The sequence below is a fragment of the Somniosus microcephalus genome, chromosome 2, assembly GCF_052327205.1.
Source record: "Somniosus microcephalus isolate GS21.2 chromosome 2, FLI_Smic_1.0, whole genome shotgun sequence".
NCBI classification, from domain to species: domain Eukaryota; kingdom Metazoa; phylum Chordata; class Chondrichthyes; order Squaliformes; family Somniosidae; genus Somniosus; species Somniosus microcephalus.
In genome coordinates, this window is record NC_140988.1 from 300,146,675 (window position 1) to 301,300,107 (window position 1,153,433).

Here is a 1,153,433-nt window from a genome sequence, read left to right on the forward strand (position 1 = left end):
TTCGTTACTTTTCTACATTTCTTACTTATTTCTAAATTCCAGATTATCCACCAAAATAAATTACTTTGATTACCCGAGACTCATAGTTAAAAACTTACAGAGCATGCCTGTGAAGTTGAGAAACGCTTGGCCTGTTCAGTGAGTTCTGACTTTCTGTTTGAATAGCTCTTATTTTTATACCCTTTTTGCAATGGTTTCTTCTTTGAAGTTCTCTGCTGATGTCAGCTAATTGTCTTATTCATTCTCTCTGTTTGAATGCTTTCTATCTTACTGTCAATTCAACTATTTCATGCATAATTATGTCTCTACCTTTAGGTGTTTCAAAAACCATCATAAAAACAATATGACAGCTATGGTTTCTGTATGATGTCATTCTTACAAAATTCTTTCATTCAATTCTTAATATTGGCTTTACTGGTTTTTAGCAGACGTTGAGTCTCCTTACTGTTCCAAGTTCAATACAAACACAATGTAATTGCTTGCTGTATCTATTGAAGTCATATCTTCAAAGTGTTCTTGTTGGTATCATATTTACTATGTATATATTAAAGACACTTTGACCAGAGTGTTTCATGCATTTCTAGCTATCTCAATTGGTTGCATATTTAATCGTGTTTCCTGTCTTCCAAGTTTAACATAAAAACGATTTGACCAGCAGGTGTTTCTTTTACTTGATGTCATCTTTTCAAAGGCTCTTGCCTCTTTTAATGTTTGTGTTTCTGTTCAATGTGTTAGCTGGTAACACCTTAAACTGGGCATTTTCATTGTGTTCCCTCCAAACTCTAGACCTTTCGGAAGCGCCAAACTGCCATTTCAATGGGGTAATTGTTTTAGTATATTTAACTAATTCCCATTTCAAAGGTTGTTTGGTTTTTACAACTTTGTTAAACAACTGATCTTTATCTCACAAGCCTGTGTTTCTGTTTGCAGCCTGTGTCTCCGAGGCTTTCGATTTTTAAACGCAGTATATCATTGATGGGCCTTCAATAACCACAAAACTAGAAGTTATAGACTTAAACAAGTTGGCTTTTAATCACTAAGATCAGAGCTAACATCTCAACACACCGACTGGTTCACAGGAATGAGTCATACAGATCCTGGGATCTTTATGTAAGAGAAGTCAGGGGCGGAGCCAAGAGCCAAGACCTGGAACCTCCCAGGTTAGTCGGGAAAGAGGAAGTGAAACTATACACAGTGGGGGAGGGTAATATACATGAGTACAAAACGAATACAGGATCAAGACAAACAGATTTCATTACATTCACCCCTTCTATAGATTTAGTCCATCGGGGTGATGTTTCTTAAAAGTTGGTATAAGTGAATCTGTCAGGAGGTTTTGCAGTTCTCAGTGATCGGCGCAAAGCCGGTTGGGGTGCCTCTAGGGGAGTGGATTCTGGTTCCTCCGCTGTCCGGGCCTCCGCAGTGTCTTCCAGGTTATCTGCAGTGTCCTCCAGGTTAAAGTTGGGTATTGATACCTCTGGGCGTCCTGTCTCTTTGTAGTGTAGGTCTTCATCGGGCAGTCTCCCATCGTTCTCTCCGCTCCCCGAGGGAGCGAGGTCTTTTATGGAAACAGTGTCCTCTCGCCCGTCAGAGTATTCGATATAGGCGTACTGAGGGTTTGCATGGAGGAGCTGTACCTTTTCCACAAGGGGGTCTGTTTTATGGCCTCTCACGTGCTTCCGCAATAGTACTGTCCCCGGAGACGTCAGCCACGCGGGTAGAGATATGCCCGAGGTGGATTTCCGGGGGAAAACGAATATCTTTTCGTGAGGGGTAGCGTTAGTGGCAGTACATAACAGAGACCTTATGGAGTGGAGCACGTCTGGGAGGACTTCCTGCTAGCGGGAGGTCGGAAGGCCTTTTGACTTTAAGGCTAACGTGACAGCCTTCCAAACAGTAGCATTCTCCCTTTCCACTTGCCCATTACCCCGGGGGTTGTAGCTCGTGGTTCTGCGAGTGGCTATCCCTTCGAGAGCAAGAATTGGCGCAGCTCGTCACTCATGAATGACGTCCCCCTATCGCTGTGTATGTAGTTCGGCATGCCAAACATGCAGAATAGATTACAGAGACACTTGATGACCGTGGCACTGGTCATGTCTGGGTAGGGAATGGCGAAGGGGAAGGGGGAATATTCATCAATGATATTGAGGAAGTATACGTTATGGTCGGCAGAGGGAAGGGGTCCCTTAAAGTCCAGACTTAGGCGCTCGAATGGCCGTGTGGCTTTGATAAGGTGTGCACGGTCAGGCTTGTAGAAACGAGGCTTGCATTCCGCACAGATGCGGCAGGCTCTGGTCATTGCCCTGACCTCCTTGATGGAGTGGGGCAGATTGCGGGACTTTATAAAATGGTATAGTCGGGTGACCCCTGTGTGACAGAGGTCGTTGTGGAGACCCTGTAATTTGTCCGTATGAATGCTGGCACACATTCCCCGCGATAGGGCGTCTGGGGGTTCATTAATGGCTCCCGGCCTGTACATAATATCATAGTCGAACGTGGATAGTTCGATCCTCCACCTGAGTATTTTGTCATTCTTGATTTTCCCCCTTTGTTTGTTATTAAACATGAAAGCCACCGACCGCTGGTCGGTGAGCAGGGTGAAACGTTTGCCGGCTAGGTAGTGTCTCCAGTGCCTCCTTCTCGACAGAAGAGTGCCTGATTTCAGGTCCCTGAAGGGTTCGGGAGAAGAAGGCCACAGGTCTCCCAGCCTGATTGAGGGTTGCAGCTAAGGCAAAGTCTGACGCATCGCTTTCGACTTGAAAGGGAATGCATTCGTCCACTGCACACACTGCAGCCCTTTCAATGTCCTGTTTAATACTGGTGAAAGCCTCCCGAGCTTCAGCTGATAGTGGGAAGGACGTCGATTTAATGAGGGGTCGGGCCTTATCAGAGTAATTGGGCACCCATTGGGCATAATACGAAAAAAATCCCAGGCACCTTTTTAAAGCTTTGGGATTGTGTGGCAGGGGCAGTTCCTTTAGGGGGCGTAATCGGTCAGGGTCCAGTCCAATTACCCCATCTTCCACCACACAGCCGAGGATACAGAGACGGGTTGTGTTGAAGACACATTTGTCTTCGTTGTAGGTTAGATTCAGCTTTAGGGCAGTTTTTAAAAATCTCGCAAGATTTAGATCGTGGTCTTGCTGGTTGTGCCCGCAGATAGTGACATTGTCCAGATAGGGGTAGGTATCTTGTAGTTTATTCTCGTCAACCATGCGGTCCATCTCACGTTGGAAGACCGAGACCCCATTTGTTACCCCGAAGGGCACTCTGAGAAAATGGTAGAGGCGCCCGTTCGCCTCGAAGGCGGTGTATGGGCGGTCCTCCGTTCTAATGGGGAGCTGGTGATACGCGGATTTGAGGTCGATAGTCGAGAAGACTCGGTATTGCGCAATCTGGTTGACCATTTCTGATATGCGGGGTAAAGGGTAGGCGTCCAGCTGGGTATAAATATTAACAGTCTGGCTGTAGTCAATTACCATCCGTTTCTTTTCGCTATTTTTAACTATGACTACTTGGGCACGCCACGGGCTGGTACTGCATTCAATAATGCCTTCCCGCAGGAGTCTGTCCACTTCCGCCTTGATAAAGTGTCTGTCTTCCAGACTGTACTGTCTACTTTTCGTCGCTATTGGCCTACAGTTCGGAGCGAGATTAGCGAATAAAGAGGGCGGGCTGATTTTTAAGGTTGATAGGCCACAGACTGTGAGTGGCGGCTGGGACCCGCCATATGCTAGCGTGACACTTTCGTGGTGGCACTGGAAGTCCAGGTCCAAGATTACATTAACACAGAGTTCTGGCATCACGAGGAGTTTAAAATCCTTGTAGTCCGTGCCTTTTACAGTTAGTGTTACCACACAGTAGCCCAAAATGTCCGAAGTGTGGGGCTTAGCAGCCATAGCAATTCTGCTCCGTGTAGGGGTTACCGTTAATGAGTGCCGCCGTACCAGGCTAGGGTGGATAAAACTCTCGGTACTCCCACAGTCAATTAAACATTTCGTTAAATTCCCGTTTACCTGTATGTCCATCATGGATTTTGTCAACGGGTGTGGCCTGGATTGATCCACCGTGATCGAAGCCACTGTTGGGCCCTGGGCGGCCGTTGAGTTGGGAAAAGATGGCGGATCCCAAGATGGCGGCCCGCACAGCACGCACGAGGCGGTGACGGAGTTGGAAATCGGAATCCCCCTGCAGACTTTGCTAAAATGCCCCTTTTTCTTAAATTTGAAGCATGTAGCGTCCTTCGCTGGGCATCGTTGTCTAGGGTGCTTGGCCTGGCCGCAGAAGTAGCATTTCGGGCCTCGAGACATTGCCACTGTAGTAGGACTCCTGGGTGAACTTCTGTGTGGGGACTCCGGCGGCGTAGAGCTGGTCTGAGACCTGGATGGGGAAGATGGCTGGTTCCAAGATGGCGGCCCCCTCGGCGCGCACGAGGCGGTGAGGGCCACATGGCCGGAAGAATAAGAGTCAGAGTTTCTCTGGGCCACGTCCAGCGATCGCGCAGTGGCCACTGCCTTTTTTAAGTCCAGGACCTCCTTCTCCAGCAGTCTCTGCCGGATATAATTCGATTTGAGGCCCGTGATGAAGGAATCGCGGACCAATTTGTCAGAGTACGCGTTGGCCGTCACGGCCTTGCAGTTACAGTCCCGGACCAGGTCCTTTAGGCCCTGTAAGAAATCGTCCATTGATTCCTCTGGTCGCTGCCTGCGTGTAGCCAGCAGATGTCTGGCGTACACTTCGTTTACCGGCCTCTGGTATTGGGCCTTCAGGATAGTGATGGCCTCCGTGTAAGAGGTGGCGTCCCGGATGAATGAATAAATCCGATGACTTACGCGAGTAGTCAGTAGACTCAGTTTATCTACCTCGCTAGCGGATGAGGCCTCCGCGAAGAGTTCGAAGCATTTGAGCCAGTGTCAAAATTGATTTGATGCTTCAGCAGAATGTGGATCCAAGTCCAGATGCTCTGGTTTTAGGAGTCGATCCATCCTAGTATTCTTTAGTGATTAAAATTGATGGGCCTTCAATAACCACAAAACGAGAAGTTATAGACTTAAACAAGTTGGCTTTTAATCACTAAGATCAGAGCTAACATCTCAACACGCCGACTGGTTCACAGGAATGAGTCATACAGATCCTGGGATCTTTATGTAAGAGAAGTCAGGGGCGGAGCCAAGAGCCAAGACCTGGAACCTCCCAGGTTAGTCGGGAAAGAGGAAGTGAAACTATACACAGTGGGGGAGGGTAATATACATGAGTGCAAAATGAATACAGGATCAAGACAAACAGATTTCATTACAATCATGTATTAATAAATATGAGAATTCTGTTCATATTAAGGTGTATCTTTCTGAAATATGGCATATTCCCTCACAAAAGACGCTATATAAATGTAAGTTTTTGCTGCTCTAATGGGGTAACTGACTGGGAGAGACAACATCCCCATCCTCAACCATGGTGGAGCCAAGCATGTGAGTACAAGACGAGGCTGAAATCTTTGTAAGCGTCGTTACCTAAAAAGCGCTGAGTGGATACTCTTACCCCACCTCCTCCAGAGGTCCCCATAATCATAGATGTCAGTGCCCAGCCAATTTGTTTCACTCCATGTGACATTAACAATCTGACGAAGGGTCATTGACCTGAAACGTTAACTCTGTTTCTCTCTCCACAGAAGCTGCCTGACCTGCTGAGTATTTCCAGTATTTTCTCTTTTTATTTAACAATCATTTCTTTTTTATTTGTTCCTGGGATGTGGGCGTCGCTGGCAAGGCCAGCATTTATAGCCCATCCCTAATTTCCCTTGAGCAGGTGGTGGTGAGCTGCCGCCTTGAACTGGTGTAGTCCCTGTGGTGAAGGTAGTTCCACACTGCTGTGAGGGAGGGAGTTCCAGGATTTTGACCCAGTGACGATCAAGGAACGGCGATATATTTGTAAGTCAGGGCTTTGGTGAGACCACACCTGGAGCACTGTGTACACTTTTGGTCTCCTTATCTAAGGAAGGATATACTTGCCTTAGAGGCGGTTCAACGAAGGTTCACTAGACGAATCCCTGGGATGAGAGGGTCATCCTATGAGGAGAGATTGAGTAAATTAGGCCTATACTCTCTGGAGTTTAGAAGAATGAGAGGAGATCTCATTAAAACATATAAGATTCTGAGAGGGATTGTAAGGGTAGATGCTGAGAGATTGTTTCCCATGGCTGGAGAGTCCAGAACTAGGGGTCATATCTCAGGATAAGGGGTCGCCTCTTAAGACTGAGATGAGGAGAAATTTCTTCACTCAGAGGGTTGTGAATCTTTGGAAATCTCTACCCCAAAGGGTTGTGGATGCTCAGTCATTGAGTATATTCAAGGCTGAGATAGATAGATTTTTGGACTCTAGGGGAATCAAGGGATATGGAGATAGGTCAGGAAAGTGGTGTTGAGGATATAGATCAGTCATGATCTTATTGAATGGCGGAGCTGGCTCGAAGGGCCATATGGCTTACTCCTGCTCCTAATTCTTATGTTCTTAATGTCTGCAAATGTGAGGTGGTATATTTTGATTTAAGAAATAAAATAATTATACTATGTATGGAGGAAGGCTGGGGGATGTTGAAGTGCAGAGGGATTTGGAGGTTCAGGTTCCCAAGACATTAAAAGCAGCACCTCAATTGGATATGGCTATAAAAATACCCAATGGAATATTGGATTTTATGGCAAAAGTTATAGGCCTAGAAATTCATTATAGCCACTTTTGGGGCGGTAAAGTCGGGCAGCCGCTAAAGTTTGCGCCCGGCGCAAATTCGAGGCCACGTCTCCAATATTCATTAGCTTCGCCCTAAGAGTTTGCTCGAGCGCTAAAACTGGCGATGCACGCCTCTCTTTAGGCGCTAAGCCGGAGGTGCTGAGCGAGAGCGCCGAGGCCGGGCGCAGCGCAGGTGCGGCCATTTCTTGATTGACAGCAGACACCCTGGCGTCGGCCAGCTCTTAAGGGGGAAGGGTCGACTTGGTCTGCTGCCACGCCCTGGATAGTGGAGCCCTGCAGCTAGGCCTGAACACTGCTGCTGGACCCAAATAGCGCCTGAAACCATGGAGAAGGCCCGTGAACGAGCGCAGCGCTTCTCAGAGCTTGATCTGAGGGTGCTGGTTGGTGCTGTGGAGAAGAGACGCCATATTTTGTTTCCGGACAATGGCAGGAAGCCGCCGGCCCGCGTCTACCGGAGAGCCTGGAGGCATGTCGCCACCAAGGTGTCATCCAACAGCGAGGTCCCCAGGAGCGGTGTCCAATGCCGCAAAAAGCTGAATGACCTCGCCAGGATTGTCAGGGTGAGTACCCTTTCCAGTGTCCTCCTCATCCTTGCATGTGCACCTCACATTATGGGCAAAGGGACCTGAAAGCCCTAATGGCCAGCCCTCATGCAGCAGCTATGGGACACTCATGAACATCAATTGCACATTGTGCACTTAACACACTGGCCAGGCTATTCGACCATGGGAGGCAGTGCACACAAGATCAGGGCTACACACTGGCCAGGCTATTCCACCATGGGAGGCAGTGCACACAAGATCAGGGCTACACACTGTACTTAGAGGCCGTCCTTTCTCTTGCAGGCCAAGCTGGCCAATAATAAGAGGAGCCGGAATGCGACCGGGGGAAGTGGACCCCAGATCCAGCCGCTCACCGAGCTGCAACATCGCGTGGAGCGCATCATGGGTGCCCGGGTGATTGGCCCCGTTGCATCTGGAGATGCCGACCCTGTTCTGGGCACCAATGGTAAGGACATCACCTTTTGGACCTCTCTCGTCCCACTTGCGCATCAGATCTACATCCTTTGCCACTGTCCGACCAATGCGCTGAATGCCACCACTCATGCATCCCTCGCTGACGCCCTCTCCTCACTCTAAAGCTACTCTTGTGCCTTCCTGCTTTCAGATGGTGAGGAGGAGGTCCCTGAAGTTGCCAGTGACAGCCCCTCAGAAGAGGAGGAGGAGGAGGAGCAAGAGGAAGGCGGCCCATCAGGGGAACCCTCAGCCGCGGCAACCCATGCCAATGTAGGGGACACGTCTTCCCTGGAGGGGAGCGTGGGGGAAGTGTCGGAGGGGAGGGTAGCTCCTGGGACCAGCGGCCTGCAGAAACGCGGGAGGGGGGTGGAAGCTCAGCGGCCTTCTCCCCAGAGGGGGGAAGGGTCGGAGGGGAGTCCAATTGCTGGGCCCAGCGGCGTCCAGCAACGCAGGAAGGGTCGGCCAGCTCGGCGGCCTTCTCCCCAGAGGGAGAGTCCGGCCTCCAGTCCGGAGACGGCCAACGCCGAGGAGATGCGCCGCCTCGAGGACTTGTCCGCGGACTCGGAGCGCCGGCACACGGAGCTCATGGGGGTAGTGGCACGGTTGCCTGAGGCCATCGAGTCCCTGTCTCGGAGTGTGACCGAGTTCGGGGCCTCACAGGCCACCAGTCGGGCGGAATTCGGGGCAGCTCAGGCAGCGAGTGGCCAGGTGATCAGTGGTGCCGTGCAGTCACTGGGTGCTCTGATGCGGTCACTGAACAGGTCAACATGGGCACTCACTGCTGCCACACTCGCTGTGTCAGCCAGGCATCGCCAGGGCACCCGGCACGCTGCAGCAGCACGGCGGTCTGTCCCTCGGCAGATTGGTGCGCATGCTGCAGTGCTGGCCCGGCCGAGTGCCAGTGTCTCAGGCGACCAGCGAGCGCCTGCCATCCGCCAGCTTGTCCCCATTCCTCCAGCCGCCACTGCCACTCCCCCAGTGGAGCTGCCAGGAGCTGCTGCAGCGACTGATGCTGGCCAGCCACAGCTGCAGCATTCACCAGCCGGCCCCTCGACGGCCAGACCTCGTCTAGGCCGACCCCCAAGGGCATCTGTCGTCACGACATGTGCCCCTCAGGAGCCTGCCCCCAGCCTTGCAGCAGCCAATGGCCTCACTTTGAGGAGGAGCAGCAGGGCGTGCAGGGGCCGCCAAAGTTTGCGGAAGGCATCGCCCTCGCGGGCCACTAAGTAGAGGGTGTGTCCAAATGTTGTGTTTTCTGGAATGTGTGTTTTGTGAAGGCCGAGGATGAAGGCCATTTTTGTTTACATCTTTTGTTAATGCTCCCCAGGTTGTGGGAGTGAGTTGTGTGTGTGAGTGTTTTTTGGGGGTTTCGTCTGTTTTTGGTTTTCATGTGGGAAGGGCCCTGAGTTTGTACAATAAACCATTTTCTTTATTCACATTGTCCATGTTTGATCTTTGAAGTGTTTGTTGCCTTAACCGGCTGACGGCTTGCGGAGCGGCTGCAATCATGTTGTTTCATTGGCACAAGCCATTCCCTGACAGGGGGCCTAGAAGTGACGGTCAATAAGCCGCCGACGGGCGGCCCTTGGACCTTCTGCCTCCCTCCTGGGCTGGTACTCCTCGTCCTCCTCCTCCTCCTGCTCCTCCTCCTGAGGTGGTGGTCCAACGTGAGGTGGCAGTGCCTGAGTCCTGCGGATAGCCAGGTTGTGCAGCATGCAGCAAACGACGACGAATTGGGAGACTCGCTCCTGCGAATACTGGAGGGCTCCCCCGGAGCGATCCAGACAGCAGAACCGTTGCTTGAGGACGCCGATTGTTTGTTCTATGATGTTCCTAGTCGCTTGATGGCTCTCGTTGTATGCCTCTTCAGCAGGGGTCGTGGGCGCGCGGAGCGGGGTCATGAGCCAGGTACACAAAGGATAGCCTTTGTCCCCGATAAGCCAACCTCTTGGGTGAGGCTGTGCCTGGAACATGTCAGCCACAGTTGTCTGTCGCAGGATAAAGGCATCGTGGCTGCTGCCTGGAAAGCGGGCATTGACAGCTAGGATGCGCTGCCTGTGGTCACACACCAGCTGTACGTTGAGGGAATGGTAGCCCTTCCGGTTGCGGTAATCCTCGGCATGCTCCAGAGGTGCCCGCAAAGCCACATGCGTGCAGTCAATGGCGCCCTGCACCATGGGGAAGCCCGCTATTCTTGCAAATCCCACTGCACGCTGCTGCTGCTTCTCCAGGGTCATGGGGAAGGAGATGAATTGATGTCTCCTTCTGAAAAGGGCATTGGTCACCTGGCGGATGCAGCAATGCACGGCGAACTGGGAGATGTTAGCGATGTCCCCAGCAGCGGATTGGAAGGAGCCGGTGGTATAGAAGTTGAGAGCCACCGTCACCTTCACTGCCACCGACAGAGACGTCCTGCGCATCAGCTGTGGACGCAGATCTCTGTGCAGCAGCTGGCAGATGTCTGCAACCACCTCCCTTCTGAATCGCAGCCTCCTAACACACTGCGCGGCAGACATGGTCAGATAGGAGGACTGCTGGCGGTATACCCTGGGTGGGTAAGGCCTCACTTGGCGACGCCTGTTGCCCCCTCTGCGTCTAGCCAGGGCTGCCACTCTCTCACGGCCTCTGGAAGCCCTTCCGGCATAAGGCTGAAACTCAGCGTTGGCACCCAATGCAGCCCCCATTATATGCTGGCAAACACTGAGATCTCAATGAAGGCAAAGATAATTGCTAAGCTCTGGCCTGAGCCAAAAATACCTGTCCTAGTGTTGGGCCAAAGCAGTAAGCTCTCCTCCTTGGTCTCTCTCCAAAAAACCGTTGCACAAGAGTGAATGCTACAAAATGGCTGGCCTTTATAGTGCAGGGTAAGTGCCCTTTAATTTGCGCTCCCCGTGGCCCGCCTCGGCTGTGTACCGTTCCACTTCACAGTCGTTAGGGCCGCCCGGCGCACAATGGGGCGGCGCGAGTGAAGTTCTGGTTCCGGGCGCACAAAGGGCGTTGCACGACAAAATGACGTCATGATCTGCGCGCGCAGCAGGGCGCGCGCTAAGACTTTGCGCCAGCGCTAAATGTCTACTGAAGTTGGGGCGAGGCGCAGATCGCACTGCGCCCGGGCGCTAAGCGCCTAGCGCTCGAGATCTACTCCTCCTAAGGCGCTAACGGCTGGCGCGCCCAACTGAATTTCTAGGCCATAGAATATAAAAGTTGAAATGTAATAGTGCATCTATATAAAACCTTAGTAAGATCACAGTGGAATACTGTATTCAGTTTTAGGCTCCACATTGTAGGAAGGATGTTAAGGCAATAGAGAGGATACAGTGCAGATTTATTAAGATGCTCTCTATAAGGAAATACAAATACATAGAAAGACTTGAAAAATTGGGGCAGTTTTCATTACAGTAGTTTTGGGTGGTTTGATAGAGGTTGGGACAAAGTGGATGGAACCAGACAGTTTCCCGGAATTAAGGGGTTTCGAATTAAAAAAAAAACTTTTTTTATTCATTCATGTCACTGGCAAGGCCAGCATGTATTGCCCATCAGTAGTTGTCCATGAGAAGGTGGTGGTGGGCCACCTTCTTGAAATGCTGCGGTCCGTGTGGTGAAGGTACTCCCACGGTGCTGTTAGGGAGGGGGTTCCAGGATTTTGACCCAGCGACGATGAAGGAACAACAATATATTTCCAAGTCAGGGTGGTGAGTGACTTGGAGGGGAGCTTGGTGGTGTTCCCATGCTGCCCTTGTCCTTCTAGGTGGAAGAGGTCGCGGGTTTGGGAGGTGCTGTTGAAGAAGTCTTGGCGAGATGCTGCAGTGCATCTTGTAGATGGTACACACTGCAGCCACAGTGCTCTGGTGGTGGAGGGAGTGAACGTTTAAGGTGGTGGATGGAGTGCCAATCAAGCGGGCTGCTTTGTCCTAGATGGTAGCCAGCTTCTTGAGTGCTGTTGGAGCTACACTCATCCAAGCAGGTGGAGAGTATTCCATCACACTCCTTACTTGTGCCTTGTAGATGCTGGAAAGACTCTGGGGTGTCAGGATGTGAGACACTCGTCGCAGAATACCCAGCCTCTGAACTGCTCTTGTAGCCACAGTATTTATATGGCTGGTCCAGTTAAGTTTCTGGTCAATGGTGACCCCCAGGATGTTGCTGGTGGGGGATTCTGCGATGGTAATGTCGTTGAATGTCAAGGGGCGGCGGTTAGACTCTCACTTGTTAGAGATAGTTATTGCCTGACACTTGTGTGGCGCGAATGTGACTGGCCACTTATCAGCCCAAGCCTGAATGTTGTCCAGGTTTTGCTGCATGCGGGCATGGACTGCTTCATTATCTGAGGAGTTGTGAATGGAACTGAACACTGTGCAATCATCAGCGAACATCCCCACTTCTGACCACATAATGGAGGGAAGGTCATTGATGAAGCAGCTGAAGATGGTTGGGCCTAGGACACTGTCCTGCGGAGCTTCTGCAGTGATGTCCTGGGACTGAGATGATTGACCTCCAACAACCACAACCATCTTCCTTTGTGCCAGATATGTGGAGAGTTTCCCCCTGAATCCCATTGACTTCAATTTTACTAGAGTTCCTTGATGCCATGATCAGTCAAATGCTGCCTTGATGTCAGGGGCAGTCACTCTCACCTCATCCCTGGGACTCAGCTCTTTTGTCCATGTTTGGACCAAGGCTGTAACAATGCCTGGAGCAGAGTGGTCCTGGCGGAACCCACACTGAGCATGTTATTGGTAAGTGCCGCTTGATAGCACTGTCGACGACATTTTCCATCACTGCTGATGACTGAGAGTAGACTGATGGGGCGGTAATTGTCCAAATTGGATTTGTGCTGCTTTTTGTGGAGAGGACATACCTGGGCAGTTTTCCACATTGTCGGGTAGGTGCCAGTGTTGTAACTGTGCTGGAATAGCTTGGCTAGAGGCGTGGCTAGTTCTGGAGCGCAAGTCTTAAGCACGACAGCTGGGATGTTGTCGGGGCCCATAGCCTTTGCTGTATCCAGTGCGCTCAACCATTTCTTGATGTCACGTGAGTGAATTGAATTGGCTGAAGACTGGCTTCTGTGATGGTGGGGACCTCCGGAGAAGGCCGAGATGGATCATCCACTCGGCACTTCTGGCTGAAGATGGTTGCATACACTTCAGCCTTGTCTTTTGCACTCGCGTGCTGCGCTCCGCCATCATTGAGGATGGGGCTATTCATGGAGCCACCTCCTCCCAGTAGTTGTTTAATTGTCCACCACCATTCACGACTGGATGTGGCAGGACTGCAGAGCTTTGATCTGATCTGTTGGTTGTGGGATCGCTCTGTCTACAGTATGCTGCTTCCACTGTTTAGCATGCATGTAGTCCTGTGTTGCAGCTTCCCCAGGTTGGCACCTCATTTTTAGGTACGCCTGGTGCTGCTCCTGACATGCTTTTCTACACTCCTCATTGAACCAGGGTTGGTCCCCTGGCTTGATGGTAATGGTAGAGTGAGGGATATGCTGGGCCATGAGGTTACAGATCATGCTAGAATACAATTCTGCTGCTGCTGATGGCCTACAGCACTTCATGGATGCCCAGTTTTGAGTTGCGAGATCTGCTCTGAATCAATCCCATTTAGCAGGGTGGTAGTGCCACACAACCCAATGGAGGATGTCCTCAGTGTGAAGACAGGACTTTGTCTCCACAAGGTGGTCACTGCTACCAATACTGTCATGGACAGATACATCTGTGACAGGTAGATTGATGAGGACGAGGTCAAGTAGGTTTTTCCCTCGTATTGATTCTCTCACCACCTACCGCAGGCCCAGTCTGGCAGCTATATCCTTCAGGACTCGGCCAGCTCGGTCAGTAGTGGTGCTACCGAGCCACTCTTGGTGATGGACATTGAAGTCCCCCACCCAGAGTACATTCTGTGCCCTTGCTTCTTCAGTGCTTCTTCCAAGTAGTGTTCAACATGGAGGAGTACTGATTCATCAGCTGAGGGAGGGCGGTAGGTGGTAATCAGCAGGAGGTTTCCTTGCCCTTGCTTGACCTGAAGCCATGAACCTATGTGGGGTCCAGAATCAGTGTTGAGAACTCCCAGGTCCACTAGCTCCCAACTGTATACCACTGTGCCGCCACCTCTGGTAGGTCTGTCCTGCCGGTGGGACAGGACATACCCAGGGATGATGATGGAGGATTCTGGGACATTGGCTGAAAGGTATGATTCTATGAGTATGACAATGTCAGGCTGTTGCTTAACTAGTCTGTGGGACAGCTCTCCCAATTTTGACAAAATTCCCCAGATGTTAGTGAGGAGGACTTTACAGGGTCTACAGGGCTGGGTGTGCTGTTGTTGTGTCTGCAGCCGGTGCCTCGGTCGATGCCGGGTGGTCCATCTGGTTTTATTCTTATTATTGTTTTTCGTAGCGGTTTTGTAGAACTGAGTGGCTTGCTAGGCCATTTCAGAGGGCAGTGGGTCTGGAGTCACATATAGGACAGACCAGCCATAACAACAGCTTAGCTACATCAGGACAGAAACTGGGTACTCTACAACGAACAACTCACCTCTTGACCCCTCAAAGCCTCTCCATCATCTACAAAGGTCAAAGGAAGAGTGTAATGGATTACTCACTACTCATCTGGATGGGTGCAGCTGCAACAACACTCAAGAAGCTCATCATACAGGGCAGATCCGTTCGCTTGAATGGAATTCCTGCCATCAGTTCACTGTGGCTGCAGTATATATGATCTACAGGATGCACTGCAGCAAATGACCATGGTTACTTCAACAGCATCTCCTTCCAGCGTGCCCTCTTCCACTGAAATGGATAAGGACAGCAATGTTGTGGGAATGCCATCACCTCCAAGTTCTCCTCCAAATTACACACTATCCTAAGTTGGGCACCTATCAGTGCTCCTACATTGTCAATATCCTGGAATTCCCTACCTAATACCATTGTGGGAAAATAAAATTGCCTCAGCAACTGCAGAAATTCAACAAGAAGACTCATCACCACCTTCTCAGAGCATCTAGGGATGGATAAAAAATGTGGCCTTGTCAGCATCGCCTACACCAGAACAACACAATAAAAAAGGAAGGTTCTTTTGGAATGCCTTCCTTCTCTATATCCATCCAACAATTAGCATGTCTGACATGGACTAATACCTTAATTTTTACAAACCATGCACCATAAACTGGTGGAGGTGTTGGGCCCCAATGGAGGGCTCTCTACAGGGGAGGCCTCCCCTGCACCATTGAGTATCTAGGGTGGAGAGTTTTGCATGGAGCAGTCCCATATAATAAGTTTTTAAGTTATTTTACGGACTCCCAGGCCATCTGTAATTTTTGTGGCCTGGATGAGACCGCGTTCCATATTTTTGTTAATTGTGAGAAGTTGCAGCCTCTCCTCCACTATTTGAAGGGGCTGTTCCTCAACTTCTAGGTCAACTTCAATCCCACACTCCCGATCTTTGGCCACCCGGTCTGGAGGGCGGGGGCGGAGGCGCGTGAGCAAGTTGGAGGACCTCCTCGTGGGTCTACTCCTGGGCCTGGCCAAGGTACCCATTTACAGGTCCAGGTTGGACGCAGCCTGTGGGAATAGTTGCTCTGGCTGCCTGCCTCTCTTCCGCAATCTTGTCTGTGCCCGGGTGGCCCCGGAGAGGGAGCATGCGGTGTCCTCTGGTACGCTTGACACCTCCCGCGGCCGGTGGGCATCGCAGGGACTGGAGTGTATAGTGGATACTAGCAACATTATTATTTAAGTTTATAAGTTTCCTTTGTTTTTTTATGGTTTCGTTCTTTATTAGAAACATAGAAAAAAAACATAGAAAAATAGGAGCAGGAGTAGGCCATTCGGCCCTTCGAGCCTGCTCCACCATTCAATATGATCATGGCTGATCCTCTATCTCAATACCATATTCCCGCTCTCTCCCCATACCCCGTGATGCCTTTTGTGTCTAGAAATCTATCTATCTCCTTCTGAAATATATTCAGTGACTTGGCCTCCACAGCCTTCTGTGGTAGAGAATTCCACAGGTTCACCACCCTGAGTGAAGACATTTCTCCTCATCGCAGTCCTAAATGTCCTACCCCGTATCCTGAGACTGTGACCCCTCGTTCTAGACCCCCCCAGTCAGGGGAAACATCCTCCCTGCATCCAGTCTGTCTAGCCCTGTCAGAATTTTATACGTTTCAATGAGGTCCCCTCTCATTCTTCTAAACTCTAGTGAATACAGGCCTTTAGGCATCTGCAGTATTTTGCTATCGTAACTTTATGATATTATAGTTGTGCTTCTTTAAAATGGTGACACTTTTTCGTTTGATGACACTGTTTATTTAGAAAGTCAAACTGACCCACACCAAACCCAAATGATGCAACCGCTGGCTGGACAAGGTAATCGAATGCTCGGAATTTCCAGCACCCTTATTGTTGGGAGGCGAGGATAACAGGGTGATTGATGTCTCCCAGGGCTTATCGGCAAATTCACAATAAACAAGACCAATCAGCGCGGAGAAGGGGGCGGGACTTCCAGCGACGGCGCACACCTCCAGGAAACTGGCGGGTTGATGTGGCGGAGGGCGGCCGGCTCCTGCGTTGGATGATGCGAGCTGTAGTTTTCCGGCGGCGGGGCCATCTCTGGAAGGAAGCAGGGGGGTGGGCGGTACGAACTACAAGAGCCAGGGAGGCGCCGCGGCACCCGGCAGTTCCGGGTACCTGATGTCATTTTTGCCCTGTTGGAATCTGCGGCGAACAGAGAAACATCAGCAGCCCGAGAGCAGCCCAGATCGGACAGCAAGTAGAGCCAGCCGCAGGGTAAGGCAACACAGCACCGCACAGGGATAGCTTTACACTGCTGGTGTCTGTTTGCAATGGGAGATGCACCGAATTGTGCTCACCTTGGCGGGGATGTGACAACAAAAGCAACAGGTGTCACTCGCTTGTTTATCGTTGGGTTAAAAGAAAATCTAACGTGATACGTGTCACTTTATTCGGGGGAGAAACAAAAGCGCAACATGATTAATTGGGTTTGCAATCTGTGCCCTACTTCCCGATCGATCACCCGTCAGTATTTCTCTGACATTTCGACAAGTGGCTTTCAGGTTTAAAACTTGGTCTTGGCGCAGGAGATTGTGCAATGTTGGTTCGTGGGAGTCATCCTGCCCTAAATCCATTAGCAAGGAATGAAAGTTTTTCTTTTCGGTTTCAAAGGACGCTTCAATCGACTCCTGTGTTATTCAGATTAGGGTACTTGTTCCCTTTAGTGTCATTTGCTAAAAGGAATGAAATTGAGATGTTTGGGGTGAATGCAGCTTTGAAATAGTGCGTACTTGAAGGTGAACAATACCGTGTTTGATCGATCTACAACACAGACGTTGTACTTTGCTTCACATCCCGGATAAGATGCCTTTAGTGTGGGAATGTGAAAAGGAATACCACATGATCTGTGTAGCTCTTGTGGCAGATATTTGTATGCGCTCTTTGAATATATTCATTAATTTTTAGTAATAATCGAGATTTGGTTCCATGTTTGTATAAAAGTGGTGGTATGTCTGGGATAACATTATGAAATACCATTTTCAAAATACTGTAGATATAACTGAATTGAGCACAATACAAATTTGCAATGTTTGCTCATTCCTTGGACTGTAATTTTATACGCCTCGTTTCCTGTTTGTGTACTGTACGATATGAGTGATGTCATTCCGCCTTGTGACTGAAAGGTAATTTCAGCATGGGAAATTCTATCCAACACTACTGTTCTGTTTAGTTACATTCGAATCTTTATATAAAGGTGAGAGTTTTTGGAGACTTGCTGCACAGAGGATCTGTGTGTCACGATTTAAAGGAGTAGGTGTAGAATTTAATTGAAAAGAAGCTTCAGAATGTTTTTGTCCCCAGTGTAGATGTTGGGTCTAAATTTACAAGCTGTATTTGTTCACCTCTTGAGCTTTCTTTGCTGTAGAAGTCAACTTTTCTGAGGGAGTGCAGCGAAGATTCACCAGACTGATACCTGACGTATGAAGAGAGATTGGGTCGATTAGGCTTATATTCGCTAGAGTTTAGAAGAATGAGAGGGGATCTCATTGAAACTTATAAAATTCTAACAGGACTAGACAGACTAGATGCAAGAAGGATGTTCCCGATGGCGGGGGAGTCCAGAACCAGGGGTCACAGCCTAAGGATAAGGGGTAAGCCATTTAGGACAGAGATGAGGAGGAATTTCTTCACCCAGAGAGTGGTGAACCTGTGGAATTCTCTACCACACAAGGCAGTTGAGGCCAACTTATTAAATATATTCAAGAAGGAGTTAGATATATTTCTTAAGGCTAAAGGGATCAAGGGATATGGGGAGAAAGCAGGGACAGGGTACTGAATTTGGATGATCAGCCATGATCTCATTAAATGGTGGAACAGGCTCGAGGGGCCGAATGGCCTACTCCTGCTCCTATCTTCTATGTTTCTATATTGCTTTTGTTGTGCTGTAGTTTTACTTTGGTTGAAAATGTTTGGGCAAATTCCTACCTGAGACTCAAGGACAATGTTAGACAGTAAGGGCTGGATTTTGATACCGGAGGCGTGTAGGAGGCGGGACTACAACTTTTGGGGTTGTAGTCCTGCCTCCATCGAGTTGTGGCCAACCCATGCAATTTTCACTTGATTGGCCTGCTGAGCCCAGTGGGCTCAGCAGGCCAATTAAGGGCCACCCGGCAACAGGTAATGTCACAGATTGACATTTCATCTGTCAGGAGCTTTTGACAGATGAAATATCAGCGTTTGACAGCTCTTTGAAGCTGTCAAACACTGACAATCTGTACACTAAGTTAATTCCTTCCTCTCAGGCTGATTTAGAGATCTCTCCAGAACAGAAAGCTGAATGCTGCAACTTTTGACAGCTCGTGGCCATTCTGCTTTCTGTGCCGGTGAGATGAGGGACTCCCGAGACCTGAAGGGAGGAAGGCTGTAAAGGTAAGAAAAGGTAAGTAAAACTTATTTAAACACTTTACACACACCAAACACACTTCCCTCTGCACTCATGCACACATCACTCACCTGAACACCGGACATCTTGAACCCTCCAAGCCCTTCAGCCCAACGGTCCACCTTGCTAACTTGGCGTGGTTTGGAGCCATCGGGAATCCCGCACTTCAGGGATAAAAATAGGGATTAGGCTAAAAACTGCCTGTTAACTACCTGTTAACAGGCAGTTAATTGGCACTAATCCCCTTCCTGCCTCGAGGAGGCGGGTCCCAGCACAGGTCGGGTATCCGCTCCTTTGAAACTGGCATGGAGGCGGGTTGAGTTCGTACCCCCCCCCGATTTTGAGATTTTAACCCCCCACACGCCTCCAATCCCGCCTCAACGGCCCAATGAAAATCGAGCCCTAAGTGTCTGCGGGCCATTTGGCAGTGGAGGGCTTCGGAGCTGACCCAAATCCTTTGCATAATAAACTTCCACATGCAAAAGAAGTCACTGGGTAACAATGATAGAGTGGGACCTCTGGTTCTGCAATAACAGAAGCAAATTTGACCACCTAGTGGCCTCATTTGCTTCAGGTCATTAACAATCCAGTTCGAGCCGAAGGGGCTGCTTCCTAATCCCTTTTCCTCTTCCACTTCCCCCTGCCCTTCTCATCTGAGGAAGAGCCAGATTGTTGCTGCCTATTGCAGAATCATTGCTAGCTTCAGCCACAGGAATGGTATCCACTGCTATTTCTATCAGACATCATAGAATAGAATCATAAAAACTTACATCACAGAAGGAGGCCATTCGGCCCGTCGTGCCTGTGCTGGCTCTTTGAAAGAGCAGTCATGCTTAGTCCCACATCCCCACATTTTGTCCGTAACCCTGTAAGTTCCTCATCCTCAATCACCTGTCTAACTCTGTTTTGAAATTATTTATGGAATCAGCTTCCACCACCTTTTCAGGTAAAGCGTTCCGGATTCCGATAACCCTCTGAGTAAAAGAAATTCTCCTCATCTCCCCTCTAGATCTTTTTCCAGTGATTTTGAATCTATGGCCTCTAGTTATTAACCCACTTGTCAGAGGGAATCGTTTTTCTCTATCTACTCTATCAAAACCTTTCATCATCTTGAAAACCTCTATTAGGTCACCTCTTAACTTTCTCAGTTCCAAGGAGAACACTCCTAACTTTTCCAACCTCTCCTGATGACTGAAGTCCCTCATCCCTGGTAACCTCTTGGTAAATCTCCTCTATATCCTTTCTAAGGCCATTACATCTTTCCTGAAGTACGGTGCCCAGAATTGTCCACAATACTCTAGCTGAAGCCTAACCAGTGATTTATAAAGTTCTTTCGTGATCTCTTTGCTTTTATATTCTACTAGCTGAAGTGCCCGGCGGTGCCGAGAGATTTTTGAGGGCATGTTGTTGTTGGAAGAGAGAGAGAGACTGGGGGGAAGAGAGAGCGAGACTGGGGGGAAGAGAGAGCGCGACTGGGGGGGAAGAGAGAGAGCGACTGGGGGGAAGAGAGAGAGCGACTGGGGGGAAGAGAGAGAGCGACTGGGGGGAAGAGAGAGAGCGACTGGGGGGAAGAGAGAGCGCGACTGGGGAAGAGAGAGCGCGACTGGGGGGAAGCGAGAGCGCGACTGGGGGGAAGCGAGAGAGCGACTGGGGGGAAGCGAGAGAGCAACTGGGGGGAAGCGAGAGAGCGACTGGGGGAAGCGAGAGAGCGACTGGGGTGAAGCGAGAGAGCGACTGGGGGGAAGCGAGAGAGCGACTGGGGGAAGAGAGAGCGACTGGGGGGGAAGAGAGAGAGCGACTGGGGGGGAAGAGAGAGAGAGCGACTGGGGGGAAGAGAGAGAGCGACTGGGGGGAAGAGAGAGAGCGACTGGGGGGAAGAGAGAGAGCGACTGGGGGGAAGAGAGAGAGCGACGGGGGGGAAGAGAGAGAGCGACGGGGGGGAAGAGAGAGAGCGACGGGGGGGAAGAGAGAGAGCGACTGGGGGGAAGAGAGAGAGCGACTGGGGGGAAGAGAGAGAGCGACTGGGGGGAAGAGAGAGCGACTGGGGGGAAGAGAGAACGCGACTGGGGGGAAGAGAGAGCGCGACTGGGGGAAGGGGGGGAAGGTGGGGGGGGAGGGGAGGGAGGAGAAAGGGGGAGGGGAGGGAGGGGGGAGAGAGGGGGAGGGGAGACGGAGGGGAGGGGAGGGGAGGGGAGAGGAGAGGAGGGGAGGGGTGGGGGAAGGAGGGGGGGAGAAAGGGAGGGGGGAGCCAGCGACCCTCTCCCCTCTGCTGGTGATGGCTCCGCTGAGCTCCGTGCCGCCCCATGCACTGACATGCCGAGCACAGCGCCCCGGTCAGCCCGAGCCCCGCCCTCCTGAGGCCGGGCCTGAGGCGGCTTGAGACGGCCGATTGCGGCTGGCCGGGCCCGGTTGCCTTGGTAACCCTCCTCCCCTCTCCGCCTCCCGATCTCTGGGCCTGAGCGGCTTGAGACGGCCGATTGCGGCTGGCGAGCCCGGTTGCCGGGGTAACCCTCCCCTCCCGAGCCCCCCCCCCCCCCCACTAACCTGCTGGCTTCCCTCTGGCCGCGCTCTGTGTGGAGGTGCGCTGTGCAGCGCAAGCGCGAGGAGGTTGCCGTGAGCCCAGCCAGCCTTTACCAAGATGGCTTGCCGCTGGTTCGGAATCAGGCCCAGCGGGGGGGTGAGGGGTGGGAAGAGCTTGCCACAAAACAATTGCCTAGGGTCCAGCATGGCTGGCAACAGACACCCAGGCTTCGAGGCCTACCTGCAAAAACGGGGAAAGGTAGGAAAATTATTGAGGTTAGATAAAAGATTTAGAAAGTAATTAACTTTTTTAAAAAACAATATGTGTTTTAAAAGCAACTTTTTTTTTAAAGACGCAGAAAGGGGGAAAAAGAAATGAAAAGTTTGGAATCAAGATGGCAGCGACTCACCTCGGTTCAGAACGATAAGGCCCGCCCACACACACACCGATTGGTCGACCGTCAGGTCACTCGACTCTAGAAGGGCCCGCCCGCACGCAGCAGGAACCCGCCCCCGCCACGCAGCGATTGGTCGACCATGGGGTCGCTCGACCGTACGATTGGTCGACCTCGACGTCACGCAATGCTAATGAGCAGATAATGAGCGGAATTTTGAATGTTTTTTGGATACCGCGGGCACAATTTTTGTCTCACCGAAACGTAAATATGCTTACAACCGTTCTGGAATCGTAAACTTTCTTTTGATGTAACACACGTGTAGGTACGCTCTATAACTTTTGATTGTATAGCCGGACAGAAAGACAGACAGAGAGACATACCGTTTTGTATATATAGATTCCTCTAACTAGAAACCCAAGTAACCAATATGTTTTTTTTAACCATCTTATAAACTTGTCCTGCCACCTTTAAGGATTTGCGTACATGGACACCTAGGTCTCTCTGCTCATCTACACTGTTCAAAATCGTGCCATTTATAGTGTACTGTCTTTCCATATTGTCCTGCCAAAGTGCATCACTTCACACTTCTCCGCATTGAACTCCATCTGCCATGCTTCTGCCCCTTTTACCATCCTGTCTATGTCATCCTGAAGCCCACAGCGATCCTCATCATGATTACTACTTTGCCAAGTTTTGTATCATCTGCAAACTTTATAATGCTGCTCCCTACACCCGAGTCTAGGGCATTTATAAAAACTGCAAAAAGTAATGGACCCAAAACTGACCCTTGGGGAACCCCACTGCAAACCACCTCCCAGTCTGAAAAATTTCCATCCACCACCACCCTTTGCATGTTTGGCATTAGAACAGCAGCAAAAGAATTGCAGTGACTTGAGGATTGGCAGCACCTGGAGCTTGAAGGAAGGAGATGGGTGGTGACTCCCGCAAAGAGCTTGCCCTCTGGCGCATACCAGTGTAGCTCTTCAGCTTCAAGGGTGGAGTCATGCATTTGTCAAACTGTTCATTTATAAGAATCACTAATGGTTTAGATTACTCACTTCTGAAAGGGGAGCAACATTTTGCTCATAGGATCTGCATGTATGCTGGTGCAAGAAAGCAAAACAAAATGTTTTTGCTAATCTGCCACTTTTCAATATGTGGCAATTTAATTATAAGTAGAGTTTTGCACAATCAAGTATAGGAATTTACTGTGAAAGTAAAGCTGGGTTGTGGCAAGTGCTAGCTGATGTACACTAGTCGATGTATGTGTGTATGTGTGTATGTATGTGTGTATATTATATATATATATATTTCTTGTTGGGCTTGTATTCTTAATTAGATGGATACTGTGATAATATTATGATCATAGGTCTTAAGATTCTACTATAATAGATTTGCATCCCCGGCCTGCAATTAGACCAGTTTAAATTTCTTGTTAAAGTATATTTTTCTTCCCCTGTAGATGTCTCTTAGTGATGACCTTGATGGTAATGAGCTGCTGCAGTTGCTGTTTCAGCAGCAGCCTGGATCACTTCCAGATGGGGAGTTTGGTGATGGGATCAAGTTCATGGAGGAGTGGGGACTGTGTGAGCACGATGTAAGTGTTTAACCCATATCTCTTTTTTTCCCCTCCCATTCTCACTTGAAGGCGTTAGGATATGGTTCCACATGTGCTGGGCGCCCTCTAGTACCTTGCTCAAGTGCTAATTTCTTGTGTGTGAGTCAGTTATTGAGCGTGGCTAAAGGACCCCCTCCTCACCCCGCTCCCCAGCCTGCCCACAGCCCAGGGCCGCTGAGATTGTCGTACTCCAACTACTGCTCCAGCTGAAAGCAGCTAAATTAACATACAGATCTAACCCGGGGCCTTCTAAACGGAGCAGCTTTGTACCACACCAAGTGGCACATTTACCCACTAAGTCTTCAGGGGAGTAATCACAATTAATTGCACGAGCTAAAGCAAAGTACAAGCACTTTTTTTTTAAACAAGCAACTGCAATGGCTGCAAGCCACACTTCACTGCAGAGGGCTCGAGGCCTGCCACAGCCATTCTGCATCTCCTCTTTCCATCCTGGATCCTCGAATGCTACTGGGAGCCCACCGACAATGTTTACATTACCCTTTCCTGGAAAATCAGCTGGGGTCAGGGGTGGGTAGCATTCCCGAGCTGCCAATGTTGTGGTAGGATTTTGCAAAAGCACAAAATTCCAACCTTTAATGTCTAAATTGTAGGAATGTTTTGTCACATGCCTCCTCTGTTCAAATATCTACTCGCCAGCACTGGAACTAAAAGTTGCACCACCTGGTTTGGAAGCAGCAGCAGTAATGATCCAGTTGGGGCTACCATGTGGAAAAACAACCTTTTCTTTATCTCCCCACCAAGTGCCGATGGTTTGTTAGTATTTATCCATGTTCTAGCACATGGTATTATTGATACAAACTTTCATTCCCTGAGGTTGTCTCTTGTATTTACAGATGCTGAATGACCACGACACTGAGGATTTCTTCAACTCCATCATTGGTTCTTTTGAGGATGAGACCCCTATCACAATGTCCTGGTCTCCATTGGGTAGTGACAGTGGAATATCAGAAGACAACAACCACTGCAACCATGAAGATAGCCCATCAGGCAGCGATGTCACACTGTCTGACAGCCCATCGTTTTTTGAAGTCATACATTCCGACCATAACTATTCACTTCATCAGGATTCACAGAATGATGCCAATTGTTTGTACAGTGTAAGAACTGAGAACCCTGCAACAGAAACAGACATCTCGATTGATTTAGGTTAGGACCTACACGTTGTTCCTATATTGTAACTATTTAGCCGTGCATTGCTATGGGCTTGTCTTTTATTTACGGGTCATCCGGAGACATACTTCAACATGGTAAATGGTTGAACAGGTGACCTCAGATTTCCAGCATCCGCAGTATTTTGCTGTTGTACCTGTTTTACTAATGCTGCTTAGAACCAAATGCTTTAAAAATGCATGACAGCAGCTGGGACTGACTCATCCCCTTTTTGCTTCTCCCTTCTGTCTCCTAAATGTCAGCCATGGCTCAGTTGGTAGCATTCTTGCCTCTGAGTCAAATGGTTGTGGGTTCATAGAAAACATAGAAAAATAGGAGTAGGAGTAGGCCATTCGGCCCTTCGAGCCTGCTCCGCCATTCAATATGATCATGGCTGATCCTCTATCTCAATACCATATTCCCGCTCTCTCCCCATACCCCTTGATGCCTTTTGTGTCTAGAACTTCAAGTCCCACTCCAGAGACTTGAGCACAAAAATCTAGATTGACACTTCAGGGCAGTGTTGAGGGAGTGCTGCACTGTCTGAAGTGCTGTCTTTTGGAGGAGACATTAAACCGAGGCCCTGTCTGCTCTCTCAGGTGGACATAAAAGATCCCATGGCACTATTTCAAAGAAGAGCTATCCCAGGTGCCCTGGCTAATATTTATCCCTCCATCAACATCACTTTAAAAACACAGATTAATCTAATCATTATCACATTGCTGTTTGTGGGACCTTGCTGTGTGCAAATTGGCTGCCGAGTTTCCTACATTACAACAGTGACTACACTTTAAAAGTACTTCATTGTCTGTAAAGCGCTTTTGGATGACATGAGGTTGTGAAAGGTGCTATAGAAATGCAAGTCTTTTTTTCCCCTCTTTAACCCACCATCCTACCCCTAGGAGGCCCCTGTGATATTGGGAACTCAACAGGATATGCAATTGGACCATGTGTTGATCAGCCATGATCTTATTGAATGGCGGAGCAGGCTCGAGGGGCCGAATGGCCTACTCCTGCTCCTATCTTCTATGTTTCTATGTGTTCCAACATTCTGTGCTGCCCCAGTATGGTATAGTTTCTCAGTAGCTTTTATATATGGTATTGATACTGACTGCTGACTGCATATTAACCCTCGAAGGGGACTAACTGTTGAACTTGTATACTAGCTGTAAGGAGTTCCTGTTGTTCAGTATTCAGGAGTGTAAAGGCCTGCATTGTTACATATAGAATTACATAGAACTTACAGCACAGAAACAGGCCCAACAGGTCTATGTCAGTGTTTATGCTCTACATGAGCCTCCTCCCACCTTATTTCAATTAACCCTATCACCATATCCTTCTATTCCTTTCTCCCCCATATACTTATCTAGCTTCTCCTTAATTGCACCAATGATATTTACCCCAACCACTCCATGTGGTAGCAAGTTCCACATTCTCACCACTCTGAGTAAAAAAGCTCCTGATTTCCTTATTGGATTTGTTCGTGACTATCTTGTATTTATGGTCTTCAAGTGGAAACATCTTCTCTACATCTACCCCCTTCGTAATTTTAAAGACCTCTATCAGGTCACCTTTCAGTTTTTGCTTTTGTAGAGAAAAGAGCCCCAGCCTGTTCAATCTTTCTTGATAGTTACACCCTCAGTGCTGGTATCAACTTTGTAAATCTTTTTTAACACTTTCTCCAGTGCTTCTATATGCTTTTTGTAATATGGAGACCAGAACTGTGCACAGTACGCTAAGTGTGGTCTAACCAAGGTACTATATAAGTTTAGCATAACTGCTCTGATTTTTGAATTCTATTCCTCTAGAAATGAACCTCAGTGCTTTGTTTGCATTTTGCTGGCTTTGTTAACCTGTGGTGCCACTTTTAATGATTTATGAATCTGTAACCTTTTATCCCTGTGCGCCTCTACCCCACTTACTCTTATTTTTCAAGGAGTAGGTGGCCTCCTTATTCCTCCTACCAAGATGCACCACCTCACATTTATCTGACCAGGCCTGTCAATCTGTAAGGCACTACAGAACCTGAAGTTACTCAGTGGGTTACAGGTTCAGAATAGATTAGTAAAGATTCTACTACAGCTATGGTGAATAATCCGGCAGGTTTTCTGTCCTTTTAAAGATGTGCTTTCTGCTTAATTGTTCGCTCAGTTCCTTTCAGGGCAACATGTTTATTTTGTTTCTACTCCCAACACCCAACAAACCACTTTCTGACTTCAAAAATACCCAAATTCTCATCTCAGCAAAGACAATATTGTCTTTTAAATGTATAAACATTTTTTTTATTAATGAGCTATGCTTCATGCCTCAGATTGTCCATAAGCAACAACACTGGAGATTCACAAGCGTTATCTAAATTTTGAAAGGAGGGGCGAGAAAGAGTAGGTTAAAATATTTCTTCTTCAGTATATAGTTAATTGTCAAAAATTGTAAGTTTTGTTTTTTTAAACAAAATGAATATCACTTGCTATACATGATATTCTGCAAAGATGTTATGGTTCTGTCACAAGCTCCAACTTTATTTGATAACTTTCAGTGTTACAATTTTTAAATTATATTTTTATAATTAAGGTATAAAATAGAAAAGGTGTATTTTGAAAGCTTCATTCCAAGTCCCACCAAGATACTTAAAGGGATGAATTGAAAGATGTATGGCAATTGGTTTAGTGTTTTCAGCATTATCTTTGTAACCTTGGCTGTCAAACGCCAAAGGGTATTCTGTTTGTGTTGGTGATTTATGTTTAGTGTGGTCATGGAGCGACTAACCTCGCTTTCTTACAACGGGAGAAGGGCTCAAGTAATGAGCAGCCCTTGGGTTTTAACCTGATAAAATCCTCTTGCCTGCTTCCCCCACACCCCCCCCCACAACCCAAAATGATTTGTTTTGTGTAAAATTTTAAATGTGCCTAAAATGTTCTTTCATTTACCAGGTTACTCGATTAGTGTTTTTTTTAGTGTGCAACAATTATATTTTAAAATCTCTGAAGTGTCATAGTTAAGATAGGTCAATATTTTTTGCCTCTTAGAAGACTGGGAACCTGACTTTTTGACTGAAAACCCACTTGTTCCTGCGGAAGAAAGCACTGGCCTTGTGACCCTCACCATTGAAGATCTGCAGCAACACCGTAAAGCAAATCATGTAGGTGTACATCCTCTATATTAATTCTCACCAATACAAACTTTGAATTCAGATTTATGTAGTGAGTTTTTTGGTGGGAGTACAGAAATATGTGGGTCCTTACGGAAATGAAGTGTTTGGTTTATCTTTCCCCACCTCCATTATTGCTCCCCAGACATCACAAAATGTACAATTCAGCTCGTCAATAAGGTGGCCAAGTCCTTCTGAAAAGAGGACATAGAGCATTGTTGAAACGCTCTGTGTTTGCTAGTCCTGGCATTTTAATTTAATTTGCTCCACCCTATGGAGAAATACTGTTTTGAGTGAGTCCTCATTCTACCATCAGTCCAGATGAGATGCAAACTGTCCATTGTATTGTTCTGTTATCAGTACAGTGCAGTGTGTTGCATCATCAACATGTGAATGGAAAAACTGAGATATCCTTCGCCTGTTGTTTGTGTACATTCACATAAATAGAGTGGCACTACAGTCACGTTGGAAACAAGTTGTCTTCTCTCTTGGATGCAGGTAGTGCACAGGCTGGATGACCCTGGTGGTTATTTCAAGAGCGACATTGACTGAGGCCTGGGAACAGGCCTCCTGGTCAACTCTGCAGACAAGGTGTGGTTTAGGTGTGTGTATGGTGGGGGAGAAAATTAAAAATGAATTCAGCCAAGGGTGACTTGTTCCGGCAAGTAGACATTCTCTTTGTAGTAAAATGGTATTGTTTCGTACTGCGATTTGGGATTTTCTGAGTTGTGCAGAGTGATTGGGGATAATTTTAACCCCCACCCACCCTTACAATGGGCAGGAGAGGGTCAGGGGGTGGGGGGGTTAAATTGGTAAACATGTGCAACCCAAACCAAACCCGCCGCAAACGTGCCAACTTCCAGTTTAACTGAGGTGGGTTTGGGTGCATCTGAGTAACCCACTTTGGAGAGGCAGGTCCATAACTCTATTTAAATCAGGCGCCATTCCTCAGATTTTGGGAGCCATTTGAATTTAACAGCTGCTAAAGGGAGGCTGCAACAGGCAAGTGCTTTTTAAAGCTGCTGCGATCTGCCTTCCACCCCTGCCCCCCCCCGACCTTAACCTAACAGCCCCCACCCCCCCACTGCCACCACACCCCCCCCCCCCCCCCACACCATGCCCCAATCATTTCCCATTGCTGGGGATCGTCCCCAGCAGATCCCCGGCTGCGGCCTTCTACTGCTGGCTTTGCCACCTGGCAGCCTGCCAGCTTCTCAATCTGGCCAGCTACCAAGCGGGAAACAGAGTTAAAAAGATGTTAATGAGGCCCTGCCGTTGAATTCGGCAGGACCTCGTGTTCCCAGCATTTTCGGGTTTCCCGGCCGCAAACACAAACCCTCGTGTCCCCCCACCCTGTGTCTACATGCTGGAAACCGTGATGTGATGTGATGTGATGTACATGTGTTTTAAATTGTGAGAAAATTGCATTTGTTCATCAAAAAGTGTGATTGAAGTGTATATTAGACATGATCTTTTAATATTTTTCCTGTTCTTTTTCCAGCATTACTTTGAAGAACTGGTTCTGACTGAAGAAGAAAAAAGACTTTTATCCAAAGATGGTGTGCAATTACCCACAGACCTTCCCCTCACAAAGGTCAGAGCAGCTTCATTGGGGTTTAGCTACTGGGGATATGGCTGATCTTCTGCCTCAACTCCACTTTCCTGCACTATCCCCATATCCCTTCATTCTCTTAGACCTAGAAATTCGGTATAGCTGCGTTTGGGTCGCTAGCCCTGGCGATGCGCAAAGTTTAGCGCCAGGCGCAATTTAGCGCCACCTAGCACGATATTGGGTTGCAGCGCCCCTAAAGGTGATTGCGGCGCTAAATCAGGCGCTGCACTCTACTCCTAAGGCGCTAACCCGGCGGTGCAACCCAATTTCGCGCCGGCAGAGCGCAGCGAGGGTGCTGTCAATAATCACTTTCCCTGAGACACACTGGCGCCGGCCAGCTCTTAAAGGGGCAGGTCAATTGGCATCACCAGACACACTCACTGCCTTGTAGGCCTTCAAAGCGGTGGGAGCCTACCTGTGGCGCACCAGCCTAGCAAGACATGGAAAGGGTGAGGCTGAGGGCAGAACGCCTCACTGATGGGGCATTGGATGCTTTGGTTGGCGCAGTGGAATCAAGGCCAAGGAAGATGGTCGGAATGTGATTTATGTTTTGGACAGTCTCCCGGGTGTGAGAGGCGGTTATGTGTCAGTGTATTAGTTTTGCTTTCTGTTGCCATAGCTTTCTCATGTTTGAAGGAACCACATTTTGTGTAATGAAACACTTTCTTCATTTACAATGGCCATGCCTGCTATTTACATGCATCTTGCCCTTCACAGGCTTGGGGGTATCAGACCGGCTCCATTCCTGTTCTTGGAATGGCAGCAAGCATTCCGTGAGAGGGGCCTAGAAGCTACTTCTGATCAGCCTCTGACGCGCAGCCTGAGAAGAGCCGCTCGCGTAGAAGTTCAGGCCAGCAGGCATCTTCTCAGCCACCGACAGAGATGTCCTGCACCTTATCTGAGGCTGCAGATCTGGCTGAAGCAGCTGGCACAGCTCAGTCACCACCTCCTTTCTAAATCGCAGCCTTCTGACACACTGCTCCTCCGGCATGTTCATGTAGGAAAACTGCTGTCGGAAAACCCTGCCAGCGTAAGGTCTGCTGTGGTGATGTCTGTTGGCCCTCCTCCGTCTGGCCATGCCCGCCCCCCTCTCCCAGCGTCTCAGTGCCCTTTCCAGATGATTCAGCAGCAGGACGTTCCCCTCCAATGCAGCCCCCATAATAAGTGCCCACAGGAAGGTTCCCCGTTGTCAAGGCTCACCAACAGCAAGGTGATGGTCAGAAGGCTGAAGATCGTCTGTCTGCGCTGGCTCAGTGGTCAAATGGCTCAGTGTGCAGCTCAGCAACTCTTTGTAGCTCTCGAGGAAGTTGTGCTCCAAAAATGGTGCCGCTTTTAAACCACACCAGTCCCCTTTAAATAACGCTCCTCCAGCCCGAGAGCGAGTTGGTAAGGTCCAGGTAAGCTGTCACTATTAGCGCCAGGCGCTACGGAGGGGGGCGCCACTGAATTTCCGGTCCGGGGCGCCTAAAAGGCATTGCACACTCAAATGACGTCATAATCAGCCTGCGCCCATGAGCGGGCGCTAAGATTTAGCGCCGGCGCTAAATGCATGCTCAATATGGGGCGAGGCGCTAGGCGCCTTGCACCCACCCGGAAATTGGCTAGCACCCCACTCCTCGGCCTCTTTAGGCGTTAATCGGTGGCGCTAACAACCGAACTTCTCCCCCTTAGTGTCCAAAAACCTATCGATCTCTGTCTTGAATATACTCAATGACTGAGCCTCCACAGCCCACTGGGGTAGAGATTCACAATCCTTTGAGCGAAGAAATTTCTCATCTCAGTCCTAAATTGCCGACCCCTTATTCTGAGACTGTGACCTCTAGTTCTAGACTCCCCAGCCAGGGTAAACGTCCTTCCAGCATCTACTCTGTCAAGCCCCTTAAAATTTTTATATGTTTCAACGAGATCACCTCTCATTCTTCTAAATGCTAGGGAATATAGGCCTAGTCTACTCAGTCTCTCCTTATTGGACAATCCCCTCTTCCCAGGAATCAGTCTAGTGAACCTTCGTTGCACTCCCTCTTAGGCAAGTATATCCTTCCTTAGGTAAGGAGGCCAAAACTGTACACAATACTCCAGATGTGGTCTCACTAATGCCCTATATAATTGCAGTAAGACTTCTTTACTTTTATATGCCAATGCCTTTGTAATAAAGGCTACAAAGGCATTATTATCCTGTCTTATTTGGTACCCACCCCGGATGCTTTTCCTGCAGGGATAGAGAATCGGAGGGGGAAGAGCATTGAATTCAGCAGTTTTGGCATGCTCCTAGTAGCTAGTTCAAGAGTGGTATTGGCAGAGGCCTGGGAACAGGTCTCATGTCTATCCCTTTAGGCTGAATGTGGGGCTTGAACATGTGTGCGCATATACATGTGGTGATGGGGAAGAAGAGACATTGGACTGACATTAACACTATCCACTCACCACTGAATGGTTTAACACATTCAAACTACTTTCGTGTCGATTGAAATTACAAGGGAGTGCCTTTAGTTTGGTCGATCAGACAGTGTCTTTGGTTCATGGAAGGAATAATTCTGAAATTGTCTAAAGTTGTCTGAATTAGTGGATGGAATGGACAAAGTAATCTAGCTGTAATTCAGGTGGTTTTTATTTCACAAACTTTCATTAAATTCTTGTTGCAGTCAGAAGAACGAGCACTGAAAAGAATCAGAAGAAAGATTCGAAACAAACAGTCTGCTCAGGAGAGTCGCAAAAAGAAAAAGAATTACATTGATGGACTGGAGAGTCGGTACGATTGCACAAATATTTCCCAAAAATTGCACTTGCTAGAAACTGATTTTTTTTTAAAATTAACATCTTGAGCAACAGTCTTAGTTTTCTAGCTAGACCAAATAATGTGTCTATAAAGTTGTTCAGTGAATTTTAAAATGTTTTGTATCTATGTGCGAGTGCCTATTGCCAGTGAAAGTATGAAGAATTAAACCGGAGTATTAATTAAACTCCAGCGGCTCATGATGATGCAGGTGTTCATATTCTTTGCCGTATAACTCCTGCACTACATTCACTGTTTCATTATTACGGGTTACAAGTCATTATTAATTGTATGGTTTAAAATTAATTTGAATATTAATTTGATATTTGCAGGGAATATACTTACATTTGAACTTATTACTGTTCCTGGAACAGATTTCGTAGTTTCTGATTACAAACTTGTATCGTGACTACCCTTTTGAGCTGTGGATATTCTTACACAATTATTGTATTTCTTTGTATTGTAGAGTTGTAGCATGCACTGTCCAAAACCAGGAGCTGCAGAGGAAGGTACAGCATCTTGAAAGCCAAAATATGTACGTACCGCCATGCAGATAAAATTAAGATATTGATATACTTGTGAATACGATCTGTTTATTTATCCTATACCTGACATGCTTGATACTGACACTAGGTGGCTGCCTACAATGGGAGAAATAACTCATTCGCAGCACTAGTATTCATTACCTGGATGACCAGAGAAATTCATCTTTTTAAAAAAAAATTAGAACAAGACAGTAATTGGCATTGAGGCGTTCACATGACAGGCCAGTAGAGTGAAGTCTGAGGGATTTCTAACAGCAGCTGAGCCCCTTCGTAAGCTGCCTGAAACTACTTCCATAGAGTGTTTTTATTCTGGTTCCTGTTTTTATTTTGTTTCTCTCTGTGCATGATGGCTATCATAGTGGACATTCGCCAGGAATCTGTGTGTGGCTGGTTGACTGCATGGAAGATTGCTAATTGCAATTGTGATATAATCATGCCAGGTTACAGAGTACTAATCGAAAACTGATTGTTGAGAAATAATGTTTTTGCTACATAATTTTCTGGCTTATAAATCCATTACAAAATACTTACGTTTTGCCTTGTGTCCATTTTTGATAAAAATATTCAAACCCTGTGCCAATGAAGATGATGAATATACATAAATTTAAAATGATAAAATGAAGCAAAATACAACATAAATCTTGGGGATAAAGGAACGTTCTGTTTTTTTAGTTTATTATCTCTCCAACTAGCTTGTTATGGTTCATTAATAGGGGGAAAATAGTAGAAATTGATTTTCCGTGTATTTTATTATAGGTCTCTAATTGAACAGCTGAGGAAGCTGCAAGCGTTGGTCAAGCAAACCACCACCAAAACTGTTAACACCAGTACTTGCATAATGGTAAGAATAAGATATTGAAGTTGTGCGTTGAGTGTGTCTGGTCTGTGATTAACAGTGCTATTCTGCTCCTTCAGTGGCTTAGTTTCTGATTATAAACTTGTATCGTGACTACCCTTTTCAGCTGTAAGGGTAAGGTAAGGGTGCTTGATCATTATAATACTGTACTTGCCTTCTTTATATCGTGATATTGCACCAAAGTCTCTCCAAGGCCTTTTCACTATGAATTACACTTGAAATGCAGTCACTGCTATGCAGGCATAGCATGGCGTTCTAATTTGCATCAGCAATGTCCTGCAAGTAGAAATGGAATTAATGAGCAGTTGATTTTTTGGTGGTTGAGGGAGGAACATTGGGCTGGACACTAGACGAACTCTCTGCTCTTTAAATAGTGCCATGGAATCTTTAACGTCTTCCTGGATCACCGGAATAAGAAAGCAGTATTCTTTTCACGTCTCAACTGAAGGACAAAACCTGTACCAGTGTAGCACTCCTTTAGTACTGCACCAAAGTGTTGCCCCAGATTATGAGCTCGAGCCCACAGTCTTCTGTGCCATGTGCTACCAACTGAACCAAATAGCCCAGGAAAGTCCCAGGTTTGATCTCCTGTTTGTAGTGTTCACTTATCTCGGTTGGGGAGCTGCAGTTGTTTTTTGGACTAGGATGGAGGATAAGACAACTTAGATTCCACTCCCGATCACATTCCAGAGACTCTCTGCAGAGATCCAATAAAAACAGCATCAGGAATAGCTGAGATGCTGCCCTCACGATTAGGTAACCTATGAATACTTTCACTCATGAAGTATGGCATTAGGATGACAGCTGAGATTGTGGAACTGCACTTAAGCATGATTCAGTGCTCAAAAGAGGAGAAAAGGAGTAGGAAATAGTTCTGCAGTTAAAAGTGCTTTTAATCATTTTCTTGCTGACCATTTACTTTTTTTAAAACTTTCCCAGCTGCTGTCATTACTGGGCTATACTGGAGGATATTAAGGCCTAGAAATTCAGTGGGCTGCGCCACCCGTTAGCGCCTAAAGAGGGCACTCAGTGGGTTTTACGCCACTGGCCACGCCTCCCGCTAAATTTAGCGGGACGCTAATGGCGGCGCTAACCGTTAGCGCTGCGCCGCTACCGATGACGTCATCGGTGTGCGCAGCGCCCCGCTTCCGCCCCGATCACGAAATTTGGTAGCGCCCCCTGCTTTAACGCCGGTCACAATTTGTGACCGATTCAGGGGGGCCTACCTGCGGCGGTAGAGGCGCTGAGGTGCGGGGCGGCCATTTTTTTTGCTGGCCGCCTGCCAGCCCCTCCGCACCGCCGTCCCCGGCCTCCTGAACCCCCCCCCCGCGTTGTGTCGGCTGTGTCCCAAGAGCCCGGCACTTCTCCTCGGTGCCGGGCTCTTTTGCCAGCACTCGCGCTCTTTGAGTGCGCTGCAGCAGGCCCCTCCCCTTTAAGAAGGGGAGGAAGGCTTGCGTGTGGCGCTGCGGCACGTTGCGCTGCAATTTTCAGTTGCAGCGCCCCAAGAGGGATGCGGGGCGCCTCGAGTAGCTTCTGTCTGGGGCGCTGAAACTGAATTTGTGGCGGGCGGCCGCGACTCCTTCCGGGGCGGTACTTCCGGCGCCCTGGCGAGACTGACGGGGCGCCAGTGAATTTCTAGGCCTAAATGTTTTAATATCTAATTGGCTTTTAAATTTTTTTGTTTCTATTCCATTCATCTGAATATCTCTCCATTCAGCTGTGTATCTCTCCATGTTGTCCTCCATCCATCGGTTGAGCAGGTTGCTGTGACTTGTAGGTTTCTCATGCATGACTCCCTAATGGCGCCATTAGCTGTGTGCAGTAGGAAAGTATCACTGTGTCTTGGTTCATTTTATCTATATTGTATTGTTTCATTTATTAACCATTGAAGTTAATTGCCTCCTATTTTTTTCTTCTAGGTGTTCCTGTTGTCTTTTACACTGATCATTTTCCCAAGTATCAACCCTTTTGGTGCAAAGCTGGGACCCCAGGAAGAGTCATATAGTGGTGAGAAAAATCTTTTAAGTATGGATAAGAAGCACCAGTCCATGCTGCTGAATGTTGTAGATATAAAAACCTGGGCAAAATCAGTAAACTGTCTTTGAATTCTTGCTCTGTTCTGCAGTTAATCAAAATTAGGGCTCATTGGATTGGGGGTAATATACTAGCATAGATTGAGGATTGGTTAATGGACAAAAAACAGAGAGTAGGAATAAACGGGTCATTTTCAGGGGTACCGCAAGGATCAGTGCTTGGGCCTCAGCTATTCACAATCTACATTGATGATTTGGATGTGGGGACCAAATGTAATATATCCAAGTTTGCTGATGATACAAAGCTGGGTGGGAATGTAAGTTGTGAGGAGGATACAAGGAGGCTTCAAGGGGATATAGACAGGATAAGTGAGTGGGTAAGAACACGGCAAATGGAATATAATGTGGAGAAATGTGAAGTTATCCACTTTGGTAGGACAAATAGAAAAGCAGAGTATTTTTTAAATGGTGAGAGATTGGGAAATGTTGGTGTTCAGAGGGACCTGGGTGTCCTTGTACACAAATCACTGAAAGTTAACATGCAGGTACAGCAAGCAATTAGGAAAGCAAATGGTAAGTTGGCCTTTATTACAAGAGGATTTGAGTATAAGAGTAAAGACGTCTTACTGCAATTATATAGGGCCCTGGTGAGACCACACCTGGAGAATTGTGTATAGTTTTGGTCTCCTTACCCAAGGAAGGATACACTTGCCATAGAGGGAGTGCAACGAAGGTTCACCAGACTGATTCCTGGGATGGGGGGATTGTTCAATGAGGAGAGATTGAGTAGACTAGGCCTATATTTGCTGGAGTTTAGAAGAATGAGAGGTGATCTCATTGAAACATACAAAATTCTTACAGGGCTTGACAGGGTAGATGCAGGGAGGGTGTTTCCCATGGCTGGGGAGTCTAGAACCAGGGGTCACAGTCTCAGAATAAGGGGTCGGCCACTTAGGACTGAGATGAGGAGAAATTTCTTCACTCGGAGGGTGGTGAATCTTTGGAATTCTCTACCCCAGAGGGCTGTGGAGGCTCAGTCATTGAGTATATTGAAGACAGCGATCAATAGATTTTTGAATATTAAGGGACTCGAGGGATGTGGGGATAGTGCAGGAAAGTGGAGATGGGGTAGAAGATCAGCCATGATCTTATTGAATGGTAGAGCAGGCTCAAAGGGCCAAATGGCCTACTCCTGCTCCTATTTCTTATGTTCTTACGAAGGGAATTGGCACAGTTGATGCAGGCAAATTGCTTTTTGTGGTGAAGGGTTCAAGTACCAGGGTCACAAGTTTTAACAATTAAGGAATTAGGATTAAGATTGGGAATTGCTGTTTCAGCAATGTAATTTACCAAAATAACCTCCTAGTTATCATCAACAGTCCTGCACAATCCTGTCTGAGGAGACCTTCCCAGATCTGAGGCCTTATTTGCATTTTGTTGATGTTAGCCACAGTCAGTGAGACTCCTTTGTTGAATCAGAAGGGATTGCTGCCTTTTCTCTTCTGGATGCTGATCTGAGCCTGTCAATTGCTAAATACAGTACTACATGTTGGCTGAATGCTAGACCTTCATCATCATGAGAGTTCGTAAGTTGGCCTCAGAAGATGCCCTATTATCCAAAATAAGCAACTTGTTTTAAGCTGGCTCTTGCTAATCGCATTGTTCTATGGAAGGTGTACATTCTGTTTCATGGATTATGATGCTAGTTCCTTTCCTCTTTCACAGTACTTTCTCGGACTTTACTTGACAGCGATTCATCCCACGTACGCGTGGTGCCGAATACCCACAATCTGGATGCTGATCCAAAGATAATGGAAGAGAATCATGGGTTGGATCAAGAAGTTCCTCAAGCATTATTGTCAGGAAGTAAGAACAGCACACTTGAAGCTTCAAACTCGGGAAAGGCAGAATCTGCTTCAACACTAAACAGCAATTCCTCTTCAGACATGGATAGAATAGTAAAAGCGACTGTCCAAGGTGATGCAAACCTGGGAAGGGTGACTTCAGGAAATGAAAAGGAGGGCTATGGCATCTCGGCTTCACCAGAGAACAAGCCAAACTGGACAGAGCACACCGCAACAGTGATAATAAAAGCACATCCACGGTCAGACGAAATGTAACTGGTGTGCAGGGCATTTCCTGACATTGAATTCTGAATTGTACGTCATTTGTTTTTGAAATTGAGGAGTAAAGTGAGCGTATGTTTTTCATATACTCAGGTACTGTATAGGTTTGTTCTTTGACGTATTGTGCATCTTTAGTCAGTAAAAGAGTCTCGGCATCGTGTACGGGAATGGGTTGGTATAAAGAATTTTTTTTTTTTTTAAACTGTCATAAATTGTAGAGTCTCAAATCTTTGTGGAAAGGTGGCAGTTACCACAATCAAGTATTTTAGGCCAGTACAAAAAATTCAGCCCTGCAATATCATATGGGTTTATACGTTTGGCCAATCTTTTAGAAACCCTTCATATTTTGCATTTTCTGCATATGCTACTCCACATTACTTCCTTCCTCAAGTTCCTCCTAAAAGAAACCTCTCCAGTCCCAGTGCTGTTAATTCACCTTGTTGGATGTTGCATTACTCTATTTGAAATGTAGCATGTAATAAAGTTTCTTCAGCATTAGATTGTGCAGCTGAAGCTGCGTTGGTTGAAGGGGCCAAATGTCTTTTCTGTGCACTATACAGTGGTGCACCTCTCAACTGACCCTCCTTGTGTTTGTTACATTTCCCTTCATAATAGCTCCCAATATAACTGTCTCCCACTGAAGTATTTGTAACACAGGGTTTTGTAAAGCTTGTCCCGATAATATACTTTTCTTCTCCCTTTTTATTCTTACGGGATTTTTTTCTGTTATATTTTCATTTCCTGTTCCTCATCTGGCTTGTGTAATGCCTGGAACCCGAGAAGGCAAACATGCTGTCTGTCTGCTCCTGATTTTTTTGCCAGAGATTGCCATGGCATAATTCCTCTCTTCCCCTTCACCTTCTGGGATGAGCAACTGCCTCTGCTCGGCATCTTATGGTTGATGCAGCACTGTTTGCTTACCAGTGCCTCCTTGTTATCTTAAACTTGTCATGTTGTAATACAGTTCAGCGTATAACTTGAGGGCTGGTCAGATGGTTAGTTGATGATTGGGAAATGGGCAGTTGGTCTACTTAAGAACAGGAGTAGACCATTCAGCTCCTCAAGCCTGTTGCACCATTCAATTAAATGATGTCTGATCTGTACCACAACTCCATTTACCTGCCTTGGTTCTATATTCCTTGATACCCTTGCCTAACAAAAATCTATCAATCTCCGTTTTGAAATTCCCAAATGACCTAGCCTCAACAGCTTTTTGGGGAAGAGTGTTCCAGATTTCCACTACCTTTTTGTGTGAAGGACACTCCGAGTCCCCTGACCAATGGCTCAACTGTTGTGTTAACGCATTGAGGGGTCACTAGTAATTTTAAGACATTTTGAAGTAGACTTTTTTGAGGCAGTAGAGTTCTAGCTAGCCTTCAGATCACAACTTCTGATTTTGGTTGCACTTTAGCTTTTCAGTTGCTTACTATTGAAGACCCTGCTTGGCATTCCCAGCCACTGGTGCAAGCTAGCTGGTGGTATCCTTGCAACTGTCAGGTGGGTTCGGGCTGCAGCAAGTAATGTCACCATTACAGTCAATTAATAACGAATGAAGAAAGACTATTCTGTCTCAGATACACTGGTTTTGCCATCACACCAATGGTGTATATGCAATACAATCCTTCTGATTTTATAGAAATATGAAGTTTGGTGCTGGTAGTAAGACTGCCTTTAGAGGTGGTTTTATACCACTAGAATTGCAAGGCAGCTGCAATGTAATTGTAGGTAATTCACAACACACTTCTGACTTTATTTTTTTTTAGATTAGGCTGCCTACTGCACCTCGCGATTTCTTATGACTGAAAAGAGCTGATCATTCTGTGTATTTTTCAATCATTAGAAATTTTATTTGAAGTCAGAGAGGTAAGTATTCAGCACACTCGTGTCGTTCAGTATTCTTGAGAAGGGTGTTTCTATCTCCATTATCTCTCCATTACCACTCCAACCCCCCCTCCCCCCCCCCCCCCCCCCATACCACCAATTTCATCAGCCATATGAGTGGGCAATATGTCACATTTCCTGCCCTATGGTCTCTTTTAAATAAATGTTTAAAATCTGTATTGGTTGGTGCGGTATAATTTGAGACATTCATCCCTTTTTGAATGATTGGTGCATTAACCTCTCTTTAAGATGCTGATTGACCTGCTGTGGTTTCTCCCCCCACTGCCAAATTGCTATTTTTCTTTACACTGAGCTGGCAATATGATTTTGTACTTCAAGACTTGCATACTCTCACTCCCAGGCCAAATAAGACTCCTTTCCTCCCTGAGATCCACAACCTGGTGTCCCAACCCTCCCTCCACCTCTTTTTCTCCTCCACCGACCACCCTGTAAACGAGCTGTTCACCACTGAGCTACAGTTCCTCAGCCCAATGTCATCAACTTCCCAGTTCTTTCTTGCATTGTTTTTCCTTCTCCTCCCACAGCCCCTTAACAAGCTCAACTTCAACCTCGATGTCCTCTTAAACTACGGGCCCATCTTCCTGCTTGGTTTCCACTGTGAAGTGCCAAGACACATCAGTGTAAAGACACTATATAAATGTAAGTTGCTGTCGTGTATGTGGTAGAGGTATCAAGTGGATGGTTCTGTAGAGCGTAGGACTAACTTGCAACGGGATGCATTGTGAATTGATAGAGTTTAGAAGAATGAGAGGGGATCTCATTGAAACTTATAAAATTCTAACAGGACTAGACAGACTAGATGCAGGAAGGATGTTCCTGATGGCGGGGGAGTCCAGAACCAGGGGTCACAGTCTAAGGATAAGGGGTAAGCCATTTAGGACAGAGATGAGGAGGAATTTCTTCACCCAGAGAGTGGTGAACCTGTGGAATTCTCTACCACAGAAGGCAGTTGAGGCCAATTCATTAAATATATTCAAGAAGGAGTTAGATATATTTCTTAAGGCTAAAGGGATAGGGGGAGAAAGCAGGGACAGGTTACTAAATTTGGATGATCAGCCATGATCTCATTAAATGGCGGAACAGGCTCGAGGGGCCGAATGGCCGACTCCTGCTCCTATCTTCTATGTTTCTATGTATCAGAGCTTGATGACTGGTGATGCCCATGATTGTGCTCTGATCAACCTGTGCCCCTAAATCAAATGACAGAAATGGTTTAATGTGGGATTTACCTTGATTGGGGGAGTGGGGTAGATGTAGGCGAATGGGAAATAAAAGAAACATTGATTCAAAATTTGACTCCTTGCTTGCTGGCAGCTATTTAGCATGTAAATATATTGTGTATCGAAATAGCCACTGAACTTGATCTTTGTGAACAGTACTGTATAGAAGTGCAGCGTACAGTTAGTTAAAAGGATAAGTTGAATATCTGAATAAATATTAAGAAAAGTTGCACTCCATGCATTTACTTACAATCTGTTACAGCTGTCTAACGGTCGTCAGTTGGAATATCTGAAATATTCCAGAGACCGTTTAATGTTTTACATGTAGAGCAGAACTCTTCAGTTGAGCTTTCCTTGAATTATAGCCATGTCATTTCACTGACTGACTGACTGCTTCCCATTCCATCATATTGTACAGTGTGGCACTTTAAAATGCTTTAAACACTGCCTAACGGTAATTATTAAGACATATTTCAAAACGTATGTAGATCATTGTGGAATGCCAGAGTTGGAATTTAAAAAAGCAGCACTTATCGAAATGTTATTCTCAACTTTTAAAACTAGTTTATTAGTTCAAAGCTGTAATGTAACTGATGGCATTATTTCTGGATTTTTGTAGTCATGCTGTACTGAGAGACTTTGCTATGAATGTTGTATTAATTCCTGCCTGCAGCCTTTGTTCAGCCTACTGAATATGTTGAAGTTTTGGAATATAGCTGCATTGTATTCTGTTTCCCTCAGTTGGTGAGACTTCTGTTTATATATATATATATATATATATATAAAAATGTATATTTTCTAACTTTATTTCAAGTAAATCTTTTGCGGTATTAAATATTTGCATTGCTCTAATTTGTACTGTTCATACATAATCAGTTATATCCAGAAAAGCAACTCTCTTGCAGCTTCCTGTTAGTCACGCTGCATTGTTCTGCTTTGTGGATTTCATTATTGGCTACTGACCAATCAGCAACCCACAGCCTTGCTTCAAATTGGTGTCGTTCTCCACATAGAACTGGGTCCTGTGGCACAGTGCATTACTAAATTTTAACAAAATAAGATTTCTAAATTGCAGCAGCAATATAATTGGCCTCAGCACCTTGGGGAAATATCAGCCAGGGCTCCTATTCCTAATTGTTATCAATGACCCTTGCTGGAATGTGTGCATGTGACTATCGGATGGGGCAGGATTGGGTTCACCTATAACTGTTCAGGCTTGTATGTTAATAATAGGCACTTGAATGAGGTACCACAGGGTGGCTGGCGTTTGCAGAACTATGAGCAATAATCGGTGCTTTCTTTGAGGGTGGAGGGGTGGTGGGAGAGAAAAATAATTTGTGGTTATTATAAATGTTAAAATGAGTCCACAGGATCTGTTAAATATTCCAGATCTATCTCTGCATTCTGATGATCATTCGGTTGTGCACTCTGATTATCAGAACACAGGATCAATTTCTGCTAGTAACTCCCTCCAGATTATTTCCCCCTTTTTTCTTTCCAATTCTAGAGGCAATGAACTCTTTTCCACACTTGAATCTTTTTATTTATTAAATAATATATCCTTATTAACACATTTCTTTTCCTCTTGCAACAAGGCTACACAAATGTAAGAAAAAGTGAAATTCCAGTGATCTGGAGAGTCAAAAAAACAACAAAGGGATGCAAAAAGGGAATATGAACGAGAACTTGCAAGAGGTATCCAAACTCATGGTAAAAGTTTTAATAAATATATTAAGAGAAAAAGGGGGAAGGTGAGCCCATTAAAGATGCAGGTAATGGATAACTCGGAAATGGCAGACTCGTTCAATTAATATTTTGTATCCGTTTTCACGGTGGAGGAAGAGGACAAAATACCAGCGGTACATGGGAACCTAAAAATAAGTCAAAGGGAAGAACTAGTGGATTTAATATAAGTAAAACAATTATAATGGAACTAATTGTAATATAGAGTTTGGTTAGAGTTAAGAAATAATAGAGGAGCCATTACATTACTAGGTGTATTCTATAGGCTGCCAACTAGTGGGAAGGATATAGAGGAGCAAATTTGCAGGGAAATTACAGGGAGGCGCAAGAACTATAGAGTAGTGATAATGGGGGACTTCTACTATCCTAATATAGACTGGGATCGAAATAGTGTAAAGGACAGAGAGCGGGAAGAATTTCTGAAATAACAACAGAAAATGCTGGAAAAACTCAGCAGGCCAGGCAACATCCGTGGAGAGAAATTAGTCGACATTTCGGGTCTAACCCTTTTTCAAAACGAAAGGAAATGAAATAGATCGAAAGGCAGGGCTGGGAGGGAACAAAAGAAGTGAAGAGACATTAAGAGGTATTCAAAACGAGATGAGATGGTGATAGGACTAGTGGAGACAAAAGACGGCTCAGATTAGGTGTGAAATGTTCTGGCAGAATGGGAGACAGCTGCCATGTGGGAGAGAGGAAAAAAAAGGAAAGGGAGGGGGGAGGGAAAAACCAAAACAAAGGGGTGGATAAAAAATATAAGTAAAAATGTAATAGGGGCCGAGGTTATGATCTGAAATTGTTGAACTCGATATTGAGTCCGGAAGGCTGCAAAGTGCCTAATCGGAAGATGAGGTGCTGTTCCTCAAGTTTACATTGAGCTTCCATGGAACAATGCAAGAGGCAAAGGACAGTGAGGTCCGAGTGGGAATGGAGCGGTGAATTAAAATGACAGGTGACCGGAAGCTCGGGGTCACCCTTACTGACTGAACAGGGGTGTTCCGCAAAGCGGTCACCCAATCTGCGTTTGGTCTCCACAACGTAGAGGAGACCACATCGTGAGAATTTCTGAAGTGTGTTCAGGAGAACTTTCTTGATCAATACGTTTTCAGCCCAACGAGGAAGAAGGCATTGATGGATCCGGTTCTGGGGAATGAGGTGGGTCAAGTGGAGCAAGTGTCAGTAGAGGAACATTTTGGGAACAGTGATCATAGTGATCATAATATTATAAGGTTTAGATTAGCTATGGAAAAGGACAGGGAGCAATCTAGAGTAAAAATACTTAATTGGAGGAAGACCAATTTCAGTGGATTGAGAATGGACCTGGCCCGGGTAAATTGGAATCCAAGATTAACAGTGTAAGGAGTGGTGTGTGTGGTCAGCTTTGCCTCTGACTCCTGAGCGGTTCAAATCGCTCCCACTCCCTTGGTTCTAGACCTGGACCTATTTGGGGGTTGTAATGAAATTGCAGCAAACAACTGAATTTGATACAAGAACTTTGGTTTTTATTTGAGACAAGAAAATATACACAACACAATAATCTTATCACTCTAAAAAGGGGGAACACTTCGGAATATACGAGGAAGAATAACAATAGACAAAGGCCTAGAAATTCACTGGCGCCCCATTTGGGGTGCCAGCCTCGCCAGGGCACCGGAAGTACTGCCCCGGAAGGAGTCGCGGCCGCCCGCCGCAAATTCAGTTTCAGTGCCCCAGACGGAAGCGCGGTGCTACTCAAGGTGCCCCGCATCCCTCTTGGGGCACTGCAACTGAAAATCGCAGTGCAATGTGCCGCAGCACCACACGCTGCGGCACGGCATGCTGCGGTACTGCAGGCCTTCCCTTCTTAAAGGCGAGGGGCCTGCTGCAGTGCACTCGAAGAGCGCGAGTGCCGGCTAAAGAGCCCGGCACCGAGGAGAAGTGCCGGCTAAAGAGCCCGGCACCGAGGAGAAGTGCCGGGCTCTTGGGACACAGCCGGCACTCCGCGGCGGGGGGGGGGGGGGGAAAGGGGCTCAGGAGGCCGGGGATGGCGGCGTGGAGAGGTGCAGGCAGGCGGCCAGAAAAAAATGGCCGCCCCGCACCTCAGCGCCTCTACCGTTGCAGGTAGGCCCCCCTGAACCAGTCGCAAATTGCGACTGGCGTTAAAGCAGGGGGGTGTTACTAAATTTCGCAATCGGGGTGGTAGCGGGGCGCTGCGCACACCGATGACGTCATCGGTAGCGGCGCAGCGCTAACGGCTAGCGCTGCCATTAGCGTCCTGCTAAATTTAGCGGAAGGCGTGGCCAGTGGCGCAAAACCCACTAAGTGCCCTCTTAGGGCGCTAACGGCTGGTGCAGGCCACTGAATTTCTAGGCCAAAATACTTCACCCCTCCCAATCCCACTACACTAACTAGGTTGGATTCCAGAGGTGGATAGGCAATGGCAAACATTCAAAGACCGCATGGATGAACTACAGAATTTGTTCATCCCAGTTTGGCATAAAAATAAAACAAAAAAGGTGACTCAACCGTGGCTAATAAGGGAAATTAGGGCTAGCATAAGATCCAAGGAGAGGACATATAAATTGGTCAGAAAAAGCAGTAATCCAGAGGATTGGGAGCAGTTTAGAATTCAACAAAGGAGGACAAAGGGATTAATTAAGAAAGGGAAAATAGAATATGAGAGTAAGCTTTCAGGGAACATAAAAACTGACTGTAAAAGCTTTTATAGATATGTGAAGAGAAAAAGGTTGGTGAAGTCAAGCGTAGGTCCCTTGCAGTCGGAATCAGGGGAATTTATAATGGGGAACAAAGAAATGGCGGACCAATTAAATACATATTTTGGTTCTGTCTTCACAAAGGAGGACACAAATAACCTCCCAGAGATGTTGGGGAACATAGGGTCTGATGAAAGAAATCAGTATTTGTAGGGAAATGGTGTTAGGGAAATTGATGGGATTGAAGGCCGATAAATCCCCAGGGCCTGATAATCTACATCCTAGGGTACTTAAGGAAGTGGCCCTAGAAAAAGTAGATGCATTGCTGGTCATCTTCCAATATTCTATAGATTCTGGAACCGTTCCCATGTATTGGAGGGTAGCTAATGTTACCCCACTATTCAAAAAAGGTGGTAGAGAGAAAACAGGGAATTGTAGACCGGTAAGCCTGACATCGGTAGTGGGGAAAATGCTAGAGTCCATTATAAAAGATGTAATAGCAGAGCACTTGGAAAACAGTGACAGGATCGGACAAAGTCAACATGGATTTACAAAAGGTAAATCGTGCTTGACTAATCTACTGGAATTTTTTGAGGATGTAACTGGTAAAATAGATAAGGGAGAACCAGTGCTTGTGGTGTATTTGGACTTTCAGAAGGCTTTCGATAAGGTCCCGCATAAGAGATTAGCGTGTAAAGTTAGGGCACATGGGATTGGAGGCAAGGTATTGACTTGGATAGAGAACTGGTTAGCAGATAGAAAGCAAAGAGTTGGAATAAACGGGTCTTTTTCCAAGTGGCAGGCAGTGACTAGTGGGGTACCGCAGGGATCGGTCCTTGGACCCCAGCTATTCACAATATATATTAATGATCTAGACAAGGGAACTAGATGTAATATCTCCAAATTTGCAGACAACACAAAGCTGGGTGGGCGTGTGTGCTGTGAGGAGGATGCCAAGAAACTACAGGATGATTTGGACAGGTTGGGTGATTGGGCAGAAGCATAGCAGATGCAATATAACGTGGATAAATGTGAGGTTATCCACTTTGGTGGCAAAAACAGGAAGGCAGATTATTATCTGAATGGCAATAGATTGGGAGAAGGGGAAGTGCAACGAGACCTGGGTGTCCTTGTGCACCAGTCGCTGAAGGTAAGCATGCAGGTGCAGCAGGCGGTTAAGAAGGCAAATGGTATGTTGGCCTTCGTAGCGAGAGGGTTTGAGTACAGGAACAAGGATGTCTTGCTGCAGTTGTACAGGGCCTTGGTGAGACCACATCTTGAGTATTGTGTGCAGTTTTGGTCACCTTATCTGTGGAAGGATATTCTTGACATGGAAGGAGTTCAGCGAAGATTCACCAGGCTGGGATGGCAGGAATGACGTATGAGGAGAGATTGGGACGATTGGGCTTGTACTCGCTGGAGTTTAGAAGAATGAGAGGGGATCTCATTGAAACTTATAAAATCCTGGCAGGACTGGACAGACTAGATGCAGGGAGGATGTTCCCGATGGTCGGGGAGTCCAGAACCAGGGGTCACAGCCTAAGGATAAGGGGTAGGCCTTTTAGGACAGAAATGAGGAGGAATTTCTTCACCCAGCGAGTGGTGAACCTGTGGAATTCTCTACCACAGAAGGCAGTAGAGGCCAATTCATTAAATATATTCAAGAAGGAGTTGGATATATTTCTTAAGGCTAAAGGGATCAAGGGGTATGGGGAGAAAGCAGGGACCGGGTACTGAACTTGGATGATCAGCCATGATCGCATTGAATGGCGGAGCAGGCTCGAGGGGCCGAATGGCCTACTCCTGCTCCTATCTTCTATGTTTATATGTTTCTATGACCAGGGAAATTCTCACCAAATGCAGGAATAGTTTGTAGAGTGGGAAAAACTTGCAGATCTTCGGTTTCTTCCAGGTTGGTTTCTTGTTGGTCGCGGTGGCCCAATATTACCTAGTTGTTGGTAATATTGTTGGTTGTTTGTTTCTTGCAGCCCTTGGTTGCCGCGATTCCTTTCCGTTCTCCTTCCGTCGATTGATTGTCCCGAGGCTGATGTCTTTTGAATGAGCTGTGCCTCTTTCTGTGTCTGTCCGAACTGTACTGCTGACTTCAATTCACTGACTGCTGTTTCAATTCTCTGACTGTTTCTGTGTAAAAGCAGGCCTCAATTATACTGTTTTGAGACCTTGCTTATCTGCCCGCCAAGTCTTCTCTGGCTCATTGTTAATTTTGGTGGGCTCGTTAACTTTAATAGTTTTAAATTCTTTATCGAGTTTTGACTTGGTCCCATTTATCTTTAATTGATTTTTAACTAGTTTGGGGATTGCTTCGAAATCGGTTTAGGTGTGTGAAGTGGTTTTGGATGTTTCGCTGAGTGGTTTAAACTGTTGTTCGATTGTCTTCTCCTGCTGGGGTCAGGGTCTCTTTTGTTGATCAGTGGCATGTACTGTATTATTCATATTCTTGATGGCTCTGTAAACTGTCCTTCCGTAGGCCTATTGTCATTTATGTATGAATGCCTGAGACAGTCCAGAATATTCCCAGACAATCTGGCCCATTCCAATACTCAAACTGTTTGTTTTACAGTGCCCCATCCCAACTCCTTTGTCGCAGCCTTCCACAGGCCTGGACATGCCTTTTAAAATAGCCAAAATACTGGGGTTTTGACTTTAAGCTCCTTTTGGCCCAATATTCTTTTAAACAGTCCAAAAATCTCTTCTCTTCTTGGTTTGGGGGAATCTGTAGAATTTTGCGAACCTTACAACAGGCAAAACTGTAATCGAACAATGGGCTGCCTTTAAAGAGGAGATGGTTTGGGTACAGTCGAGGTACATTCCCACAAGGGGGAAATGTAGGGCAACCAAAGTCAGAGCTCCCTGGATGACGAAAGAGATAGAGTAAGATAAAGTGGAAAAAGAGCGCGTAAGACAGATGTCAGGTTGGGAATACAAGTGAGAATCAGGCTGAATATAAAAAGTTCAGAGGGGAAGTGAAAAAGAAAATAAGACGGGCAAAGAGAGAATATGAGAATAGGTTGGCAGCTAACATAAAAGGGAATTCAAAAGTCTTCTATAGGCATATATATAGTAAACGGGTAGTAAGAGGAGGGGTGGGGCAGATTAGGGACCAAAAAGGAGACCTACGCATGGAGGCAGAGGGCATAGCTGAGGCACTAAATGAGTACTTTGCATCTCTCTTCACCAAGGAAGAAGATACTGCCATAGACATAGTGAAAGAGGAGGTACTGGATGGGATTAAAAATTGATAAAGAGGATGTACTAGAAAAGCTGTTTGTACTTAAAGTAGATAAGTCACCAGGACCGGGTGGGATGAACCCTAGAATGCTGAGGGAAGTTAAGGTGGAAATCGCAGAGGTACTGGCCATACTCTTCCAATCCTTCTTAGATACAGGAGTGGTACCAGAGGACTGGAGAATTGCAAATGTTACACCCTTGTTCAAAAAACAGTGTAAGAATAAACAATAATCAGGGGCAAAATTTACAGTCACTTGGACAAGTGTGGATTAATTAAGGAAAGCCAGCACGGATTTGTTAACAGCAAATTGTGTTTAACTAACTTGATCAAGTTTTTTGATGAGGTAACAGAGAGGGTTGTTGAGGGTAATGCGGTTGATGTGGTGTACATGGACTTCCAACAGGCATTTGATAAAGTGCCACATAATGGGCTTGCCTGCAAAGTTGAAGTCCATGGAATAAAATGGACATGGACATGGATACGAAATTGGCTAAGTGACAGGAATCAGAGAGTAGTGGTGAACGGTTGTTTTTCGGACTGGAGGAACGTATACAGTGGTGTTCCCCAGGGGTCGGTACTAGGACCACTGCTTTTCTTGATATATATTAATGACTTGGACTTGGGTGTACGGGGCACTATTTCAAGATCTGCAGATGGCACAAAACTTGGAAGTATAGTGAACAGTGAGGAGAATCATGATAGACTTCAAGAAGACATAGGCTGGTAAAATGGGCGGACACGTGGCAGATGAAATTTAACGCAGAAAAGTGCGAAGTGTTACATTTTGGTAGGAAGAACGAGGAGAGACAATATAGACTAAAGGGTACAATTCTAAATGGGGTGCATGAACAGAGAGACCTGGGGGTATATGTGCACAAATCATTGAAGGTGGCAGGACAGGTTGAGCAACAGTTATAAACGCATATGGGATCTGGGCTTCATAAATAGTGGCATAGAGTACAAAAGTAAGGAATTTATGATGAATTTTTATAAAGCACTGGTTCAGCCTCAACTGGAATATTGTGTCCAATTCTGGGCACTGCATTTTGGAAAGGGTGCAGAAAAGATTTACAAGAATGGTTCTAGGGATGAGGGACTTCAATTACATGGATAGACTAGAGAAGCTGAGGTTGTTCTCCTTAGAGCAGAGAAGGTTGTGAGGAGATTTAATAGAGGTGTTCAAAATCATGAGGGGTCTAGATAGAGAGAAACTGTTCTGTACGAAAGGCTGATATTTAGTAGATGAGAATCATATACATATAAATTCAAGTGTAGCCATTGACCAAATAATATTACCCATAGTTACTCATGGGTAACTAAAAAGCTAAGACTTGTTCAAAATGCAGCTGCGAAGGACAGTCAAAAGCAGTTTTGACAACAAACAGCCACAGACTGCGAGTGAAGGTTAAATTGCAAAAAAAAAGCATATGATGCTACGTAGACATTAGAATTTGCTTACCAAAACTAATTGCAACGATATTTAAAAAATAATTAGTATAAGGACATAAAATGAGAGAGATCATGGAGATAAGGTATTTATCTGGTAGATTAAAATGAGATAGTCTGGATACCTCAAGACAAGTGAGACAGCAGAATGATATGGGCATCTATCTATCTATATATATAAAACGGTATGTCTCTCTGTCTGTCTTTCTGTCTCTCTGTCCGGCTATACAATCAAAAGTTATAGAGCGTACCTACACGTGTGTTACATCAAAAGAAAGCTTACGATTCCAGAACGGTTGTAAGCGTATTTACGTTTCGGTGAGACAAAAATTGTGCCCGCGGTATCCAAAAAATGTTCAAAATTCCGCTCATTATCTGCTCATTAGCATTGAGTGACATCGAGGTCGACCAATCGTACGGTCGAGCGACCCGACGGTCAACCAATCGCTGCGTGGCGAGGGCGGGTTCCTGGCGCGTGCAGGCGGGCCCTCCTAGAGTCGAGTGACGGGACGATTGACCAATCCTACGCTTCGGTGACCTGACGGTCGACCAATCGGTGCATGTGTGGGCGGGCCTTATCGTTCTGAACCGAGGTGAGTCGCCGCCATCTTGATTCCAAACTTTTCATTTCTTTTTCCCGCTTTCTGCGTCTTTAAAAAAAAAAGTTGCTTTTAAAACACATATTGTTTTTAAAAAAAAGTTAATTACTTTCTAAATCTTTTATCTAATCTCATTAATTTTTGCAGGTAGGCCTCGAAGCCTGGGCGTCTGTTGCCAGCCATGCTGGACCCTAGGCAATTGTTTTGTGGCAAGCCCCTCCCACCCCTCAATCCCCCACCGCCCCCCGCTGGGCCCGATTCCGAACCAGCGGCCAGCCATCTTGGTAAAGGCTGGCTTGGCTCACGGCAAGCTCCTCGCGCTTGCGCTGCACGGCGCACGCGCACCTCCACACAGAGCGCAGCCAGAGGGAAGCGAGCAGGTTAGCGGGGGGGGGGGTGCTCGGGAGGGGAGGGGGAGCGGAGAGGGTTACCCCGGCAACCGGGCTCGCCAGCCGCAATCGGCCGTCTCAAGCCGCTCAGGCCCAGTCCCGGAGATCGGGAGGCGGAGAGGGGAGGAGGGTTACCAAGGCAACCGGGCCCGGCCAGCCGCAATCGTCCGTCTCAAGCCGCCTCAGTACCGGCCTCAGGAGGGCGGGGCTCGGGCTGACCGGGGCGCTGCGCTCGGCATGTCAGTGCGTGGGGCGGCACGGAGCTCAGTGGAGCCATCGTCGGCAGAGGGGAGAGGATCTGCTGGCTCCCCCCTCCCTTTCTCCCCCCCTCTCCCCCTCCCCTCCCCCCTCTCCCCCTCCCCTCCCCCCCTCTCCCCCTCCCCTCCCCCCCTCTCCCCCTCCCCTCCCCCTCCCCTCCCCTCCCCCTCCTCTCCCCTCCTCCCCCTCTCCCCCTCCCCTTCCCTTCCCCCCTCCCCTCCCCCTCCCCTTCCTCCCCCCTCCTCCCTCCCCCTCCCCCCTCCCCTTCCTCCCCCATCCCCCTCCTCTCCCCCTCCCTCCCCCCTCCCCTCCCCTTTCCCCCCCTCCCCTCCCCTTCCCCTTTCCCCTCCCCTTTCCCCTCCCCTTTCCCCTCCCCTTTCCCCCCCACCTTCCCCCCCACCTTCCCCCCTTCCCCCCAGTCACGCTCTCTCTTCCCCCCAGTCGCTCTCTCTCATCCCCCCAGTCGCGCTCTCTCTTCCCCCCAGTCGCGCTCTCTCTTCCCCCCAGTCGCTCTCTCTCTCTCTCTCTTCCAACAACAACATGCCCTCAAAAATCCCTCGGCACCGCCGGGCACTTCAGCTAGTTTGGTATAAAGGCCTTGTACCAGGGAGGCTATGAAATGAAAGAGATATGGTAAATTCCAATGGGGTGAAAAACTATGAACAAGATAACACTGAACATGGCAAAGTTGGTGGAAAAATACTGGAAAGGTGGGATGCTACCTTAGTCTGAGTGACAATGGTATTTTGACCATTAGCACCAATATAAAAAGGTGATTTTGTTAAAGACCATATATGGACACTGGCCAAACCAACTTTTGATAAGGCTTAAAACCTCAATACTCAAAGAACAACTTTACACAGACGTACTGCGAGAACAAAGGAACAGACTTAATACGATGTCATCTGTGTCCGAGAGGTTCCAGAGACCAAGGGCTGTGAGCTACTCGTTAAAACTAGCGCCTAATGTTAAGCATTGATTACGCTGTAAGCTTAATAAATCTTGATCTATTGCTCAAACATACTGGCTGCTGCTTATTGGTGTCTTGTCCAAGAACTCAGAGATCATTTAAGATCTTACAGTTCCCATCGGCAGAAGGGTCGAGAACCAGAGGGCACAGATTTAAGGCAAAAGAACCAAAGGCGACATGAGGAAAAACTTTTTTATGCAGCGAGTGGTTAGGATCTGGAATGCACTGCCTGAAAGGGTGGTGGAGACAGACTCAATCATGGCTTTCAAAAGGGAATTGGATAAGTACCTGAAGGAAAAAAAAATTGCAGGGCTACGGGGAATGGGCAGGGGAGTGAGACCAGCTGAAGTGCTCTTGCAGAGAGCCGGCATGGGCTTGACAGGCCGAATGGCCTCCTTCTGTGCTGTAACCGTTCTATGATTCTAAACTAGAAACTGGACGAGCAAAGGGATTTAGGTGTCCATGTACACAAATCTCTAAAAGCTAGTGCACAAGTGCAAAAAGTAATCAAAAAGGGCTAATGGAATGTTGGCCTTTATCTCAAAGGGGCTGAAATACAAAGGGTGGAACGTGTGTTTCAGTTGTATTGAGCCTTGGTCAGGCCCCATCTGGAGTACTGTGTTCAGTTTTGGGCACAGCACCTCAGGGAGAGTATTTTAGCCTTGGAGGGGGTAGAGTGCAGATTCACCAGAATGATACCAGGGCTTAAAGGATTAAATTATGAGGACAATTTACATAGACTAGGATCGTATTGAGTTTACAGTCGGGCAAAAATCTAATTGAGGTCTTTAAAATGATAAAAGGATTTGATAGAGTAACTACAGAGAATCTATTTCCTCTGGTGAAGGATTCCAGAACAAGGGGGCACAATCTTAAAATTGAGCTAAACCATTCAGGAGTGAGATCAGGAAGAACTTTCTCTACACAAAGACTAGTGGAAATATGGAATTCTCCCCCCAAAAGGTTGTGGATGCTGGATCAATTGAAATTTTCAAGAACGAGTCATAGGGGGAAAAATTCGGTATCGCCCCATTTGGGGCGCCATTATCGGCCGTGCGCAAAGTTTAGTGCCTGGCGCTAATTATCGCCTCCGACAGCAAACTTGGCTTTTATCGCCCAGGTGATTGGAGCGCTAAATCAGGCGCTTCACACCTGTCTTAAGGCGCAAAGGCCGAGGAGCGAGGCGCTACCTCAGAGCGCTGGCGAAGCAAGGAAGGGCAAATAAAAATAAACCTGCAAAGTGCTGCTCAGTACTCAAAACTCCTTCACACAGCATTGAGTCTCTCCAGAAGTCTCTCTCTCTCTCACTCTCTCTCTCAGAATGCGTGGTGCAAAAATGTCATCGACAAAAAAGGCAGGAAGCGGTCGCCTTTAGATAGCGTTCCCCTAGTCCCTTTCTGACAGCATAACGCTCCTCTCAACCTGTCATTGCTAGCGGCAGGCGGTAAGGCAGGGGGCACCACTCACTATCCGGTCCGGGGCACTAGCGGGGCGTTGCGCACTTGACTGACGTCATAATTTGCCGGGAGTGTTTAGCGCCATCGCAAAATGTCTAATTTCGCGAGCGGCACAAACATCGCTGCGCCCGGCCTCTAATTGCTTTGTGCCCCAATTGGCACCCTCTTAAGGCGCTAATGGGAGGCGCAAACAATGGAATTTTTCCCCCAGAGCCATAACAGCACAGAATGAGGCCATTCGGCTCACCTAGTCCGTGCCGGCTCTCTGTGGAGTGACTCAGTCAGTCCCATTCCCCCGCTCTATCCCTGGAGCCCTGCAATTTATTTCCCTCAAGTGCCTATCCAGTCTCCCCTTGAAAACATAGATACATAGATACATAGAAGATAGGAGCAGGAGTAGGCCATTCGGCCCTTCGAGCCTGCTCCGCCATTCAATGAGATCATGGCTGATCATCCAAATTCAGTACCCGGTCCCTGCCTTCTCCCCATATCCCTTGATCCCTTTAGCCTTAAGAAATATATCCAACTCTTTCTTGAATATACTTAATGAACTGGCCTCCACCGCCCTCTGTGGCAGAGAATTCCACAGGTTCACCACTCTCTGGGTGAAGAAATTCCTCCTCATTTCAGTCCTAAATGGCTTACCCCTTATCCTTAGACTATGACCCCTGGTCCTGGACTCCCCGGCCATCAGAAACATCCTTCCTGCATCTAGTCTGTCCAGGCATGACAGAATTTTATAGGTTTCGATGAGATCCCCTCTCAATCTTCTAAACTCCAGTGAGTATAAGCCCAATCGACACAATCTCTCCTCATACGTCATTCCTGCCATCCCAGGTATCAGCCTGGTGAATCTTCGCTGCACTCCTTCCATGGCAAGAACGTCCTTCCTCAGGTAAGGCGACCAAAATTGCACACAATACTCAAGGTGTGGTCTCACCAAGGCCCTGTACAACTGCAGCAAGACATCCTTGTTCTTGTACTCGAACCCTCTTGCTACGAAGGCCAACATACCATTTGCCTTCTTAACCGCCTGCTGCACCTGCATGCTTACCTTCAGCGACTGGTGTACAAGAACACCCAGGTCTCTTTGCACTTCCCCTTCTCCCAATCTATTACCATTCAAATAATAATCTGCCTTCCTGTTTTTGCCACCAAAGTGGATAACCTCACATTTATCCACATTATAGTGCATTTGCCATGTTTCTGCCCAATCACCCAACCTGTCCAAATCGTGCTGGAGTTTCACGACATCCTCCTCACAGCATACCCTCCCCCCCAGCTTTGTGTCGTCTGCAAATTTGGATATATTACATCCAATTCCCTCGTCCAGATCATTAATATATATTGTGAACAGCTGGGGTCCTAGGACCGATCCTTGCGGTACCCCACTAGTCACTGCCTGCCACTCGGAAAACGACCCGTTTATTCCAACTCTTTGCTTTCTGTCCGCCAACCAGTTCTCTATCCAAGTCAATACAATTTTGCATGCTAATCTCTTATGCGGGACCTTATCGAAAGCCTTCTGAAAGTCCAAATACACCACATCCACTGGTTCTCCCTTATCTATTTTACCCGTTACATCCTCAAAAAATTCCAGTAGATTAGTCAAGCATGATTTACCTTTTGTAAATCCATGTTGACTTTGTCCGATCCAGTCACTGCTTTCCAAGTGCTCTGCTATTACATCTTTTATAATGGACTCTAGCATTTTCCCCACTACCGATGTCAAGCTTACCGGTCTATAATTCCCCGCCTTTTCTCTACCACCTTTTTTGAATAGTGGGGTAACATTAGCTACCCGCCAATCCATGGGTACCGTTCCAGAGTCTATCGAGTTCTGGAAGATGACCAGCAAAGCATCTACTATTTCTAGGGCCACTTCCTTAAGTACCCTGGGATGTAGATTATCAGGCCCTGGAGATTTATCGGCCTTCAGTCCCATCAATTTTCCTAACATTGAGTGTCTCCGCTTCCACCGCTTCCGTCGGCAATGAATTCCAGGTCATCACCACCCGCTGCATAAAAAAGTTTTTCCTCACTTCCCCCCTATATCTCTTGCCCTAAACCTTACATCTGTGTCCCCTAGTCCTTGTACCATCAACTAGTGGGAACAGCCTTTCCCCATCTAGCCTATCCAAACCTGTCATAATCTTGTACACCTCTATCAAATCACCCCTCAACCTCCTTTGCTCTAATGAAAACAAATCCCGCTTCTCCAACCTGTCCTTGTAGTTAAGATTCCCCCATCCCCAGAACCATTCTGGTAAATCTCCTCTGCACCCTCTCAAGGGCCTTCACACCCTTCCTAAAGTGTGGTGACCAGAACAGGACGTAATACTCCAGTTGTGGCCTAACCAGCGCTTTATAAAGGTTCAGCATAACTTCTCTACTTTTGTACTCAGTACCTCTATTTATGAAGCCCAAGATCCCATATGCTTTACTAACCATTCTCTCAATATGTCCTGCCACCTCAGGGACCTATGCACATTAACTCCCAGGTCCCTCTGTCCCTGCACACTCTTTAAAACTGTGCCATTAAGTGTATATTGCCTCTCCCCGTTCCTCCTGCCAAAATGCATCACCTCACACTTCTCTGTAAGATCGATATTTTTACTAGGTAAGTGTATCAAGGGATATGGATCAAAGGTGGGTAAATGGAGTTGAGGTGCCGGGCAGCCAGTATCTTAATTGAATGGTGGGACAGGCTCGAGGGGCTGAATGGCCAACTCCTGTTACTAGAACAAAAAATGTCAGGATTATTTTATTATTAAAAGATAAATTTCAATTGGTGAAAAGAAACCAGTCCATCATTAGATTTTCCTTATAGCAGCGACTGACTGTCCAAGTAAGATTCTTAACTTGGCAGGAACCTGGTTTTCCATAATTATTCTCCCCAACCCAAGTGGCAGTAACAGAAAGTTGCTGAGTCAGGTTGCAGAGAAGGGGCAGATTAGCAGTAATGTGATCTGATTTTCCTGGCTGACTATTAGAATTTGTAATTTTTTTGGCTTTGTTCCTTCCTTTTGCCTTCCCAATTTTCTTATCTACTGAATGCGCTGACTTCTGCAGTACAGCTCCAAAAGTGCCAGCTGCCCTCTGGTATCCCATTTAGCTGTTCATCGTGTATGAATCGCAATAGTCAGTGCAAGCAAGTTGTTCAGCTATGAAAGGCATTACAGCTGAGCTTGTCATGCACATTTTCCAGCAAGAATTACTGGGTAGTGAGCAGGAGCAGGAATCCTGGCTCATTTTTCTGCCTCCGTAGCCTGAAGATGCCAAGGTTGCTTTTATCCGTCATCATAGTGAAAACTGTCCAGAACACTGATAGGCGAGACTTATTTCTTTATACAAACAAGGTTAAACCATCAACGTGCTTCAGCAATTTTCAATACAAATGACATATGTCTTTAATGAAATTATCCACTTTAAGAAATCCCCAAAGTGGTAGAAATACATTAAAAAAATTATTTTGTATCTTGTAAATGCTTTAATACAACTTTAAAATTACTGTTAGTGAATCACTGTCATCACTTTTTTTTATACAGTTTAAATGTTTGGAATTTGTAAACAAGAGCATCTATTACATTTTGTTCTCTAAATATTGATTATCTTTGAACTCTTTTGATTATGAAAGAAAACGGCTCCATTAGATTTTCAATCCAAAACTTGTTTCTGGATGGTGCTCATTCCTAGTGCATCCTGAGTATGGTGTCCAAAGGTATGGCCAAACTGATACTTGTATCCTGGAAGTAAAATCAGAACAGGACCAGAATTTACATTAAAGTTTCTTCAACCCATTAAAACTTTATTTTTTGGAAATGCATTATACAGTTTAACCAAAATTGCAATGATGAAATGCTACTATTGACTCAAACCTTCACCTTTCTTCTCAATATCAAGGTACAGTGGACAATACAAAATAAATAACTAATTATTTTTGTTACTTCCAGTTGGTTTTGGAATGCTTTCTATTGGGCAATAATACAGATGGGGCAGAGTGGCACATTTAAAATGTGGTTGTTGAGTTAGCCCATACAATTGCTTAATGGTCCCATGAGTGCAACTGATTCAAGTCCAGAAGAATAAAAATGCCCATAAGTTCTGCCACAGGTCAAATTGGGCAAAATAGTGCAAAAGTGATGTCAAAACTGGTGAAAATCACACAAGTGAGATGGCAACTTTGAAGTTTGGGGTGAAAAGGAGAGGAAGACTAGGGAGCTGTAATTTGTGCTTATACCTGGCCTTAGCAACACAATGGATCTCACTTCATTTCACTTTGCTGGATTTAGACTACAAGGACAGATTAACTGGAGCAGCTGACTTGGAATAAACCTGTGAGAGGAATTTTGTACCAACAATCACTGGATCTGTATTCGGATTATCGAAGTAAATGATGCTTGGGAGATGTTCATGACAATGTGAATGACACTCAAGATCTCACAGCACTGTGTGCCCTAATCATAAAGAGCAGGAAGTGCTCTAGTTCTCTCATTTCTTGCAGGGGCTCAATTTAAACAAGATATACTATCTTAAATAACAACAGAAAATGCTGGAAATACTCAGCAGGCCAGGCAGCATCCGTGGAGAGAGAAACAGAGTTAACGTTTCAGGTCTGGGACCCTTCATCAGAACTGGAAAAAGCTGGAGATGTAACAGATATTAAGCAGGTGCAGAGACAGTGGGGGGGGGGGGGGGGGGGTTAGGAGGGGAGGAAGAAATAGAAAGAACATCCTGTACTTTTGTAAGAGGCAGGAAAGATAAAATGTTGCAAATGGGAATGGCAAAAATCATACTGCATGAAAAATGGGGGCAGGGATAATTCTCTGAAATTGTTGAACTCAATGTTGAGTCCGGCAGGCTGCAAAGTGCCCAATCGAAAGATGAGGTGCTGTTCCTCGAGCTTACGTTGAGCTTCATTGAATATATAAGATATACCATCTTGTTGGGTTGCTCAAATGAAAGATTTTCATATAAAAGAAAAAAAGCTATGAGTGGTACAATGGCAAAGGACTCAAATACTAAGAGAAGTTAAAAATTGGGAAGTTCGTGTTAAGAATGGTTGTCCAACAGAACTTTTTAATCCAACAACAACAACTTATATTTATATAGCGCCTTTAACATAGTAAAACATCCCAAAGCGCTTCACAGGAGTGTTATAAAACAAAATTTGACACCGAGCCACATAAGGAGAAATTAGGGCAGATGAACAAAAGCTTGATCAAAGAGGTAGGTTTAAAGGAGCATCTTAAAGAAGGGAAGAGAGGTAGAGAGGCGGAGAGGTTTAGGGAGGAAATTCCAGAGCTTAGGGCCTAGGCAGCGGAAGGCACGGCCACCAATGGTTGAGCGATTAAAATCAGGGATACTCAAGTGTCCAGAATTTGAAGAGCACAGATACCTCCGGGGGCTGTGGGGCTGGAGGAGATTTCAGAGATAGGGAGGGGGCGAGGCCATGGAGGGATTTGAAAACAAGGATGAGAATTTTTAAAATCGAGGTGTTGCTTAGCCAGGAGCCAATGTAGGTCAGCAAGCACAGGGGTGATGGGTGAACGGGACTTGGTGCAAGTTAGGACACGGGCAGCCAAGTTTTGGATGACCTCAAGTTTACGTAGGGTAGAACGTGGGAGGCCAGCCAGGAGTGCGTTGGAATAGTCAAGTCTAGCGGTAACAACGGCATGGATGAGGGTTTCAACAACAGATGAGCTGAGGCAAGGGCAGAGACAGGCGATATTATGAAAGTGGAAGTTGGCGGTCTTGGTGATGGAGCGGATATGTGGTCGGAAGCTCATCTTGGTGTCAAGAGGAGAGATTGGCTCGATTGGGACATTACTCGCTGGAGTTTAGAAGAATGAGAGGGGATCTCATTGAAACTTATAAAATTCTAACAGGACTAGACAGACTAGATGCAGGAAGGATGTTCCCGATGGCGGGGGAGTCCAGAACCAGGGGTCACAGCCTAAGGATAAGGGGTAAGCCATTTAGGACAGAGATGAGGAGGAATTCCTTCACCCAGAGAGTGGTGAACCTGTGGAATTCTCTGCCACAAAAGGCAGTTGAGGCCAATTCATTAAATATATTCAAGAAGAAGTTAGATCTATTTCTTAAGGCTAAAGGAGGGATCAAGGGATATGGGGAAAAGGCAGGGACAGGGTACTGAGTTTGGATGATCAGCCATGATCTCATTGAATGGCGGAGCAGGCTCGAGGGGCCGAATGGCCTACTCCTGCTCCTATCTTCTATGTTTCTATAAATACGACACTTCAGTCTTCCCAATATTTAGCTGGAGGAGATTTCTGCTCATCCAGTACTGAATGTCGGACAAGCAGTGTGACAATGCAGAGACAGCGGAGGGGTCGAGGGAGGTGGTGGTGAGGTAGAGCTGGTTGTCTTCAGCATTCATATGGAACCTGACACTGTGTTTACGAATGATGTCGCCGAGGGGCAGAGGAGAAATAGGAGGGGGACAAGGATAAATCCTTGGGGGACTCCAGAGGCAATTGTGTGGGAGCAGAAAGAGAAGCCATTGCAGGTGATTCTCTGGCTACAACTGGATAGATAAGAATGGAACCAAGCAAACCCAGAGAGCATTTGTGGAATCAGTTATCAAGGAAGGCCACTGAAATGAAGAATATAATTGGGTTCAAGAGGCAATGAGATGTATATCTGGAGAGATAAAGGATTTAGGCGTATGGGTGAAAAGATAGGTAGGGGGTTGAGATTTATCAAGGCATGAACTTGACAGTTCTAATAGCATTTTGTTGTTCCTTTAAAAAAAATGTTCTTCTGATGTGTTGGTATTCCTCTCTGTACTTTGTGCTATTGAGTAAGAGGTAGATTCACACCCTGATGTGTTCTTGACTTCAGCCTGACCTTGTGGAGGAAGATAACAAGTGGAGGTGAAATTATTTCTTGAGAAAAAGAAACAGCAGGGAGCAAATGATCCCAGACCAGCAATCATCACCTCCAATGGCGAGATGAATAGAACAAGGACAGACACCTGGCAACTCATCAACTGCTCATTCCCTTGCCGATGGTGAAAGATAATTTAAGGTACTTAAAGAGTGTGCATTTGAGTCTGGGTGGAGGGCGTGTGGGAAAGTGTAAGGGAGGATTTTCCTCTTGAGTGTCTCTGGTTTTCAGGCAAGGGTGAAACATTGAGTGCGCCAGAGTCCTGCAGCAACAGAAATTTCCTGCACCCACCATCCTGGCACAGCAGGAAATCCCACTGAAAGCCTACTAACAATATTCAAATAAGGCTGATCCTGGGAAATCTGGCAGGTGGCCGTAATTCCTGAATCCTCATTTTCAGCAGCATAGCTGCTGCACAGGGCAAGCTAGGGTGTAATGTTAATTTAATGAGAATCCTGCAAAATTAGTGTGTTCATTAGTTTGGAGTCAGTTTTTGTGTATTTTAACTTGTTAAATCCATGTTGCCTTTATTTATTGCACTTGAACTATGTAATAGTGCATTGTGGTGGTGCTAAGGGAATGGGGTGTAATGATCAATAACATGTCATTCTATAGTGGACACTAGGTGGAGCCGTAGAGCTGTGTAGAGCTGTATATAAGACTACACTACCCAGCTGTATATATATATTAAGACTACATTACTCATGAGGCACTAGGCTACCCACAAGGCAACAGTCAAGATGGAAGCCTCTACAGATACTGTACCAGTCCACATGTGCTCAATAAAGTAACTAGCAAAAGCTAGCTGTGTTCATAATAAGAATGTCTATTTATTAATGAACATAAGATGGGGAATATGTAAGTAAGTAAGCTGCTGAAAGGGAAAAAAATGTTGCACATTCTGATTACCACCACAGCTTCGGATACCTTTTACCTGGTATATAGCCCGTATACTGGGGCAGCATTCCCACTTGTGAGGGGTAAATGCATCTAATCCGGGGCAAGGTTTCACCCTCTTTCACAGAGTTTACAGTAGGAATTGATGTAGATTTTGATTTATTAAGCATCTGGTTGAATTCGATCAAGGCACAGTTAGTGCTGGTAGGATAACCTGTTCCAAGTTGAAATCGGGCACGAGGCACATACCCTTTGTACCCTATGAAACAAATAATGTACAGCTTTAAGATCTCCTGCACCAAACACAGTAGTACAGTATGCAATCAACAAATTATCTGCCCTATTCTCACGCTATTGTGGTCTATTGTTCAGCCAATGTAGTATATTAAATACGAAAGAAGAAAGAAAGACTTGCATTTCTATAGCGCCTTTCACGACCACCAAACGTCTCAAAGCGCTTTACAGCCAATGAAGTACTTTTTGGAGTGTGGTCACTGTTGTAATGTGGGAAATGTGAAAATATTATTCTCTGATCGGAAACTGTGAACAAACTGCAGCTGCACATAACATTTTAAAGATTTTAAACACTGCTTCAGTGCAACTCACCATGATGTGCTTCAATCAAACAGAAAAACAGCTCAAATCCACCAGGCAGAAATCAGCATTCTTCACAAGATTAATGGTTCTTAGTCTGGTCAGTGTTGAAATGCTTCTGTAGCTTCTTCTTTATCCTCCCCTGTGCCATGCCCCCTTCTCCCTCACCCATGCCACTTCCCTCTTGTTCCTCAACTCCTTGTCCAACACCATCTTTTGACCATCAATCCCTCCCCCTCACCCATACCCTCACCCCACTCACTCTCTCTAACCCTTCCTCACCACTCACCTCTCCCATGCCCCTTTATCCATTCACCCTCATCCTCTTCCCAGGCCCTCTCTTTTCTCCTGTTCTTGCTCTCTCTCCGCTTTTGTATCTTCATTTTGTTGATGATTGGACAAGCTCAGTGCTAACTGCTTCTACCTGTGAGACAGAGGGAGAAATAGAGTGAGAATGAGAGACCGAGAGAAAGAAAAACACCAATAAAGAGGCAGACAGAAATTTATTTTCTCATACTAATTATATCGTTTTTTAAAAGTTGAGCTTTGAAAGTAATCGGGAGTTGGGGGGGAGGTAATTTTGACTTTGGCCGATATTGCAAACTGGGCGATATCAACCCATTATACGTCCCTCCCAATTTTTATTTCCATTGACGTCAATGGAAATTAAAATCATGTGAGTTGTCTAACAGGCGGCTGGTTAAATATCGCTCACTTTACATTATCACCTAAAGTCACAATTACCCTCAAAGTGTCTTTGAGGGAAAGAGATAGGAAGTGAGGGAAGTAGGGGGGAGAAGAGATGGGGAGGAGGGAAACAGGTAATGAACCATTGGCCTCTCACCAGCCATCCATGGGGGAGGAAGTGATAGTGCGGCAGAATGGATAGAAGGTTAAGGCTAAGATGAGTGACACCAGGGCAAGGGAGAGTGGAGGATATAGGGTTGAGCAGGTACTTCAAAGGGGAAGAGATAGGGGAGTGTTGAGAGTGAAGGGAATGGACAATGGGAAGAGTAAGGGGTAGGTTACGTGATGATGGAAGAAAGGGAGTGGAGGAGGCATGAGTGATTGGGGGAGGGGATGGGAAGAGAACCACTGAGCGTGACATTTTACCTGCAACGCCCCACTCCAAATCCAGCCTGCAGCCATTGTGGCTCCTTTTCCTGCCACATCACGCCTTACCACTCATCAATCACTTCTCATCTAAAGAGAAAGTAAAAGATATAGAGAGAAGCAAAAAGAAGAGTTAAGAGCAGAGAAGCAGAAGGGAAAAGAGAGAGAGAAGCAGAAGAAAGAGAGAAAGATAAACAACAACATAAAGACATCAAAAATTGCAACAGTTTCCATGATGGTGCCGTCCCCTCAGCATGGAAGTTGAATTTCTGAGAGGAGGGAGCATGGTGAAAGTAGTAAAAGAATTAGACATTTCAGAGATACTGAGGCCACTTGTAGTGTCTCTACCACACCCCTGGTTGAGCCCAGCTAACTCCCATGGATCAAACCTAAGGTTTTCAAGGACAGCATGGCTCCGTACCACACTAAGTGGTGCATTTGTCCAATGAATCATCAGGACAGGCTCTACAACATTTCAATGTCACTTCAATTCTAGGCATTACACAAATCAATATTAATACAAGTGCTTACTTATACCTACATTCAAAAATGAGCAAATTTGAACCTCTCATACTCACCTGGCATAAAATGTTTATCAGGGTCTTCATTTTCCATTAAGTATGGAGAGGTCAGTGCTTTGTAAGAGCACGATAAGTAATAAGGACCAGGATTGGTAGTAGTTGCTGCGAGAGGTGTCCTGTAATTGGCTGTTAAAAGCTGAGAAGAAAGAAGAAAATATCAGTTCCCAATACAAACACCATTAAAGGAACACCAGGCAAGGAAGAACTATGTTTTAATATTCTTAAAGTAAACAAACCATCAGCCTCCAGACAACATACATGCACCAGTTTCTAATGGAAGTAAGGATAAAAACTAGCAAAGTTTTAAAAAGTTCACTAAATTTGGGAGCAATTCCTGAGAACTGAAAAGTGGAAACATAGTTCCATTATTTAAAAAGGTTAGATGACCTTCTAGAAAGTTTGCACATTCTCCCCGTGTTTGCGTGGGTTTCCTCCGGGTGCTCCGGTTTCCTCCCACAGTCCAAAGATGTGCGGGTTAGGTTGATTTGCTATGATAAATTGACCCTTAGTGTTAGGGGGATTAAATACGTGGGGTTACGGGGACAGGGTGGGATATGTGTTGGTGTAGGGGTTACGGGGATTGGGTGGGATATGTGTCGGTGCAGGCTCGATGGGCCGAAATGGCCTCTATCTGCACTGTGGGGTTTCTGTGATTTCTGTGAAACCTATCAATTTTAACATCAATTTACAAGGATAATCTTTAAAAAAAACTATTTCAGGGAAACACCTGGGAAGGCAGAGCTTGTTAAAGATTTGACAGAACTGTTAAATACATCTTTTGATTTGGTCTTCATCATGTAAAAACAGGATACAATTCCAGAGGTACAGGGAAGACTAAAGATTAATGAACGAGAAGAACCTACAAGCATTAGTATAAACAGAAAAAATGTAATGTGATTGAAGCTGGGCAAATACAGAGGCCTAGATGGTTTTCACTCGAGTATTAAAAGAAATAGGTGTGCAAATTGGGGATACATTAGTTATAATCTTCCAATGCTCATCAGCTTCAGGGTGTTCTGTGACAGAGTACTGAGGTGGTAGATAGTCAAGGATGAATGGATTTTCAAAAGCCAATTCATAAGTGCTGGGGGTGGTAGAGATAGATGAACAAAGGAATTAGGGGACTAGGTATATAAGTCATTAAAAGCTGATCCACTGGAGCAAAAGGTGGTCAAAAAGTCTAATGGAATGTTGGGCTTCAATAGAAAGAGGCATTGAATATATAAGTAAGGAAATACTACTGCAGTTTTACAGTGTTGGTCAGATGCCATTTGGAATATTGACTTCAGTTTTAGGCACAATTAAGAAGGGGTAGGCTTGTTGAGCCAAATGGCCTTTTCCTATTCCTAAAATTTCCTATTCTCTTCCTACCCCTTCAGCCTTCCTCGGCTATGCATTTATCATCAGTCAAGAGGACTTAGAGGCAGGTAACCTGCTCTGGGGCCTCTGCTAATGCCCTGTATGATATTCCAGAGCAATTACATTCAATAAATAAGTACATCAAAGATTACTTAAAAGCATGTGAAGAATTAATAATGATGGTATATGTTTCGAAAAAATACAATTCAAATGATTCCAGGAGTAAATAAGATATTCAGGCACAACATTGTGATAGTGTTACTGCTGACCCAAAGAGACCCAAATTTAGCATCCCAATCTCCATAATTCCACTTCCTCAAACCTGGCTCTTGGTGGGTTGACCAAACAACAGCACCAAATGGATCTGTGGAGATGTCCAGAAACTAAAGAGAGCTTGAAAATTATGGGGTAAAAACATTGTAGCCCATTTTAGCCTTGGTGTTGAGAGTGGTATTAATTCTGGTTTAATTCACATTTCTTGCTCCTATTTCTTATGTTCTTATATTATTAATTTAGTTCAGTGTAGAGAAGATTAAATTGTGCCATTTCAGTGAACTGTTCAGTGGTCCAGTGTGGGGGAAAAGTCAGTATTAATACCTGGAAACCTCGCAGGAGCTCATGAGAGGGAGTTAAAACTTCATGAATGTCTGAGTTTTAGGGCTCTGAAGCCTAAAAGCAGTGATTCTCAAACAGGGGTCCACGGACCCCGGGGGGCTGTAGAGACTTTCCAGGGGTCTGCGGCTGGAGGTAATTTCAGGCCTGCTCCTCTTTATAAAACCAACACTGATTCAGTTCTTGTGAATTATTCTCAATGACTGGGGCTGCCTCCTCACAGAGGTCCACAGGTCTCACTCACTTTGCAACGAGCGCTCCCTGCTGGTCGAGCCAATTCCTCTCCCTGGCGCCACGACCCTGTGCTATCCTCCTGACACGTGCTCAGAGTGTCTGCGGGGCCCTTCAAACACGTGCCTGACGTGTTCATGCAAACACGTACAATCCCACAGTGCAGTTGTGACAGAACGTGCCAGTGGGACAGTGTGACGGTGAGTCATGCTTCCAGCAGCATCCCAGCATATGCATGGGTGCTCCCGCCCTCACTCACCTTGGCCAGCCTGCTAACAGCTTTAAAAATTGTCCAGCACTCATTGGCTGATAGTGGCCATGTGTTCCTGCGGAGTACCCAGAATTGGTGCGAGAAGCAGGCGCACACACCTCACTGATATCTGTAAGTAAATACCTGTTTTCTTAAAAGCATTATCAAAGCACTCTTTATAAGCAGCACTTTCATATTATGTGTATTATATATAGTATTATAATTTAGATGGAGGGTCCGTGATTACTAATCCATTTGAAAACGGGTCCTTCAACCAAAAAGGTTTGAGAACCACTGCCTTAAAGCACAAATTCACATTCCTATCAGTTGGACCTCTGGCTGTGATCAGCAGTGTGGAGGCAGGATGCAGTGGAGGGGAGGGGACGGGGAAGGAAGAAGGGGAAAAATAAAAGACGTGTTTTTGTTTGGTGTCAAAGTACAGTGTCTATAGGATAACAGGAATGTATGTGCTCTGTTCAAGCAGATAGAGATGAGCACAGATGCTGTTACTTTCTTCTCTTGCTCAGTCTGTGCCCTGGTTTTCCCAGTCTGTAATGCATTTATCAATTCCATCTCCTGTTTCTTTGAGGCAATCTTAAGCTGTTCTCTCTCAAACTCTGCAATTGCGTCCATGCAGGTTTCTGTGTAGTTTTTTGAAAAATAGATTTTATTTCTGGGAACAAAGCCTGTTTACAAATATAGGAGAAAAAAAAAGCATATGTTAGCTAAAGTTCAGTATAAATTCCTGATGTGTAGAGTATGATTAAAGCACTTAGATGAGCAATTATGAAACAATAAAATAAACATAAGGCTTCTATACTAATTTTCACTGTTGACAGTGATAGTTAAGTTTCCCTTAATCTCCCCTCATTCTAAAAATATTTTCCTCTCATTAATCACTTCCAATCCTATGTTAGACACCATGGGGGAATTTGAACCTAACAAAAACCAGGTGGGTTGGGGGCGTGTGGGAAGTTAAACTGTTAAAAATCTGAATCCTGACCTGAAACCGCCTCCAACCCGGCCACATCCGGTTTTAACAGAGGTGGGACAGGGGGTGGGCAGCCAATCCGCTGCCAGGAGGCGGGTCATCTATTTAAATATTATAATGAGGCTGGAAGCCTCTGTTTAACCTTGTGGCAAAGCCACTAAGAGACTCTCACAGTGACTTGTACAATTGCCTTTAATCATGTTTATTACCTTTTAATGTTGGCTCTGGTTAAACAGAGCTAGATCGACAAAATCGCGATCTGACGTGATGACGTCATCACGTGGGTCATGTGACGTCCCAACGGTGGGAAACGTGATGACGTCATGACGTCAGAGGTAGAGGGCGTTTCCAGCCAGTCCTCGTGTGGAGTGATAGTGAATAGACCTGTTTAGAGCTTCTCCTGCATTTTCTTGTTTTGTAAAGTTTTAGTACATTAAACTCAGTTTGTTAACTACTATTGAGTTTATAGATTCTTTGCTAGGAGTGCAGAGACTCCTACATTGGTGACCCCGAATCCTCGCGATCGTTTTTCGCGGTGAACGCAGAACACGGGCCAGTAATGGAGGCCAATGCAGTGGCCTTGAAGCTCCCCCAATTCTGGGAACAACAGGCGGCCTCTTGGTTTGTGCAAGCCGAGGCGCAATTTGAACTCCGCAATGTCGTACAGGACCAGACCAGATATCTCCACGTGGTCACCGCCCTCGATAGCTCGACGGCGTCGAGAATCATCAGCCTTCTGGAGAGTCCCCCGAATGCTGACAAGTATGTAGCCATCAAGACACGATTGCTGCAGGTATTTGGTCTTACCAAAGCGGAGCGCGCTCGCCGTTTACTGATGCTACCAGGGTTAGATGACTCCAAACCCTCGGAGCTTATGAGCCACATGCTGACTCTCCTGGGGTCCGAGCCCCAGTGCTTTCTGTTTCGCGAGCTGTTCCTTACTCAGCTCCCCGAGCAAGTCCAGGCAGCCCTCGCCCGAGCAGAAACCGCAGACTGCGTCGCGCTCGCCGAAGAGGCGGATAAGATTTACGCAGTCCGGCAACAAAACTGCGCCATCGCGCAATGCCCCGCCATGAGGAGCCCGGCCCCGGCTCCGACCACGGCGCCTCCGATGACTGGTTACTGTTACTACCATGCTCGTTTCGGCCCGAAGGCCCGCTGCTGCTGCCCACCGTGCAGTTTCGTTACCAGACCGTCGAATAGACCGCCGCGAGTCAAGCACGTCGGTCCCAGTACTTCCCCTGCGGCCACGATGGCGATCGGCGCTTCCGGGAATCTCACCTACTTAACCGACTCCATCTCGGGCCGTCGTTTTCTATGCGACACGGGGGCGCAATGCAGCATACTTCCCGCCTCGGTCATCGACCTTCGGTCCGGCGGATGGGGTCCCCCTCTGCAAGCGGTCAACGGGGGTTCGATCTGCACTTGCGGAAAGCGGCTCGTCCAAGTCTGTTTCGGTTGACAGCTTTTCACCTGGAATTTCATCACCGCTCAAATCTCGCAGGTCCTGTTGGGTGCTGACTTTTTGGGCGGACGTGAAAAATCGATGCCTCGTTCACGCCGCCACGCTCGACGATATTTCAGGGGTGCGCAGCACGGCTGCGTCACACACGATTTCATGTGCGCAGCCACCGCCCGACGATTTCGCCCGTCTCCTCGAGGAGTTCCCCGAGCTGACGAAGCCCACCTTTTCGGCTTCGACAGTCAAGCATAGGGTGGAGCATCATATTTCGACTACCGGCTCTCCCGTTTACGCCAGGGCGCGACGTTTAGAGCCCAGCAAGCTAGCGGCGGCGAAGGCGGAGTTTGTCGTGATGGAGAAAATGGGGATCATCCGTCGGTCCAGTAGTCCCTGGTCCTCCCCGCTCCACATCGTCTCCAAGCCTGGCGGGGGATGGCGGCCCTGTGGTGATTATCGCCGCCTCAATGAGATAACGACGCCCGACCGCTACCCCATTCCCCATATACAGGATTTCTCAGCGCATTTGGCGGGGACGTCCATCTTCTCGAAAGTCGACCTCGTCCGTGGTTACCACCAGGTGCCAGTGCACCCTCAAGATGTCGAAAAGACGGCGGTCATTACCCCCTTTGGAATTTTTGAATTCCTACGAATGCCCTTTGGACTTAAAAATGTGGCGCAGGCGTTTCAGCGCCTCATGGATTCAGTCCTGCGGGACCTTGATTTTTTATTTGTTTATTTGGATGATATTCTGATTGCCAGCACCTCCAAGGAGGAACACCTCGAGCACCTTCGGGTCCTTTTTCGACGGCTTCAGCAGCACGGCCTCATCGTTAACCCGGACAAATGCCGTTTCGGTCTAGCGCAACTTGATTTCCTGGGCCACCGCATAATCCCCGCTGGGGCAATGCCACTTCGAGTCAAGGTGGAGGCGAACGCGGAGTTCCCGAAACCGAAATCCGTGAAAGCCTTACAGGAGTTCCTGGGGATGGTGAACTTCTATCATCGTTTCATCCCCAGCGCAGCACAGCTCATGCGTCCGCTCTACGAGGCCCTCAGGGGCATGACGGGAAAGGAGCCAGTGGTATGGTCGCAAGACATGGATCGCGCCTTCGAGGAGACGAAGACTGCGCTCACCAACGCGACCATGTTGGCACACCCCCTGCCGGGAGCCACCATCGCCCTCACGACGGATGCGTCAGACTACGCAGTGGGGGCCGTCCAGGAGCAGTGGGTCGACGGCGCATGGCAACCGCTGGCCTTTTTTAGCTGCCAGCTACAACGGCATGAGCGCCGGTACAGTACTTTCGACCGAGAGCTGTTGGCTTTGTTTTTGGCCATCCGCCATTTTCGCTTCCTCCTCGAAGGGTGCCGCTTCATCGCGTTTGTTGACCACAAGCCATTGACGTTCGCAATGGCCAAGTCTGCGGAACCATGGTCGACTCGGCAGCAAAGGCAGCTGATGTACATATCAGAGTTCACCACCGACGTCCGGCACATGGCCGGTAAGGACAACGTCGTCGCCGATTGCCTATCCCGCGCCGCCGTCCAGGCCATCCAATTGGGCATTGACTACACACAGATGGCGGCTGACCAAGCGGCCGACCCGGAGACCCAGGTTTTTCGTTCGGTTCCAGCCAGCCTCCAGCCGAGGGATGTGCCGTTCCATTCCACAGGTACTACTCTGCTCTGCGATGTTTCGTTGGGTGCACCCCATCCGATTGTCCCGTCTAAATGGCGCCGGGCTGTTTTCGATGCCATACACGGCCTATCGCATCCTGTAGTGCGGGCGTCGCAAAAGCTGCTGGTCTCCAAATTCGTATGGAGGGGAATACGCAAAGACGTCAGAGACTGGGCGAACACTTGTGTTGTTTGCCAACGGGCCAAGGTGCAGCGGCATGTCAGGGCCCCGCTCGTCATCTTCGAGGTCCCGGAGCGGCGATTCGATCACATTCACATTGACTTAGTGGGCCCGCTTCCACCGTCCCGGGGCTTTACGTACCCTTTGACAATGGTGGATCGCACCAAGAGGTGGCCGGAGGCAGTCCCCATGACATCCACCACCTCTGCGGATGTTGCTCGAGCTTTCGTTTCATCATGGGTAGCCCAGTTTGGTGTCCCTGCGGATATTTCGTCGGATCGTGGGCCGCAATTTTCGTCTGAACTGTGGAATGAGGTGGTTTCCGTGTTGGGCGTTAAACTCCACCACACTACGGTCTATCACCCGCAAGCGAACGGCTTGTGCGAGCGGTTCCATCGTTCCATGAAGGCGTCGCTCAGGGCCAGCCTTCTGGATGCATCCTGGGTCGACAAACTGCCGTGGGTGATGTTAGGACTCCGCACGGAAGGAAGATCTCCAGTCGTCGGCGGCGGAGATGGTTTACGGGCAACCGCTTTGAGTTCCGGGTGAATTCCTGCCGACCCCTATGCGGCCATGGTCCGCGGCCAGGCAAAGAGAGGCCCACCGGGATGCAGCCCGCTGTTTCCGCCCAGTTCCGACCTCACAGCACGGTTTGCCTTCGTCCAACGTCCCGGGGGAGTTGTCGAAGGCCAAGTTAGTTTTTGTGCGCCAAGACGGCCATCGTACCCCGCTCGCACCTCCTTATGCAGGGCCCTTCCAGGTTTTGCAGGCAGGGGACAAGAGTTTCGTGATCGACGTTGGGGGCAAGCTTGATCACATCTCTGTCGATCGCCTTAAGCCTGCGCACCTAGACCTCGAACGACCGATCGAGCTGGCGCAGCCTCCGCACCACGGCCGGCCGCCGGCCGCCGCCACACCCTGCCGTGTTACCTGCCAGCTCGCCGCCTGCTCAGCGTTTTCCCCTCCGGGAATTTAGGAGTTGGTCCAGCAGGCTTGTCCGACCTCCTCAGCGATTGACTCTTCTCGTTAAAGACAATTCTGGGGGGGCGTATGTGGCAAAGCCACTAAGAGACTCTCACAGTGACTTGTACAATTGCCTTTAATCATGTTTATTACCTTTTAATGTTGGCTCTGGTTAAACAGAGCTAGATCGACAAAATCGCGATCTGACGCGATGACGTCATCACGTGGGTCATGTGACGTCCCAACGGCGGGAAACGTGATGACGTCATGACGTCAGAGGTAGAGGGCGTTTCCAGCCAGTCCTCGTGTGGAGTGATAGTGAATAGACCTGTTTAGAGCTTCTCCTGCATTTTCTTGTTTTGTAAAGTTTTAGTACATTAATCTCAGTTTGTTAACTACTGTTGAGTTTATAGATTCTTTGCTAGGAGTGCAGAGACTCCTACAACCTCCCTTTTGAATTTAACTTTAGTTGGTCGGGGTTTGCAGGCCTCATGAAACCCATCAGCATATGCAAGGCGAGGACTGCTGCATACAGGTGGTAAGAGCATTTACACCTACCTCCTGGATCCAGCGTCCCTACCTAATCCACCCCCCGCGATCAGAGACCCCCACACGAGGTCTCCGATCCCTCCGCAGGTCTCCAATCCCTCCCCCCCCAAGCCTCCGATCCCTCCGCAGGCCTCTAATCCCACCACCTCCCCCCACCCCCAGGCCTCCGACCCCCCGCCCAGGTCTCCGCACCCCCCCCCCCCAGGCTTCCAATTCTCCCCCACCAGGCCTCTAATCCCCACCCCCACTCCAGACTTCGATCCCCACCACGAAGCCAGAGGCCTCCCTCTCCCTATGCTCCTACGGCCCTCTGATACTCCCCGCCCCCCCGCCCCACGATCTTTGCTGACATCACCCCCACTCATCCTTCCCCTCTCCTAGCTCCTCTCAGCCCCCGATCTCTTCAGACCCCTCACCCCCGTGGTAGCCCCGGTTCCTGATCTCCTCAGACCCCCCACCCCGTGCTAGCCCTGGTTCCTGATCTCTTCAGACCCCACCCCCTCTCCTCCAACCACCTCCCCCCCTGGCCCCCATGCGATTCCTCCCTCCCCACTCTCTGCGGTCTAGTGCTGCGGACCTGCCCGCCCTCAGCCAGCCAGCCTCTCAATCTGGGTGGGAAACAGAGGCTTCCCATGCAAATCAGGTTCTGCCGTTAAATTCGGCAGAGCCTGTGGGGAACCCAACTGCTTTGGAGACCCCTGCTCCCAATCAGTCTGCCCCATTAAAATTCAGTCCCATATTTAGGGGGAGGGGTGGTCAAATTTTAAGGTGGGGTGAGTACAGACAAGCATCTAATCCTACTGACAACATCAATTTTAGGCTAGGGCTATTTTAACTACTGGGCTTCATTTACATCCTGAATCGGGTGTAAAGAGGCAGCTGGCTGCCTGCCGGTGGATGAAGATCAAGTGGCTCAGAGGCCGCTCTCTGGCACTCAGGTATGCCATGGTGGGGGTTTGGCAGGGTCTCACAGGTGATAAGATGGAGGAGCACAGGGCAGCAAAGACCCAGACTTCCCTTGCGAGGCCCGGAGGAGCAATCTGCTCTTTCTATGCCACGCAAAAATAAGGTTAAATCTTATTTTTTATGGCCTCCGCCTCTTCTGCGATAGGATATACTAAGCGGGGCAGCCGGAGAGGGTGCCCTGCTCAGTTGGTGGTTAAGATGCATTCGGGGTCCGAATTACATCTTAGGACTCTAAGTCACGCATATTAATGAGGCTGAGGCTGAGGCTGAGACAGAGTCAGGCAGACACCATAGCCGCCTAAATAAAGGGCCCAGTTAAAACAGTGGAAAGTGGGAATGGAGTGGGAATGAGGCGATTTTAACTGCGCTACCACCCCCTCCACCCACCACCATTTCTTAGCTGGCATATTATGGAGGCGTCACACTCCCAGGCTTCTGCCAATGCTGCTCAATGACTTTTTTCTGAGGCATGCAAGAATTACGCAGGATGGCATCCTCTGATTTTCCCTCTCTCTCTACGGGGATGTGCCTCTAACTTAGAGTAAACCAATGGTAATAAGGACATTCTGCATAAACAGTACTGGACTTAGTACATATATTTTTTATGAATTGAACGGAAATGTAAAACTCTTTCAAATATCGCTGAAGCGATGTGCGGCCAGGATTTGTTGTATGATGACATCTAAAGTAATGTAATTGAATATATCCAAACCAAATGATCCTGCATGGGGAGAAAGCTTTACTTTGATAGGCATTACAGTTTTGCCTGTGACGCTGGGCTTGTAAATGTGGAGATAGGCTGGATGACTTATGCTCTTGACTTTCTGTCACATTCTTCAGTCGCCTAGTCAATATTTAATTTGACAAGACAAGAAACATATAGGCACAAATTGTTAATTAATTTATTTACTTGTCGAGCTAGTTTGTAGCAAATATATGTTGTTAGCTGTTTCCTGCATTAGTTAATCATTTGCCTAAAGAAGTAAGCCAATTAAAATAAGCTTCCTTTATCAAAATGCAGTAGGTAACTAACCAGTGTATCCACAGATAATTAAGTCAGTCAGTTTCTGGCCTTTCCTGCTGGCTTTATGACTCTGAAGCAGATTTCGATGTTTTTCAGTTCCCACATTATTGTTGGTTTCTTGATTCTGGGTTGGCTGGAGAAGTGATTGTCCAGAGCGTACTATTCCAGGATCCGTGAGCAGTTTAGAGGTCAGCTTGCCATAGCATTGCCCAACACTGTACTTAGACTGAGGACAATAACCAGTATATCTAAAAAGGTATTACAGAGCAGCAATTATTTTTCAGGAAGAAGGTATACATTCACTGACAATTAAACCTTATTATAATTGGACTGCAGAACTCATTAGGTCATCAACCTGAAACACTCTGGCCAAGATTTTCCGGAGTGTCAGCGGGCGGGATCGGTGGCGGGTCGTGATGGGAAAGTGATTTTTTTTTGACAGTGGGTCCCTGACCCCGCTGTCAACCCACTGTAACGCGTCTTTCCCAGTGTCGGGTCTGTCAGCGCTGAGCAGACCTGACAGGCAGCGGCGGGTGACCCAATTAAACTCATTAGTATCTAGTTGACAGATGATTAACAGGCTTTATTAACTTACCTTTTGACTTTAACTTCATGGCCATGGGAACCACGTTGTTCGGGGACCACGGCTGTCAACCTGAGGCGGGAGTTGAATGCCCATTGCTCCAGCTGATTAGTTGACAGCTTCAAATGTACAGTAAAAGCTCCCACCTGACAGATCATCACTTTCCTCAGCCACAAGCTACTTCTCAGTCGATTTGCAGCACAGATTCTGCAGGCTTTCCACTTTCCACTCTCCATTCGCTCTTACCTCATTGGAACAACTCTCTCAGCATTGACAGAATGCTTCTGTCATCTCGACTTCACCTGCCATCAACATGGGTGCCCTTTATACTGTTCCACCATGGTCCTCAGAATCCAACCACAATCAGCCCCAACACCAGCAGCACCAACAACAACACCAACCTTCTCCGCAATCACCTGATGTTACACAGGACAGAGGACATCAGCACCTGAGCACATTGCTGCCCGGGAGGCCAGGGATGGACTCACCATGGCCACATTTACTTCACTTGACGATGTACACCCTGGCTGCCACATGATGCACCAGGTTGGCACCACCCCACACCAACACCATAAAGCATCCCTACAATGTCCAAGCTATTCCTTTCACACTCACCACCATTGTGGGGGGGTACCGTTATGTCTCACCATTCTCTGCAACTCACTAAGCCACTTCCAAAGGTGCACATAAATCTGTCCAAGAATAGAAAGTGTTGAAAATAAAGGTTTCAATGTTTGACAGCACATTAATACAAACTTTACATGAACATTGGATAAAATACCCAAGTGGCTACCCTTGTGTATTGTTAGTTAGTATGACTGCACTAGGATGAAGGTGCGTGTGAGGGTGGTTAGTGAGATGGGGATGTGATAATGTAGATAGAGAGAGAGGGATGGGTGGAGGTGTGAGGTAAGTTGGTGTGAGTAAGGATGTGCAGGAGTAGGGTTGGGAAGGCAGAGTGATGGGGATGATGAGAGGCACAGCAAGATGAGGTTGAGTGTGGCTTTGTACTAACATTTCATGATCTACTGAGATAATTGAAAGGTTTGCGCCTCTGCACCCAGGTCCTCCTGACGACATCCCTGCTTGTGACCTCCTGTGCGTGTGCAACCAGGCTATGTTGGTCTCCTGGGGAGGTCTCTTCTGCCCATCGGAAGGGAAGAGGACCTTATTGCGTACTCTGACTCCCTCCATAGGCATATGGAGGGAGACATGGAAGAACCTGGGTGCAGCCCTGCACCTCTGTGCAGTCATTGTCAGTGTTTGCAACACTTCAATGCTGTAGAACACTGACAGCACAAATGACAAAAGAAAGTTAGCCATGGTCCCTTTAAGGAAAGCGGCTGATGACGCGTCATGAATGACATCACCAGACCCGCTTCCTCTAATTGGACCGGGAAACAAGCTGGGTGGGCTTAACAAGCCCTATCAATGGAAATTCATTTTCCAGAGCGGGATGGAGCTAGCAGCGGGGCCATGACCTGCCACTGACCCTGACCGCACCAGATCCGCCGATGTAAGGAAAATCTCGGCCATTGTATCTATCTCCACAGATGCTGCATGGCCTGCTGAGTCTTTCCAGAATTTTCTTTGTTTATTTCCCATCAGATTGATGTTTAATTGCCTTTATGAAGAACATGCTTTGCAGTAATAAAATTTGAATGACAAATGAAAGGTGTATAACAGAGAGGTGTGTGCCTGTATCTGTGTTGTTTGTGTGGTGCACATTTAGCATTAGGATGTGTGGCTGTATACAATGGCCCAGAACTTGGTGTCGGGGGCTTGCCGCGCGTGCAAGCCCCCGATGTGCACTTACCCGGCGCGCCGACATCTGAAACCTGGCCCGCAGTGGATTTCCTGTCAGTGGCCAGGTTCTGATGTCGGCGCGCTGTGCTAACCTGACCCAGCGGCGTAGTTAGTGCGATGTGCCGGCTGGGATCAGGTGAGCACTGTTCAGCCAATCAGGGGAGGGGAAACTTCATTCATAAGTTTGAGAGTAGGAACTGTCAAACTCATGAGAAGTACTGCACCCCAAAACACTATTTAAACTTTAAATAAAATTTAAAAAAACATCCCAATCATTAAATTAAGTATAAATAAGTTAAAAAAAATAATTTAAACAATAATTTTTTTTTTGAAAAAAATAAATTTTTAATAAAAAGGGTCTAAAACTAAACTTACCTTATTGTAGATTCTTTAAAATAATAAACCTGTGGAAAAAAAAATTCTAAATTGCACTAAAACACCACTTACCTGTAAAAATAAATACTTACGTGTGCTTTTTACAAGCGTAAAGACCGGAGGCCTTTACACATGCGCAAATCCCCCAAAACAGAGGAAATCCAAGACGCACGCGCTGCCCCCTACAGCGCACGCACTAGCCTCTTCAACTCTTGGGTTAGAGGAGAGGAAATGCCGGTTTTCAGCGCATGCGCTGTGCATGCTGAAAACCGGCATTTCCTCCGGCCAGACGCGTGAGTACCCCTTCCGTACTCACGCATTTGGGGAGGAATTACTGCCCCATTGTGTGTATAAACAGTGTGTTGTGTGAGAGTGTGTGTATCTCTATATCTGTCTGTATAACTGTGGTGTGAGTATGTGGTCTATCAAGCTTGTTACTTCTACAACTATGTACAATCTACCCTATCAAATACTCTGGAGCCTAAATTAATTAGCACCCAAAACCAGGCATGACCCATCAGACACACAGCCATGGTGCACCAGAATGGAGAGGCCCAAGGACCATCCTAAATTTGTCCTTGGCCTCATCATCATAAAAGCGGTGAGCTGCAGGTGCCTAATGCAGCTCATCGATTCAGGCCCTTCGAATTTCAGCCGGCTCGAAAACTGAAAAGATGAGTCCACATATGCTCCTCCTGGCTCCACATTAAGGTAGAACCATAGAATGGTTACAGCATGGAAGAAGGGCATTCGGCCTGTCGAGCTCGTGCCGCCTCTCTGCAAGAGCACTTCAGCTAGTCCCACTCCCCCGCCCTTTCCCCGTAGCCCTCTAAATTTCTTTCCTTCAGGTACTTATTCAATTCCCTTTTGAAAGCCGTGATTGAATCTGCCTCCACCATCCTTTCAGGCAGTGCATTCCAGATCTTAACCACTCGCTGTGTAAAACAGTTTTTTCTTACATCACCTTTGGTTCTTTTGCCAATCACCTTAAATCTGTGTCCTCTGGTTCTCAACCCTTCTGCCAAGGGGAACAGTTTCCCTCTATTTACTCTGTCCAGACCCCTTATGAATTTGAACACCTCTATCAAATCTCCTCTCAATCTTCTCCAAGGAGAACAACTCCAGCGTCTCCAGTCTATCAACGTAACTGAAGTCCCTCATCCCTGGAATCATTCTCGTAAATCTTTTCTGCACCCTCTCTAAGGCCTTCATATTCTTCCTAAAGTGTGGTGCCCAGAATTGGACACAGTACTCCAGTTGGGGCCGAACCAGTGTTTTATACAGGTTAATGCAGGTGTGCCAGCTGTGGGTAGCACTCTCGCCTCTGAGTCAGAAGTTTGTGGGCTCACAGTCCCACTCCAGGGACATGAGCACAAAAATCTAGGCTGATCACTCCAGTGCAGTGCTGAGGGAGTGCTGCACTGTTGTAGCTGCTGTCTTTCGGATGAGACATTAAACCGAGGTCCCGTCTGCTCTCTGAGGTGGATGTAAAAGATCCCATGGCACTATTTCGAAGAAGAGCGGGGGAATTATCCCCAGTGTCCTGGCCAATGCTTATCCCTCAATCTACATAACAAAAGCAGATTATCTGGTCATTATCACATTGCTGTTTGTGGGACCTTGCTGTGCACAAATTGGCTGCTGCGTTTCCTACATTACAACAGTGACTACACTCCAAAAGTACTTCATTGGCTGTAAAGAGCTTTGAGAAGTCCGGTGGTCGTGAAAGGCGCTATATAAATGCAAGTCTTTCTTTCATCATAATTTCCACACTTTTGTACTCTCTACCTCTATTCATGAAGCCCAGGACCCCGTAAGCCTTTGTAAATGCTTTCTCAACCGGCCCTGCCAGCTTCAGTGATTTGTGCACACATACCCTCAGGTCTCTCTGTTCATGTACCCCCTTCAGGATTGTACCATTTAGTTTATATGTTCTCTCCTCATTCTTTCTACCAAAATGTATCACTTCACACTTTTCTGTGTTAAATTTCATCTGCCACTTGTCCGCCCATTTCACCAGCCTGTCTATGTCTTCCTGAAGTCTATCACTCTCCTCCTCACTGTTCACTATACTTCCAAGTTTTGTGTCAACTGCAAATTTTGAAATTGTGCCCTGTACACCCACATCCAAGTCATTAATATATATCAAGAAAAGCAGTGGTCCTGGCATTGATATATATCCTTTCTGGTCCCTAATTGGCCCCACCCCTCCTCTTACTACCCTTTTACTATTTATATGCCTATAGAAGACTCTTGAATTACCTTTTATATTGGCTGCCATTCTATTCTCATACCCTCTCTTTGCCCTCTTATTTTTTTTTTCACTTCTCCTCTGACCTTTCTGTATATAGTCTGATTCTCAGATGTATTTGCAACCTGACATCTGTCATACATGCTCTTCTTCTGCTTCATCATACTCTCTGGGCTAGATTTTCGTGGAGCCGTCAGGCGGGGTTTCAGGCGTGTGTGGGGGGGGGGGGAAATCCCGAATTTGGGGGTCCCGACACCATCCTGCCCAAAACCCCACCCCACGTAAGTTTCAGGGGCGGCGGGTACCCGCCCCGCACTGGGACCCGCCGAAACCAGGCGGGAAGGGATTAGTGCCAATTAACTGCCTGTTAACAGGTAGTTAAGAGGCAGTTTTTAGCCTAATCCCTATTTTGAGGGGTTTCGTGTGGGTTTCCCGACGGCCTGCCTGCTCTAACCTGGCGTGGTTTGGAGCCGTCGGGAAACCCACACTAATCCCTTCCCGCCTGGTTTCGGCGGGTCCCAGTACTTACCTTAACAGCCTTTCTTCCTGTAGCCGTCGGGAGCGCATCACTCAGCCGGAACTGAAAGCTGAATGGCTGCGATCTGTCAAAAGTGACAGCCTTCAGCTTTGAGTGCCGGTGAGAGTTCTAACTGAGTCTGTGCAGAAGGACTCATGTTAGAACTCAGAGTGTCAGTGTTTCACAGCTTGAAACAGCTGTGAAACACTGATATTTCATCTGTCAAGAACTCTTGACAGATGAAATTGCAGTCTGTGATGTCACCTGTTGCCAGGTGGCCCTTAATTGGCCTGCTGAGCCCACTGGGCGGCCTCAACAAGGTCAATCAAGGGAAAATCACGCGGATTGGCCGGACGTCGAAGTAGGCGGGTCAAAAACCCGAAAGGCGAAGTCCCGCCTTCTTCCGGACAGGTTCAGGAAAATCTACCCCTGTATCTCTTTCGTCATCCAGGGATCCCTGACTTTAGTCGCCCTGCCTTTCCCCCTCGTGGGAATGTACCTCAACTGTACCTGAATTATTTCCTCTTTAAAGGCAGCCCATTGTTCCATTAAGGTAAGTTAAAAAATATATACCTGCACTCTTCTTCTGTAGCCTCCAGAACCTGAAAAAGTAGTCGCAATTTGCAGCCTCACCTGCCTGTTCAGGTGCACGTAAAAGATCCCATGGTACTACTTCGAAGAAGTGGAGAGAATTCATATGGTGCCCATGGCAACATTCATAAGAACATAAGAACATAAGAAATAGGAGCAGGAGTAGGCCAATCGGCCCCTCGAGCCTGCTCCGCCATTCAATAAGATCATGGCTGATCTGATCCTAACTGCCAATCTACTATCACAGAACCATCTCCTGAATCTAACAGAATTAGACACACGAAAGAGGAGCAGGATCAGGCTACACGGCCCCTGGGCCCGCTCCGCTACCCACAGGGCCATGTCCGATCCGAACCTAGGCTCATGTCCAAATTCCTGCCCGCTCCCCGTAACCCTTAATTCCCTTTACTTCTAGGAAACTGTCTATTTCTGTTTTAAATTTATGTAATGTAGCTTCTACAGCTTTTTGGGGCAGCATATTCCATGGACCTACCACCCTCTGAGTGAAGTAGTTCCTCCTCATCTCAGTTTTGAAAGAGCAGCCCCTTATTCTAAGACTATGCCCCCTAGTTCTAGTTTCACCCATCATCGGGAACATCCTCCCCACATCCACCCGATCCAACCCCTTCACAATCTTATATGTTTCAATAAGATCGCCTCTCATTCTTCTGAACTCCAGTGAGTAGAGTCCCAATCTACTCAACCTCTCCTCATATGTCCATCCCCTCATCCCCGGGATTAACCGAGTGAACCTTCTTTGTACTGACTCGAGAGCAAGTATGTCCTTTCTTAAGTATGGACACCAAAACTGTATGCAGTATTCCAGGTGCGGTCTCACCAATACCTTGTACAACTGAAGCAATACCTCCCTATTTTTATATTCTATCCCCCTAGCAATGAAAGCCAACATTCCATTGGCCTTCTTAATCACTTGCTGCACCTGCATACTAACCTTTTGAGTTTCGTGCACCAGGACCCCCAGATCCCTTTGTACTTCAGTACTTTCCAGTTTCTTGCCATTAAGATAATAACTTGCTCTACGATTTTCCTGCCAAAGTGCATAACCTCACACTTTCCAGTATTGTATTCCATCTGCCAAATCTCTGCCCACTTACTTAGCCTGTCTATGTCCCCTTGCAGGTTTTTTATGTCCTCCTCACTCACTACTTTCCCTCCCATCTTAGTATCATCTGCAAACTTTGATATGTTACACTCAGTCCCCTCCTCCAAATCGTTAATATAGATTGTAAAGAGTTGGGGACCCAGCACTGACCCCTGCGGAACACCACTAGTTACTGATTGCCAGTCTGAGAATGAACCATTTATCCCAACTCTCTGCCTTCTCTTAGATAGCCAATCCTCTATCCATGCCAGAATATTACCCCCAATCCCGTGATTTTTTATCTTAAGCAATAATCTTTTGTGTGGCACCTTGTCAAATGCCTTTTGGAAGTCTAAATACACTACGTCCACTGGTTCCCCTTTATCTACCCTATATGTTACTTCCTCAAAGAACTCCAGCAAATTTGTCAAACATGACTTCCCCTTCATTAAACCATGCTGACTTTGTCCTATTAAATTATGATTATCCAAATGTCCTGTTACTGTCTCCTTAATAATGGACTCCAAAATTTTACCTACCACAGATGTTAGGCTAACCGGTCTATAGTTTCCAGCCTTCTGTCTACTGCCCTTTTTAAATAACATTACCGGTTTTCCAGTCTGCCAGGACCTTTGCTGAGTCCAGGGAGTTTTGGAAAATTATTACCAATGCATCCACAATCCCTACCGCCACTTCCCTCAAGACCCAAGGATGTAAGCCATCAGGTCCAGGTGATTTATCCGCCTTGAGTCCCATTATTTTACCGAGTACCACTTCCTTAGTGATTTTGATCGTGTTTAGCTCCTCCCCCCCATAGCCCCCTGTTTGTCCAGTGTTGGGATATTCTTAGTGTCCTCTACTGTAAAGACTGATACAAAATATTCATTCAGTGTTTTTGCCATCTCCATATTTCCCACCATTAATTTCCCGGTCTCATCCTCTAAGGGACCAACATTTACTTTAGCCACCCTTTTTCTTTTTATATAACTATAAAAACTCTTACTATCTGTTTTTAGATTTTTTGCTAATTTACTTTCATAATCTATCTTCCCTTTCTTAATCAATCTTTTTGTTATTTTTTGCTGTCTTTTAAAGTTTTCCCAATCCTCTATCCTCTCACTAGATTTGGCTACCTTATATGCCCTTGTTTTTAGTCGAATACTATCCTTAATTTCTTTACTTAGCCACGGATGGCTGTCTTTTCTTTTACACCCTTTTCTTCTCAGTGGAATATTTTTTTTTTGGAAGTTGTAAAATAACTCCTTAAATGTACACCACTGATCATGTATCGTCTTACCCTTTAATCTATTTTCCCAATCCACTCTACTCAATTCTGCTCTCATACCTTCATAGTCTCCTTTATTCAAGCTTAGCACGCTTGTTTGAGATCCAACCTTCTCACCCTCTAATTGAATATGAAATTCAACCATGTTATGGTCACTCATTCCAAGGGGATCCTTTACTAGGACATTTTTAATTAATCCTGTCTCGTTACACAGGACCAGATCTAAGATTGCTTGCCCCCTGGTCAGTTCAGTTACATACTGCTCAAGAAACCCATCCCTAATACACTCAATGAACTCATCCTCAAGGCAGCCCTGCCCAATTTGATTTGTCCAATTAATATGATAGTTAAAATCCCCTATAATTATAGATGTTCCCTTATTACAAGCCTCAACTATTTCCTGATTGATACTCCGTCCAACAGAATTGCAACTGTTCGGAGGCCTATAGACTACGCCCACTAGTGTTTTTTCCCCCTTATTATTCCTTATCTCCACCCAAACTGTTTCATTATCCTGATCTTTTGACCCAATATCATTTCTCTGTAATACAGTGATTCCTTCCTTTATTAACATAGCCAGCCCACCTCCCCTTCCTTCCTGCCTGTCCTTCCTGATCGTTAAATAACCTGGTATGTTTAATTCCCAGGCATTGTCACCCTGCAGCCATGTTTCTGTAATGGCCACAAGATCATACCCATATGTAGTTATTTGTGCCATTAACTCATCTATTTTGTTACGAATGCTACGTGCATTCAGATAGAGAACTTTCAAATATGTTTTGTGACACTTAGTTCCTGCTTTTGCCCTTTTTATTACTTTACCTTTTACTCCATACCTTCTGCCCCTTCCTGACATGCTCTGGTTTTTAATTTCCCCACTGCTACCTAAGTCTATGACCTTCTCTGTTGTCATTTTTATTATTTGCTCTCTTGGAACCTCCCCCCCACTAGTTAGTTTAAAGCCCTCTCTACAGCCCTAGTTATATGATCCGCCAGGACTCTAGTCCCAGCACTGGCCAAGTGAAGCCCGTCCCAACGGAACAGCTCCCTCCTGCCCCAGTACTGGTGCCAGTGTCCCAGGAAGCAAAACCCATTTTTCCCACACCAGTCTTTGAGCCACGCATTTAACTCTCTAATTTTATTTGTCTTAGCCAAATTTGCTCGTGGCTCAGGTAATAATCCAGAGATTATTACCCTTGAGGTTCTGTTTTTTAATTTGACCCCTAGCTGTTCATACTCCTTTAACAGAACCGGCTTCCTAGTCCTATCTACGTCGTTTGTACCAACATGGACCACGACAACTGGATCCACCCCCTCCCACTGCAAGTTTCTTTCCAGCCCAGAGGAGATGTCCTTAACCCTGGCACCGGGTAGGCAACACAGCCTTCGGGACTCTCGCTCTCGGCTGCAGAGAACTCTATCTATCCCCCTAATAATACTATCCCCTACCACTACAACATTTCTAGTTACTCCCCCCTCTTGAATGGCCCCCCGTTCCACGGTGCTGTGGCCAGATTGCTCATCCTCCCTGCAGTCCCTGCTCCCGTCCCCACAGGGAGTAAGAACCTCGAACCTGCTGGACAAGAGCAAGGGCTGCGGCTCCTCCAGCTCTACCTCCTGGATCCCCGTACCTGCCTCACTGGTAGTCACACCGTCCTGTCCCTGACCATGGGCTACATCTGAATTAATTAACTTCACAGGTGTGATCACCTCCTGATACACAGAGTCCAGGTACTTCTCCCCCTCCCTGATGTGTCACAGTGTCTGAAGCTCAGACTCCAGAAAACTGGTTTCCACTGCCCGCTGTGCCAATTTACTCCTACTGCAGTGTAACCTTGTTTTACTCTTCTTAAACGAACAGAATCCCAAATATTTAACTTTTCCCCTTTACTTAAACTGCTTAAGTAATCTTATCAAGAATGATTTAAAGAGAAATAACAATTAAAGAACTCTCACACTTACCCAAACTCACAGCACTCTCTGCTGACTCGCACTCAGTGCTTGCAACCAACACCACCAGAGATTAATTTGCTCTTTGTAGGACTTTGCTATGTGCAAATTAGCTGTTCCCTTTGCCTACAAAATGGTAATGACTATACCTTGAAAGTTCGCTGTGAATTTCTTTGGGATGTCCTGAGAAAGTGAACATTGCTATATATATATATATGCAAGTCTTTTTTTCTTTCTGTGCTCTCAGTCCAGATTAAATAGTCTGCTTACATCTACTAGACAAGTTATGCTGCATGTTTTGTGTCACTGTAATGTGGTTTCTGCATTACAGTAGGACAAGATATGCAGTATAACTGAAGCCAAACTGGGGTTAGTTTGGAACTGACCGTTAGCGATGAGATACAATAAAGGGGTAGTCTTACATGTTTTTGGATCACACAGGCTGCAGCATAATTACAAACAGTGCAGAATGTACACTTTAAACGATAATTAAGCCATCTGCACATTTTTATTATGAGTAATAAAAACTAAACCCAGGCACTTCTTGGTATTTTACTGTTGTGAAATGTGTTCCCAAATGTGTGTTACACATTCTAAAAGGAAGGATAATTTTATATATTTTCTTAAATGTACTTGATGTAGAAATTCTGAGTGCTAAAATTCCTGTAAATTGCAATTCATACAAATAGAGTTATACAGCACAGAAAGAGGCCCTTCAGTCCATCGTGTCCACACCGGCCATCAAGACCCATCTATTCTAATCCCATTTTCCAGCACTTTATCCGTAGCCTTGTATGCTATGGCATTTCAAGTGCTCGTCTAAATGCTTCCTGAATGTTGTGAGGGTTCCTGCCTCTACCACCCTTTCAGGCAGTGAGTTCTAGATTCCAACTACCCTCTGGGTGAAAAAGTTTCTCCTCGAATCCCCTCTAAACCTCCTGCCCCTCACCTTGAATCTATGCCCCCTGGTTATTGACCCCTCTACTAAGGGGAAAAGTTCCTTTCTATCTACCCTATCTATGCCCCTCATAATTTTGTACACCTCAATCAGGTCCCCCCTCAGCCTTCTCTGCTCTAAGGAAAACAACCTCAGCCTGTCCAGTCTCTCTTCATAGCTGAAGCGCTCCAGCCCAGGTAACATCCTGGTGAATCTCCTCTGCACCCTCTCCAATGCAATCACATCCTTCCTCTAGTGTGGCGACCAGAACTGCACACAGTATTCCAGCTGTGGCATAACTAGCGTTTTGTACAGCTCCATCATAACCTCCCTGCTCTTATATTCTATGCCTCGGCTAATGAAGGCAAGTATCCCATATGCCTTTTTAACCACCTTATCTACCTGTCCTGCTGCCTTCAGGGATCTATGTACATGCACACCTCTGATCCTCTGTCCTTCCTAGGGTCCCACCATTCATTGTGTATTCCCTTGCCTTGTTAGTCCTCCCAAAATGCATCACCTCACAGTTTTCAGGGTTAAATTCCATTTGCCACTGTTCTGCCCATCTAACCAACCCGTCTATATCGTCCTGTAGCCTGAGGCATCCCTCCTCGCTATTTACCACGCCACCAATTTTTGTGTCATCTGCGAACTTACTGATCATCCCTCCTAAATCATGAATGTACACTACAAACAGCAAAGGACTCATGAGTATATTGCATTCATGTGGCCCAAACTGGTTAGACTTTAGTGAGGGAAGATTCAGTTGAGACAAATCTTAATGTGATGGAATGACAGATGAAACAACTGCCTAGAAATTGGTTTGCCCCCAAAAACGGGCGCTGGAATCGCGATACGCTAGCAACCCATGCCCATTCGGAGGACTGCAGGCAGCACACGAACTTCGTGCTGCCTGCTCATTTGCATGATTGTGGCGTTCAGCACTGAATGCACGGCTGAGTGGCTGAATACTCAGCAGGGAGTCCAAGTTCATATGAGGCTAGCACCAGTTAAAACTAGCCTGCACTAATTAAATGCATTCTGCCCCTCTTAAAGGGGAGGTGCATTCTACCTGCAGATCATAATTGAACTGGCTGAGGAAGACAGTGCAAAAATTCAATTCATGATGGCACAACAGGGGAGATATTGTGTACCAAGGTTCTCCGATGCTGCACTGGAGGCCTTGGTGCAGGAGATCAACTCGAGGAGAGAGGTCCTCAATCTACAGGGGGCCAGGAGGTCCTCCAGGCAACAGACAAAAGTGCAATGGGGTCAGATAGCCAAAGTGGTGAATGCCAGCAGTGTTTCCCCGAGGACGTGGATGCAGTGCAGGAAGAAGTTTAATGACCTCACACGAGTGGTCAAGATCAATGAATTCACGTTCAAATGCTACATCCCACCATCTGCACCACTAGCCTCACACACTGTCCAATGCACCACACCCCCATCACTCATCTACCAACAATCTCTACCAAACATGATTCATATCTCACATTGATAGCTTCACTTCACCCTCACACATTTACCACTGCTGAAAGCCTCACACCCACATCTCACAGCTTGCACAAACTGACAGTTGTTCAACCATGACAGGCACATCACCCAAACACATTGCACCACACTCACTGACACACTTCCCTTTCTCTTGCAAGAAAAGTTGACACATAACTGGCGCCAGCAGCAACTAATCGATGGGGGACAGGATCGCCTGCATCACCTCACCCCCTCGGAGGAGATGGTGCTGGCCATTCTTGGGAGGGGCGTGGCTGAGCCCGTGGCTAATGGCAGGTCTGAAAGAGTACAAGATGCCGGTATTTTCATACGTTATCCTCCTTCTCACATCCCACTTCCCCCACATCCCACAATCTTTTCTGATTGACAATCTGCACATGGTGTAAGCATGCACCTCTTGCTTCCACCCCCCCCCTCACCACAGCCCTATTCTTGTGCTTTTCTCATTTCAGAGATCCAAGAAATCCAACCTGCCCAGCCAGTGGTTGTAGAAAAGGTTGGAGAGGAGAGTGATGATGAAGAATAAGCACCATCGCTCGATCTGACTCTTGCAGCCACCAGCTCAGATACTGGCACTGCGCAGAGTTTAGAGGTCAGCTTAGAGGCAGGATCTACACATGTTGAGTCACCGGGCACCAGTAGGCTACAGCCAGGGCAGGGGGAAAGGGTAGCGCAGGTGCCAAGTCCCCGGAGGGCAAGGTCGCACATGAGTTCTGCTGCAGAGGAGCATGGAGGAGTCTGGCACCAACCTTGCACAAGCTTGGAGCCCATCCTTTCCAGCATGGAAGGGGTGGGCAGATCCATTAGCACACTTGTGGACCGAACCACATGCAGTGTAAGATGTTTGATGTCTCAACTTCCATTGCAGCACAAGCACAAGCCACCCTACGGCTGAGTGCTGCAGTGGAACGTCTGGTTATGAGCTACCTTGTCCTGCAAGAGAGAGGGAAGTGTGTCAGTGAATGTGGTGCAATGTGTTTGGGTAATGTGCCTGTCATGGTTGAATAGCTGACAGTGTGTGCAAGCTGTGAGATGTAGGTGTGAGGCTTGCAGCAGTGCTAAGTGTGTAAGGGTGAGGTGAAGCTGTGAATGTGAGGTGTGAGTTGTGATTGATAGATTGTTGGTAGGTGAGGAATGGTGGTGAATTGAGCAGTGTCTGAGCCAAGTGGTTCAGTTGTAAGGATATGGCATTTGAGGATGAATTCACTAACCTTGACCACTTATTTGAGATCATTCAACTTCTTGCGGTACTGCATCCAGGTCCTCGGGACTACACTGCTGGCATTGACCAGGACGGCTATCTGCTCCCATTGCCTTCTCAGAGTTTGTCTGGAGGGCCTCCTGGCTCCCTGTAGATACAGGACCTTGCTCCTCCTGTCCACCTCCTGCACCAAGGCCTCCAATGCTGCGTCAGAGAATCTTGGAGCACACTCTCTGCCCTGTTGCGCCATCAGTACATCTTCTTCTTGTTCACACTCTGTTCCCCAGCCACTTCAAGCACCTGTTGCAGCCAGAAGGCACCTCTTCTTTAAGAGGTGCAGGCTGCCTTTAAGTAGTGCAGGCTAGCTTTAAGTGGTGTAACCTCACACGATCTTGGACCACCTGCTGAGGGGTGCTGCCACTCAGCAGTGGGTTCAGCGCTGGGCCGCATGCTACTATTATTTAAATTACCAGGCAGCATGAAGTTTAGGTGCTGCCTGCATTGGAAGGAACGGACGCGGGTTGATCGTGCATCACGATCCCAACGCCTGTTTTTGGGCCTTGTCCAATTTCTAGGCCTTTATCTCTATCTGCCCTATCTAATCATTAAATCATTTTAAATACCTCAATTAGATCACCCCTTAATCTTCTATACTAGAGGAATACAAGTCTAGTCTATGCAACACATCCTTATAGTTTAACCCTTTTAGCCCCAGTGTCATTCTGGTGAATCTGTGCTGCACCCCCTCAAAGGCCAATATATCATTTCTGAGGTGCGGAGGTAGGGAGGGAGGAACCTAAAACAATCACTATCACTAGAGAAAAAGTACTAGGCAAACTAATGGGACTAAAGGTGGACAAGTCCCCTGGACCTGATGGCCTGCATCCTAGGGTCTTAAAAGAAGTGGTTGCAGAGGTAGTGGATGCATTGGTTATAATCTACCAAAATTCCCTGGTTTCTGGAGAGGTCCCAGCGGATTGGAAAACTGCAAATGTAACGCCCCTATTCAGGAAAGGAGGGAGACAGAAAGCAGCAAACTATAGACCAGTTAGCCTAACATCTGTCATTGGGAAAATGCTGGAGTCCATTATTAAGGAAGTAGCAGCAGGACATTTAGAAAATCATAATACAATCAAGTAGAGTCAGCATGGTTTTATGAAAGGGAAATCGTGTTTGACAAATTTGCTAGAGTTCTTTGAGGATGTAACGAGCAGGGTGGATAAAGGGGAACCAGTAGATGTAGTGTATTTTGATTTCCAGAAGGCATTCGGCAAGGTGCCACATAAAAGGTTACTGCAAGAGCTCATGGGGTTGGGGGTAATATATTAGCATGGATAGAGGATTGGCTAACTAACAGAAAACAGAGAGTCGGGATAAATGGGTTATTTTCAGGTTGGCAAACTGTAATTAGTGGGTGCCACAGGGATCAGTGCTGGGGCCTAAACTATTTACAATCTATATTAATGACTTGGATGAAGGGACCGAGTGTAAGGTAGCCACATTTGCTGATGATACAAAGGTAGGTGGGAAAGCAAGTTGTGGGGAGGACACAAAGAATCTGCAATGGGATATAGACAGGTTAAGTGAGTGGGCAAAAATTTGGCAGATGGAGTATAATGTGGGAAAATGTGAAGTTATCCACTTTGGTAGGAAGAATAAAAAAGCAAATTATTATTTAAATGCTGTGGTACAGAGGGATCTGGGGGTCCTTGTACATGAAACACAAAAAGTTAGCATGTAGGTACAGCAAGTAATTAGGAAGGCAAATGGAATGTTGGCCTTTACTGCAAGGGGGATGGAGTATAAAAGTAGGGAAGTCTCGCTACAACTCTACAGGGCATTGGTGAGACCACATCTGGAGTACTGCATACAGTTTTGGTCTCCTTATTTAAGGAGGGATATACTTGCATTGGAGGCAGTTCAGAGAAGGTTCACGAGTTTAATTCCTGAGATGAAGGGGTTGTCTTATGAAGAAAGGTTGAGCACATTGGGCCTATACTCATTGGAGTTTAGAAGAATGAGAGGGGATCTTATTGAAACATATAAGATATGAGGGGGCTTGACGGGGTGGATGCAGGGAGGATGTTTCCCCTCGTGGGGGAATCTAGAACTAGGGGGCATAGTTTCAGAATAATGGGGCACCCTTTTAAAATGGAGATGAGGAGGAATTTCTTCTCTCAGAGGGTCATGAATCTTTGGAATTCTCTACCCCAGAGAGCTGTGGAGGCTGGGTCATTAAGGTGGAGATAGACAGATTTTTGATCTATAGGGGAGTCAAGGGTTATGGGGAGCGGGCAAGAAAGTGGAGTTGAGGCCAAGATCAGATCAGCCATGATCTTATTGAATGGCGGAGCAGGCTCGAGGGGCCAAATGGTCTACAGCTGCTCCCAGCTGCTCTGTCACCCCCGATCCTCTCTAACTTCTACCGCTGCACTATAGAGAGCATCCTGACAAACTGTATCACGGTATGGTACGGCAGCTGTAGCTCCCATGACCGGAAAGCCCTGCAGCGGGTAGTCAAAACTGCCCAACGCATTACCCGCACCCGGCTACCGACCATAGAACATATATATCAGAAACGCTGCCTACGGAGGGCACGGTCCATCATCAAAGACCCTACCCACCCCAGCCACAGTCTGTTCGCCCTCCTACCATCTGGAAGACGCTACAGATGCATTCGCACCCGTACGACCAGATTTAGGAACAGCTTCTTTCCCAGGGCTGTCATCCTACTGAACTCCACAAATAAACACTAAAGCCCGCACATCTGCCGATGCACTTTATTATGGTCATATTTATGCTAATATATATGTACAAATGTATGTTGAAATGTTTAAGTGTCCTAATCCAAATTGTACACTCTCGGGAGCCGCAAGCCTACATTTCGTTGTACTGCACTTGTGCACTAACAATGACAATAAAAGTTGATTTGATTTGATTTGATTTGATTATGTTCTTATGAACGCAGTACTCCAGATGCGGTCTAACCAGAGCTTTTTACTTACTGTAGCATAACTTCCACCCTTCTGTATTCCAGCCTCCTTGAGATAAAGGACAGCATTCCATTAGCCCTTTTGATTACATTTTGTACCTGTCCACTAATTTTTAGTGATTTCTGTGCATGAACACCTAAATCTCTGCTCCGCCACAGTTCCTAGCTCCTGACCATTTAGAAAATACTCTGATCTATCTTTCTTAGGTCCAAAGTGAATGCCTTCACACTTCCCCAAACGGAACTCCATCTGCCACAGTTTTGCCCATTCACTTAATCTATCAATGTCCTTTTGCAACTTTGTGCTTCCATCTACACTACTTACAGTGCCACCTAACTTAGTGTCAGCAAACTTGGATGCACAAACTCTCTGTTCCTTCATCTAAATCATTGATAAATATATTGAAAAGCTGAGGCCCCAGTAATCATAAGGACAGAGTCCGCTTACCGATTCCAATTATTTCAGAATAACAGTGCAGCAATAATTTTATCGTTTTGATCTGTGTGTGCGTTTTAAACGACTGTCGGTATTCATACTCCCGCTCCTGTCATGTCAGGCTAGTTGCCATAGGAACATTAAACACAGAATCGCCTCGGCTGCTGGGAATTTTTAAAAAAACGATAATTACGTGTGGAAAGGTTCATTTTAACCAAGAAACAAAACGGAATGCATCTGTCGTTCTGTGCCTGTCCTCAGACCGCGGAATGTAAAGTGCAGACCCGCAATTTTAAACATTCCTACACTTGGGTGCCGACCGCTCTCGACTCCTCAGTGAGCTCTCTCACTCACCCGGGAATATAGTGAGGATCCCGAGTCATCAAAAGCGGGCTCATTTTCGGTGGGTAAACGTTTGCCATCCCGAAGTAAGCGGCGAGTCTCCTCAGCATTAATAAGCCTCGACTGTTGTCAATGAATGGTCGTCGGCGGCTGGTCCCCGGGGCCGGGCTGCCAATGGGGGCGGGGATAAGGATACCTCAGGAGGCAAGGACTTCCCACAGGGACATCTCACACCGACCTGGGCCTTTTACAAGGAGCATATTTCCGAGGGAAAGGGGCAAGGATGTCCCAGAAAGGCATTCCTCACACCCAGGGGCATCCCAAATCATTACAAGGACATCCCAAAAACACAACTTAAAAGACACTGTAATACTGGGTCCCAAAGGGATGTAGGGGCACTCAACCATCTGGATGAAGGCCAATTCGAGCTTCCAGCAGGTGACCTCGCTGGGGATCAGGAGCATTTGGCCCAACTAGCCTGCTCTGCCATTTTGTTAGCTGTAATATATGTGGGTAGAACAAATGAAGGACAGAGGCATGATGAGTTGCTTGTCCATGTGCTTGCTTTACTAGACCAGTGAACTGAGCATGCTCATACTAAACCATATGACAAACCATGTGATAATACATTACACTGCTTTCCCCTTAAAAAAATGTATGTATTCCCCCCTCAAATACAACAAAACTATGGTCCCACCTTTCCCAGCATTACATGTACCACATAACAAAAACTCCTTTTTTTCCCCCTTTTAAATGAACTACAAATCCAGTTTAATAACAGATTTGTGGAGCCCTCCTGATCTCCTTAAAGAAGGTTTTGGTGTTGAACCAATTTTCGGGCTGTTTTGTTTTGGTTCTGAACTCAAAGATGATCCTGTTTCTATCTCAGACTTGGTTGAACCTGGTACTTCAGTTACTGAAGTCTGAACTGAGTCAAACTCATGTATGTGTTCATGATCAAGTGGTTCAAAGATCACGTCTTGGTTCAACTCTAGCAGAGATCATTTGATCTACATGAACACTTTGGATGTTGTCACCAATTTCAACCAAATATCTCTTAGTTCCACCAACCTCTACTATGGTTCCTACATCCCACTTGTGTGAACTCGACTTTACGGGGGACTGAGAACACGAATACACTCATTTTGTTTGAAACTGCGTTCTTTCTGATTGCTGTCATAATAACATTTCTGACGCAACTGTTTCTGTTCAACTTTTGAGGCCAAATTTGGTTGAACAAGACTCAATTGTGTTCTCAATCTCTTTACCAAGAGTTCTGCTGGGGTATATCCAGTTGTAGTGTGTGGAGTAGTTCTGTACTTCAGCAAGAAATTTGCCAAATGTTGCTTCATGCTAAGTCCTGAACAACCCAGCAACACTTGCTTTTTGACAGTTTCTTTTATTATTTTGACTGACCTTTCGGCTGCTCCATTTGAAGCTGGATGATACGGTGAAACGAGTGTGTGTTTGATACCGTTCCATTTCATGAATTCTTGGAATAGAACAGAATGGAACTGAGGGCCATTGTCAGAAACAAGCTCTTCAGGTAAGCCATGACATGCAAAGGTAGACCTCAACTCATCTATGGTACATTCAGTTGTAGTATTTGAACCCATATGTTTCACTTCAATCCACTTTGAGTGACTACCTGCAAGTACCAGGAAATAATCATTTGCTTTCTCAAAGAAGTCTACATTTACTCTCTGAAAAGGTCTACTTGCTACCAGGGTTATAGTGGAGTTCTGGGTGGTTTGTTTCTGCAATTTTGGCAAACACTGTAATTGCTGACAAGATTCAAGATCATTGTCCAATCCAGGCCAGTAAATAAAGCTTCTTGCAATTGATTTCATACTGTTGATGCCTGGATGTTCAGTATGAAGTTTGGCCAGAATTCTATCTCTCAAAGAAGTAGATACCACCACTCTGTTTCCCCACTTGATACAACCTTGATCATAGGACAATTCAATATGATGGTTATGGAATGGTTTCAATTCTGTGTCTATACAATGATCAGTCCATCCATTCAAGGTGTTTTCATACACTCTTTTCAGTGCTGAGTCCTTTTAAGTCCTTTGAAGTCTCATCTGCAATCTCAGTTGCATTGACGGGAAAGTCTTTGTCAACTGCACCCAGCGTGAAAATCTCACCTTCACTCCTAACACATGTGGCAACCTGGACAAGGTATCTGTGATTGTGTTTTGCTTTGAAGTGCGATATTCAATCATGTATTCATATTATGACAACAACACTACCCAATGTTGCATTCTTGATGCGGCCATTGCAGGGCTGGCAGATTTGGGCCCCAATATTGCTAGGAGTGGTTTGTGATCAGTTATCAAGGTAAACTTTCTGCCAATCAGGAACTGTTGGAATTTCTTGATTCCAAACAATATGGCGAGTGCTTCCTTTTTCAATTTGCGTGTAGTTTCTTTCACTCTTTGTGAGGATTCGTGATGCAAACGCGATTGGTTTCTTGTGGCCGTCATCCATTACATGCCTTATGACAACTCCCACACCATAGCTGGAAGCATCACACGCTAACTTAAACTCACATTCTGTGTCATAGTGCACAAGTAGAGCATTGCTAGAGAGACTTCTCTTACAAGCGTCGTAAGCTTCTTGTTGCGCTTTCGTCCATTTACACTGGATATCCTTCTTGAGGAGCTCGTGCAATGGAGCTAACATGGTCACTAACTCAGGTAAGAAACGTGCATAGTACTAGACCATTCCAAGGTAAGATCTTAACTCAGACATATTCTGTGGCTTTGGAGCATTGATGACAGCATCAACCAACTTTCAGACCAAGGTACACAACCTTAGGCTGCATAAAAGCACATTTGTTCCTTTTCAATTTGACTTTGTGGGAATTCAACCTTTGAAGCAATATATCTTACACTTCTAAATTTTCTTCCTTGCTGCTTGTTGCGATCAGCGCATCATCTTGATTGCATAAGCAATTTGGAACTCCTTGCAAAATCTTATCCCAGGTGGATTTTGGAGGAGGACTTTACACCATACAGCAGCTTGGTGTATCAGTACAGTCCCTTGTGTGTGTTGATGGTGAGATACTGTTGACTCTCTTTGTCAACATTCAGCTGAGCATAAGCGTGCAACAGGTCAAGCTTGGAGAAAACCTTTGACACAGAGAGTGTTGCATACAAGTCCTGCAATGTAGGTAATGGGTACTGCTCATCGTCAACTGCTTGGTTGATAGTAACTTTGCAGTCACCACACAAGCATATAGTTTTGTCAGCTTTGGGCACTACCCCAATTGGGGTAGCCCATTCACTTTTGTCAGTTTTTACTAGCACTCCGTTCTCTCTGAGCTTTGCTAGCTCTTTCTCCACCTGACTTTTCAACACATAGGGGACCTGCCTTGCCTTACAATAGACAGGCTTTGTGTTGGACTTGATGTGGATATGCGCATCATACCCAGTGATGCCCTCATAACTGTCTGTGAACATGCTTTCGTACTTGTTCAGCATTGTGTCAAGTTGCTTCTTTGAAACATCTACACTGAAGATGTTTTTCCAGTTTAGTTTAACTTTCTCACCCAGCCTTTGCCCATGAGGGTTGGCCTGTTGTTGTAGCTCGCTACAATAATAGGCAGCTTTACTGACTGGCCATTGTGTTGAACTGTACATTCCATTTGTCCACATGTCTCTAGGATTTCTCCGGAGTAGGTTTTTAACTCTATGGTGTTCTTTGTAAGTGGTACTTGATTAAACTTAATCTCATATTTGTCCTTACTCATAATAGAGCAGCCCACCGCTGTTTCGATACACATATCAATATATTGCTCATTGATCAAAAGTTTTGCAGCGAAGTCTTTCTCACGATTGCTAGTGTTGCCGCTAGTGGCATAGATACTGTAGATGCCTAGTTCTTCAACATCAGGTGTGTTCACTTCAATATTGTGAACACCTCCCTTTTGTTGTCGCTGCTTTGCATTGCCACTAGAATGGTTCTTACTTCCTGCTTTAGATCTAGCTCTACAAACTGTTGAAATATGGCCTTGCTTCTGGCAGTGAAAACACTTCACATTTCCGTATTGGCAGGGCTGTGGTGAGTGACTTCCATAACAGTGATAACAATTCACTGAACTGCTCTCACCGACATGCTTTTGACTCGGTCTCACAGCTTTAGGTTTGGCGGTGACTTTGTGACTGTAGACCTCAGCTGCACTTGTCACCTGAGTTGGACAGAGCTCAATAACATTCTTAGTTGCCATTTCCATAGATAGGGCAATTTTGCATGTTATGTCAAACATTAGGTTCGGAGTGTTCAGTAACTTGGACTGTGTGCGCTCATCCACCAGTCCACACACAAACTTATTTCGCAACCCACAATCCAAAAATGTGCAGAAGTTACAATGCAAAGACAGGTTCTTAAGAGCTACTGATGTTTCAATTTGTTTTTGGTTTCTGGTACCAATCTTATAGCTCTCTGCTATTTCTAACGGCTTTGGGTCAAAATGGTCCTCGAGTTTCTCGACAATGTCTTCAAATGATGCATCCTTCGCTTTCCCTGGTGTGAGTAGGTTTGTCAACATTCCATAGACAACTGGCCCAATCTCCGTTAGAAAATTTGCTTTCTTCTATTCACAAATTACCTTATTTTGAGCTTGACATTCTCATCTGCACCTTTGGTCTCAATAATGTTACTGGCCCTAAAAAACATCTCCATCCGCTGAATGTAAGAACTGAATGGTTTGCGAGCTCGGTCATACATGCCAAGACTTCCGATGAATCCTGTAGGCATGGCCATGATCGTCCCGATCCCGTTGAACAGTGATTCAGCACACTACCTGTGTACATGTGAGAATCAACGCTGTTGTTGCTGTGTGTACATACACACAAAGGCAAAGCACAGATGACTCTACATGAGCATTAACAGTAAAACATTGCAAAAATTCAGTTTAGGCGTCACAAATTCACCTTAAACTTGTTAACTCGAATGTTGAACACTGTATCCTTCCATGATCCCTAAAAATGGCGTTAGGATCCCACCCTCGTCGTCAAAATGTAATATATGTGGGTAGAACAAATGAAGGAGAGAGACACTATGAGTTGCTAGTCCATGTGTTTGCTTTATTAGGCCAGAGCGAACTGAGCAGGCTCATACCAAACCATGTGATAATACATTACATTGTCCATCTCCGTAGTAAATATCATGAGGCTGGGAGATGCTGTTGGAGTAATCTCAGTGCATCACTGCAGTTCCTCCTGTAGATAGCACGAAGTATTCGTAACAAGGTAGATGAATTAACAGCGCAAATAGATGTAAACAAATATGATATAATTGCGATTACGGAGACATGGCTGCAGGTTGACCAAGGCTGGGAGCTGAATATACAAGGATATTTGATATTTAGGAAGGACAGGCAAAAAGGAAAAGGAGGTGGGGTGGCATTGTTAGTAAAGAATTCAATCAGAGCAATAGTGAGAAAGGACATTGGCTCAGAAAATCAAGATATAGAATCAGTCTGAGTGGAGCTAAGAAGCACCAAGGGGCAGAAAACATTGGTGGGAGTTGTCTATAGGCCTCCAAACAGTAGTGGTAATGTAGGGGACGGCATCAAACAGGAAATTAGAGATGCATGTAACAAGGGTACTACAGTAATCATGGGTGACTTTAATCGACATATAGACTGGCCAAACCAAATTAGCAATAATACAGTGGAGAATGAATTCCAAGTACGAGATGGTTTTTTAGACCAGTACGTTGAGGAGCCAACTAGGGAACAGGCTATCCTAGATTGGGTATTGTGCAATGAGAAGGGGTTAATTAATAATCTTGTTGTGCGGGGTCCTTTAGGGAAGAGTGACCATAACATGATAGAATTCTTTATTAGGATGGAAAGTGAAGAAGTCCAATCCGAAACTAGGGCCCTAAATCTAAACAAAGGAAACTACGAAGGTATGAGGAGTGAGTTGGCTATGATAGATTGAGGAGCTTCATTAAAAGGCATGACAGTGGATAGGCAATGGCTAACATTTAAGAAACAAATGCATGAATTGCAACAGTTATACATTCCTTTCTGGTGCAAAAACACAAAAGGAAAAGCGATCCAACCATGACTAACAAAAGAAATTAAGGATAGTATTAGATCCAAAGAGGAATCATATAAAGTTGCCAGAAAAAGTAGCAAGCCTGAGGATTGGGAACATAAGAACATAAGAAGTAGGAGCAGGAGTAGGCCATACGGCCCCTCGGGCCTGCTCCGCCATTCAATAGGATCATGGCTGATCCGAATCTAGACTCACGTCCACTTCCCTGCCCTCTCCCCGTAACCCCTAATTCCCTTATCTGCTAGGAAACTGTCTATCTCCATTTTAAATTTATTTAATGTTGCAGCTTCCGCAGCTCTCTGGGGTAACAAATTCCATAGATTTACTACCCTCTGAGTGAAGAAGTTTCTCCTCATCTCAGTTTTGAAAGGGCAGCCCCTTATTCTTAGATTATGCCCCCTAGTTCTAGTCTCACCCATCAGTGGAAACATCCTCACCGCATCCACCCGATCAAGCCCCCTCACAATCTTATATGTTTCGATAAGATCGCCTCTCATTCTTCTGAACTCCAATGAGTAGAGTCCCAACCTACTCAACCTTTCCTCATACGTCAACCCCCTCATCTCCGGAATCAACCGAGTGAACCTTCTCTGAACCGCCTCGAGAGCAAGTATATCTTTTCTTAAATATGGAAACCAAAACTGCACGCAGTATTCCAGGTGTGGTCTCACCAATACCCTGTATAACTGCAGCAATACTTCCCTGTTTTTATACTCCATCCCCCTTGCAATAAAAGCCAAGATTCCATTGGCCTTCCTGATCACCTGCTGCACCTGCATACTAACTTTTTGTGTTTCATGCACCAGGACCCCCAGATCCCTTTGTACTGTAGCACTTTGCAGTTTCTCTCCATTTAGATAATAACTTGCTCTTTGATTTTTTCTGCCAAAGTGCATAACCTCACACTTTCCAACATTATATTGCATCTGCCAAATCTCTGCCCACTCACTTAGCCTGTCTATGTCCTTTTGCAGGTTTTTTATGTCCTCCTCACTCACTGCTTTCCCTTCCATCTTTGTATCGTCGGCAAACTTGGATATGTTGCACTCGGTCCCTTCCTCCAAATCGTTAATATAGATTGAACAGTTTAGAGTTCAGCAAAAAAGGACCAAGAGATTGATTAAGAGGGAAAAACTTGCAAGGAACATAGAAGTAAAAGCTTCTACAAGTATGTAAAAAGAAAAAGATTAGTGAAGACAAATGTAGGTCCCTTACAGTCAGTAATGGGAGAATTTATAATGGGGGACAAGGAAATGGCAGAGTAATTAAACAAGTACTTTGGTTCTGTCTTCACGGAAGAGGACACAAATAACTTCCCAGAAATGCTAGGAAACCAAGAGTCTAGTGAGAAGGAGGAATTAAAGGAAATTAATATTAGTATAAAAAAAGTGCTGGAGAAATTAATGGGACTGAAAGCCGATAAATCCCCAGGACCTGATAATCTGCATCCCAGAGTACTAAAAGAGGTAGCCAAAATGGATGCATTGGTTGCCATCTTCCAAAATTCTATAGATTATGGAACAGTTCCTGCAGATTGGAGGTTGACAAATGTAACCCCACTATTTAAAAAAGGAGGGAAGAGAGAAAACAGGGAACTGTAGACCGGTTAGCCTAACATCAGTAGCAGGGAAAATGCTAGAGTCTATTATAAAGGATGTGATAACAGGACACTTAGAAAATGTCAATGGGATTAGACAGAGTCAACATGGATTTATGGAAGGGAAATCGTTTTTGACAAACCTACTGGAGTTTTTTGAGGATGTAACTGGTAGAACCAGTGGATGTGGTGTATTTGGATATTCAGAAGGCCTTTGATAAAATCCCACATAAGAGGTTAGTGTGCAAAATTAAAGCACATGGGATTGGGGATAATATACTGGCATGGATTGAAAATTGGTTAACAGACAGGAAACAGAGAGTAGGAATAAATGGGTCTTTTTCGGGGTGGCAGGCGGTGACTAGTGGGGTACCGCAGCTATTCACAATATATATCAATGATTTGGATGAGGGAACCAAATGTAATATTTCCAAGTTTGCTGATGACACGAAACTAGGTGGAATTATGAGTTGTGAGGAAGATGCAAAGAGGCATCAAGGTGATTTAAATAAGTTGAGTGAGTGAGCAAATACATGGCAGATGCAGTATAACGTGGATAAATGTGAAGTTATCCACTTCGGTAGGAAAAACAGAAAGGCAGAGTATTATTTAAATAGTGATACATTGGGAAATGTTGATGTACAAAGGGACCTGGGTGTTCTTGTACACCAGTCACTGAAAGCAAACATGCAGGTGCAGCAAGCAGTTAGGAAGGCAAATGGTATGTTGGCCTTCATTGCAAGAGGTTTTGAGTACAGGAGCAAGGATGTCATACTACAGTTATACAGGGCCTTGGTGAGACCACACCTGGAGTACTGTGTGCAGTTTTGGTCTACTTACCTAAGAAGTTGTATACTTGCCATAGAGGGAGTGCAGCAAAGGTTCACCAGACTGATTCCTGGGATGGCGGGACTGTCGTTTGAGGAGAGATTGGGTCGACTAGGCCTGTATTCACTAGAGTTTAGAAGAATGAGAGGGGATCTCATTGAAATGTATAAAATTCTGACAGGGCTAGACAGACTGGATGTAGGGAGGATGTTTCCCCTGGCTGGGGGGTCTAGAACAAGGGGTCACAGTCTCAGGATACGGGGTAGGACATTTAGGACTGAGATAAGGAGAAATTTCTTCACTCAGAGGGTGGCGAACCTATGGAATTCTCTACCACAGAAGGCTGAGGAGGCCAAGTCACTGAATATATTTAAGAAGGAGATAGATAGATTTCTAGATACAAAAGGCATCAAGGGGTATGGGGAGAGAGGGGGAATATGGTATTGAGATAGAGGATCAGCCATGATCATAGTGAATGGCGGAGCAGGCTCGAAGGGCCTACTCCTGCTCCTATTTTACTATGTTTCTAAATGTCTGCTGAGGAGGGAAGTAATGTGAATCAGTTTGTTTGCAAATAAATCTGGACAGTAGTTTAACCTGTACAAAGAGGTTCTGCCTTTTGAATTGAGATCTTGTGTTCTCTGCTAAGCAATTTTAGCATGATCAGGATTATTAGTTGGACCTCGGCAAGCTTTGCCTCTGCCTACCTACACCTAAGCTCTTCTGACTTAGGTAAAAGGGTTCCAACAGGAGAGGAGGAACACTCTTTATTAGGCAAACAGGTGGATTACTGAGTTGCTTGGTTTGAAGACCCTTAAACATCTTAGTAGATTTCTGTGCATCAGACACCCAAGTGACCAAAAATTAAATAAATGATCAAAACTGTCATCACGCCATTTACGCAAGAAAAAGTGTTGGATGAAACGAACTACAGGACGTATTTTGCTTTGATCCGAATGGTATTCACCTGATACCAATTGCTTAATTCCCATAGTTTTCTTCTCAGTAAACCAAATAGTTGTCTCTTATCACCTGTCTCACCTGACTTTTCACCTAGCTGTGGGAGACAGCTGGTTAAGTGACAGCAGGCACACCTGGTGACTTTTTGTTTAGCTGTGTATGTGACACTCAGAGCCTGTGCATAGTAAGTATTTTAAAAGCTTTTACCAAGTTGGAAACAAAAAGTAAACCAGCCTTGCTCACATGCTATTCTGCGGCTTGAAGTCCCAGTGAGCAGAATGTGTGTTGAATATATAGGAACCAACCAAAATATTACTTCAATTTAAATGGTATGAATGGGACAAGGGGACACAGGTCCAAACCAGTAAAAGGTAAATTTAGGATTGATATCAGGTAATCAATATATGGAATAGCCTTCCATATAAAGTAGTGGAGGCAAAAATCTTGGAATCATTTAAGAAACAGTTGGATGCTACAATGAGGGCGTGTTAGGATCTTTTTGGATGGATGACATAAGTTGGGTGGAATGACCATCCTCCGTTATTATCCTGTGAACAGACGTTACTTTCAACAATGTGCTCTGCTCACCAGCACTTTAAACAGCACACCAGCACACAGGGAGCAAAGGCTTTCCGGGTACTTTGCAGCTATATATATTTCAGCGGAATGATCAGTCTACTTTTCTATTTCTAATTTAGCAACAGCTTTTAAAATATTTATCATGCTCACTCTCGTGCGTTGGGATCAGATTTTTAAAACTCCCATGAATTATGGACAACATTGACATTTAGACAAAAACCCAGACAAAAATGATTGTGTGAGTTTTATTCAGACAGTTACAGCTGTAAGTGCGAATTACAGATTGCTCAGTATCCTCTTGGCTTTGTGGCTGGTGGTAAAGCAGGTTTGGCTGAGCTGGCAGAAGGTCCTAGACGTGAAAAGGATCCAGTACCACTAGTAATGGCCTGGTATGCTGAATCGTCCTCTTCATTCCCTGATAGCACCGCATTTCGTAAGTTGGGCATCTCTGCAAAGGGCAAGTAAGCTTCACCTAAAACCATTTCAATAACAAAAAAAATATTTTAAGAGACACAAACATACAAGGGATAGTTTTACAAGTCCACGCCTGCGGTGGGGTGCCTCGCCTGTCAGCAGCGTAGTTTGGGCATCGACTGACCACGCGTTTCTGATCATTCATTTTAACGGTTGGAAAGTTGTAGGCCTTTGACATCCAAATTTCCGACTTGCGTTGCCTATTGGCGAGGTTCCCTGTTGACAGCATGGACCATAAAATTACACTGACAATATCATTAAAACAAACTGTACTCTTGTGCATAATGTTGTGGACAACTCTCACTTATTGTAGCAGGGAACAAAACATCAGAGGAAAATATATATGTTTTGAAATTACACTGTGGCGTGGTACTGTACGAACACTGAACGCATTCAAATGAAATTCCTCTTTCCTAAATGCACATGTTAACATGTTTATAATATATAAGTATTCTGCAGCGTAATTTCTAGGCCACAGAAAAGAATAAGGTTTGGCCACTGGATGAGTTCTTAACTTCACTGTCCTACTCGGAAGACCATTCCAGGTATGAATCACTCTTTGACTGAAGTAGTGCTTCCTGGGACCAGTCCTGAATTTGCCTTATACCAGTTTATATCTCGTCTTGCTGTCGTGGCCCAACTTAAAATAGTTTTCGGAATTAACGTTTTCTATCCTACTTACATTCTTATAAACCTGTGGTTCCGTTTCATTCATTTTCTTTCAACATTAACTTGCATTTACATAGCTTTCCTCACGCACAGGGAAACATCGCAAAGCAGTTTACAGTAAGGATGCAAAGGATATGGTGAGTACCAAGCATGTGGAAAAGGGAGGGGAACAGGAAGGCTAGGATAGAGAAACAAAGGCATGGCTGAAGAGCAGCATTTTGAGGATGTTTTTGAAGTGGAGGCGACCGGACAGAGAATTACAAAGGACAGGAGTGTAGTGGCTGAATGAAAGGCCACCAGTTGTGGAGTGGAGGGAGTGAGGGATGAGGAGAAATCTAGTATTAGAGAAGAGGAGGGCGCATGCAGGAGCATAAGGCTTGAGGAAGGGTGGCTTAAGGTAAGGTGGGTGAGGCCATGGAGAGATAGGAAAACAAGAAGGAGAATTTTGAAATCAATATATATTGGAGCACGGGGAGCCAGTGAAGTTTAGAGAGGTTACATAAGAACTTAAGGTCGAAACCCTTCTTCAGAACTCCGAAACGTTGACTCTGTTTCTCTCTCCACGGATGTTGCCTGGCCTGCTGAGTTTTTCCAGCGTTTTCTGTTGTTATTTCGGATTTCCAGCATCCACAGTATTTTGCTATCGTTCTATGTTTCTATGTTTACTCAAATCCTCTTGTAATGAAGGCCAGCATACCATTTGCCTTCCTAATGGCTTGCTGCACCTGCACATTCACTTTCAGTGACTCATGTACAAGGACACCCAGGTCCCTTTGAGCATCTGCATTCCCCAATCTTTCACCATTTAGGAAATACTCTGCCTTTCTGTTTTTTTCTACCAAAGTGGATAACTTCACATTTATCCACATTATATTCCATCTGCCATGTTCTCGCCCACTTACTGAGCCTGTCGAGATCCCCTTGAAGCCTCTTCATATCCTCTTCGCAACTGACACTGTCACCTAGCTTTGTATCATCAGCAAATTTGGAAATGTTACATTTAGTCCCCTCATCCAAATCATTGATATAGATTGTGAATAGCTGGGGCCCAAGCACCGATCCTTGCAGTACCCCACTAGTCACAGCCTGCCATCCTGAAAAAGACCCGCTTAACCCTACTCTTTGTTTTCTGTCTGTTAACCAATTCTCAATCCATGCTAGTATATTACCCCCAATTCCATGTGCCCTAATTTTGTTCACCAACCTCTTGTGTGGGACCTTATCGAAGGCCTTCTGAAAATCCAGATGCACCACATCTACTGGTTCCCCTTTGTCTACTCTACTAGTTACATCCTCAAAGAACTCCAATAGGTTTGTCAAACAGGATTTCCCTTTCATAAAGCCATGTTGACTCTGCCCAATCTTACTATTAGTTTCTAAGTGCCCAGTTATTGCATCCTTTATAATAGATTCCAGCATTTTCCCAACTACTGATGTGAGGCTAACAGGTCTGTAGTTCCCTGTTTTCTCTCTCCCTCCTTTCTTAAATAGCGGGCTTACATTTGCTATCCTCCAATCTGCAGAACCCGGTTGGGAGTAGAATTTAGTTCATGGATGTTTCAGATGAGGTGAAGCTTGTGGAGGGTTGATGCAAGGCGGTCATCCACGAGGGCCTCATGAAGGCATGGACTAGATTTTTGGTGGTGGAAGGGGAGCGATATGGGCAGACACTGGCAAGGTTGTAGAGGTGGAATATAGCAGTTTTGGTAATTGTGCAGATGGGCGTATGAATGTGTTTTGTATTTATGGAATTCAATTGGATCTTTTAACGGTATATCAATTTTTTTTGCCAATTTTCCTTTCTCTCCTGAAGGCATCTTTGGGTTATGATTTCCCAAGCACTGGTTGCCTTCTCGTACCTTGCAAGTGACTATAATCATGTGTGAATTTTGACACTGTGTTGGCAACTAATTCTACCATGGAGGAGGAGGGAGCTTCTCATAGTTAAGTCCGAATCTGCCTTCACTTGATGTTTTTGACACATACCATCTGCTATGCTCACTATCCATTACCTTCTGATGTTACACATTACAATTGACTCTTAATTTGTGTGCCAACATTTTAATATTGAAAATATCTGTAACCCTTCCAAGATAAATTATTTTTGGCTAGATTCCAAAATATTGGAAAATGTACCCAAACAGTGTCTAAAATCAAAATTTCCCAGAGCGTGCTTCCTGATCCACCAAGAAATAGTTTCAGTGTTCACATTCCCCTTCACAAATTTTTAAAGCTGACATTGCAAACTTGCATTTTTGTGTGTATTAGAGGTCAGCCTTGGCGTAGCGGTAGCACTCTCGTCTTTGAGTCAGAGGGTTGAGGATTCAAGTCCCACTCCAGAGACTTGAGTGTATAATCTAGGCTGACACTTCAGTGCAGTACTGAGGGAGTGCTGTATAGTTGGAGGTGCCATCTTTTGGATGAGGCAACGATCCGGCTTAATAGGTCAAATCCTCTGAGAAATGGCATCCAGCTGATGATGGGGAGTGCTGTGAGGCAATGGAAATTCTAGGCCTACAATGATGTATTTTAATAAACCGGGATATTTGTTTCATGAGAACAGAAGAAAACAAGATTTGTTTTGAAACAGAGAAAGCTCATCCCTTTCTGATGGATTCCAAGCTCACCTTCCCATATTTCACACTCTCTCTCCAAAAGCATGTCTAGCTGTCTCTTGAACCCATTTATATCGTTCACTTCATTGACCTTCCAAAAGTATATTGCTCTTTGTGTAAAAAAACTCTCCACCTGACTTTCCTTCTTCGTTCTTAATGTTTAATGTATGCCCTAGTAAGCAAGCCTTGAGCCACTGCAAACAGGGTCCTCTTTTTGTTTGAACCCAAAAAAACCCAATTGGACTGTAAATAAGCAAAAGTTCAACTAAATCTTAACAAATCAAATTAAAATTTGGTTTTCCGAGTTGATGATGCACTCCAGTCCCCGCGGCGCCCACTGGTCGCGGAAATACTCAAGCGCACCAGCGGACACCGCGTGCTCCATCTCCAGGGCCACCCGGGCGCGAACATGGCCGCGGAAGAGAGGCAGGCAATCCGGCTGGACGACCCCCTCGACCGCCCGCTGCCTGGACCAATTCTGCAAACAGGGTCAAGTTTGTCATTCTATATATTTTGATAACTTTAATTTTGGCACTTTGGAATCTCCAACATTTAACATAGCAATATGAATATTGTTTTCTTTTTATTTCTACATTGATTCATGTTTTCCTCCAAATTATTTCATGTTGTCTTGGGTGAAACAGTTTTCAGTCAGTTGAAACTGGTACTCTGTAATATCTGAGAACATGAACAAATATGGGCAGCTTTAGTGCTGCCTTCTTACCATATGGGAGCCCAGCTTCTCTTCTATGTGCTTCAGTTTCAAAGAATGTTTGATGTTGTTCCCAATGTTTATCACAGGCTGCACAGAGGAAATTGGAGTCAAAAGCTGGGCAGGAGCAACCTGTTTAAAGAGCATATAAATTAAAAATAATATTAATGCAGTTTAACTCGATACTATAGGTGCCTTGTGTAACAGTTATTTTCCCTCTAAAATATTGCTAGATTTTTATACTTGTGTAATTGCACATTGTTTGTAGATCATCGTTGCAGAGTACTAAAACATGTATTTTTCTGGGGGGTGGGGAGGGGCGATTTTCTTCACTTCTCATTCTCCACTGAATTTCAATGGGCTGATTGCAATTGCATGAAATTAGGGTTATTATGTGGCAGGGAGAATTTGCAGGGTGGAATACATACCTAGGGATTATAGTCTTCAGTATGTGTCTCTTCCCCAGGTTTGAATGGAATTTACAACATAAGTATGAAAACTAAAACAGTTTTATTAACAAAATTGCAAGTGGTTTATTGTGATAGACACTAACCACAGTGAGAACCCATGACCAGTACAAATACAGGAACAATTTCACAAAATGGTGGATGTCTAAGGTCTTTTAATTATGGCTACAGAACTTCTGAAATAATCCAGATAAAACATTCTAATTGCATATTTTCAAATAGTGTGTGAAGAGTTTTTCTCAGCATAGTGCACAGTTTGACTGGCAGGTGGTAGTGAGATGGCAAAACCCGATTAATGAAATAGGGAAACAATATCAAGTGAAAGAAAAGATATATGGGTACAGAGGAGCAACTGAGCGAGAGCAGAGGAAGAACAAAGAAAGAGAATTTTGGCTGGTACTACATTCAGTGAGAGAGTGTATGTGACAGAGAGAAAGATAGACTCTACAGTGTTAGAGAGACAAAAAGAGGGTGATGAAATGCTAGAGAGATATAGGGCTGGATTTTTCCAACCACGGCAGGTCCGGGGCAGGCGACGCGGTGGCATGTGGGGACCGCGCATCTGTCTCGATCCCAGCCTCCAACAAGATAGTCCGATGATGGGCCTTGTTAAGCCCGCCCTGCGAGATTCCCGGCCAATTAATAGGAAGCGGGTCTGATGACGTCATTTGATGATGTGTCATCAGCCAGTTTCCTTAAAGGAGCCATGTCCAAATTGATTTTGACAGTTCTGCTGTCAGTGTTCTGCAGCATTGAGGTGCTGCAAACACTGACAAGCACTGCACAGAGGTGCATGGCTGTGCCCAGGCTCTCCCATTACTCCCATCATATGCTTATGGAGGGAGTCACAGCACGCAGGGAGGTACTCTTCCCTTCCAATGGGCGGAAGACACCTCCCCAGGACACCAACGCAGTCTGGTTGCACATTGCACAGGAGGACAGAAACAGAGATGTCGTCAGGAGGACCTGGCTGCAGTGGTGCAAAGCTTTCAGTCGGGACCAGCGGGAGCAGCGAGGAGGAGCTCGGGAGAAAACCCGGCGACCAGCGAGGCCCGAGACCAGTCGGGAGCAGTGAGTCGGAGCCCGGTATAAAAACCGGAGAGAGGCGAGGCCCGAGACCAGTCGGGACCAGCGGGAGCAGCGAGGAGGAGCTCGGGAGAAAACCCGGCGACCAGCGAGGCCCGAGACCAGTCGGGAGCAGTGAGTCGGAGCCCGGTATAAAAACCGGAGAGAGGCGAGGCCCGAGACCAGTCGGGACCAGCGGGAGCAGCGAGGAGGAGCTCGGGAGAAAACCCGGCGTCCAGCGAGGCCCGAGACCAGTCGGGAGCAGTGAGTCGGAGCCCGGTATAAAAACCGGAGAGAGGCGAGGCCCGAGACCAGTCGGGAGCAGCGTGGTGAGACCGGTATAAAAACCGGAGAGCAGCGAGGCACACCAACTCAGCAGCGGGGAGAGAGGTAAAAAGTAATCAGTGTGTGACGTCACCAGGGAGCAGGTAGGTGATTGGTTGGTGAGTATTTCTCTTTTTTCAATACAAGCTTGAATTCTGTGGTGTTAAATTTCTGTGGTGTAGTGGGGATAGTTGGTAAATAAAGCGCCCTAGAGCATACCTGTAACTGGGGTATTGAATAAATTTTTAAAGAAATTAAAGGGGTAAGTCATGGCAGGAGAGTTCAGACCCGTGCTCTGCTCCTCCTGCTCTATGTGGGAAGTCAGGGATGCTGCCAGTGTCCCTGATGACCATGTGTGCAGGAAATGCATCCAGCTGCAGCTACTTGTAGACCGCATTGCGGCGCTCGAGCTGCGGGTGGATGAATTTTGGAGCATGCGCGATGCTGAAAGGCTCGTGGATAACACGTTTAGCGAGTTGTGCACGCCTCAGGGTAGGGCAGCACAGGGGGTGACCATCAGGCGGAGCAACAAAGGCAGGCAGGTAGTGCAGGGAACCCCTGCGGACATCCCCCTTTCAAACAAGTATACCGCTTTGGATACTGTTGAGGGGGATGACTCACCAGGGGAAGGCAGCAGCGGCCAACTTCCTGGCACTGGGGGTGCTCCTGCTGCCCAGGAAGGGGGGAAAAAGAGTGGGAGAGCAATAGTGGTAGGGGATTCTATAGTAAGGGGAACAGATAGGCGTTTCTGTGGCCGTAGACGTGAATCCAGGATGGTTTGTTGCCTCCCTGGTGCCAGGGTCAAGGATGTCACTGAGCGGCTGCAGGGCATTCTGGAGGGGGAGGGAGAACAGCCAGTGGTCGTGGTCCACATTGGTACCAACGACATAGGTAAAAAGAGGGATGAGGTCCTGCAGCAAGAATTTAGGGAGCTAGGTGAAGGATTAAGCAGCAGGACCTCAAAGGTTGTAATCTCTGGATTACTCCCGGTGCCACGTGCTAGTAAGTATAGGAATAGGAAGATAGAACAGATGAATGCGTGGCTAAAGGGATGGTGCAAGGGGGAGGGCTTTAGTTTCCTGGATCACTGGGTCTGCTTCTGGGAAAGGTGGGACTTGTACAAGTCGGACGGTTTACACCTGAACCAGGGGGGAACCAATATCCTTGCGGGGAGGTTTGCTAGCACTGCTGGGGAGGGTTTAAACTAACTTGGCAGGGGGTTGGGGTACAGAGTGGAGCTATAGTAGGGGGTGATTTACGGCCAAATACAGAGGGAAAAACAAGTCAGCTGGGAAGGCAGAGCAAATATGTGAAGGCAAAAGAGAATATGGCAGGGCTGGAAGGCATTTATTTTAATGCAAGGAGTCTTGCAAATAAGGTGGATGAACTGAAGTTGTTGTTGAACACATGGGAGTACGATATTGTTGCTATCACGGAGACATGGTTGAGGGAGGGTCAGGACTGGCAGCTCAATATTCCGGGGTATAGAATCTTCAGGCGAGACAGAGGGGGATGTAAAAGGGGAGGGGGTGTTGCAATATTAATTAAGGAGTCAATTACTGCTGTAAGGAGGGATGATATATTAGCGGGTTCCTCTAATGAGGCCATATGGGTAGAACTTAAAAACAAAAAGGGGGCAAGCACTTTGCTGGGAGTGTACTATAGGCCCCCAAACAGTCAGGGGGAGATAGAGGAACAGATATGTAGGCAAATCTCCGAGAAGTGCGAAAATAATAGGGTAATAATAGTGGGGGATTTCAACTTCCCCAATATAAATTGGGACAGTCAGAGTGTGAAAGGCTTAGAGGGTGCAGAATTCTTAAAGTGCATCCAGGAGAGCTTTTTGAGCCAACATGTAGAAAGTCCTACAAGAGAGGGGGCGGTACTGGACCTAATTCTGGGGAATGTAGCCGGGCAAGTGGTGGAAGTGTCAGTAGGAGAGCATTTTGGCGACAGTGACCATAATTCGGTGAGATTTAAGGTGGTCATGGAAAAAGACAAAGACGGCCCGGAAATAAGGGTTCTAAATTGGGGGAAGGCCGATTTTAATATGATAAGGCAGGATCTGGCCAAAGTGGACTGGGAGCAGCTGCTTATAGGAAAATCCACATCAAAACAGTGGGAGACTTTCAGAAGGGAAATAGAGAGAGTACAACGCCAACATGTTCCTGTAAAGGTCAAGGGTGGGACCAACAAGCAAAGGGAACCTTGGATGACAAGGGATATACAAAAATGCATTAGAAATAAGAGGGGGGCTTTTGGCAGTTACAAAAGACTAAAGACAGAAGAAGCCCTAGAGGAGTATAAAAAGTGCAGGGGCATACTTAAAAAAGAAATTAGGAGGGCGAGGAGGGGCCATGAAATAACACTGGCGAGCAAAATAAAGGAAAATCCTAAGATGTTTTATAAGTATATTAAGGGCAAGAGGATAACCAGGGAAAGGGTAGGGCCCATTAGGGACCAAAGTGGCAATCTGTGTGTAGAGCCAGAGGATGTAGGCGGGGTTTTAAATGAATTTTTTGCATCTGTGTTCACTATGGAGAAAGACGATGCAGACATAGAAATCGGGCAAGGGGACTGTGACATACTTGAACATATTAGCATCGAGAGGGAGGAGGTGCTAGCGGTTTTAGCGGGCCAAAAAGTGGATAAATCCCCAGGCCCGGACGAGATGTATCCCAGGCTGCTGTGGGAGGCAAGGGAGGAGATTGCAGGGGCTCTGACACTAATTTTCAGAACCTCTCTGGCCACAGGGGATGTACCAGAGGACTGGAGAACAGCTAACGTAGTACCATTATTCAAGAAGGGTAGCAGGGATAAACCAGGGAATTACAGGCCAGTGAGTCTAACATCTGTGGTGGGGAAATTATTGGAAAAAATTCTGAGGGACAAAATTAATCTCCACTTGGAGAGGCAAGGATTAATCGGGGATAGTCAGCATGGCTTTGTTAAGGGTAAATCATGTCTAACAAATCTGATCGAATTTTTCGAGGGGGTGACTAGTGGGGTGGATGAGGGAAATGCTGTGGATGTGGTGTACATGGACTTCAGTAAAGCTTTTGACAAAGTCCCGCATAGGAGACTGGTCAAGAAGGTAAGAGCCCATGGGATCCAGGGTGCCTTGGCGCGTTGGATCCTAAACTGGCTGAGTGGCAGGAGGCAGAGGGTGATGGTCGAAGGTTGCTTTTGTGACTGGAAGCCTGTGTCCAGTGGGGTACCTCAGGGATTGGTGCTGGGTCCCTTATTGTTTGTGATCTACATAAATGATTTGGATGAAAATGTAAAAGGTATGATCAGTAAGTTCGCAGATGACACGAAAATTGGTGGGGTGGTAAATTGCGAGGAGGAAAGCCTCCGGCTACAGGATGATATAAACGGGTTGGTCAGATGGGCGGAAAAGTGGCAAATGGAATTTAACCCTGAAAAGTGCGAGGTGATGCATTTTGGACGGACAAATAAGGCAAGGGAATACACAATGAGTGGTAGGACCCTAGGAAGTACAGAGGGTCAGAGGGACCTTGGTGTACATGTACATAGATCCCTGAAGGCAGCGGAGCAGGTAGATAAGGTGGTTAAAAAGGCATATGGGATACTTGCCTTCATTAGCCGAGGCATAGAATATAAGAGCAGGGAGGTTATGATGGAGCTGTACAAAACGCTGGTGAGGCCACAGCTGGAGTACTGTGTGCAGTTCTGGTCGCCTCACTATAGGAAGGATGTGATTGCTTTGGAGAGGGTGCAGAGAAGATTCACCAGGATGTTACCTGGGATGGAGCGCCTCAGCTATGAAGAGAGGCTGGACAGGCTGGAGTTGTTTTCCTTGGAGCAGAGAAGGCTGAGGGGGGACCTGATTGAGGTGTACAAAATAATGAGGGGCATAGATAGGGTAGATAAAGAGGAACTTTTCCCCTTAGTGGGGGGGTCAATAACAAGGGGGCATAGATTCAGGGTAAGGGGCAGGAGATTTAGAGGGGATTTGAGGAGGAACTTTTTCACCCAGAGGGTGGTTGGAATGTGGAACTCAATGCCTGAAAGGGTGGTGGAGGCAGGAACCCTCACAACATTCAAGAAGCATTTGGATGAGCACTTGAAATGCCATTGCATACAAGGCTATGGACCAAATGCTGGAAAATGGGATTAGACTGGACAGGGATGGATGGGCGGCGCAGACACGATGGGCCGAAGGGCCTCTTTCTGTGCTGTAAAACTCTATGACTCTATGACTCTATGATCTCAGTAGATCACGAAACGTTACTGCCATGCCACACTCAACCTCATCCTGCGGTGTCACTCATTACATCCCCATCACTCTGCCTTCCCTACCTTAGTCCTGCACATCTTTACTCACACCAACTTATCTTGCACCTCCACCCATCCCTCTCTCTCTATCTACATTATTACATTCCCATCTCACTAGTCACCCCTCACACTCACCCTCATCCTACTGCAAGCATACCAACTAACAATACGTAAGGGTAGGCACTTGGGTGGTTTAGCCAATGTTCATGTGAAGTTTCTGGTAATGTGCTGTCAAACATTGAAATCTTTATTTTCAACACTTTGCGTTCTTGGACAGATTTGAGTGCACCTTTCAAAGTGTCTTAGTGAGTTGCAGTGAATGGCGAGACATAACCCCCCCACCCCGCCAAATGATGATGAGTGTGAAAAGAAAGGCTTGGACATTGTAGGGAAGCTTTATGGTGTTGGTGTAGGGTGGTGCCTACCTGGCATATCATGTGGCAGCCAGGGTGTACAGTGTTAAGTGAAACTAATCTGGACATGGTGAGTCCATTGCTGGTGTCCCAGGCAGCAATGTGCGTGGGTGATGATGCCCTGTGCAGCATCAGTTGATTGCGGAGAAGGTTAGTGTGGATATTGGTGCTGCTGGTGTGCCTGGTGATGCTGGTGTTGGACTGATTGTTTTGGGATTCTGAGGGCCAAGGTGAGATTTTTTCGAAGGGCACCAATGCTGATGGAATAGATGGCAGGTGAGGTTGAGATGACAGAAATAATCTGTCAATGTTGAGATAGGTTGTTCCAAGGAGGTGACAGTGGATAGAGAGATTACTCCATACACTTCAAAAATGCATAAAGCTCAAAAGTGAGTTCTAAATATTCAAGCCTGAAGCCTCTGAGATTGGAAACTGGCCAGCTGTAAAATGGCAGGTTTTAAACCACTTTTGCAGCTGTCACCTATTGAAAGAAATGGAGAGTTGTTCAGATCCAGACATACTTACCTGGTGTGATCCCCGTGCGACGGGAACCCGTGGAAAATGTGGCAAAATGCTTTGGAACTGAGAAAAGGGGGATTTAATTACATTAAACACCCTCCTACAAGCACAATTGAATGACCCGCCGCTTAGTGCCATGTCTGCAAAGCGCAGGCAGAAACGGCACTTGGGAAACTGACAAGGAGGCGGGTTCAGAGCGGGATACCGGCCCGCTGTCAATCTTTTTGATTTTGGCAGCGGACCCGCCTCCAAACCCGCCCTCTGAGCACTGGTAAAATTCAGCCCATAGAGATCATGGGAGATGAGTACCCCACTGCACTAAAATTAGTAACTGTGGAGTAACTTACAAGCTGTTCAAATCTGGAGAGAAGCACGAGAATGCTAATGCTGATCTGCATTTTCCTCTCATGTCTACGCTGTGCTCTGAAGGTTTAGTGAAATATGAAAAACAAGCAGCTTTGAACCCAATGGAGCCTTCTAAAGGGTCAACTAATATAGCATGCACTGATTTCCTCTGCAAGTTAAGCAAAAGGGGCAGGAGAATTAGCTCCAGCTGCCTTGTCCCGCTTGAATCGTTCACTTAAATGCAAGTGTTTATTTTCTAGCAACACAGTGGATATGGATACACAGATGTATTTTGGTTGTTGACGCAGAAGGGAGAGAAGGAGGAGATGCAGCCCAGATGACATAGCAGTCATATCAATCGCAGCATCCACGATTCCAGGAAGTGGGTCTAATACAAAGTATACCTGACAGAGGAACAGCCGATCAGCAAGTTTAATAAGGAGGCCTGACATTTCTCACTGAATAGCGAAAGACCTGTGTACCAGACTGTAATAGAACAATAACAATAACATCCAATTAAAATCATTTTCTATGCATCTATCTCCTAAACACTTTGATAAAGACAAAGTTGATACTATCTCTGGGATTAATAACAGAAGCAGTGGATGGTAACTTTTTACATTCAGTTTCAAAACCATTAAGTTTCACAACTTTCCTTGGAGACTGTCCTGGAGAGTTCATACCAGGATCAGGAGCACAAACAACGTCCTGGGAGATGTTTGGTTCATTACGCATGGGAATAGGTGAAACATCGGAAGCTTTCTGAAGAGTGGTAACAGCTATGGTTGAATAGGCATTAGTGGTAGATTACATGCAACTTTATCATTTATTAATACCACATTAAAAGGCAGTAGATTGATGCAGTGCTCATAATTGATCCTTATGATACTTCCACTGCAAACTATCCTTTTTTAAAAATTCGTTCATGGGATTTGGGCATCGCTGGTAAGGCCAACATTTACTGCCCATCCATAGTTGCCCTTGGGAAAGTGGTGGTGAGCCGCCTTCTTGAACTGCTGCAGTCCGTGTGGTGAAGGTACTCCCACAGTGCTGTTAGGGAGGGAGTTCCAGGATTTTGACCCAGTGATGATGAAGGAACGGCGATATACTTCCAAGTCAGGATGGTGTGTGACTTGGAGGGGAACTTGGAGGTGGTGGTGTTCCGATGCGCCTGCTGCCCTTGTCCTTCTAGGTGGTAGAGGTCTTCAGCTTGGGAGGTGCTGCCGAAGGTGCCTTGGTGAGTTGCTGCAGTGCATCCTGTCGATGGTACACACTGCAGCCACAGTATGCCGGTGGTGGAGGGAGTGAATGTTTAAGGTAGTAGAGGGGGTGCCAATCAAGCGGGCTGCTTTGCCCTGGATGGTGTCGAGCTTCTTGAGTGTTGTTGGAGCAGCACTCATCCAGGCAAGTAGAGAGTATTCCATCACACTCCTTACTTGTGCCTTGTAGATGGTGGAAAGGCTTTGGGGAGTCAGGAGGTGAGACACTCACCGCAGAATACCCAGCCTCTGACCTGCTCTTGTTGCCACAATATTTATGTGGCTGGTCCAATTAGGTTTCTGGTCAATGGTGACCCCAGGATGTTGATGGTGGGGGATTCGGCGATGGTAATGCTGTTGAATGTCAAGGGGCGGTGGTTAGATTCTCGCTTGTTGGAGATAGTCATTGCCTGGCACTTTTGTGGCACGAATGTTACCTGCCACTTATCAGCCCAAGCCTGAATGTCGTCCAGGTCTTGTTGCATTCGGGCATGGACTGCTTCATTATCTGAGGAGTTGCGAATGGCACGGAACACTGTGCAGTCATCAACGAACATCCCCATTTCTGATCTTATATTGGAGGGAAGGTCATTGATGAAGCAGCTGAAGATGGTTGGGCCTAGGACACTGCCCTGAGGAACTCCTGCAGCGATGTCCTGGGGCTGTGATAATTGACCACCAACCACCACAACCATCTTCCTTTGTGCTAGATATGACATCAGCCAGTGGAGAGTTTTCCACCCGATTCCCATCCATCAGAACTAAAAACATAACAGGTCCAATCTTCTGTTCAATAACACCAATACTCTATTTTTCACATTCCCATGGAAATCAAGACGTAATGGTCCTGAATTTGCGGTGGGAGGCATACCAGAAGAATAAGGGCAGGATTTTCATTGCGCCATGAAGGCGGTTTTGGAGGCATGTGGGGGGTTAAAATTGCAAAAACTGGCGTGCGGGACCGCCCCCCCCACCGGCCTGGTTCCCGACTCCGAGCAATTTTAACTCAGGCATGTCTGATGGTCCCGACTCCGTCCCGCATCCAACAGGCGGGACTGGTCGTTAAGGCCCTTAACAACCACTAAATTGCCTCTATAATCCTATTTTAAAAGGCCCTTGCGAATTTAACCCTTTTCCCACGTGAAACACGCCTGGTGGGAAACACGAATGTGAAACTTGGCGGGAGCACTATTGGATTGCTGACTATCAACTGCAGGTCAACCATTAAAGAGGAGATTTGATCAGCCATCATTTGCAGGTGGCAGGACTTAGTGGTCTCAGGTCTGGACAACTTTTAGAAGGCTTAACCACACCTGTGGAAGGTTGGAGCCTCACACCCATCTCCAGTGTGACCTCCTGGGAAACCCCTCTCGCCACCTTCACTCAGCGCTTCCTCAACGGAGGCATATACCAGAAGCATGGGAGCCATTTATTTCCTTCCCATCTGGGCATTAGAGGAGCTCGAGCACCAGCCGCGGCACCAGCAGAACCAGGAACAACAGCAGCACCAGCAACAGCAGCAGCAGCAGGAGCACCAGGCTGCTGCTCACCCACCTGAGGCTGCACAGGCCAGAAGGGGCCAGCGCCTGGAAACCCATCGGCGCAGGAGATACCCCCCAAACAGGGTCTGCAGACGCAGGGTCAGCTACCTCAACATGTCTGAGCAGCAGTGCCAAAGGCGGCTCCGACTTTCGCGAGAGGTAGTGAGTGACATCAGCGCAATGCTACAGCAAGACCTGCTGCCCAGAGGACCAGGTGGACAAGCATTACCAGTGGCCATCAAAGTCACCACCGCACTCAACTTTTTTGCCTCAGGCTCATTCCAGGGATCAGCAGCAGACATCAGCGGCATCTCCCAGGCGGTTGCACACACTTACATCACGCAGGTAACCGATGCCCTCTTTGCCCTCGCGCACAATCACATCCATTTTGTAAGTGCAGGGTTCTCAAAATTCCCGCACTCCCCAAATTATGGATCAAGAGACCCTGTTTGCCCATGTTATTAAAAACAGGGTACCCAAAATGGCTTCTGTAACCTCGTGACCAAAACCGACAGGATTTTAAAAACAGGGCTCTGCAGACAGGCAGGCCGGAGACGAAACTTAAAATGCAGGAATCTGTGAAAAGGACACTCTGGAGCCAGACAGCCAAAGTAAACACAGAATACACATTCATTTGACTTGAAATAGATCAAGCTAGAATGGGCCTAGAATCGAGGCCATTAGGTTTCTGCATATTTAATCGGTAACAGTGCACAGTAGCCATCAAGTCAGGATGGGGACAATTAAGCTTCATCCATGACAAACAACCAGGACATCGGGGCCATTAGACCCGGAGACAACCACTCCACAAGTCGTTAAAATAAATGGTTGTAATCATTTAAACAAGCCCGCCAAAAGTAAGACAAAAGGACTGACCTGATTTGGCGCGCAGATAAGGAGTTGAAGAACGGGTATAATTGTAGGCCCATCAGTGGCAATCGCTCTCTTGACTCTTGGCTCTTATCGCTCTTATCTCTTGCCTGTGGCCTTGGCCTGCTGCCTCTCGTACTCGTGCCCTGGCCTCGTGGCAGGCTCTCTTCTCGCTCCCCATGCCGCTCAACAACCAAGGACGCGGGAGGAGAACGAGACACGAGTTCAAAACCACACAGGACACACAGGCCAGAAACGGGCAGACGAGACGAGACGAAGAAGAAGGTAAACCGGTAAAGGCAGAGAAGGGCAGCGGTAAGACGCATTTGGGGACCAACGCCCAGTTATAAGCTGGTGTTTGGTGAATAAGTTGACGTATAGTGTACCCCCAATTTAAGAATATGCTGGCATTCGAAGGATGGGTAGAAGCATCGGCCTAGTTATAAGCTGGCGTTTGTCACATGGACAGTAATAGCCCGATTAAAGAATAAACTGGCGTTCGAAGCTTGGATAGTGAAATCATTCAGACGGTAAAGACCGCCAATCGACCCCCGACCGTAACATTACCGCCGACGACCGCCCGAGGGAGAAGAAGAAGAAAACCCATCGCGACGACAACGGTAGCTGAGGAAAAGGGAGGGTGCTTCACATCAACAACTTCAGCGCCGCTTCCTGAGACCACGTGGCGACGGGATACCCCAACGGACAGCAAGAATGGACCCCAAAACGCACAACCATTAAGGCAACAGGTTTTGGATTGGTGCACATGAATTCGTGGCCCCTCATAGCTTAATCTGGTTAGGTATGGGGGTGGGATAAGGATAAGGGGATTGTTAACATAGTTATTTTTCCCTCGATGTGCCGTGTGTTCCCCATTCCCACATAAGTGTAATTGTTTACGCCTGTATTTTCATACCAGTAATTTTCATAAGATTGTTGTATTTTGCCCTTAATAAAATTTTGGTTTTCTTACACCAAACCACTTGTCTACTCTATTTTCTGTATCGCCGCCTGTACCTAAGTCCGGTGTCTAGAACCCAGGGGTGTGGGTGCGATTCGAACCGCTCAAAGGACAGTCAGAGGTGAAGCTGACTGGGCACACACCCAACCCCCTACAATTTCACCAAGGATCGAGCAAATGTCGCGGCGCGAGCGGTTGGATTAGCTCACCTGGCAGGCTTTCCAAGGGTGCAGGGCGTCGTTGACTGCACACATGTGGCCCTTAAGGCACCCCATCGCAATCCAGGTATTTTTGTCAACCGCAAGGGCTTCCACTCCCTTAACGTTCAGCTGGTGTGTGACCACAAGAAGGAAATTTTGCATGTTTGTGCCATGTACCCTGGCAGTTGCCATGACTCCTTCATACTGCACCAGTATAGTGTGCCTCCGCTATTCAGTCCACCAGACCAACTTAACGGATGGCTACTTGGAGACAAGGGCTATCCCCTGAGGACGTGGCTAATGACGCCGTTGAGGAGACCATCCAACAAAGCTGAGGAGAGCTACAACTCCAGCCACATGTCCACCAGAGCCATAATCGAGCAAACCATCGGTTTGCTGAAGATGCGCTTCAGATGCCTGGATAGATCAGGTGGAGCCCTGCAGTACTCAGCAGCCAGGGTCTCCAGAATCGTCGTGGTTTGCTGTGCACTTCACAACATGGCACAGCATCGTGGCTTGCAGATTCCTGAGGACCAAGTGGCTCCTCACATATCCTCCTCAGATGAGGAGGAGGAGGAGGAGGAGAACGAACATCCTGCAGAGGCCCATCAACCAGCGGCAGCATTACGCGAGAACATTGCTGCCCGGGATGCAAGGAATGCACTCGTCCTGGCCAGATTTGCTTAGCCTAGTCAAACTAACACTTTTGCCTTGCAGCTTCTTACCAGGGCATTGACAATGGCCAAGAACCAGAGGATTCCTAGCACTCTGACCACCATACTGACAGTTGCAAGTATGCCTAAGCCCTCAATGTAGAAGTCCCACTAGCGAAATGACAGACGATACAACTGCAACATTTGCCATCAGAAATTTTATGTACATTAGCGAAGTGATGGCATTTTTGCAGTAAACACAAAATTGCACCCAAGTGACTACCCTTGTGACTATTTGTGCAGAATTTACCTCTTACCACTGCTCCTACGTGGTGCCTCCCCTGTGGCTTCAGCTTTGGCGGGCGTCCTCTAGGGTTGCGAGCCTGTGAGGGCTCGCCAACAGTCTGCTGCTCCTGCGGCTGTGCAGGGATTGAGACGTCTATCTCACTTGGGTGTGGACTCCAGTGGGGTTCTGACTGAGGGCTCTGCAGTGGCATGGAAGTGTGAGCATTTGGCGAGGAGCCCCCACTTCCTTGAGGTCTGCCACCAACTTCCCTCTCATGGGTCAGGTCCCCCTCAGCGCCTGCAAGTGGCTGGAGAGCACCTTGCTGCACATCGGGGGGGCCATGGGGACCCATATCTGCAATGGCAGTCCTACTCAGAAGGACTTCCATGAAGGTCTGGTTTCTCTGTTCAATAGATGCTCATCGCTCCTCAAGAGATGTCATTCTATTCTGAACAATGACCATGTTTACCATACCCTGGCGACTAAGCTCCTCCATGGCCGTAGCCATCCTCTCCTCTATGGTAGCCATCCTTTCCTCTATGGTAGCCATCCTTTCCACGGAGGTTGCCATCCTTTCCGTGGTGATGCGCTCATGCGCCAATGACTCCACAAAGGCTCTGGTCATGGTCGCTATGAACTCCTCCATTCGCTCCACACTCGCAGTGACCCTGGAGACAAAACCTGCCAGAGACTCCTGCATCTGTTCCTGGAGTTCCATCACTGCTGATCTCATGGATGGACCCAGAGGCAGAGGGTCGACATGCTGCTGAGCCGAGCTGGCAGAGTCGTGCGCCCTCCGACTAGGACTCTCCACTGCTGTCCCTGTCTCCACAATCTGCTGATGCTCACTTGTGAGCTGTGATACACCAGGTGACAACACTACTCTATGTCCCGAAGGTCCCACTGAGGTGTGAGTGTCTGCGCTGGTGCTGGGTGCGCAGATTTCTGGTGACGCTGCGCCCTCAGAGGTTGCAGCTTCCTCTGAGGAGTCTGGCTGCTCAGCCTCTTCTTCCTGGCTAGGGGGGATGGATGCTTGTGATGGTCCTGTGGGGGAGTAAAGGAAAGAGTCAAGAGATGTGATGCCAAGGCTACATGCACATTGCTTTTTGCAGATGCTCATAAGTCCATCTGTTAGAGCTTCAGAATCATTATCAGCGACTCATGCAATGTCAAAGAGAGAGATGGGAAACTTTTCTGTCACCAGCTTGCTGTGTTGCAGCCGTCTGTCCGTCCCCCACATGTGCATCATCCTCCAGTCCCGCTATTTTGAGTGCCGCCTCCTTCCAGGGGGTCAGGTGGACTATAGAGGCTGTCCCTCCTCCTGTCCTCGCTCACTCTCTTTTGTTGTGAGCTCTCTTTTCCTGCAATGAGGGAGACAAGTGGAGGTTGAGTGAGAATGAAGGAGTGAGTGTAGAGACTGCATAGCATACATACTTAGAAGGAGACAAAGATGGAGTAAGGTGGCAAGAGCAAGGGCCCTCCCTGTGTGTTGTCAGTTGTTTTCATAGCATCAGAGTGATAGGGAGTGTGAGGGCTGCATAGTCGAATAGTTATGTGAATGTGAGCATAGAGAGTGAGGGAATGGGTAAGGGTGCATGGATGTCAGTGTCAAGTGGGATGTGGAGGAAGAGATTGCTAATGCTGAGTGCTGGTGAGGAAAGGCAATGGGGGTCAGATTGAGGGTGATGGGAAATTCATACTCACTTTTCCAGTGCGCTGAAGGTCATGAAATCTTTTCCGGCACTGCATCCAGGTGTGCCGTGTGACTCCCAAGGAGTTGACCTCCTCAGCCACCTGCATCCACACTGCCTTAGTGTGCTTGGGATGCCTCTTCCTCCCTGAGGAAGGGAAGAGCACCTCCCTGTTGGCCCTAGCCCCATTCACCAATGCCTGCAGGGCCACCTCGTCGAAACGAGGAGCTGAGCTGGGCCTCCCGCTTGTCATCTTTCCTGCAGGTCTCTCTGACACCAAATGGAGAAAGCTTGGAAGCCTGCAGAAGAAGCAAGGCTTGCTGTGGACCTTAAATGCAGCAGCAATGATGACGTCATCGGAGGGGACTTTCAGTCATGAAAAACCCATTTGCAAAGGCTTCCCACACATTGGAAATCAATTGGACAATTAAGTTAAAATTGCATCAATCTCCCACATCCATTTAGATTCGTGTGGGAAACACGAAATTCGGATAACACGACACCATCCCGCACCTGAGTTAAAATCCTGCCCTAAGTCTCCGAACCGAAAAAAAATCCAAACTTCCCTGGTGTCTCCGGAGCTTCAGGCCCTGGGTTGCAGGTGTACATTTGTGTAAAGGCCCACAGATCCCTGGGGCGCAGGCGGTTCGCAAGCATCGCTGGTATCACGTGGGCCCGGTCAACCAATCAAAAAGGGGGATTCCTGTGATACTTATGGGGATTCTGTTTACGTACAGAATCACCACAAGTATATTAGAAATCCTCAAATAAATAAGAATTCACACCACTTAAATAAAAATTAATTAATTAAAAGACCCTTTAATTAAGCATTTAAAATAAAAGTTTAACTTTTTGAAAATTAAATGTAAACATTTTAAAATGGGTGAAAATTTACCTAAACAAATTTTAAATGTATGTGTGTATTCTTTGCAATCAGCTTTTGAACCCTCAATTCCTTCAACCTGCTCAAAACATCTACTTGCTCATGCAGCGACAAGTCATGGCCATTTTTGTTGAGCCATCTGAACTTTGGCTTTCTATTCCTCCCTCACCCACACAACACTAACAAACGGGTGGAAACCAGGTCAAACCAAGCACGTTGCCCACCGACCCCAATCAGATTAAGATGTGAAAGTCTCAGGTTCAAAGGTGACAAGTCTCGTTGAAGCGGGATTCAGTAACACCACACTTGCATATAAGCGGGAATTGCAATAATTGAAATTGCAATAAAACAAACATTTCAGAATTGGAAATATAGAGGAAGAAACTGGACTTTAAACTGAAAATTGCAATCAAACGAGTTTCAAATAAATGGGTACGACTGTACGTAACTTCCTTCCAGTAAACAACTCAGCAGGTATCATACTGGTAGTGATAATGAGATGCCATACGGTAACTCAAAAGAAATACAGCTAATTTCTGATGCATGGTGCAGAGTGCAGCTCTTGATTTCTCCATCTCTCTCAATAAGACCTTGAAACAGTCGGCACTCACCCCTCCCCCAGCACCCTGAATAATTCTCTCCCCTGCATCACATCACCAGACCAGATAAGCTATGATTATTTGATGCCAATCGTGGATTTTAAAAGTCTGAAAATTATAGGCATAATAGAAGATTTAGGAAGATAAGAAGTTCCATAATTTGTTATGCAAGATACTATTGAAGAATGAGACAACAATGAATGAAAAGATGTGCACACAGCAGTGACTTTACTTTGACATGACTGTTTTGGCATGAGACAAAGCTGAGTGGGAAAACAATTACATAAGAACATAAGAAATAGGAGCAGGAGTAGGCCAATCGGCCCCTCGAGCCTGCTCCGCCATTCAATAAGATCATGGCTGATCTGATCCTAACCGCCAATCTACTATCACAGAACCATCTCCTAAATCTAACAGAATTAGACACACAAAATAGGAGCAGGATCAGGCTACACGGCCCCTGGGCCCGCTCCACTACCCACAGGGCCATGTCCGATCCGAACCTAGACTCATGTCCAAATTCCTGCCTGCTCCCCGTAACCCTTAATTCCCTTTACTTCTAGGAAACTGTCTATTTCTGTTTTAAATTTATGTAATGATGTAGCTTCTACAGCTTTTTGGGGCAGCATATTCCATGGACCTACCACCCTCTGAGTGAAGTAGTTCCTCCTCATCTCAGTTTTGAAAGAGCAGCCCCTTATTCTAAGACTATGCCCCCTAGTTCTAGTTTCACCCATCATCGGGAACATCCTCCCCGCATCCACCCGATCCAACCCCTTCACAATCTTATATGTTTCAATAAGATCGCCTCTCATTCTTCTGAACTCCAATAAGTAGAGTCCCAATCTACTCAACCTCTCCTCATATGTCCATCCCCTCATCCCCGGGATTAACCGAGTGAACCTTCTTTGTACTGACTCGAGAGCAAGTATGTCTTTTCTTAAGTATGGACACCAAAACTGTATGCAGTATTCCAGGTGCGGTCTCACCAATACCTTGTACAACTGAAGCAATACCTCCCTATTTTTATATTCTATCCCCCTAGCAATGAAAGCCAACATTCCATTGGCCTTCTTAATCACTTGCTGCACCTGCATACTAACCTTTTGAGTTTCGTGCACCAGGACCCCCAGATCCCTTTGTACTTCAGTACTTTCCAGTTTCTTGCCATTAAGATAACTTACTCTACGATTTTTCCTGCCAAAGTGCATAACCTCACACTTTCCAGTATTGTATTCCATCTGCCAAATCTCTGCCCACTTACTTAGCCTGTCTATGTCCCCTTGCAGGTTTTTTATGTCCTCCTCACTCACTACTTTCCCTCCCATCTTAGTATCATCTGCAAACTTTGATATGTTACACTCGGTCCACTCCTCCAAATCGTTAATATAGATTGTAAATAGTTGGGGACCCAGCGAGGGAAGAAAATAAAACATTGCCATTAGATAATTAGACTAATTGATCTTCCATATAACTTACCTATCTTCATTTATCCACCCGCCTTTTCCTTCTCCTCTTCCTCCATCTATCAATCCATTTATCGATCGTCACTACATCCTTACATTCAATCATCCAAGTAACACACACATGTGTGCTGGTTTGGTCGTTTAGGTTGAACATGAAGCTTCTATTATTAGCTCAAGCTAATGGCAGTTAATTGAAAATTATTTTTTTCCCCTTCTGGGCGAATAAGTTTGAGGTTTTGCAAATTTGTGATACAATACCTATTTTCTCACGTCCAATCAAGAAAATAAGTGATGTAGGATTTTAATTATGGAACAGTACAATCTATTTTTCCTAGTAAGGATTGTTGCCTGGTTCACAGTGTGGATGGATTTTGATGCTTCATAGAAATCTTATCCAACTCTGATGATAAAAGAGGTTTCAGAAATATAAATCAACATGGGTAAAGTTATTTCCAGGATTGCTGACTTACCACCAATCTTGCAATTATGGCTTCCAGCAACATTGTGTTCTTCATGGTTATGTTTACAACGGCACTTAGCTCTCCAGGTGTTTGGGTCAAAGTTTCTTCGTTTTCTCAGCCAGAACTCACCTACGTCTTCGGGGCGGGCAGGGATGAAGGCATAAGCCCTGCACTGGCAGCCAGTCACCACACAGGGCACTCGAACACTGGTACCTGTTGAGAAGAAATGCAGAGCATTAGTCAATGCAGCAAACCACTGGAAAAGATTTGGAATGTTCTAAATTGATAGGTTCACCCTGAAATTCAGAGACTCCAATTCCGGTGCAGTCTTACTCAACAGGAGTGCAGCTCAGATAACTGGGCACAACAGTCAGTATACTCATTTTGTATCGCTCCTGATTTTCCAGCCATGGCCAGAAGAATTGGGCAGGCTGAATTCGGCGCCTTTTTCTCTGATCTGCACTCCCGTTGAGTGAGCACCAAGCTGGGAGTGAAGTTTTGCAATTATGGGCCCAATAAGGTTGGCCAATACACCCTTTGAATTCTCGAGAGGGATACTAGGAGAGTTGTCGCAGAAGTCATCATACAATTTATCACATTTTATTAACGTTTTATTTTGATAATTTTTCTATTGGGGTTTCCCCAATGATTCAAGTGGTAAATAAACTGCACAATTTGGTATTGAACCAAACAGGACAAGAAAGCCCTCCTGGTACAATCCCCGGTTTGTGCAGTTAGCTGGGCAGCAAATCACTACAACTGAACTCAATGCCTCTGGGTTTGGCAGGCTAAATGTTAGCTGCTGCTGCTGCTGATCACGATCAGGTTACTCCTGTTGTGAAGTATGTTTGTGAGTGTGAGTGTGAGTGTGCGTGTGTCTGTGTGAGTGAGAGTGCGAGAGGAAGTGAGAGTGTGCGAGAGAGTGTGTGTGTGAACCTGTGTGAGTGCGTGTGTGTGAGTGTGTGTGTGAGAGAGTGAGCGGAGAGCGTGAGAGTGTGAGTCTGTGTGAGTGAATGCATGCGAGTGTGAGTATGAGTGTGAGAGTGAGTGAGTGCGTGAGTAAGTGAGTGCGAAAGTGTGTGCGTGTGAGTGCGAATCTGAGTGAGTGTGCGCACGTGTGTGTGTGCGTGAGTGTCTGTGAGAGTGAATGTGTGTGTGATTGTGTGAATGCGAGAGAGTGTGAGTGTGAGAGTGTGTGTGTGTGTGCGAGCAAGTGCGTGTGTGTGAGTGCATGTGTCTGGGTGAGTGAGTGAGTGTGTGTGAGCGCGTGCATGCGAGTGTGAGTGCATGTGTGCGTGTGCGTGTATGCGTGCATGTATGAGTGTGTGTGCGCGCGAGTGCAAGTGAGTGTGTGTGATTGTGTGAGAGTGTGTGTGTGTGCGAGTGAGTGCGTGCAAGTGTGTGAGAGTGTGTGTGCGCGTGCATGCGTGCACATGTGTGCATGTGAGTGAGTGAGTGAGAGTATGAGTGAGTGAGTGTGATTGTGTGTGTGTGTGTGAGGATGTGTGAGTATGAGTGAGTGTGAGTGTGTGTGAGTGTGAATGCATGTGTGAGAGTATGTGTGTGTCAGAGTGTGTGTGTATGAGAGTGTGTATGTCAGTGTGAGTGCGAGTGTGTGAGTACGTGTGAGTGTGTGTGCGCGTGTGATGCGAGCAGACAATCACTGCCCAGGCTCACACACGAAGAATGACCACTTGGGTGAGGTGCCAGCAAAAGTCAGGACCTTCAGGAGAGGAATGTTTTAAAAACGGGGGAGTTTTTAGTCCACAGTTGAATTTCTACTGAATTTATTTTTGAAATAAAACAGTATATATGAGTTAATGAGACAGCCATCTTAGTGGTTGTGATAAAATTTAGTCGTGATTGCTGCTAACAAGGATGCATGCTGATGAGAATATAAGCAAGTACAGAAGGAGAAAAGTTCATTCGGCCCATCAAGCCCCTCCCTCCAGAGTCCAGGTATGATTATTCTATCAAGGACTTTTATTCCCTACCCATCAGCTGGTGAACCCCTATTTTGAAGAACACTAATTTCCTTCCCCTACCTCCTGTGAAATAAACAAACACTGCAATTGACGTCTCTAAAATTCTGAGATGTGAATGGCTTGACAACACCTGTTATGCTGAGATCAGCAGTGACTCTGAGTTGATCATTAGACTTGGGTAGAAGAAGCAGAATTCAGTGTGCTCGTGCTACCTTATTTTTACAATCAGACAAAAATAATCAATTTAAATACCAAGTCCTGTTCCATACCGGTAAAACGTTCATGTTCAGCGAGGAGGTGCCCGCAAAAGCACTTTGACTTTACTCCAACTCGGATGCAATCCCATTTGTAGTCAGGACATCGATATCCAATATAGATCCCTTTCAAAGCAACACAATCAGCAATGCATTGGTTACAAATGTAATAGTTGAACTATGTGCTACTCACTTACAATGCAGGTGGTGAAAATACCTTAAAGCAATACTGAAATGTACCAAAGCGTTCTGTGATAAGTCCCAAGTGAATGTATGAAAGGAACACAGGTATTCATGCCCAAAGCATTTGCCTTAATACACATTGAAAAAGAACTCCCTCTCCTTCACATCAAAAATTACAATATTAGTACTTAAGAAAATACAAGGCTGAAGTTGTTCTCTCTGATTAACAAAGTCAACCTCCTGCTACCCTGGCCAAATAGGTGTATTAAGCCAAGCCGTAGAACGGAACCCCACTGCACCAGTGCAATTTTCCATCTCCACATCAAGGGGAAGATAACCATTGTGCAACACGTGCAGCAAAATTTAGAACACATTTATTAAGTTTTGAATTTTCTAAATATAGCACACACAGAAATTGTGCTATCGGCTATCGTGCTGAAGACCTGTGCTCCAGAACTAGCCGTGCCTCTAGACAAGCTGTTCCAGTACAGCTACAACACTGGCATCTATCCGACAATGTGGAAAACTGCCCAGGTGTGTCCTGTCCACAAAAAACAGAACAAATCCAACCCGGCCAATTACCGCCCCATCAGTCTACTCTCAATCATCAACAAAGTGATGGAAGGTGTCATCGACAATGCTATCAAGCGGCACTTACTCACCAAAAACCTGCTCACTGATGCCCAGTTTGGTTTCCACCAAGACCACTCGGCTCTCGGCCTCATTACAGCCTTGGTCCAAACATGGACAAAGGAACTGAATTCCAGAGGTGAGGTGAGAGTGACTGCCCTTGAAATCAAGGCAGCATTTGACCGAGTGTGGCATCAAGGAGCCCTAGTAAAACAGAAGTCAATGGGAATCGGGGGGGGGGGGGAACGCTCCACTGGCTGGAGTCATACCTAGCACAAAAGAAGATAGTTGTGGTGGTTGAAGGTCAATCATCACAGCCCCAGGACATCGCTGCAGGAGTTCCTCAGGGCAGTGTCCTGGGCCCAACCATCTTCAGCTGCTTCATCAATGACCTTCCCTCCAACATAAGGTCAGAAATGGGGATGTCCGCTGATGACTGCACAGTGTTCAGCGTCATTCACAACTCCTCAGATAATGAAGCAGTCCATGCCCGCATGCAACAAGACCTGGACGACGTTCAGGCTTGGGCTGATAAGTGGCAGGTAACATTTGCATCACAGAAGTGCCAGGCAATGACTATCGCCAACAAGCAAGAGTCTAACCACCTCCCCTTGACATTCAACAGCATTACCATCGCGGAATCCCCCACCATCAACATCCTGGGGGTCCCCATCGACCAGAAACTTAACTGGATCAGCCACATAAATACTATGGCAACAAGAGCAGGTCAGAGGCTGGGTATTCTGCGGCAAGTGTCTCACTTCCTGACTCCCCAAAGCCTTTCCACCATCTACAAGGCACAAGTAAGGAATGTGATGGAATACTCTCCACTTGCCTGGATGAGTGCAGCTCCAACACCACTCAAGAAGCTCGACACCATCCAGGACAAAGCAGCCCGCTTGATTGGCACCCCATCCACCATCTTAGACATTCACTCCCTCCACCACTGGCGCACCGTGGCTGCAGTGTGTATCGTCTACAAGATGCACTGCAGCAACTTGCCAAGGCTTCTTCGGCAGCACCTCCCAAACCCACGACCTCTTCCACCTAGAAGGACAAGGGCAGCAGGTGCATGGGAACACCACCACCTTCAAGTTCCCCTCCAAGTCACACACCATCCTGACTTAGAAGTATATCGCCAATCCTTCATCATCGCTGGGTCAAAATCCTGGACTTCCCTTCCTAACAGCACTGTGGGAGTACCTTCACCACATTGACTGCAGCGGTTCAAGAAGGCGGCTCACCACCACCTTCTCAAGGGCAATTAGGGATGGGCGATAAATGCTGGCCTTGCCAGCAACACCCACGTCCCATAAACGAATAAAACAAAAGAAAACTTTGCCCCAATTGCCTTTCTGACCTTGAGGCTACCAGCCTAATGCCAATAGTCAAAGTTTTATGCTGTCAAGTGGATTGAGAGTGCCCAAACTCTTTTCATGTTGGGTATTTACAACTTCCAGAGAGAACAGGGGTTTATCTCATCTGTTTGGATTCAAAACTAGATCTCTGACGTGAAATGAGAGTGTGTAATCTCACTGGACCAGTCATATCAAGCTTTAGAGACATTATTTTGCTGGTAAGAAAAGTTCAATCCTGTGTCTTCTAAAGTAGAAAAAAGTTACTGAAGATGGCACAAAATATTTAGAGTAAATAATTAAGTGCTAAGGTTAAGTTCCCCTGATGTCTTCACTATACTGTATGGAGCTGAGCTGAAAGGGGTGGTTTACTTCTGCATAATTATTGTCACAAATCTACTTTACTATTAGACGGTAATGTGTTCAAACTTCTGGCTGGCATTAAACAAGACCTTGAGAGGAGGAAAGCTCATGCTTCTTGATGTGCCTCAATGAATCCGAGACTCAACGTTAACGGAGCAAAGCAAGGCTTTTATTAACTCAGAAAGTAATACACAGTGGAGAAGTGTCTCTCATCCAGAGATCTGCTGTACTGCCTGTGAGACACGCTGGGGCCTGCTTAAGTAGGGGCCCGGTATGGGCGGAGCCCTACACACAATACAATACAGGTAAGGAAATGAAACTGAAACTAAACTCCCCTGCTTGTCACAGTCACAGGCACAATCAAACACAGAGAATACAGAGTGCCTGATGAATGGCATATTTCATCACACTTCTCTCACTACAAGAAAAGGTGAATGCTTTTAAAACTAACAATGCCCAGGTTGAAATATATCTGCAATTTGCTTCTCATTGCAATTCAGACACACTCTGGTTCAGGAAAACCAAACAGTCGTTTCTGAATACCCAATAATAGGGAAAAACAAGCTACAGGAAGATAAAACTGTCGGTAGGGAATACTGGACTAACTGGAGCTGAACAACATGATTGAAAACATCGATACTTGACACATTAGGTTTGCCCCAGTCAAAAATGTCGGCTGATTGGAGCTGGATGGGAGTGAAGCACCCCAAACCATCTCGCTTAAGAATTTACTTGAAATCCCTAACAATCCCAAATTGTAATAATACATTCCTTTTGTAAATACCTACTTGAATATGGAACATAGCTAATAGATCATTCTGAACTTTATGAAGCACAAAAGTTTCCCAGATATTCAATCAGGTGGGTGACATAATTAACAAAATACAAAGGGGGGAATTTTTCAGTGGGTCAGCGGGTGCGATCGGTGGCGGGTTGGGTGGAAAAGTGTTTCTTTTGACAGCGAGTCAGAACCCCACGGTCAACATGCTGCCACGTGCCATTCCCAAATGTCGAGTCTGTCAGTGCTGAGCAGACCCGACATGCAGTGGCGGGTGAGGCAATTAAGGTCATTATGATCTTGTTAACAGAGCATTAAGAATTATTTTCAACTCACCTTCAGAGTTTACCAGGTCGCCCACGGGGTCCATGCTGCTCGGGGATCACGTCAGGTAAGCAGGGCAGGAGTTGAATGGCCATGGAATCATCTTATTGCTTGACAGATGCAAATATGCTATAAAAGCTCCCATCTCACAGCTGTTCGCTTTCCAAGCTCAGAAGCTGTTGCTTACTGCATTTGGAAGACAGATTGAGCTTTATGCAGGTTGCAAGTGTTTGGAGCAAACTCTCCATCCAGTGTCACCTCATTGGAACAACCTCTCTCACCATTGATTCTGTCATCTCAAGTTCACCTGCCATCTATTACATCAGCATCGGTGCCCTTGAAACTATCTCACCTTGGTCCTCAGAATCCCACCATGATCAGCCTCAACACCAGCAGCACCAGGCACACCAGCAGCACTAACAACAACACCAAACTTCTCCACAATCAACTGATGCTGCACAGGACACAGGGCATCAGCACCCGACCACATTGCTGCCTGGGAGGCCAGGGATGGCCTCACCATGGCCACATTTACTTCACTTGACGCTGTACACCCTGGCTGCCACATGATGTGCCAGATTGGCACCATCCCACACCAACACCATAAAGCATCCCTACAATGCCCAAGCCGTTCTTTTCACACTCATCACCGTTGCGGGGGGTACCGTTATGTCTCACCATTCATTGTAACTCACGCCAGTTCTAAAGGTGCACACAAATCTGTCCAAGAATGCAAAGTGTTGAAAATAAAGGTTTCAATGTTTGACAGCACATTAACAAAAACTTCACATGAACATTGCATAAATCACCCAAGTGCCTACCCTTGTGTGTTGTTAGTTGGTATGATTGGACTAGGATGAGGGTGAGTGTGAGGGGTGGCTAGTGAGATGGGGAAGTGATAATGTAGATAGAGAGGGATGGGTTGAGGTGCAAGGTAAGCTGGTGTGAGTAACGATGTGCAGGAGTAGGGTAGGGAAGGCAGAGTGATGGGGATGTGATGAGTGGCACAGCAGGATGAGGTTGAATGTGACTTTGTACTAACGTTTCGTGATCTACTGAGATCATTGAAAAGTTTGAGTCACTGCAGCCAGGGACTCCTGACTACATTCCTGCTTGTGTCCTCCAGTGCAATGTGCAACCAGGCTGCGTTGGTCTCCTGGGGAGGATTCTTCTGCCCATTGGAAGGGAAGAGAACCTCCCTGCCTGCTGTGACTCCCTCCATAAGCATATGGAGAGAGTCATGGGAGAGCCTGGGTGCAGCCGTGCACCTCTGTGCAGTGTTTGCAGCACCTCAATGCTGTAGAACACTGACAGCACAAATGTCAAAATCAATTTGCGCATGGTCCCTTTAAGGAAACCGGTTGATGATGCGTCATCAAATGACATCATCAGACCTGCTTCCTTCAATTGGCCGGCAAATGTGCTAAGCAGGCTTAACAAGCCCAATCAGGGGAAAATCATTTTGGACAGTGGGATGGAGGCAGTAGCGGAGCCGGGACCCGCCACGGACCCGCCGAGGTTGGTAAAATCCAGCCCAAGAGCTCTGCGAGGAGAATCTAGAGGTTGAACTCGCATACTTCAATTTGGTGAAATGCACACTTAGCATGTGCTGGTGTATGGATGAGGTTAATTTATAGAATCATGCAGCACAGAAGGTGCACATTCAGCCCATCTCTTTGAAAGAGCTATCCAATTAGTCCCACTCCCCTGCTCTTCCCCCATAGTCAATTTTCCCCCTAAGGGTCGCGCATCAATTGTGAGGTCCCACACAGGGCAGCTGCTGCCACTGGAAGAGATACCACATAGCAAATTTAAAGGGCCCACGCAGGGAAAAAAATTAGAGGGAACATTGCCCATAGCCTTGCAAATTTCTCCTTTACAAGTATATATCCAATTCCCTTTTGAAAGTTACTATTCAATCTGCTTCCACCACCCTTTCAGGCAGTGCATACCAGATCATAACTACTTGCTGACTAAAAAAAAAATCTTCTCATTTCCTCCCTGGATATTTTGCCAAATACCTTAAATCTGTGTCCTCTGGTTACCGATTATCCTGCCAGTGGAAACAGTTTCACCCTATCTGCTCTTTCAAAACCCCTCATAATTTTGAACACTTCTATTAAATCTCCCCTAAACCTTCTCTGCTCTAAATAGAACAATCCTAGCTTCTCTTGTCTCTCCACAAAACTAAAGTCCCTCATTCCTGGTACCACTCTGACAATTCTCCTCTGCACCCTCTCCAATGCCTTGGCATCCTTCCTAAAGGGCGGTGTCCAGAATTGGGCACAATACTCTAACTGAGGCCACACCACTGATTTATAAAGGTATACCATAACTTCCTTGGTTTTGTACTCTATGGGGGTGATTTTCATTCAGAAGTCGGGTTGGAGGCGGGACTACAACTTTCGGGGTTGTAGTCCCGCCTCCATCGAGATGCGGCCAATCCACGCGATTTTAACTTGATTGACCTTGTTGAGCCCACCCAGCGGGCCCAGCAGGCCAATTAAGGGCCACCCGGCAACAGGTGACATCAGAGACTGAAATTTCATCTGTCAAGACGTTTTGACAGATGAAATATCAGTGTTTCACAGCTGTTTGAAGCTATCAAACACTGACAGTCTTACTTCTAACCTGAGTCCTTCTACACAGACTCAGTTAGAAATCTCCCCGGCACAGAAAGCTGCAGGCTGTCACTTTTGACAGATTGCAGCCACTCTGCTTTCTGTGCTGGTTAGATGATGGACTCCCGAAACCTAGAGGAAGGAAGGCCAATCCAAAGGTAAGTACAGGTAATTTAAACTTCTTTACACATTTTAGACACACCAAACACACTTACCTTTGCACTCATGCACCCATCACTCACCTGAACACGGACATCTCGACCCCTCCAAGTCCTTCAACCCGACGGCCCGACTCCTCTAACTTGGCGTAGTTTGGAGCCGTCGGGAATCCCACACTTCAAGCTTTAAAATAGGGATTAGGCTAAAAACTGCCTGTTAACTACCTGTTAACAGGCAGTTAATTGGCACTAATCCCTTCCCGCCTCGGGTAGGCGGGTCCCAGTGCGGGGCGGGTACCCACCTCCTTAGAAACTTACATGGAGGCGGGTTGGGGGCGGGATGGTGTCGGGACCCCCGATTTCGAGACTTTAGCCCCCCGCACGCCTCCAAACCCAACTCCACGGGTCAATGAAAATCGACCCCTATGCCTCTATTCATAAAGCCAAGGATCCTGTATGCCTTTTTTTTTACAGCCTCATCAACTTGTTCTGCTGCCTTCAAAGATGTGAGTATGTGAAGCCTCAGGTCTCCCTGTTCCTGCACCCCTTTTAAAATTGCACCATTTAATTTATATTGCCTCTCCTCATTTTTCCTTCCAAAATGCATAATTCTCACTTCTCTGCATTAAATATAATCTGCCATGTGTTTGCCCGTTTCACCAGTCTGTTTAATCTGCCATGTGTTTGCCCGTTTCACCAGTCTGTTTAATCTGCCATGTGTTTGCCCATTTCACCAGTCTGTTTATGTCCTTCTGAAATCTGCTACTATCCTTCTCCCTGTTTATTACATTTCCAAGCTTTGCGTTATCTGCAAACTTTGAAATTATGCCCCCTATACCCGAGTCCAGGCTATTAATATATATCAAAAAAGAGTAGTGGTCCTAATACTGACCCCTGGGGGACATCACTGTATACATCCTTCCTTTCTGTCTCTTAGCCACTTCTGTATCTACACTGCCCCTGCCCCTGCCCCTTTAATCCTATGAGCTTCAATTCTGCTAAAATATCTATAATGTGACACCTTATCAAACGCCTTCTGAAAGTACACATCCACAGCATCAATTGCACTACCTTCATCAGCCCTCCCTGTTATATCAGTGAAGAACTCAATCAAGTTTGGCAGCAACGATTTGCCTTTAACAAATCCATGTAGGCTGTAATTTATTAAATAATGTTCTTCCAAGTGACACTTTGTCCTGGATTATGGTCTGTAGAAGTTTCCACCGACGTTAGGCTGACTGGCCTGTAGTTACCTGGTTTATCTCCCCTTTTTGAACAGGGGTTTAACATTTGCAACCCTCCAGTGCTCTGGCCCCACTCTCATATCCAAGGAGGATTAAAAGATTGTCACCAAAGTCTCTGCTATTTCCACCCTTACTTCCCTCAACAACCTAGGATGCATCTCATCTGGAACCCGAGGTAACTTTTCAATTGAAGGTCCTTCACAGATTCTATTACATTCCACATAGAACAGTGCTGCATTGTTAGAGGTGCCATCCTCTGTGTGAGAGGCAAAACCAAGGCTCTGTCTGACTGTTTATTTGGGTACAAAATGTCTCATGCCACTTTTTTGAAGAACTGCAAGAAGTCTTCTCAGTGTTCTAGTCAACACTGCTCCTCAACCATCACCACCATCAAATAAATTAACTGGGCATTCATCTAATTTTCTGTTTGTGGGACATTGCTCTGTGCAAATTGGATGCCATGTTTTCCTACAAAAGAACAGTGACTACACTTCAAAAATAATTCAGTAGTTTTGAATACCTTTGGAGTATCTTGAGGATGTGAATTGTGCTATAAACAGGCAAGTTCTTTTTCTTTCTTATTGTGAATTGAATTCAATAAACCTGGTGATTTTTTGCTCGCACAAGAAAAAAATGACCATGAAAGCTGTCATAATAAATCATGAAAACCCAACTGATTCACTAATGCCCTTCAGGCAAGGGAACCTACCACCTCCTACCTGGTCTGGTCTACATGTGACTCTAATACACACTTTGTTTTGGACACTTAATGCGCTTTGAAATGGCTCAATAATCACTATGAATTCTCAGGGTAGCAATGAACATCAAATGTGGCCTTGCCAGCATCTCCTACACCCGGAGAACAAATAACAATAATAATTAAAGTCACCTGTTTGAAGGGCATCTAACGCTGCTTCTCTCTCAGGATCAAACAGTTCCTTCACCCGACTCCCAAATTCCTCTCTATGCATTGCTTTGGCGACAGAGATGAGCTCAGCCTTTTTGGCTGGAACTATGGGTTTTATTGTGTGTCCTGTAAAAGATAATTGCAGGAAACCTTTCATAAGCTAGACCTTTTTTTTTGTTCCACCTACTCTTAACTTGCTATTATAAATAATATTTATTTTCCTTTATTGAGTAACCACGGTGAAGGGCCAAGACCTATAGTGCCGGACACAAAAGTGTTGGAAAGAGTAGAAGACAATATGGGTTAAATGAGGAAGCAAGTGATTAGGTGACACCAAGCTTGGATTTTAAATGTCTGAAGATTTTAAGAATAAGGGAAGACTATGGGTTTAGAAACATTAGTGCATTTCAATTTGTGTAGTAAAATAAATTGTTCCAAAAATCCAACTACTGTAGCTGTCATTAAAATCAAAATGATTTTTTAATAATCTTAAGGTCACAAACATTTAAAAAATAAATCTCCATAGTTGGAATTTGGGGAAATTCTTTAAAACTAGAGCCAAATAATTTTCTAAGAATGGGAAGAGGCTTTGAAAGTTGTCTCAGTCTGCACACTTGATCTAATTGGCTGAAAATTGCCCCAAGCAGTCAGGTGACCAGCCGGGTTGGGGGCTGGAGGAATGCAGTGAAAACGGTTGTGGATGTTCAGCTAGGCACTGACATGTGTTTCACATTTCAGTTCCTCAGTCTCTCGTTCACTCTCTATAAGTGGGGATTAGCCAAAATTGGGGAATTGTGATTCCAATAGGATTTCAAACTTTTTTTATGTGAGCCCAAAATATGTAATGCTGATACATTTCTTTATGGAAGAAATATATTCAATTATATTTTCCTGTTAAAACTAATTACAAAATTCAAAGAGCATGAGTCACTTTAAAAAATATTTAATATGCTTCATCCCTGAGAGGAAATATTCATAACTGGCCCAGTCTAAATGCAGTTTTATGGCGAACTCTCATGTCAGTGGATGACATATCCAATAGGTTCATATCTAATGGTTGCCATGGAGGTGAACAGGGGGCTCCCATCCCGCAAAATGCAGGCAATACTGAGCTTCTATGTTACATTTCAGCACCCAGGATCAGGAAGGGAATGTAAGAGGCATAAGTTGTTACCATAGCGGCAGATAGATTTATTAAAAAGGTACTGACACACAAGTCTCCTGTAATCTTTACAATAATGAGATTTTCAGAGACATTTAAAAAGGGGCAGTGAGAAAAGGCCACTCTACCTTTTTTAAAATGAAGGTGTACATGAAGCTGGAGTTTGCAATGCAATAATGTTATTTTTTTCGCTTAACTTTTCTTTTGATTGTCTTTCCCCATTCACTCTTCTCCTGAAAGCAAATGTTCCCATTAAGGTGCAGAGTATCGTTCCTTGCTATTGTAGCTCTATAGCACCTCACCCAAGGAACTATTAGAATCACAGTGGGTAAAATATAACCTTGGCGGGTGCACAAAATGGGCGGTAGCGTATTGATTGCCTGTTATACACCTTGCCCGATTTGCCTGACTTCAATGGAAAAGATAATTGGGCAGTGTGTATAATGCTGTGGGGGAAGTTGCAGTTACCCTGATCCTGCCCTTTTCACTTGACACCCACAGATCTGTGCTTCCAGTGGGATTTGCTTGATAACAATCAACAGCACAAATCCTGGCTCATTTTTCCTCTTCTTAGTTCAGGGATGGTGAGGTCAGTCCTAACACCCCAACTGCTGAGATTGCACTTTTAAAAAATAAATAAAAGACTAAAAATTGAAAATTGAATGAAAAAGTCTGCACTAGAATTGTTATAATCAGTAATCTTTGCTGCACACTTATTGCATCAACAGATTGGCAGGAGACTTTATTTTAGGGAGGCTGTTCCTGGCAACATCAGGGGCTGAAACTATCCCAGGATACACTATAATTTGGTGGGGTTACCTCTTTGAAACAGGAACATTTCAGAGACTGCCGGAACCTGCATGTACCTCAGCAAGTGTCAGTTGTGGAGTGGAGGGGACGAAGAATAAAACTCTCCAAAATTTATTAATGGTGGAGTGCATTTGCTTTGTCTCTTTGGATGCTCCCAATCAACATACTTCTTTATAAATTGGAAATTCTTTCCTTTCCTTGAAACAAGAAATTCCTGACAACACTGGTTCTTTAAGGCTCCAGTGTTCTGTGCCACTGCGGGTAGTATTACCACCTGTTCAATTTTGGAGTGGGCAGTCTAGTTGGGTGAACATTTCTGAAGTCACACCAGAGGCCATAAAATAGAAGGCCGCATTTTCCACATTTCTATTTCTAATTAATTATTAAAGTTCTTTTGCTTTTAAAGACTTTTCGTCACCACAAAAGAAAACATCAGAACTGAATCCATGATCCACCTCCAAAGATGGTAGATTGAATAGCCTCCTGCTTTGTTGTAAAATGCTACAGTTCTATCGCTCCTGCTCTGCCAGTATCTTGCTTCCTGTTTGGTTTCGGACTTGGCAAAAGATGGCAGCTCTGAATTTCCACTGCAGTCGTCCCGACTCCTGCCATAACTTTGCCATTTTTCTGGGGGTTCCGCCAATCTCCCGCTGAAAGGGAGATCAGCACAAATGCCATGGAAATTGAGAGTCGGCAAGTCTAGCTGCAGCCCTTAGTCTTTGTATTGTGATAACATTACATGCTGCCAGCCTGAAGTGATAACTAAAGTGAATCTTAAAGATGCAAGTGTTTTTCACATTACCTTTTGGGACAAGCATTGTTTTTTCTTGCTGGGCTTGTGATGGTTGATGAGGCACTAGAGCTTGGCTAGGTCCAGGCAGGTTGCCTGCCCTGCTTCCTGGTGCCATCTGGTTGGATTGGTGACCTGCAGCTTGTGGGGTAAAACTGTCCTTCTTCACCTTTTTTTTTCCTGAGCCTTGACCAGTAGACATTGTATGTGTGTGTTTCAGCTGTACTCGGCCACTGCAGCCAGACACTGAAACATTGACAATTGAAATGGAGTTGCCATTTTGTCAGGTACATTTAGAAAGTCATTTACATCAGCAAACATACAATCACCTCTTTTCTTTAGAGCTTTGCAAAAAAAAACCTGCAAGGTTGTAAAGTCCTACCTGACTGGAAATGCAAGCATGTGAGGTGGTGTTAAATGGCTGAATTGCACAGTAACCAGGAAACAGTTTGTATTGTTAACAGCAATCCAGTCAGAGCAATGGGCAGGAAGACTCTCCTGGGGAGAACTGGCACTGGTACAGTGAAAAAGGAAAACAAACATTATTTTCCGTAGAACAAATCAACACTCAATGAGAAAAAGTAACAGTTTAGTGGACGGTTTGAGATACACATTGAAGATAGATAATAAAATGCATAAATGCTGTATGGTAGCATGCCAGATAAAGTTCATTATGTGTTACAAATGCAGGTCGTGCCTTGGGGTACAGTCATTCCAGTAAGCGATCTGAGCATCTTACATTTAGGGTGTGCCCGTATTGGCCAATATCTAATGATACAATAGTATCACACAGGGGTGTAACAATACTACTCCCTTGTGATCTGAACTGTCTGCTTGTGTCTTATGCACACTCCCCCACATGCATCTCCTCAATCTTTTCAAAGGTAGACTGAGAAAACACTTGGTAAGACAAGGTCAGATACCAATTGTTAAGCTATTTTATTTCACAGCAAAATGAACATACAGAGCAACACTTATGATCAGACTCAGTTAATTCAATTGGTACAACTTGTCTTCGTGTAATAGTACAAAATAACAAATTCAGCCCCACATCAGAGGGTGGTCTTGCTTGACTTAAGCAAAGTAACTTCTAACTTCTGTCTTGCATTTTGACCTTCTAAACCTGGTGAAAGCTTTCCAGCGCAGCTTTCTGTTTAAATGCCTGACTGCCAATGAGAATTTCGGTCTGTTTTTATCTCCCTGTGCTCACAACCCAAGTGGAAGGCCTATGCCAGGCAACTTCTGCTGAGTGCCCAGGACCAGCGAATTTCCAGCACAGTGGCTTGGAAAGTGGATATTGGCCCTGAAATTAGGATCGGGGGCTTGCTGCGTGTGCAAGCCCCCGATCTGCACTCACCCTGCGCGCCGACATCTGAAGCCCGGGCCTGCTTGCATTTCCTGTCACAGGCCCGGTTCAGCTGTCGGCGCGATGTGCTTACCTGATCCAGCGGCGTAGTTAGTGCGATGTGCCGGCTGGGATCAGGTGAGCACTGTGCAGCCAATCAGGGGAGGGGAAACTCATTCATGAGTTTGACAGTAAGAGCTGTCAAACTCATGAAAAGTATGGGCTGCCAAAACACTACTTTAACTTTAAATAACATTTTTAAAAACATCCCACTGATTATAATAACTTTAAATAAGTTTTTAAAAATGTTTTAAACAATTAATCAATTTTTTGAAAAAAATAAATTTTAAAAAATAGGGTCTAAAATTAAACTTACCATCCTGTAAATTCTTTAAAAATAACAAACCTGTGGAAAAAAAATTCTACATTGTACTAAAAGCCCACTTACCTGAAAAACTAAATACTTACGTCTTGTTTTTCCACGCGTAAAGACCGGAGGCCTTTACACGCGCGCAACTCTGAAAAAAAAAAGGAATTTTACAGCGCACGCGCTCCCTGTGCAGTCGCGCGCGTTCTGCCTCTGAACCCCTTCATTCAGAGGACAGGAAATGCCGGTTTTCCCCGCATGCGCTGTGCATGCTGAAAACCGGCATTTTCTCCGGCCAGACGCGTGAGTACCCCGACCGTACTCACGCGTTTGGAAAGGAATTACTGGGCCATTGTCTGAATTGGGTGTGGTCCTGGTGAGACTGGCAGCAGAATCACGGCGCTGGTCGTTGGAGTGGGGGCCCTGGGGGAGCAAATTTGACTGGCCTCAGATGAGTCCGGGGGGAGAAGCAATCTGTAGGTGGGGCGAATTGTGGCCATCAATGGCCTGCAGTTTTAATGTGGAGCCGGGAGGAGCACTCCTACTCTGCCCAGCTCCACATTCATGCAAATGTTTTTTTTAAACTTACCTTTTTGGTGGCGGCCTCCAGTGGTTCCTTTAAGCACCACAGGCTAGGTCCCATGTAGACCAGGTAACCTTGAATACTGCAGGCTAGGCTCCTACTCTGGTTTGGGTTCTAAACAGGCATTAGGCCCTTTATTAGCTTATTCAAGGGGTCTAACACTTGTTTCAGGCAGCCACCAAGGATGCCTCTACAGTGCCTATAGAATATGGCGTCGCACAGGTTTGGGTTCGGGAGGTTGGCCCCCTATTTGCATCTGATTTCCGCCTGGAAAACGGGTGCAATGAGGTCTAAATTCACCCTCAATGGCAAGAGAGGGAAACCAGGGAATTATAGGCCAGTTAGCCTAACATCTGTTGTCGGGAAATTACTAGAGTCTATAATTAAGGATAGGGTGATTGAACACCTCGTAAACGTTCAGCTGATCAGAGAGAGCCAGCATGGATTTGTGACAAAACTGATTGAATTTTTTGAGGAGGTGACTATAGTAGTGGACAGGGGAATGTCTATGGATGTTATTTATGCGGACTTCCAGAAGGCATTTGATAAAGTCCCTGTTAAAAGACTGTTATCTAAGGTAGAAGCCCATGGAATTGAAGGCAAATTATTGACCTGGTTAGGAAATTGGCTGAGCGGCAGGAGACAGAGAGTAGGGATAATGGGTAGGTACTCAAATTGGCATGATGTGACTAGTAGTGTCCTGCAGGGATCTGTGTTGGGGCCTCAACTATTCACTGTATTTATTAATGACTTAGATAATGGCTTAGAAAGCCATATATTCATATTTGCCAATGACACAAAGATAGGTGGCATTGTAGGCAATGTAGATGAAAGCATAAAATTACAAAGGGATATCGATAGATTAAGTGAATGGGCAAAACTGTAGCAAATGGATATCAATGTAGACAAATGTGAGGTCATCCACTTTGGACCTAAAAAGGATAGAACAGGGTACTTTCTAAATGGTAAAAGGCTAAAAACAGTGGAGGTCCAAAGAGACTTGGGGGTCCAGGTACATAGATCATTAAAAGGTCATGAACAGGTACAGAAAATAATCAAAAAGGCTAATGGAATGTTGGCCTTTATATCTAGAGGACTAGAATACAAGGGGGTAGAAGTTATGCTGCAGCTGTACAAAACCCTGGTTAGACCACACCTGGAGTACAGTGAGCAGTTCTGGGCACCACACCTTAGGAAGGATATATTGGCCTTGGAGGGAGTGCAGCGTAGATTTACCAGAATGATACCTGGATTTCAAGGATTAACTTACGAGGAGAGAATACACAATTTAGAATTGTATTCCCCATGAATTTAGAAGGTTAAGGGGTAATTTGATCGAAGTTTTCAGGATATTAAGGGGAACAGATAGGGTAGATAGAGAGAAAATATTTCCACTGGTTGGGGATTCTAGGACTAGGGGGGTCATAGTCTAAAAATTAGAGCCAAACCTTCAGGAGTGAAATTATGAAACACTTCTACACACAAAGGGTGGTAGAAGTTTGGAACTCTCTCCCAGAATACGGCAATTGATGAGAGATCAATTATTAATTTTAAATCGGAGATTGATAGCTCTCTGTTAACCAAAGGTATTAAGGGATATGGGCCAAAGGCGGGTGTATGGAGTTAGATCACAAAGGCCTTAGACACTGTCAACTGTGAGGGATTATGGAGTGTCCTCCTCAAATTCGGCTGCCCTCAAAAGTTTGTCACCATCCTCCGCCTGCTTCACGACGACATGCAAGCCGTGATCCTGACCAATGGTTCCACCACAGACCCAATTCACGCGAGAACCGGGGTCAAGCAAGGCTGTGTCATCGCACCAACGCTCTTCTCGATCTTCCTTGCTGCAATGCTCCATCTCACCCTCAGTAAGCTCTCCGCTGGAGTGGAGCTAATTTACAGAACAAACGGGAAACTGCTCAACCTCCGTCGCCTCCAGTCCAGATCCAAGGTCGTCCCATCCTCTGTCGTCGAATTACAGTATGCAGATGATGCTTGCGTCTGTGCTCACTCGGAGGTCGAACTCCAAACCATCGTCAACACCTTCACCGAAGCGTATGAGAGCATGGGCCTTACACTAAACATCCGTAAGACAAAGGTCCTCGACCAACCTGCCCCCGCCACACAGTACTGTCCCCCGATTATCAAAATCCACGACAAGGCCTTGGACAACGTGGACCACTTTCCATACCTCGGGAGCCTACTGTCAACAAGGGCAGACGTCGACGACGAAGTCCAACACCGCCTTCAGTGTGCCAGTGCAGCCTTAGGTTGCCTGAGGAAGAGAGTGTTTGAAGACCAGGACCTCAAACCCTGCACTAAGCTCATGGTCTACAGAGCAGCAGTGATACCCGCCCTGCTGTATGCCTCAGAGACATGGACCATGTACAGCAGGCACCTCAAAGCACTGGAGAGGTACCACCAATGCTGCCTCTGCAAGATCCTGCAAATCCATTGGCAGGATAGGCGCGCCAACGTCAGTGTTCTTGCTCGCGCCAACATCCCCAGCATCAAAGCTTTGACCACGCTCGATCAGCTCCGATGGATGGGTCACATTGTCTGCATGCCCGATACGAGACTCCCAAAACAAGCGCTCTACTCGGAAATCCGACGCGGCAAGAGAGCCCCAGGTGGGCAGAGGAAACGCTTCAAGGACACCCTCAAAGCCTCCTTGAAAAAGTGTAACATCCCCACCGACACCTGGGAATCCCTGGCCCAAGACCGCACAAAGTGGAGGAGAAGCATCCGGGAAGGTGCCGAACACCTCGAGTCTCTTCGCCGAGAGCAAGCGGAAGCCAAGTGCAGGCAGCGCAAGGAGCGCACGTCAACCCAAGCACCCCACCCACCCACCCCTTCAACCAGCGTCTGCCCAACCTGTGACAGAGACAGTAGGTTCCGCATTGGACTCATCAGTCACCTGAGAACTCATTTTTAATGTGGAAGCAAGTCATCCTCGGTTCCGAGGGACTGCCTAAGAAGAAGATGGAGTTAGATCGCAGATCAGCCATGATCTCATTGAATGGTGGAACAGGCTTGGGTGGCGAAATGGCCTACTCCTGTTCCTATGTTCCTATATGTTCCTCAATGGGTCTGAGGTACTTATCAATTACCAATACAGGACAACAAATTTCTTATTGTTTTCACATTTTGGGGAAATAACTTCTATACTTAAGTATTTTAACTACATTTGGCTGTAATTTTCCCAGTCCCGAGTGTGCGGGTTTGAGGGCGGGTCAGCAGTAAAAATCACGGAAATTGCCAGCGCGTCAGGAACCCACTGTCATCCCGCCAACTTCCGCATTTAACTTGGGTGCATTCCCCAGCGTGCCACGGACCCGCTCGGTAGTGGCGGGCAACCCCATTGAAGTATTTAAATGCTTGTTGAGAAACCCTTAAGAGGCTTTTAAACATCAGGTTTTGGCTTTAACTTCTTCCGCACGGGCTTCACGCACCTTGGGATCCTTGCCTGTGAAGGGGAGGCGGAAGCTCAGTGGCCATTGTGCGAGTCCATTAATTGACAGCTGGAAAAAACACATAAATACTCCCACATTACACCGGCTTCCTTGACTAATGGAAAGGCTCTTGCTGACTCCATTTTGTGCAGAGATTTAGCTGTCAGGAGTTTGCAGGTCATTTCTGCAACCTCGGAAGCCACTCTCACCACATTGCTAGTCACTATCAGAACATTGAAGGAATGTGCCTCTGATCTCCACTTTACCTGGCATCGATTAGATCAGCATGGGTGCCGCTTATGCTGTCTCACCTGGGACCTCAGAATCGAACCAAGATGAGACCCAGCACCAACAACACCAGCCACACCAGCAGCAGCAGCCACAACACCAGCAGCAGCAGCAACCACAACAGCAGCCTTCTCCTCCAGGACTTGATGCTCCACAGGAGAGATGGGGCATCACAGGGCTGCACTTCGCTGGAAGCGATACTCCAAACACAGGGTATACAGGCAGAGGATGAGTTTCCTGGACGTGACTGAACAGCAGTGCTTCAGGAGGCTCAGGCTATCATGCCAGGTTGTCGCAGGCATTTGGAGCTTGCTGGAAGAAGACCTGCTGCCCAGAGGACCTGGTGGACAGGCCTTACCAGTGGCTGTCAAAGTCACCATCGGTCTCAACTTCTTCGCCTCAGGCTTCTTCCAGGGATCTGCAGCAGACAATTGCAGGATCTCGCAGTCGCCCACCCAGAGATCCCAGAGACCCAGGTGATCAATGCCATGTTTCACAAGTCAGCCACTTATGTGAACTTTGCCACTGATGAAGCCAGTGTTACTGAGTGGGCGCTCAGCTTTGCCACTCTGGCTGACTTCCCACAGGTGCAGGGCATCATCGACTGCACACGTGGCCATCAAGGCAACCCCAGATCACCCAGGAGTGTTTGTGTACCGCAAGGGCTTCCACTCCCTCAATGTGCAGCTCGTCTGCAACCATAAAAAGATCATCATGCATGTGTGTGTCAGATTCCTTGGGAGTTGCCATGACTCTTCTGTGCTGCACCAGTCCACCCTCCCTCAGCTCTTCACCCCTCCAAACAGACTTATCGGCAGGCTGCTTGGAGTCAAGTGTTTTCCACTGACAAGGTGGCTAATGACACCCTTGAGGAGGCCAAGCAATGAGGCTGAGGAGCTGTTAGAAATTAGAGGTACCTAAAATGTATATGGTTATGCGAATGAAATTGTGACGCGAATAATACCGTGTTTAAATGATTGTATTAGAGCCTGAGACAAGTAAGGGGTTAATGTATAAGTTGTGTTTTACTGGAACTGCTTAAGTTTTGTTTTCCTGGAAACTTGTATTAGAGCTTGAGATAAAGTGTTTTCAGACTAGTACAATATTAGATTTAAATGGATAGATGCTTAAAATTTGCTCATGTTTTCAGTTCCCTACAGATGTGATAACATTCTGCACTGTGGCGGTCACATATGACCTTGCCTCCCAGGCTAGCTGTCTGCTGTTTGTAAGTTAGGTTTGTGACTTTGTTTAATGTATCTTTAATTTGGCCAACTAAGGCCCAACCTATGTTTCTTCCATTATTGCTAATAACTATATTATAATGCTAAGTTAGGAATTGGAGTTCATTTTAACAGAATTGCTTGCTAAGATGCGTAAATTAACCAGTGTGTGAGAATAGAATAGAGGATATCTTTGGGAGTTTAATGATTCACTTCATGGTACAATAGTCTGATAATGAATTGAACACAGCTGGCTGCACAAACCGCTCTGAACAAAGGGGCCTCTGACTGAAGGAGTCTGAGGGCCGAGCCTGGAATGTGGAGTTGCTGACTCCAGGCTGGGGAGGACAAGACAGGATGAGATAGCTTTGGAAGGAAAGGGCCGGATGAGATAAGGGATAAACAGTTCTCAGCATACTGAATGGCATGGCTAAAAGGACCCCCTGACAGGTGGGAGATAACATGAGGGTTGACCCTTTTTCTATGGTTTAAACAAAGATCTTGGCATGCCACTGGGCACCTTATTTTAAGGGGAACCTCTATAGGTTAAATGGTCTTGTCAATATTCTGCCCTGGTCTATCCCTAAAAAGAGAATAAAAGAAAGATCTAAAATGCCCCTAGCACAGACAGTGGAGTGAGGAGTTCCCGAGAGTGTCTAACACTCTTGGTGATTCTAGTGAGAGAGGAGAGAGAGAAAGGCCGTCTGTCCGATCGGGGCCAGTACTACCTACTTCTCATGGTTGTATGTTTTCGCTGTATAAGTAGTGTGTTATATTCCGTCTTAAACTCCGATTAAACACAATGGCCTAGAAATTCAGTTGCGTTCGCCAGCCGTTAACGCCATAAGAGGGGTATATTTCCAGCGCTAGGCACTTAGCGCCCGGGCGCAGGCCGATCTGCGCCTACGCCCAAATTCAGTAGACATTTAGCGCCGGCGCAAAGTGTTTGCGCCCGCTCAGCTGCGCGCGCAGCTTATGACGTCATTTCGTCGTGCAACGTTGTTTGTGCGCCCCAAACCGGAAATTCAGTGGCGCCCGCCCAATGTGGGCGTGGCGCTGTTAAGAACTGTGAAGTGGAACGCAACAGAGGCCCTGTGGGCCTCGGGGAGCGCTAATTAAAGGGCACTTACACTGACCTATAAAGCCCAGCCATTTTGCTGCAATGACTTTACTGCTTTGGATTTCTGGACAGAGACCAAGGAACAGAGTTTACTGATTTGGGACAACATAGGAGAGGTATTTTTGGCTTCTGGCCAGAGCTTTGACATTTGAATCATTGTGATTTCACTGTTTGCAAGTTTATTATGGGGGCTGTATGGGGTTCCAACCCTCAGTTGCAGCATTATGTGCGAAGGGCTCGCAGACGCTGTGTGAGAGGGCCAGCCATGCCTAGACGCAGAGGGGCCATCAGGCGTCGGCAACGTAGGCCTTACCCACTCAGGCAATACCGGCAGCAGGTGTCCTATCTCACCATGACTGCGGCGCATTGTGTGAAGAGGCTGCGCTTCAGAAGGGAGGTGGTTGCAGAGATCTGCCAGCTGCTTCACAGAGATCTGCGTCCACAGCTGATGTGCAGGACGTCTCTCTTGGTGGAAGTGAAGGTCACGGTGGCTCTGAACTTTTATGCAAGCGGCTCCTTCCAAGCCGCTGCTGGGGACATAGCGAACATCTCCCAGTTCGCCGCACATCGCTGCATCCGGCAGGTCACCGATGCACTTTTCGCGAGGAGACACCAATTCATCTCCTTCTCCATTACCCTAGAGAGGCAGGAGCAGCATGCAGTCGGATTTGGCAGGATCGCGGACTTCCCCATGGTGCAGGGCGCCATTGACTGCACGCATGTGGCTATGCGGGCACCTATCGACAATGCCGAGGATTACCACAACTGGAAGGGCTACCATTCCCTCAATGTACAGCTGGTGTGTGACCACAGGCAGCGCATCCTAGCTGTCAATGCCCGCTTTCCAGGAAGCAGCCACGATGCATTTATCCTGCGCCAGACTACTGTGGCTGACATGTTTGAGGCACAGCCTCCACCAAGGGGATGGCTTATTGGGGACAAGGGCTACCCTTTGTGTACATGGCTCATGACCCCGCTCCACGCGCCCAGGACCCCAGCGGAGGAGGCATACAACGAAAGCCATCAAGCCACAAGGAACATCATAGAGCAAACGATTGGCGTCCTCAAGCAACGGTTCCGCTGCCTGGATCATTCCGGCGGATCTCTACAGTGTTCGCCGGATAGAGTCTCCCAGTTCGTCGTCGTGTGCTGCATGCTGCACAACCTGGCTATCCGCAGGACTCAGGCACTGCCTCCTGGCATTGCACCACCACCTCAGGAGGACGAGCAGGAGGACCATGAGGAGGAGGAGGAGGAGGAGTACCAGCCCAGGAGGGAGCCACAAGGTCCAAGGGCCGTCCGCCGGCGGCTTATTGAACGACACTTCTAGGCCCCCTGTCAGGGAATGGCCTGTGGCAATGAATGCACCTGAATGCAGCCGCTCCGCAAGCCCTCAGCCGGTTAACGCAACAACCACTTGAAACATGACACCTGGACATGCTGAATAAATAAAAAGCTTTATTTTACAAACTCAGGGCCCTTCCCACATGAAACAGAAAAACAGACGAGACCCCCAAAAAACAGTCAAAAACATCTGTCACTCCCACAACCTGGGGAGGAATAACAAAACTTGCCCATCCAATTGGCCTTCATCATCGGCCTTACAAAAATAAGCCCCCCCCAGAACACAAACACCCCCATATAAAAAAAACCGCTATCACCACACTCTACTGGGTGTGCCGAGAGGGCGAGTCCTTATGCAGGCTTCTCCGGCCCCTGCCCGACCTGCTGCTCCGCCTCAACCTGGGCCCTGTGGGTGTGGCAAGGCTGGGGGAAGGCTCATGAGGGCCACAATGCGTGACGGCAGATGCCCTTGGGGGTCGGCCTGGACGAGGCCCGGCCCGGGAGGGGCCGGCTGCTGACTGCTGCAGCTGTGGCTGGCCAGCATCAGTCTCAGCAGCAGCTCGTCGCACCTTGGCTGGGGGAGTGGCAGTGTCGGCTGCACCAATGGGGGCAAGCTGGCTGATGCCAGGCGCGCGCTGTTCGCCAGAGACACTGGCACTCGGCCGGGCTGGCAGTGCAGCAAGCGCAGCAATCTGGTGGAGGCCAGACCGCTGTGCTGCAGCAGGGCGGCGGGTGCCCTGGCAATGCTTCCGCGCCACAGCGAGTGTGGCAGAAGTGAGTGCCCGAACTGCCCTGGTATGTGCCCGCATCAGATCTGCCAGTGTCTGGACGGCACCACTCATGGACTCGCGACTCTGGGCGAGGACCGTCTCCGGACTGGAGGGCGGACTCTCCCTCTGGGGAGAAGGCCGCCGTGCTGCCCGACCCTTCCCGCGTGCCTCGACCCCACTGGGCCCAGGAGCTACACCCCCCTGCAACACTTCCCCCTGCCTCTCCTCCAGGCCAGACGTATCCCCTCCATTGCCATCCCCTGGCGCGGATGAGGGTTCCCCCGATGTGCCGCCTTCCTCCTGGTCCTCGTCGTCCTCCTCCTCCAAGGGCCTGGCACTCTGAGCTTCAGGGACCACCTCCTCCTCACCAGCTGAAAGCAGGAAGGCACAAGAGTAGCTTTAGAGTGAGGACAGGGCGTCAGCGAGGGAGGCATGAGTGGTGGCATTATGCGCATTGGTCGGACAGTGGGAAAGGATGTAGATCTGAAGCGCAAGGGCAACGAGAGAGGTCCAACCGGTCATGTCCTTACCAGTGGGTCCCAGTACAGGGTCCGCATCTCCAATGGCAACAGGGCCAGTCACCCGGCCACGCATGAGTCGAGCCACGCTCTCCTCCAGCTCACTGAGCGCCTGGTACTGGGGACGGCCTCCCCCGGTGGCAGACTGGCTCCTCAAATTCCGTGCCAGCTTGGCCTGCAAGAGAAAGGACGGCCTCTAAGTACAGTGTGGTGCCCTGTTGCTGTGTGCACTGCCTCCCATGGTCGAATAGCTTGGCCAGTGTGGTGCCCTGTTGCTGTGTGCACTGCCTCCCATGGTCGAATAGCTTGGCCAGTGTGTTAAGTGCAGAAAGTGCTATTGATGATCATGCCAGTGCCATAGCTGCGGGAGGAGGGCTGCCCATTAGGCCTTTGAGGTCCCTGATATGCCTATCAATTAGTCCAATAAAAGGCGACGAGTTAAGAACGTAACTGAAGGTTTTTATTGGCTAAATAACAGAGCCCACCCTCGTGGGTGATCCGATCCAACAGGGAGGAATACTAGCCAGTCAGCTACCTTTATACCTGGGCAGGTAATGGGCGGAGTCGGAGGTGGTCAGCCCAGGTATAACAGTGCGACAAGAGGCGACCTCGTGTAGTGATGTGACAGTGAGAACAGTGAGAACAATATACAGTGATAACTATAACAGTGGTTTACCACATTCACCCCTTGTTTAGATTAGAGTCCGGCGGGGTGAAGTGTATTACCAGCTCTGGTATGTCAGTCTGTCCGGAGGCTTCGTTAGCCTCTCCGATCGTCGCAGTGGCGGTGTTACATTATCCGGTGTTAAAGCTGGTGTCTGCGTAGTCGGCAAAGGCTCGTGGGGTTCCGGCATGCCGTCTACCTCGGCTGGACTCGGGGGGTTGGGAGGGGGGGGTGAGGGTGCGAGGTCTCGTAAGGAGACAGTGTCCTCCCGTCCGTCTGGGTAAGCCACATAGGCGTACTGGGGGTTGGCGTGCAGGAGGTTCACCTTCTCGACCAGGGGGTCCGTTTTATGGGCCCTCACGTGCTTTCGCAGCAAGACGGGTCCCGGAGAGGTAGTGCAAAGTAGTGACCGGATGGAGTGCAGCGCAATCGGGAGGACCTCTTGCCAGCGGGAGGTTGGGAGGCCCTTAGACTTTAAGGCTAAGAGGGTGGCCTTCCATACCGTCGCGTTCTCTCTTTCCACCTGGCCGTTCCCTCGGGGGTTGTAGCTGGTGGTCCTGCTTGCTGCAATACCCCTCTCCAATAGGAACTGACGGAGTTCCTCGCTCATGAAGGAGGCGCCCCGGTCACTATGTATATAGTTCGGGAACCCGAACAAGGCGAAGAGTTTGTTCAGGCATTTAATGACCGTGTTACTGGTCATGTCTGGGCAGGGGAAGGCAAAGGGGAAACGGGAGTACTCATCAACGATGTTGAGGAAGTACACATTACGGTCGGATGACGGTAGGGGCCCCTTGAAGTCGCTGCTCAGACGCTCGAAGGGGCGGGTGGCCTTGATCAGGCTTGCTCTGTCCGGCTTATAGAAGTGCGGTTTGCACTCAGCACAGATCTGGCAGTTCCTGGTCATGGTCCTGACCTCCTCGATGGAGTATGGCAGGTTGCGGGCCTTAATGAAATGGTAGAGTCTGGTGACTCCGGGGTGGCAGAGGTCATTGTGGAGGGTCTGAAGTCTATCACTTTGCGCGCTGGCGCATGTAATGCGTGAAAGAGCATCAGGGGGGTCGTTCAGTTTACCGGGCCGGTACAAGATCTCATAATCATAGGTGGAAAGCTCGATTCTCCACCTCAAGATTTTGTCGTTCTTGATCTTGCCCCTCAGCTTGTTATTAAACATGAAGGCAACCGAGCGTTGGTCGGTGAGGAGGGTAAATCGTTTGCCTGCCAAGTAGTGCCTCCAGCGCCGTACTGCCTCCACAATTGCCTGGGCTTCCTTCTCGACCGACGAGTGTCGGGTCTCGGGGCCCTGTAGGGTCCTTGAGAAGAAGGCTACCGGCCTACCCTCCTGGTTAAGGGTAGCGGCTAGGGCGAAGTCGGATGCATCGCTCTCCACTTGGAAGGGGATTGACTCATCCACTGCGTGCATTGTGGCCTTGGCTATGTCTCCCTTAATGAGGGAGAAGGCCGCGCACGCCTCTTCCGTGAGGGGGAAGGATGTGGTTTTCAGGAGGGGTCTGGCTTTGTCCGCATAATTGGGTACCCATTGGGCATAGTAGGCGAAAAGCCCCAGGGTTCTCCTAAGTGCTTTTGGACAGTGGGGGAGGGGTAGCTCCATGAGGGGGCGCATTCTTTTGGGGTCGGGGCCGATGACTCCGTTCTCTACTACACGCATTTCTCCTTATTGTAGGTGAGGTTCAGCCGTTGGGCCGTACGGAGGAATTTCTCCAGATTCACGTCATGGTCCTGCCGGTTGCGGCCGCAGATGGTGACGTTATCGAGATAGGGGAAAGTGGCCTGTAGTCCGTTCTGGTCAACCATCCGGTCCATCTCCCGTTGGAAAACCGAGACCCCGTTGGTGACACCAAAGGGGACCCTAAGGAATTGGTAGAGGCGGCCATTCGCCTCGAAGGCGGTGTACTGGCTGTCCTCCGGGCTGATGGGGAGTTGGTGGTAGGCCGACTTGAGGTCGATGGTCGAGAATACGCGGTATTGTGCAATCTCATTGACCATGTCCGATATGCGGGGGAGGGGGTATGCGTCCAGCTGGGTGTATCTGTTTATGGTCTGGCTGTAGTCGATAACCAGGCGATTTTTGTCGCCGGTCTTGACTACCACCACCTGGGCACGCCAGGGGCTGCTGCTCCCCTCAATAATGCCCTCTTTCAGGAGTCGCTGCACCTCAGAGCTAATGAAGGCTCTGTCCCCAGCGCTGTACCGCCTGCTCTTAGTAGCGACAGGTTTGCAGTCGGGGGTGAGGTTAGCGAACAGGGAAGGTGGCGGTACCTTGAGGGTGGATAGGCTGCAGGTGTTACGCGGTGGGCGGTTTAACTTTCGCTGGTTGTCGACTGTGAGTGGGAGGAGGGGTCCACCGTATGCTAGGGTTACACTTTGGAGGTGGGATTGGAAGTCCAGCCCTAGTATGACGGCAGCGCACAGCTGGGGGAGTACGAGGAGTTTAAAATTTTTATACTCTGTCCCTTTAACCGACAATGTCACGACACAGTAGCCGCTGATGTCTGTGGCGTGCGACCTCGATGCCATCGAGATGCGGCTGCGCGTTGGCAGGACGGGGAGGGAGTAGTGGCTCACCGTGTCTGGGTGGATGAAGCTCTCCGTGCTTCCGCTGTCGAACAGGCAGGTCGTGGCGTGGCCGTTGACTTTGATGTCCATCATTGAGCTGGCCAGGTGGTGCGGGCGGGCTTGATCCAGGGTCACGGAAGCTAGGGTGTAGATGAGCGCGTCGTTGTCATGACAAGATGGCGGTGAAGATGGCGGCCCCCGTAGTTCACATGAGGCTCTGTTTAAATCGTTTGCCCCGCACAAAGATGGCCGCCCCTGCTGTTCCCATGAGGCTCTGCAGGCTTCGGCTGCCCCGCACAAAGATGGCCGCCCCTGGTTTTCCCATGAGGCTCTGCAGGCTTCGGCTGCCCCGCACAAAGATGGCCGCCCCTGGTTTTCCCATGAGGCTCTGCAGGCTTCGGCTGCCCCGCACAAAGATGGCCGCCCCCAGGGTTCGCATGAGGCACTGCTGGCTTCTGAGGATTTGCTTCTGCAGGCCTTGGAGAAGTGGCCTTTCTTGAGGCAGGTTTTGCAGGTCGAGTTTTTGGCTGGGCAGCGCGACCTCGGATGCTTCTCCTGGCCGCAAAAGAAGCAGCCAGCGGCCCGATCGGGGTTGCCTGATGTCGGGGCCGGTACCGGGGCTAGCGGGCCCGGTCGGATCCGTGATGCAGACGCTGAGGTAGGTCCCGGGGGCAGCGCTGTGAAGGGTGGTGGGGTGGGGGTCGGGCCCGAGTCCCAGGGTCGCGAATAGTACCTGGCAAACGCTTCCTGGTCTTGCTGGGTGGCCTCTAGGGTGAGGGCGAGGGCTTCGGCCTTGTCCAGGTCTATGTCCTTAGCTTCAAGCAGTCTTTGCCGTGTGTAGTCGGAACGTAGGCCTCTCACCAAGGCGTCGCGGACATTGTCTTCCATGTTCGCAGTAGCCGTCACCGCTTTAAAGTCACAGTTCCTGCCGAGTTGTCTCAGCGCTCGTGAAAATTCAGCTATCGATTCTCCTGGCTGTTGCTGGCGAGATCTTAAGAGATGCCTAGTGTACATGTAGTTTACCGGGCTCCGGTACTGCTGTTTCAGTAGGTTGATGGCGTCGTCGTACGTAGTCATGTCCTGGATGAGTGTATATACTCTCGGGCTCGCTTGGGCTTTCAGGACTCTTAGTTTGGATCTCTGAGGGACGACGGCTTCCTCCAGGTACGATTCGAAGCAGTCCAGCCAGTGTTTGAAGTCGTTGGCTGAGTTTGGTGCCTGTGGGTTTAGATCCAGGTATGGTGGTTTCAAGGCTTGCAGCCAAGCCGGCTGGTGTGGCCCGTTGTCTGGAGGCTGCTGTTGCTGTGCTGCTGGGTGAGCTCCTTGCTGTTGCTGTTCATTATCAGACATCTTTAAAATTTAGTCAATAAAATTGATATGCCTATCAATTAGTCCAATAAAAGGCGATGAGTTAAGAACGTAACTGAAGGTTTTTATTGGCTAAATAACAGAGCCCACCCTCGTGGGTGATCCGATCCAACAGGGAGGAATACTAGCCAGTCAGCTACCTTTATACCTGGGCAGGTAATGGGCGGAGTCGGAGGTGGTCAGCCCAGGTATAACAGTGCGACAAGAGGCGACCTCGTGTAGTGATGTGACAGTGAGAACAGTGAGAACAATATACAGTGATAACTATAACAGTGGTTTGGCAACAGGGCCAGTCACCCGGCCACGCATGAGTCGAGCCACGCTCTCCTCCAGCTCACTGAGCGCCTGGTACTGGGGACGGCCTCCCCCGGTGGCAGACTGGCTCCTCAAATTCCGTGCCAGCTTGGCCTGCAAGAGAAAGGACGGCCTCTAAGTACAGTGTGGTGCCCTGTTGCTGTGTGCACTGCCTCCCATGGTCGAATAGCTTGGCCAGTGTGGTGCCCTGTTGCTGTGTGCACTGCCTCCCATGGTCGAATAGCTTGGCCAGTGTGTTAAGTGCAGAAAGTGCTATTGATGATCATGCCAGTGCCATAGCTGCGGGAGGAGGGCTGCCCATTAGGCCTTTGAGGTCCCTTTGCCCATAATGTGAGGTGCACATGCAAGGATGAGGAGGACACTAGAAAGGGTACTCACCTTCACCATCCGAGTGAGGTCGTTGTACTTCTTGCGGCATTGGTCCGCACTCCTGGGGACATCGCTGGTGGATGACACCCTGTGGGCGATTTTCTTCCAGGCTCTCCTGTACTGCCTCCTGGGAGCCTTCTTGCCACTGTCCGGGCACAAGATCTCTCTTTTCTTTTCCACACCATTAACCAGCACCCTCAAAGCATGCTCTGAGAAGCGCTGCGCTCGTTCACGGGCCTTCTCCATGGCTTCAGGCGCTATTTGGGTCCACCAGCAGTGTTGAGGCCTAGCTGCAGGGCTCCACTATGCAGGGCGTGGCAGCAGTCAAAGTCGACCCTTCCCCCTTTAAGAGCTGGCCGGCGTCAGGGTGTCTGCTGTCAATCAAAACATGACCGCACCTGCGCTGCGCCCGGCCTCGGCGTTATCAGTCCGCATCGCCGGCTTAGCGCCTGAAGATAGCAGTGCAACGCCAGTTTCAGCGCTCGCCCAAACTCTTGGCCAAATCTACTGAATTTCGGCGAAGTGGCCTACACTTTCCGGCGGGCGCTAACTTTAGCGACCGCCCGACTTTACCGCCCCAAAAGTGGCCAGACTGAATTTCTAGGCCAATATACCCACCATATTGGTTTGCACTCAATCCTGATTATTTGAAAGACCAGAGATAAGTTAATCTCTACAGAGCACTATAATGACAGCCATATGTCCACCAGATGAGTGATAGAGCAGACAATTGGCATGATGAAGATGCGCTTCAGATGCCTTGACAGATCTGGAGGAGCCCTTCAGTACACACCAGCCAGGGTTTCTAGAATCATCATTGTTTGCTGTGCGCTGCACAACATAGCACAGCAGCGAGGATCGGAGCTGCAGGAGGAGCAAGGCGCAGAGCACACAGCCTCTTCGGAGGAGAAGGAGGAGGAACAGGTGCAACACGAGGAGGAGGAACTTGAGGTAGAGATGGCACCAGCAGCCACGCACATTGCTGTATGGGAGACACGGGATGGCCTCATAATGGCCTGATTTACTTAACCTGCACCAGTGCACCCATCTGGCTCCCATATGCTGGACTAACATCCGCCCCCCGTCCCCCCGTCATCCCACCCCAACAACACCACAGAGCAGTCCTACAATGACTAAGCCATTCCTCTCACCCAAACCCCCATTGCTCGATGTTAAGTCATGTCTCACCATTCACTCCAAGTGACAAAGCCACTTCCCAGGCAGCAGGCAAGAATGGACAAGAAGGGAAAGTTGTGCAAAGAAATAAATTTATGTGCGTCATAAATATAACTAAAACTTAACATTAACATTTTTTCATACACCCATGTGCATACCCTTGTGCATCTAGGATTGTGTCTTTTTACTTTTCCGTGTGCTTCTATGAGGTGCAATCCCTGTAGCTTCAGCAGAGGTAGAGGCAGCCTGCTCACTTCCCTATGCAGGGGCAGACTCGACCATCGCTGTCCGGGGAGGCATCTGGGGCTCTGACTAAGGGGGGAGCAACAGGGGACAAGTGGGAGCGCTTTGAGAGGAGCCCACACTTCCATGTCCCCTCTCACCATCAACACCCTCATGGGCCACCCGCACTTTCCTGGAGCGGGAGAGCACCTTGCTGCACAGCAGTAGGGCCATGAGGACCCACATCTACGTTGCGAAAACTCCTAGAGAGGAGGTCTATGAGTGTCTGCCACCTATCCTCCATAGATAGCCATCCATTCTCCATAGATAGCATGTGCTCCTGTGAGTCGATCTCAGGAGCGGAATGGAATGAAGAACGGGGTCGCGACCTGCCATGGTAAACGCCCGCACCCAACTCGCCCAGGTACAGAGAATTCTGGCCTGGGTTTCCAGGCACAGCAGTATTGAATGGCTGTGCCTTAATCTGTTTTTTATTAAACTTGATCTTATACTCTCAGGACATTTGGTTGTATTTGGGAACTTCTTGCCACTGAGCTCCATCATGGCGGGTGTGGGGGGTGGTTGTCATAGAGTCATAGGCCTAGAAATTGGGTATAGCCCCGCTTGAGGCGTTAGAACTGGCGATGCGCTAAGTTTATAGCCAGACGAAACTTATCGCCGCCTGGCGCGATATTGGGTTGCTTCGCCCCCAAAGGGGATTGAGGCGCTAAATCAGCCGTTGCATGGTGCTCTTAAGGCGCAAAAGGTCAGGCGCTACTCAATATCGATGCGGACAGGCGCAGCGCAGGTGAACTCAATTACGGGAAAGCACGAGACCTACAGGCGCCGGCCAGCTCTTAAAGGGGCGGGTCAGTCAGACTGAGCTTAAACACCCAACGCCCTGAAGGCCTCAGATTCGGCACTCGCCCTTGTCTGGCATTAGAAACTTGTGCATTCTGGAGAAGGGTAGGCAGAAAGCAGAGCGCTTCAGCACTGAGGCTCTGGACCACTTGGTGGCTGCAGTTGAACACCGTCGAGAAGTCCTGTATCCGGATAATGGCAAGAGGCCAAATCAGAAGGCTTATCGACGATCTTGGAGGGAGGTTGCTGTGAGGGTGAATTCCAGCAGCATGGCGACCAGGACCCCTGTTCAGTGCAGGAAGAAATTCAACGACCTCACACGGATCGTTAGGGTGAGTGATGGTTTACCAAACTTGTGCTTCCCTCCATCTGCAGCTGACTTTGGGCACCCTGCTGCAATGATGCGCCAATGGCCATCTGTCAGTATGCACCCATGGCCCTTTCTGGCCACACACATGGACAGATGTCTCAAGGCCTCATGTAAGGGCTCTTGCACCATGGGGGGCATGCGATGAGGTCTCAAGGCCTCATGTAAGGGTTCTTGCACCATGGGCGGCATGCGATGAGGTCTCAAGGCCTCATGTAACAGAACATCCCCTTCTTTCCCCTGCAGTCCAAGATGGCACAGATTAGAAAGGAGCAGCGTCGAACCGGTGGCGGACCTGCACATGTGGTCACTCTCACGGATCTGGAGGAGAGAGTGCACCAGATACTTGGAGGACGTCTGTCTGGTCCAGTGACCACTGCATCTGCCGACCCCATTACCGACAGCGAGGGTAAGACTCTCACCTTTTCCACCTGTTGCCTTCCACTTGGTCCCCGCCAGCATGCATCCTCAGTGTGCAGCCATGTCAGAGCCTTGCCGCAATCTGGCATGCCTTTCAGCAAACCTGTCCTTTTGCTAAAGCCACTCTTCCACCTCCCACTTTCAGATGAAGCAGCACCAACTCGGGCTCAACGCGCTGAAGCTGCCAGTGCCAGTGCCACCGGAGGCGAGGACCAGGAGGAATCCGGATCAGCCGTTGCAGAATCCGGGGAGCGGAGACATCTGCAGACTGGGGATAGTAGTCCCCTCGAGGGGAGGGGGGGTGGCTCTGAGGATGAACCAGTTGCCGGACCAAGCGGCATGGAGCAACGCAGGGGCGATAGGCAAGTTCGGCCACCGTCTCCCCGCAGGGCAAGGCAGGTCGTCATGACTGCTGCACAGAGTGCAGATGAGGTCCGTCGCCCTCCAAACAAGCTCCCATTCCGATGCCAGTTGGTCAAAAGGCTTTTAGGTGTAGTGATGCAAGTGCTTCGGACAGGGTTGAAGGTACCAAGTACTGTAAAGCTCAAATCCCAGAACTCCGCTCCACATTAGCTTGCCAACTCTCTCTAGTAGCGAGCGCAATGAGCAGGCCAAGTGGCAGAAGATTCTGCAGTAGAGCTGTCCCCTTTAAATAGTGCTCCCCTACTCCGAGAAGGGCCTGTTAGCCCTCCCTCGAACTGTCACTAATAGCGCTGGGCGCTAAGGCTCCGGGCGCCATCCAATATGCGCTCAGGCGCTCCTAAAAGGCGTTGCACGCTGAAATGACGTCATGAGCTGCTTGCGCTCGCGGGCGCGCGCAAACACTTAGCGCAGGCGCTAAATGTATAGTCAATATCTGAGTTGGCGCTATCTTCATAGCGTCCGCCCCAACATAGCGCTTCGCCCCAATTCTAGGTCTCTTTAGGCGCTCAGCGCCGGCGCTACCAACCCAATTTCTAGGCCCATAGAGTTAGACAGCACACAAAGAGGCCCTTCGCCCCATCATGTCCACGCCAGCCAACAAGCCCTGTCTATTCTAATCCCATTTTCCAGCACTTAGTCCGTAGCCTTGTATGCTAAGGCGTTTCAAGTGCTCATCTAAATGCTTCTTGAATGTTGTGAGGGTTCCTGCCTCTGCCACCCTTTCAAGCAGTGAGTTCCAGATTCCAACCACCCTCTGGGTGAAAAAGATTTTCCTCAAATCCCCTCTAAACGTCCTGCCGCTTACCTTGAATCTATGCCCCCTGGTTATTGACCCCTCTACTAAGGGGAAAAGTTCCTTTCTATCTACCCTATCTATGCCCCTCAGGTCCCCCCTCAGCCTTCTCTGCTCTAAGGAAAACAACCTCAGCCTGTCCAGTCTCTCTTCATAGCTGAAGCGCTCCAAGCCCAGGTAACATCCTGGTGAATCTCCTCTGCACCCTCTCCAATGTAATCACATCCTTCCTATAGTGTGGCGACCAGAACTGCACACAGTATTCCAGCTGTGGCCTAACTAGCGTTTTGTACAGCTCCATCATAACCTCCCTGCTCTTATATTCTATGCCTCGGCTAATGAAGGCAAGTATCCCATATGCCTCCTTAACCACCTTATCTACCTGTCCTGCTGTCTTCAGGGATCTATGTACATGCACACCAAGGTCCCTCTGATCCTGTGTCCTTCCTAGGGTCCTAGCATTCATTGTGTATTCCCTCACCTTGTTAGTCCTCCCAAAATGCATCACCTCACACTTTTCAGGGTTAAATTCCATTTGCCACTGTTCTGCCTATCTGACCAACCCGTCTATATCGTCCTGTAGCCTAAGGCTTCCCTCCTCGCTATTTACCGCTCCACCAATTTTTGTGTCATCTGCGAACTTACTGATCATACCTCCTACATTCATATCTAAATCATTAATGTACACTACAAACAGCAAGGGACTCAGCACCGATCCCTGCGGTACACCACTGAACACAGGCTTCCAGTCACAAAAACAACCTTCGACTATCACCCTCTGCCTCCTGCCACTAAGCCAATTTTGGATCCAATGTGCCAAATTGTCCTGGATCCCATGGGCTCTTACCTTCTTGACCAGTCTCCCATGCGGGACTTTGTCAAAAGCCTTACTGAAGTCCATGTAGACTACATCAACTGCACTACCTTCATCCACACACCTAGTCACCCCCTTGAAAGATTCAATCAAATTGGTTAGACATGATCTCCCCCTGCCAAAGCCATGCTGACTATCCTTGATTAATCCTTGCCTCTCCAAGTGGAGACTAATTCTGTCCCTCAGAAATTTTTCCAATAATTTCCCTACCACTGATGTCAGGCTCACTGGCCTGTAATTCCCTGGTTTATCCCTACTACCCTTCTTGAATAATGGTACTACGTTAGCTGTCCTCCAGTCCTCTGGCACCTCTCCTGTGGCCGGAGAGGTTCTGAAAATTTGTGTCCGAGCCCCTGCAATCTCCTCCCTTGCCTCACACAGCAGCCTGGGATACATCTCGTCTGGGCCTGGGGATTTATCCACTTTTAAGCCCGCTAAAACCGCTAGCACCTCCTCTCGCTCAGTGTTAATTTGTTCAAGTATATCACAATCCCCCTGCCTGATTTCTATGCCTACATCGTCCTTCTCCATAGTGAACACAGGTGCAAAATATTCATTTAAAACCTCACCCACATCTTCCAGCTCTACTCAGTCAGGAAAATATGCTCTTATATGTTTAAAAGCTTTGTAGCTTGTAATCGTCATTCTCCTGCTTGCAAAATTACCAGACATCATCATCCAGATACCCTCCATTTTGATTCATGTACACTGCATGGGGCGAGCCGCTGAAGATTTTTTCACAAGAGAATTGCAATCCCAAATTGGCCTGATATCTGAGTTATTGATCTCTCACACTCAGTCACTAAAATAGCTTCTCATTGCTTTGTGACTTTATATAGTATTTATCGTTAACAGTTTGCTTTCACCGATTTATATAGCACTAGCTGGGGGGGGCCCCGTGTTGCCAGGGCTGTTTTGGGCCGGGCGGTTTAAATCGAGTCCCAGGCTTTCGGCCCTGTCTCTATCCCTCTGTGAATCTGTTGCCGGGCAACATTTCTAACTTTTAATACCTTCAAAGATGAAAGTGAAAGTACTTCTAAAACGTTTTTGGTAATTCTTATGTTATTTTTAAAAGAGATGCTAACTTTTTCGAAGCTGGATTAGCAGATTTTGAGCTGGAAGTAGTTGAGGCAATGGCTGCCAGATCCCTGAGATGAAAACGATTAGTCCCGCCCACACACACACCGATTGGTCAACCATCAGGTGACTGAACTGTAGGATTGGTCAATCATGGCGGCACAGGATTGGTGGACCTTGACGTCAGTCATTCAATGCTAATTAGCAGATAATGAGTGGAATTTTGAAGGTTTTTTGTATAAGGCGCGAACAATTTTTGTCCGAGCGAAAAGTAAATACGCTTACGACCGTCCTGGAACGGTAAGCTTTCTTTGGAGGTAACGCACGCGTAGGTACGCTCTATAACTTTCGAGTGTATAGCCGGACAGACACACAGAAGGACAGACAGACAGACAGATAGACAGACAGACAGACAGATCGATCCTTTTATATATATAGATATAAACAGACATGTGAGGAACTGCATTAACTCAGAGGCAGACAACGATATATTAAGTTTCTTGATACTTCCTGCCCACATCTTGTGATACTGCTTTAAGTTTAATTTAGATCTATCACTCTGATAAAACTGAACAAAGCTAAATGGTGGAAACAACCAAATCCCATCCTCTTTTCTTTTGTAAAATTTGTAATTGATGGACCGGGCACTTTACTTGTTAGGTCTTTTCCCACAGTAACATAAAAAAATCAGAACCTTGGAGAATAAAGGTTTAATAATATAATCCGGGCTCCCCAATGTATCAGTTGGTAAAGGCACTCCCTGGTGTACAAACTAAGAAAGTCCGAAGTCCAATTCTACGTCCGTGCTGAGTTAGCTGATCTCGCAGTAAGAGTGCTGCAGTTAGCCTCAGTGCCCCAGCTGGAGCTTGTGTTTGTAGTATGTGTGTTTGTGCAAGTGTGCATATGGAGCTATACTGTTATTCCTCATGGTCAAGATTAGGGTGAGAAAGCCAAGGGGCAAAAAACCATAAATTAAAATTAGAATTAAAATAAAATCCTCTATTCATAAAGACATGATCATGCGTTTCAGGATTTTTGACCTTTTTTTTAACCACAGAAAGGATTTAGAAAAGGATTACATTTAAATGTTGGATTTTTAAAGCAAAGTGTCCTTGTGCAAGTTTGAAAATAAAGCACCAAGACAAAGGCCGGAATCTTTACCTTGGAGGCGGGTCAGGTGTGTGTGGGTTGCATAGTGGGTCAGGAACCTGAAGATTTGAACAGTGCATTCTGCACTGCGCGTTTAACTTAATGGTACCAATTGAAAGACTCATGTGCGTTTCCTGGCCCAATTAAATGGAGCAGTTTGATGGCATCACTGATGACTCGTTTTAAGTGTGGATATTTAAAGCAGCCTTGCACACATCTCATTTGAAGATTGCTGTAGGAGTGTAGAAGGTGGTTAAAAGAGCTTTATATTATGGAATAAGACTGACAGATCTGTGGATCATGGAGACAAAACAGAGGGCAGCGCCAAGATTCACAGGTGCCTCCCTGGAAGTGCTGGTGCTGGTGCAGGCAATAAGAGCACGCAAGGAGGTCCTCTTCCCTGGGGATGGACGAAAATGACCACGCAAAGAGACAAAAAGGGCATGGCTAGAGATCACAGGAGGAGGTCAGCAAGAGGGATGTGGTGAGGAGGATATGGATCTAGTGCTGCAAGAGATTCAATGATCTCATGAGGTCAGGAAAGGTGAGTGCAATGCCACACTCACCTACATCCTGATGTGCCTGTCACCCCATCCCCATCACTCTGCCTTCCCAAGCCTACTCCTGCACTTCACTTCTCACACCAACCTACCTTGCAGGTGCACCCAATCCTCACTGTCTATGCACCTACTCACATCCCCATCTGACAAACCACCACTGACACTCACCCTCATCCTAAAGTAATCATAGCAAGTAACACCACAGAAGGAGGCCATTTGGCAATGTCACGCCACTCCCTCATAGTCACCCTCTACAGATGTAGCCCATCCATTCCTTACACTCATTCCATCACTCTCACTCAAAGTTCTCTTCTTTCCCTCCTTGCAGGGGAAGAGAGCCCACAACAACAGGGAGAGGCAGAAAACTGGAGCTGGCCCTCCATCCTTCAGTAACTTGACACCAGCAGAGGAGCACGTCCTCGAAATCTCTGGAGTTGCAGAGCTGCTGGCAGTGGGAGACGGAGAGAGGGGGACCTCCCAGCAACCTAGTGACAGAATTAAATCTCATAAAGCCACACGGCATACAACAGTCATTCATGGCGACTGATTTCAGCAGCCAGTGAAATGTCATCATGTGCATAATGGTAACGTTACCCATGCTTATCACAATGCTTCTAATTCATCTCTTTACTCTCCCACAGGTCTGTCAAGTGCCCCCCCCACCCCACCATTGTTCAACCAGACGACTCCTCAGAGGAAGCTCCATTCTTTGAGGGCACACCATCAGCAGACCCAAGCGCAGCCAGCACCAGTGCAGATATGCACACCTCAGTGGGTCCTGTGCGCTATAGAGTAGTGTTGTCAGCTGGTGTCTCACACATCACAAGCGAGCGAGAGTAGATGGTGTTGACAGGGACAGCAGTGGAGACTCCTCGCCGGAGGGCGCAGGATGCTCCAAGCTCTGCTGAGCTGTATGCAGATGCTGAACCTCGGGAGCCATCGAGAAAGAGGGTGATCCTGGAGGGGCAGCAAGAAATGCAGGAGGCTCTGGCACTTTTGTAGCTGCGATATGTGCAAATGTTCAGAGGATGGAGGAGTCCATCTCCAACATGAACACCACCATCTCGCAGGCAATGGCGACGATGTGCTGTTCTATGGAAAGGACGGCCACCTGCATGGAGCAGCAAATGCGCCAGTCCAACAAGAACATGCTTGCTGTGAACAACAGATGGCAGACGCTCACTGACTTCATCTCGAGGAGGGATATTAATGTAGACTTGGGCCTTCATCACCCCACTGCTGTGCAGCAAGTTGCTCTCCAGCTCCTTGCTAGCAGGGAAGTGCGGGTGGCAATTGAGAGGGATGATGGTGAGAGGGGACATGGAAGTGGGGGCTCTTCTCAAAGCGCTCCCACTTCTCCCTCGTTGCCTCCCCCTCAATCAGAGCCCCACATGCTGCCTCAGATCCCGATGGCTGAATCTGCAGGAGGAGCAGACTTTGGCAGGGCCATCACAGGCTCCAAAACCCAGAGGACGTCTGCCAAAAGTGTCAAAGCATTCGCAGCAGTCAGAACTAATTTACCTCAAATTGAGCATAATAAATAGCATATAACTATGTAATAATAACCCAAATCAAAAGAAAATTGGATGAGTACCATGAACAAAATAGCAAACATATTATTATTTGACAAATTTTTGCCCAATATTAGCTTATTTTAGGCCTGAATATTATATTGATAATTTGCATTCTTTTTGATATGGTCATGCACAATTAATTAACATGTCTCTAGCAGGAGAAACCCAAATTACATGTATGTAGTGCACCAGGGTTCTGAGATAGTTTCTGCCCTAGTAAAACTAAAGTCTATGGGAATCGGGGGGAAAACTCGCCACTGGCTGGAGTCATACCTAGCACAAAGGAAGATAGTTGTGATTGAAGGTCAATCATCACAGCCCCAGGACATCACTGCAGGAGTTCCTCAGGGCAGTGTCCTAGGCCCAACCATCTTCAGCTGCTTCATCAATGACCTTCCCTCCATCATAAGGTCAGAAATGGGATGTTCGCTGATGACTGCACAGTGTTCAGTGCCATTCACAACTCCTCAAATAATGAAGCAGTCCATGCCTGCATGCAACAAGACCTGGACAATGTTCAGGCCAGGCAATGACTATCTCCAACAAGCGAGAGTCTAACCACCGTCCCTTGACATTCAACGGCATTACCATCGCTGAACCCCCCACCATCAACATCCTGGGGGTCACCATTGACCAGAAACTTAACTGGACCAGCCACATAATACTGTGGCAACAACAGCAGGTCAGAGGCTAGGTATTCTGCGGCGAGTGTCTCACCTCCTGACTCCCCAAAGCCTTTCCACCATCTACAAGGAGTGTGATGGAATAGTCTCCACTTGTCTGGATGAGTGCAGCTCCAACAACACTCAAGAAGCTCGACACCATCCAGGGCAAAGCAGCCCGCTTGATTGGCACCCCATCCAGCACCTTAAACATTCACTCCCTCCACCACCGGCGTACCGTAGCTGCAGTGTGTACCATCTACAAGATGCACTGCAGCAACTCGCCAAGGCTTCTTTGGCAGCACCTCCCAAACCCACGACCTCTTCCACCTAGAAGAACAAGGGCAGCAGGTGCATGGGAACACCACCACCCCCAAGTTCCCCTCCAAGTCACGCACCATCCTAATTTAGAAGTATATCGTCGATCCTTCATTGTCGCTGGGTCAAAATCCTGGAACTCCCTACCTAACAGCACTGTGGTAGTACCTTCAACACATGGACTGCAGCGGTTCAAGAAGGCAGCTCACCATCACCTTCTCAAGGGCAATTAGGGATGGGCAATAAATGCTGGCCTTGCCAGCAACGCCCACATCCCATAAAAAAGAATTTAAAAAAAGATATTCATCTTCAAGCATATCATGTAACCTGTGTCCACTGAACTTTGCACTTGAATATATCAGTCCCAATATTTTGCTCAATCTCACAATTTTGAGGGGCGTTCCAGTCAGAAATTATCTAACCGGAGACCCTAAGGTCGGGCTAAAACAATATAGAAGATTGTCTCAAATAGAGTCTAAGTTGGTGTGTACTAGATTTCACAATGCTGCATAATTTGAAAACTGAAACAAAATTTTTGAATTTACAATTTATACCTAGTTTTGATATAAGTAATAAGCTGTCATACTTCTTGACCTATGCCAGCCAATGTACTTGTCTATTGATATTAATAGTTCATTTGACATTTTACACTTTCAGGGTAATTTCTTCCCTGATCAGGATGAAATTATGGTATTACCTTTTTACTAAATGGTGTGACTTTCTGGTGTGGTGCAGCGTATAAATTAGAACTGCAGAAACAAAACACTGGTGGAGGGCTTTATCAAATGATCACTTTCTGAAATGGCACTTTTTCATCTCAAACAGGCTACATTAGACAATTTACTCTGCGCCAGCACTGTCAGCATAATAAGTTGATCGTGTGCACACGTATGAATCTGCTAAGTTCGAATAATGTATAATGGTGGAATAAATATTAATGAATTTTAAAGATTCTGCTACTCTTTTGTCTCCAAAAGTGCTTAAAGTCTGAGAACAGTCAGAGATTTTGCCCCCTGGTCCCACACCGGGGCTCTGCCCATGGACACTGACCCATGGCAGATTTTGGAGAGACTATCTCACTGATTTCAATACTAAAAGGCTGACATCTCTTATTTACTGAAATATTTATGCATTCTTAGTTTAGAATGAACAAACAACAAACATTTCAAATAAACAATAAATCATTTAATAGTCCTTCCAGACCTTGTCACAATTTCCTTGATTCATTGTCAGTTTTCCCTATACTAGCTCTTCACTCTCTCTTGCTGTGTCTGTGCTTGTTGAAACAAAGGATATGTGAGCTGAATTCTTTCAAGGCAAAGATGATAATAAAGTTAAGCTTCTCTAGAGTTTTCGTTGGACGCCAATGATTTCTGCTTTCTATTTAATGCAGAAACTTCAGTCTATCTTGTCTTTTGACCTCGACTTTCCTCCACTCTTTCTCATGACCAATATTTAAAACATCACAATTGTGTCACTACTGCTCCAGCAGTTCCACAATGACTGGGCTATACATACATACATATATAAAGGTACAGGCCACGAGTAACACCACGAGCGATCTACTAGTAGATAAAAAATGATCGTGCTGATTTACCAAGGGGGAATGGAAGCAGCTCTGAGGAAATTCTTGGCCAATGTGTTTTTTGATTACTTTCTGGGAAGTTGAAACAATCATGACTTTTTTTTATGGGATGTAGAATAACATAAAACAAAGATGGATACCAGACACAAAATATTTATTTTTACCAGTGTCTATTGGGAGTCTTTGTTCCCATGTATGATATGATATGAATTGAGATTAAGAGCTCTAAAGAGAGAAAATTTAAGGGGAAAAAAGCTTTTTGTGTAGATATAAACGGATGAAGAGATAAATTATAGGGCAATTCAGCAAAAACACTTCCCCGGTAACTTTCAACACCCTTAAAAATAAAAGTGAAAATTATAAAACTGATAATCTGAAGATGATTCACCCTGTGATTAATTTTGTGGCAGTTTATACCTGTCAATGTAATGATATTGTATAAGGTAGATTTTACAAATTTGGGCTCCCAGTGCAGAGCTTGAGCTGTGAGGACTGCAGATTGAGAATTTGGGGCAGAGCGGTCAGTATACCCAGCAGAATATTCCCCAGGGAGCACAGAATCGACATTTTTTAAAACTATTTATGATTGACTTTCTAAAAGAACAATTTTTAAAGCAATTGAAAAACCAACCCACAAATGCAGGACTCAATCAATTGTATAGCCATCTTCATCAGCGAGCTATCACATGGCAGGACCGGTGACAGCTTAAGCCACACGATATTATGGGAATGGTGGCATAGTGGTTATGTTACCGGTCTAGTAATCCAGAGGCTGTGTACAGAATGATCTAAAGACATGAGTTCAAATCCTATGATTGCAGCTAGGGAATTTAAAATTCAGTTAATTAAATAAATCTGGAATAAAAAGTTACTATCAGTAATGGTAACCATGTAACTACCAGATTGTTGTAAAAACACATCTGGTTCACTAATGTCCTTTAGAAAAGGAAATCTGCTGGCCTATATGTGACCCGCAGCAACCTGGTTGACTCTTAACTGCCCTCCGAGATCATTATGGGCCAGCTCATCAAATGAAAGAAGGAAATCTTTCCTGCTTTTACCAGGCATAAGAATTTCATGGGCATTCACTGGGCAGACTCTCCGCCCATGGATGCCCCTTTCCCGGGGATGCATTGGATCTGTCAAGACTTGACAGATTGCAAGTTCCGGATTTTCGCGCATGTGCTTCACACGTGAAAACTCGGAACTTGTGGGCCCTAACGGGCGTGTACGCACCTCATAGGGGCCGCAAATTACGGGCCTATATTAATACTTGTGAAGATCTATAAGAAGAAAGCCTTGAGCTCTGTGCCATGGTATGTTCATCAGTAAAAATACATTTCCAAAAGAAAATCTGTTTAGAACATATTTTCACTGGGCTGAACATACAAGGAATTAAAGAATGGTTACTCTGTAGTTAAGTTTCTTTTAATTGCATTTATATAGTCTTTGAGGTCCTAAAGCACTTTACATCCAATGGATCACTTTTGAAGTGAAATCATTGTTAAATAAGCAAACACGGCACCAATTTGTACACAGAAGCATCCCATAAACGGTAACTAGGATGAGTGGCAGTTACTCTGTTTATTGATGTTAGCCAGGACACCCGCAGAACTCCCTTGTTCTTCAAACTATGCCATGGGATCTTTCACATCCACCAGAGGGCAGATGAAGCCGCAGTCTAACATCTCATCCAAAAGACAGCATTTCTGACATGATAGCACCCCCTCAGTATTGATACATGCTCTGGAGTGGGGCTTCAACCCACAACGTTCTAACAGAGATAAGAATGCTATAACTGGCACCAATTTAACATAAAAGCTAGTGGAATTACTGTCAAAAAGAACTGATAATTAAAGAACAGACTTCTACTTTTCTAGAACTAAATCATTACTAGTTTGTAAAGAAGTAAAGAAATTAAATCAGTAACAAGAACAAGAGTGAAACCCCACCAGCAAAGAGCCTAAACAATCTCTTAATTGTAAACAGACACATTTTATATCAGAGACTAAAAATAAAATGGACTGTTTAAAACGAAACACAGCAAAATATTTATGAAATTCAATAACAGGAAGTGTAATCAACCGAATAACAACAACAATTTGTATTTATATAGTGCCTTTAACACAGTAAAACGTCCCAAGGTGCTTCACAGGAGTATTATAAGACAAACAAAATGACACCGAGCCACATAAGGAGAAATTAGGGCAGATGACCAAAGGCTTGGTCAAAGAGGTAGGTTTTAAGGAGCGTCTTAAAGGAGGAAAGAGAGGTAGAGAGGCGGAGAGGTTTAGGCAGGGAATTCCAGAGCTTAGGGCCTTGGCAATAGGAGGCACGGCCACCAATGATTGAGCGATTATAATAAGTGATGCTCATGAGGGCAGAATTAGAGGAGCGCAGATATCTCGGGTGGTTGTGGGGCTGGAGGAGATTACAGAGATAGGGAGGGGCGAGGCCAGGGAGGGATTTGAAAATAGGGACGAGAAATTTGAAATTGAGGCGTTGCTTAACCGGGAGCCAATGTAGGTCAGCGAGCACAGGGGTGATGGGCGAACGGGACTTGGTGCGAGTTAGGACACGGGCAGCTGAGTTTTGGATGACCTCAAGTTTACATAGGGTGGAATGTGGGAGGCCAGCCAGGAGTGCATTGGAATAGTCAAGTCTAGAGGTAACAAAGGCATGGATGAGGATTTCAGCAACGGATGAGCTGAGGCAAGGGCGGAGACGAGCGAGGTTACGGAGGTGGAAATAGGCGGTCTTAGTTATGCCGTGGATATGTGGTTGGAAGGTAATTTCAGGGTCAAATATGACACCAAGGTAAATAGCCATGTAATTCTGTGATTTAAGATATATACAAAGTTTGTTGAATCAAAAAAGTTGGAAATATAGAGATAAAAAAAACTGATTCATTTCCCCCGCCCTCAAAACAAAACCAACATTACTTTTGGGGAAATACAAAGGCTGGAATTTTCCCTAAAAAAAAGGGTGGGTTTAGAGCATGGGGGCAGTTAAAATGTTAAAAATGGGCTTCCTGACCTGATCCCGTCTCCACGTCCGGTTTTACCAGAGGTGGGACGGGGGCTGGATGGGGGCTGGATGGGGGGCGGGCAGCTAACCCGCTGCCAGGGGGCATTACCTCAATTTAAATATTGTAATGAGGCTGGAAGCCTCTTTTTTTCCCCTTCCATTTTGTGTTTAACTACCTGTGGACGGGTTTCACACAATTTGTGAAACCTGGCAGTTAAACAGAGGTGGGGACTGCGGTATCAGGAGGTAAGTGGCTTTATACCTACCTCCTGGAACCAGGGTCCCAACCCAACCCACCCCCCACGATCGGAGACCTCTGATCGCCTCCCCAGGCCTCCCAGCCCCACTGCGTCCCCCCCCGCCCAGCCAGGCCTCCCCCCAATGATGATAATGAGGCCAGCCACGATCCTTCGGTAGCTGGCCCCGATCCTCTTTCCACCCCCCTGCAATCCCTGGCCGATAACCCCCCTCCCCCCCACCGCGATCCCCAGCCGAACCCCCCCGCCATGACCCTGGCCGACCCTCACCGCGATCCCCGTTAAAATCAGCAGGGCCTGCGGGAAACCCAGCCTCTCAGGTTTCCCGCTCGCCTCGGAGGCCCCCCTCACCCTCAACCCGCTTCCCTTGAGGAAATTCTGGCCAAATATTTAAGTAGAAAGAACTTTAGTAAGAATATCACCCAAATTTTTTTTGCCGAGCCTCCCTTCGGAGATTCACATCCCATGCGTGCCCTCCTCTTTTTAGTCTTTGCCAGTAGTGTGAAACGGGCGATAGTGAATCGGCAGCCTGTTTAACGCTATGCCCAATTTTCTTTTCCATTGAAGTCAATGGCTGAGCGTGGTATAAAACCGCCTGCCGATTCGCTACAGATCCATTTTGCGCTACTGGCAAAGACCAATTTCATCCTCTGCATTTTTGCAGAGAACACGAGGGTTTTATTTTCTCGGCTATCATAACATTTTTCTTAAGACAGAAAGCAACATAAATAACTCATAGGAGCATAGGAACAGGAGTTGTCCTAATCTCCTTTGGTGGGAAATTGGTGGACCCCAGAGAAATGGTGAAAACAGTTGTTTTCAGATATGACACCTCTGTGCTGACAGGCCCAGTCCCTGTCCCTCTCCTCATTACTGACAGACACCAGGGGTTGGATTTTAAGGAGGAAGCCAGGTTGGGAGTGGTGGGGCTCCGAGGCGGGCGGGAAACTCGGGAGGCTAGGTTTCCCGCAGGCTCTGCCGACTTTAACGGCAGGGCCTGATTTGCATGTGCGTTCTTGGTTTCCCGCCTGCAGCCAGCCAGATTGAGAGGCTGGCTGGCTGCGGATGGGTAGGAGGGAGGGAGGGTTCACGTGGGGGCTGGGCTGTTAATGGGGGGGGGGTTTGGGCAGAAGATCGTGGGGCGGGTGGGGGTGAAGGGAAGATTGTGGCCGGCCTCAGCACCACCTGTGGGGTGGGGGGGAGGCCTGGGAGGGGTGGTGATCGGAGGCCTTGTGAGGGTGTCTCCGATTGCGGGGGGGGGTTAGGTAGGACCCTGGATGCAGGAGGTAGGTAGAAAGGTACTTACCTCCGGGATGCAGCTATCCGCGCCTTGCTGTAACTGCCAGTTTTACAACGTGTGTAAAACCCGTCCACATGCAGTTAAAAACAAAATGGAGGTTAAAAAAACGGCTTCCAGCCTCATTATAATATTTAAATTGACGTCCCACCTCCTGGGACTGGGTTGGCTGCGCTACCCCATCCTGGTTCCCGTTCTGCCTCCGTTAAAACTGGAAGTGGGCGGGTTGGAGGCAGTTTCAGGTCTGGAATCTGATTTTTTAAATTGTAACGACCCCCACGCTCCAAACCCACCAAATTTTTTAGGTTAAAATCCCCCCCCAGGAATCCACCAGTGGGCCAAACCTTCCAATTGTGCCGAACCACAGGTTTGCCGTCCAGTTTTTCTAAACCCCAGGTTCCCACTCCAGTGATGTCATATTAACCCCCACCCCACTATCAAACTCCAGGACCCCCACCCTAATTCTGCAGGACCCCAGGATCTAGGATTCAGTGCTGCTAAATCCCAGGGCTGGTGCCATTGTTACTATACCACAGCACTGCCCCCCCCAAGTGTAGCGAATCCCCATTCTAAACCACTCCCCTCCAACCACGGAATGCTAAGTACCAGGTCCCTCACAATTTTAGTGGACTGGCGTGCAATGACAACAGGGGACTCATAGAGACTGCGGCAGGACATGCGTCCTCCAGGTTTCTGCTTTGATTCTGGCAGAAATGTTACATTTAAAGACATTTACTGACTGGACAACTTTTTCCCATATTTGAGGGTTGCGTATTTCAGGGATTTTTTTGCCTTGGGGAGCTACTGAGATGGTCTTTAAATTGACAAAGTGAGGGTGCTCTGATCACCTAAAGATTTACAACCACCAACCACAGCAAAGGATACTATATAATAGCATGTGTTACACTGTGGGAATTCCTCCATATGTGATATTAAAGGATGAGTCCAGAATGGTGCAAAGGAAAGTATGTCAGCATTGATGAAGGATGTGGTCAACCCATAATAATCCTTGTATGAGTCTGTAGATCCAGAAGATCTTATGAGGGTATGAGTGCGACGTTGTGCCTTTGCAGACTTTGATTCACAAAGGAAACACTAGACACCCTGTGCCAATTTCTACACACAGACCTCCAGCCCAGATCAATTGCCCAAACAGCTCAGTCAGTGGCTGTCAAAGTGGGCAACTTTTATGCACTGGCTCATGCCAGGCTGCAACAGGGGGCTTCTGTAACATCACTCAGGGTGCCATTCAGTGCTTTATTTAGTAGGTCACTGATACCATCTTTAGGAGAGCTGGGAATTCATTTACTTTGGGATAACTCCAAGTCAACAGCGTGAAGGACTATTTAGTTCTATCATGCCGGTGGTTTTCCAAAAGGTCAGAGGGCAATAGATGACAGTCATGTTGCACTACAGACCCCTACTGTGAATCCACTGAATTTCCTGAATAGAAAAGGATTCCACTCTCTGAATGTTCAAATTGTTTGTGAGCAACAGCAACAAATTCTCTATGTTTAGGCCAAATTTGCAGGGAGTTGTCACAACGCTTTTATCATGAGACAGTCCAGCCTCGCAGCTGCATTCAGGGGAAGCAGTTAAGTGTCAGGATGGAGTATGGGTGATGAGGTGTAACCCTTGCTTCCAAGGTTCAAGTGCCTCCTCACCAGCTGAACATCGATACAATGATGCGCATTCATCAACTCGAGTGGTTTTTGGGAGGACTACCGAGGTTCTGAAGGGCCTTGATAATTTAGGAGTACTGCAGTACTCTCCCAAGCAGATCTCTTGTATTGTGGTTTCTTGCTGTGTCCTGCAAAACTTTGCTATTCAGAAAGGAATGGAAATGGAATCCCTTGGAGGAGGTAGGCCTGGCTGCTGTGTAGGCTGAGGAACCAGAATCTCAACATCATGAGGACCTTGACTCAGAGGAGGCTAATGTTCCAGCTGCTGCCAACATTTTCTGTGACATTTTCCACCACAATCTCCCCAATTTCGGAAAGGATCATGGCGGAAGATTCCCCCTTCCCTCCCTACCACAGGAAATCGACTATTGTTATTATCTATTAACTTTGAGCTAACAAAGCTTTTGTATAGGGAGCTCATTTTGCTTGTCCCAATAGCCACATAGAGGAAGCATTCTCTGTTGTGCTTAAGCCTGCAGTACCCAGAGTGAAGTTAGGTTAAGTAATGATTTTAATAAACAGTCACACTCAGGATGTTAACAAAGCTGCACAGTAAGAAAAAGCTCTGTCCAATTATTCATCCAGGAAACACCATCCCTGACAATATTCTCCAAGTGTGAGCATATTGTTTGTAACTGTGTTTACAAATTTATTAACAATAACACACAGAGGAAAATATCAGAGTTAGGTTGAGAACAGCTAAAGCCCAAACCACAAACCACATAAAATGTGTGGTTTCCCATTTCAAACAATATGGCGCTCAAGGCTATTGCTACCTGTGAAATACAACCTATGTTTAGCAGCTTTACAGAGAATTCTCTATGAATCAATATTTATGACTTCACCTTATGTTGTCCCTAATTCCAACTATTGCCCTTCCCTTGCCTATGCTTTTAGACCTTGCTCTCTCTCTCTTTCTCTTTTCTGCCAGCACTCTCCTTTTTCCCTTCCTTCATACCTTTGTTAAGTCTTCATTTTCAGTATTTTGATCTTGTGGAGCTAAACTGTTTTCACAGCCTCTAACAGCTGATCTGGTTGAACATATTGTAGCATCACGAGTTAGTTATGTTACCCACAAGGTGTTCTTATTTCCAGACCTTTATGACATCATTATGGTTTTTGTTAATGACTCCATAGAAACTCCCCAACTCTTCAACTATAACCCAAAAGGCAGCAACAATCTTCCAGTATCTCACTTGAGACGGCGCTGGCAGGCTTTTTGAGCAGATGTGGTGTCACAGTTCAGCCTGTTTCTGTTCGCATTCGACATCCAGATGTGTAGGCTTTCAATGGACTGAGATCTGGGCAGTAAATCTGGTTAACCTTCTCCTCACATAAGAACATTTTGTGCAGCTGAGGCATCAGTTCCACAACATCAAAATACTATCAAATGAAGCAGGTATGAATTTTAAAATCATTGCCAAGGAAAGGGAAATAATTGGAATAAGGAAGCAGCACTTAGGGCAACATCACTACACTGATAGAGAATTCTCTGTACAGCTGTTAAATGTGAGTTATACTCCATTTTTTATTTACGTATTCTTGAGATATTGGCAATACTGTCAACCTGCATTTATTGCCTATCTGTTGTTGCCTTAGGATAATGGTGGGACTTTCTCCTTGAACTGTTGCAATTATTGTGCTGATGGTGTTCCCATGGGCTTGGATAAGGAATTCTAGGATTCTGACCCAGCAATGATGAAGTAACAACATTACGGCCTAGAAATTCAGTGGCATCCCTCTTGGGGCGCTGCAGCTGAAGATCGCAGCGTAACATGCCGCAGCGCCATACGCTGCGGCACGGCGTGCTGCGGTACTGCAGGCCTTCCTCCCCTTCTTAAAGGGGAGGGGCCTGCTGCAGCGCGGGCGACAATCGCGAGTGCCGGTAAAAGAGCCCGGCACCGAGGAGAAGTGCCGGGCTCTTGGGACACAGCCGGCACTCCGTGGGGGGGGGGGCTCAGGAGGCCGGGGATGGCGGCGCGGAGAGGTGCTGGCAGGCGGCCAGCAAAAAAAATGGCCGCCCCGCACCTCAGCGCCTCTACCGCCATGGGTAGGCCCCCCTGAACCGGTCGCAAATAGCGACCGGCGTTAAAGTGGGGGGCGCTACTAAATTTCGCGATCGGGGCGGTAGCGGGGCGCTGCGCACACCGATGACATCATTGGTAGCGGCGCAGCGCTAATGGCTAGCACCGCCATTAGCGCACTGCTAAATTTATCGGGAGGCTTGGGCAGTGGCGTCCAACCCACTAAGTGCCCTCCTAAGGCGCTAACGGGTGGCGCAGCCCACTGAATTTCTAGGCCTATATGTCCAAGTCAGGATGGTGTATGACTTGGAAGGGAGCTTGTAGGTCATGGTGTTCTCATGATGTTGCTGCTCTTGCCCTTCTTAGTGGGTAGATGTCATTACAACATAAGAACATAAGAAATAGGAGCAGGAGTAGGACATTTGGCCCTTCGAGCCTGCTCTGCCATTCAATAAGATCATGGCTGATCTTCAACCTCAACTCTACCTTCCCTCACTATCCCATATCCCTTGGTTCCCTTAGTATCCAAAAATCTATCAATCTCTGTCTGCTCCAATGCTCCAACTGAGCATCCACGGCCCTCTGGGGTAGAGAATTCCAAAGATTAACAACCCTTTGAATGAAGACATTTTTCCTCATCTCAGACCTAAATGCCCGACCCCTTATTCTGAGACTGTAACCACCCTAGTTCTATCTTCCCAGCCAGGGGAAACATCCTCCCAGCATCTACCCTGTCAAGCCCCTCAAGAATTTTATATGTTTCAATGAGATCACCTCTCATTCTTCTAAACTTTAGGGAATATAGGACTAGTCTACTCAATCTCTCCTCATAGGACAATCCCCCCATCCCAGGAATCAGTCCAGTGAACCTTCATTGCACTCCCTCGAAGGGAAGTATATCCTTCCTTAGATAAGGAGACCAAAACTGTGCACAATACTCCAGGTGTGGTCCCAGCAAGGTCCTATATAATTGCAGTAAGACTTCTTTACTCTTATACTCCAATCCTTTTGAAATAAAAGCGAACATACCATTTGCTTTCCTAATTGCATGCTGTGTTTTCTGACACTGTTCCCATGTTAGCTGACATTGCTAACGGCTCACTCTCCTTAAGTACTGTTCCCCTACCTTCAAATCTGCCATCATCACCCCTCTCCTCAAAAAAATAACCCTTGACCCCTCTGTCCTTGCAAACTAGTGCCCCATCTCCAACCTCCCTTTCCTCTCAAAAGTCCTTGAACGTGTTGTTGGTCCCAAATCCGGGGCCATCTTTCCTGGAACTCCATGTTTGAATCTCTCCAATCCGGTTTCCGCCCCTGCCACAGAACCGAAACGGCTATCATCAAAGTCACAAATTACATCCTTTGTGACTGTGACAAAGGTAAACTATCCCTCCTTGTCCTTCTCGACCTGTCTGCAGCCTTTGACATGGTTGACCACTCCATTCTCCTCCAATGCCTCTCCACCATCGTCCAGCTAGATGGGGCTGCACTCGCCTGGTTCCATTCTTATCTATCTAATCGTAGCCAGAAAATCACCTGCAATGACTTCTCTTCCCACTCCCGCATCGTTACCTCTGGGGTCCCCCAAGGATCTATCCTTGGCCCCCTCCTATTTCTCATCTATATGCTGCCCCTTGGCAACATCATCCGAAAACACAGCGTCTGTTTCCACATGTATGCTGACGACACCCAGCTTCTACACCCCATAATAGACTGATGAACAAGGTCAGAGAATGTGGAGTCAGGGGACAAATGGGACAAATGGACTGTTGGCTGGCTTCAGGACAGAAAGCAGAGAGTAGGAGTAAGGGGTAGCTATTCGCAGTGGCAGAAAGTGGGTAGTGGTGTTCCACAAGGATCAGTGCTGGGACCTCAGCTGTTCACAATTTACATTAACAATTTAGACTTAGGAATAAAAAACAAACACAATTTCTAAATTTGTGGATGACACCAAATTGCGGTGGGGTGGGGGTGGGGGGGATAGTCATAGAGTCATAGAGTTATACAGCACAGAAAGAGACCCTTTGGCCCATCTTGTCCGCGCCGGCCATCAAGCCCTGTCTATTCTAATCCCATTTTCCAGCACTTGGTCCGTAGCCTTGTAGGCTATGGCGTTTCAAGTGCTCATCCAAATGCTTCCTGAATGTTGTGAGGGTTTCTGCCTCTACCACCCTTTCAGGCAGTGAGTTCCAGATTCCAACCACCCTCTGGGTGAAAAAGTTCTTCCTCAAATCCCCTCTAAACCTCCTTCCCATTATCTTGAAACTATACCCCCTGGTTATTGACCCCTCTACTAAGGGGAAAAGTTCCTTTCTATCTACCCTATCTATGCCCCTCGTAATTTTGTTCACCTCAATCAGGTCCCCCCTCAGCCTTCTCTGCTCTAAGGAAAACAACCCCAGCCTGTCCAGTCTCTCTTCATAGCTGAAACACTCCAGCCCAGGTAACATCCTGGTGAATCTCCTCTGCACCCTCTCCAATGCAATCACACCCTTCCTCTAGTGTGGTGACTAGAACTGCACACAGTATTCCAGCTGTGGCCCAACTAGCGTTTTGTACAGCTCCATCATAACCTCCCTGCTCTTATATTCTATGCCTCGGCTAATGAAGGCAAGTATCCCATATGCCTTTTTAGCCACCTTATCTACCTGTCCTGCTGCCTTCAGGGATCTATGAACATGCACACCAAGGTCCCTCTGATCCTTTGTCCTTCCTAGGATCCTACCATTCATTGTGTATTCCCTTGCCTTGTTTGTCCTCCCAAAATGCATCACCTCACACTTTTCAGGGTTACATTCCATTTAAGAACACAAGAACATAAGAAATAGGAGCAGGAGTAGGCCAATCGGCCCCTCGAGCCTGCTCCGCCATTCAATAAGATCATGGCTGATCTGATCCTAACCGCCAATCCACTATCACAGAACCATCTCCTGAATCTAACAGAATTAGACACACGAAATAGGAGCAGGATCAGGCTACACGGCCCCTGGGCCTGCTCCGCTACCCACAGGGCCATGACCGATCCGAACCTAGACTCATGTCCAAATTCCTGCCCGCTCCCCGTAACCTTTAATTCCCTTTACTTCTAGGAAACTGTCTATTTCTGTTTTAAATTTATGTAATGATGTAGCTTCTACAGCTTTTTGGGGCAGCATATTCCATGGACCTACCACCCTCTGAGTGAAGTAGTTCCTCCTCATCTCAGTTTTGAAAGAGCAGCCCCTTATTCTAAGACTATGCCCCCTAGTTCTAGTTTCACCCATCATCGGGAACATCTTCCCCGCATCCACCCGATCCAACCCCTTCACAATCTTATATGTTTCAATAAGATCGCCTCTCATTCTTCTGAACTCCAATGAGTAGAGTCCCAATCTACTCAACCCCTCCTCATATGTCCATCCCCTCATCCCTGGGATTAACCGAGTGAACCTTCTTTGTACTGACTCGAGAGCAAGTATGTCCTTTCTTAAGTATGGACACCAAAACTGTACGCAGTATTCCAGGTGCGGTCTCACCAATACCTTGTACAACTGAAGCAATACCTCCCTATTTTTATATTCTATCCCCCAAGCAATGAAAGCCAACATTCCATTGGCCTTCTTAATCACTTGCTGCACCTGCATACTAACCTTTTGAGTTTCGTGCACCAGGACCCCCAGATCCCTTTGTACTTCAGTACTTTCCAGTTTCTTGCCATTAAGATAATAACTTGCTCTACAATTTTTCCTGCCAAAGTGCATAACCTCACACTTTCCAGTATTGTATTCCATCTGCCAAATCTCAGCCCACTTACTTAGCCTGTCTATGTCCCCTTGCAGGTTTTTTATGTCCTCCTCACTCACTACTTTCCCTCCCATCTTAGTATCATCTGCAAACTTTGATATGTTACACTCGGTCCCCTCCTCCAAATCGTTAATATAGATTGTAAAGAGTTGGGGACCCAGCACTGACCCCTGCGGAACACCACTAGTTACTGATTGCCAGTCTGAGAATGAACCATTTATCCCAACTCTCTGCCTTCTGTTAGATAGCCAATCCTCTATCCATGCCAGAATATTACCCCCAATCCCGTGATTTTTTATCTTAAGCAATAATCTTTTGTGTGGCACCTTGTCAAATGCCTTTTGGAAGTCTAAATACACTACGTCCACTGGTTCCCCTTTATCCACCCTATACGTTACTTCCTCAAAGAACTCCAGCAAATTTGTCAAACATGACTTCCCCTTCATAAAACCATGCTGACTTTGTCCTATTAAATTATGATTATCCAAACGTCCTGTTACTGTCTCCTTAATAATGGACTGCAAAATTTTACCTACCACAGATGTTAGGCTAACCGGTCTATAGATTCCAGCCTTCTGTCTACTGCCCTTTTTAAATAAGGGTGTTACATTAGCAGTTTTCCAGTCTGCTGGGACCTTTGCTGAGTCCAGGGAGTTTTGGAAAATTATTACCAATGCATCCACAATCCCTACCGCCACTTCCCTCAAGACCCTAGGATGTAAGCCATCAGGTCCAGGTGATTTATCCGCCTTGAGTCCCATTATTTTACCGAGTGCCACTTCCTTAGTGATTTTGATCGTGTTTAGCTCCTCCCCCCCTTTAGCCCCCTGTTTGTCCAGTGTTGGGATATTCTTAGTGTCTTCTACTGTAAAGACTGATGTAAAATATTCATTCAGTGTTTTTGCCATCTCCATATTGCCCACCATTAATTTCCCGGTCTCATCCTCTAAGGGACCAACATTTACTTTAGCCACCCTTTTTCTTTTTATATAACTATAAAAACTCTTACTATCTGTTTTTATATTTTTTGCTAATTTACTTTCATAATCTATCTTCCCTTTCTTAATCAATCTTTTTGTTATTTTTTGCTGTCTTTTAAAGTTTTCCCAATCCTCTATCCTCCCACTAGATTTGGCTACCTTATATGCCCTTGTTTTTAGTCGAATACTATCCTTAATTTCTTTACTTAGCCACGGATGGCTGTCTTTTCTTTTACACACTTTTCTTCTCAGTGGAATATATATTTTTTGGAAGTTGTAAAATAACTCCTTAAATGTACACCACTGATCATGTATCGTCTTACCCTTTAATCTATTTTCCCAATCCACTCTACTCAATTCCGCTCTCATACCTTCATAGTCTCCTTTATTCAAGCTTAGCACGCTTGTTTGAGATCCAACCTTCTCACCCTCTAATTGAATATGGAATTCAACCATGTTATGGTCACTCATTCCAAGGGGATCCTTTACTAGGACATTTTTAATTAATCCCGTCTCGTTACACAGGACCAGATCTAAGGTTGCTTGCCCCCTGGTCGGTTCAGTTACATACTGCTCAAGAAACCCATCCCTAATACACTCAATGAACTCATCCTCAAGGCAGCCCTGCCCAATTTGATTTGTCCAATTAATATGATAGTTAAAATCCCCCATAATTATAGATGCTCCCTTATTACAAGCCTCAACTATTTCCTGATTGATACTCAGTCCAACGGAGTTGCCACTGTTCGGAGGCCTATAGACTACGCCCACTAGTGCTTTTTTCCCCTTATTATTCCTTACCTCCACCCAAACTGTTTCATTATCCAGATCTTTTGACCCAATATCATTTCTCTGTATTACAGTGATTCCTTCCTTTATTAACATAGCCACCCCACCTCCCCTTCCTTCCTGCCTGTCCTTCCTGATCGTTAAATAACCTGGTATGTTTAGTTCCCAGGCATTGTCACCCTGCAGCCATGTTTCTGTAATGGCCACAAGATCATACCCATATGTAGTTATTTGTGCCATTAGCTCGTCTATTTTGTTACGAATGCTACGTGCATTCAGATAGAGAACTTTCAAAGATGTTTTGTGACACTTAGTTCCTGCTTTTGCCCTTTTTATTACTTTACCTTTTACTCCATACCTTCTGCCCCTTCCTGACACGCTCTGGTTTTTAATTTCCCCACTGCTACCTAAGTCTATGACCTTCTCTGTTGTCATTTTTATTATTTGCTCTCTAGGAACCTCCCCACTGTTCTGCCCATCTAACCATCCCGTCTATATCGTCCTGTAGCCTGAGGCTTCCCTCCTCGCTATTTACCATTCCACCAATTTTCGTGTCATCTGTGAACTTACTGATCATACCTCCTACATTCATATCTAAATCATTAATGTACACTACAAACAGCAAAGGACCCAGCACCGATCCCTGTGGTACACCACTGAACACAGGCTTCCAGTCACAAAAACAACCTTCGACCATCACCCTCTGCCTCCTGCCACTAAGCCAATTTTGGATCCAATGTGCCAAATTACCCTGGATCCCATGGGCTCTTACCTTCTTGACCAGTCTCCCATGTGGAACTTTGCCAAAATCCTTAATGAAGACTACATCAACTGCACTACCCTCATCCACACACCTAGTCACCCCTTCGAAAAATTCTATCAAATTGGGCAGACATGATCTCCCCCTGACAAAGCCATACTGACTATCCCTGATTAATCCCTGCCTCTCCAAGTGTAGACTAATTCTGTCCCTCAGAATTTTTTCCAATAATTTCCCTACCACTGATGTTAGGCTCACTGGCCTGTAATTCCCTGGTTTATCCCTACTACCCTTCTTCAACAAAGGTACTACGTTATCTGTTCTCCAGTCCTCTGGCCCCTCCCCTGTGGCCAGAGAGGTTCTGAAAATTTGTGTCAGAGCCCCTGCAATCTCCTCCCTTGCCTCACACAGTAGCCTGGGATACGTCCTGTCAGGGCCTGGGGATTTCTCCACTTTTAAGCCCACTAAAACCGCTAGTACCTCCTCCGTCTCAATACTAATTTGTTCAAGTATATCACAATCCCCCTGCCTGATTTCTATGCCTACATCACCCTTCTCCATAGTGAACACAGATACAAAATATTCATTTAAAACCTCAACTACATCTTCTGGCTCTACACACAGATTGCCAATTTGGTCCCTAATGGGCCCTAATCTTTCCCTGGTTATCCTCTTGCCCTTAATATACTTATAAAACATCTTGGGATTTTCCTTTATTTTGCCCACCAGTGTTTTCTCATGCCCCCTCTTCGCTCTCCTAATTTCTTTTTTAAGTACCCCCTGCACTTCCTATACTCCTCTAGGCCTTCCACTGTTTTTAGTCCTTTGTATCTGCCAAAAGCCTCCCTTTTTTCCTAATCCATTCTATTATATCCCTTGACATCCAGGGCTCCCTGGGCTTGTTGGTCCCACCCCTGACCTTTACGGGAACATTTTGGCATTGTACTCTCTCTATTTCCTTTCTGAAAGACTCCATTGCTCTGATGTGGATTTTCCTACAAGTAGCTGATCCCAGTCCATTTTGGCCAGATCCTGCCTTATCATATTAAAATTGGCCTTCCCCCAATTTAGAACCTTTATTTCTGGTCCATCTTTGTCCTTTTCCATGACTATCTTAAATCTCACCGAATTATGTTCACTGTCACCAAAATGCTCTCCTACTAACACATCGACCACTTGTCCGGCAACATTCCCTAGAATTAGGTCCAGTACCGCCCCCTCTCTTGTAGGACTTTCTACATGGTGGCTCAAAAAGCTCTCCTGGATGCACTTTAAGAATTCTGCACCCTCTAAGCCTCTAAGTCAATACTGAGGAGGACTGCAACAAGTTACAGGAGGACATTAATAAACTTGCAGAATGGCCATATAATTGGCAAATTAAGTTCAACACAGATAAATGCAAGGTATTACATTTTGGTAGGAAGAATAGGGAGGTCACTTATCACTTGGAGGGTGCGAGTCTAGGTGAGGTAGAGGAACAAAGGGATCTAGGAGTATAAATACACAAATCACTAAAAGTTGTGATGCAGGTTAGCAAGGTCATAAAAAAGCAAATCAAGCACTCAGGTTTATTTCTAGAGGGATAGAATTGAAAAGTAGGGAAGTTATGCTAAACCTGCATCGAACCTTGGTTAGACCACACTTGGAGTACTGCGTACAGTTCTGGTCACCATATTATGAAAAGGATATAGAGGCAATGGAGAGGGTGCAGAGAAGATTTACAAGGATGATACCAGAAATGAGAGGGTATACATATCAGGAAAGGATGAACAGGCTGGGTCTCTTTTCTCTTGAAAAAAGAAGGCTGAAGGGTGACCTAATAGAGGTCTTTAAAATTATGAAAAATTTTGATAAAGTGGATAGAGAGAGAATGTTACCACTTGTGGGGAAGAGCATAACTAGAGGCCATCAATATAAGATATTCACCAAGAAATCCAATAGGGAATTCAGGAGAAACTTATTTACCCAAAGGGTAGTGAGAATGTGGAACTCGCTACCACAGGGAGTGGTTGAAGCAAATAGTATAGTTGCATTTAAGGGGAGGCTAGTCAAGCATATGAGGGAAAAGGAAATAGAGAGCTATGCTGATAGATTTAGATGAGGAAAGACGGGAGGAGGCTCGTGTGGAGCATAAACGCTGGCATGGACTGGTTGGGCTGAATGGAAGACAGATTGAGCTTTATGCAGGTTAACATAAGAACATAAGAACATAAGAAATAGGAGCAGGAGTAGGCCATACGGCCCCTCGGGCCTGCTCCGCCATTCAATAGGATCATGGCTGATCTGAATCTAGACTCACGTCCACTTCCCTGCCCTCTCCCCGTAACCCCTAATTCCCTTATCTGCTAGGAAAATGTCTATCTCCATTTTAAATTTATTTAATGTTGCAGCTTCCACAGCTCTCTGGGGTAGCAAATTCCATAGATTTACTACCCTCTGAGTGAAGAAGTTTCTCCTCATCTCAGTTTTGAAAGGGCAGCCCCTTATTCTAAGATTATGCCCCCTAGTTCTAGTCTCACCCATCAGTGGAAACATCCTCACCGCATCCACCCGATCAAGCCCCCTCACAATCTTATATGTTTCGATAAGATCGCCTCTCATTCTTCTGAACTCCAATGAGTAGAGTCCCAACCTACTCAACCTTTCCTCATACGTCAACCCCCTCATCTCTGGAATCAACCGAGTGAACCTTCTCTGAACCGCCTCGAGAGCAAGTATATCTTTTCTTAAATATGGAAACCAAAACTGCACGCAGTATTCCAGATGTGGCCTCACCAATACCCTGTATAACTGCAGCAAGACTTTCCTGTTTTTATACTCCATCCCCCTTGCAATAAAAGCCAAGATTCCATTGGCCTTCCTGATCACCTGCTGCACCTGCATACTAACTTTTTGTGTTTCATGCACCAGGACCCCCAGATCCCTTTGTACTGTAGCACTTTGCAGTTTCTCTCCATTTAGATAATAACTTGCTCTTTGATTTTTTCTGCCAAAGTGCACAACCTCACACTTTCCAACATTATATTGCATCTGCCAAATCTCTGCCCACTCACTTAGCCTGTCTATGTCCTTTTGCAGGTTTTTTATGTCCTCCTCACTCACTGCTTTCCCTCCCATCTTTGTATCGTCAGCAAACTTGGATATGTTGCACTCGGTCCCTTCCTCCAAATCGTTAATATAGATTGTAAAGAGTTGGGGTCCCAGCACTGACCCCTGCGGAACACCACTAGTTACTGATTGCCAGCCCGAGAATGAACCATTTACCCCAACTCTTTGTTTCCTGTTAGATAGCCAATCTTCCACCCATGCCAGTATATTACCCCCAATCCTGTGATTTTTTATCTTGATCAGTAATCTTTTGTGTGGAACCTTGTCAAATGCCTTTTGGAAGTCCAAATACACTACATCCACTGGTTCCCCTTTATCCACCCTGTATGTTACATCCTCAAAGAATTCGAGCAAATTTGTCAAACATGACTTCCCCTTCGTAAAACCATGTTGACTCTGTCCTATTAAATTATGTTTGTCCAAATGCTCTGTTACTGTTTCCTTAATAATGGACTCCAACATTTTGCCAACCACAGATGTTAGGCTAACTGGTCTATAGTTTCCAGCTTTTTGTCTACTTCCCTTCTTAAATAAGGGTGTTACATTAGCAGTTTTCCAATCTGCCGGGACCTTTCCTGAGTCCAGGGAGTTCTGGAAAATGATCACCAATGCATCCACAATCCCTACCGCCACTTCTCTCAAGACCCTAGGATGTAGGCCATCAGGTACGGGGGATTTATCCGCCTTAAGTCCCATTATTTTACTGAGTACCATCTCCTTAGTGATTTTAATCATGTTTAACTCCTCCCCCCCCCATTGCCCCCTGTTTGTCCAGTGTTGGGATATTTTTAGTGTCCTCTACTGTAAAGACTGATACAAAATATTTGTTCAGCGTCTTTGCCATCTCCATGTTCCCCACCACTAGTTTCCCGGTCCCATCCTCTAAGGGACCAACGTTCACTTTAGCCACCCTTTTTCTTTTTATATAGTTGTAGAAACTCTTGCTATCTGTTTTTATATATTTTGCTAGTTTACTTTCATAATCTATCTTCCCTTTCTTAATTAATCTTTTAGTTATTGTTTGCTGGCTTTTAAATGCTTCCCAATCTTCTATCCTCCCACTAGATTTGGCTACTTTATATGCCCTTGTTTTCAGTTGAATACTATCCTTTATTACTTTACTAAGCCACGGATAGCTGTCTTTTCTTTTACTCCCCTTTTTCCTCAGTGGAATATATTTATCTTGAAAGATGTGAAATAGCTCCTTGAATGTAGACTACTGCTCTTGTACCGTCGTACACTTTAATCTGTTTTCCCAGTCCAATTTAGTCAATTCTACTCTCATGCCTTCATTGTCTCCTTTATTTAAGCTTAGTACGCTAGGTTGAGATCCAACTCTTTCACCCTCAAACTGAATTTGGAATTCAACCATATTATGGTCACTCATTCCAAGGGGATCCTTTACTAGGACATTTTTTATTAATCCTGTCTCATTACACAGGACCAGATCTAAGATTGCCTGCCCCCTGGTTGGTTCAGTTACGTACTGCTCAAGGAACCCATCCCTAATACACTCTATGAACTCTTCCTCAATGCTGCCATGCCCAATTTGATTAGTCCAGTCAATATGAAAGTTAAAATCCCCCATGATTATAGCTGTTCCCTTATTACAAGCCCCAACTATTTCCTGATTTATACTCCGACCAACAGAGTTGCAACTGTTAGGAGGCCTATAGACTACGCCCACTAGTGACTTTTTCCCCTTATTATTCCTTATCTCCACCCAAACTGTTTCACTATCCTGATCCTTTGACCCAATATCATTTCTGACTATTGCAGTGATTCCATCCTTGATTAACATAGCAACCCCACCTCACTTTTGTTGTGTCTGTGTATAATAAGACACAGACTGCAGGAGAATGGTGCAACAGGTGTTTACTCAACGTGGCTCACACTGGAACTGATCTGTACAGATTACTACTCAGTGCTATATACAGGTGTGGTCACTGCCGGTACTGCAGTATACATGAGCTGTAAAAGATAGTTCCCCCCTTAAAGGTATATACATTACAATTCCTCCTCTTTTAGATTAACAGTACCATAACACTCATTTAACAATTAAATATCAAACTAATTACAATTAACACTTTTAACATGCAACATTAGCTGAAAATAGTCTATTTATATATTCAGTCTTTGGGGAGGCTTCCTGATCCTTTCTGGATAGCGCCTTTCCCGAGTGTCTTGCTCTTGGTGCGGAGGCGATTCTGGCCCCCTGTCATCAGTTGGTTCATCAGCTTCCAATGCTACTGTTTCTGGGGTAGATGTGACCTGTACGTCGGGTTCATCACCAGGTACGTATGGGCGAGGCATGGGGTTGACTTGTTCCTGTGACTCTAGGATCTGGTCAGCATGGCGTCTCACAATGCTCTCCCCAACGTCCACTGTGTACATTAGTGGGCCCTGCCGTGTGCATATCGTTCCTGGCTGCCATTTTTCTGTTCGGTAGTCGCGGGCCAAGACTGGTTGCCCTACAATGAAGCTCCTTGTTGGCTTCTCATGGATGTGCTGGAATTGCTTACTCTCAACATCTCTTCATATGTTTGGTCTGAGCAAATCCAGGCGAGATCTTAACCTTCGGTTAAAGAACAACATGGCTGGGGCCTGGTTGGTGACTGCATGTGTCGCATTCCGGTAGGCAAACAGGAAATTGTCCACCTTGTGCTGCAGCGGAATGTTGTCATTGCACATAGCCTTTATTGCCTTCTTAAAGGTTTGTACGAACCTCTCAGCCAATCCATTTATGGCTGGATGATACGGGGCGGATGTGTAATGCCTTACCCCATTCTTTTTCAAGAACCTCCGGAACTCTTTGGACACAAACTGTGGTCCATTATCAGAGCAAATCTGTTCTGGCGAGCCATTCCTGGCAAAAATGGTCCATAGGACTGCAATAGTTTTCTCCGTGGTGGTGGAGGACATTTTGATGACCTCAGGCCATTTCGAGTGCGCATCCATGGCTATTAAAAACATTGAGTCCATGAATGGACCAGCAAAATCAATATGCACCCGTTGCCATGGAGATGAGGGCCACTCCCATGGGTGTAGAGGGGCCTGTGGTGGTGCATTTTGGACTTTCTGGCATCCTGAGCAACTCTTGGTCAGGCCCTCGATTTGTTTATCGATTCCCGGCCACCACACATAAGCCCTGGCTAGGCTTTTCATTTTTACCCCTCCCAGATGACCCTCATGAAGCTCATTGAGCACTCTATCCCTTAACTTGGGTGGAATTACCACTCGGGATCCACACATCAAGGTCCCCCGGCACACTGACAGCTGTTCTCTCCTTGTCGAGAATGCTGGCAACAGTGAGTCGCCATGTGCTGGCCATCCCTTCACCGTCAAATCATATACCCGAGACAGTGTCGGGTCATTTCGGGTTTCCTTTTCGGTACAAGCGTTAGTTACCGGTAGGTATTCAACTATAGTCGAATAAAATATTTCGACAGGATCCACTGCTGGTGCTTCCTCCGCAGTAGGCAGTGGCAGGCGTGATAGCCCATCAGCATTTCCATGCTGTTTCGTGCCCTTATATTCAATCTCATAGTGGTGCGCCCCTAGAAAAAGTGACCATCTTTGTAGTCGTTGCGCAGTCATCACCGGAACTCCCTTCTTCGGATTAAAAATGGAGACAAGAGGCTGGTGATCAGTCAGCAAGGTGAATTTCTGCCCGTGCAGAGAGTGATTGAACTTTTTCACTCCCCACACTAGGCTGAGGGCCTCCCTGTCAATCTGGGCGTAGTTACGCTCGGCTGAGGTTAGTGATCGTGACGCAAAGGCTATTGGCCTCTCTGAGCCATCCGAGAATTTGTGCGACAGCACCGCTCCAATGCCGTAGGGTGACGCATCACATGCCAACCGAATTGGTAATGCTGGGTTGTAATGGGCCAATACCTCTTTCGATGTGATTAGTGTTTTGCTCTTCTGGAAATCTCGTCTACATTCGTCACTCCACTTCCATGGCACCCCAGTTTGCAGTAGGGTGTTCAGTGGGTGTAGTATTGTAGACAAGTTTGGCAAGAACTTATGGTAGTAGTTTACCAGCCCGAGGAACGACCTCAGTTGTGACACATTTTCCGGTGCTGGAGCCTTGACTACTGTCTCAATCTTCTCTGGGGACTTATGTAACCCCTCTTTATCGATAACGTGGCCACAATACTGTTGTGTATGTACCTTTAAGAGAAGAACTGATTCTATACTGCAGTACCGGCAGTGACCACCCCTGTACATAAAGCCATAGCAGGCTCCCTCTGTTCAGTAAATACCTGTTATTATTGTTCTCCTGCAGTCCGTGTATTATTGATACTCGGACACTACACTGGCGACGAACAGGTTCGAACTCACCTGCAGTACTGCATCACCTCGCGGGGATCTTTCCCTGAGAAGAAGCTTCTTGGAGGTCGAAGTCAGAGCAACGGGCGTCGACCGCGGGCAACCACCCAAGGATCCATCGGAGTTCGGAGAGTTGCAGGAGAGGCTGTGGAGAGCTGGGCTTGGCTCCCCAGTCAAGGTGTTCCAGCAAATCGTGCTGGTAGCGGGTAGTGTGCTGACCCTTCCGGACTGCGGCGGGCTCGAGCTCGATCGAGCGGCTCTGCAAAGGGGCCGTGCAGCATCATCGGAAGGAAAAGAGAGAGAGGGTGGAGCGCACAGGGCGCGGTCGGTGCTCAAGAACTGGGCAGCATAGCGAAAATAAAATGAGGGGAAAGAAAGTGAGACGCGTCGAAGCCGCGGGTCGCCGCCATTACCCTGTAGAACGCTAGGAGCAGCGTGGCAGTGAGGGGAAGAAGGAAAAGCGCGGGAGGCGCCATTTTATTCCATTGGGGAAGAAGAAAAAGCGCGGGAGGTGCCATTTTAAATCACCCAAGATGCCGAAAAGTGGCAGTATCACTGCTTTCGACAATGAGGTAGAAGACTGGACCACGTATGTGGAAAGAATTGAAGTGTACTGCAAGGCAAATGAGGTGGCCGATGGAAAGAAGGCGTCGGTATTATTAAATTTGATGGGCGCGAGAACGTACGGCCTATTGCGGAATTTAATTACCCCAGCTAAACCAATGGAGAAAAGTTTTGAAGAGATTGTTAATATCTTACAGGAACACCTAAACCCTACACCGCTGCTGATAGCAGAAAGATTCAAGTTCCATAAAAGAAACCAGCACAAAGATGAGAGCAATGCTGACTATCTTACGGAACTACGCAAGTTATCGAAGCACTGCCAGTTCGGAGCAGGACTGGCAGACACCTTACGGGATAAGTTTGTCTGCGGGCTCCAGAGTGAAGGAACCCAGAAACGACTACTTTCGGAAAAGGACCTGACGCTAGAACAGGCTTTCAGCGTGGCAGTATCCTACGAAGCAGCAGCACGGGGAGCTGCGGAAATACAACAGAAACCACAAGAATACAGCGCTAACGAAATGGCGTATGGAGCAGAAAAGTGCTATCGCTGTGGCAGAACAACCCATGATCAGAAGGACTGCTGGTTTAAGGGCAAAGTGTGCAGGCAATGTGGGAAAATGGGACACATAGCAAGAGTCTGCAGGTCGGGAAAGAAAACCAACACTACAAGAACTACTAAGGAAAATTACAAGAAAGTAAAGAAACTGACAGACAGTAGTTCGGAAGATCAGGAGAGTGATAAGGACTCCGGGAGCAGGAGACTAAGTTGTCTAAAGTTACACAACGTGATCGCAAAGGAGGATCCCCGAACCATTTGGGTCACCCTCATGATAGCAGGGTCCCCAGTAAAGATGGAATTGGACACAGGATCAGCCCTAACTGTCATGAATCGACGAGACTATGAGCGGCTATTCTCACACATACCCTTGAAGGACACGTCCATTGTATTGAAGACATACATGGGGCAAAAAAGTCTACCCCAGAGGAAAAATAAGGGTGCCAGTTGAATACAATGGCAAGGAAACACAGAAACTGTATCTATATATACTACAAGATGGAGGACCACCATTATTGGGACGTGAATGGATCCGAAAAATACAATTGGATTGGCATTCCATTCAGGCGCTAACTGTGACTGACAAAAAGGATGATGACGTCACACCTGGACGACTGTCAAAAATTCTAACTGACGCGAAAGAGGTGTTCCAACAAGGACTTGGGACTCTAAAAGGAGTAACGGCAATGATAAAAATCGAAGATAATGCAAACCCAAAATTTTTTAAGGCCAGACCGGTACCTTACGCGATCCGCCCAGCCGTTGAAGCAGAGCTGGAGAGTCTGGAGCATTCGGGTGTGCTGTCCAAGGTGGACTGGAGCGAGTGGGCCACACCCATCGTTCCTGTCATGAAGAAATCATTGAGCAGCACGCCGGGGGAGCCGAAGAAGGTTTGCATCTGTGGGGACTTCAAGGTAACTATGAACCCAGTCCTGCACACAGTACAATATCCACTTCCACGGATAGAAGATATTTTCGCCTCACTATCTGGAGGGAAACGCTTTACAAAGATTGATCTGGCCCAAGCGTATCTACAAATGGAGGTGGAAGAAGCATCTAGGAAATACCTCACGAAAAACACTCACAAAGGCCTTTACCAGTACAATCGACTGGTATTCGGGGTAGCATCAGCCCCGGCTATTTGGCAGAGGGCGATGGAACAAGTCCTGCAAGGGATCCCGGGGACCCAGTGTTATTTGGACGACATCCTGGTTATGGGCGAAAATGACAGTGAACACCTTGCCAACCTGGAGCAGGTGCTCACGAGATTACAGGAATATGGGCTACGAGCCAACCACCCCAAATGCGAGTTCTTCAGGAGACAAATCTCGTATTGTGGCCACATGATTGATGAGGAAGGGTTGCATAAGTCGCCGGACAAGATTGAGGCTGTAGTCAAGGCTCCAGCACCGGAAAATGTGTCGCAACTGAGGTCGTTCCTCGGGTTGGTGAACTACTACCATAAGTTCTTGCCGAATTTATCTACAATTCTGCACCCACTGAACGCCCTGCTGCAAACTGGAGTAACATGGAAATGGAGTGATGAGTGCAAGCGTGCCTTTCAGAAATGTAAATGCCTAATCACTTCAAAAGAAGTATTGGCCCACTACAATCCAACACTACCGATTCGGTTAGCATGTGATGCGTCTCCCTACGGCATCGGAGCGGTGCTGTCAAACAAATTCCTTGACGGTTCAGAGAGGCCAATAGCCTTTGCGTCGCGCTCGTTAACCTCAGCCGAGCGTAACTACGCCCAGATTGACAGGGAGGCCCTCAGCCTGGTGTGGGGGGTGAAGAAGTTCAATCACTATCTGCACAGGCAGAAATTCACCCTACTGACTGATCATCAGCCCCTGGTCTCCCTTTTTAACCCAAAGAAGGGCGTTCCGGTGATGACGGCGCAACGGCTGCAAAGATGGTCACTTTTTCTAGGGGCACATCAGTACGACATAGAGTACAAGGGTATGAAACAGCATGGAAACGCTGATGGGCTGTCGCGCCTACCGTTGCCTACGGTAGAGGAAGCACCTGCAGTGGACCCTGTTGAGATATTCCATGCGACCATAGTCGAATGTCTACCTGTTACAAACTCAAGTATAGAGAAGGAAACCCGAAATGACCCGACACTCTCTCGGGTCTATGATTTGACGGTGAAGGGATGGCCAGCATATGGCGACTCACTGTTGCCAGCATTCTCGCCAAGGAGAGAACAGCTGTCAGTGTGCCGGGGGACCTTGATGTGTGGATCCCGAGTGGTAATTCCACCCAAGTTGAGAGATAGAGCGCACAATGAGCTTCATGAGGGTCATCTGGGAGGGGTAAAAATGAAAAGCCTAGCCAGGGCATTTGTGTGGTGGCCGGGAATCGATAAAGGAATCGAGGATATGACCAAGAGATGCACAGGATGCCAGAAGGTCCAAAACGCTCCACCACAGGCCCCGCTACATCCATGGGAGTGGCCCTCATCTCCATGGCAACGGGTACACATTGATTTTGCTGTTCCATTTATGGACTCAATGTTCCTAATCGCTGTGGACGCCCATTCGAAATGGCCAGAGGTCATCAAAATGTCCTCCACCACCACGGAGAAAACTATTGCAGTCCTACGGACCATCTTCGCCAGGAATGGCTTGCCAGAACAGATTTGCTCCGACAATGGGCCACAGTTTGTGTCCGAGGATTTCCGGAGGTTTCTGAAGAATAATGGGGTGAAACATTACACATCTGCCCCATATCATCCAGCCACAAATGGATTGGCTGAGAGGTTTGTTCAGACCTTTAAAAAGGCAATAAAGGCGATGTATAATGACGACATACCACTACAACACAAGGTGGATAATTGCTTGTTTGCTTACCGGAATGCGACACATGCAGTCACCAACCAAGCTCCAGCCATAATGTTCTTCAACCGAAGGCTAAGATGTCGCCTGGATTTGCTCAAACCAAACATAAGACGAGATGTTGAGGATAAGCAATTCCAGCACATAAATGAGAAGCCAACCAGGAGCTTCAAGATAGGGCAACCAGTCTTGGCCCGTGACTACCGAACAGAAAAATGGCAGCCAGGAACGATAGGCAAACAGCAGGGACCACTAATGTACACAGTGGACATTGGAGAGAGTATCGTGAGATGCCATGCTGACCAGATTCTAGAGTCCCAGGAACAAGCCAAACCCATACCACGAGCAGGTGCACCTGGTAATAAACCCGAAGTACAGATTGCGTCTACCTCAGAAGCAGTGGTATTGGAAGCTGACGAACCAACCAATGACAATGAGCCAGAATCAACTCCGCCGCAAGAACAGGATACTCGAGAAAGGCGCTATCCAGTCAGGATCAGGAAGCCTCCTCAAAGACTGAACTTATAAATGATTATTTCAGTTGATGTATATAGTACAGAGAAAATTGTAATTGTAATTAGTTATTATTTAGTTGTTAAATGAATGTTATGTACTGTTTATCTAAAAGGGGAGGAATTGTTGTGTATGTACCTTTAAGAGAAGAACTGATTCTATACTGCAGTACCGGCAGTGACCACCCCTGTATATATAGCCATAGCAGGCTTCTGTACTTCAGTCTTAAGTTACCCTCTGTTCAGTAAATACCTGTTATTATTGTTCTCCTGCAGTCCGTGTATTATTGATACTCGGACACTACAAATACGAGATCTCTTTTCTAAAAAACTCGCATTTGGAGCGGTTAGCTCGGAGCCCATATTCCTGCAATCTAGTGAGCACCTGCTCCAGGTTGGCAAGGTGATCACTGTCATTTTTGCCCGTGACCAGGATGTCGTCCAAACAACACTGGGTCCCTGGGATCCCTTGCAGGACTTGTTCCATTGCCCTCTGCCAACTAGCCGGAGCTGATGCTACCCCGAATACCAGCTGGTTGTATTGGTAGAGACCTTTATGGGTGTTGATTGTGAGGTATTTTTTTGATGCTTCTTCCACCTCCATTTGCAGATACGCCTGGGCCAGATCAATCTTAGTGAAGCGTTTCCCTCCAGATAGCGAGGCGAAAATATCTTCAATCCGCGGAAGTGGATATTGTACGGTGTGAAGGACCGGGTTCACTGTTACCTTAAAGTCCCCACAGATGCGAACCTTCCTTGGTTCCCCAGGCGTGCTGCTCAACGACTTTTTCATCACAGGGATGATGGGTGTAGCCCACTCGCTCCAGTCTACCTTGGACAGTACACCTGAACTTTCCAGACTCTCCAGCTCTGCTTCGATGGCTGGGCGGATTCGCACAAGGTACCGGTCTGGCCCTAAAAAATGTTGGGCTTGCATTTTCTTCAATTTTAATCGTCGCTGTCATGCCTTTTAGTGTTCTGAGTCCTTGCTGGAACACTTCTTTCACGTCAGTTAGGATCTTTGACAGTCGCCCAGGTGTGATGTCGTCATCCTTTTTGTCAGCCACAGTCAGTGCCTGTATGGAATGCCAATCCAGTTGTATTTTCCGGATCCATTCACGTCCCAGTAATGGTGGTCCTCCATCTTGTAATACATACAGGTCTAGTTTTGGTGTTTCCTTACCGTTATATATAACGGTCACCCTTATTTTTCCTTTGGGGTAGACTTTTTGCCCCTGTACGTCTTCAAAATAATTTTTGTGTCTCTCAAGGGTATGTGTGAGAATAGCCGCTCGTAGTCCCGTCGGTTTATGACTGTTAGGGCTGATCCTGTGTCCAATTCCATCTTTACCTGGACTCCTGCTATCTTGAGAGTGACCCAAATGATTCGGTGATCCTCCGTTGTGATCACATTATGTAGTTTCAGACAACTCAGTTCCCTGCTTTCAGAGTCGTTATCACTCTTTTGTTTGTCTGAACTATTCTCCGTCATCTTATGTACCTTCTTGTACTTTCCTTTGGTAGGTTTCTTATTGCTGGTTTTCTTTCCCGACCTGCAGACTCGTGCTATGTGTCCTACTTTTCCACACTGTCTGCACACTTTGTCTTTGAACCAGCAATCATTCTGGTCGTGTGTTGTTCTGCCGCAGCGATAGCACTTCTCTGTTCCATATGACATTTCGTTTGTGCCATATTCTTGCGGTCTCTGTTGTATCTCTGCAGCGCCCCGTGCTGCTGCTTCATATGATACTGCAATGCTGAAAGCCTTTTCCAGCGTAAGGTCCTTTTCAGATAAAAGCCATTTCTGGGTTCCTTCACTTTGAAGCCCACACACAAACTTGTCCCTTAAGGTATCTGCCAGTCCTGCTCCAAACTGGCAGTGTTTCGATAGTTTGCGCAGTTCTGTTAAATAATCAGCATTGCTTTCATCCTTATGCTGGTTCCGTTTGTGTAACTTGAATCTTTCTGCTATCAGCAGTGGTGTGGGGTTTAAATGTTCCTGCAGTGTCGTTACTATGTCTTCAAAACTCTTTTCCATTGGCTTCGTTGGGGTTACTAGATTTCGTAATAAACCATACGTCTTTGCACCCATTAAATTTAACAATACCGACGCTTTCTTGTCATCTGACACCTCATTTGCCTTGCAGTATACCTCTATTTGTTTGACATATGTAGTCCAATCTTCGACTTTATTGTCAAATGCGGTGATACTGCCACTCTTCAGCATTTTGGGTGTGGTTTAAAATGGTGTCTCCCAATGGCTTAAAATGGCATCTCCCGCGCTTTCCTTCCTCCCCCGCTGCTGCCAACGCCGCTCCCGGCGGTTCTCGTGGAAATGGCGGCGCCCTGTAGGTTTCGCGTGCTTCTCCTGCGCTGCTGCCAACGCCGCTCTCGGCGGTCCTCGTGGCAATGGCGGCACCTCGCGGGTTTCTGTGCGTCTCTCTCTCCCTCTCTTCGACACTGCTCGGCCCCTGAACACCGGCTGTGCCCTGTGCGCTCTGCCCTCTCTCTCTCTCTCCCCCATCGACGCTGCTCGGCCCTTTGCTGTGCCGCTCGGTCGGGCTCTAGCCCGCCGCTGTCTGGGAAGGGTCTGCGCACTTCCTGTTGCCAGCCCGTTTCGCTGGACCACCTCGACTGGAAAGCCAAGCCTGGCTCTCGACAGCGTCCCCCGCAATTCTCGAGTCTCTGCTGGATAACTGGTCGGTTGCCCGTGGTCGACGCCCGAGTCTCTGGCCTTGACCTCCAATCCACTGATCTCCAGGAACGAATCCCCGGGAGGTGCTGCAGAGTTGCAGGTAGGTTCGAACTTGCCTTGTCGCCAATGTTGTGTCTGTGTATAATAAGACACAGACTGCAGGAGAACGGTACAACAGGTGTTTACTCAACGTGGCTCACACTGGAACTGATCTGTACAGATTACTACTCAGTGCTATATACAGGTGTGGTCACTGCCGGTACTGCAGTATACATGAGCTGTAAAAGATAGTTCCCCCCTTAAAGGTATATACATTACACCTTTCCTTCCTGTCTGTCCTTCCTAATTGTCAAATACCCTTGTATGTTTAGTTCCCAGTCATGATTATCTTGCAGCCATGTTTCCGTAATGGCCACCAGATCATACCCATGTGTAGTTATTTACACTGTCAACTCGTCAATTTTGTTACGAATGCTGCGTGCATTCAGATAAAGAACTTTCAAATATGTTTTCTGACAATTTATTCCTGCTTTTACCCCTTTTACTACTTTACCATTATACATTCTGTCCCTTCCTGACACGCTCTGGTTTTTAATTCCCCCACTGCTACCTTGCTCTATTGCCTTCTCCGCTGTCATTTTTATTTTTCGCTCTCTTAAAACCTCCCCCCGCACTAATTAGTTTAAAGCCCTCTCTACAGCCCTAGTTATTCAATTCACCAGGATTCTAGTCCCAGCACTGGCCAAGTGAAGTCCGTCCCAACGGAACAGCTCTCTCCTGTCCCAGTACTGATGCCAGTGCCCCAGGAAGCAAAACCCATTTCTCCCACACCAGTCTTTGAGCCATGCATTTAGCTCTCTAATTTTATTTACCCTAGCCAAATTTGCACGTGGCTCAGGTAGTAATCCAAAGATTATTACCCTTGTGGTTCTGCTTTTTAATTTGGCCCCTAGCTGCTCAAACTCCCTCAGCAGAACCTCCTTCCTTGTCCTATCTATGTCGTTGGTACCAACATGGACCATGACAACTGGATCCTCCCCCTCCCACTCCAAGTTTCTCTCCAGCCCAGAGGAGATGTCCTTAACCCTGGCACCGGGCAGGCAACACAGCCTTTGGGACTCTCGCTCTCGGCTGCAAAGAACTCTATCTATCCCCCTAATGATACTATCCCCTACCACTACAATATTTCTTTTAACTCCCCCCACTTGAATGGCCCCCCGCTCCACGGTGCTGTGGCCAGGTTGCTCATCCTCCCCGCAGTCCCTGTTCCCATCCTCACAGGGAGTAAGAGCCTCAAACCTGTTGGACAAGAGCAAGGGCTGCGGCTCCTCCAACACTACCTCCTGGATCCCCGTACCTGCCTCACTTCTAGTCACACCATCCTGACCCTGGCCACGGACTACATCTGAATTAATTAATCTAATTGGTGTGACTACCTCCTGATACACAGAGTCCAGGTAACTCTCCCCCTCCCTGATGTGTCTCAGTGTTTGAAGCTCGGACTCCAGCTCTTTAACACGGAGCCGGAATTCCTCGAGCAGCCAACACTTACTGCAAATGTGATCACCGTGAGCATCAATGGTGTCCACCAGCTCCCACATATCGCAGCATCAACACATCACCTGATCTCCCATTCTATGTAATTAATTAAATTTATTAATATTATTTTTAAATACCCTCTGCCCCGATTCTAGATGATGAATAGTGCACCTTAGAAACTATAAACCACAGAGTTTAAGCTTAAAAATAGAGAAATACTTACCAACCAATCACTTACCCGCTTCCTGGTGACGTCACAGTTGGATTACTTTTTACCTCTCTCCTTCCCTCCGAGTTCCGAGTTCGGAGACTGGTAGGCCTTACCTGGTCTCTGGGGCCTTTTATAGCCCCGCTCTGCCCCTCGAGATTCCCGCCGACGCTGTGAGGCCTTACCTGGTCTCTGGGGCCTTTTATAACCCCGCTCTGCCGCTCGAGATTCCCACCGACGCTCTGAGGCCTTACCTGGTCTCTGGGGCCTTTTATTGCCCCGCTCTGCCGCTCGAGATTCCCGCCGACGCTCTGAGGCCTTACCTGGTCTCTGGGGCCTTTTATTGCCCCGCTCTGCCGCTCGAGTTTCCCGCCGACGCTGTGAGGCCTTACCTGGTCTCTGGGGCCTTTTATAGCCCCGCTCTGCCGCTTGAGAGTCCCGCCGACGCTGTGAGGCCTTACCTGGTCTCTGGGGCCTTTTATAGCCCCGCTCTGCCGCTCGAGTTTCCCGCCGACTCTCTATCCAGTGTCACCTCATCAGAACAACCTCTGTCACCATTGACAGATTGCTTCTGTCATCTCAAATTCACCTGTCATCTATTACATCAGCATTGGTGCCCTTGAAACTATCTCACCTTGATCCTCCGAATTCCACCACGAGAGCCCCAACACTAGCAGCACCAGGCACACCAGCAGCACCAACAACAACACCAACCTTCTCCGCAATCAACTGATGCTGCACAGGACACAGTGCATCGGCACCCATCCACAATGCTGCCTGGGAGGCCAGCGATGGCCTCACCATGGCCACATTTACTTCACTTGATGCTGTACACCCTGGCTGCCACATGGTGCGCCAGGTTGGCACCCCCCACACCAACACCATAAAGCATCCCTACAATGCCCAAACCACTCCTTTCACACTTATCACTATTGCGGGGCCTACCGTTATGTTTCACCATTCACTGCAACTCACTAAGCCACTTCCAAAGGTGCACACAAATCTGTCTCAGAACGCAAAGTGTAAAAATAAAGGTTTCAACGTTTGACACCACATTAACAGAAACTTTACATGAACATTGGATAAAACACCCAAGTGTCTACCTTTGCATGTTGTTCGTTGATATAATTGCACTAGGTTGAGGGTGAGTGTGAGGGGTGGCTAGTAAGATGGGGAAGTGATAATGTAGATAGAGAGGGATGGGTGGAGGTGCAACGTAAGTTGGTGTAAGGATGTGCAGGACTAGGGTAGGGAAGGCAGAGTGATGGGGATGTGATGAGTGACACAGCAGGATGAGGTTGAGTGTGGCTTTGCAGTAACGTTTCGTGATCTACTGAGATCATTGAAAGGTTTGCGCCACTGCAGCCTGGTCCTCCTGACGACATCCCTGCTTGAGTCCTCCTGTGCAATGTGCAACCAGGCTGCGTTGGTCTCCTGGGGAGGTCTCTTCCACCCATTGGAAGGGAAGAGAACCTCACTGCGTACTGTGACATGGGAGAGCCTGGGTGCAGTCATGCACCTCTGTGCAGTGATTGTCAGTGTTTGCAGCACCTCAATGCTGTAGCACACTGACAGCACAAATGTCAAAATCAATTTGCACATGGTCCCTTTAAGGAAACCGGCTGATGACGCATCATCAAATGACGTCATCAGATCCGCTTCCTTCAATTGGCCGGCAAACGCACTGGGCGGGTTTAACAAGCCCAATCAGGGGAAAGTAATTTTGGACAGCGGGCTGGAGCCAGCAGCGAGGCCAGGACCCACCACCGACATGGCCCACCATGGACCCGGCGAGGTTGGTAAAATCCAGTCCTAGGAATTTCAGGAAGATCAAAACCAATGCATTCACTGTTTCTGTGGCCATCTCTTTTAAAACCCTAGGATGTAGGTCATCAGGTCCAAGGGATTTGCCTGCTTTTAGTCCCATTAATTTCTCCAATACTATTCCTTTACTAATACTAATTTCTTTAAGTTCCTCATTCTCACGAGACCCTTAGTTCCCCACTATTTCTGGAATGTTTTTTGTGTCTTCTTCCGTGAAGACAGATGCAAAGTATTTGTTTAATGTCTCTGCCATTTCCTTATTCCCCATTATAATTTCTCCTGTCTGCCTGTAAAGGACCCACATTTACTTTCGCTAATCTCTTCCTTTTTACGTACCTATAGAAGCTTTTACAATCTGTTTTTATGTTTCTTGCTAGTTTACTTGGTAGGTCGTGGAGCTAAGAGATGCTGTTGAAGTAGGCTTGGAAATTTGCTGCAGTGCATTCTGTAGATCGTACGTACTGCAGCCACCGTGCACTAGTGATGGAGAGCGTCGATATTGAGTTCAATGGCAGGAATGCTTATCAAGCAGATTGTTCAACTTTGTGTCGTTGGACTACTTGAGTGTCGTTACAGTGGTTTGTATTCCATCATCAAGACTTGAGCCTTGGCGATGGTGGAGAGACTGTGAGAAGTCGAGAGGTGACTCACTCGTTGCATGATACCCAGCCTCTAACCTGCTCTTGTAGTCACAGTGTTGATATGGTTGGTCCAGTTAAACTTCTCGACAATGGTGAACCCCAGGATTTTGATGGTGGGGGGACTTGGTGATGGTAGTGCCATTGAAGCTCAGGGGAGATAGTTGGATCGTTTCTTGCTAAATAATAGCAACTTCCCGACTAAATGTAGGGAATCCTGCTCCCACAATAAGAAAAGCCGGTTTCTTATATTACAACAGTGACTACACTTTAAAAAGTACTTCATTGGCTGTGAAGTGCTTTGGGACGTCCGGTGGCCATCAAAGGCGCTATATAAATGCTTTCTTTTCTTTCTTACATGACCTTTAAGTTAGTAAGGGCTTTAGGGCTAGATTTTCAGTCGCTTGCGCCAGCAGTTAGCGCCTTAAGAGAAGTGATTTCCGGGCGCTATGCGTGTAGCGCCCGGGCGCAGCGCAGTTTGCGCCCCGCCCCAAATTAAGTTGCCCGTTAGCGCCGGCGCAAAGTTTAGCGCCCGCCCGGATGCGCGCGCAGAAAATGACGTCACATCCTCGTGCAACGCCCTTTGGCCGCCCCGATTGCAAACTTCAGTCGGACCGCCCCATTGTGCGGCGGGCGGTCGGAGCGTTTGGAAAAAGGAACGCAACACAACCAGCGCGGGCCCCGGGGGGCGCTAATTAAAGGGAACGTCCTCTCCAGTATAAAGGCCATCCTTTTTTCAGAAAACAGTCTTGTGCAACGCATTTCTGGAGACACAACAAGGAGGATAGCTAACTGGTTTCAAGCAGCAAGAGCCAGGTATTTTTGGACTCAGGCCATAGCGCTGCAAGTGGCCATTTGGAAATTAGACTGTTTGCCAGGATTTGATGGGGGCTGCATGGGGTGCCAACGCGCAGCTGCAGCGCCATGTCCGTAGGGCTCGCAGACGCATTGTGAGAGGGGCAGCCCTGGCTAGAGGCAGAGGGGGCTACAGGCGTCGGCCACGTAGGCCTTACCCAGTCAGGCTATACCGCCAGCAGCGCTCCTACCTAAACATGTGTTAGAAGGCTCCGATTCCGAAAGGAGGTGATTGCAGAGATCTGCCACCTGCTTCGCCGAGATCTGCGGCCAAAGCTCAGGTGCAGGACGTCTCTGTCGGTGGAAGTGAAGGTGACGGTGGCATTGAACTTCTATGCCACCGGCTCCTTCCAATACGCTGCTGGGGACATAGCAAACATCTCCCAGTATGGCGCGCATCGCTGCATCTGCCACGTGACCGAAGCACTGTTCAGAAGGAGAAGCCAATTCATCTCCTTCCCCATGGCCCTCGAGAGCCAGCATCAGCGCGCATTGGGATTTGCCAGACTCGGGGAATTCCCCTTGGTGCAGGGCGCCATTGACTGTACGCATGTGGCTTTGCGGGCCCCTCTGGAGCATGGCGAGCAGTATCGCAACAGGAAGGGCTACCATTCTCTGAATGTGCAGCTGGTATGTGACCACAAGCAGCGCATCATGGCAGTCAATGCCAGCTTCCCAGGCAGCAGCCACGATGCCTTTATCCTGCGGCAGAGTACTGTGCATGACATGTTCCAGGCACAGCCTCCCCCAAGAGGATGGCTCATCGGGGACAAAGGCTATCCTTTGTGCACCTGGCTCATGACCCCGCTCCGCGCGCCCAGGACCGCTGCTGAAGAGGCCTACAACGAGAGCCATCAAACCACCCGCAACATCATCGAGCTAACTATTGGGGTCCTCAAGCAGCGGTTCCGCTGCCTTGATCGCTCCGGAGGAGCTCTCCAGTATTCGCCGGACTGGGCCTCCCAATTTGTGGTGGTTTGCTGCATGCTACACAACCTGGCTATCCGTAGGACTCAGGCACTGCCACCTGACGTTGGACCAGCACCTCAGGAGGAGGAGCAGGATGAGCATGAGGAGGAGGAGGAGGAGGAGGAGGAGGAGCAGGAGTACGTTCCCAGGAGGGAGCGACCAGGGCCAAGGGCCGCACGACGCCACCTTATTACACGGTACTTCTAAGCCCCCTGTCAGGGAATGGCCAGGGGCCATGAGGGAAGATGAATGCAGCCGCTCCGCAAGCCCTCAGCCGGCGAAGCCAACAAACACTAAGAAGAACAACCATGGAGACTGCATGAATAAAGATAATTTTTTATTGCACAAAAATGAAAAGCCCTTCCCACATGAATCCCCAAAAACAATAAACAGGCCCCACAAAAAGCCCAACAAACGACTCACTCCCACAAACTGGGGAGGAGTCACTCCACCTTTCTTCAAACCGGGCCTCAACGTCGGCCTAACGCAAAAAATAACCCCTCCAAAAGCACAACCATGGGCAAAATAAAGATGGCCACCGCCATCTGCCCACACCCTCTACTGAGTGGCCCGCGAGGGCGAGACCTTGGCCAGCCTTTTGCCTCCCCTGCCCGGCCTGCTGCTCCTTTGCAAGCTCTGCCCAGTGGCTGCTGCGAGGCTGGGGGAAGGCGCCTGAGGCTCAGATGCCCTTCCGCCAGATGCCGCTGGGGGGTGGCCTACACGGCGTTTGGGCCTCGAGGGGCCGTCTGCTGAGTGGCGCACCTGAGCCTGGCCACCATCAGCTGCAGCCGCTTGCCCTTGACGCCCCAGAGGGGGAATGGCGGCGACGGATGGCGCAATGTGGGCCAGCTGGCGTCTGGGATGCGCTGGCTGGTGCTGTGGCGCGGTGGCACTCGGCCGGGCCCGCACTGCAGGATCCGCAGCAATCCGCCGACGGGCGGCTTGCTGGGATGGTCCAGCGCGGCGGCTGCCCTGGCGATGCCTGCCTGAGACAGCGCGTGTGGCAGCAGTGAGTGGCCCTGTGGTCCTGGTGTGCGCGCGCATCACATCCGCCAGGGTCTTGACGGCATCAGTCAGCATGCGGCCACTCGCGGCAGTTGCTGCCCCGAACTCGCGCACACTGGTCGCCAGCGACTCGATGGCCTCAGGCATGCACCCCACCACGCTCATGAGCTCCGTGTGGCGCCGGTCCGAGTCGTCGGCCATCTTATCCAGCTTCCGCACCTCCTCCGAAGTGAAGGTGTCCGGACTGGAGTCGCGACTCTCCCGCTGGGGAGGAGGGGGCCGAACTAGGGGACCCTTGCCGCGTTGGTGACGGCGAGTGTGCCGGGCAGCAGCACTCCCCTCTGATCCTTCCCCCCTTTGGGGGGAAGGCCGCGGGCCACGCGCACGGCTGCTGGGTGGCTGGACGCCACTGGTCCCAGAAGCTGCATTGCCCTGCGACAGTTCCTCCAGGCACTCGTCCAGTGAGGAGGTGTCAAGCATTTCCTCCTCTCCTGCGGGACGTGACTGTTCCCCCGAAGGTCCGGCTTGCTCCTCCTCCTCCTCCTGGTCGGAGGTGCTGTCACTGGCAGCTTCAGGGTCCTGGTCGTCACCAGCTGAAAGCAGGAATGCACAAGAGTAGCTTCAGAGTGAGGAGACGGCATCAGCGAGGGAGTTAGGACTGGTGGGATTCAGCGCATTGGTGGGACAGTGGCAAAGGAGGTAGCTCGGATGGGCCAGTGCGACGCGAGAGGGCCCAAAGGCGAGGTCCTTACCATTGCCGGGCAGTGGAGGGTCGGATACACCGCACGCTGTGGGGACAATCACACGGGCTCCCATGAGCACACACACGCGCTCCTCCAGCCGAGTGAGCTTCTGCAGCTTGGCGCGGCCACCCCTGGCACGGGCCTGGCGATTAAACGCTACTTTAGCCTGCAAGAGAAAGGACGGGCTGTAAGTGCGCAGTGAAGCCCTGATGTAGTGTGCACTGCCTCCCATGGTGGAATAGCTTGGACAGAGTGAAGCCCTGATGTAGAGTGCACTGCCTCCCATGGTGGAATAGCTTGAACAGAGTGAAGCCCTGATGTAGTGTGCACTGCCTCCCATGGTGGAATAGCTTGGACAGAGTGAAGCCCTGATGTAGAGTGCACTGCCTCCCATGGTGGAATAGCTTGGACAGAGTGAAGCCCTGATGTAGTGTGCACTGCCTCCCATGGTGGAATAGCTTGGACAGAGTGAAGCCCTGATGTACTGTGCACTGCCTCCCATGGTGGAATAGCTTGGCCAAAGTGTAGAGTGCCGAATGGCCATTTGATGCTCATGACTGTCCCAATGCTGCTGGCTGAGGGCTGGCCAATAGGACTTTCAGCTCCCTTTGCCCATCATGTCAGGTGTACATGCAAGAATGAGGAGGAGACTGGAAAGGCTACTCACCTTCACAATCCTGGTCAGATCGTTGTATTTTTTACGACATTGTTTGTGGGTCCTGGGGGCCTCGCCGGTGAACGTCGCCCTCTGGGCGATCTGCTTCCAGGCTTTGGTGTAGTCATGGTGGGTTGGATTCCTCCCACTCTCTGGAAACAAGATCTTGCGCCTCACCTCCAGAGCTGTGACCATTATGTCCAGATCACCCTCTGAGAAGCGCAGGGCACGCTGACGGGCCTTCTCTGGCGTTGCCATGACTCCCTGGGGCTGAGCAGCAGTGTTGAGGCCTCTTTGCAAGGCTGCAGTGTGCAGGGCGTGGCAGCAGACCAATTCGTCCCTTCCCCCTTTAAGAGCTGGTCGGCACCACGGGGTCTGCTGTCAGTGCAAAAATGACCGCACCCGCGCTGCGCCCCGCCTGGGCGCTATCCCTCTGGACCGCCGGCTTAGCGCCTAAAGGTAGGAGTGGAACGCCTCTTTTAGCGCTCCACCACTCTCTTAGGGCGAAGCCACTGAATTTCCAGCAACGGGGCGCTACTTTGGGGCGGGCGCTAACTTCGGGCGGGCGCTAAGGTTAGCGCCCCAAAACTGTCTATACTGAAAATCTAGCCCTTAGTGTTTTTAAAAGTGGCACATAAAAGCTTTTAAAAATGGGAAAGGGGGCAAGTGGTAGAGGTAGGGAGAGGCTGTGAAGGCCGATAGTGGCAGCAGATATTGGGAAACAAAGGTTGGGAGATAGTGAGAAGTTCAGTAGAACAGGGAATGATGGAAATAAATGATGGAAAAGGTAGGAATGTTGGCAGTGGCGATGGAGGTGGAATAGTTGGTCAGTGGTGGCTGGGGAAGGGTGCGAGTGGCTGTAGCATATAAATACCTTAAGGTCGGCAGCTCTAAGGAGGAAATTTTGAAAGGCACATTTATTAATGGGACATTCAAATGATCAGATTGGAAGAAATGGGAAATGTATTATTTATTTTGGTGGTGTAACAGGAAACGGTTACAGGAAAGTGTAACAGATAAATGTTGACAGATTAACATTGGAATCCCCATTAAAAATGTTTACATAGCAATTAGCTGTGGTGTGCACCGTAGACAAAGCTTTTAATATTATATAGATAGATAAACATTTATGCATACGGCCAATGGATTGGGGGTGGGGGGTGAGAAACAGAACTGTAAATTAGTTGCACAGAATTGAAGGTAGGAATCACACCCCTGACCTGGAGCTAGAATTTCCAACCATTAATTATGAATGGGAAGAAATTAAGAACAGTAACAAAAATAACATAAAGTGCAATTAAACAAAATCATGACAAGCAAGAGTTCTTTAGAAGAAAAGTCGCAACTTCTGACTCCAGTTCCTTGTTGTTGGATGATTGACGCTATCTCTGTTTTCTATGTCCCTGTAACAAATAATATTGTATTATTATTAATAAACACAACCATTTGCTTTACTTGTCACTGACTAACTAAAGAAAACACAATGGGATAGATTTTTATAAATGTATGCTCCGGCACAGAACTTTGCATCAGGAACATAGGATTTAGGGTGTGGAAGTCAGGGGACCAGCAAGGTTTTTTGTGCTCTACAATGAGTAGGCGGGAAATGCTGTGAAGCATGCTGACCTCTGTACCTGAATTCTTGATACATGTTCTGTGCGAGTTAATGAAAATTGGCTTGCCACTAGAAAGCACAAGCTGATTATAAATGGGAAAAGCTCTGGCTGGGGTATAACTCTGCCAGGGTGAATGGGCCCCCTGTTGTGCTATTTATAAACAATATAGATGGTATTTTAGTGCGAGGGCAACTAGTGTAAACAGCATTCAAAAGGATCAGAAAAACTAAACAAATGGGTTAAGGAATGGCTGGTGGATTTTAATAGAAAAGTATGAAATACATTGCATGGTGTAAACGGGAATAACAAACTATCATGTAGAATGAATGCAGGTTCATTAACAACGTTAGAAAAAGTAAAGAATTTGGTGTGATTACCAATCAGTCATTGAAAGTATACAATCAATGTAGCATTGTTGTTAGCTTTGCTAATTAAGTACTAGGATGTATCTTGAGGGCATTTTAATTTAAGTTGAAATAGATTGTTTGAATCCTCAAATAAGTAATTTGTAAGACTGTAATTAGAATGTCAAATACAATACAATTTGGGGCATTCTTATCTTAAAACGATATTGATTAATTTGAGAGTGACTCAAATGATTCTAGGACTTAGTGTTCTAAGTTACAAGCAGAACTTAATTCCATTGAATATTGGGTGCAGTCAGACATGCAACCACCCATCAAGTCTGGAGGGGAGGGGTGGGGATTTGGCCCATTCATTTGGAGTGGTGGGGTGGGGGAAAAGGGGGACATACCTCCAGCAAAAAAAAATGTGAGGGGGGCATCTAGTTCAATTCTAGGCTTTCCATTTAAAATCCAGCAGTATGCAGCTCTCAATAATAACCTGTGCTGTGCACTGGCATTAATATGCTGATTATACCATACAGCCACTAGGTGGCCTCAGTAACGTACACATCTCATCTGTGCTTTTAAATTACGGTGGCCACTTTTGGATTTTCCTTAATAACAACAGAAAATGCTGGAAAAACTCAGCAGGTCAGGCAACATCCGTGGAGAGAAATTTGAGTTGACGTTTCGGGTCGAAACCCTTTTTCAAAACTGGAAAGAAAAGAAAATAGATCGAAGGCAGGGCTGCAATCAAACAAAAGAAGTAAAAGAGACAATAAAAGATATTCGAAACCAGACGAGATGGTAATAGGCCGGTGGAGACAAAAGGCAGCTGAGATTAGGTGTGAAGTGTACTGGCAGGTAAGAGACAGCTGCCAGGTGGGAGAGAGAAACAAAAGGAAAGGGGGGGGGGGGGGGGAGGAAGACCCAAAACAAAGGGGTGGAAAAAATTATAAGTAAAAAAGTAATAGGGGCCGAGGTTATGATCTGAAATTGTTGAACTCGATATTGAGTTCGGAAGACTGCAAAGTGCCTAATCGGAAGATGAGGTGCTGTTCCTCGAGTTTATGTTGAGCTTCCGTGGAACAATACAAGAGGCCAAGGACGGTGAGGTCCGAGTGGGAATGGAGCGGTGAATTAAAATGACAGGCGACCGGAAGCTCGGGGTCACCCTTATGGACTGAACGGAGGTGTTCCGCAAAGCGGTCACCCAATCTGCGTTTGGTCTCCCCAATGTAGAGGAGACCGCATCGTGAGCAGCGAATACAGTATACTAGATTGCATTTGGATTTTCCTTTGTTGGCTACCTTAGTAAAGGTGTTGACCAAGTTAATATAAAAAGCCTAATGCCAGAGCTAAATTTGAGAATAGAGGAAGGTCATATGAACACGTTAAGCATTTGTTTGCTAACATTAGCAACAGCAATTGCTTGGCTCAGTTGGTAGTACTCTTGCCTCTGAATCAGAAGGTTTGTACCCCAGTCCAGGGCTTCAGAACATAATCTAGGTTGACACATCAGTGGAGTGCTTAGAGAGTGCTGTCTTTCAGATGAGATGTTAAACAGGTTCTGTGGATGTAATGGATCCCATGGCACTATTTGGTGCCCTGGTCAATATTCCTCTCTCAACCAACACAACCAAAAAAAATGGTTAATTGGTCACTCATCTCATTTGCTGTTTGTGGGACTTTACTGTGCACCGATTGGCTGTTGGTATTTGCCTAAATAACAACAGTGACTACACTTCAAAAGTAATTAATTGGCTGTAAAGCGCTTTGGAATGTCTTGAGGACAAGATAAGGTGCTACCGTTATGAGACATGGGCAGAAAAAGGGTTCATGTGTATTTTAAGAGAACAGCAGATGTTAAACACAGAATCTCATGCTTCACTTTCTATACTGGATTGCAAAAGCCCAGCCTCAAGAGAAGATAAGCACCTGCATGCTTATCTTGTCCAGTACGAAAGAAACCGTACATGGTACTGTGTGAGACTGAATGAAGTTGGTCTGCAGACCTTGAATTAGAAAGATAACAAGTATGGGAAAGTGAAGGGAAATAACATTATGAGATGAAGTCATCTCACCAATGTCAATCAATAGTATAACTTTACCCATTGAACATACATCTTTTAGTTTAAAGAGGTAGTTATTTACCTCTTTAAACATTTAGAGGGCTGGATTTTGATTCAGGGGCAGACTGGGGTCATGTAATCCGCATTTCGTGTTATCCACCCGAATCTAAATCGATGTGGGAGATTGATGTGATTTTAACTTAATTGTCCAATTGAGCTCCAACGTGTGGGAACCCATGGCAAATGAGTTTTTCCAGTCTGAAAGTCACCTCCGGTGACGTCATCATTGCTGCTGCATTTAAAGTCTGCAACAAGCCTTGCTTCTTCTACAGACTGCCAACCTTTTGTCCTTTCATGCTAGAGGGACCTGGAGGCAGAATGGCCAGTGAAAGACCTAGGTCTGCTCCAAGGTTTGATGACATTGAGGTGCTCTTCCCTTCTTCAGGGAGGAAGAAGCCTCCCCAGCAGATCAAAGCTGTGTGGGTCCAGGTGACGGAGGAGGTCAACTCATTATCAGTAACCCGCAGAACCTGGATTCAGTGCAGGAAGAGATTTCATGACCTTCTGCGCACTGTAAAAGTGAGTATGAATTTCCTATCCCTCAATCTGATCCCCATTGCCAGTCCTCACCAGCACTCAGCTTTAGCAATCTCTTCCTCCACATCCCACTTGACACTGACATCCATGCACCCTTACCCATTCCCTTTCTCTCTATGGTCACATTCACCTAACTATTCGACTATGCAGCCCTCACACTCCCCATCACTGTGATGCTATGAATACAACTGACAACACACAGGGAGGGCCCTTGGTCTTGCCACCTCACTCCATCTTTGTCTCCTTCTAAGTATCTATGCTATGGAATCTCTACACCCACTCCTTCATTCTCACTCAACCTCCACTTGTCTCCCTCATTGCAGGAAAAGAGAGCTCACAATAAGCGAGAAAGAGCGAGGACAGGAGGAGGGCCACCCTCAGTAGCCCACCTCACCCCCTGGGAGGAGGTGGTCCTGGAGATCATAGGAATGGAGGAAGATGTGCAAGTGGGAGACGGACAGACGGGTGCATCACAGCAAGCTGGTGACAGAATAGTTTTCCATCTCTCTCACTGACATTGCATGAGTCGCTGATAAAGATTCTGAAGCTCTAACAGATGGACTTATGATCATCTGCAATATGCAACGTGCATGTAATCTTGGCATCACATCTCTGACTCTTTCCTTTACTCCCCCACAGAACCATTGCACGCACCCGTCCCCACTAGCCAGGAGGAAGAGCCTGAGCCTCCAGACTCCTCAGAGGAAGCTGCAACCTCTGAGGGCACAACGTCACCAGAATTCAGCGTACCCAGCACCAGCGCAGACACTCACACCTTGGTGGGACTATTGTGAGATAGAGTAGTGTTGTCACCTGGTGTATCACAGCTCACAAGTGAGCATCAGCAGATTGTGGAGACAGGGACAGCAGTGGAGAGTCCTAGTCGGAGGGCGCAGGACTCTGCCAGCTCGGCTCAGCTGCATGTCGACCCTCTGCCTCTGGGTCCATCCATAAGATCAGTGGTGCTGGAACTTCAGGAACAGATGTAGGAGTCTCTGGCAGGTTTTGTCTCCAGGGTCGCTGCAAGTGTGGAGCGAATGGAGGAGTCCATTGCAAACATGAGCAGAGCCTTTGTGGAGTCATTGGTGCATGAACGCATCACCATGGAAAGGTTGGCAACCTCCATGGAGGTGATAAGTCGCCAGAGTGCAGAAAACATGTTGAGTGTTCAGAATAGAATGACATCTCTGGAGGAGCGATGGTCATCTGTTGAACAGAGAAAGCAGACCTTCATGGAAGTCCTTCTAAGTAGGACTGCCAGTGCAGATACGGGTCCCCGTGGCCCCCCTGATGTGCAGCAAGGTGCTTTCAAGCCACTTGCTAGCGCTGAGGGGGACCTGACCCATGAGAGGGAAGTTGGTGGCAGACATCAAGGAAGTGGGGGCTCCTCTCCAAGTGCTCACACTTCCATGCCACTGCAGAGCCCTCGGTCAGGGCCCCACCAGAGTCCACACCCAATTGAGATCGGCGTCTCAACCCCTGCACAGCCGCAGGAGCAGCAGACTGTTGACGAGCCTCACAGTTTCGCAACCCCAGAGAACGCCCGCCAAAGGTGTCGAGACAGGAGCAGCAGGAAAGTGAGCAAGGGGCCTCCTCATCTGCTGAAGCCACAGGGGAAGCACCACGTAGGAGCACGCGTAAGAGAAAGATACTGCACAAATAGTCATAAGGGTAGTCACTTGGGTGAAATTTGATGTTTTCTGTGAAAAAGCCATCAGATGAATAATGTAAATAAAAAATCTGATGGCTACTGTTGTAGTTGTGGCGTGTGTCATTTCGCGAATGGGACTTTCACATTGAGGGCTTAGGATTACTTGCAATTATCAGTATGGTGGTCAAATTGCTAGGAGTCAGCTGGTTCTTGGCCATTGTCGATGCTCAGGTAAGAAGCTGCGAGGCAAAAGTGCTTGATTGCCTAGGCTAAGCAAATCTGGCCAAGATGAGTGCGTTCCTTGCATCCTGGGCAGCAATGTTCTCGCGTACTGCTGCCGTTGGTTGATGGGCCTCTGCAAGATGTTCGTTTTTGCTCTCCTCCTCCTCATCCGAGGAGGATATGTGAGGAGCCACTTGGTCCTCAGCAATCTGCAAGCCACGACGCTGTGCCATGTTGTGCAGTGCACAGCAAACCACGACGATTCTGGAGACCCTGGCTGCTGAGTACTGCAGGGCTCCACCTGATCTATCCAGGCATCTGAAGTGCATCTTCAGCAAACCGATGGTTTGCTCGATTATGGCTCTGGTGGACATGTGGCTGGAGTTGTAGCTCTCCTCAGCTTCGTTGGATGGGCTCCTCAATGGCGTCATTAGCCATGTCTTCAGGGGATAGCCCTTGTCTCCGAGTAGCCATCCGTTAAGTTGGTCTGGCGGACTGAATAGTGGAGGCACACTAAACTGGCGCAGTAGGAAGGTGTCATGGCAACTGCCAGGGAACTTGGCACAAACATGCAAAATGTCCTTCTTGTGGTCACACACCATCTGAATGTTGAGGGAGTGGAAGCCCTTGCAGTTGACAAAAATACCTTGATTGCGATGGGGTGCCTTAAGGGCCACATGTGTGCAGTCACCGACGCCCTGCACCCTTGGAAAGCCTGCCAGATTAGCTAATCCAACCGCACGCGCCGTGACACTTGCTTGATCCTTGGTGAAATTAATGTGATTGTGAGCGATGGCAAAGAGGGCATCAGTTACCTGCATGATGCAAGTGTGTGCGGCCACCTGGGAGATGCCGCTGATGTCTGATGCTGGTCGCTGGAATGAGCTGGAGGCAAAAAAGTTGAATGTGGTGGTGACTTTGACGGCCACTGATAAGGGTTGTCCACCTGGTCCTCTGGGCTGCATGTCTTGTTGCAGCATTGCGCAGATGGCACCCACTACCTCTCGCAAAAGTCGGAGCCGCCTTTGGCACTGCTGCTCAGACATGGTGAGGTAGCTGACCCTGTGTCTGTAGACCCTGTTTGGGGGGTATCTCCTGCGCCGACGGGCTTCCATGCGCTGGCCCCTTCTGGCCTGTGCAGCTTCAGGTGGGTGAGCAGCAGCTTAGCGCTCCTGTTGTTGCTGCTGCTGTTAGTGCTGCTGTTGTTCCTGGTTCTGCTGGTGCCGCGGCTGGTCTTCGTCCTCACCTAATGTCCAGAAGGGAAGGAAATAAATGGCTCCCATGCTTCTGGTATATGCCTCAGTTGAGGAAGCACTCAGTGAAGGTGGCGAGAGGGGTTTCCCAGGAGGTCACACTGGAGATGGGTGTCAGGCTCCAAACTTCCACAGCTGTGGTTATGCCTTCTAAAAGTTCCCCCAGACCTGAGACAACAAAGTCCTGCCACCTGCAAATGATGGTTGATCAAATCTCCTATTTAATGGTTTACCTGCAACTGATAGTCAGCAATCCAATTGTGCTCCCGCCAGGTTTCACCGTCGTGTTTCAGAACAGGCGTGTTTCACAAAGGCCTTTCAAAATGGCATTATAAAGGCAATTTAGTGCTCGTTAAGGGCCTTAATGGCCTAGCCTGCCTCTTGGAGGTGGGACGGAGACGGGACCATTAGACACGAATTAATGAAAATTACTTGGAGGCGGGCTTGGGCTCGCCCGCCAGTTTTTGCAATTTTAACCCCCTGCACGCCTCCAAACCCGTCTCCATGGCCCAATGAAAATCCTGCTCAGATTCTCTGGCACCCCACTCATGACCTCGTGCCACATTTATGCACCTCCAGTCACAATTACCCTACGGTCTTTCTGGTTTAGCTCATTTTCAATCACCTCAGAAACTTGCTTCCTATTCTTTGCCTTCCTACCTTACGGACTAATTGCTTGTGTGGCACAGGATCAAAAGGATTTCCAAAATCTAAATGTATCACATACCACAGAATTCCATTGTCAATAAGGTCCATCATTTCCTCAAAGAACTCATAAATTTCTTATGCAAGAACTTTCTCTCCTAATCCATGCTGACTCCCTCTTTTCATGCCATACTTATCCAGTTGTTTCATTATCCCCTCTTTCAGGATTTTCCTAATACATTATGCACAACAGATGTTAGGCTCGCTGGCCTGTAGTTTCCTTAGTTTTCCCAATGGCCCTTTTTAAAGGTGCTATGTTAACTACTTTCCAATCCAAGAGCACTACCCCCATTTCTAATGATTCCTTAAAGGTAGTGGCAAACACGTAACTGATTTCGCTGGCCATGTGTTTAAATACTTTTGTATGAGGCCCATGCAGGCCTGGTTTCTGATCTTCCTGGTAACTAGCAGGTTGGATAAAGGGGAACCAGTAGAAGTACTATATTTGGATTTCCAAAAGGCATTCAATAAGGTGCCACGTGAAAAGTTGTTACCCCCAACCCCATGAGCCCTTAGCTTGTGTAATATATTTGCATGGATAGACGATTGGTAAAAGGACAGAAAACAAAGAGTAGGAACAAACAGGTCATTTTCAGGTTGGCAGGCTGTTACTAGTGGGGTGCCGCAAGGAACAGTGTTGGGGCCTCAGCTATTTACAATCTATATTAATGACCTAGATGAAGGGGCCGAGTGTAATTTAACCAAGTTTGCTGACAATACAAAGCTAGGTGGGAAAGTAAGCTGTGAGGAGGACACAAAAAGTTTGCAAAGGGATATAGACAGGTTAAGTGAGTGGGCAAGAAAGTGGCTGATGGAGTATAATGTGGGGAAATGTGAGGTTATTCACTTTGGTAGGAAGAATAGAAAAGCAGAATATTTTTTAAATGGTGAGAAACTATTAAATGTTGGTGTTCAGAGGGATTTGGGTGTCCTTGTACAGGAAACGCAGAGTGCAGGTATAGCAAACAATTAGGAAGGCAAAGGGTATGTTGGCTTTTATTGCAAGGAGGTTGGAAAACAAGAGTAAGGGAATCTTACTACAACTGTACAGGGCCTTGGTGAGACCACATCTGGAGTACTGTGCACAGTTTTGGTCTCCTTATCTGAGAAAGGACGTACACGCCTTAAAGGCGGTGCAATGAAGATTCACTACATTGATACCTGGGATGAGAGGGTTGTCCAATGAGGAAAGATTGAGTAGAATGGATCTATACTCTCTGGAGTTTAGAAGAATGCGAGGTGATCTCATTGAAACATATAGGGGGAAAAATTCGGTTGCTTTGCACCTTCCGTTAGCGCTCTAAGAGGGCAAAAATGGGGCGCAAAACAACTAACGCCCGGGCATGGCGCCGCCAATGCCTCCCGCGAAATTCAGCGGGAGGTTAGCGGCGGCGGTAACCGTTAGCACCCCGTGGCGCTGCGCAGCCGGCGATGACCTCATCACCATGCGCAGCGCCCCGCTCGCACTCTTCGGTAGCGCCCCCTGCCTTACTGCCGGACGCTTTGTCTAACGGGGTCAGGTGGGCCTACCTGTGGCTGGGGCAGTGCTAATTAAAGGCGAGGTGCCAGGCGGCCATTTTTGTTGCTGGCCACCTGCCAGCACCTACCTCCATTGCCGACACCGGCCTCCTCTTCAGCCCCCCGCGGGGTGCCAGCTGCACTCCATGAGCCCCGGCACTTCTCTTGAGTGCCGGGCTCTTTTGCCGGCACTCCGATTCCCGTTGGCCCAGCTGGGCCCCGGGTCGTGATGCGCAAGGCCCCTCCCCTTTAAGAAGGGGAGGAAGGCCTGCAGTACCATGGCGATATTCCCTCGCAGCGCCCCAAGAGGGAGGCCGGGCGCTTCCAGTAGCGCCTCTCCTCCCTTTCAGGACGCTTCCTGGGAAAATTGGCCGCGGGGGCGATAATTTTTTCAGGGCGCAAAAAGTAGCGCCCCAGCAAAGTTAGCGCCCCAAAGGGGGCACGACTCAATTTTTCCCCAATAAGATTCTGAGAGGCCTTGACAGGGTAGATACTGAAAGATTGTTTCACTGGCTGGAGTGTCTAGAACTAGGGGCATAGTCTCAGGATAAGGGGTCGGCCATTTACGACGAAGGAGAAATTTCTTCACTCAGAGGGTTATGAATCTTTGGAATTCTCTACCCCAGAGGGCTGTGAATACTCAGTCATTGAGTATATTCAAGGCTGAGATCAATAGATTTTTGGACACTAAGGGAATCAAGGGATATGGGGATTGGGCGGGAAAGTGGAGTTGAGGTCGAAGATCAGCCATGATCTTATTGAATGGTGGAGCAGGCTCGAGGGACCATTTGGCCTACTCCAGCTCCTATTTCTTATGTTCTTCTTCCTCACCTTACAAGTGACTGCCTTAACAAAAAATTCTATTTGTTTTAGTACCTTCTCTACTCCCTTTGTGACAAATATGAAGCAGTTATTTCTTCTTGTGATCAGGTACAATACATGATATTTTAAGGAGCTGTCTGTTGCCTCAACATATCTGTTACATATGGTGGAAAGTTTGTTGTTATAGTTACATTGGCAACAGGCTTACATTGGATATACGGCATCTTTCCTCATCTAAATCTATCAGCATAACCCTCTATTCCCTTCTGCCTCATATAGTTGTCCAGCCTCCCCTTAAATGCATCTATACTATTCGCCTCAACCACTCCCTGTGGTAGCGCGTTCCACATTCTCACCAATCTTTGAGTAAAGAAGTTTCTTCTGAATTCCCTATTGGATTTCTTGGTGACTATCTTACATTGGTGGCCTCTAGTTATGCTCTTCCCCACAAGTGGAAACATTCTCTCTGTATCCACTCTATCAAAAACTTTCATAATTTTAAAGACCTCTATTAGGTCACCCCTCAGCCTTCTTTTTTCAAGAGAAAAGAGACCCAGCCTGTTCATCCTTTCCTGATATGTATACCCCCGCATTTCTGGTATCATCCTTGTAAATATTCTCTGCATCCTCTCCAGTGCCTCTATATCCTTTTTATAATATGGCGACCAGAACTGCACACTGTACTCTTAAGTGTGGTCTAACCAAGGTTCGATACAGGTTTGGCATAACTTCCCAACTTTTCAATTCTATCCCTCTAGAAATAAACCCTAGTGCTTGGTTTACTTTTTTATGGCCTTGCTAACCTGTGTCGCAACTTTTAGTGATTTGTGTATTTATACTCCTAGATCCCTTTGTTCCTCTACCCCACCCAGACTCACACCCTCCAAGTGATAAGTGACCTCCCTATTCTTCCTCCCAAAATGTAATACCTCACATTTATCTGTGTTGAACTTCATTTGCCAATTATTTGCCCATTCTGCAAGTTTATTAATGTCCTCCTGTAATTTGTTGCAGTCCTCCTCAGTATTAACTATCCCCCCCAATTTGGCATCATCCGCAAATTTAGAAATTGTGTTTTTGATTCCAAAGTTTAAATCGTTAATGTAAATTGTGAACAGCAGTGGTCCCAGCACTGATCCTTGTGGAACACCACTACCCACCTTCTACCACTGTGAATAGCTACCCTTTACTCTGACTCTCTGCTCTGAAGCCAGATAGCAATCCATTCTGCTACTTGTCCCCTGACTCCACATTCTCTGACCTTATTCATTAGTCTATTATGGGGTACCTTATCGAAGGCCCTTTGAAAATCTAGACAAATTACATCTAGATAAATCACATCCATTGTCTACTCTCTCTGTTACCTCTTCAAAAAATTCAAAAAGGTTGGTCAAGCAAGACTTTCCCTTTTGAAATCCATGCTGACTATTCGTTATTATACTTTTTGTTTCTAGATGTTCTTCTATTCTCTCCTTTAGTAGGGATTCCATTATTTTTCCTGTTACCGATGTTAAGCTGACTGGTCTATAATTCCCTGACATGTTCTAGCCCCCTTCTTAAATACAGGTATTACATTAGTGGTCCGCTAGTCCTCTGGCACTACACATTTTTCTAATGAATAATTAAATATGCGTAGTAATGCCTCTGCTATCTCTTCCCTAGATTCTTTTAAAATGTGTGGGTGCAATCCATCCGGACCAGGGGTTTTATCCTCTTTGAGTTTGATTAGTTTATTTAATATATATCCCCTTTTTTATTTTAAATGCACTTATCTCAATACTCATCTCATCATAGAAACATAGAAGATAGGAGCAGGAGTAGGCCATTCGAGCCTGCTCCGCCATTCAACGAGATCATGGCTGATCATCCAAACCCTAGCACCCGGTCCCTACACCGACAGCCATCCCACCCAAGCCCAATCCCCGTAACCCCATGTATTTAATCCCCCCTAACACTAAGGGTCAATTTTTATCATGGCCAATCAACCTAACCCGCACATCTTTGGACTGTGGGAGGAAACCGGAGCACCCGGAGGAAACCCACGCAAACACGGGGAGAATGTGCAAACTCCACACAGACAGTCACCCAAGGCCGGATTTGAACCCGGGTCCCTGGCGCTGTGAGGCAACAGTGCTAACCACTATGCCAATGTCATGTCCACCTGTTCTATCTCCCTGGTAAATACCGAAGCAAAATAATGATTTAATATTTCTGCCATCATTATCGTTACCTGTGGTATTGTCCTGTCTATTCCTTAATGGCCCTATTCCCATCCCAACCTTCCTTTTTTTATTGATGTGCTTGTAAAATATTTTACTATTTTGTTTTATGTTCCTTGATAATTTAATTTCATAGTTCTGCTTTGCCTTCCTAATTGTTTTTTTGACATCTCTCCTAATCCCTTTGTATTCTCTCTTATCATGCACTCTTCTGCTGTCTGTGTACTTATGTCCTTCTCTAGTATCATCTTAAAGCATATTATATTTTGATCACTAATTTTTTTAAATTCGCTTATGGGATCTGGGCGTCGCTGGCAAGGCCAGCATTTATTGCCCATCCCTAGTTGCCCCTGAGAAGGTGGTAGTGAGCCACCTTCTTGAACCGCTGCAGTCCGTGTGGTGAAGGTACTCCCACAGTGCTGTTAGGGAGGGAGTTCCAGGATTTTGACCCAGCGATGATGAAGGATCGGCGATATACTTCTAAGCCAGGATGGTGTGTGATTTGGAGGGGAACTTGGAGATGGTGGTGTTTCCATGCGCCTGCTGCCCTTGTCCTTCTAGTTGGAAGAGGTCATGGGTTTGGGAGGTGCTGCCGAAGAAGCCTTGGCGAGTTGCTGCAGTGCATCTTGTAGATGGTACACACTGAAGCCACAGTACGCCAGTGGTGGGGGGAGTGAATATTTAAGGTGGTGGATGGGGTGCCAATCAAACGGGCTTCTTTGTCCTGGATGGTGTCGAGCTTCTTGAGTGTTGTTGCAGCTGCACTCATTCCATCACACTCCTTACTTGTGCCTTGTAGATTGTGGAAAGGCTTTGGGGAGTCAGGAGGTGAGACACTCGCCGCAGAACACCTAGCCTCTGACCTGCTCTTGTTGCCACAGTATTTATGTGGCTGGTCCAGTTAAGTTTCTGGTCGATGGGGACCCCCAGGATGTTGATGGTGGGGGATTCGGCGATGGTAATGCCGTTGAATGTCAAGGGGCGGTGGTTAGACTCTTGTTTGTTGGAGATAGTCATTGCCTGGCACTTCTGTGGCGCGAATGTTACCTGCCACTTATCAGCCCAAGCCTGAACGTCGTCCAGGTCTTGTTGCATGCGGGCATACATTGCTTCATTATCTGAGGAGTTGTGAATGGCGCTGAACACTGTGCAGTCATCAGCGAACATCCCCATTTCTGACCTTATGTTGGAGGGAAGGTCATTGAAGAAGCAGCTGAAGATGGTTGGGCCTAGGACACGGCCCTGAGGAACTCCTGTAGCTGTGATGATTGACCTTCAATCACCTTTGTGTTAGGTATGACTCCAGCCAGTGGAGCATTTTCCCCGATTCCCATTGACTTCAGTTTTACTGGGGCTCCTTGATGCCACACTCGGTCAAATGCTGCCTTGATGTCAAGGGCAGTTACTCTCACCTCACCTCTGGAACTCAGCTCCTTTGTCCATGTTTGGACCAAGGCTATAATGAGGTCAGGAGCCGAGTGGTCTTAGCAGAACCCAAACTGGGCATCAGTGAGTAGGTGCCGCTTGATAGCACTGTCGATGACACCCTTCCATCACTTTGCTGATGATTGACAGTACACCGATCGCCTTATCTGAGGAAGGATGTTCTTGCTATGGAGGGAGTGCAGCGAAGATTCACCAGACTGATACCTGGGATGGCATGAATGACGTAAGAAGAGAGATTGGGTCGATTAGGCTTATATTCGCTAGAGTTTAGAAGAATGAGAGGGGATCTCATTGAAACTTATAAAATTCTAACAGGACTAGACAGACTAGATGCAGGAAGGATGTTCCCGATGGTGGGGGAGTCCAGAACCAGGGGTCACAGTCTAAGGATAAGGGGTAAGCCATTTAGGACAGAGATGAGGAGGAATTTCTTCACCCAGAGAGTGGTGAACCTGTGGAATTCTCTACCACAGAAGGCAGTAGAGGCCAATTCATTAAATATATTCAAGAAGGAGTTGGATATATTTCTTAAGGGATCAGGGGAGAAGGCAGGGACAGGGTACTGAGTTTGGATGATCAGCCATGATCTCATTGAATGGCGGAGCAGGCTCGAGGGGCCGAATGGCCTACTCCTGCTCCTATCTTCTATGTTTCCTCCTCCTCCCGTTTGTTGTTTAATGGTCCACCACTAGTCACGACTAGATGTGGCAGGACTGCAGAGCTTTGATCTGATCTGTTGATTGTGGGATCGCTTAGCCCTGTCTATAGCATGCTGCTTCCACTTTTTAGCATGCATGTAGTCCTGTGGTGCAGTTTCCCGAGGTTGGCACCTCATTTTTAGGTACGCCTGGTGCTGCTCCCGGCATGCTCTTCTACACTCCTTATTGAACCAGGGTTGGTCTCCTTGCTTGGTGGTAATGGTAGCGTGAGGGATATGCTGGGCCATGAGGTTACAGATTGTGGTGGAATACAATTCTGCTGCTGCTGATGGCCCACAGTGCCTCATGGATGCCCAGTTTTGAATCTATCCCATGTAGCACGGTGGTAGTGCCACACAACACGATGGAGGGTGTCCTCACTGTGAAGACAGGACTTTGTCTCCACAATGGCTGTGTGCGGTGGTCACTGCTACCAATGCTGTCATGGACAGACGCATCTGTGAGAACAAGGTCAAGTTGGTTTTTCCCCTTGTGTTGGTTCTCTCACAGGCCGTTATGTCGTTCAGACCTCGGCCAGCAGTGGTGCTACTGAGCCACTCTTGGTAATGGACATTGAAGTCCCCCATCCAGAATACATTCTGTGCCCTTGCTACTCTCAGTGCTTCTTCCAAATGGTGTTCAACATGGAGGAATACTGATTGCGAGGACTCCCAGGGTCACTCCTTCCCACCTGTATCCCACTGTGCCGCCACCCCTGGTGGGTCTGTCCTGTCGGTGGGACAGAACATACCCAGGGATGGTGATGGAGGACTTTGGCTGAAAGGTATGATTCTGTGAGTATGACTATGTCAGGTTGTTTGCTTGACTAGTCTGTGGGACAGCTCTCCCAATTTTGGCACAAGTCCCCAGATGTTGGTGAGGAGGACTTTGCAGGGTTGACTGGGCTGGGTATACCATTGCCGTGTCCGTAGTCGATGCCGGGTGGTCCGTCCGGTTTCATTCTTCTTATACATAGATACATAGATACATAGAAGATAGGAGCAGGAGTAGGCCATTCGGCCCTTCGTGCCTGCTCCGCCATTCGATGAGATCATGGCTGATCCTTTAATTCAGTATCCCGTCCCCGCCTTCTCTCCGTAACCCTTAACCCCTTTTGCCCGTAGAAATATATCTAATTCCCTCTTAAATATATTTAATGAGCTGGCGTACACTGCCCTCTGTGGCAATGAGTTCCACAGGTTCACCACTCTCTGAGTGAAGAAATTCCCCCTCATCTCTGTCCTAAATGGTTTAGCCCTTATCCTTAAATTATGTCCTCTAGTTCTGTTCTCACCCGCCAAGGGAAACATTCCTTCTGCATCCAGTCTGTCTAGACCTGTCAGAATTTTATACACTTCTATGAGGTCCCCTCTCAATCTTCTAAACTCCAGTGTGTACATCCCTAAACTACATAGTCTCTCCTCATAGGTCATTCCCGCCATTCCTGGTATCAGCCTGGTGAATCGCCGCTGCACCCCCTCCATGGCAAGAACATCCTTCCTCAGATGAGGCGACCAAAACTGTACACAGTACTCGAGGTGTGGTCTCACCAGTGCCCTGTACAGCTGCAACAAGGTATCCCTGTTCCTGTATTCTAACCCTTTTGCTATGAAGGCCAGCATACCGTTTGCCTTCTTGACCGCCTGTTGCACCTGCATGCTCGCCTTCAGTGACTGGTGTACAAGAACACCCAGGTCTCTCTGTACTTCCCCCTCTCCCAATCTATTGCCATTTAAATAATAATTTGCCCTCCCGTTCCTGCACCCAAGGTGGATAACTTCGCACTTGTCCACATTATAGTGCATCTGCCATTTATCCGCCCAATCGCCCAGTCTGTCCAAATCGCTCTGGAGCTTCCTGGTCTCTTCCTCTGAGCCCACCCCCCCTCCTAGTTTAGTGTCGTCTGCAAATTTGGAAATGCTGCATCCGACTCCCTGATCCAGGTCATTAATGTAAATTGTGAACAGCTGGGGGCCCAGGACAGATCCCTGTGGTACCCCACTTGTTACTGCCTGCCATTCAGAAAATGAGCCGTTTATTCCAACTCTCTGTTTTCTATCTGACAGCCAGTTCCCTATCCACGCCAAAACTTTCCCCTTTATCCCATGAGCCTCAATTTTCCATGCTAATCTTTTATGTGGGACCTTATCGAAGGCCTTTTGGAAGTCCAGGTACACCACATCTACTGGCTCTCCCCCATCTATTCTCCCCCATCCATCTGTTTCGTAGCAGTTAGTTACAACTGAGTGACTTGCTCGGCCATTAAGAGTCAACCACACTGCTGTGGGTCTGGAATCACATATAGGCCAGACCAGGTAAGGACGGCAGATTTCCTTCCCTAAAGGGCATTAGTGAACGAGATGGGTTTTTACGACAATCCAATAGTTTTATGGTTACCATTACTCGCTTTTTATTCCAGATTTATTTTAATTAACTGAATTTAAATTCCCCAGCTGTCGTGGTGGGATTTGAACCCACTTCTCTGGATCATTAGTCTGGGCTTCTGGATTACTAGCCCAGTGACATTGCCACTATGCTATAATTCCCTATATGTTCCCCTACTTTTACATCTCTTATCTGCTCTGGCTCATTCCCCATAACTAGATCCAATAGCAGTGTTGTGTTTGTACCGCTATACACAACTACATAAAATAATAAAGCAGCAGAGACTGAGAGTAACTTCAAGCGATCTTTACTGGGTAACTGGAACTTCGGCACTGACTGTACAAATCAATACGCATCTGTTATATACGCTCGCAACTAAGGATGTACATCCGCAAAACAAAGTAGTCCCTTCAATGTTGTATACATTACACTTCCTCCCCCTTTAGTTTAATAGTATATTAATGCAAAATTTCTATAATTAACATACAGAGCCTGTCTTTACAGTAACAAAATTCAAATTCCAACATAACATTTTATTTTGTCAACAGTCCTTTTACAAGTCAAGTCTCTGGGGAGGCCTCCTCTGCCTCTCTGGGTAACGTCTCTCCAGACTCTTTTGCTTTGGGGAATGAGACTGTACAGGTACAGGTGCATCAGATGAGCTATCAGCACAGGTAGAGCTCTCAGCTGTGGATGAGGCTGGTGCTGATGCTGATGAATCAGGAGTGTCTGTTTCCATGCCAGGTGAGTCTGGGCGAGGTATAGGGGTGTTTTCCACCTGAACATCCAGAATTTGGTTCACATGACGTCTCAAAATGTTCTCTCCCACATCCACAATATACATCAGTGGTCCCTCTCTTGTGGATATTGTCCCTGGTTGCCACTTTTCTGTCCGGAAATCACGAGCAAGAACTGACTGTCCCACACTGAAGCTTCTTGTTGGCTTAGCATTCAAATGTTTGAACTGTTTGTTCTCTACATCACGACGTACATTCGGTTTAAGAAGGTCCATGCGAGATCTCAGGTTCCTGTTCAGAAACATCATCGCTGGAGTCTGATTAGTGGCTGCGTGTACTGAGTTCCGATAAGCAAAGAGGAAATTGTCTATCTTGTGTTGCAGTGGTAGATTCTCGCTGTACATTGCTTTGATGGCCTTCTTGAAAGTCTGTACGAATCTTTCTGCCAAGCCATTTGTAGCTGGATGGTACGGGGCAGATGTGTAGTGCTTGATTCCATTTTTCCTCATGAAACCTTGGAATTCGTCAGAGACAAATTGTCATCCATTGTCTGTGCAGATTTGTTCTGGTAGGCCATTTCTAGCAAACATGGTCCTCAGAACTGAAATGGTCTTTTCAGATGTGGTTAATTTCATTTTAATGACCTCGGGCCATTTGGAATGTGCATCGACTGCAATCAAGAACATGGAGTCCATGAACGGTCCAGAAAGTCAATGTGCACACGTTGCCATGGTGATGAGGGCCATTCCCATGGATGGAGAGGGGCTTGTGGTGGTGCGTTCTGGACCTTTTGACATCCTGAGCAGCTCTTTGTCAGGTCCTCAATCTGTTTGTCAATTCCCGGCCACCACACGTAACCACGGGCAAGGCTTTTCATCTTTACCGTACCTAAGTGGCCTTCATGCAGTTCATCTAGCACTCGGTTACGAAGCTTGGGAGGAATCACAACTTGTGAGCCACACATCAGTGTTCCCCAACACACTGATAACTGCTCCCTCCTAGCTGAGAATGCTGGAAACAATGAGTCACCATGCGCTGGCCATCCCTTCACAGTGATGTCATAAACTTTTGACAATGTAGGGTCATTGCGTGTTTCTCTTTCAATGAGGGAGTTTGTCACTGGTAGCTGCTCAACTATTGTTGTGTGAAATACCTCTGCTGAGTCAACTGTTGTAGTTCTCTCTGAGGTCGGCAGTGGTAAACGTGACAAACCATCGGCGTTGCCATGTTGCTTGGTCCCCTTGTATTCAATGTCATACAGGTGAGCCCCTAGGAAGAGTGACCATCGCTGCAGTCGTTGTGCCGTCATCACTGGAACGCCCTTCCTTGGGTTGAAAATTGAAACGAGAGGCTGGTGGTCAGTTAACAGTGTAAACTGTTGACCATACAAGTAGTGGTTGAATTTCTTGACTCCCCACGCAAGGCTGAGGGCCTCTCGGTCAATCTGTGCATAATTGCGTTCAGCTGTAGTCAATGATCTTGAGGCAAAGGCTATTGGTCTTTCTGAGCCGTCTGGGAACTTATGTGACAACACGGCACCAATGCCATGGGGTGAAGCATCACATACCAGTCGAATAGGTAAGGATGGGTCAAAGTGAGCTAGCACCTCTTCTGAAGTAATGAGTCTTTTACTCTCTTGAAAAGCTTGTTCACAGCTGTCACTCCACTTCCATTGTGACCCTGTCTGTAGCAGTGCATTTAGTGGATGTAACACTATGGATAGGTTGGGCAAGAACTTGTGATAATAGTTCACCAGTCCAAGATATGATCTCAACTGAGACACATTTTCAGGTGTTGGTGCATTAATCACAGCTTCAATCTTGTCTGGAGACTTGTGTAAACCATCCTTGTCAATCACATGTCCACAGTATGAGATTTCCTTTTTGAAAAACTCACACTTGTCTCGGTTCGCTCGGAGCCCATACTCCCGTAACCTGATGAGCACCTGTTCAAGGTTGGAAAGGTGGTCATTGTCATTCTTGCCAGTAATGATGATGTCATCAAGATAACACTGAGTACCTGGGATCCCCTGCAGGACTTGGTCCATTGCCCTTTGCCAGATTGCAGGAGCTGATGCTATTCCGAATACCAGCCGATTGTACTGGTAAAGGCCTTTGTGCGTATTTATTGTCAGGTACTTCTTTGATGCATCATCAATTTCCATTTGGAGATAGGCCTGGGCCAAGTCAATCTTTGTGAAGCGTTCCCCTCTTGACAGGGAAGCAAAGATGTCCTCAATGCGAGGCAATGGGTACTGTACTGTGTGGAGGACTGGGTTAACAGTCACTTTAAAGTCTCCACAGATGCGCACTTTTCTTGGCTTTCCTGGTTTTGTGCTGGAGGTTTTCTTCATCACTGGAACTATAGGTATGGCCCATTCACTCCAATCCACCTTGGACAGGACCCCAAACTGCTCCAAGTTCTCCAGCTCTGCTTCTACTGAAGGGCGAATTGCATAAGGCACTGGTCTGGCTTTGTGGAACTTTGGATTTGTGTTCTCCTCAATCTTAATTTTTGCTTTCATGTCTTAAGTGTTCCTATTCCCTTCTTGAACACTTCCTGAGAGTCAGAGAGTATTTGTGACAGTCTCACAGGAGTGGCGTTGCTGTCCTCCTTTGCTGACACAAACAGTGCTTGGATGGTGTGCCAATCCAACTGTATTTTTCTGAGCCATTTGCATCCCAGCAATGGTGGTCCTCCATTTTCCACTACATAGAGGTTCAATTGCGGTATTTTTTTTCTTTGTATGTCACTGTCACTTTTATTTTACCTTTGGGGCACACTCTTTGTCCTGTGTATGTCTTTAACAGTACTTTAGTTGGCCTTAGCGGTATGTGTGAAAACAGTCGTTTGTAGTCATGTACAGAGATCACTGTTAAAGCTGAGCCTGTGTCCAATTCCATTTTCAGCCTAACTCCTGCCACTTCTGGAGTAACCCATATTATTCTGTGATCCCCTGTCTCTTTCACACTGTGTAGTTTTAGACAAGCCAGATCCTCTTCCTCTGTTTTGAAGAAGTGTTCGACCCGAAACGTCAACTCAAATTTCTCTCCACGGATGTTGCCTGACCTGCTGAGTTTTTCCAGCATTTTCTGTTGTTATTTCCTCTTCCTCTGAGTCTGTGTCACTTTTTTTTTTATCTGAACTGTCTCCAGTCACGTGCTGTACCTTCTTGTGTCTATCTTTGAAAGGTTTCTTGTTTTCAGTCACTTGATGTACCTTTTTGTTACTCTGTATTGTATCAGTTTTCGGCTTCTTATTTGCTTTGCAGACTCTTTCAATGTGCCCTCGTCTGCCACATTGTCTGCAGTCTTTATCTTTAAACCAACAATCATTGTGGTCATGTGACGTTTTGCCACAGCGATAGCACTTCTTTTCTTGTTTCAGTGACATTTTATTAGTTGAATATTCCAGGGATTTTTGTTGAATTTCTAAAGCGCCACGTGCTGCTGCTTCCATTGATATTGCAATACTTAGAGCCTTCTCCAATGTGAGGTCTTTTTCAGACAGGAGCTTCTTTTGTGTGCTTTCATTTTGCATGCCATACACAAATCTGTCCCTCAATGCATCTGATAAGCCCACTCCAAATTGGCAATGTTCTGATAATTTGCGCAACTTTGCCAAATATTCAGAAATGCTTTCATTTTTGCTCTGGTTCCGTTTATGGAATTTAAATCTTTCGGCTATGAGCAGTGGTTTGGGGCTTAAATGGTCTTGGAGTGTGTCCACTATTTGTTTGAATGTTTTGTTTGCTGGCTTTTCAGGGGTTAATAAACTACGTAGCAGCCCGTATGTCTTTGCACCCATAACACTCAGCAAAACAGTGGCTTTCTTTTCTACCTCCACTCCGTTAGCCTCACAGTACAACTCCACTCTTTCAATGTAAGTTGCCCAGTCTTCAATGCTGCTATCAAATGCTGCAATCGTGCCAATCATCGCCAATTTTTTTTCCAAACCCGTTTTTCTTTCTTTACTAGTTAGCTAGCGTCATGCAAGTCCTGTGCACTTTTCACTTGACTTACGTATCCCCTGCCTAGCTTAGCAAGCGTGCTCCATTTTCTCTACCTTCTCGCTCCTTTCTTCCAAATTTTGGTGTCCTCTGGATGCGATGCAAGAATAGGAAGACGTAGGTTCATAATTCTCGTCGCCAATTTGTTGTGTTTGTACCGCTATGCACAACTACATAAAATAATAAAGCAGCAGAGACACTGGGTAACTGGAACTTCGGCACTGACTGTACAAATCGATACGCATCTGTTATATACGCTCGCAACTAAGGATGTACATCCGTAAAACAAAGTAGTCCCTTCAATGTTGTATACATTACAAGCGGATCCTCCCTTGTTGGGCTTTTTACATATTGGGTTAGAAAGGAGTCCTGTAGACATTGTAGGAGCTCCATTCCCTTATCCCCTTTACCTACCTCTTCTTTCCAATTAATATCAGGGTCATTGAAATCCCCCATGATTATTATTCTATGTTTTTTACTAATCTCTCTAATTTGTCTGTATATATTTTCCTCCACCTCCCTTCCACTATTAGGTGGTCTGTAGAACATAAGAACATAAGAAATAGGAGCAGGAGTAGTCCATTTGGCCCTTCGAGCCTGCTCCACCATTTAATGAGATCATGGCTGATCTTCTGCCTCAACTCCATTCACCGGCCCTATCGCCATATCCCTTGATGCCCGTACTAGTCAGAAATCTATCGACTTCTGTTTTGAATATACCCAATGACTGAGCCTCCACAGCCCTCTGGGGTAGAGAATTCCAAAGATTCACCACCCTATGTGTGAAGAAATTTCTACTTATCTCAGTCCTGAATGGCCTACCCTTTATCCTGAAGCCCCTGGTTCTAGACTCCCCAGCCAAGGGAAACATTCTCCCAGCATCCATCCTATCAAGCCCTGTAATAATTTTGTATGCTTCAATGAGATCCCTTCTCATTCTTCTGAATTCAAGAGAATACAGGCCTAGTTTACTCAATCTCTTCTCATACAACAGTCCCGCCATCCCAGGAATCAATCTCATGAACCTTCGTTGCACTCCCTCTATGGCAAGTATATCCTTCCTTAGGTAAGGAGACCAAAATTGTACACAGTACTCCAGGTGTGGTCTCATCAAGGCCCTATATAATTGGAGTAAGACTTCTTTACTCCTGCACTCAAATCCTCTTGTAATGAAGGCCAGCATACCATTTGCCTTCCTAGTGGCTTGCTGCACCTGCACATTCACTTTCAGTGACTCATGTACAAGAACACCCAGGTCCCCTTGAGCATCTGCATTCTCCAATCTTTCACCATTTAGGAAATACTCTGCCTTTCTGTTTTTTCTACCAAAGTGGATAGCTTCACATTTATCCACATTATAATCCATCTGCCATGTTCTCGCCCACTCACTGAGCCTGTCGAGATCCCCTTGAAGCCTCTTCACAACTGACACTGCCACCTAGCTTTGTGTCATCAGTAAATTTGGAAATGTTATATTTAGTCCCCTCATCCAAAACATTGATATAGATTGTGAATAGCTGGGGCCCAAGCACCAATCCTTGCGGTACCCCACTAGTCACAGCCTCCCATCCTGAAAAAGACCCGTTTATCCCTACTCTTTGTTTTCTGTCTGTTAACCAATTCTCAATCCATGTTAGTATATTACCCCCAATTCCATGTGCCCTAATTTTGTTCACCAACCTCTTGTGTGGGACCTTATCGAAGGCCTTCTGAAAATCCAAATACACCACATCTACCAGTTCCCCTTTGTCTACTCCACTAGTTATATCCTCAAAGAACTCCAATAGGTTTGTCAAACAGGATTTCCCTTTCATAAATCCATGTTGACTCTGCCCAATCTTACTATTAGTTTCTAAGTGCCCAGTTATTGCATCCTTTATAATAGATTCTAGCATTTTCCCCAATTACTGATGTGAGGCTAACAGGTCTGTAGTTCCCCGTTTTCTCTCTCCCTCCTTTCTTAAATAGCGAGGTTACATTTGCTATCCTCCAATCTGCAGGAACCGTTCCAGAATCTATAGAATTTTGGAAGATGACAACCAATGCGTCCACTATTCCAATGGCCACCTCTTTCAAAACCCTAGGATGTAGGTCATCCGGTCCTTGCGATTTATTGACTTTTAGTCCCAATAATTATGCTAGTACTGTTTTTTTACTAATAATAATTTCTTTAAGTTCCTCATTCTCGTCAAATCCTTGGTTTTCTCGTATTTCTGGGAGATTTTTTGTGTCTTCCTCCGTGAAGACAGAAACAAAGTACAGGTAGAAAGTCCCGAATCCGGCAACCTCGGGACCGAGGCCGAGCCGGTTTTTGTGTTTTTTCAGACTTTGGAATGTGTTTCTGATATCCAAAGTCCGGAAACGCCCGAGCCCAGGATGCGATATTTTCAGACTTCGGACACCAGAAACACGTGCCGAGTCTGGAAATGCCTGGGCCCAGGTTGCGCTATTTCCGGTTTTTGGTAAGCCTCTCTCAGGGTGTCCAGATTCCAGAACATTTTACGAATTCCGGACCCCTGCCACCAATCGTCCCGGATTCCGGAACATTCCGGATTCTGGAATGCCAGATTTGGGACGCTCAACCTGTATTTATTTAATTTCTCCGCCATTTCCTCATTCCCCATTATAAATTCTCCCGTCTCTGACTGTAAAGGACCTACATTTACCTTCGTCAGTCTTTTCCTTTTCACAAACCTATAGAAGCTTTTACAATCCGTTTTTATATTTTTCGCTAGTTTGTGCTCATATTCCATTTTCCCTTTCGTTATCAATTTCTTGGTCCCCCTTTGCTGATTTCTAAAAAGATCCCAATCCTCAGGCTGACTGCTTTTTCTGGCAACTTTATAAGCTTCCTCCTTTGACTTAATACTAGCTTTAATATATTTGTTAGCCATGATTGGATCACTTTTCCTTTTGGGTTTTTATGCCCTAGAGGAATATATGTTTGTTGCAAATTATGCATTATTTCCTACTACGCCTATTCGTGTGATTGATCCTTTATTATCTTTTATCTCTATCCATATGGATTGCTTCCCTTATTTCTACTGCCATTATGTTATCCCAAATATGTTGAGGTACTCCACCCCTTCCTTTTTCCCTATCTTTTCTAAATATGTTATACCCTGCAATGTTTAATTTCCAGTCCTGATTTTTCTGTAGCCATGACTCAGTAATCTCTACTATGCCTGGTTCCTCCCAACGCATGATTGCCTCCAGCTCCCCTGTTTTATTACGGATACTGGTGTGCATTGCTGTACAGACAGTTTAACTCATTTTAAATAAGATTTCCTCTCACTTTATGTTTGACCATCTTTTTAGACTCCTGTTCTATAACTCTAATTGTTCCCTTGCCGTCAATGTCCTCCCTTATTTTATTCTTTCCTATGCTCACTTTTCCTATTTTGTTTATATTTAGGCTGCTTACATTTCTTGTAGACCCCCCCCCCTTTACTAGTTTAAAGCCTTTGCCACCTTCCTATTTACCCATTCCACTAGGACATGGGTCCCATCCCAGTTCAGGTGGAGCCCGTCCCATCGGTACTTTTACTTCTTTTATCTGCTCTGGCTCATTCCCCATAACTAGATCCAATAGCGAATCCTCCCTTCCTGGGTTTTTTACATATTGGGTTAGAAAGGAGTCCTGTAGACATTGTAGGAACTGTCCCAGAACTGGTGCCAGTGTCCCATGAAAAGGAACCCCTCTTTCCCACACCAGCCCTTTAGCCACGTGTTAATTCTCCTGATCTGCCAATTTGCACGTGACTCGGGCAATAATCCAGAGATTATTACCTTCGAGGTCCTGCTTTTTAATTTAGAGCCTAACTCCTGAAACTCTTTCAGCAGGACCTCCTCCCTGTTCCTACCTATGTCGTTTGTTCCAACATGGACCATGACAACTGGATTTACCCCCTCCCTTTCCAAGTTTCTCTCCAGCCGCCGTGAGATATCCCTTACCCTGGCAACACACCCTTCAGGATTCCCATGCTTGGCTGCTGAGACGCTATCTATCCCCCTAATTATAGAGTCCCCTATTACTACCAAATTTCTGCTCTTCCCCCCTTTGGGCAGCCTTCTGAGCCACGGTGCCTTGGTCTGCATTGTGGTTGTTCTCCCTGCAGTCTTTCTCCTTGTTCTCACAGGTAGTGAGTACTTCGTACCTGTTGGACAGGACCAGTGTCTGCGGGACCTCTTTCTCAACCTCTCCTAAATCCCCGCTACTCGTCTCCCTAACAGTCACACCCTCCCATTCCTGAACCTGTGCTTTCCTCTGGGGTGTGACTGTATTGTGGATAAAGCTGTCCAGAAATTCTTCCCCACCCTTATGTGTTGGAGTGTCTCCAACTTGCACTCCAGCTCAATGACTCTGAGCCAAGAGATTCGAGATGGAGACATTCATGCAGATGTGTTTGCTCGGGACAGTCTCGCCATCCACAAACTCCCACATACTGCAGTTTAGACACACAACCTGCCCTACCATATCATGGACTAGCCTTATTTTTTAATTTAATTAGTTAAAGTCTTTATTCAATGATTAATTATGGTTATATTAAATAGTTTAACTACTTAAGCTATAAATTTAATATAGTACATTACAGTTTCTCGCTCCTAGTTTAAACCACTGTCCTAGGTTAGAGAGAAAAAAATAACTTAATACTCACCAAGCAATCACCTACCTACTGTCCTGTGACATCACTCTTCATTTATTTTTTTGGAAATCGTCGACAGTTCGGCCACTGCTGGTGCCTCCAATCAGGTCGGCGCTGTTTCCCCCGCTGTTTTACGCACTGCCGCTTGTGTCTCCAATCTGGTCAGCGCTGTTTCCCCCGCTGTTTTACGCACTGCCGCTGGTGTCTCTAATCTGGTCAGCACTGTTTCCCCTGCTGTTTTATGTTCTGCCGCCGTTGGTGTCTCCAATCTGTTCGGCGCTGTTTCCCCCGCTTTTTTACGCTCTGCCATTGGTGTCTCCAATCAGGTCAGCGCTGTTTCCCTTGCTGTTTTACGCTCTGCCATTGGTGTCTCCAATCAGGTCAGCGATGTTTCCCCCGCTGTTTTATGTTCTGCCGCCGTTGGTGTCTCCAATCTGTTCGGTGCTGTTTCCCCCGCTGTTTTACGCTCTGCCATTGGTGTCTCCAATCAGGTCGGCAATGTTTCCCCCACTGTTTTATGTTCTGCCATTGGTGTCTCCAATCAGGTCAGCGATGTTTCCCCCGCTGTTTTACGCTCTGCCGCCGCTGGTGTCTCCAATCAGGTCGGCGATGTTTCCCCCGCTGTTTTACGCTCTGCCGCCGCTGGTGTCTCCAATCAGGTCATCGCTGTTTCCCCCGCTGTTTTATGTTCTGCCGCCGTTGGTGTCTCCAATCTGGTCGGCGATGTTTCCCCCGCTGTTTTATGTTCTGGCGCCGTTGGTGTCTCCAATCTGGTCGGCGATTTTCCCCCCGCTGTTTTACGCTCTGCCGCTGCTGGTGTCTCCAATCAGGTCAGCGCTGTTTCCCCCGCTGTTTTATGATTGAGAATCTAATACACGATTTGCAAATATATACAGACTTTGTGATTGTCATATGAAACTGAATCAATATGTTACTTGTTGAATGAGGCTGACAGTTATAAATTTCTAATGAGCCTTGGCGATAGATTGAGAGCTATAAAAAGAGCAAATGGAAAACAGTCCTACAGAGAAGTCCTTGGAGTGGTACTGAATCAAACAAACAAATCTTTGTAGCGAGGAAGGTAGATTTTAGTCAACTCTCTACTTATAAAGGAGACAAGACCGAGGGGAGTTTTGTTTATCAGAGCTGTTCATAGAGATACAGGTTAGCACTAAAAATAATTAAATTTGTTATATACGGTGCACACTACAGATTCCCATACCTACAGCATCACTAATGCACCGAGATTTGCTTGGTCCTGACTTTTTGTGGGTAACACCACATATGATATATTATATTGTTATATATTGGTTTGTTCATTATTTAATAAATTTGCTTTACAGTTTCAAAATAGATCTAGGTCTGATGTAACAACAGAAAAAGCTGGAAAAACTCAGCAGGTCAGGCAACATCCGTGGACAGAAATTTGAGTTGACGTTTCGGGTCGAACCCTTCTTCAAAACTGGAAAGAAAAGATAGATTGGAGGCAGGGCTGCGATCGGGCAAAAGAATAAAAGAAACAAAAGAAGTAAAAAAGAGACAATAAAAGGTATTAGAAGCTAGATGAGATGGTAATAGGCTGAGATTGGGTGTAAAGTGTACTGGCAGGGCAAGGGATAGCTGCCAGGTGTGAGAGCGAAACAAAAGGAAAGGGGTGGGGGGGAAAGGAGTGGGAAAATTACAAGAAAAAATGAAATAGGGGCCGAGGTTATGATCTGAAATTGTTGAACTCGATATTGAGTCCGGAAGGCTGCAGAGTGCCTAATCGGAAGATGAGGTGCTGTTCCTCGAGTTTACGTTGAGCTTCCGTGGAACAATACAAGAGGCCAAGGATGGTGAGGTCTGGATGATATATATTTATCAAGGACTGGAGATAGACTGGAGGGATAAAAATAATTCCAGAGTTTTCTGTTCATTGTCCCAGGCGTGTTACCAAACATTTTACCTTGATAGTAAGGCGAGCGAAGACACTCTCAAAGGCATAGGGTGTTGAGACTCACTTCTGAGAGTGTCTAAGATATGAGAGCTGAAAAATCCTACAGTAAAGAAGGGTAAAAAAGACCCAAAAACATAATGGCCCAGAAATTTGGGTCGGGGGCTTCCCGCGGGTGCAAGCCCCCGACCTGCACTTACCTTGCGCGCCAGCCGTTGAGCTGTGGGCCCCAGTGGAATTGCGATCCTGGGCCTCCTCCAACTGCCGGCGCGCAGTGCTTGCGTATCCCAGGGGCGCAGTTAGTTTGATGCGTCCCCTGGGATCACGTGGGCCATGGAGAGCCAATGGGAGCAGGGAATGCTTCATTCATAAGTTTGACAGGAAGACCTGTCAAACTTATAAATACTATAAGCCCCAAAACATCACTAAATCTTCAAATAATTTTTTTTTTAATTCACATTTTTTAAATAAACAATAAATTACATGAAATAACTATTTTAAACAATAATTGAAATTTTTGAAAAAAATAATTTTATTTTCTAACGGGGCTAAAAATAAACTTACCTTTATTTAAAGTATTTAAAAATAATAAACCTGTGGAAAAAATTTTTGAATTTAAATTAATTCACCACTTACCTTGTAAAAAGCAGGCCTTGCAGCTGCTTTTTACATGTCTAACTTCTGGAGACTTACCCTCCCGGGAAAACCTGCAAAAAAAACGTAAGTTTGACACGCACGCGCAGCCTCTCCTGCGCACGCGTTCGACCTCTGAACCCCTTCTTTCAGGGGAATGGAAATGCTGGTTTCCCGCGCATGCGCAGTGCATGCAGGAAACCGGCACTTCCATTGGACTTACGGGTGAGTACCCCGTGCGTACTCACCCGTGGAGACCCGAATTTCTGGGCCAATAGCCCCATTTCCCTGGAAATATAACTTCCATGCTGAGATCACAGCCCATGGTCACTTGATATCATGTCACTTGGGGGTTTTTCAGTGACCTCACTGTTTCCTTTTTTTAACTGCTTGCTGTAAGTATATTTATAGAAATGCTTGACATTTATTTTAATATTTCCCTGCTATCCCAGCCTTGTTTACTATTTCAGCTCTTTGACCAGTTCCTTAACCTCCCTTACCTTGTTTTTCTATATATCTCAGTCCACTATGCTAATTGTGGCTTTATACTTTAGGAACAATTATCTTTTGCCTTTGATCCCTACATTACTTCTATCACCACCCACATCAGTCTTTTCCCTCTGTTACCCTTTTACTCTAATGGTATATTTGTGTTCTGAACTAACAGGACTAAGAGTTACATTTTCATTGGTAACGTAATACACCTGAAACTGTGTGGAGTTCCTACTATGCTATTCTGACCACTCAAATAGGTGGTAAACATCATGCTGACAGACTTACGTTCAGGCTAAAGTTAACAGTCAAATTTATTTGCATGGAAAATAATTAGATACAAATCACAGCAAGGTAATGATACTATAACTACTTTGAAAACAATAAAGATTTAATCAACCCACAAGAGTTGAGATATCTTCTTCAAAACAAATATCTTACACACGGATCAATAACCTACACAACTTTTGGAGGACACAGACTTTCATATGCTTCTTGATGCAATGTGTACATTGAAGAGATTATATGCTCACTCAACAGAGTCTGAAAGTTGAATTCTGTACTTGAATATTGCACTAAGGATGACTAGTAATGACATTGAGGCCTCTTTTCCTCCCCCCACCCCGCCGCCCCCCTCCACCCCCCCCCCCCCCCACCTGCCCCACAACAGTATTTTACCTTCACTTAGGAGCTTGCTGGTTGGAGCCTGGCAGGAAATAATAGGTTGCTACAGGAAAATTATACCTGTAGGAGCTTGAAGGGGCACCTCTGGGAGAGGACAGCAAAAATAAACTTCTGTGCTTGTGCAGTGTTTCAGTACATGCACAGAAGAACCGCATTGTGGGTCCATTTCACTGATCTCCAAATCAGCTGTTTTCAAGCTCTCAACATGAACAGTTTGGAAATGCTTGGTATGTGATTACTGATCAGCCTATTTTTGATGGTAACAGGATTCTTCCAAGCCCTAAACAAGCCACCACCGCAGTGGCTGGAGAGCACCTTGCTGCACATCAGGAGGATCATGAGGACCCGTCTCTGTACTGGCATAACAAGGACATCCATGAAGCTCTGGTGTCTCTCTTCAATAGATGCCCATCTCTCCTCCATTGCAGACAATCTATTTTGAAGAGTCACCATGTTTTCGTTGGTCTGGTGATTTATGTCCTCCATGGCGGTTGTCAACCTCTCCATAGCGGAACGGTCATGCGCCATTGCCTCCACAAAGGCAGTGCTCATGTTAGAGATGGACTCCTCCATTCTCTGCACACTCGCATTTACCCTGGATGCAAACCCTGTCAGAGACTCCTGCACTTGTTCCTGGAGTTCTAGCACCGCTCTCTTTAAGGATGGCCCCAGAGGCACAGCGTCTACATGCAGCTGAGCAGAGCTAGGAGAGTCCTGCGACCTCCAATGAGGACTCTCCACTGCTGTCGCTGTCTCCACCATCTGCTGATGCTCACTTGTGAGCTGTGATACACCAGGTGACAACACTACTCTATGTCGCAAAGGCCCCACCGAGGTGTGCGTTGTTGCGCTGGTGCTGGGTGCGCTAAGTCCTGGTGACGCTGCTCCCTCAGAGGCTCCAGGTTCCTCTGAGGAGTTGTCTGGCTCTTCCTCCTGGACAGTGGGGAGAGGGGCTCTCGATGGTCCTGTGAGAGAGTAAAGGCATGAGTTAGACATCAGATTTTCAGGTATCAGACAAATCCTTTTGTGCACATGATCAGAAGTCAATCTCTATGAGCATCATATGCCATTGCAGTCAATCATGAATTGTAAATGCGAGGGATGAAAATGCATTCTGTCACGTTTCCTCAAATGCGCCCGTCTCTCCTTCCCCCACTTCCAGTTCCTCACTACCTCATGAGCAGCCTCCTCAGCATTGGTTAATGTGGCTAGGGATGGTGTGCCTCCTCCTGTCTTTGTTCTCTTCCTCTTATTGTGGGCTAGCTTTTCCTGCAAGGAGGGACACAAGTGGAGTTTCAGCAAGAGTGATAGAGTGAGTATGAAGAATCCAAAATCTAGAAGCTTAGAGGGAGACCAAGATGGAGTGAGATGGCAAGAGGAAGCTGCCTCCCTGTGAGTTGTTAGTTGTTACCATTGCATAACAATTAAAGTGAGTGTGAGGGCTGCATAGTAGAATAGTGAAGTGATTCAGTACAGAGAGAGAGAGATAGAGAGATAAGTGTGCAAGGGAAGTAAGGGTAAGGTGGGATGTGGAGGAGCAGGCTGACAATGCAGAGTGCTGGTGATGAGAAGAGAAGGGAAGCAGTTTGAAGGTAAGTGTGACGTGATACTCCTTTTGATGTTCGCACAAGATCATTGAAGCGTTTTCGGAACTGGACCCAGGTGCATGTATATAGTGACCTTGCGCTTACCTCCTCAGCAATCTGCAGCCAGGCTGCCTTTGTCTGCTGAGGCAGCTTCCTCCAGCCATCAGGAGGGAACAGAATCTGACTACGTCCTCTTACTCCCACTACAAGAGTTTGTAGGCACTCATCAGTGAATCAGGGAGCAGCCTTGGCTTTCGCAGCACTCATGGTTACCTTGGCCCATTCAAGATGCAGCAGTAACGAGAAATGAGAGGCTAAGACTACATGGAGCCCTTAAAAACAAGTGCAGCAGTGACCTCATCAGTGCAGACCAACAGACCCGCTCCCAGGCAATGCAGCAGGCAGCGCGCACGACGGGACTAATTGAAACAATTAAGGCAAAATGGGACACCGGGAGTGGCTGAAACCGGCAGCGGGTCCGAAACCCACCCACCAGGAAGCCCGCCCTTAACCCGCCTCCATTAGTAAAATCCAGCCCATCTCTGGAATCTGAGTTTGAATTCGGCTCAGAGTAATGGGATGAAAGTTTCCTCTGCCTGCTGACAGTAAGGGCTGTTTGTAAAATTAGTTTAGGGGGTTTCAAGCAAGTCCCTACTGGGCATGGGCACACAGCACAAAAATGTCTCTAATTGGCACTAAATTAGCTACTTATTCAGAAAAACTACAGAGTGGAAAATCATAAAAGTGACACAGAAAAGTGCTAGTCACTTCCTGATCAATGGCTGGTATTGGGATTTCTGTAGCTGATGGGGTTGGAGAGTGTCTGTGGGGGTGGGTTGCTGGGTGGAGTATTCCTGCAGGAAGGGAACTCACACCTTTTGATATCTTCCTATTTGAGAATTGTTCATCATTTACTCAGATTGGCAAATTTCTCCGATCACAGGACATTATGGATATGGAAGGCCATTCAACCCATGTTAGTGTATCTATCCAGAAAGACGCTGAAGTCTTCCTTTTGACTCTTAATGATTCAGGGTTGTCACTTCCACTACTCTATCTGGAAGTCTGTTCCATGTATTGATTACTCTTTGTGTGAAGAACTTTGTGATATCCATCCTAAATTTGCCTTTTATTAGTTTGAATCTGTGTCCCTTATACTACCACACAATTTAGATTAAAGTAATTTTCTGCATTTACTTTTCTATATATTAGTTATCTCATATACCTCTATTAGAACACCTCTCATACGCCTTATCCTTGGCAGTCCTGCCAGGAGACAGTCTATTGAATGCTGACTATACATGGCCGTATTGCAGCCTGGAACAAATACAATCAGCAGCTTAGGACTGAATCAGTTGTCACAGATGGCAGTTGACACAGGGAATCCTTGCAAAACAACCTAACTGAATGATGCATATTCATTTATCACCAGACAGAATGTCTGCAGGATGGACAGATTAGTGTCACTATACTTTACTCCCTAAAATGAAACATGCTACATATCTCCTTGCAGGACCAGATGCCACACAATAGAAAGGAATAAACTAGAACCGAAGGAAGTTCCAGACACTACTGCCTGGATATTCCTTGCATTACTGCCCGATTTTGGGCAGTCCAGCCACAGTAAAATAAAGAAAATGAGTTGAGGAGGCGTTCTGTAAAACTCCACCCCAAAAAGTTGCATCATTAATTTGTTCCACTACATCTGCCAGAAACTTTGTCTGCTTACCCTGAGCCTGCCCCACCTCATAAATGCTAGTGGGTGACCATGGCTTTCTTTCCATGGGATTTTCCTGTGTTTCCACCATCCCTAAGATACAACACTAGAGTCATAGAGTTATACAGCACGGATAGAGACCCTTCGGCCCATCGTGTCCGCGCCGGCCATCACGCCCTGTCTAATCTAATCCCATATTCCAGCATTTGGTCCGTAGCCTTGTATGCTATGGCATTTCAAGTGCTCATCCAAATGCTTCTTGAATGTTGTGAGTGTTCCAGCCTCCACAACTCTTTCGGGCAGTGAGTTCCAGACTCCAACCACCCTCTGGGTGAAAAAGTTCTTTCTCAAATCCCCTCTAAACCTCCCGCCCTTTACCTTGAATCTATGCCCCCTAGTTATTGACCCTTCTACTAAGGGAAAAAGCTCCTTAGTATCCATCCTATCTATGCCCCTCATAATTTTGTACACCTCAATCATGTCCCCCCTCAGCCTCCTCTGCTCCAAGGAAAACAAACCCAATCTGCCCAGTCTCTCTTCATAGCTGAAGCGTTCCAGCCCTGGTAGCATCCTGGTGAATCTCCTCTGCACCCTCTCCAAAGCTATCACATCCTTCCTGTAGTGTGGCGACCAGAACTGCACACAGTATTCCAGCTGTGGCCTAACCAGTGTTTTATACAGCTCCATCATAACCTCCTTGCTCTTATATTCTATGCCTCGGCTAATGAAGGCAAGTATCCCATATGCCTTTTTTACCACCTTATCCACCTGTTCCGCCGCCTTCAGGGATCTGTGTACTTGCACACCCAGAGCCCTCTGACCCTCCGTCTTGCCTAGGGTCTTACCATTCATTGTGTATTCCCTTGCCTTGTTAGTCCCCCCAAAGTGCATCACCTCGCACTTTTCCGGGTTAAATTCCATTTTCCACTGTTCCGCCCATCTGACCAACCCATCGATATCGTCCTGCAGACTGAGACTACCCTCCTCGCTATTTACCACCCTACCAATTTTTGTATCATCCGCAAACTTACTGATCATACCTTTTACATTCATATCCAAGTCATTAATATAGACCACAAACAGCAAGGGACCCAGCACCGATCCCTGTGGTACCCCACTGGCCACAGGCTTCCAGTCACAAAAACAACCTTCGACCATTACCCTCTGCCTTCTGCCACTAAGCCAGTTTTTTATCCAACGTGCCAAGGCACCCTGGATTCCATGGGCTCTTACCTTCTTGACCAGTCTCCTGTGCGGGACTTTATCGAAGGCCTTACTGAAATCCATGTATACCACATCCACTGCGTTGCCCTCATCCACACACCTAGTCACCCCCTCAAAAAATTCAATCAAATTAGTCAGACATGATCTCCCCTTGACAAAGCCATGATGACTATCCCTGATTAATCCTTGCCTCTCCAAGTGGAGACTGATTTTGTCCCTCAGAATTTTTTCCAATAATTTTCCCACCACTGATGTTAGGCTCACTGGCCTGTAGTTCCCCGGTTTTTCCCTACTCCCCTTCTTGAATAATGGAACTACATTAGCGGTTCTCCAGTCCTCTGGCACATCCCCTGTGGCCAGAGAGGTTCTGAATATGTGTGTTAGAGCCCCCGCAATCTCTTCCTTTGCCTCACACAGCAGCCTGGGATACATTTCGTCCGGGCCTGGGGATTTATCCATTTTTAGGCCTGCTAAAACCGCCAATACCTCCTCCCTCTCGATGTTAATGTGTTCGAGCATATCACAGTCCCCCCGCCCTATTTCTATGTCTACATCGTCCCTCTCCATAGTGAAAACAGATGCAAAAAATTCATTTAGAACCCCTCCTACATCTTCCGGCTCCACACACAGATTGCCACTTTTGTCCCTAATGGGCCCTATTTTTTCCCTAGTTATCCTCTTACCCTTAATATACTTATAAAACATCTTAGGATTTTCCTTTATTTTGCTCGCCAGTGTTATTTCATGGCCCCTCCTTGATCTCCTAATTTCTTTTTTAAGTATCCCCCTGCACTTTTTGTACTCCTCTAGGGCTTCCTCCGTCTTTAGCCTTTTGTATCTGCCAAAAGCCCTCCTTTTTTTTCTAATCCATTCTCGTATATCCCCTGACATCCAAGGTTCCCTGTGGTTTTTGGAACCACCCTTGACCTTTACGGGAACATGTTGCCATTGTATGATCTCAATCTCCCTTCTGAAAGCCTCCCATTGCTCCGATGCGGATTTTCCTACAAGTAGCTGATCCCAGTCCATTTTGGCCAGATCCTGCCTTATCCTATTAAAATCGGCCTTCCCCCAATTTAGAACCTTTATTTCCGGCCCATCCCTGTCCTTTTCCATGACCACCTTAAATCTTACCATATTATGGTCACTATCACCAAAGTGCTCACCTACTAGCACTTCTTCCACTTGGCCGGCCACATTCCCTAGAATTAGGTCCAGTACCGCCCCCTCTCTTGTAGGACCTTCTACATGCTGGCTCAAAAAGCTCTCCTGGATGCACTTTAAGAATTCTACACCCTCTGTGCCTTTCACACTCTGACTATCCCAGTTAATATTGGGGAAGTTGAAATCCCCCATTATTATTACCCTATTATTTGCACATTTCTCTGAGATTTGCCTACATATCTGTTCCTCTATCTCCCCCTGACTGTTTGGAGGCCTATAGTACACTCCCAGCAAAGTGCTTGCCCCCTTTTTGTTTTTAAGCTCCACCCATATGGCCTCATTAGAGGAACCTGCTAATATGTCATCCCTCCTTACTGCAGTAATTGACTCCTTAATTAATATTGCTACACCCCCTCCTCTTATACCCCCCCCTCTGTCTCGTCTGAAGATTCTGTACCCCGGAATATTGAGCTGCCAGTCTTGCCCCTCCCTCAACCATGTCTCCGTGATAGCAACAATATCATACTCCCATGTGTTCATCAACACCTTCAGTTCATCTACTATGAAGGTGATGCTGTTAGGACCAGTATAATGTCCTAAAGGCAGGAGACCACAATGGAGCATTTTGAAATCTGTAGGTATTTTGAAGATTGGATTGCATAACATTGAATATAACCTGCATAGCTACAGCCATTTTATGGTTGTGAGCAATGTTCCCGTTAAGCTGCGTGGTTGCGCAGCGTTCTGGAGGTCCCATGCAGGCCGGCTCACCGGCTTTTCAATAGAAATAACCGCGCATGTGTGGACATTTGAATGGGCCGCGTAGCCCGTTAAAGGAGCCGCGCACCCAAAAAACATTAAAGGGAACATTGTTTGTGAGGTAGCTGGCTGGAACTTTTCTGCTGGAGCTTTTAAGCATTAAGATGACACTCATCTCAGTTAAACTGATGTCCTAAAAAGACTTGCTTATGGCTGCATCTCTTGCACTTGCAAGGGTAGCATGCCGATGGGAGAAGAACCCTTGTTTGCAGTCATCAGAGGGAATTGCACAGTGTCACACTATCCTGAGAGACAATGTCATCTTCAGTTATCACTCATGGCAGCCCACTGGTTCTGGGGATTGATTCTATTGGGCCAATGATTGGCAGGAGAGCATACTGAATAGTCCCAATTAAGTCTTGAAAGTTCTGAACCATGGTGTTGAGGGTGTCAGTAAAAAGAAAATTATTGCAAACAAGATGGGACAGCTGAGAAGAGAGGACTGCCAATTTGAAGATGATGACTGAGGTATTTAATAAGTACTTTGCATCAGTCTTTACTGAGGAGAAGGATATCAGAGAGAAACTGATACCTGAAGTGGTTGAGAGCAAGATGCGAAATATTTCTCCCTTTCCCTGCCTCTGTACTTGATTAAAACCTGTTACATCTCTAACTTTTGCCAGTTCTGACAATAGGTCATTGACCTGAAACTTTAACTCTGTTTCTCTTTCCACAGATGCTGCCTGACCTGCTAAGTATTTCCAGCATTTTCTGTTTTTATTTCAGATTTCCAGCATCCGCAGTATTTTGATTTTGGGAAATATTATGATGGATAAAAGGAAAATTTAGATAAGTTAGTTGAGCCAAAAAAGACAAAACTTCAGGTCCTGATGGGATAATCCTAGGATTCTAAGAGAGACGAGGGAGGAAGTTGTTGAGGCCCTAGAAATTATATTTCAAGGCTCTATTGAATGTGGATGTATGGAGGACTGGAGAGTGACCAATGTAATATCCATATTTAAAAAGGGAGACAGAGCTAATCAGGTTAATTACTGGTCAGTTATATTAACATCCATGTTAGGGAAATGTTAAAGTCTTTAATTAAGGATGCAATTACCACATATCTAGATAAAGAGAATATAGAAGTAGCCAGCACTGATTTCAATAGAGACGATTGTGCTTGACAAACATCATAGAATTCTTTGAGGAAGTAACACACATGGCAGAAGAGGAAAGGTGGTGGATGTAGTGCCCATAAACTTTAGAACAGCCTTTGACTAGGTACCACATGGGAGGTTATTAAGAAGATTAAGGGGTATGGAAGTAGGGGGAGGATAGGAAACTGGATTAAGAGTTGGTTAGAAGGGAGAAAACAGAAAATAGGAGTTAAGAGCTGTTTTTCCAATGGTGTCCTTCAGGATTCAGTTCTTGGGGTCACTTCTGTTCACAGCATATCAATGATTTGGATATAGTCCTAGAGGCAGTGGTGTTGAAATTTGCAGATAATATGCCAGAAATACTAGGTGTGCCACCTGGAGAGAAGTGGAACTAGCACAAATGCCAACTCCCTCACCACAATACTGCAGAGCAGTGCTGGAAAAATGCAGTGACTTCATCAGAGCAAGCAAGGTAACGCACAAGATACTCTTCCTTTTCTTCTTTGCTCACCCTCTTCCTTGTGGAGCAGATTGCAAAGTATTTCAATCATCTGCTCAGCCTAGCTTAACTTCTTTTTGATGGTTTTGTGGCTTCTGTGTTGTGACTTGGGCCATTCATTAGATTCAGTTTCATCCTTGACACTGTGGTCAGCTATTGCTGTCAGTCACAGGATTAATCAAGTCTCTTGAGAGTCAGATGACAGACAAATGTGCCAGGAATGACTTGCAGTAGAAGCAAAATGTTGTCCATTTCTGGAAAAAGTTGGAGATGTAAAAGGTTTTTAAGCAAGTGTAGGGGCAGGGAGAGGGGGGAGGAAAGGAAAGAACAAAAGGGAAGGTCTGTGATAGGATGGAAGGCAGGAGAGATTAAGAGACAAAAGGGATGATGGTGCAAGGCAAAAGGAGATGGTATTGGGACAAGTTAAGAAACAAAAGATGAGTCTAGATGAAGCCATTTCCACCACCTCCAGCGTGATCCCACCACCAAACACATCCTTGACACTGTGGTCAGCTATTGCTGTCAGTCACAGGATTAATCAAGTGACAAATGTCAGAGAGAAACTGATACCTGAAGTGGTTGAGAGCAAGATGCAAAATATTTCTCCCTTTCCCTGCCTCTGTACTTGATTAAAACCTGTTACATCTCCAACTTTTTCCAGTTCTGACAAAGGGTCATCGACCTGAAACTTTAACTCTGTTTCTCTCTCTACAGATGCTGCCTGACCTGCTGAGTATTTCCAGCATTTTCTGTTTTTATTTCAGATTTCCAGCAGCTGCAGTATTTTGCTTTTGTGTTGTTCATTTCTGTTTGTTTTCCATCAATATTGGGAAAACCGAAGTCATTCTCCTCAGTCCACGCCACAAAAATTGTTCCCTAGCAACCAACTCCATCCCTCTCCCTGGCTGAACTGGACTGTTCGCAACCTTGGCTTCCTATTTGACCCTGAGCCGAGCTACCAACCTCATATCCTCTCCATCACCGACTACTTCCACCTTTGTAAAATTGCTCGTCTCCGCCCCTGCCGCAGCTCATCTGCTGCTGAAACCCTCATCCATGCCTTTGTTACCTCAAGACTCAACTACCCCAATGCTCTCCTGGCCGGCTTTCCACCTTGCACCCTCCATAGAATTGAGCTCATTGAAAATTCTGCTGATCATATCCTAATTCTCACCAAGTCCCGTTCACCCATCACTCCATATTCGCTGGCATACATTGGCTCCCGGTCCGGCAAGGCCTCGATTTAAAAATTCTCATCCTTGTTTTCAAATCCCTCCATGGCCTTGCCCCTCCCTAGCTCTGTAACCTCCTCGAGCCCTCCAGCCCTCCATGATATCTGCGCTCCTCCAATTCAACCTCTTGCATATCCCCAATTTTCATCGCTCCACCATTGCCAGCCGTGCCTTCAGCTACCTAAGGCCCTAAGCTCTGGAATTCTCTCTCTAGACCTCTCCGCCTCTCTATCTCTCTCCTTCTTTAAGACACTCCTTAAAACCTACCTCCTTGATCAAGCTTTTGGTCACCTAGCCTAATATCTCCTTATGTGGCTCGGTGCCAAATTTTGTTTGATAATCACTCCTGTGAAGCGCCTTGGCATGTTTTACTACATTAAATGCGCTATATATATGAAAGTTATTGTTGTTGTTAATAGATTAGTTTAAAAGAAATACAACCCAGTTACAAGTAGCAGGACAGGTAGATAAGGTGGTTAAGGCGGCATACGGGATACTTGCCTTTATTAGCCAAGGCATAGAATATAAGAGCAGGGAGGTTATGCTTGAACTGTATAAAACACTAGTTAGGCCACAGCTAGAATACTGCGTGCAGTTCTGGTCACCACATTACAGGAAAGATGTGATTGCACTAGAGGGGGTGCAGAGGAGATTTATGAGGATGTTGCCTGGGCTGGGGAATTTTAGCTATGAGGAAAAATTGGATAGGCTGGGGTTGTTTTCTTTGGAACAGAGGAGGCTGAGGGGAGACCTAATTGAGGTGTATAAAATTATGAGGGGCCTAGATAGAGTGGATAGGAAGGATCTATTTCCCTTAGCAGAAGGGTCAATAACCAGGGGGCATAGATTTAAAGTAATTGGTAGGAGGTTTAAAGGGGATTTGAGGAGAATTTTTTTCACCCAGAGGGTGGTGGGGGTCTGGAACTCACTGCCTGAAAGGGTGGTAGAGGCAGAGACCCTCATCACATTTAAAAAGTACTTGGATATGCACTTGAAGTGCCATAACCTATAAGGTTACGGACCAATGCTGGAAAGTGGGATTAGGGTGGCTAGCTCTTTGTCAGCCAGCACGGACAAGATAGGCCAAATGGCCTCCTTCTGTGCTGTAAATTTCTATGATTCTATGACAAATAACCCTTTGAGGTCCTTGATGTGTTTATAGCAATCCTGAGCAGTTTGTCGAATTTTTGGAATCATGCTGGATTAATAGGAACGATTTGAAGTAACAATTTGCATTGATGCAATACCTTTATTAAAGAAACGCATTCCAAGGTGCCTCACAGAGGCGGAATCAAGAAAACAGATGCTGAACCACAGAAGGAGATATTAGGAAGGATGACCAAAAGCTTCATCAAAGAAGTGTGTTTCAGGAGGGTCTTAAAAGAACAGGAGATGAAGAGGTAGAGAGGTTTAAGGACTGAAATTTAGAGCGTGGGGTCTAGGCGGCTGAAGGCAAAGCTGCCAATGATAGGGTGAAGTTCAAAGGGATGCACAAGAGGCCAGAATCAGAGGACAGAGAGTTGCCGGGAGGGGGGGTGGGGGAGGTTGTAGGACTGGAGTCGGTCATAGTGATAGGGAGATGCAGTGATTTAAACAGCACAATGGGAATTTTAAATTTGATATATTGTGGGGTCAGGCGCCAAAGTAAGTCAGCAAGGACAGGGTGATGGGATAGGATTCGAGCAGCAGAGGTTTGGATGAGCTGAAGAGTGATGATGGCAGGTCGGCCAAGAGAGTATTGGAATTATTGAGACTGGAGGTGACAAAGGCATTGATGAAGATTTCAGTGGCAGATGCGGTGAGGTAGAGGTAGAGGTAGAGGTGGGCGATGATGTGGAGGTGGAAGTAGGTGTTCTTTGTGATGATGAGCATATGGGGTCACAAGCTCAGCTTGGGATCAAATAAGACGTCAAGGCTGCGAACAGGCTAAGACAGTGGTCAAGAAGGCAAATGGAATCAGTGGCAAGAGTATGGAGTTTGCAGCAGAGACTCCCTTTCATATCTGCCACACTACTCAACCTAGAAACCAGTGAGGCGATGCTGACTGGGTTTTTAAAAATTCGTTTATGGGATGTGGACGTCACTGGTAAGGCCAGCATTTATTGGCCATTCCTAATTGCCCTTGAGAAGGTGATGGTGAGCCGCCTTCTTGAACCGCTGCAGTCGTGTGGTGAAGGTACTCCCACAGTGCTGTTAGGTAGGGAGTTCCAGGGCTTTGACCCAGCGACGATGAAGGAACGGCGATATACTTCTAAGTCAGGATGGTGTGTGACTTGGAGGGGAACTTGGAGGTGGTCGTGTTCCCATGCACCTGCTGTCCTTGTCCTTCTAGGTGGAAGAGGTCGCGGGTTTGGGAGGTGCTGCCGAAGAAGCCTTGGCTGCTTCCGCTTTTTAGCATGCATGTAGTCCTGTGTTGCAGCTTCCCCAGGTTGGCACCTCATTTTTAGGTATGCCTGGTCCTGGTGCTGCTCCTGGCATGCTCTTCAACACTTGGTCCCCTGGCTTGATAGTAATGGTAGAGTGAGGGATATGCCGGGCCATGAGGTTACAGATTGCGGTGGAATACAATTCTGCTGCTGCTGCTGCCGCCCCACAGCACCTCATGGATGCCCAGTTCTGAGCTACTAGATCTGTTCTGAATCATTTAGCACGGTGGTAGCGCCACACAACACAATGGAGGGTGTCCTCAATGTGAAGATGGGACTTCGTCTCCACAATAACTGTGGTCACTGCTACAGGTAGATTGGTGAGGACGAGGTCAGGTAGGTTTTTCCCTCACCACCTGTTGCAGGCCCAGACTGGCAGCTATGTCCTGCCGGACTCGGCCAGCAGTGGTGCTACCGAGCCACTCTTGGTGATGGACATTGAAGTCCCCCACCCAGAGTACATTCTGTGCCCTTGCTACTCTTAGTGCTTCTTCCAAGTGGTGTTCAACATGGAGGAGTACTGATTCATCAGCTGAGGGAGGGCAGTAGGTGGCAATCAGCAGGAGATTTCCCTGCCCATGCTTGACCTGAAGCCATGAGACTTTGAGAGGTCCGGAGTCAATTTTGAGGACTCCCAGGGCCACTCCTTCCCGACTGTATACCAATGTGCCGCCACCCCTGGTGGGTCTGTCCTGCCGGTGGGACAGGGCATACCCAGGGATGGTGATGTTTGGGACATTAGCTGAAAGGTATGATTCAGGCTGTTGCTTGACTCGTCTGTGGGACAACTCTTCCAATTTTGGCACAAGTCCCCAATGTTGGTGAGGAGGACTTTTGATTGGGCTGGGTGTGCCATTGCAGTGTCCATAGCCAGTGCTGATGCTGTGTCCATAGCCAGTGCTGATGCTGTGTCCATAGCCAGTGCTGATGCTGTGTCCGTAGCCAGTGCTGATGCTGGGTGGTCCATCCAGTTTAATTCTTATTATTTTGTTTCATAGCAGTTTCTTACAATTGAGTGGCTTGCTAGGCCATTTCAGAGGGCAGCTAAGAGTCAATCACATATAGGCCAGATTTCCTTCCCTAAAGGACATTAGTGAACCAGATGGGGTTTTACCAGAGTTCCGTGGTCACCATTACTGATACTAGCTTTTTTTTTAAATTCCAGATTTATTTAATTAACTGAATTTAAACTCCCCAGCCGTGGTGAGATTTGATCTAACGGCCCAGAATTTCCGATCGCAGGCCTCCCGCGGGCGGAGGGCTGTGATCTAGAAAAATCTGCGCCCTTACCTGAGGGCTCCCGGGCCTTACCTGGGCCTCTCCAAACTGCCGGTGCGCAGGGCCCACGTATCCCAGAGGCGCAGGCGGTTCGCAGCGTCCCTGGGATCATGTGGGCCATGGGGAGCCAATCAGAGAAGGGAATCTCCCTTCATACATTTGACAGGAAGACCTGTCAAATATATGAATGGAGATCACCCCCAAAAACATAGTAAAACTTCAAATACATTTTTTTAAATCACATTTTTAAAATGACTTGAAATTACATAAATTAAGCATTTTAAACAAAAATTTAAATTTTTGAAAAAAAGAATTAAAGTTTTTGACGGTGCTAAAAATAAACTTACCTTTCTTTAAAGTATTTTTAAATGATAAATCAGTGGGAAAAACATTTTTAAATTACTTTTTCCAACTCTTATCCTGGTAAAAGCAGGCCTTACGCCTGCTTTCACCAGGCGCAAGAATTGTAAGTGTTTTCTGCGGGCAGAGGGTCTCCAAAAAGCGGAACTCTCCCCCCCCCCCAGCAGAGGCCCTTCTCCTGGGCAGCCGGAGGATCTGTCGACAGAGCGGAAATGCCGGTTTCCAGCGCATGCTCAGTGCATGCCTAAACCGGCATTTCCGATGTCCCTACGGGTGGGTACACCGCGCGTACCCCAACGTCTCTGGATCGTTAGTCCAGGCCTCTGAGATTACTAGCCCAGTGACATTACCACTACCCTACCGTTCAGTTCAGGGTGCACTATTTTAAAAAAGGGGGCAAAAATGATTAGGGATGTTGAGGATCACGTTAAAATGATTTTTTTTAACTAAATTAAATCGAATAATTTCGCCCTGTCTGCTTTTGTATTTAGCTCCCTCTTATAAAGGTGACTGCAGCCTACTGCAAGGCCCGGAAAACAATTTCTTTATGACAAAAAAAAAATGACGTTTCTGAAACTAGTTTCCTTTTCACTATGTAGCGTGTCTAAATATAGACCTGCCTTTAAATAGGGCTGGCGACTTCCTGCTTGCAGTGAGCGAGACTCGTTGCTTCGGGAAACCACCGTCCATTGCATCAGTAATAAAAGCCGGCACAGAGCCTGTCCCAACAAGAGGAGAAACCATCGAGCAGCCCTCACACACATTGCCGCCTGTCCAAGAGAAGTGAAATAGTCCAGCTCCGGGAGGCACAATGAAAGTTCGTGTGGGCTCATCGGTAAAACGCCCTGGGTGCCAGCGGCCAGCCCCATTCAAGGGTAAGTGTCCTGAGATCAGCCCCATTCAAGGGTAAGTGTCCTGAGATCAGCCCCATTCAAGGGCGGGTGTCCCGAGATCGGCCCCATTCAAGGGTAAGTGTCCTGAGATCAGCCCCATTCAAGGGTAAGTGTCCTGAGATCAGCCCCATTCAAGGGTAAGTGTCCCGAGATCAGCCCCATTCAAGGGTAAGTGTCCTGAGATTGGCCCCATTCAAGGGTAAGTGTCCTGAGATTGGCCCCATTCAAGGGTAAGTGTCCTGAGATCGGCCCCATTCAAGGGTAAGTGTCCTGAGATCAGCCCCATTCAAGGGTAAGTGTCCCGAGATCAGCCCCATTCAAGGGCGGGTGTCCCGAGATCGGCCCCATTCAAGGGTAAGTGTCCTGAGATCAGCCCCATTCAAGGGTAAGTGTCCTGAGATCAGCCCCATTCAAGGGCGGGTGTCCGGAGATCAGCCCCATTCAAGGGCGGGTGTCCCGAGATCAGCCCCATTCAAGGGCGGGTGTCCGGAGATCAGCCCCATTCAAGGGTAAGTGTCCCGAGATCGGCCCCATTCAAGGGCGGGTGTCCCGAGATCGGCCCCATTCAAGGGCGGGTGTCCCGAGATCAGCCCCATTCAAGGGTAAGTGTCCTGAGATCGGCCCCATTCAAGGGCGGGTGTCCCGAGATCGGCCCCATTCAAGGGCGGGTGTCCCGAGATCAGCCCCATTCAAGGGTAAGTGTCCCGAGATCGGCCCCATTCAAGGGCGGGTGTCCCGAGATCGGCCCCATTCAAGGGCGGGTGTCCCGAGATCAGCCCCATTCAAGGGTAAGTGTCCCGAGATCGGCCCCATTCAAGGGCGGGTGTCCTGAGATCGACCCCATTCAAGGGCGGGTGTCCGGAGATCGGCCCCATTCAAGGGTAAGTGTCCCGAGATCAGCCCCATTCAAGGGTAAGTGTCCCGAGATCAGCCCCATTCAAGGGTAAGTGTCCCGAGATCGGCCCCATTCAAGGGTGGGTGTCCGGAGATCAGCCCCATTCAAGGGCGGGTGTCCCGAGATCAGCCCCATTCAAGGGTAAGTGTCCCGAGATCAGCCCCATTCAAGGGCGGGTGTCCGGAGATCGGCCTGACTGAGCTCGGTCCCTATATAAGCAGTGAGTTGAGTTCAGCTGCCCTGGCCGGAGTTGGATACAGGGCAAAGTAAATCCCAAGTGTTTCTGGTCGCAAAAATATCTCTAATATGAAGCAAATATCTCTAATAGTGAAAACAAGGGAGCAGCGATTGACGAAGTGGTGGCCGCCTCTCGGTGCAGTTAATAGTTTAAAAGTTTTATTTTAGCAGTGCCATCGGCCACTTCGGGTTAGTTGGTTATCTAGTCATAAAAATGTGATTGACGTCGGGCAGAAACGCAAACAGGGACTAACCAACTATTGTTTCTTTTTCTTTTTCAGATCCAAAGGCTGTCAAAGAATGTGCCCTGGAGCTGAGAAATATTGGGGATCTGTTTAACTTCCTCCAGCTCATGTTAAACACCGTCACCAAAGCGTTTCAACTGTCCACCTGAGCGGCCGAGTCGAGGCTATTGAAAACAACTCGAGTTTACAACACCGTAAAATGGTTTTTAAAAAAGTGCTCTAGGCTTTCTTTACCAGCTCTCCGGACTGGGCTTTCCTCACGCAAGTTGTTGAATGTAAGAATTCGGTTGACCTTTGGAAGAATTCAAGTCTGGGCATGTCAGTAACCCGAGGACAGATTGCAGTTTGTAAAGAGCGGCGGTTGTCGAATGGGGAAGGGGAAACCCAATTACTTTGAGGATCCGGTTTTATCAGATGATGATGAATACATTCTGGTGGGACGATTAGACGTAAAACTACAAGCCGAACAAATGGTGTGAAATATTGTAAAAGCACGTTTGTAAAAGTGCAATGACACGTTATAAACAGAATCGTGTGCTCAATTAATAATTGACATTTCTGTATATTGGAACAGTTTGTTTCTGTATGAACAATGGTGAGATTTTGATTGTGGAAAAGCTGCAATTACAAAAAAAAAAAAAATGAAACAGATAAAAACATGGGTTAAGGTTTCAGGTGTAAACCATGACAGACCTAAGGTGGATTTTCAGCAATTTCTGTTTCATATGAGATATTTTATGCTTATTAAACGGTGTTTGCAGGACGTTGGTACTAATGTGAAATGTTAGTTTAATCAGAGAGCGATATAACTACTCTGTCTTTGTGTAACTATGAGTAGCTATTGGGGAGGAAACCTATTGTACACAAACTCATAAGGGTTCATAAGGACTCCAGTAAAATCATCTTTTAAAATGTCATTCTTTATTAATGTCAAGTTATTTCTGTAACTTACTATTGTGGAAGACCTTTACAATAATGTTGAGTAATTTGATACTGTAATTCCTGCAGTTTGCAATATGTTAAATAAATCTGCAGTCATTGTACACCTGTTGTTGTCTGATTTGCACTACAGGTAGACTATCCTTTATCCGAAAACCTCGGGACCAGCCGAGTTTCGGATAAAGGAGAATTTAGGATTTCGGAAGGTGGGTCGGCGGGGGTCCGCGGGGGGGTCGGCGGGGGTCGCGCGCACGACTTACGCTGACGCTCAGCGTAAGTCAGTCGGGGTCGGTCGGGGCCGGGGGGGTCGGCGGTTGTCGGGGCTGGCGGGGTCGGGGCCGGCGGTTGTCGGAGCCGGCGGGGTCCGCGGGGGGGGGTCGGCGGGGTCCGCGGGGGGGTCGGCGGTTGTCGGGGCTGGCGGGGTCGGCGGTTGTCGGGGCCGGGGGGGTCGGCGGGGGGTCGTGCGCACGACTTACCCTTTAACCGAACTTCCGAAACCGGAACCCTCTAAAAACCGAAGGTTTTTTCGTTCGTACGCACGACTTACGCTGAACGAAAAAACCTTCGGTTTTTAGAGGGTTTCGGTTTTCGGAAGTCCGGATAAAGGGTAGTCTACCTGTATCACCTGCCTTTGCCTGTATCTGAGCCTCACTGCTACCAAACCCCTATCTATGCCTTTGTTACCTCTAGACTCAATGGGGACAAATTTAGACTTCTGCTCGAAATGGACGTGAAGTCGGCAGTGTGACTGCAGGGCCTCAATCACAGATAGGGGCATTTCTGATCCCTTCCTTGTATTCCTCCGCACTCACATCCTCAATTGTCAAAAACCCCCACCCACACTTGCCCATCACTCCCGAGGAGCGCAGATATCTCTGGGGAGTTGTGGGGCTGGAGGAGATTACAGAGATAGGGATGGGCGAGGCCATGGAAGGATTTGAAAACAAGGATGAGAATTTTAAAATCGAGGCGATGCTTAACCAGGAGCCAATGTAGGTCAGCGAGCTCAGGAGTGATGAGTGAACGGGACTTGGTGTGAGTTAGGACACGGGCAGCAGAGTTTTGGATGACCACAAGTTTACAGAAGGTAGAATGTGGGAGGCCACCCAGGAGTGCGTTGGAATAGTCAAGTCTAGAGGTAACAAAGGCATGGATGAGGGTCCAGCAGCAGATCAGCTGAGGCAGGGGTGGAGTCAGGCGATGTTACAGAGGTGGAAATAGGTGGTCTTAGTGATGGCGCGGATATGTGGTTGGAAGCTCATCTCGGGGTCAAATATGACACCAAGGTTGAATATGACACCAGTCCGGTTCAGCCTCAGACAGTAGCCAGGGAGAGAACAAAAGAACATAAATATGAGCAGGAGTAGGCCATTTGGCCCTTCAAGCCTGCTCCACCATTCAATAAGATCATGGCTGATCTCCTACCTCATCCCCACTTTCCTGCACTATCCCCATATCCCTTGATTCCCTTAATATTCAAAAATCTATCGATCTCTGTCTTGAAGATACTCAATGACTGAGCCTCCATAGTCCTCTGGGGTAGAGAATTCCAAAGATTCACCACCCTCTGAGTGAAGAAATTTCTTCTCACCTCAGTCCTAAACGGCCGACCCCTTATTCCGAGCCTGTGACCCCTGTTTCTAGACTCCCCAGCCAGGGGAAACATCCTCCCTGCATCTAGAGAATTATGTATGTTTCAATGAGATCACCTCTTATTCTTCTAAACTCTAGAGAATATAGGCCTAGTCTACTCAATCTCTCCTCATAGGACAATCCCCCCATCCCAAGAACCAGTCTGGTGAACCTTCGTTGAACTCCCTCTATGGCAAGTATATCCTTCCTTAGGTAAGGAGAACAAAACTGTACACAATACTCCAGGTGTGGTCTCAACAGGGCCCTATATAATCACAGTAAGACGTCTTTACTCTAATACTCAAATCCTCTTGTAATAAAGGCCAACATACCATTTGCTTTCCTAATTGCTTGCTGTACCTGCATGTTAACTTTCAGTGATTCAGACACCCAGGTCCCTCTGAACACCAACATTTCCCAATCTATCACCATTTAAAAAATACTCTGCTTTTCTGAGAGGGATGGAGTCAGTGGCTGGGGAACGGAGTTTGTGGCGAGGACCGAAGACAATGGCTTCGGTCTTCCCAATAATTAGTTGGAGGAAATTTCTACTCATGTCGGACAAGCAGTCTGACAATTGGCAGTTGTACCTTCACTTCAGCTGCCAAGACTCTAAAATCTGCAATTCCCTCCCTAAATCTCTCTGCCTCTCTACCTCTCTTTCCTTCTTTAAGACACTGCTTAAAACCTACCTCTGCCCTAATATCTCATGTGGCTCGGTGTCAAACTTTGTTTATTAACGCTCCTGTGAAGCACCTTGGAACGTTTTACTACGTTAAAGGTGCTATATAAATACAAGTTGATGTTTTTGTTGTTGTTGTAGCACTGTGGAACTGAAACTTATGAACCAGGAATATTTATTGTTGGATGCAGGTCAGAGTGATGTGGAGGTGCGTTTGACTTTTAGGTTTTCAGAGCTGAATGGTTTACAAACCACTTATGGCATGGCTGAACTAAAAACATAGTAACACAATACTTTTTGGGCAGGAGGCATCCATTAATTCATACCCTACTCTTCCAAACCTCCCACCTGAGTGCAACTTAGTCGCACATGTACAGATCAGCCATGATCTAATTGAATGGCGGAAGAGGCTTGAGGGCCTGAATGGCCTACTCCTGTTCCTATGTGCCTAGATTGTTTGTGACTTACGTGACCGGAGCTTTACTTTTCATAAACCTATAGATCCTAATATATATCCTCTATACAGTGCCAAAACATCCCACCAAGTCTGTGACAGTGTTTTTTTCCCACCTAGTCTAATTCCAGTCTCCTGCTTACTCTCTATACACTTTAACATTCCTCTTTTTCAAGTAACTATCTAATTCCGAGAATTTATGGACTCTGCATCACAAACACTCTGGAAATGTTTAATTATTTTAGGTCTGTTTTTGCAGCATCAACTACTGTAATGGTACATCAAGGATAGCCAACAAGGATTTGTTAAAGGCAAGTCATGTTTAATAACTCTAATAGTTTTTTGAAAAAGTGGCCTACTGGATAGATAAAAGGAATGCAGTAGCTGTAGTGTATATGGATTTTCAAAACAGGTTCGATAAGATGTCTCACAAGGCTTGTTAGAAAATTTAAGGTGTATTCTATATGAGGAAATTTAGCAGCATCGACAGATAGTAGGTGTATAAAAAACAGAATTAGGGTAAGTGGGTATTGTTCGGGTAAATAGGTGCTGCTTAGACTGGAGAAGGGTAGGAAGTGATGTACCTGTTGGAAATGGTGTAGCCCAGTGGTCACAGCTGGGTCCACTTTGGTTCTGTGTATATAAAATTGGTTTTCACTTGGGTACAGGGGACACAATCTCAAAGTTGTCACAAACGTAGGAGAGCTGTAAAAGACTACAGAAAGATATAGGTTAGCAGAATTGGCAGATAGGTGGCAGGTGCAGTTTTATGTAAATAAATGTGATGTAATCTATATATATAAAGGAATCAATCTGTCTGTCTATCTGTCTGTCCTTCTGTCTGTCCTTCTGTCTGTCCTCGGGTGTGCGTCTGTCCGGCTATGCGCTCAAAAGTTATACAGCGTACCTACGCGCGCGTTACCTCCGAAGAAAGCTTACGCTTCTGGGACACTCGTAAGCATATTTACTTTTCGGTCGGACGAAAATTGTTCGCGCCTTATGCAAAAAACCTTCAAAATTAAACTCATTATCTGCTACTTAGCATTGATTGACTGACGTCAAGGTTCGACCAATCCTGTGCCGTCACGATTGACCAATCCTACAGTACGGTCCCCTGATGGTTGGCCAATCGGTGTGTGTGTGTGTGGGTGGGACTAATCATTTTCATCTCAGGGATCTGGCAGCCATTGTTTCACTGCCATTACTTCAGCTTCCAGCTCAAACTACTTTGATCATCCAGCTTTGAAAAAGTTAGTATCTCTTTTAAAAATAACATAAGATTTACCAAAAACGTTTTATAAGTACTTTCACTTTCATCTTTCAAGGTATTAAAAGGTAGAAATGTTGCCCGGCAGCAGATTCACACAGGGAGAGAGAGACAGGGCCTGAAAGTCCTTTGATCATCCAGCTTTGAAAAAGTTAGTATCTCTTTTAAAAATAACATAAGATTTACCAAAAACGTGTTATAAGTACTTTCACTTTCATCTTTCAAGGTATTAAAAGGTAGAAATGTTGCCCGGCAGCAGATTCAGAAAGGGACACAGACAGGGCCCAAAAGCCTGGGACTCGATATAAAATGTTGCCCGGCAGCAGATTCACAGAGGGACACAGACAGGGCCCAAAGCCTGGCACTCGATTTAAACCGCCCGGCCCAAAACAGCCCTGGCAAAGCCGGGCTCCCCCCAGCTAGTACATAATACAGAAGATAGACCGGGAGATGGGGCCTGTTAAAAGTGACGTGGATTGGGGAGCCTGACTGCACCTTGTGCAGTGCAGAGGGATTCTGGCTGTAGTTACTGGGTGGATATTAGCGGGTTATAGAATTACTGCTACCTGACGAAAGGTCATCGACCTGAAACGTTAACTCTGTTTCTCTCTCCACAGATGCTGCCTGACCTGCTGAGTATTTCCAGCATTTTCTGTCTTTATTTCAGATTTCCAGCATCTGCAGTATTTTGCTTTTGTACTACAAGTTATATCAGGGTGTTACACCTACTACTACCAGTTACATATAGACTATCAGTGAGTTATTGTATTACTGTTGGTTCTGAAGGGAATCTGGTGCTAGCAATATTACTATTAGTTATCGGTACAATTTCAGTGAGTTACTATTAGTTACATAGGAACATAGGAACAGGTGTAGGCCATTCAGCCCCTCGAGCGCATTCGCCATTCAATTAGATCATGGCTGATCTGTATCTTATCTCCATCTACTCGCCATGGTTCTGTAACCTTTAATACCCTTGCCTAACAAAAATCTATCAATCTCAGTTTTGAAATTTTCAATTGACCCAGCCTTCCCTTGGGGAAGAGAGTTCCAGATTTCCACTACCCTTTGTGTGAAGAAGTGTTTTCTGACATCCTCCCTGAATGGTCTAGCTCTGATTTTAAAGTTATGTCCCCCACCAGAGGAAATAGTTTCTATCTACCCTATCAAATCCTTTAATAATCTTAAACACCTCAATTAGATCACCCATTAATCTTCTATATTCAAAGGAAAACAAGCCTAGTCTATGCAACTTGTCCTCATAATTTAATCTTTCTGGCCTGGTAGAATCAAAGTTCCTCCCATCTCTGGTTTCCCCTCTGTGAATTGCTCCCCCACCTTTGGTTTCCCCTCTTCCCCACCCTCAGTTTCTCTTCTTCACCTTTTCTCAGGTGACCTCCTGATTCTCGGAATTTCTCACACAACAGCTACTGATGCAAAAACACAAGACCCAACCCTTATAAGGTACATACAATAATTTGCAGATGTCATGTGATCTGATGTCATGTTAGCAGATGTCATGTGATCAATCCTCTGAGAATATCTCCAACCAGTGTTGGAAACCCCAGGTTAGACCTGAGCTTTCACTGGTCTGTATGACTCATCTACTGACTAGTTAAACTTGCTGAGCCAGTAATTACACTTGTTATGTTTTTCATTGTGGCTTTAGAATCTATCCTTGGCCCCTTCCTATTTCTCATCTACATGCTGCCCCTTGGCGACATCATCTGAAAACACAACGACAGATTCCACAAGTACGCTGACGACACTCAGTTCTACCTCACTACCACCTCTCTCAACCCTTCCCCTGCCTCTGTTTTGTCACGCTGCTGGTCTGACATCCAGCAATGAATGAGCAGAAACATCCTGCAATTAAATATTGGGAAGAACAAAGCCATTGTCTTTGGTCCTCACCAGAAACTCAAGCTCCCTAGCCACCAACTCCATCCCTCTCCCTGGCCACTGAGGCTGAACCAGGCTCGCAACCTTGGCATCCTTGTGACCCTGAGCTATGCTTCCGACCTCATATCCTCTCCATCACCAAGACTGCCTACTTCCACCTCCCTAACATCGCCCGTCTCTGCCCCTGCTTCAGCTCAGCTGCTGCTGGAACCCTCATCCATGCCTTTGTTACCTCTAGACTATTCCAATGCTCTATTCCAAGGCCGGCCTCCCACCCTGCACCCTAACAAAACTTGAGCTCATCCAAAACTCTGCTGCCCGTATCTTAACTCGCACCACATCCCGTTCACTCGTCACCCCCTGCCCGTATCTTAACTCGCACCACGTCCCGTTCACTCGTCACCCCCTGCCCGTACCTTAACTCGCACCAAGTCCCGTTCACCCATCACCCCTGTGATCGCTGACCTACAGGTTTTAAAATTCTCATCCTCATTTACAAATCCCTCCATGGCCTCGCCCCTCTCTACCTCTCTAAGCTCCTCCAGCCCTACAACCCTCCGAGATCTCTGCGCTCCTCCAATTCTGGCCTCTTGCACATCCCCTATTTTCTTTGCTCCACCATTGGTGGCAGTGCGTACAGCTGCCTAGGCTCTAAGCTCTGGAATTCCCTCCCTAATCCTCTCTCTTCTCCTTAAGATTCTCCTTAAATCTTACCCCTGTCCTAATATCTCCTTATGTGGCTCGGTGTCAAATTGTGTTTGTAGAATCACTCTTGTGAAGGCCTTTGGACGTTTTACGAGGTTAAAGAGGCTGTAGAAATGAAAGTTATTGCTGTATACAGCAATTGCCCGGCACCGATCCTTCTGACACCCAAGGTATACAGAAAACCACACTGTGGCAGTAACTCGCCCCAGACTGTCGTTACGGATGCATGACTAATACAGATAGCATTTGTTAGATGAAGGTATTATTTGAGACAGAATTTTCCAGTGGTGAAAAAAGTCTTATGATAAGGGCCAAATCCAACGTGATGGTTGTTGTGGAGCTGCGATATTTCCTGGAAAAGTTCGCGTGCACTTGCATGTTTGCTTTCGTGTTGTACTTCCCCATCCACAGATACGTAAGAATCCGCCTCACTACTCTTGCTCAATGGCTCAGAGGGATTTTCAGCTGCGTAACTGCATATAAATACTGACCTCGGATTAAAAGCTACATTCAACCCGAGCCAACTGTCTTTAGCACAAGTGAACTCCCGCTCTTGCTTACGCAGTTGGATTGAAACTTGACTGATTCGTATCACATCAAGTGGAACTGGTAGAAAAAGGTGATGAAACCATTTACGCGGACCACCGTGAAAAGATCGGAGCGCCAGGAGTTCCCTTCAGGTGAACGCACTTTACATTTTGGAAATTTCAAATATAATCGTGTATCTGCAGGCCAGACCTTTGCTTTCCCTTCAGCAGTCTATATTGCTCAGGCTTTTTTCTTAAGAGTTAAGATTTCATTACTAACATAGTATCTCACTCATATATACTTACTAGAACTGCCATCAATGCTAATCTCTAACTGTGCGCTGTGTTTTATTATACTTCACGATAATGACTAACCTGGATAGCGGGAACTCCTAAGAGTAATAAAGATTAAGTTTTTATGGGGATTCACTGGGTGGTGGGTGCAGTGTGTAAGTACAATTACTTTTTATTTCTGAGACCAGGAAACAAAACTGATGGGATCGAATTCTCTTATCTGCTTACCGAGTGAAATTAGTTTGAGTGCCTTGGGACGTTTTCCTACATTACATGCGCTATATAAATGCAAGTTGTTGTTAAGTTTGGGCAGTCTGAAAGTAGTTCCGAGTGAGAGTACAAAACTACACAAAAGGTGTCTGGTAGCAGATGTGGAGAAATTGACATTGGTGCAGTAGTTGTGGTTAAAGCATATTATTAGGGCAGAATGGAGGACACTTACTCTGCACCTGACCTGCACTACACCTGACTTATTTGATGCCAATAATGGGTAACAAAAGTACAAAAAATGCACAGTGTTGAAATCCCGAACCTTAACAAGCAAATAATAAAAAACAAAACATATAGATTTAATTTAGACTGAAGTTTTATGTTTTAGAGTCATAGTCATAGAGTCATAACGGCACAGAAGGAGGCCATTCAGCCCATCGAGTTCGTGTCGGCTCTCTGCAGAGCAATCCAGTCAGTCCCATTCCTCCACCCTGTCCCCGTAGCCCTGCAAGTTTTCCCCTCCAGTGCCTATCCAGTCTCCCCTTGAAAACATTGAGTGTCTCCGCTTCCACCACTTCCGTCGGCAGCGAGTTCCAGGTCCTCACCACTCGCTGCGTAAAAAACGTTTTTCCTCACAGCCGCCCTGTATCTCTTGCCCAAAACCTTAAATCTGTGTCCCCTAGTCCTTGTACCACCAATTAGTGGGAACAGCCTTTCCCCCTCTAGCCTATCCAAACCCGTCATAATCTTGTACACCTCTATCGAATCACCCCGCAACCTCATTTGCTCTAATGAAAACAAATCCAGCGTCTCCAACCTGTCCTTGTAACTAAGATCCCCCATCCCCAGAACCATTCTGGTAAATCTCCTCTGCACCCTCTCAAGGGCCTTCACATCCTTCCTAAAAGGTGGTGACCAGAACTGGACTCAGTTGTGGCCTAACCAGTGCTTTATAAAGGTTCAGCATAACTTCTCTACTTTTGTACTCAATACCTCTATTTATGAAGCCCAAGATCCCATATGCTTTGTTAACCACTTTCTCAATATGTTTGCAACACCCCCAAGTTTGGTGTCATCGGCAAATTTAGAAATTCTACTCTGTATTCCAATACCCAAGTCATTTATATATATCAAAAAAAGCAGCGGCCCTAGCACTGACCCTTGGGGAACACCACTGTCTACCATCCTCCAGTCTGAAAAACAGCCATTTACCACAACTCGCTGTTTTCTGTCCTTAAGCCAATTCCTTATCCAAGTTGCCACTGACCCACCTAATCCATGAGCCTCAATTTTATTAACCAGCCTTCTATGTGGTACTTTGTCAAACACATTCCTAAAATCCATGTAGACCACATCCATTGCATTCCCTTCATCAATCCTCCCTGTTACTTCATCAAAAAATTCAATTAGATTAGTCAAACACGATCTGCCTTTTACAAATCCGTGTTGGCTCTCCTTAATTAGCTTAAACCTCTCCAAGTGCCCGTTAATTTTTTCCTTGATTATTGTTTCTAAAACTTTACCCACCACTGATGTTAAACTGACTGGCCTGTAGTTACTAGGATTGTCCTTACACCCTTTGTTGAACAATGGTGTCACATTTGTCATTTTCCAATCCAAAGGCACCTCCCCCGCATCTAGGTTATTGGAAAATTATGGCAAGCCCTTCCGCTATCTCCTCCCCCAATTCCCTTAGCAACCTGGGATGCAAGCCATCTGGACCAGGCGACTTATCCACTCTAAGCATACCCATCCTTTCTAGTACATCCTGTCTATCAAGTTTCACCCCTTCCATTGCTTCTACCTACAGTCAAATATTTTAACAATAATATGTTTATTCCAGATCCAAAAGTGATAAAGGAGCTGGCACTGGAGCTGAGGAAAATGGGAGACCTTTTTCACCTGAGGCAGTTAATACTCAACAATCTCCACTCTGAACAAAGTCACAAGAAAAAATATAGAGAAATCAAGAAAAAATGAAACAATGGCGTTAAAAGGACATTCCATGACTTATTTCTTGGAAAACGATAACGGATTGATGCCATTCTTGAAGATGGAGAGAGAGGGACAATCAGATTCTTGGTATCTTTAAACCATGCCACTGTGAGGGGCCAGGGGAGAGACAGCATCAGACAACCTCCAGACCTGCGAGTGGCACCATAGGAACATCAGATCGAATAGTTAGGGCCATGACAAGCACCTGAAATAAAGGCACCATTTTACAACTTACTTTTAAATAGTGAAACATTGCAGGTGATTGTAAAATGGAGTCAATTTCTACATTTGTGGGGCATGGGCTCAAATTACATTAAAATGTTTGTGTGGAATCCTGTGTTAAGTCCCTTGAATGCTCCAGGAGACTATAAAATTAAATAGAATATCAAGCATGTTGTAAAGTTAATAAATTTGAGAGTTGGATGAATAAGTGAAAGAAATGAGGACTATTCATGTATGTTGGAACTCGTTTAAAAATACTCAAACATCTATGTATTACATATTTAAATGCATAAGCTGCATTGTCCTCATAACGTTTCACTTAATTTATATAACACTTGTTTTCATTGTAAACTAATTTAAATTGCTATTACTATCATTTGTTGATTTTGGCATGACATTTTCTTCATACCTTTCAAATTGTCAATGCATTAACTTACCTAAAAAATAAAATAAACGATTTTGCCTTGTATTAAGAACACATTGTAAGGGAAATCATCAGCCTTAAGTACAATCTTCACAGGCTCACACTTCACTTCCCAATCATTATTGAACACATCATTGCTGACCTCTAAAACAAAAGATAGGTAATACAGATGCTGGAAATCTGAAATAAAAACAGAAAATGCTGGAACCTACTCAGCAGGTCAGGCAGCATCTGTGGAGAGAGAAACAGTTAACGTTTCAGGTCTGGTTCTGATGAAAGGTCAACAACCTGAAACGTTAACTCTGTTTCTCTCTCCACAGATGCTGCCTGACCTGCTGCGTGTTTCCAGCATTTTCTGTTTTTATTTCATTGTTAGCCTCCCCTACTCTCTGTACCAGACCCATTTTGCATGCTGGTCCTCAGCACAGCAGATCATTAACATGTGACCCACTGATCACAAAAATTCAAAACTTACACTTCCTTGTATGTGGTCTGCATCATAAATTGTCCCTTGCAATCCAGTTTCCTTACTGGGCTGCGCAGGATAAACCATTCAATAGCTGTGACTGGTGGCACAATGGTGCTCGTGCTGTGAAACAGTAACCTATATAATGTTATCAAGCTTAAAATGTATAATCTTTCCGTTTATCTACCTGCCATGATTTTTCTCAGTTATCATCATACATAACGGACTCAAGGAAGAACAGAAAGAATGAGAGAGAGGCACCAACAATTTAAATGTATCCAAGGGAAAGGAATATCTAAAAATAAATAAATAAGCAGCTAGGAGCCACATCTGACCCAAGCTTTCTTCTACCATCACTCCACAGGCACTGCATGAATTTTAACTTTTGTATAATCATGCACTGGAGAAGTATGTGGATTGTGTAGAGGGGATCAAAGAAATGTTTCAAATGTGGCAGTTTATAATGAGTATTTGGATTTGTAAAGGCCTAAGATACTGAGCTCAGAGCTCTAACGGATTTGAATGCCCGACCAAACCATCATCAGGTGCGGTTGTAAGTACGGTCTTTTAATTGTACGTTTAAGTACTATTGCACATACTGTATGCTTAATAAACCTATGACACTGGACCTCAGTGTTCAAGAAACTATCGCGCTAGCAAAGGTACAATGCTGAGCATACAGGATACATACATTCCCAAAACCAACAAACTTTGACAAAGCGCATGTGACCCTAAATGGATAAACAAACAAATTAAAAGTGAGATAGAGGGAAAATGGCCTGAACAAATCCTGCAGGGAAAATAGAGAAGAGACTCATTAAGTTGAATATAAGAAAATACAGAAACAAATTAAAAAGGTGATCAGAGGGCAAAGAGAGACCTGGAAAAAGGCATAGCAGCTGAGACTTCAGTATAATAGCAAAATATTTTCCAGTACTACAACAGTAAGAAGGCACTCAGAGAAGAGGTAATCCCATAAAAGATGCAAACAGCCTTGAAAGTGAGGATGAGCACAAAATATTTCTTCCAAGTATTCACAAGGGAAGACATGAGTAACATGCCCTTTCCAAATAAAGATCTACCAAGTACAATCAATGACTGCATTATAAATTAGATTGAAGTCTTAAACAGACTAAATGGCTGAAAACAAATGTATCCCCAGGAATAGATAGTACTTATTCCAGAGTGCTGAGAGAGACCAGGGAGGAGATTTGTGATGCACTGACAAAGATTATAAGAGAGTCAATGCATACTGGGGAGGTACCAGTAGATTGGAAAAATGCTAATGTACTGCTCCTATTCAAAAAGGGTGACAAAACAGACACAGGCAATTACAGACCCATTAGTCTTACTTTCATTCCATGTAAAATTATGGAGTTGATTATCAGGACTAAACCTAAGGGGCTAGAAATTCATGGCCTTAGTGCCACTCCGTAGCGCTACTAAATGGTGCTAAAACGGTGGCTGCCGCTCTTTCGCCAGCTGCTGCCGGTTCCTGCGGCAGCTGTCGTTTTTGTCTTTACCTTTGTGCTGTTGGTAACTGGCAGCGCCACGCTGGACAAAATGGTGGCATTGTTACGTAAATCGGGGTGCAATGCCGACTTTGTGTTACAAGTGCGAACTACTACCCTAGCACTGAATTCAGCGCTGGCTCCTAAGCATACCAGGTTAACACAGAAACATAGAAGATAGGAGCAGGAGTAGGCCATTCGGCCCTTCGAGCCTGCTCCGCCATTCAATGAGATCATGGCTGATCATCCAAATTCAGTACCCTGTCCCTGCCTTCTCCCCATATCCTTTGATCCCTTTAGCCTTAAGAAATATATCCAACTCCTTCTTGAATATATTTAATGAACTGGCCTCCACCGCCCTCTGTGGCAGAGAATTCCACAGGTTCACCACTATCTGGGTGAAGAAATTCCTCCTCATTTCAGTCCTAAATGGCTTACCCCTTATCCTTAGACTATGACCCCTGGTTCTGGACTCCCCGGCCATCAGAAACATCCTTCCTGCATCTAGTCTGTCCAGGCCTGACAGAATTTTATAGGTTTCGATGAGATCCCCTCTCAATCTTCTAAACTCCAGTGAGTATAAGCCCAATCGACACAATCTCTCCTCATACGTCATTCCTGCCATCCCAGGTATCAGCCTGGTGAATCTTCGCTGCACTCCTTCCATGGCAAGAACGTCCTTCCTCAGATAAGGCGACCAAAACTGCACACAATACTCAAGGTGCAGTCTCACCAAGGCCCTGTACAACTGCAGCAAGACATCTTTGTTCCTGTACTCGAACCCTCTTGCTACGAAGACCAACATACCATTTGCCTTCTTAACCGCCTGCTGCACCTGCATGCTTACCTTCAGCGACTGGTGCACAAGAACACCCAGGTCTCTTTGCACTTCCCCTTCTCCCAATCTACTGCTATTCAAAAAATAATCTGCCTTCCTGTTTTTGCCACCAAAGTGGACAACCTCACATTTATCCACATTATAGTGCATTTGACATGTTTCTGCCCAATCACCAGACCTGTCCAAATCGTACTGGAGTTTCACAACATCCTCCTCACAGCATACCCTCCCACCCAGCTTTGTGTCGTCTGCAAATTTGGAGATATTACATCTAATTCCCTCGTCTAGATCATTAATATATATTGTGAACAGCAGGGGTCCTAGGACCGATCCTTGCGGTACCCCACTAGTCACTGCCTGCCACTCGGAAAACGACCCGTTTATTCCAACTCTTTGCTTTCTGTCCACCAACCAGTTCTCTATCCAAGTCAATACCTTGCCCCCAATCCCATGTGCCTTAATTTTGCATGCTAATCTCTTATGCGGGACCTTATCGAAAGCCTTCTGAAAGTCCAAATACACCACATCCACTGGTTCTCCCTTATCTATTTTACCAGTTACATCCTCAAAAAATTCCAGTAGATTAGTCAAGCATGATTTACCTTTTGTAAATCCATGTTGACTTTGTCCGATCCTGTCACTGCTTTCCAAGTGCTCTGCTATTACATCTTTTATAATGGACTCTAGCATTTTCCCCACTACCGATGTCAGGCTTAGCTATGCCTAGCTATGCCTACATGAAGGCCTGTTTCTGCGTTATGCCCTTGTAAACGACCTCAGCTCTTTGTGCAACTCTTTATCTGACATGACTGGTTTCTTCTGTGTCATCAGCTTATCCTGGCTGCTGAGCTAGGCTAACCTATTTCTTTTATAAAACCATTATTTCTTTTACAATTCACAATTTCTTCCAATTCACAATTTCTTACACATCTCAGGTCGAGATGCTGCCTGACCAGTTGAGTATTTCCAGCATTTTATGCTGTCATTTCACATTTACAGCATCCGCTTGCAGAGGGAAGAGGAAGATACAGAAGAAGAGGAAGCAGAAGAGGAGGAATCAGATGGAAGGATGCATCCCAGACAGCCCCTTTGATGCCGGGATATCCGGAATGGAATCATCTGCCTCCGGTCCCAGTGACCACAACCCCAATTCCCCTTTCAACATTAGTCTCACACCTTACCTTACATTTGTTACTGACCATCACAGCATCCTCTTGGCCACGATGCTGAAATAAAAGCCACCACAAAGCAAACTTTCCAATTCACCTATATACGTCTATCCATCCAATGTGAAATCAACTCATTACCTGTATACATTCTCTTAGTGAGTGTCTTATGTGTGCCTTTGCCTATCCTACTGATGTCATGCAATGCTACCCCAGTGGCTGCAGCATGGCTGGTGGAAGGCTGCTGACTTCACTGTGGGACACTACAAATATCCTTGCTGGTTGACATTGAGGGGCTGGTGGCTGGGAGTGTAAAATCAATCTTCTTGTTCCTCTTGTTCTTCTTCACTCTCCTCTCCCTCTTCTTGGTCTACCACTGGCTGGGCAGGCTGCATTTCTTGGGTGTGTGAAATGAGGAAGGCGCAAAGGTGGAGTTATGGTGATGGGAGGGTGGGAAAGCATGAGGTGCATGCCAGAAGGAGGATAACATACGAGGATACCAGCATCTTTTATCCTTTCAGCCCCGCCACTGGCCAAGGGCTCAGCCATGCCCCTGCCAAGAATGGCCTGCACCATCTCCTCCAAAAGGGTGAGGTGAGGCTAGGAATGGGAAATGTGCCTCGTGATTGGTGCAGATTTTTGGTAGGTAATGTAATGATCAGTAACCCGTCATTCTGGAATGGTACACTAGGTGGTGCTGTATGTATATAAGAGTGGGCTACCCAGGATGCACCAGGCTACCCACAAGGCAGCAGTCAAGATGGAGGCCTCTACAGATACTGTACCTAGTCCACATGTGCTCAATAAAGTGTCTAGCAAAAGCTAGCTGTTCTTAATAAAAATGACTAGTTATTAATGAACATAACATGATACCAGGATTGGTAAGATATGCTGAATATTGTGCAATGCGACATGGAGAATTTGAAGCCACCAGAGCGTTTGAAACTCACAGGAAATGTTGACTACAATTGGCAGACTTTTAAACAACAATTCAAACTCTACATTGCTGCCATCGGGGTCGGTACGAAGCCAGATGCAAGGACAATAGCGTTGCTGCTCACGGTTGCTGGCCCACAGGCGATAGAGGTATTTAATACATTTGTATTTAATCCAAAGGAGAACAGAGAAAAATTAGACGATGTGCTAAAGAAGTTTGATACACATTGTTCTCCCAAAAAGAATGAAACCTATGAGAGGTACATCTTCCATTCTCGGACATAGCAGCAAAATGAGACTTTTGATAGCTTTTTGACTGATCTGAAACTGAAAGCACAGACAGGTAATTTCTCTGAGCTGAAAGCATCCATGATTCGTGACCAGATTGTGTTTGGTATTTATGATAAAAAAGTCAGGGAACATATGTTGAGAGAAACCGAACTAACATTGGAAATTGCTGTGAAAATATGCCAAGCTAGCGAGCTAGCTCAAAAGTATACCAAGACTTTCAGTGAAATCAATGATGATGCGATTGCAGTAAGTGCTGCTGTCGGTGCTGTGTCCTACAAGGGGAAGAAACATGGGCAGAACAGAAGTGAAAAGCAATCGGAGGAAGGAATTTTTAATTGTAAACGCTGTGGTTACAAACACCAGTTAAAACAATGTCCAGCGTTTGGAAAAATGTGCACAAAATGTCATGGAAAGAATCACTTTGCCAAACAATGCTTTTCAAAAGTAAAAACTAAGAAAGGGCAACGAGTTAATGTAACTGAGGACACTGATTTAAGTGAGACATGTTTTGTCGGAATGGTGTCATGTGACAATATCAAAAAGGATACAGAAAATGTGCAGCCCTCAGGAATTAACATAGAAGATAGGAGCAGGAGTAGGCCCTTCGAGCCTGCTCCGCCATTCAATGAGATCATGGCTGATCATCCAAACCCTAGCACCCAGTCCCTACACCGACAGCCACCCCCCCCCGTAACCCCACGTATTTAATCCCCCCTAACACTAAGGGCCAATTTTTTATCATAGCCAATCAACCTAACCCGCACATCTTTGGACTGTGGGAGGAAACCGGAGCACCCGGAGGAAACTCCACGCAAACACGGGGAGAATGTGCAAACTCCACACAGACAGTCACCCGAGGCCAGATTTGAACCCGGGTCCCTGGCGCTGTGAGGCAACAGTGCTAACCACTATGCCACCGTGCTGCCCATAAAGTTGAACATAAAGTTAATGCAGTAAAAGAGGACAAATGGATGATCCCACTGCAGGTAAATGGAGCATTAATTACATTGAAACTAGACACTGGGGCAAAAGCAAACTTAATCAGTATGAGTGACATGAACAATATGAAAGAAAAGCCCAAAATACAGAAAAAGTCAGTACTACTGAAGGACTATAATGGACAGAAAATAGATAGCTTAGGTGTATGCAGACTTAAAGTGACAGTCAAATACAAAGTGCATCATCTCATGTTTTCTGTTGTGGCTGAAGGACTTGATTCACTACTGGGTGACAAAGCTTGTGAGGACTTAGAACTGGTCAAGAGAGTATACCGTATAAACTGTGCCATAAACAGAGCAGATGACTCGGTGGATTCTGTAGTAAATAATTTCCAGGATGTGTTCAAAGGATTTGGAGTTCTACCATTCACTTACAAGATCCAGCTAAAGGAGGATGCTCAGCCAGTGGTACATGCTCCACGAAGAGTTCCAGCACCCCCGCGTGACCGGCTCAAGAATGAACTGGACAGAATGACCACACTAGGAGTCATCAGGTAAGTCAAAGAGCCAACAGACTGGGTTAACTCCATGGTATGTGTAAAGAAAAAGAACAATGATCTAAGAATATGCATGGATCCAAAGGACTTAAATGCAAACATAAAACGTGAACACTACCAGATTCCCAAGCGAGAAGAAATCACCAGTGAAATGTCAGGTGCCAGATACTTTACAAAGCTCGATGCCTCACAAGGATTTTGGCAACTAAAACTGGATGAAGAGAGCACCAAATACTGTACCTTCAACACACCATTTGGCAGGTATTGTTTCCTCAGAATGCCTTTCGGGATAATATCTGCATCTGAAATCTTTCATAGAGTGATGGAACACATAATTGAAGGTCTGGAAGGAGTTCGGGTCTATGTTGATGACATCATCATCTGGGGCTCCACACTGAAAGAACACAATGAGAGACTGACTAAAGTGCTACAGAGCATACGCCGGAATGGACTGAAGCTCAACAAAGCCAAGTGTCAGTTTGGCATCCAGGAAGTCACTTTCCTAGGAGATAATCTATCTGGTAAAGGAATAGAGCCAGATATGGAAAAAGTAAACGGCATACTCAACATGCCCCGACCCACTGACAAAAAAGGAGTGCTACGCATCATGGGGATGATAAACTTCATTGGAAAGTTCATTCCTAACTTGTCAGCCAAGACAACCTGTCTGCGAGACCTGCTACATAAAACAAATGAGTTCGCATGGACAGAAAGACATGAGCAAGAGTGGATGAATCTCAAAACAGTGCTGACAACCACACCTGTACTCACCTTCTTTGACCCAACAAAGAGAATCAAAGTGTCAACGGATGCATCAAAGGATGGCCTAGGCGCGGTCTTGCTACAAGCAAAGGGTGAAGATTGGAAGCCTGTTGCCTATGCCTCCAGGTCTATGACTGATACTGAGTGTCGATATGCCCAGATTGAAAAGGAATGTCTAGGCTTGGTAGTTGGACTAGAAAACTTCCATGGCTACATATATGGACTTCCCACCTTCACAGTTGAGACAGACCACAGCCCACTGGTTGCCATCATAAAAAAGAACCTGAATGAGATGTCTCCAAGGATTCAACGACTCATGATGAAGTTGCAAAGATATGACTTTGAACTGATCTACACACCAGGCAAATACATAGTGTTAGCAGATGCACTATCCCGAGCACCCACAATGAGTCATGTGCGCTCTACTGAAGAAGACGTGGATGTTCATGTGAGTATGGTCACTGCTGCGCTGCCCGTGTCAGACACAAAATCAAAGCAAATAGCAGAAGAAACAGTAAAAGATACAGTATTACAAACAGTAATAGAGAACATTCATCATGTTTGGCCAAAAGGTTCCTGTCCAAAATATTTTCACATAAGATCAGAATTGAGTGTTGCAAGTGGACTATTATGAAAACAGAACAGAATAGTCATTCCACAGGCTCTACGTCAAGACATGCTCAAAAGGATTCATGAGGGACACCTCGGAATTGAAAAATGCAAAAGGAGAGCAAGAGACACTGTTTATTGGCCTGGCATAAATAAGGACATTGAGAACATGATAGGCAAATGTGAGACATGTCAGAAACACCAAAACAAACAAGCAAAGGAACCAATGATAGTAGCTGACATACCAACAGCACCATGGCAAAAGGTTGGTATGGACTTTTTTCATTTAAATGGTAAAGACTATCTAATAGTGATTGACTACTATTCTAACTATCCTGAGATGGCGCTGCTCTCAAGCACCACAGCAAGCAGTGTCATAATGCATGTGAAATCCATCTTCGCCAGACATGGAATTCCCAGGATTGCCGTTAGCGACAATGGTCCGTGCTTCAACTGTAAGGAGTGGCAACAGTTTGCAGCACATTATGACTTTCAACACATCACATCCAGTCCTTTGTATGCTCAGTCGAATGGTAAGACAGAGAAAGGTGTTCAAGTTCTCAAGCAACTACTGAAGAAAGCAACAGAAAGCAAGTCTGATCCTTATCTCGCCCTGCTGAGCTACCGAGCCTCACCTTTAGACTCTGGTTCTTCACCTGCTGAACTCCTAATGGGTCGCAAGTTGCGTACCACGCTACCCTGCTGTACAAAAGAAAAGCAGAGTAAGGAACTGAGACAGAGACTTCAACTGTTAAAGCTGAAACAGAAATCATACTATGACAAGTCATCCAAAACTCTGAAACCATTGACAAGGGATGATGTTGTCAGGATTGAGGATCCAGATGCATGGAACAGGAAAGCTACAGTTCTTGAGGAAGTAGGACCAAGGTCATACACTGTTAGAACTGAGGAAGGACAGATTCTCAGGAGGAACCGCTGTTCCCTCCTAAAAACACAAGAGACTATCGAAGAGCAAATCGATGACAATGCTGCAACTGAATCTTGTCACTCACCACCAGAACAATCTAACACAAATACACGTACAGGCTCTCATGAAAACACATCAGACTTACCTGTGCTGAGAAGATCCACATGTGAATTAAAAAAGCCTGATAGACTTAATCTTTGAGTACAAAGAAAACCACATTGAAAATGTATTGACTGTTGAAGATGTTTATGTTGTTATTGATTGATATTGATTGATACTGATTTTGTTTAACCTCAAAGAAAGGGGGATGTAATGATCAGTAACCTGTCATTCTGGAATGGTACACTAGGTGGTGCTGTATGTATATAAGAGTGGGCTACCCAGGATGCACCAGGCTACCCACAAGGCAGCAGTCAAGATGGAGGCCTCTACAGATACTGTACCTAGTCCACATGTGCTCAATAAAGTGTCTAGCAAAAGCTAGCTGTTCTTAATAAAAACGACTAGTTATTAATGAACATAACAGGTAAGTGATTGGTGGTGGGGGTCGTGCATTGAGCAATGTGTGAGGTTAGTGGTGTAGTTGGTAGGAGATGGCTTTTGAAGGTGCATTCACTGACCTTGACCAGTGGTCTGACCTCATGAAGCTTCTTTGGGCACTGGCCCCAGGTGGTGGGGGTGCGACACTGCTGGCAGTGATGGCCTCGGTGATGTACTCCCACATCGTTCTTTCTGGAGGGCATCCTGGCCTCTGTGGGTAGAGGGCCTGCCTGTCTTGTAATGTTGACCCCTTCACAAAGCTGCAGTGCTGCGTGCGATACCCTGGGTGTCACTTCCCTGGCTTGCTGAGCCATTTGTGTTAGTGCTGAGGCACTTTTCCCATTTTTTGAGGTTAGAGCGGGAATTCAGCTGTAAGAGCTGAATATTCACATTTGGGACTTATTTTTAATGTTAAATATTTTTTTAAAAGGCTAAAATGGCTGAAAACTGCATTGTTTCACTTCATTGTAATTTGTATTGCTTCAGCCTGCATGGCCCCTTTAATTCTCAGATCTCTTCATTGCCCACAATTCCTTGCGAGCTTCGCTTCCAGAGGCTGTGGGAAGTTGCAACGCCGCACCTGCACACAAACTTCGCCTCGGATGCCTCCAGCAACGCCACCAGGACAGCGTTGAACAGCCAACAATCTCCATCCCCCCAGATCAATTTTGCTCCGTTAGCTTCATGGCCATTTTCAGCAGTCGTTAACTCCAGCTGCTGGTGACACCGGGAACTTTACTGGCTAAAACAAATTTCTCCCCCAAGGTATCTGTACAACAATGATATAGTAAATAGGAAAAAATGGATTCAGAGGGGATGACCAACTTCCTCGACTTCGTTAAGGAAGTGACAACCCAAGTAGACTATAGTAAGTCCAATGACGTGGTGTACCTCGGCTTCCAAAATAAAGTTCCACACAAAAAGCTATTAATTAAAATCAAGGCTGTGGTGATTCCAGGTAAATCTTGGGAGTGGATAATAAGAAACAATGAGTACTCGGTGGTGGAGCTATGTCGGAGTGGGAGGGGGAAAGTACTGAGTTGGGTACCTCAGGGCTCAGTGCCGAGACGAGTACTGTTTACAATTTACATCAATTATCTTGATTCAGAAACTCAATCCAAAGTAGTAAAATATGCAGATGATATCAAATTAGGAGGACCAGTGAAATCGACAGAGGCAGTTCAGAAATTACAGAATAAATTGCACAAAATATGTAAGCAGAGAGAACAATGGCAGATTAAATTTAAAGCAGACAAGTTTAAACTGCTGCCCTAAAAAATAATACTGAGCATTTAGAGGATTTCTGTACATCCTCCCAAAGTCATACTTCATGTAGCATTGTGATAATGAGATAATGATAATCAATTGTAAGGCTAACTGCTCACATTTTCTGTTTACTATGTAAAAATATAAATATATAGTTTGCTAGTTTTACTTTCCTAAAGGCATTGGCTCTTAGATATGATGACATAGGCTCCCTCCAGTCGCTCATCCAAATGGCCATTATTCACGTGTGAGCGTAGAATGGGGAGTGTGAGCAGGGCATTCACTGTAGGGTATCATACCTAAACTGGTCCTCAGATAACCATCCACACAAGAGTCGCTGGATAGCAATCAGGAGCAAGAACCGTGGAAGACTTTTCCATTTCCTTGCTGAAGGAAACTGAAGCCAATTGTAGCACCCCAACTAATCTGTACAAACTGAGAATTAAACCTAGGGCTTTTGTGACATGGATCAGTAGCATTCTACATGGTGCATTTACTCACTGAGCCATAAAATGAGCTTAAGAACATAAGAACCTAAGAATTAGGAGCAGGAGTAGGCCATACGGCCCTTCGAGCCTGCTCCACCATTCAATAAATTCATGGCTGATCTTCGACCTCAACTCCACTTTCCCGCCCGATCCCCATATCCCTTGATTCCCCGAGTCCAAAAATTGATCTATCTCAGCATTGAATATACTCAATGACTCAGCATTCACAGTCCTTTGGGGTAGAGAATTCCAAAGATTCACAACCCTCTAATTGAAGAAATTCTTCATCTCAGTCTTGAATGGTGATCCCTTATCCTGAGCCTATGCCCCCTAGTTCTAGACTCCCCAGCCAGGGGAAACAACCTCCCAGCATCTACCCTGTCAATCCCCCTCAGAATCTTGTATGTTTCAATGAGATCACCTCTCATTCTTTCAAACTCCAGAGAGTATAGGCCCATTCTACACAATCTCTCATCATAGGACAGTTCTCACATCCCAGGGATCAATCTAGTGAACCTTCTTTCCACCGCCTCCAAGGCATGTATGTCCTTTCTCAGATAAACAGACCAGAACTATGCACAGTACTCCAGGTGTGGTCTCACCAAAGCCCTGAACAATTGTAGTAAGACTTCCTTACTCTTATACTATAACCCCCTTGCAATAAAGGCTGGCATACCATTTACTTTCCTAATTGCTTGCTGTACCTAGAGTCATAGAGTCATAGAATTATACAGCACAGAAAGAGGCCCTTCGGCCCATCGTGTCTGCGCCGTCCATCAAGCCCTCTCCAATCTAATCCCATTTTCCAGCATTTGGTCCATAGCCTTGTATGCAATGGCATTTCAAGTGCTCATCCAAATGCTTCTTGAATGTTGTGAGGGTTCCTGCCTCTACTACCCTTTCAGGCAGTGAGTTCCAGACTCCAACCACCCTCTGGGTGAAAAAGTTCCTCCTCAAATCCCCTCTAAACCTCCTGCCCCTTACCTTGAATCTATGCCCCCTTGTTATTGACCCCCCTACTAAGGGGAAAAGTTCCTCTTTATCTACCCTATCTATGCCCCTCATCATTTTGTACACCTCAATCAGGTCCCCCCTCAGCCTTCTTTGCTCCAAGGAAAACAACCCCAGCCTGTTCAGTCTTTCTTCCTGCATGCTAACTTTCTGTGTTTCCTGTACAAGGACACTTAAATCTCTCTGAACACCAACATTTAATAGTTTCTCACCATTTAAAAAATATTCTGTTTTTCTATTCTTCCTACCAAAGTGAATAACCTCACATTTCCCCACATTATACTCCATCTGCCACCTTATTGCCCACTCACTTAATCTCTCTATATCCCTCTGCAGGCTCTTTGCATCCTCCTCAAAGCTTACTTTCCCACCTAGCTTTGTATCGTCAGCAAACTTGGATACATTGCACTCTGTCCCTTCATCTAAGTCATTAATATAGATTGTAAATAGCTGAGGACCAGTTTATCCCATCTCTCTGTTTTCTGTCTGTTAACCAATCCTCTAACCATGCTAATATATTACCCCCAACCCCATGAGCCCTTATCTTGCGTAGCAACCTTTAATGTTTTTTTTAATATTCGTTCATGGGCTCTGGGCATCGCTGGCAAGGCCAGCATTTATTACCCATCCCTAGTTGCCCTTGAGAAGGTGGTGGTGAGCCGTCTTCTTGAACTGCTGCAGTCCGTGCGGTGAAGGTACTCCCACAGTGCTGTGAGGGAGGGAGTTCCAGGATTTTGATCCAGCGACAATGAAGGAACGGCGATATATTTCCAAGTCAGGATGGTGTGTGACTTGGAGGGGAACTTGGAGGTGGTGGTGGACCCATTCACCTGCTGCCCTTGTTCTTCTAGGTGGTAGAGGTCGCAGGTTTGGCAGGTGCTGCCGAAGGAGCCTTGGCGAGTTGCTGTAGTACATCTTGTAGATGGTACACACTGCAGCCACGGTATGCCGGTGGTGGAGGGAGTGAATGTTTAAGGTGGTGGATGGGGTGCTAATCAAGCGGGCTGATTTCTCCTGGATGGTGTTGAGCTTAGAGTTAGAAATTCAGTAGGTTGCGCCACCCGTTAGTGCCTTAAGAGGGTGCTAAGTGGGTCGCAAGCCAACTGGCGCCCGGGCGCGGCACTGCCCACGCCTCCTGCTAAATTCCGCGGGACGTTAGTGGTGGCGCTAACCGTTAGCACTGCGCCACGTCTCCGTTATTGCCACAAAATCATATTGCCACACGGCTAATTATGCTTGTAGCTCACCAACCTTATTCACCACACTTTCCTTTTTGAGTGTTGTTGGAGCTGCACTCATCCAGGCAAGTGGAGAGTATTCCATCACACTCCTTACTTGTGCCTTGTAGGTGGTGGAAAGGCTTTGGGGAGTCAGGAAGTGAGACACTTGCCGCAGGATTCCTCGCCTCTAAACTGCGCTTGTTGCCACAGTATTTATATGGCTGGTCTAGTTAAGTTTCTGGTCAATGGTGATCCCCAGGATGTTGATGTTGAGGGATTTGGCGCTGGCACTGCCGTTGAATGTCAAGGGGTGGTGGTTAGACTCTCGCTTGTTGGAGATAGTGATATACCTATCAATTCATCCAATGAAAAGCGACGAGTTAAGATAGTAACTATAGGTTTTTATTGGCTAAATAACAGAGCCCACCCTCGTGGGTGATTGGGTCCAACAAGGAGGAATACCAGCCAGTCGACCACCTTTATACCTGGGCAAGCAGGCGGAGCCATGGGCGGAGTCAGCTGTGGTCAGCCCAGGTATAACAGTGTGACAAGAGGTGACCTTGTGTAGTGACACAACAGTGTAAACAGTGATAACCATAGTGTAACGATATAAACAGTGATAGCCATAGTGTAACGATAGTGAACGATAAAAGTGGTTTACCACATTCACCCCTTGTTTAGATTTGAGTCCGGCGGGGTGAAGTGTACTACCAGTTCGGGTATGTCAGTCTGTCCGGAGGCCTCGTAAGTCTTTCTGATCGGCGCAGCAGCGGCGGCGGTGATGCAGTATCCGATGTTAATGCTGGTGTCTGCGTGGTCGGCGAAGGCTCGTGGGGTTCCGGCATGCCGTCTACCTGGGCTGGATTTGGGGGGGTGGGGGGTAACGGTGGTGTCTCAGGGGTGCCCGAGGGTGCAAGGTCTCGTAAGGAGACTGTGTCCTCCCGCCCGTCTGGGTATGCCACATAGGCATACTGGGGGTTGGCGTGCAGGAGGTCCACCCTCTCGACCAGGGGGTCCGTTTTATGGGCCCTCACGTGCTTTCGCAGCAAGACGGGCCCCGGAGAAGTCAGCCATGTTGGTAGCGAGGTTCCCGTAGTCGACTTCCTGGGGAAAACAAACATTCGTTCATGGGGGGTGGCGTTAATGGCCGTGCAAAGCAGTGACCGGATGGAATGCAGCGCTGCCGGGAGGACTTCCTGCCAGCGAGAGGTTGGCAGGCCCTTAGACTTTAAGGCTAAGAGAACGGCCTTCCAGACAGTCGCGTTCTCCCTTTCCACCTGGCCGTTCCCTTGGGGGTTGTAGCTGGTGGTCCTGCTTGCAGCAATGCCTCTCGCTAGTAGGAACTGGCGAAGTTCCTCGCTCATGAAGGATGAGCCCCGGTCACTATGTATATAGTTCGGGAACCCGAACAAGGCGAAGAGGTCGTTCAGGCATTTGATGACCGTGGTACTGGTCATGTCTGGGCAGGGGAAGGCAAAGGGGAAACGGGAGTACTCATCAATGATGTTGAGGAAGTACACATTACGGTCAGAGGACGGGAGGGGCCCCTTAAAATCGATGCTCAAGCGCTCGAAGCGGCGGGTGGCCTTGATCAGGCTTGCTCTGTCCGGCCTAAAGAAATGCGGTTTGCATTCGGCACAGGTTTGGCAGTTCCTGGTCATGGTCCTGACCTCCTCAATGGAGTAGGGCAGGTTGCGGGCCTTAATGAAGTGGTAAAGTCTGGTGACCCCGGGGTGGCAGAGGTCGTTGTGGAGGGTCTGCAGTCTATCAATTTGCGCGTTGGCGCATGTACTTCGTGATAGAGCATCTGGGGGTTCGTTCAGTTTACCCGGCCGGTACAAGATCTCATAATCATAGGTGGAGAGCTCGATTCTCCACCTCAAGATCTTGTCGTTCTTGATTTTGCCCCTCAGCTTGTTATTAAACATAAAAGCGACCGAACGCTGGTCGGTGAGGAGGGTAAATCGTTTGCCTGCCAGGTAATGCCTCCAGCGTCTTACTGCCTCCACGATCGCCTGGGCCTCCTTCTCGACCGAAGAGTGTCGGATCTCAGGGCCCTGGAGGGTCCTTGAGAAGAAGGCCACAGGTCTCCCCGCCTGGTTAAGGGTTGCTGCTAGGGCGAAGTCGGATGCATCGCTCTCCACTTGGAAAGGGATGGACTCATCCACCGCGTGCATTGTGGCCTTAGCAATGTCTCCCTTTATGAGGGAGAAGGCTGCGCACGCTTCTGCCGCCAGGGGGAAGGAGGTTGACTTCATGAGGGGTCTGGCTTTGTCCGCATAATTCGGCACCCATTGGGCATAGTAGGCGAAGAGCCCCAGGGTTCTCTTCAGCGCCTTTGGACAGTGGGGGAGGGGAAGCTCCATGAGGGGGCGCATTCTTTCGGGGTCGGGGCCGATGACTCCGTTCTCTACTACACAGCCGAGGATGGCGAGACGCGAGGTGTTAAACACACATTTCTCCTTATTGTAAGTGAGGTTCAGCCGTTCAGCCGTACGGAGGAATTTCTCCAGATTAACATCGTGGTCCTGCCGGTCGCGGCCGCAGATGGTGACGTTATCTAGATAAGGGAACGTGGCCTGCAGCCCGTTCTGGTCAACCATCCGGTCCATCTCCCTTTGGAAGACCGAAACCCCGTTGGTGACGCCGAAGGGAACACTAAGGAAGTGGTAGAGGCGGCCATTCGCCTCGAAGGCGGTATACTGGCGGTCCTCTGGGCGGATAGGGAGTTGGTGATAGGCCGACTTAAGGTCGATGGTGGAGAATACCCGGTACTGTGCAATCTGATTGACCATATCAGATATGCGGGGCAGGGGGTATGCGTCCAGCTGGGTGTACCGGTTTATGGTTTGGCTGTAGTCGATGACCAGGCGGTTTTTATTGCCGGTCTTAACGACTACGACCTGGGCACGCCAGGGGCTGTTGCTCCTCTCGATGATGCCCTCCTTCAGGAGACGCTGCACCTCAGAGCTAATAAAAGCTCTGTCCCCGGCGCTGTACCGCCTGCTCTTGGTGGCGGCGGGTTTACAGTCGCGGGTGAGGTTAGCGAACAGGGAGGGGGGCGGGACCTTGAGGGTGGATAGGCCGCAGGTGGTACGCGGTGGGCGGTTTAAAGGCTGCTGGCTGTCGACTGTGAGTGGAGGGAGGGGTCCACCGTATGCCAAAGTGACACTTTGAAGGTGGGATTGGAAGTCCAGCCCTAGTAGGACGGCAGCGCAGAGTTGGGGCAGGACGAGGAGTTTAAAATTTTTATACTCCGTGCCCCTAGCCGACAGGGTCACAGCACAGTAGCCGCTGATGTCTGTAGAATGGGACTTCGACGCCATCGAGATCCGGTTGCGCGTTGGCTGGACAGTGAGGGAGTAGTGGCTCACCGTGTCTGGATGGATGAAACTCTCCGTGCTTCCGCTGTCGAACAGGCAGGTCGTGGCGTGGCCGTTTACTTTGTTGTCCATCATGGACTTGGACAGGTGATGCGGGCGAGCTTGGTCCAGTGTGACGGAGGCTAGTGTATGGCTGAGCGAGCTGCTGTAGTCTGCGGGTGAGGCGGTGGTCGGGTCTGGAGACAAGGTGGCGGTCGAGTGTGGTGGGCAAAATGGCGGCGCCCACGACGTTGAATAAAATGGTGGAGAAGATGGCCGCCCCCACAATTCACATGAGGCATTGCTGGCGTCGGTGGCCTTGATCAAAGATGGCCACCCCCACGACTCACACGAGGGGATACTGGCATCTGTGGCCTTGATGAAAGATGGCCGCCCCCACAACTCGCATGGGGCACTGCTGGCGTCTGTGGCTCTCCCCCTGCAAGGCCTTCGCGAAGTGGCCTTTCTTGTGGCAATCAGAGCAAGTCGCGTTTCTTGCAGGGCAGCGCGTCCTCGGGTGTTTCGCCTGGCCACAGAAGAAGCAGCCGGCTGCCCGATCGCGGGGCTCCGATGTCGCAGCCGGTACCGGGGGTGGCGGTCCCGATCGGTTCTGGGACCCCGACGCTGAGGTAGGTCCCAGAGGCGGCGGTGCGAGGGGTATTGCGGCCGGGGTCGGGCCGGAGTCCCAGGGTCGCGCAGCACAGTACCTGGAGTACGCCTCGAGGTCCCGATGGGCCACTTCCAGAGAGCGAGCGAGGGCTGCAGTTGTATTCAGGTCGAGGTCCTTTGATTCGAGCAGTCTTTGCCGTGAGTAGTCGGACCGAAGGCCTTTCACGAAGGCATCGCGGATATTCCCTTCAGTATTTTCTGCAGCCGTTACAGCTTTAAAGTCACAGTCCCTGCCGAGTGTTTGTAGCGCCCGTAAAAATTCATCTACAGACTCTCCTGGCTGTTGCGAGCGGGATCTTAGGAGATGTCTGGCATACATAGAGTTTACCGGGCTCCGGTACTGCTCTTTCAGCAGGTTGAGGGCGTCCTCGTATGTAGTAAGGTCCTGGATGAATGCAAATACTTTAGGGCTCACTTGGGCGGTCAGAACTCTTAGTTTGGATCCCGGAGGCACGCCGGATTCTCCCAGGTAGGATTCGAAACAGCTCAGCCAGTGTTTGAAGTCGAGGGCTGAGTTCGCTGCCTGTGGGTTTAGATCCAGGTACGGCGGTCGGAGGGCTCGCAGCCAGGCCGGCTGCTGTGGCTGTTGTAGCTGGCCGTTTGGCTGGTCGTTTTGCTGCTCCGATCCATTCCTTTCAAAATTTAGCCAATAAAATTGATATACCTATCAATTCATCCAATGAAAAGCGACGAGTTAAGATAGTAACTATAGGTTTTTATTGGCTAAATAACAGAGCCCACCCTCGTGGGCGATTGGGTCCAACAAGGAGGAATACCAGCCAGTCGACCACCTTTATACCTGGGCAAGCAGGCGGAGCCATGGGCGGAGTCAGCTGTGGTCAGCCCAGGTATAACAGCGTGACAAGAGGTGACCTTGTGTAGTGACACAACAGTGTAAACAGTGATAACCATAGTGTAACGATATAAACAGTGATAACCATAGTGTAATGATAGTGAACGATAAAAGTGGTTTACCACAGATAGTCATTGCCTGGCACTTGTGTGGCGCGAATGTTACCTGCCACTTATCAGCCCAAGCCTGAATGTCGTCCAGGTCTTGTTGCATGCGGGCATGGACTGCTTCATTGTCTGAAGAGTTGCGAATGGCACTGAACACTGTGCAGTCATCAGCGAACATCCCCATTTTTTACCTTATGATGGAGGGAAGATCATTGATGAAGCAGCTGAAGATGGTTGGGCCTAGGACACTGCCTTGAGGAACTCCTCCAGTGATGTCCTGGAGCTGTGATGATTGACCACCAACCACCACCACCATCTTCCTTTGTGCTAGGTATGACTCCAGCTAGTGGAGAGTTTCCCCCCCCCCCCGATTCCGGTTGACTTCAGTTTTACTAGGGCTCCTTGATGCCTCACTCAGTCAAATGCTGCCTTGATGTCAAGGACAGTCACTCTTACCTCACCTCTGGATTTCAGCTCCTTTGTCCATGTTTAGACCAAGACTGTAGTGAGGTCTGGAGCTGAGTGGTCTTGGCGGAACCCAAACTGGGCCTTAGTGAGCAGGTTATTAGTGGGTAAGTGCTGCTTGATGGCACTGTCGATGACACCTTCCATCACATTGCTGATGATTGAGAGTAGACTGATAGGGCGGTAATTGGCCAGCATGGATTTGTCCTGCTTTTTGTGGACAGGACATACCTGGGCAGTTTTCCACATTGTCGGAGAGATGTCAGTATTGTAGCTGTACTGGAACAGCTTGGCTAGAGACGCGGCTAGTTCTGGAGCACAAGTCTTCAGCACAACAGCCGGGATGTTGTCGGGGCCATTAGCCTTTGCTGTATCCAGTGCATTCAGCCATTTCTTGATATCACGTGGAGTGAACCGAATTAGCTGAAGACTGGCTTCTGTGATGGTGGGGACCTCAGGAGTAGGCCAATATGGATCATCCACTCGGCACTTCAGGCTGAAGATGGTTGCAAATGCTTCAGCCTTGTCTTTAGCACTCGTGTGCTGGGCTCCACCATCATTGAGGATGGGGACATTCGTGGAACCTCCTCCTCTCGTTAGTTGTTTAATGGTCCACTACCATTCACGACTGGATGTGGCAGGAGTGCATAGATTTGATCTGATCCGTTGGTTGTGGAATTGCTTAGCCCTGTCTATAGCATGCTGCTTCTGCTTTTTAGCATGCATGTTGTGCTGCCTTCCTTTAGGAATTTATGTTAGTTTTCCAGTTAATTCAGGTGTTTGAGTAATTTGGGTCGATTTCCATTGTGTGCCGCCACCTAGTGGATATTTGGTACCTAGCAAGTGCAGTAAAGTAAACTACTGTATATCACAGACCTGCAGCCACACATGGCCTGGGAAGTTATATTCTTGTCACGCTCCAGCCTTGGACACTATTTGTCTTTTCACAATAAGAATCTTTCAGTAAAGTTTACAAGAAAAGTCAAGCCTTGTGATTTTTATGGGAAGATATCAAGTTGTTAGCTACCTGTCTAGCTCTGCATAGGAACGCGCTGCAAGGGCAGAATACATGTAGTCCTGTGTTGCAGCTTCCCACCTCATTTTTAGGATTGCCTGGTGTTGCTCCTGGCACGCTCTTCTACACCCCTTATTGAACCTGGGTTGGTCCCCTGGCTTGATGATAAAGGTAGAGTGAGGGCTATGCCAGGTAATGAGGTTACAGATTGTGGTGGAATACAATTCTGCTGCTGCTGATGGCCCACAGTGCCTTATGGATGCCCAGTTTTGAGCTGCTAGATCTGTTCTGAATCTATCCCATTTAGCACCGTGGTAGTGCCATACAACATGATGGAGGGTGTCCGCAGTGTGAAGATGGGACTTCGTCTCCAGAATGACTGTGCGGTGGTCACTGCTTCCAATGCTGTCATGGACAGATGCATCTGCGATAGGTATAATGATGAGGACGAGGACAAGTATTTTATCCCTCGTGTTCGTTCTCTCACCACCTGCTGCAGGCCCAGTCTGGTAGCTATGTCCTTCAGGACTCGGCCAGTAGTGGTGCTACCAAGCCACTCTTGGTGATGGACATTGAGACTTCATGGGGTCCAGGGTCAATGTTGAGGACTCCCAGGGGCACTCCTTCTCGACTGTATACCATTGTGCCACCACCCCTGGTGGGTCTGTCCTGATGGTGGGACAGGACATACCCAGGGATGGTGATAGAGGAGTTTGGACATTGGCTGAAAGGTATGATTCTGTGAGTACGACTATGTCAGGCTGTTGCTTGACTAGTCTGTGGGACAGCTCTCCCAATTTTGGCACAAGTCCCCATATGTTGGTGAGGAGGACTTTGCAGAGTCGACTTGGCTGGGTGTGCCATTGTCGTGTCTATAGCTGGTGCCAAGGTCGATGCCGGGTGATTCATCTGGTTTAATTCTTACTATTGTGTTTCGTAGTGGTTTGTTACAACTAGAGTGGCTTGCTAGGCCATTTCAGAGAGCAGTTAAGAGTGAGTCTCATGTTGTTGTGGGTCTGGAGTCACAGATAGGCCAGACTGAGTAAGGATAGCAGATATCTTTCCCTGAAGGTCATTAGTGAACCAGATGGTTTTTTACTACAATGCAATAGTTTCATGGTTACCATTACTGATACTAGCTTTTTATTCCAGATTTATTTAATCAACTGAATTTAAATTCCCCAGCTGCCGTGGTGGGATTTGAACTCACGTCTCTGGATCATTAGTCCAGGCTGCTGGATTATCAGCCCGGTAACATAACCACTAGGCTACCGTTCCCTTATGTGGCACCTTATCGAAAGCTTTTTGGAAATCCAAATATACTAATATACTACATCTATTGGTGCCCCTTTATCTACCCTGCTCATTACATCCTCAAAAATCTCTAATAAACTTGTTAAACACGACCCTTTCATAAAACCATGTTGATTCTGCTGAATCATATTATGATTTTCTAAGTGCCCTGTTACCACTTCCTTAATAATGGATTCCAGTAGTTTCCCCGATGACTGATGTCAGGCTAACTGGCCTGTAGTTCCCTTTTTTCTCTCTCCCTCCTTTCTTAAATAGTGGGGTTACATTTCCCACCTTCTAATCGTCTGGGACTGTACTAGAATCTAGGGAATTTTTGAAGATCACAACCAATGCATCCACTATCTCTAAAGCCACCTCTTTTAGAACCCTAAGATGTAGGCTATCAGGTCCAGTGGATTTGTTGGCTTTTAGTCTAATTAATTTAAGTACTTTTTCTCCACTAGCTTGAGATGTAATTGACAAATATGATGTAATCAATTTTTTTGTATTAGTTCCTGGGATGTGGGCGTCACTGGCAAGGCCAGCATTTATTGCTCATCCTTAATTGCCCTTGAGAAGGTAGTGGTGAGCCACCGCCTTGAACCGCTGCAGTCCTTGTGGTGAAGGCACTCCCATAGTGCTGTTAGAGAGGGTGTTCCAGGATTTTGACCCAGCGACGATGAAGTAAGGAAATATATTTCCAAGTCAGGATGGTGTGTGTGACTTGGTGGGAAACTTGCAGTTGATGGTGTGCCCATGCACCTGCTGCCCTTGTCCCTCTAGGTGGTAGAGGTCACGGGTTTGGGAGGTGCTATCGAAGAAGCCTTGGTGAGTTGTTGCAGTGCATCCTGTAGATGGTACTGATGCGCTATCAATTACTCATAAAAGACTGAGAGTTAAGAGAGTAACTAAAGGCTTTTATTAACAAAAGAATGAAGGTCTGCCTCGAGTGGTCGACCGGTCCAGAAATACAAAGGGCTGGGGAGCAGTCACCTTTATACTAGGGCTTGTGGGAGGAGTCAGCCGAGGCATGTCCAGGCATGTACACAGTGGAATGCAAACAGTGGTTTACCACATTCACCCCTTGTTTAAAATTGAGTCCGGCGGGGTGAAGTGTATTAAAAGTTAGTGTATTGGAGTCTCTCCGGAGGTCTTGTCTGCCGCTGTGATCGGCGTGGCGACGGCAGGGGCAGTGGAGCTTCCGGCGTCGAGTCCTGCGTGGGCTGTGGCACAGGCGTGTCGTCCTCGTAGATGTCGAGCGGGTCGCGGGGCCCAGGCCTGCCGTCTGCTGGGGCTGGATATCGGATCGTGGGGGGGGGTGGTAGTGAGTAGTGGGTTACTGCGGCCCCCGAGGGTGCAAGGTCTCTTATGGAGACTGTGTCCTCCCGCCCGTCCGGGTATGCAATGTAAGCATACTGGGGGTTGGCGTGGAGGAGGTCGACCCTCTCGACCAGGGGGTCCGTTTTATGGGTCCTCACGTGCCTTCTCAGTAGGACCGGCCCTGGGGACATCAGCCATGGCGGTAGCGATGTCCCTGATGTGGACTTCCTTGGGAAGACAAACATTTTCTCATGAGGGGTGGCGTTAGTGGCAGTGCAGAGCAGTGACTGAATAGAGTGGAGCGCATCGGGGAGCACATCCTGCCAGCGGGAGGTTGGAAGGCCCCTAGACTTTAAGGCTAGCAGGGCGGCCTTCCAAACTGTCGCATTTTCTCTTTCCACCTGTCCGTTCCCCCGGGGGTTGTAACTGGTGGTCCTGCTTGTGGCAATACCCCTAGTTAGCAGGTACTGACGGAGTTCGTCGCTCATAAACGATGAGCCCCGGTCGCTATGGATATAGCTGGGGAAACCGAACAGGGTGAAGAGGTCGTTCAGACATTTAATGACCGTGGCACTGGTCATGTCCGGGCAGGGGATGGCGAACGGGAAACGGGAGTACTCATCAATAATATTGAGGAAGTACACATTGCGGTCGGAGGAGGGGAGAGGCCCTTTAAAATCAACGCTCAGGCGCTCGAAGGGGCGAGTGGCTTTTATCAGGTGGGCCCTGTCTGGTCTATAAAAGTGCGGTTTGCACTCAGCGCAGACTTGGCAGTTCCTGGTCATGGTCCTGACCTCCTCAATAGAGTAAGGCAGGTTGCGGGCCTTGATGAAGTGGAAGAACCTGGTGACCCCCGGGTGGCAGAGGTCATTGTGGAGGGCCCGCAGTCTATCGATCTGCGCGCTGGCGCAGGTGCCACGCGATAGCGCATCCGGGGGTTCATTGAGCTTCCCGGGCCGGTACAAGATCTCGTAATTGTAGGTGGAAAGTTCGATTCTCCACCTCAAGATCTTGTCATTTTTGATTTTGCCCCTCTGCTTGTTGTTAAACATGAAAGCAACTGAACGTTGGTCAGTGAGCAGGGTAAATCGTTTTCCGGCCAGGTAGTGCCTCCAATGACGCACAGCCTCCACAATCGCCTGGGCCTCCTTCTCAACAGCGGAGTGTCTGGTCTCCGGGCCTTGGAGGGTTCGTGAAAAGAAGGCCACGGGTCTCCCCGCCTGATTGAGGGTAGCGGCCAGGGCAAAGTCGGACGCGTCACTTTCCACCTGGAAGGGGATGGATTCGTCCACTGCGTGCATGGTGGCTTTGGCAATGTCTTCCTTGATACGGTGGAAGGCTAAGCGGGCCTCTGCCGTCAAGGGAAAAGAGGTGGACTTGATCAGCGGATGGGCCTTGTCCGCATAGTAGGGGACCCACTGGGCATAATAGGAGAAAAACCCTAGGCACCTCTTCAGGGCCTTGAGGCAGTGGGGCAGTGGGAGTTCCATAAGGGGACGCATCCGGTCGGGGTCGGGGCCGATGACTCCGTGTTCCACAACACAGCCAAGGATGGTGAGGCGGTTTGTGCGGAATATGCATTTCTCCTTGTTATATGTCAGGTTCAGGAGTTGGGCGGTGCGGAGGAATTTTTCGAGGTTTGCGTCATGGTCCTGCAAGTCACGACCGCAGATGGTCACATTGTCCAGATATGGGAAAGTGGCCTGCAACGCATTTTGATCTACCATCCGGTCCATCTCCCTTTGGAAGACGGAGACCCCGTTGGTGACGCCAAAGGGAACCCTAAGGAAGTGGTAGAGGCGGCCGTTTGCCTCAAAGGCAGTATACTGGCAGTCCTCAGGGCAGATAGGGAGCTGGTGGTACGCTGATTTCAGGTCAATGGTCGAGAAGACGCGGTACTGCGCGATCTGGTTGACCATATCAGCTATGCGGGGGAGTGGGTAGGCGTCCAGCAGGGTGTAGCGACTTATTGTCTGGCTGTAGTCGATGACCAGGCGCTGCTTCTCGCCGGTCTTAACGACCACAACCTGGGCTCGCCAGGGGCTGGTGCTGCCCTCAATAATCCCTTCCTTCAGGAGCCGCTCCACTTCGGTTTTAATGAAAACCCTGTCCCCGGCACTGTATCGCCTGCTCTTTGTGGCGATGGGCTTACAGTCAGGGGTGAGGTTAGCAAACAGTGGGGGGGGGGTGACTCTGAGTGTGGAGAGGTTGCACCTGGTGCGCGGCGGGCAATTTGGGAGCTGCTGGCTGCGGACTGTGAGTGGGGGTAGGGGTCCACCGTACGCCATCGTAACACTTTTAAGGTGGCACTGAAAATCTAACCCCAGCAGGACGGCAGCGCAGAGGTTGGGCAGGACCAGAAGTTTAAAATGATCGTACACGGTCCCGTCTACTACGAGTGTCACTACGCAGTAGCCGCCGATGTCCGCCGACTGGGACTCGGAGGCCATAGAAATCCGCTGGTGCGCAGGCAGGACTGGGGAGAGCAACGCCGCACCGTGTTGGGGTGGATGAAGCTCTCCGTGCTCCCAGAGTCAAAAAGGCAGATTGTATCGTGGCCATTTACCTTAATGTCCATTGTGGAACTGGCCAGCTGGTGCGATCTCGCTTGGTCCAGTGTAACGGATGCCAGCGTAGGGGTCGGTGTGTCGCTGCGGGTATCAGATGAGGCGGTGTTGGGGGCCTGCTGCGTTCCGGCTGTCATCCAAGATGGCGGCGTCCATGATCCCCATGTGGCTGGAGGCGTCCAAAATGGCTGCTGTACCGGTGGTTCGCACATGGCCGGGGAGGCCCAAGATGGCGGCCCGCATGGCCCACACGCGGCACTGCTGGGGTTCGGGGTGGCTTTGGCCCTGCAGACGTTAGCGTAGTGTCCCTTCTTCCCGCAGCCCGAGCAGATCGCGTTTTTCGCCGGGCAGCGCGCTCTGGGGTGTTTTGCCTGGCCACAGAAGTAGCATTTCTGGCCTTGGGGCACTGCTGTCTGGCCTTGGGACACTGCTGCGGTAGTTGGGCCGTTGCTGGGGTGTGGCTGGGGTGGCACGGCGCTATGAGGCGGTCCTACCGTGTCCCAGGCTGTCATTCCCCGCGGCGTCCACGGTGCAGAGGAGTAGGCATCCATGCCCCGGTAGGCTGCATCCAATGATAGTGCGAGTTCAGAGGCCTTGTTGAGGTCGAGGTCACTCTGCTCCAACAGTCACTGTCGGGTGTAATTGGATCTGTGGCCCGCTACAAAAGCATCCCGGATAAGTTCCTCTGTGTACACGGCGGCCTTTACATCCTTACAACCACAGGCCCGGCCAAGCACAGACAGTGCCTGAAGGTATTCCACGGTCGATTCCCCAGGTTGTTGTTTACGACTCCCCAGAAGGTGCCTGGCGTACACTTCGTTCACTGGGCGCGTGTACTGGTCCTTGAGGAGCTTGATAGCGTCCGCGTACGAGGTCGCATCTTGGATGACCGAGTACACTCGGTGGTTCACTTTGGAGGTCAGGACATCCAGTTTGTCCTCGTCCGATTTGATTGCTGCGGAGGCGGTCAGGAATTTTTCGAAACACTTAAGCCAGTGAGTAAACTTGGTGGATGAGTCCGCCTCCCGATGATCTAAGTCCAGGCATGCTGGTGTGAGGATCTTCTCCATTATAAAAATTTTGTTAATAAAATTGATGCGCTATCAATTACTCATAAAAGACTGAGAGTTAAGAGAGTAACTAAAGGCTTTTATTAACAAAAGAATGAAGGTCTGACTCGAGTGGTCGACCGGTCCAGAAATACAAAGGGCTGGGGAGCAGTCACCTTTATACTAGGACTTGTGGGAGGAGTCAGCCGAGGCATGTCCAGGCATGTACACAGTGGAATACAAACAGTGGTTTACCACAGGTACACACTGCAGCCATGGTGTGCCGGAGTGAATGTTTAAAGTGGTAGATGGAGCGCCAATCAAGTGGGCTGCTTTGTCCTAGATGGTGTCGAGCTTCTTGAGTGTTGTTGCAGCTGCACTCATCCAGGCAAGTGGAGAGTATTCCACCACACTCCTGACTTGTGCCTTTTAGACGATGGAAAGGCTTTGGGGAGTCAGGAGGTGAGACACTCGCCACAGAATACTCAGTCTCTGACCTGCTCTTGTTGCCACAGTATTTATGTGGCTGGTCCAGTTAAGTTTCTGGTCAATGGTGACCCACTAGGATGTTGATGGTGGGGGATCCGGTGATGGTAATGCCATGGAATGTCAAGAGGTGGTGGTTAGACTCACTCTTGTTGGAGATAGTCATTGCCTGGCACTTGTGTGGTGCGAATGTTACTTGCCACTTATCAGCCAAAGCCTGAATGTTGTCCAGGTCTTGCTGCATGAGGGCATGGACTGCTTCGTTATCAGAGGCATTGCGAATGGAACTGAACACTGTGCAGTCATCAGCAAAAATCCCCATGTCTGGCCTTATAATGGAGGGTAGGTCATTGATGAAGCAGCTGAAGATGTTTTGGCCTAGGACACTGCCCTGAGGAACTCCTACAGCGATGTCCCGGGGCTGTGATGATTGGCCTCCAACAACCGCCTTCCTTTGTGCTAGGTATGACTCCAGCCAGTGGAGAGTTTTCCCCGATTCCCATTGACTTCAATTTTACTGGGGCTCCTTGATGTCACACTCGGTCAAATGCTGCCTTGATGTCAATGGCAGTCACTCCCACTTCACCTCTGGCATTCGGCTCTTTTGCCCTTGTTTAGACCAAGGCTGTAATGAGGTTGGGAGCAGAGTGGTCTTGGCGGAACCCAAACTGAGCATCAGTGAGCAGATTATTTGTGAGTGCCACTTGATAGCACTGTCGACAACACCTTCCACCACTTTGCTGAATGAGTAGACTGATGGGGCGATAATTGGCCGGATTGGTTTGTCCTGCTGTTTGTGGACAGGACATACCTGGGCAGTTTTCCACATTGTTGGATAGATGCCAGTGTTATAGCTGTAGTAGAACAGCTTAGCTAGAGGCGCGGCTAGTTCTGGAGCACAAGTCTTCAGCACGACAGCCGGAATGTTGTCAGGGCCCATAGCCTTTGCTGTATTCAGTGCACTCAGCTGTTTCTTGATATCATGTGGTGTGAATTAAATTGGCTGGAAGACTAGATTCTGTGATGGTGGGGACCTCAGGAGTAGGCCGATATGGATCATCCACTCGGCACTTCTGGCTGATAATGGTTGCAAACACTTCAACCTTGTCTTTTGCACTCATGTGCTGGGCTCCACCATCATTGAGGATGGAGATGTTCCTGGAACCTCTCAGCCTTAGATCATAGAAATTCACGGCACCTGATTTTTAGGTATGCCTGGTGCTGTTCCTGGCATGCTCTTCTACACACCTCATTGAACCAGGGTTGGTCCCCAGGCCTGATGGTAATGATAGAGTAACGGATATGCCAGGCAATGAGGTTACAGATTGTGGTGCAATACAAATCTGCTGCTGTTGATGGCCCACAGCACCTCATGGATGCTCAGTTGAGCTGCTAGATCTGTTCTGAATCTATCCCATTTAGCACAGTGGTAATGCCTCACAACAGGAGGGTGTCCTCAGTGGGAAGACGGGACTTCCGTCTCCACAAGGACTGTGCGTTGGTCACTGCTACCAATGCTGCCATGGACAGGTGCATCTGCGACAGGTAGAATGGTGAGGACGAGGTCAAGTATTTTATCCCTCATGTTCGTTCTCTCACCACCTGCTGCAGGCCCAGTCTGGTAGCTATGTCCTTCAGGACTCAGCCAGCTCGGTCAGTAGTTGTGCTACCGAGCCACTCTTGGTGATGGACATTGAAGTCCTCCACCCAGAGTACATTCTGTGCCCTTGCTACTCTCAGTGCTTCTTCCAAGTGGTGTCCAATGTGGAGGAGTACTGATTCGTCACCTGAGGGAGGGTAGTAAGTGGTAATCAGCAGGAGGTTTCCTTGCCTATGCTTGACCTGAAGCCATGAGACTTTGTGGGGTCCGGAGTCAATGTTGAGATCTCCCAGGGCCACACCCTCCCGACTGTATACCACTGTGCCGCCACCTCTGGTGGGTCTGTCCTGCCCGTGGGACTGCTCTCCCAGTTTTGGCACAAGTCCCCAGATGTTAGTGAGGAGGACTTTGCAGGGTCGACTGGGCTGGGTGTGCCTTTGTCGTGTCCATCGCCGATGCTGAGGTCGATGCTGGGTGGTCCATCCAGTTTTATTCTTCCTCTCATTTTCTGTAGTGGTTTAGAACAACTGAGTGACTTGTTAGGCCATTTCAGGGGGCAGTTAAAAGTCAACCACGTTGCTGTGGGTCTTGAGTCACGTATAGGCCAGGCCAGGTAAGGACGGCAGATTTTCTTCTCTAAAGGACATTAGTGAACCAGATGGGCTTTTACAACAATCTGGTAGTTTCATCGTCACCTCATGAGGTGGTCTCATTGAAACATATGAAATTCTTATAGGGCTTGACAGGGTAGATGCTGGGTGGATGTTTCCCCTGGCTGGGGAGTCTAGAACTAGGGGTCACAGTCTCAGAATAAGGGGTCTGCCATTTGAGACTGAGATGAGGAGAAATTTCTTCACTCAGAGGGTGGTGAATCTTTGGAATTCTCTACCCCAGAGGGCTGTGGAGGCTCAGTCGTTGAGTATATTCAAGACAGAGATCGATAGATTTTTGGATATTAAGGGAATCAAGGGATATGGAGATAGTGCGGGAAGGTGGAGTTGAGGTAGATCAGCCGCGATCGTATTGAATGGCGGAGCAGGCTCGAAGGGCCGAATGACCTACTCCTGATCCTATTTCTTATATTTTTATATTTTAGTTTGATGGCATTGGGCTGCCCAATGTTAGACCACTTGTCTAATTGAAATCCCCTCCTCACTAATTCAAACTGGCTCTTGGTCTCTCAACAAATTAGATTCAAAGTTCTCATCCTTATCTACAAATCCCTCCACAACCTCACTCCAGCCTTAGAATGATAGAAGTTTACAGCACAGAAGGAGGCCATTCAGTCCATCGTTTCTGGGCCGGCCAAAAAAGAGCTATCTAGCCTAATCCCACTTTCCAGCACTTGGTCCATAGCCCTGTAGGCACTTCAAGTGCATATCTAAGTACTTTTTAAATGCGTTGAGGGTTTCTACTTCTACCACCCTTTCAGGCAGTGAGTTCCAGACCCCCACCACCCTCTGGGTGAAAAAGGTTCTCCTCAACCCCCTTCTACCAATGACTAAATCTATGCCACCCTGGTTATTGACCTCTCTGCTAAGGGAAATAGGTCTTTCCTATTCACTCTATCTAGGCTCCTCGTAATTTTTATACGCCTCAATTAAGTTTCTCCTCAGCCTCCTTTGTTCCAAAGAAAACAACCCCCAGCCTATCCAATCTTTCCTCAGAGCTAAAATTCTCCAGTCCTGGCAACATCCTCGTAAATCTCCTCTGTACCCTTTCTAGTGTAATGTGGTGACCAGAACTGTACATAGTACTCTCGCTGTGGCCTAACTAGTGTTTTATACAGTTCAAGCATAACCTCCCTGCTCTCTTATATTCTATGCCCTGGCTAATAATGGAATAAATGCAAGTATCCCATATGCCTTCTTAACCACCTTATCTACCTGTCCTGCTACCTTCAGGAATCTGTGGATATGCAGTCCAAGGTCCCTCTGTTCATCCACACCTCTCAGTATCCTACCATTTATTGTGTATTCCCTTGCCTTGTTAGCCCTCTCCAAATGCATTACCTCACACTTACATAAGAACATAAGAACATAAGAAATAGGAGCAGGAGTGGGCCAATCGGCCCCTCGAGCCTGCTCCGCCATTCAATAAGATCATGGCTGATCTGATCCTAGGCGCCAATCCACTATCACAGAACCATCTCCTGAATCTAACAGAATTAGACACACGAAATAGGAGCAGGATCAGGCTACACGGCCCCTGGGCCCGCTCCGCTACCCACAGGGCCATGACCGATCCGGACCTAGACTCATGTCCAAATTCCTGCCCGCTCCCCGTAACCCTTAATTCCCTTTACTTCTAGGAAACTGTCTATTTCTGTTTTAAATTTATGTAATGATGTAGCTTCTACAGCTTTTTGGGGCAGCATATTCCATGGACCTACCACCCTCTGAGTGAAGTAGTTCCTCCTCATCTCAGTTTTGAAAGAGCAGCCCCTTATTCTAAGACTATGCCCCCTAGCTCTAGTTTCACCCATCATCGGGAACATCCTCCCCGCATCCACCCGATCCAACCCCTTCACAATCTTATATGTTTCAATAAGATCGCCTCTCATTCTTCTGAACTCCAATGAGTAGAGTCCCAATCTACTCAACCTCTCACATATGTCCATCCCCTCATCCCCGGGATTAACCGAGTGAACCTTCTTTGTACTGACTCGAGAGCAAGTATGTCCTTTCTGAAGTATGGACACCAAAACTGTACGCAGTATTCCAGGTGCGGTCTCACCAATACCTTGTACAACTGAAGCAATACCTCCCTATTTTTATATTCTATCCCCCTAGCAATGAAAGCCAACATTCCATTGGCCTTCTTAATCACTTGCTGCACCTGCATACTAACCTTTTGAGTTTCGTGCACCAGGACCCCCAGATCCCTTTGTACTTCAGTACTTTCCAGTTTCTTGCCATTAAGATAATAACTTGCTCTACGATTTTTCCTGCCAAAGTGCATAACCTCACACTTTCCAGTATTGTATTCCATCTGCCAAATCTCTGCCCACTTACTTAGCCTGTCTATGTCCCCTTGCAGGTTTTTAATGTCCTCCTCACTCACTACTTTCCCTCCCATCTTAGTATAATCTGCAAACTTTGATATGTTACACTCGGTCCCCTCCTCCAAATCGTTAATATAGATTGTAAAGAGTTGGGGGCCCAGCACTGACTTCTCCAGATTGAATTCCATTTGCCACTTTTCTGCCCACCTGACCAGTCCATTGAAAGCTTCCTGCAGTCTACAGCTATCTTCCTCACTATCAACCGCACGGCCAATTTTTGTATCATCTGCAAACTTCTTAATCATGCCCCCTACATTGAAGTCTAAATCATTGATATATACCACATAAATCAAGGAACCTAGAGCTGAGTCCTGTGGAACCCCACTGGAAACAGCCTTCCAGACACAAAAACACCCGTCGACCATTACACTTTGCTTCCTGCCGCTGAGCCAATTTTGGATCCAACTTGCCACTTTCCCTTGGATCCCATGGGCTTTTACTTTTCTAACCAGTCTGCCATGTGGGACCTTGTCAAAAGCCTTGCTAAAATCCATGTAGACTACATCAAACACATGACCCACATCGACCCTCCTTGTTACCTCCTCAAAAAATTCAATCAAGTTAGTCAGACACGACCTTCCCTTAACAAATCCATGCTGACTGTCCTAGATTAATCCGTGCCTTTTTAAATGATGATTAACACTGTCCCTCAGAATTTTTTTACAATAATTGAGAATGTGGAACTCGCCACCACAGGGAGTGGTTGAAGCGAAAAGTATAGATGCATTTAAGGGAAGGCTAGACAAGCATACGAGGGAGAAGGGAATAGAGGGTTGCGGTGATAGATGTAGATGAGGAAAGACGGGAGGAGGCTCGAATGGAGCATAAATGCTGCCATGGATTGGTTGGGCCGAATGCCCTGTTTCTGTGCCGTATATACTATGTAATCCTATGTAATTTGCCCACCACCAAGGTCCAGCTTTACAATCTCTCCTGTCCTCTGCTCCTCTGACTGCTTTTGTCTACTGTTTATGCCCCTCTTCCACTGCTCTACCTTTCATGGTAGCACCCTCTGGCACCTCACTTTGGAAGTCTTCCACCTTCCTCACTCCCCCTCCTTCGTCATCCATCCTCACCTTTAAAAATCTGCAAGAAAAAGCTCTTTGACCAAGCTTTTGGTCGCATGTCCCCATGTAACGGTTCTCTTCCCCTCATTTTTCCGTGTTAAAAGTGCTATACGAATGCAGGTTGTTGTGCATTAAAAATATTTGACATTGCAAGGAGAAATTGTTGACAAATGTCCAGAGTTACATAACAACAACTTGTATTTATATAGCGCCTTTAACGTAGTAAAACATCCCAAGGCACTGCACAGGAGTATTTTAAGACAAAAAATTTGACACCGATCCACATAAGGATAAATTAGGGCAGGTGACCAAAAGCTTAGTCAAAGTGGTAGATTTTACGGAGCGCCTTAAAGGAGGAAAGAGAGGTAGTGAGGTGGACAGGTTTAGGCAGGGAATTCCAGAGCTTAGGGCCTAGGCAACAGAAGGCACGGCCACCAAAGGTTGAGCGATTATAATCAGGGATCCTCAAGAGGGCAGAATTAGAGGAGCGCCGATATCTCGGGGGGTTGTGGGGCTGGAGGAGATTATAGAGATAGGGAGGGGCAAAGCCATGGAGGGATTTGAAAACAAGGATGAGAATTTTGAAATCGAGGCGCTGCTTAACCGTGAGCCAATGTAGGTCAGTGAGCACAGGGGTGATGGGCGAACAGGACTTGGTGCGAGTTAGGACACGGGCAGCTGAGTTTTGGATGACCTCAAGTTTACGTAGGTTGGAATGTGGGAGGTCAGCTAGGAGTGCGTTGGAATAGTCAAGTCTAGAGATAACAAAGCCATGGATGAGGGTTTCAGCAGCGGATGAGCTGAGGCAAGGGCGGAGACGGGCGATGTTACGGAGGTGGAAGTAGGCGGTCTTTGTTATGCTGCGAATATGTGGTCGGAAGCTCATTTCAGGGTCAAATATGACACCAAGTTTGCGAACAGTGTGGTTCAGCCTCAGGCAGATGTTAGGGAGAGGGATAGAGTCAGTGGCTAGGGAACATAGTTTGTGGCGGGGACCAAAAACAATGGCTTCGGTTTTCCCAATATTTAATTGGAGAAAATGTTTGCTCACACAGACTGCATGTCGGACAAGCAGTCTGTATGTCTGACATGGACAGGATCTAGAGAGAACAATGAAGGATTAGGAAATGGATAGTCAGAACAAAAGGGGAATTCTCGTCGCTTTCAATAATGACGAGCGTGGGTTACTCGCTGAAAGGGCGGTGTTTACAAGAAGGGAGCCGAGCCGAGCCGAGCCGCACAGCCGCCCTGTGACTCTCCGCATCACCTGTGCAGCCACAACCGCGCCCGAGGCCGGGCTGATCCTTTGTGACGCGCGGCGGGCTCGAGAGCCAGGTGCAGTCAACAGGAGCTTGACGGCAAAGCCTTTACTAGAAAGGCAGCATCGACACAAAGCCCTTTCGTGGGGTAAATAATAAAAATACAACGTTAAAATCGGCAGCAACTTTAGAGCAGTATTTCGTGTTAGTGACGGAGGGAGATTGATTTATGAGGCTAGGTCCAGGTACAAGCCCGGCCGAGTCGGCGAATGTGTTTTTCTTGTTACTGCTGATTGGGGGGACGGGGACATGAAAAATCTCAAAGCCATAAAGAATTGCGCAGTGGAGCTGAGAAAAGTAGGACGGCTGTGGGATCTGAGACAGTGAATATTCAATGAATTATGCAGGAAGTTGCCATCTTCGACCTAAGCAAAACTGCCAAAACAAAAATTAGAAAAACAATTGCTGCGCGTCAGCCTTGGCTCAGTGACGACACTCCAGCCTCTGAGTCAGAAAGTTGTTGTTTCAAGTCGCACTCCAGAGACTTGATCACATAATCTCGGCTAAATTCGTGTTTTTTTTAAATGGCTTTTCTTTGGAGGTTCAGACCGTGACTCTGGCCTGGAGCTCCAGGTGAATCTCACTGTACCCAGTTGACCATACAATGGGGTCCCCTTGAAGGCATAGGCCACAGAAACTCCCTGAGGCATGGAGTCCCTGCTCCTGTGCCCCCTTATTAGATGTAAGAGACGGGCAGAGGCTTCACACTCCCAAAGGCCACATGGACATTTCTCACTATGTTGGGACCCAGCTCAGTTTCCCGCTCTTCTGACATACTCTAGCCGAAGTTACGGTGGGGGGGTTCGCCAGAACTGTGGCAGATGTTTGGGTCTGTGACCCCCAGGGCTCCTTGGCATGTACTAATGTGGCCCACAAAGATGAAAGCTCGGACACCTTTGTTGGAAATGATTTGATGCCAGTTATTCTCTCTTAGGCAGCAGGGAATTGTCTGGGATGCAGGACTGCAGCATAGCTTTTTTTCCATTACTGTGGGAATTCAGAATATTTTTTCAGTGTCTTTCAAGCCAAACAGCTTCACAACATAAGCACTGAAAATCCATGGGACATAATCCTGCCGGTTACACTGGTGTCCTCCAGCGGTGATCCCACCAGGTGCCTCTAATTTGCATAGAGCAGATAGGTGCAAGTGCCACATCTCCGTCACCTACCTGCTCTATACAACTGGAAAATCTGCCTGCCTGTTACTGGAAAGGTCTCCTCCTCTCCAGATCCCAGCCATGTACACTTTAGTCCCTTGTATAAGGGGCCAATCAAGATAAATTAGAAAAAAAATCTTTGTGGCTTCAGCCTGCTTGGCTGGCATGGACCCTTCCTCCCCCCTACATTGGTGGGGCCCATTTACATCCGTTGGAGGCTGATATGGCTCATCTCACTGGCTGTATTGGCCTCCATTGCTACGTTGTGTTTCGAAAGAGCCAGAGAAGTGAGAACTCCTGCCATAAGGAATTTCCACCGTTGGCCACACCCCGATGAAATTTGCCTTCTCGGGTGAGTGAAGGTTCCTCCCCTTGCAAGGCAGGCTGGAAAATCCCAGTAACGGTGGAGGTCTGTCGCAACTGGACCCTGCCATACCTGCTCCTAAGAAACCCTGACTGAGGGGGCCCAACAATTTGATGGTATAGTCTGGCCCTGGGTGAAGCAGGTTCAGGTGCTAGGGTTGCCAACTCTGGTTGGAGGCATTCCTGGAGGTTTGATCAGGTGATGTTCTGACCACATGACACCTGACCATGTGATGTCTGATCACATGACATTTGGAATTGTTATTGTATTTACCTTATAAAGGTTGGGTCCACTGTAGTTGAGAATCTTTGCTCGTGGTTTTGTGTAAGCAGCTGTTGTATGAGAAGTTTCAAGAACCAGGATGCCACCCGTGAGCAGGTGAAGATGGGAATCTGAGGGCAGGATGAGGGGAAACCAAAGGTGGGGGAGGAATTTGCAGAGGGGAAACACTTTGATTCCACCAGTAACTAATAGTAACTCACTTAAATTGCACTAACTAATAGTGGTAACACTCAGATTCTGCTCATAACCAACAGTAATACAATAACTCTCTAATAATCTATATGTAAAAAAGTAGTATTAGGTATAATGCCCTGATATTTTACCTGTAACTAGTAGTAATCCTATAACCTGCTGATATTCACTCTGAAACTACAACCAGAATCCCCCTGCACTGCAGAAGGTGTGGTCAGGCTCCCCAGTCAATGCCACTTTTAATAGTCCCAATCACACTCCCTATCTCCTTGGGCTCTGGTTTGGACTTGGGTTCTGTGTGAAGGTGACAACTCTGAACTGGGAATCTTGGTCGGAGCCCATCTGTACTTGGACTTCACATGTCAAACCTGGCCGACACAGACCAACCTGAACCAAACCGAGATATTGCACAAAGGAAGACTTGCATTTATATAGCGCTCTTCACGACCACCGGACGGCCCAAAGTGCTTTACAGCCAATGAAGTACTTTTGAAGTGTAGTCACTGTTGTAATGTAGGAAACACGGCAGCCAATTTGCGCACAGCAAGCTCCCACAAACAGCAATGTGATAATGACCAGATAATCTGTTTTTAGTGATGATGATTGAGGGATAAATATTGCCCAGGACACCAGGGATAACTCCCCTGCTCTTCTTCGAAATAGTGCCAAGGGATCTTTTACATCCAGCTGAGAGAGCAGATGGGGCCTCGGTTTATCGTCTCATCCGAAAGACAGCACCTCCGACAGTGCAGCACTCCCTCAGCACTGCACTGGAGTGTCAGTCTAAATCTTTGTGCTCAAGTCTCTGGAGTGGAACTTGAACCCACAACCTTCTAGACTCAGAGGCGAGGGTGCTACCAACCGAGCCACAGCTGACACGCGGGCGCAATGTTTGAGGTACTTCTCACTGGGCACATTGTTCTAAACTTAGTTCAGCACCAACATTTCTAAACAACTTTTAAGGCTCAGACTTAGTCAAGCAAAGTTTCGTTGAATGACAGATATTGCAGCACAGGAGGAGTCCATTTAACCCACTTAGATACTTTTTTTTAAACTCATAAGACGCTAGAGCTGGTGGAAGGTAAGCACAGAGGAGAATCCATGAGGGTAGGGGAGAAAACAGTATAACCATCACAATATATGATTAGGATGCATTTTTATTTCATAAAATAATGTTTTTAATCACTATAAAACCCTGTTTACAGATTTTCTGGCTTTAAATAATGAGCGCAAAGCCACTTTAAAAAATATACAGTCCATCTTGTAGTATTGCACTCTTTTTTTCCCCCATATTTCTTGAAGGCATGTAAGACAACTGTTGACAAAGCAGTCATATTCTTACACAAATAAAAAAAAAATATTTTTACAACAGTATTTTACAGTTTGTTGTGCACCAAAATATTTATTTTTGAAACATAAGCAGGTTGGTTTAAAATGCTAAATTCATCAGCTGTTACCTTTAAATGATTTATTCATTGATAATTCAGTACTTCCGCAGATTTAAAGTGGAATCACTGAGAAGTGCACAGTTTAATTTGTGCAAGTCGTAATGCTAGAATGTGCTAATTTTACAGAACTGTACTAATTTTTTTTAAAGGAGTGAATTTATTACATGATTTTGGGCAAACATGCTGGCATTTGAACTCTTAAACAAAACATTGAAGATAAATAGGGATAGGATGGAGGTTTGAGGCTGTGTATTTGTCATACACTGTAAAATCTGGTGTTCAAGTCTGTTGATGTCTATATTAGGTTTTCCAAATGCAAATTACCTATTGACTAGCCTCATATTACACTAGCAGGATTTCTAGGAAACCAGAATAGGCGTGCAATTTAAACACTAGGAGCATTCTCCCTTTGCTAATTTTAGCAAAAAAGGTTGACGTGAATAAAAAGTAATTTTGGTCACAATGGTCCAGACACTTGTTTTCGTAAACCCCCCTCCCCACCCACAAACACAGAACATTCTATTAAGAATTTCTTAAATATTTTGGGCAGTGAGGCAAACTCTGATGAATGTATTGTCCATAACATCAGCTGTTTAAGAGAGTCCATTCCATACAGGGGATTTTCACGGCCAATTTGTGCACAGCAAGCTCCCACAAACAGCAAGGTGATAATGACCAGATAATCTGTTTTTGTTATGTTGATTGAGGGATAAATATTGGCCAGGACACCGGGAGAGCTCCCCTGCTCTTCTTCGAAATAGTGCCATGGGATCATTTACATCCACCTGAGAGAGCAGACGGGGCCTCGGTTTAACGTCTCATCTGAAAGAGGGCAACTTTGAAGTGCAGCAGCACTCCCTTAGCACTGCACTGGAGTGTCAGCCTAGATTTATGTGCTCTAGTCCCTGGAATGGGACGTGAACCCACAACCTTCTGACTCAGAGGCGAGTGTGCTACCCACTGAGCCACGGCTGACACATTATCCTTTGTCAATGCACTGAGAACTATTTCTGCGTGTGAGGGGCAATACATAAATGCAATTTGTAATTAATAACCATATTAGGAACAGGAGTAGGCCATTCAGCCCCTCGAGCCTGTTCCGCCATGGCTGATCTCAACCTCAACTCCATTTAGAGAAGATCTCAATCACTTCAGTGGGAGATCAGCTGAAACCCTTGCAGAAATGGCGCAAACAGTTGGAAGAACCCCTGCAGAAATTCCAGGTGGTTATATTTATGTGGTTTTGGAATAATATTTTCTCATTACTTGTTTGCTAAGCTCTAGAATCCCCTCCCTAAACCTCTCTGCCACTCTCTCCTCCTTTTAAGATACTCTTTAAAACCTAACTCTGACCAAGCTTTTGGTCACCTGCCCTAATATCTATCTATGTCAAATTTTGTCTGATAACATTCCTGTGGAAAAACCTTGGAATGTTACTACATTAAAAGCGCTACTGTATATAATGCGAGTTGTTTTATTACTGAATACACCTACGGAATTGTTGGAGTTCCCTACATAAGACCATTGTGGGAGTTCCATTACATTAAGGACTGCAACAGTTCAGTAAGACCTACAGTCCTAACAAGGGATGGGCAATAAATGTGGCCTTCAGTCATGCAGCTTGCATAGTTCAGACTATTGGTTTCTTCACAACCATCTCTTTATGCCACACTATGATTAGCCAGTTTGAAGTAGGATTCAGGGAAAGGGTGGTTGTGTCATGTAATGCTAGTCTGAACTCCCTTTCCCCAATGAAGCATCCCTGGGGTACTGCCTCTCGATCACTGATTTGAGAACCACAGGACAAAAAATTTAGGCAAACTGGAGTGATGAGCAACTTGGGGCCTCAGTGCTCATGACCCTGTGGTAGGGAAGAATAGGCTGTGCTCCTTACAGACACTGGGACAGATTTTCCTCCAGCACCCAGGTTTGAGCTCAGCGGGGTCGACCACTAATCACGTTAACTGGGCACAAGCTGCTGATGATATTCGGCCTATTATTAGAATATAAATGGGTGGAAGATTGTGAGCAGCTGGTATGTGAATAAGTACTTCCAGCCCACCAAGTTCTTATGCCTGGCTTCTAAAGAGGAAAACCTGCCCCACTGTACTTAAATACAGACACCGAACAACTGACTTTAATAAAGGGACTAATATTATAGAACAGCTCCACATAATTACTGCCAATGCAAGATGTTTTCTTTACATGGAGAGAAGCTAATGAGGAAACCCTGAGACTTGGAATGACTGCTGCTGGAAGGTGTTACCTTTCCTGGAGGATGAACAGGAGAACAATATGCTCAGATATCCAAGGTTCGGTACCTACAATGATTGAGGAAGAATGGGTTGCAGAGACATGAGCAGTTCCTGTAAGCTTCACATTTCCAACCCGTGGAACCAGAGTGCGATGGGGTATGGTGTATGTCCATGCTTTGGTCAACAGGGTGGTGGAATGTCGCTCGTTCGTACATAGGCAGCAGGTACCAGGAACTACTAAGTCTCAAACTTGCACCTGTCTGATATTTAATAACCAGCTAGTGACTATTGTCCTTCGGGAGCGGGGAAGTAAGCAGAATCTCTTTAGGGTTGAGAGGCCTGAAAAGTAATGTGCCTAACAATGCAAGATTGGAACCAATTCAACTGTGGCAGATTTGGTCCTCTGATACGTGAGCTGAGCTGTTGGTGATTGACCAGGCAGTCTGGCTCATTAATGAGATCTGGAAATGATAGACCTGTCACATAGGCTGTAATTCTGCCTTCTTAGCTCTAGGAAACCCTATATATCAATACCGTAACTGATAGAATGGTCCTGGTTGGACAAACAGCAGAAAGTGTCCCAGCGCTCTGTTAGTAAACTGCACAGTTTTAGCTAGTTAAACTCCAGCAGTGCACGTTTGGGGGCCCCTAAGCTTTGGATTCTTGCCATTCTACAGCTAAGCTCTGTGGAATTGGGTAAGTTGGGTGAATCTCTACAGAGACCGAGTGTGCCCTTCATTTCAGGCAATGGATTTCTCAGTAGCTTGATTTGGAGATTCTTAAGCATGGTAATGGGGTTGTGCACACATTAGTGCTGAGCTGACCAAAGTAATACAAGTATGTCCTTAGTGTTGGATTATTTGAACATCATTTGAACTCCATTGTCTGCTCTGGAATACAATGAAAGAATCTGAAAAGGCTCTTCTCTAACCTTTTCTTATAACACTTATAAAGCAGATTTACTTGTAGTGTAAAGTCCTCTGACTCTGGAAGATTCACAATTCTGCTGTAACCCATCTCATGTATTTTCCCAACTCTCAAGAAAAAAGTTAGTAGAGGTAATTTTGATGGGATTTGAGAAAACTGCCAACAGGTCCTTGGGTTACCACGTCGCTTTGGCACAGTGATATTATCGGTCATGCTCCAATGCACCAATTAAACCTCAATCATTAAACTGTTTTAATTTTACGAATCAGTAAGTGGACAGGTCCTTCAGGGATAGACTTGATGATGTTCCAAGCATCGTAATGCATGAGGCCGTGCAGGAACTTGCCATTGATTGCGAGCAATTCATCCCCAACATCGATCATTCCAGACTGCTCAGAAGCACCACCTGCAGGTTACAACAGGTAAAATATAATGTGAATAATGCCATGGAATTCCGTGCTAGTGACAGTGGCAATTTTGCAATTGTATGCTGTGCTGTGCTATGATATGATCAGGTAAGATGAGGAGAACACTGATGTGCAAATCTTGTCACATATCTGCTGAGAACCTCAATGATTTTGTCTTAAAAATGAAATCATTTTGATATATCTCACTCTTTAAAAATAAACAATTCCATGTGATCAGGCTCCCTCTTTTTGATCATAAATCTCATTCCTGATAGTTCCCTTATCTTGTCATTAATGTTACTGAAACCAAACATTAAATGGGAGTGGATTTCTCTTTGGGGTGGAGCTCCGGTGGGACATCAGGACTTCTGTCCATCATTCTGTACCCATTTTCCTGGGTTTGGGCTTTGTAAATATAAATATTCTAGCCTCTTGAACATCCCCTATTTTAATCGCTCCACCATTGGTGGCCGTGCTTTCAGCTGTCAAGGCCTTACGCTCTGGAATTCCCTCCCTAAACCTTTCTGCCTCGCTCCTCCTTTAAGACGCTCCTTAAAACCTACCTCAGCTGCCCTAATATCTCATGTGGCTTGGTGTCAAATTTTGTTTGATAACACTCCTGTGAAATACCTTGGGACGTTTTACTACGTTAAAGGCGCTATATAAATACAAGTTGTTGTTGTTACATAAATGGTGGATTACCGCCGCCAAGTGGGAGCCCACCAGTGTAAAGGAAAAGAATGCCAGGGAAGCTGCTGTAGCACCAGAAGATCCGGTGACAAACCTAGAAGGGGCAGAAGTGCCCGGCTGATCAGAAACACCAAAGGCCGAGATCAGGTAATTGTTTGAGGTGGAATGGAATGAGTGGAGGTTATACTAATGGGCCCCCTGAGGGAAATTCAGGGCTATTAACACCACTTCCCAGGGCCCATTGGCACCAACCCCATGGTGGCCTCAGGAAGTGGTGATAACTGGGGAAAAAAGAATCAAAATCCACCTGGAAACCAACCTCCTCCCTCCACCCCCGCAACAATTACGTGTGGCAGACGGGGAAGGAGTAGGCACCGGCAGTACCAGCAATGCTGGTGGTAGGGTTGTGGTAACGTGGAACCCTGATAGGGCTGGTGAGGCAGCAGTAAGCTTATTGCCCCATATTTCCACCATTACGAATGGGGAAAGATAATTCACCACCTCCCACAGTATGTTTTAAAATTTCAAATTGCAATTATTTGTTGAAAAGCAAAGGTCTTTACCATGGGATGGAGAGGAGCTCCATCTAGTGTCCTGGCTGGCATTACACAACTTGTCCCCATGGGTAAGGCAGGCTTTGGATACATGCAGCCATGCTCGTTCGACTTGGAGTTCATTGAAGCATTTCGCTGCCTATGCTGTTGTGCCACCACAAATCTTGCCCTCCTAATAACATGGTAATGATGTCGCAGAACTAACCGGGGATGTTGGCAGACCAGGTGCACTTCACCCTCAGACTTAGGATAGATATGCCAATCAGTGAAACTGGATTGCAGTATTTATTTAAAGGCTGACCTTTCTGAAGATGCTTTTTGGTAGTATAGTGGTTAGGGTACTGGACTAGTAATCCGGAGGGCCTAGACTAATGATCTAGAGACATGAGTTAAAATCCCACAGCAGCTGGGAATTTAAATTCAGTTAATTAAATAAATCTGGAATAAAAAGCTAGTATCAATAATGGTGACCATGAAACTACTGGATTGCCATAAAACCCATCTAGTTCACTAATATCCTTTAGGGAAGGAAATCTGCCGTCCTTACCCAGTCTGGCCTATATGTAGCTCCAGACCCACAGCAATGTGGTTGACTCTTAACTGCCCTCTGAAATGGCCCAGCAAGCCACTCGGTTGTATAAAGTGGTTCACCACCACCTTCTCAAGGGCAATTAGGGATGGGCAATAAATACTGGCCTTGCCTGTGACGCCCACATCCAGTGAATGAATAAAAAAAAAATCAGCTAATTTAAATAATTATAAGGTCAGCCCGTGTAACTTAGAGCTTCCTGCAAAGATTGCATGGATTACATAGGGTATATAGCACAGAAACAGGCCATTCGGCCCAACCAGTCCATGCCAGCATTTATGCTTCACACGAGCCTCCTCCCGCCTTTCCTCATCTAAATCTATCAGCATAACCCTCTATTCCCTTTTCCCTCATATGCTTGTCTAGCCTCCCCTTAAATGCATTTCTACTATTCACTTCAACCACTCCCTGTGGTAGTGAGTTCCACATTCTCACCACTCTTTGGGTTAAGAAGTTTCTTCTGAATTCCCTATTGGATTTCTTGGTGATTATCTTATATTGATGGCCTCTAGTTATGCTCTTCCCCACAAGTGTAAACATTCTCTCTCTATCCACTCTATCAAAATTTTTCAGAATTTTAAAGACCTCTATTAGGTCGCCCCTCAGCCTTTTTTCAAGAGAAAAAGAGATCCAGCCTGTTCACCCTTTCCTGATATGTATACCCTCACATTTCTGGTATCATCCTTGTAAATCTTCTCTGCACCCTCTCCAGTGCCTCTATATCTTTTTTATAATATGGTGACCAGAACTGTACACAGTACTCTAAGTGTGATCTAACCAAGGTTCGATACAGGTTTAGCATAACTTCCCTTTTCAATTCTAACCCATTAGAAATAAATCCGAGTGCTTGGTTTGCATTTTTACGGCCTTGCTAACCTGTGTCGCAACTTTTAGTGATTTGTGTATTTATACTCCTAGATCCCTTTGTTCCTCTACCCCACCTAGACTCTCACCCTCCAAGTGATAAGTGACCTCCCTATTCTTCCTACCAAAATGTAATACCTCACATTTATCTGTGTTGAACTTCATTTGCCAATTATATGCCCATTCTGCAAGTTTATTAATGTCCTCCTGTAACTTGTTGCAGTCGTCCTCAGTATTGACTATTCCCCCCAATTTGGTGTCATCTGCAAATTTAGAAATTGTGTTTTTGATTCCAAGTCTAAATCATTAATGTAAATTGTGAACAGCAGTGGTCCCAGCACTGATCCTTGTGGAACACCACTACCCACCTTCTGACACTGTGAATAGCTACCCTTTACTTCGGCTCTCTGCTTTCTGTCTTGAAGCCAGCTAGCTATCCATTCTTGTCCCCTGACTCTGCATTCTCTGACCTTGTTCATCAGTCTATTATGGGGTACCTTATTGAAGGCCTTTTGAAAATCCAGATAAATTACATCTACTGCATTACCATTGTCTACTCTCTCTGTTACCTCTTCAAAAAATGCAATAAGGTTGGTCAAGCAAGACTTTCCCTTTTGAAATCCATGTTGACTATTCATTATTATATTTTTGGTTTCTATTTTCTTCTTTAGTAGGGATTCCAATATTTTTCCTACCCCTGATGTTAAGCTGACTGTGTGGCGGAGCCACCAAGGGTCTCCGAACAATTGGTAATAATCCCTTTAACTACAGTGTAGTGCAACCGCGGACTGCACCTTTAAACTGCTTGTTAACTGTACTGTATTGTGTTTTCCTGCACTCCACGTAATGACATCATGACGCTGCTCACGTGACCGCCAGTGGCACGAAGAACGCGATGACGTCAGCTTCCAGAATCTTCCAGTAGTCGTCGAGTGCCCAGCAAGCTGAATAGAGCTGTATACCGTTTCTCCTGTAGTTTCCCTGTTAACTTAGTTGTTCATTAAAACCTGTTGATTTGATTCATCGAGTTGAATACTTTATTCAGATAGGAACCTCCGTTCCTACATTGGTGACCCCGATCTCGTCGGACAACTTTCGTCGAGGATGAACACGAACGCCGTCGCCCTTAAACTGCCGCAGTTCTGGGAACAGCAGCCAGCAGCATGGTTTTTCCAGGCAGAAGCACAGTTCGCTCTCCGGGAGGTCACAGCGGATGCGACCCGTTATTATTATGTGGTTGCCACTCTCGACAGTGCCACGGCCTCGCGGGTCGTCAGCATCCTTGGAAGCCCACCGGAGGAGGGCAAGTACGAAGCGCTTAAAGCCCGTTTGCTACAGGTATTTGATCTTAATAAGTCGGAGCGGGCACGCAAGCTTATTTCCATGCCCGGCCTCGGAGACTCAAAACCGTCAGAGCTGATGAGTCAAATGCTCATGCTGTTGGGTGCGGAACCCCAATGCTTTTTATTCCGTGAGCTTTTCCTCTGCCAGCTACCCGAACCGGTTCAGGCAGCATTGGCCAACACAGCCATCACAGACGGTGCTGAACTCGCTGCAGAGGCAGACAAGATATTTACTGTTACTCAGCAATGTTGTCAGCCGCGAGGCACTTTTCCCCCACGCGAGAGAAACCCAGCCCTCCCCCAGCAGGATGGTGCCCGTACCACACCCGTTTTGGCGCCAAAGCTCGATGCTGCCGGCCTCCTTGCAGTTTCCCTCAAGAAAACAAAACAAAAAAACTCCAACAAGCCCGCGTCCTCCCGGACGGACGACAAAGTCTAAAAAGCACAGCAAGTTAGCTATGGCGGCGGGCTCAGCGGGCAAACTCATTTATGTTACGGATTCCGTTACGGGCCGACGATTCCTGTGCGACACTGGTTCACAGTGCAGCATCCTCCCGGCTTCAAAGCTGGACCTACTATCCGCCGGCCAGGGGCCTTCCCTCGTGGCAGTAAATGGCGCTGCCATGCGTACGTTCGGGAAACGGACGGTAAACTTAACCTTCGCCGGTCAACGTTTTGTCTGCGACTTTATTACAGCTAAGGTCTCACAGGCCATCCTGGGGGCTGATTTTTTCTGCGCCAACGGTCTGCTGGTCGACGTCCAACACTGCCGACTCATTAATGCGTCCACTTTCCATGCAGTGCCCTGCCACCGCAGCACCGCCGTGTCCTGGTCGGTGGCCTGCGCGGTTCCGTCGCAAGACAGGTTTACGCGCCTGCTCGGCGAATTCCCGGAGCTCACCAGGCCCACTTTTTCGGCTACAAGCACACGGCACGGGGTGGAGCACCATATCTCCACGACCGGAGCACCCGTTTACGCCCGGGCGCGGTGATTAGAAGCCGGCAAGCTGGCAGCCGCAAAGGCTGAGTTCCAGACCATGGAGCGCCTCGGGATCATCCGGCATTCGGACAGCCCTTGGTCCTCCCCACTGCATATAGTACCCAAACCAGGCGGCGGATGGCGACCTTGCGGGGATTACAGACGCTTAAACGACGCCACGACACCGGACAGGTACCCTATTCCCCACATCCAAGATTTTTCGGCACATCTGGCTGGCAACGCTATATTTTCTAAAGTGGATCTCGTTCGTGGATATCACCAAGTTCCGGTGCACCCTCCAGACGTCCTCAAAACGGCAGTCATCACTCCGTTCGGCCTTTTTGAGTTCCTCCACATGCCATTCGGTCTGAAAAATGCAGCTCAAGCATTCCAGCGTTTGATGGACTCTGTATTACGGGACCTACCCTTCATTTTTGTTTATTTGGACGACATCCTAATAGCCAGCAAGGATACAACAGCTCACATGGCCCATTTACGTACGCTTTTCGCCCGACTCAGCCAACACGGCCTTATTGTCAATCCGGCCAAATGCACGTTCGGAGTATCCAGTATTGATTTCCTGGGACACAGGATTACCCCAGAAGGCGCCGTCCCACTAGCCACCAAGGTAGAGGCAGTTACCGCATTCCCTCATCCTCGCACGGTCAAACCCCTGCAAGAGTTCTTGGGGATGGTAAATTTTTATCATCGTTTCGTCCCCAAAGCGGCCCGGTTGATGCAACCTCTGTACGAAGCACTAAAAGGAAAGTCGGGCAAGGATGTTCTCACTTGGACACTGCAAATGGACCAGGCGTTCCGCTATACCAAGGCGGCGTTGGCGGATGCAACTATGCTGGCACACCCACTTCCGGGCGCGACGGTTGCCCTCACTACGGATGCCTCAGACAACGCCATCGGAGCAGTTCAAGAGCAATGGGTCGACGGGGGTTGGCAGCCGTTAGCCTTTTTCAGCCGCCAACTGCGCAAGAACGAGCGAAAGTATAGCACTTTTGACAGAGAGCTGCTAGCCCTGTTTTTGGCCATCAGGCATTTCCGTTTCCTCCTAGAAGGCCGCCCGTTCACTGCCTTCGTGGACCACAAGCCGCTCACCTTCGCCATGGCCAAAGCGGCGGAACCTTGGTCAGCTCGGCAGCAGCGCCACCTCACGTTTATATCCGAATTCACGACGGATTTGCGGCACGTGTCAGGCAAGGATAATCTCGTGGCAGATTGCCTTTCCCGGGTTCCAGTCCAGGCAGTCCACCTGGGCATCGATTTCATCGGACTGGCAGGGGATCAACTGGCAGACACAGAGGTACAAGCGTTTAGGACCATGCCTTCCAGTTGGCAGGTTGCAGATGTGCCGTTTCAAGAGGCAGGAACCACGCTCTTGTGCGACACATCCATGGGAGTGCCCCGGCCCATTGTGCCGGTCGAATGGCGCAAGAAGGTATTCCAGGCAATCCACGGGTTATCTCACCCGGGGATGCGGGCTTCTCAACAGCTACTGTCCCGCAAATTCGTTTGGAAAGGCATGCATTTGGACGTCCGGGACTGGACAAACAATTGCGTCGATTGTCAAAAATCCAAAGTCCACCGTCACGTCAAGGCCCCGCTGGCAAACTTCCCGGTGCCTGAGCGCCGTTTCGACCACGTTCACGTGGATTTAGTAGGCCCCCTTCCCGGGTCACGTGGATTCACACACCTCCTGACGGTCGTAGACCGGACCACCAGGTGGCCAGAGGCGATTCCCTTGGCCGCTACCACTGCAGCAGACGTAGCCAGGGCGTTTCTTTCGTCGTGGGTGGCTCGTTTCGGGGTGCCATCGGACATCTCCTCGGACCGCGGTCCGCAATTCACATCCGAGCTGTGGAACGCAGTGGCACAAGGCCTGGGTACCAAGCTGCACCATACCACCGCGTACCATCCACAGGCGAATGGCCTGTGCGAAAGGTTCCATCGGTCTCTCAAAGCGTCCCTCCGTGCCAGCTTGAGGGGACCCAATTGGGTGGACAGGCTCCCATGGGTGATGCTAGGCCTCCGGACAGCACCAAAGGAGGATCTCCAGTCTTCGTCGGCTGAGCTGGTTTATGGCCAGACACTCAGTGCCAGGTGACTTTCTCCCTCCACACACCGAACCATGGTCTGCAGCTCAACAGCTCCTATTTCATCAGGAGGCGGCTAGGAATTTCCGGCCCATCCCAACCTCGCAGCATGACCTGCAGAGGCCTCACGTCCCGACAGAGCTCATGAGTTCGGACTATGTCTTTATTCGACAAGACGGTCACAGAGACCCACTCAAGCCGCCGTATACCGGACCTTTTCATGTCATCTCATCAGGGGAAAAGTTCTTCACAGTCGAAGTCGGTGGAAAGTCTGATACCGTTTGTCGACCGGCTCAAACCAGCCCACCTGGATCGGAGTGAGCCTGTCGTGGCTGCCCAACCGCCTCGCCGCGGCCGACCGCCGTTAGCCACCAGACCAGCCGTGTATCAGCCCACCGTCGAACAGCCCGATTCGGCCTCTGACGCGCCTGCACCTCTGACTACCGTTTCTGCCTCGCCCAAGACGCCGCTTCTGCCGCAATCCGGCACTGGTTCTTCTAATAACGCCCCGTTTCCGCTGCCTGAGTTTCGTCGCCGTTCGGCCAGGATCATTAAGCCTCCTACTCGGTTGACAATGTCCGTTAAAGTGGATTCTGGGGGGGGCGCCTGTGGCGGAGCCACCAAGGGTCTCAGAACAATTGGTAATAATCCCTTTAACTACAGTGTAGTGCAACTGCGGACTGCACCTTTAAACTGCTTGTTAACTGTACTGTATTGTGTTTTCCTGCACTCCACGTGATGACGTCATGACACTGCTCACGTGACCGCCAGTGGTGCAAAGAACGCGATGACGTCATGACGTCAGCTTCCAGAATCTTCCAGTAGTCGTCGAGTGCCCAGCAAGCTGAATAGACCTGTATACCGTTTCTCCTGTAGTTTCCCTGTTAACTTCGTTGTTCATTAAAACCTGTTGATTTGATTCATCGAGTCGAATACTTTATTCAGATAGGAATCTCCGTTCCTACAACTGGTCTATAATTCCCTGGACATGTTCTATCCCCCTTCTTAAATATAGGTATTAAGTTAGCTTTCCGCCAGTCCTCTGGCACTATACCTTTTTCTAATTATTAAATGTGTGTAGTAATGCCTCTGCTATCTCTTCCCTAGATTCTTTTACCGTCAGTAGAAAACTCGCCTAATGGCGGGCGTGGGGGGTGCGGCACAGAAAATCTTGTAAAACTGCAGCATACAAAAGGCTACTGCTGAAACTTAGTGTTGTGGTCACGTAAATGTAAGTACTAAAGGCACAACATTTACTTTAAAACAGGTAGCAACCTTTGCGAAGGATGTATTGAGAAGGCAAAGAAATGACAAGCAAAAAAAATAAAGGTAAACCCAATGTGGAGACAAAGAATGGAATCTGTGGTAAAGTGACCGATTGGTGACTCCTTGGTTGATGGTTGATGAAATGAATGCTCTGCTTCATGAGGTGGGTGTAAGAAGGATTGCCTGAATTAGCACTACAGAACACCTTCCCCAAGACGACAGTTAACTGTACCTGGCAGGAGGTAATGGCCAGGCTCAACACTGTGCACACTACCCACAGGACCTGGAGACGGATGCAGGAGAAGACAGCAAGCTGGCAAAGTATGGCTACCCAACAGTACTATGTGCCAGGTAGATACCCAAGATTGCATGCCACAATGTGTTGCCCACCAATATGCCCAACATTTATTGCTCACCCATACAAAGCCCTCACATAATGTTACAGTTTCACTGTATCTCATGTATACCCCATACCTCAGCCAAGCTGTATCTTACAATTGAAAGCCTTGCTATTTTGTTCACAAAATCTGCATGGTGTAACCTTTTATTGGTGTTGTCCTGGGAATACATTTTAATGAAGGAGAGAGGTTTAAACGCTGAGAAAAAATTATAATATTTTAGACCCATTTAAAATGCAGAATTCTAAGTATTTCATTTAATATTAAAAACATTATAATGATGGTATGTGAGGACTGTTTTTCTGAGTTCAGACAGCTGGCAGGGAGCCAAACTTGCTGGTTGTGTCTAAGGAGAAATAGCAAGTGTGCTGCCCTCAATTTTCCATCGATTAAACTGATGGACAGAAAATCGTGGGCATCAAGCTGATGATTTCTACATGTGCGGAGCTGGGGGGGGGGCGGTGGGGCAGAAGAGGAGCAAGGATCATTGCCAGCAACACTGAACTCAGAAAATAAGCCCTTTGATATACTTCCATTAACATAAATTAACATTGCTGGTGGCAGCTTGCACCTCCGATTCAGACGTGCAATTGGTAGTAATAGGAGCTGCTTAATACTGTATCAGCACCTTGACATAATTTAGCAGTTTTCAATTAACAGGCATTCTCTTATTGCTTTGAACGCACTCAAAGGAAAGCTTCCTTTGTATGCTGCATTCTTAGTGGGAATATTTACCTTGAAATATTCGTTTAATATACAGGGGTCTGTCTCCATGGATTGAAGCCTTTCCACCATCTAGACTGAATCCTAGGCCAGCAGAGGTCTTCAGCAGCTCTACAGTGCTGGCCCCTCCAAGGTCCACATTCATGCCTGTAGTAATCAAGATAAATGCAACTTAATCTGGTAACATGGCACTTCATTTTATTCCTGCCCAATGTTGTAACTCGGATTTCAGTAAAGTGTAAATAGTGTCTGTGTGAAATTTTAATACTGTATTTATTTGAGCTGTGAAAAACACCAAGCAATACAATCATAAAGTCTGTATCTGGATAGATCATTTTTAATACCCCACTTATATTATGTGGCTTCAGGGTGAGGTCTCTGCCCACTTGTACAGGCCAACAAAGCAACTGACCTGCAGGATTGTCCCCTTGCGTTGGGCATGGTCTGCAGTCAAATGTGTGAGGTTGTAAATGCAGCTTTTGAGCAACTGCACATGAGCAGACCTTGTGCATGAAGAAAAGCAAATTCAGAACATAAAGAACTGGATTAAATTGAAAGAACGGCTTCCAGTGTTAAGTGGATATGCAACATAAATAGGGTATTAGCTGTAGAACACCATGGTAAAGTGTCAGCTCAGTGGGTAGCACACTCGCCTCTGAGTCAGAAGGTTCTGGGTTCAAGTCTCACTCCTGGGACTTTGAGCACATAAACTAGGCTGACACTCCAGTGCAGTGCTGAGGGAGTGCTGCACTGTCAGAGGTGCCATCTTTCGGATGTGACGTTAAACCGAGGCCCCGTCTGCTCTCTCAGGTGGACGTAAAAGATCCCATGGCACTATTTCGAAGAAGAGTAGGGGAGTTCTCCCCGGTGTCCTGGCCAATATTTATCCCTCAACCAACATAACAAAAACAGATTACAGGAAACTTCGCGATATCCGGCACCGACGGGACCGGCGTGATGCCGATCTATGAAAACTTCTGGACAGACCAGCGCTAATGTTGAAGGATACGGAGGTTTTCATCTCTGTATCTGACAACAAACACCGTTGCTTAGCAACAGCTTGTAAACAGTCGGCCCGTACCTTGGAAGCGGCTCTGTAGCTTAGCAACAGCTTCAGAGAGGCTTTCCAGAGACTGACTGTTTAAAAAAAATGCTAGAAGAAAAAAAAAGAAAAAAAACCTAACAAAACAGCTGCTGATTTCTGCCATTAGATCGAGGTTTCTGGACATACAACCTCCAGATAAACCAAAGTTTCCTGTATCTGGCCACTATCACATTGCTGTTTGTGGGACCTTGCTGTGCGCAAATTGGCTGCTGCGTATCCCACATTATAACAGTGACTCTGTAACGTCCGTGTGTAATTGAGACACGGACTGCAGAAGTTGGTTATAACAGGTGTTTACTGAATGGAGACAAAACTGGAACTACTATACAAAGTTATTACACAGGCTTATATACAGGGGTGGTATACTGCAGTATACAGGGGCTGCAGAATATAGTTCCTTCTTCAAGGTACATACACTACAATTCCTCCCCTTTTAGCTAAACAGTACATAACATTCGATTAATAATTAAATAACATATTTACAAGTACAGTTGCTATATACATTAGCTGAAGTTAATCAATTATAAATTCAGTCTTTGAGGAGGCTTCCTGATTCTGTCCGGATAACGCCTCTTTGGGGTATCAGGTTCTTCTGGCAAAGTTGATTCGGAATCAACGTCGTTGTTTGGTTCGTCTGCTTCCAATATCACCGATTCTGAGGTAGATGCCATTGGTACTTCGGTTTCATCACCAGGTGTATAGGATCGTGGTGTAGATTTGACGTTTTCCAGTGACTCTAGAATCTGGTCAGCATGGCGTCTTACAATGCTCTCTCCAACGTCCACGGTATACATTAGAGGTCCTTGCCGTGTGAAGATCGTTCCTGGCTGCCATTTCTCTGTGCGGTAGTCCCGGGCCAAAACTGGTTGACCTATCTTAAAACTCCTGGTTGGCCTTTCATTCATATTCTGAAACTGCCTGTTCTCCACATCTCTTCTGATGTTTGGCTTAACCAAATCCAAGCGGCATCTTAGTCTTCGATTGAAGAACATCATGGCTGGAGTTTGGTTGGTAACCGCATGTGTCGCATTCCGGTAGGCAAACAAGAAGTTATCCACCTTGTGTTGTAGGGGTATGTCTTCATTACACATTGCCTTGATAGCCTTCTTGAATGTTTGAACGAACCTCTCAGCCAATCCATTGGTGGCTGGATGATATGGGGCGGATGTGTAATGCTTAACACCATTGTTCTTTAAGAACCTCCGGAACTCTTCAGACACAAACTGTGGTCCATTGTCGGAGCAAATCTGTTCAGGCAGCCCATTTCTGGCGAATATGGTTCGTAAGACTGTGATAGTTTTTTCTGTGGTGGTTGAGGACATTTTTATTACCTCTGGTCACTTTGAATGTGCATCCACCGCAATTAAAAACATCGAGTCCATAAATGGACCAGCAAAATCAATGTGTACCCTTTGCCATGGGGATGAGGGCCACTCCCATGGATGTAGAGGGGCTTGTGGTGGGGCGTTTTGGACCTTCTGGCATCCTGTACAGCTCTTGGTCATCTCTTCGATTTCTCTATCGATTCCCGGCCACCACACAAACGCTCTGGCTAAGTTCTTCATTTTTACCCCTCCCAGATGACCCTCATGAAGCTCATTGAGCACTCTATCCTTCAATTTGGGTGGAATTATGACTCTGGATCCACACATCAAGGTTCCTCGGCACACTGACAACTGTTCTCTTCTCGGCGAGAATGCTGGCAACAGTGGTTCGCCATGTGCTGGCCATCCCTTCACCGTTAAATCATAGACCCTGGAGAGTGTCGGGTCATTTCGTGTTTCCTTTTCTATGTTTGCATTCGTCACAGGTAGACATTCGACTATGGTCGAGTGGAATATCTCCACAGGATCCACTGCAGGTGCTTCTTCCACCGTCGGCAACGGTAGGCGTGACAATCCATCAGCATTCCCATGCTGTTTAGTTCCTTTGTACTCGATGTCATATTGGTGTGCCCCTAGGAAAAGGGACCACCTCTGTAGCCGTTGTGCTGTCATTATCGGGACGCCCTTCTTAGGGTTGAAAATGGAGACAAGAGGTTGATGATCAGTTAGTAGAGTAAATTTCTGTCTCTGTCAATCTGGGCGTAGTTACGCTCGGCTGCAGTTAACGAGCGTGACGCAAAAGCTATCGGCCTCTCTGAACCATCAAGGGATTTATGTGACCGTACCGCTCCAACGCCGTAGGGAGACGCATCACACGCCAGTCTTATCGGTAGTGATGGGTTGTAGTGAGCCAATACTTCTCTTGAAGTGATCAGGCCTTTACACTTCTGAAAGGCCCGCTTACATTCATCGCTCCATTTCCATGCTACTCCAGTTTGTAGTAGGGCGTTCAGTGGGTGCAGAATTGTGGACAAATTCGGCAAAAACTTATGGTAGTAATTCACCAATCCGAGGAATGACCTCAGTTGCAACACATTTTCAGGCGCTGGAGCCTTAACTACTGCTTCAATTTTGTCAGGGGACTTATGTAACCCCTCTTCCATCAATCACGTGGCCACAATACGATATTTGTTTCTTAAAAAACTCGCACTTGGGGCGATTGGCTCGTAGCCCATGTTCTCTTAGTCTAGTGAGCACCTGCTCTAGGTTGGCAAGGTGTTCACTGTCATTTTCACCTGTCACTAGGATGTCGTCCAAGTAACACTGAGTCCCCGGAATCCCTTGCAGAACTTGTTCCATCGCTCTTTGCCATATAGCCGGAGCTGATGCAACTCCGAATACCAGTCGATTATACTGGTAAAGACCTTTGTGAGTGTTTATCGTGAGATATTTCCTAGAGGATTCTTGAACCTCCATTTGCAAATATGCTTGCGCTAGGTCAATTTTTGTAAAACGTTTCCCTCCAGATAGTGAGGCGAAAATATCTTCTATCCTCGGAAGAGGATATTGTACTGTGTGAAGGACTGGGTTCACCGTCACCTTGAAGTCCCCACAGATGCGAACCTTCCTTGGCTCCTCAGACTTATTGTTTAACGTTTTCTTCATGACAGGAACGATGGGTGTCGCCCACTCGCTCCAGTCTACCTTAGATAACACGCCTGCATTCTCCAGATTCTCCAGCTCTGCCTCGACGGCTGGGCGAATTGCATACGGTACCAGTCTTGCTTTGAAAAACTTGTGAATTGCATTCTCTTCTATTTTTATCGAGGCGGTTATGCCTTTGAGTTCCCAGTTCTTGTTGAAATACCTCTTTAGCGTTAGCCAAGATTTTTGACAATCGTCCAGGTGTGACGTCGTCATCCTTTTTACCAGCCACAGTCAGTGCCTGAATGGAGTGCCAGTCTAAACTTATCTTTCTGATCCATTCACGTCCCAATAACGGTGGTCCACCATCTTGCAGTATGTACAGATACAATTTCTGTATTTCCTTGCCGTTGTATTCGACAGGCACCCTTATTTTCCCTCTGGGGTATACTTTCTGCCCCGTATATGTCTTCAAGACAATGGATGTGTCTTTCAAGGGTATGTGTGAGAATAGCCGCTCGTAGTCTCGTCGATTCATGACGGTCAGGGCTGATCCTGTATCCAATTCCATTTTGACTTGGGACCCTGCTATCGTGAGGGTGAACCAAATGGTTCGGTGATCCTCTTTTGTGATTACGTTGTGTAGTTTGAGACAGCTTAGTCTCTTGTTCCCGGATTCACTATCGCTCTTCTGGTCTTCGGAACTACTGTCCGTTATCTTTTGTACTTTCCTGTACTTTTCCTTAGTAGTCTTTTTGTTGTCGTTAGTCTTCTTCCCGGACCTGCAAACTCGTGCAATGTGTCCCATCTTTCCGCATTGCCTGCATGTTTTGTCCTTGGACCAGCAGTCCTTCTGGTCATGGGTTGTTCTGCCGCAGCGATAACATTTTTCAAATCCCTGTGTCATTTCATGGGTGCCGTATTCCTGTGGCTTTTGCTGTATTTCCGCAGCTCCCCTTGCTGCTGCTTCGTACGATACTGCCACGCTGAAAGCCTTATCTAGCGTCAGCTCTTTCTCTGAGAGTAACCTCTTCTGGGTTCCTGCACTCAGGAGTCCACAGACAAATTTGTCCCGTAGGGTATCTGCCAGTCCTGCTCCGAACTAGCAGTGCTTTGATAGCTTGCGTAGTTCCGTAAGGTAATCAGCATTGCTCTCATCTTTATGCTGATTTCTCTTGTGGAATTTAAATCTTTCTGCTATCAGCAGCGGTGTAGGATTTAGGTGTTCCTGTAGGATATCAATAATTTCGTTAAAACTCTTCGCCATCGGTTTGACTGGAGTGATCAGGTTCCGCAATAGGCCGTACGTTCTTGCGCCCATTAAGTTTAGTAGTACCGATGCCTTTTTCTCATCGGCCACTTCATTTGCCTTGCAATATACTTCGACTCTTTCCACATACGTGGTCCAGTCTTCTATTGCATTATCGAAGGCAGTGATAATGCCAGTCTTCGGCATCTTGGAGATCTAAGATGGCGCCTCCCGCGCTTTGCCTTCTTCCCCGATTGAACAAAATGGCGCCTCCCGCACTTTGCCTTCTTCCCCGCTGGATTAAGATGACGCCTCCCGCGCTTTCTGTCTTTTCCGCTGCTGCCAGCACTGTTGCTGGCGTTTTTATGCCTTGGTGGCGACGCCCTATGGTCTTCGCGCACTTCCCCCGCGCTGCTTCCAACGCTGCTCTCCGCGGTCCCCGTGGCAAACTGCAGCTCCTCGCGGCTTTCTGCGCTTCTAATTTCTTTTATTTTAATTACTGTTCCCGTCGTCAGAGCAGACCCTATGGGACACTTTCCTCCCTCTTCTCAGGTCTGTACGCTGCCCGGCTTCATAGCACCGGCTATGTGTGCTCCACCCTCTCTCTCCTCTTCCCGACAACGCCGCTCGGCCCCGTTGAAAAGCCACCCGATCGAGCTCTAGCCCGCCGCAGCCCAGGAAGGATCAGTGTACCACCTGCCACCAGCCTGATTAGCTGGAACACCATTGACTGGATAACCAAGCCCAGCTCTCGACAGCCTCTCCTGCAAATCTTCGAATTCGATGAATCAGAGGGCGGTTGCCCACGGTCGACGCCCGTTTCTTCTGTTTGTTTTTTTTTTTTCTTTTTGGATTTCTTCCTTCTGGCCTCAACCTCTAACAGCTTCGCTTCAGGGATGGATCCCCGTGAGGTGGTGCAGAACTGTAGGTAAGTTCGGATCTGTTCGTCGCCAATGTAACGTCCGTGTGTAATTGAGACACGGACTGCAGAAGTTGGTTATAACAGGTGTTTACTGAATGGAGACAAAACTGGAACTACTATACAAAGTTACTACACAGGCTTATATACAGGGGTGGTCACTACTGGTACTGCAGTATACAGGGGCTGCAGAATATAGTTCCTTCTTCAAGGTACATACACTACAGACTCCACTTCAAAAAAGTACTTAATTGACTTTGGGATGTCCGGTGGTCGTGAAAGGCGCTATATAAATGCAAGTCTTTCTTTTTTTTAGTGGCTGCAGGTCTGTCACTGGTGAATGTTGGTTGAATTTAAGGTGACAAGTATCACAGAAGAAAAACAACCTTAAAGAGGAATTCATCAAAATGTCGTCCTCCATTTTTTTGCACACATCAAGGTCAAGGTTGACAGCAGTAGTGAATGGAACACTTGCCATTTGGTTCCACAGGTGCTGGCCATCCTCCAGTACTCCGCCCAAGCAACCATTCTTCATGGGAGAGCCTAGACAGTGATCATTGGCAGGTTATTCCATCATGGAGAACGCCACAGTGGAACCTGACTTCCACGCTGAAGTGACCAGGAGTGGGAGCCATGGCTGAACTCCCCTTTCCAGTCCAGAACACTGATGCCAATTGCAGCCCCTCACTACTGTCAAGGCTGTGATAAGCTAACTCAGTGCAGAATGCAAGTGGAATCTGAGACCTTCCTGGTCCATATGACTCCATATCATACTGGGCAGTGCCTTCAGCCATTAAGCTATCAGGGGAGCTGTTGAAGAACACCATCAACTGTTGTCAAAAGTCTGTTACTTGCATTACAATGTTACTTATACCTGCCCTTGTGATGGACCCCTACCTGTTCCTGCTGCATCTGTGGTAGCATCTCTTCCAGCTGGGAGATGGTTTCCTTTAGGAAGCGATAAATCTGGCTTGGAGGAAACTTCTTCCCTTTCCTTTCCTTTTTTAATTACAATGATGGCCTGTTTAGGTAAGCGGGCCTGGTGAAGTGCGTTGAGTGCATCGCCATGTGTAGTGCCTATTACAGAGATTCCATTGATGGATAAGATGTAATCCCCCCGCTGAATGGTACCTTCTTGAGCTGCTACTCCTCTTAAAAATACTCTGTGAATCTGCAAGGAAAGATTTGTGATTTAAGGGAACAATAGTTGTAACATATCTAACAAAGTGTCAAATACCCTTTATTTGTAGCGTATTTAAATAACATTTTCAAATACCAATTATTTTACTATTAACATTTCCAACAGACACTAGATTGTTTTGTTTTGGACCCTTTGTCTAAATTGTCCCTTCACATTTTATCGTTCAGCTGGGATTTCTCCCACCACAGGCACCATCCATTCACTAATTTGGTTAGTTCTGCACCTCTTAAAGCAGTACCCTCAGTAAACTGTAAAATCATTTTTTTTTAAATATGTGGAGAAGTGGATCACATATTTAGCATAACAGAGTTCAGAGTGTGCTGTAGGTGTATAACACTTCTAGCAGTTGAGATGATATCAAACCAGTGGCTTGTCATACAGTCATTACAGCACAGAAGGAGGCCATTCGACCCATCGAGTCTGTGCCGGCTCTCTGTAGAGCAATCCAGTCAGTCTCATTCCCCCGCTCTATCCCCGTAGCCCTGCAAGTTTATTTCCTTCAAGTGCCTATCCAATTTCCTTTTGAAATGATTGCTCACCTCCGCTTCCACCACCCTCGTACATTAAATTGCTTAGCAATATCACCAAGATGTATTCCAATGCCTTTGTATATTTTTATATCTATCACTGCCTTGGATTACACTACAAGATGTGTGTTATTCTTTACAAAATAGAGATTATTTTCAATATTCTCATTTGTTTAACATTTTCTACTTTTTACAGATAATGGGTGTCTTTTTTAAAATTTGTTCCTGGGATGTGGGCGTCGCTGGCAAGGCCAGCATTTATTGCCCATCCCTAGTTGCCCTTGAGAAGTTGGTGGTGAGCCACCGCCTTGAACCGCTGCAGTCCTTGTGGTGAAGGTACTCCCACAGTGCTGTTAGGGAGGGAGTTCCAGGATTTTGACCCAGTGACGATGAAGGAACGGCGATATATTTCCAAGTCAGGATGGTGTGTGACTTGGGGAACTTGCAGGTGATGGTGTTCCCATGCATACATACATAGAAGATATGAGCAGGAATAGGCCATTCGGCCCCTCGAGCCTGCTCCACCATTCAATGAGATCATGGCTGACCATCCAAATTTAGTACCCTGTCCCTGCTTTCTCCCCATATCCCTTGATCCCTTTAGCCTTAAGAAATATATATTTAATGAATTGGCCTCTACTGCCTTCTGTGGTAGAGAATTCCACAGGTTCACCACTCTCTGGGTGAAGAAATTCCTCCTCATCTCTGTCCTAAATGGCTTACCCCTTATCCTTAGACTGTGACCCCTGGTTCTGGACTCCCCCGCCATCGGGAACATCCTTCCTGCATCTAGTCTGTCTAGTCCTGTTAGAATTTTATAAGTTTCAATGAGATCCCCTCTCATTCTTCTAAACTCCAGCGAGTATAAGCCCAATCGACCCAATCTCTCCTCATACGTCATTCCTGCCATCCCAGGGATCAGCCTGGTGAATCTTCGCTGCACTCCCTCCATGGCAAGAACGTCCTTCCTCAGATAAGGTGACCAAAACTGCACACAATACTCAAGATGTGGTCTCACCAAGGCCCTGTACAACTGCAGCAAGACATCCTTGTTCCTGTACTCGAACCCTCTCGCTACGAAGGCCAACATACCATTTGCCTTCTTAACCACCTGCTGCACCTGCATGCTTACCTTCAGCGACTGGTGCACAAGGACACCCAGGTCTCGCTGCACTTCCTCTTCTCCCAATCTATTGCCATTCAGATAATAATCTGCCTTCCTGTTTTTGACACCAAAGTGGATAACCTCGCATTTATCCACATTATATTGCATCTGCCATGCTTCTGCCCAATCACCCCACAGACTGGCTCTGCTCTCAGCTCACTCTACACCTGCGACTGGCTCTCCTCTCAGCTCACTCTACACCCACTACCTGAAATAAATCTTTCACTTCTATTAGAAAGAACACCAGTAGTCTTCGCACTGCCCCTCCCAGAACACCACCGGATGAATTTCTGCCATTCAAGTGATAGCACAACCCGACGTTCTGGAATTCCTTTCCTAAACCTCTCCGCCTCGCTACCTCTTTCTCCTCCTTTATGACGCTCTTTTTAAACCTACCTCTCCTGTCCTAATCTCTTCTTATGTGGCTCGGTGTCAAATTTTGTCTGATAACGCTCCTGTGAAGTACCTCGTGATGTTTTACTACGTTAAAGGCGCTACATAAATGCAAGTTGTTGTTTTTGTTGATGGCCTCCAGGATCATGGCGCCGATCCAGGCATGTGGAGAAGTAAGCAACAGGTGCAGCATTCATTAAGAACCACTTATCATCAGCTGTAGAGCAAGTGATGTAACTTGGTAGGGGATACAAGATGGGCGATCTCTGTTGCTGTTGAGTCCTTTCCCAGCCATGCCATTGGCCTGAAGCCTGTGCGATGGTTTGGAAAAGTAGAAACCCAGACCTCTAAGTAGCGGTATGGTGAGTGGAACCTCACCTCATGCCCACCCACTACTGAGCATCTTTTGAGATCTTGCAAACGCGCCCCCCCCCCCCCCACGCCAATTGGTGAGAAACTTATCAACCTACCGCAAACAAGCAAGATTTCTGTCCACAAACCTTACTTCCTGCTGTCACAATTTTTGGTCACACTTTTTTGTCAATATTTCCAATAAATGTTTTTAATTATCAGCTGACACAGTGAAGTTACAGCCCTTCCACTACTTCTATCCCATATATGTTACTTTCTCAGCAATTTGTATTTGTATTTGTATTCCTGTAGATGGCGCCAGTTGACATTTCCATTGCAATAGGTAGTGTTGACAGAAACCTTGCATCATTGTAGCTGCTTTGTGAAGCAGTAACTTAGAACTGATCAAATTAAACTAACTGGTTGCATTAAAAGCAAATGGTTTCTCCAAACGATACTTACAGTTACAGATTTATGCTCCTGGTCCACCCCTCCTGCGACACTGAAACCCAGTCCAGCACCTTCATTTTTGTCCAACACTACGATATAAATGTCTTCTTTACTCTGTTCTCAGAACAAAAAAAGAATGTTCACCTAATTTTGCATTATAAACAAACAGCGCAATATTTTCCCTTTTAATATAAGCATTTGCTAGTCTTGGAATTCCACGTGTCCAATTCAAGGAAGTATTATGTAACCAAACCCTGGATTTTTCCTCATTTTATTTGTTTAAAAATCTGCTGATGGTAACTGAAGAGGGTAAAGGGGTTATCAAGACTGAAAAGTCAGCTGCAGAACTACAAAATGAACTAAAAACCTGCAAGTGGGAAAAATCTAATACGTATGAGTGCACACTGGATGAAAAAAATGGGCGATATATTTTATGAATGTTATAGAAAAACGAAGAACAACATGGAAACCAGTCATTCGGCCCAACGAGTCCATGTTGATGTCTTCCTCCACACGGGCAGTAATTCTAATCCCATGTACTGTACATGCCCTGTTCCCATATCTCTTTACTCTCGTATCCTTCAACCACCTAGCTAATCTATTCTTAAATGACCTGGCCTCTGTCAATCACGAACTCCGAGTGCATTCCACAGCCTCAACCCTCTACGTAAAAAAGCACGGTCCAATTTAAAGAGGCAAAAAGGGTCCTGTTGCAAGATTCCGTTTTAGGCAAATAATCCGTCGGAGCTTGCACTAGCCCTATATCCAAATCACTGATGTACAGACTCAACGGGAACAGTCACAGAACAGAACCCTGTGGGAAACTGTTACCCACTTCCAACCACCCTGAGAAACTGCCCTTAACTCCTACTCTCTCTTTCTTCCCTTCTAACCAGTTTTAAATCTCTCCCCTAATTTCATACCCCTTAATCTTTCCCAATAGTCTTGTATGTGGCACCTTGTCAAAGGCTTTCTGAAAGTTCATGTACACCACACCCGCTGCATTTCCTCCATCCACCATATCTGCCATCTCATCAAAGAACTCTTCTCAGCTAAGGGTGAAGTTGAAAGAAAATTATGGGCTAGTAGGGGCTGGGTAATGCTATGTCTTGTTCCTGTGGAGCAACAGTCAACAAGAGAAATAGGAAGCTGAACAACATTGCTAAATCAATAGAATATGAATCGTAGGATGTCGTGCTAAAATTGTACATTGTCCTGGTCAGATTGCATCTTGGCCAGTTTTTTTCACATGCTCAGCACCCATAATATTGAAAGACAGTTGGATTTGTGCAAACTTACTCATGCACAGTTGTTTTTAATTCCCAATCCACAACTATGTAGCTGTCCACTGTACCATCCCCAAAGGCAATCGCTAGACGTCAGCTAGTGTAAAACTGCTTCACTGGCTGGTACAAGCAAGCTGAGCCATTCAGTCTTCCAGCAGCCAGGAAACGTAGTCAGAGCCACTTCCAAATGGAATTTTGATTGCTGTTGGAGACCATAGCTACCTCTCTAGGTCCCTGTGGAAACTGCCTGTTCTGCCATTGTGCGGACCCTCTTTAGACAGCAGTGCTGCCTTATTCACATTATAATGCTGTGTTGCCATTGTCGGGGCAATGACTAGCACAGTAAAGACTTATCAGATTCCGTTCCCCCTATTCTCCGAGTTGAATTAATATTTAGCCAGAGAAAATAATGGAAATTCATTTGAATCCTAACGTTACAAGCTAAAGTTTAACAGTAAAAAGATTAAACCATCTGCTAAGTTACTCCTGCAAAACCATGGACATGACGTAATTCATTTCAAGAACAGTAACTGAAAAGCAGAAAACAGTAACAAGGACTGACAAACAAAACCTAAATTCCGGGGCAAGATCCTGGCATGGAGCCTTGATCAACGGGGTTTTCCGGTCATTAACATTAATTCTGTTAATGAAGCCTCTGAAAATTTATCATTTGATTTTCCCCAATTAGTGAAATTCTAACCCTTAGGAACCGATCTGATGCCTCCTATACTTCACAGTGTTACCTTCAGTGGCAAGAGGCAGCATTATTACTATAGGGCAAAGAAGGCATGGCATAAATGCAAATGGTAATCTACTGCTTCCTCCGTGATGTAGCATGAAAAGTATGCAGATAACCTTTCCCCCATTTCTCAAAATTCTTTTATTGCACAAAAGCACAGGGCACACTTCTAGTGGGGCAAACTAGTAGCTTGCACTGAAACACGTGATCAAAGTTGTGCCCTGAATTAGTACTGCTAGTAGAAACATCATGCACTCTCCTTGCAATGGCCTTGCACAAGTGGCGATGTGGCCTTACCATGTGGGTGCCATCTATAATGTCCTGGACGGGAAATGGGATTTATGGCATCACCATGCCATTACCATCTCATTTAAATATGCCTGCCCTTTTCAGATATTCATCGGAAAATCTGGGCTTAAGTTTCCAGGCCTACTGGTTAATCAGGCAGTATTCACGGGAATCCTGGGTTTAGGTTTACAGCCCTACTTGATTAATTGGGATAGTGCAGTAAGTTTAAGAGGAGGAAAGGAGAGGTTTGGGAGACTGGGCGAGGCAGTATGTTAGGCATGGAACTTTCACCACCGTGACCTGGGTTTGAGTCCAGTTAAAATGATGTGATGGAAATCTCGTTTGTCTGTAAAAGTCCTATTGTGAAATTCAATCCAGGTCCCAGTGTACCTGGGCCAACTGCAAAGACCTATATTGCCTTAGTTACTTTATTGCTGTGCTGCCATTGGTGGGATGACCACCAGCACATTAAAGTACAGACATGTTATGAGATTCCCTTCCCTATCCTCTAGGTTGAATTCATCTTTAGCCACACAAAACCTTGGAAGTTCATTTGAATATACAGTAAACATCCTTACGCAACAGACTAAAGTTAAACAGCAAGAAGATTAAACCATATGCTGAGTTATTACTGCATAAATATGACAATGTAATTCAGAAAGGCCACAGAACAACTTTGGTGGATAAAGAGAAAATGTTCCATTGGCATGGTCTTTTGAGATTGGGTCAAGCCAAAGCACATTGTTGGGGTACAGAGGAACCTTACCCAGTCGCGGTGATGGCTGTTTCTAATCTAGTGTCTGTGTACTGGCCAGCTGAGCCACGTGCTGCAGCTTAACCAAGCTGATCCATCTTCAAATGGGCAGTGGACCCTTTATACCCCATTTATATTGCAGAACTTCTTCAGCTATGCAACATGGTTCCATTCACTGCAGTCCAAATTAATCCAGTTTATACAGTGGGCCAGAGTTAGAAACTGCTCTTCAACATTGCGCATGTGCAAGGTGCCACGAGCTCATATTCTGGCACAGACCTTTCACAATGTCAGTCTGTATAGTGCAGCAATGTTCAAAACAACATCTTTCGCCTGTACAGGTAGGCCGAGAGCTCAGCCTGCCTGTGGCCAGAATAAAATGGTTGACCTGACAGTCAGCAGTGGGTCTGTAATATAAATGAGGTATCACATTTTCATTCAACGTGACTGAAATGGCCAACACACATCTGGTGTGATTTGCAGTCTCAAAAAACTTTAAAGCTGATTTGACAGGAACAGGCTACATTTAATTTAGAGGTTTCACTTAAATGGCAATAGCACAGAACAATCAGCTTAAGTTGCATACTGCCAAGAGAATCAGAGAAACAAAATTCTGTTTTCTACAGCCAATCAATTTTTCAAAAATTAAGATTCTGTCATCTGTTGCCAGTCATTCTTAAATCAGATTCAATTCATTAGAACTAGTTCCCTTTGATTTATTTCCAATAATGATAAAATAAAGTACCATCGGCAGTGCAACAACTGTTGAAATGCACAGAAAGAAGTGAAATTCTATAATACCATTGCGTTGCAAGCCAGTTTATAGCTATGGTGCAGTAGAACATTTATTAATGTTGAGTATGAAAATACATTTTTCTATTAAAATGTGAAGGGTATTAGTACATAATTGACTATTACTTTCTGAGAAAGGATTGTTATGAAAAGCCAATCAGGCATGGAAAAAATTATTGCATGTCCGCAGATCTTATGATTAGACAGAAAGGGGATGAAAGTGGTCTTCAGCAGTAACGCAAACAAACAACAGCGAATGGGCAGTCCATTTTACACCTGCCAGTTTTCTTTGGCATTGAAGACAATGGAAAAGAAAATCAGGCAGGGTGTAAAGGCTGCCGATTCATTATCGCCCATTTTGTGCTACTGCCAAAGGCCAATTTCACCCCACAAGATTTTCATATGCCATAAAGTCAGCTGCTGGAATAGTGCTACTGAAGCACAAACTGCCATTCCAGTGGGACGGGCATACAAACTGGGACACTTATGCCAATTGTTCCCAAAAATTGTTTATCTGGGGTTTGAGAAAACCCTGGTGCAGTGGAATGATTTTTGCAACCCCAATCTCTGACTGCACCCATTTTTGTGGTACTGGGCAATACAGGCTATTTTTTTTAATGTGTTTATGCGATGTGGGCGTCGCTGGCAAGGCCAGCATTTATTGCCCATCCCTAATTGCCCCTGAGAAGGTGGTGGTGAGCCACCTTCTTGAACTGCTGCAGTCCATGTGGTGAAGGTACTCCCACAGTGCTGTTAGGTAGGGAGTTCCAGGATTTTGACCCAGCGATGATGACGGATCGGTGATATACTTCTAAGTCAGGATGGTGTGTGACTTGGAGGGGAACTTGGAGGTGGTGGTGTTCCCATGCGCCTGCTGCCCTTATCCTTCTAGGTGGAAGAGGTCGCGGGTTTGGGAGGTGCTGCCGAAGAAACCTTGGCGAGTTGCTGCAGTGCATCTTGTAGATGGTACACATTGCAGCCACGGTACGCCGGTGGTGGAGGGAGTGAATGTTTAAGGTGGTGGATGGGGTGCCAATCAAGCGGGCTGCTTTGTCCTGGATGGTGTCGAGCTTCTTGAGTGTTGTTGGAGCTGCACTCATCCAGGCACGTGGAGAGTATTCCATCACACTCCTGACTTGTGCCTTGTAGATGGTGGAAAGGCTTTGGGGAGTCAGGAGGTGAGACACTCGCCGCAGAACACCTAGCCTCCGACCGGCTCTTGTTGCCACAGTATTTATGTGGCTGATCCAGTTAAGTTTCTGGTCAATGGTGACCCCCAGTATGTTGATGGTGGGGGATTCGGCGATGGTAATGCCGTTGAATGTCAAGGGGCGGTGGTTAGACTCTTGTTTGTTGGAGATAGTCATTGCCTGGCACTTGTGTGACGCGAATGTTACCTGCCACTTATCAGCCCAAGCCTGAATGTTGTCCAGGCTTGTTGCATGTGGGCATGGACTGTTTCATTATCTGAGGAGTTGTGAATGGCACTGAACACTGTGCAGTTATCAGCGAACATCCCCATTTCTGACCTTATGATGGAGGAAGCAGCAGAAGGTGGTTGGGCCTAGGAAACTGCCCAATGTTGAATCATTAGCTGATCCCAGCAGTTATAGGGCTGATATAACTAGCTTGTGTCTTCAGACTTGGGAGGAAACCAGTAATGATTCCAGCTCCTTAGAGGAGGGAGAGCCCTCCTCTCCCATTAATTTGGGCCCAGCTGAAGGCCTTGGTCCATGCTGAGGCCTTCAGTGGAAGTCTTGATGCTGCCCCTTCTGGTACAGCGGCGGCATTTCTGGAGAAATGGGTCGGGGTTGAGTTGCGAGAGCTCCAGAGTGAGATTGATTTAGAGCCAATTCATTTTCAAATCGTAGTTCAGCTGTGAACCAGAATTTGGCTGATCCATCAGATTAAAGTCAAGTAAGAAGTAGTTAACTAGTGAACAATTAGTATGGCAGCACAGGCAAGTCAAGTATACTGTGGAAATTGCATAATCTGTAACTTTCTGGAAGCCAAGGGTGTCCCAAGAAAACCACAAATTCAAGAACTATCTCCAGGTGAATAAGGAAAGACTACTGTACTTCTTTTGGTTGGGGTGTCAGAGACAATTGAAAACACTAAGAGGGTGAGGAGAGAAGCTAGGAGAAATGTCTTAATGCAGAGTTGTTATTGTTAGATCCGTGTAGCTTGATGTTGCGTCCTTCAATAATTAGACAAGAGACTGCAGGGAACGATCAACAGGTGTTTACTGAATGAGGGTTACTCTAGAACTAATTATACAGATCCCTACTCAGGGTTTATATACAGGTGTGGTCACTGCCAGTACTACAGTATACAGGAGCTGTAAAAAGTAGTTCTCTCCCTTAAAAGGTACATACATTACAATTCCTCCCCTTTTAGATTAACAGTACCATAACACTCATTTAACAATTAAATATCAACTAATTACAATTAACACTTTTAACATGCAACATTAGCTGAAAATAGTCTATTTATAAATTCAGGCCTAGAAATTCAGTGGGCCTTGCGCCCACTTAGCGCCTAAAGAGGTCTTTTGCGCCGGCGGGGTGGTAGCGCGGAAATTGAGTGCAGCGGTATTGGCAGCGGTAGCCGTTAGCGCTGCGCCGGGACCGATGACGTCATCGGTGTGCGCGGTGGCCCGTAACGCCCCGAAACCGCGCCGATCCCCATATTTATTTGCGCCCGCCTCCTCGGAAGCGGGCGCAAACAGTGAACAGAAAACGGGGCCGTCCTGCTGCCATAGTGGGGCGCTTTAAAGCTGAAGGTGCGGCCGGCCGCTTTTTCGGCGGCCGCCTGCCTGCACCTCCTTCCCCGGCCTCCTCCACCCCCCCCGCGGCATTGCCGGCTGGTTTCCGTGGAGCCCGGCACTTCTCCGTTGTGCCGGGCTCTTTTGCCGGCACTCGCGATCGGGGCTCCGGCCGTTGCAGGCACCTCCCCCTTAAGAGAAGGAGGAGGCCTGCAGTACCGCAGCCTGCCGCACCGCATCGGGTGGCGCTGCGGCAACTAGCGCGCCGATATTCAGTTGCAGCGCCCCAAACAGAGGCGGGCACACCCTGGTATAGCGCCTGCTTCCGAATTGGGGCGCAGAAGATGAATATACGGCGTGCGCTAATGCCTCCCCGCCCAGCGCTAACTTTTGGGCGCGAATGAGCTGCCTGCGCCCAAGTGAATTTCTAGGCCTCAGTCTTTGGGGAGGCTTCCTGATCCTTTCTGGATAGCGCCTTTCCCTTGGTGCGGAGGCGATTCTGGCCCCCTGTCGTCGGTTGGTTCATCAGCTTCCGATGCTACTGTTTCTGGGGTAGATGCGACCTGTACGTCTGGTTCCTCACCAGGTACATATGGCCGAGACATGGGGTTGACTCGTTCCTATGACTCTAGGATCTGGTCAGCATGGCGTCTCCCGCGCTTTCCTTTCTTCCCCGCTGACGCTGCTCGGCCCTTGAACACCGGCTGCGCTCTGCATCCACTGTGTACATTAGTGGGCCCTGCCGTGTGCATATCGTTCCTGGTTGCCATTTCTCTGTTCGGTAGTCGCGGGCCAAGACTGGTTGCCCTACATTGAAGCTCCTTGTCGGCTTCTCATTGATGTGCTGGAATTGCTTATTCTCAACATCTCTTCGTACATTTGGTCTGAGCAAATCCAGACGAGATCTCAACCTTCGGTTAAATAACATCATGGCCGGGGCCTGGTTGGTGACTGCATGTGTCGCATTTCTGTAGGCTAACAGGAAATTGTCCACCTTATGCTGCAGTGGAATGTCGTCATCGCACATGGTCTTTACTGCTTTTTTAAAGGTTTGTACGAACCTCTCAGCCAATCCATTTGTAGCTGGATGATACGGGGCGGATGTGTAATGCCTTATCCCATTCCTTTTCATAAATCTTCGAAACTCTTCGGACACAAACTGTGGTCCGTTATCAGAGCAAATCTGCTCTGGCAAGCCGTTCCTGGCAAAAATGGTCCGTAGGACTGCAAAAGTTTTCTCCGTGGTGGTGGAGGACATTTTGATCACCTCAAGCCATTGCGAGTGCGCATCCACGGCTATTAAAAACATTGAGTCCATGAACGGACCAGCAAAATCAATATGCACCCGTTGCCATGGAGATGAGGGCCACTCCCATGGGTGTAGAGGGGCATGTGGTGGTGCATTTTGGACCTTCTGGCATCCTGAGCAGCTCTTTGTCAGGTCCTCGATTTGCTGATCGATCCCCGGCCACCACACATAAGCCCTAGCAAGGCTTTTCATTTTCACCCCTCCCAGATGACCTTCGTGAAGCTCATTGAGCACTCTCTCTCTTAACTTGGGTGGAATTACCACTCGGGATCCACACATCAAGGTCCCCTGGCATACTGACAGCTGTTCTCTTCTGGATGAGAATGCTGGCAACAGTGAGTCGCCATGTGCTGGCCATCCCTTCACCGTCAAATCATATACCCGAGACAGTGTCGGGTCATTTCGGGTCTCCTTCTCTATACCAGCGTTAGTTACTGGCAAGCATTCAATTATAGTCGAATGAAATATTTCGACAGGATCCACTGCTGGTGCTTCCTCCGCAGTAGGCAGTGGCAGGTGTGATAGCCCATCAACGTTTCCATGCTGTTTCGTGCCCTTATACTCGATTTCATATTGGTGCGCCCCTACAAAAAGGGACCATCTTTGTAGCCGTTGCGCAGTCATCACCGGAACGCCCTTCTTTGGATTAAAGATGGAGACAAGTGGCTGGTGGTCAGTCAGCAAGGTGAACTTCTGCCCGTGCAGATAGTGATTGAACTTTTTCACTCCCCACACTAGGCTGAGGGCCTCCCTGTCAATCTGGGCGTAGTTATGCTCGGCTGAGGTTAGTGACCGAGACGCAAAGGCTACTGGCTTCTCCGAGCCGTCTGGGAATTTGTGCGACAGCACCGCTCCAATGCCATAGGGTGATGCATCACACGCCAACCGAATTGGTAGTGCTGGGTTGAAATGAGCCAACACCTCTTTTGATGTGATCAATGCTTTGCTCTTCTGGAAAGCTCGTTTACATTCGTCACTCCACTTCCATGGTACCCCCGTTTGCAGTAGGGTGTTCAGTGGGTGTAGTACTGTAGACAAATTCGGCAAGAACTTATGGTAGTAGTTCACAGAAATCACAGAAACCCCACAGTGCAGATAGAGGCCATTTCGGCCCATCGAGCCTGCACCAACACATATCCCACCCTATCCCCGTAACCCCACGTATTTAATCCCCCTAACACTAAGGGTCAATTTATCATAGCCAATCAACCTAACCCGCACATCTTTGGACTGTGGGAGGAAACCGGAGCACCCGGAGAAAACCCACGCAAACACGGGGAGAATGTGCAAACTCCACCAGCCCGAGGAACGACCTCAGTTGTGACACATTTTCCGGTGCTGGAGCCTTGACTACTGTCTCAATCTTTTCTGGGGACTTATGTAACCCCTCTATCAATAACGTGGCCACAATACGAGATCTGCTTCTGGAAAAACTCGCATTTGTGGCGATTAGCTCAGAGCCCATATTCCTTCAATCTAGTGAGCACCTGCTCCAGGTTGGCGAGGTGATCACTGTCATTTTCGCCCGTGACCAGGGTGTCGTCCAAATAACACTGGGTCCCTGGAATCCCTTGCAGGACTTGATCCATTGCCCTTTGCCAATTAGCCGGAGCTGATGCTACCCCGAACACCAGCCGGTTGTATTGGTAGAGACCTTTATGAGTGTTGATCGTGAGGTACTGTTTCGAGGCTTGTTCTACCTCCATTTGCAGGTACGCCTGGGCCAGATCAATCTTAGTGAAGTGTTTCCCTCCAGATAGCGAGGTGAAAATATCTTCAATCCGTGGAAGCGGATATTGTACAGTGTGAAGGACTGGGTTCACTGTCACCTTTAAGTCCCCACAGATGCGAACCTTCTTTGGTTCCCCAGGCATATTACTCAACGACCTCTTCATTACAGGAACGATGGGTGTAGCCCACTCGCTCCAGTCCACTTTGGACAGTACTCCTGAATGTTCCAAACCTTCCAGCTCTGCTTCGACGGCTGGGTGGATCGCATAAGGTACCGGCCTGGCCTTAAAAAACTTTGGGCTTGCATTTTCCTCTATTTTGATCGTCGCTGTTATGCCTTTTAGTGTTCCGAGTCCCTGCTGGAACACTTCTTGTGCGTCAGTTAGCATTTTTGACAGTCGTCCAGGTATGACGTCGTCATCCTTTTTGGCATCTACAGTCAGTGCTTGTATGGAATGCCAATCTAGCTGTATCTTCCGGATCCATTCACGTCCTAGTAGTGGTCGTCCTCCATCTGGCAATACATATAGGTCCATTTTTGGTGTTTCCTTGCCGTTATATATAACGTTCACCCTTATTTTTCCTTTGGGGTAAACTTTTTGCCCATGTACGTCTTCAAGACAATCTTTGTATCTCTCAAGGGTATATGTGAGAATAGTCGCTTGTAGTCCCTTCGGTTTATGACAGTTAGGGCTGATCCTGTGTCCAATTCCATTTTCACTTGGACTCCTGCTATCTTGAGCGTGACCCAGATAGTTTGGTGATCCTCCGTTTTGATCACATTATGTAGTTTCAGACAACCCAGCTCCTTGCTTCCGGAGTCTGTATCACTTTTCTGTTCGTCTGAACTACTCTCCGTCACCTTATGTACCTTCTTGTACTTCTCCTGTGGAGATTTCTTGCTGCTGGTTTTCTTTCCCGACCTGCAGACTCTTGCCATGTGTCCTACTTTGCCACACTGTCTGCACACTTTGTCCTTGAACCAGCAATCCTTATGGTCGTGTGTTGTTCTGCCGCAGCGATAGCACTTCACTGTTCCGTATGACATTTCATTTGTGCCATATTCTTGCGGTCTCCGTTGTATCTCTGCCGCGCCCCGTGCTGCTGCTTCGTGTGATACTGCAATGCTGAAAGCCTTGTCCAGCGTAAGATCTTTTTCTGATAGAAGCCGTTTCTGGGTTCCTTCACTTTGAAGCCCACACACAAACTTGTCCCTTAAAGTATCCGCTAGTCCCGTTCCAAACTGGCAGTGTTTCGATAGCTTGCACAGTTCCGTTAAATACTCAGCATTACTTTCATTTTTATGCTGGTTCCTTTTGTGAAACTTAAATCTTTCTGCTATCAGCAGCGGTGTGGGGTTTAAGTGGTCCTGTAGGATTGACACTATGTTTTCAAAATCCTTTTCTACTGGCTTCTCTGGGGTTACTAGGTTTCGTAGTAAGCCATACGTTTTTGCACCCATTGAATTCAACAATACCAGCGCTTTCTTGTCATCTGGCACTTCATTCGCCTTGCAGTATACTTCTATGCGTTCGACATATGTCGTCCAATCTTCGACTTCATTGTCGAATGCTGTGATACTGCCACTCTTCGGCATTTTTGGGTGTGGTTAGACTGGCTTAAAATGGCGTCTCCCGCGCTTTCCTTTCTTCCCCGCTGCGGCTTAAAATGGCGTCTCCCGCGCTTTCCTTTCTTCCCCGCTGACGCTGCTCGGCCCTTGAACACCGGCTGCGCTCTGCGCGTTTTCCTGCGTGCCTCTCTCCCCCGTTGACGCTGCTCGGCCCTTGAACACCGGCTGCGCTCTGCGCATTTTCCTGCGCGCCTCTCTCCCCCGTTGACGCTGCTCGGCCCTTGAACACCAGCTGCGCTCTGCTCTCTCTCTCGTTGACGCCGCTCGGTCCAGAACACCGGCTGTGCCCTGTGCGCTCTACCCTCTCTCTCTCCCCCGTTGACGCTGCTTGGCCTTTTTCTGTACCGTCGGTCGGCTCTAGCCGCCGCTGTCTGGGAAGGGTCTGCGCAGTACCTGTTGCCAGCCCATTTCGCTGGACCACCGTGACTGGAAAGCCAAGCCTGACTCTCGACAGCCTCCCCTGTGATGCTCAAATCTCCGCTGGATGACTGGGGGGTTTCCCGTGGTCGACGCCCGTGCTTCTGGACTCAGCCTTCTTCCACTGTTCTCCAGGAGCGAATCCCTGGGAGGTGATGCAGAGTTGCAGGTAGGTTTGAATCTGCTCGTCGCCAATGTTAGATCCGTGTATCTTGATGTTGCGTCCTTCAATAATTAGACAAGAGACTGCAGGGAATGATCAACAGGTGTTTACTGAATGAGGGTTACTCTAGAACTAATTGTACAGATCCCTACTCAGGGTTTATATACAGGTGCGGTCACTGCCGGTACTACAGTATACAGGAGCTGTAAAAAGTAGTTCTCTCCCTTAAAGGTACATACATTACAGTTATAGTGTGAAATGCAGAGCAAAAAGGAGTGAGTGGTTGAGGCAAAGACCATTGCACCTTTAAAGGGAAGACCAGAAATATTTGAAGACAAATATGATACAAGGCTATAAGGAGAGAGCAGAACAATGGAATTAGTTTTGGTTTGCTCTAGCAAAGAGCTGGCACAGATATGATGGGCTGAATGATCTCCTTTGCTGTAAAATTTATAGTTCTAATGTTAAGCCGGTAGCATTAAAATGATGAACATTATTGCTAATAGTCCACCGCGCCCCCCCCCCCCCCACAGGATAGAAAATGCTAAAACTGTCAAACGATGCTGCCAGCACTTTTTCCTACGGTTTCTGCCTCTTGTAATGCCAACCTCCATGGGTACGAACACAAAAAGCATACCTGCTAGTAAACAATAGAAACAAAACAGGAATCTGAAATGTTTGCCTCAAGCCCTGATTTCTGGTGATTTAGAATGCCGGAACTGCTCACCTCAGCTACTGTCTTGGCTTCCTGGATTATTTTCGTAATATCTGCTTTAGCCATTATCGAGGACAAAACAGCCTGTACTTTCTGTTTCTCCAGGGTGGAATGGGATAAATCTTCAAGACTGAAAAACATAGTTTGAAGGCTTAAGCATGCTGTAGGTCAAGTGACATTACAAAACTGCTCAAATATATAATGCAGTTTCACAGATGTATCTTATCCTACAAATCAGTAACAACAGCACAGTGTATTTGAACTGAAACATGGTGCAGCCAGGAATGATAAGTTGCATGTTCCTGGCCATGGTTCCTTATGAATTACCTGTCTCAGAAATGCTGCTGTGTGGAGATTCAGAGCAGAGGCCAGAACTCTGCCCCCACAGGGAGAGTGTGTGGCCTGTGGAGAATAGACAGGGAGAAGAAACGACCTTAAAAAACATTATTATAAATAAAAAAAAACACAACTCTGACTTCCCATCTTACAATCTGAGTAACAGAAATGAATTTCATTTGTATATGTTAAAGGGGCAGCATTCCTTTCTACATGCTTTATAAATGAGTTTACATTAACATTGCAATGATCAGAACCTTATATAAAAATAAGCCGTGCCACTTATAAAACAATATTAAATCAGACCTTTAGTATTCAACGTCACTGTTACCTATTTTTAGGATTGCGTCAGATTTTTCTATCGTGCTCAGCACCAAAGACCAATCCCCTAAACGAGCTTTTGTTGCCTATGAACTTAAGCATGTCCTTATAAGGACAGTACCTGGTAATATAGCGTTGCCCAGGAACTAACCTTTATTATGTAATTAACTCAATAAAATTGACATAAGCCCTCTCTTGTTATCCTGGACTTTGGATAGCGGAAGAATAAACACAGTCTCAGATCCTATGCCTTAGACTTAGGCTATTAACTACATATCAGCTTTATGCAAAGTAGCAATTAAAGTTACAGAAAGTCAATATAGCAGATTTCATATAATGACAGAACTTTTAAGTTACACGCCCATGGCTACTAAGATAATATGTGATGCTTCACTAACTTTGTTGATGATACCGACCTGCACCAGCACCATAACACAAGCTTATATGTAAAGTTTAGTTTATTCTTAAAGTCTCCATGCATCCAACCTCCACATGGGATGCAGTATAGTGGAACCAAAAGAACTGAAGTGCTGCAAAAAGATACTAAATATATCTCTCTGTCTGGGCAAGGAGCTGAAAATGAACCCCTACCTCCAGAGACAACCGGTGACACTCTCTCAATGGATAACTTGTGCTCTAGGTAGCTGTTCAGGAATGCTGATACAATAGCGCAGAGCTGGCTTTTGTGCAGAATGAAGTTTTGAATCTGACAACCTTGTCACTAGGAATGGCAATATGCAACTGAAGTGTTCCGATCTGTGACATCCTGCCCTGTATGGGCCGGAGTAATCAAATAAACAATCAGAACAGTCAAAGTGATTGCCTACAGTCACTCGCCCCAACAAAAACCAGGCCATTAGTATTTACTGCTACACGAGGAACATAGATACTCTTTCAAACCAGATAAACCAAGCCTGCATAAGCAAAATTAAAGTATCTACCAAAGTCTCATTTACATATATATATAAAAAATAGAAGGGGTGATTTTCATGTATTTGCATTAGTCATTCCTAAATTGTTAATAATTGGTGCAAATGTCATCAAAATGATAACGTGCTAATAGGTAATACTGTATTTATGTGTTTAGTATTTTTTAGCATCTAATAAATTAGTTCAAGAATCAGAAAGCCCAGAGGTGAGGGAGTGCGAGCGTCAGGGAGAGGTAAAAACATCTGAAGTGACGTCAGCACAAGGAAAGGGGCTGATTGGTGAGTAGCTGATGAGTGTTCAGATCAGATTAGGGATAAGTCTTAAGTTTATTTCCGATAAGTTTAGACAGTCTAATAAATAGAGGCATTTAAAAAAGTTTTCAGTGTTTTAGTGCTTAGTGCAAGTTAGTGTGTTAAAAAAAGAAAAAAACTTAAGTAGATATAAATAATATAAATAATCTAGACTAAAGATATGGCAGAGCAGGCTGTGTGTCTGGACTGCAGTATGTGGGAATTTGTGGACAGCGTGACTGTCCCGAGTGAATACGTCTGCAGTAGATGTCTCCGCCTCGAATCTCTCTGGCTCAGAGTCATTAAGCTGGAGTGTGAGTTGGAGACCTCCGACACATAAGGGAGGGGAAGCAGTATCTGCTCCAGATTTCGGTCACGCCTTGTAGAGAGGTGCAGGTTCAGAATGGGGTTGGTGTGACCGATAGCGTGCAGAGTAAGGGGAACTCAGGTGAGCTAGGGAACAAGGATCCGCAGAAACTGATCCTATTCAACAGATACAATGTACTTGCTGCCTGTGAGAATAAGGAGAAAGACTGTCGGAAGGACAACCAGAATGCGAACCATGGCACTTTGGAGCAGGAGGCTGTCCAAAGGGGGGGAGGAGGCGGGAAAGCGTAATGTGGTAGTTGTAGGGCATTCAAAAATTAGGGGGACAGATAGTATCCTTTGTAAGCAAGATCGAGAGTCCCACATGGTACGTTGTCTACCTGGTGCCAGGGTGAGGGACATCCGAACCAGCTTGAAAGGATATTGGAGAGGGAGGGAGAGGATCCAGTCATTGTGGTCCATGTTGGGACCAGCAACATAGGAAAGAGTAGACAAGAGGCTATGTTCAGAGAGTACCAGGAGCTAGGAGCAAAACTAAAAAACACAACCTCAAGAGTTATAATCTCTGCATTATTACCAGAGGCACGTGCAAATTGGCAAAGCGATAAGCAGATTAGGGAGGTGAACACGTGGCTGAAGGAGTGGTGTGGGAAAGAGGGGTTCCATTTCATGGGACACTGGCACCAGTATTGGGACAGGAAGGAACTGTATGTTGGGACGGGTTCCACCGGAACCTGGCTGGGACCAGGGTCCTAGCAGAAAGGATAAATAGGGTGGTCACAAGGACTTTAAACTAGTAAATGGGGAGGGGGTGCTCAGGTGGAAATTGTAGTACAAATAATAGTTCAAAAACAAACAAAAGGGAAGGCAGTAGAGTAGCAGTCAGAAATTGTACTTTAGGCACTACATGTAAAGGGAAAACTAAAAGATGTAAAGTGATTGAACCAGGAGAGAGAAATAAGAAACATGTGAGTAAAACATTAGAGCTGAAGGACAGGCTAGGGTGTGTGGCCCAAATAAGCGTTCTTTATACAAACACACAGAGTATAAGGAATAAATTGAATGAACTGCAGGCGCAAATTCAAATTGGAGGGTATGACATGGTAGCCATTACTGAGACATGGCTGCAAGAAGATCAGGACTGGGAACTAAATATACCAGGTTATAAGGTCTACAGGAAAGATAGGGAAAATGGCAGAGGGGGAGGAGTAGCCTTAGTGATTAAGGATAAAATCACTTCAATGATAAGAGAACATAAGAACATAAGAAATTGGAGCAGGAGTAGGCCATTTGGCCCTTCGAGCCTGCTCCGCCATTCAATAAGATCATGGCTGATCTACCTCATCTCCACTTTCCTGCACTATCCCCATATTCCTTAATCCCTTAATATTCAAAAATCTGTCGATCTCTGTCTTGAATATACTCAATGACTGAGCCTCCACAGCCCTCTGGGATAGAGAATTCCAAAGATTCACCACCCTCTGAGTGAAGAAGTTTCTCCTCATCTCAATCCTAAATGGCTGACCCCTTATTCTGAGACTGTGACCCCTGGTTCTAGACTCCCCAGGCAGGGGAAACATCTACCCGGTCAAGCCCTAATTTCAATCCTTGCATATTGTAAAGTATCTAAAACCTGGACCTTGTAAAGAGAGTTCCCCACGGCTGTTGCCAGGTGGGTTTAACAATGATGAGACGTGTAAGTTTGATGGTATCTTGGTGGGTGCAGACAAGTAGGGTATGCTGACTGTTGATCACCTTGACATACTTTCTTTCACACAGTGCTACTCAAAGCATGACATACTGTGACTGGGGTGCTTCTGATGAAGTATCTGCTTGCATATAGCACATATTTCCTGTAAGTGTCACACTTAGTTCCTGTAACACTTTCCCATCATCACATACTATTTATTAAACAATATATTTGGTAGGTGGGGAATGCATTTCATTAAAATCTCATTCTAGGTACTTGCAGTAACCATTACTCCTGTAAGTGGCAGTATGAGAGTTATTTGCAATATTCAGGGTATCACACTATGTGACACACAATAGTTGCTATTCCATAGTGAGAGTATATCACTGCGATTGTGCATTCTGGCCATTAGGTACACACAGATTGCTCAAAATTCTCTCTGAAAATGTTTTTCCTCTGTAACTGAAATTTACAATGTTCAAAGTAAGGGTTTAGGCAAAATAAAAAGCAAAATAAATAAAAATAAAATTACATATTTCACAATAACATGATTCCATTTATCCACTGGATTGTGTTTTGTGTCTATTAATGTGTTCTTTAAAGTTCCTAAAAGCCTGAGCTTTGACTTGATATTTTTGCCCAGACCTGTAACTCTGAGCTGAATTTAAATAGCACCGTTGGAGCATATGCAGTTTGCCTAATATCCCAGTGTGTCTCAGTACTGGTCAGTCAGCTGTATTTTTCTTTAGCTTATAATACTTTCTGTAGCAGTTTTTCTTCAAATTATTTTGAAAAAAGGAGAAGTAAGGGGAGTGATGGGAGTGAACAGACAGTAGGGAGGAGAATGGGTAGTGGGAAGGTGAAAGAGTAGGGGACACAATGAGAGCGAGGGCACCAGTGATTGCAGGATGGGAAGAGAGTCACTGAGGGCCACATTTCTTTTAACTCCCATCCCAAATGCAGCCAGCAGCCACTAGTGACTCCTTTCTCTGCCACACCATGCCATCCCACTCATCGGGGTCGATTTTCGTTCAGGTGCAGGGAATTGGCGGTTTCCCCGGATTTAGTGATTCCGACACGATTGTAAATGGGTCTGTGAGATTGATGCAAATTTAACACAATTGGCCAATTGATTTCCAGCATGTGGGAAGCCTTGGCAATTGAGTATTTCCAGTCAGAAAGTCGCAGAATATGACGTCATCATTGCTGCTGCTTTTAAGGTCCACAGCAAGCCTTGCTTCCTCTGCAGGCTTCCAACCTTCAACATTAAGATGGCACAGGAGCCTGCAGGAGGAACGGCCAGCGGGAGGGCCAGATCTGCGCCCAAATTTGATGAGGCTTCACTACAGGCATTATTGGATGGTGCTAGGGCCCACAGGGAGGTCCTCTTCCCTTCTTCAGGGAGGAAGAGGCCTCCCAGCCATACCAAGGCTGTGTGGCTAGAGGTGGCAGGTCAAGTCAACTCCTTGGGGCTAACACGAAGAATGTGGTTGCAGTGCAGGAAAAGATCCCATGACCTTCTTCGCACTGGAAAAGTAAGTACTGTATGAAGTTTCCATCACCCTCAATCTGATCCCCATTGCCTTTCCTCACCAGCACTCAGCTTTAGCAATCTCTTCCTGCACATCCCACTAGACACTCACATCCATGCACCCTTACCCATTCCCTCTCTCTCTATGCTCACATTCACAGAACTATGCCACCATGCAGCCCTCACACTCTCTCTCACTCTGATACTTTGAACACAACTGACAACACACAGGGAGGGCCCTTGGTATTGCAACCTCACTCCATCTTTGTCTCCTTCTAAGTATCTATGCTATGCAATCTCTGCACTCACTCCTTCATTCTCACTCAACCTCCACTTGTCTCCCTCATTGCAGGAAAAGAGAGCTCACAACAGGAGAGCGCGAGCCAGGACAGGAGGAGGGCTGCCCTCATTAGCCCACCTCACCCCCTGGGAGGAAGGCGTGCTGGAGATTGCCGGGGCTGACCGAGATGTGGACGTTGGGGAAGGACAGGCAGGAGCATCCCCGCAAGCTGGTGACAGAATAGTTTTCCATCTCTCTCATTGGCATTGCATGAGTCACTGATAATGATTCTGAAGCTACATCATATGGACTTATGGTCATCTGCAAAATGCACTGTGCATGTAACCTTGCCATCACATCTCTAACTTTTTCCTTGACTCCCCCACAGGACCATCGAGAGCCCCCGTCCCCACGGTGCAGGAGGAAGAGCCTGAGCAGCCGGACTCCTCAGAGGAATTTGCAACCTCTGAGGGCGCAGCGTCATCAGAAATAAGCGCACCCAGCACCAGCGCAGACACTCACACCTCGGTGGGACCTTCGGGACATAGAGTAGAGTTGTCACCTGGTGTATCACAGCTCACAAGTGAGCATCAGCAGATTGTGGAGACAGGGACAGCAGTGGAGAGTCCTCGTCGGAGGGCGCAGAACTCTGCTAGCTCGGCTCAGCTGCATGTCGACCCTCTGCCTCTGGGTCCATCCGTAAGATCAGAGGTGATGGAACTCCAGGCACAGATGCAGGAGTCTTTGGCAGGTTTTGTCTCCAGGGTCGCTGCGAGTGTGGAGCGAATGGAGGAGTCCATTGCGAACATGAGCAGAGCCTTTGTGGAGTCATTGGTGCATGAACGCATCAACACGGAAAGGATGGCTACCTACGTGGAAATGATTGCTGCCTCCGTGATAAGGCTGGCTATGGTAGAGGAGAGGAGGGCTACGGCCATGGAGGAGGTTAGTCGCCAGGGTATGGAAAACATGGTGAGTGTTCAGAATAGAATGACATCTCTTGAGGAGCGATGGGCATCTATTGAACAGAGAAACCAGACCTTCATGGAAGTCCTTCTGAGTAGGACTGCCATTGCAGATACGGGTCCCCATGGCCCCCCTGATGTGCAGCAAGGTGCTCTCAAGCCACTTGAAGGCACTGAGGGGGACCTGACTCATGAGAGGGAGGTTGGTGGCAGCCCTCAAGGAAGTGGGGGCTCCTCTCCAAGCGCTCACACTTCCATGCCACTGCAGAGCCCTCAGTCAGAGCCCCACCGGAGTACACACCCAATAGAGATAGAGGTCTCAACCCCTGCACAGCCGCAGGAGCAGCAGACTGCTGGCGAGCCCTCACAGGCTCGCCATCCCAGAGGACGCCCGCCAAAGGTGTTGAGACAGGAGCAGCAGGAAAGTGAGCAAGGGGCCTCCACATCTGCTGAAGCCACAGGGGAACCACTACGTAGGAGCACGCGTAAGAGGAAAATAAAGCACTAATAGTCACAAGGGTAGTCACTTGGGTGAAATGTGTTTATTTTAAAAATGCTATCAGTTGGTTATTGTAAGTAAAATTTCGGATGGCAACTTCTGCAGTTGTGGCGTGTGTCATTTCACGAATGGGGCTGGAGGTCCTCTAACGCCAAGAGGGGAAGGATAAAAAGGCCTCCCATGCTTCTGGTAGGTGCCTCAGTTGAGGAAGCGCTGAGTGAGTGTGGTGAGAGGGGTCTCGCAGGAGGTCACACTGGAGATGGGTGTCAGGCTCCAAACTTCCACAGCTGTGGTTATGCCTTCTAAAAGTTCCCCCAGACCTGAGACAACAAAGTCCTGCCACCTGCAAATGATGACTGATCAAATATCCTCTTTAATGTTGGACCTGCAGCTGATAGTCAGCAAGCCAATAGTGTTCACGCCAGGTATCACAGGCGTCAGCCCCACCAGGCGCGTTTTACGTGGGAAAAGGGTTAAACAGGCAAGGGCCTGTTAAAATGGGATTATAAAGGCCAATCAGTGCTGTTTAAGGGCCCTAAAGACCAGTCCCGCCTGTTGCAGGCAGGGTTGATTCAGGTCAATCAGACACACCTAGGTTAAAATGGCGTGGAGGCGGGAACCAGGCCGGGGGGGGGGGGGGGTCGCGACCCCTAGGTTTTGCGATTTTAACCCCCTGCACGCCTAAAAGCCCGCCTCACAGCCCAATGAAAATCGAGGCCATCATCTCCCAACCAAAAGAAAGAAGAAAAAGACAGAGAGAGTGAGAAGAGGGTAGAAAGAAAAGTTAAGGTGGGATAGACAGGAGAGAAGAGAAAGAGAGATACAGAAGAGGAGCGCTGAGTGAGAAACAGCAACGTGAAGACATCAGATAATTTACTGTATCTAGCCGAACAGGAGGTTGAATAGTTATTATGAAACATCATGGCCCGGATGTTGTAGGGCCGATGATGTACAGCGTACGCCGTCGTAAGCCCTCAGAAAGGCCTCGCAAGTCCGGGTTTCTGCATGCACTGTGTGTGCGCGAAAACCCGGAACTTGCGATCTGTCAAGTTTCTCTTTGACAGATCGTCCGCATGCTCCCCAAAAACACTTTCGCTGCCGCAGACTGCCCAGCGAATGCCCACAAAATCCTTACGCCTGGTAAAAGCAGGCATGAGGGTTAAAATAAATGTTAAATTAAAATTTTAAAACTGATTAAAACATACAAAAACATTTAAAATTAGTTCATGTAAATTTTGGGCCAGATTAAAATGTTTTTACTATTTTTCAAAAAATTTAATTTTTTATTTTAAATGCTTAATGAGAGGGACTTTTAATTAATTTTGAACATGGGAATATTTATTTTTTATCAGAATTGTGTTAATTAATTAATTAATTTGGGGATTTCTCATAAGCTTATGAAGAATCCCCCATTCTAATTGGTTGGCCTGGCCCACGTGTTCCCAGGGACGCTTCCAAACCACCTGCGTCCCTGGGATCCGTGGGCCTTTACACAAGCATACGCCTGGAGGCCCAGGACCCGAAGACTCTGAAGCTCCCGAGCGACCAGGTACTTTAGTATTGCTTTTCGGGTCGGAGGTGTACTCCAGAGGTACGCCTCCAACCGCAAATTTCGGCCCCATATTCTCTGACTCACCAGGATCAAAGTCATGGAAATCTGAGAATTCAACCTTCTCACTATGTCTTTTAAGTGGGATTCAGGGCTATTAGAAATGCACCAAGGGAATACTGTGGACAGGTGGGGCTGGATTTTCATTGAGGAGTCGGGGTGGAGGCGGGACTATAACTTTCGGGGTTGTAGTCTCGCCTCCATCGAGTTCTAGCCAACCCACGCAATTTTGACTTGATTGACCTTGTGGGCTCAGCAGGCCAATTAAGGGTCACCCGGCAACAGGTGACGTCACAGATTGAAATTTCATCTGTCAAGACCTTTTAACAGATGAAATATCAGCGTTTCACAGCTGTTTGAAGCTGTCAAACACTGACAATCTGTACTCCAAGTTAATTCCTTCCTGTCAGGATGATTTAGAGATCTCCCCAGAACAGAAAGCTGAATGCTGCAATTTTTGACAGCTCGCAGCCATTCTGCTTTCTGTGCCGGTGAGATGAGAGACTCCCGAGACCTGAAGGAAGGAAGGCTGTAAAAGTAAAGGTATGTAAAACTTCATTAAACACTTTATACACACCAAACACACATACCTTTGCACTCATGCACCCATCACACACCTGAACACCGGACATCTCGACCCCTCCAAGCCCTTCATCCCGACAGTCCGCCTCCTCTAACTTGGCGTGGTTTGGAGCCATCGGGAATCCCACACTTCAACCTTAAAAATAGGGATTAGGCTAAAAATTGCCTGTTAGCTACCTGTGAACAGGCAGTTAATTGGCACTAATCCCCTTCCCACCTCGGGGAGGCGGGTCCCAGTGCAGGGCGGGTACCCGCCTCCTTTGAAACTGGCATGGAGGCGGTTTGGGAGCGGGATGGGGTCGGGACCCCCGATTTCGGGATTTTAAACCCCCACACGCCTCCAATCCCACCTCCACGGCCCAATGAAAATCCAGCCCCTTGAGTCTCTTCGGCGGGAGCAAGCGGAAGCCAAGCGCAGGCAGCGCAAGGAGCGCACATCAACCCAAGTACCCCACCCACCCGCCCCTTTAACCACCGTCTGCCCCACCTGTGACAGAGACTGTAGGTCCCGCATTGGTCTCATCAGTCACCTGAGAATTCATTTTTAATGTGGAAGCAAGTCATCCTCGGTTCCGAGGTACTGCCTAAGAAGAAGAAGATGATTTAATATGCTCTCTGAATTATTAATCTAGGTCTCTGGATTACTATTCCAGTAACATAACCACTACGCTACCATATCCCCTGGTCCATAATATCAATGATTTTTCACCTCACTAACCCAGACACACTGGGGCCAATTGTATGTCTGTACTACCATCCTGGCTTAGCTGAGATAACTCAACACAAATCAGGAATCAAACCTGGAACCCATCTCCTCTGTATAGCTCAATTCCACACTTGGCAGTGCATTCACCAACTGTCCCAGTGCGGGGTGGGTACCCACCTCCTTTGAAACTGGCATGGAGGCGGGTTGGGGGCGGGATGGTGTCGGGACCCCCGATTTCGGGATTTTAACCCCCCACATGCCTCCAATCCTGCGTCCATGGCCCAATGAAAATCCTGCCCTTGTACTAAATGGACCAAATCACTTTTTCCTGAAACTGTTACTATGGGGGGAATTTTTCGGGGGGGGTCAGCGGTTGGGTGGGAAAATGGATTTTTTTGACAGCTGGTCGGGACCCTGCTGTCAACCTGCCACCACGCGCCTTTCCGAAATGTCGGGTCTGTCAACGCTGAGCAGACTCGACATGCAGCGGTGGGGGAGGCAATTCAAGTCATTATGACCTTGTTAACAGACCATTAAGAATTATTTTGAGCTCACCTTCAGAGTTTACTAGGTTGCCTACGAGGTCTATGCTGCTCGGGATCACGTCAGGTAAGCAGGTCAGGAGTTGAATGGCCATGGAATCATCTCATTACTTGACAGCAGCAATTGTGCTAGAAAAGCTCCAATCACACAGCTGTTCACTTTCCAAGCTCAGAAGCTGTTGCTTACTGCATTTGGAAGACAGATTGAGCTTTATGCAGGTTGTAAGTGTTTGGAGTAAGCTCTCCATCCAGTGTCACCTCATTGGAACAACCTCTCTCACCATTGACAGATCGCTTCTGTCATCTCAAGTTCACCTGCCATCTATTACATCAGCATTGGTGCCATTGAAACTATCTCACCTTGGTCATCAGAATCCCACCACGATCAGCCCCAACACCAGCAGCACCAGGCACACCAGCAGCACCAACAACAACACCAACCTTCTCCGCAATCACCTATGCTGCACAGGACAAAGGGCATCAGCACCCGAGCACACTGCTGCCCGAGAGGCATGGGATGGCCTCACCATGGCCAGATTTACTTCACTTGGCGCCATACACCCTGGCTGCCACATGATGCGCCAGGTTGGCACCACCCCACACCAACACCATAAAGCATCCCTACAATGCCCAAGCCATTCCTTTCACACTCATCACCATTGCAGGGGGTACCGTTATGTCTCACCATTCACTGTAACTCACTAAGCCACTTCCAAAGGTGCACACAGATCTGTCCAAGAACGCAAAGTGTTCAAAATAAAGGTTTCAATGTTTGACACCACATGAACAGAAACTTCACATGAACATTGGCTAAAACACACTAGTGCCTACCCTTGTGTGTTGTTAGTTGTTATGATTGGACTAGGATGAGGGTGAGTGTGAGGGGTGGCTGGTGAGATGGGGAAGTGATAATGTAGATAGAGAGGGATGGGTGGAGGTGCAACGTAAGTTGGTGTGAGTAAGGATGTGCAGGACTAGGGTAGGGAAGGCAGAGTGATGGGGATGTGATGAGTGACACAGCAGGATGAGGTTGAGTGTGGCTTTGCAGTAACGTTTCGTGATCTACTGAGATCATTGAAAGATTTGCGCCACTGCAGCCTGGTCCTCCTGACGACATCCCTGCTTGAGTCCTCCTGTGCAATGTGCAACCAGGCTGCGTTGGTCTCCTGGGGAGGTCTCTTCCACCCATTGGAAGGGAAGAGAACCTCCCTGCGTGCTGTGACTCCATCCATAAGCATATGGAGGGAGTCACGGGAGAGCCTGGGTGCAGCCGTGCACCTCTGTGCAGTGCTTGTCAGTGTTTGCAGCACCTCAATGCTGTAGAACATGGACAGCACAACTGTCAGACTAAATTCACGCATGGTCCCTTTAAGGAAGCCGGCTGATGACGCGTCATCAAATGATGTCATCAGACCTGCTTCCTTCAATTGGCCAGAAAACGTGCTGGGCGGGCCCAATTAGGGGAAAATCATTTTGGATAATGGGCTGGAGCCGGCAGCAAAGCCGGGACCTGAAGTTGGTAAAATCCAGCCCTATGTTACTAACTTCTGCTTGCACCTGGACCACCACTTTATATGGGCACAATTACAATTACTTTAAAAGTGCACAGGGTCCTCAAGGTTTTGAACAATATGTGCATAGAGACACACAAAATATCTATCTTAGCTCCTTCAATGGATCAGTAAGTAAATGAACTAGCTGGCGTGGCATTCAGACATACAGATCAAGAAGCAGGTTCAATCTAGGGCTTATGCTGAGTTACCTGAGCTCAGCTGCAGTGGTTCCAGGTGCACTACAATTGGCTTTAGTTTGGGTTAGTGAGGAGAAGGATTAGCAAGGGTTTCTGCTTCTGATTGCTATTTAGAGAACCCTGCTGAAAATGTATGGATGGGAAAACACTCATTCTGTGCAACTGTACTCCAGAACCCTCAGGAGAGAAAGGGAAAAGACTTAAAAATCTTCTTTTGGCTAGATGTAGATTACACTTGTTTATTATTTTTGGTAAAATATAATGTGGGAAACACTGATTTATAACTACCCCTACTTTTTCCTAAAAATAGCCAATCGTGGAAATTATACCCTCAGGTTTTCAAGGCTTGCTCTCCCTCTGTGCTTTGATAGGTTTGGACCAGGTTGACCTAGGCTAATCATCTCAAGGGAGTCAATTCAATATTCTGTAATAAAAAGGTCTCTGGAGAGTCGTAAAGTGTTATTTAAATAATTTGCGCATCTTGTCTGCTCTTGGCATTTAGAGATTAATGATGTGTTACACACCTTCTGCATTTTGAAATCAATGTAATTCTCTAGGTATATAGCTTCAGACATCATGGTTACTAACCTGACAGACCAACTTCTGCATTTGCTTTCAGACACATTCTCACTATTTGTCAGCTCGTCATCAGACCAAGAATCCAGTGTTCCAGTGCTGCTTTTCCAGGTGCTCTTTGATCTTAAACTAGAAATTCCAGATCTATATATTTTCACTAAACCTGACCCAATGGTCGCAGAGGAGGTTCCAGAGGAAACATTTGTAAGGCTTTCAGCAGCAGGACCAATAGACCGTCTTGGCTTGACTTCCAGTTCAGTTTTAAAGCTTTGGGTCATTGGATCAGTAGAATAATCACTGCACAGTTTGTCAAGGTCTGGCATGCTTAGTGCTCTCAGTTCCCGTAGCTTGGAGCGAGACAAAGAATTTGGTCGATGGTTGACTGATGATCTACTTTTACTACTGTTAACCTTGCATGAAGTGAAATCCTGCTCATGAGACATTTCACTGCTGGAATCAAACTCCTTGGTCTTTTTAAGCTCCTCGGTATTGCTCTCAGAATGATTTGTTTCAAAGCTTAGAAAAGCCAAGCTAGATGGAGACTTTTCTAATTGCGGTGATGGAAAGGCACCCTCAGAGCTCCCTTCAGTATAAGAGCTTAAACTACGTTTCAATGCACGCGATGCATCAAAGTCTCGAATAGATGAAATATTGGATGTCACTAGAGGTATTGCACTCCCCGATATTCGCCTTCCTATTGCTGGCTTGGTAGAAGAGCTTGCATTGCAAGTAACAAAGGATGAGTCTAGAAACTGCATGTCTATTTTCCTGATTACAGGTTTGTCAAAGCTAGCTAGGCTCTCAAAAGACTTAATTCTCTGTCTGACAGAAAAAGAAGAGCCACCCTCTGGTGGACAGTTCAGCTGACTTGTAAAACTTCCCATATTTGACTTATCCTTGTCCCTTTGATAGAAGGTAAAATCAGTGCTGGGGTATTTTTCTTCACTCAAAGATTTCCTTAAGATTCCAGTTGCCTCGACTTTTGGTTGAACATCATCTATACCTTTAACAGTAGTGTGTAATTGTAGTGTGTCAAATGATTTTACCTCTCTTTCCAGTAACAGTTTTTGTTTTTGAGAAGAAGCTTTGATTGCATGGTCAGATGGATACTTATCAACCTGTGTATCATCACTACTCAGTTGATCTGATTTCTGCTCTAACCTCACAGGAGGCTTTGGAGCTATCTTTGGTTTCTGAGCATTATCCAGTGTTGTAGAGGATTTGGTTGACTTGTGGTCTAAAAGTCCTGAAGGAGTAGCCATGCTATTAACTTCTTTCCGCTCCAAAGAAGGTGATGTTAGTTTTAATTCTATAAAGCTACGTTGAGTTGCCATGCATTCTTGATCATCTTCGTGCAATAAAGTTGAAGAGAGTACAGGAGAGTCTTTCAATGGTTGAGATCCTGTGGGTGGCAAATGCTCATCCAGCTGCCCTTTTTGTAATGGTTTCTGCTGTGCTTCTTGTGACAATTTCCCCCAGTTTTTATTGACCATGCTAGCATTCTCATACAGTTCCGATTCTGTAGGAGATGTGATACGCGGTTCAGTAGATCGTTCACTGGACACTTGTGTAATGTTCTCTTCACTCCCTGATTCTGCGAATGACTTATGAGAGTTTTTAATCCATGCACTTTTCCTGATATCTTTGTGCATTTCCTTGGGTTCTTCGTCTTTTAGTTTATGATCTAGTGTTATCTGTAGTTCTGGCTCTTTTTGGTCTTTAGATTCTTCTTTCAACACTTGTTTTTGCCTTTCATTGCTCAAATCCATTTTATCAGTAATATTAGGTGACTTTGTTTCACCTTTATCTTTCTTTCTTGTTTGGAGTCTGGTGTCTGCTGTTAGGTGCATTGAAAGCTGTTCCTCTGAAGAATGTGCAGGAACTTTACTGATTTCTTTCTCTTGCTTCATTTCAGATTTACTTTTCTCCGCTTGTTTGTTTGTTTTTAAATTACACATTAATGATGCTCTTTTGGCGAAGAGCTTGGATGATAGATGATCAAAAACTGGTGACTTTTCTGGATATTTCTGCAATGACTCTGGTTTCTTGGATCCATCAGACTTGGTTGCATTCTTCTCACAGGTTTCTGAATGTGGTTTGTTTTTACTTTTAATGCTGAGCCCCTTTAGTTTTGGTGCAGAATAGAACTTCTGGGTTTTGTCCTGAAACTTAGATCTAGTGCACGTTTGAGATGCTGCTCCACTTTCACTTTGCCCTTTAAATTGTGTCGAGGATTTTACATTTTGTGCTCCCAAAGATTGTTTGGACTGATTAACGACATGTCTTTGTGGCTGGGGACTAGAATTTTTTACAGTACCTGACAAAGCCAGCCTTTCCTTTCTGATATGAGTCATGGATGAGGCTACATCCTGAGCACCCGGGTTGGACTTATTTGTAGCAGGTAGCCTAGGCTTGGGCACCGGATACTGGGATGGAAGGCTTGTTTTTGTAACTTCTGGTTTCTTGGTATGCTTCAAGGCATCTAATGATGAAGAAAAATCATGGTCTGTTCTGCTGGATTCCAAACAAGATTTTGACTGAAGTCTTGATGCAGAAAGGGCCGAATCACTGTGATGTTCTAACTTTTCACCAAATTCCCTGGCAATTTCTCCTGTACAATGGCATTTGTCTGATTCTTGGCTATGAGAAGTCATTACATCTGTGCCTTCCTCAGCATGATTTTTATTAGTTGGCAGATCCGCCTTGGAAAATATATCATATTCCAGAATTTTGATTTGTGAATCATTTACATCCATAGTGGTAAGGATACTTGTGCTTTCAAATTTGATCTGTTCAGAGGGCCTACCATCAACAGAATTTGTTACTGGGCCCTGTTCAGCAATCTCTGTTCTATTCTTATCAAAAATAGAAGGCAGTGAGGAAGAGATTAAACTATCCCCATTTTTATGGCATGAAGATGATAGATTTGAATTTGTCTTTTCAGCTACTGAAATTGTCTCTTTATTTGCTTCTGGAGCAAGCTCAGTCATTGGTAAACCACTCTTATGCAGAACATCTTGATTCAGATTTATTGGGAGGTGCACAAATTGCTGTGATGTGTTATTTTGATCACTAGGCTGGTAGCAGATTTCAACCTCTTCAATATCTGAATCTGCAACACTAAGGCTTTCACATTGACTGAAACTAACATCTCCAGACGAAACCACTGCCACTTTATTACAAGATAATTGAGGGCTGTCAGAAGATTCAGTCTCTGAATCAGAGTCCACTGCAGCAGCGTACATGGATTGCTGTTTACTGTTTTCCTTGATGTCTGTTAAACCCAATGGCGTTTCCTCCTTCTCAGTGCTTAAATTTCTGGAGTAGTTAGTCAGACAGTTTTTGTTCACTGAAAATACTTTGCCTGTGTTGACTGAATTCAGAACAGAATAGTCAAGAACAACCTGTTTGAGGTCTGTTGAAGAAGCACCTTTACTACTTACGCCATTAGTGCTGTTGATAGCTTTTATTGAATGAGCAGCAATCTTATCTTGGTTCCTTTCTGAATTCAGAGACAAAGTATTTGTAATTTTTACCTCAGCGGAATTTAGCTCATTGATGACATCATCAATGTCTGTAACCGGGATGTCACATTTGTCACTGTGCAGTAAGGTATTGCAAGAATCCTGTGACAACTCTTGGTTCTTCTCTACAGAGTCTCCAGTCGGTTTTCCCTGGGTCTGCATTTCCATGCTTGTAGTTCTGTTCTGCAGTAAGTCCTCAATCTTTTCCTCACTGCTTTCTTTGGCAGTTAAGTTCTTATCAGGTTCTAAGTTATCAGGTTCTACCAAATTCAGATCTGTTGAAGATGACGAGATGATACTGGATAGTCTGTCTACAGCTGTAGAAAAGAAATATGCATTAGAGAATATTGTCATGTTTCAAATCTAGATATATATAGAATCACATTAAGCCAATCTGAAATGGTCACTGCTGGAATGGGAGGATAAACCCAGCTTCAGATTGTACTAGCCCTGCCCTGCCCTGCCTACAGTTGGCACTGGAAGAAGAAAATTACACAGTTGGTGGAAATGCATTTTCTGAGCTCCTACCAGAAATTACAATCTTTATAAATAATTTGACAAATCAGTTTTAAAAAAACAAAATAATTAAATCAGTTGCCAATTGTCATGCAAATAATATATTGGCAACATCAGTATTTTCACAAAGAAGTATTTTCTTTGTCTGTAATGTTGGTAGGCATGACACATTATATAATATGTCAGATTTGGAGTTTGGTCACTTGGTAAAGTTCCAGACAATAAATTTCATTCCACTGAGCAATTGATTTAAGCTTAAATATTTTCCAGATGAAGGCAATTTCCATCACGAATATAATACAGTAAAATGAGAATGGTAATAAAGGTTCTCCGTATGTAAATGTCATGAGATGCCCTCAACTTCCAACACCTAATGGTCAACAGTCTCTCCTCATGCATCAGTTTATGGGATGCTTATCTGGATAAGCCCTGATCTTTGATATCGCTTGTGCATTTTACTTCTTTACACAACATGGACATATCACCATCTAAAGTGAAACTGGTAACATACATATTTTGCTGTCCATGTCTAGTCCATAAAAATTCACCCATTTGGGACCAAACTCTGCTCCTGTATCCCTTAATTTTGTCTTCTTTCTCCCCCTCTTAAAAAGGCAGCGGGTATACTTGACCAGTACTGACAGCACTCCAGTACCTTATTCAAGTGGCCTGGCCAATTTTCATACCATACAGTAAGTGTTAGGAGGCTATTGGACATTGGGGTGGTGGAGGCCTTCAATGCTGTCCTCACTTGACAGTAGATATTCCAGTCCTGGTACAGTCTTCAGGACCAGTACATGGCATACGCTGGGAGTGTCATTTAAAAAAAATTAAACGTCACCAGATATTGCAAGGTCAAATGATTTAAATAAAAATGCAAAGCCCGCTGTGAGGATCACAACATGTCACGGAGGTAGAAAATTGTGCACGATGGAGAAAGCTGCTGCATTTAAAACAATTAACAGTTTTTGCAAAGGCTGTCTGGAGGCAGGGGAGGAGTATCCAGCTAAAACAGAGCAAAGACAAACCAGAATCTGTGGGCAAGTGATGGAGTAGCATAACACCTGGCCCTATTTGAAAGCTCATAAAGTGGATGTTCTGCTGAATGAGGTGGTGTGAGTAGGGTTGCCCGATTTGGCACTCTAGGATACCGTCTCCAGAGGATGACAATGCACCATGCCTGGCAGGAGATAGTGGGCAGACTCAACAGGCTTCTTCTGCATCAATTCCCAGGTCCCACTACATATAGGACCTGGAGGAACAGATGCAGGAGAATATACTGCAATTTAAGGACTAGCAAGAAAAGGCTGTATCAGATAAGACAGCCCAAGACTGCATGCCACAAAGTGTTGTGTGCCAGCTTGTTCCATGTTTACTGGTCACCTATGCCAAATCTTCACATGACTTAAAAGGTCTTTCATTGTAGCTTGTGTATTTCCATACCACAGCCGGGCACACATTCAAGCTGCAGCTTACGGTTGAAAAGCTTGCCATACTCATCTTCCAGGGCCTTCACACATCATACTATTGTAACACAATCTACTGCATGATGCATGGTCACTTACTGACACCTAGGTAGGACTGCATGGGAACATGGAACATGCCTGTCACTTTGTAGGTGCTGCTTCAACTCTGTTTGTACAATAAGATTTCACAAAATCTCAAGCCAATAGACCCAAACTGGAGGAGGGCTCAGAAATAATAGGTCATTGATTCACTTGGAGGAGACTGTCCTGGATATTCTGGCACATAAGAGCACAGAGGGAATGGGGAGAGATGAAGCAGCAGGCCGTACCAAGCTCAGACCTAGTAAGACCTTTCTGTTATGTCTTTTTCCCTTCTCACTCACAGGATAAACACAACCATACAAAGATCATGCACAGTATCTTGCATTACTCTGTTTGAAATTGTGTCGTGAAGCCAGCTTTTTAACATTTGTTCCTTTTCTGTCTGTATATGTCTGGAAAAACATAGGCCACAGAGAGCAATACACAACACCTTGGGCTAGAAATTCGGTATGTTAGCGCCTTCCGTTAGCACCTCGCAGATCGTGACGTCATAAAGTGCGCAGCGCCCCGTTATCGCCCCAGATGGAAAATTCACTCATCCCCCCTGCTTTATTGCCTCGCACCGACAACGCCAGTTCGAGGAGGCATTGTGAACTCGGCTGGCCGCTTCGGGAGTGGTAATTAAAGGGAATGCTTTTCAGCTAGCGCAACCTTTATTAGTTGCACCAGTCTGGTGCCTGCACAAAGTTTGTAATGTTTCATTGGTGAGAGTGTTTGGGGCTGTAATGGCAGTCGCCCAGGTCGCCTTGCAAAAACAGAACTGACGACAACTAGCTTGTGCAGCATCATCGGCTCTTCCCTTTAAGCGAGGGAAGCAGCCTCTGTGATGAAAGAGTGCTGTTTACAATGCGCTCAAAATTGTTCAGCGCTCTGTCGCTACCGCCCCGCTGTCAGACTTCAGTGCCCTAAGAGAAGTGGTTAGCACTTGATTTAGCGCTCCACTTCCCTCTTGGAGCACTAAAACTGAATTTCACAGGAGGCGAGAATGATTAGCGCCTGGCACTAATTTTTCAACTTTCAAAGTTTTAGCGCCCCAAATGGGGCTGTACCGAATTTCTCCCCCCTTGTGTCTCACTCGGTAAAGTTAACAAGCACCAGTTGATTTGCTGCCTCAGAAGATACAAAGTATGTGTTTGTGCGCACTATGTACAGCTGCTGATTGTGACAAGGATTCACAGAACTGACTCTGGTGGCTGCAGGGAGCACAGAAAGACTTCGGGAAATTATTCCTGTCTATAACACTGAAAATCAGAATGGACATTTTCCCTAATGGTGTATCAGTAAATTAACACACCACAACATAGTGCATCAGTGCAGTAACTTCCCACAACACAGTACATCAGAACTCTTAACAATCCTGTGCTACTAGGCCACATCATCACTTTCTTTTGGTAAATTATTCCAAATGGGCTTTATTACACAGTACCATGAAAACCAAGTGTCGCACTTGGCCAAAGAGCATTGCAGTGACAGGTAGTCCAATGCACTATACCATTGGGAAGACTTTATTTCATTACCTCAAATCTAACATGGTCAGTTCCTGGTCTCACTTGCGTTATTAGGGGAAGCTGCGTATAAACGTAAAATGAGTAAGTAATCTCCCAAGTTTGCTTAAGAAATTAACACTCTGATTAGGTAATAAAGAAAGAGTTTGCATTTATATAGCGCCTTTCACAATCTCAGGAAGTGTCAAAGCATTTCACAGCCAATTAAGTACTTTTGTAGTGTAGTCACTGCTGTAATGTAGGGAAACACGTCAGCCAACCTGTGCACAGCATGGTCCCACAGCAATGAGATAAATGACCACATAATCTGTTTTAACAACAGAAAATGCTGGAAAAACTCAGCAGGTCAGGCAACACCCGTGAAAAGAAATTTGAGTTGACGTTTCGGGTCAAAACCCTTTTTCAAAACTGGAAAGGAAATAAAATAGATCGAAGGCAGGGCTGCAATTGAACAAAAGAAGTAAAAGAAACATTAAAAGGTATTCAAAACCAGACGAGATGGTAATAGGCCAGGGGAGACAAAAGACAGCTGAGATTAGGTGTGAAGTGTACTGGCAGGATAAGAGACAGCTGCCAGGTTTTTTTTTTGGTGGGGGGGGGGGGGAAGGAGGACCCAAAACAAAGGGGTGGAAAAAAATATAAGTAAAAAAGTAATAGGGGCCGAGGTTATGATCTGAAATTGTTGAACTCGATATTGAGTCCGGAAGGCTGCAAAGTGCCTAATCGGAAGACGAGGTGCTGTTCCTCGAGTTTACGTTGAGCTTCCGTGGAACAATGCATGAGGCCGAGGACGGTGAGGTCTGAGTGGGAATGGAGCGGTGAATTAAAATGACAGGCGACCGGAAGCTCGGGGTCCCCCTTACGGACTGAACGGAGGTGTTCCGCAAAGCAGTCACCCAATCTGCGTTTGGTCTCCCCAATGTAGAGGAGACTGCATCGTGAGCAGCGAATACAGTATACTAGATTGCAAGAAGTACAAGTAAATTGCTGTTTCACCTGGAAGGGGTGTTTGGGGCCCTGGACAGTGGGAAGGGGGGAGGTATAGGGGCAGGTGTTACATCTCCTGCGCTTGCACGGGAAGGTGCCAGGCGAAGGGGAAGGGCTGTTGGGGGTGATAGAGGAGTGGACTAGGGTGTCCATTAAAACATAATGGGCTGGAAATTCAGTTGGCTTTGCGCCCAGTTTCCGCCCAAAGAGGGCTTTTGCGCCAGTAGGGGTGGTAGCACTGATATTGAGCGCCGCGGTAATGGCGGCGGTAGCCGGTAGCGCTGCGCCGGCACCGATGACGTCATCGGTGTGCGCAGTGCCCCGGTTCCGCCCCGCTACCGCCCCGACCCCCATATTTAGTTGCGGCCGCCTCCTCCGTGGCGGCCGCTACTAACATCCGGAGACCAGGGCCTTCCTGCAGCCTTAGTGGGGCGCATAAAGGTGGAGGTGCGGCCGGCCGCTTTTTCGGCGGCCGCCTGCCCGCACTTCCTTCCCTGGCCTCCTCCACCACCCCCCCCGCGGCATTGCCGGCTGCTTTCCGCGAGCCCGGCACTTCTCCGTGGTGCCGGGCTCATTTGCCGGCACAATCCAGCGGCGATCTCCCCGTTGCAGGCACCTCCACCTTAAGAGAAGGAGGAGGCCTGCAGTACCGCAGCCTGCCGCACCGCATCGGGTGGCGCAGCGGCACCTAGAGCGCTGAAATTCAGTTTCAGCGCCCCAAGCGGAGGCGGGCACACCCTGGAACAGCGCCCGGTTCTGACTTGGGGCGCTAAAACTGAATATCTCACGGGCGCAACTGGCACTGCGCGCAGCGCTAACTTTTGGGCGCACGCCAGCTGGCGGGCCCAAACTGAATTTCTAGGCCAATCTGTTTTAATGATGTTGGTTGAGCGTTAAATATTGGCCAGGGCACCAGGAAAACTCGCCTGCTCGTCTTCGAATAGTGCCATGGGATCTGTTACATGCAACTGAGAGAGCAGACAGGGCCTTAGTTTAACGTCTTATCCGAAGGACAGCACCTTAAGCACGCCCTCAGTACTGTACTGAAGTGACAGCCTGGATTATGTGTTCAAGTCTCTGGAGTAGGGCTTGAACCCACAAACATCTGACTCAGAGGTGAGAGTGCTACCACTAAGCCATGGCTAACACATATTCATATACTAGTACTCCAATTTTCTCTTCCTCTTTGTGGAGAAGTGCTTGGCTTTTGCTACGATAGAGTTAGGAATGGCTGCAGAAAGTAGTGGAAGTGTGAACCCGTATCTTATCACTTCACGGCACTTTCTGTTAGCGCTCTATTTGTGCCACAGTCAGCGGATTCCATTGGTTTACACTGCAACTCTGATCACAAAGCGCTTAAATAAGTAACACAATGGCTTAACTCAGAAGCTCTGCAGTCCTCTTAAAACCCTCTTTATTTCCCCCTTGCCTTATGTGCAATGCAGCACTACCCAGCCATGTGGGTGGATGAGAGTCTGGCTCCCTGTCTTCTGTCAATGCGCTCTGTAATAGGATGCCAGGAATAGACTAAGACCTACCAGGATTAATTTGCTCTCCTCATCCCCATATAGAAATAACAAATATCCCTTATTTGACTGGGGTCTAGTCAGTCTGAGACACAGATAATGGAGCAATCCTGTTCACAAGGAAATATTTTTTTTTAAATGACATCTTTTTGGCCCTCTTCTGGGCCTGTGCTCCTTTGTACCTGGTTTCCCTGGTGAGGCCGGCAGTAGACGTTGACCTGCCCCACCCACCCCGCCCCAACACAAAGTTAAAATAGCATTTTAATGAGGCCCTCGCCAGCTTGCTGCAAGGGCCTCATAAGCCAGCCGAAACCCAGGAGTTAAAACACTGACTGCCGTTGATTTATCCCCCGCACGCCCCATTTCTTGCACCATAGGAACACTGATAAAATAGAGAGCGGGAAAAGAAATTCTGTGATGCTGGTTAGAGGTGAGAGAAGGTTCACTTACTAGAAGACTAGTTTTTTCCTGAATCTGCTCTGGGAGTGAGAAAGCAAAAGAGAGAGAAAAAGAGAGAGATTGCAGCAGAGAATAGTTATCTGGTTTTAAATACATGCCAGATATTGGATAATTCAAGAATTAATTAATATTCCAAAATTTGTTGGCAAACTTTTGAGAACACAAAGCTTTTCAGCAAAACATTAACTATACATAACCAGGTTGGAACATTGACTTTACCGATTTATTGACTGGATTTAATCAGGTCAACAAAATAACTGACATCAGCTTCATAGACAGGGTCTTTGTGAAAGGTGTGTAAGAGATGAGCAGAAGAGTGCGTAATTTCAGCAGCTGTCCCAAAAAGCAGAGGTTTAAGACACTTTGGTACATTTCTTTAACACCTGTTTTCCTCATTTTCTGCTTCTGACCAATAAAAGCCTAAAATAAATACTAAAGATGCAAATTAATAAATACAACTAAAATATTAACTCGATTAGTGATAATGTTTGCAATAATCTGCCAGACAGAATAGCAGTTAGACAACACTAGTGGGTGCATTCAGGATATAATTAGATGATTGTGCAAGTAATATGAAACTGCACTGGAATGCATGATCTCCTTGCTTTATGCAAGCATTTTGCTTTGTTTGTATACACTTTTTCATGAAGACCGTGTATTTTCCACAATTACAAACACAATCTTTGGAGAAAAACCCAACTTTTTGCTTACCTGATACTGGTTTCCGCACATCTAGTGTGATGGAGGGTGGGAGGTCGTACATAAAGTTACACGTCTCTTGGTAAGACATGCTGCAGACTGGGGTGCTATTAATCAAGACAATCTCATCTCCAGGACCAAGCTTTCCCTTAGATTCCTAGAAAAAGTAATGTCACAATTATAAATGTGTTACTGGGATGTCTCGTTACGAGACATAAATACAGCCGGCTTGCTATAGAAACTAAAATGTCACAAAGTTCAAAGTACATCATTAATAGCATGACTTAGATACACCAATGATCTGGCTGAGATTTTCAGCTGGTGGTTTACTGGCCACAAGTGATACTTCCTTTTTGCAATACCAAGCATAAAATTTAAATATGGAAATGTAAGTTTTCCTTGTGGCTCAGTGGGTAAATGCTGTTTGGTAGGTGCGCTGCTGAGGCATATAGTTCAAGTTGGTCCCAGTTTTGACCCCTACAAGAGCTACCTGATTTCAGCCAAAGCAGCAGTGAGGGGAAGTAAAACTGGCCTCCATGTCTCACGCTAATTGAGGGGGTGGGGGTGGGAGGGAAAGAACTTGGGTTCCCTTTGCTGATCGTCATCTGTTAACTCCACTGGAAAGGGCTGGCTATTGGGTGGGCAGAGGATTGGGCGCAGCTGCGATGCTCCAACTCTCCCTCAAATAGCCTGCCAACACACCCTGTTTAGGCTCACACGTGAAGAAAGGCCAGTCAAGTGAGATACCAGAGGGTTTCCAGTGTCAGTGAAATCATACCCCAGTAAGGAGTGACAGAAACTGTGCAGGTAACTGCAATCAAACCAATGGCAGCGCATGATTTTTGTTCTTTACACTAGATATTTTTGGGGGTTCGGTGTCACTGGCCACTTCCATAAGCAGACCTCATATCCCCTGTGATCGCTTAAACAAGAGGTTGCGGGTTTGGGAGGTGCTGCTGAAGAAGCCTTGGTGAGTTACTGCAGTGCATCTTGTAGATGGAACACACTGCAGCCACGGTACGCTGGTGGTGGAGGGAGTGAATGTTTAAGGTGGTGGATGGGGTGCCAATCAAGCGGGCTACTTTGTCCTGGATGGTGTCAAGCTTCTTGAGTGTTGTTGGAGCTGCACTCGTCCAGGCAAATGGAGAGTATTCCATCACACTCCTTAATTGTGCCTTGTAGATGGTGGAAAGGCTTTGGGGAGTCAGGAGGTGAGACACTTGCCGCAGAATACCCAGCCTCTGACCTGCTCTTGTTCCCACAGTATTTATGTGGCTGGTCCAGTTAAGTTTCTGGTTAATGGTGACCCCCAGGATGTTGATAGTGGGGGATTCAGCGATGGTAATGCCATTGAATGTCAAGGGGAGGTGGTTAGACCCTTGCTTGTTGGAGATAGTCATTGCCTGGCACTTCTGTGGCGCGAATGTTACCTGCCACTTATCAGCCCAAGCCTGAACGTCAATCAGGTCTTACTGCATGTGGGCATGGACTGCTTCATTTTCTGTGGAGTTACGAATGGCGCTGAACACTGTGCAGTCATCAGCGAATATCCCCATTTCTGACCTTATGTTGGAGGGAAGGTCATTGATGAAGAAGCTGAAGATGGTTGGGCCTAGGACACTGCCCTGAGGAACTCCTGCAGCGATGTCCTGGGGTTGTGATGATTGACCTTCAACCACCACAACCATCTTCCTTTGTGCTAGGTATGACTCCATTCAGTGGAGCATTTTCCCCTTGATTCCCATTGACCTCAGTTTTACTGGGGCTCCTTGATGCCAGACTCTGTTAAATGCTGCCTTGATGTCAAGGGCAGTCACACTCATCTCACCTCTGGAATTCAGCTCCTTTGTCCATGTTTGGACCAAGGCTGTAATGAGGTCGGGAGCTGAGTGGTTTTGGCGAAACCCAAACTGGGCATCAGTGAGCAGGTTATTGGTGAGTAAGTGCCACTTGATAGCACTGTCGATGACACCTTCCATCACTTTGCTGACGATTGAGAGTAGACTGATGGGGCGGTAATTGGCCGGGTTGGATTTGTCCTGCTTTTTGTGGACAGGACATAACTGGGCAGTTTTCCACATTGTCGGATAGATGCCAGTTTTGTAGCTGTACTGGAACAGTTTGGCTAGAGGCGCGGCTAGTTCTGGAGCACAAGTCTTCAGCACGATAGCCGGGATGTTGTCGGGGCCCATAGCCTTTGCTGTATCTAATGTGCTCAGCCGTTTCTTGATATCACGCAGAGTGAATCGAATTGGCTGAAGAATGGCTTCTGTGATGGAGGGGACCTCGGAAGTAGGCCGATATGAATCATCCACTCGGCACTTCTGGCTGAAGTTGGTTGCAAATGCTTCAGCCTTGTCTTTTGCACTCACGTGCTGGGCTCGACCATCATTGAGGATGGGGATATTCTTGGAGCCTCCTCCTCCCGTTTGTTGTTTAATGGTCCACCACCATTCACGACTGGATGTGGCAGGACTGCAGAGCTTTGATCTGATCCATTGATTGTGGGATCGCTTAGCCCTGTCTATAGCATGCTGCTTCCGCTTTTTAGCATGCATGTAGTCCTGTGTTGCAGCTTCCCCAGGTTGGCACCTCATTTTTAGGTACGCCTGGTGCTGCTCCTGGCATGCTCTTCTACACTCGTTGTTGAACCAGGGTTGGTGGTAATGGTAGAGTGAGGGATATGCCGGGCCATGAGGTTACAGATTGTGGTGGAATACAATTCTGCTGCTGCTGATGGCCCACAGTGCCTCATGGATGCCCAGTTTTGAGCTGCTAGATCTGTTCTGAATCTATCCCATTTAGCACGGTGGTAGTGCCACACAACACGATGGAGCGTGTTCTCAGTGTGAAGACGGGACTTCGTCTCCACAATGACTGTGTGGTGGTCACTGCTGCCTTGGACAGATGCATCTGCGACAGGTAGATTGGTGAAGACGAGGTCAAGTAGGTTTTTCCCTCTTGTTGGTTCACTCACCACCTGTCGCAGGCCCAGACTGGCAGTTATGTCCTTCAGAACTCGGCCAGTAGTGGTGCTACTGAGCCACTCTTGGTGATGGACATTGAAGTCCCCCACCCAGAGTACATTCTGTGCTCTTGCTACTCTCAGTGCTTCTTCCAAGTGGTGTTCAACATGGAGGAGTACTGATTCATCAGCTGAGGGAGGGCGGTAGGTGGTAATCAGCAGCAGGTTTCCTTGACCATGCTTGACCTGAAGCCATGATACTTCATGGGACCCAGAGTCAATGGAGGACTTCCAGGGCCACTCTTTCCCGACTGTATACCACTGTGCCGCCACCCCTGGTGGGTCTGTCCTGATGGTGATGGAGGAGTTCGGGACATTGGCTGAAAGGTATGATTCTGTGAGTATGACTATGTCAGGCTGTTGCTTGGCTAGTCTGTGGGACAGCTCTCCCAATTTTGGCACAGGTCCCCAGATGTTGGTGAGGGGGACTTTGCAGGGTTGACTGGGCTGGGTGTGCCGTGTCCGTAGCCGGTGCCGAGATCGATGCCGGGTGGTCTGTCCGGTTTCATTCTTATTATTTTGTTTCGTAGCGGTTAGTTACAACTGAGTGACTTGCTAGGCCATTTCAGAGGGCAGTTAAGAGTCAACCACATTGCTGTGGGGCTGGAGTCACATATAGGCTAGACCAGGTAAGGACGGCAGATTTCCTTCCCTAAAGGGCTTTAGTGAACCAGATGGGTTTTTACGACAATCCGATAGTTTCATGGTTACCATTACTGATACTAGCTTTTTATTCCAGATTTATTTAATTAACTGAATTTAAATTCCCCAGCTGCCGTGGTGGGATCTGAACTCACGTCTCTGGATCATTAGTCCAGGCCTCTGGATTACTAGCCCAATGACATTACCACTATGCTACCGTTCCAACTTGGAAATATATCACCGTTCCTTCATCGTCGCTGGGTCAAAATCCTGGAACTCCCTCCCTAACAGCACTGTGGGAGTACCTTCACCACACGGACTGCAGCGGTTCAAGCTCAGTGACTGTAGACTGACTGTTGAACTACACGTGACCCAATATAACCTATAGCTATGGCCACTGAGCCATACATGGCAAACATTAAAAGAAATATTCCAAAATTCTCAACAAATATACATTCCACTGAGAAATAAAAACTCCACGGGAAAAGTGATCCATCCGTGGCTAACTAAAGAAGTTAGAAGGGAGAAAATAGAATGAGAGTAAACTAGCAAGAAATATAAAAACAGGTTGTAATAGCTTCTACAAGTATGTAAAAAGGAAGAGAGTAGCAAAAGTAAGCGTTGGTCGCTTAGAATCAAAGAATCATAGAATGGTTACAGCACAGAAGGAGGCCATTCGGCTCATCGAGCCCATGCCGGCTCTCTGCAAGAACACCTCAGCTAGTCCCACACCCCCGGCCTTTCTCCGTAGTCCTGCAAATTTTTTCCCCTCAGGTACTTATCCAATTCCCTTTTAAAAGCCACGATTGAGTCTGCCTCTACCACCCTTTCAGGTAGTGCATTCCAGATCCTAACCACTTGCTGCGTAAAAAGGCTTTTCCTCATGTTGCCTTTGGTTCTTTTGCCAAACACCTTGGGGACGATTTTAACTCGGGTGCAGGGAATTGTCGGGTTCCCCGAATTTGGTGTTTCCCACACAAATCTAAATGGGTGTGTGAGATTGATGCAATTTTAACTCAATTGGCCAATTGATTTCCAATGTGTGGGAACCCTTGACAAATGAGTATTTCCAGTCAGAAAGTCGCATAATATGACGTCATTATTGCTGCTGCATTTAGGGTCTGCAACAAGCCTTGCTTCTTCTGCAGGCTGCCAACCTTTTGGCATTTGCTGATACACTGAGCTGGAAGCAGAATGGCAAGAGAAAGACCGAGGACTGCACCCCGTTTTGACGACGCTGCCCTGCAGGCTTTAGTGGAGGGAGCAAGAGCTCACAAGGAGGTGCTCTTCCCTTCATCGGGGAGGAAGATGCCTCCCCAGCAGACAAAGGCTGCGTGCTGCAAGTGGCAGAGGAGGTCAACTCCTTATTGGCTACCCGCAGAACCTGGATACAGTGCAGGAAGAGATTTCATGACCTTCAGCACACTGGAAAAGTGAGTATGAAGTTCCCATCACTCTCAATCTGATCTCCATTGCCTCTCCTCACCAGCACTCAGCTTTAGCAATCTCTTCCACCACATCCCACTTGACACTGACATCCATGTACCCTTACCCATTCCCTCTCACATTCACCTAACTATTTGACTATGCAGCCCTCACACTCCCTATCACTCTGATGCTATGAAAACAATTGACAACATACAGGGAGGGCCCTTGGTCTTGCCACCTCACTCCATCTTTGTCTCCGTCTAAGCATCTATGCTATGGATTCTCTACACTCACTCCTTCATTCTCACTCAAACTCCACTTGTCTCCCTCATTGCAGGAAAAGAGAGCTCACAATAAAAGAGAAGGAGCGAGGACAGGAGGAGGGCCACCCTCAGTAGCCCACCTCACCCCCTGTGAGGAGGCGGTCCTGGAGATCGTAGGACTGGAGGATGAGGCGCAAGTGGGGGACGGACAGACGGGTGCATCACAGCAAGCTGGTGACAGAATAGTTTTCCATCTCTCTCATTGACATTGCATGAGTCGCTGATACATTCTTGATCACTGGACTGTGTGCACGGTGGCATAGTGGTTAGCACTGTTGCCTCACAGCACCAGGGACCCGGGTTCGAATCCGGCCTCGGGTGACTATCTGTGTGGAGTTTGCACATTCTCCCCGTGTTTGCGTGGGTTTCCTCCGGGTGCTCCGGTTTCCTCCCACAGTCCAAAGATGTGCGGGTTAGGTTGATTGGCTATGATAAATTGACCCTTAGTGTTAGGGGGATTAAATACGTGGGGTTACGGGGATAGGGTGGGATATGTGTCGGTGCAGGCTCGATGGGCCGAAATGGCCTCTATCTGCACTGTGGGGTTTCTGTGATTTCTGTGATTTCTGTGATAGGACTCTTGTACCTCAACCTTAACTTATAACTTATATAACTTCTAACTCATTTGTACATTGCACACTGCATTTTAACTTATACTTATTTATATATAAAATATATATATTATACTACCATATACTTATCATATTACATTACTATTACTTCCAGTGGTAACAGAGGCTTTTTGCACTATTCATCATGTCCTGCAACTTGGACTGTCATTGCTATACTTATTTGCTTATTGTTTCTATATTTATACTTGTTTTTATTTTTGCTTTTTATATTTATACTTATATTGTGGGAGTGAGTGGGGAGTAAGCATTCCATTGTACCAGTTACATATGGCAATAAAATAATCTTGAATCTTGATAATGATTCTGAAGCTATAACAGATGGACCTATGATCATCTGCAATATGCAATGTGCATGTAACCTTGACCTCACATCTCTAACTCTTTCCTTTACTCCCCCACAGGACCATCGAGAGCCCCTATCCTCACTGCCCAGGAGGAAGAGCCTGAGCTTCCAGACTCCTCAGAGGAATCTGCAACCTTTGAGGGCACAGCGTCAGCAGAATTCAGCGCACCCAGCACCAGCGCAGACACTCACACCTCGGTGGGACCTTCGGGACATAGAGTAGTGTTGTCACCTGGTGTATCACAGCTCACAAGTGAGCATCAGCAGATTGTGGAGACAGGGACAGCAGTGGAGAGTGCTAGTCGGAGGGTGCAGGACTCTGCCAGCTCGGCTCAGCTGCATGTCGACCCTCTGCCTCTGGGTCCATCCATAAGATCAGCGGGGCTGGAACTCCAGGAACAGATGCAGGAGTCTCTGGCAGGTTTTGTCTCCAGGGTCGATGTGAGTGTGGAGTGAATGGAGGAGTCCATAGCGAACATGAGCAGAGCCTTTGTGGAGTCATTGGTGCATGAACGCATCACCATGGAAAGGATGGCAACCTCCATGGAGGAGATAAGTCGCCAGGGTATGGAAAACATGGTGAGAGTTCATAATAGAAGGACATCTCTTGAGAAGCGATGGGCATCTATTGAACAGAGAAACCAGACCTTCATGGAAGTCCTTCTGAGTAGGACTGCCAATGCAGATACGGGTCCCCATGGCCCCCTGATGTGCAGCAAGATGCTCTCAAGCCACTTCCAAGCGCTGGCCCCTTCTGGCCTGTGCAGCTTCAGGTGGGTGAGCAGCAGCCTGGTGCTCCTGTTGCTGCTGCTGGTGTTCGAGCTCATCTAATGCCCAGAAGGGAAGGAAATAAATGGCTCCCATGCTTCTGGAATATGCCTCCGTTGAGGAAGCGCTGAGTGAAGGTGGCGAGCGGGGTTTCCCAGGAGGTCACACTGGAGATGTGTGTGAGGCTCCAACCTTCCACAGGTGTGGTTAAGCCTGGTAAAAGTTGCCCCAGGCCTGAAACAACAAAGTCCTGCCACCTGCAAATGATGACTGATCAAATCTCCTCTTTAATGGTTGACCTGCAGCTGATAGTCAGCAAGCCAATAGTGCTCACGCCAGGTTTCACAGGTGTGATCCCCACCAGGCGTGTTTTACGTGGGAAAAGGGTTAAAAATGCAAGAGCCTGTTAAAATGGGATTATAAAGGCCAATTATTGCTGATTAAGGGCCTTAAAGACCAGTCCCGCCTGTTCGAGGCGGGACTGATTCAGGACCATCAGACACGCCTCGGTTAAAATGGCTCGGGGTCGGGAACCAGGCGGCGGGGGGGTCCCGACCCCCAGTTTTTGCAATTTTAACCTCCACACGCCTCAAAGCCCGCCTCACGGCTGAGTTAAAATCGACCCCCTTGAATCTGTGTCCTCTGGTTCTCGACCCTTCCACCAATGGGAACAGTTTCTCTCTATCTACTCTGTCTAGACCCATGATTTTGAACACCTCTATCAAATCTCCTCTCAACCTTCTCTGCTCTAAGGAGAACAAGACCAGCTTCTCCAGTCTATCCACGTAACTGAAGTTCCTCATCCTGCGCTTCATCCCCCTACGCCCCCATCTGAATGAATTTCGAGCTCGGCACGATGCTGAGTTCTTCTTCCGTCGCCTTCGTCTCCGTGCCCACTTCTCTGGCCAGGAGTCTTCCCCCCGCACGGCTGATCCTTTCTCTCGCTTTCTAAATTCTCATTCTACTTGGACCCCTCCCTCTTGCCCTCTCTAGATCTTTTCATTGCTAACTGCCGACGTGACGTCGGCCGTCTCCATTTTTCTGCTCCCCTCTCTCACTCCAACCTACCTCCCTCTGAACTTGCAGCACTCCATTCTCTCCGATCCAACCCTAACATTATCATTAAACCTGCTGATAAGGGTGGTGCTGTTGTTGTTTGGCGAACCGACCTCTACCATGCGGAAGCTGAACGCCAACTCTCGAACACCTCCTCCTACCTCCGCCTGGACCATGACCCCACTAGCAAGCATCAAGCCATTGTTTCCAAATGTGTCACTGACCTCATCTCCTCTGGAGATCTTCCCTCCATGGCCGCCAAACTCATAGTCCCCCAACCCCGCACAGCCCGCTTCTACCTCCTTCCCAAGATCCACAAACAGGGCTGCCCTGGTAGACACATCGTTTCAGCCTGTTCTTGCCCCACGGAACTTATCTCTTCCTATCTCGACTCTATTTTTTCTCCCCTTATCCAGTCTCTTCCCACCTACATTTGCGACTCTTCCGACGCCCTCCGTCACTTTAACAGCTTCCAGTTTCCTGGCCCCATCCGTCTCCTTTTCACTATGGACGTCCAATCCCTCTACACCTCCATCCCCCACCAGGACGGCCTTCGGGTGCTCCGTTTCTTCCTTGAACAGAGGCCCAACCAGTCCCCATCCACCACCACCCTCCTCCGCCTGGCTGAACTTGTTCTCACATTGAACAACTTCTCCCTTGACTCCACTCACTTCCTCCAAATTAAAGGTGTTGCTATGGGAACCCACATGGGCCCTAGCTATGCCTGCCTGTTCATGGGATATGTGGAACATTCTTTGTTCCAGTCCTACTCAGGTCCCCTCCCTCACCTCTTTTTCCAGTACATCGATGACTGTATTGATGCCGTTTCCTGCTCTCGCCCTGAACTAGATAAGTTCATTCACTTTACTTCCAATTTCCACCCTTCCCTCACCTTCACATGGTCCATCTCTGACTCTTCCCTTCCCTTCCTTGACTTCTCCGTCTCCATTTCTGGCGATCGGCTTTCGACAAACATCCACTACAAGCCCACCGACTCCCACAGCTACCTGGACTACACTTCCTCCCATCCCGCTTCCTGTAAGGACTCTATTCCATTCTCCCAGTTTCTCCATCTCCGCCGCGTCTGTTCTGATGATGCCACCTTCCATACCAGTGCTTCCGACATGTCTTCCTTTTTCCTCAACCGAGGATTCCCTTCTACTGTGGTTGACACGGCCCTTGACTGTGTCCGTTCTATTTCCCGCACTTCTGCTCTCACCCCTTCCCCTCCCTCCCAGAACCACGATAGGGTTCCCCTTGTCCTCACCTTTCACCCCACCAGCCTCCACATTCAACGGATCATCCTCCGCCATTTCCGCACCTCCAACGTGATCCCACCACCAAACACATCTTCTCCTCACCTCCCCTTTCAGCATTCCGAAGGGACCGCTCCCTCCGCGACACCCTGATCCACTCCTCAATCACCCCCAACAGCCCTTCTCCTTCACCTGGCACCTTCCATTGCAAGCGCAGGAGATGCAACACCTGCCCTTTTACCTCCTCCCTTCCCACTATCCCGGGCCCCAAACACCCCTTCCAGGTGAAACAGCGATTTACTTGTACTTCTTGCAATTTAATATACTGTATTCGCTGCTTATGATGCGGTCTCCTCTACATTGGGGAGACCAAACGCAGATTGGGCGACCGCTTTGTGGAACACCTCCATTCAGTCTCTAAGGGTGACCCTGAGCTTCTGGTCGCCTTTCACTTTAATTCACCGCTTCACTCCCGCTCTGATCTCTCTGTCCTCGACCTATTACATTGTTCCAATGAAGCTCAAAGTAAGCTCGAGGAGCAGCACCTCATCTTTCGATTAGGCACTTTACAGCCTGCCGGACTCAACATTGAGTTCAACAATTTCAGATAATTATCCCTGCCCCCATTTCTCATGCAGTATGATTTTTGCCACTCCCATTTGCAACATTTTGGCCCAGAAATTCATGTCGGGGGCTTCCCGCGGGTGCAAGCCCCCGACCTACACTTACCTAGCGCGCCGGCAGTTGAGGCCTGGGCCTGCGTGGGTTTCCTCTCTGTGGCCCGGTCCAGCTCCCGGCGCGCTGTGCTTGCGTGATCCAGCGGCGTACTTAGTACGATGCGTCTGCTGGGATCATGTGAGCACTGGGCAACCAATCGGAGGAGGGAAAAGCCCATTTATGAGTTTGACAGAAAGAACTGTCAAACTCATGAAAACTCCGGGCGCCCAAAACAGTACTTAACCTTAAAATAAATTTGAATAAAACATCACACTATTTAAATCAACTATAAATAACATTAAATAACTATTTTAAACAATAATTTAAATTTTGAAAAAAATAATTTTATTAAAAATCGGGGCTAAAAATACACTTACCTTACTGTAAAGTATTTAAAAATAATAAACCTGTGGAAAAAATGTTCTAATTTTAATTAATTGACCACTTACCTTTTAAAATGAAGTCCTTACATCTGGTTTTTTAATGTGTAAAATGTAGAGGCCTTCACACACGGAAAAACCTGTAAAAAAAGAGGAAGTTCAACGCGCACGCGCAGACTCCTGCGCGCACGCGTTCAACCTCTGAACCCCTTGGTTCAGAGGATCGGAAATGCTGGTTTCCTGCGCATGTGTAGTGCATGCAAGAAACCGGCACTTCCATCGGGTCCACGCGTGAGTACTCCGTCCGTACTCACGCGTTGGGACCCGAATTTCTGGGCCTTTATCTTTCCTGCCTCTTACAAAAGTACAGGATGTTCTTTCAATTCCTTCCTCCCCTCCTAACTCCACCCCCCCACCCCGTCTCTACACCTGCTTAATATCTGTTACATCTCCAGCTTTTTCCAGTTCTGATGAAGGGTCCCAGACCTGAAACGTTAACTCTGTTTCTCTCTCCACGGATGCTGCCTGGCCTGCTGAGTATTTCCAGCATTTTCTGTTGTTGTTTCAGATTTCCAGCATCCGCAGTATTTTGCTATTATATTCCTCATCCCTGGAATCATTTTCGTAAATCTTTCTGCACCCTCTCCAAGGCCTTCACGTCCTTCCTAAAGTGTGGTGCCCAGAATTGGACACAATACTCCAGTTGAGGCCAAACCAGTGTTTTATAAAGGTTCAACATAACTTCACACACAATACAATAGCAAAATACTGCGGATGCTGGAAATCTGAAATAACAACAGAAAATGCTGGAAACACTCAGCAGGCCAGGCAGCATCTGTGGAGAAATGTCTGTGACCCTTCTGACGTTAACTCTGTTTCTCTCTCCATTAATGCTGCCTGGCCTGCTGAGTGTTTCCAGCATTTTCTGTTGTTATTTCATCATAATTTCCTTGCTTTTGTTCTCTATCCCTCTATTTATGAAGCCCAGAATCCCGTATGCTTTTTTAACCGCTTTCTCAACCTGCCCTGCCACCTTCAACGACTTGTGCACATATAACCCCAGGTCTCTCTGTTCATGTAACCCCTTTAGAATTGTACCCTTTAGTTTATATTGCCTCTCCTCGTTCTTCCTACCAAAATGTATCACTTTGCACTTTTCTGCATTAAATTTCATCTGCCACGGGTCCACCCATTTCACCAGCCTATATATGTCTTCTTGAAGTCTATCACTATCCTCCTCACTGTTCACTATAACTCCAAGTTTAATGTCACCTGCAAATTTTGAAATTGTACCCTGTACTCCCAAGTCCAAGTCATTAATAAATATCAAGAAATGCAGTGGTCCTAGTACCGACCCCTGGGGAGCACTACTGTCTACCTTCCTCCAGTCTGAAAAACAACACTGCTCTCTGTTTCCTGTCACTTAGCCAATTTCATATCCATGCTGCCACTGTCCCTTTTATTCCATGGGCTTCAACTTTACTGGTAAGCCTATTATGTGGCACTTTATCAAACGCCTTTTGGAAGTCCATATACACCACGTCAACCGTATTGTCTTCATCAAACCTCTCTGTTACCTCATCAAAAAACTCGATCAAGTTAGTTAAACACGATTTGCCTTTAACAAATCCGTGCTGGCTTTCCTTAATTAATCCACACTTGTCCAAGTGACTGTTAACTTTGTCCTTGATTATCGTTTCCAAAAGCTTCCCCACTACCAAGGTTAAACTGACTGGCTTGTAGTTGCTGGGTTTATCCTTACACCCTTTTTTGAACAAGGGTGTAACATTTGCAATTCTCCAGTCCTCCGGCACCACCCCCGTATCGAAGAACGATTGGAAGATTATAACGAGTATCTCCACGATGTCCTCCTTAACCTCCCTCAGCATCCTAGGATGCATCCCATCCGATCCTGGTGACTTATCAACTTTACGTTCAGACAGCCTTTCTAGTACCTCCTCTTTATCAATTTTTATCTCATCCAGTAACTCCACTACCTCCTCTTTCACTATGACTTTGGCAGCATCTTCTTCCTTGGTAAAGACAGATGCAAAGTACTCATTTAGTACCTCAGTCATGTCCTCTGCCTCCATGCATAGGTTTCCTTTTTGGTCCCTAATCGGCCCCACCCCTCCTCTTACTACCCGTTTATTATTTATATGCCTATAGAAGATTTTTGAATTCCCTTTTATGTTAGCTGCCAATCTGTTCTCATACTCTCTCTTTGCCCCTTTTATTTTCTTTTGCACTTCCCCTCTGAACTTTTTATATTCAGCCTAATTCTCACTTAGAGGCTGAAACAGGTGAAATTATAATGCGGAATAAGGAAATGGCAGAGACTTTAAACAAATATTTTGTATCTGTCTCCACAGTAGAAGACACAAAAAGCATACCAAAAATAGTGGGGAACCAAGTGTGGAACTTAAAATAATTAATATCAGTAGAGAAAAAGTACTTGAGAAACCAATGGGATTAAAGGCCGACAAATCCCCTGGACCTGACAGCCTACATCCTAGGGTTCTAAATGAGGTGGCTGCAGAGATAGTGGATGCATTGGTTGTGATCTTCCAAACTTCCCTAGATTCTAGAACGGTCCCAGTGGATTGGTAGGTTGCTAATGTAACCCTGCTATTCAAGAAGTGAGGGAGAGAGAAAACAGGGAACTACAGGCCAGTTAACCTGACATCAGTCATTGGGAAAATGCTGGAATCCATTATTAAGGAAGTGGTAACAAGGCACTTTGAAAATCATAATATGATTAGGCAGAGTCAACATGGTTTTATGAAAGGGAAATCATGTTTAACAAATTTGTAGTATATTTGGATTTCCAAAAGGCATTCGTTAAGGTGCCACATAAAAGGTTGCTACGCAAGATAAGGGCTCATGGGGTTGGGGGTAATATATTAGCATGGATAGAGGATTGGTTATCAGAAAACAGAGAGTAGGGATAAATGGGTCATTTTCTGGTTAGCAGGCTGTAACTAGTGGGGTGCTACAAGGATCAATGCTTGGGCCTCAGCCAGTTACAATCTATATTAATGACTTAGATGAAGGGACTGTGATGAAATAACTCTGTGTTCTGGCATTTGTATTGTTGTTGTTGTTGTACTTGTTAATGTCTGGAATGTTCTACCGGTGTAACCACTAATGCTCCTCCCTAGCCCCGCCCCTCTGGGTCCTCCTGATTGGTGTGAGTCTTACTTATAAGAGCTGGGTCTTACTCATAAGGGCTGGTTCAGTGATGAATGATGGTTGCCCTGTGTTAACTTGATGCCATGTTCTTACTTAATAAAAGCCTTTAGTTTTAAGCTTTAACCTCACGGATTCAGGCCGTTATTTGGCACATCAATTTTATTAAGTAACAACTTTTGGAAGATGGATCAATTTTTGAAACCAGAGCGTCTGGATATCGATCCCCATTCGGCAGACGCGTCGAAGAAATTTACGCATTGGCTTCGATGTTTTGAACACTTCATCGCATCGGTCGATTCGACGGTTAACAAGTTGGGTCTTCTAACCAACTTGGTAAGTCATCAAACTTACTCGATAATTGAAGATATTACTACATATGAAGAGGCCCTCGCAGCCCTTAAGGCCCAGTACCTTAAGTCAGTTAACGAAGTATACGCCAGGTATCTTTTGTCTATTCGCAGGCAATTACCCGAGGAATCTCTGGACGATTTCCTGCAGGGCCTTAAGGCTTTGGCTAAGGATTGCAACTACAAGACTGTCTCTGCCATATTGTATCGGGAAGAGGCCATCCGTGATTCTTTCATATCTGGCCTCCGATCTAATTATATTAGACAGAGACTTCTCGAGAATGACTCGTTAGTTTTAAAAACGGTCGTCGCTACTGCCCGATCATTAGATGTAGCCCAGAAGAATTTAGAAATGTATGCATCAGCCCACGCGTCTTTCTCAGCCTCATGTGTTCCGAATATGGAGGCATCCATAACACCAATGGAGCCTCCACTCAATCCTATTGTTGCGGCTGTACCCCATGGGTCTAAGTGTTATTTTTGTGGCCAATCTAAACACCCCAGGCAAAGATGCCCAGCCAGAGAGGCTACCTGTTTTAAATGTAAGAAACAGGGACATTTTAGTAAAGTGTGTAAGGGTAATCCTGTACCCGATGTCTTTTCTGCTGCCGCCTATCGTTTTACTCTAGCCTCGGTTACGGTTGACCAGATCATACTGTGTTCCTTGTCGAAATCTATGATGGACATCAAGATTAATGGTCGTCCTACTGGGTGTTTGATAGACTGTGGCAGTACTGAAAGTTTTATACACCCCAACCTTGTTAACTCCTGTTCATTGAAGGTGTATCCTACTCGAAGTGAAATCGTGATGGCGTCCAAGTCCCTTACTTCGGAGGTAACTGGATATTGTAAAGTCACATTGACCGTTAAGGATACAGAGTATAAGGATTTTAAACTCCTCATATTACCTCAGTTGTGTGTGAACTTAGTTTTAGGCTTGGACTTCCAGTGTCAGCATGAGAGCGTCACCCTTAAGTATGGTGGATCCCAGCCTCCGCTCATAGTCTGCGGCCTTTCTACTTTAAAAATAAGTCCGCCTTCTTTGTTCGTGAACCTTGCTCCTAATTGTAGACTTATAGCGACTAAGAGTCGACGGTATAGTTCAGAAGATAAAAAATTTATAAAAGAGGAAAGGCTTCAACGGGAGGGAATCATCGAACACAGTAATAGCCCGTGGCGTGCCCAGGTGGTGGTGGTTAAAACTAATGAAAAGAAAAGACTTGTGGTTGATTATAGCCAGACTATAAACTTGTATACCCAATTAGACGCCTATCCTTTGCCTCGTATTTCTGAGATGGTGAACCAGATAGCTCAGTGCCGCGTGTTCTCCACCATTGATTTAAAGTCTGCCTACCATCAGCTCCCCATTAAAATAGAAGACCGACCTTATATGGCCTTCGAAGCGAATGGGCGCCTGTACCAATTCCTTAGGGTGCCCTTTGGAGTGACGAATGGGGTATCCGTCTTCCAACGGGAGATGGATCGTATGATGGATGAATACGTGTTGGAAGCAACATTCCCGTACCTGGACAATGTTACTATCTGTGGGCGCGACCAACGGGAGCATGATCAAAATCTCGCGAAGTTCCTAGAGACTGCAAAGAGGTTAAACCTGACCTACAACGAAAACAAGTGTACCTTCAATACTACACGTTTGTGTATTCTTGGTTGCGTTGTGGAGAATGGGGTAATCGGGCCAGATCCTGAAAGATTACGCCCGCTTAAAGAATTACCTTTACCTCACACTGTAAAAGCTTTACGAAGGTGTCTGGGATTCTTCTCGTACTATGCCCAGTGGGTGGCTAACTACTCAGATAAAGTCTGACCTCTTAGTAAGTCGACGTCTTTTCCACTATCGGCGGAAGCTCAGGAGGCTTTCCTTAATATCAAACGGGACATTGAGAAGGCAGTGGTATGTGCCGTGGATGAGAAGATCCCTTTTCAAGTGGAAAGTGATGCATCTGATTTTGCGTTGGCAGCAACTCTTAACCAAGCTGGTAGACCAGTAGCTTTCTTCTCTCGTACATTGCAAGGACCAGAAGTTCGACATTCTTCAGTGGAAAAGGAGGCGCAGGCGATTATTGAAGCAGTCAGGCATTGGAGACATTATCTCGCTGGCCAACGTTTTACGCTCATTACTGACCAGCGATCTGTGGCCTTTATGTTCAATACTAAGCAGAGAGGCAAGATCAAAAATGATAAGATTTTAAGATGGCGAATAGAACTGTCAACATATGACTATGATATTCAGTACAGGCCTGGAGTATTTAATGAGCCATCGGATGCTTTGTCACGAGGAGTATGTGCTAGTCTAGGTATAGATAAGCTTCAAAGTCTCCACGACGCACTCTGCCACCCTGGGGTTACCAGAATGAACCACTTCATTAAGTCCCACAATCTACCCTACTCTATTGAGAAGATCCGGACAATGACCAGAACCTGTCATGTTTGTGCTGAATGCAAACCTCGCTTCTATAAGCCGTCCGAGCCAGCTCATCTTATTAAAGTAACTCGACCATTTGAGCGTTTGAGTCTCGATTTTAAAGGTCCCCTTCCATCGAGCGACCGTAATGTCTATTTTCTTAATATTATAGACGAGTACTCTCGGTTCCCTTTTGTTATCCCCTGTCCGGATGTGACTAGTGCTGTTGTAATTAAATGCCTCTGCCAACTGTTTTCCTTGTTTGGCATGCCTAACTATATACATAGTGATCGGGGTTCTTCCTTTATGAGCGAAGAATTGCGACAGTTTTTGCTATCGAAAGGGATTGCAATGAGTAGAACTACCAGCTATAACCCTCGTGGTAATGGGCAGGTCGAGAAAGAAAATGCGACAGTGTGGAAAGCTATCGTACTGTCTCTGAAGTTGCGAGGCCTGCCGACCTCTTGCTGGCAGGGTGTCCTGCCAGACGTGCTGCATTCCATAAGGTCTCTTTTGTGTAGAGCGACGAATGCCATCCCTCATGAAAGGATGTTTAGTATTCCAAGAAAAGCTACTAATGGAGTATTGTTACCCACATGGTTGACAACCACGGGCCCTGTGTTGTTGCGCAGACATGTGAGAGGTCACAAGACTGATCCACTGGTGGAGGAAGTACAACTCCTCCATGCTAATCCCCAGTATGCGTATATTCAATATCCGGATGGGCGAGAGGATACGGACTCTATTAAAGATCTTGCACCTGCTGGAGCTCAAAGAGTTCAACTCTGAGAGTAGAGTTTTCAATCGTGGTATTGGACCTTCAGAGACACAAACCCTCAGTGTGGAAAATACTGATGATTCTGGGAATTCGAATGAACCGGAGTTAGTACTCCGGGAGGAGCCTCAGCAAGAGTTACGTCGTTCCCAGAGGATTATCAGACCTCCTGACAGACTGAATCTATAGCAGGGGGTGAATGTGATGAAATAACTGTGTTCTGGCATTTGTATTGTTGTTGTTGTTGTACTTGTTAATGTCTGGAATGTTCTACCGGTGTAACCACTAATGCTCCTCCCTAGCCCCGCCCCTCTGGATCCTCCTGATTGGTGTGAGTCTTACTTATAAGGGCTGGGTCTTACTCATAAGGGCTGGTTCAGTGATGAATGATGGTTGCCCTATGTTAACTTGATGCCATGTTCTTACTTAATAAAAGCCTTTAGTTTTAAGCTTTAACCTCACGGATTGAGGCCGTTATTTGGCACATCAGGGACTGATTGGAATGTATCCAAGTTTGCTGACGATACAAAGCTAGGTGGGAAAACTGTGAGGAGGATACAAAGAGCCTGCAGAGAGATTTAGACAGGTTAAGTGAGTGGGCAATAAGGTGGCAGATGGAGTATAATGTGGGGAAATGTGAGGTTATTCACTTTGGTAGGAAGAATAGAAAAACAGAATATTTTTTAACTGGTGAAAAACTATTAAATGTTGGTGTTCAGAGATATTTAGGTGTCCTCATACAGGAAACACAGAAAGTTAGCATGCAGGTACAGCAACCAATTAGGAAGGCATGTTGGCCTTTATTGCAAGGGGGTTGGAGTACAAGAATAAGGAAGTCTTACTACAATTGTACAGGGCTTTGGTGAGACCACACCTGGAGTACTGTGCACAGTTTTGGGCTCTTTATCTGAGAAAGGACATACATGCCTTCGAGGCGGTGCAACGAAGGTTCACTAGATTGATCCCTGGGATGAGAGGGTTGTCCTGTGAGGGGTGATTGAGTAGACAAGACCTATATTCTCTGGTGTTTAGAAGATTGAGAAGTGATCTCATTGAAGCATATAAGATTCTGAGGGGGATTGACGGGGTAGATGCTGAGAGGTTGTTTCCCCGGGCTGGAGAGTCTAGAACTGGGGGACGTAGGCTCAGAATAAGGGGTCACCATTTAGGACTGAGATGAGGAGGAATTTCTTCACTCATAGGGTTGTGAATCTTTGGAATTCTCTACCCAAAGGGGGCTATGGATGCTGAGTCGTTGAGTATATTCAAGGCTGAGATAGATTTTTGAACTCTGGGGGAAATCAAGGAGTATGGGGATCGGGCAGGAAATTGGAGTTGATGCCGAAGATGAGCCATGATCTTATTGAATGGCGGAGCAGGCTTGAAGTGCCGTATGGCCTACTCCTGCTCCTAATTCTTATGTTCAAAGAAGACTACAGCTAATCATTGACCCTGTTCCCATGTCAAAGGTCTCAGACATGTCTGTAAATCACATCCACTACCCAAGCTAGAGCTGATTCTTTGATCTGCATCACAGTGGCATGGGACCACTTCTTTGAAGGTATACTGAAACCTTTCAATGTTAAATGGAATGACAATATTTGACAATGTTCGTGCTGTTTGTTTCTCCATCTGATCTATCTGTGATAATTGGAACTGAATGTTTCGCATTCAGCCAGCAATAAACTATGAAAACACCTTTGTTACAGAGACCACCACCCTGATGTGATTTTCTGTGAAATGTAGTGCCTGGCTCATAGAAAACTACAATTAACCCTGTGTGTACTGTTTCTAGTAACAGGACTGCACCAGTAAAAAAAAATCAATCCAGGCATAAAGTACATGATATGTCATTAACTGCAACTAGAGCAGAATATTTTTCTAACCTTTAACTGTAATGTTAGTAAAGAGCTGAAAGGGTGATTGTCTCTTCACCAACATTACAAAAGTTACTGACTAGGTGCTGCCAGCCTGCACCACTCTCAAAATCAGACTGGTGTAAGACCAGAGGGTGAAGTATAACTACATTATAAAACAATGAACATTTCTCCAGCAAGCAATGCCTGTTCTATATATTCAGTCCTTCAATAATCATGTTATTTGCATTATTCTTAGTATGAACTAAGGTGACAAACATCTTCTTGTAACTTTAATTTACAAAGTTCACAGATAGAGAAGGTTTGAGCATTATTTCCAGATAAGCGGTTAATCAAGTTAAACTTTATAAACAATGAATCAAATATTTGAACTTTAAAACTTACTCTCTCGGCAGCTCCACCTGGTTGTAAACCTGTTATCAGAACTCGCAGGGGAGAAGCCTTGATTTCCAAATCCAATCCGAATGACTCTGACTCCTTACGTGAGAGATATATGGTTTCTGTACAGCACAGTCCTAAGTTGTCTGTGGTTTCAGCCTTTTTGCTGTGAGGCAGTGGCCTTGCGATGGGCTTGCTGGAGTGAGAATGATGCTCCTCGTTCTTCTGTCGCAGGAAGCTTGGTGGGCACTCGATGCTCATCATGCTCTTTACTCTGGTGACAGCTTTGTGTTCAAGTTTGGGTGATCGCTTGGGCTCTACCTGACCCTCCTTCACACCAAGGTTGCTGTGACTAGTGTCAGTCGAGCTGGAAGATTCGAAGAATTTAAGTGGCATGAAGGGCGAGTCAACCATTTGCTCCATTGAGCTGTCCTCAGACTCTAGTGAGCTGCCATACAGAGGCATGGCACCATCGCTGCTGATATTCCTCAGCAACTCAGCGTCTTGGCTTTCATCGTCCACTTCGACAGAAGAAGTGGCTATAACGATCCCTGAATCTTCCTCGGCTATCTTCTGTGCAGCGTCCCTTTGAGGCCGTTTGAGCCGAACATTTTCCTCAGGCTTCACAGAGTCCTCATCGTCACTGATGTCATCATAGCAAATGACCCTCCTCTGCCGTAGAAGAGGGCTGCGGATTGAATTGGGACTCCCAATCAGACTGGCCTGTCTAGCAACTTCTACATGCTTGTTGATAGGTACAACAGGTTTCCCATTGCTGAGGAAGACTGAGGCCACCTCTGGCTTAGACACTGCAATTTCTTTAGGAACTGAAAACACATTTGTAATTTTTTTTTGTTACATTCATTTGAAAGTACCCGCCGATTTATTTTCTTAAAAACGAAGACAAATAAAGAAAGAATTACTGCCGGCCCCCCTTAGACCCTCCAGTCTGAGATAGGCCGTGGTTCAACCTTCACTGCCAGCTTCTTGGTGCAACTCCAGGGCTGTAATGACAGGAGGCTGCTTTATTAATATTGACAGGCTGGGCCTGGGCCTTTGTGGGTGCTGGCCCTGTTCCACTCTTCGATGGAAGCCCCACAAATCTTGGGGTAACAGGTCTTTCCTCTCTTTTTCATGGCCTTTGTGGCTGGGAAATAGGCTTTCTCTGGGGCAAAAGTCTGGAAAATTGGCCCCACCTGCTCTAATCCCATTTCCTTGCTTTTTCCCACACCTTCTAATAATAGCATCATGACCATTACCCATATACTCATATTTTTTCTCATGAATTAGTCCAAGTGGCATTTTTCTACCTCTTCCTTTTTCTTACATTCTTTTCTGTTCTACAAACTACATTCCCACAACGTTTCAGCTCTCTTAAAGCTAAATATAAAATTAGGAAAATGATTAACCAATTTTATTTGAACAGGAGAGATAAAAAGAAAAACCATGAAATGTAAAATGCTGGAAATACACAGCAGTCATGATCAAACTGTTATTCTCTTTCAGAAAGGGTCACTGAGTTTAGAAGTGGAACCCTCCCAGTACTTTTCATATGAGGTCATTTAACATATAAAAGAAAAAACTGATTAGCATTTCAGTGGGGTCCTTCCTCAGAATGGGAACGGTCAGGCTGAAAACAAGCCTCTTTGTAGGGCTGGCCAAACACTGTGGGGTCAATTTTAACTTGTATTCCCTGGCATTTACGGGCCTCAAATTGGGGCCGTGCCATTTTGAAAGGGGCCTCCTGCTGGCAACCAGAAGGACCTGACTGTTTCAGGATGTAGGCCCATTTCAATGTGCAAATTGGGGTCCTAGTTTGAAAATAGTTGGAGAGTGAGCCAATAGGTTCAAAAAGAAAAGGTAAATTTGATATATTTGTGGGCCGGGGAGGACTGGTCAACACGCTCAAAACTGCCCCCTTTGACCTTGAAATTACTGCGCAGAATACCAGCCATTGATGAGTTAATATTTTAACAGAGAAGCCAAATCATTTATTTTAAAGGAGCTAATACTAAAAGCAGAGGAATTTCAGATAAATGCATTAAACGTTCATACGCTAGTATCCCACATAGCAATTTCAAGATCTTTATCTTGGTCAATCACTTAAAGTTCTGATGATGGGTCCTACCCAAAACATTAAGCTATTTTTTCCCCTTTCAGATGTTGTCAGAGCTGCTGAGTATTTCCAGCATTTTCTGGTTTTATTGCTTTAACACGTAGCAGTTCTTTTTCAGCTGAGGAGTAAAGCAATAGCTTTCTGCTATAATCCCCTTGATCTATTCACAATAACCTGGGAAGTACCATTGGCGATATTTGCAGAGGAACCTTTAACATTGACATTCTTTGTTCACTATTTTAATGGGGGTGTTAACCCGTCTACTTTTAGTGGGATAGTGCCTCCATTAAAATAGAGGACGCAGGAATGGCACATGAGTATGTTAAGTGTTCATCCACTAATATCTCGAATGGTAATTTCCAGGTTAATATTTTTCATACTCATGAGATACACAGTAGATACAGTATGTCACTTTGAAGCTGGATCCTCATTATCTGAATCTATTTCGGCACCATTAAGAAGCAAACCCTTTTAGTATGAATCAAACCTGGATTCAGAGGGGGAACAACACCATCATCCAAGGAGTTGTTTGCGCTCTTCTGCCGCAGGTGTTCTTCATCACTGGAAGCTGTTACCATCGTGTCTGAGAGTGAGGACTGGCTGGGAACATCATGGGAAAAGTACTGGGAGAGTTCTGTTTCTGAACTCAGTGACCCTTGCTGAAAGAGAATAGAATTACATAGAATTTTACAGCACAGAAACAGGCCATTCGGCCCAACAGGTCTATGGAGGTGTTTATGCTCCACACAAGCCTCCTCCCACCTTACTTCATCTCACCCTGTCAACACAACAGCAGTCTGATTTTGATAGTGATCACTAAATTCATGATAAAGGTTCCGTTAGTCTAGATCATGACATGGGCAGACTATTTAAATTATCAGAGCCATAAGAGAAACTTCGCTACTCTGTGCATTTTGTGTTTTTTTGAGTGTTATTAATTGAGACCATAGGGAAGATTCTCAATAGCTACTCGTCAGCAGCCAAAGAGTTTCTGTAGTTGTACTGCAGTCAGTGCCACATCCCAGTTGTGTTTTGGATGTGAATTTGTCCTTTTCCTAGAATCATACAGTACGGAAGCAGGCCGCTTGGCCCATTGTGCCTGTGCTAGCTCTTTGAAAGAGCTGACTAATTAGTCCCACACCCCCGCTCTTTCCCCGTAGCCCTGTAAACTTTTCCTTTTCAAGCATGTATCCAATTCCCTTTTGAAAGTTACTATTAAATCTGCTTTCCCCAGCCTTTTAGGTAGTGCATTCCAGATCATAACAGTTCTTTAATAAAATAAAAGTTTTCTGATGATTAAAATGACAAAATTGGAGAAATCTGGCATTTTCAATATAGTAGAGTTCAGATTATTTGAAAAGCATTTTTCTCCCTCCTCAAAACAATTTATTTACCAAAGTAAAATATGCAGAGACTACACATTAATGGCAATGACGGAGCTGCAGTGTATTGGGCCTTCTCCGTGCAGCATGGCCAGTGACTGCAATCAAGAAGCTACAGGAAACTTTGTGTTATCCGGAGGCTAAATGTCCGGCAAGCTCGAGCCACCGGCAAAAATCAGGAGCCGTTTTGTTCGTTTTTTTTTCTTCTCGTGGCTTTTTTTTCCAACAGTCAGGCACTGCAAAGTCTCTGTAGCTTAGCAACAGCTTCAGAGAGACACTTCCAAGGTACGGGCCGACTATTTAGAAGCTGTTGCTACGCAACAGTGTTTGTTGTCAGATACGGAGATGAAAAGCTCCGTATGCTTCAACATTAACGCTGGTGTGTCCGGCAGTTTTGAGGGAACGGCAACAGCTCGGTCCCGTCGGTGCCGGATATCACAAAGTTTCCTGTATTTAACTGCATGGGACATGACAGCTGAGCCCAATCCTGTTACATTTTTCATGGGAACCCTAGCTGATTTTTGCCCTGCCTAGTCTATGGAGACTGAGGATTATTGTAGCACCCCTCCTGCTACTCAGCTGAGATTTAAAATCTCAGCACAGAACTTCCTGATCTGTATGACATCATACCACTTGGGACAGTGCATTTAACCAGTGAGCAGCTTTCATTTCTTTTAAATGATTTAGGTTGCATTCATTTTGGATGTATTTACTTTAATTGTAGAATGTACATAACTTAGGAATATTATGAGAAGGATTAGAGAAACAGTCTCAACTCAAAACACTGTTACAACAAACAAGATCTTTGAGGCCCTGCGTATCACAAAAAATGGCAACCGAGAAAGCTATCAAAAGCTGACCAGCATCTTCAAAATAGCTGAAGGTCCCCCAAAAGACTGACAACATTAAGAATGGACCTAGTAGTAACAAGTAGACACATGGGCCTTGGGCCTCATTATTGGCAGTGACAGGCAGCTCGCTGGCAAAGCAGGACAGAAGATCGAGCCACTTAGATGCTAGCAGTGGCCCTCAGGTAAGTGATTAAAGAGGACCAGGGAGAGTGGCGACTGGGAAGGTGAGTGGCCGGGTCGGATCGGGGGGGGGGGGGGCGGTTAATCGGGTCGTGCAGGGGGGTAATCAGGCTGGGAGGTAGCGGTGGCCTGGGGAAGGTAGTGGCAGTGATGGGGAGGGGCGGGAGGGAGTGGGGGAAGTGCTGGTCAGTAGCAGTCCGCGTTCTTTGAATGTGGGGTCGGCAGAAGTACTCCTACTCCTCCTGGCTCCACATTCAAGTAAGTATATTTCAAAATCTTGCCTTTTGGTTGCAGCTTAACAGGCAGTCTCTTTAAGGACCGCCTATTAGGTCGCATGTTGACCTGAGTGCAGGTGGCACCAATTGCCTCAGGGCAAATGAATCTTGCAGCGGGGGCCTCAAACAGGTGTTAGCCCCTTATTTGTAATGCAAAGAGCTTAATGCCTGCTTCAGGCGTGCGCGCTACATGCCAATTTTTTGACCTTTACTAATTTGGCAGATGGTGCAATTCTGTCTTGTAATGTGCATGCGCTACCTGCCCGCCATGTTGGAGGCTTAGACGGCCATTTAGCACCTGAAAAACGGGCACTGCGTGGCCGAATCTATAGGCCATGGGCTTTGTAATTTAAGCCTGTAAGTATGCCCAAAATGTATCACTTTTATTGGAGGAAAAAATAGATAAGTACATAAATGTTGAAGGGACAAAATTGTTGGTGCACTTTTAGGATGGTCTGAGGGCCTACTCCTCTGGAAAATGTAGACTTTTTACATTAAAAATGATTTTCAGCACTTTTCTAATTCATAATTGATTGATTTTTAACATAAAAAGGGGAACAAAAGCAAGTGACATTTACATTTTCAGAAGACCAACCAGACCATCACTTACTAGCGAAAAATATAAAAACGGATTGTAAAAGCTTCTATAGGTTTGTGAAAAGGAAAAGGCTGGCAAAGGTAAATGTAGGGCCTTTACAGTCAGACACGGGAGAATTTATAATGGGCAATGAGGAAATGGGGAGAAATTAAATAAATACTTTGTTTCTGACTTCACGGAGGAAGACACATAAACCTCCCAGAAATATGAGAAAACCAAGGGTGTGGTGAGAATGAGGAACTTAAAGAAATTATTATTAGTAAAAAAAGTACTAGCAAAATTAATGGGACTAAAAGTCGATGAATCTCAAGGACCGGATGACCTATATCCTAGGGTTTTGAAAGAGGTGGCCATTGGGATAGTGGACGCATTGGTTGTCATCTTCCAAAATTCTATAGATTCTGGAACGGTTCCTGCAGATTGGAGGATAGCAAATGTAACCCCGCTATTTAAGAAAGGAGGGAGAGAGAAAATGGGGAACTACAGACCTGTTAGCCTCACATCAGTAGTTGGGAAAATGCTGGAATCTATTATAAAGGATGCAATAACTGGGCACTTAGAAACTAACAGTAAGATTGGGCAGACTCAACATGGATTTATTAAAGGGAAGTCCTGTTTGACAAACCTATTGGAGTTCTTTGAGGATGTAACTAGTGGAGTAGACAAAGGGGAACCGGTTGGTGTGGTGTATTTGGATTTTCAGAAGACCTTCGATAAGGTCCCACACAAGAAGTTGGTGAACAAAATTAGGCCACATGGAATTGGGGGTAATATACTAACATGGATTGAGAATTGGTTTACAGACAGAAAACAAAGAGTAGGGATCAACGGGTCTTTTTCAGGATGGCAGGCTGTGACTAGTGGGGTTCCACAAGGATCGGTGCTTGGGTCCCAGCTATTCACAATCTATATCAATGATTTGGATGAGGGGACTAAATGTAACATTTCCAAATTTGCTGATGATACAAAGCTAGGTGGCAGTGTCAGTTGCGAAGAGGATGTGAAGAGGCTTCAAGGGGATCTCGACAGGCTCAGTGAGGGGTGAGAACATGGCAGATGGATTATAATGTGGATAAATGTGAAGTTATCCACTTTGGTAGAAAAAACAGAAAGGCAGAGTATTTCCTAAATGGTGAAAGATTGGGGAATGCAGATGCTCAAAGGGACCTGGGTGTCCTTGTACATGAGTCACTGAAAGTGAATGTGCAGGTGCAGCAAGCCATTAGGAAGGCAAATGGTATGCTGGCCTTCATTACAAGAGGATTTGAGTACAGGAGTAAAGTCTTACTCCAATTATATAGGGCCTTGGTGAGACCACACCTGGAGTACGGTGTACAATTTTGGTCTCCTTACCTAAGGAAGGATATACTTGCCATAGAGGGAGTGCAACAAAGGTTCACGAGATTGATTACTGGGATGGCGGGACTGTCGTATGAGAAGAGATTGAGTAAACTAGGCCTGTATTCTCTTGAATTCAGAAGAATGAGAGGGGATCTCATTGAACGATACAAAATTATTACAGGGCTTGATAGGATGGATGCTGGGAGAATGTTTCCCTTGGCTGGGGAGTCTAGAGCCAGGGGCCACAGCCTCAGGATAAAGGGTAGGCCATTCAGGACTGAGATGAGAAGTTTTTTCACACTGAGGGTGGTGAATCTTTGGAATTCTCTATCCCAGAGGGCTGTGGAGGCTCAGTCATTGGGTATATTCAAAACAGAAGTCGATAGATTTCTGGCTAGTAAGGGCATCAAGGGATATGGCGATAGGGCCGGTGAATGGAGTTGAGGCAGAAGATCAGCCATGATCTCATTGAATGGCGGAGCAGGCTCGAAGGGCCGAATGGCCTACTCCTGCTCCTATTTCTTATGTTCTTTCTTATGTACCCAAAAGTTACCTCAGTGTTCACATCCAACTCCCCCTACCCAAGGACACAATTGTACTCTATCCGAAACAGGGCCCAGTTCACAGAGGCAGCTTATCCAACTCCTCACCCTTTCACACAGAGACTCTCTCCTCCTCCAACCGTCCTAGTTCATTCTAGCACACCTCTCCCTCTCCCTTCTGGATTCAACCTGGCACTATTCTTCTCCTGCATTCAAGTTAGCAATCTTTTTTCACCTCCCTGTTCAACCTGGCACTCTTGATCTCCTCTCCAACCCCCTCAGTTCAACAAAAAAAACTTGCATTTGAATAGCGTCATTAACATAAAGAAATGTTCTAAGGTACTTCACAAATAGGCAAAAGGAAAACAGGTAACCCCAAGAAGAGAAAGATTCGGAGGAGTGACCAACAGCTTTGTTGAAGAGCTAAGTTTTGAGGAGGCTTTTAAAGGTGGAGGGAGAGATGGAGAAGTGGAGGGGCTTAGGGAAGGAGTTCCAAAGAGTAGACCAGAGGTGGTGCGAAGCAGGGTGGATGCACAGAAGGCTCGAGTCTCAAGAAGGAGGATAATGAAGGAGAGGTGTTGGAGAAGGATGGAATGGTTAACTGTGTCAAATGCTGTGGCAAGGTTAAGAAGGATAGTGCACCCCGGTCACAGTCACAGAGATTATAATTTGTTACTTTGGCCGGGGCAATTTTGCTGCTGTTACAAAAGCAGAAACCAAACTGGAGTGATCTGAACAGGGAATTCCGAGAGCTGGGAGGCGATGATACATTCCAGAACCATAGAGAGCAAAGAGAGGCTGGAGATGGTGGGGCAGTTGGAGAGGACAGAGGGGTCAAGGGTGAATTTCTTGAGAAGGGGATAATGGTGGTGGATTTGAAAAGGGAGGGTCAGTCTCTAAGGAAAGAGAACAACTGGCAATATCAGCTAGCATGGAGGCCAGTTCAATCTCGTACTCCCCCCCCCCACCCCCACCCCACATCCCCTCCCCCACCCCACTCCAGTTCAAGCTGATGCCCCACTAAATGCTAGCACTCTCCTTCCCCACTCCCTCTCAGTTTGCTGGCACTCTCTTTCCTCCCCCACTCCAAAGCTTTTCCCCTCTTTCAGGCCAAAAAGCCACTCACAGCTTCTGCCCATTTCCCTCTCCCTTTCATTCCCCCGTTCATTGCTATCCATGAGAATTCCCACCTACAGCATGCAGCAGCCAGGGTCCCTTCCATTAAAAGTAAGACTCTCATCAGAGGCGTGCTGAGGGGGGGAGCAGCCCAGTCCATGCTGATTTTTGTCGGCAAGTGATGACCCAGGCCTCAAAACGCTGAGTGTCAACAAATGTGAAACACTAATGGTTAGAATGTATGCCATCACTGAGTGTGATAGCATACACCTGTTTAATGTGTCGTGTTCCACAGAGCAAATTTAGCTCGACAGCACACAACCACTCCCATATTGGTCTCTTCTATTACACACAGAACTCTTTGGCATTTTCACTATAAAGTGAGGCAGGAGGGCTGAGAACCAGCTCACCTGAAAATGAATGCTGCAGGCACAAGCCCAGTTACACAAGTCAGGGTTCCTCGGGAAATTCCTGGACAGGGTACCTGTGGGGTGCATGCCTGAGGTAATGGGTCGCTGCTCCTTTGCCTTTTTTCTGTGCCTGGAAACTGGGTGTTGTCCAGGCACAGCAAAAAGAAAAATCTCTCCTATACATTCCAATCAGGAATATAAAGCTCTTTTATAGGGTTGGACAAGTGGATCTGTAACTGTGTCTGACTATAAAGCAGTGCGATTTATGAGAGCAGATACTCGTCTGTTAATCATTGAGTGTACTGTATTAACCCTGGCATCAACACTGAGGATCATTGTCTGATGGTCTTTATTGCTGTGCCTTTGGTTCATGATCTTAAGGGAGTTTGTTACTATAAAATCAAATTGTACCACCTCCATCAGACAAGTGTCTAAATGAAATATGAATTCGTCGATTCAAAGCATGCAGGGGTTATTAAAATAATGAACAGCTCAAAGGACATAGGAACCTAATGCTCATCTTCCCTTCTTATGCCCTCCCCACACCACCTATTGCTTAATTTCACCATGAACCTCTTTAGGTCTCCTCATGTCACACACCAATCTGAGGACAGCAAACTTCTCTCAGGTTAATAATGCTCTTTCTCCCTGGGCCTGGGCATCTGCTTGGAGTATCCTGTTCTCTCTCTTTGCTGGGATTGAACCAATTCATCTCTTGGTACCTCCCCGATTAATCCATGACCAAGATCTGGAACTCCTTGACCCCGATATTTACGGGGGTGGGGGGGGTGCAGGGGAGCGCGGTAGCACGGGGCAAACCCAGCAAGGCCGGGGGTGCAGAGGTCCTCTTCCGTTTGCCACCCGACAGCCGGCCAAATTGACAGGCCGGTCAGCTGCTGGGCGGGAAAACCAGCGGCAGAAGGCCGCAGCCGGAGACCGTTGGAGACGGTCCCCGTTAATCGGGAAGGGGGAGGGAGTGAGAGATTGAGGCTTAGTGGGTGAGGGGCAAGCAGTCCTGTCCCTCCTGGTCCACAAGAAGTGCTGTAATAGGCACCTTCTTGTGCCGGTGGCGCCCGCCTCCCTTTCGCTATCAGGTTCCCCGAGCCCTGGGAAACCTGCACGGCAACTGTTAAATTTACATCAGACTCCCAATTGCACTGTGGGAGCCCCATTTAAATGCGTTAATGAAGTGTCCCGAAAACCCGCTGCCGTAAAAACAGCAGCGGGCACAAATGCGGCGGGTTGGGGACGTGTTCCTCATTTAAAATTTTTATCCCGCCCCCCTAACCCTCTCCCGCCTGTCGTGTGTTAATATTGAGCCCAAATTGTGTCTGATAATGTGGCCTGTTAGCTGTAGCATTTCAGCCAATGGAGCCCTGTGTTATCAGGCAGAGGCCTGAGGCTTGCTTTGTACTAGTAACATCAACAACTTCGATTCAGAAACAATGCAATTTGGTCAAAATTGTAGATGATATCAAACTAGTTTGATTTCGAGAAGGCAGCTCAGGGAATACAAAATGAGTTGGACAAAATATCTAAGTGAGCGGAACAATGGCAAATGAAATTTGCTACGGGCAAATGAAGGTACTGCACCTAGGAAAGGAAAATGGGCAACAGATATACTCCACAAATGGTGTCAAAATAGACAAGTGTGAAATTGAAGGAGATCTAGGGGTCTCAACTCTCAACATGTCCAACCACTGCAGAGCTGCAAAGCAAACAAAATGCTGAACTGTATCACCAGAATAGGAGAATACAAGTTAGAGCAGCCATGCTCAAACTGCATTGTGCTCTATTCAGACCACACCTTGAGTACAGTGTCCAGTTCTGGTCCAAGATATATGGGAAATGACAAGCACAGGAGGCAGTTCAGAAGAAAGCCAAGAAGGTGATTCCTAATATCAGAGGTTTGAGTTATGAGGAGAGACTGGAAAAACTTGGATTTCTCAGCAATGCTGAGGACGTCGTGAATAGCACGTTTGATCAGTTGGTCACACTGCAGGCAAAGGTTGGACAGGCAGAAAGGGAATGGGTGACCAACAGAGTACTAGGCACAGGCAGGTTGTGCAGGGGTCCCCTGTGGACATCCCCCTCTCAAACAGATACACCATTTTGAGTACTGTTGGGGGGGATGGCTTATCAGAGGAAGGCAGCAGCAGCCAACTTCCTGGTACCAGAGGTGGTTCTGCTGCACAGGACGGGAGGAAAAAGAGGGGTAGAGCTATAGTAATAGGGGATTCTATTGTAAGGGGAATAGATAGGCGTTTCTGCGGCCGCAAACGAGACTCCAGGATGGTGTGTTGCCTCCCTGGTGCAAGGGTCAAGGATGTCTCAGAGCGGCTGCAGAACATTTTGGAAGGGGAGGGTGAACAGCCAGTTGTCGTGGTGCATATAGGTACCAACGATATAGGTAAAAAACGGGATGAGGTCCTAAAAGCTGAATATAGGGAGTTAGGAGGTAAATTAAAAAATAGGTCCTCAAAGGTAGTAATCTCAGGATTGCTACCAGTGCCACGTGCTAGTCAGAGTAGAAATAGAAGGATATTTCAGATGAATACGTGGCTAGAGGAATGGTGTGAGGGGGAGGGATTCAAATTCCTGGGACATTGGAACCGGTTCTGGGGGAGGTGGGACCAGTTCAAACTGAACGGTTTGCACCTGGGCAGGGCCAGGACCAATGTCCTAGGGGGAGTGTTTGCTAGTGCTCTGGGAGAGGGTTTAAACTAAAATGGCAGGGGGTTGGGAACCTGAGCAGAGGGACAGAGGAAAGGGAAACGAGGATAAAAGAAAAAGATAGGAAGGAGAAAAACAAAAGTGGCAGTCAGGGAAATCAAGGCCTAGAAATTCAGCCTGGACACTTTTGGGGCGCTAAAGTCGGGCGCTCGCTAAAGTTAGCGGCTGCCGGAAAGTGTAGGCCACATCGCCGAAATTCAGTTGAGTTGGCCCTAAGTTTGGCCGAGCACTGAAACTGGCGTTGAAATGCTGTGTTCCGGCGCTAAGCCGGTGATGCGGCCTAATAACGCCGAAGCCGGGCGCAGCGCAGGTGCGGTCATGTTTTGATTGACAGCAGACACCCTGACGCCGGCCAGCTCTTAAAGGGGGAAGGGTCAACTTTGACTGCTGCCACGCCCTGCATACTGGAGCCCTGCAGCTAGGCCTCAGCACTACTGGTGTGCCAAAATAGCGCCTGGAGCAATGGAGAGGGCCCGTGAGCGAGCGCAGCGCTTCTCAGAGCATGCTCTGAGTGTGCTCATTCATGGTGTGGAGAAGAGAAGAGAGATCCTGTGCCCGGACAGTGGCAGGAAGGCTCCCAGGAGCCAGTACAGGAGAGCCTGGGGCAAAATCGCCCGCAGGGTGTCATCCACCTGTGATGTCCCCAGGAGTGCGGACCAATGCCGCAAGAAGTTCAACGACCTCACTCGGATGGTGAAGGTGAGTACCCTTTCCAGTGTCCCCCTCATCCTTGCATGTGCACCTCATATTATGGGCAAAGGGACCTCAAAGGCCTAATGGGCAGCCCTCCTCCCGCAGCAATGGCATTTGCATGTTCATCAATAGCACTTTCTGCACTTAACACACTGGCCAAGCTATTCGACCATGGGAGGCAGTGCACCCAGCAACAGGGCACCACACTGGCCAAGCTATTCCACCATGGGAGGCAGTGCACCCAGCGACAGGGCACCACACTGGCCAAGCTATTCCACCATGGGAGGCAGTGCACACAGCGACAGGGCACCACACTGTACTTAGAGGCCGTCCTTTCTCTTGCAGGCCAAGCTGGCGAGCAATGTAAGGAGCCAGGCTGTCACTGGTGGAGGCCGTCCCGAGTACCAGGCGCTCACTGATCTGGAGGAGAGCGTGGCACGACTCATGCGTGGCCGGGTGACTGGCCCTGTCGCGATCGGCGAGGCGGACCCTGTACTGGTACCCACTGGTAAGGACATGACCGGTTGCACCTCTCTCATTGCCCTCGCGCTTCAGATCTACATCCTTTCCCACTGACCGACAAATGCGCATAATGCACCACTCAGGCCTCCCTCGCTGACGGCCTGTCCTCACTCTAAAGCTACTCTTGTGCCTTCCTGCTTTCAGCTGGTGAGGAGGAGGTGGTCCCTGAAGCGCAGAGAGCCAGGCCCTTGGAGGAGGAGGACGTCGAGGACCAGGAGGAAGGCGGCACATCGGGGGAACCCTCCTCCGCGCCAGGGGATGGCAATGGAGGGGAGACGTCTGGCCTGCAGGAAAGCCAGGGGGAGGTGTTGGAGGGGAGGGCCGAAGCTGGTCCCAGTAGGGTGGACGCACGCGGGAAGGGTCCGGCAGCACGCCAGCCTTCTCCCCAGAGGGGGGAGGTGTTGGAGGGGAGGGTCGAAGCTGGTCCCAGTAGGGTGGACGCACGCGGGAAGGCTCCAGCAGCACGCCGGCCTTCTGCCCAGAGGGGGGAGGTGTTGGAGGGGAGGGCAGAACCTGGCCCAAGTGGGGTCGACGCACGCGGGAAGGGTCGGCCAGCTCGGCGGCCTTCTCCCCGGAGGGAGAGTCCGCCCTCCAGTCCGGACACGGTCCTCGCCCAGGAGGTGCGCGTCCTCGATGAGATGTCGGCGGCGTCTGAGCGGCGCCACCAAGAGTTCATGGGGGTGGTCGAACAGATGCCTCACGCCATTGAGTCCCTGGCTCAGAGTGTGGTGGCTTTCGGGGAATCACAGGCCAGGGGGTTCAAACAACTCACGGCAGCGCACGACAGGGGTGTCCAGCAACTGGCCGCAGCGCACGACAGGGGTGTGCAGCAGCTCGCGGCAGCGCAGGACGCGGGTGTGCAGCAACTGGCGGCAGCGCAGGACGCGACTCGCGAGATGAGTGGTGCCGTCCACACACTGGCAGAGCTGATGCGGGCACATACCAGGGCAGTTCGGGCACTCACTTCTGCCACACTCGCTGTGGCACGGAGGCATCGCCATGGCACCCGCCGCCCTGCTGCAGCACAGCGGTCTGGCCTCCCCCAGATTGCTGCGCTTGCTACACTGCCAGCCCGGCCGAGTGCCAGTGTCTCTGGCGAGCAGCGCGCACCTGCCATCAGCCAGCTTGCCCCCAATGGTGCTGCCGACACTGCCACTCCCCCAGCCAAGCTGCGACGAGCTGCTGCTAAGACTGATGCTGCCCAGCCACAGCTGCAGCAGTCAGCAGCCGGCCCCTCCCGGGCCAGGCCTCGTCTAGGCCGACCCCCAAGGGCATCTGCCGACACGCTTTGTGGCCCTCATGAGCCTTCCCCCAGCCTCGCCACACCCGCAGGGCCCAGGTTGAGGCGGAGCAGCAGGTCGGCCAGGGGCCGGAGAAGCCTGTCTAAGGACTCGCCCTCTCGGCACACCCATTAGAGTGTGGTGAGAGCGGTTTCTTTTATATTGGGGGGCTTGTGTTGTGGGGGGCATTATTTTGTTAAGGCCGAGGATCAAGGCATTTTTTGTTTTCATGGGGGTGTCTCTGTTGTGGGGGGGGGGGCTTATTTTTGTAAGGCCGCTGTTGAAGGCCTTTTGGATGGGCAAGTTTTGTTTGTCCTCCCCAGGTTTTGGGAGTGACAGATGTTTTTGACTGTTTTTTGGGGGTCTTGTCTGTTTTTCTGTTTCATGTGGGAAGGGCCCTGAGTTTGTGAAATAAAGCTTTTGATTTATTCAGCATGTCCAGGTGTCATGTTTGAAGTGGTTGTTGCATTAACCGGCTGAGGGCTTGCGGAGCGGCTGCCTCAGGTGCGTTCATTGCCACAGGCCATTCCCTGACAGGGGGCCTAGAAGTGTCGATCAATAAGCCCCCGGCCGACGGCCCTTGTCGCTCCCTCCTGGGCTGGTCCTCCTCCTCCTCCTCCTCCTCCTCCTGCTCGTCCTCCTGAGGTGGTGGTGCAATGCCAGGTGGCAGTGCCTGAGTCCTGCGGATAGCCAGGTTGTGCAGCATGCAGCACACGACGACGAACTGGGAGACTCTATCCGGCGAATACTGAAGAGATCCTCCGGAACGATCCAGGCAGCGGAACCGTTGCTTGAGGACGCCTATCGTTTGCTCGATGATGTTCCTTGTGGCTTGATGGCTTTCGTTGTATGCCTCCTCCGCTGGGGTCCTGGGCGCGCGGAGCGGGGTCATGAGCCATGTACACAAAGGGTAGCCCTTGTCCCCGATAAGCCATCCCCTTGGTGGAGGCTGTGCCTTGAACATGTCAGCCACAGTAGTCTGGCGCAGGATAAGTGCATCGTGGCTGCTTCCTGGGAAGCGGGCATTGACAGCTAGGATGCGCTGCCTGTGGTCACACACCAGCTGTACATTTAGGGAATGGTAGCCCTTCCGGTTGCGGTAATCCTCGGCATTGTGGATAGGTGCCCGCATAGCCACATGCGTGCAGTCAATGGCGCCCTGCACCATGGGGAAGCCCGCAATCCTGCCAAATCCGACTGCACGCTGCTCCTGCCTCTGTCGGGTCATGGGGAAGGAGATGAATTGGTGTCTCCTCGCGTAAAGTGCATCGGTGACCTGCCGGATGCAGCGATGCGCGGCGAACTGGGAGATGTTCGCTATGTCCCCAGCAGCGGCTTGGAAGGAGCCGCTTGCATAAAAGTTCAGAGCCACCGTGACCTTCACTTCCACCGACAGAGACGTCCTGCACATCAGCTGTGGACGCAGATCTGTGTGAAGCAGCTGGCAGATCTCTGCAACCACCTCGCTTCTGAAGCGCAGCCTCTTCACACAATGCGCCGCAGTCATGGTGAGATAGGACACCTGCTGCCGGTATTGCCTGAGTGGGTAAGGCCTACGTTGCCGACGCCTGATGGCCCCTCTGCGTCTAGGCATGGCTGGCCCTCTCTCACAGCGTCTGCGAGCCCTTCGCACATAATGCTGCAACTGAGGGTTGGCCCCCCATACAGCCCCCATAATAAAGTTGAGAACAGGTAAATCACAATGAATCAAATGTCAAAGCACTGGCCAGAAGCCAAAAATACCTCTCCTATGTTGTCCCAAATCTGTAACCTCTGTCCAGAAATCCAAAGCAGTAAAGTCATTGCAGCAAAATGGCTGGGCTTTATAGGTCAGTGTAAGTGCCCTTTAATTTGCGCTCCCCGAGGCCCACAGGGCCTCTTTTGCGTTCCACCTCACAGTTCTTAGCAGCGCCACGCCCACATTGGGCGGGCGCCACTGAATTTCCGGTTTGGGGCGCACAAACAGCGTTGCGCGATGATATGACGTCATAAGCTGCGCGCGCACCTGAGCGGGCGCAAACACTTTGCGCCGGCGCTAAATGTCAACTGAATTTGGGCGTCGGCGCAGATTGGACTGCGTTCAGGCGCTAAGTGTCTAGCGCCGGAAATATAGCCCTTTTATGGCGTTAGCGGCTGGCGCAACCCACTGAATTTCTAGGCCCAACAGTTTAAATTAAACATGGCCACAGTAAATAATAATGCTAATAGGTCTAAGAGCATTAAAAAAAACAAGCCTGAAGGCTTTGTGTCTTATTGCGAGGAGCATTCGTAATAAGGTGGATGAATTAGCTGCACAAATAGAGGTAAACGATTATGATTTGATTGGGATTACGGAAACATGGCTCCAGGGTGGCCAAGGCTGGGAACTCAACATCCAGGGGTATTCAATATTCAGGAAAGACAGGCAAAAAGGAAAGGGAGGTGGGGTAGCATTGCTGGTTAAAGAAGGGATTAACACAATTGTAAGGAAGGATATTAGCTCTGATGATGTGGAATCTGTATGGGTAGAACTGAGAAATACCAAGGGGCAGAAAACGTTAATGGGAGTGGTATATAGACCTCCAAACAGTAATGCGGAGGTTGGGGATGGCATTAAAAGGGAAATTAGAGAAGCGTGCAATAAGGGCACAGCAGTCATTATGGGTGACTTTAATCTAAATATAAATTGGGCTAACCAAATTAGTAACAATATTGTGGAGTAGGAATTCCTGGAGTGTTTACGGGATGGTTTCCTGGTCCAATATGTCAAGGAACCAACCAGAGATCAGGCCATCTTAGACTGGGTATTATGTAACGAAAAAGGATTAATTAACAATCTTGTTGTACGAGGCCCCTTGGGTCGGAGCGATCATAATATGATAGAATTCTTCATTAAGATGGAGAATGAAGTTGTTGACTCAGAGACTAGGGTCCTGAATTTAAATAAAGGAAACTACGATGGTCTGAGGCGCGCGTTGGGTAGGATTGATTGGGGAATGTCACTCAAAGGGTTGACGGTGGGTAGGCAATGGCAAACATTCAAAGACCGCATGGATGAACTACAGAATTTGTTCATCCCAGTTTGGCATAAAAATAAAACAAAAAAGGTGACTCAGCCGTGGCTAACAAGGGAAATTAAGGATAACATAAGATCCAAGGAGAGGACATATAAATTGGCCAGAAAAAGCAGCAAACCTGAGGGTTGGGAGCAGTTTAGGATTCAACAAAGGAGGACAAAGGTATTAATTAAGAAGGGGAAAATAGAATATGAGAGTAAGCTTGCAGGGAACATAAAAGCTGACTGTAAAAGCTTTTATAGATATGTGAAGAGAAAAAGATTGGTGAAGTCAAGCGTAGGTCCCTTGCAGTCAGAACCAGGGGAATTTATAATGGGGAACAAAGAAATGGCAGACCAATTAAATATATGTTTTGGTTCTGTCTTCACAAAGGAGGACAAAAATAACCTCCCAGAGATGTCGGGGAACATAGGGTCTGATGAAAGGGAGGAACTGAAAGAAATCAGTATTTGTAGGGAAATGGTGTTAAGGAAATTCATGGGATTGAAGGCCGATAAATCCCCAGGGTCTGATAATCTACATCCTCGGGTACTTAAGGAAGTGGCCCTAGAAATAGTAGATGCATTGCCGATCATCTTCCAACATTCGATGGAATCTGGAACAGTACCCATGGATTGGAGTGTAGCTAATATTATCCCACTATTCAAAAAAGGTGGTAGAGAGAAAACGGGGAATTACAGACTGGTAAGCCTGACATCGGTAGTGGGGAAAATGCTAGAGTCCATTATAAAAGATGTAATAGCAGAGCACTTGGAAAACAGTGACAGGATCGGAAAAAGTCAACATGGATTTACAAAAGGTAAATCGTGCTTGACTAATCTACTGGAATTTTTTGAGGATGTAATTGGTAAAATAGATAAGGGAGAACCAGTGGATGTAGTGTATTTGGACTTTCAGAAGGCTTTCGATAAGGTCCCGCATAAGAGATTAGCGTGTAAAGTTAAGGCACATGGGATTGGGGGCAAGGTACTGACTTGGATAGAGAACTGGTTGGCAGACAGAAAGCAAAGAGTTGGAATAAATGGGTCTTTTTCCGAGTGGCAGGCAGTGACTAGTGGGGTACCGCAGGGATCGGTCCTTGGACCCCAGCTATTCACAATATATATTAATGATCTAGACAAGGGAACTAGATGTAATATCTCCAAATTTGCAGATGACACAAAGCTGGGTGGGCGTGTGTGCTGTGAGGAGGATGCCGAGAAACTCCAGGATGATTTGGACAGGTTGGGTGATTGGGCAGAAGCATGGCAGATGCAATATAATGTGGATAAATGTGAGGTTATCCACTTTGGTAGCAAAAACAGGAAGGCAGATTATTATCTGAATGGCAATAGATTGGGAGAAGGGGAAGTGCAACGAGACCTGGGCGTCCTTGTGCACCAGTCGCTGAAGGTAAGCATGCAGGTGCAGCAGGCGGTTAAGAAGGCAAATGGTATGTTGGCCTTCGTAGCGAGAGGGTTTGAGTACAGGAACAAGGATGTCTTGCTGCAGTTGTACAAGGCCTTGGTGAGACCACATCTTGAGTATTGTGTGCAGTTTTGGTCGCCTTATCTGAGGAAGGATGTTCTTGCCATGGAAGGAGTTCAGCGAAGATTCACCAGGCTGATACCTGGGATGGCAGGAATGACGTATGAGGAGAGATTGGATCGATTGGGCTTGTACTCGCTGGAGTTTAGAAGAATGAGAGGGGATCTCATCGAAACTTATAAAATTCTAACAGGACTAGACAGACTACATGCTGGAAGGATGTTCCCGATGGTCGGGGAGTCCAGAACCAGGGGTCACAGTCTAAGGATAAGGGGTAGGCCATTTAGGACAGAAATGAGGAGGAATTTCTTCACCCAGAGAGTGGTGAACCTGTGGAATTCTCTACCACAGAAGGCAGTAGAGGCCAATTCATTAAATATATTCAAGAAGGAGTTGGATATATTTCTCAAGGCTAAAGGGATCAAGTGGTATGGGGAGAAAGCAGGGACCAGGTACTGAATTTGGATGATCAGCCATGATCGCATTGAATGGCGGAGCAGGCTCAAGGGGCCGAATGGCCTACTCCTGCTCCTATCTTCTATGTTTCTATGTTTCTATGTTGAAAGGAGGAGACTGATCTGTGACGTTACGGATGTATGTAGGATAGCAAATGATATTGAAAAGGCCTATAATAAATATTACTTCACATTAAATTGTGAGAGTGAAACAAGGAGACACAGATTAAAACTAGTAAAAAGCAAATTTGGAAGTTTTTCAATACATGGGATGGACTTCTGGGAAGAGTAATTATGGCAAAAACCCTGCAACAATTTAAGAAAACAAAATGAAGAGGCTGTAATGGGGTGTGGGGGGGAGTGGAGTGAGAGCATCGGACCGTTCTGGATGGGTGAACTAATATGGGATGAGAATATTTATCTTGTAATCCTGTGAGCCTGAGCACCAACTGTGTGTAAGGCTCGTCAAGACCCCATTTGCAAAGGCTTCTCCCAGTATTGTTCTATATCCCAAATATACTTCAATTATTTAACAAGTTTTAAAAATATCTTTCTGGTGAATTTTTTCTACTCATCACTGGGTGAGAGGTCAATGTTGGGGAATGCAACACATCCCCAATTTGGGCACATAGTTTCAGCATCAAGCACACCTCGGTCATGTGCAACATGAAGCCACATGCCAACTAAAGCTCTGTGTTTAAACAATGCGCTTTAACTCCAATTGTAGCAGGCCTCCATTGTGCCAGTGTGAACCATCCCATTTCACACACAATGGCCTCTCTGAATAAGCTGCTAATTTGTGTTAGACTTGTGGACAGTTTGTGTTGTGGTTACATACCCACTTGTAACTGTCATTTCACATAGGTTTCTTGCAGCCAACAGGGAGAGGAGGCTTTCATCCCATCAGATCAGACTGGATTTAAACTGAGCTTCCAGAGGTAAAAGGAGAATATATTAAACCGCTAGTCAACCAGTCCCTTTCTTTTTATTTAGTTTTAATATTTAAGAACAAATGTAAACTGGCTAAATACATCATAGAACTAAAATGGGTATCAAATACACTGCCGTATTTGAAAAAAGGGATTTACTAAAATCTTATTAACCATAGTGCAGTGGATTTGATTTATTGTGCCTATTTTTATGCTAAAGTTGTAGTTGTAAAGGTCCAATAAAGCTTGTCATGTATATAGCAATATATGGCTCAATACGAAAGGTAATATATTTATTGCATGTTATCTTGAATAGCTATCAAATAGGAATGTGCAAAGTGAAACATTTTACTGCCTGGAAAGGTGGAGGCCTTACCCATCATTATTTTTAGCATTAATAGTTGATTTAATGTGACTTTGATTCAGAATCAAATGTAGGTCCATTGTCTGAAGAATGCATCACTTTTGTGTGTCAAGACTTTTAGAGGCCTACTTTCCCCTTGCACACAACACATATTATATAAATGCAATTCTTTCTTTTTACATGAATTTGTTTTCTTTTTTTTTACCAGTCCTTTTCTTTCCTGAAGCCACTCACTCATATTAGGGTGTAGTTCCATTGGGTGCTGGCACCCCTCTGGCATCTTGCCAAAAAGCCATTTTTCACGTGAGTCTGGGCAGTGAGCAGTGGTAGGCTGTTTGACTTGTCAATTGATAGCAGTATATGGATCAAGGCCTCAGCTGACTTTTTTTTACCTCCCAAGCCCATCAATACTTGAGGCCAACTGTAACGCCATTACTGTGCTCAGCTGAGGTTAGCTAACTCAACACAGGCCAGCGATCGAACCTGATGGTCTTTATAGCTCAGAGCCAAACAGGGTAGGGCACTTACCAACAGAACGACTGGGGAGCTCTATACATTAGTTTCATTGGACATAAAGTGAATGGGGACATGATTCAGATTTTTTAAATGCTGGAAAGTATGAGTAATGAAATGGAAGGAACTTACATAACGTATAAACTCTGACTGCAGAACTGGAAACTGGAGAGCTCAAGTGCAATACTGATAGTCTTCAAGTGAAACTAGAGACCAGAAAATAAATTCCACAAATCCAAATAAAAAAAGACATATGAATACTGGCAAATGTCAAGGTGTGCAAAGATGCTGTGGACATTTTTATCATGGAGCGATTACTTTTATTCTCACCCATCAATATAAAAGTAGTCTCGGCTAAAGCGCAAAAAATAATTCTATTCCAATAGAATCAGAATCATACTCTGCACCTTTTTGACTGTAATCTAGAAAAAATGCATCATACTTTTATTCTGCATTTCTTTTCTTTCCCCAATGTGAAGATAGGTCTGACTTGGCTGTGATAACTCCTTCAACCATTGAATTGCCTGCGAGCTAGTTCACACTCACTGACTACTGCTGCTGCCATTTTGTGCTGATTCTGAATTGGGCTCCTGGTGTCAGCTGTATATGTTCACATCTTCTTCACAGACCAGTGATTGAAGAAGCTGTGAACATCTGCATCTGGCTGGCACAATAAAATTATACAAAATTGCAACTCAGCAAGAAACTGCAATGACATTTTCAGCTTAAAAATGAATGGAGCCTTAAGGTGAAAAGCTTACGCAGAGATCCAGTCGAGCAGATAGAAAGTACATTACTATAACTATCACCTCATTTAGTCCTTGCCAAACTATAGCAAATTATTCTGCTTACCCGACTTGTGGGATCCAGAAATCGTTTCATAGTCCAGCTGAGAGAAGATCCATCACCCTGCTTGGATTTCACACTAGGTGATGGACTCTTTGAAGATAACCCTGTAGGAAAAGGACATTTTAATGGACTCTACAGATGTATCCTCTATAAATATCCTGTGCGATAGATCATCCCCATTCCAGCTGCATCTTCTTGCACTAATCACTGGTTTTGTATTGGCGAGTTTCTCCTGGAGCGAACCCGGGCTTCACTAAACATGGCAGCACAACACAGTTAAATTTGGCAAGACAAACCATGCACAATGGTATCATATTAGTGTGGAGCAGTACCTCATGTGGCACCGGGTTTCATACTGGTACGATATTACGTTCAGTTTTGGACTCCGAAGCTCTGAAAAGATATACAGTATTGGCCTTTTTGAGGGGGGGGGGCGGGTGGTACAGCACAGACTCACCAGAATTATGCCAGGGCTTAAAGGGTTAAATTATGAGGACAGGTTGCATAAACGTGGCTTGCATTTGCTCGGCTTTAGAAGATTGAGCAGTAATCTAATTGGGGTATTTAAAATGATAACGGGATTCAATAGGGTAGATACAGAGAAGCTACTTGCTCTGATTCCACCCCAAATTCTGGCCACAGGTGGCTGATTTACCCGCTCTCCACCCTTGTTCTGGGCTGGAATTACAGGGTCACCCTCTTTATCAAACCTGCTGATAAAAAGTTTTTTTCAGAGCCAAGGCAAAATGTTTGGTCCAGCAGTATCGATAAAGTCCTGCAGGGCCTTTTTGTCAAGACTTATGTGCAGATCCTTAGGAAAGGAGGTGCTCTATGTGCGTGTACACATGCACACACACACACACAAATTTTAAAGTAGTATTGGTAACAATTCTCACAGAGGCCTAGCTAGATAAAAAAACAAACCACAAGACAAATAAAATTGATTAAATGTGATGAAGTCTACAAGTAATAGTTTATAAAAGTGATTTAAATTGATCAATAAAACATAATGCGAAAACATTGTGGTATTATTTTTATCTGCTTTACAATAAAGGATGCGACTTGTAAACTTGTAACTGCCATTAAAAACTGCAAACAACTTGGTTTCCAATATTGCTAGTTATAAACAACAACTTGCATTTATATATTGCCTTTAATGTAGAAAATGTCCCACGGTGCTTTACAGAGGTGGAAAGAAATAGATAAAAGGAATAAAGGAATAAAAGAGTCATGGTGCAAGAGTCAGGAGCAGCGACTGGAATCTTAGATGAAAAGATGGATTTTGAGAAGGAATCTGAAGCTGGAGAGGGAAGTGGAGAGACGCAGGGGTGTAGGGAAGAAATTCCAGAGAATAGGCTGAAGTGGCTGAAGTCTGTGCCACCGATGGCACGGTGAAGGGGATGGCTGCCCAATGGCAAGAATCAGAGCGCCAAAGAATGCAGGAGGAGGTTACAGAGATAGAGTGGGGCAAAGCTGTGTGAAGGAATTTGAAGACGACAATGAGGATTTTAAATTCAATGAGTTGGGGGACAGGGACCCAATGTAGGTCAGCAAGGATGAAAGTTAAGGGTAAGTGGGTGTTAGTGCAGGACAGGATACGGGCCGCTGAGTTTTCAACTCAGTTTTTGGAGGGTAGAGGATGGAAGGCCAGCATGGAAAGCCTTAGATAAATTGGGGGTAATTTTGACTTTAGATGATAGTGTAAAACGTGTGCTATCGGCTCGGCCACCCATTAAACACTCCTCACGATTTTTGTTTCCACTGAATTCATCACAGTTGTTTTATAGCCAAGACAAAGGAACATGTATCCTCCATATAAATTCTGTTTGCTCATCAGCTCAGTCATTATCTCAGCTACCAGTCTCAGGACCATTTTGCAATTGCAAAATTAGTGGATTGAGGCAGTCGGAAGGATTTTTCCCTTTTAAAAGGATTTTTTTTTTTTAATTTGAGATTAATTGTTTGCTTCTCAAATCCCTCATGAACCCAAACACCTCTTAGTTGACAGCTCATTACACTCCACTACACTCTCAAACAGCAGATAGCAGCCCTAGCAAACATTACAGAACAGCCAGCTGTAGTTCATCTCAGCAATAGCCATTCAATAGCAACTATTTAGCACAAGAAGCAATTAAGGGAACCTCTATTCCAGTTAAGAGAATGCTTTGTAGCTTTAACCCTCCCCCCTCATCTTTATTTACATTGGTTCTTAAAGGCTCCATGAACTCCTTGTTCATCAGAGTTCTTAGTTGATTTTTTTAACTATTTGCTCGCCCCTCCCCCCCCCCCAAAATTAAAGAATTTGGTAATGGACTTCCTGTTCTACCCCACTTGAGAAAATTAATAAAGTTTACTTCACCTGCCTTAAAAACTTTTGGAGCACTAGTTTTTAAATAGGCTTCTTTCTATTCTAGTCATGATACATTTTGTATCTTGTGCCCATTTGTTGCTGTTAAAGTTTAACCTGCACTAATAAGAAACATGATATGTGCCATTTAACGGCACAAAACAGGTTTAATGCAGAATGAAAAAAGAAACAAAGGCCGGAATTTTGCCGGCGCTGAAAGGACAGGATCGGAGGTGTATCAGCTGGGAAATTTGAAATGAACCCTGGTGTCAACCCGCCTCCACGCTAGTCTCGCAGGAGTCTGGTCTGTCAGTGCCGAACAGACCCGACACCAAGCGGCGGGGGAGGCAACTTAGATCATTAGCTGGACTGTTAAGCCTTATTTTAAGCTTACCTTTAGATTTTTTGCGTTTGCCAATGGCTTCCCCGCTGCTCGGGGATCACGTCAGGTCCTTACCTAGGTCGGGTATTGTGTTAGCATGGGATGATTTACTAACTTGACAGCTGCAAATGGTCTGTAAAAGCTCCCATTTCATAGGTCTTCACTTTCCAAGGTTAGAAGCTGTTCCTTACTGCATTTGGAAGACAGATTGACCTTTATGCAGCTTGCAAGTGTTTGGAGCAATCTCTCTGTCCAGTGTCACCTCATTGGAACAACCTCTCTCACCACTGACAGATCGCTTCTGTCATTTCAACCTCACCTGCCATCTATTCCATCAGCATCGGTGCCCTTGAAAAAGTCTCACCTTGGTCCTCAGAATCCCACCACGATCAGCCCCAACACCAGCATAACCAGGCACACCAGCAGCACCACCATCAACACCAACCTTCTCTGCAATTAACTGATGCTGCACAGGACACAGGGCATCATCACCCGAGTACATTGCTGCCCGGGACGCCAGGAATGGCCTCACCATGGCCAGATTTACTTCACTTGACGCTGCACACCCTGGCTGCCACATGATGCGCCAGGTTGGCACCACCCTACACCAACATCATAAAGCATCCCTGCAATAACCAAGCCATTCCTTTCACACTCATCGCCATTGCAGGGGGTACCGTTATGTCTCACCATTCACTGTAGCTCACTAAGCCACACAAATCTGCCCAAGAACGCAGTGTTCAAAATAAAGGTTTCAATGTTTGACAACACATTAACAGAAACTTCACATGAATATGGCTGAAACAACCAAGTGGCTACCCTTGTGTGTTAGTTGGTATGATTGCACTAGGATGAGGGTGAGTGGAAGGGGTGGCTAGTGAGATGGGGAAATGATAATGTAGATAGAGAGGGATGGGTGGAGGTCCAAGGTAAGTTGGTGTGAGTAAGGATGTGCAGGAGTAGGGTAGGGAAGGCAGAGTGATGGGGATGTGCTGAGTGGCACAGCAGGATGAGGTTGAGTGTGGCTTGGGCAGTAACATTTCATGATCTATTGAGATCACTGAAAGGTTTGTGCCACTGCAGCCAGTGACTCCTGACGACATCCCTGCACGTGCCCTCCTGTGCAATGTGCAACCAGGCCACGTTGATCTCCTGGGGAGGTCTCTTCCGCCCATTGGAAGGGAAGAGAACCTCCCTGCGTGCTGTGACTCCCTCCATAAGCATAAGGAGGGAGTCATGGGAGAGCCTGGGTGTAGCCGTGCACCTCTGTGCAGTGCTTGTCAGTGTTTGCAGCACCTCAATGCTGTAGAACACTGACAGCACAACTGTCAAAATAAATTTAGACATGGCCCCTTTAAGGAAACCGGCTGATGACATCATCAGGTGTCATCATAAAATCACTTCAACAGAGCGGGCTGGGACTGCGCTACTGTCCCCGGTCACCCCGGACCCAGCTCAGTGGGTGGAATCGCGGCCTTAGATCCCCTAATCATTTAGTGGGTTACGCACTGCCCAGTACTGCACTAAGCTATCCGGCGCAGACTCGATGGGCCGAATGGCTTCCTTCTGTGCTGTACTATTCTATGATTGTATGATTCTAGGTGCCAGGTTTGATCTTTGGCCTATGCAGAATTAGTTGATCTCAGCTGGGATGGCAGTAATGACATTTGCCCTCAGCTTCCCTGGGTTATAGAACATGAAAAAAGCTAACCATGGTTTCTGTTCCTTATCATTATCCAGTGGTCAATGCTAGAAAGTATACATGTGTGAATGTTAGGCGAGCAGAGGAATCAGTTTGGCTACAAGAATTTTTCTTCCCTCTTCCCCAACCCTACAATGTGAAGAGTAATAACTGAGTTGATTTTGGAAAAGATTGACAGATTTTTGTAAAAACAAAATGCGATGGGAAGACAGAAGATGCAGCCAATTACATTTTGTAATCCTGAAAATATTGCGAACTGCATCAGAACCTTGTTTCTTTGGTGTTCAAAGTAACACCAATCTTCACAGGACTAGTCTTTGCCATTTGTTGTGTATGAAGCTGTGATTTCAGCAAGGTAAGGATGTACACAAACTTCAAACTTCCACTGAATATCATCTACGTAATAGTATGTGTGAATATACTTCTACTGAACTTTTACAAGGCTAGGGTGTACGCAAATGTGGTACTTTCACTGAACTGCATCATGGAAGGGTGTACATGAATGTGATACTTCCACTGAACTTCACCAAAGATTCATGAAATAGATTTTAAAGCCTTTTCCTTCTAATTAATGACATGATGAATGGATCATATGAGTAAGGGTGTGGAGGTCAAAAATCTGTTAAGAAAAGTTTAGAGTAGAAGGAGCAGCTAAGGGCCGAAGGAAATAGCTTTCCAAGTTTTCAATTAAGTTACAGTTGCAAATCAAGTGATTTTTCTCCAAATATATCAGCTTTACCAAACCATGTATGGTAATGCTCAGAGACAGCTCCAGTTATCGACCTTAATACAGCTCAGAGTTTGTTTTGAATACAGTGGGGGAGAAATTCGGTATCGCCCATTTTGAGGTGTGAATATCGGCCGGGCGCAAAGTTTAGCGCCCGGCGCAAATTATCGCCGCCGACTGCAAAATTCGCCTCTATTGCCCCTGGAGGTGATTGAAGCGCTAAATCAGGCACTACACAACTCTCTTAAGGCGCTAAGCCCGAGGAGCGAGGCGCTACCTCAGAGGGCGGGCACAGCGCAGGTGCTGTCAGTTAGCGATTGAACACAGACACACTGGTGCCAGTCAGTTCTTAAAGGGGAGGGTCGATCTTGCTCTGCAGTCACGCCCTGCTCACTGGAGCCTTGAATCTCGGCCTGGACAGACCTGTGGCGAAATCTTCCAGCCAAGGACTATGGAGAGGGCCAGGGAGCGAGCACAGCACTTCAGCGAGCGTGCCTTGGAGGCTCTGGTTGGCGCAGTGGAGCGCAGAAGATCTCTACTGTACCCAGAGAGTGGCAGGAGGCCTTTGCCAAGCGAATACAGAAAAGCGTGGAGGGAGGTGGCTCACAGAGTGACCTCAAGCAGCATGGTGCCTAGGACCCCTGTGCAATGCAGGAAAAAGTTCAACGACCTCACTCGGGTCGTCAGGGTGAGTGCCTTTTTTCAAAACCTCTTCATCCCTCCATCGCCACCTCATTTTATGGCCAGAGGGTCTTGAAAGCCCCAATACCCAGCACTCATCCAACACCTATGGCCCTTTCATGAAACACACACGCACATTCCACACTTTGCATACAGTAAGTGCTATTCAACCATGGGAGGCATTTCAGGCAAGATCATGGCTGCATACAGTAAGGGCTATTCAACCATGGGAGGCATTTCAGGCAAGATCATGGCCGCATACAGTAAGGGCTATTCAACCATGGGAGGCATTTCAGGCAAGATCATGGCTGCATACAGTAAGGGCTATTCAACCATGGGAGGCATTTCAGGCAAGATCATGGCTGCATACAGTAAGGGCTATTCAACCATGGGAGGCATTTCAGGCAAGATCATGGCTGCATATTTGCTCAGACGCCGTCCTTTTTCTTGCAGGCCAAGCTGGCTCATAATTGGAGACAGCAGCAATGGACCGGTGGAGGGCGGCCTCACCTTCAAGCCCTCAGCGATCTTGAGCAGCGCGTCCACAGGATTGTGGCAAGCCGGATGCTTGGTCCCGTCGCCACTGGAGACGCCGACCCCGTTATGGCCAACAATGGTAAGGTCATCACCTTTTTGTCCTCTCTCCTTCCACTTGTTCCTCACAACAGCAGCCTTTGACACTTTCAATCCAAATCAGTACATTGCAGCACTCATGTCTCCCTTGCTGCCACCCTGCCCTCACGCTAAAGCCACTCTTGTACCTCCCTGCTTTCAGGTGGTGATTCACCAGGTGAGGAGACGGGCCCTCAAGCTGCCATTGGGAGTGAAGCTGAAGGCGAGGAGGAAGAGGAAGTTGGACCATCAGCGCAACCTCTGCCGAGGCAGTCCATGCCCATACTGGGGACACGCCTTCCCTGGAGGGGAGCAGGGGGGAAGGGTCTGATGAGGGTGAAGCTCCAGGACCCAGCGGGCTGCAGCAACGCGAGGGGGTTAGGGAAGCTCGGGGGCCTTCTCCCCGGATGGAGAGTATGGCCTCGAGTCCTGCTGCACTGAACGCAGACGAGGAGTCGGTCCTCGCTGAAATGAGCACTCAGGCGGAGCAAAGGCACACTGAGCTCATGGCTGCAGTGGCAAGGATGCCCGAATCCATTGAATCACTGGCAAGGAGTGTGGAGCACTTCGCTGTAGCACAGGCGGCTGCCACGCAAATGGTAAGTGCTGCAATGCAGTCAGTGGCTGGTCTCATGCAGACGCAGATTGAGGCCACGCGAGCACTGACTGCTGCCACCCTCGCTGGATCGGGCAGATTTCCCCGGGGCTCTCCAGCAGATTGCTCCGCATGCTGAAGTGCTGCCCCGTAGGAGTGCCAGTGTGTCGGTCGAGCAGGGAGTTGCTGTCCTCTCTCAAATTGACAGCATTCCTGCTGCCAACACTGTCACTTCTCCACTGCAGTTGCCACCACCTGTAGCACAGACTGCTGCCGCCCATGCAGAGTTGGAGCAGTCAGCAGCCGGGCCCTCCAGGCCCAGAGCTGGTCCAGACCGTCCCTCAAGGGCATCTGCAGTCTCAGTTTCTGACACTCAGCAGCCTTCCCCCAGCCTTGCTGCAGCCACTGGGGTCCCATTACGGAGGAGCTGCAGGGTGGGAAGGGGGCAATTTCGCAAGGGAGGCAGATCACCCTCGAAGGGCAAAAAGTAGGAGGTGTCGCAAAATGTATTTCATTGTTTTATTGAAGGCCGAGGGTCTTGGTCAAATTTTTGTTACTGTTTTGGACATTGTCTCCAGGTTGTGAGAACCAGTTATGTGAATGACTGTTTTTTTTGGTGTTTCTTTCTATTACTTTGTCATGCGGAAATGAGACACAGTTTGGGAAATAAAGTGTCTGTATTCAAAATGTGCATGTTTGGTCTTTGCACTCATTGTTGCCTTGACCGGCTTAGGGGTTGCGGGATGGTTTCATTCAGGTTGTTTGAATGGCAGAAGCCATTCCCTCAGAGGGGGCCTAGAAGCGTCTTGCTATGAGCCTTTGACGGACGGCCCTTCCACTTTGTGCCTCCCTCCCACCTTGGTGCTGCTGATTTTCCTCCTCCCCCTCCTCCTCCTCCTCTGCTGGTGCTCCAATGTCTGGTGGCAGTGGCTGGGTCCTGAGGATTGCCAGGTTATGCAGCATGCAGCACACAACAACGAAGTGGGAGACTCGCTCAGGCGAGTACTGCAGGGCTCCTCCAGAATGGTCCAGACAGTGGAACCGTTGCTTAAGCACGCCGATTGTGTGCTCAACGATGTTCCTGGTAGCTTGATGGCTCTCATTGTATCGTAGCTCAGCAGGGGTGCTGGGTGAACGGAGCAGGGTCATCAGCCAGGTGCACAGAGGATATCCCTTGTCCCCGAGAAGCCAACTTCCTGGGTGAAGCGGTGCCTTGAAAAGGTCTGCCACAGAAGTCTGGCGCAGGATGAAGGCATCGTGGCTGCTGCCTGGAAAGTGGGTATTGACAGCGAGTATCAGCTGTCTGTTGTCACAGACCAACTGAACGTTTAAGGAATGGAAGCCCTTTCGGTTGCGGAAATCCTCGGCATTCTCTTGCGACGCCCGCAAAGCCACATGGGTGCAGTCAATGGCTCCCTGCACCATGGGGAAGCCCGCTATCATCGCAAAGCCCATTGTGCATTCTTGCTGCTTGTCCAGGGTCATGGGGAAAGAAATGTACTCTCGTTTCCTATTAAAGAGGGCATTTGTGACCTGACGGATGCAGCAATGCACTGCGAACTGGGAGATACAGGAAACTTTTTTTTATCCGGCTCGGACGGGACCGACGTGGTGCCGGTTCATCAAAAATTCCGGATAACCGAAAGCTATAGTAAAAGATACGGAGCTGAGAGCTCCGTATAAAGCAACAAACCCTGCAGCTTCAGAACAATGGCCACAAGTTGCAAGCATCTCTGTAGCTTAGCAACAGCTGCAGCCACACCCTTGCACAGCAACAAATGGAGGAAGGCAAGTAATAAAAGTTACCTGAACCTACTCCTGAATTTTGCCGGTTAACCGAGATTTCCAGTTATTTAGGTGCCGGTAAATCGAAAGTTTCCTGTATTGGCAATGTCCCCAGTAGCAGATTGAAAGGAGCCGGTGGCATAAAATTTGAGAGCCACTGTTATCTTCACTGCCACCGACAGAGACGTCCTGCTCCTCAGTTGAGGCTGCAGATCTGGCTGAAGCAGGTGGCAGAGCTCAGTGACCACCTCCTTGCTGAATCGCAGCCTTCGCAAACACTGCTCCTCAGACATGTTAATGTATGAGAACTGTTGGCGAAAAACCCTGGGAGGGTAAGGTCTCCTGTACCGACGCCTGTTGGCCCTCCTCTGTCTGGCCATGATTGCCACTCTCTCTCTGCGTCTCTGTGCCCTCTGAATGTGATGGAGAAGGACGACGTTCCCATCCATTGCAGCCCCCATAGTATCTGGGCAATCAAAGTTATGACAGTCAAAAAGCAAAGTACCTGCAAAGTTATGGTCAGAAGCCAAAAGTACCTCAGACAGCGCTGACTCAATGCAGAAGTCTCTCTTTCTCTCTTTGTCTCTCTCCAAAATCTCTCTCTCTCTCTCAGAACGAGTGGTGCAAAAATGGCTACCACACAAAAGCCAGGAAGAGGCCCCCTTTAAATAGCACCCCCCCAGCCTCACAGTGACTGGGAAGCGTTCCAGTCAACCTGTCGTTGGTCGCGCCAGGCGGAAAGGAGGGGGGCGCCACTGAATTTCCGGTCCGGGGCGCCCCAAGGGCATTGCACTCTTGAATGACGTCAAGATCTGCGTGCGCAGGAGATCGGGCAGTATTGTTTAGCACCGCCGCAAAATGTCCGCTCAATTTCGCGAGAGGCGTAGATATCGCCACGCCCGGGCGCTAGTTGGTTTAAGCCCCACTTAGCGCCCTCTTAAGGCGCTAACGGGTGGCACTACCTGTAATGTATATACCTTTAAGGGGGGAACTACTTTTTACAGCTCATGTATACTGTAGTACCGGCAGTGACCACACCTGTATATAGCACTGAGTAGTAATCTGTACAGTTCAGTTCCAGAGTGAGCCACGTTGAGTAAACACCTGTTGTACCGTTCTCCTGCAGTCTTGTGTCTTACTACTGACGGACACAACATTGGCGATGAGGCAAATTCGATCCTACCTGCAACTCTGCATCACCTCCCAGGGATTCGTTCCTGGAGACCAGTAGATTGGAGGTCAAGGCCAGAGACACGGGCGTCGACCACGGGCAACCGTCCAGTCATCCAGCAGAGACTCGAGAATTGCGGGGGAGGCTGTTGAGAGCCAGGCTTGGCTTTCCAGTCGCGGTGGTCCAGCGAAACGGGCTGGCAACAGGTAGTGTGCAGACACTTCCCGGACAGCGGTGGGCTAGAGCCCGACCGAGCGGCACAGCAAAGGGCCGAGCAGCGTCGACGGGAGAGAGAGAGAGAGAGAGGGCAGAGCGCACAGCCGGTGTTCAGGGGCTGAGCAGCGTCGAGGAGAGGGAGACAGACGCGCAGAAACCCGCGAGGTGCCGCCATTGCCACGAGGACCGCCGAGAGCGGCGTTGGCAGCAGCGCAGGAGAAGTGTGCGAAACCTACAGGGCGCCGCCATTGCCACGAGGACCGCCGAGTGCGGCGTTGGCAGCAGCGGGGGAGGAAGGAAAGCGCGGGAGACGCCATTTTAAGCCATTTTAAACCACACCCAAAATGCCAAAGAGTGGCAGTATCACCGCATTTGACAATGAAGTCGAAGATTGGACTACATATGTCGAACGAATAGAGATATACTGCAAGGCAAATGAGGTGTCAGATGACAAGAAAGCGCTGGTATTGTTAAATTTAATGGGTGCAAAGACGTATGGCTTATTACGAAATCTAGTAACCCCAGCGAAGCCAGTGGAAAAGAGTTTTGGAGACATAGTGACAATACTACAGGAACATTTAAACCCCACACCGCTGCTGATAGCAGAAAGATTCAAGTTTCACAAACGGAACCAGCATAAGGATGAAAGCAATGCTGAATATTTAACAGAACTGCGCAAACTATCGAAACACTGCCAGTTTGGAACGGGACTGGCAGATACCTTAAGGGACAAGTTTGTGTGTGTGCTTCAAAGTGAAGGAACCCAGAAACAGCTTTTATCTGAAAAGGACCTTACGCTGAACAAGGCTTTCAGCATTGCGGTATCATATGAAGCAGCAGCACGGGGCGCTGCAGAGATACAACAGAGACCGCAAGAATATGGCACAAACGAAATGTCATACAGAACAGAGAAGTGCTATCGCTGCGGCAGAACAACACATGACCACAATGATTGCTGGTTCAAAGACAAAGTGTGCAGACAGTGTGGAAAAGTAGGACACACAGCACGAGTCTGCAGGTCAGGAAAGAAAACCAGCAATAAGAAATCTCCAAAAGAAAAGTACAAGAAGGTACATAAGGTGACGGAGAATAGTTCAGACGAACAAAAGAGTGATACCGACTCCGAAAGCAGGGAGCTGAGTTGTCTGAAACTACATGTGATCAAAACGGAGGATCACCGAACCATTTGGGTCACTCTCAAGATAGCAGGAGTCCAGGTAAAAATGGAATTGGACACAGGATCAGCCCTAACAGTCATAAACCGACGGGACTACGAGCGGCTATTCTCACACATACCCTTGAGAGACACAAAAATTATTTTGAAGACGTACACGGGGCAAAAAGTCTACCCCAAAGGAAAAATAAGGGTGACCGTTATATATAACGGTAAGGAAACACCAAAACTAGACCTGTATGTATTGCAAGATGGAGGACCACCATTACTGGGACGTGAATGGATCTGGAAAATACAGCTGGATTGGCATTCCATACAAGCACTGACTGTGACTGCCAAAAAGGATGACGACGTCACACCTGGGCGACTGTCAAAGATCCTAACCGACGCGCAAGAAGTGTTCCAGCAAGGACTCGGAACACTAAAAGGCATGACAGCAACAATTAAAATCGAAGAAAACGCAAGCCCAAAATTTTTTAAGGCCAGACCGGTACCTTATGCGATCCGCCCAGCCGTCAAAGCAGAGCTGGAGAGTTTGGAACGTTCAGGAGTACTGTCCAAGGTAGACTGGAGCGAGTGGGCTACACCCATCATCCCTGTGATGAAAAGGTCGTTGAGCAGCACGCCTGGGGAACCAAGGAAGGTTCGCATCTGTGGGGACTTTAAGGTAACAGTGAACCCAGTCCTTCACACTGTGCAATATCCACTTCCGCGGATTGAAGATATTTTCGCCTCGCTATCTGGAGGGAAACGCTTCACTAAGATTGATCTGGCCCAGGCGTATCTGCAAATGGAAGTAGAAGCAGCATCAAAAAAAACCTCACAATCAACACCCATAAAGGTCTCTACCAATACAACCAGCTGGTATTCGGGGTAGCATCAGCTCCGGCTATTTGGCAAAGGGCAATGGAACAAGTCCTGCAAGGGATCCCAGGGACCCAGTGTTATTTGGACGACATCCTGGTCACGGGCGAAAATGACAGTGATCACCTCGCCAACCTGGAGCAGGTGCTCACTAGATTGAAGGAATATGGGCTCCGAGCTAACCGCCCCAAATGCGAGTTTTTAAAAAAACAGATCTCGTATTGTGGCCACGTTGTCGATAAAGAGGGGTTACATAAGTCCCCAGAAAAGATTGAGGCAGTAGTCAAGGCTCCAGCACCGGAAAACGTGTCACAACTGAGGTCGTTCCTCGGGCTGGTAAACTACTACCATAAGTTCTTGCCAAATTTGTCGACAATACTACACCCACTGAACACCCTACTGCAAACTGGAGTGCCATGGAAGTGGAGTGACGAATGTAAATGAGCATTCCAGAAGAGCAAAACACTAATCACATCGAAAGAGGTATTGGCCCATTTCAACCCAGCACTACAAATTCGGTTGGCGTGTGATGCGTCACCCTACGGCATTGGAGCAGTGCTGTCGCACAAATTCTTGGACGGCTCAGAGAGGCCAATAGCATTTGCGTCACGATCACTAACCTCAGCCGAGCGTAACTACGCCCAGATTGACAGGGAGGCCCTCAGCCTAGTGTGGGGAGTGAAAAAGTTCAATCACTATCTGCACGGGCAGAAATTCACCTTGCTGACTGACCACCAGCCTCTTGTCTCCATTTTTAATCCAAAGAAGGGCGTTCCGGTGATGACTGCGCAATGACTACAAAGATGGTCACTCCTTCTAGGGGCGCACCAGTATGAGATAGAATATATGGGCACGAAACAGCATGGAAATGCTGATGGGCTATCACGCCTGCCACTGCCTACTGCGGAGGAAGCACCAGCAGTGGATCCTGTCGAAATATTTCATTCGACTATAGTTGAATACCTACCGGTAACTAACACTCGTATAGTAAAGGAGACCCGAAATGACCCGACACTGTCTCGGGTATATGATTTGACAGTGAAGGGATGGCCAGCACATGGCGACTCACTGTTGCCAGCATTCTCGACAAGAAGAGAACAGCTGTCAGTGTGCCGGGGGACCTTGATGTGTGGATCCCGAGTGGTAATTCCACCCAAGTTAAGGGATAGAGTGCTCAATGAGCTTCATGAGGGTCATCTGGGAGGGGTAAAAATGAAAAGCCTTGCCAGGGCTTATGTGTGGTGGCCGGGAATCGATAAACAAATCGAGGACCTGACCAAGAGCTGCTCAGGATGCCAGAAAGTCCAAAATGCACCACCACATGCCCCTCCACACCCATGGGAGTGGCCCTCATCTCCATGGCAACGGGTGCATATTGATTTTGCTGGTCCATTCATGGACTCAATGTTTTTAATAGCCGTGGATGCGCACTCGAAATGGCCTGAGGTCATCAAAATGTCCTCCACCACCACGGAGAAAACTATTGCAGTCCTACGGACCATTTTTGCCAGGAACGGCTTGCCAGAACAGATTTGCTCTGATAACGGACCACAGTTTGTGTCCGAAGAATTCTGGAGGTTTATGAAGAAGAATGGGGTAAGGCATTACACATCCGTCCCGTATCATCCAGCCACAAATGGATTGGCTGAGAGGTTCGTACAAACCTTTAAGAAGGCAATAAAGGCTATGTACAATGACAACATTCCGCTGCAGCATAAGGTGGACAATTTCCTGTTCGCCTACCGGAATGCGACACATGCAGTCACCAACCAGGCCCCGGCCATGATGTTCTTTAACCGGAGGTTAAGATCTCACCTGGATTTGCTCAGACCAAACATACGAAGAGATGTTGAGAGTAAGCAATTCCAGCACATCCATGAGAAGCCAACAAGGAGCTTCAATGTAGGGCAACCAGTCTTGGCCCGCGACTACCGAACGGAAAAATGGCAGCCAGGAACGATATGCACACTGCAGGGCCCATTAATGAACACAGTGGACGTTGGGGAGAACATCGTGAGACGCCATGCTGACCAGATCCTAGAGTCACAGGAACAAGTCAATCCCATGCCTCGCCCATACGTACCTGGTGAGGAACCCGACGTACAGGTCGCACCTACCCCAGAAACAGTAGCATCGGAAGCTGATGACCCAACCGACGACAGGGTGCCAGAATCGCCTCCGCACCAAGAGCGAGACACTCGGGAAAGGCGCTATCCAGAAAGGATCAGGAAGCCTCCCCAAAGACTGAATATATAAATGGACTATTTTCAGCTAACGTTGTATGTTAAAAGTGTTAATTGTAATTAGTTTGATATTTAATTGTTAAATGAGTATTATGGTACTGTTAATCTAAAAGGGGGGGAATTGTCATGTATATACCTTTAAGGGGGGAACTACTTTTTACAGCTCATGTATACTGTAGTACCGGCAGTGACCACACCTGTATATAGCACTGAGTAGTAATCTGTACAGTTCAGTTCCAGAGTGAGCCACGTTGAGTAAACACCTGTTGTACCGTTCTCCTGTAGTCTTTTGTCTTACTACTGACGGACACAACACTACCAACTGAATTTATCCCCCAGTATGTTCAGAAGAGGAAGTTTATTTACCCTGCAACATTATAAGACTTTTTTACTTTTGAAAACCTGTAGTGTATGTACCTTTAAGAGAGAACTACTTTTACAGCTCCTGTATACTGTAGTACCGGCAGTGACCACACCTGTATATAAGCCTTGAGCATGACTCTGTACTCCCAGTCTTGAGACTACCCTACTCCAGTAAACACCTGTTGATTGTTAATTTACAGCATCCGTGTAGTTATTGGAAAACATCATACTCTCAGAATCACGGATCTAACAGTGGCGACGAGTGTCGATTTGAATCTACCTGCAACTCTGCATTTCCCTTCAAGGATTCGCTCCGGGAGGGCCGTGGAAGAAAGTCGAGGCCAGAAGCACGGGCGTCGACCACAAGCAACCGCCCAGTCGTCCGGCAGAGAGTGAACATTGCAGGGGAGGCTGTTGAGAGCCGGGCTTGTTTCCCCAGCCACGATGATCCAGCAACAGACTGGCAACAGGTACAGCGCAGACCCTTCCCGGACAGCGGCGGCTGGAGCCAACCGACAGCAGAGAAAAAGCCGAGCAGCGTCGACGGGGTAAGAGAGAGGGTGAAGTGCACAGGGCGCAGCCGGGGGTTGAAAACCGAGCGGCGTTGAGGAAAAACAAAAGAGAGAGAGAGAGGGTAAAGCAGCAGCCGGGTTCAGGACCAAGCGGCGGAAACGGGAAAGGCGCACAGGAAAACGTGCAGAGCACAGCCAGGGCTCAAGGGCTAAACAGTGTCCGCAGGGAGAAGAAGGGAGAGTGCGGGAGACGCCATTGAGCCGCGGAGAAGAAGGAAGAGCGCGGGAGACGCCATTTTTAGAAGCCGCAGCGGAGAAGAAGGGCGAGCGCGGGAAGAAAGGAAAGCGCAGGAGACGCCATTTTGTGCCAGCGGAGAAGAAGGGAGAGCGCGGGAGACGCCATTTTTGACAGTTAAATCACACCCAGGGATGCCGAAGAGTGGCAGTATCTCTACGTTCGACAATGAAGTCGAAGATTGGGCGACATATGTGGAACGCATTGAGGTGTACTGCAGGGCGAATGAAGTGCCAGATGCTAGGAAAGCACTGGTTTTGTTAAATTCCATGGGTGCAAAAACTTATGGCTTACTGCGAAACCTAATAACCCCAGAGAAGCCAGTGGATAAGAATTTCGAAAGCATAGTAGAAATCCTACAGGACCACTTAAACCCCACACCGCTGCTGATAGCAGAAAGATTTAAGTTCCACAAAAGGAACCAGCATAAAGACGAAAGTAATGCTGAGTACTTAACGGAACTGCGCAAGCTATCGAAACACTGCCAGTTTGGAGTGGGACTAGCAGTTACGTTAAGGGACAAGTTTGTGTGTGGGCTTCAAAGTGAAGGAACCCAGAAACGGCTTCTATCAGAAAAGGATCTTATGCTGGACAAGGCTTTCAGCATGGCAGTATCACACGAAGCAGCCGCAAGGGGCGCTGCAGAGATACAACGGAGACCGCAAGAATATGGCACCAATGAAATGTCATATGGAACAGGGAAATGTTATTGCTGCGGCAGAACAACACACGACCAAAAGGATTGTTGGTTCAAGGACCAAGTGTGCAGACAGTGTGGAAAAGCAGGACACATAGCAAGAGTCTGCAGGTCAGGGAAGAAAACCAACAGCAAGAAATCTCCACAGGAGAAGTACAAAAAGGTACATAAGGTGTTGGACAGTAGTTCAGACGAACAGAAAAGTGATACAGACTCCGGAAGCAAGGAGCTGGGTTGTCTGAAACTACATAAGGTAACCAAAATGGAGGATCACCAGACTATCTGGGTCACACTCAAGATAGACAGAGTCCAAGTGAAAATGGAATTGGACACAGGATCAGCCCTAACAGTCATAAAGCAAAGGGACTACAAGCGGTTATTTTCACATATACCCTTGAAAGCTACAGAGATTGTCTTGAAGACGTACACGGGGCAAAAAGTCTACCCCAAAGGAAAAATAAGGGTGAAAGTGATATACAAAGGCCAGGAAATACCTAAAATGGACCTGTATGTATTGCCAGATGGAGGACCACCACTACTAGGACGTGAATGGATCCGGAAGATACAATTAGATTGGCATTCCATACAGGCACTGAAGGTTGAGGCCAAAAAGGATGACGACGTCACACCTGGATGACTGTCAAAAATGCTAACTGGCGCAAAAGAAGTGTTCCAGGAGGGACTCGGAACACTAAAAGGCATAACAGCAACGATTAAAATAGAGGAAAATGCAAGCCCAAAGTTTCTTAAGGCCAGACCAGTGCCTTATGCGATCCGACCAGCCGTCGAAGCAGAGCTGGAAGGGTTGGAACGTTCAGGAGTACTGTCCAAAGTAGACTGGAGCGAGTGGGCTACACCCATCATTCCTGTAATGAAGAGGTCGTTGAGTAATACGCCTGGGGAACCAAAGAAGGTCCGCATCTGTGGGGATTTTAAGGTGACAGTGAACCCAGTCCTTCACACTGTACAATATCCGCTTCCACGAATTGAGGATATTTTCGCCTCGCTATCTGGAGGTAAACGCTTCACCAAAATTGATCTAGCCCAGGCGTACTTGCAAATGGAGGTAGAAGAAGCCTCAAAACAATACCTCACGATCAACACTCATAAAGGTCGCTACCAATACAACCGGCTGGTGTTCGGGGTAGCATCGGCTCCGGCTATTTGGCAAAGGGCGATGGATCAAGTCCTGCAAGGGATTCCAGGGACCCAGTGTTATTTGGACAACATCCTGGTCACGGGCGAAAATGACAGTGATCACCTCGCCAACCTGGAGAAGGTGCTCACTAGATTAAAGGAATATGGGCTACGAGCTAATTGCCACAAGTGCGAGTTTTTCCAGAAGCAGATCTCGTATTGTGGCCACGTTATTGATGAAGAGGGGTTACATAAGTCCCCTGAAAAGATTGAGGCAGTAGTCAAGGCTCCAGCACCGGAAAATGTGTCACAACTGAGGTCGTTCCTCGGGCTGGTGAGCTACTACCATAAGTTCTTACCAAATTTGTCTACAGTATTACACCCACTGAACACCCTACTGCAAACGGGAGTACCATGGATGTGGAATGACGAACGTAAACGAGCTTTCCAGAAGTGCAAAGAATTGATCACATCAAAAGAGGTGTTGGCCCATTTCAACCCAGCACTTCCAATTTGTTTGGCATGTGATGCATCACCCTCTGGTATTGCGGTGCTGTCGCACAAATTCCCAGACGGGTTGGAGAGGCCAGTAGCCTTTGCGTCTCGGTCACTAACCTCAGCCGAGCGCAACTACGCCCAGATTGACAGGGAGGCCCTCAGCCTAGTATGGGGAGTAAAAAAATTCAACCACTATCTGCATGGGCAGAAGTTCACCTTGCTGACTGACCACCAACCACTTGTCTCCATCTTTAATCCAAAGAAGGGCGTTCCGGTGATGACTGCACAACGGTTACAAAGATGGTCCCTTTTTCTAGGGGCGAACCAATATGAAATAGAATATAAAGGCACGAAACAGCATGGAAACGCTGATGGGCTATCACGCCTGCCACTGCCTACTGTGGAGGAAGCACCAGCAGTGGACCCTAATGAGATATTTTATTCATCAATAATTGAACGATTGCCAGTAACTAACGCGGATATAGAGAAGGAGACCCGCAATGATCCGACACTGTCTCGGGTATATGATTTGACGGTGAGGGGACGGCCAACACATGGCGACTCACTGTTGCCAGCATTCACATCCAGAAGAGAACAGCTGTCAGTATGCCAGGGGACAGTGATGTGTGGATCCCGAGTGGTGATTCCACCCAAGTTAAGGGGGAGAGTGCTAAATGAGCTTCATGATGGTCATCTGGGAGGGGTGAAAATGAAAAGCCTTGGTAGGGCTTATGTGTGGTGGCCGGGGATCGATCAACAAATCGAGGACCTAACCAAGAGCTGCTCAGGATGCCAGAAGGTCCAAAATGCACCACCACATGCCCCTCTACACCCATGGGAGTGGCCCTCCTCTCCATGGCAACGGGTGCATATTGATTTTGCTGGTCCATTCATGGACTCAATGTTCTTAATAGCAGTGGATGCTCACTCGAAATGGCCTGAGGTGATAAAAATGTCCTCAGCCACTACAGAGAAAACGATTGCAGTCCTACGGACCATATTTGCCAGGAACGGCTTGCCAGAACAGATTTGCTCTGATAATGGACCACAGTTTGTGTCCGAAGAGTTTCGGAAATTTATCATAAGGAATGGGGTAAGGCATTACACATCCGCCCCGTATCATCCAGCCACAAATGGATTGGCTGAGAGGTTTGTACAAACCTTTAAAAAGGCGATAAACGCCATGTGCGATGATGAAATTCCACTACAGCATAAGGTGGACAATTTCCTGTTAGCCTGCAGAAATGCGACACATGCAGTTACCAACCAGACCCCGGCCATGATGTTCTTTAACCGAAGGTTGAGATCTCGTCTGGATTTGCTCAGACCAAATGTGCGAAGAAATGTTGAGGATAAACAATTCCAGCACATCAATGAGAAGCCGACAAGGAGCTTCAATGTAGGACAACCAGTCTTGGCCCGTGACTACCGAACAGAGAAATGGCAACCCGGAACGATATGCACAAGGCAGGGGCCATTGATGTACACAGTGGATGTCAGGGAGAACATTGTGAGACGCCACGTCGATCAGATCTTAGCGTCACAGGAACGAGTCAACCCCATGTCTCGCGTACCTGGGGATGAACCCGACATACCGGTAGTATTTACCTCAGAAACAGTAGCAGTGGAAACTGATGAACTAACCGACGAAAAGGGGCCAGAATCGCCTCCGCACCAAGAACAAGAACCTCAGGAAAGGCGCTATCCAGAAAGGATCAGGAAACTGCCCAAAAGACTGAATCTATAAATGGACTATTTCTGTTTAATGTGCATGTTAAAGTGTTAATTGTTATTTGAATATTATAGGTACTGCTAATCTAAAAGGGGAGGAATTGTAGTGTATGTACCTTTAAGAGAGAACTACTTTTACAGCTCCTGTATACTGTAGTACCGGCAGTGACCACACCTGTATATAAGCCTTGAGCATGCCTCTGTACTCCCAGTCTTGAGACTACCCTACTCCAGTAAACACCTGTTGATTGTTAAGTTACAGCATCCGTGTAGTTATTGGAAAACATCATACTCTCAGAATCACGGATCTAACAAAACCCACACTCTTTAAAATGTTAATTCATCAAACAACATCTAAAAATGGAACTATTGCTAATACATAATGATGAATATTATATATTAGAAACTATACAGAAACATGAAATACCTTTAAGTATACTAGCAGATCTTGTGGGTACTTTGGGACCTGGAATGCAGTTTCTGATGGATGACCAACACCACCAAAAACAAATTTTGTGTTGATTCATTCACCTGCTGTTTGTGGGACCTCACTGTGCACAAATTGGCTGCTGTATTTGCCTACATACAACTGTGCAAGTACGACAAAGTAATCCATTGGCTCTAAGGCACTTCAGATGTCCTCAGGATGTGTTAAGGAGCTATATATAATATATATGTATATATATAAATATATACACACACATCCAAGTCCTTTATTTCTTCTTTACCACAGTCTTGCAGCCTAAACAAGACTGGTGTGGAGATGCCGGTGTTGGACTGGGGTGGACAAATGTAAGAAGTCACACAACACCAAGTTATAGTCCAACAGTTTTATTTGAAATCTTTGAAATTATTTGAAGCTTGTGATTTCAAATAAAACTGTTGGACTATAACCTGGTGTTGTGTGACTTCTTACATTTAAACAAGACTGAACATTTAGGAAGGACAGACAAAAAGGAAAAGGAGGTGACGTAGCGCTGTTAATAAGGGATGAGATCGGTACGGTAGAGATAAAAGATCTTGGCATGGCAGATCGTGATGTAGAACTGGAATCAGTTTGGGTGGAGCTAAGAAACAGCAAAGGGCGGAAAACATTGGTGGGAGTTGTGTACACCAAACAGTAGTGGTAATGTAGGGCACAGTATCAATCAAGAGATTAGAAGTGCATGTAACAAGGGCAATACAGTAATCATGGGGGCCTTTAATCTACATATTGACTGGGCAAATCAAATTACCACTAATGGTGTGGAGGATGAATTCTTGGAATGCATGCGAGATGGTTTCCTGAATCAGTATGTGGAGGAACCAACCAGGGAACAAGCTATTCTGGATCTGGTACTGTGTAATGAGAAAGGGCTAGTCAATAATCTTGTGGTAAAGGGGCCTTTAGGGACAAGTGACCATAATATGATTGAATTTTATATTAAGTTTGAGAGTGATGTAGCCCAATCTGAAACTACGGTCTTCAATCTAAACAGAGGAAACAACAAGGGTATGAGGGACAAGTTGGCCATGGTAGATTGGGAGACTACAATAAATGGTATGAAGGTGGACATACAATGGCTAACATTCAAGGAAATAATGCATAATTTGCAACAAACATATATTCCTCTAGGGCATAAAAACCCAAAAGGAAAAGTGATCCAACTATGGCTAACAAAAGAAATTAAAGCTAGTGATGTAAGAAAACTACTAGGCACTTGGTCTAAGCATTAAACAAAGCTTTAATCAACTGTTTTACAACATGGAGGTCTAGTTGTGTCCTTCACTAGTTCCTGTTAAGAATGTCCTGCACAAGCTGGGCCCGTGCCCGAGTAATTATACTTTCACTGGATAGCGCCACCCGCAGGCCGCTCAGTATTATTTCATAAGTCTTTCTTTCATGAATGACTGATTCATGTCAGCTAGTTTTAAGTCAGAGGAGGAAGCTTATAAAGTTGCCAGAAAAAGCAGTCAGCCTGAGGATTGGGATCTTTTTAGAAATCAGCAAAGGGGGAACTAAGAAATTGATAACGAAAGGGAAAATGGAATATGAGCACAAACTAGCGAAGAATATAAAAATGGATTGTAAAAGCTTCTATAGGTATGTGAAAAGGAAAAGACTGGCGAAGGTAAATGTAGGGCCGTTACAGTCAGAGACAGGAGAATTTATAATGGGGAATGAGGAAATGGCAGAGAAATTAAATAAATACTTTGTTTCTGTCTTCATAGTCATAGAGTCATAGAGTTTTACAGCACAGAAAGAGGCCATTCGGCCCATTGTGTCCGCGCCGCCCATCCTTTGACGGAGGAAGACACAAAAAACCTCCCAGAAATATGAGAAAACCAAGGGTGTGGCGAGAATGAGGAACTTAAAGAAATTATTAGTAAAAAAACAGTGCTAGCAAAATTAATGGGACTAAAAATTGATAAATCTCGAGGACTGGATGACCTACATCCTAGGGTTTTGAAAGAGGTGGCCATTGGGATAGTGGACGCATTGGTTGTCATCTTCCAAAATTCTATTGATTCTGGAACGGTTCCTGCAGATTGGAGGATAGCAAATGTAACCCCGCTATTTAAGAAAGGAGGGAGAGAGAAAACAGGGAACTACAGACCTGTTAGCCTCACATCAGTAGTTGGGAAAATGCTGGAATCTGTTATAAAGGATGCAATAACTGGGCACTTAGAAACTAATAGTAAGATTGGGCAGAGTCAACATGGATTTATGAAAGGGAAGTCCTGTTTGACAAACCTATTGGAGTTCTTTGAGGATGTAACTAGTGGAGTAGACAAAGGGGAACTGGTAGATGTGGTGTATTTGGATTTTCAGAAGGCCTTCAATAAGGTCCCACACAAAAGGTTAGTGAACAAAGTTAGGGCACATGGAATTGGGGTAATATACTAGCATGGATTGAGAATTGGTTAACAGACAGAAAACAAAGAGTAGGGATAAACGGGTCTTTTTCAGGATGGCTGGCTATGACAAGTGGGGTACTGCAAGGATCGGTGCTTGGGCCCCAGCTATTCACAATCTATATCAATGATTTGGATGAGGGGACTAAATGTAAGATTTCCAAATTTGCTGATGACACAAAGCTAAGTGGCAGTGTCAGTTGCGAAGAGGATGTGAAGAGGCTTTAAGGGGATCTTGACAGGCTCAGTGAGTGGGTGAGAACATGGCAGATGGATTACAATGTGGATAAATGTGAAGTTATCCACTTTGGTAGAAAAAAACAGAAAGGCAGAGTATTTCCTAAATGGTGAAAGATTGGGGAATGCAGATGCTCAAAGGGACCTGGGTGTCCTTGTACATGAGTCACTGAAAGTGAATGTGCAGGTGCAGCAAGCCATTAGGAAGGCAAATGGTATGCTGGCCTTCATTACAAGAGGATTTGAATACAGGAGTAAAGAAGTCTTACTCCAATTATTCCGGGGGCTTGGTGAGACCACACGTGGAGTGCTGTGTACAATTTTGGTCTCCTTACTTAAGGAAGGATAGACTTGCCATAGAGGGAGTGTAACGAAGGTTCACGATATTGATTCCTGAGATGGCGGGACTATCGTATGAGATGAGATTGAGTAAACTAGGCCTGTATTCTCTTGAATTCAGAAGAATGAGAGGGGATCTCATTGAAGCATACAAAATTATTACAGGGCTTGATAGGGTGGATGCTGGGAGAATGTTTCCCTTGGCTGGGGAGTATAGAACGAGGGGCCACAGCCTCAGGATAAAGGGTTGGCCATTCAGGACTGGATGAGAAGAAATTTCTTCACACAGAGGGTGGTGAATCTTTGGAATTCTCTACCCCAGAGGGCTGTGGAGGCTCAGTCATTGGGTATATTCAAAACAGAAGTCGATAGATTTCTGACTAGTAAGGGCATCAAGGGATATGGCGATAAGGCCGGTGAATGGAATTGAGGCAGAAGATCAGCCATGATCTCATTGAATGAGAAGGCTCGAAGGGCCGAATGGCCTACTCCTGCTCCTATTTCTTATGTTCTTATGGTTGGCCCATCAATGTAATACCTCAAATTTGCTGAAGCAATGTACCAGATGTCTGACAAAGATAATACTATACACCTTACTGATACTGAAAGATACAGCCCTCACTGATATATTTGTAATATCATTTAACTGCTGCTTAGAAAACTTGCTTAAAGGTGCAAATAGCTTTGTCTAATGTCAGTTATTTGTATTATAAATGTTGCTTTGCTCTACCTCCCAACGTTTGAATTACAATCCAAATACTTCATTTGCTTATTCTTCTCTCATCTCGCTCCAAAACCCTTCTTTTTCGCAGTTATTTCTATGATTATAACAAATATTTCTCCCTCCTTGCTTCCTATGGTGTATTTGTAGTTGTGGATGGATTGCTTTTTTGGTGTAGAACTGCACCAGTGATGTTTGTCTCACCACTGAGTCTCCACTGACCAGCACTTTATAGAACTACAGGAAACTTTGTGTTATCCGGAGGCTCGAGCCACCGGCAAAAATCAGGAGCCATTTCGTTAGTTTTTTTTTCTTTTCGTTGCTTTTTTCTCAACAGTCAAGCTCTGCAAGGTCTCGCTGAAGCTGTTGCTAAGCTACAGAGACGCTACAGAGACGCTTGCAAGGTACGGCCGACTGTTTAGAAGCTGTTGCTAAGCAACAGGGTTTGTTGCCAGATACAGAGCTCAAAATCTCCGTATGTTTCAACATTAGCGCTGGTTTGTCCGGCAGTTTTGATGGGACAGCAACAGCTCGGTCCCGTCGGTGCCGGATAGCACAAAGTTTCCTGTACGTAGAATTTACAGCACAGGAACAGGCTTTTCAGTGACACAAATAGTTCATTCCAAACAATACAGGTAGACTATCCTTTATCTGAAAACCTCGGGACCAGCCGAGTTTCGGATAAAGGAGAATTTCGGATTTCGGAAGGTGGGTCGGCGGGGGTCCGCGGGGGGTCGTGCGCATGACTTACGCTGACGCTCAGCGTAAGTCAGTCGGGGTCGGCGGGGGTCGGGGCCGGCGGGGTACGCGGGGGGGTCGGCGGTTGTCGGTTGTCGGGGCCGGCGGGGTCCGCGGGGGGGGTCGGCGGTTGTCGGGGCTGGCGGGGTCGGCGGTTGTCGGGGCCGGCGGGGTCGGCGGTTGTCGGGGCCGGCGGGGTCGTCGGCGGTTGTCGGGGTCGGCGGTTGTCGGGGCCGGCGGGGTCCGCGGGGGGGTCGGCGGTTGTCGGGGCTGGCGGGGTCGGCGGTTGTCGGGGCTGGCGGGGTCCGCGGTTGTCGGGGCTGGCGGGGTCGGCGTTTGTCGGGGCCGGCGGGGTCCGCGGGGGGTCGTGCGCACGACTTACCCTTTATCCGAACTTCCGCAACTGGAACCCTCTAAAAACCGAAGGTTTTTTCGTTCAGCGTAAGTCGTACGCACGACTTACGCTGAACGAAAAAACCTTCGGTTTTTAGAGGGTTTCGGTTTTCGGAAGTCCGGATAAAGGGTAGTCTACCACTAGTAACTCTGAAATTTGACTTAATGACTTACTCTGTATAAAATGCAGAAACAAATCCACTCTTCGTGGCTTGTTTTCCACCTGGTTGTAATGTAGCACAGAGGCATGGATTTTTATCAACCCGCCCCAGGAGGGTCACGATAGGACCTCTGCCCTGACTCCGCTGTGACCCTGACCCATTTGTTATGCAGGGCGAGTGCCCCACCGGGTCCCACCAACAAGAGAGAGCCTGCCACTACTGGGGGAGGAAAATACCGGCGGTGCTGCAGCACACAAAGAGGAGGGGACCATTTAAAGGGGGCAGAAAACCCCTGAAGACCAACCAAGAATTTCTTATTTTTATCATCAGACTGGGCCAGGGCTTCATCTGGTGAGAGCCTGGGGTCCGAGGAGAGGGAAACACTCAAAACTGCCTACAGTATTTTAACTATAACCTAATCAATGTTTCATATAAAGTTATGTCTATTTCTTTACTCATGTATTCTTTGTCCTTATTTATAAAACCCAAAATGTTGTTTGCATTTTTTTTTATAATTGTAACTACCTAACCACATACTTTCAGGGAATGATGTATTTGATCCGCTCGGTTTCTCTGTGTCTTTCCATTAAGTGTATACACCCGTTCCTTGGTTTTCCTTTCAAAATGTATTCTCACATTTATCCACGTTAAATTGCCACCTGTCTGCCCATTCCTCTAACCTATCTGTATCCTCCTGAAATCTTTCACAGTCCTCTTTGATGTTTGCCAAACTTCCCACAAGAACAAAGGTGGACCCAGCACTGACAACAACAATTTGCATTTATATAACGCCTTTAACATAGAAAAATGTGCCAAGACGTTTCAGAGGTGTAAAGAAAACCGAGCTAAAGACAGAACGATTAAGTGGGGGTGACTAAAAGCTTGATCAAAGAGGTGTGCTTTAAGGAAGGTCTTTGAGGAGGTGGAGAGGCAGAGAGGGTTAGGGGGTAATTCTAGAGCATGGGGTCTAGGTAGTTGAAAGCACGGCCACCAATGGTGGGGTGAAGGGAGGGGGACACAAGACAGCGGGGGCAGGGGAATGGAATGTTTGACATGGGAGGTTGTAGGGCTGGAGGAGGCTACTAACATAGGGATGGGTGAGGTCATGAATGGAATTTAAAAACAAGGATAATAAATTTGAGGTGTTGGGGGACCAGGAGCCAATGTAGGTCAGCAAGGATAGGAGTGATGAGAGAGCAGGACTTGGTGCAGGATAGAATATGGGCAGCAGAGTTTTAGATGTGCTGCACTTTACAGTGAGTGGAGGCGGAGAGGCTGGCCTGGAGAACATTGGAGTGATTGAGTCTGGAATTGGCCAAGGCATGAATGAGGGTTTCATGGGCAGGTGAGCAGAGGTAAGTGTGGAGGCAGGTGATATTATGGCGGTGGAAGTACAGAATCTTTGTGATAGAAAGGATACAAGATTGGAAATTTAACTCAGGGTCAAATTAGATACCAGGGTTCTAAACAGTCTGGTTCAGCCTGAGACAGTGACTCTTAGGGTACACCACTTCCAACTCTTCACACCCTTCTCCAATCTAAGAAATATCCATGAAGTAAGAAAACTACTAAGCACTTGATTTGAGTATAAAACAAGGCTTTAATCAACTGTTTCACAACCATGAGATTCTAGTTACATCACTAGTTCCTGGTTACAAAAACGTCCTGGACAAGCTGGGCCCACGCCCAAGTATTTATACTCCTTGGACAGCGCCACCAGCTGGCCGCCCAGTGTTATTTCATGAGTCATTTCTTCATGAATGATAAGATTCATGACAATCCATTTACTCTAACTCTTTGGTTCCAACTTTCTCTTTATGCTGCTATATTTCCTCTTGAACTACAGTATATGCTTTATTCAAAACAAGTCTCTTGTGTGACACCTTATCAAAAGTCTTCTGAAAATCCAAATACACTACATCTACTGTATTCCCTTTATCAATATAATAATCAGTCGCCTCTTCAAAAAAATGATTAAATTTGTAAAACACAATTTGCCTTTAACAAATCTGTGCCTTTGTTAACTCATGCATTTCTAAATGTTCACTAATTTTATCCTGAATTATGGATTCTAACATTTTGCTCATAACTGATGTTAGCCTAACTGGTCTATAGTAACAAGGTTTATCCTTCTCTCTGTGTTGAATAAAGGTGCTACCTAATCCCCATCTCCTAATTAAGCTCATCTTCTCTCCTGAAGCCTTCCCTCCCGCAATCAAAAAATTCCAATGTTGCCGTTTTGAGCGGTCCAGAGCTTTTCACCTCTGGCACCTGGGTTCCAATCCAGCCTGGGCTGATTGGGATGACATTCATCTCTGTTTGCTGGCTCTAAGGGTCCTGTGTGAAATGAGTTTGTTATCCTCAATCCAGTTTGAGGTAAACGTAGGTCCACAGTGCAAAATGGCCTATAATTTGCTACTATTTGGCAAGCTCACTCTGAGAGGGTTTAGGACAGCTGATACAGGAAATGGAAAAATCTCTCACTGGTGCAATAGGTTGGGATTGAGGTACATTGTTATGTTATAGTAGAGAGAGCTTTACTCTGCACTTAACCGTGCTATAGCTGACCTGGGAGTGCTTACTGCTGACTCTGGGGGTAGACTTTAACTATCGGGCAGCTGATTGGCAGAGCGGTCAGCCGTCTGCTTGATAGTGCAGATGGGAATGCATCTATTTTGAGGGCTGGGCCTCATTATCATGCAACCGATGCCAAATGGGCAATATTAGGTGGCCCAGAGGCAAAAGCTCCTGCTCCTCCTGGCTCCACAAAAATAATGTTAAACTTTTCATTTTGTCGCCTTCAGTTGCATCACCGGGTAAAACTTACTGTGCATGGTGCACCCTCCACCCAGTTGTCTCCCAAAAAGGCAACCAGAGTCCTAAGTATATCACAGGAACTCAAACCGCAGATTAAAAGGGCCTATCACCTGAAACAGGGGGGGGTTCTCTGGCTGCCCAGCTTTAGGCCCCTTTCAGGATGGGCTTGCCAGATCGGAAGCAGGAATGAGGTGGTAATTTTTTTCACATGATTTTCGGGGTTCTACCGCCCTGTTTCCACCCAGCAGCTCCAGTGAAAATCTCACCCTGGGTGTCAGAAAAGAGAAGTGTTTCATTCTCCAGTTTTTTTATCATTTTAGGCACATTTCACAAAAAAAGTAAAGTTGAAAGAAAAAAGAAATTCAAATGCTGGAACAGTTGTTGGTACCTGGGGGGTGTGACAGTTGTCCATCTCTGCTTATGCTCTCCCGATGAGTTGTACGTGATATCACTTCATCCATTTCTTGTTCCGAAACCTGTATTGAACAAGAGAATGGAAGAAATAAGTTTTTGAAACTAATATAACTATTTTACTGTCTCATTATCAAAACAATTACAGACTGACCATGTGAGAATCCATTGTAGCGTTAATATGCTCCTATTACAGTGTGGGCTAATCACTTTGGGGGGAAAATTGAGTCACGCCCCCTTTGGGGCGCTAACTTCACTGGGTGCTAAAAGTAGCGCCCCAAAAAAATTAGCAACCCCGCGACCAAAATTGAATGGTAGCACCCCAAGACTGAAGTGGGACGCTACTGGAAGTGCCCCGCTTCCCTCTTGGGGCGCTGCAAGGGAATATCATGGCGCTACGAGGAGGGGAGGGGCCTTGCGCAGGGCGACCCGGGGCCCAGCTGAGCCACCAGGATCGGAGTGCCGGCAAAAGAGCCCGGCACTCAAGAGAAGTGCCAGGCACATGGGGCGCAGCCAGCACTCCGCGGCGGGGGGTGCTCAGGAGGCCAGGGACGGCAGCGGAGGCAGGTGCTGGCAGGCGGCCAGCAACAAAAATGGCTGCCCAGCACTTTGCCTTTAAATAGCGCTGCCCCGGCTGCAGGTAGGCCCCTCTGACCCCGTAGGGCATAGCGTCCGGCGGTAAGTCAGGGGGCACTACCGAAGATCGCAGCCGGGGTGTGAGCGGGGCGCTGCGCATGGCGATGACGTCATCGCTGGCAGCGCAGCGTCACGGGGCGCTATCAGTTACCGCCGCTGCTAACCTCCCACTGAATTTCGCGGGAGGCGTTGGTGGTGCCGCGCCCGGATGCTAGTTGCTTTGCGCCCCATTAGCGCCCTCACGGTAGGCGCAAAGCAACCGAATTTTTCCCCCTTTGGTTAAAGAATTTTCTGTGTAGATTATAGGGTAGATTTTACAAAGGTGTGTTCCCACCTGAAGCTTCACTCGTTAGGAGTGCACATCAGGAATTTGGATGGGGAGGTCAGTGAGTTCCACTAGTTTCTATAATGATCAATAACATGTCATTCTATAGTGGACACTAGGTGGAGCCGTAGAGCTGTGTAGAGCTGTATATAGCTGTATGTATAAGACTACACTACCCAGCTGTATGTGTTTAAGACTACATTACCCATGAGGCACTAGGCTACCCACAAGGCAGCAGTCAAGATGGAAGCCTCTACCGATATTGTACCTAGTCCACATGTGCTCAATAAAGTAACTAGCAAAAGCTAGCTGTGTTCATAATAAGAATGTCTATTTATTAATGAACATAAGATGGTACCAGGATGGTGAAGATCTGCTGAAAATTGTGAAAAGCGACATGGAGAATTTGAAGCCACCAGAGCGTTTGAAACTCACAGGAAACATCGACTACAATTGGCAGACACTTAAACAACAATTCGAACTCTACATTGCAGCCATCGGATTCGGTACGAAGCCAGAAGGAAGATAGCGTTGCTGCTTACGGTTGCAGGCCCACAGGCGAGAGAGGTATTTAATACATTTGTATTTAATCCAGAGGAGAACAGAGAAAAATTAGAAGATGTGCTAAAAAAATTTGATGCACATTGCTCTCCCAAAAAGAATGAGACATATGAAAGATACATCTTCCGTTCTCGGACACAGCAACAAAATGAGACTTTTGATAGCTTTATAACTGATCTGAAACTGTAATTTCTCTGAGCTGAAATCATCCATGATTCGTGACCAGATTGTGTTTGGTATTCATGATAAAAAAGTCAGGGAACGTCTGTTGAGAGAAACCGAACTACATTTGGAAAATGCAGTGAAAATATGCCAAGCCAGCGAGCTAGCTCGAAAGCATGCGAAGACTTTCAGTGAAATCAATAATGATGCGATTGTAATGAGTGATAATGCTGCTGTCGGTGCTGTGTCGTATAAGGGGAAGAAACATGGGCAGAACAGAAATGAAAAGCAATCGGAGGATGAAATTTTTAATTGTAAACGCTGTGGTTACAAACAACAGTTAAGACAATGCCCAGCATTTGGAAAAATGTGCACAAAGTGTAATGGAAAGAATCACTTTGCCAAACAATGCTTTTCAAAAGTAAAAACAACGAAAGGGCAACAAGTTAATGTGATTGAGGACACTGATTTAAGTGAGACATTTTTTGTAGGAATGGTGTCATGTGACGATATCAAAAAAGATACAGAAAATGTGCAGCCCTCAGAAATGGACAATGCTGAACATAACGTCAATGCAGTAAAAGTGGACAAATGGATGATTCCACTGCAGATAAATGGAGCATTAGTTACATTGAAACTGGACACTGGGGCAAAAGCAAACTTAATCAGTATGAGTGACATAAAAAATATGAAAGAAAAGCCCAAAATGCAGAAAAAGTCAGTACTACTAAAGGACTATAATGGACAGAAAATAGATAGCTTAGGTGTATGCAGACTTAAAGTGACAGTCAAAGACAAAGTGCATCATCTCATGTTTTCTGTTGTGGCTGAAAGACTTGATTCGATACTAGATGACAAAGCTTGTGAAGACTTAGAACTGGTCAAGAGAGTCTACTGTATAAACTGTGCCATAAGCAGACCAGATGACTCAGGTGATGAAGCAGAGAGCCCATCAAGGATGAAAAGGCCAAAGGGTATCCATGTCTTCAAAAAGCCTAGTTTCTCCAAGAAGAAAGAAAAAGACTTTAAGGTCAAAGAGAAGCCAAAGGAAGAAAAGCACAAAGAGGAAAAACACAAGGAGAAAAAGTCCAAAGATATAACCGCAGCAGATGTTGTTAAGCAGTGGAAAGAGAAAAAGAAAAAGAAGAAGCCTGCACCAGAGCAGGAAGCAGTTCCGGTGGATACTCCTTCTTCCCTCAGGCCAAGCTTTGGTGTTCCATTAGCCGAGGCTGCTGAGAGGACTATGCTGTATGATGGGATCCAGCTGCCAGCAGTTTTTCGAGAGTGCATTGACTACATTGAGAGTTATGGCATCAAGAGTGAAGGAAACACTGAAACCCTCTCCAAGCAAAGATCGCAAGGAGACCTCGATCTATACAAGTGCAGATTGATGACAATGCCGCAACTGCATCTTGTCATTCACCGCCAGAACAATCTCATGAAGACACATCAGACTTACCCGTGTTGAGAAGATCCACACGTGAAGTAAATGAGCCTGATAGACATAATCTTTGAGTACAATGTAAAGCTTTGAAAATGTGTTGACTGTTTTGAAAATGTTTATGTTTATAGAGCACTAACAAAAGTGTTACTGATATTATCTTTATTGTTTTCTTGAAAGTTGATTGATATTGATTTTGTTAAACCTCAAAGAAAGGGGGATGTAATGATCAATAACATGTCATTCTATAGTGGACACTAGGTGGAGCCGTAGAGCTGTATATAGCTGTATGTATAAGACTACACTACCCAGCTATATGTATATTAAGACTACATTACCCATGAGGCACTAGGCTACCCACAAGGCAGCAGTCAAGATGGAAGCCTCTACAGATATTGTACCTAGTCCACATGTGCTCAATAAAGTGTCTAGCAAAAGCTAGCTGTGTTCATAATAAGAATGTCTATTTATTAATGAACATAAGAGTTTCCACACCTGATTTCCCAATACGCATTCCCAAATTCATAAAATCTACCCATGTAAGTCTATTGGGTACACCCACACTACAATGCTGTGTAACCACTTCATGTCAAAGTGACCAGCATGACTTAAGTTAAATAACCTTGTCAGGGCGAGGCTGGTTCTGGACCCAAGTGCAGAGACGAGGCTTGAGGCAGGTATAAAGTTCAAACAAAGTACTTTACTTAATAAACACAAAGATACAATTACACTTTAGGAGCTCTGACAAGCAACCACTTGGCACAAAGGCTTGTCAAGACTGAGCACAGAGAAGGGGAAAAACAGAACTAATATACTACAAATCACAGGTGAAACTCATAAGCCCAATAACAGTCAATTAGGGATTTAACACAGGGGTAACCACTCATGAAGGTGCCACCTAGGGGTTACTAGGAGAACTAACCAGCACCCTCACAGGACCCCCTCCCCTAGGAACGGCTCCTGACGTTCCTCCTGGACGAGCAGGGTGGCGACGGTGAAAATCCCTTATGAGTTCCGGATCCAAAATGTCCCGGGCCGGAACCCAGGAACGCTCCTCAGGACCGAAACCCTCCCAGTCAACCAGGTATTGGATGCTCCTCCTGACCCGGCGACAATCAAGGAGACGACGGACCGTGAAGACTTGCTGGCCGTCGATCATACGGGGCGGGGGTGGAGGTCTAGCTGCAGGAACCAAGGGACTAGTAAGTACCGGCTTGAGGTGAGAGACATGAAATGTGGGATGTATCCTCATCGATCGAGGAAGGAGGAGCCGGTAGGCCACCGGGTTTACTTGCTCCAAAATCCTAAAAGGTCCTATGAACCGGGGAGCCAACTTGCGGGACTCTACATGGAGCGGAAGATTCTTGGTAGACAGCCAGACCTTCTGTCCGGTCCGGAACCGAGGAGCTGGGCGACGGTGACGGTCGGCCTGTACCTTCTGCCGAGATGAGGCAAGCTGCAAGGCGGATCGGACCCTCCTCCAGGTACGACGGCAGCGTTGGATTAACCCCTGGGCAGCCGGCACTCCTACCTCCTTCTCCTGTTCCGGGAAGAGTGGCGGTTGGAAGCCATATTGGCACTCAAAAGGCGAGAGACCAGTGGAGGAGCTCTGAAGGGTATTATGTGCATACTCTGCCCAGACCAGGTACTTGCTCCAGGAGGAAGGATTGGAGGACACAAAGCTTCGAAGCACCCTCTCCAGATCCTGATTAGTTCTCTCAGTCTGGCCGTTAGATTGAGGGTGGAACCCTGAAGAGAGACTGACGGAAGCCCCCAGGAGGGAACAAAAGGACTTCCAAAACCTAGATGAAAACTGAGGACCACGGTCAGAGACAACATCCAGGGGCAAGCCATGGAGGCAGAAGACGTGTTGGACAACCAGCTGGGCGGTCTCCCTGGCCGAGGGAAGCTTGACAAGAGGAACGAAGTGAGCAGCCTTTGAAAAGCGATCAACCACAACTAGGATGGTGGTGAATCCTTCAGATAGAGGTAGCCCGGTGATGAAATCCAGGGCGATATGAGACCAGGGACGGCTGGGAATAGGCAAGGGATGCAGGAGACCAAGCGGAGGTTGTTGGGATGTCTTGTTCTGGGCGCAGACGGGACAAGCGGAGACAAAGGTCCGGGTGTCGGCTTCCATAGCGGGCCACCAGAACCTCCTTTTAAGAAACTCGAGAGTCCGACGGATCCCAGGATGACCCGTCAATCGAGAAGAATGGCCCCATTGAAGGACCTGGGCGCGCACTCGACTGGGAACATAAAGTTTATTAGGAGGGGCTCCTCCGGGATCGGCCTCCTGACGTTGGGCCCTTCGCACCACAGTCTCAATCTCCCATACGACGGGAGCCACGATGCAGGAACTAGGGACGATAGGTTCCGGAATCCGGTCCTTTTCCGAGGGGTCAAACTGGCTAGAAAGGGCATCCGGTTTGAGGCTCTTAGACCCTGGGCGGTACGACAGGAGAAAGTTGAACCGGTTAAAGAAGAGTGCCCACCTGGCCTGCCGGGGGTTGAGGCGCTTAGCGTCCTGAATATATATCAGGTTCTTATGGTCGGTCCAGACGACAAAAGGGTGTTCCGCTCCCTCCAACCAGTGTCTCCACTCCTCCAAGGCCAACTTAACTGCCAAAAGCTCCCTGTTGCCGACATCATAGTTACACTCAGCTGGCTTCAGGCGACGGGAGAAGGCGGCACAGGGATGAAGTTTTTGGTCCTTGGGGGAGCGCTGGGACAGGACAGCCCCAACTCCAATATCCGAGGCATCCACCTCTACGATGAAGGGCAAGGCGGGATCGGGATGTATCAGAATGGGGGCGGAGGTGAAGCGTTGTTTGAGCTCCTGGAATGCCCGTTCTGCTTCAGAACACCAGCTAAACCGTACAGGAGAGCCCTTGGTCAATGCGGAGAGGGGCGCGGCAAGGGAGCTGAAGTTGTGGATGAAGCGTCTGTAAAAGTTGGCGAATCCCAGGAACCGCTGAATCTGCTTAACCGACGTGGGACTCGGCCAGTTCAGAACAGCTTGAACCTTACTCGGATCCATCTGGACGCTTCCACCAGAGATAACGTAGCCCAGGAAGGTGACCTTAGTGACGTGGAATTCACACTTCTCGGGTTTGACGAAGAGACGGCTCTCCAAGAGCCTCTGCAACACCCGCCTGACGTGTTGGACATGCTGCTGGGGGGACTTCGAGAAGATGAGAATGTCATCCAAATAAACAAACACAAACTGATTCAGCAGGTCCCGGAGCACATCATTGACCAGAGCCTGGAAGACAGCAGGGGCATTAGTGAGACCAAAGGGCATGACAAGGTATTCCCAGTGACCGCTCGGGGTGATAAAGGCAGTTTTCCATTCATCCCCCTCGCTAATGCGGACCAGGTTATATGCATTGCGGAGGTCAAGTTTGGAGAAGATGGTAGCTCCCTGTAGCTGCTCAAACGCTGAGAACATCAAAGGGAGGGGATAGCGGTTCTTAATCGTAATTTTGTTGAGCCCCCGATAGTCTATACAAGGTCTGAGACCGCCATCCTTCTTCTTTACAAAAAAGAAACCTGCACTCGCTGGGGAGGTGGAAGGACGAATGAAACCTGTGGCGAGGGCTTCTTTGATATATTCCTCCATCGAAACATTCTCAGGACCAGAGAGAGAGAGTAGAGCCGACCCCGAGGAGGGCTAGTGCCAGGCAGGAGATCAATCGCACAGTCGTAGGACCGGTGTGGGGGGAGTGTAGAGGACCGCCCCTTACTAAATACCGCATGGAGGTCCGAATACTCAGGAGGCACACGAGCAAGATCCAGCTGATCGGCTGGCTCGGGAGAGGAAGGACGAGGCAGACTAGGGAAGACCTTGAGACAGTTAGTTGAACATGAAGGGCCCCACTCCAGCACCATCCCAGTAGTCCAGTCAATATGAGGGTTGTGGAGAAAGAGCCACGGGTGTCCAAGAACGAGAGGAAGCTCAGGGGAATCTATCAGGTGAAACTGCAGCAACTCTTGATGTCTCTCCCCCACTTGGACATGTAACACTCCAGTGATATGATGAATGAGCCCAGAACCAAGGGGCCTGCCATCGAGGGCCATGACTTGTAAAGGCTTATCCAGGCAGGAGAAAGGAATTTTCAGTCTGTGCACCAGGGTACGGTCAATAAAACAACCCGCGGCCCCGGAGTCAATGAACGCCTGCAGATTGAACTGCTTTCCCTCCCAAGAGAGACGAGCAGGAATCAGGGTTTGGAAGACAGAAGGGGTAGAAGAAGGGGTTTGATCAATCCGTATCTTCCCAATCCTCCTGGCTTGTTCCTGGAGCTCTGGGCATGTGGCTCTGAAATGACCAGACAGGCCACAGTAAAGACAACACCCCTCTCTCAATCTCCTCTGTCTCTCAACCTGGGAGAGCCGAGTTCTGCCGAGTTGCATAGGTGTCTCCTCCGTGCTAACAGGTGGACTCGGGGGTACTTGGAAACTCCTGGTCAAATCCAGAACACCAGACGATTTCACCCTTGTGGAAGTAGTGAATCTCCTCTCTCTAGCATGCTCCCGGAGGCGGTTATCCACTCTGACAGCAAGGGAGATGAGCGTGTCAAGGTCCTCCGGGATCTCTCTGGACGCTAGTTCATCCTTGATAGTTCCGGAAAGGCCGTAAAAAAACATGGAAAGAAGGGCCTCGGTGTTCCAGCGACTCTCCGCAGCGAGTGTGCGGAACTCAATGGCAAAGTCGGCTACGCTGCAGCCGCCCTGGCGGAGATTCAAAAGTCTCTTAGCTGCCTCCCGTCCACTCACAGGATGGTCAAAGACCTTGCCCATCTCAGCGGTGAAATCGACAACATCGAAGCAGACCGAAGATTGCTGCTCCCAGATAGCGGTAGCCCAGGCGAGAGCTTTTCCCGAAAGTAGTGAAATAATGAATGCTACCTTAGAGCGAGATGAATGGAACATGGAAGGTTGAAGTTCAAAAACCAGGAAACACTGGGTCAGGAAGCCACGACACTTGCCTGGATCACCATCATAGCGCTCCGGCACCGGTAGGCGAGGCTCTCGGTAAGTTTGGCAATCGACGACCGGTGGGGTAGCACCCAAAGGAACTGACCGAAGAGGAACGTCCCGAGCAGAAGCCACAGCAGCTAGGTGTTGAATGGCCTGAGTCCACGTATCTACCTTGTCCGAAATGCCTTGGAGAAGTTGCTCAAGGCGGCCGAGGAAAGCACCCTGAAGGGAGAGAATAGAACGAAATTCCTCCATCACTGCTGGGTCCATACTGGCTCAGTCTTGCTGTCAGGGCGAGGCTGGTTCTGGACCCAAGTGCAGAGATGAGGCTTGAGGCAGGTATAAAGTTCAAACAAAGTACTTTACTTAATAAACACAAAGATACAATTACACTTTAGGAGCTCTGACAAGCAACCACTTGGCACAAAGGCTTGTCAAGACTGAGCACAGAGAAGGGGAAAAACAGAACTAATATACTACAAATCACAGGTGAAACTCATAAGCCCAATAACAGTCAATTAGGGATTTAACACAGGGGTAACCACTCATGAAGGTGCCACCTAGGGGTTACTAGGAGAACTAACCGGCACCCTCACAAACCTCTGAGATATCACGCACGCACACACACTTTATACAATTTTATTATCTCTGAACAGGTAGATGATAAGGGCAATTAAGAATGGGCAATAAATGCTGGCCTTGCCTGCGACGCCCAGATAACCATGAACGAATAAAAAAAATTCTATCAGCCTCTAATGTTATACCTGCCAATCCCATTGCATTACCTACTCTTGATTTATTGCCTTCAACTTTTCCAGACAGTAACAATCTTAAAATCTTTCCTTGTGACTCCTGAATAATGTGCCCACAGTATGTAATTTTCTCATCATGATCACCCTCGTCACTTCTCTTTTTCTTTTGCTATTTCAATAGGCCTCTCATCAGTCAGTCTTTGTGCCTATCAACATCTGCAACACTCGAATTTAAATGCCCCCCAGGCTCCTTACTTCAGTGTTCAGTGTTAACATCCATACAATGCTGCTGACCACATGTAATATCTAAGCAACCTACTTCTAGGGAAACACCTTCATATTGTTAAATGCCTCTTTACAACTTCTATCCCAGATTAACATCGTCATTAGTCTGGCTATCTGATGCTATTAGATTGACCAAGTTTAAGGGCTCGATTTTGTTACTGGGGTGGGCTGGGGTCGTGTAATCCAATTTTCGTGTTAGCCACCCGATTCTAAATCGATGTGGGAGAATGAAGCGATTTTAACTTAAGTGGGCAATTAAGTTCCAGCGTGTGGGAACCCATGGCCCAATTAGTTTTTTCAGTCTGAAACTCGTCTCAGATGACGTCATCATTGCTGCTGCATTTAAGGTCTGCAACAAGCCTTGCTTCTTCTGCAGACTGCCAATCTTTTGGCCTTTCATGTTAGAGGGACCTGGAGGCAGAATGACCAGCCAGAGACCTAGGTCTGCTCCCAAGTTTGATGATGTTGCCCTGCAAGCTTTACTGGAGGGAGCAAGAGCCAATAAAGAGGTGCTCTTCCCTTCTTCAGGGAGGAAGAAGCATCCCCAGCAGACCAAGGCTGTGTGGATCCAGGTGGCCCAGGAGGTCAACTCTTTGTTGATAACCCGCAGGACCTGGCTTCAGTGCAGGAAGAGGTTTCATGACCTTTTGCGCACTGGAAAAGTGAGTATGACTTTCCCATCACCCTCAATCTGATCCCCATTGCCTCTCCTCACCAGCACTCATCTTTAGCAATCTCTTCCTCCACATCCCACTTGACACTGACATCCATGCACCCTTACCCATTCCCTCTCTCTCTATGGTCACATTCACCTAACTATTCGACTATGCAGCCCTCATACTCCCTATCACTGTGATGCGATGAAAACAACTTACAGGGAGGGCCCTTGGTCTTGCCACCTCACTCCATCTATGCTATGGATTCTATGGATGCTATGCGAGGTTATGCACTTTGGTGTCAAAAACAGGAAGGCAGATTATTATCTGAATGGCAATAGATTGGGAGAAGGGGAAGTGCAACGAGACCTGGGTGTCCTTGTGCACCAGTTGCTGAAGGTAAGCATGCAGGTGCAGCAGGCGGTTAAGAAGGCAAATGGTATGTTGGCCTACATAGCGAGAGGGTTTGAGTACAGGAATAAGGATGTCTTGCTGCAGTTGTACAGGGCCTTGGTGAGAACACATCTTGAGTATTGTGTACAGTTTTGGTCGCCTTATCTGAGGAAGCATATTCTTGCCATGGAGGGAGTTCAGCGAAGATTCACCAGGCTGATACCTGGGATGGCAGGAATGACGTATGAGGAGAGATTGGGTCAAATGGGCTTATACTCGCTGGAGTTTAGAAGAATGAGAGGGGATCTCATTGAAACTTATAAAATTCTGACAGGACTGGACAGACTAGATGCAGGAAGGATGTTCCCGATGGTCGGGGAGTCCAGAAATAGGGGTCACAGTCTAAGGATAAGGGGTAAGCCATTTAGGACAGAAATGAGGAGGAATTTCTTCACCCAGAGAGTGGTGAACCTGTGGAATTCTCTACCACAGAAGGTAGTAGAGGCCAATTCATTAAATATATTCAAGAAGGAGTTGGATATATTTCTTAAGGCTAAAGGGATCAAGGGATATGGGGAGAAAGCAGGGACAGGGTACTGAATTTGGATGATTAGCCATGATCGCATTGAATGGCGGAGCAGGCTCGAGGGGCCGAATGGCCTACTCCTGCTCCTATCTTCTATGAAAGAGCGAGGACAAGAGGAGGGCCACCGTCAGTAGCCCAGCTCACCATCTGGGAGGAGGCGGTCCTGGAGATTGTGGGAGTGGAGGACGATGCGCAAGTGGGGGACGGACAGACAGGTGCATCAGAGCAAGCTGGTGACTGAATAGTTTATCATCTCTCTCATTGACATTGCATGAGTCGCTGATAATGATTGTGAAGCTCTAACAGATGGACTTATGATCATCTGCAATATGCAATGTGCATGTAACCTTGGCATCACATCTCTGACTCTTTCCTTTACTCCCCCACAGGACCATTGACAGCACCCGTCCCCACTAGCCAGGAGGAAGAGCCTGAGCATCCAAACTCCTCAGGGGAAGTTGCAACCTCTGAGGGTGCAGCGTCAGCAGAATTCAGCGCACCCAGCACCAGCGCAGACACTCACACCTTGGTGGGATCTTCACGAGAAAGAGTAGTGTTGTCACCTGGTGTATCACAGCTCACAAGTGAGCGTCAGCAGATGGTGGAGACAGGGACAGCAGTGGAGAGTCCTCGTCGGAGGGCGCAGGACTCTGCCAGCTCGGCTCAGCTGCATGTCGACCCTCTGCCTCTGGGTCCATCCACAAGATCAGCGGTGCTGGAACTCCAGGAACAGATGCAGGAGTCTCTGGCAGGTTTTATCTCCAGGGTCACTGCGAGTGTGGAGCGAATGGAGGAGTCCATTGCGAACATGAGCAGAGCCTTTGTGGAGTCATTGGCGCATGAACGCATCACCATGGAAAGGATGGCAACGTCCATGGAGGTGATAAGTCGCCAGAGTGCAGAAAACATGGTGAGTGTTCTGAATAGAATGACATCTCTGAAGGACTGATGGTCATCTATTGAACAGAGAAACCAGACCTTCATGGAAGTCCTTCTGAGTAGGACTGCCAGTGCAGATATGGGTCCCCATGGCCCCCCTGGTGTGCAGCAAGGTGCTCTCAAGCCACTTGCAAGCGCTGAGGGGGACCTGTCCCATGAGAGGGAAGTTGGCGGCAGACATCAAGGAAGTGGGGGCTCCTCTCCAAGCGCTCACACTTTCATGCCACTGCAGAGCCCTCGGTCAGAGCCCCACCAGAGTCCACAGCAAACTGAGATCGGCGTTTCAACCCCTGCACAGCCACAGGAGCAGCAGACTGTTGGCGAGCCCTCACAGGTTCGCAACCCCAGAGGACGCCCGCCAAAGGTGTCGAGACAGGAGTAGCAAGAAAGTGAGCAAGGGGCCTCCACATTTGCTGAAGCCACAGGGGAAGCACCACGTAGAAGCACGCGTAAGAGAAAGATACTGCACAAATAGTGACAAGGGTAGTCACTTGGGTGAAATTTGATGTTTAATGTTAAAAAGCCATCAGATGGTTACTGTAAATAAAAAATCTGATGGCTACTGCTGCATTTGTGGTGTGTGTCATTTCGCTAATGGGACTTCCACATTGAGGGCTTAGGATTACTTGGTATATGCCTCAGTTGAGGAAGCGCTTAGTGACGGTTTCCCAGGAGGTCACACTGGAGATGGGTGTCAGGCTCCAAACTTCCACAGCTGTGGTTATGCCTTCTAAAAGTTCCCCCAGACCTGAGACAACAAAGTCCTGCCACCTGCAAATGATGGCTGCTCAAATATCCTATTTAATGGTGGAGCTGCAGCTAATAGTCAGCAATCCAATTGTGCTCCCGCCAGGTTTCACCCTCGTGTTTCAGAGCATGCATGCTTCACGTTGGAAAAGGGTTAAAATCACCAAGGCCTTTCAAAATGGGATAATAGAGGCAATTCAGTGTTGTTAAGGGCCTTAAGGGCCTATCCCGCCTCTTGGAGGCGGGATGGAGGCGGGGTTGGGCCCGCCCGCCACTTTTTGCAATTTTAACACCCCACACGCCTCCATTCCCGCCTCCACAGCCCTGTGAAATTCGAGCCCTCACAATTTTATTTACTTGCTGTAGATCTTATTGCTCACTCGGAGGTCAACTTTTGGGAGATTTTCTTTTGATCTTGAACCCAATTTCTAAGTCATCCAGAAATGTCTATTATAATGAATTCAGTATATGCATTGAAAAAATTAGATGAGCTACTTCATTCTTGTCTACCTCTTCTTCTGATCTTGAGTTTGAAAGTGTAGTTGTAAATGGCTTGGGGGAGAGTATTCCCTGGGGCAGATGCAGACATATGTGGGGTTGGAAGGAGGTTGTGAGTGCTGAGGGATACAAGGAAGTGATCAGAGACGGCCCTGTCTGTGATTGAGACCATGGGAGTAAAGAGGCCATGTGAGTTGGCAAGATTGAGGAGGTGACTGTGAACATGGGTAGGAGAGTTTATATGGAGGGAGAGGTTAAGGGAGGACAGGAGGGCAGTGAACACAGAGAGAGGTGAAGATGAGATTAGATAGAGATTGAAATCACCCAGGATGAGGAATCGCCCATTGCTGAGGTAATGAGTGAGTATATCTCGGTGAGAAATGTGAGGTGGGGGTTGGGTGGCCTGTAGAGAATGAGGATTTTAAAGGAGGGCGAAAGGAGCACAACAAGGTGACGTGTTCAAAGGAGGAAATGGTGCCAGAGGAGTAGGGGGAAATATCAAGGTAAGATTTGGTGATAAGGGTAACACCGCTGCCTTGCTGGTTTGGGTGGGGCAGGGGTGGAAAATATAGACAGGCAGGATGCTTCAGTAAGGGGCAAGGTATCGCCGCCCATGAGTCAAGAGTCAAGGCCATGTACTACAATGCAATCATTCACTATAAAAACGTGCATGCAAGAACCTTGTTCACAAGTGAACGGACATTTTGGAGGGCGATGTGAAGAGGGAAGTGATAGCTGATCTTCTGGTGAGATAAACCGCACTGGGTTGGAAGGGAACGTAAGCAAGAGAGCGGGATGGGGGAGTTGGGGTTACTGCTAGTAAAGAGGCAACGAATGCCATGATGGGACCTTCGGGGAGTTCCAAGAGAGGCAAAAAGGGAAGGTAGAGGCTTATCCAAGAGGGATTCAAGCCTGGGGTAGCGGCAGAAGTGTCAGAAGACAGAGGAATAGTGAAGGTTTGGGGTAGGGATGTGAGGGGCAAAGTACCTCAGAGGGGAGAAATTAAAAATGGCATGACTGGGTGACAGGAAGAGGACAGAAGGGCTAAAGAGGGGAAAGAGAAGAGAATAAAAGGGAGTTAGAGTCAGGTCTGGAGTGACAGCAAAAATGTTCATGTAAATGGGCATAGAGGAAATTCAGGTTACATAGGCATGGTATAGATTAGAATTGGTACGTCCTGGTTGTAAACAGGATAGGGAGCAGACAATACAAGAGAGCCTAAAGTTAAAGCCAGAGGTCCCCAGGTGGATGATGCTGACTTGTAGATAGGGTGGAGTCAGCTTGGAGCACCAACAAACTAATGTCCAGGTTCGAGGGCAAGTGAGCCCAGGAGCTGTAAGAAGGGAAAAGTAACAGTGGGCAGCATAGAGTGATCCAGGGTCCAGTGGAAGTGAGTAGTGGCCTTAGTGATTAGTAGTCCACACCAGCGGATCCAGTATACCAACAGAGGGATGTATGGAGTCAGCGGCAATCGGAAGCAAGCAGAAAGTGGCTAAGCAAAGGCCATTCACAGAGCACGATCCAGAGTAGGATGGGAACCAGCAGGAAAAGATCAGAGCTAGCTCAGCATGGAGCAAAAAATTCCTAGCAAGGGAGTGGAAAACTGAGAATGCAGGAGCAGGCCAGATACTAGATATCAGATTCAGGGAGCTCTTGATAGGCAGGAGTTTAGGTACTGTTGCAACATATATAGACCTAGGAAATGTGGGTTCCTAAAAGTTTCTGAAACAACTAAAACCTTTTTGTTAACCTTTGATAATACTGTAACACAATGGAGCAGCTGAAGTAATAACAAGGCTGAACAACTGTTATTTGCATTAAGGAAACATTAAAACCTCCATTATCACAACAGACCAGGTTAGAATTTATTTAATGTAAAATAAATATTGTAATTCAGGTTCTCTGAATAATATTTTATTTATTCATTCATGGGACGTGTGCGTCGCTGGCAAGGCCAGCAGTTATTGCCCATCCCTAATTGCCCATGAGAAGATGGTGGTGAGCCGCCTTCTTCAACCGCTGCAGTTCGTGTGGTGCTGTTAGGGAGGGAGTTCCAGGATTTTGACCCAGCAACGAGGAAGGATCGACGATATACTTCCAAGTCATGATGGTGTGTGACTTGGAGTGAAACTTGGAGGTGGTGGTGTTTCCATGCGCTTGCTGACCTTGTCCTTCTAGATAGTAGAGGTCACAGGTTTGGGAGGTGCTGCCGAAGAAGCCTTGGCGAGTTGCTGCAGTGCATCTTGTAGATGGTACACACTGCAGCCACGGTACGCCGGTGGTAGAGGGAGTGAATGTTTAATGTGGTGGATGGGGTGCCAATCAAGAGATATCTTTGTCCTGTATGGTGTCAAGCTTTTTGAGTGTTGTTGGAGCTGCACTCATCCAGGCAAGTGGAGAGTATTCCAATCACACTCCTTACTTGTGCCTTGCAGGTGGTGGAAAGGCTTTGGGGAGTCAGGAGGTGAGACACTCACCGCAAAATACCCAGCCTCTGACCTGCTCTTGTAGCCACAGTATTTATGTGGCTGGTCCAGTTAAGTTTCTGGTCAATGGTGACCCCACAGGATGTTGATGGTGAGGGCTTTGACAATGGTAATGCCGTTGAATGTCAAGGGGAGGTGGTTAGACACTCTCTTGTTGGAGATGGTCATTGCCTGACACTTGTGTGGTACAAATGTTACTTGCCACTTATCAGCACAAACTTGGATGTTGTCCAAATCTTGATACATGTGGGCATGGACTGCTTGATGAGGAATTACAAATGGCACTGAACACTGTGCAATCATCAGCAAACATCCCCACTTCTGACGTTATGATGGAGGGCAGATCATTGATGAAGCAGCTGAAGATGGTTGGGCCTAGGACACTGCCTTGAGGAACTCCTGCAGCAATGTCCTGGGGCTGAGATGATTGACCTCCAACAATCAGAACCATCTTCCTTTGTGCTAGGTATGACTCCAGCCAGTGGAGAGTTTACCCCCCTGATTCCCATTGACTTCAGTTTTACTAGGGCTCCTTGATGCCACACTCTGTCAAATGCTGCCTTGATGTCAAGAGCAGTCACTCTCAGCTCACCTCTGGAATTCAGCTCCATATTTGGATCAAGGCTGTAATGACATCGAGAGCCAAGTGGTCTTGGTGGAACCCAAACTGCACAACGACGAGCAGGTTATTGGTAAGTGCCGCTTGATAGCACTGTTGCCGACACCTTCCATCACTTTGCTGATGATTGAGAGTAGACTGATGGGGTGGTAATTGGCCGGATTGGATTTGTCCTGCTTTTTGTGAACAGGATATGGGACTGGGACAGGAGAGAGCTGTTCCGTTGGGACGGACTTCACTTGGCCAGTGCTGGGACTAGAATCTTGGCGAATCGAATAACTAGGGCTGTAGAGAGGGCTTTAAACTAATTAGTGGGAGGGAGGTTTTAAGAGAGCGAAAAATAAAAAATAAAAATGACAGCGGAGAAGGCAATAGAGCAAGGTAGCAGTGGGGGAATTAAAAACCAGAGCATGTCAAGAAGGGACAGAATGTATAATGATAAAAGTAAAGTAGTAAAAGGGGTAAAAGCAGGAATAATTTGTCAGAAAACATATCTGAAAGTTCTTTATCTGAATGCACGCAGCATTCGTAACAAAATAGACGAGTTGACAGTACAAATAACTACACATGGTTATGATCTGGTGGCCATTACGGAAACATGGCTGCAAGAGGATCATGACTGGGAACTAAACATACAAGGGTATTTGATAATTAGGAAGGACAGACAGGAAGGAAAGGGAGGTGGGGTTGCTATGTTAATCAAGGATGGAATCACTGCAATAGTCAGAAATGACATTGGGTCAAAGGATCAGGATAGTGAAACAGTTTGGGTGGAGATAAGGAATAATAGGGGGAAAAAGTCACTAGTGGGCATAGTCTATAGGCCTCCTAACAGTTGCAACTCTGTTGTTCGGAGTATAAACCAGGAAATAGTTGGGGCTTGTAATAAGGGAACAGCTATAATCATGGGGGATTTTAATGTTCACATTGACTGGACAAATCAAATTGGGCATGGCAGCCTGGAGGAAGAGTTCATAGAGTGTATTAGGGACGGGTTCCTTGAGCAGTATGTAACTGAACCAACCAGGGGGCAGGCAATCCTAGATCTGGTCCTGTGTAATGAGACAGGATTAATAAAAAATGTCCTAGTAAAGGATCCCCTTGGAATGAGTGACCATAATATGGTTGAATTCCAAATTCAGTTTGAGGGTGAGAGGGTTGGATCTCAAACCAGCGTACTGAGCTTAAATAAAGGAGACTATGAAGGTATGAGAGTAGAATTGACTAAAGTGGACTGGGAAAACAGATTCAAATGTAAGACGGTACAAGAGCAGTGGTCTACATTCAAGGAGATATTTTACATCTTTCAAGAAAAATATATTCCACTGAGGAAAAAGGGGAGTAAAAGAAAAGACAGCCATCCGTGGCTTAGTAAAGTAATAAAGCATAGTATCCAACTGAAAACAAGGGCATATAAAGTAGCCAAATCTAGTGGGAGGATAGAAGATTGGGAAGCATTTAAAAGCCAGCAAAGAATAACTAAAAGATTAATTAAGGGGAAGATAGATTATGAAAGTAAACTAGCAAAAAATATAAAATCAGATAGCAAGAGTTTCTACAGCTATATAAAAAGAAAAAGGGTGGCTAAAGTGAACATTGGTCCCTTAGAGGATGAGACCGGGAAACTAGTGGCGGGGAACATGGAGATGGCAAAGACGCTGAACAAATATTTTGTATCAGTCTTTACAGTAGAGGACACTAAAAATATCCCAACACTGGACAAACAGGGGACAATGGGGGGGGGAGGAGCTAAACACGATTAAAATCACTAAGGAGGTGGTACTCGGTAAAATAATGGGACTTAAGGCAGATAAATCCCCTGGACCTGATGGCCTACATCCTAGGGTCTTGAGAGAAGTAGCGGTAGGGATTGTGGATGCATTGGTGATTATTTTCCAAAAATCCCTGGACTCAGGAAAGGTCCCGGCAGATTGGAAAACTGCTAATGTAACACTCTTATTTAAGAAGGGAAGTAGACAAAAAGCTGGAAACTATAGACCTGTTAGCCTAACATCTGTGGTTGGTAAAATGTTGGAGTCCATTATTAAGGAAACAGTAACAGAGCATTTGGATAAACATAATTTAATAGGACAGAGTCAGCATGGTTTTATGAAGGGGAAGTCATGTTTGACAAATTTGCTTGAATTCTTTGAGGACGTAACATACAGGGTGGATAAAGGGGAACCAGTGGATGTAGTGTATATGGACTTCCAAAAGGCATTTGACAAGGTGCCACACAAAAGATTACTGATCAAGATAAAAAATCACGGGATTGGGGGTAATATACTGGCATGGGTGAAAGATTGGCTATCTAACAGAAAACAAAGAGTTCGTTCTCGGGCTGGCAATCAGTAACTAGTGGTGTTCCGCAGGGGTCATTGCTGGGACCCCAACTCTTTACAATCTATATTAATGATTTGGAGGAAGGGACCGAGTGCAAAATATCCAAGTTTGCCGACGATACAAAGATGGGAGGGAAAGTAGTGAGTGAGGAGGATATAAAAAACCTGCAAAAGGACATAGACAGGCTAAGTGAGTGGGCAGAGATTTGGCAGATGGAATATAATATTGGAAAGTGTGAGGTTATGCACTTTGACAGAAAAAATCAAAGAGCAAGTTATTATCTAAATGGAGAGAAACTGCAAAGTGCTACAGTACAAAGGGATCTGGGGGTCCTGGTGCATGAAACACAAAAAGTTAGTATGCAGGTGCAGCAGGTGATCAGGAAGGCCAATGGAATCTTGGCTTTTATTGCAAGGGGGATGGAGTATAAAAACAGGGAAGTCTTGCTGCAGTTATACAGGGCATTGGTGAGGCCACACCTGGAATACTGCATGCAGTTTTGGTTTCCATATTTAAGAAAATATATACTTGCTCTCGAGGTGGTTCAGAGAAGGTTCACTCAGTTGATTCCGGAGATGAGGGGGTTGACGTATGAGGAAAGGTTGAGTAGGTTGGGCCTCTACTCATTGGAGTTCAGAAGAATGAGAGGCGATCTTATCGAAACGTGTAAGATTGTGAAGGGGATTGATCGGGTGGATGCGGTGAGGATGTTTCCACTGATGGGTGAGACTAGAACTAGGGGGCATAATCTTAGAATAAGGGGCTGCCCTTTCAAAACTGAGATGAGGAGAAACTTCTTTACTCAGAGGGTGGTGAATCTATGGAATTTGCTACCCCAGAGAGCTGTGGAAGCTGCAACATTAAATAGATTTAAAACGGAGATAGACAGTTTCCTAGCAGATAAGGGAATTAGGGGTTACGGGGAGAGGGCAGGGAAGTGGACGTGAGTCTAGGTTCGGATCAGCCATGATCCTATTGAATGGCGGAGCAGGCCCGAGGGGCCGTATGGCCTACTCCTGCTCCTATTTCTTGTGTTCTTATGTTCTTATGATATACCTGGGCAATTTTCCACATTGTTGGGTAGATGCCAGTGTTGTAGCTGTATTGGAACAGCTTGGCTAGAGGCGTGGCTAGTTCTGGAGCACCAAGTCTTCAGCACTACAGCCGGGATGTTGTCTTGATGTCACGTGGAGTGAAATGAATTGGCATATGTGATGGTGGGGACCTCAGGAGGAGGCCAAGTTGGATCATCCACTCGGCACAACCCTGTGCTCACTGACCTACATTGGCTCCCGGTTGAGCAATGCCATTTTAAAATTCTCATCCTTGTTTTCAAATCCCTGCATGGCCTCACCTCTCCCTATCTCTGTAACCTCCTCCAGCCCTACAACCCTCTGAGATTATCTGCGCTCCTCCAATTCTGGCCTCTTGTGTATCTGCGATTTTAATCGCTCCACCATTGGCGGTCGTGCCTTCAGCTGCCGAGGACCTATGGTCTGGACTTCCCTCCCTAAATCTCTCCACCTCTCTATCCTCCTTTAAGACGCTCCTTAAAACCTACCGCTTTGACCAAGTTTTTGATCATCTGTCTTAATATCTCCTCGGTGTCAAATTTTGTTTTATAACGCTCCTGTGAAGCACCTTGGGACGTTTTACTATGTTAAAGGCGCGTTATAAATACAAGTTGTTGTTGTTGTTGTTGAAGATGGTTGCAAATGCTTCAGCCTTGTCTTTTGCGCTCATGTGCTGGGCTCCGACATCGTTGTGAATGGGGATGTTCATGGAACAATATCAACTTGCATTCGCAGCAAAAAGACAGTTTCCATATGCAGACTGATTCCTTTATGAACTGAAACCTGCCCCTTACGTTTACTGTGAGTAGGACAGTGTGCTGCAGGACTAACAGTTACTCTTTTTAACCCAACTATTATACTCCGAGAGCACGTGGGATGTTCATCATGCTCCCTTGTCCACTCCGAAAAGTGATAAATATAACACTGCCAGACTGTTATGTTCAGATTTATTTAAAAGATAACTGCAAAGAAGTAGAAGAGTACAGCAGAGAGTAGCAGTACAATTTACACCTTGCCTTCTACTGGCAGTGTCGTCCCTACATTAGAGGTTATCTGCAGCTCTTCTTGAAGCAGGTGGGACTTGTTTCTTTCTCCATAGATACTGTTTGGCCTGATGAGTGTTTCCAGCATTTTTTGGTTATTTTTCAGATGACACTGTAACTGCCTCCCTGCTAAGCCTCAGGCTCTGGGGGAACTGCTGTTTTGTCACCGCCAGGTAGCTGTGCCTGGGTTGAAGATCCCATGTGTGGTATAACAAAGAGTCTGAACAGTATGCCTTCGGTGCTAACTGAAGTCTCTGACAGCTCTCTTCTGCTCCTGCTAGTAGAGCAAGAGAGTTCTCCCCAGTGTCCTGGCCAATATTTATCCCTCAACCAAAGTCACACAAAAAGACAGATGATCTGATCATCATCACATTGCTGTTTGTGGGTCCTTTCTGTGCGTAAATTAGCTATCGCATTTCCTACATTACAATAGTGACTACACTTCAAAAGTATCTCATTGGCTGTAAAGTATTTGGGACCTCCTGAGGTCGTGAAAGGCAATATATAAATGCAAATCTTTCTTTTTTTTCCCCCCTCTAATGCTTGGGAGGCATTGAAGGCAATTCCCGTTGTAAAGAATTTTCTGTCAGCCGAAACCAATGAAACAGCCGTTCCCTCCACACTCCCGAGAGGTGCAAACCTGTTTCAGTTGCAATGCTGATTTTGTATGGACGGTAAGAGCACACCACACATGCAATGTGGGAAGACTGTAATTTGGTACGCTAGCCAGTGACAAGTAACACAACACGGCTGGCGTATGGCTTAATGTAGCAGTACAAACCATCCTTAAAACCTCCACAGCAACATTGTTGGAGGCAGAAACCAGGCAGTAAGCAAGTGGTATCCCTCCATCCCCACACTCCAGTGTACACTGACAGCCATTTCTAGGTATGGTTTTTTTTAAACCAAAAACAGCAGCTATGTTTTGATATCTAATCTGGATTTTACGGTAAATCACGTTTACACTGGTAACTTTGTGCAGAACCAGCTGCAAGTCTGCATTCATTGAGATTCACAAACAGTCTTTATGTAAAGCTATGAAAACTGAACGACATTACTATTTCATCCACCTGCACAAACTTAACTGAATGAAGTGTGAAAGGACGACTAATTATTCAGTCACTGAGCCACCCATTATCCTTTGTGATACAAACAGTTACATGCTTATTTTCCTTAATGGTTGTGTTTGGGGTTATATTAATATGTTTGAACTAGCTGGGTTAGTGTCCTTAGATTCTGTCATATGTTGCCAGTATGCCTCGATTTTGGAGACTGCTTTTTCATTTGTCTTTAATGGTATGTACAATGATCGGATTTCAAATACATTGCAGTCTTGCTCCAGTTATTTCCTTCCAGCCAGGCTCTTTGGATTCTACACAGTAAAGGAATGACTGCCAGGAGTTATGCAAGAATAATTGTTGTTTTTTTTTAAGGAGTTCCTGTCACCACTGAGATCCTCAAAAACAACTCGAAGTCCACTGCTTCATTCCCAGGAACTGGAAAGCCTGCCACTTCACTTTATTTTTTTTTACTGGCAATGAAAGACCAGTCACCAGGGTCTGACAGACCAAAGGGGCAACTTAAAGGAGCAACATCTTCGATTAAAATGTTTTTCCCCTTTGGTTACAAACACAGAATACTTGAATCATGCTAAAAAACATTCTGCGTGAAATCATTGTTACTAAAGTGACACATGGCTCTCTGGCTCACCTCCACAGCCAAACAACTTTTGAGCTTCTTTTAAGAAGATTATGCCGCTTTAAGACGTGGTCAGGATAGCTGTTAAACATAGAATCAAACATAGAGATAGGAACAGGAGTAGGCCATTCGGCCCTTCGAGCCTGCTCCGCCATTCAATGAGATCATGGCTGATCTTCGTCTGTTGATGTCCATTTGTTATGTAGCAAAATGACAGCTGTAATCGGGATGCCTATCTGCAGGATAATAAGCCAGCAATGTAAACTTAACTATCTTTTTAAAAATTTGGGGAATGTTCCGCCTCCAACATGAGGGACATCCGTGCTAGGAAAGGGAACAGTTTAAGCAGCCATTGTCAAGATGCACAGCAAAGCTTCCTCTGGATTAATCCAATAATAAGCCTCACCCTCAGCACCACAATATAAAATCTCTGGCAAAAGCACGATCTTTACATGATTAACCCCAATGTATAGAGAAGAACAACATTAGTGGATGGATACAAAAGCAAAATACTGCGGATGCTGGAAATCTGCAATAAAATCACTATCCGTCCATTAGTGGGTGGATGGTGCTTTGGTCAAATGTAGTTCTATTGGCCACATGGTGAAATGCAGTTAAAAAAGCAAATTGAAGGGAGAAAAACATTTTTTAAAAGATCTGTTGATGATTCAGTGGGTAAATGGATCACCTGGTGTAACACTGAGCCATATAGAGCAGGATGGTCGCAGGTTCCATCCCTTATCACTGCTAAGTTAGCTGAGAGATGCTACAATTGACCTGTGTTCCCGAGCTGAGAAGGAGAAAATAAACAGCCAGAATTCTTGGTCCTGATAACCATCCGGTGTCCTCCTGGAAAGTCTGCGCAAGTGTACATCAGGTAAGGATAGCATCAGCCTTGGCTGTGATACCTCCCCACCATCAAGTGGCTTGCTAACACTAAGAGCTGGATTTTCCTCCACGATCTGTCTCAAATCAGAAAACAAGTGAAAGTAACATCAGGCAATGAGGTCTAGAGCTGTTTCCCTGCCCTGGCATCAATTTTCCTTCCCCTGCTCTAGCCTGGAAGGCTGTTGGCTGCCCCTTTGCCACCTGCTGCATGTAATTTCGGGCAGGGGGTCAGAGCCTGGCAAGCCCCCTGATTTTCCTAGTTACCGCTGCTGTCTCAGCCAATCCCAAGGGCCACCAGGAGAAGGGTGGTGGTAGTCACTGAGGTAGCAGCGGCAAGCCCCATGTTCCTGTGGCAGCACCGCCACATTTCACTCCTCTGCAGCAGCAGGTTCCATATTGGTGGCAGAGATTTGGCCAGGAACTCGCCCTGCAAGTTTAGTGAGGCTCAGGGAGGTGATTGGGCCAGGGTCACGGTGGGGTTGGGGTGATGGGCAGGAGTCCCGCCCCAAAGCTCCTGGGGCAAATTTAGGAAAATCCAGCTCTAGGTATGAAGAATGGCTACTCTGGCAGAGTACTGGAAATAGTTGGCAGCTGTGGAACTGTTTTCAGGAGGGAAAAAAGAAAATTGGGGTAAACACAACCAAACCTTTAGCTTCTTGACAGCTTAAATCATTTCGCAATATATTATTGAATTTGGAGGCCATTGGCTTCATTAGCAAAAGTTCCATAAATATTTCAATTTTTTTTAAACATTTATACCCAACATTTATCATTTAAAAAAAATCTGAAACAAATAATTCAGAACGATTAAATCTCGGTGAAAAATGACCATTTGAAACACTCAAACAAGCAGCCGAACAATGTACACACGTTACATGGTTAGACCTGATATTTTAATTGTCCTTCATGCTGGACTGGAAACTATTTCTGATCAGATGCTCAAAGGAACTTCTTTGTATTTCAAAGTAAGTTGTAATCTATTGGGGATGGGAAAAAACAGTATTTGGTTTCCTGATGATTCATACAACATTTTTTGGAAATTATATATGATTTTTTTTTAAACTATAACAATTTGATTCTTAGATTGCTCGTAGAAGAACAAAACTGTTATATTCCGAGAGCACATGGGATTTTATTCTCATAATTTCTCACTAAGAAGAAACTATTCATGATTTATTATTTCTTTGCCCATATTATCCACTTTGACCTCCTCTTGTGTTTCATAACCAATAAACATGTTGCTGAGATGGAACAGCAATAGAGAGCCCTCTACCTGACATCCTCCGCATGCCCAGGGGAGTAATGACAAAATCTACCACACCTAATGGTCTTCAGATTGACTGCAGACTGAGCTTTAAGCAGGCTCCTGACCATTCAGAACAATAGTGTGGCCCTGTGCCAGACTGTAGTGTACCTCTGCCAGGTCTCTCTGCATCAGTTACATGGAAAGTTATAGCTTCAATCTAGTACAACCCTTTGCATACTCATACAGCATCAAAAGCACAGTTTTTGTGATATGCACTGCCTAACGAATATATTGAATGCTGAGTACATCAAAGAAAAGTCAAAGAGAGTAGAACATTCCCAAACTCACGACAGACTGAATCTAATCATAAGGCTGCAAAAGGTCCTGGGACTGATCCCCCTGGTCTGTGTGCAGTTAATTGCTGCAATTGGCCTATGTATCTCTGGGCTGGAAGAAGGGGAGCTTCAGCTACTTGTGATGGCTGCTTGAATCATGTGCACGTGGATGTAGGTGAAGATAGGATTGGGCTTTGGCTGTGTTGCTGCTTACAGCGCAAATAATCTCCAAATACTCATTGTCCAGATTCATACACGAGGAATGACCCCTTGTTTTCCTACATTACAACATTGACTACACTTCAAAAAGTGATTAATTGGCTATAAAGCACTTTGGGATTTCCAGAGGTCATGAAAGGTGCTATATAAATGCAAGTCTTTCTTTGTGGCACCTCCAGTGGGTAAATCCACTACAGGCGTGGTACTGAACTATGCAGACCATGAAGGTTCTAGGATTGTGACAACTGATCTCAGCTGATAAAACAGTGGGGGAACTACAAATGTCATCAGTACCACTGAACTAGGGATGGGAAAAACCAGCAGGGTTCCCACTGATCGCTATCCAATGAACTTGCTGTTCTTATAAACAGGAAACCATCAAATACAGACCACGTCAGTGAGCTTTGTGCTGAGTTAGTTGATGTGTTGTTGGTGGTGGCAATACAATTGGCCTCAGCTGCTTAGGCTAAGGAATGGAAGGGGATTGAGGGGAGGGGGAAATCAGCCAGCATTCTAACTCCAGATCACTACCCAGTGGCTGCTGTTGGAAAGTGGAATGCTGTAGATACTGATCAGACCGGGCTGCGCTGTTTGAACAGTCGAACTACTAATTTTAGGATTCAATTTGGCCTCGATTTTAACTCCAGGTGGATTCCCTGCTCAGGCCTGAGTTAAGATTACAGTCGAGCCTCAATGATGTCATCGGGCCGCAACATCCATATATAAAGAAGGACTCTGTTGGCTCTGGGCGCGTGTCCTTGCTGCCTGCTCAGGAGAGCAGGTTAAAATTGCAGATGTTGCAATCATGGCAGCTTTCAGACAGGTAAGAGCCAGGGTGATTTTAACTGCCCACCTGCCAGATTTCTGCTCAGCGAGTAGGGTTAAAACCACCCCCACCACCACCCACTGGAGGTGCATCTGGGCTACAATTAAACTCAACTTCTGCACGAGCCAGCATCTCCAGGAGAAAATTGAGGTAAGGAGGGAAAATGAAAATCTATCACTCTGGAAAGTTCAAAGGAGCTAAATTTGGTTAAGTTTGCATCATGAGGAAAAGTGCAAGGGTATCGCATTTTACAACACAAACTCATTTACTCTGCTGCAAAACTTCATTCTCCTCCATATGCCATTTGCCCCAACATGCTTCCTGGGACACTGGCACCAGTACTGGGGCAGGAGGGAGCTGTTCCGTTGGGACGGGCTTCACTTGGCCAGTGCTGGGACTAGAGTCCTGGCGGATCATATAACTAGGGCTGTAGAGAGGGCTTTAAACTAACTAGTGGGGGGGAGATTCCTAGAGAGCAAATAATAAAAATGACAACAGAGAAGGTCATAGACTTAGGTAGCAGTGGGGAAATTAAAAACCAGAGCGTGTCAGGAAGGGGCAGAAGGTATGGAGTAAAAGGTAAAGTAATAAAAAGGGCAAAAGCAGGAACTAAGTGTCACAAAACATATTTGAAAGTTCTCTATCTGAATGCATGTAGCATTCGTAACAAAATAGACGAGTTAATGGCACAAATAACTACATATGGGTATGATCTTGTGGCCATTACAGAAACATGGCTGCAGGGTGACAATGCCTGGGAATTAAACATACCAGGTTATTTAACGATCAGGAAGGACAGACAGGAAGGAAGGGGAGGTGGGGTGGCTATGTTAATAAAGGAAGGAATCACTGTAATACAGATAAATGATATTGGGTCAAAAGATCAGGATAATGAAACAGTTTGGGTGGAGATAAGGAATAATAAGGGGAAAAAAACACTAGTGGGCGTAGTCTATAGGCCTCCGAACAGTTGCAACTCTGTTGGACGGAGTATCAATCAGGAAATAGTTGAGGCTTGTAATAAGGGAACATCTATAATTATGGGGGATTTTAACTATCATATTAATTGGACAAATCAAATTGGGCAGGGCTGCCTTGAGGATGAGTTCATTGAGTGTATTAGGGATGGGTTTCTTGAGCAGTATGTAACTGAACCGACCAGGGGGCAAGCAACCTTAGATCTGGTCCTGTGTAACGAGACAGGATTAATTAAAAATGTCCTAGTAAAGGATCCCCTTGGAATGAGTGACCATAACATGGTTGAATTCCATATTCAATTAGAGGGTGAAGTGGTTGGATCTCAAACAAGCGTGCTAAGCTTGAATAAAGGAGACTATGAAGGTATGAGAGCGGAATTGAGTAGAGTGGATTGGGAAAATAGATTAAAGGGTAAGACGATACATGATCAGTGGTGTTCATTTAAGGAGTTATTTTACAACTTCCAAAAAAAATATATTCCACTGAGAAGAAAAGGGTGTAAAAGAAAAGACAGCCATCCGTGGCTAAGTAAAGAAATTAAGGATAGTATTCGACTAAAAACAAGGGCATATAAGGTAGCCAAATCTAGTGGGAGGATAGAGGATTGGGAAAACTTTAAAAGACAGCAAAAAATAACAAAAAGATTGATTAAGAAAGGGAAGATAGATTATGAAAGTAAATTAGCAAAAAATATAAAAACAGATAGTAAGAGTTTTTATAGTTATATAAAAAGAAAAAGGGTGGCTAAAGTAAATGTTGGTCCCTTAGAGGATGAGACCGGGAAATTAATGGTGGGAAATATGGAGATGGCAAAAACACTGAATGAATATTTTGTATCAGTCTTTACAGTAGAAGACACTAAGGATATCCCAACACTGGACAAACAGGGGGCTATAGGGGGGGAGGAGCTAAACACGATCAAAATCACTAAGGAAGTGGTACACGGTAAAATAATGGGACTCAAGGCGGATAAATCACCTGGACCTGATGGCTTACATCCTAGGGACTTGAGGGAAGTGGCGGTAGGGATTGTGGATGCATTGGTAATAATTTTCCAAAACTCCCTGGACTCAGCAAAGGTCCCGGCAGACTGGAAAACTGCTAATGTAACACCCTTATTTAAAAAGGGCAGTAGACAGAAGGCTGGAAACTATAGACAGGTTAGCCTAACATCTGTGGTAGGTAAAATTTTGGAGTCCATTATTAAGGAGACAGTAACAGGACATTTGGATAATCATAATTTAATAGGACAAAGTCAGCATGGTTTTATGAAAGGGAAGTCATGTTTGACAAATTTGCTGGAGTTCTTTGAGGAAGTAACGTATAGGGTGGATAAAGGGGAACCAGTGGACGTAGTGTATTTAGACTTCCAAAAGGCATTTGACAAGGTGCCACACAAAAGATTATTGCTTAAGATAAAAAATCACGGGATTGGGGGTAATATTCTGGCATGGATAGAGGATTGGCTATCTAACAGAAGGCAGAGAGTTGGGATAAATGGTTCATTCTCAGACGGCAATCAGTAACAAGTGGTGTTCCGCAGGGGTCAGTGCTGGGTCCCCAACTCTTTACAATCTATATTAACGATTTGGAGGAGGGGACCGAGTGTAACATATCAAAGTTTGCAGATGATACTAAGATGGGAGAGAAAGTAGTGAGTGAGGAGGACATAAAAAACCTGCAAGGGGACATAGACAGGCTAAGTAAGTGGGCAGAGATTTGGCAGGTGGAATACAATACTGGAAAGTGTGAGGTTATGCACTTTGGCAGGAAAAATCGTAGAGCAAGTTATTATCTTAATGGCAAGAAACTGTAAAGTACTGAAGTACAACGGGATCTGGGGGTCCTGGTGCACGAAACTCAAAAGGTTAGTATGCAGGTGCAGCAAGTGATTAAGAAGGCCAATGGAATGTTGGCTTTCATTGCTAGGGGGATAGAATATAAAAATAGGGAGGTATTGCTTCAGTTGTACAAGGTATTGGTGAGACCGCAGCTGGAATACTGCGTACAGATTTGGTGTCCATACTTAAGAAAGGACATACTTGCTCTCGAGTCAGTACAAAGAAGGTTCACTCGGTTAATCCCGGGGATGAGGGGATGGACATATGAGGAGAGGTTGAGTAGATTGGGACTCTACTCATTGGCGTTCAGAAGAATGAGAGGCGATCTTATTGAAACATATAAGATTGTGAAGGGGTTGGATCGGGTGGATGCGGGGAGGATGTTCACGATGATGGGTGAAACTAGAACTAGGGGGCATAGTCTTAGAATAAGGGGCTGCTCTTTCAAAACTGAGATGAGGAGGAACTACTTCACTCAGAGGGTGGTAGGTCCATGGAATATGCTGCCCCAAAAAGCTGTAGAAGCTACATCATTACATAAATTTAAAACAGAAATAGACAGTTTCCTCGAAGTAAAGGGAATTAAGGGTTACGGGGAGCGGGCAGGAATTTGGACATGAGTCTAGGTTCGGGTCGGACATGGCCCTGTGGGTAGCAGAACGGGCCCAGGGGCCGTGTAGCCTGATCCTGCTCCTATTTCATGTGTCTAATTCTGTTAGATTCAGGAGATGGTTCTGTGATAGTAGATTGGCAGTTAGGATCAGATCAGCCATGATCTTATTGAATGGCGGAGCAGGCTCGAGGGGCCGATTGGCCTACTCCTGCTCCTATTTCTTATGTTCTTATGTCCAATTTGCAGTGCACCTCAAAAGAAAGCAGAAATGATACTTATGTGACACCTTGTGCCAAAGTGATTTCTATTTATTTGAAGTGTCACAACCTAGTATGACCATAGTGTCACACAGCATTTCATCAATTATTGATGGAGCATCTTTAAAAGGAAAACTTAAAAAACACATGGATCATGCAAATCCCTGACGGGCCAGAAATAGAAACATTAGGAACTGGAGTAGGCCATTCAGCTGCTCGGGTCTGCTCCGCCATTCAATTAGATCATGGCTGATATGCACGTGAACTCCACTTTCCCCCCATTGCTCTATATCTCTAGATACCCTTACCTAATAAAAATCTATCAATCTCAGTTTTGAAAGCTCCAATTGCCCTAGCATCCACAGACTTTTGGGGGAGAGAGTTCCAAATTTCTACTTTGCTTTATGTAAACAAATGCTTCCCATTTTCGTTCCTGAATGGCCTAGCTCTAATTTTAAGATGATGTCCCCTTGTTCTGGATTCCCCCATCAGAGGAAATCGTTTTTCCGTATCTAATCCTTTTAACATTTTAAGCACGTCAATCAGATCACTCCTCAATCTCCTATATTCAAGGGAATAGAAGCCAAGTTTATGCAACCTGTCCCCATAATTTAACCCTCTAAGCTCCGGTATCATTCGGAATCCATTCACCAACACAGAGGTAGTGACCAATGTTCCTTATAAGGTGCGCAGCAGCGCCTATAAGGTGCACAGCTCTCTGCCGGTCCTGTGCAGCCTGGGACCGGCTTTGTCAATGTAAAGTTCCGCGCATGCGCAAAACTGTGAATGGGCCATGCAGCCCCTTAAAGGGGCCACCCCCCCCCCCAAAAATAAGGGGGAACATTGGTAATGACCATTTCTCCATTAAAGCCCACCCAGAATTCTCATATATCAAACCCAAAGCATGGTAGGAAACTAAAAAAGCATCATAAGACATGGTTACACTTAAAATGTAGAAATCTGCCAGTAAAAGCTATTTTGAAATTCATCATTATAGGAACTACCACTGGTTTCCAATGACTACTTTCTAAACTTTCTTTTTGCAGGAGTATTGAGCATGAATTTCTTCTTTTTCTATAACTTTTATTGGTGCCTTCTCCACTTGGCTAGCCTGACACATCTGAAGCCAAGATATGTGGAAAGCCTCCTCCCCAGCTGTCATCAATGCCTCTGTAGCTAGTGAGCAAGTGATTGGGAATCACCAGGGACTGCTGAGGTTTGATTCCTCGGATTTTGCCTTCCCCGCTGAGAATTGCCACAGCCTTTTTTTTCGAATCTCCCTGCTCGCGATAACTAAGGTTAGGAACTAAGTGGAATGGTACTAAAAATCTTTGACTTGTGGCCGCTTTAAATACTTGAAAATAGGGACTGTTTTAACCTACATGCACTATAAAATTACTACAGCTTTCATAGTTATGAGAGCACTGAACAACTATGCATAGCTACAGCACTTAACAATGTTCCAACTGGATCTTAAATCAGGCTAAAGTGTAATATAAATTAAAATGTTCAATAGTAAAATTGAAAAATCTACAGTAATAGTTTATCCAGACTGGAAAGTCTCAATTTTTTGCAGTAGATGGAAAAAATGATCAGTAATACTTCATAAAGTTGAGATCACGGTTACATATGGAGCTTACGCTGTGATGAATTTAAACAAGTCCTTAGAAAACATTTGTATTTTAAAGTCATTTATTATATTTCTTGGCACTGGAACATTCTTTAATTTTTTTACAATTTGCTTGAGAGTCTCCACCTGATTTACAGAGCTTTTTGTTAATGTGGAATAGGCAAGGAATTAAACACAAAGCAAGTTGGGAATGAATAGCGGGTATGTACAGTCCAGGTGAGAGGTGTGCTCCGCCACTGAGCCAAAGAGGAGGATGTTAGCCCTACCCATCTGGCGGAAACTGGGCTGTTGAGCAGTCAAAATTTCCCGGGTTACTTATCCACCGGAAAGCCGCCTGGCTCCTACTATGTCGAATTTTAACCTGCTCTTCTGAGCAGCCAGCAAAAACGCCCGCCTGTAGCCGGCGGGGTCCTAACTGATATATGCAGATTGGGGTCCGATGACATCAATCGGACACTGATAGTATTTTAACTTAGGCTTGAGTGGGGTAACCGCTGCGGTTTTCCACCAGGCTGAAGCAGGTCTGAAGAGGATTGGGACATGAAAAGGCCCTGAAAAGTACGTTTTTTTTTACTTTCCTTCGGCTGACCAAGAGGAGCAGGAGTGCTCCTCCAAGCCCCACGAGGAAAGGCTAGGCCTCCACTGCCCGGGACTCACCTTCTATTCTTTCCGGCAAGATCCTACAGAAACCCCCTTTGCCACACCTAAATGCATGCCCGCAGGCATCCATAGGCTGCTTGATTTTCACTAGGCAGGCAGCCACTCCCGCCAACCACCCGCACCCCCATTCTGTCAGCACGATAATGAGGTCCAATAGTTAAAACCGCCTCATGCTGCCGCCGGGCAGTTCATAAACTAATTGGCTCCTGTGGTTTCCCACCAGAAACTCACTGGGAGTTAAAATCGACCGCAAAGTCTCCTCCAGTCACTTGCTTCAATCAGGCTGAACACAAAACAAGCGTTAATAAAAGCATCAGTCATTGGCCCAGATTTTGCTGGAGTGGGGCATCGCGTGGCTTACCCTGTTAGTTAAACTTGCTCGTGCACGTTTAAAAAAATTTTGCCCACAAAGTGTGAGCTGATAACTGTGCGATGAGGGCAACAGGGCATCTGGGCCCTTGGTGAACAACGGGAGAAAAGGTGTATCTCCTTAACCCATGAGATTAAAGGATTGAGAAATAAACAGCGGAAGGACTGAGATGGAGGGTGCATAGAGTAGGTCAATGTCAAGTCAGGTACAGAAAGAGAAATAAAGAAAGGGAAAGAAAGATTGGCTTAAGAGAGAGAGAGAAAAATGAGACAGAAAGGAAAAGTAGGAAAATTAAATTTAAAATTTTACACTTTAAAAATCAACAACAATTTACAGCCTGAAGGAATGAGATCCACACTTTTAATTGTTCACTTTCTAGGCAAGAGAGGTTGATTGGCAATCATTAACAATTATGATGCCATTAAAAGAGTACTTACGCTGTTAATTACTAGACTTAGCTTTCTGTGGTGAGTTTAATGGACAATTAATGTTGAAATCCAGCAATTGCATGAAAATCACGAGGAGGTTAAACATGCGATGCTGTTTTCGCGAAGTTAACGGAGGAGCAAATCTTGTGGCGATTCACAATTCACATGGTATCTCTTCCTCGCTACAAGTTGTTGGCTGATTTGCACATTACTAGCGGTGTGCATTGTTCACACACCGTTATCTTTGCAGCAAATTCTGGGCCAATATGTTTATCAAGAAAAACAAACCCAGAACAGATAAAACTCTTGGAAGTTCAGCTCATATTCCCCTGTACCATATACCTAGTATGCAAATCTGTTATGTTGATTGGATACTGCGGCCTCGACATTAACCCCTTAACAACAGACCGGTGAGGGTCGGGGCGGGGAGGGGAGTAAACCGTTAAATGTGCTAAAATCTTGACCCTAGCCTGCTGCACACGCGCCCATTGCCTTGGAAGGCGGGACATGCAATGTCCTCTCTTCCACCCCCGCCACTATTGACCTCTCTTCCCTCCCCCACACCGCAGTGGCCGACCGTCCCCCCTCCCGATTGCTGGAGACCCTGCTGCATCCTGCCATTGGACTTCCCTCCCACCTGCCAGCCAGGCTGTCAAGTTGGCTGACTGCCAGGTGGGAAATGGAGGCAAAAAATGCTAATGAAGTTCTGCCGTTAAGTTTCTTCAGGACCTCTGCGTCCCCAGCCTTACCGGATTCTTCGGCCGTTTTCGGCCTCACCCGAACGCTCTGCGTAAATATCGGGGCCAATAGATCTGTAAAGCTAACTCCATTCTCAGAAAATAATTAAAGCTGCAGAGGAATTCTGTTGCTAAGTGCTTGTCAGTGATGGTAATGGGAGCAGCTCTAAGGGTAAATGATAAGCACTCATCAATAGAGTCAATTTACTCCTTCTAGTATCAGTGCACCTGAAGGGGGGTAAGTTCAAAACTATTCTGTGGAAACAGTATTTCAGTGAGCGAGTGATTTCTATGGAACAGACTCCCCAGGGAGACAGTGGAAGCAGTTAGTATTGATTCATTCAAATGCAAATTAGCTAGATTTCTTTCAAAAAATAACATTTTGTGATACAGTATATGAGTAATTTGAGACAAGATATATAATATGTGGAACTTGCTTGGGAGAGAAAAGGTGACTGGACTCATAGTTCCCAAAGCTCTCTGCCACTGGAGTTTTCCTCGTGTCATGTCTGTTGTAGTCTAATTGATACAGATTGATTGCTATGATTCGTCACTAACTCCATTATCATTGTGACTGCCAGGATGGTAGAAGGTGAACTAGATAGACCAGGGTCTTTTTTCATCCAGCAATTGCTATGAGAAAGAACACTGTGGATCAGTATCTAATGGTAAGTGTGGTAGGCAGAGTCAGTACTTGCCCATACAGTTACCTCCTTTAATTTTCAGTTGAAAAGGAAGAATTTATTGGATTGGGCCTCAGTCTGAAATATCTTTTCTATTTTCAGATTCTTTTGGACATATATATGTTACATATTTCAGCATTTTCTGTTTTTATTTCAGAATGCATTGGATGACTGGACTTGTTCACATTTCTTACCTTTGGGTTTGGGTGACGGCTAATAATAAGGCTGATAGGACCTGGACCACACTCACTAAGAATCGCATATGCCTCACTCAGAGCTGCATGGCGCAGGCTTACAGAGTCCACCTCCAAAATCTGATCACCTCGGCTGGAATGAAAAGGAAAGAAAATTACTTTTTCCATGTCAAGCTCAGAGTGTGAAGCAAAATAAAGAGGTTATGGTGCCTTACTCTGATGTGTGTGGTTGTGCCCATTCTAAAAGTGCGTAACAACTAAAATGGCAACTCTGAGCAGTTCATTTATATAATTTGATCGTAAATGCTTCCCCCACTCCCCGCCCCGAGTTCAACATTTCGTGGGGAAGACTGCAATCAACCATAAACTAAAGCCATTTACACCAGATTATGTTTTTTTTATGCCTTGTATGCAGCAAATAGAACACATAGCACCACAGGGTGTACTGCTCACATTCACTCTGGAGTGTGCAATATAGCATCGAACTACAACTGATATGCTGCAGAGATCACAATGCCATTCTGGAGCCAAGTGCTCCATTTGTTCTTTTATTAATTCCAGCTCGTACTTAATGGACATTTTTTGGTTGGGGCAAAAAAAAAATGTTTTTTAAAAAGGAAACATTTTCTATCTTAATAAAATTGGCACAAGATCACTAAAACTATTTTGCTGCTCTCAGTATCAACATCCCTTCCACAAGTATATCACAGGGCAAGAAAAAAGCAATATTGGCACAAATGCTTTTTCTAACAACACACTTTTTATTTTAATGCGGACACGTGCCCTCGTTTATTCTGGCTCAAAATGAGGGTCTTTCGTTGAAGCTTTGCCCATCGCTCCCCTCCTCTGCTGTATGGTACCACAGGTGCATGGGATTATTTCACTCCACTGATCTCCGCTCCTTGATCAGCCGGCTTCATAGAAGCTGAGTCTAGTTTAGCAGGTAAACGGCCAAGGTTGTGAAATGCGTGGGGACTAACAAGCTGTAGTTCAATGCAGATTCGAAGATTGTATCATGTGCCACCATTCCAATTCAGAATACCAGGTATTGGTTCCCTGCTATTTAACATTTAGCTAGTTTACCTTTCTAGCTTAAAAATCAGTTCAACACACTGCATTCGACTGTTTAAAATGAATATTTTTTTCCGAAGAAGGCACTGCTTAGCACTGTTTTTATACAGCATTTTAAAAGTTTTTATGACATGGAGATTGAGATGTTTCGGAAACTAGAACAGATTTGTTGTAGAATCTACAATCTCATGCCACAGAATCTGGTTGGGGTTGCTGTAGGAACTGGCCATGAATACTCGAGAATTCTAGGGGCCTTGATTATGGCAAAACATTCCTGGGATACAGTAACAGCAGAGGCAGAAAATGCAACTCCCATTAAGCATTGCTCTCATTGAGCATGCCGAATCACAGAAGTACTTTCAGAAGGCTGTGGGTTCAAGTCCCACTCCAGAGACTTGATCACAAAATTCTAGGCTGACACTCAAGTGCAGTACTGAGGGAGTGCTGCACTGTTGGCGGGGCTGCCTTTCGGATGAAATGCTAAACCAAGGCCCCGTCTGCCCTCTCAGGTGGATGTAAAAGATCCCTTGGCACTATTTCGAAGAAGAGCAGGGGAGTTATCCCCGGTATCCTGGCCAATATTTATCTCTCAATTAACATCACTAAAATTGATTATTCGGTCATTATCATAAGAACATAAGAAATAGGAGCAGGAGTAGACCATTGGGCCCTTTGAGCCTGCTCCGCCATTCAATAAGATCATGGTTGATCTTCTACAACTCCACTTTCCTGCACTATCCCATATCCCTTGATTCCCTTAATATTCAAAAATCTATTGATCTCTGCCTTGAATATACTCAATGACTGAGCCTCCACAGCCCTCTGGGGTAGAGAATTCCAAAGATTCACCACCCTCTGAGTGAAGAAATTTCTCCTCATCTCAGTCCTAAATGGCCGAACCCTTATTCTGAGACTGTGACCCCTGGTTCTAGACTCCCCAGCCAGGGGTAACATCTTCCCTGCATCTACCCTGTCAAGCCCTGTAAGAATTTTGTATGTTTCAATGAGATCACCTCTCATTCTTCTTAACTCTAGAGAATATAGGCCTAGTCTACTCAATCTCAACTCATAGGACAATCCCCCCATCCCAGGAACCAGTCTGGTGAACCTTCGTTGCACTCCCTCTATGGCAAGTATATCCTTCCTTAGGTAAGGAGACCAAAACTGTACACAATACTCCAGATGAGGTCTCACCAGGGCCCTATATAATTGCAGTAAGATGTCTTTACTCTTATACTCAAATCCTCTTGTAATCAAGGCCAACATACCATTTGCTTTCCTAATTGCTTGCTGTACCTGCATGTTAACATTCAGTGAATCATGTACAAGGACATCCAAGTCCCTCTGAACACCAACATTTCCCAATTTCTCACCATTTAAAAAATACTCTGCTTTTCTATTTTTCCTACCAAAGTGGATAACATCACATTTCTCCACATTATATTCTTTTGCCATGTACTGGCCCACTCATTTAGCTTGTCCATATCCCCTTGAGGCCTTGCTATTGTAATGGTCAATAACATGTTATTCTATAGTGGATACTAGGTGGAGCCGTAGAGCTGTGTAGAGCTGTATATAGCTGTATGTATATAAGACTACACTACCCAGCTGTATGTATATTAAGACTACATTACCCATGAGGCACTAGGCTACCCACAAGGCAGCAGTCAAGATGGATGCCTCTACAGATACTGTACCTAGTCCACATGTGCTCAATAAAGTGGCTAGCAAAAGCTAGCTGTGTTCATAATAAGAATGTCTATTTATTAATGAACATAAGATGGTACCAGGAGCGGGATGAAGATCTGCTGAAAATTGTGAAAAGCGACATGGAGAATTTGAAGCCACCAGAGCATTTGAAACTCACAGGAAATATCGACTACAATTGGCAGACTTTTAAACAACAATTTGAACTCTACATTGCAGCCATCGGATTCGGTACGAAGCCAGACGCAAGGAAGATAGCGTTGCTGCTTACGGTTGCAGGCCCACAGGCGATAGAGGTATTTAATACATTTGTATTTAATCCAGAGGAGAACAGAGAAAAATTAGAAGATGTGCTAAAAAAATTTGATGCACATTGCTCTCCCAAAAAGAATGAGACCTATGAAAGATACATCTTCCGTTCTTGGGCACAGCAGCAAAATGAGACTTTTGATAGCTTTATAACTGATCTGAAACTGAAAGCACAGACATGTAATTTCTCTGAGCTCAAAACATCCATGATTCGTGACCAGATTGTGTTTGGTATTCATGATAAAAAAGTCAGGGAATGTCTGTTGAGAGAAACCGAACTAAATTTGGAAAATGCGGTGAAAATATGCCAAGTCAGCGAGCTAGCTCGAAAGCACGCGAAGACTTTCAGTGAAATCAATAATGATGCGATTGTAATGAGTGATAATGCTGCTGTCGGTGCTGTGTCCTACAAGGGGAAGAAACGTGGGCAGAACAGAAATGAAAAGCAATCGGAGGATGAAATTTTTAATTGCAAACGCTGTGGTTACAAACACCAGTTAAGACAATGCCCAGCATTTGGAAAAATGTGCACAAAGTGTAATGGAAAGAATCACTTTGCCAAACAATGCTTTTCAAAAGTAAAAACTAAGAAAGGGCAACGAGTTAATGTAATTGACATTACTGATTTAAGTGAGACATTCTTTGTACGAATGGTGTCATGTGACGATATCAAAAAGGATACAGAAAATGTGCAGCCCTCAGAAATGGACAATGCTGAACATAAAGTTAATGCAGTAAAAGAGGACAAATGGATGATCCCACTGCAGGTAAATGGAGCATTAGTTACCTTGAAACTAGACACTGGGGCAAAAGCAAACTTAATCAGTATGAGTGACATTAACAATATGAAAGAAAAGCCCAAAATACAGAAAAAGTCAGTACTACTGAAGGACTATAATGGACAGAAAATAGATAGCTTAGGTGTATGCAGACTTAAAGTGACAGTCAAAGACAAAGTGCATCATCTCATGTTTTCTGTTGTGGCTGAAAGACTTGATTCACTACTGGGTGACAAAGCTTGTGAGGACTTAGAACTGGTCAAGAGAGTCTACCGTATAAACTGTGCCATAAGCAGACCAGATGACTCGGTGGATTCTGTAGTGAATAATTTCCAGGATGTGTTCAAAGGATTTGGAGTTCTACCATTCACTTACAAGATCCAGCTAAAGGAGGATGCTCAGCCAGTGGTACATGCTCCACGAAGAGTTCCAGCACCCCTGCGTGACCGGCTCAAGAATGAACTGGACAGAATGACCACACTAGGAGTCATCAGGAAAGTTGAAGAGCCAACAGACTGGGTTAACTCCATGGTATGTGTAAAGAAAAAGAACAATGATCTAAGAATATGCATGGATCCAAAGGACTTGAATGCAAACATAAAACGTGAACACTACCAGATTCCCAAGCGAGAAGAAATCACCAGTGAAATGTCAGGTGCCAGATACTTTACAAAGCTCGATGCCTCACAAGGATTTTGGCAACTAAAACTGGATGAAGAGAGCACCAAATACTGTACCTTCAACACACCATTTGGCAGGTATTGTTTCCTCAGAATGCCTTTCGGGATAATATCTGCATCTGAAATCTTTCATAGAGCAATGGAACACATAATTGAAGGTCTGGAAGGAGTTCGGGTCTATGTTGATGACATCATCATCTGGGGCTCCACACTGAAAGAACACAATGAGAGACTGACTAAAGTGCTACAGAGCATACGCCGGAATGGACTGAAGCTCAACAAAGCCAAGTGTCAGTTTGGCGTCCAGGAAGTCACTTTCCTAGGAGATAATCTATCTGGTAAAGGAATAGAGCCAGATATGGAAAAAGTAAACGCCATACTCAAAATGCCCCGACCCACTGACAAAAAAGGAGTGCGACGCATCATGGGGATGATAAACTTCATTGGAAAGTTCATTCCTAACTTGTCAGCCAAGACAGCCTGTCTGCGAGACCTGCTACATAAAACAAATGAGTTCGCATGGACAGAAAGACATGAACAAGAGTGGATAAACCTCAAAACAGTGCTGACAACCACACCTGTACTCACCTTCTTTGACCCAACAAAAAGAATCAAAGTGTCAACGGATGCATCAAAAGATGGCCTAGGTGCGGTCTTGCTACAAGCAGAGGGTGAAGATTGGAAGCCTGTTGCCTATGCCTCCAGGTCTATGACTGATACTGAGTGTCGATACGCCCAGATTGAAAAGGAATGTCTAGGCTTGGTAGTTGGACTAGAAAAGTTTCATGGCTACATATATGGACTTCCCACCTTCATAGTTGAGACAGACCACAGCCCTCTGGTTGCCATCATAAAAAAGAACCTGAATGAGATGTCTCCAAGGATTCAACGGCTCATGATGAAGCTGCAAAGATATGACTTTGACTGATCTACACACCAGACAAATACATAGTGTTAGCAGATGCACTATCCCGAGCACCCACAATGAGTCATGTGAGCTCTACTGAAGAAGACGTGGATGTTCATGTGAGTATGGTCACTGCTGCGTTGCCCGTGTCAGACACAAAATCAAAGCAAATAGCAGAAGAAACAGTAAAAGATACAGTATTACAAACAGTAATAGAGAACATTCATCATGGTTGGCCAAAAGGTTCCTGTCCAAAATATTTTCACATAAGGTCAGAATTGAGTGTCGCAAGTGGACTATTACTAAAACAGAACAGAATAGTCATTCCACAGGCTCTACGTCAAGACATGCTCAAAAGGATTCCTGAGGGACACCTCGGAATTGAAAAATGCAAAAGGAGGGCAAGAGACACTGTTTATTGGCCTGGCATAAATAAGGACATTGAGAACATGATCGGCAAATGTGAGACATGTCAGAAACACCAAAACAAACAAGCAAAGGAACCAATGATAGTAGCTGACATACCAACAGCACCATGGCAAAAGGTTGGTATGGACTTTTTTCATTTAAATGGTAAAGACTATCTAATAGTGATTGACTACTATTCTAACTATCCTGAGATGGCGCTGCTCTCAAGCACCACAGCAAGCAGTGTCATAATGCATGTGAAATCCATCTTCGCCAGACATGGAATTCCCAGGATTGCCGTTAGCGACAATGGTCCGTGCTTCAACTGTAAGGAGTGGCAACAGTTTGCAGCACATTATGACTTTCAGCACATCACATCCAGTCCTTTGTATGCTCAGTCAAATGGTAAGGCAGGGAAAGGTGTTCAAGTTCTCAAGCAGCTACTGAAGAAAGCGACAGAAAGCAAGTCTGATCCTTATCTCGCCCCGCTGAGCTACCGAGCCTCACCTTTAGACTGTGGTTCTTCACCTGCTGAACTGCTAATGGGTCGCAAGTTGCGCACCACGCTACCCTGCTGTGCAAAAGAACAGCAAAGTGAGGAACTGAGACAGAGACTTCAACTGTTAAAGCTGAAACAGAAATCATACTATGACAAGTCATCCAAAACTCTGAAACCATTGACAAGGGATGATGTTGTCAGGATTGAGGATCCAGATGCATGGAACAGGAAAGCTACAGTTCTTGAGGAAGTAGGACCAAGGTCATACACTGTTAGAACTGAGGAAGGACAGATTCTCAGGAGGAACCGCCGTTCCCTCCTAAAAACACAAGAGACTATTCAAGAGCAGATTGATGACAATGCCGCAACTGCATCTTGTCATTCACCGCCAGAACAATCTCATGAAGACACATCAGACTTACCCATGTTGAGAAGATCCACACATGAAGTAAAAAAGCCTGATAGACTTAATCTTTGAGTACAATGTAAAGCTTTGAAAATGTGTTGACTGTTTTGAAAATGTTTATGTTTATAGAGCACTAACAAAAGTGTTACTGATATTATCTTAATTGTTTTCTTGAAAGTTGATTGATATTGATTTTGTTAAACCTCAAAGAAAGGGGGATGTAATGATCAATAACATGTCATTCTATAGTGGACACTAGGTGGAGCCGTAGAGCTGTATATAGCTGTATGTATATAAGACTACACTACCCAGCTGTATGTATATTAAGACTACATTACCCATGAGGCACTAGGCTACCCACAAGGCAGCAGTCAAGATGGATGCCTCTACAGATACTGTACCTAGTCCACATGTGCTCAATAAAGTGTCTAGCAAAAGCTAGCTGTGTTCATAATAAGAATGTCTATTTATTAATGAACAGAAGAGCTATCACATTGCTGTTTGTGGGAGCTTGCTGTGCGCAAATTGGCTGTCGCGTTTCCCACATTACAACAGTGACTACACTTCAAAAGTACTTCAATGGCTGTAAAGCACTTTGGGACGTCCTGAGGTCATGAAAGGCACTATAGAAATGCAAGTCTTTCTTTCTTTCTGAGTGAGCCTGGCTGTGCCCTGTTGAAGGGGCTAGTGTTAATGCAACTGAAGAGGAGACAGGGGTGAAGCTGCCCTCTCTTTCGACACAGCTGTGCATAAATGCGGAGAGAAACTGCTATGTTGCCTTGTGCCGGAGTGGGGGGGGGGGGTCATGTGTGGTGAGGAGCTGAATTTGGATGCAGCTGAGGCTAAGTGGAGGCTGCATGAGGAAACCAAAGTGGGGCAGTAGTCCTGGGCTGAAGGTGAGAAATCCATATTTCAGTGGGAAACAGTATTAACTGCCTCTTAATTCAAGGGATATGGGGATCGGTCGGGGCGGGGTGGGGGGGCGGCAGTGGAAATGGAGTTGAGGTCGAAGATCAGCCATGATTGTATTGAATGGCGGAGCAGGCTTGAGGGGCCGTATGGCCCACTCCTGCTTCTAATTCTTATGCTCTTAATTCACAATCCCTGCTGCAGATTGAGATGGGCAATAGTTTACACCCGCAGAGATGCTATCTGTTGCAATTCAAAACTTTTCCAAAGCGGAAGCTTTCTGGATGGCTCAATAAAGTAATGCAGTGCATACTACTGAGCTACATAGAAGAGGAAGGTCCCGCATTCAATTTCCAGGCTGTGCCAAATCATCGGAGATCAGCCATTGTGGCAACAGGGCAATACAATTAGTTTCAACACTGTCAGGCTTGGGAGGGGAAAAATAAGCCAAGGTTCCTATTCTTGATCACTATCTAGTGACTGCTGCTGGAAAGTGTGCAATTTAGAGGTTGGTTAAGAGGAGGATCTGTGACCACCTCCTTGGTTAAATAGCTTGCCGACACTCACTGTCAAGGCTCTTATATAAAGAATAGCCATTGTCAACACCTGTGGAACTGTATCCCAGAATGAGTCACCACCTTCGGAGTGGAGAGAAAATTGGAATAAAAATAACTTTCACAAATGAGTTTCTGAAATTTATTGACACTTTATCCGATCTACTGCTCCTTTAACAAGGTTACCAAAAGAAGACAAATCACCTGTAGAAAGAAGCACTCCACCTGTTACTTTTAGTGAAGCACTGGGCACATCACAACTTCAGGGAATACATTTTCACAGTTTAAGACTGACCTCAGTCTGCCATCCAGTTTGGCAACTGATCCTGGGGCAAGGCTGTGGATGTAGATTCCTGGTGTGCTGCTCTCCAATGTAAGGCAACAGGCTCCAATCCCCAACCCAACTCCAGGCTCTGAAATGAAACAACACACAGATGGCAGGTAACTCACAATTCTTACACCGTCATTGTGGTAACATATAGGGGATAACATTTTGAAACTTGCATAGAGCAGTCGCTGGCCAGAAACACAGAAAAGCTAGAACATATTATAAAGGGCGTTTTAATGGTACGCAGCAAGAATTTTCATCATATTGTATCAAAGTTCCAACCTAATTCTCTTAGTCCTCCTATGAAGCTTGGCTGAATTTTAAATAAATAAGAACACTGGCTCTACCTACCCATTAACCAATACCTAAAATGTTAACGTACAGCCTATTCCAGTAAAGAGTATGTCAGTTAAACAGGAATTTATCTCCCTTCCCCACAAGCATAACTGTTATAGAAAACTGTTCTCTATGCTTGTCCCCTTCTTCCCAAAAACATGGAATGGAAATAAGAGGGCAATTCATTGACAGCAACCTACTTTACATGCTGAAAAATACTGTGTATCTACATATTCTATATTTTAGTGGTGCACATGCGGGGATGCGACTATTATAAAAGGTCTCATCATGTGGAATTGGCAGGTAGATTTGAGGCTGAATAAAGATGTGGTTGCATTCTTGTAGGCAGAGGGTAGTATTTAATGGAAGCAGCTTTGTATAGGATCCAGTCGCAAGTGGAGTCCCGCACCTCTCTGTGTTGGGAATGTTGCTGTTCAACATCTTTATCAATGTTTTGGATGAAGGCATGATATCTATAGATCTGTGACATCTATAGATATGTGAAGAGAAAAAGATTGGTGAAGTCAAGCGTAGGTCCCTTGCAGGATGTTCTTGCCATGGAGAGAGTGCAGGCCAATTAAGGGCCACCCGGCAACAGGTGACGTCACAGACCAATTTCATCTGTCAAGAGTTCTTGACAGATGAAATATCAGTGTTTCGCAGCTGTTTGAAGCTGCCAAACGCTGACAGTCTGAATTCTAACATGAGTCATTCTGCACAGACTCAGTTAGAACTCTCAGCAGCACTCAAAGCTGAAGGCTGTCACTTTTCACAGATCGCAGCCATTCAGCTTTAAGTGCCGGCTGAGTGATGCGCTCCCGACGCCTACAGGAAGAAAGGCTGTTAAGGTAAGTACAGGTAAGTAAAGGTTCTTTACACACTTTAGACACACCAAACACACTTACCTTTACACTCATGCACCCATCACTCACCTGAACACCGACATCGCGACCCCTCCAACTCCTTCAACCCGATGGCCCGCCTGCTCTAACCTGGCGTGGTTTGGAGCCGTCGGGAATCCCACATGACACCCCTCAAAATAGGGATTAGGCTAAAAACTGCCTGTTAACTACCTGTTAATAGGCAGTTAATTGGCACTAATCCCTTCCCGCCTGTGGTCGGCGGGTCCCAGTGCGGGGCGGGTACCCGCCGCCTCTGAAAGTTGCGTGCAGCGGGGTTTTGGGCGGGATGGTGTCGGGACCCCCGAATTCAGGATTTCCCCCCCCCACACGCCTGAAACCCTGCCTGACGGCTCCAGGAAAATCGACCCCCAAGTCACTGAATATATATGAGATAGATAGGTTTCTAGACACAAAAGGCATCAAGGGGTATGGGGAGAGAGCGGGAATATGGTATTGAGATAGAGGATCAGCCATGATCATATTGAATGGCGGAGCAGGCTCGAAGGGCCGAATGGCCTACTCCTGCTCCTATGTTTGCCAGTCCTCAGAGTTTATATAGCTTGTACAGTTTTAGCAGTGTTGTTGGCCCTCGATTAGCATTACCTTTCTTTAATGTCACCTCCATTATGATCCGATCTTTCGGTCCTGGCCCCTTGCGAGAGCAGTCCCCCTCTTCTGAGCCTGGTACCGGAGTTCCACCACTGGCATTGGAATTGGGAGAGCTGGATCGGCTCATTAGTGTGGGAGTGGGACAAGGAGTAAGGCTAGGACTGCGCAACCTGGTTCGAACAGTTAGGGTCACAACTCCCTTCTTCAGCTGCTGTTGGGAAAAAATATATATATTAGAGTAGATAGATGAATGAATCAATAAGGAGATAAATATTTCAGGGTAAATTTTGTGAGGGCTGTGCTCTCAATGCAAAGTCTCATTCAATTGGAGTATGAATTGGAGAATCTGCCATGGAGGCCAAGGCACCTGATTCATTGCGTTGATTTGCTAGTCATTGCAATTAAATAATTGCTTTTAAAAACCACATTCAAAAAGGAGGTTACATCATCATTATTAGCCAGCAGGTTTGCTTGGAGATGAGAAAGTATATTTTCTGATGTGGATGAAAAACAAACGTCCTAACAGAACAGTGAGCGTAATGCTCACTGAGTTGGAAGTGGGACAATTATGGGAAATATTCTGTTATTAGCCCTAAATAAATAATCAGATGAGCTCCCTGCCTATATTGGGCCTGCTGATTGCCGTTGACAGGGGTAGGGAAGGGAAATTGTGCAAGTCAGTAGTCCTTAATGGCAATTAAGGACTACCTGGTGAATGGTACTGTTGAGTATTCTGCTGGCAGCTCCCTTAAGTTATGCTGTCGTCTTTCAAATCTGTTCCCAGGTCATGTACCTATTATACACAGCATTGAGCCTGGCCTTCGCCTCCTGTTAAGCATGTTGCACTCCTTTTCTCTGGGGAATCCTTAATGGCTACTGGGTAAACTTAAAGGCTTCTTAAAGGAAGTGGTCATAAATGGGGTCAAAAATTGTTTTCGGCTGCAAATATTTTCAATATACTCTTAAGCCTTTGCAAATAGGCAAAGGAAGTCCAGGGGAAGACAAATTGAATGTGGAGGGAGGAAATGGAGTCTGTGGGCAAGTGATGGAGTGACGAGGCTCCCAAATCCCTTGTTTGATGGCTAGTAAAGTCTGAGGGAGGTTGCCCATGTTTGACATTCCAAGGCACCTTCACATTCACCAGGTAGATGACCCAGGTAAGTCTGTATAACTCAAAGTACTGCCGGTCAGCGTGTAATAATACAACTACACGCTGTAATTAGGCAAAAATTAGGCCATTTTTCAAGGTCATAATGCATGAACTGAAAACTTTTTAAAAAAATGTCTGGCACAGGGAGAACAGAACTTCCTAGGACTGCTGATGCTCTTTGGCCAATATCTGAATACGTGTAACTGGCAGCTGGCCTCGTCTGCGAACATCCTTCCCGTTACATTTTAGATCATGGGGAGTGTACCTGTGGGTTCATAATATGCACTGCCAGTGTGCGAGGCTCCCGGCCTGGATCAGGAATTTGTAAAATTGGCCCTTCTGCATTAATAATTTACAAAGTGTATCAGCTAACGAGTTAACTCAGCTTATTAAAACTCAGCATTTAAAAATGAAAACTGAACACCAAAAGATAGATCTTAGGAAATGACACTCCCTACATGGAGTTTTACATGTTGGGAGCTTAGATAGGGAATTCTGACAGAGGTTTGCAGGCCCGAGAGGATTTTCTGTTCACGATGGTGCAAGATCCTGTGAAGCTACTGACCTCTGCATCCAAGTTCATAGTATGTGCTCTCAATGCATAAAATTTTGTGCTGGATTGCAAATTGGTAAACATTTATCCTTTGGTATTTAGTTTTCCTTTTACAAATTTTCAGACAACCTACTTGGAAAGAAAAACTGTCCTGTTCATCTTTTTTGGCTGTTATATACGCAAACCTGTGGACTAATCAGATGGGTTTGTGCTCAAAGTGCAGCAAGAAACAAGTCATTTCCAGGGAAAATGGTGCTAGGCTTAAGAGAAACCACTGCATTGTACGGGACATCTTACCTTGAAGGTCTGGATGGCCTGCTGATGGGTTAATCCCTGCAGAGATTCCCCATTAACTTCTAGAATTTCATCTCCTGTTGAGTACAGTACAGGCCTATTAATCCTCAGGAACATTTACACCCTTTTAAAAAGACACCATTTATGATTTATTGAATGTTAATGCTAGCATCGCTATTGTTTTAAACTGCTGTTTTTAAAAAAAAGAACAATCATTAAATGTCAAGGAACAACGATACTGGTGGTTTAAGAAGAATTAATAAACAATGGCAAGGTGTTAAAAGCACTTCACCACCAGTAAAACCAGTTTAAAACAATGAAACAAGACGTGGACAATGTTAATCATTTGTCCTTAGGCGTAAATTAAACTCAAGGGTTGCGAAATGTACATACAGAATTGTTGCAAAAAAAGTTTTAAAACTGTCAATGAGAAAAGAAATGCATTTTCCAAAACTACCAATTAATCTTTTAGTTATAAAATGCATTTAAAAATGGGAATAATTCTGTATGTGGCTATAAAGCTTGAACACTAAAAAATAAGTCCTACTTGAACAGATTGCACTTACTTGCTTATATTATCTCTAGCCATCCACTACAATCCCGGGGAACTGCCATCCACTACAATCCCGGGGAACTGCCATCCACTACAATCCCGGGGAACTGCCATCCACTACAATCCCGGGGAACTGCCATCCACTACAATCCCGGGGAACTGCCATCCACTACAATCCCAGGGAACTGCCATCCACTACAATCCCGGGGAACTGCCATCCACTACAATCCCAGGGAACTGCCATCCACTACAATCCCGGGGAACTGCCATCCACTACAATCCCAGGGAACTGCCATCCACTACAATCCCAGGGAACTGCCATCCATACAATCCGAGGAATTGGGAAGTCAGGGAGAGAAACCAGCCAGGGCTCTGGGGATCACTGACTGAAAGTTAATCACAACTTTAAAAAAAAAACATTAACCACAGAAACATTTTAAAGCTGCATTGTTCTGTAATTTCTGTTCAGTTCCCCTCACCCAAAAACAAAATTCCTACATAACATAAAACTCTTTGGAAATGGGAATTATGCCAAAGGACTGGAGGGTAGAAAATGTTATATACCTGTTCAAGAAAGGGATTAATCAGGAAAGCATGTGTCAATTAGTCTTACCTCAGTTATGGGTAAATCTCCAAAGGGCAGATTCACTCATTTATGCTCCAAATGTGGAACTCTGCACACCAGGGGTGCATATCAGGAACTTGGGTGTGGATGTTTACGGATTCCACAGGGTTTCCGGCCAATTAAAACTAATTGACAGAAAATCCTGTAGGGGCCTCAGTTTCTAGACTAAATACCTGATATGTGCAGGAATTTTTTTTAATTTATTCGTTCACAGGATGTGAGCATTGCTGGCAAGGCCGGCATTTATTGCCCATTCCTAATTACCCTCCAGAATGTGGTGGTGAGCCGCCTTCTTGAACCGCTGCAGTCCGTGTGGTGAAGGTACTCCCACGGTGCTGACGTTGTCAAAGCTGTAAAGTCCGCATCTCAATAATACACGGACTTCGGGAGAACAGTTTAACAGGTACTTTACTGAACAGGAGGCAGCTTGAAACTGAAACTAAAGAAGCCTGCTAGGGCCTTTTATACAGGGGTGGTCACTGCCGGTACTGCAGTCTGAGACCAGTTATTCCCTTAAAGGTACATACACAACAATTCCTCCCCTTTTAGATAAACAGTACATAACATTCATTTAACAACTAAATAATAACTAATTACAATTACAATTTTCTCAGTAATATATACATCAACTGAAATAGTCATTTATAAGTTCAGTCTTTGAGGAGGCTTCCTGATCCGGACTGGATAGCGCCTTTCTCGAGTATCCTGTTCTGGCGCTGGAGTCAATTCTGGCTCATTGTCATTGGTTGGTTCGTCAGCTTCCAATACCCCTGCTTCTGAGGTAGACGCAATCTGTACTTCGGGCTCATTACCAGGTGCACATGCTTGTGGTACAGGTTTGGCTTGTTCCTGTGACTCTAGAATCTGGTCAGCATGGCGTCTCATGATGCTCTCCCCAACGTCCACTGTGTACATTAGTGGTCCCTGCTGTGTGCATATCGTGCCTGGCTGCCATTTTTCCGTTCGGTAGTCGCGGGCCAAGACTGGTTGCCCTATCTTGAAGCTCCTGGTTGGCTTCTCATTTATGTGCTGGAACTGCTTATCCTCAACATCTCGTCTTATGTTTGGTTTGAGCAAATCCAAGCGACATCTTAGTCTCCGGTTGAAAAACAGTACGGCTGGAGTTTGGTTGGTTACTGCATGTGTCGCATTCCGGTAAGCAAACAGGAAGTTATCCACAATAACAACAGAAAATGCTGGAAAAACTCAGCAGGTCAGGCAACATCCGTGGAGAGAAATTTGAGTTGACGTTTCGGGTTTGACCCTTCTTCAAAACTGGAGAGAAAAGGAACTAGATCGAAGGCAGGGCTGCGATCGGACAAAAGAATAAAAGAACCAAAAGAAGTAAAAGAGATTAGAAGCTAGACGAGATGGTAATAGGCTGGGATTAGGTGTAAAGTGTAATGGCAGGGCAAAAGATAGCTGCCAGGTGTGAGAGAGAAACAAAAGGAAAGGGGGGGGGGGGGGGAGGAAAGGAGTGGAAAAATATAAGTAAAAATGAAATAGGGGCCGAGGTTATGATCTGAAATTGTTGAACTCGATATTGAGACCGGAAGGCTGCAGAGTGCCCACCTTGTGTTGCAGTGGTATGTCGTCATTATACATTGCCTTTATGGCCTTTTTAAAGGTCTGAACAAACCTCTCAGCCAATCCATTTGTGGCTGGATGATATGGGGCAGATGTGTAATGTTTCACCCCATTATTCTTCAGGAACCTCCAGAAATCCTCAGACACAAACTGTGGGCCATTGTCGGAACAGATCTGTTCTGGCAACCCATTCCTGGCGAAGATGGTCCTTAGGACTGCAATAGTTTTCTCCGTGGTGGTGGAGGACATTTTAATGACCTCTGGCCATTTCGAATGGGCGTCCACAGCGATTAGAAACATTGAGTCCATAAATGGACCAGCGAAATCAATGTGTACCCGTTGCCATGGAGATGAGGGCCACTCCCATGGATGTAGCGGGGCCTGTGGTGGAGCGTTTTGGACCTTCTGGCATCCTGTGCATCTCTTGGTCATATCCTCGATTTCTTTATCGATTCCCGGCCACCACACAAACGCCCTGGCTAGGCTCTTCATTTTTACCCCTCCCAGATGACCCTCGTGAAGCTCATTGAGTACTCTATCTCTCAACTTGGGCAGAATTACCACTCGGGATCCACACATCAAGGTTCCCCGGCACACTGACAGCTGTTCCCTCCTTGGCGAGAATGCTGGCAACAGTGAGTCGCCATATGCTGGCCATCCCTTCACCGTCAAATCATAGACCCGAGAGTGTGTCGGGTCATTTCGGGTTTCCTTCTCAATACTTGCATTTGTAACAGGCAAACATTCGACTATGGTCGCATGGAATATCTCCACAGGGTCCACTGCAGGTGCTTCTTCCGCTGTAGGCAACGGTAGGCGCGACAGCCCATCAGCGTTTCCATGTTGTTTCGTACCTTTGTACTCTATGTCATACTGATGTGCCCCTAGAAAAAGTGACCATCTTTGCAGCCGTTGCGCCGTCATCACCGGAACGCCCTTCTTTGGGTTAAAAATTGAGACCAGGGGTTGATGATCAGTCAGTCGGGTGAATTTCTGCCCGTGCAGATAGTGATTGAACTTCTTCACCCCCCACACCAGGCTGAGGGCCTCCCTGTCAATCTGGGCGTAGTTACGCTCGGCTGAGGCTAGCGAGCGCGATGCAAAGGCTATTGGCCTCTCTGAACCATCACGGAATTTGTGTGACAGCACCGCTCTAAAGCCGTAAGGTGACGCATCACATGCCAACCGAATCGGTAGTGTTGGGTTGTAGTGGGCCAATACTTCTTTTGAAGTGATTTGGCATTTACATTCCTGAAAGGCACACTTACACTCATCACTCCATTTCCATGTTACACCAGTTTGAAGGAGGGCGTTCAGTGGGTGCAGAATTGTAGATAAATTCGGCAAGAACTTATGGTAGTAGTTCACCAACCCGAGGAACGACCTCAGTTGCAACACATTTTCTGGTGCTGGAGCCTTGACTACAGCCTCAATCTTGTCCGGCGACTTATGCAACCCTTCCTCATCAATCATGTGGCCACAATACGAGATTTGCCTCCTGAAGAACTCGCATTTGGGACGGTTGGCTCGTAGCCCATATTCCTGTAATCTAGTGAGCACCTGCTCCAGGTTGGCAAGGTGTTCATTGTCATTTTCGCCCGTAAGCAAGATGTCGTCCAAATAACACTGGGTCCCCGGGATCCCTTGCAGGACTTGTTCCATTGCCCTCTGCCACATAGCCGGGGCCGATGCTACCCCAAATACCAGTCGATTGTACTGGTAAAGGCCTTTGTGAGTGTTTATCGTGAGGTATTTCCTAGATGCTTCTTCCACCTCCATTTGTAGATACGCTTGAGCCAGGTCAATCTTTGTAAAACGTTTCCCTCCAGATAGTGAGGCGAAAATATCTTCTATCCGCGGAAGCGGATACTGTACTGTGTGCAGGACTGGGTTCACAGTCACCTTGAAGTCCCCACAGATGCGAACCTTCCTTGGCTCCCCAGGCGTGCTGCTCAATGCTTTCTTCATTACAGGAACGATGGGTGTGGCCCACTCGCTCCAGTCCACCTTAGACAGCACCCCCGAACGCTCCAGACTCTCCAGTTCAGCTTCCACAGCTGGGCGTATTGCGTATGGCTCCGGTCTGGCCGTGAAAAATGTTGGGGTTGCGTTATCCTCAATCTTTATGGTTGCCTTTACTCCTTTTAGAGTCCCAAGTCCTTGTTGGAACACCTCTTCCGCATCAGATAGAATTTGTGACAGACGTCCAGGTGCGACGTCATCATCTTTTTTGTCAGTCACAGTTAGTGCCAGAATGGAATGCCAATCCAATTGTAGTTTTCGGGTCCATTCACGTCCCAATAATGGTGGTCCTCCATCTCGTAGTATATACATGTATAGTTTCTGTGTTTCCTTTCGGTTATATTCAACTGGCACCCTTATTTTTCCTCTGGGGTAGACCTTTTGCCCCGTGTATGTCTTCAATACAATGGACGTGTCCTTTAAGGGTATGTGTGAGAATAGCCGCTCATAGTCTCGTCGATTCATGACAGTTAGGGCTGATCCTGTGTCCAATTCCATCTTCACTGGGGACCCTGCTATCATGAGGGTGACCCAAATGGTTCGGTGATCTTCTTTTGCGATCACGTTGTGTAACTTTAAACAACTTAGTCGCCTGCTCCCGGAGTCCTTATCACTCTCCTGATCTTCTGAACTACTATCTGTCAGTTTCTTTACTTTCCTGTACTGTTCCTTAGTAGTTCTTGTCGTGTTGGTCTTCTTTCCCGACCTGCAGACTCTTGCTATATGTCCCATTTTCCCACATTGCCTGCATATTTTGTCTTTAAACCAGCAGTCCTTCTGCTCATGGGTTGTTCTGCCGCAGCGATAGCACTTTTCTGCTCCATACGCCATTTCGTTAGCGCTGTATTCTTGTGGTTTCTGTTGTATTTCCGCAGCTCCCCGTGCTGCTGCTTCGTAGGATACTGCCACGCTGAAAGCCTGTTCTAGCGTCAGGTCCTTTTTTGAAAGTAGTCGTTTCTGGGTTCCTTCACTCTGGAGCCCGCAGACAAACTTATCCCGTAAGGTGTCTGCCAGTCCTGCTCCGAACTGGCAATGCTTCGATAACTTGCGTAGTTCCGTAAGATAGTCAGCATTGCTCGCATCTTTGTGCTGGTTTCTTTTATGGAACTTGAATCTTTCTGCTATCAGCAGTGGTGTAGGGCTCAGGTGTTCCTGTAAGATATGAACAATCTCCTCAAAACTTTTCTCCATTGGTTTAGCTGGGGTAATTAAATTCCGCAATAGGCCGTACGTACTCGCACCCATCAGATTTAATAATACCGACGCCCTCTTTCCATCAGCCACCTCATTTGCCTTGCAGTACACTTCAATTCTTTCCACATACGTGGTCCAGTCTTCTACCTCGTTGTCGAAAGCAGTGATACTGCCACTTTTCGACATCTTGGGTGATTTAAAATGGCGCCTCCCGCGCTTTTGCTTCTTCCCCAATGGAATAAAATGGCGCCTCCCGCGCTTTTGCTTCTTCCCCTTACTGCCACGCTGCTCCTGGCGTTCTACGGGGTAATGGCGGCGACCCGCAGCTTCGGCGCGTCTCGCTTTCCTTCCCCCCGTTTAGTTTCTCTCCGCTGTCCTGTTCTCGAGCACCAACCGCGCCCTGTGCGCTCCACCCTCTCTCTCTTGTTTTCTTTTCCCGGCGACGCTGCGCGGCCCGATTTGTAGAGCTGCTCGATCGAGCTTGAGCCCGCCGCAGTCCGGAAGGGTCAGCGCGCTACCTGCTACCAGCACGATTCGCTGGAACCACAGTCTCTCCCGCAATTCTCCGAACACCGATGGATTCTTTGGGCGGTTGCCCTCGGTCGACGCCCGTTGCTCAGACTACGACCTTCCAGGACCTTCCTTTCAGGCGAGATCCCCGTGAGATGATGCCACACTGCAGGTGAGTTCGAACTTACTCGTCGCCACTGTAAAGTCCGCGCCTCAATAATACACGGACTTCGGGAGAACAGTTTAACAGGTACTTTCCTGAACAGGAGGCAACTTGAAACTGAAACTACAGAAGCCTGCTTGGGCCTTTTATACAGGGGTGGTCACTGCCGGTACTGCCGTCTAAGACCAGTTATTCCCTTAAAGGTACATACACAACAATTGAGTGGCTTGCTAGCCCATTTCAGAGTGCAGTTAAGAGTCAACCACATTGTGGGTCTGGAGTCACATATAATAGGCCAGACCGGGTAAGGATTGCAGGTTTCCTTGCCTAAAGGACATTAGTGAACCAGTTGGGTTTTTACAACAATCCGGTAGTTTTATGGTCACCATTCCTGACACTAGCTTTTTCATTTCAGATTTATTTAATTAACTGAATTTAAATCCCCCAGCTACCGTGGTGGGATTTGAACTGACATTATTAGTCCAGGCCTCCGGATTACTAGTTCAGTAACATAACCACTATGCCAATGTACTGCATATTCTTAAAATCTACCATCTGATCCATAATATGGATGAAATTGTGAACACTTAGAAAGGTGAGGAGTCGTCAAGGATAGTCAGCATGGATCTGTAAAGTGAGGGCGTGCTTCACTATTGAATTTTGTTATGGAAAACACAGGAACATGATGAATGTTACATATCCGCTGTATAAATGGAATTTCTGAAGGTATTTGATTCAGATGCTACATAAGAGACTTGCTATGAAGGTTAAGGCAGATGATATTAGAGTGAACGCAGCTGCATAGAATGATTGCTGGAGACAGAAAGCAACAGTAGGGATAAATGAACATTTTAGAGTGATGGGAGGTGGGCCATAGGGTGCCTCAGGTATCTGTGCTGGGATATCTTTTGTTTTCCATTTATATAAATGATTGGAATAAAGATGCAAGAGGAATTAAATACAGGTTATAGTCCTGAACTGGAAAGACAAAGTTGTGAATTCAAATTCCACCATGACAGGTTGTGAAAATGAATTCAATAAAGTTGATAATTTGTCACTATGAGGGCAGCCGGATTGTCAAAAACTCCAACTGGTTCACTAATGTCCTTCAGGGAAGAGAACTTGCCTACCTGGTCTGGCCTACACGGGGCTTCAGTCTCACACCATGTGGTTGACTCTTAAGCCACTTATGTTCATAAGGCATTCAGCTGCAGCTGGTTTCAAGAATATTGGTCTATTTGTGCTTATGTTATCTAGGGAATCACTAAATGTGTGACTCCTGAATATTAATTTTGTAATTTAATTTTATTTCAATGTTATATAATTTCATTGATTTTCTAAAGCTCTAACCTATCACATCTCTCATGGCTTCTACTAAGTACTATGCCTCTGCCTGACATTTTCTCACTCTACCAAGACAGCAGCAAAGTTTCACATTTCTTTTACTGCAGTAGTAGCTGTATTTCCCCTCCCGCTGCCAATTTTATTCCCTCCTCTGCTGAAGGCAGCAACCCTTCCTGGAGTTAGTTCCACAGATTCGGGCCACCGTTCAATACCTCATCCTTCTACATGTCTGAACATTGGCTGGTTATTTGATTGAGGCGGGCCATTACAGCAAAACCCAATCCTATCCTCATTCAACATCCATATGTGGCAACTTTCCAGCAGGAATCGCTGGATTATGACCAGGAATGGGAACAGCATCAGATCTTCCCCCTCCCTAGCCCAGGGAATGTGAGATTAATTGTAGTGCCCCAGTTGCCCAGGTTGAGATCATCTCAGACCATCAATCAAACCTGGGACCAGTCTGGTTTGTATGGTGAAAAGCACACCACATAGTGCACTCAACTTCTAAGCCACTTAGGGATCTTGAGTTAAGTCCTCCCCTTACAGGAATAAAGTAGTACTTTGGTAGGAACTCTGTTCGAGATAAACGAATCTCGATTTTTTGTTTTTGGCATCAGGGTTTACTGCAATTGCAACGGGTTGGAAAACAAGACTTGTTACTAAGTTGTACTGTCTTCACATTCTGTCAGTGTTCATACTCTGAAAGTGATATGCATTACTCCTGGGGAAGTTAGTGGGCTTCACTCTGTGCAATAAAGTTAACTGATGCCAAGGAAAAATTATTTGCTTTTTTGTGGTAATTGTTAGATCCGTGTATCTTGATGTTGTGTGTCCTTCAATAATTAGACAAGAGACTGCAGGGAACAATCAACAGGTGTTTACTGGATGAGGGTTACTCTAAAACTAACTGTACAGATCCCTACTCAGGGTTTATATACAGGTGTGGTCAAGGCCGGTACTACAGTGTACAGGAGCTGTAAAAAGTAGTTCTCCCCTTAAAAGTACATACACTACAATTCCTCCCCTTTTAGATTAACAGTACCGTAACATTCATTTAACAATTAAATATCAACTAATTACAATTAACACTTTTAACATGCAACATTAACTGAAAATAGTCTATTTATAAATTCAGTCTTTGGGGCGGCTTCCTGATCCTTTCTGGATAGCGCCTTTCCTGAGTGTCTTGCTCCTGGTGTGGAGGCGATTCTGGCCCCGTCGTCGGTTGGTTCATCAGCTTCCGATGCTACTGCTTCTGGGGTAGATGCTACCTGTATGTCGGGTTCATCACCAGGTTTCGCGAGACATGGGGTTGACTCGTTCCTGTGACTCTAGGATCTGGTCAACATGGCGTCTCACAATGTTCTCCCCAACATCCACTGTGTACATTAGTGGCCCCTGCCGTGTGCATATCGTTCCTGGTTGCCATTTCGCTGTTCGGTAGTCGCGGGCCAAGACTGGTTGCCCTACATTGAAGCTCCTTGTCGGCTTCTCATTGATGTGCTGGAATTGTTTATTCTCAACATCTCTTCGTACATTTGGTCTGAGCAAATCCAGACGAGATCTCAACCTTCGGTTAAAGAACATCATGGCCGGGGTCTGGTTGGTGACTGCATGTGTCGCATTTCTGTAGGCTAACAGGAAATTGTCCACCTTATGCTGCAGTGGAATGTCATCATCGCACATGGCCCTTACTGCTTTTTTAAAGGTTTGTACTAACCTCTCAGCCAATCCATTTGTGGCTGGGTGATACGGGGCGGATGTGTAATGCCTTACCCCATTCCTTTTCATAAATCTTTGAAACTCTTCGGACACAAACTGTGGTCCGTTATCAGAGCAAATCTGCTCTGGCAAGCCGTTCCTGGCAAATATGGTCTGTAGGACTGCAATAGTTTTCTCCGTGGTGGAGGAGGACATTTTGATCACCTCAGGCCATCTCGAGTGCGCATCCACGGCTATAAAAAACATTGAGTCCATGAATGGACCAGCAAAATCAATATGCACCCGTTGCCATGGAGATGAGGGCCACTCCCATGGGTGGAGAGGGGCATGTGGTGGTGCATTTTGGACCTTCTGGCATCCTGAGCAGCTCTTTCTCAGGTCCTCAATTTGCTGATCGATCCCCGGCCACCACACAAGCCCTAGCAAGGCTTTTCATTTTCACCCCTCCCAGATGGCCTTCGTGAAGCTCATTGAGCACTCTCTCCCTTAACTTGGGTGGAATCACCACTCTGGATCCACACATCAAGGTCCCCTGGCATACTGACAGCTGTTCTCTTCTGGATGAGAATGCTGGCAACAGTGAGTCGCCATGTGTTGGCCATCCCTTCACCGTCAAGTCATATACCCGAGACAGTGTCGGGTCATTTCGGGTCTCCTTCTCTATACCAGCGTTAGTTACTGGCAAGCGCTCAATTATAGTCGAATGAAATATTTCGACAGGGTCCACTTCTGGGGCTTCCTCCGCAGTAGGCAGTGGTAGGCGTGATAGCTGATCAGCATTTCCATGCTGTTTCGTGCCCTTATACTCGATTTCATATTGGTTCGCCCCTAGAAAAAGGGACCATCTTTGTAGCCGTTGCGCAGTCATCACCGGAACGCCCTTCTTTGGATTAAAGATGGAGACAAGTGGTTGGTGGTCAGTCAGCAAGGTGAACTTCTGCCCGTGCAGATAGTGATTGAACTTTTTCACTCCCCACACTAGGCTGAGGGCCTCCCTGTCAATCTGGGCGTAGTTACGCTCGGCTGAGGCTAGTGATCGTGACGCAAAGGCTATTGGCCTCTCTGAGCTGTCCGAGAATTTGTGCGACAGCACCGCTCCAATGCCATAGGGTGATGCATCACACGCCAACCGAATTGGTAGTGCTGGGTTGAAATGAGCCAACACCTCTTTTGATGTGATCAATTCTTTGCTCTTCTGGAAAGCTCGTTTACATTCGTCATTCCACTTCCATGGTACCCCCGTTTGCAGTAGGGTGTTCAGTGGGTGTAGTACTGTAGACAAATTCGGCAAGAACTTATGGTAGTAGTTCACCAGCCCGAGGAACGACCTCAGTTGTGACACATTTTCCGGTGCTGGAGCCTTGACTACTGCCTCAATCTTTTCAGGGGACTTATGTAACCCCTCTTCATCAACAACGTGGCCACAATACGAGATCTGCTTCTGGAAAAACTCGCATTTGTGGCGATTAGCTCGAAGCCCATATTCCTTCAATCTAGTGAGCACCTTCTCCAGGTTGGCGAGGTGATCACTGTCATTTTCGCCCGTGACCAGGATGTCGTCCAAATAACACTGGGTCCCTGGAATCCCTTGCAGGACTTGATCCATTGCCCTTTGCCAAATAGCCGGAGCTGATGCTACCCCGAACACCAGCCGGTTATATTGGTAGAGACCTTTGTGAGTGTTGATCGTGAGGTATTGTTTCGAGGCTTCTTCTACCTCCATTTGCAGGTACGCCTGGGCCAGATCAATCTTAGTGAAGTGTTTCCCTCCAGATAGCGAGGCGAAAATATCTTCAATCCGCGGAAGCGGATATTGTACCGTGTGAAGGACTGGGTTCACTGTCACCTTAAAGTCCCCACAGATGCGAACCTTCTTTGGTTCCCCAGGCGTATTACTCAATGACCTCTTCATTACAGGAATGATGGGTGTAGCCCACTCGCTCCAGTCCACTTTGGACAGTACTCCTGAACGTTCCAAACCTTCCAGCTCTGCTTCGACAGCTGGGTGGATTGCATAAGGCACCAGTCTGGCCTTAAAAAACTTTGGGCTTGCAATTTCCTCTATTTTGATCGTCGCTGTTATGCCTTTTAGTGTTCCGAGTCCCTCCTGGAACACTTCTTGTGCGTCAGTTAGCATTTTTGACAGTCGTCCAGGTGTGACGTCGTCATCCTTTTTGGCATCTACAGTCACTGCTTGTATGGAATGCCAATCTAGCTGTATCTTCCGGATCCATTCACGTCCTAGTAGTGGTGGTCCTCCCTCTGGCAATACATATAGGTCCATTTTTGGTGTTTCCTTGCCGTTATATATAACGTTCACCCTTATTTTTCCTTTGGGGTAGACTTTTTGCCCCGTGTACGTCTTCAAGACGATCTCTGTATCTCTCAAGGGTATATGTGAGAATAGCCGCTTGTAGTCCCTTCGGTTTATGACAGTTAGGGCTGATCCTGTGTCCAATTCCATTTTCACTTGGACTCCGGCTATCTTGAGCGTGACCCAGATAGTTTGGTGATCCTCTGTTTTGATCACATTATGTAGTTTCAGACAACCCAGCTCCTTGCTTCCGGAGTCTGTATCACTTTTCTGTTCGTCTGAACTACTCTCCGTCACCTCATGTACCTTCTTGTACTTCTCCTGTGGAGATTTCTTGCTGCTGGTTTTCTTTTCCGACCTGCAGACTCTTGCTATGTGTCCTACTTTTCCACACTGTCTGCACACTTGGTCCTTGAACCAGCAATCATTATGGTCGTGTGTTGTTCTGCTGCAGCTATAGCACTTCACTGTTCCGTATGACATTTCATTTGTGCCATATTCTTGCGGCCTCCGTTGTATCTCTGCCGCGCCCCGTGCTGCTGCTTCGTGTGATACTGCCATGCTGAAAGCCTTGTCCAGCGTAAGATCCTTTTCTGATAGAAGCCGTTGCTGGGTTCCTTCACTTTGAAGCCCACACACAAACTTGTCCCTTAAAGTATCTGCTAGTCCCGTTCCAAACTGGCAGTGTTTCGATAGCTTGCGCAGTTCCGTTAAAAACTCAGCATTACTTTCGTCTTTATGCTGGTTCCTTTTGTGAAACTTAAATCTTTCCGCTATCAGCAGCGGTGTGGGGTTTAAGTGGTCCTGTAGGATTGACACTATGTTTTCAAAATCCTTTTCTACTGGCTTCTCTGGGGTTACTAGGTTTCATAGTAAGCCATACGTTTTTGCACCCATTGAATTCAACAATACCAGCGCTTTCTTGTCATCTGGCACTTCATTCGCCTTGCAGTATACTTCTATGCGTTCGACATATGTTGTCCAATCTTCGACTTCATTGTCGAACGCTGTGATACTGCCACTCTTCGGCATTTTTGGGTGTGGTTAGACTGGCTCAAAATGGCGTCTCCCGCGCTCTCCCTTCTTCTCCGCTGCGGCTCAAAATGGCATCTCCCGCACTCTCCCTTCTTCCCCGCTGACGCTGCTCGGCCCTTGAACACCGGCTGCGCTCTGCTCTCTCTCGTTGACGCCACTCGGTCCTGAACACCGGTTGTGCCCTGTACGCTCTACCCTCTCTCTTCTCCCGTCGACGCTGCTCGGCCTTTTTCAGTGCCGTCGGTCGGCTCTAGCCGCCGCTGTCCGGGGAGGGTCTGCGCCGTACCTGTTGCCAGCCCGTTTCACTGGACCACCATGACTGGAGAACCAAGCTCAGCTCTCAACAGCCTCCCCTGCGATGCTCAAGTCTCCGCTGGATGGTCGACGCCCGTGCTTCTGGACTCGGCCTTCTTCTTTCACTGTTCTCCAGGAGCGAATCCCTGGGAGGTGATGCAGAGTTGCAGGTAGGTTTGAATCTTCTCGTCGCCAATGTTAGATCCGTGTATCTTGATGTTGTGTGTCCTTCAATAATTAGACAAGAGACTGCAGGGAACAATCAACAGGTGTTTACTGGATGAGGGTTACTCTAAAACTAACTGTACAGATCCCTACTCAGGGTTTATATACAGGTGTGGTCACTGCCGGTACGACAGTATACAGGAGCTGTAAAAAGTAGTTCTCCCCTTAAAGGTACATACACTACAGTAATTAATAATAAGCCCCGCTTGGTGATGCCTTCACCATCTCTCGGGTTCAAACAGGTTTGCTCAAATCAATAAAACAGTCGATTAAAGGAACTGCACCATAGGAATAATGAAGTGCAGAAAGCTTTTACTGATAGCAGTTATGTGGAACTTATTATTGCTACAACTCTACCTATCTGCCTATACATATAATTATTCAGGAAAAGAGCTGAGAAATGTCCTTTATAATGAAACCTCCATGACCATGATAATAAAGCCAACTTCAAAAAGTAAATTGGCTTTGAGAGCAAGGAAAATAAATTAATATTTCTGATTCTAATCACTGTAATTATACTGCAGAGAAAGTCTAGATTTGTACATGCTGTGCGACATTACACAAGCACGCCTCCTATTCATTTAAAATCCAACCATAATACAATGGCTTACTGGGCAAAGGCTATTGCCTGATATCAAAACCAGCTTTTCATGTTATTTTTTCCCTAAGTAAATTGCTTATTATAATTGGCAGAGCTTTCTATGGCACAGATAGCGTCAACTCTGAAAAGGGTAATGCTTAAGATGTTGAGAGTCTGCAAATCATATCACAAGTGTTTTCACAATCAATTGAAACATCCGAGAGATTTAAATATAATTTACAAATGGCTAGTAGTCTGTTTTATTAGGTTCTCTTAATGAGCCAAAAATAATAAGCTATATCGTACAAGTTACGGCAGCACAACGGAGAGCCAAATCTTAAATTATTTTAAAGTTGATCTTTGAAAGACACTGTAAAAATAATGGGGTCATCAGATGTGGCTTAATATCTTGTCTGCAGTATCAACCGCTAAAGATTTGGTTGCAAGCCGCAGAATATGTTTTTTAAAGTTGCGATACCTCGGCCTCTTTATCCCCCTCCCCCACCTCCCTTGGTGGAAGTTGTTTTCTTTCAATGTGTTTAATTCGCAAACCTGATGTGCATTTTGTAAACTATCTTACAACGTCTCAACATCAAAATTGACCAGAACCCCTCCCTCCACCTTTGGTCTGAGATGTAGACTGTTTATGGGGTCCATTTTGGCAACCAACATAGATCCAAAGGTTGATACGGCGGAAATGTTACTAAAGTCAAATCTTGTGATCCCATTACTGCTCTTATTTCAGGGATATTTATTGCTAATGTAACTTTAAAATAATTTACAATTTAGCTTCTTGATTAACTCTTGTGACCCTAAAAAAAAGCCTCCTCAACCTGGATTCGTCCCATCCTCCTAAATACTGACTGTCATCCTACCTTCTCTGACCAGGGACTGGCTGATGAAACCACAAATAAAGCAGTAAGTAAAAAGTTACTGCACATTCACAACCACATTTGTAAAATAGACAGTTTCATTGGTTGGCGGGAACACAGACATCAGATATAGGCCTAATCCAATGGTAAATTTAGCACAGTAATGGCAAGATCAATTCAACTTGGGAACTTGATTGTAATTTAACAATTATGAAATTTAAAATAATCAGTGACAACTGGTCCTTGTAAAACTGCTCTTATCTATTAAAATTAAGATAATCAGTGAGGCTCAACGAATCGGATTTCAGACCTTCCTTTAGTCTCCCATCAGCAGCAGCTGCTCCGTTTGGAAAAATTGTTTTAACAAATATTCCCATCCGTCCTCGGGCAGAATCCTGACCACCAACTATGCTGAAACCAAGACCCTGGAAAATACAGTTAAAATGAAATAATTAAGACTTGTCACAATTTAATGTTTATTCTGGTTAACCTTTTTAATTTCGCTCAGAAAAGAAACATCTCTTCAGCAATTCCTTTCTTCTGTCCGGATAGAATACACACAGGGAGGTAACATTTTTAATTAACAAAGCTTTAAAAAATATTATTGAGAAACTATAGTCACAGCTTGTGTTGCAGGACACCGGCAAGGTTGAAAAGATTAGGAGAAGAAAGGAAAAATCAAGGAGTTCCCAAAACGTCGAAGAAATCCCCTGCCGCTGGAAACACTGACAACTGTTAACATTGGCCCTGAATTCGCGGTTGGTATGATGGCGTACTCTCGGAGTATGCTGTCTTACCGCCTTTGAAATTGACCGCAAGTTTGGGATTTCCGCATGTGCCAAATCCCGAACGTGTGATCTGTCAAGTTCCGACTGCACATGGGCTTCGCTGCATGTTTTACCTCCTCATACAAATGAACATGCTGGCGAAAAGTTGGTCTAATTGCCCAAATACTGCAAAGTAATTACCCTGAAAATATTTAGGTCTGGTGCAAACAGGCACAGGAACTCTGTTGTACAGCGTAAGGGGAGGGGGCGGATGAGAAAATTGTATTACAAACCTGTTCTAAACATTGCTGTTGTCACACAAAAAGGCCAATTTGTATTTAATCTCCCATTCTCTTCCATATACGATATATCAAGGGAGCTCTTTCTGTCCATTAGATAATTTGTATTGATAAAACACATGGGGCTGAATTTTGCCGGCGCTCAGAGTGCAGGTTTGGAGGCGGGTCCGCTGTCAAATCGAAATGATTGACAACCCGCCTCCATGTAAGTTTCCAAAGTGTCGGGTCTGCGATATCAGAACTGACCCAACACCAAGCGGCGGGGAAGGCATTTAAGATAGTTAAATGCTTGTTAAGTGCTTGTTTACTACTATTTTGCCAGCAAATTTCTATTTTCCTACTTTTTTAATGGGCTTCACGTCGTTCGGAGATCATGTCAGGTAAGTAGGTCGGGTTCTCTATGTCTCCCCATTGCTGTGAATAGGTGACAGCTGCAAAATTGGTATGAAAGCTACCATTTCACAGCTGTTCACTTTCCAATGTCAGAAGCTTGAGCCTTCAGGACTTGGAAGATACTTTTGAGCTGTATGCAGTTTGGAAGTGTTTGGGGTAAACTCTCTATCCACTGCCACCTCCTTGGAGCAAGCTCTTTCACCCTTAACAGATCACTTCTGTCATCTCCACCTCACCTGCAATTTATTCCAGCAACATCGGTGCCCTTGAAAAAATCTCACCTTGGTCCTCTGAATCCTGTTATATCCGTGTATCTTAATGTTGTGTCCTTCAATAATCAGACAAAGACTGCAGGGAACGATCAACAGGTGTTTACTGAATGAGGGTTCAAACTGCAACTGACTGTACAGATCACTACTCAGGGTTTATATACAGGTGTGGTCACTGCCGGTACTACAGGATACAGGAGCTGTAAAAAGTAGTTCTCCCCCTTAAAAGGTAAATACATTACAATTCCTCCCCTTTTAGATTAACAGTACCATAACACTCATTTAACAATTAAATATCAACTAATTACAATTAACTCTTTTAACATGCAACATTAACTGAAAACAGTCTATTTATAAATTCAGTCTTTGGGGAGGCTTCCTGATTCTTTCTGGATAACGCCTTTCCTGAGTGTCTCGCTCTTGGTGCAGAGGCGATTCTAACACCCTGTCGTCAGTTGATTCATCAGCTTCCAATGCTATTGTTTCTGAGGTAGATGCGACCTGTACATCAGGTTCCTCACCAGGTACGTATGGCCGAGACATGGGGTTGACTAGTTCCTGTGACTCTAGGATCTGGTCAGCATGGCATCTCACAATGTTCTCCCCAACATCCACTGTGTACATTAGTGGCCCCTGCCGTGTGCATATCGTTCCTGGTTGCCATTTCTCTGTTCGGTAGTCGCGGGCCAAGACTGGTTGCCCTACATTGAAGCTCCTTGTCGGCTTCTCATTGATGTGCTGGAATTGCTTACTCTCAATATCTCTTCGTACATTTGGTCTGAGCAAATCCAGACGAGATCTCAACCTTCGGTTAAAGAACATCATGGCCGGGGCCTGGTTGGTGACTGCATGTGTCGCATTTCTGTAGGCTAACAGGAAATTGTCCACCTTATGCTGCAGTGGAATGTCGTCATCGCACATGGCCCTTACTGCTTTTTTAAAGGTTTGTACGAACCTCTCAGCCAATCCATTTGTGGCTGGATGATACGGGGCGGATGTGTAATGCCTTACACCATTCCTTTTCATAAATCTTCGAAACTCTTCGGACACAAACTGTGGTCCGTTATCAGAGCAAATCTGCTCTGGCAAGCCGTTCCTGGCAAAAATGGTCCGTAGGACTGCAATAGTTTTCTCCGTGGTGGTGGAGGACATTTTGATCACCTCAGGCCATTTCGAGTGCGCATCCACAGCTATTAAAAACATTGAGTCCATGAATGGACCAGCAAAATCAATATGCAACCGTTGCCATGGAGATGAGGGCCACTCCCATGGGTGTAGAGGGGCATGTGCCTGACCTGCTGAATTTTTCCAGCATTTTCTGTTGTTATTTCGGATTTCCAACATCTGCATTATTTTGCTATCGATGTGGTGGTGCATTTTGGACCTTCTGGCTTCCTGAGCAGCTCTTTGTTAGGTCCTCGATTTGCTGATCGATCCCCGGCCACCACACATAAGCCCCAGCAAGGCTTTTCATTTTCACCCCTCCCAGATGACCTTCGTGAAGCTCATTGAGCACTCTCTCCCTTAACTTGGGTGGAATTACCACTCGGGATCCACACATCAAGGTCCCCTGGCATACTGACAGCTGTTCTCTTCTGGATGAGAATGCTGGCAACAGTGAGTCGCCATGTGCTGGCCATCCCTTCACCGTCAAATCATATACCCGAGACAGTGTCGCGTCATTTCGGGTCTCCTTCTCTATACCAGCGTTAGTTACTGGCAAGCATTCAATTCTAGTCGAATGAAATATTTCGACAGGATCCACTGCTGGTGCTTCCTCCGCAGTAGGCAGTTACAGGCGTGATAGCCCATCAGCGTTTCCATGCTGTTTCGTGCCCTTCTACTCGATTTCATATTGGTGCGCCCCTAGAAAAAGGGACCATCTTTGTAGCCGTTGCACAGTCATCACCGGAATGCCCTTCTTTGGATTAAAGATGGAGACAAGTGGTTGGTGGTCAGTCAGCAAGGTGAACTTCTGCCCGTGCAGATAGTGATTGAACTTTTTCACTCCCCACACTAGGCTGAGGGCCTCCCTGTCAATCTCGGCGTAGTTACGCTCGGCTGAGGTTAGTGACCGAGACGCAAAGGCTACTGGCCTCTCCGAGACGTCCGGGAATTTGTGCGACAGCACCGCTCCAATGCCATAGGGTGATGCATCACATGCCAACCGAATTGGTAGTGCTGGGTTGAAATGAGCCAACACCTCTTTTGATGTGATCAATGCTTTGCTCTTTTGGAAAGCTCGTTTACATTCGTCACTCCACTTCCATGGTACCCCCGTTTGCAGTAGGGTGTTCAGTGGGTGTAGTACGGTAGACAAATTCGGCAAGAACTTATGGTAGTAGTTCACCAGCCCGAGGAACGACCTCAGTTGTGACACATTTTCCGGTGCTGGAGCCTTGACTACTGCCTCAATCTTTTCAGGGGACTTATTTAACCCCTCTTTATCAATAACGTGGCCACAATACGAGATCTGCTTCTGGAAAAACTCGCATTTGTGGCGATTAGCTCGAAGCCCATATTCCTTCAATCTAGTGAGCACCTGCTCCAGGTTGGCGAGGTGATCACTGTCATTTTCGCCCGTGACCAGGATGTCGTCCAAATAACACTGGGTCCCTGGAATCCCTTGTAGGACTTGTTCCATTGCCCTTTGCCAAATAGCCGGAGCTGATGCTACCTCGAACACCAGCCGGTTGTATTGGTAGAGACCTTTATGACTGTTGATCGTGAGGTACTGTTTCGAGGCTTCTTTTACCTCCATTTGCAGGTACGCCTGGGCCAGATCAATCTTAGTGAAGCGTTTCCCTCCAGATAGCGAGGCGAAAATATCTTCAATCCGCGGAAGCGGATATTGTACAGTGTGAAGGACTAGGTTCACTGTCACCTTAAAGTCCCCACAGATGCGAACATTCTTTGGTTCCCCAGGCGTATTACTCAACGACCTCTTCATTACAGGAACGATGGGTGTAGCCCACTCGCTCCAGTCCACTTTGGACAGTACTCCTGAACGTTCCAAACCTTCCAGCTCTGCTTCGACGGCTGGGCGGGTCGCATCTGGCCTTAAAAAACTTTGGGCTTGCATTTTCCTCTATTTTGACCGTCGCTGTTATGCCTTTTAGTATTCCGAGTCCCTGCTGGAACACTTCTTGTGCGGCAGTTAGCATTTTTGACAGTCGGCCAGGTGTGACGTCGTCATCCTTTTTGGCATCTACAGTCAGTGCTTGTATGGAATGCCAATCTAGCTGTATCTTCTGGATCCATTCACGTCCTAGTAGTGGTGGTCCTCCATCTGGCAATACATATAGGTCCATTTTTGGTGTTTCCTTGCCATTATATATAACGTTCACCATTATTTTTCCTTTGGGGTAGACTTTTTGCTCCGTGTACGTCTTCAAGACAATCTTTGTATCTCTCAAGGGTATATGTGAGAATAGCCGCTTGTAGTCCCTTCGGTTTATGACTGTTAGGGCTGATCCTGTGTCCAATTCCATTTTCACTTGGACTCCTGCTATCTTGAGCGTGACCCAGATAGTTTGGTGATCCTCCGTTTTGATCACATTATGTAGTTTCAGACAACCCATCTCCTTGCTTCCGGAGTCTGTATCACTCTTCTGTTCGTCTGAACTATTCTCCGTCATCTTATGTACCTTCTTGTACTTCTCCTGTGGAGATTTCTTGCTGCTGGTTTTCTTTCCTGACCTGCAGACTCTTGCTATGTGTCCTACTTTTCCACACTGTCTGCACACTTTGTCCTTGAACCAGCAATCATTATGGTCGTGTGTTGTTCTGCCGCAGCGATAGCACTTCACTGTTCCGTATGACATTTCATTTGTGCCATATTCTTGCGGTCTCCGTTGTATCTCTGCAGCGCCCCGTGCTGCTGCTTCATGTGATACTGCAATGCTGAAAGCCTTGTCCAGCGTAATATCCTTTTCTGATAAAAGCCGTTTCTGGGTTCCTTCACTTTGAAGCCCACACACAAACTTGTCCCTTAAAGTATCTGCTAGTCCCTTTCCAAACTGGCAGTCTTTCGATAGCTTGCACAGTTCCGTTAAATACTCAGCATTACTTTCATCTTTATGCTGGTTCCTTTTGTGAAACTTAAATCTTTCTGCTATCAGCAGCAGTGTGGGGTTTAAGTGGTCCTGTAGGATTGACACTATGTTTTCAAAATCCTTTTCTACTGGCTTCTCTGGGGTTACTAGGTTTCGTAGTAAGCCATACGTTTTTGCACCCATTGAATTCAACAATACCAGCGCTTTCTTGTCATCTGGCACTTCATTCGCCTTGCAGTATACTTCTATGCGTTCGACATATGTTGTCCAATCTTCGACTTCATTGTTGAACGCTGTGATACTGCCACTCTTCGGCATTTTTGGGTGTGGTTAGACTGGCTTAAAATGGCGTCTCCCGCGCTTTCCTTTCTTCCCCGCTGCGGCTTAAAATGGCGTCTCCCGCGCTTTCCTTTCTTCCCCGCTGCGGCTTAAAATGGCGTCTCCCGCGCTGCTGCCAACGCCGCTCTCGGCGGTCCTCGTGGCAAATGGCGACGCCCTGTGGGTTTCGTGCGCTGCTCCTGCGCTGCTGCCAATGCCGCTCCCTGCTGTCCTCGTGGCAATGGCAGCGCCTCGCGTTTTCCTGCGCGCCTCTCTCCCCCGTTGACGCTGCTCGGCCCTTGAACACCGGCTGCGCTCTGCTCTCTCTCGTCTCTCTCCCCGTTGATGCCGCTCAGTCCTGAACACCGGCTGCACCCTGAGCGCTCTGCCCTCTCTCTCTCCCCCGTCGACGCTGCTCGGCCTTTTTCTGTGCCGCTCGGTCGGCTCTAGCCGCCGCTGTCCGGGAAGGGTTTGCGCAGTACCTGTTGCCAGCCCGTTTCGCTGGACCACCGTGACTGGAAAGCCAAGCCTGGCTCTCGACAGCCTCCCCTGTGATGCTCAAATCTCCGTGGTCGACGCCCGTGCTTCTGGATTCGACCTCCTTCCACTGTTCTCCAGGAGCGAATCCCTGGGAGGTGATGCAGAGTTGCAGGTAGGTTCGAATCTGCGTCGTCACCAATGTTATATCCGTGTATTTTAATGTTGTGTCCTTCAATAATCAGACAAAGACTGCAGGGAACGATCAACAGGTGTTTACTAAATGAGGGTTCAAACTGCAACTGACTGTACAGATCACTACTCAGGGTTTATATACAGGTGTGGTCACTGCCGGTACTACAGGATACAGGAGCTGTAAAAAGTAGTTCTCTCCCTTAAAGGTACGTACATTACAAATCCCTCCACGATCAGCCCTAACACCAACATCACCAACAACAATACCAACCTTCTCCACAATCACCTGATGCTGCACAGGACACAGTGCATCAGCATCCAGCAACATTGCTGCCCGAGAGGCCAGCGCTGGCATCACCATGGCCAGATTTACTTCACTTGACGCTGTATACCGTGGCTGTCATATGATGCGCCAGATTGACACCACCCCATACCAGCACCGTAAAGCAGCCCTACAATGTCCAAGCCATTCCTTTCACACTCATCACTATAGTGGGGTGGGGGGGGCGGAGTTACATCCCAACCTTCACTGGAACTCACTAAGACACTTCGAAAGGTGAGTAGAGATCTGTCCAATAAGGTAAAGTGTTGAAAATATAGATTTCAATGTTTGACAACACATTAACAGAAACTTCACATGAACATTGGCTAAACCACCCAGGTGCCTACCCTTGTGTGTTGTTAGTTGGTATGCTTGCAGTAGGTTGAGGATGAGTGTGAGGGGTGGCTAGTGAGATGGGGAAGTGATAATGTAGATAGAGAAGGATGGGTGGAGGCGGAAGGTAAGTTGGTGTGAGTAAAGATGTGCAGGAGTAGGGTAGGAAAGGCAGAGCGATGTGGATGTGATGAGTGGCACAGCAGGGTGAGGTTGAGTGTGGCTTTGTAGTAACGTTTTGTGATCTGCTCAGATCATTGAAAGGTTTGCGCCACTACAGCCTGGTCCTCCTGGCCACATCCCTGCTTGTGCCCTCCTGTGCAATGTGAAACCAGGCTGCGTGATCTCCTGGGGAGGTCTCTTCCGCCCATGGGAAGGGAAGAGAACCTCCCTGCATGCAGTGACACCATCCATAAGCATATGGAGGGAGTCATGGGAGAGCCTGGGTGCAGCCGTGCACCTCTGTGCAGTGCTTGCAGCACCTCAATGTTGCAGAACATGGACAGCACAACTGTCAAAATCAATTAGGACATGGCCCCTTTAAGGAAACTGGCTGATGACGCGTCATCAAATAATGTCATCAGAGCCACTTCCTATTAATTGACCGGGAACCTCGGAGGGCGGGCTTAACAAGCTCTATTAACGAAAAATTGCTTGAGAGTGCGGACTTCAGGAGGCAGCAGGCTGGGACCGCGACACCGATGCTGGCCACCCCAGACCCGCCTCGGCTGGTGAAATCACGGCCATAGCAAATTTGTTTTCAGTAGATTAGGTTATTCATACTGAAAGAAAGGGATTGTGTCCATTATCCCAGCTGTGTTTTGCTTTTAGAAATAGTGGTAACATCTTATCTTGGTTATTGGGCAGAAAATAGCTTGAGAAAATTGAATGGGACTCATTTTATTAACGGACAATTGTTTCATGAGGTGAGCCATGGCTGGGAGAGAGAGTCAAAATTCCCTCCTTTTGGAAGTCCGATGGTTGAAGGGCACCTGCTTGGGGAAACGAGTTGCTCCTTGCAAAAGCTCTCTGTGCATTTATGGCAGAAATAGTCCGAGTAAATACATTCATTTCTGTAACTGTATGGCATACATGTTTTAATAGCCTTTTAAAATGAGTTGTGGGCAAATCTGTGAAAAAGAATTTGGTTTAACAAAGTCAACATTGTTAGATCTCATTGTTACTTGTGTAATCTGTAATTTACGCAATGGAAGATGACTAAAAAACGATCACAGCACCAGGATGTCTCCTCTGTTTCCTGATTGGCTAAGAGTCAGGAAGTGAAAGGAACACTGCCCCACGTGATCCCAGGTTCGCGTACACACAACGGCGTGCTCCTTGCTCCGTGGGGCACTACGCTGCGCACAACTCTGCAGTGGTTGAGAGCAAATTCTTGAAGGGGGGTTTCACACAAGTTAAGTGCGAATTTCCTTCGGATGTCAGCGGCATACGCCACCGACCGCAGATTCAGGGCCATCAAAGACGAAACTACACACATGTTAAAAATGAAAAAGGAAATGCTGCAAATACACAACAGCTCAGTTAACATTTCTGGTGGGACTCTTCTGCAGAATGCTGTTTTTCTCTTTCCGGTGCTGACTTACCAGCTATGTAGTTCCAGGATTTTTTGTTTTTATTTCCGATTCCCAGATTGTCTTTTTATCTTTACCATATGTATCAAACTGCATTTTAATAGGGGTGGATTTATTGAGCCTATCCTGTTGCTAAAAATTCTTACGTTTTTATGTTGATATGTGCTGCAATAGCAACATCAGAGGAAAAAAAATCAGAAACGTCGATGACGTCATTTAATGACACGTCATCAACCGACCTTCTTAAAGGGACCGTGTCCACATTAATTTTGACAGTTGTGCTGTCAGTGTTCTACAGCATTGAGGTGCTGCAAACACTGACAATGACTGCAGAGGTGCACGGCTGCACGCAGGCTCTCCCATGACTCCCTCCATTTACTTATGGAGGGAGTCACAGCAAGTAGGGAGGTCCTCTTCCCTTCCCATGGGCGGAAGAGACCTCCCCAGGACAACAACGCAGCCTGGTTGCACAATGCACAGGAGGACACAAGCAGGGATGTTGTCAGGAGGACCGGGCTGCAGTGGCGCAAACCTTTCAATGATCTCAGTAGATCACAAAACGTTACTGTAAAGCCACACTCAACCTCATCCTGCTGTGCCACTCATCACATCCCCATCACTCTGCCTTCCCTACTCTACTCCTGCACATCCTTACTCACACCAACTTACCTTACACCTCCACCCATCCCTCTCTCTCTATCTACATTATCACATCCCCATCTCACTAGCCACTCCTCACACTCAGCATCATCCTTGTCCAATCATACCAACTAGCAACACGCAAGGGTAGGCATTTGGGTATTTTAGCCAATGTTCATGTAGAGTTTCTGCTAATGTGTTGTCAAACATTGAAATCTTTATTTTGAACACTTTGGCCTAGAAATTCAGTTGGTAGCGCCAGCTGCTAGCGCCTTAAGAGGGCGCTAAGTGGGGCACGAAGCGGCTAGCGCCCGGGCGCGGCGCGATCTTGAGTGAAGATTTAGCGGCGGCGCAAAACCGCAACGCCCGCTCAGCTGCGCGCGCAGATCCTGACGTTATTTCATGGTGCAACGCCCTTGGTGCGCCCCGAACCGGAACTTCAGTGGCGCCCCCCTTCTTTCCGCCTGGCGCTCCCAGCGACTGGTTGAGTGGAATGGTTCCCAGTTGCTGTGGGGCTGGGGGGCGCTATTTAAAGGAGGCTCTTCCTGCATTCTTTGTGGTAGCCATTTTGGACCACTCCTTCTGTGAGAGAGAGAGAGATTTGCAGAGAGACAAAGGGAGAGAGCTTTCTGCTTTGACTCAGCGCTCGCACAGGTACTTCTGGCTTCAGCCCAGAGCTTTGCACTTGGATTGATTTTTCAGTGCCATAGCCTTGAGTGGTCACATATAATGGGGGCTGCAATGGGTGGAAACGTTGGGTTTCTCCATTGCATTGAGGGCTCAGAGACGCCGAGAGAGAGTGCCAATCATGGCCAGATGGAGGAGGGCCAACAGGCGTCGGCACAGGAGGCCTTACCCTCCCAGGGTATACCGCCAGCACTTCTCCTACCTCAACATGTCTGAGGAGCAGTGCATTCGGAGGCTTCAATTCAGAAGGGAGGTGGTCACTGAGATCTGCCACCTGCTTCAGAAAGATCTGCAGCTTCAGCTGAGGAGCAGGACGTCTCTGTCGGTGGCAGTGAAGGTGACAGTGGCTCTCAACTTCTATGCCACCGGCTCCTTCCAATCCGCTACTGGGGACATTGCCAATGTCTCGCAGTTCGCAGTGCATTGCTGCATCCGCCAGGTCACGAATGCCCTCTTCAAAAGGAGACGTCAGTACATTTCCTTCCCCATGACCCTGGACAAGCAGCAAGAGCGTGCAATGGGATTTGCAAGAATAGCGGGCTTCCCCATGGTCCAGGGCGCCATTGACTGCACGCATGTGGCTTTGCGGGCGCCTCTAGAGAATGCCGAGGATTACCGCAACCGGAAGGGGTTCCATTCGTTGAATGTGCAGTTGGTTGTGACCACAGGCAGTTGATACTAGCTGTCAATGCCCGCTTTCCAGGCAGCAGCCACGACGCCTTCATCCTGCGCCAGACTTCTGTGGCAGACATTTTCGAAGCCCCGGCTCACCCCGGATGCTGGCTTCTCGGGGACAAGGGCTATCCTTTGTGCACCTGGCTGATGACCCCGCTCCGTGCGCCCACCACCCCTGCTGAAGAGCGATACAATGACAGCCATCAAGCGACCAGGAACATCATTGAGCACACAATCGGCGTGCTAAAGTAACGGTTCCGCTGTCTGGACCATTCCCGGGGAGCCCTACAGTACTCGCCTGAGCGAGTCTCCCATTTCGTTGTAGTGTGCTGCATGCTGCACAACCTGGCTATCCTCAGGACTCAGCTACTGCCAGCAGGCATTGGAGGACCACCAGAAGAGGAGGAGGAGGAGGAGGAGAAGCACCAAGACGGGAGGGAGGCACAAAGTGCAAGGGCTGTCCGTCAGCGGCTTATTGCAAGTCGGTTCTTGGCCCCTTCTCAGAGAATGGCTTGTGCCATTGAAAGAACATGAATGGACCCGCTCCGCAAACCCTGAGCCGGTCAAGGCAACAAATAGTTCAAAGTGCAAACATGCACAATCTGAATAAAGACAATTATTTATTTAACAAACTCTGTGCCCTTCCCGCATGACAAACAAATACAGAGAAACCCCCAAAAAAAGTCAGACACATAACTGGCTCTCACAACCTGGAGACAATGAACAAAAGAGTTAAACAAAAATGACCATGATCCTCGGCCTTCACAAAAAAAAACATTTTGCCACACCTCCTACTTTTTGGCCTGCGAGGGTGATCTGCCTCGCTTGCGAGATTGGCCCCTTCCCGCCCTGCAGCTCCTCCGCAATGGGACCCCAGTGGCTGCAGCAAGGCTGGGGGAAGGCTGCTGAGGGTCAGATAGTGAGTCAGCAGATGCCCTTGGGGGACGGCCTGGACCAGCTCTGGGCCTGGAGGGCCCGGCTGCTGACTGCTCCAACTCTGCTTGGGCGGCAGCAGTCTGTCCTACGGGTGGTGGCAGCTGCAGTGGAGGAGTGACAGTGTTGGCAGCAGGAATGCTGCCAACCTGACAGAGCACAGGCACTCCCTGGTCGGACGAGACACTGGCACTCGCACGGGGCAGCACTGAAGCATGCGCAGCAATCTGCTGAAGCACAGACTGCTGGCCTGCTGCGGTGCGGCGAGGGCCCCGGCAAATCCTGGCCGATCCAGCGAGGGTGGCAGCAGTTAGTGTTCGTGTGGCCCTGATATGTGTCTGCATCAGACCAGCCAGTGACTGCATGGCACGACTAAGCACTTGGCTGGAAGCCGCTTGTGCTGCACCGAAGTCCTGCAGACTCCTTGCCTGTGCTGCACCGACGTCCTGCTGACTCCTAGCCTGTGCTGCCCCGAATTCCTGTACACTCCTTGCCAGTGACTCTATGGAGTCAGGCATCCTTGCCACTGCAGCCATGAGCTCAGTGTGCCTGCGCTCCGCCTGGGCGCCCATTTCACCAAGGAGCCACACCTCCTCTGTGCTCACTGTAGCAGGACTGGAGGCCACACTCTCCCTCCGGGGAGAAGGCCGCCGAGCTTCCCTACCACCGCCCCCCGCGTTGCTGCAGCCCGCCTCAGACCCTTCCCCCGTCCAGGGAAGACGTGTCCCCATCATGGCCATGGGCAGCCTCGGCTGAGGGTGGCACTGATGTTCCGGCTTCCTCTTCCTCCTCCTCGCCTTCCGATTCACTCACAGTGCCAGCTTGAGGGCCCGCCTCCTCACCTGGCGAATCAGCATCTGAAAGCAGGGAGGTACAAGAGTTGCTTTAGTGTGAGGACAGGGCGGCAGCGAGGGAGGCATGAGTGCTGCAATGCACTGCATTGGTTCAATAGTGGCAAAGGATGCTGGTGTGAGGCACAAGTGGAAAGAGAGAGGTCAAAAAGGTGATGACCTTACATAGAAACATAGAAACACAGAAGATAGGAGCAGGAGTAGGCCATTCAGCCCCTCGAGCCTGCTCCGCCATTCGATGAGATCATGGCTGATCATCCAAACTCAGTACCCCGTACCTGCCTTCTCCCCATATCCCTTGATACCTTTAGCTCTAAGAAATATATCTAACTCCTTCTTGAATATATTTAAAGACTTGGCCTCAACCGCCTTCTGTGGTAGAGAATTCCACAGGTTCACCACTCTCTGGGTGAAGAAATTCTTCCTCATCTCTGTCCTAAATGGCTTACCCCTTATCCTTAGACTATGACCCCTGGTTCTGGACTCTCCGACCATCGGGAACATTCTACCTGCATCTAGTTTGTCCAGACCGGTCAGAATTTTATAAGTTTCGATGAGATCCCCTCTCATTCTTCTAAACTCCAGCGAGTATAAGCCCAATCGACCCAATCTCTCCTCATACGTCATTCCTGCCATCCCAGGGATCAGCCTTGTGAATCTTCGCTGAACTCCTTCCATGGCAAGAACATCCTTCCTCAGATAAGGCGACCAAAACTGCACACAGTACTCAAGGTGTGGTCTCACCAAGGCCCTGTACAACTGCAGCAGGACATCCTTGCTCCTGTACTCAAACCCTTTCGCTATGAAGGCCAACATACCATTTGCCTTCTTCACCGCCTGCTGCACCTGCATGCTTACCTTCAGTGACTGGTGCACAAGGACACCCAGGTCTCGTTGCACTTCCCCTTCTCCCAATCTATTGCCATTCAGATAATAGTCTGCCTTTCTGTTTTTGACACCAAAGTGGATAACCTCGCATTTATCCACGTTATATTGCATCTGCCACGCTTCTGCCCATTCACCCAACCTGTCCAAATCATCCTGGAGTTTCTCAATATCCTCCTCGCAGCACACACGCCCACCCAGCTTTGTGTCATCTGCAAACTTGGAGATATTACATCTAGTTCCCTTATCTAGATCATTAATGTATATTGTGAATAGCTGGGGTCCAAGGACCGATCCCTGCGGTACCCCACTAGTCACTGCCTGCCACTCGGAAAAAGACCCGTTAATTCCTACTCTCTGCTTTCTGTCCGCCAACCAGATCTCTATCCAAGTCAGTACCTTGCCCCCAATCCCATGTGCCTTAACTTTACACGCTAATCTCTTATGCGGGACCTTATCGAAAGCCTTTTGAAAGTCCAAATACACCACATCTACTGGTTCTCCCTTATCTATTTTCCTAGTTACATCCTCAAAAAATTCCAGTAGATTAGTCAAGCACGATTTACCTTTTGTAAATCCATGTTGACTTTGTCCGATCCTGTCACTGTTTTGCAAGTGCTCAGCTATTACATCCTTTACAATGGACTCTAGCATTTTCCCCACTACCGATGTCAGGCCTGTAATTCCCCGCTTTCTCTCTACCACCCTTTTTGAATAGTGGGGTAACATTAGCTACCCTCCAATCCATGGGTACAGTTCCAGATTCCAGCGAATTTTGGAAGATGACCAGCAATGCATCTACTATTTCTAGGTCCACCTCCTTAAGTACCCTAGGATGTAGATTATCAGGCCCTGGGGATTTATCGGCCTTCAATCCTGTCAATTTCCCTAACACCATTTCCCTACAAATACTGATTTCTTTCAGTTCCTCCCTCTCATCAGACCCTATGTTCCCCGACATCTCTGGGAGGTTATTTGTGTCCTCCTTTGTGAAGACAGAACCAAAATATGCATTTAATTGGTCTGCCATTTCTTTGTTCCCCATTATAACTTCCCCTGCTTCTGACTGCAAGGGACCTACACTTGATTTCACTAATCTTTTTCTCTTCACATATCTATAAAAGCTCTTACAGTCAGTTTTTATGTTCCCTGAAAGCTTACTTTCATATTCTATTTTCCCCTTCTTAATTAATCCCTTTGTCCTCCTTTGTTGAATCCTAAACTGCTCCCAATCCTCAGGGTTACTGCTTTTTCTGGCCAATTTATATGCCCTCTCCTTGGATCCCTATGCTATCCCTAATTTCCCTTGTTAGCCACGGTTGAGTCACCCTTTTTGTTTTATTCTTATCCCAAACTGGGATGAACAACTTCTGTAGTTCATCCATGCGGTCTTTGAATGTTTGCCATTGCCTATCCACCGTCAACCCTTTGAGTGACATTCCCCAATCAATCCTACCCAATTCGCGCCTCATACCATCGTAGTTTCCTTTATGCTGTCCAGAACGGGGTCGGCATCTCCAGTGGCGATGGGGCCAATCAGCCAGCCTGCCATAATCCGTTCCACTCGCTGCTCCAGATCGCTGAGGTCTTTAAGTTCAGGACGGCCTCCCCCGGTCCGTTGCTGCTGCCTCCTATTGTGGGCCAGCTTGCCCTGCAAGAGAAAGGACGGGCTCCGAGTACAGTGTGAAGCCCTGATCTTGGCTGCACTGCCTCCCATGGTGGAATAGCCCTGACAGTGTGAAGCCCCGATCTTGGCTGCACTGCCTCCCATGGTGGAATAGCCCTGACAGTGTGAAGCCCTGATCTTGCCTGCACTGCCTCCCATGGTCGAATAGCCCTGACAGTGTGTAAAGTGGTGAATGTGCATGTGATTTTCATGAGAGTCCCATAGGTGTTGGATGAGGGCTGGGCATTGGGGCTTTCAGGACCCTTTGGCCATAAAGTCAGGTGCACATGCAGGGATGAAGAGGATACTGGAACAACCCGAGTGAGGTCGTTGAACTTCTTCCTGCATTGCGTTGGGGTCCTAGGGACCATGCTGCTGGAGGTCACTCTGTGTGCCACCTCCCTCCAAGCTTTTCTATATTCGCTGGGCAGCGGCCTCCTGCCACTGTCAGGAAAGAGGATAGGTCGCCTGCGCTCCACTGCGCCAACCAGAACCTTCAGGGCCCCCTCACTGAAGCGCTGCGCTCGCTCCCTGGCCTTCTCCATGGTCGTAGGCGTAACGATGTCGCAGCAGGTCTGTCCAGGCCTAGAATCAGGGCTCCAATGTGCAGGGCGTGGCTGCAAGCCAAATCGACCCTCCCCCTTTAAGAGGTCACCGGTGCCAGCATGTCTGCCTGCGATCGCTAACTGGCCGCACCTGCGCTGTGCCCGCCCGCGGTGGTAGCACCTCGGCTCGCTGGCTTAGCGCCTTAGGATAGTCGTGCACTGCCTGCTTTAGCGCAGCAACAACCTCTTGGGGCGATGCAGCTCAATTTCGGTGAAGGTGGCGCTAACTTGCGCCGGGCGCTAAATTTAGCGCACGCTCGACTGTTGCACCCCAAACGTGGCGATACTGAATTTCTAGGCCTTTGCCTTCTTGCACAGATTTGTGTGCACCTTTGGAAGTGGCTTAGTGAGTTGCAGTGAATGGTGAGACATAATGGTAGCCCCCGCAATGGTGATGAGTGTGAAAGGAATGGCTTGGGCTTTGTAGGGATGCTTCATGGTGCTGGTGTGGGGTGGTGCCAACCTGGCGCATCATGTGGCAGCCAGGGTGTACAGCATCAAGTGAAGTAAATCTGGTCATGGTGAGGCCATCCCTGGCCTTCCGGGCAGCAATGTGGTCAGGTGCTGATGCCCTGTGACCTGTCCCGCATCAAGTGATTGCAGAGAAGGTTGGTGCTGTTGTTGGTGCTGCTGGTGTGCCTGGTGATGTTGTTGTGCCTGGTGATGCTGGTGTTGCAGCTGATCGTAGTGGGATTCTGAGGACCAAAGTGAGATTTTTTGAAGGGCACCGATGCTGATGGAATAGATGGCAGCTGAAGTTGAGATGACAGAAGTGATCTGTCAATAGTGATATAGGTTGTTCCAAGGAGGTGACAGTGATAGAGAGATTACACCAAACACTTCCAAAGTGCATAAAGCTAAAAAGTGTCCCCCAAATCCTGAAGGCTTCAGCTTCTAAGATTGGAAAGTGAACAGCTATGAAATGGTGGATTTTGTACCACTTTTGCAGCTATCACCTATTCACAGCAATGCTGAGTCATTGAGAACCCGACATACATACCTGACATGATTCCCGCACGCCAGGAACCTCATGAAAAAGCTGGTGAAATGGTAAGTACATGGTAAAATGCTGCTTAACTACCTTTTAACAAGCTTTTAAGTATCTGAATTGGCTGACCGGCCACTTGGTGTTGGGTCTGTTCAGGGATGACAGACCTAACACTTGGGAAACTGACAGAGGTGGGTTGACAGCAGGGTACCGACCCGCTGTCAATCTTTTTGATTTTGACAGCGGACCCGACTCCAAACACGCACTCTGAGCGCCGGTACGCTGGTACAATTCCGGCCAGTGAGAGTTGTAGTTGTCGGTTGTAAAGCTAAATTAATATTCTGGAGGTTTGATAGATTATCTTTCGGGATCTAAGAGTACTTCAATAGTTTTCTTCTTCTTGGGCCAAACCAAATGGACTTCAGTCTTTTACAGTCATGTTTTCTCCCACTTTCCTGGAGGTTTGCCTGTGGTTGCTTTCCTTCTTCAGGTGCATGAATCTATGATACAACTTGTACACAGTCTGTGCAGGAAACAGACCTGGTGGGCTGAATGGCTTTCTGCTATTCCTTACTTTCTTATAGGGTCAACATTATGGGGAGAGTTCATTTACTCTCCAGTTTTTTGCATCCCTCTCTTGGGAAACACCTTGATTTTGCTGGAAGTCTAGACTAAAGGTTCTTGCATGGATAACCATTGCTGGCTTAGTGAGTAATTGCATTGTCTGCTGTACTGAGATGTGCAGATAAGAAAGCACCCACGTTCAATCCCTCGTCTAGGCTGAATTAGCTGACCTTAGTTGGGTCAGCACCCGAGACCACAATTTGCCTCAGTTTCCTGGGGCTAGAGTATATCAACTCACTGTGCCTGCATAGACATTGGGGTTAGGCACATCCCAATAAGGCAGAACAAATAGCATATAAAATGTAGGGGGGGGGGAATGAGAGAAACCAAAGTAACCCTTGATAGAGTAGATGCTTACCTTTCCTTGTCCTTTCATTAGAACAATGTTAGAGATGATTGAAGGCTGGGCTAGTCGCCATGGTGATTCCACTTGAACTGTGCTTAAGGAACGTGCTGACTTTTTTACTATTTGATACTCCTGAAAAGAACAAGAAAGCATGATGTGGAAGCATCTCACTCACCCGTTTACATCAGCCTAGAACCGGAATAGTGCGCAGACTATATTAGAGTGTTGGACTCCCAATTACAGAATGACCTGGATGGGTAAATTTTTACAAATTAGTGCTCCTGGCACAGTGCTTTGTGCAATGGGAGCATCAGTAATTTTGGGATGGAGGTCAGTGTACTCAGTTTGATTTTCTATCCATTAAAATTAATCAATGGAAAATCATGCAGGGCGTGCTGGTCTCCAGGCCAGAATTCCCAATATTAACCCATGAGTCATAAAATTAACCCTTAAATCCAGCCTCAAGTAATGTCAAATCTTTAGCTGTGGGTTTGATGAGAGAAAAAGGAGGGAATGTACAAAATAGAAATGTAGGTAAAATCATGGTCTCACCGCACAGGAGAACAGAAATCGGTCACATTGAAAATTGCATCGCTCAGCAAACCATTCCCTTCAAAAGATATCCTGTTAGCAGAATGTAATATCTCAGGTAAGCTCCTCAGAAGGATTTCCCTTCCTGTCATCCTCAAAGGTTCCTAAATATGATGATAAAGGCACTAAAGAAAGCCACCTTTTGTGCTTAGAAAGCATTTGGTGATGTTCTGTGAATCAATGAGCAGTTTGATATTCTGTCCAAGTTATCGCTCATGGGTTCAAATTTAGGAGGTCCAGAGAAGAACCATTTGGTGAAAGTGTTACCATCTTAGCTGCAGTATACCTGATGACTAACCTAGACACAGAAAACAGCTGGGCACACACCTGTCTAGTACCGACTGCATCAAGCTGCTGGGGCAGGGAATGCTTGCGGCCTCCTCGTGCTGGCTTTTCTGACATGTCACAACTTGCTTCACCATTTTCTACAATCAGCTCATCATCTTCACCGACAGATTCCAAGCGGCTCCCTCCACCTGTTGAAGAACGTGAAAGCAGGAATCAAAGGGGTAATCGTACAAATTTTCACCGGGGGATTCGCCTGCTAGTAGCGTATGTATGGAATTTGGGTTCAAACCCTACAGTTTTTCGTTCATTAAGTTATGGATGCAAGAACATGGAGTTGTATGCTTGAATTCCCTCAATGCACACCCGACAAGCAAGGTTATATGTCAGGAGCGTGAATTTCGAAAATGACACCAGTATTTCAGCCTTTATGTTATCAGAGAGCTACACACAGCAACAGTGCAATAACACAGTTGAAGCATTGCCACTTCACAGTTTGCAATTTCAGGTATTGTCAGCCGAACCCTGCTGGCCTGTGGAGGATCTCCTTTAACTTTCAAGGAACAGTTTTAGACTGGACAACCAACCTGGGACCCAGAATAATTCCAACTGGGAAAAATTCAAGCATTCAAGAATGAATCCAATAATAATCCAAATATGAATATTCTTCAGCACTTGTTCCCGAAGCAAATGCTGACAAAACAGAACAAATTACTCAATTTACATATTCCTCACTTAGGATTTTTCAATTCAATTCAATTTTATTTGCCATATGTAACTAGTACAATGGAATGCTTACTCCCCGATCACTCCCACAATAAGCTGTGGGAGCTCACAGAGACACGTCGCTATTCTCCAGTGCCATGTTCAGAAAAAGTCAATTCAATGGCATCCAATGGCAGTGGGAACGCGATGTCCTTCAGCCGCTCCGTCACCGCAGCCTCCGCCTCACTGTTACCGGCTCCACAATGTGGTGGCATGCTTCTTCCGCTCATGGTCCGGCCTCTGGCCACCATGCCCGGCTCTCCCTCCTCCCAGTCGGACTGCGAGCTTCCCGCCAAGGAGCTGCCGGCCGACGTGCTGTAGCGGGTCGTCGTAGCTGCTGCTTGCTGCTGCTGCGCTGCCTCCGCCCGACTCGCCGAACATATCATCGAGATGTATAAGCTCCGGTCGCCGCGGCCTCCTCCTCACTGTCGCCGGCTCCACGGTCCGACGGCCAGGGCCTGCTTGTCCCGCTCACGGTCCGGCCTCTGGCTGCCATGCCCGGCTCCCCTCCTCCCAGTCGGAATGCGAGCTTGCCGCCAAGGAGCTGCCGGCCAACGTGCTGTAGCGGGTCGTCGTGGCTGCTGCTGCTGCTTGTTGCTGCTGCGCTGCCTCCGCCCGACTCGCCGAACACATCGCTCCGGCAGCGGGAGCGGGCGGCGGGGGAGTGGGCCGTCCGAAGCAGGGAGAGCGCTTATCTCCGGACCGCCTCAGTCGCCATCTTGACTTGACCAGTATTCTTTACTATTTCTTTACTATTATTAAATATATAGTACACATTAAAAAATAATAGATTTGTACAAAGCCAATCTGTTGTGGCATTTTGTCACGCGGTGAAGTTTGAGACAAATTCACTCACAGATGTAATTCAGATTTCTTCCACTGTAATCCCTGGGAAAATATAGATATAACCAGAACAGAAAAATATGTGAACCGAGGTATCATTGTAGAATGGACCGAGGTAAAACAGCTTTACAATTATCAGCCTCTTCTGGTTTGTAGCTGCCTTTGAGATATGCACCAGGACTTCCACAATTAGTCATCCTCTACAAGCTCATCTCAAGCAAAAAGCTATACCGTACACATGTTTCAATGCCAGTTCTAAGCCAGAAAATTAATCCTCAACCACTTGTACAGAGGAAGATCTGTAGCGACTTTCTTTTTCAAAGTCGTATGCACGCACATTGGAATAGCAACTTTTTAGCATTTAGTTGCATGTACAATTTGAGTTACACTAGGAAAGGTCATAACAGTTTTTTTCCCCAATTTTTGCTTTTCCTCTTCTCTACCAAAGACCCTTTGCTGGGCACAGTTCTGTGCTGGGTATTCTCTGGTGCCTTAACTAAAGAGCCATTATTCATATGTTAGCCTTGGCACTGATTACTGGCAGGCTATTTGAGAGTGGAGGGGCATCAACAGAATCTGCTCCTGTTTTCAACCGATGTCCACACATTAGCACAAGCCGTAAGGATCACTGGACAGCGATGATGAGTGTAAATCCAGGCTGATTTCCCCCCATCTATCCCAAAAGCCTTAAGGTTTGGCTGAGATCAAATAATTCAGCATAAACCAGGGTCCAACCTGGGACCTTCCTTGAATGTGTGACCTGGTTGCTCACTGGGTAAACTCGCTGAGCCAGTGGAGAAGCACGGTAAATTGTTTAATTGGATTATCAGAATCTAAGTTAGAAACAGCTTGTTTACTCTATGACTAAAATAAATGACAGAATATTTATCAATGCAGCTCAAATCAACACACAATATCAGTTTGCTATAATGTACGAGAAAAGTAGGTAAACGTTTGTGTAGTTGGATTGGTCTCTTGCCTCCAGATTCAATTTCCTCAGAATCGAGGTTACCTGAACCCACTCAAGGCTGAATCGCACGTGGTTTCTAACAAACTGGGGTTGATTTTTGTCCTTACCGCCGGAAGGTTAAGTATCGCCTGGTGGACTGCAGAAAGGAAAATCTGGCAGGGAGGATCACACGGCGGAACAGAACCCGGTTGAGTTTCCTTCCATTGATATTAATGGAAGGAAAATCTGGTGGCATCTGTTATGGGCATGCAAACTTCCCCGCCAGACTTTCCTTTCAGCTCTCTGCCTAGACGATGCATAGCACCCAAGCAGTAAGGACAAAAATCTAACCCACTACCTCAGAACCAATTTTTGATATATTGGTTCCAAATGAACATTTTAATCTCCACGAGAACCAGTCTGTCTTTCAATTTGCTTCATATTCTATTCTTCTGTGATATTTTATTTGGAAATATGGCCCAATTTGACTTCTTTTTGAAAAACCGTTGAGGAATATATGGACTAAAAGAACAAGACAGTTAACCGGGTATTGACAACAGCAGGTGCCAGGGTCAAGGATGTCACTGAGCGGCTGCAGGGCATTCTGGAGGGGGAGGGTGAACAGCCAGTGGTCGTGGTCCACATTGGTACCAACGACATAGGTAAAAAGAGGGATGAGGTCCTGCATCAAGAATTTAGGGAGCTAGGTAACAGATTAAAGAGCAGGACCTCAAAGGTTGTAATCTCTGGATTACTCCCAGTGCCACGTGCTAGTAAGTATAGGAATGGGAGGATAGAGCAGATGAATGCGTGGCTAAAGAGTTGGTGTAGGGGGGAGGGTTTTACTTTCCTGGATCACTGGGCCTGCTTCTGGGAAAGGTGGGACTTGTACAAGTCGGACGGGTTGCACCTGAACCAGAGCGGGACAAATATCCTTGCGGGGAGGTTTGCTAGCACTGTTGGGGGGGGTTTAAACTAACTTGGCAGGGGGATGGGATACAGAGGGGAGCTGAAATAGGGGGGGGATGTGCTGCCAATTATAGAGAAAAAAACAAGTCAGCTTGGTAGACAGGGCAAATATATAAGGGCAAGGCTGGATGGCATCTATTTTAATGCAAGGAGTCTTGCAAATAAGGTGGATGAACTGAAGGTATTGATAAACACATGGGAGTATGATATTGTTGCTATCACGGAGACATGGTTGAGGGAAGGGCAAGACTGGCAGCTCAATATTCCGGGGTACAGAATCTTCAGGCGAGACAGAGGGGGAGGTATAAGAGGGGGTGTCGCAATATTAATTAAGGAGTCAATTACTGCAGTAAGGAGGGATGATATATTAGCAGGGTCCTCTAATGAGGCCATATGGGTGGAGCTTAAAAACAAAAATGGGGCAAGCACTTTGCTGGGAGTGTACTATAGGCCTCCAAACAGTCAGGGGGAGATAGAGGAACAGATATGTAGGCAAATCTCAGAGGAATGTGCAAATAATAGGGTAATAATAATGGGGGATTTCAACTTCCCCAATATTAACTGGGATAGTCAGAGTGTGAAAGGCTCAGAGGGTGTAGAATTCTTAAAGTGCATCCAGGAGAGCTTTTTGAGCCAGCATGTCGAAAGTCCTACAAGAGAGGGGGCGGTACTGGACCTAATTCTAGGGAATGTGGCCGGCCAAGTGGAAAAAGTGCTAGTAGGTGAGCACTTTGGTGATAGTGACCATAATATGGTAAGATTTAAGGTGGTCATGGAAAAGGACAGGGATGGGCCGGAAATAAAGGTTCTAAATTGGGGGAAGGCCGATTTTAATAGGATAAGGCAGGATCTGGCCAAAATGGACTGGGATCAGCTACTTGTAGGAAAATCCGCATCGGAGCAATGGGAGGCTTTCAGAAGGGAGATTGAGATCATACAATGGCAACATGTTCCCGTAAAGGTCAAGGGTGGTTCCAAAAACCACAGGGAACCTTGGATGTCAGGGGATATACGAGAATGGATTAGGAAAAAAAGGAGGGCTTTTGGTAGATACAAAAGGCTAAAGACGGAGGAAGCCCTAGAGGAGTACAAAAAGTGCAGGGGGATACTTAAAAAAGAAATTAGGAGATCAAGGAGGGGCCATGAAATAACACTGGCGAGCAAAATAAAGGAAAATCCGAAGATGTTTTATAAGTATATTAAGGGTAAGAGGATAACTAGGGAAAAAATAGGGCCCATTAGGGACAAAAGTGGCAATCTGTGTGTGGAGCCGGAAGATGTAGGAGGGGTTCTAAATGAATTTTTTGCATCTGTTTTCACTATGGAGAAGGACGATGTAGACATAGAAATAGGGCGGGGGGACTGTGATATGCTCGAACATATTAACATCGAGAGGGAGGAGGTATTGGCGGTTTTAGCTGGCCTAAAAATGGATAAATCCCCAGGCCCGGATGAAATGTATCCCAGGCTGCTGTGTGAGGCAAAGGAGGAGATTGCGGGGGCTCTAACACATATATTCAGGACCTCTCTGGCCACAGGGGATGTGCCAGAGGACTGGAGAACCGCTAATGTAGTACCATTATTCAAGAAGGGTAGTAGGGAAAAACCGGGGAACTACAGGCCAGTGAGCCTAACATCAGTGGTAGGAAAATTATTGGAAAAAATCCTGAGGGACAAAATTTGTCTCCACTTGGAGAGGCAAGGATTAATCAGGGATAGTCAACATGGCTTTGTCAAGGGAAGATCATGTCTGACTACGATAGCAAAATACTGCAGATGTTGGAAATCCGAAATAACAACAGAAAATGCTGGAAAAACTCAGCAGGTCAGGCAACATCCGTGGAGAGAAATATGAGTTGACGTTTCGGGTTTGACTCTTCTTCAAAACTGGAGAGAAAAGGAACTAGATCGAAGGCAGGGCTGCGATCGGACAAAAGAATAAAAGACCCAAAAGAAGTAAAAGAGATTAGAAGCTAGACGAGATGGTAATATGCTGGGATTAGGTGTAAAGTGTACTGGCAGGGCAAAAGATAGCTGCCAGGTGTGAGAGAGAAACAAAAGGAGAGGGGGGGGGGGGGGGAGGAAAGGAGTGGAAAAATATAAGTAAAAATGAAATAGGGGCCGAGGTTATGATCTGAAATTGTTGAACTCGATATTGAGACCGGAAGGCTGCAGAGTGCCTAATTGGAAGATGAGGTGACTAATTTGATTGAATTTTTTGAGGGGGTGACTAGGTGTGTGGATGAGGGTAACGCAGTGGATGTGGTATACATGGATTTCAGTAAGGCCTTCGATAAAGTCCCGCACAGGAGACTGGTCAAGAAGGTAAGAGCCCATGGAATCCAGGGTGCCTTGGCACATTGGATACAAAACTGGCTTAGTGGCAGAAGGCAGAGGGTGATGGTCGAAGGTTGTTTTTGTGACTGGAAGCCTGTGGCCAGTGGGGTACCACAGGGATCGGTGCTGGGTCCCTTGCTGTTTGTGGTCTACATTAATGACTTGGATATGAATGTAAAGGGTATGATCAGTAAGTTCGCGGATGATACAAAAATTGGTAGGGTGGTAAATAGCGAGGAGGGTAGCCTCAGTCTGCAGGACGATATAGATGGGATGGTCAGATGGGCGGAACAGTGGCAAATGGAATTTAACCCGGAAAAGTGCGAGGTGATGCACTTTGGGGGGGACTAACAAGGCAAAGGAATACACAATGAATGGAAAGACCCTAGGCAAGACGGAGGGTCAGAGGGATCTGGGTGTGCAAGTACACAGATCCCTGAAGGCGGCGGAACAGGTGGATAAGGTGGTAAAAAAGGCATATGGGATACTTGCCTTCATTAGCCGAGGCATTGAATATAAGAGCAAGGCGGTTATGATGGAGCTGTATAAAACACTGGTTAGGCCACAGCTGGAATACTGTGTGCAGTTCTGGTCACCACACTACAGGAAGGATGTGATCGCTTTAGAGAGAGTGCAGAGGAGGTTCACCAGGATGTTACCAGGGCTGGAGCGCTTCAGCTATGAAGAGAGACTGGGCAGATTGGGTTTGTTTTCCTTGGAGCAGAGGAGGCTGAGGGGGGACATGATTGAGGTGTACAAAATTATGAGGGGCATAGATAGGATGGATGCTGAGGAGCTTTTTCCCTTAGTAGAGGGGTCAATAACTAGGGGGCATAGATTCAAGGTAAAGGGCGGGAGGTTTAGAGGGGATTTGAGAAAGAACTTTTTCACCCAGAGGGTGGTTGGAGTCTGGAACTCACTGCCTGAAAGGGTTGTGGAGGCAGAAACCCTCACAACATTTAAGAAGCATTTGGATGTGCACTTGAAATGCCATAGCATACAAGGCTACGGGCCAAATGCTGGAATATGGGATTAGATTAGACAGGGCTTGATGGCCGGCGCGGACACGATGGGCCGAAGGGCCTCTATCCGTGCTGTATTACTCTATGACTCTATGACTCTCTATGAGCAGTAATTACCCCGCCTACCTTGAGATCTGCTTCTGAATTTCATTATGCTGCTGCCTGGTGTTGGACTTCGACAACTCAGCAGAGGCGCTTCCACATGCTCATGTTCATCCCCCTTCTCGGTTTCTGAAACCTGCAGCACAAGACAAAAACAGTACAAAAATTACTAGAAGTAACTTCGGATGATCCCCAGCATAATCTGGTCTCTCAACCTCCCTCCCTCATACCATGTAAAGTAAAATAAAATACAAACTTTGAAAAAAATTATACTGATAAATTTCTAAAAATGGATCCCTATTAAAATCCAGTGTTAAAAAAAAGCTCATCATACATCTTAAAGTTTGTGGTTGGAGTAACAGTGCTTTGCTCTTTCCATATGGATTGTTCTACTCTATGTCATGAGTCAAGATATTGCATCGATTCACCCTACTGCATCCTGAATGGAACAGTCCATTGATAGTAATGTCATTTTGATGATAAATTTAAATGATGAGAGACCTATTTTATAAGATTGAAGACATTTCTTGTTGGTAAATTGCCTGTAATAGAGCTGCTGTGGGACACCTCAGAAACCACAATGGAGACCGTGTTTTATAATGATTTAATAATGCAGTTTTTATCCTTTAACTTGAAGCCAAACCACAGCAGCACTTCTGTTACAGAAGTTACCTTCTGACATGTTCATTGAATTTATATTTGGTTACCTTGACCAGTTTACTTTATATCACTAAACGTTATTATACACATATTAATTAACACGCGATTTCACTAGTTTGTTAAAAAAAATTCAACAGGGAATTGCCACGTTAGATACCCAGAATGAGATACTAGGGACAATGCAATTTCATTAGACTGGACAATAATAGTGTCTTTACAGAAAACATGAGGTACAAAATATATTTTTAGAATAAAAAAAAATGCTGCAATGCATAGCAGATCAATTGTCATCGGAGGGGAGAAATATGATTTTATCTCAAGCATTAAGCTATCAGACTTACTGTGCATTTGCACCATTTTCTCTTTTTAGTTCATATTTCCCACTTTACTCTTTTACTTTTATCCTTACAAAATATTTATATATGTTTTGTTTATTGGTCGGACAAAAACATTAAAGTAGAGAGTGTTTTCTTAAATCCATCAGCTGAAGAATGTAAAGGAAAAACATATCGCAGATTAAACAGCCAATTACATCCATCTGAAAATAGCCTGTTCCTATGGTTACCACCCTTGATTAATCAACTTAAAGTTAGCACTTCAACATAATGAGATGCTCATTACCATGTGAGAAATGAGAGGGAAGTTATTTAACGCTATAAACTTTTCTAAGAAACCTGTGAAGCATTTACATAAAAATGTTGAATTCACAAAGATGAAGAAAAAGCATATGTAACCACAAAAAATGTCACATTCACAAATATTCTCTTCATTCAAGTGATTAAATCCAGATATAATAAATGTATGTAGTATATATATTTAAAATGTATAAACTACTTAAGGAACTTCCATCAAGACAATTATTAAATAATTACTATTATTAACAGCAAAGGCCCAAGACAAATGCGGAACAGGCCCGAGGGGCTGAATGGCCTACTCCTGTTCCTGTGTAAATGCTTGGGGTCACAGCTGCTAAATTGTTGCCATTGATAGCTACCTTCTGTTTCCCATTATGTATCTAATTAGTAATCCAGTTTACAACTTCTTCCTGAATCCCAGGGGTTTCTTCATGAACCAGGAAGATTCTGAAAATCATTAATTTGTAATATCCACCAACTTCGTTACTTCCTCAAAAAATTCCAGTAAATTTGTCAGACACCATCTGCTTTTCGTAGCTCCTGCTGATTTGGATTCTATGAACTTATATTTGCATCGTGCCTCATCATGTGTCTCAAAAACATGGTGCCAGAAAGCTGGCAGGGCCAGACAGCCCCGGCAGCAGCCGAAGTGATGAGGCTGGGTCCTCTGAGGCTCGAGCACCCACAGAAGTTGCTGCCACAAGCATCTGAAGGGTCTCCACATGACATTAGCATCCTTCTACCAGCTCTGCTGAGCACCACGTAGGAGTAGTCAAGTTAGTTTTAACAAAAGCACTATGGATATCACTTGGTGACAAACAAATTCATTACAGTATTGTGTTTGGAATTAAAATCAACACCTTTATTACATTTGTAACTTTGGTTTATTAGTTTCTTCTCATTACAGTTTCCTAATCTGTATTGTCAGAAAGTCATTGATTAAGAGGTTGGCTGAATGGTTTCAATGCCGAATCAAGGGAGTGGTGAGGGGTAACAAGGACTATTAACCCGGGAGAGTTCAAAAGCAGCGGGAGCAGAGCGAGAGCGCCAAAACCCGGGAGAGTTCAAAAGCAGCGGGAGCACAGCGAGAGCACCAAAACCCGGGAGAGTTCAAAAGCAGCGGGAGCAGAATGAGAGCGCCAAAACCCGGGAGAGTTCAAAAGCAGCGGGAGCAGAATGAGAGCGCCAAAACCCGGGAGAGTTCAAAAGCAGCGGGAGCAGCGCGAGAGCGCCAAAACCCGGGAGAGTTCAAAAGCAGCGGGAGCAGAATGAGAGTGCCAAAACCCAGGAGAGTTCAAAAGCAGCGGGAGCAGAGCGAGAGCGCCAAAACCTGGGAGAGTTCAAAAGCAGCGGGAGCAGCGCGAGAGCGCCAAAACCCGGGAGAGTTCAAAAGCAGCGGGAGCAGAATGAGAGTGCCAAAACCTGGGAGAGTTCAAAAGCAGCGGGAGCAGAGCGAGAGCGAGAGCGCCAAAACCTGGGAGAGTTCAAAAGCAGCGGGAACAGAGCGAGAGTGCCAAAACCCGGGAGAGTTTAAAAGCAGCCGGAACAGTGAGAGAGCACCAAAACCCAGGAGAGTTCAAAAGCAGCGGGAACAGAGCGAGAGCGCCAAAACCCGGGAGAGTTCAAAAGCAGCGGGAACAGAGCGAGAGCGCCAAAACCCGGGAGAGTTCAAAAGCAGCGGGAACAGAGCGAGAGCGCCAAAACCCGGGAGAGTTCAAAAGCAGCGGGAAGAGAGCGAGAGCGCCAAAACCTGGGAGAGTTCAAAAGCAGCGGGAACAGAGCGAGAACGCCAAAACCCGGGAGAGTTCAAAAGCAGCGGGAACAGAGCGAGAACGCCAAAACCCGGGAGAGTTCAAAAGCAGCGGGAGCAGAGCGAGAGCGCCAAAACCCGGGAGAGTTCAAAAGCAGCGGGAGCAGAGCGAGAGCGCCAAAACCCGGGAGAGTTCAAAAGCAGCGGGAACAGAGCGAGAGCGCCAAAACCCGGGAGAGTTCAAAAGCAGCGGGAGCAGAGCGAGAGCGCCAAAACCCGGGAGAGTTCAAAAGCAGCGGGAGCAGAGCGAGATCGCCAAAACCCGGGAGAGTTCAAAAGCAGCGGGAACAGAGCGAGAGCGCCAAAACCCGGGAGAGTTCAAAAGCAGCGGGAGCAGAGCGAGATCGCCAAAACCCGGGAGAGTTCAAAAGCAGCGGGAACAGAGCGAGAGCGCCAAAACCCGGGAGAGTTCAAAAGCAGCGGGAACAGAGCGAGAGCGCCAAAACCTGGGAGGGTTCAAAAGCAGCGGGAACAGAGCGAGAGCGCCAAAACCCGGGAGAGTTCAAAAGCAGCGGGAGCAGAGCGAGAACGCCAAAACCCGGGAGAGTTCAAAAGCAGCGGGAACAGAGCGAGAGCGCCAAAACCCGGGAGAGTTCAAAAGCAGCGGGAGCACAGCGAGAGCGCCAAAACCCGGGAGAGTTCAAAAGCAGCGGGAACAGAGCGAGATCGCCAAAACCCGGGAGAGTTCAAAAGCAGCAGGAACAGAGCGAGAGCGTCAAAACCCGGGAGAGTTCAAAAGCAGCGAGAGCGCCAAAACCCGGGAGAGTTCAAAAGCAGCGGGAGCAGAGCGAGAACGCCAAAACCCGGGAGAGTTCAAATGCAGCGAGAGCAGAGCGAGAGCGTCAAAACCCGGGAGAGTTCAAAAGCAGCGAGAACAGAGCGAGAGTGCCAAAACCCGGGAGAGTTCGGGAGCAGCGGGAACAGAGCGAGAGCGCCAAAACCCGGGAGAGTTCAAAAGCAGCGGGAACAGAGCGAGAGTGCCAAAACCCGGGAGAGTTCGGGAGCAGCGGGAACAGAGCGAGAGCGTCAAAACCCGGGAGAGTTCGGGAGCAGCGGGAGACGCTGAGATACAAAGGACCGGTGAGTGTAAAGAAGTAAAAAGTAATCGAAGTGTGACGTCACCAGAAAGCAGGTAAGTGATTGGTTGGTGAGTATTTCTCTATTTCTCGTTTTTGCAAACTTGAGCGTCTAAATTTAAGTGCCTTGGTGTTGATTAAAAGATATAAGTGTTCCAAATTTTAAAACGAATTAATTAATTGAGATGGGAGACCAGGCAATGTGTTGTTGTTGGTGCATGTGGGAGCTGGTGGACACCATTGAGGTCCAGGGCGACCACATCTGCAGCAAATGTTGGCTGCTCAAGGAACTTCGGCTCAGAGTTGATGAGCTGGAGTCTGAGCTTCAGACACTGCGACACATTAGGGAGTGGGAGCGTTACCTGTACACTATGTTCCAGGAGGCAGTCACACCCACTAGAATAATTACTTCAAATTTGGCCCATGGTCAGGGACAGGAGGGTGTGACTGCAAGCGAGGCAGGTATTGGGATCCAGGAGGTAGTGATGAAGGAGCCTCAGCCCTTGGCCTTGTCCAACAGGTATGAGATTCTTGCTCCTTGTGTGGACGAGGCCAGGTACTGCAGGGAGGATGACCAAACTGACCACAGCACCGTGGTACAGGGAGCCATTCAAGAGGGGGGAGCAAAAAGAAATGTTGTAGTTATTGGGGACAGTATAGTGAGGGGGATAGATACTGTTCTCTGCAGCCGAGAGCGTGAGTCCCGAAGGCTGTGTTGCCTGCCTGGTTAAGGACATCTCCTCTGGGCTGGAGAGAAACTTGGGAGTGGGAGGGGGAAGACCCAGTTGTCATGGTCCACGAAGGTACCAATGACATAGGTAGGACAAAGAAAGAGGTTCTGCTGAAAGAGTATGAGCAGCTAGGGACTAAGTTAAAAAGCAGAACCACAAAGGTAATAATCTCTGGATTACTACCTGAGCCACGAGTGAATTTGCATAGGGTAAATAAGATCAGAGAAATGAACGAGTGGCTCAAAGACTGGTGTGGGAGAAATGGGTTTCGATTTGTGGGGCACTGGTACCAGTACTGGGATAAGAGTGAGCTGTTCCGTTTGGACGGGCTTCACTTGAACCATGCTAGGGTTAGCGTCCTGGCGAATCGAATAACTAGGACTTTAGAGAGGGCTTTAAACTAAACAGTTGGGGGGAGGATCCAGGTGAGCGGGAAAATAAAAAGTCAATGAGAAATGAGAAAGCAATAGAGCAGGCTAGAGATGGGGGAAATAATAACCAGAGTGTGACAGGAAGGGACAGAGGCCTAGAAATTCAGTCGCATTTGCGCCCACTTATTGGCTAAAGAGTGGTTTGCGCCGGAAGTTTTTTAGCGCCCGAAATTCAGTTGGTCCCTAACATCGGCGTTAGCCGGTAGCGCTGCGCCGGCACCGATGACGTCATCGGTGTGCGCAGCGCCCCGGCTCCAATGCGATTCCGTGCCGACCGGCAAATTCAGTTGCGGCCGCCTCGCCCGTGGCGGCCACAAACAGCGTTTGAAAAACGGTGCCTTGCAGCTCCGAGAGGCCGGCGCACAAAGGTGGACGGGCGGTCGGCCGCTTTCCCGGCGGCCGCCTGGCCGCACCTCCCTCCCCGGACTCCTGCACCACCCCCCCGCGGCATTGGTGTCTGACTCCCGCGAGCCAGGCACTTCTCCGTGGTGCCGGGCTCATTTGCCGGGGGAATCCAGCGGCGATCTCACGGCTGCAGGCAGCTCCTCCTTAAGAGAAGGAGGAGGCCTGCAGTACCCCAGCCTGCCGCACCGCATCGGGTGCCGCAGCGGCAGCTGGACGCCTGCAATTGACTTTCATCGCCCCAAGCAAGGCGGCCAAACCCTGCAATAGCGCCCGCCTCCGTCTTGGGGCGCTGCAACTGAATTTCAGGCGGGTGCTACGGGAATCCGGGCGAGCGCTAAATTTCGGGCGCTAAAGACCTGGCGGGGCCTTACTGAATTTCTAGGCCAGAATGTTTAAAAATAAGAGTATAACAGAAAAAAGGGATAAAACAAGGAAAAATTGTAAGAAGACAAAGTTAAAAGCTCTATATCTGAATGCACGCAGCATTCATATCAAGATAAATGAGTTGACGGCCCAAATAAATACAAATAGGCATGATCTGATTGCCATTACAGAGGCGTGGTTGCAAGGCGACCAGGGCTGGGAACTGAATATTCCAGGGTATATGATAATTCGGAAGGATAGAAAGAAAGGAAAGGGAGGTGGGGTGGCTTTGTTGGTAAAAGATGGGATCAGTGCAGTGGTGAGAAGTGATATTGGCTCAGAAGATCAAGATGTAGGATCGGTTTGGGTGGAGATAAAAAATAATAAGGGGAAAAAGTCTCTGGTGGGCGTATTCTACAGGCCCCCGAACAGTAGCAATGCTGTTGGACAGAGTATAAATCAACAAATAATGGAGGCCTGTAAAAAAGGTACGGTAATAATTATGGGTGATTTTAATCTCCATATTGATTGGACAAATCAAATTGGCCATGGTAGCCTGGAGGAGGAGTTCATAGAGTGCATCCGGGATGTTTTCCTCGAATAGTATGTAATGGAACCAACCAGGGAGCAGGCTATCTTGGATCTGGTACTATGTAATGAGGCAGAATTAATAAATGATCTCATATTAAAGGATCCTCTAGGAAAGAGTGATCATAGCATGGTTGAATTTCAAATTCAGTTGGAGGGTGAGAAAGTTGTATCCCAAACCAGTGTCCTGATCTTAAACAAAGGCAATTATAATGGCATGAGGGCAGAACTGGCTAAAGTGGACTGGAAAAACAAATTAAAGGGTAAAAAAGTTGAAATGCAGTGGCAGACATTTAAGGAGATATTTCATAACTCTCAACAAAAATATATTCCAGTGAGAAAGAAAGATTTTAAGAGAAGGGAGCACCATCCATGGCTAACTAAGGAAGTAAAGGATGGTATCAAATTGAAAACGAAGGCATACAATGTTGCCAAGATTGGTGGGAGACCAGAGGATTGGGAAATTTTTAAAAACCAGCAAAGGATGACTAAAAAAAGAGAGATGAATTATAAGAGTAAGCTGGCAAGAACCATTAAAACAGATAGTAAGAGCTTCTACAGGTATATAAAAAGGAAGAGGGTAGCTAAAGTAAATGTTGGTCCCTTAGAGGATGAGACTGGGGAATTAATAATGGGGAACAGGGAAATGGCAGAGACTCTGAACAAATATTTTGCATCTGTCTTCACTGTAGAAGACACTAACAACATCCCAATAATGGATAATCAATGGGCCACAGGGAGTGGGGAACTAAAGACAATCACTACCACTAAGGAAATAGTACTCGGTAAAATAATGGGACTAAAAGACAACGGGTTGGATTTTCATTGAGGCGGCGGGTAGGAGGCGGCACTACAACTTTTGGGGTTGTAGTCCCGCCTCCATCGAGTTGTAGCCAACCCACGCGATTTTGACTTGATTGACCTTGTTGAGCCTGCCCAGTGGGCTCAGCAGGCCAATTAAGGGCCACCCGGCAACAGGTGAAGTCACAGATTGATATTTCATCTGTCAAGACCTTTTGACAGATGAACTATCAGTGTTCGACAGCTGTTTGAAGCTGTCAAACACTGACAATCTGTACTCCAAGTTAAATCCTTCCTCTCAGGATGATTTAGAGATCTCTCCAGAACAGAAAGCTGAATGATGCAATTTTTGACAGATCGCAGCCATTCTGCTTTCTGCGCCGGTGAGATGAGGGACACCCGAGACCTGAAGGAAGGAAGGCTGTAAAGGTAAGTAAAACTTCTTTAAACACTTTAAGCACACCAAACATACTTACCTCTGCACTCATGCACCCATCACTCACCTGAACACCAGACATCTCGACCCCTCCAAATCCTTCAGCCCGACGGCCCGCCTCGCTAACTTGGCGTGGTTTGGAGCCGTCGGGAATCCCACACTTCAAGAATGAAAATAGGGATTAGGCTAAAAACTGCCTGTTAACTACCTGTTGGGGTTGGGGGCGGGATGGGTTCGTGCCCCCCGATTTCGGGATTTTAAACCCCCACACGCCTCCAATCCTGCCTCCACGGCCCACTGAAAAATCCTGCCCAACAAGTCCCCTGGACCAGATAGCCTGCATCGCAGGGTCTTAAAAGAAGTGGCTGCAGAGATAGTGGATGCATTGGTTGCAATATACCAAAATTCCCTGGACTCTGGAAAGGTCCCAGCGGATTGGAAAACCGCTGATGTAACACCCATATTTAAGAAAGGAGGGAGACAGAAAGCAGGAAACTATAGACCAGTTAGCCTTACATCTGTCGTTGGGAAAATGCTGGAGTCCATCATTAAGGAAGCAGTAGCAGGGAATTTAGAAAAACATACTGCAGTCAAACAGAGTCAGCATGGTTTTAGGAAAGGGAAATCATGTTTAACAAATTTGCTGGAGCTCTTTGAGGATGTAACAAGCAGGGTGGGCAAGGGTGAGCCAGTGGATGTGGTGTATTTGGATTTCCAGAAGGCATTCGATAAGGTGCCACATAAAAGGTTACTGCATAAGATAAGAACTCACGGAGTTGGGGGTAATATATTGGCATGGATAGAGAATTGAAACATAGAAACATAGAAGACAGGAGCAGGAGTAGGCCATTCGGCCCTTCGAGCCTGCTCCGCCATTCGATGAGATCATGGCTGATCATCCAAATTCAGACCCTGTTCCTGCCTTCTCTCCATATCTCTTGATCCCTTTAGCCTTAAGAAATATATCCAACTCCTTCTTGAATATATTTAATAAATTGGCCTCTACTGCCTTCTTTGGCAGAGAATTCCACAGGTTCACCACTCTCTGGGTGAAGAAATTCCTCCTCATCTCTGTCCTAAATGGCTTACCCCTTATCCTTAGACTGTGACCCCTGGTTCTGGACTCCCCGACCATCGGGAACATCCTTCCAGCATCTAGTCTGTCCAGTCCTGTTAGAATTTTATAAGTTTCGATGAGATCCCCTCTCATTCTTCTAAACTCCAGCGAGTACAAGCCCAATCGACCCAATCTCTCCTCATACGTCATTCCTGCCATCCCAGGTATCAGCCTGGTGAATCTTCGCTACACTCCTTCCATGGCAAGAACATCCTTCCTCAGATAAGGCGACCAAAACTGCAAACAATACTCAAGATGTGGCCTCACCAAGGCCCTGTACAACTGCAGCAAGACATCCTTGTTCCTGTACTCAAACCCTCTCGCTACGAAGGCCAACATACCATTTGCCTTCTTAACCGCCTGCTGCACCTGCATGCTTACTTTCAGCGACTGGTGCACAAGGACACCCAGGTCTTGTTGCACTTCCCCTTCTCCCAATCTATTGCCATTTAGATAATAATCTGCCTTCCTGTTTTTGACACCAAAGTGGATAACCTCGCATTTATCCACGTTATATTGCATCTGCCATGCTTCTGCCCAATCACCCAACCTGTCCAAATCATACTGGAGTGTCTCGGCATCCTCCTCACAGCACACACGCGCACCCAGTTTTGTGTCGTCTGCAAACTTGGAGATGTTACATCCAGTTCCCTCGTCCAGATCATTAATATATATTGTGAATAGCTGGGGTCCAAGGACTGATCCCTGCGGTACCCCACTAGTCACTGCCTGCCACTTGGAAAAAGAGCCGTTTATTTCAACTCTTTGCTTTCTGTCTGCCAACCAGTTCTCTATCCAAGTCAATACCTTGCCCCCAATCCCATGTGCCTTAATTTTACACGCTAACCTCTTATGCGGGACCTTTTCGAATGCCTTTTGAAAATCCAAATACACCACATCCACTGGTTCTCCCTTATCTATTTTACCAGTTACATCCTCAAAAAACTCCAGTAGATTAGTCAAGCACGATTTACCTTTTGTAAGGGGGAGGGGGATCAGCCAGTTGTCGTGGTACATGTAGGTACCAACGATGTAGGTAAAAAGAGGGAGGAGGTCCTACAAGCTGAATTTAGGGAGTTAGGAGCTAAATTGAAAAGTAGGACCTCAAAGGTAGTAATCTCTGGATTGCTACCAGTGCCACGAGCTAATAAGTTTAGAGAGAGTAAGATAGATAAGCTAAATACGTGGCTTGAGCAGTGGTGCAAGGGAGAGGGATTTAAATTCTTGAGGCATTGGAACCAGTTCTTGGGGAGGAGTGACCTGTACCAAGGGGACGGTCTACACCTGAGCTGTGAGGGAGCCGATGTCCTCGGGGTAATATTTTCTAGGGCGGTTCGGGAGGATTTAAACTAATTTGGCAGGGGGATGGGAACCTAGGTAGTGGAAAAGAGGGAAGTCATATGAAGTCAGAAATAGATGGTAGAAAGGTGAGAAGCAATAAGCAAAGGAGAGAAACACAAAGGGCCAAACTAATTCATAATGAGAGTGTGAAAAAAGCAAGCCTGAAGGCTTTGTATCTTAATGCTAGAAGCATTAGGAACAAGGTGGATGAATTAGTTGTGGAAATAGAGGTAAACAAGTATGATTTGATTGGGATTACAGAAACGTGGCTGCAGGGTGGGCAAGGCTGGGAACTTAACATCCAGGGATATACAATATTTCCGAAGGATCGGCAAAAAGGTAGGGGAGGTGGGGTAGCATTGCTGGTAAAGGAGGGGATTCATGCAATGGAAAGGAAGGATATTAACTCGGATGAAACGGAATCTGTATGGGTAGAAATGAGAAATAGCAAGGGGAGGAAAACGTTAGTGGGTGTGATATATAGGCCTCCAAATAGTAATATGGAGGTGAGGGAAGGCATAAAAAGGGAAATTAGAGAAGCGTGCGATAAGAGCACAGCTGTCATCATGGGTGACTTTAATTTACATATTGATTGGACTACCCAAATTAGTAAAAATTCTGAGGAGGAGGAATTCCTGGAATGTTTTCGGGACGGTTATCTGGACCAATATGTCGAGGAGCCGACTCGAGATCAGGCCATTTTAGACTGGGTATTGTGCAATGAGAAGGGACTTATCAACAATCTTCTTGTACGAGGCCCCTTGGGTCAGAGCGATCATAATATGATCGAGCTCTCAGTCGAGATGGAGAGTGAGGAAATTGAATCAGAGACTAAGGTCCAGAACTTAAATAAAGGGAATTACGAGGGTATGAGACGGGAATTGGGTAAGATTGATTGGGTGGTGTTTCTGGGGGGATTGACAGTGGATAGACAATGGCAAGCATTCAAAGATAGAATGGAAGAATTCCAGAACATGTTTATACCGGTTTGGCATAAAAATAAACCTAAAAAGGTGGCTCAACCGTGGATAACGAGGGAAATTAGGGACAGCATAAAATCAAAAAAAAGGGCATATCAACTGGCAAAAAAAAGCACCAGACCGGAAGATTGGGGGCAGTACAGGATACAGCAAAAGAGGACAAAGGGATTAATCAGGAAGGGGAAAATAGAATACGAAAGTAAACTTGCAGCAAACATAAAGACAGACTGCAAAAGCTTTTATCGGTATATCAGGAGGAAAAGACTGGTAAAATCCCAAGTCGGTCCCTTGCAGTCCGATTCGGGAGAATATATAATGGAGAATAAGGAAATGGCAGACCAATTAAACTCATACTTTGGTTCTGTATTCACAAAGGAGGACACAAATAACCTCCCAGGAATATCGGCAAACATAGGGACTAATGAGAGGGAGGAGCTGACAGAAATTAGTATCTCTAGGGATATGGTGTTGGGTAAGTTGAGGGGACTGAAGGCCGACAAATCCCCGGGGCCTGATAAACTACATCCTAGGGTACTTAAGGAGGTGGCCCTGGAGATAGCAGATGCTCTAAGGATCATCTTCCGGAACTCCATTGACTCGGGAACAGTACCCGTGGATTGGAGGGTAGCTAATGTTACCCCAATATTTAAAAAGGGGGGTAGAGAGAAAGCAGAGAATTATAGACCAGTAAGCCTTACATCGGTTGTGGGCAAAATGCTAGAGTCCATTATTAAGGATAAAATAGCGGAGCACTTGACAAATGGGGAAAGGATCGGACAGAGTCAACATGGATTTACAAAGGGTAAATCGTGTTTGACTAATCTGCTGGAATTTTTTGAGGAAGTAACTGGTAAAATAGATGGGGGAGAGCCAGTGGATGTGGTGTACCTTGACTTCCAGAAAGCCTTCGATAAGGTTCCACACAAAAGATTATCATGCAAAATTAAGGCTCATGGGATTGGGGGCAAAGTATTAACGTGGATAGAGAACTGGCTGGCGGATAGAAAACAGAGAGTTGGAATAAACGGCTCGTTTTCGGAGTGGCAGGCAGTGACCAGCGGGGTGCCGCAAGGATCTGTCCTGGGACCCCAGCTGTTCACAATATATATAAATGATCTGGATCAGGGAATTGGATGCAATATTTCCAAATTCGCTGACGACACTAAACTAGGAGGAGGGGTGGGCTCTGATGAGGATGTCAGGAGGCTACAGTGCGATTTGGACAGGTTGGGGGAATGGGCGGATACGTGGCAGATGCACTATAATGTGGATAAATGCGAGGTTATCCACTTTGGGGGTAAAAACAGGAGGGTAGATTATTATCTAAATGGCAATAGATTGGGAGATGGGGAAGTGCAGAGGGACCTGGGTGTTCTTGTGCACCAGTCACTGAAGGAGAGCATGCAGGTGCAACAGGCGATTAAGAAGGCAAATGGTATGTTGGCCTTCATATCAAGGGGGTTCGAGTATAGGAATAGGGATACCTTACTACAGCTGTACAAGGTGCTGGTGAGACCGCATCTGGAGTATTGTGTACAGTTTTGGTCGCCCCATCTGCGGAAGGATGTTCTTGCCATGGAAAGAGTGCAGCGGCGATTCACCAGGCTGATACCTGGAATGGCGGGAATGACCTACGAGGAGAGATTGAATAGTTTGGGCTTGTACTCACTGGAGTTTAGAAGATTGAGAGGGGATCTCATCGAAACATATAAAATTATGGCAGGCCTGGACAGGCTGAATTCAGAGAGAATGTTTCCAATGGCAGGGGAGCACAGAACCAGGGGCCACAGTCTAAAAATAGCGGGCAAATCATTTAAAACAGAGATGAGGAAGAATTTCTTTACTCAAAGAGTGGTGAGCCTGTGGAATTCCCTGCCACAGAGGGCTGTGAAGGCTAATTCAATAAATATTTTCAAGAGAGAATTGGATATATTTCTGAAGGCTAAGGGGATTAAGGGTTACGGAGAAAAGGCGGGGACGGGGTACTGAACTGGTAAGATCAGCTAAGATCTCAGATGAAGATCAGCCATGATCTCATTGAATGGCGGAGCAGGCTCGAAGGGCCGAATGGCCTACTCCTGTTCCTATCTCTATGTTTCTATGTAAAGCCATGTTGACTTTGTCTGATCCGGTCACTTTTTTCCAAGTGCTCTGCTATTACATCCTTTATAATGGACTCTAGCATTTTCCCCACTACCGATGTCAGGCTTACTGGTCTGTAATTCCCCGTTTTCTCTCTACCACCCTTTTTGAACAGTGGGGTAACATTAGCTACCCGCCAATCCATGGGTACTGTTCCAGAGTCTATCGAATTTTAGAAGATGACCAGCAATGCATCTACTATTTCTAGGGCCACTTCCTTAAGTATCCTAGGATGTAGATTATCAGGCCCTGGAGATTTATCGACCTTCAAGCCCATCAATTTCCCTAACACCATTTCCCTACAAATACTGATTTCTATCAGTTCCGCCCTTTCATTGGACCCTATGTTCCCCGACATCTTTGGGAGGTTATTTGTGTCCTCCTTTGTGAAGACAGAACCAAAGTATGTATTTAATTGGTCTGACATTTCTTAGTTCCCCATTATAAATTCCCCTGATTCTGACTGCAATGGACCTACGCTTGACTTCACCAATCTTTTTCTCTTCACATATCTATAAAAGCTTTTACAGTCAGTTTTTATGTTCCCTGCAAGCTTACTCTCATACTCTATTTTCCCCCTCTTAATTAATCCCCTTGTCCTCCTTTGTTGGATCCTAAACTGCTCCTAATCCTCAGGTTTACTGCTTTTTCTGGCCAATTTATATGTCCTCTCCTTGTATCTTATGCTATCCCTAATTTCCCTTGTTAGCCACGGTTGAGTCACCTTTTTTGTTTTATTTTTATGCCAAACTGGGATGAACAAATTCTGTAGTTCATCTATGCGATCTTTGAATGTTTGCCATTGCCCATCCACCGTCAACCCTTTGAGTGACATTCCCCAATCAATCCTACCCAACTCGCACCTCATTCCATCGTAGTCTCCTTTATTTAAATTCAGGACCCTAGTCTCTGAGTCAACTATTTCACTCTCCATCTTAATGAAGAATTCTATCATATTATGATCGCTCCGACCCAAGGGGCCTTGCACAACAAGATTGCTAATTAATCCTTTCTCATTACATAATACCCAGTCTAAGATGGCCTGATCTCTAGTTGGTTCCTTGACATATTGGTCCAGAAAACAATCCCGTATACACTCCAGGAATTCCTCCTCCACAGTATTGTTACTAATATGGTTAGCCCAATCTATATGTAGATTAAAGTCACCCATGATAACAGCTGTGCCCTTATTGCACGCTTCTCTAATTTCCTGTTTAATGCCATCCCCAACCTCCGCATTACTGTTTGGAGGTCTATATACCACTCCCACTAACGTTTTCTGCCCCTTGGTATTTCTCAGTTCTACCCATACAGATTCCACATCATCCGAGCTAATATCCTTCCTTTCAATTGTGTTAATCCCCTCTTTAACCAGCAATGCTACCCCACCTCCTTTTCCTTTCTGCCTATCTTTCCTGAATATTGAATACCCCTGGATGTTGAATTCCCAGCCTTGGCCACCCTGGAGCCATGTTTCCGTAATCCCAATCATATCATATTCATTTACCTCTATTTGCGCAGCTAACTCATCCACCTTATTACGAATGCTCCTCGCATTAAGACACAAAGCCTTCAGGCTTGTTTGTTTAACGCTCTTAGATCTTTTAGAATTATTATTTACTGTGGCCATGTTTGATTTAAACCCTTGATTTCTCTGCCTGTCACTTTTGTTTTTCTCCTTCCTGTCTTTTGCTTTTATCCTTGTTTCCCTTTCCTCTCTTTCCCCGCTAATTGGCTAGCTAACAGAAAGCAGAGAGTCGGGTTAAATGGGTAATTTTCTGGTTGGCAAACGGTAACTAGTGGGGTGCCACAAGGATTGGTGCTGGGGCCCCAACTATTTACAATCTACATTAATGACTTGGATGAAGGGATTGAGTGTAATGTAGCCAAGTTTGCGGATGATACAAAGATGGGTGGGAAAGCAAGTTGTGCAGAGGACTCAAAGAATCTGCAAAGGGATATAGACAGGCTAGGTGAGTGGGCAAACATTTGGTAGATGGAGTATAATGTGGAAAAGTGCGAGGTTATCCACTTTGGCAGGAAAAATAAAAAAGCAAACTATTATTTAAATGGAGAGAGTTTACAAAATGCTACAGTTCAGAGGGACCTGGGGGTCCTTGTGCATGAAACACAAAAAGTTAGCATGCAGGTACAGCAAGTAATCAAAAAGGCAAATGGAATGTTGGCCTTTATTTCAAGGGGGTTGGAGTATAAAAGCAGGGAAATCCTGCTACAACTGTACAGGGTATTGGTGAGACCACACCTTGAGTACTGCGTACAGTTTTGGTCTCCTTATTTAAGGAAGGATATACTTGCATTGGAGGCAGTTCAGAGATGATTCACTAGGTTAATTCCAGAGATGAGGGGTTTGACATGAGGAAAGGTTGAGCAGGCTGGGCTTATACTCATTGGAATTTAGAAGAATGAGAGGTGATCTTATCAAAACATATAAGATACTGAGGGGGCTCGACAGGGTAGATGCAGAGAGGATATTTCCCCTCATGGGGAAATCTAGAACTCGGGGGCACAGTCTCAGAATAAAGGGTCGCCCTTTTAGAACTGAGATGAGGAGGAACTTCTTCCCTCAGAGGGTTGTAAATTTGTGGAATTCTCTGCCCCAGAGAGCTGTGGAGGCTGGGTCATTAAATACATTTAAAGTGGAGATAGACAAATTTTTGCGAGATAAGGGAGTGAAGAGTTATAGGGAGCGGGCGGGGCAGTGGCTTTGAACCCAAAATCAGCCATGATCTTATTGAATGGCGGAGCAGGCTCGAGGGGGCAAGTGGCCTATTCCTGCTCCTATTTCTTATGTTCTGACAATTCTGATAAGGGGATTGAGGAGGTCACTGAAAGCGTTGGCCTATCAACTGCTCCCTGGCATGTTTAGCTGCAGTGCATTCTGCTAGCCCTCGTGCTTGTGGTTCTCTCTCACCTTCAGCCAATTCTTCCTTGTCTGACAATGCCTCTTCTTGTTACCATGCCTCCTCCAACTCCCATCCTCTTTGTATTGACGGGCTGTGTAGGATGCAAACTACAATGATGTGACCCACTTTGTATAAGTCATATTGTAGAGCGATCAAGGCACCTCAATCTTTGCTTCAAATTGCCAATTTCATGCTCTATGATGGTCCTGATGCTCTCATTATACCTGTGTTGTTCAGGGGTTGCACAAGGGTGTCATTAGCCAGGTGTGGAGGGGGTGTTCCTTGCCCACTAGCAGTCATTTTCTGATATTCGTTGATAGGTGAAAAAGTGGGGGGATGGATAGCTTTTGCAGAATGAAGGCATCATGGCAGCTGCCAGAGAAACAGACGCAGACCTGCATTATCCTTCTGCAGTGATCACACACCAGTTGAACATTGATGGATTGGAAGCCATATCTGTTCACATAAGGGGCATCCTCTGGTGTCCTGATAGCTACTTGTTATCCCACTGCACACGAGGCAAGCCAGCTACTGCTGAAAATTCCAGATCTCTCTCAATCTGGCTGCTGGCATCCATTGTGAAAATAATGTACTGGTTGATCTGACAAAGAGAGCAATTTTTGACCTGTTTGCTGCAGCTTGTGCACTGCAGCCTGTGAGATATAATAGCAAAATACTGCGGATGCTGGAAATCTGAAATAACAACAGAAAATGCTGGAAACACTCAGCAGGTCAGGCAACATCCGTGGAGAGAGAAACAGAGTCAACGTTTCGAGTCGGGGACCCTTCGTCAGAACCTTCGTCAGGACATTAATTCTGTTTCTCTCTCCTCGATGCTGCCTGACCTGCTGAGTGTTTCCAGCATTTTCTGTTGTTATTTCAGCCTGTGAGATACAGTTGATGTCCCCTGCAGCAGCCTGGTAGGAGCCTGTCACGAAAAAGTTAAAGGCAATGGTGAATTGACAGCCACTGGTAAAGCATGGCCTGCTGCTCCAGCAGGCAACAAGTCCTGCTGCAAAAGGCTGAATCAGTCAGTGACAGCATGCCTGGTGACGCACAGCCTCTTCTGCACTGCTCCTCAAAAATATCCAAGAAATTAACTTATGCTATAGGCTGTGAGAGCTGGGTAAAGCCTTCTACAAGCAGTCCCCTTCTAACAGCTTCCTCAGGCTGCGGTTGCGGCAGCTGCTCTTTCTCCAACTGTTCATCTGTTGTGCATGTACCTTTAAGAGAATAACTGGTCTCAGACTGCAGTACCGGCAGTGACCACCCCTGTATAAAAGGCGCTAAAGAGCCTCTGTTGTTTAGATTCGTTATGGACTTCCACCAGTAAACATCTCTTTGTTTTCACTCCTGCTAGTCCGTGTCTAAATCATTCACTGACTTAACACTGGCGACGAGTAAAGAAACGAACTTACCTGCAACTCAGCAGCAGCTCCGACGACGTTGTTGAAGGTCGGAGCCAGAAGAAAAAAAAAAAGAGGCCATTGAAACTCGAAAAACGGGCGTCGACCGTCAATCATCGGGTTCAAGGCTTTGCAGGAGCGACTTTCCAGAGCCAGGCTGGGTTCCTCGGTCCGTGGTTTCCCAGCTAATCGGGCTGGTGGCAGGTAGTGCTCTGATCCTTCCTGGGCTGCGGCGGGCTGAAGCTCGATCGGGTGGCCTTTCAACGGGGCCGGGCAGCGAGTCGGGAAGCAAAGAGAGAGAGAGAGGGTGGAGCATACAGGGCGCGGCCGGTGTTTCAAAGCTGGGCAGCGTTCGGACCTCAGAAGAGGGAGGGAAGTGTCCCAGAGGGTCCGCTCCACGACGGGAAAATAATGAAAGAATAAGAATACGCGCAAGAAACCGTGGAAAGCAGCGCTAACAACAGCGGGGAAGAAGACAAAGCGCGGGAGGCGCCATTTTGTTAAATCGGAGAAGAAGGCAAAGCGCGGGAGGTGCCATTTTAGATTTGCAAGATGCCGAAGACTGGCTGTATCACTGCTTTTGATAATACATTAGAGGACTGGACCACATATGTGGAAAGAGTAGAGGTACATTTCGAGGCAAACGATATAGCGGAGGGGAAAAAGGCATCGATATTGTTAAACTTAATGGGCGCTAGAACGTACGGCCTATTGCGGGATCTGATTACTCCAGCCAAACCGAAGGCGAAGAGTTTTAACGAAATTGTTGCTGTTCTACAGGAGCACTTAAACCCTGCACCGCTGTTGATAGCAGAAAGATTTAAATTCCACAGGAGAACTCAGCACAAAGATGAGAGCAATGCTGAGTATCTTACAGAACTGCGCAAGCTATCAAAGCACTGCCAGTTCGGAGCAGGACTGGCAGATACCCTACGGGACAAATTTGTCTGTGGACTCCTGAGTGAAGGAACACAGAAGAAGTTACTCGCAGAAAAAGAGCTGACGCTAGATCAGGCTTTCAGCGTGGCAGTATCGTATGAAGCAGCAGCCAGGGAAGCTGCAGAAATTCAACAAAAACCACAGGAATACGGCACCCACGAAATGACACAGGGATTTGCAAAATGTTATCGCTGCGGCAGAACTAACCATGACCAGAAGGACTGCTGGTCCAAAGACAAAATATGCAGACAATGCGGGAAGATTGGACACATTGCACGAGTTTGCAGGTCTGGGAAGAAGACCAGCGACAACAAAAAGGCTACTAAGGAACCGTATTAGAAAGTACAAAAGATGACGGACAGTAGTTCCAAAGAACAGATGAGCGATAGTGAATCCGGAAACAGGAGACTAAGCTGTCTCAAACTTCACAATGTAATCGCAAAAGAGGATCACCGAACCATTTGGGTCACCCTCACGATAGCAGGGTCCCAAGTTAAAATGGAATTGGATACAGGATCAGCGCTAACCGTCATGAATCGACGAGACTACGAGCGGCTATTTTCACACATACCCTTGAGAGAGACATCCATCATCTTGACGACGTATACGGGGCAAAAAGTATACCCCAGAGGAAAAATAAGGGTGCCTGTCGAATACAGTGGCAAGAAAATACGGAAATTGTATCTCTACATACTGCCAAATGGTGGACCACCGTTATTGGGACGGGAATGGATCAGGAAGATAAACTTGGATTGGCATTCCATTCATGCAATGACGGTGGACGGTAAAAAAGAGGACGACGTCACTCCTGGACGATTGTCAACAATCTTAGCTAATGCCAAAGAGGTATTTCAACAAGAAGTGGGCACGCTTAAAGGCATAACCGCCTCGTTAAAAATAGAAGAGAATGCAGTTCCCAAGTTTTTCAAAGCGAGGCCGGTACCATATGCAATTCGCCCAGCCGTCGAGGCAGAGCTGGAGAATCTGGAGAAGGCGGGTGTGTTGTCTAAGGTCGACTGGAGCGAGTGGGTGACACCCATCGTTCCTGTCATGAAGAAAACGTTAAGCAATAAGTCCGGAGAGCCAAGGAAGATTCGCATCTGTGGGGATTTCAAGGTGACGGTGAACCCTGTCCTTCACACAGTACAATATCCTCTTCTAAGGATAGAAGACATCTTCGCCTCACTGTCTGGAGGGAAGCGTTTTACAAAACTTGACCTAGCACAAGCATATTTGCAGATGGAGGTTGAAGAGTCCTCTAGGAAGTATCTCACGATAAACACTCACAAAGGTCTTTACCTGTATCATCGATTGGTATTCGGAGTAGCATCGGCTCCGGCGATATGGCAAAGAGCGATGGAACAAGTCCTGCAAGGGATTCCGGGGACTCAGTGTTACTTGGACGACATCCTTGTAACAGGTGAAGATGACAGTGAACACCTTAACAACCTAGAACAGGTGCTCAATAGAATACGGGAACATGGGTTGCGAGCCAACCGCCCCAAGTGCGAATTTTTTAAGAAACAGATATCGTATTGTGGCCACGTGATTGATGAAGAGGGGTTACATAAGTCCCCTGCCAAAATTGAAGCGGTTGTTAAGGCCCCAGCGCCTGAAAATGTGTCGCAACTGAGGTCATTCCTCGGGTTGGTGAATTACTATCATAAGTTTTTGCCGAATTTGTCGACAATTCTGCACCCACTGAACGCCCTGCTACGAACGGGGGTAGCATGGAAATGGAGCGATGATTGTAAACGTGCTTTTCAGAAGAGTAAGGACTTAATCACTTCGAAGGAAGTATTGGCTCACTACAACCCAGCACTGCCAATCAGGCTGGCGTGTGATGCGTCTCCCTACGGCATTGGGGCGGTACTGTCACATAAATTCCTTGATGGTTTGGAGAGGCCGATAGCTTTTGCATCACGCTCGTTAACTTCTGCCGAGCGTAACTACGCCCAGATTGACAGAGAGGCCCTCAGCCTAGTGTGGGGGGTGAAGAAGTTCAATCACTATCTGCACGGTCAAAAATTTACTCTACTAACCGATCATCAACCTCTTGTCTCCATTTTCAACCCTCAGAAGGGTGTACCGATAATGACAGCACAACGGCTGCAGAGATGGTCCCTTTTCCTAGGGGCACACCAATATGACATCGAGTACAAAGGAACTAAACAGCATGGAAATGCTGATGGATGGTCACGTCTACCGTTGCCGACGGTGGAAGAAGAGGACCTTGCAGTGGATCCAATGGAGTTATTCCACTCGACCATAGTTGAATGTCTCCCTGTCACGAATGCAAACATAGAAAAGGAAACACGGAATGACCCGACACTATCACGGGTCTATGATTTAACGGTGAAGGGATGGCCAGCACATGGCGAACCACTGCTGCCAGCATTCTCGCCGAGAAGAGAACAGCTGTCAGTGTGTAGAGGAACCTTGATGTGTGGATCCAGAGTAGTAATTCCACCTAAGTTGATGGATAGAGTGCTCAATGAGCTTCATGAGGGTCATCTGGGTGGGGTAAAAATGAAGAGCTGAGCCAGAGCGTTTGTGTGGTGGCCGGGAATCGATAGAGAAATCGAAGAGATGACCAAGAGCTGTGCAGGATGCCAGAAGGTCCAAAACGCCCCACCACAAGCTCCTCTGCATGCATGGGAGTGGCCCTCATCTCCATGGCAAAGGGTGCACATTGATTTTGCTGGTCCCTTCATGGACTCGATGTTTTTAATTGCGGTGGATGCACATTCAAAGTGGCCAGAGGTAATAAAAATGTCCTCAACCACCACGGAAAAAACTATCACAGTTTTACGAACAATATTCGCCAGGAATGGGCTGCCTGAACAGATTTGCTCTGACAATGGACCACAGTTTGTGTCTGAAGAGTTCCGGAGGTTCTTAAAGAACAATGGTGTTAAGCATTTCACATCTGCCCCATATCATCCAGCCACTAATGGATTGGCCGAGAGGTTTGTCCAAACATTCAAGAAGGCTATCAAGGCAATGTGTAATGAAGATATACCCCTACAACACAAGGTGGACAACTTCTTGTTTGCCTACCGGAATGCGACACATGCGGTTACCAACCAAACTCCAGCCATGATGTTCTTCAATCGAAGACTACGATGCCGCTTGGATTTGGTTAAGCCAAACGTCCGAAGAGATGTGGAGAACAGGCAGTTTCAGAATATGAATGAAAGGCCGACCAGGAGTTTTAAGATAGGTCAACCGGTTTTGGCCTGGGATTACCGCACTGAGAAATGGCAGCCAGGAACGATTTGTACACGACAAGGACCTCTCATGTATACCGTGGACGTTGGGGAGAGCATTGTAAGACGCCATGCTGACCAGATTCTAGAGTCACTGGAAAACGTCAACTCCACACCACGATCTGATACACCTGGTAATGAAATCGACGTTCCAATTGCAGCTACCGCAGAACCGGTAATATTGGAAGCAGATGAACCAAACAACGACATTGATTCCGACTCAACATTGCCAGAAGAACCTGTTACCCCAAAGAGGCGTTATCCAGACAGAATCAGGAAGCCTCCTCAAAGACTGAACTTATAATTGCTTAAACTTAACCACTGTATCTAGTAACCGTAATTGTGATTGTAATTCGTTATCATTTAGTTGTTAAATGAATGTTATGTACTGTTTATCTAAAAGGGGAGGAATTGTTGTGTATGTACCTTTAAGAGAATAACTGGTCTCAGACTGCAGTACCGACAGTGACCACCCCTGTATAAAAGGCGCTAGAGAGCCTCTGTTATTTAGATTCGTTATGGACTTCCACCAGTAAACATCTGTTTGTTTTCACTCCTGCTAGTCCGTGTCTAAATCATTCACGGACTTAACATCATCCATCCAAAGGAGTGAAGCAAAAACAGCAGCGAGTTCTTAATGAGTGTGGGTAAAGGAGGAAAAAATCAGAACGAAGCAAACTGAAAGCTCCGATCTAGCTTGGAACTGCACCACTCACAATGGCACACACAGTAAGTGCTGGCAGCTGAGTTCCCCTTTAAATTCAGCTTCCAGTCATGTCAATCAGTTTGTGAAGCCAATGCCACTAAGTTTTACTCAGCGGGTTTGCCGCTACGTTTGTTTCTGGTGGGAGCGTTTCTGATCTGAGCCAGCTCCAGAGTTAAAATGGGGGACGGCAGGTTTCTGGCGGGAACAGGCCAGTAAGTTGATTTCACAATTTGAACCACAGCCACTCCACTCCAGCCCGTCAGGTTGAGTTAAAATCGGGGCCTTTTGTTACACATAGAATGACTTACATTGTGCAGCTACAGCTGTTCTGGGGGAATGCGTATTTAACAAAATGAAGAACTGATTATATTCCCTTTATCGATATATACAGGCTTCAGAATTTGCAGTGAGTTATTGGGAACAATGTTTTGTTCTATCACATTCTGTAATGGAAGATTTTCTAACACCTAAATGTTTCAATCTTTTAACTTGTAGCTTCATTTGATTGTAGCAAACAAAGGGTGATGAGGTGCAATGTAGGTTAATGTAGGCAATATAGTATTCACTTAAACAACAGAAAAAGCTGGAAACACTCAGCAAGTCAGGCAGCATCGTGGAGAGAGAAACAGAGTTAATGTTTCAGGTCAATGACCCTTCGTCAGAACTGGAAAAAGTTGGAGAAGTAACAGGTTTTTAAGCAAGTATAGGGGCAGGAAAAGGGAGGAGGGGAGGAAAGAAGAAAGGGAAGGATTGTGATAGGATGGAAGGCAGGAGAGATTAAAAGACAAAAGGAATGATGGCGCAAGGCAAATGAGATGGTAATGGGACAAGTTAAGAAACAAAAGATGACTCTAGATGAGGTGTAAATGGCACTGGTAGAATCATCAACAGCTGTCACGAGAGAAAAAAGAAAACAAAAGGGTCGAGGTTATAGTCTGAAATTGTTGAACTCAATGTTGAGTCCAGAAGGCTGTAAAGTGCCTAATCGAAAGATGAGGTGCTGTTCCTTGAGCTTACGTTGAGATTCATTGGAACAGTGTAACAGACCAACGATGGAGAGATCAGAGTGGGAGTGGAGCGGAGAATTAAAGTGACAGACGACCGGAAGCTCGGGTCACCCTTACGGACTGAACAGAGGTGTGCCGCAAAGCGGTCACCCAATCTGCGTTTGGTCTCCCCAATGTAGAGGAGACCGCATCGTGAGCAGCGAACACAGTATATTAAATTGCAAGAAGTACAAGTAAATCACTGTTTCACCTGGAAGGAGTGTTTGGGGCCCTGGACAGTGGAAAGGGAGGAGGTAAAAAGACAGGTGTTGCATCTCCTTGCACGGGAAGGTGGCGTGGGAAGGGGAAGAGGTGTTGGAGGTGATAGAGGAGTGGACCAGAATGTCGCAGAGGGAGCATTCCCTCGGAATGCTGAAAGGGAGGAAGGGGGAAGATGTGTTTGGTGGTGGGGTCACGCTGGAGGTGGCGGAAATAGAGGACGATCCGTTGAATGTGGAAGCGGGTGGGGTGAAAGATGAGGACAAGGGGAACCCTATCGTGGTTCTGGGAGGTAGAGGAAGGGGTGAGAGCAGAAGTGCGGGAAATGGAACGGACACGGTCGAGGGCCATGTTAACCACGGTAGAGGGGAATCCTCGGTTGAAGAAAAAGGAAGACATGTCGGAAGCACTAGTATCGGTGGCATCATCAGAACAGATGCGGCGGAGATGGAGAAACTGGGAGAATGGAATAGAGTCCTTACAGAAAGCGGGGTGAGAGGAAGTGTAGTCCAGGTAGCTGTGGGAGTCAGTGGGCTTATAGTGGATGTTTGTCGATAGCCTATCCCCAGAAATGGGGACATAGAATTCGAGGAAGGGAAGGGAAGAGTCGGAGATGGACCATGTGAAGGTGAGGGAAGGGTGGAAATTGGAAGCAAAGTAAATTAAATTTTCTAGTTCAGGGCAAGAGTAGGATGGTGGTGGATGGGAACTGGTTGGGCCTCTGTTCAAGGAAGAAGTGGCGCACCCTCAGGCCCTCCTGGTGGGGGATGGAGGTGTAGAGGGATTGGACGTCCATAGTGAAAAGGAGACGGTTGGGGCCAGGAAACTGGAAACTGTTAAAGTGGCGGAGGGCGTCGGAAAAGTCGCGAATGTAGGTGGGAAGGGACTGGACAAGAGGAGAAAAAATAGAGTCGAGATAGGAAGAAATCAGTTCTGTGGGGCAAGAACTGGCTGAAACGATGGGTCTACCAGGGCAGTCCTGTTTGTGGATCTTGGGCAGGAGGTAGAAGGTAGAAGTTATTGTATTGTATAGTATTCATTTTATTGGAATTCCATTAGCAGCAGTGAACAGATAAATAATTCCATTAACAGGAACAGGTAAACAATTCAGCTGAATGTCATCTCTGTCGGCATGCCAACCCCGTAGTATTAAGCTCCTTTTACATTGTGCTAATTGTAGTGTATGTAACCTGTACTACCTTAAGAGGATACCTTAAGGTGATGGACTACTTTTTGATGGCTCCTGTACATTGTAGTACCGGTGGTGACCACACCGGTGTATAAACCCTGCGGAGCAAAGTGTATCTCAGTTCAGCCCTGACCCTCAATCACTAAAGACCTGTTTACTTACTTCTGTAGTCTGTGTCCTGTTATTCAGTATAACTGCATTTGAAAACACAGACTCAACAGTGGCGACGAGTCATAGAAGAAACATAGAAGATAGGAGCAGGAGTAGGCCATTCGGCCCTTCGAGCCTGCTCCGCCATTCAACGAGATCATGGCTGATCATCCAAACCCTAGCACCCGGTCCCTACACCGACAGCCATCCCACCCAAGCCCTATCCCCGTAACCCCACGTATTTAATCCCCCCTAACACTAAGGGCCAATTTTTTTATCATGGCCAATCAACCTAACCCGCACATCTTTGGACTGTGGGAGGAAACCGGAGCACCCGGAGGAAACCCACGCAAACACGGGGAGAATGTGCAAACTCCACACAGACAGTCACCCGAGGCCGGATTTGAACCCGGGTCCCTGGCGCTGTGAGGCAACAGTGCTAACCACTATGCCACTGTGCTGCCCGAGTCTGATCTTACCTAGCGGCAGTTTTGCATCAAAGGAAGCTTCGTCCTCAGAAACGGGCATCGAACAAGGGCATCCGCCCTCAACATCCTGCTGAGCACTGCATCGCACGGGAGGCCATCGGGGACCCGGGTTGGTTTCTGGCCACGAAGTCAAACATCAGTGATCATCCCTTCGACGACAGCGGCGGGTAAGCCCGATCGAGCGGCACGGGGGGGGGAAGTCGGCCGAGTTGTCAGTGGGAGAAGGGGAGGGAAAACGACAAAAAGGGCAGAGATCACGAACGCAGCTGATGTCAGGGGCTGGGCTGCAATCGGGGCAGAGACGCACAGCAGCCAGAAAGCGTTTATGGCCACAAGGACCGCGGGAGTGGCGGGGAACAAGAGCAGCAGCGCAGGGGAAAATAAAGGACCGCTGGGAGGCGTGGACGGCAACAGCGCGGGAATCGCCATTTTTGAGTCGGCGGGGGAAGAAGACAAGCGCGGGAAAAGCCGCCAAGCGCGGGAAAAGCCGCCATCTTAAATAAAAAAAATTTTAAACAAATAATAATAATAATAATATCCGAAGGGAAAGGAGAAACTCAGCAAGGATGCCAAAAACGGGTAACATCACTGCTTTTGATAGCGATGTGGAAGATTGGGCCACTTATGTGGAACGCATCGAAGTTTACTGTACAACGAATGAGGTACCGGATGATAAGAAAGCACTAACCCTATTAAACTCGATGGGTGTGAAGACGTACGGGTTATTAAGGAACCTTGTAACACCAGACAAACCGGTAGGGAAGAGTTTCGCGGATATTGTTACTATCCTGCAAGAGCATTTAAACCCCACGCCGCTGCTGATAGCGGAACGATTTAAATTCTACAAAAGAATTCAACTTAAAGAAGAAAGCAACGCGGAATTCCTAACAGAACTGCGCAAGTTATCAAAGTACTGCCAGTTCGGAACAGGACTAGCAGACGCACTGAGAGATAAGTTTGTGTGTGGGCTCCTAAGGGAAGGAACCCAGAAGCGACTGCTAGAGGAAAAGGACCTTACGCTGGACAAAGCTTTCAGCATTGCAGCATCCCACGAGGCAGCAGCACGGGGCGCTGCAGAGATACAGCAAAGGCCATTGGAATTCAGCACCAATGAAATGGCATTGGGCACAGTAAAGTGCTATCGTTGTGGAAGGACAACGCATGACCAGAACCAGTGCTGGTTCAAAGATAAAGAATGTAGGCAATGTGGCAAACTTGGTCACATAGCGAGAGTATGCCGGTCAGGAAAGAAGACCAGCAGCAAAAAGTCACCGCAGGAGAAGTACAAAAAAGTACACAAGGTGACAGAGAACAGTTCGGATGAACAGAAGACGGATTCAGACTCCAGCAGTAAGGAACTGGGTTGTCTGAAAATACATAATGTGGGTAACACAGCAGACCACCAAACTATCTGGGTTATGCTTCGGATAGCAGGAGTCCAAGTGAAGATGGAATTGGACACTGGGTCGGCATTAACGGTCATGAATAAGCAAGATTACAAAAGGTTATTCTCGCACATTCCCCTGAGGGATACGGAGATTGTATTGAAAACATACACGGGGCAAATAGTATACCCCAAAGGAAAGATAAAAGTAAATGTGGTCTGCAATGGTAAAGAAAGTCAGAAAATGGACTTGTATGTGTCACCTGATGGAGGTCCGCCACGACTGGGACGGGAATGGATCCGGAGAATAAATGTGGACTGGCATTCCATACAAGCACTGACTGTGGATGCCTGTAAGGAGGACGACGTCAAACCTAAACGACTGTCCAAAATCTTAGACGATGCTAAGGAGGTGTTCCAACAGGGATTTGGAACACTGAAAGGAATTACGGCAACCATCAAGTTTGAAGAACATGCAAACCCAAAATTTTTCAAAGCCTTATGCGATACGACCTGCTGTGGAAGCAGAGCTGGAAGGGCTAGAACGTTCAGGGGTACTGTCCAAGGTGGACTGGAGCGAATGGGCTACACCCATTGTTCCTGTCATCAAGCGTTCGTTGAGCAACAAGCCGGGGGAACCTGGGAAGGTTCGCATCTGTGGCGATTTCAAGATCACTGTTAATCCGGTTCTTCACACGGTGCAATATCCGCTTCCGCGGATTGAAGATATCTTCGCTTCGCTGTCTGGCGGGAAACACTTCACTAAGATAGACCTGGCACAGGCGTACCTACAGATGGAAGTTGATGAAGCGTCACATCAGTATCTCACGATCAACACGCATAAGGGCTTATATCGGTATAATAGACTGGTTTTTGGAGTGGCATCGGCTCCAGCGATTTGGCAAAGGGCCATGGAGCAGGTATTGCAGGGAATCCCAGGCACACAATGCTCCCTGGATGACATCCTGATTACATAGAAACATAGAGATAGGAACAGGAGTAGGCCATTCGGCCCTTCGAGCCTGCTCCGCCATTCAATGAGATCATGGCTGATCTTCGTCTGAGATCATAGCTGATCTTACCAGTTCAGTACCCCGTCCCCGCCTTTTCTCCGTAACCCTTAATCCCCTTAGCCTTCAGAAATATATCCAATTCTCTCTTGAAAATATTTATTGAATTAGCCTTCGCAGCCCTCTGTGGCAGGGAATTCCACAGGCTCACCACTCTTTGAGTGAAGAAATTCTTCCTCATCTCTGTTTTAAATGATTTGCCCGCTATTTTTAGACTGTGGCCCCTGGTTCTGTGCTCCCCGGCCATTGGAAACATTCTCTCTGAATTCAGCCTGTCCAGGCCTGCCATAATTTTATATGTTTCGATGAGATCCCCTCTCAATCTTCTAAACTCCAGTGAGTACAAGCCCAAACTATTTAATCTCTCTTCGTAGGTCATTCCCGCCATTCCAGGTATCAGCCTGGTGAATCGCCGTTGCACTCTTTCCATGGCAAGAACATCCTTCCGCAGATGGGGCGACCAAAACTGTACACAATACTCCAGATGCGGTCTCACCAGCACCTTGTACAGCTGTAGTAAGGTATCCCTATTCCTATACTCGAACCCCCTTGATATGAAGGCCAACATACCATTTGCCTTCTTAATCGCCTGTTGCACCTGCATGCTCTCCTTCAGTGACTGGTGCACAAGAACACCCAGGTCCCTCTGCACTTCCCCATCTCCCAATCTATTGCCATTTAGATAATAATCTACCCTCCTGTTTTTACCCCCAAAGTGGATAACCTCGCATTTATCCACATTATAGTGCATCTGCCACGTATCCGCCCATTCCCCCAACCTGTCCAAATCGCACTGTAGCCTCCTGACATCCTCATCAGAGCCCACCCCTCCTCCTAGTTTAGTGTCGTCAGCGAATTTGGAAATATTGCATCCAATTCCCTGATCCAGATCATTTATATATATTGTGAACAGCTGGGGTCCCAGGACAGATCCTTGCGGCACCCCGCTGGTCACTGCCTGCCACTCCGAAAACGAGCCGTTTATTCCAACTCTCTGTTTTCTATCCGCCAGCCAGTTCTCTATCCACGTTAATACTTTGCCCCCAATCCCATGAGCCTTAATTTTGCATGATAATCTTTTGTGTGGAACCTTATCGAAGGCTTTCTGGAAGTCAAGGTACACCACATCCACTGGCTCTCCCCCATCTATTTTACCAGTTACTTCCTCAAAAAATTCCAGCAGATTAGTCAAACACGATTTACCCTTTGTAAATCCATGTTGACTCTGTCCGATCCTTTCCCCATTTGTCAAGTGCTCCGCTATTTTATCCTTAATAATGGACTCTAGCATTTTGCCCACAACCGATGTAAGGCTTACTGGTCTATAATTCCCTGCTTTCTCTCTACCCCCCTTTTTAAATATTGGGGTAACATTAGCTACCCTCCAATCCACGGGTACTGTTCCCGAGTCAATGGAGTTCCGGAAGATGATCCTTAGAGCATCTGCTATCTCCAGGGCCACCTCCTTAAGTACCCTAGGATGTAGTTTATCAGGCCCCGGGGATTTGTCGGCCTTCAGTCCCCTCAACTTACCCAACACCATATCCCTAGAGATACTAATTTCTGTCAGCTCCTCCCTCTCATTAGTCCCTATGTTTGCCGATATTCCTGGGAGGTTATTTGTGTCCTCCTTTGTGAATACAGAACCAAAGTATGAGTTTAATTGGTCTGCCATTTCCTTATTCTCAGGAGATGACGATAAGGATCACCTCGCGAATTTGGAGCAGGTGCTCACCAGATTGAAAGAATATGGGCTCAGAGTTAATCGCCAGAAATGCGAGTTCTTTCAAAAGTGAATCTCGTACTGCGGCCACGTCATTGACCGGGAGGGGCTCCATAAGTCACCTGACAAGATCGAAGCTGTTGTAAAAGCTCCTGCACCGGAAAATGTATCCCAGTTGAGGTCGTTCCTTGGGTTGGTTAACTATTACCACAAGTTTCTTCCAAACTTATCCACGGTGTTACACCCGCTAAACACTCTTTTGCAAATGGGAATACCATGGAAGTGGAGCGATGATTGTAAGCGGGCTTTTCAAAAGAGCAAGGCACTGATCACCTCTAAGGAAGTGTTGGCTCACTTTAACCCAACGCTGCCTATTCGCTTAGCTTGTGATGCTTCTCCATATGGTATCGGGGCAGTGCTCTCGCATAAGTTTCCAGATGGCTCGGAAAGGCCAGTCGCTTTCGCATCCAGATCATTGACCTCCGCTGAGCGCAACTATGCTCAGATAGATAGGGAGGCTCTCAGCCTCGTGTGGGGAGTTAAGAAATTTAACCATTACCTGCAAGGCCAAAAGTTTACGCTGCTGACAGATCACCAGCCGTTGGTTTTCATTTTCAACCCTAAGGGTGTTCCGGTAATGATGGCGCAGAGGCTTCAGAGATGGTCCCTTTTCCTAGGGGCACATCAATATGATATTGAATTCAAAGGTACAAAGCAACATGGTAATGCTGATGGGCTGTCGCGCCTGCCACTACCTACAGCGGAAGAGGCACCGGCAGTTGACCCTGTCGAGATATTTCACTCGACCATCATCGAATGCTTACCAGTCACCAATGCGGGTATTGAGAGAGAGACCCGAAACGACCCGACACTGTCTCGGGTCTACGACTTGACAGTGAAGGGATGGCCAGCACATGGCGAACCACTGTTACCAGCATTCTCAGCCAGACGAGAACAACTGTCCGTATGTCAAGGAACATTGATGTATGGAACAAGGGTGATTATTCCTCCTAAATTAAGGGAGAGAGTTCTGAAAGAATTGCACGAAGGTCATCTGGGGGGAGTTAAGATGAAAAGCCTTGCTAGGGCTTATGTGTGGTGGCCAGGTATCGACAAACAAATAGAGGATCTGACTAAAAGCTGCTCAGGGTGCCAAAAAGTTCAAAATGCACCTCCAATTGCACCGCTGCATCCGTGGGAATGGCCTTCAGCCCCATGGCAGAAGACGATCGCAGTTCTAAGAACCATATTTGCAAGGAATGGGTTGCCGGAGCAAATATGTTCAGACAACGGACCACAGTTCGTGTCAGAAGAATTCCAGAAATTCATGAAAAAGAATGGGGTGAAACACTATACATCTGCCCCATATCATCCGGCTACAAATGGGTTGGCCAAGAGATTTGTACAAACGTTCAAAAAGGCGATAAAGGCCATGAGTGAAGACCATATTCCACTACAACACAAGGTGGACAATTTCCTGATGGCGTATCGAAACGCCACGCATGCAGTGACAAATCAAAGCCCTGCCATAATGTTCTATAACAGAAGGTTGCGGTCCCGGTTGGATTTGTTAAAACCCAATGTGCGACGGGAAGTCGAAAACAAGCAATTCCAGCATGTAAATAACAAGGCCACTCGTAGTTTTGAAATAGGACAACCAGTGTTGGCCAGGGACTATAGAGATGATAAATGGCAACCTGGAACAATTCGTGCACGACAAGGACCCTTGATGTACACGGTAGACGTTGGAGAGAACGTAATACGACGTCATGCTGACCAACTTGTGGAATCGAGAACAAGGGTCGACCCCATGTCTACGGCAGAGACACCAGTTGAAGAACTTATTGAGCCTGTAGCATCTACCTCAGACTCGAATGTATATGATGATGTTAAAACCATAGGAGATCAAGTGGATGAGTCACCCCAGCAACGAGAACCAGAGACCCCTGAAAGGTGTTATCCGGGCCGGATCAGGAGGCCTCCTCAGAGGCTGAATCTTTGAACAATTCTTGTGTGTAAATTGTATATATGTTATCCATGTAATGTTTAATTTGGGGTGTACACTGTTAAGCTAAAAGGGGAGGAATTGTAGTGTATGTAACCTGTACTACCTTAAGAGGATACCTTAAGGTGATGGACTACTTTTTGATGGCTCCTGTACATTGTAGTACCGGTGGTGACCACACCGGTATATAAACCCTGCGGAGCAAAGTGTATCTCAGTTCAGCCCTGACCCTCAATCACTAAAGACCTGTTTACTTACTTCTGTAGTCTGTGTCCTGTTATTCAGTATAACTGCATTTGAAAACACAGACTCAACACTAAGACCCGTCGCCCTTTGTGAAACCCGACATGTTTATGGGTGTACGAAACCTGCGCGTCAGGAGTGGCAGCACTAGCTCGAATGTTGCGCAATGTAAAAGCAGCTTAACAGGACTGGAGCCTGCCTGATTTGAGAACGAGACTGCATCCAAGGAGTAGTTTCATATCCAAAGTACCGTGCAACAGCTGCAGTGTAACAGAAATCAGTTTCTGGTCCATCAGTCTTCAGCTCAAAATGCACAGCGACAAGTTGTATCAGATGATGTGACATAAATGCAGTAAGTTTGCAGACTCACAGAATTCACTTTCCCCCCTTCAATCAGGACAAGCAGATAATACAAGATGACACTCTCCATCTGGAACAGTCCCACTCCTACACTGGTGCGGACGGTATAAAGATAGAACGTGGCAGCAGAAGGGAATTCCAGGCAAATTCTTCACTACAGCAAAGAGTTCAGATGCCAGGAGACACAAGTTAAGAGTTAGGAGTTAGAAGGGGAGTCAGGTGAAACATTTGTATGCAAACAGTACAGCATTAGCCTTCTGGAATAAGTTGACAGTGAGGGTAATTAAAATGGAGAACATAAATGGTTCAATAAGCAGTTAGGTGTGTTGCTAGACTGAGAAGAGATTAAGGGATATGATAAGTAAGTGGGGTTCAGATCAAATTAAAGTACTTTATTGGATCCAATGAGTTTATATGTTCCATTCAGCAGTTTGCACAGGATGAAGTGCTATGGTCCGAATCCTTCCTCATCGCATTGCTCTCCAATATAGCACAACCTTGATAATGTTAGAAATAACAACAGAAAACGCTGGAAAAACTCAGCAGGCCAGGGCAGCATCCATGGAGAGAGAAATAGAGTCAACGTTTCAGGTCGATCACCTTTCGTCAGAACTGGAAAAAAACAGGAAATGGAAAGCAGGTTTAGGGGCTGGGAAAAGGGGGAGGGGATGAAATAACAAAAGGGAATGTCAGTGATAGGATAGAAAGCAGGAGAGATTAAGAGACATTGAGAGACATTAAGAGATATTCAAGGCGAGAGGAGGTGGTAATGGGACAGGTTAAGGAACAAAGGATGGCTCTAGATGAGGTGTGAATTGCGCTGGCAGAATGAAGGACAGCTGCCATGTGGGAGAGAAGAAAAAAAGGGCCAAACAAAAATTGTGGATAAAAAAAGTATATATATATGTGATAGGGGCCGAGGTTACGATCTGAAATTGTTGAACTCTATGTTGAGTCCAGAGGGCTGTAGAGTGCCTAATCGAAAGGTGAGGTGCTGTTCCTCGAGCTTATGCTGAGCTTCCATGCAACAGTGCAAGAGGCTGAGGACGGTGAGGTCTGAGTGGGAATGGAGCGGAGAATTAAAGTGACAGGCCACCGGGAGCTCGGGGTCCCCTTTACGGACTGAATGGAGGTGTTCCGCAAAGTGGTCACCCAATCTGCGTTTAGTCTCCCCAGTGTAGAGGAGACCACATCGTGAGCAGCGAATACAGTATACTAAATTGCAAGAAGTACAAGTAAATCGCTGTTTCACCTGGAAGGGGTGTTTGGGGCCCTGGACAGTGGGAAGGGGGGAGGTATAAGGGCAGGTGTTGCATCTTTTACGCTTGCATGGGAAGGTGCCGGGCGAAGGGGAAGGGGTGCTGTGGGTGGTGGAGGAGTGGACTAGGGTGTCACAGAGGGAGCGGTCCCTACAGAATGCCGAAAGGGGAGGTGAGGGGAAGATGCGTTTGGTGGTGGGATCATGCTGGAGGTGGCGGAAATGGCGGAGGATGATCCGTTGAATGTGGAGGCTGGTGGGGTGAAAGGTGAGGACAAGGGGAACTCTATCGTGGTTCCGGGAGGGAGGGGCAGGGGTGAGGGTAGAAGTGCGGGAGAAAGAACGGACACGGTCGAGGGCCGTGTCAACCACGGTAGAGGGGAATCCTCAGTTGAGGAAAAAGGAAGACATGTCGGAAGCACTGGTATGGAAGGTGGCATCGTCGGAGCAGATGCGGCGGAGACGGAGAAACTGGGAGAATGGAATAGAGTCCTTACAGGAGGCGGGGTGGGAGGAAGTGTAGTCCAGGTAGCTGTGGGAGTCAGTGGGCTTGTAGTGAATGTTAGTCAATAACCTATCCCCAGAGATGGAGACGGAGAAGTCGAGGAAGGGAAGTCGGAGATGGACCATGTGAAGGTGAGGGAAGGGTGAAAATTGGAAGCAAAGTGAATGAAATTTTCTAGTTCAGGGCGACAGCAGAAGGCGACACCGATACAGTCATCAATGTACCGGAAAAAGAGGTGAGGGAGGGGACCCGAGTAGGACTGGAACAAAGAGTGTTCCACATATCACACAAAAAGGCAGGCATAGCTAGGACCCATGCAGGTACCCATAGCAACACCTTTGATTTGGAGGAAATGAGTGGAGTTAAAGGAGAGGTTGTTCAATGTGAGAACAAGTTCAGCCAGGCGGAGGAGGGTGGTGGTGGATGGGGACTGGTTGGGCCTCTGTTCAAGGAAGAAGCGGAGCGCCCTCAAGCCATCCTGGTGGGGGATGGAGGTGTGGAGGGATTGTACGTCCATAGTAAAAAGGAGGCGGTTGGGGCCGGGAAACTGGAAACTGTTAAAAGTGGCGGAGGGCGTCAGAAGAGTCGCGGATGCAGGTGGGAAGAGACTGGACAAGGGGAGAAAAAATAGAGTCGAGATAGGAAGAGATAAGTTCCATGGGGCAAGAACAGGCTGAAACGATGGGTCTACCAGGGCAGTCCAGTTTGTGGATCTTGGGAAGGAGGTAGAAGCGGGCTGTGCGGGGTTGGGGAACTATGAGGTTGGTGGCAGCGGGGGGAAGATCTCCAGAGGAGATGAGGTCAGTGACAGTCTTGGAAACGGTGGCTTGATGTTCGGTAGTGGGGTCATGGTCCAGGCGGAGGTAGGAGGAGGTGTCGGAGAGTTGGCGTTCAGCTTCCGCTAGATAGAGGTCGGTTCGCCAAACAACAACAGCACCCCCTTGTCAGCAGGTTTAATGACAATGTCGGGGTTGGATCTGAGAGAATGGAGTGCTGCAAGTTCAGAGGGAGGTAGGTTGGAGTGAGTGAGGGGAGCAGAGAAATGGAGACAGTCGATGTCACGCCGGCAGTTTGCAATGAAAAGATCTAGAGAGGGTAAGAGGCCAGAGGGAGGGGTCCAGGTAGAACGAGAATTCTAAAAGCGGGAGAAAAGGTCAGCCGTGTGGGGGGAAGACTCCTGGCCAAAGAAGTGGGCACGGAGGCATAGGCGGCGGAAAAAGAGCTCAGCATCATGCTGAGCTCAAAATTTATTGAGGTGCAGGCGTAAGGGGATAAAGCTCAGGCCTTTGCTGAGGACTGATCGTTCGGGGTCAGAGAGGGAAGGTCAGAAGGGATAGTGAAAACGCGGCAGGGGGTGAGGTTGGGAGAAGGGGGGTCAGAGGAAAGTGAAGGGGAAGAAGGTTCCGGAGGTGCATTGGTGTCCAAGAGTTGATGAAGCCAACTAATAATGTTAGTTTTGATTCTGTTTAAGGTGAAAGATATAAAATCCAATTGAATGTGATTTTTAAATTTTATTTAAAAAAAACTGTGGTGTATGTGCCTTTAAGAGCAATTATGGTGTATGTGCCTTTAAGAGCCCCAGGTGTGCGTAATGCCGGTAATTGCCACTTGGGCTATATAAGCCTGTGTATTGTGTATATCCTTTAGAAACCGCCCCCCCAGACTTGCTTAGTAAATACCTATGAACCAACTCCTGTCTTCAGTGTCTTTATCTACACACGGACACTACAGTGGCGACGAAGTGGAAACGGACTTACCTGCAATTCGGCAGCACTTCAAGGACATCGATTCCTCCAGCGTCCAGAAGACTCAAGGAAGTAAGAGAAACTGTGGTTTCACCAGCTGGCCAAGCTGGTGACAGGTACTGCGCTAATCCTTCCTGGGCGTCAGGCTGGAGCTCCAGCGGCGGGCTCTACAGCTGAGACAGGCAGCGAAATCGGAGGCAAGCAATAACGGACTGGGAGGGTGCACTCGAGAGACGGCCGGCGCGGCAAGCAGGTCAGCGTTTAGACCTCCGTCGGGAACGAGTCTCCAACAGTGAATAAACGGAAACCACAGTAAAACAGCGTTGTTATCGGTAGCAGCGGCGGGAAAGCGCGGGAAGCGCCATATCGTTGCTACAGAGAGAAAAAAAAAGAAAACAAAAAGCGCGGGAAGCGCCATATCTTTTCTGAAATGCCTAAATCTGGTAATATTGAGGCTTTTGATGGCGAAATAGAAGATTGGACCACATACGTGGAAAGAGTAGAGGTTTATTGCACTGCAAATGGAATAACAGATTAAAAAAAAGCTTCAGTACTTCTGAACTTAATGGGCGCGAAGACATACGGGCTGTTACGAAATTTAATCACTCCAGCCAAACCAAAGGACAAGACTTTTAAAGAAATTGTTGATACCCTGCAGGAGCATTTAAACCCAACACCGCTGCTGATAGCAGAACGATTCAAGTTCTTCAAGAGAAATCAACACAAGAATGAAAGTAACGCTGATTACCTAACCGAATTAAGAAAGCTATCAAAGTACTGCCAATTCGGAGCAGGACTATCGGATTATCTTCGAGACAAATTTGTTTGCGGTCTCTTAATTGAAGGAACACAAAAAAGACTGCTTTCTGAAAAAGATTCAACATTGGACAAAGCTTTCAGTATGGCTGTATCATACGAAGCAGCAGCAAAAGGAGCTGCAGAGATACAACAAGAGACACAGGACTTCGGCACCCATAAAATGACACAGGAGTTCGGAAGATGTTATCGCTGCGGCAGATCCACCCATAACCAGAGGGACTGCTCGTTCAAGGGCAAAGCATGCAGGCAATGTGGTAAGATTGGACACATTGCACGGGTATGCCAATCTGGACAAAATAAATCCACTGACAGAAAACAAAAAATCAATAAAGTACAGGAAGGTACAAATGATGACGGACAATAGCTCCGAAGACCAGAATAGCGATAGCGACTCCGGAAACAAGAGACTAAGCTGTCTCAAATTACATAATGTACTTGCCAAAGAGGATTACCAAACCATTTTGGTTACCCTCACAATAGCAGGGTCCCCAGTTAAAATGGAGCTAGATACAGGATCAGCTCTAACCGTAATAAATCGACGAGATTACGAGAGGCTATTTTCGCATATACCTCTAAAAGACACATCCATTATCTTAAAAACATATACGGGGCAGAAAGTCTACCCCAAAGGAAAAATAAGGGTGCCTGTGGTATACAACGGCAAAGAAATACAAAAGTTGTATTTATACATTCTACAAGATGGTGGTCCACCGTTGTTGGGACGTGAATGGATAAGGAAGATACGTTTAGACTGGCACTCCATTCAGGCACTGACGGTGACCAGTAAGGAAAAAAACAATGATGACATCATACCTGAACGATTAAAAGACATCTTGGCCAACGCCAAAGAAGTGTTTCAAGAGAAACTAGGAACCTTGAAAGGCATCACCGCCTCAATAAAAGTGGAAGATACAGCAATTCCAAAATTTTTTAAGGCAAGACCGGTGCCATACGCAATACGTCCGGCAGTCGAGGCAGAGCTGAAGAAGTTGGAAAAGGCAGGCGTATTATCCAAAATAGATTGGAGCAAATGGGCAACACCCATCGTTCCAGTCATGAAAAAAACATTGAAAAATAACTCTGAAGAACAGAGAAAAATTCGCATCTGTGGAGACTTCAAGGTGACTGTAAACCCGGTCCTTCACACGGTACAGTATCCTCTTCCGAGGATAGAAGATATTTTCGCCTCACTATCCGGAGGGAAACGTTTCACAAAAATTGACTTGGCACAGGCATGTCTACAGATGGAGGTTGAGGAGACCTCTAAAAAGTATCTCACAATAAACACACACAAAGGCCTGTACCAGTACAATCGACTGGTTTTTGGAATAGCATCAGCTCCAGCTATCTGGCAAAGAGCTATGGAGCAAGTCCTGCAAGGGATTCCGGGGACACAATGCTACCTAGACGACATCCTTATAACAGGAGAAAACGACAACGAGCACCTTGCCAATTTGGAGCAGGTGCTCACTAGGCTGAAAGAACGAGGCCTACGAGCAAATCGCCCCAAGTGCGAATTTTTCCAAAATCAGATATCATATTGTGGACACATAATTAATAAGGAAGGGTTGCATAAGTCACCTGAAAAATTGAAGCAGTTATAAAAGCCCCAGCACCTGAAAATGTTTCACAATTAAGGTCATTCCTGGGATTAATAAATTACTATCATAAATTTTTACCGAACTTATCAACTATTCTACACCCTCTTAATGATCTTCTACAGACAGGAGTGATTTGGAAATGGAACGAAGACTGTAAACGTGCCTTCCATAAATGTAAAGACTTAATCACATCCGAGAAAATTTTGGCTCATTACAACCCATCACTACCAATCAGACTGGCATGCGATGCATCCCCTTACGGCATAGGAGCGGTATTGTTCCATAGATTCCCTGATGGCTCGGAACGGCCGATAGCTTTTGCGTCACGCTCATTGAACTCAGCTGAGCGTAACTATGCCCAGATAGACAGGGAAGCACTCAGCCTGGTATGGGGAGTGAAGAAATTCAACCATTACCTACACGGACAAAAATTTACCTTGCTGACTGACCATCAACCCCTCATCTCCATATTCAACCCTAAAAAAGGTGTCCCCATTATGCCGGCACAAAGACTACAGAGGTGGTCCCTTTTTCTAGGGGCACACCAATACAACATTGAATACAAAGGGTCAAAACAGCATGGGAATGCTGACGGTTTATCACGCCTACCGTTGCCAACGATAGAAGAGGCACCTACAGTAGACCCAGTAGAGATATTCCACTCTACCATAGTGGAATGTCTACCGGTGACAAATTCTGCCATTGAAAGGGAGACAAGAAATGACCCTACTCTCTCACGGGTCTACGATTTAACAGTGAAGGGATGGCCAGCACATGGCGAACCACTGTTGCCAGCATTCTCGCAAAGAAGAGAACAGCTGTCAGTGTGCCGAGGAACCTTGATGTGTGGATCCAGAGTGGTGATTCCACCCAAACTCCAGGATAAAGTGCTAAAGGAGGTTCACGAGGGGCATCTGGGTGGAGTGAAAATGAAGAACCTAGCTAGGGCGTTTGTATGGTGGCCAGGTATCGATGGAGACATCGAAGACATGACCAAGAGCTGCCTAGGATGCCAGAAGGTCCAAAATGCTCCGCCACAGGCCCCTCTACATCCATGGGAGTGGCCCTCATCTCCCTGGCAAAGGGTGCACATCGACTTTGCTGGTCCATTTATGGACTCAATGTTCTTAATCGCAGTTGATGCACACTCCAAGTGGCCGGAGGTAATAAAGATGTCCTCCACCACCACGGAAAAAACCATCACAGTATTAAGGACCATATTTGCCAGGAATGGGCTGCCGGAGCAGATATGTTCTGATAATGGACCGCAATTTGTGTCCGAAGAATTCAGAAAGTTCTTAAAGAACAATGGGGTAAAGCACTACACGTCCGCCCCATACCATCCCGCCACCAATGGATTGGCTGAAAGGTTTGTCCAGACCTTCAAGAAGGCCATCAAGGCCATGGGTAATGAAGACATAAAACTTCAGCACAAGGTGGATAACTTCTTATTTGCATATAGGAATGCAACGCATATGGTTACTAACCAAACTCCCGCCATGATGTTCTACAATAGAAACCTAAGATGCCGGCTGGATTTGGTCAAGCCCAACATCCGAAGGGACGTGGAGAACCGGCAGTTTCAGGGCATGAATGAAAGGCCAACTAGGGCCTTCCAGATAGGCCAACCGGTTTTGGCCCGGGACTACCGTACCGAGAAATGGCAGCCTGGAACTATCTGCACACGATTAGGACCACTGATGTATACCGTGGGCATCGGAGACAGCATAATAAGGCGCCATGCTGACCAAATCATCAAGTCATCCGAAAAGGGACAACCTACACCACCACTCTATACATCTAACGATGAAGTAGAGATACCCATATCTACCTCCGATCCGGTGATACTGGAGCCCGATGAACCCGACACTGGCCTTCAAGCCGAATCAGCCTTGCCAGAAGAACCTACTACACCACCACAAACTACTACACCCCCGAGGCGTTATCCGGAACGAGTCAGGAAGCCTCCGGAGAGACTAACTTATAATTAATTAATACAGCAATGTATATTATTTTGCATATAACATGTAATTAATAATTACTTAAAATATGATGTACTAGTTAGCTAGAAGGGGAGGAATTGTGGTGTATGTGCCTTTAAGAGCAATTATGGTGTATGTGCCTTTAAGAGCCCCAGGTGTGCGTAATGCCGGTAATTGCCACTTGGGCTATATAAGCCTGTGTATTGTGTATATCCTTTAGAAACCCCCCCCAGACTTGCTTAGTAAATACCTATGAACCAACCCCTGTCTTCAGTGTCTTTATCTACACACGGACACTACAAAAACTTCATGTGTAGATGTCTCGAAAGGTCTGTGCTAATTCTTATTCATAGAAATACATAACAGTTACAACACAGAAACAGGCCATTCGACCCAACCACTCCATGTCGGCATTTACCCTCTATGCGAGCAATTCTTGATGAAGTATACTTTGTAACATTTTTTATATTTCTGAAATGAGTTGATAAATCTGTAATTTTAACAGAACAACTTTACGAAACCACTCTCAGTGGATGGCCAGATTTTAAAAGGTGCTCATTGTTAAATGCGTGAATGATTTAGACACGGACTAGCAGGAGTGAAAACAAAGAGATGTTTACTGGTGGAAGTCCATAACGAATCTAAACAACAGAGGCTCTCTAGCGCCTTTTTATACAGGGGTGGTCACTGCCGGTACTGCAGTCTGAGACCAGTTATTCTCTTAAAGGTACATACACAACAATTCCTCCCCTTTTAGATAAACAGTACATAACATTCATTTAACAACTAAATGATAACGAATTACAATCACAATTATGGTTACTAGATACAGTGGTTAAGTTTAAGCAATTATAAGTTCAGTCTTTGAGGAGGCTTCCTGATTCTGTCTGGATAACGCCTCTTTGGGGTAACAGGTTCTTCTGGCAATGTTGAGTCGGAATCAATGTCGTTGTTTGGTTCATCTGCTTCCAATATTACCGGTTCTGCGGTAGCTGCAATTGGAACGTCGATTTCATTACCAGGTGTATCAGATCGTGGTGTGGAGTTGACGTTTTCCAGTGACTCTAGAATCTGGTCAGCATGGCGTCTTACAATGCTCTCCCCAACGTCCACGGTATACATGAGAGGTCCTTGTCGTGTACAAATCGTTCCTGGCTGCCATTTCTCAGTGCGGTAGTCCCGGGCCAAAACCGGTTGACCTATCTTAAAACTCCTGGTCGGCCTTTCATTCATATTCTGAAACTGCCTGTTCTCCACATCTCTTCGGACTTTTGGCTTAACCAAATCCAAGCGGCATCGCAGTCTTCGATTGAAGAACATCATGGCTGGAGTTTGGTTGGTAACCGCATGTAGGCAAACAAGAAGTTGTCCACCTTGTGTTGTAGGGGTATATCTTCATTACACATTGCCTTGATAGCCTTCTTGAATGTTTGGACAAACCTCTCGGCCAATCCATTAGTGGCTGGATGATATGGGGCAGATGTGTAATGCTTAACACCATTGTTCTTTAAGAACCTCCGGAACTCTTCAGACACAAACTGTGGTCCATTGTCAGAGCAAATCTGTTCAGGCAGCCCATTCCTGGCGAATATGGTTCGTAAAACTGTGATAGTTTTTCCGTGGTGGTTGAGGACATTTTTATTACCTCTGGCCACTTTGAATGTGCATCCACCGCAATTAAAAACATCGAGTCCATGAAGGGACCAGCAAAATCAATGTGCACCCTTTGCCATGGAGATGAGGGCCACTCCCATGGATGCAGAGGAGCTTGTGGTGGGGCGTTTTGGACCTTCTGGCATCCTGCACAGCTCTTGGTCATCTCTTCGATTTCTCTATCGATTCCCGGCCACCACACAAACGCTCTGGCTAAGTTCTTCATTTTTACCCCACCCAGATGACCCTCATGAAGCTCATTGAGCACTCTATCCGTCAACTTAGGTGGAATTACTACTCTGGATCCACACATCAAGGTTCCTCTGCACACTGACAGCTGTTCTCTTCTCGGCGAGAATGCTGGCAGCAGTGGTTCGCCATGTGCTGGCCATCCCTTCACCGTTAAATCATAGACCCGTGATAGTGTCGGGTCCTTCCGTGTTTCCTTTTCTATGTTTGCATTCGTCACAGGGAGACATTCGACTATGGTCGAGTGGAATAACTCCATTGGATCCACTGCAAGGTCTTCTTCTTCCACCGTCGGCAACGGTAGACGTGACCATCCATCAGCATTTCCATGCTGTTTAGTTCCTTTGTACTCGATGTCATATTGGTGTGCCCCTAGGAAAAGGGACCATCTCTGCAGCCGTTGTGCTGTCATTATCGGTACGCCCTTCTGAGGGTTGAAAATGGAGACAAGAGGTTGATGATCGGTTAGTAGAGTAAATTTTTGACCGTGCAGATAGTGATTGAACTTCTTCACCCCCCCCACACTAGGCTGAGGGCCTCTCTGTCGATCTGGGCGTAGTTACGCTCGGCAGAAGTTAACGAGCGTGAAGCAAAAGCTATCGGCCTCTCCAAACCATCAAGGAATTTATGTGACAGTACCGCCCCAATGCCGTAGGGAGACGCATCACACGCCAGCCTGATTGGCAGTGCTGGGTTGTAGTGAGCCAATACTTCCTTCGAAGTGATTAAGTCCTTACTCTTCTGAAAAGCACGTTTACAATCATCGCTCCATTTCCATGCTACCCCCGTTCGTAGCAGGGCGTTCAGTGGGTGCAGAATTGTCGACAAATTCGGCAAAAACTTATGATAGTAATTCACCAACCCGAGGAATGACCTCAGTTGCGACACATTTTCAGGCGCTGGGGCCTTAACAACCGCTTCAATTTTGGCAGGGGACTTATGTAACCCCTCTTCATCAATCACGTGGCCACAATACGATATCGGTTTCTTAAAAAATTCGCACTTGGGGCGGTTGGCTCGCAACCCATGTTCCCGTAGTCTAGTGAGCACCTGTTCTAGGTTGTTAAGGTGTTCACTGTCATTTTCACCTGTTACAAGGATGTCGTCCAAGTAACACGGAGTCCCCGGAATCCCTTGCAGGACTTGTTCCATCGCTCTTTGCCATATCGCCGGAGCCGATGCTACTCCGAATACCAATCGATGATACAGGTAAAGACCTTTGTGAGTGTTTATCGTGAGATCCTTCCTAGAGGACTCTTCAACCTCCATCTGCAAATATGCTTGTGCTAGGTCAATTTTTGTACAACGCTTCCCTCCAGACAGTGAGGCGAAGATGTCTTCTATCCTTGGAAGAGGATATTGTACTGTGTGAAGGACAGGGTTCACCGTCACCTTGAAATCCCCACAGATGCGAATCTTCCTTGGCTCTCCGGACTTATTGCTTAACGTTTTCTTCATGACAGGAACGATGGGTGTCGCCCACTCACTCCAGTCGACCTTAGACAACACACCCGCCTTCTCCAGATTCTCCAGCTCTACCTCGACGGCTGGGCGAATTGCATATGGTACCGGTCTCGCTTTGAAAAACTTGGGAACTGCATTCTCTTCTATTTTTAACGAGGCGGTTACGCCTTTAAGCGTGCCGAGTTCTTGTTGAAATACCTCTTTGGCGTTAGCTAAGATTGTTGACAATCGTCCAGGAGTGACGTCATCATCTTTTTTCCGTCCACCGTCATTGCATGAATGGAATGCCAATCCAAGTTTATCTTCCTGATCAATTCCCCGTCCCAATAACGGTGGTCCACCATTTGGCAGTATGTAGAGGTACAATTTCCGTATTTTCTTGCCATTGTATTCAACAGGCACCCTTATTTTTCCTCTGGGGTATACTTTTTGCCCCGTATACGTCGTCAAGACAATGGATGTCTCTCTCAAGGGTATGTGTGAAAATAGCCGCTCGTAGTCTCGTCGATTCATGACGGTTAGCGCTGATCCTGTATCCAATTCCATTTTAACTTGGGACCCTGCTATCGTGAGAGTGACCCAAATGGTTCGGTGATCCTCTTTTGCGATTACATTGTGAAGTTTGAGACAGCTTAGTCTCCTGTTTCCGGATTCACTATCGCTCATCTGGTCTTTGGAACTACTGTCCGTCATCTTTTGTACTTTCTTGTACGGTTCCTTAGTAGCCTTTTTGTTGTCGCTGGTCTTCTTCCCAGACCTACAAACTCGTGCAATGTGTCCAATCTTCCCGCATTGTCTGCATATTTTGTCTTTGGACCAGCAGTCCTTCTGGTCATGGTTAGTTCTGCCGCAGCGATAACATTTTGCAAATCCCTGTGTCATTTCGTGGGTGCCGTATTCCTGTGGTTTTTGTTGAATTTCTGCAGCTTCCCTGGCTGCTGCTTCATACGATACTGCCACGCTGAAAGCCTGATCTAGCGTCAGCTCTTTTTCTGCGAGTAACTTCTTCTGTGTTCCTTCACTCAGGAGTCCACAGACAAATTTGTCCCGTAGGGTATCTGCCAGTCCTGCTCCGAACTGGCAGTGCTTTGATAGCTTGCGCAGTTCCGTAAGATACTCAGCATTGCTCTCATCTTTGTGCTGAGTTCTCCTGTGGAATTTAAATCTTTCTGCGATCAACAGCGGTGCAGGGTTTAAGTGCTCCTGTAGAACAGCAACAATTTCGTTAAAACTCTTCGCCTTCGGTTTGGCTGGAGTAATCAGATCCCGCAATAGGCCGTATGTTCTAGCGCCCATTAAGTTTAACAATATCGATGCCTTTTTCCCCTCCGCTATATCGTTTGCCTCAAAATATACCTCTACTCTTTCCACATACGTGGTCCAGTCGTCTAATGTATTATCAAAAGCAGTGATACAGCCAGTCTTCGGCATCTTGCAAATCTAAAATGGCGCCTCCCGCGCTTTGCCTTCTTTTCCGATTTAACAAAATGGCGCCTCCCGCGCTTTGTCTTCTTCCCCGCTGTTGTTAGCGCTGCTTTCCACGGTTTCTTGCGCATATTCTTTTTCTTTTATTATTTTCCCGTCGTGGAGTGGACCCTCTGGGACACTTCCCTCCCTCTTCTGAGGTCCGAACGCTGCCCAGCTTTGAAACACCGGCCGCGCCCTGTATGCTCCACCCTCTCTCTCTCTCTTTGCTTCCCGACTCGCTGCCCGGCCCCGTTGAAAGGCCACCCGATCGAGCTTCAGCCCGCCGCAGCCCAGGAAGGATCAGAGCACTACCTGCCACCAGCCCGATTAGCTGGGAAACCACGGACCGAGGAACCCAGCCTGGCTCTGGAAAGTCGCTCCTGCAAAGCCTTGAACCCGATGATTGACGGTCGACGCCCGTTTCTCGAGTTTCAATGGCCTCTATTTTTTTTCTTTCTTCTGGCTCCGACCTTCAACAACGTCGTCGGAGCTGCTGCTGAGTTGCAGGTAAGTTCGTTTCTTTACTCGTCGCCAGTGTTAAATCCGTGAATGATTTAGACACGGACTAGCAGGAGTGAAAACAAAGAGTTGTTTACTGGTGGAAGTCCATAACGAATCTAAACAACAGAGGCTCTCTAGCGCCTTATTATACAGGGGTGGTCACTGCCGGTACTGCAGTCTGAGACCAGTTATTCTCTTAAAGGTACATACACAACACTCATTATTTTAGAAAATGGTCTCCAATACTTACCTTGTAAATGCAATGCCGAGTGTAGGACTGAGGCACACAGGCCTGAGGTCCAAAGTTCAATCCCTTGTGTGCGCTGATTCAGCAATACTAATCGGTAGTAGTGACAGAGGCTGTAAAATTAGCCTTGGTGCTTGTGAGTTAGCGAAGGATAAAATCAGCTGGTTTCCTATTCCAGATCGTTATTCAATGACTCTACTAGAAAGTCTGGGTGTGTGCACATTATTTGATGATAGGATTAGGCTTACGTGACCTCTCCATGATCGCACTGCATGACTACCAGTTTAACTCATTCCTTCCCAGGACCTTACAACTGTGAAGACTCCTTGGGGGAAAAATTCAGTATCGCCCCGTTTGGGGCGCCATTATCGGCCATGCGCAAAGTTTAGCGCCTGGCGCTAATTATCGCCTCCGACAGCAAACTTGGCTTTTATCGCCCCTGGAGGTGATTGGAGCGCTAAATCAGGTGCTTCACACCTGTCTTAAGGCGCAAAGGCCGAGGAGCGAGGCGCTATCTCAGAGCGCTGGCGAAGCAAGGAAGGGCAAATCAAAATAAACCTGCAAAGTGCTGCTCAGTACTCAAAACTCCTTCACACAGCGTTGAATCTCTCCAGAAGTCTCTCTCTCTCTCTCTCTCTCAGAATGCGTGGTGCAAAAATGTCACCGACAAAAAAAGGCAGGAAGCGGTCGCCTTTAAATAGCGCTCCCCTAGTCCTTTTCTGACAGCATAACGCTCCTCTCAACCTGTCGTTGCTAGCGGCAGGCGGTAAGGCAGGGGGCGCCACTCAATATCTGGTCCGGGGTGCTAACGGGGCATTGCGCACTCGACTGACATCACGATCTGCCAGCGCAGGAGATCGTGGCGGTAGTGTTTAGCGCCATCGCAAAATGCCTAGTTAATTTCGCGAGCGGTGCAAACATCGCCGCGCCCGGGCACTAGTTGCTTTGCGCCCCATTAGCGCCCTCTTAAGGCGCTAATGGGAGGCGCAAACAACTGAATTTTTCCCCCCTTATCTTACTCATGTCTTCCCTTTCTCCTTCAAGTTCACGGTCTTTAAAACTCACGCTGAGTGCCACCGAATCACTATTTATTGATTTATCTTGCCTCCTTTTCCACTTCTTTCATCCTTGGTGAATTCCTGCACTGAGTCCTAGCCCTCCACCTAGATTTCTCGACTGAAAATAAAATGATTGACTCGCTTGCTGACACTCTCAATCTAGGCTCACACCTAAAGAATTGTGATTTAGGTGAGATCCCGAAGGGCTGCTACTGCTTGGGGAGCCAAGCTCCAGAATGAGGCAGTGCCTTCAGCTGAGAAAATTTGTAAGCTAGTTTTAATTCTAAACATCTTCACCATACTATCAATACTAAACATAGTCGCAAATAGTATGCCAGTAACACAACTGTGGTACTATTTTTCAAAATAATAAGTATTGTCTTTTGAGTGGATCATAAAGGATTATGATGATTCAGTTAATACAAAATTAGTTATAAAACACCTCATAAAATACATTGCATAAAACATTACACTACATGAAGCACCAGTTTACAAAGGCAAGCAGACTTGGAACAAAAAATACTTTTATTTTCAAAACACCTGGCTGAAAACTGGTGCTATTTCAATTATTATACATTTAAATCTTAAGCGTTCACTCTCATATATTGATGTTAAAATGTCTTGTTCGTGATGTCTGCCTGCCTTTTCGAACTGGAGTTTTGTGTAATGTTTCACTCGTGGTGTAATGTGAGGGGGGAGGGTTCACTAATGTCCGTAACTAAAACAAAAGGTGTGTTTTTTAGTACGTTAGTAATTATGAAGACCTCACATTGAAACACCTAATAAGTAAAACATTAAAAAAAGAACTTGCATTTGTATAGCACCCTTCACATCCTCAGGATGTCGCAAAGTGCTTCGCAGTCAATAATTGCTTTTGAAGCATAGTCCGTGTTGTTTTATAGGCAAGCGCAGCAGCCAACGTGCACACATCAAGGTTCCACAAACAGCAATGAGATAAATCACTAGTTAATCTGTTTTATCTGGAGTTACTGACTGAGGAATAAAGGTTGGACAGGACACTAGAAGAACCCTTCTATTCTTTTGCAAAGCCTGCCGTGGGATCGTTTACGTCCACCTGAAGATGGCACCTCTGACAATGCAGCACTCCCTCAGTACTGTACTGAAGTGTCAGCCTGGATGGTGAGCTGAAGTTCCTGAAGTGGGGATTCAACGCATGACTTTCTGACTCACAAGCAACAGTGCTACCACTGAGCCAAGCTACCATGTACGCAAAGCACTGACTGCAAAATAAAAGTAGGAATTTGGAACAAGATATTTCATTTTCATATTACTCTATATTGATCACTTCAAAAACAGATGGCACTTGTATCATCTATCTTTTTCTCGAGGGATTAGCAAACTGATCAACCTGCAAACTTGAAAATCAGGGATGCAGGCCTTAAGTTACAGAACAGGAGGAGGCCATTCGGCCCATCGTGCATTTACCGGCTCTTTGTAAGAGATATCCAATTAGTCCCACTCCCCTGCTCTTTTCCCATAGCCCTGCCAATTTTTCCTTTTCTAGTATTTATCCAATTCTCTTTTGAAAGTTACTGATGAATCTGCTTCCACCACCTTTTCAGGCAATGCATTATAGATCATAACAAGCAGGCGTGGCTCCTGCTCGGCTTATCGCCAACCAATTTTGATAACCATCTCTGCTGCTTCTATTGAAAGTAATTAATTGAAACAGGATCTTCATACAACATCCCATCAATCCACTGGGCAAATGCTTGATAGGAAACTCTGAATGAGGCTCCTAATTTGCCCAATACAAATTTCTGACACTATTCTTCCTCAAACAGGCCAGGCGAAGGTGACAATCAAAACATAAGCTGACCAACAATCCTGAGGTAGGTCATCAAAAGTTGACAAGGGTTGCCTAGATTTGCTTTGCCAGCAACCAGCAGACAAACCATCACCTTAATTTCCGCCTGACCATTAATTTAAAAGATTCCATGGTTACTGCTGAGCAATAGTGACATGTGGCCACCAGGAAATTCATCATACGTCAACTGCCTCTTTTAAAAAAAAGGAAAGCTTTCAATTGCTTCCACAAAAAAAATCATCACTTGGAAAGTTTATGGTCATGAGTCTGCCAGAAGAACACCTGAACTGCTACACTATAAGATACGATACAAAACCACCATATTATCTGATTGATGAGATGCAAATCATATGAGTTCCACATTACATCTTATGGATAATGTTTTTTAACCCGCTTTATAACTATGCCAAAAATGTTGCTGCCGCTTTTTGCGAGATAAACATTGATATTTCTAGAGGTTTTTGCTCCAGATAAAGCTTATTTTTTTTATCTTACAAGGGGAGGAATATAGCATACTGATCCATTCCATTTTTTGTATCTAGCACTAGCACAGTCTGATCAATGACTTCAATAACAGGCTGGAGGCAGCAGGAAAGGGAATTTCTGCCTGAGGTCATAATAAAGGAAACCTGCAGGAACCATTCAAGTGGAGGCTATGCTGTGAGAGTTGTTTGGACAATATATCTGAACTGTTCGAAACCAAATGTGGCTTACATTTTTACTACATTGATGAGGGCAATAGAATTGGCTTGTGTCCCTCGGCTAAGGAGGAGAAATTTTGTTAAATTTGTTTATGGGATGTGGGCGTCGCTGGCAAGGCCAGCATTTATTGCCCATCCCTAATTGACCTTGAGAAGGTGGTGGTGAGCCGCATTCTTGAACCGCTGCAATCCGTGTGGTGATGGTACTCCCACAGTGCTGTTAGGGAGGGAGTTCCAGGATTTTGACCTAGCGACGATGAAGGATCGGCGATATACTTCTAAGTCAGGATGGTGTGTGACTTGGAGGGGAGCTTGGAGGTGGTGGTGTTCCCATGCACCTGCTGCCCTTGTCCTTCTAGTTGGAAGAGGTCGTGGGTTTGGGAAGTGCTGCCGAAGAAGCCTTGGCAAGTTGCTGCAGTGCATCTTGCAGATGGTACACACTGCAGCCACGGTGGAGGGAGTGAATGTTTAAGGTGGTGGATGGGGTGCCAATCAAGTGGGCTGCTTTGTCCTGGATGGTGTTGAGCTTCTTGAGTGTTTTTGGAGCTGCACTCATCCAGGCAAGTGGAGAGTATTCCATCACACTCCTTACTTGCCTGGCACTTCTGTGGCGTGAATGTTACCTGCCTCTTATCAGCTCAAGCCTGAACGTCATCCAGGTCTTGTTGCATGCGGGCATAAACTGCTTCATTATCTGAGGAGTTGTGAATGGCGCTGAACACTGTGCAGTCATCAGCAAACATCCCCATTTCTGACCTTATGTTGGAGGGAAGGTCATTGATGAAGCAGCTGAAGATGGTTGGGTCTAGGACACTGCATGAAGGAACTCCTGCAGCAATGTCCTGGGGCTGTGATGATTGACCTTCAACCACCACAACCATCTTCCTTTGTACTAGGTATGACTCCAGCCAGTGGAGCGTTTTCCCCTGCGATTCCCATTGACTTCAGTTTTACTAGGGCTCCTTGATGCCACACTCGGTCAAATGCTGCCTTGATGTCAAGGGCAGTCACTCTCACCTCAGCTCTGGAATTCAGCTCCTTTGTCCATGTTTGGACCAAGGCTGTAATGAGTTCGGGAGCTGAGTGGTCTTGGCGGAACCCAAACTGGGCATCAGTGAGCAGGTTATTGGTAAGTAAGTGCCGCTTGATAGCACTGTCCATGACACCTTCCATCACTTTGCTGATGATTGAGAGTAGACTGATGGGGCGGTAATTGGCCGGGTTGGATTTGTCCTGCTTTTTGAGGACTGGACATATCTGGGCAGTTTTCCACATTGTCGGATAAATGCCAGTGTTGTAGCTGTACTGGAATAGCTTGGCTAGAGGCGCAGCTAGTTCTGGAGCACAAGTCTTCAGCACGATAGCTGGGATGTTGTCGGAGCCCACAGCCTTTGCTGTATCCAGTGCGCTCAGCCGTTTCTTGATATCACGTGGAGTGAATTGAATTGGCTGAAGACTGGCTTCTGTGATGGTGGGGACCTCAGGAGTAGGCCGATATGGATCATCCACTTGGCACTTCTGGCTGAAGATGGTTGCAAATGCTTCAGGCTTATCTTTTGCACTCATGTGCTGGGCTCCACCATCATTGAGGATGGGGATATTCATGGAGCCTCCTCCTCCTGTTAGTTGTTTAATGGTCCACCACCATTCAAGACTGAATGTGGCAGGACTGCAGAGCGTTGAACTGATCCGTTGATTGTGGGTTCGCTTAGCCCTGTCTATAGCATGCCGCTTCCACTTTTTAGCATGCATGTAGTCCTGTGTTGCAGCTTCCCCAGGTTGGCACCTCATTTTTAGGTACGCCTGATGCTGCTCCTGCCATGCTCTTCTACACTCCTTATTGAACCAGGGTTGTTCCCCTGGATTAGTGGTAATAATTCAAGTCTGTGTTCCCAGGAACAAGGTTAGGCTGTGATGTCCCTGTCAATACTTACTGTATAGGCTCATACATGAGGAATGGCTGTTTGGATGAAGTACCAGAGGTAGCCAGGACTTGGGCAACCATAACCGAGCAAGAATCACCACCTTCTGGAGAGAAGGGGTGGTATCGGTGAAAAAAAACCTCATTCCCTCGCAGAGAAGGAAAAATGGTGTTTGTTATGGCTGATGATTCCAGCTTAAAGATCACTTGCAGGTTTGCTCAGGTATGGTGCTGTGCGACAATTCACGGGAAGCAAAATGCAACTTCAGATGCAAAGTGAAATCTCGGCATAGGCAAAGCAGAAGATAGAACATCAGTACGCACGCATAATAAACCAACACTTGGCTGAAATTCTGCAAGAGTAATCATCTACAATAAATTTCAAACGACACATATATTCAACCCAAAGTTTTAAGAGAACGAGCCATAAAGTCCTATGGTGGAGCAAATACTGCTGTAGTAGATCAGCGACACAGGTTTGATTAAACACACGTGGCAAACATTCTCTCCAGCTCTCCCATGCTTGAAGGATTTGTTGGGTTTCTGAACATCTGTTTCTATAGTTTATATTGAATTCGAATGTGACAGAAGATTGAGAAACATTTAAACACTGCCTGTGTTGGAATGTTGGTGATCCCAGTGTGAGTTACACAATTCCTCCTTTAACAAAAGAATGCCTCTGTTTCTTCGCAGTCAATGACCCACTAATGAAATCACATTGGCCCAGAAATTCGGGTCGGGGGCTTCCCGCGGGTGCAAGCCCCCGACCTGCACTTACATAGCGCGCCGGCCGTTGAGCTGTGGGCCCCTGTGGAATTGCAATCCTGGGCCTCCTCCAACTGCTGGCGCACAGTGCTTGTGTATCCGAGGGGCGCAGTTAGTTCGATGCGTCCCCTGGGATCACGTGGGCCATGGAGAGCCAATGGTAGCAGGGAATGCTTCATTCATAAGTTTGACAGGAAGACCTGTCAAACCTATAAATACTATAAGCCCCAAAACATCACTAAATCTTCAAATACATTTTTAAAAAACATCATATTTTTAAAATAAACTATAAATTACATGAAATAACTATTTTAAACAATAATTTAAATTTTTGAAAAAAATAATTTTATTTTCTAACGGGGCTAAAAATAAACTTACCTTTCTTTAAAGTATTTAAAAATAATAAACCTGTGGAAAAAATGTTTTAATTTTAATTAATTCACCACTTACCTTGTAAAAAGCAGGCCTTGCGACTGCTTTTTACATGTCTAACTTCTGGAGACTTACCCTCCCGGGAAAACCTGCAAAAAACAGTACGTTCGATGCGCACGCGCAGCCTCTCCTGCGTACGCGTTCCACCTCTTAACCCCTTCTTTCAGGGGAATGGAAGTGCCGTTTTCCCGCACATGCGCAGTGCATGCACGAAACCGGCACTTCCATTGGGCTTATGGGTGAGTACCCCGTGCGTAGGACCCGTGGAGACCCAAATTTCTGGGCCATTGACAGAAATTGTTTCAAAGCTGTGTGTTTCCATGATTTTTTGTCAGTAAGCTATAATTATGGAGGTCAGTGAGCATTCTCGGGTTTTCTATTAAAATAGACATTTTGGGCCCTTCACGCTATCATTTGAAGCTATTTTATTGTGAAACATCAAAATGGTCAATCGCCTGACACCTTAATTCTTCGCTCCACTCCCACTCTGATCTCTCCGTCCTCGGCCTCTCACATGTTCCAACGAAGCTCAACGTAAGCTCGAGGAACAGCACCTCATCTTTCGATTAGGCACTTTACAGCCTTCTGGACTTAACATCGAGTTCAACAATTTCAGACTATAACCTCGACTCCGATATATTTTTTTTTTTAATTCCCATTGTCTTCTCACATGGTAGCTGTTGATGATTCTGCCATCGTCATTCACACCTCATCTAGAGTCATCTTTTGTTTCCTAACTTGTCCCATTACCTCTCTTTATGCCTTGCACCATCATCCCTTTTGTCAGTCAATCTCTCCTGCCTTCCAGCCTGTCACAGACCTTCCCTTTGTTCTTTCCTCCACCTCCTCCATGCCCTGCTTAAAAATCTCTCTTCTCTAACCTTTTCCAGTTCTGACGAAGGGTCCTCAACCCAAAACGCTGACACTGTTTCTCTCTCCTCGTTGCTGCCTTACCTGCTGAGTGTTTCCTGCATTTTCTGCTGTTATATCAAAATGGTCAACGTGTTGAATTCCTTGCATAAAATGTTTGTTTTCTTTGGTTTCTGCTACAATTGTAAAATTGTTTAAACAATAGGATATTTGAAACAAAATTGGTACCGGGTAATGTAGGATTGTTGTGAATAATTACAAGCCATTAATCTCTAAGGATCCTAAATTAAATGGATTCCTAGTGGGTGTCACCCCATCTGGAGTATTAATTTTCAGTTTTGGGCACCGAACCTCAGGGGAGACGTATTGGCCTTTGTTACGTCCGTGAATAATTGAGACACGGACAGCAGGAGTGAACAAAATAAGTCTTTACTGGTGGAAGTCAATAGTGAAACAAAAAACAGAGGCTCACTAGCGCCTTTTATACAGGGGTGGTCACTGCCGGTACTGCAGTCTGAGACCAGTTATTCTCTTAAAGGTACATACACAACAATTCCTCCCCTTTTAGATAAATAGTACATAACATTCATTTAACAACTAAATGATAACTAATTACAGTCACAATTACTGTTGCTAGATACATTGGTTAAGTTTAAGCAATTATAAGTTCAGTCTTTGAGGAGGCTTCCTGATTCTGTCTGGATAACGCCTCTTTGGGGTATCAGGTTCTTCTGGCAATGTTGAGTCAGGATCAATGTCGTTGTTTGATTCATCTGCTTCCAATATTACCGGTTCTGCGGTAGCTGCAATTGGAACGTCGATTTCATTACCAGGTGTATCAGATCGTGGTGTGGAGTTGACGTTTTCCAGTGACTCTAGAATCTGGTCAGCATGGTGTCTTACAATGCTCTCCCCAACGTCCACGGTATACATGTGAAGTCCTTGTCGTGTACAAATCGTTCCTGGCTGCCATTTCTCAGTGCGGTAGTCCCGGGCCAAAACTGGTTGACCTATCTTAAAACTCCTGGTCGGCCTTTCATTCATATTCTGAAACTGCCTGTTCTCCACATCTCTTCGGACGTTTGGCTTAACCAAATCCAAGCGACATCGTAGTCTTCGATTGAAGAACATCATGGCTGGAATTTGGTTGGTAACTGTAGTGTATGTAACCGTTCCACCTTTAAGAGAACTATTTTAAGGGTTGCACTACTTTATCTTGGCTGCTGTATACTGTAATACTGGTGGTGACCACACCAGTATATAAGTGCTGTGTAATGATTTATTGGGAAGTTCCGCCCTGACCTTCGACTAGTAAAGACCTGTTAAATTTTACTCTTGTGGTCTGTGTAGTAATTCTCAATATAACACACAGACTTAACAGTGGTGACGAGTACGATCTTACCCTGCGGCAGAGATACATTCAAGGCAGTTTAACGGGCGTCGAGAAGAGGCATCCGCCCTCATCATTCTGCTGAGAGAAGACTCGAGTCTGCAGAGCAAAGGAAGAATTCTGACACGAAGCCTTCCATCAGCAACAGGCAGTGATCATCCCTTCTATCATGGTGGTGGGTAAGCTGATCAGCGACGAGCAGCAAGTCGGCCACGTTGGCTGTGAAATAGGGGAGGGAAGAACGGAGGATATAAGGGCGGAGAACTCGACCACGGCCAAGGAAAAAAGCCGGACAGAAGTCGGGGCCAGAGGCGCTGAGACTGGGGCAGCGTAAGGCACGGAAGCCGCGGTGAATGCTAACGCAGCCGGTGAGAGAGACCGGGCTGCAAGCGGGCTGGGAGACGCAACAGCGTCGAGAGAGAGCTCGACCGCGACCGGGGGAAAAGACCGGGCAGCTACCGAGGCCGCGAGGCGCAGCGACCGGGTCAGCGTAAGGCGCGGGAGAAAATAAAAAAAAAAACTGCGGAGAACTCAGCCGCAGCCGGGGGAAAGGACCGGACTGCAAGAGGGGCTGGGAGACGCAACAGCGTCGAGACAGAGCCCGAGCGAGCGGGAGAGACAGAGCCCGAGCGAGCGAGCGAGACCGAGCGAGCGGGAGAGAGAGAAGAGACCGAGCGAGCGAGGGAGACCGAGCGAGGGAGACCGAGACCGAGCGAGGGAGACCGAGCGAGGGAGACCGAGACCGAGACCGAGGGAGAACGAGACCGAGCGAGCGAGGGAGAACGAGACCGAGCGAGCGAGGGAGAGCGAGACCGAGCGAGCGAGGGAAACCGCTGGGGAGGGCGAACGCAGCAATACGGCAATCGCCATTACAGCCAACGGGGGAGAAAGGCAAACGCGGGAAGCCACCATTTTCATGGGCGGGGAAGAAGACAAGCGCGGGAAACCGCCATTTTGAAAAAAAAAAGTTAAAGAAAAATTTATTTTTGTTTTCTCAAAAAGATTGCGAGGATGCCTAAGCGTGGTAACATCAACGATTTCGATCCCGATGTGGAAGATTGGGCCACGTATGTAGAACGCATAGAGATATATTGTAAGGCAAATAAAATATCAAATGAAGATAAAGCACTAACCTTACTAAACTCAATGGGTGCGAAGACATACGGGCTATTGAAGCATCTTCTATCACCAGCTAAACCGACGGATCAGACTTTCGCTAATATTGTTGCTGTCCTGAAGGATCATTTGAACCCCACACCGCTGATGTTAGCGGAACGATTTAAATTTTATGCGAGAACGCAACTGAAAGAGGAAAGCAACGCGGAGTACTTAATTGAACTGCGTAAGCTAGCGAAATACTGTCAGTTTGGGGAAAGCCTGACAGAGGCACTGAGAGACAAATTCGTGTGCGGATTGTCGAAAGAAGGAACACAAAAGCGGCTACTTGAAGAGAATGATCTTACACTTGATAAGGCTGTCTCTATTGCAGCATCGCACGAAGCCGCAGCGAGAGGCACTGTGGAAATGCAGCTGAAGGCAGCGGTACTTAGCGTAGATCAAATGGCTTTGGGTACAACGAAATGTTATCGTTGTGGGAAGACAACACACGATCAGAACCAATGCTGGTTTAAAAACCAGGAATGTAGAAAATGTGGCAAGCTTGGTCACATAGCTAAAGTATGCCGGTCAGGAAAGAAGACCAGCAACAAAAAGTCACTGCAGGGAAAGTGCAGCAAGGTACACAAGGTGGCTGAGAAGAGTTCGGATGAACAGAATTCGGATTCAGACTCCAACAGCAAGGAACTGGGTAGTCTGAGAATTCACCATGTGAGTAAGGAAGCTGACCGACAAACTATCTGGGTCACCCTGCAGATAGCAGGAGTCCAAGTGAAGATGGAATTGGACACCGGATCGGCGTTGACGGTCATGAATAAGCAAGATTGCAAAAGGTTATTCACACATATTCCCCTACGGGATACGGAGATAGTATTAAAGACATACACGGGGCAAAGAGTGTACCCCATCGGAAGGATAAAAGTCAAGGTGGTACACAAGGGCAAAGAACACCAAGGAATGGACATATATGTACTACCTGAGGGAGGTCCCCCACTTCTGGGACGGGAGTGGATCAGGAAAAAAAATATGGACTGGCACTCTCTAAAAGCAATAACGGGAGATTCCGGAAAAAGAAAAGATGTCAAACCTGCACGATTGTCCAGAATATTGGATGAGGGCATATGCAGCAGTGACAGTGACAAAGCTGAGAGTGAGAACTCGGTGAAGACAATCAGATCAGACCCTGGAACTGATGATGGTAAGACCAGCCCATGTGCAAAAGACAAGTCTAAAATGGACTTGCAGACTAATGATGGAAAAACGAAGGAGTGTATAAATGCTTCAGGAGAGAACAAAGTATCAGAACAGAATTCCACTGAACAACAACATAGTTTGACAGAGAATTCTGAGTCTGTCCAGTCTACAGACATGCACATTTCTGAGGAACACCGGGCTCGAACTCAACTCAATCTCAAGCTACAACAGCAATTAGAACAAATGATTCGCCGTTTTGAGCAAGAGATGAATGCAAAGAAAAAGTTCTTTGACACAGAGTGGGAGAATCTGGGAAGACAGCAGAAGCAGCTGATTGAGAAAATGGAGCAGGAACACACAAACCGTCTGCGCGAGGAGGCCAAACGAATCAAAGCTGATTCAGTTTCTGAAGGTGCGTGCCCTAATCTGGTGGAGCAGGATGTTCAGCAACTGAAGGCGCTTGTTAGCAGGTTGCAGGCAGGAAAGGCTGATTTGGTTGCCATGAATTCCGAGCTCCTACTGAAGTTGGGTGCAGCATCACCGGACGATTCATTTGTTGAAATTCGAACGGTGGAGGCTGCGGATGATGGCGAATTAAAAGCAACAAAGGACCCCCAGTGCAAGGTTACAAACAGCCCTGCAGCCTATACGTCAAAAACACATGACGACGATACTGGGAAACATCTGATGTCAGAAGAGTTAACGGTCAGCCAACTCCTTCATATGCTGAGGGACAAGACTCTGAAATTGGAAAAACTTGAACACGAGCTTCAATCTTCAAAGGAAAGGGTTTTGGGGCTCGCAAAAGTTATTGAAACAGCTGAGGTTGCAACACAGGCTGAGAAGATTGCAGCAGAGCAGCCCTTGGATGCCAAGAGTACGCTGACTCACGTCAATGTAGAACAACAGAACGCTGAAACAGCTGCTCCAGTAGAGGGATTGAATAGTCCGAACAATCAATCTCTGAATGAAGTTGAAGTATTGAAATCACAAGTGATGTCATTAGTAAAAGACTTGCCGGAAGCCCAGAAAAAGCTGGATGAAGCTGAACACATGAAGAAGTCTCTTCAGGAGAGATGTCTGGATTTGGAACAAAAGCTGGCTAACGTCCAGCTGGGCGTGGAGGAGATGAGGCAACTTAAGTTTTCCAATGAAAAGCTGAAGCTGCAAGCGGAAAGCTTACAGTCAGAACAAAAAATTGAGCAGATGAAATTAGCAGATGAAAAATTGAACTTAGCAGATGAAAAATTGAAATTGGCAGAGGCAAAAGCTGAAGTGATGCAGGAAATAGAAGACAATAGAAAAGCAGCAGAAGATGATGACTCATCTGAACCATTATCACCCCTACCAGGTCACGCACGTGGTCCCTCCGAACTGAGCCAAATCAGTCTGGAAGTAGAAAAACTTCCCAAGGTACTCGAGCCTTTAGAAGTCAGCAATGCTGGTTCTGAAGTTACGAAAGTTCAAGCTGTTAAGTCCAGTGAAGGACTATTAGATGAGTCACCCCAGCAACAAGAACCTACTACACCATCGAAAACTACTACACCACCGAGGCGTTATCCGGACCGAGTCAGGAAGCGCCACCGCAGAGACTGAATCTGTGAACTGTTGTTACATGAAGTTGTATATATATGTTATGATGTTATGTTTAATGAGGAATATATACTGTTAAGCTAAAAAGGGAGGATTGTAGTGTATGTAACCGTTCCACCTTTAAGAGAACTATTTTAAGGGTTGCACTACTTTATCTTGGCTGCTGTATACTGTAATACCGGTGGTGACCACACCAGTATATAAGTGCTGTGTAATGATTTATTGGGCAGTTCCGCCCTGACCTTCGACTAGTAAAGACCTGTTAAATTTTACTCTTGTGGTCTGTGTAGTAATTCTCAATATAACACACAGACTTAACAGTAACCGCATGTGTCGCATTCCGGTAGGCAAACAAGAAGTTGTCCACCTTGTGTTGTAGGGGTATATCTTCATTACACATTGCCTTGATAGCCTTCTTGAATGTTTGGACAAACCTCTCGGCCAATCCATTAGTGGCTGGGTGATATGGGGCAGAGGTGTAATGCTTAACACCATTGTTCTTTAAGAACCTCCGGAACTCTTCAGACACAAACTGTGGTCCATTGTCAGAGCAAATCTGTTCAGGCAGCCCATTCCTGGCAAATATGGTTCGTAAGACTGTGTTAGTTTTTTCCGTGGTGGTTGAGGACATTTTTATTACCTCTGGCCACTTTGAACGTGCATCCACCGCAATTAAAAACATCGAGTCCATGAAGGGACCAGCAAAATCAATGTGCACCCTTTGCCATGGAGATGAGGGCCACTCCCATGGATGCAGAGGAGCTTGTGGTGGGGCGTTTTGGACCTTCTGGCATCCTGCACAGCTCTTGGTCATCTCTTCGATTTCTCTATCGATTCCCGGCCACCACACAAACGCTCTGGCTAAGTTCTTCATTTTTACCCCACCCAGATGACCCTCATGAAGCTCATTGAGCACTCTATCCATCAACTTAGGTGGAATTACTACTCTGGACCCACACATCAAGGTTCCTCTGCACACTGACAGCTGTTCTCTTCTCGGCGAGAATGCTGGCAGCAGTGGTTCGCCATGTGCTGGCCATCCCTTCACCGTTAAATCATAGACCCGTGATAGTGTCGGGTCATTCCGTGTTTCCTTTTCTATGTTTGCATTCGTCACAGGGAGACATTCGACTATGGTCGAGTGGAATGACTCCATTGGATCCACTGCAAGGTCTTCTTCTTCCACCGTCGGCAACAGTAGACGTGACAATCCATCAGCATTTCCATGCTGTTTAGTTCCTTTGTACTCGATGTCATATTGGTGTGCCCCTAGGAAAAGGGACCATCTCTGCAGGCGTTGTGCTGTCATTATCGGTACGCCCTTCTGAGGGTTGAAAATGGTGACAAGAGGTTGATGATCGGTTAGTAGAGTAAATTTTTGACCGTGCAGGTAGTGATTGAACTTCTTCACCCCCCACACTAGGCTGAGGGCCTCTCTGTCAATCTGGGCGTAGTTACGCTCGGCAGAAGTTAACGAGCGTGAAGCAAAAGCTATCGGCCTCTCTAAACCATCAAGGAATTTATGTGACAGTACCGCCCCAATGCCGTAGGGAGACGCATCACACGCCAGCCTGATTGGCAGTGCTGGGTTGTAGTGAGCCAAAACTTCCCTTGAAGTGATTAAGTCCTTACTCTTCTGAAAAGCACGCTTACAATCATCGCTCCATTTCCATGCTACCCCCGTTCGTAGCAGGGCGTTCAGTGGGTGCAGAATTGTCGACAAATTCGGCAAAAACTTATGGTAGTAATTCACCAATCCGAGGAATGACCTCAGTTGCGACACATTTTCAGGCGCTGGGGCCTTAACAACCGCTTCAATTTTGTCAGGGGACTTATGTAACCCCTCTTCATCAATCACGGGGCCACAATACGATATCTGTTTCTTAAAAAATTCGCACTTGGGGCGGTTGGCTCGCAGCCCATGTTCCCGTAGTCTAGTGAGCACCTGTTCTAGGTTGTTAAGGTGTTCACTGTCATCTTCACCTGTTACAAGGATGTCGTCCAAGTAACACTGAGTCCCCGGAATCCCTTGCAGGACTTGTTCCATCGCTCTTTGCCATATCGCCGGAGCCGATGCTACTCCGAATACCAATCGATGATACTGGTAAAGACCTTTGTGAGTGTTTATCATGAGATACTTCCTAGAGGACTCTTCAACCTCCATCTGCAAATATGCTTGTGCTAGGTCAATTTTTGTAAAACGCTTCCCTCCAGACAGTGAGGCGAAGATGTCTTCTATCCTTGGAAGAGGATATTGTACTGTGTGAAGGACTGGGTTCACCGTCACCTTGAAATCCCCACAGATGCGAATCTTCCTTGGCTCCCCGGACTTATTGCTTAACGTTTTCTTCATGACAGGAACGATGGGTGTCGCCCACTCGCTCCAGTCGACCTTAGACAACACGCCCGCCTTCTCCAGATCTGCCTCGACGGCTGGGCGAATTGCATATGGTACCGGTCTTGCTTTGAAAAACTTGGGAACTGCATTCTCTTCTATTTTTATCGAGGCGGTTACGCCTTTAAGCGTGCCCAGTTCTTGTTGAAATACCTCTTTGGCGTTAGCTAAGATTGTTGACAATCGTCCAGGAGTGACGTCTTCATCTTTTTTACCATCCACCATCATTGCATGAATGGCATGCCAATCTAAGTTTATCTTCCTGATCCATTCCCCGTCCCAATAACGGTGGTCCACCATTTGGCAGTATGTAGAGGTACAATTTCCGTATTTTCTTGCCATTGTATTCGGCAGGCACCCTTATTTTTCCTCTGGGGTATACTTTTTGCCCCGTATACGTCGTCAAGACGATGGATGTCTCTCTCAAGGGTATGTGTGAAAATAGCCGCTCGTAGTCTCGTCGATTCATGACGGTTAGCGCTGATCCTGTATCCAATTCCATTTTAACTTGGGACCCTGCTATCGTGAGGGTGACCCAAATGGTTCAGTGATCCTCTTTTGCGATTACATTGTGAAGTTTGAGACAGCTTAGTCTCCTGTTCCCGGATTCACTATCGCTCATCTGGTCTTCGGAACTACTGTCCGTCATCTTTTGTACTTTCTTGTACGGTTCCTTAGTAGCCTTTTTGTTGTCGCTGGTCTTCTTCCCAGACCTGCAAACTCGTGCAATGTGTCCCATCTTCCTGCATTGTCTGCATATTTTGTCTTTGGACCAGCAGTCCTTCTGGTCATGGTTAGTTCTGCCGCAGCGATAACATTTTGCAAATCCCCGTGTCATTTCGTGGGTGCCGTATTCCTGTGGTTTTTGTTGAATTTCTGCAGCTCCCCTGGCTGCTGCTTCATACGATACTGCCACGCTGAAAGCCTTATCTAGCGTCAGCTCTTTCTCTGAGAGTAACTTCTTCTGTGTTCCTTCACTCAGGAGTCCACAGACAAATTTGTCCCGTAGGGTATCTGCCAGTCCTGCTCCGAACTGGCAGTGCTTTGATAGCTTGCGTAGTTCCGTAAGATAATCAGCATTGCTCTCATCTTTGTGCTGAGTTCTCCTGTGGAATTTAAATCTTTCTGCTATCAACAGCGGGGCAGGGTTTAAGTGTTCCTGTGGGACAGCAACAATTTTGTTAAAACTCTTCGCCTTCGGTTTGGCTGGAGTAATCAGGTCCCGCAATAGGCCGTACGTTCTAGCGCCCATTAAGTTTAGCAATATCGATGCCTTTTTCCCCTCCGCTATTTCGTTTGCCTCGAAATATACCTCAACTCTTTCCACATACGTGGTCCAGTCCTCTATTGTATTATCAAAAGCAGTGATACAGCCAGTCTTTGGCATCTTGCAAATCTAAAATGGCGCCTCCCGCACTTTGCCTTCTTCCCCGCTGTTGTTAGCGCTGCTTTCCACGGTTTCTTGCGCGTTTAATATTGATTTTTTTTCTTTTATTATTTTCCCGTCGTGGAGCAGACCCTCTGGGACACTTCCCTCCCTCTTGTTAGGTCCGAGCGCTGCCCGGCTTCGAAGCACCGGCCGCGCCCTGTGTGCTCCACCCTCTCTCTCTCTCTTTGCTTCCCGACTCGCTGCCCGGCCCCGTTGAAAAGCCACCCGATCGAGCTCTAGCCCGCCGCAGCCCAGGAAGGATCAGTGCACTACCTGCCACCAGCCCGATTAGCTGGGAAACCACAGACCGAGGAACCCAGCCTGGCTCCGGACAGTCTCTCCTGCAAGTTTTCAATCCGACGATTTGGAGGGCGGTTGCTCACGGTCGATGCCCGTTTCTCGAGTTTCTTTGGATTTTTTTTTTTCTCTTTCTTCTGGCTTCGACCTTCAATAACGTCGTCTGAGGTGCTGCCGAGTTGCAGGTAAGTTCATTTCTTACTCGTCGCCAGTGTTACGTCCGTGAATAATTGAGACACGGACAGCAGGAGTGAACAAAATAAGTCTTTACTGGTGGAAGTCAATAGTGAAACTAAAAACACAGAGGCTCACTAGCGCCTTTTATACAGGGGTGGTCACTGCCGGTACTGCAGTCTGAGACCAGTTATTCTCTTAAAGGTACATACACAACAGCCTTGGAAGAGGTACAGCACACGTTCACCAGAATGATATCAGGGCTTAAAGAGTTAAATTATGAGGGCACATTGTATAAACTTGGGTTGTATTCCTTTGAGTTTAGAAAGTTGAGGGGTGATCTAATCAAGATATTTAAAATTATTAAGGGTTCAATAGGGTAGATACAGATCAACTATTTCCAGAAAAAAGGGGCATAATCTTAAAATTAGGGTAGGCCATTTAGGAGTGAAATCAGAAAGTACTTTTTCACACAAAAGGTACTGGGAATCTGGAACTCGCTCCCAAAAGGCTGTGGATGCTGGGTGAAATGAAATTTTCAAGACTAAGATTGATAGATTTCTGTTGGGTATGGGTATCAAGGGATAGTGAACAAAGTCGGGTGAATGGAGTTAAGGTACAGATCAGCCATGGTCTACATCATCTAATTGAATGGTAGAACAGACTTGAGGGGCTGAATGGCCTACTCCTGTTCCTATGTTCCCATCTGTAACATTAATGCAAAAGTTGTCATGCAGAGCAGTTCCTCAGATCAGGTAAAAGTTGTTGTTAAAGTTATCTTGACTAAGTATGGAAAGTTGCAAAAAGTAACGGCCGGTACTGTGATATGGGGCTGGACTTTAGCACCCAAAAACGGTTGGTTTGGGGTTGGATCAGAGGTTAAAAATTTTTAAATCTCAAACCCGACAACATCCTGCCTCCAACCCGCCCACTTCCGGGATTAACAGAGGTGGGACAAGTGGCGGGCTACCAACCAGCTCCCAGAAGGCGGGTTGGCAATTTAAATATTTTAATAAGGTTGGCAGCCTTTGATTTAACCTGTTTTACAGCTGAAGGGAGGCGAGGACATGGTCTTTGTGGGCCATGAGGAGGTGGAGTGCTTCCCACATTCCCCCCCCCACCACCCCCCCCGATGCAAAGACCCCTGCGATCAGGGATCGGACACCCCCTCTTCCCCCCCCCTTACAATCGTGGATCAGACCTACCTGGTCCTGTGGCCTGCTCCAGAGTCCTTCCCGCCTGACTGGAAGCCAAGCCTGTCAATCAGGCTGACCTCCGGGTGGTGAACCTGTCAAGGGCAAAATTTGCACTCTGTGCAGTTAAAACTCCACAGCATGCGGGCCCGTCCCTGTTAATATCCAGGCCACAGACTTTAAATTCACCAGAGAGTTATTCTGAGCTATTCACTACAAAAGTATTTTTACTCTACTATGATGTTTATATAATACATTTTTTATATATATATATATATATATATATATATATATATACGCACTCAAATGGTTTTCCTTCACTTCTACAGGTTCAAGTGACTGGTAAGCTATAATATCCTGATGACTGGAACCTCTTCAGTCCGGCGACGGTATTATTGTACACTGCACAGTTTTAGAATATTGCTATCACATTCCACGAATTGGGAGTAATTGTGCACACAAGGCATTTGCGACTGATCAAGACTGCAGAGTAATTAATAGCACCCTGCATTTAACATTGGTAATTTCAAATTATTTCATCAGTCACTGGATGATTAGCACACATGCTAATACTGGGAATCCATTTGGCTTATTGCATATGGAACTGTGAAACTACAGTACTTAAGCTTTAGTACAGCATTAATTGGAAGTATTCCAGTGTATAAAACCGCCACCGGACCAAATTTCAAGCATATTTGCAACATGCATATGGCCCCATCGCCAGTTTTGCTAGTATCTACATTTACAAAATAGAACATTCTAGATGAGTGATTTTCAGCACTTTATTTTGCCAGTGAGGGCTAGTGATCTGCACAGAGCAGTAAATTTAATGCAAAAGGTTGTAAGTCAACCCTTTCATTGGCACACGTAAATGTTCTTGGCATGGTAAAAGGCGTACACAGACAAGACCACGGTCCACTCAGCTATTATTTGCCTGCAATGGCTTTTAAATGTCATACGCATGCTTAAAGCTCTGGTAAATGATACTCCCCAATGCCACAGGAGGCCAGTACGGCAGCTGGGACTTGGAATTAAGGAATGCAATAAAAAAGTTACAGTAATTGGAGGAATAATAATTTATGCATGGATTCATTTTTTCCATTTGCACTGATGACACTGACACTCAACACACACCAACATGCAATCATTGCACCCAAGTATCAGATTTATTACCACCCAGAAAAGAAATGACATTTTTTGTAGAGGAATGTGTGTCCAGCCTGTTTGCCCATGACTCAAGCCTAGCAGAAACTAATAAACTCACCTAAACCATCCACTAGGTCACAATAGGATTACAAGTTAACATCAATCCCCTTCTAGTGCACCACAAAAGGCAATGATCCACCCTGAAAGACCCTTCATTATGTAGGTGAGACTGTTGATGTTCCCCTGATCCAAATATCAGTCATCACTTTATCCCAACCCTTAAACTGTAGTTGTGCACTATATCTCCAACTCCAGTGATGCTGGCTTTAACAGCTTCCTGGGGACTTGCCATTCCTCACAGGGCCCCTGGCAAGCACAGGGAAGGAAGCTGCTCTTCCATGTATAATGTAAGATGTAGATATTTTGTGGTTTTACCAGAATTATCTTGCAGGGGGCAGGATGGAAATCTTCAGGAGATTAACTAGGGTGGGTGGGGGGGGTGGCGGTAGAGTTTGGGATAAACCAAACCCTTTGGGAGGGAGAAAAAAAATCTGGAAAATACACAGCAGCTTGTTCAAGAAAAACAGTTTAGATTTCAGGCAGGGCCTTTGTCAGAAGGTTTTGGGGTCATGAAGGGTCTACACCTGAACTGTTAACCTGTTTATTCAGAAGCTGTGGATCTCTAGCATCCACAGTGTTTCTCTCATCTGTCCGCCCACCCCGGCGTTGGTGTCGCCATTCCCCTCCACTCTCTGCACTGCTTTTAGCTCTCAGCTCATGAAGACAGTGAACAATCCTGCATAGGTGTCAGGATTATGACAGGTTCTGGAAAACACATCATTATGTAAGCGAGACTGTTGATATTTCGCTGATCCAGTTGAACCCCAGTAGCTGTTCACTATATAATTTAGATTGCATAACAACTTTGTTAAAGTACCGAACAGAGGCATTTCACTCGAATTCATTAACCAATTCTTTAAAAATAGTGCACAGAAGAATTTCTACCTTCTTGTGGCACTTCAGACTTAAGTGTTTTAAGTAACACAGCACATGCATTTATACATCAGCACTTACACTTTCTTGACCGTGGTGCACATGGCAGTCAGCTGCAGCATCTTCACTGTCTGGTTTTACATTCTCTTTATTTTCCGTAGGAGAAGGGGAGTTATCAGCAATCGCGAAGTTAGTCACCAAATCAGGTAAACTCGTGGAGGGGAATTTCTGGAAGTGGATCTCAGATTCATCCTATAGGAAGGAGAAAGCAGGGGAAAAGGAAACTCAAAAATGGCTGATTTTGATACTGATAGTGTTTGCGCATCTCCACAATAGAGTATATGTCACCTTTGCGTTATTATGAAATATTTCAAAAATAGCAATTTTTATATTACTTTTCCTCATTTTATAACCAATTTCCTGAGCACCACTTCCAGCCTTGAGCGTAGGGAATCAAGCCAATAGTTTCTCAATACATAATGGAACCTCTACCTGTACAAAGTGCATATCCCTCAGGCAAGGTTAATGTGGTCACGTTTTTTTTGAACCAGTGTTACGTCCTGCCCAGTACCCTGGCTGAGAAATGGCACATCTCATTGCACCCGTTACTAAGCAATGGCGTGTCAGCAACTACAGGAGGGATGTGAAAAAGTGCAGAGGCTTTCAAACCCCTGAAGCTTAGATTTTTACAATCTGATTCTTCAGTGCAAAGCTGCACTGAAGCTAATGATGTGTATCGTTTTAATCTATTAAACCAATGAGATCCAACAGAAGGCAGCAGTGAGGACTGCATGCTGAGAAAAGTATAAGGGGAAATTAGGGCCAGGGAGAGCCGGAACCACGAGTGACTGATTAGACGCACAAATGCTCTTCCAGGCCACACAAAAATAATTTAAAACTTACCTTTACAGAGCACCTTTGTCTGGATCGCCAGTAGAACTGATCAGAGAGTGCACAGCGCGGAGTCCGACCAGTTCTGTCTTAAAATGCCAATCGAGGTGCTATGTACGTCAAAGGACCCCAAATTGTATATTAAAAGATGCCAACTGCCTGAAACAGGAAGGTGTTTGGTCGGCCAGCTGTATGCCCTTGTGATCATGGCAGCGGGCTGAACGCCGACGTCAATGGTGCGGTAAGTCTACCGTCAACATTTTGAGGCCGTTACCGTCCCATTAACACTGATTTTGACAAGTTAAATCGGCCTCTCTCTTTCACTATTGTAACCTTTCTTGTCTTTCTCTATTTTACTGATACCACTGTGATTATTATTGCTCTGAACTTTCTTCCCTTGTTCCTCCTAACTCCAAATACATCACCCTACACATTTCTTTCCTCTCTCCTGCTTCCTCACTATCGTGAAATCAAGGCTTACTGCACAGTCTCCTACTCTATCCCATTGCATTCCAGCACCAGAAATGTGGAACTTCTCATCTTTCTTCCACAATCTACAAGTTTCAAAAACAAAAATTTACAACACATCCATTATTTCTCAATTTACCTCGTCTTCTCGCCTATTCTTTTCAACCTTAGTGGTGCCTTGCAGTGTATACCTTGGCCCTTCATTTAAATTTCCAAATTTTAAAAAATGCTTTGAAAAAAAATCAGATTTAATATTTACCTGTTTTTCCAAGTTCTATAAACTTGATTTTGAAATAGTATAACAGTGCTAGACTGGAACAATATACAATACATCATCAAGCACCTATACATAAGTTGGGGTGCAATTTTGGCAACTCCTTTACATGTCTCAAGGTTTTCCAGTGGGGTCCCATTGCATGAGTTGTTCTTTGCAATTTATTCTTTGAAAATGTGATAGAAACACTTATCTGTTTAAGAAATAGCAAGAATCCACAGACAGAGTCCTTTGTGGAACTGCGATCTCTAGGGGATAATTAGTCATGAAATCTAGATCACAAATTGAATTAAATCCTAATATTCAAGACATGAATTAAACATAACGCCATTATTCATCAACACAGCTTCAGTTTTGAAGACATTTTAAACATAAGTTAAGAATAATTCAACATTAATGTAAGGGCACTGATAGAGAATGATGGCTATGCAACATAATTTGCTCTGATTAAGGCAATGGCTGGAGTATCAAATGAAACTAATGAAACATGCACATAAACATTTCATTTTTTAACTAGACTTACAGAGATTGTATATATAGAGAAGGTCATACACCATAAAATCCGCATGTGGGAGGGCAAAGTTAAGTGAGAGGGGATCTTATTGAAACATATAAGATTCTGAAGGGGCTTGACAGGGTAGATGCAGAGGGGATGTTTCCCCTCATGGGGGAATCTAGAACTAGGGGACATAATTTCAGAATAAGGGGGGCACCCTTTTAAATCGGAAATGTGGAGGAATTTCTTCTCTCAGAGGGTCGTGAATCTTTGGAATTCTCTTCCCCAGAGAGCTGTGGAGGCTGGGTCATTGATATATTTAAGGTGGAGATAGACAGATTTTTTGAAAGGTAACGGAGTGAAGGGTTATGGGGAGCGGGCAGGGAAGTGGAGTTGAGGCCAAGATCAGATCAGCCATGATCTTATTGAATGGCAGAGCAGGCTCGAGGGGCCAAATGACCTACTCCTGCTCCTACGTCTTATGTTCTTATATGAGCTCCACTCTTCCAGCATTGTGATCACAAGATAATTACAGAAGAGGAAGACCATTCAACCCTTCTTAGTACATCCACATATTAAAATGCCTGCATCTGCATTGCTTCCAATGGGGGAGTTAGGCTTCAGAGAGGTCATTTTTTTAAACTTGCGCTCCTAGAAAATGAGGCTCCTAAAAGGGCTTTCTTCACCAAGGCACAACACAGAGAGGAAAATTGGCCAGGGAGGATCACACACCAGTAACGGAACCGGCCCAATTTTCCATTCATTTAAATGGATGGACATAAAATTGAGTGGGCTATAATACGGTCATGTAATCCTCCTGCCTGATTTCCCACTATACGCTGCACCAAGATGATCCTTTGCTCCCAAACTCAACAAGAAGGAAATCTGCCACAGTGCTTTCAAGAGAAAAGGGGAGAAAACTGAAAAAAAACTTCCATCCAAAATGAAGCACCTACCCTGCTTGCAACAACTAGTTGTACAAGTCCTGCTGCTGACCGAAGTAGGGCAACTGCCTCTTGGTGTGAGAGTCCAACCAGTGACTGTCCATTAATCATTAGCAGCTCATCGCCAGATTTCAATCTTCCATCCCTGGTAGAAGAAAGGAGCAAAACTATCAGACAAGTGATAGAACTGGACTATCTTTAAAAAAAGTGGACATCATGCATGATATCCCTACATTACATCAGTGACTTCACTTCAAAAGCAATTCACTGGCTGTGAAGCACTTTGGGATATCCTGAGGTTGTGAAAGGCGCTACATTAATTCAAGTTATTTCTTTAAAAAACATTTAGAAATAAAAAAGCAAAGGAAGCCCTCCCAATTGCAGCAGCCATCTTAGAATTTGTGGTACGAATAGTGTGTATCGTCCAAAAAACGTCAGATACAAGGTGAAATTTCACGTTGCAAAGTTTCGCATTACAAAAATGAAGAAATCAATAAAAAATAGAGGCCTAGAAATTTGTTCGCGCTGGTTTGCCATTGCAATCTGGGAACAATCCCTGCACTGGAACAGAAAAGGAGCTGTTACATTGCTGGGTGTTTACTATAGACCTCTGAATAGTGAGAAAGCGATAGAGGAGCAAATTTGTAGGCAAATTTCAGAGAAATTTAAAAATAATGGAGCAGTAATAGTAGGGGACTTCAATTACCCTAACATAGACTGGGGGAAAAAGTGTAAAGGGCAAGGAGAGTAAAGAATTCCTAAAATGTTTACAGGAGAACTTTCTTAATCAGTATGTTTCTAGCCCAACAAGGAACGAAGCAGTGCTGGATCTAGTTCTAGGGAATGAAGTAGGGCAAGTGGAGTGTGTTTCAGTGGGAGAGCATCTGAGTAATAGTGATCATAATATAATTAGTTTTAAAGTAGTTACGGAAAGGGACAAAGGAAAATCAACAATGAAAATACCCAACTGGAAGAGAGACAATTTCAGTGATTTGAGAAAGGATCTAGCACAGGTGGACTGGAAGCTATGATTGGTAGTAAAACAATATCAGCAATGGCAGGCCTTCAAGGTGGAGATAGTTTAGGTACAAACCTAGCATATCCCCATAAGCAGGAAATATAGAGGATCCAAAGCTAGAGCTCCCTGGATGACAAAGGAAATAGAGCATGAAGGAGGTTTATGACTAATGTCAGGTACAGAATACAGTTGAAAACCAGGCAGAATACAGAGAGTACAAGAGGAAACCGAAAAAGGATATAAAAATTGCAAAGGGGGAATAGAAAAGATTAGCGGGTAACATAAAAGGGAACCCTAAAATCCTTTATAAACATATAAAAAGTAAAAGGATAGTTAAAGGAATGGTGGGGCCGATTAGGAACAAAGAAAGAAATCTGCTTATGGAGGCAGAGGGCGTGACTGAGGTACTGAATGAATACTTTGCATCTGTCTTCACAAAATAAATGGATGAAGTTAATGTCACAGTAGAGGAGGAGGGAGTAGAAATATTGGAAAGGATAAAAATAGGTAGAAAGGAGTTGTTAAATAGGTTGGCATCACTCAAAGTTAACAAGTCACCTGGTCCCGATGGGATGCATCCTAGGTTGCTGAGGGAAGCAACGGTCGAGATAGCAGAAGCTCTGACCACAATCTTTCAATCCTCCTTGAATATGGGAGTGGTGGCAGAGGACTGGAGGGTGGCAAGTGTTACACCTCTGTTCAAAAAAGGGGAGGGATAAACCTGGTGCCAGTCAGTCTAACGTTAGTGGTAGGAAAACTACTAGAGACCATAATCAAGGACAAAATTAATTCTCACTTGGAGAAGCATGGGTTAATAAGGGACAGCCAGCATGGATTTGTTAAAGGCAAACCACATCTGACTAACCTAATTGAGTTCTTTGTGAAGTAACAGAGAGAGTTAATGAAGTAGATGTTGTATATATGGACTTTCAAAAGGCATTTGATAAACTACCACATAACAGGCTTATTCAGAAAATAGAAGCACATTGGATGAAAGGGATGGTGGTAACTTGGTGAAGGAATAGGAGATAGAGAATAGTGGTGAACGGATGTTTTTCTGACTGGAGAGAAGGAGAAGTACGCACTGGAGTCCTCCAGGGTTTGCTATTACGACCATTGCTTTTCTTGTTATATATAAATGACCTGGACTTGAGTATAGGGAGTACAATTTTGAAATGAGCAGGATAGTAGCAGACTTCAGGAGGACATAGACAGACTGGTGAAATGGGCAGACACACGGCAGATGCGGAGAATTTATTGCGGAGAAGTGTAAAGTGATGCACTTTGGGTGGAACAACATGGAGAGGCAGTATCATCGAAATGGTACTATTTTGAGGAGGGTGCAATAGCAAAAGGGACCTGGGGGTGCATATGCATAAATCTTTGAAGGTGGCAGGGCAAGTTAATACGGCAGTTAAGAAAGTGTATGGGATACTTGGCTTTGTAAATAGGGGCATTGAATACAAAAACAAGGGCCTGGATTTTCTGGGACCTATGACCACACAGCGTATGCGATCGTTAGTGCCCCGCAAGTTCCGGGTTTCCACATGCAATGCGCATGCGTGAAAACCCAGAACGTGCGATCTGTCAATATTCTGCTTGACAGATCGTACCCATCCACAAAACCCTTACACCTAGTAAAAGCAGGCATAAGGCCTTCTTTTACCAGCATAAGGGTTTAAATAAATATAAAAATAACATTTTTTAAATGATTTAAAAATTCAAAAACCTTTAAAATTAGTTTAGGTTATTTTTGGCCCCTTTAAAAATGTTTAAATCTATTTTTCAAAAAATTTAATTTTTGTTTTAGATGTTTAATTAAGTAGTATTTTAATTAATTTTGAACATGTGATGATTTATTTTTATTTATGTGGGGTGATAGTGTGTTTTTGGGGTGATTCCGATTATGCTTATGGGGATTCCGTACGTAAATGGAATCCCCATAAGCATTTAGAATCCACCTTTGTGATTGGTTAGCCTGCCCACATGATCCCAGGGATCCTTGCGAACCGCATGCTCCCTGGGATACATGGGCCTTTATGCAGACATACGTCTGCAGGCCCAGGAGCGCAAGAGTCTGAAGGTACGGAGGCACCAGGTACATGCGTACTTTTCTTGCAGATCAGAGGCAATCGCCCGCGGGAAGCCTCCGACTGCCATTTCCAGCCCCTAAACCTTTACAAATCACTGGTTAGGCATCAGCTGGAGGACTGTGTACAATTCTGGGCAACATACTTTAGGAAGGAGGTCAAGGCCTTGGGCAGTGTACAGAGGACATTTACCAAGATGATACCAGGGATGAGGAACTTCAGTTATGTGGAGAGATTAGAGAAGCTGGGATTGTTCTCCTTAGAGCGGAGAAAGTTAAGGGGTGACTGAATAGAGATATAAATTTAAAACAATTGCCATTAGAACTAGAGGGGAAGTGAGAAGAATTTTTTTCACACAGTAGGTTGTTAAGATCTGGAATGCACTACCTGAAAGGATGGTGGAAGCAGATTCCATAGGAACTTTCAAAAGGCAATTGGACATATACTTGCGAGAACTAATTTGCTGGGTTATGGGGAAAAAGCTGGGTGTGGGACTAAATTGGACAGCCCTTTCAAAGAGCCGGCACAGGCACGACGGGTCGAATGGCCTCCTTCTGTGCTGTAAGATTCTATGATTCTATGTATCTCCTCACACTGACAGTGCCAAGGAAATTCTGAGCTTAAGTAATTAAAAGTGAGTGAAAATTCAATGGTTTATAATCTAGGCTCCTGATTTGGTACTTCTTGTTGTTTAACTGTAGTACTGGCAGCACATGTTCAGGTAATCTCACATTTTGGGTTTGAGTTGAACGGTACGCTCTCCAATCAAGATATCTGAATGTTAAGGATGTAGTGACACAAAGAGAAACAGCCTTTTGTTTAACCCTTTAATCTCCTCACCTAAAAAAGACACAAAGTGGTTTGAAATGGAATATTTAAATTCCCAGAGAAGAAGAAATATGAGGATAGATTTTAACAATTTTCTCTCCTGCTGCGGAGCTTCACACATGAGAAGCGATTATCGAGGACGTGGGTGTGGAGGTGAGTGGGCCTGCAGGGTATTCTGTCCATTGATGCTGATGGATGAAACATGTTCATTTGTCTGGGTAATTGGCACAGCTTCAGAGATATTTTTCTGTGAGCCACTATTTCCTACTGCTATTTCAGAAATACTTAAAACGATGTGTTTAACATGTATTCCTAACAAACAATAACTTCAAGTTAGATTTTCAAGTAATGACCAAACATGTGAATTTTTGGACTTTGGCTCTGACTTATAATTATCCATATCAGTCCTGCAGTCCTGTGCTGTCCACAATGATGGACACTGAACTGAATTCAAAATCGAAAGTCAACCAAATTTGAATGATTTAAATTAATTCACTGAATACTCGGATCTTGAAAATTCAAATACTTCAGCTTCACCTTTTTGGAGCTTGTTGCTTTAAATAAAATGGTACGGGCAATGCTGAAATTACAGCATCCAACCTCTCACCCCACAAGTACTTCACATACTGGTTGTCATGTGACTAGATGCCATCTGCTGCTGCAGCCAGAGTGCCAAAGATAATTTTATTTTGGGGGCTAAATTCGGTTGATTTGCACCTCCCGTTAGCGCCCTAAGAGGGTGATAACGGGGCGCAAATCAACTAGCGCCTGGGCGCCACTAACGCCTCCTGCGAAATTCAGTGGTAGGTTAGCGGCGGCACTGCACCGCCGGCGATGACGTCATCGTCGTGTGCATCGCCGTGCGCGGCGCCTCGCTCATGCCCCGGCTGTAATATTGGGTGGCGCCCCCCGACTTACTGTGTCCAACGGGGTCAGGGGGGCCTACCTGCGGCCGGGGCGGCGTTAGTTAAAGGGGAGGTGGCGGGCGGCCATTTTTGTTGCTGGTCGCCTGTCAGCACCTGCCCCCGTTGCTGTCCCCGGCCCCTGTGAAGCCCCCCCACGGGGTGCCGGCTGCTCTCCGTGAGCCCGGCACTCCTCTTGCGTGCTGGGCTCGTTGGCCAGCACTCCCAATCCCTGGTGGCCCAGCTGGGCGCTGGGACGCGCTGGCCAGGCCCCGCCCCTTTGGTACTCCAGTGAGACAGGAATATGGGTATGCAGCCATTTGATAGTTGAGTGGGATGGGGAATTAATGCTTCATAGTTGCTATGGCCCCGATATTTACTGGAGCTGGATTTCCAAGTGGGGAGTGGGGGGCTTGGGGGAAGAGTTCCATGGAGTTTTAACTCCACAGCGTGCGTGTTAATTTTTAACAGGTTCCCCACCTGGAAGCCAGCCTGTTTGACAGGCTTGGCTCCCGGTCGGTTGGGGAACGCTCCAGAAGAGGCCGCAGCCCAAGAGCAGGTAGTTTTCCTGCTGCAGGGGTACAGATCACGAGAGAGAGAGGGTGGTGGGTACAGCGTGGCTGGGAGGGTTGGGAGGCGATCGCGGGGGCCGGAGAGAGATCGGGACAGAGGTGGGATTCGGGAGGTCGATGATCGCGGGGAGGGGTCCGATCGTGAGGGGTCCAATTGTGGGGACGGGTCCGATCGTGAGGAGGGGTCAGATCGCGGGGAGGGGTCAGATCGCGGGGAGGGGTCAGATCGCGGGGAGGGGTCAGATCGCGGGGAGGGGTCAGATCGCGGGGAGGGGTCAGATCGTGAGGGGTCCGATCGTGAGGAGGGGTCCGATCGTGGGGAGGGGTCCGATCGTGAGGGGTCCGATCGTGGGGAGGGGTCCGATCGTGGGGAGGGGTCCGATCGTGGGGAGGGGTCCGATCGTGGGGAGGGGTCCGATCGTGGGGAGGGGTCCGATCGTGGGGAGGGGTCCGATCGTGGGGAGGGGTCCGATCGTGGGGAGGGGTCCGATCGTGGGGAGGGGTCCGGTCGTGGGGAGGGGTCCGGTCGTGGGGAGGGGTCCGGTCGTGGGGAGGGGTCCGGTCGTGGGGAGGGGTCCGGTCGTGGGGAGGGGTCCGGTCGTGGGGCGGGAAGCAGGTTAATTTGGGGGGCTGGGACGAAGCACTCCTGGCACACAAGCAGTGCTGGAAAAGCACTTACCTCTTCCATCAGCAGTCCTCACCTCCCTTTAGCTGCTGGGTTTCCCCGATGCCTGGGAAACCGGTCGACCAGCATTAAAGCTGGAAGAGAGATTAAATCTGAGGCACACAGCCTCACTAAAATATTTAAATAAGTGACCTGCCTCCTGGGAGCAGGTTCGTTGCCTGCCCCCCGTCCTACCTCCTTTAAAAACGGAAGGGGACAGGTTGGGTTCAGGTTTGAGATTTTTAAAATTTTAAATCCCACCTGACCCAAACCCACATGTTTTCGGAGGTTAAAATTATCCCCCATTGTTTTGTCAAATCTCTGGCTTTTAAATAAGGAGGTATAGTGTATTATGTTAGGCACCAATCCATCATTCCTATCTAAGCTGTTCAATATAGAGTGAAACCACTTACAGCCCAAATAAAGTAGGTTCTTGCCCCTCCTTTCCGCCCTAGTTCCCACCGCTTCCTGGGGTCACCATGTGGAAGGTGGCGGTAGGTGCCAAGAAGCGGTGGTTAGGACCCAGAGTTCCTCCAATGGAGGAAGAGGACCCTGTAGTAGCTTCCAGTCGGCCCACGACACTTAGCTGCTGCAGGCTTCGGTCTCAGACGAAGCCTTAAGCGGGAGTCTTCTGTCTGATTTTTGAAGACACCTCTGCTCTCACCACCGCTTCTGCTGCGGCATCTCCAGCGTATTCTCGCTTGCACTGGTGGGCTTCCTCCTAATGGTGGGAATCCCACCGGGAGCCCACGCTGCATATGCAATGAACCCTGACCCAGGAAATTGGTTGAGGCTGGGACATATATGAAGGGGTGGGCAGTCCCACCTACTAGAATACTACTAGAACCCCAACCCAAAGAGGAGAACACCCCCATTAAGTCTGCAAATCTGTTGGATTTCTATACTTACATCATGATCTTCAGGTAGGTTAAATTGCTCCACACTTAAGTACAATTTTAATAGAGCTCTTGCTAAGGCTGATGATATAGTCACACTTCCACTGCATTCTCTTACTTTCTGTGAGTGCTCAGTGAGATCGAAGGGACTAATAAACCAGAAATGAATTGCTGTCTACTTGGACAACTTACATTTAAGATGGGGATTTTCATGGGTAGCTTACTCTGGGTAGAGTAGGCTTGATGGGCTAAATGACCCTTTTCTCAGTCTGGATTTTATTTCTTATCTACTTCAAATTAACCAATCTTTTGAAATATAGACAGTGGTAGATCATTGTTGGCAGAAACGCAGTATTAAGAATGCCACTGGAAAATCCGGATATATTATACCCAGTTTATGGCTATTGAAACAAAGTAGAATTGAGATTTGTTTTAAAAAGTATGCTAATTAATTAAATATCTGCTAAACACCACATAACTTTCAGAATGATCATGGTGTAAGACTGATGAAGATTATATCGTTTTTTGAATTGATGTGTCGGCCCCATCATTGGCAAAACATGCACTTTGGCCGCGATTTCGCCTAACGAGGCGGGTCCGGGGCAGCCAGGGTCGGTGGTGGGTCCTGACCCCGCCGATGGCTCCATCCTGCTCTGCTGAAGTGATTTTACGATGATTGGGCTTGTTAAGCCCGCCCTGCGAGGTTTCCGGCCCATTAAAAGGAAGCAGGTCTGATGATGTCATTTGATCATGTGTCATCAGCCGGTTTCCTTAAAGGGACCATGTCCACATTTACTTTGACATTTGTGCTGTCAGTGTTCTGCAGCAATGAGGTGCTGCAAACACCAACCAGCACTGCACAAAGGTGCATGGCTACACCCAGGCTCACGCATGACTCCCTCCATATGCTTATGGAGGGAGTCACAGCACGCAAGGAGGTTCTCTTCCCTTCTGATGGGTGGAGAAGGCCTCCCCAGGAGACCAACGCAGCCTGGTTGCACATTGCACAGGAGGACACAAGCAGGGATGTTGTCAGGAGGGCCTGGGTGCAGTGGCGCAAACATTACAATGATCTCAGTAGATCACGAAATGTTACTGCAAAGCCAGACTCAACCTCATCCTGCTGTGTCACTCATCACATCCCTATCACTCTGCCTTCCCTACCCTACTCCTGCACATCCTTACTCACACCAACTTACCTTGCGCCTCCACCTATCCCTCTCTCTCTATCTACATCATCACATCTCCATCTCACTAGCCACCCCTCACACTCACCCTCATCCTAGTGCAAGCATACCAACTAACGACACACAAGGGTAGGCACTTGGGTGTTTTTGCCAATGTTCGTGTAAAGTTTCTGTTAATGTGTTGTCAAACATTGAAATCTTTATTTTCAACACTTTGTGCTCTTGGACAGATTTGTGTGCACCTTTGGAAGTGGCTTAGTGAGTTGCAGTGAATGGTGAGAAATAAGGGTACCCCCGCAATGGGGATGAGTGTGAAAGGAATGGCTTGAACATTGTAGGGATGCTTTACAGTTTTGGTATGGGGTGGTGCCAACCTGGCACATCAGGGTGTGCAGCGTCAAGTGAAGTAAATCTGGCCATGCTGAGGCCATCCCTGGCAGCAATGTAGTCGGGTGCTGATGCCCTCTGTCCTGTGCAGCATCAGTTGATTGCGGAGAAGGTTGGTGTTGGAGTTGATCGTGGTGGGCTTCGGAGAACCAAGGTGAGATTTTTTTCAAGGTCACTGATGCTGATGGAACAGATGGCAGGTGAGGTTGAGATGACAGAAGCAATCTGTCAATGGTGAGAGAGGTTGATCCAATGAGGTGACACTGGATAGAGAGATTGCTCCAAACACTTGCTAGCTACATTAAGCTCAATCTGTCTTCCAAATGCAGTAAGCAACGCTTCTAACCTTGGAAAGTGAAGACCTATGAAATAGAAGCTTTTGCAGACCATTTGCAGCTGTCAAGTTAGTAAATCATCCCATGCTGACACAGCACCCGACCTCCTTACCTGACGTGATCCCCGAACAGTGGGGAAGCCATTGGCGAGCTCAAAAAATCTAAAGGTGAGCTTAAAATAAGACTTAATTGCCCCTTAACAATCCAGCTAATGATCTAAATTGCCTCCCCTGCCGCTTGGTGTCGGGTCTGTTCGGCGCTGACAGACCCGACACTTGGGAGGCGGGTTGCCAGTGGGTTGGGAACCCGCTGTCAATCATTTCAAATTTCATAGCTGACTCGCCTCCGATCCCATCCTCTCAGCTCCGGTATTGTTGCTCTCAATATTCAGGCTATCAGGGCACAAAACCCACACAGTTGGATCTGGACCAGAATTTAATGCTTTGTACAAAACTAGAAGTAATTGGTAACCATAGATAACAGGGGTGAGAGCAGCAATACGAGGCGACATTAAGAAGAATGAGGATTAGTGTAAACTGAGAGGGGTGTGGTGCACAAAATTAGAACCACACTTTTGGCTACAGTACTAAATATGCCAACATTCTGGATCCAATGTTATTTATTGTCTGGCTCCAAAAAATATTTCCTCTGGATGTGCTCCTGTTTCACCGAGTATTGCGTCCAGTTCTGGTCACCACACTTTAGGAAGGATGTGAAGGCCCTTGAGAGGGTGCAGAGGAGATTTACCAGAATGGTTCCGGGGATGGGGGATTTTAGCTACAAGGACAGGTTGGAGAAGCTGGATTTGTTTTCATTAGAGCAAAGGAGGTTGCGGGGTGATTTGATAGAGGTGTACAAGATTATGACGGGTTTGGATAGGCTAGAGTGGGACTGACTGGATTGCTCTACAGAGAGCTGGCATGGACTCGATGGGCCGAATGGCCTCCTTCTGTGCTGTTATGACTCTATGACTATGACTCTAATTGGAAGTCTGAGTCTCAAAAACTGGTAACTTGCCCTGTCAATTATAACTTTCATGTTGGTGGTTGATTTATGGCTAAGAAAAGGACAAGCTCTTCACAGAGGTCAATACAAGCTTGTTAATTGATTTCATCTTTGAATTGAAAAGCAGTTTGGCACCCTGGATTGTATTTAACTACTACAAGCCAATCGAGTAATTTTCTGTTTAGCTCCAGGAGCTGAGAAAGAAAAATTAAGTCAAAAGCACAGTTGTCTGCAAACCTCAAGAGGGAAAGGTACTGAACAAAATTCCAGCATAGCCTCGGCTGACACTTCAGTGCAATACTGAGGGAGTGCTGGACGATCGGAAGTGCCGTCTTTTGGATGAGAAGTTAAACAAATGAATGTAAAAGATCCCATGGCACTATTCAAAGTGTCTTGGGCAACATTTATCCTTCAACTAACATCACTAAAACAGATTATCTGGTCAGTTATCTCATTGCTGTTTGTGGGACCTTGCTGTGCACAAATAGGCTGCCGCATTTCTTCCATTACAAGAGTGAGTACACTTCAAAAGTACTTCTTTGGCTGTAAAGCGTTTTGGGATCTCCTGAGGTTGTGAAAGGCGCTATAGAAATGCAAGCACTTTCTTTCTTTCAAAGTAAGGGGTCGCCCATTTAAAACGGAGATGAGGAGGAATTCCTTCTCTCAGAAGGTCGTGAATCTTTGCAATTCTCTACCCCAGAGAGCTGTGGAGGCGAAGTCATTGAATATATTCAAGGCGGAGATAGACAGATATTTGAGCTACAGGGAATCAAGGGTTATGGAGAGCGGGAAAGTGGAGTTAAGGCCAAGATCAGATATAGCCATGATCTTATTGAATGGCGGAGCAGGCTCAAGGGGCCAAATGGCCTACTCCTATTTCTTATGTTCTTATGTTCAAGAATATCGACTTTCAGCAGTTAACAGAATTGCAGGTCACGAAACCTAAGTGCTGAACAAATTCTGTTCATTTCTGAAATAGAATTTTGTCAAAATTATTTAACAAAACTGGAGCTGTAATAAAAATGTATAACCACTCTTCTTTTTCTCTTAAGTTACAACTATTTCATGCATGTTTCTGAATGGATAATCGAATAAGAAACACAGGATAGTGTTCATTCTGTGAAACATGGTGATATGTTAGCTATTGTCCAGATACTACTGCTTACCTTTGCGCTGCTCCTCCTTCTTCAACGTATGTGACAATGATGCCATGGGGTGAACGTCTGGATCCCCGGCCTCCCGTAATCTGAATACCAAGTCCGTCTGAACCCTTCACCATGTGCATCTTCCATATTTGGCAGCCTTCCCGCTGGATGGTTGGGGGTGGGGTGGGGGGAAATCCCGCATTAGATAAAAGTGTTCGACAATTAATAAATATCCATGGCAATGCTTCTTTTAAAAAAACAAATATATTGTGAAATACTAACAGAAAATGCTGTAAACACTCAGCAGGCTAGGCAGCATCCGTGGAGAGAGAAACAGAGTTAATGTTTCAGGACGAAGGGTCACAGACCTGAAATGTTAACTTTGTTTCTCTCTCCACGGATGCTGCCTAACCTGCTGAGTGTTTCCAGAATTTTCTGTTTTTATTTCAGATTTCCAGCATCCGCAGTAATTTGCTATTGTATTACGGTAATATATTGTGCACGCTGTTCATTAAGGCATCTTTCTCAGGCATATGCTCCTAGCTCACAGCCTCTCTGAAGACTTCCTCCATGAGTCATATAACCAACATATCACAAAACACAGAATAGGTGAGTTGCAATAACACATAGGACACAGATTGAGACAGGACTGAAGACAGAGGAAAGAGAGATTTCTGCCAGTAATAAGCTATTTCTGCTTTTAAATTTATTTGCCATTTGCAGAAGTCTATTTATTCGGTTTAGATATTAATGTTGGCATCAAATTCTGAAAGAAAAGTGGAATTGCTGGTCGACTTTTTGTAATGACAGCACTCTTTGTTATGCTCTTGGATTTGAGTTGAGGTAAGTGGAACTCATTGAGCTTTTTGGGGTGACAGCAGTCGTGCAGCCAGGTTTCATAACCAGAGAACAGAGTTATAAGAACATAAGAAGTAGGAGCAGGAGTAGGCCATACGGCCCCTCGGGCCTGCTCCGCCATTCAATAGGATCATGGCTGATCCGAACCTAGACTCACATCCACTTCCCTGCCCGCTCTCTGTAACCCCTAATTCCCTTATCAGCTAGGAAACTGTCTATCTCCATTTTAAATTTATTTACTGTCGCAGCTTCCATAGCTCTTTGAGGTAGCAAATTCCATAGATTTACTACCCTCTGAGTGAAGAAGTTTCTCCTCATCTCAGTTTTGAAAGGGCAGCCCCTTATTCTAAGATTATGCCCCCTAGTTCTAGTCTCACCCATCAGTGGAAACATCCTCACCGCATCCACCCGATCAAGCCCCCTCACAATCTTATATGTTTCGATAAGATCGCCTCTCATTCTTCTGAATTCCAACGAGTAGAGGCCCAACCTACTCAACCTTTCCTCATAAGTCAACCCCCTCATCTCCGGAATCAACCGAGTGAACCTTCTCTGAACTGCCTCGAGAGCAAGTATATCTTTTCTTAAATATAGAAACCAAAACTGCACGCAGTATTCCAGGTGTGGCCTCACCAGTACCCTGTATAACTGAAGCAATACTTCCCTGCTTTTATACTCCATCCCCCTTGCAATAAAAGCCAAGATTCCATTGGCCTTCCTGATCACCTGCTGTACCTGCATACTAACCTTCTGTGTTTCATGCACCAGGACCCCCAGATCCCTTTGTACTGTAGCACTTTGCAGTTTCTCTCCATTTAGATAATAACTTGCTCTTTGATTTTTTCTGCCAAAGTGCATAACCTCACACTTTCCAACATTATATTCCATCTGCCAAATTTCTGCCCACTCACTTAGCCTGTCTATGTCGTTTTGCAGGTTTTTTATGTCCTCCTCACTCACTGCTTTCCCTCCCATCTTTGTATCGTCGGCAAACTTGGATATGTTGCACTTGGTCCCCTCCTCCAAATCGTTAATATAGATTGTAAAGAGTTGGATGACATTTATGTGATAGACTTTGAACTTAGCTTACAATGTGAGAGCATTTCTGACAAAGGTCTTTCTGATACAATAAAAGCACATCTTGATAAATTAGACCAGTGCTTCCATTGGAACTCTGTACATAAACCCCTGTGTTTTACTACTTTTCTCTCTGAAAGCTTCCTAAAAACCTATATTTTTAATCATACTTTTATTTATCTCTCCAAACTCTTCTACTACATCTCTTGTCTGAAAAGCATCTCGGGATGTGGTTGTGGTGGCTATTTCCCAGGTAGGTGAAGTCTGTTACAACATTCAGTTAAGTATTGTCAAATGTAAGTTCATACAGCTCTTTTGTTTTCTTTAGATTAATGGTAAACCCATAATTCTTCATTATGCTGCACATCTCTCAGTAATAAGCTATTTCTGCTTTTCGTGTTGAAGACTTGTGCACCAGAACTAGCTGCGCCTCTAGCCAAGCTGTTCCAGTACAGCTACAACACTGGCATCTATCCGACAATGTGGAAAACTGCCCAGGTATGTCCTGGCCACAAAAAGCAGGACAAATCCAATCCGGCCAATTACCGCCCCATCAGTCTACTCTCAATCGTCAGCAAAGTGATGGAAGGTGTCATCGACAGTACTATCAAGCGGCACTTACTCACCAATAACCTGCTCACTGATGCCCAGTTTGGGTTCTGCCAGGACCACTCGGCTCCAGTACGATAGCAAAACACTGCAGATGTTGGAAATCCGAAATAACAACAGAAAATGCTGGAAAAACTCAGCAGGTCAGGCAACATCCATGGAGAGAAATTTGAGTTGACGTTTCGGGTTCGACCCGAAACGTCAACTCAAATTTCTCTCCACGGATGTTGCCTGACCTGCTGAGTTTTTCCAGCATTTTCTGTTGTTCACTCGGTTCCAGGCCTCATTACAGCCTTGGTCCAAACATGGACAAAGGAGCTGAATTCCAGCGGTGAGGTGAGAGTGACTGTTCTTGACATCAAGGCAGCATTTGACCGAGTATGGCATCAAGGAACTCTAGTAAAACTGAAGTCAATGGGAATCGGGGGGGAAAACTCTCCACTGGCTGGAGTCATACCTAGCACAAAGGAAGATGGTTGTGGTGGTTTTGGTGCTAGTGACCATAATTCTGTTAGATTTAAGGTAGTTATGGAAAAGGACAAGGATAGACCAGGAATAAAAATTCTAAATTGGGGAAAAGCTAATTTTGCTAAGCTCAGAGGGGATTTAGCCATAGTGGACTGGAAACAGCTACTTGAAGGTAAATCAGTGTCAGAGCAGTGGGAGGCATTCAAGGAAGAAATCCAGAGGGTTCAGACCAAGTATGTCCCCTTAAAGAAAAAAGGTGGGACTAACAAATCTAGAGCCCCCTGGATGTCTAGAGACATACAGGGTAGGATAAAGAAAAAAAGGGAGGTGTATGACAGATACCAAGGGCTAAATACTCCAGAATCTTTACAGGAGTACAGAAAGTGCAGGGGTGCAATTAAAAATGATATTAGGAAAGCAAAGAGAGAGCATGAACAATTCTTGACAAGTAAAATCAAGGAAAATCCAAAGATGTTTTATAAATATATTAAGAGTAAGAGGATAACTAAAGAAAGGGTAGGGCCTATTAGCGATCATGAGGGTAATCTGTGTGTGGAGGCGGGAGACGTCGGTAGGGTTCTTAATGAATACTTTGCGTCTGTTTTCACAAAGGAGAGGGGTGAAGCAGACATTGCTGTCGGCAGGGGAGGAGTGTGAAATATTAGATGAAATAAACAGTGAGAGAGGAAGTATTAAGCGGTTTAGCAGCTTTAAAAGTGGACAAATCCACAGGCCCGGATGAAATGTATCCCAGGTTGTTAAGCGAAGCAAAATAGGAAATAGCAGAGGCCCTGACCATCAATTTTCAATCCTCTCTGGCTTCAGGTGTGGTGCCGGAGGACTGGAGGACTGCTAATGTGGTACCCTTGTTTAAAGAACATAAGAAGTAGGAGCAGGAGTAGGCCATACGGCCCCTCGGGCCTGCTCCGTAAAGGGAGAAAAGCATAGACCGAGTAATTACAGGCCAGTCAGCCTAACCTCGGTGGTGGGAAAATTATTGGAAAGAATTCTGAAGGACAGGATAAATCTTCATTTAGAAAGACATGGATTAATCAAGGATAGTCAGCATGGATTTGTTAAGGGAAGGTCGTGTCTGACAAACTTGATTGAATTTTTTGAGGAGGTAACAAGGAGGGTAGATGAGGGTAGTGCGTTTGATGTAGTGTATATGGACTTTAGCAAGGCTTTTGATAAGGTTCCACATGGCAGACTGGTCACGAAGTTAAAAGCCCATGGGATCCAGGGCAAAGTGTCAAGTTGGATTCAAAACTGGCTCGGAGACAGGAAGCAGAGGGTAATGGTTGATGGGTGTTTTTGTAACTGGAAGGCTGTTTCCAGTGGGGTTCCGCAGGGCGCAGTACAGGAAACTCTTTTTTATCCGGCACCGACGGGACCGGGATGCTGTCGGTTGATCAAAAAGTCTGGATTACAGAGAGGTATACTTACTAATGTACGAGAGCCCTCTACACTGCGACAGATACAGGTGTCCCTGTTGCATGGCAACAGGTGCAGGAACCCCGGTTACACGGCCACAGATCCAGGCATCCCTGTTGCATGGCAACAGGTGCAGGAACCCCAGTTACACGGCCACAGATCCAGGAACCCCGGTTACACGGCCACTAATATGAAGTAAAACTTACCTGAACCTACTCCTGAATTTTGCCGGTTAAGAGAGATTTCTGGTTATTTAGGTGCCGGTAAAAAGAGAGTTTCCTGTACTAGATCCCTTGCTTTCTGTGGTACTATCAACGATCTTGACTTGAATATAGGGGGTATGATTAAGAAGTTTGCAGATGATACTAAAATTGGCTGTGTGGTTGATACTGAAGAAGGAAGCTGTAGACTGCAGGAAGATATCAATAAATTGGTCAGGTCGGCAGAACAGTGACAAATGGAATTCAATCTGGAGAAGTGTGAGGTAATGCATTTGGGGAGGGCTAACAAGGAAAGGGAATGCACATTAAATGGTAGGACACAGTAGAGGAACAAAGGGACCTTGGGGTGCATGTCCACAGATCCCTGAAGGTAGCACATTAAATGGTAGGACACTGAGTAGTGTAGAGGAACAAAGAGACCTTGGAGTGCATGTCCACAGATCCCTGAAGGTAGCAGGCCAAGTAGATAAGGTGGTTAAGAAGGCATACGGAATACTTGCCTTTATTAGCCATGGCATAGAATACAAGAGCGGGGGGGTGGGGGCGGGTGGGGTTATGCTTCAACTGTACAAAACACGAGTTATGCCTCAGCTAGAGTACTGCGTGCAGTTCTGGTCACCACATTACAGGAAAGATGTGATTGCACTAGAGAGGGTACAGAGGAGATTTACAAGGATGTTGCCGGGAGTAGAGAATCTTAGCTATGAGGAAAGACTGGATAGGCTGGGTCTGTTTTCCTTGGAACAGAGGAGGCTGAGGGGAGACCTTATTGAGGTGTATAAAATTATGAGGGGCCTAGATAAAGTGGATAGAAAGGACCTATTTCCCTTAGCAGCGGGGTCAAAAACCAGGGGGCACAGATTTAAAGTAATTGGGGGAAGGTTTAGAGGGGATTTGAGGGGAAATTTCTTCACCCAGATGGTTGTAGGGGTCTGGAACTCACTGCCTGCAAGGGTGGTAGAGGCAGGAACCCTAACCACATTTAAAAAGTACTTGGATGTGCACTTGGCATGCTCTAACCTGCAGGGCTACGGACCAAGAGCTGGGAAGTGGGATTAGACTGGATAGCTCTTTGTTGGCTGGCGTGGACGCGATGGACTGAAATGACCTCCTTCCGTGCTGTAACTTTCTATGATTCTATGGTTGGTGGTCAATCATCACAGCTCTGGGACATTGCTGCAGGAGTTCCTCAGGGCGGTGTCCTAGACCCAACCATCTTCAGCTGCTTCATCAATGACCTTCCCTCCAACATAAGGTCAGAAATGGGGATGTTCGCTGATAACTGCACAGTGTTCAGTGTCATTCGCAACTCCTCAGATAATGAAGCAGTTTATGCCCGCATGCAACAAGAACTGGATGACATTCAGGCTTGGGCTGATAAGTGGCAGATAACATTCGTGCCACGCAAGTGCCAGGCAATGACTATCTCCAACAAGCGAGAGTCTAACCACCGCCCCATGACATTCAATGGCATTACCATCGCCGAATCCCCCAACATCAACATCCTGGGGGTCACTGTTGCCCAGAAATTTAACTAGACCAGCCACATAAATACTGTGGCAACAAGAGCAGGTCAGAGGCTAGGTATCCTGTGGTGAGTGTCTCACCTCCTGACTCCCCAAAGCCTTTCCACCATCTACATGACACAAGTCAGGAGTATTATGGGATACTCTCCACTTGCCTGGATGAGTGCAGCTCCAACAACACTCAAGAAGCTCGACACCATCTAAGACAAAGCAGCCCACTTGATTGGCACCCCATCCACCACCTTAAAAATTCAATCCCTCCACCACCGGCGTACCGTGGCTGCAGTGTGTACCATCTACAAGATGCACTGCAGCAACTCGTCAAGGCTCCTTTGGCAGCACCTCCCAAACCCACGACCTCTACTACCTAGAAGGACAAGGGCAGCAGGCACATGGGAACACCACCACCTCCAAGTTCCCATCCTGACTTGGAAGTGTATCGATGTTCCTTCATCGTCACTGGGTCAAAATCCTGGAACTCCCTCCGTAACAGCACTGTGGGAGTACCTTCACCACACGGACTGCAGCGGTTCAAGAAGGCGGCTCACCACCACCTTCTCAAGGGCAATTAGGGGTGGTCAATAAATGCTGGCCTTGCCAGCGAAACCCACATCCCACAAACGAATAAAAAAAAAAATCTGTCCTTGCCCAGTTGTAAATTCTCCTGCATTTCAATTACACAGTCAGCAGCAAATTGTGCTTGCAAGTGAGTTCCCCACTGAACATTGGTGAAAGCATGGAGTCTGTTCAAGTTTGAACAGCTTGTTGTACAAAATCGTTAGTTTTTTTTTCTTTTCGTTGCTTTTTTTTCACCAGTCAGGCTCTGCAAGGTCTCGCTGAAGCTGTTCCTAAGCTAGAGACGCTTGCAAGGTACGGCCGACTGTTTAGAAGCAAGCAAGCAACAGGGTTTGTTGCCAGATACGGAGCTCAAAATCTCCGTATGTTTCAACATTAGCGCTGGTTTGTCCGGCACTTTTGATGGGACGGCAACAGCTCGGTCCGTCGGTGCCGGATAGCACAAAGTTTCCTGTAAGCGCAGGGGCAGGGAAAGGGGGGGAGGGGAGGAAAGAACAAAAGGGAAGGTCTGTGATAGGATGGAAGGCAGGAGAGATTAAGAGACATTAAGAGATGGTGCAAGGCAAAAGGAGATGGTAATGGGACAAGTTAAGAAACAATAGATGGCTCTATATGGAAGACAGGAGAGACTATGCTGTCATAGTCATTTTCTTAATTTTGAGATTTGGGTTGTTGATTTTAAGTCCACAACACATTACCCCACAGGATCAGTCTTTTTCTCTCATTCTTGTAGGGAAGTTGATCATTCATTTGCCAGGTCCCAACTGAGTCACATGAACAGGAAAGCCTAGCATAGGGTGTCACTGCCCTGGCTCCTCCCAGTGGCATTGGCTTTGTAAAGGGCCGGTGGAGGCAAGTTGGAAGCTCCTGGGCGATTCTGCCAGTCTCCCACTGGAGTTAAGTAATTCCTGAGGAATTTCAACCCCATTATATATTTTTATATTAATTGTTGGGATGTGGGCAGTATTTATTGCTCAACCCCTAGTTCTCCAGAGGGTATTGAGAGTTAATCACATAGCGTGAGACTGGAGTCGCACATGGGCTAGACCGGGTAGGGCTGGCAGGACCCTGCCACACTAGTGATCAGCTGGGTTTTTACAGCAATCTGGCAGTTTTCATGTCTAGAAGACATTATTTAATAGCTGTTACTTTTTTCCACTTTTCTATTGAAATTTTCCACTTTTCTATTGAAATTATTTCAGCGGCAAATAAAAGTTGTCTTTAATCACTTTTGGCTGAGTTCTGTGCCTACAATACAGAATATCAATCTTTTAGAACCAGCCAAATTCATACTAGAAAGTCTAAGCGCTGAAACATCTCATTGAAACTTATAAAATTCTAACAGGACTAGACAGACTAGATACAGGAAGGATGTTCCCGATGGCGGGGGAGTCCAGAACTAGGGGTCACAGTCTAAGGATAAGGGGTAAGCCATTTAGGACTGAGATGAGGAGGAATGTTTTCACCCAGAGAGTGGTGAACCTGTGGAATTCTCTACCACAGAAGGCAGTTGAGGCCAATTCATTAAATATATTCAAGGAGTTAGATATATTTCTTAAGGCTAAAGGGATCAAGGGATATGGGGAGAAAGCAGGGACAGGATACTGAATTTGGATGATCAGCCATGATCCATTAAATGGCGGAACAGGCTCGAGGGGCCAAATGGCCTACTCCTGCTCCTATCTTCTATGTTTTCTATGACACATGCATCATTACGTGGGTAATTAGAAAGTACTGCCAGAAACAAATATGTTTGAGTCTTGATGTTGTCAAGAATGCCACACAAGCAGAGTTCTGGTGAGACATGGATGCTAGCAGTAAAAGAAGATGCTCAAGGGAGAAATGTGCTATAGCATGTCAGCAGTCAAGACATAGACTATTGCATGTGCCCCGAGAGTCAGAGAAACAGACTGAGAACCCTCACTAGAAGAAGCATTTTAAATGTATGAATGCTATAATTTTATGCAGAAACATCCTAAGGATTACAACGTTAAAGCAATTAGTCCGATCTTATTATCCAGTGAGGAATTAAACTTTCATCTAATTGAAGAGATATTATCGACCACAATTTTAATTGCAGAATAGAATTCCCTATTTGTAAACAAGCCAGCCAGTATGGAGTATCTAAGATTGTGGGAGAATCCTCTCCATAACGATTGTTAAAATTACAAAGTTTACAAAGATTAAAAGACTCTGCACTTTTGAAACTCTTCAATCACTATTATAAAGAATGGAAAAATACAGCAGGATGGTCATCATCTGAAGACAATGGGGGAGAAATTTGGTATCGCCCCGTTTGGGGTGCAATTATCGGCCGGGCACAAAGTTTAGCGCTTGGCGCTAATTATTGCCTCCAACTGCAAACCTGGCTTCTATCGCCCTTGGAGGTGATTGGAGCGCTAAATCAGGCGCTACACACCTCTCTAAGGCACTAACGCCAAGGAGCGAGGTGCTACCTCAGAGCGCTGGCGAAGCTTATGTGATGTCAGTCAGCAATGGAACACAGACACACTGGTGCAGGCCAGTTCTTAAAGGGGAGGGTCGATCTTGCTCTCCATCCACACCCTGCTTATTGCAGCTTTGAATCTTGGTCTGGAGAGACCTGTATACCAAATCTACTGGAAAGAACAATGCAGAGGCCCAGGGAAAGAGCTCAGGGTGCAGCCCCCATAGTCTCTTCTAAATCAATGCAAGGCAGATCAAATCAAAATGAACCTGCAAAGTGCTGCTCAGTACCCAAAACTCCTCAACACAGCATTGAATCTCTCCAGAAGTGTCTCTCTCTCATTCAGAATGCATGGTGCAAAAATGCAGTCGACAAAAAAAGGCAGGAAGCGGTCGCCTTTAAATAGCGCTCCCCCAGTCCCTTCCTGACTGCAAAATGCTCCCCTCAACCTGTCGTTGCTAGCGGCAGGCGGTAAGGCAGGGGGCGCCACTCAATATCCGGTCCGGGGCGCTACCGGGGCGTTGCGCGCTCGACTGAGGTCACGATCTGCAGGCGCAGGAGATCGTGACAGTAGTGTTTAGCGCCACCGCAAAATGTCTGGTCGATTTCACGAGCAGCGCAAACATCGCTGTGCCCGGGTGCTAGTTGCTTTGTGCCCCATTAGCGCCATCTTAAGACGCTAACAGGAGGCGCAAACCAATCGAATTTTTCCCCCAGTTTCCCTCCGTTTACTCAATTATTAACCTATCTTTTTCTTTCCGCTGTTGACTAACCAACTGTTTGTTTCTTGCATTTTCTGTGTTTATTTCAGATTCACTGTTTCTTTCAGTGCTTTGCTGAGTCACAGTATCCCCTTCCCCTCTCCTTCAGTATGGCGCACACCCTCGAAGGTAAAAGTTATTTTTCTGACTCTGGAATTGAGCTTTTACAATGGACAAAGCGTAGTTTTCCAGTGCTGCTACACCTCATAAAGGGCACAACAGCCATTTAAAGAGATATAGCCACTCAAAGGTAGGTGGCTACAGGTGGGAAAGGTTTCTGGGTGGAAAAAAAATGGCAGGTAAATATCTGTGGATGGTAAAAAAAATGTTAAGGCAGGAAGGATCAGCACAGATGGTATGACGCAGGACTCATATCCTCCTTTTTTTGGATGGCAAAGTAGAGGTTCAGTGTTCAGTTCATTCGTAACTCCTCAGGTAATGAAGCAGTCCGTGCCCACATGCTGCAAGGCCTGAACAACGTTGGGCTGATAAGTGGCAGATAACATTCGCACCACACAAGTGTCAGGCAATGACCACTTCCAACAAAAGAAAGTCTAACCAACTCCCCTTGACATTCACTGGCATTACCATCGTCGAATCCCCCACCATCAACATCCTGGGGGGGTCACCATTGACCAGAAACTTAACTGGACCAGCCACATAAATACTGTGGCGACAAGAGCAGGTCAGAGGCTGGGTATTCTGCAGCAAGTGTCTCACCTTCTGACTCCCCAAAGCCTTTCCACCATCTACAAGGCATGAATCAGGAGTGTGATGGAATACTTTCCACTTGCCTGGATGAGTGCAGCTCCAACAACACTCAAGAAGCTCGACGCCATCCAAGACAAAGCAGCCCACTTGATTGGCACCCCATCCACCAACTTAAACATTCACTCCCTCCACCACCGGTGTACCATGGCTGCAGTGTGCACTATCTACAAGATGCACTGCAGCAACTCGCCAAGGCTTCTTCGACAGAACCTGTTCTGATGAAGGGTCACAGACCTGAAACGTTAACTCTATTTCTCTTTCCACGGATACTGCCTGACCTGCTGAGTGTTTCCAGCATTTTCTGTTGTTATCTCAGATTTCCAGCATCCGCAGTATTTTGCTATTGTCCCAACACATTAAGAGCCGCCTGAAGCAGACAAGTATTGTCTACAGTCCTAACACGCGCACAGATCTTAGTATCCTCTGCAAATTTGCAGATCGTGCCTCCAGATCATTAATAAAAATAGTAATGAGTAACGGTCCCAACACCGATCCCTGCGGGACACCACTGGTGACCAGTCTCCAAACAGATTCAAATCCAGCTATAACTACTTTTTGCCTATGTCCTGTCAACTAGTTCTCAATCCAGCTCAATATATTACCACTAATACCAGAGGCTTCAATCTTATAGAGAAGCCTCTTTTACGGCACCTTATCAAAAGCTTTTTGGAAGTCTAAGTAGACAATGTCTATTGTGCTTCCCTCATCCACCAACTTAGTAACTTCTTCGAAAAATACAATTAGATTTGTAAGACATGACCTCCTTTTTATGAAGCCATGTTGGGTGTGCCCAGTATGTCCCTCTCTATCCAAGCATTCATATATTGCATCCCTAATGATTCCCTCAAGCATCTTACCCATTACTGATGTCAAACTAATGGGCCTATAGTTAGCTGGTCTTGTTTAACCATAAAAGTTCTCTACATGCTTTGATGCCAAAGTAAACAGATTCCCCCCCCCAACCCCCACACCAAAAAAAACTAGTACAAAAATGGCACAGGAAAAAACAGAAACATTTCCTACTCAAAGCCTCTTCCCCTCTAAGAGCTCCTTTGTGCATAAAACTTCCCTTTAGCCAAGTACACAGCACAATCCTGTCTTAAACAACAGGAAACCATATGAAAATAAATTTAAATGCAAATCTCATAACATAATAATAATGAAACACTAGTACATTGTATGTGACAGCTCGTTAAGCCAGCCAGAAAGTAGTGCACATGACGAATTGACAAGGATCCGTTAAAACAAATCCCAAACAGATTACTCAACACTACATGCCCGTTCCACACATGGATGAACTAAGCTGCCAGCAGGAAATTCCATCCCTATATTGCCAGGGACATGGTCATCACTAACCTGCATTGAAAGTGACTTGCACTTGATGGGTCTACTGTAGAAATAATTTTGTGACTAGACGGAAAGGAAAAATTGTTTGCTGCTCTTTTGTTAGTCTTCTTTCCCCACTGAGTACAAAAGAATATAAAAGGAGAAGGGCCCACAGGCAAACCCATACGTGGTGCCACAGTTAATATTCATGAAAATATGTTGAAAGGAGCTAACCAAGAAAAAAAGTTTTCAAGATTATAAAGGGAGTTAACAAAGCTGATCCAAATAAATTGTTCACTTTGCTGAACATTGTCAGGGGACACAAGTTAAAACTGAGCAAGTAGGAGTAAGGGAAATCATGCAGAGCTTTTTCATTCAAAGTTAATACAGACTTGTGGAATAAATTACCAGGGAAGACTATTGAAACAGAGCATATAAATGGATTCAACAGACAATTAGATATGTTTCTGGAAAAAAACAGATTGAGGGATACCATGAGAAGCTGGGTAGGTGCGGCTGAGAAATAAAAAAGGTTTAATGACCATCTCTTGTTCTTAAAAATTTTAAGTTGGGATTCTTCTCTGCAATCCTGCCCACTGTTAGCCATGGCTCAGGGGTAGCAGTCTCACCTCTGAGTCATTATCACATTGCTGTTTGTGCGCAAATTGGCTGCTGCGTTTCCTACATTACAACACTGAGTACAGTTCAAAAGTGCTTCATTGGTTGTAAAGCGCTTTGGGATATCCTGAGTTGCTATATAAATACAAGACTTTCTTTTTTCTTTTACTGGCCACTTCTTCTCCCACCACATGCAAGTGGCAGCAGGGGTCAAGGTCCAAGAGGATTTCCCTCCTATCTGCCCCATTTCTCGCTACTTACTGGTGCCGCCATGTGAAAGGTGGTGATGGACCCCAGGAAACATGGTAAAGGACCCATGTTCCCCTAGTGGAGAGAGAAGGCCTTGCAGCTGCCTCTTCTCACTCTAAGTTGGGCCAATACATAGTGGACCTAGGCCTTCAGTGGGAGCCTCAATGCCATCTTCGGGGGGGGCATTTTCCCCTTTAAGATCTCTCACTGCCCCTTCTGGTGCTGAAGTAGTGTCCCGGCTGCAGCACGCTAAGATTTTGCATCCTTGCACTAGCAGGCTTCCTCCTGACGGCAGAAATCCTGCTGGGAATCTTTCATGGACACAGGATGAATCCTGACCCTACTTTAGGGTGGGGACAGATTTGGATGGTTGCGTGGAAGCCCTTTCCTGCCCCGTCCCACCGGAACTCTGCCCCGAAGAAGAAAATCTCAGCTTTTATGTTCTAAACATTGGAGTGGGTAAACATCAAAGCAAATGAACTTCCTTGATTTGATATACAAAGCCACATGTTTCTCAGCCCCCCTCTGAATTTCAGAGGAGATAATCCTCCAGTTTATATCACTGTGTTTAGTAAACACGCAGGAGTCACCTTAACCATTCACTTCCTGACACCAGTTTATTTGGCACAGAAACAAATGAATTAATCATGCAGCGAGACTTCATAGACACAGAATTAAAATTTTATCTGCAAGAGTCATTTATTTTTAGGCCATCAGCATATGGAAAGCACATCTGCTCTGCTTAGCATTTCTTATACAATTACTTTTCCCCTGTGATATTAGGTAAGTATGTCTAGAATCCCTGTTGATAATCAGACAGTATAAAACTCCCTTTAGTGACTGAAAATTCAAAGAAAATGATTATGGATTCTGAATCTTGTAATGTCCCAGGAGCTACTTCCTTTGTTTTCCCCTTTCTTATTTCTACTCCTGCTATCCTGACTCATGTTGTGGTATAGTTCCATGGGTGTGAGCTGACCTCCAGTCCATTATCCAATTGGGTCTCTTAAAATGTAAGCTAAATGAATGCTAAAGCGGTTTGACAGTGGAGAACATTATAGCCAAGACAAATATGTCCTTACCCAATGTTCCCACACTCACACTTTCCAGCAGATCACTAGATAAGAGAACAAGAATGGAGGCCGAAAGTGATTTCCACCCCCCACCCCGCCCCTCCCACCTAGCCCAGGATCACCAAGCTCAATTGCAGTTATTCGGCGTGTGGTCAAAAAGACACAGCTTTAATTTGAAGCTTTTAAGTTGAATCAGGGAGGGGAAGTTCCTTATTCCATAAAAAAATTCCAGAGTCTCAAGTTTCACCTACTTACTTTTTGTGTCTTAAATTTCAGTTAACTTTCCTGCCTTTTTTCCGTTCTGATTACTGTCATTTGTCTGCACAGATTCACTTTCCCATCAAAGAACAGGCACGTAAACTGACGAATCGCCCAGGCTTTCACCCAGTAGGTAGCGCATTTGCTGTGGGTCAAAGAGAATGACAAGTTGTCCCAATTCTGTTCCCAGCATGAGTTGCTGGTATGACAGTAAATGTGTATAAGTGGTTGATTAATACAGGCCTGTACACATTTCCTGGCTTATTTCCCAGGATAAAAGTCTGCACAAATCTCCGCTTGTACAGATTACCACCACTGAGACTCCCAGCTAATGACCAAGCTGGGGCCAGATGAAATACTTACAGTTATGTACCAACCAGTGCAGTAGCCAAAAGCCTGTTGACCACACAACATGGATTAAACTTGTTGGCCCCATATTTCCTTGAGGTTCCAACTGGGCTCCTGTTGTAACTCTGGTGGGAGCCTGGCAGAACCTCATTAGAAAAAGGCAGGGACCCAGTTACACAGAGTGCCCACTGACCAGGGTTTCCCAGTCAGCCCTGTAAGGTGCTGAACTTTGGCCCATCACTTACAAGGCCAATGATGGCAAGGAGACAGAGCTGGGATGGAGTCCAAGAAATTGGTTTGGGCCGGCTTTGGGCCTAAAATGGTCAGCGCACTCTGAGCACGCACCAGAAGTGGAAGCCACAGGCACCATCAGCATATTTCCTGAGAGCTGTGGGCGCCTGTTGCACCTCCAGAGGCAGCTCGCTGATGTACTCGCCTCTAATTTGGGCGGGCTGCCTCGCCAGCAGCAGCCCTCAAGTAAGTCCTGAGAAGGGGAAGGAAATGAAAGGGAGGGAGTCAATCACAGGCTGGCAGCAACCCTCAGGAATGCTGTGGAGCCAAGCGGAGAACTATGTTACCCTGGCTCAGAAGAACCCAACATATTACTGGAAGCCAACAGAAATGAGGGGCATTGGCCTCTGCTTGGACGCCTGCGGGTACCAGCTGGTGTGTTCAGGCAAGAGAACCAGTCTGAAGAAAGGTCAATTTTTTAAAATCTCATTAACATATATGAGGGGCTTAAAGCCTGTTTCAGGCAGACACTTGTTAAACCACCTTTACCAATATGGCGGTACCTGTAACTCAGGCGCAGATCAGATGCAGGGCGGTGCACCCCAAAATTGGTCATTTTTGAAAATGGATGCAACAACGACCAATTATTCCCCCTCTGCCTATTATGAATTTGGACATAATCACCGAGCTACACAGTTTTAAACAACAGATTATTCTTAGCTGCTATGTTTAATGAGACAAAACTATTGAGACACACTTCCTCAGATAACTACATAGATAGAATAGACAAATATGTTTTTATAAATATCTGAACAGACTCATAATGGAGTACATAATTTGTCTCTGGAAAGTTAATAATTTCTGTATTGAACAAAGAATTGATAAAATAAATGAGAGATTCATATGCTTTTACACATTTAAAAAAAAGGCGGAACTTTTTACTATCCTCAACTTTTATTTGCTCTCTTGAACGAATTCAATTTAATTTCCTCAATCAGCGAGACACAGTCTGACATGTGTTGGGCAACAAATGGTTGAGTATAGGATTACTTGGCATGGACGAGGCCACACTTATCAAAATTTGGACTGACAGAAATCTTTTTGATAACATTTATTTAAACTACAAATAACAGCAAAATAATTAGAAGTAAAATATAAACAGAATTTAAAATTTTTGCTGGCATACGTACCAACAGAATATAGATGTCTGAAAAGGACTGTTGAATACTGAATCTACACCTCTCCTTGTACTGATGGTGCTCCCACAATTGCGTCAGCTGGGAATCTGCAGGATTTTGACCCAGTGGCAACGAAGGATCAACAGTATGGTGTAGAGTTTCCGCTTTGGTCGCAGTCGGCGATCTGGGCGCAAATTGCGCCCATTTTGAGGAGTGTTTTTTTCCAAAAGTTTCCGCTCAAACACATTTGCATATCGCCGAACGCAAAATCTGTCATGAACCAGCGCAATCGAACAGCATTTTATAACGTAATTTTTTTTTTTTAATTTTGCTTTTAAAATATTCCTTGATATATGTAAGAGTGATAGCTTGGTGCAGTTTGATTAATACAGCTGAAAATGGGTTTATCATAAAAAAGTAAATATTTTTAATCAGTGTCAATACACCACCTGTGAGTAACTTGATTTTAAATGACTGAAAATGACTTTTAGAAAATATACAGAGCCATTTGTTAGTTATATTGGGGTACAGTAGATAGTTTCTTAGTAAATTAAGAAAAATTACATTCAACAGTTTTTAAAACCTGTCAGCCGTGGCTCAATTGGTAGCACTCTCGCCTCCGAGTCAAAAGGTTGTGGATTCAAGTCCCACTCCAGAGATTTGCGCATAAAAAACTAGGCTGACACTCCAGTGCAATACTGAGGGAGTGCTGCACTGTCGGAGGTGCTGTCTTTTGGATGAGACATTAAACACAGGCCCCGTCTGCTCTCCTAGATGGACATAAAAGATCCCAAAGCAATAGTTTGAAGAGGAGCAGGGGAGTTACATAGGGTTACATAGGATATACGGCCAGAAACAGGCCATTTGGCCCTACCAGTCCATGCCAGCGTTTATGCTCCACTCAAGCCTCCTCCTGCCTTTCCTCATCTAAATCTATCAGCGTAACCCTCTATTCCCTTCTCCCTCATATGCTTGGCTAGCCTCCCCTTAAATGCATCTATACTATTCACTTCAACCACTCCCTGTGGTAGCGAGTTCCACATTCTCACCACTCTTTGGGTAAAGAAGTTTCTTCTGAATTCCCTATTGGATTTCTTGGTGACTATCTTATATTGATGGCCTCTAGTTATGCTCTTCCCCACAAGTGGAGACATTCTCTCTGTATCCACTCTATCAAAACCTTTCATCATTTTAAAGACCTCTATTAGATCACCCCTCAGCCTTCTTTTTCAAAAGAAAAAAACCCAGCCTGTTCGTCCCTTCCCGATATGTATACCCTCGCATTTCTGATATCATCCTTGTAAATATTCTCTGCATCCTCTCCAGTGCCTCTATATCCTTTTTATAATATGGCGACCAGGACTGCACACTGTACTCTAAGTGGGGTCTAACCAAGGTTCGATACAGGTTTAGCATAACTTCTCTACTTTTCAATTCTATACCTCTAGAAATAAACCCTAGTGCTTGGTTTACTTTTTTTAATGGCATTGCTAACCTGTGTCGCAACTTTTAGTGATTTGTGTATTTGTACTCTGAGATCCCTTTGTTCCTCTACCCCACCTAGATTCACACCCTCCAAGTAATAAGTGACCTCCCTATTCTTCCTACCAAAAAACCACATTTGTCTGTTGAATTTCATTTGCCAATTATATGCCCATTCTGCAAGTTTATTAATGTCTTCCTGTAATTTGTTGCAGTCCTCAGTATTGACTATGCCCCCCCACAATTTGGTGGCATGCGCAAATTTAGAAATTGTGTTTTTGATTCCAAAGTCTAAATCGTTAATATAAATTATGAACAACAGTGGTCCCAGCACTGATCCTTGTGGAACACCACTACCCACATTCTGCCACTGTAAATAGCTACTCTCTGCCTTCTGTCTTGAAGCCAGCTAGCTATCCGTTAAGCTACTTGTCCCCTGACTCCGCTTTCTCTGACCTTGTTCATCAGTCTATTATGGGGTACCTTATCGAAGGCCATTTGAAAATCCAGATAAATTGCATCTACTACATTACCATTGTCTACTCTCTCTGTTACCTCTTCAAAAAATTCAATGAGGTTGGTCAAGCAAATCTTTCCTTTTTGAAATCCATGCTGACTATTCATTACTATGGTTTTGGTTTCCAGATGTTCTTCTATTTTCTCCTTTAGTAGGGATTCCATTATTTTTCCTACCATCGATGTTAAGCTGACTGGTCTATAATTTCCTGAATATGTTCTAGCTCCCCCCTTAAATATAGGTATTACGTTAGCTATCCGCCAGTCCTCTGGCACTACACCTTTTTCTAACGAATTATTAAATGTGTGTAATAATGCTTCTGCTATCTCTTCCCTAGATTATTTTAAAATGCGTGGATGCAATCCATCTGGACCAGGGGTTTTATCCTCTTTGAGTTTGATTAGTTTATTTAATATATCCCCTCTTTTTATTTTAAATGCACTTATCTCATCATCCAATGTCATGTCCATCTGCTCTATCTCCCTGATAAATACTGAAGCAAAATAATTATTTTATATTTCTGCCATCTCTCTATCGTTACCTATGGTATTATCCAATCTACCCCTTAATGGCACTATTCCCATCCCAACTTTCCTTTTTTATTGATGTGCCTGTAAAATATTTTACTATTTTGTTTTATGTTCCTTGATAATTTAATTTCATAATTCCTCTTTGCCTTCCTAATTGTTTTTTTGACTTCTCTCCTAATCTCTTCGTATTCTCCCTTATCATGCACTTCCCTGTTATCTACGTACTTAATGTGTGCCTCTTTCCTTACTCTCAATTGTCCCCTTATAGCTTTATTCATCCATGGAGTCTCATTAGTGTTTAGTTTGTTCTTTCCTTTTAGTAGAATGTATTGTTCCTGCACACTGTTGAACACCGTTTTAAATGTTTCCCATTGCTGTTCTACATCGTTGTTTGCCAATATTGTTGCCCATTTTATTTTCCTGAGTTCTATTCTCAGCCCCTCAAAATCAGCTTTTCTCCAATCTATTACTTTGGTTTTTGTCATACTTATGTCCTTCTCTATTATCATCTTAAAGTGTATTATGTTATGGTCACTATTGCCTAGATGTTCCCCTACTTTTACTTCTCTTATCTGCTCTGGTTCATTGCAGTCAGAATCGGGGGAATTTATAATGGGGAACAAAGAAATGGCAGACCAACTAAATACATATTTTGGTTCTGTCTTCACAAAGGAGGACACAAATAACCTCCCAGAGATGCCGGGGAACATAGGGTCTGATGAAAGGGTGGAACTGAAAGAAATCAGTATTTGTAGGGAAATGGTGTTAGGAAAATTGATGGGACTGAAGGCCGATAAATCCCCAGGGCCTGATAATCTACATCCCAGGGTACTTAAGGAAGTGGCCCTAGAAATAGTAGATGCATTGCTGGTCATCTTCCAGAACTCGATAGACTCTGGAACGGTACCCATGGATTGGCGGGTAGCTAATGTTACCCCACTATTCAAAAAAGGTGGTAGAGAAAAGGCGGGGAATTATAGACCGGTAAGCTTGATGTCGGTAGTGGGAAAAATGCTAGAGTCCATTATAAAAGATGTAATAGCAGAGCACTTGGATCGAGTGACTGGATCGGACAAAGTCAACATGGATTTACAAAAGGTAAATCATGCTTGACTAAGCTACTGGAATTTTTTGAGGATGTAACTGGTAAAATAGATAAGGGAGAACCAGTGGATGTGGTGTATTTGGGCTTTCAGAAGGCTTTCAGTAAGATCCTGCATAAGAGATTAGCGTGCAAAATTAAGGCACATGGGATTGGGGGCAAGGTATTGACTTGGATAGAGAACTGGTTGGCGGACAGAAAGCAAAGAGTTGGAATAAACGGGTCGTTTTCCGAGCGGCAGGCAGTGACTAGTGGGGTACCACAAGGATCGGTCCTAGGACCCCAGCTGTTCACAATATATATTAATGATCTGGACGAGGGAATTGGATGTAATATCTCCAAATTTGCAGACGACACAAAGCTGGGGGGAAGAGTATGCTGTGAGGAGGATGTCGTGAAACTCCAGCACGATTTGGACAGGTTGGGTGATTGGGCAGAAACATGGCAAATGCACTATAATGTGGATAAATGTGAGGTTATCCACTTTGGTGGCAAAAACAGGAAGGCAGATTATTATTTGAATGGTAATAGATTGGGAGAAGGAGAAGTGCAAAGAGACCTGGGTGTTCTTGTGCACCAGTCGCTGAAGGTAAGCATGCAGGTGCAGCAGGCGGTTAAGAAGGCAAATGGTATGTTGGCCTTCGTAGCAAGAGGGTTCGAGTACAAGAACAAGGATGTCTTGCTGCAGTTGTACAGGGCCTTGGCGAGACCACACCTTGAGTATTGTGTGCAGTTTTGGTCGCCTTACCTGAGGAAGGACGTTCTTGCCATGGAAGGAGTGCAGCGAAGATTCACCAGGCTGATACCTGGGATGGCAGGAATGACGTATGAGGAGAGATTGTGTCGATTGGGCTTATACTCACTGGAGTTTAGAAGATTGAGAGGGGATCTCATCGAAACCTATAAAATTCTGTCAGGCCTGGACAGACTAGATGCAGGAAGGATGTTTCTGATGGCCGGGGAGTCCAGAACCAGGGGTCATAGTCTAAGGATAAGGGGTAAGCCATTTAGGACTGAAATGAGGAGGAATTTCTTCACCCAGAGAGTGGTGAACCTGTGGAATTCTCTGCCACAGAGAGCGGTGGAGGCCAGTTCATTAAGTATATTCAAGAAAGAGTTGGATATATTTCTTAAGGCTAAAGGGATCAAGGGATATGGGGAGAAGGCAGGGACCGGGTACTGAATTTGGATGATCAGCCATGATCTCATTGAATGGCGGAGCAGGCTCGAAGGGCCGAATGGCCTACTCCTGCTCCTATCTTCTATGTATCTATGTATCTATGTATTCCCCATTACTAGATCCAATAGCGAATCTTCCCTTGTTGGGCTTTTACATATTGGGTTAGAAAGGAGTCCTGTATACTTGTAGGAACTCCATTCCCTTATCCCTTTTACCTACCTCTTCTGTCCAATTAATATCAGGGTAGTTGAAATCCCCCATGATTATTATTCTATGTTTTGTTACTCATTTCCCTAATTTGTCTGCATGTTTCTTCCTCCGCCTCCCTTCCACTATTAGGTGGTCTGTAGACTACACCTATTAGTGTGATTGATCCTTTATTATCTTTTATCTCTATCCATATGGATTCTATTTTTGTCTTGCTGATAACTGCATCACTTTTTTCTACTGCCATTATGTTATCCCTAATAAGTACAACTACTCCACCTCCCCTTTTTTCCCTCGCTATCTTTTCTAAATATGTTATCCCCGATGACCTAGCCAATCCCTCAATCAACATCACTCACTTAAACAGATTATCCGGTCATTATCACATTGCTGGCTGTGTGAAAAGTGGCTGCCGCATTTCCTACATTACAACAGTGACTATACTTGAAAAATATTTCAATGGCTGTAAAGCACTTTGGGACGTTCCCAGGTTGTGAAAGGCATCATAAAAATGCAAATCTTTCTTTTTCATTTTCTATTACTGTCCAAAAGAACCAGCTTAATCTGCAGAGCCTCCTCGAAGGCTCATAAATGAACGCAATTAGCAGAAACTCCCAATGATGATTAATTCACCCTGGGGGCGTGGCCAGCTTCTAGCACGATGTTTTTTAAACTAGTGCAAAAGATCGCGAAAACTGGATTTGCGCTTAAAATTACGCAATCTTTTGCGCGGGTTACGTCAATTTTGGGTGAAATGTGCCGAATGTACCAGTGCAACAGAGCGGAAACTCTACCCCCATATGTCCATGTCAAAATGCTGTGTGACTTGGGTAACTTGCAAGTGATGGTGTTCCCATGATCTTGCTGTTCTTGTCTTTCTCAGTAGTAGAGGTCATGGGGTTGGGAGCTGCTGCAGTGCATCCTACAGATAGTACAGACTGCAGTCATAGTTTACTCATGGTGGATGGGCTGGATATTGAATTCAGCAGCAGGAATGCCAAACAAGCCCACTGCTTTGTCCTGGATGGTGTTGAGTTTCTTGAGTGTTATTGGGGCTGCATCCATCAAGGCGAGTGGTGAGTATTCCATTACTCTTCTGACTTCAGTCTTGTGGATAGTGGAAAGGGTTTCAAAGGTCAAGGGGTGAGGCACTCATTGTAGGGTACGCAGTCCTCCACTGTGCTTCTGCAGTCACAGTATTGATGAGGCTAGTTTAGTCAAGTTTGTGATAAATGGTAGCCCCCAGGTTGTTGATAATGGGGAGACTCAGTGGTGTTGGTGTCCTTAAAAGGTCAGGAGGCAGTGGTTGGACTTGTTGGAGATGGTCATTACCTGGCACAAATCTAGGTAACTTGTCAAGCCTGGTTGTTGTCCAGGTCCAGCTGTAAGCTGGTATGGGCTGCTTCATTATCGGAAGGGTTGTGAACAGAGCTGAACATTGTAGAATCTTCTGCAAACACTACCATTCACAGCCTTATGACTGAGGGATGTCATTGACCAAGCAGCTGACAATGGTTGAGCCAAGGACGCTGCCCTGAGCAATGTCCTAGGGGCTGTAATGATTAGGTTCTGACAACCATGACCATCTTCCTGTGTCAAGTATGACCCCAGCCACTGAAGGGTTTTCCCACTAATCTCCAGTGACCCAAGTTTTGCTGGGGTTCTTTGTGTCATACTCGTGTCAAGGTCTGCAACTCTCACCTCTCCTCCGTAACATCGCCCGACTCTACCCTGCCTCAGCTCATCTGCTGCTGAAACCCTCAACCATGCCTTTGTTACCTCTTGTCTTGACTATTGTAGTGTATGTACCTTTAAGGGGGAGAACTACTTTTTACAGCTCCTGTATCCTGTAGTACCGGCAGTGACCACACCTGTATATAGGCCCTGAGTGGCGCTCTGTACAGTCAGTTGCAGTTTGAACCTCATCCAGTAAACACCTGTTGATCGTTCCCTGCAGTCTTTGTCTGCTTATTGAAAGGACACAACATTAAGATACCCGGATCTAACATTGGCGACGAGAAGATTCGAACCTACCTGCAACTCTGCATAAGGAGGTCGAGTCCAGAAGCACGGGAATCGCAGGGGAGGCTGTCGAGAGCCAGGCTTGGCCTTCCAGCCATGGTGGTCCAGCGAAACGGGCTGGCAACAGGTACTGCGCAGACCCTTCCCGGACAGCGGCAGCTAGAGCTGACCGAGCGGCACAGAAAGGGCCGAGCAGCGTCGACGGGGGAGAGAGAGAGAGCAGAGCGCAGCTGGTGTTCGGGACCGAGCAGCGTCAACGGGGGAGGCGAGAGAGAGCAGAGCGCAGCCGGTGTTCAGGGGCCGAGCAGCGTCAACGGGGGAGAGAGGCGCGCAGGAAAACGCGAGGCGCTGCCATTGCCACGAGGACCGCAGAGAACGGCATTGGCAGCAGCTGGTTTAAGGACAAAGTGTGCAGACAGTGTGGAAAAGTAGGACACATAGCAAGAGTCTACAGGTCGGGAAAGAAAACCAGCAGCAAGAAATCTCCACAGGAGAAGTACAAGGTACATAAGGTGACGGAGAGTAGTTCAAACGAACAAAAGAGTGATACAAACTCCGGAAGCAAGGAGCTGGGTTGTCTGAAACTACATAATGTGATCAAAACGGAGGATCACCAAACTATCTGGGTCACGCTCAAGATAGCAGGAGTCCAAGTGAAAATGGAATTGGACACAGGATCAGCCCTAACAGTCATAAACCGAAGGGACTACAAGCGGCTATTCTCACATATACCCTTGAGAGATACAAAGATTGTCTTGAAGACGTACACGGGGCAAAAAGTCTACCCCAAAGGAAAAATAAGGGTGAACGTTCTATATAACGGCAAGGAAACACCAAAAATGGACCTATATGTATTGCCAGATGGAGGACCACCACTACTCGGACGTGAATGGATCCAGAAGATACAGCTAGATTGGCATTCCATACAAGCACTGACTGTAGATGCCAAAAAGGATGACGACGTCACACCTGGACGACTGTCAAAAATGCTAACTGACGCACAAGAAGTGTTCCAGCAGGGACTCAGAACACTAAAAGGCATAACAGTGACGATCAAAATAGAGGAAAATGCAAGTCCAAAGTTTTTTAAGGCCAGACCGGTACCTTATGCGATCCGCCCAGCCGTCGAAGCAGAGCTGGAAGGTTTGGAACGTTCAGGAGTACTGTCCAAAGTGGACTGGAGCGAGTGGGCTACATCGTTCCTGTAATGAAGAGGTCGTTGAGTAATACGCCTGGGGAACCAAAGAAGGTTCGCATCTGTGGGGACTTTAAGGTGACAGTGAACCCAGTCCTTCACACGGTACAATATCCGCTTCTGCGGATTGAAGATATTTTCGCCTCGCTATCTGGAGGGAAACACTTCACTAAGATTGATCTGGCCCAGGCGTACCTGCAAATGGAGGTAAAAGAAGCCTCGAAACAGTACCTCACGATCAACACTCACAAAGGTCTCTACCAATACAACCGGCTGGTGTTCGGGGTAGCATCAGCTCCGGCTATTTGGCAAAGGGCAATGGATCAAGTCCTGCATGGGATTCCAGGGACCCTGTGTTATTTGGACGACATCCTGGTCACAGGCGAAAATGACAGTGATCACCTTGCCAACCTGGAGCAGGTGCTCACTAGATTGAAGGAATATGGGCTCCGAGCTAATCGCCACAAATGCGAGTTTTTCCAGGAACAGATCTCGTATTATGGCCACGTTATTGATAAAGAGGGGTTACATAAGTCCCCTGAAAAGATTGAGGCAGTAGTCAAGGCTCCAGCACCGGAAAATGTGTCACAACTGAGGTCGTTCCTCGGGCTGGTGAACTACTACCATAAGTTCTTGCCGAATTTGTCTACCGTACTACACCCACTGAACACCCTACTGCAAACGGGGGTACCATGGAAGTGGAGTGACGAATATAAATAAGCTTTCTAAAAGAGCAAAGCATTGATCACATCGAAAGAGCTGTTGGCTCATTTCAACCCAGCACTACCAATTTGGTTGGCGTGTGATGCATCACCCTATGGCATTGGAGCGGTGCTGTCGCACAAATTCCCGGACGGCTCGGAGAGGCCAGTAGCCTTTGCGTCTCGGTCACTAACCTCAGCCGAGCGTAACTACGCCCAGATTGACAGGGAGGCCCTCAGCCTAATGTGGGGAGTGAAAAAGTTCAATCACTATCTGCACGGGCAAAAGTTCACCTTGCTGACTGACCACCAACCACTTGTCTCCGTCTTTAATCCAAAGAAGGGCGTTCCGGTGATGACTGCGCAACGGCTACAAAGATGGTCCCTTTTTCTAGGGGCGCACCAATATGATATCGAGTATAAGGGCACGAAACAGCATGGAAACGCTGATGGGCTATCATGCCTGCCACTGCCTACTGCGGAGGAAGCACCAGCAGTGGATCCTGTCGAAATATTTCATTCGACTATAATTGAATGCTTGCCAGTAACTAACGCTGGTATAGAGAAGGAGACCCGAAATGACCCGACACTGTCTCAGGTATATGATTTGACGGTGAAGGGATGGCCAGCACATGGCGACTCACTGTTGCCAGCATTCTCATCCAGAAGAGAACAGCTGTCAGTATGCCAGGGGACCTTGATGTGTGGATCCCGAGTGGTAATTCCACCCAAGTTAAGGGAGAGAGTGCTCAATGAGCTTCACGAAGGTCATCTGGGAGGGGTGAAAATGAAAAGCCTTGCTAGGGCTTATGTGTGGTGGCCGGGGATCGATCAGCAAATCGAGGACCTGACAAAGAGCTGCTCAGGATGCCAGGTCCAAAATGCACCACCGCATGCCCCTCTACACCCATGGGAGTGGCCCTCATCTCCATGGCAACGGGTGCATATTGACTTTGCTGGTTCATTCATGGACTCAATGTTTTTAATAGCCATGGATGCGCACTCGAAATGGCCTGAGGTCATCAAAATGTCCACCACCACCACCACGGAGAAATCTATTGCAGTCCTACGGACCATTTTTGCCAGGAACGGCTTGCCAGAGCAGATTTGCTCTGATAACGGACCACAGTTTGTGTCTGAAGAGTTTCAAAGATTTATGAAAAGGAATGGGGTAAGGCATTACACATCCGCCCCGTATCATCCAGCCACAAATGGATTGGCTGAGAGGTTCGTACAAACCTTTAAAAAAGCAGTAAAGGCCATGTGCGATGACGACATTCCACTGTAGCATAAGGTGGACAATTTCCTGTTAGCCTACAGAAATGCAACACATGCAGTCACCAACCAGGCCCCGGCCATGATGTTCTTTAACCGAAGGTTGAGATCTCGTCTGGATTTGCTCAGACCAAATATACGAAGAGATGTTGAGAATAAGCAATTCCAGCACATCAATGAGAAGCCGACAAGGAGCTTCAATGTAGGGCAACCAGTCTTGGCCCGCGACTACCGAACAGAGAAATGGCAACCGGGAACGATATGCACACGGCAGGGGCAACTAATGTACACAGTGGAGGTTGGGGAGAACATTGTGAGACACCATGCTGACCAGATCCTAGAGTCACAGGAACGAGTCAACCCCATGTCTCGGCCATACGTACCTGGTGAGGAACCCGACGTACAGGTCGCATCTACCTCAGAAACAATAGCATTGGAAGCTGATGAATCAACTGACGACAGGGTGTTAGAATCGCCTCCGCACCAAGAGCGAGACACTCGGGAAAGGCGTTATCCAGAAAGAATCAGGAAGCCTCCCCAAAGACTGAATTTATAATAGACTATTTCCAGTTAATGTTGCATGTTAAAAGTGTTAATTGTAATTAGTTTGATATTTAATTGTTAAATGAGTGTTATGGTACTGTTAATCTAAAAGGGGAGGAATTGTAGTGTATGTACCTTTAAGGGGGAGAACTACTTTTTACAGCTCCTGTATCCTATAGTACCGGCAGTGACCACACCTGTATGTAAGCCCTGAGTGGCGCTCTGTACAGTCAGTTGCAGTTTGAACCTCATCTAGTAAACACCTGTTGATCGTTCCCTGCAGTCTTTGTCTGCTTATTGAAAGGACACAACATTAAGATACCCGGATCTAACAACTATTCCAATGCTCTCCTGGCCATCTTCCCATCTTCCACCCTTTATAAACTTAAGCTCATCTAAAACTCTGCTGCCCGTATCTTAACTCGTGCCAATCCCGTTCACCCATCAGCCCAGTGCTTGCTGACCTACACTGGCTCCCGGTCCAGCAATGCCTCGATTTTAAAATTCTCATTCTTGCTTTTAAATTCCTCGATGTCCTCGACCCTCCCTATCTCTATAACCTTCTCCATCCCTACAACTCTCGGAGATCTCTGTGCTCCTCCAATTCTGGCGTCTTGCGCATCCCGCTCCACTATTGGCGGCCGTGCCTTCAGCTGCCTAGTCCATAAGCTCTGGAATTCCCTCCCTAAACCTCTCTGTCTCTATCCCTTCCTTTAAGATGCTCCTTTACACCTACCTCTTTGACCAAGTTTTTGGTCGTGTGCCGTAATACCTTATGTGGCTCAGTGTCAAATTTTATTTGATAACGCTCCTGTGAAGTGCCGTGGGATGATTTACAATGTTGAAAGCGCTATATAAATACAAGTTGTTGTTGTTGGTATTCAGCCTTTTCATCCATACCTGGATCAAGCTGTGGAACCTAAACTGAGCGCTGAGAGCAGATTCTTCTTCTCCTTCTCTTCTTAGGCAGTCCCTCGGAACCAAGGATGACTTGCTTCCACAGTAAAAATGAGTTCTCAGGTGACTGATGAGTCCAATGCGGGACCTACAGTCTCTGTCACAGGTAGGGCAGATGGTGGTTGAAGGGGCGGGTGGGTGGGGTGCTGTGCGCTCCTTCCGTTGTTTGCGCTTGGCTTCCGCTTGCTCCCGGAGAGACTCGAGGTGTTCGGCGCCTTCCCGGATGCTTCTCCTCCACTTTGTGTGGTCTTGGGCCAGGGATTCCCAGTGTCGGTGGGGATGTTGCACTTTTTCAAGGAGGCTTTGAGGGTGTCCTTGAAGCGTTTCCTCTGCCCACCTGGGGATCTCTTGCCGTGTCGGAGCTCCGAGTAGAGCGCTTGTTTTGGAATTCTCGTATCGGGCATGCGGACGATGTGGCCCGTCCATCGGAGCTGATTGAGCGTGGTCAAAGCTTCGATGCTGGGGATGTTGGCTTGAGCGAGAACATTGACGTTGGTGCGCCTATCCTGCCAATGGATTTGCAGGATCTTGCGGAGGCAGCATTGTTGTTAACTTTCCCGCGCTTTTGAGGTGCCTGCTGTACATGGTCCATGTCTCTGAAGCATACAAGAGGTCGGGTATCACTACTGCTCTGTAGACCATGAGCTTGGTGCTGGGTTTGAGGTCCTGGTCTTCAAACATGCTCTTCCTCAGGCAACCGAAGGCTGCACTGGCACACTGAAGGCGGTGTTGGACTTCGTCATCGACGTCTGCCCTTGTTGACAGTAGGCTCCTGAGGTATGGAAAGTGGTCCACGTTGTCCAAGGCCTCGTCATGGATTTTGATAATTGGGGAGCAATACTGTGTGGTGGGGGCAGGTTGGTAGAGGACCTTTGTCTTATGGGTGTTTAGTGTAAGGCCCATGCTCTCGTACACTTCAGTGAAGGTGTTGACAATGGTTTGGAGTTCAGCCTCAGAGTGTGCGTCGTCTGCATACTGTAATTCGACGACAGAGGTTGGGACGACCTTGGATCTGGACGGGAGGCGACGGAGGTTGAACAGTTTCCCGTTTGTTCTGTAGATTAGCTCCACTCCAGCAGGGAGCTTACTGAGGGTGAAATGGAGCATTGCAGCCAAGAAGATTGAGAAGAGCGTTGGTGCGAAGACACAGGGCTCGAATTTCCAAGCCCCGTGGAGGCGGGTTTGGAGGCGGGAAAATTGCAGAATCGGGGGGGCAGGAACCCATCCCGCCCCCAACCCGCCTCCGTGACAATGTCCCAGGAGGCGGGTATCCGACCTGTGCTGGTAGCCGCCTCCCGGAGGCGGGAAGGGGATTAGTGCCAATTAACTGCCTGTTAACAGGTAGTTAACAGGCAGTTTTTTGCCCAATCCCTATTTTTAGCCCTGAAGTGTGGGCTTCCCGACGGCTCCGAACCACGCCAAGTTAGCGAGGCGGACCGTCAGTCTGAAGGGGTTGGAGGGGTCAAGATGTCCGTTGTGCAGGTGAGTGATGGGTGCATGTGTGCAGAGGTAAGTGTGTGAGGTAAGTGTAAAAAGTGTTTCAATAAGTTTTACTTACCTTTACTTTCTTCTGCAGGCTTCCTTCCTTCAGTTCTCGGGAGTCCCTCAGTTCACTGGCACAGAAAGCAGAATGGCCGCTGAACTGTCAAAAGCTGCAGCATTCTGCTTTCTGGTGTGGAGCGCTCACTAACTGAGTCTGAGTGGAAGGACTCAAGTTAGAAGACAGATTGTCAGTGTTTGACAGCTTCACAGAGCTGTTAAACGCTGATTTTTCATCTGGTCAAAAGCTCTTGACAGATGAAATGTCAATCGCTGACGTCACCAGTAACTAGGTGTCCCTTAATTGGCCTGCTGAGCCCGCTGGGTGGGTTTAACAAGGTCAATCAAGGGAAAATAGCGTGGGTTGGCCACAAGTCGATGGAGGCGGGACTACAACCCAAAAAGTGGGAGTCCCGCCTCCATCACGTCCCCATTGACAAAATCCAGCCCACAGCCTTGCTTGATCCCGGTCCATACGTGAATTGGGTCTGTTGGTCAGGATCATGGCTTTCATGTCGTCGTGAAGCAGACGGAGGATGGTGACAAACTTTTGAGGGCAGCCGAATTTGAGGAGGACACTCCATAATCCCTCACAGTTGATGGTGTCGAAGGCCTTTGTGAGGTCAAAGGTGGCCATGTACAGCAGTTGTTGCTGTTCCCTGCATTTCTCTTGTAGTTGACGCGCGGTGAAGGTCATGTCCATTGTGCCCCTTAGTGAGTGGAATCTGCATTGTGGCTCTGGGAGGAGCTCTTCAGCCACTGGGAGAAGACGATTGAGGAGGAATTTTGCGATGACTTTCCCTGTGGCAGAGAGCAGGGAGACGCCTCTGTAATTACAGCAATTGGACTAGTCACCTTTCTTGAAGATGGTCACAATTACGGTGTCTCTGAGATCCCCTGGCATGCTCTGCTCCTTCCAAATAAGAGAAATGAGTTCATGTATTCACGCCAATTGTGCTTCTCCACCATATTTTAGCGCCTTGGTGGGGATTCCATCTGCTCCCGAGGCCTAGTTTTGGATGGCCTTTTCAACCTCATGCTGGGCTGGGGTTGTGCCGAGGTGGTGGTGGGTAGCATGCTGCGGGATGGAGCTGAGGACACTCGCGTTGAAGACAGATTATAGGTAAGTAGGCATCACTTGATACTATTGATTACTTCTTCTATTACTTTGCTGACGATTGGAAGATTGGTAATTGTCCAGTTCAGATTTGTCCGGCTTCCTTTGGCTACGACATACATGGGGAATGTTCCACATTGCCAAATACCAGTGTCACAGCTGTACAGGAATACAAGGAGTGCAACTAGTTGTGGTACACAAGTCTTTAGCATTGCAGTTGGGACTTTAGCAATACCCATAGCCTTTGCTGTATCCAATGTACCCGTTGATGGGTATGGTAGCACAGTGGTTATATTACTGGACTAGTATTCCAGAGAACATGGGGTCGATTTTAGTTCAGGTGCGGGGAATTGGTGGGTTCCCCGAATTTAGTGATTCCGACACGATTGTAACTGGGCCTGTGAGATTGATGCAATTTTAACTCAATTGGCCAATTGATTTCCAGCGTGTGGAAAGCCTTGGCAATTGAGTATTTCCAGTCAGAAAGTCGCAGAATATGACATCATCATTGCTGCTGCTTCTAAGGTCCACAGCAAGCCTTGCTTCCTCTGCAGGCTCCCAAACTTCACCATTAAGATGGCACAGGAGCCTGCAGGAGCAACGGCCAGCGGGAGGGCCAGATCTGCCCTCAAATTTGATGAGGCTTCACTCCAGGCATTACTGGATGGTGCTAGGGCCCACAGGGAGGCCTGTTCCCTTCTTTAGGGAGGAAGAGGCCTCCCAGTCAGACTAAGGCTGTGTGGATACAGGTGGCAGGTCAAGTAAACTCCTTGGGGCTCACAGGAAGAACGTGGTTGCAGTGCAGGAAAAGAGAGCTCACAATACAAGAGAACAAGCGAGGACAGGAGGAGGGCCACCATCAGTAGCCCACCTCACCCCCTGGGAGGAGGCGATCCTGGAGATCGTAGGACTGGAGGATGAGGCGCAAGTGGGGGACGGACAGACGGGTGCATCACAGCAAGCTGGTGGCAGAATAGTTTTCCATCTCTCTCATTGACTTTGCATGAGTCGCTGATAATGATTCTGAAGCTGCAACAGATGGACCTATGATCATCTGCAATATGCAATGTGCATGTAACCTTGACCTCACATCGCCAACTCTTCCCTTCACTCCCCCACAGGACCATCGAGAGCCCCTGTCCCCACTGTCCAGGAGGAAGAGCCTGAGCTTCCAGACTCGTCAGAGGAATCTGCAACCTCTGAGGGCGCAGCGTCATCAGAATTCAGCGCACCCAGCACCAGCGCAGACACTCACACCTCGGTGGGACCTTCGGGACATAGAGCAGTGTTGTCACCTGGTGTATCACAGCTCACAAGTGAGCATCAGCAGATTGTGGAGACAGGGATAGCAGTGGAGAGTCCTAGTCGGAGGGCGCAGGACTCTGCCAGCTCGGCTCAGCTGCATGTCGACCCTCTGCCTCTAGGTCCATCCATAAGATCAGCGGGACTGAAACTCCAGGAACAGATGCAGGAGTCTCTGGCAGGTTTTGTCTCCAGGGTCGATGTGAGTGTGGAGCGAATGGAGGAGTCCATAGCAACCATGAGCAGAGCCTTTGTGGAGTCATTGGCTCCTGACGGCATCACCATGGAAAGGATGGCAGCCTCCATGGAGGAGATAAGTCGCCAGGGTATGGAAAACATGGTGAGTGCTCATAATAGAATGACATCTCTTGAGGAGCGATGGGCATCTATTGAACAGAGAAACCAGACCTTCATGGAAGTCCTTCTGAGTAGGACTGCCAGTGCAGATACGGGTCCCCATGGCCCCCTGATGTGCAGCAAGGTGCTCTCAAGCCACTTCCAAGCGCTGGCCCCTTCTGGCCTGTGCAGCTTCAGGTGGGTGAACAGCAGCCTGGTGCTCCTGCTGGAGCTCCTGCTGACGCTGCTGCTGTTGGTGCTGCTGTTGGTGCTGGTGCCGCAGCTGGTCTTCTTCCTCATCGAATGCCTAGAAGGGAAGGAAATAAATGGCTCCCATGCTTCTGGTGTATGACTCCGTTGAGGAAGCGCTGAGTGAGGGTGGCGAGAGGGGTCTCGCAGGAAGTCACACTGGAGAAGTGTGTGAGGCTACAACCTTCCACAGGTGTGGCTAGAACCTGGTAAAAGTTCCCCCAGACCTGAGACAACAAAGTCCTGCCACCTGCAAATGATGACTGATCAAATATCCTCTTTAATGTTGGACCTGCTGCTGATAGTCAGCAAGCCAGTGTTCACGCCAGGTTTCACAGGCGTCATCCCCACCAGGCGCGTTTTACGTGGGAAAAGGGTTAAACAGGCAAGGGCCTGTTAAAATGGGGTTATAAAGGCCAATCAGTGCTGTTTAAGGGCCCTAAAGACCAGTCCCGCCTGTTGCAGGCGGGATTGATTCAGGTCAATCAGACACACCTAGGTTAAAATGGCGTGGAGGCGGGAACCAGGCGGGGGAGGTCGCGACCCCTAGGTTTTGCGATCTTAACCCCCCGCACGCCTAAAAGCCCGCCTCACGGCCCAATGAAAATCGAGGCCCATGACTTCAAATCCCACCATGGCAGTTTCAGGTTAAAGAAAGTCTGGAAATAAAAACCTAATTGGTTCACTAATGTCCATTAGGAAAGGAAACCATCCTTACCCAGTCTGGTCTATATGTGACTCGAGTCTCCAATGTGGTTGACTGCCTTCTGAAGTGGTCAAGCAAGTCATACAAAGAAATAGAGGCTCTAAGAAGAAGGCCCAGTGCCACCTTCTCAGGGCAATTAGGAATGAGCAATAAATACTGACCTTGCCTGTGACACGCACATCTTGAGAAACAGAGAGAAGTATTTTCAAGCCCAGACAGCAGAGGTGAAAAGGTAGTGTTGGAACTCAAGCCAGAGTAATATTAACAAACCCTTTCCTCTGAAGTGGCCAACAAAGAATAGCAATAATTATTAACATTACAATGTCTGCAGTATTTTGCCAGATACAGAAGTTCAAGAGTTGCTAATCTGCACAATACATTGTTAGTAATTAATATTAAATTTTTTTGTTAACGTTACTCAGCAGAATGTAAACTGTACCTTTACTGATTTTTCCTTCTAAACTCAAGCAAGGTTTATTAAATTGTTTTTTTAAACTAATACAAATATAGTACAAAAGATACTGCAAACAGAACATTGTAATTCCACTTCAAGGGTTATTAAACTTCATCTTGTAGGTGTCTTCACACTACTACGAAAATACTGCGGTTGAAACTGACAGTTAAACAAACGTGGTTTAATGTACTGAAACAGTTATAAACAAAAGAGCGCAGGAGGAACTCCAAACAGGTCTATACGCAAGCTGGATCCACGAGGACGGAACAGAAACGCCCTACCCCCAACGTCATGACATCATCACGTTTCCCGCCATTGGGAACGTCACGTGACCCGCGTGATGACGTCATCGCGTCAGATCGCGATTTTATCAATCCTGCGCTGTTTAAACAGCGCACACACTTAAAGGTAACAACTATGATTAAAGACAATTATAAACGTTACTGCAAGAGTCTCTTGATGGCTTTGCCACATACACCCCCCGCAGAATTGTCTTTAACGAGGAACGTCAATCGCAGAGGAGGTCAGACAAGCCTGTTTGACCGACTCCTAAATTCCCGGAGAGGAAAACGCTGAGCAGGTGGCGAACTGGCAGGTAGCACGGTGCGGGTAGGTGCGGTGGTAGCTGGCGGCCGGCCCCGGCGCGGGGGCTGAGCAGGTTCGACTGGCTGTTCGAGGTCCAGGTGCGCAGGCTTGAGGTGATCGACGGAGATGTGCTCCGGCTTGCCCCCGAAGTCGATCGCGAAACTCTTGTCCCCGGCCTGTAGAACCTGGAACGGACCCGCATATGGAGGTGCGAGCGGGGTGCGATGGGCGTCTTGGCGTACAAAGACGAATTTGGCCTTTGACAGCTCCACGGGGACGTTGGAGGAAGGCAAACCGTGTTGCGAGGTCGGAACAGGTCTGAAGCACTGAGCTGCGTCCCGGTGGGCCTCCTGCTGACCGGCTGCAGACCACGGCCACGTAGGTGACCGTAGGAATTCGCCCGGAACCTGAAGTGGCTGGCCGTAAACCATTTCCACGGCAGAAGACTGTAAGTCCTCCTTCAGCGCTTTGCGCAGTCCCAGCATAACCCACGGCAGTTTATCGACCCATGCCACATCCAGAAGGCTGGCCCTGAGCGACGCCTTCAATGAACGGTGGAACCGCTCGCACAACCCGTTTGCCTGCGGGTGGTAGGCCATAGTGCGATGGAGTTTAGTGCCTAATGCGGAGGCCACCGCATTCCATAGTTCTGACGAGAATTGCGGCCCACGGTTGGACGAAATATCCGCCGGAACACCGAAACGGGCTACCCATGATGAAATGAAATGAAGGCTCGAGCAACATCCGCAGAGGTGGTAGACGTCAGGGGAACCGCCTCTGGCCACCTCGTGGTGCGGTCCACCACGGGACCGTGGAAGTGGACCCACTAGGTCGACGTGAATGTGGTCAAACCACCGCTCTGGCACCGCGAAGGTGGCCAGAGGGGCCCTGACGTGCCGTTGCACTTTGGCCCGCTGACAAACCACATAAGTGTTCGCCCAGTCGCGGACGTCTTTGCGTATCCCTCTCCATACGAATTTGGAGACCAGCAGCTTCTGCGACGCACGCACCCCGGGATGCGACAGCCCGTGAATGGCGTTGAAAACGTCTCGGCGCCAGGTCGACAGAACAATCGGATGTGGATCACCCAAGGAGACGTTGCAGAGAAGAGTGGTACCTGCCGAATGGAACGGTACATCTCTCGGCTGAAGGCTGGCGGGGTCAGAACGAAAAGCTTGAGTCTCCGGGTCGGCAGCCTGGTCAGCTGCCATTCTCGCATAATCAATGCCTAATTGAATGGCCTGGACGGCGGTGCGGGAGAGGCAATCCGCTACGACATTGTCCTTGCTGGCCACGTGCCAGACGTCGGTGGTGAATTCGGATATGTAGGTCAACTGTCTTTGCTGCCGAGCCGACCACGGTTCGGCAGTCTTGGCCATCGCGAACGTCAGCGGTTTGTGGTCGACAAACACAGTGAAGCGGCGCCCTTCGAGGAGGAATCGGAAGTGGCGGATGGCCAAAAACAAAGCTAACAGCTCTCTGTCAAAGGTACTGTACCGGCGTTCGTGCCGCCGCAGCTGGCGGCTAAAAAATGCCAGTGGCTGCCACACGCCGTCGACCCATTGCTCCTGGACGGCCCCAACGGCATAGTCCGACGCGTCCGTCGTGAGGGCGATAGTAGCTCCCGGCAGGGGATGTGCCAACATTGTCGCGTTCGCAAGCGCAGTCTTCATATCCCCGAAGGCGCAATCCATTTCTTGCGACCAAACCACGGGCTCCCTTCCCGTCTTGCCCAAGGGCCTCGTAGAGCGGCCGCATGAGTTGTGCGGCCCTGGGGACGAACCGATGGTAGAAGTTAACCATCCCCAGGAACTCCTGTAAGGCCTTCACGGATTGCGGCTTCGGGAAAGCCGTGATAGCCTCCACCTTAGCTCGAAGTGGCGTTGCTCCCTCGGCAGTTATGCGGTGTCCTAAAAAGTCGAGTTGCGACAGGCCGAAACGGCATTTGGCCGGGTTTACAATGATGCCGTGCTGCTGAAGACGACGAAAAAGAACACGGACATGCTCAAGGTGTTCCTCTGTTGTGGTGCTGGCAATCAGAATGTCATCCAAGTAGACGAACAAAAAATCGAGATCCCGCAGAACCGAATCCATAAGGCGCTGGAACGCCTACGCCGCGTTTTTAAGCCCAAAGGGCATGCGGAGGAACTCAAACAGTCCAAAAGGGGTGATGACAGCCATCTTTTGGACATCCTGAGAATGCACCGGTACCTGATAGTATCCACGGACGAGGTCGACCTTAGAGAAGATCGACTTCCCCGCCAAATGCGCGGAGAAGTCTTGTATGTGCGGGATGGGGTAACGGTCAGGCGTCGTTATATCATTGAGGCGAAGATAGTTGCCACAGGGCCGCCATCCCCCGCCCGGCTTGGGGACGATGTGGAGCGGCGAAGACCAGGGACTACTGGACCGGCGAATAATCCCCATCCTCTCCATCGCGGCGAACTCCGCCTTCGCCGCCGTGAGCTTGCTGGGCTCTAAACGTCGTGCCCTGGCGTAGACGGGAGAGCCAGTCGTCGAAATATGGTGCTCCACCCGATGCTTGTCGGTCGAAGCTGAAAAGGTGGGCTTGGTCAGTTCGGGGAAATCCCCGAGAAGGCGGGAGAAGTCGTCGGGAGGTGGCTGAGCGCAGGAGACTGAGTGCGGCGCGGCTGTGCTGCGCGCACATGAAATACCGTCGAGCGTGGCGGCGTGCACGAGGCGACGATTCATCACATCCACCAACAGGCCGTTGGCGCCGAAAAAGTCGGCACCCAAGGGAGCCTGCGAAATTTGAGCGGTGACGAAATCCCAGCTAAAACGTTGGCCACCGAAACAGACTTGTACCCGCCGGTTCCCGAAGTGCGAATCGCACCCCCGTTGGCAGCTTGGAGGGGGGAACCCCGTCTGCCGGACTGAAGGTCGAGGACCGAGGCGGGAAGTATGCTGCACTGTGCCCCCGTGTCGCACAAAAAACGACGGCCCGAGATGGAGTCGGTTAAATACAGAAGATTCCCGGAATCGCCAATCGCCATCGTGGCCGCGGGGCACTCCCCGGTTCCGGTGTTCTTGACTCGCGGCGGTCTGTTTGACGGTTTGGGCGTGAAACTGCAAGGCGGGCGGCAGCAGTGGGCTTTCAGGCCAAAACGAGCGTGGTAATAACAGTAACCGGTCGTCAGAGGTATCGAGGCGGGGCCCTTCGGGGCTGGGCAATGGCGCAGTGTTGCTGTCGGACCGCGTATATTTTATCCGCCTCTTCGGTGAGCGCGATGCAATCCCCGGCGTCCGACCTGGCGAGGGCTGCTTGGACCTGTTCGGGAAGCTGACTAAGAAACAGCTCGCGAAACAGGAAACATTGGGGTTCGGACCCCAGGTGCGTTAGCATGTGGCTCATTAGTTCCGAGGGTTTAGAGTCGCCTAACCCAGGTAGTGTAAGTAGACGGCGAGCGCGCTCCGCCTTTGTAAGGCCAAATACCTGCAGCAGCCGTGTCTTGATGGCGACATACTTGTCAGCGGTCCGGGGGTTCTCCAGAAGGCTGATGATCCTTGACGCCGTCGAGCTGTCGAGGGCGGAGACCACGTACAAATATCGGAGCTGGTCCTGCACGATATTGCGGAGCTCAAATTGTGCCTCAGCCTGCACAAACCAGGAGGCCGCCTGTTGTTCCCAGAATTGGGGGAGCTTCAAAGCCACTGCATTGGCTTCCATCATTGGCCTGCATTCCGTGTCCACCGCGAAAAACGTTCGCGAGGTTTCGGGGTCACCAATGTAGGTGTCTTCACACTACTACGAAAATACTGCAGTTGAAACTGACAGTTAAACAAACGTGGTTTAATGTACTGAAACAGTTATAAACAAAAGAACGCAGGAGAAACTCCAAACAGGTCTATACACAAGCTGGATCCACGAGGACGGAACAGAAACGCCCTACCCCCGACGTCATGATGTCATCATGTTTCCCGCCGTTGGGAAGGTCATGTGACCCGCGTGATAACGTCATCGCGTCAGATCGCAATTTTATTGATCCTGCGCTGTTTAAACAGCGCACACACTTAAAAGGTAACAACTATGATTAAAGACAATTATAAGCGTTACTGCAAGAGTCTCTTGATAGCTTTGCCACAATCTGCCAGTTTACAGGCAATGGATTTTTAATGTATTTTCATAAGTGTGCAACGTGTTCATTTAAAAAAAAAGTTCTTACTCTTTTCAACATCTAAACTTAAATTGGGGTCAGAGGTCAAATGTGAACAGACAGTAACTAACTGGCTCAGACAACCACAACCTGTGAGGGTTTGCGAGTTGTGAAAGACTTGCTATGTGAAAGAAAATTTGATACATTCTTAAAGTTAGTCCAAAAATTGTTTAAATTCTTCTGAAGTTTTTCTTTAGGCATTTTCAAAAATGATAGAACTAAAAGAAAAGTACCAAGCATTTTATTGGCACAAATGTACATTTTTTACTTGTAGCAAGCACCATTGAAAAACAGGCCAGAAGCCCAGGTGCACCTATAAAGGGCTTGAAATTGCACAGGGATTCTCCTGGTCTCCTGCTGTAACAGACTGGCGGAACCCTCAGGAAAACAGTCGCTTTCAGCCATTTAAGTTGTTTCTCTGGGGATTCAGCCAGTCTCCTTGCGAAGTCACAATAGGAGAGTAGGGGAACCCCAACAGCCAAACAATTTTACAAAAACAGACCTCAGTGATTTTTTTTTGTATCTAACCTGCACTATTTTAAGAACATAAGATGATAAGAAATAGGAGCAGGAGTAGGCCATTCGGCCCTTCGAGCCTGCTCCGCCATTCAATGAGATCATGGCTGATCTTCTGCCTCAACTCCATTCACCGGCCCTATCGCTATATCCCTTGGTGTCCTTACTACTCAGAAATCTATCGACTTCTGATTTGAATATAACCAATGACTGAGCCTCCACAGCCATCTAGGGTAGAGAATTCCAAAGGTTCACCACCCTCTGTGTGAAGAAATTTCTTCTCATCTCAGTCCTGAATGGCCTACCCTTTATCCTGAGGCTGTGGCTCCTGGTTCTGGACTCCCCAGCCAAGGGAAACATTCTCCCAGCATCCACCCTATCAAGTCCTGTAATAATTTTGTATGCTTCAATGAGATCCCCTCTCATTCTTCTGAATTCAAGAGAATACAAGCCTAGTTTACTCAATCTCTTCTCATACGACAGTCCCGCCATCCCAGGAATCAATCTCGTGAACCTTCGTTGCACTTCCTCTATGGCAAGTATATCCTTCCTTAGGTAAGGAGACCAAAATTGTACACAGTACTCCAGGTGTGGTCTCACCAAGGCCCTATATAATTGAAGTAAGACTTCTTTACTCCGGTACTCAAATCCTCTTGTAATGAAGGCCAGCATACTATTTGCCTTCCTAATGGCTTGTTGCACCTGCACATTCACTTTCAGTGACTCATGTACAAGGACACCCAGGTCCCTTTGAGCATTTGCATTCCCCAATCTTTCACCATTTAGGAAATACTCTGCCTTTCTGTTTTTTCTACCAAAGTGGATAACTTCACATTTATCCACATTATATCCCATCTGCCATGTTCTCGCCCACTCACTGAGCCTGTCGAGATCCTCTTTAAGCCTCTTCACATCCTCTTCACAACTGACACTGTCACCTAGCTTTGTATCATCAGCAAATTTGGAAATGTTACATTTAGTCCCCTCATCCAAATCATTGATATAGATTGTGAATAGCTGGGGCCCAAGCACTGATCCTTGCGGTACCCCACTAGTCACAGCCTGCCATCCTGAAAAAGACCCGTTTATCCCTACTCTTTGTTTTCTGTCTGTTAACCAATTCTCAATCCATGCTAGTATATTACCCCAATTCCATGTGCCCTAACTTTGTTCACTAACCTCTTATGTGGGACCTTACCGAAGGCCTTCTGAAAATCCAAATACACCACCTCTACCGGTTCCCCTTTGTCTACTCCACTAGTTACATCCTCAAAGAACTCCAATAGGTTTGTCAAACAGGACTTCCCTTTCATAAATCCATGTTGACTCTGCCCAATCTTACTATTACTTTCTAATACATCAGAAAAGATGCATATTATCGGTGAGTGTGCAATAAAGGGGTAAACTTTTGACGCCCTGCTGACAGCAGAGACTAACAAGACATGTGCCGGGTCAGACAGAGAGCTTATAACACGATAGACGTAATACTCCTGCCAGCACAGCCACTCGTGATGTTCCACGTCAGCAATCAAGTCTCAAAAAATGAATTAAATATTATGCTAGCCCTTCTACAACAACAACTTATATTTATATAGCACCTTTATTTAACTTGTATTTATATAGTAGTAAAACGTCCCAAGGTGCTTCACAGGAGCGTTAGCAAACAAAATGGGACACCGAGCCAGTTAAGCAGATATTAGGGCAGATGACCAATTGCTTGGACAAAGAGGTAGGTTTTAAGGAACGTCTTAAAGGAGGAAAGAGAGGTAGAGAGGCGGAGAGGTTTAGGGAGGGAATACCAGAGCTTAGGGCCTTGGCAATTGAAGGCACAGCCGCCAATGGTGGAGCGATTCGAATCAGGGCTGCGCAGGAGGGCAGAATTAGAGGAGCGCAGATATCTCAGAGGGTTGTAGGGCTGAAGGGGAATCACAGAGATAGGGAGGGTTGAGGCCATGGAGGGATTTGAAAACAAGGATGAAAATTTTAAAATCAAGGCGTTGCTTAAGCAAGAGCAAATATAGGTCAGTGAGCACAGGGGTAATGGGTGAATGGGACTCGGTGTAAGTTAGGACACAGGCAGCCGAGTTTTGGATCACCTCAAACTTACGTAGGATAGAAGTGGGAGGCCAGCCAGGAGTGCGTTGGAATAGTCAAGTCTAGAGGTAACAAAGGCATGGACGAGGGTTTCAGCAACGAGATGGGGCGGAGTCAGGCGACGTTACAGAGGTGGAAATAGTCAGTCTTAATGATGGAGTGGCTATGTGGTTAGAAGCTCATTTCAGTGTCAAATATGACACCAAGGTTGCGAACAGTCTGGCTCAGCATCAGACAGTTGCCAGGGAGAGGTATGGAATCAGTAACTAGGGAACGGAGCTTGTGGCAGGGACTGAAGCGAAGCACTAGAGAGCACAAGCACTGAAATCAATGAGTTAAATGCACTTAAAGGAACTCTGGAGGGCTGAATGACAAGGTGGGCTAAGCACACTGGCCTTTCATTTCCAGGAAGGAGATGCAATTCCAATCCAGACAGGTGCCAAGAACGTTTTCTGTCTATGTCAGCCTTAAGGACCTATGTGAAATTAGTTTGTAAAGCCTTAACCCAAATCCTTGCAAGTATAAGTCTAGAGTACAAAACAGCTTATAACTAAATGCTGAGGTCACAGCAAAGGCATTCGGAATGGTATGGAAATGGAAGTGGGTGCATTTCTTCACCTAAAGATGGATCAGCTGACATTCAGTACTGTATGCCACCCATTTAGAATGTGCTAATATATATTGATCACGGTAAATCCTGGTAATCAACAGTAAACAGAAGTGGGCTAATGGGCTTTTACTCACATTACTACCATTTTTAAGTTCATGCTATGATACTACTTTCATTTACATAGTGCTTTATGGTTGTCAACCCTCCAGGTCTCCTGAAATTAAGGATTAATCCCCTGGATACTGCTGCGAGACACCCAGGAGACGAATCATAGGGGAATTAAAAATAAAATTGCATGTTTTCTTTTCATTTTCTTTGAAAACTTTCATTTTTGAGTTATAAAAGTTATGGAGATGGGGGTGAAAAAGCAGTTTGACTGGGTGGTTGGAGGCAGGAACAGACGTGATGGAACCTCCAGGAATATCTCCAACCAGACTTGGCAACCCTAAGGCAAATGCAGCAGCCAATCTGTTCCAATAACGTGCCACAACTAATCATGAAATTAATTAGCAGCTATTCATCTCAATGATGAAATGGCATCGTGGACTGAGGACAGTGCACACTGTCAGTCGTCATCTGCAAAAACATGCTTCGAACTGCTTAAAAATTTCCTAAGTAAAATAAAGCACGTTATCAAAATATACCAGCTATCAGGGAGGTAATAATTTCTTTAAAGGTTCATTGAAATGAGAGGTGCTTTTCTTCTCTGTATCTAAACAAAACACCACTGCACTGATGCCAAAAATGCACAAATTTCTCATTGTATGTGTAATTCTGGAAACACAAAATGGCACTTACGTCTCCATAACACTCAGTAACAAAATTCATCCTTGGGTGCTCTGCACACTCACAAAGCAGGAGTCTTTATTGGACTGAACAAATGTTATCTCAGATTTCTGTTTGTACTGCTATCTTCAATTGTTACTTGTCACTTGGAGTTAATTTTGAAGTCTGCGCCCCGTGAAATTCAATAAGAATTTCATCTGCAGGTGCTATGGTGGTGCTGAGTGTTAGCACAATAAAGCTCAATGTCTTGAGCTGGGGAAAGACTTGGGTTTGATAATGACTGCGCTCAATTCCCATTATGAAGTAAATCGAGCAGAAGCTCCAGCAAGGGGCAGTGCCACGTGGCAGTCAGAGTAGAAATAGAAGGATATTTCCGATGAATACGTGGCTAGAGGAATGGTGCAAGGGGGAGGGATTCAAATTCCTGGGACATTGGAACCGATTCTGGGGGAGGTGGGACCAGTACAAACTGGACGGTTTGCACCTGGGCAGGACCAGATCCGATGTCCTAGGGGGAGTGTTTGCTAGTGCTGTTGGGGAGGGTTTAAACTAAAATGGCAGGGGGTTGGGATCCTGTGCAGGGAAACAGAGGAAAAGGAAGAAAGGATAGAAGCAAAAGACAGGAAGGAGAAAAGCAAAAGTGGCAGTCAGAGAAATCAAGGGTGTAAATCAAACATGGCCACAGTAAATAATAATTCTAAAAGGCCTAAGAGCGTTAAAAAAACAAGCCTGAAGGCTTTGTGTCTTAATGCGAGGAGCATTCGTAATAAGGTGGATAAATAGCTGTGCAAATAGATGTAAACGGATATGATATAATTGGGATTACGGAGACATGGCTCCAGGGTGACCAAGGCTGGGAATTCAACATCCAGGGGTATTCAATATTCAGGAAAGACAGGCAAAAAGGAAAAGGAGGTGGGGTAGCATTGCTGGTTAAAGAGGAGATTAACACAATAGTAAGGAAGGATATTAGTTCTGATGATGTGGAATCTGTATGGTAGAGCTGTGAAATACCAAGGGGCAGAAAACTTTAGTGGGAGTTGTATACAGACCCCTAAACAGTAATGCTGAGGTTGGGGATGGCATTAAATGGGAAATTAGAGACGCGTGCAATAAGGGCACAGCAGTTATCATGGGTGACTTTAATCTACATATAGATTGGGCTAACCAAATTAGTAACAATACTGTGGAGGAGGAATTCCTAGAGCGTATATGGAATGGTTTCCTGGACCAATATGTCGAGGAACCAACTAGAGATCAGGCCATCTTAGACTGGGTATTATATAATGAGAAAGGATTAATTAGCATTCTTGTTGTGCGAGACCCCTTTGGGCAGAGCGATCATAATATGATAGAATTTTTCATTAAGATGGCGTGTGAAGTAGTTGGCTCAGAGTCTAGGGTCCTGAATTTAAATAAAGGAAACTACGATGGTATGAGGCGCGAGTTGACTAGGATGGATTGGGGAATGTTACTTAAAGGGTTGATGGTGGATAGGCAATGGCAAACATTTAAAGATCGCATGGATGAACTGCAGAATTTGTTTATCCCGGTTTGGCATAAAAATAAAACAAAAAAGTTGACTCAACCATGGCTAACAAGGGAAATTAACGATAGCATAAGATCCAAGGAGAAGACATATAAATTGGCCAGAAAAAGCAGCAAACCTGAGGATTGGGAGCAGTTTAGGATTTAGCAAAGGAGGACGAAGGGATTAATTAAGAGGGGGAAAATAGAGCATGAGAGTAAGCTTGCAGGGAACATAAAAACTGACTGTAAAAGCTTCTATAGATATGTGAAAAGAAAAATATTGGCGAAGTCAAGCGTAGGTCCCTTGCAGTCAGAATCAGGGGAATTTATAATGGGGAACAAAGAAATGGCAGACCAATTAAATACATACTTTGGTTCTGTCTTCACAAAGGAGGACACAAATAAACTCCCAGAGATGTCGCAGAACATAGGATCGAATGAGAGGGAGGAACTGAATGAAATCAGTATTTGTAGGGAAATGGTGTTAGGGAAATTGACGGAATTGAAGGCTGATAAATCCCCAGGGCCTGATAATCTACATCCTAGGGTACTTAAGGAAGTGGCCCTAGAAATAGTAAATGCATTGCTGGTCAACTTCCAAAATTCTATAGACTCTGGAACAGTTCCCATGGATTGGAGGGTAGCTAATGCAACCTCACTATTTAAAAAAGGTGGTAGAGAGAAAACGGGGAATTATAAACCGGTAAGCTGGACATCGGTAGTGGGGAAAATGCTAGAGTCCATTATAAAAGATGTAATAGCAGAGCACTTGGAAAACAGTGACAGGATCGGACAAAGTCAACATGGATTTACAAAAGGTAAATCACGCTTGACTAATCCACTGGAATTTTTTTGAGGATGTAACTGGTAAAATAGATAAGGGAGAACCAGTGGATGTGGTGTATTTGGACTTTCAGAAGGCTTTCGATAAGGTCCTGCGTAAGAGTTTAGCGTGCAAAGTTAAAGCACATGAGATTGGGGGCAAGGTACTGACTTGGATAGAGAACTGGTTGGCAGAGAGGAAGCAAAGAGCTGGATTAACCAGGTCTTTTTCCGAGTGGCAGGCAGTGGCTAGTGGGGTACCACAGCGATCGGTGCTAGGACCCCAGTTATTCACAATATATATTAATGATCTAGACGAGGGAACTAGATGCAATATCTCCATGTTTGCAGACAACACAAAGCTGGGTGGGCGTGTGTGCTGTGAGGAGGATGCAGAGAAACTCCAGCATGATTTGGACAGGTTGGGTGATTGGGCAGATGCATGGCAGATGCAGTATAATGTGGATAAATGCGAGGTTATCCACTTTGGTGGCAAAAACAGGAAGACAGATTATTATCTGAACGGCAATAGATTGGGAAAAGGGGAAATACAACGAGACCTGGGTGTCCTTGTGCACCAGTTGCTGAAGATAAGCATGCAGGTGCAGCAGGCGGTTAAGAAGGCAAATGGTATGTTGGCATTCATAGCACGAGGGTTTGAGTACAGGAACAAGGATGTCTTGCTGCAGTTGTACAGGGCCTTGGTGAGACCACATCTTGAGTATTGTGTGCAGTTTTGGTCGCCTTATCTGAGGAAGGATGTTCTTGCCATGGAAGGAGTTCAGCGAAAATTCACCAGACCGATACCTGGGATGGCAGGAATGACGTATGAGGAGAGATTGGGTCGATTGGGCTTGTACTCGCTGGACTTTAGAAGAATGAGAGGGGATCTCATTGAAACTTATAAAATTCTGACAGGAATGGACAGACTAGATGCAGGAAGGATGTTCCCGATGGTCGGGGAGTCCAGAACCAGGGGTCACAGTCTAAGGATAAGGGCTATGCCATTTAGGACAGAAATGAGGAGGAATTTCTTCACCCAGAGAGTGGTGAACCTGTGGAACTCTCTACCACAGAAGGCGGTGGAGGCCAATTCACTAAATATATTCAAGAAGGAGTTAGATATATTTCTTAAGGCTAAAGGGATCAATGGATATGGAGAGAAAGCAGGGACAGGGTACTGAATTTGGATGATCAGCCATGATCTCATTAAATGGCAGAACAGGCTCGAGGGGCCGAATGGCCTACTCCTGCTCCTACCTTCTATGTTTCTATGAAATCAGCTCCTGGTACAAGGCCAACTAGATGAAGGAAGATGATACAGTTTTGTCATTGGAGTTTCAGTAAAATGTAGTGGTAGTTATGTGAAATTGTAATACTGGTGTCGATTCTAACTCAGGAAGGGATCGTTGCAAGGAGGGACCCAAAATGGACGATGCACCCGGAAGTCTGAAAGCTTGTGAGGCATCGGCCGAGTCCCATTTTAATATCGGAAATTGGTTCCCCGCCCAAAGCCAGCAGGAATGACATCAAGATTGGCGGATGGGAGCAGGAATTGGCTACCGTTGGGAACCCAAGGAAATAGCACCCGGTATAAAGCAAGTGTTTGGGAGGGGTTCCAAGCAGACACTGGTGTAGGGAGGACTGGGGCCTCTTGCTCCTCCTAGCCCTCAAATAATCCTCCTGCAGAATTAAAAATCTTACTTAACTTGGCCTTTTCTGGCCACTCTCCTGCATCCTGCTGGTTTCGCTGGTGGGTTTGACACCACGCAGGCAGCACGCCCCACCCCGGCCCCCGAATCTTCGTTCAAATCACGTCACGGTCATTGATGTCATTCCCGTGATATTTAGATTTAAATTAGGTCCCTGCCTGCTTGCAGCCAGATTCTCGGTCAACTTCAAAGTCAGGAAAGATAAAATACTGCCTGGTGGGAACTGTTAAGTCTGTGTGTTATAGTGATAATTACTACACAGACTAAGAGAGTAAATTCAACAGGTCTTTACTGGTTGGAGGTCAGGACTATATTGAATACAATATTACTACACAGTGCTTATATACCGGTGTGGTCACCACCGGTATTACGTATACAGCAGCCAGAGAAAGTAGTACATCTCTTAAGGTGGAACAGGCTTAAGTTCTCTTAAGGTGGAACAGGTTACATACACCACAGGAACGATGTGGCCTCGGCGCCCTTGCGCTTGCAGAAGATTCCGAAAATCTCACTGAACCCGCCAAACCGGCAGTCGCGCCCTGTCAGCCTGGTATAGCGAGTAAGATCGTCGGGTGGAGTTTCAAATCAACCCCAATATGTCCATTGAACGGTGAAAAATACCCACAGTATTCCCACAGATTTTGTCCTTCCAATTGGAGATGACATCTTGAGTAGTTTAATACTTGGGTAAAACGCTGAAGATTTCGGGCTCGATTTTAATAGCCCTGAGGAGGCGGGTGGGCAGCGAAAATCGGAAAAAATGGCTTCAGACACTCAACCCACCTCCATCTGATTTTTGTGAGTGTCTGTTCAGCCACTCCCAAACTGACCCGACTGGAACCGGTGGGACAAGTAGTTAAGGCAGTTAAGAGCCTGTTAACTGTCTTGCTAATCCTATTTTGATAGTGGTTTCCCATTTTCGTGCTTCTGGCTCCTATTTCCCGTCTTGTCAGAAACAGGCCAGCTGCAAGGAGACGAGTTGCTGGAGGACATGATTTGTAGTATCGGTGCAGCACTTCAAAAACGCTCCTGTAACATGGCTGACATTCAAATGCAACAACTTTGTTGTTGGAGGTTTTGTATAAGATTTTGCAAATCTACTGACCTTGACTGTTTAAGCTGACACCCATCTGCGGTGTGACCTGATAGGAATAATTTCAGGCCACTTTGAGTGTGCGCTTGCAAGCTTCTTGCTCAAGTGAAATCTATAGGTATGGGATGGGAACCATTTATATCCTCTCATCCTGGTCGTCAGATTCGGAGGAAGAGCAGCCGCGGCAGCACCACAACAGCAGCACCAGGAGCGCCAACCTCTTCCTCATAGAAACATAGAAGATAGGAGGAGTAGGCCATTCGGCCCCTCGAGCCTGCTCCACCATTCAATGCGATCATGGCTGATCATCCAAATTCAGTCCCCTGTCCCTGCTTTCTCTCCATATCCCTCGATCCCCTTAGCCTTAAGAAATATATCCACCTGATGATGCACAGGGCAGAGAGCCTCAGCACAGGGCTGCACCTCGCCGCAGGAGATACCCCCAACATGGGGTTTACAGGCAGAGGATCAGCTTCCTCAGCATGACTGAGCAGCAGTGCCAAAGGAGGCTGAGACTTTCACGAGAGGTAGTCGCAGACATCTGCGCAATGCTGCACAAACACCTGGAGCCCAGAGGAACGGGTGGACACCCCTTACCAGTGGCTGTCAAAGTCATCACCACACAACTTCTTTGCTTCGGGCTCCTTCCAGGGATCAGCTGCAGACATCAGCGGCATCTCCCAGTCGGCCGCACATACCTGCATCACGCAGGTCACTGATGCCCTCTTTGCAAAGGCCCACAATTATATCCACTTCTCCACGGGTGGCCCAAGTATGACCGCGCGTGCGGTTGGCTTTGCCAATATGGCCGGTTTGCCAATGGTGCAGGCCATCATTGACTGCACACATGTGGCCATTAGGGCCCCCTATCACAACCCAGCTGTATTTGTCATCTGCAAGGGATTCCACTCCCTGAACGTCCACCTGGTGTGTAACCACAGGGAGATCATTATGCATGTTTGTGCAAAGTATCCTGGCAGTTGCCATGACTCCTTCATCCTGCGCCAGTCTACTGTGCCTCAGTTCTTCCATCCGCCAACCCAACTTTCCGGATGGCTTCTTGGCGACAAGGGCTATCCCCTGAAAAAGTGGCTCATGATACCGATGAGGAGGCCATCAAACGATGCTGAGGAGCCGTACAATTTGAGCCACATATCCACCAGAAGCATCATTGAGCAAACCACCAGATCTGGAGAAGCCTTGCAGTATGCACTAGCCAGGGTGTCCAGAATCGCTGTGGTCTGCTGTGCCCTGCACAACATCGCACAGCAGCGCGGCTTAGTGCTGCCGGATGAACAAGAGGCTCAGCACGCAGCCTCCTCGGAGGAAGAGGGAGAGGACGAGGGAGAGGACGGGGAGCGATGCTTTGCGAGGCCGGATGTGGCCAATCCAGCAGCAGGCGAACACATTGCTGACCATCAGGCAAGGGATGCACTCATCCATGCCAGATTCGCATAAGCTTACGTTTCAACCACAGGTGGCTGGCACATGGAGATGAATATAAATCCGACATTCTCAAAACCCCAGGCATCATCTGTCTAATAAAGCGCTCAGTGTCACCACCAACATTCTACATGGCATTTGCCCTGAGCCCTCACTCTTGAACTTCCATGTCCCAGAACACAGAGGCCACACTTTAGGTAATCGCATCAGATCATTAAACCTTTTTCGACACTGAACCCATGTGCGTCTGCACACAGACCTTGAACTCACCTCCTCAGCAATTTGCAGCCAAGCTGCCTTGGTTTGCTGAGGAGGCCTTCTCCTTCAGTTTCCAGGAAAGAGGAGCTCTTGACGTCCTCTAACTCCCTCCACAAGAGCATGGAGGGAGCCCTTTTTGAACCTGGCTGCAGCCTTAGTTTTTGGGGCTGCCATTCCTGCAGCAGCCAGCACCTTTAAGAGAAAAAAGCATTAATTTTACTAAGCCAATGATTGGAACACATCTGGCATCTTTTTTATTTCTTAGTCATACACTACATTGATAGATAAAAAAATCATAAATGTTTTTCTGGAATAATATGACCAGCAATTTCAATCCATTATTTGTATTCACAATAGCCGCTGTCAACTCCCCTTTCTAGATAATACAGCACCAAGCCAATCCAGTTACATTTCCTGCAAAGGGGACATGGCCCCTTTAAATTTCTACTCCAGAAACGCGTCATCAGACGCAAGAAACTGACATGCTCCAAGCAAATGCCTGGAGGGACCTGTAAGTCGGTCGTAACGAGGCCAATGAAGCAAACATCGGAACTGCGGACCGGCGGCATCCGGGAGCGGGTCCGAAAGTTGCCGAGCAGCAGGCCCGCACTCAACCCGCCTCCTCGGGCAGGAACATGGCAAATGCACTATAATGTGGATAAATGTGAGGTTATCCACTTTGGTGGCAAAAACAGGAAGGCAGATTATTATTTGAATGGCAATAGATTTGGAGAAGGGGAAGTGCAAAGAGACCTGGGTGTTCTTGTGCACCAGTCGCTGAAGATAAGCATGCAGGTGCAGCAGGCGGTTAAGAAGGCAAATGGTATGTTGGCCTTCGTAGCAAGAGGGTTCGAGTACAGGAACAAGAATGTCTTGCTACAGTTGTACAGGGCCTTGGTGAGACCACACCTTGAGTATTGTGTACAGTTTTGGTCGCCTTACCTGAGGAAGGACGTTCTTGCCATGGAAGGAGTGCAGTGAAGATTCACCAGGCTGATACCTGGGATGGCAGGAATGACGTATGAGGAGAGATTGTGTCGATTGGGCTTATACTCACTGGAGTTTAGAAGATTGAGAGGGGATCTCATCGAAACCTATAAAATTCTGTCAGGCCTGGACAGACTAGATGCAGGAAGGATGTTTCTGATGGCCGGGGAGTCCAGAACCAGGGGTCATAGTCTAAGGATAAGGGGTAAGCCATTTAGGACTGAAATGAGGAGGAACTTCTTCACCCAGAGAGTGGTGAACCTGTGGAATTCTCTGCCACAGAGGGCGGTGGAGTTGGATATATTTCTTAAGGCTAAAGGGATCAAGGGATATGGGGAGAAGGCAGGGACAGGGTACTGAATTTGGATGATCAGCCATGATCTCATTGAATGGCGGAGCAGGCTCGAAGGGCCGAATGGCCTACTCCTGCTCCTATCTTCTATGTTTCTATGTTTCGATAAAAATCCAGCCCTACATGTCTGTTAATGGTGGTTGTGATGATGGAAGAAATTTGAGATTGTGAATCAAAAGTATCATGCAAGAAGTGTATTACACAATATTAAAACTTAATGGGCCAGAATTTGTAGTCGGTATGGCGGCATACTCTCAGAGTACGTCATCATACCACCTTTGAAATGGACAGCAAGTTCGGGATATGCATGCACTAAATCCTGAACTCGCAATCTGTCAAGTTCCGACTTGACAGATGATCCGCACCGACGGGGAAATCCTAGTTGCTGGCGCAGAGTTGGACTCATTGCTCACCAACTGCCCAGCAATTACGGGTGAAAATTTCACGGCTGACACAAGCAGAGACAGGGCCTGTTTGCACAGCATAAGGGGATACCTCCTGACAAATCCAAGTAGTTTTAAAAGCTAAATGAATCCGGAAATGGAGGATTGTAGGATTTTGTTCATGAAAAGTATTTATTGTCCATGAAAAGTTCAGAGGAAGCGGTTGCTACATTGAGGATTTTATGTTTTTTTTTTGCATCTATGTGGAGCATAAGCTTAAAAAAAATCCATACAGAAAATGGAGGAAAGGAAAAAAAATACCCTCATTACGAGAGTCCTCCAGGATTTAATGTTATAAATAATGAGACTCCTTCTGTTTGCTGATTGGAGCACCGGCCCATGTGATCCCAGGTACAATCCCCCACACGGTGCGCCCCGGATCCGTGGGTCACTCTGCTGCCCTCCACTACACAGCATCCGCCAGCAAGCTCTCAAAGGCGAGTCCCTATCAGGTAAGTGCGCATTCCGTTTGGATGCCGGCGGCGTAATCCGTGGTTACGCCGCCGACCGCAAAATCCAAGCCATTGGCTTAAGTGCAATTTATTCCTATCATGTATTGGTACCAATATGGTCTAGTGATAACACTGAGCCAAAAATATAAAAATAGAGAAAAACTGCCAAAAATCCAAATAAAAATGTTTGGCAAAATGTTTTTTTAAATTCCATAAATAACAAAAACGAACATTCAGAGAATAGCCAAAAATGCTCGCTGCAAACCATCCAACCGGCTACTAATAAAATTCTCACTTAGTAATCAGAGTAGATTCTACTCAAGTTCCAACCATACTCCATTCTGAGGATGCTGGCTTTCAATGATTAATTATTTTCTGCCTATATTGCATGATATTATTTCAGTTTATCCATTGCTGTTTGGAACCAGAAGCGAAGGAGGCAGAGGATGGTACAACAATGTACAACAGATAATGGAACCACATGAAGACATGGGAGCGATTTTTAACTGGCCCGCAAACAAATCAACACCTGACACCATTGAAACCCAGGATGCAAAGGGGCTACAACTATTTGAATTGTTTATATCTGCACTTAATCCTGTGAAAGAGAACTACAGTCAAGTACTTCTGTTTGTAACATCTTCTTTAATTTCCTTCGGCAGAACGGGATCAGGGCCTGGATTTTTTTTTAAAGTAGGAGCATGGGTCTTGCACAGTTTTTTGGTAGGGTTGCCAACTCTGGTTGGACACATTCCTGGAGGTTTTACCACATGACCTCCGACCGTCCCACCCAATCAAAATGCCTTTTTTCCCATTTCCACTATTTTATAACAAATACATATAAGTGTTCAAAGAAAATGAGAAAAGCAAACAATTTTTTTTAATGCCTCCAAGGTTTTTCTCCGAGGTTGCTTGCAGCAGTGTCCAGGAGATTACTCTTTAATTCCTGGAGATTCCAGGGCAATGCTGGAGGGCTGGCACCCCTGAGCCAGCTACACATGCCACACTATGGGGCCTCTTCTGGTGGGGGCTGGTCAAATGCACCCCATACACCGAAGGTCAGTTTTCCATAAACTTTGACAGGGTCAATGGCAGCGGATAGAAGAGGGCACTGCCTGACATTTACACCGGGATGCGCTTTCTTATACTTTTGGGCCCTTTTCGGCAGTGTCCACGTAACATCATTCCTTACACTAAATTTATGAGTTAGGCTTTACCCTGACTGAAATAAACCAGTATCCTAGCTGTCTACATTCCAAAATTTTCCATTAAAAGGCAAGGAGAATGATAAGAGACATTGCTTCAAATATAGAGGTCAGCAGGAGAAACACAGGACACAGAGACTGTTAACACAGAAGAGAGAACAGAGAAAATCAGAGGAGACAGAGGGCTATGGCTTTGCCTCCCTACAATGGTTATTATAAAGGACAACAGTACTGACAAACGATGGGTCTGCAGAAAAATATAATCACCATTCAAATCTATTTTGAAATTATAATGAGTTGAAGTTCAGTCCTGCTTCTCTCCAAAGACCACTTGGCATCAGTGCCAAGGCAAAGATAGCAATATATTTCATTCCATTTCCACTAGCCAAAAACAGTGTATAAAACAAAGTTACCTGAGTAGAGTGTTCACTCTGCCTAGAGTCTGTCCTCCCAGTTTCTGAGAGTCGTGTTCTGTGGTGTGCTGTTGATAGAGCAGAGGTCCCATTAGCAAGCTGCTCTACTGTACCCCGGTCATCAGTTGCATTAGAGTCTTTGGGGTCACAATTAGGTTCAATCTCTTCCGCTTTTGAACACTCTGCCTCTATAGAGACGTGATATCCATTCTCTTGCTCAGAGTCACGACTCTCCCGGCTATCGCGGTTGAAGGAAGAACGGGAGATGACACCAAACTTTCGAGTCCGTTTGCCATTCTGTGTGGGACTGCCGCTCGGATCAGAGGTGCCACTGGTTGTCCTGGGTTCAATGTTGCTGCCATTGGAAGGAGGAAGAGGGGCTTTGCGTTTAATCCGACGCAGCATGATCAGGTAGATACATCCGCCATTCCAGCACTGGTCAGCCAGGTAACTGTAATACAAATAGATTGCTTTCATCAATTAAATGTTTAAGTCTAGAATAGATTAAACAACAACAAAAACAAAAACTTGTATTTATATAGCACCTTTAACGTAGTGAAACGGCCCAAGGTGCTTCACAGGAGTATTAGAAGACAAACAATTTGACACCGAGTCATACAAGCAGAAAGTAGGGCAGATGACCAAAAGCTTGGTCAAAGAGGTAGGTTTTAAGGAGCACCTTAAAAAAGGAGAGAGGTAGAGAGGTTTAGGCAGGGAATTCCAGAGCTTAGGGCCTAGGCAATAGAAGGCACGGCCACCAATGGTTGAGCAATTATAATCAGGGATGCTCAAGAGGGCAGAATTAGAGGAGCCCAGATATCTCGGGGGGTTGTGGGACTGGAGGAGATTACAGAGCTAGGGAGGGGTGAGGCCATGAAGGGATTTGAAAACAAGGATGAGAATTTTGAAATTGAGGCGCTGCTTAACCGGGAGCCAATGTAGGTCAGTGAGCACAGGGGTGATGGGTGAACGGGACTTGACGCGAGTAAAGACACGGGCAGCCAAGTTTTGGATGACCTCAAGTTTACGTAGGGTAGAATGTGGGAGGCCAGCCAGGAGTGCGTTGGAATAGTCAAGTCTAGAGGTAACAAAGGCATGGATGAGGGTTTGAGGCAAGGGCAGAGACGGGCGATGTTACGGAGGTGGAAATAGGCGTTCTTAGTTATGCCACGAATAGGTTGTCGGAAACTCATTTCAGGGTCAAATATGCCACCAAGGTTGCGAACAGTGTGGTTCAGCCTCAGACAGATGTTAGGGAGAGGGATGGAGTCGGTGGCTAGGGAACGGAGTTTGTGGCAGGGACCGAAAACAATGGCTTTGGTCTTCCCAATACTTAATAGGAGAAAATTTTTGCTCATCCAGAACTGGATGTTGAACAAGCAGTTTGACAATTTAAACACCGTGAAGGCGTCAAGAGAAGTGGTGGTGAGGTAGAACTGGGTGTCGTCAGCATACATGTGGAAAACGACGCTGTGTTTTCAGATGATGTCACCAAGAGGCAACATGTAGATGAGGGGGCCAAGGATAGATCCTTGGGGGACACCAGAAGTAACGATGCAGGTAAAAGAAGCAATCTGTATTTAGTGGGTATAAAATTCTTCCTTTCACAAATTTAGTAAAAGTCAGTGAATAAAAACAGGATGTCCTATTTTGTGCCCGTGCTGACTTTTCCACTAACATTTATCAACAAGAGAAATTTCATCTCCACACACAAGGGATCACAATCCTCACCCTCCGAGAATGCATTTGAGGAACTCAAGTGTGCATTCCTCACAATTTTTGATTCATTAAAATTAATGGACAGAACATCTTGGGGAGCGTGCATCCATATTCTTGCCACATGTTCACGGTGTGCAAAGTTCCCCACCAGCAACACAATTTCATAAAAGATAAGAAAGATGCACAAAAGGGTAAATGCAATGCCTCACACTCCCAGCAAGGAGCCACACTTGAAGGGAGCATGGGTTAGAGACAGGGCTGCAACACCATAGCACCAATCCCACGTCTTTAATATATTTTATAAATTTGCAGGCAACACTACTGCAATAAATCACCACTATTTTATTTACTTAATAAAATTTCATGGTACACCTCAGTTCAACAACATGGTGCACTTATATAGTACCTTTAACGTAGTAAAATGTCCCAAGGTGCTTCACAGGAGAATTATCAGACAACATTTGACACTGAACCACTTGAGATATTAGGACAAAGCTTGGTCAAAGAGGTAAGTTTTAAAGAACATCTTAAAGGAGGAGTGAGAGGTAGACCGACGGAGAGGTTTAGGAAGGGAATTTCAGAGGTTAGAGCCTAGAGAGCTGAAGGCACAGCCACCAATGATGGGGCGATGGAAATCATAGATGCACAAGTAGCCAGAATTGAAGGAATGCAGAGTCCTTGGAGGGTTGTAGGGCTAGAGAATGTAACAGAGATAGGAAGGGACGAGGCCATGGAAGGATTTGAAAACAAGAATGAGAATATTAAATTCAAGGCATTGCTGAACCAGGAGCCAATGGAGGTCAGCGAGCACAGGGGTGATGTGTGAACAGGACTTGGTGCGAGTTAGGATGTGGGCAGAAGAGTTTTGGATGCGCTCAAGGTTACGGAGGTTGGAAGATGGGAGGCCTCCAGAGTTCCTCTGACATCTCATCAGCAGCATGATGGGAGATCCACTAGTATTTAAAAAAAACAACAAAGGAGTATTTAAACTTCTCGTGTGCTCCAAGTTCAGAAGTAGATCTACCTTTCACCAAATGCAATTATTGGCTCAATTGGTAGCACTGTCACTTTTGAGCCAGAAGGCTGTGGGTTCAAACCCCATTAAGGACATGAGCTGTGGGTTCAAGTCCCATTAAGGACATGAGCTGTGGGTTCAAGCCCCATTAAGGACGTGAGCACATAATCTATAGAGACTCACACTACAGTTAAGGACTGAGGGAGTGTAGTCTTCTTGGAAGTGTCAGCTTTCAGATGAGATGTTAAACTGAGACCTTGTGTGTTTTGGGGATCTTATGGCATTATTTGAAGGAGAGCAAGGAGTATTCCTGTTGCCTCGGCAAGATTCCTTGCTCAACCAACACCACTAGAAACAGATTATCTGGTGGTTCATTTGCTTACTGTTTGTGGGACCATAGTGTGTGCAAATTGGCACTGCATTTCCTTATATAACATTCACTGTACTTCAATAGTATTGCATTGTATGTAAAGTATTTTGGGATGTATTGATGACTAGAGCTGGAAATTTCCTCACAGCTGCTCATGCTCTGCCATAGTAACTTCATTAGAAATGTGGCAGAAACCCCGTTTAATCATTTAAATGGGGTTTCCACTGCACCTCTGGAGAAGCTACAGCAATGAAACGGGAACAGCTCGGAGGAAATTTCCAGCCATGGTGAAGTGCTATACAAATGCAAGTTTGTTTTCCTTGAAATTACCCTGAAAGTTATCTGTTAAACAGTGCTAGTATCAAAATCTGATTATATAAGAGAGGAATTGCTTCTCCTCTCCCTCGTACTCTTCTCACACTGCTCGATACTCACAGTTGTTAGTCTATTCCCGACATTGTAATATCTATCTCGAGACAAAACACAGTTAAACACGGTGTGGAGGTGCCGGAGTTGGACTGGGGTGGACAAATGTAAGAAGTCACACAACACCAGGTTATAGTCCAACAGCTTTATTTGAAATCACAAGCTTTCGGAGCGCTGCTCCTGCACCTGAAGAAGGAGCAGCGCTCCGAAAGCTTGTGATTTCAAATAAAGCTGTTGGACTATAACCTGGTGTTGTGTGACTTCTTACAGTTAAACACAACTGGGGTAATGCCTCACTAAATGGGCAAGAAATCCATCCCCCACACTGAAAATATATGCATTTAAAAAAAATCAGCATGAGTTAATTAAAATTGAAACATATGCATGTTTTTTTGTTAAAGAATTAGGAACTATTCATTTTTTGAAATAAAACTTCCCCCGGATTATGTCATATTTACACATGTAAGGACAGAGGCTTCTGTCTTTACTTTGTAGAGCATTTGCTCCCCTCCCTATGAGTAGGCCTGTCGTGGCAATACTTTGATATTGTTCTCCTCATTAAGCTGATTAACTCAAGGTCTGACCTGCAGTTAAATACTCACTTTTTAATTTTCTCCCACCCTGTGTTCTCTGCATGAGTGAACAAAACTTTAACAAGTGGAAATCAGCTCTTTTCTTCTTAATTTGCATCAATTTCAGTAAACCCATTTTTGTAGCGAAGCACAAAATGTGGACAAATAGTCCACAGATGTACACCACATTTTGCTATTTTTTACATCACAGTTATTATTTTTTGAACAAAATGAACAGACAAAAATTCCTGATATTGCTGGAGCGCTGCATAATTCCCATTGAGCCAACAAGCAGGACAATTGAATGCGCCATTTTGAGGACTAAAAATGTCTTAAACAATCTAGAAATAAAATTAGTTAATAACTAATATGCTCCATTGTTTCCTTAGTGTTGCCTTCTAGGTGCAGCAGCTCCAATACTGAGAGAGTGATTATGTTCACTGCAATGAACATTGCTCAATTGTGTAACCCACTAAATTGCATAAACGTATTGAGTCGTAACAACTCCCATCAAGGAATCTCTAGTATTTAAGATAACCTTTGTGATATTGCACAAGGATAATTCTATCCTCATCAGCTCACTGAACTCTGTGCTAACAGTAAATTATTATATACTGCATTTGGCCACAAAGAAAACTATCCCCCCTCCAACAAAATAGGTGCCACGATACAATTTGATTAGAGCAAATGAAAATGCACATCTTACATAGCAAGCAGATTTGCCACTGCCAGAAAAGCTAGCACAGCAGAAAACTGTCAATTAAAGTAGCCATAGTGTATTTCATGATTGGGTTTTATCACTTCAGTTACCTTCTTCTCAAACTCCCCAGTACCACACACCGCTGATTGAGATTATGCAATCAGACAGGTTACCCGTCAGTCAGCACCTTTACTACAATGTTACCATAGCTCACAGATAATTCACAAACGCACACACACACATTATGCTAATGGCACTGATGCACAGTCAACAGTTACTGAATATGTTTTTGTCTTACCTGCCTGAACATCAGTAAAGCAAATGCAACATTCATTTTTGAAAGAGGGAAAAGAAGTGTATCTTAAGAGAATGAAGTATCAAAGAAATGGAAACAAGATAACAGCAACCAAACGAGTCAGCTAACAGCTTCTCTCCCTAAGCGAGCGAGAGAGGGGGAGAGAGAGAGATGATAGGTGTTCATAAAGCAGTACTGAATCTCGCAGTGAAGCTCTTGTACAGCCAAACGGAGTCTGTACAAATGCTGCAGAGTATATTAGCATTTGAAACACCACTTCTAACCTTCTCCAAACCCCTTACTCTTGTGGGCAGGAAACTGAATTAGAACTCTATGGATATTGGTTGGCCCAGGGCTAGTGTCAGAAGGCTTTTTGTAGATATTCAGTACGTCAATGAAAACGTTACGCAGCCTCAGAAAAGAATAACATTTTGCAAGCTTTCGTCTTGTGGGCTTCCTCGAGGGAGAAGGTGGGAATGCAAACAAGAGAATAAAGCGTCCGTCAACAAATATATGGTTAGATTTTTCAGATTCATGAGCATTCACTAACAGAAATTGGAATTTTTATGCAAAAGTCCTTATTCTAATATAACAATAATTAATACAACTAAGAAAAAACATTGCTTGTTAGCATATTTCTGTTCTTTATTGGACTCAAACAACACTGTGCGCAAATTGTGTGCTCAGCTTAACTGCCAATGATGCAAACTTTTTTTAGGTCGTCCCTTCAGAGTTTCATTCTTCTCACCATACAATTGTCCTCGTTACCCTTGTGCTTAGCAGATGTAAAGCTAGACAAGCCCCAACTCTGATTATCCTACTAATTAGTTGGATTTATAGAGAAAACATTTGCAAAAATAATCCATTGGCACAACCTTACAAAAACATGAACAGAACAATGTAGTGTCATCAGTGGAAACCACTTGCTTTGCAGAGCTATACTGTATTAAAGCTGCTGTGCCTCAGAAATAAGTCAGTGTGCTGTTACAACCTGATGTTCTTAGTGCACTATGTTATGAAGACATTTGGATTTTCTCTCAGAGCATGGGGGCTTATAAGCTGCACAGGTTTGAATCCCAGGACTTTCATACATGCCATCCTAGAAAGCTGCCGGCGAGGTAAGCGACCCAATATTCACTTTCTACAAATGGCCAAGCTCCCTGTGGAGGCATGACAGACACTGAAAACGGGCCTACAGGAATTTCAACCCCATTATACCCCACTGTTCTAATTTCTACCCTCACACAGACATTTTCTTCCTCTCCCTCTCAATTCAACCTGGTGCTTTTGTTCCACTCTGCCCTCCTCAGTTCAAGCGGTCACTCCTTCCCTCAAAGCTCCATTCCAAAGCTCCCAGCTTCTGCTCCTTTTTCTCTCCCTTTCATTTCCCCTCCTCCTTTTCCCCCCAGTGCCATTCATTCCCGCCTTCCTATTTCCATCAGCACCCGAGTCCTGCTGCTAATGGAAGGGATTCCAGTTACTGGATACTGCTTGGGTGGTGTCGTTTTTTGTCCGCAAATTCCGACATGCTGACTGTCTGTGAAATGTTGATGGCTGACATATATGAACCTTGGACCTTCTGGTCTGTATTGCTTACCAGTAAGCCCAGCAAGGAACCTAGAGTCAAATGATGCTCAGCCACTAATCATTAATACTTAATACATTGCAACTGTGATTTTCGCTACAGTACTAAATGCCATTCATAGTATTTGGAATAGAAGCAATTTTATGTTATGTAATGTATAACAGGGTCACCAATCTATGGTATTTGAAAAACTGAACTTGGGGAACTTTTTTTTATTTGTTCATGGAATGTGGGTGTCGCTGGCAAGGCTAGCATTTATTGCCCATCCCTAGTTGCCCTTGTTACCATTGCCACACACCGTGCACATAGTTTCAACAATCTGTCCACCAATATCCCCAAATCCTTTCCCTGTGCCAATTCCAATACTGTATCCTGTACACAAACACAGTTTTGTTTCTAGTACCAAGGTTTATTTTCCTTCCCAAGTCTCATCACTTTGCACTTGTTGACAATAAATTTATTTATTTATCATTTCTCATCCCAACTTTCCAATCTATCTAAATCCCTCTGCACCTGATCAGCCTGCACTTGTTTGTTTGCAATCCCTAACCACCTTGGTATAATTGACAAACTTTTGACAATTATGTAACCATTCCTGCTTCCAAACCATTGACACCAATGTGATTTTGCAAAGGTCCCAGCACTAATCCTTGGGTCACTCCACTATTTACTTCCTGGCATTCTGACACAGCTCCACACACGACCACTCTCTGTCTCCTTTGGTGCAGCCATGTACCAATCCACTTCAATAACTGCCACTGATTCCATACTTTTCTACGTTATGGGTTCAACCTCCTATGTAGTACTGCATCAAAGACCTTGCTGAAGTCTAGATATACAATATCCGTTGAGTTCCCTTTGGTTATAAGCTCCAATACATCCTCAAAGAATTCTAACAGGTTTGTCAAGCATGATCTCACCACCACCACCCCCCCCACACACACACACACACACACACACACACACACACACACACAACCATGGACAAAATTAACAGCCACTTGGACAAGTGTGGATTAATTAAGGAAGGCCAGCATGGATTTGTTAAAGGCAAATCGTGTTTAACTAACTTGATTGAGTTTTTTGATGAGGTAACAGAGAGGGTTGATGAGGGCAATGCGGTTGATGTGGTGTACATGGACTTCCAAAAGGCATTTGATAAAGTGTCACATAATAGGCTTGCCAGCAAAGTTGAAACCCATGGAATAAAAGGGACAGTGGTGGCATGGATATGAAATTGGCTAAGTGACAGGAAACAGAGAGTAGTGGTGAACGGCTGTTTATCAGACTGGAGGAAGGTGTTCCCCAGGGGTCGGCTCTTGAACACTGCTTTTCTTGATATATATTAATGACTTGGATGTGGGTGTACAGGGCACAATTTCAAAATTTGCAGATGACACAAAACTTGGAAGTATAGTGAACAGTGAGGAGGATAGTGATAGACTTCAAGAGGACATAGACAGGCTGGTGGAATGGGTAGACACGTGGCAGATGAAATTTAATGCAGAAAAATGCGAAGTGATACATTTTGGTAGGAAGAACAAGGAGGGGCAATATAAACTAAATGGGGTGCATGAACAGAGAGACCTGGGGGTATATGTGCACAAATCATTGAAGGTGGCAGGGCAGATTGAGAAAGTGGTTAAAAAAGCATTCAGGATCCTGGGCTTCATAAATAGAGGCATAAAGTATAAAGTATAAAACCTTTATAAAACACTAGTTTGGCCTCAACTGGAGTAGTGTGTCCAGTTCTGTGCACTGCACTTTAGGAAGGATGTGAAGGCATTAGGGAGGGCGCAGAAAGGATTTACAAGAATGGTTCCAGGGATGAGGGACTTCAATTATGTGGATAGACTGGAGAAGCTGGGGTTGTTCTCCTTAGAGCAGAGAAGGTTGAGAGGAGATTTGATAGAGGTGTTCAAAATCATGAGGGGTCTAGACAGATAGAGAAAAACTGTTCTCATTGGCGGAAGGGTCGAGAACCAGAAGACACAGATTTAAGGAGATTGGCAGAAGAACCAAAGGCGACATGAGGAAAAACTTCTTTTACGCAGCGAGTGATTAGGATCTGGAATGCACTGCCTGAAAGAGTGGTGGAGGCAGATTCAATCACGGCTTTCAAAAGGGAGTTGGATAAGTATCTGAAGGAAATAAATTTGCACGGCTACGGGGAAATGGTGGGGGATTGAGGAATAGCTGAAGTGCTCTTGCAGAGAGCCGGCATGGGCTCGACGGGCCGAATGGCCTCCTTCTGTGCTGTAACCATTCTATGATTCTATTCTATGATTCTATGTTTCAGGAAACCTTTCTTTAGGATAGCCTCTAACATTTAATCTATCACAGGTATCAGGTTCATTGGCCTGTAACATCCAACATAGTCCTGCTACCCTTTTTTGAATACTGGCATTATATTTACTTCAATCGTTTGGTTCAATCCCAGGGGTTTATGCCAGGAGATCACACGGTTTTGGGTGGGGTGGAGAATGTATATACTATGATACATAATGGACCACAATAGTATGGGACAGGCTGGATGGGCCAAAGGGTCTTTTCATGTCCGTCAGTGTTCGTATGTTTGAGTATGCCAGAAAGCCAGCAATTTTCAGGGCCACGTGATTATACTGTAATTGCTGACATACAGTCGAAACTGTGACTATAAAACTTCTGGGGAGATTATAGACTAAATCAGAATCAAGCATAGACTGGTACAGAAGGAGACAGTAAGTAAAGAGAAAGTCAGAGGCAAAGCCAATTTTAATCAGCAGCATGTTTTAAAATGTCCATATTCTGTCTTTCTCAGCTTACGTATCATTGAAGTAAGCCACCATCTGGTTCCTATAACACCAAACCATATCGTCATCAAGAAGTCACCTCACCTCACCAGGACTGTTCAAAATTAGTTTGGGTTAAATTGCTGGTTAATGGAACATATCCCAACTGTAAAAGCAGCTGTTAAAGTAACCAGCTGGAAACTTCCTTCACTCTTGGGTAGGATGAGGGAAGCAGAACACTGGTACTTTAAAACATACTGTTGATAAAAATGTCAAGTTATAATGCTCCTGTTATTGTAAAATGACATAGCCTCTGCTTTATCATGAGCCACAACCATGTGAGTCAGCCTTGGCTCAGCTGGTAGCACTCTTGCCTTTGAGTCAGAAAGTTGTGGTTTCAAGTCCCACTCCAGAGACTTGAGCACATAATCTAGACTGATACTCCAGTACACTACTGAGGGAGTGCTGCACCGTCAGAGGTGCCATCTTTTGTATAAGATGTTCAACTGAGGCCCCGCCTGCTCTCTCAGATGGACATAAAGGGCTAGATTTTCAGGGAGCCATCAGGCGGGGTTTCAGGCGTGTTGGGGGGGGTGGGGGGGGAAATCCCGACTTTGGGGGTCCCGACACCATCCCGCCCAAAACCCCGCCCCACGTAAGTTTCAGGGGCGGCGGGTACCTGCCCTGCACTGGGACCCGCCAAAACCAGGCGGGAAGGGATTAGTGCCAATTAACTGCCTGTTAACAGGTAGTTAACAGGCAGTTTTTAGCCTAATCCCCATTTTGAGGCGTTTCGTGTGGGTTTCCCAATGGCTCCAAACCACGCCAGGTTAGAGCAGCGGGCCGTCGGGTTCAATGAGTTGGAGGGATCGCGATGTCAGTGCTCAGGTGTGTGATGGGTGCATGAGTGTAAAGGTAAGTGTGTTTGGTGTGTCTAAAGTGTGTAAAGAACTTTTACTTACCTTTACTTACCTTAACAGCCTTTCTTCATGTAGCCGTTGGGAGCGCAGCACTCAGCCGGAACTGAAAGCTGAACGGCTGCGATCTGTCAAAAGTGACAGCCTTCAGCTTTTAGTGCTGCTGAGATTTCTAAATGAGTCTGTGCAGAAGGACTCATCTTAAAAATCAGACTGTCAGTGTTTGACAGCTTCAAACAGCTGTGGAACACTGATATTTCATCTATCAGAAATCTTGACAGATGAAATTTCAGTGTGACGTCACCTGTTGCCGGGTGGCCCTTAATTGGCCTGCTGAGCCCGCTGGGCGGGCTCACCAAGGTCAATCAAGGGAAAATCGCGCGGATTGGCCGGACGTTGAAATAGGCGGGTCAGAAACCCAAAAGGGGAAGTCCCGCCTTCTTCCCGACAGGTTCCACAAAATCAACCCCAAAATATCCCATGGCACTATTTTGAAGAAAAGCAGGGGAGTTCCTGACCAATATTTATCCCTCAACCAACATCACTAAAACAGATTATCTGGTCATTATCACAGTGCTGTTTGTGGGATCTTGCTGTGTGCAATTAGGCTACTGAGTTTCCTACATTACAACAGTAAATACACTTCAAAAAGTACTCAATTGGCTGTAAAGCGCTTTGGAACATCCTGAAGTCATAAAAGGCACTATATAAATGCAGTCTTTCTTTTCCTTTCCTTTAGCTCGATAATATTTTTTTAACAAGAGGAAAGGATCATTATACCCAACAATTTTCTATGTTATGGACCAATTTTCTGCGTGGTACTGTATAAAAGGCCTTGCTAAAGTCTAGATAAACAATATCCAACATAAATTAGAGTTAAGCCATTTTGGAATGAAATCAGGAAGCACTTTTTCACACAAAGGGCAGTGGAAATCTGAAGCTCCCTCCCCCAAAAAGGTGTGGATGCTGGATCATTTGAAATTTTCATGACTGAGATCAATAGATATTTGTTGGGTATGGGTATCAACGGATATGGAGCATAGGCAGGTAAATGGAGCTGAGGTGCAGATCATCCATGATCTAATCGAATTGCGGAACAGATTCGAGGGTCTGAATGGCTTACTCCCGTTTCTATGTTCTTATGTAACAAGCTCATTCCTTTTTGACTGATCTCACACTACCTGCCCGCCTTCTCACCATACCCCTCAATCCCTTCTATCTCCAGAAACATGTCTAGTTGCTTCTTAAACCCAGTTATATTGCTTGCTTCAATATCCATCCCAGTGCAATATTACTGCTATGCTTCTGTGCTCACTCCTAACTCACGTATTTTAAAGCTAGGGCCTGTGGAATTTCAACCCTTCACACAAAGAACAAATTTCCTGAATTTCCGTTTTAAATTCGCTTCATAACCCTGAAAACGCAAATTAGGTCAGCTAATTACCATAACAGCTCTGTAAACGGAGGTTGGCACATTGAACAGCAGCAGGTTACAGTAACATCATGTCACCAATAACAGCTGCTCAGAAAATAAAGTAAAAAAGAGACACAAATGCTTTGCAAATTTATGCACCATAGCGCAAAGTAAATCTGTCGCAGTGCAACCTTACCCGGTTGGTCAATTTGGTGAGATTTCTGCACCATTTTGAATGTTCCTATCAGGATATTTAGCTCGCCTTAAAACCTGCCAGTACAGTGACACTGTCCCTTTAGAGATACACTGAGCAGTACACAGTGCAGATAAGCATTTCATTTTCACTGCATCTTTATGCTCTCCTATGGGAGTTTCAGTTCCAGTCAACTTGAAATTTATTGAACCTCCAAATGATCCTCCTTGTTAAGTACAGTAAACTCCCCAAATTTAAAGTCAGCGCATCAGAAGCGCAAAAACCTTTGGTTCTAGATGTTGTAAAACAAATGCCCTGGAAGTTTGTTTCCAATTTGTGGACACGCTAATGAAAGCAGAACACTTTTCTCATCAGAAACTCTTGACAACTCACTGCAAAAAGTGCAACTGAAATCACTTCTTTGTTTTACTAAGCGTTTTTCAAAGCTGCAGCTCCATTCCCTTTGTCAAGAGCTGAAAGTGTTACAACGTAAAAGCAAACTGTGGAAGTGCAAATATTTGGCTAGCACAGCTCCACAACCATTCAGGTCTTTCCATCATGTGAAAAGAACTGATTCAGACAAAAAGCTTGAAAAGTACTCTGTGAATAATGATGTCATTTCCAATTCCCTAACCTTGTGCTGGAGGGTTTAACTTAATAATCATTATAAAGGTAACTCAGCAGACATTGCACCATTATATAAACAGAATGTAGTCACCTTACCATTACAATTAACTTACGGGCATCATAGAGCCAATTCTACTCTCCAGGCCCCTGCTGCCGGAGGCGCACTGCACCTCTGAGGGGAGGAGTGCACTCAATTTTCCTCGTCCGGTCCATTTTCATGGCCTTGCACTGGGATCGGAGGCAGAAGGCAAGAGGCCTACAGCTGCACTCCTGGCCACCAGCATTGAGGCTTTCTGACTGCTACTGCACAGAGGTAGCCAGAAGGTCCTGAGGCCTGGAGATAGTGCGAGGGGGTAAAAAGGTACAGTAACTAATGATGACATGGCCACGAATTTTAACCCCCCCCCCCCCACCACAGACAGGCGGTAGAGGGTTGGAGAGGGGGGTAAAATATCAGGTTTGAGCAACCTGACCCCAACACGACGCAATTCCCATGTGTTTAAATTTTTACAAGCCCAAAATCAGGTCATCATCGAGGCTCCCGCAAAAGGCAGGCAGGGGCCTAATTAACATTCAAAAGTCGCGGTCCGTTGACATCGTCAGCACCACGACTTAACATAACTGTAGGTCACGGAGAGGCCCGCGCTGTCAGCTGCCTGGCAGCAGTTCAGAGGCGGATGGTGCTGACTGCCTAAGGTAAGTACTGAGATCAGCTCCTTGTGGGCCTGGAGGAGCAGCAGTGCTTCCCCCAGGCCTCACAAGGAAACCTTCGGCCACCGCCCACCCGCTTGCCCCCGAGTCCCTATCGCGATCCTGATCATCTGTCTCCCCCGATTATGGCCCGGAGTGTCTGCCTCCCCCAAACACGGAGGGCTGGATTTTCATTCAGGAGTCGGGACTACAACTTTCGGGGTTGTAGTCCCGCCTCCATCGAGATGCGGCCAATCCACGTGATTTTAACATGATTGACCTTGTTGAGCCTGCTCAGCGGGCCCAGCAGGCCAATTAAGGGCCACCCAGCAACAGGTGACGTCACAGACTGAAATTTCATCTGTCAAGATGTTTTGACAGATGAAATATCAGCGTTTGACAGCTGTTTGAAGCTGTCAAATACTGACAGTCTTACTTCTAACATGAGTCCTTCGCCACAGACTCAGTTAGAAATCTCGCCGGCACTGAAAGCTGCAGGCTGTCACTTTTGACAGTTCGCAGCCACTCTGCTTTCTGTGCCGGTGAGATGAGGGACTCCCCGAACCTAAAGGAAGGAAGGCTGAAAAGGTAAGAAAAGGTATGTAAAACTTCTTTAATCACTTAGACACACCAAACACACTTACCTTTGTACTCATGCACACATCAATCACCTGAACACTGACATCTCGAGCCCTCCAAGTCCCTCAAACCAACTTGGCGTGGTTTGGAGCCATCGGGAATCCCACAGTTCAAGCTTAAAAATAGGGATTAGGCTAAAAACTGCCTGTTAACAGGCAGTTAATTGGCACTAATCCCTTCCCGCCTCGGGTAGGCGGGTCCCAGTGCAGGGCGGGTACCCGCCTCCTTTGAAACTGCAATGGAGGCGGGTTGGGGTCGGGACCCCCGATTTCGGGAATTTAACCCCCCGCACGCCTCCGATCCCGACTCCACAGCACACTGAAAATCGAGCCCGGAGTCTTACCCCCCACTACTGACTGCTGGGGACCATCCCTCTACTCTGTGGAAGACCCCAGTTCAAGCTCCACTGCCAGAGAAAAAGAGAAGTAGTAGGCCAGGAATGTGCCTTCCCACTGCACCTGCATCGTTACGTTGGGCCTGTGCCTACTGCATTTGCAGGCCAATTATGCTGAATTAGGGAAGCTCCAGAGATCCTGGTGTAGCGTAGTCAGTGCGGGGGGGGGGGGGGGGGGGGCGGGGGCGGGCGGTGTGCACTGAGTCCAGTATGAAATGCGACATTCCTTCCACTTTTCCATTCCTATCCTGAAGATGCTGACTTATGCTGGGTTACGGTTCCACAGTTGCCAGCAGTCCCTCACCCAAGTGGCCAATTTTCAGATATAATCTCAGTAAATCTCAAACCACGAGGGTATCTAAGCCATGCCCAATTCTGGTTTCACCCAATGCCCAAATATGTACACTTCCAGCGGGGATCGCTGGCACACTTTTGTCCCCCTAACTCTGGGTCACCGAAGCCAATTGTAGTGCCCCATCTCCCACACAGGCTGAGATCAACTAATTTCACACAGTCCACGTATCAAACGTGAGACTTTTCTCGTCTGTATGCCTCAGCCATTCACTAGGTAAACTAGCTGAGACATCGGGACAGGCCAAAACGTTAATGTTTTTGGATGGCTTCATCAGATTTTCCACCACTTTATATAATTCCACTTACAGCCATGCCTGCACTAAGTATATAAATGAAATTCTGCACCAGTAGAAAGAAGCAGTCAGTTATTCATTCCAATTAATTCTTCACTAAAATCTGTAATCTATTACTTTGAAAGGCCTAAATCCTTCTGCATGCCTTGCTATTTCCTCTGCTGGTGCCCATTTTCTTAAGCTCTGGTTGTACAGCCAAAGATATTCCGATTACATTTTCCACATAACAGTCATGGAATCACACACAGTATGTGATTTGGGTGAGCAGATGATTTGCCTGATATTAGTGCATTTTGGGGTAAGTCACAGAAATCACAGAAACCCCAGAGTGCAGATAGAGGCCATTTCGGCCCATCGAGACTGCACCGACACATATCCCACCTGATCCCCGTAACCCCTACACCAACACATATCCCACCCTATCCCCGTAACCCCACGTATTTAATCCCCCTAACACTAAGGGTCAATTTATCATAGCCAATCAACCTAACCCGCACATCTTTGGACTGTGGGAGGAAACCGGAGCACCCGGAGGAAACCCACGCAAACACGGGGAGAATGTGCAAACTCCACACAGACAGTCGCCCGAGGCCGGATTCGAACCCGGGTCCCTGGTGCTGTGAGGCAACAGTGCTAACCACTATGCCACCGTGTCTTCCACCTTCACAGCCTGGGCAGTAATTTGGAGACAGGATTGTCGTCCCAGTGAAATCAATGGGATAAAAATCAAGCAGCTGCTACAATGGGTATTCGATCTGCTCAACTAAATTACTGCCCAGGTCACAAAGGTGTAAATCTGCCTCTTGGAAACAACGATCACAGGCTGGGAACTCTCCCAGCCAGGCTCCACTGACTTGCTGTTTGTAAGCCTGAATATATTTAAGAATAAGATTTCTAGACACAAAAGGCATCAAGGGGTATGGAGAGAGAGTGGAAATATGGTATTGAGATAGAGGATCAGCCATGATCATATTGAATGGCGGAGCAGGCTCAAAGGGCTGAATGGCCTACTCCTGCTCCTATTTTTCTATATTTCTATGTTTCTATTAACCCCGCAATTAAAAGCAAAGCTCTCCAGGGAAACCATTAAAAATAACCAAAATTTGTTTTGTTATGTACAAAATATTGTGTAGGCCGGAATTTTCCCCTAAAAAAACTGGTTGGTTTGGAGCGTAGGGGCATTTAAAGATTTTAAAATGGGATTCCCAACCGGATCCCGCCTCCAACCCACTCACTTCCGGTTTTGCCGGAGGCGAGATGGCGGGGGGTGGGCGACCGACCCGCTGCCAGGGGGTGTTACCTCAATTTAAGTATTGTAATGAGACTGGAAGACTCTTTTTCCCATCTATTTTGTGTTTAACTGCCTGTGGACGGGTTTCACACAATTCATGAAACCCGGCAGTTAAACAGAGGTGGGGACTGCTGCATCCAGGAGGTAAGTGGCTTTATACCTACCTCCTGGATCCAGGATCCCTACCATACCCACCCCCCTGCGATCGGAGACCCCCCACGAGGCCTCTGATCACCACCCCCACCAGGACTCCCCCCCCCCCCCCCCCAACGATGATGATGAGGCCGGCCCCGATCCTCTCTCCCCCCGGCCTGTCAGCAGCGCTTCCCTGCTGAAATTATCAGAAACTCTTGGGGGGCGGGGGAGGGGAGAATGCTAGTCAGCCTGGGGGAGTGGGGTTCTAAGCTATCTTCTCAAAAAGTTGCAGATCATGGTCCCTGCTAACTCCATGTTAGAGGATTCCTTAAAATGTTCTCTCTTCCCCCCACCCCACCCAGTCTGCTGAGGCCCAGGCCACAATCTGGTCTCAACTCTGCACCCCACCCCGAACCCCCCACCCCGCCACCCAAACCACCACCATCAGAAAGCCAGTGTGCCTCATTTCACATGACATACCAGATTCTATGCATATGTCAGGTCTATTTGAGGCCGAGGATGCGGGAATTCCCAGTGTAGGAGGTCCGCGCACTCAGTCGCCTTGTTTGTAGCAGGTGGACGCTCTGCTCCCAAACAAAGCCACAGGAAACTCCATCGCAAGTCTGGGTCCCAACGAAATTATTGGCCATTGCAGCAGACTCCCACTGGAGTTACAATGGGCAATTTTGGCACCATTGTTGAAATGGAGAAGGTTGTGAAGCTCATTCCTGTAGTGTATGTACTTTGCAGAAGGAACTATATTCTGCAGCCCCTGTATACTGCAGTACCAGTAGTGACCACCCCTGTATATAAGCCTGTGTAGTAACTTTGCACAGTAGTTCCAGTTTGTCTCCACTCAGTAAAGACCTGTTGTAACCAACTCCTGCAGTCCGTGTCTCAATTACACACGGACATAATACTGGCGACGAGCAGATCCGAACTTACCTACAGTTCTGCACCACCTCATGGGGATCCATCCCTGAAGCGAAGTTGTTAGAGGTCGAGGCCAGAAGGAAGAAAGAAAAAACAAACAAACAGAAGAAACGGGCGTCGACCGTGGGCAACCGCCTCTGATTCATCGGAGTTGAAGATTTGCAGGAGAGGCTGTCGAGAGCGGGGCTTGGTTATCCTGTCTATGGTGTTCCAGCTAATCGGGCTGGTGGCAGGTAGTACACTGATCCTTCCTGGGCTGCGGCGGGCTAGAGCTCGATCGGGTGGCTTTTCAACAGGGCCGAGCAGCGTTGTCGGGAAGAGGAGAGAGAGAGAGGGTGGAGCACACAGGGTGCGGCCGGTACTACGAAGCCGGGCAGCGTACAGACCCGAGAAGAGGGAGGAAAGTGTCCCGTAGGGTTGCTCTGACGACGGGAAAATAAAAGAAATTAGAAGCGCAGAAAGCCGCGAGGAGCTGCAGTTTGCCACGGGAACCGCGGAGAGCGGCGTTAGCAGCAGCGCGGGGGGAAGTGCGCGAAGACCATAGGGCATCGCCATCAAGGCATAAAACGCCAGCAACAGCGCTAGCAGCAGCGGAGAAGATGGAAAGCACGGGAGGCGCCATCTTAATCCAGCGGGGAAGAAGGCAAAGCACGGGAGGCGCCATCTTAGATCTCCAAGATGCCGAAGACTGGCAATATCACTGCCTTCGATAATGCAATAGAAGACTGGACCACGTATGTGGAAAGAGTCGAAGTATATTGCAAGGCAAACGAAGTAGCCGATGAGAAAAAGGCATCGGTACTACTAAACTTAATGGGCGCAAGAACGTACGGCCTATTGCGGAACCTGATCACTCCAGCCAAACTGATGGCGAAGAGTTTTAACGAAATTGTTGATATCCTACAGGAACACCTAAATCCTACACCGCTGCTGATAGCAGAAAGATTTAAATTCCACAGGAGAAATCAGCATAAAGAGAGCAATGCTGATTACCTTACGGAACTACGCAAGCTATCAAAGCACTGCCAGTTCGGAGCAGGACTGACAGATACTCTACGGGACAAATTTGTCTGTGGACTCCTGAGTGAAGGAACCCAGAAGAGGTTACTCTCAGAGAAAGAGCTGACGCTAGATAAGGCTTTCAGCGTGGCAGTATCATACGAAGCAGCAGCAAGGGGAGCTGCGGAAATACAGCAAAAGCCATAGGAATACGGCACCCACGAAATGACACGGGGATTTGAAAAATGTTATCGCTGCGGCAGAACAACCCATGACCAGAAGGACTGCTGGTCCAAGGACAAAATATGCAGGCAATGCGGAAAGATGGGACACATTGCACGAGTTTGCAGGTCTGGGAAGAAGACTAACGACAACAAAAAGGCTACTAAGGAACGGTACAGGAAAGTACAAAAGATGCCAGACAGTAGTTCCGAAGACCAGAAGAGCGATAGTGAATCCGGGAACAAGAGACTAAGCTGTCTCAAACTTCACAACGTAATCGCAAAGGAGGATCACCGAACCATGTGGGTCACCCTCACGATAGCAGGGTCCCAAGTCAAAATGGAATTGGATACAGGATCAGCCCTGACCGTCATGAATCGACGAGACTACGAGCGGCTATTCTCACACATACCCTTGAAAGAGACATTTATTGTCTTGAAGACGTATACGGGGCAGAAAGTATACCCCAGAGGGAAAATAAGGGTGCCTGTCGAATACAACGGCAAGGAAATACAGAAATTGTATCTGTACATATTGCAAGATGGTGGACCACTGTTATTGGGACGTGAATGGATCAGAAAGATAAGTTTAGACTGGCACTCCATTCAGGCACTGACGGTGGCTGGTAAAAAGGATGACGACGTCACACCTGGACGATTGTCAAAAATCTTAGCTAACGCCAAAGAGGTATTTCAACAAGAACTGGGAACTCTTAAAGGCGTAACCGCCTCGATAAAAATAGAAGAGAATGCAATTCCCAAGTTTTTCAAAGCAAGACCGGTACCGTATGCAATTCGCCCAGCCGTCGAGGCAGAGCTGGAGAATCTGGAGAATGCAGGCGTGTTATCTAAGGTAGACTGGAGCGAGTGGGCGACACCCATCGTTCCTGTCATGAAGAAAACGTTAAACAATAAGTCTGAGGAGCCAAGGAAGGTTCACATCTGTGGGGGCTTCAAGGTGACGGTGAACCCAGTCCTTCACACAGTACAATATCCTCTCCCGAGGATAGAAGATATTTTCGCCTCACTATCTGGAGGGAAGCGTTTTACAAAAATTGACCTAGCACAAGCATATTTGCAGATGGAGGTTGAAGAATCCTCTAGGAAGTATCTCACGATAAACACTCACAAAGGTCTTTACCAGTATAATCGACTGGTATTCGGAGTAGCATCAGCTCTGGCGATATGGCAAAGAGCGATGGAACAAGTCCTGCAAGGGATTCCGGGGACTCAGTGTTACTTGGACGACATCCTAGTGACAGATGAAGATGACAGTGAACACCTTGCCAACCTAGAGCAGGTGCTCACTAGACTAAGAGAACATGGGCTATGAGCCAATCGCCCCAAGTGCGAGTTTTTTAAGAAACAGATATCGTATTGTGGCCACGTGATTGATGAAGAGGGGTTACATAAGTCCCCTGACAAAATTGAAGCGGTGGTTAAGGCTCCAGCGCCTGAAAATGTGTCGCAACTGAGGTCATTCCTCGGATTGGTGAATTACTACCATAAGTTTTTGCCGAATTTGTCCACAATTCTGCACCCACTGAACGCCCTACTACAAACTGGAGTAGCATGGAAATGGAGCGATGAATGTAAGCGGGCCTTTCAGAAGAGTAAAGACCTAATCACTTCAAGAGAAGTATTGGCTCACTACAACCCATCACTACCGATAAGACTGGCGTGTGATGCGTCTCCCTACGGCATTGGAGCGGTACTGTCACATAAATTCCTTGATGGTTCAGAGAGGCCGATAGCTTTTGCGTCACGCTCGTTAACTTCAGCCGAGCGTAACTATGCCCAGATTGACAGAGAGGCCCTCAGCCTGGTGTGGGGGGTGAAGAAGTTCAATCACTACCTGCACGGTCAGAAATTTACTCTACTAACTGATCATCAACCTCTTGTCTCCATTTTCAACCCTCAGAAGGGCGTCCCGATAATGACAGCACAACGGCTACAGAGGTGGTCCCTTTTCCTCGGGGCACACCAATATGAAATCGAGTACAAAAGGAACTAAACAGCATGGGAATGCTGATGGATTGTCGCGCCTACCGTAGCCGACGGTGGAAGAAGCACCTGCAGTGGATCCTGTGGAGATATTCCACTCGACCATAGTCGAATGTCTACCTGTGACGAATGCAAACATAGAAAAGGAAACACGAAATGACCCGACACTCTCCTGGGTCTATGATTTAACGGTGAAGGGATGGCCAGCACATGGCGAACCACTGTTGCCAGCATTCTCGCTGAGAAGAGAACAGCTGTCAGTGTGCAAAGGAACCTTGATGTGTGGATCCAGAGTAGTAATTCCACCCAAATTGAAGGATAGAGTGCTCAATGAGCTTCATGAGGGTCATCTGGGAGGGGTAAAAATGAAGAACTTAGCCAGAGCGTTTGTGTGGTGGCCGGGAATCGATAGAGAAATCGAAAAGATGACCAAGAGCTGTACAGGATGCCAGAAGGTCCAAAACGCCCCACCACAAGCCCCTCTACATCCATGGGAGTGGCCCTCATCTCCATGGCAAAGGGTGCACATTGATTTTGCTGGTCCATTTATGGACTCGATGTTTTTAATTGCGGTGGATGCACATTCAAAGTGGCCAGAGGTAATAAAAATGTCCTCAACCACCACAGAAAAAACTATCACAGTCTTACGAACCATATTCGCCAGAAATGGGCTGCCTGAACAGATTTGCTCCGACAATGGACCACAGTTTGTGTCTGAAGAGTTCCGGAGGTTCTTAAAGAACAATGGTGTTAAGCATTACACATCTGCCCCATATCATCCAGCCACCAATGGATTGGCTGAGAGGTTCGTTCAAACATTCAAGAAGGTTATCAAGGCAATGTGTAGTGAAGACATACCCCTACAACACAAGGTGGATAACTTCTTGTTTGCCGACCGGAATGCGACACATGCGGTTACCAACCAAATTCCAGCCATGATGTTCTTCAATCGAAGACTACGATGCTGCTTGGATTTGGTTAAGCCAAACATCAGAAGAGATGTGGAGAACAGGCAGTTTCAGAATATGAATGAAAGGCCGACCAGGAGTTTTAAGATAGGTCAACCAGTTTTGGCCCGGGACTACCGCACAGAGAAATGGCAGCCAGGAACGATCTGCACATGGCAAGGACCCCTAATGTATACCGTGGATGTTGGAGAGAGCATTGTAAGATGCCATGCTGACCAGATTCTAGAGTCACTGGAAAACGTCAATTCCACACCACGATCCGATACACCTGGTGATGAAACTGAAGTATCAATTGCATCTACCTCAGAATCGGTGATATTGGAAGCAGACGAACCAAACAACGACGTTGATCCCGAATCAACTTTGCCAGAAGAACCTGATACCCCAAAGAGGCGTTATCCAGACAGAATCAGGAAGCCTCCTCAAAGACTGAACTTATAATTGCTTAACTTCAGCTAATGTATCTAGCAACTGTAATTGTAAATATGTTACTTAATTATTAATCGAATGTTATGTACTGTTTAGCTAAAAGGGGAGGAATTGTAGTGTATGTACTTTGCAGAAGGAACTATATTCTGCAGCCCCTATATACTGCAGTACCAGTAGTGACCACCCCTGTATATAAGCCTGTATAGTAACTTTGCATAGTAGTTCCAGTTTGTCTCCACTCAGTAAAGACCTGTTGTAACCAACTCCTGCAGTCCGTGTCTCAATTACACATGGACATAATAATTCCAAAAGTAATGAACTACTTTTTAGCACCATTTGCCTGATATAGGCAGCTGCCCGTGCTAAGCCTGGGCAGTGTATAGTGAACACCAATGATGTAACAATCTTTTCTGTCGGTCCCGAGGGATTTCATTATAGTGAAGTTCGACTGTATAGTTTATTAAGTTATTTTCTGGATATTTCATATGTCTTAATTAAATGTTGTAGCCAGGGTAATCAATTCTACAAGAGAGTATTCCAAACACACGTTGCAGCATTATTACATTTGTAACATGACAGCCAATGTGACATCTCCTAGAGTCCCAATCTTCAGTATTCAGCTGATAGCTCAGCTTAAATATTGTCAACATTTCCAGACTCGAAACTACTAGATGGCATGCTGAAACAGGTGGAGACATCTGCCTCCTGTTATCAGCTCCTCTTTCGAGCTGACTGTGGATATGTCTTTGTGGCGCACACTATACTTGGGGGAGGAGTGGTGCAGCAAAGGAGTAATCACTAAATCCCATGCCATGCCCCAGGGAAAATACCCCTTCATTATTATTCAGTATTATATTATTTGGCATTATAGTTAAAAGGTTAATCTTCAAATGAAATGCTTGCAGTCACAGAGGAGTTAGGCCTCTTCATTAGAGATTTGTTCAGTGCATTTTTTAATGGGTTGAAAATGGGCCCCATGTGGCCAATAAAAATTAAATAAACTCTGATTAAACTACCCTGGTGGAATAATCTATAGTCTAGATTTGAAAGAAATGCTTCTTGCCTTGAATTAGCCTACACTTCACATTGTGTATGTCTCTTCCTTATTCTATGCAGAATTGACCCTTTAAGATAGTCCTGTAAGTTCTGGACATCAGAACTAATCGTCTGAGCCTTGGGAAACTGGCATCAGGCATCAGTAATCAAGTACTTTGCTGCTGAATTTTAAAATCAAATCTGCAAATGTATGAGGCAGTCAAACTTTTAAAAAACAGCTCACAGTAAAGAGATACTGATTGGTCCTGTTGAAGGTAACAGAGAAATACACCAGACTTACTTTGACGCCAGCTTAAGGTGGGCTTTCAAGTTATTAACAGTCTTCATCATAATATCAGATAAATCACCTGCAACCCACAGCTATGGAACTTAGAACAGCAATAAAAACTAGCTTCTCAAACAACTCAGAAAGTTGATCCAGTCAGTAGTTCAGTGATATGGACCAGGACGGTCCCAACTTCAATCCCAGGGCTGTGCTGGGTCCACTGATCTCAGCCAGGTCAGCGGCAGGGATGCCACAGATAGCCTCAGCTCCACTGGGTTAGGGAGGGGCAAATGAGCCAGAGTTCCTACTCCTGACACTATCCAGTGACACCCTACTGCAGCGTCATAGGGTCATAACGGCACAGAAGGAGGCCATTCGGCCCATCGAGTCCTTGCATATGTATGGATATTAAATGAAGGTAGAATCGACCTCAGCTTTGAGTAATCCATGGTTAAATGGCTTGCCAACACTCACTGTTCAGGGTCACAAATGAATCATGTCCATTTGCGCAAAGTACTGGGAGACGCTTGGTGGCCATGGAATCATGTTCCAATGAGCAGTTAACAGATTTAGGAGAGGGGGGAGAAAGGGAGAAAATGAGTGGAGAAAACTAAAAGGAAAAAAACACTTCACTGAGTGCTGCTCTCTCTGTGACAGTGGAAAGCTTGTTGCTCTATTCCACTATTTAAGAGAGGAGGGAGACAGAAGATGGGGAACCAGTTAGCCTGACATCAGTAGTAGGGAAAATGCTAGAATCTATTATTAAGGACGTAGTAACAGGGCACTTAGAAAATAATAATAGGGTTGGCCAGAGTCAACACGGATTTATGAAAGGGAAATCATGTTTGACAAATCTGTTAGAATTTTTTGAGGTTGTAACTAGCAGAATAGATAAGGTGGAACCAGTGGATGTGGTTTATTTGGATTTTCAGAAGGCATTTGATAATGTACCATACAAGAGGTTATTAAACAAAATTAGGGCTCATGGGATGGGGGTAAGGGCCTCAGCTATTCACAATCTACATCAATGATTTGGATGAGGGGACCAAATGTAATATATCCAAGTTTGCTGATGATACAAAGCTGGGTGGGAATGTAAGTTGTGAGGAGGATGCAAGGAGGCTTCAAGGGGATATAGACAAGCTAAGTGAGTGGGCAAGAACATGGCAAATGGAATATAATGTGGAGAAATGTGAAGTTATCCACTTTGGTAGGAAAAATAGAAAAGCAGAGTATTTTTTAAATGGTGAGAGATTGGGAAATGTTGGTGTTCAGAGGGACCTGGGTGTCTTTGTACACAAATCACTGAAAGTTAACATGCAGGTACAGCAAGCAATTAGGAAAGCAAATGGTAAGTTGGCCTTTATTACAAGAGGATTTGAGTATAAGAGTAAAGACGTCTTACTGCAATTATATAGGGCCCTGGTGAGACCACACCTAGAGTATTGTGTACAGTTTTGGTCTCGTTACCTAAGGAAGGATATACTTGCTATAGAGGGAGTGCAGTAAGGGTTCACCAGACTGATTCCTGGGATGGAGGAATTGTCCTATGAGGAGAGATTGAGTAGACTAGACCTATATTCTCTAGAGTTTAGAAGGATGAGAGGTGATCTCATTGAAACATACAAAATTCTTACAGGGCTTGACAGGGTAGATGCAGGGAGGATGTTTCCCCTGGCTGAAGAGTCTAGAACCGGGGGTCACAGTCTCAGAATAAGGGGTCAGCCATTTAGGACTGAGATGAGGAGAAATTTATTCACTCAGAGGGTGGTGAATCTTTGGAATTCTCTACCCCAGAGGGCTGTGGAGGCTCAGTCATTGAGTATATTCAAGACAGAGAGCGATAGACTTTTGGATATTAAGGGAATGAAGGGATATGGGGATAGTGCAGGAAAGTGGAGTTGAGGTAGAAGATCAGCCATGATCTTATTGAATGGCGGAGCAGGCTCGAGGGGCCAAATGGCCTACTCCTGCTCCTATTTCTTATGTTCTTTTATCATGCCTGGTAAATTAACAAGAAACAGATTGAGGTAATATAGAGATTTCCTGTTCTTCAGTTTTAAATCTTGAACTCTTTTTGCCATATATTTTAGTTTTCTTTACATTATAGACTTTAGTTATTTAAGCTGTCTATTTAGCAAGACTCGCATCTTTAGGTTTGGAGTACGTTCGCTCTGTGTGTGGCACAGACGCAGTAAGGAAACAGCAACCCAAACTTTAGACTCTTGTTATCTTTGTCTTTTGCTGCTTCACTGTTTCATTTGAAACCTAAACTATTGGTGCTGGTTTTATCTTGCACAAATCCATTAAATTTAAACAAATGTATTTAAGATCATCTAACTGAAAACGAAATCCTCAGGGGTGCATTAAGGAGGAGTCTCTCAGCTCCTTTTACTGCAACAAATTACTAAATGAAAAATGAGCCACTGAATTGGTTAACAGTGCTTCAATCCGTAAACTGGATTATTTCCTATCATAATTTACAATTAAATAAGCTTACTCAGCAGAAAGCATTTAGCCTGAATTGTTGTATGTTTCTCCTTATTTCTCTCTCCCTTCCTTTCCTGAAGACACTGGGGTACAGTAGATTTTTACCATCTCTAGGCCAAGATCGATACACCCAATTATCATGCTTGAATTGCCCCCTGGTTGAGATCAGCACAGATGGGGATCAAACCAAGGTCGTAAATCGTGAGCAGGATAGTAGCAGACTTCAGGACAGACTGGTGAAATGGGCAGACATATGGCAGTTGCAATTTAATGTGGATAAGTGTGAAGTGATGCACCTTCTCAGAAACAACATGGCGAGGCAGTATAATCTAAATGTTATTAATTTGAGTAGGATGCATATTCACAAATCTTTGAACGTGGCAGGGCAAGTTGATAAGGTGGTTAAGAAAGTGTATGCAAATAGAGGCGTTGAATATAAAAACAAGTCATGCTAAACCTTTACAAATCTCTGGTTTTGCCTCAGCTGGAGCATTGTGTTCCATTCTGGGCACTGCACTTTAGGAAGAATATCAAGGCCCTGGAGAGGGTAGAGGAGATTTACCAGGATGATACCAGGGATGTGAAGAGATTAGAGAAGCTGAAATTGTTCTTTTTAGAACAGAGAAGGGTAAGGCGAGACCTAATAGAGGTATTCAAAATTATGAGGGGTTTTGATAGAGCAAGTAGGGAGGAACTATTTCCTCTGGTAAGTGTGTCGGTAACCAGAGGTCATAGATTTAAAATAATTGGCAAAAGAACTAGAGGGGAAATGAGGAGAAATTTCTTCATGCAGAGGGTTGTTAAGATCTGGAATACACTAATTGAAAGGGTGGTGGAAGCAGATTCCATAGGAACTTTCAAAAGACTAATTTGCAAGGTTATGGGGAAAAAGCAACGGTGTTGGACTAAACTGAACAGCTCTTTCAAAGAGCTGGCACAGGCACAACAGGCCAAATGGCCTTCTTCTATGCTTCTATCATAAGGGATGATTCTATGATCCGATGCTTCCAACAGGGACATGCACTCACAGAGTGCGCAGCACGGGACATCACAGATGACACATTTGTGTTCCCTGTGAGAGTCACTCCCTGTATCATATTGTGCCATTTTTCCTATTATCAAACTCTAATTTGAATACCTTGCCCAAATATGAGTTGAAATATACAAAGTCCACTGTCACTTCTGGTGGTAAATGCTGGAAGTGGCAGAAGGACAGGGAGTAGGTAGAACTATTCCACAGCCCATTCTCTGCCCTGGGCCACCCCGTTGCAGCCCAAAGTTGAGTGGAAAGTCCAACCCATGCAATTTCACTTATTTGCCATCACTTTTTTTGTGAAAGCATTTACCCTTTTTCTGTGAGTTTCACTCCATTTTAAAAAAATTCGCTGGGCTAGAGAGGCAAATAAAATCAGCCAATCATTATCCAGTGACGTGGCTGGTGGAAAGTGTGTGTGTAGAAAGAATTGAGTTTATAGGAACAGGAGTAGGCCCTTCAGCCCCTTGAGCCTGTTCTGCCATTCAATCAGATCATGGCTGATCTGTATCTTAACCCCATCTACCCGCCTTGGTTCTGTAACTCTTAATACCACTGCAAAACAAAAATCTATCAATCTCAGTTTTGAAACTTTCAATTGACTTTGCCGCAACAGCTTTTGCGGGGGGTGGGGGGGAGGGAGTTCCAGATTTCCATTATCCTTTAAGTTCGGTTGCGATGTTCTTGACGGTGAAATGCTCAACTGACATTCAGTGCTTAAGTTCACACATGAAGAATGGTCACTTGGCCAAGCTGCTGGAGGGCGGCAGGAATTCATGAAACCAATGGAACCTTGCTAACCTGCAGGCGTCAGCGCCTTCAAAAGAAGAGGAGAGAGAAGGGACGCAAATTGGAAAGACAGAAAAAAGAAGAAACTATGGCTGAAATTCCAGGGCAGACCTTTTAGGGACAGATCTGGGTGAGTCAGGGCATTTGCATATTGCAGGCAGGCCTGTGTCAGGTGGAGCGAGGAACTTCACCATGGCACCCTGCTGCAGCATAATTGGGACGTCCTGTGCTGACTATAGTTCTTAAAAAAAAAAAAAATCTAAATTGCAGCAGTTTCCCTACTGCAATCAATTGCGCATCGATCAATATTTTAAATGTTGTATGCCGGGGCCTCACAGGCATCCCTTGTGTCCAGCATTGCTAGGGTGCAAATGGCGGGAAGTACGTCATATGACATATTACCCTCCTTTGCATGGTATCATGATATGCCTTCCCATTTGTGGGCAGGAGTATTACGTGCCTGGAATTTCTGAGGGGAAAACAAACCTGGTGAATCCGGGTCTTGCCCCAAATTCCACGCCCAGAAACATTCCTTTCGCAGCTCCAGCTAGGCAGAATTGCATCCTCATACTTCCATTTCAATGGATCTGCAGTCCATAGAGATACATGCTTTTCTCAGTGGTCTGATCTTGCCGATGCTATACTCAAATTTCACCCAAAAACATCCCAGCAGCAAAGATGATGATGATCTACACACAATAACATAAAATGCAACCATATGCAATATGTGAGTAACGTGAGTGCTTTTAATAGAAAATGTCTACCCAATTGTTTGGCTAAATCATTTGTAAGGGATCTTCTGCAGTCATATTTCATCGCAAATACTGTTATTTATGGAGCAGAGCGGCCTTAACAAAGTCAATGTGCTAGCATTCTGTACTGTCACAATAACCCGGGACTGCAACACTTTGTGATATAACTGTATTGTTTACAGCTCACTCATTAATAGAGAGAATTTTGTAACTTTCCACCTCACTGTAACACGTCACACACGGCCCTCAAGGGCAGTATCTCGGGTAGTAGAAATCTGGAACTCGCTCCTTCAAAAGGCTATGGATGCTGGATCAATTGATATTTTCAAGACTGAGCTCGCTAGATTTTTATTAAGTAAGGGTATCAAAGGATTATGGTTCAAAGGTGGGTAAATGGGGTTGAGGTACAGATCAGCCATGATGTAATTTAATGGTAGAACAGGCTCGTGGCGCTGAATGACCTACTCCCGTTCTTATGTTTTTTCATTTATTATTTTGCTTGGAATTACAGGCACAGACCTGCACCCATATATACCTTCTCATTCAGCAGCAGTTTCAATGGCAACGTCAAGCTACATTATGCGCTCCGACCCATAGGCTACGGAGTATTGGAACATCCTGCGAAAGACCCTTTCTTGCGACTGTAGCCCTCCAAAAAAGTTAGTGAAAAGTTAGTCAAAAGAACATAAACTCAACTTAATGTTTCATTCAAATCTCTCTCCAACTATGTGTCCCTACTTTCAACTTTTGCAGTACAAAGAATAAAAATAACCAAACAATTTCCTAGGTACAATAAGAACCAAGTTAGCTGTTGTATTTTATTTATTGCAACTTCCTTTACCTGCACGTGGCTGCTTTGAACCATGTTTCAAAGACTGTTTGCTGCTCTGTATTCAACAGACATTTCTGGCCAGCCAATCACTTAGAATGATTATACCTTGTCTAACTGTCAGCAGCTTTATCATTTCCAGACAGATGCCTGCCCCATCTGGTAGCTAACTAGTACATTTTAAAAGGGATGGGGGGGGAAGGTGGATGAAAAATAAGGTTTTGTTTTCTATTGAGAATAGGAACTGATTAATACTAGAAACTCTTAACTGCTAAATGGGTTACAGTGCATTACATTGATACATATATGTAAAATAAAACCCTCTCTGTACCGCAACAAAAAGGGAATGCTTGCTAAACAGAAGCCACTAAGAAGAGAGCACACTTCAAAGAACAGAAGCCTGAAAAATACCCACCGTAACCTTGTCCGCGCTGGTGATAAAGAGAATGAGCCAGTCACGGCGCTAATTCAAACGAGCCATCATAGAGCACAATGAGAACAATCCACTTTTCCAGCTTTTACACGTCAGGAACAAAAGACCAATATTCATACACATTCTCATTCAATGGCAGTTTCCATGGCAACCTGGAGCTACATTATGCCCTAAGCTGAATTTTAAAACCTGTTGAGCCTCTTGCAGATTTATAATGACATGTTGCTTTTACAAAGTCACTAATAATATGTAAACAGTAAATGGTAACAGATGGCTGTTATTGAGATGTACAATTAGCAGCTAAAAATGTCATACAAGTGAGGTGACAAGATGTGACTCTGATAGGGTGCAGTTCTGGGGGAGACATTCAAGGTGATTTATTCGACAATAAAATCTAAAACACACTCAGGTTACTTTCTGTCGTGTTTGTTTCTGAAGTGTTTTTAATTTTTTCTTTGGTTTTTGCTTCAGTTAGAGGAGCTGTGAACATTTGTGGCAAGTCAAGTTTGCAATCCCAGAATCCTGTATCCTGGCATCTGGGCCAGTCTAATAACTCCAAAATTCCACAATTCATAGCCTAAAACTACTGGGATATCACAATTACAGAAGTGACACAACAGGAAGAACAAAGTTCACCCAAACAGAAACTCAGTCGGAGGGAGGAGCAGAAGAATTAGAAAATGTGCCTTAAATGGAGAAAATGGCAGGTAAGAGAGAAGAGGAAAAATCGAAGAGCTATCACAGGATAAAGTGGAGAGCAGCAGTGTTTGAAAGTCTGATACTCACTGGTGAGTGTGGCTGGAAAGTGGGGCAGTGCCAATATGTGCCACAGGCTTTCAGAATTAAAAGAGGCCCTGCTGTATAGAATCCTGTATAGAGTATTATGTTCCCACTGTAAGACTCTCTAAAAGGAAATGTGCTCTCAGAAAAGTGAAGTTAGTCAAACTTCCACCAGCAGATACAAAATGCTTCCAGTGAAGCATTAAAACAGATGTAAAGTACTTGTGGGATGCCATGAACATGTGATTTTATATGTATATACAGAGAGACAGTGATAAAATGTGTGTGTGTGTGGGGGGCGGAGGGAAAGAGGTGGGCGAAGGAACCGTAAATGTTCTCAGGATTTTATAACCCTTTATTTGAATTTGTACTGCTCCACTGTTTAAGATCTGTGGTATTCTACAGAGCAGTCTAGGAATAATCAGATGCGGAAAATCGTTCAAAACAGGAAATCTTTCTCAATGTAATTAATCATAGGCTGCTCTATAAAGTACCGCAGAGATCTTAAAGAGAAAGACATTTTAACATTTTAGTTGAGACACTTCAGCAGAACAGTCCTGAAGAGGAGTTTTAGATGTTGATCAAATTGCTGTGTATTTCCGGCAGGTTCTGTTTTTATTTCAAATTTCCGGCACTTGAATTATTTTTTTCCCTCTTTTACCTTATTGGTGTTTGTTCTGCTGAAGTGAAACAAGCCATAACGCACAATTTATTAAAAATATTACAGAACCAGTGATATTACACTGGGCAGGGACAGTCAAAGATCATGGGGTTAGTGCTCGGATATGTAACAGTTTCGTCAGCTCAACCTAATTCATACACCTCAACCCTGATATTTACGGGGAGACGGGGTGGGTGCAGGGGAGACTGAAAATGGCCGAAGAACCCGGCAAGGCTGGGGACGCGGAGGTCTTAACGGCAGGACCTCATTAACATTTTTAGCTCCGTATCCTGTCCAATAGCCGGCCAAATGAACAGGCTGGCTGGCGGGCGGTAGGGAACCCCAGTGGCAGGAGGCCGCAGCCGGGGACCGTGGCAAGGCCTGTGATCAGTTGCGGGGGGGGGGGGGGGGGGGGGCAGAGAAGCCTACGATCGGGGCTGGGGGGAAAGGCTTCCCTGATGGGCCAAGGTCCGGGGAGAAGCACTCCTGTTCCTCCTGGCCCACAAGGAGCACTTACCTTGTGGAGCCGGCAGCTCCCACCTCCCTTTCACTGCCGAGTTTCCCAACCCATGGGAAAGTTGGTGAGGGTGACACAGGATGCTATCAGGTGCCGGCTTGGGTGGAGACACTGCCTATGATGAAACTTGGTCCTCCAAGCCGACAAAAATAAAAGAGGCATCACTGTTAAAATTTTGCAGGTTTTGCGTTCGATATTCTCTATAGTTCAGTGTTCACTAGTCAGTCCTGTTAGCAGACTTCATGTTCCTTATGATCCAGAGTGCGCCTTTACTGCTTAATATCTAATTAAACAAAGGAGTGACCTGGGAACCGTAACCTTTGTTATGTGTGTTGGCTGCTGTAATCTTGAACATGAGGCCCTGTGTGTTCTCCTGCCTTTACAGAAAGTGGACTGAAAAGCACTCTAGTGAAATGAGGCACAAACCAGCAACCTGGTTTACAACAGGAAGTACACGAACAAACAGAATAACATTTTCACAGTAAGATCCTCCAATTATCTCTGTTCCATGAAAACAACAAAAACGTAGGCCGGAATTTTGCCAGCGCTCAGAGGATGGGTTCGAAGGTGGGAAAATTGAAAAGATTGACAGCGGGTCGGGATCCTGCTGTCAACCCGCCTCCATGTCAGTTTCCCAAGTGTCGGGTCTGCCCGCGATTTACAGACCCGACACCAAGCGGCGGGTAAGCCAATTCAGATACTTAAGAGATTGTTAAAAGGCACTTAAACACCATTTTACTATGTACTTGCCATTTTACCAGCTTTTTCACGAGGTTCTCGGTGATCGGGGATCACGTCAGGTAAGTAGGTCGGGCTGTCAATGACTCTCCATTCCTCTGAATAGCTGCCAGCTGCAAAAGTGGTATAAAAGCTACCATTTCACAGCTGTTCACTTTCCAATCTGAGAAGCTGGAGCCTTCAGGATTTGGAATACACTTTTCAGCTTTATGCAGTTTGGCAGTGTTTGGAATAAACTTTCTTTCCACTGTCACTTCCTTGGAACAACCTCTCTCACCAATGACAGATCGCTTCTGTCATCTCACCTTCAGCTGCCATCTATTCCAGCAGCATCAGTACCCTTGAAAAAATCTCACCTTGGTCCTCGGAATCACCGCGATCAGACCCAACACCAACATCACCAGGCACACCAGCATCACCAACAACAAGACCAACCTACTCCGCAATCACCTGATGCTGCACAGGACAGAGGGCATCAGCACCCAACCACATTGCTGCCCGGGAGGCCAGGGATAGCCTCACCATGGCCAGATTTACTTTACTTGATGCTGTACACTCTGGCTGCCACATGATGCGCCAGGTTGATGCCACCCCACACCATAAAGCATCCCTGCAATGCTCAAGCCATTCCTTTCAGACTCATCACCATTGCGGAGGGTACCATTATGTCTCACCATTCACTGCAACTCACTAAGCCACTTCCAAAGGTGCACAGAAATCTATCCAAGAACACAAAGGGCTGGATTTTCATTCAGGGGATGTGATGGAGGCGGGACTACAACTTTCGGGGGGCTCAGCAGGCCAATTAAGGGCCACCCGGCAACAGGTGATGTCACAGACTGAAATTTCATCTGTCAAGAGGTTTTAACAGATGAAATATCAGTGTTTGAAAGCTCTTTGAAGCTGTCAAACACTGACAGTCTTACTTCTAACATGAGTCCTTCTCATGAGTCCTTCTCCACAGACTCAGTTAGAAATCTCTCCTGCACAGAAAGCTGAAGGCTGTCACTTTTGACAGTTCGCAGCCATTCTGCTTTCTGTGCCGGTGAGATGAGGGACTCCTGAGACCTAAAGGAAGGAAGGCTGTAAAGGTAAGAAAAGGTCATTTAAACTTCTTTAAACACTTTAGACACACCAAACACACTTACCTTTGCACTCATGCACACATCACTCACCTGAACACCGACATCTCGACCCCTCCAAGTCCTTCAACCCGACGGCCTGCCTCCTCTAACTTGGCGTGGTTTGGAGCCGTCAGGAATCCCACACTTCAACCTTAAAAATAGGGATTAGGCTAAAATCTGCCTGTTAACAGGCAGTTAACTGGCACTAATCCCCTTCCCACCTCGGGGAGGCAGGTCCCAGTGCGGGGCGGGTACCTGCCTCCTTTGAAACTGGCATGGAGGCGGGTTGGGGGCGGGATGGTGTCGGGACCCCCGATTTCAGGATTTTAACCCCCCCCCCCCACGCCTCCAATCCCGCCTCCACGGCCCAATCCTGCCCAAAGTATTCAAAAATAAAGATTTCAATGTTTGGCAACAGATCAACAGAAACTTTACATGAACATCAGTGAAAACACCCAAGTGCCTACCCTTGTGTGTCGTTAGTTGGTATAATTGGACAAGGATGAGGGTGAGTGTGTGGGGTGACTAGTGAGATGGGGAAGTGATAATGTAGATAGAGAGGGATGGGTGGTGGTGCAAGGTAAGTTGGTGTGAGTAAGGATGTGCAGGAGTAGGGTAGGGAAGGCAGAGTGGCACAGCTTTGCAGTAACGTTTCGTGATCTACTGAGATCATTGTGCCATTGCAGCCTGGTCCTCCTGACGACATCCCTGCTTGTGCTCTCCTGTGCAATGTGCAACCAGGCTGCGTTGGTCTCCTGGGGAGGTCTTTTCCGCTCATTGGAAGTGAAGAGAACCTCCCTGCGTACAGTGACACTCTCTATAAGCATATGGAGGGAGTCATGGGAGAGCCTGGGTGCAGCCGTGCACCTCTGTGCCGTGCTTGTCAGTGATTGCAACACTTCAATGCTGCAGAACACTGACAGCAGAACTGTCAAAATGAATGTGACCATGGTCCCGTTAAGGAAAGCAGCTGATCACGCGTCATCAAATGACGTCATCAGGCCTGCTTCCTTTTAATTGGCTTTGAACCTCACAGGGCTTAACAAGGTCAATCAACGGAAGATTCTTCTCACAGAGCGGGATGGAGCCGGGAACGGGGTTGCACCCCGCCACCTACCTCGGCTGTACTGAGCTTGCCTCGGTAGGCGAAATCGTGGCCGAAAACTCTGTTGGCACTCTGTGTTAGCTAAACACAAACTAACAAACCTGTGTTTTCACGCCCAGCCTGATGTCTCAGTGTGAGTCAGAACATTCTCTCATACCTAAATCTGTGTGTGGATAAATGCCTTTCCTGATTTAATTATCCTACGATGGATATTCCATGTTGACTGAAAACAAAGGATAGCAAAAAAAGCTTCTCAATGATAATTAGTTAACTAACTTCAAGGTCTTTTTCAATGTCTCTAAGCTACAGAAACTCATGGATAAACTGTTTTATGGCTGTCCAGTCTCTCTTTGGGTAGCTAATTAACACTTCAAATTACCATGACCACCACCCGTTATTTCACGTCTGCTTGTTAATGTTAAGTCAAAAAATGCTGTAATCCCTTGCGTGTTAACCCCTTATAAGCTGGCAGGAACATTGGGGGTTATCCGGCAGTTTTCTCCCCAAGAAACTTCAGCAACCCACTGTTAACTACAAATAGTGCATCAATAGCATTTTCTAGGCTGTTATATTTATCCAGCAGCAGGTGGTAATGGTCACTCAGAGCAGAGTACCTGTTTTCTTCAAGCAGCACCATTTCGGTGGAGTGCTTTGACAGCAGTATAAATGTATCAGGGCTGGAAAATTCCAATCTCAAGCCAAGGGCCGGTATTTTCCAATTTCACTGAACTGAAAAACAAAGTGAGTGGCCAGCTTGTGCGTCTGTATCTGTGAAGGTCTATGGCTTGTCGCCATGCACCAACTCCACATCTACACTGAAAAAATATACTTTTCTATTGAAGCCAAAAAAAATGGAATTGCACGGCAGGTCAGCTAGTGTTTCAAACAGCAAGATAGGGTGTTCTAGGTGAGAACCATCAACAAAGTTTGGAGCAGTTCCGACAAAGAGCCCTAAGCAAAAAAAATTAACCTTCTTCTCTTTCAAAGGGAAATACATTTACAGCATTTTCTGTTTTAACTGCAGGTTTCCAACATTTGTATAAACATTTTTAACTTGTACTAGACATTTTGGGCTGGATTTTCTCAGCCCCGAGGAGGCAGGTACGGAGGCGGGACTGCCGGGAAAATTGCAGAATTTGGGGGCGGGTGGCAAACCCGCCCCCAACCCGCCTCCGTACCCTCTTGCCAGGAGGCGGGAAGCTGTCCGGCCCCGGGTCCCGTCTCCTCGAGGTGGGAAAGGGATTAAAGCCTATTAACTGCCTGTTAGCAGGTAGTTAACAAGCAGAAAATAGGATTATCTCCATTTATTGTTCCGAAGTGCGGGCTTCCCGACCTCGGGGAACCCCGCCAGGGTGTAGGAGCCAAGTAGGAGGTCTGCCGGGGTCAGAGGGGTCTGAAAGTGCCAAATAGAGATGAGTGATGGGTGCAAGTGTGGAGTGGTAAGTATGTGAGGTGAGTGTAAAGTGTCAGAAAATGTTCACTTACCTTTGTTTCTGCCTACAGCCTTCAGCCGCTGTGGAGCCAGAGTCCCGACATTTCCACTGTAGAGATCACAGACTGGCTATTGGATCCTCCGATCCAACAGTCATCTGATTTCTACAAAGTAGAAAGGTTTGATGAGTCCTGAACACAAGGCCTCATCAAACTACACAGAATGTCAGTGTTTGACAGCTTCATAGAGCTGTCAAACAATGACATTTCTTCTTTCAAAACTTCTTGACAGATGACACGTCATACTTTGACGTGCTCTGTCATTGACTTCCACCTAATTGGCTTGTTGAGCCCGCTTAACAAGGTCAATCAGGGGGAAGATCCCGCTGGTTGGTCAGAGGCTGATGGAGGCGGGACTGAAACCAGGCAAGCAGCAGTCCCACCTCCAACGTGTCTCCATTGAGAAAATCCAACCCTTTGTTCCTTGTTAAGCAATTTCCCTCGGTTAAAATTCAACGCTCCGAGTTTAACTCTGGGCATGAGTGCAGCGAGCAGAGGTCCAGGGCGGGTGGGAAGACTCCATGACACACTGCATGAGGCCCCAGAGTGATTTTAACCCCAGGGCCTTATTTCCGTGTTCGATGTCAGACTCCCGCCTGAACACGGTGGGAATCATTCCCTGGCCGGTAGACAAGAGCATAACATGTTATATTTGGAACATGTTGCTTCTGCAACATTTTAAGGTCCTTTCAGAGACAATGTCATTCCTAAAGAACTCTAACCAGGAATAGGATGGGAGTGTCTTAAAGAAAAAATTGTCATTTTCTGTTGGGAATTGTCTATTTGTCTAGCCATTAAACAAGGGATTATTTTTCCCCTACCCCAAAGTTTTTCCCCTTCTTGAAAAAATCTTTTTTGGAGGGAGATATCTACTGTATTACAGCTGAATTACAGCAGTATTACATTTCACAGACAGAAAACAAACTTCTATAGTCTGTATTTCTCTGGCTGATGCGGTGCTACTGGTTGTAATCAACAGGAACTTTTCAGCAAGGGAAGGTTTGACTAATGCGGTGGTATCAAGCCACTGGATGGTTGCCCAGCAATCTGGTTGCCCACATACTGTTCGGAAATAGCTCATTGTCGGCCCCAGTACAACACTGTTAACCTTTTACAATCCCAACACATGAAGGGCTGGTTTTCCTCTCAGTTCAGCACAAGTCAACAACAGTTGCATAAAACTATTTACAGAATCTCGCAAAGGAACTTTCTTATTATTTAAGCTTGTTGTTCTGCACTCTAGGCCACGCAAAGCTCCTGATTGTTTCTCAGATGCTCCAAATATCCTGTCCTGCGTACTTTTTCACCTCCCTGTACTCTGTTTTGACCCTTGCACTCTCTGTTTTGAAATCAAGACCTTCACAACATTTTTTACTCCTTCTTTAAGAACCTCAAACGTGTATTATTCCTTACTACCCTCAGTATTCCCACACTCCTCTGCAATCTACAGGCTTTTAAACTGCAACCTCTGCATCATCTAACCACTTCTTGATTGGCCTCATATTCTCTCGTATTCTTTTCAATCTTGGTGATGTTGTGCACTATGGGCTTGGCTCTTCACAAAATTCACTGGCACAGCACATTCTCACAATGGTTATTGTGGTAAAAATAAGCCAATAAACCCAAAGTAAAGAGGGTTTTTTGTGCAATAATGACCTTTTGCTCACACCCTGCTGTTAGTAACAGGAATAAACATTTCTGCCCTGTTTTTATTTCCATTATATACTACAGGATATATATAAGAATTTTTACAAATGCCCTTTACAATACTGAATGGAGGCTTGAAAAATGTTTTGATAAAAGCTGCCAAAATCCACATTGCACACTTTGTACCACATCCAGAAACTATGATTGTTAAAATGATTATTGTTGGTTCTGACAATTCAAAGCTGTGAGATTTGTATTTTTCTCTCCTTCCTTGTTACGGGACAAGGCAAAACTTATTCTCTCCTCTCTTAAAGGTTGGTCAAACATTCCATAATTGTCAAGTTTTGTTTGATAACGCTCCTGTGAAGTGCCTTGGGACACTTTACTGCTTTAAGGGTGCTATATAAATACAAGTTGTTGTTGTTGTTGACCTCTGCCCCCTCATTCAAATGCCAATTCCTAATTTTTGGGAGGCAGTTTAACCCCCACGCATTCCCACCCATGATGGGCGGGAGACTGTCGGGGGGAGGTTAAAAATTCCGTAACCCGACCGCAACCCAGGGAAGTGGACGTGAGTCTAGATTTGGATCAGCCATGATCCTATTGAATGGCGGAGCAGGCCCGAGGGGCCGTATGGCCTACTCCTACTTCTTATGTTCTTATGTAACCCACCGCATAAGCACCTGCTGCCATTTTTATGATGGAGTTCTGCGTGGCGTGTCTGTGTCCCGCTCGCGAGAGGTTGGGCACCTTATTATAATATTTAAATCAGGGTCCCATAGTGCAGTTGGGAGCCTGATTTAAATTTAATACTGGCCGGCTGACTTTCCCAGGGCTCAGGAAATCTAGTAGCTAAAAGGAGGCGGGAGCAGCCTGTCAATCTACCGGCTGCCAGGCGGGAAACAGAGTAAAAACATGACCGCTAGGTCTAGACTCTCCAGCCAGTGGAAACAGCCTCTCAGCATCTGCCTTGTCCAGCCCTCTCAGAATTTTATACGTTTCAATGAGATCACCTCTCATTCTTCTAAATTCTAGAGAATATAGGCCCATTTATACTCAATCTCTACTCATAGGACAGCCCTCTCATCCCAGGAATCAATCTAGTGAACCTTTGTTGCATCCCCTCTAAGGCAAGTATATCCTTCCTTAGGTAAGGAGACCAGAACTGTGCACAGTACTCCAGGTATGGTCTCACCAAAGCCCTATATAATTCCAGCAAGACTTCCTTACCCTTATACTCCAAACCCCTTGCAATAAAGGCTAACATACCATTTGCCTTCCTAATTGCTTGCTGTACCTGCATGTTAACTTTCTGTAATTCGTATACAAGGACCCCCAAGTCCCTTTGAATACCAACATTTACTAGTCTCTCATCTTTTATAAAATATTCTGCTTTTCTATTCTTCCTACCAAAGTGGATAATTTCACATTTCCCCACATTATACTCCATCTGCCACCTTTTTGCACACTCACTTAGTCAGTCTATATCCCTTTGCACCCTCTTTGTGTCCTCCTCACAGCTTAATTTCCCACCTAGCTTTGTATAGCCGGCAAACTTGGCTACATTACACTCAGTCCCCTCATTTACGTCATTGATATAGATTGTAAATACCTGAGGCCCCAACACTGATCCTTATGGCACTCCACTAGTTGCACCCTGCCATCCCAAAATTGACCTGTTTATTCCTACTCTCTGTTTCTGTCCATCAGCCAATCCACAATCCATACTACTGTAATATACTTTCCTGGTCTGCAATTCTCAACCATACACTAGGCAGTGCAATTACTCATTAGGCCACTGGGGAATTATAAAACTATGGGGGAGAAATTCGGCATGTTAGCGCCTCCCGTTAGCGCCTGGGGGGGGGGGGCGCTAAAAAAGTGCTAATGGGCTTGCGGCGGGGCGCGGCAAATCCATCGCCGCACATGAGATTCACCCGGGATTTAGCGCTGGCACTAACATTTAGCGCCTAGGCCTTTAGTGGCTCCCAGATCGTGACATCAATTACTTTGGAACGCCCCGTTAATGGACCAGACGCAAAACTGACATTCGCCGCTGTCTTAGCGCCTGGCCTGAACAACGGCAGGAAGAGGAGGCATGATGCATTTGGATGGCCGCTGTCGGAGTGGTATTTAAAGGGATCAACATCCAGTTTCATTTTAGTCGCCAATCAAAACTGCCTTCTCAGTTTGACATAGCAAGACAGCTGTTTTCAGTGAGTTACTTTCAGGACCTTTTTTTTAATTCGTTCATGGGATGTGGGTGTTGCTGGCAAGGAAAGCATTTATTGCCCATCCTTAGTTGCCCTTGAGAAGGTGGTGGTGAGCCGCCTTCTTGAATCGCTGCAGTCCGTGTGGTAAAGGTACTTCCACAGTGCTGTTAGGGAGGGAGTTCCAGGATTTTGACCTAGTGGAACCTCCCAGTCTGCAGCAGGAGACATATCTAACATCTTGCAGTTCGCCGTCCATCGCTGCATTCGGGAGGTCACAGAGGCTCTCTGCAGAAGGAGAAGGGACTACATTTCCTTCCCCATCACTAGAGAGAAGCAGGACGAGCATGTATGTGGCTTTGCCAGGACAGCAGGCTTCCCCATGGTGCAGGGCACCATTGACTGCACCCATATCGCTCTGCGTGCACCCCGTAACAATCCTGAGGTCTTCCGTAACCACAAAGGCTACCACTCACTTAATGTCCAGTTGCTGTGTGACCACAGACAGCTAATCCTCACCACCAATGCCCGCTATCCTGGCAGCAGCCACGATGCCTTCATCCTGCGCCAGACCAGTATGCCAGTACTCTTCCAGCCATCACATCAAGCTCGTGGCTGGCTGGTTGGAGACAAGGGCTATCCACTCTCCACCTGGCTCATGAGTCCCCTCCGCAACCCCAACACTCCTGCCCAGCACTCATATAATGAGAGCCATGCTGCCACCAGGAACATCATCGAGCAGACCATTGGGGTGCTCAAGCAATGGAGCCCTCCAGTACTCAGCTGAACGGGTGTCCCTTTTCGTCATGGTGTGCTGCATGCTGCACAACTTGGCCATCATGAGAGCCCAGCCATTGCCACCAGGCATAGCGGGACCACCTCAGGAGGAGGAAGAGGGAGAGGAGGAGGACAAGGAGGAGGAGGAGCATCAGGAGGAGGAGTAACAGGAGGAGGAACAGCAGCAAGGGAGGAGGCAGCCACTCAATCGGCCTTCTGGAAGGGCAGTCCGTGACTACCTCATTGGGCTGTGGTTCCAAGAAATTCTACCCCACATCCCGGTTGCTCACCACATCCCCATCATTCAATCCATTTCGCATGCCATATCACAGCGCAAAGCTGAAATGAGGGAGCGCAAATTCTGCAAAAATCCATTAATAAATTTATCAACATTCAGTAACACATATATACTACAATATTAACTAATCATCCTTGTGCAAACCCTTACTTCCCCTCTTTACAATGCCTTTTCCTAATCTACTGCTCCTACGTGGCCTGTACCCAGTGGCTGCAGCAGGGCTGGTGGAAGGCTGCTGAGTGTCGGTGCCAGAGATTACAAATGGCCTTGCAGGACACCCTCGACCAGCTCTGAACCTGGAAGGCCTGGCTGTACACTGCAGCACCTTAGGCTGGGCGGTGGCAGTCTGGCCTGGCTGGATGACAGGCAGTGACAAGGGCAATGGCGAAGTGGCAGTGGTGGGAGCAGGACTGCTGTCATCCTGAGACAGGACAGCAGGTTCCTGCTCGACTGACACACTACCACTCCCCCGGGGCAGCACCTCAGCATCTGGAGCAATCTGCTGGAGCACAGATTGCTGGGCTGCAGCGACACCGTGAGATACCCGGTGGACTGTGGTGGACCCAGCGATGATGCCACGCAAGCTCTAACAGCTGCCATCAAGCTGAGACTGCATGAGAGCAGTCTGAGACTCGATGGCAGCAACCATTGACTGCATTACAGCACTAAGACACTGCGTGGCTTTTGCCTGTCCTACAATGTATGCTGCCACATCGCCCATGACACATGGCATGAGGCCTGGGTCCCCATGGTCTCTCGGGGTCCACCATCCTTCGCAGACTGCCAAGGATGGGCTCCATGGTGTGCACAGAGCTCTGTGCAATATTGGAGGCAGACTCATCCACGCTCCTTACCATTTCCGACAGGCTCTTGGGCACCCTTGCCATTGCAACTATCATCTCGGTGTGAATGCCCATCACCCTTCTTGTGAACGCCTCCCCATAGAGGTCCTCATCTGAGTCCTATGCAGCAGAACTTGCGCGCAATCTCGCCCTCCGGGGAGCTGGCTCCCGAGCTACCCTTTCCCGCTGGTCTTGCTGCAGCCCGCTCATCCCCGGTGCCTCACCCAGTGCAGACCCCTCTTCTAAACTTGCCTCTAAAGATCGCGTAGTCCCAGTATGTGAGGTGGTGCCTGCGGCTGAGACGTGCAGTGACGCGGTGCTTGCTTCCTCCTCCTCTTCTCTGGCCTCACTCTCACTGGGAGGCTCAGTTACAGGCTGGTCAGCTGGTTGCTGATTACCTGAATGCATAAAGGCACAAGACTCGCATTAAGGTGAGGGCAGGGGAGCAGGAAGGGAGCAAGGAATGCAGACAGTATAATGAGCTGGAAAGTGGGAAAGGCTTGTGGTATGAGGGGGAAGTGGGATGAGAGAAGGAGAGGGGATGAACATACCATTGTTGTCCCCAAGGGGGTCAATGTCACCGGTGGCCATGGCGCCCACTGATCTGCAGCACTCGATTCTCCAGTGCAGTCAGTGGTTGGGTGTTGGCTTGTACCCCGCCTGCTCCCTCCTGTTGTGAGCCACCTTGGCCTGCAAGAGAAAGGAAAATGTGTGAGAGAATGTGCAGCTATGTGTTTGGGAGATGTGCCTGCCATAGTTGAATAGCTGTGATTGTAGGCAAGGCGTGAAATGTGGATGTGAGTTTGAGTAGGTGGAGATGCTTGGTGGGTGAGTGGTGGGTGTGGTGGTTTGTGCAGTGTGTACAGACTTGAGGTTCAGATGCTGGTATATAGGACTTGTTGAAGCATGTACTCACCCTGACCACCCGAGTGAGGTCGTTGAAGTTTTTACGGCACTGTGTGAGGATCCCGAGGACCACACTGCTGGCCAAGACATCCTGGGCCACTTCCCTCCACGTTTCCCTGAAGACCTGGGGCAATGGCCTCATGCCAGTGGCCAAGAACGGCACTGCCCTCCTTCTTTCGACTACCGTGACCAAAGCAGTGAGCTCTCTCCCTGGGACTGGGATCAGCCATGAGGATAAGAGGTGTAGCTGTTGAGTTGCTTGGAGGTTGCCTTCAGAGCCAGCAATGTTGAGAATGAGGTTGTGCTGAATGATTGAACCTCCCCTTTAAGAACTGGAAGGAGCCAGTGTGAATGATGAGTCTCGATTGGACTGCACCTGAAATTGGTTATCGCTCTGCGGGTAGCGCCCCGCTCTCTGTGTGTAGCGCCCTAAGTTAGGTGATTAGCGCTTGATTTAGCGTTCCAGTTCTTTTTTGGAGCACTAACAATCAATTTAGCAGAAGGTCAGAAGGATTAGCGCCTAATTCTACAAATTCTTAAAATTTAGCGCCCCAATTTATCTTTATCTTTAGTGTGTAGATTTTCATTTCATTTTCTTCTTTTATCTTTAGGTTTCTTCCTAAGCCATATTTCATTTCCTTGGTGAGAGAGTAGAATGGCAAAGCTTCTACCAGTGCTTCTCTGGAACCAAATGTTTGGAGAGGCACAAGAGTAATTTGAGATGCATCAGCTTCTGATTTTCCCTCCCTCATTCACACCGTTAATAAACTAGTCTGCGAGCCAGCTCTCCAACTTGGGCATCAATCTCCAGATGTCAGTGAGAAGAACTTTCTGGTATCAACTAACTGAATTTTTTCTTCATTTGATGCCCGGGTCATTGTTAGACCGTTTCAGATAAGAGACAACCACAAATTGTGGGATTGGAGTCAGGCATAGGGGTGGCAGGTTCCCTTCCTTGAAGCACATTAGTTAGAACAAACAGTTGTTTTTTTTTTCAACAATATGGCAGCTTTCATAATCATTTTCCTGGTGCTGGCCCACAAATCGGATTTTTTAAATTCAATTTCACAACTTGCATGGTAAAATTTGAGCTCACAGTCTACTGGTTGCTAGTACAGTAACATAAACACTATATCAGCACAATTATTGTTCCACCTTGTGGCACAATACATCAGTGTGCTATCTCTGCGCCACAATCTTAGCATGATAGTGCCTTCAGGTCCTTGATAAAATCTGTATTATCTCTGTACTGACATACGTGCTGATATTGTACTGCAAGTGTTTTTTTAACCCCTTCAGCATTGGTGCCAAGTTTAGTATGTCACATACTATACAGGCAGAAGGTACAAATACTTATTAATGCATCACAAACATTACCACAATGGAATTCCATAGAAATACATTGGTATCACTGAGGTGCCAAAGTGATGGCATAATACAAAAATAGTTTAAGAACTGGCTAAAAAAAGGTAGTGCTTTTTTTAATTTATTCACAGGCGTGTGGACGTTGCCAGCAAGACCAGCATTTATTGCCCACCCCTAATTGCCCTCAAGAAGGTAGTGGTGAGCCATCTTCTTGAATATAACTGAGTGGTTTGCTCGGCCAATTCAGAGGACAGTTAAGTATCAACCACTTCCAGGCCAGGCCAGGTAAGAACAGCAGTTTTTCTTCCCTAAAAGGACATTAGTGAACCAGATGGGTTTTTACAACAATCTGATAATTTCATGGTCACCTTTACTGACACTAGCTTTTTATTCCAAATTTATTTAATTAATTATTTGAATTTAAATTCCCTAGCTGCTGTGGTGGGATTTGAACTCACGTACTACCAAATCACTAGTCCAGGCCTCTAGATTACTGGTCCAGTAACATAACTACTCTGCTACCATACACAGTGCTTGCATTCCACAGGGCCAGAGATTCTCAGAAGGGGAGTGTTTCTTTAACAACATTGGCCCAAAAATCCATTGTCATTCCGGCAAAACCTCAACAGGAGACCGACAGAATAGTCGGGAATTAGGCCGTGGCCTGGCACCCAATTTCTGGGATGGCTCTATGTTTCCCTTAGAGGGCCATCAATGTAAGGGGGTGGGGGGGTGCAGGGCTGCGGGGTGTGGACTACCTTCTTTGGGACCCAGCATGTGGTCAACACAAATAAGATCAGGCATACCAGCTGACCAAAGGGTGGATGTGGGGCCTACCTAGCATCATGGCCTGGGCATCTGAAGATTAAAATATTTTTTGAATAATGATTTTATGGCAGCCCCCTTAGAAAGGGACCAGCTGCAAGATGTTTCTGGGGTGGGGTGGGCAGGACAATGAAGGGGGTCAGCAACAGAGGTCTGGGGTAGGTACATCTCAGCACTTGTAGCAAGATAACCTGCCCAAAGATTTTCACAGCTGGTGTCACTTATTTGGGAGCGGGGTTAGGGGCGGGAATGGTTTTTTAAACTTCCTCTAACATGTGATATCGCTATTCTCAGGCACTCTACCATAATTCCACCAGAAACACATTGAAGTCAGTTGTGAACACCATCAGCCATTCAGACAGATAAAATAGTTTTTTTTTAATCTCTATGGTTGTAATAGATACAAACACCTTTAATAAAATCCTGCCTCCGTCGATTTGCTAATTAAACCAAGCTGAGCCTCGATACTCGTTTATTTTTGTATTTTTTTTCTGCACAGAGCTTCTTGGTGATTTCAATCACTGGTTCGATTTACTGTAGAAACCGCTAATGAGCATCTCATCATTTTCAACAGGTATTCTCAGCAGACATTTCTGGCTTGTCACTGGGCAATTTCTATTAGCATCAAATCAGCTGCAGTCAAGCTTAACTACAGCAGTGTTGAATCATTCCGCGTGGTGCTGTGGGACCTGCTGTTATCATCATGGGCTTAGCACAGTGGGAATGGAACCCCACAGATTTCAATGAGGCTCACAGATGCTCCAAAATAGAATGAGTTGGGTCAGCATTCTACGTGTGATTCTCCACAAAGCACAATTCATTATGCGACTGTGCTGTCAGGGGAGGGTAGGGTGTATCAGGCAGGTGCCAAAGGCCTGGTCAACAAGGGAGTGAAAAAACCAGACGGTATGGAATAATTGCTTACTTGGTAAATGCACTGCCCAGTTTACCACTCAACCATACAGCTCTTGGGTTTTATCTCTGGTCTGTGCTGAGTTAGATGATCTTTGCTGGGACAGTATTGCAATTTGGCTACAATTTGGCTCAGCACGTGCAAGCTAGGAAGAAGAAAAAGCAACCAAGGTTCCCACTCCTGGTTGCAATCCAGTTACTCCTGCATTGTTAGATGAGGATTGGGTTCAGCTGTGACACTTTCTGCAAATGCAAGCAGGCAAAATGGGCAAACAGGGCCCGGACTCCCGACCCTTGTTTCCACCACTTCCCAGTGTCACCAACTGAACCAAATGCTGCAAATGAAGGGAGAAGGCCTAGCAACGGCCTCCTCGCCAATTCATCCCAATTGTTGAATGCCTAAGTCTCAGTGGATAACTTTGCCCATTCTTCAGGTCACTGTGGCCCCTTTAAAGTTTCTTATGGTCTTTTCTGGTGCTATGGCGATAATCCTGCTGCAGCATCACTTGGATCTTACTGGGCACACTGAGGGGCTCACATTTGCTGGCAGAAATCCCACCAGGAAACCAGCATGAATATATAATGACCCCTGACCCAGGAAACTCGGCCAGGTTCAGGGCAGTGGGTGGAAATTCTACGCTGACCCTGTAGGGGTGGGATAAGGAAAATTCAGTCTTTAGTGTCTTATAAGGTTGTCTTTGGTAGTATCACAAAAATGTTAAAAGTCAGAACTTGGGAGGTTTCTTTTTCATTTGGATCTTCTATTGTTGAGGAAGCTATAACGTCAGCCATCATGATATGTTAATCAATGTCATAGTGAAAGGTTATTGTCATTTAGTCTTGTACAGAACTTCTTTCCTCCCTGTGCCAAAAAAAACACAGAGAATGCTAATTTACCACAGTCATTCAATGTACCTCTTAGTGGCCAAATTTATACTTCAACTACTTTACCGCACAGATTTTGCCAGCAGCACAGTAAAACAAATGAGACGGCCTCCTGCCTCAGCAGGATCCGATACCCACCAAAAGAGGCAGTTTCTGCAGTTACCTCCAGAAACAATGCCATTCCCGGCAGCAATATAAACATTCCTGGCAAAGGCGGAGGCAGCCATGTTTTCTGGCTGCTGGTGGAATGAGAGGCTCAGCGCACCCGTGAGGATCAGCAGAGCTGGCCTGTATGTATCTTCTCCAATCACGAGGGTAGGTACAGCAGCCAGGTCTTAAAGGCCTGTATCAAGGAAAATTCCCAACATTTTTTTGGCCTGCTAGTTGTTATTAGAAATAGCAGCCAGATGGCCTTTACTCCATTAGTGAAGTCCTGCTCCACATAAAATGAAAACATTTACTTACCTGTAGTAAGTAGAAGTTGCTGATTGCCCCAATTCTCCAATGGGAAGAAAGAGGCACCCTACAACTTCTAACGACCAGTTTGTTTGGGTGGTTGTCAGGGCAGGCATGCGCTGGGTGTAATCTCCAAAAAATGGTATGGGAGGTGTTATAAGAACAGGATGCAGGGAGGATGTTTCCCCTGACTGGGGAATCTAGAACTAGGGGTCACAGTCTCATAAGAACATAAGAAATAGGAGCAGGAGTAGGCCATTCGGCCCCTCGAGCCTGCTCCACCATTCGGTAAGATCATGGCTGATCATCGACCTCAACTCCACTTTCTTGCACTATCCCAATACCCCTTGATTCCCTTAATATCCAAAAATCTATCGATCTCTGTCTTGAATATACTCAATGACTGAGCCTCCACAGCCCTCTGGAGTAGAGAATTCCAAAGATTCAGTACCCTCTGAGTGAAAAAAATTCTCCTCATCTCAGTCCTAAATGGTCGACCCCTTATTGCAAGGGGGATGGAGTATAAAAGCAGGGAAGTCTTGCTTCAGTTATACAGGGTACTGGTGAGGCCACACCTGAAATACTGCGTACAGTTTTGGTTTCCATATTTAAGAAAAGATATACTTGCTCTCGAGGCAGTTCAGAGAAGGTTCACTCGGTTGATTCCGGAGATGAGGGGGTTGACTTATGAGGAAAGGTTGAGAGGCGATCTTATCGAAACATATAAGATTGTGAGGGGGCTTGATCGGGTGGATGCGGGGAAGATGTTTCCACTGATGGGTGAGACTAGAACTAGGGGGCATAATCTTAGAATAAGGGGCTGCCGTTTCAAAACTGAGATGAGGAGAAACTTCTTCACTCAGAGGGTAGTAAATCTATGGAATTTGCTACCTCAGAGGGCTGTGGAAGCTGCAACATTAAATAAATTTAAAACGGAGATAGACAGTTTCCTAGCTGATAAGGGAATTAGGGGTTACGGGGAGCGGGCAGGGAAGTGGACGTGAGTCTAGGTTCGGATCAGCCATGATCCTAATGAATGGCGGAGCAGGCCCAAGGGGCCGTATGGCCTACTCCTGCTCCTACTTCTTATGTTCTTATGAGACTGTGACCCCTAGTTCTAGATTCCCCAGTCAGGGGAAACATCCTCCCTGCATCTACCCTGTCAAGCCCTGTAAGAATTTTGTTTGTTTCAATGAGATCACCTCTCATTCTTCTAAACTCTGGAGAATATAGGCCGAGTCTACGCAATGATGTAACTGCATAATTTACATATCATTTAAAGGTTCCCACCCTGGTTCAGGCAATAGCTTCCCACGCATACTGATGAGAAATGCATGTCAAGCACAAACAGTACACCAGGTTATAGTCCAACAGTTTTATTTGAAATCACAAGCTTTCGGAGCGCTGCTCCTTCGTCAGGTGAAGTGGAGAGATGCATAAAGACACAACTTATATAGTCAGAGAATAATGCCAGATGATTACAGGTAATCTTTCTAACTGCCATTTATCACCCCTCGGCAGAGAGATAATCACAGCGATCAAAGGTGTGAATGGTGTCCAAACAGGTTAGTCAGGAAAACATTACATCAAAGAACAATGAGGTGGGGTCAGAAGGGGTCAAATGTTGCAGATGATGGGATCTGTATGAAAAACAAAAAACAGACAGAAAAACATTTTTTTACTGGATGCGGCCAGACCTGCTGTGATTTCCAGTAAAAAAATGTTTTTTTGTCTGTTTTTTGTTTTTCATACAGATCCCAGCATCTGCAACATTTGACCCCTTGCGATCCCACCTCATTGTTCTTTGATGTAATGTTTTCCTGACTAACCTGTTTGGACACCATTCACACCTTTGATTGCTGTGATTATCTCTCTGCCAAGGTGTGATAAATGGCAGTTAGAAAGATTACCTGTAATCATCTGGCATTATTCTCTGACTATATAAATTGTGTCTTTATGCATCTCTCCACTTCACCTGATGAAGGAGCAGCGCTCCGAAAGCTTGTGATTTCAAATAAAACTGTTGGACTATAACCTGGTGTTGTGTGACTTCTTACATTTGTCCACCCCAGTCCAACACCGGCATCTCCACACCAAAGCACAAACAGGGCAGAGAACTGACTCCATAGCTTTCCCTCTCCCAATACTCCAGAAATGGACAAATGTAGGACAATAGGCAGAGGAAAATTAGCCCGAAGAAATTGCCTTACATGTAATTTGCAGCCAAATATGGAAATTATATTTCATTTACTGTGATCAGAGTTCATCACTATGTGTTAAATACATAATGGGGTAGAAATTCATCTTGGTCAGTAATGCATCGCCCACCTGTTATATGCCCCGCTTGATATTCAGGTCTACTGAAGTCAATGGAACTGAATAATGGGCGGGAAGTATAACAGGCGGGTGATTCGATACAGCCTGTTCTGCACTACCACACAGAACAAATTTCTACCCCTTTGTTAAACCAAAATCGCAAAGGCCTTCTGGTGCTCTCTCAGTGTATTTCCAGCTGGCGTGAAGCAGAAGGCTCTGCAAATGGGCCAGGAGTCAGGCCCCATGTACGGTGGTTCCTGGACTTTGCCTTATGCTGGGAGTGCCTGCTTCACTGGCCTCAATGGAACCCAGGTTGGGAGCTGGTGAGATGAGGTGTACCATCCTCCAGAAGTGCACAAGTGGGCCCCATAGGGAGGATGGGGAATTGGTTCAGACCAGGGAAGTGACCTGGACCCCAAAGAACTGGAAGATATTTTTATATAATAAAAAATTATTGGCTGAAGGGGAGCAAAACTCATTTTTGCAGGAGGAGGCTGGGCACCTTCCCGCTCTGGATGGTAGCCAACACTGGAGTTTCCAGCCTGTGCAGGCTAGCAGATGTCCAAGATGCACCTATAGTGGCCCGGGTACCCGTTGTGCCCATGTAAATGAGGTGTCCTCCCACTGACCCCCTCATACTCTACTAAGGACAGGGCTGGAGTTGCGTTTCCAGCTTAATTGCTAGGATTATGGTCTGTGCAATTTCGGGAACCATGTATAGTTTTTGGTCAAAATCAGAATTCAGCATCAAAGAGGTACAGGTAGAAACGGCTATCTATAGAACATGCTGGTTTGATGGGTCAAATGGCGTGGAAGAACTAACCATCCCATTCTCGCCATCGCTGTGCCCGTTTCCATTTTGTCAGAGTCATCTGAACAGACAGCCCGAGAGGCTGCCTGAAGAGGGCGCGCAGTTGATTTAGATATTTAAATAGACGTCCTATGATGTCATTGGGACCCTGATGCTATTTTAGGCCTAAAATGGGTGCCGTGCTCGCTCCACCCAGTGTGAGCTGGCGATTGGACCGAAGAGGAGTTGACAGGTAAGTTTCACTTTACTTTTGTGGGGCTGGGTGGAGCAGAAGTGATCCTCCTGGATCCACAGAACCTCCCCCCACCACCCTCCGAGATCAAAGCCACACCACGGACCTACTATCTTCTGTTCAATATTGCGGCAGCCTGGACCTGGCGGGCTGCCCCAGGGCATTCGATTTCTGCCTGCAGCCCACCGGCCCAATGCTAATGAGAGCCAGCACTCAAAATGGACCGGGGCAGAGAAATCTTAGGGAAAACTCAGCCAAAATTCCCACTTCTGTCTGCTATTCGGTGACCCTGCTAGAAAGTGTGTGTTTGTGTGAACATCGAGAGATCACAGCAATGGAACGGGCTGTAATGCCAATTGCTGACAATCAGAAGGAATGGTCACTTAGGTGAGGGACTAGAAAGCAGTGGGCATCTGAGGAATCCGTTCCCTAGCCACTGACTCCATTCCTCTCCCTAACATCTGTCTGAGGTTGAACCACACTGTTCGCAACCTAGCTGTCATATTTGACCCTGAAATGAGCTTCCGACCACATATCTGCGCCATAACTAAGACTGCCTATTTCCACCTCCATAACATCGCCCGTCTCCGCCCTTGCCTCAGCTCATCTGCTGCTGAAACCCTCATCCTTGCCTTTGTTACCTCTAGACGTGGCAATTCCAATGCACACCTGGGTGGCCTCCCACGTTCTACCCTACATAAATTTGAGGTCATCCAAAACTCGGCTGCCCGTGTCCTAACTCGCACCAAGTCCCGTTCACTCATCACTCCTGAGCTCGCTGACCTACATTGGCTCCCGGTTAAGCAACGCCTCGATTTAAAAATTCTCATCCTTGTTTTCAAATCCCTCCATAGCCTCGCCCCTCCCTATCTCTGTAATCTCCTCCAGTCCCACAACCCTGCGAGATATCTGCGCCCTCTAATTCTGGCCTCTTGAGCATCTCTGATTTTAATCGCTCAACCATTGGCAGCCGTGCCTTCTGTTGCCTGGGCTCTAAGCTCTGGAATTCCCTCCCTTAACCTCTCCGCCGCTCTACCTCTTTTCCACCTTTAAGACGCTCCTTAAAACCTACCTCTTTCATCTGCCCTAATTTCTCCTTATGTGGCTCGGTGTCAAATTTTGTTTTATAACACTCCTGTGAAGCGTCTTGGGACGTTTTACTACATTAAAGGCGCTGTATAAATACAAGTTGTTTTTGTTGTTGTATTGTTGTTGTATTGTGCACGGTGGCATAGTGGTTAGCACTGTTGCCTCACAGCGCCAGGGACCCGGGTTCAAATCCGGCCTCAGGCGACTGTCTGTGTGGAGTTTGCACATTCTCCCTGTGTCTGCGTGGGTTTCCTCCGGGTGCTCCGGTTTCCTCCCACAGTCCAAAGATGTGCGGGTTAGGTTGATTTGGCTATGATAAATTGACCCTTAGTGTTAGGGGATTAAATACGTGGGGTTACGGGGATAGGGTGGGATATGTGTCGGTGCAGGCTCGATGGGCCGAAATGGCCTCTATCTGCACTGTGGGGATTCTCTGTGATTCTCTCTGTGTACAGAATAAATCAGGACCCTCAGTACAGGAAAGAGGAAAAACGTTAGGCGGAGGAATTGCACTTTGTTTAAAATAAACTTTACTTTGTAATTAAAGAAATTAAAATAAAGCATGCTAATAGATACAAAACTAGTTCTTACCTAACAGTACAGAAACAAATTGTAGACTACAGTTGTGTAATGTTTTATCCTTTCAAGCATATCACTTCAAATCCCTACATAAAGGATGTGACTTATTTTTTTAAATCGTGTCCTCAGAACAGTACAATGGACAATATAAATATGGAGGAAAATAAAAGGAAAAAAATTAACAGATTGTTATGTTTGCAAAATGTTATTCACCAGATTCATATTTGTAACTTTGTAAGACCTGAACATAAGGGGGGAATTTCAGCTTTGATACTCCTGGCATCTGTGAGGAGCACATATATCAAGAAATTACACACCCCCAGCCTGTGATTCTTCATCCATTAATTCCATCTAAAGCTGAAACTCTCCTCTTATAGTTAACCCATTTACAGAAATAGCCTGCATCTCAGTTGGAATGGCATTTACCCTGGGACAGCAGTGCACAATTACATGTCAGTACGATCCACTGAGCTGAGAAAGAATCTATGAAGGGAGTCTGCAGTCCTTAATGGTTCTGTATTACAATGTCACTATTTCATCTATTAAAGAGCACTGTTCTAATGAAATATGAAATGTTGCTAAACCTATTATCATTAGTTTACAAACACATAGCTAAAACATACGTCATACCAAACTGCATCACTGCATCCCATGCATGTAACATCAACATAACCAAAATCTCCTACCCATTGGGGAAAAAAAGTTTAGTCAAATACTTTTATATGAACACAATGGGATTTACTTAGCTTGTTAAAAGTGACATAGGCCTTTCTCTAGTGGTTGAAATGTATTTCAAGAAACTCTTTGAGACCTTGTGCTTGTAGGTGAAAACACCTTGAGACGTTTTATTACATTAAAAAGCAAGTTGGTGTATGAAGTCACAGAAAGTCTCAATAATTTTAAATAAATTTAAACTATAAAAGTAAACTAATCAAGACTGAAAAATGTTCTGGAAGTTTGGATTTCGATTCAACCCACCACTTGTGCCGGTCTCCTACTGTGTGTTTCTGTTTACACTGCTGCCCACACAGCACACAGCGAACTGAACAATGTAGTCCAGCACTTAGTGTTGAGTGACTGTGAAACGCCAGGATGTGGAAAATCCTAATAGCAAAGATCCTGTACAAATATAAATACATTTTAACTAAACTCTGCAAGCACAAAAAGCATCGTCACCTCTATAAAGCTGTTAGGAGAATTTTCTTCAATTGTTTAGAAACACACGCAAAGGCAGAATTGCCGGTCGCGTTGCCACCAAGACTGTTTAAACTGGGTCTATCCAGCAGCCAGCCTCAGTGATTATAGTGGTGTTGCTGCTGGGTGCTTGAGAGCCATGGGTCAGGTACTGGTGGTGCAAGCATCCCTCAAAAGCCAATGTGTAAACAGACTAAGAGACTTTAGAACAAGAAACAAGCATCTCCTCAAGCAGAATTCTGCCGTGTTCCTCCCGACCCTACATTCAAAGCACGTGGGCTACTGCCGCTCCCCCCCCACAATCGCCGCTGCTGCTCCTTCACGATCACCACTGCCTCTAACCTCACCCCATTGCCACCACTACCCACTGTAATGATATCAGCAAATAGGGATGGTATTTGCCTGTTTATGATGCCTTACCAGCATGTTTGCATGTATTGATTGCTTGTGCCTGACCAGCAGAGGGCATGTGACAGAGACAAGCAAGGCAGTTTAGTTTCGGTTTCATTCTAGATGCATCACAGCATCGTGTCTCCTGTAAAAGCTGTATAAAAGAGTTGAACAGACTTTAGATTAAAACTCATTCTCTTTCATAAATGTCTCATCATTGAACCCACAAAGAAATCAATACACCCACCACCCCAACTCAATATCCCCCCTTCACAGCAGGCCAATCTTCAATCCCGCTCACCCGGTGAGCTGCCTGTTATTGTCTGCAGCTCGCTGGCCCGAGGCTCAATATCGGGTCCGCCTCGGGTCTGACCATTCAGGTGCAGGGATTGCTCAAAATGGCAGGCCTGAATTTCTAAGCCGGTGTTTCTTCTGCCAAGTTTTTAAAATCAAAAGATAGATTAAAAAGCAGAAATTTGTTGTAAGCCACCAACGTAGCAACGTTGTTGGAATGTGAGAATGAATATGGAAATGACTTCGTATTTTCAAAGCTCTCATAAATGATGGATGATATGTTATGACTAATAAACGTATGTCAGGGGCAGGAAGAGTGACTACTTTCGGCAAAGATGAATCAATGGTCTTGCAGATTATCACATTAATGGATCCAGATGCCTTAAGGACATCCTCACCTCACCTAATGTACCACCCAATATGTTTTTTTAAATTTACTCTCAGGATGTGGGTGTTGCTGACATGGCCGGCATTACTGCCATCTCTAGTTTGCTCCGAGAAGGTGGGCGTGGGCCTTTTTAAAACTGGATGGTTGCAAGGCCACTTCAGAGGGCAGCTGAGCGTCAACCACATTAGTTTGGGACCGGAGTCACATGTAGGCCAGACCACGTAAGGGCAGCCAGTTTCCTTCGTAAAAGACATTAGTGAACCATTTGAGTTTTTATGATAAAATGACAACTTCATAGTCACTTCATACCAGCTTTTTAAACTGAATTTAAATTATCATTCCCCAACTGCCATGGTAGGATTTGAACTAACATTCTACTGGGCTATTAGTCCAGCACTCTGGAATTGTAGTAATTTCTTGATCAGTACGTTTCCGTCCCAACGAGGAAGGAGGCATTGCTGGATCTGGTTCTGGGGAATGAGGTGGGTCAACTGGAGCAAGTGCCAGTAGGGGAACATTTAGGGAACAGTGATCACAGTATCATAAAGTTTAGATTCGCTATGGAAAAGGACAGGGAGCAATCTAGAGTAAAAATACTTAATTGGAAGAAGGCAAATTTCAGTGGGTTGAGAACGGATCTGGCCCGGGTAAATTTGAATCAAAGAATGGCAGGCAAAACTGTAATCAAACAATGGGCTGCCTTTAAAGAGGAGATGGTTCGGGTACAGTTGAGATACATTCCCACGAGGGGGAAATGTAGGGCAACCAAAGTCAGAGCTCCCTGGATGATGGAAGAGATAGAGAGTAAGATGAAGCAGAAAAAAAAGAGGTGTATGACAGATATCAGGTTGAGAATACAAGTGAGAATTAGGCTGAACATAGGAAGTTCAGAGGGGAAGTGAAAAAGAATATAAGGGGGCAAAGAGAGAGTATGAGAATAGATTGGCAGCTAACATAAAAGGGAATTCAAAAGTCTTCTATAGGCATAAAATTAATAAACGGGTAGTAAGAGGAGGGGTGGGGCCTATTAGGGACCAAAATAGAGACTTATGCATGGAGGCAGAGGGTATGGCTGAGGTACTAAATGAGTACTTTGCATCTGTCTTCAGCAAGGAAGAAGATGCTGCCAAAGTCAAAATAAAAGAGGAGGTAGTGGAGATACTGGATGAGATAAAAATTGATAAAGAGGAGGTACTAGAAAGGCTGTCTGTACTTAAAGTAGATAACTCACCAGGACCGGATGGGATGCATCCTAGGATGCTGAGGGAGGTTAAGGATGAAATCGCAGAGGTACTGGCCATAATCTTCCAATCCTCCTTAGATACAGGAGTGGTACCAGAGGACTGGAGAATTACAAATGTTACACCCTTGTTCAAAAAAGAGTGTTAGGACAAACCCAGCAACAACAGGCCAGTCAGTTTAACCTCGGTAGTGAGGAAGCTTTTAGAAACGATAATCAAAGACAAAGTTAACAGTCAATTGGACAAGTGTGGATTAATTAAGGAAAGCCAGCACAAATTTGTTAAAGGCAAATCGTGTTTAACTAACTTGATTGAGTTTTTTGATGAGGTAACAGAGAGGGTTGATGAGGGCAATGCGGTTGATGTGGTGTATATGGATTTCCAAAAGGCATTTGATAAAGTGTCACATAATAGGCTTACCAGCAAAGTTGAAGCCCATGAAATAAAAGGGACAGTGGCAGCATGGATATGAAATTGGCTAAGTGACAGGAAACCGAGGGTAGTGGTGAACGGTTGTTTTTCGGACTAGAGGAAGGTACACAGTGGTGTTCCCCAGGGCCGGTGCTAGGACCACTGCTTTTCTTGATATATATTAATGACTTGGACTTGGGAGTACAGGGCACAATTTCAAAATTTGCAGATGACACAAAACTTGGAAGTATAGTGAACAGTGAGGAGGATAGTGATAGACTTCAAGAGGACATAGACAGGCTGGTGAAACTGTAAGAATAAAAATATATGTTTTGTATGTGTGATGGACTCGAGACTATTAATATAAGATGTATGTAATAAAGATAAATTTGATGTGTATGGATCTCCCCTGGGTAAGGCAACGGCGCGAAACTTAACAAAGGAAACCTGCATAACAGGATAACCCCCCACAGAGACCACCATTGAAACTCACCATCGAAACTCAAGAGCCACTAAAAGGTGTCAAGAATTAACTTAAGCAAGAAATGGCACCAGCCACTACGGACAGACACATGTTCAAAGGAAAGCCAATCAATAACTGCCAGAATCTAAGACCCAATCGTGGTGTCTTAAGAATTTAAACTAGAAGAAAATGGACTTTGAAAAGACATAAAAACAAGGAGGCAAAGGCTCTCTCTCTCTCTTTTACGACCACGTGGAAGAACAAGAAGCCCTCCCTCCACAGACCAGACCAAGAAGCAAGGAACTCTACAGACCAGACTATGAAGCAAGGAGCTCTACAGACCAGACTATGAAGCAAGGAGCTCTACAGACCAGACTATGAAGCAAGGAGCTCTACAGACCAGACTATGAAGCAAGGAGCTCTACAGACCAGACCAAGAAGCAAGGAGCTCTACAGACCAGACTATGAAGCAAGGAGCTCTACAGACCAGACTATGAAGCAAGGAGCTCCACAGACCAGACCAAGAAGCAAGGAGCTCTACAGACCAGACTATGAAGCAAGGAGCTCTACAGACCAGACTATGAAGCAAGGAGCTCTACAGACCAGACTATGAAGCAAGGAGCTCTACAGACCAGACCAAGAAGCAAGGAGCTCTACAGACCAGACTATGAAGCAAGGAGCTCTACAGACCAGACTATGAAGCAAGGAGCTCTACAGACCAGACTATGAAGCAAGGAGCTCTACAGACCAGACTATGAAGCAAGGAGCTCTACAGACCAGACTATGAAGCAAGGAGCTCTACAGACCAGACTATGAAGCAAGGAGCTCTACAGACCAGACTATGAAGCAAGGAGCTCTACAGACCAGACTATGAAGCAAGGAGCTCTACAGACCAGACTATGAAGCAAGGAGCTCTACAGACCAGACTATGAAGCAAGGAGCTCTACAGACCAGACCAAGAAGCAAGGAGCTCTACAGACCAGACTATGAAGCAAGGAAAAAGGCCACGTGCATTACTTGACTCAGTGAGGTACCAGTCTGTGTAAATCTAACCCATTACCTTACCAGTTGTAATCGAGTAGAGTCTATAAATACCAGTAGGCTATTGTTCTGATGTGCATGAGTGTGTGTGTTTAATAAACTTATTCCAAATTGTTTCAAAAGAATTGGTCTTGCTGTCAATTTAATGCCAGTCGAAATAAAAAACTTACAAATGGGCAGACACATGACAGATGAAATTTAACGCAGAAAAGTGCGAAGTGATACATTTTGGTAGAACGAGGAGAGGCAATATAAACTAAAGGGTACAATCCTAAAGCGGGTGCATGAACAGAGAGATCTGGGGCTTTATGTGCACAAATCGTTGAAGGTGGCAGGGCAAGTTGAGAAAGCGGTGAAAAATGCATATGGGATCCTGGGCTTCATAAATAGAAGCCAAGGGCTGGATTTTATCAATGGAGGCGAGTAGGAGGTGGGACTCCCACTTTCGGGGTTGTAGTCCCGCCTCCATCGAGATGTGGCCAACCCACTTGATTTTCCCTTGATTGATCTTGTTGAGCCCGCGCAGCAGGTTCAGCAGGCCAATTAAGGGCCACCCGGCAACAGGTGACATCACAGATTGACATTTCATCTGTCAAGAGCTTTTGACAGATCTTTGAAGCTGTCAAACACTGACAATCTGTACTCTAAGTTAATTCCTTCCTCTCAGGCTGATTTAGAGATCTCTCCAGAACAAAAAGCAGAATGCTGCAATTTTTGACAGCTCGCGGCCATTCTGCTTTCTGTGCCGGTGAGATGAGGGACTCCCGAGGCCTGAAGGAAGGAAGCCTGCATTAGTAAGTAAAGGTAAGTAAAACTTATTTAAACACTTTACACACACCAAACACACTTACCTCTGCACTCATGCACCCATCACTCACCTGAACACCGGGCATCTCGAACCTTCCAAGTCCTTCAGCCCCACGGTCCGCCTCGCTAACTTGGCGTGGTTTGGAGCCGTCCTAACTTGGCGTGGTTTGGAGCCGTCCTAACTTGGCGTGGTTTGGAGCCGTCCTAACTTGGCGTGGTTTGGAGCCGTCCTAACTTGGCGTGGTTTGGAGCCGTCCTAACTTGGCGTGGTTTGGAGCCGTCCTAACTTGGCGTGGTTTGGAGCCGTCCTAACTTGGCGTGGTTTGGAGCCGTCGGGCAGCCCACACTTCAGGGATAAAAATAGGGATTAGGCTAAAAACTGCCTGTTAACTACCTGTTAACAAGCAGTTAATTGGCACTAATCCCCTTTCCACCTCGGCGAGGCGGCTCCCAGCACAGGTCGGGCACCCGCCTCCTGGGAAATGGGCATGGAGGTGGGTTGGGGGCGGGATGGGTTTGTGCCCCCCAATTTCGTGATTTTAACACCACACACGCCTCCATTCCCGCCTCCACGGCCCTGGGAAATTCTAGCCCATAGAGTACAAAAGCAAGGAAGTTATGATGAACCTTTATAAAACACTGGTTCGGCTTCAATTGGAGTATTGTGTCCAATTCTGGGCACTGCACTTTAAGAAGGATGTGAAGACCTTAGAGAGAGTGCAGAAAAGATTTATGAGAATTTATCCAGAGATAAGGGACTTCAGTTACATGGATAGACTAGAGAAGCTAGGGTTGTTCTCCTTAGAGCAGAGAAGGTTGAGATTTGATAGAGGTATTCAAAATCAAGAGGGGCCTAGACAGATTAGATAGAGTGAGACTGTTCCCATTGGCGGAAGGGTCAAGAATCAAAGGACACAGATTTAACATGATTAGGAAAAGAATCAAAGGCGACATGAGGAAAAACTTTTAAGCAGCGAGTGGTTAGGAGGCAGACTCAATCGTGGCTTTCAAAAGGGAATTGGATAAGTACCTGAAGGAAAAAGAATTGCAGGGCTACGGGGAATGGGTAGGGGGGGTGGGACTAGCTGAAGTGCTCTTGCAGAGAGCCGGCATGGGCTCAATGGGCCGAATGGCCTCCTTCTGTGCTGTAACCATTCTATGATCTATGTAACTACTACACTACCGTACCCCTAGCCCCAAATGAGCTGAAAATAACTTCTGTGTGTTATTAGACACAAGCATTAGGCCCCTGATTAGTATATTCAAGGAGCCTAAGGCCTGTTTGAGGCAAGCAGCCTGGGCAACAAAAGGTCACCTGATCCAAAATGGCAGCTGCCGAACTGCTGGTGCAGCTCAGGCACGGAAGATCCCGCACCTGATTTTGGTAAGTTTTTGCCTCATTTTACATCCAAAAACCAGGCGAAATGAGGTGAAGTTCTCCTCCTGTCTGTCTAGTCTCACATGTGAAGGAAGGACACATGGGTGAAGTCCTACGGCAGCTCAGGCTTTGGAAGAGAAAGGAGAAAATGGGAGGAGAAAAAATATTAAAAATGGAAATCCTCTACCTGTAGTCAAATGATCTGCAATTGAAATCAATTGGGCAAGTGTTTCCCATGTTTTATATAAAAAAAACAAACGGAGACTGGGGAGTGTGGAAAGAGCAAGTCTGACTGGAAGAACTGCTAAATCCCTGCAGATTGTTTGAAGTTTTTTTTAAAAATCCTGAGACAACCTACTGACCCTGAAGCAACCCCAAAATTACTGTCAACCACAACATAAATCACAAGAATCTTTTCAGATGTGATTTCAAGAGCTGGAAGTAACTTGTGTGTGTGGGTAACTGTCATCACTCAGCAAAATGATTTGGTTGCATTGTGAACAGCTGATTATGCTCAGTAAAGGATTTTCGAAGCCTTGTGTGTTTGAGATAAAACCCACCATTTTTTTTTCTTCTTCTTCAAAGGATGTATTTCATTTTGTGATTGAAGCACAAAAGGAGGATCCACAATAGGAAAAGCAGTTTAATCCCCGAGAAAAAAATAGTTTCAACCTTTAAATAGACACACGAGGTTGTGGATTATGAAATTCTGGTTCATGAATGGGAAGCTCAGTATTAGGTTGTTCTCTACATAATGGTGAACTTTTAGACATATAGGATGCGAAAATTCATGAGGTTCCACCGCTCTCCTACCGTAACTTCAGTTGGATATCAGTGGAACCCCCAAGAGAATGCGGGAGACCCAGTCACTTTGGGTCCCCGCCATTTACATAAGAACATAAGAAATAGGAGCAGGAGTAGGCCAATCGGCCCCTCGAGCCTGCTCCACCATTCAATAAGATCATGGCTGATCTGATCCTAACCTCAAATCTTCTATCACTCCCCATCCACCCGAACCCATGTGATCTCCCGGGAGAGGCGAAAAACCAGATAAAAAACCCAATGGCCAATTTGGGAGAAAAAATCTGGGAAATTCCTCCATCTAGGCGATCGAAACTCGTCCAGGAGATCACTCTGTCCATATATTTTCTGCAGTACTTACCTTCTGTAAAGGCAATCTCCACCCCAGCCAGGAACAGGAATAAAACCATCTCCTGAAATCTAACACAGAATTAGAACACAAGAAGTAGGAGCAGAACCAGGCTACACGGCCCCTGGGCCCGCTCCACTACCCACAGGGCCATGACCATTCCGAACCTAGACTCATGTCCAATTTCCTGCCCGCTCCCTGTAACCCTTAATTCCCTTTACTTCTAGGAAACTATCTATTTCTGTTTTAAATTTATTTAATGATGTAGCTTCCACAGCTTTCTGGGGCAGCAAATTCCACAAACCTACCACCCTCTGAGTGAAGAAGTTTCTCCTCATCTCAGTTTTGAAAGAGCAGCCCCTTATTCTAAGATTACGCCCCCTAGTTCTAGTTTCACCCATCATTGGGAACATCCTCACCACATCCACCCGATCAAGCCCCTTCACAATCTTATATGTTTCAATAAGATCGCCTCTCATTCTTCTGAACTCCAATGAGTAGAGTCCCAATCTACTCAACCTCTCCTCATATGACCACCCCCTCATCCCCGGGATTAACCGAGTGAACCTTCTTTGTACTGACTCGAGAGCAAGTATGTCTTTTCTTAAGTATGGACACCAAAACTGTACGCAGTATTCCAGGTGCAGTCTCACCAATACCTTGTACAACTGCAGCAATACCTCCCTGTTTTAATATTCTATCCCCCTAGCAATAAAAGCCAACATTCCATTGGCCTTCTTGATCACTTGCTGCACCTGCATACTAACTTTTTGAGTTTCGTGCACCAGGACCCCCAGATCCCTTTGTACTACAGTACTTTCCAGTTTCTTGCCATTGAGATAATAACTTGCTCTATGATTTTTCCTGCCAAAGTGCATAACCTCACACTTTCCAGTATTGTATTCCATCTGCCAAATCTCTGCCCACTTACTTAGCCTGTCTATGTCCCTTTGCAGGTTTTTTATGTCAGTTTCAGATTTGACTTACAGTATAACAGAAGAAACTTCCATCTACCCGCTACAAAACAATGGGCTGGGGCAGTAACTGCCTAAACCAGGAATTAATTCCCTGTCCTGGTCCTGGATCGGGACCCGGTGTATCAATGGCAGTCCGTATGCCAAGAAAGACAAAGGTGTAAGGGCCTCCACAAGAGCACATGCTGGCCCCATCCACGGTGTCCAGGCTCGGCAAGCAGCCTGGACCCCTCAAAAGGAAAAATGAGGCACCTCAGCCCACTGAGGAGCTCAATGAGGGTCTAGGCTTGAGTCCTGGCCTGGACGCAGAAACAACCTGCCGATAAGCCCTTCAAATCCGGCAACTGGCGCTGAGGCTGCTGGGCAATTGTGAGCAACTGGCTAATCAGGGATCCGCTCCCTGACCCCAGAAACTCTGGCTGGGGTCAACCGCGGAGGGTCCCATTGGGTGGACCCTGGTATTTATGCTGAGTTCAATGGCCTGTGGACTTTTGGGGCCCAAGGTTCCAATTTTACTACCAATAGCACACAGAGGAAATCTTGCCCGATGGTCTTTAAGGCCACCTGGGGAGTAAAAATTCCACAGCGCCCACTCCTGGTGCATGTCAGGATTACGCATTCCCAGCCCACGATTTTCTTCCGTTAATTTTGACGCCGTGTTGAGAGGCAGTGGGGGAAAATTTGGCTTTGTGCGATAGTGTAAAATGGGTGACAGTGAATCGGCAGCCCATGTTACATCTCTCCCCATTTTTATTATCATTGAAGTCAATGGAGATAAAAATCGAGAGCGATGTAAAACAGGCTGCCGATTCATTATCCCCCGTTTTACCTGATTGCACAAAGCCAAAATCTACCCCAGTGAGAGCAATGTGTTCAGTACGTGCTGAAAGACAGTCAGTCAATCAGTGAGGGCATCTGTCATGACACAGACAGTTAGTCATGGTACATGACATAAGACAGGTGATCGATGAAAGCACGTGGCTCAGTGAGGGCACACAGCATGAAATGGGCAATGAATGAGAACACACAGAACAAGATGAACATGAAGCTGTCAGCCTGGAGGAAACAATTCAAGATGAACACGAAGCTGTCAGCCTGGAGGAAATAACATAAGATGGACATGAGCCAGCAACCTAGTGGAAGCTGAACGCCAACTCTCCGACACCTCCTCCTACCTCCACCTGGACCATGGCCCCACTACCCAACATCAAACCACCATTTCCAAGACTGTCACTGACCTCATCTCCTCTGGAGATCTTCCCCCCACGGCCACCAACCTCAGTTCCCCAACCCTGCACAGCCTGCTTCTACCTCCTTCCCAAGATCCACAAACAGGACTGCCCTGGTAGACCCATCGTTTCAGCCTGTTCTTGCCCCACGGAACTTATCTCTTCCTATCTCGACTCTATCTTTTCTCCCCTTGTCCAGTCTCTTCCCACCTACATCCGCGACTCTTCTGATGCCCTCCGCCACTTAAACAGTTTCCAGTTTCCTGGCCCCAACCACCTCCTTTTCACCATGGACGTACCATCCCTCTACACCTCCATCCCCCACCAGGATGGCCTGAGGGCACTCCGCTTCTTCCTAGAACAGAGGCCCAACCAGTCCCCATCCACTACCACCCTCCTCCGCCTGGCTGAATTTGTTCTCACATTGAACAAATTCTCCTTTGACTCCATTCATTTCCTCCAAATTAAAGGTGTTGTCATGGGTACCTGCATGGTACCTGCCTTTTCGTGGGATATGTGGAACACTCTCTGTTCCAGTCCTACTTGGGTCCCCTCCCTCACCTCTTTTTCCGGTACATTGATGACTGTATCGGTGCCGTTTCCTGCTCGCGCCCTGAACTAGACAATTTCATTCACTTTGCCTCCAATTTCCACCCTTACCTCACCTTCACATGGTCCATCTCCGACTCTTCCCTTCCCTTCCTCAACTTCTCCGTCTCCATCTCTGGGGATAGGTTATTGACCAACATTTACTACAAGCCCACTGACTCCCACAGCTTCCTCCCACCCCGCCTCCTGTAAGGACTCTATTCCATTCTCCCAGTTTCTCCGTCTCCGCCGCATCTGCTCCGACGATGCCACCTTCCACACCAGTGCTTCCGACATGTCTTCCTTTTTCCTCAACTGAGGATTCCCCTCTACCGTGGTTGACACGGCCCTCGACTGGGTCCATTCTATCTCCTGCACTTCTGCCGTCACCCCTGCCCCTCCCTCCCGGAACCACGATAGGGTTCCCCTTGTCCTCACCTTACACACCACCAGCCTTCACATTCAATGGATCATCCTCCGCCATTTCCGCCACCTCCAACGTGATCCCACCACCAAACACATCTTCCCCTCCCCTCCCAGCATTCCGTAGGGATCGCTTCCTCCAAGACACCCTAGTCCACTCCGCTATTGTAAAGTCTGTGTGTTATATTGCGAATTATTACACAGACTACAAGAGTAAACTTTAACAGGACTTTACTATTCGAAGGTCAGGGCGAATCTGCCCAATAACTCATTACACAGCACTTATATACCGGTGTGGTCACCACCGGTATTACAGTATACAGCAGCCAAGATAAAGTAGTGCAACCCCTAAAATAGTTCTCTTAAAGGTGGACGGTTACATACAAGAGTTCTCTTAAAGGTAGAACGTTACATACACTACAATCCTCCCTTTTTAGCTTACAATATACCTATTCCCCATTAAACATAACATCATAACATATATCCAACTTCATGTAAAAACAGTTCACAGATGCAGTCTCTGCAGAAAACAGTTCACAGATTCAGTCTCTGCGGAAGCGCCTCCTGCGCTTCCTGACTCGGTCCGGATAATGCCTCGGTGGTGTAGTAGGTTCACGTTGCTGGGGTGACTCATCTAATAGTCCCTCACTAGACTTAACAGCTTGAACTTCCGTAACTTCAGAACCAGCCTTGCTGACTTCTAAAGGCTCGAGTACCTTGGGAAGTTTTTCTACTTCCAAACGGATTTGACTCAGTTCGGAAGGACCACGTGCGTGACCTGGTAGAGGTGATAATGGTTCAGATGGGTCATCATCTTCTGCTTCGTCTTTTCCTTTTCTGCTTCTTGGAGACTCTCTGGACTCCACTGTCAGCTGCCAGCTGCATGCACAGTTCCTCCTTCTCTTCCTCCTTTTTCCGTAGTAGCGCCACCATCTCCCGGTGTTCCTTAGACTTTTTGTGATTCTTCATGGTTTTTGCACTTTGGGAGTTTTCATCACAAGCTGGGCAGAACAGGTCATCGTAATATTCGGTGTCGTCCAACAGGTCATGGTAATATTCGGTGTCGTCCTGAGCTAGGCCAGCGAGAGGGTCTTCTATTTCCTCCATACCCAGCTGGACGTTAGCCAGCTTTTGTTCCAAATCCAGACATCTTTCCTGAAGAGACTTCTTCATGCGTTCAGCTTCATCCAGCTTTTTCTGGGCTTTCTGCAAGTCTTTTACTAATGACATCATTTGTGATTTCAATACTTCAACTTCATTCGGAGATTGATTGATCGGACTATTCAATCCCTCTACTGGAGCAGCTGTTTCAGCATTCTGTTGTTCTACATTGACGTGAGTCAGCGTACTTTTGGCATCCAAGGGCTGCTCTGCTGCAGTCTTCTCAGTCTGTGTTGCAACCTCAGCTATTTCAATAACTTTTGAGAGCTCCGAACCCCTTTCCTTTGAAGATTGAAGCTCGTGTTCAAGTTCTTCCCATTTCAGAGTCTTGTCCCTCAGCATATGAAGGAGTTGGCTGACCGTTAACTCTTCTGACATCAGACGTTTCCCAGTATCGTCATCCTGTGTTTTTGACGGATAGGCTACAGGGCTGTTTGTAACCTTGCACTGGGGCCCCTTTGCTGCTTTTAATTCTCCATCATCTGCAGCCTCCACCATTCGAATTTCAACAAATGAATCGTCCGGTGATGCTGCACCCAACTTCAGTAGGAGCTCGGAATTCATGGCAACCAAATCAGCCTTTTCTGCCTGCAACCTGCTAACAAGCGCCTTCAGTTGCTGAACATCTTGCTCCACCAGATTAGAGCACGCACCTTCAGAAACCGAATCAGCTTTGATTCGTTTGGCCTCCTCGCGCAGACGGTTTGTGTGCTCCTGCTCCATTTTCTCCATCAGCTGCTTCTGTTGTCTTTCCAGATTCTCCCACTCTGTGTCAAAGAACTTTTTTGTTGCATTCATCTCTTGCTCAAGACAGCGAATCATTTGTTCTAATTGCTGTTGTAGTTTGAAATGGAGTTGAGTTCGAGCCCGGTGTTCCTCAGAAATGTGCATGTCTGTAGACTGGACAGACTCAGAATTCTCTGTCAAACTATGTTGTTGTTGTTCAGTGGAATTCTGTTCTGAAACTTTGTTCTCCTCTGAAGCATAAGCATTTATGCACTCCTTCGTTTTTCCAACATTAGTCTGCAAGTCCATTTTAGCCTTGTCTTTTGCACATGGGTTGGTCTTACCATCATCAGTTCCAGAGTCTGAGCTGATTGTCTTCACCGAGTTCTCACTCTTTATGGCTTTTAGGAAGTGCCAGTCCATATTTATTTTCTTGATCCACTCCCGTCCCAGAAGTGGTGGACCCCCCTCAGGTAGTACATATAAGTCCATTCCTTGGTGTTCTTTGCCCTTGTCTCTCACCTTGACTTTTATCTTTCCGATGGGGTATACTCTTCGCCCCGTGTATGTCTGCAATACAATCTTGGTATCTCTCAAGGGAATATGTGAGAATAGCCTCTTGTAGTCCTTTCGGTTTATGACTGTTAGGGCTGATCCTGTGTCCAATTCCATTTTCACTTGGACTCCGGCTATTTTGAGCGTGACCCAGATAATTTGTAGGTCAGCTTCCTTACTCGCATTGTGAATTCTTAGACTACCCAGTTCCTGGCTGTTGGAGTCTGAATCCGAATTCTGTTCATCTGAATTCTTCTCAGCCACCTTGTGTACCTTGCTGTACTTTTCCTGCGGTGACTTTTTTTTGTTGCTGGTCTTCTTTCCTGACCGGCATACTTTAGCTATGTGACCAAGCTTGCCACATTTTCTACATTCCTGGGTTTTAAACCAGCATTGGTTCTGGTCGTGTGTTGTCTTCCCACAACGATAACATTTCGTTGTACCCGAAGTCATTTGATCCACGCTGAGTACCGCTGCCTTCAGCTGCATTTCCGCAGTGCCTCTCGCTGCGGCTTCGTGCGATGCTGCAATAAGGACAGCCTTATCAAGTGTAAGATCGTTCTCTTCGAGCAGTTGCTTTTGTGTTCCTTCCTTCGACAACCCGCACACGAACTTGTCTCTCAATGCCTCTGTCAGATTTTCCCCAAACTGACAGTATTTCGCTAGTCTACGCAGTTCAACCAAGTATTCCGCGTTGCTTTCCTCTTTCCGTTGCGTTCTCGCATAAAATTTGAATCGTTCCGCCAACATCAGCGATGTGGGGTTCAAATGATCCTTCAGGACAGCAACAATATTAGCGAAAGTCTGATCCGCCGGTTTAGCTGGTGATAGAAGATGCTTCAATAGCCCGTATGTCTTCGCCCCCATTGAGTTTAGTAAGGTTAGAGCTTTATCATCATCTGCTATTTTATTGGCCTCACAATATATCTCGATGCGTTCTACATACGTGGCCCAATTTTCCAACTCGGAATCGAAGTCGTTGATGTTACCATGCTTAGGCATCTTCACTATCTTTCTGAGAAACAACAACGAATATGTTCATTACTTTTTTTTTCCCAAAAATGGCGGTTTCCCGCGCTTGTCTTCTTCCCCGCCCACTTTCAAAATGGCGGTTTCCCACTCCTGTCTTCTTCCCCGCCTACTGGCGGCTTCCCGCGTTTCTTCCCCGGCGGGAGGGGTAAGCTTTGCCCTCGGGCGACGACCGCTGGCTTTTGGGGTTCGCAGCCTGCGCGCCGGCTTCAGTTTATTCCGAAGCACAAGAACAGCTGATTGCGCTCCTTGTTCCCTTCTCTCGGCAGGGCACCCGGGCGCTGGGGACAACCAGTTGGCGGCGAACAGTTCCAGCTCCCGATCCTTTATGGAAGCTGCTGTAAGCCGCTGGGCGGAGTCTCGCTCGGTCTCCCTCGCTCGGTCCCGTTCCCCCCTCGCTCGGGCTCGGTCTCTCCCGCTTGCTCGGGCTCTGTCTCTCCCTCAGCAGCTTTCAATCGCGCCTCCCAGCCCTCTCGCAGTCCGGTCCTTTCCTCCCCCGGCTGCGGCTGAGTTCTCCGCGGCGCGCCGGCTTCAGTTTATTCTGAAGCTCTCCCGCTCGCTCGGGCTCTGTCTCTCCCTCAGCGGCTTCCAATCGCGCCTCCCAGCCCTCTCGCAGTCCGGTCCTTTCCTCCCCCGGCTGCGGCTGAGTTCTCCGCGGTTTGAATTATTTATTATTTTCTCCCGCGCATTACGATCCCGGTCGCAGCGCCTCGCGGCCTCGGTAGCTGCCCGGCCTTTTTCACCGGTCGCGGTCGAGCTGTCTCACGACGCTGTTGCGTCTCCCAGCCCGCTTGTAGCCCGGTCTCTCACACCGGCTGCGTTCCCGCTTGTAGCCCGGTCTCTCACACCGGCTGCGTTCCCGCTTGTACCGCGGCTTCCGTGCCCTACGCTGCCCCAGTCTCAGCGCCTCTGGCCCCGACTTCTGTCCGGCTCCTTTCCCCTGGCCGTGGTCGAGTTCACCGCCCTTCTCCTCCGTTTATTTTTATTTTTCCCCCCTACTCACAGTCAACGTGGCCGACTTGCTTCTCGTGGCTGATCGGCGCACTCACCACCATGACAGAAGGGACGATCACTGCCTGTTGCTGATGGAAGGCTCCGTGTCAGAATTCTTTCTTCTTCCTTGCTCTGCAGACTCGAGTCTTCTCTCAGCAGAACGACGAGGGCGGATGCCTCTTCTCGACGCTCGTTAACTGCTTCGGATGTATCGCTGCCGCAGGGTAAGATCGAACTCGTCGCCACTGTAAAGTCTGTGTGTTATATTGCGAATTATTACACAGACTACAAGAGTAAACTTTAACAGGACTTTACTATTCGAAGGTCAGGGCGAATCTGCCCAATAACTCATTACACAGCACTTATATACCGGTGTGGTCACCACCGGTATTACAGTATACAGCAGCCAAGATAAAGTAGTGCAACCCCTAAAATAGTTCTCTTAAAGGTGGACGGTTACATACAAGAGTTCTCTTAAAGGTAGAACGTTACATACACTACAGCTATCACCCCCAGCACCCCTTCCCCTTCACCCGGCACCTTCCCGTGCAAGTGCAGGAGATGCAACACATGCCCATATACCTCCCCCCTTCCCACTGTCCAGGGCCCCAAACACCCCTTCCAGGTGAAACAGCGATTTACTTGTACTTCTTGCAATCTACAGGAAACTTTGGTTTATCCGGAGGTTGTATGCCCAGAAACCTCGATCTAACGGCAGAAATCAGCAGCCGTTTTGGTTCGGTTTTTTTTCTTCTCCTAGCATTTTTTTAACAGTCAGGCTCTGGAAAGCGTCTCTGTAGCTTAGCAACAGCTTCAGAGACGCTTCCAAGGTACGGGCCGAGTGTTTACAAGCTGTTGCTAAGCAACAGTGTTTGTTGTCAGATACGGAGATGAAAACCTCCGTATCCTTCAACATTAGCGCTGGTCTATCCGGAAGTTTTGATAGATCGGCAGCAGCTCGGTCCCGTCAGTGCCGGATATCAGAATTTTTCCTGTAGTATACTGTATTCGCTGCTCACGATGCGGTCTCCTCTACATTGGGGAGACCAAACGCAGATTGGGTGACCACTTTGTGGAACACCTCTGTTCAGTCCCTAAGGGTGACCCCGAGCTTCTGGTCACCTGTCATTTCAATTCACCGCTCCACTCCCACTCAGACCTCACCGTATGCGGCCTCTTGCATTGTTCCACGGAAGCTCAGCGTAAACTCGAGGAACAGCACCTCATCTTCCGATTAGGCACTTTACAGCCTTCCGGACTCAATATTGAGTTCAACAATTTCAGATCATAACCTCGGCCCCTATTATATTTTTATATTTTTTATCCACACTTTTGGTTTGTGCCTTTTCCTTTTTTTTTCTCTCTCCCACATGGCAGCTGTCTCTCACTCTGCCAGCGCATCTCACACTTCATCTAGAGCCATCCTTTGTTTCTTTACCTGTCCTATTACTATCTCGTCTCACCTTGAATATCTCTTAATGTCTCTTCTTTCATCCCCTCCCCCATTTCCCAGCCCCCAAACTGCCTTTTAATCTTTTCATTTCCTGCCTTTTTTTCTCAGTTCTGTAGAAGGGTTTCAACCCAAAACGTTAACTCTGTTTCTCTCTCCACAGATGTTGCCTGGCCTGCTGAGTTTTTCCTGCGTTTTCTGTTGTTATTTCGGATTTCCAGCATCTGCAGTATTTTGCTATCGTATGAGCCAGCATTCACTGGGACAAAGAAGAGAAGCAGGGGATGACACAACAGTCTGCTCTGACTTGCATCAGCTGCTCTTTCCAAGTTGGAAGTAAACAAAACAATTTTGTTCTGCTTCTCTTCCTGTTGGTAGTTAAGAATTCAGTATTTGATTTAAAGGATGTTTCTACTGGTTCTGTTGGCAGTTAGGAAATTGGGTTTGATTCTTTGAATACATATCCTTTCTGATTTCTTCTACAAGTGAACTGCAAGAATTTCTAATGTTTGCTTCAATTCAAATGTCTTATCTGTCCGGAACAGTTAACTGTATGAGCCCTTCATTCATCTTGAAGTAGAGAGACAGCGTATTTCTCCTTTGATGCCAATTATATCCCTTCTTTCATTGTTGGTGTGGAATAGCTTGATTTCAAAGTCTTTTATGGTATTGCAAATCTGCAGTAACTGACGAGACAGTCCCTTTATTCTGTTGATATGTAGCTCCTGGTAGAACCGTGAGAGACTTGTAAAATGCTGTGTGCTGTTTCTAAACGCTTTGGAGTCTGAGGAAATTACTACAACATTGGAACAAACTTGATTCACTTTCAAATTACAAGTGACTCTGCCCCCAAATATAGCCATGATAATATTAATTTGTAAGTAGAAAATAGGAGAGATTAGGAGAAGTGGTAGAAAGCTTGGGTTGGAAAAATAACCTTTGAGAAGGTTTCTAAAGGTGGAGAAACAATGAAAAGACAGAGGGGTTTAAGGAGGGAATTCCAGAGAGTAGACATAAGACATAAGACTTAGGAGCAGGAGTAGGTCATTTGGCGCCTCAAGCCTGCTCCGCCATTCAATAAGATCATGGCTGATCTGATGTTAGTCTCAACTCCATTTTCTTGCCCGCTCCCCATAACTCTTGACTCCCTTATTGTTCAAAAATCTATTTCCACCTTAAATATATTCAATTCAATGACCCAGCCTCCACAGCTCTCTGGGGAAGAGAATTCCAAAGATTCACAACCCTCTGAGAGAAGAAATTCCTCCTCATTTCCGATTTAAAAGGGTGCCCCCTTATTCTGAAATTATGCCCCCTAGTTCTAGATTCCCCCATGAGGGGAAACATCCTCTCTGCATCTACCCTGTCAAGCCCCTTCAGAATCTTATATGTTTCAATAAGATCCCCTCTCATTCTTCTGAACTCCAATGAGTACAGGCCCAACCTGCTCAACCTTTCTTCATAAGACAACCCCTTTATCTCCGGAATCAACCTCGTGAACCTTCTCTGAACAGCTTCCAATGCAAGTATATCCTTCCTTAAATAAGGAGACCAAAACTGTATGCAGTACCCCAGGTGTGGTCTCACCAATGCCCTGTACAGTTGTAACAGGACTTCCCTACTTTTATACTCCATTCCCTTTGCAATAAAGGCCAACACTCCATTTGCCTTCCTAATTACTTGCTGTACCTGCACCTTTTTGTGATTAATGTACAAGGACCCCCAGATCCCTCTGTACCTCAGCATTTTGTAATCTCTCCCCATTTAAATAATAATGTGCTTTTTTATTTTTCCTACCAAAGTGGATAACCTCGCACTTTCCCACATTAAACTCCATCTGCCAGATTTTTGCCCACTCACTTAGCCTATCTATATCCCTTTGGAGATTCTTTGCGTCCTCCACGCAATTTGCTTTCCCACCTAGGGAGTCCAGAACCAGGGATCACAGTCTGAGGATAAGGGGTAAATCATTTAGGACTGAGATGAGGAGGAATTTCTTCACCCAGAGAGTGGTGAACCTGTGGAATTCTCTACCACAGAAGGCAGCTGAGGCCAATTCATTAAATATATTCAAGAAGGAGTTAGATATATTTCTTAAGGTTAAAGGGATCAAGGGATATGGGGAGAAAGCAGGGACAGGGTACTGAATTTGGATGATCAGCCATGATCTCATTAAATGGCGGAACAGGCTCGAGGGGCCTACTCCTTCTCCTATCTTCTATGTTTCTATGTATCATCAGCAAATTTGGCTACATTACACTCGGTCCCTTCATCCATGTCATTAATATAGATTGTAAATAGTTGAGGCCCCAGCACCGATCCCTGCGGCACCCCACTAGTTACAGTTTGCCAACCTGAAAATGACTGAGGCAGTTGAAGGTTTTACTATCAATGGTGGGATGAAAGGAAGGAGGATGCACAAAAGGCAAGAGTCAGACGATGAAGGAGAGGAAGTGTTAGATCCGTGTATTTTTGATGTTGTGTGTCCTTCAATAACTAGACACGAGACTGCAGGAACAATCAACAGGTATTTACTGGATGAGGGTTACTCTAAAACTAAACGTACAGATCCCTACTCAGGGTTTATATACAGGTTTGGTCACTGCCGGTACTACAGTATACAGGAGCTGTAAAAAGTAGTTCTCCCCTTAAAAGGTACATACACTACAATTTCTCCCCTTTTAGATTGACAGTACCATAACATTCATTTAACAATTAACACTTTTAACATGCACATTAACTGAAAATAGTATATTTATAAATTCAGTCTTTGGGGCGGCTTCCTGATCCTTTCTGGATAGCACCTTTCCTGAATGTCTTGTTCTTGGTGCGGAGGTTCCTTGTCGTCAGTTGGTTCATCAGCTTCCGATGCTACTGTTTCTGGGGTAGATGCTACCTGTATCTCGGGTTCATCACCAGGTGCGCGAGACATGGGGTTGACTCGTTCCTGTGACTCTAGGATCTGGTCGACATGGCGTCTCACAATGTTCTCCCCAACATCCACTGTGTACATTAGTGGCCCCTGCCGTGTGCATATCGTTCCTGGTTGCCATTTCTCTGTTCGGTAGTCGCGGGCCAAGACTGGTTGCCCTACATTGAAGCTCCTTGTCGGCTTCTCATTGATGTGCTGGAATTGCTTATTCTCAACATCTCTTCGTACATTTGGTCTGAGCAAATCCAGACGAGATCTCAACCTTCGGTTAAAGAACATCATGGCCGGGGTCTGGTTGGTGACTGCATGTGTCGCATTTCTGTAGGCTAACAGGAAATTGTCCACCTTATGCTGCAGTGGAATGTCGTCATCGCACATGGCCCTTACTGCTTTCTTAAAGGTTTGTACGAACCTCTCAGCCAATCCATTTGTGGCTGGATGATACGGGGCGGATGTGTAATGCCTTACCCCATTCCTTTTCATGAATCTTCGAAACTCTTCGGACACAAACTGTGGTCTGTTATCAGAGCAAATCTGCTCTGGCAAGCCGTTCCTGGCAAATATGGTCCGTAGGACTGCAATCGTTTTCTCCGTGGTGGTGGATGACATTTTGATCACCTCAGGCCATTTCGAGTGCGCATCCACGGCTATTAGAAACATTGAGTCCATGAATGGACCAGCAAAATCACTATGCACCCGTTGCCATGGAGATGAGGGCCACTCCCATGGGTGTAGAGGGGCATGTGGTGGTGCATTTTGGACCTTCTGGCATCCTGAGCAGCTCTTTGTCAGGTCCTCGATTTGCTGATCGATCCCCGGCCACCACACATAAGCCCTAGCAAGGCTTTTCATTTTCACCCCTCCCAGATGGCCTTCGTAAAGCTCATTGAGCACTCTCTCCCTTAACTTGGGTGGAATTACCACTCGGGATCCACACATCAAGGTCCCCTGGCATACTGACAGCTGTTCTCTTCTGGATGAGAATGCTGGCAACAGTGAGTCGCCATGTGTTGGCCATCCCTTCACCGTCAAATCATATACCCGAGACAGTGTCGGGTCATTTTGGGTCCCCTTCTCTATATCAGCGTTAGTTACTGGCAAGCGTTCAATTATAGTCGAATGAAATATTTCGACAGGGTCCACTGCTGCTGCTTCCTCCACAGTAGGCAGTGGCAGGCGTGATAGCCCATCAGCGTTTCCATGCTGTTTCGTGCCCTTATACTCGATTTCATATTGGTTCGCCCCTAGAAAGAGCGACCATCTTTGTAGCCGTTGCGCAGTCATCATCGGCACGCCCTTCTTCGGATTAAAGATGGAGACAAGTGGTTGCTGGTCCGTCAGCAAGGTGAACTTCTGCCCGTGCAGATAGTGGTTGAACTTTTTCACTCCCCACACTAGGCTGAGGGCCTCCCTGTCAATCTGGGCGTAGTTACGCTCGGCTGAGGTTAGTGACCGAGATGCAAAGGCTACCGGCCTCTCCGAGCCGTCCGGGAACTTGTGCGACAGCACCGCTCCAATGCCATAGGGTGATGCATCACACGCCAACCGAATTGGTAGTGCTGGGTTGAAATGAGCCAACACCTCTTTTGATGTGATCAATTCTTTGCACTTCTGGAAAGCTCGTTTACATTTGTCATTCCACTTCCATGGTACCCCTGTTTGCAGTAGGGTGTTCAGTGGGTGTAGTACTGTAGACAGATTTGGCAAGAACTTATGGTAGTAGTTCACCAGCCCGAGGAACGACCTCAGTTGTGACACATTTTCCGGTGCCGGAGCCTTGACTACTGCCTCAATCTTTTCAGGGGACTTATGTAACCTCTCTTCATCAATAACGTGGCCACAATACGAGATCTGTTTCTGGAAAAACTCGCATTTGTGGCAATTTGCTCGGAGCCCATATTCCTTCAATCTAGTGAGCACCTGCTCCAGGTTGACAAGGTGAGCACTGTCATTTTTGCCCGTGACCAGGATGTCGTCCAAATAACACTGGGTCCCTGGAATCCCTTGCAGGACTTGATCCATTGCCCTTTGCCAAATAGTCGGAGCTGATGCTACCCCAAACACCAGCCGGTTGTATTGGTAGAGACCTTTATGAGTGTTGATCGTGAGGTACTGTTTCGAGGCTTCTTCTACCTCCATTTGCAGGTACGCCTGCGCCAGATCAATCTTAGTGAAGCGTTTCCCTCCAGATAGCGAGGCAAAAATATCTTCAATCCGCGGAAGCGGATATTGTCCCATGTGAAGGATTGGGTTCACTGTCACCTTAAAGTCCCCACAGATGCGAACTTTCTTTGGTTCCCCAGGCGTATTACTCAACGACCTCTTCATTACAGGACCGATGGGTGTGGCCCACTCGCTCCAGTCCACTTTGGACAGTACTCCTGAATGTTCCAAAACTTCCAGCTCTGCTTCGACGGCTGGGCGGATCGCATAAGGCACTGGTCTGGCCTTCAAAAACTTTGGGCTTGCATTTTCCTCTATTTTGATCGTCGCTGTTATGCCTTTTAGTGTTCCAAGTCCCTCCTGGAACATTTCTTGTGCGTCAGTTAGCATATTTGACAGTCGTCCAGGTGTGGCGTCGTCATCCTTTTTGGCATCTACAGTCAGTGCTTGTATGGAATGCCAATCTAGCTGTATCTTCCGGATCCATTCACGTCCTAGTAGTGGTGGTCCTCCATCTGGCAATACATATAGGTCCATTTTTGGTGTTTCCTTACCGTTATATACAACGTTCACCCTTATTTTTCCTTTGGGGTAGACTTTTTGCCCCGTGTATCTCTCAAGGGTATATGTGAGAATAGTCGCTTGTAGTCCCTTCGGTTTATGACTGTTAGGGCTGATCCTGTGTCCAATTCCATTTTCACTTGGACTCCAGCTATCTTGAGCGTGACGCAGATAGTTTGATGATCCTCCGTTTGGATCACCTTATGTAGTTTCAGACAACCCAGCTCCTTGCTTCCGGAGTCTGTATCACTTTTCTGTTCGTCTGAACTACTCTCCGTCACCTTATGTACCTTCTTGTACTTCTCCTGTGGAGATTTCTTGCTGCTGGTTTTCTTTTCCGACCTGCAGACTCTTGCTATGTGTCCTACTTTTCCACACTGTCTGCACACTTTGTCCTTAAACCAGCAATCATTATGGTCGTGTGTTGTTCTGCCGCAGCGATAACACTTCACTGTTCCGTATGACATTTCATTTGTGCCATATTCTTGTGGTCTCCGTTGTATCTCTGCAGCGCCCCGTGCGGCTGCTTCGTATGATACTGCCATGCTGAAAGCCTTTTCCAGCATAAGGTCCTTTTCAGATAAAAGCCGTTTCTGGGTTCCTTCACTTTGAAGCCCACACACAAACTTGTCCCTTAAGGTATCAACACATATACAGATTCAGTCATTAGTTTCATAAACAAGTGCATAGACGACGTTGTTCCGAGGATTGTTGTACGAACATTTCCCAACCAGAAACCATGGGTAAATGGCAATATCCGTGCTATGCTAAAAGCACGGTCCATCGCATTCAACTCTGGGGACATGGATGAGTACAAGAAATCAAGGTACGACCTCAGAAAACCCATCAAAAATGCAAAAAGACAATACACGGACAAAGTGGAGTCACACTATCATAGCTCAGATTCACGATGGATGTGGAGTGGACTACAATCTATTACAGACTACAAAGGGAAACCCAACTGTGTCATGCCCAGCAATGCCTCTCTCCCGGATGAGCTTAACACTTTTTACGCCCGGTTTGAGGCCAACAACAACTGACCTGTTACAAGGGCACCCGCGGCTCAGGACGACCGGGTCTTCTCAATCTCCGTGGCTGACATGAGCAAGACCTTTAAGAGAGTGAACACCCACAAAGCACCCGGTCCAGATGGAATCCCTGGGCGTGTCCTTAGAGCATGCGCTGACCAGCTGGCAGCCGTGTTTACGGATATATTCAACCATTCACTGTACCAGTCTGTAGTCCCCACCCGCTTCAAGGTGACATCGGTTATTCCAGTCCCCAAAAAAACAAAAGTAACCTGTTTAAACGACTACCGCCCCATAGCACTCACTTCTGTCATCATGAAGTGCTTTGAGAGGCTGGTCAAAACCCACATCACTGGACCCACTCCAATTTGCCTACTGCCCAAACAGATCTAGGGATGATGCCATCGCCACTGTACTGCACACTGCCTTATCACACCTGGATAAGAGGAACACCTATGTGAGAATGTTGTTCATTGATTATAGTTCAGCATGCAATACCATTATCCCCTCCAAGCTTGTCAACAAGCTCAGTGAGCTAGGACTTAACACCTCCCTGTGCAACTGGATCCTGGACTTCCTGATGGGAAGACCCCAGGTGGTGAAAATAGGCAGAAACACCTCCTCCACACTGATCCTGAACACGGGAGCTCCCCAGGGTTGTGTGCTCAGCCCCCTTCTGTACTCCCTGTTTACTCACGACTGCGTGGTCACGCACAACTTCAACTCCATCATCAAGTTTGCTGATGACACTACTGTTGTAGGCCTGATCACAGATGGTGATGAGACAGGCTACAGGGAGGAGGTAAGAGCCCTAGGAGAGTGGTGCAAGTACAACAACCTCTCCCTCAACATCAGCAAAACAAAAGGAGATGATCGTGGATTACAGGAAGTAGCAGGGGGAGGGACACACCCCAATCTACATCGAAGGGGCTGAGGTGGAGAGGGTCAGCAGCTTCAAATTCCTGGGTGTATTCATTACGGAGGACTTAACGTGGTCTCATCACATCGACGTTGTAACCAAGAAGGCATGCCAATGCCTGTTCTTCCTCAGGAGACTGAAGAAATTTGGAATGGCCCCCCAGATTCTCACCAACTTCTACCGGTGCACCATCGAGAGTATCCTGTCCGGCTGCATCACTACCTGGTATGGCAACTGCACCGCCACAGACTGCAAGGCTCTACAGATGGTAGTGAAAGCGGCACAACACACTATAGGAATTAAACTACCTGCTGTGCAGGATATCTACCCCGAGAGGTGCCGGGGGAAGGCCCGGAGAATCATTAAAGACGCGAGTCACCCCAGCCACAACCTCTTCGCCCTGCTCCCATCCGGTAAGAGATACTGAAGCATACGGTCTTGTACCAACAGGTTTCGAAACAGCTTCTACCCCCAGGTCATAAGACTCATGAATGATTAATTTATTATTATTTATTACTGTTGTTTTATTTATTATTACTGTCTTTCTATTAGTATTTTTATCATTGTTATGCCATATTTATTCCAATGTTGGGAGAACTCGTAAAAATCAACATTTCATTGTGCAGTACACACGTCTGTTGCATATATGACAAATAAAATTGAATTGAATTGAATTGAATTGAATCTGCCAGTCCCGCTCCAAACTGACAGTGTTTCGATAGCTTACGCAGTTCCGTTAAATACTCAGCATTACTTTCATCTTTATGCTGGTTCCTTTTGTGAAACTTAAATCTTTCTGCTATCAGCAGCGGTGTGGGGTTTAAGTGGTTCTGTAGGGTTGACACTATGTTTCCAAAATCCTTGTCCACTGGCTTCTCTGGGGTTACTAGGTTTCGCAGTAAGCCATACGTTTTTGCACCCATGGAATTCAACAATACCAGCGCTTTCCTCTCATCTGGCACTTCATTCGCCTTGCAGTACACTTCTATGCGTTCGACATATGTCGTCCAATCTTCGACTTCATTGTTGAACGCTGTGATACTGCCGCTCTTCGGCATCCCTGGGTGTGGTTAGACTGGCTCAAAATGGCGTTTTCCCGCGCTTCCCTTCTTCTCCGCTGCGGCTCAAAATGGCGTTTTCCCGCGCTCTCCCTTCTCCGCTGCGGCTCAAAATGGCGTTTTCCCGCACTCTCTTCTTCTCCGCTGCAGCTCAAAATAGCGTTTCCCGTGCTCTCCCTTCTTCTCCGCTGCGGCTGCTCGGCCCTTGAGCACCGGCTGCGCTCTGCGCGTTTCCCTTTCTTCCCCGCTGACGCTGCTCGTCCCTTGAACACCGGCTGCGTTCTGCGTGTTTTCTTTCGCGCCGCTCTCTCTTCTCCCGTCGACGCCGTTCGGTCCTGAACACTGGCTGCACCCTGCGCGCTCTACCCTCTCTCTTCTCCCGTCGACGCCGCTCGGTCCTGAACACTGGCTGCGCCCTGTGCGCTCTACCCTCTCTCTTCTCCCGTCGACGCTGCTCGGCCTTTTCTGTGCCGTCGGTCGGCTCTAGCCACCGCTGTCCGGGAAGGGTCTGCGCCGTACCTGTTGCCAGCCCGTTTCGCTGGACCACCATGACTGGAGAACCAAGCCCAGCTCTCAACAGCCTCCCCTGCGATGCTCAATCTCTGCTGGATGACTGGGCGGTTGCTCGTGGTCAACGCCCGTGCTTCTGGCCTCAACTTTCTTCCACTGTTCTCCAGGAGCGAATCCCTGGGAGGTAATGCAGAGTTGCAGGTAGGTTCGAATCTGCCTCGTCGCCACTGTTAGATCCGTGTATTTTTGATGTGTGTCCTTCAATAACTAGACACGAGACTGCAGGAACAATCAACAGGTATTTACTGGGTGAGGGTTACTCTAAAACTAAACATACAGATCCCTACTCAGGGTTTATATACAGGTGTGGTCACTGCCGGTAGGTACTACAGTATACAGGAGCTGTAAAAAGTAGTTCTCCCCTTAAAGGTACATACACTACAGGAAGTAAGACTGGAAGAGGTTGCAGAGTTAAAGTGGGGCAAGGCTATGGAGAGATTTGAAAACGATAACGAAGATTTTAAATTTAATATGTTGGGTGACAGGGAGCCAATGTAGGTTAGTGAAGACGGGTGATGTGCAAACGGAACTTAGTGCAGGACAGAATACGGGCACTGTAAAGGTTGAAATCTTTAGATGGTGAATGATGGTTGGCAAATAAGGAGTACATTAGTGAAATCAAGTCTGGAGGTGACAAAAGTGGAGATAAGGGTTTCTGCAGCAGGGAGGCTAAGGTTGGGGTGGGGTGAAGGGTTTGTTGAGGTGATAGAAATAATCAGTTCTGGTGATGGATAAATTGTGGAGTATGAAGGTTAACTCGAGGTTGAATAGGACACCAAGGTTTCACTTTAGTCTTGAGTGTGTAGCTGAGGAGGGGGAGGGGGATGGATCAGTAGTAAAGAGGAGTGGACTTTATGGTGGGGACCGAAAACGATGGATTAGGCCTTCCCAATGTTCTGTTGAAGGAAGTTGTAACTCATCTATGACTTGATATCAGACAAGTAGCCTAACAGCACAGAGGTGATTTAGCAGTCAAAAGCGAGCCTCCTTGGCCCAGGGACTTTGAGGCTAACTGTTGTGGCTTCAGTGGTGCTCTGGCTGAGATCAACCAACTCAGCACGAACTATAGCTCAATATTCCGTACGGTGCATTTATATACACAGCCATTCGGGGGAGGGATGAAAGCTGCAAATTTCCTCAGGGCTGCTCCCACTCCACTATCCTAACTGCACCGGATGTGCGGCGAAAACCCCATTTACACTCTAACGGCGTTTCTGCCGCACTTCCAGTTACAGCGGAGGAGCAGGAACAGCTCCGAGGAAATTCCCAGCGGATATATATTTCAACAGAAAAGGTTCACTTAACTTTGTGCACATATATTGCTTAACTGTGCTCTTTGGGGTTTCTCTTAAAAATACATCAATGACCGCAGACACGATGGGCCGAAGGGCCTCTTTCTGTGCTGTAAAACTCTATGAAAAAACTCTATGACCTAGATGAAGGGACTGAGTGTAATGTATCCAAGTTTGCTGACGATACAAAGTGGGACAGTAAGTTGTGAGGAGAACATAAAGGGGTCGATTTTCATTAAGCTGTCGGGAAGGAGGCGGGACTACAACTTTCGGGTTTTAGTCCCGCCTACATCGACGTCCGGCCAATCCACACGATTTTCCCTTGATTGACCTTGTTAAGCCTACCCAGCGGGCTCAGCAGGCCAATTAAAGGCCACTTGGCAACAGGTGGCGTCACAGGCTGAAACTTCATCTGTCAAGACATCTTGACAGATGAAATATCAGTGTTTCACAGCTGTTTGAAGCAGTGAAACACTGACAGCCTTACATCTAACCCGAGTCCTTCTACGCAGACTCAGTTCGAACTCTCACCGGCACTAAAAGCTGAAGGCTGTCACTTTTGACAGATCGCAGCCATTTTGCTTTCAGTGCCGGCTGAGTGATGGACTCCCGGACGCCTACAGGGAGAAAGGCTATAAAGGTAAGTACAGGTAATTTAAACTTCTTTACACACTTTAGACACACCAAACACACTTACCTTTGCACTCATGCGCCCATCACTTACCTGAACACCGACATCACGACCCCTCCAAGTCCTTCAACCTGACGGCCCGACTGCTCTAACCTGGCGTGGTTTGGAGCCGTCGGGAATCCCACACGACACCCCTCAAAATAGGGATTAGGCTAAAAACTGCCTGTTAACTACCTGTTAACAGGCAGTTAATTGGCACTAATCCCTTCCCGCCTCGGGTTGGCGGGTCCCAGTGTGGGGCGGGTACTCGCCTCCACTGAAACTTACATGGAGGTGGGTTTTGGGCGGGATGGTGTCGTACCCCCGAATTCGGGATTTTTGCCCCCCGCCCGCCTAAAAGCCCGCCTCACGGCACACTGAAAATCGAGGCCAAAGCATCTGCAAAGGGATATCGATAGACTAAGTGAGTGGGCTTTAAGGTGGCAGATGAAGTATAATGTAGGGAAATGTGAGGTTATTCACTTTGGTAGGAAGAATAGAAAATCAGAATATTTTTTAAATGGTGAGAAACTTTCAAATATTGGTGTTCAGAGAGATTTGGGTGCCCTCGTGCATGAAACACAGAAAGCTAGCATACAGGTACAGCAAGCAATAAGGAAGGCAAATGGCATGTTGGCCTTTATTGCAAGGGGGTTGGAGTATAAGAGTAAGGAAGTCTTGCTACAATTGTACAGGGTCTTGGTGAGACCACACCTGGAGTACTGTGCACAGTTCTGGTCTCCTTATCTAAGAAAGGATATACCTGTACTTGCCTTGGAGACGGTGCAACGAATGTTCACTAGATTGATTCCTGAGATGAGAGGGCTGTCTTATGTTAAGAGATTGTGTAGAATGGGCCTATGCTTTCCAGAGTTTAGAAGAATGAGAGATGATCTCATTGAAACATACAAGATTCTGAAGGGGATTGACAGGGTAGATGCTGAGAGGTTGTTTCCCCTGGCTGGAGTGTCTAGAACTAGGGGGCATAGCCTCAGGATAAGGGGTCAGCCATTTAAGACTGAGATGAGGAGGAATTTCTTCACTCAGAGGGTTGTGAATCTTTGGAATTCTCTGTCCCAGATGGCTGTGGATGCTGAGTCTTTGAGTATATTCAAGGCTGAGCTAGATAGATTTTTGGACTCTAGGGGAATCAATGGATATGGAGATCGGGCAGGAAAGTGGAGTTGAGGTCGATGATTAGCCATGATCTCATTGAATGGTGCAGCAGGCTTGAGGGGCCGTATGGCCTACTCACGCTCCTATTTCTTATGTTTTTCTTATGTTCTTATAATAAGTTTCTTGAAACTGTCCTACTGCTAGAAAAAAAAAGAGCTGATAGTTCCCAGATGGGAAAAGACTGTGGAGTGTGACATTTTTACTTCTTTCATTTCAATCTGAGCAATATTAAGCATCCCATGGTGATACAGTGTTATGCTCCAGCAGACTGCATCACAGAACAGGATGCTGCTGGTCCATGCCAGTGATTTCCTCACATAATGAGCTCCCTGTGCCCCGAAAGAATATGATGAACAGAAGTTCTGTGCAGGTAGGAAGGGAGAACAGTTGGAGCGTCAGTCAATCAGCATACTTCTAAACTTTTGAACAGGCAATTACAGAGTGACATGAACAGACCTGAGAGCGGATTGGCTGTCTACCATCTTGGTATAGGAGTGATACTCAGTGGGAAACAAACGGGGAAAAATTCAGTTGGTTGCGCCTCCCGTTAGTGCCTTAAGAGGGTGCTAACAGGACGCAAACCAACTCGCGCCCGGGCGCGGCACTGCCCACGCCTCCCGCAAAATTTAGCGGGAGGTTAGTGGTGGCGCTAACCGGTAGCGCCCTGCGGCGCTGCGTTGCTGGCGATGAGGTCATTGGCGTGCGCAGCGCCCCGCTCACGATCTTCGGGAGCGCCCCCTGACTTACCGCCGGACGCTATGTCCGACGGGGTCAGGGGGGCGTAACTGCGGCCAGAGAGGCACAATTTAAAGGCAAGGTGCGGGGCGGCCATTTTTGTTGCTGGCCGCCTGCCAGCACCTGCCTGCGCTCCCGTCTCAGACTTCCTGAAACGCCCCCCCCACCACCGCAGAGTGCTGGCTGCGCTCCAAGAGCCCGGCACTTCTCTTGAGTGCCGGGCTCTTTTGCCTGCACTCCCGATCCCCAGGGAGCCCAGCTGGGCCCCAGGTGTCGCTGCACAAGGCTCCTCCCCTTTAAGAAGGGGAGGAAGGCCTGCAATACCGCGGCGTGACTTGCCGCAGCGTGTGGCGCTGCGGCACATAACGCCGCAATATTGACTCACAGCGCCCCAAGAGGGATGCAGGGCGCTTCCAGTAGCGCCCCGCTTCCCCCTTGGGGCGCAACCACTCAAGTTCCAGTGTGGGGGCGCTAATTTTTCTGGGGCGCTAAAAGTAGCGATGTTAGCGCCCCACTCAATTTTTAGCCCAAAGGCTTCAGAAAGAAATCATAGGGTAGTTTTTATGAATTCACACTCCCAACATGGAGCTTTAGGCACTGGGGGTCCATAAAAGGGGAGACTAGCCAGGCTTCACAGGAGTTTGCCATCCATTATTTTCATAAAATGTAATGCTTGTAGAATCTGCCCTTCTGGAATGCATGCAGCGATTTAGAAAAAGACTTGCATTTATATAGCGCCTGTCATGACCTCAGGAAGTCCCAAAGTGCTTTACAGCCAATTAAGTACCTTTGAAGTGTAGCCACTGTTGTATTGTAGAAAAGTCTTGTACACGTTGGAGCTTGTCCCACGGAGGAGACGTTAAACCGAGGCCCCATCTGCCCTCTCAGGCGATGTAAAAGATCCCATGGCACTATTCTGACAATGAGCAGGGGAGTTATCCTTGGTGTCCTGGCCAATATTTATCCCTCAACCAACATTAAAAAAAGATTATCTGGTCATTATCACGCATTGCTATTTATGGGATCTTGCTGAATGCAAACCGGCTGCTGCATTTCCTACATTACAACAGTGACTATGTTTCAAAAACTACTTTGGGACGCCCCGAGGTTATGGAAGGTGCTTTAGAAACGTAGGTCTTTCCTTCTTTTCATGGCTCACTGAGTTTATCTAGCAAGTAGCTCAGCCTCACAGGCCAGGAAAGTCCCAACCTCAATCCCCAATCTGTACTGAGTTCGCCGATCTCAGCTGAGTGTCACTAGGGTCACAGCTGGAGGGAGAAAAGTCAGCCAAAGTTCCTGCTCTGGATTGTGATGCCCAGCGGCTGCTACTGGGAATGCAGCTGTCTAAATATCAGGTGAGAGCAGGATCAGCTCCAGCTGTTTGAATAGTGTGCTGCCACTCCTCATCAAGGCTCACATGTGGATAATGCCCACATGAACAAGGTGCCAGGTAGTGGCTGGTACCCATGTAACTGTACCCAAGCAGGCAGGCAATGCCTTCTGGAAGAGGGGAGAAAACTGGCAAGAACATTTTTTTTTGGAAAACAGAACCGTTATCATTGTAATCTTAATCGGACCATTTCATGCTTACATGGTGCCTGATGTGTAATTGTAGCCACTAAGCATGCCAATAATTTCACACTAGTCAGATGAAATACACAATACTCATAAACTGCAAGAGCAAAATGACAGATCTGTGGCCAAGTACTGTAACTAATTCCGTTTTAGCAAACAACACTAATAAGCACCCAGGAGAGTCTTATTCAACACAATGCTTTGTTTGCTATTTTGTTTTTAACTATCACATTTTCTGGGTCCCTGTTAAAAGCTTCCAAGTACTTTTTGTCAACAAGTACCAAAGGAAATGAGTAAACATTGATTTATTACCAAAGTTACACTGTATGTGAACTGAGTCCGTTTAAGACAAGCAACATCAGCTCCCCTGATGGAACCGAGCCCTACAGCTGGAAGGTTTAATTTTATGGGCCCCAATATTTACAGGGCCGTGCAATTGGGGGCGGTAGGAATTATGGAGGGGAAACCCAGAATACGGGTTTCCTGAACTTCCTGCAGGATGTATTTAAAACATTTTCTTCAGGTTTCCCACCTGACAGCCAGCCTGATTGACAGGCTGCCTGAAGCACAAGCTCGCAGCGGAGAAGCAGGTAGGTCTAGTGGTGCTAGGATTGCGGAAGATTTCAGGGGGTAGAGCGTGGTTAGGGGGGAAGGGGTTAAGATCGGGGGGGGGGGTGAGGTTAGTGATCATGGGGGGTGGTTTGGGGAGACCAGGGGTAGTTGGTGATCACAGAGGGGGTTTGGTGATTGTGGAGGGTCGAAGGAAAGATCAGGGGTCAGAGATTGTGGAGGTCGGGGGTCGGACAGACGGCGGGGATTGGTGGGGGAGGGGGGAGAGGTTACAAGGTAGCTTGTTGGGCCAGGAGGAAACACTCCTGCTCCTCCTGGCCCAGAAGCAGTGCTGTAAAGGTATGGATCCAGCCCTCTTTGCCTCCTTTGACCTGCCGAGTTTCCCGGCTGACATGAGTTAATAATAGAAAGCTTGTTAAAATGGAGGCACGCAACCTCCTTAAAAGCTTTCAATGACCGACCCGCCTCCTGAGAGCGGATTGGTCGCCCTCCCTATTCCTCCTTCGTTAATATCGGAAGTGGGCGGGTTTGAGGCATGTCGGCTTTGGGTTTGAACTTCCTTAAATTTTAACTTCCCAACTGACCCAAACTCTCCCATTTTGGGGGGTAAAATAACCCCCATTGCTGAGTTAGCCAATGTCTGTTGAGGCAGCAGATGGGAAGTTATAATTGGTCTCAGTGCTCTTGGGTTAGGGAAGGAGGAACGATCCCAGTCTGATTATTATTCTGTAACCCCTCTTGGTACATGTGTGTCAACTGCCCTCCACTGTCAAATATCTTACCAGCATTCGCTGCCTTTGAGCACGAATATTGGCCATTTGAGTAGCTGAGGGTTGCTGGCCTTTGTCGATCTTTACCCAGCCAAGAATCATAGGTCTTCAGAATCATGGTTTAAAACTGGAAAAGAAAATTCAGGCAACAACAGATCGGTTTCTTCTTAATTTAAGTTTAGTTAAAAAAAAGCTCAGAGTCATAATTGACTCTGGGGCAATTAAACTGTTTTATAAAGTAACTATAAGCAGAGGTGGTACAGGAGGTCACTGTGACAAGCTGGTGATTAGATTTTCATATTATCCAAAGTAGCAAGTACAGACCCTTCTAAGCTTAAGAAAAACACATGATTTCAAAATCTGTTTATTGGAAGACTAATTTATTTTGGTCTGAAGCCTGCGGTTCTGAAAAGAAATGTGAAGAATTTCCTGCCATGAAAATATGATGAGAGTGTGAAGAGCAGCTGAATGAAAAAGCAGAACACACAGGAAAGTAAAGTCCAATTCAAGCCCTACTGATGTTTTCTTTTATGAATAAAATACTTATTAATTTAAACTGAACCACAAACTACAAGAAGAAACAGCTACCAGTATAAACATAGGCTGATATCCAGCCCAACATGTATAACAAACACAGAAAATGTTGGAAATAGACTTGAGGTCCATCAGCAGCCGAAAACAGAAAAGACATGTTAATGTTTCTGGTATAGGTTATTTGTCAGAACATCAATATGGCTTTTCTCTTTTCAGGTGCTGATGGATCCGCTGAGTATTTTAACCCTGCCCAACGGTGGGCAATCCGTTAAAATGGCCACAAAGACTTGCGCCCACTGATCCTGTTGCCTTCTGCAATTTTAGCCTGTTCTTTTGAGCAGGCCAGAGGGTCAACCATTGGACGGCAGCACGGTCCTTCTTTAAATGTGCAGATTGTGCTCCGATGACATAATCGGGGCCCAATCTGAAACTTTAACCCGAGTCCTGTGAATGGAAGCCGTCATGCCTTCACCGCCGAGTGACAAGAGGAGCCGGGGCCAGTAGAGGCCCAGAAACATAGAAACATAGAAGATAGGAGCAGGAGTAGGCCATTCGGCCCTTCGAGCCTGCTCCGCCATTCAATGAGATCATGGCTGATCATCCAAATTCAGTACCCTGTCCCTGCCTTCTCCCCATATCCCTTGATCCCTTTAGCCTTAAGAAATATATCCAACTCTTTCTTGAATATACTTAATGAACTGGCCTCCACCGCCCTCTGTGGCAGAGAATTCCACAGGTTCACCACTCTCTGGGTGAAGAAATTCCTCCTCATTTCAGTCCTAAATGGCTTACCCCTTATCCTTAGACTATGACCCCTGGTTCTGGACTCCCCGGCCATCAGAAACATCCTTCCTGCATTTAGTCTGTCCAGGCCTGACAGAATTTTATATGTTTCGATGAGATCCCCTCTCAATCTTCTAAACTCCAGTGAGTATAAGCCCAATCGACACAATCTCTCCTCATACGTCATTCCTGCCATCCCAGGTATCAGCCTGGTGAATCTTCGCTGCACTCCTTCCATGGCAAGAACGTCCTTCCTCAGGTAAGGCGACCAAAACTGCACACAATACTCAAGGTGTGGTCTCACCAAGGCCCTGTACAACTGTAGCAAGACATCCTTGTTCCTGTACTCAAACCCTCTTGCTACGAAGGCCAACATACCATTTGCCTTCTTAACCGCCTGCTGCACCTGCATGCTTACCTTCAGCGACTGGTGCACAAGAACACCCAGGTCTCTTTGCACTTCCCCTTCTCCCAATCTATTGCCATTCAAATAATAATCTGCCTTCCTGTTTTTGCCACCAAAGTGGATAACCTCACACATATCCACATTATAGTGCATTTGCCATGTTTCTGCCCAATCACCCAACCTGTCCAAATCATACTGGAGTTTCACGACATCCTCCTCACAGCATACCCTCCCACCCAGATTTGTGTCATCTGCAAATTTGGAGATATTACATCCAATTCCCTCGTCCAGATCATTAATATATATTGTGAACAGCTGGGGTCCTAGGACCGATCCTTGCGGTACCCCACTAGTCACTGCCTGCCACTCGGAAAACGACCTGTTTATTTCAACTCTTTGCTTTCTGTCCGCCAACCAGTTCTCTATCCAAGTCAATACCTTGTCCCCAATCCCATGTGCCTTAACTTTACACGCTAATCTCTTATGCGGGACCTTATCGAAAGCCTTCTGAAAGTCCAAATACACCACATCCACTGGTTCTCCCTTATCTATTTTACCAGTTACATCCTCAAAAAATTCCAGTAGATTAGTCAAGCATGATTTACCTTTTGTAAATCCATGTTGACTTTGTCCAATCCAGTCACTGCTTTCCAAGTGCTCTGCTTTTTTATTTTTCGTTGTTTCCTCAACCTGGTCCTCCTCTATCCCGGGCTCCCCTCGCCATCCCCCGATGCCCTCCTATCCGAGTAACTAGGACTATTCCTTCAGGTCCTCGGCAGCGACCTTCTGCCAACCAAAACCCTGCTCTTGCCCACTGGCTTCCCGCTGGGTTCGGCCATGAGACTGACAGGACCTGTACAGATGAGGTCCGTGAGTTAAAATCGCCCAGCCTCATGTTGTGGCAGGCTGGACAGTTTGCTGTGTACCTCGGACCCCGCCCTCAACATTCCTGCCGGAATTTTATTTCAGATTTTCAGCTTTGCAGTTTTTCCTTTATCCTAACATGTATATTCAGCATCACAAAGTTTGGTACAAGTGTTCCAATATCTTTCCAACTATACTTCTGCACCCTCCTTCCATGTGACCCAATATAGGGGGGGAGGGGGAGTAAATCTGCTTTGCTCAAAACCTGGATTGATCCCGAATTCCCAAAGCATAGCTTTCCTAAATTAACAGACCCCAGAAAACGGAATGGGTCCTGAACTAATTAGTAGCAACAATTTGCATTTATTATAGTGTCTTTAACAAAGAACAACATCCCAAGGCACTTCACAGAAGCATAAGGAAAATGGACGCTGAGCCAAATGAGGAGAGATTTGGTGATCCCACCACCAAACACATCTTCCCCTCACCTCCCCTTTCAGTACTCCAAAGGGACCGTTCCCTCCGCGACACCTTGGTCCACTCCTCCATCACCCCAACACCCCTTCCCCTTCGCCCGGCACCTTCCCGTGCAAGTGCAGGAGATGTAACACCTGCCCTTTTACCTCCACCCTTCCCACTGTCCAGGGCCCCAAACACTCCTTCCAGGTGAAACAGTGATTTACTTGTACTTCTTACAATTTAGTATACTGTATTCGCTGCTCACGATGCGGCCTCCTCTACATTGGGGAGACCAAACGCAGATTGGGTGACCACTTTGCGGAACACCTCCGTTCAGTCCATAAGGGTGACCCTGAGCTTCCAGTCGCCTGTCACTTTAATTCTCCGGATGGCTCAAAAATCACAGCACCTGGATTCCCTTGGAAGAAGCCATCCTGGACATGTTGACATGGAGGGAATAGGGGAAGGTGAAGCATCAAGCTTCTTCCCAAGGTTAGGGCTAGTACCAGCCTGCTCATATGTCTTATCCCCCTTTTCATTCATTCCCACACAGCCATAGGTGATAGGAGAAGAGTTTAGAGAGGTGACTGATGACCTAGCCAAAGAAGTACGTTTCCAAAGGACTTTGCAGACTGTGGAAGATATGGCGAGGTAGAAGGGTTTAGGAAGAGAATTCCAGAGTGCTGGTGTGTGATGGCTGAAAACAGCAATCAATATCAAAACAGCAGGAGAGGGAGAACAACAACCAACTTTAAATGTACAAATGTAAAAGCATCAGATACAAAGTTCAGTGGAAAAGCTTTAAATGCACTGCTGCCAAGTGACACTCATTTCCTAAAGTCAGACTTTCAAAACCTCAGTGGTTCCGTCACAGCAATAAGAGGTTGTTATATGTTGGCTGTAGCACTGAATAAACACCAATCAAAACATCTGGGAATGGAATTCATCTCTCACTAAATAGCAACACTAACTCTGGTAGAAAACAATCCCTACATAAAAATAATTAAATACTTTTTAAGCTAAAAATAACATGGACCAGGGTGGGGCAACCTTCAGATCTCTGCCTTGTGGTTTGATGTGGCAGGCAAATCCATACTTGATGGTATTGAATGTAGGCATGGTTTACTGGGCTTCACTGAGGCAGAAAGCTATCTGAAGCTCAGAATAGAGCTGATGTGGGAAAGTAAAAGTATTAGGACCAGGTGGGAATTGAGCTGTTGTCTTCTCAGGGATTGGACACACAGAGAACTGCGTCTATTTGAACATAAAGATGTTCCTCCTTAATGGCTTTGCTACCAGAGGAGGGGCTTCTACCTGCCGCCCCACTATGTCGTATTTTCAAACCCAACTCATTGTCCCGGGTCAAGGTTCATTATACATGCAGGGCAGGCTCCACAGAGGGAGCTGGCCATAAAATCCAGGGGTGCTGCAGGTAGTACTCACTGCAGCACCAGAGAGGGGAGGTGCTGAAGCTAAAGGGAGCACAAGCCCCCTGAAGATGAAAAAATGCATGGGCTGAACCAACTCGGAAAGATCCCAAATAAAGGCAACCAGCATCAGGAACTTTTGGAGACAGAGATATGGCCAGCAACAGGTCCTTCAGCAATCTTTCCACCACTGCTTGAGCAAGTACCATTATCCCTATTCTGTTCTTAAAGTGGGTCAGCAATACTGCAGTGGGATCGCAGGGAGATCAGTTGTTTTCCCAGGCCCCATCTGCCTGTTTTAGGGATGTGGATTTGGCCCATTTTCCCTGCAGCGCCATTGCAATACCATGTGAATTTGGATGGTATAGCAGAGGAAATTCCAAGCTCAAACTGTCTATTCATGGGAACCATCAGCGTTTCACACTGACATCAGCGATTTTGGGACATTGGTAAACTGTCAAGCATTTTCTAACAAAAATCAGTGCAGTCAAGGCTCCTTTCCACCACTCCTACTTTTACCTGAGTCTAGCCGTTAATGCATTGGAATGGGTCCCTACCCTCTTTCAAAACCACTCTGAGCATTAATGCAGGGACCATGACCTCTGTATACTGCAGGCAGGAGCTGTCACAAGAGCAGAGGTTGCTGCCTACAGTATAAAAAGGCCACAATCCTAGCCAATAGTCCTGGGAGAAGCACTCAGAGGAGAGAGCATCCTGCATTAGGAACTGTACTCATGTAGAAGAGGGACAGAGCAGGCATGGGCAAATGGATGGCAATGAACAGTGGGGATGTTACCGCCCAGGTCCTCTCAAAATGTAAACTGTAGCCATTGGTAGATGAGCTCAGTACATTTGTAGTTGCACACAACGCTCTATCCCAGGCAGCACTGGAGTTCCAGGCAGGCAATATAAACCAGATTAGGTGATCACTTTGCGGAACACCTCCATTCAGTCCGCAAGCGGGACCCCGAGCTTCTGGTCGCGTCATTTTAATTCTCCGCTCCACTCCCACTCTGACCTCTCTGTCCTTGGCCTCCTACACTGTTCTAATGAAGCTCAATGGAAGCTCGAGGAGCACCTCATCTTTCTATTAGGCACTTTACAGCCTTCCAGACTCAATAATGAGTTCAACAATTTCAGATCATTACCTCATTTTTTCAGACTGTTGGTAATGATTCTGCCATTGCCATTTACACCTCCTCTAGATCCATCTTTTGTTTCTTTACTTGTCCCTTGTACCATCATCCCTTTTGTCATTTAATCTCTCCTGCCTTCCACCCTATCACAGACCTTCCCTTTTGTTCTTTCCTCCCCTCCCCGCTTTCCCTGCCTCTGTACTTGCTTAAAATCTGCGACATCTCTAACTTTTTCCAGTTCTGACGGAAGGCCATCGACCTGAAACGTTAACTCTGTTTCTCTCTCCACAGATGCTGCCTGACCTGCTGAGTATTTCCAGCATTTTCTGTTTTTATTTCAGATTTCCAGCAACCGCAGTATTTTGCTTTTGCTTTAAACCAGGTGCTGAATAACTGGAACCCAAACTGCAGCCACCAGTCTCAGATAGCAAATATTGGGAAAGAACGGCAACTATCTTCAGTATTCCTGGCTAGAAAGGGAAACTATCAGCCAGGCTCTCACTCTTGATTGTTATCCACTAGACCCTGCTGGAAAGTGGATGTGTGTTTGGGTTGAGTGAGGACACAATCAGGCTTGGCTGTGACATCTCCTGTTATTAAATTATCTGTGAGCAGCCACTGTCTTGGCTCATGCACGAAAAACGGCCACTTGGCAAGAAACTGGAGGGCTGCCAAATGTTGTGCAACTGTACCTGAGCATGAATCACTGCTTTCAGGAGGAAATTAGGGAACACAAAGAAAGAAAGCCAGGATGAAACATGCCTACTTTCAAGCACGAGAATAGATATTTATTCACAATCTATGTAAAAACTGAATTGTGGCATGCAATTTTAACCCTATCTGCCCGGTAAAATCCAGGATTCCGCCATCCACAATCTTAACCTCTTCTTAGCAGGAGACTAGGACAACATGAGGAAGAATGAGAGGTGATCTCATTGAAATATATAAGATTCTGAAGGGGATTGACAGGGTAGATGCTGAGAGGTTGTTTCCCCCTGGCTGGAGTGGCTGGAACTAGGGGGCATAGCCTCAGGATAAGGGGTCGGCCATTTAAGGCCGAGATGAGGAGGAATTTCTTCACTCAGAGGGTTGTGAATCTTTGGAATTCTCTGCCCCAGCGCGCTGTGAATGCTGAGTCTTTGAGTATATTCAAGGCTGAGATAGATAGAATTTTGGACTCTAGGGGAATCAAGAGATATGGAGATCAGGGGGGAAAGTGGAGTTGAGGTCAATGATCAGCCATGATCTTATTGAATGGCGGAGCAGGCTCGAGGGGCCGTATGGCCTACTCCTGCTCTTATTTCTTATGTTCTTATGTTCTTGACAGACCAAAACCACAGGGTCCATCTTTACATATGCATGTTGGGGCCCAATGACATCATTGGGACCTGACAGCAATTTTAACTCCGCCTGAGTGGAGAAGCTGCTGCGGCTTTCCCGCGAGACAAACTAGGACAGAAGAGGATCAGCCACAGAAGAGGCCAAAAAAGGTATGTATTTTTCATTCTTTGTGGAGCCAGGAGTAGCAGGGGTACTCCTCCAGGCACCACAAGGATATCCACAAGCATACACCGAACGCGAGACTAGACACCCCTTTGAAGTCGATCCTCCCACCTACCTTGTGTCGGTGGGTGGCCTCCAGGCCATGTGAGTTTTTGCCACTTCCCACCAAACTAAGTGGATCAGCGTCATGTAAATGAGGCGTGAGAGTTAAAATAGGCCGGAGCCTGATTTCTGCAGCAGCAAATTTGGTATCTCACTAGGCCATCATACCCACTTGACCATTAATGCATTATCCCCAGAAAACCAAGATTTTCATACCCATTTTACACTAAAAATAAAAAAATCGACAGCCTGCTCAAAACACCGACAACAATCCTAAGGGGCAGAGAAAAAGATTCAAAGACAAACAAAGAAATACAGAGACTACAATAAGAAAAGGTATGTGAGAAATATAGGGAGAAAGAGACAGAGTGGAAAACAAACACAAAAACAGAGAGAGACACAGAAAGTATTAACAAGTGGTAGAAAAGCAAAGAAACATTTACAAAAAGAGAGGTGCAGTTGTTTTGTCCGTAACTCAAAGAACGGAACTGTGCTAAGTGAGCCCCTTGCTTATATATTTAACAGCTCACTAGAGCCAGGGATTGTTCCCATGGCCTTAAGAGAGGCTAATGTACCATTATTTAACTGTACCATTAGTCATTTATCTGATTGCTGTTTGTGGGACCTTGTGTGCAAATTGGCTGCCATGTTACAACAGCTACTACACTTCAAAAAGTACTTCATTGACTGTGAAGCACTTTGGGACATTGCGGAATGTGCAATCTAAATGCAAGTTCTTTCTTTCTATAAAAAGTTACAGAATCCCATGAAATAAAACATTGGCTAATCCAGTTAACATAAAACAGTGGTTTCACAGAAAATGGACAGAATTATAGAATATGATCCCCAAAACACCATTAAAAATCTCAGAATCCCATGTATTAGAAGAGAGTTTCCTTTTCCATCCTAATATTCTCTATTTTTCTCCTGTCGTCGTATTTATTAGTAGCCATAAACCAGAGGCTTGATTTTTAATAATTTCATTCAGTGCAGTTGCACATCCTGTTTACACTGTGAGATCAAATTCGGCTTGCAGTTGTTAAAATGAGTGAAATGTCTCTAACATTCAGACTCACCTCTGTCACAAGACAAGACATGCCTTTGACAGAATGGAATTGTTCGCCTTACAGGAAACCAATAAGGATTCAGTCTGTTTGTATGAGTCTAATTCAGGATCATTTGTTCTCAGTCTGTTTGAATTTGGCATCAAGGGGTGGGGGGGGGAGGGGGGGGGGGGGAGACATTTATCACTCCGATCAGAATGAATTTATTCTTTTAGTTCCCTGCAGATTGATTCAATACAGCTGCAAGTTTGGAACCAATCTGAACATACAGCAGTACAATAAGTGAGAATTTAGATTAGATTTTACGTGAATTTCAACTCCAATGTCAGAGCCTGTGACACACACAGAACAGAAAAGGGAACAAAGGCATTCTGCAGACATAAATTACACTGGGCCTATTGGGGCGCACGTCCAAATCCCAGGGAAGTCTGGGAATGCCCCCAGAAATGCCCCTAAAGTATTTAAATAAAGTAAAGGGAACTGGAAGAAGGACCACCTCTTCCTATGGGTAATTTACCTTAAAGAGGCAAATTGTGCTTGGGAAAGAGGTGGTCGTTCTTCTTCCAGTTTCCAGCCCAAATTCCAACCTCCCCCCTATGACTATCTCCCGAAATTGCACAAAGACATTGAGAGTGTCACCAGGATTCCCGGGCACAAAAATATTTATCGCCAATTATTGTCACGGCTCAGCAAGATTTATCTGATGTTGCTATTCTCCAGGTGAATCCATTTTTGACTCTTCTTCTTAGGCGGTCCCTCGGAACCGAGGATGACTTGCTTCCACATTAAAAATGAGTTCTCAGGTGACTGATGAGTCCAATGCGGGACCTACAGTCTCTGTCACAGGTGGGGCAGACGGTGGTTGAAGGGGCGGGTGGGTGGGGTGCTTAGGTTGATGTGTGCTCCTTGCGCTGCCTGCGCTTGGCTTCCGCTTGCTCTCGGCGAAGAGACTCGAGGTGTTCGGCGCCTTCCCGGATGCTTCTCCTCCACTTTGTGCAGTCTTGGGCCAGGGATTCCCAGGTGTCAGTGGGGATGTTACACTTTTTCAAGGAGGCTTTGAGGGTGTCCTTGAAGCGTTTCCTCTGCCCACCTGGGTCTCTCTTGCCGTGCCGGAGCTCCGAGTAAAGCGCTTGTTTTGGGAGTCTCGTATCGGGCATGTGGACGATGTGACCCATCCATCGGAGCTGATCGAGCGTGGTCAAAGCTTCGATGCTGGGCATGTTGGCCTGAACGAGAACACTGACGTTGGTGTGCCTATCCTGCCAATGGATTTGCAGGATCTTGCGGAGGCAGCATTGGTGGTACCTCTCCAGTGCTTTGAGGTGCCTGCTGTACATGGTCCATGTCTCTGAGGCATACAGGAGGGCGAGTATCACTGCTGCTCTGTAGACCATGAGCTTAGTGCCGGGTTTGAGGTCCTGGTCTTCAAACACTCTCTTCCTCAGGCGACCGAAAGCTGCACTGGCACACTGAAGGCGGTGTTGGACTGCGTCATCGACGTCTGCCCTTGTTGACAGTAGGCTCCCGAGGTATGGAAAGTGGTCCACGTTGTCCGAGGCCTTCTTGTGGATTTTGATAATCGGGGGGTAGTACTATGTGGCAGGGGCAGCTTGGTAGAGGACCTTTGTCTTACGGATGTTTAGTGTAAGGCCTATGCTCTCGTATGCTTCAGTGAAGGTGTTGACGATGGTTTGGAGTTCGACCTCCGAGTGAGCGCAGACGCAAGCGTCGTCTGCATACTGTAATTCGACGACAGAGGATGGGACGACCTTGGATCTGGACTGGAGGCAACGGAGGTTGAACAGTTTTCGGTTTGTTCTGTAAATTAGCTCCACTCCAGCGGGGAGCTTACTGAGGGTGAGATGGAGCATTGCAGCAAGGAAGATCGAGAAGAGCGTTGGTGCGGCTACATTTAAACTGACTACTATTCTTTTGAAAAGTCTGTATTTAATGCATCAATTCAGACTCAGGCAGAGGCTGTCACTTCTGAGTAGATACCAACACTTGTATTTATCAATCAATCTCACTTAACCTGTTGTTAATATTAATCGAGGGAAGTTCCCCTCGCTCTATTCAGAAGTTCCCCTCGCTCTATTCAGATGTAACCCTATCTCATGGTTTTCATTATAACAGCAAGAAATAACTTAATGATTATTTACATGCATTGCCTTTGGGGAAGAACATGCAATAACATTGGTTTTCTATCCACTACATATCATTGTTCAGGACTGAAGATGGACAATATCACCAACAACGATGAGTCAGCCTACAGGGAGGAGGTCCAGCATCTCGTGAAGTGGTGCGCCGATAACAACCTGGCCCTTAACACCAAGAAAACACAAGAAATCATTGTGGACTTCAGGAAGTCCAAAGGCGGAAGTCACACCCCCATCCACATCAATGGGGCGGTGGTGGAAAGGGTGGACAGCTTCAAGTTCCTCGGAGTCCACATCACGGAAGACCTCTCCTGGTCCCTCCTCAACACCTCCTCTCTGGTGAAGAAGGCCCAGCAGCGCCTATATTTCTTAAGGAGGCTGAAGAGATGTAATCTGTCACCCCTGATCCTCTCTAACTTTTACCGCTGCACTATAGAGAGCATCCTGACAAACTGTATCACAGTATGGTATGGCAGCTGTAGCTACTGTGACCGGAAAGCCCTGCAGCGGGTAGTCAAAACTGCCCAATGCATTACCGGCACCCGGCTACCGACCACAGAGCACATATACCAGAAACGCTGTCTACGGAGGTCACGGTCCATCATCAAAGACCCTACCCACCCCAGCCACAGTCTGTTCGCCCTCCTACCATCTGGGAGACGCTACAGATGCATTCGCACCCGTACGACCAGATTTAGGAACAGCTTCTTTCCCAGGGCTGTCATCCTACTGAACTCCACAAATAAACTCTAAAGCCTGCACATCTGCCAATGCACTTTATTATGGTCATATTTATGTTAGTATACTACAAGCCAAATGTATGTTGAATGTTTAAATGTCTTAATCCAAATGTACACTCTCGGGAGCCGCAAGCCTACATTTCGTTGTACTGCACTTGTGCACTAACAATGACAATAAAAGTTGATTTGATTTGATTTGATTTTTTTAAATAACAGCATTATGTTGATCCATTCTGATGCTTTGCAAACACTAAAGCACAATCGTGTCAGTGGAGAAGCAGAAATAACCTTGCAGTATTTTATATATCTGAGACATTCTTTGTGCTATTTGCACTGCCACACTGATGTTTTTCCACCAGCTATTCAGCAGAGTTTATCTCTGTCAAACATGGTCAAGTTAAATTGAATCACTCACCACCTTACCACTATACATGACATGAACCACTAATTACTTTGACAGCTTTCTATTTCAGGAAACCATTTCAAACAAATCCAGGCTATTTACAGTGTTAACAGTTTCAGGTTTTATTAGTATTGGGTTATATATATTTATGGTTTTGCAGATCCTTTATTTTCCGACTGTAAAGTAAAAGTGGTTTCTTTGTACCTTGCATCTTTAGAAATCTGACCTGCTCCTTCCAATGTAACTCCGGAAACTGCCTGATGTTTTTTCAGTGTGGGCATTTTGTTCTGGTCATGATACTGAAACTTTTTTTTCACAAGAATTGTTCCCCCTATATTTTTTCCTTGCCTACTCTCCTGAAGGTGCTGCCTTGTGCTGGGTGACAATTTTGTGGACAGCAGGCATCCTCTGGTACCTCATCCAAGTCATCAGTCTGCATGCTTGAGCCAAGACAGATAATATCAGGAAGCTATTCAATGGTCAGGAGGTCACTTGATCACACCCAAGCTCAATCCTGTCCTCACATAACTTCTGCACATAGCCACCAAGTGTCACTGGATAACAATCAGGAGTGAAAATCTTCCCAAGTCCAGTTTACTCAAGGCTAATTGCAGAGCGTTAAAAAAACAAGCCTGATGTGTCTTAATGCGAGGAGCATTCAGAATAAGGTGGATGAATTAGCTGCGCAAATAGAGGTAAACGAATATGATTTGATTGGGATAACGGAAACATGGCTCCAGGGTGGCCAAGACTGGGAACTCAACATCCAGGGGTATTCAATATTCAGGAAAGATAGGCAAAAAGGAAAGGGAGGTGGGGTAGCATTGCTGGTTAAAGAAGGGATTAACACAATTGTAAGGAAGGATATTAGCTCTGATGATGTGGAATCTGTATGGGTAGAACTGAGAAATACCAAGAGGCAGAAAACGTTCGTTGGAGTGGTATATAGACCTCCAAACTTTAATGCGGAGGTTGGGGATGGCATTAAAAGGGAAATTAGAGAAGCGTGCAATAAGGGCACAGCAGTCATCATGGGTGACTTTAATCTACATATAGATTGGGCTAACCAAATTAGTAAAAATACTGTGGAGGAGGAATTCCTTGAGTGTTTACGGGATGGTTCCCTGGACCAATATGTCGAGGAACCAACCAGAGATCAGGCCATCTTAGACTGGGTATTATGTAACGAGAAATAATTAATTAGCAATCTTGTTGTACGAGGCCCCGTGGGTCGGAGCGATCATAATATGATAGAATTCTTCATTAAAATGGAGAATGAAGTAGTTTACTCAGAGACTAGGGTCCTAAATTTAAATAAAGGAAACTATGATGGTCTGAGGCGCGAGTTGGGTAGGATTGATTGGGGAATGTCACTCAAAGGGTTGACGGTGGATAGGCAATGGCAAGCATTCAAAGACCACATGGATGAACTACAGAATTTGTTTATCCCAGTTTGGCATAAAAATAAAACAAAAAAGGTGACTCAACTGTGGCTAACAAGGGAAATTAGGGATAGCATAAGATCCAAGGAGAGGACATTTAAATTGGCCAGAAAAAGCAGTAAACCTGAGGATTGGGAGCAGTTTAGGATTCAACAAAGAAAGAAAAAGGGATTAATTAAGAAGGGGAAAATAGAATATGAGAGTAAGCTTGCAGGGAACAAAAAAACTGACTGTAAAAGCTTTTATAGATATGTGAAGAGAAAAAGATTGGTGAAGTCAAGCGTAGGTCCCTTGCAGTCAGAATCAGGGGAATTTATAATGGGGAACAAAGAAATGGCAGACCAACTAAATACATATTTTGGTTCTGTCTTCACAAAAGAGGACACAAATAACCTCTCAGAGATGTCGGGGAACATAGGGTCTGATGAAGGGGAGCAACTGAAAGAAATCAGTATTTGTAAGGAAGTGGTGTTAAGGAAATTGATGGCACTGAAGGGCGATAAATCCCCAGGGCCTGATAATCTACATCCTAGGGTACTTAAGGAAGTGGCCCTAGAAATAGTAGATGCATTGCTCAACATCTTCCAACATTCGATGGAATCTGGAACAGTACCCATGGATTGGAGGGTAGCTAATGTTACCCCACTATTCAAAAAAGGTGGTAGGGAGAAAATGGTAGTGGGGAAAATGCTAGAGTCCATTATAAAAGATGTAATAGCTGAGCACTTTGAAAACAGTGACATGATCGGACAAAGTCAACATGGATTTACAAAAGGTAAATCGTGCTTGGCTAAGCTACTGGAATTTTTTGAGGATGTAACTGGTAAAATAGATAAGGGAGAACCAGTGGATGTGGTATATTTGGACTTTCAGAAGGCTTTCGATAAGGTCCCGCATAAGAGATTAGCGTGTAAAGTTAAGGCACATGGGATTGGGGCAAGGTATTGACTTGGATAGAAAACTGGTTGGCAGACAGAAAGCAAAGAGTTGGAATAAACGGGTCTTTTTCCGAGTGGCAGGCAGTGACTAGTGGGGTACCGCAGGGATCGGTCCTTGGACCCCAGCTATTCACAATATATATTAATGATCTAGACAAGGGAACTAGATGTAATATCTCCAAATTTGCAGACAACACAAAGCTGGGTGGGCGTGTGTGCGGTGAGGAGGATGCCGAGAAACTCCAGGATGATTTGGACAGGTTGGGTGATTGGGCAGAAGCATGGCAGATGCAATATAACGTGGATAAATGTGAGGTTATCCACTTTGGTGGCAAAAACAGGAAAGCAGATTATCTGAATGGCAATAGATTGGGAGAAGGGGAAGTGCAACGAGACCTGGGTGTCCTTGTGCACCAGTCGCTGAAGGTAAGCATGCAGGTGCAGCAGGCGGTTAAGAAGGCAAATGGTATGTTGGCCTTCGTAGCGAGAGGGTTTGAGCACAGGAACAAGGATGTTTTGCTGCAATTGTACAGGGCCTTGGTGAGACCACATTTTGAGTATTGTGTGCAGTTTTGGTCGCCTTATCTGAGGAAGGATGTTCTTGCCATGGAGGGAGTTCAGCGAAGATTCACCAGGCTGATACCTGGGATGGCAGGAATGACGTATGAGGAGAGATTGGGTCGATTGGGCTTGTACTCGCTGGAGTTTAGAAGAATGAGAGGGGATCTCATTGAAACTTATAAAATTCTGACAGGAATGGACAGACTAGATGCAGGAAGGATGTTCCCGATGGTCGGGGAGTCCAGAACCAGGGGTCACAGTCTAAGGATAAGGGGTATGTCATTTAGGACAGAAATGAGGAGGAATTTCTTCACCCAGAGAGTGGTGAACCTGTGGAATTCTCTACTACAGAAGGCAGTAGAGGCCAATTCATTAAATATATTCAAGAAGGAGTTTGATATATTTCTTAAGGCTAAAGGGATCAAGGGGTATGGGGAGAAAGCAGGGACTGGGTACTGAATTTGGATGATCAGCCATGATCACATTGAATGGCGGAGCAGGCGTGAGGGGCCGAATGGCCTACGCCTGCTCCTATCTTCTATGTTTCTACGTTTCTATGTCTCCCAAATGCTGTCCTAAAAAATCAGCTAACTCGGGACACCAGGTTACGCACTTATCAGCTGAGCCTGTAGCTGAGGTTTCCTGAAGAACTGTCAGCTGATGGAAAGTGTCACATGTTGTGAGAATGCTCGGAGGGTTTGTGCAACCCTCTAGATCTTGGAATGCTAATGAGAACCTGACTTCCAAAATCTTACAATGTGCACGTCTTTTTTTCTTATGACAATGTTCAACTCTTATAGAAACCAGTAGCTTTTAATCATTGATAAATGGAATTCCTCAAAATGTTCAGTGGAATGCAGAAATATTCAAGCTTTGTTAAAAGTAATGCTGGCCAGACTTTTTTATTACGTGTATGTACGTGGATTTTAGCGATCAAGATAACGGATAACAATCCTAAGGGATGCAATTTTTTTCTACTAAATACCAGAGGTCCTACTACACCTCAAAAAATCTTAACCACTAAGAGGTAAGTGGAAGCTATTGGCAGTTGGAGAGACCCACAAAAATGTTGCCAGCTTTATACAAGAGTGTGTCATTGACAGCAAATAAACCACATTTCTGCCATCAATGGCTTACTCTCAGCATAATAATGTCACTGTGTAACTGGGCTGTAATAGTTCTTTTCCATGTCCATGGGTTAGATGCAGCATAAAGCTCCCTTAACTCTGCTCCAACAGTGTGCCAGGGCGATATTTCCATGTCCGAAAGAGATTCCTAGTTAGTGCCAAGCTATGGACAGCTTTTTGTTATCTCACCTTTAAGGGTTAAAAGGGAAATGAGTCTGGTCCGACAAACCCAGATGCTACAGGTGACAGAACAGTAGCATTTCTAAATTATTCCATTTTATTATTCTACAAATCCAAAGGTTTAAAGCTTCAAGTACATTGTAAAAAGTAGATTTTTATATTTGAGAAAGTCAAAACTTTTACAATTCAAGCTTTACACAGACCTCTATGCACATAGCTATGAAAGACTCAAACAACTGATAAATTATATATATGTATGTTGAATATATTTGCACATATGTACCATAAGCACCATATTATTTCAGTTGTTGGTAGTCATAGCTCTCTAGATAAGAGAATAGACACAAGAGATATTTTGCAGACTGAACTTTTTTCAAGGGGATGGGTTGAAATTTGATCAACCTCCAAATCTGCAATAAATATGTTTACAGGTGGATAGGTGTAGTTTTGTGGACCTATAAAAAGGCTGAGTTCTGCACAACAAACAGAAACATAGAAGATAGGAGCAGGAGTAGGCCATTTGGCCCCTCGAGCCTGCTCTGCCATTCAATGAGATCATGGCTGATCATCCAAGTTCAGTACCCGGTACCTGCTTTCTCCCCACACCCCTTGATCCCTTTAGCCTTAAGAAATATATCCAACTCCTTCTTGAATATATTTAATGAATTGGCCTCTACTGCCTTCTGTGGTAGAGAATTCCACAGGTTCACCACTCTCTGGGTGAAGAAACTCCTCCTCATTTCTGTCCTAAAAGGCCTACCCCTTATCCTTAGACTGTGACCCCTGGTTCTGGATTCCCCGACCATCAGGAACATCCTCCCTGCATCTAGCCTGTCCAGTCCTGCCAGAATTTTATAAGTTTCAATGAGATCCCCTCTCATTCTTCTAAACTCCAGCGAGTACAAGCTCAATCGACCCAATCTTTCCTCATACGTCATTCCTGCCATCCCAGGTATCAGCCTGGTGAATCTTCGCTGAACTCCTTCCATGGCAAGAATATCCTTCCTCAGATAAGGCAACCAAAACTGCACACAATACTCAAGGTGTGGTCTCACCAAGGCCCTGTGCAACTGTAGCAAGACATCCTTGTTCCTGTACTCAAATCCTCTCGCTATGAAGGCCAACATACCATTTGCCTTCTTAACCGCCTGCTGCACCTGCATGCTTATCTTCAGCGACTGGTGCACAAGGACACCCAGGTCTCGTTGCACTTCCCCTTCTCCCAACATTATACAAAACCTATTAAGATACTGTCCAGAAGTGCAACTCGAGTTAAAAATTATTTTTCCCTTTAGGGTGGTTTTCCAAGGGGTTGAAATGGTCCATTAAATGAATATGGAGATGTTCCTGTCTAAAGCCTCCCCTAACTCCGCATAAAACATAACTTATGAGATATCGTTGGCAACTTTATTATTCCTTAACACCCCCATGTGGACCAGTTTATGGGTGTAACAGACAGGAAAAAAGGCCATAACACTGGATCTCCATCCCTCTTACGCAGGACGTGCACCTGCCAACTAATGTGCTCCCTACAGCTGCCCAAGTCAGAGTCATTGGAGAGAGCCAGGCAGCAGAGACCAGAGGACCAAAAGTAAGTCCTCTTTTTCTTCCAGGGACTAGAATTGGTACTGGAGGCTTCTGGCTGCTGTTATTGGAAAGAAGCCAAAAAGCCTGGCGTTGTCTTCAAGCCTGCAGCAATGGAAACAGGAAAGTCAGAGTTCCTGTCTTTGCTCAATGTCCACATGGGTGTCACTAAATACCAATCCGGATCAGAAACCCTTGATGATGTTTCTTCTTTCAAGTCTATGAGCACTTAGCCCAATTATGGCTCCCTAACTCCTTCCCCACCCCCACCACCCCTAGCTGAGTTCAGCTAGCTCATCCCAAATGAAGAATCAAACCACTGCTTTATATGGCTACCTTCAACACTGAACAGTAGTTCAGCCACTGATCCATTGGGGCAAGTTTTTGAAAATGTTTTCTAATACTGTTAATAATACATTCAAGCATTTCTGGGAATTCATTAAGAAAATACAGATTTAAAGGACTGCTTATGCTATTCACAGTGACACTTATATAACGATGGCCAAACAACTGAACAAAACTGGGAGCTTACATGTGTGCTCAACTGGCGGATTATTTTAAAGGCCTGTTTTTGCGCCCCTGTCTGTGCTGAGGTTGTTGTTCCCCACTGCATGGGCGGTAAGGGATATAACTGGCCTCAGTGTCCCTGGTGTAGCAAAAGGAAAACAATTAGCCAGAGTTCCTGCTCCTGATTACTATTTAGTAACCCCTTCGAGAAAGTGCACCTGTGCAGATATTGGATGAGGACAAGATCAGGATCAGCTACGATGTGCTATATGGTGGAAAAGCAAGCAGCCACTCGCTATCTGTGCCCATATATGAAGAAAGGCCACTTAGGAAAGAGATAACAGGGGTGTCAGTGTTGTGAAATTGTACCTCATCAAGGTCCCTACCTTCAGAGAGGGGATGAAAAATGGAGTAAAAAAAAATTCTTAAATATTTACTAAACTATGTACTCTAAACAAAGGCTATTTGATAGGTAATCTTGAATTTAGGAAACATATGTTGCAACTGGATTTGTAGCAAAGCAACAATACTGCTTCAAACCAGGAGCTTGGGATATAATAGTGAATGGAGGTGTCTCCTCTGCTGAAACAACATGTGGCCTGGTCACCGACAGCAATCACTGTCTATTTGTTAATTATTGCCAGAAGATTAAAATGACTCCATAGCTTTTAAACAGTGAAGAATGGACAGAACTTTGAAATCACCCGCGCTTTTCTTTATTTGCAACAGAGTTTCAATTTTATGTGATGCTTACTGCAGATTTATGCAGAAATTAATTACCAGGAAATTCTGGGGTAGGTTTTACAAATGAGCTCTCCCCCGCATGGAGCCTTACCTGCCGGGAGCACGCATCGGGAAATCGCAGTGCCTCCAACAATTTTCCTTTCATTAAAGTTAGTGGGGGGGAAACGTGACCTGCATGCCCGTGACTTCCTGATATGCACTCCCAGTGGACGAGACTCCATGCCAGATGCAAATGTTTATAAAATCTATGCTCCTATGTCTGTCATCGAATTACACAGAATTACATGGAAATTACAACACAGAAATAGGCCGGTCAGCTCAACCAGTCTGTGTTGGTGCTTATCCTCCACATCAGCAATAGTCCTAATCCCATGTACCCACTCTGTTCCTATATCCCTTTATTACCCTTTCCTTCAACCTATTTTTAAATGCCTCTGCTTCAATCACTAACTCTGGTAGTGCATTCCACAGCCTCACAACCCTCTGTGTAAAAAAGTTCCTTCTGCTCTCTGTCCTAAATCTCTTGCATTAAATCTTATATTTATGTCTCCTCGTTCTAGATGCCTCAATCATCTGTCTATCCCATCCCCTCATTATTTTAAGCACCTCTATCAAATCACCCCATAATCTCCTCTGTTCTAATGAAAACAGCCCCAATTTTAACTCTTTCTACCTATTTATATTTTGTCATGCTAAGCAGCATCCTAGTGCATCAGTGCTGTACCCCTCTATTGCCTCAACATCCTTCCTATAGCCTGGAGCCCAAACATACATGCGCTACTCCAACTGTCTTACTAAGGTTTATTTTATAGATTTACCATTCCATCTTAACTTTTCTATACATCTAGCTAGAAAACCCAGTATTCCATCAGCTTTCTTTATAGCCTTAGCCACTTGAGATGCTGCTTTTAAGATCCTGTGAATCCAGTGCTGACAAAGCTGTCTACAGGGTGGTGTGACTCCAGCAGTGCCCGGCGGAGGAAGCAGAACAGAACCCAGAAACCTGTCACAAACCTGTCTGGGTCAAGAAATTAATACCAGGACCTCCTATAAACCACATTAAATACTAATTATAAATAAACATTTTATAGATTTGTTCTGGGAAGCCCTTTGACCCTGTGCACTTGCCTCCCTCCATCCCCATCAAAAAAACCTTTAAACAGCTGCCTTTTTGGTTAAAGGAACATTCCCACTGTTTGTTTAAAAATACACATTGGCAGCTTACATGTGATGAAATCAAATCAGCTGTCCCCCAGTTTTCATTAAACTCTATCACCATTAAAGAAGTAGTTGGCCGGGGAGTTTCTTTTATATTAAAAATCTAAATAAAAATTGTCTGGTGAGTGCATAAAGTTGACTGAGAAATAATTCAAACCTCATTGCCATGCTGGCATGTTCCTCTTAGCTCCTTTATAATACTTTTGGTTGTGTGTTCCCTATGACACACAACCACTGAAAGACTACTCAACACTTAAGTATCAGGAACATCTCAACACCAGCTTCTGGCCATGTCTTCAACATGCTGAGGCAAACCTTAACAAAGCATCATCACGGGCAAAACTGACTTATGATAATGACAGGAATTTCATACTCAGGTTTACAAAGTTTAAAGAAAATAGTCATGCTGAAAGTACTGGTTTCAGACCAGTACCTGCATAAAAGGTGGCAGAGCGAACAAACATGAGTTATACAGTCCCCAGCACTTACACCATCCACACTTAGCACGGGAAGCTGCCTATATCGGGCAAATGGCGCTAACCATTTGCCATTTCCACTGAAGTCAATTGCAAAGGTGCCATTTATAACACATTAAACTATTTGGGCAGCATGTCGCTTTCATTTCCATGAGCTTCCATGCAGTGAAATAGCTCTATTAAGGTAGAACTTTAGTGATACTCTTGGTCCTACAATTCCTACAATAGCACAACAGAAGTCAGGAGCGGTGAAATTGTAGACATGGACCTATGTCCCAGTATTCCCGACAGTGGCCCCTGAGCAAGTGATTGGCTTGAACTGTGGCTCATGCATAGAAAAAGGAAACAGCGTGGAACTATGGTTTGGAATTGCACATCCAGACTGATCTCACTATTTGCACAGCTGTTACAGTCAGAGGACAGGTGCAGTTGTTGCATGGCTGCCTCCTGCCTTCCGCTTACTTGTTATACCGTGCACCACCTATAAGGGGCAAATTGTTTAAACACCAACGTGCCTGCTGTAAGTGATGGGGACTGTACAGCTATATGGCCAGAAAAAATGGCGTTCTGCACATACATGTTTTAACATGTGTGCATAATTCCATTCAATGGCACACAAATGGCAATTAGATTTTACTAGACGTTTGCAGAGCTCCGCCCACTGGTATCTGAACACTGGTTACATTTTAAGGAAGTCACCAGTATCCAAATGATGTTAAATTTTACTGCACCATTCAAAAGATGAAAAAGAAACTTTTAAAATGGGCTGCATGGGAACGTTTTCAACTTTGCTTCGCACTGGTTGCCACTATACCGCTGATACCTCCTGGATACCGAGCGATCTCATGTCGCTTGCTTAAGTTGTATTTGGACAACTTCGCAATCCTGACTTACACCAAGCAGTTTGTGTTGATGCAAAGTCAAAGCCACTTTGTATTGACATACACATGTTTTGTATAACAACCTATAGATTAACCATTCCCCTGGGTGGGGGAAATTACAGGACCCACTTCTCAAAGTTTATTAATTGCATTAGGCTGCCATGCAGGGGTTTCCTTTAAATGGTTTGCTACCTCAATTAAACAGTTTTTTTCTGCTTCCTGCAAAGGCCTTTGAGAGCTTTTTTTTTGCCAACGTTTACTCTTTCATTAATTAGAGTACTGCAGTATTTTTCACAAAAGCACTAACTTAACCTGCATTAATAACTACCCATATATTTACTTACTCCCACTTTTTGACCTAAACTGCACAGTAAGCTTTAATAACCCATAAAAACTCATTTGGATAGTAGCAGCCAAATTTCCATATATTTCTTTCAAGCAGCCTTGTGTCACTTCCACTGAAACAGCCCTGAAGAGACAAGGCTCTGTACCACAGAACTATGAACCCTGCACTGTATTACACAGGGAAACTTTATGAGCAAAGTAATCCAAAGGAAGGCTGAGCAGTACAGTGAATAAAGAAGCCTGTATCTGTGGGGTTCATACTCCTTTGCATTCATTTAAGATTGGGAAGAGAAATTATCAGACATCAAAGAGGAGGAGGATAATTAGCCACCCATCCCAGGATCAAGAGGGATCACCAAAGGGATGCCAATCAAGTAAGCCAAAATCCAACAAGATTCCAATGATGACTCTAATCCTCCTAGCCATAACTTACGGTTCAATCAAAGGACAGGTCCAACCATCCACAGCCTCCCTAACATGGATTCCAGTGGCACAGGTATTCTGGAGCATGGTAAAACCATTGGAATGTATTATAATGCCACTTACTTCATTGACTACTCACTGTCCATTTGTATCTTATTTTGTATTTTATAATTCAAATACTGTGTGATTTACTTCTCTACGGTCCTGCATCTTCACTTCTTCACACACAGCATTCCACTGTTTGTGGGACCTTGCTGTGCACAAGTTGGTTGCTGCCAATTTCCTACATTACAACAGTGACTTCACTACTTCACTGGCTGTAAAGCACCTTGGTACATCCTGAGGTGGTGAAATGGGCTATATAAATGCAAGTTCTTTCTTTCTGTATGTTTAGGAGGTATTACTCATTGACATTCCTTAGATGGGCCATAGGTAAAGCAGGGAGGAGGCAAAGATAGGAAAATTGGTTTGTTGGATACTATATTTGAGCAGTTCATGCTATCTGTTGGAGTTTAGGGGATGGTTGGGTGGTGGATCAGCTGTTGGTTGGTTCTATGCTCTTATCTGTGGGTTATTTGCATAAGTTTACCAATATCACAAAGTTTCTACTGTAAAAAGATGACTTTTGTTTTGTTGGAGATTATGTGGTGCTGAACAGGGAGTCACTTTAGCAGCCGTGCAGCAACGAGCTGTGAAGGATTCATCAGGACATCGTCTTCACACTGGCTCCCTGGATGCAGGCTGCAAATATGGGAGAGAAAGGAAGAGCCATTCACACTCCATGAACAAGGAGCTCCCACTGCTTGGAATATTGGGTAAGAGGTTTGTATATCATTTCTGCTGTTATCGCTGGTGCTAGAGCTGGGGGCAGGAGAGCTCGATGAAACCCACTGCCAAGTGCCAATGACACTGGGAAATAACAGTCTCTGTGAGAAAGAGAGAGACAGGCACCTGGGGAGGGAAAGGCGTGCAAGGGACAAAGGACAGAGATGGCCCAGTGGGTGGTGAAGAGTGAGAGAAGACAAAAGATTAAATTATTCCTTCAAAGTGTATTATTATTTATAGGAAATGATGAACAGCTTTTAGAATAACTAACGAGATCATTTATTAACTAAGCACAAAGAAACCCCACAAAATGTAAATCTAAACACATAAAGCCAGCTCACACCTTATAGGGATAGGACAGGAAAGTGGAGTTGATGTGGCAGTTCAGCCATGATCTTCTTGAATGGCAGAGCAGGCTCGAGGGGTCGTATGGCCTACTCCTGCTCCTATTTCCTATGTTTGAGAGTTTTTGTAATTAAAAGCTTTCAGTTTACTTTAAATAAAAGCAATGTTGCATGCTCTTGGGGTGAGTTGCCACAGGGATTTTTGCTGCAGTCTGACTTTTGGGAAAAGTGAAAAAACGTGTAGCTATAGTCAAGGTGAGAGTGCTAGTTACTGTTAAAGATTGGCGCTGCAGCCTCTTTTACACTTACATCAAACTGTTATGTTGTTTTATAAAAAAATTTCACTTAGTACCAGTCAGACACTTCTGCACATCACACAGAACTCCCTTAGCTTCTGCTTAATTAACACCTCAAACACTACAGTATGCAAAAGAGCAAGAGTGGTCATCAAGAAATAGAAAGAGATGAAACTCTCCCAATGGTGCCATGGGTAAATGCAACAGCCAGTGTGGTACTGAGCCATACAAGCCAGGGGAGCAACGGTTGATTCTTTATTTGCACTAATCTCAGCTGGGTCAGCAGTTCTGCTGCTACAATTGGCCTTAGTGTCCCAACACAGCACTGGGAAGGAGCCAGGATTCCCAGTCCCAATTGTTATTCAGCGATTCCTGCTGGTGAATGTGTGTCTGTGACTAATGGATGAGCCCAGGATTGGGCTTGACTCTGATGCCTCCCGCCCCTACCCCCCAGCATAGTCGAAGAGCCTGTCGACAGCCCAGGTATGAAGAATGGTCAATTGGGCAAAGTACCAGAGGGCTGCCAGAGCCCGTGAAATTGTACTCAAGTGCAATTGAGTGCTTTTTAGGAGAAGAAGGGTAAGGGACGAAATCTGGAGGGCAAAGTGAAAGCAGAAAAGAGAACAGGCTGGCAGTGAGAAGAGCTGGCAGGAGACACAGAGTTACAGCTGCCTGATGACAGGAAGGAAAAGGAAGGTGCAACAGGGGTGGGCTGGGTAGGGCAGAAGTATTAATAATGAAGTACTAAACGATGGATAGTAGTCTGGCGTTCCAACAGAGCAAGCCCTGGCGCGCAGTAGATCCTGAAGTGTACAAGGAGACCAGATTTCAAACTAATAAACCGTCAGCTGTAAAGCTCTATCCTCTTTAAAGAGGCAGACTATTCATGAAAAAAGTCTGGGAATATTTTTCTTTGCAGAGGGAGGGAGATGAGACGAAGAGCATTGCGCAATTTTCAACAATGATGCTCTTCAACGTAATTTATGTCAATCCACTGTGTTTATTAAACAAATGAAAGAGATTTCCCACAAAGGCAGTGCCCCTTTGATGTACTATTTGGTTTACTTAACCTCACTTTTTTGGATTATAGTTGTTTTAATAATTTCAGCAAAAATTCTCACAGTTTTAGATGTGACTACAAATGCTGGCAAGACAGTTTGACTGTGAGAAGTCTCCAGTCACTGATAAATGGAGTTATTGTAAAATTATATTGCACAGTTTGTATTTTTTTTGGGTGGGGTGATGAGAGGAAAGACAATGCTGTATTTCTGCTACACAGTAAATGGTGGGGAAATTATTTACCGTTGTCAGTCAGACAGATCATTCTGTTTCATGATTGAAACTGATAATGAAATGCATGGGCAGAATTATATAGCCGTTAAGATCCTGCTCAGCAAAGAAAACCTTTCTATTTATTTCTAAACTTTCACTCATAGTAGCATACCATTGCTTGGGACATTGAGACACATTCTGTGCCTCTAATGGTTTTACTTTGATTTGGGAACTGTATGGAGGGACGAGGTTGAAGGAGCCCAACCATCTCCTTTTGTCCTTGATGACTTTTTTGTTGTTGTTCTCAACTCAGCGGAATAGAAAGACACCTTAGCAACTGTGTAGTAGTAGTGCTACACTGTTATGTCCCAAAATGGCTGAGAGTGAAAACTGTCATTGTGATAACTGGGGGAAAGGTCCGCAAAGGAATTTGGGTCATGGTTTTGGATGATCAACGAAGGGCTTTACCCTTTTAAGTAACGGGGGAATTGCAAAAGATTAAAATGGCTGTAAAGACACAGTAGAACATTGAATAAATGAGAATTTTCTACCCAACCTGCAACTCATCTGTCCATCCATCATTGTGTTCCACCTTGGGGCAGATCCTAACTTGTCTCACACATGAGATTCTTGAGCCACTTACTATAGAAGAGTAGCTAAGGTGGCTTCCCATTGCACAACATTTAAAAAAATCTTCGAAGTACCATCTCCTAGTTGGGCTGCAACCAAGGCTAAAGAACCCCACCTACTTTACCACCCACACCCATCGGACACAAGTACTGCCATTGGGTGTCAACCCAGTATTCAGAGCTGGGGTTCTGGTCTCCACTCAACGTGGCTGTCTGAGATGGGGCCCAAACCCAACACTTCTGACTCAGAGGCAGGAATACTACCACTGAAATAATGTTTACTCTGTCCTGATGCGAGTAGCCTTCTGGATGTCAACCCAGTATTTAGAGATCATATTCTAGTCTCCACTTGCCAGAGCTATCCGGAGTTAGGCTCAGACCTTGACCTTCCAACTTAGAAAAAGGAATGCTACTACTAAACCAAAGGCAACACATAGGGACACGCAAACAGAATAGAATTTTCAAGGGTTCCCCAACAGCTCAGTGGGTGATGATGCTTTGGTGTGGTACTGTGTCAACCAGAGGAGTAAGGAGCCAGGCTTGATCCCTGGTCTGTGTTGAGTTTGCTGATCTCCGTTTGAGTGGCAGTAGGGGCCTTACAATCTATCTCAGTACCCCCAGGTTGGCAGGGTGGGGGGGTGCTAGTTCCTGATCACTACCCAATGACACCTATTGGAAACTGTTCATCTGGATGTTGGGGCAAGAACAGAATCAGATTTGACTGTGATGCCTCCCATGTTTGAATTACAGCAACACCCTTAAAGAATAGTCATTAAGGTAATAGTGACAGTAAAAACTTGACTACAGTTAAAGAAAGAACTTGCATTCGTATATCACTTCATCACATCTCTCAAATGTCACAAAACACTTGACATACATTGAATTGCAGTCACTGTTATGCACATGGACACAGCAACAATTCTGGGCACAGCAACATCCTACAAGTAGTAATGAGAGTAATTACCATTAAACTGAGGGGAAAATGTTTGGCCAGGATGCCTCCCTGCTTTTTAGCAAATAATGCCATTGGATCTTCAAAGTCCACTAAACCACTGGAACAGGCAGACCAAGGCTTTGTCTTAACACCTCAGCCTAGAATTTATGCTCAAGTTTTTCAGTGGGGCTTAAACTGACAATATTCTGACTTAGAAGCAAGAATGCTACCAAATAAACTAAGCTGAAATGGTTGGGCAAGTGTATTATAGTCTACTGTTATAATGGTGACATTTTCAAAGGCAGATGAGGGTAGTAATATGTAGGAGAGGACACATACAATGGGAGAGGGAGATGCAAGAGAGAGAGAAATTATAACCAAGAACATCAGCTGTTGCCAAAAGCAACACAGTTGGTCAACAAAATCCACAGTGGCAGCAGACTGTGATATTCCCAGCACCTTATCAGAATCTCAGGATCCCGCAAAGCACTTTAAAAACAATGAATTGCTTTATGTTGTGAAGTGCAGTAACTATTGTTATGTATGCAAATGCATCAGTTAATTTTGCACTCAGCAAGGTCTCACAAACAGATGGATTTGGTGGTATTGGTTGAGGGATAGACGTTGGCCAAGACACCAGGAGACTCGCTGTCTTCTTCAAAAGGTGACAGGGGATCTTTAACATCAATGGTAAACGGGACCTCAGTTTAACATCTCATCCAGAAAATGGCACCTTTGACAATACAGTGCTCCTCAGCATTGCACTGTGGTTTCAAGCTCCACTCCAGGACTTGAGCACAGAATGTAGGCAGACATTGTGAAACACACTGAGGATGCGATAAGGTATTATATGTAGGCACGCTCTTTCTTTCACACTGGAGTGTCAGTCTGTAATATGTGCTCAGGTTCTGGAGTGGGTCTTTGCCCCACAATCTTCTAATTCAGAGTAATATTGAAGAAGTAACTCTCGCTACTGGCAACAAGCTTATCTAACCATTTATTTACAACAGTCATGAAGAAAGACAGTTTTTTAACTGTGCAAGGCAGATACTACAAACTATGGTTGTAATGTATATACCTGTAAGGGGGGGAACTATGTTTTACAGCTCATGTATACTGTAGTACCGGCAGTGACCACACTTGTATATAGCACTGAGTAGTAATCTGTACAGTTAGTTCAACTGTGAGCCACGTTGAGTAAACACCTGTTGTACCGTTTCTGCTGCAGTCTGTATCTTATTATACACGGACGTAACATTGGCGACGAGGCAGGTTCGAACCTACCTGCAACTCTGCATCACCTCCCGGGGATTCATTCCTGGAGATCAGTGGATTGGAGGTCAAGGCCAGAGACTCGGGCGTCGACCACGGGCAACCACCCAGTCATCCAGCAGAGACTCGAGAATTGCGGGGGAGGCTGTCAAGAGCCAGGCTTGGCTTTCCAGTCGAGGTGGTCCAGCGAAACGAGCTGGCAACAGGTAGTGCGCAGACCCTTCCCGGACAGCGGCAGGCTAGAGCCCGACCAAGCGGCACAGCAAAGGGCCGAGCAGCGTCGACGGGGGAGAGAGAGAGAGAGAGAGGGCAGAGCGCACAGGGCGCAGCCGGTGTTCAGGGGCCGAGCAGCATCAGAGAGAGGGAGAGAGAGACGCGCAGAAACCCACGAGGCGCCGCCATTGCAACGAGGATCGCCGAGAGCGGCATTGGCAGCAGCGCAGGAGAAGCGCGCGAAACCTACAGGGCACCGCCATTGCCACAAGAACCGCCGGGAGCGGGGGAGGAAGGAAAGCGCAGGAGACGCCATTTTAAACCACACCCAAAATGCCGAAGAGTGGCAGTATCACCGCATTTGACAATGAAGTCGAAGATTAGACTACATATGTCGAACGAATAGAGGTGTACTGCAAGGCAAATGAGGTGTCAGATGACAAGAAAGCGTCGGTATTGTTAAATTTAATGGGTGCAAAGACGTATGGTTTATTACGAAATCTAGTAACCCCAACGAAGCCAATGGAAAAGAGTTTTGAAGACATAGTAACAATACTAAAGGAACATTTAAACCCCACACCGCTGCTGATAGCAGAAAGATTCAAGTTTCACAAACAGAACCAGCATAAGGATGAAAGCAATGCTGATTATTTAACAGAACTGCGCAAACTATCGAAACACTGCCAGTTTGGAGCGGGACTGGCAGATACCTTAAGGGACAAGTTTGTGTGTGGGCTTCAAAGTGAAGGAACCCAGAAACGGCTTTTATCTGAAAAGGACCTTATGCTGGAAAAGGCTTTCAGCATTGCGGTATCATATGAAGCAGCAGCACGGGGCGCTGCAGAGATACAACAGAGACCGCAAGAATATGGCACAAACGAAATGTCATATGGAACAGAGAAGTGCTATCGCTGCGGCGAACAACACACGACCAGAATGATTGCTGGTTCAAAGACAAAGTGTGCAGACAGTGTGGAAAAGTAGGACACATAGCACGAGTCTGCAGGTCGGGAAAGAAAACCAGCAATAAGAAACCTACCAAAGGAAAGTACAAGAAGGTACATAAGATGACGGAGAATAGTTCAGACGAACAAAAGAGTGATAACGACTCCGAAAGCAGGGAACTGAGTTGTCTGAAACTACATAATGTGATCACAACGGAGGATCACCGAACCATTTGGGTCACTCTCAAGATAGCAGGAGTCCAGGTAAAGATGGAATTGGACACAGGATCAGCCCTAACAGTCATAAACCGACGGGACTACGAGCGGCTATTCTCACACATACCCTTGAGAGACACAAAAATTATTTTGAAGACGTACACAGGGCAAAAAGTCTACCCCAAAGGAAAAATAAGGGTGACCGTTATATATAACGGTAAGGAAACACCAAAACTAGACCTGTATGTATTGCAAGATGGAGGACCACCATTACTGGGACGTGAATGGATCCGGAAAATACAACTGGATTGGCATTCCATACAGGCACTGACTGTGGCTGACAAAAAGGATGACGACGTCACACTTGGGCGACTGTCAAAGATACTAACTGACGCGAAAGAAGTGTTCCAGCAAGGACTCGGAACACTGAAAGGCATGACAGCGACAATGAAAATTGAAGAAAACACAAGCCCCAAATTTTTTAAGGCCAGACCGGTACCTTATGCGATCCGCCCAGCCGTCGAAGCAGAGCTGGAGAGTCTGGAACGTTTAGGTGCACTGTCCAAGGTAGACTGGAGCGAGTGGGCTACACCCATCGTCCCTGTGATGAAAAAGTCGTTGAGCAGCACGCCTGGGGAACCAAGGAAGGTTCGCATCTGTGGGGACTTTAAGGTAACAGTGAACCCGGTCCTTCACACCGTACAATATCCACTTCCGCGGATTGAAGATATTTTCGCCTCGCTATCTGGAGGGAAACGCTTCACTAAGATTGATCTGGCCCAGGCATATCTGCAAATGGAGGTAGAAGAAACATCAAAAAAATACCTCACAATCAACACCCATAAAGGTCTCTACCAATCCAACCGGCTGGTATTCGGGGTAGCATCAGCTCCGGCTATTTGGCAGAGGGCAATGGAACAAGTCCTGCAAGGGATCCCAGGGACCCAGTGTTATTTGGACGACATCCTGGTCACGGGCGAAAATGACAGAGAGCACCTTGCCATCCTGGAACAGGTGCTCACTAGATTGCAGCAATATGGGCTCCGAGCTAACCACCCCAAATGCGAGTTTTTTAGAAAACAGATCTCGTATTGTGGCCACGTTCTCGATAAAGAGGGGTTACATAAGTCCCCAGAGAAGATTGAGGCAGTAGTCAAGGCTCCAGCACCGGAAAATGTGTCACAACTGAGGTCGTTCCTCGGGCTGGTAAACTACTACCATAAGTTCTTGCCAAATTTGTCTACAATACTATATCCACTGAACACCCTACTGCAAACTGGGGTGCCATGGAAGTGGAATGACTAATGTAGACGAGCTTTCCAGAAGAGCAAAACACTAATCACATCGAAAGAGGTATTGGCCCATTACAACCCAGCATTACCAATTCGGTTGGCATGTGATGCGTCACCCTATGGCATTGGAGCGGTGCTGTCGCACAAATTCTCGGACGGCTCAGAGAGGCCAATAGCCTTTGCGTCACGATCACTAACCTCAGCCAAGCGTAACTACGCCCAGATTGACAGGGAGGCCCTCAGCCTAGTGTGGGGAGTGAAAAAGTTCAATCACTATCTGCACGGGCAGAAATTCACCTTGCTGACTGATCACCAGCCTCTTGTCTCCATATTTAATCCGAAGAAGGGCGTTCCGGTGATGATTGCGCAACGACTACAAAGATGGTCACTTTTTCTAGGGGCGCACCACTATGAGATTGAATATAAGGGCACAAAACAGCATGGAAATGCTGATGGGCTATCACGCCTGCCACTGCCTACTGCGGAGGAAGCACCAGCAGTGGATCCTGTCGAAATATTCCATTCGACTATAATTGAATACCTACCGGTAACTAACGCTTGTATCGAAAAGGAAACCCGAAATGACCCGACACTGTCTTGGGTATATGATTTGACGGTGAAGGGATGGCCAGCACATGGCGACTCACTGTTGCCAGCATTCTCGACAAGGAGAGAACAGCTGTCAGTGTGCCGGGGGACCTTGATGTGTGGATCCCGAGTGGTAATTCCACCCAAGTTAAGGGTTAGAGTGCTCAATGAGCTTCATGAGGGTCATCTGGGAGGGGTAAAAATGAAAAGCCTAGCCAGGGCTTATGTGTGGTGGCCGGGAATCGATAAACAAATCGAGGACCTGACCAAGAGCTGCTCAGGATGCCAGAAAGTCCAAAATGCACCACCACAGGCCCCTCTATACCCATGGGAGTGGCCCTCATCTCCATGGCAACGGGTGCATATTGATTTTGTTGGTCCATTCATGGACTCAATGTTTTTAATAGCCGTGGATGCGCACTCGAAATGGCCTGAGGTCATCAAAATGTCCTCCACCACCACGGAGAAAACTACTGCAGTCCTACGGACCATTTTTGTCAGGAATGGCTTGCCAGAACAGATTTGCTCCGACAACGGACCACAGTTTGTGTCCGAAGAGTTCCGGAGGTTCTTGAAAAAGAATGGGGTAAGGCATTACACATCCGCCCCGTATCATCCAGCCACAAATGGATTGGCTGAGACGTTCGTACAAACCTTTAAGAAGGCAATAAAGGCTATGTACAATGACAACATTCCGCTGCAGCACAAGGTGGACAATTTCCTGTTCGTCTACCGGAATGCGACACATGCAGTCATCAACCAGGCCCCAGCCATGATGTTCTTTAACCGAAGGTTAAGATCTCGCCTGGATTTGCTCAGACCAAACGTACGAAGAGATGTTGAGAGTAAGCAATTCCAGCACATCCATGAGAAGCCAACAAGGAGCTTCAATGTAGGGCAACCAGTCTTGGCCCGCGAGTACCGAACAGAAAAATGGCAGCCAGGAACGATATGCACACGGCAGGGCCCACTAATGTACACAGTGGACGTTGGGGAGAGCATCGTGAGACGCCATGCTGACCAGATCCTAGAGTCACAGGAACAAGTCAACCCCATGCCTCGCCCATACGTACCTGGTGATGAACCCGACGTACAGGTCGCATCTACCCCAGAAACAGTAGCATCGGAAGCTGATGAACCAACCGACGACAGGGGGCCAGAATCGCCTCCGCACCAAGAGCAAGACACTCGGGAAAGGCGCTATCCAGAAAGGATCAGGAGGCCTCCCCAAAGACTGAATATATAAATAGACTATTTTCAGCTAATGTTAAAAGTGTTCATTGTAATTAGTTTGATATTTAATTGTTAAATGAGTGTTATGGTACTGATAATCTAAAAGGGGAGGAATTGTAATGTATATACCTTTAAGGGGGGGAACTACTTTTTACAGCTCATGTATACTGTAGTACCAGCAGTGACCACACCTGTATATAGCACTGAGTAGGAATCTGTACAGTTAGTTCAACTGTGAGCCACGTTGAGTAAACACCTGTTGTACCGTTTCTGCTGCAGTCTGTATCTTATTATACACGGACGTAACAATGGTCTCGTACAAATTTTTCACTGTAAAGACCACACGCTTCAACCCTATGTTAGTGGAAACTGTGGACCTTTTGTTTTGCACTTTGCCAAGCAGGTCATGAGATAAAGGCAAAGCATTCCTCCACCAGGGAGTTGCAGTACAGGCTGCTCTGAAACTCCACTACAATTTTGCAAAGCCCTTTTGCAATGCGGTTTTATGATTTTAAATTTGTTTTTACATTGCAAAGTTGCTTCTTTCATTATTGTCTGAAAATAGCAGAGAATTCATTTTATCAATTAAACAAGAATTTCCACTGTAATTGTGATAAACTCTGAATGCAGTGCTACTTTTTCTGCTCTTCCCTCCCACACTGTCTCCCTTCCCTCCTGAAGATGATAACTCATGCTGGGGTTCTCTGGTGTCTCATTCAAATGGCCTCCTTAGCACACAGAGACAGAGACAAATTTAACTCCAGGTGGATTCCCCGCTCAGGCCTGAGTTAGATTACAGTTGAGTCTCAATGATGCCACTGGGTCGCAACATGCATATGTAAAGAAGGACCCTGTTGGCTCCGGGTGCGTGTCCTTGTTGCCTGCTCAGGATAGCAGGTTAAAATTGCAGATTTGCGATCATGCCGGCTTTCGGCCAGGGCGATTTCCCACCCGCCATGTTTCTGCTGAGCGAGTAGGGTTAAAATCGCCCCCAAATTGGTGATATAAAGACAGCGTTACATTATCCATTGCCCCTACTTATCTACCAACAGGGCAAAATGTTTTGCAAGAACTTGACAACTGCTCTTTTTTTAAAAAGAAAAAAAAATCAATTTTTCTTGTAAGTTAAAAATTCCAGATTGCATAGCCCATTTAAAAGTTGCACGAGTTTCCCAATGGTTCAATGGATAAAGGTGTCGCGTGGTGCAATACTAAACTACCCACAATAGGAAGGCCTCAGGCTTAATCCCTGGTCTGTGCTCAAACATAGAAACATAGAAGATAGGAGCAGGAGTAGGCCATTCGGCCGTTCGAGCCTGCTCCGCCATTCAATGAGATCATGGCTGATCATCCAAATTCAGTACCCTGTCCCTGCCTTCTCCCCATATCCCTTGACTCCTTTAGCCTCAAGAAATATATCCAACTCTTTCTTGAATATACTTAACGAACTGGCCTCCACCGCCCTCTGTGGCAGAGAATTCCACAGGTTCACCACTCTCTGGGTGAAGAAATTAATCCTCATTTCAGTCCTAAATGGCTGACCCCTTATCCTTAGACTATGACCCCTGGTTCTGGACTCCCCGGCCATCATAAACATCCTTCCTGCATCTAGTCTGTCCAGGCCTGACAGAATTTTATAGGTTTCGATGAGATCCCCTCTCAATCTTCTAAACTCCAGTGAGTATAAGCCCAATCGACACAATTTCTCCTCATACGTCATTCCTGCCATCCCAGGTATCAGCCTGGTGAATCTTCGCTGCACTCCTTCCATGGCAAGAACGTCCTTCCTCAGGTAAGGCGACCAAAACTGCACACAATACTCAAGGTGCGGTCTCACAAGGCCCTGCACAACTGTAGCAAGACATCCTTGTTCCTGTACTCGAACCCTCTTGCTACGAAGGCTAACATACCATTCGCCTTCTTAACCGCCTGCTGCACCTGCATGCTTATCTTCAGCGACTGGTGCACAAGAACACCCAGGTCTCTTTGCACTTCCCCTTCTCCCAATCTATTGCCATTCAAATAATAATCTGCCTTCCTGTTTTTGCCACCAAAGTGGATAACCTCACATTTATCCACATTATAGTGCATTTGCCATGTTTCTGCCCAATCACCCAACCTGTCCAAATCGTACTGAAGTTTCACGACATCCTCCTCACAGCTGACCCTCCCACCCAGCTTTGTGTCATCTGCAAATTTGGAGATATTACATCCAATTCCCTCATCCAGATCATTAATATATATTGTGAACAGCTGGGGTCCTAGGACCGATCCTTGCGGTACCCCACTAGTCACTGCCTGCCACTCGGAAAACGACCCGTTTATTCCAACTCTTTGCTTTCTGTCCACCAACCAGTTCTCTATCCAAGTCAATACCTTGCCTCCAATCCCATGTGCCTTAATTTTGCATGCCAATCTCTTATGTGGGACCTTATTGAAAGCCTTCTGAAAGTCCAAATACACCACATCCACTAATCGCAGCCACCGTGACAGTAGAAGAGCTGCCACTGACCTCAGCATCCCGATTCAAGAGGACCACTTGGGCAAGATACCATAGAGATAGCGGTACCAATAGAACCATCCTCAGCAGAAGTTGCTGCCTTCAGGATGTGAGGAGGAAAGGGACAACAATAAAACCTAGCACTGTACTGAATTGGATCTTTGTGACAATGGGTTGATTTTCAACTGCAGCCTTCCCCATTTTGCAGTACATAAAAAAATGCCCCTCCATTGGCTGCCTGGCCTGCCCAACCAATTTTCAAAATGAGTGGTCAATGCTAACCCCAGAAACAGGCAAGGGCCTAATTCCCCAAGCAAATTGAGGTCCTATGCCAGTTGTTGGGCCCCGTTTGCAATTTTCAGTACCAATGGGTGGAGTGTGCACCGTGTACTTCTGCCCAGTAGTACCAGGAGCAGAGCAGCTTAACCAACGGTCCTTAAAGGAACTGCTGAAGGCCGCTCAAAAACAGGTAGGTTTCAGGTGCAAAAATCATTTTTGAGGGGTCAGGAGGAACATTAATGCTTCTGCTGACCGCTCAAAAAAAATCGACACTCGCAATGTGTGCCCATCCACATCCCTCAGCTGAGATCGCCCTCCCCGCTGCACCTACCTGCGTTGACTGTGCTCCACAGTGGAGCTGCTGACTTTTCGACGCACTCCAATTGGTGAGCAGCTTGCCAATGGTATGGAAATGCGGCTAACCCATGAAAATTGGTTGGGCTTCTCACTGCAGGCAGACACCCTGCTCACTTTGTGATCATTTTGGTGAAAATTCAAAATGCCCCTGCCCTCAACATTCATACATATAAAGAGTGGAAATTCTTGACTAATTGTAGACAGTAATTTCGGTGAAATCCTGTAACTCCAGTGCAGGAGTAACTCCCTGCGCTATAGGAGTAACTCTCTTCGCTCTACAAGTAACTGTCTCCGCTCCAGGAGTACTCCCTGCGCTCCACGAGTAACTGCCTGCGCTCCACGAGTAACTGCCTGCGCTCCACGAGTAACTGCCTGCGCTCCACGAGTAACTGCCTGCGCTCCACGAGTAACTGCCTGCGCTCCACGAGTAACTGCCTGCGCTCCACGAGTAACTCCCTGCGCTCCACGAGTAACTGCCTGCGCTCCACGAGTAACTCCCTGCGCTCCACGAGTAACTGCCTGCGCTCCACGAGTAACTCCCTGCGCTCCACGAGTAACTGCCTGCGCTCCACGAGTAACTCCCTGCGCTCCACGAGTAACTCCCTGCGCTCCACGAGTAACTCCCTGCGCTCCACGAGTAACTCCCTGCGCTCCACGAGTAACTGCCTGCGCTCCACGAGTAACTGCCTGCGCTCCACGAGTAACTCCCTGCGCTCCACGAGTAACTCCCTGCGCTCCACGAGTAACTCCCTGCGCTCCACGAGTAACTCCCTGCGCTCCACGAGTAACTCCCTGCGCTCCACGAGTAACTCCCTGCGCTCCACGAGTAACTCCCTGCGCTCCACGAGTAACTCCCTGCGCTCCACGAGTAACTCCCTGCGCTCCACGAGTAACTCCCTGCGCTCCACGAGTAACTCCCTGCGCTCCACGAGTAACTCCCTGCGCTCCACGAGTAACTCCCTGCGCTCCACGAGTAACTCCCTGCGCTCCACGAGTAACTCCCTGCGCTCCACGAGTAACTCCCTGCGCTCCACGAGTAACTCCCTGCGCTCCACGAGTAACTCCCTGCGCTCCACGAGTAACTCCCTGCGCTCCACGAGTAACTCCCTGCGCTCCACGAGTAACTCCCTGCGCTCCACGAGTAACTCCCTGCGCTCCACGAGTAACTCCCTGCGCTCCACGAGTAACTCCCTGCGCTCCACGAGTAACTCCCTGCGCTCCACGAGTAACTCCCTGCGCTCCACGAGTAACTCCCTGCGCTCCACGAGTAACTCCCTGCGCTCCACGAGTAACTCCCTGCGCTCCACGAGTAACTCCCTGCGCTCCACGAGTAACTCCCTGCGCTCCACGAGTAACTCCCTGCGCTCCACGAGTAACTCCCTGCGCTCCACGAGTAACTCCCTGCGCTCCACGAGTAACTCCCTGCGCTCCACGAGTAACTCCCTGCGCTCCACGAGTAACTCCCTGCGCTCCACGAGTAACTCCCTGCGCTCCACGAGTAACTCCCTGCGCTCCACGAGTAACTCCCTGCGCTCCACGAGTAACTCCCTGCGCTCCACGAGTAACTCCCTGCGCTCCACGAGTAACTCCCTGCGCTCCACGAGTAACTCCCTGCGCTCCACGAGTAACTCCCTGCGCTCCACGAGTAACTCCCTGCGCTCCACGAGTAACTCCCTGCGCTCCACGAGTAACTCCCTGCGCTCCACGAGTAACTCCCTGCGCTCCACGAGTAACTCCCTGCGCTCCACGAGTAACTCCCTGCGCTCCACGAGTAACTCCCTGCGCTCCACGAGTAACTCCCTGCGCTCCACGAGTAACTCCCTGCGCTCCACGAGTAACTCCCTGCGCTCCACGAGTAACTCCCTGCGCTCCACGAGTAACTCCCTGCGCTCCACGAGTAACTCCCTGCGCTCCACGAGTAACTCCCTGCGCTCCACGAGTAACTCCCTGCGCTCCACGAGTAACTCCCTGCGCTCCACGAGTAACTCCCTGCGCTCCACGAGTAACTCCCTGCGCTCCACGAGTAACTCCCTGCGCTCCACGAGTAACTCCCTGCGCTCCACGAGTAACTCCCTGCGCTCCACGAGTAACTCCCTGCGCTCCACGAGTAACTCCCTGCGCTCCACGAGTAACTCCCTGCGCTCCACGAGTAACTCCCTGCGCTCCACGAGTAACTCCCTGCGCTCCACGAGTAACTCCCTGCGCTCCACGAGTAACTCCCTGCGCTCCACGAGTAACTCCCTGCGCTCCACGAGTAACTCCCTGCGCTCCACGAGTAACTCCCTGCGCTCCACGAGTAACTCCCTGCGCTCCACGAGTAACTCCCTGCGCTCCACGAGTAACTCCCTGCGCTCCACGAGTAACTCCCTGCGCTCCACGAGTAACTCTCTGCGCTCTACGAGTAACTCCCTGCGCTCTACGAGTAACTCTCTCTGCTCTAGGAGTAACTCCCTGCGCCCTAGGAGTAACTCCCTGCGCTCAACAGTAACTCCCTGCGCTCTAGCAGTAACTCCCTGCGCTCTAGCAGTAACTCTCTCTGCTCTAGGAGTAGCTCTCTCTGCTCTAGGAGTAACTCCCTGCGCTCTAGGAGTAACTCACTGCGCTCTAGGAGGAACTCTCTGCACTCTAGGAGGAACTCCTTGCTCATAAGCAGTAACTCCCCGCGCTCTAGGAGTAACTCCCCGCGCTCTAGCAGTAACTCCCTGCGCTCTATGAGTAACTCTCTTCGCTCTATGAGTAACTCTCTTCGCTCTATGAGTAACTCTCTCCATTCTAGGAGTAACTATCTCTGCTCTAGGAGTAACTCCCTGCGTTCTAGCAGTAATTCCCTGCGCTTTAGCAGTAACTCTCTGCACTCTAGGAGTAACTCTCTCTGCTCTAGGAATAACTCTCTCTGCTCTAGGAGTAACTCCCTGTGCTCTAGCAGTAACTCGCTGCGCTCTAGCAGTAACTCCCTGCGCTAGAGCAGTAACTCTTTGTGCTCTAGGAGTAACAGCCCGCGCTCTAGGAGTAACTCCCTGCGCTCTAGGAGTAACTCCCTGCGCTCTAGGAGTAACTCCCTGTGATCTAGAAGTTACTCACTGCACTCTAGGAGTAACTCTCTCTTCTCTAGGAGTAACTACCTGTGCTCTAGCAGTAACTCCCTGCACTCTAGGAGTAACTCTCTGCGCTCTAGGAGTAACTCCCAGCGCTCTAGGAGTAACTCCCTCTGCTCTAGTAGTAATTCTCTCTGCTCTAGGAGTAACGCCCTGCGCTCTAGGAGTAACTCTCTCTGCTCTAGGAGTAACTCTCTGCATCCTATGACTATCTCCCTGTGCTCTAGCAGTAACTCCCTGCGCTCTAGCAGTAACTCTCTCTGCTCTAGGGGTAACTCCCTGTGCTCTAGCAGTAAATCCCTGCGCTCTAGCAGTAACTCCCTGTGCTCTAGGAGTAACTCTCCACGCTCTAGGATTAACTTCCTGCGCTCTAGGAGTAACTCTCTGCTCTAGCAGTAACTCCCTGCGCTCCAGCAGTAACTCTCACTGCTCTAGGGGTAACTCCCTGTGCTCTAGCAGTAAATCCCTGCGATCTAGCAGTAACTCCCTGCGCTCTAGGAGTAACTCCCTCCGCTCTAGTAGTAACTCTCTCTGCTCTAGGAGTAACTCTCTCTGCGCTCTAGGAGTAACTCCCTACGCTCTAGGAGTAACTCCCTGTGCTCTAGGAGTAACTCTCTGCGCTCTAGAATTAACTCCCTGCGCTCTAGGAGTAACTCCCTGCGCTCAACAGTAGCTCCCTGCACTCTAGGAGTAACTCTCTCTGCTCTAGGAGTAACTCTCTCCGCTCTAGGTGTAACTCTCTCTGCTCTAGGGGTAACTCCCTGCGCTCTAGCAGTAACTCCCTGCGCTCTAGCAGTAACTCTCTCTGCTCTAGGAGTAACTCTCTCTGCTCTAGGAGTAACTCTCTCTGCTCCAGGAGTAACTCTCTCTGCTCCAGGAGTAACTCCCCGTGCTCTAGCAGTAACTCTTTGTGCTCTAGGACTAACAGCTCGCGCTCTAGGAGTAACTCTCTCTGCTTTAGGAGTAACTCGCTCTGCTCTAGGAGTAACTCCCTGCGCTCTAGGAGTAACTCCCTGCGCTCTAGGAGTAACTCCCTGCGCTCTAGGAGTAACTCCCTGCGCTCTAGGAGTAACTCCCTGCGCTCTAGGAGTAACTCCCTGCGCTCTAGGAGTAACTCCCTGCGCTCTAGGAGTAACTCCCTGCGCTCTAGGAGTAACTCCCTGCGCTCTAGGAGTAACTCCCTGCGCTCTAGGAGTAACTCCCTGCGCTCAACAGTAGCTCCCTGCACTCTAGGAGTAACTCTCTCTGCTCTAGGAGTAACTCTCTCCGCTCTAGGTGTAACTCTCTCTGCTCTAGGAGTAACTCCCTGCGCTCTAGCAGTAACTCCCTGCGCTCTAGCAGTAACTCTCTCTGCTCTAGGTGTAACTCCCTGCGCTCTAGCAGTAACTCCCTGCGCTCTAGCAGTAACTCTCTCTGCTCTAGGAGTAACTCTCTCTGCTCTAGGAGTAACTCTCTCTGCTCCAGGAGTAACTCCCCGTGCTCTAGCAGTAACTCTTTGTGCTCTAGGACTAACAGCTCGCGCTCTAGGAGTAACTCTCTCTGCTTTAGGAGTAACTCGCTCTGCTCTAGGAGTAACTCCCTGCGCTCTAGGAGTAACTCCCTGCGCTCTAGGAGTAACTCCCTGCGCTCTAGGAGTAACTCCCTCTGCTCTAGGAGTAACTCCCTGCGCTCTAGGAGTAACTCCCTGCGCTCCAGGAGTAACTCCCCGCGCTCTAGGAGTAACTCCCTGCGCTATAGGAGTAACTCTCTTCGCTCTATGAGTAACTCTCTCCGCTCTAGGAGTAACTCTCTCCGCTCTAGGAGTAACTCCCTGCGCTCTAGGAGTAACTCCCCGCGCTCTAGGAGTAACTCCCCGCGCTCTAGGAGTAACTCCCCGCGCTCTAGCAGTAACTCCCCGCGCTCTAGCAGTAACTCCCCGCGCTCTAGCAGTAACTCCCCGCGCTCTAGCAGTAACTCCCCGCGCTCTAGCAGTAACTCCCCGCGCTCTAGCAGTAACTCCCCGCGCTCTAGCAGTAACTCCCCGCGCTCTAGCAGTAACTCCCTGCGCTATAGGAGTAACTCTCTTCGCTCTATGAGTAACTCTCTCCATTCTAGGAGTAACTATCTCCGCTCTAGGAGTAACTCCCTGCGCTCTAGGAGTAATTCCCTGCGCTTTAACAGTAACTCTCTGCGCTCTAGGAGTAACTCTCTCTGCTCCAGGAGTAACACCCTCTGTTCTAGGAGTAACTCCCTGCGCGCTAGGAGTAGTTCCGTGCGCTCTAGGAGTAACTCTCTGCGCTCTAGGAGTAACTCGCTGCGCTCTAGGAGTAACTCTTTGTGCTCTAGCAGTAACTCTTTGTGCTCTAGGAGTAACTCCCTGTGCTCTAGGAGTAACTCCCTGCGTTCTAGGAGTAACTCCCTGCGTTCTAGGAGTAGCTCCCTGCGCTCTAGGAGTAGTTCTCCGCGCTCTAGGAGTAACTCCCCGCGCTCTAGGAGTAACTCCCCGCGCTCTAGGAGTAACTCCCCCCGCTCTAGGAGTAACTCCCCCCGCTCTAGGAGTAACTCCCCGCGCTCTAGGAGTAACTCCCCCCGCTCTAGGAGTAACTCCCCGCGCTCTAGGAGTAACTCCCCGCGCTCTAGGAGTAACTCCCCGCGCTCTAGGAGTAATTCCCTCTGCTCTAGGAGTAACTCTCTCTGCTCTAGGAGTAACTCTCTCTGCTCTAGGAGTAACTCCCCGTGCTCTAGCAGTAACTCTTTGTGCTCTAGGACTAACAGCTCGCGCTCTAGGAGTAACTCTCTGCTTTAGGAGTAACTCTCTCTGCGCTCTAGGAGTAACTCCCTGCGCTCTAGGAGTAACTCCCTGCGCTCTAGGAGTAACTCCCTGCGCTCTAGGAGTAACTCCCTGCGCTCTAGGAGTAACTCCCTGCGCTCTAGGAGTAACTCTCTCTGCTCTAGGAGTAACTCCCTGCGCTCTAGGAGTAACTCCCTGCGCTCTAGCAGTAACTCCCCGCGCTCTAGCAGTAACTCCCCGCGCTCTAGGAGTAACTCCCTGCGCTATAGGAGTAACTCTCTTCGCTCTATGAGTAACTCTCTCCACTCTATGAGTAACTCTCTCCATTCTAGGAGTAACTCTCTCCGCTCTAGGAGTAACTCCCTGCGCTCTAGGAGTAACTCCCCGCGCTCTAGCAGTAACTCCCCGTGCTCTAGGAGTAACTCCCTGCGCTCTAGGAGTAACTCCCTGCGCTATAGGAGTAACTCTCTTCGCTCTATGAGTAACTCTCTCCATTCTAGGAGTAACTATCTCCGCTCTAGGAGTAACTCCCTGCGCTCTAGGAGTAACTCTCTCTGCTCCAGGAGTAACACCCTCTGCTCTAGGAGTAACTCCCTGCGCGCTAGGAGTAGTTCCGTGCGCTCTAGGAGTAACTCTCTGCGCTCTAGCAGTAACTCTTTGTGCTCTAGCAGTAACTCTCTGCGCTCTAGGAGTAATTCCCTCTGCTCTAGGAGTAACTCCCCGCATTCTAGCAGTAATTCCCTCTGCTCTAGGAGTAACTCCCTGCGCTCAACAGTAACTCCCTCCGCTCTAGGAGTAACTCTCTGCGCTCTAGGAGTAACTCTCTCCGCTCTAGGAGTAACTCCCCGCGTTCTAGCAGTAATTCCCTCTGCTCTAGGAGTAACTCCCTGTGCTCTAGGAGTAGCTCTCTCCGCTCTCGGAGTAGCTCCCTGCGTTCTAGGAGTAGCTCCCTGCGCTCTAGGAGTAGCTCCCTGCGTTCTAGGAGGAACTCGCTGCGCTCTAGGAGGAACTCTCTGCGCTCTAGGAGGAACTCTCTCCGCTCTAGGAGTAGCTCCCTGCGCTCTAGGAGGAACTCCCTGCGCTCTAGGAGGAACTCCCAGCGCTCTAGGAGGAACTCCCTCTGCTCTAGTAGTAATTCTCTCTGCTCTAGGAGTAACGCCCTGCGCTCTAGGGGTAACTCTCTGCGCTCTAGGGGTAACTCTCTCTGCTCTAGGAGTAACTCTCTGCATCCTATGACTATCTCCCTGTGCTCTAGCAGTAAATCCCTGCGCTCTAGGAGTAACTCCCTGCGCTCTAGGAGTAACTCTCTGCGCTCTAGGAGGAACTCCCCGCGCTCTAGGAGGAACTCCCCGCGCTCTAGGAGGAACTCCCCGTGCTCTAGGAGGAACTCCCCGCGCTCTAGGAGGAACTCCCCGCGCTCTAGGAGGAACTCCCCGCGCTCTAGGAGGAACTCCCCGTGCACTAGGAGTAACTCTCTCTGCTCTAGCAGTAACTCCCTGCGCTCTAGCAGTAACTCTCTCTGCTCTTGGAGTAACTTCCTGTGCTCTAGGAGTAACTCTCTGCTCTAGCAGTAACTCCCTGCGCTCCAGCGGTAACTCTCACTGCTCTAGGGGTAACTCCCTGCGCTCTAGGAGTAACTCCCTGCGCTCTAGGAGTAACTCCCTGCGCTCTCGGAGTAACTCCCTGCGCTCTAGGAGTAACTCCCTGCGCTCTAGGAGTAACTCCCTGCGCTCTCGGAGTAACTCCCTGCGCTCTAGGAGTAACTCCCTGCGCTCTAGGAGTAACTCCCTGCGCTCTAGGAGTAACTCCCTGCGCTCTAGGAGTAACTCCCTGCGCTCTAGGAGTAACTCCCTGCGCTCTAGCAGTAACTCCCTGCGCTCTAGCAGTAACTCCCTGCGCTCTAGCAGTAACTCCCTGCGCTCTAGCAGTAACTCCCTGCGCCCTAGGAGTAACTCCCTGCGCCCTAGGAGTAACTCCCTGCGCTCTAGGAGTAACTCCCTGCGCTCTAGGAGTAACTCCCTGCGCTCTAGGAGTAACTCCCTGCGCTCTAGGAGTAACTCCCTCTGCTCTAGGAGTAACTCCCTCTGCTCTAGGAGTAACTCCCTGCGCTCTAGCAGTAACTCCCTGCGCTCTAGCAGTAACTCTCTCCACTCTAGGAGTAACTCCCCGCGTTCTAGCAGTAATTCCCTCTGCTCTAGGAGTAACTCCCTGTGCTCTAGGAGTAACTCCCCGCGCTCTAGGAGTAACTCTCTGTGCTCTAGGAGTAACTGCCTGCGCTCTAGGAGTAACTCTCTCCGCTCTAGGCATATAACTCTCCGCTCTAGGAGTAACTCCCTGCGTTCTAGGAGTAACTCCCTGTGCTCTAGGAGTAGCTCTCTCTGCTCTAGGAGTAACTCCCTGCGCTCTAGGAGTAACACTCTGCGCTCTAGGAGTAACACTCTGCGCTCTAGGAGTAACTCCTTGCTCATAAGCAGTAACTCCCTGCGCTCTAGGAGTAACTCCCTGCGCTCTAGGAGTAACTCCCCGCGCTCTAGCAGTAACTCCCCGCGCTCTAGCAGTAACTCCCCGCGCTCTTGGAGTAACTCCCTGCGCTCTAGGAGTAACTCTCTTCGCTCTAGGAGTAACTCTCTTCGCTCGAGGAGTAACTATCTCTGCTCTAGGAGTAACTCCCTGCGTTCTAGCAGTAACTCCCTGCGCTCTAGGAGTAACTCCCTGCGCTCTAGGAGTAACTCTCTTCGCTCTAGGAGTAACTCTCTTCGCTCGAGGAGTAACTCTCTCTGCTCTAGGAGTAACTCCCTGCGCTCAAACACCCTCTGCTCTAGGAGTAACTCCCTGCGCTCTCGGAGTAACTCACTGTGCTCTAGCAGTAACCCCCTGTGCTCTAGGAGTAACACTCTCCGCTCTAGGAGTAACTCTCTGTGCTCTAGCAGTAACTCGCTGCGCTCTAGCAGTAACTCCCTGCGCTAGAGCAGTAACTCTGTGCTCTAGGAGTAACAGCCCGCGCTCTAGGAGTAACTCCCTGCGCTCTAGGAGTAACTCCCTGCGCTCTAGGAGTAACTCCCTGCGCTCTAGGAGTAACTCCCTGCGCTCTAGGAGTAACTCCCTGCGCTCTAGGAGTAACTCCCTGTGATCTAGAAGTAACTCACTGCACTCTAGGAGTAACTCTCTCTTCTCTAGGAGTAACTACCTGTGCTCTAGCAGTAACTCCCTGCACTCTAGGAGTAACTCTCTGCGCTCTAGAAGTAACTCCCAGCGCTCTAGGAGTAACTCCCTCTGCTCTAGTAGTAATTCTCTCTGCTCTAGGGGTAACTCCCTCTGCTCTAGGATTAACTCCCTCCGCTCTAGGAGTAACTCTCTCTGCTCTAGGAGTAACTCTCTGCATCCTATGACTATCTCCCTGTGCTCTAGGAGTAACTCCCCGCGCACTAGGAGTAACTCTCTCTGCTCTAGCAGTAACTCCCTGCGCTCTAGCAGTAACTCTCTCTGCTCTAGGATTAACTTCCTGCGCTCTAGGAGTAACTCTCTGCTCTAGCAGTAACTCCCTGCGCTCCAGCAGTAACTCTCACTGCTCTAGGGGTAACTCCCTGTGCTCTAGCAGTAAATCCCTGCGCTCTAGCAGTAACTCCCTGTGCTCTAGTAGTAACTCTCTCTGCTCTAGGAGTAACTCCCTACGCTCTGGTAGTAACTCCCTGCGCTCTAGGAGTAACTCCCTGCGCTCTAGGAGTAACTCCCTGCGCTCTAGGAGTAACTCCCTGTGCTCTAGGAGTAACTCCCTGCGCTCTAGCAGTAACTCCCTGCGCCCTAGGAGTAACTCCCTGCGCTCTAGGAGTAACTCCCTGCGCTCAACAGTAGCTCCCTGCACTCTAGGAGTAACTCTCTCCGCTCTAGGTGTAACTCTCTCCGCTCTAGGAGTAACTCCCCGCGCTCTAGGAGTAACTCAGTGCTCTAGGAGTAACTGCCTGCGCTCTAGGCGTAACTCTCTCCGCTCTAGGGGTAACTCCCTGCGCTCTAGGGGTAACTCCCTGCGCTCTAGCAGTAACTCCCTGCACTCTAGCAGTAACTCCCTGCACTCTAGCAGTAACTCCCTGCACTCTAGCAGTAACTCCCTGCACTCTAGCAGTAACTCCCTGCACTCTAGCAGTAACTCCCTGCACTCTAGCAGTAACTCCCTGCACTCTAGCAGTAACTCCCTGCACTCTAGCAGTAACTCCCTGCACTCTAGCAGTAACTCCCTGCACTCTAGCAGTAACTCCCTGCACTCTAGCAGTAACTTTCTCTGCTTTAGGAGTAACTCCCTCCGCTCTAGGAGTAACTCCCTCCGCTCTAGGAGTAACTCCCTCCGCTCTAGGAGTAACTCCCTCCGCTCTAGGAGTAACTCCCTGCACTCTAGGAGTAACTCTCTCTGCTCTAGGAGTAACTCTCTCTGCTTTAGGAGTAACTCTCTCTGCTCTAGGAGTAGCTCCCTGTGCTCTTGGAGTAACTCCCTGCGCTCTAGGAGTAACTCTCTGTGCTCTAGGAGTAACTCCCCGCGTTCTAGCAGTAATTCCCTCTGCTCTAGGAGTAACTCCCTGCGTTCTAGCAGTAATTCCCTCTGCTCTAGGAGTAACTCCCTGCGCTCTAGCAGTAACTCCCTGCACTCTAGGAGTAACTCTCTCTGCTCTAGGAGTAACTCTCTCCACTCTAGGAGTAACTCTCTCTGCTCTAGGAGTAACTCCCTGCGCTCTAGCAGTAACTCCCTCTGCTCTAGGAGGAACTCCCTGCGCTCTAGCAGTAAGTCCCTGTGCTCTAGGAGTAACTCTCTCCACTCTAGGAGTAACTCTCTCTGCTCTAGGAGTAACTCCCTGCGCTCTAGCAGTAACTCCCTCTGCTCTAGGAGGAACTCCCTGCGCTCTAGCAGTAAGTCCCTGTGCTCTAGGAGTAACTCTCTCCACTCTAGGAGTAACTCTCTCTGCTCTAGGAGTAACTCCCTGCGCTCTAGCAGTAACTCCCTCTGCTCTAGGAGGAACTCCCTGCGCTCTAGCAGTAAGTCCCTGTGCTCTAGGAGTAATTCCCTCTGCTCTAGGAGTAACTCCCTGCGCTCTAGGAGTAACTCTCTCTGCTCTAGGAGTAACTCTCTCCGCTCTAGGAGTAACTCTCACCGCTGGCAGCAAGGTTAACTAACCATTTATTTCCAATATGTCCATGAGGAATGACAATGAGCTAACAGTGCTCAGCCACTGGTACTTTTGCTTTGCTGTAAAATCAAACAGCTGCACAAAGAACAAAAACTGAGTTAGTGGCCAAATCATTTCCAAAAACCACTCAATTTCCCTCATGAGAATACTTTGTGGAAGTTAACAATTATCATATACTATGATTACAAACAGACTTGTTTCATTGGACACTCCGGCAACAGTAATGTATCTGTGGCCCTTTTGGACAGTTCAGATGGTTACACAGAAATATTCTAAACCATGTGAACAACGTGGTTAATCTGTTCCCAGAGTATTCCCGAGCCACCCTAAAATACAACTCTTCCTAGTTACATCAAGTAGCCTTTCCCAATCTGTAATCACAAGAAAGTAACCTCATATTGAACTTAGATAGTCATAGAGTCACAGAGTTATACAGCACAGAAAGAGACCCTTCGGCCCATTGTGTCCGCGCCGGCCATCAAGCCCTGTCTATTCTAATCCCATTTTCCAGCACTTGGTCCGTAGCCTTGTATGCTATGGCGTTTCACATGCTCATCTAAATGCTTCTTGAATGTTGTGAGGGTTCCTGCCTCTACCATCCTTTCAGGCAGTGAGTTCCAGATTCCAACTACCCTCTGGGTGAAAAAGTTTTTCCTCAAATCCCCTCTAAACCTCCTGCCCCTTACCTTGAAACTATGCCCCCTGGTTATTGACCCCTCTACTAAGGGGAAAAGTTCCTTTCTATCTACTCCCCTCATAATTTTGTACACCTTAATCAGGTCCCCCCTCAGCCTTCTTTGCTCTAAGGAAAACAACCCCAGCCTGTCCAGTCTCTCTTCATAGTTGAAGTGCTCCAGCATAGGTAACATCCTGGTGAATCTCCTCTGCACCCTCTCCAATGCAATCACATGCTTCAAATCAGAATCCCGATCAAAATTTTTTAATGTTCAGAAGACAAAACGTTTTGTCATTTGATACTGAAACTGTATTTTTTTCCGTGACTCCTATTCATATTAAAATCTCTCATCTTTTCGAAAAAATTGCAGAAACGTTGTGGAAATCACAACACTGCAGGAAACCAATCAGGGACACCACAAATTAGACAACAGAACATGATCCCTAAATATCACCAGGGTTGAACAGTTCCTTCCTTTGATAGTATGGATTTAGCTGCAGGTCTCAACAATTTACCGACCAGATCAACATCAATATTCAGATTTAAACTGTTGCTAGATAGGCAGATAAATCAATGGACGGACAAACAGATGGTGAGACAGATAGATAGATAGATGTTTATTCCAGCAGCAACGCCATGAAAAGATCAACTAGCATTGTAATCTCACAGCTACCAAGATGCTTAAAAGAGTAAGAGATCAGCAGGACTCAAAAGCTTGTGGGAGCTAGGGGTAGACTCCTGGTATACATCCACTGGGAATGCAGCGGAGGGTGTGGATATTGGTTCCCAGCTTCCGTCAAGGCCTGTTTTGGGTGGAACCTCTGACCCCCACCTTCCCCCAAACGTGGCTCATGATGTCAGAGGGGACAGGGCCCGGGGGAAGGAACTTTCACGCTGGCATTTCTCGTCCCTCGCCACTTTTCTGCCAAGTACCCTGCACACCAGGCCAAAGAAATGTCATCTGGTGGCTCTGGCAGCTGAACTAGCAGCTGGCCAGCGTTGCATTTCCTGCTCTCCTCTGCCTTCTAGATGGCATTCAAGATGCGCCCATATCGGTGTGGGCGCCCATCAGTAATATTTGAATTAAGTGACCTCACCAAAACCCCGGATACCTTGCTAGGGCCAGGGTTCGAGGTTACCCGCAGATGTTCCCTGGCACTTACGCTGATGATAGAGTTGTTTCCACGCATTTTCGGGGCCCAGTTGCTGTATACTGGGTATTTTATGTTATTACCAAAAAAATTGAGTTTCAATTTCCTCTCTCCCCCGCAAAAACATTTGAGAACTGAACTATTTTTGCGTAATACTGACACAGCACTGATATTTCTTTCCCCTCCACCCTCCCTTTCCCGAGGCTTCCCAGGCTATCCCTATCCCACAGGTGCTAAGCATGTTAACTGTTCCCAGGTCCCTAGTAATGTTACTCAGAACCAACCATCAAGAGATGGTGGCTGTTATGTATTATGTGTTCTCCTCCCACCTGCAGTGGCGCTGTCACAGCAGATAAATGGTTAGGTTTGTTCTCTTGTTTGGGTTTTTGTTCGCTTTGTTCTGTACTCTCCAGAACCTTTTTTTTTGAATAAAGTAACCTCATGTTTGAATCTCTGGGTATTGAGTCCTAATTGTGTCTAGGTAGAAAGGTACAGACACAACAGTGGCAACAGCAACCAAGGGGCAAATCTCTTTTGGATAATCTCCCTCCTCAGATAAAGAATACCGGAATTCTATTTTGTATCTCTTCACATCAGCATGGCTGAGAAGAGAAACTACTAACAGGGCAGTATGTGGACCCCTGATTTTCAAAGCAGTCACCTAATTATTGAAGACCAGGGCCTCAAACCCGGCACTAAGCTCATGGTCTACAGGGCAGTGGTGATACCCGCCCTGCTGTATGCCTCAGAGACATTGACCATGTACAGCAGGCACCTCAAAACACTGGAGAGGTACCACCAACACTGCCTCCGCAAGATCCTGCAAATCCATTGGCAGGATAGGCGCACCAACGTCAGTGTTCTTGCTCAGGCCAACATCCCCAGCATCGAAGCTCTGACCACACTCAATCAGCTCCGATGGACGGATCACATTGTCCGCATGCCGGATAAGAGACTCCCAAAAGAAGCGCTCTACTCGGAGCTCTGGCACGGCAAGAGAGCCCCAGGTGGGCAGAGGAAACGCTTCAAGGACACCCTGAAAGCCTCCTTGAAAAAGTGTAACATCCCCACCGACACCTGGGAATCCCTGGCCCAAGACCGCACAAAGTGGAGGAGAAGCATCCAGGAAGGCGCCGAACACCTCGAGTCTCTTCGCCGGGAGCAAGCGGAAGCCAAGCGCAGGCAGTGCAAGGAGCGCACATCAACCCAAGCACCCCACCCACCTGCCCCTTCAACCACCGTCTGCCCCACCTGTGACAGACGGTAGGTCCCGCATTGGACTCATCAGTCACCTGAGAACTCAGAACTCATTTTTAATGTGGTAGCAAGTCATCCTCGGTTCCGAGGGACTGCCTAAGAAGAGGCTCCAGAAATGAAGCATACATGAAAGCTATGCTCCCAGTGTTTTTATTCCTACTGTCTACTACAGCTTGCTTGGTTTCCCCTCTCACAAGTTGGAACAGCAATGCTTATCCATAGGCAGCTGAATCACTGCAGTCCAGAGTGGCATTGTTTTGTTGGAATGAAGCATAACCATTTAGTTTGAGTCATGCTGTGGTTTCACCTAACAAACTTCCATGAATGCGAACAAGTGGTACAGAGTTAGCTGCACAACTCATGTAATTACATTTCTCTGACACACAAGAAAACCATACTCATATTCGCATGGCAGATGCAAGTGTTCTTTAACCTTTTTGTACGTTTGTTGGTAAAATGGTAAGATGAAAAGCAGAGTGTGCGAGTGTATTTTGATCGCTGTGCATGCTTCACTTCCTTTGTTACTACTTATCGGTTATCTGCTAAAATGGTGCATAACATGGGTGAAAACTCTGGACTTCAGCACCATGGAAACACATGGAGAGGGGAGCTGTCATCATGGTCAGCTCAACCAATCAGAATAACCATTCCAGGACAGCAGAAGAAAGCGAGTCCAACCAATTACAAGTAGTGCCAACGGGGCATGTCATGGCAAAGGGCAAGCAGCATCCAACCGCGTTCTGGATGGAGAGCAGAGGTGTGTCTGGCACGTTTGATTGTGTGAGTTAACATTCTCAGCAATTACTTTGATGGAGTCCAAGTACAGCTCACAACTGCTGGAGAAAAATTTAGAAGCTACACTAGGGTGTGTCTGATAAACTCATGCCAGAATTCCAAACGTTGGTGAAAGAGAAAGACTGCAAAGTTTTGCACTGAATGTTGCACTAGATTTTTAAGACAATATACACGTAAAGTACATTTGTGTGTAAGGCGTTTTCTACTAAAATTAGTGCTTCGGCTAAAATTGTGTCACCATAACCACGCCTGTGGCTAGTCAGCGTTTCTATTGGACAACACTGCTCCAGCAGGAAGGTGTGTGTGTGCAGATGTCACGTTAGAACAGGATCATTATCAGCTTTGACTGTGATGTCTCCCCAGGTCAAATAACCTGCTGACACTCACAGTCTAGGCTCACAGAAGAATGGGCATTTGGGTGAGATAATGGAGAGCTACCCATCCCCCAAGTAAAAAAAGAGGGTTAAATGGGATATAACAAAGAAAAAAGGAAACAACCTAAGCTCTTCCAGCGGCCCAGTTGGTAACAGCCTGCCATTTGTGGAATACAGTGTAGAAAGAGCTTAGGATCAGTTCCCAGTCTGTGCAGAGTCCAAGACAATAGGAGGATGTCACAATTAGCATCAATGCCCTGGGTTAGGGAGGAGAACTATTGGCCAAGGTTCCTATCCCTGATTATTGTTCAGTAACCCCTGCTGGAACATGCATGTGTGTGCCATCACATAAAAACCAGCTGACACTGTTGACAACAATTGGCTTGCCCAGGCCGCTGGCATGGAATGATCCAGCTCCGCAATAAATCGTAGCCTCGCTGTCCAGTCTGACACATGAAAAAGGGTCACTTGTGGGAGGTAGCCGATGGTGTCCAGACTCAGTGTTTACAAGGGAGCAGGCATGGCCTATCCCTGTACTCCAGCATTTAGGGGAGGGCATGAGAAAATTGGAGAAGAAAAAAGACCAAGGGCACTGAGATCATTTGTAGTGGCCCTGCCACATCTTCAGCTGAAACCAGCTCACTCAACACTGATCTAAAGTCAATTCCTGGGGCCTTTCTGGTGAGTATGGCTCAGGTAGTTGTTGTGTCCGTCAGTAGTAAGACACAAGATTGCAGGAGAACGGTACAACAGTTGTTTACTCAAGGTGGCTCACTCTGGAACTGAACTGTACAGATTACTACTCAGTGCTATATACAGGTGTGGTCACTGCCGGTACTACAGTATACATGAGCTGTAAAAAGTAGTTCCCCCCTTAAAAAGGTATATACATTACAATTCCTCCCCTTTTAGATTAACAGTAGCATAACACTCATTTAACAATTAAATATCAAACTAATTACAATTAACACTTTTAACATACAACGTTAGCTGAAAATAGTCCATTTATATATTCAGTCTTTGCGGAGGCTTCCTGATCCTTTCTGGATAGCGCCTTTCCAGAGTGTCTCGCTCTTGGTGCGGAGGCGATTCTGGCACCCTGTCGTCGGTTGGGTCCTTGATTTGTTTATCGATTCCCGGCCACCACACATAAGCCCTGGCAAGGCTTTTCATTTTTACCCCTCCCAGATGACCCTCATGAAGCTCATTGAGCACTCTATCCCTTAACTTGGGTGGAATTACCATTCAGGATCCACACAGCAAGGTCCCCGGCACACTGACAGCTGTTCTCTTCTTGTCAAGAATGCTGGCAACAGTGAGTCGCCATGTGCTGGCCATCCCTTCACCGTCAAATCATATACCCGAGACAGTGTCGGGTCATTTCGGGTCTCCTTTTCTATACGAGCGTTAGTTACCGGTAGGTATTCATAGAGTCATAGAGTTTTACAGCACAGAAAGAGGCCCTTCGGCCCATCGTGTCTGCGCCGCCCATCCCTCCCGGTCCAGTCTAATCCCATTTTCCAGCATTTGGTCCATAGCCTTGTATGCAATGGCATTTCAAGTGCTCATCCAAATGCTTCTTGAATGTTGTGAGGGTTCCTGCCTCTACCACCCTTTCAGGCAGTGAGTTCCAGCTTCCAACCACCCTCTGGGTGAAAAAGTTCCTCCTCAAATCCCCCCTAAATCTTCTGCCCCTTACCCTGAATCTGTGCCCCCTTGTTATTGAACCCCTACTAAGGGGAAAAGTTCCTCTTTATCTACCCTATCTATGCCCCTCATCATTTTGTACACCTCAATCAGGTCCCCCCTCAGCCTTCTTTGCTCCAAGGAAAACAACCCCAGCCTGTCCAGTCTCTCTTCATAGCGGAGGCGCTCCATCCCAGGTAACATCCTGGTGAATCTTCTCTGCACCCTCTCCAAAGCAATCACATCCTTCCTATAGTGAGGCGACCAGAACTGCACACAGTACTCCAGCTGTGGCCTCACCAGCGTTTTGTACAGCTCCATCATAACCTCCCTGCGCTTATATTCTATGCCTCTGCTAATGAAGGCAAGTATCCCATATGCCTTTTTAACCACCTTATCTACCGGTTCCGCTGCCTTCAGGGAATTATGTACATGTACACCAAGGTCCCTCTGACCCTCTGTACTTCCTAGGGTCCTACCACTCATTGTGTATTCCCTTGCCTTATTTGTCCGTCCAAAATGCATCACCTCGCACTTTTCCGGGTTAAATTCCATTTGCCACTTTTCCGCCCATCTGACCAACCCGTTAATATTGTCCTGTAGCCTGAGGCTTTCCTCCTCGCAATTTACCACCCCACCAATTTTCGTGTCATCCGCGAACTTACTGATCATACCCTTTACATTCTCATCCAAATCATTAATGTAGATCACAAACAGCAAGGGACCCAGCACCGATCCCTGAGGTACCCCACTGGACACAGGCTTCCAGTCACAAAAGCAACCTTCGACCATCACCCTCTGCCTCCTGCCACTCAGCCAGTTTAGGATCCAACACGCCAAGGCCCCCTGGATCCCATGGGCTCTTACCTTCTTGACCAGTCTCCTATGCGGGACCTTGTCAAAAGCTTTACTGAAGTCCATGTAAACCACATCCACAGCATTTCCCTCATCCACACACCTAGTCACCCCCTCGAAAAATTCAATCAGATTTGTCAGACATGATTTACCCTTGACAAAGCCATGCTGACTATCCCCGATTAATCCTTGCCTCTCCAAGTGGAGACTAATTTTGTCCCTCAGAATTTTTTCCAATAATTTCCCTACCACAGATGTTAGGCTCACTGGCCTGTAATTCCCTGGTTTATCCCTGCTACCCTTCTTGAATAATGGTACTACATTAGCTGTTCTCCAGTCCTCTGGTACATCCCCTGTGGCCAGAGAGGTTCTGAAAATTTGTGTCAGAGCCCCTGCAATCTCCTCCTTTGCCTCACACAACAGCCTGGGATACATCTCGTCCGGGCCTGGGGATTTATCCACTTTTTGGCCTGCTAAAACCGCGAGTACCTCCTCCCTCTCGATGCTAATATGTTCAAGTATGTCACAGTCCCCTTGCCCGACTTCTATATCTACATCGTCTTTCTCCATAGTGAACACTGAGGCAAAAAATTCATTTAAAACCCCACCTACTTCATCTGGCTCTACACACAGCTTGCCACTTTGGTCCCTAATGGGCCCTACCCTTTCCCTGGTTATCCTCTTGCCCTTAATATACTTATAAAACATCTTAGGATTTTCCTTTATTTTGCTCGCCAGTGTTATTTCATGGCCCCTCCTCGCCCTCCTAATTTCCTTTTTAAGTATGCCCCTGCACCTCCTATACTCCTCTAGGGCTTCCACCGTCTTTTGTCTTTTGTAACTGCCAAAAGCCCCCCTTTTTTTCCTAATGCATTTTTGTATATCCTTTGTCATCCAAGGTTCCCTTTGCTTGTTAGTCCCACCCTTGACCTTTACAGGAACATGTTGGTGTTGTACTCTCTCTATTTCCCTTCTGAAAGCCTCCCACTGTTATGATGTGGATTTTCCTATAAGTAGCTGCTCCCAGTCCACTTTTGCCAGATCCTGTCTTATCTTATTAAAATCGGCCTTCCCCCAATTTAGAACCCTGATTTCCGGGCCGTCTTTGTCTTTTTCCATGACCACCTTAAATCTCACCGAATTGTGGTCACTATCGCCAAAATGCTCTCCTACAGACACTTCCACCACCTGCCCGGCTACATTCCCTAGAATTAGGTCCAGTACCGCCCCCTCTCTTGTAGGACTTTCTACATGTTGGCTCAAAAAGCTTTCCTGGATGCACTTTAAGAATTCTGCTCCCTCCAAGCCTTTCACACTCTGACTATCCCAATTTATATTGGGGAAGTTGAAATCCCCCACTATTACTACCCTATTATTTTCACACTTTTCTGATATCTGCCTGCATATCTGTTCCTCTATCTCCCCCTGACTGTTTGGGGGCCTATAGTACACTCCCAGCAAGGTGCTTGACCCCTTTTTGTTTTTAAGTTCTACCCATATGGCCTCATTAGAGGAACCCGCTAATATATCATCCCTCCTTACAGCAGTAATAGACTCCTTAATTAATATTGCAACACCCCCTCCCCTTTTACACCCCCCTCTGTCTCGCCTGAAGATTCTATACCCCGGAATATTTAGCTGCCAGTCCTGACCCTCCCTCAACCATGTCTCCGTGATAGCAACAATATCGTACTCCCATGTGTTCAACAACAACTTCAGTTCATCCACCTTATTTGCAAGACTCCTTGCATTAAAATAAATGCCTTCCAGCCCTGCCATATTCCCTTTTGCCTTCACATCTTTGCTCTGCCTTCCCTGCTGACTTGTTTTTTCCTCCTTATTTGGCTGTACATCACCCCCTACTATAGCTCCACTCTGTATCCCATCCCCCTGCCGAATTAGTTTAAACCCCCCCCAGCAGTGCTAGCAAACCTCCCCGCAAGGATATTGGTTCCCCTCTGGTTCAGGTGTAAACCGTCCGACTTGTACAAGTCCCACCTTTCCCAGAAGCAGACCCAGTGATCCAGGAAACTAAAGCCCTCCCTCCTGCACCATCCCTTTAGCCACACATTCATCTGTTCTATCCTCCTATTCCTATACTCACTAGCACGTGGCACCGGGAGTAATCCAGAGATTACAACCTTTGAGGTCCTGCTCCTTAATCTTGCCCCTAGCTCCCTAAATTCTTGCTGCAGGACCTCATCCCTCTTTTTACCTATGTCGTTGGTACCAATGTGGACCACGACCTCTGGCTGTTCACCCTCCCCCTCCAGAATGCCCTGCAGCCGCTCAGTGACATCCTTGACCCTGGCACCAGGGAGACAACAAACCATCCTGGATTCACGTCTACGGCCACAGAAACGCCTATCTGTTCCCCTTACTATAGAATCCCCTACGACTATTGCTCTCCCACTCTTTTTCCTCCCCTCCTGGGCAGCAGGAGCGCCCCCAGTGCCAGGAAGCTGGCTGCTGCTGCCTTCCCCTGGTGAGTCATTCCCCCCAACAGTATCCAAAACGGTATACTTGTTTGAGAGGGGAGTGGTCACAGGGGTTTCCTGCACTACCTGCCTACTTCTATTGCTCCGCCTGGTGGTCACCCATTTCCTTTCTTCCTGTGCAGCCCTTCCCTGCAGTGTGACCAACTCACTAAACGTGCTATCCAACTATAGTCGAATGAAATATTTCGACAGGATCCACTGCTGGTGCTTCCTCCGCAGTAGGCAGTGGCAGGCGTGATAGCCCATCAGCATTTCCATGCTGTTTTGTGCCCTTATATTCAATCTCATAGTGGTGCGCCCCTAGAAAGAGTGACCATCTTTGTAGTCGTTATGCAGTCATCACCGGAACGCCCTTCTTCGGATTAAAAATGGAGACAAGAGGCTGGTGGTCAGTCAGCAAGGTGAATTTCTGCCCGTGCAGATAGTGATTGAACTTTTTCACTCCCCACACTAGGCTGGGGGCCTCCCTGTCAATCTGGGCGTACTTACGCTCGGCTGAGGTTAGTGATCGTGACGCAAAGGCTATTGGCCTCTCTGAGCCGTCCGAGAATTTGTGCGACAGCACCGCTCCAATGCCGTAGGGTGACGCATCACACGCCAACCGAATTGGTAGTGCTGGGTTGAAATCGGCCAATACCTCTTTCGATGTGATTAGTGTTTTGCTCTTCTGGAAAGCTCGTTTACATTCGTCACTCCACTTCCATGGCACTCCAGTTTGCAGCAGGGTGTTCAGTGGGTGTAGTATTGTAGACAAATTTGGCAAGAACTTTGTGGTAAACCACTGTTTGTATTCCACTGTGTACATGCCTCGGCTGACTCCTCCCACAAGTCCTAGTATAAAGGTGACTGCTCCCCAGCCCTTTGTATTTCTGGACCGGTCGACCACTCGAGGCAGACCTTCATTCTTTTGTTAATAAAAGCCTTTAGTTACTCTCTTAACTCTCAGTCTTTTATGAGTAATTGATAGCGCATCAATTTTATTAACAAAATTTTTATAATGGAGAAGATCCTCACACCAGCATGCCTGGACTTAGATCATCGGGAGGCGGACTCATCCACCAAGTTTACTCACTGGCTTAAGTGTTTCGAAAAATTCCTGACCGCCTCCGCAGCAATCAAGTCGGACGAGGACAAACTGGATGTCCTGACCTCCAAAGTGAACCACCGAGTGTACTCGGTCATCCAAGACGCGACCTCGTACGCGGACGCTATCAAGCTCCTCAAGGACCAGTACACGCGCCCAGTGAACGAAGTGTACGCCAGGCACCTTCTGGGGAGTCGTAAACAACAACCTGGGGAATCGACCGTGGAATACCTTCAGGCACTGTCTGTGCTTGGCCGGGCCTGTGGTTGTAAGGATGTAAAGGCCGCCGTGTACACAGAGGAACTTATCCGGGACGCTTTTGTAGTGGGCCACAGATCCAATTACACCCGACAGCGACTGTTGGAGCAGAGTGGCCTCGACCTCAACAAGGCCTCTGAACTCGCACTATCATTGGATGCAGCCTACCGGGGCATGGATGCCTACTCCTCTGCACCGTGGACGCCGCGGGGAATGACAGCCTGGGACACGGTAGGACCGCCTCATAGCGCCGTGTCACCCCAGCCACACCCCAGCAACGGCCCAACTACCGCAGCAGTGTCCCAAGGCCAGACAGCAGTGCCCCAAGGCCAGAAATGCTACTTCTGTGGCCAGGCAAAACACCCCAGAGCGCGCTGCCCGGCGAAAAACGTGATCTGCTCGGGTTGCGGGAAGAAGGGACACTACGCCAGCGTCTGCAGGGCCAAAGCCACCCCGAACCCCAGCAGCACCGCGTGTGGGCCATGCGGGCCGCCATCTTGGGCCTCCCCGGCCATGTGCGAACCACCGGTACAGCAGCCATTTTGGACGCCTCCAGCCACATGGGGATCATGGACGCCGCCATATTGGACGACAGCCGGAACACAGCAGGCCCCCAACACCGCCTCATCTGATACCCGCAGCGACACACCGACCCCTACGCTGGCATCCGTTACACTGGACCAAGCGAGACCGCACCAGCTGGCCAGTTCCACAATGGACATTAAGGTAAATGGTCACGATACAATCTGCCTTTTTGACTCTGGGAGCACGGAGAGCTTCATCCACCCCGACACGGTGCGGCGTTGCTCTCTCCCAGTCCTGCCTGCGCACCAGCGGATTTCTATGGCCTCCGAGTCCCAGTCGGCGGACATCGGCGGCTACTGCGTGGTGACACTCGTAGTAGACGGGACCGTGTACGATCATTTTAAACTTCTGGTCCTGCCCGACCTCTGCGCTGCCGTCCTGCTGGGGTTAGATTTTCAGTGCCACCTTAAAAGTGTTACGATGGCGTACGGTGGACCCCTACCCCCACTCACAGTCCGCAGCCAGCAGCTTCCAAATTGCCCGCCGCACACCAGGTGCAACCTCTCCACACTCAGAGTCACCCCCCCCCCCCACTGTTTGCTAACCTCACCCCCGACTGTAAGCCCATCGCCACAAAGAGCAGGCGATACAGTGCCGGGGACAGGGTTTTCATTAAAACCGAAGTGGAGCGGCTCCTGAAGGAAGGGATTATTGAGGGCAGCACCAGCCCCTGGCGAGCCCAGGTTGTGGTCGTTAAGACCGGCGAGAAGCAGCGCCTGGTCATCGACTACAGCCAGACAACAAATCGCTACACCCTGCTGGACGCCTACCCACTCCCCCGCATAGCCGATATGGTCAACCAGATCGCGCAGTACCGCGTCTTCTCGACCATTGACCTGAAATCAGCGTACCACCAGCTCCCTATCCGCCCTGAGGACCGCCAGTATACTGCCTTTGAGGCAAACGGCCGCCTCTACCACTTCCTTAGGGTTCCCTTTGGCGTCACCAACGGGGTCTCCGTCTTCCAAAGGGAGATGGACCGGATGGTAGATCAAAATGCGTTGCAGGCCACTTTCCCATATCTGGACAATGTGACCATCTGCGGCCGTGACTTGCAGGACCATGACGCAAACCTCGAGAAATTCCTCCGCACCGCCCAACTCCTGAACCTGACATATAACAAGGAGAAGTGCATATTCCGCACAAACCGCCTCGCCATCCTTGGCTGTGTTGTGGAACACGGAGTCATCGGCCCCGGCCCCGACCGGATGCGTCCCCTTATGGAACTCCCACTGCCCCACTGCCTCAAGGCCCTGAAGAGGTGCCTAGGGTTTTTCTCCTATTACGCCCAGTGGGTCCCCTACTATGCGGACAAGGCCCGTCCGCTGATCAAGTCCACCTCTTTTCCCTTGACGGCAGAGGCCCGCTTAGCCTTCCACCGTATCAAGGAGGACATTGCCAAAGCCACCATGCACGCAGTGGACGAATCCATCCCCTTCCAGGTGGAAAGCGACGCGTCCGACTTTGCCCTGGCCGCTACCCTCAATCAGGCGGGGAGACCCGTGGCCTTCTTTTCACGAACCCTCCAAGGCCCGCAGACCAGACACTCCGCTGTTGAGAAGGAGGCCCAGGCGATTGTGGAGGCTGTGCGTCATTGGAGGCACTACCTGGCCGGAAAACGATTTACCCTGCTCACTGACCAGCGTTCAGTTGCTTTCATGTTTAACAACAAGCAGAGGGGCAAAATCAAAAATGACAAGATCTTGAGGTGGAGAATCGAACTTTCCACCTACAATTACGAGATCTTGTACCGGCCCGGGAAGCTCAATGAACCCCCGGATGCGCTATCGCGTGGCACCTGCGCCAGCGCGCAGATCGATAGACTGCGGGCCCTCCACAATGACCTCTGCCACCCGGGGGTCACCAGGTTCTTCCACTTCATCAAGGCCCGCAACCTGCCTTACTCTATTGAGGAGGTCAGGACCATGACCAGGAACTGCCAAGTCTGCGCTGAGTGCAAACCGCACTTTTATAGACCAGACAGGGCCCACCTGATAAAAGCCACTCGCCCCTTCGAGCGCCTGAGCGTTGATTTTAAAGGGCCTCTCCCCTCCTCCGACCGCAATGTGTACTTCCTCAATATTATTGATGAGTACTCCCGTTTCCCGTTCGCCATCCCCTGCCCGGACATGACCAGTGCCACGGTCATTAAATGTCTGAACGACCTCTTCACCCTGTTCGGTTTCCCCAGCTATATCCATAGCGACCGGGGCTCATCGTTTATGAGCGACGAACTCCGTCAGTACCTGCTAACTAGGGGTATTGCCACAAGCAGGACCACCAGTTACAACCCCCGGGGGAACGGACAGGTGGAAAGAGAAAATGCGACAGTTTGGAAGGCCGCCCTGCTAGCCTTAAAGTCTAGGGGCCTTCCAACCTCCCGCTGGCAGGATGTGCTCCCCGATGCGCTCCACTCTATTCAGTCACTGCTCTGCACTGCCACTAACGCCACCCCTCATGAGAAAATGTTTGTCTTCCCAAGGAAGTCCACATCGGGGACATCGCTACCGCCATGGCTGACGTCCCCAGGGCCGGTCCTACTGAGAAGGCACGTGAGGACCCATAAAACGGACCCCCTGGTCAAGAGGGTCGACCTCCTCCACGCCAACCCCCAGTATGCTTACATTGCATACCCGGACGGGCGGGAGGACACAATCTCCATAAGAGACCTTGCACCCTCGGGGGCCGCAGTAACCCACTACTCACTACCACCCCCCCCCCACGATCCGATATCCAGCCCCAGCAGACGGCAGGCCTGGGCCCCGCGACCCGCTCGACATCTACGAGGACAACACGCCTGTGCCACAGCCCACGCAGGACTCGACGCCGGAAGCTCCACTACCCCTGCCGTCGCCACGCCGATCACAGCGGCAGACAAGACCTCCGGAGAGACTCCAATACACTAACTTTTAATACACTTCACCCCGCCGGACTCAATTTTAAACAAGGGGTGAATGTGGAAAACCACTGTTTGTATTCCACTGTGTACATGCCTGGACATGCCTCGGCTGACTCCTCCCACAAGCCCTAGTATAAAGGTGACTGCTCCCCAGCCCTTTGTATTTCTGGACCGGTCGACCACTCGAGGCAGACCTTCATTCTTTTGTTAATAAAAGCCTTTAGTTACTCTCTTAACTCTCAGTCTTTTATGAGTAATTGATAGCGCATCAAACTTATGGTAGTAGTTTACCAGCCCGAGGAACGACCTCAGTTGTGACACGTTTTCCGGTGCTGGAGCCTTGACTACTGCCTCAATCTTTTCTGGGGACTTATGTAACCCCTCTTTATCGAGAACGTGGCCACAATACGAGATCTGTTTTTTTAAAAACTCGCATTTGGGGCGGTTAGCTCGGAGCCCATATTCCTTCAATCTAGTGAGCACCTGCTCCAGGTTGGCGAGCTGATCACTGTCATTTTCACCCGTGACCAGGATGTCGTCCAAATAACACTGGGTCCCTGGAATCCCTTGCAGGACTTGATCCATTGCCCTTGGCCAAATAGCCGGAGCTGATGCTACCCCGAAAACCAGCCGGTTGTATTGGTAGAGACCTTTATGGGTGTTGATTGTGAGGTATTTTTTTGATGCTTCTTCTACCTCCATTTGCAGATACGCCTGGGCCAGATCAATCTTCGTGAAGCGTTTCCCTCCAGATAGCGAGGCGAAAATATCTTCAATCCGCGGAAGTGGATATTGCACGGTGTGAAGGACTGGGTTCACCGTTACCTTAAAGTCCCCACAGATGCGAACCTTCCTTGGTTCCCCAGGCGTGCTGCTCAACGACTTTTTCATCACAGGGACGATGGGTGTAGCCCACTCGCTCCAGTCTACCTTGGACAGTACTCCTGAATGTTCCAAACTCTCCAGCTCTGCTTCGACGGCTGGGCGGATCGCATAAGGTACCGGTCTGGCCTTAAAAAATTTTGGGCTTGCGTTTTCTTCGATTTTAATTGTTGCTGTCATGCCTTTTAGTGTTCCGAGTCCTTGCTGGAACACTTCTTGCGCGTCGGTTAGGATCTTTGACAGTCGCCCAGGTGTGACGTCGTCATCCTTTTTGGCAGCCACAGTCAGTGCTTGTATGGAATGCCAATCCAGCTGTTTTTTCCGGATCCATTCACGTCCCAGTAATGGTGGTCCTCCATCTTGCAATACATACAGGTCTAGTTTTGGTGTTTCCTTACCGTTATATATAACGGTCACCCTTATTTTTCCTTTGGGGTAGACTTTTTGCCCCGTGTACGTCTTCAAAATAATTTTTGTGTCTCTCAAGGGTATGTGTGAGAATAGCCGCTCGTAGTCCCATCAGTTTATGACTGTTCGGGCTGATCCTGTGTCCAATTCCATTTTTACCTGGACTCCTGCTATCTTGAGAGTGACCCAAATGGTTCGGTGATCCTCCGTTTTGATCACATTATGTCGTTTCAGACAACTCAGCTCCCTGCTTTCGGAGTCGGTATCACTCTTTTGTTCGTCTGAACTATTCTCCGTCACCTTATGTACCTTCTTGTACTTTCTTATTGGAGATTTCTTATTGCTGGTTTTCTTTCCCGACCTGCAGACTCGTGCTATGTGTCCTACTTTTCCACACTGTCTGCACACTTTGTCTTTGAACCAGCAATCATTGTGGTCGTGTGTTGTTCTGCCGCAGCGATAGCACTTCTCTGCTCCATATGACATTTCGTTTGTGCCATATTCTTGCGGTCTCTGTTGTATCTCTGCAGCGCCCCGTGCTGCTGCTTCATATGATACCACAATGCTGAAAGCCTTGTCCAGCGTAAGGTCCTTTTCAGATAAAAGCCGTTTCTGGGTTCCTTCACTTTGAAGCCCACACACAAACTTGTCCCTTAAGGTATCTGCCAGTCCCGTTCCAAACTGGCAGTGTTTCGATAGTTTGCACAGTTCTGTTTAATATTCAGCATTGCTTTCATCCTTATGCTGGTTCCGTTTGTGAAACTTGAATCTTTCTGCTTTCAGCAGCGGTGTGGGGTTTAAATGTTCCTGTAGTATCGTCACTATGTCTCCAAAACTCTTTTCCACTGGCTTCGCTGGGGTTACTAGATTTCGTAATAAGCCATACGTCTTTGCACCCATTAAATTTAACAATACCGGTGCTTTCTTGTCATCTGACACCTCATTTGCCTTGCAGTATATCTCTATTCATTCGACATATGTCGTCCAATCTTTGACTTCATTGTCAAATGCGGTGATACTGCCACTCTTCGGCATTTTGGGTGTGGTTTAAAATGGCGTCTCCCGCGCTTTCCTTCCTCCCCCGCTGCTGCCAACGCCGCTCTCAGCGGTCCTCGTGGCAATGGCGGCGCCCTGTAGGTTTCGCGCGCTTCTCCTGCGCTGCTGCCAACGCCGCTCTCGGCGGTCCTCGTGGCAATGGCGGCGCCTCGTGGGTTTCTGCGCATCTCTCTCCCTCTCCTCGGTGCTGCTCGGCCCCTGAACACCGGCTGCGCCCTGTGCGCTCTGCCCTCTCTCTCCCTCTCCCGTCGACGCTACTCGGCCCTTTGCTGTGCCGCTCGGTCGGGCTCTAGCCCGCCACTGTCCAGGAAGGGTCTGCGCACTACCTGTTGCCAGCCCGTTTCGCTGGACCACCGCGACTGGAAAGCCAAGCCTGGCTCTCAACAGCCTCCCCCGCAATTCTCAAGTCTCTGCTGGATGACTGGGCGTTTGCCCGTGGTCGACGCCCGTGTCTCTGGCCTTGACCTCCAATCTACTGGTCTCCAGGAACGAATCCCTGGGAGGCGATGCAGAGTTGCAGGTAGGATCGAATTTGCCTCGTCGCCAATGTTGTGTCCGTCAGTAGTAAGACACAAGACTGCAGGAGAACGGTACAACAGGTGTTTACTCAACGTGGCTCACTCTGGAACTAAACTGTACAGATTACTACTCAGTGCTATATACAGGTGTGGTCACTGCCGGTACTACAGTATACATGAGCTGTAAAAAGTAGTTTCCCCCTTAAAGGTATATACATTACAGTAGTCATTGATCCAGTGGAGTGGAGGGTTACATTCTGAGGGTTACCATCAGAAATAAACAATTTGCCACATATACAGTACACTATTACCTTGACACTCTGCTGCAAACCTATGATTGCTCACACTCCTTATAGCTCAACAGCCAATCAGTAAGCAGTAGCGTTGAAAATGGCCCCACTTCTGGTTGTTTCACCATCCTGGCCCAGAGATGAGTGCTCAAGGAGATGAAAATAGGGCAGAAAAATTAAAGTCCACATTAACGGTAACCAAGTACCACAGTGCCCAAGCATAGCAGCAGCGCCTCTCTCCACACAGCAAGTTCCCCATCTCAACTAGGCTATGCAGCATAGTGCAGAGCGGGGAATCACAGGAGTCAAAATAAACCACCCTCACAACCCTCTGACAGCCGACCTGCCCTCCTTTCAGTCAGGGGATTGAGCCAAATTGGAGTCAACCTTTCACCCGACCTAAAACACGAACCTATTCTTTTTCATAAGCTGACTCAGCTACTGTGTATTTACAGCATTTTCTGATTTTACTTTAGGGGGAAAAAGGATAACTCAATTAAAGCAGAAAAAAGCAAACTCACTTAAAAAATAAGTCACAATCCTGCAGGCTAAGATGGTCAACTGTCCTCCCTCCCTGGCTGGATCCCATGTTAAGTCAGACAGAACAAGTTTGAAATCTACCCTACGTGAACATGATTGGGCCTGGCAGATTTTTTGTCTTCAAATCATTTGCATTGACTGTGCCTGCTGGGAAAGGTGGTCATCTCAGATGAGGAGAGGGAAGCTGAGCGTTGCTGCAGGCTGAAAGGCCTGCGGCAGCGCCAATCCTGTTAGAAACAGCAGCCAGATGGCCTCAAGCCCAGCTATTTTTCCTTGCTGTCATAAACAAATGTAAAAAACTTATCTTTCTGCAGATCCAAAAAAGTTGCTGGCAGACCCTGTACAGATCATCCCACCTGAAGGGGCTGGCTGCAACCAATTACACCCACTTTCTCTGAGCTCTCCTCTTCTGTGGTGAATCCCAGGTGAAAACCCTGGAAAATGATGCGGGAGGCATGATGATTTCACTCCCATGTTACTGAACAGTTAAGTGCTCCCACATGTTCCATGCCCATACTGGGAAAGCTGCCGGTTCTTAACCTGCTTTTCAGCAGAATGTACAATTTTTCAAACTATCCCTTATAAAATTTCATCAGACTCTCCTATTTTAGTGTCCCGCTGACATCCTCAAAAACTATGTGAACATTCTCACTTTCAGTCTTTTTCATTAGCATCATTACACTACAAGCAGGAATAAATCCACAAGGCTGTTCAACCAATGCAGCATCAACATACGCCAGCCTGCTTCTACAACAGTATATTGAGCTAACAGAAAGCCTAATCTGCAGTAAGAACAAGCAGATAGAGCAACATTTCATTTTGGGAGTAGCAGTGAGCAAAGTATGTGCTCTTCTATTACAACATCAACTAGGAAATGCCTTCCTATTGGGCGGAGCTGGGGATGAGACACACAGGGCTTGAATTTCCCAGCCCCGAGGAGGCGGGTTTGGAGGCGTGCGATTGGTTAAAATCGCCAAAACTGGCGGGCGGGCCCGTTCCCACCTCCATGCAATTTTTCCAAGTGCGTGTTTTCTGACCCGCTTTCCATCCCGCCTCCAAGAGGCGGGATAGGCCCTTAAGGCCCTTAACAACCACTTAATTGCCTCTATAATCCCACTTTGAGAGGCCTTTCCGATTTTAACACATTTCCCCCATCCTACATGCCTCCTCTGGAACACGCCAGGTAATCCTGGTGGCCTCACTAGTGGATTGCTTACGAACAGCTGCAGCTCCACCATTACAAAGGAGTTTTCACCGATGATCATTTGCAGGTGGCAGAACTTTGTTGTTTCAGGTCTGGGGGAGCTTTTAGCAGGCATACTCAGTGTTGTGGAAGTTTGGAGCCTGACACCCATCTCCAGTGTGACCTCCTGGGAAACCCCTCTCCCTACCTTGACCAAGCACTTCTTCAACTGAGGCATATTCCAGAAGCATGGCGAACATTTAATTATTTTCCTCCTGGACATCAGATTCGGATGCAGACCAGCCACAGCAGCAGCAGAACCATGAGCAACAGCAGTGTGGTGTATGTAACTTGTTCCACCTTAAGAGAACTTAAACCTGTTCCACCTTAAGAGATGTACTACTTTCTCTGGCTGCTGTATACGGTAATACCGGTGGTGACCACACCGGTATATAAGTGCTGTGTAGTAATTTGCTGGGTAGTACAGCCCTAACCTCCGAATAGTAAAGACCTATTGAAAAGTTATTCTTGTAGTCTGTGTCAGTAATTGACCTTAAATATAACTGGAACACACAGACTTAACAAGCAGCACCAACAGCAGGAGCATCAACAGGGGCGCCAAGCTGCTAGTCACCCACCTGAAGATGCACAGGCCAGAAGGTGCCAGCGTGCAACAACATTGCTGCCCGGGATGCAAGGGACGCCCTCATCCTGGCCAAATTTGCTTAGCCTGCACAATCAAACACTTTAGTCTCGCTCCTTCTTACCAGATCATCGACAATGGATAAGAACCTACGGAATCCTGTCACTCTGACCACCATTCTGATAATCGCAAGGCGCCCTAAGCCCTCAATGTGAAAGTCCCATTTGCGAAATGACACAGGCCACAACTTCAACAGTTTGCCATCAAAACACTTTATAATACAATCACAATGATCGCTGGTCCAAAAACAAAACAACAGAGCACCCAAGTGACTACCCTTGTGACTACTTATGCATGATCTTCCTCTTACGCGTGCTCCTACGTGGTGCTTCCCCTGTGGCTTCAGCAGATGTGGAGACCCCTTGCTCGCTCTCTTGCTGCTCCTGTCTCGACGCCTTTTGCGGGCATCTTCTGGGGTGGCGAACCTGTGCGGGCTCACCAACAGTCTGCTGCTCCTACGGCTGTGCAGGGGCTGAGACGCCCATCTCATTTGGGTGAGGACTCTGGTGGGGCTCTGACCGAGGGCTTTGCTGTGGCATGGTCGTGTGAGCGCTTGGAGAGGAGCCCCCACTTCCTTGTTGTCTGCCACCAATATCCCTCTCATGGGTCAGCCCCACTTCAGAGGTAGCAAATGGCTTGACAGCACCTTGCTGCACTGCAGGGGGGTCATGAGAACCCATTTCTGCACTGGAAGTCCTACTCCAGAGGACTTGCATGAAGGTCTGCTTTGTTTGCTCAATAGCTGACCATCGCTCCTCAAGAGATGTCATTCTATTCTGAACAATGACCATGTTTTCAATACCCTTGCGACTAAGCTCCTCCATGGACCATGGAAGGATTGAGTGTAGTGAATGCATAGCATAGATGCTTAGAAGGATACAAAGGGCCCTCCCTGTGTGTTGTAAGTAGTTGTTGTCATGGCATCACAGTGATAGGAAGTGTGAGGGCTGCAAGGTCAAATAGTTAAGTAAATGTGACCATAGAGAAAGAGGGAATGGGTAAGGGTGCACGGATGTAAGTGTCAAGTGGGATGTGGAGGAAGAGGTTGGTAAAGCAGAGTGCTGGTGAGGAGAGGCTATGGGGATCAGATTGAGGGTGATGGGAAAGTCATACTCACTTTTCCGGTGCAGAGGTGGTCATGAAACCTCTTCCTGCATTGCAGCCAGGTTCTGTGGCTCATTGAAATGGAGTTGACAACCTGGGCCACTTGTAGCCACACAGCTTTTGTCTGCTGGGGTGGGTTTTTTCTCCGAGGAAGGGAACAGCAGCTCCTTATTACAGCTAGCTCCGTACACCAGAGCTTGGAGGGAGGGCTCATCAAACCGAGGAGCACACTTTTGCTTGACCGTTGACATTTTCCACAATTCGACTCCTTCATATAAATTGCAGAGCCTTCGCAGTCTCCAGAAGAATCAAGGCTGCTTGCAGACCTTAAATCCAACAGCATTGACGACGTCATCGGAGGCGACTTTCTGTATGAAAAGACTAATTGGGCCAGTGGTTCCCACACGCAGGAAATCAATTGGCCAATTAGGGGAAAATCGCACTTTTTCAACACTTCATTTAGGAGTCGGGGTCCTGACACGATTTCCATCCGACATGCCCCAGCCCGCCCACACTGACAAAATCCAGCCCACAATGTCACCCCATCTTCAGTTGCCCTCCCAGCAGCTCTGGCCAAGGCATCCCAAAACTCATCAAAGCATTAGCTGAATCACCCCAGTAAAACAAAACAGAAATAGGCAGCAGGAATGACAAACAGTGCCTTCAGCGCTTAAAATAACAAGTTATTAAGTCTGTTGAGAAAGTTGACTTTGATATATTGCCCACTCACCTGTTCTAGGATATAATTTTCTACCAACCAGAGAACCACGACACAGTCAATTCAAGCACAATTCATCAGCAGCCCATGAAGTAAGCTTTACATGGCTGATTTTATTTCTTTTGCAGATGAGATAGTTATTCAAGTATTACGTGTAACACAACGGCATTCAAATAAAAGTTAGATCGTTACACACAAAGCTGAAATGCTGTGAAAGCTTGATGAATGAGACTGTATATGCACTAGAAGTTTTAAATGGCTCATTGATAGCAATTAAAATGCAATGCATGGGAATAGATTCTGGCACACTGACCCTTGTGTGCTGACCTAATCTATTAAATCTGTTGTTTGCTATGAATCAGCTGCCAATGTTTATACAGCTTCCGCTTGCTACACTGGCCCCTCAGAAGAGTTCAGTTTGGTGCATTTCAGATTACATTGGCCAGTGTCTCGCTAAGCACTGTTCATAAGAGCCTGGATATTCAAACAGATATAAAGCTCCTTCCACAGAAATCTCATCAATCCTACTTCTTTCAAAATTCAGTTGGATGTCTTGATGGAAGAGTTTATACAACAACAACCTTTTCAATAAAGTTTGGTGCCCAGGAGTGCTAAGTCTCACAGGCCTTGGAGCTCTTTTCACAATCTCACTGAAAACATCTGGAATCTCAAATGATTGTTATAATTGATTGATCCTAAAGGCAGTTTTGTATATCTATATATATATATATATATATAAATAAAAGAGCTCTTCTGTCTGTCCCGATGTCTGTCTGTCTGTCTGTCTGTCCGTTCTCTATACGTTTGAAAGTTACAGAGCGTACCGACGCGCGCATCGCCTCAAAAGAAAGCTTGCGATTCCGGACCGGTCATAGGCGTATTTACGTTTCGGCCGCACAAAAATCCTGCCAGCGGTATCCGAAAAACGTTCAGCCTTCCGCTTATTAGCGACTGTGTGACGTCGAGGTCGACCAATCGGACGGCGGGTTCCTTCCTACAGTTGAGTGTCGAGTGACTCGACGATTGACCAATCCTACGCTTCGGTGACCTGACCGGCCGACCAATCGGTGCGTGTGTGGGCGGGCCTTATCCTTCTGAACCGAGGTGAGTGGCCGCCATCTTGATTTTTCACGATTTTTTCCCCACACTTTCAGTGTGTTAGGGAAGTAAGGTAAATATTTGAATTATGTGTTAGGGAATTAATTAACAATTTATTTGAGTTTTATATTGTGTTTAGCAACCCCCCCCCTCCTCCTCACCCTCGCGCAGGGGGGACTCGGGGCCTGAAGCTCAAAAAATTTCCCTCTCTCTCCTTCTCCTCTTCCCTCTCTCCTCTTCCCTCTCTCTCCTTCTCCTCTTCCCTCTCTGTCTCTCTCTACTTCCCCCTCTCAGGTTTCACGGTGTCGTGGACGGAGCGCGGGCGGGCCGCCCGAAGTTTCCCGCTTGCTAACGGCCGCCAAGCCGCCCTTGCCTGCTCCCCGCGGGCCGCCTCGCGCCGCCCGCACATGCGCCGCCCGCACTGACCACGCATGCGCCGCCCGCACTGACCGCGCATGCGCCGCCCGCACTGACCGCGCATGCGCCGCCCGCCTGCCGCCCGCAGCGGCCGTCCATCAGCCGCGCGATACGCGGGGGACCTCAGCTCCAGTCCGTCCCGGCCTCAGAACCCGACCGCGCCTTAAGCGCTAGGCCCCGCACGGCCGCTATCGCAACGGCACCGGGCCTCAGGCGCTAGGCAGGGGGAGGGGCCGGAGAGAGGGACAGAGGGGAGTGGGGGAGGGGGTGGGGGGAGGGAGACAGGGGAGGGGAGGGAGAGGAGGGGAGGGAGAGAGGGGAGGGGAGGGGAGGGAGGAATAGGACAGGGAGAGGACATGACAGGGAGAGGGGGGACACACAGGGGCAGGGAGACCAAGCGCCCCAAAATTGCCCTCGCAACGCGGGGCTCCCCAGCTAGTATCTGTATATATAGGAACCTAAATTCCTCAATCCCATTGGAGCAGGAATCCCACTCCACCTGCGCTGCTATTCCTGCTCCTGATCCTGCCAGGGTGTCCAGCACCAGGACACCAACACTTAACTTAAATAAATCAGGCAGGTGTCCATGCCAGGATGGTTGCATATTGGGCACCCGCCCCCTGGAAGGGGGGAGTGCAAGGTGCCCCTAGAAGGATAAGCCAATGAAACTGACTGAAAAGTGCAGAAAGCGGCTCTCTTTATAAAAGAGCTGATTTGATTGCTAGTGCCTCCAGTCTTCTGAGGTGTCCACGCCAAGATTTAGGCTTGGACATCCCCTGTCGGCCCTACTTCTGTTGCTCCATGGACCTGGGTGCCGGTGTCTTGCTCAGAGCAAAGGAGACGGCAGCTGCAGGAATTCACTAGCCTGCTGGCTCTGCCTCCTTCCTGATGTGCGGCAGATGGAACTATCACCTGCCCTGCAACTGCCCGCCTGGGAAATCTCAAGGCGGCATCATCAGGGCAGAGACCAGTGTTTCTCAGTCCCATTCAACTTTTGGGCCCCACTGCTCCACTGCTGCAGTTTTTGTACCAGTCTGGGGCCCAAGGAAATTCAGGATCATTAGCTTCCTGCATAACTTGCTATTTTTGACCAACCCCCCACCGCCCCGCCCCCCCACCGTCCCAGGCCATGGTGTCTGCAACCCCCCAGTACTTCATCAAGGCAAGGCATTGCAGCTAAACCGTACCCTGTTTTTACCCAAAGTCAACACAAACATTTTCAACAAGGTATAACAATAAGGAGTGAAAATCTTAAGTTCCCCCCACCCCCCCTCACCAGGAAATTTTGGGAAAATTGTAGTGACCCTCAACACTATTCTGCTGAGATAACAACAGAAAATGCTGGAAAAGCTCAGCAGGCCAGGCAACATCCATGGAGAGAAAATAGAGTCAACGTTTCGGGTCAAACCCTTTGTCAAGACTGCTGAGTTTGTAGTGACCCCCAACACTATTCTGCTGAGATTAAGTGGACACACTGGGGCTTTCTTGTCTTTATTGTCAAACCATGCAAAATGGTGCTGAGCCATTGAGGATACATCACCATTGCTTTTTCTTTTCAAAGAATTGTCCGTCTATTTAAGACGTTTGTGGCCAAATACAATGGTGATGTATTCTTTTTCAATTCCTGCAACATCTTTAGCCATTATCTGTATCTACAATGGAGTGGGATTTTAGTAGCCTGTGAGATTACTGTATCTGATATTACTTGAAAATTCACTGAGATAAAGAAGAAAGCTACATTATCAGCTATCTCGGAACAGAACATCAGGGTCAGGATACCTGTCTCACACAATTAGTGCCTGAATTCACTATCTATAATTTAATCTGACATTCCAGCTGATGTAATCAAAGGTAAATAATCCTCTGCTGTTATTAACAGCTGTACATTGACCCTTCAAAGCCCAGAAGCATTTCTACGTCCAGTCATTGGGGGTTACCTTACATCTTTGTGACTTTAGAAGCCTAAAGCATTTCTAAAGCCCACTGACGTTACAACAGTACCTTTGTAAATATCCCTGTGATATGCAAGAGGTGACATGCACGTCTACAGAGAGACAGGACTTTGTGCGATATCCTAGACAGGGCAGTAAAGTATTTTCACACTGCTGCGCTATATGTACCCTCCTCTCCCACTCCTACAGGGAAGGTAAGAAAAAAAGAAAGGCTTGCATTTATATAGCGCCTTTCACGACTACTGGATGTCCCAATGCGCTTTACAGCCAATGAAGTACCTTTTGAAATGTAGTCACTGTTGTAATGTAGGAAACGTAGCAGCCAATTTGCACACAGCAAGCTCCTACAAATAGCAATGTAATAATGACCAGATAGTCTGTTTTAGTGAAGTTGTTTGAAGGATAAATATTGGCCAGGACACCAGGGATAACTCCCCTGCTCTTCTTTGAAATAGTGCCATGGGATCTTTTACCTCCACCTGGGAGAGCAGACAGGGCCTCGGTTTAACGTTTCATCCGAAAGACGGCACCTCTGACAGTGCAGCACTCCCTCAATACTGTACTGGAGTGCCAGCCTAGATTTTTGTGCTCAAGTCTGTCTCTGGAGTGGGACTTGAACCCACAACCTTCTGACTCAGAGGCGAGGGTGCTAGCAACTGAGCCACTGGCTGACACTAAGGGGGTCGATATTACCCCCCACGATGGGTGGGACAGGGTTGGTGTGGGTGGGGGTGGTAAAAATTTAAAATCGGGGAGGGCGTCCCCAATACACCTAAACGCCTGCCGCCATTTTTACAGCGGAGGGAAGTATGGCATGTGTGTGTCCCATCTTGAAGAGGCAGGACACCTATTATAATATTTAAATCAGCCTCCCACAGTGCAGTTGGGAGCCTGATTTAAATTTAACATTTTCCCAGGGTTTGGGAAACATGGCAGCAGAATGGAAATGGGAGCAGCCGGCCACCACCTCCCCTCCCCCCCTCCCCTCCTCCCCCCCACCCCCATCACCGAGCCCCGTTATTTCCTTCCCTCGCCATTGCTGGGCTCTGACCCACGCCCCCGCCCCCACACCAAGTCCCAATCCTGAAACCAGATCTTTCCCTCTCTCCCTCCTGATTGCTGGGCTCAGACTGCACCCTCCCCCACGCCCTGATCTCTCCCAATTGCCGGGGACTGTCCCCAACGGTCCCTGGCTGCGGCCCCCTGCCACTGGCTTTCCTGCCCGGCAGCCGGTCAGGCTGCCAATCTGGAAATGGAAGAAGAAAATGATAATGAGGTCCTGCCATTAAATTGGGCAAGACCTCAGTGTACCCGGGATTTCCCCCCAGCTACCGCACTCCCCCGTTCCCTCTCTGCCTTCCCGCACATATCAGTGCCAAGATTGTCAATGAGCCTTTTCAGAAACTGTACATGGACGTGCTGAGCTGTTCCAATGATGCCATATGTAATCTAAATCATTTTGCAATTTAAAAGGAGTAAATTCGAGACACATGCTTCAGATAGAAGCAGTTCTGTAATGCAAACGGATTATAAAATGTTGAAATACAAAGCATACTATAAATGTGCAGAATACATTTCAAAAATTAAGTTGGAGTGGCAAGGGGTAGGCTGTGTCATAGAGTAGTAAAGTAGAGAGTTTTTCCAAAATTCCTTTTGTAGTCAATACTTAGTGTCACCTCGATATAGAACACAGGCCAATCCAAGATCTCCTGAATAGGAAGGGAGGGAGACAGAAATTGGTAGTTAAGTCATTCCCGGTTGCTTTTATTGGCCTTCAAGGATCCACGTCAAGAACAACTTAGACTCAGGCGAATGGCCAGGCCCGCTGACCGCTGTGTTAATACCTAGAAATTCGAACTTTTTCTGCGCCCGTTAGGGCCGTTTTTGAAGAACAAGTGGCGGCCGCCTTGCTTCCGCCCACGGAACATGGCAGCCGCCATATTGGGCAGGTCGGCAACTCTGTGTTGCCTGTGCTTGCCACAAGTATTTTAATTACCAGGAGCGTGACACACTCAGCGATTTTGAACGTCGCCGCTCCTCTTACCGCCCTTTCCAAAGCACGCCCATGCGTGCAGCCATTGACGGGGTGTAGAGCCGGGAGAAAGCGACGGTGAGCAATAAACTTACTTATAAACATTCTGTACAATTCACATTTACCATGCTACTTTTAAATAAGTTACACCCAAATAACTGACTTCCAACTGTCTTACAGTTTATTGCAAATTTTTTAAAAATATAATCCAGATCGAGCTGGCTTTTTTTTTTCATTGTTGCTTAATTTAACTTATTTTTTGATCTTTTCATCAAGATCCAGTTTACATAAAGAAAATGCTGATGAACCCGCTAAACAAAGAAATATTAAGATTTATAGAGGATTTTTTTGTTCTTATTGAAAATCCTAACTTCTCAACTAGCCCCACATCTCATAAAGACGGGAAATAGCAATTTGTATTGTCGGAGGAATTGGGAGGAGGCGGAGCTGGAGGGGATGCAACTGTTAATAAAGTGACTGCCCGAGAACGCCACACCGATCCTTTAGACCCGACCTTCGGCCTCCTGCTGGTGTTGTCGCCGGAAAGAGCGCATTGCACAGGAGCTTCTGCCCTGCGCTCATTTAAATCAGCAGGCAGCACCAAAATACCTGTGCTGCCTGCGCTCTATTTTGCAGGCGGCCGTTAACCTTGGTCCGCGGTGGCACTGCCCGTTTTCAGGCTTAATCAAATTTCTAGGCCATGGTGTGTACCACAAGGGGAGCTAAAGAGGACAATAAATAAATAAATCTCGTAGTCAACAAGAACCGCAACTTGTATTTATATAGCACCTTTAACGTAGTAAAACGTCCCAAGGCGCTTCACAGGAGTATTAGAAGACAAAAAAAATTGACACCGATCCACATAAGGATAAATTAGGGCAGGTGACCAAAAGCTTGGTCAAAGAGGTAGGTTTTAAGGAGCATCTTAAAGGAGGAAAGAGAGATAGAGAGGCAGAGTGGTTTAGGGAGGGAATTCCAGAGCTTAGGGCCTAGGCAACAGAAGGCACGGCCACCAATGGTTGAGCGATTATAAATCAGGAATGTTCAAGAGGGCAGAATTAGAAGTGTCAAAATATTCCAATCATAGAATAAATAAGAACAATGACAGTGGTCCCAGAGTTGCACTCACATCAATAAATAAATGGACCTCATGAAACAGACACACTCAAAGCTCGAAGGGAGCCTATTTTTAAAAGAGTACATTCAATTTTAATGTTCTCCTTTTGGACACAGTGTAAATGTTTTTGGTTTTTTTCGGTCTCTTTTCTGATCTTCCATTTTCTAATTACAAATTTCCCTTCTTCCATTGTGCTTGATTTGATTTCCCTTTATAAAATGGGCTGACTTGTGCAGTGGTAGAAATATAGGGGCTTATTTTCCAGCTGATGGACTTGTTCCCACCATTGTGGAACATGCAAGTGGAGCGCTGGGAAATCAAGGTGGTGTAATGTATGTACCTTTAAGGGGAGAACTACTTTTTACAGCTCCTGTATACTGTTGTACCGGCAGTGACCACACCTGTATATAAACCCGGAGTAGGGATCTGTATAGTTAGTTTTAGAGTAACCCTCATTCAGTAAACACCTGTTGATTGTTTCCTGCAGTCCCTTGTCTAATTATTGAAGGACACAACATCAAGATACACGGATCTAACATTGGCGACGAGAAGATTAAAACCTACCTGCAACTCTGCATCACCTCCCAGGGATTCGCTCCTGGCGAACAGTGGAAGAAGGCCGAGTCCAGAAGCACGGGCGTCGACCACCGGAAACCCCCCAGTCATCCAGCGGGGATTTCAGCATCGCAGGGGAGGCTGTCGAGAGCCAGGCTTGGTTCTCCAGTCACGGTGGTCCAGCGAAACGGGCTGGCAACAGGTACTGCGCAGACCCTTCCCGGACAGCGGCGGCTAGAGCCGACCGACGGCACAGGAAAAGGCTGAGCAGCGTCGACGGGGGAAAGAGAGAGGGTAGAGCGCACAGGGCGCAGCCGGTGTTCAGGACCGAGCGGCGTCAACGAGAGAGAGCAGAGCGCAGCCGGTGTTCAAGGGCCGAGCAGCATCAACAGGAGAGTGAGGCGCGCAGGAAAACGCGCAGAGCGCAGCCGGTGTTCAAGGGCCGAGCAGCGTCAACGGGGGAGAGAGGCGCGCAGGAAAATGCGCAGAGAGCAGCCGGTGTTCAAGGGCCGAGCAGCGTCAGCGGGGAAGAAAGGAAAGCGCGGGAGACGCCATTTTAAGCCGCAGTGGGGAAGAAGGGAGAGCGCGGGAGACGCCATTTTGAGCCAGTCTAACCACACCCAGGGATGCCGAAGAGTGGTAGTGTCACTGCGTTCGACAATGAAGTCAAAGATTGGACGACATATGTCGAACGCATAGAAGTGTACTGCAAGGCGAATGAAGTGCCAGATGACAGGAAAGCGCTGGTATTGTTGAATTCAATGGGTGCAAAAACGTATGGCTTACTGCGAAACCTAGTAACCCCAGAGAAGCCAGTGGAAAAGGATTTTGAAAACATAGTGTCAATCCTACAGGACCACTTAAACTCCACACCACTGCTGATAGCAGAAAGATTTAAGTTTCACAAAAGGAACCAGCATAAAGATGAAAGTAATGCTGAGTATTTAATGGAACTGCGCAAGCTATCGAAACACTGCCAGTTTGGAACGGGACTAGCAGATACTTTAAGGGACAAGTTTGCGTGTGGGCTTCAAAGTGAAGGAACCCAGAAACGGCTTCTATCAGAAAAGGATCTTACGCTGGACAAGGCTTTCAGCATGGCAGTATCACATGAAGCAGCAGCACGGGGTGTGGCAGAGATACAACGGAAACCACAAGAATATGGCACAAATGAAATGTCATACGGAACAGTGAAGTGCTATCGCTGCGGCAGAACAACACATGACCATAAGGATTGCTGGTTCAAGGACAAAGTGTGCAGACAGTGTGGAAAAGTAGGACACATAGCAAGAGTATGCAGGTCGGAAAAGAAAACCAGCAGCAAGATATCTCCACAGGAGAAGTACAAGAAGGTACATAAGGTGACGGAGAGTAGTGCAGACGAACAGAAAAGTGATACAGACTCCGGAAGCAAGGAGCTGGGTTGTCTGAAACTACATAATGTGATCAAAATGGAGGATCACCAAACTATCTGGGTCACGCTCAAGATAGCAGGAGTCCAAGTGAAAATGGAATTGGACACAGGATCAGCCCTAACAGTCATAAACCGAAGGGACGACATGCGGCTATTCTCACATATACCCTTGAGAGATACAACGATTGTCTTGAAGACGTACACGGGGCAAAAAGTCTACCCCAAAGGAAAAATAAGGGTGAACGTTATATATAACGGCAAGGAAACACCAAAAATGGACCTATGTGTATTGCCAGATGGAGGACCACCACTACTAGGACGTGAATGGATCCGGAAGATACAGCTAGATTGGCATTCCATACAAGCACTGACTGTAGATGCCAAAAAGGATGACGACGTCACACCTGGACGACTGTCAAAAATGCTAACTGACGCACAAGAAGTGTTCCAGCAGGGACTCGGAACACTAAAAGGCATAACAGTGACGATCAAAATAGAGGAAAATGCAAGCCCAAAGTTTTTTAAGGCCAGACCGGTACCTTATGCGATCCGCCCAGCCGTCGAAGCAGAGCTGGAAGGTTTGGAACATTCAGGAATACTGTCCAAAGTGGACTGGAGCGAGTGGGCTACACCCATCGTTCCTGTAATGAAGAGGTCGTTGAATAATACGCCTGGGGAACCAAAGAAGGTTCGCATCTGTGGGGACTTTAAGGTGACAGTGAACCCAGTCCTTCACACTGTACAATATCCGCTTCCGCGGATTGAAGATATTTTCGCCTCGCTATCTGGAGGGAAACGCTTCACTAAGATTGATCTGGCCCAGGCGTACCTGCAAATGGAGGTAGAAGAAGCCTCGAAACAGTACCTCATGATCAACACTCATAAAGGTCTCTACCAATACAACCGGCTGGTGTTCGGGGTAGCATCAGCTCCGGCTATTTGGCAAAGGGCAATGGATCAAGTCCTGCAAGGGATTCCAGGGACCCAGTGTTATTTGGACGACATCCTGGTCACGGGCGAAAATGACAGTGATCACCTCGCCAACCTGCAGCAGGTGCTCACTAGATTGAAGGAATATGGGCTCCGAGCTAATCACCACAAATGCGAGTTTTTCCAGAAGCAGATCTCACATTGTGGCCACGTTATTGATAAAGAGGGGTTACATAAGTCCCCTGAAAAGATTGAGGCAGTAGTCAAGGCTCCGGCACCGGAAAATGTGTCACAACTGAGGTCGTTCCTCGGGCTGGTGAACTACTACCATAAGTTCTTGCCGAATTTGTCTACAGTACTACACCCACTGAACACCCTACTGCAAACGGGGGTACCATGGAAGTGGAATGACGAATGTAAACGAGCTTTCCAGAAGAGCAAAGAATTGATCACATCAAAAGAGGTGTTGGCTCATTTCAACCCAGCACTACTAATTCGGTTGGCGTGTGATGCATCACCCTATGGCATTGGAGCGGTGCTGTCGCACAAATTCCCGGACGGCTCGGAGAGGCCAGTAGCCTTTGCGTCTCGGTCACTAACCTCAGCCGAGCGTAACTACGCCCAGATTGACAGGGAGGCCCTCAGCCTAGTGTGGGGAGTGAAAAAGTTCAACCACTATCTGCACGGGCAGAAGTTCACCTTGCTGACTGACCACCAACCACTTGTCTCCATCTTTAATCCAAAGAAGGGCGTTCCGGTGATGACTGCGCAACGGCTACAAAGATGGTCCCTTTTTCTAGGGGCACACCAATATGAAATCGAGTATAAGGGCACGAAACAGCATGGAAACGCTGATGGGCTATCACGCCAGCCACTGCCTACTGCGGAGGAAGCACCAGCAGTGGATCCTGTCGAAATATTTCATTCGACTATAATTGAATGCTTGCCAGTAACTAACGCTGGTATAGAGAAGGAGACCCGAAATGACCCGACACTGTCTCAGGTATATGATTTGACGGTGAAGGGATGGCCAGCACATGGCGACTCACTGTTGCCAGCATTCTCATCAAATCAAATCAAATCAACTTTTATTGTCATTGTTAGTGCACAAGTGCAGTACAACGAAATGTAGGCTTGCGGCTCCCGAGAGTGTACAATTTGGATTAGGACACTTAAACATTTCAACATACATTTGTACATATATATTAGCATAAATATGACCATAATAAAGTGCATCGGCAGATGTGCAGGCTTTAGTGTTAATTTGTGGAGTTCAGTAGGATGACAGCCCTGGGAAAGAAGCTGTTCCTAAATCTGGTCGTACGGGTGCGAATGCATCTATAGCGTCTTCCAGATGGTAGGAGGGCGAACAGACTGTGGCTGGGGTGGGTAGGGTCTTTGATGATGGACCGTGCCCTCCGTAGGCAGCGTTTCTGATATATATGTTCTATGGTCGGTAGCCGGGTGCCGGTAATGCGTTGGGCAGTTTTGACTACCCGCTGCAGGGCTTTCTGGTCATGGGAGCTACAGCTGCCGTACCATACCGTGATACAGTTTGTCAGGATGCTCTCTATAGTGCAGCGGTAGAAGTTAGAGAGGATCAGGGGTGACAGATTACATCCCTTCAGCCTCCTCAAGAAATATAGGCGCTGCTGGGCCTTGTTCACCAGAGAGGTGGTGTTGAGGGACCAGGAGATCTTCCGTGATGCGGACTCCGAGGAACAGCTGTCAGTATGCCAGGGGACCTTGATGTGTGGATCCCGAGTGGTAATTCCACCCAAGTTAAGGGAGAGAGTGCTCAATGAGCTTCACGAAGGTCATCTGGGAGGGGTGAAAATGAAAAGCCTTGCTGGGGCTTATGTGTGGTGGCCGGGGATCGATCAGCAAATCGAGGACCTGACAAAGAGCTGCTCAGGATGCCAGAAGGTCCAAAATGCACCACCACATGCCCCTCTACACCCATGGGAGTGGCCCTCATCTCCATGGCAACGGGTGCATATTGATTTTGCTGGTCCATTCATGGACTCAATGTTTTTAATAGCCGTGGATGCGCACTCAAAATGTCCTCCACTATTGGAGTCCTACGGACCATTTTTGCCAGGAACGGCTTGCCAGAGCAGATTTGCTCTGATAACGGACCACAGTTTGTGTCCGAAGAGTTTCGAAGATTTATGAAAAGGAATGGGGTAAGGCATTACACATCCGCCCCGTATCACCCAGCCACAAATGGATTGGCTGAGAGGTTCGTACAAACCTTTAAAAAAGCAGTAAGGGCCATGTGCGATGACGACATTCCGCTGCAGCATAAGGTGGACAATTTCCTGTTAGCCTACAGAAATGCGCCACATGCAGTCACCAACCAGACCCCGGCCATGATGTTCTTTAACCGAAGGTTGAGATCTCGTCTGGATTTGCTCAGACCAAATGTACGAAGAGATGTTGAGAATAAGCAATTCCAGCACATCAATGAGAAGCCGACAAGGAGCTTCAATGTAGGGCAACCAGTCTTGGCCTGCGACTACCGAACAGAGAAATGGCAACCAGGAACGATATGCACACGGCAGGGGCCACTAATGTACACAGTGGATGTTGGGGAGAACATTGTGAGACGCCATGTTGACCAGATCCTAGAGTCACAGGAACGAGTCAACCCCATGTCTCGCCCATACGTACCTGGTGATGAACCCGACGTACAGGTAGCATCTACCCCAGAAACAGTAGCATCGGAAGCGGATGAACCAACCGACGACAGGGGGCCAGAATCGCCTCCGCACCAAAAGCAAGACACTCGGGAAAGGCGCTATCCAGAAAGGATCAGGAAGCCTCCCCAAAGACTGAATTTATAAATAGACTATTTTCAGTTAATGTTGCATGTTAAAAGTGTTAATTGTAATTAGTTTGATATTTAATTGTTAATTGAGTGTTATGGTACTGTTAATCTAAAAGGGGAGGAATTGTAATGTATGTACCTTTAAGGGGAGAACTACTTTTTACAGCTCCTGTATACTGTAGTACCGGCAGTGACCACACCTGTAGATAAACCCTGATTAGGGATCTGTACAGTTCGTTTTAGAATAACCCTCATTCAGTAAACACCTGTTGATTGTTCCCTGCAGTCTCTTGTCTAATTATTGAAGGACACAACATCAAGATACACGGATCTAACAGTAGGAATTTCTTAAATGCTCTCACACAAAGTACTGATTTAAATATTAAAACTGATGCTGCTGAGAACTGCGCGATTTCACAATCTTCTCGCAGAGAATTCATTCATAAGTGTTCAGATCACCCATATAAAATGGGCAATGACGGTCACGGCGTAGCCGTTCATCAAATGAGGTCTTAAGTTCTGAAAACAGGCTCAGTATATGTTTTTTTTAAATTTCAAGTGAGATACTAACCACAGTAACTGGTTGGTAGCAAATTTCTGTTCCACAACTCATGAGAAGGAGTTGTTTTTGGCAGCTACATCCTGTAAAATGTCATTGAATGCTAAAGATCAATATTGGCATAAATGTAGTTTGTAACCAGTCTTTCATACACAGTGACACCTGTCTGCAATGGATATCATGAGCTGCTGTGCCTTACAGATTTCTGTTGGAATCACAAATTTATCATTTCGGAACAACACCTATAGCTTAGGAGTTTTTTTCAGTTTTGGCACTATATTAAGACACAAAAGACAGCTGAAATAAAAAAACAGGGAATAATGGAAATGCACAAGAAGTCAGACAGGAGCTGCAAGAAAATGATTGGTTAGAGTTTAAGATGGGACCCTTCATCAGAAATTATTTCAGAATTTTCTATTTTTATTTCTCATTTCCATCATTTAAGTTATTTCTTTTTATCTCCGTCCACATGATGTACAGCTCGCCTGTCATAGGGACAGGTTTCGTGCTCAATCAAAGCAAGAAATTAATCACAACCAACAAAAAGCAGAACTGCCTGTTTTTCTCTGTAATTAAAGAGCTGCTAACACAATCAAATTTGCAGAAATCGCACATTTTAAAACTCTGTCTTCCTGTGGTTTAATTTGCAATTAATTATGGAAAAACAGGCTTTCTCCTTTGATTAAGAATGGAATTTCAGCCTTTAGTCAGAAACAATTTGAATTTAACTCAACAACAACAACTTGCCTTTACATAGCGCCTTTAACGTAGTAAAATGTCCCAAGGCGCTTCGCAGCAGCGTAATCAGACAGAACTTGTGACCGTGTCAAAGAAGGAGACATTAGAACAGGTGACCAAAAGCTTAGTCAAAGTGGTAGGTTTTAAGGAGCGTCTTAAAAGAGGAGAAAGAGGTGGAGAGGTTTAGGGAGGGTATTCCAGTACTTACGGCCTAGGCGGCTGAAGGCACAGTCGCCAATGATGGGGCGAAGGAAATCAGGATGTGCAAGATGCCGGTATTGGAGGAATGCAGAGTCCTCAAAAAGGTGTAGGGATGGAGGAGGTTAGCAACATGGGGCGCTCAGTAATTGTTTACGTCAGATTTGTGTGAACCTATATAAATCTTGATATGTTTTGGTTTTCTAGTGCACAATGAATTCAACAGGAAAATAATTGTATTAACTGCCCTTTTAGTGGGCCTTATTGGATGAAACACTTCTGCTTAAGCCCAGCAGACCAAGGGGTGTATTTCCCTCTGTGTAAAGTTAAAGATGGCTTCTCTTAAACTGACATTGGTTTAATAAAATTATTTCTCTTTAACTTTATGCAGAACAACCCATATGTAAATTTGTTGATTCACAGCACTGTTGGTTGTGCTTAATACCGTATGTTTATATTTTTAGAACCAACCTGGCCTAAGGGTGCATAGTGTTCTGAGAAAAACACATAGATAGTGATCTGTTCACCTGCACTTTCGACAGTTCTCATGTAGATTTTTTTTCCCCCTTTGTTGGAACCAACTTTTGCTGGTGTTACTGATGGGACTCCACTGAGCCTGGCTGCTTGATCGGTAGCCGTGATACAAGTCCTCGATCTTGCTGCCTGGATATCCTGTTTACATAAACTGAAAGTTAACTAAGCAGCACTAAAACCTCTCTGATCCTTGATGCACAGCACACTACTCTGATGGCTCCTAAATCAACCCCAAACATTAGCTTAACTGGGGCAGTGCCTATCTTTGACATGCCCTCTTTACGCACCAATGCTACATTAAACAAGGGTGCAGCTGCCCCATAACATCATTGCTGTACCAGCCAAGGTCACTGCTAATCATCCTGAAACCATTGCTACATTAGCCAGGTGCACAGCTCAGTTGCCTTTGCAGTTAGTTATATACACACACCCAAAAACTACAGCACATGCAGTATGACTAAACCGACCCAAATGTTTTAGAATTTTAAATAATTTTTAAAAAAATGTATTACCCCTTTGGCTAAATTGTATTCACAGTCACTTGCTTACATGCCAGGTGATGCTGAACTCGACATAGCATGGTAATTAAAAATATCACTGTTGTATTTGTTTTGCCTGGGGTTTGGAGAGGACATCGGTCAACGGTCTGGCCATGGTATGTGCCTCTCATACTACCGTTGAATCTCACACTTGCCAAGCTGATATTTCTCATATTATTGTCAGAAACTGCATTCTTCATTATCCAGTGCATGCTATGCATATGCTCACATTTACCTTTCTGCTAACACTAGCAAATAAATGAAAATATACCTAATAGTCTAGAATCCTCTCTTAATGAGATCTCTACTTGATAATATTAGAGAATTTTCTGGATGATTTACTGACGTTCACTGTGCAACATGCAGATGATGAATGGCCACTTACATGAGGTACCAGGGAGCTGCTAGAACTTGTGCTGAAGCACGGTTACACGAGTCACTACCTTGGGCTCTTGACCTCAGCGCAGAACATAGATGCTTTATATTGGGTTATGTGCTGTGCTACAAATGCTAGCTCCTGGGATGCTGCCAGTGGCAATCCAGAAGTTCTTTATTGCTTGTCTAGTGTCTTAGAACTCAGGGCTATAATTACTAAAAATATCTGTAATGGAATACGACAGCTGATTTCTTTTTGTTGCATTTTCTCCTGAAGGTTTCATTGGCACCAGCCGTCCTCCATTTCCTCAACCAAGTGACTTTTCTTCAAATTTGATGCTAGACTGACTGTTGGCAGGCTATTCGACAACTGCAGGCATTGCAGCGGAACCTCATCCTCCCCTCACCCGACATTCCCACATGTGCTTTCCAGCAGGATCACTGGATAGCGATCAGGAGAGGGAAACCTGGCTCATTTCTCCCTTCTTGTTCAAGGATACAACACCGTCGTTAACCAGGACAGTGATTAATATTTCCCAAATGGCAGCAAACCCCAATAACAAACATTTTCTTGTAGTATTTATAATCCTCCCTTCCTGGTGGTAGCACCTGGTACCTGGACTACTCATTCAATTAGGGGAACAGAACTGTCTGTACCACAGACCTCTCCCTGGTTACTATCAGTGACACTCTGATTAGCCAACAACCTGTCCACTAACTGCCAAAACTCACCCAACTGAAGCAAGTGAGTTGTCTTGCAGCTTGATTTCACAACCTTCTTGTATGGAGTTAAGCACTCAGTCTCCTCATCACACAAACAGGCCATGCAGCCCACTGCGTTTATTCCTGGCAGAGAATGCATGTTAAAGAATACTGTGTGTCTCGATCTCTCTCTCTCTCTGAGTATACACTAGTACCACATTTTGAGGCTGTGTGAAATTATTCAATCCCATCCAACACAAACATATAGCAAGTTCATATCCTGGCATAAAACTGTTCCTAAACTTCACTGTACAAATCCAAAACAAAGCATGCTGTACTTCAGTCTGAAATCAACACTCCTGTGAGATGCTCAGAGGTTAAATATACCTTTGGGAGGTTTTCTTTTCTTTTTATGTGAGAATTCCACTGGAAGAAATCAGTAAAATTACCTCCAGATAATGTTCCAACTATGGAATTCCATGCACTTATTCACTTCCCATTTCTTCCGTTTATGTACAGCCCCACGAAATTCCATTCGCCTAATACACTTCTTACTCCCAGTTATGCACAATTCCTGATTCCAGGCATAGAGTGTTACCCAGTTACTCTCATCACTCGTCAACACTGAACTTTGCCAGTCTGACACATGCCAGGCACTTTTTTCCCCTCACTGTGTTTTATGAGGGATCGTATTATGTCACATATAAGCCCAGATTTTAACTCCAGGGAGACTGAGGTGGGCGACAAACTGTCCGGACCCTGCAGCGTGAGGCCTGGGAAATTGGCCGTCAGTTTCTGCCCCAACCTGGCAGGAATCCCTAGCTGGCTGACAGGACCCAATGGAACGGTCCCCAGCAGGCAGGTAAGTGCATAGGGGGGGGCGGGCCAGGAGGGCATCGCAGTCAGGGGTGGTGGTGGTGGTGGAGGGAATTGTCCTGCGCCTCTTGGTCCACAAGGAAACCAAAAAAAATGTAAATAGCTTTTTAATTCAAGATCTCCGCTGACCCCAGATCAGCTTGGCCTGTTGGTGTAGCCACAGCGGCTTGGGCCTCGTACAGGCCTTGGGCAAAAATTGCAGTCGCGCCCTCATGACTTCAGCTCCCAATCTGCATATTTAAAGCTGGTCTCTGCTGCTTCCCGGCAGGTTTCCCCACATGCCTGCTAAAAACAGGTTAAAATTACTTTCTGTGGGATGGCAGTAGGATCCCCGGGCAGTAAGTTGCTGGCCCAATTTTAACTGCCCGCCCAGTTTCTGCCAAGCGGGCAGAGTTAAAATTGGTCTTTTTTTTGTATTTATATAGCACCTTTAACGTAGTAAAACGTCCCAAGGCGCTGCACAGGAGTGCTGTAAGACAACAAATTTGACACCGAGCCACATAAGGATAGATTAGGGCAGGTGACCAAAAGCTTGGTCAAAGAGGTAGGTTTTAAGGAGCGTCTTAAAGGAGGAAAGTTGGATATCGTAAATACATAATTTTTGTAATAGAAATCCTGATGCAACCATAACATATTTATGGTGATGTACTTGGGAGTGAGCCACATCAAGAGTGTTGGTAGCAATAATGAGAGGCATGCATAAAATACTCACAGCTAATAAAACAAGTAGCTGGACAGAAATCAATTTACGGTAACCAGCACAGCTTAAATATGGAAAATATCTATTACATCATTTAAACTTTGATTTGATTTTCCCGTGATTAAACAGCTCCTATAAACTGCGCTGGACACTGAAGCTTTAATTGAGGTAATAAGATACTTTCCATACTTAAACGGTCTGTCATATACCTGGACTGATTAGAATCCTTTACATATGGGCATAGCATAAACATCAAGGCACTCACACGCGCTTAATGCAACCACGTCTGCTGTCCAAACATTTCTCACAGCCCGCAAAGTTTTCCTTGTACCTGCTGTTTTTTCTGGAATCTCATGGCTCTTTTTTTCTCAATACACTTCAGCATTCACTGCTTCCTTGGAACCTCTGTCCAGGGCAGCTGGTGCCCTGAGCTTATCCTGTCTGAGAAGGTTATCATTCCCATGTGGCTGTTAATTGGTGTAATCACCTACTGGCTTTTACTGCAGGGGATTGGGGGGGGGGTGGGGTTAACCGTTGTCTGAAGTGTGCAGTCCAGCTGCTAACTGACTGGAGCGTGCTGTCCCACTGAGCTCTTCGACAAGCACTGCTTTCTATTTTCTCTGGCATCCGCCTGCATGTGCTCGGCTGCTGGGTGCTGCAATCTTATTCGCACTTGGCTGTTTTCTTGCTCGTCACGTGCTGCTGAGAGGAGGTCCCCTTTCCCTGCCCAGATACATGAGACGCTTTACTTCTACCGTTTATTTCCACTAATCACCCTCCCCTTTCTCTTGCTTCCTCCCATCTTACTTCAATCAGCAGCCAGCCTCTCAAGAAAAAAGTACTGCTCGCCCACTCTAGATTAGAGGAAAAGCTACTTTATGGGCCACCCAGCTAAAGTCATTAGGAAGCCTGATCTGGGCAGTGAAATTGTTTATAACACACCCATTTAATGCTTCCTGCCTGGAGTTAATGGGAACATAAATAAAACAGGAAAAGAGTGTTTTGCTTTGGAAAGCAAGGTCACACGCAGTGCTTAAAAGACTGCATCTTATATATGCCTTAAAAAATACCAAAACAAAAATAGGTTTTTCATTTCAGTAGCCCAAATTACATAATTTTTAAAAAATATATTACATAGAATTATATCAAGTCTACAGCACAGAAACAGGCCATTCAGCCCAACTGGTCTATGCTGGCGTTTATGCTCCACACGAGCCTCCTCCCACTCCTCTTCATTTAACCCTATCAACATATCCTTCTAATCCTCATGTATTTATCTAGCATCCCCTTACAGAATAAAACCATTTCACTCTACTTATTTCTTCCTCATAAAATGAAAATATTTTCATTTTGCAAAGTGCAGCATAGATATTGTGGGGCCGGGCTGTGTGGTTTGCTCCGGAGTGGTGCGATTTGGGGAGTGTGCCACACCTGACTGTTTTATGTGCTAGCCCTGTGTATCTTTCCAAGGTTGGCTGAATGGGCTGATTGGGAAAGTGAATGACACATCCCTCAGCTAGGTAGGAAATCACATGCCACCGTAGACCTCGAAGGACACAACAACAACAACTTGCATTTATATGGCACCTTTAACATAACAAGGCGCTTCACAGGAAAAATTTGACACGAAGCCACATAAACAGATATTTAGGACAGGTGACCAAAAAAGTGGTCAGAGGTAGGTTTAAAGGAGCGACTTAAAGGAGGAGAGTGCGGCAGAGAGGCGGAGAGGTGTAGGGAGGGAATTCCAGAGCTTAGGGCCTAGACAGCAGAAGGCACGGCTGCCAATGTTGGAGTGAAGGAAATCAGGGATATGCAAGATGCCAGAATTGGAGGAGCGCAGAGATCTCGGACACAAGCAATTTAAAGAGGCCCAGCTCTTTTTTGAGAAATAGAGGAATGATACAACCTCATTACAGTGCAGCCAGGTATACAGCTAGTATTTGTTCCAGTAACAATGGCACTTGCAGCAGCTCCTACTCGATAGGCTCTTTGATGACTATCAAGGTGGAAGAATTGCTGGAAGGCTGTAGCATCAGTGGCAAAACCTCGGCATCATTCTTGCTATAGCACCAAGGAGCAGAACTCCCTGTAGAGGGTTTAGCTATCCCATCCACAGTTCCACACAGGGACCACCTCAACAGTCGTTCTGTGAACTCAGCTGTAGGTACATGGGTGATATTCAAACGTGGTACCACATAGTTTGTGCTGTCTAAGTTCAAGCCCCACCCACCTAACAGTGACATTCCTCCCAGCACACCACCTTGGACCCAGGTGGAGGGGATTAAGATGCATAGTTCATAGAGATCATCACCAAGGGTATCCTTTGCACTTTTAAACCAGTCTACTGCACTTTCAAGGAATGATCATCTGAGGGATCCCAGTCACACTGATGGCCAAGATGAATAGTCTTCTATAGAACACATTCAACCAGATCATCAAAGTGGAGAATTCTACTCATTATTGTTTAATCCCAGAAAGTCTTACAGATATTGTCCCCTCCGCAAGCTCAGAACATGTAGCTGCACAGGAAATGGTTTAAGCTGTCTCAGATCAATCAAGCAGGAGACTGGCCGGACACAACAGTACCGAAGGAATAAAAACAGAAAATGCTGGAAATACTCAGCAGGTCAGGCAGCATCTGTAGAGAAACAGAGTTAACGTTTCAGGTTGATGACCCTTCGTCAGAATTGGAAAAAGTTAGAGATGTAACAGATTTTTAAGCAAGTGTAGGGGCAGGGAAGGGGAGAAAGGGAGGAAAGAACAAAGGGAAGGTCTGTGATAGGATGGAAGGCAGGAGAGATTAAAAGACAAAGGGGATGATGGTGCAAGGCAAAAGAAGATGGTAATGGGACAAATTAAGAAACAAAAGATGTGTCCAGATGAGGTGTAAATGGCTGCGGCAGAATCATCAACAGCTGCCATGTGAGAGGAAAAATGTTTTTTTTAAATAGGGGCAGAAGTTATGATCTGAAATTGTTGAACTCAATGTTGAGTCCAGAAGGCTGTAAAGTGCCTAATCGAAAGATGAGGTGCTGTTCCTCGAGCTTACATTGAGCTTCATTGGAACAATGTAAGAGGCCGAGGACAGAGAGTTCAGAGTTGGAGAGGAGCGGAGAATTAAAGTGACAGGCGACCAGAAGCTCGGGGTCATGCTTAAAGATTAACGGAGGTGTTTAGCAAGGCAGTCAACCAATCTGCGTTTGGTCTCCCCAATGTAGAGGAGACCGCATCGTGAGCAGCGAATACAGTATACTAAATTGCAAGAAGTACAAGTAAATCGCTGTTTCACCTGGAAGGAGTGTTTAGGGCCTTGGACAGTGGGAAGGGTGGAGGTAAAAAGGCAGGTGTTGCATCTCCTGCGCTTGCACAGGAAGGTGCCGGGCGAAGGGGAAGGGGTGTTGGGGGTGATAGAGGAGTGGACCAGGGTGTCACGGAGGGAGCGGTTGCTTTGGAATGCTGAAAGGGGAGGCGAGGGGACGATGTGTTTGGTGGTGGGATCACGCTTAAGGTGGCAGAAATGGCGGAGGATGATCCGTTGAATGTGGAGGCTGGTGGGGTGAAAGGTGAGGACAAGGGGAACCCTATTGTGGTTCTGGGAGGGAGGGGAAGGGGTGAGAGCAGAAGTGCGGGAAATAGAACATACACGGTCAAGGGCCATGTCAACCACGGTAGAGGGGAATCCACGGTTGAGGAAAAGGGAAGACATATCGGAAGCACTGGTATGGAAGGTGGCATCGTCAGGGCAGATGCGGCAGAGACGGAGAAACTGGGAGAATGGAATAGAGACCTTACAGGAAGTGGGGTGGGAGGAAGTGTAGTCCAGTTAGCTGTGGGAGTCAGTGGGCTTGTAGTAGATGTTTGTCGATAGCCGATCGCCAGAAATGGAGACAGTGAAGTTGAGGAAGGGAAGTGAAGAGTCGGCGATGGACCATGTGAAGGTGGGGAAAGGGTGGAAATTGGAAGCAAAGTGAATGATGAAGAACTGAGGGATGTGTTTTTCACATTGTCATTCAGCAATGTTATAGAAAATTCCTCAGGATCAATTCCTGGATTGCTGCATCACACGGTGCTTGTTTGGCCCCATCAGCATTCCCCCTCCACTGGGTTTTTATGAAATGCCTTTCTGTTGTTGCTGGGTATTTTCAGTTGTTCTATCCACCCACAGCTGCTGACTGGCTGCTGAAAGCTCCCTTGTTGAGAAACCCTTCCAGACAGCTGTCCAAATGGTTCTCATCACATTCAGAGAGCTTAGCTTCATCATTAGTGGCAAGAAGCCTTTACTACAGCCAACTGAGGCGATAACTTTTCTAGGCACATAATTTAATATGTCCATGGGAAGAATCTCCTTGCCTCCAGGTCATTTTGAAGCCTTCCAGAAACTGACTTCCTCTTTTCACAAGGGGTTGGAGATTGCTGCAGTACTGTATCTTGGAGTTCATTGGGCTGGTGTGCCACAGAAAAGTGGAAGACATTGATTAGATGCTAGGCAGTTCCAGAGAGTAGGATGAGGGGTGTTCAATTAATTAAATTCTGAGTGTAAATCTCACAGATGCCGGACTATCTTTGACAGCCTCACAATTTTCGGACCCTTCTCTAATCTTTGCGTAGACCTTGGACTTTTTTCCTCCTTCAACCGCTTCACAGATTTGAATTTTCTGAGAATTCTCACGGACCTCAGAGTTTTCTCCAACCTCCTTGTAGTAACCAGGTCCTCCTAGCTTAGTATTGTCTGAAAACTTGGAAATACTGCTCTCTATTCCCTTTAATATACAATAAACACTGGGGACTCAGCAACAACCCCTACAGAAAGCCACTTGTCACTCCCTACCACTCCAAGAATGTCCCTTTTATCCCAATTCTGTCTTCTACTCGAATTCACTGCGTTAGCTAGCAATCCCTTTTGTAGAACCTTATCAAAATGACTTGAAAATACATACGAACAATGACAGGCAGGTAAAGACCCTCTGGTCCATCGAGCCTGTCCCACACAATTACGATACCTTGTGTGTCACATTATATACTCTCCACCCCACCCAAAAGCATGTGATCTCCTGGGAGAGGCAAAAAAACAGATTAAAAATCCAGGCCAATTTGGGGGAAAAAATCTGGAAAATTTCTCAGACCCATCTAGATGATCAAAACTAGTCCAGGAGATCACTCTGGCCCTGAAGCAGCACCTACCATCTGTAAGAGGTGATCGCCACCCCAGCCAGAAACAGGTCCAGCTCTCGCTTGAAGGAATTCAACAAATCAGCGTTCATCGCACGAGACGGCAGCCTGTTCCAGAGGACCACTATTCTCTGGGAAAAGAACCACCTCCTGACATCTAACCTAGATCTGGCCTTATACAACTTAAATTTGTGACCCCTGGTTCTCCCTAACCTATTTAATTGGAACAAACTGTTAACTGGAACACAATCTAGTCCCTTCATTATCTTATAAACCTCAATCAGATCACCCCTAAGTCTACAGTCCCAACTCTTTTAGACTATCTTGATAACTAAGATGCTTTAAACTTGGAATTAGTCTAGTGGCCCTCTGCACCCTTTCCAAAGCCTCAATATCACCCACCATGCAAGACGACCAAAACTAGACACAGTATTCCAAGTGAGGCCTGACCAAGGTCTTGTACAGGGACAAAACAGTTTGCCTCATCTTGTACTCAACTGTCCTATGGATACACCCCAACACCCTATTTGCTCGAGCTATCGCTTCACGGCATTGCTCATGTACCTTCAGAGATGTATGCACTAGAATGCCCAAATCTCTTTCTATCTCTACCTTCTTTAATGCTTTTCCCTGAAGGGTATATGAATGTTGAGCATTTGCCCTGCCCACATGCATAACACTGCACTTATCCAGGTTATACATCATTTGTCAGTCATGAGCTCAATCTCCCAACACATTAAGATCCACCTGAAGCAGACAAGCATCGGATACAGTCCTAACACTTGCACAGATCTTAGTATCACCTGAAAATTCGTGCCCCCAACACCCACATCCAGATCATTAATAAAAATAGTAACGAGTGATGGTCCCAACACCGATCACTGCTGGACACCACTAGTGACCGGTCTCCAAACAGATCCAAATCCAGCTATAACTACTTTTTGCCTATATCCTGTCAACTAGTTCTCAATCCAGCTCAATATATTACCACTAACACCAGAGGCTTCGATCTTAGAGAAGCCTCTTGTGTAGCACCTTATCAAAAGCTTTTTGGAAGTCTAAGTAGACACTGTCTCCTGGGCTTCCCTCATCCACCAACTTAGTAAATGCTTAAAAAAATACAATTAGATTTGTAAGATATGGCCTCCTTTTTATAAAGCCATGTTGGGTGTCCCCAATATGTCCCTCTCTATCCAAGCATTCATATAGAATCATAGGCCTAGAAATTCATTGTAGCCACTTTTGGGGCGGTAAAGTCGGGCGGCCGCTAAAGTTTGCGCCCGGCGCAAAATCGAGGCCACTTCTCCGATATTCATTAGCTTCGCCCTAAGAGTTTGGTCGAGCGCTAAAACTGGCACTGCACGCCTCTCTTTAGGCGCTAAGCCGGCGGGCCGGGGCGCTAAACCGGAAGTTGGGCGCAGGGCAGGTGCGGCGAGCTGCTGATTGACGGCAGACACTCTGGCTCCGGTGAGCTCTTAAAGGGGGAAGGTGGATTTGTTTTTTTGAAAGGCCAACACTGGTGTATTTGTGGTTTTGGGGAGGGTTTCACTCCATCGGTTTGTTATGTGTCTCCTCCTCCTCCCCCTCCCTGTACCATGTCTAGTACAGGAGGGCCCTTTAATTTGCGCTCCCCGCGGCCCGCATCGGCTGTGTACCGTTCCACTTCACAGTCGTTAGGGCCGCCCGGCGCACAATGGGCCGGCGCGAATGAAGTTCTGGTTCGGGGCGCACAAAGGGCGTTGCACGACGAAATGACGTCATGATCTGCGCGCGCAGCAGGGCGCGCGCTAAGACTTTGCGGCGGCGCTAAATGTGTACTGAAGTTGGGGCGAGGCGCAGATCGCGCTGCGCCCGGGCGCTAAGCGCCTAGCGCTCGAGATCTACTCCTCCTAAGGCGCTAACGGCTGGCGCGCCCAACTGAATTTCTAGGCCATAGAGTCATAACGGCACAGAAGGAGGCCATTCGGCCCATTGAGTCCGTGCCGGCTCTCTAGAGAAATCCCGTCAGTCCCATTCCCCTGCTCTATCCCCGTAGCCTTACAAGTTTATTTCCCTCGCCTTAGAAGTTTATTTCCCTCAAGTGCCTATCCAGTCTCTCCTTGAAAACATTGAATGTCTCCGTTTCCACCACTTCCGTCGGCAACGAATTCCAGATCATCACCACTCACTGCGTTAAAAAGTTTTTCCTCACATCCCCCCTGTATCTCTTGCCCAAAACCTTAAATCTGTGTCCCCTAGTCCTTGTACCATCAACTAGTGGGAACAGCCTTTCCCCATCTAGCCTATCCAAACCCGTCATAATCTTGTACACCACTCTCAAATCACCCCTCAACCTCCTTTGCTCTAATGAAAACAAATCCAACTTCTCCAACCTGTCCTTGTAGCTAAGATCCCCCATCCCCGGAACCATTCTGGTAAATCTCCTCTGCACCCTCTCAAGGGCCTTCACATCCTTCCTAAAGTGTGGTGACCAGAACTGGATGCAATACTCCAGTTATGGCCTAACCAGCGCTTTATAAAGGTTCAGCATAACCTCTCTACTTTTGTACTCAATACTTCTATTTATGAAGCCCAAGATCCCATATGCTTTGCTAACCACTCTCTCAGTATGTCCTGCCACCTTCAGGGACCTATGCACATTAACTCCCAGGTCCCTCTGTCCCTGCACACTCTTTAAAACTGTGCCATTAAGTGTACAGGAATCCCGCCCCAACTGTGGTTTTGCCATATGCGGATTTCACGTATACACGGTTTCCACTCTGCGACAATTTTCGCCAACCGTGGCAGTGAAATTCGCGTATCCGCGGTTTTTAATTTAGGAATAAGGTAAATAACATGCTTTTTATATTCTTTTTTATTGTGTTTATACACATTTATACTGAATTTGCCAACCGCGGTTTTACTAACCACGGGGGTTTTCAGGGACGTATCCCCCGCGGTTGGGGAGGGATTCCTGTATATTGCCTTTCCCTGTTCCTTCTGCCAAAATGCATCACCTCACACTTCTCTGTATTAAATTCCATCTGCCACTTGTCTGCCTATTCTGCTAGCCTTTCTATGTCCTGTTGCAGTCGATTGGTATCATCATCACTGTTTGCCATACCCCCAAGTTTGATGTCATCAGCAAATTTAGAAATTCTATTCTGTATTCCAGTATCCAGGTCATTTATATCTATCAAAAAAAGCAGTGGCCCCAGCACTGATCCTTGGGGAACACCACTGTCTACCATCCTCCAGTCTGAAAAACTGCCATTTACCACAACTCACTGTTTTCTGTCCTTAAGCCAATTCCTTATCCAAGCTGCCACTGACCCACCTATTCCATGAGCCTCAATTTTGTTAACCTTCTATGTGGTACTTTGTCAAACACCTTCCGAAAATCCATGTAGACAACATCCATTGCATTCCCTTCATCAATCCTCTCTGTTACTTCATCAAAAATCCAATTAGATTAGTCAAACACGATCTGCCTTTTACAAATCCATGTAGGCTCTCCTTAATTAGCTTATATTGCATCCCTAATGATTCCCTCAAGAATCTTACCTATTATTGATGTCAAACTAATGGGCTTAGAGTTACCCGGGTCCATCTTGTCACTTTTTTTAAAGATGGGGACTACATTAGCCTCCTTCCAGTCTACAGGAACTGTTCCAGAGTGCAGTGAGCTATTAAAAATACAGACTAGGGGCTCGCACAGCACATGCCCCAACTCCCTGAGGAACCTCAGGTGGATATCAACCGGCCCGGTTGCTCTATCTATTTTCAAGTAATACATAGAAATGCTTAGAAGTTACAACAGGTCATTCAGCCCAACCAGTCTGTGTCGGTGTTTACCCTCCATACAAACAAATAGTTCTAATCACATTCACCCAACCTGTTCTCATATCCCTTCAACCTTCAAAAAGTCTAACAAATCAAAATCCACCACCTCAGTCTGTCAAAGAACTCTATTAGATTAGTTAGATATAATATACATTTCACAAAACCATACTGACTTTTATCAGCTTATACTTTTCCACATATTCATTTAATCTGTTCCTGCTGATAAGAGTCCAACAATTTTCTCATGAAACACACTGACTGTATTTACTTGATTTGTTTCTTCCTCCTTTTTTGAATAAAGATGTAACATTTGCTACCTTCAAATCTTCCCACAATATCCTCAAATCCAAAGAACTTTGGAAGATCATAACTAATGCAGCCCCAATTTAGATTTCTTTAAATACCATCAAGTGGAAGCCGGCTAAACCTGGATATATGCCTGGCTTCAATCCCATTGCTTTGTTTATGCTGATATCTGTAGCTTCCTCCCCTTCACTAATCGCTAGTTTATCCTGTACCTCTGGTATCATCTGCTCCTTCTCCACGGTATCTCATACTCCTTCTCCACTGTGAAGACCAAAGTAAATATTTCGTACATAAATCTGTGTGTCCTCATCCTCTACTTTTGCCATACCTTAATCTGTTTCTAACTGGACTTCCTCCTTTTACTTGTTGAAGCAATTTTGCTATTACTCTTGATACTACAACTAAGTTTCTCCCCATCACAAATCTCTAGTCTTCAATGTACCTTTGATATTGTATCCTCCTCTGCTGCAAAGCACAAAGCAAAATATTAATTTAGCAATTCTGCCATAATTGGGTTGGACAGGGTAGATGTGGAATGTTTCCACTTGTGGGAGAATCTAAAACTAGGGGCCATAAATACAAGATAGTTACTAATAAATCCAATAGGGAAATAAAGAGAAATTAATTTACTCAGAGAGTGGTTAGAATGTGGAACTCGCTACCACAGGAAGTAGTTGTGGCAAATAGCTTGGATGCTTTCAAAAGGAAACTAGACAAGTACTTGAGAGAAAAGGGAACATAAGAACATAAGAAATAGGAGCAGGAATAGGCCACTTGGCCCCTTGAGCCTGCTCCGCCATTTAATAAGATCATGGCTGATTTTGGGCTCAAAGCCACTTCCCAGCCCGCTCCCAATAACCCTTCACTCCCTTATCTTGCAAAAATTTGTCTATCTTCACTTTAAATGTATTTAATGACCCAGCCTCCACAGCTCTCTGGGGCAGAGAATTCCACAACTTTACGACCCTCTGAGAGAAGAAGTTCCTCCTCATCTCAGTTCTAAAAAGGCGACCCTTTATTCTGAGACTGTGCCCTCGAGTTCTAGATTTCCCCATGAGCGGAAACATCCTCTCTGCGTCTACCCTGTCGAGCCCCCTCAGTATCTTATATGTTTCGGTAAGATCACCTCTCATTCTTCTAAATTCCAATGAGTATAGGCCCAGCCTGCTCAACCTTTCCTCATAAGTCAACCCCCTCATCTCTGGAATTAACCTAGTGAATCATCTCTGAACTGCCTCCAATGCAAGTATATCCTTCCTTAAATAAGGAGACCAAAACTGTACGCAGTACTCAAGGTGTAGTCTCACCAATACCTTGTACAGTTGTAGCAGGACTTCCCTGCTTTTACATCCAACGCCCTTGAAATAAAGGCCAACATTCCATTTGCCTTTTTGATTACTTGCTGTACCTGCATGCTAACTTTTTGTGTTTCATGCACAAGGACCCCCAGGTCCCTCTGAACTGTAGCATTTTGTAATCTCTCTCCATTTAAATAACAGTTTGCTTTTTTATTTTTCCTGCCAAAGTGGATAACCTCGCACTTTCCCACAATATACTCCATCTGCCAAATGTTTGCCCACTCACCTAGCCTGTCTATATCCCTTTGCAGATTCTTTGGGCAGGATTTTCATTGGGCCGTGGAGGCGGGATTGGAGGCGTGTGGGGGGTTAAAATTGCAAAAACTGGCAGGCGGGCCCAACCCCGCCTCCATCCCGCCTCCAAGCAATTTTCATTAATTCGTGTCTAATGGTCCTGTCTCTGTCCCGCCTCCAAGAGGCGGGATAGGCCGTTAAGTCCCTTAACAAGCACTAAATTGCCTCTATAATGCCATTTTGAAAGGCCTTTGCAATTTTAACCCTTTTCCCACGTGAAGCACGCCTGTTCTGAAACACGATGGTGAAACCTGGCGGGAGCACAATTGGATTGCTGACTATCAGCTGCAGCTCAACCATTAAAGAGGAGATTTGATCAACCATCATTTGCAGGTGGCAGGACTTTGTAGTCTCAGGTCTGGGGGAACTTTTAGAAGGCATAACCACAGCTGTGGAAGTTTGGAGCCTGACACCCATCTCCAGTGTGACCTCCTGGGAAACCCCTCTCGCCACCTTCGCTGAGCGCTTCCTCAACTGAGGCATATACCAGAAGCATGGGAGCCATTTATTTCCTTCCCTTCTGGACATTAGATGAGGACGAAGACCAGCCACGGCACCAGCAGAACCATGAACAACAGCAGCACCAACAGCAGCAGCAACAACAGGAGCGCCAAGCTGCTGCTCACCCACCTGAAGCTGCACAGGCCAGAAGGGGCCAGCGCATGGAAGCCCGTCGGCGCAGGAGATACCCCCCAAACAGGGTCTACAGACACAGGGTCAGCTACTTCAACATGTCTGAGCAGCAGTGCCAAAGGCGGCTCCAACTTTCGCGAGAGGTAATGGGTGACATCTGCACAATGCTGCAACAAGACCTGCAGCCCAGAGGACCAGGTGGACAACCCTTACCAGTGGCCATCAAAGTCACCACCGCACTCAACGTTTTTGCCTCAGGCGCATTCCAGGGATCAGCAGTAGACATCAGCGGCATCTCCCAGGCGGCCGCACACACTTGCATCACGCAGGTAACCGATGCCCTCTTTGCCATCGCGCACAATCACATCCATTTCACCAAGGATCAAGCAAGTGTCACGGCGCGCGCGGTTGGATTTGCTAATCTGGCAGGCTTTCCAAGGGTGCAGGGCATCGTTGACTGCACACATGTGGCCCTTAAGGCACCCCATCGCAATCCAGATATTTTTGTCAACTGCAAAGGCTTCCACTCCCTTAACGTTCAGCTGGTGTGTGACCACAAGAAGGACATTTTGCATGTTTGTGCCATGTACCCTGGCAGTTGCCATAACTCCTTCATACTGCGCCAGTCTAGTGTGCCTCCGCTATTCAGTCCGCCAGACCAACTTAACAGATGGCTACTTGGAGACAAGGGCTATCCCCTGAGGACGTGGCTAATGACGCCACTGAGGAGCCCATCCAACAAAGCTGAGGAGTTCTACAACTCCAGCCACATGTCCACCAGAGCCATAATTGAGCAAACCATCAGTTTGCTGAAGATGCGCTTCAGATGCCTGGATAGATCAGGTGGAGCCCTGCAGTACTCAGCAGCCAGGGTCTCCAGAATCGTCGTGGTTTGCTGTGCACTTCACAACATGCCACAGCATCGTGGCTTGCAGATTCCTGAGGACCAAGTGGCTCCTCACATATCCTCCTCAGATGAGGAGGAGGAGGAGGAGGAGAGCGAAAACGAACATCCTGCAGAGGCCCATCAACCAGTGGCAGCAGTACGTGAGAACATTACTGCCCGGGATGCTATGAACGCACTCATCTTGGCCAGATTTGCTTAGCCTAGCCAATCAAGCACTTTTGCCTCGCAGCTTCTTACCTGAGCATCAACAATGGCCAAGAACCAGCGGATTCCTAGCAATTTGACCATCATACTGACAATTGCAAGTAATCCTAAGCCCTCAATGTGGAAGTGCCATTCGCAAAATGACACATGCCACAACTACAGCAGTAGCCATCAGATTTTTTATTTACATTATTCATCTGATGGCTTTTTCACAGAAAACATCAAATTTCACACAAGTGACTACCCTTGTGACTATTTGTGCAGTATCTTTCTCTTACGCGTGCTCCTACGTGGTGCTTCCCCTGTGGCTTCAGCAGATGTGGAGGCCCCTTGCTCACTTTCCTGCTGCTCCTGTCTCGACACCTTTGGCGGGCGTCCTCTGGGGTTGCGAACCTGTGAGGGCTCAGCAACAGTCTGCTGCTCCTGTGGCTGTGCAGGGGTTGAGACGCCGATCTCAGTTGGGTGTGGACTCTGGTGGGGCTCTGCAGTGCCATAGAAGTGTGAGCACTTGGAGAGGAGCCCCTACTACCTTGATGTCTGCCACCAACTTCCCTCTCATGGGTCAGGTCCCCCTCAGCGCTTGCAAGTGGCTTGAGAGCACCTTGCTGCACATCAGGGGGGCCATGGGGACCCATATCTGCACTGGCAGTCCTACTTAGAAGGACTTCCATGAAGGTCTGGTTTCTCTGTTCAATAGATGACCATCGCTCCTCCAGAGATGTTATTTTATTCTGAACACTCACCATGTTTTCTGCACTCTGGCGACTTATCACCTCCATGGAGGTTGCCATCCTTTCCATGGTGATGCGTTCATGTGCCAGTGACTCCACAAAGGCTCTGCTCATGTTCGCTGTGGACTCATCCATTCGCTCCACACTCGCAGCGACCCTGGAGACAAAACCTGCCAGAGACTCCTGCATCTGTTCCTGGAGTTCCAGCACCACTGATCTAATGGATGGACCCAGAGGCAGAGGGGCGACATGCAGCTGAGCCGAGCTGGCAGAGTCCTGCGCCCTCCGGCGAGGACTCTCCACTGCTGTCCTTGTCTCCAACATCTGCTGATGCTCACTTGTGAGCTGTGATACACCAGGTGACAACACTACTCTATGTCCCGAAGGTCCCACCGAGGTGTGAGTGTCTGCACTGGTGCTGGGTGCGCTGAATTCTGCTGATGCTGCGCCCTCCGAGGTTTCAGCTTTCTCTGAGGAGTCTTGAGGCTCAGGCTGTTCCTCCTGGCTAGTGGGGACGGGTGCATGCGATGGTCCTGTGGGGGAGTAAAGGAAAGAGTCAGAGATGTGATGGCAAGGTTACATGCACATTGCATATTGCAGACGATCATAAGTCCATCTGTTAGAGCTTCAGAATCATTATCAGCGACTCATGCAATGTCAATGAGATGGAAAACTATTCTATCACCAGCTTGCTGTGATGCACCCCTCTGTCCGTCCCCCACTTGCGCATCTTCCTCCACTCCTACGATCTCCAGGACCACCTCCTCCCAGGGGGTGAGGTAGGCTACTGAGGGTGGCCCTCCTCCTGTCCTGGCTCTTTCTCACTTATTGTGAGCTCTCTTTTCCTGCAATGAGGGAGACAAGTGGAGGTTGAGTGAGAATGAAGAAGTGAGTGTAGAGATTCCATAGCATAAATACTTAGAAGGAGACAAAGATGGAGTGAGGTGGCAAGACCAAGGGCCCTCCCTGTGTGTTGTCAGTTGTTTTCATAGCATCACAGTGATAGGGAGTGTGAGGGCTGCATAGTCGAATAGTTAGGTGAATGTGACCATAGAGAGAGAGAGGGAATGGCTAAGGGTGCATTGATGTCAGTGTCAAGTGGGATGCGGAGGAAGAGATTGCTAAAGCTGAGTGCTGGTGAGGAAAGGCAATGGGGATCAGATTGAGGGTGATGGGAAATTCATACTCACTTTTCCAGTGCGTAGGTGGTCATGAAATCTCTTCCTGCATTGAATCCAGGTTCTGCAGGTTACTGATAATGAGTTGACCTCCTCTGCCACCTGGATACACACAGCTTTAGTCTGCTGGGGAGGCTTCTTCCTCCCCGAAGAAGGGAAGAGCACCTGTTTATGAGCTCTTGCTCCCTCAACTAAAGCCTGCGAGGCAACGTCATCAAACCTGGGAGCAGACCTAGGTCTCTCGCTGGTCATTCTGCCTCCAGGTCCCTGTAGCATGAAAGGCCAAAAGGTTGGCAGTCTGCAGAAGAAGCAAAGCTTGTTGCAGACCTTAAATGCAGCAGCAATGATGACGTCATTGGAGGCGACTTTCAGACTAGAAAAACTCATTTGCCATGGGTTCCCACACGTTGGAACTCAATTGACCAATTAAGTTAAAATCGCATCAATGTCCCACATCGATTTAGATTCAGTTGGATAACACGAAATGCGGATTACACGACCCCAGCCCGCCCCTGAATTAAAATCCAGCCCTTTGAGTCCTCTGCACAACTTGCTTTCCCACCCATCTTTGTATCATCCGCAAACTTGGCTACATTACACTCGATTCCTTCATCCAAGTCATTAATGTAGATTGTAAATAGTTGGGCCCCAGCACCGATCCTTGTGGCACCCTACTAGTTACCGTTTGCCAAACAGAAAATGACCCATTTATCCCGACACTCTGCTTTCTGTTAGTTAGACAATTCTCTATCCATGCTAATATATTACCCACAACTCCGTGAGCTCTTATCTTATGCAGTAACCTTTTATGTGGCACTTTATCGAATGCCTTCTGGAAATCCAAATACACCACATCCACTGGCTCACCCTTGTCCACCCTGCTTGCTACATTATCAAAGAACTCCAGCAAATTTGTTAAACATGATTTCCCTTTCCTAAAACCATGCTGACTCTGTTTGACTGCAGTATGTTTTTCTAAATGCTCTGCTACTGCTCCCTTAATGAAGGACTCCAGCATTTTCCCGACAGATGTTAGGCTAACTGGTCTATAATTTGCTACTTTCTGTCTCCCTCCTTTCTTAAATAGGGGTGTTATATTAGCGGTTTTCCAATCCGCTGGGACCTCTCCATAGTCCAGGGAGTTTTGGTATATTGCAACCAATGCATCCACTATCGCTGCAGACACTTCTTTTAAGACCCTGGGATGCAGGCCATCTGGTCCAGGGGACTTGTCATCTTTTAGTCCCATTATTTTACCGAGTACCATTTCTTTAATGATAGTGATTGTCTTTAGTTTCCCCACTCCCTGTGGCCCCTTGATTATCCATTATTGGGATGTTGTTAGTGTCTTCTACAGTGAAGACAGATGCAAAATATTTGTTCAGTCTTTGCCATTTCCCCATTCCCCATTATTAATTCCCCAGTCTCATCCTCTAAGGGACCAACATTTACTTTAGCTACCCTCTTCCTTTTTATATACATGTAGAAGCTCTTGCTATCGGTTTTAATGTTTCTTGCCAGCTTACTCTCATAATTGATCTTCTCTCTCTTTATTATTTTTTTAGTCATCCTTTGCTGGTTTTTAAACATTTCCCAATCCTCTGGTCTCCCACCAATCTTGGCAACATTGTATGTCTTCATTTTCAATTTGATACCATTCTTTACTTCCTTAGTTAGCCATGGATGGTGCTCCCTTCTCTTAAAATCTTTCTCACTGGAATATATTTTTGTTGAGAGTTATGAAATATCTCCTTAAATGTCCGCCACTGCATTTCAACTTTCTTACCCTTTAATTTGTTTTATCCAGTCCACTTTAGCCAGTTCTGCCCTCATTCCATTATAATTGCCTTTGTTTAAGATCAGGACACTGGTTTGGGATACAACTTTCTCACCCTCCAACTGAATTTGAAATTCAACCATGCTATGATCACTCTTTCCTAGAGGATCCTTTACTATGAGATCATTTATTAATTCTGTCTCATTACATAGTACCAGATCCAAGATAGCCTGCTCCCTGGTTGGTTCCATTACATACTGTTCTCGGAAAACATCCTGGATGCACTCTATGAACTCCTCCTCCAGGCGACCATGGCCAATTTGATTTGTCCAAAAACGTATGCTGAAAGACTGAGGAGAGGTAGATGGAATGGGAGAAGACTTGTGTGGAGTATAAACACCAGCAAAGACTAATTGGGCCGGGTGGCCTATTTCTGTGCTGTATATTCTATGTAATTCTATGTATGTAACCTTACCCTCCAGTATTGTTGTACCAAAAAGATTGATTGTGACAACATCTCTCAGGTGGTGGTTGAAAGACCAGAGTGTCCTTCAAGGCATCTTCCTTCAACCCCATCCTCCCCAACTGATACTCGAATGCACATCTCACTCATGGATGCAGTTGCCCATATAGAGGATAAATGGGTTCAGAACAGGTGGATGCCAGAAGAATCCACCTCATAAAGAAAAGAAAGACTTGCATTCATATAGCGCCATTCATGACCACCGGGCGTCCCAAAGTGCTTTACAACCAAAGAAGTACTTTTGGAGTGCCGTCACTGTTGTAATGTAGGAAAGCAATAAAGCAATGAATTACAGCTGTAAGCAGTATGGCTAGTCCTATAACTCTACCAGATTCTGGTGTGGGGTATGTCAGTGCATCTTTGGACCATTAATTAGGACAGTTATCTGACATGTCAACAAATAAGGTGGAAATAATTTCCAGTCCTTCTGTTGACATGAACTACTATTAGCCCAATTAGTGCCTGTGTGGGTGTCATTCTTGGTACAAGTTAATCAGGGTGAACAAGTAAAGCTGTAAATTGCAATGCAATTCTGGTACACATGAGTAAAATTCACACAGACACCACGTTACCCAGCAACAGAAATGTTCATGTCACTGAACAATCAGCATCTGATATGCTTTTTCCCTTGAATGAAGATCAGTTTACTCTGAAGTTTGGTCATCTTTTATTTTCCTAGGAGTTTCTCTTCAAGTTCTCCCTTCTCCCCCCCACCCCCCCTATAAATCTGAGGGTGATTCTGTTATCCTGGAATTAAGCAATGTCCACCCAATTTCCCTATCTTACAAACAGACCTTCTCTTTCAACTATCAGGCTAGATTCTGTACCTGGCCTCAACAGACGTTTCGGTTGATGTTAAGAGACGATTCTCAACTCAGAGATTATTGTCATTGGTAATTAACATGCTACTAGTATCACGGAAGCTGTACAACTTCAAATGGAAGGCGTTTGTCCAGTGGTGTTCCTCAAAGGACCTGAATCCCCTCACTTGTTAGATTCAGCAACCCTACACAGTATCTACAGTACTGAGATCTCACTTTGGTTCTGTGGAAATTCATGAAATTCCTTATGAGCTTGTAAGCATGGGTATGTGTAACATGAAATATCTCACATGCAAGATGGCATTACTGATAGTCTTAGTTTCACATGTAGACTTAGCAAGGTACAGTCATATCATATTGTTTCCTGATTATGTGGTATTGCAAAGTTCTGAAAGAGGTAATATTTCCTATACTCTTTTTTGTTGATAAAGGTCTCCACCACAGTTCACAGTATAACTACCGATTCCTGGTGGTGTGGCATATTGGTTAACTACAGGGTGTTACAACATAAACTGCTATATTTTTAACTCCTGCAACAGTGCATTATGTAGCTTATACAACAAACAAGTATACATTTCCACACCACTTACCCTCTATTGGGCACTCCACAACAACATTATGTACATTAATGTATCCACTTTGAGTACTTAGGATGGGTCACAGGAATCTCGATTGCTGGATAACAGATTCTGCAGACACTTAATTGGTACATTTTGTAAAAAAGAATATTTTCATTTGACGCAGATGCATTAAGGAACGCTGTTATCTTCATATGACACTCAGACCCAGAAAATAAGGAAGAAAAAGTCAGACAGCAGACACTAGAGTCAGCAGTTTACACCTAGGCGTTCTTGTATGTGGACACTTATGAATAGCTATAAGCTAACCTGGCAAAACTAGCTGAAACATGTTCAGAATACAATATGAAAATAAGTCTCTGTGAATACGCACCTCAAAATAGGCAAGCAGTTACATGTTCATTGCAGGGGAAAAACATTAGTGCATTTTAATGGCTTCAGTCTCAAAAAGACACGAGCACTGAATAAAGAAATAGACACAAGAACAGAAATGCACACAAGAAGCCAACAGTGATCCTGTGAAAAGTATATAAAATCAGACCCCCTTCATGTGCTCTTGTGAAGAGGTTCTATAAGTTTTGCTCATTTCAGAATGGGTTTGTGTTTTTTTTCTTCATATCATACAGTATTGTCAATGCTGACTATTTTGTAATCATGTGGGGGTTATCTCTCAGGAATTGTTTTTGATATATCAGGGTAAATTTTATAAATGCATGTTCCCCATGCATAAAGCCTTGACCGCTGGGATAGCAGATCAAGAAATCCTGGATGCGTGCAGCACAATTGTCCACCTGTAATAGATGGAAAATTGTGGGAGCTGTGCCTGCCATTTCCCAACATGCACTCTCAGCGAGTGAGGCTCAATCCCATCAGCGTGCGTTCAGATAATTTACCCAAATCACGTTTTTACTTCCATTGCTCCAGTTTTATCTATTTTGAATGTCATCAAAGTCTTTTAACTATAAAATGTAACTATATAAACAGATGCCCTAGTTAAAGAATAAGGGGGGAAAAATTCAGTATCGCCCCGTTTGGGGCGCGATTATCGGCAGTGCGCAAAGTTTAGCACCTGGTGCTAATTATCGCCTTCAACTGCAAACTTGGCTTCTATCGCCCCTGGAGTTGATTGGAGCGCTAAATCAGGCACTGCACACCTTTCTTAAGGCGCAAAGGCCGAGCAGCGAGGCGCTACCTCAGAGCGCTGGCGAAGCTCGTGATGTCAGTCAGCAATGGAACACAGACACAATAGCGCCAGCCAGTTCTTAAAGGGGAGGGTCGATCTTACTCTCCATCCACACCCTGCTCATTGCAGCCTTGAATCTCGGCCTGGCAAGACCTGTACATCAAATCGGCTGGAAAGAACAATGGAGAGACCCAGGGAAAGAGCTCTGAGTGCAGCCCCCACAGTCTCTTCTAAATCGATACAAGGAAGGGCAAATCAAAATGAACCTGCAAAACGCTGCTCAGTACCCAAAACTCCTTCACACAGCGTTGAATCTCTCCAGAAGTCTCTCTCTCTCTCTCTCAGAATGCGTAGTGCAAAAATATCACCAACAAAAAAAGGCAGGAAGCGGTCACCTTTAAATAGCGCTCACCCAGTCCCTTCCTGACTGCAAAATGCTCCCCTCAACCTGTCGTTGCTAGCGGCAGGCGGTAAGGCAGGGGCGCCACTCAATATCCAGTCCGGGGCGTAACCGGGACATTGCACTCTCAACTGACGTCACGATCTGCCGGCGCAGGAGATCGTGGCGGAAGTGTTTAGCGCGCCGCAAAATGTCTAGTTAATTTTGTGAGCGGCGCAAACATCGCCGCGCACAGGCGCTGGTTGCTTTGCGCCCCATTAGTGCCCTCTTAAGGTGCTAATGGGAGGCGCAAATCAACTGAATTTTTCCACCAAGAAGTATAATCTCTGCCTTCCCTGGGGTCATGAAAGATAGCCCTGTCTTATCGGATCAGCCCTTCAATGGATAAAGATGACAGCTCAGCAGTAGCTCGTTGTAACGTTAGTTTTACTCCCCTGGCGTTTTTCAGAAATTGCCACTTATGGTGTTGAGACCAATTGCAGCACAACAACCGCTATTCCTGGTTTGTCTGGAGCCATCAGAGAGTCTGGTCTCTACTTTTCAACGAATTCTACAATTTCCACTGAGAATAATAGATAGTTGGAAAGGGTTAAAAGGCAATATTTTAATTAGGGAGTATGGACAATGTCATGAACCATGAGAATAAGTCATCTGGTAATAGGAATTTATCTTATGATGTAGAACTTAAGTAACAGATGTTACATATTGCTACCTATGTAGTCTTATCAAAGTACTCATGCTTTGAGGCTAGGGTAACACAGGAAAATAAAATCGTAATGATGGTATTTAACATGCAAATTGAGCTTGACCTCAGAGTACTAAGAGCTCGCAGCTGTAGTAAGGGTATTTTCTGTGACAACACTAATAGCAACAATTTTACAAATGGGCACTTCCAGCAGGGAGCCTTGCCCACCAGGAGAGCATATCGGAAGCAACACACGTGCTCGGCACAATTTTCCAGCTAATATAACAAACCGACAGAAAATTGTGGGGAGTATACCCGTGGTTTCCTGATATGCTTTCCTGGTGGGCAAGACTCCCCATCAAGGAGCATGATTTTTGTAAAATTGGCTTTCAAAATATAGAACAGATGTCGCATCTAGAAATACAAAGACACAATCCTGCCAGCTAGCTGCCTCTCTCTGCAATTATGGGGCAGGCAGATCATCTTCACAGAGCACTCTCTTCTAGGAACTCCACTAATAGATGACGGGAGTTGAAACTCTGACACTGAGCACTTTGAAACTGTGCACATTATGGTCTCCATGATGAGGCCTGTGTGGAGGTGGCAAAATGGTTTACATCTGTGCCTGGCTACACCCATTACGAGCTCGAAAGCAAAAAACCAGCACTAAAGCTGCAAACCGCCCCAAATTTTCAGAGTTCAGGCACGCATAGGAATCGCTCTTTGCAGAAAAAGTGGGAAAATGATGCAGGACTGGCCTTAAGATTGATTATTGAACCTCCTTACCCAGCCTATTAAACTGACCCACAAAAATAGATCACATTTGAAGACAGAGCAACTCTTTTAAGTTTGCTGTGAATCAGAGGGGCTACTGGTATTTTACCACTTGCTTATATTCCAGGAAATACGGTAACTCTTCCAGTTTGCCAAAAGAAAACAGCCAGGTACTATAAAATTCCACAACTATGCTGTCATCATACAGGAGCCTACATTATAAATATCCATTGCAATACAAGCCTAGACCTCCCAGATCACCCACAGAAAATAAGAGTTTGCTTTGTCAGGGGAAACAGAGAAATTTGTTTCAGCAAACCAGGCCACTGAAAGCAAATACTCTCAAAGATGTGAAAAAAGTATTTTCACTAAGTGTGCTCTTCAGCACGATGTGCAAATGTGACACTATCCTTCCGCGTATAGGTTTCTGTTCTTTGAACTCCGCAAAATATTTAGAACAGTGGCACACTTAGCTCCACCAATGGCTTCATGAGTACCTACAACACGTGGAGGTCAAAGTTTGTCTCCGTTAAACCCTGTACACGCCAGTTTATGGGGTGAAATGGATTTCCGCTGAGTTTGCGTTCCGTTCACATTTCCTTTTTACAAAAAAATCGGCGGAGTGAGATCATTTCAATGTGCACCCAAGTTCCCAAAGTCCGCATGCATTACATGATCGCCTTTATGCCCATATATGATGGGCATCCAAGGTTCTTAACAGTGAGCTATATATGGGAGTGAGTTCAACTGGCTGAATAAGGAAGTTCAGTGATCAATCTTCAGGCCAGTTTTGCATCATTTTCCATCACTTTTTCTTTTGGGTTTTTTCCACTACTACTTAAATTCACAAGAGCCTTAGTGGCAATTATTTTGCTGCTTATATAGTTTTTTCATACAGCTCTATATATTCCCATATATCTGATCTTTTTGGAGGAAGAAGAGGACCAATGGAGGGATGCCAGGCAGGACAGGCTGCACCAGCGAAGTTGTGTGCCTACCACCGGTATCCTCACACCCACATCTACAGGCACAGGTCCACATAATTCCTGCTTTGTGAGTGGTAGGTCATATCTAACTAACCTAATAGAGTTCTTTGAATGAGTTACTGAGATGGTGGATATAATGGATGCCACATACACGGAGTTTCAGAAGGAGCTGCTGCCCCACCAGATTTTACGCTACCCAGTCAAATGGGTCCCTCTCTGGAGAAGCTTTACATGTGCAATAACCTATTCAAATTATAGGGAGGGAATCCTGCCATAAAAATGTGATGAAACCTGTCCTCGATGAATCTGCTAGCACAGGTAAGCCTGTATCATGAGCCACCTCATCTCCACTTCTCTCATTCTCGCAAAATTGAGGCTTACACCTCACAACATCAGTCCTCCATCAGTCCCTGCTTGGCTCAGTGGTAACACTCTTGCCACTGACTCAGAAGGTCATGGGTTCAAGCCCTACTCCTGGGACTTTGAGCACATAATCTAGGCTGACACTCCAGTGCAATACTGAGGGAGTGTTGCACGGTCAGAGGTGTAGTTTTTTGGATTAGACGTTAAACCGAGGCCGTGTCTGCCCTCTCAGGTGGACATAAAATATCCCATGGCACTATTTCAAAGAAAAGCAGGGGAGTTCTCCAGTGTCCTGGCCAATATTTATCCCTCAACCAATATCACCTAAAAACAGATTACCTGGTCATTATCACATTTCTGTTTGTGGGACCTTGCTGTGCGCATATTGGCTGCCGCGTTTCCTATAGTACAACAGTGACTGCACTTCAAAAAATACTTCATTGGCTGTAAAGCACTTTGGGGCATCCTGAGGTCATGAAAGGTGCTGTATAAATGCAAATCTTTTTTAATACAAGCACACTGCAATTTACATCAGCTGCATAACTGACATGTATATATTCAATGAGCCTGGAGCCTTGTAGCACGGATCTGAATTTCTAAAACGTGCTACCGACAAGAAAAGTTTTTGTTTCTGAACATCCTTTGAATGTTATGTTTCTTTTCTAAGATTCCTAATCCTAGAGATTATGATCACAATGCACACACAGAAGCTGGTGTGAATATGAAAAATAAACAGCAAAATAGTAATGGTGGCTCTTAGGACAGAAACAGATGATAGATTTAGGTTTAAGGAACATATTACTGCAGGGGACCATGCTTTCATTGTAAAGTGACCTCTCTGTTTAATATATCAAGACATTTCTGCTGTGTTTATAGGGTAGAACCACCTCAAGTAGAAGCAGAAATAAGCTATTCTGCTGGCACTCGGGAATCTACCCATTTATACTGAGGGCTGGATTCCACACGCCAGCAGCAACAAACAGCTATGATTGTAAAAGTTGGTACAACCACAACTGTTGAGAGCTGGAAATGTATTTTCTGGCTACCAGACCTTCCCCGAAAGGCGAAATCGCACCAGCAGTCCGCACAGGTGGGCTCAACATTCCGCCAACCCAACGCAAGACAAACGGCATCTGGCAACACCAGAGTCTGAGCTTGCATCGCTACCCCAGTATCCCTATTTCCAGAGGTACTGGAGAAAACTGGCCACCTCTTCAGGTGTTCTTGGCGCTTCTTTGGCACTTAAACAGGCAGCAACACCATCACATTTACCTTGTCATGCCATTGCCATAGACGGGCCTGGTGTCAGCAAGAGTGCGGTAAAGTCATTACACCAACTCTCTTCCCCTGTATCCACATCATCGCAAACAAAAATGACACAATTCTACTGGTTCATTTCCTTTACTAGGCAAAAACAAAATAGAAAAGGTTTGGAAATACTTTATCATGAAAATACTGCCACTTTAAATTCAAGATTCAAGATTCAAGATATTTTATTTGCCATATGTAACTAGTACAATGGAATGCTTACTCCCCACTCACTCCCACAATAAAGCTGTGGGAGCTCACAGAGACACGTCAGCTATTCTCCAGCGCCGTGTTCTGAAAAAGTCAATTTAATGGCATCTAATGGCAGTGGGAACGCGATGTCCTTCAGCCGCTCCGTCCACCCCATCACCACGGCCTCCTCCTCACTGTTGCCGGTTCCACGATGTGGTGGCCTGCTTCTCCCGCTCACGGTCCGGCCTCTGGCCACCATGCCCGGCTCCCCCTCCTCCCAGTCGGACTGCGAGCTTCCCGCCGAGGAGCTGCCGGCCGACGTGCTGTAACGGGTCATCGTCGCTGCTGCTGCTGCTGCGCTGCCTCCGCCCGACTCGCCGAACACATCGTCGGAGATGTATAAGCTCCAGTCGCCGCGGCCTCCTCCTCACTGTCGCCGGCTCCACGATGTGGTGTCCGACGGCCCGGGGCCTGCTTCTCCCGCTCACGGTCCGGCCTCTGGCCACCATGCCCAGCTCCCCCTCCTCCCAGTCGGACTGCGAGCTTCCCGCCGAGGAGCTGCCAGCCGACGTGCTGTAACGGGTCGTCGTTGCTGCTGCTGCGCTGCCTCCGCCCGACTCGCCGAACACATCGTCGGAGATGTATAAGCTCCGGTAGCGGGAGCGGGCCACCTGGAGCAGGGAGAGCGCTTACCTCCAGGACGCCTCGGTCGCCATCTTGCCTCCTCCATGAATGGTCTCATGGGAAATCATGGGGTGGAAATTGGTTTGGGCGCACTGCAAGGCTGCGCAAGAAGCCGGAGGCCCAAGGCTCACCTGAAATTGGGCCTCAGGCCTCATTTTAATAATAGAGGCGAGTGGGCAGTGCCTGTGACGCCTCCAGAGGCAGCTTGCCCAATGCCAGAGATCGAATTTGGATCTCTTGCCTCGCCAGCAGTGACCCTCAGGTACGTCTGTGGGGGGGGGGGGGGCTGGTTGAAAATGCAGGGAGGCTGAGCAGTAATGCTGTGGTGCCGGGAAAGACACTCTTACTCCATAGGAGGGAAGGAAATTTAAACTTTCCCTACCATTTCTTCGACAGCCTTCAGTGGTGCTTTTAAGGGCCGTTGGTTAGGCTGCTGTAGAACTGGAAAAACTAGTTGGAACATTCATGTTTTCTAAGTTCCACAGCGGTCCCTTCTTTGCATAATAAAATTGATCCAAGACTGATTTCAGCGGGCCGCCAAGGATGGCCAATATGGCAGCCATACCGCCGGTGCAGATCGGGTGCAGGACTTTGCGGCCAGTAATTGGTACGTTGTGCCTGTTTTGCGCCCAAAAAATGGGCGAAATGCATGGCAATTTTTATACCCATGTGCGAATCTATTCAAATTACCTTACTAGGCACCAGGGTTATTTTCCAGCTTTGAGCTCCAGTGAGTGGGGCTCTCTGCCGGGGGTGAAAAGCCAGAAAAGCAGCCCTAACACCTCTACGTAATGTCACACACAGATAGAAATTTAACATAACAACAACAGAAAATGCTGGAAAAACTCAGCAGGTCAGGCAACATCCGTGGAGAGAAATTTGAGTTGACGTTTCGGGTTTGACCCTTCTTCAAAACTGGAGAGAAAAGGAACTAGATCGAAGACAGGGCTGCGATCGGACAAAAGAATAAAAGAACCAAAAGAAGTAAAAGAAATTTAACATTCACACTAAGAAGGAGCACAGCATATATTAAAAAAATTAGCACCATTGTTTAATTGCAAAAGCCACTGCTTTACTTAACAGACCACATCATTGGCTACAGAGTTATATAAACTCACTGAGAGAAGATTCCAAACACTGAAACTATTAGGTTCAAAGCCTGAAGGCTTTGGCGCCTGAAAACTGCAATTTCTTTGACAAATCAAACACAGGCTGCTGTCGGTGATTACCCAGCGATGCACTAAATTCTGAAAAGATGTTTTTCCAGTTTGTTATATCTCTAGTCTCTTAAGGCAGGTGCAGTTAGATCATGCAGACATCTCCAGCAGCACTTTACTAGCACGTTTACTAGCATGACGGCCCTTGAGCTGCAGATGGACTCACTTTGGAGCATCCACGATTCTGAGAGGGGTGTGGATAGCACATTTAGTGAGTTGGTCACACCGCAGGTTAAGGCCAGCGTAGACAGTACATGGGTGACCAAAAGGCAGAGCAAGGGCAGGAAGGTAGTGCAGAAATCCCCTGGGGTTGTCTCCCTTAGCAACAGGTTCACCGTCTTAGGTACTGTTGTCGGGGGGGGTGACGCATCGGGGGAAGGCACCAGCAGCCAGGCTCATGGCACCATGACTGGCTCTGTTGCAAAGAAGGGAGGGAAAAAGAGTGGCAGGGCTATAGTAATAGGGGATTCGATTGTAAGGGGAATAGATAGGGGTTTCTGTGGTCGCGACCGAGACTCCAGGATGGTATGTTGCCTCCCTGGTGCAAGGGTCAAGGATGTCTCGGCGCGGGTGCAGAACATTCTGGAGGGGGAGGGGGAACAGCCAGTTGTCGTGATACATGTTGGTACCAACGACGTAGCTAAAAAAAGGGAAGAGGTCCTACAAGTAGAATTTAGGGAGTTAGGAGCCAAGCTAAAAAGTAGGACCTCGAAGGTAGTAATCTCTGGATTACTACCAGTGCCACGTGCTAGTAAGAGTACAGAGAACAGGATAGTTAGGCTAAATACGTGGCTTGAGCAGTGGTGTAAGAGGGAGGGTTTTAAATTTTTGAGGCATTGGAACCAGTTTTGTGGTAGGTGTGACCTATACAAAAGGGACGGTCTACACCTGTGCAGAGATGGAACTGATGTTCTCGGGGTAATTTTTGATAAAGCAGTTCGGGAGCATTTAAACTAGTATGGCAGGGGGCTAGAAACCTATGTAGTGAAATAGAGGAAAGTGAAAGGCAGACAGAAATAAATGGTAAAAGGGTGAGGAACAAAAAACAAAGGGCCAAACTAATTCATAAAAAATGTGAGCATAAAAAAAGCCTGAGGGTTTTATACCTTAATGCGAGAAGCATCAGGAACAAGGTAGATGAATTAGCTGTGGAAATAGAGGTTAATAATTATGATCTAATTGGGATTACGGAAACATGGTTGCAGGGTGAGCAGGGCTGGGAGCTTAACATACAGGGGTATTCAGTATTTAGGAAGGATCGACAAAAAAGAAAGGGAGGAGGGGTAGCATTGCTAGTAAAAGAGGGGATAAATGCAATTGAAAGGAAGGATATTAACTCAGTTAGTACAGAATCTATATGGGTGGAGCTAAGAAATAGCGAGGGGCGAAAAACATTAATAGGAGTGGTATATAGGCCTCCAAATAGTAAAATAGAGGTTAGGGAGGGCATCACGAGGGAAATTAGAGAAGCGTGCAATAAGAGCACAGCTGTCATCATAGGTGACTTTAACTTACATATAGATTGGACTAGCCTAATCAGTAAAAATAATGAGGAGGAGGAATTCCTTGAGTGTTTAAGGGATGGTTATCTGGATCAATATGTCGAGGAACCAACTCGGGAACAGGCTATATTGGACTGGGTACTGTGCAATGAGAAGGGACTAATCAGTAATCTTGTTGTACGGGGACCCTTGGGTCAGAGCGATCATAACATGATCGATTTCTCACTCGAAATGGAGAGCGAAGAAATTGACTCAGAGACTAAGGTCCTGAATTTAAACAAGGGGAATTATGATGCCATGAGACGGGAACTGAGTAGGTCTGATTGGACAACGTTCCTGAGAGGACTGGAGGTAGATAAACAATGGCAAACATTTAAAGATAGAATGACAAAATTGCAAAAATTGTTTATACCAATCTGGCATAAAAGGAAATCTAAAAAGGTGACTCAACCGTGGATAACAGGGGAAATTAGAGACAGCATAAAATCCAAAGATAGGGCGTATAAAATAGCCAAAAAAAGCGCCAGAGCGGAAGATTGGGAACAGTTTAAGATAGAGCAAAGGAGGGCAAAGGGCATGATCAAGAGGGGCAAAATAGCTTACGAAAACAAGCTGGCGGAAAATATAAAAACTAACTCCAAAAGCTTTTATAAATATATCAAAAGGAAAAGACTGGTGAAAACCAAAGTTGGTCCATTGCAGTCAGATACGGGGGAATATATAATGGGAAATAAGGAAATGGCAGATCAACTAAATGCATACTTTGGGTCAGTCTTTACGAAGGAAGACACAAAAAACCTCCCTGGGATATCGGGAAAAATAGGGACATTGGCAAAGGAGGAACTGACGCAAATCAATATCTCTAAGGATATGGTGTTAAGGAAGCTAAAGGGATTGAAGGTGGACAAATCCCCAGGGCCTGATAACATGCATCCTAGGGTACTGAAGGAGGTGGCCCTAGAGATAGCGGATGCACTAAGGATGATTTTTCAGAATTCATTAGACTCGGGAACAGTGCCGATGGATTGGAGGGTAGCTAACGTTACCCCACTATTCAAGAAGGGGGGTAGGGAAAAAGCAGGTAATTACAGACCTGTAAGCCTTACATCAGTTGTGGGCAAAATGCTGGAGTCCATCATTAAGGATGAAATAGCGGAGCACTTAGCAAATGGGGACAGGATAGGACAGAGTCAACATGGATTTACAAAGGGTAAATCGTGCTTGACTAATCTATTGGAATTTTTTGAGGGAGTAACTGGTAGAATAGATGGGGGAGAGCCAGTAGATGTGGTGTACCTGGACTTCCAAAAGGCCTTCGATAAGGTCCCACATAAAAGATTAGCATGGAAAATTGAGGCTCATGGGATAAAGGGGAAAGTTTTGGCGTGGATAGGGAACTGGCTGTCAGATAGAAAACAGAGAGTTGGAATAAACGGCTCATTTTCTGAATGGCAGGCAGTAACAAGTGGGGTACCACAGGGATCTGTCCTGGGCCCCCAGCTGTTCACAATTTACATTAATGACCTGGATCAGGGAGTCGGATGCAGCATTTCCAAATTTGCAGACGACACTAAACTAGGAGGTGGGGTGGGCTCAGAGGAAGAGACCAGGAAGCTCCAGAGCGATTTGGACAGACTGGGCGATTGGGCGGATAAATGGCAGATGCACTATAATGTGGACAAGTGCGAAGTTATCCACCTTGGGTGCAGGAACGGGAGGGCAAATTATTATTTAAATGGCAATAGATTGGGAGAGGGGGAAGTACAGAGAGACCTGGGTGTTCTTGTACACCAGTCACTGAAGGCGAGCATGCAGGTGCAACAGGCGGTCAAGAAGGCAAACGGTATGCTGGCCTTCATAGCAAAAGGGTTAGAATACAGGAACAGGGATACCTTGCTGCAGCTGTACAGGGCACTGGTGAGACCACACCTCGAGTACTGTGTACAGTTTTGGTCGCCTCATCTGAGGAAGGATGTTCTTGCCATGGAGGGGGTGCAGCGGCGATTCACCAGGCTGATACCAGGAATGGCGGGAATGACCTATGAGGAGAGACTATGTAGTTTAGGGATGTACACACTGGAGTTTAGAAGATTGAGAGGGGACCTCATAGAAGTGTATAAAATTCTGACAGGTCTAGACAGACTGGATGCAGAAGGAATGTTTCCCTTGGCGGGTGAGAACAGAACTAGAGGACATAATTTAAGGATAAGGGCTAAACCATTTAGGACAGAGATGAGGGGGAATTTCTTCACTCAGAGAGTGGTGAACCTGTGGAACTCATTGCCACAGAGGGCAGTGTACGCCAGCTCATTAAATATATTTAAGAGGGAATTAGATATATTTCTACGGGCAAAAGGGGTTAAGGGTTACGGAGAGAAGGCGGGGACGGGATACTGAATTAAAGGATCAGCCATGATCTCATTAAATGGCGGAGCAGGCACGAAGGGCCGAATGGCCTACTCCTGCTCCTATCTTCTATGTATCTATGTAAAAAGCAAGACTTGAAATGGTGGTCAAGCAGAAAACAACATCAAGCATCAGATGTGATTCATCATGTTTTAACCTTGGTTTCTCTGTAGCATCGACATTTGCATCTGTGTGACTCACCAGGGTGGTATTGTTGCCACAATGGGGAAACACTGTGTGTATGTAGATAAACCTGTATAATCCCCTTTTAACTGCTGTATTCCCCTCCCCCCGCAAGACAGTTGCAAGCTGAGAGGAATAAGGCATGTTCAGACTTGCCTGCTGCTGATAGAAGGAAAACCAATCAGGTTCCAGCAGGTGACCAATCCGTGAGTCATCACAGGTTCGCGGGCTTCACGAATTCAGTACTGTATTGTGAGAGTTGGAGTAAAGACCTATTTCTTGTAGCTCGCTGTGTTGCCTATTTCTTTACGCGGGAGACCGTAGTCCCCCACAGTATCACTTTTAGCTCCACTACACCCTTGGACATAACATGTGTGAGATTGTGTGTGTGTGGCTCCAGCCTCTATCTCACTCATCGCTATCACAGCCCTGAACTTCTTTAAATACAACTTTAATTTATTTTCTACCAGGTACCTTTTTAATATACATGTACATATTATATTAATTTCCTTCTAAATTTCACCCCTCCTTTCCTGGGTTTTCTGCATCATTCTGCAATATGAAAGGTTGAATGGCTGAGTTGAGGTAAATGGAATGGGAGGACACTCGTGAGGAGTATAAACACCAGCACAGACTAGTTGGGTCGAATGGCCTATTTCTGCGCTGTGCTATGTAATTCTGTGTAATATGGTACCACTGGTGCATGCTGCCTTCTGGTACCTCACCCAGATGTCCATTCTTCCTGTGTGAGCCTAGGCAGTGGGCTTTGGCAGTCTATTGTACCATGGGGGTTTCACAGACCAGCCTCATTCTGTCCTCACCTGACCGCCATACATATAGTCATATAGGGGTATAAGTTGACCCGCGCCGCGCCTGATTTCTGGGCACTAAATGAGTGGGGGGATAAATTATGGGAGGCAGTATCTCATGTGCAATGCCCCCAGAAGTGCTTCACTTGGCTCTACAACAGTGCTGCTGGCCTGGTTTCACCATCCGCACCCCCCCCCCCACTAACCACACCACTTCCTGTTCATACCCCCCCGCCCCCCTCGCCCCAACCCAAGGTTCAACATCTGAGCCGGCTGATTTTGTCCACAGGATATTAGGCCTGAGACCTAATTTGGAGCGAGCCTCGGGCTGACATCTTCAGGCCCATGTTCCAGGTGGTTTCTGCCGCAAAATCAATTTGTCGGCCATACATAGAAACATAGAAACATACGTTCTGGCAGAAGCCACTGTACACAAATCAGGATTGGTAACCCTAAATAATGTTTCCTCTCCCCCTAGCTCAGGCACATTGAGACCAATTGTAGCCCTGGATTGCTACCCAGGCTAACTCAACAAAGAACCCAAGATCTCCAGGTCTGTATAGGGCCAATTTTTCTTACCTTTGATCCCAGGGAATGCCCATTTCCTAGGTGTAAAGGTTAGGAAAAGAAGCAGAAACAGGATTTCAGCAGGGCTCTTACAGGGCTTCCTGGGGAGGGGGTAGAACTGGGTCTGCGCCTGAAGTATGCACAGGCTCAATGCAGAGATGCAAGTGAGGCGCAAAGGGTGTTCCCTGTCTCACGACTCACTTTCCATTACAATGGTCCACTGGATGTTCAACTGGAGGCGCACGTCAAGAAACCAGGCATTGGATCTCAGGTTCTACAGAAGTCCTGGGGCGTCTTGAAGATACCTGCAGGCGAGTGTCTTTATTTAATCCAACCCTGCCCCAGGACAATCTTAGGACCTGGGGCCTTCTGGGTGCTGGCCAGTAACAATGCAACTGTGTTCAATCATCCTCCCCTGTTGCGTGTGCTACGCAGGCCTGTAACGGGGGTACCCCTGTGTCAGGAAATACTGGTGCTTCCGTTCAGGGGCATCAGGATAATCATGCCCAATGGCTCAATTCCATTCTGGGTGGTACATTTACAACTAGGCCATCTGGGGGGCCCCAACCACAACTTTAATTAAAAATAGCAGCCAAAAAAAAAGCAACATTTTGTAAACTATTTTTAGTGCAGTCCTAGAAGAAACACGTGCAATTAACGGGAACGTCCTGTTCAGACCTTCACACTTTCATCCAAACATTCACTGCGTAACAACTATATACTACTGTGCTCTAATTCTGGTCTCCATATGAGCATCAAGGAACTGTCATATCGCAAATTAATAAAAGTTATCTACACTATTGTTAATTTTTTTAATACTTATCACTCTGCCTATGTTCTAATGTCCACATGGAGTTCTTGTCTATTCAGACTAGTACGGGTAAATTATCATTATGCTATACCTTCCAGAAGAAAGCCCTCCTGAGGAAGACTCTCTCCTCTCTTAAATTCACTGGAGCAGTTTGAGTGCTTGTCTGATGTTCACAAAATATGTTGAGCACATGTCAAATGATTTATTTTCTTTTTTAAATGACATGCTAAAGCTTTTTTGTAGTCTGGTTCTTTCTATTTGGGGGGGGGGGGTATGGATTTTATGCTCATTAAAGTGAAGGATGTCAGTGCTGGGGAGGCTTACATTTTGGCATCAGACTTTACCAATTTTGTCACTCAGCTCTACATCCCAGGGCTAGCCTGTCACACAAAGCATGGCATCTGAAGTGTTGTCGAGACCAAAAGTGCTGTGATATCGCGTGAGCCCATGTATTCAAGTGGTGGGAGACAGACAAAATTGAGCAGAGAAAAACCTAGATGTTTTCTGAAGACTATAGCGTTTGTTAAATGTTTTCTTATCGACCACCACACCATTTAAACCATTCCCATGCCCAATCCCACAGCTTTGTGCCACTTCTATAAACTACAGCCTTCCATTCAGAAATGATCATGTGTCATGCAACCCAATAATTTACATTATTTAATGGTAAATGTCATTTTATTTTGTTTCTTTTGATTTTGTAACTTTTGATTTATGTGACTGTGTGAAGGCATCCTCTCCAAAAAAAGTAATTAATCTCATATTTATGATTTTGTGAAGTAAAATTGTGGTAAAAGTTTTGTGAATGAAATGAAGCCTTCCTGAATTCATGCCAGCTACAAAAGACTGGCCAGGATTGTAGACTTAACTCTGAAAGACATCTGACATGAGACCACTGACCCCTGAAGGGCCAGAGTTTACACAATCGATTCACATATAATCAGCTGCATATGAGTTTCGCTAATGCTCTTCAGTTTGTTTGTTGCTTTGTCAAAAAAAAAGTTGTTTATAATCTCTTGCATGCATGTCATGTTAAGGCTGATTATCCTGTATATAGCATCTGAAGCGCATCTATGTTCAGAGTATGATGTACAAGAAAAACGGTAATATCTACTCTCCACTCCGAGATCTCCAAGACTGAGATCGATAGATTTTTGTTAGGTAAGGGTATCAAGGCATATAGATCTAAGGCGGGTAAGAGGAGTTGAGGTACAGGTCAGCCATGATCTAATTAATGGCAGAGCAGGCTCGAGGGGCTGAATGGCCTACTCCTCTTCCTATAGTGCTGCCCAGGAACTTCCTGCCGTGTTTCCAGCAGGGCCCGTTTCACTGCTCCTTAAACAGACGTTCATATTTACATTTATAGAACATAGCGCCCCAGTCACATTGCACATAGCAACCAAAAAAACTCAAAAATTCTGACAACTCAAAAAACAATGTACAACTAAAAATAGCACAGCCTTGAATAAAAGCCTATGACCAAGGCCACCACAAAGTTAAATTCTTTTTTATTTCACTGGATTTCAATGACAAAAGCAGCACAACTCACATTTGTATAGCTTCTTTAACGTAGAAAAACATTCCAAAGCACGTCAGAGATGCATAAGAAAAAAAATGGATGCTGATTTCAGGACTTTTCTTAGCAGTTGAGATCACATTCTGCAATTCAGGTAATTTTTCTCTGAAAACTGAAGCCCAATAGGAAAATTTTCTCATGCTGACGCTATTTTACCCTTCAAACTGTCATCTAGAATCATAGGCTGGAATTTTCTGGGAGGTCAGCGGGCGAGATCGGTGGCGGGTCGGGTGGGAAATTTGATTTTTTTTGACAGCGGGTCGGGACCCTGCTGTCAACCCACCATAATGCGCCTTTCCCAATGTCTGGTCTGTCAGTGCTGAGCAGACCCAACAGGCAGTGGCGGGCGACCCAATTAAACTCATTAGCTTCTAGTTGACAGATGATTAACAGGCTTTTTTAACTTTCCTTTTGACTTTAACTTCATGGCCACAGGAATCACACTGTTCGAGGACCACGGCTGTCAACCTGAGGTGGGAGTTCAGTGGCCATTGCTCCAGCTGATTACTTGAAAGCTTCAAATGTACAGTAAAAGCTCCCACCTGACAGATCAACACTTTCCTCAGCCACAAGCTGTTTCTCAGTCCATTTCTAGCACAGATTCTACAGGCTTTCCACTTTCCACTCTCTAACCACTCTCACCTCATTGGATGAACTCTCTCACCATTGACAGAATGCTTCTGTCATCTCTACTTCATCTGCCATCTATTCCATCAATACTGTCTCACCTTGGTCCTCAGAATCTGACCACGATCAGCCCCAACACCAGCAGCACCAGGCACACCAGCAGCACCAACAACAACACCAACCTTCTCCGCAATCACCTGATGCTGCACAGGACAGAGGGCATCAGCACCCGAGGCATCAGCACATTGCTGCCCGGGAGGCCAGGGATGGCCACACCATGGCCAGATTTACTTCACTTGACGCTGTACACCCTGGCTGCTACATGATGCGTCAGGTTGGCACCACCCCACAACAACACCATAAAGCATCCCTACAATGTCCAAGCCATTCCTTTCACACTTGCCACCATTGCAGGGGTACCGTTATGTCTCACCATTCACTGCAACTCACTAAGCCACTTCCAAAGGTGCACACAAATCTGTCCAAGAACGGAAAGTGTTGAAAATAAAGATTTTAATGTTTGACAGCACATTAACAGAAACTTTACATGAACATTGGATAAAACACCCAAGTGGCTACCCTTGTATGTTGTTAGTTGGTATGATTGCACTAGGATGAGGGTGAGAGTGAGGGGTGGCTAGTAAGATGGGGATGTGATAATGTAGATAGAGAGAGAGGGATGAGTGGAGGTGCAAGGTAAGTTGGTGTGAGTAAGGATGTGCAGGAGTAGGGGTTCCCACATCTGATCACTATCCAGAGACCCCTGCTGTGGACGTCTGGTGAGGAGACAACTTCATCCACTGATGGTGGGACTGTAGGTTTCTATGGATAGATGAGTCGAATGACCTCCCACAACCGTGCTTACCTTTGTGCTCTTAATATTGATCACTGAGAATACCCAGTGTTTCAGAATGTTCAATAGTTCCAGGGTCTAGAACGAGGGGTCATAGATACAAGATTAAATGTAAGAGATTTAGAACAGAGAGCAAGAGAAACTTCTTTACACAGAATTGCGAGACTGTGGAATTTAATTCCTGGGCCAATGGTTGAGGCAGAATCAATGTTGAAATTTAAGATTAGATTGGATAGGTGAATGAAGGAGGAGAGCATATAGAGATATGGGAACAGGATGAGTAAATGTGATTAGAACTATTTTTTCACATGGAGGGTACACTCTGACACAGATTGGTTGAGCCAAATTGCCTGTTGTCCCATGGGGGTGGGGGGAGGGAATCCCAGTTGGGGCAGTGAGGTGACGGTAGGCCTCACTCTTTGAATTTTCCCACATCCTCCGCTGCAAACCCACCTGATTTCAGGTGGGATCATGGAGGAGTATTCCCCGCAGTGTGTGCAATTTTGAGAAGTCAACCTTCAAAATTATATTGATGTATTGGAGAGGGTTCAAAGAAGAGCGACAAGGAATATTCTACGACATTTAGCACAACTTGTTTTCATTGGAGTAAAGAAGATTGAGGGGGACATCATCTCTGCTGAGAGGTCTAAATAATGTAAATGTAAGTTAGCTATTTGTCTTAGTTTGTGAGTGCAGAACTAGATTTAAAATGAGGATTTGAGTACAGGAGTAAAGAAGTCGTACTCCAATTATATAGGGCCCTGGTGAGACCCCACGTGGAGTACTGTGTACAATTTTGGTCTCCTTACCTAAAGAAGGATATATTTGCCATAGAGGGAGTGCAACAAAGGTTCACGAGATTGATTCCTGGGATGGCGGGACTGTCGTATGAGAAGAGATTGAGTAAACTAGGCGTGTATTCTCTTGAATTCAGAAGAATGAGAGGGGATCTCATTGAAGCATACAAAATTATTACAGGGCTTGATAGGGTGGATGCTGGGAGAATGTTTCCCTTGGCTGGGGAGTCTAGAACCAGGGGCCACAGCCTCAGGATAAAGGATAGGCCATTCAGGACTGAGATGAGAAGAAATTTCTTCACACAGAGGGTGGTGAATCTTTGGAATTCTCTACCCCAGAGGGCTGTGGAGGCTCAGTCATTGGGTATATTCAAAACAGAAGTCGATAGATTTCTGACTAGTAAGGGCATCAAGGGATATGGCGATAGGGCCGGTGAATGGAGTTGAGGCAAAAGATCAGCCATGATCGCATTGAATGGTAGAGCAGGCTCGAAGGGCCGAATGGCCTACTCCTGCTCCTATTTCTTATGTTCTTATGATTAAGCCACTAAATGCAGTTGATGGGCATCCACACCATTATGGATGCAATTTGGCTGCCTGCTAGAGAGGAGGCAAGAAATGTGGCATCTGACGGCCCCTTGGGTCCTTCCTGCCACCCTGGCTGTGATTACCTAACACAGCACAGAGGATCGAAGTTGGGACTTTCCTGGTCTCAACAGCTCAGTACTCACTGTGTTAATAGGCTGAGCCTTTGGATGAGCTCACTGTTTAGATTTATCCCCCTTCAACCAACAATCTCCCTGAAATTCGTCCCTGCCAATTGGAAACTCTGCCAGACTATCAAAACCTTCAGCACTAACGTCAATAATATGAAGAGAAGTTTTTCCCAGTTATTAGATTGGTTAATGATGGTTTTCATCAATCACAAGTAAGATCTATAATTGTACTCGTTACATTCCTGCCAACCATAGACGTGGTTGTAACGGGTCCAGCTGAAAGAAGTGCCTGACAGCTCTGTGGAAATCAGTGCCAGAAATATCTGTCACCACTCATTATATTTTAGCTAAAACAGAAACAGCTGCTGGGACATCAAGAGACACGTGGTATCAGGTCCACTGCTTTGAAGAATGTATTAATCATGGTGCTGTGCAGTCCTGTACTCAGCTTGCTTAGAATCATAGAAGTTTACGGCACAGAAAGAGGCCGTTCATCCCATCGTCTCTGCGCTGGTCAAAAAAGAGCTATCCAGCCTAATCCCTCTTTCCAGCTCTTGGTCCGTAGCCTTGCAGGTTACAGCACTTCAAGTGCATATCCAAGTACATTTTAAATGCGATGAGGGTCTCTGCCTCTACCATCCTTTCAAGCAGTGAGTTCCAGACCCCCACCACCCTCTGGGTGAAAAAATGTCTCCTCAACTCCCCTCTAATCCTTCTACCAATTACTTTAAATCTATGCCCCCTGCTGGTTATTGACCTCTCTGCTAAAGGAAATAGGTCCTTCCTATCCACTCTATCTAGGCCCCTCATAATTTTATACACCTCAATTAAGTCGCCCCTCATCCTCTGATCCAAAGAAAACAACCCCAGCCTATCCAATCTTTCCTCATAGCTAAACTTCTCCAGTCCTGACAATATCCTTGTAAATCTCCTCTGTACCCTCTATAGTGCAATCACATCTTTCCTGTAATGTGGTGACCAGAACAGTACGCAGTACTCTAGCTGTGGCCTAATTAGTGTTTTATATCATTCAAGCATAGCCTCCCTGCTCTTACATTTTATGCCACGATTAGGAAATAAGTAAACACTGAGAGATATTGCCTCCCTTATTCATAACACTATCAAACAAAATTATCACTTCTATGGGATCTTGCTGTGCACAAATTGGGTGCTGCATTTGTTTACTTAGTAACAGTGACTAAACAACAACAGCAACAACGTGCATTTATATAGCATCTTTAAAGTAGTAAAACCTCCCAAGGCGCTTCACAGAAATGTTATCAAACAAAGTTTGACACTGAGCCACATATGGCGATATTAGGACAGATGTCCAAAGAGGTAGGTTTTAAGGAGCCTCTTAAAGGAGGATAGAGAGGTAGAGAGGCGAAGAGGTTTAGGGAGTAATTTGTTGAATGTGAAGTATGTTGGGATGCCCTGAGGATCTGATAAAGCAACATATGATAACGAGCTTTTCCTTCTTTTGCACTTGGTATCCATTAGCACCAGCTTTAGGTCACATACAAAAAATTGTTCCTGTGTTTGTGCTAACCTCACCAAATAGCATTAGTCCTCATGTGAATCCCATATTGCATAAGTTGTCAGTTCCCTTTTGTTATGAAGGAAACCACTGGATCAATGGCAATTATGGCTGAATTTAAGGACAGCTTTGTGGTTTCCAATGCATTAAATTAAATGGAGGCTATTCAATCTTGTTTGACCTCAGATCCAAACACCAGCAAGACATTAGGGTTGGATTCAAACTCCGGTCCCAGGTGTGTTGGAATGCATGCTAATGTCCTGCTCCTAAACCACAACTCTTCAAATTAGAATTACACCCATGAGGTTCTTACATAATAACATTAGTCTGTTAAGTTCTACTGTCAGTATTTTGTGTTACAGCAGAAATTTATTTCTGAGGTTGAAACAGTTTTAAGGCCAATATTCTTTTCCCAATTCTAACTGGGCGTAATGAAGGTGCAGTGCACCGGATGTCAGATGCCGGTCCAGGGAAATCGGGAGCAAATTTTTTTTATTCGTTTATGGGACGTGGACATCGCTGGTAAGGCCAGCATTTACTGCCCATCCCTAATTACCCTTGAGAAGGTGGTGGTGAGCTGCCTTCTTGAACCGCTGCAGTCTGTGTGGTGCAGGTACTCCCACAGAGCTGTTAGGTAGGGAGTTACATGATTTTGACCCAGCGGCAATGAAGGAACGGCGATATACTTCTAAGTCAGGATGGTGTGTGACTTGGAGGTGGTGGTGTTCCTATGCTCCTGCTGCCCTTGTCCTTCTAGGTGGAAGAGGTCGCGTGTTTTGGGGGTGCTGCCGAAGAAGCCTTGGCGAATTGCTGCAGTGCATCTTGTAGATGGTACACACTGCAGCCACGGTACGCCGGTGGTGGAGGGAGTGAGTGTTTAAGGTGGTGGATGGGGTGCCAATCAAGCGGGCTGCTTTGTCTTGGATGGTGTCGAGCTTCTTCAGTGTCGTTGGAGCTGCACTCATCCAGGTAAGTGGAGAGTATTCCATCACACTCCTTACTTGTGCCTTGTAGATGGTGGAAAGGTTTTGGGGAGTCAGGAGGAGAGACACTCATGGCAGAATACCCAGCCTCTGACCTGCTCTTGTAGCCACAGTATTTATGTGGCTGGTCCAGTTAAGTTTCTGGTCAATGGTGACCCCCAGGATATTGATGTGGGGGATTCGGCGATGGTAATGCCGTTGAATGTCAAGGGGCAGTGGTTAGACTCTCGCTTGTTGGAGATAGTCATTGCCTGGCACTTCTGTGGCGCGAATGTTACCTGCCACTTATCAGCCCAAGCCTGAACGTCGTCCAAGTCTTGTTGCATGCGGGCATGGCCTGCTTCATTATCTGGCTTTAAAGGCTGCACCAATAAAGATGCAGGTACAGTCAAATCCCCAAGAGAAAGGCAGATATTAGGGGTGTTTTTTGCAAGAAATGGGCCAGGATTTCTATCTGGACACCTTTGGATGACTTATGGTAAATTGTTCACTTACGTGGTGCCAGAGCTGTGATGTGCTTGTCAACGGTCTTCACATTAACTTAAATATGCTGTCCCCGATGAATGATTTTGTGCTGCTATGCCATGGCTGGGATGGAAGCAGCACCCCAAGAAGGAGTCTGAGCACCCCTGCAGTCTGCTTTGTAGGGAGCTGGTAAGCGGGTGGCACCAATGTACCAAGCAGTAGGTGGAAGAACAGGTGAAACAAGTATCAGCATGAAGAACAATGGTACGGGAATTATTTGACTGTGAGCATGGAGCAAATGTAGAGTCTGGGAAAGGGAATGATTCCTACTCTGTGGTGGGGAAACAGTTCTTAGTGGCTCAGGAGAGTGACTTCAGTGGTAGTGAAAGGGGCTGTGGGTGTTTCCCCTCATCTGCTTCCAAATAAATCATATGGCACAGTGTGGGGGGGGAGGGGGGGCGGAGGGGGGAGTTGGGAGGTGGAGCCTCCATCACTAAATCTAAATGCTAATGGCATTCTGCAGCAAGTACAGAAGCAACAAAACTCCTTTATTAAGAAAGTCAAAAATAAGGAACTATCGTGACAATACCAGCCTGTCCCTTAAGCCTGATAGCAATGGAGTGGCAGCTCAGGAATCATTAGCATCAGGTTTCTAGGAGGGAAGGTTGCCTGGCACTATTTGAGGAAATCTCTGCTCAGCCCTCTGACATTCACTCGCACGAAATTTACACTGCTGTGCCCTCTTCAGGCGCAGACATCAGAAAAGCCATGAAGGAATGTTTATGTGCAGTACTATTCAGGGGCAAAATGGACTCGTTTGTGTTAGTTATCCTTGAGATTGTAATTTATAATTTGTCCTGGGCTGAGGTGTTCCTGAGCATAGCGTAAATTTTGTTTTTCAGGCAGAAGCTTTGTACAACAATCACTGTATCAAGGTTATATTACACGTACAAAAAAAGTCTGTCTCAATAACTGAGAAGGACATAAGTATGACGAAGACCAGGGTAATAGATTGGAGAAAAGCTGATTTTGAGGGGCTGAGAATCGAACTTGGGAAAATAAAATGGACAACAATATTGGCAAACAATGATGTAGAACAGCAATGGGAAACATTTAAAACGGTGTTCAACAGAGTCCAGGAAAAATATATTCCGCTAAAAAACAAGAACAAGCTAAACACTAATGAGACACCATGGATGAATAAAGCCATAAGGGAAAAATTGAGGGTAAGGAAAAAGGCATACATTAAGTACATGGACAGCAGGGAGTGCATGATAAGGCCGAATACAAAGAGATTAGGAGAGAAGTCAAAAAAACCAATTAGGAAAGCAATGAGGAACTATGAAATTAAATTATCGAGGAACATGAAACAAAACAGTAAAATATTTTACAGGCACATAAATAAAAAAAGGAAGGCTGGGATAGGAATAAGGCCAATAAGGGATGGACAGGATAATACCACAGGCAGCGATAGAGAGATGGCAGAAATATTAAATAATTACTTTGCTTCAGTATTTACCAGGGAGATAGAACAGGTGGAGACGACATCAGATGATGAGATTAGTAATGAGATAACTGCATTTAAAATAAAATGAGGAGATATATTAAATAAACTAATCAAACTCAAAGAGAATAAAACCCTGGTCCAGACGGATTACATCAGCGCATATTAAAAGAATCTAGGGGAGAGATAGCAGAGGCATTACTGCACATATTTAATAATTCGTTAAAAAAAGGTGTAGTGCCAGAGGGCTGGCGAATGGCTAACATAATACCTATATTTAAGAAGGGAGATAGAACATATCCAGGGAACTATAGACCAGTCAGCTTAACATCGGTGGTAGGAAAAATAATGGAATCCCTAATAAAGGAGAAAATAGAAGAACATCTAGAAACCAAAAATATAATAATGAATGGTCAGCATGGATTTCAAAAGGAAAAGTCTTGCTTGACCAACCTAATTGAATTTTCTGAAGAGGTAACAGAGAGAGTAGACAAGGGTAATGCAGTAGGTCCAATTTATCTAGATTTTCAAAAGGCCTTTGATAAGGTACCACATAATAGACTAATGAATAAGGTCAGAGAATGCGGAGTCAGGGGACAAGTAGCAAAATGGATAGCTAGCTGGCTTCAAGACAGAAAGTAGCGAGTAGGGGTAAAAGGTAGCTGTTCAGAGTGGCAGGAGGTGGGAAGTCGTGTTCCACAAAGATCAGTGCTGGGACCACTGTTGTTCTCAATTTATATTAAAGATTTAGACTTTGGAATGAAAAACATAGGCCTAGAAATTCAGTTGTTTGCGCCAGCCGCTAGCGCCTTAGGAGGAGGAGATGTGGGGCGCTAGGCGGCTAGCGGCTGGGCGCTGCGCAATCTGCGCCTCTCCCCAACTTCAGTAAAGATTTAGCGGCGGCGCAAAGCCTTTGCGCGTGCTCAGCTGCACGCGCAGATCCTGACGTCATTTCATCGTGCAACGCCCTTTGTGCGCCCCAAACCGGAAATTCAGTGGCGCCGGCCTATTGCGCGCCTGGCGCCCCTAGCGACTGGTAGAGGGGAACGGTTCCCAGTCGCTGCGGGGCGTGGGGGGCGCTAATTAAAGGGCACTCCTCCTGCAGTAGAAATGGCAGCCATTTTGCAACACTCCTTCTTTGTGAGAGACGGATCTTTGCAGAGAGATAAAGGTAGAGAGCTTTCTGGTTTGGCTCAACACTCGCACAGGTACTTGTGGCTTCAGGCCACAGCTTTGCACTTGTCTGTAACTTCAGAGCCATAGCATTGATTGGAAACATATAATGGGGGCTGCAATGGGTGCAAACGTTGGCCTTCTCCATTGCATTCAAAGGGCTCAGAGACGCCGTGAGAGAGTGGCAGTCATGGCCAGAGGGAGAAGGGGCAACAGGCGTCAGCTAAGGAGGCCTTACCCACCCAGGGTATACCGCCAGCAGTTCTCATATCTGAACATGTCTGACGAGCAGTGTGTTCGGAGGCTGCGATTCCGAAGGGCGGTGGTCACTGAGATCTGCCACCTGCTTCGCGGAGATCTGCAGCCACATCTGAGGAGCAGGACGTCTCTGTCGGTGGCAGTGAAGGTGACGGTGTCTCTCAACTTCTATGCCACCGGCTCCTTCCAATCCGCTGCTGGGGACATTTCCAACATCTCCCAGTTTGCCGTACATTGCTGCATCCGCCAGGTGACCAATGCCCTTTTCAGAAGGAGACGTCAGTTCATCTCCTTCTCCGTGGCCCTTGTCAAGCAGCAACAGCGTGCAATGGGCTTTGCAGCATTAGCGGGCTTCCCCATGGTGCAGGGCGCCATTGACTGCACGCATGTGGCTTTGCGGGCACCTCTAGAGCATGCCGAGGATTACCGCAACCGGAAGGGCTACCATTCGCTCAACGTGCAGTTGGTGTGTGACCACAGGCAGATCATCCTAGCTGTCAATGCCCGCTTTCCAGGCAGCAGCCATGATGCCTTCATCCTGCGCCAGACTTCTGTGGCAGACATGTTCCAGGCCCAGCCTCACCCACGAGGATGGCTTCTCGGGGACAAAGGCTATCCTTTGTGCACCTGGCTGATGACCCTGCTCCGTGCGCCCAGCACCCCTGCTGAAGAGGGATACAATGACAGCCATCAAGCAACCAGGAACCTCATTGAGCAAACAATCGGCGTCCTGAAGCAACGGTTCCGCTGTCTGGATCGTTCTGGAGGAGCCCTACAGTACTCGCCCGAGCGAGTCTCCCATTTCGTGGTCGTGTGCTGCATGCTGCACAACCTGGCTATCCGCAGGACTCAGCCACTGCCACCAGACATTGGAGGACCACCAGAGGAGGAGGAGGAGGAGGAGGACCAGCACAGGAGGGAGGTAGAAAGTGCAAGGGCCGCCTGTCGGCGGCTTATTGAACGTCGGTTCTAGGCCCCCTCTCAGGGAATGGCTTGTGCCAATGGCACAAGAAGAATGTAGCCGCTCCACAAGCCCTCAGCCGAGCAGGGCAACCAGGACTTCCAAAAGAAAGCATGGACAGTGCGATTTAAGAACATTTATTACTTTGATACCTCTGTGCCCTTCCCACATAACAAACTAATGGAGAGAAGCCCCCCCCAAAAACACAAATCGAGCAGTCTCGGCCTTTCAAAAAACACAAATACACCAGTCTCGACCTTTCAAAAAAACAAATCCACCCTCCCCCTTTAAGAGCTCACTGGCGCCAGAGTGTCTGCCGTCAATCAGCAACTCGCTGCACCTGCGCTGCGCCCGCCCTCGGGGGTTTCGCCCCGGGCCGCCGGCTTAGCGCCTAATGATAGTCGTGCATCGCCTGTTTTAGCGCAGCAGCAACCTCTTGGGGCGATGCCACTGAATATCGGCGAAGGTGGCGCAAAGTTGCGCCGGGCGCAAACTTTAGCGGCCGCCCGGCTGTAGCGCCCCAAACGTGGCTATACTGAATTTCTAGGCCATAATTTCTAAATTTGCGGATGACACCAAATTGGGGGGAATAGTCAATACTGAGGAGGACTGCAACAAATTACAGGAAGGTATTAATGAACTTGCAGAGTGAACATATAATTGGCAAATAAGTTTCAACACAGATAAATGTGAGGTATTACATTTTGGTAGGAAGAATAGGGAGGTCACTTATTACTTGGAGGGTGTGAGTTTGGATGGGGTAGAGGAGCAAAGGGATCTCAGAGTACAAATACACAAATCACTAAAAGTAGCGATACAGGTTAACAAGGCCATAAAAAAGCAAACCAAGCACTAGGGTTTATTTCTAGAGGGATAGAATTGAAAAGTAGTGACGATATGCTAAACTTTTACCGAAGCTTGGTTAGACCACACTTGGAGTACTGCATACAATTCTGGTCGCCGTATTATAAAAAGGATATAGAGGCACGGGAGAGGGTGCAGAGACAATTTACAAGGATTATACCAGAAATGTGAGAGTATACCTATCAGGAAAGGATGAACAGGCTGGGTCTCTTTTCTCTTGAAAATTATGAAAGGTTTTGATAGAGTGGATACAGAGAGAATGTTTCCACTTGTGGGGAAGAGCATAACTAGAGGCCATCAATATAAGATAGTCACCAAGAAATCCAATAGGGAATTCAGAAGAAACTTCTTTACCCAGAGAGTGGTGAGAATGTGGAACTCACTACCACATGGAGTGGTTGAAGCAAATAGTATAGATGCATTTAAGGGGCGGTTAGGTAAGCATATGAGGGAGAAGGGAATAGAGGGTTATGCTGATAGAGTTAGATGAGGAAAGACGGGAGGAGGTTCGGGTGGAGCATAAACGCTGGCATGGACTGGTTGGGCCGAATGGCCTGTTTCTGTGCTGTATATAATATATAGATTTAAAACATGCACATACACTCTTTGTAGGAAACTGTTAGGATAATTGCAGTATTCCCTTTAATAACACACTTATTCTGATTGGAGGAGGCTTATCGTCTGGATATCAAAGGAATCTAAAGCTCCCTCTGGACTGGGGAAGGGTGAGCTCTGTTAGGGGTGGGGGCACAAAATAAGGTTTCTGTTCCACACGAGCCTCATCCCACCTTACTTCAACTAACCTTATTAACATATCCTTCTATTCCTTTCTCCCTCAAGTATTGATCTAGCCTCCTCTTAAATGCATCTATGCTATTCGCCTTGACTACTCCATGTGGTAGCAAGTTCCACATTCTAACCACTCTCAGTTTTATTTTTTGTCTCTACAACAATATCCAACTTGGGACTTTTATTTGTCTGTAAACAAAAGTATCTGATAAAATATACGTATGTAATAAAGAATGTACATTGATTATTATGTACTTTCTTGAGAAGGGAAAGACTATTAATAATAGAAATGCATAACTATAAAGACAGAATTAAACACATCACAGAAGTCATAAAGACAAATGGCTGAAATCCAGAGAATAGGAGCTTTAGCTTTAAACAGAGAGTAAATTAGATATTGAAAGATATTTCCGACTCCTTTTCTAACTAGTTGTAATATAGTATTTTCACACATGTCCCTTTCTTCATAATCAACACCTGAGTCTCACACACTCACCAAAAATGTGAGAACCGCTCCATTGTCAACACCTAAGGTTCAAATTGCACACCATAGACAATGTGTGAATTACTCTCCTTAGGAAATGTTCAATATATAACATCCTGAGATGAACAATTGTCTCCCATTTAGTTGATGACACTAAAATTGTAGGAGACCTATTATATATAGTTAATAAAATTACTTATATTAATTTCTCTTCATTATTGGGCTCCTCTTCTGTTTATATTCCTTTATGTTTTTACTTAGTTATACTAAAGCCTAAAAGGTGATTACATAAATATCAATTAGCCTAATGCTCAGCCATTATATAATTGAATGGGGAGGTACGGATTAGGAGATCTTTGAACAGTATTGTGAGCATATCCAGTGCTTACCTGGCACCTGCAACATCAACACCAACCATCAACTGTCCATTCAATAACAACACTTCATCTCGGATTTTAATCTTCTCGCATTTTGCAGCAGGACTGTGCTTCTCGACTTCAGTCACCCAGATATATCCAACATCCAATACAGGCCCTTTGCTACCTCTCTTTTTTTTTCTTGTCTTCCTGCTCTCTTGGTCACTTAGAGAATCCCAATAGATTGGGACATTCCCAAAACGTACTCCAAGATTATCTTTGTCTCCCTTTGCTCTGGTCAAGTGAGCTGTACAAATTTCAAAATCTTCTCTTTCCTTTTGGCCTGGTTGTACAACACTTGCTCCCACTCCGAAATTCAAGTGTATGTATTCACAAAGCATCTGAATGGCTGAGTGGCACAGCTGAAATCCTGGAGTTTGCTGTTCTTCCCTCAGCCTAATGTGGAGCCAGTGTTCTAGGAGAGGGAGATAGAGCTTAGCACTTTCTGGAGTTATTGGCATTGTGGGTCACCCAGCATTCCCACTTTATCTAAAATCCCAGCCACTGGAAAACATGTTGCTGATACACAGGTCATAAATCTTCAGAGAATTGTAGGTGGCCTCTTTAGGTTCTGCCACTTTAACTTAACAAAACATGGCTTAGGCTCAAATGACATCAAGGATTAGCAAAATATATTTTTCAGTATGTCTTGATGCTGGGAAAAGAATGTTGGACAACAAAATGAATGTTATTGTGCCAGAGAACTTGTGTAGGGAGAGGCAGCTCTTAAACCTGGACTGATAAAATACACTCACTGACGTTGGGCAGGATGTGATTTGGAACATCACAGCAGAAAAAGGTTGCTCATCTTTAGCTCCATCAAGTTCTTCTTCTTAAAAAAAGGAAAGGAAAACACAGTTCAAGTACAGTTCAGAACAGTAAACATAATTCAAAAAAACAATTTAAGAATTATTTTGGAGACGATTTCATTTTCTTCATCAGAAATACATTTTATTATTTTTGTTAACTTTTTTTCTATGCAGTTAATGTTCCCTGGACTGGAGAGTGGCTAATGTCATACCTATTTTCAAAAACAGCTAACCCAGTAATCTCACACCTGAGTCAGAAGGTTGTGGTTTCAAGACCCGCTCCAGAGACTTGAGTGCAAAATCTCGGCTAACACTCCAATGCTGCACTGAGGGTGTCACTCGGTAAGATAAAATGGAAACCGAAGCCATGTTTGCCCTCTCAGGTGAACATCAAGGATCCCATGGCACTATTTGAAGAAGAGCAGGGGAGTTCTCCTGGTGTCCTGGTCAATGTTCATTCCTCAACCAACATCACTAAAACGGATGATCTGGTCATTATCACATTGCTGTTTGTGGGACTTTGCTGTGCACAATTTGGCTGCCGCATTTCCGACATTTCAACAGTGACTACACTTTAAAAGTGCCACTTAACAGGCAGATAAGAGGATTATCCCCATTTTACCCACACAAGTGCGGGCTTTCCGAAGGCTTCGAACACCGCCAGGGTCACTGAGGCGAGCAGTGGGTCTGCGAAGGTCAGAGGGGTGCAAAAGTGCACTGTGAAGATAAGTGATGGGTGCAAGTGTGGAGAGGTGAGTATGTGAGGTAAGTGGAAAGTGTTAGTAAAAGTTTACTTACCTTTGTTTCTTCCTGCAGGCTTCAATCGGTGGGTAAGCGGAGAGTCTCGCACCTCCGCAACAGAGATGACAGATGGCCGCTGCATTCTCCAATGCAACAACCATCTAATTTCTGCTAAATAAAGAGGTTTGATGAGCCTTGAATTCAAGAACTCATCAAACTTCAGAGAATGTCACTATTTGACAGCTTCACAGAGCTGTTTTATGACAGATGAAACGTCATACGTTGACGTTCTCTGTAACAGCTTTCCCTTAATTGGCCTGCTAAGCCCGCTGGGCGGGCTTAAGGTCAATCAAGGGAAAATAACGTGAGTTGGCCAGAAGTTGAGGGAGGCGGGACTGAAACCCGACAAGTGGGAGTCCCGCCTCCAAAAGCTCCCCATTGGCAAAATCCAGCCCAGTGTATTAAATGCAGCAAGTTGGCATCTCTGTACAACTGACTTGGTGGGGGAGTGGAATGGATTGTCCCTATGTACAGCAAACCTTAAGCAATTTTCCCCCATGCATGCAGGAATCCCCGTGTTGTCTGGGAGCATGAAATCTCTGAAAGGTAGTGAATTTTAAATTGAGTGGCTAACAGTACAGTTTACAATGGAGGGAACGGTCCAGAGGGTTTGACATTCAGGCGATTGAATTAGCTCGTAATTTATGTGAATCTTCAGGAGACTTTAAGCATAGAAATAATTTTATTTTCAAGTAATTTACTTCACAGGTGAAGCATGTGTGTAGCACGTTACAGGAAAGATACTGACACCATACCAGCTGCCTCATTAATGGGAGAATGACCCCTAATGCAAACAGGACACAAAATGACTGTTTAACAAAGAAAGTAGAAAACTGATCATTTCCTACAATATCCCATAGGTTTCATTTTAATTGCCATCTGGTAAAACTCGATGGATTTAATTTCCAAACTCCTTTTCATTTGGTTTACCATGAAAAGAATACCGTTGCCTTATATGTGGGAACGCAAATTCCTAACCTCTAACACCATATGAAAGCAATTTATCAACTCAAGAATTTTTGTTGTGATGCTTAACAAGCTGGTAACAATTTCAATGCTTTCTTGTGCTGTTCTTCAATGTTATCTAATTGTGATGCATTTTTATTACCATAAATGATCACATTGAACTGGTTTTTATTGTGATACTGTTTTCAGGCTATCTGGTACAGGTGTTTTAAATAAAAGGGGCACTGAATCTGACTTCATAAAATCGCAGCTTGTGTTTCCGTTAATGTAACCCAATTCCCACCTCTCCCTGCTGGAGTGCACAAGTCATATTTTATACTCTTTTTGTACCACTGCAACTTTTAACTACTATCATTAAAACTTCCAGTCTACCAGTGTGCAGAAACTGACACTGTATTTGTAAGCACCAGGATGGATTGACAGGCATTTCCCAGATCATTCCAGGCAGTGTATATACTGTACATCTCTGCTGATGAATCTGGGAGACACTGTATTAGCGTCTGACTCTTGATATTGCAGACAAACCAAACACAGATTAGGTGACCGCTTCACTGAGCATCTCTGATCTGTCCATAAGTGGCACCATGACTTGTCACTTTAACTTTCCCTCCCATTCCCATTCTGACCTCTCTAGCTTTGATCTTCTAACTGTTCCAATACAGTTCAATGCAAGCTTCAACAATAGTATCTTATCTTACTCCTGGCCACTCTGCCGCCATCTGGTCTTAACATTGACATTAGTAACTTCAGAACTTAGCTATACCCATCATTCTCTTCACAGCCGTGGGTGTTGTGGTGTGACGAGGATTTGTCGGTATCTGGGAGGAATGAGGCGGGTTGACATCGGGGTCAGTGACCCCACCTCCCTTCATCACAGTGCAGCACTAGTGGGGTTTGGGCCATTAGTGTGGGTCAGTCCTTTCCTCTTTTCATGACTGGCAGATTCACCATGTCTTGGTTGCGTTTTCTATTTTAATTTCATTTCTGTTGCATCTGCAGCTTTTTTAAAATAGATTTTTCCCTTTCTTAATTGTTTATTTCTCATGCTTTTGTGTACATGGAACTCTCCTGTGTCTTTGCACCCCCCTCACTATTTGCACACTTTTGTTCTTTCTAAATGTCTGTGTTATCTCATTGTTGATATTTTTATCACCTACCTATTTTCTATTTAGCAGTTTGCAGTTAATTTGGCACAGTAACTCCCTCTCTGTGATTGTTGTATCTGTTGATCCCCATCCCCCTTTTTCTCTCTCTGTTCCCATCCTTACTGAAATGTCTGTTTAGCCTTCAGTCTCCATCTAGCAAATAACATCACCTGCCCAATAATCTATGAAATCCATGCCAACCTGGAGGTGGCTAGTAAGCAGCTGAATGCTGCCCTAATGAGAGCAACGAAAGCAGTAATACAGGTTGAGCGTCCTGAATCCGGCAACCTTGGGACCGAGGCCGAGCCGGCTTTCGCGTTTTTCCGGACTTCGGAACGTGTTTCTGATGTCCGAAGTCCGGAAATATCGCAACCTGGGCTCGGGTGTTTCCGGACTTCGGACATCAGAAACATGTTCCGAGTCCGGAAATGCCTGGGCCGCTTCGCGTAGCGCTGATGCGTTTCTCCGCCCCTCCCCTTCTATTAAAGGGGAAGGACGCTGCGAGCTCTGCAGAGCATCCGATGGCCCACGCTAGTCCACCAGGGCGGCGTGGTGCCATGGCCGCAGCCTGGTGGAAACACTTAAGAACATAAGAACATAAGAAATAGGAGCAGGAGTAGGCCAATTGGCCCCTCGAGCGTGCTCCACCATTCAATAAGATCATGGCTGATCTGATCCTAACCTCAAATCTTCTATCACTCTCCATCTCACCCAAACCCATGTGATCTCCCGGGAGAGGCAAAAAACCAGATAAAAAACCCAATGGACAATTTGGGAGAAAAAATCTGGGAAATTCCTCTCCGACCCATCTAGGTGATCGAAACTCGTCTAGGAGATCACTCTGTCCCTATATTTTCTACAGTACTTACCTTCTGTAAAGGCGATCTCCACCCCAGCCAGGAACAGGAATAAAACCATCTCCTGAAATTTAGCACAGAATTAGAACACAAGAAGTAGGAGCAGAACCAGGCTACACGGTCCCTGGGCCCGCTCCACTACCCACAGGGCCATGACCATTCCGAACCTAGACCCATGTCCAATTTCCTGCCCGCTCCCCGTAACCCTTAATTCCCTTTACTTCTAGGAAACTATCTAATTCTGTTTTAAATTTATTTAATGATGGAGCTTCCACAGCTTTCTGGGGCAGCAAATCCCACAAACCTACCACCCTCTGAGTGAAGAAGTTTCTCCTCATCTCAGTTTTGAAAGAGCAGCCCCTTATTCTAAGATTATGCCCCCTAGTTTTAGTTTCACCCATCATTGGGAACATCCTCACCGCATCCACCCGATCAAGCCCCTTCACAATCTTATATGTTTCAATAAGATCGCCTCTCATTCTTCTGAACTCCAATGAGTAGAGTCCCAATCTACTCAACCTCTCCTCATATGACCACCCCCTCATCCCCGGGATTAACCGAGTGAACCTTCTTTGTACTGACTTGAGAGCAAGTATGCCTTTTCTTAAGTATGGACACCAAAACTGTATGCAGTATTCCAGGTGCTGTCTCACCAAAACCTTGTACAACTGCAGCAATACCTCCCTGATTTTATATTCTATCCCCCTAGCAATAAAAGCCAACATTCCATTGGCCTTCTTGATCACTTGCTGCACCTGCATACTAACTTTTTGAGTTTCGTGCACCAGGACCCCCAGATCCCTTTGTACTACAGTACTTTCCAGTTTCTTGCCATTAAGATAATAACTTGCTCTATGATTTTTCCTGCCAAAGTGCATAACCTTACACTTTCCAGTATTGTATTCCATCTGCCAAATCTCTGCCCACTTACTTAGCGTGAGAGTGCCAGTCAGTTCCTTCAGTAACCTCTAGATGGCACCTTCACTTGTTTGTTTCCTTGTTAATTGTTTCTAGTTTCCTGTGTTAATTCTTAATTGACTGTTATTGGGCTTATGAGTTTCACCTGTGATTTGTAGTATATAAGTTCTGTGGTTTTTTTTTCTTTTTAAGGCTAGTCAAGACTGAGCACCTAGTCAAGACAGAGAACCTTATCAAGACTAACTCCCTTGTCAGGACTGAGCCCAGAGAGAGAAAACCACAGAACTTAAATACCAACAAAACCAGGTGAAACCAATGAACAGATAAAAGGCAGTTAACTAATAAACACAAGAGACTAGAAACAATTAACAAAAGGAAACAAACAAGTGAAGGTGCCATCTAGAGGTTACTGAAGGAACTGACCGGCACCCTCACACTTAGCCTGTCTATGTCCCTTTGCAGGTTATTTATGTCCTCCTCACTCACTACTTTCCCTCCCATCTTGGTATCATCTGCAAACTTTGATATGTTACACTCAGTCCCCTCCTCCAAATCGTTAATATAGATTGTAAAGAGTTGGGGACCCAGCACTGACCCCTGCGGAACACCACTAGTTACTGATTGCCAGTCTGAGAATGAACCATTTATCCCAACTCTCTGCTTTCTGTTAGAGAGCCAATCCTCCACCCACGCCAGAATATTACCCCCAATCCCGTGATTTTTTATCTTGAGCAATAATCTTTTGTGTGGCACCTTGTCAAATGCCTTTTGGAAGTCTAAATACACTACGTCCACTGGTTCCCCTTTATCCACCCTGTATGTTACTTCCTCAAAGAACTCAAGCAAATTTGTCAAACATGACTTCCCCTTCATGAAACCATGCTGAGTTTGTCCTATTAAATTATGTTTATCCAAATGTCCCGTTACTGTCTCCTTAATAATGGACTCTAACATTTTACCAACCACAGATGTTAGGCTAACAGGTCTATAGTTTCCAGCCTTCTGCCTACTACCCTTTTTAAATAAGGGTGTTACATTAGCAGTTTTCCAATCTGCCGGGACCTTTGCTGAGTCCAGGGAGTTTTGGAAAATTATTACCAATGCATCCACAATCCCTAACGCCACTTCCCTCAAGACCCTAGGATGTAAGCCATCAGGTCCAGGGGATTTATCTGCCTTGAGTCCCATTATTTTACCAAGTACCACTTCCTTAGTGATTTTAATCGTATTTAGCTCCTCCCCCCCTATAGCCCCCTGTTTGTCCAGTGTTGGGATATTCTTAGTATCCTCTACCGTAAAGACTGATACAAAATATTTGTTCAACGTTTTTGCCATCTCCATGTTTCCCACCATTAATTTCCCAGTCTCATCCTCTAAGGGACCAACATTTACTTTAGCCACCCTTTTTCTTTTTATATAACTATAGAAACTTTTGCTATCTGTTTTTATATTTTTTGCTAATTTACTTTCATAATCTATCTTCCCTTTCTTTATCAATCTTTTAGTTATTTTTTGCTGTCTTTTAAAGATTTCCAATCTTCTATCCTCCCACTAGATTTGGCTACCTTATATGCCCTTGTTTTTAGTCGGATACTATCTTTAATTACTTTACTTAGCCACAGATGGCTATCTTTTCTTTTACACCCTTTTTTCCTCAGTGGAATATATATTTTTTGGAAGTTGTAAAATAACTCCTTAAATGTACACCACTGATCATGTACCGTCTTACCCTTTAATCTATTTTCCCAGTCCACTCTAATCAATTCCACTCTCATACCTTCATAGTCTCCTTTATTCAAGCTCAGCACGCTTGTTTGAGATCCAACCTTCTCACCCTCTAATTGAATATGGAATTCAACCATGTTATGGTCACTCATTCCAAGGGATCCTTTACTAGGACATTTTTAATTAATCCTGTCTCATTACACAGGACCAAATCTAAGGTTGCTTGCCCCCTGGTCGGTTCAGTTACATACTGCTCAAGAAACCCATCCCTAATACACTCAATGAACTCATCCTCAAGGCTGCTCTGCCCAATTTGATTTGTCCAGTTAATATGATAGTTAAAATCCCCCATAATTATAGCTGTTCCCTTATTACAAGCCTCAGCTATTTCCTGATTAATACTCTGTCCAACAGAGCTGCAACTGTTCGGAGGCCTATAGACTACGCCCACTAGTGTTTTTTTCCCCTTATTATTCCTTATCTCCACCCAAACTGTTTCACTATCCTGCTCCTTTGACCCAATATCATTTCTCTGTATTATAGTGATTCCTTCCTTTATTAACATAGCCACCCCACCTCCCCTCCCTTCTTGCCTGTCCTTCTTGATTCCTGTGCAGATTAAGGAGGATAAAACACAACACTAAAGTTTTATTGCATCACTCGCATTTTTCATAGGATTTTTAAAAAAGACAACAAAAGTTAATGGCTTTTTGAAGTACAGGTTGAGCATCCAAAATCCTGAGTTCCGGATTCCGGAACATTTTACGGATTCCGGATTACCCTGCCACCAATCGTCATGGAGTCTGGATTCCGGGGAACATTCCGGATTCCAGAACTCCGGATTTTGGACACTCAACCTGGATCAATGAAGAAGGATCCTGGCAAAGCACTGCTCCGATACACATCACTAGTCTGATTCACTCAAAGTACAGACTCGAGTTACTACATTAAAATATGACTCAAGGAAATAAAGGCCAGGAATTTCTCAGAGCTGCTCCCTTTTTGCATTGTAACAGCTGGAAGTGCAAAGGAAACCCCTTTTACGCCTGTAAGTGGGGTTATCGCTGCACATCTGGCGAAGGTCTGGCAGTGGAGTGAGAACAGCTCTGAGGAAATTACTGACCAACAACAGAGTCATATGGCTGGATTTTCATTCAGAAGTCGGGAAGGAGGCGGGACTACAACTTTCGGGTTGTAGTCCTGCCTCCATCGAGATGCGGCCAATCCACACGATTTTCACTTGATTGACCAATTAAGGGCCACCCGGCAACATGTAACGTCACAGACTGAAATTTCATCTGTCAAGACTTGTTGACAGATGAAATATCAGTGTTTCACAGCTGCTTGAAGCTGTCAAACACTGACAGTCTTACTTCTAACTTGAGTCCTTCTATGCAGACTCAGTTAGAAATCTCGCCGACATTAAAAGCTACAGGCTGTCACTTTTGACAGATCGCAGCTATTCTGCTTTCTGTGCCGGCTGAATGATGGACTCCCGAAGCCTCGAGGAAGGAAGGCTGTAAAGGTAAGTACAGGTAATTTAAACTTCTTTGCACACTTTAGACACACCAAACACACTTACCTTTGCACTCATGCACCCATCACTCACCTGAACACCGACATCTCAACGCCTCCAAGTCCTTCAACCCAACTCCTCTAACCTGGCGTGGTTTGGAGCCGGCGGGAATCCCACACGACAACCTTCAAAATAGGGATTAGACTAAAAACTGCCTGTTAACTACCTGTTAACAGGCAGTTAATTGGCACTAATCCCTTCCCGCCTCGGGTCGGTGGGTCCCAGTGTGGGGTGGGTATCTGCCTCCTTTGAAACTTACATGGAGGCGGGTTTTGGGCGGGATGGTGTCGGGACCCCCGAATTCGGGATTTTAGCCCCCGCACGCCTAAAAGCCCGCCTCATGGCACACTGAAAATCGACCCCATAGAGTCATAACGGCACAGAAGGAGGCCATTCGGCCCATCAAGTCCGTGCCGGCTCTCTACAGAGCAATCCAGTCAGTCCCATTCCCCCGCTCTATCCCTGTAGCCCTGCAAGTTTATTTCCCTCAAGTGCCTATCCAGTCTCCCCTTGAAAACATTGAGTGTCTTCGTTTCCACCACTTCCGTCGGCAGCGAGTTCCAGGTCCTCACCAATCGCTGCATAAAAAAGTTTTTCCTCACATCCCCCTGTATCTCTTGCCCAAAACCTTAAATCTGTGTCCCCTAGTCCTTGTACCATCAACTAGTGGAAACAGCCTTTCCCCATCAGACTGAAATCCATCAACTCCTCAAAGCCACCACTGAGAAGCCGTGGGATCTTTTCTGCAGGGAACGAGAGCAAGATCCCTCAATGATTTTGGCATCAGATCGACAGACTGACAGGGCAGAGCCAGTGCAGGAACATACCAACACTGCAGTCCTCGGGATACAGTGCAGAGGCAGACTCAGAGAAAGCAAACTACTTCAAAGACTCACTGTCCACACCAAACCAAATCAGGAGCATCGGATGGAATTCCACAATAGCTGGGAAAAGGAAGTGGATCATTACATATATACACAACCAAAATTGTTCCAAACTGGGAGCACAGCCCCAGCAAGTAACGGAGGACATAATGCAGCAAAGAGCAATGTAACTGCCTTACCCCAGCCAATTACTGCTGCTGAACTCCATTGAGGCTAAGGTGCATGACAGCCCCAGCGAGAATGACATCATCAAACATATGCTCATGTAAGATTCGAAATTTTCCATTATATAATCACACGAGACAACAGGATTAATAACACAGCTTTGTTGACCAAAAGAAGCTTGTACAGATAAAACCTTTGATAAAAGGGCACACAAAATGGCCGCCGGACCTCGTGATCAGTTTCTTGGACCATTTGATTTCTGTTACTGCAAGCCAGACAGGCTTGTGGATTGAGAACAGTAAGCCCGCGAAAGCCAGTATCGGGAAACCGAAACTCAGGGAAATGGGCATACATATTCAATTGGATTCTAAGTACAAGACAGTTTCAGGCAAACAGGATGGGGCCCATCAAGATATGGGCGGACAATGCATGAACACTTAAACCCATTTAATGTACAAAGGAAAAACCGTTTAACAGCCATCAAGGGAAATCTCCAGACCGATCAATATGCGAACCGAGTTACGGTGACAAAGTAAAAGACATTATCGGCCAGGAAGGCCAGTTAAAGCTATCACCGGCTCCCGTTACAAGACAAAGCGCCCCTGCAGAGATTTCTGCCTGCCAAAATTATTACAAAGACTGGACTATGATCTGGCGGGAGATAAGGCTGGCCCAAAAGGGTATAACTATGGATTTTGAAAAAGTCCATCAGCGCCTCTTCTACCTCGGTAGCTTCGGAATTCGATCAGGACGTTTCGGACGGACATTTCGGAAAGGACAACGTGGTCGGTGTTCAGCCAGACAAGGCTCGGCCACGACGAGAAGACGACGAGGGTGGCCCGGGTACCGTTGTCGGGAGATCATCGACGACCCAGGCCGAAGAAGAAGACACCCTCGGGAAAACCGACGATCCAGGCCGGAGGGAAAGGACATTCCGGGCCTAGCACTTCCGTGCCTCAACATCCCATTCTCGAGGTGTTTTCCTGTTCCATGAATCCAAATCCACAACAGACTTAGTGGATTTCAGCCATGACGAGCGCTCACCGAGGCTGTGTCCACTGCCTCATCGCCTGAGAGAGAGAGAGAAAAACAAGCTGCGCCAGAAGTTTCCAAATCCACGTGACGACGGAAAGCTGTGCCAAAAAGGCTGCGAACCCCTCCTTTTCGCGAGTTTGAAAGTGGTGAGCATGATCCCGAGTTCCTCAAGTTGAAACTTAGTTTAGGTATAAGGGGAGGGACAGGGTAAGGGTAATCGTAATGTGTTTCCCCTTTTTCGATGTGCCGTGTGTTTCCCATTTCCATGGAATCAAGTTTATAGATATGTGCATGCTTGTAGTCGCTTTGATTTGTGCTTATGATATGTATTTTGTAATGCTGCAAACTGTTTAATAATAAAAGCATCCATTTCGTGCTATTCAACCTGGTCTATTGAGTCTTTCTCTGCACTACAGTTCCCTGCACCTAAGTCCAAGGTCTAGAACCGTAGGGAAGAGTGGGTCGAACCACTCAAGGGTAATTATTGCACGAAGCCTGGTAGGAGACCAGAACGAGCAAGAGAAACTCCCGACAGAAATGGCGACTGCGGCAGGACCTTGGCAGCAGGAATGTAGCGTGTTAGATCAAGGTTTAAATAAACGAAATATGATGAATGAGAGGATAGCGGATTATGTTTTTGGGAAGGTAAACCTTACAAAACAATGGATATCTGACCTATTAAGGGATAAGCGCCCGCTAGACGCAGCCATCAAGTGGACAGAAGGCAAAGAGCACAAAAGATCTGTAGAAAAGGCGGTCTGGCTGATGTGTTACAAGAAGCAAGTCCAGCTTTTGGACCAGGTCGTTGTGGCACAGACAGCCCAGATCAAAGGGCTGCTTACAGAAGTAGAGGAAAAGGTTGCGGGAGGTCAGAAGCTGATTCAATCGCTTAACGCACTGAATCAGGAACGCCAATCCGCAACCCACCGCCATGAGACCCGGATAGAGTATTTGGAATGTCAGGTCATTGAGGCCAAGGCCAGTGAAGGTAGAATGAGAGAGAGATGTTTCCGCCTAGCCAAGCAGGTAGCGACACAGGAGGAAAGTATCTTGGGGGCTAGGGCAGCTTATAAGATGGCCATGCAGGATAGGTCTGAGAACACCGACCATAGCGCTTGCCACCGGGAGCTAGAGGACCTGAGAATGGCCCTAGCCAAGGCAAACGGATTGGTGTGTCTCATAAACCCGCCAGCGAGCCAGCTACTGTTAGCCAAGGAATCCAAAAGACCGATTCCACAAGAGACAGTTAGGGTACCAACCCCCGAGCCCTCAGCACCTCCTGCCTATGATGAGTCTTGGACTCCGGGGAAGGAAACGGAGGAGTCAGACACAGGGGTTCTTGAGGCAGAGCAACCCCAGGTAGCAGAGTCAGGACCGGCACCGGTGTGTCCCACGCGTCACCGGAGGCTCGGTCCGGACCAAGCGAATGGCGATGATGGACCCCTTGTGAATCAGATCATAATGCCCCATAGCGCACGACAGCTAAGGGAAATGATCAGTGACATCCCAAAACTCTCTGAGTCAGGAGATCCCTCAGTGCATTTTCGGGACGTGGAGCAAACCGCAGCAGTTAATGACTGCGACGGGGCCGAAATGTCCAAAATGCTGCTGTTCTCCCTGGACAGCTCACTCCTCCAATGTCTCCCTGACGAGAGCAAGAGAGGGCGAAAAACGTACGAGGAGATACGGAATGAGATCCTGGAGATTATAGGGGAGGGTGATGGAAGTCCGTTCCTCCGATTGGAAAGGATGATACAGCTAGCGGGAGAACCCCCACGGGTTTTCGCCGGAAGGTTGTGGCCAGTGTACCGGCGCAGCTGCCCGGGAGGACCGGACCGGGACGCGCGAGATGATGACCAAAGGGCTCATTGGCTCCGGTGTCTGGTCGCCAATTGCTTGCCGTCGGTGAGGGAGCAGGCCAAAGCATGGTTTGACCCCACTAACCCCCGCTCCACGGAGGAAATAGTACTTGATCAGCTCATGATAGGTTACAGGAACAACAAGAGTAGGAGTGTGCCTTCCTCAAAGGGAAAGGTGCATGAGGCGAGGCCTGCAGCTCCTGCTAAAAAGGAATGGCATCAGGAGGGGAATCGCGCCCCCCAAGCCAAGAGCAGTTGTTACGGGTGTGGAAAGGAGGGTCATTGGCGCCGGGACTGTAGAAATCCGTGGAAGGATAATAGAGGGAAATTTCCCGCAGTCCAAGCCCAAGCCCAGACCGCTGCCCCAGCACCAGCCCAAAACCAAACCATAGCTCCTGCCCCAGCACCAACCCCAAGCCAAACCGTAGCCCCTGCCCCAGCACCAGGAGCTGGTGCAGTTGTGGATCCCGCCGCGATTGAGTCGATTTTACAGACAATGCGGTCCCTAATGACCTCGCAGGGGAAGGTGGCAGTTGTCAACAACCCTGTTGCTCCCCCAGCCCCAACCGCAGCGCCCCAATGACTGAAGCCCACGCAGCCCGTCTACCTGTGTCCGCTCCGTTATGACGCGTGGAGAAGACCCGTTGTGGAGATGGAGGTGGAGAAGGAAAAGGGTAGTTACCTGTTGGATACGGGAGCATCATGCACCGTGATCCACACAGCTAAGCCTTTTGCCTCACCTCTATCTACCCAGGCTCCATTCTCAGTAGCGGGTTTCACAGGCAGAGAACAGGCTAGCGCGTACTCCATCCCGCTCTCCATTCATTTGGGAGCACTCCACACCACATGGACGTGCATCCTATTGAAGTGGAATGAGGGGGGTGGGAAAGGCATCCTCGGGGCTGACTTCTTGGCGGAACACGGGATCCTCGTGGACCTTAGAAATCACTGTCTCTGGGGAGCAGAGAATGGATTAGGTAAGGTAGTTGTGATCCCAGGGAAGGGAGAAAAAGGGACCCTGTGCACCATGAAGCCGTCAGGGGGTTACGACCTCAAGCTTCTGGTCGCGGACGTCCCAACGGACTTGCAAGCGTTTGTGTCGGACAATCTGACCGCGTTTGCCACCCACAAGCACGACTGTGGGAGGGTCACCGGGTTTGAGGTCAGCGTAGACGGGGACCCCATGATCCGGCCCCAAAAGCAGTATAACTTCCCCAAGGAGGCAGAACCCGACATGGAGACAGCAATATCTTCCTTGGTGCAGCAGGGCGTATTGAGACAAATAGCCACTCACGTGAACTCCCCATTATGGCCGGTAAAGAAGCCGGACAATTCATGGAGGGCCACGGTGGACTATAGAGTCCTCAACATTAACATCCCAGCCTGCGCGCCCACGGTAGCAGCAGTTGCCGACCTAATAGGGAGTATTCCAGCCTCCGCGACCACGTTCACAGTGTTGGATATCTCGAACGGTTTTTGGTCCATTCCGTTGCGGCGGGAGGATCAGTACAAGTTTGCCTTTACTTTTAAAGGGCAACAGTACACTTGGAACTGCTTGCCGCAGGGTTTTCACAACAGCCCCAGCATTTTCCATCAATGCATGGCGGGAAGTTTAAAAGAATTTAGCCAGCCCAATCAGATAGTGCAGTATGTGGACGACTTACTCCTGTTCACGGACTCAAGGGAGGAGCACGGCCCACTATTAGCCGAATTATTGGAGCTGCTGGAAAGGAAGGGTTTTAAAGTAAACCCAAAGAAAGCACAGATCGGCCAGCAGGAGGTGAAATTCCTGGGTCTGGCCATCCGCGCCGGGGAAAGGGCCATAGATAAGGCTAGACAGGAATCGGTGCAAGATCTACCGATCCCTAACACAGTAACGGGTGTAAGGTCCTTTTTGGGGTTGACCGGGTACTGCAGGGATTTCATCGAGGACTATGCAGCCACAGCAGCCCCGCTACTCTGACTCTTACACAAGGGAGTCGAGTGGTCTTGGGATGAGGGGTGTCAGGCAGCATTCGAGAAGTTGAAAAGGGATCTGCAGACTGCGCCAGCCTTAGGGGCCATAGATGGGGGAGAGGAGTTCTTCCTGGAAGTAGCCGCTAGTGGGGACAGCCTGAGCGCCGTGCTGCTCCAGGAGCGACACGGCAAGCTGAGACCAGTGGTCTATTCCTCCAGGGTACTCACGGATGTGGAGAAGAGTTTTTCCAATTGCGAACGGCATCTCCTGGCCACGCATTGGGCTGTGAACAGATCAGTGATCTTCACAGGAACCTCTCCCATCACCCTCCTCACCCATCACACCCCCACAAAGATGCTTCTGGATGGAAGGATTAAGGATGGGACTGTAAGCAGCGCCCGGATTGCGCGCTGGACCCTCCTCCTTTCCCAGATGGATCTCAAAGTTAAAGGTCTCTGCGAGCCGAAGCTCGCAGCCAACATGGTATATCCCGGAACAGCCCATCGGTGTTCCGTCGAAGGGGTATGGGAGGTTAACATAGGTTTACGGGCCGGGATACACCCCACAGGCCGCGAGATCTATGTAGACGGTTCCAGCACGGTATCTGCTGGCGAACGACTCACAGGTGTGGAGTTTATGACCCTGCGTCAAACATTGCCTTGGCAATTAAGCTCCCCAGCACGATGAGCGCACAGCAAGCTGAACTGTCCGCGGTGGCGTACGTGGTCACCCACCCCGAAATCTTCCCGACCCCATACACTATTTGCTCGGACAGCATGTTCATGTGCAATTCGTGTACGGAATACCTCGCCATCTGGTCCCGCCGCGGATATACCTCCGCGGACGGACGGCCTTTAACAGTTAAGCCCTTGCTGGAAAAGATCCTGGCAGCTGTGGGGGAGGAAGGGGAGGTGTTCATCCATAAGGTGAAGGCTCATTCCACCACAGAACCCCGCAGTCAGGGCAACCAGCAGGCGGATGCGCTAGCCAGGGAGGGTGCCCGCAACGGCATTCTCTGGGACCCCTATGGACCCGGACCCGTGGCGGCGATCCAAGGCGGGGAGGGGACTCCAGGGAACACAGGGGTGACACCGCCCCTAGACCTAAAAACCGTCCAAACCCTGGAGCCCGCCCTCAAAACGGTCCTAAAAGCCATTGATGAGGGCAAGCAGGTAGAGGGTCTGTACAGTACGGCAGCCCTCTTAGTCAAGGAAGGCATGCTGTTCCGAGAGGAGCAGTGGGTTGTGCCGCAGCAGCACCGGAGGGAATTCCTTCAACTGGCCCACGAGGGTCCAGGGGCAGGACACCCCAGGCCTGAGGTTACTTGGCAACGGGTAGAGCAGGCGGGATGGTGGCCGGGACTTAGAGATGATGTCCGCGAGTTCTGTGCGAGCTGTCTTGTGTGCGCTGCAAACAACCCAGACCCCCAGAAAAGGAAGGTGCCCATGGGACACATCAGGAGGGTAGAGGGACCATGGCAGTCGATTCAGGTCGACTACATAGGGCCCCTGCCCGCCGCCCAGGGCAGGTATAAGTATTGCCTTGTTCTGGTGGACGTGTTCACCAAATGGGTAGAAGCTTTCCCGTGCAGAACAGCTACGGCACTGGGTACTGCCAAGATCTTGATCCGGGAAGTGTTCTCGCGGTGGGGACTCCCCCGTTTTGTTGAGTCCGATCAAGGGAGTCAGTTCACCGGTCAAGTGATGCAGAACACCCTCATGCTCTTGGGCATTGAAGGGAAGTGGCACGTAGCTTACAATCCCCAGTCGTCCGGGATTGTTGAGCGCATGAACCGGACCCTCAAGGAAAAGCTGAGGAAAGAGACAATGGGCTCGCCCCAGAAATGGGCGGAGGTCCTGCCTTTAGTCCTCATGGGGATCCGAGCCAGCCAGTCCAAAAGCACGGGATACTCCCCGCACGAATTAATGACTGGGAGGATCATGCGAACACCCACCCATGTACTAGCCCCGGTGCTCACTGAGGGCCAACTCCAAGAGGTGAAACGAGACAAGTTTGTCCAGACCCTTTTGGAGCGCCTGAAACAGATTTATGGGCAGGCGCTGGGAACATAGGGAGACAGCATCAGGGCAATCGACTGTTGCTGGAACCTCGTAAGCAACAAGAGTGGGAAGTCGGAGACCAGGTCATGGTTAGGAACTGTGCCCGGGTGGGGAGTTTTGAACCACTGTACATGGGGCCTTACAGCATTGTAGACAAGGCCAGCCCCATGGTTTATGCAGTGAAGGTGCCCCGACGTACAAAATGGTTTCACATTAACCAGTGCAAACTGTTTAAGGCGGGTGCACAAGGGCCAACAACAGTGGCCAGGTCTGAGAATGAAAATCCCCAGCCTGCGACAGAGTCACAGACCACACAGGCTGGAACAGTGGCCTGCGTGAAGGGAGGAGTCATCCCATTGGAGTGGGAGGTCTCCCCCCTGATTTGGGATTCGGACGGGGAGGAGGCCGAACAGCTCGACCCCGCCCTTGACCCGATCACGGAGGAGGATGAGTCAGAGGGCGAAGATTCCACCCTCAATTCAAGCTCAGGGGAGGTAGGGATTGGGGGAGGAGACTCACAACCTGTAGGGACAGGTGAGGTAGAGTCGGATACCACAAATCCCGGCCCCGGGGGGGCGGAGCCAGAGGGAAGGGAGCCGGAGCCGGCAGCTGTGGTGGGACCACAGGCTGTGACGGTGAAAGTCCCAACCCCCGGTCCATCAGCCCTGGGAGCCTCACCCAAGGCAGCCCCCCGTAGGTCGACTCGAAAGCCCCAGCCCAGAAAGCAATGGACCAACTCTCCCTATCTTCCCCAACCTCGATACAGAGCAACCCGAGAGAGGCACGATTCCCATTCAGCAGAGACAGGCTGCGGGGGATCAAAGCCAAAGGTCAGTGCAGCCCCGCCACAGGAAGTGGCGCACTGCAGCCCTCACAGGAATTAGGTAGGCCGCCCGAAGGAAGGCGGCGCTGTATATAGGTTTAGGTGATGATGTTCAAGTATAAGTCATTTTAATGTCAGTTTAGGATGGGAAAAGTTTGCAATGACGGAATGTTTATAGAATAGTTTTCAAAGTCTGCCCAGTATGTATGGTTGTTTGGAAGCAGGGTCAAGGGACCCGCGCGTCCGTTTAATTAAGCCAGCACCTGTCGGGAGCCTGGCTACATCATCTTGTCGATTACAGGAACCAGGGATACAATGGAAAGGATTCTCGTAGGGATCGCGGTGATCGGGTGCGGGCTGGCCTACCGGGGCCGCACCAAGGACGTCATCGTGTTCGGGTGTTCCGGGGACACAGCCCCCATCGCGACGGATGGGACGGGGAAGCGAGAGGTTGAGGAAACCGCCACCTACTTCCACCAAGGGAGATGGCCAGGATGGCTGGGGACAAATTCTACGGAATACTCCAGCAATTTCGGTTTCGCCTACCAAGAGACTTCATTAATGTGCCCTCGGGTGAGGATCCTTGCACCCAGAGTCAGCGTTACCGTGGGAAAGAAGATCTGTTTGGTGTGTAATGGGAACGTACCACTAAGTCGATGGTGGTGGTTATGAAAGCTGGGAAAGGACATGAAAAACTCTACTATCGAGTGGGAGCGACTGGGTAACAATACCCATCGGACAATTACGGGGACTCACGGACAGTTACGTGTGTGTTGGGACAAATGGTGGGAACCAGATGAAGGAATATATGTCTGTATGTGGGGTTCGAAACGCGTCTGCCCCAAGGGCGTATCCATCTTTTTCCAGAGGCAGTGGCAGGACGAAGGAAAGGGGATGAGATGGGATGTCAGCACTCGGGCATGCGGAGCCCCATACTCCCCGATTCCGGTAAACGCCACTGAACTCATCACCCGCCCACGCAAGCCCCTGCCTACAATCCCGGTAGCACTAGCCCAGAAGGAAGGGTGCCCCACCACCACAAAGGGACCCGGGAACGGGTTAGTATTGGTACCCACCGGTCAGGTGCTGTACCAAGGGATACACTACGCGGTGGCCTCAGTGATTTTAAACCTCACTGAGGTACGATTGCCGGAGTGGTGTCCCAGAGAGACGGAACAGTTGTACCAGGTACTGTTAACCCGAATGTTCAGACAATTTTACGAGTTTGACTTTGCCGATATCGACAAGGCCAAGTTATACACCACACCACAGGAAGTTTTGGATCGGGTAGGGAGGCAAAGAAGGGGTACTGTAAATGACATTTTCACTGCTTTTAACACCGGAACATCTGTTGTCAACGCTCTAGACAACGTGGAGCTGCAGACACAGATCAATGGTTTAAAAACCCAGTTGAGGAACATACTGACAAGCGAAAATAAGGTAGTGGGTTCTGAGCTGCATGAAGACCAAGCCATGACACTACACTTAAAGGAAATAATTGCCGAGCTGGAGAAGCACGCTAGGACAGTAAATGCGCTCATTAAGGAGGATCGGAATGCGTCCGATCAGGCTGCGCAGAACGAGGCTTGTGTGCTATACAGGGCGTGGTTACTGGGCGAGGGCCGCAGTAATCTGGAGGATTTAAAACAAGGTTTAGTCCCGTCCTGGATCAGCAACAAGCACTTGCAAGCGCTCCACCCTTTCGAGAACGCATTAAGTCCGTGCCAGCCCAGACTAGCCGCAGAGGCGTACCCAGTTTCAGTGGACTGCGGACGCTCGAATCACACTATCATGGGAATCGTAATAAGGATGCTGGTGTTGTATCCCGCAGCTAGGCCCGCCCCGGTATACAGGGTGGAGAACATTGGAGTCATTCAGGGGGGTGCGCACATTCGTTACGCAGTGGTCCCGCCTTATGTCATCAGATGGGAGCGTACGATGACAGGCACCGACCTCTCGGGGTGTCGTAGCCGGGGAGCACACATCATCCTGTGCCCCCAGCATTTGAATGCCTTTTTGAAACCACAGTGCGGGTTCAGAGCCGCTAGCGCGAAGCCGATAAATTGCACCATGGAGGCAATGGCAAAGGACCATGTGCCCCCGCAGGTGGCATACATCGGAGGTGGGACATACTGTGTCACCACTGCAGCGCCTCACTACCGCCATGGACAGCACGAGGGGTGCCCGGTCAGTGACAGCAGTTTCTGTTTCAAACCCAGGGCTGAAGTTCAAGTGGCACAACAAGGGATTGTCCCCATTCCTGCACCCTCCACCGTTCATCTCACTGTAAAAGAGAATTTCACGGACTTGCAGCGATTCGTCGCGCATTTTGGTTATGTCATTCCCCCTCTCCCCGAACACCTCACCAAGATTTTAAAAGCCATTATAGTTTCACAGAAGCGTTTCTACACACTGCAGCAGAAGACAATAGAGATAGGGAAAGACATATTGGACATAGTCACCCCACCATGGTGGGACCTGTTCACCAATATAGAAATCCCGGCCTGGATTAGAATAGCATCCCACATCCTAGTAGTGTGTCAGGTTTTAATTGTAATATTTTTATTGTTCGTGCATTGCAAGAGAGGCAAACGCCTCCAGAGGCACGAGAACACAGGAGAATGGAGAGAACGCTATGTACGAGTGGGGGAGGAGGACACCCCTGTGTAAGCAGCTAGCGTTAAAAGTTATAAGCGTCCCTCCATTTTTAGATTTTCAGATACTGCAGGGTTTAAGTGTGTGAATATTGTAATGTTATAGCCGTTTGGTAAAGTTTGTTTTTTTGATTAATAAAAGGTGTATACAGGTGGCGCAAGGAGCATTGGGCCCTTCACATCTGAAAGATTTAGTGTGTTATAGTTTAAGGTAATACTGCCTATGATTGTCCAATTGTACACAAGGTAATTTTCTGAAATGGGAACTGCATGTGTCATGGGGGTCATGGATAGTTAATTACCGGGAATGTTTGGACGTGAGGAATCGGGAAAAAAATTTGCTCACCAAGGATTATTGATACTGTAAGCCAGCTATCAGTATCACAGGGGGGACTGTAAGATTCGAAATTTTCCATTATATAATCACACGAGACAACAGGATTAATAACACAGCTTTATTGACCAAAAGAAGCTTGTACAGATAAAACCTTTGATAAAAGGGCACACAAAATGGCCGCTGGACCTCGTGATCAGTTTCTTGGACCATTTGATTTCTGTTACTGCAAGCCAGACAGGCTTGTGGATTGAGAACAGTAAGCCCGCGAAAGCCAGTATCGGGAAACCGAAACTCAGGGAAATGGGCATACATATTCAATTGGATTCTAAGTACAAGACAGTTTCAGGCAAACAGGATGGGGCCCATCAAGATATGGGCGGACAATGCATGAACACTTAAACCCATTTAATGTACAAAGGAAAAACCGTTTAACAGCCATCAAGGGAAATCTCCAGACCGATCAATATGCGAACCGAGTTACGGTGACAAAGTAAAAGACATTATCGGCCAGGAAGGCCAGTTAAAGCTATCACCGGCTCCCGTTACAAGACAAAGCGCCCCTGCAGAGATTTCTGCCCGCCAAAATTATTACAAAGACTGGACTATGATCTGGCGGGAGATAAGGCTGGCCCAAAAGGGTATAACTATGGATTTTGAAAAAGTCCATCAGCGCCTCTTCTACCTCGGTAGCTTCGGAATTCGATCAGGACATTTCAGACGGACATTTCGGAAAGGACAACGTGGTCGGTGTTCAGCCAGACAAGGCTCGGCCACGACGAGAAGACGACGAGGGTGGCCCGGGTACCGTTGTCGGGAGATCATCGACGACCCAGGCCGAAGAAGAAGACACCCTCGGGAAAACCGACGATCCAGGCCGGAGGGAAAGGACATTCCGGGCCTAGCACTTCCGTGCCTCAACATCCCATTCTCGAGGTGTTTTCCTGTTCCATGAATCCAAATCCACAACAGACTTAGTGGATTTCAGCCATGACGAGCGCTCACCGAGGCTGTGTCCACTGCCTCATCGCCTGAGAGAAAAACAAGCTGCGCCAGAAGTTTCCAAATCCACGTGACGACGGAAAGCTGTGCCAAAAAGGCTGCGAACCCCTCCTTTTCGCGAGTTTGAAAGTGGTGAGCATGATGCCGAGTTCCTCAAGTCGAAACTTAGTTTAGGTATAAGGGGAGGGAGAGGGTAAGGGTAATCGTAATGTGTTTCCCCTTTTTCGATGTGCCGTGTGTTTCCCATTTCCATGGAATCAAGTTTATAGATATGTGCATGCTTGTAGTCGCTTTGATTTGTGCTTATATGTATTATGTAATGCTGCAAACTGTTTAATAATAAAAGCATCCATTTCGTGCTATTCAACCTGGTATATTGAGTCTTTCTCTGCACTACAGTTCCCTGCACCTAAGTCCAAGGTCTAGAACCGTAGGGAAGAGTGGGTCGAACCACTCAAGGGTAATTATTGCACGAAGCCTGGTAGGAGACCAGAACGAGCAAGAGAAACCCCCTACACTCAGCAAAGCACCTTATAAGATAATAGCCATGACTGTGAGGTCTTCGCTAAGTTGTTAGTGCTGGGCTACTTTCCACGATGCTGGAAATGAGCTGTGGTCACAAAGATCCACAAAGGGCAAAGGCTCTACTGATCCCAGCAATTACTGGTTGAGCTATCTGGGAAAGCTTCTGAAGAGAGTGATTGGATATCACTTCCAACATTACCTCAAGGGTACTGACTTCTTCAACTCAGGCCAAGAAAGGTTCAGAAAAGGAAGAAGCACCAGTGACAACTTGCTATGGCAATCGGAGCACATCCTCTGCATCTTTAACAAGAAACAGCACACATTGGCATTGTTCCTTTTGGCTTTTCACTAGGTTTGGCACAATGGCTTATAATACGGAGCACGGTGGCATAGTGGTTAGCACTGTTGCCTCACAGCGCCAGGGACCCGGGTTCGAATCCGCCCTCGGGCGACTGTCTGTGTGGAGTTTGCACATTCTCTCCGTGTTTGCGTGGGTTTCCTCCGGGTGCTCCGGTTTCCTCCCACAGTCCAAAGATGTGCAAGTTAGGTTGATTGGCTATGATAAATTGACCCTTAGTGTTAGGGGGATTAAATACGTGGGGTTACGGGGATAGGGTGGGATATGTGTTGGTATAGGGGTTACGGGGATCGGGTGGGATATGTGTCGGTGCAGGCTCGATGGGCCGAAATGGCCTCTATCTGCACTGTGGGGTTTCTGTGATTCTGTGATTCTGTGAATACACCATCTCCCAGTGTGACAGCCCCAATGATTCAATGGCTATCAAATTTCCTGGCACAGAGCATAATGGACCTCAGAGTTGGCACAGCAATCTGAATCAAGATTTGCCCAATTGCAGGAGCTCCTCAGGGCTTAGTTCTCAGCTCATTTCTCTTGTTCATTTATGTTGATGATGATATTCTAACACCTGAACAAAGGGCTGGGGCTTGCTCACAGTTTGCTGATGGCAATGCACTTTGGACATTCTTCAAGTGCTCGGAAGGGTCATCAGAAAAACTCCAGAGATGCCTGGGGATATGGAGGAATATGTGCACCAAAGGTAAATTCTTCTGAACCCCAGAAAATCACAAGGGATACTATTCTCCAAAATGGAAGCAAGTTCAATGAAGAGGATGTGAGGATTGAGCTGCTGTCAAAACCAATCAAGACCAGCAGACAGCAGAAATTCTTGGGTGTAACTTTCCAGAAGAATATGGCTTAGACATGTTACATTGATGGCATCACTGCTCGCTGCGAGTCCTTTGTGGAAAGAAACATGGAGTCAGCCCTAATACATTCCTCAGACTGTACAAAGCCTATATCCATCCAATCCTGGAACATGGCCATCCAGCCTGGTGCAGAGTGAGTCAGCCTCAGCATAAGTGACTACAAACAATCATAATAAAGGCAGCATATTGCCTCCCAGGAGTTATCTACTCAATCAATCTGCACAACATCTGTGGACTCCAAACAATGGATGAATTGCTCCTGAAAGGCACCTGTACAAGGCAAGGACTAATGCATCATCAACACTGCTGAGAGAGGAAGAAAGACTGAACCCACCCTGCTACATTTGAAACACTGCATTGTCTGTGGGCTGCAGTCGGTGACAGGCACACAGAGAAGATTACGGCGCAGAGAGGCCCTGAATCCGCCCAACGATCAGAATGGACAGCTACAAATTGCAGAATATCCAATATAAAAATAAAGTGAGAAAGGTAATAAACTCTAGCCTAGGCCATTCTTAGCAAGCTCCCAAGGTCACTGGCTAGTTTAGCCATTAGTCTAATAAAGGGTACACACTTGAAACATTTGCTGTATATCTTCAGTATTTACTGCTTTTATTTTAGATTTCCGGCACTTGCAGCTTTTCTGTTTTATTTTGCATGGTACACCAATAGTTGAAAACTTTATTATTCCTCTTTTTTAAATAGACTGGGGCTATATCTCCTGTTTCTTTGAGGATGGGAATAGTTCCCATTAAAAAGCTAAAATGTCCTTTTTTAAAAGTAGCATGTCTCTTATGATGCTGCTCATGACGAGTCAGAGGATATGCTGTTTTATGTTATGTAACGTACAATATAGTATGGGGGCCACTGACAGACAGTGATTTAATAAGTCATAATGCATTTTTATTGCAAACTAATAGAGGGTATTAATGATATTTTCAGACTCAAATTCTATGATTATAAAAATATTTGCAATTAAATTATAAATCAGTAGCCCTGATTATAATAAAGTTAGTTTAACTATGCAGCTAATTTTAAGCCTTAGAACAACAATTTACATTTATATACGACCGTTCACATAAACGTCCTAAGGTGCTTCACAAATAGGCATGAGGGAAATGGACACTGTGCCAGGAAGAGAGAGATTAGGGGGGGTGACTGAAAACGCGGTCAGTGGTTTTGAGGCAGTTTTTAAAGGTGGAGACAGAAGTGGGGAGGCAGAGAGATATAGGGAGCGAGTTCATGACAGTAGAAGCAGCAAAGGCTCTGCCACCAATTGTGGGGCAAAAGGAGGGAAAGATGTACAGAAGGCCAGAATCAACAACAACAATTTGCATTTATATAGTGCCTTTAACATAGAAAAATATCGCAAGGTGCTTCATAGAGGTGTGGAGAAAAAATGGGTATCAAACCAAAGAAGTAGATTTTAGAAGGTTGACCAAAGCTTGGTCATAGAGGTGAGTTTTAAAGGAAGAGAAGGAGGTGGAGCGGCACGGGGGTTTAGGTGGGAATTCCAGAGACCAGAGCATCGATGGCTGAAGGCACGGCCATCAATGATGGGGCGAAGGGAGAGGAGAATGCACAAGATCAGAGGAACGGAGAGTTCAAGAGCGGTTATAGGGTTGGAGAATATTTCAGCAAACAGGTGCGGCGAGGTGATGGAGAGATTTATAAATGAAGGCAAGGATTTGAATTGAATGTGATGGGGGCCCAGAGCCTGTATGGGTCAAGACTATGAACAGTTTAGTTCAACCTTGGAGAAGGGCTGGGGTTCGGGACAGAGTCAGTGGCAAGGTAATGAAATTTGTGGTAGGGACTAAAGACAATGGCTTTGGTATTGCTGACATTGAACTGGCAGAAATTTTGACTCATCCAGGACGTAATGTCAGGCAAGCAGTCCACCACAGTGAAAAAGTCGGAGGACGAGGAGGGATAATGGACATGGTTGTCACAAACGATGTAATTCACAACTTTGGTCAGGGCTGTTTTGGTGCTGTGACAAAGGACTGAAGGATTTTGAACAGTGAGGTTTGGAAGAGACAGGGTTGGACTTTTGAGGACCATAGGGAGAAATGGTAGGTTGGACATATGGTGATAGTTGGGAGTGGACAGATTGGTCAAGGGTAGACTTTTGAGGATGAGGTGAGGACAACAGGTTTGAAGGGTAGAGGGACTGTGTCAGCTAATGTGGGAGTTGAGTAGGGAGATCGTGGGAGCAGGAGTAGTGTCTTATTAACAAGATGAACCTGGAGAGGGAAGGGAGGAGATGGGGGAAAACTGCAAAAAAACAAGGATTCTGGGCTAGAGTATGTGGAAGACTGATGGCAGATTGGGGGTTGGGGGGAGGAAACAGCAGAGGCATTGATGTTCTCTATCTTGGAAATGAAGAAATCCATGAGTTCCTTGAATTTGGGGTTTATGGTGTGGGTAGAATGGGACAGGGGAGAGAAGTTTAAGGATGTGGTGGTTATGGAGAAAAGGATCTTGGGGTTGTCCTTGCTCTCCAGAATTATCCCAGAGTAAAGGTGCTTTTGATTGAGAAAAATAATTGGGAAGATGTTCCAGGTTGCATCGAAGTAGGAATTAGGTTGTAGGAACCTCAAGCAACTATAGGAGGGAGTTAAGGTCCACTAGCATTAGAAGGCTGATCATAAGGTTTAGAAGCAGGAGTTATGAAGTGAGATAAGAACATATGGGGAGGGGCTTTGCAGGATGTGGGAGCACTGGGATAGAATATCAGACTGTCATAGGAGTGGGAGCGAGGTGTCAGAGTATGGCAGCAATGGAGGAGTGGGAAGAGCGACATAGGGTGTGACAGCACTGCGATGGGTGTGGCAGTATGATGGGAATATTGGGGAGGGTCTCATAGAGTGCTGCTTACCAAAGCATAGTAATAAGATACACAAATCACTAAAAATAGTGACACAGGTTAATAAGGCCATAAAAAAGTAAACAAATCACTGGGGTTCATTTCTAGAGGGATAGAATTGAAAAGCAGAGAAGTGACGCCAAAATTGTATAGAACCTTGGTTAGACCACGCTTGGAGAACTGTGCACAGTTCTGATGTCCATATTATAAAAAGGATGTAGAGGCAATGGGAAAGGTGCAAGAAAGATTTAGTAGGATGATACCAGAACTGAGAGTTAACCTATCAGGAAAGATTGAACTGGCTGGGGCTCTTTTCTCTAGAAAAGGTGACCTGATCGAGGTTTTTAAGATTACGAAAGGGTTTGATAGGGTAAACGTAGAGAATATGGCCTAGAAATTCAGTGGGCTGCGCCACCAGTTAGCGCCCAAAGAGGGCACTTAGTGGTTTTAGCGCCACTGGCCACGCCTCACGCGAAATTTAGCGGGACGCTAATGGCGGCGTTAGCCTGTAGCGCTGCACCGCCACCGATGACGTCATCGGTGTGCGCAACGCCCCGCTACCGCCCCGATATTGGGTCGCGCCCCCCGCTGTAACGCCGGTCGCAATCTGCGACCGGTTCAGGGGGAGCCGACCTGCGGCGGTGGTGGCGCTAATTAAAGGGGAGGTGCGGGGCGGCCAGTTTTTTTGCTGGCCGCCCGCCAGCACCTCCTCGCGCTGCCGTCCCCGGACTCCTGAGCCCCCCCCCCCGGCCAGTGCTGGCTTTGTCCCAAGAGCCTGGCACCTCTCCTTGGTGCCGGGCTCTTTTGCCGGCACTCGCGATCTCTGATCGCGCTGGTGCAGGCCCCTCCCCTTTAAGAAGGGGAAGAAGGCCTGCAGTACCGCAGCGCGCCGTGCCATAGCGTGTGGTGCTGCGGCACGTTGCGCTGCGATATTCAGTTTCAGCGCCCCAAGAGGGACGCGGGGCGCCTTGAACAGCGCCCCGCTTCCATTTGGGGTGCTGAAATGGAATATCGCGCTGGCGCAATCGGCTCCTTCCGGGGCGGAACTTCCGGTGCCCAGGCGAGCTTGGCGCCCCAAACGGGGTGCCACCGAATTTCTAGGCCTATGTTTCCACTTGTGGAGGAGACCAGAACTAGGGATCATAAATATAAGATAGTCACTAATAAATCCTATAGGGAATTCAGGTGAAACTTCTTTACCCAGAAAGTGTTAGATGAAGAAGGGTGGGAGGAGGCTCGTGTGGAGCATAAATACTGGCATGGACCTGTGGGGCCGAATAGCCTGTGCTGTGCTATGTAAGAGTTTTCTCGGAGGAGGGTGGTTGGCAGTGGGGGGGGGGGGGGGGGGCGGTGGAGAAGGCATAGATGCTCTGCATGGTGAGGTGGGATTGGCAATAGTCAGCAGAAGGGAGTAGGGAGGGGGTAACTGTGCGGGTGGCCAGGGCAGAGACGGGAGCCAATCAGCAGATAGGAGACTCCAGCCCTGTTTGCGGGGGGGGGGGGGGGGGTGGCGGTGGGGGGAATGGAATTTTTTTTTTAGGGTTTCCTCTGTGGAGATTTGATGCATCAATAATATTTTTAATACAGCAAAGTATTAATTTTAAATATTAATGCAGGTTTTCCCAGGGAACTACTGGGGGAACCCTTTTAAGTAAATACCGCTCTTCCTGGACTATGAGCTCCAACAGTTAGCCTTGAAGCTGGCTTGTGGCCCCATCAGGGCAGGGAGAGAGATCCAGCTGTGGCATGGACTAGGGTGCAGCAGCGTAAGGGCTGTCCAGTCACGGTGATGGTGGCGGTGGATTTTCTTCAAAGGGTTTCCCAGCATTGACTTGAAGAACTCAATTAAAGATAAGTTTAATAAGCATGGCAGACAAATCGGGCAGAAACAGTATGACAGGAGGAAATAATGAAGTGTTATTCGCCAGGAAGTGTGTAAATTCACAAACATTTATGTCTACGATGCTACTAACAACAACTAATCCAGAAATGTTAATACTTCTGCAACACCACATCATTACAATCCAAATGCAAACCTATTACCACCAAAACTAAAAGGTCTAAGAATCATATTACCAGTTTTTCCCCAAAAAATCATTTGGTTGCACGTTTCTTTACTGTAAATGTAGTTCAGCACCGTCACCATCAATACCATCAGGTTCAAGCTCACTATCTTACCACAGACTACTTCAGCTTCCAATATGTACCACTCCAGCCGTGTTTCAGGACTGTCAAGCAGCAAATTCGAAACAAAATAACAGCTACCATACCTTCTGCATTTTGTAAGTTTAATTGATGTTATTGAGTTTTGTACATCTCGAGTCATTTTCAGCAGTCCCTATTGAATACATCATGGCAGCTATAACAGCGTCTAATAACAAGGCCTCTATTGTATTCCGAAAGCTAAAACTGCAACATAGTTGCTCTATATTACAGTAAAAGACCTTACATTATGCAGCCCCCCTTTAAACTGGCAGCACTTTAGCATGTGCTCACACACAAGAAAGAAGAGTTTCAAATAAAACAATGGCCCGGCTGTGCAGTGGATTTCTCGGGTGAAAACCTCTTTTGTCAGCAACAGCTTACTATAAAATTTAAAACACAGACCTGGGGATCCCAAGTCTCCCAGAATGTCTGGGAATCACCCGGTTTGAAGTATGTTTCTTTGCTTTCTGACAATGTTGTTTTTGCAACAGATTTCTGTCCATACCAGTCGCTAGAGAATTTTTTTTTTTAACATAAAACAAAGAATCACTAAAATCTTCGGCTCCACCCTTGGCACAACGACTTACGCCAGTTTTTGAGCTTTTAAATTTCTTTTGTCAGTTGAGCATCACATGCACTGGCACTGTGACAACGCTGCTCTGTTTTTAATAAATGAACTACTGTAAGTGTACCACGAACGAGGCTTGCCGACTGTTGCAAGTCAATCTTACCTCGTAATTATAAAATTTCCTAAAATTCTTACCACAATACCAGCAAGTACTTGATCCATTTCAATCGGTTATATAGCAATATATAAAGTGTACACAAACCTTCCATGTGAATAGACGTACATTAAAAGGCATGGTCTTGTTCTCTTCATATTCATGTCACTGTCACGTCACAAGCGCCCATCCTGACCTGCTATCTGTCACTAAGTAATGCACTAGGAGCTCACAAGGAGAAACTTTGCTTTAAATGAAAACATTCACATTTTTCTTAAAAATTACTAAGTTGTGTGCACTATAATATAAATAATTATGCCTTGGATCATTGGTTACAAGTCTGCAATAAAAGCAGCAATAAAACCTTCAGGTTCAGCTGGCCTCAGAAAGCACTCCAGCTTTCATCTTGTGGTTTATGGCATCCTCTGAACTTGTTGAGAGTTTTACTTTGTTTATATCAATACGTAACTAAATGCATACACGTGTATGCACAAGTGGATTTCCCAGTAGAGAAGTGTTCCAATCTCTCTTCTATTACTTTTTTCCCCTCTTCTCAGGGTGTTGTCTCTTGCTGGGTAACATTTCCATGGGCATCGGCGGCCTCGAGTAGCTCATCCAAGTGGTCAGCCACGTTAAAATAATTGTCAGGCTCCCGGCGATATTCCCGCCAGTGCCAGGAAGCTCACCTCTGGGAGGGTGGGATATGGCTGCTGCAGGACTTGGGATCCTGCAACAGTGAAGCAGAGACTGTTACCTTCGGGCCAGCTGAATAGGGGATCCACTTCTTTAAAAATGTCAAAATTCATGAGGTTTGGGACCATAATTGATCACCCTTCCTCCAGCATTGCTGCGACAGTAATGAGAGTAGATATGTCATATGACATCATTCCATCATTACCACATCATTTAAATACGCCTTCCCCTATTTGGGCAGACATATTCAATGCAAACTGTCACTTCCAGTGGAATGCCCATAAGTGGGGGCCACTGGTGGGGAGCTGGCAGACTGGCTCCCTCGCTGATTTCACACCCTGGATTGCCCTGGTGCTGCTCGGGCAGTACCGGGGAAGACAGTCCAGGCCAAGGAGTTTAGAAGCCAGCTGCAGCCAGAATGTTAGAATCATAGGGCTAGAAATGCATCTACTAACCGCTACTCCGTAGCGCCATGAAATGGCAAAAAAATGGTGGCCGCCGCTCCTTCGCCAGCTGGTGGTGGGTCCCGTGGCGGCCGCCATTTTCCTTCCTTCCTTTGCACTGCCGGTAACTGGCAGCGCCTGGGGGAAAAAAATGGCAGCGTGTTGACGTCAATCGGCATTCAATGCCGACTTAACATCACCACTCCGAACTTCGACCCTAGCACTGAATTCAGCGCTGGGTCCTAACCACAGCAGGTAAACCTGGCATGCAAGCAGGCTGACAGTGGCGATATCAGCACCTCTTAAAGGGGCACACACATCTTTCAGGTAAGATTGGATTTAAGCTTTTGGTCTGGTTTTTTTGTTGATTTTATTGATGTTTTTTAAGTGCGTAAGGAGTGCTGCCGAATGCTTACAAGGCCTCTGAGAAGACAGAAAATGCTGCAAATACTCAGCAGGTCAGGCAACATCCGTGGAGAGAGAAAGAGTTCACGTCTCAGGTCGAGATGCTGCCTGACCACAGAGGCCCCACAGCGGCGGCGGCGGACCTGTGAGGAGCGGCGGCGGTGGTGATATAAAGAGCGAGGCGGCGGAGCAGGTAGGCCCCACAGCGGCGGCGGCGGACCTGTGAGGAGCGGCGGCGGTGATAGAAAGAGCGAGGCGGCGGAGCAGGTAGGCCCCACAGCGGCGGCAGCGGACCTGTGAGGAGCGGCGGCAGTGGTGATATAAAGAGCGAGGCGGCGGAGCAGGTAGGCCCCACAGCGGCGGCGGCGGACCTGTGAGGAGCGGCGGCGGTGATATAAAGAGCGAGGCGCCGGAGAAGGTAGGCCCCACAGCGGCGGCAGCGGACCTGTGAGGAGCGGTGGCGGTGATATAAAGAGCGAGGCAGCGGAGCAGGTAGGTTTACCAATCTCAGAGCTCCGAGAGAGGGAGAGAGAGAAGTAAAAAGTAATCGAAGTGTGACGTCACCAGAAAGCAGGTAAGTGATTGGTTGGTGAGTATTTTTCTCTTTCTCCTTTTTTCCAAACTTAAATTTTGTGGTTTATAGTTTATAGGGTCTCTGTGGTGTAGCGGGGACTGGTGGTAAACAAGGGCCGTTCAGTATATCATTTCATTGTAGTGTAATTGGTGGGATTGATTTGATTTAATTTAATTTGAATTAATTAAAGGGTAAGTCATGGCAGGAGAGTTCTGTGCTGTGGTATGCTCCTCCTGCACTATGCGGGAAATCAGGGACATTTCCTGTGTCCCTGACGACCATGTGTGCGGGAAGTGTATCCATCTGCAGCTACTGACAGACCGCATTGCGGCGCTGGAGCTGCGAGTGGTTACATACTGGAGCATTCGCGATGCTGAGGACGTCGTGGATAACATGTTTAGGGAGTTGGTCACACAGCAGGTAAAAGCTGCACAGGCAGGAAGAGAATGGGTGACTGCCAGGCAGAGTAGTAGGCGCAGGCAAGCAGTGCAGGGGTCCCCTGTGACCATCCCCCTCTCAAACAAATATTGTTGGGGAGGATGGCTTATCAGGGGAAGGCAGCAGAAGGCAACTTCCTGGCACTGTGGGTGGTTCTGCTGCACAGGATGGGAAGAAAAAGAGTGGGAGAGCTATAGTAATAGGGGATTCTATTGTAAGGGGAATAGATAGGCGTTTCTGCGGCCGCAAACGTGACTCCAGGATGGTATGTTGCCTCCCTGGTGCAAGGGTCAAGGATGTCTCAGAACGGCTGCAGAACATTTTGGAAGGGGAGGGTGAACAGCCAGTTGTCATGGTGCATATAGGTACCAACGATATAGGTAAAAAACGGGATGAGGTCCTAAAAGCTGAATATAGGGAGTTAGGAGGTAAATTAAAAAATAGGACCTCAAAGGTAGTAATCTCAGGATTGCTACCAGTGCCACATGCTAGTCAGAGTAGAAATAGAAGGATATTTCAGATGAATACATGGCTAGAGGAATGGTGCAAGGGGGAGGGATTCAAATTCCTGGGACATTGGAACCGGTTCTGGGGGAGGTGGGACCAGTACAAACCAGACGGTTTGCACCTGGGCAGGACCGGGACCGATGTCCTAGGGGGAGTGTTTGCTAGTGCTCTGGGGGAGGGTTTAAACTAAAATGGCAGGGGGTTGGGAACCTGAGCAGGGAGACAGAGGAAAGGGAAACAAGGATAGAAGCAAAAGACAGGAAGGAGAAAAACAAAGGTGGCAGTCAGAGAAATCAAGGGTTTAAATCAAACATGGCCACAGTAAACAATAATTCTAAAATGTGTAAGAGTGTTAAAAAAACAAGCCTCAAGGCTTTGTGTCTTAATGCGAGGAGCATTCGTGAATGAATTAGCTGCGCAAATAGAGGTAAATGGATATGATATGATTGGGATTACGGAAACATGGCTCCAGGGTGACTCAACATCAGGGGTATTCAATATTCAGGAATGATAGGCAAAAAGGAAAAGGAGGTGGGGTAGCATTGCTGGTTAAAGAGGGGATTAACACAATTGAAAGGAAGGATATTAGCTCTGATGAAGTGGAATCTGTATGGGTAGAACTGAGAAATACCAAGGGGCAGAAAACGTTAGTGAGAGTGGTATACAGACCTCCAAACAGTAATGCGGAGGTTGGGGATGGCATTAAATGGGAAATTAGAGATGAGTGCAATAAGGGCACAGCAGTTATCATGGGTGACTTTAAGCTACATATAGATTGGGCTAACCAAATTAGTAACAATACTATGGAGGAGGAATTCCTGGAGTGTATACGGGATGGTTTCCTGGACCAATATGTCGAGGAACCAACTAGAGATCAGGCCATCTTAGGCTGGGTATTATGTAATGAGAAAGGATTAATTAGCAACTTTGTTGTGCGAGGCTCCTTGGGTCAGAGCGATCATAATATGATAGAATTCTTCATTAAGATGGAGAGTGAAGTAGTTGACTCAGAGAAGGGTCCTGAATTTAAATAAAGGAAACTACGATGGTATGAGGCGCGAGTTGGGTAGGATTGATTGGGGAATGTTACTCAAAAGGTTGACGGTGGATAGGCAATGGCAAACATTCAAAGATCGCATGGATGAACTACAGAATTTGTTCATCCCTGTTTGGCATAAAAATAAAACAAAAAAGGTGACTCAACCGTGGCTAACAAGGGAAATTAGGGATAGCATAAGATCCAAGCAGAGGACATATAAATTGGCCAGAAAAAGCAGTAAATCTGAGGATTGGGAGCAGATTAGGATTCAGCAAAGGAGGACAAAGGGATTAATTAAGAGGGGGAAAATAGAGTATGAGAGTAAGCTTGCAGGGAACATAAAAACTGACTGTAAAAGCTTTTATAGATATGTGAAGAGAAAAAGATTGCTGAAGTCAAGCATAGGTCTCTTGCAGTCAGAATCAGGGGAATTTATAATTGGGAACAAAGAAATGGCCGACCAATTAAATACATACTTTGGTTCTGTCTTCACAAAGGAGGACACAAATAACCTCCCAGAGATGTCGGGGAACATAGGGTCTGATGAGAGGGAGGAACTGAAAGAAATCAGTATTTGTAGGGAAATGGTGTTAGGGAAATTGACGGGATTGAAGGCCGATAAATCCTCAGGGCCTGATAATCTACATCCTAGGGTACTTAAGGAAGTGGCCCTAGAAATAGTAGATGCATTGCTGGTCATCTTCCAAAATTCGATAGACTCTGGAACAGTTCCCATGGATTGGAGGGTAGCTAATGTTACCCCATTATTCAAAAAAGGTGGTAGAGAGAAAACGGGGAATTACAGACCGGTAAGCCTGACATTGGTAGTGGGGAAAATGCTAGAGTCCATTATAAAAGATGTAATAGCAGAGCACTTGGAAAACAGTGACAGGATCGGACAAAGTCAACATGGATTTACAAAAGGTAAATCGTGCTTGACTAATCTACTGGAATTTTTTGAGAATGTAACTGGTAGAATAGATAAGGGAGAACCAGTGGATGTAGTGTATTTGGACTTTCAGAAGGCTTTCAATAAGGTCCCGCATAAGAGATTAGCATGTAAAGTTAAGGCACATGGGATTGGGGGTAAGGTACTGACTTGGATAGAGATCTAGATGAGGGAACTAGATGTAATATCTCCAAGTTTGCAGACGACACAAAGCTGGGTGGGCGTGTGTGCTGTGAGGAGGATGCCGAGAAACTCCAGTATGATTTGGACAGGTTGGGTGATTGGGCAGAAGCATGGCAGATGCAGTATAATGTGGATAAATGCGAGGTTATCCACTTTGGTGGCAAAAACAGGAAGGCAGATTATTATCTGAACGGCAATAGATTGGGAGAAAGGGAAGTGCAACGAGACCTGGTTGTCCTTGTGCACCAGTCGCTGAAGGTAAGCATGCAGGTGCAGCAGGCGGTTAAGAAGGCAAATGGTATGTTGGCCTTCGTAGCGAGAGGGTTTGAGTACAGGAACAAGGATGTCTTGCTGCAGTTGTACAGGGCCTTGGTGAGACCACACCTTGAGTATTGTGTGCAGTTTTGGTCGCCTTATCTGAGGAAGGATGTTCTTGCCATGGAGGGAGTGCAGCGAAGATTCACCAGACTGATACCTGGGATGGCAGGAATGACGTATGAGGAGAGATTGGGTTGATTGGGCTTATACTCGCTGGAGTTTAGAAGAATGAGAGGGGATCTCATTGAAACTTATAAAATTCTAACAGGACTAGACAGACTAGATGCAGGAAGGATGTTCCCGATGGCCGGGGAGTCCAGAACCAGGGGTCACAGTCTAAGGATAAGGGGTAAGCCATTTAGGACAGAGATGAGGAGGAATTTCTTCACCCAGAGAGTGGTGAACCTGTGGAATTCTCTACCACAGAAGGCAGTGGAGGCCAATTCATTAAATATATTCAGGAAGGAGTTAGATATATTTCTTAAGGCTAAAGGGATCAAGGGATATGGGGAGAAGGCAGGGACAGGGTACTGAATTTGGATGATCAGCCATGATCTCATTGAATGGCAGAGCAGGCTCGAGGGGCCGAATGGCCTACTCCTGCTCCTATCTTCTATGTTTCTATGACCAGCTGAGTAATTCCAGCATTTTATGCTGTCATTTCAGATTTACAGCATCCACTCGCAGAGGGAAGAGGAAGACACAGAAGAGGAGGAAGCAGAAGGAAGGATGCAACCCAGACAGCCCCTTTGTGGCTGGGATATCCGGGATGGAATCATTCATCTTCGATCCCAGTGACCATAACCCCAATTCCCCTTTCCACATTTGTCCCACACCTTACTTTCCTTCTATTACTGACCATCACAGCATCCTCTTGGCCACAATGCTGAAATAAAAGCCACCACAAAGCAAACCTTCCAATCCAACTTTATACATCTATCCATTCAATGTGACATCAAGAAATCAATTTGTCACCATTATGCATTCTCTCTGTGACTGCCTTGTGTGTGCCTTTGCCTATCTTACTGATGTCACGCAGTGCTACCCCAGTGGCTGCAGCATGGCTGGTGGAAGGCTGCTGACTTTCAGTGGGGGACACTTCAAATGGCCTTGCTGGTCAACCTTGAGGAGCTGGTGGCTAGGAGTGTGAAGTCGACTGATGGTGTTTCTTCTTCTTCACTCTCCTCTCCCTCTTCTTGTCGACCCACTGGCTGGGCAGACTTCATTTCTTGGGTGTGTGAAATGAGGAAGGCACAAGGGTGCTGAGGGGAGGGTGGGAAAGCAAGAGGTGCATGCGAGAAAGAGGATAACGTGTGAGGATACCAGCATCTTGTGGTGGGGAGTAGCGCATTGAGCAGTGTGTGAGGCTAGTGATGCAGTTGAAGATGCATTCGCTGACCTTGACCAGTGGTCTGAGGTCATGAAGCTTCTTTGGGCACCGGAGCCAGGGCATGGGGGGCGACATTGCTGGCAGTGACGGCCTAGATGATGTGGTCCCACATTGATCTTTCTGGAGGGGCTCCAGGCCCCTGTGGGTAGAGGACCTCAAAGCTGGAGTGCTGTGTGCGAAACCCTGGGTGCCCCTTCCCTGGCTTGCTGAGCTATTTGTGTTAGTGTGGAGGCAGTTTTACCATTTTTTTAGGCGTGGAAGACAATTCAGCTTTAAGAGCTGAATACTGCCATTTGGGAATTAATTTTTTTTGAAAGGCAGCAAGGGCTGAAAAATGAATTTTTCACTTGATTTTAATTTTTATCAGTTTTGAATGCATTGCCCCTTTAAATCAAAGCCCCTTTAATTGCCCACAATGCCTTGCGATCTCCACAGCCTCGCTCCCAGAGGTTGTAAGAAGCAGCAATGCTGACTGTGGACAGGAACTTCAGGTCAGAGACCTCCATTAACACCACCAGAAAGGCGTTGCACGGTAAGTTAGCGCTGTGCTCCACATCGCCAACCTCCAGGGCCAATTTTTCCAATGGTAGCGCTGCGTTGATGGCCAGTTTCAGTGGTGACATCGGCAATTCTGTTGGCACACACAAATTTTTCCCCATAGAATCATAGGGGCTTACAGCACAGAAGGAGGCCATTCGGCCCATCATGCCTGTGCTGGCTCTTTGAAAGAGCAGTCGCGCTTAATCCCACATCCCTGCTTTTTGTCCATAACCCTGTAAGTTTCTCATCCTCAAGTACTTGTCCAGCTCTCTTTTAAAATCATTTATGGAATCAGCTTCCACCACCTTTTCAGGTAGAGCGTTCCAGATCCCGACAACTCTTTGAGTCCAAAAAATTCTCCTCATCTTCCCTCTAGATCTTTTGCCAATGATTTTAAATCTATGACCTCTGGTTATTAACTTACTCACCAGAGGTAATAATTTTTCTCTATTTACTCTATCAAAACTTCTCATCATCTTGAATACCTCTATTAGGTCACCTCTTAAGCTTCTCTGTTCCAAGGAGAAAAGTTCTAACTTTTCCAAATTCTCCTCATAACTGAAGTCCCTTATCCCTGGTAACATCCTGGTAAATCTTCTCTGTACCCTTTCTAAGGCTTTTACATCTTTCCTGCAGTGCGGTGCCAGAATTGTCCACAATACTCCGGCTGAGGCCTAACCGGTGATTTATAAAGGTTAGAATGATCCCTTTGATTTTATATTCTATTCCTCTATTTATAAACCCAAGTAACCCATATGATTTTTAACCACCTTATCAACTTGCCCTGCCACCTTGTACCACGTTTAACTTGATAGAAAGTTTTCAAGTTTCAGTTGGTTGTCTGCAAAGCTTGAGGGAGGAGCCAACCTACCTTCAAAAAGCAAAGTCCGTATAATTTATTCCGTTTTATGTACAACTGCCAACTATTTCAGATTGTGGTCAACAGTTATTCAGATCAAGGAAGTCCCTGTAAATGTTTTCAGAGATATTGAAGGAGCTGAAACTCTTCGAATCTTTGAGTCAATTTCAAATTCTCAACAGAACAGTTTATGCCAGTATCAGCACCTACCATGGTAAGAAATGCTAGAAAAAAAACATTGCGGGGGTGAAATTCAATTAGGCTCAAAAACGGACGCAGGGATCGCAATGCGCGATCTGCCCACACCCGTTGAAAGGAGTTCAGGCAGCATGTAAAATTCATGCTGCCTGCTACTTTGCATGATTGCAGCGCACAGCCCAATGCTGCACATGCTGCTGACTGGCTGCGCACTCGGCAGGAAGCCAAAGGTCATGATGTTGCCAATGGCAGCCAACATAAAAGGTAATCCAAAAGTCTTATATAGGCATATAAATAGTAAACGGGTAGTAAGAGGAGGGGTGGGGCTGATTAGGGACCAAAAAGGAGACATATGCATGGAGGCAGAGGGCATGGCTGAGATACTAAACGAGTACTTTGCATCTGTCTTCACCAAGGAAGAGGAAGCTGCCATAGACATAGTGAAGGAAGAGGTAATGGAGATACTTGATAGGATAAAAATTGATAAAGAGGACGTATTAGAAAGGCTGGCTGTACTTAAAGTAGATAAATCACCAGGAGCGGATAGGCTGCATCCTAGGATGCTGAGGAAATCGCGGAGGTACTGGCCACAATAGATACGGGGGTGGTGCCAGAGGACTGGAGAATTGCAAATGTTACACCATTGTTCAAAAAAGGGTGTAAATGTAAACCCAGCAACTACAGGCCAGTCAGTTTGACCTCAGTAGTGGGGAAGCTTTTAGAAACAGTAATCAGGGACAAAATTAACAGTCACTTGAATAGGTGTGGATTAATTAAGGAAAGCCAGCATGAATTTGTTAAAGGCAAATTGTGTTTAACTAACTTGATTGAGTTCTTTGATAAGGTAACAGAGAGGGCTGATGAGGGTAATGCGGTTGACGTGGTGTACATGAATTTCCAAAAGGCGTTCGACAAAGTGCCACATAATAGGCTTGCCAGCAAAGTTGAAGCCCACAGAATAAAAGGGACAGTGGCAGCATGGATACGGAATTGGTTAAGTGATAGGAAACAGAAAGTAGTGGTGAACGGTTGTTTTTTGGACAGGAGGAAGGTATAGAGTGGTGTTCCCCAGGGGTTGGTTCTAGGACCACTGCTTTTCTTGATATATATTAATGACTTGGACTTGGGTGTACAGGGCACAATTTCAAAATTTGCAGATGACACAAAACTTGGAAGTATAGTGAACAGTGAGGAGGAGAGTGATAGGCTTCAGGAAGACATAGACAAGCTGGGGAAATGGGCAGACACGTGGCAGATGAAATTTAACACACAAAAGGGTGAAGTGATACATTTTGGTAGAAAGAATGAGGAGAGGACATATAAACTAATTGGTACAATCCTGAAGGGGGTGCATGAACAGAGAGACCTGGGTGTATGTGTGCACAAATCGTTGAAGGTGGCAGGGCAGGTTGAGAAAGCAGTTGCAAAGGCTTACAGGATCCTGGGCTTCATAAATAGAGGTATAGGGGAAAAAATTCAGTATTGCCCATTTTGGAGCGCTAATATCGGCCGGACACAAAGTTTAGCGCCCGGCGCTAATTATCGCCTCCGACTGCAAAATTCGCCTCTATCGCCCCTGGAGGTGATTTAAGCGCTAAATCAGGCGCTACACACCTCTCTTAAGGCGCAAACGTCTGGGAGTGAGATGCTACCTCAGAACGCTTCCGAAGTTCAGGCGATGCCAATTACCATGGAAGCCAGACAGACTGGCACTGTCCAGTTCTTAAAGGGGTGGGGCCATCTTGCTAGCCAGCCACACCCTGCTCATTGCAGTCTTGAATCTTGGCCTGGAGAGACCTCAAAAGCAATTGTGTTGAAAGCACTAATGGATAGGCCCAGGGAAAGAGCTCGGTGCTTGGGAACCTCAAAAGTGGTTCTGAGGGCCAAAACTCCTTAGGACAGCGTTAAAACCAAAAATTTTGCCGACAAGAAAAGGCAGGAAGCACCCAACTTTAAACAGCGATCCCCCAGCCCCCTCCCGACTTCAAAACATTCCCCTCTACCTGTCGTTCCTAGCGGCAGGCACTAAGGCAGGGGGCGCGACTCAATATCCAGTCTGGGGTGTCTTCTGCAAATTTTGAAATTGTGCCCTGTATGCCCAAGTCATTAATATATATCAAGAAAAGTAGTGGTCCTAGAACTGACCCCTGGGGAACACCACTATATACCTTCCTCCAGTCCGAAAAACAACCGTTCACCACTACTTTCTGTTTCCTGTCACTCAGCCAATTCCGTATCCATGCTGCCACTGTCCCTTTTATTCCATGGGCTTCAACTTTGCTGGCAAGCCTATTATGTGGCACTTTGTCGAACGCCTTTTGGAAATCCATGTACACCACATCAACCGCATTACACTCATCAGCCCTCTCTGTTACCTTATCAAAGAAGTGACCCCATGATCTGCGGGCGCAGGAGACTGGTCAATTTTGCGAGCAACGCTAAAAACACTGTGCTCGGGCGCTATGGTCCTAGTGCCCCATTTGCGCCCCCCAGAGGCACTAACGGGAGGCGCTAACCAACCAAATTTTTCCCCCATAGAGTACAAAAGTGTGGAAATTATGATGAACTTCTATAAAACACTGGTTCGGCCCCAACTGGAGTACTGTGTCCAATTCTGGACACCACAGTTTAGGAAGGATATGAAGGCCTTAGAGAAGGTGCAGAAAAGATTTACGAGAATGATTCCAGGGATGAGAGACTTCAGTAACATTGATAGACTGGAAAAGCTGGGGGTTTTCTCCTTGGAGCAGAGAAGATTGAGAGGAGATTTGATAGAGGTGTTCAAAGTCATGAGCAGTCTGGACAGAGTAGACAGAGAGAAACTGTTCCCATTTGCAAAGGGGTCAAGAACCAGTGGACACAGATTTAAGGTGATTGGCAACAGAACCAAAGGCAACGTAAGAAAAAACTTTTTTACGCAGCGAGTGGTTAGAATCTGGAATGCACTGCCTGAAAGGGTGGAGGAGGCAGATTCAATCGCGGCTTTCAAAGGGGAGTTGCATAAGTATCCGAAGGAAAGAAATTTGCAGGGCTACGGGGAAAGGGCGGGGGAGTAGGACTAGCTGAGAGCCACCACGGGCTCAATGGGCTGAATGGCCTTCTTCCGTGCTGCAACCATTCTATGATTCTATGATTTTAACCGGCAGGAGACAGGCTCGCCTGCATCACCTCACCCTTGGAGGAGACGGCGCAGGCCATTCTTGGCAGGGGCATGGCTGAGCCCGTTGCCAGTGGCGGGGCTGAAAGAATACAAGATGCCCATATCCTCATACGTTATCCTCCTTCTCACATTCCACATCTATATTATCCCACAATCTCTTCTGATTTACAAGCTGCACATGGTATAAGCATGCACCTCTTGCTTTACCCCCCTCCCCTCACCACAACCCTACCCTTGTGCCTTTCTCATTTCAGACACTCAAGAAATCTAGCCTTCTCAGCCAGTGGTCAACAAGAAGAGGGAGAGGAGAGTGAAAAGAAAAAACACTGTCACTCAAGTTCACCATCAGCTCCTCAAGGTCATCCTGTAAGGCCATCTGCTGTCTCCCCCACTGAAAGTCTGCAGCCTTTCACCTGCCATGCTGCAGCCACTGGGGTAGCATGGCGTAGGAGCACTAGGATAGGCAAAGGCACGCAAGAAACCATCTAAGGGAATGCACAAGGGTAATTAGTTGATTTGTTGATGTAATATTGGATGCATATGTGGATAAAGTTGGATTGGGAAGTTTGCTTTGTGGTGGCTTTTATTTCAGCAGTGTGGCCAAGAGGACACTGTGGTGGTCAGTAACAGAGGGAAGGTAAGGTGTGGGACTAATGCTGAAAGGGGAATTGGGTTGTGTTCCCTGGTACCGCAGGTGGATGATTCAATCCCAGATATCCCTGCCAGAAAAGGGCTGTCTGGGTTGCCTCCTTTCTTTCACTTCCTCCTCCTCTTCCGGATCCTCCTCTTCCGCTTCTGCTTCTTCCTCTTCCTCCTCCTCCTTCCTCCGCGAGCAGCTTGTCCCCTTTGCTCCATCTCCATAGCATGCTGCAGCCCAAGGGGGACTGCAATTAGAGCACACAGGTCTGGGAGCAAGTGGTGTTCTCAGAGGCCTTCCTTTAAGGACCAAAGCCTTGTAAACATCCAGCAGCACCAACTGCACATAAATGTCTTACACCAAGTCACTATTCAAATAAACTGTACAGGAAACAGTACAAAAGCAAAAAGCAACTTACCTCAAAGTTGCGTATGTCCCTTTAAGTAGCGCTGGTGGGGGATCCCTCATGCAGCTGTTCAGCTGTGTGTGCTTTGGAGAGGGCATGCAGTTGAGCGGCAACATCCTAAATAGCAGGTTGTGCATCAAATCAGTGATGCAAGCTCATTGACGTCATGATCTGCCTCATTACCATTCTTCTGGCAAACGCAGGCAATGACCTGCCCAAAATGGCAGCTGCTGCGGCCCGCGCCAGAAGTGGGCGGAAGCAAGGCGCCTGCCATTTTTTTGCCGAAACTGTCCTTAACAGCCGGCGATAAGGAGCCGAATTTCACAGCCTGCTTATATAAAAGTATATTACATAAGAATATCTTAGTATTAGATGTTGATTTTTTTAATTGTTTTTGTGGCAAGGACCTAGATAGAGGGATTCCTACTGTAAATATATGTATGCTATCACTGTTAGTTATTCACTTCATGTTTTTAAAAATAAACTTGCACAATTATTTAAATTTGAAATTGGGATGCTCTATTGTTTGTCAAAGATAGAAGAGAGATCATAATCAGGTTTAGGAGAATTCCAGTAGCTAAAGTAATTAATGGAAAGGTTCTTCTGTTCGTTATCCTGGAGCACTTTACTGAAAGCTTACTTAGATATCAAAGTTAATGAAGATACTCTCAAAGGTATAAAGAGTTGAGACTCCCTGTCTAAACCCACCTGAAGTACAGAGGTTGAAAGAATTCCAGGTAAGGGTAGAAAAGATTCAAAAACATTTCAGGAACCATTTGGTCTGCTTTCCCACAGACCAGTGGGCATGCTGAGCGAGTGCCAATGCTTGTAATATGGCAGGAATGTGCTGTCTCTCAGGATAGCAGCACATGCGGCCTTCCTGCTGGCCCCACATGTGGCAGAAAGGAGCCAGAGCCGGGTTGGCCATGCAACAGCTCAAGTGGTGCAGCCTGCAGCAGGTCCAACCCAGCCGGCAGAACATGGAGGCCACCTCAGTCCCAAGCAGCTCCTATTAGAATGCAACAGCCACCCAGCTCAATCACGTCTTGTCACTCAGGTAGCAACAATTAAGTGCAAGAGTGCATATCAATCTGTGTAGAGTCTGGAACTAGGGGGCATAGTCTCAGGGTAAGGGGTCAGCCACTTAAGACGGAGATGAGGAGGAATTTCTTCACTCAAAGTGGTGAATCTTTGGAATTATCTGTTCCAAAGGGCTGTGGATGCTGAATCGTAGAGTAGATTCAAGGCTGAGATAAATGTTTGGACTCTAGGGGAATCAAGGCATATGGCGATCGGGCAGGAAAGTGGAGTTGAGGTCGAAGGTCAGCCATGATCTTATTGAATGGCAGAGCAGGCTCGAGAGGCCATATGTCCTACTGCTGCTCCTAATTCTTATGTTCTTATCTCCTTGGATCTAATTTTGTAACTTTTCTTTCCCGATCAAAAAAATGTGAGCATAGTGGGAGCCTTAAAATGAAGGTATTGTGACTGCGGCAAAGGAAGTGGCCATTCACCTGCATGTTCCTGTGCAGATGATCACAGAAATCCTGGGCATTGATAGATTGGTAGCCCTTGTGACTCATGTATGCCCCATTATTTTGTGATGTGCACATAGGAAACATGCATACAATTTATTGCGGAAAATAAAAGCTCATGGTGTAGGGGGTAACATATTGGCATGGATAGAAGATTGGCTAGCTAACAGGAAACAGAGAGTAGGCATAAATGGGTCATTTTCTGATTGGCAAGATGTAACGAGTGGTGTGCCACAGGGATCAGTGCTGGGGCCTCAACTTTTTACAATTTATATAAATGACTTGGATGAAGGTCTGGTTGCTAAATTTGCTGATGACACAAAGACAGGTAGGAAAGTAAATTGTGAAGAGGGCATAAGGAGGCTAGAAAGGGATATAGATAGGTTAAGTGAGTGGGCAAAGATCTGGCAAATGGAGTATAATGTGGGAAAATGTGAAGTTGTCCATTTTGGCAGGAAGAATAAAAAAAACATATTGTCTAAATGGTGAGAGATTGCAGAGCTCTGAGATGCAGAGGGGTCTGGGTGTCCTACTGCATGAATCGCAAAAGGTTAATATGCAGGTACAGCAAGTAATTAGGAAAGCTAATAGAATGTTATTGTTTATTGCGAGGGGAATTGAATACAAAAGTAGGGAGGTTATGCTTCAGTTATACAGGGCATTGGTGAGACCACATCTGGAGTAGTGTATACAGTATTGGTCTCCTTATTTGAGAAAGGATGTAAATGCACTGGAAGCAGTTCAGAGAAGGTTTACTAGACTAATACCTGGAATGGGCGGTTTGTCTTATGAGGAAAGGTTGGACAGGCTAGGCTTGTATCCGCTGGAGTTTAGAAGAGTAAGAGGTGACTTGATTGTTCTGGACCAATGGACTTTTTACATGCAGTGAACATTTTATGTGTGCAGATAGCACCCTCTGGTGGTGGTTATTGTGTTAACAGTTTGTATGCTGGAAAGGTCATCTGATCTTTCTTCCTGTGTGAGGTCATTTGACCTTTGTTCCTTTCTTCCTGTGTAACACCGGAAGTAGAATTCCAGGAAGAACCTGGCAGTAATGGAGGATTCCATAAGGGTTTTACAATCCAATGTAATCTGATTTCATATGTTAGGCCAAGCGCAATATCTGTGAGTATCTTTGTTCCTTAGCATAATAGCAATGTTGTCAGAGTAATATTTTGATAATACTATGTTTATAAAAGGTTAATATTTGATAGTTATAGAAGTTAGTCCAAATGTTAGTTAGTTATACAATTAGTCTATTCTACTGTTGTAAATATGTTTATATCTTATGTAATATCAAATGTATAGTACTCAGTTTATGTACAAAACATACTTTGTCTTTGTTTACAGGTTCACAAATTTGTTCAAGTAAAGCTTCAAAACAGCAACCGGCTTCAGAAGAATTATTTTTGAATAAGTGTTTAACTTGCTGGATAACTAGATAGGAGCACGTCTAGCGCGGCCAGTACAGTGAAAAGATAGCAATACGGCTAGCTGTGAAAAGATATCAGTGAAAAGATATCAGTGAAAAGATAGCAATACGGCTAGCTGTGAAGAGCGGAGCAGGAGGAACCCAGAGTAAGCCTTAACCTCGTAGAGCACATCTACCTCACATCAACATGTCAGAAGATAATAACGAAAATGCTTTGCAGCAAGTAGAAGTCCTTAAACAGGGAGACGAAACTGTAGAACATGACAATCGGTCTATAAGCTGCGGTTACTACAGATCGCAAGTTGGTTCACGGTCATCGGGTGGTTCTAGAGTAAGCATAGCCATCGCCAAAGCACGGGCTAAGCTAGTAGCAGCTCAAGCCAGAGCTGCGCATGCGGACAGTGAAATAGAAATAAAAGTAAGACAGGCCCGTCTCCAAGCTGAACCCCAAGCAGAACAGGCCTGACTCCAAGCAGAACAGGCCCGACTCCAAGCTGAATTCCAAGCGGAACAGGCCCATCACCAAGTGGAACGCCAGGCTGAACAGGCCCGTCTCCAAGCCACATTAGACGCTCTGCAGCAACAAAAAGAGATAGATGCTGCATTAGCCGAGACACAAGTATTCGAGGCAACTTTGGAGGGAGCTGATCCCGAGACAGCTTACAAACCTTTAATTCCCGTTTCGTGGAAGAGTCCACGACAGCGCACCATAGATTACGTGAGCGACCATGCCGACATACAGTTTACAGGAGAAAGGGATGGAGGCCCGCACATCTCTACAGACGCAAACACTTCGTATAACATGCCACAAGTTGCCAACCAACGTCAAAGCAGACGGCGTGCCTCAAGCCGCAGAGTCTCCCCCGGCAGAACGGAAGTCATGGTGCAAAGGAATAGGACGCCGAACAGAGAAAGTCAGAGGCAAATCCCCTCTCGGTTCCTTGAGACCCCCAACAGAGCCCCCAGCCAAGGCAACCCTGGCACAGGTCCCAGCACCTACGACCTCGCCAAATACCTTGCACGCACCCAGCTGGTGGCTTCGGGGTTAATCAAGTTTGATGACAGGCCGGAGAATTATCGGGCTTGGAAGTCCTGCTTCCACGATGCCATATCGAGCTTAGACCTGTCGGCAGGAGAAGAGCTCGGCCTCCTTATCAAATGGCTCGGCCCAGAGTCCGCCGGACAGGCCTGCAGGATAAAAGCGGCCAATGTGGGACAGCTGCCAGAGGGGTTGAAGAAGGCTTGGGTGAGGCTGGAAGAAAGCTACGGCTCGCCCGAAGCCATTGAAAGGGCTCTCTTTGACAGGTTGGAGAACTTTCCGAGGTTGACGAGTAAGGAACCCCAGAAGCTCCGCGACCTTGGAGATCTGCTGTCGGAACTCGAAGCCGCAAAGCAGGACGGCTACCTACCCGGTCTATCGTACTTAGACACTTCCAGAGGGGTAAGTCCCATCATTGAGAAGCTTCCATTCAACCTGCAGGAGAAGTGGATAACGTTTGGATCAAAGTTCAAGCTAAAGCACAACGTGGCGTTCCCACCATTCTCTGCGTTCGTTAAATTCATCCGTAAAGAAGCCAAAGCCAGGACCGACCCCAGCTTCAACTTCTTCTCCTCCCACCCAGCACTTGCCAGAAGAGACAAGTTCGACAGACATGGAAAGACACCAATATCTGTCCACAAAATGCAAGTGTCCTCAATTGAGCACACAAAGATTCAGAAGAAACCTGAGGATATGAGCAAACAATGCCCTATCCACAACAAGCCCCATCCTTTAAAGAAGTGCAGAGGCTTCAGGGAGATGTCCCTGGAAGATCGGAAACAATATCTTAAAGAGAACTCTATATGTTTCAGGTGCTGCTCGTCCACGAGCCATCTCGCCAAGAACTGCAAGGTGGATGCAAAATGCACTGAATGTGAAAGTGATCGGCACGTTTCAGCACTACACCCAGGCCCAGCTCCTTGGAAGTCAGAGGCGCCTCCTCCCGCATCAGAGCACGGCGGGGAGAGAGAGGGAACTGCTGGTCCGGAGATTACATCCAGGTGCACCGAGGTGTGTGGAGAAGGAGTGAGCGCAAGAGCATGCTCCAAGATATGCCTCGTTAATGGGTACCCTGTAGGACGTCGCACACTAGAGAACAAGCCATCTCAGGTGAGCACACTCAAGACTTCCATCTTGGAGAATGGTCGTCCAAGCTACCTTACCCCATGCAGTAGTCAGATCCGCGTGGTGTTTGACTCCAGTGCACCATATCAGGGAGTCTCTCTCAACGACGTACTCCTCACAGGGCCCGATCTTAACAACAGCCTCTTGGGAGTGCTCATGAGATTCAGGAAAGAGCCCGTCGCCATCACTGCCGATATCCAGCACATGTTTCATTGCTTCGTGGTGAGAGAAGACCACAGAGACTTCCTCCGCTTCCTGTGGTATCCGGACAATGACCCCAATAGAGACATTGTGGACTACAGAATGCGTGTCCATGTCTTTGGGAATAGCCCATCCCTTGCTGTCGCCATATACAGACTAAGGAGGGCTGCCAAGGAAGAAGACGACGACTTTGGCAGTGATGTGAGAGGGTTCATCGAACGAGAGTTCTATGTCGACGACGCACTGAAGTCGTTCCCGACCGAAGCAGAGGCCATCAGTACCCTCGGACGAGCCCAGGAACTACTTGCACTATCCAACCTCAGGCTGCATAAGATAGCCTCTAACAGACCAGCAGTGATGGAGGCATTCCCCCCTGAAGATCGTGCTAAGGACGTCAAGGATCTAGACCTCTTCACTGATGACCTCCCCCTACAGCGTAGCCTAGGGGTGTCGTGGAACATAGCAACAGACACGTTCACGTTCCAAGTCCTAGACGCCAAGAAACCCTTCACACGTAGAGGAGTGCTCGCTACAGTCAACAGCCTATACGACCCTCTCGGCTTCTTAGCCCCTGTCACCATACAAGGCAGGCTGCTCCTCAGGGAACTCTCCACACGCGCTGAAGAGTGGGATTCACCTCTCCCTGAAGAGATGGAAGCAGAGTGGGACAGATGGAGAGACTCACTCCAAGACTTACAGGAGATCCGAATACCTCGCTGCTATTCATCTTTCTCTCCCTTAAATGCCCAATTCAAAGAGCTTTGTGTCTTTGCAGACGCATCCGCTAAGGCCATTGCAAGTGTGGCTTATCTGAAGGTCACCACTCAAGAAGGACAAAGCAAAATCGGCTTCGTCTTTGATGGAGGCAAGTTGGTGCCCCAGCCAGACCTCACCATACCCAGATTCGCACTGTGCGTAGCTGAACGCAACCTACCCCCTCACAGCAGTCTAATGAAGCTGCATCCAATCGTCGACACCGACGGACCGTCTCTGAGGTGGTTCTTCTTTTGTCGCCAGAGGACTCCAGTGACAAGTAGAGTTCGGACTATGTGGCGTCGTTAACGACCCCAGACGGGGAGTGTTCTGGACCAATGGACTTTTTACATGCAGTGAACATTTTATGTGTGCAGATAGCACCCTCTGGTGGTGCTTATTGTGTTAACAGTTTGTATGCTGGAAAGGTCATCTGATCTTTCTTCCTGTGTGAGGTCATTTGACCTTTGTTCCTTTCTTCCTGTGTAACACCGGAAGTAGAATTCCAGGAAGAACCTGGCAGTAATGGAGGATTCCATAAGGGTTTTACAATCCAATGTAATCTGATTTCATATGTTAGGCCAAGCACAATGTCTGTGAGTATCTTTGTTCCTTAGCATAATAGCAACGTTGTCAGAGTAATATTTTGATAATACTATGTTTATAAAAGGTTAATATTTGATAGTTATAGAAGTTAGTCCAAATGTTAGTTAGTTATACAATTAGTCTATTCTACTGTTGTAAATATGTTTATATCTTATGTAATATCAAATGTATAGTACTCAGTTTATGTACAAAACATACTTTGTCTTTGTTTACAGTTTCACAAATTTGTTCAAGTAAAGCTTCAAAACAGCAACCGGCTTCAGAAGAATTATTTTTGAATAAGTGTTTAACTTGCTGGATAACTAGATAGGAGCACGTCTAGCGCGGCCAGTACATTGATTGAAACATATAAGATCGTGAGGGATCTTGACAGGGTGAATGTGGAGAGGATGTTTCCTCTTGTGGGAGAATCTAGAACTAGGGGTCGCTGTTTAAAAATAAGGGGTCGCCCATTTAAGACAGAGATGAGGAGAAATTTTTTCTCACAGAGGGTCGTGAGTCTTTGGAACTCTTCCTCAGAGGGTGGTGGAAGCTGAGTCTTCGAATATTTTTAAGGCAGCGGTAGATAGCTTCTTGATAAGCAAGGGGGTGAAAGGTTATCAGGGGTAGGCGGGAATGTGGAGTAATCAGATCAGCAATGATCTCACTGAATGGCAGAGCAGGCTTGAGGGGCCGAGTGGCCTACTCCTGCTCCTAATTCGTATGTTCGTATCTATATATATAAAATAGCTCTTCTGTCTGTCTGTCTGTCTGTATGTATGTATGCTATACACTCAAAAGTTATAGAGCGTACCTACACATGTGTTATATCAAAAGAAAGCTTATGATTCCGGAATGGTCATAAGCGTATTTACTTTTCGGTCAGACAAATATTGTTCAGACGGTATCCAAAAAACCTTCAAAATTCTGCTCATTATCCGCTCATTAGCATTGAGTGACGTGAAGGTTGACCAATCGTACAGTTGAGCGACGTGACGATTGCCCAATCGCTGCGTCACGGGGGCGGGTTCATTGCGTGTGCGGGCGGGCCATCCTAGAGTTGAGTGACGTGACGATTGACCAATCCTACAGTTCAGTGACCTGACAGTTGACCAATCGGTGCGTGTGTGGGTGGGCCTAATCCTTCTGAGCTGAGGTGAGTGGCCGCCATCTTGATTCCTAAGTTGATTTTTTCCCCAACTTTCTGTACACAATTAAATAGTTTTTTAAAAAAGTAAATTAATTTCTAAAGACTTTTTGTAAGCTGATTAATTTTCCTATCTTTCACCCTCTTTTTTTGGTGCCCGGGGACTCGGGCTTTCCCCCCCCTCTACTAGGCCGCAGGCCCAGCCGCAATCGGCGGTCTAAAGCCCGCTCAAGCCCCATCCCGGGGCTCGGGAGGGCGGAGGGTTTTCTATAAACGAAGTGACTGCTGCCAACGACTGGAAGCTGCGGTGAGTGACTGGTGCAAACGACTAGAAGCTGATATCGATGTTTCTACTTCTCCCCCATACCCACAGAGCCCGCTCCGTTGAGCGGCGGCGTCTCTCTCTCTCTCTCTTCCCGCGCGGCGCGCAGGCCCAGCCACAATCGGCGGTCTTGAAGCCGGCTCGGGCGGGGGGGCGATGCTCGGGAGGACGGGGGGGGGGGCGGTGCTCGGGAGGGCGGGGCTCGGGAGGGTGGGAAGGGGGGGGAAGGGTTACCCAGGCAACCGGGCCCGGCCCTCTCTCACAGCCTCAAGCCCAGTCCTGGCTCCATTTGCGGCCGCGGGCCGGGGACTCGCCCTCTCTCTCTCCTTCCCTCTGTCTCTCTCTCCCCCCTCCCCCTCCCTCTCCCCCCTCCCCCCTCTCCTCCCCCCCCCTCCCCCTCCCCTCTCCCCCTCTCTCTCCCCCCTCCTCTCTCCCCCTCTCTCTCCCCCCTGCCTCACCCTCTCTCTCTCCCCCCTCCCTCCCTCCCTACCCCACTCTCTGCCCCCTCCCTCCCCCTCTCTCTCACCCCTCCCTCGCCCTCTCTCTCCCCCCTCCCTCCCCCTCTCTCTCTCCCCCCGTCTCTCTCTCCCCAGTCTCTCTCTCTCTCTCTTCTCCCCCAGTCTCTCTCTCTCTCTCTCCCCGTCTCTCTCTCTCTCTCCCCCCCCAGTCTCTCTCTCTCTCCCCCAGTCTCTCTCTCTCTCCCAGTCTCTCTCTCTCCCCCCAGTCTCTCTCTCTCCCCCAGTCTCTCTCTCTCTCCCCCAGTCTCTCTCTCTCTCCCCCAGTCTCTCTCTCTCCCCCCAGTCTCTCTCTCTCTCTTCCCCAGTCTCTCTCTCTCTCTTCCCCCCAGTCGCTCTCTCTCTTCCCCCCAGTCGCTCTCTCTCTTCCCCCAGTTGCTCTCTCTCTTCCCCCCAGTCGCTCTCTCTCTTCCCCCCCGTCGCTCTCTCTCTTCCCCCAGTCTCTCTCTCTCTCTCCCCCAGTCTCTCTCTCTCTCACACTCCCAGTCTCTCACACTCCCCCAGTCTCTCTCTCTCCCCCAGTCTCTCTCTCATTCTCTCACATTCCCAGTCTCTCTCTCTCCCCAGTCTCTCTCTCTCCCCCAGTCTCTCTCTCTCCCCCAGTCTCTCTCTGCCCCCCAGTCTCTCTCTGCCCCCGTCTCTCTCTGCCCCCCATCTTTCTCTTCTCCCCCCAATCTCTCTCTCTTTCTCTTCTCCCCCCAGTCTCTCTCTCTTTCTCTTCTCCCCCCAGTCTGTCAACTGCGCGGCCCTCTAAACTGCCCTGGCAACGCCGGGCCCCCCCAGCTAATATATGTATGTTAATTCAATATGGTAGTGTAGTGACTAGCAACCCATAATTTGTGAGCTCAAACCCCAGGTTGTGAAAAAGAATTGTTGTAAAGCTTCAACTGGTTCACCAATGTCCTTTAGGGATGAACATCTTTTACTCACCCGTTAGATAATAGTGTGACTACTGCTCAACCAAATGTCTCCTTTTTTATTACTGTCACCAACAGGGACAAAACAAAAAAAATGCTGGAAATGCAGGTCTATCAACGCCTGAAAGAACAAAAACATACCAATGTCTCGGATCAGGCCTTTCATCACCAGAGCAGCCACCTGACTGCACTTTCACTGGCCCAGCCAGGTTTTCAAATTGCAACCAGTTGCCAACTGACAAATTAATTGACGATGCAGTGGGCGGCTTTAAAGAAAGAAAGACTTGCATTTATATAGCGCCTTTCACGACCACCGGATGTCTCAAAGCGCTTTACAGCCAATGAAGTACTTTTGAAGTGTAGTCACTGTTGTAATGTAGGAAAAGCAGCAGCCAATTTGCGCATAGCAAGCTCCCACAAACAGCAATGTGATAATGACCAGATAATGTTTTTTGTTATGACGATTGAGGGATAAATATTGGCCAGAACACCGGGGATAACTCCCCTACTCTTCTTTGAAATAGTGCCATGGGATCTTTTACGTCCACCTGAGAGGGCTGATGGAGCCTCGGTTTAACATCTCATCCGAAAGACGGCACCTCAGACAGTGCAGCACTCCCTCAGCACTGCACTGGAGTGTCAGCCTAGCTTTATGTGCTCAAGTCCCTGGAGTGGAACTTCAACCCACAACCTTCTGACTCAGAGACGAGTGTACTACCCACTGAGCCACAGCTGACACTACTTTAGTTAATATTGCCTGTCAATGAAATGGCAGTAATGCAGATTGGGTTATTTTCACCTTTTCTGCGCTCAAGTGCTCACAAGATGGCTAAAACAATAACTAAATGCAATGCAAACGTGCGTCGACATTACCTTGATGACACAGCATAGGCTTGACTTGCAGAGTACACCCACCTCACGCCACAATGGTTTTATTACTTTTCGTACTTTATCCCTAGGTCAGCAGAGAGTGGGAGGTGATTCAATTAACGCAACTAAGAAAAAATTATGTTTTCTGGGTATTTTTGTGCTGTCCACAGGGAGATGTGTATTAACAATAATGAAATTGTTGAAAACAAAATGTAACGGTATCTGGCTAGAGCGGGAGGTGAATTAACGGTTCATCGCATTCAACCCACGCCAATTCTTCCAATTTTGTTCCTAGTGATTAATATTTTTAATTTAAGTCTTTAGTTGTCCTCAGGAATGAATGGTACAGAAATTGAGTTTCAATTGCAGGAAACAACTTAGTTTTCCCTGAGAAGCATCTAGTTAAAGTAAACCATTTATGTCAAACCAAACAACAACAACAACAAGCTGCATTTATACAGCATCTTTAACATAGTAAAACATCCCAAGGCGCTTCACAGGAGCACTGTCAGAAAATTTAAGAAGTGAGGGAGAAACGTGGCAAGTACAGACTTGTCACTTTATAGATAAGTCTGAGGAGGTGCATTTTGGTAGGAAGAATAAGGAGGCCACATACTGCTTAGATAATAAGAGTCTGAATGGGGTGGAGAAGCAAATGGATCTAGGGGTACAGATACACAAATCACTAAGGGCTCGAATTTCCAAGTCCCGTGGAGGCGGGTTTGGAGGCGGGAGTGGGGGGAAAATTGCAGAATCGGGCGGCATGAACCCTTCCTGCCCCCAACCCACCTCCATGCCCATTTCCCAGGAGGCAGGTACCCGACCTGTGCTGGGAGCCGCCTCCCCGAGGCGGGAAGGGGATTAGTGCCAATTAACTGCCTGTTAACAGGTAGTTAACAGGCAGTTTTTGGCCTAATCCCTATTTTTAGCCCTGAAGTGTGGGCCGCCCGACGGCTCCAAACCACGCCAAGTTAGCGAGGCGGACCGTCGGGCTGAAGGGCTTGGAGGGGTCGAGATGTCCAGTGTTCAGGTGAGTGATGGGTGCATGAGTGCAGAGGTTAAGTGTGTTTGGTTTGTGTAAAGTGTTTAAATAAGTTTTACTTACCTTTACTTACTAATGCAGGCTTCCTTCCTTCAGGTCTCGGGAGTCCCTCATCTCACCAGCACAGAAAGCAGAATGGCCGTGAGCTGTCAAAAGTTGCAGCATTCTGCTTTCTGTTCTGGAGAGATTTCTAACTGAGTCTGTGGAGAAGGACATAAGTTAGAAGTCAGATTGTCAGTGTTTGACAGCTTCAAAGAGCTGTCAAACGCTGATATTTCATCTGTCAAAAGCTCTTGACAGATGAAATGTCAATCCCTGACGTCACCTGTAACTGGGTGTCCCTTAATTGGCCTGCTGAGCCCGCTGGGCGGGCTTAACAAGGTCAATCAAGGGAAAATCGCGTGGGTTGGCCACAAATCGATGGAGGCAGGACTACAACCCAAAAAGTGGGAGTCCTGCCTCCATCACGTCCCCATTGACAAAATCCAGCCCTAAAAGTAGTAATAAGGTCATAAAAATAGCAAACCAAACACTGGGGTTCATTTCTAGAGGGACAGAATTGAAAAGCAGAGAAGTTGTGCTAAACTTGTATAGAACCTTGGTTAGACCACACTTGGAGTACTGTGCACAGTTCTGGTCTCCATATTATAAAAAGCATATCGGAACCGAGGATTACTTGCTTCCACACTAAAAATGAGTTCGCAGGTGACTGATAAGTCCAATGCGGGACCTACTGTCTCTGTCACAGGTGGGGCAGACGGGTGTTGAAGAGGCGGGTGGGTGGGGTGCTTGGGTTGACGTGCGCTCCTTCCGCTGTTTGCGCTTGGCTTCCGCTTGCTCCTGGCAAAGAGACTCGAGCTGTTCGGCGCCTTCCCGGATGCTTCTCTTCCACTTTGTGCGGTCTTGGGCCAGGGAGTCCCAGGTGTCAGTGGGGATGTTGCACTTTTTCAAGAAGGCTTTGAGGGTGTCCTTGAAGCGTTTCCTCTGCCCACCTGGGGCTCTCTTGCCATGTCAGAGCTCCAAGTAGAGCGCTTGTTTTGGGAGTCTCGTATCGGGCATGCAGACGATGTGGTCCGTCCATCGGAGCTGATCAAGCGTGGTCAAAGCTTCGATGCTGGGGATGTTGGCCTGAGCGAGAACACTGACGTTGGTGCGCCTATCCTGCCAATGGATTTGCAGGATCTTGCGGAGGCAGCGTTGGTGGTACCTCTCCAGTGCTTTGAGGTGCCTGCTGTACATGGTCCATGTCTCTGAAGCATACAGGAGGGCGGGTATCACCACTGCTTTGTAGACCCTGAGTTTGGTGCTGGGTTTGAGGTCCTGGTCTTCAAACACTCTCTTCCTCAGGCATAGAAAGGCAATGGAAAAGGTGCAAAAAATATTCACGAGGAAGATACCAGAACTGAGAGGATATACTTATTAGGAAAGGCTGAACAGGCTGGGGCTTTTTTCTCTAGAAAAGAGAAGGCTGACGGGTGACCTGATAACGGTCTTTAAAATAATGAAAGGGTTTGATTGGGTAGACGTAGAGAAAATGTTTCCACTTGTGGAGGAGTCCAAAGCTAGAGGTCATGAATAAAAGATAGTCATTAATAAATCCAACAGGAAATTTAGGAGAAACTTCTTTACCCAGAGAGTGGTAAGAATGTGGAACGTGTTACCACAAGGAGTAGTTGAGGCTACTAGCAAAGATGCATTTAAGGGGAAGCTAGATAAGCACAAGGGAGAAAGGAATAGAAGTATATGCTGATTGGGTTAGATGAAGTAGGGTGGAAGAAGGCTTGTGAGGAGCATAAACACTGGCGTAGACCAGGTGGGCTGAATGGCCTAATTCTGTACTGTACACTCGATGTTAAATTTGACACCGTGCCACATAAGGAGATATTAGGACAGGTGAAGAGGTAGGTTTTAAGGAGTGTCTAAAAGGAGGAGAGAGAGGTAGAGATTTGGAGAGGTTTAAGGGCAGAAATTGCAGAGCTTAAGGCCTTGGCAGCTGAAGGCATGGCCAGTAATGGAGAGACGAAGGAAATCAGAGATGCACAAGAGGCCAGAATTGGAGGACCGAAGAGTTCTCGGAGGGTTGTAGGGCTGGAGGAGGTTGCATAGATAGGGAGGGGCAAGGCCATGGAGGGATTTGAACTCAAGGATGAGAATTTTAAATTTGAGATATTGCTGGACCGGGAGCCAATGTAGGGCAGCAAGCAGAGGGATGATGGGTGAACAGGACTTGGTGTGAGTCAGGTTATGGGCAACAGAGCTTTGGATGAGTTGAAGTTTACGGAGGATGGAAGTTCAGGGGCTGGTCAAGAGATCATTGGAATAGTCGAGTTTGGAGGTAACAAAAGCATGGTTTAACATTTTACCAAATTTAAAGGAGAATATAAGTGTCAACGAGCCATTGGGTTTTTCTGTGCACGGTACAGATTGTGAATATTCCCTTTCCAGAACCTGGCGCAAACACTGAGAGAGGATGTTTTACAGCAGTGTGCTCTTCTGTTAATTCAAATGTGCTAAAAAGTTTTCATTTCAACACAGAGAAGCTAAATAGGCAGTCAAGTGACATTGTTGTCTCGACACACTGCTCCACAAAGTGAAGTCTGCAATCACAATACCTCACATGGTGAGTTCACAAGCTGTCAGGAAAAGGCGCTGAAAGGAAATTCACTGGACGATTATTTGGCATGAATCAGCTCCACGTACCATATAGATCTGCAGCTGTGGTGTAAAGGGGGCTTTAGAGAGATATAAAGGAATGATAATTCCAGAAATCTTGAGGCACAACTGTATTCTCCTGCCATGACCTGTGATTTCCTTTCCTCAAAAGATTTTCATTATTCTTCTCAATATTATAAAAGCAAATTCAAGTACAGAATGTGGTAGCTTATGAAAGGAATGACTTAATAATCCTAAGGGAGAATTACTGGCCTAGAAATTCGGTGGGGTTAGCGCCCAATTAGAGGCGTTAGAGGGTCTTGCGCCGGAATTATAGCTGGTAACGAAATTGCGTTGGGCCCTACCATCGGCGTTAGCCGGTAGCGCTGCGCCGGCACTGATGACGTCATCGGTGTGCGCAGCGTCCTGGTTACCATGGTAACCCGGCCCCAAGCCCAAATTCAGTTGCGGCCGCCTCGCCCGTGGCAGCCGCAACCAACGATTGTTGAAAGGGATGTTACACACCTTTGCGCCGGCGCATAAAGGTGGAGCGGCGGCCGGCCGCTTTCCCGGCGGCCGCCTGCCCGCACCTCCCTCCCCGGACTCCTCCACCACCCCCCCGCGGCACTGATGTGTGTGGCCCGCGAGCCCGGCTCTTCCCCGAGGTGCCGGGCTCATTTGTCGGGCGAATCGACCGGCCAGCGGTCGGCTGCAGGCAGCTCCTCCTTAACAGAAGGAGGAGGCCTGCAGTACCCCAGCCTGCCGCACCGCCTCGGGTGCCGCAGCGGGGGATTAGTGCCTCAAAACTGCACTGAACGCCCATAGTGAGGCGCAAAAACCCTCCATTAGCGCCCGCCGCCGTCTGGGCCCGGGGCAACCGAATTTTCGTCGGGCGCAGCGGCATTAACGCCGGCGCAAAATTTCGGGCGCTAAAGCCCTGGCGGACCCACAACCGAATTTCTAGGCCACTGTTTTTTTGAAGCACAAGAAGTACAAAGACTGTATGTGTCTGCCTCCGGACTCTTTACTTTCACTGCTGTATTGTTTGCAAAGAGCTATAAATCGCCAATACTTGTGACAGTTTTCCTTAACTTAACACTGTTACAGCCACAATACACTTAGATTCCAATTGCTTTTCTCTCCCTCAGATCTGTAATATTCCTATGTGAAGTGCATTTGGCCAGCTTCGATCCAGTTCCTAGTGCTCATAAGTCCACAACACAAAACTGCACAGAATCCCTGTCAACTGGCACGAAATAGGAAATGGAAAAAGTTACATTTGCCACAGCAAGGTGGCTACTCAGGTTGATATTAAGGCACATTGTTGAGGTAGTATGGAGAAAGCTTTACTCTATACTGTCAGCTTGACTCAGTGGTTGTACGCTTGCCTCTGAGTTAGAAGGTTGTGAGTTCAAGTCCATATCCAGGATTTGATCACAGAATCTAGGCTGACACTTTTGTGCTGTACTGAGGAAATACTGCAGTTGGAGGTACTCGCTTTCAAATGAGACGTTAAACAAAGGCTCCATCTGCCTGCTCAGGTGCCACCATCCAGCTAGAAGGACGCACGGTCTTCCGCGCCGACAGAACTGCAGACTCCGGTAAGAGCAAGGGAGGCGGTTTGTGCATTTACACTAACAATGCCTGGTGCACTAACACGGTCATAATCGATAGATCCTGTTCGGCTGATTTGGAATTCCTCATGGTAAGGTGCGGACCCTTCTACCTGCCTCGGGAATTCACGGCTGTTATCATCACTGCGGTCTACATCCCACCACACGCTAATGCCAAACTAGCACTGAAGGACCTCTACAGGGCCATCAGCGAACAACAAACTGCGTACCAAGACGGAGCTTTTATCGTCGCGGGGGACTTCAATCACATAAACCTAAAATCTGTGCTCCCGAAATTCCACCAGAATGTTTCCTGCCCCACAAGAGGGGAGAACACACTGGATCAAGTCTACACGAGCACTGTAGATGCTTATAAGGCCATTCCCTGCCCCCACCTTGGGAAGTCTGACCACCTCTCCCTGTTTCTAGCCCCGGCATACAAACCGCTCATCAAAAGAGTGAAAACATCAGTGAGATCAGTGAAAGTATGGCCAGAGGGGGCAGTCTCGGAGCTTCAGGATTGCTTCGAACGCACTGATTGGAGCATGTTTGCCCATAATGACATCGAGGAATACGCATCCACAGTGCTATTCTACATCAACAGTTGCGTCGAGGTCGTCACGACCCATAAAAATATCAGGACATACCCCAACCAGAAACCCTGGATGAACGGAGAGGTCCGCTCGCTGTTGAAAGCACGCGACGCAGCATTTAAATCTGGCAACGCGGCAGCTTACAGTGCAGCTAGGACCAACCTAAAAAAGGGTATCAGGACTGCCAAAAGGAAACAGACACTGCGGATTGAGGATCATTTCCACAACAACTCGGACCCCCGGCGCATGTGGCAAGGCATTCAGTCGATCACTGACTACAAGAGTAAAAACACCAGCCCCCCGGTTAGCGATGCCTCCCTTCCGGAGGAGCTTAACAACTTCTACGCTCGCTTTGACAGGGACAACAGGGAGCCGGCTATCAAAGCCTTGCCACCCCTGGAAGACCAGGTGCTCACTCTGTCGACCTCCGACGTAAGGGGTGTTCTACACGGAGTGAACACACGTAAGGCTGCTGGACCTGATAGCATCCCTGGACGGGTACTCAAGGAATGTGCTGATCAGCTGGCTGATGTCTTCACCGCCATCTTCAATCTGTCATTGGCCCAGGCAGTAGTCCCTACATGCTTCAAGACCGCTACCATTATTCCTGTGCCAAAGCAAACGGCTGTGACGTGTCTGAATGACTATCGACCTGTCGCACTCACACCCATCATAATGAAGTGTTTCGAGAGACTGGTCCTGGCTCACATCAAAGCCAGTGTTCCCGCCTCTCTTGACCAACACCAGTTTGCCTATCGTGCAAACAGATCAACGGAGGATGCAATCACAACTGCTCTACAATCTGCACTGAATCACTTAGACGGTAAAGAGACCTACATCAGAATGCTATTCATAGACTACAGCTCAGCATTCAACACTATCGTCCCCAACAAGCTGGCCACCAAACTCCACACTCTTGGCCTGAACACTTCCCTCTGCAACTGGACCCTGGACTTCCTAACAAACAGACCCCAGTCTGTCAAATTAGGTAGCCACACCTCCCCCCCTGACCCTGAACACGGGGGCCCCACAAGGTTGTGTGCTGAGCCCCCTCCTCTACTCCCTCTTCACCCATGACTGTGTGGCTGTTCATGGTTCCAACACCATCATCAAGTTTGCAGATGATACCACGGTGGTAGGCCAGATCACCAACAACGATGAGTCAGCCTACAGGGAGGAGGTCCAGCATCTCGTTAAGTGGTGCGCCGATAACAACCTGGCCCTTAACATCAAGAAAACCAAGGAAATCATTGTGGACTTCAGGAAGTCTAAAGGCGGAAGTCACACCCCCATCCACATCCATGGGGCTGTGGTGGAAAGGGTGGACAGCTTTAAGTTCCTCGGAGTCCACATCACGGAAGACCTCTCCTGGTCCCTCAATACCTCCTCTCTGGTGAAGAAGGCCCAGCAGCGCCTATATTTCCTAAGGCGGCTGAAGGGATGTAACCTGTCACCCCTGATCCTCTCTAACTTTTACCGCTGCACAATAGAGAGCATCCTGACGAACTGTATCACTGTATGGTATGGCAGCTGTAGCCCCTATGACCGGAAAGCCCTGCAGCGGGTAGTCAAAACTGCCCAACGCATTACCGGCACCCGGCTACCGACCATAGAGCACATATACCAGAAACGCTGTTTACGGAGGTCACTGACCATCATCAAAGACCCTACCCACCCCAGCCACAGTCTGTTCGCCCCCCTGCCATCTGGGAGACGCTACAGATGCATTCGCACCCGAACGACCAGATTTAGGAACAGCTTCTTTCCCAGGGCTGTCATCCTACTGAACTCCACAAATAAACTCTAAAGCCTGCACATCTGCCAATGCACTTTATTATGTTTATGTTAATGTATTACAAGCCAAATGAATGTTGAATGTTTAAATGTCTTAATCTAAATGTACACTCTCGGGAGCCGCAAGCCTACATTTCGTTGTACTGCACTTGTGCACTAACGACAATAAAGTTGATTATGATTATGATTATTATGATTATATGAACAATCCCATGGCACTACAGGAAACTCTTTGGTATCCGGCACCTACGGGACCAGGATGGTGCCAGTTGATTAAAAGTTCCGGATAACAGAGATGTATACTGCCAAGGTATGAGAGCCCCGTTACACGACCACAGGTGCAGGAGCCCCGGTTACATGGCCACAGGTGCAGGAACCCCGGTTACACGACCACAGGTGCAGGAGCCCCGGTTACATGGCCACAGGTGCTGGAACCCCGGTTACACGGCCACAGGTGCAGGAACCCCAGTTACATGACCACAGGTGCAGGAACCCCAGTTACATGACCACAGGTGCAGGAACCCCAGTTACATGACCACAGGTGCAGGAACCCCAGTTACACGGCCACAGGTGCAGGAGTCCTGGTTACACGGTCATAGATCCAGGAGTCCCGGTTACACGGCCACAGGTGCAGGAGCCCTGGTTATATGGCCACAGGTGCAGGAACCCCGGTTACACGGCCACAGATCCAGGAGTCCTTGTTACACGGCCACAGGTGCAGGAATCCCGGTTGCACAGCCACAGATCCAGGAGTCCCGGTTACATGGCCACAGGTGCAGGAGTCCTGGTTACACGGCCATAGATCCAGGAGTCCCGGTTACACGGCCACAGGTGCAGGAGCCCTGGTTACATGGCCACAGGTGCAGGAACCCCGGTTACACAGCCACAGGTGCAGGAGCCCCGGTTACATGGCCACAGGCGCAGGAACCCCGGTTACACAGCCACAGGTGCAGGAGCCCCGGTTACATGGCCACAGGTGCAGGAACCCCAGTTACGCGGCCACAGGTGCAGGAGCCCTGGTTACATGGCCACAGGTGCAGGAACCCCGGTTATACAGCCACAGGTGCAGGAGCCCCGGTTACATGGCCACAGGCGCAGGAACCCCGGTTACACAGCCACAGGTCCAGGAACCCAGGTTACATGGCCACAGGTGCAGGAACCCCGGTTACATGGCCACAGGTGCAGGAACCCCGGTTACACAGCCACAGATCCAGGAGTCCTTGTTACACGGCCACAGGTGCAGGAATCCCGGTTGCACAGCCACAGATCCAGGAGTCCCGGTTACATGGCCACAGGTGCAGGAACCCTAGTTACACGGACACTAATATACAGTAAAACTTACCTGAACCTACTCCTGAATTTTGCCGGTTAATAGAGAATTTCGGATATTTAGGTGCCGTTTAAACGAGAGTTTCCTGTATTTGAAGAGATGGGGAATTCATCTGGTATTCTAGCCAACCTTTATCCTTCAACCAACACCATCAAAACACATTAGCTGGTCGTTTATCTCATTGCTGCTTATGGAACCTTGCTACGTGGAAACTGACTGCTATCTTTGCTTATCTTCTTCTTCTTAGGCAGTCCCTCGGAACTGAGGATGACTTGCTTCCACACTAAAAATGAGTTCTCAAGTGACTGATGAGTCCAATGCGGGATCTACAGTCTCTGTCACTGTTGGGGTTGTCCATGAGGGTCCTGACGTTCCAGGTCCCGAACTTCATTTTAAAGGGTGGAAGATGCCTGTGCGTGAATTCTTTTAACGTGGGATGGCCGTTGCACACCAGCTACCACACGGGCTTGACAGAGCAAGGTCTTGGTCCAATGGCAAGGGGATCCAAGACGATTGGAGACCAGGCTCTGCTACATTGGCCTAGCACACACACACACACACACACAAACAAACATACTCCTACTGTCCTCCTCCCTCCTTCCCACAGGTCCTCTCTGCCTGGGTATCATAGGCTATAACCCTGTAGTAACAAATAGCTGTAGAGTGTGAAGCAGAGCCAGCAAGACTTGAATTCTACTGCGACCTGTGCCCAACTATGACTTATATTCATATGATAGCAAAATACTGCAGATGCTGGAAATCCGAAATAACAACAGAAAATGCTGGAAAAACTCAGCAGGCCAAGCAACATCCGTGGAGAGAAATTAGAGTTGACGTTTCGGGTCAAAACCCTTTATCAAAACTAAAGAGGCACAGGGAATGAAATAGATTAAGAGGCTGGGCTGGGGGAGAACAAAAAAGAAGAGACATTAAGAAGTATTCAAAACGAGACGAGATGGTGATAGGACTAGTGGAGACAAAAGCCAGCTCAGATTAGGTGTGAAATGCGCTGGCTGAATGGGAGACAGCTGCCATGTGGGAGAGAGAAAAAAAAGGAAAGGGGGGCGGGGAGGGAAAAACCAAAACAAAGGTGTGGATAAAACATATAAGTAAAAATGTCATCGGGGCCGAGGTTATGATCTGAAATTGTTGAACTCGATATTGAGTCCGGAAGGCTGTAAAGTGCCTAATCGGAAGATGAGGTGCTGTTCCTCGAGTGCTGTTCCTATGACTTACATTCTCTCCCCTAGGTGAGAGCCCTGTGCTAGCATGTTCTCCCAGCAGCTACTTTTAATGTCAGAGAGCTCATGCGGCAGCATCCCCTCTCTCACACATACAAAACTTAACTGTATCTTCCTAAATAGCCCAGCAGAGCGAACAAACTGCTTGAGCACTTTTAAACCCAGCTTCACCTCAGACTGGATTTATATTACACATGGTGTGAGAGTGCTTGCTGAGTTATACTGCCACTTTGCCTCGAAGCACACCTGAAGCTTATTTACCTCAGTGTGAAAACGGCAGTATAACAGTTGCTTAATATATCGCAGGAAAGTGCATTCACATAATAGCAAAGCTTCTTGCCTCAACTGCCATTTTTCTTGCAGCATATAACAAAATGCACTACATCAGACCAAAACAACACTGCAGAGTTCCTCCATAATTCAGTATTTTTTAATAAAAAGCTCCCCTCTCCTCCCCACCCCCACCCCCTGATAACTGTTACAAATAGTTGCAGCCACAATACACCATGAAGAGGTGGGGCATGTGTTTGCTCACAGATGCCTTCACCATTCTCACCCTTGCCATTTGGCAGAAGTGCCGAGCAGATGCTCGTTGCTTGAGAAATGAGAAGAAGAAAGTTGGATTCTAGTCTTCAATATCTGGACTGGACACTTCACAGACAGCACTTGGAGCTCTGGAAGGTAAACTGATATTACAGGCCTCAGCAAGGCTCAGTGGTAGAACTCTCATTCCACTCAGACATTTATGGATTCAAATAACACTGCAGGACCTGAGCACATATTCTCAGCTGGCACTTTAGCCCATTACGGAGGGAGTGCTGCACTGTTGGAGGTGCCATTTTTCAGATGAAACATTAAACTGAGGCCCCATATGTCTGTTCAGGTGCACACAAACAATCCCATGGCACTATTCAAAGAAAAGCAAGGGAATTCACCCAGTGTCCTAGCCAACATAGAAACATAGAAGAAGGAGCAGGAGTAGGCCATTCGGCCCCTCGAGCCTGTTCCGCCATTTAATGAGATCATGGCTGATCATCCAAATTCAGTACCCTATTCCTACTTTCTCCCCATAGCCTTAAGAAATATATCTAACTCCTTCTTGAATATATTTAATGAATTGGCCTCCACTGCCTTCTGTGGTAGAGAATTCCACAGGTTCACCACTCTCTGGATGAAGAAATTCCTCCTCATCTCAGTCTTAAATGGCTTACCCCTTATCCTTAGACTGTGACCCTTGGTTCTGGACTCCCCCGCCATCGGGAACATCCTTCCTGCATCTAGTCTGTCTAGTCCTGTTAGGATTTTATAAGTTTCAATGAGATCCCCTCTCATTCTTCTAAACTCTAAGCCTAATCAGCCCAATCTCTCTTCATACGTCATTCCTGCTATCCCAGGTATCAGTCTGGTGAATCTTCGCTGCATGCCCTCCATGGCAAGAACATCCTTCCTCAGATAAGGCGACCAAAACTGCACACAATACTCAAGGTGTGGTCTCACCAAGGCCCTGTACAACTGCAGCAAGACATCCTTGCTCCTGTACTTTGCTTATATAACAGTCACTACACTTTGGAAGTAATTAATTGGCTGTGAAGTGCTTTGGGAAGTCCCGAGGTTGTGAAAAGTGCTATATAAATGCAAGTTCTTTACTGGCACTTTGACATTTAGTTCTTCTGTAGTTTGCTTTGCAGGAGAATGGCGTCTGCGAATCGGCTCCCAAGCTATGATTCTGCCTTCAGGAAAAGGGAGCCAGTTTTAGCAATGTAGATGCAGGGAAGCACTAAGTGTAGAAATGCTTTATGATTAACCCATGCTGGGTCTGATCTGGAAGCACTTGGGCCTAGAAATTCAGTTGCGTTTGCGCCCAATTAGGGGCGAAAGAGTGGGTTGCGCCGGAAGTTGCGTCGCGCCCGAAATTAGGTGGGCCCTAACATCGGCGTTAGCCGGTAGCGCTGCGCCAGCACCGATGACGTCATCGGTGCGCGCAGTGCCCCGGTACCGCCCGAAACCACGCTGATCCCCATCTTCAGTAGCGGCCGCCTCTTCCGTGGCGGGCGCTAACAACATCGGGAGACCGGGTCCTTACTGCAGCCTTAGCGGCGCAAGTTAAGGTGGAGGTGCGGGGCGGCCGCTTTTTCGGCGGCCGCCTGCCCGCACCTCCTTCCCCGGCCTCCTCCACCGCCTCCCCCCCCCCCCGCGGCATTGCCGGCTGGTTTCCGTGGAGCCCGGCACTTCTCCGTTGTGCCGGGCTCTTTTGCCGGCACTTGCAATCGGGGCTCCGGCCGTTGCAGGCACCTCCCCCTTAAGAGAAGGGGGAGGCCTGCAGTACAGCAGCCTGCCGCACCGCATCGGGTGGCGCAGCGGGACCGGGAGCGCTGAAATTCACTTTCAGCGCCCCAAGCGGGGCGGACACACCCTGTACCAGCGCCCGGTTCCGCTTTGGGGCGCTGAAAGTGAATATGGGGCGGGCACAACTGGCTCCGCGGCGGGCGCAAAATCTTCGGCGCAAACGTGCTGGCGGGGCTATACCCAATTTCTAGGCCTTGATGTTGACACTAGTGCCCAAAGTGGAAAGTGTTTCATTCTCCATCACTCAGTTTATATTAAAAAAACACCCAAGGGGAATTTTTTTAATGGACTTTAACTGGCATTCTATGAACTGTGAAGCAACCATTCCAAAAGGAAAACTGCTAAAGCTGAAAATCATAAGTTAAAACAGAAGTAACAGAAAATGCTGGAACATTCTGAAACATTAGTATTTATCTTCTCTTCAGCTATTGATTGAACTGCTGGATATTTCTAGGCCACCTACCTACCATATATGAAAAGAGCTTTATAATCCATGAGCATATTCCCAGGATTTGCAAGATCTGGAGCAACGTGAACATAGACAAGGATTCTACAAAATGGACTTGCCCTAACCATCAGCCTAAGGTGTTAATATTGATGGTATTATTAACAGAGAGCTTCCACATGTCCTCAGTTTTTAGGAACTTACAGAATATTGGTTTCATAGTGTACATGTTAAAGATTAGAACTACTTACCTAAAAGCAAGTGTAATTCAATAGCAATCAAAGAGTTAAATAAGGTGGGAAAAAAGTATTCTTGCTTTTCTTCAGGTCGGCAATATTCCAAGAATAAGAAATTGCTGAATGTCTGTTAACTCCTGATAAAAATAATTTCTGCATAAACATTTGTGAATGGAAACATTCAGCTCTTTCATATAAGTGTCTTCCTGTACCATACAGCTACAGTTCACCTGGGTGACGTTGTTAATAAAGACGTGTTTGTTATAGCAGTAGCTTAGGTAATCAGCAGTAAACCATTTCCCTCAAAGAACCAATTCTCCCAGGATACCAGAGCTGAATTAGAGTTGTGTTTGTGAATATAATTGGCTCTTTGGAATAAACTTTAATATTACAGCCACGTAGTGGGAAGAGAATGAAGGGACTGAAACCCTTTTTCCTACCCTTTCCTATGTTTATGTAAACTCACACATACACATCTACACGATTTGGAACACAAGATGGGGCAATCCTACCAGCAAGTATCTTCATGAATCTAGTTAATACTATTCCTCTATTAATCACCAGGAGGCATGCTTGAGTGATGTGAAAAAAGATGATTCTGTGCCTAGTTTTTCATCCCTCCCTCCAGCAATCCAGAAGTGTTTGTCAAACTCACCTACAGAGTAAGCCAGTCTCTAAATGTCAGTCAAGATCAGATTCAAACTCAGGTCTCCCAGCTGAGACTCCAATCCCAGCATCGTGCCTACTGAGCTACATCTAATAGTTTGTTACATGTACACCTACCCGTGGGTCCACTGTCGACGATACCAATGAGTAATGGCAGAATGCTGGCACTAATCACCAGTGCTAGCCATACAGTTCATCACAGATGTTCCAGAACTGTACAGAGAAAAAATATCACTCAAAAACAAATACAGGGAAGTGTTTTAAATAACTCACAATCATGTTAATGGAAATATTAAGGATAGCACCATATACTAGTGAGTTATTTTATTAACAGTGTAAAGTAGGATTTAGCAACGTCAGATGGATATATTTAAATTATCTTCTAGCATACTTTCATCCAACATGAAAATGCCAGTGAATGGAAACATTCAGCTCTTTCATGTAAGTGTCTTATAAGTGCAGCAATGGGCACTTACACCAGCATCATCAAAGCATCACCAAATTTAAATATATTTTTAATAATCTAATGAGAATTGCAATGTCTATGATACACTGGCCAGACTTTTTTCTGGTGATATTTCTGCCTGTGGTGGAGAGCCCACCATGGGGGGACAGTGGCGGGGTCAGGGTGTTTGGTTGGGGGGGGGGGGACGAAGGTATCTGCTACTGCAAACTCTGGCTCCTGTAGCAGCTTAACAACAACAAAAGCAACAACTTGCATTTATATAACACCTTTAACGTACGTCCAATGCACTTCACAGGAACATTACCAAACAAAATTGACACTGAGCCACGTAAGGAGCTATTAGGACGGATGACCAAAAGAGGTAGGTTTACGGAGCGTCTTAAAGGAGGAGAGAGAGGAAGAGAAGTGGAGAGGTTTAGGGAGGGCATTCCAGAGCTTAGGGCCTTGGCAGCTGAAGGCACTGCTGCCAATGGTTGAGCGATTATAATCAGGGATGTGCAAGAGGCCAGAATTAGAGGAGCACAGATATCTCGGAGGGTTGTGGGCTGGAGGAGATTACAGAGATAGGGAAGGGCAAGGCCATGGAGGGATTTGAAAACAAGAATAAGAAATTTTGAAATCGAGGCGTTGCTGGACCGGGAGCTAATGTAGGTCAGCAAGCACAGGGGTGATGGGTGAACAGGAATTGGTGCGAGTTAGGACACGGGCAGCAGAGTTTTGAATGAACTTAAATCTGTGGAGGGTGGAAGACGGGAGCCCGGCCAGGAGAGCGTTGGAATTGTCAAGTCTAGAGATAACAAAGGCACAGAGGAGGGTTTCAGCAGCAGATAAGCTGAGGCAGGGGCAGAGACGGGCGATGTTACAGAGGTGGAAGTAGGTGGTCTTGGTGATGGAGCGGATATAAGTTCGGAAGCTCATCTCAGGGTCAAATAAGACACCAAAATTGTGAATGATCTGGTTCAACCTCAGACACGGGCCAGGGAGAGGGATGGAGATGGTAGCTACGAATGTTGTTGGTGGCAAGGACCATAGACAATGGCTTCAGTCTTCCCAATATTTAGTTGGAGGAAATTTTTATTCATCCAGTACTGGATGTCGGACAAGCAGTGTGACAAATCAGAGACAGTGGAGGGGTCGAGAGAGGCAGCTTAAAGGGGCTTCCTCCCGGCTGAAAAGAGCTACTGCCTCTACAGTGTCTAACATGAAGTGCAGGTAGGGGAAAGTAAAGCAAACAGTCTGTGATTCATTTGCTTTCCATCATTCAATTTTAAAGTCTCCACCCACCCTAGCAATGCTGCACACCACTTGTATACAAGCGTTCATTATGTCCAGCATTACTGGGATGGTGATGATGGAAAATGTGATGTCATTACCACCTTATTTGTTACATCCGCGCCTTTCTGGGTGGGTGCGTCCAGCACCTGGAGGTAATACAAGCCAGTAAACTGGCAGAGATCCAGTAGTCAGATGACCATCCAATTTTCTGCTCCTGCCCGAATTACACTAAAAAACCAGAGTAACATTATTGGAACATGCTCCTTCACTAATTCCAACTTGGCTTTCACTTCACCTCATGTGCACCAACAACAAAAAAATTAAACTAATCTGGTGTCACAAGCTGGCCTGCTTGCTTTACAAATAAAAAGCAAATAGCTGTAAATGCTGTTAATCTGAAACAAAAACAGAAAACGCTAAAAATACACAGCAGGTCATTCATCATTTGTAGAGACAACAGACAAGTTGACTTTTTGGGTTGAGGCATTCCTCAGAACCCCTGCTAGCTTAAAATGCAAATGCACCACGCAGAGTGGGACAGTCATTCAGACTAACAATAAGTGCTATGATAAGTTAGATGGGATCAGTTGGTACAGCAGTTGTGGTGCTACTACTGTAAAACCAGAAAAAGGGAAGAAAGTGCAAAGAGTGGGATGCGGTGCCACACTGAAGAGCATTTACTCCCACTATCTGTCTGTAGTGCAAGAAAATCCTGCCCTGTAGCTAATGGCAAAAGAAGCTTGCTCATCATTAAATAATACTTGCAACGTGCATCATATTAACAATCTTAACCTGTGATTTTTGTTTCTCTTTCTTGGTATTCAGGCTCCAGTAAATTACAAATTAATGCTGCGCCTGAGCTCCTCCAAGTGGCTAACATAAGTACTGGCTAACGTAGGCAACGGCTAACGTAGGCACCGGCTAACGTAGGCACCGGCTAACGTAGGCACCGGCTAACGTAGGCACCGGCTAACGTAGGCACCAGCTAACGTATGCACCGGCTAACACAGGCACTGGCTAACGTAGGCACCGGCTAACGTAGGTACCGGCTAACATAGGTACCGGCTAACGTAGGCACCGGCTAACGTATGCACCGGCTAACACAGGCACTGGCTAACGTAGGCACCGGCTAACGTAGGTACCGGCTAACGTAGGCACCGGCTAACATAGGTACCGGCTAACATAGGCACAGGCTAACGTAGGCACCGGCTAACATAGGCACCGGCTAAGGTATGCACCAGCTAACATAGGCACTGGCTAACGTAGGCACCGGCTAACGTAGGCACCGGCTAACGTAGGCACCGGCTAACGTAGGCACCGGCTAACATAGGCACAGGCTAACGTAGGCACCGGCTAACGTAGGCACCGGCTAACATAGGCACAGGCTAACGTAGGCACCGGCTAACGTAGGCACCGGCTAACATAGGTACCGGCTAACGTAGGCACCGGCTAACGTAGGCACCGACTAACATAGGTACCGGCTAACGTAGGCACCGGCTAACGTAGGCACCGACTAACATAGGCACAGGCTAACGTAGGCACCGGCTAACATAGGCACCGGCTAAGGTATGCACCAGCTAACATAGGCACTGGCTAACGTAGGCACTGGCTAAGGTAGGCACTGGCTAACATAGGCACCGGCTAACGTAGGCACCGACTAACGTAGGCACCGGCTAACATAGGTACCGGCTAACGTAGGCACAGGCTAACGTAGGCACTGGCTAAGGTATGCACCAGCTAACATAGGCACCGGCTAACGTAGGCACTGGCTAAGGTAGGCACCGGCTAACGTAGGCACCAGCTAATGGAGGCACCGGTTAACGTAGACACAGACTAACGTATGCACCGGCTAACATAGGCACTGGCTAACGTAGGCACAGGCTAACGTATGCACTGACTAACATAGGCACTGGCTAAGGTAGGCACCGGCTAATGTAGGTACCGGCTAACGTAGGCACAGGCTAACATAAGTACCGGTTAAAGTAGGCACAGACTAACGTATGCACTGGCTAACATAGGCACCGGCTAACGTAAGCACAGGCTAACGTATGCACCGGCTAACATAGGCACCGGCTAACATATGCACCGGCTAACATAGGCACCGGCTAACGTAGGCACCGGCTAACGTATGCACCGACTAAAGTGGGCACCGGCTAACATAGGCACAGGTTAACGTATGCACCGACTAACATAGGCACCGGCTAAGGTAGGTACCGGCTAACATAGGCACCGGCTAACATAGGCACTGGCTAACGTATGCACCGACTAAAGTGGGCACTGGCTAACGTAGGCACAGGCTAACGTATGCACCGACTAACATAGGCACCGGCTAAGGTAGGTACCGGCTAACATAGGCACCGGCTAGCGTAGGCACCGGCTAGCGTAGGCACCGGCTAATGTAGCTACCAGCTAACGTAGGTACCGGCTAATGTAGGTACCGGCTAACATAGGCACCGGCTAACATAGGCACCGGCTAACATAGATACCAACTAACATAGGTAACGGCTAGCATAGGCACCGGCTAACGTAGGCACTGGCTAACGTAGGCACCGGCTAGCGTAGGCACTGGCTAACGTAGGTACCAGCTAACGTAGGTACCGGCTGACGTAGGCACCAGCTAACATAAGCACCAGCTAATGTAGGCACCGGCTAACATAGGCACCGGCTAACATAGATACCGACTAACATAGGTAACGGCTAGCATAGGCACCGGCTAACGTAGGCACTGGCTAACGTAGGCACCGGCTAGCGTAGGCACTGGCTAACGTAGGCACCGGCTAACGTAGCTACCGGCTAACATAGGTACTGGCTAATGTAGGCACTGGCTAACGTAGCTACCGGCTAAAATAGGCACCGGTTAACGTAGCTACCGGCTAACATAGGCACCGGCTAACATAGGCATTGGCTAATGTAGGTACCGGCTAAAGTAGGTACCGGCTAAAGTAGGCACCGGCTAACGTAGGCACCGGCTAATGTAGGTAACGGCTAACATAGGCACCGGCTAATGTAGGTACTGGCTAACGTAGGCTCCAGCTAACGCAGATACCGGCTAAAATAGGCACCGGCTAACGTAGGTACCGGCTAACATAGGCACCAGCTAAAGTAGGTACCGGCTAACATAGGTACTGGCTAACGTAGGTACAGGCTAAAGTAGGCACCGGCAAACGCAGATACCGGCTAACATAGGCACCGGCTAACGTAGGCACCAGCTAACGTAGGCACCGGCTAACATAGGCACTGGCTAATGTAGGTACCGACTAACGTAGGTACCGGCTAAAGTAGGCACCGGCTAAAGTAGGTACCAGCTAACGTAGGTACCAGCTAACGTAGGCACCGGCTAATGTAGGCACTGGCTAACATAAGTACTGGCTAACGTAGGTACCGGCTAACGTGGCACCAGCTAACGTAGGCACCGGCTAACGAAGGCACCGGCTAACATAGGTATAGGCTGACGTAGGCACCGGCTGACATAGGTACCGACTAATGTAGGCACCGGCTAACGTAGGCACCGGCTAACGTAGGTACCAGCTAACGTAGGTACCGGCTAACGTAGGCACCGGCTAACATAGGCACCGGCTAACGTAGGTACCGGCTAACGTAGGCACCGGCTAATGTAGGTACCGGTTAACGTAGGCACCGGCTAACATAGGTACCGGCCAACATAGGTACCGGCTAACGTAGGCACCAGCTAACGCAGGCACCGGCTAACATAGGCACCGGCTAACATAGGCACCGGCTAACATAGGCACCGGCTAATGTAGATTAGATATTGGCTAAAATAGAGAGTGACTAACGTAGATGCTGGCAAATATATGTGTGGGGTAACGTAGGTATTAACTAAAATATACCAGCCATCAAAGGTACTGTCACGCCCTTCACAGATCACAGGTTAAGCGAGTATTTTTTACTAAGCAAAGTGTAAAAGATATTATAACTCCATCACGTTCTTTCTAGACACCTATGAATACAGTGGTGCAAACATTGCCTGGGGGCTCCGCCAGTCTCCTAGAAACATAGAAGATAGGAGCAGGAGTAGGCCATTCGGCCCCTCGAGCCTGCTCCGCCATTCAATACGATCATGGCTGATCATCCAAATTCAGTACCCTGTCCCTGCTTTCTCCCCATACCCCTTGATCCCTTTAGCCTTAAGAAATATATCCAATTCCTTCTTGAATATATTTAATGAACTGGCCTCTACTGCCTTCTGTGGTAGAGAATTCCACAGGTTCACCACTCTCTGGGTGAAGAAATTCCTCGTCATTTCTGTCCTAAATGGCTTACCCCTTATCCTTAGATTGTGACCCCTGGTTCTGGACTCCCCGACCATTGGGAACATCCTTCCTGCATCTAGTCTGTCCAGTCCTGTTCAGAATTTTATCAGTTTCAATGAGATCCCCTCTCATTCTTCTAAACTCCAGCGAGTAGAAGCCCAATCGACCCAATCTCTCCTCATACGTCATTCCTGCCATCCCAGGTATCAGCCTGGTGAATCTTCGCTGAACTCCCTCCATGGCAAGAACATCCTTCCTCAGATAAGGCAACCAAAACTGCACAGAATACTCAAGATGTGGTCTCACCAAGGCCCTGTACAACTGCAGCAAGACATCCTTGTTCCTGTACTCAAACCCTCTCGCTACGAGGGCCAACATACCATTTGCCTTCTTAACCGCCTGCTGCACCTGCATGCTTACCTTCAGCGACTGGTGCACAAGGACACCCAGGTCTCGTTGCACTTCCCCTTCTCCCAATCTATTGCCATTCAGATAATAATCTGCCTTCCTGTTTTTGACACCAAAGTGAATAACCTCACATTTATCCACGTTATATTGCATCTGCCATGCTTCTGCCCAATCACCAACCTGTCCAAATCATCCTGGAGTTTCTCGGCATCCTCCTCACAGCACACACGCCCACCCAGCTTTGTGTTGTCTGCAAACTTGGAGATATTACATCTAGTTCCCTTGTCTAGATCATTAATATATATTGTGAATAGCTGGGATCCAAGGACCGATCCCTGTGGTACCCCACTAGTCTCTGCCTGCCACTCGGAAAAAGACCCGTTTATTCCAACTCTTTGCTTTCTGTCTGCCAACCAGTTCTCTATCCAAGTCAATACCTTGCCCCCAATCCCATGTGCCTTAACTTTACACGCTAATCTCTTATGCGGGACCTTATCGAAAGCCTTTTGAAAGTCCAAATACACCACATCCACTGGTTCTCCCTTATCTATTTTACCAGTTACATCCTCAAAAAATTCCAGTAGATTAGTCAAGCACGATTTACCTTTTGTAAATCCATGTTGACTTTGTCCAATCCTGTCATTGTTTTCCAAGTGCTCTGCTGTTACATCTTTTATAATGGACTCCTGCTATAACTCTGGTAAGGGACAGGCAGATCCCCCCCTTCCCCAGAAACCACGGGGGCGGGGGGGAATTTTTACTTCCCGATGTGCTGGGAGTGGGGTGGGTGGGGAGTTCCAGTAGGGTGCGGGAAAGCCAGGAGTCTTCTGACAGTAACAGGTTCCCCGCCTGGAGGTCAGCCTGATTGATAATCTTGGCTTCCAGTCGAGCGGGGAACACTATGGAGGAGGCCGGAGGACCAGGTAGGTCCAATCCCCGAATCTGGGGGGAGAGGGTGGTCCGATCCCAAGGGGTGTCCGATCCCAGACCCCGGGGAGGGGGCGGGGGTCCGATCCCAAGGGGGCCCTGATCCCGTTGGGGGAGTCCGATCCCAAGGGGAGTCCGATCCCAAGCGGGGTCCAATCCCGGATCCCATTGGGGGAGTCCGATCCCAGAGGGTGGAGTTTGTATGGGGGAGGCTTGGCGGGGGGATCAGGAGGAAGCACTCCTGTCCCTCCTGGTTCACCAAGAATGCTCCCCGAGGCGGCCCTTGCCTCGCTGCAGCTGCCGGGTTTCCCCAGGCCTGAGATACCCGGCCGGCCACAGTAAAACCTGCAAAGCAGGTTAAATCCGAGGCTTCCAGCCTCATTAGTATATTTTAAATGGCAACCCGCCTCCTGGGAGTGGGTTGGCTGCCCGCCCCTTTTCCCGCCTCAGTAAAACCCAGAAGTCAGCGGGTTGGAGCCGGCTTCCCGACACGCTTCAATTTTTTACCCTTTTAACCCCCCACCCGCTCACCCAAGTTTTCTAGGAGTTTCCAACTTGTCTTGTAGAGGCAGAAACTCCGTCTATTCCTTACAAGGAAAATGTTATGGGGGGCGGGTGGGTGTGGCGCCAGAGGTAGGGACTTCCTATCCAAGAGTTCCTGCTCCAGTGGCTCGGGCAGGACCAGCCTCCACATGGCTGCCGAGGGAAACATGGGCTGGGATTGGGGGGGAGCGGTGGCGGGGGGGGGTGGTGGGGGCGGTGGGTGGCTGAGCAAGAGTTTCCCGCAACATGGAGCAGGCGGGTACCAGAGATACCCCCATAGTGGCATTCGCACCCGCCTGCCCCATGTTAATTATGTGCCTTCCTACTGACTCCTTAAACCCCAATAGTCAGCCCTGGAGGGCACTGATGTGTATGATCCCAGTGATCTTACAATCCCTAAAATTGTGTCCCGAAAACTTTTAATCCCAGCAGCTGTAAACTCTTCGTGTGCACAGTTTCTGTCTGGGCAGAAAAACATTCTTCCTCTTTACAGCATCAATGATGGCATTCAGCTTTGATGAGCCCTGAGCTGCGGTAAGGGAGAGCTGTTTGAACTATAGTATCAGGGGTGCAGACTGGGCATTAAATCATGTTTGTCAAGTGCTTGAGGCAAAACTGTTAGCCACAAAAATGTAAAACATGCAATTAAAAATGCTAATAGTAAATTGGCCATTGTTCCCGTTCCTGTGTACTATTCTGTATGTATGTGCGCCCGCTGCAAGCACTCACGTGTATTTGCAGGGTGAGAATAACGCTCCTCTGTGATAGTCCTAAATCAAATAGTTCAGAAGCACTAACTTTAAGCTTCTATGTGTAGATTAGCTAGTAGGGCAAGGAACTATAAGGTGTTATTCCAACATCAAACGTCACTGTCCTGGCCACAGGTGGCCTGTGTGTTCAATTGATCCACACAGGCTAGCAATGACATGTAAAGAAAACAAGAATTTGCATTTAAATAGACCTTTTACATCTGCAGGACATCTCAGAGCACGTCACAGCCAATGAACTAATTTTACAGCGTAGTCGCTGTGGCTTTTTAGGGAAGCATGGCAGCCAATTTGTACACAGCAAGATTCCACAAACAGCAAACCCGATAAATGAAATAACAACAGAAAATGCTGGAAAAACTCAGCAGGTCAGGCAACATCCGTGGAGAGAAATTTGAGTTGACGTTTTGGGTCAAAACCCTTTTTCAAAACTGGAAAGAAAATAAGCTATCAAACCCGATAAATGGCCTGTTAGTCTGTTTTGGTGGTGTTGGTTGCAGGAAGAATGTTGACCAGGGCTCTTCTTCAAATAGTGCAATGAGATCATTTACATGGAAGCTCCAGAGCGATTTGGACAGACTGGGCGATTGGGCGGATAAATGGCAGATGCACTATAATGTGGACAAGTGCGAAGTTATCCACCTTGGGTGTAGGAACGGGAGGGCAAATTATTATTTAAATGGCAATAGATTGGGAGAGGGGGAAGTACAGAGAGACCTGGGTGTTCTTGTACACCAGTCACTGAAGGCGAGCATGCAGGTGCAACAGGCGGTCAAGAAGGCAAACGGTATGCTGGCCTTCATAGCAAAAGGGTTAGAATACAGGAACAGGGATACCTTGCTGCAGCTGTACAGGGCACTGGTGAGACCACACCTCGAGTACTGTGTACAGTTTTGGTCGCCTCATCTGAGGAAGGATGTTCTTGCCATGGAGGGGGTGCAGCGGCGATTCACCAGGCTGATACCAGGAATGGCGGGAATGACCTATGAGGAGAGACTATGTAGTTTAGGGATGTACACACTGGAGTTTAGAAGATTGAGAGGGGACCTCATAGAAGTGTATAAAATTCTGACAGGTCTAGACAGACTGGATGCAGAAGGAATGTTTCCCTTGGCGGGTGAGAACAGAACTAGAGGACATAATTTAAGGATAAGGGCTAAACCATTTAGGACAGAGATGAGGGGGAATTTCTTCACTCAGAGAGTGGTGAACCTGTGGAACTCATTGCCACAGAGGGCAGTGTACGCCAGCTCATTAAATATATTTAAGAGGGAATTAGATATATTTCTACGGGTAAAAGGGGTTAAGGGTTACGGAGAGAAGGCGGGGACGGGATACTGAATTAAAGGATCAGCCATGATCTCATCGAATGGCGGAGCAGGCACGAAGGGCCGAATGGCCTACTCCTGCTCCTATCTTCTATGTATCTATGTATCTATGTATGCACAAGGCTTCAGTTTACTATCTCTCTTGAAAGGCAGTTTACTATCTCTCCTGAGATTGAACCAAGAACCTAATGACTCAGCTACCAGCTGAGCCAAAGTGACATATGAACTGACCTTCCACACTTCAGTGAAGGTCTACAACCCCTAAAAGACTGTACATGTGCAGTTGCTTTTGTGTTGTCACCAATGATCTGGAATCCACCTTGAAATACAAATGCCCTACTAGCTAATCTACACATTGAAGCCTAATGTTACTGATTTAGGATTATCACGGTGGAGCACCGGAAGGCCCAAGCAGCAGGCTGGGACTCCGATCCGTCAGGCCCCGGCCAATTCTGGCAGTTTCCAAAGGTCCTTGTTTAGGTGGAACTTCTTTCTGCCCCAAACAAGGTCACCCGTATCAGCGGCGCCGTGGAGGAGATTCACCGCCAGGACGTTCCTTGGCGACGGCCTGGGCTCTGCCGACAGGCCAGTATGCCGAGTGAGAAGATGCATATCAGCTTGCTGGCTGGCAGAAGTAGAACCCACTAGAAGCCAATATATACAGAAACATGTCCATTTGAAGTGGTTCTACACAATATAAACAAGCTAAAAGCAAACACTGAAACCTACCCTTCCATCCAGCAGTCCTACTTAGTTGGTAGGGGAGCACTGCCCAGCCAACAACATTACCACAGAAGTTCTCAACAGTTTTTCTGGTTGAGCTACCTGTTTAAGAGTGTAGGCATTCACCCTTCCCCAGGCAGCTTTCCTCCCTCCCACTCTTAAAAAAGCACGAATAAGTACTGCTGACTAGGGGAGGCAGCATAAGATGTAAGTGTGATGTAAGTGTTTTGTGGTCAATTGTCCAACACTCCAGTTTTGGAAGCACAGATCTGCCACTTCTTCAGTAAAGTAGGATTTGCTCATAACACTGCCTCTAGGAACCACAGAAAAAGTAGGAGCAAGCAGTGTATCAAGGAAAAGTCATCCTTCTCCAGGTTTTGAATTTTTAAAGATGTTCTCCCTCCTGGCTTGAAGGTGCTGTGATCAATGAACCTTACAGTCTCTAGGAACAAATCGCATTCTTGTTGCAATAAAGGCCCTTTTACTACAACTGTGCAATATTAGTGATAACTTTAACACGTTTATATAAAACTATTTTAAGGAAAATGCTACCCCATTTAAACTATGTGCATGTGTTACTAATATTGCACAGTATGATCTACCCCCTTATTGGTTTCAGAATGGAATCCTTCCATTAAGAGGCAGCTCCCAGGACCCAACAGGAACTCTCCGCTGGTGGCTCCAATCACTGCTCTTCTCTCACCTATAGTTTCCTCAGGGCCAAAGATCTGTGGGTCTAACATACGGGTGTAAGTGCCATGGTGTGCATACTGAGAACCTTGGCCACTGACCCCGCCTAACTCTCTGGGGCGGGGAGGTTCTCTCAAGAATACCAATGGCAGGTGCTCATGCCACTATGGATGCACCTCGGACACTCGCCATAAGAGTGGCAGGAAATGTGGCAATGACCAGCCACCTGCCTCCCCGCCAGCACCACCAGCTCAGAAGAGGGCAAAGGTTAACCCGCAATGGCTGAAAAAAAATCTACCCCAATTCTTCAATGGCCAAGGCTATGTCCCAGGCCTGCACTTCTAGTTGGGTTCTACTTCTGCCAGCCAGCAAGCTGATATGCTTCTTCCCACTCGGCATACTGGCCTGTCGGCAGAGCCCAGGCCATCGCCGAGGAACTTCCTGGCGGTGAATCCCCCCCACAGCGCCACTGACATGGGTGACCTTGTTTGGGGCAGAAAGAAGTTCCACCTAAACAAGGACCTTTGGAAACTGCCAGAATTGGCCGGGACCTGACGGATCTGAGTCCCAGCCCGGTGCTTGGGCCTTCCGGTGCTCCTCCATCTGACGTATGGCAGAAGTACGCCAGAAGGGCCGATGAAATTCGGGGTCCTGACGTTTTTCATCTCTGCTCCCCACAGCTTCTGAAAGTACTGGCACATGCTCGATACTGTGACCCCACTGGTCCCTTGTTCAAGTCATTTTTACTGTATGAGCCTTGACAGTGAGTATCAACTGATTATCCAGTCATTGTGAGCCATTAAAGCCAAGATCAGACCTGTCCTCAGCCAGCGCCAACATGTGTATTTACAGCATAGGTCACTGGATAGCAAACAGGAGTAGGAACCTCGTGAAGTTTACTTCTCCCTAGGTCAGTGTGCTGTAACTAACTCTGCAGTGACCCCACACTGCTACAACTGTCTCAGCATTGACCAGGTATCAAACCCAGGACCATTCCAATCGATATAGCTAGGTGCCCCTCTGGGCAGTTCCTTTACACCAACCTCAGAGCCCTGAGAAAGAAACCACCCTAATGTTTATAACAAAGGTCCTTTCAGTATTGAAATTGTGCTGTGCAATATTAATAATGCTCATACCAGGGAAACCCTAAGGCTGCGATTTCCCCAACCTTGTCGGGTCCGTGGCGGGCAATGTCGGTGGCGGGTCCCGGCCTCACTGCTGCCTTCATCCCGGCCTCCGACATGACTTTCCCCTGATAGAGCTTGTTAAGCCCGCCCATCGCGTTTGCCAGCCAATTGAAGGAAGCGGGTCTGATAACGTCATTTGATGATGCGTCATCAGCCGGTTTCCTTAAAGGGACCATGTGCAAATTGATTTTGGCATTTGTGCTGTCAGTATTCTACAGCATTGAGGTGCTGCAAACACTGACAATGACCATACAGAGGTGCACGGCTGCACCCAGGCTCTCCCATGACTCCTTCTATAGGCTTATGGAGGGAGTCACAGCATGCAGGGAGGTTCTCTTCCCTTCCAACTGGCGGAAGAGACCTCCCCAGGAGATCAACGCAGCCTGGTTGCACATTGCACAGGAGGACACAAGCAGGGATGTCGTCAGGAGGACCAGGCTGCAGTGGCGCAAATCTTTCAATGATCTCAGTAGATCACGAAACATTACTGCAAAGCCACACTCAACCTCATCCTGCTGTGCCACTCATCACATCCCCATCACTCTGCCTTCCCTACCCTACTCCTGCACATCCTTACGCACACCAACTTACCATGCACCTCCACCCATCCCTCTCTATCTACATTATCACTTCCCCATCTCACGAGCCACCCCTCACACTCATCCTAGTCCAATCATACCAACTAACAACACACAAGGAGGCCACTTGGGTGTTTTATCCAATGTTCATGTAAAGTTTCTGATAATGTGCTGTCAAACATTGAAACCTTTATTTTCAACACTGTGATAAAAATAATAACTTCCGGGAAGTTATGTCATCACTTCCTGTGAACTGTGAACTATGAACTATGAACTGTGTACATACCTCACTTCCTGTCATGTGTCACTTCCTGTTGGACTGGTATAAATACTGGTCTGTTCAGTATTGTAAGAGGCTTCTACCAGAGGCATGGTAAAGACCTCTCTTGTATATAGTGTGTTTATAAGTTACTTAAAGCTTACTTTAAAGTTACTTGATGGTAAGCCTCCTTTTTCTTACATCAATTTAAGTAACTTAGTATTTACACTCACGAATACTAGACCTTCGGACAAACTCGGAATTAAGGATCCAGGGAACCACCCATCATGGAGAAAATCCTTAGACCTATTCGTCTGGACTTGGACCCGAATGCACCAGCAGCTGGCAGGGTATGGAAGCATTGGTACCGTACTTTTGAGAATTTTCTGGATGAATGTGAAGCGGATGCTCCTGCTAGATTGAAGATACTTATCAATTATGTGACCCCAAAAGTGTTCGAATATGTTGATGAATGGGATAATTACGATGAGGTGATTCGGGCACTTAAGAAACTGTATGCCAAGACCCCAAATGAGGTCTATGCTAGACATCTACTGGCCACAGCCCGACAAGGGCCAGGGGAATCAATTGACGAATTCCTGCAAGAACTTCGCAGGCTCAGCGTAGATTGTAACTTTCAGGCAGCCTCAGCTGAGCTGTACCGCCAAGAAATGATTCGTGATGCTTTCATCTGCGGGATTGCCTCTCCATTTATACGCCAGCGTCTACTAGAAAGTAAAACACTTGAGCTACAAAAAGCTTTTGACCTAGCTTGTTCACTGGATTTGGCAAAGAGAAATGCAGACCTCTATCAGCTGCCCAGATCTCGATCTGCTGCTGTAGCTGCAAGCGGTCTCAGGTGAACCCTATCATGGGGGAATCTAATTCTGATAATTCTGATGAAGAAGAGGAGGACGACCCCACTTTAGCAGCCTCTTGGCAATCTAGGAAGGAATGCTTCTTTTGTGGAGATGCTTTTCACCCTAGGAAAACCTGCACTGCTCGCAATGCAATCTGCAGTTATTGCGGGAAAAAAGGACACTTTGCTAAAGTTTGCCTATCAAGGGCCTCTACGAGGGCCAATCCAGCTAAGGCCTACCGAACTGCCCCAATTAGGGCCTATCAAGATGCTCCAGCTAGGACCTATCAAGCTTCCTCTCGAGCTCTCTCCCGAAGAAGCACACCGAGAGTTTTAGCCACTCTCTGTGCAACGACACCAATTACAGCTGCTTGCCCACAGAACCTGTCTCATGCTGCCACAAAAATTTCAATTAAAGGGCATACCTTAGATGCCTTAATTGACTCAGGAAGTACTGATAGTTTCATTAAGGAACAGATTGTTGCGAAATTGAAACTACATGTCTTCCCATCGGACCAGGCAATTGCGATGGCCCAGTCATCACTTAATACCAGAATCTCCGGCTTTTGTGTTGTTGATATGACACTTCATGGTCGTATGTATCCCTCCACCCGACTTTCGGTGCTCAAGGACTTATGTAGTGATCTCCTCTTAGGACTGGACTTCCAAAAACAGCATAAGAAACTCACCATTGAGTTTGGTGGATCCAAACCCGGACTTACTATTTCTAATATACCGTCTAAATTACCATTTTGTGCATTATCAGCAGCTTCACTTGATGAACCCTCATTATTTGCCAGTATTCCGCCTCAATGCCAACCGATAATAACGAAATCGCGGCGCTTTAATCAGGAAGACCAATCTTTTATTGCGGCTGAAATCTCTCGACTTCTAGCAGAGGATATCATTGAACCATGTTCGTCACCCTGGCGGGCTCAAGTCGTCATTGTCAAGAACCCTCTAAAACCTCACAAACAGCGACTATGCATCGATTATTCGCAAACCATCAATCAATATACCGACTTGGACGCCTACCCATTGCCACGCATTGATGATATGGTTAATAAACTGGCCGAATACAAAGTGTTCTCAACTTACGATTTAAAAAGTGCCTATCATCAGTTACCCTTGAAGGTCTCAGATAAGCAGTACACAGCCTTTGAGGCTAATGGACGGCTGTACCAATTTCGTCGCCTCCCATTCGGGGCTACTAATGGAGTGGCTGTCTTTCAACGGGCAATGGATGGCCTGGTTAAGCAGGAAAACCTAAGGGACACTTTTCCCTATCTTGATAACATTACCATTGCAGGTCACGATCAACAGGAACACGACTCCAACCTCCAAAAATTTCGGGATGCCCTCCATCGCCGTAATTTGACCCTGAATGAATCCAAATCTGTTGAGTCGCAACCGACCATCAACATCCTTGGCTACTGCGTAGGCAATGGTATCATTCAGCCAGACCCAGAAAGACTTCGCCCGCTCCAAGAGCTCCCGTCACCTAAGAATCCGGCTTCTTTACGTCGGGCTCTCGGTCTGTTTGCATACTACGCTAAATGGATTCCTCATTTTTCGGACAAAATCCAACCCTTGCTGCATGCTAGATCATTTCCACTGGGAACAGCGGCTGTTGCAGCCTTTAACCTTCTCAAAAAACAATTGGAGAAAGCGGCTCTTCACTCCATTGATGAGAATCTCCCTTTCGTGGTTGAATGTGATGCCTCGGAGGTGGCGATCTCGGCTACTCTGAATCAGGAAGGTCGTCCTGTAGCATTTATGTCCAGGACCTTACAAGGTGCCGAGCTACATTATCCTCCGGTTGAGAAAGAAGCCACAGCCATCATAGAGGCAGTACGGAAGTGGAACCATTTTCTAGCTCGCCAGCACTTTACATTGATCACGGACCAACGATCAGTCGCCTTCATGCTCGATAATCGAAAACGAACCAAAATTAAGAATAATAAAATACAACTTTGGAGGATGGAACTGGCCTCTTTTGGTTATACCATTCTCTATCGGCCTGGCAAGGAGAATGTGGCCCCGGACACCCTCACACGGGCATTCTGCTCCACTATGTCATCCTCCACCCTCATGGATGTCCACAATGGTTTGTGCCATCCTGGCGTTACGCGCATGCTACATTTCGTACGATCACGGAATCTCCCTTTTTCCACTGGAGATGTAAAGAAAATATGCTCAGAATGCCGGCTTTGTGCGGAATTAAAACCTCAGTTCTTCCGCCCCTCAGATGGTATACTCATACATGCAACCCAACCGATGCAACGACTTAGCATCGATTTTAAGGGCCCAGTGCCCTCTTCAACTCGGAACACATATTTGCTCGCCATGATCGACGAATATTCATGTTTTCCGTTTGCCTTCCCCTGCTCCAATATGCTGGCGTCCACAGTAATCTCCTGCCTTGAGCAGGTATTTTCTCTCTGTGGCATGCCGGCTTATATTCACTCAGATCGGGGTCCATCCTTTATGTCGAGAGAACTCAAGGACTACCTCTCAGAACGGGGAATTGCTACAAGCAAAACAACACCATACCATCCCATCGGAAATGGGCAGGTAGAGAGGTATAACGGTATCATCTGGAATTCCGTACGTCTCGCTTTAAGATCTCGGGGCCTACCAGACCAGCAATGGGAAACAGTGCTTCCGGATGCATTGCACTCTATACGGTCCCTGCTTTCTACAGCCACAAATACTACACCTCATGAGCGGTTCTTTGGATTCCAGCGTCGCTCATCTCATGGGACATCACTCCCGTCATGGCTAACTACTCCTGGACCTGTATTACTCCGAAGATACGTTCGGACGTCTAAAAATGACCCTCTTGTAGACGAGGTCGAACTAACCGATGCCAACCCCACCTATGCAAACATACGATATTCCGACGGCCGAGAATCTACCGTATCATTACGGGATCTGGCTCCCTGCCCACCAGGACCTAGTGGGACATCGGGTGATGGCATTTCACCAGGAAACTCTTGGGACCTATCGGGTACCCCTCTCCAGGATCCTGATCGGACACCAACTAGCTTGGTGCCGGTAGAACCCCGTGCTCAAGGTTGCGACCCTCCCAGTACCACGCATGAAAGTACTGGTCTGCCACAGGCCAGCTCTGCACCTCCCTCTGAACAGAGGCAGTCTGACTTTGAACCTATTGGGGCTCGTACTCGAAGCCATGATCTCCCCGACCCTTCACAGGGCAATCCAGGCCACACGGACTCTGGCCAATGGCCAACCGCATGTAAGCGGACCAGCGACCCTCTACGACGGGAATCCAAACGGGTGCGACTCTTCCTTGTTCGGCGGCTGCAGACCAAAAGGTAGACCACAGCCTCCTAAGCCTGCAGGAGGGAAGAATGTGATAAAAATAATAACTTCCGGGAAGTTATGTCATCACTTCCTGTGAACTGTGAACTATGAACTGTGTACATACCTCACTTCCTGTCATGTGTCACTTCCTGTTGGACTGGTATAAATACTGGTCTGTTCAGTATTGTAAGAGGCTTCTACCAGAGGCATGGTAAAGACCTCTCTTGTATATAGTGTGTTTATAAGTTACTTAAAGCTTACTTTAAAGTTACTTGATGGTAAGCCTCCTTTTTCTTACATCAAACACTTTGCGTTCTTGGACAGATCTGTGTGTACCTTTGGAAGTGGCTTAGTGAGTTGCAGTGAATGGTGAGATATAACGGTACCCCCCCGCAATGGTCATGAGTGTGAAAGGAATGGCTTGGGCATTGCAGGGATGCTTCATGATACTGGTGTGGGGTGGCAGCCAGGGTGTACAGCTTCAAGTGAAGTAAGTTTGGCCATGGTGAGGCCATCCTTGGCAGCAATGTGGTCAGGTGCTGATATCGTGTATCCTGTACAGCATCAGTTGGTTGCGGAGAAGGTTGATGTGGTTGTTGGTGCTGCAGGTGTGCCTGGTGCTACTGGTGTTGGGGCTGATTGTGGTGGGATTCTGAGGACCAAGGTGAGATAGTTTCAAGGGCACCAATGCTGATGTAATAGATGGCGGGTTAACTTGGGATGGCAGAAGCGATCTGTCAATGGTGAGAGAGGTTGTTCCAATGAGGTGACACTGGATACAGAGTTTACTCCAAACACTTGCAACCTGCATAAAGCTCAATCTGTCTTCCAACTGCAGTAAGCAACAGCTTCTGATCTTGGAAAGTGAACAGCTGTGAGGTGGGAACTTTTATAGCACATTTGCAGCTGTCAAGTAATGAGATGATTCGATGGTCAAACATCTCCCGACCTGCTTACCTGACGTGATCCCCGGATGACCTTCTAAAATATAAAGGTGAGCTCAAAATACTTCTTAATGGGCTGTTAACAAGGCCATAATGATTTCAATTGCCTCCCCCGCCGCTGCGTGTCGGGTCTGCTCAGCGCTGATTGACCCGACATCTGGGAAAGGCGTGTGGCAGCGGGTTTTCCCACCCGACCCACCACAAAACATGCCCGCTGACCCCCTGAAAAATTCCCCCCCCTCAGTGTTTGATATGCTTTCTTGTAACTGAGGAACCCATAAATAACAGCTGTTATGTCCAAAGTCACAGTATATCAGTTATAATGATTCTTTCTATCTCGGGGTAGGTGAAGCAGCAAAGAGATTATCTCTAATAAGAACAGAAAATGCTGGAAAAACTCAGCAGGCCAGGCAACATCCGTGGAGAGAAAATCGAGTCAACGCTTCGGGTAAACCCTTTGTCAAGACTGAAGAAGCACAGGAAATGAAATAGATTAAAAGGCCAGCATGGGGGCTGGGAGAGAACAAAAGAGAAGTGAAGAGACATTAAGAGGTATTCAAAACGAGACGAGATGCTGATAGGACTAGTGGAGACAAAAGACGGCTCTAGATTAGGTGTGAAATGCGCTGGTAGAATGGGAGACAGCTGCCATGTGGGAGAGAAAAAAAAGGGGGGTGGGGGGGGAAAAGGGCCAAAACAAAGGTGTGGATAAAAAATATAAGTAAAAATGTAATTTCCGCCACCTCCAAAGTGATCCCACCACCAAACGCATCTTCCCCTTCCCTTTCAGCATTCCGTAGGGACCGCTCCCTCCGAGACACCCTAGTCCACTCCTCTATCACCCCCAGCACCCCTTCCCCTGGCACCTTCCCGTGCAAGCGCAGGAGATGTAACACCTGCCCTTATACCTCCCCCCTTCCCACTGTCCAGGGCCCAAAACACCCCTTGCAGGTGAAACAGCGATTTACTTGTACTTCTTGCAATCTAGTATACTGTATTTGCTGCTCACGATGCGGTCTCCTCTACATTGGGGAGACCAATCGCAGATTGGGTGACTGCTTTGCGGAACACCTCCGTTCAGTCCGTAAGGGTGACCCCGAGCTTCCGGTCGCCTGTCATTTTAATTCACCACCCCATTCCCACTTGGACCTCACCATCCTCGGCCTCTTGCATTGTTCCACGGAAGCTCACCGTAAACTTGAGGAACAGCACCTCGTCTTCCGATTAGGCACTTTGCAGCCTTCCGGGCTCAATTTCGAGTTCAACAATTTCAGATCATAACCTCAGCCCCTATTACATTTTTACTTATATTTTTTATCCACACCTTTGTTTTGGCCCTTCCCCCCCCCACCCCCCCTTTTTTTTCTCTCCCACATGGCAGCTGTCTCCCATTCTGCCAGCACATTTCACACCTAATCTAGAGCCGTCTTTTGTCTCCACTAGTCCTATCAGCATCTCGTCTCGTTTTGAATACCTCTTAATGTCTCTTCACTTCTCTTTTGTTCTCTCCCAGCCCCATACTGGCCTTTTAATCTATTTCATTTCCTGTGCTTCTTCAGTCTTGACAAAGGGTTTACCCGAAGCGTTGACTCTATTTTCTCTCCACGGATGTTGCCTGGCCTGCTGAGTTTTTCCAGCATTTTCTGTTGTTATTTCGGATTTCCAGCATCTGCAGTATTTTGCTATCGTACAAGAGCTTATCTCTGTTGTGCCAATGGTAAATTGCAATATTGTCACAGTAGCCAGTATGAACATTAATTTATGGCACACAAATCAAGTGCTATATCTTCAAAATGAGTTCGTCACATAATCCTAGAAGGGGTGAGCGGTATTAACTTGGAGCCTATATACATTTTTAGAGCCCACGCCACCTCAGATTTCCCATCTGAGAACGGTGTAAAAAAGGTGCAAGTCTGTCATTTCAATTAAATACCAGCTGATCTCCTGTGGCCTTTCCCCCTGGGTTGTCTGGGCCCTGGACCACAGTCTTAACATTCAGTTACCAACCTGTTCTGTCTCTTTAAAGTTCCTGCCGAGGTACTTCTTGTGGGGAAGTGCCCTGAATAGTTTCTGAAGTCAATCAGAGTTTATTTGTTCTTTGCTGAGGGAAGTTTTCAGAATGCCAGGTGCTTATAAGTTTCCCTCCTAGGTCAGAAACAATTGCAAACCTTTCTCTCTTTTTAAAATTATTTTGAAGTGTGGCATCTGGAGTGTGATTAAATGCTCTCAAGACTTTTACATAAATAAGATAGAAGGAAATTAATTAATTAATTCACAGGCCTCTGGCCAATAAGTCAGATATTCTTAACAGCCTTTGTGCCATTTTCCTCTGTTTTTACGTTTCTTTTCATATACCATGACCTGGAAGGAAATGACACCATTATTAAACTTCCTATGTTATGTTAGACCAACAGAGGAAATGCAGCAATGCAAAAGTATATTGGAGGAATGTTAAATAAGCCAATTAATGTTTATAGGCAATGCAAAATGCTTAATGCACTGCTAAACAGGAGAATCTTAAAAGTGCAGGACTTTCCATCTGTGTTGCTGCCTACATAAAGAACACAAATATTTTACTTTAAATATCTGCAAATAATTTAGTCATAGCCTGGCACAGACACTGTTCAAATCTAGGAATGTCAAAGAAATTAAATACATTTATGAAAGATGATGATGTCATCTTAGACAATGGGATAGTTTGCTCCCCTAATGTGAGGTGTGAAGCCCATCACCATTCCTATATAACAACAACTTGCATTTATATAGCGCCTTTAATATAGTAAATCATCCCAAGGCGCTTCACAGAGGCAAAATTTGACACAGAGCCACATAAGGAGATATTACCAAATTTTACAGGAAATTAAATTATTGAAATTTGGGGTTTATTAATTACACTGTAGATACAAATATCAGTAAGTCACCTTTCATCCTAGTCCTGTGTGCTGTGCGTGTTTCATAAGGTCAATAATGAACTGATCAGCTCTATTGAATAGCTTTTATTTTCAATTTTTTTCACTGAATTAACTTGGTTAAACAAAAAGGATTTCCGTTTTATTTCTGTGTCCTCCCAATTGACTGCCGTAACTATGACACTGGATCAGCGGAAACCCCATTTATGCATCAATCCGGGGTTTCCACCGAAGTTGCGATGGTCGATTGGGAGAACCCCCGAGGATATTCCCATCATTTTTCATAATTTCCACCCAGATTTTCCCCTCATTTCTCCCTTCCTCTTTTGAAAGCATTAATTTGCACTGGGGTACAGTCCATGAATGCTGGGATAGGGTACTATGGATTCTTTGATCTGGTTCCACAGATGCTGAGATACAGTTCCATAGGTGTTGGGTATGGTTCCATGGGTGATGAGGTATATTTCCATGGGAGTTGTGGTATAGTTCCGTAGGCACTGGCTATGGTTCCATGTGTGTTGGAGTACGGTTCCATAGATGCTAGGGAACAATTCCATTATTACTGGAGTACAGTTGTATGAGTGCCATCTGCCATCCTGTACCTCACCCAAATGACTATTCTTTATCTGTGAGCCCATTTAATGAGTGTCAACAGGCTATTCAACCATAGAGGAATCACAGGGAAAGTTGAATCCTGTCTTCACTTAAAGTTCACACATGCCCACTTTTCAGCAGGAGTTCCTGGTTAACAATCTGGAACATGTTCCAAGCATGAATTTTTCCCAAAATCTAAAGTATCAGTCCTACTCTCATCAGATAACTCAGCATGGAGCAGATCGGTTTGAACTTTGAGCCTTCCCAGTCAGTATGCAGATGATGTCTCTGTGCCACAATCTTTCTGAAGAGTTATTGCTGGTTTCTTCCAGCAGCCTGTTATCTGCTGGCACAAGTGTATGGTTCGGAAAAATTTATTTTGAAGCCAGTATCAGACCTGGGGGGGCTAAGATACTTTTATTTATTTTTCATAATACTTTTTTTCTTTTTTAAGTTACCGGTTTCAAAACATTCTGTCTGAGAACTCCCCTATACCCAGGAGCCCCTCATTTCTAAAAGAATGTGTTAGCTACCCAAAGGTAAGCAGTGTTATCATTGCAGAGAAAGTGTTTTATTAGTATACAGCAACAGAAGTAATGTGCTAGTAAGATTTGGAAAGAAATGGAATACAAAATTCTAAAGGGGCTGATCATGGTATACGGTATGTTTGGTGATGGATGGACTGAAATATGATAATCCCTGTATCTCCTTGTGGACTAGCTAGTTTGAAAACCTATGTTTGAAGTCACTGTTTCATCTGATGCACAGTAGGTTATTTATCTCAGTTAACTCAGAATGTGTGCTGGCCTAAGCCTTTGTAGTTGGATAATACCACATAATATCAACCAGCAACAGATATTTATTTTTTTCTTTTCCCTCTGCCAGGGATGGAAACCTCGAATACCACAAGATAAGCTGTCAAATCGCCTTCAAGGATAACAGAACTTGAATATTGGTCAAGGCCGGGACTTGAAAACAGGTCCAGCATCTGACAGATCACAACCTGATTCTTTCTTAATCCAATATTCCCCCTCCTTCCCTGAAGGTGCTGATTTATGCTGGAGTACAATCCATTGAGGCCAACAATGCTTCAGTGTCTCACCATTCTTCTTCGGACAAATTCACCAATTCCACTCTGCCAAGGGGGAGCCAGGCTAAAAATGAAGCAAAGGTCGCAGATCAGGCAACAACACCAATTCTCTGACGTGCACTTCTTTTGAATGTGGCTCTCTGCTGGAACATGTCATTGGTGAATTTACCCTCATCTGTGAGTCTTGACAATGGGTGTTGAACCCTGTGGAACCACTGTAGCTCAGCATGATCATGTCCTCCACCACTATCCATAGATGCACACCTTCCACAATGCGTCAGTAGATATTACTCAGGAGTGGGAATCCTGGTCGATTTTCCCCTCCCTAACCCAGAGGTACAGCAATGTAGAAGTCAAGAAATTGATCATGGGATGGCTTAGTACCACATTCATTAAAAAAATTGATTAAACATAGCGAAGGAAATTTTCCACACGGTTCCCCTGATCACTGGCGTAATTTTGACAAAAAAATCAGCAAAAACCCCAAAGAAAAGGCGTAAACGGTCATTTACACCATTTTTTTCAGGATCGGTCTTCCCACCGAAGTTATGTCAGGTGATCAGGAGAATCGGCAGAAATTCTCCCCAACCTCATCCCAGGTCTGTGCAGTTAATTGATCTCGTCCAAAGCCACAGTAGGGCGCCATAATTTGCCTCAGTGACCTTTGTTAAATCTGTGAGTTATCTAGTTAATTAAGACACAGACTAATTAATAACAATCAAAAACAGGTCTTTACTGGTTGGAGGTAGGGACTATTCTGAATACAAGATTACTGCACAGTGCTTATATACCGGTGTGTTCACCCCCGGTATTACGTCTACAGCAGCCTGAGAAAGTAGTACATCTCTTAAGGTGGAACAGGTTACATACACAACACTCCTCCCTTCTTAGCTTTATAGTCATCCCCCCCATTTAACATAACGTAATAACATATATACATATATAACTTCATGTTTAACGTAACATATCACAGATTCAGTCTCTGCGGAAAACAGTTCACAGATTCAATCTCTGTGGTGTAGTCGGTTCACGTTACTCATTCAATAGTCCTTTCATGGATTTAACAGCTTGAACTTCCGAACTGATTTGGCTCCGTTCGGAGGGACGTGTGTGATCTGGTAGGGGTGATAATGGTTCAGATGGTTATCATCTTCTGCTTCGTCTTTTCCTTTTCTGCTTCTTAGAGACTCTCTGGGCTCCCCTGTCAGCTGCCAGCTGTAGCGCCACCATCTCCCTATGTTCCTTAGACTTTAAGTGATTCATCCTGATTTCTGCACTTTGGGAGTTTTCATCACAAGCTGGGCAGACCAGGTCACTATAATATTCAGTGTCACTCAATAGGTCATGGTAATATTCGGTGTCGTCCTGATCTAGGCCAGCGAGAGGGTCTTCTATTTCCTCCATACCCAGCTGGGCGTTAGCCAGCTTTTGTTCCAAGTCCAGACATCTTTCCTGAAGAGACTCCTTCATGCGTACCTCTTCATCCAGCTTTTTCTGGGCTTTCAGCAAGTCGTTTACTAATGGCCTCATTTGAGATTTTACTACTTCAACTTCTTTTGGAGATTGATTGATCGGACTATTCAATCCCTCTACCGGAGCAGCTGTTTCAGCGGTCTGTTGTTCTACGTTGACGTGAGTCAGCGTACTTTTGGCATCCAAGGGCTGCTCTGTTGCAGTCATCTCAGTCTGTGTTGCCACCTCAGCTCTTCCAATAACCTTTGAGAGCTCCGAACCCCTTTCGTTTGAATACTGAAGTTCGTGTTCAAGTTTTTTCCATTTCAGAGTCCTGTCCTTCAGCATATGCAGGAGTTGGCTGACCGTTAACTCCTCTGACATCAGACGTTTTGTGTGCTCCTGCTCCATTTGCTCCAGCAGCTGCTTCTGTTGTCTTTCCAGATGTTCCCACTCTATATCAAAGAACTCTTTCGTCGCATTCATCTCTTGCTCAAAACGGCGAATCATTTGTTCTAATTGCTGTTGCAGTTTGAAATGGAGTTGAGTTCGAGCCCGGTGTCCCTCAGAAATGTGCATGTCAGTAGACTGGACAGACTCAGAATTCTCTATCTCAGTGGAATTCTGTGCTGAAACTTTGTCTTTTGCACACGGGCTGGTCTTACCATCATCAGTTCCAGAGTTTGGGTTGATTATGCTCACCGAGTTCTCACTCGTTATTGTTTGTAGGAAATGCCAGTCGATATTCATTTTCCTAATCCACTCCCGTCCTAGTAGTGGAGGACCTCCTTCAGATAGCACATATAAGTCCATTATTTGACTTTCTTCGCCCTTGTGGACCACTGTGACCTCAATTTTCCCGATGGGGTACACTCTTTGCCCCGTGTATGTTTTCAATATGAGCTCCATATCCTGTAGGGGAATATGTTGGAATAACCTTCCATAATCTTTCTTATTTATGACCGTCAATGCCGATCCAGTGTCCAATTCCAGTTTTACTTGGACTCCTTCTATCTGAAGAGTGACCCAAATTGTCTGGAGGTCTGCACCCTTACCAACGTTGAGTACCCTTAAGCTAGCCAGTTCAATACTGCTAGCGTCTGAATCGGACTCCTGTTCGGCCACCTTGTGTACTTTTGCGTATTTTCCTTGCGGTGACTTCTTGTTGCTGGTCTTCTTCCCTGACCTGCATACTCTAGCTATGTGTCCAAGCCTACCACAAGTTCTACATTCTTGGTTTTTAAACCAACACTGGTTCTGATCATGCGTTGTCTTTCCACAACGATAACATTTGCCAGAACTCACACCCAATTTGTGTGCACTGAGCTCCGGTGACCGTAGCTGCATTACTGCCGTGCCTCTCGCTGCGGCTTCGTGTGCTGCTGCCATAGTGACCGCCTTCTCAAGCGTCAGCTCATTCTCCTCGAACAGTCGCTTTTGTGTATCCTGTTTAAATAAACCACACACAAATTTGTCTCGTAGTGCATCTGTCAGTCCCGTTCCAAACTGGCAATATTTCGCTAATTTACGCAATTCCAGCAAATATTCAGCATTGCTTTCATGCTGTAGCTGCCTTCTGTCGTAAAATTTAAATCGTTCCGCTAGCATCAGCGGCGTGGGGTTTAGATGATCTTTCAGGACAGTAACAATCTCATCGAACGTCTTATCCACCGGTTCATCTGGTGATAACAGGTGTTTCAATTGTCCGTATGTCTTCGCACCCATTAAATTTAATAATGTTAGAGCTTTATCTTGGTCACGAATTTTATTGGCCTTACAATAATTTTTTACTCTTTCAACATATATGGCCCAATCTTCGAGGTCACTATCAAAGGTGCTAATATTCCCGTGTTTAGGCATTGTAGATTTGCAATTTCTCAGATTTTATTTTCTTTACTTGTTATCAAAGATGGCGGCTTCCCGCTCTTGCCGTCGTCCTCCACCCACAAAATGGCGGTTTTCCCGCGCTTGGCGGTCTTCACCCGTCCCCCGACGCCGTCTCCCTTCAGCCCCCGAGTGCGGCCCTTATCTTCGCCGCGATCGCCCGAGTGCGGCCCTTATCAGCGGATGCGATCGCTGGATCGCGAAGTGCCTCCCGACCGAAGCGGCTCTCGGCCCTTATCTGGAGATGCGATCGCTCTCGCGGCTCTCGGCCCTTATCAGGAGATGCGATCGCTCTGTTGAAACGCCTCCCGCTCGAAGCGGCTCTCGCGCCCTATTCCTCCGGCTCCCCCAGCCCCGTTCGTGCGGCCAACGCGGTCGACTGCCTGTCGCGTTGCTGCCCGGCTCAGACAACGGCTTACCCACCACCAAGCTGGAGAAGAAGCTGACGGTCGCCGATGGAGGCTCCGAGGTCAGGATGTCTTCCAGTGGGGTGGAGAGGGTGGAAACCTCTCTGCAACGTCCTGGCTGTGGACGAAGCTGCCGTGGAGTGACTGCCGCAGGGTCCGAATCAGACTCGTCGCCAGTGTTAAATCTGTGAGTTATCTAGTTAATTAAGACACAGACTAATTAATAACAATCAAAAACAGGTCTTTACTGGTTGGAGGTAGGGACTATTCTGAATACAAGATTACGGCACAGTGCTTATATACCGGTGTGTTCACCCCCGGTATTACGTCTACAGCAGCCTGAGAAAGTAGTACATCTCTTAAGGTGGAACAGGTTACATACACAACAACCTTGGTTAAAGAAAGAGAAAGAAAATCTGTCAGGGTTCCTGTCCTTGATTGCTATCCAGTAACCCCCGTGCGCCTGGGCAGATGTTGGGTGAGGATAGCATCAGGCTCGGTTATAATGCCATCCCCACCGCCCCCCCCAACCCCCAGCAAACCATGGTTGAATATCCTGTCAACACTCAGACCCCCCCCAACAACCTGCAGCTATGGCGGAACAGGAGTTTGAACTGCCAGTGACTTTCCCATTTGGCACCTCAATTTCTGGGCTCAAGCAATTCACATTAGGTTTGGCAGCCACCCATGCCAGCATTGCAACTGTTGGGGTGCCCGGTAAGTGTGGCGGTGAAGGAAATGCTGCACTGGCTGGTCACTCATCTGCTGAGCCGACTAGTCCTGCTGGAAAAATGTTTCCAAAATTTGAAATCAGTCCCTCTACAGGGAGGCTGATTTCACTGGGGCCAGACATGCACTTTTTCAGTATTCCAGCCATGAAGTCAGCCTGGAACAGTCTTGTAGGCTTTACTTCTGACCAAGGAAGGCCCTCTTTTCCTGCCTCTCTTCGGTGTACAGTTCGTGGGGGTGCCAGAGGCAGGACTAGTGGGAATTCCAGTGGGTGGCACCATCTCATTGGTCCCGTCCCCTTTCACTGTCAGGCTGCAAAGGAGCAGATGCAATTGCTGCCCACCCTGGTCCCTCCCCCAACCCTCACAAGAAATACCAGCAGCAATTTATTTCGGGCAGAGACTCAGCCTTAGCAGGTACTGTCCCATTTCCCGCCTTCACTTATCCCTGCCCATCCCGAGTTCACTGGTAATCCAAGGTAACGCGGGGCTGAATTGTGTAGGCACACACATGGCCACTTGGGTGAGGCACCAGAGGACTGCCAGTGCCTGTGTTCTTCTTCTTCTTAGGCAGTCCCTCGGTGTTTGCAGGTGACTGATGAGTTCAATGTGGGATCTACAGTCTCTGTCACAGGTGGGGCAGACGGTGGTTGAAAGGGCGGGTGGGTGGGGTGTTTGGGTTGACGTGCGCTCCTTGCGCTGCCTGTGCTTGGCTTCCGCTTGCTCCCGGCGAAGAGACTCGAGGTGTTCGGCGCCTTCCCGGATGCTTCTCCTCCACTTTGTGCGGTCTTGGGCCAGGGATTCCCAGGTGTCGGTGGGGATGTTACACTTTTTCAAGGAGACTTTGAGGGTGTCCTTGAAGCGTTTCCTCTGCCCACCTGGGGCTCTCTTGCCGTGCCGGAGCTCCGAGTAGAGCGCTTGTTTTGAGAGTCTCGTATCGGGCATGCGGACGATGTGACCCGTCCATCGGAGCTGATTGAGCGTGGTCAAAGTTTCGATGCTCGGGATGTTGGCCCGAGCAAGAACACTGACGTTGGTGCACCTATCCTGCCAATGGATTTGCAGGATCTTGTGGAGGCAGCGTTGGTGGTACTTCTCCAGTGCTTTGAGGTGCCTGCTGTACATAGTCCATGTCTCTGAGGCATACAGCAGGGTGGGTATCACTGCTGCTCTGTAGGCCATGAGCTTAGTGCCGGGTTTGAGGTCCTGGTCTTGAAACACTCTCTTCCTCAGGCGACCGAAGGCTGCACTGGCACACTGAAGGCGGTGTTGGACTTCGTCGTCGATGTCTGCCCTTGTTCACAGTAAGCTTCCGAGGTATGGAAAATGGTCCACGTTGTCCAAGGCCTTGTCGTGGATTTTGATAATCGGGGGGCAGTACTGGGTGGCAGGGGCAGGTTGGTTGAGGACCTTTGTCTTACGGCTGTTTAGTGTAAGGCCTATGCTCTTGTACGCTTCAGTGAAGGTGTTGACGATGGTTTGGAGTTCAACTTCCAAGTGAGCGCAAATGCAAGCGTCGTCTGCATACTGTAATTCGACAACAGAGGATGGGACGACCTGGGATCTGGACTGGAGGTGACGGAGGTTGAATAGTTTCCCGTTTTTTCTGTAAATTAGCTCCACTCCAGTGGGGAGCTTACTCAAGGTGAGATGGAGCATTGCAGCAAGGAAGATCGAGAAGAGCGTTGGTGTGATGACACATCCTTGCTTGACCCCGGTTCGTACGTGAATTGGGTCTGTGGTAGAACCGTTGGTCAGGATCACGGCTTGCATGTCATTGTGAAGGAGGTGGAGGATGGTGACAAACTTTTGAGGGCAGCCGAATTTGAGGAGGACACTCCATAATCCCTCACGGTTGACAGTGTCGAAGGCCTTTGTGAGATCAAAGAAGGCCATGTACAGTGGTTGGTGCTGTTCCCCCTATTTCTCTTGTAATTGACTTGCAGTGAAGATCATGTCCATTGTGCCCCTTTGTGGGCGGAATCCGCATTGCGACTCTGGGAGGAGCTCTTCAGCGACTGGGAGAAGGTGACTGAGGAGGATTCTTGCGATGACTTTCCCTGTGGCAGACAGCAGGGAAACTCCTCTGTAATTACCGCAATCGGACTTGTCACCTTTCTTGAAGATGGTCACAATTACGGCATCTCTGAGATCCCCTGGCATGCTTTCCTCCTTCCAGATAAGAGAAATTAGTTCATGAATTCGCGCCAGTGGTGCTTCTCCGCCATGCTTTAGTGCCTCGGCGGGGATTCCATCTGCTCCAGAGGCCTTGTTGTTCTTCAGTTGTCAGATGGCCTTTTCAACCTCATGCCAGGCTGGGGTTGTGCTGAGATGGTGGCGGGTAGTATGCTGTGGGATGGAGTTGAGGACACTCGTGTCGAAGACAGAGTCGCGGTTAAGGAGATCTTCGAAGTGCTCCTTCCAGCGGGCACTGACTGCCTCTCTGTCCTTGATGAGTACCTCTCCGTTCTTGGCCCGCAGTGGAGTAGGGCCTTGGGTGCTTGGGCCGTAGATGGTCTTGACTATGCTAAAGAATCCACGCACGTCGTGGTTGTTGGCTAGCTGCTGGATCTCCTGCGCTTTCTCCACCCACCATCTGTTCTTTAGGTCGCGAGTTTTTTGTTGGACCTTGGCCTTCAGGCTTCTGTAGAGCTGCTTTCTTGCTCTCGAGTTCTGTTGCTGTTTCCAGATCAGGAAGGCCTTGCGCTTGCGGCTTATTAGCTCCTGGATCTCCTGGTCATTCTCGTCGAACCAGTCTTGGTGTTTTCTGGTCGAGTGACCGAGCGTCTCTTCACAGATGCTGATTATGGAGGCCTTGAGTGCAGACCAGGCGCTGTGGGCACTGTGTGTCTCCATCACTGGGCGTCGTCAGGTTGTTTGTGAGGCGCAGGCTGAATAGGGCTTTCTTAGCAGGGTCTTTGAGTGCTCCAGCGTTAATTTTCCTGCAGCATTGTTTCTGTTGCTGCCGCTGTTTTGGGGCTACATTGATGGAGATGACAGAGCGGATTAGGCAGTGGTCTGTCCAGCAGTTGTCAGCTCCTGTCATGGCGCGGGTGATGCGGACGTCCTTGCGGTCCCTCGCTCGGACGATGACATAGTCCAGCAGATGCCAGTGCTTGGAGCGAGGGTGCTGCCATGAAGCCTTGTACTTGTCTCTCTGACGGAACAAGGTGTTGGTTATGCCAAGGCCATGTTCTAAGCATTTTGACAGGAGGAGGGTACCGTTGGAGTTAGCTTTCCCTACCCGCTCTCTGCCAATCACACCTCCCCAGAGGTCAGTGTCCTTTCCAACTCTGGTGTTAAAGTCGCCAAGGAGGATCAGCTTGTCGCCCGTTGTGACTCTGGACAGGGATTGTTAGAGGCTGGAGTAGAATTCCTCTTTGGTCTCGTCTGTGGCTTCCAGTGTTGGGGCGTAAGCACTGATGACCGTAACGCACTGGTTCCGGGCTAGGGTGAGCCTAGGGTGAGGCGTTCGTTTATACCGCTAGGGGAGTCGCTGAGGCGCACAACTAGTTCATTTTTTATGGTGAAGCCTACCCCATGGAGGCGGCGTTCTTCAGGTTTGCCTTTCCAGAAGAAGGTGTAGCCACTGCCTTGCTCCTTGAGCTGGCCTTCCCCTGCCCACCAGGTCTCACTTAGGGTGGCGATGTCAATGTTGAAACGTCAGCTCCCGGGCAATGATAACAGTACGGCGTTCCAGTCTGTCACTGTTGGGGTTGTCCATGAGAGTCCTGACGTTCCAGGTCTCGAACTTCATTTTAACGGGTGGAAGATGCCCGTGCATGAATTCTTTTAACGTGGGGTGGCCGTTGCACCCCAGCTACCACACGGGCTTGACAGAGCAAGGTCTTGGTCCAATGGCAAGGGGATCCAAGACAATTGGAGACCAGACTCTGCTACAATGGCCTAGCACACACACACAAACATAATGTTACTGTCCTCCTCCCTCCTTCCCGTAGGTCCTCTCTGCCTGGGTATCGTAGGATGCATTGTGGTCCTCCCGACCTCGCTGTTGGCCCGTGCTGCACCTTCCCTGGACCCCGACCCCGCTGCTGGTCCACGCTGCACCACTCCTGGGCCTTGACCTCGCTGCTGGGTTCGTCCTCGCTCCTGGGTCCCGGCCTCGGACATGAATGATGTTGTCTCTCACAGGATCAAATTAGCACTGATATTCTCGCGATCCCTGGCCCCGAGCTCCACTCGCGATCCACTAGCCACTAGATTACTAGTCCAGTGGAGAAGCGAAGTCTTGACGGCAGAGGGGTCTGGGAATTTGGGAGCTAAGTTTAAGTGAAGAGCCAGTGCTCACTGAGAACAAAGAACAGGCATGGTCAGGGGATGGGCAGTGGGCTCAGGTAACTTTAATCTTGCAGCTTGAACTTGCAGTTAGGAATAAAATGCACCCACTATTAGAGCCAGGGGAACTTAAACAGCAGAAGAGAGGAGACTGGGGGAGAAAGAGCAAAGGATGGCAACGGATGGCCAAGGAACTCCCTAGGGAGCTGCCAGCACAGGAGCCATCAGTGCCTGTGTAACCAGATACCAAAGGGTTAATTTTCCAATTGCGCACTCCCAGCATGGAACCTCACCCAATGGCACTGCATATTGGGGAGTCATGCACATGGTTCATAATTTGCCATTCAAATGGAAAGAATATCACGCACGGTCTATTGCGGAGCTGAAAATGAAAATCAGAAAATTTACCCTCAAGAGTTAACACTTTTCAGAAAGGAGAAAATAGGGGAGAAAAACAAGTACAATTCATAAAACTGTTGCCTCACCCAACGTTAAATGCCAATACATTTAAAATACATCAACGGTGTAACAACATGCTACTGATATTGATCTGTAATTCACTGCAGGTGTCAGAGACCAATAAGTAGCTGATCACATAATTAATCATCTCATATTTGTGCGCCTTGTTGTAGATCGAAACATAATCTTTGTAATTACAGTAAGTGCATCTTTGCTTTATGAATATGACAATATCTGGAGAAAGCATCAACCAGTGGCATAGTCCTGAGAAACGACATTCCTCTTACAGCAAAGGCATTTTACTCTCTATCCAGAAAGTGTTTAGAATGTGGAACTCGCTACCAAAATAAGTAGTTGAGGCGAATAGCATAGGTGCATTTAAGGAGAAGCTAGATAAGTACTTGAGGGAGACAGGAATAGAAGAGTATGTTGATAGGGTGAGATGATGTAAGGTGGGAGGAGGCTTGTGTGAAACATAAACACCGCATAGACCTTTTGGGCCGAATGGCCTATTACTGTGCTGCAAAAATAGAAGGGTTAATCCAGTTGTTGTGGGCCACGTCGGAACAAACGACATAGGTAGGAACAGGGAGGAGGTCCTGCTGAAGGAGTATCAGGAGTTAGAAGCTAAATGAAAAAGCAGGACCTCAAGGGTAATAATCTCTGGATTATTGCCCGAGCCATGTGCAAACGAGCATAGAAGCAGTCAGATCAGGAGAATTAACACGTGGCTAAAGGGCTGGTGTGGGAAAGAGGGGTTCCTTTTCATGGGACACTGGCACCAGTACTGGGACAGGAAGGAGCTGTACTGATGGGACGGGTTCCACCTGAACCGGGATGGGACTGGTGTCCTAGCAGAAAAGGTAAATAGGGAGGTGGCAAAGACTTTAAACTACAAGACGAGGTGAGGGATCTACAAGAAAAGAAGCCAGCATAAATATAGACAAAACAGGAAAGGAGAGCATAAGAACGAGTAAAGTAATGGAGGACATTGATGGCCAGGGAATAAATAGAGTTATAGAACAGGAGTGTAAAAAGATGGTTAAAAATAAAATGAAAGGAACTGCTATTAAAAATGAGTTCAACTGTTTGTAAGCAATGCGCACAGTGTCCATAATAAAACAGGGGAGCTGGAGGCAATCATGCGTTGTGAGGAACCAGACATAGTAGGGATTACTGAGACATGGCTACAGAAAACTCAGGACTGGGGATTAAACATTGCAGGGTATAAAGTATTTAGAAAAGATAGAGGGGGAAAAAGGGAGGTGGAGTAGCTGTACTTATTAGGGATAACATAATGGCAGTAGAAAAAAGTGACACAGCTATCAGCAAAACAGAAATAGATCCATGTGGATAGCGATAAAAGATAATAAAGGATCAATCACACTAATAGGGGTAGTCTACAGACCACCGAATAGTGGAAGAGAGGTGGAGGAAGATAAATGCAAACAAATTAGGGAAATGAGTAAATGAGTAAAAGACATAGGGCTAGAAATTCAGTAGGCTTTGCGCCCAGTTTTCGCCCAAAGAGGGCTTTTGCGCCACTTGCTGAGATTGCGCCGATATTCAGCGCTGCGGTAATGGCGGCGTTAGCCAGTAGCACTGCGCCGCCACCGATGACGTCATCGGTGTGCACAGTGCCCCGCTACCGCCCCGCTACCGGCCCGACCGCCATATTTAGTTGCGGCCGCCTCTTCCGCAGCGGCCGCAAACAGCGATCTGAAAACGGGGCCGTCCTGCAGCCTTAGTGGGGCGAATTAAGGCGGAGGTGCGGCCGGCCGCGTTTTCGGCGGCCGCCTGCCCGCACCTCCTTCCCCGGCCTCCTCCACCCCCCACCGCGGCATTGTCGGCTGTTTTCCAGGAGCCCGGCACTTCTCCGTGGTGCCGGGCTCATTTGCCGGCACTAGCGAGCGGCGATCTCGCTGTTGCAGGCACCTCCCCCTTAAGAGAGGGAGAAGGCCTGCAGTACCGCAGCCTGCCGCTCCGCAGCGGGTGGCGCTGCGGCACCTAGCGCGCCGACATTCAGTTTCAGCGCCCCAAGTGGGGGCGGCCACACCCTTGAATAGCGGCCGGCTTCGACTTGGGGCGCTGAAACTGAATTTCCGGCGGGCGCAAGTGGCTCCGCGCGCAGTGGTAACTTCTGGGCGCAAGCGAGCTGGCGGGCCCAAACTGAATTTGTAGGCCATAGAATAATAATCATGGGAGATTTCAACTACCCCAATATTAATTGGACAGAAGAGGTAGGTAAAGGGGATAAGGGAATGGAGTTCCTACAACGTGTACAGGACTCCTTTCTAACCCAATATGTAAAAAGCCCAACAAGGGAGGGTTCGCTATTAGATCTGGTAATGGGGAATGAACCAGAGCAGATAAGAGAAGTAAAAGGAGGGACTATAATATAATACACTTTAAGATAATAATTGAGAAAGACATAAGTATGACAAAGACCAGGGTAATAGATTGGAGAAAAGCTGATTTTGAGGGGCTGAGAATCGAACTTGGGGAAATAAAATGGACAACAATATTGGCAAACAATGATGTAGAACAGCAATGGGAAACATTTAAATCGGTGTTCAACAGAGTCTGAGAAAAATATATTCAGTTAAAAAACAAAAACAAGCTAAACACTAATGAGACACCATCGGCTGAAAATTCAGTAGCATTAGCGCCTCATTTGAGGCGCTAGAGGGCCTTGCGCCGGAGTTATGGCCAGTAGTGAAATTCCCTGGGGCCCTAAATCGGCGTTGCTCCGGTAGCGCTGCGCCAGCACCGATGACGTCATCGGTGTGCGCAGCGTCCCGGTTGCCGTGGTAACCCGCCCGAACTCCGAAGTTGAGTTGCGGCCGCCTCGCCCATGGCAGCCGCAACCAGCGTTTTGTCAGAGGTGCCTTACTGCAGTTAGCGCCGGCGCATTAAAGGCCCCGCGGCGGCCGGCCGCTTTCCCGCCGGCCGCCTGCCCGCAGCTCCCTCCCCGGACTTCTCTCCCGCCCACCCCCGGAACAGATGCAAGCCCGGCACTTGTCCGAGGTGCCGGGCTCATTTTTAAGCAGATTTGCGCGGGCCGCGGCCGGGTGCAGGCAGCTCCTCCTTAACGGAAGGAGGAGGCCTGCACTTCCCCAGCCTGCCGCACCGCATCGGGTGCCGCAGCGCCGGAATTGCGGCGCGAAACGGCAGTTAGCGCCCTTTTCCAGGCGCTAAGACCCTTCAGTAGCGCCGGCAGCCGTTTGGGCGCGGCGCCACTGAATTTTTGGCGCGCGCAGGGGACTTAGCACCGGCACTAATTTCCGGCGCTAAAGCCCTGGCTAAGCCAAAACCCAATTTCTAGGCCCATGGATGAATAAAGCCATAAGGGGAAAATTGAGGGTAAGGAAAGAGGCATAGATTAAATACATGGGCAGCAAGGAAGAGCATGACAAGAGAGAATACGAAGAGATTAGGAGAGAAGTCCAAAAAACAATTAGGAAGGCAAAGCGGAACTATGAAATTAAATTATCAAGGAACATAAAACAAAATAGTAAAATATTTTACAGGCACATAAATAAAAAGGAAGGTCGGGATGGGAATACGGTCACTAAGGGATGGACAGGATAATACCACAGGCAACGATAGAGAGATGGCAGAGATATTAAATAATTACTTTGATTCCGTATTTACCAGGAGATAGAACAGGTGGAGATGGCATCGGATGATGCGATTAGTAATGAGATAACTGCATTTAAAATAAAATGAGGAGGTGTATTAACGAAACTAATGAAATTCAAAGAGGATTACATCCGCGCATTTTAAAAGAATCTAGGGAAGAGATAGCAGAGGCATTACTACACATATTTAGTAATTCATTAAAAAAAGATATAGTGCCAGAGGTTTGGCAGGTAGCTGATGTAATACCTATATTTAAGAAGGGATATAGAACATGTCCAGGGGACTGTAGACCAGTCAGCTTGACATCGGTGGTAGGAAAATTAATGGAAAAAATAATGGAATCCCTACTAAAGCAGAAAATGGAAGAACATCTAGAAACCAAAAATATAATAATAGTTAGCTTGGATTTCAAAAGGGAAAGTCTTGCTTAACCAACCTAATTGAATTTTTTTGAAGAGGTAACAGAGAGGGTAGACAAGGGTAATGCAGTAGATGTAATTGATCTAGATTTTCAAAAGGCCTTTGATAAGGTACCACATAATAAGCTAATGAATAAAGTCAGAGAATGCGGAGCCAGGGGACAACTAGCAGAATAGATAGCTGGCTGGCTTCAAGACAGAAAGCAGAGAGTAGGGGTAAAGGGTAGCTATTCAGAAAGGTGGGAAGTGGTGTTCCACAAGGATTAGTGCTGGGACCACTGTTGCTCACAATTTCTAAATTTCCAGACAACATCAAATTGGAGGGGATAGTCAATACTGAGGAGGACTGCAACAGAAGAACATAAGAAATAGGAGCAGGAGTAGGCCATTCGGCCCTTCGAGCCTGCTCCACCATTCAATGAGATCATGGCTGATCTTCTGCCTCAACTCCATTCACCGGCCCTATCGCCATATCCCTTGATGTCCTTACTAGTCAGAAATCTATCGACTTCTGATTTGAATATAACCAATGACTGAGCCTCCACAGCCCTCTGGGTTAGAGAATTCCAAAGATTCACCACCCTCTGTGTGAAGAAATTTCTTCTCATCTCAGTCCTGAATGGCCTACCCTTTATCCTGAGGCTGTGGCCCCTGGTTCTAGACTCCCCAGCCAAGGGAAACATTCTCCCAGCATCCACCCTATCAAGCCCTGTAATAGTTTTGTATGCTTCAATGAGATCCCCTCTCATTCTTCTGAATTCAAGAGAATACAGGCCTAGTTTACTCAATCTCTTCTCATACGACAGTCCCGCCATCCCAGGAATCAATCTCGTGAACCTTCGTTGCACTCCCTCTATGGCAAGTATATCCTTCCTTAGGTAAGGAGACCAAAATTGTACACAGTACTCCAGGTGTGATCTCACCAAGGCCCTATATAATTGGAGTAAGACTTCTTTACTCCTGTACTCAAATCCTCTTGTAATGAAGGCCAGTATACCATTTGCCTTCCTAATGGCTTGCTGCACCTGCACATTCACTTTCAGTGACTCATGTACAAGGACACCCAGGTCCCTTTGAGCATCTGCATTCCCCAATCTTTCACCATTTAGGAAATACTCTGCCTGTTTTTTCTACCAAAGTGGATAACTTCACATTTATCCACATTATATTTCATCTGCCATGTTCTCGCCCACTCACTGAGCCTGTTGAGATCCCCTTGAAGCCTCTTCACATCCTCTTCGCAACTGACACTGCCACCTAGCTTTGTATCATCAGCAAATTTGGAAATGTTACATTTAGTCCCCTCATCCAAATCATTGATATAGATTGTGAATAGCTGGGGCCCAAGCACCGATCCTTGCGGTACCCCACTAGTCACAGCCTGCCATCCTGAAAAAGACCTGTTTATCCCTACTCTTTGTTTTCTGTCTGTTAACCAATTCTCAATCCATGCTAGTATATTACCTCCAATTCCATGTGCCCTAATTTTGTTCACCAACCTCTTGTGTGGGACCTTATTGAAGGCTTTCTGAAAATCCAAATACACCCTTTGTCTACTCCACTAGTTACATCCTCAAAGAACTCCAATAGGTTTGTTAAATAGGATTTCCCTTTCATAAATCCATGTTGACTCTGCCCAATCTTACTACTAGTTTCTAAGTGCCCAGTTATTGCATCCTTTATAATAGATTCCAGCATTTTCCCAACTACTGATGTGAGGCTAACAGGTCTGTAGTTCCCCGTTTTGTCTCTCCCTCCTTTCAAATTACAAGAAGACATTAATAAAAACTGGCAGAATGGACATATAATTGGCAAATGAAATTCAACACAGATAAATGTGAGGTATTACATTTTGGTAAGAAAAATAGGGAGGTCACATATTACTTGGAAAATAAGAGTCTAAATGGGGTAGAGGAACAAAGGGATCTCAGAGTGCAAATACACAAATTACTAAAAGTATCGACAGGTTAAAAAGGCCATAAAAAAGGCAAACCAGGCGCTAGGGTTTATTTCTAGAGGGATAGAATTGAAAAGTAGTGAAGTTATGCTAAACCTATATCGAACCTTGGTTAGACCACACTTGGAGTACTGTGTAAAATTCTGGTCACCATATTATAAAAAGGATATAGAGGCACTGGAAAGGGTGCAGAAGATTTGCAAGGGTGATATCGGAAACCTGAGGGTATACCTATCAGGAAAGGATGAACAGGCTGGGTCTCTTTTCTCTTAAAATGGCTGAGGGGTGACCTAATAGAGTTCTTTAAAATCATGAAAGGTTTTGATAGAGTAGATACAGAGAGAGTTTCCACCTGTGGGGAAGAGAATAACTAGAGGCCATCAATATAAGATAGTCACCAAGAAATCAAATAGGGAATTCAGAAGAAACGTTTTTACCCAGAGAGTGGTGAGAATGTGGAACTCGCTACCACAGGGAGTGGTTGAAGCGAAAAGTATAGATGCATTTAAGGGAAGCTGGACAAGCATATGAGGGAAAAGGGAATAGAGGGTTATGCTGATAGTTAGATGAGGAAAGATGGGAGGAGGCTCGAGTGGAGCATAAACACTGGCATGGACTGGTTGGGTCGAATGGCCCGAGTCTGTGCTGTAAATCCACAGTCTGTGCTGTATATCCTATGTAATCCTATGTAAAATACTATGGCCCGGGAATTTGCAGTCAGCGGTGAAGCGACAGCAATCGCTGCTGACCTCAAGGAAAGCAGCCCACAATATTCCCGCGACCTCTGTGGTGAAAACTTTAGCTTTCTCAACCTTAATTTGATTGTAGCGCTGTCTATAGCAATATTAGAGCGGAAAAGGGGAAGTTTTCGTCATTTCAACTGATTTCACTGATTGCCAGCTATGGGGAGTTCCACAGCGCAACCTGCGGCGGAGCAAGGAATGACTGACCGCAACTTCAGGATTGCCACGTTTATCTGCACATGCACTAAATCCTGAAGTTATGGTCAGTTTCAGAGGGGTAATGATGGCGAATGCTGATAGTTTCGCCGTCATTACCACCGCAAATTCCGGGCAAATGTAATACTACTGCAGTCTTATTAATATCAGCATAGAGATAGGGGGCGATTTTGCCAGCCCTGGGGAGGCAGGACTGCCGGAAAAATGTCAGAATCTGGGGGCGGGTACCCATCCCACCCCCAACCCGCCTCCGTGCCATCTTCCCAGGAGGCAGGTACCCGACCCGCGCCGGGTCTCGTCTCTTCGAGGCAGGAAGGGGATTAGTGCCAATTAACTGCCTGTTAACAGGTAGTTAATATGCAGTTTTTTTGAGAATCCCCATTTTGAGCCCTGAAGTGTGGGCTTCCCGACGGCTCCGAACCTCGCCAGGGTCAGCGAGGCGGGCCGTCGGTCTGCGGGTGGAGGGGCCGAAATATCCGATGTGCAGGTGAGTGATGGGTGCACATGTGCAGAGGTAAGTGTGTGAGGTGAGTGTAAAGTGTTTTAATAAGTTTTATTTACCTTTACTTCTCCCTGCAGGCTTCCTCCTTTCAGGTCTCGGGAGTCCCTCAGCTCACCGGCACAGAAAGCAGAATGGCTGCTGAACTGTCAAAAACTGCAGCTTTCTGCTTTCTGCTCAGGAGAGCTCTCTAACTCCGCCTGAGTGGCAGGACTGAACTTAAGAGGACAGATTGTCAGTGCTTGACAGCTTCATAGAGCTTTCAAATGCCGACATTTCATCTGTCAAAAGCTCTTGACAGATGAAATGTCACTCGCTGACGTCACCTGTAACCGGCTTTCCCTTAATTGGCCTGCTAAGTCCGCTGGGCGGGCTTAACAAGGTCAATCAAGGGAAAATAGTGTGGGTTGGCCACAAGTCGATGGAGGCGGGACTAAAATCCGACAAGTGGGAGTCCCGCCTCCAAAAATTCCCCATTGACAAAATCCAGCACTAAAATCTCCCAGGTGGCTTTGAATGACACATTTCATTCTTCTCAAACCCTCCTGTCTTCCCCTCTCTTTGGTTGAATGCAAAAACTCTGGAGTCATTCAAGAGCAGTTACATGCTTTGACAGTATGATTGTAGGCTTCTATGAAAGGAAGAGCTAGATGGGCCAAATAGCCTCCCTCATCTATACTTATCTTTGCGAAATTAAAGCCACAATTCTTATGGAGCTAGCTATTTGTGCACACATGATAGTGCTCTAAAATTATGTTACTATAAGGGCACATAAAAATGTTTATTCAAGAACAATACATCAATTATAATTCAGTAACTGTTTGCAGCATATAGTACAGCATACTGTCAGAACGAAATGCATGACTGGGAATGTGTTCAAAGTCTTTATTTAGTGAACAGCATAGTAGAAAGGTGAATTGTTCTTACAAAAATCCTAGTCCAGATAAGGGCACAATTTTGCCCCTTGCGATAGTGAGATGAAGTACTACTGCCAGCAGTAATGGTTAACGGTGAACTAGCCATCAGGTTCCCCCGCCCCCCTCCACCCCATCTCCAAGCAGCCACTATACGGTGCCACCATTGGGGCTCAGGGAAAAGGACAGGGAAGTGGGTCTGCTGTACCGCCAACCCATCACTGATTTGCTGCACTCTGGCACCAATAGTAGCAACATACTTAAGGCCAAATAGAGGCTGGGCGTTCAGCTAACACTATCAGAAAATTCATCTCCCTGGATTACTTCAGGAATATCAAGGCCTAAGTCTTGTGCTCAATTTTCTGCAACTCTGACTTCAAGAGGATAAACTTATATTTGGGCTGAAAGCACATTTACTGCCAGATTAAATTAATTTAAATCTGCAATGGAAAATTCTTTCCACAAATCCAACAATGTCATCTGAACCGTATAAAGTAAACCCATGCTACTCTCCTGATGGATTAGTGGCAAGGGCAGTGTTCCAAGTGAGGTATTGAGACTAGGATGATTTCCGGTTCAGTCCCTGCTCTGTGCTTGCCTTAAGTTGTGATGTTCTGCACTGTCAGATGTCCTGCTGGCTCTTACTGTCTGGGCTGACATATGAAGAATTCTTCAGGTCAATCACCATCAATAAATATCCGACCCTAATTCCGATATACTTCGACTCGTCTGCCTAAAAATTACCAGAACAGCTATCATATCAATTATAAACTGTAAGAGAACTTTAGCAAAATGTTGTTTTCAGTCAAATGCTGATAATCTTTTTACAAATTGCAAACCTGTCTCAAACCTGGAGTTAAAATACAGATCAGCCATGAACCAATTGACAGGCTCGAGGGGCTGAATAGCCTCCTCTTGTTCCTATGTTCCTTAACCTAAACAATGAATGTCGGCAGGAACAGTAGAGGCATCATAGCTGAATCTGAGTCTGGCAGTCTGATTTTAAAATGAATAAAGATGAAATAGTGCTCATTAGAACAAAAAATAGAAGAAATGGACACAATAAAAGGATGTCATTAGCAAAGTCCGAAAAGAGAAATGATTTGATTTGAATATTGATCATCAGTGGAAGGCATCCAGGCAATGTGAAACTGTTCCAAACAGTGTGAACTGATCAGATTTGAAGATGACACCAGACTCGGGGCAGGTGAATCTGAGTAAGCCCTCCAATACCCTGCAGGCAAGCTGCTTAACAACAGGGGGCATCACTGTCAAGCCCGACGATGCCCTCATTCACTGTCCATCCCTGCACACTTACACCATGCGTCACTGTATAGTGATCAGAAGCGCCATGGCCAATTTTCTGCTCCGTAACCCGGGCTCTGATGTGCCTTGTAGCTCCCCTAACGTCACCCTGGCTGAGATCCGCTAACTCAGGCTGAAGACTGAACCGTACTGGTCTGTACAGTTTTATTACTTTGCATCCGCTCACTGAGCCATCAGCAAGCCCTGTGACCTTGTTTTCACTGGAGAAAACAGACTGAGAGGGGGCAAGATCTTTAAAATGAAGGGATGCATGGATAATTAAGTTAAGTAACCTATTTATGTTACATTATCCATGCATCCCTTCATTTTAAAGATCTTGCAAAACTAGAGGAATAATTGCAATATTATAAACCAAGCTGAACCAGAGATAAAAATATTTATCCCCCACAAAGTAGTGAATGTTAGGAGTAAAAACAGTCAATGATATGCTGACTAACGTTTTTTTTAAAAAAAGCTTGATAGGCATCAACTGTGGCTCAGTAGGTAGGATTTTCACCTCTAGGTCAGTAGGTTGTGGGTTCAAGTCCCAGTACATATTCTAGGCTGGCATGTCAATGTAGTATCGAGGGAGTGTTGGTTTACTAAAACGAAATCATTCAGTATGAGGCAGATGTGTACATTGTACCTTTTAAGAACATAAGAACATAAGAAATAGGAGCAGGAGTAGGCCAATCGGCCCCTCGAGCCTGCTCCACCATTCAATAAGATCATGGCTGATCTGATCCTAACCTCAAATCTTCTATCACTCTGCATCTACCCGAACCCATGTGATCTCCCGGGAGAGGCGAAAAACCAGATAAAGACCCAATGGCCAATTTGGGAGAAAAAAATCTGGGAAATTCCTCTCCGACCCATCTAGGCGATCGAAATTCTTCCAGGAGATCACTCTGTCCATATATTTTCTACAGTATTTACCTTCTGTAAAGGCGATCTCCACCCCAGCCAGGAACAGGAATAAAACCATCTCCTGAAATCTAACACAGAATTAGAACACAGTAGGGGCAGAACAAGGCTACATGGCCCCTGGGCCCACTCCACTACCCACAGGGCCATGACCATTCCGAACCTAGACTCATGTCCAATTTCCTGCCCGCTTCCCGTAACCCTTAATTCCCTTTACTTCTAGGAAAATATCTATTTCTCTTTTAAATTTATTTAATGATGGAGCTTCCACAGCTTTCTGGGGCAGCAAATTCCACAAACCTACCACCCTCTGAGTGAAGAAGTTTCTCCTCATCTCAGTTTTGAATGAGCAGCCCCTTATTTTAAGATTATGCCCCCTAGTTCTAGTTTCACCCATCATTGGGAACATCCTCACCGCATCCACCCGATCAAGTCCCTTCACAATCTTATATGTTTCAATAAGATCGCCTCTCATTCTTCTGAACTCCAATGAGTAGAGTCCCAATCTACTCAACCTCTCCTCATATGACCACCCCCTCATCCCCGGGATTAACCGAGTGAACCTTCTTTGTACTGACTCGAGAGCAAGTATGTCTTTTCTTAAGTATGGACACCAAAACTGTATGCAGTATTCCAGGTGCGGTCTCACCAATACCTTGTACAACTGCAGCAATACCGCCCTGTTTTTATATACCATCCCCCTAGCAATAAAAGCCAACATTCCATTGGCCTTCTTAATCACTTGCTGCACCTGCATACTAACTTTTTGAGTTTCGTGCACCAGGACCCCCAGATCCCTTTGTACTACAGTACTTTCCAGTTTCTTGCCATTAAGATAATAACTTGCTCTATGATTTTTCCTGCCAAAGTGCATAACCTCACACTTTCCAGTATTGTATTCCATCTGCCAAATCTCTGCCCACTTACTTAGCCTGTCTATGTCCCTTTGCAGGTTTTTTATGTCCTCCTCACTCACTACTTTCCGTCCCATCTTTGTATCATCTGCAAACTTTGATATGTTACACTCGGTTCCCTCCTCCAAATCGTTAATATAGATTGTAAAGAGTTGGGGTCCCAGCACTGACCCCTGCGGAACACCACTAGTTACTGGTTGCCAATCTGAGAACGAACCATTTATCCCAACTCTCTGCTTTCTGTTAGAGAGCCAATCCTCCACCCACGCCAGAATATTACCCCCAATCCCGTGATTTTTTATCTTGAGCAATAATCTTTTGTGTGGCACCTTGTCAAATGCCTTTTGGAAGTCTAAATACACTACGTCCACTGGTTCCCCTTTATCCACCCTGCATGTTACTTCCTCAAAAAACTCAAGCAAATTTGTCAAACATGACTTCCCCTTCATGAAACCATACTGAGTTTGTCCTATTAAATTATGTTTATCCAAATGTCCCGTTACTGTCTCCTTAATAATGGACTCTAACATTTTACCAACCACAGATGTTAGGCTAACAGGTCTATAGTTTCCAGCCTTCTGCCTACTACCCTTTTTAAATAAGGGTGTTACATTAGCAGTTTTCCAATCTGCTGGGACCTTTGCTGAGTCCAGTGAGTTTTGGAAAATTATTACCAATGCATCCACAATCCCTACCGCTACTTCCCTCAAGACCCTAGGATGCAAGCCATCAGGTCCAGGGGATTTATCCGCCTTGAGTCCCATTATTTTACCAAGTACCACTTCCTTAGTGATTTTAATTGTATTTAGTTCCTCCCCCCCCTAGAGCCCCCTGTTTGTCCAGTGTTGGGATATTCTTAGTGTCCTCTACTGTAAAGACTGATACAAAATAATTGTTCAGTGTTTTTGCCATCTCCATGTTTCCCACCATTAATTTCCCGGTCTCATCCTCTAAGGGACCAACATTTACTTTAGCCACGCTTTTTCTTTTTATATAACTATAGAAACTTTTACTGTCTGTTTTTATATTTTTTGCTAATTTACTTTCAGAATCTATCTTCCCTTTCTTAATCAATCTTTTAGTTATTTTTTGCTGTCTTTTAAAGACTTCCCAATCTTCCATCCTCCCACTAGATTTGGCTACCTTATATGCCCTTGTTTTTAGTCGGATACTATCCTTAATTACTTTACTTAGCCACGGATGGCTATCTTTTCTTTTACACCCTTTTTTCCTCAGTGGAATATATATTTTTTGGAAGTTGTAAAATAACTCCTTAAATGTACACCACTGATCATGTACCGTCTTACCCTTTAATCTATTTTCCCAGTCCACTCTAATCAATTCCACTCTCATACCTTCATAGTCTCCTTTATTCAAGCTCAGCACGCTTGTTTGAGATCCAACCTTCTCACCCTCTAATTGAATATGGAACTCAACCATATTATGGTCACTCATTCCAAGGGGATCCTTTACTAGGACATTTTTAATTATTTATTACACAAGATGAGGGCTCATGGGATTGAGAGTAATATATTAGCTTGGATTGAGGATTGAATAACGGACAGAAAACAGAGAGTAGGAATAAACAGGTCATTTTCAGGTTGTAACTAGTGGAGTGCTGCAACGATCAGTGCTTGGGCCTCGGTATTTACAATCTATATCAATGACTTATAGGAGGGGACTGAGTGTAATGTATCCAAGTTTGCTGACGATACAAAGCTAGGTGGCAAAGTAAGCTGTAAAGAGGCTGGAAAGAGATATAGACAGGTTACATGAGTGGACAAGAAGGTGGCAGATGGAGTATAATGTGGGGAAATATGAAATTATCCACTTTGGTAGGAAGAATAGAAAAGCAGAATATTTTTTGAAAGGTGAGAGACCAGTAAATGTTGGTTTGCAGAGGAATTTTGGTGTCCTTGTACACAAATCTCAGAAAGTTAACATGCAGGTACAGCAAGCAATTAGGAAGGCAAATGTGATGTTGGCCTTTATTGCAAGGGGGTTGGAGTGTAAGGGTAAGGAAGTCTTGCTGCAATTATATAGGGCTTTGGTGAGACCACACCAAGAGTACTGTGTACAGTTCTGGTCTCCTTACCTAAGGAGGAATATACTTGCCTTAGAAGGGGTGCCACAAAGGTTCACTAGATTGATTCCTGGGATGAGAGGGCTGCCCTATGAGAAGAGGTTGAGTAGAATGGGCCTATACTCTCTGGAGTTTAGAAGAATGAGAGGTGACCTCATTGAAATGTGTAGCGTTCTTAGAGGGCTATACAGGGTAAATGCTGAGAAGCTGTTTCCCCTGGCTGGAGAGTCTACAGCTAGGGGTCATAGACTCAGGATAAGGGTTCGCCCATTTAGGACTGAGAAGAGGAGAAATTTCTTCACTCAGGATGTTGTGAATCTTTGGAATTCTCTACCCCAGGGGGCTGTGAATACTCAGTCATTGAGTATATTCAAGACTGAGATCGATAGATTTTTGGACACTAAGGGAATCAAGCAATATGGGGATAGGGCAGGAAAATGGAGTTAAGGTAAAATATCAGCCTTGATCTTACTGAATGGCGGAGCAAGCTTGAGGGGCCATATGGCCTATTTCTTATGTTCTTATATTCTTTCTTATAGTGGAACACAGTGGGTTGTGTGCTGCTGGGACTGTGGATGGGTAATCTGTAGCGTGCATAGTGTGTGTTATAAAGTTGGATTAATATTTTGCAGTTTTGTTTGGTTAACCAGTGGAAAACATCAGAGTTTTATCATCTTAAAAGTTTCCATGGAGTTAGGTATCTACCTCAGGAGATTGAGTACATGGTTGGTGGAGGACATGGGCTGGATAAGTGAAAGGCTTTTTTGTGCTCACACTTTCTTGAATTCATAATTTTGGGATTAATTTCCACAAAGAGAGAACTGCACCTTATGCTCCCTGCAATGTAGCAGGACCCTCACCATCACTATACACCGTTACAACATTTCAAGTGACTCAATGAGACTCAAAAGTACTCTGGAGGTGTAATATTCATTGCTGGGATACTTCAAAGGTGCATCACAGTCCCGAGACCAATGATTAAAACTGGAATGTTTTCAATGGTCCCGCCAGACAGATTTCCAATCAAAACTAGTTATTTCACTTTCTCAATTTGAACTGAACCAAAACTTAACTCCAGGCACAATATGGGTTCAGTCAGGAAATTTCAGACTAAAATAAACTGTACTTCTTGCAGGTAGCAGGGTTAGTTTAGTTTGGATCCTTTATTGATATCATAAGAGTAGGTTTCATTTGCTGGAAAAATAAACTGACTTTTGTGAAGGATTTAGCTATTTATCTTGCCGTACACAATCTATTTTTCTGCTGTTAAAACCAGCAGAAACACAGACAATCTCATATTGCTGCCATATCAAGTTCCCATCAACTTGTCCCGGCACAGAAGACAAAACTGTCAACAATTTTTTATTTTGTTACTTCTACAAAAGTTAAATACGTAAAGGAAAGGTCGACTGAGTATTCTATGACCTTTCCTTTACTCAACTTTGATCTTAATTGTATGGGAAATTATAAACTGGAATGTTAAAAGCTAAATGGTCCAACATTGCTCAGGGCTGCAGATAAATGGGATTGGTCAAGTGGGACCTTTCCCATAAAGGGAATAACGGTGGTTTCTATGTTTATTGGCTCAAGAACTATCATAGGTAGAAAGTCTGCTGTAATGAGATTCAGCTTAGCCGGTCTGATCTCACATCAGGCATAGTGCAGTCACATAAATTAAATATAAGTGTGGCTGGCATTACCTTGTACTGTATCCACACTAGGGAATCACAGAGAAAGGAAATGGCCAGTCCACCCAATTATTTCATTTAAATTATTATTTTAGCCATTTTTTTTTCATTTTAGTCTAGAAATCTTCATAACTGAATTCTTTCTCCCCTACTTACATTATTTGATTATTCTCTCTTGCCCCTTTAAGTTCGGTCCCCATCGCTTCCTCCCACCACAAATTGCGCCATTCCTGCTTCCAGCCCTCTGCCAATGTTATTCTATATAAGGTGGTAAGAGGTGCACAAAAACTCCTTGAAATGACTTGCTCCGCATTCTTTTTCACTCTATAAGTATCAGCACCTTGGCTCTGCTTAGTGTCTTCCCCAACAGTCAAGCCAAGATCCCATGTACAGAATTGCAGCCCTGAAGTTACGCTTGAGTACTTCAAAGCTTGCTCATGCTTTTTAAAAAAAAACATTTATGCATCTTTACATATTTAATCATGTCAACAAAATGTACAATTTGCAGAAATAACTGGGATGTTTACTACTTTAAATGAAAGATGTTGTTGTCGGTGCATTGTTGAAATGGTTTTGTATCATTTGGAAAAATGGCTCATTTTGCAAGTTTGGTCGTAAGGTTGTTAATAATTAAGGCCCTGAAATTCTGTGGTCCTTGCTCAATCATTGGAAGAGCAGTTCAACATGACTCTGGACCGTTATCAATATTGATCCCATCCCAAGTTGTAGGGATGGGGTCCTTAAAATAGTTGGAATGGACAGACCGTGTTTGCTGGAAGTCGAAGTGGCATTCTGCTATTTCAATAGAGGGGACCAGAGGCCTTTGAAGGGCCATGGATTTAAGGTTTTAAATTTGCCTTCTCCCTGCAGAGATGAAATGGGCAATTTTGGCGCCTTAACTAGGTCTTTGGACATAGGGTGGTGGGTGGAAGAGTTGTCTGCTTCCCCTGACCAGAATTTGGATCTAATTTTACCTGGGGCAGAAACCCAGTAGATCTAGTTTTCGCCCCAAATTTCAGCCGGCCCACTTCTGCCTTCCCACCCTACCGGAATTTTAGGCCCTATGTATTTATGTGGTATAACACCCTAGAACAAAAGCAGATTCGAGGAAATTGGCTGCTGAGTGTAGTTCTTGTCTTGCTCTGCTCCATCTCACCAATCAGAGTTCATAACTAAATGGGATTTCTATAGTCAAACGGGCATGACTAATTTTCCATGTGTCCCTGTACAAATACTACTAGTGTCACTAAAGGAAAGTTGGGTTTTTTTACCCAGAAGATAAAGAGCCTGGAAATGCATGGGACACAACCCTGGCAGTAATCCAGGAACGAGTTCTCCGACCGTCAACACTGACCCCGCCAGAATTTGTGGGGTCAGTGGGAAGATATCTCATTTGAATGGGGCCAGTGGGCACCTGAGCCACTATGGGCACAGCTCAGACGTCTGGCTACCCCATGCTACCAGAAACTCTGGTACCTGGGCACCATCAGGGATAGGGATGGTGGTTTAGCAGGCTCTCCCCAGAGATCCCATGCAGTCTCCACCTCAGTCTAAAAAATGTAAACCACCTTCAAGGATCCAGGTCACTGCCCATTTTCCGAGCTGTCCTGGTGGAGCTCTGGTGGAAATCTGGCTGAATGACTGAGGGAATCCAGCCCAAGACATTCTCTTACAACAGATTTAGAGAGAATATCACCCCTACTGCAGACATGGATTTATTGACGGAGGATGTTCTTCCTGGTTGGAAGTAGGGAACAGCAAAATGATCCTAGTTTGCATATTTGGCTTGATCCAACTAACCTCAGCCCCAAGCCTAATCCCTTGATGTTGACGCTGGACCTAAAGCACTAAAATCGCAGTCAAGAATACACAGGGAAACATGGCAGAGCTCTAAGGTTGTTTGCTTCTTGTCTTGAAGTTCTGGCCTGAATAACTGTTCAGCTCTGGACTGCCATGAATTGTTGCTCACCCCCACTAATCACCTTAAAAATTCCTTGTAAACTCCAGCAGACACAGGATTAATCAATTTAACTCATACCACACCCACTCCCAAAGAAATTATTATTGCAATACAGTAACTCTCTTCAAGAGAAAGATAGCTTCATTAAGATTTTTTCCTTATTTTTTTCTTATTATCTTGGAGCTTTACAAATTTCCCTAAGGATGAACTACTTCCTGCAGTTAGTGACATTCTGTGGATAAGTTAAGCACTGAACACTACAAATTGCTTAATCAAGTGTGAGGAACGGTTGGCTTTTGCTTGGACAGTTTCCTTTTCATATCCTTTAGGTTACCTGGATCTGGGCCAATGCTGCACTCAGCAATTTAGACAGATTCCCAAAGCTTGCTTTTCAGACCATTTAGAGGAGAGGCCATCAGCAAAATGTGATGCACTTTGGCAGTCAGCTCTTATACCACCAATGGTAAGTGTACCCTTTAGTGTTAACACACTGTATTCTCACAGCTTAAAGTGCTAATTCAATTGTAAGCAAACTTTTAGGAGCTATTTTCATTGTAATTGTGTCATACTGTCAACCACACTATTGTTAATGATTTCACCTTCCTCTCCAAATGACTTGATGTTTAGTGCGGCCAAAAAAAGCTTCAGATTTAGACTATGATATCACCTTGCTTACCAAATAGGAAGCCAGCTTCAGGAAGGAATGCAAGATGCCTGATAATCAACATAGTCTAGTTTCTTAGCAGAGACCAAAACAGAGCAGTCTATGCATTAAACACAACTCATTTCAGTCCTGTGATTTAAAAACTAAACAAAAAAGACATTCATGCCAGAGGAATATGTCTACAAGCTGAGGTGCTTTGTTTCATACAGCTTTGGTAATGAGTTCTTGTGTTGTGGGCAAATACTTTAACCCAGTGACATGCATACATTCAATTGGGAAACATTCACTTCTGTACATTATAACAGGTTAACCAAGGAGTGTATTATAACAGACACCAGAGAGCAAATTGGGGTTCAAATGATTGTTATAAATTTGCCCATCACATTTATCTGAAAGCCTCAATTAAATTACACCTCCCTTAACAATTAGTAATTTTCCATATGTTATGCATGGATATGCAGAGCAAACTCCCAGCTAAAGAGGTCAATGAGTTGATTAACGTCTTTATGAAAAGAACTGCACAAATATTTGGTTAGGAACAGGATTGAAAATTATACAGATAAGTAGAGGCAAAGATGATCAAATGCTATGCGGAACATAATGAAATTTAATACAGAGAAATGTGAGGTGACATATTCTGGGAGAAAGAATAAGAGGAAATATATACTAAAAATGGTAAAACTTTAAAAGGAGTAGAGGAACAAAGAGACTTAGGGGTTCAGATACACAAATCTTTAAAAGTAGGACAAGTTATAAAATAGTATATGGGATCCTAGATGTTATAAATAGTGGCATAGAGTACACAAGTAAAGAGGTATTGCTAAACCTATTGGTTAGGCTGCAGTTAGAATATTCTGCCCTATTTTGCATGCCATACTTTAGGAAAGATGTCAAAGCCACGGAGAGGTCGCTGAAGAGATTCACTAAAATGATACCAGTGATGACAGACTAGAGAAACTGAAGCTTTCTTCATTAGAACAAAGTAGGTTAGGAGATCTGATCGAGATGTTTACGATTAAGGACATTTTAATAAGGCAAATAGTCAATAACTAGAGAGCATTTATTTAAGATCATAATCATCTTTATATGCAGAGGGTTGTCAGGACATGGAATGACCTACCAGAAACAATGGTGAAAGCAGAATCCATAGTAACTTTCAAAAGGGAAGTGGATAAATATTTGAAAAAGACGGATATCAACCAATCACAGACTGCAGTGAGAGCGAACTTCCTGCTAATGTTTGAATCTGGACATCAAACTCTGAAAACTGCAAACAACCAGAATAACAAAGAAAGTGCCTCAAACAGTATCAGAGAATTTATGACAGCAGGCTAGTTACTGGCTGAGGGGCCACAGAGAGTGGAGGGATTGCCTCCTCGGGCCAGGGAGGAGGTAGGGGCAGACAGGCATGGTTTGGTATGGATGTAGAATGCCTTTGTATTATTAAAACTCGCTTGTTACATCATTTGTTGACAACAAATCTCCTGCACTCAATTTTCTGATATGGTGCAGGCAGTTATTCATTATTGCTCAATTATTAAACACTTAGGCTCATTACTCAGCCACATGAGGACAGACCTTTGAAACTCTGCGGTGAACAATCCAGATTCTGCAAGAAGAATGTTTACATCTGTGTGCAGCTGGAAAAACACAGGAGCAAATATATCAAAAGGATATATTAGAATCGTACAGCAAGTAACTAAGTACAGTCAAACCTCATTATTTCAAGTTGATAAAGAACAATAACAAAACTAATTTTATCAAAGTTCATCTCCCACAAGGTTTCACTGCCTCCATAGATTTCAAATAGCTTCAGATGGGGCCATAGAAAAGTCCAAACAGGAAATTTGTTATATATACATTAGTAGCTCTCCCAGGGCATTGCTCATGGTGACTCAGAGGATACACTGTTTCATGAGGTGGATTCGCTAAGTTTTGAAAGCAACTGTCCCTCCTACTTCCTGCACACCTGGAATTGGAGCCGCAAGCCTACATTTCGTTGTACTGCACTTGTGCACTAACAATGACAATAAAATGTTGATTTGATTTGTCACTTCCGCAACAGCTTAACAGGGTAGCTTCTGTCGTTCACTCATCCTCCTGAATAGGGGACTCTTGCCCCCACTTCAAGATGTTGCCTCTATCTCTCTCTCTCTCTCTCTCAGCTCCCCTAACTAGGTCACTCTCCTCCCCCCTTTCTACAATAAGATTACACTCCCTGCTCTCCCCAGGCTGCCGATTTGCTATCGCCCATTTTGAGCTATCACCCATTTTGCGCTACTGCCCAAGACAAATTTATACCCCATTGTGTTCCGTTCCGGCATTGCAAACGACCGCAGCAGTACATTTTGGAACGAGCCCTCATTGTGGGCACCCAAGGATTCTGCTGGCAGAGTGGGACTCCTGGAATATCAGGCCTCTGTTTTAGAGGGTATACAGTGGAGTGGTTGAGGAACTATTATGGCAGCTGTATCTTGTAGGCTTTCTTTGGCTGTAATGTAATAGGGGAAAACACTGTAGTTGGGAAGAAAAGTTTTGTAACAACATGATTGGTGACTAACTAATATAGAAAAGGATCAATTAGAAAGGAGAAAAACACAAAGACTTAACCAGTAAGCATGAAAATTGACAAAAAAATATTGCATTCACCATGTAGACAGCAGACTCAACGGGGAGAATTTTAACCCCCCAGTACAGGCGTGATAGCGGTGTGGGGGTTACAATTTTAAAAATCGGAAATCCGACCCCAACCCACCTTTTAACATAGGGGATTAGGGGCGGACGACTACGCTGCTCTCAATTGATGGGTTATTTAAATATGCTAATGAACCGGTGTGCCCCAAATTTTACATCCACTCCGCCGCCCACCCCCCCCCCCCCCCACCCCCACACACAAATATCAGGGCCAATGACCCTGACAGACTCAAGAATCTAGAAATTCTGCTCCTTCTTGGGGTGGAATTCAGAAAGATCAGCAGAGGCATCAGAAGCTGGGGAGGAATCTGGATCCACTGGTTTCCCGCCCCACAGAATAGCTAACAGGAAATTCCAACTGAGGGGATGCAGGGGCTTCTTCTGCCTGCCCCCTACACCCAACTGCCGTTCGGTGACTTTCCTGGGCTAATCTCACCACATATGCTTCCGGTGAGGCCCAGTGGTACCTATGCCTGCCGAGAGCAGGCAAAGGTGCCTGTCTGGGCTGCATGTTGGCTGCAAAAAGCAGGAGGTGAATGGCAACTGATCCCAAAGGAAAGTAAAAGAAAAACCCTCCCTGAATTCTTTGGCCCAACCTCTTCTTCTCAGAGTGCCAAGGCACCACTCGGAGATGATGATCACTGTACTGGGTGAGCACCCCTGTTGTGTTGCTTCTGGTGTGGGTGCCTGCCCCACTGTTAACAGCCCCAGCCCTGGGATTTTGGACAGGGTCATGAGGACAAAACAGTGGGTGGAAGTTCTGGAGGAGCAACAGCTCTATTGGAATTTCTAACCTGAAAAATTTTATACTGTAGGTACAAGAATTTTTATTATAAAGGTATATATTTTATTCCAATCTTCTCTTCTACTCTGAAAACAGTGGCCTGGAAATTGGATCATGCCCAACCTGGTTCACAATCCCGGTGTAGCGCATGCTCCACACACCCAATGAGGCTAGCAGCAGGGCCATGGAAAATTGGTCCACCGGCCTAATTAGGATAGTACTGGCAAGCTGTAGGCGCCAGCCGCGGCTCCAGAGGCAGCTTGGCAGTCGCAGAGGGGAGCAAAACTAGCTGGCTGAGACGCCAGCCAAAGGCCTCAGGTGAATCTTGTGGGGGAAGGCAGCGGGGTGGGGGGGGGGGGGTGGGGAGGGCAGGGTGGTAATGGCAATTGGGATGGGGGATAAACAGTGGCTGACAGCAGGCCAAAGTTTTCATGTGGAGCATGGAGGAATTGCTCCGCTGGCTCCGCATTCAGCTAAGTATTTTGAAAAAGCTTACCATTTTGGTGGTGGCCTCCAGCGGTCCCTTTAAGGATCATTGGTTAAGCTACATATAGACCAGGCAATCCTGAATAGAGCAGGCCTGAAGCCTGCTGCTTTCAGGGTAAACCAATTCCTGGTTTGGGTGCTAAAACATATGTTGGGCCCCTTATTAGCATATTTCAGAGACCTGGCACCTGCTTTAAGTGGTCCCTAGATTGCCTCTACAGCACTCGAATCAATATGGTGTCTGACGTGTCTCCGACACTGTTCGGACACGAGAGGTTCCGCCAAATCTAGAGATGAGCACAAAAATCTAAGCTGACACTCCAGTGCAGTGCTGAGGGAGTGTTGCACTGGTCGAAGGTGCCGTCTTTTAGATGAGACGTTAAACCAAGGCCCCGTCTGCTCTCTCAGGTGAACGGAAAAGATCCCATGGCACTATTTCAAAGAAGAGCAGGTGAGTTAACCCTTGGTCAATATTTACCCCTCAACAAAAAACAGATTATCTGGTCATTATCACATTGCTGTTTGTGGGAGCTTGCTGTGCGCAAATTGGCTGCCGCATTTCCTACATTCCAACAGTAACTGCACTTCAAAAGTACTTAATTGGCTGTAAAGCGCTTTGGGATGTCCTGAGGTCGTGAAGGGCACTATATAAATGCCCTCAGGTACCTCACCCAACTGAGCATTCTTTATGTGTGAGGCTAGAAAATCCAATGGTGCAGCGCTTTACAGAAAAGATCTTGGGGGTGATTTTCATTCAGAAGTCGGGAAGGAGGCGGGACTACAACTTTCGGGGTTGTAGTCCTGCCTCCATCGAGATGCGGCCAACCCACGCGATTTTAACTTGATTGACCTTGTTGAGCCCGCTGGGCGGGCTCAGCAGGCCAATTAAGGGCCACCCGGCAACAGGTGATGTCACAGACTGAAATTTCATCTGTCAAGACGTTTTGACAGATGAAATATCAGTGTTTCACAGCTGTTTGAAGCTGTCAAACACTGACAGCCTTACTTCTAACATGAGTCTTTCTACACAGACTCAGTTAGAAATCTCACCGGCACAGAGTTCTGCAGGCTGTCACTTTTGACAGTTCGCAGCCATTCTGCTTTCTGTGCTGGTTAGATGATGGACTCCCAAAACCTAGAGGAAGGAAGGCTGAAAAGGTAAGTACAGGTAATTTAAACTTCTTTACACACTTTAGACACACCAAACACACTTACCTTTGCACTCATGCACCCATCATTCACCTGAACACCAACATCTCGACCCCTCCAAGTCCTTCAACCCGATGGCCCGACTCCACTAACTTGGCGTGGTTTGAAGCCGTCGGGAATCCCACACTTCAAGCTTTAAAATAGGGATTAGGCTAAAAACTGCATGTTAACTACCTGTTAACAGGCAGTTAATTGTCACTAATCCCTTCCCGCCTCGGGTAGGCGGGTCCCAGTGCGGGGCGGGTACCCGCCTCCTTTGAAACTTACATGGAGGCGGGTTGGGGGCGGGATAGTGTCGGGGCCCCCAAATTCGGGACTTTAACCCCCTGCACGCCTCCAATCCCGACTCCATGGGTCAATGAAAATCGACCCCCTTATCTTCACTGGACACACACCCCACACATATTTCCAGCATGAGTCACTGGATAGTGAATAAGGGTGGCAATCTGGCTGAATATTTGCCCTCCTTTCTCCATAGACACCGAGGTCAATTGTTGCCCCGAGAGCTTTTTTAACTGATACCAAGGAGGTTTTATAAAAAGAATCACTCTAATGTTCTCAAACTGAATCATTCATAGAAATCTGCAACTTTTTGTACATTAAGGGCTCGATTTTGCCAGGCCCGAGGAGGCGGGATTGGAGGCGTGTGAGGTGTTAAAATCGCAAAAACTGGCGGGCGGGCCCAATCCTGCCTCCGATCAATTTTCCCACATGCGAGTTTTCTGACCCCGTCTCCATCCCGCCTCCAAGAGGTGGGATAGGCCCTTAAGGCCCTTAACAACCACTTAAGTGCCTCTATAATCCCATTTTGAGAGGCCTTTCTGATTTTAACAGTTTTCCCACGTGCTGCACGCCTCCTCTGAAACACGCCAGTGAAACCTGGCGGCAGTACAAGTGGATTGCTTACTAACAGCTGCAGCTCCACCATTAAAAAGGAGTTTTCATCAATCATCATTTGCAGGTGGCAGAACTTTGTTCTCTCAGGTCTGGGGGAATTTTTAACAGGCCTACTCATTGTTGTGGAAGTTTGGAGCCTGACACCCATCTTCGGTGTGACCTCCTGGGAAACCCCTCTCCCCACCTTGAATGAGCGCTTTCTCAACTGAGGTATATACCAGAAGAATGGGAACCATTTATTTCCTTTCCTCCTGGACATCAGATTCGGATGAAGACCAGCCACGACAGCAGCAGAACCCTGATCAACAGCAGCACCAACTGCAGGAGCAACAGCAGGAGCTCCAAGCTGCTGCTCACCCACCTGAAGCTGCACAGGCCAGAAGGCGCCAGCGCATGGAAGCCCGTCGGTGCAGGAGATACCCCTAAACAGGGGCTACAGACAGAGGATCAGCTACCTCAACATGACTGAGCAGCAGTGCCAAAGGAGGCTCAGACTTTCGCGAGAGGTAGTGGGTGACATCTGCGCAATGCTGCAGCAAGACCTGGAGCCCAGAGGAGGTGGACACCCCTTATCAGTGGCCATCAAAGTCACCACTGCACTCAACTTTTTTGCTTCAAGCTCATTCCAGGGATCAGCAGCAGACATCAGCGGCGTCTCCCAGGCAGCCGCACACACTTGCACCACGCAGGTAATCGATGCCCTCTTTGCCATCGCACACAATCACATCCATTTCACCAAAGATCAAGCCAGTGTAACTGTGCGGTCGGTTGGGTCTGACAATCTGGCAGGCTTTCCAAGGGTGCAGGGCATCATTGACTGCACACATGTGGCCCTTAAGGCACCCCATCACAATCCAGGTATTTTTGTCAACCACAAGGGCTTCCACTCCCTCAACGTACAGCTGGTGTGTGACCACAAGAAGGACATTTTGCATGTTTGTGCCAAGTACCCTGGCAGTTGCCATGACTTCTTCATCCTGCGCCAGTCTAGTGTGCCTCCGCTCTTCAGTCCGCCAGACCAACTTAACAGATGGCTACTTGGAGACAAGGGCTAGCCTCTGAAGACGTGGCTAATGACGCCATTGAGGAGCCCATCCAACGAAGCTGAGGAGAGCTACAACTCCAGCCACATTTCCACCAGATCCATAATCGAGCAAACCATTGGCTTGCTAAAGATGCACTTCAGATGCCTGGATAGATCAGGTGGAGCCCTGCAGTACTCAGCAGCCAAGGTCTCCAGAATCGTCGTGGTTTGCTGTGCACTTCACAACATGGCACAGCATCGTGGCTTGCAGATGCCTGAGGAACAAGTGGCTCATCACATAACCTCCTCAGATGAGGAGGAGGAGAGTGACAATGACCAGCTTGCAGAAGCGCATCAACCAGCGCCAGCAGCATGCGAGCACATTGCTGGCCGGGATGCAAGGCACGCACTCATCTTGGCCACATTTGCTTAGCCTAGCCAATCAAGCACTTTTGCCTCGCAGCTTCTTAACAGAGCATCGACAATGGCTAAGAACCTGCGGTACCTACCACTCTGACCACCATACTAACAATTGGAAGTCATCCTAAGCCCTCAATGTGGAAGCCCCATTAGCGATATGACACACACCACAACTGCAACAGTTGACATCAGAATTTTTAATGACAATAACCAACTGATGGCTTTTCAACATTAAACATAACATTTCACCCAAGTGACTACCCTTGTGACTACTTGTGCATTATCTTCCTCTTACGCGTGCTTCTACGTGGTGCTTCCCCTGTGGCTTCAGCAGCTGTGGAGGCCCCTTGCTCACTTTCTTGCTGCTCCTGTCTCGACACCTTTGGCGGGCATCCTCTGGGGTTGCGAACCTGTGAAGGCTCAGCAACATTCTGCTGCTCCTGCGGCTATGCAGGGGTTGAGACGCCGATCTCAGCTGGGTGGGGGCTCTGCAGTGGCATGGTCGTGTGAGCGCTTGGAGAGGAGCCCCCACTTCCTTGTTGTACGCCACCAACATCCCTCTCATGGGTCAGCCTCACTTCAGAGCTAGCAAGTGGTTTAACAGCACCTTGTTGCAATTCAGGGGGGCCATGAGGACCCGTTTCTGTACTGGAAGTCCTACTCCCGAGGACTTGCCTGAAGGTCTGGTTTGTTTGCTCAAGAGCTGACCATCGCTCCTCAAGAGATGTCAGTCTATTCTGAACAAATACCATATTTTCCATACCCTGGCGACTAAGCTCCTCCATGGACATAGCCATCCTCTCCTCTACCATAGCCAGCCTTACCACGGAGGTTGCCATCCTTTCCGTGGTGATGCATTCATGCGCCAACGCCTCCACAAAGGTTCTGCTCATGTTAGCGATGGACTCCTCCATTCACTCCACACTTGCAGTGACCCTGGAGACAAAACCTGCCAGAGACTCCTGCACCTCTTCCTGGAGTTGCAGCACCGCTCTTCTTCTGAATTAACCCGGAGGCAGAGGGTCGTAATGCAGCTGAGCTGAGCTGGCAGAGTCCTGCGTCCTCCAACTAGGACTCTCCACTGCTGTCCCTGTCTCCACCATCTGCTGATGCTCATTTGTGAGCTGTGATACACCAGGTGACAACACTGCACTATCTCGCGAAGGTACCACCGAGGTGTGAGTGTTTGCGCTGGTGCTGGGTGCGCCGAATTCTGCTGACGCTGCACCCTCAGAGGTTGCAGCTTCCTCTGAGGAGTCTGGAGGCTCCGGCTGTTCCTCCTGGATAGTGGGGATGGGGGCTTTCGATGGTCCTGTGGGGGAGTAACGGAAAGAGTCTGAGATGTGAGGCCAAGGTTACATGCACATTGAATATTGCAGATGATCAAAAGTCAATCTGTTAGAGCATCAGAATCATTATCAGTGACTCATGCAATGTCAATGAGAGATGATAAACTATTCTGTCACCAGCTTGCTCTGATGCACCCGTCTGTCCGTCCCCCACTTGCGCATCCTCCTCCACTCCCACGATCTCCAGGACCGCCTCCTCCCAGGGGTGAGCTGGGCTACCGAGGGGGACCCTCCTCCTGTCCTCGCTCTTTCCCTCTTATTGTGAGCTCTCTTTTCCTTCAATGAGGGAGACAAGTGGAGTTTGAGTGAGAATGAAGGAGTGAATGTAGAGAATCTATATTATTGATGGTTAGAAGGAGACAAAGATGGAGTGAGGTGGCAAGACCAAGGGCCCTCCCTGTGTGTTGTAAGTTGTTTTCATAGCATCAGTGTGATAGGGAGCGAGAGGGCTGCATGGTCGAATAGTTAGGTGAATGTGACCATAGAGATGGAATGGGTAAAGGTGCAGGGATGTCAGTGTCAAGTGGGATGTGGAGGAAGAGGTTGTCAAAGCTGAGTGCTGGTGAGGAGAGGCAGTGGGGATCAGGTTGAGGGTGATGGGAAAGTCACACTCAGTTTCACTTTTCCAGTGCGCAGAAGGTCATGAAACCTCTTCCTGCACTACAGCCAGGTTCTGTGGCACATAGACAAAGAGTTGACCTCCTGGGCCACTTGCATCCACACAGCTTTCGTCTGCTGGCGAGGCTTCTTCCTCCCTGAGGAAGGGAAGAGCACCTCCTTATTTCCTCTTGCTCCCTCCACCAGAGCTTGCAGGGCGGCGTCATCGAACCTTGGTGCAGACTTTGGCCTACTGCTGAACATATTGGCTGGAGGAATCTATCACAGCAAAGGGCATAAGGTTTGCAGTCTGCAGAAGAAGCAAGGCTGCTTGCAGGCCTTAAATCCAGCAGCACTGATGACATAATCAGAGGCAACTTTCAGGATGGAAAGACTAAGTGGGCCAGTGGTTCCCACACGCTGGAAATCAATTGCCCAATTAGGGGAATATCGCATATTTTTCCCACATCAAATTGGAGTCGGGTGGCTAACATGAAAAGCGGCTGACACGCCCCCAGCCCGCACCAATGGCAAAATCGAGCCCTAACAGTCCATCTGGTGAAAGTGGCAATTTAGTCCCGCTCGAACCTGCAATGAGAGTTGCTGAGTAGGTTAGCACAGTATTACTGGCCATCTCTCAAACACATTGTACATTGTCCTTAAGTACTTAAAATGCTTACGCTGCCTTTGAGGATCACATTAGGGTTTTTCTTAATGTCTTAGTGCTAATCGATCAAAATTGAATTTAATGCACTCAGGCTGTGATGGATTAAGTCATACACAAACTTCCTGGAATATTGTTTGCCATTAAAAAGCCAACTAAAGATAAATATGAAACACAATAATCGTTAGGCCAGCTTTAGGCACTAGAAAGGTGAGGTTTTTAAGTTTTCCCATAGGTGTTAATTTTTCTTTATTATAAGAAAAAACCCACCCTTGTCCTCACAGGTATCTACTCAGGTTCCACAGTGTCAATCACTCCCTCAAGCAATCAGCTTACCCGCCTTTTTACGGAAGTTGACTCTCACTGCTCTGTATCTGCTAGGATGGTAGTAAGACCCGGGTGTGTACCAATGAAACTCCCTTATCATTTGGACCAGATCTCTGTGTCTTAAGCGGGAGTACTCCTTTAATTTATCCTAAGGTTCGAGTTAACACTAGGCGTGCAATGTTTGGTTCAGTTCATAACCTGCTTGATTCCACAGTAGACAAAACATACAGAACACTGAGTATGATGAAAGTCTGTTGTGCAATCAGTTCAACTTCTGTTCATGTACAGTTACAAAAATAAAGAACACACGTACACTAGCCCACTTGGGAAGATTCTTACTTAGTGCAGAAAGACAGATTCATACTGCTATCTGTCCTGACAACAGTGGGGAGGTTATTTTTTCCTGAGGAGCCTTTCTGCTGTTATTTTTCTTTTTTCTGCTACCTGCCATAGCTTACTGATGTTGGGTGTCTGTGTTGATCCTTAAAAAGTCTCCTGTTCAAAGATTTGCCAGAAATCAAAGACATTTGTCAACACCAAGGTGCTAGGTGTCTCCTGAATGACTTGACATTGCTAACAAATTTACTATTGTTCAGATCTATGCAAAAGAACTGCCGATCCCACATTTAAATCATCTCTCTTCTGTAGGGATGGCCTACCCTGCAATAGGGCTAGCTGGCAAGAGTGCTCTATTTTAGTTGTGTTTCTGTCCAAAATGAATTAAAATTGTTTATATCGAAGTCTTTCCATGGAAAGAATCCTGAATAGTGACAGCGAGGAGAGAGAGGTAGAGAGGTTTAAGGAGGGAAGTCCAGAGCTTAGGGCCTAGGCAGCTGAAGCCACAGCCGCCAATGGAGGCGAAGGAAATCAGGACTGCACCAAAGGCCAGAATTAGAGGAACAAAGAGTTCTTGGGGGGTTGTAGGACTGGAGGAAGTTACATAGATGGGTAGGGGCACGGCCATGGAAGAATTTGAACGCAAGGATCAGGATTTTAAATTTGAGGCGTTGCTGGACCGGGAGCCAATGTAGGTCAGCGAGCAGGAGAATTGGACTTGGTACGAGTTAGGATAGAGTTTTGGATGAGTTCAAGTTTACAGAGAGTGTAGGTTGATAGGCTGGTCAGGAGAGCATTGGAATAATCGAGTCTGGAGGTAAAAAAGGGCATGAATGAGGTGGAACTAGGCAACCTTGGTGATGGAGAGCATATTGGGTCGGAAGTCCAGTTCAGGGTGCAATAGGACGCCATGGTTGTGAATAGTCTGGTTCAGCCTGAAACAGTGGCCAGGAGGAGAAGATTAAAATAAACAATTCTGCTTGATTTTGAGGCAAGCACGAGACAGTAAATATTCTTACCGATTATTTCCTCCAAGTGTTCACAAGGGAAGGCATGAACAATATGCCTTCCAAAAAATGTGAGTTAGCTGAACAATATATGAAATTGAATGCAGACAAGTATTGCACAGAGGAAGGAAAAATGTGTGACACACATATTCTATGAATGGTGCTTAAATAGTTAAGGAGGGGATTAAAAGAGACCAGCAATCTAAATGTTCAACATGTCCAACAATGCAGAGCCACAGTAAACAAAGCCAATCAAATGTTAAACTACACAGCCAAAACAGTAGAATACAAGTCAGAGGAAGTTGTGATCAAACTGTACAGTTCTCTGGTCCGACCGCACCTTAAATAATATGTCCTGTTCTGGCCGCTGAGAAACAAGGGAGACATTTAAGCACTGGAGGCAGTGCAGAGAAGAGTTATAAGGCTGATTCCCCGTGTCAAGAGTCTGATTTATAAGGAAAGACGGAAGAGACTGTGCTTTTCATCCTGCAAAGGAAGCACCTTACAGAGGTATATAAGATAATAAGTGGTGTGGAAAATGTTAATCCAGATTACTACAAGGGGACATAAGTTCAAACTAGTAAAGGGTAACTTTACAGCTGATATCAGAATCTGCTTCTTCAAGGATTAAGATAGATAGATGATTGATTATAGATATATAGATGATTGATTATAGGTAGATAATAATTGATTATAGATAGAAACATAGAAAAATAGGAGCAGGAGTAGGCCATTCGGCCCTTCGAGCCTGCTCCGCCATTCAATATGATCATGGCTGATCCTCTATCTCAATACCATATTCCTGCTCTCTCCCTATACCCCTTGATGCCTTTTGTTTCTAGAAATCTATCTATCTCCTTCTTAAATATATTCAGTGACTTGGCCTCCACAGCCATCTGTGGTAGAGAATTTCACAGGTTCACCACCCTCTGAGTGAAGAAATTTCTCCTCATCTCAGTCCTAGATGTCCTACCCCGTATCCTGAAACTGTGACCCCTCATTCTAGACCCCCCAGCCAGGGGAAACATCCTCCCTGCATCCAGTCTGTCTAGCCCTGTCAGAATTTTATACATTTCAATGAGATCCCCTCTCATTCTTCTAAACTCCAGTGAATACAGGCCTAGTCGACCCAATCTCTCCTATTAAGACAGTCCTGCCATCCCAGGAATCAGTCTGGTGAACTTTCGCTGCACTCCCTCTATGGCAAGTATATCCTTTCATAGGTAAGGAGACTAAAACTGCACACAGTACTCCAGGTGTGGTCTCACCAAGACCACCAAGATAGAATTGAGGATTGTTAGGTTTTTGTGTTAGTTGGCAAAGTTTCCTCAATTCATGTCTGAGTTAATGGATGGAGGGTCATAGAGAAACTGCCGGGGAGGGGGCGTGGGAACAGGGGATAGATAGACAGACAGACTGGGTGGATTTAATTCTATTTCTATCCATCAGATCATCAATGAACTTTTGCTTTCCCCTCTCTTCTTTATTTTGTGCTTTTTTTCTCCCAGTAAAGCTGTTTACCAACACATATCCCCATGCAACTGTTGGAGGGTATAATTTGAATGCAACAGGTCTGACTGTGTCAGCATTTCCTTTCTCTGCCCTGTCCCCCCAGTTTCTCTATGGCCTTCCATCCAGTAGCTCAGACATGAACTGAAGAAACTTTGCCAAACTAACAATCCTTCAGAAAGCCTCCCTAAAATCTTAGTGAATAAAATGTACCAGGTTGTGTGTTATTGTTCTACAAAGACTATAATACTGTAGTTTTGTTTTGCAATCTGTGCTGAGTTTCCTGATTGCAGCAGTCGAGATGGTACAACTTGCCTCAGCATTCCAGGACCAGGCAGGGGAAATGGAATCTGTTCTCAAATCAGTGACTTCTGTGAGGATGTGTATATCTGTCTGTGTGTTGTATGCCCCTCCCTCCACCCATAATCTACCAATGCTCTAGGTCACTTGGCATTGGAGCGCTGCCAGTGCCCATGGAACCATCAGTGCCTTCAGGACAGGAGGGAAGAAAAGGAGAAGCAAACACTGGGGAAAAAAAGAACAAATCTCATGCTCAAGCACACAGTTTGTCTTGGACCATGCCAATTTGATCCGTACACAACTAAAACAGCTGGTTCGTAGCTGGATGTGACCTCTCACTGATCATATCTAGCTGGGTGTAGCATTTGGTAAATTAGAACAAAAACAAAAGATGCACAAGTCTAAAGAAGACACTGACCAACAGCAACTGTTACATTCACTGAGGGCTCTTTTCAGTATTGAGGACAGTTGCTGCTCTGCTGCATATTCATTTTCTTTTCAGCTAAGGTGAAGAGCTCCTAATTTAAATACATAGCCTAGGAAGGAAACCACGTAGGCAGCAAAAGCTTCAAGCAACCATAATTAGAAGCACTGCAGATGAAAGCTATCTCTTTGTGAGTAAGATTTATTCATTTAATTCAGTCTTTCATGTTGTTGTGGATTTATTGCTGCTCGCAGTTCCAGGTGCATGTGGTTCTGAGGAGGAAAGGCCAGACAGGATCTCAGAATATTTTCAATGCAGGTCCTTTGCCTGAAAAGCAAGTTAATGACAGGACTTCCATCTGGCACCAATGGGGCCTTACAGAGGTAGCTGAGGAACGAGAGGACGCTGTGGAATGTCTTGTATTCTGGATCCGATTCTGTTCGTAATGTTATCCTTTGGCAGAGCTCAGTCAGGATCACTAGGTCCAGAATAAGAGGACTAGCCAGCAAGGCCAGTATTCCAGTGACTTCAACAAATAAAAGAAGCATAAATATAATCAGTGACCTCAGGAAATTCCAGTCACCACCCATACATCAAAATATTAGTTAAGCAGGAAAAAAAATAAAATTAAATGTACATTCAGGTCCTTACTCAAACAACTGAAAGTGACCTGCATACATTTTCGGAAAAAAAGGTAAAAGGATATCAGGGCTCTGAATTTCCACACTGTGATCCTGGCGATTGCACCACAATCACATCTGCTGGTACTTTCCAAAACTGGCACCAGTCAAAGTTTGCAGGGTGCTTTTGAGGACACCTCATTTGAAAGTGGACACCAGGGATTAGTGCCATTTGGGGTACTGCATTGGTGTTCGCCTGCCCCGTGTGTCCAGAGTCTAGGAAGCTCTGGCCAGCCACCTGTGATGGGACCGTCTTTCCCAGACTCCCCACCCCCGCGCCCCCCCACCGCCCCCCCACCACCACCGCAACTGCTCCTATCGGCCTTCGTTTGGATCTCACTGATGTGACCTACGTGCAACCTTGTGGCGGCTGGTGCATCTCATCTTTCCCGTCATACCAGCCGCAACTGATACGCCATCCAAGGCATGGAGCAGGAACTCCTAGCTTAGGGAGACCCCATCCTGGCCCTGCTCCCAGCCCATCATTTGTCTTGTAACCGGCAGATAGAAGCTCCGCCCCTTACAAATGAAATCAGAAATTACTGAAACAGCACTAGGTTTCCATTGTTTCCTTGAGGTTCTGCCAGGAAATTGGTAGAACTCCTGTAAAATTTCAGGGTCCAAGAGGCTGGGTAGGAGAAATTGGAGACTAGGAACTTGTGGCAGTCAGAGAAATCAACGGTTTAAATCAAACGTGGCCACAGTAAATAATAATTCTAATAGGTCTAAGAGCTTTGTGTCTTAATGCGAGGAGCATTTGTAATAAGGTGGATGAATTGGCTGCGCAAATAGAGGTAAACGAATATGATTTGGTTGGGATTACAGAAACGTGGCTCAAGGATGGCCAAGACTAGGAACTCAACATCCAGGGGTATTCGATATTCAGGAAAGATAGGCAAAAAGGAAAGGGAGGTGGGGTAGCATTACTGGTTAAAGAAGGGATTAACACAATTGTAATGAAGGATATTAGCTCTGATGATGTGGAATCTGTATGGGTAGAATTGAGAAATACTAAGGGGAAAAAAACGTTAGTGGGGGTGGTTTATAGACCTCCAAACAGTAAGGCGGAGGTTGGGGATGGCATTAAAAGGGAAAATAAATCCCCAGGGCCTGATAATCTACATCCCAGGGTACTTAAGGAAGTGGCCCTAGAAATAGTAGATGCATTGCTGGTCATCTTCCAGAACGCAATAGACTCTGGAACAGTACCCATGGATTGGAGGGTAGCTAATGTTACCCCACTATTCAAAAAGGTTGGTAGAGAAAAAGCGGGGAATTATAGACCGGTAAGCCTGACATCGGTAGTGGGGAAAATGCTAGAGTCCATTATAAAAGATGTAATAGCAGAGCACTTGGAAAGCAGTGACAGGATCGGACAAAGTCAACATGGATTTACAAAAGGTAAATCATGCTTGACTAATCTACTGGAATTTTTTGAGGATGTAACTGGTAAAATAGATAAGGGAGAACCAGTGGGTGTGGTGTATTTGGACTTTCAGAAGGCTTTCGATAAGGTCCCGCATAAGAGATTAGCATGCAAAATTAAGGCACATGGGATTGGGGGCAAGGTATTGACTTGGATAGAGAACTGGTTGGCGGACAGAAAGCAAAGAGTTGGAATAAACGGGTCGTTTTCCAAGTGGCAGGCAGTGACTAGTGGGGTACCGCAAGGATCGGTCCTAGGACCCCAGCTGTTCACAATATATATTAATGATCTGGACGAGGGAAATTGGATGTAATATCTCCAAATTTGCAGATGACACAAAGCTGGGTGGGAGGGTATGCTGTGAGGAGGATGCCGTGAAACTCCAGTACGATTTGGACAGGTTGGGTAATTGGGCAGAAACATGGCAAATGCACTATGTGGATAAATGTGAGGTTATCTACTTTGGTGGCAAAAGCAGGAAGGCAGATTATTATTTGAATGGCAATAGATTGGGAGAAGGGGAAGTGCAAAGAGACCTGGGCAAGCGGTTAAGAAGGCAAATGGTATGTTGGCCTTCGTAGCAAGAGGATTCGAGTACAGGAACAAGGATGTCTTGCTACAGTTGTACAGGGCCTTGGTGAGACCGCACCTTGAATATTGTGTGCAGTTTTGGTCGCCTTACCTGAGGAAGGACATTCTTGCCATGGAAGGAGTGCAGCGAAGATTCACCAGGCTGATACCTGGGATGGCAGGAATGACGTATAAGGAGAGATTGTGTCGATTGGGCTTATACTCACTGGAGTTTAGAAGATTGAGAGGGGATCTCATCGAAACCTATAAAATTCTGTCAGGCCTGGACAGACTAGATGCAGGAAGGATGTTTCTGATGGCCGGGGAGTCCAGAACTAGGGGTCATAGTCTAAGGATAAAGGGTAAGCCATTTAGGACTGAAATGAGGAGGAATTTCTTCACCCAGAGAGTGGTGAACCTGTGGAATTCTCTGCCACAGAGGGCGGTGGAGGCCAGTTCATTAAATATATTCAAGAAAGAGTTGGATATATTTCTTAAGGCTAAAGGGATCAAGGGATATGGGGAGAAGGCAGGGACAGGGTACTGAATTTGGATGATCAGCCATGATCTCATTGAATGGCAGAGCAGGCTCGATGGGCCAAATGGCCTACTTCTGCTCCTATCTTCTGTGTGAAAAGGGGAACAGAGACTATGATTTGGAGCAAAGCAAGTGAGAGACTGGAAGCTGGAGAGAGGCAAGCAACACTAAAGAATCGGGAATAGACAAGAGTACAGGACTGAATCAGCAGCAAGTAAGAGCTGCTCCAGAAAAAGCTTCAGTACCACCCACTACAATGGGCCATCCTCACCCCTCCAATACACAACAACCAACCGTCAGCTAAATTTCTAGTCCTATACACAACTATATGCAATACCTTATAATAAAATATTTTAAAAGGCTGTGTTCTCCTTTTGGCTGTTGGAGGCCCACTTGGAACATAGAGTTCTATTCTGTCTTCACCCAATGACCACATCATCCAACATGAATCACATTTGCAGTGCACGTAACAGATTTTTCTCTATTATTTGAATTTTACAGTTGAAAAATTGTACCAATGATTTGTTTTTGAAAAGACAGAAAGTCCTCAAATCCAACCTCTAGTCTGTTCACACTTTGAATTATAACAGAAATGGCAAAATGCCAGTGGCCCAACTGTCAAAATACAAATAAATCATAAAACCCATCAACAAAACAGAGAGCATTAGCTACTTTTATGTACCAGATAGTTCTTGAGTTGTTATTAAATCTGTAAGAGCAGTTAATCAGATAACAATGAATTCAGCTCTGAAGTAGCCTCTAGCAACCTCTCCATAAATATGTTAACTCCTCTCATAAATGCCAACCACATAGCATTTAAAAACCCACCCAACATCCCCATTCATCCTTTAAAAGGTTTGAAACATTATCAACCTGACATCCTGTTAAATCAGATTTGTTATTTCCTCAAATTTTACCACAGGCCTAACTTTTGGAAAAGTGTTAATGCTGCAATAAATAGATTGTGATGAAATATGCCATTCATCACTCATCTGTATTCTCTGTGTGCCTGTGACTGTGGTTTAGTTTCAGTTTCATTTCCCTCACCTCAGTTCCATTTCCTCACTTGTATTGTATTGTGTAGGGCTCCGCCCATACCTGGCCCCTATGTAAGCAGGCCCAGCGTGTCTCGCATCCAGTACAGCAGACATCTGGATGGGGAGACACTTCTCTACTGTGTTACCTTCTAAGTTAATAAAAGCCTTGCTTTGTTCCGCCAACATTGAGTCTCGGATTTATTGAGGCACATCATAGATAAAGGTGGGACTTTGTAGCTCTGAATGTGAATCTTATTAAGCAGGATACACAAAGGCCGTGATTTTGCCGGCGCTCAGCGGGCCTGATTGGTGGCCCTAGAAATAGTAGATGCATTGCTGGTCATCTTCCAAAATTCTATGGACTCTGGAACTGTTCCCATGGATTGGAGGGTAGCTAATGTAACCCCTGTGGCGGAGACCACATAGGGACAATAACACAATGTATAGCCAATGCTGTTATATGTACCTAAACACAATTCACTTTATATAGCAATGTTGTGATATGTACATGCTGGGTTAGGTTATTGGTGCAGGGTCCCTTTAAGAGCATCGGGAACGTGATGACGTCATAGCCCCTGCACGGGGCTGAGACTTCGTGGAGATTAATTAAAGTAAGACACATTTTGTTTTTGCTTAAAGAAAAGTCTCAGCCTGTTGATTTCTGTCGACTCCAACACCCCACTATTTAAAAAAGGTGGTAGAGAGAAAACGGGGAATTATAGACTGGTAAGCCTGACATCGGTAGTGGGGAAAATGCTAGAGTCCATTATAAAAGATGTAATAGCAGAGCACTTGGAAAACAGTGACAGGATGGACAAAGTCAACATGGATTTACAAAAGGTAAATCGTGCTTGACTAATCTACTGGAATTTTTTGAGGATGTAACTGGTAGAATAGATAAGGGAGAACCAGTGGATGTGGTGTATTTGGACTTTCAGAAGGCTTTCGATAAGGTCCCGCATAAGAGATTAGCGTGCAAAGTTAAAGCACATGGGATTGGGGGTAAGGTATTGACTTGGATAAAGAACTGGTTGGCAGACAGGAAGCAAAGAGTTGGAATAAATGGGTCTTTTTCCGAGTGGCAGGCAGTGACTAGTGGGGTACCGCAGCTATTCACAATATATATTAATGATGATCTAGACGAGGGAACTAGATGTAATGGGCTAGATTTTCATTGAGGAGTCGGGTAGGAGGCGAGACTACAACTTTCGGGGTTGTAGTCCCGCCTCCATCGAGTTCTAGCCAACCCACGCGATTTTGACTTGATTGACCTTGTTGAGCCCGCCCAGCGGGCTCAGCAGGCCAATTAAGGGCCACCCGGTAACAGGTGACGTCACAGATTGATATTTCATCTGTCAAGACCTTTTGACAGATGAAATATCAGCGTTTCACAGCTGTTTGAAGCTGTCAAACACTGGCAATCTGTACTCCAAGTTAATTCCTTCCTCTCAGGATGATTTAGAGATCTCAACAGAACAGAAAGCAGAATGCTGGAACTTTTGACAGGTCGTGGCCATTCTGCTTTCTGTGCCGGTGAGATGAGGGACTCCCGAGACCTGAGGGAAGGAAGGCTGTAAAGGTAAGTACATGTAAGTACAACTTCTTAAAACACTTTAAACACACAAAACACACTTACCTCTGCACTCACGCACCCATCACTCACCTGAACACCGGACATCTCGATCCCTCCAAGCCCTTCATCCCGATGGCCCGCCTCACTAACTTGGCGTGGTTTGGAGCCGTCGTGAATCCCACATTTCAGGGATGAAAATAGGGATTAGGCGAAAAACTGCCTGTTAACAGGCAGTTAATTGGCACTAATCTCCTTCCCGCCTCGGGGAGGCATATCCCAGTGCGGGTCGGGTACCCGCCTCCTTTGAAACTGGCATGGAGGCGGGTTGGGGGCAGGATGGGTTTGTGCCCCCCCGATTTCGGGATTTTAACACCCCACACACCTCCAATCCCGCCTCCACGGCCCAATGAAAATCCTGCCCAATATCTCCAAGTTTGCAGACGACACAAAGCTGGGTGGGCATGTGTGCTGTGAGGAGGATGCAGAGAAACTCCAGTATGATTTGGACAGGTTGGATGATTGGGCAGATGCATGGCAGATGCAGTATAATGTTGGAAAAATGCGAGGTTATCCACTTTGGTGGCAAAAACAGGAAGGCAGATTATTATCTGAATGGCAATAGATTGGGAAAAGGGGAAGTGCAATGAGACCTGGGTGTCCTTGTGCACCAGTCGCTGAAGTTAAGCATGCAGGTGCAGCAGGCGGTTAAGAAGGCAAATGGTATGTTGGCCTTCATAGCGAGAGGATTCGAGTACAGGAGCAAGGATGTCTTGCTGCAGTTGTACAGGGTCCTGGTGAGACCACACCTTGAGTATTGTGTGCAGTTTTGGTCGCCTTATCTGAGGAAGGATGTTCTTGCCATGGAGGGAGTGCAGCGAAGATTCACCAGACTGATACCTAGGATGGCAGGAATGACATATGAAGAGAGATTGGGTCGATTAGGCTTATATTCAGTAGAGTTTAGAAGAATGAGAAGGGATCTCATTGAAACTTATAAAATTCTAACAGGACTAGACAGACTAGATGCAGGAAGGATGTTCCCGATGGTGGGGGAGTCCAGAACCAGGGGTCACAGTCTAAGGATAAGGGGTAAGCCATTTAGGACTGAGATGAGGAGGAATTTCTTCACCCAGAGTGCTGAACCTGTGGAATCCTCTAGCACAGAAGTCAGTTGAGGCCAATTCATTAAATATATTCAAGAAGGAGTTAGATATATTTCTTAAGGCTAAAGGGATCAAGGGATATGGGGAGAAAGCAGGGACAGGGCACTGAATTTAGATGATCAGCCATGATCTCATTAAATGGCGGAGCAGGCTCGAGGGCCCGAATGGCCTACTACTGCTCCTATTTTTTATGGATCAGCTGTGAAATTTTAAATGATTGACAGCGGGTCAGAAACCCGCTGTCAAAACGCGCACACCTGCATTTTCCGATGTCGGGTCTGCCAGCGCCGAGCAGACCAGACAGGCAGTGATGGGGTCCCAATTCAAATCATTAGTGGATTATTTACCGCCAATTAACAATGCTTTTTTCCCCCCAGCTTTTTAACTTTCACAGGTCTCCCATGGGTTTGCCGCTATGCCTAGATCTCGTCAGTGAAGCTGAGGCAGGAGGTCAGTGGCCACTGAATCAGCTGATGAGTTCACAGCTTCAAATGTCAACTCAAAGCTCCCAGCTGATTGAGGTATGTTCCCTTAATCACTAGCTTCTCTAAACTGCATTGCCACTACAGATTCAGGATGCTGCAAGTCTTTACACAAGTCTCCATGCAGTCTGACCTCATTACCTCTCCCATCATTGACAGATCACTTCTGTCATCTCTACTTCACCTGCCATCTATTCCATCAGCATGGGTGCACTTTATACTCTCTCACTTTGGTCCTCAGAATCCCACCACGATCAGTCCCAACACTAGCAGCATTAGGCACACCAGCAGCACCAACAACCACACCAACCTCCTCTGCAATCACCTGATGCTGCACAGGACAGAGGACATCAGCACACAACCACATTTCTGCCCGGGACAGCCTCACCATGGCCACATTTACTTCACTTGATGCTGCACACCCTGGCTGCCACATGATGCACCAGGTTGGCACCACCCCTTACCAACAACATAAAGCGTCCCTACAATGCCCAAGCCATTCCTTTCACACGCATCACCATTGCAGGGGATGCTGTTATGTCTCACCATTCACTGCAACTCACTAAGCCACTTCCAAAGGCGCACACAAATCTGTCCAAGAACGCAGTGTTGAAAAAAAGTTTCAATGTTTGACAGCACATTAACAGAAACTTCACATGAACATTGGTATGATTGGACTAGGATGAGGGTGAGTGTGAGTGCTGGCTAGTGAGATGGAGAAGTGATAATGTAGATAGAGAGGGATGGGTGGAGGAGCAAGGTAAGTTGGTGTGAGTAAGGATGTGCAGGCGTAGGGTAGGGTGGCAGAGTGATGGGGATGTGATGAGTGGCACAGCAGGATGAGGTTGAGTGTGGCTTTGCAGTAACGTTTCGCGATCTACTGAGATCATTGAAAGGTTTCTGCCACTGCAGCCTGGTCCTCCTGACGACATTCTTGCTTGTGCCCTCCTGTGCATTGTGCAACCAGGCTGCATTGGTCTCCTGGGGAGGTCTCTTCCACCCATTGGAAGTGAAGGGAACCTCTCTGCGTGCTGTGACTTCCTCCATAAGCATATGGAGGGAGTCATGGGAGAGCCTGGGTGCAGCCCTGCACCTCTGTGCAGTGCTTGTCAGTGTTTGCAGCACCTCAATGCTGTAGAACACTGACAGCACAAATGTCAAAGTAAATTTGCGCATGGTCCCTTTAAGGAAACCGGCTGAAGACACGTCAGGCCCGCTTCCTTCAACTGGCCGGGAAACTCGCCGGGCGGGCTTAACAAGCCCAATCAAGGGAAAGTCATATCGGAGGCCAGGATGGAGCCAGCAGCAGGGCCAAGACGTTCCCCTCTAAGTCACACACCATCTTGACTTGGACATATCTGTTCCTTCATCATCGCTGGGTCAAAATTCTGGAACTCCCTATCCAACAGCACGGTGGGAGCACTTTCGCCACACAGACTGCAATGGTTCAAGAATAAGGCCCACCACCACTACCAACTTCTGAGGTTAACTAGGGATGGGCAATCAATGCTAGCATTGGCATCAACACCCACATCCCAAGAATGAATAATAATTAAAAAAAGAAACAGGCCGTTTAGCCCATCAAGCCTACACTGGTGTCCTTCTCCACGTGAGCACTAATCACGCTCTCCTGCTTGCTTCATATACCCATATTATTTCTCTTTTTAAAACAACTACTGTATATAGTTCCTTTTTAAAATAATTTATGGACTCTGCTTCAAAAATATTTGTGCAGAACATTCTAACCTCCCTTTTAATTCTTCGTTATTATCTTAAATTTATCATTATCGTTTCACCAAGAGAGGGAAACAGCTTCCTCTCACGGTGGTCAAAAGGACCTTTTACAATATCAGCCCCATTCCCCGGGCCTCTGCTCTGACCTCCTCAACCTCCTCCCACCAAAACAATAGTATCCCCCTCAAACTCATCTTACATCCCCACAGTCTCCACATTTGTCAGGTCATCTTCTGCCATTTCTGCCACCTACAAAATGACCCCACAACCAAGCACATTTTCCCATCCCCTCTCTGCCTTTCGGAGGGGTTGGTCTTTCTGTGATACATTTGTCCATTCACTTTATTTCCCATTGCCCTCCATGTAACATTTGCATATTGAATTATCATTGGCCCGCAGGCATCTGTAAGGAATACCTATTATATTCACATGTGATCACATGCTGAGTTGTCATTGGCCTGCAGGCATCTGTAAGGACTGCTATTGTTTTGGAAGACCCAGGCTAGGGGTCCTAACGCTATCTTTTCCCCACTGAGCTGTATGAGTAACAGACCTAATGTTTCATAAAAGAGTTAAACTGTAATAATCTGTTGTTCTGCAAGTTATTATTTTTATACAAAGTGTGCAAAACAAGACATGGTGTCAGAACAGGGATTTGGAAATGGACATCATTGGAGCTCCCTTACCTCGAATTAATTGGGGATAGAAACATAGAACTTAGCTAGAGGATGGCACAAGTTCAAGCAACACGTGGAGTTGATATTCTCGGGTCCGCTGAAAAGCAAAGGGGAGGAAGAAAGATGCAGCTACCTACTCCTGTGGATCGGAGAAAAAGGGAGAGACATTTTTAACACATGGTCTCTCACCGCGGATGAAGCAACGGTTCATTTTTGTACAAAGTGTGCAAAACAAGACACTCCCCTGTCACCTACCCGTGTAACCCCAGGAGATACAACGCCTGTCCATTTTTCTCCTCGCACATCATTATCCAGGGCTGCAAATACTCTTTTCACGTGAGGCAGTAATTCACATGTATTTCCTCTAATCTATTGTACTGTATTCGCTGCTCATGTTACGAATCTCTTCTACATTAGTGTAGTGTATGTACCTTTAAGGGGAGAACTACTTTTTACAGCTCCTGTATACTGTAGTACCGGCAGTGACCACACCTGTATATAAACGCTGAGTAGGGATCTGTACTTTTAGTTTTAGAGTAACCCTCATCCAGTAAACACCTGTTGATTGTTCCTCTGCAGTCTCTGTTGATTTATTGAAGGACACCATACATCTAAATTCACGAGGCGATTCGAACCTACCTGCAACTCTGCAGAAGAAGGCCGATTCCATCAGTGCGGCGTTGACCATCCAGAGAGGACTTGAGCATCGCAGAGGAGGCTGTGGAGAGCTGGGCTTGGTTCTCCAGTCGCGACGATCCAGCGCAGTGGGCTGGCAGCAGGTACGGCGCAGACCCTTCCCGGACGGCGGCGGCTGGAGCCGACTGACGGCACAGAAAAAGGCCGAGCAGCGTCGACGGGGTAAGAGAGAGGGTAAAGCGCACAGGGCGCAGCCGGGGTTGAAGACCGAGCGGTGTCAACGAGAGAGGGTAAAGCGCACAGGGTGCAGCCGGGGTTGAAGACCAAGCGGCCTCGATGGAAAAAAAACAAAGAGAGAGAGGGTAAAGTGCACAGGGCGCAGCCGGGGTTCAGGACTGAGCGGCGTCAACGAGAGAGGCATGCAGGAAAACGCACAGAGCGCGGCCGGTGTTCAAGGGCTGAGCAGCATCCGCGGGGGAAGAAAGGATCCGCGGGGGAAGAAAGGAAGCGCGGGAGACGCCATTTGAGCCGCAGCGGAGAAGGGAGAGCGTGGGAGACGCCATTTTTGAGCCGCAGCGGAGAAGAAGGGAGAGCGCGGGAGACGCCATTTTGAGCCACAGTGGAGAAGAAGGGAGAGCGCGGGAAGAAAGGAAAGCGCGGGAGATGCCATTTTGAGCCAGCGGAGAAGAAGGGAGAGCACGGGAGACGCCATTTTTAGCCAGTCTAACCACGCCCAAGGATGCCGAAGAGTGGCAGTGTCACAGCATTCGACAATGAAGTCGAAGATTGGGCGACATATATAGAACGCATAGAAGTGTACTGCAAGGCGAATGAAGTGCCAGAAAAGCACTGGTATTGTTGAATTCCATGGGTGCAAAAACGTACGGCTTACTGCGAAACCTAGTAACCCCAGAGAAGCCAGTGGAAAAGAATTTTGAAAGCATAGTGGCAATCCTACAGGACCACAAACCCCACACCGCTGCTGATAGCAGAAAGATTTAAGTTTCACAAAAGGAACCAGCATAAAGACGAAAGTAATGCTGAGTATTTAACGGAACTGCGCAAGCTATCGAAACACTGCCAGTTTGGAACAGGACTAGCAGATACTTTAAGGGACAAGTTTGTGCGTGGGCTTCAAAGTGAAGGAACCCAGAAACGGCTTCTATCAGAAAAGGATCTTACGCTGGACAAGGCTTTCAGCATGGCAGTATCACACGAAGCAGCAGAGATACAACGGAGACCGCAAGAATATGGCACAAATGAAATGTCATATGGAGCAGTGAAGTGTTATCGCTGCGGCAGAACAACACACGACCATAATGATTGCTGGTTCAAGGGCCAAGTGTGCAGACAGTGTGGAAAAGTAGGACACATAGCAAGAGTCTGCAGGTCGGGAAAGAAAACCAGCAGCAAGAAATCTCCACAGGAGAAGTACAAAAAGGTACATAAGGTGACGGAGAGTAGTTCAGACGAACAGAAAAGTGATACAGACTCCAGAAGCAAGGAGCTGGGTTGTCTGAAACTGCATAATGTAATCAAAATGGAGGATCACCAAACTATCTGGGTCACGCTCAAGATAGACGGAGTCCAAGTGAAAATGGAATTGGACACAGGATCAGCCCTAACAGTCATAAACCGAAGGGACTACAAGCGGCTATTCTCACATATACCCTTGAGAGATACAAAGATTGTCTTGAAGACGTACACGGGGCAAAAAGTCTACCCCAAAGGAAAAATAAGGGTGAATGTGATATACAACGGCAAGGAAACACCAAAAATGGACCTATATGTATTGCCAGATGGAGGACCACCACTACTAGGACGTGAATGGATCCGGAAGATACAGCTAGATTGGCATTCCATACAAGCACTGACGGTAGATGCCAAAAAGGATGACGACGTCACACCTGGACGACTGTCAAAAATGCTAACTGACGCACAAGAAGTGTTCCAGGAGGGACTCGGAACACTAAAAGGCATAACAGCGACGATCAAAATAGAGGAAAATGCAAGCCCAAAGTTTTTTTAAGGCCAGACCGGTGCCTTATGCGATCCGCCCAGCCGTCGAAGCAGAGCTGGAAGGGTTGGAACGTTCTGGAGTACTGTCCAAAGTGGACTGGAGCGAGTGGGCTACACCCATCGTTCCTGTAATGAAGAGGTCGTTGAGTAATACGCCTGGGGAACCAAAGAAGGTTCGCATCTGTGGGGACTTTAAGGTGACAGTGAACCCAGTCCTTCACACGGTACAATATCCGCTTCCGCGGAGTGAAGATATTTTCGCCTCGCTATCTGGAGGAAAACGCTTCACTAAGATTGATCTGGCCCAGGCGTACCTGCAAATGGAGGTAGAAGAAGCCTCGAAACAGTACCTCACGATCAACACTCACAAAGGTCTCTACCAATACAACCGGCTGGTGTTCGGGGTAGCATCAGCTCCGGCTATTTGGCAAAGGGCAATGGATCAAGTCCTGCAAGGGATTCCAGGGACCCAGTGTTATTTGGACAACATCCTGGTCACGGGCAAAAATGACAGTGATCACCTCGCCAACCTGGAGCAGGTGCTCACTAGATTGAAGGAATATGGGCTCCGCGCTAATCGCCACAAATGCGAGTTTTTCCAGAAGCAGATCTCGTATTCTGGCCACGTTGTTGATGAAGAGGGGTTACATAAGTCCCCTGAAAAGATTGAGGCAGTAGTCAAGGCTCCAGCACCGGAAAATGTGTCACAACTGAGGTCGTTCCTCGGGCTGGTGAACTACTACCATAAGTTCTTGCCGAATTTGTCTACAGTACTACACCCACTGAACACCCTACTGCAAACGGGGGTACCATGGAAGTGGAATGACGAATGTAAACGAGCTTTCCAGAAGTGCAAAGAATTGATCACATCAAAAGAGGTGTTGGCTCATTTCAACCCAGCACTACCAATTCGGTTGGCGTGTGATGCATCACCCTATGGTATTGGTGCGGTGCTGTCGCACAAATTCCCGGACGGCTTGGAGAGGCCAGTAGCCTTTGCGTCTCGGTCACTAACCTCAGCCGAGCGTAACTACGCCCAGATTGACAGGGAGGCCCTCAGCCTAGTGTGGGGAGTAAAAAAGTTCAACCACTATCTGCACGGGCAGAAGTTCACCTTGCTGACTGACCACCAACCACTTGTCTCCATCTTTAATCCAAAGAAGGGCGTTCCGGTGATGACTGCACAACAGCTACAAAGATGGTCCCTTTTTCTAGGGGCAAACCAATATGAAATAGAGTATAAGGGCACGAAACAGCACGGAAACGTTGATGGGCTATCACGCCTGCCACTGCCTACTGCGGAGGAAGCACCAGCAGTGGACCCTGTCGAAATATTTTATTCGACTATAATTGAACGCTTGCCAGTAACTAACGCGGATATAGAGAAGGAGACCCGAAATGACCCGACACTGTCTCGGGTATATGATTTGACGGTGAAGGGATGGCCAACACATGGCAACTCACTGTTGCCAGCATTCTCATCCAGAAGAGAACAGCTGTCAGTATGCCAGGGGACCATGATGTGTGGATCCCGAGTGGTAATTCCACCCAAGTTAAGGGAGAGAGTGCTCAATGAGCTTCACGAAGGCCATCTGGGAGGGGTGAAAATGAAAAGCCTTGCAAGGGCTTATGTGTGGTGGCCGGGGATCGATCAGCAAATCGAGGACCTGACAAAGAGCTGCTCAGGATGCCAGAAGGTCCAAAATGCACCACCACATGCCCCTCTACACCCATGGGAGTGGCCCTCCTCTCCATGGCAACGGGTGCATATTGATTTTGCTGGTCCATTCATGGACTCAATGTTCTTAATAGCCGTGGATGCGCACTCGAAATGGCCTGAGGTGATCAAAATGTCCTCCACCACCACGGAGAAAACGATTGCAGTCCTACGGACCATATTTGCCAGGAACGGCTTGCCAGAGCAGATTTGCTCTGATAGCGGACCACAGTTTGTGTCCGAAGAGTTTCGGAAATTTATGAGAAGGAATGGGGTAAGGCATTACACATCCGCCCCGTATCATCCAGCCACAAATGGATTGGCTGAGAGGTTCGTACAAACCTTTAAAAAGGCAGTAAGGGCCATGTGCGATGACGACATTCCACTGCAGCATAAGGTGGACAATTTCCTGTTAGCCTACAGAAATGCGACACATGCAGTTACCAACCAGACCCTGGCCACGATGTTCTTTAACCGAAGGTTGAGATCTCGTCTGGATTTGCTCAGACCAAATGTACGAAGAAATGTTGAGAATAAGCAATTCCAGCACATCAATGAGAAGCCGACAAGGAGTTTCAATGTAGGGCAACCAGTCTTGGCCCGCGACTACCGAACAGAGAAATGGCAACCAGGAACGATATGCACACGGCAGGGGCCACTAATGTACACAGTGGATGTTGGGGAGAACATTGTGAGACGCCATGTTGACCAGATCCTAGCGTCACAGGAACGAGTCAACCCCATGTCTCGCGTACCTGGTGATGAACCCGACATACAGGTAGCATCTACCCCAGAAACAGTAGCATCGGAAGCTGATGAACCAACCGACGACAGGGGGGCAGAATCGCCTCCGCACCAAGAGCGAGACACTCAGGAAAGGCGCTATCCAGAAAGGATCAGGAAGCCGCCCCAAAGACTGAATTTATAAATGGACTATTTTCAGTTAATGTTGCATGTTAAAAGTGTTAACTGTTAAATGAATGTTATGGTACTGTTAATCTAAAAGGGGAGGAATTGTAGTGTATGTACCTTTAAGGGGAGAACTACTTTTTACAGCTCCTGTATATTGTAGTACTGTAGTACCGGCAGTGACCACACCTGTATATAAACCCTGAGTAGGGATCTGTACTTTTAGTTTTAGAGTAACCCTCATCCAGTAAACACCTGTTGATTGTTCCTCTGCAGTCTCTGTTGATTTATTGAAGGACACCATACATCTAAATTCACGGATTTAACAATTATGAAGACCAAAGATTAGGTGACCAATTCACCGTACATCTATGTTCTGCCTGTATGTGTGATGCTGACTTACCTATGGTTTGCCACTTTATCTCCCTCTTCCCTTCCCGCTCTGTCTTTTATCTCTTAACTGTTCCAATGAAGCTCAATGCAAGCTTCAACAGTAGTAGCTCATCTTTCTCCTGGGCACTGTGAAGCCATCTGGTTTTAACATTGACTTTAGTAACTTCAGACCTTAGGTAAGCACTCCATTCTCTTCATAGCAGTGAGTGCTTGTGATGTGGGGAGACTTTGTCAGGAAGGAAGGATGTGGGTTGACATTTGGGTAAGAGACCCTTTGTCAGAGTAAAGCACTGGTGGGATCTAAGCCCTCAGTGTAGACCTTATCAGGCTGAAAAGAAAGACTGTTCAAGTGAACTCAACTGACAGGTTTAAAATAATACTAAGGAAAACCAGAAAATGCTGGAAATCTGAAATAAAAAATGCTGGAAATACACAGTAAATCAGTCAGAATCTGCAAATAGAAACGACAGGTTGTGATATTTTGGATGTGTAACCTTCATCCTTTTTATCTTTTCACGAGTTTCACTTGCGTTTTAAGTTTTTATTTGTTTTGTTTGCAGTTTCTTATTGTTTCTTTATTTCTCGTGCTTTTTAAGGACCTCTCCTGTGTCATTTCATCCCCTTTTATTATTTGTACAGTATTTAGTCCTTTCCAAATGTCTGCATTAACTCACTAATAATCTTTTATATCACCTGTATTCTGTTAAGGAGTTTGGAGGTATTTTAACATATTGACTCCTTCCCTGTGATTGGTGTATCTGTTGCTTCTCTCCCCCTTTTTCCTTACTAAAATGCTTATTTATCTCGTAGCCGTCTTGGTAAGGTTACAGACCCAAAATGTCAAATCTGTCTTTTCTCTTTATAGACGCTAACTACCCTTCTGTGTAATTTCAGCATGTTCTGTTTTTCTTTCAGCTTTCCAATTCATGCAGGAGTTCCTTATTATTTTAAACCAGTCTTTTCAGGTAACAGATAATAGGAACTTTTTGGTAGTTTAATAGCACTTTAACCCCTACCGGTTGTAGTCCTATTTGGAATAATGTAGCCATTCCTGTGCTTGAGATTTGTTTCTTTCTTTCACATTCATTGCAGCTCAGTCCAAATCTTGTATATTTTGCAGAAGAGGTATAGTCAATTTCCCAGCATGAAGAACTTAAATTGGCCATCGGAGAAATACTCTGTGTTGGGGAACTCCTTATAGACGTTCTTTTGTCAAAGAATCTTGCCGACCACCATGAGCTTGCCCTTTTAAGTTGCTACAATCTTTAAATCTTGCAGCACCAGATTTCCCACTCCCCAATGGGCAAGCATCTTAAATACTGGGAGCTCATCTATATTATGTTAATGAGATTGACCTCAGAAATATACTGTACATAGGATAAACACACTAAAGATTGGGAGGAAGCTCTTCCTGTACCATTTGATTTCTGGTTGAGCATATGCCCAATCGGAAAATCGATGGCACAATGTTAAATATCTAAAAGCATCAAAAAGTGTAGTCATTGCATAGTTTAATATTTGACAAACTGTTTTAAATCCTTATATATTGCTTTACTTCTAAGCAGCTATTAAGATCAATGGGGAAATTTTCCATTAATTTAAATGGAAGAAAGATTGTGCGGGTTCCTTCACTCTGACCCGCTTGATTTTCCAATATTTTTCTGACCCAGTGCTCCAGGAAAGTCTCTCCTCATATTTTCAAAGTTTAAACTGCATTGGTCTTGTGATCACTCATTTTATCTTTTGATTTTATTATGGAGCTGCAAAAAGCTCAGATAAAAGTCAAAGGAGAATAAGTTTAAAAAACATTTTAAATGATCACATTTTCATTCTCCAAGAATTCCATTAACAGTCAATAAGCTGCAGGCAGGCAATACAAGCCCTCACTAGAGACTAAAAGAACCATTAGCCCTTACTCATTATTTATGTCAGTGTAATCTATCGTGTTCACTGTACATGTACACTATGGCTTTAATCAATGAAAATAAACTGTACTAGGTGTTCCTTTAGAAATGTGCAACGTGCGCAGTTTGAAACTTTAACTCTTACACATATCAAACCTCAGCAACTCAATGTTTATTCCATATACATAGATAAATGCAGAAGTATCTGGCTGTCCCAGCAGTTCAGGTGAATATAGTAGATCCACTCAGATTATTCACTGAAGAAGTGTTCTAACCAACATTCCTCCCTCAACCAAATTCATCAAAAACACTTTAATTGATCATTCATCTCATTTTCTGTTTTGGGAACTTGCTGCACGCACATTGGTTGCCGCGTTGGTCTATATAACAATGGTGATTACACATCAAAAGTAAACTTTTTCTTCTTCACTTCTCCTCTTCACTTCTGCTTCTCCTCCTTCACTTCTATTGGTCCCTCTTCGTCTCCATTTCTTCCTCTCAGTCCTTCACTTCTGACTCTGCTTTCTCTTTTACATTCTTACATCTTATCACTTTCCTTTTTTACTTCTTTTCCCTTTTTCCCTATTTGTCTGCAACCATGGATGGGAAGAGGCGGCAGAATCAGGACTCAAAGACTTGGGTAAACAGGTTAGAAGCAGAAGCATCATTAGCCATTGCATCTGGAATGCAGTGAGAATGGATGAGGGAAATGCTGCCATATGCTGAGGGCCTGAGATAATGCTTGTTGGTAGCTTTCCAATGTGTAGGAGGACAGGGGTGCTCATAATCTCAGGCTCTTAAGCCACAGTTTTAAGTCCAGTCCTTTATGGCAACAGTCTGAGAATCAATGCCAGAAACCACGACTGCCCTTAGGGCTTCAGTCATAAGGAAGCACCAGTCAGATGTCCCTGACGTTGCCACACATTGGACTGCAGTGTTGGAAAGCCATTCAGAATAATGCTGCATATACAGGTAGTAGACACCTCACCCAAGCTGCCATCTCCATCACATTATTTTGTACAGCTCTCAATGCCCGCACTAATGCTCAGAAAGCATCTTTTTTTGAAAGCAGTTTCTGTCAGATCCACATCTCCAGGCTCCTCGGCCAACATGGAATGCAAGCTGGTTCTCTGAATATTAAGCTTCTCCTCCTCTGCCATCACCAGTTGGTCCTGCCTACTGATGTTGTGTGTCTCACTGTTTAATCAGCCAGGATGGATGTATCTTGACGGAGACAGTGAATGACACTGTACGATATGAAGTCTTGGCAAGGCCAAATATACTGGGGACTTGCTCTTCTTAGTCAAATCTAGAGAAATAAAAGAGAAAGACAGTAGTGTCTTGACGAGCAGGCTGCACATCTAACTTACAGTAGAAGTGTCATGATGTGCTTTTCTGCCAGTTAATGAGGGGAAGAGTAAAATGGGGAGAAAGACACACAGGAGTTCCTCATAAACCCAAAGCTGGCTGCTGCCCTCCCAATTCCTCATTTCCAACACCATCTATGGATTCCTTCCCAGGATTTCCACAGTTTCTTCCTCATATGGGATCACAGATTTTCAGGTCCATCACATGTCACTTATTCTCTCTCTAAGGTTATGATCTATTTCTTCCTTCAAAAAGTGAACAGGAGTAATTATAGCTTTTGGCGATAGTGTACACAGGCAATATCAGATTGGCTGCCTGTTATATACCCGCCTAAATTTCCTTTCCATTGACTTCAAGGGAAAGGATAATCAGGCTGGGTTTATAAATGGCAGTCGATCCAACATTGCCCATTTTACACTCTGCCATTCAGTAATACCTGTTTCAGCATGTAGCTTATAATGGGTGTGATGACAGGTGTATGCAACAGGCAGCTTACATTCCATGGGAGGCTCCCTATGCAGTGAATCCGTGTAAGGGTGTGAGTGAACCAACAGTTCCATGTGAAGGCTGGGGTTGTTAAAAGCAAACCACGCGTCACACTACTTCTGTTTCAGCTCACACCCAATCTGAAAATCTAAGCTCGTGTCTCATAAGCTATTGACAGAATATCACATGGAGGCTGTTGAAGCTCATGATACAGGAATCTCTCTGGTACCCGGCACCAACGGGACCAGGATGGTGCCGGTTGATTAAAAATTCCAGATGACAGAGAGGGTTATCTACCGAGGCTATTTTTAACAAACAAAGAGTCAGACTCCTGTTATTGAGGTGTTCGGACTTCTGACAGTGCCAAGAAGCCGAGTAGTGGCAGTTTGGAGAACTACCCCCACTGACTAACTCGGCCACCACAGGAGACTCGGACTCTGACTCGGCAACATTTCTGGTTATTGAGGTGTTTTCGGAGTATGAATTTTGCCGGTTAATAGATAATTCTGGGTATTTAGGTGCCGTTTAAACGAGAGTTTCCTGTACTCCATTTCCGTGGCAGCCATTTGCTCCATGTTAACTTGCAGCTGCAGTCCCCTCTATGTTTGAATTTTAAACAACAATCACAAATGTTTTGCACCTCTTTATTGGATTATATAGGAGACAACAACAGAACAATCAATAAATCTCTGTGTCTCAGCTTTAGTAGGATGGCTGGAAATCAGAATGTCCAAGCATTTCAAGCCTCCCTTAGAGGATTCAACTTATCTTCAAATGTAACAACTGACCAAACACAATATTTAAGTGGTGGGTAATGGTAAATGACCGTTTGTATGTACTATATTCCATTGCATTTGAAAAAGCAGCTCTATTACTAAATATATAAGAAATTACAAGAAAATTACAAGAAAAATAGTCTTAATGTTCCAATCATCCTGTAGGAGCTTGGGACATACAGCTGCTGGACTGTGTCTTCCTGAAGTTAGGATTTTCCAGTCTTCCATCCAGTTCTATATTTAGTGTGATGGTTGAAGGGCTTTTTTGGCTACCTTTTTTTTATTGTTGAAATGTTTTTGGACATAGTGCATGGCTTCTTTCATCTGTGGAAATTGTGTTCAACTGCTGAGTTATCTGCTTCTATGGCTCGCTCTTTCTCTGCACTTGGTATTATTTGGTGGGCCCACAAATTTTAGACCTTCTACTGATTAATTCTTTTGACAAAAAATCCTGTTTGCATTCAGTGAATGTAGCTGTTCTGAATACGTTTTGGTTTTCTTCAATAAAAGTTACTATCAGCACTGTCGCCACAATTTCAGTGTTGTGTCTAAAAAGCATCAAGGGTATAAGTTCTGCTTCATTAGCTAATTATTTGCACTACCATATAAATGAGTATTTTAATATTCACCAGCAGGATTTTTGATGTGGTTCCACCAATAAAATTGATGGAAAGTACTCAATGGTGTTTTTTTCCTCTAAAATTCACCTGTAGAATTTTTCTACCTTACACATGGAAATAAACTCTGCCCCCACCATGTTTAGTTGTCAAACCAAGTTATTTAACACATAGGGGGGGATTTTAACTCAGGTGCGGGATGGTATCGTGTTATCCGAATTTCGTGTTTCCCACACGAATCTAAATGGAGGTGGGAGATTGATGCAATTTTAACTGAATTGGCCAATTGATTTCCAACGTGTGGGAAGCCTTTGCAAATGGGTTTTTCATGACTGAAAGTCCCCTCCAATTACGTCATCATTGCTGCTGCATTTAAGGTCCACAGCAAGCCTTGCTTCTTCTGCAGACTGCCAAGCTTCTTGACTGTGCAGTGTGAGGGAGCTGCAGCAAATATGACAAGTGGGAGGGCCAGATCAGCTCCTCGCTTTGACGAGGTGGCACTGCAGGCATTAGTGGATGGGGCTAGGGCCAACCGGGAGATGCTCTTCCATTCAGCAGGGAGGAAGAGGCCTCCCACTCAGACCAAGGCAGTGTGGATGCAGATGGCTGAGGAGGTCAACTCCTTGAGAGTCACCCGCAGAACCTGGATACAGTGCAGGAAAAGATTTCATGACCTTCAGCACACTGGAAAATTGAGTATGAATTTCCCATCACCCTCAATCTGATCCCCATTGCCTTTCCTCACCAGCACTCAGCTTTAGCAATCTCTCCCTCCACATCCCACTTGACACTGACATCCATGCACCCTTACCCATTTCCTCTCTCTCTATGCTCACATTCACATAACTATTCGACCATGCAGCCCTCACACTCCCTATCACTCTGATGCTTTGAACACAACTGACAACACACAGGGAGGGCCCTTGGTCTTGCAACCTCACTCTATCTTTGTCTCCTTCTAAGTATCTATGCTATGCAATCTCTACATTCACTCCTTCATTCTCACTCAACCTCTACTTGTCTCCCTCATTGCAGGAAAGAGAGCTCACAACAAAAGAGAGCAAGCCAGGACAGGAGGAGGGACAGCCTCAATAGCCCACCTGACCACCTAGGAGGAGGCTGTCCTGGAAATTATGGGAATAGAGGATGATTCGCGCATGGGGGACGGACAGACGGGTGTAACACAGCAAACTGGTGACAGAAAAGTTTCCCATCTCTCTCTTTGACATTGCATGAGTCGCTGATAATGATTGTGAAGCTGTAATAGATGGACTTATGAGCATCTGCAAAAAGCTATGTGCATGTAGCCTTTGCATCACATCTCTGACTCTTTCCTTTACTCCCCCACAGGACCATCACAAGCATCCGTCCCCCCTAGCCAGGAAGAAGAGGCTAAGCAGCCAGACTCCTCAGAAGAAGCTGCAACCTCTGAGGGCGCAGCGTCAGCAGAATTCAGTGCACCCAACACCAGCGCAGACACTCACACCTCGGTGGGACTTTCGGGACATAGAGTAGTGTTGTCACCTGGTGTATCACAGCTCACAAGTGAGCATCAGCAGATTGTGGAGACAGGAACAGCAGTGGAGAGTCCTAGTCGGAGGGCGCAGGACTCTGCCAGCTCGGCTCAGCAGCATGTCAGCCCTCTGCCTCTAGGTCCATCCATAAGATCAGAGGTGATGGAACTCCAGGCACAGATGCAGGAGTCTCTGGCAGGTTTTGTCTCTAGGGTCGCTGCAAGTGTGGAGTGAATGGAGGAGTCCATAGCGAACATGAGCAGAGCCTTTGTGGAGTCAGTGGCGCATGAACGCATCACCACGGAAAGGATGGCTACCTCCATGGAAAGGATTGCTACCACGGTGGTAAGGCTGGCTACCGTAGAGGAGAGGATGGCTATGGTAGAGGAGAGGATGGCTACGGCCATGGAGGAGCTTAGTCGCCAGGGTATGGAAAACATGGTCATTGTTCAGAATAGAATGACATCTCTTTAGCTGACCATCGCTCCTCTTGAGCATAGAAACCAGACCTTCATGGAAGTCCTTCTGAGTAGGACTGCCATTGCAGATACGGGTCCCCATGGCCCCCTGATGTGCAGCAAGGTACTCTCCAGCCACTTGCAGGCGCTGAGGGGAACCTGACCCATGAGAGGGAGGTTGGTGGCAGACCTCAAGGAAGTGGGGGCTCCTCACCAAGCGCTCACACTTCCATGCCACTGCAGAGCCCTCAGTCAGAGCCCCACCGGAGTCCACACCCAATGGAGATTGAGGTCTCAACCCCTGCACAGCCGCAGGAGCAGCAGACTGTTGACGAGCCCTCACAGGCTCGCAACCCCAGAGGATGCCCGCCAAAGGTGTCGAGACAGGAGCAGCAGGAAAGTGAGCAAGGGGCCTCCACATCTGCTGAAGCCACAGTGAGGCACCACGTAGGAGCACACGTAAGAGGAAAATTCTGCACAAATAGTCACAAGGGTAGTCACTTGGGTGCAATTTTGTGTTTATTGTAAAAATGCCATCACGTCATTATTGAACATAAAAGTTCTGATGGCAAATGTTGCAGTTGTGGCGTCTGTCCTTTCGCTGTTGGAACTTCCACACTGAGGCCTTAGGAATACTTGCAACTGTCAGTATGGTGGTCAGAGTGCTAGGAATCCTCTGGTTCTTGGCCATTGTCAAAGCTCTGGTAAGAAGCTGCGAGGCAAAAGTGTTTGATTGACTAGGCTAAGCAAATCTGGCCAGCATGAGTGCATTCCTTGCATCCTGGGCAGCAATGTTCTCGTGTAATACTGCCGCTGGTTGATGGGCCTCTGCAGGATGTTTGTTTTCGCACTCCTCCTCCTCCTCCTCCTCCTCCTCATCTGAGGAGGATATGTGAGGAGCCACTTGGTCCTCAGGAATCTGCAAGCCACGACGCTGTGCCATGTTGTGAAGTGCACAGCAAACCACGACGATTCTGGAGACCCTGGCTGCTGAGTACTGCAGGGCTCCACCTGATCTATCCAGGCATCTGAAGCGCATCTTCAGCAAACCGATGGTTTGCTCGATAATGGATCTGGTGGAAATGTGGCTGGAGTTATAGCACTCCTCAGCTTCGTTGGCTGGCCTCCTCAACGGCGTCATTAGCCACGTCCTCAGGGGATAGCCCCTGTCTCCAAGTAGCCATCCGTTAAGTTGGTCTGGCGGAATGAATAGCAGAGGCACACTAGACTGGCGCAGTATGAAGGAGTCATGGCAACTGCCAGGGTACATGGCACAAACATGCAAAATTTCCTTCTTGTGGTCACACACCAGCTGAACGTTGAGTGAGTGGAAGCCCTTGCGGTTGACAAAAATACCTGGATTGCGATGGGGTGCCCTAAGGGCAACATGTGTGCAGTCAACGATGCCCTGCACCCTTGGAAAGCCTGCCAGATTAGCTAATCCAACCGCTTGTGCCGTGACACTTGCTCGACCCTTGGTGAAATGGATGTGATTGTGCGCGAGGGCAAAGAGGGCATCGGTTACCTGCGTGATGCAAGTGTGTGCAACCGCCTGGGAGATGCCGCTGATGTCTGCTGCTGATCCCTGGAATGAACCTGAGGCAAAAAAATTGATTGCGGTGGTGACTTTGATGGCCACTGGTAATGCTTGTCCACCTGGTCCTCTGGGCAGCAGGTCTTGCTGTAGCATTGCACAGATGTCAGTCACTACCTCTCGCAAGAGTCGGAGCCGCCTTTGGCACTGCTGCTCAGACATGTTGAGGTAGCTGACCCTGCATCTGTAGACCCTGTTTGGGGGTATCTCCTGCGCCGATGGGTTTCCAGGCACTGGCCCCTTCTGGCCTGTGCAGCTTCAGGTGGGTGAGCAGCAGCCTGGCGCTCCTGCTGCTGGTGCTGCTGTTGTTCCTGGTTCTGCTGCTGCCGCAGCTGGTGCTCAAGCTCCTCTAATGCCCAGATGGGAAGGAAATAAATGGCTCCCATGCTTCTGGTATATGCCTCCATTGAGGAAGCGCTGAGTGAAGGTGGCGAGAGGGGTTTCCCAGGAGGTCACACTGGAGATGGGTGTGAGACTCCAACCTTCCACAGGTGTGGTTAAGCCTTCTAAAAGTTGCCCCAGACCTGAGACCACTAAGTCCTGCCACCTGCAAATCGTGGCTGATCAAATCTCCTCTTTAATGGTTGACCTGGAGTGGATAGTCAGCAATCCAATAGTGCTCCCGCCAGGTTTCACATTTGTGTTTCCCACTAGGCGTGTTTCATGTGGGAAAAGGGTTAAATTCGCAAGGGCCTTTCAAAATAGGATTATAGAGGCAATTTAGTGGTTGTTAAGGGCCTTAACGACCAGTCCCACCTGTTGGATGCGGGACGGAGTCGGGACCATCAGACACGACTGAGTTAAAATTGCTCGGAGTCGGAAACCAGGCCGGGGGGGTCCCGCCCTCCAGTTTTTGCGCTTTTAACCCCCCGCACGCCTCCAAGCCCGCCTCCACGGCTCAATCAAAATCGACGCCATAGTGCCCAGACCCTATCGTTGTAGTTACCAGTCCAAAATCAACTTATTTTTTCTTCCTATTGTCTTCTCGCTGACTCATGCTTCAAGAACGGGTCCGCAGATGTCAGCATCCCACTCAAGTAACTGTCATAAATCTCATCATTGAGAAACTTATGAAATAACACTGGACAGCCAGCTGGTGGCACCGTCCAAGGAGTATAAGTACTCGGGCGTTGGCCCCAGCCTTCCAGGGACATTTTGTAAGACAAGGAGCTAGTGGATACAACTAGACCTCCATGTTCTGAAACAAGTTGATTAAAGCCTTGCTTTATGCTCAAACCAAGTGCGTAGTGAGTTTTATTACGTCAAATTAATCAACTTGATATCGACTCCACGCTTTGGGTGATTTCGGGAACAGCCAGCTACGACTTGAACCGTAGAAGGGAACTCAGACAAGTAATCGATCCATCATGGAGAAACTACTCAGCCCCGCCCGTCTTGACCTGGACCCGAATCCACTTACAGCTGCTAAGGTATGGAAACACTGGTATCGTACTTTCAGCAACTTCCTCAGGGTGTGTGGTGAAAATGTTCCTGATAAATTAGAAATACTTGCTAATTACGTATCCCCTCATGCGTTTGATTATATCGAAGACTGTGTAGATTATGACGCTGCTATCCAAATACTACAGCAGCAATATGTCAAGTCCCCAAAGTAAATTTTTGCTCAGCATCTACTGGCCACAACTCGACAACAACCCGGGGAATCACTTGACGAATTCCTTCAGAAACTTCGCAGGCTCAGCAAGGATTGTAATCTTAAAGCTGTTACAGCTGATCATTACCAGGAGGAGTTAATTCGTGATTCCTTTATTAATGGGATTGCATCTCCTTTCATACGTCAGCGTCTGTTGGAGAATAAAACCCTCAAGTTACAGGCTGCCTATGACCAGGCATGTTCTCTGGACTTAGCAAAGAGGAATGCAGACACCTATCTTTTACCACGTGCACGGGCAGCTGCTATCTCTTTTAGTGACTCTTTCAATAGGCCTCGGGCGGAAGCCCTCACGGATGACAACTCCAACCCGGCTGATGACAACCCTACCCTAGAAACCTACACTGATGACGACCCCGTCCTAGCGGCATCTTGGCAATCTGGAAGGAAGTGTTTCTTCTGTGGAGGAGCGGTCCATTATAGGAAATTTTGTCCTGCTCGTAACGTTACCTGCAATCATTGCAGCAAGAAAGGTCACTTTTCTAAGGTATGCCAGTCAAGAGCCGCTGTTAGTAAGAAAGGCCACTTTTCTAAGGTATACCGGTCGAGAGCTCCTGTTAGTTTTGCAGCTACTATCTATAAAACTGCTCCTCCCCCAAGAGCCACTACTAAGGTTACAGCTGCAATCTATAAAACTGCTCCTCCCCCAAGAACCACTACTAAGGTTACAGCTGTCAAGGGTAAAACTGCCCCATCTCCCATCACAGCTGTTTTTCTCCAAAGTTTGTCCCATGCAGCCACGAAGGTTTCGATAAATGGACACATTTTGAGTGCACTAATCGACTCATGTAGCTCTGACAGCTTCATTAGTGAGCGGGCTGTCAGTAAGTTAAAACTGCGTATTTACCCCTCGGACAGGGAAATTGCAATGGCTCTGACGACACTGACCAATTCTTCCGGCTTTTGTCTTGTCGACCTTATTCTTAATGGCCACACTTATTTCTCCACCCGGCTCGGGGTGCTCAAGAACCTATGCAGTGATGTGCTCCTGGGACAGGGTTTCCAGAAACAACACAAAAGACTCACTTCTGAGTTTGGAGGGTCAAAGCTGGAGCTTACTATTTCCAAAGTACCGTTTTGTGCACTTTCAGCGGCTTCACTCGACGAGCCCTACTTGTTTGCCAATCTTTCCCCCCAATGTAAGCCCATAGTCACTAAATCACGACGTTTCAGCTGAGATGATCGAGCCTTTATCGAGGCAGAAATCTCTCGCCTTCTAGCTGACGGTATCATTGAGCCATGTTCATCTTCCTGGCGGGCTCAAGTCGTTGTTGTTAAAAATCCTCTGAAGCAACACAAGAAACGTCTTTGCATCGATTACTCACAAACTATTAACCAGTATGCCAACCTGGATGCCTACCTACTACCACGCATCGATGACATGGTCAATAACCTTGCCAACTACAAGGTATTTTCAACTTTTGATTTAAAGAGCGCATATCATCAAGTACCGTTAAAGGACTCTGACAAAAAGTATACGGCCTTTGAGGCCAATGGTCGGCTTTACCAGTTTTGTCGCCTTCCATTTGGGGTCACCAATGGGGTGGCCGTCTTTCAACGGGCAATGGACAGCCTAGTCAAACAGGAGAACTTAACGGACACTTTTCCATATCTAGATAATATCACCATTGCTGGTCATAACCAGAAGGAGCATGATGCCAATCTCCAGAAATTTTTTGACATTCTCCGTCGTCGGAACTTAACCTTAAATGAGTCTAAATCTGTGAAATCAGTACCATCAGTCAACATCCTTGGCTACTGGGTGGGCAACGGTGTCATCAAACCGGATCCAGAGTGACTTCGTCCGCTTCAGGAGCTCCCTCCCCCTACGAATCTCGGCTCTCTTCGTCGGGCACTCGGCATGTTCGCCTATTATGCGAAATGGATACCCCACTTCTCTGACAAGATCCAGCCCCTGCTTCACGCAAAGTCATTTCCATTGGAGGCAACGGCTATTTCAGCTTTCAACCTCCTCAAGCGACAACTGGAAAAAGCCACGCTTCATTCCATTGATGAAAATCTTCCTTTCGTGGTCGAGTGCGATGCATCGGATGTGGCGATCTCTGCTACCTTGAATCAAGGTGGTTGACCCGTTGCATTTCTGTCCAGAACTTTGCAGGGTAGCGAGCTCCATTATCCTCCTGTCGAGAAGGAGACTACGGCCATCATCGAAGCGGTACGTAAATGGAGTCATTTTCTCGCTCGTCGCCATTTCACACTTATAACCGATCAGCGCTCCGTGGCCTTTATGCTGGATAACCGGAAATGCACTAAGATCAAGAATAACAAAATACAACTCTGGAGGATGGAATTGGCCGCCTTTGGATACACCATACATTAGCGACCCGGCAAAGAGAATGTGGCCCCGGATACCCTCACGCAGGCATTCTGCTCTTCTATGTCAACTTTGACTCTGGTGGATCTTCATACTGACTTATGCCATCCTGGCGTTACCCGTATGTTGCACTTTGTGCGATCTAAAAATCTCCCATTTTCTACGGAAGATGTGAAAAGAACGTGCTCCTCCTGTAAAATTTGTGCGGAGTTAAAACCGCAACTCTTCCGTCCATCGGATGGCTCGCTCATACACGCTATGCAGCCTATGCAGCGACTCAGCATTGACTTTAAAGGGCCATTGCCTTCCTCAACGCGGAACGCCTACTTACTGACTATGGTGGACGAATATTCACGCTTTCCCTTTGCTTTCCCCTGTCCCAATATGCTTACTTCCACAGTGATCAAATGCCTTGATCAAGTCTTTTCCCTTTGCGGTACGGCCAATTTCATCCACTCTGATCGGGGTCCCTCCTTCATGTCAAGCGAACTCAAAAGTTCTCTCTCCCAACCGGGAATCGCCACAAGGAAAACGACACCGTACTATCCCATCGGTAACAGACAGGTTGAGAGATACAACGCTATCATTTGGAACGCTGTTCGTTTTGCGCTGAGGTCCCGCAATCTACCAGACCAGCAGTGGGAAACTATGCTCCCTAACGCGTTGCATTCCATCAGGTCTCTCCTTTCTACTTCTACCAATGTCACACCTCACGAGCGATTCTTCAGCTTCCAGCGTCGCTCCACCCATGGGACATCTCTACCATCATGGTTGGCAGCTCCTGGCCCCATGCTGCTCCGAAGATTCGTCCGATCATCAAAAACCGATCCTCTAGTCGACGAGGTAGAACTTACAGACATCAACCCTATGTACGCCCACGTGCGGTACCCGGATGGCCGGGAGTCCACCGTTTCGCTCCGGGACCTGGCTCCCTGTCCGGCCAGTTCCGCAGACCCGACTGATGGAGGGACCCGCGGGGATGAGGCCGACATTCTGCGCTCCCCGAGGATGACACCCTACCTGGGACATCGAGGGATCTGCTGGCTGCCCCGCCGGATCCGCTCGGGGAGCCGAGCGCTCCCCGTGGGATGGCCACCCCAGGCCAGGATGCCGGTCAATCTCCAGCTAACCAACGGGACGAAGCCAGTTCTGCGCCTGTGGGGACCCGCACCCGGAGTCACGATCTCCCCAGCCTCCCTCGGATTGGTCAGAGCAACACAGGCCCTGTCGATCCACCGGCACGGTTCAAGCGGCCCAGGGACCAAGACACGGGGAGACGTGCCTTCTGGCCATAAACAAAAATCTAAAAGACTGCGGCTATTTGTGGTCCGCCTAATCCGTTAAGAGGAAGTCGTCGGACTTCCAAATCTTTTAGGCAGGAAGAATGTCATAAATCTCATCATCGAGAAACTACCTATGAAATAACACTGGATGGCCAGCTGGTGGCGCTGTCCAAGGAGTATAAATACTCGGGCGTTGGCCCCAGCTTTCCAGGGACATTTTGTAAAGACAAGGAGCTAGTGGATACAACTAGACTTCCATGTTCTGAAACAAGTTGATTAAAGCCTTGCTTTATGCTCAAACGAAATGCGTAGTGAGTTTTATTACGTCAGTAACCACTGCACGTGTAAAAGTAGATGGTAAACATTAACAGGCTGTTTGATCATGGGTGGCATCACAGCTAAGCTCTTCTGGTCCTCACATAATGTGTACTTTACGCTAGCGGTCACTGGATGACAATCAGTAGCAGGAAGCTTGGGTGATTCCCCTCCGAATCCAGGAGCACTTAGGCCAATCGTCATACACCAATTAATCCAGGTGAGATCAGTTAACTCACCACAAACAAGGAACCTTATGTTCTTAGTGGTGCAGTGCTGCATAGCCCAATCCGGTTTTAATCTGCCATCCACCCACAAGCACTTTCAGCAAAGGGCTGCTAGATAGCAATCAGGGCCAAAAATCCTGCCTGATTTTCCCCTGCGTCAGGCCAACTTCTGCACCCCAGCTAACCTCTACCGCTGTCGTGGCTGAGATCAGCAGAACAGGGGATCAAACATGTAACCTTCTGATCTCTATACCACAGCTATTCATTGGATAAACTTGATAAGCCATTGCAAAAGAATGGAAAGCTCTAACGTAGTCAGCCACTTTGTACTTACTTAACATTGTACAGAAAAAATTGGGGTAGAAATTTTTTGTATGCTATTCTAAACAAATTGGTTAACGGTTTCAGATGACATTCCTGTGTTTGCTGTCTTATAAAAGTCGTGAACCAGTTTACGAGTTAACAACTTTGGTAAAATTGTACACACAGGAACCTGGCAATACACAATAATCAATACACTCAAAACAGAACAGAGGAAATTCAACCCCGTTATTTCCAATTAACCTGTTACTAATCGGCAGCATGCAGATTTAATCCCACTGCGAAACTTCACATGGAGACTCAGCATGTTACACTTCGTGTAAAACACATTTTTATTAAGTATTTTCTGTTGTTTATTTTAAATTGAACTGTTGAATGAATGGATAAATAAAGGGTCTATGCTGCAAACATAAATTTTATAATTATAATAATTCTAATTTATGTACAATGTTTCTTGCCAAGTCTGCAATGTGTTTTATCATAACTGAACTGTAATTGTTTACTAGTTCAAATCAAGCCTACTTCGCTGTAAAACATCAGTTGCCAGATTTATAATCGATTCCCTCCTCCAATTTTCCTCTTCCTGTCTCAATTCATACTGGGGTACAGTTCTAATGTTGCCAGTTATCCTCCCCTAAGTGTTCCTTATTCATGCAAGCTGAGACAGTGTGGGTTAGCAGACTATTCAAAGGTAGAAGGCAATGCAGGCAAGCCCAATCCTGTCCTCGTGCAACATTCACACATGAGCACTTTTCAACAAGGGTTATTGGAGGAACAAGAACCATGGCTGATTTTTCCCATGTCCTGGTGAAAGAAATGCTGAACCTCTGCTCTGTGACTGCATGTCACATCACAGTTGAGATCAGAAACTCATATGGGGTTACACTGGTGGGAAACTGAATTTTACTTCTTGTTGGAGCAATGCTCAGTTTAACACTCATCTCATTCAAAGGTTTTGATTTGATGTTTAGCATTCCATTTATCTTTCAGCCCTGTCTACATATATTGTGAAGTTAAACAAGCCATATAAACTCTCTCACTGGTCAACTTAACAATACTTTGGCTCCAACAGCAAAGATCTATAAAGCTTCATATGGTTTCAAATATTTATTTTGTGTCAACTTTTTTTTTTAGGTGAGGCTTTAAACAAAGGCAGTTTCTGATCTTGAAAAGAGAGTTAATGCAATAAAAGTAAAATATGCAGAGACTGGGATGAAGTATAAAAGTACTCATAGTTCTAAGCTGGTTTGGGGCTAGAATAGAACATAAGAACATAAGAAATAGGAGCAGGAGTAGGCCAATCGGCCCCTCGAGCCTGCTCCGCCGTTCAATAAGATCATGGCTGATCTGATCCTAACCGCCAATCTACTATCACAGAACCATCTCCTGAATCTAGCAGAATTAGACACACGAAATCGGAGCAGGATCAGGCTACACGGCCCCTGGGCCAGCTCCGCTACCCACAGGGTCATGACCGATCCGAACCTAGACTCATGTCCAAATTCCTGCCCGCTCCCCATAACCCTTTATTCCCTTTACTTCTAGGAAACTGTCTATTTCTGTTTTAAATTTATGTAATGATGTAGCTTCTACAGCTTTTTGGGGCAGCATATTCCATGGACCTACCACCCTCTGAGTGAAGTAGTTCCTCCTCATCTCAGTTTTGAAAGAGCAGCCCCTTATTCTAAGACTATGCCCCCTAGTTCTAGTTTCACCCATCATCGGGAACATCCTCCCCGCATCCACCCGATCCAACCCCTTCACAATCTTATATGTTTCAATAAGATCGCCTCTCATTCTTCTGAACTCCAATGAGTAGAGTCCCAATCTACTCAACCTCTCCTCATATGTCCATCCCCATATCCCCGGGATTAACCGAGTGAACCTTCTTTGTACTGACTCGAGAGCAAGTACGTCTTTTCTTAAGTATGGACACCAAAACTGTATGCAGTATTCCAGGTGCGGTCTCACCAATACCTTGTACAACTGAAGCAATGCCTCCCTATTTTTATATTCTATCCCCCTAGCAATGAAAGCCAACATTCCATTGGCCTTCTTAATCACTTCCTGCACCTGCATACTAACCTTTTGAGTTTCGTGCACACAGGTGGCTGCACCAAAGCCAGTGCAGGACTGCATGCACTTTAGTACTTCATCCCCTAGCAGGTCATTATTCTTTGGAATATATATATATAATGTATATACAGTAAACTCTTTAGTTGACATTTTTCTAATAAAGTCATTGGCACTGTGTTCCTGAGAGTAGACGGCACAGAGAGAGGTCAGATTGTGGGAAGTTGAGGGGAGTCGCACTGGGGTCAGTGTTGATACTTCTGTTGCTTTTAATCTATATGTGACCAAGACCAATTTCAGACAACATAAAATAGGAAGCACTGTAGAGAAATACACTGCAATTAAAAATTTGCTGATAATTTTAGATCCAGACTCAATTATTCCAATCGCTCCTAGCCGGCATTCCTGCCTCCACCCTCTATAAACTTATGTTAATCAAAAACTCTGTTCCCCATATCCTAACTCGTATCAAGTCCCATTCACCCATCACCCCCGTTCTCATTGACCTACATTGGCTCCCTGTCCATCAGCACCTCAATTTTAAAATTCTCATCCTAGTGTTCAATTCCCTCCATGGCCTCGCCCCTCCTTATCCATGTAACCTCCTCCAGCCCTCAGAACTGTGCATTCCACCAATTCTGGTCTCGTGTGCATCCCCCACTTCCATCACCCCACCATTGGTGGCCATATGCCTTCTGCTGTCGCGGCCTTAAGCTCTGGAATTTCCTCCCTAAACCTCTCCACCTCTCCCTCCTCCTTTAAGACATTCCTCAAAACCTAGCTCTTTGACCAAGCTTTTGGTCACCTGTCCTAATGTCTGAATACAATCCTGTGAAGCTGTGGAGTTGTTTTTACACAGAGAGTTGTTAAGATCTGAAGTGCACTACCTGAAAGTGTGGTGGAAACAGATTCCAGAGAAACTTTCAAAAATCAATTGGACATGTAGTTGAAGAGGACTAATTTGCAGGGTTATAGGGAAAAGGCTGAAGTGTGGACAAAACTGGACAGCTCTTTCTGCAAGGATCTATGATTCTATGAAGCACCTTGGGACGTTTTGCTACGTGTACAGCAACCAACAACCTTTCACAATACTAATTTGCATCTAGGAAATGCCCTAGGGTAGGTGAAATAAAGGCAGGTGTAGGCACCAAGGGAAAGCATTATTTTAGGAAAAAGTGGGTTAGCTTCTGTTAATTTTGGACTTAATTGTACTAAAAGAGCATGTGCACAGACATTGCACTTTGTTTTGCATGGAGGTAAGTGTTGACCTATTCACTCAGGTGGTGATTACCGTGTAGGAACAGAGTGCTGACATGTTGTCATGTTGTGGGATGGGTAGTGGATTGAGGGAATGTTCCTTTATTTGAAAGTGGGGAGTAAGAAGTAAGGCTCTGGTGTCAAACATAGACTGTGTTACACAGAAGAAAAGACTTCATTGATGAGATGTGCTCTCACACCCATTGCAAGGTCTCTCTGGTGTAGCAGGGGCTGTTGGTAAACCAGTTAACTGTAGTGTAATTAGTGGGATTGATTGATTTAATTAAAATTCAATTAATTAAAGGGTAAGTCATGGCAGGACAGCCGGGCCCGGTGATCTGCTCCTCCTGCGATATGTGGAAAATCAGGGATACTTCCTGTGTCCCTGACAACTACATGTGCAGGAAGTGCGTCCAGCTGCAGCTACTGACAGACCGCATTGCGGCGCTGGAGCTGCGATTGGACACATACTGGAGCATTCACGATGCTCAGGACAGCGTGAATAGCACATTTACGGAGTTGGACACACCGCAGGTAGAGGTTGGACAGGAAGAAAGGGAACGGGTGACCAACAAGCAGAGTACTAGGCGCAGGCAGGTAGTGCAGGGGTCCCCTGTTGCCATCCCCCTCTCCAACAGATACACCACTTTGGGTACTGTTGGGGGGGATGGCTTATCAGAGGAAGGCAGCAGCAGCCAACTTCCTGGCACCAGGGGTGGCTCTGCTGCACAGAATGGGAGGAAAAAGAGGGGTAGAGCTATAGTAATAGGGGATTCAATTGTAAGGGGAATAGATAGGCGTTTCTGCGGCCGCAAACACTCCAGGATGGTGTGTTGCCTCCCTGGTGCAAGGGTCAAGGATGTCCCCGAGCGACTCCAGAACATCTTGGAAGGGGAGGGTGAACAGCCAGTTGTCGTGGTGCATATAGGCACCAACAATATAGGTAAAAAGCGGGATGAGGTCCTAAAAGCGGAGTATAGGGAGTTAGGAGATAAATTTAAAAACAGGACCTCAAAAGGTAGTAATCTCAGGATTGCTACCAGTGCCACGTGCTAGTCAGAGTAGAAATAGAAGGATACTTCAGATGAATATGTGGCTAGAGGAATGGTACCAGGGGGAGGGATTCAAGTTCCTGGGACATTGGAACCGGTTCTGGGGGAGGTGGGACCAGTTCAAACCGGACGGTTTGCACCTGGGCAGGGCTGGAACCAATGTCCTAGGGGTAGTGTTTGCTAGTGCTGTGGGGGAGGGTTTAAACTAAAATGGCAGGGGCTTGGGAACCTGAGCAGGGAGACAGAGGAAAGGGAAACAAGGATAAAAGCAAAAGATAGGAAGGAGAAAAACAAAAGTGGCAGTCAGAGAAATCAACGGTTTAAATCAAACATGGCCACAGTAAATAATAATTCTAATAGGTCTAAGAGCGTTAAAAAAACAAGCCTGAAGGCTTTGTGTCTTAATGCGAGGAGCATTTGTAATAAGGTGGATGAATTGGCTGCGCAAATAGAAGTAAACAAATACGATTTGGTTGGGATTACGGAAACGTGGCTCAAGGAAGGCCAGGACTAGGAACTCAACATCCAGGGGTATTCGATATTCAGGAAAGATAGGCAAAAAGGAAAGGGAGGTGGGGTAGCATTGCTGGTTAAAGAAGGGATTAACACAATTGTAAGGAAGGATATTAGCTCTGATGATGTGGAATCTGTATGGGTAGAACTGAGAAATACCAAGGGGCAGAAAACGTTAGTTGGAGTGGTATATAGACCTCCAAACCGTAATGCGGAGGTTGGGGATGGCATTAAAAGGGAAATTAGAGAAGCGTGCAATAAGGGCACAGCAGTCATCATGGGTGACTTTAATCTACATATAGATTGGGCTAACCAAATTAGTAAAAATACTGTGGAGGAGGAATTCCTTGAGTGTTTACGGGATGGTTCCCTGCACCAGTATGTCGAGGAACCAACCAGAGATCAGGCCATCTTAGACTGGGTATTATGTAACGAGAAAGGATTAATTAGCAATCTTGTTGTAAGAGGCCCCTTGGGTCGGAGCGATCATAATATGATCGAATTCTTCATTAAGATGGAGAATGAAGTAGTTGACTCGGAGACTAGGGTCCTCAATTTAAATAAAGGAAACTATGATGGTCTGAGGAGCGAGTTGGGTAGGATTGATTGTGGAATGGCACTCAAAGGGTTGACGGTGGATAGGCAATGGCAAACATTCAAAGACCGAATGGATGAACTACAGAATTTGTTCATCCCAGTTTGGCATAAAAATAAAGCAAAAAAGGTGACCCAACTGTGGCTAACAAGGGAATTTAGGGATAGCATAAGGTCCAAGGAGAGGGCATATAAATTGGCCAGAAAAAGCAATAATCCTGAGGATTGGAGCAGTTTAGGATTCAACAAAGGAGGACAAAGGGATTAATTAAGAAAGGGAAAATAGAATGAGAGTAAGCTTGCAGAGAACATAAAAACTGACTGTAAAAGCTTTCATAGATATGTGAAGAGTAAAAGATTGGTGAAGTCAAGCATAGGTCCCTTGCAGTCAGAATCGGGGGAATTTATAATGGGGAACAAAGAAATGGCAGACCAACTAAATACATATTTTGGTTCTGTCTTCACAAAGGAGGACACAAATAACCTCCCAGAGATGCCGGGGAACATAGGGTCTGATGAAAGGGTGGAACTGAAAGAAATCAGTATTTGTAGGGAAATGGTGTTAGGGAAATTGATGGCATTGAAGGCCGATAAATCCCCAGGGCCTGATAATCTACATCCCAGGGTACTTAAGGAAGTGGCCCTAGAAATAGTAGATGCATTGCTGGTCATCTTCCAGAACTCGATAGACTCTGGAACGGTACCCATGGATTGGCGGGTAGCTAATGTTACCCCACTATTCAAAAAAGGTGGTAGAGAAAAGGCGGGGAATTATAGACCGGTAAGCTTGACATCAGTAGTGGGGAAAATGCTAGAGTCCATTATAAAAGATGTAATAGCAGAGCACTTGGAAAGCAGTGACTGGATCGGACAAAGTCAACATGGATTTACAAAAGGTAAATCATGCTTGACTAATCTACTGGAATTTTTTGAGGATGTAACTGGTAAAATAGATAAGGGAGAACCAGTGGATGTGCTGTATTTGGACTTTCAGAAGGCTTTTGATAAGGTCCCGCATAAGAGGTTAGCGTGCAAAATTAAGGCACATGGGATTGGGGGTAAGATATTGACTTGGATAGAGAACTGGTTGGCGGACAGAAAGCAAAGAGTTGGAATAAACGGGTCGTTTTCCGAGTGGCAGGCAGTGACTAGTGGGGTACCGCAAGGATCGGTCCTAGGACCCCAGCTGTTCACAATATATATTAATGATCTGGACGAGGGAATTGGATGTAATATCTCCAAATTTGCAGACGACACAAAGCTGGGTGGGAGGGTATGCTGTGAGGAGGATGTCGTGAAACTCCAGCACGATTTGGACAGGTTGGGTGATTGGGCAGAAACATGGCAAATGCACTATAATGTGGATAAATGTGAGGTTATCCACTTTGGTGGCAAAAACAGGAAGGCAGATTATTATTTGAATGGTAATAGATTGGGAGAAGGGGAAGTGCAAAGAGACCTGGGTGTTCTTGTACACCAGTCGCTGAAGGTAAGCATGCAGGTGCAGCAGGCAGTTAAGAAGGCAAATGGTATGTTGGCCTTTGTAGCAAGAGGGTTTGAGTACAAGAACAAGGATGTCTTGCTGCAGTTGTACAGGGCCTTGGTGAGACCACACCTTGAGTACTGTGTGCAGTTTTGGTCGCCTTATCTGAGGAAGGACGTTCTTGCCATGGAAGGAGTGCAGCAAAGATTCACCAGGCTGATACCTGGGATGGCAGGAATGACGTATGAGGAGAGATTGTGTCGATTGGGCTTATACTCACTGGATTTTAGAAGATTGAGAGGGGATCTCATCGAAACCTATAAAATTCTGTCAGGCCTGGACAGACTAGATGCAGGAAGGATGTTTCTGATGGCCGGGGAGTCCAGAACCAGGGGTCATAGTCTAAGGATAAGGGGTAAGCCATTTAGGACTGAAATGAGGAGGAATTTCTTCACCCAGAGAGTGGTGAACCTGTGGAATTCTCTGCCACAGAGGGCGGTGGAGGCCAGTTCATTAAGTATATTCAAGAAAGAGTTGGATATATTTCTTAAGGCTAAAGGGATCAAGGGATATGGGGAGAAGGCAGGGACCGGGTACTGAATTTGGATGATCAGCCATGATCTCATTGAATGGCGGAGCAGGCTCGAAGGGCCGAATGGCCTACTCCTGCTCCTATCTTCTATGTTTCTATGTTTCTATGCATCAGTCACTGAGGAGTCATCTGGAGGGGTTTGAGCAGAGAATTTTAGAAGAGATGGTCACAGAGCTGGGAGCTGATGACGCATTCAAGGAGGGTGGAGCGGAATGGGAGTTTGGAGATGGAGGCTTGAGTTTTTTGAGGAGGGGGTGATGATGGCAATTTGCAGGGGACAGGGACAGCGCCCAAGGAGAGGGAATCATTGATAATGTCAGTTAGCATGGGATTCAGGAAGAGGAGTTGAGCAGTCAGAGGCTGAGTGGAGTGGGGATCAACAGTGCAGGTGCTGGGTCTCATGAACAAAGTAAGCTTGAAGAGGGCGGGGGAGATGAGGGATAAACTGCAGAAAAATGGGGTTCAGCACTCGAGTAGATGGGAGACTGGGGGGAGGTTGGAGGCAAGAGGAAGGAAAGTAAACAGCAAAGGACTGGAAATGTGGAAATCCATGACCTCCTGACATTTGGTATTTGAGGGGTTGGTGGGGAGCACATAAATAGCTGCCATCGCCAGCACTAGATGGCACAGGCATTATTTTTCCGTTCCACCCCATAGAGGCTAGTAATTCAAATTTTGCCCATGAAGAGTATCTACAGCCAAAAAATGGAAGTGGCAATTCTTATTTTTAAATGAAGTGATCATGTGCAAGGTTGTATACATGCAATTGATTTCATATTTCCATCAGTGGTGTAGAAACCACCCTGGAATAAAATTGAAGCATGTTCCAAGTATTGCAACTCAAGATAAACATGAACTTCTTTTTAGGTGGTTCTGCACAATACAAAATAAGAACATAAGAACGTAAGAAATAGGAGCAGGAGTAGGCCATTCAGCCCTTCGAGCCTGCTGCGCCATTCAATGAGATCATGGCTGATCTTCTGCCTCGACTCCATTCACCGTCCCTATCACTGTAGTGTATGTAACCGTTCTACCTTTAAGAGAACTATTGTATGTAACCGTCCACCTTTAAGAGAACTATTTTAGGTGTTGCACTACTTTATCTTGGCTGCTGTATACTGTAATATTGGTGGTGACCACACCGGTATATAAGTGCTGTGTAAGGATTTATTGGGCAGATTCGCCCTGACCTTCGAATAGTAAAGTCCTGTTAAAGTTACTCTTGTAGTCTGTGTATTAATTCACCATATAACCCACAGACTTTACAATCACCATATCCCTTGATGCCCTTACTAGTCAGAAATCTATCGACTTCTGTTTTGAATATACCCAATGACTGAGCCTCCACAGCCCTCTGGGGTAGAGAATTCCAAAAATTCACGACCCTCTGAGTGTAGAAATTTCTTCTCATCTCAGTCCTGAATGGCCTACCCTTTATCCTGAGGCAGTGGCCCCTGGTTCTAGACTCCCCAGCTAAGGGAAACATTCTTCCAGCATTCACCTTATCAAGCCCTGTAATAATTTTGTGTGCTTCAATGAGATCCCCTCTCATTCTTCTGAATTCAAGAGAATACAGGTATAGTTTACTCAATCTCTTCTCATACGACTGTCCCGCCATCCCAGGAATCAATCTCGTGAACCTTTGTTGCACTCCCTCTATGGCAAGTATATCCTTCCTTAGGTAAGGAGACCAAAGTTGTACACAGTACTCTAGGTGTGGTCTCACCAAGGCCCTATATAATTGGAGTAAGACTTCTTTACTCCTGTACTCAAATCCTCTTGTAATGAAGGCCAGCATACCATTTCCCATCCTAATGCTTGCTGCACCTGCACATTCACTTTCAGTGACTCATGTACAAGGACACCCAGGTCCCTTTGAGCATCTGCATTCCTCAATCGTTCACCATTTAGGAAATACTCTGCCTTTCTGTTTTTTCTACCAAAGTGGAAAACTTCACATTTATCCACATTATATTCCATCTGCCATGTTCTCGCCCACTCACTGAGCCTGTCAAGATCCCCTTGAAGCCTCTTCACATCCTCTTCGCAACTGATACTACCACCTAGCTTTGTATCATCAGCAAATTTGGAAATGTTACATTTAGTCCCCTCATCCAAATCATTGATATAGATTGTGAATAGCTGGGGCCCAAGCACCGATCATTGCGGTACCCCACCAGTCACAGCCTGACATCCTGAAAAAGACCCGTTTATCCCTACTCTTTGTTTTCTGCCTGTTAACCAATTCTCAATCCATGTTAGTATATCACCCCCAATTCCATGTGCCCTAATTTTGTTCACCAACCTCTTGTGTGGGACCTTATCGAAGGCCTTCTGAAAATCCAAATACACCACATCTACTGGTTCCCCTTTGTCTACTCCACTAGTTACATCCTCAAAGAACTCCAACAGGTTTGTCAAACAGGATTTTCATTTCATAAATCCAAGTTGACTCTGCCCAATCTTACCATTAGTTTCTAAGTGCCCAGTTATTGCATCCCTTATAATAGGTTCCAGCATTTTCCCAACTACTGATGTGAGGCTAACATAAACATAGAAACATAGAAGATAGGAGCAGGAGTAGGCCATTCGGCCCCTCGAGATTGTTCCGTCATTTAATGAGATCATGGCTGATCATTCAAATTCAGTACCCTTTCCCTGCTTTCTCCCCATATCCCTTGATCCCCTTAGCCTTAAGAAATATATCCAACTCCTTCTAGAATATATTTGATAAGTTGGCCTCAACTGCCTTCTGTGGTAGAGAATTCCACAGGTTCACCACTCTCTGGGTGAAGAAATTCCTCCTCATCTCAGTCCTAAGTGGCTTACCCCTTATCCTTAGACTGTGACCCCTGGTTCTGGACTCCCCTGCCATCGGGAACATCCTTCCAGCATCCAATCTGTCTAGTCCTGTTAGAATTTTATAAGTTTGAATGAGATCCCCTCTCATTCTTCTAAACTCTAGCGAATATAAGCCTAATCAACCCAATCTCTCTTCATACGTCATTCCTGCCATCCCAGGTATCAGTCTGGTGAATCTTCGCTGCACTCCCTCCATGGCAAGAACATCCTTCCTCAGATAAGGCGACCAAAACTGCACACAATACTCAAGGTATAGTCTCACCAAGGCCCTGAACAACTGCAGCAAGACATCCTTGCTCCTGTACTCGAATCCTCTCCCTATGAAGACCAACATACCATTTGCCTTCTTAACCGCCTGCTGCACCTGCATGCTTACCTTCAGCGACTGGTGCACAAGGACACCCAGGTCTCGTTGCACTTCCCTTTTCCAAATCTATTGCCGTTCAAATAATAATCTGCCTTCCTGTTTTTGCCACCAACGTGGATAACCTCCCATTTATCCACATTATACTGCATCTACTATGCATCTGCCCAATCACCCAACCTGTCCAAATCATACTGGAGTTTCTCTGTATCCTCCTCACAGCACACACGCCCACCCAAGCTTTGTGTCATCTGCAAACTTGGAGATATTACATCTAGTTCCCTCGTCTAGATCATTAATATATATTGTGAATAGCTGGGATCCTAGCACCGATCCCTGCGGTGCCCCACTATTCACTGCCTGCAACTCGGAAAAAGACCCATTTATTCCAACTCTTGGCTTCCTGTCTGCCAACCAGTTCTCTATCCAAGTCAGTACCTGACCCCCAATCCCATGTGCTTTAACTTTGCACGCCAATCTCTTATGCGGGACCTTATCGAAAGCCTTCTGAAAGTCCAAATACACCACATCCACTGGTTCTCCCTTATCTATTCTACCAGTTACATCCTCAAAAAATTCCAGTAGATTAGTCAAGCATGATTTACCTTTTGTAAATCCATGTTGACTTTGTCCAATCCTGTCACTGTTTTCCAAGTGCTCTGCTATTACATCTTTTATAATGGACTCTAGCATTTTCCCCACTACCGATGTCAGGTTAACCAGTCTATAATTCCCCGTTTTCTCTCTACCACCTTTTTTGAATAGTGGGGTAACATTAGTTACCCTTCAATCCATGGGAACTGTTCCAGAGTCTATAGAATTTTGGAAGATGACCAGCAATGCATCTACTATTACTAGGGCCACTTCCTTAAGTACCCTAGGATGTAGATTATCAGGCCCTGGGGATTTATCGGCCTTCAATGCCATCAATTTCCCTAACACCATTTCCCTACAAATACTGATTTCATTCAATTCCTCCCTCTCATTAGACCCTATGTTCCCCGACATCTCTAGGAGGTTGTGATTTAATTGGTCTGCCATTTCTTTGTTCCCCATTATAAATTCCCCTGATTCTGACTGCAAGGGACCTACGCTTGACTTCACCAATCTTTTTCTCTTCACATATCTATAGAAGCTTTTACAGTCAGTTTTTATGCTCCCTGAAAGCTTACTCTCATATTCTATTTCCCCCCTCTTACTTAATCCCTTTGTCCTCCTTTGCTAAATCCTAAACTGCCCCCAATCCTCAGGTTTGCTGCTTTTTCTGGCCAATTTATATGTCCTCTCCTTGGATCTTATGCTATCCCTAATTTCCCTTGTTAGCCACGGTTGAGTCACCTTTTTTGTTTTATTTTTATGCCAAACTGGGATGAACAAATTCTGTAGTTCATCCATGCGATCTTTAAATATTTGCCATTGCCTATCCACCGTCAACCCTTTGAGTAACATTCCCCAATCAATCCTAGCCAACTCGCACCTCATACCATCGTAGTTTCCTTTATTTAAATCCAGGACTCTAGCCTCTGAGTCAACTACTTCACTCTCCATCTTAATGAAGATTTCTATCATATTATGATCGCTCTGACCCAAGGGGCCTCGCACAACAACATTACTAATTAATCCTTTCTCATTTCCTAATACCCAGTCTAAGATGCCTGATCTCTAGTTGGTTCCTCGACATATTGGTCCAGGAAACCATCCCGTATACACTCTAGGAATTCCTCCTCCACAGTATTGTTACTAATTTGGTTAGCCCAATCTATATGTAGATTAAAGTCACCCATGATAACTGCTGTGCCCTTATTGCACGCGTCTCTAATTTCCCATTTAATGCCAACCCAACCTCAGCATTACTGTTTGGGGGTCTGTATACAACTCCCACTAACGTTTTCTGCCCCTTGGTATTTCTCAGCTCTGCCCATACAGATTCCACATCATCAGAGCTAATATCCTTCCTTACTATTGTGTTACTCTCCTCTTTAACCAGCAATGCTACCCCACCTCCTTTTCCTTTTTGCTTGTCCTTCCTGAATATTGAATACCCCTGGATGTTGAATTCCCAGCCTTGGTCACCCTGGAGCCATGTCTCCGTAATTCCAATTACATCATATCCGTTTACATCTATTTGCACAGCTAATTCATCCACCTTATTATGAATGTTCCTCGCATTAAGACACAAAGCCTTCAGGCTTGTTTTTTTAACACTCTTAGTCCTTTTAGAATTATTATTTACTGTAGCCCTGTTTGATTTACACCCTTGATTTCTCTGCCTTCCACATTTGCTTTTCTCCTTCTTGTCTGTTGTTTCTACCCTTGTTTCCCTTTCCTCTGTCTCCTTGCACAGGTTCCCAACCCCCTGACATTTTAGTTTAAACCCTCCCCAACAGCACTAGCAAACACTCCCCCTAGGACATCGGTCCTGGTCTCGCCCAGGTGCAAATCGTCCAGTTTGTACTGGTCCCACCTCCCCCAGAACTGGTTCCAATGTCCCAGGAATTTGAATCCCTCCCCGTTGCACCATTCCTCTAGCCACGTATTCATCTGAAATATCCTTCTATTTCTACGCTGACTAGCACGTGGCACTGGTAGCAATCCTGAGATTACTACCTTTGAGGTCCTATTTATTAATTTACCTCCTAACTCCCTATATTCAGCTTTTAAGACCTCATCCCATTTTTTACCTAGATCGTTGGTACCTATATGCACCACGACAACTGGTTGTTCACACTCCCCCTCCAGAACAGGTCTGTAGTTCCCTGTTTTCTCGCTCCCTCCTTTCTTAAATAGCGGGGTTACATTTGCTATCCTCCAACCTGCAGGAACCATTCCAGAATCTATAGAATTTTGGAAGATGACAACCAATGCGTCCACTATCCCAATGGCCACCTCTTTCAAAATCCTAGGATGTAGGTCATCTGGTCCTTGGGATTTATCGACTTTTAGTCCCATTAATTTTGCCAGTACTGTTTTTTTTACTAATAATAATTTCTTTAAGTTCATCATTCTCATCACACCTTTGGTTTTCTCGGATTTCTGGGAGGTTTTTTGTGTCTTCCTCCGTGAAGACAGAAACAAAGTATTTATTTAATTTCTCTGCCATTTCCTCATTCCCCATTATAAATTCTCCCGTCTCTAACTGTAAAGGACCTACATTTACCTTCGCCAGTCTTTTCCTTTTCACATACCTATAGAAGCTTTTACAATCCGTTTTTATATTTTTCGCTAGTTTGTGCTCATATTCCATTTTCCCTTTCTTTATCAATTTCTTGGTCCCCCTTTGCTGATTTCTAAAAAGATCCCAATCCTCAGGCTGACCGCTTTTTCTGGCAACTTTATAAGCTTCCTCCTTTGACTTAATATTAGCTTTAATTTCTTTTGTTAGCCATGGTTGGATCACTTTTCCTTTTCGGTTTTTATACCCGAGAGGAATATATGTTTGTTGCAAATTATGCATTATTTCCTTGAATGTTAGCCATTGTATGTCCACCTTCATACCTTTTAGTGTAGTCTCCCAATCTACCATGGCCAACTTGTCCCTCATACACTTGTAGTTTCCTCTGTTTAGATTGAAGACCTTAGTTTCAGATTGGGCTACATCACTCTCAAACTTAATGTAAAATTCAATCATATTATGGTCACTTGTCCCTAAAGGCCCCTTTACCACAAGATTATTGATTAGCCCTTTCTCGTTACACAGTACCAGATCCAGAATAGCCTGTCCCCTGGTTGGTTCCTCCACATACTGATCCAGGAAACCATCTCGCATGCATTCCAAGAATTCGTCCTCTGCACCATTAGTGGTAATTTGATTTGCCCAGTCAGTATGTAGATTAAAGTCCCCCATGATTACTGTATTGCCCTTGTTACATGCTATACTCGAACCTTATTCTTGCAAAGTTAAAGGGGGAAAAATTGGGTCACGCCCCCTTTGGGGCACTAACTTCACCGGGGCGCGACTTTTAGCGCCCTGAAAAAGTTAGCGCCCCCGCGCCCGGAATTGAATGGAAGCGCCCCAAGCAGGAGGCGGGGCGCTACTAGAAGCGCTCCCCCTCACTCTTGCGGCGCTCCCATTGAATATTGCGGCGCTATGTGCGGCAGCACCGCGGTACTGCATGCCTCCCTCCCTTGATTAAAAGGGAGGGGCCTAGCGAAGCGTGCAGCAGGGCCCTGCTGGACTAGCAGGGAGTGGGGTGCCAGCAAAAGAGCCCAGCATTCAAGAGGAGTGCCAAGCTGATTGATTGCGGCCGGCACCCCGCAGGAGGAAGCACGAGGGGGCAGGCGGCCCCAAAAAATGGCCGCCCGGCACCTGCCCTTCAATTTGCACCGCCCCGGCCGCAAACACGGCGCTCTGACCCTGTCAGACGTAGCATCCGCCGATAGGTCAGGGGGCGCAAGGCAAGTTTGCGGCCGGGGCGCGAGTGGAGCACTGCGCACGGCAATGACATCGTCACCAGAGGCACAGCGCCACAGGGCGCTACCGGCTACCGCCGCTGCTAACCTCCCGCTGAATTTCGCAGGAGGCGTTAGCGGTGCCACATCCGAGCGCTAGGTGCTTTGCGTCCCGTTAGCGCTCCCTCGAGGCGTTAACGGGAGGCGCAAACAACCAAATTTCCCCCCCAAAATTTTTCAAAGCGGACACCAATTGCTCTTGTGTCACTTACATGGTGAAGGTTTCACTGAATTAATATAAAAGAGTCAGCTCGATATGAATAAATTGACCTAGTGACTGCTGCCAATGAACTGGAACACAAAAACAGGCCATTCAGCCAAACAACTTTATGTTGGCATTTACCCTCCTTGCGAACAAATAGTGTTAATCACATTTATCCACTGTTCTCATATCCTTCCAACACCTTTTCCTTCATCCACCTATCCAATCTAATCTTGAATGTTGACAGTTTCTGCCTCAACCATTAACCCTGGAAATGAATTCCACAGCCTCACAACTCATCGTGTAAACAAGTTGCTCCTGCCTTTTGTTCCAAATTTCTTACATTTAATCTTGTTCTTTGACCCCTCAACTACTAGAAATAGTCCGCTTCCTTCTACCATGTCCTACCCTTTCATCATTTTAAACACGTATCATCTTGCATTATAATCTGCATGCTTCAAGTTACATACGTACATACGAATTAGGAGCAGGAGTAGGCCACTCGGCCCCTTGAGCCTGCTCCGCCATTCAATAAGATCATGGCTGATCTGATTACTCCATGTTCCAGCCTACCCCCGATAACCTTTCACCCCCTTGCTTATCAAGAATCCATCTACCTCTGCCTTAAAAATATTCAAAGACTCTGCTTCCACCGCCCTCTGAGGAAGAGAGCTCCAAAGACTCATGACTCTCTGTGAAAAAATTTCTCCTCATCTCTGTCTTAAATGGGCAACCCCTTATTTTTAAACAGTGACCCCTACTTCTACATTCTCCCACAAGAGGAAACATCCTCTCCACATCCACCCTGTCAAGACCCCTCAGGATCTTATACGTTTCAATCAAGTCACCTCTTTTCTCCCTTTTAACCATTTTCTAATACAGTTTGCCTCCCCCAAATCCATACCTCTTAACTTCCTCTAATAAACTCTCATGTGGTACCTTGCCACTGCAGAAAGTTAAAATGACTCCCCGTAATTTCATCCTTAAAGACTCAATTTTCCCTACCACAGATATTAAGAAAACTGGTCTGTAAATACCTGGATTAGCTCGGTCTCCCTTTTAAAAAAATAGGTACTAAATTGTTCACTCTCCAGTTATTCGGCACACATTTATGGTCAATAGAGCCCTGAAATATAATTTCTAGGGCCTCAGCAATTTCCCCCCTCATCTCTCTCAGGAACTTAGTACATATCCCATCAGGCCCTGATGCTTTGTCTTCCTTTAGCCTAACTGACTTATCTAATATTGTTAGAAGGTGAGGCCAGTAGTTTCTTGATAAGATTACTTAAGCAGTTTAAGTAAAGGGGAGAAGTTAAAAATTTAAGTAAGTTTAAGTAAAGGGGAGAAGTTAAATATTTGGGATTCTGTTGGTTTAAGAGTAAAACAAGGTAACACTGCAGTAGGAGTTAATTGGTAGGCAGTGAAAACCAGTTTTCTAACCAATCAGAAACCAGTTTACAAACCAGTTCTCTAACCAATCACCAGGGGTGACTCATTTGGCTACAAACCAGCAGTATAAAAAGACCAGTGCCAGTGTGACCAGCACTGAGTCTGAGTAGCAGAGAGTGCCATTGAGAGTTTGGGTGAGTGAGAGAGTTGGGGGTGTCAGGTGTTGTTACTGTTTTGTTTCTGCCTTGTTTTTCCTGCCAGCCTCCGGATTAGCAGACAACGCGGAGGCGGAGCAGCGAGGCGAGGCCCAGTCAAGGCAGCCGGAAGCAGCAGCGGGTGTCGAGCCGAGCTGCAGCAGCAGCAGCGAGGAGGGGCAGCCTAAACAGGCTCCACAGGCAACATTCCAAGGGGAGGTCAGAATTCAAAAGTGACATCACAGCCAAGCTGGTAGGTGGTTGGCTGGTTGGTGAGTACTTTTCTTTCCCTTTTAAGCCTTTATGAGTTGGTAAGTTCAATTAAATAGAGGTGTGATGTTCATCATCTAGAATCGGGGCAGAGGGTTTTTAATAATAATAATAATAATAATAAATTTAATTAATTACACAGAATGGGAGAGCAGGTGATGTGTTACTGCTGCGAAATGTGGGAGCTGGTGGACACCATTGATGCTCACGGTGATTACATTTGCGATAAGTGTTTGCTGTTAGAGGAACTCCGGCTCCGTGTTGATGAGCTTGAGACCAAGCTTCAGACACTGCGACACATCAGGGAGGGGGAGTGTTACCTGGACTCTGTGTTTCAGGAGGTAGTCACACCAATTAGATTAATTAATTCAGATGTAGTCCGTGGTCAGGGACAGGATGGTGTGACTAGAAATGAGGCAGGTAAGGGGATCCAGGAGGTAGTGTTGGAGGAGCCGCAGCCTTTGCTCTTGTCCAACTGGTTAGAGGCTCTTGCTCCCTGTGAGGATGGGAACGGGGACTGCGGGGAGGATGAGCAACCCGGCCACAGAACCGTGGAGCGGGGGGCCATTCAAGTGGGGGGAGTTAAAAGAAATGTTGTAGTGGTAGGGGATAGTATTGTTAGGGGGATAGATAGGGTTCTTTGCAGCCGAGAGCGAGAGTCCCGAAGGCTGTGTTGCCTGCCCGGTGTCAGGGTTAAGGACATCTCCTCTGGGCTGGAGAGAAACTTGGAGTGGGAGGGGAAGGATCCAGTTGTCATGGTCCATGTTGGTACCAATGACATAGATAGGACAAGGAAAGAGGTTCTGCTGAGGGAGTTTGAGCAGCTAGGGGCCAAATTAAAAAGCAGAACCACAAGGGTAATAATCTCTGGATTACTACCTGAGCCACGTGCCAATTTGGCTAGGGTAAATAAAATTAGAGAGTTAAATGCGTGGCTCAAAGACTGGTGTGGGAGAAATGGGTTTTGCTTCTTGGGACACTGGCATCAGTACTGGGACAGGAGAGAGCTGTTCCGTTGGGACGGACTTCACTTGGCCAGTGCTGGGGCTAACGTCCTGGCGAATTGAATAACTAGGGCTGTAGAGAGGGCTTTAAACTAATTAGTGGGGGGGAGGTATTAAGAGAGCGAAAAATAAAAATGACAGCGGAGAAGGCAATAGAGCAAGGTAGCAGTGGGGGAATTAAAAACCAGAGCGGGTCAGGAAGGGACAGAATGTATGATAATAAAGGTAAAGTAGTAAAAGGGGTAAAAGCAGGAATAAATTGTCAGAAAACATATTTGAAACTTCTTTATCTGAATGCACGCAGCATTCGTAACAAAATAGATGAGTTGATGGTACAAATAACTACACATGGTTATGATCTAGTGGCCATTACGGAAACATGGCTGCAAGATGATCATGACTGGGAACTAAACATACAAGGGTATTTGACAATTAGGAAGGACAGACAGGAAGGAAAGGGATGTGGGGTTGCTATGTTAATCAAGGATGGAATCACTGCAATAGTCAGAAATGATATTGGGTCAAAGGATCAGGGTAGTGAAACAGTTTGGGTGGAGATAAGTAATAATAAGGGGAAAAAGTCATTAGTGGGCGTAGTCTATAGGCCTCCTAGCAGTTGCAACTCTGTTGGTCGGAGTATAAATCAGGAAATAGTTGGGGCTTGTAATAAGGGAACAGCTATAATCATGGGGGATTTTAACTTTCATATTGACTGGACTAATCAAATTGGGCATGGCAGCCTTGAGGAAGAGTTCATAGAGTGTATTAGGGACGGGTTCCTTGAGCAGTATGTAACTGAACCAACCAGGGGGCAGGCAATCTTAGATCTGGTACTGTGTAATGAGACAGGATTAATAAAAAATGTCCTAGTAAAGGATCCCCTTGGAATGGAGTGACCATAATATGGTTGAATTCCAAATTCAGTTTGAGGGTGAGAGAGTTGGATCTCAAACCAGCGTACTGAGCTTAAATAAAGGAGACTATGAAGGTATGAGAGTAGAATTGACTAAACTGGACTGGGAAAACAGATTAAAGTGTAAGACGGTACAAGAGCAGTGGTCTACATTCAAGGAGATATTTCACATCTTTCAAGAAAAATATATTCCACTGAGGAAAAAGGGGAGTAAAAGAAGACAGCCATCCGTGGCTTAGTAAAGTAATAAAGGATAGTATCCGACTGAAAACAAGGGCATATAAAGTAGCCAAATCTAGTGGGAGGATAGAAGATTGGGAAGCATTTAAAAGCCAGCAAAGAATAACTAAAAGATTAATTAAGAAAGGGAAGATAGATTATGAAAGTAAACTAGCAAAAAATATAAAAACAGATAGCAAGGGTTTCTACAGCTATATAGAAAGAAAAAGGGTGGCTAAAGTGAACGTTGGTCCCTTAGAGGATGAGACCGGGAAACTAGTGGTGGGGAACATGGAGATGGCAAAGACGCTGAACAAATATTTTGTATCAGTCTTTACAGTAGAGGACACTAAAAATATCCCAACAACTGGACAAACGGGGCAATGGGGGTGGGGGGGGGTGGGGAGGAGCTAAACACGATTAAAATCACTAAGGAGGTGGTACTCGGTAAAATAATGGGAGTTAAGGCGGATAAATCCCCCGGACCTGATGGCCTACATCCTAGGGTCTTGAGAGAAGTAGCGGTAGGGATTGTGGATGCATTGGTGATTGTTTTCCAAAACTCCCTGGACTCAGGAAAGGTCCCGGCAGATTGGAAAACTGCTAATGTAACACCCTTATTTAAGAAGGGAAGCAGACAAAAAGCTGGAAGCTATAGACCAGTTAGCCTAACATCTGTGGTTGGTAAAATGTTGGAGTCCATTATTAAGGAAACAGTAACAGAGCATTTGGATAAACATAATTTAATAGGACAGAGTCAGCATGGTTTTATGAAGGGGAAGTCATGTTTGACAAATTTGCTTGAATTCTTTGAGGATGTAACATACAGGGTGGATAAAGGGGAACCAGTGGATGTAGTGTATTTGGACTTCCAAAAGGCATTTGACAAGGTGCCACACAAAAGATTACTGCACAAGATAAAAAATCACAGGATTGGGGGTAATATACTGGCATGGATGGAAGATTGGCTATCTAACAGGAAACAAAGAGTTGGGATAAATGGTTCGTTCTCGGGCTGGCAATCAGTAACTAGTGGTGTTCCGCAGGGGTCAGTGCTGGGACCCCAACTCTTTACAATCTATATTAATGATTTGGAGGAAGGGACCGAGTGCAACATATCCAAGTTTGCTGACGATACAAAGATGGGAGGGAAAGTAGTGAGTGAGGAGGATATAAAAAACCTGCAAAAGGACATAGACAGGCTAAGTGAGTGGGCAGAGATTTGGCAGATGGAATATAATATTGGAAAGTGTGAGGTTATGCACTTTGGCAGAAAAAATCAAAGAGCAAGTTATTATCTAAATGGAGAGAAACTGCAAAGTGCTACAGTACAAAGGGATCTGGGGGTCCTGGTGCATGAAACACAGAAGGTTAGTATGCAGGTAATCAGGAAGGCCAATGGAATCTTGGCTTTTATTGCAAGGGGGATGGAGTATAAAAACAGGGAAGTCTTGCTGCAGTTATATAGGGTATTGGTGAGGCCACACCTGGAATACTGCGTGTAGTTTTGGTTTCCATATTTAAGAAAAGATATACTTGCTCTTGAGGCGGTTCGGAGAAGGTTCACTCGGTTGATTCCGGAGATGAGGGGGTTGACGTATGAGGAAAGGTTGAGTAGGTTGGGCCTCTACTCATTGGAGTTCAGAAGAATGAGAGGCGATCTTATCAAAACATATAAGATTGTGAGGGGGATTGATCAGGTGGATGCGGTGAGGATGTTTCCACTGATGGGTGAGACTAGAACTAGGGGGCATAATCTTAGAATAAGGGGCTGCCCTTTCAAAACTGAGATGAGGAGAAACTTCTTTACTCAGAGGGTAGTAAATCTATGGAATTTGCTACCCCAGAGAGCTGTGGAAGCTGCAACATTAAATAGATTTAAAACGGAGATAGACAGTTTCCTAGCAGATAAGGGAATTAGGGGTTACGGGGAGCGGGCAGGGAAGTGGACGTGAGTCTAGGTTCGGATCAGCCATGATCCTATTGAATGGCGGAGCAGGCCCGAGGGGCCGTATGGCCTACTCCTGCTCCTACTTCTTATGATCTTATGGTGGAAGGGGCAGGGGAGAGTACTTTAAGGAGACTGTTACTAGCAGAGAAAATAGCCAGGGGTTATCTTTGCTCTCCAGGATGTTTCTGGAGTAGTTGAAAGTTTTGGCAGAGGAGGATAAAACCCAGTAGAACATGATGGGGTCCTTCAAAATCTGGTAATGGATGACTAAGCCAGTTGTGCATCAGGTACGTTCCAATCTGCAACCTTTGGACCTGAGGGAGCACAAATGGGGGCCATACGGGGGAACAACTGGGATGGGAGATGGTGAAGATTTTGCTGGGGCCAAGGGCATCAAATGTGGAAGTGAGGGAATAAGCGAATCGACGGCTGCAGAGTTAAGATGGTGAATGGAAGGCCAAAGGCTGGGCAGTTCGGAGTTTGAAAATGCAGTTGTGAGTTACTTAAGAGAGACTTTTTTCCAGGAGCAGATGCAGAAGGTAGTGAGGTTGGAAGGAGGTAGGAGGGTGTGGGTGGTGAGGGATACAAGGAAGTAATCCGAGATCACCTCGACAGTGATTGAAATCACTGGAGTAGAAAAGGCATGGGGAACTGAGATGGACATTGAAGTCACCAAGGTTGAGGACTCACTCAACACAGAGGCTAAGGGAGGAAAGGGGGAAGTATATCTTGGGGAGAAATGTAGGGTAAGGCTGGGGTGGGGGGACGGTAGTCAACAAGGACTTTTTGAAGGAGAGGCGATGGATAAAACAGGATGACATGCGATAGTGGTCAACAGGAGATTAATAAAATGGAACAATATTTAAAAGTATAAGGCCTAGAAATTGGGTTGAGGCACCAAACTGGCGCAAAGTTCGTCTGGGCGCTGATTTTTGCGCTGCGTTGGGAGTAATACCGATCGCCAGAAATTCAGTTTCAGAAACCCTCGAGGGACACGGGGCGAGGCTCGAGGCGCTCTGCGTCCCTCTTAGGGCGCTGAAACTGAATATCGCAGCGCAACGTGCCGCAGCGCCACACGCTGTGGCACGGCACGCTGCGGTACTGCAGGCCTTCCTCCCATTGTTACGGGGGAGGGGCCTGCAACAGCGCGATCCCCGATCGCGAGTGCCGGCAAAAGAGCCCGGCACCGAGGAGAAGTGCCGGGCTCTCGGGAAACAGCCGGCAATGCCGCGGGGGGGGTGGGGGTGGGGGCAGGAGGCCGGGGACAGAGGTGCTGGCAGGCGGCCGCCGAAAAAGGCAGCCGCCCCGCACCTCCACCTTAACTTGCGCCGCTGCCGGCACAGCAAGGCCCCGTGAACCGGGCGCGGGTAGCGAACGGCGCTACAGCGGCGTTCGCTACCAAATATCGCGAACGGGGCGCTGCGCACACCGATGACGTCATCGGTGGCAGCGCAGCGCAACAGGCTAACGCCACCATTGGCGCCCCTGCTGAATATCGCGGGAGGCGCAGCCAGTGGCACTACAGCCACTGACTGCCTCTTTAAGCGCTAACAGGTGCAGCTACTCACCCAATTTCTCCCCCTAAGACTCATGCCAAAATTACAGTAATCATAATTTTGCACGAATGCATTATATTATATATTCATAGCAAAACAAAGCATTATATTAAAGACAATAAGTGCAGACACAGAAAGAAGAGATGATCTAATCCAAATCCGGTCAGTTAAACCTAAAAGCTTCAGCATTCATAGGAAAAGCCTACAGTAACAGTAGAAGAAAAACTTTCAAAATGAATCCTTAAACAGAAATCTTTGGTTATACTGTAATAAGTGCATATGCACCACTGAAACAAAATATGATACTTTTATCCCCCTCAATTTTCTTCCTTTGTCTCCCCTCCTCTCCAAAAGAGTCTGAATCATGCACAGAGCAGCAGCTCTCCAGTATTTTCATGTGACCATTCTTCATATGTGATGGATCTTAGACAGTGGGCATTAGTAAGTATTCAGTTATAGTGGGTGGCACAGCTGCGCCCAAATCTTTCAAGGAGACAGTTACTGATAAAAGTCAGGAGCAGTAACCCTGACTGATTTATTCTGTCCATTTCAATGACATGTGGTGACTCAATTACTGAGTCTGGTACTATCCTTTCACCCTTGATAATCCCCTCACTTTGTGTGTTAATGATTCCTCTACTCTCCCCTCTAAGAAGAAATAGTCCCAGCTTCCACATGTACGCTGAAGACATCTAGCTCCACCTTTCCACTACTATCTCTCTCGACCCATCCACTGTCTCTGTGCTTTCAGACTGCTTGTCCGACATCAAGTCTTGGATGAGCCAGTTTCCACCACTTAAACATTGGGAAATAAAGAAAAAGAACTTGGATTTATATACCGCCTTTCATGACATCAGGATGTCCCAAAGCACTTTACAGCCAAATATTTACGTTTTGAAGTGTAGTCACTGCTGTAATATAAGGAAATGCAGCAGCCAATTTGCGTACAGCAAGGTCCCATGAACAGTAATGAGATAAATGGCCAAATAATCTGTGTTAGCGATGTTGGTTGAGGGATAAATATTGGCCAGGACGCCAGGAGAACTTCCCTGCTCTTCTTTAAAAAGTGCCAGGGGATATTTTACATCCACCTGAGAGGGCAGGTTTAACATCTCCGACAGTGTAGCACTCCCTCAGTACTACACTGAAGTGTCAGCCTAGATTATGTGCTCAAGTCTCTGGAGCGGGGCGTGAACCTATGACCTTCTGACTCAGAGCCAAGCATGCTACCACTGAGCCACGGCTGACATGCATTGCATTCGGGTCTCCGCCATAAACTCCTACCCCTTGCCTTCCATTCCATTCCCCTCAGGCCAATGTCTCAAATTCAACTACACTATTCGCAATCTCGGCATGCTATTTGACCCCAAGCTGAGCTTCCGACCCCACAGCCGCTCTGTCACAAAGACTGTCTACTTCCATCGCCATAACATCGCCCACCTCCACCCTTGCCTCAGCTCATCTGCCACTGAAACTCTCATCCATGCTTTTGTCCCCTCCAGACTCAACTATTTCAATGCATTCCTGGCCAGCCCACAATTCTCCACCCTCTGTACACTTCCAAAACTCTGCTGCTGCACCCTATTCCACACCAAGTCCCGCTCACCCATCACTCCTGTCCTTGCTGGCTTACATTGGCTTCCGGTCCCCCAGCACCTCCAATTTATAATTCTCGTCCTCATGTTTAAATCCCATCAAGGCCTTCTGCCTCCATATCTCTATATCCTCCTCTAGCCCTACAATTCCCCATAACTCTCAGTTCCTCAGATTCTGGTCTTGTGTGCATCCTTTCTCCATTCACCCCACACCTTTGGTCTATATGCCTTCAGCTGTCTAGACCTCACACTCTCTAAACTCCTCCACCTCCCTTTCCTCCTTTCAGACCCTCCTTTAAACCCACCTCTTTGACCAAGCTTTTAGTAACCCCTCCTAAAATCTTCCTTGGCTTGATGGCCATTTTTCTCTGCTTATGCCTCTGTGAAGTGCCTCAGGATGTTTTTCTACATTAAAAATGCTATATGTAAGTAGTTGTTGATATAACCTTTTTCTTAATCTTTATGGTCAACAATATTGCCACTTCGTTCCCATCCGGTAGATCTGGCTTTTTCATGCCTAAACATCTCAACAACAACTTGCATTTATATAGCGCATTTAACATAGTAAAACATCCCAAGGCACATCATGAGTGTTATCAAAAAAAAATTGACACGGAGCTTGGTCAAAAAGGTAGGTTTCAAGGAGCATCTTATAGGAGAGAGAGGTGGAGAGGTTTTGGGAGGGAATCGCCAGAGCTTAGGGCCTAGACAGCTGAAGGCACAACCGCCAATGGTGGAGTGATGACAATCAGGGAGGCACAAGAGGCCAGAATTGGAGGATTGCAGTGTTCTTGGAGGGTTGCAGGGCTGGAGGAGGTTACAGAGATAGGGGGGGAGGGTGGAGCCATGGAGGGATTTGAACACAAGGATGAGAATTTTAAAATCACAAAACACCATATATGTGGACACATGAGTAATACAATGGAAGGCCCACTGGATTAATAAAAGTGGTTAGATTTGTAAAATAATTTTTCTTCTTTCCAATTGATGAACACTAAATTATTGTAAAGGAAACAACCACTCGCATTCTACAACAAAGGACCTATCACATACCACCAACAAAATTCTGAGATACATACACTTACCCACATGACTAAGACTTAGCCTCACTTTACACACCATCCAATACCAACACTAATACCAACTGAAGCAACAGATCAGCTATATCCTCCAAAAGGTGTTTCAGGCAATATTATCTGTTTCACTCCCAAATAATAATCTTTTTGTGCCAGCAGATTTTTCGAGAGGTGATTGTTTTTCATTAATAGCACTGACTTCATTTGTCAATGGCTCTACTGAGAGCAAGAGGGCTATTGTCCGTGCTGGTCAGGCCCACGCTACAATAACATATCTCTCATTCACCATGAATAACACCATGGGAGATCCATTGATGCTTCATAATGACATTTACAACTTGTCCATTAACTAAATTAAGACAACTGAGTGCAGATTGGAATCAGCTCAAACAGAAGCCAGCCATCACAATGCGAGCCAGCAACTTGTCCAACCTTTATGGCAGCACAGTTGACAGCCTTAGACACTTTTCCAATTGGCAAAATAATATAAGTAAATTCTGTATGCAGGTTGGCTATAAGCTGACTTAATCGTCGCTGGGTCAAAATTCTGGAACTCCCTACCTAACGGCACTGTGGGAGTACCTTCACCACAGGGACTGCAGCGGACCACCACCTTCTCAAGGGCAATTAGGGATGGGCAATAAATGCTGGCCTTGCCAGCGACGCCCACATCCTATAAACTAATAAAAAAAATTGCATAAGTCACTTTCACTTGACTGCCATTGCCAAATGGAAAGGAGGACAAGTGCTGGGCCAGTATGCTAAAGTAGGATAGAAGGGGGAGAAATTGGGTGAGTAGCGCCACCTGTTAGCGCCTAAAGAGGCAGTCAGTGGCTGTAGCGCCACTGGCTGCGCCTCCCGCGATATTCAGCAGGGGCGCTAATGGTGGCGTTAGCCTTTTGCGCTGCGCCGCCACCGATGACATCATCGGTGTGCGCAGCGCCCCATTCGCGCCCCGATTGCGATATTTGGTAGTGAACGCCGCTTCACGGGGCCTTGCTACGCCGGCAGAGGTGCAAGTTAAGGTGGAGGTGCGGGGCGGCCGCCTGCCAGCACCTCCGTCCCCGGCCTCCTGCTCCCCCCCCCCCCCCCGCGACATTGCCAGCTGTTTCCCGAGAGCCCGGCACTTCTCCTTGGTGCCGGGCTCTTTTGCCGGCACTCGCGATCGGGGCTCGTGCTGCTGCAGGCCCCTCCCCCTTAACAGTGGGAGGAAGGCCTGCAGTACCGCAGCGTGCCGTGCCGCAGCGTGTGGCGCTGCGGCACGTAGCGCTGCGAAATTCACTTTCAGCGCCCTAAGAGGGATGCGGAGCGCCTTGAGCCGCGCCCCGTCTCCCTCTAGGGGCACTTCAACTGAATTTGCGGCGATCGCGGCGCAAATTCCAGCGCCCAAGTGAACTTTGCACCGCTTGGGCGCCTCAGGCCAATTTCTAGGCCGAAGAGTTTTAAGAGTTTTTAGATGACCAAGACAGTGTGAATGGAGGGTAAGGGGTTAAATTTTATTTCTGGAGCCAAGTCTAATGAGCTTGTGACTGCCTGAATGTGACCCAGCCAAGCCAGCGAACCGTAATCAGTTCATGCAACACTAGGACAGAAACAAATTAATGCCAAAGGCAGAACTAAAACAACAAGAACAAATGCAAGAAATGGTTAAAAAGTAACAAAAGAATGTGACATACAGGTCATTCTATTTGACAGTACTTGCTTCCATGACCAGGATCTTGGAGGATATGCCAGCAGATTGCTTTCCACATACATTTTAAAGCATGATGGGTGGCAACACTTTTCCATCTGTGTACTTTATTCAAAAGCAAGAACAATCTGGTCTTCTGGTAAACTTTAAAGAGCAGCAACTTTTTCAAAATGTTCCAGGTGTACAGAATATCGTACCCATGAAAGAATTGAGAGAGAATTCTAATATTTCACTTTTTACAAGTCCCAAAATGAAGATGGCAGTTAAGAGCCAATTTTCCAAGATTCCACTCATGGAACCTTCCTCGACTCAAGTGTGGGTCCAAGAAAAATGCTATAACACTCCAGCTCTGATTCTCTGACCCCTGCTCGTCACTGGCAGCGGATTGCAATGTGGACCCTTTAGTTTCCACCTTTCTTCATAGTTTCTGTCAACAGTGTTTCTATTAAACCATCTTTCAGAATATGCTACTAATGAAAATACAATCTAATCAGCACTCGTTTGCCTTAAATTAGTTAAAGAACAAACTGCAAAGCCTTCTATCCCTCATACAAAAACCACCCAGCTACACAATTACAGATTCTGTCCTTCCAAACTTGGTTTCTGTCTGGAGAAAGCATTTTGATCCACAGATAATACTGGAGTGAAACAGTGGGTGTTATAGGCCTTACGCTGGTCGTAGTAGTGGACGGATCAATTGGAGTGCATATATGATAGGCTACAGTGAGATACTGAACTTGATGCCACAAATTGGATGACTTCACTTACAAGAGAATATCCGTCGGAGGATTCTGGCTGATATTTTAATTAAGTAAATTAACATGGAAACGTAAAGCTAAGGTAGATTGGGAAATTAGGTTAAATGGTATGACGGTAGATAAGCAGTGGCAAACATTTAAAGAAATATTCCAAAACTCTCAACGAATATACATTCCACTGAGAAATAAAAACTCCACGGGAAAAGTGTTCCACCCGTGGCTAAGTAAAGAAGTTAAGGATAGTATTAGATTAAAAGAGGCGGCTTATAATGTTGCGAAGAATAGTAGTAAGCCTGAGGATTGGGAGAGCTTTAGAAACCAGCAAAGGATGACCAAAAATTGATAAAAATTGATAAAATAGAATGAGAGTAAACTAGCAAGAAATATAAAAACAAATTCTAAGAGCTTCTACAAGTATGTAAAAAGGAAGAGAGTAGCAAAAGCGTTGGTCCCTTAGAGGCTGAGATAGGAGAAATTATAATGGGGAATAAGGAAATGGCAGAGACTTTAAACAATTATTTTGTTTCTATCTTCACAGTAGAGGACACAAAAAGCATACCAAAAATAGTGGGAAGCCAAGGGGCTAAGGATCAGTGCTGGAGCCTTAGCTATTTACAATTGATATTAATGACTTAGATGAAGGGACCGAGTGCAATGTAGCCAAGTTTGCTGATGATATAAATCTAGGTGGGAAAGTAAGCTGTGAGGAGGGCACAAAGAGCCTGCAAAGGGAAATAGACAGATTAAGTAAATGGGCAATAAGGTGGCAGATGGAGTATAATGTGGGGAAATGTGAGGTTATTCACATTGGTAGGAAGAATAAAAAAACAGAATATTTTTTAAATGGTGAGAAGCTAGTAAATGTTGGTGTTCAAAGAGATTTAGGTGTTCTTGTCCAGGAAACAGACTTAGCATTCAAGAACAGCAAGCAAATAGGAAGGTAAATGGCATGTTGGCCTTTATTGCAAGAGGGTTGTAGTACAAGAGTAAGGAAGTCTTGCTACAATTGTACAGGGCTCTGGTGAGACCACACCTGGAGTACTGTGCACAGTTTTGGTCTCCTTATTTAAGGAAGGATATACTTGCCTTAGAGGCAGTGCAATGAAAATTCACTAGATTGATTGCTGGGATGAGAGGGTGGTCCTCTGAGAAGATACTGCATAGAATGGGCCTATACTCTCTGGAGTTTAGAAGAATGAGAGGTGACCTAATTGAAACATAAGATTCTATGGGGCATTGACAGGGTAGATGCTAAGAGGTTGTTTCCCCGACTGGAGAGTCTAGAACTAGGGGGCACAGTCTCAGGATAAGGGGTTGACTATTTAAAACTGAGATGAGGAGGAATTTCTTCACTCAGAGGGTTGTGAATCTTCGGAATTCTCTACCCCAGAGGGCTGTGGATTCTGAATCGTTGAGTATATTCAATGCTCAGATAGATTTTTTGACTCTAGGAGAATCAAGGGATATGGAGATCGGGTGGGAAAGTGGAGTTGAGGTCGAAGATCAGCCATGATCTTACTGAATGGCGCAGCAGGCTCGAGGGGCCGTATGGCCTACTCCTGCTCCTAATTCTTATGTTCTTAGAAAGCAGCAAGTAAGGAAAGACCACTTGGCCATTCAGGCTTATTACCTCTAGGGAGCATATGTAACCTGCCCCATCATGATGCTACTCAACTTATTTAATCTTCTGAGTGAAAACTACAAGATGTTTCCCTGACATCCACAGATAATCAAACAAAATTGCAGACCATTTATATCATCTTACAATCTACTATAGTAATCTGGGATATAATGTTTAAGTTATCCACCAGATGGAGCCAAATAGTAAGGGTTCACATTCACCAGTTTTTAAGGTAATGGGTCATGTATTCAATGTCCTGGTACACCAGGTTATACGGTAATGTGGCATTGCATTATGGGTATGACTCAGAGGTGAATCCTCCATCTTGCCATCGTGCAGTAAGAATTGTGTGTTTTGCTTGCAGCCTGTAAGAGATGTTTCTCTGCTACACCGGGTAAATAAACAGTTGGGTTTTGTTCCTAATATCTCGCTTCTCTCAGTTTCTGACCTTACCACTCGGATATCACATATTGGCGACGAGGATAAACAGATCACATCTTGAAGAAGAAACAAAAAAGGGCACTGAATGGAGGATCATGGCTGCTACGGTAGGGAAGATCTCTGCTTTTGATGTTCAGACGCAGAGCTGAGATGAGTACTGCGAGGTGCTGATGCATTTCTTTGAAGCAAATGATATAAATGATGTCGGAAAAAGGAGAGCTATTTTGCTCACTTCCGTGGGAAGTCAGACGTATAGTTTAATGAGAAACTTGTGCAGTCCTGAAAAGCCTGGAGTCTGATCATTTGCTAACTTAGTGGCCTTGCTGAAGGACCATTTCAATCCCAGACTGAGTGAGATTGTACAGCGTTTCAAATTTAATTCACGGAACAGAAAACCGGGAGAGACTGTATTGGATTATGTAGCGGTGTTGAGGAAATTGGCACACGATTGCAATTACGGGAACAACTTGAAAGACATGCTGAGAGATAGGCTAGTTTGCGGGATAATGGATGATCGAATGCAGCGGAGATTATTGTCCAAGACTGGGCTTGCGTATGAAAAAGCGTTGGAACTTGCTCAAGCTATAGAGACAGCGAACCGAGATGTAAAAGAAATACAAGGTTCCGACTGGGCTACTACAAAGCAAGTTGCAGGTCAGGTTGTTGTGCACAAGTTAAATATGCATCAGAAACCACGACGTGAGCATGTAAAGGCATGTTATAGATGCAATGGCGATCACCTGGCGAGGGAATGCAGGTTTCTGGAGGAAAAGTGCCACAAGTGTGGGAAAAAAGGGCATGTAAAACGAGCTTGCAGGGCAAAAGCAACCGTGGAGGAATACCAAACAAAAGGGGGAGGAAAGCAAAACCTAGGAAGAGAAGTGAAAAAACAGGGAGCACATCACATTAGTGGAGAAGCTGAGAAAGAAGACGGCATGTTCATAATGCATAGTATGGTAGAGAACATTCCAAAAGTGGATCCTATCACTTTGCAACTGACAGTAAATTACTCTAAGGTCAACTTTGAAGTGGATACAGGATGCAGTGTGACCATAATGAACAGGGAGGAGTACTCAAAATTGTGGAACCGTGCAAAAGTTCCAGAGTTAAAGTCTTGCTCTATGCAGCTTAAAACATATACCGGTGAGCGAGTGGCGACATTGGGTACAGCTACTGTAACTGTGCAACACAGGGACACCGTGGAACAGCTACCTGCAGTTGTAGTATCGGGTTCCGGACCAAACTTGTTAGGTCGGGGCTGGATACAAGAACTTAAATTAGATTGGGGAGCAATAAATCAAATGGAGGGAGGCAAACAGTTGTCTTTGCAAGAAGTGTTGATTGAACATGAGAATGTGTTCAAGGAAGAACTTGGCACATTTAATGGCCCCCCAGCTAAGATTTATGTAGACACGGAGGCACTGCCAAGGTTTTTTAAACAACGACCTGTGCCGTATGCCATGCAACCAAAGGTAGAGGTTGAGCTTGACCGTCTTTTGAGAGAGAACATACTGGAACCCATGAAATGTTCAGAATGGGCAGCTCCCATTGTACCTGTTTTAAAACCGGACAATTCAGTAAGACTCTGTGGAGATTATAAATTGACAGTAAATAGGGTGTCTAACCTGGAACAGTATCCTATTCCCAAAACAGAGGATCTCTTTGCGAACCTGGCTGGAGGGAAGAAATTCACAAAGCTGGATAGGAGTCATGCATACTTGCAGATTACACTAGATGAGGAATCCAAGAAGTATGTAACCATAAATACACACAAGGGTTTGTTTACCTATAACCGCTTACCATTCGGTGTCTCATCTAGTCCAGCTATTTTCCAGAGGACTATCAAGGGTGTACTACAAGGGATCCCACATGTTTCAATCTATCTGGATGACATTCTGGTGATGGGAAGAACTGACCAGGAGCATCTGAGCACTCTGAGAGAGGTACTACAAAGATTGGATAAGGCTGGGTTACGGCTCAAGAGGAGTAAGTGCACTTTCCTGGAGAATGAGGCCGTGTTCCTGGGACACGGCGTGGACGCCACCAGGCTCCATCCAATCAGGGAGAAGGTACAAGCACTGCAGGAGGCCCCAGCTCCTACCAATGTGACTGAGTTAAAAGCTTACCTGGGACTGCTAAACTATTATAACAGATTTTTACCAAACTTGGCAACAGTGTTAGCACCTCTTCACAAACTTCTGCGCAAGGAGACACAGTGGCAGTGGGAAGAGCAACAGAGGGTTTCATTTGAACAGTCCAAGAAACTGATGCTGTCCTCGGATGTGCTGGTTCACTACAATGCAGAGAAAGACATCATTCTCTCTTGTGATGCTTCACCTTATGGGGTGGGGGCAGGTCTTTCACACAGCTTGGAAGATGGAACAGAAAGACCGATGGGGTTTATGTCTCGAACTCTAACACCAGCGGAAATAAACTATTCCCAGTTAGATAAAGAGGGGTTAGCAGTAATGTTTGGGTTACAGAGGTTTCACAAGTACATATATGGCAGGAAATTCACCATATGCACCGATCATAAACCTCTTCTATCTCTTTTTAATGAAATGAAAGCAGTACCACAGATGGTGTCACCCCGGATCCAGAGGTGGGCAGTGACTTTAAGGGCATATGAGTATGTCATCGTTTACAAGGCGGGCAAGTACCATGGGAACGCAGATGCCTTGAGCCGTCTTCCACTGCCAGGTACACCTATCCGTGCAGCTCCAGAGGACAGAGTTTTGATGTTGGAGGATACGGACACGGCAACTGTGACCGCTGAACAAGTAAGGACATGGACCGGTAAAGATCCAGTACTGTCTAGAGTCCGAGAATATGTGATGAGGGGTTGGCCACAGCATCCGGAAGGGACTGATTTCACACCTTAGTGTCAGGAAAACAGAGCTGGGTGTGCAGGATGGTTGCGTGTTGTGGGGAGCACGAGTGATTATTCCACAGCCAGCACGACAGTCTATCCTAGGGCAACTACATCAGTGTCATCCTGGAGTTTTGCATATGAAAGCGTTGGCAAGGAGTTACTTGTGGTGGCCAAAGCTAGATGAGGAGATAGAAAATCTAGTCAAGACATGCAGCACTTGTCAAGTACACAGGAAGGCACCAGCAGCGGCTCCTCTCCACCCCTGGGAGTGGCCAGATAAACCATGGAGAAGATTACATGTAGATTATGCGGGTCCATTCATGGGAAAGATGTTCCTCATAATCATTGATGCCCATTCCAAATGGATGGATGTTTATCCTGTAAATTCTGCTTCATCTACTGTTACTATAGACTGCCTGCGTCGGAGTTTTAGTAATCAAGGGCTACCGGAGATCGTAGTAAGTGACAATGCCACGTGTTTTGTGAGTACAGAAACAAAAGAGTTAATGAGAAACAATGGCATAGTGCACGTGACCTCAGCTCCATATCATCCGTCCTCAAATAGACTTGCAGAGAGAGCCGTACAAACATTTAAGGAGATGATGAAAAAAAGTGCAGAAGGGAGTTTGGCAACCAAGGTGTCACGAGTTCTGTTCAGCTACAGAATAACACCTCAATCTACCACAGGACTCTCTCCTGCTGAGCTGTTGTTAGGACGTCGACTACGCTCCACTCTTGACCTGGTTCACCCAGACCTAAAAAGGAAGGTGGAAAACCGACAAATCAAACAAAAGGAGAACCATGACAGAAGGACAAAGAACCGCAGTTTTGGAGAAGGAGATGCGGTCCTTACCAGGAATTTCAGTTATGGTCCAAAATGGATTCCTGGCGTCATAGACTCAATGACCGGTCCAGTATCATATACGGTCATGGTGGGAACTGGTCAGGTAGTACGCAGACATGTAGATCAGATACTGACCAGACAAGGGGAAATCGAACTGGAGGTTCCAGAGGAGATGTCGGAGGACAAGTTGGCCCCCAGTTATCCAAATGCATCGGTGGTACCACCACCACGAACAGAGCCAGTTCCACCTGGACCCCTTCGTCAAGAGGAAACCATCGTAGCAGAGTCAGATACTCTGAGTACTGCTCAGGAGCAGCAGGTGGCTCTACCACAACCAAGCAGGGACTTGACTGTAAGACGTTCACCAAGGGCTCACAAGCCGCCAGAGAGATTGATAACGACCTGCTAGATTCGTTCAGTATGGACTGTCGTTAAAGGAGTTTCCTTATGGGACTTTTTAAGAATGTTGTTAAGAAATTAATGTTCAACTTAAGAGGGGAGGGACATAGTAATCTGGGATGTAATGTTTAAGTTATCCACCAGATGGAGCCAAATAGTAAGGGTTCACATTCACCAGTTTTTAAGGTAATGGGTCATGTATTCAATGTCCTGGTACACCAGGTTATACGGTAATGTGGCTTTGCATTATGGGTATGACTGAGGTGAATCCTCCATCTTGCCATCGTGCAGTAAGAATTGTGTGTTTTGCTTGCAGCCTGTAAGAGATGTTTCTCTGCTGCACCGGGTAAATAAACAGTTGGGTTTTGTTCCTAATATCTCGCTTCTCTCAGTTTCTGACCTTACCACTCGGATATCACATCTACGTTCAACTCTGGACAATTTTTTCCCCCCACAGATGACATTTCTATGGATCCAATAACACAAGAACCCATAGAATCATAGAATGATTACAGCACAGAAGGAGGCCATTTGGCCCATCGAGCCTGTGCCGGCCATCATACTCTGTAGTGTGTTTAACTATATCGGTCTACATATCGCAAAGAAGAACATAGAAAATATAGAGCTCATTTAAACAACCTAATAATTCTCACCCATCACTCTAATCCATCCATCAGAAATTCTGCATCCTCCATATATGGCCATTCCAATGCACCAAACTGCACAGAACAATGGGTGACTGTGCCATCCCAATGTCCAGCAACTTCATCTGCTCCAACATGTAATTCCAGAAAAGCAAACCTTTTTTTTTATATGTCCTCAATTACCTTAAAGGCATGAATCGTGGACTAAGCAGTGGCCCTCTCACTGGGCACAAGATTTATTCAATGAATAGTCTTCATGACACACATGCAACTTTTCTGTTCTTGTGCTATTTATTTTGTTCCCTTTACTGAATTATTACTGTATCCATTGGAACACTAATTTATTCTCTGTGTAGTTCACCATTGGATTGCTAACAAACAGTATATAGGTCAAACTGGCTGGGCCTGAAATTTCTCAGGGTTTCTGCTGGTCACTTGCTGTAAGTCCAGCAGGAGACTGGTAGAACCCCTCAAAAAATGGCAGAGATCCAGTTGTGCCAGGTCTTTGATGTTTCCGAGAGTTTCCTGGTTGGATCTTCCATCCGCCACTTACAAAGCAAATAACAGCAAGGAGTTCCTGCTCCTCTGGTTCGGGCCAGACATATCAGTAGACACCAATACACCAAGTGAGTGGAGGCGTACAAGCCTTCACAACGGAATATGTGGGTCCCCCCAGGCTAGGCAAGGGGCTTGGACCATGAGGATTTTTATTTAAAGTATTTTTTGTAGATCGGGGCTGAACAGACCATGGCCAGGATGAGAGGGGAGGGTCTGGGAACCCTCCCCCATGGTGGGCCAGCAACAGAGTTTCCAGCCGACATGGGTAGACAGGTAACAGAGATTCACCTGAAGTGGCAATTGAAGTGGCACCTGTCCCATGAAGATGTGGTGCACTCCCATTGACCTCCACAAACTCTGCAACCACCAGTGTTGTAGATTTGCCGGGTTCCAGTCAAAAGCCAAAGGGGGAAAAATTCAGCTGCGTTGCGCCTCCCGTTAGCGGCGCTAATGGGACGCAATGCAACTAGCGCCGGGTCGTGGCGATGTTTGCACCGCTCGCGAAATTGACCAGACATTTTGCGGCGGCACTAAACACTACCGCCACGATCTCCTGCGTCCGCAGATCATGACGTTAGTCGAGCGTGCAACGCCCCGGTAGCGCCCTGGACCGGATATTGAGTGGCACCCCCTGCCTTACCGCCTGCCGCTAGCAACGACAGGTTGAGGGGAGCGTTTTGCAGTCGGGAAGGGACTGGGGGAGCGCTATTTAAAGGCGACTGTTTTCTGTCTTTTTTTGTTGGCAACATTTTTGCACCATGCATTCTGAGAGAGATTCAACGCTGTGTGAGGGAGTTTTGGGTACTGATCAGCACTTTGCAGGTTCATTTTGATTTGACCTTCCTTGCATCGATTTAGAAGAGACTATGGGGGCTGTACTCTGAGCTCTTTCCCTGGGCCTCTCCATTGTTCTTTCCAGCAGATTAGATGTACAGGTCTCTCCAGGCTGAGATTCAAGGCTGCAATGAGCAGGGTGTGGACGGAGACCAAGATCGACCCTCCCCTTTAAGAACTGGCCGGTGCCGGTGTGTCTGTGTTCCATTGCTGACTGACATCACATGAGTTTCGCCAGCGCTCTGAGGTAGCGCTTCGCTCCTCGGCATTAGCGCCTTAAGAGAGGTGTGTAGCGCCTGATTTAGCGCTCCAATCACCTCCAGGGGCGATAGAAGCCAAGTTTGCAGTCGGTGGCGATAATTAGCGCCAGGTGCTAAACTTTGTGCCTGGCCGATAACTGCGCCCCAAACGGTGCGATACCGAATTTCTCCCCCAAAGTCTCCTCTGTGGCATGTTGGGGATCGAATCTCCAGCTGCCATAAACATGGCCACTGACATAAAAGGGCTGGTGCTGGAGGTGGGGACTCCAAACACGAGACTGCCTACACCCCAAGACTTCATGAAACCAAACATATTGTGAGACCAGGCATATCTCCCCAACAGGAACACAACAGGACTTTGGGTCCAGGCCAGCATCAAGGTCTTGAACTCCAAAGAAGCCATTTTTTTTTAAAAAGGGGGGAAAATACGGTTGGGGCACAAAGCAACTAGCGCCCAGGCATGGTGCCGCTAACACCTCCTGCAAAATTCAGCGCAAAGTTAGCAGCACCGGTAACCATTAGCGCCCTGTGCTGGTGTGCCTCTGGTGATGACGTCATCGCCATGCGCAACGCCCCGGCCGTGATCTTCGGTAGCGTCCCCTGACTTACCGCCGGACGCTATGTCCGACAGGGTCGGGGGGGGGGGCGGTGGCGTATGTGAGGCCGGGGTGACGCAAATTAAAGGGGAGATGCCAGGCGGCCATTTTTTTTGCTGGCCGCTTGCCAGCACCTGTCCCCGTCCTCCTGTGAAGCCCTCCGCGGGGTGCCGGCTGCTCTCCATTAACCCTTCTCCCTTACATCCCACTTTCTGGTTTCTTTTACATGGTAGGTGCACTAGATGCAACCAAGTGGTATGGATGCCTGCCGTTTGCGGGATATTAGAGAATACTCCCTGACCTCAAAGTTCAATGCGGTCAGCAGTGGAAGTTCCCAGTGAGCCTAATCCAAGCTTAAGTGCAGGGATCGCTGGCCCGTGGATTTTCAAGACCATGGGTGAGAAATTCAGTATAGCCCCGTTTGGGGTGCTAACTTCGCCAGGGCGCTAAAAGTAGCGCCCTGGAAAAATTAGCGCTCCCGCGCCGGAAATTGGTCGGTTGCGCCACAAAGGGAAGCGGGGCGCTACTGGAGGCGCCCCACCTCCCTCTTGGGGCGCTGCGAGTGAATATCATGGCGCTACGTGCTGCAGTGCCACACGCTGCGGCACGTCGCGCCGTGGTATTGCAGGCCTTCCTCCCCTTCTTAAAGCAGAGGAGCCTTGTGCAGCACGATCTGGGGCCCAGCTGGGCCCCCGGGGATCGGGAGTGTAGGCAAAAGAGCCCGGCACCCAAGAGAAGTGCCGGGCTCTTGGAGTGCAGCCGGCACTCCGCGGTGGGGTGGGTTCCGGAGGCCGGGGACGGGAGCGCAGGCAGGTGCTGGCAGGCGGCCAACAACAAAAATGGCCGCCCCATACCTCGCCTTTAATTTGCGCCTCCCCGGCCGCAGGTTCGCCACCCTGACCCTGCCGGACATAGCGTCTGGTGGTAAATCAGGGGGCGCTCCTGAAGATCGTGGCCAGGGCGTGAGCGGGGCACTGCGCACACCGATGACGTCATCGCCAGCGGCGCAGCGCTAACGGTTAGCGCCGCTAACGGTTAGCACCACCACTAACCTCCCGCTGAATTTGGCGGGAGGCGTGGGCAGTGCCACGCCCGGGCGCTAGTTGGCTTGTGCCCCACTTAGTGCCCTCTTAAGGCGCTAACGGGTGGCGCAACCAACTGAATTTTTCCCCCCATATATTTTACAATGTTAAGTTTATATTGTAATTTTGTGCTGATCAAGGTGAGGGATGTTGATGCTGGAAAATTGAACTATTTCCCCATTTTCAGGCACCCAGTATCAGCATCAAGCACTCACAGGTGAGGTATAGCACACAGTAAAGTTTCCTTTACTCTGCCCCAACAATGTGCCTCAGCCTCAAACTCAGAAGAGTATCCTACATCAGTGTAGCATTTTATATTTCCTATTCCAGCCCCTCTGTGAATGAGAGTAGCAACTTAGTAGAAAGCAAGTAGGTTTTATTGGGTTGTTGGTCGGTTTTTGAACCAGCAGCCGCTATCACTTTGAATGCTGTCTACCAATGCATACAATGTCAGTATCATTCACACTAATAGATTAATGATAGTAATGTCATTGCTGGAAGGTTTTTGAGAGAAAGAAATTGCTGTTCATCACTTGGCAATTCAATTGCTGATATCTATTAACTCTTGAGTACTAATTTTGGGGTTAAGATGCTGACTGCAGAAACATGAATTCCTGATGAGAGCAGCATTGATAGAAAAGAAATTGATGGACAATTCTACTGAAATGCATTTTTTCTACCTTTAAAAAGGAAAATGTGCAACAGATTTGAATTACCAAAAGACTTTTTTAGTGCCATGCTTTTTTAGGTTTCCAACATGTTTTTTTAAATTTGTGCTTAGGACGTGGGTGACACTAACAAGGCTGTATTTATTGCCCATCCCCAGCTGCCCAACAATAGAGGCACTGTCTCTTTAATAATGGGAAAATATTTGGCTACATTGCAGCGCGAGTGCAAATACCAGGCCTGTACTGCTGCTTACAATTAAATCACTGAGCCAGCTCCTGCTGGATTAGAGATTTAAGCATTTAGGTAGCAAATAAATAGCAGGTTACTAGGGGAATGAAATACAGTTGGTAGTGTGTTTTCTGCTGAAAGATTCAAGTAACTGATATTCAGCCAGTTTGTCTCCAAGTAGGAGAGACACATCTATTACTAAGATTAGTAACATGTTCCTTTCTGATTATCTAGAAACTCTGCTAATCCCCAGAAAGACCTACCAACAATTCTCAATTACTGGTAGTGTACTGTCCCCCTAAAAAGGCGCCTCAGTCCCTAAAATGGCTGATTGATAAATACACTGTTTAGTGTAAAAATGAGCCATAGAGACCCAGAAGATTCAAGAATTAATCCAGTGTGCACTGAAATCACACTCAGCTTAGCTGGGCAAGTGTTGGAGTTGCTACATTGAGCCAAATCATATTCAGATCGAATGGGGGGAAATTTCTGTTCATGATCCATGAGCCCCAGCTAAGGGACAAGCTCAGATAGGTTATTTCCCCATGGGGTAGCACATAACTTATTACTCACTAGCTGCAGCATCTTACTGAACTTCTTCTGGCACTCGATCCAGCTCCTGGCAGGTTTGGCCTGGTGGGGAAGCCACCACTGCTCCCCCTCTCAGGCCTCCAGCCCATCAAATGAGCCCAATTAACTTATTTAAAGAGGACCCCGCTGGCTTGGGCAGGTGTCCTTGGCTCCTGCAATTTTAAATCGCAGGTGGTCAGATTGGGGCAGGAAAGGAGTGGGTCAGTTCCCCACTCCATCACCATCACCCCCACCCTCCAGCCTGGTTTCTGCTAGGTGGGGGAAATTGGAGCCAGAGAGATCTTCCTGAACTGTTAGTCAGAGAGAAACACGTGCTAGTAAGTATAGAAATAGGAAGATAGAACAGATGAATGCGTGGCTAAAGGGATGGTGCAGGGGGGAGGGCTTTAGTTTCCTGGATCACTGGGTCTGCTTCTGGGAAAGGTGGGACTTGTACAAGTCGGACGGTTTACACCTGAACCAGAGGGGAACCAATATCCTTGCGGGGAGGTTTGCTAGCACTGCTGGGGGGGGTTTAAACTAACTTGGCAGGGGGATGGGGTACAGAGTGGAGCTATAGTAGGGGGTGATTTACAGCCAAATACAGAGGGAAAAACAAGTCAGCTGGGAAGGCAAAGCAAATATGTGAAGGCAAAAGAGAATATGGCAGGGCTGGAAGGCATTTATTTTAATGCAAGGAGTCTTGCAAATAAGGTGGATGAACTGAAGTTGTTGTTGAACACATGGGAGTACGATATTGTTGCTATCACGGAGACATGGTTGAGGGAGGGTCAGGACTGGCAGCTCAATATTCCGGGGTATAGAATCTTCAGGCGAGACAGAGGGGGGTGTAAAAGGGGAGGGGGTGTTGCAATATTAATTAAGGAGTCAATTACTGCTGTAAGGAGGGATGATATATTAGCGGGTTCCTCTAATGAGGCCATATGGGTAGAACTTAAAAACAAAAAGGGGGCAAGCACTTTGCTGGGAGTGTACTATAGGCCCCCAAACAGTCAGGGGGAGATAGAGGAACAGATATGTAGGCAAATCTCAGAAAAGTGCGAAAATAATAGGGTAATAATAGTGGGGGATTTCAACTTCCCCAATATAAATTGGGATAGTCAGAGTGTGAAAGGCTTAGAGGGTGCAGAATTCTTAAAGTGCATCCAGGAGAGCTTTTTGAGCCAACATGTAGAAAGTCCTACAAGAGAGGGGGCGGTACTGGACCAAATTCTGGGGAATGTAGCCGGGCAAGTGGTGGAAGTGTCAATAGGAGAGCATTTTGGCGACAGTGACCACAATTCGGTGAGATTTAAGGTGGTCATGGAAAAAGACAAAGACGGCCCGGAAATAAGGGTTCTAAATTGGGGGAAGGCCGATTTTAATATGATAAGGCAGGATCTGGCCAAATTGGACTGGGAGCAGCTACTTATAGGAAAATCCGCATCAAAACAGTGGGAGACTTTCAGAAGGGAAATAGAGAGAGTACAACGCCAACATGTTCCTGTAAAGGTCAAGGGTGGGACCAACAAGCAAAGGGAACCTTGGATGACAAGGGATATACAAAAATGCATTAGAAATAAAAGGGGGGCTTTTGGCAGTTACAAAAGACTAAAGACGGAAGAAGCCCTAGAGGAGTATAAAAAATGCAGGGGCATACTTAAAAAAGAAATTAGGAGGGCGAGGAGGGGCCATGAAATAACACTGGCGAGCAAAATAAAGGAAAATCCTAAGATGTTTTATAAGTATATTAAGGGCAAGAGGATAACCAGGGAAAGGGTAGGGCCCATTAGGGACCAAAGTGGCAATCTGTGTGTAGAGCCAGATGATGTAGGCGGGGTTTTAAATGAATTTTTTGCATCTGTGTTCACTATGGAGAAAGACGATGCAGACATAGAAATCGGGCAAGGGGGCTGTGACATACTTGAACATATTAGCATCGAGAGGGAGGAGGTGCTAGCGGTTTTAGCAGGCCAAAAAGTGGATAAATCCCCAGGCCCAGACGAGATGTATCCCAGGCTGCTGTGGGAGGCAAAGGAGGAGATTGCAGGGGCTCTGACACAAATTTTCAGAACCTCTCTGGCCACAGGGGATGTACCAGAGGACTGGAGAACAGCTAACGTAGTACCATTATTCAAGAAGGGTAGCAGGGATAAACCAGGGAATTACAGGCCAGTGAGCCTAACATCTGTGGTAGGGAAATTATTGGAAAAAATTCTGAGGGACAAAATTAGTCTCCACTTGGAGAGGCAAGGATTAATCGGGGATAGTCAGCATGGCTTTGTCAAGGGTAAATCATGTCTGACAAATCTGATTGAATTTTTCGAGGGGGTGACTAGGGGGGTGGATGAGGGAAATGCTGTGGATGTGGTTTACATGGACTTCAGTAAAGCTTTTGACAAAGTCCCGCATAGGAGACTGGTCAAGAAGGTAAGAGCCCATGGGATCCAGGGTGCCTTGGCGCGTTGGATCCTAAACTGGCTGAGTGGCAGGAGGCAGAGGGTGATGGTCGAAGGTTGCTTTTGTGACTGGAAGCCTGTGTCCAGTGGGGTACCTCAGGGATCGGTGCTGGGTCCCTTGCTGTTTGTGATCTACATAAATGATTTGGATGAGAATGTAAAAGGTATGATCAGTAAGTTCGCAGATGACACGAAAATTGGTGGGGTGGTAAATTGTGAGGAGGAAAGCCTCAGGCTACAGGACGATATAAACGGGTTGGTCAGATGGGCGGAAAAGTGGCAAATGGAATTTAACCCTGAAAAGTGCGAGGTGATGCATTTTGGACGGACAAATAAGGCAAGGGAATACACAATGAGTGGTAGGACCCTAGGAAGTACAGAGGGTCAGAGGGACCTTGGTGTACATGTACATAGATCCCTGAAGGCAGCGGAACAGGTAGATAAGGTGGTTAAAAAGGCATATGGGATACTTGCCTTCATTAGCCGAGGCATAGAATATAAGAGCAGGGAGGTTATGATGGAGCTGTACAAAACGCTGGTGAGGCCACAGCTGGAGTACTGTGTGCAGTTCTGGTCGCCTCACTATAGGAAGGATGTGATTGCTTTGGAGAGGGTGCAGAGAAGATTCACCAGGATGTTACCTGGGATGGAGCGCCTCAGCTATGAAGAGAGGCTGGACAGGCTGGGGTTGTTTTCCTTGGAGCAAAGAAGGCTGAGGGGGGACCTGATTGAGGTGTACAAAATGATGAGGGGCATAGATAGGGTAGACAAAGAGGAACTTTTCCCCTTAGTAGGGGGGTCAATAACAAGGGGGCATAGATTCAGGGTAAGGGGCAGGAGATTTAGAGGGGATTTGAGGAGGAACTTTTTCACCCAGAGGGTGGTTGGAATGTGGAACTCAATGCCTGAAAGGGTGGTAGAGGCAGGAACCCTCACAACATTCAAGAAGCATTTGGATGAGCACTTGAAATGCCATTGCATACAAGGCTATGGACCAAATGCTGGAAAATGGGATTAGACTGGACAGGGATGGATGGGCGGCGCAGACACGATGGGCCGAAGGGCCTCTTTCTGTGCTGTAAAACTCTATGACTCTATGACTCTATGACATGCAGCCTGTAACCGAGAAAGTGAGAAACGGTTAATTTGGGAATAGCAAGCTTGAAATGTTATGTATTATTTATTATTTTTATTATGCACCAAGTGCATAAACTAGGTGTATCTCATGGAAAGTGGTATTCTGTACCTTCATAGATTCTATGTAAAATAAATCAGTTTGTTCATTTACAATTGTGCCTCCTCTCACTAATGCTTTTCAGTCTACTTTCCATAATGCCCAGAGCATGTAGGAACATATGAAAAGGACAAGTAGGAAATGACCAACTGGTCCATCAAGCATGCTCCACACTCATGATGGCTGGAGCATCATAATTAGACATTTCCTATGGCAGTAGAATTACAACTCACTTAAGTGTCCCTAGGCTAAAGAGAGGAAACTAAGCCAGGAATCCTACTCCTGATCACTATTCACTGTGTCCTAGAGGAAAGCTTGCAGGCATGGCAACTCGGTAAGGAAAGGACTGGGCTTGGCTCTGATGCCCCCCTGATGTTTGGATAATTTGTTGAAATCACTGTCTGGACATGTGAAGTACACTTTGCTGAGACCACACCAGGAGTACTGTGTCTAGTTTTGGTCTCCTTACCCAAGGAAGGATATACTTGTCTTAGAGAGGGTGCATCAAAGGTTGATTGATTCCTGGGATGAGGGCTGTCCTATGAGGAGAGATTGAGTAGAATGGACCTATATTATCTGGAGTTCAGAAAAATGAGAGGTGATCTCATTGTAACATGTAAAATTCTTACAGGGATTGACGGGACAGATGCTGAGAGGCTGTTTCCCCTGGCTGGAGAGTGTAGAACTAGGGGGCATAGTCTTGAGATAAGGGGTCGGCCATTTAGGACTGAAATGAGGAAAATTTCTTCACTCAGAGGGTTGTGAATCTTTGGTATTCTCTGCCCCAGAGGGCTGTGGATGCTCATTCATTGAGTATATACAAGACTGATATCGATAGATTTTAGGACACTAATGGAATCAAGGGATATGGGGATAGGCCGGAAAGTAGCATCACTACTAACCGAGCTGGCCGAGTCCTGAAGGACATAACTGCCAGAGTGGGCCTGCGACAGGTGGTGAGCGAACCAACACGAGGGAAAAATCTACTTGACCTTGTCCTCACCAATCTACCTGTCGCAGATGCATTTGTCCATGACAGTATTGGTAGCAGTGACCACCGCACAGTCATTGTGGAGACGAAATCCCGTCTTCACACTGAGCACACCCTCCATCGTGTTGTGTGGCACTACCACTGTGCTAAATGGGATAGATTCAGAACAGATCTAGCAGCTCACAACTGGGCATCCATAAGGCGCTGTGGGCCATCAGCAGCAGCAGAATTGTATTCCACTGCAATTTGTAACCGCATGCCCCGGCATATCCCTCACTCTACCATTACCATCAAGCCAGGGGACCAACCCTGGTTCAATAAGGAGTGTAGAAGAGCATGCCAGGAGCAGCACCAGGCATACCTAAAAATGAGGCGCCAACCTGGGGAAGCTGCAACACAGGACTACATGCATGCTAAAAAGCGGAAGCAGCATGCTATAGACAGGGCTAAGTGATCCCACAATCAATGGATCAAATCAAAGCTCTGCAGTCCTGCCACATCCAGTCGTGAATAGTGGTGGACCATTAAACAACTAACGGGCGGAGGAGGCTCCATGAAATTTCCCCATCCTCAATGATGGTGGAGCCCAGCACGTGAGTGCAAAAGACAAGGCTGAAGCGTTTGCAACCATCTTCAGCCAGAACTGCCGAGTGGATGATCCATATCGGCCTACTCCTGAGGTCCCCACCATCACAGAAGCCAGTCTTCAGCCAATTCAAATCACTCTACATGATAGCAAGAAACAGCTGAGTGCACTGGATACAGCAAAGGCTATGGGCCCCCACAACATCCCGGCTATCGTGCTGAAGACTTGTGCTCCAGAACTAGCTGTGCCTCTAGCCAAGCTGTTCCAGTACAGCTACAACACTGGCATCTATCTGACAATGTGGAAAACTGCCCAGGTGTGTCCTGTCCACAAAAAGCAGGACAAATCCAAGCAGGCCAATTACCGCCTCATCAGTCTACTCTCAATCATCAGCAAAGTGATGGAAGGGGTCATCGACAGTGCTATCAAGTGACACTTGCTCACCAATAACCTGCTCATTGATGCCCAGTTTGGGTTCCACCAAGATTACTCGGCTCCCGACCTCATTACAGCCTTGGGCCAAACATGGAATTCCAGAGGTGAGGTGAGATTGACTGCCATTGACATCAAGGCAGCATTTGGCCGAGTGTGGCATCAAGGAGCCCTAGTAAAACTGAAGTCAATGGGAATCGGTGGGCGGAAAATGCTCCACTGGCTGGAGTCATACCTAGCACAAAGGAAGATGGTTGTGGTGGTTGCTGGTCAATCAGCACTGCCCCAGGACATCGCTGCAGGAGTTCCTCAGGGCAGTGTCCTAGGCCCAACCATCTTCAGCTGCATCATAAATGACCTTCCCTCCAACATAAGGTCAGAAATGGGGATGTTTGCTGATGACTGCACAGTGTTCAGCGCCATTCGCAACTCCTCAGATAATGAATCAGTCCATGCCCACATGCAAAATGACCTGATGACGTTCAGGTTTGGGCTGCTAAGCGGCAGGTAACATTCACGCCACAAAAGTGCCAGGCAATGACTATCTCCGACAAGCGAGGGTCTAACCACCTCTGCTTGACATTCAACGGCATTACCATTGCCGAGTCCCCCACCATCAACATCCTGGGGTCACCGTTGACCAGAAACTTAATTGGACCAGCCACATAGATACTGTGGCAAAAAGAGCAGGTCAGAGGCTAGGTATTCTGCGGCGAGTGTCTCACCTCCTGATTCCCAAAGCCAATCCACCATCTACAAGGCACAAGTATGGAGTGTGATGGAATAATCTCCACTTGCCTTGATGAGTACAGCTCCAACAACACTCAAGAAGCTCGACACCATCCAGGACAAAGCAGCCCACTTGATTGGCACCCCATCCACCACCTTAAACATTCACCCCCTCCACCAGCAGTGTACTGTGGCTGCAGTGTGTTCAATCTACAAGATGCACTGCAGAAACTTGCCAACGCTTCTTCGGCAGCACCTCCCAAACCTGCGACCTCTTCCACCTAGAAGGACAAGGGCAGCGAGCGCATGGGAACACCACCACCTCCAAGTTCACCTCCAAGTCACACACCATCCTGACTTAGAAGTATATCGCCAATCCTTCATCATCGCTCGGTCAAAATCCTGGAACTCCCTACCTAACAGCACTGTGGGAGTACCTTCACCACATGGACTGCAGTGGTTCAAGAGGCAGCTCACCACCATCTTCTCAAGGGCAATTAGGGATGGGCAATAAATGCTGGCCTTGCCAGCGATACCCACATCCCATAAACAAATTTTTTTTAAATTTCGGTGGTGGAAAAATTATGTGAAAAAATTCTGAGGGACAGTATTAATCATCATTTCAAAAGGCACTGACCTATCAAGGACAGTCAGCATGGATTGGTTATGGGAAGATCGTGTCGGACTAACTTCCAATTCACTTCCATTTATAGAATTCTAATTTACCAAACCACTTCCAATTCACTCCCATTTATAGAATTACTAGCTGGAGTGCCCGGCGGTGCCGAGGCTTTTTCGAGGGCATGTTGTTGTTGGAAGAGAGAGAGCGAGCGACTGGGGGGGGAAGAGAGAGAGCGAGCGACTGGGGGGGGGGGGGAAGAGAGAGAGAGAGCGACTGGGGGTGGGAAGAGAGAGAGAGGGCGACGGGGGGGAAGAGAGAGCGCGAGCGACTGGGGGGGGGAAGAGAGAGAGCGCGAGCGACTGGGGGGGGGAAGAGAGAGAGCGCGAGCGACTGGGGGGGAAGAGAGAGAGCGCGAGCGACTGGGGGGGAAGAGAGAGAGCGACTGGGGGGAAGAGAGAGAGCGACTGGGGGGAAGAGAGAGAGCGACTGGGGGGGAAGAGAGAGAGCGACTGGGGGGAAGAGAGAGAGCGACTGGGGGGAAGAGAGAGAGCGACTGGGGGGAAGAGAGAGAGCGACGGGGGGAAGAGAGAGAGCGACTGGGGGGAAGAGAGAGAGCGACTGGGGGGGAAGAGAGAGAGCGACTGGGGGGAAGAGAGAGAGCGACTGGGGGGAAGAGAGAGAGCGACTGGGGGGAAGAGAGAGAGCGACTGGGGGGAAGAGAGAGAGCGACTGGGGGGAAGAGAGAGAGCGACTGGGGGGAAGAGAGAGAGCGACTGGGGGGAAGAGAGAGAGCGACTGGGGGGAAGAGAGAGAGCGACTGGGGGGAAGAGAGAGAGCGACTGGGGGGAAGAGAGAGAGCGACTGGGGGGAAGAGAGAGAGCGACTGGGGGGAAGAGAGAGAGCGACTGGGGGGAAGAGAGAGAGCGACTGGGGGGAAGAGAGAGAGCGACTGGGGGGAAGAGAGAGAGCGACTGGGGGGAAGAGAGAGAGCGACTGGGGGGAAGAGAGAGAGCGACTGGGGGGAAGAGAGAGAGCGACTGGGGGGAAGAGAGAGAGCGACTGGGGGGAAGAGAGAGAGCGACTGGGGGGAAGAGAGAGAGCGACTGGGGGGAAGAGAGAGAGCGACTGGGGGGAAGAGAGAGAGCGACTGGGGGGAAGAGAGAGAGCGACTGGGGGGAAGAGAGAGAGCGACTGGGGGGAAGAGAGAGAGCGACTGGGGGGAAGAGAGAGAGCGACTGGGGGGAAGAGAGAGAGCGACTGGGGGGAAGAGAGAGAGCGACTGGGGGGAAGAGAGAGAGCGACTGGGGGGAAGAGAGAGAGCGACTGGGGGGAAGAGAGAGAGCGACTGGGGGGAAGAGAGAGAGCGACTGGGGGGAAGAGAGAGAGCGACTGGGGGGAAGAGAGAGAGCGACTGGGGGGAAGAGAGAGAGCGACTGGGGGGAAGAGAGAGAGCGACTGGGGGGAAGAGAGAGAGCGACTGGGGGGAAGAGAGAGAGCGACTGGGGGGAAGAGAGAGAGCGACTGGGGGGAAGAGAGAGAGCGACTGGGGGGAAGAGAGAGAGCGACTGGGGGGAAGAGAGAGAGCGACTGGGGGGAAGAGAGAGAGCGACTGGGGGGAAGAGAGAGAGCGACTGGGGGAAGAGAGAGAGCGACTGGGGGAAGAGAGAGAGCGACTGGGGGGAAGAGAGAGAGCGACTGGGGGGAAGAGAGAGAGCGACTGGGGGGAAGAGAGAGAGCGACTGGGGGGAAGAGAGAGAGCGACTGGGGGGAAGAGAGAGAGCGACTGGGGGGAAGAGAGAGAGCGACTGGGGGAAGAGAGAGAGCGACTGGGGGGAAGAGAGAGAGCGACTGGGGGGAAGAGAGAGAGCGACTGGGGGGAAGAGAGAGAGCGACTGGGGGGAAGAGAGAGAGCGACTGGGGGGAAGAGAGAGAGCGACTGGGGGGAAGAGAGAGAGCGACTGGGGGAAGAGAGGGAGCGACTGGGGGGAAGAGAGAGAGCGACTGGGGGGAAGAGAGAGAGCGACTGGGGGGGAAGAGAGAGAGCGACTGGGGGGAAGAGAGAGAGCGACTGGGGGGAAGAGAGAGAGCGACGGGGGGAAGAGAGAGAGCGACTGGGGGGAAGAGAGAGAGCGACTGGGGGGAAGAGAGAGAGCGACTGGGGGGAAGAGAGAGAGCGACTGGGGGGAAGAGAGAGAGCGACTGGGGGGAAGAGAGAGAGCGACTGGGGGGAAGAGAGAGAGCGACTGGGGGGAAGAGAGAGAGCGACTGGGGGGAAGAGAGAGAGCGACTGGGGGGAAGAGAGAGAGCGACTGGGGGGGAAGAGAGAGAGCGACTGGGGGGAAGAGAGAGCGACTGGGGGGAAGAGAGAGCGACTGGGGGGAAGAGAGAGAGCGACTGGGGGGAAGAGAGAGAGCGACTGGGGGGAAGAGAGACAGCGACTGGGGGGAAGAGAGAGAGCGACTGGGGGGAAGAGAGAGAGCGACTGGGGGGAAGAGAGAGAGCGACTGGGGGGAAGAGAGAGCGACTGGGGGGAAGAGAGAGCGACTGGGGGGAAGAGAGAGCGACTGGGGGGAGGGGGGAGGAGTGGGGAGGGAGTGGGGGGGAGGGGGAGGGGGGAGTGGGGGCAGGGGGGGGGAAGGGGGATGGAGGGGGGGAAGGGGAGGGGAGGGAGGAGGGGGAAGGAGGGGGGGAAAGGGGGGGTGAAGGGGGAGGGAGGGAAGGGGGGAAAGGGGGGGTGAAGGGGAAAGGGGGGGAAAGGGGGGGTGAAGGGGGAGGGAGGGAAGGGGAGGGAGAGGAAGGGAAGGGGGAGGGAGGGAAGGAGGGGGGAGGGGGGGAAGGGGAGGGGGAAGGGGAGGGAGGGAAGGAGGGGGGAGGGGAAGGGGGTGTGGGTAGGGGGAGGGGCGGAGGGAGGGGAAGGAGGGGGGGAAGGGGGTGGGGAGGGGGGGAGGTGGGAAGGGGGTGGGGGGAAGGGGGTGTGGGGGGGGGAAGGGGGTGTGGGGGGGGGGAAGTGGGTGTGGGGGGGGGGAAGTGGGTGTGGGGGGGGGGAAGGGGGTGTGGGGTGAAGGGGGGTGGGGGGTGGAAAGGGACGGGGGGGAGATAAACTTAAAGTACAGGAAACTTTGTGCTATCCGGCACCCACGGGACCGAGCTGCTGCCTTGCCTCAAATCTGCCGTACTCTCCAGAGTTAATGTTGAGAGATACGGAGATTCTTATCTCCGTATTTGACAACAAACACTGTTGCTTAGCAACAGCTTCTAAACACTCGGGTGTGGCCTGCAAGCTCTGAAGCTGAAGCTGTTGCTATAGCTACAGACCTTGCAGAGCTTGACTGTTCAACCAAAGCAAAAAAAACAAACAAAAAGAATTAAAAACGGCTGCTGATTTTTGCCGGTGGCTCCAGATTGCCGGATAGCTCACCTCCGGATAGCACAAAGTTTCCTGTACTTATAAAACATTTTTGGTAAATGTTTCTACAACATACACTTTACAACCTCACCAATCTTTTTATTAAAAAAGGGGTGCTCACCTCTCTGTTTGTGATACAACACACTATGGCCGCCGCTTGCTTTTCAGTTGGAAAGATTAGGCCCCGCCCACACAGTCGATTGTCTGTCTCGGTCACCTGGACCCGATTTGAAGCACAGAAGCCCCACCCACTCTATGTTCCTGTACTAAGATGGCCGCGCATGCACTCTGTTACACGCTGAATCAAAATGGCGTCGCACTGAAACTTTTCGCCCTCCTTGACAAAGATGGCTGCCGTTAACCTGGGGCTGTCAGCAGAAGAAATTTCCTCAGCTGCCAACACAGGATCTTCAGATTATTATTCGGGGCTTGCAACCTACCCCAGTTGCTTATGAAGCCTCCCCACCTACTGACCCCGGGAATGGAGCTGAGGCAGCACACGCTCTCCCCTCTGCCAGTGTTTGTCTCTGTCTAGGCCGGGAGCCTGGGTCTCGAGTTGCACTGCTGGCAGTTGGAGAAGCCTAGGCCCCGGGCCTGGAAAAACGGTGAAAGGTAGGAGAATTATAGAGGTTAGAGAAAAGATTTACAAATTAATTAACTTTTTTAAAAACAATGTGTGTTTTAAAAGCAACTTTTTTTTTTGCTGGAAATGTAGATTTGAAAAGAAACATGCAGAGAGCGGGAAAAAGAAAGGAAATGTTTGGAATCAAGATGGCGGTGACTCACCTCGGTTCAGAATGATAAGGCCCGCCCACACACGCACCGATTGGTCAACCGTCAGGTCACTGAACTGTAGGATTGGTTAATCATCACGTCACAAAAATGTAGGATGTCCCGCCCGCACACACAATGAACCCGACCCCACTCGATGCAAATGAGCAGATAATGAGAGGAATTTTGAACGTTTTTTGGATACCGTCACCACAATTTTTGTCCGACCGTCGGCACAATTTTTGTCGGAGCAAAAAGTAAATACGCCGACAAGAGTCCCCTAATGATGAGCTTTCTTTTGATATAACATATCCGTAGGTACGCTCTATAACTTTTGATTGTATAGATGGCCAGAGACAGAAAGAGAGACAGACAGACAGAGAGACAGACAGATAGACATATCCTTTTATATATACAGATAATGTACCAAACCACTTCCAATTCACTCCGATTTATAAAATTCTAGTTTACCAAACCACTTCCAATACATTCTCATTTATAGAATTCTAGTTTACCAAACCACTTCCAATTCACTCCCATTTATAGAATTCTAATTTACCAAACCATTTCCAATTCACGCCGTTTATAGAATTCTAATTTACCAAACCACTTCCAATTCACCCCAATTTATAGAATTCTAATTAACCAAACCATTTCCAATTCACTCTGATTTATAAAATTCTAATTTACCAAACCACTTCCAATACATTCCCATTTATAGAATTATAATTTACCAAACCACTTCCAATTCACTCCCATTTATGGAAATCTAATTTACCAAACCACTTCCAATTCACTCCCATTTATAGAATTCTAATTTGCCAAACCACTTCCAATTCACGCCCATTTATAGAATTCTAATTTACCAAACCACTTCCAATACATTCCCATTTACAGAATTCTAATTTACCAAACCACTTACAAATTACTCCCATTTATAGAATTCTAACTTACCAAACCACTTCCAAATCAGTCCCATTTATATAATTCTAATTTACCAAACCACTTCCAATTCATAAAATTCTAATTTACCAAACCACTTCCAACACATTCCCATTTATAGAATTCTAATAATTTACCAAACCACTTCCAATTCACTCCCATTTACAGAATTCTAATTAACCAAACCACTTCCAATCCACTCGCATTTATAGAAATCTAATTTACTAAACCACTTCCAATTCACTCCCATTTATAGAATTATGATTTGCCAAACCACTTCCAATTCACTCCCATTTATACAATTCTAATTTACCAAACCACTTCCAATCCACTCCCATTGATAGAAATCTAATTTACCAAGCCACTTCCAATTCACTCCCATTTATAGAATTGTAATTTACCAAATCACTTCCAATTCACTCCCATTTACAGAATTCTAATTTACCAAACCACTTCCAATTCACTCCCATTTATAGAATTCTAATTTACCAAACCATTTCCAATTCACCATTTATACAATTCTAATTTACCAAGCCACTTCCAATTCACTCCCATTTATAGAATTGTAATTTACCAAATCACTTCCAATTCACTCCCATTTACAGAATTCTAATTTACCAAACCACTTCCAATCCACTCCCATTTATAGAATTCTAATTTACCAAACCACTTCCAATTCACTCCCATTTATAGAATTCTAATTTACCAAACCATTTCCAATTCACCATTTATACAATTCTAATTTACCAAACCACTTCCAATTCACTCCCATTTATAGAACTGTAATTTACCAAACCACTTCCAATTCACTCCCATTTATAGAATTCTAATTTACCAAACCACTTCCAATCCACTCCCATTTATAGAAATCTAATAATTTACCAAACCACTTCCAATTCACTCCCATTTATAGAATTCTAATTTACCAAACCACTTCCAATACATACCCATTTATACAAATCTAATAATTTACCAAACCACTTCCAATTCACTCCCATTTATAGAATTGTAATTTACCAAACCACTTCCAATTCACTCCCATTTATAGAATTGTAATTTACGAAACCACTTCCAATTCACTCCCATTTATAGAATTGTAATTTACGAAACCACTTCCAATTCACTCCCATTTATAGAATTGTAATTTACCAAACCACTTCCAATTCACTCCCATTTATAGAATTGTAATTTACCAAACCACTTCCAATTCACTCCCATTTATAGAATTGTAATTTACGAAACCACTTCCAATTCACTCCCATTTATAGAATTGTAATTTACGAAACCACTTCCAATTCACTCCCATTTATACAATTGTAATTTACCAAACCACTTCCAATTCACTCCCATTTATAGAATTCTAATAATTTTCCAAACCACTTCCAATTCACTCCCATTTACAGAATTCTAATTTACCAAACCACTTCCAATCCACTCGCATTTATACAAATCTAATTTATGGAACCACTTCCAATTCACTCCCATTTATAGAAATCTAATTTACCAAACCACTTCCAATTCACTCCCATTTATAGAATTATGATTTACCAAACCACTTCCAATTCACTCCCATTTACAGAATTCTAATTTACCAAACCACTTCCAATCCACTCGCATTTATACAAATCTAATTTACGAAACCACTTCCAATCCACTCGCATTTATAGAAATCTAATTTACCAAACCACTTCCAATTCACTCCCATTTATAGAATTATGATTTACCAAACCACTTCCAATTCACTCCCATTTATACAATCCTAATTTACCAAACCACTTCCAATCCACTCCCATTTATAGAAATCTAATTTACCAAACCACTTCCAATCCACTCGCATTTATAGAAATCTAATTTACCAAACCACTTCCAATTCACTCCCATTTATAGAATTCTAATTTACCAAACCACTTCCAATCCACTCCCATTTATAGAAATCTAATTTACCAAACCACTTCCAATTCACTCCCATTTATAGAATTGTGATTTACCAAACCACTGCACCCCCATTTATACAATTCTAACTTACCAAACCACTTCCAATTCACTCGCATTTGTAGAATTCTAACTGACCAAACCACTTCCAATTCACTCCCATTTATAGAATTCTAATAATTTACCAAACCACTTCCAATTCACTCCCATTTACAGAATTCTAATTTGCCAATCCACTTCCAATTCACTCCCATTTATAGAATTCTAACTTAGCAAACCACTTCCAATTCACTCCCATTTACAGAATTCTAATTTACCAAACCACTTCCAATTCACCCCCATTTATAGAATTCTAATTTACCAAACCACTTACAATTCACTCCCATTTACAGAATTCTAATTTACCAAACCACTTCCAATTCACCCACATTTATAGAATTGTAATTTACCAAACCACTTCCAATTCACCCCATTTATAGAATTCTAATTTACCAAACCATTTCCAATTCACTCCCATTTATAGAACTGTAATTTACCAAACCACTTCCAATTCACTCCCATTTATAGAATTCTAATTTACCAAACCACTTCCAATCCACTCCCATTTATAGAAATCTAATTTACCAAACCACTTCCAATACATACCCATTTATACAAATCTAATAATTTACCAAACCACTTCCAACTCACTCCCATTTATAGAATTGTAATTTACCAAACCACTTCCAATTCACTCCCATTTATAGAATTGTAATTTACGAAACCACTTCCAATTCACTCCCATTTATAGAATTGTAATTTACGAAACCACTTCCAATTCACTCCCATTTATAGAATTGTAATTTACCAAACCACTTCCAATTCACTCCCATTTATAGAATTCTAATTTACCAAACCACTTCCAATTCACCCCATTTATAGAATTCTAATTTACCAGACCACTTCCAATTCACTCCCATTTATAGAATTCCAACTTACCAAACCACCTCCAATTCACTCCCATTTGTAGAATTCTAATAATTTACCAAACTACTTCCAATTCACTCCCATTTACAGAATTCTAATTGACCAAACCACTTCCAATCCACTCGCGTTTATACAAATCTAATTTACCAAACCACTTCCAATCCACTCCCATTGATAGAAATCTAATTTACCAAACCACTTCCAATTCACTCCCATTTATAGAATTCTAATTTACCAAACCACTTCCAATTCACCCCATTTATAGAATTCTAATTTACCAAACCAATTCCAATTCACTCCCAATTATAGAATTCTAATTTACCAAACCACTTCCAATACATTACCATTTATAGAATTGTAATTTACCAAACCACTTCCAATACATTCAAATTTATAGAAATCTAATTTACCAAACCACTTCCAATTCACCATCTATAGAATTCTAATAATTTACCAAACCACTTCCAATTCACTCCCATTAATAGAATTGTAATTTACCAAACCACTTCCAATTCACTCCCATTAATAGAATTGTAATTTACCAAACCACTTCCAATTCACTCCCATTTATAGAATTCTAACTTAACAAACCACTTCCAATACATTCCCATTTACAGAATTCTAATTCACCAAACAACTTCCAATTCATTCCCAATTGTAGAATTCTAACTTACCAAACCACTTCCAATTCACTCCCATTTATAGAATGCTAATAATTTACAAAACCACTTCCAATTCACTCCCATTTATAGAATTGTAATTTACCAAACCACTTCCAATTCACTCCCAGTTATAGAATTGTAATTTACCAAACCACTTCCAATTCACTCCCATTTATAGAATTGTAATTTACCAAACCACTTCCAATTCACTCCCATTTATAGAATTGTAATTTACCAAACCACTTCCAATTCACCATTTATACAATTCTAATTTACCAAACCACTTCCAATTCACTCCCATTTATAGAATTCTAACTTACCAAACCACTTCCAATTCACCCCCATTTATAGAATTCTAATTTACCAAACCACTTCCAATTCACTCCCATTTATAGAATTCTAATTTACCAAACCACTTCCAATTCACCCCATTTATAGAATTCTAATTTACCAAACCAATTCCAATTCACTCCCAATTATAGAATTCTAATTTACCAAACCACTTCCAATACATTACCATTTATAGAATTGTAATTTACCAAACCACTTCCAATACATTCAAATTTATAGAAATCTAATTTACCAAACCACTTCCAATTCACCATCTATAGAATTCTAATAATTTACCAAACCACTTCCAATTCACTCCCATTAATAGAATTGTAATTTACCAAACCACTTCCAATTCACTCCCATTAATAGAATTGTAATTTACCAAACCACTTCCAATTCACTCCCATTTATAGAATTCTAACTTAACAAACCACTTCCAATACATTCCCATTTACAGAATTCTAATTCACCAAACAACTTCCAATTCATTCCCAATTGTAGAATTCTAACTTACCAAACCACTTCCAATTCACTCCCATTTATAGAATGCTAATAATTTACAAAACCACTTCCAATTCACTCCCATTTATAGAATTGTAATTTACCAAACCACTTCCAATTCACTCCCATTTATAGAATTGTAATTTACCAAACCACTTCCAATTCACCATTTATACAATTCTAATTTACCAAACCACTTCCAATTCACTCCCATTTATAGAATTCTAACTTACCAAACCACTTCCAATTCACCCCCATTTATAGAATTCTAATTTACCAAACCACTTCCAATTCACTCCCATTTATAGAATTCTAATTTACCAAACCACTTCCAATTCACCCCCAATTATAGAAATCTAATTTACCAAACCACTTCCAATACATTCCCAGTTATAGAATTCTAATTTACCAAACCACTTCCAGTTCAGCCCCATTTATAGAAATCTAACTTACCAAACCACTTCCAATTCACTCCCAGTTATAGAATTCTAATTTACCAAACCACTTCCAATTCACTCCCATTTATAGAATTCTAACTTACCAAACCACTTCCAATTCACTCCCATTTATAGAATGCTAATAATTTACCAAACCACTTCCAATTCACTCCCATTTACAGAATTCTAATTCACCAAACCACTTCCAATTCATTCCCATTTATAGAATTCTAATTCACCAAACCACTTCCAATTCACTCCCAATAGTTGAATTCTAACTTAACAAACCACTTCCAATTCACTCCCATTTATAGAATTCTAATAATTTACAAAACCACTTCCAATTCACTCCCATTTATAGAACTGTAATTTACCAAACCACTTCCAATTCACTCCCATTTATAGAATTGTAATTTACCAAACCACTTCCAATTCACCATTTATACAATTCTAATTTACCAAACCACTTCCAATTCACTCCCATTTATAGAATTGTAATTTACCAAAGCACTTCCAATTCACTCCCATTTACACAATGCTAATTTACCAAACCACTTCCAATTCACACCCATTTATAGAATTCTAATAATTTACCAAACCACTTCCAATTCATTCCATTTATAGAATTCTAACTTACCAAACCACTTCCAATTCACTCCCATTTGTAGAATTCTAACTTACCAAACCACTTCCAATTTACTCCCATTTATAGAATTCTAATTTACCAAACCACTTCCAATTCACCCCATTTATGGAATTCTAATTTACCAAACCACTTCCATTTATAGAATTCTAATTTACCAAACCACTTCCAATTCACTCCCATTTGTAGAATTCTAACTTAACAAACCACTTCCAATACATTCCCATTTATAGAATTCTAATTCACCAAACCACTTCCAATTCACCAAATTTATAGAATTCTAATAATTTACCAAACCACTTCCAATTCACTCCCATTTACAGAATTCTAATTTACCAACGCACTTCCAATTCACTCCCATTTATAGAATTGTAATTTACCAAACCACTTCCAATTCACTCCCATTTCTAGAATTGTAATTTACCAAACCACTTCCAATCAACTCCCATTTATAGAATTGTAATTTACCAAACCACTTCCAATTCACTCCCATTTATAGAATTCTAATTTACCAAACCACTTCCAATTCACTCCCATTTATAGAATTCTAACTTAGCAAACCACTTCCAATTCACTCCCATTTATAGAATTCTAATTTACCAAACCACTTCCAATTCACCCCATTTATAGAATTCTAATTTACCAAACCACTTCCAATTCACTCCCATTTATAGAATTCTAATTAACAAACCAGTTCCAATTCACTCCCATTTATAGAATTCTAATAATTTACCAAAACACGTCCAATTCATTCCAATTATAGAATTCTAACTTACCAAAACACTTCCAATTCACTCCCATTTACAGAATTCTAATAATTTACCAAACCACTTCCAAATCACTCCCATTTACAGAATTCTAATTTACCAAACCACTTCCAATTCACTCCCATTTGTAGAATTCTAACTTACCAAACCACTTCCAATTCAGTCCCATTTATAGAATTCTAATTGACCAAACCACTTTCAATTGACTCCCATTTACAGAATTCTAATTTACCAAACCACTTCCAATACACTCCCATTTACAGAATTCTAATTTACCAAACCACGTCCAATTCACTCCCATTTACAGAATTCTAATTTACCCAACCACTTCCAATTCACTCCCATTTACAGAATTCTAATTTACCAAACCACTTCCAATTCACTCCCATTTACAGAATTCTAATAATTTATCAAACCACTTCCAATTCACTCCCGTTTACAGAATTCGAATTGTCCAAACCACTTGAAATTCACACCCATTTATAGAAATCTAACTTACCAAACCACTTCCAATTCACCCTCAATTATAGAAATCTAATTTACCAAACCACTTCCAATACATTCCCAGTTATAGAATTCTAATTTACCAAACCACTTCCAATTCACTCCCATTTATAGAATGCTAATAATTTACCAAACCACTTCCAATTCACTCCCATTTACAGAATTCTAATTCACCAAACCACTTCCAATCCACTCCCATTTATAGAATTCTAATAATTTACAAAACCACTTCCAATTCATTCCATTTATAGAATTGTAATTTACCAAACCACTTCCAATTCACTCCCATTTATAGAAATCTAATTTACCAAACCACTTCCAATTCACTCCCATTTATAGAATTGTAATTTACCAAACCACTTCCAATTCACCATTTATAGAATTGTAATTTACCAAACCACTTCCAATTCACTCCCATTTATAGAATTGTAATTTACCAAACCACTTCCAATTCACCATTTATACAATTCTAATTTACCGAACCACTTCCAATTCACTCCCATTTATAGAATTCTAACTTACCAAACCACTTCCAATTCACTCCCATTTATAGAATTCTAACTTACCAAACCACTTCCAATTCACTCCCATTTATAGAATTGTAATTTACAAAACCACTTCCAATTCATTCCCATTTATAGAATTGTAATTTACCAAACCACTTCCAATTCACTCCCATTTATAGAATTGTAATTTACCAAACCACTTCCAATTCACCATTTATACAATTCTAATTTACCAAACCACTTCCAATTCACTCCCATTTATAGAATTCTAACTTACCAAACCACTTCCAATTCACTCCCATTTGTAGAATTCTAACTTACCAAACCACTTCCAATTCACCATTTATACAATTCTAATTTACCAAACCATTTCCAATTGACCATTTATACAATTCCAATTTACCAAACCATTTCCAATTCACCATTTATACAATTCAAATTTACCAAACCACTTCCAATTCACCATTTATACAATTCTAATTTACCAAACCACTTCCAATTCACCCCCATTTATAGAATTGTAATTTACCAAACCACTTACAATCCACTCCCATTTATAGAAATCTAATTTACCAAACCATTTCCAATTCACCATTTATACAATTCTAATTTACCAAACCACTTCCAATTCACTCCCATTTATAGAATTCTAATTTACCAAACCATTTCCAATTCACCATTTATACAATTCTAATTTACCAAACCACTTCCAATTCACCATTTATACAATTCTAATTTACCAAACCACTTCCAATTCACTCCCATTTATAGAAATCTAATTTACCAAACCACCTCCAATCCACTCCCATTTATAGAAATCTAATTTACCAAACCACTTCCAATACATACCCATTTATACAAATCTCATAATTTACCAAACCACTTCCAATTCACTCCCATTTATAGAATTCTAATTTACCAAACCACTTCCAATTCACCCCATTTATAGAATTCCAACTTACCAAACCACCTCCAATTCACTCCCATTTGTAGAATTCTAACTTACCAAACCACTTCCAATTCACTCCCATTTATAGAATTCTAATAATTTTCCAAACCACTTCCAATTCACTCCCATTTATAGAATTCTAATAATTTACCAAACCACTTCCAATTCACTCCCATTTACAGAATTCTAATTTACCAAACCACTTCCAATTCACTCCCATTTGTAGAATTCTAACTTACCAAACCACTTCCAATTCACCCCCATTTATAGAATTCTAATTTACCACACCACTTCCAATTCACCCCCATTTATAGAAATCTAATTTACCAAACCACTTCCAATTCACTCCCATTTACAGAATTCTAATTTACCAAACCACTTCCAATTCACTCCCATTTACAGAATTCTAATTGACCAAACCACTTCCAATCCACTTGCATTTATGCAAATCTAATTTACCAAACCACTTCCAATCCACTCCCATTGATAGAAATCTAATTTACCAAACCACTTCCAATTCACTCCCATTTATAGAATTCTAACTTAGCAAACCACTTCCAATTCACTCCCATTTATAGAATTCTAATTTACCAAACCACTTCCAATTCACCCCCATTTATAGAATTCTAATTTACCAAACCACTTCCAATTCACCCCATTTATAGAATTCTAATTTACCAAACCACTAACAATTCACTCCCATTTATAGAATTCTAATTAACAAACCAGTTCCAATTCACTCCCATTTATAGAATTCTAATAATTTACCAAAACACGTCCAATTCATTCCAATTATAGAATTCTAACTTAGCAAAACACTTCCAATTCACTCCCATTTACAGAATTCTAATAATTTACCAAACCACTTCCAAATCACTCCCATTTACAGAATTCTAATTTACCAAACCACTTCCAATTCACTCCCATTTGTAGAATTCTAACTTACCAAACCACTTCCAATTCAGTCCCATTTATAGAATTCTAATTGACCAAACCACTTTCAATTGACTCCCATTTACAGAATTCTAATTTACCAAACCACTTCCAATACACTCCCATTTACAGAATTCTAATTTACCAAACCACGTCCAATTCACTCCCATTTACAGAATTCTAATTTACCCAACCACTTCCAATTCACTCCCATTTACAGAATTCTAATTTACCAAACCACTTCCAATTCACTCCCATTTACAGAATTCTAATAATTTATCAAACCACTTCCAATTCACTCCCGTTTACAGAATTCGAATTGTCCAAACCACTTGAAATTCACACCCATTTATAGAAATCTAACTTACCAAACCACTTCCAATTCACCCTCAATTATAGAAATCTAATTTACCAAACCACTTCCAATGCATTCCCAGTTATAGAATTCTAATTTACCAAACCACTTCCAATTCACTCCCATTTATAGAATGCTAATAATTTACCAAACCACTTCCAATTCACTCCCATTTACAGAATTCTAATTCACCAAACCACTTCCAATTCACTCCCATTTATAGAATTCTAATAATTTACAAAACCACTTCCAATTCATTCCATTTATAGAATTGTAATTTACCAAACCACTTCCAATTCACTCCCATTTATAGAAATCTAATTTACCAAACCACTTCCAATTCACTCCCATTTATAGAATTGTAATTTACCAAACCACTTCCAATTCACCATTTATAGAATTGTAATTTACCAAACCACTTCCAATTCACTCCCATTTATAGAATTGTAATTTACCAAACCACTTCCAATTCACCATTTATACAATTCTAATTTACCGAACCACTTCCAATTCACTCCCATTTATAGAATTCTAACTTACCAAACCACTTCCAATTCACTCCCATTTATAGAATTCTAACTTACCAAACCACTTCCAATTCACTCCCATTTATAGAATTGTAATTTACAAAACCACTTCCAATTCATTCCCATTTATAGAATTGTAATTTACCAAACCACTTCCAATTCACTCCCATTTATAGAATTGTAATTTACCAAACCACTTCCAATTCACCATTTATACAATTCTAATTTACCAAACCACTTCCAATTCACTCCCATTTATAGAATTCTAACTTACCAAACCACTTCCAATTCACTCCCATTTGTAGAATTCTAACTTACCAAACCACTTCCAATTCACCATTTATACAATTCTAATTTACCAAACCATTTCCAATTGACCATTTATACAATTCCAATTTACCAAACCATTTCCAATTCACCATTTATACAATTCAAATTTACCAAACCACTTCCAATTCACCATTTATACAATTCTAATTTACCAAACCACTTCCAATTCACCCCCATTTATAGAATTGTAATTTACCAAACCACTTACAATCCACTCCCATTTATAGAAATCTAATTTACCAAACCATTTCCAATTCACCATTTATACAATTCTAATTTACCAAACCACTTCCAATTCACTCCCATTTATAGAATTCTAATTTACAAAACCATTTCCAATTCACCATTTATACAATTCTAATTTACCAAACCACTTCCAATTCACCATTTATACAATTCTAATTTACCAAACCACTTCCAATTCACTCCCATTTATAGAAATCTAATTTACCAAACCACCTCCAATCCACTCCCATTTATAGAAATCTAATTTACCAAACCACTTCCAATACATACCCATTTATACAAATCTCATAATTTACCAAACCACTTCCAATTCACTCCCATTTATAGAATTCTAATTTACCAAACCACTTCCAATTCACCCCATTTATAGAATTCCAACTTACCAAACCACCTCCAATTCACTCCCATTTGTAGAATTCTAACTTACCAAACCACTTCCAATTCACTCCCATTTATAGAATTCTAATAATTTTCCAAACCACTTCCAATTCACTCCCATTTATAGAATTCTAATAATTTTCCAAACCACTTCCAATTCACTCCCATTTATAGAATTCTAATAATTTACCAAACCACTTCCAATTCACTCCCATTTACAGAATTCTAATTTACCAAACCACTTCCAATTCACTCCCATTTGTAGAATTCTAACTTACCAAACCACTTCCAATTCACCCCCATTTATAGAATTCTAATTTACCACACCACTTCCAATTCACCCCCATTTATAGAAATCTAATTTACCAAACCACTTCCAATTCACTCCCATTTACAGAATTCTAATTTACCAAACCACTTCCAATTCACTCCCATTTACAGAATTCTAATTGACCAAACCACTTCCAATCCACTTGCATTTATGCAAATCTAATTTACCAAACCACTTCCAATCCACTCCCATTGATAGAAATCTAATTTACCAAACCACTTCCAATTCACTCCCATTTATAGAATTCTAATTTACCAAACCACTTCCAATTCACCCCATTTATAGAATTCTAATTTACCAAACCAATTCCAATTCACTCCCAATTATAGAATTCTAATTTACCAAACCACTTCCAATACATTACCATTTATAGAATTGTAATTTACCAAACCACTTCCAATACATTCAAATTTATAGAAATCTAATTTACCAAACCACTTCCAATTCACCCCCATCTATAGAATTCTAATAATTTACCAAACCACTTCCAATTCACTCCCATTAATAGAATTGTAATTTACCAAACCACTTCCAATTCACTCCCATTTATAGAATTCTAACTTAACAAACCACTTCCAATTCACTCCCATTTATAGAATGCTAATAATTTACCAAACCACTTCCAATTCACTCCCATTTACAGAATTCTAATTGACCAAACCACTTCCAATTCACTCCCATTGAAAGAATTGTAATAATTTACCAAACCACTTCCAATTCACTCCCATTTATAGAATTGTAATTTACCAAACCACTTCCAATTCACTCCCATTTATAGAATTGTAATTTACCAAACCACTTCCAATTCACCATTTATACAATTCTAATTTACCAAACCACTTCCAATTCACTCCCATTTATAGAATTCTAACTTACCAAACTACTTCCAATTCACCCCATTTATAGAATTCTAATTTACCAAACCACTTCCAATTCACTCCCATTTATAGAATTCTAATTTACCAAACCACTTCCAATTCACCCCCAATTATAGAAATCTAATTTACCAAACCACTTCCAATACATTCCCAGTTATAAAATTCTAATTTACCAAACCACTTCCAATTCACTCCCATTTACAGAATTCTAATTTACCAAATCACTTCCAATTCACTCCCATTTATGGAAATCTAATTTACCAAACCACTTCCAATCCACTCCCATTTATAGAAATCTAATTTACCAAACCACTTCCAATTCACTCCCATTTATAGAATTCTAATTTACCAAACCATTTCCAATTCACCATTTATACAATTCTAATTTACCAAACCACTTCCAATTCACCATTTATACAATTCTAATTTACCAAACCATTTCCAATTCACTCCCGTTTATAGAATTCTAATTTACCAAACCACTTCCAATCCACTCCCATTTATAGAAATCTAATTTACCAAACCACTTCCAATTCACCCCATTTATAGAATTCTAATTTACCAAACCACTTCCAATTCACTCCCATTTATAGAATTCCAACTTACCAAACCACTTCCAATTCACTCCCATTTGTAGAATTCTAATTCACCAAACCACTTCCAATTCACTCCCATTTATAGAATTCTAATAATTTACCAAACTACTTCCAATTCACTCCCATTTACAGAATTCTAATTTACCAAACCACTTCCAATTCACTCCGATTTATAGAATTCTAATAATTTACCAAACCACTTCCAATTCACTCCCATTTACAGAATTCTAATTAACCAAACCACTTCCAATCCACTCGCATTTATAGAAATCTAATTTACTAAACCACTTCCAATTCACTCCCATTTATAGAATTATGATTTGCCAAACCACTTCCAATTCACTCCCATTTATACAATTCTAATTTACCAAATCACTTCCAATTCACTCCCATTTACAGAATTCTAATTTACCAAACCACTTCCAATCCACTCCCATTTATAGAATTCTAATTTACCAAACCACTTCCAATTCACTCCCATTTATCGAATTCTAATTTACCAAACCATTTCCAATTCACCATTTATACAATTCTAATTTACCAAACCACTTCCAATTCACTCCCATTTATAGAACTGTAATTTACCAAACCACTTCCAATTCACTCCTATTTATAGAATTCTAATTTACCAAACCACTTCCAATCCACTCCCATTTATAGAAATCTAATTTACCAAACCACTTCCAATACATACCCATTTATACAAATCTAATAATTTACCAAACCACTTCCAATTCACTCCCATTTATACAATTGTAATTTACCAAACCACTTCCAATACACTCCCATTTATAGAATTGTAATTTACGAAACCACTTCCAATTCACTCCCATTTATAGAATTGTAATTTACCAAACCACTTCCAATTCACTCCCATTTATAGAATTGTAATTTACCAAACCACTTCCAATTCACTCCCATTTATAGAATTGTAATTTACGAAACCACTTCCAATTCACTCCCATTTATAGAATTGTAATTTACGAAACCACTTCCAATTCACTCCCATTTATAGAATTCTAATTTATCAAACCACTTCCAATTCACTCCCATTTATAGAATTCCAACTTACCAAACCACCTCCAATTCACTCCCATTTGTAGAATTCTAATAATTTTCCAAACCACTTCCAATTCACTCCCATTTACAGAATTCTAATTTACCAAACCACTTCCAATCCACTCGCATTTATACAAATCTAATTTATGAAACCACTTCCAATTCACTCCCATTTATAGAAATCTAATTTACCAAACCACTTCCAATTCACTCCCATTTATAGAATTATGATTTACCAAACCACTTCCAATTCACTCCCATTTACAGAATTCTAATTTACCAAACCACTTCCAATCCACTCGCATTTATACAAATCTAATTTACGAAACCACTTCCAATCCACTCGCATTTATAGAAATCTAATTTACCAAACCACTTCCAATTCACTCCCATTTATAGAATTATGATTTACCAAACCACTTCCAATTCACTCCCATTTATACAATCCTAATTTACCAAACCACTTCCAATCCACTCCCATTTATAGAAATCTAATTTACCAAACAACTTCCAATCCACTCGCATTTATAGAAATCTAATTTACCAAACCACTTCCAATTCACTCCCATTTATAGAATTATAAATGACCAAACCACTTCCAATTCACTCCCATTTATACAAATCTAATTTACCAAACCACTTCAAATTCACTCCCATTTATAGAAATCTAATTTACCAAACCACTTCCAATTCACTCCCATTTATAGAATTGTGATTTACCAAACCACTGCACCCCCATTTATACAATTCTAACTTGCCAAACCACTTCCAATTCACTCGCATTTGTAGAATTCTAATTTACCAAACCACTTCCAATTCACTCCCATTTATAGAATTCTAATAATTTACCAAACCACTTCCAATTCACTCCCATTTACAGAATTCTAATTTGCCAATCCACTTCCAATTCACTCCCATTTATAGAATTCTAATTTACCACACCACTTCCAATTCACTCCCATTTACAGAATTCTAATTTTCCAAACCACTTCCAATTCACTCCCATTTACAGAATTCTAATTTACCAAACCACTTCCAATTCACCCACATTTATAGAATTGTAATTTACCAAACCACTTCCAATTCACCCCATTTATAGAATTCTAATTTACCAAACCATTTCCAATTCACTCTCATTTACAGAATTCTAATTTACCAAACCACTTCCAATTCACTCCCATTTATAGAATTCTAATTTCCCAAACCACATCCAATTCACTCCCATTTATAGAATTGTAATTTACCAAACCGCTTCCAATTCACTCTCATTTACAGAATTCTAATTTACCAAACCACATCCAATTCACTCCCATTTATAGAATTGTAATTTACCAAACCACTCCCAATTCATTCCAATTTATACTATTGTAATTTACCAAACCACTTCCAATTCACTCCCATTTATGGAAATCTAATTTACCAAACCACTTCCAATTCACTCCCATTTATAGAATTCTAATTTACCAAACCACTTCCAATTCACTGCCATTAATAGAATTCTAATTTACCAAACCACTTCCAATACATTCCCATTTATAGAATTCTAATTTACCAAACCACTTCCAATTCACTGCCATTTATAGAATTCTAATTTCCCAAACCACTTCCAATTCACTGCCATTTATAGAATTCTAATTTACCAAACCACTTCCAATTCACTGCCATTTATAGAATTCTAATTTACCAAACCACTTCCAATTCACTGCCATTTATAGAATTCTAATTTACCAAACCACTTCCAATACATTCCCATTTATCGAATTCTAATTTAGCAAACCACTTCCAATCCACTCCCATTTATAGAAATCTAATTTACCAAACCACTTCCAATTCACTCCCATTTATAGAATTCTAATTTACCAAACCACTTCCAATTCACCATTTATACAATTCAAATTTACCAAACCACTTCCAAATCACTCCCATTTATAGAACTGTACTTTACCAAACCACTTCCAATTCACTCCCATTTGTAGAATTGTAACTTACCAAACCACTTCCAATTCACTCCCATTTGTAGAATTCTAATAATTTTCCAAACCACTTCCAATTCACTCCCATTTATAGAATTCTAATAATTTACCAAACTACTTCCAATTCACTCCCATTTACAGAATTCTAATTGACCAAACCACTTCCAATCCACTCGCATTTATGCAAATCTAATTTACCAAACCACTTCCAATCCACTCCCATTGATAGAAATCTAATTTACCAAACCACTTCCAATTCACTCCCATTTATAGAATTCTAATTTACCAAACCACTTCCAATTCACCCCATTTATAGAATTCTAATTTACCAAACCAATTCCAATTCACTCCCAATTATAGAATTCTAATTTACCAAACCACTTCCAATACATTACCATTTATAGAATTGTAATTTACCAAACCACTTCCAATACATTCAAATTTATAGAAATCTAATTTACCAAACCACTTCCAATTCACCCCCATCTATAGAATTCTAATAATTTACCAAACCACTTCCAATTCACTCCCATTAATAGAATTGTAATTTACCAAACCACTTCCAATTCACTCCCATTTATAGAATTCTAACTTAACAAACCACTTCCAATACATTCCCATTTATAGAATTCTAATTCACCAAACAACTTCCAATTCATTCCCAATTGTAGAATTCTAACTTACCAAACCACTTCCAATTCACTCCCATTTATAGAATGCTAATAATTTACCAAACCACTTCCAATTCACTCCCATTTACAGAATTCTAATTGACCAAACCACTTCCAATTCACTCCCATTGAAAGAATTGTAATAATTTACCAAACCACTTCCAATTCACTCCCATTTATAGAATTGTAATTTACCAAACCACTTCCAATTCACTCCCATTTATAGAATTGTAATTTACCAAACCACTTCCAATTCACCATTTATACAATTCTAATTTACCAAACCACTTCCAATTCACTCCCATTTATAGAATTCTAACTTACCAAACTACTTCCAATTCACCCCCATTTATAGAATCCTAATTTACCAAACCACTTCCAATTCACTCCCATTTATAGAATTCTAATTTACCAAACCACTTCCAATTCACCCCCAATTATAGAAATCTAATTTACCAAACCACTTCCAATACATTCCCAGTTATAGAATTCTAATTTACCAAACCACTTCCAATTCACTCCCATTTATAGAATTCTAACTTACCAAAACACTTCCAATACATTCCCATTTATAGAATTCTAATTCACCAAACCACTTCCAATTCACTCCCAATTGTTGAATTCTAACTTAACAAACCACTTCCAATTCACTCCCATTTATAGAATTCTAATAATTTACAAAACCACTTCCAATTCACTCCCATTTATAGAACTGTAATTTACCAAACCACTTCCAATTCACTCCCATTTATAGAATTGTAATTTACCAAACCACTTCCAATTCACTCCAATTTATAGAATTGTAATTTACCAAACCACTTCCAATTCACTCCCATTTATAGAATTGTAATTTACCAAAGCACTTCCAATTCACCATTTATACAATTCTAATTTACCAAACCACTTCCAATTCACTCCCATTTATAGAATTCTAATTTACCAAACCACTTCCAATTCACTCCCATTTGTAGAATTCTAACTTAACAAACCACTTCCAATACATTCCCATTTATAGAATTCTAATTCACCAAACCACTTCCAATTCACCCAATTTATAGAATTCTAATAATTTACCAAACCACTTCCAATTCATTCCATTTATAGAATTCCAGTTTACCAAACCACTTCCAATTCACTCCCATTTGTAGAATTCTAACTTACCAAATCACTTCCAATTCACTCCCATTTATAGAATTCTAATAATTTACCAAACCACTTCCAATTCACTCCCATTTGTAGAATTCTAATTCACCAAACCACTTCCAATTCACTCCCATTTATAGAATTCGAATAATTTACCAAACCACTTCCAATTCACTCCCAGTTACAGAATTCTAATTTACCAAACCACTTCCAATCCACTTGCATTTATAGAAATCTAATTTACCAAACCACTTCCAATCCACTCCCATTTATAGAAATCTAATTTACCAAACCACTTCCAATTCACTCCCATTTATAGAATTCTAATAATTTACCAAACCACTTCCAATTCATTCCATTTATAGAATTCCAGTTTAGCAAACCACTTCCAATTCACTCCCATTTGTAGAATTCTAACTTACCAAACCACTTCCAATTCACTCCCATTTATAGAATTGTAATTTACCAAAGCACTTCCAATTCACCATTTATACAATTCTAATTTACCAAACCACTTCCAATTCACTCCCATTTATAGAATTGTAATTTACCAAAGCACTTCCAATTCACTCCCATTTACACAATGCTAATTTACCAAACCACTTCCAATTCACTCCCATTTATAGAATTCTAATAATTTACCAAACCACTTCCAATTCACTCCCATTTGTAGAATTCTAACTTACCAAACCACTTCCAATTTACTCCCATTTATAGAATTCTAATTTACCAAACCACTTCCAATTCACCCCATTTATTGAATTCTAATTTACCAAACCACTTCCAATTCACTCCCATTTATAGAATTCTAATTTACCAAACCACTTCCAATTCACTCCCATTTGTAGAATTGTAATTTACCAAACCGCTTCCAATTCACTCTCATTTACAGAATTCTAATTTACCAAACCACATCCAATTCACTCCCATTTATAGAATTGTAATTTACCAAACCACTCCCAATTCACTCCCATTTATACTATTGTAATTTACCAAACCACTTCCAATTCACTCCCATTTATGGAAATCTAATTTACCAAACCACTTCCAATTCACTCTCACTTACAGAATTCTAATTTGCCAAACCACTTCCAATCCACTCCCATTTATAGAATTCTAATTTACCAAACCACTTCCAATTCACCCCATTTATAAAATTCTAATATACCAAATCACTTCCAATACATTCCCATTTACAGAATTCTAATTTACCAAACCACTTCCAATCCACTCGCATTTATAGAAATCTAATTTACCAAACCACTTCCAATTCACTCCCATTTACAGAATTCTAATTTACCAAACCACTTCCAATTCACTCCCATTTATAGAAATCTAATTTACCAAACCACTTCCAATTCACTCCCATTTACAGAATTCTAATTTACCAAACCACTTCCAATTCACCCACATTTATAGAATTGTAATTTACCAAGCCACTTCCAATTCACCCCATTTATAAAACTCTAATTTACCAAACCACTTCCAATTCACTCCCATTTACAGAATTCTAATTTACCAAACCACTTCCAATTCACCCACATTTATAGAATTGTAATTTACCAAACCACTTCCAATTCACCCCATTTATAGAATTCTAATTTACCAAACCATTTCCAATTCACTCTCATTTACAGAATTCTAATTTACCAAACCATTTCCAATTCACTCCCATTTATAGAATTCTAATTTACCAAACCACTTCCAATTCACCCCATTTATAAAATTCTAATTTACCAAATCACTTCCAATACATTCCCATTTACAGAATTCTAATTTACCAAACCACTTCCAATCCACTCCCATTTATAGAATTGTAATTTACGAAACCACTTCCAATTCACTCCCATTTATAGAATGGTAATTTACCAAACCACTTCCAATTCACTCCCATTTATAGAATTGTAATTTACCAAACCACTTCCAATTCACTCCCATTTATAGAATTCTAATTTACCAAACCACTTCCAATTCACTCCCATTTATGGAAATCTAATTTACCAAACCACTTCCAATTCACTCCCATTTATAGAATTCTAATTTACCAAACCACTTCCAATCCACTCCCATTTATAGAAATCTAATTTACCAAACCACTTCCAATTCACTCCCATTTATAGAATTCTAATTTACCAAACCATTTCCAATGCATACCCATTTATACAAATCTAATAATTTACCAAACCACTTCCAATTCACTCCCATTTATAGAATTGTAATTTACCAAACCACTTCCAATTCACTCCCATTTATAGAATTGTAATTTACCAAACCACTTCCAATTCACTCCCATTTGTAGAATTCCAACTTACCAAACCACTTCCAATTCACCATTTATACAATTCTAATTTACCAAACCACTTCCAATTCACCCCCATTTATAGAATTGTAATTTACCAAATCACTTCCAATTCACTCCCATTTACAGAATTCTAATTTACCAAACCACTTCCAATCCACTCCCATTTATAGAAATCTAATTTACCAAACCATTTCCAATTCACCATTTATACAATTCTAATTTACCAAACCACTTCCAATTCACCATTTATACAATTCTAATTTACCAAACCACTTCCAATTCACTCCCATTTATAGAAATCTAATTTACCAAACCACTTCCAATCCACTCCCATTTATAGAAATCGAATTAACCAAACCACTTCCAATACATACCCATTTATACAAATCTAATAATTTACCAAACCACTTCCAATTCACTCCCATTTATAGAATTCTAATTTACCAAACCACTTCCAATTCACCCCATTTATAGAATTCCAACTTACCAAACCACCTCCAATTCACTCCCATTTACAGAATTCTAATTTACCAAACCACTTCCAATTCACTCCCATTTATACAATTGTAATTTACCAAACCACTTCCAATTCACTCCCATTTACAGAATTCTAATTTACCAAACCACTTCCAATTCACTCCAATTTATGGAAATCTAATTTACCAAACCACTTCCAATCCACTCCCATTTATAGAAATCTAATTTACCAAACCACTTCCAATTCACTCCCATTTATAGAATTCTAATTTACCAAACCATTTCCAATTCACCATTTATACAATTCTAATTTACCAAACCACTTCCAATTCACCATTTATACAATTCTAATTTACCAAACCATTTCCAATTCACTCCCATTTATAGAATTCTAATTTACCAAACCACTTCCAATCCACTCCCATTTATAGAAATCTAATTTACCAAACCACTTCCAATTCACTCCCATTTATAGAATTGTAATTTACCAAACCACTTCCAATTCACCCCATTTATAGAATTCTAATTTACCAAACCACTTCCAATTCACTCCCATTTATAGAATTCCAACTTACCAAACTACTTCCAATTCACTCCCATTTACAGAATTCTAATTTACCAAACCACTTCCAATTCACTCCGATTTATAGAATTCTAATAATTTACCAAACCACTTCCAATTCACTCCCATTTATAGAAATCTAATTTACTAAACCACTTCCAATTCACTCCCATTTATAGAATTATGATTTGCCAAACCACTTCCAATTCACTCCCATTTATACAATTCTAATTTACCAAACCACTTCCAATCCACTCCCATTGATAGAAATCTAATTTACCAAACCACTTCCAATTCACTCCCATTTACAGAATTCTAATTTACCAAACCATTTCCAATTCACCATTTATACAATTCTAATTTACCAAACCACTTCCAATTCACTCCCATTTATAGAATTCCAACTTACCAAACCACCTCCAATTCACTCCCATTTGTAGAATTCTAATAATTTTCCAAACCACTTCCAATTCACTCCCATTTACAGAATTCTAATTTACCAAACCACTTCCAATCCACTCGCATTTTTCCAAATATAATTTACGAAACCACTTCCAATTCACTCCCATTTATAGAAATCTAATTTCCCAAACCACTTCCAATTCACTCCCATTTATAGAAATCTAATTTACCAAACCACTTCCAATTCACCATTTATACAATTCTAATTTACCAAACCATTTCCAATTCACCATTTATACAATTCTAATTTACCAAACCACTTCCAATTCACCATTTATACAATTCTAATTTACCAAACCACTTCCAATTCACCCCCATTTATAGAATTGTAATTTACCAAATCACTTCCAATTCACTCCCATTTACAGAATTCTAATTTACCAAACCACTTCCAATCCACTCCCATTTATAGAAATCTAATTTACCAAACCATTTCCAATTCACCATTTATACAATTCTAATTTACCAAACCACTTCCAATTCACTCCCATTTATAGAATTCTAATTTACCAAACCATTTCCAATTCACCATTTATACAATTCTAATTTACCAAACCACTTCCAATTCACCATTTATACAATTCTAATTTACCAAACCACTTCCAATTCACTCCCATTTATAGAAATCTAATTTACCAAACCACTTCCAATACATACCCATTTATACAAATCTAATAATTTACCAAACCACTTCCAATTCACTCCCATTTATAGAATTCTAATTTACCAAACCACTTCCAATTCACCCCATTTATAGAATTCCAACTTACCAAACCACTTCCAATTCACTCCCATTTACAGAATTCTAATTTACCAAACCACTTCCAATTCACTCCCATTTATGGAAATCTAATTTACCAAACCACTTCCAATCCACTCCCATTTATAGAAATCTAATTTACCAAACCACTTCCAATTCACTCCCATTTATAGAATGCTAATTTACCAAACCATTTCCAATTCACCATTTATACAATTCTAATTTACCAAACCACTTCCAATTCACCATTTATACAATTCTAATTTACCAAACCATTTCCAATTCACTCCCATTTATAGAATTCTAATTTACCAAACCACTTCCAATCCACTCCCATTTATAGAAATCTAATTTACCAAACCACTTCCAATTCACTCCCATTTATAGAATTGTAATTTACCAAACCACTTCCAATTCACCCCATTTATAGAATTCTAATTTACCAAACCACTTCCAATTCACTCCCATTTATAGAATTGCAACTTACCAAACCACTTCCAATTCACTCCCATTTGTAGAATTCTAATTCACCAAACCACTTCCAATTCACTCCCATTTATAGAATTCGAATAATTTACCAAACTACTTCCAATTCACTCCCATTTACAGAATTCTAATTTACCAAACCACTTCCAATTCACTCCGATTTATAGAATTCTAATAATTTACCAAACCACTTCCAATTCACTCCCATTTATAGAATTCTAATTAACCAAACCACTTGCAATCCACTCGCATTTATAGAAATCTAATTTACTAAACCACTTCCAATCCACTCCCATTGATAGAAATCTAATTTACCAAACCACTTCCAATTCACTCCCATTTTTAGAATTGTAATTTACCAAATCACTTCCAATTCACTCCCATTTACAGAATTCTAATTTACCAAACCACTTCCAATCCACTCCCATTTATAGAATTCTAATTTACCAAACCACTTCCAATTCACTCTCATTTATAGAATTCTAATTTACCAAACCATTTCCAATTCACCATTTATAGAATTGTAATTTACCAAACCACTTCCAATTCACTCCCATTTATAGAATTCCAACTTACCAAACCACCTCCAATTCACTCCCATTTGTAGAATTCTAATAATTTACCAAACCACTTCCAATTCACTCCCATTTACAGAATTCTAATTTACCAAACCACTTCCAATCCACTCGCATTTATACAAATCTAATTTACGAAACCACTTCCAATTCACTCCCATTTATAGAAATCTAATTTACCAAACCACTTCCAATTCACTCCCATTTATAGAATTATGATTTACCAAACCACTTCCAATTCACTCCCATTTCCAGAATTCTAATTTACCAAACCACTTCCAATCCACTCGCATTTATACAAATCTAATTTACGAAACCACTTCCAATCCACTCGCATTTATAGAAATCTAATTTACCAAACCACTTCCAATTCACTCCCATTTATAGAATTATGATTTACCAAACCACTTCCAATTCACTCCCATTTATACAATCCTAATTTACCAAACCACTTCCAATCCACTCCCATTTATAGAAATCTAATTTACCAAACCACTTCCAATCCACTCGCATTTATCGAAATCTAATTTACCAAACCACTTCCAATTCACTCCCATTTATAGAATTACAAATGACCAAACCACTTCCAATTCACTCCCATTTATAGAATTCTAATTTACCAAACCACTTCCAATCCACTCCCATTTATACAAATCTAATTTACCAAACCACTTCAAATTCACTCCCATTTATAGAAATCTAATTTACCAAACCACTTCCAATTCACTCCCATTTATAGAATTGTGATTTACCAAACCACTGCACCCCCATTTATACAATTCTAACTTGCCAAACCACTTCCAATTCACTCGCATTTGTAGAATTCTAACTGACCAAACCACTTCCAATTCACTCCGATTTATAGAATTCTAATAATTTACCAAACCACTTCCAATTCACTCCCATTTACAGAATTCTAATTTGCCAATCCACTTCCAATTCACTCCCATTTACAGAATTCTAATTTACCAAACCACTTCCAATTCACCCCCATTTATAGAATTCTAATTTACCAAACCACTTCCAATTCACTCCCATTTACAGAATTCTAATTTACCAAACCACTTCCAATTCACCCACATTTATAGAATTGTAATTTACCAAACCACTTCCAATTCACCCCATTTATACAATTCTAATTTACCAAACCATTTCCAATTCACTCTCATTTACAGAATTCTAATTTACCAAACCACTTCCAATTCACTCCCATTTATAGAATTCTAATTTACCAAACCACATCCAATTCACTCCCATTTATAGAATTATAATTTACCAAACCACTCCCAATTCACTCCCATTTATACTATTGTAATTTACCAAACCACTTCCAATTCACTCCCATTTATGGAAATCCAATTTACCAAACCACTTCCAATTCACTGCCATTTATAGAATTCTAATTTACCAAACCACTTCCAATACATTCCCATTTATAGAATTCTAATTTACCAAACCACTTCCAATTCACTGCCATTTATAGAATTCTAATTTCCCAAACCACTTCCAATTCACTCCCATTTATAGAATTCTAATTTACCAAACCACTTCCAATTCACTGCCATTTATAGAATTCTAATTTACCAAACCACTTCCAATTCACTCCCATTTATAGAATTCTAATTTACCAAACCACTTCCAATTCACTGCCATTTATAGAATTCTAATTTACCAAACCACTTCCAATACATTCCCATTTATCGAATTCGAATTGAGCAAACCACTTCCAATCCACTCCCATTTATAGAAATCTAATTTACCAAACCATTTCCAATTCACCATTTATACAATTCTAATTTACCCAACCACTTCCAATTCACTCCCATTTATAGAATTCTAATTTACCAAACCATTTCCAATTCACCATTTATACAATTCTAATTTACCAAACCACTTCCAATTCACCATTTATACAATTCTAATTTACCAAACCACTTCCAATTCACTCCCATTTATAGAAATCTAATTTACCAAACCACTTCCAATCCACTCCCATTTATAGAAATCGAATTAACCAAACCACTTCCAATACATACCCATTTATACAAATCTAATAATTTACCAAACCACTTCCAATTCACTCACATTTATAGAATTCTAATTTACCAAACCACTTCCAATTCACCCCATTTATAGAATTCCAACTTACCAAACCACTTCCAATTCACTCCCATTTACAGAATTCTAATTTACCAAACCACTTCCAATTCACTCCCATTTATGGAAATCTAATTTACCAAACCACTTCCAATCCACTCCCATTTATAGAAATCTAATTTACCAAACCACTTCCAATTCACTCCCATTTATAGAATGCTAATTTACCAAACCATTTCCAATTCACCATTTATACAATTCTAATTTACCAAACCACTTCCAATTCACCATTTATACAATTCTAATTTACCAAACCATTTCCAATTCACTCCCATTTATAGAATTCTAATTTACCAAACCACTTCCAATCCACTCCCATTTATAGAAATCTAATTTATCAAACCACTTCCAATTCACTCCCATTTATAGAATGCTAATTTACCAAACCATTTCCAATTCACCATTTATACAATTCTAATTTACCAAACCACTTCCAATTCACCATTTATACAATTCTAATTTACCAAACCATTTCCAATTCACCCCATTTATAGCATTCTAATTTACCAAACCACTTCCAATTCACTCCCATTTATAGAATTGCAACTTACCAAACCACTTCCAATTCACTCCCATTTGTAGAATTCTAATTCACCAAACCACTTCCAATTCACTCCCATTTATAGAATTCGAATAATTTACCAAACTACTTCCAATTCACTCCCATTTACAGAATTCTAATTTACCAAACCACTTCCAATTCACTGCCATTTATAGAATTCTAATTTACCAAACCACTTCCAATTCACTCCCATTTATAGAATTCTAATTTACCAAACCACTTCCAATTCACTGCCATTTATAGAATTCTAATTTACCAAACCACTTCCAATACATTCCCATTTATCGAATTCGAATTGAGCAAACCACTTCCAATCCACTCCCATTTATAGAAATCTAATTTACCAAACCATTTCCAATTCACCATTTATACAATTCTAATTTACCCAACCACTTCCAATTCACTCCCATTTATAGAATTCTAATTTACCAAACCATTTCCAATTCACCATTTATACAATTCTAATTTACCAAACCACTTCCAATTCACCATTTATACAATTCTAATTTACCAAACCACTTCCAATTCACTCCCATTTATAGAAATCTAATTTACCAAACCACTTCCAATCCACTCCCATTTATAGAAATCGAATTAACCAAACCACTTCCAATACATACCCATTTATACAAATCTAATAATTTACCAAACCACTTCCAATTCACTCCCATTTATAGAATTCTAATTTACCAAACCACTTCCAATTCACCCCATTTATAGAATTCCAACTTACCAAACCACTTCCAATTCACTCCCATTTACAGAATTCTAATTTACCAAACCACTTCCAATTCACTCCCATTTATGGAAATCTAATTTACCAAACCACTTCCAATCCACTCCCATTTATAGAAATCTAATTTACCAAACCACTTCCAATTCACTCCCATTTATAGAATGCTAATTTACCAAACCATTTCCAATTCACCATTTATACAATTCTAATTTACCAAACCACTTCCAATTCACCATTTATACAATTCTAATTTACCAAACCATTTCCAATTCACTCCCATTTATAGAATTCTAATTTACCAAACCACTTCCAATCCACTCCCATTTATAGAAATCTAATTTATCAAACCACTTCCAATTCACTCCCATTTATAGAATGCTAATTTACCAAACCATTTCCAATTCACCATTTATACAATTCTAATTTACCAAACCACTTCCAATTCACCATTTATACAATTCTAATTTACCAAACCATTTCCAATTCACCCCATTTATAGCATTCTAATTTACCAAACCACTTCCAATTCACTCCCATTTATAGAATTGCAACTTACCAAACCACTTCCAATTCACTCCCATTTGTAGAATTCTAATTCACCAAACCACTTCCAATTCACTCCCATTTATAGAATTCGAATAATTTACCAAACTACTTCCAATTCACTCCCATTTACAGAATTCTAATTTACCAAACCACTTCCAATTCACTCCCATTTATAGAATTCTAATAATTTACCAAACCACTTCCAATTCACTCCCATTTATAGAATTCTAATTAACCAAACCACTTCCAATCCACTCGCATTTATAGAAATCTAATTTACTAAACCACTTCCAATTCACTCCCATTTATAGAATTATGATTTGCCAAACCACTTCCAATTCACTCCCATTTATACAATTCTAATTTACCAAACCACTTCCAATCCACTCCCATTGATAGAAATCTAATTTACCAAACCACTTCCAATTCACTCCCATTTTTAGAATTGTAATTTACCAAATCACTTCCAATTCACTCCCATTTACAGAATTCTAATTTACCAAACCACTTCCAATCCACTCCCATTTATAGAATTCTAATTTACCAAACCACTTCCAATTCACTCTCATTTATAGAAGTCTAATTTACCAAACCATTTCCAATTCACCATTTATAGAATTGTAATTTACCAAACCACTTCCAATTCACTCCCATTTATAGAATTCCAACTTACCAAACCACCTCCAATTCACTCCCATTTGTAGAATTCTAATAATTTACCAAACCACTTCCAATTCACTCCCATTTACAGAATTCTAATTTACCAAACCACTTCCAATCCACTCGCATTTATACAAATCTAATTTACGAAACCACTTCCAATTCACTCCCATTTATAGAAATCTAATTTACCAAACCACTTCCAATTCACTCCCATTTATAGAATTATGATTTACCAAACCACTTCCAATTCACTCCCATTTCCAGAATTCTAATTTACCAAACCACTTCCAATCCACTCGCATTTATAGAAATCTAATTTACCAAACCACTTCCAATTCACTCCCATTTATAGAATTATGATTTACCAAACCACTTCCAATTCACTCCCATTTATACAATCCTAATTTACCAAACCACTTCCAATCCACTCCCATTTATAGAAATCTAATTTACCAAACCACTTCCAATCCACTCGCATTTATCGAAATCTAATTTACCAAACCACTTCCAATTCACTCCCATTTATAGAATTACAAATGACCAAACCACTTCCAATTCACTCCCATTTATAGAATTCTAATTTACCAAACCACTTCCAATCCACTCCCATTTATACAAATCTAATTTACCAAACCACTTCAAATTCACTCCCATTTATAGAAATCTAATTTACCAAACCACTTCCAATTCACTCCCATTTATAGAATTGTGATTTACCAAACCACTGCACCCCCATTTATACAATTCTAACTTGCCAAACCACTTCCAATTCACTCGCATTTGTAGAATTCTAACTGACCAAACCACTTCCAATTCACTCCCATTTATAGAATTCTAATAATGTACCAAACCACTTCCAATTCACTCCCATTTACAGAATTCTAATTTGCCAATCCACTTCCAATTCACTCCCATTTACAGAATTCTAATTTACCAAACCACTTCCAATTCACCCCCATTTATAGAATTCTAATTTACCAAACCACTTCCAATTCACTCCCATTTACAGAATTCTAATTTACCAAACCACTTCCAATTCACCCACATTTATAGAATTGTAATTTACCAAACCACTTCCAATTCACCCCATTTATACAATTCTAATTTACCAAACCATTTCCAATTCACTCTCATTTACAGAATTCTAATTTACCAAACCACTTCCAATTCACTCCCATTTATAGAATTCTAATTTACCAAACCACATGCAATTCACTCCCATTTATAGAATTGTAATTTACCAAACCACTCCCAATTCACTCCCATTTATACTATTGTAATTTACCAAACCACTTCCAATTCACTCCCATTTATGGAAATCCAATTTACCAAACCACTTCCAATTCACTGCCATTTATAGAATTCTAATTTACCAAACCACTTCCAATACATGCCCATTTATAGAATTCTAATTTACCAAACCACTTCCAATTCACTGCCATTTATAGAATTCTAATTTCCCAAACCACTTCCAATTCACTCCCATTTATAGAATTCTAATTTACCAAACCACTTCCAATTCACTGCCATTTATAGAATTCTAATTTACCAAACCACTTCCAATTCACTCCCATTTATAGAATTCTAATTTACCAAACCACTTCCAATTCACTGCCATTTATAGAATTCTAATTTACCAAACCACTTCCAATACATTCCCATTTATCGAATTCGAATTGAGCAAACCACTTCCAATCCACTCCCATTTATAGAAATCTAATTTACCAAACCACTTCCAATTCACTCCCATTTATAGAAATCTAATTTACCAAACCACTTCCAATTCACTCCCATTTATAGAATTCTAATTTACCAAACCACTTCCAATTAACCATTTATACAATTCAAATTTACCAAACCACTTCCAATTCACTCCCATTTATAGAACTGTAATTTACCAAACCACTTCCAATTCACTCCCATTTATAGAATTCTAATTTACCAAACCACTTCCAATCCACTCCCATTTATAGAAATCTAATTTACCAAACCACTTCCAATACATACCCATTTATACAAATCTAATAATTTACCAAACCACTTCCAACTCACTCCCATTTATAGAATTGTAATTTACCAAACCACTTCCAATTCACTCCCATTTATAGAATTGTAAGTTACGAAACCACTTCCAATTCACTCCCATTTATAGAATTGTAATTTACCAAACCACTTCCAATTCACCCCATTTATAGAATTCTAATTTACCAGACCACTTCCAATTCACTCCCATTTATAGAATTCCAACTTACCAAACCACCTCCAATTCAATCCCATTTGTAGAATTGTAACTTACCAAACCACTTCCAATTCACTCCCATTTATAGAATTCTAATAATTTTCCAAACCACTTCCAATTCACTCCCATTTGTAGAATTCTAATTCACCAAACCACTTCCAATTCACTCCCATTTATAGAATTCTAATAATTTACCAAACTACTTCCAATTCACTCCCATTTACAGAATTCTAATTGACCAAACCACTTCCAATCCACTCGCGTTTATACAAATCTAATTTACCAAACCACTTCCAATCCACTCCCATTGATAGAAATCTAATTTACCAAACCACTTCCAATTCACCCCATTTATAGAATTCTAATTTACCAAACCAATTCCAATTCACTCCCAATTATAGAATTCTAATTTACCAAACCACTTCCAATACATTACCATTTATAGAATTGTAATTTACCAAACCACTTCCAATACATTCAAATTTATAGAAATCTAATTGACCAAACCACTTCCAATTCACCCCCATCTATAGAATTCTAATAATTTACCAAACCACTTCCAATTCACTCCCATTAATAGAATTGTAATTTACCAAACCACTTCCAATTCACTCCCATTTATAGAATTCTAACTTAACAAACCACTTCCAATACATTCCCATTTATAGAATTCTAATTCACCAAACAACTTCCAATTCATTCCCAATTGTAGAATTCTAACTTACCAAACCACTTCCAATTCACTCCCATTTATAGAATGCTAATAATTTACCAAACCACTTCCAATTCACTCCCATTTACAGAATTCTAATTGACCAAACCACTTCCAATTCACTCCCATTTATAGAATTCTAATAATTTACAAAACCACTTCCAATTCACTCCCATTTATAGAATTGTAATTTACCAAACCACTTCCAATTCACTCCCATTTATAGAATTGTAATTTACCAAACCACTTCCAATTCACTCCCATTTATAGAATTGTAATTTACCAAACCACTTCCAATTCACCATTTATACAATTCTAATTTACCAAACCACTTCCAATTCACTCCCATTTATAGAATTCTAACTTAACAAACCACTTCCAATTCACCCCCATTTATAGAATTCTAAATTACCAAACCACTTCCAATTCACCCCCAATTATAGAAATCTAATTTACCAAACCACTTCCAATACATTCCCAGTTATAGAATTCTAATTTACCAAACCACTTCCAATTCAGCCCCATTTATAGAAACCTAACTTACCAAACCACTTCCAATTCACTCCCAGTTATAGAATTCTAATTTACCAAACCACTTCCAATCCACTCCCATTTATAAAAATATAATTTACCAAACCACTTCCAATTCACGCCCATTTATAGAATTCTAATTTACCAAACCACTTCCAATTCACTCCCATTTATAGAATTCTAACTTACCAAACCACTTCCAATTCACTCCCATTTATAGAATGCTAATAATTTACCAAACCACTTCCAATTCACTCCCATTTACAGAATTCTAATTCACCAAACCACTTCCAATTCACTCCCAATTGTTGAATTCTAATAATTTACAAAACCACTTCCAATTCACTCCCATTTATAGAACTGTAATTTACCAAACCACTTCCAATTCACTCCCATTTATAGAATTGTAATTTACCAAACCACTTCCAATTCACCATTTATACAATTCTAATTTACCAAACCACTTCCAATTCACTCCCATTTATAGAATTGTAATTTACCAAAGCACTTCCAATTCACTCCCATTTACACAATGCTAATTTACCAAACCACTTCCAATTCACTCCCATTTATAGAATTCTAATAATTTACCAAACCACTTCCAATTCATTCCATTTATTGAATTCTAACTTACCAAACCACTTCCAATTCACTCCCATTTGTAGAATTCTAACTTACCAAACCACTTCCAATTTACTCCCATTTATAGAATTCTAATTTACCAAACCACTTCCAATTCACCCCATTTATTGAATTCTAATTTACCAAACCACTTCCAATTCACTCCCATTTATAGAATTCTAATTTACCAAACCACTTCCAATTCACTCCCATTTGTAGAATTCTAACTTACCAAACCACTTCCAATTTACTCCCATTTATAGAATTCTAATTTACCAAACCATTTCCAATTCACCCCATTTATAGCATTCTAATTTACCAAACCACTTCCAATTCACTCCCATTTATAGAATTGCAACTTACCAAACCACTTCCAATTCACTCCCATTTGTAGAATTCTAATTCACCAAACCACTTCCAATTCACTCCCATTTATAGAATTCGAATAATTTACCAAACTACTTCCAATTCACTCCCATTTACAGAATTCTAATTTACCAAACCACTTCCAATTCACTCCCATTTATAGAATTCTAATAATTTACCAAACCACTTCCAATTCACTCCCATTTATAGAATTCTAATTAACCAAACCACTTCCAATCCACTCGCATTTATAGAAATCTAATTTACTAAACCACTTCCAATTCACTCCCATTTATAGAATTATGATTTGCCAAACCACTTCCAATTCACTCCCATTTATACAATTCTAATTTACCAAACCACTTCCAATCCACTCCCATTGATAGAAATCTAATTTACCAAACCACTTCCAATTCACTCCCATTTTTAGAATTGTAATTTACCAAATCACTTCCAATTCACTCCCATTTACAGAATTCTAATTTACCAAACCACTTCCAATCCACTCCCATTTATAGAATTCTAATTTACCAAACCACTTCCAATTCACTCTCATTTATAGAAGTCTAATTTACCAAACCATTTCCAATTCACCATTTATAGAATTGTAATTTACCAAACCACTTCCAATTCACTCCCATTTATAGAATTCCAACTTACCAAACCACCTCCAATTCACTCCCATTTGTAGAATTCTAATAATTTACCAAACCACTTCCAATTCACTCCCATTTACAGAATTCTAATTTACCAAACCACTTCCAATCCACTCGCATTTATACAAATCTAATTTACGAAACCACTTCCAATTCACTCCCATTTATAGAAATCTAATTTACCAAACCACTTCCAATTCACTCCCATTTATAGAATTATGATTTACCAAACCACTTCCAATTCACTCCCATTTCCAGAATTCTAATTTACCAAACCACTTCCAATCCACTCGCATTTATAGAAATCTAATTTACCAAACCACTTCCAATTCACTCCCATTTATAGAATTATGATTTACCAAACCACTTCCAATTCACTCCCATTTATACAATCCTAATTTACCAAACCACTTCCAATCCACTCCCATTTATAGAAATCTAATTTACCAAACCACTTCCAATCCACTCGCATTTATCGAAATCTAATTTACCAAACCACTTCCAATTCACTCCCATTTATAGAATTACAAATGACCAAACCACTTCCAATTCACTCCCATTTATAGAATTCTAATTTACCAAACCACTTCCAATCCACTCCCATTTATACAAATCTAATTTACCAAACCACTTCAAATTCACTCCCATTTATAGAAATCTAATTTACCAAACCACTTCCAATTCACTCCCATTTATAGAATTGTGATTTACCAAACCACTGCACCCCCATTTATACAATTCTAACTTGCCAAACCACTTCCAATTCACTCGCATTTGTAGAATTCTAACTGACCAAACCACTTCCAATTCACTCCCATTTATAGAATTCTAATAATGTACCAAACCACTTCCAATTCACTCCCATTTACAGAATTCTAATTTGCCAATCCACTTCCAATTCACTCCCATTTACAGAATTCTAATTTACCAAACCACTTCCAATTCACCCCCATTTATAGAATTCTAATTTACCAAACCACTTCCAATTCACTCCCATTTACAGAATTCTAATTTACCAAACCACTTCCAATTCACCCACATTTATAGAATTGTAATTTACCAAACCACTTCCAATTCACCCCATTTATACAATTCTAATTTACCAAACCATTTCCAATTCACTCTCATTTACAGAATTCTAATTTACCAAACCACTTCCAATTCACTCCCATTTATAGAATTCTAATTTACCAAACCACATGCAATTCACTCCCATTTATAGAATTGTAATTTACCAAACCACTCCCAATTCACTCCCATTTATACTATTGTAATTTACCAAACCACTTCCAATTCACTCCCATTTATGGAAATCCAATTTACCAAACCACTTCCAATTCACTGCCATTTATAGAATTCTAATTTACCAAACCACTTCCAATACATGCCCATTTATAGAATTCTAATTTACCAAACCACTTCCAATTCACTGCCATTTATAGAATTCTAATTTCCCAAACCACTTCCAATTCACTCCCATTTATAGAATTCTAATTTACCAAACCACTTCCAATTCACTGCCATTTATAGAATTCTAATTTACCAAACCACTTCCAATTCACTCCCATTTATAGAATTCTAATTTACCAAACCACTTCCAATTCACTGCCATTTATAGAATTCTAATTTACCAAACCACTTCCAATACATTCCCATTTATCGAATTCGAATTGAGCAAACCACTTCCAATCCACTCCCATTTATAGAAATCTAATTTACCAAACCACTTCCAATTCACTCCCATTTATAGAAATCTAATTTACCAAACCACTTCCAATTCACTCCCATTTATAGAATTCTAATTTACCAAACCACTTCCAATTAACCATTTATACAATTCAAATTTACCAAACCACTTCCAATTCACTCCCATTTATAGAACTGTAATTTACCAAACCACTTCCAATTCACTCCCATTTATAGAATTCTAATTTACCAAACCACTTCCAATCCACTCCCATTTATAGAAATCTAATTTACCAAACCACTTCCAATACATACCCATTTATACAAATCTAATAATTTACCAAACCACTTCCAACTCACTCCCATTTATAGAATTGTAATTTACCAAACCACTTCCAATTCACTCCCATTTATAGAATTGTAAGTTACGAAACCACTTCCAATTCACTCCCATTTATAGAATTGTAATTTACCAAACCACTTCCAATTCACCCCATTTATAGAATTCTAATTTACCAGACCACTTCCAATTCACTCCCATTTATAGAATTCCAACTTACCAAACCACCTCCAATTCAATCCCATTTGTAGAATTGTAACTTACCAAACCACTTCCAATTCACTCCCATTTATAGAATTCTAATAATTTTCCAAACCACTTCCAATTCACTCCCATTTGTAGAATTCTAATTCACCAAACCACTTCCAATTCACTCCCATTTATAGAATTCTAATAATTTACCAAACTACTTCCAATTCACTCCCATTTACAGAATTCTAATTGACCAAACCACTTCCAATCCACTCGCGTTTATACAAATCTAATTTACCAAACCACTTCCAATCCACTCCCATTGATAGAAATCTAATTTACCAAACCACTTCCAATTCACCCCATTTATAGAATTCTAATTTACCAAACCAATTCCAATTCACTCCCAATTATAGAATTCTAATTTACCAAACCACTTCCAATACATTACCATTTATAGAATTGTAATTTACCAAACCACTTCCAATACATTCAAATTTATAGAAATCTAATTGACCAAACCACTTCCAATTCACCCCCATCTATAGAATTCTAATAATTTACCAAACCACTTCCAATTCACTCCCATTAATAGAATTGTAATTTACCAAACCACTTCCAATTCACTCCCATTTATAGAATTCTAACTTAACAAACCACTTCCAATACATTCCCATTTATAGAATTCTAATTCACCAAACAACTTCCAATTCATTCCCAATTGTAGAATTCTAACTTACCAAACCACTTCCAATTCACTCCCATTTATAGAATGCTAATAATTTACCAAACCACTTCCAATTCACTCCCATTTACAGAATTCTAATTGACCAAACCACTTCCAATTCACTCCCATTTATAGAATTCTAATAATTTACAAAACCACTTCCAATTCACTCCCATTTATAGAATTGTAATTTACCAAACCACTTCCAATTCACTCCCATTTATAGAATTGTAATTTACCAAACCACTTCCAATTCACTCCCATTTATAGAATTGTAATTTACCAAACCACTTCCAATTCACCATTTATACAATTCTAATTTACCAAACCACTTCCAATTCACTCCCATTTATAGAATTCTAACTTAACAAACCACTTCCAATTCACCCCCATTTATAGAATTCTAAATTACCAAACCACTTCCAATTCACCCCCAATTATAGAAATCTAATTTACCAAACCACTTCCAATACATTCCCAGTTATAGAATTCTAATTTACCAAACCACTTCCAATTCAGCCCCATTTATAGAAACCTAACTTACCAAACCACTTCCAATTCACTCCCAGTTATAGAATTCTAATTTACCAAACCACTTCCAATCCACTCCCATTTATAAAAATATAATTTACCAAACCACTTCCAATTCACGCCCATTTATAGAATTCTAATTTACCAAACCACTTCCAATTCACTCCCATTTATAGAATTCTAACTTACCAAACCACTTCCAATTCACTCCCATTTATAGAATGCTAATAATTTACCAAACCACTTCCAATTCACTCCCATTTACAGAATTCTAATTCACCAAACCACTTCCAATTCACTCCCAATTGTTGAATTCTAATAATTTACAAAACCACTTCCAATTCACTCCCATTTATAGAACTGTAATTTACCAAACCACTTCCAATTCACTCCCATTTATAGAATTGTAATTTACCAAACCACTTCCAATTCACCATTTATACAATTCTAATTTACCAAACCACTTCCAATTCACTCCCATTTATAGAATTGTAATTTACCAAAGCACTTCCAATTCACTCCCATTTACACAATGCTAATTTACCAAACCACTTCCAATTCACTCCCATTTATAGAATTCTAATAATTTACCAAACCACTTCCAATTCATTCCATTTATTGAATTCTAACTTACCAAACCACTTCCAATTCACTCCCATTTGTAGAATTCTAACTTACCAAACCACTTCCAATTTACTCCCATTTATAGAATTCTAATTTACCAAACCACTTCCAATTCACCCCATTTATTGAATTCTAATTTACCAAACCACTTCCAATTCACTCCCATTTATAGAATTCTAATTTACCAAACCACTTCCAATTCACTCCCATTTGTAGAATTCTAACTTAACAAACCACTTCCAATACATTCCCATTTATACAATTCTAATTCACCAAACCACTTCCAATTCACCCAATTTATAGAATTCTAATAATTTACCAAACCACTTCCAATTCACTCCCAGTTACAGAATACTAATTTACCAAACCACTTCCAATCCACTTGCATTTATAGAAATCTAATTTACCAAACCACTCCCATTTATAGAAATCTGATTTACCAGACCACTTCCAATTCACTCCCATTTATAGAATTCTAATAATTTACCAAACCACTTCCAATTCATTCCATTTATAGAATTCCAGTTTAGCAAACCACTTCCAATTCACTCCCATTTGTAGAATTCTAACTTACCAAACCACTTCCAATTCACTCCCATTTATAGAATTCTAATAATTTACCAAACCACTTCCAATTCACTCCCATTTGTAGAATTCTAATTCACCAAACCACTTCCAATTCACTCCCATTTATAGAATTCTAATAATTTACCAAACCACTTCCAATTCACTCCCATTTACAGAATTCTAATTTACCAACGCACTTCCAATTCACTCCCATTTATAGAATTGTAATTTACCAAACCACTTCCAATTCACTCCCATTTCTAGAATTGTAATTTACCGAACCACTTCCAATCAACTCCCATTTATAGAATTCTAATTTACCAAACCACTTCCAATTCACTCCCATTTATAGAATTCTAATTTACCAAACCACTTCCAATTCACTCCCATTTATAGAATTCTAACTTAGCAAACCACTTCCAATTCACTCCCATTTATAGAATTCTAATTTACCAAACCACTTCCAATTCACCCCATTTATAGAATTCTAATTTACCAAACCACTTCCAATTCACTCCCATTTATAGAATTCTAATTAACAAACCAGTTCCAATTCACTCCCATTTATAGAATTCTAATAATTTACCAAAACACGTCCAATTCATTCCAATTATAGAATTCTAACTTACCAAAACACTTCCAATTCACTCCCATTTACAAAATTCTAATAATTTACCAAACCACTTCCAAATCACTCCCATTTACAGAATTCTAATTTACCAAACCACTTCCAATTCACTCCCATTTGTAGAATTCTAACTTACCAAACCACTTCCAATTCAGTCCCATTTATAGAATTCTAATTGACCAAACCACTTTCAATTGACTCCCATTTACAGAATTCTAATTTACCAAACCACTTCCAATACACTCCCTGATGTAAGAAAAGGAGACTGACCATCAAGTAACTTTAAAGTAAGCTTTAAGTAACTTATAAACACACTATATACAAGAGAGGTCTTTACCATGCCTCTGGTAGAAGCCTCTTACAATACTGAACAGACCAGTATTTATACCAGTCCAACAGGAAGTGACATTTACAGGAAGTGAGGTATGTACACAGTTCATAGTTCATAGTTCACAGGAAGTGATGACATAACTTCCCGGAAGTTAGCATTTTTATCACATTCTTCCCTCCTGCAGGATTAGGAGGCTGTGGTCTACCTTTTGGTCCGCAGCCGCCGAACAAGGAAGAGTCGTACCCGTTTGGATTCCCGTCGTAGAGGGTCGCTGGTCCGCTTACATGCGGTTGGCCATTGGTCAGAGTCTGTGTGGCCTGGATTGCCCTGTGAAGGGTCGGGGAGATCATGGCTTCGAGTGCGAGCCCCAATAGGTTCAAAGTCGGACTGCCTCTGTTCAGAGGGAGGTGCAGAGCTGGTCTGTGGCGGATCAGTACTTTCATGCACGGTACTGGGAGGGTCGCAACCTTGAGCACGGGGTTCTGCCGGCACCAAGCTAGTTGGTGTCCGATCAGGATCCTGGAGAGGGGTACCCGATAGGTCCCAAGAGTTTCCTGGTGAAATGCCATCACCCGATGTCCCACTAGGTCCTGGTGGGCAGGGAGCCAGATCCCGTAATGATACGGTAGATTCTCGGCCGTCGGAATATCGTATGTTTGCATAGGTGGGGTTGGCATCGGTTAGTTCGACCTCGTCTACAAGAGGGTCATTTTTAGACGTCCGAACGTATCTTCGGAGTAATACAGGTCCAGGAGTAGTTAGCCATGACGGGAGTGATGTTCCATGAGATGAGCGACGCTGGAATCCAAAGAACCGCTCATGAGGTGTAGTATTTGTGGCTGTAGAAAGCAGGGACCGTATAGAGTGCAATGCATCCGGAAGCACTGTTTCCCATTGCTGGTCTGGTAGGCCCCGAGATCTTAAAGCGAGACGTACGGAATTCCAGATGATACCGTTATACCTCTCTACCTGCCCATTTCCGATGGGATGGTATGGTGTTGTTTTGCTTGCAGCAATTCCCCGTTCTGAGAGGTAGTCCTTGAGTTCCCTTGACATAAAGGATGGACCCCGGTCTGAGTGAATATAAGCCGGCATGCCACAGAGAGAAAATACCTGCTCAAGGCAGCAGATTACTGTGGACGCCAGCATATTGGAGCAGGGGAAGGCAAACGGAAAACGTGAATATTCGTCGATCATGGTGAGCAAATATGTGTTCCGAGTTGAAGAGGGCACTGGGCCCTTAAAATCGATGCTAAGTCGTTGCATCGGTTGGGTTGCATGTATGAGTATACCATCTGAGGGGCGGAAGAACTGAGGTTTTAATTCCGCACAAAGCCGGCATTCTGAGCATATTTTCTTTACATCTCCAGTGGAAAAAGGGAGATTCCGTGCTCGTACGAAATGTAGCATGCGCGTAACGCCAGGATGACACAAACCATTGTGGACATCCATGAGAGTGGAGGATGACATAGTGGAGCAGAATGCCCGTGTGAGGGTGTCCGGGGCCACATTCTCCTTGCCAGGCCGATAGAGAATGGTATAACCAAAAGAGGCCAGTTCCATCCTCCAAAGTTGTATTTTATTATTCTTAATTTTGGTTCGTTTTCGATTATCGAGCATGAAGGCGACTGATCGTTGGTCCGTGATCAATGTAAAGTGCTGGCGAGCTAGAAAATGGTTCCACTTCCGTACTGCCTCTATGATGGCTGTGGCTTCTTTCTCAACCGAAGGATAATGTAGCTCGGCACCTTGTAAGGTCCTGGACATAAATGCTACAGGACGACCTTCCTGATTCAGAGTAGCCGAGATCGCCACCTCCGAGGCATCACATTCAACCACGAAAGGGAGATTCTCATCGATGGAGTGAAGAGCCGCTTTCTCCAACTGTTTTTTGAGAAGGTTAAAGGCTGCAACAGCCGCTGTTCCCAGTGGAAATGATCTAGCATGCAGCAAGGGTTGGATTTTGTCCGAAAAATGAGGAATCCATTTAGCGTAGTATGCAAACAGACCGAGAGCCCGACGTAAAGAAGCCGGATTCTTAGGTGACGGGAGCTCTTGGAGCGGGCGAAGTCTTTCTGGGTCTGGCTTAATGATACCATTGCCTACGCAGTAGCCAAGGATGTTGATGGTCGGTTGCGACTCAACAGATTTGGATTCATTCAGGGTCAAATTACGGCGATGGAGGGCATCCCGAAATTTTTGGAGGTTGGAGTCGTGTTCCTGTTGATCGTGACCTGCAATGGTAATGTTATCAAGATAGGGAAAAGTGTCCCTTAGGTTTTCCTGCTTAACCAGGCCATCCATTGCCCGTTGAAAGACAGCCACTCCATTAGTAACCCCGAATGGGAGGCGACGAAATTGGTACAGCCGTCCATTAGCCTCAAAGGCTGTGTACTGCTTATCTGAGACCTTCAAGGGTAACTGATGATAGGCACTTTTTAAATCGTAAGTTGAGAACACTTTGTATTCGGCCAGTTTATTAACCATATCATCAATGCGTGGCAATGGGTAGGCGTCCAAGTCGGTATATTGATTGATGGTTTGCGAATAATCGATGCATAGTCGCTGTTTGTGAGGTTTTAGAGGGTTCTTGACAATGACGACTTGAGCCCGCCAGGGCGACGAACATGGTTCAATGATATCCTCTGCTAGAAGTCGAGAGATTTCAGCCGCAATAAAAGATTGGTCTCCCTGATTAAAGCGCCGCGATTTCGTTATTATCGGTTGGCATTGAGGCGGAATACTGGCAAATAATGAGGGTTCATCAAGTGAAGCTGCTGATAATGCACAAAATGGTAATTTAGATGGTATATTAGAAATAGTAAGTCCGGGTTTGGATCCACCAAACTCAATGGTGAGTTTCTTATGCTGTTTTTGGAAGTCCAGCCCTAAGAGGAGATCACTACATAAGTCTTTGAGCACTGAAAGTCGGGTGGAGGGATACATACGACCATGAAGTGTCATATCAACAACACAAAAGCCGGAGATTCTGGTATTAAGTGATGACTGGGCCATCGCAATTGCCTGGTCCGATGGGAAGACATGTAGTTTCAATTTCGCAACAATCTGTTCCTTAATGAAACTATCAGTACTTCCTGAGTCAATTAAGGCATCTAAGGTATGCCCTTTAATTGAAATTTTTGTGGCTGCCTGAGACAGGTTCTGTGGGCAAGCAGCTGTAATTGGTGTCGTTGCACAGAGAGTGGCTAAAACTCTCGGTGTGCTTCTTCGGGAGAGAGCTCGAGAGGAAGCTTGATAGGTCCTAGCTGGAGCATCTTGATAGGCCCTAATTGGGGCAGCTCGGTAGGCCTTAGCTGGATTGGCCCTCGTAGAGGCCCTTGATAGGCAAACTTTAGCAAAGTGTCCTTTTTTCCCGCAATAACTGCAGATTGCATTGCGAGCAGGGCAGGTTTTCCTAGGGTGAAAAGCATCTCCACAAAAGAAGCATTCCTTCCTAGATTGCCAAGAGGCTGCTAAAGTGGGGTCGTCCTCCTCTTCTTCATCAGAATTATCAGAATTAGATTCCCCCATGATAGGGTTCACCTGAGACCGCTTGAATTGTCTGGTTGCAGCTACAGCAGCAGATCGAGATCTGGGCAGCTGATAGAGGTCTGCATTTCTCTTTGCCAAATCCAGTGAACAAGCTAGGTCAAAAGCTTTTTGTAGCTCAAGTGTTTTACTTTCTAGTAGACGCTGGCGTATAAATGGAGAGGCAATCCCGCAGATGAAAGCATCACGAATCATTTCTTGGCGGTACAGCTCAGCTGAGGCTGCCTGAAAGTTACAATCTACGCTGAGCCTGCGAAGTTCTTGCAGGAATTCGTCAATTGATTCCCCTGGCCCTTGTCGGGCTGTGGCCAGTAGATGTCTAGCATAGACCTCATTTGGGGTCTTCGCATACAGTTTCTTAAGTGCCCGAATCACCTCTTCGTAATTATCCCATTCATCAACATATTCGAACACTTTTGGGGTCACATAATTGACAAGTATCTTCAATTTAGCAGGAGCATCCACTTTACATTCATCCAGAAAATTCTCAAAAGTACGATACCAATGCTTCCATACCCTGCCAGCTGCTGGTGTATTCGGGTCCAAGTCCAGACGAATAGGTCTAAGGATTTTATCCATGATGGGTGGTTCCCTGGATCCTTAACTTCCGAGTTTGTCTGAAGGTCTAGTATTTGTCAGTGTAAATACTAAGTTACTTAAATTGATGTAAGAAAAGGAGACTGACCATCAAGTAACTTTAAAGTAAGCTTTAAGTAACTTATAAACACACTATATACAAGAGAGGTCTTTACCATGCCTCTGGTAGAAGCCTCTTACAATACTGAACAGACCAGTATTTATACCAGTCCAACAGGAAGTGACATTTACAGGAAGTGAGGTATGTACACAGTTCATAGTTCATAGTTCACAGGAAGTGATGACATAACTTCCCGGAAGTTAGCATTTTTATCACACTCCCATTTACAGAATTCTAATTTACCAAACCACTTCCAATTCACTCCCATTTATAGAATTCTAATAATGTACCAAACCACTTCCAATTCACTCCCATTTACAGAATTCTAATTTGCCAATCCACTTCCAATTCACTCCCATTTACAGAATTCTAATTTACCAAACCACTTCCAATTCACCCCCATTTATAGAATTCTAATTTACCAAACCACTTCCAATTCACTCCCATTTACAGAATTCTAATTTACCAAACCACTTCCAATTCACCCACATTTATAGAATTGTAATTTACCAAACCACTTCCAATTCACCCCATTTATACAATTCTAATTTACCAAACCATTTCCAATTCACTCTCATTTACAGAATTCTAATTTACCAAACCACTTCCAATTCACTCCCATTTATAGAATTCTAATTTACCAAACCACATGCAATTCACTCCCATTTATAGAATTGTAATTTACCAAACCACTCCCAATTCACTCCCATTTATACTATTGTAATTTACCAAACCACTTCCAATTCACTCCCATTTATGGAAATCCAATTTACCAAACCACTTCCAATTCACTGCCATTTATAGAATTCTAATTTACCAAACCACTTCCAATACATGCCCATTTATAGAATTCTAATTTACCAAACCACTTCCAATTCACTGCCATTTATAGAATTCTAATTTCCCAAACCACTTCCAATTCACTCCCATTTATAGAATTCTAATTTACCAAACCACTTCCAATTCACTGCCATTTATAGAATTCTAATTTACCAAACCACTTCCAATTCACTCCCATTTATAGAATTCTAATTTACCAAACCACTTCCAATTCACTGCCATTTATAGAATTCTAATTTACCAAACCACTTCCAATACATTCCCATTTATCGAATTCGAATTGAGCAAACCACTTCCAATCCACTCCCATTTATAGAAATCTAATTTACCAAACCACTTCCAATTCACTCCCATTTATAGAAATCTAATTTACCAAACCACTTCCAATTCACTCCCATTTATAGAATTCTAATTTACCAAACCACTTCCAATTAACCATTTATACAATTCAAATTTACCAAACCACTTCCAATTCACTCCCATTTATAGAACTGTAATTTACCAAACCACTTCCAATTCACTCCCATTTATAGAATTCTAATTTACCAAACCACTTCCAATCCACTCCCATTTATAGAAATCTAATTTACCAAACCACTTCCAATACATACCCATTTATACAAATCTAATAATTTACCAAACCACTTCCAACTCACTCCCATTTATAGAATTGTAATTTACCAAACCACTTCCAATTCACTCCCATTTATAGAATTGTAAGTTACGAAACCACTTCCAATTCACTCCCATTTATAGAATTGTAATTTACCAAACCACTTCCAATTCACCCCATTTATAGAATTCTAATTTACCAGACCACTTCCAATTCACTCCCATTTATAGAATTCCAACTTACCAAACCACCTCCAATTCACTCCCATTTGTAGAATTGTAACTTACCAAACCACTTCCAATTCACTCCCATTTATAGAATTCTAATAATTTTCCAAACCACTTCCAATTCACTCCCATTTGTAGAATTCTAATTCACCAAACCACTTCCAATTCACTCCCATTTATAGAATTCTAATAATTTACCAAACTACTTCCAATTCACTCCCATTTACAGAATTCTAATTGACCAAACCACTTCCAATCCACTCGCGTTTATACAAATCTAATTTACCAAACCACTTCCAATCCACTCCCATTGATAGAAATCTAATTTACCAAACCACTTCCAATTCACTCCCATTTATAGAATTCTAATTTACCAAACCACTTCCAATTCACCCCATTTATAGAATTCTAATTTACCAAACCAATTCCAATTCACTCCCAATTATAGAATTCTAATTTACCAAACCACTTCCAATACATTACCATTTATAGAATTGTAATTTACCAAACCACTTCCAATACATTCAAATTTATAGAAATCTAATTGACCAAACCACTTCCAATTCACCCCCATCTATAGAATTCTAATAATTTACCAAACCACTTCCAATTCACTCCCATTAATAGAATTGTAATTTACCAAACCACTTCCAATTCACTCCCATTTATAGAATTGTAACTTAACAAACCACTTCCAATACATTCCCATTTATAGAATTCTAATTCACCAAACAACTTCCAATTCATTCCCAATTGTAGAATTCTAACTTACCAAACCACTTCCAATTCACTCCCATTTATAGAATGCTAATAATTTACCAAACCACTTCCAATTCACTCCCATTTACAGAATTCTAATTGACCAAACCACTTCCAATTCACTCCCATTTATAGAATTCTAATAATTTACAAAACCACTTCCAATTCACTCCCATTTATAGAATTGTAATTTACCAAACCACTTCCAATTCACTCCCATTTATAGAATTGTAATTTACCAAACCACTTCCAATTCACTCCCATTTATAGAATTGTAATTTACCAAACCACTTCCAATTCACCATTTATACAATTCTAATTTACCAAACCACTTCCAATTCACTCCCATTTATAGAATTCTAACTTAACAAACCACTTCCAATTCACCCCCATTTATAGAATTCTAAATTACCAAACCACTTCCAATTCACCCCCAATTATAGAAATCTAATTTACCAAACCACTTCCAATACATTCCCAGTTATAGAATTCTAATTTACCAAACCACTTCCAATTCAGCCCCATTTATAGAAACCTAACTTACCAAACCACTTCCAATTCACTCCCAGTTATAGAATTCTAATTTACCAAACCACTTCCAATCCACTCCCATTTATAAAAATCTAATTTACCAAACCACTTCCAATTCACGCCCATTTATAGAATTCTAATTTACCAAACCACTTCCAATTCACTCCCATTTATAGAATTCTAACTTACCAAACCACTTCCAATTCACTCCCATTTATAGAATGCTAATAATTTACCAAACCACTTCCAATTCACTCCCATTTACAGAATTCTAATTCACCAAACCACTTCCAATTCACTCCCAATTGTTGAATTCTAACTTAACAAACCACTTCCAATTCACTCCCATTTATAGAATTCTAATAATTTACAAAACCACTTCCAATTCACTCCCATTTATAGAACTGTAATTTACCAAACCACTTCCAATTCACTCCCATTTATAGAATTGTAATTTACCAAACCACTTCCAATTCACCATTTATACAATTCTAATTTACCAAACCACTTCCAATTCACTCCCATTTATAGAATTGTAATTTACCAAAGCACTTCCAATTCACTCCCATTTACACAATGCTAATTTACCAAACCACTTCCAATTCACTCCCATTTATAGAATTCTAATAATTTACCAAACCACTTCCAATTCATTCCATTTATTGAATTCTAACTTACCAAACCACTTCCAATTCACTCCCATTTGTAGAATTCTAACTTACCAAACCACTTCCAATTTACTCCCATTTATAGAATTCTAATTTACCAAACCACTTCCAATTCACCCCATTTATTGAATTCTAATTTACCAAACCACTTCCAATTCACTCCCATTTATAGAATTCTAATTTACCAAACCACTTCCAATTCACTCCCATTTGTAGAATTCTAACTTAACAAACCACTTCCAATACATTCCCATTTATACAATTCTAATTCACCAAACCACTTCCAATTCACCCAATTTATAGAATTCTAATAATTTACCAAACCACTTCCAATTCACTCCCAGTTACAGAATACTAATTTACCAAACCACTTCCAATCCACTTGCATTTATAGAAATCTAATTTACCAAACCACTCCCATTTATAGAAATCTGATTTACCAGACCACTTCCAATTCACTCCCATTTATAGAATTCTAATAATTTACCAAACCACTTCCAATTCATTCCATTTATAGAATTCCAGTTTAGCAAACCACTTCCAATTCACTCCCATTTGTAGAATTCTAACTTACCAAACCACTTCCAATTCACTCCCATTTATAGAATTCTAATAATTTACCAAACCACTTCCAATTCACTCCCATTTGTAGAATTCTAATTCACCAAACCACTTCCAATTCACTCCCATTTATAGAATTCTAATAATTTACCAAACCACTTCCAATTCACTCCCATTTACAGAATTCTAATTTACCAAACCACTTCCAATTCACTCCCATTTCTAGAATTGTAATTTACCGAACCACTTCCAATTCACTCCCATTTATAGAATTCTAATTTACCAAACCACTTCCAATTCACCCCCATTTATAGAATTCTAATTTACCAAACCACTTCCAATTCACCCCATTTATAGAATTCTAATTTACCAAACCACTTCCAATTCACTCCCATTTATAGAATTGTAATTTACCAAACCACTTCCAATTCACCATTTATACAATTCTAATTTACCAAACCACTTCCAATTCACTCCCATTTATAGAATTGTAATTTACCAAAGCACTTCCAATTCACTCCCATTTACACAATGCTAATTTACCAAACCACTTCCAATTCACTCCCATTTATAGAATTCTAATAATTTACCAAACCACTTCCAATTCATTCCATTTATTGAATTCTAACTTACCAAACCACTTCCAATTCACTCCCATTTGTAGAATTCTAACTTACCAAACCACTTCCAATTTACTCCCATTTATAGAATTCTAATTTACCAAACCACTTCCAATTCACCCCATTTATTGAATTCTAATTTACCAAACCACTTCCAATTCACTCCCATTTATAGAATTCTAATTTACCAAACCACTTCCAATTCACTCCCATTTGTAGAATTCTAACTTAACAAACCACTTCCAATACATTCCCATTTATACAATTCTAATTCACCAAACCACTTCCAATTCACCCAATTTATAGAATTCTAATAATTTACCAAACCACTTCCAATTCACTCCCAGTTACAGAATACTAATTTACCAAACCACTTCCAATCCACTTGCATTTATAGAAATCTAATTTACCAAACCACTCCCATTTATAGAAATCTGATTTACCAGACCACTTCCAATTCACTCCCATTTATAGAATTCTAATAATTTACCAAACCACTTCCAATTCATTCCATTTATAGAATTCCAGTTTAGCAAACCACTTCCAATTCACTCCCATTTGTAGAATTCTAACTTACCAAACCACTTCCAATTCACTCCCATTTATAGAATTCTAATAATTTACCAAACCACTTCCAATTCACTCCCATTTGTAGAATTCTAATTCACCAAACCACTTCCAATTCACTCCCATTTATAGAATTCTAATAATTTACCAAACCACTTCCAATTCACTCCCATTTACAGAATTCTAATTTACCAACGCACTTCCAATTCACTCCCATTTATAGAATTGTAATTTACCAAACCACTTCCAATTCACTCCCATTTCTAGAATTGTAATTTACCGAACCACTTCCAATCAACTCCCATTTATAGAATTCTAATTTACCAAACCACTTCCAATTCACTCCCATTTATAGAATTCTAATTTACCAAACCACTTCCAATTCACTCCCATTTATAGAATTCTAACTTAGCAAACCACTTCCAATTCACTCCCATTTATAGAATTCTAATTTACCAAACCACTTCCAATTCACCCCATTTATAGAATTCTAATTTACCAAACCACTTCCAATTCACTCCCATTTATAGAATTCTAATTAACAAACCAGTTCCAATTCACTCCCATTTATAGAATTCTAATAATTTACCAAAACACGTCCAATTCATTCCAATTATAGAATTCTAACTTACCAAAACACTTCCAATTCACTCCCATTTACAAAATTCTAATAATTTACCAAACCACTTCCAAATCACTCCCATTTACAGAATTCTAATTTACCAAACCACTTCCAATTCACTCCCATTTGTAGAATTCTAACTTACCAAACCACTTCCAATTCAGTCCCATTTATAGAATTCTAATTGACCAAACCACTTTCAATTGACTCCCATTTACAGAATTCTAATTTACCAAACCACTTCCAATACACTCCCTGATGTAAGAAAAGGAGACTGACCATCAAGTAACTTTAAAGTAAGCTTTAAGTAACTTATAAACACACTATATACAAGAGAGGTCTTTACCATGCCTCTGGTAGAAGCCTCTTACAATACTGAACAGACCAGTATTTATACCAGTCCAACAGGAAGTGACATTTACAGGAAGTGAGGTATGTACACAGTTCATAGTTCATAGTTCACAGGAAGTGATGACATAACTTCCCGGAAGTTAGCATTTTTATCACATTCTTCCCTCCTGCAGGATTAGGAGGCTGTGGTCTACCTTTTGGTCCGCAGCCGCCGAACAAGGAAGAGTCGTACCCGTTTGGATTCCCGTCGTAGAGGGTCGCTGGTCCGCTTACATGCGGTTGGCCATTGGTCAGAGTCTGTGTGGCCTGGATTGCCCTGTGAAGGGTCGGGGAGATCATGGCTTCGAGTGCGAGCCCCAATAGGTTCAAAGTCGGACTGCCTCTGTTCAGAGGGAGGTGCAGAGCTGGTCTGTGGCGGATCAGTACTTTCATGCACGGTACTGGGAGGGTCGCAACCTTGAGCACGGGGTTCTGCCGGCACCAAGCTAGTTGGTGTCCGATCAGGATCCTGGAGAGGGGTACCCGATAGGTCCCAAGAGTTTCCTGGTGAAATGCCATCACCCGATGTCCCACTAGGTCCTGGTGGGCAGGGAGCCAGATCCCGTAATGATACGGTAGATTCTCGGCCGTCGGAATATCGTATGTTTGCATAGGTGGGGTTGGCATCGGTTAGTTCGACCTCGTCTACAAGAGGGTCATTTTTAGACGTCCGAACGTATCTTCGGAGTAATACAGGTCCAGGAGTAGTTAGCCATGACGGGAGTGATGTTCCATGAGATGAGCGACGCTGGAATCCAAAGAACCGCTCATGAGGTGTAGTATTTGTGGCTGTAGAAAGCAGGGACCGTATAGAGTGCAATGCATCCGGAAGCACTGTTTCCCATTGCTGGTCTGGTAGGCCCCGAGATCTTAAAGCGAGACGTACGGAATTCCAGATGATACCGTTATACCTCTCTACCTGCCCATTTCCGATGGGATGGTATGGTGTTGTTTTGCTTGCAGCAATTCCCCGTTCTGAGAGGTAGTCCTTGAGTTCCCTTGACATAAAGGATGGACCCCGGTCTGAGTGAATATAAGCCGGCATGCCACAGAGAGAAAATACCTGCTCAAGGCAGCAGATTACTGTGGACGCCAGCATATTGGAGCAGGGGAAGGCAAACGGAAAACGTGAATATTCGTCGATCATGGTGAGCAAATATGTGTTCCGAGTTGAAGAGGGCACTGGGCCCTTAAAATCGATGCTAAGTCGTTGCATCGGTTGGGTTGCATGTATGAGTATACCATCTGAGGGGCGGAAGAACTGAGGTTTTAATTCCGCACAAAGCCGGCATTCTGAGCATATTTTCTTTACATCTCCAGTGGAAAAAGGGAGATTCCGTGCTCGTACGAAATGTAGCATGCGCGTAACGCCAGGATGACACAAACCATTGTGGACATCCATGAGAGTGGAGGATGACATAGTGGAGCAGAATGCCCGTGTGAGGGTGTCCGGGGCCACATTCTCCTTGCCAGGCCGATAGAGAATGGTATAACCAAAAGAGGCCAGTTCCATCCTCCAAAGTTGTATTTTATTATTCTTAATTTTGGTTCGTTTTCGATTATCGAGCATGAAGGCGACTGATCGTTGGTCCGTGATCAATGTAAAGTGCTGGCGAGCTAGAAAATGGTTCCACTTCCGTACTGCCTCTATGATGGCTGTGGCTTCTTTCTCAACCGAAGGATAATGTAGCTCGGCACCTTGTAAGGTCCTGGACATAAATGCTACAGGACGACCTTCCTGATTCAGAGTAGCCGAGATCGCCACCTCCGAGGCATCACATTCAACCACGAAAGGGAGATTCTCATCGATGGAGTGAAGAGCCGCTTTCTCCAACTGTTTTTTGAGAAGGTTAAAGGCTGCAACAGCCGCTGTTCCCAGTGGAAATGATCTAGCATGCAGCAAGGGTTGGATTTTGTCCGAAAAATGAGGAATCCATTTAGCGTAGTATGCAAACAGACCGAGAGCCCGACGTAAAGAAGCCGGATTCTTAGGTGACGGGAGCTCTTGGAGCGGGCGAAGTCTTTCTGGGTCTGGCTTAATGATACCATTGCCTACGCAGTAGCCAAGGATGTTGATGGTCGGTTGCGACTCAACAGATTTGGATTCATTCAGGGTCAAATTACGGCGATGGAGGGCATCCCGAAATTTTTGGAGGTTGGAGTCGTGTTCCTGTTGATCGTGACCTGCAATGGTAATGTTATCAAGATAGGGAAAAGTGTCCCTTAGGTTTTCCTGCTTAACCAGGCCATCCATTGCCCGTTGAAAGACAGCCACTCCATTAGTAACCCCGAATGGGAGGCGACGAAATTGGTACAGCCGTCCATTAGCCTCAAAGGCTGTGTACTGCTTATCTGAGACCTTCAAGGGTAACTGATGATAGGCACTTTTTAAATCGTAAGTTGAGAACACTTTGTATTCGGCCAGTTTATTAACCATATCATCAATGCGTGGCAATGGGTAGGCGTCCAAGTCGGTATATTGATTGATGGTTTGCGAATAATCGATGCATAGTCGCTGTTTGTGAGGTTTTAGAGGGTTCTTGACAATGACGACTTGAGCCCGCCAGGGCGACGAACATGGTTCAATGATATCCTCTGCTAGAAGTCGAGAGATTTCAGCCGCAATAAAAGATTGGTCTCCCTGATTAAAGCGCCGCGATTTCGTTATTATCGGTTGGCATTGAGGCGGAATACTGGCAAATAATGAGGGTTCATCAAGTGAAGCTGCTGATAATGCACAAAATGGTAATTTAGATGGTATATTAGAAATAGTAAGTCCGGGTTTGGATCCACCAAACTCAATGGTGAGTTTCTTATGCTGTTTTTGGAAGTCCAGCCCTAAGAGGAGATCACTACATAAGTCTTTGAGCACTGAAAGTCGGGTGGAGGGATACATACGACCATGAAGTGTCATATCAACAACACAAAAGCCGGAGATTCTGGTATTAAGTGATGACTGGGCCATCGCAATTGCCTGGTCCGATGGGAAGACATGTAGTTTCAATTTCGCAACAATCTGTTCCTTAATGAAACTATCAGTACTTCCTGAGTCAATTAAGGCATCTAAGGTATGCCCTTTAATTGAAATTTTTGTGGCTGCCTGAGACAGGTTCTGTGGGCAAGCAGCTGTAATTGGTGTCGTTGCACAGAGAGTGGCTAAAACTCTCGGTGTGCTTCTTCGGGAGAGAGCTCGAGAGGAAGCTTGATAGGTCCTAGCTGGAGCATCTTGATAGGCCCTAATTGGGGCAGCTCGGTAGGCCTTAGCTGGATTGGCCCTCGTAGAGGCCCTTGATAGGCAAACTTTAGCAAAGTGTCCTTTTTTCCCGCAATAACTGCAGATTGCATTGCGAGCAGGGCAGGTTTTCCTAGGGTGAAAAGCATCTCCACAAAAGAAGCATTCCTTCCTAGATTGCCAAGAGGCTGCTAAAGTGGGGTCGTCCTCCTCTTCTTCATCAGAATTATCAGAATTAGATTCCCCCATGATAGGGTTCACCTGAGACCGCTTGAATTGTCTGGTTGCAGCTACAGCAGCAGATCGAGATCTGGGCAGCTGATAGAGGTCTGCATTTCTCTTTGCCAAATCCAGTGAACAAGCTAGGTCAAAAGCTTTTTGTAGCTCAAGTGTTTTACTTTCTAGTAGACGCTGGCGTATAAATGGAGAGGCAATCCCGCAGATGAAAGCATCACGAATCATTTCTTGGCGGTACAGCTCAGCTGAGGCTGCCTGAAAGTTACAATCTACGCTGAGCCTGCGAAGTTCTTGCAGGAATTCGTCAATTGATTCCCCTGGCCCTTGTCGGGCTGTGGCCAGTAGATGTCTAGCATAGACCTCATTTGGGGTCTTCGCATACAGTTTCTTAAGTGCCCGAATCACCTCTTCGTAATTATCCCATTCATCAACATATTCGAACACTTTTGGGGTCACATAATTGACAAGTATCTTCAATTTAGCAGGAGCATCCACTTTACATTCATCCAGAAAATTCTCAAAAGTACGATACCAATGCTTCCATACCCTGCCAGCTGCTGGTGTATTCGGGTCCAAGTCCAGACGAATAGGTCTAAGGATTTTATCCATGATGGGTGGTTCCCTGGATCCTTAACTTCCGAGTTTGTCTGAAGGTCTAGTATTTGTCAGTGTAAATACTAAGTTACTTAAATTGATGTAAGAAAAGGAGACTGACCATCAAGTAACTTTAAAGTAAGCTTTAAGTAACTTATAAACACACTATATACAAGAGAGGTCTTTACCATGCCTCTGGTAGAAGCCTCTTACAATACTGAACAGACCAGTATTTATACCAGTCCAACAGGAAGTGACATTTACAGGAAGTGAGGTATGTACACAGTTCATAGTTCATAGTTCACAGGAAGTGATGACATAACTTCCCGGAAGTTAGCATTTTTATCACACTCCCATTTACAGAATTCTAATTTACCAAACCACTTCCAATTCACTCCCATTTATAGAATTCTAATAATGTACCAAACCACTTCCAATTCACTCCCATTTACAGAATTCTAATTTGCCAATCCACTTCCAATTCACTCCCATTTACAGAATTCTAATTTACCAAACCACTTCCAATTCACCCCCATTTATAGAATTCTAATTTACCAAACCACTTCCAATTCACTCCCATTTACAGAATTCTAATTTACCAAACCACTTCCAATTCACCCACATTTATAGAATTGTAATTTACCAAACCACTTCCAATTCACCCCATTTATACAATTCTAATTTACCAAACCATTTCCAATTCACTCTCATTTACAGAATTCTAATTTACCAAACCACTTCCAATTCACTCCCATTTATAGAATTCTAATTTACCAAACCACATGCAATTCACTCCCATTTATAGAATTGTAATTTACCAAACCACTCCCAATTCACTCCCATTTATACTATTGTAATTTACCAAACCACTTCCAATTCACTCCCATTTATGGAAATCCAATTTACCAAACCACTTCCAATTCACTGCCATTTATAGAATTCTAATTTACCAAACCACTTCCAATACATGCCCATTTATAGAATTCTAATTTACCAAACCACTTCCAATTCACTGCCATTTATAGAATTCTAATTTCCCAAACCACTTCCAATTCACTCCCATTTATAGAATTCTAATTTACCAAACCACTTCCAATTCACTCCCATTTATAGAATTCTAATTTACCAAACCACTTCCAATTCACTCCCATTTATAGAATTCTAATTTACCAAACCACTTCCAATTCACAGCCATTTATAGAATTCTAATTTACCAAACCACTTCCAATACATTCCCATTTATCGAATTCGAATTGAGCAAACCACTTCCAATCCACTCCCATTTATAGAAATCTAATTTACCAAACCACTTCCAATTCACTCCCATTTATAGAAATCTAATTTACCAAACCACTTCCAATTCACTCCCATTTATAGAATTCTAATTTACCAAACCACTTCCAATTAACCATTTATACAATTCAAATTTACCAAACCACTTCCAATTCACTCCCATTTATAGAACTGTAATTTACCAAACCACTTCCAATTCACTCCCATTTATAGAATTCTAATTTACCAAACCACTTCCAATCCACTCCCATTTATAGAAATCTAATTTACCAAACCACTTCCAATACATACCCATTTATACAAATCTAATAATTTACCAAACCACTTCCAACTCACTCCCATTTATAGAATTGTAATTTACCAAACCACTTCCAATTCACTCCCATTTATAGAATTGTAAGTTACGAAACCACTTCCAATTCACTCCCATTTATAGAATTGTAATTTACCAAACCACTTCCAATTCACCCCATTTATAGAATTCTAATTTACCAGACCACTTCCAATTCACTCCCATTTATAGAATTCCAACTTACCAAACCACCTCCAATTCACTCCCATTTGTAGAATTGTAACTTACCAAACCACTTCCAATTCACTCCCATTTATAGAATTCTAATAATTTTCCAAACCACTTCCAATTCACTCCCATTTGTAGAATTCTAATTCACCAAACCACTTCCAATTCACTCCCATTTATAGAATTCTAATAATTTACCAAACTACTTCCAATTCACTCCCATTTACAGAATTCTAATTGACCAAACCACTTCCAATCCACTCGCGTTTATACAAATCTAATTTACCAAACCACTTCCAATCCACTCCCATTGATAGAAATCTAATTTACCAAACCACTTCCAATTCACTCCCATTTATAGAATTCTAATTTACCAAACCACTTCCAATTCACCCCATTTATAGAATTCTAATTTACCAAACCAATTCCAATTCACTCCCAATTATAGAATTCTAATTTACCAAACCACTTCCAATACATTACCATTTATAGAATTGTAATTTACCAAACCACTTCCAATACATTCAAATTTATAGAAATCTAATTGACCAAACCACTTCCAATTCACCCCCATCTATAGAATTCTAATAATTTACCAAACCACTTCCAATTCACTCCCATTAATAGAATTGTAATTTACCAAACCACTTCCAATTCACTCCCATTAATAGAATTGTAACTTAACAAACCACTTCCAATACATTCCCATTTATAGAATTCTAATTCACCAAACAACTTCCAATTCATTCCCAATTGTAGAATTCTAACTTACCAAACCACTTCCAATTCACTCCCATTTATAGAATGCTAATAATTTACCAAACCACTTCCAATTCACTCCCATTTACAGAATTCTAATTGACCAAACCACTTCCAATTCACTCCCATTTATAGAATTCTAATAATTTACAAAACCACTTCCAATTCACTCCCATTTATAGAATTGTAATTTACCAAACCACTTCCAATTCACTCCCATTTATAGAATTGTAATTTACCAAACCACTTCCAATTCACTCCCATTTATAGAATTGTAATTTACCAAACCACTTCCAATTCACCATTTATACAATTCTAATTTACCAAACCACTTCCAATTCACTCCCATTTATAGAATTCTAACTTAACAAACCACTTCCAATTCACCCCCATTTATAGAATTCTAAATTACCAAACCACTTCCAATTCACCCCCAATTATAGAAATCTAATTTACCAAACCACTTCCAATACATTCCCAGTTATAGAATTCTAATTTACCAAACCACTTCCAATTCAGCCCCATTTATAGAAACCTAACTTACCAAACCACTTCCAATTCACTCCCAGTTATAGAATTCTAATTTACCAAACCACTTCCAATCCACTCCCATTTATAAAAATCTAATTTACCAAACCACTTCCAATTCACGCCCATTTATAGAATTCTAATTTACCAAACCACTTCCAATTCACTCCCATTTATAGAATTCTAACTTACCAAACCACTTCCAATTCACTCCCATTTATAGAATGCTAATAATTTACCAAACCACTTCCAATTCACTCCCATTTACAGAATTCTAATTCACCAAACCACTTCCAATTCACTCCCAATTGTTGAATTCTAACTTAACAAACCACTTCCAATTCACTCCCATTTATAGAATTCTAATAATTTACAAAACCACTTCCAATTCACTCCCATTTATAGAACTGTAATTTACCAAACCACTTCCAATTCACTCCCATTTATAGAATTGTAATTTACCAAACCACTTCCAATTCACCATTTATACAATTCTAATTTACCAAACCACTTCCAATTCACTCCCATTTATAGAATTGTAATTTACCAAAGCACTTCCAATTCACTCCCATTTACACAATGCTAATTTACCAAACCACTTCCAATTCACTCCCATTTATAGAATTCTAATAATTTACCAAACCACTTCCAATTCATTCCATTTATTGAATTCTAACTTACCAAACCACTTCCAATTCACTCCCATTTGTAGAATTCTAACTTACCAAACCACTTCCAATTTACTCCCATTTATAGAATTCTAATTTACCAAACCACTTCCAATTCACCCCATTTATTGAATTCTAATTTACCAAACCACTTCCAATTCACTCCCATTTATAGAATTCTAATTTACCAAACCACTTCCAATTCACTCCCATTTGTAGAATTCTAACTTAACAAACCACTTCCAATACATTCCCATTTATACAATTCTAATTCACCAAACCACTTCCAATTCACCCAATTTATAGAATTCTAATAATTTACCAAACCACTTCCAATTCACTCCCAGTTACAGAATACTAATTTACCAAACCACTTCCAATCCACTTGCATTTATAGAAATCTAATTTACCAAACCACTCCCATTTATAGAAATCTGATTTACCAGACCACTTCCAATTCACTCCCATTTATAGAATTCTAATAATTTACCAAACCACTTCCAATTCATTCCATTTATAGAATTCCAGTTTAGCAAACCACTTCCAATTCACTCCCATTTGTAGAATTCTAACTTACCAAACCACTTCCAATTCACTCCCATTTATAGAATTCTAATAATTTACCAAACCACTTCCAATTCACTCCCATTTGTAGAATTCTAATTCACCAAACCACTTCCAATTCACTCCCATTTATAGAATTCTAATAATTTACCAAACCACTTCCAATTCACTCCCATTTATAGAATTCTAATTTACCAACGCACTTCCAATTCACTCCCATTTATAGAATTGTAATTTACCAAACCACTTCCAATTCACTCCCATTTCTAGAATTGTAATTTACCGAACCACTTCCAATCAACTCCCATTTATAGAATTCTAATTTACCAAACCACTTCCAATTCACTCCCATTTATAGAATTCTAATTTACCAAACCACTTCCAATTCACTCCCATTTATAGAATTCTAACTTAGCAAACCACTTCCAATTCACTCCCATTTATAGAATTCTAATTTACCAAACCACTTCCAATTCACCCCCATTTATAGAATTCTAATTTACCAAACCACTTCCAATTCACCCCATTTATAGAATTCTAATTTACCAAACCACTTCCAATTCACTCCCATTTATAGAATTCTAATTAACAAACCAGTTCCAATTCACTCCCATTTATAGAATTCTAATAATTTACCAAAACACGTCCAATTCATTCCAATTATAGAATTCTAACTTACCAAAACACTTCCAATTCACTCCCATTTACAAAATTCTAATAATTTACCAAACCACTTCCAAATCACTCCCATTTACAGAATTCTAATTTACCAAACCACTTCCAATTCACTCCCATTTGTAGAATTCTAACTTACCAAACCACTTCCAATTCAGTCCCATTTATAGAATTCTAATTGACCAAACCACTTTCAATTGACTCCCATTTACAGAATTCTAATTTACCAAACCACTTCCAATACACTCCCATTTACAGAATTCTAATTTACCAAACCACTTCCAATTCACTCCCATTTACAGAATTCTAATTTACCCAACCACTTCCAATTCACTCCCATTTACAGAATTCTAATTTACCAAACCACTTCCAATTCACTCCCATTTACAGAATTCTAATTTATCAAACCACTTCCAATTCACTCCCGTTTACAGGATTCGAATTGTCCAAACCACTTGAAATTCACACCCATTTATAGAAATCTAATTTACCAAACCACTTCCAATTCACCCTCAATTATAGAAATCTAATTTACCAAACCACTTCCAATACATTCCCAGTTATAAAATTCTAATTTAGCAAACCACTTCCAATTCACTCCCATTTATAGCAATCTAATTAACAAACCACTTCCAATACATTCCCAGTTATAGAATTCTAATTTACCAAACCACTTCCAATCCACTCCCATTTATAGAATGCTAATAATTTACCAAACCACTTCCAATTCACTCCCATTTATAAAAATCTAATTTACCAAACCACTTCCAATTCACGCCCATTTATAGAATTCTAATTTACCAAACCACTTCCAATTCACTCCCATTTACAGAATTCTAATTCACCAAACCACTTCCAATTCACTCCCATTTATAGAATTCTAATAATTTACAAAACCACTTCCAATTCATTCCATTTATAGAATTGTAATTTACCAAACCACTTCCAATTCACTCCCATTTATAGAATTGTAATTTACCAAACCACTTCCAATTCACTCCCATTTATAGAATTGTAATTTACCAAACCACTTCCAATTCATTCCCATTTATAGAATTGTAATTTACCAAACCACTTCCAATTCACTCCCATTTATAGAATTGTAATTTACCAAACCACTTCCAATTCACCATTTATACAATTCTAATTTAGCAAACCACTTCCAATTCACTCCCATTTATAGAATTCTAACTTACCAAACCACTTCCAATTCACTCCCATTTGTAGAATTCTAACTTACCAAACCACTTCCAATTCACCATTTATACAATTCTAATTTACCAAACCATTTCCAATTCACCCCCATTTATAGAATTGTAATTTACCAAATCACTTCCAATTCACTCCCATTTACAGAATTCTAATTTACCAAACCACTTCCAATCCACTCCCATTTATAGAATTCTAATTTACCAAACCATTTCCAATTCACCATTTATACAATTCTAATTTACCATACCACTTCCAATTCACCATTTATACAATTCTAATTTACCAAACCACTTCCAATTCACTCCCATTTATAGAAATCTAATTTACCAAACCACCTCCAATCCACTCCCATTTATAGAAATCTAATTTACCAAACCACTTCCAATACATACCCATTTATACAAATCTAATAATTTACCAAACCACTTCCAATTCACCCCATTTATAGAATTCCAACTTACCAAACCACCTCCAATTCACTCCCATTTGTAGAATTCTAACTTACCAAACCACTTCCAATTCACTCTCATTTATAGAATTCTAATAATTTTCCAAACCACTTCCAATTCACTCCCATTTATAGAATTCTAATAATTTTCCAAACCACTTCCAATTCACTCCCATTTATAGAATTCTAATAATTTACCAATCCACTTCCAATTCACCCCCATTTATAGAATTCTAATTTACCACACCACTTCCAATTCACCCCCATTTATAGAAATCTAATTTACCAAACCACTTCCAATTCACTCCCATTTACAGAATTCTAATTTACCAAACCACTTCCAATTCACCCACATTTATAGAATTGTAATTTACCAAACCACTTCCAATTCACCCCATTTATAAAATTCTAATTTACCAAACCACTTCCAATTCACTCCCATTTACAGAATTCTAATTTACCAAACCACTTCCAATTCACTCCCATTTATGGAAATCTAATTTACCAAACCACTTCCAATTCACTCCCATTTATAGAATTCTAATTTACCAAACCATTTCCAATTCACCATTTATACAATTCTAATTTACCAAACCACTTCCAATTCACCATTTATACAATTCTAATTTACCAAACCATTTCCAATTCACTCCCATTTATAGAATTCTAATTTACCAAACCACTTCCAATCCACTCCCATTTATTGAAATCTAATTTACCAAACCACTTCCAATTCACTCCCATTTATAGAATTGTAATTTACCAAACCACTTCCAATTCACCCCATTTATAGAATTCTAATTTACCAAACCACTTCCAATTCACTCCCATTTATAGAATTCCAACTTACCAAACCACTTCCAATTCACTCCCATTTGTAGAATTCTAATTCACCAAACCACTTCCAATTCACTCCCATTTATAGAATTCTAATAATTTACCAAACTACTTCCAATTCACTCCCATTTACAGAATTCTAATTTACCAAACCACTTCCAATTCACTCCGATTTATAGAATTCTAATAATTTACCAAATCACTTCCAATTCACTCCCATTTACAGAATTCTAATTAACCAAACCACTTCCAATCCACTCGCATTTATAGAAATCTAATTTACTAAACCACTTCCAATTCACTCCCATTTATAGAATTATGATTTGCCAAACCACTTCCAATTCACTCCCATTTATACAATTCTAATTTACCAAATCACTTCCAATTCACTCCCATTTACAGAATTCTAATTTACCAAACCACTTCCAATCCACTCCCATTTATAGAATTCTAATTTACCAAACCACTTCCAATTCACTCCCATTTATAGAATTCTAATTTACCAAACCATTTCCAATTCACCATTTATACAATTCTAATTTACCAAACCACTTCCAATCCACTCCCATTTATTGAACTGTAATTTACCAAACCACTTCCAATTCACTCCCATTTATAGAATTCTAATTTACCAAACCACTTCCAATCCACTCCCATTTATAGAAATCTAATTTACCAAACCACTTCCAATACATACCCATTTATACAAATCTAATAATTTACCAAACCACTTCCAATTCACTCCCATTTATAGAATTGTAATTTACCAAACCACTTCCAATTCACTCCCATTTATAGAATTGTAATTTACGAAACCACTTCCAATTCACTCCCATTTATAGAATTGTAATTTACGAAACCACTTCCAATTCACTCCCATTTATAGAATTGTAATTTACCAAACCACTTCCAATTCACTCCCATTTATAGAATTGTAATTTACCAAACCACTTCCAATTCACTCCCATTTATAGAATTGTAATTTACGAAACCACTTCCAATTCACTCCCATTTATAGAATTCTAATTTATCAAACCACTTCCAATTCACTCCCATTTATAGAATTCCAACTTACCAAACCACCTCCAATTCACTCCCATTTGTAGAATTCTAATAATTTTCCAAACCACTTCCAATTCACTCCCATTTACAGAATTCTAATTTACCAAACCACTTCCAATCCACTCGCATTTATACAAATCTAATTTAAGAAACCACTTCCAATTCAATCCCATTTATAGAAATCTAATTTACCAAACCACTTCCAATTCACTCCCATTTATAGAATTATGATTTACCAAACCACTTCCAATTCACTCCCATTTACAGAATTCTAATTTACCAAACCACTTCCAATCCACTCGCATTTATACAAATCTAATTTACGAAACCACTTCCAATCCACTCGCATTTATAGAAATCTAATTTACCAAACCACTTCCAATTCACTCCCATTTATAGAATTATGATTTACCAAACCACTTCCAATTCACTCCCATTTATACAATCCTAATTTACCAAACCACTTCCAATCCACTCCCATTTATAGAAATCTAATTTACCAAACCACTTCCAATTCACTCCCATTTATAGAATTATAAATGTCCAAACCACTTCCAATTCACTCCCATTTATAGAAATCTAATTTACCAAACCACTTCCAATTCACTCCCATTTATAGAATTGTGATTTACCAAACCACTGCATCCCCATTTATACAATTCTAACTTGCCAAACCACTTCCAATTCACTCGCATTTGTAGAATTCTAATTTACCAAACCACTTCCAATTCACTCCCATTTATAGAATTCTAATAATTTACCAAACCACTTCCAATTCACTCCCATTTACAGAATTCTAATTTACCACACCACTTCCAATTCACTCCCATTTACAGAATTCTAATTTACCAAACCACTTCCAATTCACTCCCATTTACAGAATTCTAATTTACCAAACCACTTCCAATTCACCCACATTTATAGAATTGTAATTTCCCAAACCACTTCCAATTCACCCCATTTATAGAATTCTAATTTACCAAACCATTTCCAATTCACTCTCATTTACAGAATTCTAATTTACCAAACCACTTCCAATTCACTCCCATTTATAGAATTCTAATTTCCCAAACCACATCCAATTCACTCCCATTTATAGAATTGTAATTTACCAAACCGCTTCCAATTCACTCTCATTTACAGAATTCTAATTTACCAAACCACATCCAATTCACTCCCATTTATAGAATTGTAATTTACCAAACCACCCCCAATTCACTCCCATTTATAGAAATCTAATTTACCAAACCACTTCCAATACATTCCCATTTATTGAATTCTAATTTAGCAAACCACTTCCAATCCACTCCCATTTATAGAAATCTAATTTACCAAACCACTTCCAATTCACTCCCATTTATAGAATTCTAATTTACCAAACCACTTCCAATTCACCATTTATACAATTCAAATTTACCAAACCACTTCCAAATCACTCCCATTTATAGAACTGTAATTTACCAAACCACTTCCAATTCACTCCCATTTGTAGAATTCTAATAATTTTCCAAACCACTTCCAATTCACTCCCATTTATAGAATTCTAATAATTTACCAAACTTCCAATTCACTCCCATTTACAGAATTCTAATTGACCAAACCACTTCCAATCCACTCGCATTTATACAAATCTAATTTACCAAACCACTTCCAATCCACTCCCATTGATAGAAATCTAATTTACCAAACCACTTCCAATTCACTCCCATTTATAGAATTCTAATTTACCAAACCACTTCCAATTCACCCCATTTATAGAATTCTAATTTACCAAACCAATTCCAATTCACTCCCAATTATAGAATTCTAATTTACCAAACCACTTCCAATACATTACCATTTATAGAATTGTAATTTACCAAACCACTTCCAATACATTCAAATTTATAGAAATCTAATTTACCAAACCATTTCCAATTCACCCCATCTATAGAATTCTAATAATTTACCAAACCACTTCCAATTCACTCCCATTAATAGAATTGTAATTTACCAAACCACTTCCAATTCACTCCCATTTATAGAATTCTAACTTAACAAACCACTTCCAATACATTCCCATTTATAGAATTCTAATTCACCAAACAACTTCCAATTCATTCCCAATTGTAGAATTCTAACTTACCAAACCACTTCCAATTCACTCCCATTTATAGAATGCTAATAATTTACCAAACCACTTCCAATTCACTCCCATTTACAGAATTCTAATTGACCAAACCACTTCCAATTCACTCCCATTCATAGAATTCTAATAATTTACAAAACCACTTCCAATTCATTCCATTTATAGAATTCTAATAATTTACAAAACCACTTCCAATTCACTCCCATTTATAGAATTGTAATTTACCAAACCACTTCCAATTCACTCCCATTTATAGAATTGTAATTTACCAAACCACTTCCAATTCACTCCCATTTATAGAATTGTAATTTACCGAACCACTTCCAATTCACTCCCATTTATAGAATTCTAACTTACCAAACCACTTCCAATTCACCCCCATTTATAGAATTCTAATTTACCAAACCACTTCCAATTCACTCCCATTTATAGAATTCTAATTTACCAAACCACTTCCAATTCACCCCCAATTATAGAAATCTAATTTACCAAACCACTTCCAATACATTCCCAGTTATAGAATTCTAATTTACCAAACCACTTCCAATTCACGCCCATTTATAGAATTCTAATTTACCAAACCACTTCCAATTCACTCCCATTTATAGAATTCTAACTTACCAAAACACTTCCAATTCACTCCCATTTATAGAATGCTAATAATTTACCAAACCACTTCCAATTCACTCCCATTTACAGAATTCTAATTCACCAAACCACTTCCAATACATTCCCATTTATAGAATTCTAATTCACCAAACCACTTCCAATTCACTCCCAATTGTTGAATTCTAACTTAACAAACCACTTCCAATTCACTCCCATTTATACAATTCTAATAATTTACAAAACCACTTCCAATTCACTCCCATTTATAGAACTGTAATTTACCAAACCACTTCCAATTCACTCCCATTTATAGAATTGTAATTTACCAAACCACTTCCAATTCACTCCAATTTATAGAATTGTAATTTACCAAACCACTTCCAATTCACTCCCATTTATAGAATTGTAATTTACCAAAGCACTTCCAATTCACCATTTATACAATTCTAATTTACCAAACCACTTCCAATTCACTCCCATTTATAGAATTGTAATTTACCAAAGCACTTCCAATTCACTCCCATTTACACAATGCTAATTTACCAAACCACTTCCAATTCACTCCCATTTATAGAATTCTAATAATTTACCAAACCACTTCCAATTCATTCCATTTATAGAATTCTAACTTACCAAACCACTTCCAATTCACTCCCATTTGTAGAATTCTAACTTACCAAACCACTTCCAATTTACTCCCATTTATAGAATTCTAATTTACCAAACCACTTCCAATTCACCCCATTTATTGAATTCTAATTTACCAAACCACTTCCAATTCACTCCCATTTATAGAATTCTAATTTACCAAACCACTTCCAATTCACTCCCATTTGTAGAATTCTAACTTAATAAACCACTTCCAATACATTCCCATTTATAGAATTCTAATAATTTACCAAACCACTTCCAATTCATTCCATTTATAGAATTCCAGTTTACCAAACCACTTCCAATTCACTCCCATTTATAGAATTCGAATAATTTACCAAACCACTTCCAATTCACTCCCAGTTACAGAATTCTAATTTACCAAACCACTTCCAATCCACTTGCATTTATAGAAATCTAATTTACCAAACCACTTCCAATCCACTCCCATTTATAGAAATCTAATTTACCAAACCACTTCCAATTCACTCCCATTTATAGAATTCTAATAATTTACCAAACCACTTCCAATTCATTCCATTTATAGAATTCCAGTTTAGCAAACCACTTCCAATTCACTCCCATTTGTAGAATTCTAACTTACCAAACCACTTCCAATTCACTCCCATTTATAGAATTGTAATTTACCAAAGCACTTCCAATTCACTCCCATTTACACAATGCTAATTTACCAAACCACTTCCAATTCACTCCCATTTATAGAATTCTAATAATTTACCAAACCACTTCCAATTCATTCCATTTATAGAATTCTAACTTAGCAAACCACTTCCAATTCACTCCCATTTGTAGAATTCTAACTTACCAAACCACTTCCAATTTACTCCGTTATAGAATTCTAATTTACCAAACCACTTCCAATTCACCCCATTTATAGAATTCTAATTTACCAAACCACTTCCAATTCACCCCATTTATTGAATTCTAATTTACCAAACCACTTCCAATTCACTCCCATTTATAGAATTCTAATTTACCAAACCACTTCCAATACATTCCCATTTATAGAATTCTAATTCACCAAACCACTTCCAATTCACCCAATTTATAGAATTCTAATAATTTACCAAACCACTTCCAATTCATTCCATTTATAGAATTCCAGTTTACCAAACCACTTCCAATTCACTCCCATTTGTAGAATTCGAACTTACCAAATCACTTGCAATTCACTCCCATTTATAGAATTCGAATAATTTACCAAACCACTTCCAATTCACTCCCAGTTACAGAATTCTAATTTACCAAACCACTTCCAATCCACTTGCATTTATAGAAATCTAATTTACCAAACCACTTCCAATCCACTCCCATTTATAGAAATCTAATTTACCAAACCACTTCCAATTCACTCCCATTTATAGAATTCTAATAATTTACCAAACCACTTCCAATTCATTCCAATTATAGAATTCCAGTTTAGCAAACCACTTCCAATTCACTCCCATTTGTAGAATTCTAACTTACCAAACCACTTCCAATTCACTCCCATTTATAGAATTCTAATAATTTACCAAACCACTTCCAATTCACTCCCATTTGTAGAATTCTAATTCACCAAACCACTTCCAATTCACTCCCATTTATAGAATTCTAATAATTTACCAAACCACTTCCAATTCACTCCCATTTACAGAATTCTAATTTACCAAACCACTTCCAATTTTCACTCCCATTTCTAGAATTGTAATTTACCAAACCACTTCCAATTCACCCCATTTATAGAATTCTAATTTACCAAACCACTTCCAATTCACTCCCATTTATAGAATTCTAACTTAGCAAACCACTTCCAATTCACTCCCATTTATAGAATTCTAATTTACCAAACCACTTCCAATTCACCCCCATTTATAGAATTCTAATTTACCAAACCACTTCCAATTCACCCCATTTATAGAATTCTAATTTACCAAACCACTTCCAATTCACTCCCATTTATAGAATTCTAATTAACAAACCAGTTCCAATTCACTCCCATTTATAGAATTCTAACTTACCAAAACACTTCCAATTCACTCGCATTTGCAGAATTCTAACTTACCAAAGCACTTCCAATTCACTCCCATTTACAGAATTCTAATTTACCAAACCACTTCCAATTCACTCCCATTTGTAGAATTCTAATTGACCAAACCACTTTCAATTGACTCCCATTTACAGAATTCTAATTTACCAAACCACTTCCAATACACTCCCATTTACAGAATTCTAATTTACCAAACCACTTCCAATTCACTCCCATTTACAGAATTCTAATTTACCCGACCACTTCCAATTCACTCCCATTTACAGAATTCTAATTTACCAAACCACTTCCAATTCACTCCCATTTACAGAATTCTAATAATTTATCAAACCACTTCCAATTCACTCCCGTTTACAGAATTCTAATTGACCAAACCACTTCCAATTCACACCCATTTATAGAAATCTAATTTACCAAACCACTTCCAATTCACTCCGATTTATAGAATCCAATTTCCCAAAACACTTCCAATACATTCCCATTTATAGAATTCTAATTTAGCAAACCACTTCGAATTCACTCCCATTTATAGAATTCTAATTTACCAAACCACTTCCAATTCACCCTCAATTATAGAAATCTAATTTACCAAACCACTTCCAATACATTCCCAGTTATAAAATTCTAATTTACCAAACCACTTCCAATTCACTCCCATTTATAGAAATCTAATTTACCAAACCACTTCCAATACATTCCCAGTTATAAAATTCTAATTTACCAAACCACTTCCAATTCACTCCCATTTATAGAAATCTAATTTACCAAACCACTTCCAATTCACTCCCATTTATAGAAATCTAATTTACCAAACCACTTCCAATTCACTCCCATTTATAGAATTCTAACTTACCAAACCACTTCCAATTCACTCCCATTTATAGAATGCTAATAATTTACCAAACCACTTCCAATTCACTCCCATTTATAGAATTCTAATTGACCAAACCACTTCCAATTCACTCCCATTTATAGAATTCTAATAATTTACAAAACCACTTCCAATTCATTCCATTTATCGAATTCTAATTTAGCAAACCACTTCCAATCCACTCCCATTTATAGAAATCTAATTTACCAAACCACTTCCAATTCACTCCCATTTATAGAATTCTAATTTACCAAACCACTTCCAATTCACCATTTATACAATTCAAATTTACCAAACCACTTCCAAATCACTCCCATTTATAGAACTGTAATTTACCAAACCACTTCCAATTCACTCCCATTTGTAGAATTCTAATAATTTTCCAAACCACTTCCAATTCACTCCCATTTATAGAATTCTAATAATTTACCAAACTTCCAATTCACTCCCATTTACAGAATTCTAATTGACCAAACCACTTCCAATCCACTCGCATTTATACAAATCTAATTTACCAAACCACTTCCAATCCACTCCCATTGATAGAAATCTAATTTACCAAACCACTTCCAATTCACTCCCATTTATAGAATTCTAATTTACCAAACCACTTCCAATTCACCCCATTTATAGAATTCTAATTTACCAAACCAATTCCAATTCACTCCCAATTATAGAATTCTAATTTACCAAACCACTTCCAATACATTACCATTTATAGAATTGTAATTTACCAAACCACTTCCAATACATTCAAATTTATAGAAATCTAATTTACCAAACCATTTCCAATTCACCCCATCTATAGAATTCTAATAATTTACCAAACCACTTCCAATTCACTCCCATTAATAGAATTGTAATTTACCAAACCACTTCCAATTCACTCCCATTTATAGAATTCTAACTTAACAAACCACTTCCAATACATTCCCATTTATAGAATTCTAATTCACCAAACAACTTCCAATTCATTCCCAATTGTAGAATTCTAACTTACCAAACCACTTCCAATTCACTCCCATTTATAGAATGCTAATAATTTACCAAACCACTTCCAATTCACTCCCATTTACAGAATTCTAATTGACCAAACCACTTCCAATTCACTCCCATTCATAGAATTCTAATAATTTACAAAACCACTTCCAATTCATTCCATTTATAGAATTCTAATAATTTACAAAACCACTTCCAATTCACTCCCATTTATAGAATTGTAATTTACCAAACCACTTCCAATTCACTCCCATTTATAGAATTGTAATTTACCAAACCACTTCCAATTCACTCCCATTTATAGAATTGTAATTTACCGAACCACTTCCAATTCACTCCCATTTATAGAATTCTAACTTACCAAACCACTTCCAATTCACCCCCATTTATAGAATTCTAATTTACCAAACCACTTCCAATTCACTCCCATTTATAGAATTCTAATTTACCAAACCACTTCCAATTCACCCCCAATTATAGAAATCTAATTTACCAAACCACTTCCAATACATTCCCAGTTATAGAATTCTAATTTACCAAACCACTTCCAATTCACGCCCATTTATAGAATTCTAATTTACCAAACCACTTCCAATTCACTCCCATTTATAGAATTCTAACTTACCAAAACACTTCCAATTCACTCCCATTTATAGAATGCTAATAATTTACCAAACCACTTCCAATTCACTCCCATTTACAGAATTCTAATTCACCAAACCACTTCCAATACATTCCCATTTATAGAATTCTAATTCACCAAACCACTTCCAATTCACTCCCAATTGTTGAATTCTAACTTAACAAACCACTTCCAATTCACTCCCATTTATACAATTCTAATAATTTACAAAACCACTTCCAATTCACTCCCATTTATAGAACTGTAATTTACCAAACCACTTCCAATTCACTCCCATTTATAGAATTGTAATTTACCAAACCACTTCCAATTCACTCCAATTTATAGAATTGTAATTTACCAAACCACTTCCAATTCACTCCCATTTATAGAATTGTAATTTACCAAAGCACTTCCAATTCACCATTTATACAATTCTAATTTACCAAACCACTTCCAATTCACTCCCATTTATAGAATTGTAATTTACCAAAGCACTTCCAATTCACTCCCATTTACACAATGCTAATTTACCAAACCACTTCCAATTCACTCCCATTTATAGAATTCTAATAATTTACCAAACCACTTCCAATTCATTCCATTTATAGAATTCTAACTTACCAAACCACTTCCAATTCACTCCCATTTGTAGAATTCTAACTTACCAAACCACTTCCAATTTACTCCCATTTATAGAATTCTAATTTACCAAACCACTTCCAATTCACCCCATTTATTGAATTCTAATTTACCAAACCACTTCCAATTCACTCCCATTTATAGAATTCTAATTTACCAAACCACTTCCAATTCACTCCCATTTGTAGAATTCTAACTTAATAAACCACTTCCAATACATTCCCATTTATAGAATTCTAATAATTTACCAAACCACTTCCAATTCATTCCATTTATAGAATTCCAGTTTACCAAACCACTTCCAATTCACTCCCATTTATAGAATTCGAATAATTTACCAAACCACTTCCAATTCACTCCCAGTTACAGAATTCTAATTTACCAAACCACTTCCAATCCACTTGCATTTATAGAAATCTAATTTACCAAACCACTTCCAATCCACTCCCATTTATAGAAATCTAATTTACCAAACCACTTCCAATTCACTCCCATTTATAGAATTCTAATAATTTACCAAACCACTTCCAATTCATTCCATTTATAGAATTCCAGTTTAGCAAACCACTTCCAATTCACTCCCATTTGTAGAATTCTAACTTACCAAACCACTTCCAATTCACTCCCATTTATAGAATTGTAATTTACCAAAGCACTTCCAATTCACTCCCATTTACACAATGCTAATTTACCAAACCACTTCCAATTCACTCCCATTTATAGAATTCTAATAATTTACCAAACCACTTCCAATTCATTCCATTTATAGAATTCTAACTTAGCAAACCACTTCCAATTCACTCCCATTTGTAGAATTCTAACTTACCAAACCACTTCCAATTTACTCCGTTATAGAATTCTAATTTACCAAACCACTTCCAATTCACCCCATTTATTGAATTCTAATTTACCAAACCACTTCCAATTCACTCCCATTTGTAGAATTCTAACTTACCAAACCACTTCCAATTTACTCCCATTTATAGAATTCTAATTTACCAAACCACTTCCAATTCACCCCATTTATTGAATTCTAATTTACCAAACCACTTCCAATTCACTCCCATTTATAGAATTCTAATTTACCAAACCACTTCCAATACATTCCCATTTATAGAATTCTAATTCACCAAACCACTTCCAATTCACCCAATTTATAGAATTCTAATAATTTACCAAACCACTTCCAATTCATTCCATTTATAGAATTCCAGTTTACCAAACCACTTCCAATTCACTCCCATTTGTAGAATTCGAACTTACCAAATCACTTGCAATTCACTCCCATTTATAGAATTCGAATAATTTACCAAACCACTTCCAATTCACTCCCAGTTACAGAATTCTAATTTACCAAACCACTTCCAATCCACTTGCATTTATAGAAATCTAATTTACCAAACCACTTCCAATCCACTCCCATTTATAGAAATCTAATTTACCAAACCACTTCCAATTCACTCCCATTTATAGAATTCTAATAATTTACCAAACCACTTCCAATTCATTCCAATTATAGAATTCCAGTTTAGCAAACCACTTCCAATTCACTCCCATTTGTAGAATTCTAACTTACCAAACCACTTCCAATTCACTCCCATTTATAGAATTCTAATAATTTACCAAACCACTTCCAATTCACTCCCATTTGTAGAATTCTAATTCACCAAACCACTTCCAATTCACTCCCATTTATAGAATTCTAATAATTTACCAAACCACTTCCAATTCACTCCCATTTACAGAATTCTAATTTACCAAACCACTTCCAATTTTCACTCCCATTTCTAGAATTGTAATTTACCAAACCACTTCCAATTCACCCCATTTATAGAATTCTAATTTACCAAACCACTTCCAATTCACTCCCATTTATAGAATTCTAACTTAGCAAACCACTTCCAATTCACTCCCATTTATAGAATTCTAATTTACCAAACCACTTCCAATTCACCCCCATTTATAGAATTCTAATTTACCAAACCACTTCCAATTCACCCCATTTATAGAATTCTAATTTACCAAACCACTTCCAATTCACTCCCATTTATAGAATTCTAATTAACAAACCAGTTCCAATTCACTCCCATTTATAGAATTCTAACTTACCAAAACACTTCCAATTCACTCGCATTTGCAGAATTCTAACTTACCAAAGCACTTCCAATTCACTCCCATTTACAGAATTCTAATTTACCAAACCACTTCCAATTCACTCCCATTTGTAGAATTCTAATTGACCAAACCACTTTCAATTGACTCCCATTTACAGAATTCTAATTTACCAAACCACTTCCAATACACTCCCATTTACAGAATTCTAATTTACCAAACCACTTCCAATTCACTCCCATTTACAGAATTCTAATTTACCCGACCACTTCCAATTCACTCCCATTTACAGAATTCTAATTTACCAAACCACTTCCAATTCACTCCCATTTACAGAATTCTAATAATTTATCAAACCACTTCCAATTCACTCCCGTTTACAGAATTCTAATTGACCAAACCACTTCCAATTCACACCCATTTATAGAAATCTAATTTACCAAACCACTTCCAATTCACTCCGATTTATAGAATCCAATTTCCCAAAACACTTCCAATACATTCCCATTTATAGAATTCTAATTTAGCAAACCACTTCGAATTCACTCCCATTTATAGAATTCTAATTTACCAAACCACTTCCAATTCACCCTCAATTATAGAAATCTAATTTACCAAACCACTTCCAATACATTCCCAGTTATAAAATTCTAATTTACCAAACCACTTCCAATTCACTCCCATTTATAGAAATCTAATTTACCAAACCACTTCCAATACATTCCCAGTTATAAAATTCTAATTTACCAAACCACTTCCAATTCACTCCCATTTATAGAAATCTAATTTACCAAACCACTTCCAATTCACTCCCATTTATAGAAATCTAATTTACCAAACCACTTCCAATTCACTC

General features: G+C 45.9%; 4 protein-coding genes and 1 long non-coding RNA gene across 11 annotated transcripts; 2 read left to right on the forward strand and 3 right to left on the reverse strand.

The window, feature by feature from the left end:
• Positions 1 to 16,345: 16,345 nt before the first annotated feature.
• Positions 16,346 to 41,468, forward strand: creb3l3l (cAMP responsive element binding protein 3-like 3 like). Its single transcript, XM_085973640.1, has 10 exons — positions 16,346 to 16,545; positions 23,093 to 23,227; positions 24,103 to 24,415; positions 27,445 to 27,557; positions 29,068 to 29,160; positions 31,821 to 31,927; positions 32,418 to 32,486; positions 33,253 to 33,337; positions 35,272 to 35,359; positions 37,111 to 41,468. The coding sequence occupies exons 1-10, from the start codon at positions 16,450 to 16,452 to the stop codon at positions 37,503 to 37,505; spliced, it is 1,494 nt and encodes a 497-aa protein (XP_085829766.1). The 5' UTR covers positions 16,346 to 16,449; the 3' UTR covers positions 37,506 to 41,468.
• Positions 41,469 to 56,840: 15,372 nt separating this feature from the next.
• On the reverse strand, positions 56,841 to 91,855 carry cimip2b (ciliary microtubule inner protein 2B). The gene is made up of 6 exons (XM_085973650.1): positions 91,690 to 91,855; positions 73,807 to 74,045; positions 66,495 to 66,670; positions 63,530 to 63,668; positions 61,282 to 61,503; positions 56,841 to 57,184 (listed from the first exon to the last, which is right to left on the reverse strand). Exons 1-6 carry the CDS (start codon positions 91,785 to 91,787, stop codon positions 57,096 to 57,098), a joined length of 963 nt encoding a protein of 320 aa, XP_085829776.1. The 5' UTR covers positions 91,788 to 91,855; the 3' UTR covers positions 56,841 to 57,095.
• A 10,088-nt stretch (positions 91,856 to 101,943) lies between these two features.
• LOC147123484 (protein FAM221B-like) lies at positions 101,944 to 173,718 on the reverse strand. The gene is made up of 8 exons (XM_086004604.1): positions 173,634 to 173,718; positions 138,431 to 138,562; positions 138,061 to 138,294; positions 135,269 to 135,412; positions 126,739 to 126,849; positions 124,494 to 124,697; positions 106,195 to 106,314; positions 101,944 to 102,184 (listed from the first exon to the last, which is right to left on the reverse strand). The coding sequence occupies exons 3-8, from the start codon at positions 138,248 to 138,250 to the stop codon at positions 102,000 to 102,002; spliced, it is 954 nt and encodes a 317-aa protein (XP_085860730.1). The 5' UTR covers positions 138,251 to 138,294; positions 138,431 to 138,562; positions 173,634 to 173,718; the 3' UTR covers positions 101,944 to 101,999.
• Positions 173,719 to 248,436: 74,718 nt separating this feature from the next.
• LOC147123485 (uncharacterized) lies at positions 248,437 to 251,451 on the forward strand. Its single transcript, XR_015074573.1, has 2 exons — positions 248,437 to 249,013; positions 250,445 to 251,451. It is a non-coding gene; the product is annotated as an uncharacterized LOC147123485 (long non-coding RNA).
• A 47,109-nt stretch (positions 251,452 to 298,560) lies between these two features.
• On the reverse strand, positions 298,561 to 867,940 carry pdzd2 (PDZ domain containing 2). Of its 7 annotated transcripts, none has more exons than XM_085973666.1 (24): positions 867,083 to 867,940; positions 649,340 to 649,790; positions 596,443 to 596,585; positions 585,405 to 585,537; positions 582,401 to 582,571; positions 515,721 to 515,832; positions 508,752 to 508,900; positions 507,846 to 507,965; positions 490,225 to 490,339; positions 474,875 to 474,948; positions 472,869 to 473,082; positions 470,995 to 471,112; positions 462,471 to 462,603; positions 428,317 to 428,404; positions 399,899 to 399,999; positions 380,767 to 380,938; positions 378,170 to 378,990; positions 358,615 to 358,759; positions 347,831 to 351,659; positions 334,897 to 335,014; positions 322,309 to 322,410; positions 319,107 to 319,380; positions 311,980 to 312,114; positions 298,561 to 302,455 (listed from the first exon to the last, which is right to left on the reverse strand). In XM_085973666.1, exons 1-24 carry the CDS (start codon positions 867,568 to 867,570, stop codon positions 302,292 to 302,294), a joined length of 8,370 nt encoding a protein of 2,789 aa, XP_085829792.1. In that variant the 5' UTR covers positions 867,571 to 867,940; the 3' UTR covers positions 298,561 to 302,291. The 7 variants fall into 7 exon arrangements, with proteins under 7 accessions (XP_085829792.1, XP_085829789.1, XP_085829795.1 ...); XM_085973663.1 differs by having other exon boundaries at positions 472,869 to 473,085; XM_085973669.1 differs by lacking the exon at positions 867,083 to 867,940 and adding an exon at positions 821,064 to 821,371 and having other exon boundaries at positions 472,869 to 473,085.
• Between the last annotated feature and the right edge of the window lie 285,493 nt (positions 867,941 to 1,153,433).

Excerpts from the sequence above, each read along its gene's own strand:
- creb3l3l (XM_085973640.1), top strand. The coding sequence starts at position 16,450 with ATGTCATTTTTGCCCTGTTGGAATCTGCGGCGAACAGAGAAACATCAG. Across the intron at positions 31,928-32,417 it reads ATTGATGGACTGGAGAGTCG|AGTTGTAGCATGCACTGTCC; the intron begins GTACGATTGCAC and ends TTTGTATTGTAG. Across the intron at positions 33,338-35,271 it reads ACACCAGTACTTGCATAATG|GTGTTCCTGTTGTCTTTTAC; the intron begins GTAAGAATAAGA and ends TTTTTCTTCTAG.
- cimip2b (XM_085973650.1), bottom strand. The coding sequence starts at position 91,787 with ATGCTGAGGAGACTCGCCGCTTACTTCGGGATGGCAAACGTTTACCCA. Across the intron at positions 74,046-91,689 it reads GATCCTCACTATATTCCCGG|ATATACTGGTTATTGTCCTC; the intron begins GTGAGTGAGAGA and ends ATACCTTTTTAG. Across the intron at positions 61,504-63,529 it reads TGATAAACATTTTATGCCAG|GGTACAAAGGGTATGTGCCT; the intron begins GTGAGTATGAGA and ends TTTGTTTCATAG.
- pdzd2 (XM_085973663.1), bottom strand. The coding sequence starts at position 867,570 with ATGCCAATAACTCCAGAAAGTGCTAAGCTCTATCTCCCTCTCCTAGAA. Across the intron at positions 471,113-472,868 it reads GGAGGTGACATTAAAGAAAG|AGCCTGGAGTTGGGTTGGGG; the intron begins GTAATGCTAATC and ends GTTTCATTTCAG. Across the intron at positions 351,660-358,614 it reads TGTGCGGAAACCAGTATCAG|CTGTAGACAGACTATCCAGT; the intron begins GTAAGCAAAAAG and ends TCTTTTCTACAG.
- LOC147123484 (XM_086004604.1), bottom strand. The coding sequence starts at position 138,250 with ATGTCTACTGGTCAAGGCTCAGGAAAAAAAAAGGTGAAGAAGGACAGT. Across the intron at positions 124,698-126,738 it reads TGAACATGAACGTTTTACCG|GTACCAGTGTTCGAGTGCCC; the intron begins GTATGGAACAGG and ends TCTTCTCAACAG. Across the intron at positions 102,185-106,194 it reads AGAAGCTGGGCTCCCATATG|GTGAAGCTTACTTGCCCTTT; the intron begins GTAAGAAGGCAG and ends AAATGGTTTTAG.